Consider the following 1,153,433-nt stretch of genomic DNA (forward strand, 5'->3'; position numbering starts at 1 on the left):
GAACATTGTGGCTGCCTAAGGGGGTAGATGATTGCTGGAATACAAATAAATTAAGAAAATTTGTTGGTAGCGTATCTGCCCTACACGAAATACTAAAAAGAGTTCTTCAGGCTGAAAGGTAGGGACATAGACAGTTACTTAAGTCCTCATAAGTAAACAAAAAACACCCCAAACAGTAACATAATAGGAAATATAATGTATAAAAGCACATTTATCTATTTTTGTACATTTTCCCTACCTGACTTAAAAAACAGCTGCACAAAGCAATAATAAAAATCCTTGCTGATACATACACAATGTATAAAATTACCTAGTATCATTCCTCATTAGGGAAATACAAATCAAAATCACAATGAGACCATACGCCACACTCACTAAGATGGCTATAATTAAAAACACAGATAATAATAATTATTGGAATGTATGGAGAGAAAATGACACCCTCACATTGATGGTGAAAATACAAGAATTACAGTCATTTGGAAGAGTCTGAAAGTTACTTAAAAAATTGGATAGAGTTATCAACCCAGCAAATTCTATTCCTAAGTCTATACCCAAGATATTTGAAAATCTATATCCACAGCGTCATTCATAATACCCAAACCAAATGTTCATCAGTTGATGAATATATAAAGAAAATGTGATATACAATGGACTATTTTTCAGTCCTAAAAAGAAACAAAGTACTGATTCATGCTACAGCATGGATAAACCTAGAAAGCATTGTGCTAAGTGAAAGAAGACAGACACAAAAGGCAACATATCATTATACTTACATGAAATGTTCGGACTACACAAAGCTTTAGAGACAAAGTAGATTCGAGGCTTCTGAGGGCTGGATTAAAGAAGATGAGAATATTGGTGGATGAAGTCTAAAGGGTAGAGATGTTCATTTAGGGTGATGAAAATTTTTTAGAATTAGGTTTTAGCTGGACACTTTGAGAATATAACCGAAACCACTGAACTGGCCACTTTAAAGGGGCTTATTTTAGGTTAATTATAGTTCAATAAGAAATTATACTTAAAAAGGAACCAATGTGTCTCCCTAAGAATTCTCCCACATTGGTGGCATTCGGCAACGTAGTTATCAAATGGAGATGAAATATCTCCACCGAAACAGGTCATTAAGAGGAAGTTGTTTTGCACGTCACTCTGCTGTTTAATCGTTGGAGTGTACCAAAAGGAAGTCCAGGGGCAGGGACAAGTATCTTTGCCAACAGGCCACATGTGACCTATGATATTTTTACGTGGTTGAATTAAAATGAATTTTTTCTTTTGGAAGAGAGAGGAGATAGCTTTCAGAGTTATGATATTGAGGTTGGAGGACAATGAACACTTAAACACTTGGGACAGACATCCATGAATTAACTTTTCAACTTGCATAGAAGATTTATTCAGTGTAATGAATATTTGTATGTATTGCTTCAAAAAAAAAAGATTATAAAGAGACAAATCAAGCTTATCCTGTCACATCCCTCTGGTACTGAAAATCCTCAAAAAACTAATGATAAATCAAAATAACCACAAAAAGCAAAACACAGAAAAAAACCCAAAACTAACAACAAATCCAAAAAGTGAACCCTGGCCCACAAGGTACCACTTGACCCAACTGCCTCCTTCTCTATTCTTACCTAGCACCCTTTTTCACACCTCTATAAACATGACTGCCATCTTTCTTTCATCACCAGACCCCATTTCCTTCTTGGGTCTTTACTTTTGGTTTCTCTGCCCTCAGAGTTCCTTCCTCGGTCTCACGCCTAGCTCCAATTATGACCAATTCCTGTCATAATTCCAACTGTTCCCTCCTTAACTGATTTTTCTCAGACTTCACTCTCTATTAAATCATTCCATGTTAATTTTTTCCATAGCTTTTTGTTGAGTAGTTGTTTTATTTGGTGATCATGGTGGTGCGCAGCCAAGGAAGAGGAGACAATTCTTATTCCTCAGGTGTGCAGGTTGACCTCTCATGATAAACCCAAAGCTGGTCAAATCTAACAACAGAAATGCCTTGGAAACATCTGGTTTCTTCAGTGCTGAAGCTGCCATCCATACCACTGCCATGGTTTCTGAGGTGAGGATAAATGGCAAAAAAAGAAAAAAAAAAACGATTACGAATTTTAGCCAGTTTATTCCTAGGTAGAAACAAAATGGCTGTGACAGTTTCTCAAACTTTCCTTGCTTTTGATCACCTTGACAATTTTGAGGATTGTGGGTATTTTGTAGAATGTCCCTCAACTGGAATTTTTCTGAAGTTTTCCTATTAGATTGGGGTTATCAACTGTGTGGAGGAAGACTCCAGAGGTAAAATGTCATTCTCATCACATCAAAGATACATGCTATCCAGATGGTTTATCACTGATGATGTTCACCTTGATCACCTGGCTGAGGTAGCATTAGTTTTTTTCCCATTGGACATTTCCTACTGTTTCTGTTGTCCATACTCTGTGAAGCACACGCTTGAAGACTGAGAACCGTGGTCCACCATCTTGAGGGCATAGTTTCTGCATAAATTATTTGGAATTCTTCTTCATGGGAGATTTGTCTCTTCTCCCACATTTATCACATTTTTTAAATTTATTCAGTCATTTATATCAATAGGCTCATGGTTATACTTTTATACCTCTTTACTAGTACTTTGAAAAACTGAACTAGTTTTGGCCACTGAGAGCTCTTTCGGTCGTCTTCTCTGTTGCTTTGACGCACTCCCAACATTCTGATTCTTTGAACATTTCCTTAATTTGTTCACTACAAGATGCTGCTAGCTCGTCTTTTATATTACCTGTCCTGATCCTTGAATCAGCCTCTTTTGTGAGTAACCTTGATTCCCTTTATTGGAGAAGAATACTATAAACCAAATTCCATGTGCAGGTATGCTCACTGCTACTGGAGTATCATTGCTTCTACGTTTTGGCAGCTGTTAGAGTAAGGAAATCTATGTAAGTATAAAAATCTGTGTTTGCATACAGCTCTTAATCTTTCCACTATATCTCTATATAGTCTATTATACATATTATATTCATCTATCATGTTTATCATGTAAATGTGAGTTCAGAGTGATGTTTCCCACTCTGCTCGGTTACCACATGATCATTCTAGCCTCCTCCCCTTGCTTGTCTGTAACCTCCCATTCCAATAACAAGACTCCTGGCTCTCACCATTTTCCATCAATTAACTTATACTGCTCAATTCTAGTCTACATCTTATAGCGGTCTCAGAATTGTTAACCGATACTTTCACGGGAAATAGTTTTATCAACTAGCCTACAGTGTTGTTTTTTTTTTAAAGATTTTATTTATTCATTTGACAGAGAGAGAGACAGCCAGTGAGAGAGGGAACACAAGCAGGGGGAGTGGGAGAGGAAGAAGCAGGCTCATAGCGGAGGAGCCTGACGTGGGGCTCGATCCCAGAACACCAGGATCACGCCCTGAGCTGAAGGCAGACGCTTAACGACCGAGCTACCCAGACGCCCCTAGCCTACAGTGTTTATATGCACAGTTCCTTTTGCTTTTCTAGTCTCCACTCATTTCCAAAATTACTTATGTCAGCATCTATCCTCCCCTTAGTAAGGTTGTTGCATACACATGTAATATAGAGACTTTTATCATGGTCTGCCTCCCACCCGGGGCTCTCCTGACCTCCTACATTATTTACCTCAAATTTACAGACATTAAGTTCACCCTTTCTGCTGTGAAGTTCTATGGCTTTTGACAAATGCACGGTGTCATGTATCTTTGGATACAGCTCTTTGAACTTGACCATATTAACACCAATGAGACGAGACTATATTGTTTGTTTATGAAAGAGATTTTTTTAAAACCGAGGCTTTCAGTGAACACATGACTTTAAAACATTTTTGGTAGAATTTAGTTTCTTATTATTTCAAATCCTTTATTGTCTCTCACCAGATATTTTTCTCCTGAAAGGAAGGTGAATTATTTAATTCTTAATCTTTTAATAAAATGGTACCTATGAGACAAAACATTTTATCTCTTTAATCTCCTCTGTGTTTGGTCTTTGCATTTTAATATCCCTATGAGCAACACCATATCTTATCAAGCCAGATTTTGTTTGCTTTGTCCTTTTTTTTAATTTTCCTTTGATGCAGCAATAGAAATACATACTAGGAGGCTCAGAAAGGAACTGTAAGAGAGCCTAATGTGAGCAGCTATTGAATGGATTTAAAGTATATTTTACAAAACCAATTGAGCTCTGGATAATTTCCTTTTCCTTCCTGCCTTCTGCCTGCCTGATTCTAGCCTAGCAGAGCATCTCTGAGTAAGTTACGTATGAGAAAAATTAAAAGTCAATTTGCACTCAGCCAAACATAATAACAACAAATACGTTGACACGGTGGTTTTTAAAGTGTGGCCCCGGGAGGTACACTTAGCTGGCTCGACTGGAAGAGCCTGCGACTGTTGATCTTGGGGTCGGGAGTTTGAGCCCCACGTGCAGTGCAGAGTTTACATATGTACACAGAGATAAAAAATAAAAGTGTGGGGGCGCCTGGGTGGCTCAGTCGTTAAGTGTCTGCCTTCGGCTCAGGGCGTGATCCCAGCGGTCTGGGATCGAGCCCCACATCGGGCTCCCTGCTCTGCTGGGAGCCTGCTTCTTCCTCTCCCACTCCCCCTGCTTGTGTTCCCTCTCTCGCTGGCTGTCTCTCTCTCTCTCTCTGTTAAATAAATAAAATCTTAAAAAAAATAAATAAAAGCGTGGCCCCAGGGAACTTATTGAAAATAAAAATTCTCATGCCTTGTCCTTTACTTCTTAAACCAGAATCTATCTCTGGAAGTAGAGCCCAGTAATCTCTGTTTTAACAATTCCTCCAGGTTTCACGTAATTTTCAGAATCACCGGGACTGGGGAAATTATTAAAGAGCAACTGTCTTTCACTATGAAAATCCTTTTCTCTTTTTCTTCACTTGAAATGCAATTGTTAGCCAAACAGTAAAATACCCACCTTTTGATTACATCATCATTTATTTAGAAGTGGATAAAAAAAGGCCTCTACCAAATAGGGGAGATAGGGACTCATTTTATGCCTCTGCAATGAGGGAAACAGTAGTAGGAGGAAAGTACGCACGTGGCCCCGGTACATGAGGAACTAGGTACCAAGGATCACGATCTTCTTTCCACAATCGGCTATTCTGCTTAAAAAGCAAATCTGTGTGGTCTAATGTGATTTTAATCTCCTTAAGGAACAGAAAGAAGACTTGAGACTTGTGGGGTAGCTCTCTTATACCCTGTGTAGAGATAATCTGGTAAAGCCAGTCGGTAGAGAAAGGAAAATGAAAAGGTCAAATAGAAGCAACGATGAAAAACCATGAGTCCAGAAGAAAGTAGAGAGATGAACACACGGGATGAATAGTTTTCAATTCCTGTTTCCACTACCTCATGAAAGTACTTTGATTGATCGATTTGAGAGAGTGCGCGCGTGTGTGCTAGTGGGGGCAGGGGCAGAAGGGGAAGGAGAGAGACTCCCAAGTAGACTTACGCAGAGCATGACAAGGGGCTCGATCCCACGACCCTGAGATCATGACCTGAGCCCAAACCAAGAGTCAGATGCTTAACTGACTGAGCCACCCAGGTGCCCCAAGAAGTACTTTATAGCGAAATCCTGCATTTCCTTACGAGAGTGTGAATTTCTGTTGCGTACCAACTGACCAGCCCTGAGCATTTGATTCTTTTCTACCTAAATTTTTGTTCCACACCTTCTCAAACTCTTATGGCTTCTGCTTATTTTGAATATGCTATAACGACAGCTGGGAAACTCCTTAGAGTAAATGGGACTACTACATTATGATAAAAAAATTGGAAGTAATTTCTTATAAGCAGGACATGATATATCAGAGCTAATAAAGAAGAAATGCATCTTCTCCCCTGGGTCGTTTTACATGAAACACTCCTCAGTAGAGTTTTGTGCCGATGTTCCATGAGTCATAGTTACCCCCTTATATTGTTGTAAATTCACTAAGAAACTGAATTGTAAAGGGACGCCTGGGCGGCTCAGTCGGTTAAGCGTCTGACTTTGGCTCAGGTCGTGATCTCAGGGTCCTGGGATCGAGTCCCACATCGGGCTCCCTGCTCAGCGGGGAGTCTGCTGGAGATTCTTTCTCCCTCTCCCTCTGCCCCAACCCCCGCTCATGCTCTGTCTCTCTCTCAAATAGATAAGTAAAATCTTAAAAAAAACAATTGAATGATAAAATTAAAGAAAACAACATTCCAAACTGTTCAGTACAGAGTAAGAAATAAATTGTAGTGAAAGAGCAGAGGCCACCCTGCATTACTTTGCTTTTGTCACCCCAGGCTTGAAATGGGCCCTGAGTCTCTTCTGAGTAACAGTCTTATAAACACGATCCCCCCTGTCAATACTAAGTAAACAGCAATAGTTAAGAAATTAACCTCACAGGGTGAGCCAGCAAAGTTAGATACATTTCCACGTTGCGGTTCCCTTACTACCTGTCCCTAAGGCCTCTGGGAGCTCGTATTTCACTAGCGTGTGACATACAAAAAGCACTTCTTCTGTGGAAATTTATGCACCTTAGGTCCAAGGCTTGGCGAGTGGATCGTGGACCGGACTTCAACTCCCTTGACTGGGCACCATGTACACGGCACAAATGGTACAGCCCTGCCTGGCGACCACACGCATCTTTGCACATAGTTTGCACACGACACACAGTAGGTAACACGTACACCAACAGAATCAAAAGAACACTTAGATTGAACTAAATTGCCGGCTGTGCCTTCACAATGTATGGTAGCTTTTCATTTCCTCTGGCCTTTAAGCCCCAAAGCCTCTCTCCGCGAAAGAGACACAGCCAAATGTACTTTGATTTGAATACCCACTGGTACCTGAGAGCTGTGCTCTGTTACTTGGCAGCTCTTAAGCCTTGGAGAAGTTCCTCAGTTAAATTAGCTTCCTCATTTGTAAAAGAGTCATGATATTTACGAAGCCTGCTGTGAAGATTAAAGAAAAGTATGTTTGCAATGCATCTAAAAGAGTATATGGCATTGTTGGGGCGCCTGGGCGGTGTAATCGGTTAAGCGTCCAACTCTCGGTTTCGGCTCAGGTCAGGGTCTCACGGTTGTGGGATCGAGCCCCACACGGTGGGCTCCACGCTCAGCATGGAGTCTGCTCGAGCTTCTCTCTCTTCCTCTCCCTCTGCCCCTCCCCCCACTCACACATGTGCTCTCTCTCTCAAATAAATATATACAAATCTTTAAAAAGTATTTGGCATTGCAGACTATCCATACGTGCTATTTGCTTTCACTGTGTTTCTCTTTTAGCCTGCTTTCTCCACTCATTTGGACGGCTGGTTTTCTCTGGAAAGTATAGAACCTAAAACTCTGTTAAATGTTGCTCTCTTCGCCAGGTAATAATTATCATCATAATAAGAGTTTACAATTATTAAGTGCTTCTCGTATCTAGGAACTATTCCATTTATTAAGTGCTCATTGTATCTAGGAACTATTCCATACCCTTCCATGTCTTATTTCACGTAATGCTTACAACAGCTTTATGCGGTAGGGACTGATATGGTCACCAGTTTACATTAGATGAAATAAATCTAAGGGAGGCCAATGTGCTTAACCTGAATTGCACCAAACTACTGGCGGAGTTGAAATCAGCATGCAGGGGCTCCCACTTGAGAGGCCTCATTCTTAACTACTCAAATTATACTATCTCCCAGGGCATCTCTGGTTGATCACAAGTGAATATTTATCCTTGTTAACATGCACATCTGTCATCTGAAATTTCTCTGCTTTGTAATCAAAGAGAGCATGACACTATGTAAAGAATGCAGTCCCCGAATTGATCGTGGTTTCTTAGGAGAAGGGGCACACTGTTGTGGTTGAGAAGCTGGGTTCTGGCTTTTGAGTGCTTGAGTTTGAATCTCCTTTTAGATGCATTGCAAACGTACCTCCCTTTCTTCAAGTGTTAAATGGAAGTAAAAAAAAAAATCTAATTTTTTGCTGAGGATTAAATATGGTAATGCATGTTCAAGCACTTTGCTGAGTTCTTAATGTATGCAGGCCCTAGTCAAAGTTTATACAGTTGTCTGCACATTTCCATTTAGGACCCAGCCACCATAGTTCAGGTTGGAGTATGTACCCTAAAGTATGTCCTATCTTAGGAATTCTTGTTATAAGAAAAGTGAATACAGCAAAACCAATAATTGGGGTGATTACATTGTATTCAATTACTTTTTGCTCTCAGAAAAAAAGTAATACTTCTGGGTATTTTTCAAACAGGTGATGCACTCTTCTCATATATGTAAAAAAATGATTTATAAAACTTAAAACTAGGGGCTCCTGGCTGGCTCAGTCGGAAGAGCATGTGACACTTGATCTCAGGGTTGTGAGTTTGAGCCCCATGTTCGGTGTAGAGATGACTTAAAAATAAAATCTTAAAGAAAACCACTTCAAACTAAACACACGATTTCAGGAAAAAGTGGATTGATATATTGTTTATTTTTTTAATGTAAGCTCTATACACAACGTGGGGCTTGAACTCAAGCCCCTGATATCAAAAGTCGCATGCTCTACGAACTGAGCCAGCCAGGGGCCCCACAAACCTCAGTGGTTTAAGACAACAAGCATTTATTTTCTCACAGTTTCTATGGCTCAGTAATCTGGGCCTGACTTCCCTGGGTACCTCTGCTTGAGGGTAACATCACTCAAAAGAGGGAGAAATTGCTTTCAAGCTCACTCACTCAACATTTGGCAGACCTCGAAAGACCGACTGTGAAGCTCCCTTGTGTGGTGTTCAGCAAGCCTAGGTTCCTCTTTAGGCCACTGCCCAGAGATCTCAGTTCCATGCTACTTGGGCCTCTCCACAGAGCTCCTGAGAATATGGTAGCTGGTTCCGCCAGAGCAATGGCTCCAAGAGAGACAGAGTGAGAGAAAAGATGGAAGCCAGAGTCGTTTTGTTAACCTTGGGAAGCGGCTTTCTATGAAGTTTACCACTTGAACTGTATTTTCTTTGTCAGAAGCAAGTCGCTGGTTCCACTCCACACTCAAGGAGAAAGGATTACACGAGGACATTAATCTCGGAAGGCAGGGGCCTTCGGGGCCATTTTGGAGACTGTCTTCCACAACCAAAGTGGAGCAAAGCAAAAGATAGCTACTCATCCATTTTGTCAAATCCGAATTATTAGTTAAGGGTCAGTTTTTAAAATGTTATTTTGAACATTACTAATAGCATTTCCTTCTCCATGCTTAAGTATAACTTTCATTACTATGCCTCCTTTAAAATCATTTTCCTTTCAATACTTAGTGTAACTTAACCATGGGTACCCGTATTCTTTTTTATTAGCTTTCCACACGTTTTCCACCAAAAACGTTCGGGAAGAACACAGACCGCATTAAATCAAGAGCGTAATTATTTTGATTGCCTCACGTGGGATACATATGTCCGAGCAAGTGAGTCTTTTCTGTGAAGGGGATTTAATTAAAAGATCATGACATCAGTACTAAGATGGGGGTCAAGTTTTAACATTACTAGGAGACTCTAGATTAGAACAACAGAAACATATCCGGAAATGACTACGGATGTCAGCTGAATAGCCTACATGATACTTGAAGGTCTTCTAGGATGCCTATATGCACTGAAAAAATTGTCAAAATGTGCCAGAAACATTTATAGTTGCTTTCATTTTTGAACACTAACAGTAGTAACGTTAGAAACCGGCAGAGTTTGAACATTAATATACACTTCTGTGAGTTTAAGAAGTTATTTATGATTTTTGCTCACCTTTCCACATGCCTCCGTGGGAAATAATTTATATTCTATTATGGAAATGGGAAAGTTTAATGGCCTTATAATATGCTGCATTTTGTAAATCTCTATTTCAGTCTTCAAATAGAGCTCTCATCAGTGGCATTTGGGAATGTCAAGAACATTCTGTGGCCTGTTATATATATGTATTCAATTCACCTGACTTTGTGTATAACTCTGGCTCCATAGACAAAGTTCAGAATAAACCCAGAGTTTATCTCATTCTTCTCATGTGTATCAACCCAACTGCAATTTTTGATCACTGACCTTCTTCTCACTGATGCTACAATGGCACAAATACAATGCGGAGGATTGGGTTTAAAGACAGGCCAATTTGATTTTAACGTATCCCATAGGCAACAAAGTAGAAAGTAAGTGTAGTCCCTTTTCGTGGTCTGCTCTTTTTCCAAAAGTTCTCGTTCTAGCCTATCTTTGTATTTTCAAGACAGATCTATATACATCTACAAGCAACTGTATACATCCATCTCCCTAACTCAGTGTATCTTCTAGATCTTTTTTTTATAATAATATCTTTTTATTATGTTAGTCACCATACAGTACATCCCTGGTTTTTGATGTAAAGTTCGATGATTCATTAGTTGCGTATAACACCCAGTGCACCATGCAATACGTGCCCTCCCCACCACCCATCACAGACTGAGGGCTTCAGAGGGGAGGAGGGTGGGGGAATGGGATGGGCTGGTGATGGGTAGTATCTTCTAGATCTTATATATGTGCCCGACTGCTGTCATGACGTGGCTTGTTGTGTTACATCTGCTTAACAATATATCTTCGATAACTTTTCACGGCAGTATAAATAAAATGTTATAATCCAGTTTAATAGCTGTAGGGTATTCTCTCGTATAGTTGGACCATGATTGATTTATCCAGTCTGATACTGATGAACTTTCATACTGTTGCCAACTTTTCCCTACTAACACAATGCCACTGAAAGTTCTCTCTTTGCCGGCTTATGAGACTTTGTATGACAGATTCCATTGGGTCAAACGATACATGAGTTATAAATCTTTACAGATGGCCAAATTGTCCTCTAAAATGTTTGCGTTGACTTATAAAGGTGTGAATTAGCTCTGTAGAATTGTCACAATTATATAAACTACTTATTGTGCTCTATAAAGGAAAAACAAACATTTCTGATCCTGGAACAGTAACATATCTGACTAATACTGTGAAGAGGAACTTACTGCTTCCCTTGCTTGGCCTCATTCTGAATTTTTGAATTGTGGCCCAAGTGTGGGTAATTTCACATCAGTTCTGATCCTACCCTGATTTTCAGCAGGCAAATTTTGTTGTTTCAATTAAGAAATTTTATCTCACGAGGAGTTATTTTTAAATTAAACCCTTAAATTGTGTCCTCAGTGATAAGGATACGTTTCTTCATAAGATTTAATGTTCTACCACAGAAACCAGACTTAGCCTTAGAAAACATTAACAACGGAAGATTAGAGCAACAGGGGACAGAGGCAGGATGATAAACTATGGGCTCCCAGACCTCATGCCCGACAGAAACAACTATTTAACAACTACTCGTGGATGGAAATAGTTCCGGGGGAGCCCCAAAGTACAAAGAAGTGGCTCCACCAACAAAGTGGATCTCAAACTCCAAGAAGGAAGCACAGAGAAGTATAGGAAGCATTTTCCCCGTGTCACCCCACCTTCCCAGGCCGACACAGCTTGGTGGCAAAGAGAATTCCCTTGGCTATGGCTTCCCACCGTGGGTCAAACGGAGAACAGCAGCCCTCACCATTAAGGACCCCAGCAGTTTAAGTCACCATCACAGAAACTCACGACCTCTAACCACTGATGAGCCTCAGACTCTTGGCCACTGTGGATGCTGATGGACCCACACAGAGTCTGTACCATAGCCAGAGCCACTGCAGCATCCTTCTGGAGCAAGGATCAACCCCGGCCACGATGCCACCGTGGGCAAGCCTGTGCTCTGGTATCACCGTTGTCTATGCAGCTATAACCCTGTCTTGGTATTGGTGCTGTGTGTAGGCCTATAGTTCAACCCTGCAGTCATTCCACGTCTACCCCACTGAACCGGCATCTCCACGTGCACCTGTAACTGGCATCCCCATGTGTCCCTTTACCCAGCACTACCTCTGTGCCACCATGCACCCAAATCAGGCGGCAACGTCCCGCTCACCTGCAGGTTAGTCTCAGAAAGGCAGTAAAAGATGACTGTTCCTTCAAATGTGAAGATACCAACTCAAAACTATAAGGAGTATGAAAAACCAAGGCAACAACATGCCACCAAAGGAACAAAATAAGCTTCCAGTAACTAACCCAAAGAAATAAACATCTGTGAATTGCCTGACAAATACAAAATAATGATTTTAAAGAAACTCCGTGAACTATAAGAGAACAAGGATAAAGATATCAACAGAAACACAGGAACAAAACAAATTCAATAATGAGATAGAAAACATACAAAAAACCCAAACCAATTCTCAGGGTGAAAAATGGAGAACATACAAAAATAAAAACAAAACGTCAACAGCAGATTTGATCAATCAGAAAGAAAGAATCATTGAATTTGAAAACAATTCATTTGAGATCAGGGAGGACAGTGGACAACAAAGCTTCTGGCAGACATGTAACAGCAAGGTCCCTAAGCTAAGCAAGTGCCAGGGAGGCAACATCAGGACTTTGCATGGGGCAGGGCAGCCCGGGCTTTGCCCTCCCTCTGGCTGCTAGAAGGCTAGCCATGAGCCATCACGTAGCACCACAGGCCCCAGGAGATCTTTCTCCTCCCCTTCAGCCTGAGCTGGGAGACAACTGGTCACCCAGATGGTTAGAGGGGGTGAGTTTTTGGAATTACCTTCTATTAAGAATCACCAATGCCATATGCAGGCATGCTGTGCTCTCACTGCAAGGGATCATGCTAAGGACTTGAATGGGTGATTTTATCACTAAAGATTAGATGAACTCTGTCCTCTCCCCATTAACTTTGTATAAACAAGGTCCTGGACTTTACCTGAATGCTGCAAAATTAATGGTTCAGACAGATTTATGATAAACTGATTTAAACTTCTATAAGAAGAAAAATGAAGACCAATTATTTCAAAATGAACATGAAGTCTCACCTTCTAATGTGCTTTCTCATTAGTTCCTTCCACAGTAAGGTGTTAAAGCTGTGATTGACATTATTCTCATAATGAATCCACATAGGACACTGTGTAGTGGGTACAAAGGGAGAAGAAGACATTTTCAAATTTAAGAACTTCATTATCAGTATAACCTTCCCTAGTTGAATGTTCTTTTCTTGTTCCATGAGGTCAAAAGACAAATCAACGCAGATATTCAGATTCTAGGATTTTAAAATGTAGAGTAACGCACGGAAAGTCTTGCATAAAGTTGCGTATATATTGTGTATATATCTCAAATTCAAATTTATGGCTTTGATTTATCTTCTAAAGAAAAGGGAGTAACACAAATTAATACTTAGTTATAACCACAAAAAGATGACTGTAGGCATTGGTTTTAAGTGTCATTTTGTACCATTTCCCTATGTTCTCTATACTACACCACTCAACCCCGAAAATCATTGACCTGCTCGTTAAAAAAAAAAAAAGTTAAAATAAGAAAACTTGACATCATGTACCTATTTTTCATTGATCAAATCACATAAATGGAAGATAAAATCCAACAGAATGGAATACAAATTCCTTGTGTAGTGGTACTAAAAGGTAGAAACGCACATTGAACAGTTATCAGATTGTTCCCTGTATTGAACTGTATACAATTTGAAACACTGAATAAAGTGTTAATACATTAATGAATTAATTGTGATGAACATTATCAAGCATTCTTTTCAGGTTTAAAAACTGTCGTGTAAAACATTTACACAAAGCACCACGCTATATAAATGCGATCAAATAATTTAGCTAGTGTAAACAAATATTAAGTTATATGTCAAGTTTTGATTTCAATTTGAGATTAAAATAAAGCATTTTGCAAGCAACAAAGATAATTCGTTAATTTGAAAATTTCTTAAGAGCTGGAATAGTTTGAGGTTTATTATTTCTGTTTTTTTTTTTTTTAAGATTTTATTTATTTTTTTGACAGAGATAGAGACAGCCAGTGAGAGAGGGAACATAAGCAGGGGGAGTGGGAGAGGAAGAAGCAGACTCCTAGCGGAGGAGCCTGATGTGGGGCTCGATCCCAGAATGCTGGGATCACGCCCTGAGCCAAAGGCAGACGCTTAACCACTGTGCCACCCAGGCGCCCCTATTATTTCTATGTTTTATCTTCATATACATTGTGAATTCATGGACAATTATAAAACAAAGAATTTGGTTGAAAAACTGATCAACATGTATGTTTTTCAGAATTCAAAATATACATAATTTCATTATTTATAATCATTACTTTATTTTTTTAAAGTAATCTCTAACCCCAACATGGGGCTCGAACTCAAAACCCCAAGATTAAGATATATGCTCCACTGATGAAGCTAGCCAGGTGCACTGATCATTACTATTCAACAATGTTTGTAGATGCAGTGACATGGAACATTATCATTTATATCTCTTATTGGAAACACACACTTTTTTTGGTTGTAATTTATTTACGTATACCTCAAACTAATATGACACTGTATGCTACCTGCACTGGAATTAAAATATTAGTTTCAGGTGTACAATATAGTGATTCAGTAGTTCCATATATTACTCAGTGCTCATCAATCTAAGTGTTTACTTAATCCCCTTCACCTATTTCACCCATCCCCCACTCACTTCCCCTCTAGTAACCCTCTGTTCTCTATGGTTAAAAATCTATTTCTCAGGTTTGCCTTTTTCTTTGCCCATTTTTCCCTTTTGTTACTTCAGTTCCACATATGAGTGAAATCATGGTATTTGTCTTTTTCTAACTAACTTCTTTTGCTTAGCATTATACTCTCTAGATCCATCCAAGTCACTGCAAATGGCAAATTTTCATTCTTTGTAATGGCTGCATAATATTCCATGGTGTGTATATATGTGTGACACATACCATTTCTTCATCCATTCATCTATTGATGGACACTGGGGCTGCTACCATATGTTGACTATGGTGAATACTGCTGCAGTAAACATATAGGTGTGCATGTGTATCTTTAGTGTTTTTGTATTCTTTGGATAAACACCCAGTACTGAAATGCCTGGATCGTTAAGGTAGTTCTATCTTTAACTTTTTGGGGAACCTCCATCCTCTTCCACAGTGGCTGAACCAGTCCGCTTTCCACCAGTAGCTCACAAAGATACCTTTTTCCCCACATCCTCGCCAACACTTGTTGTTTGAGTTTTTTATTTTAGCCATTCTAACAGGTGTGCGGTGGTATGTCATTGTGGTTTTGATTTACATTTCCCTAATGACGAGTGATGTTGAGCATCTTTTCATGTGTCTGTTGGCCATCGGTATGTCCTAATGTCTGTTCAGGTCTTTTGCCCATTTTTTAAATTGGGTTATGTATTTGTATGTGTTGAAATGTATTAGTTCTTCATATATTTTGGATACTAACCTTTTATCAGATGTATCATTTGTAAATATCTTCTCCTATTCATTTGGTTGTCTTGTGGTTTTCTTGGTTGTTTCCTTTACCGTGCAGAAGCTTTTTATTTTGATGTAGTCCCAACAGTTTATTTTTGCTTTTGTTTCCCTTGCCACAGGAGACATATCTAGAAAAATATCACTATGTCAGATGTCAGAGAAATTACTGCCTGTGTTCTCTTCTAGGATTTTTGTGGTTTCAGGTCTCACATTTAGGTCCTTAATCCATTTTGAGTTTGTTTTTGTGAATGGTGTAAGAAAGTGGTCCGGTTCACTCTTTTGCATGTTGCTGTCCAGGTTTCGCAACACTGTTTGTTGAAGAGACTGTCTTTTTTTCATTTCCTATTCTTGCCTCCTTTGTTGAAGCTTAATTGACCATATGATCATTGGTTTATTTCTGGGCTCTCTATTCTGTTCCATTGATCTCTGTGTCTAGTTTACTGCCAAGCACCATACGGTGTTGATGAGTATAGCTCTGTAATATAACTTGAAGTCTGGAATTGTAAGACCTACAGTTCTATTCTTCTTTATCGGACTCCTTTGGCTTTTCAGGGTCTTTGTGATTTCACACAAACTTTAGGACTTTTTGGTTCTAGTTCTGTGAAAAATGCTGTTGATATTTTGATAGGGAGTGCATTAAATCTGTCGATTGCTTGGTTAGTATAACATTTAAAAATATTTGGTGTTGCAATGCATGAGCATGGAATGTCTTTCCATTTCTTTGTGTCATCTTCAGTTACTTTCATCAGTGTTTTAGGGTTTTCAGAGTACAGGTCTTTCACCTCGTTGGTTAGGTTCATTCCTAGATATCTTATTATCTTTGGTACAACTGAAATGGGATACTTTTCCTTAAATTCACTTTCTGCTGCTATATTATTAGTGTATAGAAATGCAATGAATTTCTGTACATTGATTTTCTATCCTGTGGCTTTACTGAATTCACTCACCAGTTCTATTAGTCTTTCAGTGGACTCTTAAGGGCTCTCTAGATGCAGATAATGAAGGTTTCACTTCTTCCTTACCAATTTGGAGGCCTTTTATTTCTTTTTGTTATCTGATTGCTGTGGCTAGGACTTCCACTACTATGTTGAATACAAATGGTGAGAGTGGACATATCTATCTTATTCTTGAACTTGGCAGAAAAGCTCTCGTTTTTTTTCCCCTTTGAGGATGATACTAGATGTGGGTCTTTGACATCCGGCCTTAATGATGATGCACAATGTTTCCTCTAAGCCCGCTCTGGTAAGGGTTTTTATCCTTTCTCTTGTTGATGTGATGCATCATACTGATTGATTTCTGAATATAGAACCACACTTGCATGCCTAGAATAAATCTCACTTGATCATGGTGAATGATTTTTTAATGTATCGTTAGATTCGTTTTGTTAGTATTTTTCTGAGGAGTTTTACATCTACGTTCATCAGAGATATTGGCCTGTAGTTCTCCTTTTTTGTGTGTGGTGTCTTTATCTGGTTTTGGTATCAGGGTAATGATGGCCTCATTAAATTAATTTGGAAATTTTCCTTCCTCTTCTATTGCTTAGGAAGGTTTGAGAAAAATATGTATTAACTCTTCTTTAAATGTGTGGTAAAAATTCACCTGTGAAGCTGTCTGGTCCTGGACTTTGATCGTTGGGAGGTTTTTCTTTTGTTTTTGTTTTACTGATCTAATTTCATAGCTGGTAATCGGTCCGTTCAAATTTTCTACTTCTTCCCAATTCAGTCTTGGTAATTTACGTGTCTCTAGGAATTTATCCATTCAAGGGTGTCCAATTTTTGCCATATAACTTTTCATAATATTCTTGTACAATTGTTTGTATTTTTGTGGTGTTGGTTGTTATTTTTCCTCTTTCATTTGTGATTTCGTTTGAGTCCTCTCTCTCTCTCTCTCTCTTTTTATGAGTCTACCTAGAGATCTATCAATTTTCTTGGTCTTTTCAGTGAACCAGCTCTTGGTTTGATTGATGTGTTCCAATATTTTTTTTAGTTTCTCTCTCTCTTTTTTTAATTTAAGTAATCTCTACACCCAACACGGGGCTTGAACCCCCAGCTCTGAGATAGAGTAGCATGCTCTGCAAACTGAGCCAGCCAGGCACCCCTGATTTTTTAGTTTCTAGGTCATTTATTTCTGCTCTAATCTTTATTATTTCCTTCCTTCCGCTAGTTTTGGGTTTTGTTTGTTGTTCTTTTCCTAGCTCCTTTACGTGTAAGTTTAGGTTGTTTGAGATTTTTCTTTTATCTTGAGGGAGGCCTGTGTTGCTATAAACTTCCCTCTTTGAACTGCTTTTGCGGCATCCTGAAGATTTTGGACCATTGTGTTTTCATTTTTATTTTTCTCGTGTATCTTTAAATTTCTTGTTTGATTTCTTGGGTTAACACATCCATTGTTTAGTAGCATATTATTAAACCTCCACGTATTCGTGCTCTCTCCAGACTTTTTTCTTGTGGTTGATTTTGACTTTCACAGGACTGTGGCCAGAAAACATGCATGGTAGGACTTCAAGGTTTTCAAATTTCTTGATACTTGTTTTCTGGCCTAATATGTGCTCTATTCTGGAGAATATGCAGTTGAAAAGAATGTGTATTTTTCTGTGTTAGGAAGGAATGTCCTGAATATATCTGTTAAATCGATCTAGTCCAACTGTTTCTTTCTTTCTTTCTTTTTTTAAAAGATTTTATTTATTTATTTGACAGAGAGAGACAGCCAGCGAGAGAGGGAACAGAAGCAGGGGGAGTGGGAGAGGAAGAAGCAGACTCCTAGCGGAGGAGCCTGATGTGGGGCTCGATCCCACAATGCTGGGATCATGCCCTGAGCCAAAGGCAGACACTTAACCGCTGTGCCACCCAGGCGCCCCCAACTGTTTCTTTATTGACTTTCCGTTTGGATGATCAGCCCATTGATGTAAGTGGGGTGATAAAGTCCCCTATAATTATTGTATTACTATCGATTAGTTCCTTTATGTTATGTACCATATTGGGTACACTACAGGACTTCTTTTCATAAGGCCATTACTTTCAAGTGCAGGAGATGTAGTTGACTTTTCTAACACAAAAAACCAGACACAGTGTTAGACAAAATGAGGAGACACAGGAATATGTCCCAAATGAAAGAATAGGACAAAACCGTAGCAAGAGACCTAAGCTAACCAGATATAACTAATATGCCTGGTCGAGAATTTAAAGTACTTATCATAAAGATACTCACTGGACTTGAGAAAAAGAGTGGAGGACAGCTGTAAGCCCCTTAACAAAGATATAAAAAAGAACCAATCAGATGAAGAACACAATAAGTGTAATTAAAAAATACACTAGATAGAATGACTAGCAGGCTAGAGGATGCAAAACAAATTAGTGACCGGGAGGACAGAATAACGTAAAGTAATCGAGCTGAACAGGTGAGGGAAAAATTTATGCAGAATGAGAATAGATGTAGGGAACTCAGGAACACCATCAAGCAAAATCATATTCACATTATAGGGCTCTCAGAAGAGGAAGAGACAGAAAGGGGGCAGAAAATTTATTTGAAGACATAATAGCAGAAAACTTCATTCACCAGGAGAAGGAAGTAGATATCCAGATCCAGGAGGCACAGAGATCTCTCAATAAAATCAAGCCATGATGGTCCACATACAAAGACACGTAGTAATTAAAATGGCAAAAAGTAGTGATGCAGAGGGAATTTGAAAAGCAGCAAGAGAAAATAGTTACATACAAGGGAAACCCCATAAGGCTATCTGCTGATATTTTAGCAGAAATGGTGTAGGCCAGAAGAGACTGACATGATACATTTGAAGTGCTGAGAGGAAAAAAATCTAGAGCCAAGAATACTCCATCCAGAAAGGCTGTCGCTCAGAATATAAGGAGAAATAAAGAAAAGGTAAAGGAATTTATCATCACTAAACCAGCCCTACAAAAAAGGCTAAAGGGGACCCTGAATGGACAGGAAAGGCTGTAAGAAAAGTAGAAAGAACAAAAGCAGGTAAAAATAAGTATATCTATAAAAATCAGTCGAGGGACTCACAAAACAAAAGGATATAAAGTATGATATCATATACCTAAAACACGGGGGAAAGGAGGAGTAAAGAATGGGTTCAAACATGATCAACTAGGAACTTAATACAGACTGCGACTGCAGATGACGTTTACAACTACAAGGGCAAACACAAATCAAAACCAAGGAATGGATATGCAAAAGATAAAGAAACTGGAATCCATGTGTATCACTAAACAAAGCCAGCAACGTGTGAGAGAACAGAGCAAGAGAAGGATTAGAGAAGAACTAAAAACACAACCCCAAGTAGCAAAATAGCATTAAATACATACCTATCAATCAGGACATTGCATAGAAAGGTACTAATCATTCCAAAAGACATAGGGTGATGGAATGGAAAAAAAAAAAAAAACCCGGCTATTTGCTGCCTACAAGAGACTCACTCCAGACCTAAAGACACCTGCAGATTGAAAGTGAGGTAATGGAAAAATATTTTTCATGCAAATGGGTATGAGAAGAAAGCCAGGGTAGCAATACTCATACTGGACAAAATAGACACTTTTATATATATATATATAACATATTTATATAAGTATATATTTATATATTATATATATTATATGATATTTATATATTATATATTTATATAAATATATTTATATATTAAAAATATAAATATATATAATATATATATAATTTTTTTTTAAGAGAGAGAAAGCACGTGCGCACAGTGGGGGAGATGGGGCAGAGGAGAGAAAGAATCTTTGCAGGCTCCATGCCCAGCATGGGGCCTGAGGATGGGCTTGTCTCAAGACCTGAGATTATGACCCCAGCCAAAACCAAGAGTCAGATGCTTAACTGACTGAACCACCCAGGCGCCCCCAACATAGAACTTATCTTATTTTTATTTTTTTTAAGATTTTATTTATTTGACAGAGAGAGACAGCCAGCGAGAGAGGGAACACAGCAGGGGGAGTGGGAGAGGGAGAAGCAGGCTCCCAGCGGAGGAGCCTGATGTGGGGCTCAATCCCAGAACGCCGGGATCACGCCCTGAGCCGAAGGCAGACGCTTAACCGCTGTGCCACCCAGGCGCCCCCAACATAGACTTTAAAACAAAGACTGTGATGAGACAAAGGACAATGTATAATAATAAAGGGGACAATCCAACAAGACGATGTAACATATTATTTTTGTGAAGATGTAACTTTTCCTTAAAAAACAACTTTGTTTTAGAGTATTTCCTTTCCATAGCTGAAAGTTGAAGGTATTTTTGTTGTTAACCTTAAACAGACTTATTCTAAATGTGCTAAAACATAATGTTGGGTCTGCTCTATATCCCTCCTGCCCTGAAAATCTGAAAGCTAATCCAAACTAGAATGTTTTAGAATATTCAAGGGGCGCCTGGATGGCTCAGTCAGTTAAGCGTCTGCCTTCAGGTAATGACATCACGATCCCGGGGTGTGGGGAGCCTGTTTCTCCCTCTCCCTCTGCCCCTCGCCCTGCTTGTGCTCTCTCTCTCTCTCAAATAAATAAATAAAATATTTAAAAAAAGAATATTCAAAGAAGAGCGATAACTTTTAACACCAGCCTTTTAGATTTTGTGAGGTGACAATACTTAGAAAGTTCCTTTCTATGACACATAAAATACGTAATATCCAAATCCAAGTCAACCATGGGAGAGCAGTGTTTATCACAGACTGTCTTTTATGATTTTCAAAACGCAACTATAGCATTTTCATTTTTATTTCTTTTTGGATGTGGTGGTATGGATAAGCAGATTTATGGCTTAGGGGACTGCCAGGATGGCGTGCCAGACAATATAAAGAAATGTGAGGAGGAGCTAGTCTGGAGTACATGGCAGCACAATGAGTTTCAGAAAATTTGTGGGTTTTTTTAATCACTGTATATTTTTGTTGTTGTTTAGGGCTGCATTTTTTGACCATACAGGGTTTATTTAATGAAAAGATTCCCTCCCACCACGTTTCTTATTGTTGTTCCATCCTGGTAAGCGTATCCCCTTAGTCCCCATCACTTATTTCCCCCATCCCTAACCCCCCTCCTCTCTGGTAACCATCAGTTTGTTCTCTAGAGTTATGACTGTTTCTTGGTTTGTCTCTCTCTCTTCCCTTCCCTCATTGGTTTTGTTTCTTGCATTCCATGTGTGAGTGAGATCACATGGTATTTGTCTTTCTCTGACTGACTTTGCTTAGCATTGTACTCTCTGCCTCCATCCATGTTGCTGCATATGGCAAGATGGCGTTCTTTTTGCTGGTGGAATAATAGTCCATTGCGTATGTATATATTCTTCCTTATCCATTCATTTGTTGAGACGCACTTGCGCTACTTCCATAGCCTGACTGTTGTAAGTAATGCTGCGGTAAACACAGGAGCGTGCGTCCCTCTCATTCGCGTTTTTGTATTTTCTGGGTTAATAACCAGTAATGCGATTCTTGCATTGTAGAGTAGTTTTCATCATTAAAGGAACCTCCATGCTGTTTCCCACAGTGGCTGCGCCAGTTTGCATCCCAACCAACAGTGCATGAGAGTTCCTTTTTCTCCACATCCCCATCAAACACGTGTTTCTCGTGTTTTCTGCTTGTACCCATTCTGACAGGTGTGAGGTGGTATCTCACTGTAGTTTTGATTTGCATTTCCCTGATGATGAGTGATCTTGAGTTCCAACTATGAGGACTACATCAAATAAATAGTTTCTGTACAGTGAAGGAAACAATCAACACAACTAAAAGGCGACCTTACTGAATGGGAGAAGGTATTTCCAAGTGACATGTGATAAAGGGTTAGCAACCAAAATATAAAGAATTGATACAATTCAATACCCAGAAAACAAGTAACCCAATTAAAAAATGGGAAGAAGACCTGAACAGACATTTCTCCAAAGAAGACATACAGACACATGAAAAGATGCTCACAATTACAACATTTTTATATTGATCAATGTGTTTTTACAAAAACAAATCCTAAATTACTAAGCTTTGACGAGAAGTAATTTGAAATTATACACCTGGAAGAAGAAAATGGGAAAAAGAAGGAAAAAGAGTGGAAAAAGAGCAACAGGATTTAGGAGCACTTTTTACAAAATGCCATTATTGGAATCTCAGCACGAGAAGAGCAAAAAAGTTAGAAAGCTTATTTAATGAGATAATGGCCGTCAACTTCCCAAAACACGGAAGGGAAGTGGATATCCAGATTCACGGAGATCTAAGAACTATAAAGAGGGATAATCCAAAGAAGACCATACGCAGACACACTACAATAATACAGTCAAAATTCAAGGACCTGGACAGCTGTGAAAGCCACAAAAGTTGAATGGCATCTAATTAAAAAGTTTCTGCTCAGGAAAGGAGTGAATGGAAAACTTATGGAATAGTAGAAAATGTTTGCATATGCTACATGTAAGTGATTAATACCCAAAATCTACATAAGGAACTTCTAAAACTCATTAGCCAATAACCCCTTTTAAAAGAAAATGAACAATGTAAACAAATAGACATTTCTCCAAAGAAGACTTAGAAAAGGACAAAAGGTAGATGAAAAGGTCCCCAACATCACTCGTCATCAGAAAAATGCAAAGCAAACCCACAATGCAATACTGCTTCACGCCTTTAGAAGGGCTGTATTAACAAGTCAAAAAATAACAAGCATTGGTGAGAATCTGGAGGAAAGGGCACCTTTCTACATTTTTGGTGGGGATGTAAATTGGTACACCTATTATAGAAGAAGAATGGGAATTTTCACAAAATTAATGACGGAAGTACAACAGGACCCAGTAATTCCATTTCTGGGTATGCACCCAAAGGCTATATCTGCCCTCTTGTGTTCATTGCAGCAGCATCGACAGTAGCCAAGACATACAAACAATCTGTCCATGGATGAATGAATAAAGAACAGGTGAGATATTTATAGCACATATATCTTTGGTGTGTGAAGGTGTATGTGTGTGTGTGTGTATATATGCATATATTATGAATTTCCACACACGTAAAAAATGTATGATCGTACTGAAATGCAGACTATAAAACAGTCAAATTCATAGAAAAAAAGAACGTGAGTTGTCTGGGGTTAGGTGAAGGGGGCACAGAGCTGTGGGTCACGGGGTAAAAAGTTTAAGTTATAGAAGATAAGTAAGTCCTGCAGATCGAGTGTCTGGCAACGTGGCTAAAATTAACAATCCTGTATTTTATACCTGAAATTTGCTAAGAGAGTAGCTCTTGTGTTCTCACCACAAAATAAGAAAAATAAAAGAAAATGGTAACTATGTAGAGTGATGGATGTTAATTGCATGATTATTTCACAATGTGTATGTATATTAAGAGATCACCTTGTACACGGTCACGGTATTATTTGTACATGAATTAAGATAGAAGAAAGAGACACTGGGGAGTAACGGTTAGGTGCACCCACAACTTTCTGACTGACTTAATTGGTCAAATGCTAGCTCCTCTACTGACAAACTCTAAATGTGTATGTGAATAAATCTCCCTGAGAGACTTTACTCTGCTTATGTAATGGCGGTAGTAATAATAATACCAACTGCAAAGGATTTTTTAAAAATTTAAAAGAGCGAATGTATTTAAAATATTTAGCACACTGGGAAACATGAAGTACTTACTACTTTTATCACCTGGTCATAACTGAATGGCATATGAAATGAACTGCTTGAGTTTTGATCGTGGTCTGGGAGGAGTTTACTTTATTGCTCTAAGTTTGTCAATTCACTGTTTTCAGAACCTTACCCCAGCTGTGTCCATTACTACATCGATACCTTTCACAAATGTATCTCCTAGCTATATTCTGACTCTCGCCCCACGTCCTCGTTGTCTCATTTATGTCTCCAAATGTAGTAATTCAACAACTGTAGGTGGATATTTTTTTCTTGCTCCTCTGTTTTATGATAGCTTTATTGAGTTATGAGTGTGATGGTAAATGCTGACTAACCGGCAGTCTGGAAAAACGCATGCAAGTATCTATGTGCTAAAAGTCCATATTTTACACATAAAAAGTATAGCACACAATTTACAAATAACAAAATATACACTTTACTGTAAATTACATGTGATTAATTCTCAATAAATGCTATAATTCTTTCTGGTCAACTTGTGGATTCCTAGCCAATCTATGATTGTAACTGACAAATGAGTAGAGTTTTGACCTGAACAAGGACAGATGTTTTTCTTTATGTTAATGAATGAGAGGGAAAAAATGTCAAAGCACGTTTGTCAGGGATGGGATTTTCTTGGTGAATCACATAATACTTTTTGAATGCTAGAAAAATATCCTCTCAATTTTTTTGTACGATTCACTGTGTAATGGTAAGACACAGTTTTTTGTTTAATAAGGATTAAAATTATCTCTATCCTGTTCTTTCTAGACAATCGACGACAACAGCAAAAATGAATAGATGAAGCCCTTATTTGTAGTATTTACCAGTTTCTGTGGAGTAAGAACTCCCACCTTGGCCGATTTCAAGCTACCACCGCACGTTCTTACTGACCATACAGTAATACAACGTTGTGTATATTATTCCCGCCATACAGATACAGTTGACATAAATAACATCAAGTATAAATATAATATAGTTAAATAAGAAGTAATGACTTTTGAGTCTCTGTGTCTTTGGTTTTAATGTAATTAATTCAAAGTTTTTAGTTTCTTTAAATGGCCATGTTTAACAAGGGCTTGAAAATTTCTGAAAGTTAAACTGACTTCACGGATCAGGTCAAGCTCAACATTGTTATACATGTAATATTTTTCTCAATTAAAAAAAAAATAAACCTTCCATAACTTCTCTTCAACCTCTGGCAACTTCCAGAACTTCCGTATCTCTGTTTTTTTTGCTTTTATCAGCCAGAAATCTTTAAAATTTTCTTTTATTAACTGCCTCCCTGTCTTTATTCTACTGACCCACTATTGTTTAGCTTTCTGCCCCCTATCTTCCGTAAAAACAGATGTGGCTGTGGTCACCAGTGCCTCTAAATTAAACAGACTTTACTGTTCACATTTTCCTTCTCAACAGTATTGTTTACTGTTCATGAGCTACTCAGTCCTTCTTGAAACACTCTTCCCTTGGGTTCCACAATACCATACTTAGCTATTTTATTTTCCTGGCTCTCTATCCATTACATCTCTTCTCCTTTGGAAGCACAACTTTCTCTACCTATTACATGTTACAGTTGAAGAAAGTTGTTCTCAGACCTCACTGGCTTGTGACTCTATATATCTCTCCCATGACTTTAATGTCCACATATACTGAGATTAGTAAATATATATCCCCAATATTTAAAGTATACATTTTTTAAATATATGTATACCATCACCACAATGAAGAAAATGAACATAGCTTTTTACCACTAAAAGTTTTCTGGTGCCCATTTGTAATCTCTCTCTTCCTAGACAATCCAGCTGCCATTGTCCAAGAAACCAGTGTTATTTGTTACCAGTATAGATTACTTTGCACTTTATAAAGATTTACTTATAAGTGGGATTCTTCAATAGGGACTCTTTATTTTCTGGTTTTCACTCAGCATAATTATTTTAAGATACATCTAAGCTTTGGGGCGCCTGAGTGGCTCAGTCGTTAAGTGTCTGCCTTCGGCTCAGGGCGTGATCCCGGCGTTCTGGGATCGAGCCCCACATCAGGCTCCTCTGCTGGGAGCCTGCTTCTTCCTCTCCCACTCCCCCTGCTTGGGTTCCCTCTCTCGCTGGCTGTCTCTCTCTCTGTCAAATAAATAAATAAAATCTTAAAAAAAAGATACATCTAAACTTTTGTATCAATAACTTATTGCTGAGTAACATTGTTATATAAATACACTGAAATTTTTCTGTGTTTACTTATATTGATAAGACTTTTTTTTTTACTAGTTTGAGATTATTACAAATGCAGCTGCTATAAACATTCACGTACAAATCTTTGTGTAGACTATGCTTTCACTTCTGTTGGGTAAATACCTAGGAGTGGAATGGCTGGTGTATTTTCAACATTATAAGGAACTGCTAACTATTTTCAAAGTGATCGTATCATTTCGAATATCCACTAGCATTGTATGTGTGTACTTAACCATGCTTGGCATTTTCATTCTTTTCAATTTTAGCCCTTTTAGTGTATGCAGTGGTATAGTATTATGGTTTTAGTTGACATTTTCTTAACTGTGAATGATACTGAGCATAATTTAATGTGCGTATTTGCTGAGTTCCTTCTTTTGTTAACTTATCAACTGTTTGGCCCAGTTTTAATTCAGTCGTTTATATTCTAACAATTCTAAAAGTTTTTTTGGTAAATATTGTAGGTATAAATTCTTTGTCAATTATTTTCACCGCAAATATTTTCTCCCAGTCTATGGCTCACCTTTTCATCATTGTATCATTGCCGTTTTAAGAGCAAAGGCTTATAATTTTGATGAACTGTAATTTACTACTTTCACTATTAATTTGTTCAAGTTTCTTTAATACATTTTTGTGAAATCCAAGGTTGCTAAGATTATCTCCTGCTTTATTCTTACTTTTATAATTTTTATTCCTAAATTTGGGTCTGTGATACGTTTTCTGTTAATTTTTATATATTGTGTGAAGTTGAGGTTCAGGTTTTTCTGTCTTTGCACATGTCTATGTAATTTTCCCAGCACTTTCCTCAAAAGATCACTCTTTCCCCATGAATTACCTTGGCAAATTTCTCAAAAATCATTTGACTGTATGAGTCAATCTACTTATAAAACCTCTCCTGGGGCGCCTGAGTGGCTCAGTCATTAAGCATCTGCCTTCAGCTCAGGGCGTGATCCCAGGGTCCTGGGATCGAGCCCCGCATTGGGCTCCTTGCTGGGAGCCTGCTTCTTCCTCTCCCACTCCCCTGCTTGTGTTCCCTCTCTCGCTGGCTGTCTCTCTCTCTGTCAAATAAATAAATAGAATCTTAAAAAAACAAAAACAAACAACCCCCCCCAACCTCTCCTGCTCCCTTGATCTATGTTCCTATACTTCCATAAACTCTACAGTGCCGATTATTGTATTTTTCCCAACTTTCTTAGATTATGCTTTACAGGTAACATTGCATGAGCTTAAAGTTATACAGCGTTTTGATTTGATACACATGCATTGTAAAATGATTACCACCAGAGAGTTAGTTAATGCCTCCATTAGATCACAGAATTACCATTTCCCTTTTGTGGTGAGGACATTTACTACTCAGAATTAAGTCGTGGAATTGGTTAGCAAATCCTCCACCTTTATTCTTTTTTTGAAGTTGTATATAAACATTTGAGTAAAGGTGTATGCTAAAGCACTTACCAAGTTATTCTGATGCTGGAAATATCCATCGTTTATTGTCTTCATTGGATTTACTTTTACTTGATTCTTCTAAGGTCAATATGGAGGTGAAAGTTATATGTTAAAAAATGGTACCTGGAAGCCTCCTGGCTTGGGCACTCAATTCGAACTGCGCGAGGACATCATTAATGAAGTTGAGCCGGGGAGTTCGTCTGCCAAGAATATTACGCCATAAATTAATGGCTTAGAAGTGCTACCTACAGGAAATTGCTGAGAGTCAATGCCACTATGTGATTATATTTCATTGATTTCAGCAGCAGTTTTACTCAGCTTTTTTGTAGTTTCTGACTAATGAGGTAAAATTGGTTACTAATGAATATATATGTTCCCGCTTTCTCTTAACTCTTTTCAATATGGAAGCAACTTTAATGTGATGTCTATAAAAGCATAAAAGCAACAGCTACAATTTGAATAATTCATTCAATCAAGTAACTGGATTTTTATAACATCAAATGACCGGTTTGACTTTCATGAAATTGACTGATTGGTTGACACTCTGAAGAGCATTAACTTGTCATCATCATCATTACCATGAAATAGTATTTATGAAGCATCCACAGTCACAAGCGATATAAAGTTAGCCAAATAATCATAGACTCTGCCCTTTAGGAGTTTATGATCTGGAAACTCAACCCATCCAGATGAGCAGGATGCCATTTAGCAAAGTACTGCTGTAGGACTCTGAGAAATGGTACTAAGTGGCTCTGAAAGATCAATTTCCTCACAAAGAGCCAAACTATCAACCAGAAAGTACAGCAACGTATTCGTTGGGTGGATGGAAGTGATCTTCTCAGTTGAGACGGTGCTATTTCGGCTGAATTTGAACTAGAGATATCCTTTCCCCTGAAAAGACTGAAGCAGCACTTAGAGAAAATGACATGTCTGAGCTTCTCAAAAGCAAATTAGTTCTTCAGGAGTCTAGGATCGGGTAATGATGGTGAGGGATGGAGTGGGGAAAATGGAATTTTGGGCATCAGAAAACTAGGTTCTATTTCAACTTTGTTCCTCATGGGTGAGCACTGGGTAATGCATCTAACTTTTCTGTATCTTTGTGTAGTCACCTGTAAATTCAGAAAGCTGTAATCATGCTAAAGCCATCATGATATTTGAAAATTGTGCAGAGATCCTGCAATGAAAAGTGAACCCCAAATGAATTTATACAACTGTTCTTGTCACAACAGTGAATGATTTTTTTCCAACTAGACTGAAAGGTCTATGGTTGTGAAGATAAGTATTTGTATAAAATGCAGTTCTAACTTTCGGAGAGTGTGTATAGGCTGCAGTAGTTTGGATAGAATTTTAAGAGGTAGAAGTGTTTTGTCACGTAGCTCAATTTAGAACTTAGTTTTAGCTGTTAAGAATTAACTATGTCTAATCAATAATTCTATTAGAATTCTCCCCTTTTGGAATAAGCATAGAATGCAAGATTTGAGAAGCCTCTTAGAAATAATGTGATCCTGGGGCGCCTGGGTGGCTCAGTCGGTTAAGCACCGGACTCTTGGTCTTGGCTCAGGTCAAGATCTCCAGGTTGTGGGCCCTAGCCTCATGTTGGGCTCCGCACTCAGCGGGGAGACCGCTTCGCCCTCTCCCTCTGCAGCAACCCCTCCTTGTGCTCTGTCAAATAAATAAATAAAATCTTCACGTGATCCTACTTTATCCTGAAAAACATAATGAAACTTTGAGCATAAACTACTTGCCAAGATCCAGCAACAAGCTGAAAGGAAAGCCAGTGCTAGAATCCAGGATTCCGGACTCCTTATTGCAGTACTTTGGGACATATTCCTGTCTCCTATGGTGGGCGAGAATGGAAAACCACTACAGTACAGTAAGGCAAACCGTAGGAACATTGAAGGGACAGCTGGTATATCTGGGTGGGTCCTAGCATGCCCGAGACACAGCGTTCAAGGTGTGCATATGCTATTTTGGCGTCTCACACGGTCCCGAGGACGCATTCACAGCTCATTAACAAAGCAGGCTATGGGATGAGGAAATTCAAGTAACTTAAAGTTGATACTGCTCAAGGTGGTAGAGTAAAGCCAAACACTCCAGCATGGCGGACACAAAAGTCCATCATCTTTCCACGACACTATGTGCTCCGTGGGAAAAGTGCCATCATCATATTGAAAATTCTTTCCAACCGGCCCAGATGAGTCAACAGCACTGATCAGAGAGGACATTGGGAAGTTCACCTTGAGCAATTCTGTTTTCTCTTCCTAAGGTTTTCCTCCATATTTCATCAATCATGTCCATTCCCAGACATTCAGCCCTACTAAAGCTGTTCTTATCATCCTTTTTAGAAAATTACCTTTCTCATGCTTCTTCAAATTGATCTATTTGCATTATCTTATACTTTTCCTTCTCTGAAATTCTTTATTGCCTAAGTAATGAACTTTAATTATGACTAGGAAGGAAAACAATGATTTTTGTTCTTATACTATGCAGACAGACATGATAGGGCCTAGCTGTGTACTTTTCGTCCACTGTTTCATTTTCACACTGACATTTAATGATTGATATGAACCCTTTTTCGTAACCATGACATAAGAACAGGGCTCACCCAGTCCAATCAGTTTCAGTGCTTCAAAAGCAGACTATGACTGAAAAAATCACAAGCTGAATGAATTCAGAAACAAACAGCCTGAGAGCAATCTATTCATTTGGTGTACACGAGGGAGAATTATGGGTAGACATTAAATAGACTTCGCAAACTCTTGGTAATGTTGTTTACATTAAATAAGGAGTATAAGGTGCTTAGCACATATATAAGAGTTAGGTGTTATCATATATTGCTCTGGATATTATAGAAAGGTACAGAAACTCAAGACAATCTCATTTCATTTGGAGTTTAAAGTCCTAGGAAAGGTTCATTTAGGATTTCGATTTGTTGTTTGAGTCAGTAGCTATTTAGAGATTCACACTATCTGTGTGGGGGAGAATTAGCTAATTATGCAGATGAAATATACAAGTTCTAGATGGATTTATAAAATAAATTGGTATCCTCTCATTTTTTCTTGATATTTGGGATACGTTAATAAGAATTATCCTTCTCTAACTGTATAGTAAATAAATCCTAAGGACCTTAATTGTCAAAGAGCCAATATTTTCCCTCAGGAAGACACGTGAAAAAAAAAATACCACTGCTTGTCTTCCAGTGAAACATGTTCAAATGTGAAGTTGAAACCTGCACATTTGCATGCCCTGATTACTCATAACAGGAGAGGATACTGTATATTTGAATATATAATTACATTCAGCAAATAAAACAGCAAATAAAGAAAGGTTGCTTATTCTCATTGTGGTGAAACATAATCTCGAGAAATATCCACAACTGGATCATCCTTTAGACAGGTACCTGAAAGCTTTGTTTGCCTTTAAAATCATTGATAGGATTTGGCGCTGCCAGCCAGGTGTGTCACCGTGGGCTAGTTTTCTGCCCAGGGGAGTGTGGATTTTGCCTGCAGAGACTCCTCTGGCATCACTGCCTATTTACAACCCAACACAGCACAGGTTGGGCATCTCTGCAGGGCAAAACTTTGTTGTTGTTTTTTTTCAATCTCAAGTATTGTATTACGTATCAACGGGGGAGTTGGAAACTTTCCCCATCACCTACTTTTAAAACAAATGTATAGAGAAATTTGTAAACTTTAACGAACATTCTATTTCTTTCTTGGAAGCTCCTTCCATGTTCTCTCCTATTTAGTTGCATGAGTACATAATTGTTCCAACTCATTCGGGAGTTTTGCTACTTATACAATGCACAAATTGTAATGACGGGAGACTTCAGGTAAGATGTACTATAAAAGGCTAGCTTGCTTTTTGTAAATGTTTGATTTCTTAACTAGGTGAAGACTAGAAAAAAATGGGTCTTTGAGTAAATTTGGAATCGTGTATACTTTTTTTTTTTAAAACACACTGAAAAATAGGCAGGTCTCACTCCTAGAGAAATTCTAGGTGCACATAACTAAACATAGTGATCACACAAAAGAGTAATTTGGACGAATGTGTGACTTAATTTTCAGAGAATTATGTTATTCAATGATTCAAATTAGCTGTGTACTTTGAAAACCCTTTGGGGGCAATAATATTGCACATAACCTAACTATTTTACCCCAGTCAGACCTTTCAGCATGATTTTGAGACGTGTTTGATGATTTGTTCATCTGTATGAAAATGATGAATTAGTACTTTGAAAGAGGATCTGACCTGAGGATTGGAGAATCCATATAATTCAAAACATGCCTATAAGCAGTTACTGATATGTTCTGGTTTTGGAAAGGACACTGTGGGATACACACGGATGTGTCCGAAAATGCGGTGTGTTGAGGGTTGATGAAGGAATTGATATTTTTATCAGTGTAAAAGAAATTAAAGACTATCATTTCTATAGGAAATGTCTCCTATTCAGCCTCTCCCTTCCCTTACTTCCAGTATCACGCTGCTTTTAACACAACCAATAGAGAAGGAGGAGACAGAGTGGCTAGTCATGGTTAAAAACGTTTCTATTGATGCTAATAAGTTAATGAACAGACAAAAGGGCTTTCCGGGCCTTCCCCTCCATGCAAGGCACACAAAAAAGACATTATAAAAAGACAATGAAAAATAACCCGTGGTTTCAATCACTTTTCTTTCTTCTGACTGGTCTTTTTGTCTCAAAGAACTGTGTCAAATCTGGCCTGGTTTTTCCCACAATGCTCCTACTGTGTGGAGTTCACATCGTGGAGCCAAAACACACGGACTGTAGAAAGAGACAAATTTGAGCTCCACCAACTGTACGATCTTAGGCAAGTTGCTTAACTTTTATCTGAGACGCACAGATAATTATCTCTACATAATTAATTTAGCATGTGTGAAATTCTCGTGCACATGGACGCACTTCTCTTTACCTCTTTCATAGCCATACCATTTGGGGATCAAGTATTTATCTGAACATAAAGTCATACCTGATTAAGATAATTTGAAGTAGGGAGAACTACGGATTGCAAATGGAAATGGAAAGCACAGAAAGGAAAGAGTAAGGAAAAAGAGATTTTGTGCCGAAACTTTTGGAAAGATGGAGGAAATATGGAAAATTAAACTAGTCTTAGGATTCTCTTCTTTTGTCAATTAGACACGGGGAAGCTTAACTAGTGGTAGTATCAAGAAGGTTTAGCTCCTCTATAATCTTTACTAGCCCCTCAATGCATTGTTAATCACAAATAACAATACATTTAAGAGCAAGACAATGTGCTCATTACACAAATGCAACCTCAAAATGAGTATTTAACTCCATTATAATGTAAAATACCATTATTCATGCAGAAAAATGAAACTGGACCCCTATATTACAATACACACAAAAATTACTTCAAAATGGATCCAAGACTTAAACTTGAGATGTAATACCAAAAAACTCCTTGAAAACAGAAGGAAGAAGGTACTCAACATTGGTCTTGGCAATGATTTTTTTGGATATTGCACCAAAAGCACAAACAATAAAAGCGAATATCAACAAATAAGACTACATCACCCTTAAAAACTTCTGCAGAGAAAAAGAAACAGAATGAAAAAGCAACCTACAAAATGGGAGAAAATTTTTATAAACCATATTATCGGATTATCAGATAAATATCCAAAATATATAAAGGACTCCTATAACTCAGTAAAAAACAATGAATGTAATTATTTAATAATACCTTTGCCCATCTTTCAAGAAGACAGCCAAATGTCCAACAGATATGCAAAAAGATCATCACTAACCATCAGGAAAATCCAAATCAAAACCAAAATTAGATAGTCATCTCACAGCTGTTAGAATGGCTAGCATCAAGAAAAAGGATTCTGGTTCAAGATGGCAACACGGGGTGCCTGGGTGGCTCAGCTGGTTGGGCGTCTACCTTCAGCTCAGGGTGAGATCTCAGGGTCTTCGGATTGTGCCCTGTGTCAGGCACTTTGCTCAGTGGGCAGCCTGCTTCTCCTTCTCCCTCTGCAGTTCCCCCTGCTTGTGCTCTCTCTCTCACAGACATTCTCTCTCAAATAAATAAAATCTTAAAAAAAAAGGGGGCACCTGGGTGGCTCAGTCGTTAAGCGTCTGCCTTCGGCTCAGGGCGTGATCCCAGCGTTCTGGGATCGAGCCCCACATCAGGCTCCTCCTCTGGGAGCCTGCTTCTTCCTCTCGCACTCTCCCTGCTTGTGTTCCCTCTCTCGCTGGCTGTCTCTATCTCTGTCAAATAAATAAATAAATAAAATCTTTTTAAAAAATCTTAAAAAAAAATGACAACACAGGAAGATCATATACTCCCATCCTTCCACAGACAAGCTGAATCTACAGCTCCCTAAGGAACAAATTCCTGAGGAAAAATATCCTTAGAAATTGACATTTTTTTATTTTTATTTTTTAGAGAGAGAGCATGAGCGAGGGGAGAGGCAGAGGCAATCTCAAGCAGACTCCCAAATGACCGGGGAGCCCAACATGGGGCTCAGTCTCATGACCCTGAGATCATGACCTGACCCAAAACCAAGAGTTGGATGCTCAGCTGACTGAGCCACCCAGGTGCCCCCCCCCCCCAAATTAGTTAACTCTTAAACATTATAAAACTGAGGGGGAAAAAACTCATAAAAGTAGATAGGAGAGGTTAAGACATAATCTCTACATAAATCCTACTCCCAGCATGACGATCTACAATCAGCAAGGACTTCAAAACCTGCAGCTTCCTTGTGAAGAGTAAAGGTTTTGAACCCTACGTGGGGCACTCCAACTTTTAAGACCAGCAGACCAGCATCTGAGAGAGAAAACCACAAAACATTCAGCTGTCACAACGAGTGGAGCTTATGTCCTCAAAACCCACAAGGCTTTAGCAAACTAAGCTAACAAAGGGCTGGTGCACGTGAACTCACCTGCCTGAGGACCCAGTGCAGAAGCAGCCGATCCAGAAGCTCCAGATGTTATGTTAAAAGGTCCTTTGGTTATCTGAAAGCATTGGCCTGAGAGGCAGCCATCTAATGGACCGCCTCTCTGGGAGCCTGCTGGAATACTCTTATGGGACAGAGGCTGGTGGGTACCATCTTGCACTCTCTTTTTACCGTGCTCTAGCTGTCGAGGACAATCTTTTATAAAAGAAAGATTTTATCTGTTTATTTGAGAGAGAGCGTGAGAACAAGCAGGGGGAGGGGCATTGGGAGAGAGAGAAGCAGGTTCCCTGTTGAGCGGGGAGCCTGACATGGGGCTCAATCCCAGGACTGAGTGAAGGCAGATGCTTAACTGACTGAGCCACCCAGGTACCCCTGTTGGTACAGTCTTTAAAAAAACAAGAAACAAAAATAACACGACTCTTTGCTTTTTATTCCCCTCCCCACAACCAATCCTTATAGGGACCATCTTCAAACTCGACGTCTGATATGCTGCAGAGCACCCGTATTTCTAGTGAAGGAGCATTTACACGCATCCGGTGCCCCTATGATTGTGGCTGCTTCCCAGGGACCACCCCCTCAATCACCTGACTCCGTTACCCAGGAGTGTTTGCATTCATGGATCCCACAGGAATGTAACATTGCAAAGTTGGTTCTTAACAGGCTACTACCCCCAGGGCACTGCACAGAAAAGAGATTCAAACACACCAGTCTTTCCATGAAAGAGGCTTATTTGGTTCTCCTGGAGTTTCAGGCTGGGGTGTAAGCTTCAAGTCTGGCACACATTTAGAGGGCTGCAGAATTACTCATTTTTTATTTTTAAGTAAGCTCTATGCCCAACGTGGGGCTTGAACTCATGACCCTGAGACCAAGAGTCCCATACTCCACCAACTGAGCCAGCTAGACACCCTGCAGAATTACTCTTAAGGAATGGAGGCTGGTGGATACCACTTTTGTAGTTTCCTCTTTTGCTACAGCTTGCTGCTTTCTCTAGAAAGGAACTATGAACTCATTTGGAGCCCCAATTTTTCTAACTGTCCCCCAGGAGATACATACTGATTGCCTGTCTCTGGTGGCCAGTGGAGCTTAAATTTATGCCCCCGGAAGACTATATGTATCTGTATACCTCAGTTATGGCTGCTTGAGGGTCAAGTTGCCAATGAGTCTCAATCTGGGTGCTAAGATCCTCCCCTTTGAGATACTGAAAGGTCTTGACACATCCTCAACAACTGGGACCTCTTAAAAATAAAATAGGCTTGGACAATTACAAAGATTTCCTAGACGACCAAGAGCTAGGGCAGGTTCAATGATAAAGATCGCCTCCTACATGAGGCCACTTCTTCAAGAAGGAAGAGGCCGTTGCTTGATCTAATATATAGGAACCATCACACAGTCACGCAAAATGAAGAAACAGAGTAGTATGTTCCAAACGAAAAAAACAGTTATGGTCACGAAGATGCTCACGGAACGTGGGAGAAGATAGGATGAATACAGTGAGAACTTCATGAAAGAGAGTAAAGAAATATTTTTAAAATGACAAACGGAAGTCGCAGAGCCAAACAATACAATAACGAAACTGAATAATATATTAGAGGGCTTCGACAAGAGACTAGATGAAGCAAAAGAGTCAGTGAAATTGGAGACAGGATGTGGAACTCAAGTGCAATAAAAAGAAGAAAGGAGAAAAGTGAAGATAGTTTGTTAGTCTCTCATAAGCTAACATCCACATTATAGGGGTCTCAGAGGAAGAAGAGAGCAAGGGACAGAAATAAGGCCTGAAAACATCCTTAACCTAGGGAAGGAAACAGACATCCAAATCCAGGAAGACCAGAAGAGTTCTAAGTAAGAGAACACAAAGAAATGTACACAAAGATACATTATCTTTAAATGATTTCAGTTTAATTATGAAGAGATAATCGTTAAAGCAGCAAGAGAAAGACAACTTATTGTGAACAAGTGAATCCCCCTAAGACTACGGAGATCTTTTGATAGGAACTTCACAGGCCAGAAGAAACTGGCATGATGTATTCACAGCACTGAAAGGAAGAAGAAATTCCAAGCAAGGATACTCTACCCAGCAAATTTATCATTCAGAATCAAAGGACAGTTTTCCAGACAAGCAAAAGGTAAAGGAGTTCACACCACTAACATAGTGTTATACAAAACATTAAAGGGATCCCTTTAAGCACAAAAGAAAGGGCACTCATTAGAAAGGAGTATGTATATGAAAGTAGATATCTCACTTCAAAGACAAATTGATAGGAGTTGATGAATTGCTCATAAAGCTATTATAAAGGTTAAAAGATGAAGTTAAAATTCCTATAAATACAATAATGAATATTAGGGATGCAGAAGATATAAAAGGTGACCTCAAAGAATGAACTGTGGAGGCAGGGGAAGGTAGAGTAGAAATGTAGAGGAGTCTTACACTTACACTTAACTTGTTATATTTATAGCAATCTATTTAAACTGATAAGTTGTTATATGTAAGTGTCATGGTAACCGCAAAACAAAAACATACATAAATAAAAGACACACAGATAGGAATCTAAGTATAGCAAAGAAAGTAACAAAACTTTATGAAACCCTAACAGAAGAAAAAAGAACAGAGTAACTACAGAACAGACCAAAACACAATGAACAAAATTGCAAAAGTAATTGAACTGCAAACGGACCCAATTTCCCAATGAAAAGACACAGAGTGGCTGAACAGATTAAGAAAACAAGACCTACCTCTATGTGTCGCCTACAGGAAGACACTTCCGATGTAAGGACACATAGAGACTGAAAGTGATGCGACAGAAAAATACATTCTGGGCAAATGAAAAGCAAAAAAAAAAAAAAAGCTGGGGAAGCCACACGTATCAGACAAAATAAGCCTTTAAAACAAAGATGGTAGGGGCACCTGGCTGGCTCAGTCCGAAGAGCATGTGACTCTTGATCTTGGGGTCAAGCCCCACCTTGGGTATGGAGATCACTAAAAACAAACTAAAAAAATGAACTCACAGACAAAGGCATTACTTAATAATAAATAAGTCAATTCCACAAGAGGATATAACATTAGCAAATATGTATAAAACAAATATTGACTGACCAAAAAGCAAAAATTGACAACAAAACATCAATAGTAGGGACTTTAATACTGTACTTACATCAAAGGAGAGATTATCTAGACAGAAAATCAATAACTAAACATTAGCCTTAAATGACAAACTGGACCAGATGGACTTACCAGATTTATAGATATATTAATATTTCATCCAAGAGCAACAAAATACACATTTTTAACAAGTAACGTTTTAACAAGTGCATTCTCCAGGATATATCACTAAGTCGTTCAACAGTCTCAACATATTTTTTAAAGATTTATTTATTTTAGATAGAGACAGAGTGCGTGCGTTCAATGGGGGAGAGGCAGAGGGAGAGGGACAAGCAGACTCCCCACTGAGCACAGAGCCTAACGTGAGGCTACATCCCACAACCCAGAGATCAGGACCTGAGCCAAGACCAAGAGTCGGACTCTTAACTGACTGAGCCACCCAGGCACTTCCAATCTCAATATTTTTTTAAGAAGACTGAAATAATAATCAACATCTTTTCTGACCACAATCTTATGAAACTAAAAATCAATTACAAGAAAAAAAATGGAAAACATGTGCAGGCCAAACAACATGCTAACTAAACGACCAGTGGACCCATGAAGAAATCAAAGAGGAAATTAAAAAAAAAAAAAAAACAACCAACCCTGAGGTAAATGAAAACAAGTATATCAAAGCCTATAGGATGAAACAAAAGCAGTTCCAAGAGGGAACTTCATAGCATTAAATACCTACGGCAGGAAATGAGAAAACTTTAAACAACCTAACATTACACCTAAAGAAACTAGAAAAAAACACAGGAAGCCCGATGTTAGAAGAAAAGAAATGACAGAGATCAGAATGGCAAGAAATGAAATAGACAAGCAATAGACAATAGAAAAGATTGATGACACTAAGAGCTCATTGTTTGAAAAGATAAAATTGACACACATTTGGCTAGAGACACCAAAAAACAAAACAACAACAACAAAATCAAAAAACAAACCCAAGAACGCAAAGTCCATAAGATGGGAGGGACAACTGAAAGCACACGGATATAAAGGCTCTTAAGAGGCCGTGGGACAATCCTACACCAACAAAATAGAAATCTAGATGAAATGGATGAATTCCAAAAGCCATACACTCTACCAACCATAACAAAAATAGAAACATCTGAACAGAGTGATTAATAGTAAGTACACTGAATTAGTATAAACCATCTCCCACTAAATAAAAGGCTGGGACCAGATGGCTTTCCTGGGGGGAATTCAACCAAACATTTAAAAAAGGAATTATTAACAATCCTTCTCAGAGTCTTCCAAAAAACAAAAGAGAAGGAAACACTGAATTTGTTTTAGAAGTCTAGCTTTACCTTGATACCCAAACCAAACAAGGACACCGCAAGAGCAGAAAATAATACGACCCTATCCCTGGTGAATATAGATTTAAAAAACCCTTAATAGAGAATTAAAAGCCAAATTCAAAAACATATGAAAAGGATCAAGCACCATGATCATGTGAGATATGTTCCGAGGAGGAAGGCATGGTTACCATCCACAAATCAATCACGATGATACACCACATGAACAAATCAAGGACAAAAATTGTATGGTAATTTTAAAAGATGCACAAAAAGCATTAAAAGTCTACATTCATTTTTGGTAATAACTCTCAACAAAGTGTCTATACAGGGAATGTACCTGAACATAACAAGGACCACCATATGTAGGAAACTCACAGCTACCATCATACTCAACAGTGAAAAGTTAAAAGGTTTTCCATTAAAATCAGGAACAATGCAAGGATGCCCACTCCGTCCACTTTTATTCAACATAGTACGGCAAGTTGTAAGTGAAGCAATTAGCAAGAGAAAGAAATAAGACACATCCAAATTGAAAAACAGTGAGTGAAACGGTCACCATTTGTAGATGACATATTATATATGGAAACGCTGAAGATTCTATCAAAACACTGTTACAACTAATCAATGAATTCAACAAAGTTGCAGGATACAAAATATCTAAAAATCAGTTGCCATTCTAAACACTACTATTACACTTTCGCAAAGAAAAATTATAATGATTCCAGTTATGATTCCATCAAAGAGAATATACTTAGGAGCATGTTTAATCAAGGAGGTGAGCTACTTTTAAGCTGAAAAAGATTAAGATATCTACAAAACACAGTGAAGATAACAAATGAATGGAAAAATACTCTGTCCTCATGAAAGAAAAATTTCACGAACCTCAGACTCCCAAAGCAATCTACAGAATCGCCACAATTCTAATCAAAATTCCAATGGCATTTTTCACAGAAATGGAACAAACAAACTTTATGGAACCACAAAAGATCCTGAATACCTGAAGCAATCTTGAGAAAGAGTGAGTTGGAGGGATCTTACGCCCTGATTTTAAAGTATAACAAGCTTTAGTAATGAAAACAATACAAAATTCACATAGAGACAGACACACAGGGGCGCCTGGGTGGCCAAGTCGGTTAAGCATGGGACTCTTGAATTTGGCTCAGGTTGTGATCCCAGGGTCGTGAGATCGAACCCCGCATCGGCGTCCGCGTTCAGTGCAGAGTCCACTTGAGATTTTCTCTCTTTCTCTCTCCCTCTCCCCCTCCCGCTGGTGCTCTGATTTTTGTGCATGACAGATGTGCACAGATGTGCTCGCAAATAAAACTTAAAAATACATAGATCAACCGAACAGAATAGAGGGCCCGGAAATAACTGTACGCATGTATAGCCAATTATTTTATGATCAAGGAGCCAAGAACATACAATGGAGAGAGGGACAGTCCTGGCAAATGATGTTGGAAAAACTATACAGCCACATGCAAAAGAATAAAACAGGACCACTCTTTATACCATACACAAAATCTTACTCAGAATGGATTAAAGACTTGAATGTAAGCCCTGAGACGATAAAAGTCCTTAAAGAAAACAGAAGTGGGAAGCTCCTTGACATCTGTCTAGGCCATGAGGTTTTTGGATTTGACACAAAAAGCAGAAGTAACAAGAGCCAAAATAAACAAGTAGGACTACATCAAATTAAAAAGCTTCAGCACAGCAAAGAAAACCATCAACAGAATGACACAGCAATCTGATGAATGGGAGAAAACCTTGCAAAAATTTTATGTATGATAATGGGTTAATACCCCAAATTTAAAAAGATCTTATGCAACTCAATAGCAAAATGAAAAATAACGTAATTAAAATGGGCAAAGCATATGAATAGAAATCATTCTAAAGACATACAGATGACCAACGGGTACATGAAAAGATGATGAATGCCACAAATCAGGGAAATGCAAAACAAAACCAAAGGTCCACTTCACATCTAATAGGATGGTTATTATCAAAAAGACGGGATAACAAGTGTTGGGGAGGATGCGGAGAAAAGGAACCCGTTGAACACTGTTAGTGGGAACGTAAATAGGTGCATTTTGTAAAATAGTATGCAAGTTCCTCAAAAAGAATTAGAAGTGGAACTACCGTATAATCTAGCAATTTACTTCTGAGTATTTACTCAAAACAAAAGCACTTACACATTAAGTTATCTGCACCCATATATTTGTTGAAGTACTATTTACGATAGATAAGATATGGAAAGAATTTAAGTGTCCTTTAATGGATGAATAGATAATAGGGTAATATTCAGCCATAAAAAAGTAAATTTTCCTAATTGCAACAACATTAATGGACTTGAGAGCATTACGCTTAGTGAGATAAGTCTGAGAAAGGCAAGTACTGTGCGATCACTTTTTCTGTGGAAGCTAAAAACACAAAACTTAAAACCAAAATGCCAAGCTTATTTATACATAGATTGGTAGTTGTGCAGGTGGAGGGAGGATGAGAGGGGGTGAAGTAGGTGAACGTGGTCAAAATGCTTACAAGCGGGGCGCCTGGGTGGCTCAGTCATCAAGCATCTGCCTTAGGATCAGGGAGTGATCCCAGGGTCCTGGGATCGAGCCTGGCATCGGGCTCCCTGCCCCGCGGGAAGTCTGCTTCTCCCTCTCACACTCCCCTTGCTTGTGTTCCCTCTCTCGCTGTCTCTGTCAAATAAATAAATAAAATCTTCAAAAAAAATACATACAAACTTCCAGTTATAAAATAAGTCACGGGGCCATAAGGTACATACAGCATGATGCCGATAGTACATAAGACTGTCCTGTGTATTCAAAAGATGCTGAGAGTAAAACTTAAAAGTTTTCACTGCATGAAAACATCATCACTAGTATAATGATGGACAGTTATTGTGATGACTTGGCAATGTATACAAATTTTGAATTATTATGTGGTACCCCCCAAGATTAATATTCCATTTCAAATATACTTGAATTTCAAGAAGTTAGAATGCATCACCATATAGGGTCAATGTGAAATCAGGGCAAACTGTAGGAAAATTAGGCAATAGCGTTAGCCAAGTAAAATCGTCCTAATTTTTCATGCAGTCAATATTTGCTTAGGTGGGGTAAGTACTAGTTCTTAAAAAGGGGAATTAGAGCGATTATTGTGAACAAATATTTGCTTTCTTTTAGGTCAGTGACATGGGAAAAGGTCAAAGGAGTTAAGAATTGCAAGATGAACACTAGTACGATAAAATGTGGATTAGATCAATACATTTGACTTTTGGTGAACAGATTTTTAAGCTTTAGAGGAAAAAACTGCAATCAACCAAAAAATAAATTCACAATGGGAAAGATGAACATTTTCATTAGTTATTCAAAGTAATATAATGAACTCATTTTCCTCTCTGAACTTCAGTTTCCTCAGGTATACATTATGTGGCTAGACCACATTGTCTTTACATGGGATTATTTTGGAATAATTCTATATTTGCCAAGAAATTACAGAGAATTCAATAGACTTCCTTTTTTTTTTTAAGATTTTATTTTTAAGCAATCTCTACACCAACGTGGGGCTTGAACTCACAACCATGAGATCAAGAGTCGCACGCTCCACCAACTGAGCCTGCCAGGCACCCCCCCAATAGACTTCTTAACCAGTTTCTGTTATTGTTAACATCTTAGAACACCATGGTAGATTTGCCTAAACTAAGAAACCAACGTTGGACAATTACTATCAACTAAAGCCTAGATTATATTTCACTTTCAGTTTGCTTTTGTCTTTTTGTTCTTTTGGCTTTTTTTTTTTTTAACTACTATCCTTCAGTTCCAGGATCTAATCCACATTTGCCTTTAGTCATCGTGTCTTCTCAGTATTCTCTGCTATGTGACAAATTTTTGACAATTTTTGATTCTTCGTTGACTTTTCATGACCTTTCATGTTTGGTGTAGTAGTATGGTCAGATATTTTTATAGAATGTAACTCAGTTGGGGTCTTAAATTCCCTTTTCTTATCATTAGCCTGAGGTTATGGGATTTGGGTAAGGATACCAAAGAGGTGAAGCACCCTTCTCGTCACGTCACATCAGGGAGTATGTGATAGGGGCATGACTGATCACTGGTGGTGGGGAAATTGAACACTTAGTTAAAGTAGATCCATACTAGTTTTCTATGGCTGACACAACAAATTGTCAAAACTCATTGGCTTGTAACAATACAAATATATTAACATAGAGTCCGGAGTTCAGAAAGTCCCACATTGATCTCACAAGGCTGAAATGAAGGTGTTGGCAGGGCTGCGTGTCTTTCTAAAGAGTCTAGGGAAGAATATATTTCCTTGCCTTTTCAACTTCTAGAGACCACTCATATCCCTTGGCTCATTGCCTCCTTCTTCTGTCTTCGAGGACAGCAACTGAAAGCCAGCTCCTTCTTATATTTCATCACTCTGACTCTGCTTCCCTTGTATCGCCTTGTGACACTGTGATCTTCACTTCCCTATGTAAGCATTCATGATATTACGTTGGACTTGCCCAGTTAATCCAGGACAGTCTTCCTGTCTTAAGGTCAGCTGATTAGCAAATTTAATTCTATTTTCAACCTTAATTCCCATTTATCCTGTAAATATATAAATATATTTATATATTCACAGATTCCTGGGATCAGGACATAAACATCTCAGGGGAGGTGGGCACTAGTATGCCTACCATGGGCAGTAGATGCCAATTTTCTCCCCCATAAAGCTCTCGGTCTTACCTTTACATACTCTTATTTAGAAGTGAATCATTAAGGGGCATCTGGCTGGCTCAGTCAGTTAGGCATCTGACTTCGGCTCCCTTAGTGATCCCAGAGTTCTGGGATGGAGCCCTGCATCGGCATTCCTGCTCAGCAGGGAGCCTGCTTCTCCTTCTCCCTCTGACCCTCCCCCCTGCTCGTGCACAATCTCTGCCTCTCAAATAAATTTTTAAAAAAATCTTAAAAAAAAAGAGGAGGATGTCATTAAGTCCACATTCAAGGAGGGGATGGAGATTAAGCTCTACAAACTGGGTGTATGTGGAGGTTGGGGAAAAGACAAGGGCACACAGGCACGCACATAATTTGGAAATCTTTATAATGAAAATATGAAAATACTTGTTTCTGTCACTATTTTTTTTAAAGATTTTATTTATTTATTTGACAGAGAGACAGCCAGCGAGAGAGGGACCACAAGCAGGGGGAGTGGGAGAGGAAGAAGCAGGCTCATAGCGGAGGAGCCTGATGCGGGGCTTGATCCCAGAACGCCGGGATCACGCCCTGAGCTGAAGGCAGACGCTTAATGACTGAGCCACCCAGGCGCCCCTTGTTTCTGTCACTATTGACTGATACGTATTTTCTACTAGAGTTATAGTCCAAACCAGTTGTTTTTTATTTTGTCGATCATTTGATAGTTTCTTTCTTTTTTTACTGCTTAATTTTCCAAAATCATATACCATTTGTGGTTTTAAAAAATGATCAGTATGCAACTATGTACTATAAAAGTTGTCTCTACACTTTTTCAATTTTATTCCCAAGAGAACCATTATTATCAGTTAATACATATATTTTAGATTTGTCTCTATAAATGTATAATTTTGGATATACTGTATACAGACTGTTGTTCACCTTACATCGAATTATGCTTCACAAAATAACATGCAACTTTCTTTTATCATAACAGTGTCTTAGCGATCACCACATGTCAGTACATTTATCGATGCTTACTTCATTCATTTTAATGCTGACACATTATTCCCCGAGTATGTATCCACCTTATTTACTTTTATCTCCTCTTGAAGTTCGACTCACATATTGTTTCCATTTTCTTACTACTGCAAGCAATGCTGCAGTGAACGTTCTTACATATTTTGCACAGTGTGCTAGTATTTCTATGTCATTTAGTTTTCAGGTCCTTTCTAGTTCTTTCTTTTTTTTCCTTCTTCAGTATTTCTAGAAAAATACTACCAAAACTGGTGTTAAAGTGTAATTTGTAAAGATTTAAAACATGAGTCTCATGTAAATAAATGAAGATGTGTCTAAGATCTTATGTAATTCATGAATGAAGAAGATTGAGACTGGTTCAAATAAGAATTTTCTATATATGTTTATATAAAATCAGGAATCCTTAAATGAATTTACTTTTAATTTCAATGTTGGTCAATATCCTACAAGGCGATAATACGTAGTGTTTTGAGTTTTCCCTTCCACAGGGCAGAATTTCTACCAGACAAAATGTATTTGCATATCCATGACCTGGAATAATTATTGTTCCATCCGTTTTCTACAACTAACAGCTACCCCCACAATGTTGTAAATTAGCAAGTTAACTGAAGATGCCCTATACCTATAGAATCAGAGAAACCTCATAGGACCTACAAGATAAGTCATAGCACTCCTCTGAAATGACACTCAGTAATCTCTTGCTCATTTCGCAGTCTCGGACATTACTTCTGACACTGGAATTGGATTATTGAACCGCAAAGATGACATAATTATAACTGGAAGCATAAACCATTGTTTATTCACTCTTATTGAAAGAAGAGAAATTTCCCTCTAAGTAGGCTCCATGAAAGTAGTAATGCCATCTTTGGTCTGTATACTGCTTTCATCTCATATATTTAAATTTACGGTATAGGAGAGCAATCGTTTTTTCATAAGTACTTGTTATTAGGACGTGTTACCAATATGCAGGACATGGGTGTCTTGGTTAGAGACTGCTATTCTATGGTTAACACAGATGTTGAAGCTACTTTATTCTATCTTAACCATGGCTCGTTGTTATTTAAAGCTGGCGTTAACAGAATACTTGTTATAAAATAGGACACATACCAAAAGAGATCCAAATTTGCTTAGAGCATTACACATTGGCAAATAACCTCAGCTATAACACACATCACATTCTAAAACACATTTAAAAATAACTGAACAAAACTTTAAAACAGATATAAAGTATGAAACAGACTTAAAATAAGTCCACAAATACATAAGCACTAAATATGCATTATTTCATTTAATTCCCCAAATAAACCAATGATGTGGATAAACCAAGTATCTTTTACCAGATAAGGACGCTAAGGAGTTACTAAATTGTCAGTCGTCCATGGTCACACAGTGAGAAAGTTTCAGAATTGGGATGAGAAGCTCAATTTCCTGGGGCGCCTGGGTGGCACCGTCGGTTAAGTGTCAGACTCTTGGTTTCGACTCAGGTCACAATCTCAGGGTTGTAAGTTCGAGCCCCGGTCCAGCTCTGCACTCAGCACAGAGTCTGCTTAAGTTTCCCTCTCCCTGGTCCAGCTCTGCACTCAGCATGGAGTCTGCTTAAGTTTCTTTCTCTCTTTCCTTCTGCCCCTGCACACCCCTGTATGTGCGTGCTCTCTCTCAAATACACCTTTTTTTAAAAAAAAAGCTCAATTTCCTAATAGTTCATTGCTCTATTGCATAAAACTTGGAAGTTATTATTTCTTAGAATTATATCCAGTACAGGGGCACCTGACTGGCTTAGTTGGAAGAGCATGTGACTCTTGATGTCAGGGTCAAGAGTTTGAGCCCTGTGTTGGGTATAGTGACTCCTTAAAATCATAAAAAATTTATATCCAATAGATAATTCAGGATGCTTTCAATAAAAAAATGACTATGAGCATTTCTTCACTATATCTAATCTACCAAAAAATTATTTGAGTACCTAATATCAATAGGGCACTGTAGCAATGCTGTGGATGATACTGATAGATGTAGAGAATGGTTTTTTCTTCAAAAAACTTGCAAATATAGTTTTACACACAATACTCAGTAACTTAGCAAGTGCTTATTGATCCAACAATATGATATGCATTGTTCTAGGCACTGGAAGTATATTAAAGACCTTGTTTCATGGTATTAAAGCTGATACCACAAATTTTCATGACTATAGTTCCTAGCAGGTAACATATGTAAGGAAACAGGTCTAAGGTAAGTGTTGAAAAGAACACATGCACAGTCTAGATGGGAGAGAAGCTACTTAGCTCTGGATGCTTTTTGCCATGTTGGAATGCAAACTCAGTTTCTACTTCTTCATATGTCTAGAAAAGAAGGAAATTGGGATTTTTATGAAGGACAGACACAATCAGCACGAGTGAGGTACCCGGGGAAAGAAACTAAATTGAGTCTGGGGTAAGAGGACAGATTTCATAAAGGAAGTGGGCATTGACTATAACATGGGAGAACAAGCAGAGAGTGTGAGATTCCCAACTACAACGCACCAGCTACACGTCCTTGTTTGGGAACTGAAATCACCATGAGTCCATGGCATCCTGCAGCTCCAGGGACAATAGCGGATTATCAAAACACAAGAACTGATAATCCTGTTTCTTTTGCCAGGGACACCGGGCCAAACTGTGGGGGTCAGTTTGCAACTGGGGCCCTCCTGGACACAGAACATTGGAAAAATGGAGCATATCCCACCTAATGCAGGGAATCAGGGTACTGAAAGAAATGGAAATTAGAAAGGACAGATAAGTGTACCAGAATGAGCCAATAAATAGATGGCTCATATGTGTGGATCATGCTACCCCTTACAACGATGAGGACGGAACAACAGGGTATTATGCTAAGCGAAATAAGTCGGTCAGAGAAAGACAAATACCATATGGTTTCACTATATGGGGAATTTAAAAAACAGATGAACGTAGGGGAAGGGAAGGAAAAATAAGATTAAAACAGAGAGGGAGGCAAACCATACGAGACTCTTAACTATAAGAAACAGACTGAGCGTTGCTGGAGGGGAGGTGCGTAGGGGAGGGGGTAACTGGGGGAAGGGCATTAAGGAGGGCACTTGATGGAATGAGCACTGGGTGTTATATGCAATTGATGAATCACTGAATTCTAACCCTGAAACTAATAATACACCATATGCTAAGTAGATTGAATTTAAATAATTTTTTTAAATTAAAAATTAAAAAACTTCCCAGGAGATTTTTAGCACAGTGTACTTATAATAAAATTTACATTTCTTATGACCAACACTGCCCTGAAACTCTGGCTCCTATCTACGTCTTTACATTCCTCTTCTACTATCATCTACAGTATCCACTCTACTCCAGCTCAGATGGCTCTTTTCGTGATCATCATAATTTCCAAATATTTTCATATACTGTTCCCTCTGTCTGGGACACTCTTGTTTCTTTAATTTTATTTTAAATCCAGTAAAGTTAGTGTTATATTACTTTCAGGTGTACAATATAGTGTTTCAACAATTCTATGCATTATTCAGTGTTCATGGTGATAAGTATACTCTTAATTCCCTTCATTATTTCACCCATCCCCCCCCCACCACCTTCCCTCTGGTAACCATCTGTTTGTTCTCTATAGTTAAGACTCTGTATTTTGGTTTGTCTTGTTTCTAAAAGTGTTCGTTTGTTTTGTTTCTTAAATTCCACATATGAATGAAATCATATGGTATTTGTGACTAACTTATTTCACTTAGCATTATACTCTCTGGATCCATCTACGTTTTTGCAAATGGAAAGATTTTGGTCTTTTTTATGACGAATACTCCATCGCATATATATACTACCATTTCTCTACCCATTCATCTATCAGTGGACTCTTGAGCTGCTTCCATAATTTACCTATTGTAAATAATGCTGAAATAAACATAGGGATGCATGTATCTTTTTAAATTATAGTATTCAAATTATGTGGGTAAATATCCAGTAGTGGAATTACTGGATTATATGGTAGTTCTATTTTTAGTTTTTTGAGGCACCTCCATACTGTTTTCCACAGTGGCTGCACCAGTTTGCATTCCCTTCAACAGTGCACAAGGGTTCCTTTTTCTCCACATCCTTGCCAACACTTGTTTTTAATGGAGTTCTGATTTTAGTCATTCTGATAGGTGTGAGATTATATCGCATTGTGGTTTTGATCTGCATTTCCCTGGTGATGAGTGATGTCGAGCATCTTTTCATGAGTCTGTTGGCCATCGCTATGTCTTCTTTGGAGAAATGTCTATTTGTGTCTTCTGCCCATTTTTTAACTGGACTACTTGTTTTTTTGGTGTTGAGTTGTATGCATTCTTTATAAATTTTGGAGACTAACCCTTTATCAGATACGTCATTTGCAAATAGCTTCCCCCATTCTGTAGGCTCCCCTATGCTGTACAGGTTTTTATTTTGATGTATTCTCAAAGGCTATTTTTCTTTTGTTGCCTTTGCCTGAGGAGAAGTATCCAGAAAAATGTTGCTATGGTTGATGTCAGAGAAAGTACTACCTGTGTTCTCTTCTAGGATTTTTATGGTTTCAGGTCACATTTGTAGATCTTAAATCCATTTTAAGTTTAATTTTTGTGTATGTGTAAGAAAGTAGTCCAGTTTCATTGTTTTGCATATGGCTGTCCAATATTCCAAACACCATTTGTTGAAAAGATTGTCTTTTTCCCATTAAATATTCTTGCATTTGTTGAAGATTAATTGACCTTTTAATTGTAGGTTTATTTCTGGGCTCTCCATTCTGCTCCATTGAGCTATGTGTATCTTTTGGTTCCGATACCAAACTGTTTTCATTATTACAGATTTGTAATAAAACTTGAAATCTGTGATGGTGGTATCTCCAGTGTTGTTCTTTTTTCAAGATTTCTTTGGCTATTCAGGGTCTTTTGTGGTTCCACACAAATGTTAAGGTTGTTTGCTCTACTTCTTGAAAAAAATGCTGTTGGTATATTGATAGGGATTACGTTAAATCTGTAGACTGCTTTGGGTAGTATGGACATTTTAACAATGTTTGTTCTTCCAAATAGGTTATCTTCCTATTTGTTTGTGTCATCTTCAATTTCTTTTATCATTGTTTTATAGTTTTCAGAGTATAGGTTTTTCACTGACTTGGTTAAGTTTATTCCTGGGAATTTTATTATTTTTGATGCAGCTGGAAATAGAACTGTTTTCTTAATTTCTCCTTCTGCTTCATTACTAGTGTATAGAACTCCAACAGATTTCTGTTTATTTTGAATCCTGAGAACTTACTGAATTTATCATTTCTAGTAGGTTTTTTTTTTCCTTTGGTGGAGTCTTGTTGGCTGTTCTATGTATATTATTATGTCATATTATGTCATCTGCAAATAGTGAATTTTACTTTTTCCTTAGCAATTTTGATGCCTTTTATTTCTTTCTGTTATCCAACTGCTACGGCTAGGACTTCTGGTACTATGTTGAATAAGGGTGGTGATAGTAGTACCCTTGTCTTGTTCTTGACCTTAATGGAAAAGTTCTCAGTTTTTCCCCTTTAAGGATGATGTTCTCTGTGGGTTTTTCATATATGGGCTTTATTTATGTAAAGGTATGTTCCCTCAAAACCTACTTTGTTGAGGGTTTTTCTCATGAATAGATGTTGCACTTTGTCAAATGCTTTTTCTGCATCTATTGGAATGATCATATGGCTTTTATCCTTTCTCTTGTTGATGGGGTAGGTCACATCAATTGATCTGCAAATAATGAAATACTTGCATACTAGGAATAAATCCCACTTGATTGAAGTGAATGATTTTTTTATGTACCATTGGATTTGGTTTGCTAATATTTTGTTGAAGATTTTTTCATCTATGTTCACCGAAGATATTGGCCTATAGTTCTCTCTCTCTCTCTCTTTTTTGGGTGGGGTAATGCTGGCCTCATAGAATGAATTTGGAAGCTTTCTTTCCTCTTCTATTTTCTGGAATAGTTTGAGAAGAATAGCTATTAACTCTCCTTTAAATGATTGGTAGAATTCACCTGTGAAGCCACCGGGTCCTGGACTTTTCTTTGTTGGGAGTTTTTGATTACTACTTTGACATCATTACTGGTAAGCCATCTGCTCAAATCTTCTATTTCTTCCTGATTCTGTTTTGGGAAGTTATGTGTTTCTAGGAATTTAACCATTTCTTCCAAGTTGTCCAACTGGTTGGCGTATAATTTTTCATAATATTCTTATAATTCTTTGTATTTCTGGGGTGTCATTTGTAATTTCTCCAATTCCATTCGTTTTTTTTTTTTTAAGATTTTATTTATTCGACAGAGATAGAGACAGCCAGCGAGAGAGGGAACACAAGTAGGGGGAGTGGGAGAGGAAGAAGCAGACTCATAGCAGAAGAGCCTGATGTGGGGCTCGATCCCATAACGCCGGGATCATGCCCTGAGCCAAAGGCAGACACCCAACCACTGTGCCACCCAGGCGCCCCATCTCCAATTCCATTTGTGATTTTGTTTATTTGACTCCTTGCCCCCCCCTCCTTTTTTGATGACTCGGGCTAAAGTTTTATCAATTTTGTTGATCTTTTCAAAGAACCAGCTCTTGGTTTAATTGATCTGTTCTGTTTATTTCTGCTCTAAACTTTATAATTTCCTTCCCCCTACTGGTTTTGAGTTTTATTTGTTCTTTTTCTAGCTCCTTTAGTTGTATGTTTAGGTTGTTCATTTGAGATTTTTCTTCCTTTGAGGCAGGACTGTATGGCTATAAACTTCCCTCTTTTTTTTTTTGGAAAGATTTTTATTTATTTGAGAGAGAAAAAGCAGGAGCAGAGTGAGGGGCAGAGAAAGAAGCTGACTCTCCACTGAGCAGGGAGCCTGATGTGGGGTTCAATCCTGGGACTCTGGGATCATGACCTGAGCTGAAGGCAGACGCTTAACCAACTGAGCCACCCAGGCGCCCCATATAAACCTTCCTCTTAGAACAGCTTTTGCTGCATCTCAAAGCTTTTGGAATAATTTGTTTTCATTTTTCTACACGTATTTTTTATTTTCTCTTTTTTTGGTTGACCCTTTCATTGCTTACTGAGTGTGTTATTTAAACTATGTGTATATGTGTGCTTTCCAGATTTTCTTCTTGTGGCTGATGTCTAGTGTCATAGTGTTATGGTTGGAAAAGATGCATGGCATGACTTTAATCTTTTTGATTTTGTTGTCACTAGTTTTCTGGTTTAACAGGTGATCTATTCTGGAGAATGTTCCCTGTGCACTTGAAAAAAGTGTGTATTCTGATGTTTAAGGATGGAATACTGAGTACATCTGTTAGATACTTCTGGTCTAATGTGTCATTCAAAGCCACTGTTCCCTTGTTGATTTTCTTTTTGGATGATCTATCCACAAATTTAAGTAGGGTGTTAACATCTCCCACCATTGTATTACTATTGATTACTTCCTTTATGTCCATTATTAACTGCTTTATGTATTTGGATGCTCCAATGCTGGGAACATGAATATTTACAATTACTATAACTTCTTATTTTTAATGATTTTTTATTATATTATGTTCATCACCATACAGTACATCCCCGGTTTCCGATGTAAAGTTCGATGATTCATTAGTTGCGTACAACACCCAGTGCACCATGCAATATGTGCCCTCCTTACTACCCTACTATAACTTCTTGAATTGTTCCCTTTATCATAATACCGTTTTTCTTTGTATCTTGTCACAGCCTTTATTTTAAAGTCTATTTTATTCAATGTAAGTACTACTACCCTGGCTTTCTTTTCGCATCCTTTTGCATGTTACTTTGCCATTTCCTCACTTTTTTTTTTTAAGATTTTATTTATTTATTTGACAGAGAGAGAGACAGCCAGCGAGAGAGCGAACACAAGCAGGGGGAGTGGGAGAGGAAGAAGCAGGTTCCCAGCGGAGCAGGGAGCCCGATGCGGGGCTCAATCCCAGGACCCTGGGATCAGGCCCTGAGCCAAAGGCAGACGCTTAACAACTGAGCCACCCAGGCACCCCCATTTCCTCACCTTTAATCTGCATGCGTGTTTAGGTCTGAAATGAGTCTTTTGTAGACAGCATATAGATAGACTGATGGAATGGATAAAAATACAATAACCATGTCTTCTGATTAGAGAGTTTAATTCATTTTCTTCAATGTAATTATTGATAGGTCTGTACTTATTGCCACTTCATTACTCATTTACAATTGTTTTGGTAGTTCTTTTATAATCCCTTCTTCTCTTACTCTATTCTCTCGTGGTTTGCTGCTTTCTTTATTGATATAGCTGGATTCCTTTCTCTTTATTTACTGCACATCTATTACTGTTTTTTAGTTTATGGTCATCATTCAATTTGTATGTAACATTCTATATTAATTTGATGGTTGCTTAAGTTTGAACCCATCTTTGGCTTGTCTCAACCCATTTTAGGCATATGATATCATACTTTGCATCTTTTTTTTGTTTTTTGTTTTTTTTGTAAAATGAGTCCCTTGAGTGATTTTTTATAGATATATTTTTACTGCTTTTGTACTTCCTACTTTTCTTACTCTAATAGTCATTCCTTTCCACAAAGAGTACCTTTTAACATTTCTTGTTGGGCTGGTTTAGTGGTAATGAATTCCTTTACCTTTTGTTTGGGAAAATCTTTATCTTTCCTCCTATTCTGAATGACAGCTTTTCTGGATAGAGTATTTTTGGCTGCAGATCTTTTCCTTTTGGCACTTTGAATAGATCATGCCACTATATTCCGGCCTGCAAAGTTTCTGGTGATAGTCTTATATGGTTTCCCTTGTACGTAACAGTCTTCTTTATCTTGCTGCTTTTAAAATTCTTTATCACTACTTTTTGCCATTTTAATCACTATGTGTCTTGGTGTGGATCTCCTTGCGTTGATTTTGTTAGAGGATCTCTGTGCTTCCAGGATTTGGATTTATGTTTTCTTTCCCAGATTCAGGAAGTTTTCAGCTATTATTTCTTCAAAGAAATTTTCTGCCCCCTTTCCTCTCTCTTCTTCTTTTGGGATCCTGATAATGTGAATGTTATTATGCTTCATGGTGTCGCTGAGTTCCCTGAGTCTATTTTCATTATGTATTATTCTTCCCACCCCCCCAAGCTGTTCAGCTCGTTTGCTTTCCATTATTCTGCCCTCCAGGTCACCGATCCATTCTTCTACTTTCTCTAGTCTATTATCATGCCACCTAGTGTATTTTTCATTTTATTTATTGAGTTCTTCATCTCTGATTGGTTCTTTTCTATGTTTTTTGTCTCTTTGTTAGGGTTTCACTGAAGTTCTCCACAACTTTCTCAATTCCCTTGAGCACCTTTATGACCATTACTTTATTTATTTTTAATAATTTTTATTTTGTTCTATTAGTCACTATACAGTACATCCCCAGTTTTTGATGCAATGTTCCATGATTCATTATTTGCATATAACCCCCAGTGCACCATGCAATATGTGCCTTCCTTAATACCCATCACCGGCCTATCCCATTCCCCCACCCCCCTCCCCTCTGAAGCCCTCAGTCTGTTTCCCAGAGTCCATAGTCTCTCATGCTTCATTCCCCCTTCTGATTACCGCCCCCTTCATTCTTCCCTTCCTCTCCTACCAATCTCCCTGCTATTTCTTATGTTCCATAAATGAGTGAAACCATATGACAATTGTCTTTCTCTGCTTGACTTATTTCACTTAGCATAATCTCCTCCAGTCCCGTCCATGTTGCTGCAAATGTTGGGTAATCGTTCTTTCTGATGGCTGAGTACTATTCCATTGTATATATGGACCACATCTTCTTAATCCAGTCATCTGTTGAAGGGCATCTCGGCTCCTTCCATGATTTAGCTATTGTGGACAATGCTGCTATGAACATTGGGGAGCATATGGCCCTTCTCTTCACTACGTCTGTATCTTTGGGGTAAATACCCAGTAGTGCAATGGCTGGGTCATAGGGTAGCTCAATTTTTCACTTTTTAAGGGACCTCCACAATGTTTTCCAAAGTGGCTGTACCAACTTGCATTCCCACCAACAGTGTAAGAGGAATCCCCTTTCTCCACATCCTCTCCAACATTTGTTGTTTCCTGCCTTGTCAATTTTTGCCATTCTAACTGGTGTAAGGTGGTATCTCAATGTGGTTTTGATCTGAATTTCCCTGATGGCTAATGATTTTGAATATTTTTTCATGTGTCTGTTAGCCATTTGTATGTCTTCATTGGAAGAGTCTGTTCATATCTTCTGCCCATTTTTTGATTTGATTATGTGTTTCATGTGTACTGAGTTTGAGAAGTTCCTTGTAGATCTTGGATACTAGTCTTTTATCTGTAGTGTCATTTGCAAATATCTTCTCCCATTCCTTCGGCAGCCTCTTAGTTTTTTTGACTGTTTCCTTGGCTGTGCAGAAGCTTTTTATTTTGATGAAGTCCCACAAGTTCATTTTATCTTTTGTTTCTCTTGCCTTTGGAGATGTGTCATGAAAAAAGCTGCCGTGGCCAATGTCAAAGATGTTGCAGCCTATGTTCTCCTCTAGGATTTTGATGGATTCCTGTCTCACATCAAGGTCTTTCATCCATTTAGAGTTTATCTTTGTGTATGGCGTGAGAGAGTGGTCAAGTTTCATTCTTTTGCATGTAGCTGTCCAATTTTCCCAGCACCATTTATTGAAGAGACTGTCTTTTTTCCACTGGATGCTTTTTCCTGCTTTGTCAACGATTAGTTGCCCAAAGAGCCAAGGGTCCATTTCTGGGTTTTCTATTCTGTTTCACTGGTCTGTGTATGACCATTACTTTAAATTCTCTATCAGGCAAATTACTTACCTCCATTTTATTTAGGCCTCTTCTGATATGATTTTGTCCTGTTCTTTCATTTGAGACATATTCCTGTCTCATTTTGTCTAACTCTGTGTCTGTTTCTATGTGTTAGAAAGTCCATGGGTTAGTAAATTCAGCTGCTCTTGGAAGTAATGGCCTTATGAAGAAGAGGTTCTGTAGCAGCAGGCAGTACAACATCCCCTATTCACCAAAACCTGGTGCTTCCGGGGTGTCTCCTATGTGTATTGCATGCACCCTGCTGTTGTGGCTCTGTTACAGACGAGGTTTGTTCCCTATGTTGTTAGTGGGCCAGTCCAGGGCTGCACTGGGCTGGAGCTGAGTGACCAGGCATTTGCCAGAAATTCAAATGCAGAAGCACCAAACTAACTGCAGGGTGCTTTCCCTGCTCTTGTCCCAAGATGTATTCACTGGTGGGTGGGGCCTGCAATCAAACAAGCTGTCTGCCCCAGACCCACTGCTGAGGCTACAGTCCTTTTATTGTGGGTGGTTATCTTTCCCTCTTCCCTAGGCAGGAGTCACTGTGAAGTGCTGCTGGCCCTTACTGGGGCTGTTTCTACACTACCAGGCTTATGGTGCTACTTCGGATGGGCTCTGGCCAAGAGCATATTTGAAGGGTCAGATCCACAGAAGTGAGTGGAAGTAGGACACACAGAGCTACGGCAAGGTTTGCACAGGTCTGCTGATGGAGGGGACCTGGAGTGACGGTCTGGGTGGAGACGACATGTCTGCAGGAGGGCCAGGCTGTTAGCAAGTTAGGGATTGTAGGTGTTGTGGCCATGTGTTTATCTTGGGGGGCAGGGGTGGGAAATGGTGTCTGCCAGCTCTTTGTTCTTGGACAAGTCTCCCAATGATCTCTGACCCTCTAGCATGTGCTCTGAGATTAGTAAACAACTCTCCCTCCCATATACCCCAGGTGCTCTTTAAACTACTGCTTCTGTGCTATATCTCCATGGGCTGTTCATTGTGTTAGTTAGGAGGAGGGACTCCGTTTCCTCTCACCCTCCTGACTCTCCCAGAGCTAAGCCTGCTGATTTTTAAAGTTCCAGGTTTTAAGGCCCACTGATAGTAAGAACTCACAAAATTCAGGACCACTGGTTTTTGAAGCCAGGGAATGTCTGTACCTTGTGGGGGATCCCCTGTGTGAAATCTGTTTCTCTTCCCTCTTCGCACCCACAGCATCACACCTGTGGACAGTCTTGCAGGTCCTTTAGTTCCTGACCGTATCTCTGCCCTACCTACCCTCTTCGTCGAGGCCTCTTTCCTATATTCGTTTGCACTGAGAGTTTGTTCCGTCAGTCTTTGGGTCATTCTCTGGGTTATTTACACTGATGTGAATATTATCTAGTTGTATTCATTGAATGAGGTAATCTTAAGGTCCCCCTATTCCAGTATATTCCCTGGAAGTCTGTCTGTTTTGTTTTAATAACTGGTTTGCATTTAGGCTTCAGTGTTAGCTAAAATGTTACTTTTTTTTAGAGAGATCTTACCTGACTCCTATAGCTCAAGTGGATTTCTCATATTCTCTGGCATAGCACCCTCTTCTTTAACTTAGCCCCAGGAGGGCAAGTACTATGTAAACCTGTTGACTGTTAAATCACTAGCCTAGAATACAAAGCCTGGAATTGATGAAGTACTTAATAAACAGTTGTTGAATGAAGCAATGACTATGAATAAATGAGGCATGAGCACTTCTCTGCACGTCTAAAGGTATATTTTGAGGAAGTCAAAAATGTCATGAGTATGGCTCCCTACTGGGTACATGGATACTGCCCAAAAAGCAACATATGTGGAGAGCAAGAAAAGAAATTATTTATAGGGTAGGGGAAAAAAATGGCTGAAAACATTTCCTAGGCCCAGGATCCTGGTAAACACACAAATTCATACAATCAACTTTCTCTCCTAAAGGTCAATAGATTTTTTCCAAATGCACATATAAGGAGAAAGAGTTTGATCATCTTTCTCAGTCCCTGTGAGACTGGCCTTTAAGCACACGATTACTGTAGGCATGTTTGCTAACAGCCACATTTTATTAGTCATATCATAATTCATTGGGTTCAGTTATATCTGGCAAACACTTTACTAGTCCCCACTCTCAAGAAAATGCAATGACAGCCTCCACCTGACACATCTCCCTGTAATCTTCAGTTCCTTCTTCACCTGGCAGCCAGAGTGAGCTAGCCAGCTGAAATGCACACACTGCAATGAGTCCAGGGAAGAAAGACAATGGCACTCCCTTTTAATACAAATGGCAAAAGAGAAAAAAGAAAATTTCAGAAGGTCACATAGCAGGTTACGGTAGACAGTGGAAAATGTCAGGGGAATGCAAGAATACAAGGAGCGTGTCAACTCTAAGTGGAAAATAGATGCATATTATTCGACTAAATCAGTGTTAGTGACTGAGAGTGAAAATTAAAACGTAGCATCTACATGGCCAGAATGAGTAACAATCAGCAAACAGAGAAATAGATTAAATTTGTGACTATAACAGCACAAGGATGAAAGAAAGTCTAAGAGGGCATGATATATTGAGAAGGGTTTGAATAATTTACTGATCCTAATTTTGTCTTCAATGCCATCTCATCTGAGGTATGTCCCATGGCGGACAGCTAAAGAAATGATGGAAAGTTTGCAATATATAACCCAGATGCTAGGCCCTTTAATAAAATAGCTTACTTTGCCCCTTTTCGTGTACCTCGTATAGTTTAGTAGAGCCACCGGCTTAGTACATTGAGTAAGGTCTTAATTACCCTAACGAGGAAAAGCACAAGGGACAGACATTCCACAGACCTGATGTGGATTTGAGCTTTGAACTAGAACCCTTTCAAATACTAAGGCTTCACAACACTACTGATGGGTACTATCTCCCGCTTAATATATTAGTTCATGTAGTTCCTATAATATTGTATTTGTTATTTTTCTTCAATTTTTGACTCTATGTGAGATGATGGTCCAAAGGTCAGTAAGAAGAAAAGAGAAAAATCAGAGTGGGTTACCTACACATTCGTTCAAGAATAAATGAGGGAAAAAAAGGACGTTTCCATATATACGGTCCACAAAGATACCCAAGGATGAAATGAAGTTCTGTTTCCCATTTCGTATGGAAAACACTGGGTTCAGTTATTTATGATGACTCTCTGCTCAAATGGCCCAGGACACGGGTTGGCTATAGAATGGTGCTCAAAAGGGTTAGATCATGAGTTTTGAGTTTTTATTCACCCAAACAACCCATTCATTCACACACAAAGCTTGGAATGAACAAGGGAGTATAGCAAAAGGCATACGGAACCTAGAATGAGAAGGCCTGGATTCCAGCTGAAGCTCCGTTACTCATTTTAAGTGACTTGATATTGGGTAAGGGAGTGAAATGGACACAGTTTTTCTGCCTGCTTTATACAGCTCTTGTGAGACAGTGGATATGAAGAGGCTTTGTAAATTGTCAACCGCACTCAGCTGTGGCACGTACACACCAGCACGTATCAAACACCTTATACAGAGGACAATCTGCTCCATTTTCACAGGACCTCTCATACTATACATTAGGCAAGGATACAGTTTGGGGATTGAGCTAAAAGGGCTAAGGCAAAGGCAGGAAACAGAAGAGGAGGAGGAAAGGAGGTCTTGTAGCCAAGCAGTATATGAAAATTGATTTTTAAGAGCTATTCACAGAAGCACAAAGTCCAGAAGCCTGAGTACTTCCTGCAAAGGCAACCCTTGCACCTGAGCTCTTGATTCCCATCCATTTCCATCTTTCTCAGCACATTCTACCATTCACTCCCTTCACCCATATCTTTAATTATCTCCTTCCCTGCAAGATTTTTTCTTCAGCCTTATAAATATGCTTTCTTATCACCCTCTGATCGAAGTTCAAACTTTCTGACACAAGAAAGCCTTCTATCAGGGGCACCTGGGTGGCTCAGTTGGTTAAGTGTCTGCCTTTGGCTCAGGTCCTGATCTCAGGGTCCTGGGATTGAGCCCCGCATCGGGCTCCCTGCTCAGCGGGGAGTCTGCTTCTCCCTCTCACTCATGCTCTCTCTCAAGTAAAGAAATGAAATGAAATGAAATGAAATGAAATGAAATGAAATGAAATGGAGGCAAGCCTTCTATCCCCTGCTTTCTGTCTTCCTGTTTTATGTTTCATTCTTTAACACTTCGTTCATCTCTGAAGTGATTATAGTTTTTGTCATACACTATGTTCTTTCTCAGCTCTGTTGCCTCATGGCTATCCGTTTTATGTAGTTGAATCCATCTTCTCAAATACAGTTTACATCTTTTTTTTTTAAGATTTTATTTATTTGACAGAGAGAGAGACAGCCAGCGAAAGAGGGAACCCAAGCAGGAGGAGTGGGAGAGGAAGAAGCAGGCTCCTAGGAGGGGGCCTGATGTGGGGCCTGATCCTAGGACCCTGGGATCACGCCCTGAGCTGAAGGCAGACACTTAACGACTGAGCCACCCAGGCGCCCCTACAGTTTACATCTTTTCTTTCAAGTCACGTTCCTTGACTCCTTAAGATCGAGTTGGGTACCCTTCTTCTAAAGCATACTGTATCTCTATCATTGCAAGTACCACATTGTCTTATATTAACAATTTTATGTTTGTCTTCCTCACCCTCAAGAGTGTAGGCTCCCCGAGAACTGGGATTTAACAGACCCATAGCAGAGGGTCTGCACATAGGCAAAACATTGACTGAATGGATAAATTTACCTTAACCCAGCAAAGCTATCCGTGAGGATAAGGAATTCTCAGTCACTGACATATCAGGGTGAATGAATTCAAAATTATACCTTTCTCTTGATAAATAAGATAAGCTGTGTCAAGGAAATGCAAATTTTCATTGGCACAGGGATTCATAAGTGGGTAATTTTCGGACATAGGACATTTAGCATCTTCCAGAAAGCTTAGGCCAAGTGCCACCATGAGAAGCACTAACCAGATCCAGAGGGAACAATCAAGGGCTGGTAACTCTGGTCCTCAGATATTCTCATATCCAATTTAGTCCCTGGGAGCACAAAAATTCAAGGTATCGTAGCCAGGGAAGTAGTCTGTGGCTCAGAAGCAGACATAGTGCCCCATAAGATGAAACAGTGAAAACCTGTGCTCCTCCTTTTGCTATAGAATAGCTAGCTTAGCTCTGGAAGTGTCAGTGCTACAGTGAACAGCCAAAAAATGAGAACAGGGCACTGACGACCATTAATAATCTAGTCCTTCAATAAGAATCTTCCACCAGCTCCCAATGCATTCTACGGACACAGTGTTCTACAGTCATAACAACCCATGATTAGCCGGGAAACTCCCTGGTCCTTCAAGAGGGTCAATGGGACCATTTTTACATAGTGAGCATATTTTATTTCACCTTAGCCTGACAAAAGGCAGAGAACAAATGCGTGTATTTGGCTCTTACGCAGCCAGATATTCAATTCTGCTGAGGCAGCCCCAGGACATGCTCCCCAAGTGAAATACAGAGTATGTCATTCAGCGCTGTCATTAATGAATGTAACAAAAATCACAATATGAGTGATAGCTTTCCAATGAAAGAACTGCTGGTAATTAGACTCTTCACTTGCTTATCTGAATGTCTTGCCACCACTCCAGATTGCTTATGACATTATAGCCCGAAGGCTGAATCAACTCAAACCAACTCAATCATCGGTGCGCCCTTTCAAAGGTGATTAGCAGAAACAGGATTATTAAGTGCCTAGTGACTCTAAACCTATTAGAGCATATGCATTCATTACAATGAATTTGTGAATTTCTGGATGAATGATTATACATAATAATAAGTAGCTAATATTCATCAAGTATTACTATATACCAGGAGTTTTATGTACAGTATTTCATCATTTCCACACAACAACGCTGGGAGGTATGATTATAACCTCTGTTTCATAGATGGGGAAACTGAGAATCATAATGTTTAGAAGATTTGGCTACGACCACATGGAGATAGTAATAAGCACATAGCAGATCCAGGACTTGAAAGCTACGTCAAGATGAATTGCAAAGCCTTTGCTGTTAACCACATATGACACTATCTTACCTATAGTTTTCTCAATTTTCCCAAATTTTCTAGGGCAGTTGTTTGTTATTTAGTAACAACATTTAAATATCATTTAAAATGTGCGAAACACTTAGGATTTCAAATTCAAAACAATTCCGTTAAGCCCTGGGTTTTTTTCTAATTTTTTTAAAAAATTTATTTATTTAGGTACTCTCTGCACACAACGGGGGGCTTAAACTCACAACCCCAAAATCAAGAATCACATGCTCTTTCGACTGAGCCAGTCAGGAGCCCAGAGCCCTTTTGTCAATATAAGGAACTATGCACGTTGCCGGGAAAACAAGCCAGTTCCCACCCTCCAGGGGATACAACTGGTACAATTCGTATGAACATTCTTGTAATATACTAGAAAATGATTGAAATTCCGATTGGAAAGTGCAAAGGTTAAGAAAGTACTAAATAAGGACAGAGGACTTCTCCAGAGGGGAGAGGGGAAAAAGGCGTTCTAAAGGACATAGTTTATAAGCAGAATTATAAAAGATACTTGGGATTTTATTTTTCATCAATTTTCAAAGTAATAGCCAGCACATTGTTGAAGATATAAAAGTTAAATGTAAAAAGGGCAGGAAATAACTTGTAAAGAACTGCTGTTAACATGTTGGAGAATTTCCTTACAGATTTTATTCTTAGTCAATCATTTCCGTTTAAAGAGTTGATATCCTATGGTGGCCATTACACCTTGTTTATTCAGTAACATCATAACCTAAGCATTTTCCTTTGCTTTTTTCACCACTGAAATATTTCTTCTATCCTTCGCATCTCTGAAACTCCAAAGTAACTCTCATTCTAGTAGGCTACTGAAGAGTGATTATAGGGTCCCTGTGGATTCCAGAGCCCCTTTCAGGGGATCCATGAGGTCAAAACCATGCATGAAGGATACATTCAAAGTGAAAAGTAGACCAAATAACTTTAACGTAACAGACTATGAGAAGTTCATTGATAGTTTCACATTCTGTGTTGGAACTAACCTGTGAGATATTACCACTTGTTGAGTTTTGACGTAGTGTCAAAGAGGAAATCTACAATTATCTGACAAGGCTATTAAATTACTCCTCCATTTTACAACCTTGTATCTGTATGAGGCTGAATTTTCTTTATGTCCTTCTCTTCATATTCTTCAACCAAAATAACCTATCACAAAAGATTAAACTGACAGATGTAAAAATCTAGCAGTCTTCTATTAAGCTGGATAGTAAAGAAATTAGTAAAAATGTAATAGGATGCCACCCTCCTCACTAAATTTTTTTTTGTGGTATGGAAAATATATTTTTCATAAATGTGTATTTTAACAAGCTTATTATTTCTAATAAGTAACTTTTTATTTTCTCTAATTTCTATTTTCAAATTTCAATTTTAATTTTGAGTTCATTTTACATTATTGTTTAATACAGTAGTATTGATATATACATATACATATATATATATATATATATATATATATATATATATATATATATATATATATATATATATATCTCACACAGACAAAAGCTCTTTGAGGCCTTTAATTCTTTTGGGGAACATAAAGGGGTCCGGAAACCAAGAAGTTCGAGAATCACTGTTTTTCCATGTGTCAGGCATGACTTCAACATGGCTACCTCCAAGAAGCTTCCTTTTCCCTTTAGACTAGGTTAAATGTCTACTTCACCCCACAGTTATTGGTCACTCAGCACACCCCTTCTGAGTTCCTCAATGCCTGCCTGTTGCAATCTACCATAAGCTTCATGATGGCATCAAGTGTGTCCGTCTTAGCATGTGACAGAGTTTCTGGAATATATAAATATTCTGTTAGATTGGTTATATAAATGAACAAATGAAATTTACAATCCTTTGTCAACCATCACGTTAACAGCCACGAAGTATTCCATTTTGTGGATCCCACGTCATTTACTTCATCATTTAAAACTGATAGGATTTGGGCTAAAAGAGGTAGGGCATGTTGGCAGGGAAGAAGTATCATGAAATTGTGGGGTACTTGGGAACACGGGAGCACAGGGAATATAAAGAAAAGTGGCAGAATAGAAGGACATATAATTAGGTGGAAGCAGACTATCAAAGGTCTTGAATGTTGTATATATGAATTTTGAGATTATGTAATAGGTAATACAGATCTCTGAGGTATGCTGAGCATGACATGTTAGATTTGTACTTTAGGAAGATTCATCTAAAAGTGTACAGGATTGTTTAGATGAAGAGACCAGAGGATGGGAGATCAATAAGAGACACTCCCTTCTGACATCTTCCCCACCGAGTTATTGAATAAATGTTCTACAACAGAGGATAGAAGCAAGAGTCATTGGATGAATAGAAATGCCTAAAATACTATGGACTATGAGAAACAAACTGAGGGCCTCAGAGGGGAGGGGGGGTGGGGGAATGGGATAGACCGGTGATGGGTAGTAAGGAGGGCACATATTGCATGGTGCACTGGGTGTTATACACAACTAATGAATCATCGAGCCTTACATCGAAAACTGGGGATGTACTGTATGGTGACTAACATAATATAATAAAAAATCATTATAAAAAAAATAAAGAAAACATAAGGATTTAAAAAAAAAAAAAAGAAATGCCTAAAATAATTAGTTGACCCTGGAACAACATGGGTTAGGAGCACTAATGCCCATGTAGCAGAAATCCTGTGCATAACTTTGACTTCCCCAATACTTCACTACTAGTAGCCTACCGTTGACCAGAAGCCATACTGAAACCATAAACAGTCGGATAACACACATTTTGTATGCTGTATTGTACTGTATTGTAATGGCAAAGGAAGCTAGAGAAAAGAAAATATGAACCAAATGATAAGGAAGAGGAAATACATTTACAATACTACACTGTATTTATCAACAAAAAGAAACCTTTTGGTTGGGGAGAGGGTGAGGCATGAAGGAATGAATAAGAGAGGAGTGGAATTTGAAAAAGCATATCTAAAAGATCTATAGGCACTGTCCTATAAACACTGGGATAATGTTCTTTAGTGGTTTCCAATTTCTATCATTTATGTGTCATTTTGTTTTCTTTGAATCATCCTACTTTGTTTTACTTAGCCCTATAATAGGCAGTGATATCTGTTAAAACATGGATTTTAAGTGTTAGTCTAACTATTAAAAATTTTAAGTGTTGGGGTGCCTGGGTAGCGCAGTCATTAAGCGTCTGCCTTCGGTTCAGGGCGTGATCCCAGTGTTCTGGGATCGAGCCCCATATCGGGCTCCTCCACTGGGAGCCTGCTTCATCCTCTCCCACTCCCCCTGCTTGTGTTCCCTCTCTCGCTGGCTGTCTCTCTCTCTCTGTCAAATGAATAAATAAAATCTTTAAAAAAAATTTTAAGTGTTAACTTTATGCCACCTCATGAAATCCCAGTGGTGAATGTATCAAATGTTAGGGGACCGAGCTCTCCAAATCTTCTTGGTTGATGGACATATACTGAAGATTGAGAAGGAGTGTTTCCTTTTTTTTTTTTTTTAAGATTTTATTTATTTATTTGACAGAGAGACAGCCAGCGAGAGAGGGAACACAAGCAGGGGGAGTGGGAGAGGAAGAACCAGGCTCCCAGCGGAGGAGCCTGATGTGGGGCTCGATCCCAGAACGCCGGGATCACGCCCTGAGCCGAAGGCAGACGCTTAACGACTGAGCCACCCAGGCGCCCCATGAGAAGGAGTATTTCCATACTGTTCCTTTTTCTGTGACTTCGGGTGGTTTCTCAGTTTCTGCTCAAGGAGTATGAGCACCAAGAAAACTTTCTTAGGTTTGTTCATCAGAAGGTTACTGCTGTGGGGCGCCTGGGTGGCTCAGTCAGTTAAGCGTCTGCCTCCGGCTCATGATCCGGGGTCCTGGGATCAGGGTCCCTGCTCAGTGGGGAGCCTGCTTCTCCCTTTCCCTCTGCCCCTCCCCCCGCTCATGCTCTCTCTTTCTCAATAAACAAAATCTTAAAAGAAAAAAAAAAGGGTACTGTAACCTTCTAAGACAGTGGTTGGCAAAATCCAGTCCGTTGCCTGTTTCTGTAAATAAAGTGTTAGTGCAAGAAAGCTAAGCCCACTCATTTCCATAGTGTCTATGGCTGTTTTTACACTACAAAGGGAGAGTTGAGAAGTTGGAACAGAGACTAGAAGGCCCACAAAACCTGAAATATTTTCTGTTTAGCCTTTTACACAAAAAACTTTGCTGACCTATGTTCTATCGCATTGATTTTCAAACCTTTTGTATTTTTTTCTTTTCCCAATGGGAAGCCACTTTGACCATACTCAGTGCAGGTCTAGTCATCCCCATCCAGAACATTTTATGTCGCTAGTCCCAGTGGTTGTTTCTGGGACAGGAATATAAATAAACAAGTTTGGTTCACTACCACTCTAAGGCTAACTGCTCAACTATGTTTAGGGGTATATTTCCTTTTACATTTAACATTAATGAACTCTCTTTCCCCGTGGTTCTACTTCTTCTTTCTAAAAGTATTCCAAGCTTCCCTCACTTACTAAAAGTAAGATTTTGAAAAACATACTCAAGAACAATTATTTTCACTCTGGTTTCTAGAATCGCAGACGTTTCAGACACGTCCAACAAGAGTATCTTCCAGGACTCAGTAGGTCATGGGTGACAGAAACCCCACTCAACAGAGCTAAGCAAAAACCTAAAAAATGTCATTTATAAGCTTCTATAACTTAAAGTCCAGGGATATATGTAGTTTTCAGCTGCGCAAGATACACAGGGATTTAAATGGTGCCATTTTGTTGGTCTTTCTCTCTCTTTCTCTCTCTCTCTCTCTCACTCCCTTCTGCTCCTTCCCTTATGCATGTTTCTCTTTCAAAAGGTCCTTCCTGGGGCGCCTGAGGGGCTCAATCAGTTGAGCGTCTGCTTTTGGTTGGGGTCATGATCCTGGGGTCCTAGGATCGAGCCCTGTGTCAAGCTCTCTAGAGCCTGCTTCTCCCTTGGCCCTTCCCCCTGCTCTTCTTTGCTCTCTTTCTCTCTCTCCTAAATAAATAAATAAAATCTTCAAAACGTCCTTCTTTATGTGGTGGCCCTTGACAGATCTAGGCAAATGTGCTGTATACTGTAGATGATTTTCTAGTTAAAATCCACCCATTTGTTGGACAAAGTCATCAAAATGATGTGACCAACTGACCCAAGCTCTGGAGGCACCTCGGAGGTTCCTCAACTCTTCCCCTTGCAATGTGGGTTCTGCTTACCTTTCCCACCCCCAGAGGCTGCTCCACGGTCATAGCCTCGAGACGGTGATATGGTATGGAGAACACCTTTGTGGTATAGAGGACTGAGCCCAGTTCGAGCCTCTTTATAAACTCTTAACATCTGGAGGGTGGGTATAGGTAGCCAGTTGTCTTGCTGCCACCGAAGACAAGCCTCATCCGTTAGTTCCCACTGCTATTATTGAAACTGCCACCCACCACCCCAGATGGCCTGCCTCTTTCTTTGGTCTCTCCCCACGTTCTGTGTAGAGGGGTGCTGATTTCAGATTACACCTGGGAAGCTCCCAGGAGGGTTACGAAGCAACACCAATAGCCCCAAATATCCAAAGTTACCATGGGTTGTCAGACTAGGTTTGGACCTTAATATACTTAATCTGCACGTACAAGCCCGGCCCAAAATGTTTTACAAGGGAAATTAATTGCGTTACGATGTATAGAGACACACATGTCCCCTTTCAGTCTTGAGCCAACTACTGCCTCTACAATTATTATCTAAATTTGTGAAGAAAGCTAAAATATCATCACATCACTTTCCTACTATGTAACACAGTAATGCCACACCAAACACTATACTCACCACTAAAGAGTGTAATGGATAGAAAACTGGAACAGAAACCATATATCATAGCCAAGGATTTTAGTAAAGAGTAATATACCAAGGGGCGGCCTGGCTGGCTCAGTTGGAAGATCGCGCGACTCTCGACCTTTGGGCCATGAGTTTAAGCCCCACGCTGGGTGTAGGGGGGAAAAAAAAACTTAAAAAAAAGAACCTTAAGAAAAAAAAAAAGAATACTACACCAAAATAGCCATGAGACTTTTACCTTTGTGGACGTGCATATAGTCGAATATTCTTCGGCCTGCTCATACTGTCAGCTTTGGCCTCCTCTCAAATGCCTATGAATTTTTGCCAAACCTTCAGCCATATGCCAAAAGTAGGTTCACAGCCAGTATGTACTGATAAGGCAATAACTGATTGTTAAGGCCAGTGCCCATTCTGCCTGGCAAGTTATTTGTTAAATATTTCTAATATTACTCCTGCCAGGATGCCTAGGTGGCTCAGTTGGTTGAACGTCTCCCTTTGGCTCAGGTCGTGATCCCAGGGTCCTGGGATCGAGCCCTGAGTCAGGCTCCCTGCTCAGCGGGGAACCTGCTTCTTCTCCCTCTGTACCTCCCCATGTTCATGCTCTCTCTTTCAAATAAATAGAATCTTAAAAAAATATATTACCCTGCCCAAATGACCAACTAATATACTAGAGTAGACAAGGCATGAAGATTAATACTGAAAAATGTACAAGTTAAATAATTAGACAAAATAACAGATTCAAAGAGAAAGAACGGATCTTTTGTCAAAAAGAGGATCTTACTGTAAACGCAGAGAACAAAGCAGTGGTTGCCAGAGGGGAGGGATTTGGGGGAAGGAGAGGTACAGGCTTCCAGTTATGGAATATGTAAGTCACAAGGGTGAAGGGCACAGCATAGGGAATAGTCAATGATCTTGTAATAGCCTTGTATGGTGATGGATGGGAGCTCCGCTCATGGTGAGCATAGCGTAACGTACAGAGCTGTTCAATCTCTATGCTGTACACCTGAAGCTAAGATAACATTGTGTCAAGCTATACTTCTATAAAGGAAAACAAAAAACCAAAAAGATGTTAAAAGATTGTTTTATGATGTTTATATGACTAACAGTAATAGTAGTGGCGGTTGAAGGAACTTATATTTATTAAGCTATATTTTACTGTGCTAAATTATAGGACTCATTTCATTGCATTTAAGCCTCATTGACAATCCTCTATAAGGTAGACATGAGTTTCCCTAGTGTAGAGATGAGGAAACTGAGGTTGAGATAAATTACAATCTGTAACTTGCCAAAGGATTCCACAACTGGAACCAAGATTTAAAACAATCTGCTTGTCTACAAAAACCCATGCACTTAACAGCTAGTCTATTTCATCACCTTCGAGTATATTCTACCTTGCTGTGAAACATCATATTCTTTTAAATTAGTAAAATAAATTCCAAATGAGAGTTCCTATAAATTGCAAATAATAAAACCTAGGGGTTGTTACATGTCATTATTTATGGTTATCTAGCATCTGATTTAAGTTCAATGAGTTGGGTTTATTTCATTAATATGATTTAGTGTTATATCCCAAATGACTCAATGAGATTTGCTGTAATAAATCCAAATATGAGGGAGAATGTCACACAAAGCAATTAGAAATGCAACGCAAATTTTGTTTGCTGAAAACTTAAATTATGGACAAGAGAAAAAGTTATTGCGATTAAGGTCATGTCAAAAAGCAATTATAAGGAGAAGAGAAATATCTGTGCCAAGCATCAGGAATTTGGCAATATGCTTGCTATGAGACACGTAACCAGTTTTAAAAGTTAGCTCCACAATTTGAAAGTTACCCCCCAAAACCCCACAAAACAATTTCTTGTCAAGAAAGACTAGATTAAGAAAAATACATTTTAAGAATTTTCATAATAATAAGAGCTATCACTGAAAAATGTTTATGTGCTAAGAACTGGACGAAATGATTCATGATGCTATATTTTCTTTAATCCTCGTGTGAACCTCATGGAGTTTGACTTATTTTCCCCAGTTGAGAAATGAAGACGGGGCCAAACAATAATAGAAGCACATGAAGCATCTACTTTTTCACAATACGAATTTTCAAAAGATTCTAAAAATCAAATGAAAATATGGGGTCATTTCATCCAAATTTCATCAAGTATAGACAATTCTAGCAAGTTCCTCATCCCCGTGCCTTTAATCTATAAGGCCTCCTCTTGCGCTAGATAGAGATAGGTACCGCCACACACAAAAAGGCTATCAACACCCCGTGGCTTACCAACTCACTGCTACCACTCACCCTGACCTACCTCGTACTCTGTCTACCTTCCTACCCTGCTGGGGATCAGCCCAACCTGATCACCTGGTAATTCGTTGACCTCCATTTGCCCTTCAGGCCAGCTGTTTCCATAGCTTTAGCCCTTTGCATCTATACTCGACCCTGTTTTAAACTCTCTCTTGGGGTTCATGCTGCGTTGGACTGATGTCCAGAACACTCTTACTTCACATGAGGCACTTCAGAGTGGCACCTCAATTTGGAAGTATCTTCTTATTTCTGGCAACAATTTGCCTTACAACAGCATTTGCCTTTGGATTTGAGCCCGTTATAAAATTGCTTTTAACAACAGAATGTGACTTTTCTCTCTCCCTCCTACCTTTCTTCTATTCCACACCCAAAGCAAAATGATGTCAGAGAAATATCGGCATTAAAAACTAGACCAACTTGTCCTGGTTTTCTTAGACTGTCCTGGTTTTGAAACTGTAAGTTCCTCTTTTAATGAACTTCCTCAGTCCTGGGAAAACTGGGATGGTGTTTCGTCCTACGATCTATTTTAAGCTCTAATATTTCTGTGCTATACAGTAGTTTTCAAAAACCACCATTTCGTGAGCACAATCACACGTGCAATTCCTTCAATGTAGAAAGAGCGCTAAGGTCGTGACTCTGCTAAGAGTTGTAAATACCGCTACCCGGGCATTGCAGGCTTCCCCTAGCCCAAAGGTGTGGAATAGGTTGGAAGAAAGAGAAATCAAGAGGACTTCACTGGAGATCTACTTAATTTATTATTATTGGGCAGGAGGGGACCCTGTCTAGAAATTTGGGAGTGACAAGATTTCAACTTGTGACACTGATTTAATCTGCAGCCCTTGCTCGTTACTTATTTGTTTTATCCCTAAAACTAATAGTATACCTAGGCTGGGGTTCTTACATCTAGATGAGCCAATTCGGTATTCCAAATCTGATGGTTTAATTGGTTACTCAGTGACATTGCCCCACCTACCCCTCCATATACTACGAGATGAAGGGTATTTCAAAACTACGTTAACTTTGTAGGATAGACAATTGCATGATGAACCCAAGCATGTGTTTTCCTTGGACCTTGGGGTGCGTTAGTGTGCACGCGCGCGCACACGCACACACACACACACACACACACACACACACACACACCCTGATTCAGCTGCTCATGCACTCAGCCCAAGAGTTCTTCACAAACACACACAGCACAACTTAAACGTTCCTCAATAAAAGAAAGCTAGATTCCTGCTTTTTCCTTGGGCTTGCATTGCCCTACAGCAGTGGTCTGAAAACTTTATATGGCATTAGAATCCCCTGCGGGCCTCGGTAGATTCAGTTACTGGTTCTGGGGGCAGGGCTTGAAAATTTGCATTTTGAACAAGTTTTCAGGTGATGCTCCCCGTCCCAGTAGGACACTTTTCTCAAAGTCCTCACTCTGCCCTAAGAAAATAATTGGCTGGATTGCAGTCCTAGTTGGCCCACCTCCACCCTTACATTATAGGGGCTCTGCAGTCTCCAGTTCACCACAGTCTCTCTTCCTGGCTCGCTTCACTCATTTGCATTACCAGCTAGACTTGTATAACCATTTGAGATTTTGACTACTTGACTGCCCAAGTCTTCACTCCCTAGAGGGTGGGTATTTATCTTAGAAGCCCACACTCCAATATTTAAAAAGGATGAGGGTGACTGGAAGTTACACAGGGGCAGAGAGAAAAGGGAGCAGGCAGTTTGGACCTAAAGCCAAATTTCTCATAGTCTTCCCTTTTCATTGCATTCCTTCATTAGCTGGAGGCTTGGATGGAATAAGATACTATAGGCCGGCGGCTATGCAAGCCGGGATGGACAATGGGAATCACTGGGAGAGCCGCTACAACCACCGTGCCAAACCAAGGACATCAGAATCTTAGTGGTAAAACCCAGGCAGGCCCCTTGGGTGATTCTGCTATGTACAATCCGAAAGCCCGTACTCTAAACCTCTGAACTTCAGGTCAGGAACTAGTCTCACTAGATGAAACAACGTCTCTCTCAGTCTTCCTGCTAGTTCTTCCAAATAGAAGTGGCGAAGCTCTCCCCAGAGAAAGAATATTCTGAACAGAGGAGGTGCTCCCTAAGCGTGTAGCGCAGAGTAAAGGGGCTCCATAAATATTTGTTAAAAGAAACGAATGCTGGAGAGTAATCGCCAACGTTCTAAAGTGATGTCATCTCTTCGAATTGTAAAAACAGGTGCAGTTACTTAAACGAGAGAGGTGCGCTGGCTCGAAAGCTGTACTTAGGAGCTTTGCCTGTTGCTTTGAGAGTCAAGACAAGTCATCAGTTAGCTTATATTACATTTAAGCTTTCGCCACTTTGGAAAAGGTCTGGTATAGCCCTCGGCTTTGTCTACATGCTGCCGAGCATCTGGAGAAACAATGATAGCCTCAGTTAATCATTTGTGTAATAATAAGCCCTTCCATTTTGACAGTACTTCTAGGTTTTTAAAACACCACTTCAATTACAGTCTGATTTGAGTCTTGCAGCAATTGGGGATCACGGCAAACAGCTTAGTGGGTGAGACTCGGGCTACAGAGTCAAATACATTTGGGCTGAAATCCCCATTCCTCCATTTACTAGGAGCCTGGCTTTTGGCAAGCTACTTAGCCTCTCTGAGCCTTAATGGGTTTGGCTTAATGTAAAAGTAAGAGCGGGAACTGTCTCATCAGACTGTTGTGATGATTAAGGGATTGTGCAGGTCAAGTACTGAGCACACAGCCTGGAAAACTGCAAAAGCTCATAATTGTCTGCTGCCATTATAATAATTATTATTACTAATATTAATGTTGATATTGTATGAGCGGTCTCCAGAGAAGCAAAACCAAGATGATCCATCGAGAAACGTACATAAAAGGAAATCTATTAGAGGAATTGGCTCCCGTGGTTAGGGAGGCCAAGAAGTGCCACAGTCTGCCAGCTGGAGAATGAGGAAGCTGCCGGTCTAACTCAGTCCAAGTCCAAGGGCCCAAGAAGCAGAAGCTCTGATGTGTCAGGGCAGGAAGAATGGAAGTCTCTGCTCAAAAACAGAGAGTGAGAATTCACTCTTTTTGTTCTATTTCAGCCACCAACAGCTGGTGGATCCCTTTACTCAGCCTACTGATTCAAATGCTAATCTGCTTCAGAAACACCCTCACTGACACCGTCAAATAATGTTTTAACAGCTATCTGGGCAACCCTTAGCCCATTTACATTGTCACATAAAATTAACCATCACAGAAATTATCCATGTTATAGTCAAACGTTTACACGCTTAACTCTATTTTCCATTTTACCGTGTAGGCCAGCCACGGTGAGTAGAGGGGGGAGAGGGGAGATTTATTATGTTGCTTGTCTAAAAAAACCACAGGAGGGCATTTATCAGAAGGTTAAGAGATGCATACACCTTATGTTCCTCACACTGACGGCTCTAGGCTAAGGTCAAGAATCAGTCAAGGGACTGGTGGCTACAAGGGTATACAAGATGATTCTAGGCACCACGATGGACAGAACTTCACACCTACTTTGCGAGGGAATCAAATCATTATTCCTATTTCACATATGAGAAAACCGGGGCTATTAGAAATCGCGTAAGTTACATAAGATCACCCTGGTAGAACCCAAATATATAGGCTTCTAAAATCCATGCTCTTTCCACTACCACATGGCCTTTCCTTATACCTCGGCATGTCACCTACCATACTTCAAACGGACTGAGCTATTTTGGGTCTCAGTGGGCTTACCCTTTCGATCTGGTCTCCCCCTTGTGAAGGAGGATTACCATAGCACACTCACTCATAAGCTCATGAGATAATAACGGCGTGTTGACATGCACTTCAGAAATGTTGTGACATTTGCTTACCCACAGTGGCGTGGTTTCACGGTCAGCTATAAAATGTTTCCAACCTTGGGGCGCCTGGGTGGCTCAGTCAGTTAAGGGTCTGACTCTCGATTTTGGCTCCCGTCATGATCTCAGGTCCTGCATCAGGCTCTGTGCAGAGTCTGCTTGTCCTTCTCCCTCGGCTCCTCGCCCTGATCTCTCTAATAGATAAACAATAAAATCTTTAAAAAATATGTTTCCAACTTTTTGCTGAAAGAGCTAGGGAACAGTATTACAGTGGCGGGGGGGGTTCTGTGTATGAGAGAGTGAGATATTTTTCTCCGAACATCTTTCACAGGAGCTGGAAGGGAACCTTAGAGATCAAATACAGCCTCCTATTTTTACAGGTAGAAACATTGTCACGGTAATTATAGATCCTGTCTCATTCATTTATTCATTCTTCCTGCTTCCCTTCTAAATCCCTAGGAAAACCAGAAATGCTATCTGTGGATGAACTTCCTCTCTTTGGTGGCCTGATTTCAGACACTGAGTAGGCTTAGAAGTCCGGTTTCTAAGTGGTAGGCTTCTCTATCAGGCGGCTTCTACTAAAGCATGCAACTGACAAGGCTGTACAGATGGGTTTGGATGAGCAAATTAGTACGGCTGCCATTACAGAGCAAAATGTCCCCCCAAATCAGGAAATAAAAGACTCAATACCATAAGCGGTGTTTATCAGTTAGAAAGGAGGCTCGGACGGCGATTTCAAATGGTGAATGGAGGAGGTTCCAAGTCTGGGGTCAGCTGCCTCTGGCGCAGGCAGAACACATGAGGGAAAGGGCTACGGCACAGAGTTTACAATGATCTAGACAGCTCGATGAGTACAAGTCAATGTGTCCACAGACTTGTGTGATACGTTAGTTCTCCTTAAACAAAACAAGACCTAGCACATTTGGGGTAAACTAAAGTGAATAAGAAAAGACATGAAACGATAGAATGCGCCAGAAATAGTTCAAAAGGGAAAGCGCCTCACGCAATGGATGTGTTGGATTCCAAATTCAGCTGGTAACTTGCAAAAAAGAAAGAAATCAACAATTCATCAACTTCTGACACAGCGTTTCTTCAGACAGTGCTGCTGGGCAGAGTCATCATTTAAGCCGATCTTTTTTTTTTTTTCCTCCCTCTCTAAAGGGATTTTTAAATGAATGGGATTCAGTTATGTGTTCTAAAGCTACGTCCAACATCATAAAATAGTTATTATTTTAATTTGTTAAAACTGCCTCAGAGGGTACCTACAATATGTTATTTGTCTAGCCAAAGATTGTCCATAGAGTTTCCTGATTTCTCTTTTCTCATCCCTACATATTCCTCAGAGCTCCTGTCTATAGGAATTAGTCAAGGAAAATTCTCAACAGATCTATCTTGGTCAGTCTTCTCCCTTAGAACTTTCTGGAAACCTCCAGCTAGGATCCATCCTCCTTTCCTGTAATGTCATTCAAGACATGTGCAAAGTTTCAGTCATCTGCTCAGGAAAACTCTTTGTCTTTTCAGAATTTCAACTGCCACCCACTCTTGATACGGTTTGAACAGTCAACCAATTTTCATTTGCTAATTGACTTTATTTTCCCATTCTTTAGCTTCTTGTTCGCTTCCATTTTCAAACTTAATGGGATAAATAGCAAATTTAGTAGGCCATTTCAAATGATTTATTCATAAGGCTTCAAAATCTGAGCAAACTGTTTTATACAACTCTTCCAAAGAGTTAAAAATAAAATGTCTACCTATGCCAAAATAAACACAGAAACAAAGCTGCTTTTTGAATGCAGAAAGGACTACTTTTAGAAACATACAGGAGCCTTTTCAAAATGCAAGTTGTAATTTTCTAGTCCAGGGTAGAAAGAAGACATTCAGAATAGCCAGGAGGCACATTGGATAGAAACTGAACGACAGACCCCATCTCTCACTCCCCTGTCCCCTCCAAGTCAAAAGCAAGTCCTGCCCATTTGGGGTCCCAAGTCATTCTCCCATTTGAATACATCCGCATCTCTGTTGCTACCAAGTCCAGTACCATTACCCCCTGTCTAGATTCCTACTGGAGCTTTGTAACTGGCTTTTGGCTTTCATTCTTTGACCTTGTAGTAGAGATTGAGTAATGCCCCCTCCACCTAATGCTACACACACGTGAAGGAGTCCCCGTCCTCATCCCTGGGATCTGTACATATGTTACCTTCCATGGTAACAGGGACCCTACAGATGGGCTGAAGCATGTCGAGATGTGATCATCCTGGACAACACGGTCTGTTCCAATGTAACCTCGAGGGTCCTTTTCAGAAAAACGGAGGAAGAGTCAGAGACAGAAAAGGTAATGAATGGAGTGGATGTCAGAGAGAAGAGAGGATGCTACGTTGCTCATTTGGAAAATGGCAGAAGGAGCCACAAGGTGAAGAACGCAGATAGCGTTCGGAAGCTGGAGAAGCCATGGAAATGAATTCTCTTCTAAAGCTCCCCCAAGGAGCCTTGATTTTAGCCCAGTAAACAAACAGATTTTGGACTTCTGACTTCCCGGACTCTAACATTAGTAAATCTGTGTTTTTTTTTTCAGACCTCTAGGTTTGTGTTAATTTGTCACGGCAGCAAGAGGAATCTAATACAGCCCCTTACGACAGATCCTTCATATAGCAGAAGGACCTCTTGAAAAATTAAAATCCTTCAATGGCAGCCCTAAGCATTTAAAGAAGAGGCTAACAGAGTAACATGTCCTCCAAGGCTGTTTTATGGGTTAAGTCCCTCCCAAATCCCTATGTTGAAGGCCTAACCCCCAATACCTCAGAATGTCACCTGAGTTGGACATAAGGTCTTCATACAGGTAATTAAGTTAAAGTAAGGTCTTCAAGGTGAGTGCCACTTCACATGTGCTCATCAAAAGGGGAAATTTAAACAAACAGACACAAAGAACACAGTGTGAAGAGAAAGAGGGAGAAGATGCCGAGGTAGAAGCCAACGAGAGAGGCCTGGCAAGTTCCTCCCCTCGAAGCCCTCAGAAGGATCCAACTCCACCAACAACTTCATTTTGGACTTTTAGCCTCCGGACCTTTGAGGCAGTGAATCTCAGTTGTTGAAACCCATTCCAGTTTCCGGTACTCAGCTACAGCAGCCCTAGCGAACTAATACGCCCTGCACCACCCGACCTCTGCCCTGCCCTTTCGAGGTTTACCTGGAGCTAGTCTCTCCTCTTCTCCCTGCCCTCCCCCCACAGAGCCTAGCTCTTCCGCGCCGTTGCATACACTGCAGTGCATCTCCCCCTCTGCTTCTCTTTATCTGGTCCACACCTCCTCATCCTTCAGGTGTCAGCTTAAATATCCGTCTTTCAGAGACTTTCCCTGATGGACAAGCTGAAGGTGCCACCAGCCTGCGTTTCTCATTCATATCACACTGACCTTTTCTGTCACAGCACATATAAAATGTTTTCATTACAAATGTATTTCGGAGACTGTGCCTCTATCGTTACCTACTGTATACACGGCACCTAGCAAATCGTCCAGCATGTAATAGGTTCTGAGTAAATATTTCTTGAATGAATGGATAACTTCATGGTCTGAGACAAAGGATCTCTGATCAACCCTGCTTCAAATTCACATTACTCTCATCTAGGCCTCACATTTCAAAAACAGAAATCTCAGAGGCCATCCCTTAGAGTCTTGGTAACAGACTCCAGAAGCAGCGTTGTCTCTGTATCTTTACTTTGTATTTTGAGGACCCAGACACCCAGATAAAAGGACATCACCACAGACGGCTGAGCAGAAAGAGACTGGTTTAGGGGCACTCGGCTGGATCAGTCAGCAGAGCATGCGGTTCTTGATCTCGGGGTCCTGAGCCCGAACCCCACATTGTGTGTAGAGGTTACTTAATTTCAACCTGTTTCAACAGGTAAACTACTTCCGTACTGTGTCCTCAAGATGGTAACTTCTTTTTTAATTATATATATATATTTTTTTAATGTTTTTTATTATATTATGTTAGTCACCATACAGTACATCCCCAGTTACTGATGTAAAGCTCGATGATTCATTAGTTGCGTATAACACCCAGTGCACCATGAAATACGTGCCCTCCTTACTACCCATCACCAGTCTATCCCATTCCCCTACCCCCCTCCCCTCTGAAGCCCTCAGTTTGTTTCTCAGAGTCCATAGTCTCTCATGTTTCATTCCCCCTTCTGATTACCCCCCCTTTCTTTATCCCTTTCTTCCCCTACCGATCTTCCTAGTTCTTATGTTCCATAGATGAGAGAAATCGTATGATAGTTGTCTTTCTCTGCTTGACTTATTTCACTTAGCATTACATATTTTAAATAATCTCTATGTCCAACGCAGGGCTCAAACTCACGACTCCAAGATCAAGAGCTGCATGCTCTTCCACCTGAGCCCACCAAGCGCCCCAGAAGGGGAACATCTCTGATATGCACAAGAAGCAAGGAAGCATCTCGTGAAAGAAATGAAACACTCAAATGAAACACTCAAAAGTCACCATTACAAAAACCAACAACAACAAAGGGGAAGTTGAAAAGCAAAGCAAATTGTAAGGAAACGTTGTTCTACCGAAGTTGGAGGATTTCATCTGTCCCCAACGTTTTCCTTGTTAAGGAGATACTGTAAGAGTCATCCTGACAATTGCTTCCATCCTCTGTTTCCACTTAGTATGTGTAGTCATTGCCGCTGCAGTCGGAAATGGAGCCAAAAGTCATGGGACTAGATGGGCTGCTTCAGCCTGAATGTACACAGATCTTTGCTTCCTAACACTGCCATTTCCTTTGTTAGCGGTTAATGCTCTTCATTTTCACAGTGTCCTAGTACTTGGTAAAAGTCTCCCTTCAGAATACACGGGAGCAAGGAACACAGGTATCAATCTGCCAAGACTCCTTTCTCAAATTGCTCTTGTGTGACAAGCTTACGAGTCATGATGTTTGTGCTGTAAAGTCATTATAGATTCTCGTACCATGGTCCGTCATTTTAGTCAGGCATGCTTTCAAGGCATCTCGATAGCACTGGTAATTGGTTGGTTTGCTTTCGGGCTGCTTTACTATCCTACTCTTTAGCATGTGACGTGCATTATGGAAAAATTGAAAATACCCCCAATTAAAGTTGTCTACTGCAGTCCTCATCCTGAGCTGAGCGAGGGCTTCCGTTTCATCTGAAATTCAGGCTTTGAAGTTTCTACATTCGCCATCTCTTTGAGATGTGAGATGGTGTTAACACATCACCATTGATTCAAGTGTTTTCACAGTTGAATTTGTTGTTTCAGTCATTGTTCCAATCAAGCCATCTGGTCCTTTTGGCCATTAAGAAGACCAAATCAAATTAACCATTCAATCTCTTGGCAATCGACCCATAAAATGATCAATATCATCAATTTTGTCAAGCCAGCCTCAGCGTGCAGAGGAAAGCTGCTAAAACACCACACTTCCAGGGAATGCAGATTGCTTCCCTTTCCCTATCCGCTAGCACAGAACGATCTTTTACTGCCTCTGCGGTGAGGGCACCTTTAATACTTAATGACAGCTCCGTACTTCTGTTGGGTGAGTTTCAGGATTTTAAATATGAAACTTCACAAAACACCTATGCAAATGTTAAGGCCGTTTTAAAAAATAGAGAGAGTGATGGGTTTCCTTTGGTCATCCATAAAATTCAGTGAGCATTCCTTTATGTGACCAGAATGTTAAAAGGGAAACAGCCAAGAAATGAATGAGGAGATAGGAATCACCCTGAATTACCTAAAGGCGGTTATTAAACTACTGAACCCCAAAGAAAAACAAAACGCATTGTTGAGAAATAATTATTTGGACATACTCCTATTTCAGGGCATTGAGAAACAAATTTTGAAAAAGTATGGGTACGGTTAAAGGTACAAATAAATCATAACATGTTGACTGAAACATTCCTAAGAATTAAATTGAACTGTTTTACTGGTTTTTTTTTTTTTCAAGCTAGAAGCCATAATTCTTTGTAACTTTTGCGAGAACTCAGTTTCAGTAAACAACATTTGTAATATTTGCAAATGAGTTAAGGAGACTGTAATCCTGATGTTTCCATCCAAGATTTTATATATTAAGAGCTGTATAAGGTCTTAATGTTTGTTACTCCTTGCAGGGGAATTAGATTTGCTACATTATTTCCATAGACATCTAGAGTATTCTATTTTACACCTTCAAATTGGGTCATCACAGCCAGAAAATTCACACCAAATTGCAGCTCCTGGACACACAGGCAGAGTTGTCAAACTATTCGCATCAGCTGAGTAAATTTTTGCTCAGAGCAAAAACAGCAGACTGGAAAACACAAATACCCTGTAAGCTATCAATTAGCCCACACATGAGAATAAACTCCTATCACACAGAAATTATGTCTGTGACATAAAACCCACACGTGCAAGTATGCACATGCGTGCACACAGAGCTACACACTTGACGGCGTTCCTTTGAAATCATTTTTCAGAAAAAGTCTCCTTGGCAGAAATCCTTGCCCCCTGATTAGAAAATAGAAGGTATTATTATCATTTGAATTACAGGAACAAATTTCAATGTGTCAAATGACAACAGAGCAAGAGAATCAAGAGTCACACATTAACCTTTGATAATGGAACCCATAAAGAAATCTCGGGCTGAAGAAAACAGTAAGAACCCAACATCCTCATTCATCTCAAGGCGTTGAGATGCCAAGCTGAAATCAGAGATCAGAAAGGAGGAGTCTCATAACGGGTTCTCCAGGAGGAGGGTTGTTTCTGGAAAAGATTCTGGGAGAGAGTTCCACCAGCCACATGCAAAAAAGATTCTGAATAAACACAATCATAGAGAAGGAGATGAATTAACAGTTACTCAGGTAAAACGCAATGACGTCCTAGATTAGGGTGGAATACAGTGATGGCTACAGCTGAACGGTTTTGTGATGAAGATTCTACACGACCGAATGAGAAATGGGTTCAAGTAATGTGTTTACCCCCGCTCATCATTAAGCCAGCTACTCGTGTTCTTTATCTGCTACGGAAAGCTGCTCTATTAATGATTTGTTTTCTCTATCTTCAATCACTTCCTCCTTATTGGGTGTTTCTTCTCTGCCTAAAATTAACCACAAATCTATACGGCTTCAAAATAATGAAAATAGAAGAACACAAAACAAAAACCTTCCTTCAGCCCTGGACCTTCGTCACCTGTCAAACTCCTTCCCTCTGCAAGTAAACCCCTTGATTAAGTAGTCTATATTTGTTTTCCTCCCTTCAGCTCATTTCAACAACTTAATGAATATTTAATGAGCACCTACTAAGTACCAAGAGATACACAACGGGATGAGAACGCTAAGACAAATAAATACATGAGCCTAACCCTAAAGGACTATGTAGCTAGTAAGGAAAAAAATGTATAAATACGTGTTCCACTATCGGAACTCTAGTCATGCAAACTCAGAAACCAAACTGGTTAAGAGATATATATACATATATATTTTGGCGTTAGGACAGATATCCCTCATTATTTGCCTCTTACTACTACTCACTACTCAAAACTCCAGAACCAAATACATTCAGATCACGTGGCGTTCTCTCTGATCTGAACCATCACAATCCAAACTTGGAAACCGAACAGACTTGGGCAGTGAGGGATGTTTGGTTTTATAATAAGATGGGAGGTTTCGAATACCACAAATAGGTACAAAATAAGGAGTATAACTTCTGCTATAAAACCGAGACTAATTTCACGTTTGACAAACCTAATCCTGGAGATTTAAAAACTCTTGGTCCTTCTATCATTCTTGATCCTCTCCTTCACTGCCCTTTAGGACAAAAATTTATTCTCTACATTTCAGCTTGCACATTCCACTTCCTTATACCCTTTAGTATCTACCCTTCAAGCCACACAGGTATGCCCTATGCCCATGTTATGGAAAGTGTGGTCACCCAACCAACAACATCAATATCATCTCAGAGCTTATCAAAAATGTATCATCGCAGGCCCTATCCCACACTAACGATCAAAATCTGCAACTTAAAAAGATACCTAGGTGTCTCATAGACACCTCAAACCTAAATAAATGCAGAAAAGCACTTGGCAAAGTTCAATATCCATTCCTGATAAAACTCTAAGCAAAGTAGGATTATAGGGGAACTTCCTCAACCTGAGGAAACTACAAAACCATAGCTTTCCTATTTAATGGCAAGAGATTAAATGCCTGTCTTCAGTGACAAGGAACACAGCAAGCAGGTTCGCTGTCACCATGCTTATTCAACATACTTTCTGGAGGAACCAGTCACTGCAAAAGGCTTAAAAAAAAAACCAAAAGAAAACAAAAACAAACACCTAAAAAGCACATAATCAAAAGTAAGAAATAAAACTATGTCTACAGATGGCATGATTATCTAGGTAGAAAACCTCAAGGAAAATACAAAAGAGCTAATAAAACAAGTGAATTTAGCAAGGTCTCAGGATACAAGGTTAACATGTAAAAATAAACTATACTTCTCTATACTGGCCATGAACAAGTGGAAATTGAAATGTAATGTGCCATTGACAGTAGCATCAAAAACAAAATACTGGTCTAAATTAATCTAGGAAAATATGTGTAAGATATGTATGTGGGGAAAAAAACCCTGCAAAACACTGTTGGAAAATGCCAGAGAAGACCTCAATAAATGGCGAGACATTGATGGATTGGAAAACTCGATACTGTTTGAAGGTCAAATCTCTCCAAATTTGATCTACAAGTTCACTGCAATTACAATCAAAATCCAAGCAGGAATTTTTTTTTTTTTCAAGTCGACAAGTTGGCTTCAAAAACATTTATATGGAAAGGGAAAGGAACGAGTATAGTCAAAACAATTTTGCAAAAGAATGAATTTGGAATGAGCCTACTTGATTTTAAAGCTTACTATAGAGCTGCAGTCACAATAGAGTGTGGAATCGGCAAAAGGATAGGCCTGCGGATTGATGGGACAGAAGAGTCCAGAAATGGACCCACACAGTATGACCATTTGATTACAACAAAGAATAAAGACAACAGCCTGTGTATATTTGGATATCCATATGCAAAAAACTGAACGTGACCCACCCATTATACACAAAAATTAACAAAAGCTGAATCATAAGACCTAAATGTTAACCCTAAAATTATAAAAGATCTAGATGGAAACATCATCCTTGTAACCTTGGTTTAGGCACAGATTTCTTACATAACACAAAATGTGATCCATGAAAAAAATGTCAAATTAAGAACTCCAAACACCAGGGGCGCCTGGGTGGTGCAGTCGTTAAGCGTCTGCCTTCGGCTCAGGGCGTGATCCTGGTGTTATGGGATCGAGCCCCACATCAGGCTCCTCCGCTGGGAGCCTGCTTCTTCCTCTCCCACTCCCCCTGCCTGTGTTCCCTCTCTCACTGGCTGTCTCTATCTCTGTCAAATAAATAAATAAAATCTTAAAAAAAAAAAAAAGAACTCCAAACACCACTGTTAAGATAACAAAAAGCAGGGTGCCTGGGTAGCACAGCTGGTTAAGCGTCTGACTCTTGGTTTGATCTCAGGGTTGTGGGATCGAGCCCCACATCAGGCCCTGCACTCAGGGCAGAGTTTGCTTAACTTTCTCTCTCTCTCCCTTTGCCCCTCCTCCCATATTCTCTCTCTCAAATAAATAAGTATATAAAATTTTTAAAAAAGATAAAAAGAGAAGCCATAAGACTCAGAAAAAAACATGTGAATAATATATCTCATAAATGAATTATATCGAGCATATATAAAATATATGTTATCATATGGTCCAGCAATCCCAGTTCTAGGTATATATCCAAAAGAACTGAAAACATATGTATTCAATAAACTTCACATACAAGTTGACGGAAGCATTAGTCATAAACACCAAGAGATGGACACAACCCAAATGTCCATCAACTGATGAATGGATCAGCAAATGTGGTATGTCCATACAATGGAATATTACTCAGCCATAAAGGAATGAGGTAGATGCTATAAAATGGATAGTCCTTGAATATATATATATGCTGAGTGAGGGAAGCCAGACGCAAAAGGCAATATATTATACGATTCTCTTTATACAAACTATCCAGAGTATGTGAATCCATTAGTTGTTGCCAGGGGCTGAGGGAAGAGGAAATGAAGACTGACTGTTAATGACTACGGGGTTTCTTTCCAGGGTGACAAAATTAGATAGTGGTGATGGTTGTATCATTTTATGAATATACTAAAACCCAGCAATTTATTTGAAAATTGTGAATTTCACGGGATGTGAATTATATCTCAATTAAAAATATAGAAGTAGAAAAACTCAGTAACAAAGAAATTTAAAATGGGCAAAATATTTTAATAGAAATCTCATGCAAGACAAACAAATGGCAAATAAAGATATGAAAAGATCCTCATACTTAACCATAAGGAAATTCAAATTAAAACCACGCTTCGATACCACTACACATTATTTAGAATACTATAATTAAAAAAACAAAAAGAACCAACAGTACCAAGTACCAGCAGGGTTGCAAAGCATCCAGAACATGCTTACATGAATCTTAGGCACATCCACTTTTGGAAAACACTTTGGTAGTGTCTTAAAAACTTCAACAGAAAGCTTACCGTACACCCCAACAAACCCATTCCTAGATATTTACCGAAGTGAAATTAAAAATTGTCTTGTCACAAAAAACACGTGTACCCTGAAGTGGAAACAACCCAAATGTCTTGAACTTGCGGATAGATGTATGAACTGTGATACATCCATACAATGGAGTGTTAGATGGCAATAAAGAAGAATGAACGGATAGAATTAATAACATGGATGAATGTCAAAAGCATTATGGCCAGCGTACAAATGCTTTACAAAGAATGGTTCCTTTTTTATGACATTCTGGAAAGGGCAAAACCATAGACAGCTAACAGATGAGTGGCTGTTGGGCTAGGGGTCTGGGTAAGGTTTGGTTGGGAAGGATCAAGGGGGATTTATGCAGTAATGGAATTGTACACTAATTGTACGCTACCTGTATGAAATTTACACCTTAAGAAAGGGGGAAAACATGCAGCTCAAATATTCCTTTCTCTTTGAAATCGTTTTTTCATGTTCAGTGCCAAAATTCGGTTTGTCTTTTTCTTTTTTTAAAGTCGTATTTATTTGAGAGAGAGAGAAGTGAGAGAGAGCACGTATGCAAGCAGGGGGACAGAGGGAGAGGGAGAGAATCTCAAGCAGACTCCCCGGTGAGCGCGGAGCCCCACACAGGCTCCAGCCCGTAAAGCTGAGATCATGACCTGTGCTAGAATCAAGAGTCTGACGCTTACCCGACTGGGCCACTCAGGCACCCCTGTTTGTTCTGTTCTTACAACGTCATCGTAACATGTACCAACATTTCTATTATTATTACTACTTACATAGGCATCCTTATTTCACACGTGACTGTGACCGGCTGGGTGGTAAGTTGTGCCCTTCCAACCTATAGCACAGCTGGTCTTTGCACACAGTAGCTGCTCCAGAAATATTTTAAGTGAGGTGGGGGGGGAGGGGAAGACTTCAAATGTTTGGGAGCCTGGATGAGCGAGGCAAAGATGGCGCCACTAACATAGACAAGGAGCAAAGGAAGGCCAAGAGTTAGGTCAACAGCACACGAAATGGCAGGATGGGCATGACCCCTCGCACGTTCCAATCCATGCTATGGGTCACAAACCCCCTTAGGCGGCGGGAAAAATCAGAGCGCAGGCAGAGTGAGCCTAGTATTACCACATCCAGACGGGAGTGTAGAGAATCAGGAACGCTGAGACAAGTAGGACAGGCAACTGAAATCCCACGAGGGAAGCCAGCGACCAGAGGAAAACTACAAATTCCAATGGCCGCAAAACACAATGCGTTTTTGCCCAGGAAGACAAGAACGTGAAATGAGGCAGCATCTGGGAATAGCTTGCTGCAGAGAGAAGAATGCGAAGTCTAAAGCACAAAGCTTAATGACAACAACGACTGCATTTGCATAGCGCTTTCTACTTCGCAAAGTGCTTTCCCAGCCATTATCTTGTTTGGTCCTTGTAGGTTTTTAATTAGCAAAGTTATTTACATATTATACATATTTATCATCTTTTCCCACCACCAAATAAAGCAATAACATTTCCAAAGAAGTTTAGGACTCATCTCTTATTAGCTCAATACACTCAAATTTTCCAGTTTCCCTTCATATACACAGTTCAGTCCTCTTTTTCATCTAAGCTACTTTGTTCTTTATGCCAATATTTCTCCAGCACCTGTCGTTTATCTATAGTATGTCTACTATTGCAGTACATTTTCCTTCTTATTTATATGTTTTTAATTAGGATATAATTTAAATATAACATTATACTAGTTTCAGTTGTATGACATGATTCAGTATTTCTATACATCTCACAATGATCACAAGTCCACTTAGCACCCATCACTACACAGGTAGAATTTTGTTTCTTGTAATGAGAACTTTTAAGATCTATTCTCTTAGCAACTTTCCAACATACAATACAGTATTCACTACAGTCACTATGCTGCACATCACATTCCCAGGACTTATTTTGTACCTGGAAGTTTATACCTTTTTTAAAAGATTTTATTCATTTATTTATTTGAGAGAGAGAGAGTGGGGAGAGGAGCAGAGGGAGAGGAATAAGCAGACTCCGCACTGAGCGTGCACCTGGAGGCTGAGCGAGGAGCCCGATGTGGGGCACGGTCGCACGACCCTCAGATCATGACCTGAGCGGAAATCAAGAGTCGGTTGCTTAAGCAACCGAGCCACCCAGGTGCCCCAGAAGTTTATACCTTTTGATCACCTTCACGCATTCATTACCAACCCACACACACACTGAGTTTTTATCTCCCAAATTATGATTCTATAACTTTCCTCTTTTCTGCTTTAATAGACCCTGATGGAATTTTCGATGTCTTTGCTAATATCAGTAATAATCCAACTAAGTCGGCAAGATTTGCAGTGGGATACATCCAAAGTAGATGAGCTAAGACATCTCCTCCTCCTCTTCGTAATCTTCCCTTGAGGAAGCTCAGTGTCTCCTCCGAAACTCTGCATTAACTGTGAAGAAGTAGTTTATTATCTTCTGCAGAGCATTACAGCTTTGTCTTGGGCCTTCTAGATCCTGCAAACTCTTAGAGACACTTCAGCTGTTCTCTATTGAGTTCCTCAGTTCCAGTTTCACAAGCAAAGGTTCATTTATTTTCTTATAACCCTTGCATTCCTCACTTGCCCTAAATCCTGTCTTTACTGTCCTCTGCCACACTACTTTTAGTTTTGGAAAGTGTTTTCTCGGGGGCACCGGGGTGGCTCCGATGGTGAAGCGTCTGCCTTCGGATTAAGTCATGATCCCAGGGTCCTGGGATCGAGCCCCATGACGGGCTCCCTGCTCTGCGGGGCGCCTGCTTCTCCCTCTCCCTCTGCCCCTCCCCCAGCATCTGCTCCCTTGCTCTTTCTCAAATAAATACTATCTTTTAAAAAACGTTTTTCCCTTTTGAGTGGAGGGAAAGCTTTTCATGAGTCATTTATGCTTTTGTCTTTCAATGCTATGCAGATGCTCCATGTAAGGCGTACTGATCCAAGCTACAACACGGGTAAACCTCAGAAGCCTTATAAGCAGAAGAGGCCAGCCACAGAAGACCACTTATCATAGGATCCCATTTACATGAAATGTCCAGAATGGACAAATGCATAGGGACAAAAAGTAGACTAGTAGTTGCCCCGTGCTAGGGGACGGGAGAATTAGGAATTATTGCTAATGGATACGGGGTCTCTTTTGGGGGAGAGATGAAACTAGAAAATGGGAGAATAGTTGCACAACCTTCTAAGTTAACTAAAAAAAAAAAATCACTGAACTGTAAATTCAACATGCACAAGGTATGTAAACCACACCTCGATAAAGTGGTTGAGAAAACAGAGAACGACTGTGAAACGAAGACCAAGCTTCAAGCTTCAGAGTCAGAACATACCAGACCCTCCTTCCTCCTGTGACACGAAGGTGACTTCCTCCTGACTCTGCCCTATCAGTGTAAAAGACTATAAAGGTCCCAGTAAGTAAACTTGTGCCAGATTATCCGTGGGAACCACACACTATTAAAATATGTGAAAACTGGCAACTCGAAATGTTTAAAAAGTCTTACCGCCACGTGCTGACGATGATCCCAAGTCTCCCACGAGTTCCCTGGTACCGTCCACCGTTTTGCCTATACCATCCACGTACTGCCAATACCATTCTTTTTTGCTATGCCTCCCCTTGCTGTCACTGTAAGCTCCAAATATTCAGGCAGTATAATGTAATGGGAAATCGTAGAGTCATTAATAATCAGGGTACTGGGATACGACAGATCTGGATTTGCATTATAGTTCTACAATTTAGTTGTCTAATCCTCAAGAGTTGGCTTGATTTCCCTCAGTCTCAGGGCCCTCATTTATAAAATGCAATGAATGACAGTACCCTCCCTCCACCTAGAGTGTTGTGCTGTTTTGGGGAGTTAAAGGGATACTACATGTTATGTACTTAGTGACTGCCAAAAAAAAAAAATACTCGATACAGAGAACTTTTAGTATTACTGCTAAAACAGAGATGAAGGGCAGAAGAAAATAACTGGATTCTTTGGAATTTGAACTTTTGGATTCTTGACAATTGAAACGTTCTCTGGCATATACGTTACCAAGTGATTGACTAGGCAGAAATCTGCCAGAATTCTAGCACCTACAGGAGCATCAACTGAAATTAGAAACCTGGATTGTATACGGAAGCTAAACACAGACCAAGTGTATACAGTCATACCTTCTTCTGCCTCTTTATTCCCCGTGTGGAACAGTTTCACCACGCTGCAAGATACCATGCTTTCAACCAAATTCAAAGTCCAAAACAAAGATCAACACACAGAACAAGCTGAATAAGGTCAGGAGTGGCATGTGTCATAGTAAAATACTAACCCTACTACTACTACTACTACTACTACTACTACTACTACTACTACTAGACAGGTTGGTGGTTAACCATGAGGCTCACAGGCTTCTGTTTCCCATGAAGAATAGCTAAGTTTCAGCCTAGGGCCCTAGCTGTAGGCCAGCCAAAACTTTCAATCTGATTGCTGGAATTTAGAACCCTTTCACCCAAGACCTGGGCAAAGAAGCAGGAAAACAGATGCCTTGGAGAACCATAGCTCCGGACTTTTCATCCCTCAATTCAAAGATCTATTCTAGGATCTAATTTTGAGTTCTATCTTCCTGTACAGCTCTCTTGGCAATTGCAGAATAAACAGAAAAAAGGGGGGTGGGCAGGCAATTTGCCAGTTGTCATCCTCCAAGACGGATGGAGTGCCAACGGGTACATTCAAGCAAAGGGGGGGTGAAAGCTACCCCCAAGTCAGCTTCTGGCATACCTTTAGCTCAACCAATGCTACACGTACCTCAGTGTTATAGCACTGGTCCTGGGATTCCTAGTATTGCTCAGCTGCAAGCAGTTTTGCTAGTGTTGTAGCAAATGCTGGCTGAGGACTGTAGTTTTGCAAATATTTATGTTGCATAGGCAACACAGAAGTTTCCATAGCAACCCAGCTGGTCTTGAGAAATAAGGAAACATTAGTGTAGCCTTATGGAAGGCACCGGGCTCTGGGCATAGAAGCCAAAAGTGTGGTTCAAGCTGGGATTATAACCCAGGTGTCTTGACCTGCTTTCTAGAATTTTCTAGTATGCCCCCCACTGTTTCATGAATTGGTAACCTAGTATGTAATTTCTTCCAAAGATCTGCATTCTGAACAGGTAAGGAATGTTGCTGTTACTAGCTACTTCTTTCTTTTCTTTTCTTTTCTTTTTTTTTTTTTTAATGATTTTAAGTCCTATCTCCACCCAACATGGGGCTCGAACGCACGACCCCAAGAACAAGAGTCACGTGTTCCACCGATTGAAGCAGCCGGATGCTCCTGAACGACTACTTTCTAAGCAGGAAGGGAGCATGGAAGTGTCGGTCAACCGCTATTTCTCACAGTAGAGGTAGTCCAGTGGCGAGGGAAGCTGGTGGCCTCACAAAAGACGACAGAGGAGCCCACAGGGGAGTACATGCCCTACAGATGGGCAAAAGTATTAGTCATTTACACCTTTGGGGTTGTCTTCTCAGGCCACACACCTTGTCAGTCTAAACAGCACCACTATCTAGCTACAGACTTGGACTCCAAAGCCAAGAATAGCCATCCCACTGAACGATCGGTAGCCAGTGATATTTCTCTCTCAGAAATGTAACTGAGCACAGTGAGAGCATGGACTTTAAGCTGATGTAAGATTTGCTGTCTGGTGTGCAAACCAAAGAGACTTGCCTAAGACAATGGAAACAGAAATATAAAAACTTCAAAGGCAGCTAGGCAATTGCGAGTTGCCTTAGATTTATGAGGTGGGTGTGGTTAGCAGCTGTGGTAATCAGAGGAAGGAGAGGTTTATAATTTCAGTGGAAACAAGCAGGAAACTGATGTCCCAAACCTGGAAGAGGCCAGTATAGCTGAAAAGCCAGAATTAGGGGTTTACAAGATAAGTAGGCAAGCAGGACGATCACCAGGGATTCTACAGAAAGACGTCCTTGTGCTTCTTACCACTTGCAATCCAGTCTTTCTGGAACTGCTGAACTCCCATGGGAGTTTCGTTCACCTGAGAATAGACCACATGGCAGCCCTAGGGAACTACACTGGAAAGTACACAGGACTCCAGCACGACAGAAGAGTAAGGTTGAGAGACTCATTACTGTTAGAAGAAAGTAATAATAACTGTGATATAGGGGCGCCTGGGTGGCGTAGTCGTTAAGCATCTGCCTTCTGCTCAGGGCGTGATCCCAGCGTTCTGGGATCGAGCCCCATATCAGGCTCCTCCGCTGGGAGCCTGCTTCTTCCTCTCCCACTCCCCCTGCTTGTGTTCCCTCTCTCGCTGGCTGTCTCTGTCAGATAAATAAATAAAATCTTTAAAAAAAATAACTGTGATATAGCAGCTACTGTGTGTTATTTTTTTAATTTTTAAAAGATTTTATTTATTTATTTGAGAGAGAGAGCAGAGCAAGAGAGAGTGAGTGAGCACGAGTGGGGAGAGCAGCAGAGGATGAGGGAGAAGCAGACTCCCTGCTGAGCAGGGAGCCCGACATGGGGCTGGAACCCAGGACCCTGGGATCATGACCCAAGCCAAAGGCAGACGCTTAACTGAGTGAGCCACCCACGTGCCCCTACTATGTGTTATTTGTTTTTACACTGTTCTAAGAGCTTTACACATACGAACACATTCAATCTTCACAACAAGTCACTATTGGTATTACTATCCCCATTTTATAGGTATAGAGAAGTTTAGTAGCTTGTCTAAATTTGCAGACTTGTACTAAACTGCCTCTCTATTCAGACTAGTTCCTAGGGGCGCCTGGGTGGCTCAGTCGGTTAAGTGTCTGACTTGATTTCAGCACAGGTCACGATCTCAGGGTGGTGAGATTGAGCCCCACCTTGGGTTCTGTGCTGGGCATGGAGCCTACTTAAGATTCTCTCTCGCCCCTTAAGATAATACACTTATAGAAATAAATACATATATAGGTTTATGGTGGTTAAAGCCACATGTTTTTGGTCACTTGTCACAACAGCCATAAAAAAATTCATACAACGCCCAAATTAAGTTTTGCTATCCTAAGGGAGTCCTACCCTTCGTCTTGTGATGGGTACCTTAACTGCAGGGCTAAGCTTTCATTTCCATCAGGATCACTTGCATATGCTCACAGTGCAGATTCCTACGGTCCTAATCCCAGATGGTCGGATCAAATCAGCCTTGTGGGTTGAGACTCAAGAATCTACACCCTGACAAGTACCTACAGATGATAATGCAGGGAGAGACTACACTTTTTAGAAAGACTGATATTTGTCAACGTACGTTGACATAACAGAAACCTTGGCCCAACCTGTGTACTAGCTGCATGCATGGCCCCCACCACTCTCCCCCACCACTGCTTCCTCTCTACTTGGAACTCCCCAGTCTTTACCACTAGCATCCTCTAACGGGTTAAACCAAGTCCCAAATCTACACGCTCAGTTAGGTCTCTCTTGTCGCTGGCTGTAAAACTGCCCCCAGGGAATGTTGCTCCCTGTCCTCTGTTCCCTACACCTCTCCCCTCACTGACACTTACTGTGCACCTACAACTCACCGAAGTCCAGCTGCTTTCTCTCCTTTTCCTCCAGATCTCATAGCTGCAAAATCATTTCTTAAATATGGTTGCTAGATATTCATGGTTGGCATTCCTTGTTGTGACTGATCAAGCATCCAGTTGTGGTAACTTTTGTAGTGGTTGGGCAAGCCTCCAACCCTTGAATAAATGTGTTTACATGGCTCTTCTTTGCCAAAAGCTTTGACATGAGATCCTATCAACATACCTGTTCCACTTTGCAACAGGGATTCTCAAACACGATTGTGCAAAAGAATCACCAAAGAGCTAGTTAAAAATGAAGGTTCGTACCTATATCCTCACAAATTCTAAGTTAGAGGAGTGCCCGGGTGGCTCATTTGGTTAAGTGTCTGACTCTTGGTTTTGGGTCAGGGCATGATCTCAGAGTGACGAGATGGAGCCCCGCATCGGACTCTGCACTGGGCATGGAACCTACTTAAGATTCTATCTCTGCCCCTCCCTGCCCTCCCTCTCAAAGAAAAAAAGTAAAGAAAAAAATTCTAAGAGGTAGTTCTCAAAACTCTACATTTTTAAAATTCTTCTAAAGGTTTTATTGATTTGAGAGAGAGAGAGGTAGCGAGAAAGAGCACAAGTGGGGGTAGAGGGGTAGAAGGAGAAGCAGACTCCCCGCTGAGCAGGGAGCCTGACTTGGGGCTCGATCACAGGAGCCTAAGGCAGACTCTTAACCGACTGAGCCACCCAGGCGCACCAAAAATCTACATTTTAAATAAGCACTCCAAGTGACGCTGATAAAGGTGGTCCACGGACCAGACTTTGAGAAGCACTGCTGTAGGGTGAGTTAATTAACTTTATGAAACTAACATTGTATCCCTTATATCACTTTAGTGATGGAAATACCGTAACCTTCGTGAGACCCTAAAATGTTTGCTTAAGACACTTCCCCCTTCCCTTGGTGCTCATTCAAATGTATTCATTATACAAGGCACCCAAATTATATCATTGTGAGTCCTGTCTGTCTCTAGACTTTAAAGATCATCATAACATCATTCTTTTAAGTGTCACAAAGACACTTTTTCTTGGAATATGAGGCTTAATGAAGGGTAAAATATCACTTTTGAAGTACATGATGCTTGGGAGGCTATTAAGGGGAGTAAACTCAAGATGAGATTCTAATATAGATAGGTCTAAAAGATGTATTTTGTAACGTAAAACACAGGCCAACCGCCCATCGTGACTAACCCCCGTTACTGTTGCCTGTACGGAGAAGAGTGGCATAAGGGGACTACAATAGGACGGGGGCAATGTTGTGTGTTTGTAAAACTCCATTTGGCAGATTTTCGTCTGTGAAATGTCTCCTAATTTCATCAGTCTGAACATTTGCCATTTTCAGCACTCTGCATCTTGACTGATTGCCCAATCTGCCTCTTCCTCAATTGTTATCGAGCCATTTAGAGGAGGAAAATAGCATTAGCCTGCAAAAGAAATTACTCCCTGGAAAGGTCAAAGTAACACGATTTTTGTTCTATTTCAAAAGAAGAGATGGAAATTCTAAATGGCGCAGCCCTCGATCCCACCTCTACGAAGTACAAACGCTCTTCTAAAAGTTGGTCTCTGATACTCATCAAAGCCCATTAAAACGCATCAGATTGTACTTATCAGTCAAATCCTTTCAGTGTATAAATTACTCTCAGGGGCTTGGAGAGGTTCAGTAACTCTTTGAGGCCCTGGTCCGTGAGTAAGTACATCACAGCAGTCATTTCTCAATCGACCCTGTGGCCTAAATGCGTTAATGCACTCCCCGGGGGACAGACTGGCTTAATAGTCTAGTCATCTATTCCTAAAGGCCTTAAAAATGGATGTCATTATGTGACACTCTTCCTTTCAACACAGAGCTTAAGCCTGCCACGCAATATTACATTGAAGATATTCTAATTCTCAGGATGAAGCTTCTTAGGGCTAAGATTCACATGCTCTTACCAGCTCATGCTCCCCGCCTCCATTAGCACAAAAGAAACTCTCCAACAAGGAAACAACTGGCATTTCAGACCTACTCAACAGCTGATATTTCATCCTAATGAAATATCCTAGGGAAACCATTAGGATAGTTTAAGCATTTACACAACATGGAGTCGCAGGGCACGTTTTAGAGTGGTCCTGAGTCTTACATAACCTTGGAAATTTGCTTCAGGGTTCTGGGGTGATACAGAGGGAGGAAATTCAAGTTGCTGGGGACTAAGGATGAGAGACAAAAAAGAGAGACACTGGAAAGACTCTTCCCCAGGCCTTTCCATAAAAACACAGTCTTGTCTCTTTGGACAGGGGCACATACAGTGGGTAACTGACTTTTACTTATAAATTGGAAAGCATACATATTAAAGCAAAGTTGAAAAGGAAGACTCCAATGAAGTGCTTGGCACCTCAGGGGCCAATGGCAGGCCACCCCAAGAGAGGCCATAATGGCATATAGATTTTGAGCTGAAAACAATCAAGACCTAAAAGACTGAGGAAGAGACTCTGATCGCCCCACCACCCCTCTCCCCCAACAACTGCCAACAAGGAATTTAGAATGAAGGCCGTGCTCTAGAAAGAGAGCTATCACCATAGACAACTACATTATAAGATGAACTAGACGTGGTAGACAGGGAACAATCGAGAAAAGTCAGTTTGTTACAATTCCTCTCTAGGTCCCCATGCTTGTTTCCGTGTAGCCCAGCAAACATTTCTCCAGCAAATAGTCCCCCTTTCTCATCTTGCTGTAAGTTGTGTTCCTTCTCCTTGAAGTCCCAGACCTCCTTCCTCCTTCTCCTTAGTTCGGGGTGACACATATCTCATTTGGCCTGTTTTTGGAATCTCATGTGTGTGTGTGTGTGTGTGTGTGTGTGTGTGTGTATTTCCCATATATAGGAAATGAAATTTTATTTTCTACTGTTAATCTGCTTCATGTCAATTTGATTCATGGTCTATCTAAAAGAACGTTGGACAGAGGAAAAGTCCACCCCGCCCCCACCCCACCTCCGGACATGACTAATCTAATGTAATTCCTAGCTCTTCAAATGTTGGCTTTTTTTTTTTCCACCTACAGGTTGTCTCCAGCTCCATGATACCATTTTGTTCTCAGCTACTATTTTGAGTACAAGAATTAATTTTATATTCATTTATTTACACTCCCACATTGTTCTTAAAAGGAGTTAAAGGACAGGTATTAATGACCTATTTTACATCTTTTTTAGTTACTTTGAGCATAAAAGACCTGGAGAAGGTAGTATTTTCTTAACCCACACAGATTTTTCCTGCCTGGGCCTCCAAACTTCTAACATTTGCCTGTCACCTCTGTCTCGAGCAGCTCTGAACCAGCACTTACAAAGTACACAAGCATGGTCTTCCTTCCACTTTTGTCTCCCCTAATTTTATTGTGTCTCTCATTCACTCATTCAAGTCTATCCCCTTTGGACATACTCTGGTTTTTTTTTTTTACAGGAACTATCCATATAGAATTTCAAACAATGTACCTCAAAACACACGAAGACTATTAATTGCCAGGATTTTTACATAACCTTGTGTTTTCATTTTTACGTACGGGCAATCTCTGAACATTGAATCTATGTTTGTGTATCTTTCCTCCACGGCTGAAGCTGTTCACACAAAATAAACTGGCAAGCATAAAATGAAATTTATTACAGTTCATCAAAAAATGGTCAAATATACCTTATCTGCTACAGCATGGTTGAACTCTTTGCATCATTTAGACATGGTGTTACCTTTAAGAGAGTCCGGGAGATTACCAACAGCATATATTTCCATGCTATTTTACAATTCGTAAGCCCTTTCACACACCGGGTCCCCATTTCAGCTAGGAAGGATTAAGGATCAGAGAAGTAAATAGATTTACCCAAGATCACAAAGCTAATAAGTATTGCAGTATGTAATTTTCACCTGGCATTTGGAAATGTGCGAATACACAGATTAGATGAGTACACAAGACCAGAGTCCTTGAGAAAATCATAACCAAGGGCCTGGCATCGTGCCATTGCCAATTTTCAATAAATACGAATGGAGAATGGACCCAAACTCATTTTGAGGATACTTGCTTTAATAAAAAGCAGCCCATGAAGGTTTAACTCGCTGCCAAGACCATGGCCCCATTCGGAGTAGAGAACACTGAGACAATTTTTGCTACATAAAGTTGATGAGGCTCACGTAAGGAAGAGACCCTGTCACCCTAGTCATTCAGGGACTCGTTCCAAGGTCATAGGCAACCACACACAGCTTGGACACAGGAAGGCCGAATACCTGGGGCTTCGTTGAAACTCGGCCCAACAGAGATTGCCCAAATCGGGGGATGTTTAACAGACTAGATTATAACTTTTGTTAGGAAGTTATGGAACACCCAGAACTCAGGTTGTGTTCCAAACAATTGTGTCCTAAAATCTTGTGGGAGAAGAAATGGCTTTTAGGAAAAATAAATGGGCCTTGAGGAGAATAGATGGGAAATATGGCGGTTTTATGACAATGTCTGGTCGGGCGATTTCGTATCCAGGTGCTGCTTTGTGCTGACTTCTCTTCGGCCATAAGAGTTAGTCTTCTGCAGTTGGGAAACTCCCAGGGAGGGGGATTTATGCCAGTTGAATTCTTTTTAGAGACTTTGCTTTTAGGAAGATACAGGGAGTTAAGAAAAAGCCTCTTCCTGTGGCTGTTGTTTCTTCAATGTCTTCAGCTGAAAATAGTCCCTATGCCACTGGGACATATTCTAGACCCCTTTGGCGCATAACCTTTTATCCAGTGGCACTGCAGACCCCCTTATTAACTAAGGAGACTCTTTTAATTTTCTCTTCTCTGCTGGAACCTTTTGGAAATCAGTTACTCGCTAGGATCCATAAAACATTCATGGGTAGCTGGTCAAGGATACTTCAAGAGGAAAGAACATCTTTTACTATCTTGGACAAATTAGGGTCTATTTACCTTGACTTTAAAAGTATCCTGATATTTAGAGCTTCTTTAAACACCTAAAATGCTAGCATAACAAGTTTCAATGGGATATAACTGAGGGACAGATTGTAATATATGTGTCCTTTTTGAAAGGAGGGTAAAAGATCATGGCTACACTATTTGTTTGACCAATGGCCTGTAACACTGACACGGAAAAGTCAAATGCATATGCATTGCAGTGATAAGGGAAGGATGTCTGTGGAGAAAATACTAGGATTCCTAAGAGTTCTTTCTACTGTACCTTTAATTTATTTTCTACAAGAGCATGTTTCTGAATTCACAATGAAAATAAATAGCAATATATAGTTCGGTATTCAAATATCTTTTTTTTTAAAGATTTTATTTATTTATGTGACAGAGAGACAGCCAGCGAGAGAGGGAACACAAGCAGCGGAGTGGGAGAGGGAGAAGCAGGCTCCTAGCAGAGGAGCCTGATGTGGGGCTCGATCCCAGAACGCCGGGATCATGCCCTGAGCCGAAAGCAGACGCTTAACGACTGCGCCACCCAGGCGCCCCTCACATATCTTCTTGATAAAGAACTTTTCAGAATGTACCCTTGGTGACAGGAAAATACAATCAGTAAATTCACTACGCAGAATAATGACCACCCTTAAGACATCCATGATCTAATAACCAGAATTTGTGAATATGTGACCATATGTAGCAAAAGAGACATTGACGATGTGATTGAGTTAAGGATCTTGAGACGGGGAGATTATCCTGAATTATCTGAGTGGGTCCAACATAACCACAAGAGTCCTTACAAGAGAACAAGGCAGGCGGGAGAGTCAGAGCAGGAGGTATGACAACAGAAGCAGAATGGGACTGATGCGATTATTGGAGGAGGGCAATGAGCCAAAGAATGTCAGATGACTCTAGAAGCTGGAAAAAGCAAAGCACAGATTCTCACCTAGATGCTCCCGAAGGATCACAGCCCTGCTGACACCTCAATTTTAGCCCAGTGAGACATGTCATTCTCCCGACCTCCAGAAATGTAAAATAATAAATCTGTGTTGTTTTAAGCCACTTCAGCGAGTGGCAATGTGTTATAGTAGCAGTAGGAAACGAATATAGTATTATTTATTATCCTGTTGATACCTTTCATTTCTTTCAATCAGGACTTGCTTATGCTTTAAGTTTAGTCCTTGGCAATAAGCACAAGGATGTGACAGATTATTTTGCAATGAAACATAGCATTCTTATTCAAACCATAATTAAAGACCACAAAACCAGCTCGTTCCTTTGATGTGGAACAAATGCATGATTTCATTGTCTTCTCTTCCCTGATGCACCCAATACCACGAACTGAAGTCCAGAGAGATAACTTTACATGTAAGAACTCACATCCAAAACTCAGAAAAGGAAACCAAAGTCCACCAGAGAATTTGCAACTGCCCTTAGTTTAAAACAGAGAGAAATATCTGGTAGATGAGGACGTAGCCTCTGACCTTTCAGAACAACATCTGCTTCTGTGCCTGAGCGGACCAGGACCATCTAGGCCACCGGTAGAAGGAAGGGCATCATTCACCTAAGTCCCAGGTTGGAGTGACCAGCTTCGATCAAAGCCTGCCTCCCACAAATACTGCCCTGCCTCTTGACCCTGAGCATGACCCAATTTCTTTTTTTTTTTTTTTAAAGATTTTATTTATTTATTTGACAGAGAGAGACAGCCAGAGAGAGAGGGAACACAAGCAGGGGGAGTGGGAGAGGGAGAAGCAGGCTCCAAGCGGAGGAGCCTGATGCGAGGCTCGATCCCAGAACACCGGGATCACGCCCTGAGCCGAAGGCAGACGCCCAACGACTGAACCACCCAGGCGCCCCAGAGCATGACCCAATTTTTAATCCAAGGATCTGCAAACATAAAATGCCCCTCCACGACATCTTCTGACTATATCCAGGAAGTACCCACAACCGGTTTAAACATCGCCTCTTCCACCATATACTGGACCAGAATTTCCGTCCCTTTACACCCTGGCCTCTACCCCAAACCCGTTTGTTCCCAATTTCCATTCTCCGTTGACCCAGTGCCACTCTATTTCCCTAGGTCAGACAATCGGAAATAGTTTAGCCTTGAATATTAAATATATTACAATTTATGCAGTAAACCTTAAGACAGCTTGTGAACACACTCAGTGTTCACCACGGCTGTACCTAGCAAATGAAGAAGCTAGAAGTCCAGTCAGGTCAACCTAATTCCAAAGCTCCTCTCTTATACGCTATTGTATGTTGCCTCTCACTCAGACAATCCCAGGTAAGGTCAGTGCCTACCAATAGGAGAGAATCACTCAATCCTTATGCCCCCACACGACTGTCAAACTCTAGAATGCTAGCTCTACCATCTTCTGCTTCAACATTGTCCCCTCCACTGGCTTCCTAGATTACCCTAGTTAATATGATAAGCGTTTACGTGCTAAATATCAATACTGTGGTTTACATTTCAGCACTTTACACTCCTAAGGCAAAGCAATGATGAATGTATTTCATGTCATGAAACACCGAATATTTTAGTGATGCCTTTCAATGCCCCCCGCCAAGAATCTGAGACCAAAGCTGCCTGCTTGTAAGAATGATTGTGTTTATGAAATATTTGAATTAATATCCTAGAAATGAAAGGAAGCTTTTGGGGTACTGTCTGCTACATCCTACAAGCTGAAATTCAGTGGGTATTTCACAACAACTCTTTGACCCAGAAGGAGGCCCACTGCCTGAGCCAATGCATACTTAATACCGCTAAAGCAGAATTTTCATTGTCCCTCTGGTTAGGAGATAATTTAGCGGCCAATAAAAGTTGAGAAAATCACTGTGTGTTGAAGGCTGATGGGACCCAGTAAATTTTGTGATTACAGAGTTAGATTTTTCCTTTTTTTTATGTTTTTTTAATTATATTATGTTAGTCACCATACAGTACATCCCCGGTTTCCGATGTAAAGCTCGATGATTCATTAGTTGTGTATAACACCCAGTGCACCATGCAATACGTGCCCTCCTTACTACCCATCACCGGCCTTTCCCAATCCCCTCCCCCCTCCCCTCTGAAGCCCTCAGTTTGTTTCTCATAGTCCATAGTCTCTCATGCTTCATTCCCCCTTCTGATTACCCCCCCTTTCTTTATCCCTTTCTTTTTTTCTATAAAGATATTCTCTTTTAGAATGGAGGCTGAAAAGAAACATTAGGCATTTCTTTTAGGAGATAGGTGGCAAGCTTTACTGTCTTTCCTTCTTATGACCATCATATCCACCCCCCCCACACACACAGCTGTTTTGCAAATGTGCTACATGAGAGCAGTTTATGGGAGTGGTTAAGAACTGGATAAGAACTCAAGGTTTGGAGTTGAACAAACGGGGATTAAAATTCCAGTCCCGCCATTCAAAACCCATGAGCCTATGGAGAGTTCATTTCTGTGAACCTCAAAGAGTTGCTGTGAAAATTAAGTAACTCAACAAGGTATCTGCCGTATCACTATTCGGAAGAAGTTTTGCTGTTTCCCTCGATCAGCAAGATACCTTCCAGAGGTAGAGGCCGTGGGGCAATTTTGTAAACCGAAGCCAGGTCATACAGCTGCTCTTCCGCTATAACCATAAAGAAGTAACAGACAAAATCTATCCGAACTGTAATTAGCGTAGTGAGGTCTGTTATATTTGTTTATGACAGAGGGACCAGTACTGGGCTTGTCCTCCTGCGGTTAAAAACAAAAAAACTACAAAAGGACAAAGACTGTAAAACACCTGTTTTTATACATGAGACAATAGAGGGTGTAGGTTGGAAATCCTTGGAATGAAAATAATAAGATGGGCCCGAGAAATATGCCTATAGGTCTCATTATGTCTTTGGCTGAACCGGAAGTTGTTCATGCACAAGGGGACACTCTGGGAGGACAGGCAAGGGACAACTATACGGGAGTTACAAGCTGAATATTTCCCAGGGCTCACACAGGATTGCAAACTATTCGAGCTCTCATCAGCTGGCAGGGGCCAGCAAACACTTTAATTAAAGGGCCAGATAAGAAATACTTTAAGTTCTGTGGGTCACAAATGGTGTCTGTCACATCATCTTCTTTTTTCTTTTTAAAACTACCCTTTAAAGATGGAAAGATAATTTTCACCTCTCAAGCTTTTCAAAGTCAGTCCATGAGCTGGATTTGATCCACGGGTTACGGTTTGCTGTGTTTTGAGCTAGATTGTAGACCCCCTCTTTGAGCACCAGAGTATTCAGTGCAGACCAAAGAAGGTCGCACCTTAGTAATAACATTAAAGTAGACATAAAATACAGTTTATTCTTTTGATTCAGACTAACAAGGCCTAAACACAAACCAAAAATGAATAAAGAATAAGGAAACAGAAGAATAAAAGAGAGGATGTCACTAAAATCCTACCGATATTAATAAGGTAACTAGACAGTATCAACAATATTATGCCAATAAGTCCTCCACTCAAATGAAATGGGCAAATTCCTTGAATGACACCAACTATAAAAGCTGACACAGGAATAAATAGAAAACCTGAATAACCTCACAACTATTAAAGAAATTGAATTCATAATTGAAAACCTTCAAACAAAGAAAACTTCAAGCCCAAATGGCTTCTTTGATGAATTCTATGAAACATTTTAAAAATAAGTTAATACCAACCCACAAATACTTCCAACAAATAGAAATAAGAACACTTGAACCCATTCTATGAGGCCTGCAATACTCCTGTACCAAAACTAGGCTAAGATACTACAAAAAAGAAATTTATTCACTAATATCCATGAAAATAGAAAGTACTAGAAATACTGGGTCAAGCAACACATAAAAAGTATAATATATTGAGGCACCTAGTTGGCTCAGTTGGTTGGGCGTCTGCCTTTGGCTCAGGGCATGATCCCGGCGTTCTGGGATCGAGCCCCACATCAGACTCCTCCGCTGGGAGCCTGCCTCTTCCTCTCCCACTCCCCCTGCTTGTGTTCCCTCTCTCGCTGGCTGTCTTTCTCTCTGTCAAGTAAATAAATAAAATCTTAAAAAAAAAAAAAAAAAAAAGATCCCGGGGTCCTGGGATGGAGCCCTGCATCGGGCTCCCTGCTCAGCGAGAAGTCTGCTTCTCCCCCTCCCTGTGCCTGCCGCTCCCCCTACTTGTGCCCCCTCCGCCTCCCTCTGCCAAATAAAAGAATAAAATCTTTTTTTAAAAAAAAGTACAATATATCATGATCAATTAAGCCTTATCCCAAGATTTCAAGGCTGCCTCGTTTGTAAATCAATCAATGTAAATCACCATAGGAGCAAACTAAAGAAGAAAAATCATATTACCATCTCAATAGCTGCAGAAAAAAGCACTCTTCAGAAATTCAGCACACATTCATTATAAAAATTCTCATTAAGGGGCATCTACAAGAGACCTACAGCTAACATCATACCTAATGGTGAAAGACTAAATGCTTTCCCCCAAAGTCAAACTTTAAGGCTGTCCACTCAACACTTCTCTTCAACACTCTACCTGATGTTCTAGCGAACGAAATAAGAAAATCAGAGGCATGTATTTTGGTAAGGGTCGGGTACTATTCTCACAGCAGGGATGAGTTTTGTGTATGAATTTTTGTGTATTGAGCTTGAAGCCCGTGAACTTACTGAACTCAATTATCCCAGCACTTTTTTGGTAGATTCTTTAGGGTTTTCTAAAAGACAATTTGTCCTTTCTAATATGATTTTATATTTTATGAAAAGTACAAAACAGACAAAACTCATCTGTGCTGCTAGAGCAGCGTCTGGTGCATGGCAAACACTGAGTAAATAGTACGTTTCTATTTTATTTGACATAAATATTTGAAATGGAAAACGCGAGAGTTACACAACTTTGTAGTATACATATACCTTATGCTAATGCCTTCTCGAATTCTGGAAATATCCAAAATGACTCTACAAATCATCTGTCGGGTTTGCTGTAAAAGTTTTTCTAAGGATAAGAAATTGTTTTAGCCTTAGTTGACGTATATGATTAATCTAATTCACAGTAAGCTATTAATGCTACGTTCTAAGTGATTGTTTTTAACATTCGAGGCATAATTTACAGATGAGGAAATATATCAATCCTAATTATACGGTCCAGTTTTGACAAATGCATACAACTGTGTGACTAGCACGCTTATCAAAATGTAGAACATTACCAGAATGCCAGAAAGTTCCACGATGCCCTTTCCCAGTCACCCTTCTCCCACAGAACAGCCACTGCTCTGCTATTACCACTGATTAGTTTTCCCCATTTTTAGGATGTCCCAGAAAGGAAACTATACAGTGTTCTTTGCTTTGCCTGGCATCTTTCAGCATAATGTTATTTTTAAATGTTTATTAAGATTTTATTGTGATAAGAAAACATAAGATGTACCCTCCTAACAGATTTTTAAGTGTACAATATAGTCTTGTTAACTGTAGGCAAAATGTGGTACAGATCTCTAGCCCCCACTCATCTTGTGTAGCAGAAACTTGAAACTTCTTACATAGCAACTCCCTGTTTCCACCTTCCCCAGTCCCTAGCAACAACCATTCTACTCTCTGCTCCAATGAGTCTGACTACTTTAGACACCTCATGCAGCATTTGTCTTTCTGTGATTACTTCGCTTAACATAATGTTCTCAAGGCTCATCCAAGTTGTTCCATATTGCAGAATATCCATCTTTTTAAAGGCCCAATAATATTGGATTCTATGTATACACCTCATTTTCTTGATCCAATCAGTCAGCTTTTGATGGGTATTCATGTTGTTTCTACATCTTAGCAATTGTGTATAGTGCTGCAGTGAACATGGGTATGTTAAAATCTCTTCCAAGATCCTGATTACAATTCTTGTGGATAAATACCTAGAAGTGGGATTGTGGGCTCACAAGATAGTTTTAATTTTTTTTGCGGGAGTTCCATATTGTTTTCATAGCAGCTGTTTCATTTTGCATTCCCACCAACAGTCTGGAGAGGGCAAAATAGAATTGCTTAACCTGAAAAACTGAATCCATCATAGAATGCAAGTCCTAGTAATCAAGGAAAGATAGGTCTTCCTATCTCACATGATAAGTAAGAGTGTAGACAGATGGCAGGGTAATATTTTCAAATGTTAACCTTAGTTCCTTTCTTCTAGTCACTCAGAACCGCCAGACAATCCCACAACCTTCAAGTAGCAAGGCTGTCCTGTAGTCATTATTTTATGTGAGGGATAGAGCAGAAAGGAGAAAAAAACCCTAGATTTAGTCTCTAGAGATCGTAGAGAAGAGAGAAAACTCCAGGCATAGACAGGAGTTTGGAGAGAAACATCAGGGCTTTCATAAATCTGGATTCCCCTCTAAGAGCCCAAACAAAATCCACAAACCAGGGGGGAGGTGGGGGGAATGGATTTGGTGAGATGAATAGTGAGGTCAGAAACGCAGAGAGAGGGAGAAGGCAGGATCTGAGGAGACCGGAACATAAATGAGGATTTCATGGCAAAGGGCGACTATGAAGAGCATTATTGCACTATCTAGGAGTTTTGGGGAACCATTCTGCCCACACTTGACCTTAGCAAGCCGAGTCTGTTAACCATACATGAGGGCAGCCCTTCTCAATGTTTCTTAGAAACTCTCAACAAACACCAGTGCCTCACCCAGTGACTACCAAATATTATGTTTGGCCAGCGGAGTATTCAGTACGGACATCATCTTCAGCACTATCCAAGGACAGCAGGGATCCAGGAGAAGGGCACTGGCATTTTGGTGGTGTTCAAGAAAGGCTCTCACACATGTAATTGTCAACTAAGGGGAACAAGATCCTTCTCAAATCAGGAAACTGGTCAAATGCTCCTACCCTCTAATCTCCCCTCTCATGAAAACAAATAGAGAATCATCTGGTCAACCAACCAACTTCAACAAAAATCAGTTTTTGCTTTTCCTTTCTCAAACTATTGGGATCTGAGTGCATTATGATTACACATCCCTAAGGCAAAACTCATAAATTTTGAGTGGAAGTTAAGGACTACAATACTATGGAATGTGACTATAGGGTCCCTATTTCTTTCAGGACTGTCATATATGACAATGACAGATGGAAGGCAAGAATATAAGCTTTATAGCAGACACAGGTACTAATCCTAGCTCTAATCCTTACTAGATGTGTACCATTAGACAAGTTACTTAAAACCTATGAGCCTCAGGTTCCTCATCTGTAAGTGGGGATGACTCCACTTTTCTTGCCGGGTTGTAGTGAAAAATGGAGATGATCATCTGACACGTAGTACTAAAATCACCTATTACAATGCCTGGCACATGGAAGACATTTAGTAAATGGAATTATTAATGAAAAATCGTTCTGCCAAAGTGCCACCATTAAACATTCACTCCTTTGCGTTAATGAGCTACTCACTTAAACAGAGTCATCGCCAGCCAAAGTTGTAAAATACATCATGTGCCTTTAGCACCTGCATTTCGACTTCCGTCTTTATGCCCTTCTGTCCTTAAATTGGTATTTTGTTAGAGAGAGAGCAGAGAACACTTGGGAGAAAATGGAACACAGAAAAATTCCCAATTCTAGTTTAGACTTGTGACTTCGGAAGCTGGGTGATAGATGTGACATGTTTAAAAACGTATTTTTCCCGAAAATGGAGCCGGACCAGGCAGACAGTATAAATTTCCCTGATGCTATGATAGAGTTAGTGCATTATCATTTAAGCAGTACTCTTCAAATATGACCAAAGATATATATGCGTGTGTCATCCCCCAACTTCATGTATTTCTGATTACCTTAATCATTCATTACTTTCTCAAACATTACAACATAAAAATGAGGAATGGCTTTTAGTTAAGAAAATTTGCAAGGGAGAACATAATAATGTGGAACAGCTGCAGCTGTGAATTTTATGAATGCTTTGTTGAAAATAACATTAAATGGTAAAATCAGATCACAGATTAACTCTGCAGTGTTTTATGCTATGCACAAAATGCATCGTTTTTACTCAGCTACGATGAGAAGAACATGAAATAACTTACCTTGATTTTTATTGGGTAGAAATCATCATCATCATCATCGTCGTCATATCTTTATTGAGGGCCTAGTATATAGAAGGTAATGTGCAAAAAGCTATGGATATGAAGACAAGGTGCCTACTTTCAAAGAACTTAAAAACAACTTGGGAAACAGGCAGTAGAGACAAATATGAAAGCACAGTATCAGGGTCAGAGTTGGTCGGTAAATATCCTTTGTTTTTACATACTAACTAATTCCTGAGTCTTGGATCCCTTCTCTACCTCAAGTAGATACCCCCGATGCCCCACCTATCCACTTGGTTTCTGACATTAATAATACACATGTAAGGCCTTTCCAAATTTTGCAAAATTATGTCCCAGAAGCCAAATGGGACCCAGAAACATATTTGTCTCACTATCCATATTCTCAATTTACTCTTTGACTCAGCTGTACCCATTTTCAAATTGTTTTGTTTCACTCTGTAATTCAGACTTCCAGCTTCTCTTGCTCTATCAAAAGCTCTGGCAACGCTAGAGCCATTTTCCACTCTCCACAACACTTAGCTGTTCCTAATAGAAGCCCTCTAGACAGGATCTAGGAAACTCCACTTCTGTCATAGGCCTCACCACTGTTTTTTGCTCCTTATACCTGGCTTGCTCCACTCCTTTACCTCTCAGTCTCTAAAGGCATTTCAGGGACGCCTGGGTGGCTCAATCACTTAAGCATCTGCCTTCGGCTTATGTCATGATCCCAGGGTCCTGGAATCGAGTCCCACATCGGGCTCCTTGCTGAACGGGGAGTCTGCTTCTCCCTCTGCCTGCCACTCCCCCTGCTTGTGCTCTTTCCCTCTCTGACAAGTAAATAAAGTCTTTAAGAAATAAAAAAAAATTTTTTTAAAAAGGCACCTCGGTGTGACCCATGACCTAGCCACACTCCCTTACTCAGCATGAAATCTCACGGTGGCCTTGTTCTGACTTAAAGTTTCTACCTTGGTCCTTCTGCCATGTTCCTCGTTTCAGGAATCCTTCTAGCACTGGCATTTCCTGACTGTCGACTTCCTGCTCCTGCCCCATCTCTACGATATTTCTTACTGAAACCTATACCCACAACGTGTTGGCTCAGACCCTATTTAAAATCTCTGAATGACTGTTAACTTTACTGACACCGGATTAAGGGCAATCAATACTGGTGAGAAAATATGGTTATGTGGGGAAAACGACTTCATGGTATTCATGGATAATCTGACAGAGCGAGTTCATGAGCCTCTAAGCAAAAATTTCAACCAAACCTCTGTGTCCTTCAAAATATGCAAGGATAGGCAACAGTGAAATCCCCATGGAAGTAACTCATTTGGGCAAGGATCATAAAGGATAATGAAAACTATGAGGTGACAGGTTGATGGGGAACACCACAGTGATATGGTGTCAAAGTATCCCCCCCGTGGATTACTTGCTGGCTGAACAGGTAGGAGAGGGTCACTGTTCAGCAGAGGAAGATGGCAGCCATCACATTAAACCAGTGATCTTTTCACTAACACAGAGTCAAGCATACATGATGTCTCTGAATATCACGCAATAGACAACACACAGCCTCATCGACGATATAACGTCGTCCTACGAAAAATGTTTAACCCAAATCCAGTCACCTTTAGTTCGAAATTCTGGTTTGTAAATTCTAGTTTTTAGAACTATAAGGAATAGAGGAACAAGTTCAATCACACCGCAGGGAAAAACAGGTGACACCAAAATGTAACTTATTCTAAAGAACGATATTCCCATCGAAATCATGGAAAGAAAGGGGCAGGGGTGAATTACCTATATACGAACAGAGAAAGATTGATTGCTTTTAATTAAACACATGTGCAGGGAATTCAGCAAATTTACAGTGTCGGTGAAGCACGATTTGATCATTCACAGAAAGAGAAATGGTTGGCATGACATCTAAGTACCGGGAAAGCTGTGAGGACAGATACAGGTGATGACTAACTCAGAACAGTTCACCTTGAAACCATCACCAAGGAACTGATCAGCTATTCAAGGAAGTGGTCCAGGACTTCGGGTCTCTCTCACTTATCCTATCCTTCACTAATTCCTGCTCACCAGCTATCAGCTTGGCCATTCCCTCCCCAGTTTTGCTTTAGCTCCTCTCCTGTGTGTTCCCACAATGCTCTCTTCTTCCATCATGACTTAATATACTAAATTACTTATCTGTCGCTCCCTGTGGTTGGAGAGCTTCTAAAGAACCCGGCTAGCATGTCCCAAGTGTCCAGTCCAGTATCTGGCACAGCACGGGCTTTCAGTAAATCTGGCATATCTTCTTACTTAAAATTGAAGTCTTTCTAGGTCCCGTCCTAAGATTTGGAGCCTACATCCTAATCCCTCCTAATAACTGAGGCCCGGGTATCTAACGAGATAAGATTTCATTGTCTAGCTGCCTGTACGTCTGTCCTAACATCGCCTCCTATGGAATCTTGTCACAATGCTCTGTTGATCTGTCAATGCATCCCTGTTACTTAATTTTCTAAAATGTCAAAATCAATGTCACTCTTCTTTCTTGTTCTCTCGAAATGCTGAAATTTTCTGTGGGAATTTTTCAATACCTGAGCAGTTTGCATGGCATTTTCGTGACACCTTAGTCCTCCAAGTTCATTATCTGAATGGTAGTTAAACTTGACGTGCAAGAGCCATCCAATTAAGTTGTTTCTACTGCATGTGAACATCATAATCATTTATCCTCATTGTCACTCTCCCCTAATTGTCAGCACTTTCATCCTGTAAAATCCCAAGGAGGCTATCAATGCAAGTCTAGCTGAAACTATGAGTACCTTCATTTCGGGTCTTGTCGACATCTCTTTGACATAGCAGGCGCGTCCACAAGTATTTAGCCCTTTTGGTAGAAGTGAGAAGTCAGTGACTCTACATGGATCCAAAGTAAAATACATTTAGTAGTAAGGCTGCTTTTGTAGGGTCAAATAGAAAAGTACTGCTAGAGTTCGGGACCAGTTATCTTCAAATCAGTCACAAGTCAGGTAGCTTTGCAACATAAAGATGTTTATTAGCGAGCCATTACTTTCGTTTCCTGACAGTGCCATCAGCGTGTTTCATTCATAGAATAAATGAGGTCCCATAAAGATCCATACCTTTCACAAAACCCCTAGGAAGCAATCTAGTCTTCATTCTGGAGGCTGATAAAGGGCGATAGCTAGCTTTATGAAGTTTAAAAAATGTGAACATTTGGACAGGTTCGTCCAGAATAGGAAGAGAAACATTAAACAGTCTAATACATCCTGAGACCTTCACAAAGAAAGTACGTCACCTCTATTTGCCTCACTGCTGACTTCGGTTAATTGTCAATGGGGCTGGCTGCCACACGACGCTGCAGTTGGCCAACTTGTAGTCAGCACCCTCCAGCCGTTTTAAGCTTCAGAGGCAGCACCCAGCACAAATGGTCAATGCAGGGATCTGCCAGACCAGTCCTCTCTTTGTCTCTTCATCAACTTATTACAATGTCAGGTTGATTCAAGGTTGTCGGAGGATACTTACCTGACCGCCCTATGCCTCTCCCCCCCTTTTTTTTAATGTTTTTTATTATGTTATGTTAGTCACCATACAGTACATCCCTGGTTTCCGATGTAAAGTTCGATGATTCATTAGTTGCGTATAACACCCAGTGCACCATGCAATACGTGCCCTCCTTACTACCCATCACCGGTCTATCCCATTCCCCCACCCCCCTCCCCTCTGAAGCCCTCAGTTTGTGCCTCTCCCCTTTTTGACAGCAATTACCACTACATCTCTATTCCCTATTAGAATGTAATCTGTCTGACGGCGGAGTGCACCCCCTCCCTAGCACCTAACACAGTGCCAGATATACAAAAAGCGCTCAATCAACATATGTTGACCACACGGATAAACACAGCGGCCAGTGTTTACTGAAAGTTTATGATGCCACACACTGCTAAGTGGTTTACATGTTTTATTGGCAATTATTCCTGAGGAACATTACCATGGAAGAGGTGTTATTTGTAATTATGCCCATTTTATAAGTGAGGCAATGGAAGACCAGAAAACTGAATTCTGATTAGGAAGGCCATGCTTTTGATTATGGTTACTGCATCAATATTCCATGAGGAACAGTGAGGAAGTAAGGGGTATTCAGAAATTCAGCACCGCCTGGAGATGCCAGTGGAGATTATCAACAATAGCTAACATGTGTTGAAAACTCTCTGGGGGTCAGGCACTTAGACACTTTACATCTCTTTAAATGTCACAACTCTAGGTAGTCAGTACTGTGATTTTTATTTTGATTGTTATTATTCCAATTTTATGGATTAGGAAACTAAGGCACAGAGCAGTTAGGCAGCTCGCACTAGGTCTCACAGCTAGTAAGCGACAGAACTTGAATTCGATCTTGGTTGTCTGGCTACCCAAACAAATCCCTGAACACTTCCAAGAGTGGAGAGACTACATTGAGGAGTATATTTTCTATAATTCCCCCAAAGAACTATGCTCTATTATCTTCAGTTTGTGGATGAGACAAGGGCTTAGAGAAATTTCTAGTCCAAGATCACACACCTTGAGAGTACCCTGATTTCAAGGCCCGTCCCATTTCCCTGAGCCCTGAAGGACGGGCTGGCTTAGGGACAGAAGCAAGGTAGAACTGAAAAGCAGAAAGGAAAAGAACAAGTAACCAATGTAAGAAAAGCCTAGACTGAGAAGATCAGAGTACAAGTTGAATAAAGGAAAAAAAACAACCACAAGGAAAAGGAAAAAGCTAAGATTTATTTCTTCAGTGACAGTGATGGATTTTGTCTGAGGTATGGAACATTAGTGGCATGATGTAGGCATTAGGAAGATCATTCAACTAGGTTGAGTTTCTAACTTGACTGTTTACTGGCTTTGTGAATTTGGGTAAGTCACCTCCCAGAACCTGTTTCCTATAATAGCGCGCTCCTCTGAATGGGGTTGGGAAGATCACGTGGGGTATGTAGCATGTGCTCACTCACTGTTAGCAACTGTTATTGGTGGAGAAACAGGGGACAAATACCGAGTTTCATGACACCCACTTACTGCTCAATCCTAGCCTGGTGCCTGCTTTGCACACAGTATTAGGCACCAGAGATGAGAAACGTAATTCTTTAAGACCTCGGACACATAACTGCCGAAATGCCTGAACGGTGTGATTTTGACTGATGACTGCATTACCTCGATCATGTTTTGGAGTAATGGCTCTTTCGAGCGTGTCCACAAATTGGCTAAGCATTTGAAACATGGCCTAAGGTTGCAGGTAGCCTACACCCTTCAGGCCCTGGCATCTGTGGGATCCACACGGGCCCTTTCCTGTCTTAACATTCTGAATAAAGGCTCCCTAAAATAGAGCTTCCCACTAAGGTAGCCATTAATTCACTTGCCACTATGTGCTCTTTTCTAAGATACCCAGTCACTTTGTCCTCTGTGAGGGATTTTCCGGTGTCCTTGCTAGCTCCATATTTCAATGTTAGCTCTGTCCTACCTTTGGTCCATTCGCCCGGTGACTACTAGACCACAGGCTCTTTGGCCTTGAAAAATGGCAAATTTGTCCTTGTCTATTTGAATAAAGGAGGGGCTCTCTGCTAGGAAGTCTGCTCAGAGCTTCCATAGGGATTTATCTCCCTAAATGTTAGCAATGGCCCCACAAGACCAAGAGCTCCAACCCCACGTTAAAGAGAAGGAAACTATCGTTAAAAGAGGGTAAGTGTCCCTCTCCGAAGTACACAGCTACGTGGTGATCCTGTGGTTTGAACGCATCCCCTCAGAACTCATATGTTCAAAGCTAATGCCCACCGTCATATTCAGAGGTGCAACCTTTGGGAGGTGATTAGGTCATGAGTGACCAGGATTAGTGCCCTTATAAAAGCGATCCCAGCCAGCTCCCTCTTCCCTTCCACCATGTGAAGACACAGCAAGCAAACGGCCAGCTATAAACCAGGAAGCTGGTTTTCACCGGACAATAAATCTGCCAGCACCTTTATCTTGCAATTCCCAGCCTCCACAACGGTGAGAAGTAAATTTTGGTTGATTAAAACTACCCAGTGTGTGGTATTCTTGTTAGAGCAGCCCAAAGGACCACGACAGGTGGCAAAGCTGGAACAGGTCAATGGGACCATCAGACTCCCAAGGTCAATGTCCTTTATCCTGTGCTAAAGGATTAGGTTCAGCTGAGCGTTAGGAAGCCTGTACTTTGGCTTAAATAACATACTTCTCCTTGCAGTGTAGGGATGTGGGGCGCAGTGTATGTTCCGGAGGTCCTAGTGAATATGCCTTTTCTTTTTCACTAGAGAAATGACAGTGATAATAATTATCGGCCGATGGACTAGAATGTGCTACATTCGTCTATGCCTTTGGACAGCACAATCTGCTCCTTCCAAGACAATACACTTTCCCTTCTCCCTTTCACCTAATGATTGCCTAACCTACTGTGGTAGGCAGAATAATGGACACCCCTACCCCCATGGACATCCCTCTTCCCAGAATCTTTGAATGGTACCTTACATAGCAAAAGGGACTTTTCAGATTTGATTCTCGAGATTATCCTGGATTCTCCAGTTGAGCCCAGCGTAATCACAAGGGTCATTATAAGAGAGACAGGAGAATGGGAGTCAGAGAGAGATTTGAACTAGCTATGTTGCAGATTTCTAAGATGGAGGAAGAGGACCAGCAGCCGAGAAATGCAGGGAGCTCTAGAAGCTGGGAAAGGCAAGGAAATGATTACCTCTTAGAGCCTTCCAAAGGAACTCGGTCAGGCCGACACCTTGATTTTGACCTCCAGAACTGCACTATGATAAATCTGTGTCGTCTGAAGACACTACATTCGCAGTTTTCTTACAGCAGGAGTAGGAAATGGATATGCCTACTTGCGGGACTTAGTTCAGACATCGCGTCCTCCTGAAAGGCTTTTAGAGCCCCCAAGACAGACCCAGGTGTCCGTGCTCCCGTTGCCTGGTGTATGTTTCTATCTCTTTTACAGGATTCATCACCAAGAAGCTGAATTACACTTCATTGTGATCCTCCTCTTCCTCTCTTCCTCCTGTTGCATTAAGAGGAAGAGAAGCGCAGCTCACTTCCCATTTGGCTACAAGTGACATCCTGGGAAATAAACCAGAATTTATGGGAAACGAATCTTAGCCTTTCAGTGGCTGAATATGTTCTTATCTGAATACCTTTCTGGAAGGTCTTATGGTGTGGTAAGCTTGTTTACCTGTGGGAGAAACAGAGTCATTCACCCATCTGCCCTAAGCATCTTAACAGCCTTGTATTTGCTGATACAGACAATATCAGTCAGGATCCAGCCAGGAAAAGAACCCATACCAGCTAGCTCAACAGAGGGAACTCAATAAAGGAGACAAGTTACATCCATGTTAGAAGAACAGAAAGAACAAATGGGGGGAAAGATGAGGCAACCTAGAGCTTGGTGACCCCAAGAAGTTGCTACCATCCATAGAGCTGAGGGACAAAGGCAGGAGATAATATCGCAAGTCTGGAAACCAGGAGTCAGGGCATCCAGAACGGAGCTGGAACGTCAGAGGAAGCAAACACTCAACGAAAGCTGGGACCCTACATCTCATTAAGAACAAGAGCCAACGAGAAGAGACATTTGGCTGAAACCCCAATTATAGTGAGGGGAATACCATGGTTTCTAGTCTTCTCCCGTCCTGCAGTTGCTGACTAGTGCCTCCTATCGGTCAAATCAAACCAGAAGCCATTTGGCTATGAAGACCAAAAAACCGAGTCGGCCAGGGTCAAAATCCTCACAGAGCAAGGAAAGGAAAAAGAATGAATCTATAAAAGCAAAACTAATCTTCTTCCAGGTTCCCAGATACAGTATACCTTCTTCTTATTCCCTTCGCTTGAATTACACCCCCACTTCTCTTCTCTCAAATATTATCTCCTCTGTGAAAGCTTCTCTAACTACCCCAGGCTTATGAATTCAATGATCTCTGTAGACTCTCTTGCTCATCGGGTAATGAACCCAGTCAATACTGAAGAGCAGCCCTGTTATCCTTGCCTGCATCAAGGAAGGAGATCTAGACATCCACATTTCCTATGGCCGTCTAACACATGGCGGGTTTTTGCTTAGCTGCCTGTAGCTGAACTCTTCACAACTGTATAATATTCCTTAGCATGTTAAGATTTCCTGGAATGTTCAGGGATAATATTCAAATATTTAGCCATCAGTATGGCATGGACACCATACAATACGAATGTGTCCCGGCCACAAAAGAACTGGCCCTGGCTGTAAACAACTACTTCACCTGAACCGGGGCAAACCTGCCGAATCTCTGGCGGGGCTATGCAGAAAGGAGAAAAGAACCTGCATGCACGAGACATGTACTAACTCCCCTATTGGGTTATGTGAGCCCAATTATTAAAATAAAACAATGCTGGGGAGACTCGGTGGCTCAGGTGGCTTAGCATCTAACTCTTGATTTCGGCTCAGGTCATGATCTCGGGGTCCTGGGATCAAGCCCCACATTGGGCTCCATGCTTGGTGGGGAGTCTGCTTGAGATTCTCTCTCTCTCTCTCTCTCTCCCTCTGCCCCTCCCCCCCACTCACGCGTGCTCTCTCTCAAATAAATCTTTAAAAAAAAATAAAAACAATGTTATTAAACAAAACAGTAGCATATAAAATATCATATTCTCTAAAAAATAAAGCATTCTATATGTACATACACATATGTCTTGTGTCTTGCATTAGGAGTCTATATTTTTATCTATATTTACATATTAATATATTATTTGTAGTACTCTCTGGTTTTCATACACACACATGCACAAATGTATAAATGCATAAGAAACAGAGTATAACGCAATGGTTGCCTCTAGGTTCACATTATGGGTGATCATTATTTTACTCTTATTTTTGCTTATTTGCATTATCTGATTTTTTACAATACTCAAATACTCGAGGATATTTTTCTATGATGTCCCACTCGGGGAATAACAAAATTTGTAAATTAAATGAATGTCTATCTTTCTAATGTTTCCTTAATCTCTAGCACGTGGATGATAAATGAAGAAATGAGAGGGGGGAGCATAATATATGCTCTAAAAAATTTTTTTTAAATATGCAGTATTTTGCATGCTCTGTGCATGCTCTCCAGTCCTCAGAGAATCAGAGTGCAGAAAACACATCTCACCCCCAACCACTGTTTCTAAGCACTGTTCAGAAAAGGAGGAAGAAAACATGTAAAAGCAAAAACGTTTTATCATAAGGCATGGCTTCACATTTTGAATGGAGATCGGTATTTCATAAAACATTGGGAGGATTCATTTAGAAAATCATCACTCTTCCTTTTCACGGAACGCGCCTGCCACCTCAAATGACACCTCAGCAGCCCTTCCATTTCACTCACTGCCAGAACTGTAAGCATCCTGTGGCTTGACTGCTCAGGTCAACCATAATCTTCCTCATCTCCACGACCAGGCCAAGCTGGGAGGTCATGGCCAGCATTTGGGTTCACAGCAGGTAGACACAGAGGCCAGGTGGACGGGCCAATCAAAGATGTGGTAACACAACCTATTTCCGTACTGAACCCTCCTAAGAGCTGAGCTGCCAGTTGTGGGCACCCAACAGGGGCAACCCATTTGCAGTGGACTGAAACGCAATGCTTCCCGCGTGACCTACTTGGCGATCTCCATGTAACTATGATTGATTTCCTTTACTGAGACTCTTCATTGCTATTTTAGTTTGACAATTACTTCTCAAAAATCTGTCATGGCAACGCCTCCCTTCTCCCAGTCTCATCTCAGGCTACTACCAAGGCAGTAACAAATCCTGTGTTTTTCCGACTCTAGTTGTGTTCCATCAACTTTCTCTTTGGCTTGAACCGCTAAACTAGGTCAGCTCAAAGTCTGAGTGTTTAATTTCTTCTTTTCCAGCCACTAACGTAACTTATAAGCCTTGTATTTAAAAAAGGTTTAGCCAAATGTCAACCACATCCCTAGTCTATAAAGATAAGAGCTATATTTAGCTAGTTCTAATTAAAAATAGGTAAGATGCTGCTTGCTATGGGAGGAGGGGGGAAATCAGTGCAGTTCATGTCTCATTTAAAAAACTTTGACATTTGAGTTGCTTCAGTGCTGTTTATAGTTTGAATTAATATTGTTCCATTTAGTTTGAAATACAGTGAGCATCTAAATTGTATTATTGATCCTTGTAAAACATGTCAAGTTCACCAGTCTCACAAGCAGTAAATTCTGGGCATTTAAAAGGGGTTTTGTGACTCTCGGTCGTTAGTTAACGTTCTCCTAACACAGAACTGGATCCCGGATGAATTGTCCCGGGATAGTCATGCAGATGGCTCCCTGTTGTAATGAATATCAGGAGGTCAGTCCGTCTGATATGCAATCATTGCCACTTGACAAAAACCGAAAAGCAGAAATTCAATATCTGAACCAAACAGAACAGAGACTTTCAAGTTTACAAACCGGTGTTGATACATCGTTTCATTCTTCTATTTCTTTTAAACATTTCCCCATGATTAAAAAAAAAATACTGTCCATGAAAAAGAACCCACTTCTGAAGAGGTGAAAGCAACAGGTTGCCATCTGGCCCTCCACAGGATGAATGTTCAGACCCCAGGAAGGACATTCCTAGGGAGAATGGACTCTTCCCAATCTAGAAACAAGGTTCCGGGGTTTGGGGGTGGCGGGTGGGGGAATGGAGGAATAGAAGTGAGCCTTAAACTCATCGTCATACAATAACCTTATCACCAAATGTCATGGCTGACAGCGTCAGGAGCCAGCGGTTGCGTTCAGGGCTTCTGAGGGTGTGGGCATGTATGTGCTCATGTGCACACAGCGTCAGTGTGTGTGTCCATGCCACTGGGTGTGTTAGAGTGTATATGAATATTGGTTGTGTGTGTGTGTGTGTGTGTGTGTGTGTGTATGAAGCCCTGTGGTCCAGGTTGTGTGTGTATATATAGGACAACAGAAAATTTCAAAGGCCCTAGATACCATCATCTTTGGCCTTTTTCTGTCTCAAGAATGTCCTTTCTATTTTCTTTTAGGGTACTAGCCAGATTCTTGACGTTACACCTCGTACGCAGAGGTACCAAGGCAGAGCAGGTGAAATCAAACATGACTCGTCTGACAAGAAGGCCAATGTGCGTATCACCGTTTGATAGCTGGTTGACATTTCCTGTTCTGCTTTTGTATGCCTTTGGAATTCTCAAAAGCAGCCAAGAACATGTTAACAGGAAGGTAGGAAACTAGGCCTTCAAGAATCTGCTCTCCTTTGAGCTGCCTCCAATGTCTAATTGGTGTCAGCAATCTAGAATGGCTTTCCCTTCTATTTCTTGACACATCTCACCTCCCCAGATTCCACATTCATAGACAAGGAGCATCTTAAAGACAGGAACTATGCCTCATTCATCTCCCTATTCCTACTACTGGCACAGTACCTAGCATTCAAGTTGGACTCAGTGTTTAATGAATTATACCAATTTTTTTTTTTTCTATTCCCAAGTCAGGTTTCCCTTGCTCTTCCGAAACAAGATCGACCCTTCCATTTAGCTTCATGTCCTCAAACTCATTCACGGTAGGACTCAGCACAGAAAAACTAAACTGATTATCTTTCAAAGCACTGCCTCTCAGCCCACGGAATGGGAGAAGATATTTGCAAATGACACTACAGATAAAAGACTGGTATCCAAGATCTACAAAGAACTTCTCAGACTAAATACACGAGAAACAAATAATCAAATCAAAAAATGGGCAGAAGATATGAACAGATACTTTTCCAATGAAGACATACAAATGGCTAACAGACACATGAAAAAATGTTCAAAATCATTAGCCATCAGGGAAATTCAAATCAAAACCACACTGAGATACCACCTTACACCAGTTAAAATGGCAAAAATTGACAAGACAAGAAACAACAAATGTTGGAGAGGATGTGGAGAAAGTCCTATCTCGCGACTCCATACACAAATCCGCGGCTACGGCCACCTCCCTCTTCACTCCCCACCCAAGAACCCTCTAACACTGTTGGTGGGAATGCAAGTTGGTACAGCCACTCTGGAAAACCAGTGTGGAGGTCCCTCAAAAAGCTAAAAATAGAGCTACCCTATGACCCAGCCATTGCACTACTGGGTATTTACCCCAAAGATACAGACATAGTGAAGAGAAGGGCCATATGCACCCCAATGTTCATAGCAGCATTGTCCACAATAGCCAAATTGTGGAAGGAGCCAAGATGCCCTTCAACAGATGACTGGATTAAGAAGATGTGGTCCTTATATACAATGAAATAGTACTCAGCCATCAAAAAGAACGATTTCTCAACATTTGCTGCAACATGGACGGGACTGGAGGAGATAATGCTAAGTGAAATAAGTCAAGCAGAGAAAGACAATTATCATATGGTTTCACTCATTTATGGAACATAAGAAATAGCAGGAAGATCGGTAGGAGAAGGAAGGGAAGAACGAAGGGGGGGTAAACAGAAGGGGGAATGAACCATGAGAGACTATGGACTCTGGGAACAGACTGAGGGCTTCAGAGGGGAAGGGGGAGGGGGATTGGGGTAGGCCGGTGATGGGTATTAAGGAGGGCACGTATTGCATGGTGCACTGGGTGTTATACGCAAATAATGAATCATAGAACTTTACATCAAAAACTAGGGATGTACTGTATGGTGACTAACATAACATAATAAAAAATTATTATTAAAAAAAAAAGCACTGCCTCTCCCTCACACTCGGAAGATGTCATTTCCCATTGCCCTCCTTGAAAGTCTATAGTTAAATACACATCATTCATGAATTCATTCTATTAATATTTTCTGAGGGCATACTATGTGCTCGGTGCTGTGTAGTTTGGGGGGAGGGGCAATATAAAGATTTAGGAGATATAGTCTCTGTCCTTTGGAAACTGATCCTGTACAACAGGTAAAATCTAACCAACTTACTCTGGTACAAGGTTTTATGTGGTAAGAGCTACATGACGGTCAACAAGGTGCCAGTTTAGAGGAAGATGAGAGCTCTTCCTTTCTGCATAATCAGTGGAAGCTTCCTGAAGAACGGGGCATCCAAGCCGGACCTTTTATGATCAGTGGGATTTATATAGGCAAAGAGAACGATTTTGGAACCCTGAAGCACGAGGGCCAAGGTGATAATAGTCCCAGAATCAGAAATTTCTAAGAATCTCCATCTAGGGCTTGTTAAAATAGGTGTAAGTTAATAGGTAGAAAAACTCTTGTGAATGTAATGTGCACAATCTGTCAGCGTCTGGAATACAGCCCCAAATGCTATGGGTTACAAATCAGATCGGGACAGATTAGGCTGTTTCCCAGGATGGTATAAGTCTCTTAACTGAGCAGACCAACAAGTGGGTTGTTTGGGGTATGCCTTTGCCTTTGAATAACTTGCCAGTGTGTTTTTACAGAGAGCTGCATTTTAAAGACAATGGGAACGAAGGAGGGACAGCAAAAGTGAATTTTCAGCAGTTTCCTAACAATGGCATATTTCTACCAAGATTCGAAGTTCACACACACACACACACACACACAACTCCACAAGGAATGTGAACAGAAAGCTTTCTCATCATGAACAGAATTTTGTCTACATGCCGCCAAGCATCTACCCAAAACTAATTAAAAAAACATTCGGCAAAAATGCTGCCTACTTGGTATGAAACGTTTGGAAATGTACAGAAATACCTGGAGAATGGGCCAGAGTTCTGTTTTCCCCAGCATAAAACAGAGAAATCAGCACTGTGTAGACACAGCCTTCCTCTACTTATTGGAACGCCAAATCATGGCGCGGGCTCGCAATCAAAACACCAGGCATTTCTGCTTGAGTCTCGAACGCCTCACTGATTTTGAAGAGAAGCTGTGTGCTACAGTATGGATAGATGGGATGTTTTATAGTAGCGATTCACCTAATTTGCCCTCAATTTGGTACTAGTCACCCTGTTATAACGATTTAAAGGCACCATACCCTCTTAACCGATCCACTTAAAGAGGATTCCTGTCTTGTCAGAAAATTTGATACCAAGTGCACAATGGTCCTAACTCTTCATTAGAATTCTTTATATAGTGTAGTTAATGCTAGAAATATTTAAAGTAGATTAAGAATAGAACAAAGGAATGAGGTGCAACTGTGACTGTGACAGGGTATGAATATTAATGATGCTCCCCCCCCATTCCTGTTCTCATATCATACCATCCCCTGTGCTTTTTGATTCAAGATCTTACCTAACTTATACTGCAATGATGAATAGCAGCCTTCGGTGATCTGTGATACGACACATTTATAAAGATACGATTAATCTTTAGTCTAATATCTGTCTGAGGGATAAGGTGCTAAGCCGCAGTGTTATGACCACCCCAGTGCCTAAGGGATCAAGTGCAATCTCAGCCTGACATATAAGGCTCTCCGCAGCCTGGTCTCAATCAGCTATTTCAAAGTCCTATCTCAGGACTCCTATACACAAATCCGCGGGTACGGCCACCGCCCTCTTCACTCCCTGCCCAAGAGGCCGCGATGAGTCTTCCTTGTGCATACTGACTTATGCTGGGCTCCTTCTTTCAATCCGCACCCTTGCCAACTTGTACCCACTCCCTAAGCGCGCGCACAGATATCCCTTCTATGAAGCGTCCAGCAGCCAAGCCAAGGCAAGCCGTAATGAGCTCTCCCTCTCCCAATTACACCACTCTCGTAACACACAGTGTTATTTAAGTAATATTTATATCTCCAATTATAAACGTCTTAATGGACAGGGAAAATGTGCTTGTGTTTCGGCCTCCTACAGCTCTTGAAAATGTTGCCTAGAGCTGAACTAAATAAATGGCCTATAAGTTAATGAATAGATGGATGGGTGTGGATAATCACACGAAAATACCTACATGTAAACCCTTCATTCCTAATTTGTTTTCTTTTTGCTAAATGCCCCATGGTTTTTGCTCTCTACAACAGAAATATCCTTTAGCTGACAACAGCAAAAAAAAAAATGTAGCAACACAAAGACTCGCAACAAAGCTCACAACATTCAAGAGGCCTAGATGGCTGTCCTGTGAGTTCTGCTTAATGAATCCAATTGATTTCAAAGGATACTGTATTGATCGATGCTTAGAGAACTTGAAAAACAGCCTTTACTTTAATAATTATAATAAAGTTCTAAGTCTAGACAATCGGCAGAGAGTCTCTGAGGTATTTCAGGTGCTGAAGAAAAATAAAGCAATGAGGAAGTGAAGGGACTTGCTTCAATGGCGGTTCAATAAAAGCATATAAACTCAACAAGAGCTACCAACTCTCAGTGGACATGGGTCTGGAATGTGCCCATGACACGCATTCTATAGGCAGACCTCATCTATAACCCAACGTTGCCTCTCATGAAATAAGAGAAATTTCACCAATGCTTTAAATGTCACAAAGCAAATAACTAAAGTGTTTCCGTTTATGAAAAGGAATCCCCTCTCTTCCTTAAAACCCGGAACTTGCCAGAACTTGCCAGAACTTGCCTCCCCTACCTGTCCCACCTCCCATCTTCGTCTCTTACCCGCCCTACATCAGAGGAAGAATGGCCTCTCCTCGTGCTCCGGGGAACACCGACCCTTGTGTTTGCAGGACACCCAGACCTCATTGTCTCTTTGCCCAGCTCTGTTTCAGAGTTAACTAGCAAGTGCCTCCATAGGACTATTTGGCCTGACTAGATTTGAAGTTCTCAAAGGGCAGGAACTCTGCACACAATGAAGAGAGGACTGAGCATATGGCAAGTGGTGTCTAGCCCAAAAGAAATGTCCGAAGCTCAAGCACGGCTACCGCCTGCTGTCCTTCACCTTCAGGAAAGGGGACATAACCAGAACCCATCTCCGTCCCGCAGGCAATTCTTTGTGCAGCCATGACAACCTATGTTTTGCTCTCTTCCTTCACGATTCCGATCCAGCTAAACTGTGTCCTGCAATCCACACCACACTCACTCCCCCTCATGGGACGTTCCCCCCGTATTCCCCTTCTCCTTTCCACATGCATTCCCTTCCCCAGGAACACAGGCACGCGACAGGTGCCGTGGGTTTGGCTCCACACCACCACCACGAGTCACATGACTTTTCTGGTCTCCCTGTGCGTACTGTCCCCACTATACGGGAAGCTCCTGAGTGTGCAGTAGCATTAGGTCTGCACAAATGATGCACATACTTTAATTTAAAAATACTTCACCCCTGAACACTGCCCCACCATCTTAACGTTCAGGGAGTCCCAATCGTTTTGCTGGACTGTGGAGGGTCTGGCCACAATACGGATGGCCGCTGACTGATCGGGATGGTGGTTCGGGAAGGTCTGGGCGCCCATGGCGATTTCTTACAATAAAACCACAACAACGTTTGCTGCATCGATGGATTCTTTCCTTCAGGAAGGATTTCTCTGGAGCAAGCGAGGCTGTTTCACCTACGGTAGAACTTCTTACAGAACTGGAGCCGATCCTTACAAACCCTGCTGCTGCATTAGCCATTGAGCTTACGTAATGTCCCACACCTTCGGCTCTCCTTTCAACAATCTTCACGGCATCTTCACCAGGACTAGAGTCCATCTCCGGAAGCTACTTTCCTTGCTCATCCAGAAGGAGCAGCAACTCCTCATTCCTTAAGTTTTAGCATGAAATTGCAGCAATTCAAATATAATAATGAAAACATTTAACATATTGCAAGAATTCGCAAAATGGGACAGACAGAACGTGAGCAAATGCTATCGAGAAACTAGTACCGACAGGCTTGCTTGAGGCGGGGTTGCCACAAACTTTCAATTTATCAAAAACGCAGTATCTGCAAAGCTCAATAAAAGAATGTGCAACGGAATGAGGTATGCCCTTCGAGTGCCCTCCCTGATCTCCCCCATGTAAATCCTACCTGGCCCCACCTCGGTTTCCTCTGAGAAGCCCTCCCTACTGAATCCTGCCAGTGATTCTCCCTCCTCCAACTACCTACTCAATTTATTATCTACCAATGACTGTTGCTTCATTTTATCTACACCTGAATATCTTTCCATTGTTCTCTATTGGTTCCACGCAGAGGGCACAGAATACTAGCATCTGATCAAATCACATATTTCACCCTAAAAATTTGTATAATTGGTATGGGGAACTCAGGGAACAAAGTCCAAAATCCTTACCATAACATTCAAGGTCCTGCTTTAGTCAATCTCAGCAGATTCTGGCAAAACTCTCTCTCTCTCTCTCTCTCTCTCTCTCTCTCTCTCGGTCACCTCAGGCTGCCATTATAAAATACCATAAACTGGGGCACGTAAACAACAGAACTTAATTTCCTTGCAGTTCTGGAAGCTAAAAGTCCAAGATCAAGGTACCAGCATGGTCATTTCTGGTGAGAGCCTTCTTCCTAGTTTATAGATGGCTGCCTTCCCGCTGTGCACTCAGATGGGGGTGGAGGGGTATTGTTCAAGATTGCCACTATCTCTTATTATAAGGGCCCTAATCCTATCATGAGGATGACGTCCTAGAGACCCCCATCTAAATCTAACTATGTCCTAAGGCCCCAAGTCCAAATACTAGCACACTGGGACTTGGTGCTTCAATGTATAAATTTAGAGGAGAAACAATTCGGTCCAAAGCCAACTCCCACTAAAGCACAGAAAATGACTCAACTAAAAGGGTAAAGGTGTAGCCTCAATTTGTAGGATCTAGATTCCACCAATCATTAGCTGGGTAGATTTGGACAAATGGCCTATTTGGGGTCTTAATTTCCTTATCTATAACATGGAGTTAATAATTCTACTCACTTCATAGGATCACACTGAAGAATAAATACGATTATTTCCATAAAACACCCAGTGTTACTAGGGCACTAACACAAAGTTAAGTGCACAACAAATGGGCACTATGCATCTGGCTACTTTTCCTAGAATATCCTCTCTCCAGGTCTGCTTATCTATCACTTACCATCAAATCTTCAAGGCCCAGCTCCAGATACTACAACCGTATCTTTCACCAACCTCTAAGCCCTTGAATCAGAATTATAGTCTCCGTTTTCTTCTAACGTACTGTGTTAATATCTTTATTGCTGCATTGCTAAGTCTAGGCTGACTTAGTCTACCAGGATGAGATATTTAAATACAAAAGCTTTAAACAGTGTGCTCAGGGCTTAGAGGAACATGCATTACCTTGCTGACAGAAGGGACTCCATGCAATGAACTTCACTGGGCTGAGTCACGATCTACCATGGTTATGACTCTGGTGGTACTGCCTTTCTATATTTTGAAAGAATGAATCTTAAAGCTTTGCTTCAATTTTCTCATCATAAAAATGAGGTAACATCCCCAGCTTATAAATATTACTTGCTGATGAACTTGTTTATTACAAAAACTTCATGGAATTTGATTATGAATCCCAGCCATGCCACTTATTAGTTGCGTGACCCTAGGAAGGTCTTTTCTTGGCTTCGGTCATCTCTCCGGAAAACAGGAATAGTGAGAAATTGTTTTAAGGATTAAAAAAGATGTGTGTAGGGGTGCCTGGGTGGCTCTGTTCATTAAGTGTCTGCCTTCGGGTCAGGTTATGATTCCAGGCTCCTGGGATCAAGCCCCACATCTGGCTCCCTGATCAGGAGCAAGTCTGCTTCTCCCTCTGCCCCTCCCCTGCTCATGCTTGCTCTCTAATAAATAAATAAAATCTTAAAAAAAAAAGGTGTATATAAAATGTCTAAGGCACACTAGAACTCAGTTGGAACTCACTAAAGAATAACTCCTCCCCTAATTCCCCCCCTACCATCCTGGGTAAGGACGTACTATCTTAGCTGTGCTTTCATTCGTGCCTATGTGGACCTCGGGAACTCATGCTTCTCTAAAATAACTGGTCACTTCCTTGCCTCTCTTTTCAATTCCTGTGGAATTGCTTACTTCCATCTCTCTTCCTGGTATATCCTCTCCCCACTTCCATGTAGCACTCGAAATAACCTGGAGCTGAGAAAATACTTGAGCCCTCTGGTTTACCATCTACGGGGATGGCAAAACAAGGGTTTCTTCACACACTATTGAAGCTTCGGTGGGAAAAACTGTGTTTCTGGGACCCATGGTTGAAACATGGAATGGATTTTCCCACAGAAGCGTAGCTTTGCATGGTCATTAGCATGTACGGTATTATTAATAAAGCATGATCCTTCAGATTACGCATCACATAGGCTTTTATGGGCTGTCCTGGGAAACTAATTACCATGGATACCATTGTTTTCTGTGGGAAAAAATGCATTCCACATTCCAAGGAGCTGACTCACAAACATCATACAGGAACACAAGCCACATACGAGTCACAAACTTTCTGTACTTCTCTAAACTGCCCACGGTCAAACTTACAGCTAAGTATTCCAAACTGCTGACTACTTACAAAAAACTGAATAATTACAAAACTCATTCACAGATATCTGTCCTAGATACTCATCTCTGTCCCTAGAAGGCCAACATTCATACCACTTCCAGAACACTTCTGACAATGCATTACCACTACCTACTTACCTATTTGCTTTTTTTTCTCTTCCACTTAAGGATGGGAACTTTTATTTTTGTGTCTCTAGCGTGTAGGAGATTATCTGATCCTCAGTAGTCAAAGAGAATTTAATAAATGACTTAAAAAAAAAAGGCAAGACCTACTGACTTCCATGGAAGATGGCATACAGTAGGAGGACCCTAAACTCACCTAGTCCCAGGAATACAACTAGATAACATTCATACTGATGCAAATAACCCAGAAAAATGACATGAAGACTAGCAAAATAAAAGAAGCCACACTGAAGAGGGTAGGAAGGACAGAGGTGTGGTAGGGAGCTAAACTCCACAATCTGGCTACCAGAGAGAAGGAGCCACAAGTGCACAGGGGGATGAGAAAGAGACTATCATACCAGGACGGCTGTTCAGGGAAGACGAAACCCTACAGCATTTGGCTTTGAAAATCAGAGGGACCGAATGTCCTGAGTTCTTACAACCAGCAGGACTTAGAGCCTGGAACTTTAAAAATCACTGGCTGGGATCTGGGAGAGGCCAGAGGGCCACAGGAAGCTGAGTCCATACCCTTAGAAGAGACAGCACAACAAACAGCCCACTGAGACACATCTTAGAAGCCCTATTTTGTAAAATGACTCAGGCATAGGGGAGGGAGAGTGAGTTACTAATCTCAGAGTTTCCTAAGGGGCTTCTCTAGGAACAAAGGAGCCAGCAGGCACCATTGCCCTCCCAAGATACCCAGCATAAAGAAATGCGGGAACGAGTTAAGTGCCACCATTTATGACCTAACTTGCTTAGGTTGTGCCCCACCCATCCAATCAGGCCTGCCTCAGTCTTGGCCCTGTGACTCCCCTCCCCAAAACGTCTGGTGCAAACCTCGCCAACACTGCCACTCCCCACCTCCCGTGCAGAACGCATGTAACCTTGTTAAAACTGCAGCCCCGAATCACGCATGCTTTGTGCAGAGGCCCCGGTCGGTCCAGTCACCACGGTAGTGGTGCATCCCCTGTAGAAAAGGACAGGCGTGACCTTGTTAAAAGTGCACACCCCAGCCATTACTTTCAAGAGCAAGAGACACAGCTGACTTTATGAACACACAAAAATAATCACAGAGAGTTAGGCAAAATGAGGAGACAGAGGAATATGGCTCAAATGAAAGAACAAGACAAAATCTCGTTAACAAACCCAGGGGAAACGGAGATGAGTGCCTGACAGAGTACTTAAAGTAATGATCATAAAGATACTCACTGGACTTGAGAAATGAGGGGAGGCCATCACTGAGACCCTTAACCCAGAGATAAAAAAGAACCAAACGAAGATGAAGAATACAGTAATTCACATTAAAAATACACTTCCTGGAATAAACAGCAGCCTAGAGGAAGCGGAGGAACAAATCAATGATATGGAAGACAAAGTAATGCAAAATAATCAAGGTGAGCAAGTGAAAGACAAAAGAACTGTGCAAATGAGAAGATGCTTAGGGACCTCAGTGACTCCACCAAATGTAATCACACTCACATAATACAGGAACCGGAAGAAGAAAAGAGAGAAACGGTGGCAGAAAATTTGTACCAAGAAATAATACCTGAAAACCTCCCAAATTTGGGGAAGTAAACATCCAGATCAAGGAGGCACAGAGATCCCTGAACGAATTCAACCAAAGGTGGTCCATGACAAGATATATAGTAATTAAAATGGTAAGAAGTAGTGATAAAGATTTTAAAAGCAGAAAGAGAAAAGACAGGGGCGCACCTGGCAGGCTCAATTAGTAGAGCGTGTGACTCTTTTTTTTTTATTTAAAGATTTTATCCATTTATTTGACAGAGATAGAGACAGCCAGCGAGAGAGGGAACACAAGCAGGGGGAGTGGGAGAGGAAGAAGCAGGCTCATAGCAGAGGAGCCTGATGTGGGGCTCGATCCCACAACGCCAGGATCACGCCCTGAGCTGAAGGCAGACGCTTAACTGCTGTGCCACCCAGGCGCCCAGAGCGTGTGACTCTTGATCTCAGGGTCATGAGTTCAACTCCCGTGTTGGGTGTGGAGGCTGAAAGAAAGAAAGAGAAGAAGAAAGAGAGGGAGAGAGAGAGGGAGGGAGGGAGGAAGGAAGGAAGGCAGGCAGGCAGGCGAAAGACAGTTATATACATACAAGGGAAACCCCATATGGTTATCATTGGATCTTTCAGCAGAAACTTTGCAAGCCACAAGGGAGCAGCATGATATATTCAAAGTGCTGAGTGGGAAAAATCCGCAGCCAAGAATACTCTATTCAGCAACACTATCATTCAGAATAGATGGAGAGAGTTTTTCAGACAAACAAAAACTAAAAGACTTCATGACCACTACACCACCTCTACAAGAAATATTAAAGGGGGACCTTGAATGGAAAGAAAAGACCATAAGTAATAGCATAAAAAGTAGAAGACACAAAAGCAGTAAAAATAACTATATCTAAAAATCAGTCAAGGGATCCACAAAATAAAAGGAAGTTAAAATATGACATAATATTCCTAAAACATTGGGGGAAGGAGTAAAGAATGGGTTCAAAATAAGTGAGCATCAACTTAATATAGATTGCTATATGCAGAAGACGTTATATACAAACCTGATGGTAACCACAAATCGAAAGCCAATAATAGATATGCAAAAAAAAATAGAGAAGGGAATCCAAGTATATCACTAAAGAAGGCCAGCAAATCATGAAAGAGAGCAAGAGAAGAAAGGATCAGAGACTAACTACAAAAACAAAGACAAAACAAGTAACAAATCGGCAATAAAAACATATTTATCAAAAATTACTTTGAATATAAAGGGACTAAATGCTCCAATCAAAAGACATAGGGTGACAAGGTGGATAAAAGAAAAACACTCATTTATATGTTCCCTAAGAAAGACTCACTTAAAACCTACAGTCACCTCCAGATTGAAACTGAGGGGATAGAGAAGTACTTATTGTGGAAATGGATGTCAAAAGAAAGCCAGAGTACCAATATTAACATCAGACAAAAGAGACTTTGAATCAAAGACTATAACAAGAGACAAAGAAGGACTCTATATAATAATAAGGGGGTCAATCCAACAAGAATATAACAACTGTAAATATTTATGCACCCAACATGGGAGCACCTGAATACATAAAAGATAAAGGAAATAATTGACAGTTATATGATACTAGTAGGGAACATTAACAGCCCGTGTACATAAATGGACAAATCACGCAAACAGAAAATCAACAAGGAAACAGTGGCTTCGAATGACACGATGGGCCAGATAGGCTTAACAGATATATTCCGAACATCTCATCTTAAAACAGCAGAATACACAGTTTTCACGTGCACATGGAACATTCTCCAGACTAGATCATGTTAGGCCACAACAAAAAGTTTCAACAAATTCAAAAAATCAAAGTCACATCACGCATCTTTTCTGACCACAACACTATGAAACTAGAAATCAACCACAAGTAAAAATCTGGAAAGAGCAAATATACATGGACACTAAGTAGCATGCTACTAAACAATGAATAAGTGAACCAAGAAATCAAAGAAGAAATTTAAAAATTGTATGGAAACAAAGGAAAATGAAAACACAACAGTTAAAAACCTTTGGGACGCAGCCAAAGTGGTTCCGCAAGGTAAGTATATAGTAATACAGGCCTACGTCAAGAAACAAGAAAAATCTCAAATCAGCAACCTAACCTTACGCCTAAAGGAACTAGAAAAAGAAGAACAAAGAAAACCCAAAACGAGCCGATTAAGTTTAGAGCAGAAATAAAGTATATAGAAAATTTTAAAAACAATAGAACACATCAATGAATGTAGGAGCTGGCTCTTTGAAAAGATCAAAATTGATAAACCTCCAACCAGACGCATTTAAAAAATAAACAGAGAGAGAGAGAACTCAAACAAAATCACACATGAAAAGGAGAAATAACAACCGACACCACAGAAATACAAAGGATTGTAAGAGAATATTATGAACAATTAGATGTCAACAAACTGGACAACCTAGAAGAAAGAGATAAATTACTAGAAACATACAATCTTCTAAAGTTGAATCAGGAAGAAATAGAAAATTTGAGCAGAATGATGACCAGCAATGAAATGGAATCAGTAATCGCCTCCCAACAAACATTCTAGAACCACATGGTTTCACAGGTGAAGTCTACCAAACATTTAAGGAAGAGGTAACACCTTTTCTTCTCAAACTATTCCAAAAAATGGAAGAGGAAGGAAACCTTCCAAATTCATTCTATCAGGACAGCATTACCCAGATACGAAAATCAGATAAAGACACTACAACAAAAGACAATTACATAGGGGGACTGGCAGGCTGTCGGGAGAGCATGCGACTCTTGATCTCAGGGTGGGGATTTCAAGCCCTATGTTCAGCAATATAGTTCACTTAAAAAAAAAAAGGAAAAAAGGGAGAACTACCAGGCCAATATCTCTGATGAACACAGATGCAAAAATCCTCAACAAAATACAAACAAACTGAATCCAACAATACATTAAAAAAAAAATTTCACTGGGGCACCTGGGTGGTGCAGTCAGTTAAACACCCAATTCTTGGTTTTGGCTGAGGTCATGATTTCAAGGTTGTGAGATTAAGCCCCACGAGAGGCTCTGTACTCAGCCCGGAGTCTGCTTCAGATTCTCTCTCCCTCTCCTTCTGCCCCTCCCGCTCGTGTATGCTCTCTCTCTAAAATAAATAAATGAATCTTTAAAAAAAGAATTCACCACGATCAAGTGGGATTTATATCTGGAATGCAAGAGTGGTTCAATACTCAGAAGTCAATCGTGACACATCACATCAATAAAAGAAAGGATAAAAACCATATAATTATTTCAATAGATGCAGAAAAAGCATTTGACAAAGTACAACATCCATTCACTATAAAAACCCTCAACAAAGTAGGTTTAGATGGAACATACTTCAACATAATAAAGGCCTTATATGAAAAACCCACAGAGAACATAATACTCAATGGGGAAAAATTGAGAGATTTTTCCCGAGGTCAGGAACAAGACAGGGATGTCCAGTCTCTCCACCTTTTTTCAACATGGAACTGAATGTCCTAGCCACAGCAATCAGACAACAAAAAGAAATAAAAGCATCCAAATCAGTAAGAAAGAAGTAAAACTTTCACTGTTTGCAGATGACATGATACTGTATCTAGAAAACCCAAAAGACTCCACCAAAACCGAAATACTAGAACTGATACTCGAATTGAGTAAAGTCACAGGGTACAAAATCAATGTCTAGAAATGTGTTGCATTTTTAGACACTAATAATGAACCAGCAACAGAAAGAGATATTAAAGAAATAGTCTCATTTATAATTGCATCAAAAATAATAAGATTACTGGGGCACCTGGTGGCTCATTCGGTGAAGGGTCTGCCTTCGGCTCAGGGCGTGATCTCAGGCTCCTGGGACCGAGCCTCATGTCGGGCTCCCTGCTCACAGGGAGTCTGCTTCTCCCTCTGCCTCTGTGCTCTCTCACCCTCTCTCTCTCAAATAAATAAATAAAATCTTAAAAAATAGTAATAAGATAAGAAAAAACCCAAGAATTGAAAGACCTATACTCTAAGAACTATAAAACACTGATGAAAGAAATTCAAGACAACGTAAAGAAATGGAAATACATGCCATGCTCATGGATTGGAAGAACAAGATTTTTAAAGTCCATACTACCCTAAGCAATCTACAGATTTAATGCAATCCCTATCAAAATACCAATCAAGAGCATTTTTTTCACAGAGCTAGAACAAACAACACTAACATTTGTATGGAACCACAAAAGACCCTGAGTAGCTAAAGCAATCTTGAAAAAGAACAAAACTGGAGGCATCACAATCCCAGACTTCAAGTTATATGTCAAAGCTGTAGTAACCAAAACAGCATGGTACCGGCGCTGAAATAGACACATAGATCAATGGAACAGAATAGATCGCCCACAAATAAACCCACGATGATATGGTCAATGAAGCTTCAAAAAGGGAGGCAAGAAAAAAGTCTCTTAAAAAATGGTGATGGGAAAACTGGACAGCTACAGGCAAAGCAATGAAACTGGACCACACTGTTTCACCATATACAAAACCTCAAAACAGATGAAAGAGCTAAATGTCAGACCTGAAAGCATAAAACTCCTAGAAGAGAGCACAGGCAGTGATGTCTCTGACATCAGCGGTAGCAACATTTTTTGAGAAATGTTTCCTGAGGTAAGGGAAGGAGCAAAAATAAACTCCCAGGACTACATCAAAATAAAAAGCTTCTGCACAGCGAAAGAAACAATCAAGAAAACTTAAAGGCAAAGTGCTATATGGGAGAAGATATTTGCAAATGACGTACTTGAAAACGGGTTAATATCCAAAATATATTAAAAAAAACTTACACAGGGGCGCCTGGGTGGCACAGCGGTTAAGCGTCTGCCTTCGGCTCAGGGCGTGATCCCGGCGTTATGGGATCGAGCCCCACATCAGGCTCCTCCGCTATGAGCCTGCTTCTTCCTCTCCCACTCCCCCTGCTGTGTTCCCTCTCTCGCTGGCTGTCTCTATCTCTGTCAAATAAAGAAATAAAATCTTTAAAAAAATAAATAAAAAAATAAAAATAAAAAAAACTTACACAACTCAACACCAAAAACCCCCGAATAATTCAATTTAAAAAATCACCGATGAACAGGGAAATGCAAATACAAACTATAAATAAGGTATCACCTCACACCTGTCAGCCTGGCTAAAATCAAAAACACAAGAAACAAGTGTTGGCGACAATGTGGAGAAAAAGGAGCCCTCGTGCAGTGTTGGTGGGAATGCAAACCGGTGCAGCCGCCGTGAAAAATAGTACGGAGGTTCCTCTAAAAGTTAAAAACAGAACTACCTTACAATCTAGTAATTGCACTACTAGGTAGGTATTTAAAAAACCCACAAAAACACTAATTCAAAGGGATACATGCACCTCTATGTTTACTGCAGCCGTATTCACAATAATAGAATATTATTTGGCCACAAAAAGAATAATGTCTTGATATTTGCAACAACGTGGATGGAGCTGGAGAGTACAATCCAAGTAAAATAAGTCAGAGAAAGAAAACTACCATATGATTTCACTCATGTGGAATTGGGGGAGCGGGCAGGAAAAGAGCAAAGGAAAGAGAGAAAAAGAAAGAGAGAAACAAACCAAGAAACAGACCCTTAACTATAAAAAACACACTGATGGTTACCAGAGGGGATGGGTGAAATAGGTGATGGGGATTAAAGACACTTATCAGATAAGCACTGAGTCATGTACAGAATTGTCCAATCACTGTATCGTACACCTGAAACTAACATAAACACTGTGCGTTAACTGTACTGGAATTAAAATTTAAAACTTAATTGAAAAAAAGCCAAGAGCTATGGATGCAATGGAATACACACAGGTACTTATTTTCAGGGACCAGAGTGGTGGGTCTGGGAGAAGGGTACATGTCTAGGCTGAAAAGAAAGAGCTAGAAACCCTAGCATAGTTAACATACAGTGTACCGTGGCTTAGATGTTAGATCTTTCACAGATTCTGAATAATCAAGCAGTCAATGTTAACAGAAAAATCAAAGATTCAGATAATTATATGACGTCAGAACCGCCAGGGACCTAGGAGATAATCTTATCCTTCTCATTTTCCAGAAATGGACACTGAGACTCAAACAGGACCTAGGACTTGCCATTCACCCAAACCGAACATCCAAGAGCCAGCTCTCCATCCTCTGACAGTTCCCATTCTGGCTGAACAGTCAGCCAGGAGAGATAACCGCTGCACTCAAAGGGAAGTCCAAACTGCTCCTGAGAATCTTCTACCTGTCTTCGAGGGTCAGCCCACCCTGGTCATCAAGGCCAGCTCAAGTTATAAAACCTAAACAAGAGTAAAATGTCTCAGATGCGGTAAGAGCGCTGGAAATCCATACAGCTCAATCTGTTCTCATACAACAACAAAAATACTCCCGCCAAGTGCCAAGCACCCCTGCACCAACAGCTGTGTTCGTGCCCAGGGTTTCTGGCAGAAGTATCCTCTATTCATAGTATTCAATAAATATTCCATGTTTATGTACATAATACTTAACATTCAATTTTTAAAAGCATGAATGTGTTTTCAAGTAAATGGCACTAAAATGGGCTGTTTGGATAACAAAAAGGGTCAGAAAGTACATCAATGTACAGGGGCACTAGTGGAAATTTCCAACAGCAAAAACGATCCCTCCCACTGCTCATTTTTTGCCCATCAAAAGAGCGTTTGAAGATTTCAATGGGGATTTTCTAGTCAGAATTGTCAAAGAGTACGTTGCAGAGATCATTCAACGCGATCCCAGTTTGCCTCTGCATACCTGTCTTTGTACATATTTTATGAGTACTAAGTGTTAGCGTAAAAACAGCACTGAACTAAGAATCAGGAGACCTAGCTTCTGGTCCCTGATCTGCCTCCAACAAGCTGAGCTGTCCTGGGAAAATCTCTCCCCCTCTATGAGCGTCAGTTTCCCCATCTGTAAAATGAGCAGATAAAAATGGATTAGAGTTCCCTCGGAGCCCTGCTTTGATATTTTTATGTGTGTTTTGGACACAATTTCATTTGTCAAAAACAAAAACAAAAACCAAAAAAAGCCAGTGCCATAAGACTGTTCACAAATTACTGAAGGGAAGCTTTCGTGATTCTGTTCCTGATTGATCTTGTATAACTCTTAATTGGCTAAAGGGGTGGAAGGATCTAAGGCTGCAACAGGTTCAAAATGGGGACTATTCTAGATAATTGTCAACGAGAAATTGTTGCTTTCTGAAAGTAAAAGAAAGTAATGGATAAAGCAGGTGACCCAGAGAAATTCTTCCCGTCCTAAGAAATGGTTTGCAAATATGCCTCTGCTGAGTGTCCAAATGTCAACTCAGTCACCATGCAGACCAAACTAGGAGTAACGTAAGCTAGGCTGTGACAAGCCATGTTGTAACAAGTGGGGATGGGATAGTAGTTTGCACGGATTCTAGGGACAGCCATAGTGTGAGACTATGTCAGCGTGCTCTGCCCAGGAGAATCAGTGCTCTGATTCTAGAAACAAGTGTCAGTTCCCTGGAGAGTACTATTTCTGGAGCGGAGAAGGACAATCTGTCACACCGCCCTAGCTTGATGGAAGTGTCCCCAGAGAACATCACATTCCCTTTGTTCTAACTCCATATTCTCTCGAAGTAATATTCTGATACACCATTTGACCTCCAGAGTAAACTTTCCAAACAGGAGTGTGTGTCCTATGCAAAAGACTGATTCCAGGTATACAGCCAGATACAGTCTTTATCATAAATCGAGACAACGCATCTTTGGAATATCTGATCTGTTGGATTTTGATTAGCATGGGTAAACTGATCAAACAAGATGTTGTTCGGAAAAACTAAGACACAAAACCAGGATCCGGAGTTACCTCACCGAGAAGGGCATTCACCCACGCCTCCTCGGCTGAAATGCTATCCTTCCATTCCCTAACAGAAGCTTCAGGATAGCAGACTATTTATTAGGGCCTCAAGACTCATTCACCCCATTATCTTCGCTCTTTCAGGGCTATTCTATGAGTCAACTAGCCTGACAGGAAGTTCAACGTCAATAAAGCTTTAATAAGCACTACATAAAAGGCAACGACTGCAGGGGAAGCTAGATGAAATTAGGGTATCCACATCACTGAAAACCTATAAAGACATACTGCTGGAAATAGAACAGATTGGTGACTTTTCTTTCAACTCCCCGAAACAGCACGTGACATGCATGACATAACTAACTCCTGTCTTTATCTTTGACCCCATTTCCCAAGACCCTCTCTCACCACTCCCTACCCTCCAGTCACAGACTCTATGAACAGTTCCCTATATATGGCCTACACTATTGACTATAATCCCTATAATATAATTTTTATCCATGGGACTTCATTTCTTCATTATTTTATACATGGAAGTTTACACCTATTAATCCTCTTCACCTAATTTGCCCATCCCTCATTCTGGAAACCACCAGTGTGTTCTCTATATTTGTGAATCTATTCCTGTTTTGTTCTTTGTTTAGTTTCTTAGATTCTGTATATGAATGAAATCATATGGTATTTATATTTCTCTGTCTGACTTAGTTCACTTAGCATAATACCCTCTAGGTCCATCCAGGCTTTCACAAATGGCAAGATCTCATTCTTTTTAATGGCTGAGGGATTTCCCACCATTTATTTATTACCCCATTTACACACACACACACACAAAAAAAAAAACCACAATGGAATACACACACACACACACACACACACACACACACACCACCATTTCTTTATCCGTTCATCTGCTGATGGACATTTACATGGATTGCTTCCATATTTTGGCTATCGTAAATAAAGTTGCAATAAACATAGGGGTGCATGTATCTTTCCAAATTTGTGTTTTCATTCTCTTTGGGTAAATACCCAGACATGGAATTACTAGATCGTACGGCATTCCTATTTTCAATTTTTTGAGGAACCACCATACTGTTTTCCAGAGTGCCTGTACCAATTACATTCCCACCAGCAGTGCACGAGGGTTCCCTTTTCTCCTCCTCCTCCCCAACACTTGTTATTTTCTGTCTTTTTGATACTAGCCATTCTCGCGGGTGCGAGGTGTTATCTCATTGTAAAAAGTACAATTTGCATCTCCTTCAGCTGGTTGTTTTCAGGAAAGAGCAGACACAGGAAAAGCACTGAAAACCTAGTAGATATAAGGAATACCTCCACCTGTAAGGATGCCTCCCTCTCTGCACCAGGAGAAGGAGAATGAGTAAATCTCTAGAAACTCCTAGCAATCGAAAAGGCAGGGACTGAAATCTGCATAACAACTTAACCCTTGTTTGGGGGGCTTTGCCTGATAACCTCCCATAACTGGCCCCCCAACCCCAACACCTTATTGTCTTTACTGATGGAGATACTATTTAAGGTGATGTCTTGGGCCATTTGGGGGAGTTGAATCAGTTTTTCTGGGTATCTCCCTTGTATACATGAGGTATACATGTTACTCAACTTCTGTTTGTTCTTTTCCTATTAATCTGGCTTTTATTACAGGGGAACATCGGCCAAGAACCTAGAAGGGTAAAAGGCAAACAATTTTTCCTACACCACAAACTCAAGCTTTATCTTATTTTGTAAGCCTCCGATGACAATGTGTCTTCCTAGAATCCTCTCTCTGTATATGCCCATCAAAGTTCTTACGCTTGCAAATTATAATTGCTGGTTTTGTGCTCTATATTCCCTCTGATGCCATCAGTTCCTTGAGAGAGGATGGAACATCTTATTCATTTGCGTATTTCCAGTTTCCTAATAAAGGGTGAGCACTTATTAAAATACGTTTGTTGAATAAATGATCAAATGCTTGTATAGGAAAGTGTGCCGCACAGTAGAGAAGAGCCAACCACTGGGAGCCATGGACATGAATTACAAAAAATTTGCTTCACATAGTCCCACATTAAACTTGCCAGTGTGGTTTCTCCATGTCTCAAGCTTCCTTCCCAGCAGTGCGGACTTACAAAAGCCCCCCAACATTGAAGATTTTGTTTTTAATTGTCGGTCACTTTCTTAATGAAACTCGAAATAAATCATTCAACTGTGTGCAAAAGGAGCTCAATATCCTTAAAAGAAAGCAGACAAAACCAAGGCCCGAATGGTCTAGAAGAGGGTCAAAATGCCTTTCCATTCCTCCGAGAACCCTTGGTGAATTTGGTCCCACATTCATCTTTCCTTCTGGGTATTTGAAATAATGTCAGACAAAGTAATAAACGTCAGATGAGCTGACAAATATCTAGTTAAGAGGACGTTTCTTACAGAGCCAAAGAAAGGCTATTCAAAACTTCCCACATAAATGTGGCTTTGAAGCATTTATAGACCTGAGGCAATGTTGCACATTCTCGGAAGGATAGAGAACATTTCTTTCCTTGTTCCTCCTCCAAGTTTTCAACAAATACCTACTCCTTCTCTTGGTGACGGTGCACTTCGGCTTCTCCTTCACAAAACAGATGGCAACAATGAAAGAAGAAGAAAAAATCTATCAGGAGTAGCCACAAAGTTCTTGCTTCAAATGGTTGTTTTTGAGCTACCTTCTCTCAGGTAGCCTATGATCAATTAGAAAGTTAGATCTCCTTTTGTGAGCATGATTCCTCTTCCCTCCAACTTATTCTTCTCTCTCTTCTCTTGCCTTCCCTCCTCCACTCCTCTCCCTCACGGTCACTTCTAGAGTTATTGTTTTCCCATGTCCTGACATAACCTGTAATTCAGCCACATTTAGAATTACTCAATGGACTTTTGGCGCCATTTTTAAATTTTAACATGTATTGATTTCAGTTTGGGATCCTTAATTCCAGGCAAAAATAGGTAAATTCTCGTTTTTACACTTCAAAGTCAAAGACAGATGTTCTGGCTATGGTGTACATTATCATTATTTACTTGGTATTTCGTTTTTCTTACCTTAAAGCACAACACTGAGAATAAATTAAAATGATGGATGGATGAATACCGTAGGTCCACTCATAGCCCGAGTGGGAATTTTCTATACAAAGCAGTAAGAGCACGTAATGTTTCAAAGTCTTTCTGAATTATAGAGCAATGCAAGTGTACATTCTTGAATTGGGTACTAGAGAGAAATTGGGAGACTGCGAATCCTTTTAAGTCGCTGAAGACAGTTCAAAGTCAGATCAAGCCTCCCTCAGATACCTGGCTGAGTTTGTGTGCCAGGCACAACTGTCTGTGTAAGAAGAGCATTTGGTTCACTTCGTTATCTCAGATTTGACATGGTTCTTAAGTGATTTTTTTTAAGTAATCTCTACACAAAATGTGGAGCTCGAACTCATGACCCCAATATCAAGAGTTCCGTGCTCCTCTGACCAAGCCAGCCAGATGCCTCCACAGATTTGTCTTCTTAATAACAACTCACTTTACCTTTTGATTCATCTAATTGTGCCCCATTGTGATTTTCCAAATAAGAGGTGAAAACAAGGATTCCAATCATTTGACAGAAATATTTATCACTGTCCATTAATAAGTTGACTTTTCAACATTTCTCTGGGCCTTGCTGGTAGAAATTTTATTTAGCTATATATAGATATAGAGCTATAGAGAGATACAGAGTTGTATCAACCTGGGATGAACACCACTGAAGTTAGCCCATGGAACTAAAACCAGAGAGAAACAGGAACACCGAAGTCTTCAATCTATATCACCATTATTTATGTGATACTATCCAGGTTCCTAAGCATAGGATTCCACATAGTTCGTAATCTGGATTCTATTCTTCTGGATTTAATTTCTGGATGTTCTTTCTGTTCTACTACATTTCAGCTACTCTAATCTCTATGCCTTCGTTCCTGCCGCAAGCCCATCCCACCCTCTACTCCCATGTGCAGAGGGAATCCAAGGCCCGATGCAAGTATCAACTGTTCCATAAAACCTTATCCTAATGCCTTGGGCAGAACTGTTATTTTCTTGACGTGGTCTTGTTAGTTGATTTATATCTCTATTGCAACATACAGTACATTACACTACTTATGTGCCTGTCTCCCTTACTTGATTGTGAATGCCTTGAAGACAAAGGACCATGTCTCCAATCTTGATTCCCAACCATTGGAGTTAATCACATCCTCCTCTGTGCTACCATAGCCCTTGAGTTTCACACATAGCAGACGGTATCGACATCACTTCTTTACAAGACTGTCTCTTTGACAATGAGCTCATTTACGTCAAGGACTACATTTCGTCCATCTCCAGCAATGAGCACATGAACATAAATATAGCAAGTGGTCAATAAATATTTGGCAAAATGAAGCAGAACACAAACCTTACTGTCATGTGCACCGTTTTCTAACCACGTGAGCTACCATCAAATGGGACAGATTAAACACTCAGAATTTAAAAGTGATTACAGGGTGAATATTCTGGTAAAACGTTAAAAGGATGATCCAATCACAAACATAAATATAGCCCTACTATTATCCACACAAGACAAAATCATGGAAAATCAACATAACTCAACAGGTATTTACCAAGAACCTACTATGAGCCAGGATCCGTAAGTGCCACCGCTACAAGAGAGGAGAAGACGAACTCCTTTGATTCACATAGGTTACGTGTTAGAGGGAAGAAAAAGACAACAACAAATACAAATTTTTTCAAATATAGACTCTGCCAAGACGTAGTTAAGTACCATGAAAAATAAAAAAGCAGGATATATAATTCTGATCACTTCAATAATTCAAGGAACATATACATTTGTCTGGCTATGTGACAGTTAGGACCCTAAGTGTTTCTATAGGTCTACTTTCTAAGTTTTGGATTCTGCAGGTCATTTAGCACCTAAGGAAATACAAATCGATTTCCTCAGCATTCATCAATGGGTGATGTAACCCACACAACCACTGACGCTCGTGTCAGTATTATCAACCTCTGGGGAGAGGGGGGAGACCAATGAGAAGGAAAAAGATGGAAGGAAGCAGAACGATAAAAGCAAATTCGACACTCTCAATCTGCATTTATCCAAATGTGAATTTGTCCTTAAAGTCCCCGTAACAGGACTCACCTTGACTATAAAATCCCCTGGACACACTAGTACCTAAATCCAGATGGACCTACCTTATACTGGCTTCTACAGAAGAGAGAAATATTAGAGCAAGATTCTAGGAGTATCATTCTTCTCCACGGACACTTCTCAACGCTGCAGGTGTCTCCCAGTCCCTCCCTTATCACAAACCATCTCCCTTCAGGCAGGGGAAATTATGTTTCTTTGAAACTCTCACTTCTTAAGAAGTAATGCAGATCTGCTTTAAAGCAGATGCCAAAGTGCTCGACATTGTTTTTCCGTGGAATTTCTGGAAAACAAAACAGCGCAGCTTTATCTTTCAATAAAGAAATCTGGCACTGTTATCACAGGCTTACCCACAGTCTTCGAATCTTTAAAAAGACATCAGTAGACTAAATCATTCGGCAAAGAATGTATGTGTTTTGAGTAGGCCACAGTCAAATTATCGTGCTGATTCTTTCTGCATACTCTGTCTGATATTAAAATCTGACCTTCATATCTTAAGAAAAAAAGATAGACATTCAAAGCAGCAAAGTATAAGACTATCTGGTTACCTGAAGATATTTTTCTTTGAAAATCACTGTGAATTTCCAAATAACAGGGTAATAAAAATTCTTTTAATCACTAAAAATATGTTTAATAACATTTTTGTCACATATTTACTCATGTTCTTGCCAAGTACTCTTTACCCAAAATGAAAAACAGGGTCCTATTTCCATGTCACTTCTCTTTCAAACGGTTAACTGGGATGACCTCTATCACCCTTTAGAAAATTCATATTCTCATTTGCACTTCACTGACTTGGGGCTAAGCCGTCAGGAATGGAATCAGCATGAAACTGTTAATAAGTATTGTGTAATTATTCATTTGTTCAATAATTTCCCTACCTTCCTTATATTCACTTAGAAACAAATTTAATGTGAGTGCTAAACATTCACTTCAGAGAAGAGGACACTAATCAGCAGAGTAAAAGAAAATTTAAAACATATGTAATTAAGCCACCCCAAAATAAACATTATTAACATTTTGGCATGTGGTTATTCAGCACTTACGTAAAGATAAGTATAGATGGATATATAAAGACACACAGATGTGTATTAAAAATGGAAGTGTAGGGGCGCCTGGGTGACACAGCGGTTAAGTGTCTGCCTTCGGCTCAGGGCGTGATCCCGGCGTTCTGGGACCGAGCCCCACATCAGGCTCCTCCGCTATGAGCCTGCTTCTTCCTCTCCCACTCCCCCTGCTTGTGTTCCCTCTCTCGCTGGCTGTCTCTATCTCTGTCGAATAAATAAATAAAATCTTTAAAAAAAATGGAAGTGTAAACTCTTTTCCCCACTCAAGTCTATAGGGAACATCTTTCAATCCTAGTAAAGGTGGTTCCACACCATTGTTTTTTATTGGTTGCATAATGTATGCATATTACACAGTCTATTTAACTACTTTCCTATTATTAGATATTGAAGTTGTTTAGATACTTTTCCTATCATATTCAACCCTGCTGTGATGATTGTTATAGCTAAATTGTAGCAACCATTTGTTTTCTTTTTTTTTTTAAGATTTTATTTATTTATTTGACAGAGAGAGAGACAGCGAGAGAGGGAACACAAGCAGGGGGAGTGGGAGAGGGAGAAGCGGGCTTCCCACTGAAGCCCGACGCCGGGCTCGATCCCAGGACCCTGGGATCATGACCTGAGCCGAAGGCAGACGCTGAACGACTGAGCCACCCAGGCGCCCCAGCAACCATTTCTTTTCCAAAGAAAAAAATGCTAAAAGTGAAGGGTCAAAAGGCACAAAAATATTTAAGACTTTAAAACATATTGTCCAAATGCATTCCATGAACACTGCCTGGTTTATAACTCAACTGCCATTAAAAATAATTTAAGGACAGTGTAAATACCAGTACAGCTCGCCAGTTCCTCTGCCGTCTCCCCGGTACTTGGAATTAGCATTCTTCTTGACGTCTGTTTGTTTGAAAGGCAAAAAAACATATCATCTATCTCTTAAGAGGAGAGTCTTTGTCAATTACTGAATCAACAAACATTTGTTACATCCGCTTTGTGTCAGGTATTGAGTTCAACTATGAAGGTCACATAATCAAGACGCCAATGTCGCCTCCAAAGAACTTAGAATCCAGTGGAGGATTCGGACCTGTACACGAATGGTAAAGACTAGAGACATGCTAGTCTAAGATCTGTAACCGAAGTAGAAATGAAGTATACAGCAGAACTGCACCAAGTAACTCATTTTCCTGAGTCTACTTCAGCAAACAAAGGCATTTCCACTTTTGATAACCTGATGGATCCCACATACAAAGCCCCATATTTAAATAAGAGAGAACTGAATAGTACACAGACCTGAGAAGAAAGCAAATAAACTCTATGAAGTTCGATATGCCGGTAAAGGATTACCAGGGCTGGAGAGACTAAGAAATGGATCCGGGTCCCTTAAAGAGAAAACGCATCAACTTCAAGCAGCGGGATCTACACTTACCCTACAGAGAAAAGGGTAAGTGACAGTTTCTAGAAGAAGGCTTCATGGTGGGTCTACTGTGATCTATACCTAATCACCATTTCCCATTTCAGCACAGAGAAACGAAGGCATTTAGCGCCAATCATAATAGTGTTTGTAAACCTTACCATATTCTGCCTTCCACCCTACCTTAGTGATGAGTAAGAGCAGTACTGACGTGGCAAATGGTTGGGATTTGGAGCCGACGGCCAAGAAAGAATTCTTGAGATGTCATCGGTGCAAAAAAGTGGTTTTATTAAAGCACGGGGACAGGACCCGTGGGCTGAAAGAGCTGCACTGGGGTCATGAGGAGCGGCCCGTTATGTACTTTCAAGTTGGGAGGGGGTCAGGGATAGTCTCTAAGGGATTTTGGAAGTAAAGTTTCCAGAACCTGGAGGAGGCTACCTATCATTAGGAAGAGGTCATGTATTACATCTAGTAAAATCCTAGTCATGAGACCCTTCAAATGTATCTCGATGGGTCATATGCTTGGGGGATGATTGCCAACATGTATCTTGGGGGGTAGAGATAAAGGAAGATTCCAAAGGAATTTTTATATGTTAGAATACACTTACAGGATTGTGGGGGGGTCAGGATAATGTTAAGCTAAGATTGCCTTTTGCCCTTAGCAAAGTATTCACATGGAGGCAGCTAAGTCCCTAGAGGAAGGTCACTCTGCCTGTTTCAAGGACTTGTCAATGGGCTGTAAGTAGTAAGGAAATTTAATTTTTCTTTTGCCTTTGTTTCCCACATCAGTATCATTTAATCCTCCCCTTTTCCCCATTTTCCCCTGTACAAAGATTAAGAGTATTAAATTCAGAGAGGTTAAGACATCTTGTTGCATCAGCTAAAACTGCAAGTTTTTCCCACTTACTGGGGACAGAAACTATCTGAGGTCCGTTTTTACTATATCTCTGGAACAATTTCTAGTTTCACGAAGCAGCCTAGAGAAAGCCGAGATCTCACAATTGCCTTATTTGTCATAAACAAAATAAGCACACTATATTTTTATTTTTTCTTTGGAGATGGATTCTTGGTAACACTTTAATGCAAATCAGGTAACATTTTAATATGAAATATAGAAATGTTTATTCTCGGTCCACTAAGAATTCCAATGAAGCATTTTGGATGGCTGTCTTAGGCTGTCTACCAACACACATGGTGAAATTGAGAACAGAAGCCATTATTAATAATACTCTAATCAAAACCCTTTTTTTGCCTTAATTTTCACAGAGTTCATATAAACCGCTTCAGGGCCTGAATAACCCAGACATTTTCTCAATTTTCGAACTGCAGGGAGATACAGATAATGATAGATCATTAATTACACACCTAAAAAGCCACCAGGTTAATGGAAAATTAATGGATCTTGCTCTTTCCGTCTGCATTGAGACAGTACATATGTTCTCTCTCTTTGCTACAAACACTTTCCAAAAAAAAAAAAAAAAAAAAAAACTAGGTCATCTTTATAGCCAGTTTTTGTCTTTGCTTAGAGTAAGGTCTTTTTGTGCTGCTTTCTTTTTTAAAACGTTGTCAGTGATTCATTTTATTTACAATGAAATCCTCTTAATAAGATTTTTTCCCCCCTCCAACTGAACTGCTCTGTGAGTGAAAAGTCATTAGACCCAGATTTTCCATTTGTATTCTGTGAGGCAGTAACACACTTCAGGACTCTCCTGGTTTCCTTTCTGCAACAGGACGATTTAGGGCCATGGTCAGGGTATGTGGGTGCCTCTCTGAACTTCGCCCTTCTAACCCTTGGAAGGCGTTTTCATACCTCATGCTGCTTTCAGAGCCTTACATCTGCATTTTAAAAATTCAAATGGAAGTAACCACCCCCTTGGCTATTATAGCTTGTGAATCAGAGCCAACCTGTGTAAATGACAAGGCTGTTTGAAAATGAAAGAATTAAATTGACCTGACAACATGGGCAAATGTCACTGATTACCCCATTGACTAACAAGAAGGAACTTGGTTGTCTATGCTGCTGAGTAAATCCTATGCAAAACAATGCAATACAGAGTACTGTTACTGATTTCTTTTCTTTCTTTTCTTTTTTTTTTTTTTTTTTTGCAATTGGTGTTGGATGAGAAGAAGAAAAGGAAATTGAGAAGTTATGGTTACAGATACACGGTCAATTTATGTCTGGCATGCCAGTATGTTATCACCCTATGTAAAGGCAAGTGTACTTGGGAACATGACATGAATTGAAGATATTGAGAAAGCAAAAACTGTTAAGTAAAATGAAGATTGTAAAAAGCGTCCATCAGAGGCACACAATTTATTCTTTAATATGTTTATTTGTTTATGTGGAGGGGGGCTGTGAACACTAAAAAGCGATGGTTTATTCGAGATCGCACACATCATCACTATTCCTACTAAACAACACAGATGAAATTATTTGGTGATTTAGACAAAGTACACAATACCGTCAATCGGTGGAGAGAGAGAAGTGATCAGGAAAAAATCAACACTAAAAGGAACTCCCAGATACCTAGAGGCAGAAAAGAAAGAACTTGTGGTTTTACTTTTTTCATTTTTTCTTTTAAGATTTTATTTCTTTATTTGACAGAGAGAGAGCACAAGCAAGGCGAGCCGCAGGCAGAGGGAGAAGCAGGCTCCCGCTGATGAGGGAGAGCCTGATGCGGGGCTCGATCCCACGGTGCTGGGATCATGACCAGGGCCGAAGGCAGACACGCAACTGACTGAACCACCCAGGTGCCCCAAGAACTTGTGGTTTTAAAAGCAGAACAAATGAAAGCAGTACTACCAAAACAGGCAGGGAGGTTGACAAGGGGAGACAGAACAAAGACAGGGTGAATAGACAGGAGGGTAGAAACACCAGCCACTTCAACACACACCCTGTCCTGCACAGCCTTGTAGTAAGTCTAGGAATCCCGCACGTAAAAACGAACATCGAACCAAACTGCATTACATTACGAGCAAGGAGCTGTACGGCAAATACAATTTCTTAAACATTGCGCAGAGGAAGAAATACTGAACAAGAAGTGAAGAAATCTGTCATGGCTTCTTGTACAACATCGACAGACCTCGAGTGCATTATGCTAAGTGTAGTGAGACAGAAAAAAAAAACCATATAATATCACTCTGCAAGTAGTCTAAAAACACAACAAGAAAACCCAAACTCCTGGAGAACAGATTGGTGCTTGGGAAGGGGGTTGGAGGAAGGGGGTCAAAAGGTACAAATTTCCATTTATAAAAGAAGTCATGGGGATATCACGTTCAGCCTGGTGACTTTATTTCCAAAGTTCATAATTCTGCATTTTATATTTGAAAGTTACTGCAAGAGTATATCTTCAAAGTTCTTAGCATAAGAAAAATAGTTTTCTTAAGTATTAACTACATGTAAGATATTGTTGGGAAATGTGGTAGGGAATAGAGGGTTGAATGAAATGAGTACCTGTCCTTCGCTCTTCGGGGAATGATTGTTGCTTTCTCTGGCAATCTCCTGAATCTTAGAGGAAATGGATTCTGTCTTATAAATGGAGGATACTACCTGGGTAGACGCTTCTTATCAGGTTGAAGAAATGCCCTTCTATCCCTGGTTTGCTGAGAGGTTTTGTCAGGAATGGATATAAGATTCTATCAACTGCTTTTTATGTACAAATTCATAGGATCATATAGTTTTCTTGCTTAATCTGCTTATGGGGTGAATTACATGGACTGACTCTCAAATACTAAACTAACTGAATTCCTGGGATAAACTCCACCAATTCGTAATGTCTTATCATTTTTACATACTGTGAGATTTCATTTGTGAACATTTCATTTAGAAATTTTTCATCCACATATAGGAGAGATGTAGGCCTGCCGTTTTCTAATAATGTGTTATCTCTGCTTTTAGAATCATGACAATGTTGGACTCCTGGAACAATGTGGAAAGTCTTCCCTCTCCATAAATATTCTAGAAGGATTTCTATATACTGATACTATTTCTTTAAATATCTGGCAAAATTCCACAGTGAAGCTCTTTAGATGTGCTAAGGTTTGTACAGCCAAACTCAATTGTTGAAAACTAGAGACGTGTATTCAAGTTATCGAATTCATCAGACATGAGGTTTGGTAGTTTGTGTCCTTAAAAATGTGTCCATTTCAACCGAGTCATCATATTATTGGCATCAAGTTATTCACAATTTCTCCATTAGTCTTTTAGTATCCATATAAAATGCACAGATATTATGTCTCTCAATGCTAATATTTAATTTGTCTATTTTCTCCTTTTTATCCTGATAAGACTGGCCAGAACTTTATCAATCTTATTGATCTACTAAAAGAACCAGTTTTGATTTGACTGATTTTCTATTATTATTTTCACTCAGATCTTTATTATTTGTTGTCCTCTACATTTTGCGGGGCGGGGGGGGGTGGGCAGAGAGAGAATCTTAAGCAGGCTCCACTCCCATCACTGAGCCCAATGCAACGCTCCATCTCACAACCCTGAGATCCTAACTTGAGCCAAAAGCAACAGTCAGATAATTAACCCACTGAGCCACCCAGGCGGTCCTACATTTTTTGTCTTAATTTGCTTTGCCTTCTTGTGGTTTTCTAACGTGGAGGTTGAGATCTTTGACCTACGATTTCTCAACTTTTCTAGTAAGGGTGTTAAGTGCTATTAATTACCCTCCAATTAATTTTCTTTGGCACTATACCACAACTTTTCCTTATTTGGATTTTAAGTAGTTAACATGCAGTGCAATATTGGTTTCTAGGATAGAATTCAGTAACTCATCACCTACATGCAACACCCAGTGCTCATCACCATGAGTGCCCTCCTTGACACCCTTCACCCACCTAACCCATCTCCCATTCACTTCCCTCCATCAACCCTCAGTCTGTTCTCTATTCTTAAGAGTCTCCTATGGCTTGTTTCCCTTTGTCCTTTTTTTCTTTTCCCCCTTCCCATATGTTCATCTATTTTCTTTCTTAAATTCCACATATGAAGGCGATCATATGGTATTTGTCTTTCTCTGACTTATTTCACTTAGCATAATACACTCTAGCCCCATTCATGTCATTGCAAACGGCAAGCTTTCGTTCTTTTTGATGGCTGAGTAATATTCCAGTGTGTGTGTGTGTGTGTGTGTGTGTGTGTGTGTGTGTACACACACCATACCTTCTATGTCTATTTATCAGTCAATCGACATTTGGGCTCTCTCCATAGTTTGGCTATCGTTGATAATGCTGCTATAAACATTGGGGTGCATGTATTCCTTCAAATCCGTATTTTTGTATCCTTTTGGTAAATACCTAGTAGTGCAATTGCTGGATCGCATGGTAGTTTTATTTTTAACATTCTGAGGAACCTTCATACTGTTCTCCAGAGTGACTGACCAGTTTGCATTTCCAACAACAGTGGAGGAGGGTTCCCCTTTCTCTACATCTTTACCAACACCTGTTGTTTCTTGTAGTGTTAATTTTAGCCATCCTTAGAGGTGAGAGGTGGTATCTTACCATGGTTTTGATCTGCATTTCCCTGACGATGAGTGGAGTTGAGCATCTTTTCATGGGTCTGTTAGCCATCTGGATGTCCTTTCTGGAGAAGTGTCTATTCACATTTTCTGCCCATTTCTTAACTGGGTTGTTTTTTTGGGTATTGAGTTTGATAAGTTCTTTGTAGATTTTGGATACTAACCCTTTATCAGATACGGCCTTTGCAACTACCTTCTCCCACTCCATAGGCTGCCTTTTATTTCTGTTGATTGTTTCCTCTGCTGTGCAGAAGCTTTTTGTCTTGATGAAGTCCCAATAGTTCATTTTTGCTTTTGTTTCCCTCGCCTTGACAACATGTCTGGTAAGAAGTTGTTAAGGCTGAGGTCAAAGAGGTTTCTGTATATAAGAAAGTGGTCTAGTTTCATTCTTCTGCAAGTGGCTGTCCAGTTTTCCCAGTTCCATTTGTTGAAAAGACTATCTTTTTTCCATTGGATATTCTCTCCCACTTTGTCAAAGATTAGTTGACCATAGAGTTGAGGGTTCATTTCTGGGTTCTCTATTCTGTTACACTGATCTATGTGTCTGTTTTTGTGCCAGTACCAGAGTGTCTTAATAACTACAGCTTTGTAATATAGCTTAAAATCCAGAATCGTGATACCTCCAGTTTTGTTTTTCTTTTTCAGAATTGCTTTGGCTATTTGGGGTCTTTTGTGGTTCCATACAAATTTTAGGATTGTTTGTTCTAGCTCTGTGAAAAATGCTGGTGGTATTTTGATGGGGATGGCATTAAATTATAACACAGTTTTTTTTTAAAACTTATCATTCAGTTCAAAATACTTCCTAATTTCCTTTTTAATTTATTCATTCATCCACGGGTTATTTAGAAGGGTGTTAGTTTCCAAATAGTCATGGATATTCCAGAGATCTTTCTGTATTGACTTCTACTTTAATTCCATGGTGGTCCATGAATATACTTTGAATGACATGAATTCTTTTAAATTAGTTGAAACTACTTTTGTAGCCTAGAATGTGGTCCATGTTGGTAAATATTCCATACACATTTGAAAAGAACGTGCATTCTGCTGTTGCTAGATGGAATATTCTATAAATGTCAATTAGGTCAAGTTGGTTGACAGTGTGCCATTTCTTTATTGATTTTCCATTTACTTCTTTTTTTTTTAAGATTTTATTTTTAAGTAATCTCTACACCCAACCTGGGGCTCAAATGCACAACCCTGAGATCAAGCATTGCATGTTCTACCGACTGAGCCAGCCAGGTGCCACTGCTTCTTCTATTAATTACTGAGTGAGGGATACTGAAATCTCCAACCATAACTGGGGATTCGTATAGTCTTTTTTTTTTTTTAAGATTTATTTGAAGAGAGAGAGAGAGCACAGGCACATGAGTGAGCGGGGGGATGGGCAGAGAAAGAAAGAAACTCAAGCAGACCCCCCACTGAGTGCAGAGCCCAATGTGGGAATAGACCCCAGAACCCTGAGATCATGACCTGAGCTGAAATCAAGAGTCAGACACTCACCAGACTGAGCCACCCAGGCACCCCTGGATTTTTATAGTCTCTTGATGAACTGACTCACTGTTCTTATGAAATAAGCTTCCATACTCCTCGTAATATTCTTGGCTCTGAAATCTACTTTGTGTATTAATATATTTACTCGGCTAGTGATTAACATGTTATATGCAAGGTAATTTTGTTACGAAGTTATTTTTTGCATCTTTTATGTATAACCTATTTATGTCTTTATATTTAAAGTGTTCTTCTTATAGGCAGCAAATAGTTGTTTTTGTTTTTGTTTTTTATCTTGGGATTTTTTAAAAAACCAATCTAACAGGGGCGCCTGGGTGGCGCAGTCGTTAAGCGTCTGCCTTCAGCTCAGGGTGTGATCCTGGCATTCCGGGATCGAGCCCCACATCAGGCTCCTCTGCTGGGAGCCTGCTTCTTCCTCTCCCACTCCCCCTGCTTGTGTTCCCTCTCTCACTGGCTGTCTCTGTCAAATAAATAAAATAAAATCTTAAAAAAAAAACCAATCTAACAATATCTGTATTTGGAGTGCTTAAAATATCTGCATTTAATGTGAGAATGTGATAGCATTAGGTTTATTATCTCACTCTTCACTATTTGTCCGTTTACTCTTTGTTCTTTTTCTATTTTTCTGCCTTCTTTTGGAAGCACTGAATATTTTTTAATGATCCCATTTTTTTTTTGCCACAATAGACATCTCTATGTTGTTCTTTTAGTGATAGATTTAGGGTTTACAACACAGATCTTTAAACTTAACAGTCTGCTGTCAAGTAGTGTAATGTTACTTTGTATGTATAGTACAAAAATTTTTACAAATTGCATACCTCTATCTCCCCCCTCTTGACCTTTGTACTACTGCTGTCATACATTTTACTTTCATATATGCTATAAACCCACAGCACCTTTTAAACATTAGTTTGTATAGACACAGATTTCCTTTGTGCAGATACAGATTTCCATCTAGTATCATTTTCTGCTTGAACTTCAGCACTGCCTGGGATAGTGAGACCCGGCTGAGGAGTTCTTTGAGCTTCTGCATATCTGAAAAAGGATTTCACCTGCATTTTTGAAAGGTATTTTTACTGGCTATAGAGATATCAGTTGTTTGGGATTTTTTTTGGGGGGGGTACTTTAAAGTACCTTTATCTACTATCTTCTTGCTTTAATGGTTTCTCTCTTTTTTTTTTTAAGATTTTATTTATTTATTTGACAGAGATAGAGACAGCCAGTGAGAGAGGGAACACAAGCAGGGGGAGTGGGAGAGGAAGAAGCAGGCTCATAGCGCAAGAGCCTGATGTGGGGCTCGATCCCAGAACACCAAGATCACGCCCTGAGCCGAGGGCAGATGCTTAACCGCTGTGCCACCCAGGCGCCCCACTTTAATGGTTTCTGATGAAAAATCTGCTGCCATCTTTGTTCTTCTGTACGTAATGTAATTTTTCCCCTCTGCCTTCCAGTTCTTTTTTTTTTTTTCAGGATTTTATTTTTAAGTAATCTTTACACCAAACCTGGGGCTTAAACTCACAAGAGTCACATGCTCCACCAACGGTGCTAGCCAGGCACCCATCCAATTCTTTTAACAACGATTTAAGCAGTTTGACTCTGGTAGGTGTTGGGTAGTTCCATGAACGTGCGCTTGGGATTCACTTAGCATCTTGGATCTGAGGGCTTATAGTTTTCATCAAGCTTGAAACATTTTTAGCTATTATTTCTTACATTATTTTTTCAGTCTCCCTCTCTCTGCTAATTCTCAGAGCTTCAAATTAGGTGTATCCTGGACTTCTCAAAGTGATCTTAAAGCTCATCAATGCTGTTCTTTATTTCGTTCTCTGTTCTTCTGTGTTTCATTGTGAATGATTAGTATTGCTCTATCTTCGAGTCCATGAATATTTCCTTCTGCACTGTCTAGTCTGCCACTAATCCCATCCAGCGTATTTTAAATCTCTGGTATGGTAGTTTTCTTCTCTAGAAGGTCAATGTTGTTCCATGTTTCCATCTTTTGTGAGTCTATGTTTTCGAATGTAAGAAATATAGCTGTAATAACTTTTAATTTCTTGTCTGCTGATTCTAATATCTGTGTTTGTTCTGGTTCAGTTTTGATGATTTCATCATTTTAAATTGAATTTTCCTATTTCCTTATATGACTGGTAAATTCTGATTGGATGTCAGGCATTGCGATTTTTTTTCCTTTTTGAGTGCTTGATATTTTTATCTTTGTATAAATTTTCTTCAGCACTATTTTGGGATGCAGTTAAGTTTGAAAACAGTTGGATCCTTTTGGGTCTTCATGTTAAAATTCGTTAGGTGGAATCAGAGCGGTGTTCAGTCTAGGGGTTATTCTTTCCACTACTCAAGTGAAATCCTCACTTTTATGCTACCCAATACCGCAGCACCTGGCTGGCTCAGTTGGGAGAGCACGTTACTCTTGTTCTTGGGTAGTGAGATCGAGCCCCATGTTAGGTATAGAGCCGGAAGCAAGGAAGGAAGGAAGGAAGGAAGGAAGGAAGGAAGGAAATTAATTAACACTACCCAATACCTTATAAATCTTGAGGTCTTCCAGCCTAGCTGAAACAAACAGGCACTATTCTCAATGCTATGAGAATGCCAAGCACTGTTAACTTTCATCACTGGTTTCCTTCCACCAGCCTTGGGTCATTTCCTCATGTACAAGTGATTATCTGAATTAATCTGAATGCTCAAGGGGGGTTGTCTACACATCTCTAGAGTTCTCTCTATATGCAACTCTTTCCTCCCCCATTACTCTGCACTGTGAATTCTAGCTTTCTTAGTCTCCCTGGACTCTCATCTCCATCTCAATACATACAGCCCGGAGTTCCCTGGGCTCTGCCTGGGTTGTGTCTCCTGGCAGTATGACTTGGAAGGTGTCACCAAGCAGGAATCGAGGGCAGTTCTAAGGGTGCTGAAGTTGTCTTGGAGATCACTGACTTTGTTTCCTAATGTCCAGTGTCTTAAAAAAACCCCATCATTTCACTTATATTGTCCATTGTATATTTCAGGTGGGAGGAGGTCAATCTGGTCCCTGTTTTTCAATCTTCTCCAGAAGTATAAGTGTTTGCTCCCATTTTGAAATGTTAGGAACACAATATTCCTGGGGACAAGGTACTCACTAAGAAGAGTTACGATTACATAGTTATCATTTAAAATCTGCAGCTCTCATTCAACCCACACTGGGCACCAGAACGAGCCTGTGAAAACAATAGAAGAAGGTAGCCTTCTATTGCTTGATGTGGTGATAATTTATAGGTGCTGACAACGGTGACCTGCTTCTGTGCATCTGGATGGAGGTCATTTACCCATGATGTTATTGACTTCCTTGGAAGGTCCCTTTTGTTGAGCCTGAAACAGACCGAGTCCAAATGGAGAGGCTTGATCCATGCTAACCATCACACCCTGCATGTGTATAGGTTTATATATTTATACAGAGAGATAAGTTTACATATTTCTTAAAAAGCGTTCATCCTCATTTACATCCTATTTGATCCTTGTTTGTCTATCAGGTACTAAAGATTAGGTATCATCACACCCATTCACAGAGAGGTCACAGGGTCTACTTGATCACATCATTAGCTAGAACAATGGCCGGCACTCAAGTGGTCCAAATCCCTCTCCCGGATTCGGTCTCCAGATCCTATGGTTAATGACTGACCTACAAAAACAGGACTGGCATACCGTGGCTATGTGAGGAAGGGCTCGGCCTTATAAACAGGAAATCAGACAAAGGAGACATTAGGGGGGCCATTATAGCAGAAATCCCATAGAAGGGTAGGGGAGCCGTCCTCTCATAATATATTTTAATATAATGCAAAATTTCAGGCCCCAGCTGGATGTGAAAGCTTGTTTTCCTCCCTCTTAGCCATCATGCATTATTCATGTGAAGTGACCTCACTTACATGTCACAGGCAGATTGTGATGACAGAAGCTCCTTTGGTGCCGGCACACAGAAGGCCTGATTTCCTGTTGCTCTAACTTGGTCTCCTTCCCCTGCTTTATATGCTGCCACTGGGGCTGTCACTCCCCTGTGGTAATGAGCTAAAAAGAGTGTTTAATCACTGCAGTTATCCCTCATTTTGAAGCAAAGCCCTTGTGTGCTCAGCCTTGCCTTCTGTCTTCACAAGGAATCCTATTGAACTCCTGGAACCCAAAGTCCCATTCCTCGTTTCTCTGCCCCTAAGGCTCTGGCAGCTGTCCCGCTGAGGATCTGCCGAGGGTCACAAGCTGACCAACTGACTGGTTTCTGCACTGATGGGTAACTGCTCTTGTTTGGCTGACCCAAGTCTTGTGCTTCTGGAACAGAACCAATAGGAAGTCTGGCAGGATTACTTTAGAACCTCTCCTTGACTTTTTTTTTTCATCCTTCCTGCCCTGCTTGTCTATTTCTTTCACTTTAAATAGATTATGCAGCAAAAAGGTTTAAATATCTTTGCAGTATCCTGAAAATGTCCAGCTGCCAACCAAATCTAAATGTAAAAAAACAAAACAACAACAACGACAAAAAACTTCTCAAGAGTGAGTAGATAATGATTGACAGGTTCTTAAATGGGATATCACTAAAGACAAAATGTACTGGCGGACTGTCCTAAGAAAAATTTAATATTAATAACTACCCAAGGTTACCGAGTGTATAGAATAAACGGCATTCAAGAAAGGGACTTCACAAAACTCTATGCTGGTTAATGGTTCTTCGAAAAATGATCTTCGAGTGACTTTAGAGGTGTTCTAGGAATGAGAATATGTACAAATGACTCATCTATGGACTTTTATTTAAACCTGTCCTGACCTAACAAGAAAAACTGTAAAGCAAGACAATATAATTTGCTTTATGCAAAGACAAGAAGACAAGATTCTTTAATAATTACATACTACCAAAAATTTCCTATAGCAGTGAGTTTTTTGTTTAATGAGCACAGCAGGTAGAGAGCTTATACCCAAGAGACTTTTTTTTTTAAGATTTTATTTATTTATTCGACAGAGAGAGAGACAGCCAGCGAGACAGGGAACACAAGCAGGGGGAATGGGAGAGGAAGAAGCAGGCTCATAGTGGAGGAGCCTGATGTGGGGATCGATCCCATAACGCTGGGATCACGCCCTGAGCCGAAGGCAGACACTTAACCGCTGTGCCACCCAGGCGCCCCTACCCAAGAGACTTTCTAAAATATTTTTTAAATTAATTAATTTATTTATTTGAGAGGCAGAGGTAAGGAGGAGCAGAGGGAAAGGGACAAGCAGACTCCATGCTGAACTCGGAGCCCAATGAGGGGCCCGATCAAGACCCTGAGATCATGACCTGAGCTGAAATCAAGAGTCAGACACCTGACAGATTGAGCCGCCCAGGGACCCCTACCCAAGAGATTCTATTGCAGGTTTCTAAAACATGAAAACCAAACATGAGGTTACAACTTTAAGGCTTCAAAGACCACCTCTCATACTCATTCTTCACCTTGATTTTCACAGCTGTAACTGCAGGACTCTATTGTTTGGCTCTTTGTCTCATCTGGGCGGACATTCAGGGAGAGATTATAGTAATTTTCAAAAGTAGGAGTAGATTAGAATCACCCGTAGAAGTTTTTAAGCAATAAGATAGCAGGGTCCGACCTCGGCTCTACAGTATCCAAGTCTCTGGGAATGGAGATCAGATATGTTTTTGAATAGCAAAACATGATTAAGATGGGCATCTCCACTAAGTTTTAGACTAAGAGAGATTTAAAGAAAGTAGGTCACTAAATTCATGGCAATAACCTATTGCCACTGTAAAAAAAAATATGACATTCAGCTTAGAGACTTGAAAAACCACAGACTTATAGTTCTGGAGGGCAGAAGTCTGAAATAGGTCTCACTGGTCTAAAAATCAAGGTCTGGACAGGGCTGCACTCCTTTCTGGACGTTCTATGGGAGAATCCTTTCCTTACCTTTTCCTTATAGAGGCTGCCTGCATGCCTCTGCTTGTGGCCGAGTTCCATATCCAAAGCCAGCAACGGTTGGTCAAGGGCTACTACTGATGCTCTCTCCCTGATTCTGTTTCTTCTGCTTCCCTCCTCCCCACTTAAGGACCCACATGATTACATTGAGTCTACATAGGTAATTGAAAATAATCTCTTCAAGGTCATCTGATCAACAACCTTAATTCCATCCGCAACCTTATGCCCGCCCATTGCTGAATAAAATAACATATTTACAAGTTCCGAATTAGGACACAGACAACTTAAGGGCATCTGTTATTCTCCCTGCCCAAACTGATGCTTTTCAACGACTTCATTTGGCAGACGACGCAAAAGAGACATAAATATGTGGAAAGACATCGCCAGTTATGGTATTAATGGCCTCAAAGTTACTTATCCCTTCATGTCACCCCCAAAATCGAATAACCAAATTCCGGCAATTTGGTACCTAATAATCTACATCAACACCGTCCTCCTCCTCACTTCGGAACAACTTTGCCAACCTCAGTGCAGACCTTCACCTGACGTCCCACAGGTACACTGCAGATGTTCGAGACACGCTGCCCTTTCCAACAGCCAATAGAAGGGCTATTAAAATGTAACACCTGACCTAAGTCAAGTCCTTCCCAAAGGACCAGTGGGATTTGAAATCAGTGTTCTTTGCCCCACATTTAAGGATGCAATCTGAGGATAAACAGTCTGAAGGGATGTCCTGCCCCTTATGCCCAAACCAGTGCCTGGCTCCTGACCCATGCTTTGCTCAGGCAAAAGCCAACAATACTCCACAGGGAGTAAGCCAACTCCTATCCAATCCCCCAAGCTGGAAACACTGAAATTGCATCCCTATCCTTGACGTCTCTCTTCAGTTTTCTCACTCTTTCTCACTTCTTTAGCCTGCTGTTTCTCCAGGGCAGAACACTGCCTCTTCCAAATCGCTGCTCATTTAATGCTTGGTGAATGAATGAATGAATGAATGAATGAACGAGTGAATGAGCGAATGGATGGATGAACTGGCTATTGAAAGAGCCTTCTAACCGGTTCCTCAGTCTCCAGTTGCTCCCTTCAAACACATCCTTTACACACCTGCTGGAGCCACCTGCTTAAACCAAGGACCTAATTGAGTCTTTCCCCAGCTTCAGTTGCTACAAAATAAAGTCCACCTTCCTTAGCTTGGCCTTTGAAGCTACCCAAATTAACCCCCTAAACTTTCCACCTAGCCCCTATTGACTAGCTCTACTCTAAGGTGCTCACCCCCTTATTTATCTCCATTCTGTAGCTACAGCTAATCCCTGACCGCAACCTATTCTTTAAGCCTTGCTGCTTCATACTTTCACAACATGAAATCTACCTCTGTCCCTTCCATTCGCCATGACCTAAGCCTTACGCATTCTTCAAGTGCCAGCATTCGAGCCATTTCCTCCATGAATGCACCCAGCAGACTCCTAGCCCCTCAGCAGGTATTACTCATTTTGTATCCTCCACAAGGCTTTGCACTAAGTACAAACTAATATATATGTCCTAAATAATCCCAGATTTTATACTAGACTAGTATTAAAAATATTGACCCTCATAAAATTATGATTCCTCATATCATAAAGAGTTTTATTTTTTCTTCGTACTGTACTGATGGAAAATAGTATTTACTATATGGTAGGCAGGGTTTTTTACCCCCAAAGAGGAAAACTTTCCAGTCAATGACTGGTTAACCAGAAAAGCCAATTAACCAGAAGATCCATTCCTTGATCTCAATTATACACCCCAATGGAGTGAAGCGGTGAGGCAGACGATCTAAAACAGTAGATAATCAAAAATTTTACCCACTGGTTTGCAGGCTCTCCCCACACATCCTCCCCCTTTCTCTCCCTACTACACTACATGGCCTGGCCTCTGACAAACTCATTATCCTGATTCTGCCTGGCTTGGGCTATCCAGAAAGGAGTTTAAATTTTCTACGCATACATTCGTTTACTTGACTTGAATTGGCCACCTATCAGCCAGCCGCCCAACAAGGACCTGGATAGAAGAAGAGAACTGGAGGCAAATCTGACATAGTCCCTGTCTGGAAATAATTTATCATGGTTGTAGAACCCAAGTTTGAAGTATAGTGTGACACAGAATTGTTTTCAGTCCCAAGAAGGCAATGAACTTGCCACATCCTCATCAGCTGCGACGGCACACAAAACTACGGAGATATGAAATATCATGACCTAATAAGGGAAAGTCAATCTTGTTAGGAGAAGTTGAATGCAGAACGCATCGGGGTGAGAGTTCAGGGGTAGAGAAGACAAGACTGAAAGGCAGGTTGAGGCCAGAGTGGTGAGGACCTGGTAAGCCAATCCAAGGCATTTGGACTTGATCCTAGAAGCAATATTAAACTGGCAAAGGAAATAAGATTGCATAATGGCAGGGGTGACGGCAGAGTCATGGGAAGGATCTAGCAGCCCTGGGTTAATCATCTGAACCACAAAATAACCCCCAGCCAGAAAACGAAATCTGAGCATTTAAAGACACAATTTCCTATTGCAGATAAGTTTTTCAGAATTCCTACTGCCTCAGGATTTGGCCATGCGACCTCTACTAAACGAACAGCAAGCAAGAGCCTAGCACAGAGCCTTACACATGATAAGCACCCAGTAAATCACCACCAAATTCAATAGAATAAGAGATGAGGCTTCATAAGAAAGAAAATATATTAAGAAGCCACCAGGGCTGAGGGATCAAAGACCCACCGAGGGACACTACCTCCCTGGTGCTCATGGTAAGTAAAGGAAAATCCTGTACTCAGGAAGTTGAAAGAAAACCATGTTCAAAATCCCCTGCTTAAAATTCTCAAGTGGATCCCTGCTGCAATCAGGATTAAGTCCAAATTCATTAGTTACGTCTAAAAAGCTTTCCACGATCTGGCCCCCACCCTGCTTTGCCTGCCTGCTTTCCTAATAATCCCTAACACAAAACCTCTACTATAACTCGATGGTCCCCTAAACACACACTGGAGAAACGTCAATCCTAGTCTGACCACAGACACGCTCTGTAATCTGAATAGTCTTGATTTTTCTCCAAGTAATGCTGTGCGGATTCCTACGATAACCAATTATTCCAGGGGTCCTTTAAAATGCAAACTAAGAATCACAGTGTCTAGTGTGGTGACGGTTAGCCTTTAGGACTAAGCCAACACTTGGATCCATTCTTATATAAACAACTTGGTTTGCCCAGTCCTAATGAATGGGTAATGTCTCCATGCCAGAGGCAAAGCCTGCCTTGCTCTTTAAATTCCAAAGGACAGAATTACAAACGGGCAGAGCCCTTGGTACACCTGCTACAGCATGCATACATGACCAGAATAAAGTTTAATGACTATGTGTGTGTGCACTGATCCCTCGGAAGACAACCATGCAGAAGGATGCCTGAGCTGGAAATAAGTCTGCAGTTATTTTAATGATTTGGAAACTACCCATTAATTTGAAACGTGCCCAAGTAATGCTTTTAGGTTATATTTATGGTCTCTCAAAGCACCTCAATAACAGGTTAACTATTTAGCTCTAAGTTAAATTTTAAGACGGTTTTAACACTTTTTAATTCAGTCCCCACTATGTGCCAAGTGCTTTTATATAGGTCATTTCCTTAGCACATAATCATCTCACAGTTATGGATTAGCAACTCAAATTTTAAATATGGGCTTATTTGTTTTCATTAAGTCAATCTTCCTTTAAGCAGTAATAACATTTAATCAAATCACAGAACTGAGTTGGAATAATTCGCACATCTGTCTACTTCTCTCTGTCCCCACAGCCATCACTCGAATAGTCACAAGTGACCGTCGTTCATCTCAAATATTCCGACGGTCTCCGCTGGACACAGTCAGCTTCCATTCCTGCCCCCTCCAATCTAGTCAGTACAGAATGGCAAGAATCATCATCTTCAGAGGTGAATCCCACCACTTACTCTCCCATGAAGAAGCATCTGGTGTCCTCCCACTCCACTTGTGTACTCAAAAGTTGCTGAAAGAGTAGATCTTAAGTATTTTCAACACACACACGAGAAAGGTAATTATGTGAGGTGATGGAGGTGTAAACTAACCCCCTTATGGCAATCATTTTGCAACATATACATGTATCAAATCATCACGTTGTACACATTAAATCAACACAATGTTTTGTGTTAATTATATTTCAATGAAGATGCCAAACTCTATACTGTGCCTTTGAAGCCCTGCATGATCTCCCCTAAGCTCCAGGATTTCTGTGCTCAAAGCCTAGAGTGCCAGGGCTAAGCTGGCTGCATAACATACTAGGACTGGTGTCTAAACATCCAGATCAAAGTAAGATAGATTATCTGCAAAAGCCCCACGAAGAGATGTTGGAAAGGGGTGTCATAAGCAAAGGCCTGCAGACTGCTCATTGCTAATGAGGATATCACCTTTAGAGACCTAGAAAGGAATGAAAAATATCCACTTAAGACAAGAGATTACCTATTATTTTGCCTTCACAGTATCTTCAAATTTGCTACAATTGAACCCGTCTACTGTGCTCTAGGTCTCATTCCATTTTACCAGCTCAAGAATTTCAATCCTACTACAACTCCACCAGATTACACTTACCTGCAAATAAACATGACATGTGTCTCCTATCTTAAAAATTTAAATAAAAACCATACTTTAACCTTCCAAACCCATATATATATAATTTATAAATAAACATTATATATATATATTTTTTCAATTGCCCTAATCAATTTCCCAGCACCATTTCTTCAAAGAGTTTTGTATCTGTTTCTGCTCCTCCACATCCCATTCTCTGTTCAAACCACACCATTCAGGCTTAGGTCCACTCTATATGAAATGGCTGTGGTCAAAGTCACAAATGACATCCATGTAGTAAAATCCAGTAGTCACTTTCCATGTAGTAAAATCCAGTGGTCACTTTCCATGTAGTAAAATCCAGTGGTCACTTTCGCTCTTATCTTACTTGATTTCTCAGTAGCATTTGGCATAGATTGCCACTCTCTTCTCTTTAAAACACGTTTTTGTGTGCCTTCCTTAATATTGTGCCCTTGGCTTTCCTCCTACTGGTTGCTTCTACTCAATCTACACTGCTGGGTACCCCTCTTGCTACGTCTCTTAAAGTTACAGTGTCCGAAGCCTCAGACCTAGGCACCATTCTCTAATTCTCTAATACAGCTATACTCCTCCTAGGTAATCTTATGCAATCCCATGGATTTAAATAGAATCAGTTTACTGAGCATTGGCAAATCTGTATCTCTACCCCTAAGCCACTACCTGACATTTGCATATAAGATAGGGATCTCAAACAAAATGTCTACCAAGAGCTACTAATCTCCCTCCACCCTCCCTCCCTCTTTCCAAATTCTTCACTATTCTTCCTCATTTCAGAAAGCAGCATTGTCAAATATACACAATGGCCAATCAAAAATCTAGGAGTCGGCGCGCCTGGGTGACTCAGTTCGTTGAGCATCTGACTCTTGATTTCGGCTCAGGTCATGATCTCAGGGTCCTGAGACTGAGCCCCACATGTAGGAGGTCCACACTCAGCGGGGAGCCTGCTTGAGATTCTCTCTCTCCCTATCCCTCTGTCCCTCCCCCCCTCTAAAATAAATACATAAAACTTTTAAAGAAAAATCTAGGACTCATCCCATAGCCACACGTTCCTTCATCACCCCCTAACATCTAGCCCATGGACAAGTCCTGTTGACTCTACTTTTCTGAGCTTTCTTTTTTTTTTTTTAAGATTTTGTTTATTTATTTGACAGCAGGAAAGACAGCAAGAGAAAGCACAAGCAAGGAGAGCAGCAGAGGGAGAGGGAGAAGCAGGCTCCCTGCTGAGCAGGGAATCCAATGCAGACCTTGATCCCAGGATCCCAGGATCATGACCTGAGCGAAGGCAGACGCTTTACTGACTGAGCCACCCAGGTGCCCCTCTGAGTTTATTTACACCAGTATCATCCACTAGATACTTCATTAAAGTGCCCTTCTATCATCAAAACTGCCAACCTGTAACTGTCTTAGAACTCTTGCACCAGCTGTTCTCCTTTTCTAGAATGTTCTTCCTTTAGAGATTGACATTCCTGACTCCATTATGTTATTCAGTTCTAGCATAAAAATCACCTCCTAGAAAAGCTCCCTCTGACAGCAGAAAAATAAGATTCCAATCACTTCTTTACTGTGTATCACTTACTGACATATGGTATTTTTTTACATGTGTACTTTTTAATGTGTTCATTAGTAACCTCTACTAAAACATAAGCTCTGTAACAGCAGGAGCATGCTTTCCCTTCTTCAACACTCTATTCCTTGTCTATAACAGTGCCTAGCATATAACAGGCACTCAAAAACTGTTCAATGGGTTAATAAACATATAAAATTTCTAGAATAGGGGATTTTCACCATAGCAAGGTTTTATCAAATAAAACAAGGAAGAAGGAATTGGAAATACGGTGAAAACGTTGGGACAAATAACGGAAAGGAACATAAATCAATGCGCCATACAACAAGGTTGTTAGGAATTACAGAGAGAGATTATATGAACTTTTCTCTTAAAACGCCCCATATTTACAGGTTCCTATATCATTAAAAGTAAAAGCCTTGGGGAGCCCGGGTGGCTTCGTTGGTTAAGCGTCCGACGTTATTTCAGCTCAAGTCATGATCTCAGGGTTGTGGATGGAGCCCCGTGTTGGGCTCTGCACTGGGCGTGGGGCCCGCTTAAGATTCTCTTCTTCTCCCTCTGTCCCTCCCCACTTTGTGGGGGAAAAAAAAGAAGTAAAAGCCTTAAAAAGAACTAGACCTACAGATTTGACTTTGAGGTCAACAAGCAACATGTGGGCAAGTAGGACAGTCTCATCCCCTAGCCAGTGTAAGAGAGAAAACTCCTGAGGGATAAATCTGGTGGTGACAGCTACCAACAGGCAAAACAAGCAGACAAATGAAACCCCACAGACAAGTCTTGTGCGCTGATACATTTTAAAAGAGAGAGAGAGAAAGAGGGCGAGGGAAACACACAAGGACTCAAGATTTGAGAAGTGACCTTCAGAGGAATTCTTCTGACACAAAGCTAAGAGAAGGGGCCAGCTGGGTGAGGTAAGCAGAAGGTCACCATGAGGATGACCCAAAAGAAAGAAGACACTCGTAAGTCTGACATGGAGATGGGACACAGCATTAGACATCCAGGAACTCTTTGTCGGATAGCAATTAGCAGACACTAACCCAACGGGCTGAAGCCTGGGACACAGCTCAAATTTCCAAGAGGGCCTCAAGAAAGAATAAGGTTGGAACCTAGGGCCAAAAGATTCAAGGCTGGGTATCTATTAGAGAAGCCCAGTCATAAGGACTAGGGTGTAAGAACAGGTCTTTGGCATAGAAACAAAGGAGACTCTCCATTGTTAGACCAATAGACGAGATCGAACCATGATCAAACATAATGCCGACAGCGCTCATCTAATGCACCTCAAAATCTCATGAGCTCAGCCAGGGCTGGGCCCAGAGTCCACAGCCAGGCTGAATGTGCAGGTGATTAAAAATGCCCTCAGTCATGGAAACTAAAGTTCTGGGACCGGAGAGCCCAGCAGGTCATTCCTGAATGTGATACAAGACACACCTCAGTGGCCAAGGCCTTCTTCGATGATTTAAATAGCCCCACATGAGTATCGCAGTCATTAGTGGTGGAAGGCACCTAATTAGCTTGGTGAGAGGCCACCAGGAATCAGACCTTAATTACTCCCAACCACCTGCTCTCCCACAAGTCCAGCCAAAAGTGAAGATTCTCCTTGGAGTCTCTCGATAGTCCTGCGGTTTTGGGAAGCCAATGGCCAATTTCAGACATCAACAGAAGATGAACAGCTTCCACCGTGGGTAGGGTATTCGTTTCCAAAGGTTTGGAAGCGTGAACTCGGGCCTCCTGCCTACGCAGCTGAACTCCAAAAGGTGGCTTTCTTAGCAATGCTGCTTCGTATGAATTTGTAATAAACTGAGGAGTTTCTCCACACGTTGACATACATAGAGCATTGCAATGTGCACCGCCAAGAAATAAGTTAAGAATCGTACAGAATTTTGCAGACTTTCAGCTTCGAGGTGGCGTGCGGAAGCAAGCTAGGCCAATGCCATTTCCCTCACATTGTATACTCAGTAATAGCATTTATTCCTAGACGAAGAAGTGATGATGATGATTTAGCATTAGGGATGTTCGATATTGGTAATGAAGTTTAGCTGAGCACTGAGAACCTGAGACGCCGAATACATCATACTCAGCCTGCCACTTTGTTTTTCTCAGTGCCCTTTGAAGACTTCAAACACTTATCATGGTAAACGGGCACCTACACCAAAGGGCCTTGCAGTGCCAGGTTGCTCAGATTCTAGAAACGCAAAAACTCTTTCTGGCTGCTCAGTGCTTTCTTGCACCCAAGTTCTTAAAAGGCCTACGAGGCATCTAAATACCTCCACAGGGAAACTACATTCCTCTCATCAGATTGGAGTTGATATGAGTTATGGAAATTTGGGTTGCTCACAGATATCAGAAGTAATTGGGATTCAGTGACTCCAATAAGCTGAACATGACATACACCATATACCCCCTGCAAAAGTCACCTCTCGTCTAACTTCCTCCGCGAAGCCTTCCCCGACCACACTTAGATAAACTCCAGCCTCCCTGAACGGTCATGGCACCACCAGCACACGTCAATCATAGCAGTCACCATACGATACTGGATTTACCTGTTAACCTCTATTTTGTCTAACTAGATTATGAGACACTTGAGGGAAACGAGCCATTTTTATTCATCTGTGAATCACCAGAATCTAGCACCGCACCTGGCACATATAGAGGCTATCTTTGGAACACAGAATGAGATAAAATGTTACAAGAACGCTGGCTTAACCTAGTTTGTTTGACTCGAACATCTCCCACCCATTCACGTCTTCACAAATGTCACTTACACGACACTGCCCTAAATGAATAAAGGTCTCTAACGATCTTCTGTCTTGTACCTAATAGTGTGAAGGATAAAGAACGTGGAATCAGCCCTCCAAGGGTTTACCAGCTGACTGGGAAAATGCGGACCATCGTGAAACAGCCTGATGCTGTTTGTTCTTACGGTGGGTTTTTAAATGGATGAGAGCATGGAGGGTCCAAGTACCATGGAGAATGTAGGACTGAGGCTGCCCCTTGAAAAATGAGTTTGGCAAAACACAAAGAGCAACAAAAACGAGTTTGGCAACAATCAACAAAAGAGGACAGGCTAAAGGCAAAGTACAAGCAAACAAGGCCATGAAATGGGAGTAAGTGCAGCAAACATGGGGACGAGGAGTTAATTTTGATAGGAAATGGAAGGTAATTTTAAGGGTGTAGGGTAAAGCACGGTAAAGAATAAGAGGTACTGAAAGATGATTAAATTGCATCAATAAACAGTATGGCATTGTGAGGAATAACAGAGAATAATGGTTCTACAGGAACATATTCTATGTCTCTACCAACCATGACAGATAGTACAAGAGAACGACTTTCCTTTCCCTTTGCAAAGCTTTGCATAGGAAGCATTCAGCCATGCTCTCACACCAGGTGGCATTGTTACGTAAAGCCTAACTTCAAAGTCTGTCCTAGGGACCAAGTGATTGAAAGGTCCTTGGCGGCTAGTGGAGCAGGAGGAAGAGTCTCACCCTCACTGCCCCTTGCAAACCTCATGGCTGTGAGCTCCCTAGACTGAAATCCCACAATGATAGAAGGTACTCTTGATTTGCTCACTACTGTATCAACAGCATCTTGCGTGACGACTGACATCAACTAGGCACTCACTGAACACATTTGGTCACAGACCGAAACAACTACTACTGTAGAACTTAGCAGAGTCAATCATGCAAAAATAAATATTGGTCTTACCTATTTAAGTATGATATCCACTGCATTGATGTAATCCACATGTAGCTGGACACGAGTACTAAGTACCGGCAGTAATAAGAGAATGAGACACGGTCTCTGACCTAAAGGGTCACAGTGTAATGGGTTAAAGGGGCACATGGGCACACACACCTCCATGGTTGACTCATACAATATCTACAGCACCACTGTCTGGAAGTCTCAAAGGATATTTTCAGTATTTCTTACCGTATGCACAGCGGGGGATGTAAGTGACGACATCGTCTTCATTTTACGGTCAAGGAACAAAGAATCATTAACGATAGTTAGAAAATTAGCAGGCATCTAGATCTCCTGCCACCTTACCTGCGTGGAGGAGACCAGAGTGATGCTGTTCAAAGATGTGTATATCCCAAGAGGCTGGGTGCAGGAAATGGAGGTAGACAGGTCTGTAAAGAAAGGGGAAGAAATGATTCTCTCAACTGCTGGCACCTTCAAAAGCATGCTCAAATAGCTTGCACAAGGCTCTGAAGCAACAGATGGAGACCTATGGCCCCAGGCTCAAGATTCAGGGGACCTCTGGGTAAGGACTAACATGATGGATTAAGACCACAGTGAAAAAGCGGTAAGGAAGCCTTCGGGACAGTGAGGAAGCAGTCCCTGTTTAATGAAAGCATCCAGACTTATTCGTTTGACAAGTATTTTTTAAACATCTATTACTTGCCAGTCTCTGTTTAAGTCTCAATATACACAAACCATAAGATACACTTCCTTCTCTTGAGGAACTTGTCAACCAGTGAGAGAGACAAATAAGTAAATGGATAATACCCATTATGAGAAACAATAGCCAACGTCACTGGCATACTATCCACTGTCAACCACGATGGAGAAACATTTGCACGTGTTCACAACATGGCATTTTTACGAGAATCATCGCTGTGGCAATGTTCATAAAACCCCAAGTCATGAGACAACCTAAATGTCTTTCTATACCAGAACGTCGGCATACACCTATAGCATGGCCATACTATGTAACAGTGAGCACTGATGAAAGAGAACAAGGTATATCTTAATGTTCTGACATAGACAGATCTCCAAGACGTAAGAGAGGGTTCAAAAAAAAAAAAAAAAAAACAAGTGGTGGAATAACACATATAACTGGAATGAGTAATTATTGAAAACTTTAGCTTGATTTCCAAGGATTTAAATGTTTAAACAATTTTCAATAAGAGGATTATATAGTAAGGTACTGAATAATTAAAAATAACTTTAAAATACATGTATACGTCTTAATCTCTTTATCCCATTCTTCCTTCCTAGTATTTTATGTCTTTGTTATTCTTAAGTAGGGAGGAATGGGGGAGGTGGAAGGAAGAGTGTTGTCAAGAAGGAAAGCAACATGTGCTAAAACATGAAAGCAGCCTGAAAAGACAAAAGAATGTTAGATTATAGGGCATCAGGGATGACAGGTGTGGAGGTGAGTGGTGAGGAAGGTACAGGGTGGGTTGAAAATGGAATACAATGAGGACAAATCATAAAGGTATATATGTGTGCGTGTGTCCAACTAAGGAACTTGGATTTTATACTGAAGGTGCTGGAAAATCAATGAACAAACTGTAAGAAAATAAGTTTTAAACAGATCCTTCTGGCTATGATATGGAGAAATGACTGGGAGAACAGAGAGGCAGAAAGGTCTTTGTAGTAATCTTGAGAATTGTTGAGGTCAAGAACTGAGATAATGGCAACAGACAGTGGCAGTAGAAATGGAAAAGAAAAGAGCCCAGGGAGAAAGGACTATGCATATAGTTGCCGATTTAAAGTGGCTGGTGCTGGCCTGGGACAATGTTGCCAAGAACACGTGAAACTTTATGGCTGGGCCACTTGGTTACCATTGACTAAGAAATCAGAAGTAACTGATTTGGAGTGATACGGGAGGAGGCTGATGAGTTCCCTTCTAAGCATCCTGAATTTGAGGTCCCTGTGAGAAATCAATTACAAATGTGACTGCAGAGTCATCCTCGTTTATCACAAATGTCAGAATTACCTTCTTTTTAAAGGCTGAATAATATCCCACATTTTGTTGATCCATTTGTCCACCAAAGGACATTGAGGTTGTTTCCTATACAGGGTCTTGTGAATACTACTGCAATTAACAAGGGAGTCCAGATGTTATTTAGTGATTCTGTTTTCATTTCCTTTGGATATATATACAGAAGTGATATTGCCAGATCATACGGTAACTTTACTTTTAATTTTTTGAGACCATTCCATACTGTTTTCCATAATTGCTGTACCAGTTAACATTCCCAACAACAGGGCACCCAAGTTCCCTTTTCCCCCTCATTCTCACCAACACTTTTCTTTTTGATAATAGCCATTCTAACAGTTGTGAGGTGATATATCGCTCATTGTGGTTTTGATTTGCATTTCCCCAACGATGAATAATATGGAGCATCTTTTCATGTACTTGTTGCTCATTTGCATGTTTGTTTTGAGAACAGTCCATTCGGTTCCTCTGCCCATTTGTTAATCAGGTTCCTTTTTATTTTTTAAAGATTTTATTTTTAAGTAATCTCACACCTAACATGGGGCTCAAACTCACAACCCCAAGATCAGGAGTTGCACGTCCACCAACTGAGACAGCCAGGCACCCCAGACTGGGTTGTTTTTCTTAATTTTTGTTTTCTATTGTGTTGTCCAAGTCCTTTAGATATTTGCATAGTCCTCTCTTACCAGATATATGGTTTGCGAATATTTTCCCCCATTTCATAGGCTGCCTTTTGACTCCTTCAATGATTCCTTTGCTGTGCAGAAGGCTCTTGGTTTGATGCAATCCCATCTGTCTAATTTTGCTTTTGCAACCTGTAATTTTGGTGTCATAACAAAAAAATACCATTGCCAAGACCAAGGCAAAGCAGCTTTCTCCCTGTATTCTTCTACTAGTTTTGCAATTTCAGGTGTTATATTTAAGACTTTACTTCATTTTGAGTTGCCTTTTTTTATTTGATGTGAGGTAAGTGTCCAGTTTCATTTTTCTGCATGTGGATGTCCAGTCTTCCCATCACCATTTATTGAAGAGACTATCTTTTCCCCATTGTGCATTTCTGGCACCCCTACGAGATCAGTTGACTGTAAATGTGTGGATTTACTTCTGGGTTCTCTATTCTATTTCATTGATTTATATCCACTTTCATGCCAGTATCATACCGTCTTGATTGCTGTTACGCTAAGTGAAATAAACCAGACACATAAAAACAAATACTGCACGTTGTCACTGATGTGGAATCTAAAAGAGTCAAACTCATAGAAGCAAACAGTAGAATGCTAGTTGCCAGGGGCAGGACGGAGGGGGAAACGAAACCTTGATCAATGTATACAAAGTTTCATTTATGCAAGATGAATGAGTTCTGGTGATCTAATATACAGCATGGTGACTACTCTTAATAATACTGTAATGTACTTGAAATTTGCTAAGAAGGAAGTTCTTAAAATAAATGGTAAGGACATGAGATGATGGATAGGTTATTTAGCTTGAGTGTGCTGATCATTTCACAATTTATACATCTATCAAAGCATCAAATTGTATACCTTAAATACATACATTCCCATTTGTCAATTATATCTCAAGAAGACTGAAAAAATAAAGCCCCAAGATAGAATATTTTTAAAAGATATGACTGTAAGAGTCAGACATAAAGGTCTGGACTCAAGAGAGGGCTATGAAATGTGATCAGCATATATAACTTCAGTTTCACTCATAAAAATAAATGAAATAACCAAAAGAGAGTTTGTACAGGTAAAAGAAGAGAACTGGCTTGAAGACTGAATTCTGGAGAACACCAAGGTTTAAAGGAGAAAGTAGATGAACACCAGAAAGATAGAAAAGAACTGCTCTTAAAAGGAGATAAATTAAGAGATTGAAGAAAGAAGACTTTCTCATCACTGTCACATGTAGAAACAAAGTACAGCAAAACAAGTATTAAAAATACCCATCGGAGTTCTCAACAGTGAAATTTTTGGTAATTTCAGTGAGAACACTGGCAGGGGATGGGGGGCATGGCGGGAAGAGGCATGGAGGACAGAGACTATCCCCCACGTCCTAATCCCTGGATCCTGAGAGTATGGTTGCAAGACTAGAAACTCCAATCAATGGAGAAGGCACAGACTTAAATCTGCATAACCACCATACCCTCCTTTAACGGGGTTTTCCGGAAAACCTCCAGTAACCGGACTCTGCACCCCTCAAGGACTTCTTTTGTCTTTCGTCGACTATAGCATGCAGGGTGATCGCTTGGGCCATTTCAGGTTGTTACTCAGTTTTCCTGGGTAGGTCCCAAGTATACAAGACGTATACATGTTATTAAACTTTGTTTTCCAATTAATCTGTCTTTTTATTACAGGGGGATCTCAGCAATGTCTCTAGAAGCGTAGAGGGAAAATTATTTTCCTCTCCTCCACTCTGCAGGATGGACAAATGCTATAGGACCTAGAGTATCTGCGCCTTACATTCTGTACAAGATTTTAACTGTGTGTTGGCTATCGCAGTTCTGAGAATATGCTAGAAAGAACACAACAGTCCACAGCTCTGTTTCAGTTGTCAAAGGACTCAAACAAAACTCAACAGAAAAATCTGAAAAGCCCCTCTTTATCTTGATGAGTATGTAAATATTCATGATAACATTTGATGATGGCACTGTATTTGAATAAAAAAACATTAAATATTTTAATCAAGTCAGCCATCATGTGCAACAGAAGTAATCTTCCCTTTCAGAGGTTCCTGAGTGGATGATGGGATGTTGTCTGATGTATCAGTGATTGGCTATTTACTTGTAGAGTTAAAATTCATCTCTTCCTTTCATCATTTTGAAGGGACACTGATTTCATTAAAAACCTCTAAATGAGAAGAGCAAGAAATTTAAATCCGCAAAGTGAAAGTGGATTGAGGAAGGCACAAAAAGTTCAAGGGGAAGTCAAGAGAGGAAATATGACAGATTTTAACTGCAATGATTACCTGTAGGCTACATAGGGGTTGTGGAGATTTTGCTAGATTCTAAGAGCTCGTCCGATACTCCATTTAAGGGCAAGCGCAGGGCAAGGTCAAGTGCCCTACTCAAGCTGACCCAGTAAAGGGAGCAGAGCCACACAAGGTCACCTCCTCACTGCTCCCCAACCTCCTCCATTCCCACCAGCCCTCCCAAAACACACACTCTGCGACAGGAGGTGGCAGAGGAAAGCTAAACTTTTTTTTTTGATTGTTTATGTGCTTTATTTTTTTATAATAATATTTTTTTATTATGTTATGTTAGTCACCACAGTACATCCCTGGTTTTTGATGTAAAGTTCGATGATTCATTAGTTGTGTATAACACCCAGTGCACCATGTAATACGTGCCCTCCTTACTACCCATCACCGGTCTATCCCATTCCCCCACCCCCCCTCCCCTCTGAAGCCCTCAGTTTGAAAGCTGAACTTCTTAAGAAGTATTATCATTGGGGTGTCAAGGTCAAGGATAGGCCGCCGCAAGGCAGGCTACAGTGGCATGTAAGATGATTCTGACCTGAAAACAAACAAGACCAAAAGACCCAGGAAGAATCCTGGACCTCCCCCACAACTGCCTCAAAAGAATATAAATAGAGGACCTTCTCCAGAAAGAGAGCAATCACCATAGATAACCATGAAGGGGGTTGGGACAGCTCTCCCCCCAGTGTGCCACATTGGCATAAGGATTACTTTGGGCTGATGGCAAATGAGACCCTGAGGGCTCAAGAGAAACTTTTCCCCTCCCTTCACTCCAAAGAAGAGTCCCAATTGGAGGGTCTTTCCAGAATAAGAGCTATTAGCAGAGATAAAATTTTATCCAAGTGACCCATCTATATGGCAGGATGAACGTGTAATTATGAAACACCTGCTCTTCTTCTCGTCCACTCCTGTCCTCTGAAGTCCCAGACGCCTATGCCCCCTTCTCCTTAGTTCAGAATGACAAATATACCTCATTTTGCCTGTCTTTGGAATTTCCAGGTCTGTGTGGATTCCCCATACGTACACCCATTAAATTTGATTTTCTCCTGTTAATCTGTCTCACGTCAATTTAATTCTCAGTCCAGCTAGAGAGACCTTTAAAGGGACAAGAGTTCATGCTCCCCGACAAGGGGACAAGACATTTTTGCCCCTAGACAACTACATTACAATAGGAACTACGGATGGTAGACAGGGAGGTACCTAGCAAGGCCTGTTTGCTAAGCTTTCCGAGTCCCATTATTTCTGTGTGGCCCAAGAGACATTTGTTTACCATTTACTCTGCTTCATCTTTCTGAGAATGTCTTTCCCTCTTTGAAGTCCCAGGCCCCTGCCCTACTCCCTCCTTAGTTCAGGATGACAGATAACCTCATTTTGCCTGTCTTTGGAATCTGAGGTCTATGTGGATTCCCTGTAGGTAGGAAAACTAAATTTGATTTTCTCTTGTTAATCTGACTCATGAAAATTTAATTCTTAGTGCAGCTGAAGAAGCAGGACAATGGAAATTTTCTCACTCCCCAAAAGAGGCCAGGAAGAGCCTCACTGTCCTTGCAGAATGTCTCAGCTCTGGCTTGTTATATGGTCCTGCCTGTTCTGTAGGGATGGCAGAAAACTGCTGAAGAATAGTGAGTCCTTTTAGGCTCCATTTTACCCTCTGATGTCAGTTGTGTTCAATTATGTGACCCAGTCAGTAGCTTTTTATCTACTGGTTTGGTTTTTTTGTTTTTTTGTTTTTTTTAAATAAACTGGAAGACTTGGGACGCCTGAGGGGCTCAGTCGATTAAGCATCTGCCTTCAACTCAGGTCCTAATCCCAGGGTCCTGGGACGGAGCCCTGCATCAGGCTCCCTCCTCAGAGGAGAGCCTGCTTCTCCCTCTGCCTGCTGCGCCCCCTGCTTGTGCTCTCTCTCCTTCTATCAAATAAATACATTTTTTTAAATGTTAAAAAAAAAAAAAGGAAGACCAGACTTTTGTGTCCTGCGGCCAGGCTAAGGAACTTTCCCCCTGGTGAGTTCCTGCAAGATTTGGCCCCAGACCTCCGGAGATACATCCTCAGGGACCTGGCTTCTACTTCAGGGGGCAGGACACACACAGACTGGCCATGGTGGTCCCCGCAGAGCCCCACCTGCGGCCTCCAGCCTCCTGTTGTCTACTGGGAATAAAAGAAAGGAAATGGCCACGCTCCTCCAGTCAGACTAAAGACGCTATTTGCCCCAGTGACATCTCCCTAAAGTCACTTGTGCATTGCAATCACAGACTATATGTTCTTTTTTTTTTTTTTTTTTTTTGCCTGCGAGGTAGTCTGTGTCTCTTTAGGGATTACTTTTCTTTAGCAATACACTCCAATAATCAATTATTTTAATGATCCTACTCACAAGGCGGTCCCATATTTTACTAAAATTAATATCAGTATATGCTTGAAAAGCCCCTTAATGGCTTTGGAGAGATCTGTTGCAGCCTCTGAAATCTCTCCAAACACTATTAAAAAAAAAAAAAAAAAAACACCTGGGTAAACGTAAATTGAGATGATCAAACTCTAAATAATTTATATGCGTTCCGGACAGTCATCTTTTCTCAACGTTACTGCCTTGAATTATAAGAGTGTCATTTTCCCCAAGGGTCCAAAGGACTCCAGGAGCAAAACACATCCATCCCCCGTGCTACCCCTGGGGGCAAGGAAGGCACAAGAATGATGATCCCCATTTCAGAGTCTGAGAAAAGGAGGAACTAGAGCTGGGAAGGATATGCTCTACGGAAGGCTGGAGGCAGAGCTGTAAGGCTCGCTCCAAGTGGGACAGAAGAAAAAGTTTCGGAAATTAGTGATCCTGAAAGATCTGTGAGTCTGGAATGCATTTGGAGACACCATTAGTCCAAACTGGTCAGGAATCCTGTATGGGCGGGCCGTCTCTTACCATAAAATGCCAACGGTATCAAAACCGGACGTGGCATGGGTGAGGTACCAAGTGAAATATATGCAGTGGCCTCTAGAGATGAAACAGGTACCAGCGCTTAAGGAAACGAGCCTCCTAATATTGAGTGTTCCTACAAACCTAAGGGGTACGGCAGCAACACCAACAACTGGACAAGGAAGGCTTCTTTGAAATGAGGGTACCAGAGATCCTGTCTAGAATAGAGAAGACACAGGCCTTCTCCAGGAGGTAACCTCACTGAAGTATTGTTTTTAATCAGGCCTGTAATCAGCCAAGGAAAAAGTGTCAAAAAAAAAATAAGGGCACGATCCTAGAAGAATGAATTACATAAAGCGATCACACCAGAGTTCGGTGTAACCTACGGAAGTTAAATATTACTATTCTGAACGCTTTTCATTTGAACGGGAATATGTGACCAAGCCAATCTCAGACGGCGCAGGGTAGGACGAGGCTGGAAGTGCGCCCCCCAGGAGATGCCGGTTCTGATCAACAGAATCAACGGAAAGACTGCATATCAGGCAGGCATCAAAGGAACAGAGCAGAAAGGAGAGTCCAAGTATGAGTTAAGGGGCGCCTGGGGGGCTCAGTCGGTGAAGCGTCTGTCTTCGGCTCAGGTCATGATCTCGGGGTCCTGGGATCGAGCCCCACATCAGGTTCCCTGCTCAACGGGGAGTCTGATTCTCCCTCTCCCTCTGCTCCTCCCTTCTACTCCTGCTCTTTCTCTCTTTAAAAAACAAAAAAAAAATACGAGTTAGTCAACCACTTTACCGGGTTTACCCTACTCCTTTCTTCATGAGGGTCTTCAGTGCTTGCCAGGGTAGGTGACTGCTTTGGGGGAAATGTCAGCCTATACAGTTACAACCAAAGACAGACGGGATATGCAACTTGTCTTTGCAGTTTATCAGCGTAATGATCTGGGGAAAAATCAATAAGATATTCTGACCCTGGGTTTTCCCATTTGTAAAGATGGGTATATTAACAGTACCTACACACAAGTTGTTATAAGGAGGAAATGAGATGAGGCAGGTCAGCATTTCTTAGAGACCAAATAAATGTATGCTACTATTACTGTTGTCCTTATCAGGATCATCATTTAACCCATTTTCTCTGGACTTAGGATTCTTTACGCATCTCCGCTCTCCTAGCCAGGTAAGATCCAGTTTAAGCTACTTCCTCAATCATACCCAGAGACAAAAGGCGACACCTCCATTCCATCAGAAGTTCTAGCCTCACTCTGAACTGTCAAAACACCCGGAAGTTAAACAAGCCCTGACTAAGGGTAGGACTCACCCCTCGGCTTCCATAGAGCCCGTCCATGGTCTGAAAGTACCCAGAATTCTGGATTTCTAACTGCCATTACTTCGGAGATGTCATCTCTTCTCTGCACCATGCCCGAATGCCTGGATGCCGGACGTTGAGTTTCCTTCTGACCACGGATAAATCTAGCTCGACTCCTCTTTGCCATGGCTTCTCGGTTTCCAAGTCTTGGCTCCCATTAGCCTTCTGGCAATCGCTAATATCCAGAATCGTATCCTTATCTCAGGTTGTCAATCCGATCGCTCCTATCGTACTCTGGTGCCGAGGAAGCCTGGGCTCACTAGGTTAGGATACTGCTAGATAATTTCTTCTGTTCACCCTAAAGGAGCCAGGTCGTAGCCAGCAGTGACTGGCATCACCACTTCCAATTTCTGATTGTCCCCGTCTGGTCTGCTAACGGCAGCAAATACAGGAAGCAAGAACACAGGGCCACCAAAATCGGGGGACTATACAGGCATCCATGTTCAAAAACCCCTTGGATTACCAGTAAGAAGGGCTGTACAGGATTCAACCACAAAAACCCACCTTAAGCTAAATATCGTGCTAGAAGATTTCTGAAGTGGGAAAGGATAGTCTCAGATATGCAAAGCAACACTAAATGTAAGCGCAAACTAAATATAAACATCCACATACGGACCGGTAATAAATCAAGAAAATTAATGAAATTAATTTGGGGAGTGCCAGGGAAGATCGTGACCCTATGGCAGTTTATGAATACCAAAAACAAAAACAAAACAGAACAAACACAAAAAACAAAACAGAACTCTGAGGCCAGAATTGACCACGGAAGAAAAAATAACATTTAAAAAGTCTGCCTGACGCTTTTTTACAAGATTCCTAGGGAATGGAAATCAAGATGACCTCGAATCTCAGGGACGCGCCATAGCCCTCCTGCACTGCTGGGATTTCTGCCCAATCAGTTTCTGGTGAATGCTGAGTTTCTCAAGCACAGTTCCTTAAGGGAGCGAGGATGAAGGTGCATACCAGACCCTTCACCGCAAGGGGCAGGAAAGGTCATGTGCGAAGCCTCTATGGCATGTGTGAATTAAAATGGCTCAAAAAGCCCCCCAAAACTGACAGGCTACAAGGGCAGCAACTACTCCCTGCAGAGAGACCGGTCCTGCAAAACTATAGTCAGTTTGAGGCACGGCTACGTGTTTGTCTTTGACGTGAGTTTCTCCCTTCATGGCAATCCTTAAAAAGAATCTGTAATGAATCGCTACATTAATAATATAACTTGATATTAGTGAGTGGGGCCCCTGTTTTATACATATGGTTTTGCTTCCCCGGGTCAGTGGGGTCCCCAACACTAGGCAAGGGAAGAGTTCAATGAGAAAACCCAAGCAGGGCACAGAAAGCCGGTCTCCCCTGCAGTGTGCTGGGGATGCAGTCTCCGAAGAGAATCAGCCTGACACACAGGATAATCATATATACCCTGAGAATGTCAGGGTGTGTTCCTAGCGGTACCAGAAAAAAGAAACAGAAAAAAAGAAAAAGAGAGAAAAAAAAAAAAAACACCTGCAACGACAAAACCCAAAGCATTCGTCCTTTTTGCTCCTATCTAAACACGTTGTCATTCAAGAGGCATTGCGCATGCTGTCCCTTCTGGAAGAATCATCATGAGTATAATTGCTTGTTCGTTGTCCAACTCCCTTGTACGCCGCAGTCCCCGTGAGAATGGAGACCAGGGCTCCTGTGCCAAGTGACCTCCATCTCCGACCTTGAGGCAGTATTAAAAATCAAATACCCGCCCCTAGTATCTGTTATTTACACATCCACAGGGCGGACGCAACCTGTAATTCCAACGGCAGGCAGTGTGCACGCATTTCTGCGGAGAGCCACACGCGATTGAAGGGCAGGGGCTGCGTGGGGCCGAGATGGAACCGAAAGATCTAAGCAGGCAAGGTACGAAGCCAATGACGGAAGGAGGAGGCAGAAGCACCTGGAAGAAAATCACCATTTTGCTGAGTCAACTCTGAACCTGCACAGAAGTGACTTGAGGGTACCTCCAATACAGCCTTCCAGACCATCTGCGTGAGCCCAGAGAATGACCTGGTCTTAAAGAGAGCGCTGGTCCTGCCCCCACAATTGGATACTGCACCTGCTATCTTACTTGTCACATTCTGGAAGCGTCACAACAGCGATCAGCTCAAAAGCCACTACCGCGTGAAAGTAACTAGTCATCTCATATTCCCTTCTATCTAGATTGGGAATTTATCCCTCGCTTTTTCCCCTTAACTTGCTCCCCATGGGTTATCTTTCTCCCAATGAATTGATTTATATTTATCAGAAACGCATTAAAAATCACAGCATCACAGAGAAGAAAGCTAGAATATAATGATGCTGCTTCCTATTAATCTGGAACTGGGGGCCAATTTAGGAAAAGCACACATACACTCTCTGTGAATGTGAATTCATTTGCCAACTATGCGTGCGTCCTCCCACCAACGCTGAAAAAAAAAAATGCCAGTATTTCTCAAATGTATCCGCGCTTGAAGGAATCGTGGAGGACAGGTACACAGAATTCCCAGGGGCTTTTTCAAACTGCACATGCTCCATGGGAAATTCTGGAACTTCCCTCATACCAGCCCCATGTCTCCAAGATTAAAAACCACTGCAGGGTAATGAGTGATGTTCCTGATGGATGTCAATTTCACCCGGCAGAGGCAGCAAACAAGTTGAGAATCGCTAAATTCAGCTCAAGATTAACAACCAAAGGCTCTTCACTCCTGTCCCGCCAGTTTTGCACATCCATTCCATTAGGAATCCCAGTGGAAACTGCATTAGCAAGCCTATTAAAAACTGCCTCAGGAAAAGACAATTAGTCGAAATTCACGTCTTCTATAAATTATATATAGTTTAGATTTTCCTGAATCTTTTCCAACTGGACTCTACTCTCTTCTCCTGCCCAAAGTCAGGCCTTCGTCACGTCACACGATTGCCTTACAATGGTTCTCACCGACCTTAGTCTCATCAGCCTTCAAGGTGGGTTACCTCGCTCAACTAAGAGCTTAATCGGTTACTCTGTTTGAAACCCTTCTAAGGTTGGAATCTCCAGGATGCTTGGCAGGGCTTACAGAGCCCTCTATCTCCTGGCCTTGCTTTGTCCCTGCAGCCACATATTATTCCTCCTTTTGGTTTAAAGTTGTGATATTCAGTTATGAATACACAGAAGTCTCCTTAAACACACCAGTGTGCCCCAGTCCTCCGTGCCTGGGAAATCCTATTAATATTTCTTGAAGGGTTGCCAGGGTGGCTCAGTCAATGAAGTGTCTGCCTTCCACTCAGGTCATGATCTCGGGGTCCTGGGATGGAGCCCCTCGTCCTCAGGCTCCCCAAGAAGCCTGCCCCTCTCCCCCACTCCTGCGCACTCTTGCGCACTCTTTCTCTCTCCCTCCCTCTCTCAAATAAATTTTGAAATCTTTTTTTAAAAATGCTTCTTAAATTTTCTTTCCCCTCTCTTCACGTGGCAAACTCCTATTCATCCTGTAAAAGCTTGCTGATACATGCCATCCCTATGCCATATTCTACCTGACTTCCCCAGGCAGACTCTCCTCCCTCCTCTGTACCGTTTCCGCCTCTTGGGAATATTTCTGTTGCTGCACTTGGCACATCGTAATGTACTGTTTGGCTTACACATCCCTCTGCCTTCTCTGCTAGACTGTGAATTCCTTGAGGCCAGAATCCATGTATATCTTCCTATCTCCAGCTATAAGCACAGGCGTTGGCATATAGCAGCTCATAGTAAACGGTGAACTGAATGAAGCAGGAAAGAAAATGCACTTTCATTTCAAATCAAGAGATAGCCCTCGTGTCATTTAATGGAATCGGAAACCTTCAAGTTCAGCATAATCAAGTACCTCTACTATCACCCAGGCAAGTCGGCAAATTCTGTCAGTGCTTCCTCTGTATATCTCCTAAAATCTTTCCAAGCCCGCCAAAACTCCCCCAGGTGAGACTTTTGTCCCAACGGGTTTGAATATTAATGCTTCAGCCTCCAATCTGATCTTATTTCTTCCCTTCTATCACCCACACCCACCTCCCATGTTGCCAAAGCTGTTGACATGAAACCCTACAATACCTCTTTTCCCCAGGGGGTCGCTCACCAGGAATATGATGAAGTCCTCAGCTCCAACAGACAGAGCTCCAACAGACAGCTTCTAACTGCTAACTACTTGATAAGAGCGCTCCATTCAAAGCCCTGCCCCAAACCGAGGAATGGTTAAGAGAGCACTGAAAGATGAACTCTCTATAGCTTTAAAATATCGATATGGTGAAAAATGTCAAGAGTCGGACTGAAAACAAACTAGAAAATGTATTTGAACACATAGAATGGAATCTCTGTAACATACAAAGAGTTTATGAAATCAACAACGGAATAAAAAATGCTAAGCAGGAAGGGGTGCCTGGCTGGCTTAGTCTGTGGAACATGTGAGATGATCCCGGGGTTGTGAGTTCAAGCCCCACATTGGGTTTAAGCTGACTGAAAAATAAAATCTTTTTTTAAAAAATGGCAGGCAAGAGGAAGAGTTCACTGAAAAACAAATAAAATGGCCAATCGACATATAAGATACCACGTCATTCAAATGTAAATACAAATTAAGACAATAAGATAGTATATATTATATCTGAGACTGGCAGAAGGTAAAACTTGGAATAATATGTGTCGGGAAGGACGTACATAAGAGTAACTTACATACACTGTTGGTGGTAATAGAAAAGGTTATAAGCTATTTGCAGATAAATTGAACACAACCAAACAAAAGTAAAACTGCACATAATTCTGTACCTGGAAATTACATTTCGAAAAACTCTTTCCTACAGAAAAACCCACACAAAAGTACAAAAATAAAAGTACGAGCTTTCTCAGCAGCACTGTTCGTACTGGTCATAAACTCCCCTCAAAATCAAAAATATCCACCAATGAAAGAATAGTTCAATAAATTATCTTACAGCCAGCCGAGGGAATTCTATAGAGCTATTAAAAATTTTATATGCATTTATTCATATGAAAATATATCAGTGAGAGTCTTTAAATGAAGCTATAAAATATTATGTATAGTATGAGCAAACCTATAAAAGTAATATACACACATAACATTACATACATGTGCAGTCAGTATGTAAGGATACAAGACTATGCTATTCGTTGTTGAAATGTATTTTCCAACTAAAAAAAAGTTAACCCTTTTCAGGTTTCAAAGTTCAGCTTTGCAAAAGCTAAGCTCCCCACAATGCTTTCCCGATCACCCGGACACCAGTGGATCTCCTCCGCCCCCAAATTCTAATGGCACATACATCCCCATCTCACGAAACAGCACAGTCTCTAATGTGGTCATTTTCCGCACACGTCAGAGCTCTTCATCTAGACGGCAAGCTTAAAGGCATGGAACCTTATGTCAGGTCTTTTTCTAGGGCCTGGGGCACCTGGAGAATGTGCTCAACAGATTTGGTGGGTGAAGTGAAAGAACAGAATCCTACGGAAACACCCATTCGACCTTTTCTTAAGTCCAAGGCAAGAAATACTTACGGAGGCACCATTTTAAATAGACAGTTTGTGAGAGCAGCTTTAGGTCTACAATAAAATTGGGAGGAAGGTACAGAGATTTCCAAGATGTACCCACTGCCCCCACACAAGAAGCACCTCCCCATTATGACTATCACCGGCCAGTATGGGGCATTTGTTACCAAGGACGAACCCACACTGACACCTAGTCACCCCAAGTTTATGGGTTAGCTAAGGGTTCATTCTTGGTGTTACGTGTTCAGTGGGTTTAGACAAATGGACAATGACCCGTACTCATTATTGTATCATACAGAATATTTTCACTGCTGGAAAAATCCTGTGTTCCACCTATTCCTTGACCCCGAACCCTAATCCCCATTCTTTTTTTATTTTCTCCATACTTGTGCCTTTCCCAGACTGTCATGTTGTTGGAATCATGCACTAAGCGGCCTTCTCTGATTGGCTTCTTTCACTTAATAATAGGCATATAACTTTCCTCTGTATCTGTTCATGGCTTAAGAGCTTACTTCATTTGAGGGCTAAGTGATATTCAATTGCTCGGTTTTTCCATTCGCCTACCGAAGGACATCTTGGTTGCTTCCACGTTTGGGCAATTATGAATGGATCTGCTATAAACGTCTCTGTGCGTGTTTTCGTATGGACGTGTTTTCAATCCTTTTGGTTAAATACAAAGGGGTACGACCTCTGGATCCAGGGCTAACAGTATGTTCACTTCTGTAAGAAACCGCCAAACTCTCTTCTCAAGTGGCTGTGCCATTTCGTAATCGTACCAGCCACGTAGGGGTTCCTGTTACTCCACACTCTCATCATCGTTTGGTGTTATCAGCGTTCTGGATTTCAGGCATCTGAATGGGGCAGTGGTCTCTCTTTACTGGTTTAATTTGCATGTCCCCAAAGACACAGACGATGGAACATCTTTTCATATGTTTCTTTGCCATTTGTGTATGTTCTTTGCTCAGTTGTCTGTTAAGGTCTTTGGATAATTTTTAAAGTGCTTTGTTTTCTCATTTCTGAGTTTTAACAATTCTGCATATGTTGTGGATAACAAATTATCAGATGAGATTTCTGCAAACACGGTCTCCCAGTCTATAGCTTTTTCTTCTATTGACATTGTCTTTCACGGGGCAGTAGTTTTTAGATTCTCATGAAGTCCAGCTTTTCAATTATTTCTTTCATAGATCATGTTTGGTGTTCTCTCTGAAAAGATATCACCATATCAGAGGCTCCCTAGCCTTTTCTCCATGTTATCTCCTAGCAGTTTCATGGTTTTCCAATTCACATTTAGGTCCATGATCCATTTTGAGCTGTGCTTTTGTGAACAATGTACGGTTTGCATTGAGATTCTTTTTCCCTTGTTTGCATACAGGTGTCCAGTACCTGCATCATTTCTTGAAGAGACTATCATTATTCCCTTCTACTGTATATGTTCCTTTGTCAAAGACTGATCCCCTATGTATGTGCGGGTCTATTTCTGTGCTCTCTATGCTGTTCCACTGCTGTATTTATTCTTTTCTAAAAAGTTTCATTTATTTATTTGACGCAGAAAGAGAGAGAGAAAGCAAGTACGAGCAAGGGGAGTGGTAGAGGGAGAGGGAGAAGCAGGGAGCCCGGCGCAGGGCTCGATCCCAGGACCCTGGGATCATGACCTGAGGTGAGGGCTGATGCTTAACCGACTGAGTCACCCAGGTGCCCCTGCTTTATTTATTCTTTTACCAATACCACACTTTCTTGATTACTCTAACTTTTCCTTGATGTGAAGTCAAATAGTGCCAGTCATTCAAGATTTTTCCTCTGTTCTGTATCGCATTAGCTGTTTGGGTGTGTTTGCCTGTCCATATAATTGTTAGAATCATTTGTCAAGGGGCACCTGGGCGGCTCAGTCGGTTGAGCGTCCAACACTTGGTTTCAGCTCGGGTCATGAACTCAGGGTCGTGAGATCAAGCCCCGCATCGGGCTCCATGCTCAGTATAGGGTCTGCTTGTCCCTCTCCCTCTGATCTTCCCCCCATAAATAAAACCTTTAAAAAAAGAATCATTTATAAATATCCACAAAATAGCTTCCTAGGATTTTGCTTAGTATTGCATTTAATATATAGATCAAGAACGGATATCATTAGAATGTGGTGTCTTATCTATGAATATGCACTATCTCTCTAATTTATGTTTAATTTTCTTCATTGAAGTTCTATAATTTTCCTCATATAGATCTTGTATATATTTTGTCAGATTTAGACCTAAGTATTTTAGTTTTAGGGGTGCTACATTTCAAATTCCATTTGCTCATTGTTGGTGTGTAGGAAAGCAACTCACTTTTGCATGCTATACTTTTGCTTTGCAATCTTGCTGTAAACGCATATTCCTAGAGATTTTTGTTTGATTTTTTTCTATTTTATACAGAGACATTCATGTTAACTGTAAACAAAAACAGTTTCATCAAATTCCTCCCAATCTCTACAGCCGTTACTTACTTTCCTGCCTCACTGTATTAACGAGGACACCTAGCACGATGCTGAAAAGGAGTGGTGCAAGGGGACAAGCTGACCTTGTACCTAACCTTAGTGTGAAAGCTTCTAGCTTCTCATTAAGTACGATGCTACCTGCAGGTTCTCTGTAGACAGTCATTAATCAACTGGGAAAACTTTCCCTCTACTCTTAGTTTATTGAGAGTTTTTATCAAGAAACAATGCTGGATTTTGTCAAATGCTTTCTCTGCAGCTATTGAAAGGATCATGTAGTTTTTCTTTTTTTCATCTGTTGTTTACAAGACATGTGAGAGCAGACACCATAAAACTCCTCGAAGAAAACACAAGCGGTCATTTCTTCAACATTGGCTATAGTAACATTTCTCTAGATAAGTCTGCTCGATCAACCAACCCATCATTAATATTTGAGAAAGCAAAAATTAACTGCTGGGACTACACCATACTAAAAAGCTTTTGCAAAGCAATAGAAACCATCAACAAAATGACAATGCAACCTACAGCATGGGAGAAGATATCTGCAAATGATAAATCCCATAAAGGGTTAACATCCAAACTATGTAAAGAATTTGTACAAATTCACATACACACACACACACCAGAAAAACAAAAACAAAAACAAAACAAACAAAAAAACCAAAACACAAATAATTTGATTGACAATGGGCAGAGGACTTGAACAGACATTTCTCCAAAGAAGACATCCAGGCGACCAACGGACACATGAAAAGATGCTCAGCGTTGCTCATCAATGGGAAACGCAAGTCAAAACCACAATGAGCTGTCATCTGTCAGAAGGGTCAGAAAGACAAGAAATAGAAAGTCTTGGTGAGGATGTGGAGAAAAAGGAACCCTCATGCAGTGTTGGTGGGAATGTAAACTGGTGCAGCCACCGTGGGAAACAGTATGGTGGCTCCTCAAAAAATGGAAACTAGAACTCCCATATGATGCAGCAATTCCACTATTGGGTATTGGCACAAAGAAAACAAAAACACTAATTCAAAAACATATATGAACCTCTATGTTGATTGCAGCATTATTTGCAATGGCCAAGATAGGCAAGCAACTCATGTGTCCTCTGATAGATGAGTACAGATGTGCTATATAAATATAAATGGGATATTGCACAGTGATTAAAAAAAAAGATGGAAATCCTGCTGTTGGATGGACCTAGAGGGTATTAGACTAAGTAAAATAAATCAAAGAAAAATGCCAACTGATTTCACTTATATGTGGCATCTAAAAACAGCAAATTAACAAACAAAAAGCAGAAATAGACCCATAAATACAGAGAACAAAGTGATGGTTCCCAGATGAAATGAGAGTGGGAGGGATGGGCAAAATGGGTAAGGGGAGTGGGGGATACAGGCTTCCAGCTGTGGAATGAATAAGTCACGGGGATGAAAGGTATAGCATAGGGAATACGGTCAATGCTATGGTGACAGATGGCGGCTACCCTTGCAGTGAGCATAGTATAATGTATAGACTTCTAGAATCACTATGTTCTACACCTGAAACTAGCATAACATTGTCAACTTTGCTTCAATTTAAAATAATAAAATAAACACGATTATTTTGAAGTACAGTTTTTTGGTATTTGTCCTGCTTGGTGTTCTCGGAGCCTCCTGGGGCTGTGGTTTGGTGCCTGCTATTCCTGTGGAGAAATTCTCCATTGCTCTTGCTTCAAATATTTCTTCTCTGTTCCCTTCTGTCTTTCTTCTCCTTCTGGTATTCCCATTACACGTTTACACATATTATAGCTGTCCCACAATCCTTGGGTATTCTGGGTTTTTTTTTCCTCCCTCAGTCATTATTTTTCTCTTCTGCTTTTAAGTTGTTGAGGATTCTGTTGACATATCCTCTGTGGCTGAGAGATTCTTTCCTCAGCTGTGCCCACTATACTAATAAACTCACCAAAGGCATTCTTCACTTTTGCTCCAGTGTTTCTGACCATTAGCATTCCTCTTCGGTTCTTTCTTAGGAATTCCATCTCTATGCTTATACTGCCCATCTATTCTTTCATGGAATCTACTTGAGTCATTAGGGCACATAGCATATTATTTATAGTTGTTCTAAATTCCCGGTCTGATAATTCCAACACACCTGCCATGTCGTCTTCTTCTTTTCAGTAGGCTCCATGCCAGCACAGAGCCCAATTCAGGGCTTCACCTTACTACGCTGAGATCAAGAACTGAGCTGAAATCAAGAGCTGGACACTTAGTCAAGTGAACAACCCAGGTGCCCCATCAAATTCTGTATTTTACCTTTTAGAATGCCTTGTGATTTTTTCATGAAAGCTGGATAGGAAAAAGGAACGATGATAAATAGGTCATTAGTAACGTGGAAGGGAGGTGTGGAGACAGGGAGTGTTCTATAGTCCTATGATTAGGTCTCAGTCTTCTGGTAAACCTGTGCCTCTGGACTGTGAATTTCACAAGGATTTCTTAGTATTTTTGCCCCTCACTCCTTACATGGAACAGGATGGCTAACATAGGCTGCAGCTGAGTATTTCTCTTCCCCTGTTTAAGTAAACTCTGATAATATCCCCATAGGTTAGGCTCTGGTTAACTAGTTGCCCACGATGGCAGGCCTTGTTAGGAACAGAAGGCTCTGGTGCATTGTTTTCTTTAGGATTTTATTTATTTGTCAAAGAGAGAGAAAGAGAGCGAGCGCACAAGCAGGAGGAGCAGCAGGCAGAGGGAGAAGCTGGCTCCCTGCTGAGCAAGGAGCCTGATGTAGGACTCGATCCCAGGACCGTGGGATCATGACCTGAGCTGAAGGCAGCTGCTTAACTGACTGAGCCACCAAGGTGTCCCTTTCTGGTGCATTTTCAAACAGTTCCTTTTGGGGGGGCACCTGGATGGCTCAGTCACTTAAACATCTGACTTTGGCTCACGTCATGATCCCAGATTCCTAGGAATGGCCCCACCTTGGGCTCCCCACTCAATGGGGAGTATGCTTATCTCTCTCCCCCTCTTTCTGCCCCCCCATGTTCTTTCTCAAATAAATAAAATCTTTAAAAATAATTAAATAAAATAAAATGGATGGTTCCCTTTCGGGGAACCTGGGTGCCTCAACCTGTTGAACAGCCGACACTTGCTTTCGGATCAGGTCATGATCTCAGGGTCCTGGGATCAGGGCCTGAGTCCAGGCTCTGCACTCAGCGGGGAGTCTGCTTGAGGATTCTCATTCTCCTTCTCCCTCTGCCCCTCCCCCAGCTCACACAAACTCTCTCTCTCTCTCTCTCTCTCTCTCTCTCAAATAAATAAATAAATAAATAAATCTTTAAAATGGTTTCTTTTGTCCTGCATCTCCCAAAAGCATTAGGGGATTTTCCTACAACATTTACTATGGTAATGTGGTGGGACTTCTAGAAGCAAATCTCACAGTATTATGGGGGACACTCTATGTCTAGGTCCACCTTGGAGTTTTCCACTCTCAGAATTTTGTGCACTGAGCTTCTAGAAATTTGACAATTACAGTCCAGGTTTTCCTATCCTGACACTTGTTCTAAAGGTAGTTTCTGGGGCGCCTGGGTGGCACAGCGGTTAAGCGTCTGCCTTTGGCTCAGGACGTGATCCTGGCGTTCTGGGACTGAGCCCCACATCAGGCTCCTCCACTGCGAGCCTGCTTCTTCCTCTCCCACCCCCCCCCCACTTGTGTTCCCTCTCTCGCTGGCTGTCTCTCTCTGTCAATAAAAAAATAAATAAAATCTTTTAAAAAAATAAATAAAATAAAGGTAGTTTCTGCTTATTAGTCTCTGCTCTGATAAGCCACAAATCATAGTATTTACCTAGTTCTCCAATCTTGGGAATACCGGTTTACCCCGTGTTCTCCTCTTCCTTCTCTTATGGATATAAGAACAGTCATCAAATTTTCAGTCTGTTCACCTTTTTACTTATTGTTAGGAAGAAATGGAAGAAATCTCCTTCCGTGCAGAATTGACTGAGCACCCTTAGATTTCTGTTATGCTTCAATTCGACACTTTTCTCAGAAAGCAAAAGTCATCCTCTCATCCATCCCCTCTCCCACATCAATCCCAAACCTATAAGTTATGTTAATGGCCTGAATCCTACACCTCTGATTTGCTCTTAAAAACATACAGAAGCATAGAGATCCCTATCTACGAGATTTTTGTTTACCAAGACACTTTGCTTCCTTTATCAGTGTCAACATAACTTCCTCTTACATATTTAGATATGCTATGATGTCAAAAAAATATGCTTCAGACTATAAGCTGTTCATATATATTACATCAGGAAAAGAATATTAATCCTGTTCTCTAACCTTAAAATCACAATGAAAGGACACTCAGGGAAAACACACCGCTAAACCATCAACCTTCAGTCATCTCACTAAAACTATACCCCTAATCAGTTTCTCTCTGGTTAAAATCCTTCAAAGCTCTGAAGCTCCAAGATCAGGGATTCTCTAAAATATTTTCTAATTGTCTCCGCTACTTTCAAAACACAGGAAGGACACAAGGCAAGGCAGGATACTGGACAACACAGGGATGAGAACACACAACACCAAGACTCTAGTTTCTCTCGGCGACCGAGTAGCCATATGCTTTCAGGCAAACTCCTTCCAAACCAGCTCCCTCGTGTGTCAAACGACAGTGTTGTATTTTAGGCACTGTAAAGGTCTTTCCTGACCTTTCAGTATTCTAACCCATGTTAGCGATTCCCCTAGAAGGTCAAGGCCAGGGAAACAGCTTCATGGGACTCAATGAGCTTGGCTGAGCACATTCCTAGCACAGACCTGTGTCTCCTACACTCTGCCTCGCACCTCGGGAAGGCCAGAGGCTAGCTCCTCTGGTAACCTAATGTTTCGTTTCTTCATTGTCTTGCCTATCTAGTTCACCCATACCTTTTTGTGCTTGTTGTTGTTTTTAATATTTAATTTATTTATTTGAGAGAGAGAGCACGAGCACAGGGGAGGGGCAGAGGGAGAAGCAGGCTCCCCGTTGAGCAGGGAGCCCAATGCGGAACTCGATCCCGGGACCCCAGGATCATGACCTGAGCCACTCAGGCGCCCCTAGAATTTTTAATTTTTTTAATCGCTTAAGATATTTTTATGACATGGTATGACACAAGATTTCTACTCCTAGGCATACACGCAAGAACAATGAGCATATGTGTCCACAAAAAGATTTTCACGTGACTGTTCATAGCAGATATATTCACAATAGTAAAAACCAGTAACTCAAACGTCCGTCAACACGAGTGCATAACAAATGGTAATATACAACGGAATGATACTTAACAATAAAAATAAGGTACCTACACATTCAGCAAAAATGGATAAATCCGGAAAACATGATGCTGAGGGAAAGAAACCAGACACAAACAGCCACATACTACAGGATTTTATTTATAGGAAATTCTAGAAGAGTGAAAACCCAACTACAGTAACACAAAGCAGGGAGATGGTCACACTTTGGGCTAAGAGGATTGCCCGGAAAGGGGACATTAGGAGATAATGGGCAAGGTAAACTATCTTGATCTGGATAGTAGTTAAATGAGATTATTCACTGAGCTATACACTTAAATTATACATCAATAAAATGCTGGACAAAATCCTCTGGGAAAATGGATTATAAACACTCTGATCCTATGCACGAGAAAGTAGGGAGCCAACTAAGTTGAACCCCAAAAGGCCCAAAGTACAGATCTTTAAATTATGCAACTAGGAGCACCTGGGTGGCTCAGTCGGTTGAGCGTCTACCTTCGGTTCCGGTCAAGATCCCAGGGTCCTGGCACCCAGCCTTGTGTCAGGCTCCCTGCTCAGCAGAGAGCCTGCTTCTCCCTCTGCCCTCCCCCTGCTTGTTCTCTCTCTCTCTCTGTCCAATAAATAAATAAAATCTTAAAAAAATAAATAAAATAAAATATGTAACTATATTCAATTCAAGTCCCCCCTTACTCATCTTCTCGCTGCCCAAACTACAGCTAAGGAAATTGCCAAAATTGATGGGATCCCTAAGGATAAAACAATGGTTCTCAACTGGGGGCTATTTGGATCCCCAGGTGACTATAGCAATTTGATGAAGTATTTTCCATTCTCTCAACTTCTGGATCGCTGTTAGCATTTGGTCAGGAGAAGTGGGGATGCTGCGAGATACCCTACAATGCACGTCCCCGTGACAAAGAATGATCTGACCTAAACTGATAATAGGTCAGAGTTAAAAAAAACACATACCGCTCAAGTAAAACAGATGCATATGTAATGAGGAAGAATCAAAAATGCTAACAAATCAACATCTGTTAAAACCAACCATTTTAGCTAGACATCCCTTTTGGAAAACAGCGGGCAGTGTCTGAGCAAATGGCGCGGATGACTAACTTCTAATTAGGGTGGAGAATACAGGTGGTACAGAAATGCCTCCTTACCGAGAAGCTGGGGGGGGGGTGGGGGGGCTGGGGACATAGATCATAAAAGGCATCCAGAAGGCAGCTGAAGGGAACGGAGATACCAAAAAGCACAGAACTGCTCAAACTTGGGCTGCTCAGGCCTAACCTTTTTGCCATATTATCTGTGCGAATGAACACCATGTCTTTTCTATGCTAAGTTTTATTAAAGAAAAATAAGTTGGCGTGAAGGGCCTTATTCTTTTGTCATAAGCCTGGGACTGGGGTTCTTCTTACAAATAAATATCTACTCGCAAGGAGTCAAGCTGCAGAGAGAGAAGTCACATTCACCAGAGACAAAAGGAAATGTTGCCCTAGCAACCGAAAGTACTTACAAGATTTCATCAAACTCACGGTACACAATTTCAGTTTTTATTCGATCACCGTTGTTGTTTTTTTTTAACATGGAAAAGCTTGAAATAGACTGATAAATAATGGCCTGAATAGGCCCAACACTTTCTAATATCCCATCATGAAATTTCTTTCAGCACCACCAAGGGCATAATTCTGAATCGTAAATGCAAAACAGCATAGTAGCTTCCTTCCCCCGTCCTTCCATTAAAAAGGTCTACAGTGTAAAGCAACAAAGGAGCTCTCATGCACTACAAAAGAGGTTTCTCTCACATACCAGAGCTGCACACTCTACGAAGCATGTAAAAAGCATTTCTGGAATCATGCCTTTTGAAAAGCAGCAAGCCTATCTTAAGAACCAAGCATGTTGGGAGCTAATCCCCTCAGCTGTTACGGATGGGGTATGCCCTAGTAGGATGGAAAACTATCACTCTCCCAATGAAATGAAAAGTTACTTCCTTTCCAAACTCAGCGATACAAAGGAGGTCTCGTACAGTTCTGCTGTATGACATTGGCCACTTCACAGCACCTCTCTGGGGCTCAGTGACGTCACACGTCAGTGTCAGAACAAGCAGATGACCAGCGAATCCCCTCCCCTGCTACCCGCGGGGTACACCCAGGTAGGATGGAAAAGTATCCGCGGTTTTTGAAAGAACGTGGCTTTTCGTCTCATTCAAATAGTTCCACTCTTCCTAGAATGTCTGGAATAGGGTAAGCCAAATAATTTCTAGGTGCTCCCTCCAATTTCTCAGTCAGCTTTTCATATAAGGTAACACCATAGGGAAAAAAAAGCACTCAATTTTCTAAATTCATTCTATCCTTTAATCTTTCTTGGGATTGTTGTAAAACTTTGCTGATGCATGATCTACTACGAGAGCCTTACCTAAATTCATTTTCCAGCCAGTATGCCTCATAGTACCAGGGAGCAGTCCTTGACTTTCGAAGAGGAATTGTTCATAACCTTGGTTATCCATTAACGTCCCCTTCATAACGTCAACGGCGTATTTCCTAGCTATCGGTACATCCTTCCAGAAATGCTGGCTTAAAAGGAGTTCGACACAGACAATGCAGACAGACTGTGGGCTATTAAAGGCCGCAGGAGCACCTGCACTCACCAGAGACCACGGAGAACTGAACAGTAGGAGCGTCTCACGCATCTACACAAAGAAGAGATGAATCCACAGGAAGAAAAGCATGCTAAATTAAGAACAACTTGGGGAATTAACAGAGCAAGAGAAAGCCCGCCGCTCTTTTCTAAAACGTGAAAAATTGAGTTAGCTACGTGACTTGACACTTGAGATTGACTTTCAGTTTTATTTACTAAAACTGCATTCATTTCTAAACAAACCGAAAGCTGCTTTAATGTCTTTTTAGCTAAAGTAAAACCCAAGTCAGATCTACATGCTTGTGAAATAGAGGACCATATTCACAATAGAGAAGCATTTGGTACGAGTGAAATAAACAAGTTAAAGGTCTTAGATTTGGGGCTAGGACACCTTTTATCAAAGTACATTAAGAAAAATATAGGATCCCAATAACCACAGTTAATATACGGATCTGATGGTGGTAAAATTCCCTGGGACTTCCCATACAAAGCTTTCAGTTCGGTTTGCTTCATGGTTTCTATCAAAATTAGACACTACCCTTCAAGACACGAATTTATTGTTACACGGAGAGTGAACAGAGATAATTCATACTCAACTACTTTATACACTCTATTTAATCACTTTTTAGATATGTAACAAATAAAAACATATAATCATGGCACATTAAAGGAAATTGGCAAACCCTCATTAGAGAAACGAATCTATTAGGAGGCAGGAATAGGCGGTGCCTGGGTGGCTCGGTCGGTTGAGCGTCTGCCTTCGGCTCAGGGCGTGATCCCGGCGTTCTGGGATCGAGCCCCACATCGGGCTCCTCTGCTAGGAGCCTGCTTCTTCCTCTCCCACTCCCCCTGCTTGTGTTCCCTCTCTCGCTGGCTGTGTCTCTCTCTGTCCAATAAATAAATAAAATCTTGAAAAAAAGAAAAGAAATATGATTTAAAAAAAAAAAGGAGGCAGGAATAGCACAAGCAAAAAAGCCAAAGAGAATCAAATACAAAGTTTTACGAGTTCTTCCCACAGAAGGTATTCCACCTCTGTCCTCGGTACAACTTGAATCACCAGCTGGCAGATGATTATCTAGTTCAAAGTATCAACTATGACTAAAGACCAATGAATAGGACAGAAGTACACCAGGCTCTTTCACTTTGTTTAAATCCCCTATAAACAGACAATTCACTCTAGGAAGAGAAAGAAGGATGAACACAATTGCAGAGACAACCTTGAACTTCGGAGTTCAAGCGATCGCGTTAGTTCTTAATTAGAATGAGGTCTTGAAACGAAGCCGGTACTGAAATTGTAGTTTAGCTGAGTACAGCCGACCCTCGAACAACATGGGATTGCACTTCTACGTGGACTTCTTTTGATAAGTACACTACAGTACTGTCAATGTGTTTTCCTTCTCATTTCGAACGCATGTTCTTTTCTCCACTTTCTTGTAGGAACAAAGTATAAAACACATATAACATACAAAATGTGTTAATGGATCTTTTATGTTCTCGGTAAGGCTTCCGGGCAACAGCAGGCTATTAGCAGTTACGATTTGGGGGAGCCAAAAGCATTCCCTGAATTTTCCACTACGTGGGGGATTGGCACCCATGACACCCGTGTTGTCCAAGGGTCAACTATAACACCCCCCCAAATTTTGACTGCATCATCTCCTTTAGAATAAATCCAATTATTCAGGGGCACCTGGGTGGCTCAGATGGTTGGGGGTCTGACTTCGGCTCAGGTCGTGATCTCCAGGCCCTGGGATCGAGCCCCAAGTCTGGCTCCCAGCTCGGCGGGGAGTCTGCTTCTCTCTCTCCCTCTGCCCATCCCCTGCCCATGCTCTCTCTCTCTCAAATAAATAGAAGTCGTAAAAAAAGAAGAAGAAGAAGAAGATATTTGAACTATGCCTTGAAGGACTACCACCAGACAAGAAAAATAATGGGTGGGTGTGTCCAGTAAACAAGCAAACAGCGCATAAGACGCAAAAGCCTGTACAAGGAGGGCATGAACCAGGAACTATCTGATTACTCGTTTCATAGAGTTTGAGGTGAGTTTCCTGTGTGGGGGTTGTGAGGGATAATCCTAGAGGTCACCTCCAAAAGGGTCCCTCGATGCCACAGTGAGCAGTGCAGACTTCATCCTGAAAATGACGGGAAGCCATGACATGATTTTAAATACAGCCTGACACGATCAGAATCGCATTGCACCCTACCACACCCCCAAAAAATCCCTCGAGCAGCAGTGAGAGAAAGGGGCTGGAGGGCGCTCCTAAAATATTCCAGGAAGCAAGTCACACAACTGAAAACCCTAAGTGTCTATTACCAAGATGTCCCACTTTCCTTAGCAACCCAGAGGTAGGGATGACCAACGTAGTTGTAGTGACCCACAGTTAAGTAACCAGGATGAGTTTGTAGAAGAACAATGGGGCAAGAAAATAAAGAATGATGGCATAATGTTTGTAGAAGTGATAAATGATGGGATTAGGGCTGGTTACAACATTCAGTTATGCAATAGGAGGGATTAGAGATGTCAGATGCCAGATTTTGGTCCCCATGATCGTTACCCCCTGGTGGTCATCCCAAGATTTCATGCTATTCCCATGACCTTACTTGACCAAAGGGAGTTACGTGGGTGTGAATCATCTCATCATCCATGCCCTTTAAATGCAGACTTTGGTCAACCTGATGCCCGAAAGGAAGGTCAGAGAGATTGGAGCACATGGGGGATTTGTGGCTGATTTTGAAGATGGGAAAGGTCACGAGCTGAGGAATAGAGGCAGGCTGTAGAGTTTGAGAACAGTCCCTGGCTGGCAACAAACAAGGAAATGAGACCTTAGTCTGACGACTCCAAGGAAGTGAATTCTAGCAACGATCTGAAATGAACGAGAACACAGATTCTTTCCTAGATAAGGCCCTCACCCAGCCAACACCTAATTTCAGCCTTCTGAGACCCAGAACGTAGAACTCAGTTAATAGAATATTAATACAAGACATGGGGAAAGGAGGATGAACATCAAAGTATCATGGGTATAAGCAGTTGTACTGAGACTGATAAAAAGAAAGAAAAATAGGAGGTTTCAGTCTATGAGTAAGATATTGGAATGTAATATGTTGGAGGTGGAGTACTAATTCTAGGTTAGTGAAATGAAGTAGGGATGAATACTGTTAAAATAGTGGACCTCCATGTACAGTTGTGTATGCTGTGCACTGTCCAATTCTACATGGAACCATTAGCATAACAGATACCATATATTTATATAATAATTTTCCAGCAAATAGAAATAAAGTGCTTTGAGGAAGGAGTATATTTGGTAATACATGAAAAATAGAATCTTAGGAGCTAAGGAAAAGTATTACAAGGTCAAAAAAACAAATAGAAAGTGGTAGGATTCAGATGGCATGAGTCTCAACTGCAGGATGATGCATGAATAACGAGAGCAGAGAAGGCTCTGAAACTAGCTCCACAAACCAGAAGGATACCAAGATATAAATCTGGTAAGAATAACAGAGTAGTATGGGACAGTAACAGTAAGTCAATATTACTTCTCCTCCCAGGAGATCAGTCTCCTTTAAATCAAGTCACTTCCATATACAATGAACTTAAAGCCAGCCTGAGGCAGATGAGTCAATGCTAATATAATTACCATTTATTGAATAATTCAAAAAAGCCCCACAAATACATGCAAAATTTCTAACTCTTACAATCTACAATTACCTGAGAATTACATGGTAATTACAAACTACCTTGATTTTGCATAAGAGAAAACTGAAGCTCAGAGAAAAATGACTTGCTTAAGGTCACACAAGTAAGAAAATCCTGAGGCTAGAATTTAAAACTGGGTCTGTCTCTACACTGCTAAGCTCCCTTCAAGGAGTGAAATGGTGTAATAGGAGCTTCCTAACCCAGTCTATGTTCTAATTATCCAGATGCCTAGGGCCACTCCGCGTGGTGGGCCGGTGTACCAGTCAGCCCTCTAGGCTCCTGTCCTCCTCACTCACCTGTGACTGACCCTTAGTGCCCTTGTGTCTAGGAGGGCTAGCTGTCCACACATTACCTCCACCCCCAGGAAACAGTAAGAGGACCCAGTTCAAGTGTGTGCGTCCTCAGAGACCACATGAACCGGGGAGACATCTCGTAGTCACCCGGACACTGCCTCCCATTTGTACAACACGGGTAGTCATGTCTCCTCAAAATACTGGCTTTGGATAACGTGGCTCTGATCCAGAACTGGGCATGCTGGGTCCAAAACTATCTGCAACACCAGGGACAGAGCACTGGGAAAACACTCAAAATCCACCCCTATACACACGCACGGGCAGGCCGACTTGCGCTCTCACGCAGCTACTAGGCAAGAGCACTGGCCTGCCCTGATGCCTAGTTCGAAGCAGCCAGCTCGTAATGGGAACCAGTTTGAATTTCGGAACTGACTGACATGCCTAGGTTCTAGACTACACATACATACCTTCACCATGCTAACTGCAGCACAGAATACAAATACTGCTGACGAGCTTGATGCTCTTATTATCTCCTTCCTTTCCTCTTTTTTATAAGACCTGGACTTTTCCCATTTGAGGCTTCCTCCATAGTATCCATGCAGAACCAGTCTAATTGGAGCCAGTAAAATAAAGTAAGCTTCTTTTATTACTAACATCTAGACAGAAAGAAAACGTGTATCAAATATGACCGAATGTTTTTGCTTTTCTACCAATTTTACCAAATCCTTGTAGAGATTAAGGAGATAAACTTGGACTAGCACCAAAACCATATTTGGGATCTTTGTTCTCTTTCTGCAGGTGATTAACTTCTTGAAGTCATTTGACAAAGTCTAAACATAATTGCTAACACGGTGTCCTGCCGTCCTCTGTTAAGTGTGCACTGGTAATTACATATTCATGTAAAATGCCAAAAAAATTAAAAAGAAACCAATTTTGGACGGTATTTTTCCTGGATGACTACGCAGATAATTCCAAACCACAAAACTGCTAGCTACCAATGTCTGCATATGCTGAGAAAACAGAATACACGGTGCCGAGGGCTTAGCTAATTGACACAAGGCACCAAGTCGCTTTTAGTTGAAAGGAAGGATAATTACATTTTCTTTTATTCGAGTAGCAAATCTAAGAGGAGTTTCTTGATCAGATGATTACACAGATGGGCCAGGGAGGTGGCCTGGTTTCATCCACAGAATCACCGCTTGACACAGGAACATATATCCTAGCCTGTCCCTTTTCTTTGTCCAACGGAAAGAACAGTCTCTTGGTCATATGGGCGAGCCTTATATTTACATGATAAACTCTCAGTCATGACAGAAGCTAAACTGCCCTGGACGCTGGTTGTTACCCTGTGGTGGATCCAAATTATCGCACACTGGTTCCCATTTGAAAGAACCCCAGGGAACCTGAGTGATTTTTAAAAGAAAAGGATTACGAAAAACAAAGAAAATCGAGAGTTATATTTAGAGTCCTCTATATGTCAGCCCAGTGTCCACAGTAAGTTCAACGTAACTTCAGTTCCGGGGTACTTGGCCCTGTCAACACGGGTCCCTGCTGCACCTGTAGACAAGGAAGGCCCAAGCACACAAGGGCAAAAAGATCGCGGTGTTGCCAACCAAGCACACAGACCGCACGTGTGTTCATTTCATGTCTCTTTCAGCACCAGCTGGTAACGTCCTTCTCCCCAACCCAACGTGCACCAGCAGCAGAGTCCGGTGCGGATAGACCATCAACCATTTCAGCATACACGAGTGGTGACTCGGACGGCATCTGAGCCACAATCCTTTCTTTGTTCAGAGCTGAAGTGAAAGAGTATTTATACATAAGCTGTTCTTGGTCCCAAAAACCTTATTTCCATACTAATGAATGACCCAATTTATAGTTTGACAAAAATGACTTATCCTTGGCAAAAGGACTATATGTCACACAACAAAGAGGCTGATTCAAAAACGTACCACTCCCCACCACAATCTGGTTTAGAAGGCGAAGGAGGAACAGGCTCCTGGATTGGAAGAAAAAGAGATGCTTGAGATCCTTGATCTGTCTGTCCTCTCATTTCTTGACACACATACCACACACACCATCTGACATACACGCCCGGCCCCCCAATCACCACATATATACCTCTCGCATACCCACCTACCACTCAGGCACACTTGTAGAGCCTATCTCATATTTTCTGCCAAATGGAGTTTTTGTAAATGCTTTAACCTCTGTGATTTGCTTCTCGTTGCACCTCTAGAATCTTCTTTGGTTGCTTGCACTTACAAACAGACATCACTACCGGCGACCGACTTCACCCTCTCAGGCCAAATATATAAGCCACAGGCTGACTGTCAGGGCTTCGAGTGGGTAGAAAAAGAAGAAAAGAAAAAGGAAACCTGGTATTCTCCGCCATCCCCTTTTTCAGATAAAAATGCACCATTGACTGGGGACGGTGAATTGTATTCACTTACTTTTCAATTAAGTCCATTTTCCAAATGTATCATAGCTCTCAGACTTTGTGGCTACCGAGCATGGCTGATACCAGTTGGCAAGGATGAAAAGTCATACTGACTACCTTCACAGAATATCTTGTGCATGATGATTTTGCAGTGTTTTCATCATCTTTACAGTCAATCCTACTCGTCTAATAAGAATAGTTAATCTGGAGACAGACACTAGGAACGCCCATACACGCATTATCTCATTTTATGCTCATACTAGTTATGTGATAGAGTTGCTGGAAGTCTCCTTGTCTTAGAAATAAGGGGCCTGAGGTTCAAACAGGTTAAGTGAAGAAGGGAGAAGAAGGTTGTGGCTCTTCCTAACTTTCTCCTTCCCACAGCACTTCTTGGGACCCCAGGGCTCAAAAGAATTGCTACTTTGATCGGTTTCCATGACACTATGCGACAGACATTTCTTGTAGGTGGGTAACATTGCATAAAAAGGTCACAAGCATGTTATGACACTCCTTGACATTGATAAACTAGCCAGGATCCCCTCAAAAACCAGTCATGCTGATCTATCCTGCCCTCCTCACAAGCAAAAACCATCTCAAATGTCCATGTCACGGATGGCCGGAGGCCATGAGATGCCAGAAATGGATTTCAGTTTGCTGAGAGGTAGCAGGCTCTCTGTAGGCTACCTCAGTCTTCAAACCAGCTTTCCTTGGTACTACTTGTGGATTATCAGGCACTAGCCCAACTGAAAATAATTACATACATTGGTTCGCGCAGAGGAGGAAAACTAGATCAAAGAGACTTTTAGGCATTCCTATTTCCTCGCCATTAATGCCACCCCAACCTAGCCTTAAATCCTCTCTACTCACTGAGCTCCAGTCCCATTGGTCTTCTCTCTGGTTTTCAACACACCGAGCATTTTCCCCAGTTCAGACCCACCGCACATCTCATTGTCTCTACCTGACATGCTCATTAGCACAACTTCACCTTCACAAGATCCAGTTCATCCTCTGAGGATCAACCTAAATATCTCTCCATAAAAGGTTCGTTCCTTCATCACCCTTGCACATGATTCCATTTCTCAGCCTCTTATTTTGTTGCCTTTACCACATTTATTTGAATTTTTGTTTCATTCGTCTTTTTACTTGTTTTCTTTTGTCGGTCTATCCTACCGCAATGGATGCTCTAAGAAAACAGGAAGTTGTCTGCCTTGTCGGGCGCCATGTCTGAGGCATATAGTATACCACATGGTGCAGAGTCCACGGGAGGCCGGCAAGAAATATCAAAAACCATGGACGAGGTGAACAGAGCTCACACTCCTATAATGTGCTAGAGTCACAGCGTTACAAAAGGGCAGTGGTAGGATTTCAACTCAGGTTTGTTTCCACCTCCAAAGCCTTCACAAAGGGTACAGACATAGGAACTAACGTGTTGACTACCTGTCATTTCCCAGGCCTTCTAAAAGACCCCAGATAGAAAAACAAGGACCTGTCTGTCACTCAAGAGTTAAATCTATCATGAAAGAGAAACAAATAGGGGTGCCTGGGTGGCTCAGTCAGTTAAGCGTCTCCCTTCAGCTCAGGTCATGATCTCAGGGTCTGAGGATCGAGCCCCACATCGGGCTCCCTGCTCAGCAGGGGGTCTGCTTCTCCCTCTGCCTCTGCCTCCTCCTCCCACTCGAGCTCTGTATCTAGCGCTCTCTTTCTCTTTCAAATAAATAAATCTTTACAAAAGTTTTTTTTTTAAAGACAAGTAATTCAGGGGCGCCTGGGTGGCACAGCGGTTAAGTGTCTGCCTTCGGCTCAGGGCGTGATCCCGGCGTTGTGGGATCGAGCCCCACATCAGGCTCCTCCACTATGAGCCTGCTTCTTCCTCTCCCACTCCCCCTGCTTGTGTTCCCTCTCTCGCTGGCTGTCTCTCTGTCGAATAAATAAATAAAATCTTTAAAGACAAGTAATTCATCTGTCCATTCATTCGATAATTATTTATTCAGACAGAAGACTGGAGAAAAGAAAGAATCCTGGCCTGTGGAGAGGTGATTTTTTCCCCCACATTGGTTCTCCATCAGAAATAGGTATCAATGGAACAGCCACAGTGGAAAACAGTAGGGAGGTGCCTCAAAAAGTAAAACTAAAACTACCATAGAATTCAGCGATTCTACTTCTGGATATTTATCTGAAGACACAAAAACACTAGTTTGAAAGGACATCTGCACCTGACGTTCAGTGCAGCAGTGTTTACAACAGGAAACAACCTAACAGGCCATCATCAATGCAAGAACGGATGAGGAAAATTTGATGACGTGCACATGCCAGCCCATGTACACACACCACGGACTATGAATCAGGCATAAAAAAATAGGAAATCTAGCCACTGGGACAACATGGATGGACCTTGATCGGCATTATGCTAAGTCAGACAGAAAAGAATAAATGCCATATGATCTTATGTTTATGGGGCATCGAAAATGACAACAGCAACCACAATGAAGTCATAGAGAACACACTGGCAACTGCCAAAGGCAGGGGCCGGGGTCTGGGCAAAATAGCTGAAGGGAGCCAAAGGTACAAATTTCCAGTTATACTATCACGAAGTCCTGATGATGCAATGTACGGCACGGTGACCAGAGCTAATACCGTAGCTCAGATTTGCAGGTTGCTAAGACAGTAGATCCACAAAGTTCTCGACACGAGCTCAGTGCAGCAGCACATAGAGTAAATCGGAATGGTACAGAGGTCAGCCCAGCCCCTGTGCAAGGACGGCATGCAAGTTCATGAAGTGTTGCATCGTTTTCCATTTCGGTTCCCTGGGAGACCAGTCTTGTAAGTGCATGTGAAGTGGTGGGACCCCCACCCCCACCCCAGCACACTCTCCCTCCGGGGACCCACTCACACTAAACCCTCTTCCCATGCCTCCCCCATCCCACCTCCCTGGAGAGAAACTAGACATGGGCAATGGGGAGGGGTCCTGGCCAGGAGAGGGCTGCTTGCCTGTCATGTTGCACAGCTGAAACTAATTTTATATCTCATTTATACTTCGATTAAAAACAGAAATGCAGGGGCGCCTGGGTGACTCAATCGGTGAAGCGACTGCCTTCGGCTCAGGTCATGTTCTCAGGGTCCTGGGATTGAGTCCTGCATTAGGCTCCCTGCTCAGCGGGAAGTCTGCTTCTCTCTCTCCCTCTGCCTGCCTCTCCCCCTGCTTTTGCTCTTGCTCTCTATCAAATAAATAAATATTTTTTTAAAAAAAGAAATGCATACCAAACTTAACAAGCAGATTATTTTTAATATCTATGTGTAGGATGGACCCTCCCCTCCCCCCAAAGTCTGTGATTCAATGGATCCGGACTGGGCATCTGTGTTTGATTAAAAGCTGTACGGCCAATCTGAATTCACAGCCAGCCTGGCCAATCACTGGTCTACTGGAATACACTACGATAACACACTGTAGAAGAGCAAATGAAATGGGGATCAATAGGACAAAAGGTATTCACAACAGAAGCTGATGTTCGAGCCGGTTATTGAAAAAGATAGGTGTTAGGTGCAGAGGGGGAGAAAAAGTAACAGAGACACAAGAAACATCAATTCAAGTAGTAACTTCAATGAGAACAACAGGAGTACAAATCTTTACAAGTTTCCTTAGAATCCTAAACATTAGACCTCAAAGGACTAGAGAGGTCACCCAGAGGTGTACTTCTCAAACATTGACGCACGTACGAGTCATCTTGGGGTCGTGTTAATGAACATTCGGACTCATTAAGCCTGGAGTGGAACCTGAGACTCAGAGACCACACTTGAGCGAGATTTTAGGGTTTCGGGGAAGAACACTGACATATCAAGCTAATTATTAAAGTAGCAGAACACCGACAGACAAAGACAACCCAAAGGCAGACCAAAGATCACGTCAATCCATTCCAAGACCAAGACCTGAATTCTGACCGTGGGGCTGACAGGGTCCAGACCAACACATAGAGTGGTTTATAGCCTGTCAGACCATTCAACAGCCATCACTCTCTGTCTAAGGCACCTGCCCTGGAAAAAAGGCAAATGTTACTCCTCAAGAGTTTTGGCCTCGACTGGTTCCCAGAAACCTTTTTATCCTTCAGTTTATTCTGAAAAGGGGCAGCAACGAGAGAGAAAATAGCTACTCCTTTGACACTTCATGACAGCAACCTTCCTTCCACTTCAAAATTATTCCAATTCAAAGGAGTCCGACTATAGGAGAATTGCAGAAATACTCATTTCCTTAAAAAAAGAAAACAAAGATCTATTTATTTGAGAAAGGGAGAGAAAGCACGACCATGAGGGGCAGAGGGAGAAGAAGAGAGAGAGAATCCCAAGCGGACTCCACGCTGAGCTCGGAGCCCGACTCGAGGCTCGATCTCATGACCCTGAGATGACGACCTGAGCCAAGATCAAGAGTCGGATGATTAACTGACTGCGCCCCCCCAGGCCCCCCCAGAAATACTCATTTCCTAATTATAGATCCTAACAGGCAAATAAATTTATTCTGATATTATAGAGACACCAAAGTGATACAGAGGAACAATCTTCAGGGCAATAAATATTCAAACTGATGAAGGTAAAGCCCAAGTAAAGACACACGCAATTCCACTTACGCCTTCAAAAATCCACTTAAGTACCATTTTCTTCAGTCAAGTGCACATGGGTGAAATATTGAATCAACACAGACATCCAAATTTAACCTGCGCTGTATTTAATCCTCCCAGCAATCCTAACACATTAGTCAATCGGTTTTGGGGTTAAGACACCAAAGCTCAGAGACGTAAAGGACTTACAAAACTATACATCTAGTAAAACCACAGCTGGGATTGGAATCCAGACAGTCTGACTCCCAAGTCTTGTTTTCTTTCCATTTTACAGAACTGCTTTCCATAAGAATGGAAGAGATGATCTTCCCGTCACCGATCCCAATTTATTGAACACAGGACATTTCTATCACAGTGCTCAGTTCTCCCATAAATCTGCTAAGGGTTGGTTTCACTTGATTGATTCTGAGATGTGGCCTTTTGAGAAACCAGCCTAGATAAGTGGTACTCGAAGTATGCGCAAGTAATGAATCATGGAACTTTATATCAAAAACTAGGGATGTACTGTATGGTGACCAACGTAATATAATAAAAAAATATTATTATAATAATTTTAAAAAGTACGGTCCAATGAAAAGCAGCATTAACATTACCTGGGTACTTGTCAGCAAGGCAAATTTTGGGGAATCACCAGAGACCTACTGCATGGGAATCCCTGGAAGTGGGGCCCCGACAGCTGTGAATTAACAAACCTTCAGGTGATTCTTTCTGATGTAGGCTCAAGTTTGAGAGCCACTGCTCTTTATCTAGACCCTCTCCGAATTTAAACCCTCGCTGCAGGGCGCCTGGGTGGCTCGGTCCATCGCGTGGGCAACTCTTGATTTTGGATCCGGTGGTGATCTCCGGGTCACGGAATCAAGCTCTGCTTAGGAGTCAGCTTTAGGGGTACCTGGGTGGCTCAGTCGTTAAGCATCTGCCTTCAGCCCAGGGTGTGATCCCAGGGTCCTGGGATCGAGCCCCACATCAGGCTCCTCCACTGGGAGCCTGCTTCTTCCTCTCCCACTCCCCCTGCTTGTGTTCCCTCTCTTGCTGGCTGTCTCTGTGTCAAATAAATAAATAAAATCTTCAAAAAAACAAAACAAAACAAAAAAAACAAGGAGTCAGCTTTAGATTCTTTCCCACTACCCCCCCCCCCGCCCACTTGCACACGCACGCTCTTTCTCGCTCTAAATAAATCGTTAAGGGAAAAAAAAAAAACCTAGCTGTAAATTAGGTCATTCTGCCAGACAGTGGTAGCTCAAAAGGGGTTGGTTGATTCAACTGTTTCTCTTGATTAAAATCCAAAAATGGAACAAAATTAGAGATAGTACTCTCATGACCCTGAGACCAAGAGTCACAGGCTCTTTCAACTCAGCCAGCCAGGCACCCCAAGATACATTTTCCAAAAACAAGATCAGCCTTTGTTAGAGAGTCTCTGTTCAATCTAGTGGCTATCTGACTCTCAAAATCATCTGACCCCTCACCTCCTTAAAACTCACTAAAAGGTCATAAATCAACATTCCTTTGCACTTAAATGTGTGCAATTGGGATGCCTGTGGCTTACTCAGTTAAGTATCAGACTCTTGCTTTCAGTTCAGGTCATGGTCTCAGGGTTGTGAGATGGAGGCCTGCCTTGGCTCCCAACTGGGGCATGGAGCCTGCTTGAGGTTCACTCTACCTCTGGCCAGCCACCCACCCCTGCTGGGTCTCACTCACTGTCTCTCAGAGAAAAAAGAAAAATGTGTAGAATAATATTTCACATAACTGAATTAATCAAATACTTAATTTTTATCACAGTGCACTAGCCTACCTCTTAAGTCAGAGAATAAAAGGGTACTGTAGGTTTTACCATCAAATTTCAACCACATGGCTTAGATTTCAAGGAAAAAAACAGCCCTCGTTTCCAATTTCTTATTTCTATCCTAAACCCAGAGTATCCATTAATACCAGGAACCAGGTGGGTCTTGTGACTAACCAGCCCAGTCATCATTCCAATCGCTGTGCTCTTGCTTATTCACTTCTTGTCCTGGGAATTCCCTCCCCCACGCTTCCTACTGAAAGCCTGTTTGTCTATCAAGGCCCATTGCAAACCCTATTAACTCCCACATTCAGGCAAATAGCGTCATGCAGTCAAAACACGCATCCCCTGGCTTTGGACGCAGAGAAACTTGAGTCTCGGTTCTAATATTTACCATCTTTGTAATCACTGGAAATGTTAACTTTGAGAAGCCTCAGTCCCTCTTCAATAAAATAAGGATGGTGAGAATGTGCCCTATAAATTGCTGTGTGGTTTCCATAAGAAAACGACCTGGTTCCTGAACAGGACTATCAAAAACTCTCACCCTACATTACGCTCTCTCTTCTATGGATGCCTAGAGCAATCGTAAGCCATAGCCCACAAGTGGTCACATAATATAACTGTCTTATATTGTGTACCATAAGGGCCATCGAGCCCAAAGCATGGACAGACTACACTTACACAGTTCTGCCTCAAAGAAAAGACAAGGGAAGGTCATGACCAGATTTCAATCTAAAATTCAAAGGCCTGAAAGAGTGGAGGGCTCTGATACAAACACAGGAACTAAGATCCCCAATAAGTGGGATTTTAGAAATTCATAGCAGCCAAAGCATGGTACAGGACAGTTGTGTTGGCATCAGATGAGATTTCTTATTAAAAATAAATCACCCCAATGTTCATAGCAGCATTGTCCACAATAGCCAAAGCGTGGAAGGAACTGAGATGCCCTTCAACAGATGACTGGATTAAGAAGCTGTGGTCCATAAATACAATGGAATATTACTCAGCTATCAAAAAGAACGATTTCTCAACATTTGCTGCAACATGGACGGCACTGGAGGAGAAAATGCTAAGTGAAATAAGTCAAGCAGAGAAAGACAATTATCATATGATTTCTCTCATCTAGGGAACATAAGAACTAGGAAGATCGGTAGGAGAAGAAAGGGATAGAGAAAGGGGGGTAATCAGAAGGGGGAATGAAACATGAGAGACTATGGACTATGAGAAACAAACTGAGGGCCTCAGAGGGGACGGGGGTGGGGGAATGGGATAGGCCGGTGATGGGTAGTAAGGAGGGCACGTATTGCATGGTGCACTGGGTGTTATACGCAACTAATGAATCATCGAGCCTTACATCGGAAACCGGGGATGTACTGTCTGGTGACTAACATAATATAATAAAAAAACATTAAAATAAAAAATAAAATAAATAAATAAATAAAATAAAAATAAATCACCAGAGTTGGTGAACATTTTTAATATGAATGAAAGACGATTCTAAACGATCCCTGTAATCAAAAGAATTTCCCTCACTTCCATCCTACTGTACATTTTGAACAGGAAAGGAATGGTGGGGTTTTAGCTTGCTGCTAGCCCTGCTTATACATACAATCGCTGCATGGCCCAGTTTGAGAACCATTGCCGTGGAGAGGGCATGACGTGATGCCCTCCGAAGAGGAATACCTCAAACAATAGGTCTGAGGGGGTGAGATTCCACACCTCCCTCTGCTACGTGCCCACTACTCCTTTCATCACTGACTTGTGTGGCACAGAAGTAAAAAGCAGAAAACGTGGCCATTCATCAGCCAGCCACTGATCTGGTTCTCACAGGAGGCCTCCTCAAAAAGGAGCTGGGTGGTGCCAGAGTATAGAGGCTGGACATTCTATAGTGACCAGAGGGCATGACCTATCCGGGATGGTGCCAGTGGTCCTCAGGGTTTCTGCTCTGCTCAAGCTAGTGGAAGTCATCCTTTCTCTCTGAGCAAGGCAGAAACAGAGTGGAGTTCCACGATGGAGGAGTCAAACTGCCCAACTGAACACAAACTCTACTAGACATGGCACTATTTTGTTAGTGTTTTTTTGAGTCTTGGACTTTTATTGCTTTTTTTTTTTTAGAAATTTTATTTATTTGAGAGAGAGAAAATGAGCAGTGGGGAGGGGCAGAGGGAGAGAGAGGCTGAGAGAGAAGCAGACTCCCTACTGAGCAGGGAACCCGATGTGGGGCTCGATCCCAGGACCCGGAGATCATGACCTGAGCCGAAGACAGATACTTGACCGACTGAGCCACACAGGGGTCCCGAGTCTTGGAATTTTGAAAGACTCTGATGAAAGCTACAGACATTCTTCTGAGAAAGAAATTCCTACATATGTATATATTCATATTCTGCAAACGATCAGTTGCTCCGCCACCATCTTGACGCGCAGCTGCGGACCCCATGCGAACCACCCCGACCCAAGGCAGAACTGGAGCACAGCAGACCTACTCTTTCCGATGATCCTTACACTATAATTCTACTTAAATATACGGTGCCATTTTCATCCCCAGGAAGGAAGCAAAGGGATAGAAGTAATTGATTTGGAGGTAGGAGTTCTCATATAATTGCTATACATGTTTTCAGGTATTTTTAATGACAGACTGGTGGGAATTCAGCAAAGAAATGATGGAACCCACGTATCTGTATAACGGAATTGAGTTAAGAGACACGTTAGCAAACATTGTAACTACCCTCCAAGTGCCAATTCATACTAACGCACCTACCAGTGCCAGGGACTCTCTCAGATGATACGTGTTCAACACCAGGATAATGATTCATTCTTAGCACCAGGAGCTGTCAAGCGGGAAAGATACCATCGTGCAACCCAACACACTTCTGCCCATCAAAGAGGTGTTTTCTGATATTCTGATTTCCACGCAATAGAGCATGTTAACCCTCTGGTGAACACTCAAGCGAAGTGAGACATGCTCGCGGGATGCACAGCAATGTCTTTAATGTCGTTTATTTTCTGAGGTACAGTAACATTTTGGATCCGGCTATTCCTAAGACACAGAGAAAATGTGGCTGCAGATGCTTTCTTCTTGGTCTCTATTACTGCTCTGGTAGAACATTTGTCAATAGTCATTTAGGGGTGCCGGGCTGGTCAGTCGGTAGAGAAAGCGACTCTTGATCTCACGGTTCTGAGTTCGAGCCCCATGTTGGACAGGGAAATTAATTTAAAATAAAAGCTTTTATTGAAAAACGGAATTTAGATCATCAAGGATTGGGTAGAAATTTTTCAATCCTACATGAATAGTTGGTTTCTGGAATGTGCCCTGGATCTCAGTAAGGTATTGTAGAAGTAAAAGGAAAAACTCGATTATTGTCCCACGACAGTAATGACAGGAACCTGACCTCAAGCCTTGTTAACGTTTTTGTGATTTCTAAGTATGTTAGATGGAATTATTAACCCAAGTTCATCACTCCTGCCTAGACCCCCTCCTTTGCCATCTCACTTTACACTTCCGGCCCTAAAAGTAGTGCCCCTTGGGGCTTGACGACGGGACTGCTTTCTACAGAGGAATGTGGGAGGCAGAGACAGTGTTAACAGTTTCAAGCCTAAATCTTAACAAGGACCTCACGCCGTTCGTGTTTTAGCTCACCCTCTGGCACCATGAGAAAAGCATGCCCAAAATAACTGGCTAGTCCCAAATACACGGAACAGATTTCCATCCAATCAGCAACTAAGAGCCACAAAGTGGACGCCCACCAAACCCACAGTCATGTGAGCAAAACTGATGTACATATGCCACTAATTTCTGTGGCTGTTTGATAAACAGCTACTAGCCTTTAAAATGGTAGAATGCACTACAATCTCTGACTTTTCAACATCCCCTCTTGTAAAATATATATAGTTGACCCGTGAACAGCATGGGGATGAGGAGTGCCGACCCTACGTGCAGGTGACAATCCACTGATAACATGGGACTCTCCCCAAGACATACCTACAGATAGCCTATGTCCTCTGGAAGCCCTTCTGATAGCATAAACAGTCAATTAACACGTATATTGTATCCTACACGGATTATATACGGTATTCTTACAATAAACCGAAGAAACGGTGCAGAAAATCATTAAGAGAACATACCTTTACAGAACTCTACTGTGAAAAATCTGCAAATAAAGTGGATTTGTGGGGCGCCTGGATGGCCCAGTCGGGTAAGCGGCTGCCTTCGGCTCAGGTCATGATCCCAGAATCCTGGGATCGAGCCCCGCGTCAGGCTCCCTGCTTAAGCGGGAGTCTGCTTCTCCCTCTGCCTCTGACCCTGCTCCTATCTCTCACTCATTTTCTCTCTCAAATAAAAATTAAATAAAAATCTTTAAAAAAAAACAAAAACAAAAAATAAAGTGGACTTCTACAGCTCAAACCTGTTTTGTTCGAGGGTCAAATGTATACCCTAAGACAACGTGTATATTGTACATATCACACACACACTCCCTCTCTCTCTCTCTCTCTCTCTCTCTCTCTCCACAAAAATGTCGACTGCCTAGTTTGTGCCAGGCACTGTGACCGACACAGGGCACGCCATGGTGACCAAGCAATCCTCCCATGGCTTTACTGGCCACTGGCTTGAGCTTCACGATACGCCTTACGCCTCGTGGCATGACTGGAATTGTGGTGGGGTGTCACGAAATCAGGGCTAGGAATCACGTGGTTTTATTTTTTTATAAAGCAACTAATGAGATCCATTCCTAAGAGCAATTCATAATTATATTCCCTTAATAATGTTTCAGTTTTCCGTCAGGAAAATACAATGTTTCACACTGGTACACGTTCCAGATAACCAAAGTCTGGATCCGTAACTCCGAAATCTGAACATTGGTGGGAGATTGTATCACCCGCTTCCCTGTCATCTCAAACGACACAGAACATTATTTAACCTTTCCTCAATGACTCAAAGCCATCCACAGGACCCACAGTGATTATGCTGTATGGTAATCCAGCTCCAGCTGGCTCCATGTTTCTCTTCATCCTTGTTAGGCAGTCGAATGTCTATTCTTCTGTCCCCCAAACTACCTGTAGTTGTCTTCCTTCCCTACCTGAATTCCACGAACTGCTGCATCTCAACCAGATAACCAAGCTTATTACGAAGTACGTATTAAAAAGATGCTCAGGGGCGCCTGGGTGGCTCAGTTGGTCAAGTGTCCCCTTTCAGCTCAGATCATGATCCCAGGGTCCTGGGATCGAGTCCTGCATTGGGCTCCCTGCTCAGTGGGGAGCCTGCTTCGCCCTTTCCCTCTGCTCATGCTCTCTCTCTCTCTCTCAAATAAAATAAAATAAAGTAAAATAAAAAGCTCAAAGACTCAGAGTGTGCTCCCCTGACACTCTTATGTGAAGTGCCGAGTTTGCATGCATGGGCTTTGTAATATCCGCTCCTGTCTGTAATTCTTACTTGCCAACTTCAAGGTTCAAGGCTAAGTATTCGAAAATACAGAGGCTACTGCATAAAAGTCTGGCCGCGCAGGGGGCCTAATGTACCTTACATTTTATAGCGCTTTAGAAATTGTGAAGTGTTTTTATCCATATAATCATACTTAATAATCACAATACTCTTCAAATATCCAGATGGAAAGGATCTCAGACCTAAATGGACTCTTCCCCCTGAGTGCAAGCAGAGGGCTTTCTGTTCTCTCCAAACACTTAGTAAAGATTATAAAAAATCAACAGTTGGAGGTCCTAAAACCTTAAGCACCACGCAGCTCTAAGTAGTTTCTTTAAAAAATAAGTACCTGGCATGAAATAGGACGTTAGGTATCCAGAATTTCTAGCTCAGGAGCAAAGAATAATGGGCAAACTAACACTCTGGAGCAGTAAGAGAGGACGGCTGAAAACTCTGCCCGCACTGATGGAGCTTCGGAATTTCACAATCAGTTCCACAGAATGTCATTTAACTAAACAAATTAGACCAAACTATACTATACGTTGCTTTATGTTTTAAAAGCAGTATCTGTCTTACTTTTTATCTCCCAGAACCAAATGATCCTTTTGTCAAAAAGCTAAAATAACGCGAAGGATTTCCATTCTCATTTTCTTGGCATCACCAACCGCTCCGGGGCTGGGGAGGACTTCATTCCTGAGAGCACAGCAGACGGGGTTATGTCTGCCCTTCCCATTAGTTCTTCCTCTCACGTCCAACACAGTGCCCGAGACGAAACGGCACTCAATAAATGTTTGATGAATCAATGAATTTGTAAAACTCATCAGATTTGTAAATTATTTGCCTCATTTCTTCCAGTTGCGGCTTTTTGGGAATCAAAAAAAAAAAAAATAGAACCACTAGCCCATCATTTACCAAGCTTTTTGGATTAACCACAACTTCCCTTATTAATTGCCTTCTGTGTCAGGAAATGTCCAACGGTGTCATGGAGAGAAGAAAACAGGTGCAGGAAGGGAAAGCAAGTGGGGAAGCAGCAATTACGCTAAAGTAGAAGTAATTGTTCCACACCCATCGCCTACACCTTCGGATCACATAATAACAGTGACCGAGCTCCCTTTGACTATACGCTGCCCAGCAGCACCACGAACGGAATGCGCTCAAAACCAAATTCCTTTCGCTTTTCTCCACATACAGTCTACGCACATAGCCATTAAATGGGTTCAAACGCCTTCACAAAAGCACGCTCCAGCTGTGAGCTCCATTTGCCATATGTGAGGTCGTGTGGACGTGGTTCTGGGAGAAGATCTCACTTATGGAGAAGGAGGCGGGGGTCTCAGCTACCCTGTTCTCATTCAGTCCGACAGTTTTACTAATATAGGATGGAAAAACAAGAAGTGTTTCGACGGACTGTTCCTATGTCCCTCTGGAATCCACAGGGCTCTCTAAGCAATTTAATCATATCAGGTAGACATTTACATATACTGTACATATTTAAATTCAGCAGCGCTATAGACAGAGTCTCCCAAGAGCTGTCTAGACATCATTCATCCCGGGGAGCCCGGGTGGCTCAGTCGGTTAAGGGTCTGCATTCAGGGGGCGCCTGGGTGGCTCAGTTGTTAAGCATCTGCCTTCGGCTCAGGGCGTGATCCCGGCATTCTGGGATCGAGCCCCACATCAGGCTCCTCCACTGGGAGCCTGCTTCTTCCTCTCCCACTCCCCCTGCTTGTGTTCCCTCTCTCGCTGGCTCTCTCTCTGTCTAAGAAATAAATAAAATCTTTAAAAAAACAAAACAAAACAAAACAAAAGGGTCTGCATTCAGCTCAAGTCAAGATCTCAGTGCCCTAGGATAGAGCCCCATGTAGGGCTCCCTGCTCAGTGGGGAATTTGCTTCTCTCTCTCCCTCTGCCCCTCTGTCCCTTCCCCCCACTTGTGCTCTCTTGAGCTCTCTCTCTATATTACATCAACAAAATCTCAGGACACCTGGGTGGCTCAGTCGGTGAAGTGTCTGCCTTCAGCTCAGGTCATGATCTCAGAGTCCTGGAATCGAGCCCCACATCGGGCTCCCTGCTCAGCGGAGGGGTCTGCTTCTCCCTCTCCCTTTGCCCACCCCCTTGCTCAGGCTCCTTCTCTCAAATAGACAAAAATCTTTAAAATAAATGAATAAATAAAATCTCTAAAAAATAATTAAAACTAAATATCATTAATCCTAAATTCAGTTATTTCCTAAAATCTGAAAACCATCTATCTTCTATTTGTTGTAGTTTATTAAAGAGATCACAGGATGAATTCCTTGAAAAAGTGTTTCTTCATTTTTCTGCTCATAAGTACAAAGAAGTTTAGCAGGGGAAAAAGTAAAAAAGTGGTTTCTGATATTTCCCCCTCTTCTCCCAAACTGACCCTTACCAACAAAAGTATCACTTCACATTTGCATCTGTATTTTTTCCAGTCAGATTCCACGAACTTCTTAACATATCTAAACATTTTCTGACTTTCTATGATGCTTGCTACTCCTGGTTTTTGTAATCGTATTTTCTATTCAGTTTTCTGCAGCATTTGAAGGTCACTCCTCGTACAGGCATCAATCGTAGTGACCAATACAGAAATCAGTGATCATCTCTGTTGGGTACCAAGTGTGTGCGTGATGGCTGTTTCATTTAGCAGACCCAGACAAGACAGATGTGAGCTAGTGAAATCTACCTAGATGCTTCTTGTTTATAAAGCTTAAGGGGGCTTATTAAATGAGATATCATTTAATTAAAAAAATAAAACTACGTCAACACAGAGATGTATCAAAATACTAATGGTCCCATAAACAATTAAATCGGGGGCATCGAAGTGACTCCAGTCATGATCTCAGGGTCTCGAGATTGAGCCCCGAGTTGGGCTCTGTGCAGAGTCTGCTTAAGATTCTGTTTCTCCCTCCCTCTACGCCCCCACACTCACTAGATCTAAAATAAACAAGTCTTAAAAAACAAATTCAATCAGGAACAATGATTTATCCCCCTTCAAAAAGTATGAGTTGCCAACTGTGTGCTAGGCATCATCCTAAGAATTGTTGCTACAAGGAAAAGACAGAGTCTAACTACTATGGCTTATTACAAAACGTATTATAAGTGCACTTTTCACTTCATTTGTAGTCTCTTTTCACTAATAGAAGGGTAAGATCTTCTAGACATGCATGTCTAAAGGCAAAGTTTTAGTAACAATTTTCATACAAAACCAAGGGACAGTCTGAGTAGTACTCTTCACACATGTCCAGGTCATGAAAAACACCAACTAAGAAATTACCACATTACCAACAGAATCTAAGGAGACAGAACAACTCAATATGACCACCCTCGACTGGATCCTGGAATACAAAGACGACATTAATGGAAAAACTAGGGAAATCTCAGTGAAGCCTGGAGTTTAATTAATAGCGTTGGACCAATGTCGTCTTAGTTTTGACAAATGTTCAAAGTAACATACATTCGCAGAAGCTGGGTGGAGGGTATAGAGAAACTCTCTGTATTATGTTCACAACTGTTCTGTAACTAAGAAGTTATTCCAGCATAAAGACTTTACTTAAAAAATAACAAAGTCAATAGGAGTAACAATAGCAGAGAAACAGAATACAGATGTCATATTTTCGTGTTTTCTATGTGCCAGATACCATGCTAAATACTTAACATGTATAATCCCAATGAAATCTCCATGACATTCCCAAAGACATACCCTAGTATTATCTCTGCTTTACAAACAAGGAAATTGAAGATCGGAGAAATGAAATAACTTGTCCGAGAACACCTACATAGAAAGGGTCCAGCACAAGTTTAGAAGCCTGATATCAAGAAAAAACCAAAGTCTAGAATCAACCACTACACTCCACCAATCCCGCTAAAGGATTTTGCTCATTTTCAGGAAGCTCCAGATTGCCTGAGGTCCTACAGTGTCAACATGATTAAATAAACGCTACCTTTAGAGAAGCTTTTGTATTTCCTAAGCCTCAATTCTAATGTCCAAGACTTACTACATCAACTGGGGCTGTTTCTGTTGAATTTGCCCTGCCATTTCTCTTAACTAGCACGGACTTGTCATTTTCCATAATCACATTGATATATATCCCTTACCGCACTGAGCAGAAACCCACCTTCCGGACTCATCAGGATGACAGCCTATCTATAGTACTGTGCGCCTGGAACACTCCATTACTGTACACTAGGAGCTCATTTCCACACCAACAGAGTCGGGTAAGGTAGCTTCCTGTGTTCATCTGTGCCTGAGTGTCTCAAGAACTCATTTGCTTCATCTTGACCGACTGTCCCTAAGGTCAGGTCTCAGACTTCCCAGTTATCTTAAGAATCTCCCCCGTAGGGGCGTCTGGGTGGCTCAGTTGGTTAAGCATCTGCCTTCTGCTCAGGTCATGATCCCAGGGTCCTGGGATCAAGCCCCGTATCGGGGCTTCCTGCTGGGCAGGGAGACTGCTTCTCCCTCTCCTCCCTGCTCTCTGTCGCTCTCTCTCTCTCAAATAAACAAATAAAATCTTAAAAAAAAGAAGAAGAAAAAAAAAACAGAGCTTTAATTTATAGGAACGAATGAGAGGGAAATGCTAGCCTAGCCAACAAGTAAGAGTCACTTGCTCCCTGGGGACTATACAGAGAGTCAGTGGAATAGCTTGGACCCCATAAGAAGAAAGGAACACCCTTTCAGACGGAGGGATTTTACCAGAAAGGAAGTGCAGGAAAGTACTCAACCAGCTGCCACTTCTCCCTGTAGTATTTTCGCAGGTTAATTTCACCATTAACGTTCAATGATCTATTTAGAGTCAGATGCCTGACTCATTTTGTGAGTTACAAAAAGTCCTTTCTCACTGGACTCCAGTTTCGAGATCTGTAAAGGGAGGGAGTTAAGGATCTCTCAAGGCCCCCCGCCTGCTCTGACACTGTAATAACTCAAGAACAGGAAAATCCCATCCAAACTGCGGTCTCAGTGATGGCCGGCACGTGGACAGGGTCCCGACCGTGCCCTGCCAGTACCTGGCATGTCTACAACACTAATTCGCATGCGAAAAGGAAACAAAATAAGGTGCCCTTCTCAACATCAGAACTCTTGCCCTCGCCGAATATTTCCGAATTTCTGTCTCTTGAATTGTATCACCCACGCTCACTTCGGCGTCTTTGCCCTCCAAGGGACCCTCTCCAGCTAAACCTCCCCCCTACGCAGATTCTATCCCTCCTTCCAAGCAAGGCACAATGTTTGCTGAACCGAGTTTCTACAGATTTCTTCCCACCAGTGATCTTTCCCTTGTTTGAACCCCAATAGCACTGGGTGAAAAGGCTGGTAATTCTGCTCTCTGTCTGTTCAAAAGGTGTTCTATCTTTTGGTTGTATCTTTTAGAAAGGTCTTTCTGAGGGCACCCGGGCGGCTCAGTCAGCGAAGCTTCTGCCTTCCGCTAAGGCCATGACCCCAGGGTTCTGGAATCCAGTCCAGCATGAGCTCCCTGCTCAGGGGGGAGTCTTCTTCTCCCTCTCTCTGCCCTTCCCCCTTAACCTCACCCTGCTCATGTTCTCAAATAAATAAAACCTTTAAAAAATGTCTTTCTGGTTGTAACCCAAGGCATCTCTGAGGTAAAACAAGCATTCCAATTAACTATCAAGTCCCTTCATATTAAGAAAAAGGAACAAAAAAGGTATGGCTTATTCTACTCCTAAAAAAAAAATCTTAAAAGTAGATTTAATTCAAAAGAAGTCTCAACTCTCACTACAGAAACTTCAAAACAGGGCTTGGAAGCGCTTTGGAGTAAAGGGACCCTGAGGTTTTACAGCTTTTCTTTTTTCATGATTATTAAAAGAGGTAATGTTAGCACTAGTATCATTAGAGACCATTGTTGTTGTTGGTTATGACAGCAAAGAGCTAGATTTTCTGCTGGAATGAGAGGTTTAGCAAAGGTTTCAGAGAAAGGCATAGACTATTCTACCCGAGAGGAAAACCGAGAGATTTAAGGTAATGCTTCTTCTGATTAGCTCATGAAGAAAAAGGGAAGAGCTATTGCTTGAGTCACATAAAGATAAAATTTGGGGGAAAAAATGTTTAATAATCTACGGCAAGGGTTTAAATCTTTTCAAAACAGTGCCTCAGAATAGCACATTGATTCTCTTCGGTGTTAACTACTCTTACAGGAACAATAGAGATGCTCAGATCGAACAGTCAACCAGTATTTACTGAGCAACAGCATGGCTGGCCCTTCTAAGGGGCGCGGAGAGAAAAGAGCACAGCTAGGATTGCCTTCACATTTTAATACAAGGAGCTTTTGTTGGGAGGGAGGGCATGTTTACAGGGCAAAAACTTAGGAACCCTTGCCTTTCCTCTAATCCATCCCGTGCTCTTCTTTCTGGTTTTTTTCATTCACTCACTGATTCATTGATTCATTCATTCATTCATTCATTCATTCATTCATTCCATCATTCATGCGTGCATATGTCATATCCTTTTCCTAAGGTTCTCCCGAGCTACATTTCTAAGCCTCTCCAAGCTGTCCCATCCACAACCAGAGAGTGGTCTTTATACCACACACACCCCGAGATTCAGCCACACCAAATTATGTATAGGCTCACAGGTCTCTGGACTTTCTCAGGCTGTTTGTTCTCTCTCCCCACATTACCCTTTAGGACTCAGCCAAAACTCACCTCCGCGGTGAATTTTTTCCTGACACCTGCAGGCAAAAAGAGTCCTTTCTCTGTGATCCCGCAGCACCTAGCACATTCCTGGATTGGCCCTTGGCAAACTCTATGGGAATTTCTTGTTTATAATCCATCTCCTCCTTCAAAGAGTGGTCTACGACCCGACTCAGTTGCAGGAAACAGAAACCAGTCCCCAAAGTCTAACCAGAAGGCAATATAACACGAAGGACTGGGTCCTTAGGAGATCGATGGAGAAGCAATGGAGGAGCGGGCTCTGGACTGGGCCTCCATGAATGGCTCCCAGAACTACTCATCTGGCTGGGGGGCTGGCCGCTTCTCCAACCCCTGAGGTCCAGAGCACACTGCTCTGCGTGTGATCCAGAATGAGCTGCACAGCCACCAACATACGGCCCCCAGCCCCCACAAAGCCAGTGAATAAGGCCCAGAAGGCTGCTTCAGAAATGCCCTTGCTCTTCACGGCTGGGCTTGGCTGGGGGCAGCAACAGCGAGGGTAGCGGGACGGCCACTACCTCATGACGGCCCCTAAATCCCACGTGGGCGCACCTGCACCTAGTGGATGGAGATGAGCAAAACCCCAGCTACAAGGAGACTTCGGAAGACACAGAGCTTTAATTTACAAAACTCGGCAATACAGAAAAGCACCCAGAAAGAAGTCGGAGTAGGTGCTGAGGGCCAGACTCCCATAAACACCACATAGCCTTAGCGCCCAGACATGGCTCCCGGCTCATAGGAAGTACTTAAAAATGCCCATCGAATTCATGAATTCCGAACCTAAAAGTATTCTGAAGGTCGTTGGTGTCTTTCAAAGTGTCCCTGTTTCCTGCTGTCTCTGTTTTTCTGATGGCAAAACTTATTTGTTTTAAAAGAATGATCACCTTACCATCATTTATAAAAGGGAAAAATCTGGACTAACCTAAATATAAAAGAAGAGGAGATTAATTGAATGAATGATGATGGACAATTACGCAGTCATGAAAATGATCATAAAAACGATCGTGTAGATCTCTCTGTGGACAAGGTAAGATACTCGCGATCTGTGTGGAAAAGCAGGTTACAATCCATCTCGCACACACCACAAAAATAAACTAAAGGTAAATTAAGGATAGAAATAGGAGAAGCAAAATTTGAAAGCCCTGAAAGCAGAAAAATAAATTCAGGATGGGGAAAATTTTTCAGAATATGACAGTAAATGAGCACATGCCATAATAGAAACTGCCAAATCTGACTCCATTAAAAGGCATGAATTTCTATACTACTAAGTAACCAGAAAACCCATCAACACAGGATTAGCATCAAGATTATAAAAAGAGGGACGTCTGGGTGGCTCAGTTGGGGGAGCATGTGACTCTTGATCTTGGGGTTGAGAGTTCCAGCCCCACATTGGCTGTAGAGATTACGTAAAAAATAAAATCTTTTAAAAAAATTACACAAAGAAATAATCCTAAGAAAACCCAGGGAGCTCAACAGGAAAAACGGAAAAAGGCTATTAACAGGTAATTCACACATTAAAAAAAAAAAAAAGAGCTGATAAACACTTGGAAAGTTGCCCAACCCCACTATTAATGGACACGCAAATTAACATGACAAGAGATCCCAAGATCATCCAAAAGTCTGGGAAAATTTTTTAAGTCTCACACTGACAAATGCTGGCAAAAACTGGAGGCCACCGGAAATCGCGCACGATGGTGACAGGGGATCATTTTGCACAAGCGCCTAGCAGACTGACTCGGTTCTACGTCTCCAGCTGTCAGATGTACACTCCGCACCCAGAAACTTCATGCCTACGTAATACCCCTGATGAGGGGTCACCAACTTTTCCGCAAAGAGCCGGACAGTAAATATTTGAGGTTTCGCAGTCCATATCATCTCTGTGGCAAGTACTCAACGCTGTCATTATGGCATGAAAGCACAAACAAGTGGGCGGAGCGGTGTTCCAATGGACTTTGATTTACAAAAACAGGCAACAAGCCAGATTTGGCCCATGATGTATAATTTCTTGATTACCGCCTAGAGAAACGATCGCATATATACACAAATGAGGAGGAAGGCCCCAGAATATTCACTGCATTATTCATAATGTTGGAAGCTTAGAAATAATAGAAATGTCCACGAGCAAGAGAATAGGTAAAGCAAGTACACTAATATCACGAAATGGAATGCAACACAGCAGGTGAAATACAGGAGCCAAATTATAGTGAATGGTATAGGCAAACTTTAAAAAATAATGAGGTTGGTGGAAACGGCGAGTGTATATATAAAGTTTAAAAATTTAGGAAAAGCCATAGGGTGAGGGTTAGGGATGGTTTTGGTTTTGTTCCTTGTGCTTTCCCGTATTGCTTTCTTCTTGTAAAAAGTATCATGTATTCTTACTCCGTTTAAGTGGATTTCATAAACTACATTTCAAAATGAATCAACAAGCCACGCTCTAATTAGCAAAGCTGCTTTAGACTCTCATGATCGTCTGGGAAAACAAGCGCTTAAAAGATTTCTTCTTGTGGCCTTGGTCCGGGAGGTTAGAAGCAGACAGTTTGTCACTGTGTGGCCTTGACACGAACCATGAGCTGGTGGCCTGCATCCGGGACATCGAACATGCTTTGCAAACCTCTCCACTACATGCCAAGAAAGGTGACATTCTGAAATATGGTTTCATGGTGTAATCACCCAGAAACTCATCAATGCCCACGGGCACCTTGACGTTTTATTGCTGTGGAACTCATCATCGACAACCTTATGATAAGGTGTTTGGTGGATCCAACTTCAGTAGCTCTGTCGTTCCCTAGGTGTTATTTTAAAAGGTTACTGATGTCTGAAATAATAAGGCGATAAATAAAAGTAAGCTGCTTTAAAGCTGCTACTTCATTAATTCCGTTATTGTTTTTCATAATACATATCCTTGGGTCATTTTAAGTTGCTTTACTTTCTTCAGCAAGGGAGAAAGAAGTTTTGCCTTTTTAGACTGTAATACATAAAGTAACAAAATCAAGACAGGTGGAATCTTACTTTGAATGGTTCAGTGTTCGGCTTCCAAAGGTTCCTGAAGAAGTCACTAGTCGTCAGTTGGCCTTGGTGATGCCAACTTCTCTGCTAGCCCATCGCACCTTCCAACTCCTCCTTCCCAGAACGCTGGTTATCCCCTCTCTGGTTGACGTAAGAATAATCTGAGAGCACATTCAGGATTTTAGGACCACACTGGACACGTAGCCTACCGCTGTATCAGGAGTATCTAAAGGAAACAGGAGTAGGTCTTATGCATCCTCGTAATATGGGCCAGGGCCTGGAACAGCGCCTGCGGCACATGGTTGAGAACAAAAAGCCTTGTTGAATTGAATTGCAAATACCCAGGAGTGAAATTCCCAATGAAATTTTGGGAATTAAGCTCCACCACCAATGAATGTTACAGATCAAACCAATTAATGATGTAAAACAGTACCCTACTTACAGAGACTGAATGTTTGCGTCTTTGCAAAATTCCTTTTAAAACCTAATTTTACGCTATGTGGAGATCAGGCCTTATGGAGGTGATTAGGCCATGAGGGTGAAGCCTTCACGAATGAGATTAATGGCCTTCGAGTAAAGGCCCTAGAGCATTCTCTCTCCATTCCCACCATGTAAGGACACAGCGCCACGAAAGGAAGAAGAGGCAGGCCCTCACAGGACATTGAACCGGCCATCCCCTTGATCTTGGACTTCCCAGTCTCCAAAACCATGGGAAATAAATTTCTGCTGTTTCTAACACCCGCTCTATGGTCTTTTTGTTATAGTGGCCCAAACGGACTAAGATATCTACCACATAAAATACGTGTTTTGCTTGTGAAATGTGCATTATTTCTAGAACTCAATCCAAAGGAACATGAAGCCCACCTTAAGAAAACATACCTCTCTCCTGCATCACTAGTGACAAAACATAGTATATATTCTCACATACATCCAAGCTTCTCAGAGCACCAGTGTTGTCAACTTTCAATAAGAAGGCGGCTGGCCCATGAATACAAGCTCCATATTCCACAAGCCCTAACCTTCTTTAATCATCACCCCTCCAACTTACTATGTTGGCAAGAAAAGCACTAGTAGACCTCTCTGTCCCCTAAGTTTCACTGCCAACCACAACCAACATTATCAAGTTCCTTGTGCAGGAATACCCATTTGGTAGACTGGAAGGTTCTCTGGCCACTCCCGTATCCATAGCGATTATTCCTTCCTGGTGTCTAGTAGGAAAAAAATATTGGTTGAATGCCCTCACCTCCTCTACTTCGTGGCCCAAAGAATGCGAGTGGCAGCAGCTGCCAGAACTTGGAATACTTCTGAGGCCCATGTTTCACTTCCGGTTCATACTTCCAACAGTAATAACCGCACCCACTGCACAGTCCAATAGATGGGCAGTGGCCACCCAGAAAAAGAGCTTGTGACAATACTGCCCAAGGATTCAAATAACAGGATCGCCAGACTCTGGCGACAGCACAAATCTCCCAGTTAGTTCTTCAGTTTGTGTTCATAGAAAGTGAAAAATAGGATCAATGCAACTGGTTTGATGTCTTCATAGACACAACGAGCAACGGGGGCAGCAGGAAACACGGTTTACACCTGTGCCGCATACAGACCATCTCCAATTCCTCTGCTGCAGCTCAACGCAAGTAATGAGATTTTTCATTAGGCAGACCATATGCTTTTATTAAAGTAGCTCATTTAAAGGGAAATGGATGCACTGGTAAATATTTAGAAAACATTTCTAGCTCTGTGCCCACATTACTATATAGGCCCCCTTGTCCTTGGAATGTTAATAGCGCCAATTAGGCTTACAAATAAGGGTCAGCCTAACAGCAGAGCTCTAGCAAGCCGCCCGCGTTGCTGATCACTGCGAAGACAAATTGCATTAGGAGCTGCTCGCCCAGCCAATCCAGTGAAAACCAAAGGTGATTTGAACGTTAACGTTAGTTTGGGAAGGTTCATTTATTAAAGCTGAAGAACCCCCTTGCATGACTTAGAGGTTCCAGTGTTTCCACCATGGGCTTTAACTCCGTTACCTCGGAGGGGCTGTTCCAGTGATGCCCCAGCCCTCGAGCCGCAGGCTATGCCGCCTCATAGTCAAGGGATAGAGGTGATGTTAACATCGTGTTCACGGGCTTTTCAAAGCTCACGCATTTGCACTATTTCCCTTGAATCTTAAGACTGGGATGGGAGTGGCTCAGATCGCAATTCTAGGGTCCTGGCGTCGAGCCCTGCGATGCGCTCTCTGCTCACAAGGAGCCCGCTTCTCCCTCTCCCTCCGCCTCTGCCAGCCGCTCCTCTGCTTGTGCTCACTGTCAAACAAATAAATAAAATCTTAAAAAAAAAAAACAAAAACGGGATGGGAGATAACCAGGGTAGCCATTCTCCTTATTTCAAAGAGGTTCTCAAAGCCCAAGGTCAGAGGCCTGGTAAAGCAATTAGAGCCAGTGGGAGGCCTCGTGTAGACTATTGTGGGGGACGCAAATTTCAGACTGGATGACGAAGAGAATACAGAAAAGATTTGGAATCATTATAAAAATATGTATAATTTTAAGACATCCCAACAATTTACAAGTGTATACATTACAAAGTAGAAGCAGACCCCATGCTCCGTCCACACCCCTCCTCCAACAGGTGACCATTTAAAACCATTCGGTACGTAACAGTTTTTTTACACATGTAGCATGTATGTGGGGGGAGTGTCTCCGTGTGGGTGCATGTACAAAACCAAGGTGTTCCGCATGAAAACATGATTTCCTCTTAACAATATGCATGAACATCTTTCCATGTCACCGCCTACAGAGCCAGTTCACTCTTACTAATAGCCGCATGCCAGGGAATGGATGGACCATTAACCAGTTCCCTGTGAGCTTGGGGGTAGATTCTTTTCTTTCTATTATAAACAGTGCCTCAAAGCAAACCCTTGTTCACATAATGCTGGCACACTCGAATATTCCCATAGGATGGTTTCATAGAATTGGAATTGCTAGGTCAAAGTATGTATGCATTTTAGATTTTAATAGATGGTGTCTAAATGCCTTCCAAAGAGGGTATAGCAATTTCCAGTGTATGAAAGTGCCTGGGGGTTATTCTGAAGAAATAACTGACAGCATGTGAGGACTGGTAGATTAGGGGGTAAATCAGAGTCAAAGAGAACTTCAAATTCTTAGGTCTGAGTGATTTAAAGCATGGTATCAACCTTTGGCAGGCACAGAGAAGCTTGAAGGGAGCATGGTTGAAGGGGGGGAAAAAAGGAGAGAGAGAGTAAAGATAAAAGAACAAAAGGCCCAAGACTGAGTCTCTAGGCTCCCTGTGGTAAGAAAGCAGAAAGAAAAGCCATCAAAGGGAACAGAGGATACGTAATCAGAAATGCAGGAGGACAAATCTACAAGGAAAGACTTCTAAAGAGAGGCTAATCCCGGCGGCAGGGCACAGAGGTAAGGAATAAAGGACCGCTTTGCACCTAGTGATGAGAAAATCACTAGTAACCTGTGAGAATGCAGTTCCACACGGGGGCTGGGGAAGAGATTGGAACGGATTTGTAGAAAAGAGAAACAGAAAGATCATTCTAGAAAGTTGGTAATGAAAGGAAAACAAAGTGAATGGCGAGTAATCTGTCCTTCTGCCCACCTGAAGGACGTGATGAGGAATTCCTGTATTTGCGCCCTGCCACTTCTCAGGCTGTGAGAGCTCTCTGATGACCCAGGGAGTCCCAGTGGGGTAGGCTCCTCAGCTTAATTAGCTTAGAGGGACCTAGGCTCCAGAGGAACGAAGAAAAGAAAACAAGAACGGGAAATGGGAGCAAATAGAAGAGAATGCTATGATGGTAGAGACATGTTTTGTCTACTTCAAATGCCTGCCTTGTTCAAACTGCCGATCCAATTAAATAAATACTATTAAGATGCACAACGCATCATTTCACAACCATTAAAGTGACTGCACAACTCTCTACATACTGACATGGAAAGAGATCTTCAATACTTCGGGGTGAAAAGCTATAAAATGGCACGTTGGTGTAATCTCACGCATTTAAACTCGCAACTATTGTCGGTATCCGATATTAGACGGAAGAATGTTCACCCGGTGTTTCTTCACAGTGGACTGTCTCTGGGATCGAGGGATTATGGGTGATTTTCATTTTCTTCCGGGCACTCTTGTATATTATTTGAGTTGTAAAGGTGAGTTTATCATCTTACCTAATTTATAAGGCATTTTTTTAGTGCCTTCCTGGCCTCAGGCTTTGGGAAGGGGCAATCCCCAATGGAATGGACAAGCATGGATGGCAGAAGAGAAAAGACGGGGATGGGGTTGGAGGACACCTGAGAGTCTTCCAGAAAGATTGTCAGGACCAATAAACCACAGCTGAAAACAAGAGAACACAAGATATTTTGACAAGGACAATTTTTGAGGTAGGGATCAGGGAGAGGATGAGGAAGAAAATGAAACGGAGGGATGGGACCGAATGAGACAGGAGGAGTTCCACAGACACGATGGATACCAGACGGAAATTGAGGTTCCTTTTCTGAAAGATGAAAATGGAATGGATTGATCTTGCATCCAAACATCTTGATCCTAGTCAGAGAAACCCAGGCCATGCCCTAAAAATCACATCTCGTGGATACCTTCTGCTCTTTCTACCGACATATTTCCAGAAAGTCACCAGACTGAATCCCAAGTGTACATCTCAAAAATGCAATGATGTCAGACATGCTGTCTATACAATCCCTGCTGTAGACAGCTATCCCAGGGTAGCATTCATTTCCCAGGATTCTGTATAAAATGGTTACTCTGTTAAGAAACTCGATTCGCAAGTTCTAGGAGGAGCTCTTTGCAGGTGTGGAATGCTGCCAAGAAAAGGGACCCTCTGTACTGAGACAAAAGCAAAGTCACCTTAGTCAGCGCCTCCATCTGCCTCTGTTCAAGGAAGCCCTGTAAACGGCCTTGCTTCCTTCCCCCCACGTTTTCTATATAACTTGTTGAAAACTATCAAAGGATCTTGGCAGACACTCCTGGCCACGACTGAAAAGGGACGCATGAAGAAACTGGTCACTCGATAATCTGGGGAAGACACTGGAGGTGAAAAAGATTCTTCCGATCCATTAAAAGTTCCACTTAAAGATACAGATTTTCTTAAAATGCTGTTTCACAAAGTATCCTTTTGAACCTGTTTTTCATCAATATTCAAAATCTAGCAGTCCCGGAGACAATCTCTGCCAGCAGTCGTCACCCGACGCCCACAGTCGATTTGTGGGTATGTCAAAAACTGTTCATCACGGGGGCCTTTGATTAATCTACTTTAATTATCTCATGGTCTACATGGCAAATCCAAGTGGATTTTCATTATGAAGGAAGAATCATTATATAATTGCCAGGGATGCAAAATGTATGAGGCTAACTCAAGTCTGATGGTACACCAGCACAGAAAGCAAAAGTCGTAACAGGTGCTTAGTCAAAGTGATTTCCAAACTTCACCACTGATTTTCCTTTTGCTTTTGATAAAGCAGCACCACAGCCATGAAAATGCAAAGAAAAACATCGCCCAGGAAAATGTATTCAGATCACATAATTGCCCCAGAAGTATATGTCTGAAAGGATGGGAACCTCCTAGCAAAGTGATGACTTACAGGTTTTAAGTGCTTGCCTGAGAAACGATTACTTATTCAACCACAGGGGTGGGGGAACAACTAACGAGCAATTGAGAATCCTTCTCAGGCCTAATTAATGCTGCAAAACAGCCCAAGTGCATGCACATTTCGATCACACAGGCACACGTTGGAGCTCCTCTCCCCTGTCTCTCCACCCCGTCTTCCACTCAGCTTCCTTCGTGTCACAGCACACAGGAAACTGCAGCCCAATACACATGCTTTTAATCCAAGCAGTGGTCGCTGAGCGGGGTTACCCCCATCACTGCAGAAGTCAGAAGCGTACGAGTCATCCTTGGTATTTCCGGCTCCCTTCTTCCGACGAGTTAATCCAGGTATAAATTGTGTCGAATCTCACTCAGGTCTCTGGAAATCGCCATCCCTAAAACGGGACGGAGGATGACAGACCCTACCCTGAACCATACCAGGTCTACTTCCAGAGATTCCTCTTCTGAGCGAATGGAAGCACTATCCAGCTGGTTGTGCAAGACAGAAAACTAGGTGCCATCCTTGAAATCTCCCCTCTCCTCCCATATGCAACTAAAATCACATTAACCTTCTAAACACACTTAAATCCTTCCACTGTTCTCTGTTCTACCAGCATCATTACTATTCTGCTTCGATAAGGATGTCTGAAACATCGTACAAGGCTCTAATTTGTCTACCCATACGTACTACCCAACCCCAAATTCTTTTGATATGCTGCACAAAAATTGTTCGAATCATGCCCTCCCCCACTTCTTGCTTAAGTCTTCACTGGCTTCCCAGGGCTCTTAAGACAAAAATAAATTTCTCCACAAAAATCTGGAAGGCCGTGAGTGTTCTGGCTCCTACCTGCCAGGTGCGATATCTTGCACACTCTCCTTTGTACTCTGGCCTCACTAACCTTTTTTATAAAGCATGCGACTTTCCATCCTTGCGCTCTTCTGCAAAAGGAACTTAGGATGTGTTATTCCTACAAAGAAGCCCTCGTGATATTAACTTACGCCACTTCAGCTCGTCTTTCTGATCCCAATTCAACCATCAGTTTCTCCAGGACCATCACATCGCACAACTCCTGGGTATGCTAGTCGTGTTGTACTCTGTGAGGACGGTTACCTCCTGCAGCCAGTAAGTAAGTACACAGCTGGGGAGAAGTCCCGATTTCTCCTCCTCTCTCTCAGGGAGTGCTTCTTTACCCTCCATAACAAAGTTTTAGAACCATGTAGCTTTCCCAGTTACCACTTACCACAGTTCTATTTTCGACATGGGGCTATTGCTTGATTAGGTTATCTCTTCCTCTCTAGATTGGAGGACCCATAAAGAGTGATGGCCTTATAGGTCTCGCTCATCACCATATATCCTGTATCACGAACGATGCTTGGTATATAGAAAGGTCCTCAAAATATTTGTGTTGATTCGAGACAGGAATCAAGGTTTCAGAGAAGAAAAGAGTTGCCCTTCTTTTTCCTATCTTGTTGATTCTATTTTAATTACCACCATCTGCGGACCCTGTTGGTCTAACATCTGGCTTCTATGTGCTTGGCCATTTCTCAACACGCTCCTCTGGAGAGGCAACAGATAATCTGTAGGTCTCCAGGCCTCGCTACACACAGCGCATTACTTTAATTGGTGGAGATCTACCCAGTCTCTCAGTTCTGCTCCAATTCCAACTGCTATCTTGATTCTCTCTCTTCCTCAGCTGGTGGTAACTAACATTGTTCATTTCGTCTGTCTCTCTGTGCTTTCTTGAACGGGTAATAGACGTTTCAGAAGATCTTTTCGCCTCACAAGCCGTTGTGGGCATTTCCATCCCCGTGGCTGCCATCCATACCTTGGTACTGTCTCTGGATGTACACTCATGGGGGTCATCCTCTCCAGTCCTTCATTGGCCCATGTGGATGGCTGTTCTGTAATGAGGATCAGCTGTTCTGCACGTTGGGTTAGTTGCTGCCTGCTCGTGGTTCGTTGCTCTGCAACTATGGTCAGTTGTTACCTGCTGGGGGCTGATTGTTCCCCACCCTATGGTTGGTTGTTCTGTGTTTGTGGTGGTTGGTCCATATCTATGCTAAAATCGTGAGGTTTACTAGTAATCTCAGCCATGTTGAAACATCCCAATGGTCTATCCCAGTGATTCTGATCTCGGTATACATGCCTTCCTGAGGGCACTGAGGAGCCCCACCCATAACCTTTGTTTGGTCATCAATGCACTGCTCCAGCCAATGGCAGTCCACGGATGACTTAGCGTTCACAAAGCACCAATCGTAACACCCCTCACTTCTCCTTCAGAATTCAACATCGTTATTATCGCTACCATTATCTCTTTCTTCTTGGACTCTCTCTCTTATGGAACTAGACAACTGGTTTACTATAGAAGTACTTAATTTCAAGAACAGGAGATGGAAGAGGCATGGGTCCGGTTATGTGGGTACGGATGCTAGGCTTCCCCACCTTCTCTGACCATGCCGTTCTGCCCGAATCTCAACTTGTTCACCACCCAAAAGTTCCACTCTTCCTCCTTACTTAAAAATCGACTACTGTTTTCCTACCTCTACTCTCTGGATTCTAATAGATTTATATATTTTACCATGGCATGTTCCATTTAATATAGTTATGCTGATTCCTTAACCCCGTCCCAAATGCTTTCCTAGAGATACTATCCTGAAAGCTTAGGAGGCTCGCTTTCATTGGAAGGGAGTCAGGTAGCGAAAAGAATCAACATTTCCCAACCAGGAAGTACTGAGCATGGTGTTAAGCACACAATAAATAAAGTAATTATAATTTGCATTATCATTCATTCTTATATATTTTCATTATGCGACTCCAGTGGATTTAAAAATCAGTGTAATTCACCAGATCAACAGATGCAAGAATTATTGTCAAAATTCATTAATCACTCGGGGCGCCTGGGTGGCTCAGTCGGTGAAGTGACTACCTTCGGCTCAGGTCATGATCCCAGGGTCCTGGGATCGCGTCCTCCATTGGGTTCCCTGCTCAGCGGGGAGCCTGCTTCTCCCTCTGCCTCTGCCTCTCACTGTCTCTCATGAATAAATAAATAAAATCTTTAAAAAAAATTGATTAATCACTCATAATAAAATTTCTTACAACTGACAAATAAAAGGGAATTTACTACATCTGATGAACGATGTGTGCCAAAAGAAATAATAATTCAACAGATAAGCTTATGCATAATGGTAAGACACTGAATCTTTTCCTCCTACAGATCCTCCCAAGGATGTCTACGCTCACCAGTCCTCTTCCACATCATGCTGGAGAACTTGATGTGTGCACAGTCAATAAAAAGAAATAAAATACATACAGATTTAAAGGGAAGAAATAAAACTGTCACTATTCACCAACGTCATGACTTTTTGCTTAGAAAATCCTTAGGCATCCACAAAGATAGCTCCTAAAACTTATGAGTTTAGCTAGGTCACCAGATACAGTGTCAACACAGAAAAATCAATTCTTTTCTTTCTACAAGAATGGAAAGATTCGGGAACGTGGATGGCTTGGTCGGTTAACCATCCAACTTCTTGATTTCAGCTCAGGGTCATGGGATCGAGCCCTGCGTCTGGCTCCACGCTCAGCAGGGAGTCTGCCTGAGTTTTTCTCTCTCTCCCTCTCCCTCTGCCCTACCTCTCCCCATTCATGGGCACAGGCTCTCTCTCTAAAATAAATAAATAAAATATTTTTTTAAAAAGGGGGGAATGATTAGAAAATTCAATTTTTAAAGTACCGTTAACAAAACACCAGAAAAATATGAAATACTTAGATACAAAGACAACAAAATTGTGCAATATATATATTACATATGTATATGCAAAGTATGGATAGCCTGAAAACTAAATAACATTGATGAGATAAACCAAAAACAACCTAAATAAAGGGAGAAATGAGATGAGTTTAAAGACCTATTATTGTTACGATGTCAAGTCTCCCCAAATCAATCTATAATCCCAATACAATCCCAATCAAAATGCCAGCAGGATTTTGAAAAACAAAAATTCACAAGCTGATTCTAAAATTTATATGGAAAACCACATTTTAAAATAGCCAAAATAGGGGCGCCTGGGTGGCACAGCGGTTAAGCGTCTGCCTTCGGCTCAGGGCGTGATCCCAGCGTTATGGGATGGAGCCCCACATCAGGCTCCTCCGCTATGAGCCTGCTTCTTCCTCTCCCACTCCCCCTGCTTGTGTTCCCTCTCTCACTGGCTATCTCTGTCCAATAAATAAATAAAATCTTTTAAAAAAAATAAAAATAATAAATAAATAAATAAATTAGCCAAAATAATTTTGAAAATCAACGTTGTTGAACCAATACAATCAGATTTCATGCCTTATTATACAGCTACAGGAATTACCACAGTGCTATGTTGGTGAAATGATAGACATGAGGATGAATAGAACAGAAAAGCATCCAAAAATAAACCCACATAAAGGGTCAAATGATTTTCTGCAAGGCGAAAAAGCAATTAAATATAGGATAGTCTTTTCAATAAATATTGCTAGAACAACTGAACAGCCATATACAAAGAGAAAACCTTGATCTTTCCCTCTGTACTTCATTTCATATCCAAAATTTACTGGAGGGGTGCCTGGGTGGCTCCACTCAGTTGGGCATTCAACCCTTGATCTCAGCTCAGTTCTTGATTTTGGGGTCTTGGGATCGGACTCCTTCTTGGGCTCCAAGCTGGGCGTGGAGCCTTCTTAAAAAATTTTTTTACTTGAAATGGATCATAGTCCTATATATAAAATTTAAACTGTAAAACTACTACGAGAAAATAAGGGAGAAAATCCTAGCAACTTCAAAGATTTTTTTAATAGGATCCAAAAGGCATGAACCACAGAAGGAAAACATTGAGAAATTACATTTCGTAAAATTTAAAAATTGATCTCAAAATGCACTCTTAAGAAAATGAAAAGGCAAGCCACAAACCAGAAGTATTTGCAAAACAGATATCTAATAATATGCTAGTATGCAAAATATATAATGAATTAAAACCTCAAAAATAAAAGCATCAGTATTTTTTAATGGACATATGGTTTGAGGAAAATTGTATATACGGCAAAAGATACCTAGTACGTACATGAAAAGCAGCAGCTCTACTTCATCAGATATTAAGGAAATAAAAATTAAAATCACAACGACATACTAGAGTACAACCTGAGAATTAAATTTTTTATTTTAATTCCAGTACAGGTAACATACCGTGTTATACCAGTTTCTGGTGTGCAATGTAGTGATTCAACAATTCTCTACATTACCCAGGGCTCATCTAAATAAGTACACTCTGAATCCCCCTCACCTATTTCACCCATCTCCCAAACACCTTCCCCCTGGGTCACCATCAGTTTGTTCTCTATCGTTAAGAGTCTGTTTTGTGGTTCGTGTCTTTTCTCCTTGTTTGTTTTGTTTCTTAAACCCCACATGATGGGGCGCCTGGGTGGCTCAGAGGGTTGAACATCTGCCTTCAGCTCAGGTCATGATCTCCAGGTCCTGGGATCCAGCCCCAAGTCAGGCTCCCAGCTCAGCGAGGAGTCTGCTTCTCCCTCTCCCGCCTCCTCTTCCCCTGCTGCGCTCTTTCTGTCTCTCTCTCAAAAGAATAAATTAAAAACTAATCTTTAAAAAAACTCCCACGTGAGTGAAATCATATAGTATTCGTCTATCTCTGGCTCATTTCAGTTAGAATTATATGCTCAGATCCATCCATGGTATTGCAAATGGCAAGATTTCATTCTTTTTTATGCCTGAGCAATAGAGAACTACTAAAATTTCAGAAGTTGCCAATATCAAGTGCTGTTAAGGGAGCAGAGCAACTGGGACACTCATATATGTGATGGGAATACAAAATGGTACAGCTACTTGGGAAAACAATCTGCATTACCTTATCCGGTAAAGCTAACATACACCTACAATATGACTCCACACTTCCACTCCTACATGGTTAGTGTGCAGAAATGACACTGACAGCCACAGAAAAAAAATCTACGTATAAATGTTGATAGCAGTTTTGTCTGTCAATGCCCCAAACTGGACACAATCCCATAATCCAACACTTTAGTACAGATACACAACCTGCATTATATCCGTACAGTGGATTCCTACCCAGCAATGAAAATGAACGAATTACTAATAGTCTGTGGAAACATGGGTGGATTTCAAACACGTTACGTTGAATAAAGCAAGCTAAACTCAAAAACCAAACTGTATGATTCCATTTATAGGAACTTGTGGAAAAGGCACAACTAGAGGGAAAGAACGCAGATCAGTACTTGGCAGAGGCCGGAGTTCACGAGGGATGGAGTACCAGGATGTGTGCACGAGCGAAGTTTGGGGGAGTGATGGTGCTATTCTTCGTCTTGGTTATGGTGGTTCACTGAATGCATTTTGGTCAAAACCCACAGAACCGTTCACTTACACAAGGGAACTTTTCTGTATACAAATTATGCCTAAAGAAATCTATTACCAAAAAGAGAATACCGAGGTCACCCAGTTGATGTGGTCCTGTCATTCTCGAAATCAGTGATGTTTACAACTTTTTTTTTTTAATGAAAAAGGTGCTCTAATTTCTTCTTCTGGGAACCACCTGAGACCCTCTGGGCCTTTATGATTGTCTCTTCTCTTTTTGTCGTCTTAAGAATCAGCCCTAATGACTTGGGACATCTCTTCAACTACTGCAGTTCAAGGCTAATGCTAGTCTTTGGTTTCAATCATTTTTTAATGCGGCAAAATATTTTGTGTGTTTCAATTCTCCTTCAACACACCAAAATCTTTTCTTTTTTCCCTCTCCTAAAAGAAACCTCACTTAAAAACTTCACTATATGAGATGGGTAAATTGTATTTCGTTCCAGGTCATAGAGTGAGTGATTATAACTCTGAGAACAAGTGGAACATCGTGTTTAAGAGAGAACAGACTTTGGAATCATTCGGACCAATGTCACACTCCAGGTTCTGCTTATTTAGATAGCTGGCTTTGGAAAATCATTTGATATTTTTTAGAGCCGTTAGTTTTTCTTCTGTAGAATGAGCATAGCATCTTTCTTACAACAAGGTTATTGCGGTATTAGAAGTGATGCATGGCTCGGCATAATACTCTTTCCAGTTTTACTGAAATATAATTGGCATACAACATGGTATAAGGTTTACAACGTACTGAATTGATACACTCACACATTGCGAATTCATTAAAACCATCACCTCACATAATTAACATGCCATTTTTGTGGTAAGAACATTAAAGATCTACTCGCTTATCAACTTGGAAGTATATACGTTGGCTGCTCAGAAGTTATTCATGTTACAACTAAAAGCTTTAACCAACATCTCCCCATTTCCCCAACCCTCAGCCCCTGGTAACCACCATCCTACACTGTTTCTAGGAGTTCGGCTTTTCTGGATTTCCTATTTAAGTGATAGGATACAGTACGGATCTTTCCCTGAATTATTTCACTACGCATAATGCCCTGAAGTTCCATCCATGTTGCATCAAACAGTAGGATTTCCTTATCATAGCTGGATGGTATTCCATTGTATAGATGTAGGACATCTTCATCCACTCATGGACACTTAGGCCGTTTCCCTATCTTGGCTATCGTAAAAAAAATATGGCAATAAACATGGGAGTGCAGGTATCTCTTCCAGGTTCTGATTTCATTTCCTTTGGATATACACTCACAAGCAGAATTGCTGGATCACATGGTAGTTCCACTTTCCATTTTTTGAAGACCCTCCACACGATTTTCCACAGTGGCCGCACTAATTTCCATTCCCACCAACAGGGCTCAGGGTTCCTTTCTCCACGTTCTTGCCCAAACTTGCTATTTCTTGCTTTTGATACTAGCCGTTCTGACAGGTGTGAGGTGAGATCTCATTGTGATTTTGATTTGCATTTCCCTGATGATGAGCGATGTTGGGCATCTCTTCATATACCTGTTGGCCATCTGTCTGTGACTTCGTTGGAAAAATGTTTATTCAGCTCCTCTGCTGATTTTTTTTTAAGATTTTACTTATTTATTTGACAGAGAGAGAGACAGCCAGTGAGAGAGGGAACACAGGCAGGGGGAGTGGGAGAGGAAGAAGCAGGCTCCCAGCAGAGGAGCCTGATGCGGGGCTCGATCCCAGCACCCTGGGATCATGCCCTGAGCCGAATCCTCTGACGATTTTTTAAACCGTGTTTTTTTTTTAATATTGAGTTGTAGGACTTCTTTATATATTTTTGAAATTAACCCTTTATCAGAGATATGGCTTTCAAATTTTTTCTCCCATCCCATGGTTTCCCTTTACATTCCGTTGATTATTTCTTTTGCTGTCAGCACAATTTTAAAGAGACATAGGCTGCTCTTACCTCTACCACCCACCCTTTCCACCCTTCCATCTTAGGTTCGTCAATATCAGTTAAAGCCTGGATTTCTTCTTCAGCCACTTTAAACAATTTCCCATTGAACAGTGGACCACTCTCTGTTCAACAGAAGTGTTCTTTTTTTTTTAAGATTTTATTTATTTATTTGACAGAGAGAGACAGCCAGCGAGAGAGGGAACACAAGCAGGGGGAGTGGGAGAGGAAGAAGCAGGCTCCTAGCGGAGGAGCCTGATGTGGGGTTCGATCCCAGAGCACCGGGATCATGCCCTGAGCCAAAGGCAGACGCTTAACGACTGCGCCACCCAGGCGCCCCTCAACAGAGGTGTTCTGTCTGGTCTGTCCCCTTCAGAGCTAAGTCACTCCGACACTCAACGGCAACCTAAAGAAGAAACACCAAACTGCCACATGACCAATAGCTCTAGGAGACCATTAGGGCATCGAGTGATATCATAGTACCAACTTCTGAACCTTCAAACAAGCACAAACCTCATACACGCCAAGATGTCCATACCAACAGAAAGCCTCTAATCAAATATTCAAGAGTTAAAGTCATCTATTACTATCAAAGAAGAATCCCAGCCTGCAAAGAGTGGAACGGAGTATCAAGAGTAAAAAGGCGATAATTAAGAAAGGAAGCAGGTTGGCTTGCCAGCCACTGTTCTGCAGGTGCCAAGATTAGACAATAAGACTCAGATCAGGCATGACAGTGTATTACAGCACAGCAAAGAACAGGAGCATCGCCCAGGTAATTTTGCTTCCATTGGATGGGATCAGACAGATGAAATTGACACATGTACATGTATTGTATCTGAGGAACTCAGAGCCAAGGGTTTGCGTATTTCACAGAAAGCAGTAAACAAACTAGTCCCTCCTCAACACCCTTTCCTCAGCTAGCTAACAGTGATCACCTCCTGTGTGGTCTTCATCTACTTAACCCCCCAACGTGAATAACCACAGAAACTGCCCAGTATCAGAACAGTGAGGCTTTGAAGCTTGACACACTCAGCACTATCCTTCAGGAACACGTGGCACCCATGGCATACTGCCCCTCTTAACAATTACCACAACGTATAGTTCAGGTAATAGTCTCTTTCCATCATTTTTCCATAAGGAAAATTAATTTACCTCAAGCCTAGTACATCTTTCTACCTTTAGGTTAAAATGTAGTTCGAATTTGCCATGGTCATGCATGAACTTTTTACGAGTTAGTCATAGTTCTGACTCTGGCTATTTATGGCCAATAAGTCAGAGATGAAAGGGAAAGAATAACATCTGCATGATGACAGACTAGTACCATCCAGGACCTCATCCCCCCAACACCCTGCAACATTAAGTACTAACTAGAGGTCGGATAAAGAAACTTCGCAGAAGCTCTGGAAATCAAAGGATCTATAGCAACCGACCAAATGTCCAAACAAGAAAAAAAAACACATTCAAAATGGTAGTAAGACATTTCCTCAAACTTTTACTCATCCTTGCTGCAACCCTCCCTGACCTGGAATAATGCAGTTTGGGGTAAGTGGTAGACCAGTCCCCCACTTGCCTTCCTTGAACTAGTGAGAACATGGTGGATGTAATTTGGAACATTTAACTGGTTTTAGGGACTGCCTGAGGGATTGATTTCTGTGTCCCATGATTCTGATAGGAGACAATCCAAAGTGGCACAGCTTGGACAAGACTAGGAAAAGCAGCAGGAAACAATGTACTATAATATAACCACTAGTGAGAGCTGCACGGGTACTTCAAACCCACAGAGGCCTAGGACAAAAGCTTCTACAGAGGAATACAACAGAATAGCTAAGCCCTGAGAAGCAGGAGAGCGAATCAGAGGAAAATTAAGACATTTGAAAGAAGCTGTTCTTTTGAGAGATTTAAACACACACACACATGCACACACGAGAGCACGTGCAAGCATGCAAGCGTGCCCAGAGAAACCATATAATCAGAAAATAAAAACCTTAACCCTTTATGAAATGCGGATCCCAAGTCTCAGAACATGCCCTGAGAATCAGTGAAGGTTTTCCTCTGCAACAGAGGCAATCTGCAAACACTGGAAGACATGGCTGTTATTTTTAAAACAAACACGCCATTTTCTTATTTTTGGTTCATTGATTTATTTTTGCTCATCTCTACACCCAATGCGGAGCTCAAACTCATGGCCCCAAAATCGATGTCCAGGATCTTCCGACTGAGCCACCACGCACCCCTACAAACACTCAATTTTCAATGAGGTTCACAGGGTATACAAAAATAAAAAATAAATTAAAAAACAAACTGGAGGTGGGGGAGAGATGGCCTCTTAAAAGGAACAAAATCAGTATCCAGAAACCATCCCTGAAGGGCACAAGCACTGAACTTGCTAGACAAAGGCTTTGAAAGAGCTCTACAAGGGGGACCTCAAGAACCACAATTTATCTTACGGGAGACAAACAAGTTTGTAGGACTCACAGTAACTGATTTCAAAACATGCTACAAAGCTACAGTCACCACAGTAGAGTGGGACTGACATAAAGACAAACATATAAAACTATGGAATAGAACAGAAAGCCCCGAAATAAACCCTTACAAATGTGGTCAAAAGACTTTGAACAAGGAGCTATACTGAGCAATAACGAAAGAGCATTCTTTTCGGGTGCCTGGGTGGCTCCGTCAGTTAAGCATCCCCCCTTGGCTCCCTGCTCAGTGAGGAGTCTGCTTCTCCCTCTCCCTCTGCCCCTCCCCCTGCTAGTGCTCCCTCTCAAATAAATAAATAAAATCTTTAAAGAAAAAGAAGAAAAAACACTCTTTTCAAGAAATGGTGCTAGGAAAACTGTATATTCACATGCAAAAGAATAAACGTGGACCCTTCTTTACACCTTATACCAAAATTGACTCAAAATGGATCAGAGATGTAAACGTAAGATGTGAAACTATGAAAATATTAAAGGAAAACTTAGGGCAAAAGCTTCATAACACTGGATTTAGCAATGATTTCTTGGCTTTTACACCAGAGACACATTCCACAACAATCAATGACACACAAAATATACTTCCCAAAATAAAAAATTCCAAACATCTCATAAAAAATTTGTACAAAGCACACTACAGAACAGGTGAAAGGGACCCGTGGAAGAAAACATTTGCAAATCATTTTACCTGATAAGGAAGTAAAGCCTACTTCATATGGAGAATTCCTGAAACCCATCCGCAACAAAAATTTTGATTCAAAAATGAGCAAATGACTTGAATAGACATTTTTCCAAAGAAGATATATGATAGTACATGAAAAGATGTCCTAGATCACTTATCAATGGGGAAGTGGGGCACCTGGGTGGCTCAGTCAGTTAAGTATCCCACTCTTGATCTCAGCTCAGGTCGAGATCTCAGGATTGTGAGAGAACAGGGAAAAAAAAAAAAAAACCCTACACAGTGACATCAATTCATACCCACTAAGATGGTTTCTATCAAAAAAAGAGAAACCAAGAAGTGGTGAGGCTGTAGGAGAGAATGGTGGTTGTCAAGGTTGGGTTACGGAGAAGTGGAGGATTAATGTTAAAGGGGTAAAAAGTTTCAGTTTGGAAGGATAAAAAAAAAGGTCTTTAAGAGTGTGGTGGTGATGATTGTACAACAGTGCAAATGTATTGAAAGCCACCAAAGTGTGCACTTAAAAATGGTTATAATGTGTATGTTGTAACTACAAAAAAAAGAGAGAGAGAGAGAGAGAAGAAACAAAATGGAGACTGGAAAAACATAGATGCAAAGAGCCAGTATGCTAAAAATTGTCTTAGAAACAAACACAGGAGGATAGAAAATATACATATTTAAACACCCAAAGTGTTCAATTTCTACACGGCTTTACTTAATCCATGCGTTTACTATCTTCCAATTCAAATGAGAAAAACTCCTTCATCTATAAATGCAGTTTACCTCTTACATTACTATTAACAAACCATCGGCTATGCTCTTGGATCACCTGCTCTTCGGGAGAACAACAACCGATAACAATGAAGATTTCAAGAGTGATGCCTTCCATGTATGACGTCTCTATCAACATTCCCCCTCTTTATCTCAACCGAGTCGATTACGGAATACTTACTGAGTGCCTGGTGTGTGTGGCAGCTGTGGGCACAAAAAGGCATACGGTATGGCTTCTGATCTCAGGATGCTCAAAATTTTGGGCTGTGCAAGGGACATGTAACATAATTCTGATACAGAGCCCTCGTTAACCAGGTGCTCTCATCTGTTGGTGCACATAACACAACGGAAACAGGAGGAGGGCAGAGGGCTTGAAGACTGGAGACGACGAATGCCTATCAGACAAACTGGACAGGCAGCCCTAAGTTTACTTAAAAATGAATAAAACTGGGACACCTGGGGGGCTCAGTCAGTTAAGCATCTGCCTTCGGCTCGGGTCATGATCCCCGGTTCCTGGGATCGAGTCCTCATCGGGCTCCCTGCTCAGCGGGGAATCTGCTTCTCCCTCTCCCTCTGCCTGCTGCTCCCCCTGTTTGTGCTCACTCTCTGACAAATAAATAAAATCTTTAAAAAAAAATGAGTAAAATTATGGAGACATCTGGTTCAATGAATAGGATATCACATACAGCCAGCCCAGACAGTATGAATACTTCTAAAATATTGTGAGAACCCCCAAAACGGGAACAGATAAAGTGTAAGAGCTGGTCACAAATGACAGCTCCAATTTTGTGTCAGTGACTTGGTGAAGACACTTAATTCTAAAGGCGGATACAGACAGGAGAAGGTCTAAGAAGACCCAAAGCTTTCAATGGCTAGAACTATCATATGCACACAAAATTAGCTTATGCTTTATGAAACGTTGATCTTTTAACATTATGAAAGCTGGAAGAAAGAGAAAATTCAGAAATAGTAAGTTAGAAAAAAAAATCGCTAGAAAATCCGTGGTGGGAGGCCCTCTTTTAGTATTTTAAATAAAGTTTCGGTTTCAGTAAATGTGCCAACATGTGCCAAGGTGCTGGTTGGCACTCCATGAGCACATTATCAACACACTAGCTTTTGGTACCCACATTTCCCCAGCTTCAGTTTTGACCTAATTAGGAGAGTGGTGGGGAATAACTATTAGGATCTTACTGACCATTAAATAACCATTAAATGGATTTTAAGGGACTTTTAAAGTGTGGAGGTATTTTAATTATTCAAACAAGAGAGCAGAAATGCTTTATCAGGATGAGAATCAGAGAGGCTTTTTTAATAGCACAAAAGCCTACTTCTACATTATGAAGAACTAAAAATAGTAAGAAAGAAAAATAGAAGCTATACTGAAATTGGTTTTAAACACATTGGTGACGGTCAATGGGGACCTATGTAATAATGATCACAAGGAATTGGATTTGACGTTCTGGAAGGAGATTGGAAACCTATGAAATCAATCACACAGACACTCAAACTACAAAAGCGAGTTAAGGCAAAATACAGACACTGGGGGGAAGGTAATAACCAAGGAACATGGGGTCTTTAAACATACCAAATTGAAAATCTATGACGGGGCGCCTGGGTGGCTCATTCAGGTAAGGGTCTCACTCGTGATTTCAGCTCAGGTCATGATCTCAAGAGTCCTTGGATTCAGCCCTGGGACAGGCTCCACACTCAGTGGGGAGTCCACTTGAGTTTTTCTGCCTCCACTACTCCCCCCACTCATGCGCATTCTCTCTCTCTCTCTCATTCTCTCTCAAATAAATAAATAAATCTAAAGAAAATCTAAGGCAAATACGTGACAAGGACTCGAAACACTAATAATCCTCCCGATCTCCCACCAAAAACATCCAAGGACTATCTGACCCTATTTTCCATACCCCTCTAATATTCCAAACATAATTCCTTATAGTTTGTACCGACAAACTCACTTCACTCCAAGGATTCAGCTTGGGATTCTCTCTCCCTCTCCCCTCGCCCCTCCCATTCATGCTCTCTCTAAAATAAATACATCTTTTAAAAAGGGGGGGAGGGGGTGCCTGGGTAGCACAGTTGTTAAGCGTCTGCCTTCAGCTCAGGGTGTGATTCCGGCGTTCCGGGATCGAGTCCCACATCGGGCTCCTCCGCTGGGAGCCTGCTTCTCCCTCTCCCACTCCCCCTGCTTGTGTTCCCTCTCTCACTGGCTGTCTCTCTGTCACATAAATAAATAAAATCTTTAAAAAAATAAAATAAAATAAAATAAAATAAAATAAAATAAAATAAAATAAAAAGGGGGGAGGGATCACACACCACGATCAAGTGGGATTTATACCTGGGATGCAAAGACAACTCCATACACAAAATCTGTAAATGTGATACCCATCAATAAAATGAAACACCAAATCCTACGATTGTCTCAATAGATGCAATAAAAGCATCAGACAGAATTCAACATCTTTTCATAACATAAACCCTCAATATTTTGGTATAGAATGAACATACCTCAACATAATAAAGGCCACATGGGACAAACTCAAAGCTACCATCACATTGAATGGTGGAAGGCTGAAAACGTTTCCTCTAAGATCAGAACAAGGATGCAAACTCTCATCACTTTCAGTCAACATAATGCTGGACACACTACTAGAAGTCATAGCTGGAGGGGCGCCTGGGTGGCTCAGTCGTTAAGCGTCTGCCTTCAGCTCAGGGCGTGATCCCGGTGTTCTGGGATTGAGCCCCACATCAGGCTCCTCCGCTATGAGCCTGCTTCTTCCTCTCCCACTCCCCCTGCTTGTGTTCCCTCTCGCTCTGTCAAATGAATAAATAAAATCTTTAAAAAAAAAAAAAAAGAAGTCATAGCTGGAGCACCGAGGCAACTAAAAGGAACACAAGCCATCCAAACCGAAAAGGGAAAAGTAAAATTGTGTTTTGCAGATGACATGATCTTATATACAGAAAACCCTAAAAACTCCCCTACAAATTGTTATGATGCAAGCAAAGTCAGTGACGTTGCAGGATGCAAAAATCAACATATACAAATCAGTTGTATTCCTATCCACTAACAGTGAACTAACAGAAAGAAAACAATCCCATTGCCGATAGCATCAAAAACAGTAAAATTACTAGGAATACATTTCAACAAGGAGGTGAATGAGCTCTACGTGGAAAAATGTGAGGCTTTAATGAGAGACATTGAAGAAGACACAAATAAATGTACAGCTATCTCTTGTTCACAGATTGGAAGAATTAATACAGCTGAAATGCCATCTAGAGATTCAGTGTGACCCCTAGCAAAATGCCAATGGCATTTTTCATAGAGATAGAAAAAAACAGTCCTGGGGCACCTGGGTAGCACAGTTGTTAAGCGTCTGGCTTCGGCTCAGGGCGTGATCCCGGCGTTATGGGATCAAGCCCCACATCAGGCTCCTCCGCTATGAGCCTGCTTCTTCCTCTCCCACTCCCCCTGCTTGTGTTCCCTCTCTCGCTGGTGGTCTATCTCTGTCTAATAAATAAACAAAATATTAAAAAAAAATCTTAAAAAAAAAAAAAAAGAAAAAAACAATCCTAAAAATTCAAAAGGAATCAGGACCTCGAATAGCCAAAGCAAACCTGCAAAAGAAAAAAAGCTGAAGACATCACACCTCCTGGTTATGGGCTACATTACAAAGCTATAGTAATCGAAACAGTATGGTACTGGTAAAAAAACAAAAACAAAAAACAGACACATAGACCAATGGAGCAGGAAAAAGAGCCCAGAAATAAACACCACATATACGGTTTCCGTTATTTTGTTAATATGGTCACTACGCTCAGGGACTGGTAGATTGCCAATGTGACTTGTTTCTAAGGACTCAGAGGGGACTTGCAGAATTTCAGAGACCAGTGCTTCTCCTCCATTTCAAAATGGCTGACTCAAAAGCTAGAGAGAGAACCTAGGGTAGGTAATATGGAAACATTCTTGTCTACTTTTAGTGTAAATACCTAATCAGAAGAAAGCCTAAGACATCATGATGAAGGAGACACTGTAACACCCCGGAGGACACAAAGATGACTGGCTCGCGAATGAGAAATGGTCTTCACAGGTCTCTCGCACAGAGGGCTGTTGCTTACATTGTGATGCAAGGCAGGACTCAGAGCAAGTTCTCAGTGGGTCAAATTGCAATCCCAGGAGCTGGCCACCAATCCTCAGGCACTGTTTCCTTCTTCTCAGACAGCCATTGGGTCACCCCAACCCCATATAAACCCAGGGCCCAAGGCCAATTCCCATGGCACTGATTTACTCACAACTCCCAGTCATTGTTTTTCGCTTCCAGGGCTCCCATCCTCCTTAGCGTCCTAGCTGAGCAGGACGACACACATTTGCCCTTAATACATATTGTGGCACAACCCTCTCTACAACACCCCCCCCCAGAGCCCACCAACAAAACACCACCTCGGCTTGGCCCATGTATCACTATGCGTGCCCTAGACCAGGGCTTCCCGATCCGTATAAACTTGGAAGCCCACCAGTGTAAGAGCTGAATAAATGAACGTGCTCAGATGACTTTGATGAAGCCCTTTGTTTACTTAGGAAGGGCATAAGAGTCCACGGGAAAGCCTCGAAATAAACAGAACTCATGCTGAGAAAGCTCTCGACAGCTTTTAAAACCACCCACTCTCGCTTTTACTCCCCCCGACCGCCATCTTCCACCACATAATGATGTACTCCTTTTCTCAATAATATTTTAGCTGACAGATGAGGTCATTTCCAGAGAAGCAGTGACATTTGAACAGAGGGGGGTTTTATTTATTTAATTTAAAAAGATTATTTAAGGTTTTCCAATGCTCTTGGCCCCCTAGCAGCAAAAGAAACAGAAGGCTAATGTCAAATGCTTACACCAAGAGGTTTACTAATGAATTGATGCGATTTCTACCAACCCCTTAGCTTTTATTTCTTGGCACGACATCTGAAAAAGACCAAAAGATTATGGCCTCCAAAAGGAAATGATACAGCTTTACTTTTTTTAAGTGAGTTATATGTGGGTTTCTCCCCATGCCCTTTAGATTCTCCTCCAAGATAAAGGGTCTCATTATTTAGAGCCATATGTTTAGTGAGTCACGTCAATGTCATCAACTCTTGTTTCTTTCATCTCTTCCTATAGCCCACAAGAAACACTGGAAACCAAATGGTTCCCGTGAAGGGCTATCCCCAGGCAAAACTGTGACGGGGGCAACTTTGTTGTTTTTTTCCACTCCCTTTATTTAAGGTCTATTATATTTCCTCATAACATCTTCAAACCACAAAAGACCGACCTGCTGTTCACTGGATTTCAGTTCCCCAGGCACGCTATAAAAAAAGCTCAAACCATCCCACATTCTTCTACTCGGCCTCCTCCTAAGAAAGTCCTGGTCCCACATGCATCTTCTGAAAACTATCTCAAAGGCAAAATATACAGACTGTGAGGATTTAAGAGACCTGTAATGTTGTAGGGAAGGCGATGTTGGAACCCCTGCCTCCCCACTTGGAGACCAGGATGGTCTAATACTATCTGTGAGTTGATAACCACTAGCCGAGCTCGTAGGAGCTCAGCTACTACGAGTGTAGCTACTACTAAAGTTAAAGCTTTATTTATTTTATTCGGAATCTCTACACCCAACGTGGGGCTCAAACTCACAAAGCTGAGATCAAGAGTCACATGGTCTTCTCACTGAGCCAGCGGGGCCCCCACAGTGCTAGAAATTTTAATGAACTGAAGTACAAAATAATCGTGGAAGCGGAGTGTTCAGGGGAAAATGGTAGTAAACAGGAAGGAACGGTCTAGAAGTTGAGAGCACCAGCTCTAGAGCTGGACAGACTGGGCTCAACAGACAATTCCGTCACTTACCAGGTAATCCTGGATAAGTTATAGCCACTCCCTATACTCCTATTTCCTCACCTAATAAGACGAAGGTAATACCTATCTACTTCGTAAACTATGATGAGAATTGGGAAATTAGACAAATACCAACTGCCTAGCACTTGATAAATGAAAAATATACCACCTCCTAGGGGTATTCTCGAGGTCACCTCACACCTGCATCCATTTCTTCATCTATGAATTGAAATAAAATAAGTTACTCTGCATATCCTATCATTACCATAAATCACCAATGAGGAAATCGATGTGAAAAGCCCTTAGACAGTCATCGCAATAGACAAACCAAAGGACCCTTATCCGCAATGAAAATCTGTGATCTAAAAATACCAACTATGTTGGGGCGCCTGGGTGGCTCAGTTGCTTAAGTGGCTGCCTTCGGCTCAGGTCGAGCTCCTGGGGTCCTAGGATCGAGGCTTGCCCTGCGGTGGGCTCCCGGCTCAGTGGGGAATCTGCTTCTCCCTCTCCTCTCTCTCCCGCTGTACCCCCTTCTCATGCTCTCTCAAATAAATAAAATCTTTTTAAAAAATTAAAAATATTTTTAAATTACCAACGATATAAATAAAGGTCAGGGTCTGATTGGCTTCATGCCCTTTTTCCCGGGTCCCTAGTTTACGTGTAACCTGTTGCCACATCCAGTCACAAAATCGATACTAACCGAGTCTCTTGCTAGTAGCACTTGCTTTCCTCCCGTCAGTCCAGCATTAGGACTACACTTTACACTAGCTGGTTTGGGCTTCTGTGCAATCTCCTTATGAATTTAAGTACCAATACGTCCTGATTCTGAGTTCTGGACTTTTCACAACACCCACCTAATTAAAGTCGACAAAATGTATGATCTCTAGTACTATTTCTACCTATGTTTCCAGACTTCTTCAATCTTCTCATCCTCCCTCCTGGTTCCTGTCTTTCTAAAATGCCATCCATTGGCCTCTTGGAGGGGAGTCGGGCTGCCCATTTGAACCCCGTGTATAAACACTACCGTGGCATGTGGCAATCTTTTAGCATAAAGCTGCATTAACAGTTATGAAATCTTCTTGGGTGCTGTGCGTTCTTACGGAAAGAATATATGGCACAAATCCCATTACCCCACATGGGTAATTAGATTTCAGATTCACTCAGCACTGATGAGGAAAGGAACAGCTAGGGTGGAAGGGTGAAGATACACCCTAATGATCTTTCCATGAGCAATGTACTCTTTGACCTATGGCCAGGGCTGGGAGTAGATGGAGAAGGCCCCATTGTGCAGCGGAGTAAAATGGAAAATTAAAACGATTTTGAGAAGACTAAAAAATGAACGTATTTAGGCCTTAAATGTATTTGTCCATTTCAAGCAGCACAAGTTTGAGGGAGAAGCAATTAACATAGTTCCTGGCACAAAATGGATAATCAATTACATGCTGGATAAAGAAATCAGTTACCTACTGAGTTTTTAAGGTCATATCTAAGTAAGAATTTCAAAAGGTCAATTTTCTTTTTTTTTTTTTTTTTTTTTTTTTTTTTTTTTAAAGATTTTATTTATTTATTTAACAGAGAGACAGCCAGCGAGAGAGGGAACACAGCAGGGGGAGTGGGAGAGGAAGAAGCAGGCTCATAGCGGAGGAGCCCGATGTGGGACTCGATCCCGGTACGCCGGGATCACGCCCTGAGCCGAAGGCAGACGCTCTAACGACTGCGCTACCCAGGCGCCCCAAAAGGTCAATTTTCTACTATGTGTTATAAACCACATTATTCTTCTAAACTGTTTCAATAACAAACACCTTGGAAAATTATTGACATAATACGAGAGATACTGGGATGCTCTGGCAGTTTTGAGCTTTATTAATAAATCAAAACTGGATTAAAGATTTAGAAAGAACAATGATGGTGGCTGAAAGACTGATGGATGACTTCTTAGCCAGAAAATATATCCCTATTTTCCCAATAGGAACTAAGAGTCATGAGAAGCCCCAATCAGTGAACCATGATACTGTTTACTAAACTATAGGTGATAGTATGTCTATGTATGAAAAATTCTGAGAGTTCTGAAAAGTTGTCACATAAGGTGTCAAGTTTTGGGGCGCCTGGCTGGCTCACTTGGTGGAGTGCGTGAGTCTTAACCTCATGGTTGGGACTTCGAGGCCCACACTGGGTAAAGAAATTACTTTAATAAAATATAGTCTTTAGGGGCACCTGGGTGGCTCAGTTGGTTAAGTGGCTGCCTTCAGCTCAGGTCATGATCTTAGAGTCGTGGGATCGAGCCCCACATAGGACTCCGTGCTCACCTTCTCCCTCTCCTTCTGCCCCTCCCCCCACCCACTTCGCTCTCTAACAAATAAAATTGTTTTCAAATCTTTTTTAAAAATTTTAAAAAAATATGTCCAGTTTTTATTATTTTTTAAATTCTATTAAGAAAGCAGACAGACACAACTCATTTGAGTTGTTCCCTGTCAGATTAAAATGCAAGACTCCTTAGGGAGAGCGAAAATATAATGCCATTGATTGTATAGCGTAATACCTGGCCAGTGGCTGAAGAGGTGAGCAAGGACAGGCTTCCCACCAGAGGTCAGAAAATACCTTCCAACTCCTTTTGTTTATTTCCAACTCCTACCTGTTATTTTTACACATGTCCCTACCCTTCATTCACCTTTTCCTTTCTTTTTGTTCTACTTCTTGCATTGAACACTGTGAGGATGTGGGTTAACAGAAATACTGAGCTAGGAAATTCGCCTACAGCAGACCCAATGGAAATCGAAACTATTAATAGTGCCTATTTCAGCCATGGTCATATTAACTTTTCCTTCCTTTCCTGTTTTCTTCCTTTATAAAAAATCTGTGCATTTCCTGCCATAAATCTGGCTTTATAATGACATCATTGGTTAGATAATTGTAAGAGAAAGAAAAGTTGTCTCTGGGAAAGCTTTAACAAAGACAAGGACAACACACACAAAAGAATCTGAAACACAGAAGAGTGAATTTAAATAACAATTCCTAAACAGTTTCCAATTAACAAATTCGGTTTAAAAAACAAGGAAACAGTCAAAAAAACTAAGAGGCAGCCCACGGAATGGGAGAATATATTTGCAAATGACACTACAGATAAAGGACTGGTATCCAAGATCTACAAAGAACTTCTCAAACTCCATACACAAGAAACAAATAAACAAATCAAAAAATGGGCAGAAGATATGAACAGACACTTTTCCAATGAAGACATACAAATGGCTAACAGATACATGAAAAAATGTTCAAAATCATTAGCCATCAGGGAAATTCAAATCAAAACCACACTGAGATACCACCTTACACCAGTTAGAATGGCAAAAATTGACAAGTCAGGAAACAACAAATGTTGGAGAGGATGTGGAGAAAGGGGATCCCTCCTACATTGTTGGTGGGAATGCAAGTTGGTACAGCCACTCTGGAAAACAGTGTGGAGGTCCCTTAAAAAGTTAAAAATTGAGCTACCCTATGATCCAGCCATTGCACTACTGGGTATTTACCCCAAAGATACAGACGTAGTGAAGAGAAGGGCCATATGCACCCCAATGTTCATAGCAGCATTGTCCACAATAGCTAAATCGTGGAAGGAGCTGAGATGCCCTTCAACAGATGACTGGATTAAGATGTGGTCCATATATGCAATGGAATATTACTCAGCTATCAGAAAGAACGAGTTCTCAACATTTGCTGCAACATGGACGGCACTGGAGGAGATAATGCTAAGTGAAATAAGTCAAGCAGAGAAAGAATTATCATATGATTTCTCTCATTTATGGAACATAAGAAATAGAAAGATCGGCAGGAGAAGAAAGGGATAAAGAAAGGGGGGTAATCAGAAGGGGGAATGAAGCATGAGAGACTATGGACTCTGGGAAACCAACTGAGGGCTTCAGAGGGGAGGGGGGTGGGGGAATGGGATAGACTGGTGATGGGTAGTAAGGAGGACACGTATTGTATGGCGCACTGGGTGTTACACGCAACTAATGAATCATTGAACCTTACATCAAAAACCAGGGATGTACTGTATGGTGACTAACATAATATAATAAAAAAATATTATTATAAAAAAATAAAGATTTTATTCATTCAAAAAAAAACCTGAATATAACAAATCTTCCCATCTGTGTACACAGTTAAAGTATAATGCATGATTATCTCCTAGTATTTCTGAGTCTCCGCATTTCAGAGCTATGAGTGCTCCTGGAGAGCTCCTCCTCCAACGCACCTGTGTTTCAAAAATGAGAAAAAGGAGACAGAGAAAGACTTTCCCCAATCATGTAGCTGGCGAGTGACTGAGCAAGATTAAAGAATAGTTCCAATACTGATTCTCATTTTCATTGATTTGGTCAGCTAACTTGACTTTGACTAAAACTTGTAGGTTCAGAAACATACCCTCACAAACAGAACCAAGTTTTCAATCTGTATTTGAACTTACTCTTTCATCATGCCTTAAAGGAGTCAGAAATGGTGTGTAAGAGCCCTGGCTATGAGAAAGCAAGCTAATCACGGGAGTCAATATGCTCGATTGTATTCCCTTAAAACCATGCAGATAACGCAGTGAGGACATCAAGAGACGCAAAATAAAAAGGCTTTCTATTCTTTTACTGAGTAGGTAGCTGGGCCTTGAGAAAAATGCCTTTTAGTTGCATTTTCATGCTATCTGCATTATCATGGGGATCTCCAACAGGAGATGGTGACCTACAAAAAAGGTACAGGGGAGAGGAGAGACTCTCCAAAAATCCTGTCCGCCTTGGAAAGCAAAATGACAGCTCTTTCCACAATCAAACAAAATTGCCGTCTTTAAAACAGCCATCACCTTTCTACTCCAAGAACAGCACAGGAGATATCAGAAGCCTCAACCATTATAAGTGAATTCGAAAACTTCCGTTAAATTGAATATTCTCCGTGGGGGAAAAAAAAAACCGGTCTTGTATTTTACAACTATCCCCAAACAGGGCCATTGATGACACTTCAACTGGCTGGCCAGCAAATTATCAATTCACCAGTGAGGAAAGTAACAAGATTGTTCTGTCACGCAACTATGTAAACTTCCATTTTGGATGATACCGTTTTAATGGTCAGTATAACTGAATTTCCTCCAAATAAAATTGAGTTATACATCATAAAGACAGCTCTCAAATACTTCCTGAAAGTAGCCGAACAATTCTGCGATTAAACCAACATGTAACTGAATGAGTGACACAGAGCTGGAAAATTATGCAAATGCACATCTTAGTTTCACTTGGAGTAATTCTTCCTCCTGATGAGTTAGTATTACAATTATGACCAATCAACAGAGCCAGAACAACGTACAGACGCAGCTTAGAAACGTACCAAGATGCCTTCTAACTACCATACATAAGTCTTCCTCTTTGAAAAGCAATACCCGCTCCTGGGGCGCCTGGGTGGCACAGCGGTTAAGCGTCTGCCTTCGGCTCAGGGCGTGATCCCGGCGTTACGGGATCGAGCCCCACATCAGGCTCCTCCGCTATGAGCCTGCTTCTTCCTCTCCCACTCCCCCTGCTTGTGTTCCCTCTCTCGCTGGCTGTCTCTCTGTCAAATAAATAAATAAAATCTTAAAAAAAAAAAAAAAAAAGCAATACCCGCTCCAATAATTAATTAATGTATTGATTCAGACCCTGTGGGAAGAACCATAGCAAAATGCATCAGTAGGGGGTACCAAAAGCTATTAAGGGTGATCTTTTCCACAATGCAGCCAGTGTTTAAAATTACATAAAAATGCAAAGGAGTCCAAATGTATCTGCAGTATAAAACCCAAGTAACTGTGACAAGAAAATATAATTTGTAACCTAAAATGTGAAAATATGCTGACAGGTAATCAGATCCTTTGTCCTATAATAATGGGGAAGGGCACCACCTTACACCAGTTAGAATGGCAATAATTAACAAAACGGGAAACAACAAATGTTGGCAAGGATGTGGAGAAAGGCGAACCCTCTTACACTGTTGGTGGGAATGCAAACTGGTGCAGCCACTCTGGAAAACAGTATGGAGGTTCCTCAAGATGTTAAAAATAGAGCTATCCTATAACCCAACAGTTGCACTACTAAGTATTTACCCCAAAGATACAGACATAGTGAAAAGAAGGGGCACATGCACCCCAATGTTCATAGCAGCAATGTCCACAATAGCCAAACAGTGGGAGGAGCTGAGATGTCCATCAACAGATGCATGGATAAAGAAGATGTGATCTCTACATACAATGGAATATTACTCAGCCATCAGAAGGGATGAATACCCACCATTTGCACCGACATGGAGGGAACTGGAGAGGATTATGCTAAGTGAAGTAAGTCAAGCAGAGAAAGACAATTATCATATGGTTTCATTCATTTGTGGAATGTAAGCAATAGCAGGGAGGACCACAGGGGAAGGGAGGGAAATCCGAAGGGGGAAAAATCAGAGATGGAGATGAACCATGAGAGACTATGGATGGTGGGAAACAAACTGAGGGTTTCAGAGAGGGGACGGGTGGGGGGAGGGGGTAACAGGGTGATGGGTATTGAGGAAGGCACGAGCTGTGATGAGCACTGGGTGTTATATGTAACTAATGAATCATTGAGCACTTCATCCAAAACTAATGATGTTTATACATACAGTGGTTAACTAACCATAATTAAATAAACGAATAAATAAATAAACTATGGTATACTAGAAAATTAATATTTAGATTGTTTTATAATAAATTATGTTAATTATATAACTGTGACATGAGACATAATTCTGGACTATGAAATATATTTAATTTTATAAGAAAATGCCAAATAGCCTTTCAAAGTAATGTTACCATTTCTCACGATCATCAGCAACAAATAAGAATTCCAGTCACTTCAGAGGGGAGGGGGGTGGGAGAACGGGATAGACCGGTGATGGGTAGTAAGGAGGGCACGTATTGCATGGTGCACTGGGTGTTATACGCAGCTAATGAATCATCGAACTTTACAACGGAAACCGGGAATGTACTGTATGGTGACTAACATAATGTAATAAAAAAACATTAAAAAAAAAAAAAAGAATTCCAGTTGCTTCACATCCTTGTCAACACACGGTATTGTTAGTCTTTAATTTCAGCCTTTCTGGTGAGTATGAGGTGGTATCTCATTGTGATTTTAATTTGCATTTTTCTGATGACTAATATTAAACACCTTTTTATATGCTTTAAAAAAATAACGGGAAGGGGTGGATAATGCAATGGAAACTCTCCATCCTTAACACTGATTTTAGATCAGCAGTTACTCCTTAGGCGGGGATAAATTTGCCATACTTCTTATCTCGCAGGAGCCCTTCTAAGAAAGCTGTCAGACTTACCTGGATGATCAAGGAAGCTGAGAGTTTATTCTGAAATTGCAAAAAAAAAAAAAAAAAGTGCAGATTCTGAGGCACTCAGCTCTGGATTCAAATCTTAGATCTGTCACTGACTTAGGCAAGGGAGCGTAGGTAACACCACAGTAACTAACCCCCACACCTTATGTTTTAACGCAAAATATACTTATTTCTCACTGAAGCTACAAAACCAACACAGATCCCTGCAGGGCAGGGAACAGAGTTCTACTCCACATGGTCACTCAGAGATCCAGGCTAAGGGAAGCTCTACCGTTTTGTAGCTACGTCCTTCCATGCCAACGAGTTATGGGTACAGAGAGCTGGAGAGTTGCACACTAGCTCTTAGGGGCTTCCGTATGGAAATGATAGGCATCACTTCCGTTCACAACCCAGAGACCACAACTGATGCATGGTCCTGCCTAACTGCGAAAGTCCTAGACAATGAAGGGAAGCATATGAATCTGATGACCAGTTCATTTCGTTCTGTGGCCAAGTCATTTGACCCCTCTATATTTTCATTTCCTTTTACGTAAAATGACGTATATGACAGAGAGCTGGTGTTAGGGGTTAAATTGAGTTAATATATAAAACGCATGCAGTACGGAGCCCAACATATACCTACCGCTTCCCTGATCTCAAGCAGCGTGAATTAGTGATGGTGCCAGATATAAGAGACTCTGAACACCGAATTTTAAGTGGCAAGAGGATGTTCTGCTTACTCTCAAGAACGAGCCAAATTGCCCTTGTGTTGGAGTCCGTAAGACTGTGTTCGTGGGATATAGGAGACTATATGAAAAGACAAATAGGCAAGCCACAGCAAGATGGGAAGATAGCTTTTCCTAGTTCTGCTGATTTGTTAGAAAGTATGGTGATGAACCATGAGAGACTGTGGAGTCCAGGAAACAATCTGAGGGTTTCAGAGGGGAAGGGGGTGGGGGGATGGGGCAGCCCAGTGATGGGTACTGAGGACGACACGAGTTGCAATGAGCACTGGGTGTTACACACAAGTAATGAACCATGGAACACTACATCAAAAACTAATGAAGTACTCTATCATGACTAACATAAAAAAAAAAGAAAAAGTATGATGACAGAATAAGGAACAACAACAGCTTGAGTCACAGAAACCTGGATTTGACTCCTGGCTCTGTCGTTTATAGTTGTAAGATCATGGACAAGTCCATGACAGGGTGTCTATGAGAACCTGGCCTACACTTCAGCATGGACAGGAAGTAATGGCTCCTCGTGGAGACATCGGGAAATGACACCACCTCTTAGCCGAACACAAGCTTGCATACATTCGAGAAAATTTCTACACAACTGCTGAACACAGCTCTCGTCTATAACCCAGGGAAATTAGTAACTCCCTAGCGGGGGGGCCAGAAAGATTCAATGAAAATACGAACTGTGACATATATATAGAATCGCCAGCCGATCACAAAGAAATAAAGGGTCATTCCCTTGTCCTTAAAAGTAGTTCAATCCCACTTCTAGAAACACAAGTCTATAAACAGCCATTAAGTGTTCCCACCAACTGCTGCAAAATGTTGGGAGCCTACATAGTGGCAAAGCCTTCCAGTACTCACAGTGGTTAGGACCATGAGCCTTTAAGCTAACACCATCGACGTTTTTCCCTTTTTCCCTAACTCTGGGGAAAGCCTATACAACACTCCCCTTACCTTTCTCTCTTCTTGGATGTCATCTGCTTCTCTCATTTATACCCATCTCCTTTAGTGAAGCAATGTTTCCAAATAATGCTAACGAGAAACTGCTCTCTGAAACAGCCAAGTTATAGTCTCCAAAATCCACAGAGGAGATTCTATTGGAAAGTTAAAAAAAAAAAAATTGGGGTGCCTGGGTGGGTCAGTCGGTTGAGTGTCTGACTCTTGATTTTGACTTGGGTCATGATCTCAGGGTCGTGGGATCGGGCCCCACATCGGGCTCCCAGCTCACTGTGGAGTCCATTTGTCCCTCTCTATATACTCTTCCCCCGGCTCTCTCTCACGTGCTCTCTCTCAAATAAATAAATAAAATCTTTAAAAAAAAAAAGATACTGATTTCCAAACAATGCTACTCTTCTCCTACAGTATTGTCCATGTGGGGTGGTATTCTTAGGTATGAATAAAGGGAGTAACAGGATACCATTCGAATGAGTAGACTCACACATCAGCTTCATCTTCAACTGGGACCTTCCATGCTCATATACTTGAGAGACTTTCCATTTCGTGTACAACTGAGAAGTTCAGAGTTCTAAGTACCTACAGAGCTCTTCTAACCCAATACTTCATTTTAAAGATAAAGTAACCAAAGGCCCTTAGGAAAAAGGCTTGCAGTGACCTATTTATCTCTACATTCCAAGTATGATGCACTTTCCACCATACCACACTGCCTCTCTCCTCCACGTTTTTCTCTGAGATAGAACAGATTACTGCTGTTAGGGATATAGTAGCTTTGTGAGTATTCTTTTCAAGCTGGGGGAGAAAACCTTACTGTGACTGGTAATTTATTTAATTTCACAATACTTAAAGGAGAAATCTGTTATACGCTGGCTACAGCGGCCAGTCAGAACAATCATTAATTCTTCTCCAGATTTCACTGAACTTCTATGGCTCTTCTTGGAAATATACTTAAGTATTCAATGGAGAAAAAGCAAACAAAACATCTCCAATTAATAACAAACTGGACTCATACCAACCATGTCATTTGTTTGTTTTTAAATAACCTTTCCCTGTGAGTTAATTTTTTTCTGCAGTGAATGAACACACTACAGTTCAAAAACTACATCTATGGAGATGGACAAGCCTATAGGGAGGAAAGAGTGTATGTGTGTGTGTATCTGTGATTACGTGACTTTAATGACTGGTGCGAAAGGAAAGGCATATTGTGCTTTTCAACTTAAGTATGGGAAGACATGATCACTTTCACCTTGCCACTGAGATTCTAAATGCCGAAGTGAACCACTTTCTTCAAGTCCATGCCAGGTGTAGAGGAATAGAGGAATCAAAGGCCCAAAAGCCACCCAAGATTGCTGTGGTTAAAAACTGAAATGTATCCCCTCTTCAAAGCAGTGAATACCAGGACTGACTTCCAAAGCTATTTCCATTTACATTACCTAGTGTCAACTGTATTTACATCATTTACATAAAACATTTTATATACAAAATACTAATGGCAAGTTAGACTCTTTCAAATTGACAAGTTTGCAGCTAAACCGACCGAATAAATGAGCACATTTTACATGCACAAACTAAGGAAAATAATAATTATCTACAAGGGATGTCATGAAAATTCAGGTGACAATAAGAAATGTAGAGCACACAGTGGGATCGTCAGAGGATAACAGGAAATAAATGGTCTTTTCCTTGTTTTCAGAAGTTCTTCAAACCAGTCACTAAATCTTTGGCGTTGAAAAAACTAATGAGTTTCCAAATAGTAGCCCAATAATTCGGCAAAGGGATTCAGCACAAGGTAAACTTGTACGCTCTGATATGAACCAGCAACACAGGGATTCACTTCCATTCCTAATCCCATGCTTTCCAACAAGGCGGATGGAAACAGAGCTCTCTCGTCCCCTCCGCCCATCAGGGATCCACTTTTCCACCCCCCTACCAATTCTGTTCCCAATTTCCACTGGGAAATACCAACGGGTAATGAATCCTGCTAGTTCTATCCTGGAGGCATCTGCATTTCCTAGAAGACTTTGGATGACAGAAAAGCCATTTGAGAGCCAATACATCTGTTCAAACAAGTGGAAACATTCTAATTGGTGGGAATGTTTTTATAATTTCTCTTGTGTTCATCCCAATGCCAGGACTGGGAGCCCAATCCAAGATGGAACAGGAAAATGAAGGGACAATACGGTCTACGCTCAAATACCTTGCATGAGTCAGTCCCTCACGCTTTGCCCAAAAAAAGGCCAGCACGGCCTCTGTGATTGAGGGTTCTGATGTCAAGATAAGTTGCATTTTAAGTTCATTTACCATCCACCTCTTTAAACCAAGCCAGGAAAACTGAATTGGCCAGAAAGTTAATATGATTAGATAGGAATAAATCCAATCATAACCCTTTCAAATAGGACTAAACGCAGATTCTATGAGGCATGGCAAAAGAGTCCTAGTTCCGGGGCACCTGGGTGGCACAGAGGTTAAGCGTCTGCCTTCGGCTCAGGGCGTGATCCCGGCGTTATGGGATCGAGCCCCACATCAGGCTCCTCTGCTATGAGCCTGCTTCTTCCTCTCCCACTCCCCCTGCTTGTGTTCCCTCTCTCGCTGGCTGTCTTTATCTCTGTCGGATAAATAAATAAAATCTTAAAAAAAAAAAGAGTCCTAGTTCCTGCTTAAAATGTAGGGAGAAGGAAGCAGAGAACACTCCATAACTCACAACCATGAGTGCTCACATCAGAAGACGTTAAACATCATGCGTAAGAGGGCTTGTAGCTGGCCCATTGCACTGATAGTGTCGGTCATCTCTCAAGTTCTACCTACCCGCTTCCCAGGAGAGGCTACATCTAAAACCCAAAATATTTCATGCTGTTCCTTTATCAGGGTTTTGGCTGGAAGGGGCCAAAAATTCTACCTCAAACTGGGATGATGGAAAACGAAGTTGTTGAAGAAAACGATACTCTTTACTGCTTATTCCTTGAAATATGCTGCGATGTAGGTAAATCTGCAAACCTTCCATTCCAAGTATCTTTAGCATCTCTCCTTTCTTTTGCTGGATACAACTTGTCTGCTTTTTAAATGATATTGTAGATCTCTTAGCAACGCCCTGGCAGCAATTTAGTACCCTTTCTATTATGCTCAGCCTACGAATCCTTCAATGCTTGCCCAAAGAATCAGAATTCATAAAGAGCCAAGTACCTTAGGTAAGCAATGGTTGTCAAAGACCCAGAGTGATCTCTAGGGTGTCCGATCACTGTCGCTCAGGTAGCCCACCTATACCTTAATTAACGGTGCTTCATTGATACCTGTTTTATACATTGAGCTTTTGAGTTGCGCTCAAAAGCTTTCACAGCTGAAAATAATTTCTTAAACAAACCAATTTTATGTATATATATGTTCTTCCCATGGATATTAAGGTTATCGACATATGTATCAACATATATAGTTAAAGCGGGCTCCATGTGGGGCTTGAACTCATAACCCTGAGATCAAGATCTGAGCTGAGACCACATCGACCGTGTAACTGACTGAGCTACCCAGGCACCCCCAACATAAATTTTTTGATGGAATTTTCCAGTTGGATGGTTGCTTTACCATACAGCTAAAGCAGGACAGGACACTCAAGTAAGGACCTCTTCTCCCCTACATCAAGCCGTCTCTCCAAGGCCACTGTTAGTTAACTTTCATAGGGCCCAGCAACCACCCAGAGAAATCGTACGCACTTTAAAAGGAATCTCTATGGCCACCTGGCTGGCTCAATCAGTAGAGCGTGCGACTCTCCACCTTCGGTTGTGAGTTTGAGCCCGACGTTGGGTGCAGAGATCTCTTAAAAATAAAATCTTTAAAAATTAAAAACAAATAAAAAGGGGGCGCCTGGGTGGCACGGCGGTTAGGCGTCTGCCTTCGGCTCAGGGCGTGATCCCAGCGTTCTGGGATCGAGCCCCACATCAGGCTCCTCCGCTGTGAGCCTGCTTCTTCCTCTCCCACTCCCCCTGCTTGTGTTCCCTCTCTCACTGGCTGTCTCTCTGTCGAATAAATAAATAAAATCTTAAAAAAAAAAAAATAAAATAAAAAGAATCTCTAGGCCCTAAAATGAATTCCACGTAGCCCAGATCATTACTGGCATCAGAACTGTGCGGGAACTTGTGAAAGATCATGGATCAGTAACTATTTTTAGGTCTCGGTGGCCTGGACCAACCAGAGCTGTGCGAGATGTGGAAGTCTGACAGATCTAAAAGAAACACACTTTGAGGAGCTCTAGACACTTTGAGGAGCTCTAGACAACTATTGGGGTACAATAAACACGGGAAGTGAAGGGAATACCAAAGACTGCCTTAAGCAGGGAAACACTGTAGAAATGTTTCAGGGTGTGAAGTGTGAGTTGGAGAGAGTATTAGTTTGGTCTGCTAGGGCTGCCATGACACAATAACACAGGTTGGGGTCTTCAACAATTGAAATTCAATTTCTCCCAGCTCCGGAGGCCAGGAGCCAATGATCAAGGTGCCACATCTTTGGTTAGGTGTCTCTTCCCTGGCTGACAGGCAGCTAGCTTTCTCCCCATGTCCTTACCTTTCACCTGTGCAGAGTGAGAGTGAGTGAGAGAGAGAAAACTCTCATGGCTCTTCCTCCTTCTATACAATTATTCATTTATTTTTGGTGGTCCAATAATGCTTTATTGAAATCTTTTCCTCCGCAGTTCTTAACTAGCTGGGCATTCCACTGCACCACTGTTGGTGACGCCTGTGACGTCGTGAGGGCGGCGGCCAGCAACATCGCAGCCCAGCCTGGAACCATTAAAGAGATACTGGGGACTGCCCAGAGTTCTCTGGCTAAAGAGCAGTCCCATGTCTGTTGGACAATGTTGCCACTCTCATCAAAAGTGATATTTCCATGGTACTTAATGTTTCTCTGCCTCTTTCAGGCTCTCGGGGCTTCCTTGAGGGCTTTGATAATCTGGGCAGAGGCAAAAGGTAGCCCTTCAACCTGGATCTGTCTGTTCTGAATGGTCAGTTTCACTGTAACCTTCAGATGCTTCCACTCACCGGTTGCCTTAGTGATGGTAGTACCATCAATCGTTTTTAGAGACAGACCCAGGGGGTCAATCTTTGGGGCCAGGGCAGACATGGCACCGACTGCCCCACCTGTGCACTTCAGGTATGCCACTTTGACCTCCTTGGGGTCCAATGTAGGTGACATGGAAGAGGCGGCGGGTGTCAGATGAACCTGGATTCAGGACAACGTGTTCAACCCCACGTGAAACTTCTCACTCTTCACTAAACTTGCCCATGAACATGAGTCTGGACACAAGACTCAGAACACAAGTAGAATTGTGAAAGGAGACAAGGACATCCCTGCTCTGAACCTCTCCTTCTCAAGACTGTCATGATGCTGGCCATTTTCCCCTCCTACCTTCCCTAAATCAGAGTTAGCCCTACGATTCAGGAAGGGCAGGAATGAAATAAAGAAAGAAAAAAAAAACTTTCTCTAGGAAATTCTTGGTTAAGTGAGTGAGTGAATACATACTGCTAGGGAAGAGAAAGGTCACTCCCCACTATTTCTCTTCAGGATTCCACTATTAAAAGATTACCACATATTAATTCCTCAAATTAGCTAGCTGTCATTCTGGGAAGGTACAGAGGCTGGTCTTGAGAATTAAAGAACAAAGCTGGCATGTTTCAAGGAGGGTGGGGAAGCATGAGAGTATACCAAATACTTACGGGGGTGAGAGGGAAGACCCATGCCCACACACAAGGACACTGAATCTGGGAGCACCAAAAGAGGAAAGGCCTAGCTACCAAGTAAAATGGGGGTAGCGGCAAGGTGGTATGGGAACCCAGTGGGAGGAGAGGCAAGAAAACAAACCACCTATATTACCATTTAGCCCAAGGAACATTCTAGAAGCTTAACAAGAGAGTGAGTTAGAGCGACTCAGAACGCCAAACCAAAATGATCATTGGACCCAGTTCAGGTAGCAAAAGTCAGCATCTTGGGGCACCTGGGTGGCACAGTGGTTAAGTGTCTGCCTTCACGCTCAGGGCGTGATCCCGGCGATCTGGGATCGAGCCCCACATCAGGCTCTTCCGCTATGAGCCTGCTTCTTCCTCTCCCACTCCCCCTGCTTGTGTTCCCTCTCTCGCTGGCTGTCTCTCTCTCTGTCAAATAAAAAAAAAAAAAAAGTCAGCATCTCAACCATCTCCAAGAGTGAATACCTAGTAGGTAATCAATACATCCTCGCTAAATTGAACTCACCTTCCCTAGATCCTTGATTTAGATACTTCCTGGCATTCATCTTTACTTCCTATTGGTTGGTTATCTGTTACAATCTAACAGCGCATCTGTTAATTACCTTGTCCACGCTCCTCTTGTAGATCTCAAAAGTGAAGACGAACACAGAGAAAACATACATCAAAAATCGAGAGACTTTTTTTTAATAGCAGCATACATTTGTCCTAGGCACTGTGGACTTCGTTTTGCTTCTGAGATGTGACGAAAGAAAAACAATAAAACTTGTCTTTCTCTAACACCTTCATATCAGTGAGGGTTTTTCCTTACTTCTCCTAGACTGTTATGAACACAATTTCAAAACACAGAGGGGTACCAAATCAGAGAACCCTTATTTCACCACCCCCTGCCTGAGAGAAGTAGGAGTGTGGAAAATAGAAAGAACCTGTCATTCACAGTTTCACGCAGTTGGAATACCTTTGGGACTGGAGGTGACCCAACGAAACTAACCCACCAAAGCCTTTCTTGAGGATCCCTCTTGTTCCTCTATTTAAGCCAACAGACAAAGCCCTGCATACCAATTCCCCAGCTTCTCACGGTGCCAAAGGCATTTCAACACCGAAACCCACTCAGCCCTAGAGAGTAAGAAACAGCACGTGCACTTCTGGCTGTTTGATTACAGCTCAAGTGCTGCAACTTACAAAGCCTCTACCCTCTAGAAAGCTCAGAGTCCCGGAGGCTGCGCGTCCTTTGATTACACACCCTCCTAAAAGATCGCGATTGCCTCTTTTGCTTCTTCAACACCCAGAGGAAAAGGGGGAGGAATTTCGCCCCTGTGGTAGTAGCACCCCGCCCCAAACACTTCAGGAGAACTTAACAAGTGACCTCCGCATACCTGGAATACTTTGGCAAAACGCATATGAAGCTTGGTTGTGGAGATATTTATAAACAGTAAAATATATAAGGCTACTCCTTACGAAAGCGGTGCGCCACGGGCAGGATGAGTGACAAAAGCAGAACTTCAAAATGACAGGGCTGGCTGATATTTCCGCAACAATTCTCAGAAGTCTTTGCACTGTAGAGCAGTTTTACGTTCACAGAAAAACGGTGGGAAAGGTAGAGTTTCCATATAACCGCTCGGCCCCTCCCCGCACCCCGCCCACGGTTTCCCCGGCTATTAACATCTTGCATAAGTTTGGTACATTTGCTGCAATTCATGAGCCAATACTGATACATCATTAACTAAAGTCCGTAACTTATATTAGCATTCACTATATTCAACGGGTTCTGGCAAATGGAGAAGGACATGTATCTACCATTGGCGTATCATACAGAAATTTTCACCGCTCGGAACATGCCCTGGGCTCAACGCATTAATCCCTCCCACTCCTTCAACTCCTGGCAACTACTCGTCTTTTTAATGTCTCCATAATTTTACCTTTTCCAAAATGCCTTGCACTTGGAATAATACGGTATGGAGCCCCCTCAAACTGGCTTGATCCACTTACCAATATGCTTATAAGGTTGCTGCACATCAATTCATGGAAGAAAGGTTCACTTCTTTGATCACGAAATAATATGCCATTAAATGCATGTACCGCAGTTGACCCATTCACCTACTGCAGGATATCTTGGTTGCCTCCAAGTTTTGCCAGTTATGAATAAAGCTGCTATAAACGTCAGTGGGCAGGTTATCGTGTACATGTAAGTTTTCAACTCCTTTGGGTAAATATCAAAGAGTCCAATTACAGAAACCTACATTAAGAGTATGTTTCGTTTTGAAACAAACTGCCGAACTGGAACTAAAGGGGCTGCACCATTTCGAATTTCCTCCAGCACCGAAGGAGAGATCCACTTGCTCCACATTCTCACCAGCATACAGTGTGCTCAGCGTTTCAAATTTCAGCCATTCTAATCGAGGTGTGTTAGTATCTTGTTGTTTCAATTGACAATTCCCTGAAGTCATATGAAGTTGGGCATCTTTTCACTTGCTTCTTTGTCACGTGCACACCTTCTTTGGTGAGGTGTCTGTGCAGAACTTTTGTCCATTTTTTAATTGGGTTGTTTTCTTATCGTTGGTTTTTAAGAGATCTGGGAATATTCTAGATGCCGATCCTTTATCAGATATGTGTTTAGAGAAGATTTTCTCTCAATCTGTGCCTTTTTTCATTCCTCTAATAGTACCATTAACAGAGCAAAAGTTTTCAATTTTAATAAAGTCCAACTTTTCAATTCTTTCTTCCATGAACATTATTTTGCTATTTTACCTAGAAAATCATCATAAAACCGAAGATCACCTAGATGGGCCCCTGCGTTATCTTCTAGGCATCTTCTACTTTTACACTTTACATTGAAGTCTATGATTCATTTTGAGGAGTTTTTTGATGAAAGATGTAAAGTCTGGTCTGACTATATTTTTTTATTTTTTTACATGTAGATGTCCATTTGTTCAAGCGCCATTTGTTGAAAAGACTATTGTTCTGCACTGAATTGCCTTGACTCCTTTTTCAAAGACCAGTGGACTCTGTTTGTGTGAGTCTATTCCTGGAATCTCTATTCTGTCCCACTGATCTATTTCTCTATTCTGTCATTACCACATGGTCTTGAGGACTGAAGCTTTACCATAAGTCTTGAAGTGGAGTAGTGTGAGTTCTCCAACTTTGTCTTTTCCATATTGTGTTGGCTACTCTGGGTCTTTTGCCTTTCCATATCAACTTTAGAATTCCTTTATCTCTATCCACAAAGTAACTTGCTGGAATTTTGGTGGGAATTGCCTTGAATCTATAGACCAGTTAGAAAGAACTGACTTCTAGGGGCGCCTGGGTGGCACAGCGGTTAAGCGTCTGCCTTTGGCTCAGGGCGTGATCCCGGTGCTCTGGGATCGAACCCCACATCAGTCTCCTCCGCTAGGAGCCTGCTTCTTCCTCTCCCACTCCCCCTGCTTGTGTTCCCTCTCTCGCTGGCTGTCTCTATCTCTGTCGAATAAATAAATAAAATCTTTAAAAAAAAAAAAAAAGAACTGACTTCTTGACAAGATTAAGTCTATCTATATATATGCATGAAACGGCTCTCCATTTATTTACATCTTTGATTTTATTCATCAGAATGTTGTAAGTTTTCCACAAACAGATCTTCTCTACAATTTGATCCTTTTATAACTAATGATTTCATTTTTGGTGCAAATGTAAAAGGCACCCTGTTTTAAATTTAAATTCCAGTCGTTCATTGCTAGTATATAAGAAAGCAATTGACTTTTGTATTAACCTTGCATCCAGCAACCGTGCTATAATCGTTTATTACTTCCAGGAGTACTTTAGAATTTTTACAAAGACAATCATGTCACCTGCAAATAAAGACATGTTTATTTCTTCCTTTTCAATATGTATACCTATTATTTCTTTTCTTCTTTTTTTAGCTAGGCCTTCCAGCACAATGTTGAAAAGGAGTGGTAAGTAGGGACATCGTTGGGTTATTCCTAATTATGGAAAGAAAGCATCTAGTTTCTCACCATTAAGTATGATGTTAGCTGTAGACTTTGTAGATGATCTTTATCACATTACAGAAGTTCTCCTCTATTCCTAGAGTTTGCTGAGAATTTTTATCATAAATAGATGCTGGATTTAGCAGCTGTTTTTCTTCACTTACGGAGGTGATAACATGATTTTTCTCCCTTAGCCTACTGATATGATGGATTACATTAATTGTCAGCAACAATTTTGAAACCTAATGTCCCGTAATACTGCACTATCGATTAAAACATACTATATTGTTAGGATGGAATATTAGGCGGATATGAATCAGGTTTCCAAAAATATGTAATAACCCGAGAAAAGTCTAACATAATAAAAACGGAAAGAGCAGGCAGATGCCCAGAAAACCCTAAATCACAAACAAGATGCCAAACAGACAAAAGCAGGAGACCCACTGGCTCAGAATTCGTCCGTCCCCAAAGCTGAGCAGAGCAGGGCTGAGGAAGCGCTGCATACCATCTCGACCATCATCTGCTTTAGTCGGCCAACAAGAAAAAATGAACATAAAATTCCAGCAATAAGACATAAACAAAAGACGGGAGATAAAAACTTTCGGCAACTTGCCTTTTGCTCACTGACCAGATAACTAGAACTATCTGCATTATCAATGCAGCATGAGCATGGGGATTTTATTACTTGTACTTAAAGACATCTCTTGTTCGTAATGGCCAACGTGGGTTTTGTTACAGCCTGTTTTATCTCAATACACCTTTAAAGATTTTAAAATTGTTTCCTATCTGCTCAAGTTGAGATTTTTAAGAACCCCATTTTTAATTTGTAATATAAGCTTACAACTTGACTTTTTTTTTTTTTCAAAAAGGTCAAAAAATACTAAGCCTATGGGGCGCCTGGGTGGCACAGCGGTTAAGCGTCTGCCTTCGGCTCAGGGCGTGATCCCGGCATTATGGGATCGAGCCCCACATCAGGCTCCTCTGCTATGAGCCTGCTTCTTCCTCTCCCACTCCCCTTGCTTGTGTTCCCTCTCTCGCTGGCTGTCTCTATCTCTGTCAAATAAATAAATAAAATCTTTAAAAAAAAAATACTAAGCCTGTGTTAATAAAGGTCTTAAAAATGTTTTAAAAACTGGAAGAGTGGGGGACAATACCCTGGGTGCGCATACGATACAAACATATCATGCTCTATGTATCATATATATACACGTGTACATCAACAACAAAACCCCAAAATTTTTAAAATGTGGCACTGAGACTGCAAAAAGGATGGTTGTTTACAGTAGACGGGCTAAATCAAGAAGGAAGGACATCACGTTGCTCCAGCTTAGCCGGGGATATACAGGTGTACTGGGGGCTCAAATATTCGCCTGCTTGGTGAATGTCCATGAATGACCATGAAAGCAATGGGCGTATTGATTTCAGGGTTACAATAAATTTTCACAAGCAGGGAAATTGGCAAATATGAAATCCATGAATAATAATAATCAACTTTATATATATATGCATTAATGCATACATATATAATGATGCTTACACATTGTATAATAGTGAAAGGAAACAGAGTAAATTGACAATAATGTTTAATACAAGTGACTTTAATTTGTATTTCTTGTACTTTTCTCTTTTTTTCAATTTTTATGGGAAAAGGGGTTCATTGCAAAGTTAACCACAATGGTGATAAATTTTCTAACCCTAAATGTTATTAAAGAATGGTTTATTATAAGACTTCTATAACATAAAAATTATGCATTTTTAATGATTATATTTAAGAAGAGTTTTTGACGATATAGAAAATGCTTATGACACAGTGTTAAATGAAAAAGTATAATCTCTGGGGCACCTGGCTAGCTCAGTACATGGAGAATGTGACTTGTGATCTCGCGGTTGTGAGTTCGAGCCCCACGCTGGGGGGGGATTTTAGAAATAAAATCTTTAAAAAGAAAAAGTACAATCTCAAACTACATACACAATAGGATCTCAGCTCTATCGAGAAACAGCTATCAGGACATAGGTCGAAATGTTAGCACTATTTCTCTCTGGTGGGTTGGAATAATGAACAATTGTCACCCTTTTCCCTAAACATTTCTGCATTTCCTAAACCCTTCAAATGAGTACCATAAAGTCCTCTTACAAATAGAAAAAAAAGTTTAGTGTGTCTGGTAACTAATCAAAATCCCGGAGATCTAAGTCATTTTTCCAGAGTATAAGATGACCTCATAAATTCCAAATCCCTTCCCAGGGAAGATAGACATATTTGGGGATATTTTAGATTTCATTTTCTCTGTGTTTCTGATAGTTCTATAATGAACAAGGAGTGCTTCCACGATAAACCAAAAACAATTAAAAAAAAAAACTGTGCTGGGAAGTGTTACTTAAGATGTTAACATTAAGGGCGCCTGGGGGGCTCAGTCAGTGAAGCATCTGCCTTTGGATCAGGTCATGATCCCGGGGTCCTGGGATCCAATCCTATATCGGGCTCCCCGCTCAGCAGGGAGCCTGCTTCTCTCTCTCCCTCTGCCCTCCCCCTGCTTGTGCGCTCTCTCTCTCAAATAAATAAAATCCTTTAAAAGAAATGTTAACATTATGCAGATGTACATTTAATGTGAACTAATACATACAGCCACTTCAAGGGAACATAAATTGGAGGAAAAGATGATCTCTATCTGTATTTCTATGGAAGACAGCAGGACAAAGGAGAGAAAAACATATGTGCTTCCAGGTCACACTCAAAGAGTAGTAGAAGCGGAAGATAAACGTTTGCCTCCTGACGCGACAATGCCACAGCATGTTAACAGCCTCAGACTCCTTCCCAGTGCACACTGGTCTGGAAAGTGTGTATACATTTTACTGAAGCACACTGTATATTTGGGTCTCCTGAAAAGCTCGTCTGTAAGGCTATTAAATTACAAAACACATCAAAGAAACCACTGCTTCGAAACAGATGTACACACTTTAGTTAAGGCAACACTCTTCTTCAACCTTGGGGCGCGCCATCTTTAAGTCCGCGTGTTGTCCAACAGGATCATTTCCTCATTAAGCCTCCTCTGCGTCTGCCGTAGAGCCTTTCCTCCCGAGTTCCCACAGAAGACTCGGAGAATAAAGACTAGCAGTTGACTCAGAACCTCCTGGGTTTCTAAAACCTGCCAGCAAGAAGCAAATAACGTGATCGATGCAGCCTACCTTCTGCTGTTAGGAAAGCATATGCCATAAAAACATTTCAAAACAATTTTTAAGGTGTAAAAAAGACTGAAAAATCAAATTATTATGTGAAATAACATCAACATGTTACTGGGGCTTGTACCGTTGGCAGCTGTCGCATATTCTGACAATATACCTTCACAGGAGCTGTCAAACGTGCTCTTCCTCTCTGTGTCATCTCTTGTTTATAAAGAAGTGTGATTATAAAGTAATATGACTGTTTTAATCTAATATACCATACACCCTTTTCCTCATAATGAGCGCCTTTCTCTTCAAAGGAGTCACTTGAAGGTGCTACATATTTCATTGCTCGAAACCTGCTTGAAACACCATTTAGTAAATACTTTCTGACACAGGAGAAAGGCCATCTCAACATTTTACGGTCCCTCTCTCTTTTCTGACTCCAGTTTGATGGCAAGACACTGCCTCGAAACCCTTCTGTATGTCTCCACCATATCGTCTGTCCCCTTGGAAGATAATGCTTGACCCCCGATTAGGACTACTTTAAAACCACAAACATAAAATTGATAAGGTGTATCAGTATTTTCAGATACAGATGGGTCTCGACATACAGTTAAAAAACGGATTTCTGAAATGGCATGTGTTAGATTTATATTTTTTTCACACATTTTAATCAACAGATGTGTCTTGAGCACCTACCATGGGCAGTTTCCACAAGAAACAAAATCTCGGTCATTATGAAGCTTATATTCCATTGGAGGAGACAGACAACAAGCAAATACAAGACACATATATGGTATGATGGCAGGTAAGGATAAATGCCATAAAGAAAAATCAAGTAATGGAAAAGACAGTAACGAGAGAAGGTGCTATATGAGATACAAGAGCGGGTGACACACTGGGACGCCAGGTCACAATCTCAGAGTCCTGGGATTGAGCCCCGCATCGGGCTCCCTGCTCAGTGGAGAGCCTGCTTTCTCCTCTCCCTCTGCTGCTCCCCCTCCTTTGCTGTCTCTCTCTCTCTCTCTCTCTCATTAATAAATAAAATCTTTAAAAAAAGAGTGGATGACATGCAGATATCGCAATGAGGCGAAAAAGGAAATCAAGTGAGTATCTAAGTGTAGAATATTCCTAAGAGAGGGAACGACAAGCCCAGGTCCCTGAGGCAGAATCATGCCTGCATTGTTTGAGGAACAGCAAAGGATTCAGGGGCTAAGATGGAGTAAACGTAAGGAAGGGTGACCACAGATGTGACAACGGAGGGAGGCAGAACCCAAGAAGGGATTGTAGGCCATGTAAAAGATGGTGGACTCATTCAAAGTGTGATGGGAAGCCACTGGACACTTTTGAGTAGCGGAATGACACGATCTGATGAATGTTTAAAAAAGGATCACTCTGGATGTTGGGTGAAGAACAGATTGTACACCATCCAGGAGGTTACTGATATGCTCCAGGCGAGAGATGATGATGACGTGCACAGGGGTATCAATGTTGAAGACGGGCGAGGAATCATCAGATTGAATGCATGTTTCGAAGCTACATCCACTAATGGCATTCTGTGCGCATCTCAATACACACCGATACATACGAACACAAAATGTGAACAGTGGCTACCTATAAATTTGAGCTCTAAGGGATCTTCCGTTTTTTATTTGTGCATTTCTCAACTAGATGAGGACTTTTGTCCACTAGTACCAAAAAATATATACATTCTTTCATGTGGGGATGAGGAGGGGTCCACAATCTAAAACACAGACACCAAAGGCAATTAACAAAAATACATGAGTGAACATATACAGCCATTTGGTGGCTGAGGTAGCTGTTGCCAGAGCCACAGATGGGGGTGGGGGGGGGATACTCTGCAGGAGTAGCCACTGGGCAGCCAGACCGATCGGTCCAAGAAAAGTCCAGACTCCGAAAGTATGCATACGTCCGGGCGAGGGCAGACCGCTGGGGAAGAACACGACAGTAGTCCGAGAAAGGAATCCTAATAAACGGAGGAGACATTCTGGGAACGAGGCAACAAACAGCAGGCAGAGGTTAAGGCCTGCAGGATGGAGACTACCCAGTGGTAGGCAAGATTTCCTAACAAAAGAGTAGTCGGGCTTCAAATGAGCACAGCAGGAGGCAGAGGCCCAAGCAAGCAGGTAAGTGGTGAAACACATTATGGCAGAAACACAAGGAGCCCATCCTCGGTAAACTCCTGGGAGGCTTCATAACCCTCTGTGTTCTGAGCCAAGCCAAAAACTCCTTGGATGAGCAATGGTTTCAGAATAGGAGAAACTATAATTTTCTTAATCTTCCCGAATGGTTCCGGGATCCTTTAACCCTGAACGGCCCAAAGTGGCCCGCCTCGCTTGCCAGGCTAGATGGAGGCGATCGAAGTTTTCAAGAGAGATAAAGAATGGCAAGAATTTCAGGCCTTCATGTGCACAGCGGACTCACCAGCCATCTTTCCTCAGGATGTCATAAATACACCAACCCCAGCCTCCATCATCTATTGGCTCCTACACCCTGGAATCTTGACTCTAAGTTCCTTGATAACAAGGCCCTTTCTTATCTTACTCATCTTTAGATCCACAGTATGTCCAAAATCCGGTTCGTGGTAGGTGGTCCCTAAGTATATGTGGAAAGGAGAGATAAGTGAATGAAACTAATATCAGGAGACATTCTGCATGGTGACATTATGAAGACATTGTACTTGCATTACACTCCCGTGTCCTCGTATATATACCGCTCGTGCAACTTCCCATCATCAGCCTAAACGTCTTGCTCAAATTCTCACTTGGCAAATAACCTGTAGAAATGCCAACTAACCCAACCAAATGGTATTTAAGTTTTTCCTACAATTTTATACACATTCCTACTCATCATCTTGAGCCAACCCTGTGCCTATCAGTCTCTCAGGGCAGCCCAGGGTCATCGGTGTCTGGCTTTTCCTTCCAACTGCATGGGGTAGCATTTCCTACTTCAAACAAGTCACTGAAAACCAAGGCAGTGTAATGGGAACTAATGGGCCACTTCTCAAATTCTAGCATTATCCAAAGGTGCACTGACAGGACAAGACATCAGAGACCTAGGACCTAGCCCCAGCTCTATCGCTAAATAGCGCTCTGACCTCAGATTAGACACTCCCCCTCTCTATGCTATCATTTGCCACCCTGTGAGGTGCATAGACTCAGGGCTCCCCTGAAGTCCCTTTAGGCTTTAAGGTTGTATGAGGTCTGTGAGGACAGAGACCCAGAGCCCAGCAAGTCATGGACACCCCAATACACTTTTTGAATGAAAGTACAAAGGAGCTCTAAATACAATCAAACATATAGGGGCGCCCGGGTGGATCCATCAGTGAAGCGTCTGCCTTCAGCTCAGCTCATGTTCCCGGGGTCCTGGGATCCAGCCCCCCATCGGGCTCCCTGCTTCTCCCTCTCCCTCTGCTGACCACTCCTCCTGCTTATGTTCTGTCAAATAAATAAATAAAATCTTACAAACAAACAAAAAAGGTAGACAATTTGTCTCCCAACAAAGGAGAAAGGGCCTTAGTGACCTTAGTGAGTGAAACAAGAGAAAAAGTCTGAACATGTTGAAAACTGAAATGCAAACCCTTGTAGTTGAAAAGGAATTTCCATGGGGACTCAAGGGCTGTCTATCAAAATTCAGTGACACATTCACAGCACATGACAGCTAGCTCCCTGACCAAAAAATGTAATGAATTAAGGAGAGACGTCTTCCCTAAAGCATATGGGACAAACTTCGGCCACATATGAATGTATCTTGGTAAAATCGGGCACTTTCTTGGTCATATTTAGTTAACACTTTCAGACCTGGGGGCACCACAGTTCGTAAGAGTACTATTTTATTTAACACAATTAAATGTCCTTTCGGATGCCTCTATTCCTATGGAGTATTTTGTTAAAGATTTTATTTATTTACTTGAGAGAGAAAGAGCCTGAGTGGGGGTGGGGGCAGGTGCAGAGGGAGAGGGAGAAGCTGACTCCCTGCCGAACAGGGAACCTGAAACAGGCCTCGATGCCAGGACCCTGAGATCGTGACCTGAGCTGAAGGCAGTCACTTAATCAACTGAGCCACCCAGGTGCCCCATCCTGTGGAATATTTCAATCTTCAGTCTTTTCAGACTTTTGTATAGTCTTTCCAGTTTTCTACAATCAAACCGCTTATTCAAACTTTCCTTTCCTCCTGCCAAACAATTCATTCAACGATAAGCATTTTGATTCATAGTAAGGATAAAAAATCAAAACTATTATGATAACTACAATTCATGGAATATTTACCATGTGCAACTGTGAGCATGTGAAATACATTATCTTATTTAACATGCGCAATGAGCCTAGGAATTAGTTATGGCCGTCGCCATTCTACAGATGAGCAAGCTCAAGGAGGGGAAACAACTGGTCCAAGGTGGTCATAGCTCATAAGCGACAGATCCGGGACATCAATCTCAGCTTCACTGATCGCAAAGTTCACGCTCTTAACCCTTACATTATGCTACTTGGTAACACATTGGTACTGGGCTATTTTTCTTTCGTTAAATATTCACTTAATACTAAGTGCTGGGCACCGTGCTACATGGGAAATAAAATGGCGACCACGAGAGAGACAGTTGCTCCCACATGGTGCTTACACACTAGCAGAGAAGGCAATGAAAGAGGCAGTCAGAGGTAGTGACTTGTGATGGTGAACAGGTTGTAGGTAATCAAAGAGAAAACGTCTCGGAAATGGAAACTCAACACCACAACTCAGCCATTGCTGGAATAAACCAACCTCCGTTTTGTACATGCATCAGCTTCTGTAGGGACTGACTGACTCAATGAATTAAACCGGTCACACACGCACAAATGGAGTTTCCTAAGCGATAATTTTCACTGGATAATAAACATCTGCCTGCCCCTCCAGATGACACTGAACCCTGGTCCTCTTGCTAGACAGTTCCTCCAACATACACTTAATGAAATGGAGGCTTTGGTCACACTTTCCGCTAGATGAAAACCCCGATAATGTAATCTACGTAACACTCATGAAATATACATGCAAACCTGAACACATTTATTCTCTCAATTATCAAACCAAATTTCAGAAACATTTACCAAAAGCATGGGCAACTTCAAAAAGACAAGGGCAACATGGAGAATTATGGTGGTCTTTGAGAATACATAAAGAATCCACTCTTATGAATAAAAAAATCCCTCTCCATTTTCATTTAGACGCCTCAAATGCCCGTTTTCCTTCACATATATGCAGTTACCTGGCTCCGTTGCCCATGGACCTGAAGAGGCCGAATCTATGTTGGAATCGTTACAATTACAATCGTTACAAAATTACAGTAATGGCTACGGTTCTTGAACATGTAATGTGTGTCAGGCATTATCCATTGTGCTTCTGAAGCATATCTTATTGAACTCTCACACTGAAGAATGAACGTTGCCGTTTTGCAGATGAGAATGCTGACCCCTGGAAATGAGATCCCTACCCAAGAATCTACACCTGAGCCCAAAAAAGCTAGAATACGGAACCCAGAGTGTTAACCACTCAAAACACTGGCAAGCACTGAGCACGGAGCTCGCACTTAGTAACTTGCTGACCATCATAAACATCCTAACAGTCACATTTTGTACACAAAGACCCCTAGACACATAATTAAAACCCAGCTTTAAGACTCGGGGAAATATCGATTTCTCTTTCCTGTTGGTTTTTGCCCCCTCCCTCTGTAATCCTCATCACACGCTTCCTGGACCTGGCTCTGGGATCCATGCTCTTTTCCTAAGATGCTCTTCCTCTAGGATTTTCCACTTTCCGGGGCGATCACTGTGATCCAACCCCACCACCATTTATTTAAGTAAGGCTACAGATCCCTAATGAAACACAAAGCTGCTCTCTAGAAGGAATTTAAAAAATCAGGGGGGAAGTATGGCGAAATACTGGCACCAACGTTTCCCTCCCACTAGGTCTATCCGTACACAATGAGGTTCTTCACTCTGACGTTGCCCTGGACGGCTTACGAGGAAATCAGGTACAACTGCTGGCATTTCTGAGAGCCTACATCTGAGGGGAGGGTGGAGTGACGTACATAGCTTTTATCAGATGTAAAAAGGAGTCCCTGACAAAGACGAAAGGAACTTTTCAAATGAATGAATCTTCTCTAGAAATCTAAAGAATTCTTGTCATGTATATAGCATCCCCTTACTATCTTCTCTTCTTCAATCTCAACCACCACTCAGGCCAACTCCAAAGGCGCTCTCTCTCACCTATTGCCTTCAGAAAGCCCTCTCTCCTGACTCTCATCCTGTCGACGTCCCTGAATTGGCTGGTAATTCCCAGGGACAAGCTCTGTCTGCGGTAATCAAAGGAATGAAGGCAAGTGACTGAATTCACAATTCTCCTGCCCCACGTCGCACGCCAGCTGCTGTCTGGGCAGACCTATTACAGGAAAAGCTGCGTTATCTGGCACAACCCCAACAGGAAAGAAGGGGAAACCACCACTTCCAAAATGCCCTGATACAAATCTCCGATCCAGTAACTGCAGCTGATGCCATTGAAATGCAACTGCGTGGACACAACACTATGAAAGAGACCCGATCAAAACGCAAAGCTGAAAGTGGTCTCTGATGACTTGCGCTGAGCGGCATAAACCTGGCGGGTGGGATGAAATCTAACCCGCAAAATGGATGCAGATCGACACAAAACAAAAACGATGGAGCACGTAGAAACGAGAGGTAGTTTCAAAACCTTGATAAGTACTTCTTTACAGTGATTAAGAGGACTACGACATAATGTAGAAACGTGTAATACCATGTTAAGGGACAAACAATTGCTATGATCACGCCTAGAAAACTCTGTATGTTATCTGCAAAACCAAAGGGTTTAAGAGTGAATTTGTTCTTAATTTTAAGCTGTTGGGACTCAACGATTTTTTTCCCCTTTTTCGAATGTAGCATTAGTGTCGTGTGTTTTTTATTTGAAGGAGGAAAGAGACCACAGTCCCCAACTAAAAAGGAGTACTAAAAGAGCTTGGTAATGTCATCAAGCCCAGAGAAACAGATTCTAGAAAAGCTGAAGTTGCTTCTAGATCAATTTATCGAGAGACGAAGTCTATTTTCTTCCAACCAAAACTGCTGCCCTTGAAATACTGAAAGGACAGAAGGAAAAAAGAGAAGAAAAAAAAAAAAAGGTTGCAAAGTCGTTGGGATGTTTCACTCAATTAACAAAGTTAGGGGACTGGAAGTGCAGGCTGAGCTAGATGAAATGCCGGAAATGTACGTGTAATTGTCAGCTCACCCCTACCCCACCCCAGAACCCAGCTGGGCTGTCTCCTGCTCTCCAGGCACTCCTTCCGGGGCACTGTTGCTTTTCCCTTTGATCCCTGCCTAGTGAAACTTGCTTAGGCTCCAACATGAACTTGCCACTTTCCACAGGACAATCCTTTTATAAGTTCCAGATGCAATGAATGGGATTTTTTTTTTTTAATGTGGTGACAACCGCATGCCCACCCTCTTTCTCCGAATTCATTAAGGTTCCAGCTCAGTGCTGGGCACAGTGGAAATAGCAGTTCAATACCCACATCCTCTTAATTTCCCACTAGGTTCTATATACATAATTCAGGTCCAGGACCGGGAGGTTCATGGCTGACTGGGCTTATTTCTCGTCAAGGCTCCTCACGGGCATGAGAAAAGCACCGGAGACTGCAATTTCCTTATGGTTTTTCGCACAGGAAAGATCACAACTATTGCACTTTGCTACTGGAACAAACTCCAGCGAGAGTACCAACTCATAAATTCAGAGCGACAGTTCAAGAAATATCCATGTGTGATCAAGACCTTGACGGATACCACTCTGACATTACTGAAGCAATTATTCCTAAATCTTAGGCATTTGAAATGCATTTGATATCTGTGACCCTCAACGACCTCACCTGTAAAAACGGATGTTCTTACCTGACCCAAAAGAAGGACGTGGAACCCGATTATTGGAGGTCCCTTACCAGCCCCGAAGCATAAGATGCAGCGTGGCTAGGTGGGAAAACAGTTCTTGCTCACCTGGATGACTGGGTTTTCCCTCTATTGCTTGTCCAGCCATCTACCCCCTTCAGGTCTGCTTCCAAACTGCTCTGAAGTCGTTTTGCGAAAGTCGACCTGATTCTGTCTCTGCCCTGTCTAAAAGTCCCGATGGCTAGCGCCAGGCAGCTACATTTGGAGAGAAGAAAATCCAAAGTCCACAGCTGGGCAACCCCATGTCCCAGGTATGAATGTTAATGGTCTCCATTCTCGGGTCTGAAAAATGCAAGATTGTTGTTTCAGAACACAGCTGAATGACTATTTTGAGAGAATGTTCCACCAGAAAGCAAAAAACAAAACAAAACAAAAAACAAACAAAAAAAACCCCTGAATTTAGCCCATTTCATGAAAGTTCAATTCCTTATGGATTTTCTCAGTCATTTTAGGTGGAAACACAATTCAAGATTTTCCCCATCTCTATGTTCTCCACTTTGTTCTAGCATTGAGCTTATTTCAAGGAACTTACGTATCTTCACAACAGGGGAGCTGCAAGGGTCTCAGGGGTACCTAGTCCATAGCCATCCTCTGATCGAGTTCTCGAATGTCATTCCCCTTCTATGCTGGCATCTCCTAACTTAGACATTTTCCCTTCTGGCCTCAGGGCTTGTACCTCACGCTTCTTTCCAACCTGGTGTCCCCTCACAATGATTGACAGGCCCCTCCAGGTCTGCAGGCTCTCAGCGGTTCACAGGAAAACTTCGGGCTTCTTCCCACCCCAGGTCCTATTTTAAAAACATTTACTATGCATTTTATTTATTTATTTTTATTTTTTTTTAGAAATCATAACTTTATTTTTTTTTATTATATTATGTTAGTCACCAGACAGTACATCCCCGGTTTCCGATGTAAGGCTCGATGATTCATTAGTTGTGTATAACACCCAGTGCACCATGCAATACGTGCCCTCCTTACTACCGATCACCGGCCTATCCCATTCCCCTCCCCAAGCCCTCAGTTTGTTTCCCAGAGTCCATAGTTTCTCTGTGCATTTTAAACCATTTCTTCAGTGTCTGTCTCCCCAGGAAGAGAATAGGGATAAGGGAAGAAGCCACGCCTTTTGCATTCACTGACACATTCTTTTGGTGGGGGCACCTGGGTGGCTCAGTTGGTTAAGGTCTGCCTTCAGCTCTGATCAGGATCCCAGGGTCCTGGGATCAAGCCACACACCAGGCTCCCTGCTCAGCAGGGAATCTGCTTCTCCTTCTCCCCCCACCTGCTCACGTGCTCTCTCTCTCGCTATCTTTCTCTCTTAAATAAATAAATAAAATCTTAGAAAAAAATAAGCATGATAAAAATAAAAACAGTTGCTGAATGAATAGAAGTGGCTTCACAACCTAGTTTACTCTAATCCTTCTGGCTTCTTCTACACACCTATTCACACGCAAACACAGAGCAAACACGGGGCTTATGGAACTATGTACTAGGGAACACTAGCTTAATACAAGTTTAACAGGACAGACTCTAAGCAGAAATAACGTTTAAGTCCTGGGACTAGGATACAAGGTGCTAACCCCCATCTCTCCCATCTCCCTTCCAAACAAACGCACATGAAGGTTAATTCATAAGTAATCACGAATACTTCACAGCAGTCTTTTTAAAATGACTTTAGGGGCGCCTGGGTGGCTCAGTCGTTAAGCATCTGCCTTCGGCTCAGGGCGTGATCCCGGCGTTCTGGGATCGAGCCCCACATCAGGCTCCTCTGCTGGGAGCCTGCTTCTTCCTCTCCCACTCCCCCTGCTTGTGTTCCCTCTCTCACTGGCTGTCTCTGACAAATAAATAAAATAAAAATCTTTAAAAATAAAATAAAATAAAATAAAATGACTTTAAAGTCAGGGGTTGCCTGGCTGGCTCATTCAGAAGGGCATGCGACTCTTGACCTTGGGGTTGTAAGTTCAAGCCCCATGTTGGGTGCAGACATCATTTAAAAATAAAATCTTAAAAAAAATTTTTTATTTAAAAATAAAATCTTTTTTAAAAATGTCTTTGAAGTCCTAGGAGACTTCAGAAGTATCTCAAGGGAAGGTATGAGAAATGAAGGAGCAAAGTCTAAGGTCCTGGTAGGCAGAATAATGCCCCCCTAAGATGTCTGCGTTTAAATTCTCAGAACCTGTAATTATGTTTCCTTACATGGCAAAAAGGACTTTGCAGCTATCCAGAGAGCCCAACTGGACCTCATGAGTCCTTGAATAGGTAGAACCTTCCAGAGCTGTGGTCAGAGACAGACAGGAAGGGGCAACATTTGTGGCTTTGGAGAGCACACAACAGTGGGCAGTCTCTGAAGTCTGGAGAAGACCAGGAAAGAGATTCTCCCATAGAGCCTCCAGAAAGGAGCACCTTGATTTTGGTTCATCGTCTTCCAGAGCTGAAGGATGACAAATTTGTGTTGTTTTAAGCCACAAGGTGTGTGAATGTTTGCTATGGCAGACATAGAAAACTACTCCAGTCCCTCCATTATCCTCTCTGGTGCTTCAAACAGAACAGCTCTGCACTGATCCATTGTCCCCCTCCTGGGGCTCTGCAGGAAAGTTCATCTGGGGTCAGTGTTCCAAGAGGATGAACCTCATTCCCTCAAACGTGTCTCGGTAACTTTCCTGTTGTTGTTACCTCTATCCCAGACTCCCTTTCCGCCAGACCCTTCATCTTCACCCAGCACTATTCTACTGACCCTCTAAGGATGTCACCCAGCTCTGGGTCTCTGATGTCCCATCCCTACCCTATCCCTGGCAAAATCAATTGCTCCTTCTTCTCAGTTTCCATTATGTTCCATACATGCCTTGCTTATTGAAATTACAAACTGACAAATCCTCCCGGATAAGGACCATCTCTCACCGAAGGCTTTTTTAACTAAGCATCCACTGAAGTGTTGGGCACATAGTAGTCACTCTTGACTGCCTTGTCTAAGCGAGCCTCAGCTTACTGTATTTTCCTTTTTTGAATGATTTTATGTATTATTTGACACAGAGAGAGAGAGAGCACAAGCAGGGGGAGCGGCAGGCAGAGGAAGAAGGAGGAGCAGGTCCCCCACTGAACAAGGAGCCCCATGCAGGGCTCGATCCCCAGGACCCCGGGATCATGACCTGAGCCTAAGGCAGATGCTTAACCAACTGAGCCACCCAGGCGCCCCAGCTTCCTGTATTTTCAATCATGGTCCCAGTGCATTTCTTTCACAACACCTACAAGTGATAATTCTCTATATATACTATCTTCCCAACTAAACTGAGTTTGATGAAAATATGTCAGCTCTGTCTACCATGGTACCTGTGACATATGCCCCAATGCGCATGAGTAAGTATGCAGGAAACAAAGTCATTGTTGAATGGGTGTTTAACATAGTTCACATCCAAGAGGAAGAGACCCACTGGCAAGATTAACCCTACAATAGCTGTCGGGAACTACAGAAGGATGCCTGCAGCAAAGGAGCCCAAAGACTGTGTCTGGCCACCCTCTCGCAGACTCGCGGGACCCAATCTCAGCGCTGTTAACAGCAAGAGCCAGGCCTGCTCTCCCTGAAGCAGAGCCTCACTCCCAAGGGAGCGAATAACAGAGTCCTGGCACATAGCTCTGAAAGGTTGCCCACTTCCAATACAGCTTGTCACTGTGTATTACAGACAGTCACTGGCGAATAATTAGTAGCCCTTCTGTGCATCAAAAGTGACCAAATTTATAGCATCTCTATTGAGATCGATGACTCTGTTTTCCCAAACTCATCAGAGAAGATATTTTATCCATTTCAGTGCTAAAATCAATATGCTGAGAGCAAATACCTATATTGCATGTTGGGTGCCTTTCAGTAAGTACATTGGGTCTGGTAACGACTGGGCTGCTCCCGATGAAGCATTCATACCTACTCATTAGGAAATGCTAGTCACAGATGTGCTCCCTATGAAGCCGCTTCATAATGCAAACACACCTAAGGGGAGGAAGTGTTTCAGGTAGATAACTATTCTGAGTTTGTATTTCCTCCACCAAGGCCAGTCTTCCTGGCAAGATAAATAGCAACGAATATAGTGGAATTTAAGGGACATCATGAAGGTGGGTCCTCAAAAATCCTCCCCCCCCCCACCTGCAAGGCCCCTATTTAGCAATCCTTGCCCCTAGCGGCCACCCATGCATCCCCCACTCTAATCAAAATCTAAAAATGCGGAAAGGAAAGCTCTAATCCCTAACGAACCACGAAGAAGGTGGTATGAGTCTTGATTTGGGACAATCTTTATGTGGAAGAAGGAAAAGGAAATCTAAGAGTCCGAAATGTGGAGTGCTTTTGTAGGTTGCCGGGGTGGGGATCCAAAAGTTCAAGCAGGCGCACGACGTCAAAGGAAGAGAAGCAAGCGCACCGGCGGCGGAGTGAGGGCACCTGCACTGCGCAGTCGCAAGGCCGCGCTGGAGGCCGCCAGGCTTGCTCATTTCCTCTCACGCACGCGCGTGCCGGGCAGTCAGGGTCTTCTCCCGGCAAAGGCAAAGCTCTTCCTGAAATGAATGTCTCGCCCACGACAGTGCCTAGGTCAAGGCAGAGAGACTATAAAGCTGATCATATTTCCTTTACTTTTCCCTGGCAGCCCGTCTCTGGGCTCTCCATTCTAGGCACTGCTACTTTTTTTTCTCCCCCCTCCAAACTTGAACTCTTAAAGGATTTAAAGGTTCTAAAATCGGGGTACCTGGGTGGCTCAGTCCGGTAAGCATCAACCTTCCGCTGGGGTCATGACCCCAGAGTCCCCCATCAGGCTCCCCGCTCAGCGGGGAGTCTGCTTCTCTCTCTCCCTCTGCGGCTCCCCCGCTTTGTGCTCTCTTTCTGTCCAATAAATAAATAAAATCTTTAAAAAAAATAAAGATTCTAAAATCAGTCATTTACTTGGCTCTCTGATTGTGGAATAAAGTAACTTGATGCCTATCAAAATGATGGGAGGCGTTGGGGAAGAGTTAGGAGTGGAATTTAGGATCACACAAAGGATTTAGATAAATAGAAAGCTTGCCCCAAATTCCTGAAATTAGGCTGTCATGACCTTAATCTTGTGCCCCAGCACCACTAATGGCAGGACAGTTTTCTAATGGGATCTAACAATGCCTAAGGTATAGGCTTGTCAAAATGTCTGACTAGAATCCAAGCTAGCCTTCCCAATCAATTCTCAGTTTACAAGAAATAAACGGTATAGAGAAACGAGCAAATCGGCACCTCAAAGGAGCCTACAAATCTACAGACCCAGTCTCTGCAGCAAGTTCTTCTAATGGAAAACAGAAACTGTTCTAAGTGAAAAGACACTTATTATGACAATCAGATGCACCATATGGTCCTGTACTGAATCCTGGATTGGATAAAGAGGGAGGAAAACATTTTTGGGAGACCACTGAAGAAATCTGCATATGCATTGGGTATTAAGTAACATTAAACAATGTTTCTAGGTGTGCTGTTAATTTGCTTCTGAAGGAAAAGCATTCTTATTTTTTAGAGATACCTACCAAAATATTCATGGTTAGAATGTCACTGTATCTGCAGTATACTTCATCATTTAACAAAATCCTGAAATTATACCATACCAATTATTGGTTATTCTGTCTGTGCTTAAGGACGATGAAACTGGTTTAAAAAAATTCACCAGATATTTCTACCAGAGTTAAGGAATAATGACTTCAGCTTTGCTATGCAAACAGCCCTTGATATACTCCTAAAATACATGGAATGAAGTAAGGGTAGGATAACGGTTTCCAGTTCATTTGCAAGAGACATTCTGCCATTTGCATTTCACTGCACAAATATCTACCTAATGAAAAATAGGACATTCTATTTATCTAATAGCAATGTAACTAGACCAGCAGTGTGCTGAGCTATACTGACAATCAATAGAATTGAAAGGGCATAATATTAAAACTCAAAGGCCATCAACAACTATTTAAAGGAGGTTTCCTCTGAAAACAAAAAGGAAAGAGGAGATTGATGGTCAACATTACCAACGTACAAAGGTTCAATCAGAAATTAAGTTTATAAGACTCACTAGAGGCTGAATGGCATCAACATTAAGGTCACAAGCTCTGGAGCCTACCAGCCTATGTTTGAATCCCAGTTCTACCGCCTGTCAGCTGAAAAATAATAAGCGTACTGGCCCCATAGGGTCCTTGTGTGGATTAAATGAGATGACGATTATAAAGTACAGCACCTGGTACACAGTCAGCACTCAATTAAAGAAGCCTTTTTCTCTTTACGGCAATGGCTTTTAATCACTGGTTCACTGAGGGGCTTTGGGGAGCCCACATCCCCCACAGAATTGAGTGCTACATTTTGTGAACTCTTATTTTCTCAAAAGACAGTCCTTCGTTTGTAGCAGATTCTAAGTGGCCCACAAACACCCCCAAAGTTTAAGGCTCGCTGCATGAGAGGCATTTGCTTAATTCCAGATACGTGGTGTGACTGCACTGACTCTGGCAAGTGCCACAAATTATGTGTGTCCTGTCAAAATGTTATACTCACCTCTTCTAACAACACTTAGTTTTGCTGGGCATCTGTACCCAAGAGAAAACAAAAAGATTGGACACAAAGGGCAGCGACATCTTTTTTCCTGTCTAATCCTCATCAGCTTTGGAGAAGGTGGCCCTGATTCATGCCTTGTTATAACATTTGTAAAGGTCAGCTTATGTAATAGAGGTACCATGGCCTCGCTACATCATTAGAGAGCCCACCTTCCACCAGGAAAATGGCATACTACTTCGATGCAATTGACGCATTACCCAGAAGGCTTTGACTTGCTGGAAATCTGATGAAAATTTTAAAGTCCCTTGGCAATAATTTTCAAGCACCACAATTTTAATCTGGCCATGCTTCTGCAGCAGTGGTGCTAAAAATTTGCTACAGGCAAATCCCTGCAGAGTCTGAAAATTTGTCAGAAGGAAGACATGTCTATAATCAACGATTAATCCTATTGACCACGATTAACACTTCCGTACTCCAGCCTATCAGCTCCAAATGCTATGTCACGATGCCACATGTCACCACACATCCCTCACAGGATTACAGTCTCTTTCAAATCTCCTTTCGGGGGAGCTAGAAGATTCTGACACATAGGTCATATCCATTTTAGAGATGTCACATTTCTCACTTCAGCTAGAGCTTTTTCATCTTTGATGTGATTCCACTTTATATTTGCAATGGCCTGGTTTCAATACAATTCCCATGGGGGCGCAAGCATAGGAACTTGGTGGTCAGATGGTTTGTCCTTATGGGACATGAACAAAACTTCAAAAACAACCCATCTCTGGACATGCTCAGGGTATGACCTTGGACAAGTCACCTGTACATTTGACAAAACTTGTTGTATATGTACCGAGCTCCGATCACTGTGCTAACCTCAGGGGATACATACTAAAGATACTCTTCCTGCCCTCAAAGAGCCTACAGTGTAGAGAGGAGACAAGTAAATAGGGAATTTCAACACAGTATAATAGAAGATAATTACAACAGAAGGAATTACAGAATACCGTGGAAACAGTCAGGGAAGGCATCTTAAAAGAGCAGGCATCTAGGGCGCCTGGATGGCTCAGTCAACTCTTGATTTGGCTCAGGTCATGATCTCAGGGTCCTGAGGTTGAGACCCACGTCAGGTTCTGCACTGAGCAGGGAACCTGCTTGAGATTCTCTCTCTCTCTGTCTGCCCCTCCCCTCCGCTCACAATTGCTCTCTCTCTAACAATTAAAAAAAAAAAAGGCCAGCAGCTTAACTAGAAGTTACCTACGCATATGTGTGTATGCTGGAGTATTCCAAAGGGAATAGCACGTACAAAAGGCTCAGAAGTAAGAGATGTCATGATAACGTTCACGGAACAGCAGGAGTTCCATGGCTGGTTTGTAGAGATCAAGAGAGAAATTGCAAGACCTGGGCTAAAAATAAAAGTCCGATCATGGAGGGCCTGCGAAGACATATTAAGATGTTTAGACCACCAGAAGGCACAAAGAGACATCAAAGAGCTGTGAGCCTTTGCAATATGATAGGAATTGTATTTTAGGAAGATACCATCAGGTGCACTGTAGGATACGGATTGAAGAAAGGCAAAACTGATGATAGGAGACCACAGTCTGAAGGCTACTGTAGTTACCTAAGTGAGAGATGATGGTGGTCAAACCAGACTCTGTGAAATGAAAATGGAGGCTCTGGTACACCACCCGGGTGCACCTTCAGAACCAAAGCACTCACTCCCCTAGTTGCCAGCAATATTGGCTGCTGCAGGCTCACAGCTGAATCCCTCTCCAGAAATTGCCCTCAGCCACAGGGAGCCTACCTGTCCGATGTGATGGTTCCTTCCAATGGGCAGCCCACAAGCACCAACTGGACAACGCAGGTGTTCAAAGGCCTTTCCCCCTCAGCCTCAATTGGAGACAGCTCCGAAGGAACACCTCAGTTTGTGAGATCCCTACAGAACAGGCGAAGGCCTTTCTTTTGACAGCATCGTTGTTCAGTTGCTCCATCTCCGCGACCCTGCTTCACTCATGTCCTTACACGTTTGTTCCTGACGGTGCTCCCCAGTACATTTCCTGTCTGTTTCCAAAGGGCCGGATCTACGGCAGAACCTCAGCAGTTCTCACCTGTAAAAGGAGAGGGTGAATTAGTTCCTTACTAAGCACACTTCCTGTCTGTTCTACCTGTTCACAGTCTTTGGAATTTTTTGACAGTTCTTACAGATGTTTCAAAACACCAGGAAATGGATACAACAGACGCTTAATTTTTGCAACCGCAGCAGGACACACCACAATAATTAGAAATGTTTCACAAACAGACCACCCACAAATCTTGCACCCAGTCGGGGTTTCTATTGTCTGCTCTTATAAATATAAAATTCTTTATGGCTTCCATTGCCAAAGCTTGCTTCTTATAAAAAATACTGCTGCTCCCCGTAGACCAGCATGCAACAGTGCTATTATCTTTTGCTGATAGCAGAACTAAAAGCAGTAAGTCTAGCACTTTTCTAAATGCACAGCAAAGCTGAATATATGATTAATATATCGAGTTGGATACTGCTGCAATGACTCTCCCCACCCCCCCTTCAAAGAAAGTTCCTCAGCAAAATCGAATTCTGTTGTGAACTACTCTGGCTATACCTCACTGCTCTCAACGGTGAGCCATTCGTAAACTCTCTATCATGTGCTTCTGACCGTCTCGGCACCGTGGTTTCCTAAGGACTTTCCATGATTTACGAAGGCCATTTGCCTGCGAAGAACTTTTTTAAAATCATGAATTTACAAGGTACGATTCCAATCTTAGAATCTGAGAGCTGCAAGAAATTTCTAACGACAAGACCGGGAGTTTTTAACCTAGGGTCTCTGGAACCACGGATGGGCTTCCAGGAGTCTGTGGAACTCTAAAGTCGTATACCGAATTGGCGGGGCGGTGCGATAGTTGTTATTAGAGTACATAAGCGGATACGCAGGAGGCTCTCAGGTCCTGCAAAATTAAGACCCACTGTCGATACCAATGGTCTTGCTTCCTGCTTAATGAAATTAAGGTTTAGAGCAATTACATGACTTAGCCAGGGTCGACTAGTTTATTAGAGCCCAGGGTTGCTTCGTTTCAGTCCGGTGAGCTTTCTGCTACACTGGGGAAGGCATTCCAAACCAAGGCACCATTCAGAGTACACGATAACTTCCTCCCTATCACACCAACACGTTCCTACCGCCAAGAGAACGCTTCCTCAAAGGAAACCAAAGCCTTCTGTTAGGTTCAGTAACTTTTATAATACCTTCTATTTATCTAGCATTTTATGGTTTTCAAAGCACGTTCCTACCTATGATTTCACTGGAGTTGAGCCTTAAAACCCTTTCAAGATAGGGAAGTAGGAGTTAAAAAGCATAGGCTCTGGAATAAGGCTGCCTGCCTTGGAAACGTACCTCTCCTATTCCTAGCCGGGTCACCCTGAGCAAGCCACCTGCCTCTTTGTGCCCCGGGTGCCTCATCTGTGAAATGCAAACACTTAATAAATATTAGCAAGGGCCATTAGCCCTATTTTAGAATTACCAATGAGGGGTCTGAGAAGAAACTCATGTAACTTTCTTAAAAGTGCCCTATAATTAGCGGATCTGGAATTCAAACAGAAGGTGCGTTAACTCCAAGTCAAAAACCTTTTCGATGTACGACATATAGAACTCTGAGTATAAATATAACCACCAGGAAGCAATCAAGCCCCCAATGATTAAAACAGCTACTCATTTATATCCAGTGATCACCCAGATTCCGTCACTGGGTACCCAACTATGAAATTCCAAATCTGTTCTGAGAATCATCTCTCATTTCCTGTTTTTAAATGCATAGAAAATATAATCAAATAATTGAATATGTTCCGTCTAAGCTGCTGTTTAAGCCACATGAGACATGTCCTTTGAGAATTTTTGAATTCAGAAGACACATTGCACAGGGTCAATCCTTAGGGGAATTTTTCTTTTCTTTTTTTTTTTAAGATTTTTTATTTATTTATTTGACAGAGAGAGAGGCAGGCAGCAAGAGAGGGAACACAAGCAGGGGGAGTGGGAGAGGAAGAAGCAGGCTCCCGGCGGAGGAGCCTGATGTGGGGCTCGATCCCAGAACGCCGGGATCACGCCCTGAGCCGAAGGCAGACGCTTTAACGACTGAGCCAGCCGGACGCCCCTAGGGGAGTTTTTCTTTAATGAAACGAAATGCCCTGTTAAATAACCCAGCAAATACAAAGGCATCAGGACCTCAGAAATGCTTTTCCTAAGCTCAGAATGGTCCAGGTGTTATCCCACAATGATCATCAAGGCCTGTGTTCACGGTGTGCTTGGATGAGCAAGGCCCCAGATAACCGCCAGCCAAGAGCCGGAGAGCTTTCCTCCGGGCTTACATGGACAAGACCTCACTCACCGCTCATCAAATTGTGCAGTGGCCACTTCAGCTGCACTAACCAGGAGCTCCCCAAAGCACCTGGGGTGAAGAAGACTTTAAATGGGTTTTTCAATTACCATAAAACCCATTTTAGGGGCACGTGGTGGCTCAGTCGGTTAAGTGTCCGACGCTTGATTTTGGCTCAGGTCATGATCGCAGGGTCCTGGGATTGAGCAGGGAGCCTACTTGAGACTCTCTATCCCTTCTCCTTCTGCCCCTCCCCTGCTCACTTGCTCTCTCTCAAATAAATAAATCTTTAAAACACACACGCGCGCGCGCACACATACCCACATTTGTATGTTGCTAAGAGGACTGGATTGTGTGAAAAGCATCCCCTTTTAACAAGCACATCCCTGGGGACAGTGGGCACGGTCTTTGGTGACAGATTGGCAGGCAAGTGAGAACACACAAAACCAGGAGGAGCCCCGCAACCCTTTTCTTGAAACAAACTCACCCATTCTCTTGCCTTGCAACTCTCCATTTGTCATTTTTTTTACAGGCCACCTACTCTTGGTTTCAGTCAGCTGAGGCCCCATATAAAGTGACAAGAAAGGTAGCATTATGAATGGGAGAAGACTTATTTAAAAAAACAAAAAACAAAAAAACCCTTAATCTCGCCCTACCCCCCAAAAACCATCCTTTTCTCCAGTGTCATGGAAACGTGTGATATCTATGAATTGTTTCACTAGTCGCTTTGCACTTTCCTGTAACAGAGCGTTCCTAGTGATGCCTGTGAGCAGACAAGAGTCTTGTCCCGACTCTCCTCTTTAAGCTCAAATGAACATAGCCCAATGCGTTTCTCATAAAGCCAACGTAGAGGCTATGCTTGCAGTCTGGATACCAGAACAGCAGGACGCTGAGGGGGGGCCAGAACCCAGACACAACCATGAGCTAGGTTTTCTAGACCTCCTACCTACAGAGTCACCTGCAACCCACAGTCCAAGACCAGCCCTAGGTCAAGGCCAAAGGGCATGGTAGTATGACGGAAAGAACACCGAGGAGTGTTGAATGGGGACAGATGGCAGCTTTGCTTGTGGTGAAAACAGAAGAAGGCATCACTTGGTCAGATCACTCTGTTGTGTACCTGAAACTCATGTCACACTGTGTGTCAACTCTACTCGAAAGCAATTTAAAAAAAGAACACCAAGCACATTGGGCTTCTGAAGACCTGAGTCCTAGTGCCCATTCTGTTGCAATTTAGCTGGGACCTTCAACCAATGACTTCTCCCCGGGCCTGTTTTCTCTTCTAGAAAATGAGAGGGATTAGAGAAATGATCATTTTTGCTACTTATCACATGCGAAGATAAAGAGCCCCAAACCATCACTTAGCATCTAATCTGTTGTATTCCTGATTCCACGATCAGCCTTGACCGCAACATGCCAGTAACCAGCCAGGTCTGTATCTTGTTCCTGTACACGACAGTCCCCGCGTGGAACTCCAATTCTCTGAGAAGCTAACCACCCCAACTACCCTCCCATCAGGTAGTAGCCGCCCTCGCCTCCCCGGACTATGTGGCACACGCCAGTCTAGGTACACACTATGTCGGTTGCTCTTTGGTTGGTTTCATTCATGATACTTGTGACTCTGCCCACCTGCCACCCTATAGTGAGGCCATGCAGCATTCAGACCTCTCTCAGATGCATGTTCTTATGTCATCAGAAAGTCAATTTGCAGAACTTCTACTGCGGTTTTTTTTTTTTTTTTGGAGGGGGGGGTCTCCTTTGAGAGACCATTGGGAGGAAATTAAAGCAAGAAACCAAGGAGCTGCTCATTTTCATGTATTGTCACAATATTGTTCAGTTTCCATCGCACTTCGGTTCGTCTTTCCTTGGCATACAGTCTAATTTCATCAACTGTACAAGCTTGCCCAGGGAGGGATTGGATTGGTATGAACTATAGGCTGACTGGACACATGCCGCTCCATCAGCATTTCAAACAGGTATCAAAGACGCGGAGGAAGAGGTATTTTTCTTTTACGTTTACTAGTGTCAACCGAAAAGCTTCAGAGACTACAGGAAGCTAATTTCTCCTGCAAAGTTAGAGACAAGGGACGAGAATGAATTTAATTGGAATTTGGAGGGTATGTTTTTTGTCTTTTATTTTTTGAAATAGCAAATTTCCCAGTACAGGAGCTGTAAATTTCTACAACAAACCACTATTGGGAGATTTCTTTTTTTTTTCCAAAAGATTTTATTTATTTATTCGACAGAGAGAGAGATAGCCAGCGAGAGAGGGAACACAAGCAGGGGGAGTGGGAGAGGAAGAAGCAGGCTTCCAGCAGAAGAGCCTGATGTGGGGCTCGATCCCATAATGCCGGGATCACGCCCGGAGCCGAAGGGAGACGCTTAACCGCTGTGCCACCCAGGCGCTCCTTGGGAGATTTCAACAATGCTTTCTTTTTCTGTTTTGGGCATACATCCATACATCCTTGCCTCCTAAACATAAAGGATCTTCAGAAACTTGCATGCAGACACAAATGGCCACTTCACTGACCTTAGATAAGAGGCTCCCGGGAATGCCAACCTTTTCATTATGTTGGAGATCGTGTTAAGGAGAAGAAACATGGAGCAAGCAAGGAAGACTTGCAGACCACCTCCCCCCACCTCGAAACTTTGTGTTGGCTCACAGGACCCTAGAGGTAGCCTTGGACACAGCCTAAGCCTCTCTTGGATTCTTAACATACTTGGCTGTAAACTCCACATTTAAAACATAACCTTGATCTTGCTGAGAATCCTTGGACGTTTTGGTGTCCTAGACCTCCAGATACCTCCCAGGCTCCGTAATCCCGATTTGTTCTGGCATCCCTAAACCCTAGGGGGCACCAGGGGCACCAGGCCCTCTGCACTCCTGGACCTCCCAAATACAGGGGGGCTACCTCGGACGCCTTCATTTTGGGCAACAGAGAGGAGTGTGCCTGAGTCCCCCAAGGCCGTCTGGCCACTTGTATATCATTTTATTCATCAAGTAGGAGTTAGAGATCAAAATGAGTGATTCAGCTAAGTAATAAACAGAATGTGTGGCCTCTACGCCCACCCCCTCCGTCACAGATCTGCACACGGCCAAACTGCAGATGTGCCCTCACGGAGACCCCGCTGGTCACCTGGTGGCCGGCAGCTCCCTGCAATTCAGTCCTCGCACCTGTTAACAATGGAGCCCATTCTAAGTGTTTAAACTTGCCACTCCCGACCCTTTCAAGTGACCCTGAAACGTCACAGGTGTCCTCACTGGAAGGTTCTGTGCCAGACTTTGCCAATGTGTCTCAAAGGACAAGAAGATAGAGCAGAGAGGACAAAGGGCCAGGAACAGGGCCTGGGGCCCCTGTGGCTTTCCTTCCTGGAAGGCCACTTGACCAAATACAGTCTAATGTCTAAGCACAAAGAAGCCCCTTTCTGGCCTTCAATAACTTGAAGGCTCTGCTGGCGCGATGGGCTGCAAATTCAGACAAACGGATGTGAAGGGGAAAGGGCAGGGACAGAACTCTGAAATACCTAAGCATGAGGATCGGCTCCTTCCCAAGGATAGATTACAAACGGGGGACATCAATAGCCCCAAGGCTACAGTACCAGGATTGGAAATAAGCAAACTTTAATATAAGGCCGAGCCACGCCGCCAACCTGTAACGTGGCCCCTGGCAAGTCAGTGATATTCTCGCTGTGCCCAGAGTTCCCTCGCTCCCATCTGCCACTGACGGCCACCTGCATGCTTGCTGCACAGCTCATTCCGAATGTCTTCTGTGAGAAGCTTTCACCTTGGTCGCTGGCAAGGCCAGAAATAACAGCAAAACCGAAGAGCTGTGGCCTGAAGCGCACCACGGGCCACAAACCCCCACATGGCCTCACGCAGCCCCGTGGCTCGGTGGATGGATGTTGAAGACACGACAGTCTCTCCAGCAGCTCTGCTTCATAGACGATTCCCTCCCACCTGTCTTGTTAGTCCTGGAAAAGAAGGTTTGGCAATGTTTCGCAGAACCTCTGATGAAGAAAAGGCCAGCGTTTAAGAACTCACAGAGAAGACGAAAGTAAGGAAAACTGAAGGTAAAAGTAACAGCCAATGTCGTTTCTTGCAAGACACCAAACAGACTCAAGGAGCAAAATAAAAGCCCAGGAAACCAAGTACTACCCTGTGTTAGTAAAAAGTCATACCCATGGGGTGTCTGGGTGGCTTAGTCGCTAGGCATCTGCCTTCGGCTCGGGTCATGATCCCAGGGTCCTGGGATCGAGCCCCACATCGGGCCCCCTGCTCGGCGGGAGGCCTGCTTCTCCCTCTCCCACTCCCCCTGCTTGTGTTCCCTCTCTTGCTGTCTCTTGCTCTGTCAAATAAATAAAATCTCTAAAAAAAAAAAAAAAGAAAAGAAAAGTGATACTCGTGGGGCATCTGGGTGGCTCAGTCAGTTGAGCGTCTGCTTCTTGGATTCGGCTCAGGTCATGATCTCAGGGTCATGGGATCAAGCCCCGCAGTGGGCTCCCCACTCAGTGGGAAGTCCGCTTGAGTTTCTCTCCCTCTCCTCCTGCCACTTCCCCCTCCACACTCTCTTGTGCTCTCTCTCAAATAAAGAAATAAAATCTAAAAAGAAAAGTGACACCAATGCTATCTATTCGGTGGGGGGGTTAAATAGTTTTTCATTTTCCCTCCACCCACAAACTCCAGGCCATGTATAGGAATGGCTCTAAAGCAAATTAAACTGTGATTTCTAATCTGCCTTGGTGCCCTCTCTAAATTTCTCCTGCACTCCCAAGAGACCCATGGACGACCACAAGCCCGCTCGTTTGTAAGCCTATACCCCACTCCTCTGAAGAGCATTCTTCAGATCAGGCAAATCACCTAAAGGACTTGTTCGAAATATAGTTCCCAAGTCCAAGCCCTAGAGATTCTGTTCTCCAATGTGTAACAAATATCCCAACGGATTCTTTGATCAGGCGAGCTGGGAAACTCTTCCCCCAGTAAGGTCTTCTAAATCCTTACTAGTCAAAAGGTGTGACATAGCAAGGGCACTGCCTAACAACGACTAGAAATGCAGATTCTCAAGTCTTGTCCAGCCCCAGAATGCGTCTTTTTCTTTTTTAAAGATTTTATTTTTAAGTCATCTCTACACCCAACGTGGGGCTTGAACTTACAACCCCGAGATCAAGAGTTTCATGCCCTACCGACTAAGCCAGCCAGGTGCACCCCCAGAATGTCTTCAAACAAAATCCTTAGGTGATCGTTGTATTCATTCAAGTTCGAGAAGCACTGTTTTAAATGGTTGAGTCGTCTGGGAACCCACTACTCCATCATCATACTTCTTCATGAATTAGTTTAAGCGATAACTGCTCCAATTCGCTTCTTCAGCCAACACCTGGGGGATCTACTAAGCATCCCAGCACTGTGCTGTGCACTGTAGAGAAGGCCCTAAACTACAGGAATCCATCTGCAATAGTGAAAAGCCAGGCACTAGGACCGTCTCCTGAGAAGGATCTTTTAAGGGTAAGGTAGAGCGAGGCCATGTCGAAATCATACCATTTCACTGACCACCTACTCTATCTGTGCATAAGGAGGGTTCGGACTATGTAATCCAATCTCGGACCAAATGCTACCCTGACAAGCCCAGCTCTCTCACTGCTCGCCTTGGCCAAGAGATCAGAGGAGGCTGGATATGAGCTCTGCTACGTACACAGGATCGACGAGGAGCCTCGCACCTGCCCAAACAAGCACCCTTGGAGAAAAGACCAACCCTGGGAAAATGACCATCACAGGAGCATTAGCAGAAACCAAAGAAGGGAGATGAAGCAGGGCACTGCTCCAGAGAAGGCCAGGGCCGTCTGCCCGGCAGAACAGAGCCCAGGTTGAAGGCAGGTGCCAGTGGGATCATGGCTTTGCTCCAACGAGCTCCTATAAACAACTCTGGCCTTGGCCCCTGGGCTACTTTGAGACCAGTGCAGCCCACACTTACAGAGGTAGTTCATTCCCTTCTTATGTTACAGCAGCGCAGACTCTCCCAAAATTCCAACCCGCTGACGTTTCAGACGGATGGTAGGGAGGATGAGGACCAATACGTAACAGGTCCTTCTGATGAAATATTTCCCACATGAAGAGAACAGGTAACAAGGATCTTAATCTGAACACGCCGCTGGATAATCACGGTCCTATATTGGACTTTTGCTCTGTGATTTCAAGTAACTTCAAGTAACCTAACAGGAAAAACAAGGACTGGATTTACCAGGGATTCAAATATTTGTAGCCATACTGATATCTTATAGCTGAGAAAACCAAGTGATCCTTTGAGGGTCCATGAATAAGTTATGAGAAGTCGGGGATTGGGGGGGGCGAGGTCATGAAATTTATACCAAGATACACAAAAACATGAAAAATTTCCAGAAGAAGAAAAAGCCTCCAACTTAGGTTAAAGCTTTTAGAAGCAACCATAAAAAAAAAACTTCACCCATCTCATTCCTTTTACATAAGATCAGAATTTCAGATAATGGTTTTATTACATAGATTTGCTTTATCATAGACAAAAGCGATTGTTTGAACAGAGAAAGATACTTTTTTTTCCATCTCATTTTGCAGTCTTGTCGACCCACATGGTTGAGGAAAAGAAAAATCAAAGGGCTACCGAACTGGTGCATAGTGTTTTACCTTCCACCGTCATTACATCCCTTGTTTCGGGAACTTTCCATCTTAAACACGATGTTTAAGAAATAAACAGTGTCAATAAAAATAAATAATTTTAAACGAAGGAATAAATACTGTGTCTCTGTGATGTTTGCCATCACGTTACAGGTTTGGGTTTGCAGTGTTAACGATCTGGAGGCTTCCTCCTGCAACACCCTCCCCAAACTTTTTTTTTTTTTTTTAAGTAATGTCTACACCCAACAACAGGTCAGAATTCATGACCCCGAGGTCAAGAGCTGCATGCTCTACCAACTGGGCCAGCCAAGTGCCCCCCCCTTTCTTTCAGGATATGAGGGCTACAAATCAGGTGTCCTGCCACCAGTTGGACGGTCTGGCTAAGTTATGGCCTCGTGATCCACGCAGGAAGAATTCTGTCAGGATCTGCTCCAGCTTGGAGAATGGCCAAGGCAGGAGAAATGGGACCGTGCGGCAACATGTGAGCCTCTACCTTGGCCCGGCTGCTCCTTGGGAAGCCAGTTGTTCTGTGCTGGAGCCTGAGGAGTATAAAAGGCTACCTGGTCTGTCTCTCAAAGCCTTCTTATCTCTGTTGCCATGTCTGCTTCTGCTATCCCTCCCATTCCACGGACACGGACTTCGGTATTGTGAGTCTTCCCTCCTTCCAGACCACAAATTCAGATTAATCCTGTGCCTCACTTACAACCACATCTTTTGCCTTCCGAATCCTGATTTTGAGCCCTGCCGTGTTGATTAACGACTCCCCACAATTCAGAGGGACAGTTCCCATCACAGACAACTTAGAGGAAACTCGGGGGACGTGTGCATACGCTAACCCACACAGACATTTAAACTTCTTTACAAATCTAAATCTACAAAGAAAACTGTGAAACACAATAATATAATTTCTAACTTCACCAGAAGAAAACGGGATATATAATCTAAACGAAGACTTTAACACGACCTAAAATGAGGCGACCCTGGTGAAGGACCCGCCATTGTGGCTCAAGTTCAATTTCAGTTGTTCGTTTCACTCCTAAGTAAACAATGACTCTAACTCGCCCTGAATACATTTTTTTTAGAGTTACAAATTTATAGGAATATATTTATATATAACTCCTGTATATGGTTCTAGCACTTGAAAGCTTTGGAGCAGCTTATCATAAAAAGCTCTTTGAAACAGCTTTCGTTCAATCGCTGACACCCCAACTGGCAGGTCAGACCTGTAATTGTTAAGTTTACAACCCTTCAAAAAAAAGTCCTATTTTCCCTTCCAAGTTTCTAGCCTCTAAATTCTCCTTCCTTGTTAGCAGAAAGAAAAGGGGGGACACAGGGAGAAGATTACGGTCATACCCTGTGCGTGTTCCCAGTGTGCTTCCAGTGACTTTTGGTTGGCATTAACACATGGTTGGTTTCCTTAGAAGCTTATGTAACAGACTTAATGCTTCATCCAAATCCATTTAATGTTTTTTAAGGGGCCAAGTCCTTTTTCTCTCCACAATTTAAAAAATATTTAAGCAGTATACTGTGGCTTTTCAACAGCAGGAAAGCTGTAAATGGTTTTTCTACAGCCACATTTAGAGATGTTTATAACAAGCTGTACTTTCAAAGATATGTTTATGTGTATTACATGGAGGCATAAACCAAAAAATACACATGCGGACAAGAAATCATAACTTCAACAATTCTTTATGATTCTTTGATTAGACTCAAGCTGAAAATTATATCACAGATAGAAAGAGAATTATTGAACATACTTATTCCCATAGGGTTCTAAATAGTGGTGGGATAAAGCCATTCGTAGGAGGTAAATCCAGGGGTCTTGGGTTCTACACGGTCTCTCAAACTATGGACCAACTTCTTAAACCTTCCCTCCTTATAATCTTTCTCCTTCCATGTTGTTGATGATACCACACTGTCTTCATTATTCTATTTCTTCGACCACAGCTTTTATATATAACTTCACGGGTGGTGCTTTCTCTTTCTACTGGCATCAAGGATAAATCTTATACTCCCTCTACTTTCTTTGTACTCTCTACCTCACTGACAGCAGCTAATGTCATAGTTTCAACCATCACCTTCTTGCAAATCATTCCCTAATTTATACATCCAGACCTGAACTTTCTCCACAGCTTTATTCCCACATACCCAGCCACAAATCTCAACTGGCAAGTTCTTCTGCCATCTTAATACACACACACACACACACACACACACACACACACGCAGCAGCTCAATGTAACTGAAATCAAACTCCTTCTCCTGTAAATTAGCACCCCTTCTAGCCTTCTCCCTTGTCTGTTGGTGGACTCGAAATCTCAGTACACTTGTTTATTCCATTCTCTTCCTCCCCCGTGAGCTGGAAATCATAAAATGCTCAGAAAACATTGATTTCTTCAACAAATATCTATTGAGTGCCAAACATTTGCAAGCCATTGGTTAATCCATTAGAATAGTGGGGTTGTTTCCATTTTTTCCCAATTTATAAACCACGTAAAAATCTTCAGGTTTCAGTAATGTAGTAGGAACCCCCAAAACCTTCCTGCTGTATCATATCTAGAAATGAGAAATTGTATTTAAAAGTCAAGCTTTTAAATGCTTAGCTGAACTCTCATGAAGGTAAGAAAAAAAAAATCACCAAAGACCAAAAATAAAGAGGAACCTGAAAAACCAGGGCAGTGAGCATCTGACCTGATGCTAGCACAGCCATAAAGGTATCTGTGGGTACCCTTTAACTAGAATCTTGAATTTTAATGGTCACATATATACAGAAGACAAGGTCACGGCTCATACAAGGAAAGGAGTTGAAAATGAGACCTCAGGATAAACCTGGCACCCTTGAAAGACTTCACTTTCATCAAAAGGGGAGACAAGATAAAAAATTCGCATACAGTCACAGAACAGCTAAAAGTATTATTTTGTGGGGGGAAAAAAATCAAAGTTTGTATTAAACTAGAAACAGAAGGGAACTTCCTTAGCCGGATAAAAGATGTCTACCAAATGCCACATTTAATCTTAGGATAACATTAGAAGCATTCATTTTAAATTTAGAAACAAGACATAGATGTCCTCTATTTATACTTCCACTTAGCATTTTACTGGAGGATCCTACGGGTGCAGTAAGAAAACAAAAAGGCTTACAGGTTGGAAAAGAAGCAACAGTATTTACCTCTGCATATGATATTGATAAGGGTTAGCCGCAGAAAAAACGTTTCTCTTTAGCCCAGAAGGCTGCCCTATAGCCTGCAGAGTTCCAATTAAGGATCAAATATGTACTGTTTGCTACATTCTTAAAGGATCTCATGACTGCCTGCACATCTCGCCGATAGTTAATATTGAGCTGAATAAGCACCAGAGAAATCTTGCAAAAGGAGTTTTACAAGTAGAAATTCGAAGAAGAAATTTATGATCTAATACTCCCGGCACATCCCCTACCCCCTTGATCACTAAGCATATAACCACCAGCTTCGTACAGCAAGAGAGCCGCTCTTTCTGCCCACGGGTCCTGTCTCCATGCTACTTGAACAAACTAAGTTGTACCGTAAAATATCTCAAGAATTCTTTCTTGACCATCGTGCTCAACGATCCCGCAACAATAGGACTATCTACAATTATACAAGAGAAACCACAGACAAACTAATATAATAAGCATTCATGACAAGATCATTGGAAAATTTGGATGGGAAGGCAAAGCAACTAGAAGAGCAAAACCAATTATTTAAAAGAAGAACAATGGTGGAGGCCACATATAGAAGACTTACCATAAATCAATAGTACTCAAGACAGCATGGTAGTGGAGAAAGCCACACAAATGAATGGAAAAGAACGGACAGTCTAAAAAGGGTCCTGTACAGGGGCACCTGAGTGGCTCAGTCAGTTAAGCATCGGACTCTTGATTTCGGCTCAGGTTATAATCTCAGGGTTGCGAGATCAAGCCCCATGTCAGGCTCCTTGCTGAGCACTAAGCTTGCTTAAGATTCTCTCTCTCCTTCTCCCTCTGCCCCTCTCCTCCTCTCTAAAAAAGTAAATAAATATAGGGCCATTCTTATACATTAGCAAACAGAAATTAGAAAGGAAATTTTTAAGAGCACATGGCCGGCTCAGTCAGTGGAGCATGTGACTCTTGATCTTGGGGTCATGAGCTTGAGCCCCACATTGGGGGTAGAGATTACTTAAAAATAAAATTAAATTTAAAACAATTTTTAAACCAATTTTTTAATATACTATTTGCAATAGTAATGACAGAGTCTAAGGTACCTATAAATAACACACTTTTCTGGAAGAAATTATAAAACTTCATTGACAGTACAAAACACTTACCTAAGTGAATAAATAAAATATGACTGTGGATGGCAAAGCTTACGATCATAAAGATCTGACTTTCCCCCTAAAGAGCATATAAATTCGATACAATTCCCATCAAAATCCCCAAAATGAGTTTTCATGGAACTTAATAGTGGATCCTAAAATTCATATGAAAGGGCACAGGGCCAAGAAAATTTTAAAGGAAAACAGCGTGGAGAGAGTCCCTCTAACAAATACTAACCTTATTTTTTTAAAGCTTTATTAATTACAACACTGAGATATTGTCACAGGGGTGGATCAACGGACCAGTGTAACAAAATATGGAACACAGAAACAAACCCCCACTCTATGGAAACTGATGTATAAGGAAGGTACCATTACAAATAATGGAATATAGAGGACTATTCAATAAATGGTTCTGAGACTATTCGTTCACTCTACGGAGAACATTTTTTAATTAGATCCCCACTTGACAACATTCATAAAAGTAGATGGCCACTGGATTAAAATCTCCAATGTTAAAAGAAACTAAACACTTGGCAAGGAAAACTTTGCAGAACCTTTTTAGGATTTGGAGATATGAAAGCCGATCCCACTGCGGGGCTTGATCTCATGACCCTGAGACCATCACCTGAGCTGAAACCAAGAGTTGGATGCTCAACCCACTGAGCCACCCAGGCGCCCCTGGATATGAAAGCTTTCTTAGACAAGGCACAAACAAAGCACAAATCATAAAGGAACCAATTATAAATATAACTACATTAAAGGTAAAAAGCTTTATACAATATAAATCAACATGTACAGAGTCAAAAGACAAGTTTAAGAGTGAGTGAAACTGTTTTGCAACTTCCCTATCCTAAAAAGCGTCGGACATTAAAACTACACTATCCAATATGGCGGCCACTAGCCACATGTGTCTGTTGAGCATTTAAAATGCCGCTGCTCCCACTTAAGGTATGCTATTAGCGTGAAATACTAAGTTCTTAAGAGGTAATATAAAAAATACTGTAAGCTCTCTTATTTGCAATTTTCATAGTTGAAGTAATATTTTGGATATACAGGGTTAAATACATTACAATCAGCTCACCTGTTTCTTTTTAATTCGACAGCACTGATCTAAAACAACGTAGTATGTATATAAACCCCAAAGGCCAACAATATATATAAAAAGGCACTCAACACCCCAATGAAGAGGAAAATGTAAATTAAAACAATAGACTATGCATGAGACCAGCAAAATTTCTCTACTTGACTTGAGCAAATGTGACGATGTAGAAAAACTGGAAATTGGACACATGGATGGAAGGGGAGGAAGATCAATTGGTATGAGCACTTGGAAGAAGAATTTGGTGAAATCTCATAAAGTTGAGGATAGAGTTGCATGCCCTCCTCTATACACTATAGAAACCCACACAAGGGCACAAGAAGGCACGTATGACAAACTATCTTTACTATGGCATTGTTTATAATTGTGAAAAATTGAAAACGAATGTCCATCAACACAAGCATAGATCAATACGCAACATTCAGACAATTAACTACTATTCTTTAGCTAAATAGAAGGAACTAGAGCAATGGTTCTCAAAACGCGGTCCCAGAAATTTATCAGCAACATCAATTCCCGGGACCCAACCCAGACGGAGTGAATCAGAAACCCCGCCAGCGCAAGGCAGCAAGCCCTCCAGGTGATTCAGATATGCGCTTAAGTTTGAGAACGACTCAGCCAGAGCTACGTGTATTGACTGAGGAAATTTCAAAAGTGAGGCTGTTACAGAAGGTTATGTGCAGGATATCATTCAGATCAAGTTCAACCCTTGTACACAGCCCTTCATATTGTCTGTGGATGCATACACGGGAGTATAAATATAAAAATATGCACAGAGAGGATTACCACCCAATTCACGATAGCGCTTATGGAGTAGGCAGACAGTCAAACGGGGTATGGGACAGGAGAGGTTAAAACAGATCTGAACTGTATTTGTGATGTTTTATGTTTGTTTGTTTGTTTGGGGGGGGGCAGAGAGACAGAGAGAACCCCAAGCAGGCTCCGCATCCAGCACAGAGCCCGACGTGGGGCTCGAATTCACACCCTGAGATCAGGACCTGAGCCAAAATCAAGAGTTGGACACTTAACCGATTGAGCCACCCAGGCACCCTGACATTTGTGATGCTTGATTTAAAGAATGTTAAAGATGCTAGAAGAAATATCTCTGGACATACGTCTTGACACCATTGTCTAATTAATTCCTTAGACTAAGTTTGGGGGAGGTGGTGGTGTTGCTGAAACACTTTATTTTAAAAAGATTTTATTTATTCATTCGACAGAGAGAGAGACAGCGAGCGAGAGAGGGAACACAGGCAGGAGGAGTGGGAGAGGAAGAAGCAGGCTCCCAGCGGAGAAGCCTGATGTGGGGCTCGATCCCAGAATGCCAGGATCATGCCCTGAGCCGAAGGCAGACGCTTAACGACTGAGCCACCCAGGCTCCCCGCTGAAACACTTCTTGCCTTACAATTCTTACCACCGAAGTCGTCCTCCTCTTGGGTGAGTAGTGTCGCAATTGTTTGTTACTGATAAATCGACTCGAATATAGACCCACTAACTCAGTCTGCACACCGCCATCTCCAGCTTCCAAAACGTCACGTTGTACACATCATCTTCCAGTTTGGACAGCTTCCAGAATGGTCAAAATTGCTCACCTGACACTCAAGTCCCTCCAAAACATGCTTCCTCCCTGATTCAACTATATGATGCCAACTACATGTAACATCGTACATAAAGATCTCTGCTTTGCTAAACTCATCACACGTATTTCTGCCTCCTTGCCTTTCTTCATTATTTACAGTTCCCTTGGGTCCCAGACATCTGAGTCTGGATTGCACTATAAAAACGAGACCATGTTCCACGCACCAGCCCCTCCTCCCCAATCATCCTGGAACGTATTAGATCATCAATCGCCCTTTTTTTTTTTTTAAGATTCTATTTATTTATTTGACAGAGAGAGCATAAGCAGGGGGAGCAGCAGACAGAGGGAGAGGGAGAAGCAGACTCCCCACTGAGCCGGGAGCCCGACGCAAGGCTCAATCCCAAGAATGCAGGATTATGACCAGAGTCGAAGGCAGACGCTTAACCGACTGAGCCACCCAGACACCCCTCACTGATCATTTCTTCTGTTCAACTCTCCTAGCATAGTCACTCCCGTTAAGTCACTTCCAGTTAAGTTCTGTCTTGCTCCAGAAAGGATTGAAGGCGGTGTGAATGGATTGCAAACCTGTCAAGGCTACAGTTCGTGTTTCCCGAGCACCGACGGTAATACTCTACAAAAGACCGAAACTACCAACTCCATGAGAGGGAGAACCATGACCGTTTTGTTCAGAGCTGTCTATCTAGTACCGGCAAATTTTGTAGCACTTACTACACACCCAATGACCATTTGTTGTTGAGTGCATGGATAAATGAATGGGCTTCATAATTCTGTTATCATGACAAACACTTCCAGGTACCAAATGCTACTGGAGAAGTGGAGAATGAATACAGCGGACAAACACATCAGAAGCTCCATAAAATATCACATTTCCATAGATCCTAGTACAGGCCAACACACAAATCAGAACACGTGGTTGGCAGGCAGAGCTTGTTAGACCACTTGAGAAAGAGGCAGCACCATCAAGACCATAATTCCCTTTACTGTATACATCCTAGAAACAATCAAAGTGACAGATCTTTGCAGTCTGGGACATCTTACAGATTTTGTGAAATACGGCCTTTGGCGGAATACTCCGTGGCTCACTGACTTCTCTTAATCTATCTATTAAGGTATTTGTAGAACTCTAATTATAGCCACTATATCTTGTTTGTGCAATATTCAATTACTAACATGGCATGCCATTTATCTCAGTAATTATCGCAATAATTATTGTATTAAATCTAAACGAGCGTTCTTAACTCAATCTACATGCTGGAAGTTTTCTCCCCCATACTGGTGTCCACCATCTGTTTCTAGAAGTAACTCTCTTAGAGGCTGTAGCAAGTCAGCATGCAGGGAACTTAAGAGAACCAAGCCTTTGTGGCCCTTACACATTGTTTATGCAAAAGAGTTAGCAAGGCGCTTCGCATGCCAAAAATCACGAAATCCATGTGCCTGTTCACTCATTCCCCCGCCCCCAAACTCCCAAGAGATGCTTTAGCGTAACACACAGGACGGGAAAGAAGTCAATTAAAGGAGCTGGTTCTCCTGACCCCTCGCTAAGACAAAGCGAAGAAAATGGTCAGCGCCCAGCCTCTTCCTCCTGATCAGCTGAGTTGCTCCCTCCTGCTGATTCCAGTTTCTGTCTCTTTCTGAACCCTCCCACTCACTGCCCAACACCAGCCAAGACTCGTGGGAAGAAAAAGTCGAAGATATGGTCGCTGCCTTCACGTTCCTCTCCTGGACTAATGGGGAAAGGCAATCGTAAAGGGAAACCATTTTCTGTGGCTTATCTACTTCAAGCATTCTGAACTCAAAAGAATCAGCAGACAATGCCACAGAATGAAGCTAACCCGTGATGCTTTTTCCCTCTGATGGCCATGCCACGATCCTTCATGAAATGTAGGGATAACGTGCGGGAACTACGGTGGTTTAGGAACCAACGGTGGGGAAGCAGCACCAGCTCCCCCCCACCGCCACCTCCCGCACACTTCCCCTATGAAGAGGGGGATGGACAGAGAAGTCCACAGTAGTATTCACATCCATTATTTTCCCAATTTCACCCTCTAAAATACTCTCCCGAGCCCTACCTGGTGTGCTCTTCCTCCCACCCGGCTTCCGAGAAGGAGTGGACTGGAATGCTGGAGCTTGTGGGCATCTGGAGAGCCATGGGGGTCTGAAGAACAGAAGGAGATACTTGTGGTAAAGGGACTGTCCCCTTTTTCATAGGGTCAAAACAGATGGGGCCAGAGGAGGGAGGGAAGTTAGGATGCCTGAAGGAAGAGGCAAGCCACCGCCTACGGAACGCACCCCAGGAGAACAGGTGTTCGGCCTCCACAAACACGCTCTCTATGCAAGCAGCATAGCTCTGGCGCTCCGTGCCTCACAGAAGTCCTTAAGAAACTGGGGAAGATATATTAAGTCCCAGTAACAGTCATTTCTTTAATACCAGCAGTCATGGCCAGACCATGAAATTACACAGCTCTTTCAAGTATCATAAAAAGGGTATTAAATTTATAGTCAAGTACAAATTAGGGGAGACTTACAGGAGCACGGCTCAGAGCCCACCTGCGACGAAAGAACCTTCGACAGCACCCCCAGAAACAGATACTGGTCACCAACAGGTCACTCTCAGAGGCTCAGTTTTTCTGTCTCTACAAGGCCATTGCTGGACCAGGCCAGCGTTTCTCTACGTGGCTGCATGAATCACCCGGATCACTCAGGAAGGAGGGGCACCTGGGTGGCTCAGTCGGGTAAGCGTCTGCCTGCCGCTCATGTCATGATCTCAGGGTCCTGGGATCGAGCCCCACGATGGGCTCCCAGCTCAGCGGGGAGCCTGCTTGTCCCTCTCCTTCCGCCTGCCACTGTCCCTGCTTCGGCACATGTGCGCTGTGTGTGTCAAATAAATAAAACCTTAAAAAAAATTAAGGCTCCTGAGTACTATGGAATTGAAAACTCTGAGGCTGGGGCCCAGGAATCCGTATTTTTAATACATCTCTTGCCCCTCACCCCACCCGGTCCTGATCCATATTTAACAAGCTAGGAAATGCTTCACAACCCATGCAATTATGTCCATATTATCACCTCTTTCTAGACTGTACTTTCTGCAGCTGTCCTTCCCATGTTTCTAGACTCAGCTCAAGTTCCATCTCCTCTGTGAAACCCTCTCTTATCCGACTCAACCAGAAGCCAGCTCCCCTACTGCCGCAGGGTAGGATCTGGGCAAGCACGATCCCCGAGAGCTAAGTGTCATGCGCATTCGGCAGGGGCTTGAGGAAGGGCTCAGAAATTTGCACTGCTATTCTGTGCCCCAGTTTCTTCTTTTGAGTTTTCAGCAGCCAAGAGAGATTTAAACCATGCAAACCAGTAGCTAGAACGCCTACTGTCTCAGCCTGTTTGGGCCACTGTCACAAAATACCACAGCCTCGGTGGCTTATAAACAACAGACGTGTATTGCTCACAGTTCTGGGGGCTGAAGGCCAAGGTCAGGGTGCCAGCAAGGTCAGACGAGGGCCGTCTTCCAGACTGCAGACTTCCCACCGCACCCTTGCACGGTGGAAGGAGCTAAGGGGCTCTGTGGGGTCTCTTTTGGAAGAGCACTCATTTCAGCCCCGAGGGGCTACAGGGAAGAAGAGGAATCATAAGGAGACAAGAGAAGGCCAAATGGACAACTGCACCTCTGAAATCAGGGAGGGAAGTAATGTCCAATATGGGGCCTCCTCTTGCCCAAATACCAGGCAAATACCTAATGGATCCTGCACAGGTGGGAGGACGGAAGGGGGGCGGTGGGGAGGGCTGGTGAGAGGTGGAAGGGTTGGGCTAGGCTGAAACGCCAAAACTCGGTGAGGCGAAAACACTAAATCAGTGCTTCCCAAAGGATACTTCAGAAACCTCTCCAACAGAAACACCCGGGGAGCTTGTAAACACGCACATCTCCGCACATCACAATCGCTAGAGCGCAATACCCTGCACCAGACAGGCTCCCCCTCCAGTTTCAACTCTTCCCTCTTCTAATTTGTCATCATACTGCTCCTGGGGGCTTTTGAGAGACGAGGGAGCAGCACAAGGCCTGAGAATTTGTCACCAGATGAGGGCGGTTCAGGGGAGAATTCCAGTCTCCCCACTTGGTGAGGGGGGGATTCAGGGAAACCCAATCAACAGAGAGCACCACATCTGGGTTTATTCTCAGATCCCTTCTTGCTTCATAGTTTCAAATCCCACCCCCCCACCCCCACCCCCCAAAAAACAGAAAAATAAATAAACCGAGTGTCTCGGTCAAGGACACGCTGCCTTTGTTGATTCTGCAAGAACCACAGAGTGCCACTGCTTATTTTCCCAGAGACCTTCAAGTATTTTCTTAATAACCTCCCATAGACAATAAAATTGTCAAGCCCAAGCTCCTCTATGGACTTCGCTGATTTACGCCGGCAGACTCACCATCTGCACCCAGAGGGTTCCGTGCAAACTCTCTCCCCAACTCTGGCTCAGTATTACTTCTCGAGCCAGGTGTCGAATATTCCTAATGCTTCCTAGAGTCTGTTCAACTGAACTGAGAACTCCAAAACACTATCTACGTTCAAGGTGAGGCGTAGGAAATTATCTGGGGAATTCAATATAAAAAAAAAATTACCTTACCTGTTGTTGCCAAATTACAAAGCATAATTTTAAGTACTTGATGCAGCGTCTAAAGAGAAATGCTACGTGGAGGACAGTGCGTTAGGATTCCTTCCCAGTTGGGGATACAATCTGTTCTAATAAGCAACTGCCACGTAATTTGCAGACACTTCCATACCACGGTGGGATACCACGTTCAGCCGGAATGACAATCCCAAAAGCCGGAGTGAAGATCTTTGCCATATCTATCTATCCATCCATCCACCCAACGAATATTTATTCTCTATTCCCCAAAAGTCCTGTTCTAGTTGCTGTGATACAGCAATGAACCAAACACGGACAGGGGCTGCCCTCACGGGGTTATCTTCTTGGGGGGAAATTGACAATAGACGCAAAAACAAAGAAAGTAATTTCAGAGAGAAATAAATACACAGAGGAAATAAGACAGGGTAACCGAGCGGAGTGACTCAGAGAGGGGATGGTTGAGAAAAGCCTCTCTGCCCAGGTAACACTAGAACTCAAACCTGAATGACAAGAGGGAGCCACCAATGGGAAGGTCCGGAGACAAAAGGAGAGGGAATAGCGAATGGAAAGACCCCGAGGCCAAAAAGAGCTTGATGTGGCTGAGGAATAAAAAGAAGGCCAATACGGCTGTCAAGGCGCGAGTAAGGGAGAGTGGGTGGAGAGGTCAGTTAGGTAGGCCGCGCCAGATTGCACAGGACTCTCTAGGCCAGGGAGAGAAGGAAGGGCTTTATTCTACGCACAATGAGAAGACAAGGAGCTCGAGTGGACTGGTGTAAACATAAGTGAGGACATATTCGGCTTTTTATCAATAGCACTCCCATGGGCTGAGATGCTTTATTTATTTATTTAAAGATTTTATTTATTAGGACGCCTGGGTGGCTCAATGCGTTAAGCATCTGCCTTCAGCTCAGGGCATGATCCCAGGGTCCTGGGATTGAGTCCCACATCGGGCTCCTTGCTCAGCAGGGAGCCTGCTTCCCCTCTGCCGGCTGCACCCCTGCTTGTGTGCTCACTTGCTCTCTGACAAAAAAATAAAATCTGTAAAAACAACAACAAAAAGATTTTACTTATTTATTTTTTATTTATTTATTTGACAGAGATAGAGACAGCCAGCGAGAGAGGGAACACAAGCAGGGGGAGTGGGACAGGAAGAAGCAGGCTCATAGCAGAGGAGCCTGATGTGGGGCTCGATCCCGGAACGCCAGGATCACGCCCTGAGCCAAAGGCAGAGGCTTAACCACTGTGCCACCCAGGCACCCCTGTTTGTTTATTTATTTGAGAAAGAACTCAAGAGAGCACAAGCAGGGGGAGAGACAGAGGCAGAGGGAAAAGCAGACTCCCCGCTGAGCAAGGAGCCCGATGTGGGGGCTTGATTCCAGGACTCCAGGATCATGACCTGCGCCAAAGGCAAGAAGCTTAACTGACTGAGCCACCCAGGCACCCCAGGCCAAGATGCTTGAGAAAATATCTAGTCTAAACCTCTCAAAAGCCCTATAAAGTGTAACTGTTGCTAGATGAGGCCAAAAACAAAGAGTTCACCCAAGGTCACAGCTAGTAAGTGGTGAAGCCAAGATTCCAACCTGTGTCTGTCCAAGTCCAAAGTCAAAGACGATTAATGGCTACACAAAGACGTTCTTTTCAAGTACACCCAAGTATGACTAACCATGGAAGCTGCCGTTCGGGAAGAGTTTGCTATATGCCAGGAACGGGACTAGACGCTCTTCATCTTTCAGCTTTACCCTTTCAGATAGGTACTGCGATGCCGTTGTGCAGACGAGTAAACTGAGGCAGAGAGGGGCTCAGGACTCCTCCGGAGCCTATACCAGCAGTATTTCCCCACAATGCCAGACGTCACGTTTTGAGAATTATCTTAATCCAAATGTTAACCCAGTTTAGACACTTGTCACTAGCCTGCTCCTTTATGCACAGTCTGAGCGCTCCGGAGGGGCATTGAATGTCCTGCCATCAGAACCGAATGGCGTAGAAAGCAGGCCCCGTTTGTAAGAGGACACTGCCCCTCTGTGTGCCAACGGAAAGCTGTAAGATTTTTTTGCATGTCTGTGCCTAAGGGACAATGACGCTTCTATCCGAGCTGTGAATCAGAAAGAAGCGATTGGACAGGTCTGTAAGGTCAGTGACTGCACTCAGACCTTCAGATCCAAGCTGCCGATATGGTAATGCGCCCTGAACAACCTCTGGTAGCCACTCCTCCCACGTGCCGCACTGGGCCCAGCACTCCGGACACCCCTTCCAGGAGGGACAGGGAAGGGAAGGAAGGACTCTACCAGGAGGACGGGGAACCAGTGGGAGGTTTCACGCGGCTTATCACGTAAATGGGAAAGCACCAGACCAGGAGCCATCAGTTGGCCACAAAAAGGACTAAAGTTCTAATATGTGCTACAGCACGAATGAACCTTGAAAACGGGACACTAAGTGAAATAAGTCAGACGCCAAATGCCTCAGATGACAGGATTCCGTCTAAATGAAGGGTCCAGATGGGGCGCCTGGCTGGCTCAGTCAGTAGAGCCTGTGACTCTCGATCTCCAGGTTGTGAGTTCGAGCCCCACGTTGGGTGGAGGGATTACTTAAACTATTTTTAAAAATAACAAATGAATGAATGACATGTCCAGAATAGGCAATTCCATAGAGACAGAAAGTAGGTTAGTGGTTGCCTAGGGCTGGAGGGCTGAAGGGGAACTGGGAGTGATATGCTGAGGAGTTTGGGTTTCTTGGAGGTGGAGGTGGGGGAGTGATTAAAAAAAAAACTGACATGAGTGGTGCTGGTCAAACAACAGTGTGAATATACTAAAAACCACTGGATTTTATACTTTCAATAAAATGAATTTTATAGTATGTGAATTACAGGTCCATAGAGCTCTCATAAAAATTACGTATCTGGGGAGACATCAACTATATAGTATTCATTATTTATTACATATTACACATTATATAATTATATAAATTCACTATCCATACACGTCTCAGAAGCTATCTAGACAAAAGCAACTCTGGCTAATCGAACCCACACTGCATAAAACCTTACTCCTCATGAGGTTCTCCCTCTGTGTGCTGCTCTTTTCACTTAGCGCCCTTACAAAGAGTCCTCCCAAAACACCCCCCAAGAAAGCAAGCAATGGGGTGGTCTGAGGCTCAGACAGGAACCCCTGGGAATCCCTAACTTGTTACACTGGAAATAACATCACAAGGCTCAAACTCACCATTGATTATCATGATGGTTTCGTCGGTGATGATTTAAATAGCACATCATAGCTGAGTGCTCGCTCCGTGCCAGGCACTACACGTTGGCTGGTTTATGTCTATTATCTCATTTACTCCTCCCAAATACCCTGAGACAGGTACTACTATTCAGCCCATTTGACAGATGAGATAAATGAGTCCCCAAAGTTAAGCAACTGATCCCATGTCAAATCCCTGGTGTACACTGGGACTAGAATAGAAGCCCAGTGATTCTGATACTGGACTCCCATTTTAGCCCCTCCGTAACACGCCTCTTCCATAGCAGTGGTAAATAATCATCGGAGTCATATTAGCTTAAATGCATTGCACACCTGCTTTATACCAGGTAGTCTCCCTGAGGTACATGATATTATGGGTCTATCGTTTTGTAGGTGGGGAAACGGAAGCACAGCGTGGCCTGGTAAGCACCCCAGGGTATACGGTGACCAAGCATCCCAGAAAGGGGCAGAGGATGGAATGAAATGTAGGCGGTCACTAAAGTCCGCCCCTCCCTTCCTGACAGTTCGTCCTGACCTGCATTCACAGGCCAGCCGACTGTGCCCGTAAAAATCAGCCGGCGTGGGGGCCCAGCCGGTGTCTCTCCTCTCTCTGCATGCCCGTGGCTGCTCTCTGTATCCACCCCCCGCACTCCTCCCCCCCAGCCTTCCGGCCTGCTTGCAGAAGAGACGGATTTTTCTCCCCAACAGAAATCACGCAGCAGTAAGGAAGCTGACCAGATCTGAAGTGTACAAAGGCAGCGCTAGCTTTTCTCTTTTCATGCATTTTGCACAACGGCCAGCCACCGGGGCAGGCAAATCCCCACTGCCTTGAAGCTCCGACGGGAGTTTTATACTGCTCCTCATCTAATTAAGAAAAGGGTCGATTTTTTTTTTCAGGGTCTGAAAACTCCCTTTGGTCTGAAATCTGTCCATTATATTAGTTGGAAAAAAGCTTCCTAGAATGAGGCATTAAATAAAAGCACTGATTGAATTTTATCACCCTCCGTAATTAGAAAATAAAAGTGAATCTAATAGATTTTTAAATGATACTACCCTTCACACGCAATGAATTTCTTTGATTTTTATCCCTCATATATACATTCAGATCTGTATAACCTACTTTAAAGCAAATACTACTACTTTAATGTGAATGTCACAATATCCGCCTGTCAGATGTAAATCTAAAATACATGCTCACGTTAGGATACGAGCCATGCCAAAGGCAGGATTCTAAGGACAATGAAAGGGCCAGACAGTGGTTTGAGGCTAGGAACGGCAGGCTGAGAGAAAAATCCCCTGTGGTTGCCAAAATCAACAAAAGTAGATTGAGGTGCAGATATCTAGAAGGTCAAAGCAGAGGGAACAGGTAGGGCTATATAGTCTGAATGCTAGGAGGTCTGATGGGGAAAAAATACTAGGAATCATATTACATACAAGGACTCATACAAGCCTGATACTGGGATAGAATTTCATTGCCAGAGGTCTTTTACTTACACACACACACACACACACACACACTCACACCCTGGACTAGGCAGGAAACAGTCTCAATGTATGAGTGGAACTGGATTTGAAAGGGTCAGAAAAGTGGCAGCAGCTGGCAATGCAAAGAGGGAGAAATCAATAGCTATGGCTGGGTCCTGATAAATGTCAAAAAGTCCTTTATTAAGGCAGTGTTGTTCTCAATTATGAATATGCATGGACTGAGCTGGTGGGCAACAGATCGCATGAATGGCTCTTTCAACAGGGACCCAATGTCACTCTGGAGTCACTGAGCCAGGGACGGCACACAGGAACACTGCTGTCAACAGCACCTGCTCTCGACTCTTCTCTCTTGTTAGTACATACTTCAGATGGTGGCCTTCAAAAGGCCAGACTGCATTAAGCACGCCTTATGCAATGTGGAAGGCGTTCTTTCGAAAGTCCCCGATTGAAGGAAAATGGTTACTTTTGTGCCCCTTCAAAGAAATCTTGTATTATTTAAAGGCAAGGACAGTGGAACACTTGGCACCCACACTGGTGGCCTGAGAAAATCCTTTCATGAGACCTGACCAGCCCCGTGGGGAGGAGCTAACATCCTGATGGTTCATCTGTTATGAATGCTGCATTTCTGAAGCCCAGCGTCATTTGTATTACGCTCTTGCTACATCATCGTTTTCTGGTATCCTCTGTACGAAAGTTTACTTACGTGATTGCCGGAGGGAGGGGGGATGAGATTTCCTCTTGGGGTGATGAAAGGTTTTGGTACCGGACAGAGGTAATGGTTTTACATCACTGTGAATGTACTAAATACCATAGAATTGGACCCTTTCTAAAGGTTAATTTCATGTGATGTGAATTTCAATTAAAAAAAGACGCCGCGTTGCATCAAAGGAGCCCATACTCCATCTGTTGTTTGGGCTAGAGATTGTGCTAGGTTCTGGGTGGAAAAATATCTATCACAATTAAATCCTTGTGAAGTCCTTACAAGATTCCAGAAAGCATTCTAAACGCTGCCTACATATTATCTAATTTCGCATTTACAGCAATTCCTCTGAGGAAGGTACTATTATTCCCATTTTACAGATGAGGAAACTGAGGAATAGGGAGGTTGAGTAACTGGCTCAAGATATTATACCCCATAAGCGGTGGAGGTTTGGCCACAGACACTGTGCATTTAAGAACTGCTACACTGGGGGCGCCTTGGGTGACTCAGTGGGTTCAGTGTCTGCCTCCAGCTCAGGTCATGATCTCAGGGTCCTGGGATCGAGCCCCACGACGGGCTCCCGGCAGGGTCCCTGCACAACGGCAAGTCTGCTTCTCCCACTCTCTTGCCCCCCGCCTCCGCTCTCTCTCAAATAAGTAAATAAAACCTTAAAAAAAATTGTGCTACATGGCCTCAGACACAGACACAAGTCTCAAGAGGCACACAGTCAATCGATGGTGCCAGGAGAGAGGGCACGAGAGACGAATCACAAATGATTCATCTGAATTAAACCCACACAGAGGAAGCAGGAGTGCTTCAGATCGAAGGGGAGATCCTAAATGGCACAAACAGTGGGACTCTGTTATAAGCACCCGGCGACACTAGAGTAGGAAGAGTTGACAAGTGCCAGGCTGCAAAGCTGGACAGCAAAAGAGGACAGACCACGGAGGCTTTCCACTTACCTTGTAGGCATAGAGCTATTGATGGTTTTTAAGGAGGGGTGACCCAGAGTTGTGTTTGGGGAATTCCAGACTGGTGGCTCCCCGGTAGTTAGAATTTAGAGGGACAAGACAGCAGGGAGGAAGGGAGACAATGATGAGCTAACCTAGACAAATGGTAATTGGCATCGAGAGGGATGGATGGAGTGAATATTTAGTAATTCAAATCAGCCAGACTCATCAGCTCAGAGTCTCAAAAACTGTGAGCAAGATCAAAAGCAAACCATTTCCCTTGATACGTGTCACCTTTCTGTTGTTCTTTAAGAAGTGTTAAACATCATCATTTCTGAACAGTTCAGGAACAGCTAGTCTGTTCTCCATTTTCAGAAGCCATCCCATTGAAATTCTAAATGCAAACCAGACTTTATAAAGCAGCATTCGGAATACCAAGTTTCCTTAGGGAAGAAACATCCAGATTCGGCGCATAAATAGAATTCACGTGCTCCCGGAGACTTGAAAAGAGAATGGTTTGAAATGAATATGAGAAATTAACGATGCAGCATGAGGTTGTCTGGATGGCTTTGTCGTCCGAACTGCATGGGGTTTTGAGATAGCAGGAATTAAAACACCATGCCAGGAGAGTGAGGACTTCATTGGGAAATGATCCTGGCATCAGAAAGAAGATATTGAAAGGGGGGGGGATAAGATGGTTTAAAATTAGATCACCATGTGATTAATCCAAGGACCATTTGGTCCTCACAAGTTGCTGGACTATTTAGAGGCCACCAAAAAAAAAAAAAAAAAAAAAAGGTTATATTCTCCCATCCTCGAAGGATCTCATGTCACCAAGGACTTGAGATGTGCTCAAATGAAGCAGCTAGAGGGGCGCCTGGGTGGCTCAGTCGGTTAGGCATCCGACTCTTGATTTCGGCTCAGGTCTTGATCTCAGGGTAGGGAGGTAGAGCCCGGGTCAGGCTCCGCAGATCAGCACAGAGTCTGCTGGAGATTCTCTCTCCCTCTCCCTCTGCCTCAGCCCCTCCCACTCATGCTCTCTCAAATAAATAAATAAATCTTAAAAAAAAAAATGAAGCAACAAGAAAGAGCTAAGAGATTCAATGTGGCGCAGGGTCCCCATGAGCGCTATTGGAGAGTGGCCGCATTGGGAGGTCAATGGGGGGGAGGGAGTTTCCGGGAGCTGCAGGGTTCACTCCAAGTTTCACAGCAAAGGTGCCACAAGGACCCCGAGCGGCGAGCAAACACAATGGGCCAATGAGAGAAGGGGGAATGAAGGCGAGGCAGCACGAAAACACCAGAGGCTGAAGGCCCAGGGAGGCCTGAGACAGGTAGGGACAAGAGGCCAGTGCACCTCTGAATGAGTAAGTAGGACCGGATGGCTTAGAACACTCGATAAACGCAGAGCCTCTCGGTTTTCTTCTTGGCACAGGGCCGTGTCTCTCACCCCCTTTCTACCTCTGCGAAATACTTAAAAACTTTTCTGAAGGGAGAATTACTCATAGGGAGGGGCAACCAAAACCAGAGAGGTTGCCAAAGGATTCTCTCAAGTTCCCTCCACCGACCTCACCCCCACCAAATGGACTTGGGCCGCTCCCTGGTTTTAATTTTCTATTCATTGGGGACTGGTGATCGAAGCATTCCATGGTTCTGTGTGAATCTTAAAATGCCACCTCCCTTTTGATCCATGTCCCATTAGCCTGCCGGTTTCCCTGGGCAGGGAGGAGGTCAGCAGACTGTCTTCAGTCTAAGGCAGGCCAGACTTATGGTGAAAAGCAGAGAGGGGGGGCTGGGGAACCGTCGGGCGTACCTTCGGGGGCATCATTTGTGTGGCAGGACATGATGGCCAGAGAACATTCTTGCATTTGTCATCTGTCAGTGCGTCATTCCGGAATAGAACTGGCGACCTCAGTCCCTGACCTCATTCAGGCTACAGAAACCTCTGTAGTGCCAAGGCAGGCTGCCGCTGACAGGGACGGTTGAGGGCACAGCAGAGAACAGACAACCTCTGGTGTCTTTGAGGTGTCTACTGGCCCTGCTCCTCAGCACCCCTCTTAAGCCCTATACCCCTCCCCGAGCTTCAGAGCGCGGCCGTCTACCTAAATCTCCAGTACCTTCCATCAGTGACTTTCTACTTTCTACCCCTCGACCGTCTACGCTTGTGATACGGGTCACGCTCCATCTACTTGGATGGGTTCTAGAGCTAGTCCAGCCGTAGCCTCATGTCCCAGCACCTCCCTGAAATCCAAGGTCAGGCGTCTACGTGACCAGAGAGACCCTCCACGAGCACCCCTTCCCTTCTAAGCCTAGGTAAACCCCGGCCTGGAGGAAGGTTCTATGAAGAGAGCGCGAGGAGGATTTTCCTCTGCGACACCAGAGCATGTCCTTCGTTTCCCAGCCCAAACTTACAGGGGGAACCCGAGGAGGTGAATCCTGCATTTAGATAATTATCCGAAGATAATCCTACATAATCAGGCTGCCTGCTTGCTGTCCGCCAAATCAAACCGTCCCTGCTGGAACTACTCCGCTCAGGAAGCCATCAGCATCAGCCTACGTGCTAATACATAATCCCACCCGAGGGGCCAGCCCCAAATGGGGATCGATAGGAAAAAAAATGAGTAAAAACTGTGAAGGCTTTGATGTTTCGATACAGAAAGGCAGAGGATGCTGAGGCTTCTCAGGGCAAGATGGGTTACTTACCAGGCAGAACAGTCGGATTCACTGAGAAGGGCTGTGATCTGCAAAGTGATCCTGACACTGGGCCCAGGAAACTGAGGACCCAGGGGATGCACTAGAGAAGGCTGCGAGACCTCCAAGAAAAACAGAGTTTAAGAAAAAGGGATGGTAGGGGTGACTGGGTGGCTCAGTCGCTGAAGCGTCTGCCTTGGGCTCAGGTTACGATCCCAGGGTCCGGGGATCAAATTCCGCATCAGGCTCCCTGCTCGGCAGGAAGCCTGCTTCTCCCTCTGACCCTCCCCCCTCCCATGCTCCCTCTCAAATAAATAATATTAAAAATTAAAAAAACAAAAGATAGAAAAGAGATGATAGTGGGGCATCTGGCTGGCTCCGTCAGTGGAGCGTGTGACTCGATCTTGGGCTTGTGAGTTCAAGCCCTATGTTGGGTGTAGAGATGACTTAAAAAAATAAAATACTTGAGAGAGAACAAGAGCGGGGAATTGGCAGAGGGAGAGAATCCCAGGCAGACTCCCCACTGAGGGTGGAGCAGGACGCAAGGCTCAATGTCACCACCCGCAAGATCACGACCTGAGCCAAAACCAAGAGTCAGACGCTTAGCCGACTGAGCCACCCGGATGCCCCCAAATAAAAATCTTTAAAAACCAAAGAAAAAGAGTAGCATCCCTGGAAGAGAAGCCTACTCACATCCCTCCCAACTCTTGGCTTCCCGTTTTCAAGCTGAAAAAGCAGGGAAAACTCATTGGGGGAAGTATTGTTGTTTAGGGGACGTCTAAGGAGTTGGGGCTGCTATGGAGCTCCATTTCATTACAGCTTATAACAGCAAGATTTTTTAAAAACTTCCACTCTATTTACTCGCCTTTAAAACACCCAGGGTCTTCCCTTCCCCCCCTCCCAAGTGATTCGGTAATTGTTGTTTACAATATCCAAAAGATGCAGCTATCATCAGTGAAATTGCTGGAACTCTGTGCTTTGCTGATTCAGCAGATGTGCTTAAGATCTATAAAAATATAATGATCTTCTGTAAATAGTCAGGGCTGGCAGTTCCAAAAGAAATAAAAATAAAGGTATAATCATTAATCATTTTCATATGCATTACTTGGAGGGGGTTGGAAATGAACAGATAAATTACCACAGGCAAAATGCTACGCTGAGAAACTAAATACCTGTTAGAGTTGGAGGAAATGTTTGCCTTACCAGTGTCCTGGGCATCCTCCCGAATAAAAACAGAATACCAAATGAGCTAGCCCCCAACTGCTTCACTGCTGAGACAACTAACAATTCATTATGTTGATGGAAGAAAAAAGAAGGATACTTTTGCTCAGGATACGAATTTCCTTGGCATCCACAACACTCCACCAAAGTCACAAGAAGTTTGTCTTCTTCGGCAGTTTTAACCAGCTCTACGAAATAATCCTTGCAAAATTTTGATTTTTTTTTTAACAAAATGTTGGTTAACTCCTTAATGGAAGATTTTTTTTCCTCCTTGGAATACGGGGCCCCAAAAGACTAATTTAAATCTGTGAGCCCCCTTATTTCACCAAATGCGACCACGGTGAAAGGTACTTTTAATCGTTTTGAAAGATGTATGAATGGGGAGAAATTAAATGGCCAACCCTGATGAGCACGAACGCCTGAACAGAGGCCTCCATTCTGCTTTCACATTAAGTAGAGAAACCCCATCTTGTGCAGCTTCTTCACGGGAAAGAGATTGATTTTGTTTTCTATCCCCGCCCAAGCCACACAGACGGAGACCCAGGACACCAGCCCTCAGTCACCAGGAACTGTGATTTTAAAAGCCCAGCTAATCGCGCTTAGAGGTCCACAGCACTGAGGCTGGGCCAGCCACAGGATCAGAGCTGTTACTGCCTAACAATATCGTACTTGACGAGGGTCTTCGTTGTTTCGTTGTAAAATAGAGGAGGGGACTATTTTAGTGTGTCCATGAATTACTCACCAAATTAAAAAAGAGTTAAAAAACACAGCACTGGGGTTTTTGGCAACGGCATCGAGAAAACGCCACCTAGCCAAACATCAGACTAAGCTGTAGAAAACAATGTTAATTTGGACCCTAACGTGCTATATTAATTACGCAGGAAGAATGTAAACAAGCACAATAAAGAATAACATCAGATTTGAGGTTTTTGCACAACTCAAATGAGCTGCCTCTCTGTTTTTCGCAGATAAACAAGAGTAAAACCCTGAAAGGGAAATTGTCAATAGGAGAAGGGAGGAGCATTCCAGCTTCAAGGGAAGTTACACAAACACTGAGGACCCGAGGAGCCCGTGAGCCTGTAAGGGGTCTAATGGCCATGATTTGTATCCGAAGCCGGCAGCTGCGGACATCTTGTCTCGCGCCTGAGGAGATGACGCACTGGAGCAGCAAAATGGCGGAGCAGGGCCGGGAGGGGGCTGTGGGGATTCTGTCACACCCTTGAGGAAAACGGTTTTCTTCACCTCATCAGGAAAAGTCTTCACGGAGGGGCACCTGGGTGGCTCAGTCCGCGAAGCAGCTGCCTTTGGCTCAGGTCATGATCTTGGGGTCCTGGGATCGAGCCCCATGTCAGGCTCCCTGCTCAGCCCCCTCCCCCTTCCCCCTGCTCATGCTCGCTCCCTCTCTCTCTCAAATAAATAAAATCTTTTTTTAAAAAAAGGAGAAGGAATGAGGGGAATAAAATTAGGAGAATATTGGGGGGGGATTAATGTGAACACTGTAGGTTTTTCTTACTCATCATTCCAAATAGCTTTTCACTGTCATATACAGTCACTGTCTTTGGATGACGAAAAACGATGGATGCTTCCTTTTCAGCAGTGCAGCATATAATTTTTCAAGCCTACAACCCAACTAGAGAGGTCCTGAGTTCCCTTCACACAAACAAATCAAGAGTCCTTTTGTTACTTCACGGTCTCTTCCCCATAACAACATGAGAGTTAGAATTTTCCATTTAAATACAGGGATTTATAGATCTGGCCCCAAACCAAAAGTCATTGTGTTTTTGGTTTTGTTTTTTTAAGTTTTTATTTAAGTAATCTCTACACCCGGCGTGGGGCTTGAACTCATGACTCCAGGATCAAGAGTCACAGGCTCTCTGACTGAGCCAGCCAAGAACCCCATCACTGTGTTTTTTGTTGTTTTTGTTTTTTCAGACCCCTCCCTATCTGCATCTGGTTGCATCACAGGCAAACTTCTACAGGTCAGGGTATTTGTGACTGACTATTGTCTGGGTACAAGTACATTCCAGGTAGCATCAACCCTTTCATACCATTAAAGTCATCCCCATTTCTTTCCCCTCATGGGGCTCCTCCACTGGGACCCTGCTTCTTCCTCTCCCACTCCCCCTGCTTGTGTTCTCTCTCGCTGGCTGTCTCTCTCTCTCTGTCAAATAAATAAATAAAATCTTAAAAAAAAATTCAATAACAGAACACTAAATATCACAATTTAAAAAAATGGATGAAGTATCTGAACAGACATTTCTCACCAGAAGATATACCAACGGCCAACAGTGCATGAAGCTGTCAGCGAAACGTAAATCAAAACCACAATGAGATACCACTTCGCACCCACCAGAATAACTACCATGTAAAAGACGACAGTAAGTGTTAGCGAGAGTATGGAGAAGCGGGTACCCTCACACAGTGCTGATGGAAACAGGGAATGGGACAGCATCTGTACAAAATGGTCTGGCAGGCACTCAGAAGGTTCAACCTACAGTTACCATACGATCCAGTCATCTCACTACCAGGTACAGACCCAAGAGTAATAAAGACCTACGTCCAAGAAAAACTTGTACAGCAACGTTCATAGCAGCACTTCGTAAGAGCCAAAAAGCGGAAACAACCCAAATGTCCATGAAGCGATGAATGGTTAAACAAAGTATACACTGGAATATTGATGAATGTCTGGAATTAGATAATCATGGTGGTTGCCTAACTACGAGAATATACCAAAAGCCATTTAAAAAACTTTATTTTTATTTTTTTTAAGATTTTACTTTTAAGTAATCTCTACACCCAAGATGGGGCTCGAACTCCCAACCCCAAGATCTAGAGTTACACACTCCCCTGACCAAGCCAGCCAGGCACCCCTTTGTTGTACAGTTCAAATGGATGAATTGTACAGTATGTGAATTATCTATCAGTAAGGTATAGATTACACATGCACGTTTTTTCCCCCTAAGTCAGAAACATTTGGCTCAGAACTCAAGTTTCTCACATGGATGGGTTTCATAATAGGACAATATAATGTTCATTTCAGCCTAATGCCATTACTGAACAGCTATAGTCAAGGAGAGCAGGGAAGGATAGTTAAGAGAAAGGTGCGAGGGAGAAGAAAGGAAGGGAGAATTAAAGTCGTTGTCTACCCTCCTATTTTTTAACTATCGTCCAAAGGGAGTTATTTCTTCATGATACATATGCCTTTCTTCAACTGTATGGGAAGTATTCTTTTCTGTCCCCTGTAGACAGTGATCTGTCAATGTCTGCGCACAATGGAATAGAAGGTGGGCTAACACAACAGTGGCTCATAACCCACTGCTGCTGATGGGTGGCGTGCTGTCATAGTCACCCCTGAGAAACCAAGTCCCCAGGTCTCCACCTCTCCAGAAGCTCTAGAACCTTCGCAACCGAGCCCTTCAAGACGGAGGAACATTATTTACTCACGGTGCTTTCTCGCGGGCCCACCCAGGCATCCTCTGCTGGAAATGGAGAGTTACCAATCTCCTAGATAGAGGTGGGCCGGAGACAGGACGCCCTCCCCCACTCCTTCACAACTGTTAAGGAGACACATTATTTGGTTTGGCCATCCTGATAGTTGCATTCTCGACCCTTCTCTCGCTTCATCTTTATCTACAGGCTGACCTTGATGGATTGCGTCAAGTGAGCTCCCCTGCCCTCTGGCTTCCAGCTGAGTTTGGTCAATGGGAGAGCCCCCTGCCCCCCCCCCACCCCCGGAGACCTGGCTGTCTTCCTGCCAGGCAGTGGGGTGGCAGAGGCGGTGGTCCCCCATCATAGGCCACGACCCCTGTTGGGCGGCCCTCTCTGGCAATGACGGCTCTTGCTGAGTTTCAGCAATGACTTCCTCCCCAAAGCCCTTCAGAACTAGAAGTGGCAACAGCTCCTTGGGGGGGCTTCACCAACGCTTATTTGTTCCCATTAACACTGCCCACGGTCTTAATAAGGGCCTTGATTCAATTCCCTTCAATCACTCCTTTTGCATGTACCCCCTGCTTCCTGCTGAGACACCGAAGGATACTGGGGCTTTTCCTTCTGCGGGGCCAGAACAGTCAGGTCACGGTGATCTCTCCATTAAAGGGACGTGAAAGAGCTCTGTCCATTTCCCCCAATTTTCTTTTCCTTCCAGCCCTTCCATAATAGATGGCGCTGTCACAGGTTAATCCTCTCCGTTGCTTGGAGGAACGCTGCCCGGGTCACTTAGGCCCATTTAAGTAGTAGATTCCTTGACATTTTAAAGAAAGACCAAATTATGCCCTTTTCAAAGGCTCTGGCTAAATGCTCCTGCAGGATGAAAGCCCACCTCAATCTGAAAATGACTGTTCATAAAGCCAAATGCCCACTTCAGTTGTAGCTAATCACTGCTATTAGGGAAAGATTTCACAACTGCTAAGGCAGGGAGTATTCAGCTGTCCCTGGCTGAATGTATGAAATTGGCATGCACTCTCTTAACACAAAAAATATAGTCTCTTGTGCCACCCATCCCTAAACTCCCGTCCGGCAAGCCCACGGTGCATCCCAGTAGCTCTTCTGATCTCAGATTTGCAATAGGGATTTTAAAACTGTGTTTACTGAGATCTTCTGAGTGTGCCCGAGCAACACTATTGCCGGCATAATCATGTTCTGTTCATTAGACTGCCACCGGCTTTGGGCTGCTTTATAAAAACCTTCTACCGAAGTTAAAGTAACCATCATTCTTAACAGAATCCACACCAAGAAGCGGCATGATTCACCATCACGTGTTAGAACCTGTTCTCAGCCCTAAAAACAATGCAGTCAGGGCTTCATTGGGTCAGTTAGGTGTCCCTGCACCTATTGCTATAAACAGAACAGGAACATGAAGTTGGTATTTAGGCATTTACTACAATACTGCAGAAGTTTTACAAGCCGATCTCACACTTCCATTCAACTGGTTTCCGAGTAAGCCCTAAGCTTGCACCATCACCTTGACACCCCCTACCTCTCCCTCTCCCCCATCCTCCTCCTTGCCCATTCCCCTTTCGATAGAAGAACGTGACCAGTGTCATCAGGCTTCCACTAAATTTCAAGGACAATTTTAGTGGGCAGGCCCTTCTCGCCCTCAAACGGACATTATGTGGTACACGGAGTTGGTCTCAATGTCCCCAAACTCGTCATCTTTTACCCTTCCTCCATCAGCCCCTCACATACCCGAAGTGTTAGCATCCTTAGGTATCATCTATTGCTCACACAGCAAAGAGGTCCAGTAGGGGCACCTGGGTGACTCTCTGCCTTCGGCTCAGGCCATGATCCCTGGGATCGAGTCCCGCAGTGGGCACCCTGCTCAGCGGGGAGTCTGCTTCTTCCCCCTGCTCTTGTGCTCTCGCTTGCTCTCTCTCCCTCTCAAATAAATAAAAATACAATCTTAAAAAAATAATAAAATACAATGAATTTTTTTAAAGATTTATTTAAATAATCTCTACACCCAACGTGGAGCTCAAACTCAAGACCCCAAGATCAAGAGTCACACGCCCCTCCAACAGAGCCATCCAGGTGCCCCCAAACTAAAAAGAATTCTTAATGGTTGAATTTCAAACATCTCCAAGAGATTTATGCAGAAAAGACCTTCGGTGTTTATGTTAGCAGTCTTTGAAACCTCTTTATGGTAAGTGTTCTTTTTTTTTTTTTTAAGATTTTATTTATCTATTTGACAGAGATAGAGACAGCCAGCGAGAGAGGGAGCACAAGCAGGGGGAGTGGGAGAGGAAGAAGCAGGCTCCCAGTGGAGGAGCCTGATGTGGGGCTCGATCCCAGAACGCCAGGATCACGCCCTGAGCTGAATGAAGGCAGACACTCAACCACTGAGCCACCCAGGCACCCCTATGGTAAGTGTTCTTAAGCCCTTCTGTACCTACTTCACAGAATGGGTGTAACTTCTATTCACTGTTGTAACACTGTTTTCAATGCAGGATGCAGGAGGGTTCTCAGAAACATATTACAGATAGAGGTTTTTAATTGAAATATATGTGACATAACGTCGCAAGAACTTAAGCTGTACAACACGTTGATTTGATTTGATACATTTATATATTGTAATAAGTGCCAATGTAGCAATAATTCACACCTCTGTCATGTCACATGATTATCGTTCCCTTTCTGTAGTTGGAATAATTAAGATCTGGTCTCTTAAGTTTGATGATTATAATACAACACGGTTGTCTATATTCACTATACTGTGTATTAGATCCAACATTTTTGGAATCCCATAGCATGTGGGTGGCACACATTTGACTTATTGGTTAGCTAGGCGTATGTATTCAAGGTAGGAAAGAGGAACCAAAGGGGCTCCTGGCTGGCTCAGTCAGTTGGGAGTCTGCCTTCGGCTCAGGTCACGATCCCAGAGGCCTGGGATGGAGCCCCGCGTTGGGTTCTCTGCTCAGCGGGGAGTCTGCTACTCCCTTCTCCCTCTCCCTCTGTGCTCTCTCTTCCTCTCACTCTCAAATAAATAAATAAAATCTCTAAAAAAAAAAAAGGGGGAGGCATGAAGGAATGATTCACCTAATTACGTGTGAATACTCTTTAAATTCAATTAATTTAAAAGAAAAATAGAAACTTTTTTCCCATTAGAAAGATTTAAATTATCACTTCTTGCATCTCCCATCATCCTTCATGGAAGCCATTGTCTCAAAGTTATAATAATTCTGTGTTCACGAATATAAAAGCGTAGACACACTATATTTAAAAAAATACATGAAATATTAATCTAAACCAGGAAAAAAAAATCCCTATTACTGTCTTCCTTGACAAAAACCACTGGCTTTGGTAACAAACAACATAGGTATCTTTACTATCAATGGTTATTCATGCTCGGAGACAAAATCATCGAGGGACACAAGGCACAACAGGCCACTTATGTAAAAAGCGATAGTGTACAGCACATTCCGCGATGAACCACAGCTGGTACAAAACTTTCCTTTGAGGGGCGCCTGGGTGGCACAGCGGTTGGGCGTCTGCCTTCGGCTCAGGGCGTGATCCCGGCGTTATGGGATCGAGCCCCACATCAGGCTCCTCCGCTATGAGCCTGCTTCTTCCTCTCCCACTCCCCCTGCTTGTGTTCCCTCTCTCGCTGGCTGTCTCTATCTCTGTCGAATAAATAAATAAAATCTTTAAAAAAAAAAAACAACCTTTCCTTCGAAGAAGTCTCCTCCAGCCACGAGGCTGGACTTTCGCCTCAGCATTTGTTTTTCCTACTCCAGTGGCTGGAGTCTAGGCTCAACACGTTTCATTTGTACTCAAAAATTCTTTATCATTCTTCTTTGGACACGCGTGGCTAAACAAGGAGTTATCATCAAATGAGCTCCTTGTTGACTCAAGAATCCACCAAGGTTCAGTAAGACGCCTATTTTTATTTTGACTCCCACAGTCAAAGTTCCAAGCAGGCTGTGATAGCACAGATTCAAAGGAGAGATGTAAATTCAACTGTATCAGTCATCGTAATAAAGGTAAATTGATCTCGATGTTCCTGTTAAAAGGCGAACTTGGGCAGACTGGGAAAAGAAATTTCGATTCTCTGCTGCTCACGAGAAACATGTGTGAACCACATGAATCTAAAAAGGGTGATGATAAAAAAAAAAAAGGAAAAAAACCATACCAGACCGGTTCTACCCAAGATTAAGAGGTTGTAGTTATATTCAAACCCAGAAAAAAAACCTTCAAGGCAGAAAGCATTGCTAGAGGTAGTTTCCTTTGTTCCAGAACACCGGCTCTCAGGGCGAACGCTACCTGCTGCTTGTCTTACCATTCCACGATCTGACTCCTAGCTTACTTTTTGGCCTAAAAAGTACTCTTCTTTTGCTAGCCATTGATGAATTTAAGGGGACTTTTACAAGATAATTTTGTACAGCATTTACTTGTTTTCGAAAGGAAGGCTGACCTAGTTGCCTAACCTCACCTAGTACTCAAAACGGAAATCTATATATCGGGCTTCTCCTCTAGTTCAATTTATCTGACGGACTCGGTTTAGTCTGAAATCATGTCTTTTAAAACTTTAAGTTCATGTTAAAACATCATGTATATATTAAAAAGGAGGGCAATTAGTAATAGTCTCTAAAAACTGGCAATCCATGTTCGTTTCCGTCCATCTTCATTTTGACATACGAGGTCACAGATCTCATCAGTCCAAAGGTCTGCCAACCACTTCCTTAAAGGATAACCGGTTCTGGAGGACTGGCCTTGAGTGACAGGATGCTTTTAGCGGTAGGCATGGAAAGTAAAAAAGTGCGGTTCTTACAGACCCCCAATCGCATTTAAGAACCTTTTCTTGTCTTCCAACCTTGAAGCCAGCGTAGGATAAATACATATGTTTCTGATATATTAACTCGACTGCTCCGTAAACTGGTTCTGCCAAAAGGTGGGGCAGCCAAGCAAATTCTAGCTTTTGTTTATTTGCAAATGGAAGAGTACTTTCCTGAACTGAGAACTCAGGTTTTATAAATATTAAGTAAGAGACAAACCTCAACGTTTCTAATCTGAAGACAAGTATATTAGATTTTATTTATTGATGTTCTCCTTGGGCTCTGTTATTCTTTATTAATGAAATGGAGCAAACAACTCCAACAACGGGATGACCCAAGATGGGCTTTTCCCCTTTATGGGAAATGTATTTCAGATGCCGAGTGATGTATACCAGAAACCTTTCTGTTGATGAATACTTCAGCTCAATCAAAAAAACAGAACATAATGGAGGATTATGGATGAATTGGAAATAATGTCAAGTATGATGGGATTTTCCTCAGTAAACAGACTAATGAAAACTTGATTGGTCTGAGTCGAGAATCTGATGAAACAAAGTAACTTTTATGGTATCACAATTAAGAGCAAGGCATTTACTGAGGATCAACTACGGAGAAGTTCCAGAAAGAAATCTTTCAGTCAAGTATTCAAAAAAAAAAAAAAAGAAGCTATTTATTTGGGGCACACTTACAGTAATTAGTTCAGATGGTATAGTCTGGCTCGTAACCTGCATACATTTCTTTTTCACGGTGTTTCCACGTTTTTCGAGGTAGAAGTAGTAACTGGACTTTGTTTCTTGTCTTTATGGGGTTTTTCTCCTTTATTTCTTCCACTGGAACTATTACCATGGTGATAAAAATAAAAACAGGTATTTTTTCCTTCAACTTTTACAGATTCTTGACTAGCCCATTTGATGACATCGCATATGGTTCAAATATTATTGTTCAGAAAGAATGGTAAAGGCCTTTTTACGTTTAAAAAAAATAGAAAAGTTGGGCTCTCCTCTAGACTCTAGCCACCCTGCTAAGAAAAACAAACACACCCGTGGTGAGCAGAGCATAGCGGGGAGAGAAGTCAAATCGCCCACCGTGCGCTACCCCTGAAACCAATGTAATGACTGGGTTGTCAATTTTACCCACCACCAAAACACTTTTTAATTAAAAATACAAAAATGCTAAGGGAAAGTCAAGCAGGGGTCAGGTTTTTTTTTATTTTTAAAGAAGGAAACCTTTGCATCAGCTAAGACTCATAGCAGAATGTACTGTACACTTTTGCTTTCTTTTTGGCCCCCCCTTTTTTAGCTTAATTTTTTTTTTCAAACAATGAAGGGCTCTAGTAACATCCAAATCAAAATCCCAACATTTCTCTTTTGTGAAACTCGGCAAGCTAATTCTAAAATTAATTAGGAAGTACAAAGGACCAAAAATAGCCAAGACACACATGATGAGACAGAACAAGCGGAGGAAATTTCCCTACCAGAAATCAAGAGTTGTCATAGAGCTAGAGTCATTAAGATCTCTTTTTTTTAAAGATTTTATTTATTTATGTGACAGAGAGACAGCCAGCGAGAGAGGGAACACAGCAGGGGAGTGGGAGAGGAAGAAGCAGGCTCATAGCGGAGGAGCCTGATGTGGGGCTCGATCCCAGAACGCTGGGATCACGCCCTGAGCCGAAGGCAGACACTTAACGACTGCGCTACCCAGGCGCCCCCGAGAGTCATTAAGATCTTGTAAACTGGGTAAAGGGACAGGCCAAGAGATCAATGGAACACAACACAAAGCCCAGAAACAGCACTCTGCATACATGGGCAGATGACATTGGACAGTGATGTTAATGCAAATCAGTAAGGGAATGGATGGACTTTTTTTTTTTTTTGAAGTCAGCTCTGTGCCCAACGTGGGGCTTGAACTCATGACCCCTAGGATCAAGAGTCGCAAGCTCTACTGAATGAGCCAGCCAGGGGCCCCCAGAAGTGGACAGATTTTTGAAAAACTGGTGCTGGAACAAAGCGTTATGCATTTGGAAAAAAATAATTACCTGAATCTTACTCAAACCACACACACACACACACAAGTTCCCAGTGGATTAAACATTTAAAAGCAAAAGATAAAAATCAGAGCAATTATTACACAAAAAAGGAGACTATTTTTAGGACATCTCACTAAGGAAAGGCCTCTTAAAACACAAAGTACAAGTCATACAGGAAAAGACTGATAAATTTGCCTACACTTAAATTAAGAACTCCCATTCATCGAGATACCATAAAGCAAATAAAAGACAACGTGAAAGATACCTACAACATATAACACTGCATGTGTATGTGTATTTGCACATTTATACATATCCCTAAAAATGAGTATGAAACAGACCAACTACCACACAGGGGGAAAAAATGGGCAAAAGGATGTAACAGACTTTTAGGAAGAACGAAAACACAATGAAAGCCTCGATAGTACATCAGCATCACACAAAATTAAAATCCTAATTATACGCCCACAAATATTCACCAAATTGGCAAAAAAAAAAAATAAAGTCCAACAGAGTACCAATATGGAGTCTGTGATGCTTTGGTACTTCTTGGGTATCTTGGAAAATTCTAGAATCTTTAGAAGACAGATTGCCATTACGCCATGAAATTGAACGTCCACATATCCTTTAACCCAGCAATACTACTCTTAGGTAAATACCCAAGAGAAACCCTCTCACGTATGTAGTAAGAGACAAGAAAAATAACATTTATATTGGCATTTGCTTATAATATAAAAACAGCTGGAAAAAATCGAATATCTATAAATGACTGGCTAAAAGAATTGCTGCATTCCTACAATTACAGCAACATACATTAACGTGGATAAAACTCACCAACGTGATGTTGAGTCAAAGTAGCAAGTCAAAGAAGAATATATGGAAGAGGATTCCATTTACACAAAGCTTTAAAAAACAGCCAAACAATATACATATTAAGGAATACACACCCGGTTACTATAATACTAAAGAAAAAGCAAAGAATGATTATCTCAAGTCGAGAGTGCTTTCCCCTGGGAAAGGAGGAAGCAATGAAATGCTACTGAGGAGGGACCCATCAGTGGAGTTTTAAGGTAGTGGAAATATTCTATTTGTTTCTCTAGGGCAATTTTTTTCCTTGAACCCATACTTACCTGTTTCAGGATATACACATATAATTACTTCCAAAATGAAGACATAATATACTTGAATTACATCATCTCAATATGGATAAATCTCACCCTGCCCCCCCCCAAAAGCCTCACTGCATATTGATCTCATTTTTCCACACTTTGTGAAGACCCGTGAAGTTAGCTTAATCACGGAGAGCATCAACCCACCTTTTGGGAATGCCTGTTTCCGGACTTCCTGTCCTTAGAAATCTTAATGTCAAGCTATGCACATGAAAAGGATTAAGGCTGAGTGTTTCACAAAAGGAGTCTTCCAGGGAGGCACTCAGACAAGGTCCTTATGACCAAATCCAACTTCCTTTGGAAGCAAAACTTCAGGCCGGGCAAAAAGAAGGGTCAAGTTAATCCCGGACGAGGAAGGGCACTATCTCCTCCCAAGACCCTAACTTGATGGAAGAAACCCTGAGTTATCTCTGTAAAAAAGAAACACTCCAAAACCACTGCCAATACAACTCCCTGGCTGAAGCCCTCGTGTCGCATCCCAACACGTCACCTCTTTGTGCTTCTCCTGTTTCCCTAGTAACAACCAACCTTGGCTTCCGGACTACTTGGCTGCCAGTTCATCATCTGTCTGTTCCAGTTTATAATTCAAAACATTTCACGTTGAGTTGATGGCTCCAGGAAAGAATTTGGACTTGACTGCCGCTCAAGATCCTGCTTTGGCCACTAATCCAACTCCTTCCTTTCTCCTTCCTGGCCATTTTGATCCACACCTGCTAGCATCAGCTGCCCTTTGCCTTGCTTCTTGCCAGCGTCCTGCCAACCCAATTCCCAGGCCTAAGTCCATGACCTTCTGCCATTACTGCCTCCTCAAATCCATCTGAAGTAACCTTTCAGCCGGGCTCTGGTGCAGGCAGCAACTACAGTGTCTCCCTACACCACCACCAGTTTGACACGTCTGAAGATGGCCTCCTTGGGGCGCCTGTGGGGGGGGGGGGGCTCGGTCCCTTAAGCATCTGCCTTCAGCTCAGGTCATGATCCAGGAGTCTCCCTCTCTCTCTGTCTCCCCTGGCTCGTGCTCTAATAAATAAATACAATCTTTAAATTAAAAAAAAAAAAAGATTGCCTCCTTACCACACCCTAAATTGACACTTCTGAGTGCGATTTCTGAGGAGTTCCAAATGCCCCTTTGTCCAGGAGCACGGGATGGACGGACGATATGCTACCCTAATGAGTGCTGGAGAGACGAAACAGGGCTGGCTAAGGCTGAAAGACCAGAGAGACCCACAGTGCACATATCTGGAAAATACCCACCTGTGTGGACCTCATCACGAAGGTATGAATCTATGGGCCAAGCAGATGCTCTGGGAGGCAGGAAAACACCACAATATGACGGCAGGCACGGAGATTCAACACAGACAGCAGAACCCCTAAGAAGTACAAGAAATCTCTCTCAGTCTTTTCTAACTTGTTCTGCTTAGGCCATTTGTATACTCATCTTTCAAACCTCAGATTAACCCTCAGCCCCACTGAATTAGCGTACCCTACGACGTGCTCCTGAACCCCTCTACTCACTCCTCTAAGGTGTGATTATAATATATCACCTGAATTACAGTGACCTCTTCGCTTACTCTGTTTCCCTTGTTAGAAAGAGAAGCTCCATCAGGACTGGGCAGCATTCAGCACGGTGTCTAACCCATGGGACATATAAGTAATTATCAAAACAATAAACCTTTTCGAATGAATGAATGAATGACTCTTTTAAAAGACTGGAATGGGATGTTGGTTGGGAAGGCAAAGCATCTCAATTCTAGGACAAGTGAGGAAACAGGACAAGACCCCAAATACAAATCAGGGAGGGTGTGGTCACGAGCAGCGTCTTCAAGGTCAGACAAGGGTTAGCAACCAGGTTGATATGGCGTCTCCAAAAGCGACTCCTCTAACTTTGCTCAAAAGCATAAAGAAAAGCAAATGGTGGTCCCAAATCCCAGGGGAGAGCTGAGGCTTTAAAGGAGACCGTATCCCTCAGCCAAGGGAGCGGGGGTCCAAGGTGGCCCGCAGATCTTTGCAGCTATTAATGCTCTTCCAGGATTACTGATACAGACCCGAGACCCCAGGGCTGCTCGGGAAAAGAAGCTCATTCTGAACTACGAAGAATCATGAATACTTCAAATCCTTCTGAAAAGCATGCACAGAATAATTTATGAAGTCATTAACTGACTACATCCTCATTCTACTTCTGGCTTTCTCAGGACTCCCAGGGAAACAGAGCCCGAACACCAAGGTTTCTTCTCCTTCAAGTAAGGCAGCTTCACCCCTCCTCACTGCGCACCCTCCCAAGGCAGTTTAGAGAGAACCCCTTGTCCTCTCCTTACAGTGCCTGGCCCAGCGTCAGAAATTCAGTGTGCCTAGAAATATTTATAATTTTTCTTTAAATACTACCCACAGGGAACTAGCTAAAGAATCACTTTGGTTTAGACTTTCGGTATATTAGGACTCCACCACGTCTTCCTGGGAAGAAACTACTTTTGATTGATCTTTGGTCTTAGGGAAGAGCAGTCTTCCCACTAGAAATCCAGGAAATGTGCATAATGGGGAACAACCCAGGATGTGGGTACAACCGGGAGAGCAGACAAGGCTCCAAAGTCAACTGGTAGGTGAGATCAACTGTTTTCTACTAAATGACTGTAGAAGTAATAATAAACACTAACGTTGATTTAAAATGAGTACCCTGTATGTTCATAGACTATCTTTGGAAAGAGACAACAATTCTGTTAACAGTGGTTGCTTTTGAGGACAGACGCAAGGAGGCTGGCGGTGTGGAGGGGGCCAGAGTTCAAAGGAGAATTAATGTTCTTTGTAGACCCTTTTGTACCTTTTGAAATCTGTTATTTGCTTGTCATACTTTCAAAGTTAGGCCAATTTCATGTTAAATAAACTAAAATAAGCATCCTTCTCAAAGCCTGGCCCTACTCCACAGTCAAGCTCAGCCTTCCTTGGGCAACTCCCATCGCATGCTAGCACAAAGACATCTCCTGGAGTTTCGCGTGTGGGTGGGTATTTTAAAGGAGGGCCTACTGCCAAGCAGAGAGCTCTACGTGATTGCTACAGAGGCAGTGTGGGCTATACCGAAGCTGGAACAGATGGCAAAACAGCTGCTGCTTGTAGGCCAAGTGGGTATGGATCAGACTTGATCCTTTCAACTGGCTGATGTCAACGGCAGCGTTCTGCCAGTGTGTTCATCTCAGTTAACCTGGTTTGGGTAACTGGAAAGAGCATTTATCAGACTTCAGCCTAAATTAGCGAAAACAGCGGAGTTATTTAGAAAGCTTACTGAAGAGGATAGTACAAGTGCCCCAATAATAAACTGTAAGGCTGGGAGATTCGGGAGGACAGGGCCCATGCTGCTCTTACCACATCCCCAGTGTCTCGCAGAGTGCCTGGAAGCAGGCATTCAATGAATAACTGTTAAAAGAACGGATGTAGGAGAGGTAGACCAGTATGCCCCCTATTTGTCAGAGAAGTTAATTGACTTGTCTGAAGCTTAATATCAGCAGATCTCAGGCTACAACAACGTCTGATTCCTCATCCACTGATCTTTTCATTATACGAAGCTATGGGCAGACCAGCAGGAAGAGAGTAATGGCTTCAACAATTAAACAGTGGATCAGCAATTTCATACAGTGTGACCTAAAAAAATGGATTTCGAGATAACAGAGAGGAGGATCCAAACACATACTTTCCTTTAAATCTGTGTATAATAAACATTGGACAAAATTACTATGAAGCTCTCTTCTAAATATACTATGAGCACAAGCACTTTCAGCTAATAGCCTCTTCCAGATGTAAGGGATATCTCACTGCAGCTTTGATTTGCATTTCCCTGATGACTAGCCTTGTTGAGCCCATTTTCACATACATGTTGACCATTTGGAGGTCTTTTTTGGGAAAAAAAAATCTCAAGCCCTTTCTCCTTGTTTTTAATCAAGTTATTTGGGTTTTGAGGCACCTGGCTGGCTCAGCTGGTAAAGCATGCAACTCTTGATCTCAGGGTCATGAGTTCAAGTGCCACATTGGACATAGAGTCTATGTAAATGAAAAAAAAAAAAAGAACTCCCAAGGGCAAATATCCCCCACTGCCTTAAACAACAAAAAGTTATTTGGGTTTTTTTGGCTGTTAAGATGTAGGAATTCTTTATATATTTTGGATATTAACCCTTTATCAGATGTATTGTTTGCAAATATTTTCTCCCATTTCATTTTGTCGTTTCTTTTGCTGTGCAGAAGTTTTTTAGTTTGATGAATTCCCACTTATTTTTGCTTTTGTTACCTGAGCTATTGGTGCCATATCCCAAAAATCTGCCAAAGCCAATGTCAACGAGTTTTTCCAACGTTTTCTTCTAGCACTTTTGTGGTTTCAGATCTAACATTTCCATCTGTAATCCACTCTGAGTTGATTCTTGTATATGGTGTAAGGTAAGGGTCCAATTTCATTCATCTGCATGGATATCCAGTTTTCCCAAGATCATTAAATCAAGAGACCATTCTTTCCCCATTGTGTATTCTTGGTGCCCTCATCAAAAATTAGTTCATCATCTATGCTTGGATTTCTTTCTCGGTAGTCTATGTTTCTGCTTTTATGCCAGTACCACACTATTTTGATTGTTATAGCTTGGTAATATAGTTTGAAATCAGGATGCATGAGGCTTCGAGCTTTGTTCCTCTTTCTTAAGATTGCTTTGGCTATTCAGGATCTTTTTTGGTTCCATACAAATTTTCGAGTTGTTTCTTCTATTTCTGTGAAAGAGGTCATCGTTGTAGAGGAAAGAGAACCCTTGATCACTGTTGGTAGGAATGTAAATTGATCCAGCCATTATGGAAGATGGTATACTATCTGATCCAACAGTTCTTCTTCTGGGTGTATACCAAAGGGAAAGGAAATCAGGACCCTGGGGAGAGAGCTACTGCCCCATGTTCATTATAGCACTATTCACAATCGCCAAGATGTGGAAACAACCCAAGTGTCTATTAATGGATGAATGGATAAAAAAAATTGTGTGTATTGTGTGTAATAAAATGGAACATTACTCAGCCTTAAAAATGGAGATCCTGTCTTTGGACAGTAAGCTAAGTGAAATGAGCCAGACACTGCAGAAACATAACCACATGATCTCACTTACATGTGGTATATAAGAGTCAGACTCATAGGGGCACCTGGGTGGCACAGCGGTTAAGCGTCTGCCTTCGGCTCAGGGCGTGATCCCGGCGTGATGGGATCGAGCCCCACATTAGGCTCCTCTGCTATGAGCCTGCTTCTTCCTCTCCCACTCCCCCTGCTTGTGTTCCCTCTCTCGCTGGCTGTCTCTATCTCTGTCAAATAAATAAAATCTTAAAAAAAAAAAAAAAAGAGTCAGACTCATAGACGCAGAGAGTAGAACAGCAGTTACCGGGGATGGGGAAGTGAAAAATCACGGGGAGAGGTTAATCAAAGGGTACAAATTACGTAGGATGAATACATCTAGGGCTCTAATGTACAGCATGAGGACTACAGCTCATATGACTGTACTGAACACTCGAAATTTGTTCAGACCACAGATTTCAGGTGTTCTTACCACAAAAAAAAGTGTCAACTAGGTGAGGAAATATGTTAATTAGCTTGACTAAAGAAATCATTTCCCTATGTACATGTATATCAAATCCTGTTGTATGCTTTTTAATATATGCAATTTTTATTCAAAAAAGAGTAAAATAAATCTGTAGGAATAAATGTATGCCAATTCTAATTACTGTAATATAAAATTGTCTTATGGGCGCCTGGGTGGCTCAGTTGGTTGAGTATCCAATTCTTGCTTGGGCTCAGGTCATGAGCTCATGGGAGTTGGGATGGAGCCTGCATAGGGGTCCACGTTCAGGCTGCTCGAGGATTATCTCTCTCTGCCCCTCCCCTCCTTGCTCGCTCTAAAATAAATCCTTTAAAAAATAAAATAAAATGTCTTAATAAAAATCTTTTGTTATAAGGGTCACCTGGCTGACTCAGTAAGTAGAACACATGACCCTTGGTCTTGGGGGTTGTGAGTTCTAGCCCTACGTTGCGTGTAGAGATTACTTAAAACTAAAATCTTGAAAATCTTGTTATAAAAAAGTGCTTTCAGCTTAACGTAAAAAGGTACTACTAATTTAATTTATTGTGAACCGACACAGAATAGAAAATATGTTTGTAGCTTCCACTATAAAGCAGCATTCCTCAAAAGTAACAAGAAGAGAAGACCAGTTCCTTGGACTTTCAAAATTAGTCCTCATAGACCAGGCTCTGGATCAAGGAAGAGCAATCGACAAAATCGTGCCCTCCATCTAGTAGCATCGCCCAACCCCCACTGCTCCCACCCCCTCCCCCACAGCCAGAACCAAAACCTTCCTAATACTGGCTGCCCTGGTACTGGCTTCCCGAACCCTTTCCAAACTACAGCCTGTCATCAGCCGGCTGATAAAATTATCCCTTCTTTCTCATGATAAAGTCATGCTCAAATGTAAAAAAACACATGATTAACTTGGTGGTAAGAATCCTGTCACAATGTGTCCGTGTATCAAATCACCATCCTCTACAGTTTATATCAGAATTGTATCTGTTGATTAGAACGCAAAGCAGAAAAAAACCACAATTTTAAAACGAAATGAAGAAACACAAAAAGAACAGGCTAGAATGTCAGCCTTTAGGGTAACTCCCCAAAAAAACCAAATCACCCAAAGCCATTTCTCCAAAATCCATCTTACAACATAATCGATTCATCAAAGCCCGTTAGTTGCCAGTGGGTTCCAGAGCACCCCCAGACTTTCTGCCCTCCTGCCTGCCCCCACGGAGCATGTGTGGCACATATATGTGTGTCCAAGTTGTGGAGTGGGGGGCGGGGGTTACCAAGGTCAAGACAGTAAGTCTTGCCTGCTCCACCTCCAAGGGCAGAAAAGGCCACCCAAGCCTCTGCCATGGCACACAGCTCCCCCACCAACCCTCGTTCGGCACCCACCTCTCGATACAGGAAAATGACAGCTACGAAACTCCATAAACCTGAAATGGCAGAAAACCCTTCCCAGCGGTGGCCAATTCCTGTTCCCCTTTCAGTAAAAGAGACCTCGCCTGTCTGCAGTTAGGTAGGAATATGCGACTAGCTCCGGCTAGTCAAACACAGAAGCAAATTATATGTATCGCTTCCTACCTGAGACAGTCTAAGGCCTTCAGTGACTTCTCTTACGTTGGAACATGCTCCAAATAGAGCCTCTTCCATCCTGTGGCTGCTATCAGCCTAGGTTCATCGTCTGTCAGCTTGGGTTTCTGTGCTCTTTGGGAAACCCCACAAGTTGCACTAGTATCCGCCATGTGAGAAGTAGACCTTTCCTGTTTTAGGACACTGAGGTTTTGAGCTTAGTTACTATAGCCTAGCCTTTTAGCTAACACCGATGCCATAGAGCACAAATCGTTTTTTTTTATTATTATTAAGTCGTGAATTGAAACAAGTCTTTGCTGAATCAGTAATTAATTTCGGGGCGCCCAGCCGGCCCAGTCAGCAGAGCATGTGACTCTTGATCTGGGGGTTGTGAGTTTGAGTCCCATGTTGCATGTAGCGATTACTTTTAAAAATAAGGAAGGAGGGGCACTTGGATGGCTCCGTCAGTTAGGCGTCTGCCTTCGGCTGAGGTCATGATCTCAGGGTCCCGGGATCAAGTCCCTCGTCAGGCTCCATGCTCAGCACGGAGTCTGCTTAAGGATTCTCTGTCCCTCTCCCTTTGCCCCTCGCCCCACTTGCTTTTCTCTCTAAAATAAATAAATTAAAATAAATTAAATTAAAATTAAAACTGAGATCATTAAAAAAAATTAAACAACTTCAGAGGAAGCAGAGGTATGCTACTATCTTGAAGGGACAGAATCTAGAATCTCCTTATTGCTCCCACTTCATTCCTCCCCTTCATCCCATATTGGCTACACGATGGCTCAGCAAAGGACCGCAAAACTTCAAAAAAAAATCGTCAATTGGTAACTTGGCCAGTTAATCATTCAGCAAGATAGTTTTCAGTAAACAGACTCGGAGTGAATTGACTTTTCAGTACTTTGGTTGGCTTCCGGAATAGATTCCTACTGCAGGCTGGCGAAAGACATTTTTTTGCAAGGGGAAACCCTCAAAGCATGCCACAGAAGAAACCCCTTCCCCATCCATCTAAGGTCAACCCTCTCATCACTCCGAATTTCTTCTTTCCTGAACTTAGCATCTTACCTTCCTTCACTAAAGCTGATACCTTCAAGAGGTCCCACAAATCTGTTTGTCAGTGAGCTGAAAGGGAGTCCAGAAGCTGAAGCTTACTCCTCTATCCCTCCCAATCAAGTTTAGACTGACTCATCAGTCTCTTGACCAATACAAGCCTACTGGGCTAGTGGGACTCCAAGAGAAGGACTCGACCTTACGGAGGATTAGCACAGGGCGCCTAGTGATCGCCTGAGTAAAAAGACTTTTAGGACACTTTAATGCCTAGTAGAAAGGCTTGGTCTTTCCCTTTTCTGACCCCGTTTTTCTCTTCTATCTTTAAAAATGAAAGTTCTTTGAATTATCCAGAGGCCAGATGTGATGGCTCAAACAAAAAATAAATGTTTTCTTCTTAGCAGTACCTAAAGAAATCTTCTTTCACAAAAATGAGATCATGCTCCAGCCTCTAAGTTTACGTCCCATGATACACCGAGCACTCTGGTTTGCCGGTCCTAAAAGAACAGGATCTAAATGGTTCCCCCTTGATAAAGTGGACAGATCCTGTGCTCACCATTTGCACAGCCACCTTTGGTCCTGGGATACTGATGGTCTCCTCTTGATTAAGGCTTGGGGACTAAGGAGGTAATAGAAGGGCAGAAGAACCTCAGAGCCCGGGCAATAGGAGAAGAAAAACCTGACGTTTGGGGAGTATTAGGTCCCTGTATCCTCTATTCTCATACCACTTATTTCTTTATAGCATCTAACACATCGTTATATCCTCCTTCAGTGCCAAATAAAGTACCTGACAAACTGTAAGCCCTCAAATATTTGTTGAATGGGTCAGTGGATGGATGGATGGATGGATGGATGGATGGACAGACGGACGGACGGATAGATGATCAATTCTTGGCTCTAGCTCTCCAGGATCACACCCAAACTAAGAGAAGCAGGTGCAGGCAAAGAGAAACTTTCAGGTAGTAAATTTCAAGAGTGCTACATTGTGTGTGCATGCCCTGCGTGTGTATGTCCTGGGGCGGAGAAGAGAGGACCACTGGCCTTTGGTTCAGGAAGGATTTGTAGTCCCAGTCCTCATACCTGAAATACGGGTCCCATAAAACCATTCAGAGAATGGAATCCAGAGAAAGCAGTATGTCTAGTGATCTATGGGGCTAGGGAAAGGGGGTGATGGGGGGCGGGGTGGGGATTACCATGGCTCAGTGTGAGGCTCGCTCACCGGGAGGTTTTGTTCCTCAGGAGTTTCTGTCAAGTTTCGTTCAGGGTTCCCTAGCTACACGAGCAGCAATGCATAACCCGGTTGTCCAGAACTGTTTTTGCCTCCGTGAAAGCCTGTTTGCCGTTTGTCCCTTTTCTGTTCTCTGAAGGACATAGAGTACAATAGCTCGCTTCCTTTTACAAATAAGAGAACCTGGTGAGCAGGCAGAAAGTACAGTAGTGGGAGTGGAAATGGTTTACTCTTGGGAGTCTAACTGAATTTCAGAGAAATAACTTGCATAATGTAAAATGATTTATATAGAGATGGAAACAGGAAGTTCCACGAGACCCTTGTTTAACTACTACTCCTTCTCGTCCCAACCCTCTTCCAGCCCAAGGTCACACAGTAGAGGCGGGACACAGAGTCCCTCCCAGGTAGCCCTCACCTCCAGCTGCCAGGAAGAAAAGATGCCAATACCACGTTTTGTCATATTAATGATGTGTAATTTTAACTCAAAGATTTACTACTTCTAAGAGTCCAATTATGCAACATTGTGGGAGCCCGCTGAGCTGAAGCAAGTGCTGTTAGTGGTACTTTTGATTGGGCTTCCACTGAGCAATAATGAAGTCATTTGTAAACCTATTCTGAAAGATTCTACAAGCTATATGGGGGCAGCACTCCTCCCAGGCAGTCTTTCGGTTACAACGAGCCTTTGGTTGCTGCAGTGAAACACAGGTTTTCTATTAGAACCCTCAGCATAGTTTTGCGGTTGTCAGCCTGGCCCTGGGACACCATCAAGTTCCTCTGACAGTTTCTAGGAACTCTTATCAGGAAGATAACACTATTAGCTCCCGTATCAGGACAGGAGGAAGTCCTAGAAATCACCCGTCGTTTCCCCATTCTAAAAGTAAGAAGCACAAGAGGCAGATCCCAGGGCACGAGCTTAGGGTCAGTCAGAGCAGAGCACAAGGAAAACCAGACAGATGGGGAAAAGGCCCTCGAGCAGTTTTGATGTCCTACAGCAAACGGGACCAACCGCAGGAACTTAAGGGTTAGGGGAAGTCTAAACCTTGTGGGCTGAAAGCTAGACCAAGAGGCAGAGCAGGAAGACTGAAATAGGGACTTAAATCTGCAGAACGGCTGGAGTGGGATATGGAGGAAGGAATCCGGGTGACCAGCCAGCTATATTCAAAACCCTGCACAATCAGTATTTCTAGACAGATAGATAGATCAAGTTGATGGCACCATTTGCTAGCAATAAAGATAGCTGAACAACACTGTCTCAAATACTTCTCAGAGACCATCATGCCTCTACTCCGTTATTACTCAAGAACCCGACATCCGAAAAGGCAAGAAAAATAAAAGGGTCACCTATGGGAATGGCCCACATCCGGGACACCGACGACAGTAAATGGCGACAAGCATGTAAAGCAAGAGCAACTCCTCGTCCATCGCGGACAGGAATACAAACTGCTACAGCCACTCTGGAAGACAGCTTGGTGGTTTCTTACAAAACTCAACATTCTCCTACGGCACCATCCAGCAATGCTGTTCCTTGGTATCGAGCCAAAGGGGTTGAAAACTTACGTCCACACCAACACCTGCACGTGGAAGTTTCCAGCAGCATTATTCAGAATTGCCGACACTTGGAAGCAACAAAAACACCCTTTTGGAGATGAATGGATAAACCGTGGTACGTCCAGACGATGGAATATTACTCAGCACTCAAAAGAAATGAGCTAGCAAGCCACGCAAAGCTATGAAGGCAGCTAAAATGCCTATTCCTAAGTGAGAGAAGCCCATCTGCAAAGGCTGCACACTGCGTGACTGATTCCAACTATATGAAATTCTGCAAAAGGCACAACTACAGAGACAATAAAAAAGAGCAGTTGTTGCCATGGGGGAGATTAAGAGGCAGAGCACAGGATTTTTAGGGTAGTGAATACACTCTATAGCATTATAAAGATGGATATACAACATGAGAGATTTGTCCCAACCCACGGAACGTACACCACCAATAAAAAAAGGGGGGGGGTTAATCTGGAGAATTATTGTGGAATAGAAAGTACTCTGAACGGAGGAGACCTTGTTTCTAATTAGGATCTGGCCGCTTACCAGCTTACTGGGCAAGTCCCTCACTTCTGTAGACCTCAATTTCCTTTACTTTCAAATGAAGTAAATACTTGTAGTCAGGGGACATCAGAGATATTTAGAGTCAAAGAACCACAAGTTATTCAATTTCAAATGGTGATTTTTGTCACTTCATAAAAATACTAATACTTCTTTCTTTAAAACAAGTCCCGGGCACCTGGCTGGCTCAGTGGGTAGAGCATACAACTCTTGATCTCGGGGTCATGAGTTCGAGCCCCATGTGGGGTGGAGAGATCACGTAAATAAATGAATAAGTAAAAACTTAAAAATACAATAAAAGTAGGGGCACCTGGGTGGCACAGCGGTTGGGCGTCTGCCTTCGGCTCAGGGCATGATCCCGGCGTTATCGGATCGAGCCCCACATCAGGCTCCTCCGCTGGGAGCCTGCTTCTTCCTCTCCCACTCCCCCTGCTTGTGTTCCCTCTCTCACTGGCTGTCTCTATCTGTTAAATAAATAAATAAAATCTTTAAAAAAAATACAATAAAAGCAAAACAAGTTCAATACCCACTCAGCACTTGTAATTCTCTTTCTAGAAGGTGATTTCCAGGAGACTCCTGTTAGTCTCATACACTGGTCTTGCACCAACCTTTTTTAGAGCACGGAGAGGAAGGACGGTTAATCTGCACATTCCAATTACTAGACTGAAGATTTTATCTGTTACCTCAATTTGGCATTTTCTTATAAAGAGCTGTCTACCACATGCGACAGTTGACAGAGCAGCGCACTGTTCGTGTATAGGCCAAGGAGTCAGGGACCTGGGTTCTAGTCCCTCTTCTGAAATAAAATGTTCAGTTACCTGGAGGAACTCCTTTAACCTCCACTTCTCAGTTTCCTCGTCTGAAACCTAAGAAGGATAGAAATAATGGCAGCTACCATTTGCTGAACACCTACAATGGGCCAAGCATTATTCCCAGTGCCGTAGATAGCATGATCTCCAAACTTCACAACAGCCCACATTAGAGAACATTAACATCCTCATTTTCCAGAAGTGAAAACTAAAACCCACAAAGGTCTTCATTTGCCCCCAAGGTCACCCACCAAGAGTGGGCTTCCAACCCAGGTCCTTCTGACTCCGAAGCACGGGTGTCTTTTCCCACGTCCCCATTACTCCGCGCTCCCTCTCCCCCCATTAGATGGATAAGCTAAAGAGTCTCTAAGGTCCCTTCCCAAATCTGACATTCCACGATTTTAGGGCCCCAGCAGTGTTGTGGGTAGGTTTACCTAATACATCACTGATTTCACAGTCCTCACGAGCTGTCCCTTTATTTTACCATGACTTTTTTTTTTTAAGATTTATTTATTTTAGAGAGAGCGCACAGGGGGTGAGCGGGGCAAGAAGGAAAGAGAAACCCAAGTAGACTCCATGCTTCGGGACTCAATCTCATAACCCTGAGATCACCGCCTGAGTGGAAAATGCTTAACCAACTGCACCACCCAGGTACCCCTTACCATGACATTCTTTTTTTTTTTAATGTTTTTTTATTATATTATGTTAGTCGCCATACAGTACATCCCCGGTTTCCGATGTACCATGACATTCTTAAACTCACTTCCTAAAAGTTTGCTCACATCTTCACTGAAGACCTTGAACAATTCATTCTTAGCAAAATGAGCTCAAATACTTTTGCAACTTTCAAAAACCTTAGCCCTTTCATTGAATCAGGAGATAGGTAAAATAAGATTCCTGGCTTTAGAGAAAATGTTAAACCCCTGGAAACAGACGCCACCATCATTACAAATGCCTTTTATTTCCCCCACTGAAAACTGCTAGAGTATGGGGCTGCCTCTGAGCAGAGGTGCATGGAGGATAAACGAAGCTCCCAACCGACAAGCACACCCTTCTACGAAATTCCACCAAGAGAGACACAGCCCCTTGGCCTTTGAAGGGTTTAAGTCTTTGAACAGGTCCCTATTAAAATAGCAAAGACTATGAAAAGATAATACTTTAAGCCTAGAGGTGGGTGGGAAGCAAATTAGTTGCTTTCTAGGCATTTAGGGGTGGGTCACAGTTTCAATTCCCAATGCAGATAAGGAAGAATTGTTCCAGGAGGGAGTGGAGTCCAGAGCGGGAAAGTGTCAAGATCAGCTTGGCTGACTCCCAGTGTTGCTGCATACGAAGCCTGCTCATGGAAAACTAAGAGAAGTCTGATAAATGAGAATGAATGAACATTAAAGCAGCATTAAAATGGGAGAAACAATGGTCAGAAATTAGAGACTTGTTAACTTTCATACCTAGAAAAATCCTGGAACCAAAAAAGGAAAATAATCAGTTGGCAAAGTTTTTGAGGTACACGAGGCACTCTATCAAGGGGACAATGAGGACTACGATGTCAGCCAAACCTAACTTCCTTCTGTGACTGAGTGACAAGCCCAGCAGCTTGGAGAAAGTAACAAATGTAGCATACATTTGGTGAGCCCTTTATATTCTGACCCCACGGTGAGTGAGAGAAAGGAGGTCCTGAAAGAGCTTGCCAATAGAACCCCAGAACTGAGCCGGAGCCAGAGCCAGACCCTAAGCAGAGGGGCTGCAATCGCAGGGTCACTTGAAGCCTACCACAAATGGCATTTGTCATTCACCTTCTATTACAACTGTCCAGAATAGATGATTTTTACATAGGCTCTAAAGGTCTTGCATAGGGATTTTACCTCAGCCCCGAGCTTTCACTCCACATGCTGGAAAGATCCTACTATTTGCCAGCTGTCCCTGAACGAACTGCCTGTCAACCAAGGAGTAAGTATGAAACTGAGATAGCGTAGGTCAGAAACTAAATAAAAATCTAAGCTCCTCATTTATAAGCCAAAACTACACTCTAAGTAATTAGTAAATGAAACTGGAGTTAAGAAATACCCATTAGAGCAAATCCAAAAACAAAATCTTTTCCCCGTTAATGATTTTCGCACTGACTTACACCCAGTCTCTCAAAGACCCATTTCTTTTCAAGCCTTAGCCCCTGCCAGGCACTGTCAGTCATTAACTGACCTGCTGCCTTCCCTGTCACCCTCTTGACAGACGTCTGGCAGGCTTTATAAAGTCAATTAAGGACAAAGCTGCTTGGTTTCCTCGTCAACATATTTAAGAATTCTTAAAATGTCATCAGGGTAAAGAGCATCCTTTCAGTTATACTCAGCCATTTGACCACAGTGGGCTCCACATTTTCTGGTTTTATTACAAGTCCCATCTCAGATCCCCCTGGGACTGCATCTAAGGGATAGTCCGGTAGGGTTATTATTACAGGTGGAATTGTGTCTCCCCACCAAAATTCATACGCCAAAGCCCTAATGGCCAATGTGACTGTCTCTGGAGCCAAGGCCTTTAAAGAGGTAACTAAAATTTAGTCACAAGGGTGGAGTTCTCATTCAATCTGACTGCTGTCCTTATAAGAAGGGAAAGAGAAACCAGGGCTGTGTGTGCGTAAGAAAGGGGTCACAGTGAGAAGGTGGCCATCTGCAGGCCAAGGACAAAGACCTCAGGAGAAACCAAACCTGCCAACACTTCGATCTTGGACTTCTGGCCTTGAGAACTGTCAAGAAGAATAACTTCTGTTGTTGAAGCCACCCGCTCTGTGGTATCATTAAGACAGCCCAAGCCAGCGAAGACATCTGGGAAGAGTACATGCTGGAGAGTTAGGCCAAGCTGGATTCAAAGCCTGCCACTTGTTATCTGTACAGAGTGTTAGGCAAGTCGCTGCATCGTCTGGAGTCTCAGTTTCCCCATCTGTAAAATGGGGATAAGAATACGCTCTGGCAGTGGGGGGGGGCGAAAGTCAGCAAAAGGTACGTACTCGGACAGTCGCATAGGAGGCCCTCAGTAACCGGACACTGTTTTGTTGTTGTTTTTTTTTTTTTAACTAGTGTCTTCAATTCAAATGTTTGCATAGATTCAGATTTTTACCCCAGTTAGGGTTTCACTGGCTTAACCAAACCAGAGAAGATTATTTTCAGTTAAAATTCAGGCTCCCAAGTTCGGGTCTTTTTGCCCTGTTTCAAGTTGCTGTATTTGCCTCCCAAGCTCATTTCGAACTGCTGCTCATGTTCTCAGCAGCAGACAGAAAGCTCCCTAAAGCGTTAAGTGCGCTCACTTACACGAAGAAGGATTCCCCTCGGTTAATTCTTCATTTTAACGGACTCCTTTTAGAAGTCCATCTCTAGAAATTAAGATCTGCATATTCAGGTGAGAGTTCTGCTCAGGCAGAAGGCACGGGCAGAGCTTTTCACAAAGCCTCATCAGAACTGCCACGGCTCCCCAAGCCTTTCTCAGAGGCCCCCTTCCCCGGCCTGGCCAGAACTCCACTGCACCCCCTCCCCCACAAGGGCGATACATTCCAAACCAGCATATCGGCACAGGGCTGATTTGACCTCACATCACCAGACAGCATACAGTGACAGAGAGATGTAATAAATGTAATTCAAACATTTACAGTGAAAAAAAAAATCACAGGAGATTGATTTCCTGTTGTTCCCTTTAATCAGAGCTAAAAGCGTGCTTGTTTTAGAAATGGCAGAAAATATGCAAAAACAGAAGTATATAAACACAGATCATCCCAATTAAATAACAAACACAACTTCCACCCCTAATCAAGGACAGACATGTTCATCAGATGAGGTTCCACATATATTGCTGTTGCCCAAAATAATTAAGAGCTTTGTCCTTGGAGGCCATTTGCGGCCATGAGAGAATGAAAGTATTGGTGTTTCCAAAACCTAGTATAACCTCGGACGGACATCAGTTCGAATCCTATCTGGGCCTCTTGCAACCCAGGTTAAATTGCAGACTGTAGGTGCTCACAAAATATTAGCTCTCTTTCTTCCCCTTCCTAATGGGGACTAAGGCAGAATGTGAGTGTGCAGACATCAAACCTCAAGTCCTATCGTCTTCTTATCTTGTGTCAAGTTATAGATGAAGGAAGCCCTCCTTAAAAGACTTGCTGATTCTTATTTTTTTTTATTTCATTTATTTATGAGACAGAGAGAGAGAGAGAACGTGAGCAGGGGGAGGGGCAGTGGGAGAGGGAAAAGCAGGCTCCCCGCTCTGGAAGCCCTGACGATCATGACCTGAGCCAAAGGCAACCGCCTAACCGACGGAGCCACCCAGGCGCCCTTGATGTTCCTTCGTGATACAGATCTTAGTGTTTATTCTTCCACGTGCTCTTCGAAGAGCTGCACGAAACGGTCGAGCGCATGCGTGACCGATGCCGATACTGCAAGAGCAGATCATCATCAGGTGCCAGGTGGCGTAACGGGCGTGCAGATTTATAGACCTAAGAGGCACGCAGGGAGGACGCTAGCGCTTTCTTTACACAGTCCCCGAAGTCACTTATCCTTTGTGGGTAAGCGGAGGTGGCAAGAAGGCGGCAGATGCGATAAAGCATCAGTTACCAGGGCAGGAGCAGAGACCAGAGTGAGCGGACGAAGATGCCAAGTGAAGGTCAAACCCAGAGATCGGAGTCCTCCGGCCAGTCCAAGTCAGAGACAGGCAGGTGGGGAGCAGCACCCGGCTAACAGTACACGGCTCCGGACCAGACACTGAGCACAGACTCCAAACTGCCTGGTCACTGCGATTCCTCCATTGGTCGGGCCCTGGTCTGGACTTATTTGAATTTTAACAATTTCTGTCTCTTCCCATGAATAAAGTCTGTCTGTAGTGACTGGCTGTGGCCTTTGAAACAAAGAGATAAAGGAGTGGAACACGGCGATTTGTTGTAACCCTGGGCATAGACGCCGGGGGCAGGTATTCAATTTTGCAAGAAGACATAGCAGTGGGGGCTGTAGACTGAGCCAGTTCAGGATAGTGAGAGTCACCTGAAATCAGGAATCCTATTGTTTTCCCATTTTCTATCATCTAATTAACAACTATAGGGATGACTCATCGACCCTTGTTGAATTGCATTTCTTTCCTAGCTGTTCCTGATTGTATCCAGGAGGAGTATCGGGTAGGGTGGCATCAGGCAGCTCCTAGTTGGAATGAGCTTTGCAGAGCTACCAGGGATCCTGGAGCCAATATTAAGAACTCCTCTAATGATTAATTACAATTGACATACGGAACAATCGTATAGGAGGGACAGTCTTTTGTGGTGCTGTTTCTCAAGCTTGAACGTGCACCAGAATAGTGGGATGCTTTTCTGAAAACGCACATTTTCTGACCTCACTTCTAGGGGTTCTACCTCATTTAGGTCTTAAGTCAGGAGTCTCCTATTTTCACCAAATACCCCAGGTGGATGCAAAAGGTCTATGCATGACCCTTTGGAAAATCCCAAGCATGTGTATGCACAGAAACAAGAGGGGGTGCCTAGGTGACTCAGTCAGTTAAGCATCTGCCTTTGGTTCAGGTCATGGTCCTAGGGTCCCGGGATTGGATCCCGGGATGGAGCCCTGCGTTGGGCTCCCTGCTCAGCGGGGAGCCTGCTTCTCCCTCTCCCACTGCTGCTCCTCCTGCTTGTGCTTTTTCTCAAGTAAATAAATAAAATCTAAAAAAAAAAAAAGAAAGAAAGAAAAATTCTTCATTTCAAACAAGCCCACTGAGCCTATTTGCCGAATGTGGATTTTAAACGGAACCACAGAAATATTCTAAAACAATGGACTTGGCTTGCCCACCGGCCTAGGGATCACATGGAATGTTAAACAAAGGACATCTGACAGTAGGTTTGCAGGTCTCACAGACAAACTGCAACATCCCCACCACTCTTAGCCTCTGGTTCTCTTGCAGATTCTAATCCACGGAATACCTGTCAAGACCCATTTGGGGTCATAAAAATACCAGAAATGATTTGTGCTGTTCAGGCATCAACATTACACCTGCAGCAGTCCCCAGGCATCTGCCTCAACCTTAAGTTGAATATTCAAGGTCAAAGTTTTCTGGTTTCTGGGTTTTTTTGTTTTTCAGTAGGCTCCACACCCAGCATGGAGCCCAAAGTGGGGCTCGAACTCACAACCATGAGATCAAGACCTGAACTAAGATCAAGAAGAGTTGGACGCTCAACCAACTGAGCCACTCAGGTGCCACAAAGGCCAAAGTTTTTCAATTTTTTTTTTAAACTCAATATTCTCTCACCTTTTCTAGACCCCCAACTACCACCTGCTTCATCATTCAAACTTTTCACTGGGGGTCTATTTTGTATCAAGCTACTGAGACGCAAAGCAGTGATAATCCTACTTAACTTTTAACTCAACATTTATTCAGTTCCAAGTGCTATGCTAAGTTCTCTATATGTCCACCCATCGTGGGAAACGGGTACTAACACTATTAAAACGTACAGAACAGATCAGAAAGGTGAAGAAACAGGTCCAGAGCCACACAGGAAGGGGTAGAACTGGGATTTAACTACTGGTCGGTCACACCAGCAGCATTATTAGCCTTACTTGGTAACTTCTCAGAAATTCCAATTCTTGCCCCCCCAGATGTAATAAATCAAAACTGAGATTAGGTCCAGACTGTTTGAACAAGCCATCCAGGTGCTTCTCATGCACAATGAAGTCGGAGCAGCACTGAGGGAGGTAACTGTCAGTCTCAGAAACCAATTCAATCAACTCTGCCTACCCACTATCCTTGTCACAACTCCCCCATGGGAGAAGTAGAACCTCAAAACCCGGGGGGGGGGGCAATCGCCCCACATGGTCCACACCTTTTCTTTATTTCACGAGTGCTGCAGTCAGAACTAGCACTCCTTTTGCTAACAGCCCAGACGATGGTCAAGGCTCCCACTGGCTCATTCACTCATTCCCCGAGCACTTAAGGACCAGGCAGGTGTCAGGCACTGGCCCTGCAGATGACCAAGACTTAAAAGGTACAGAAGTGATAACCAATGGAGAAAATGGCAGAGCCCACAGAACCGTACTTTGAGATGTGGCAGAAGGGCGGACCACTTCAAAGGCTAGAACGATCCAAGCAGAGCCTACATCCGTTCAAACAACCCGGGTAATGGAACCCTATGAGGAGCAGAGTATGTGGCTCTCTTGTTTCATCACCAGGGCCCAACAAAGGTGTGCTTGGGCCAGGAGATAAAGTCACCCAAGGACTAAGATTCAATTCTCTATTCCCCAGCCGGGTGTCAAGCCCAAGCCAACATCCAGATGGCTTTTCCAACGTCTCTCAGGGGGCATAAATACTACTGTAATAGCGGATTATACTTCAGAGGCCTGGTCCCTAAAATGCTGACACCTGCAAAGACCTTGCCTTTTAAAAACATCCCAGGAAGGGCCTTTGAAGGTCGGAGGATATACAGCCCTGCTTCTAGAATGTAGGTCCCCAAGGTTTTTATCCTGCATCCTGAGAGATTTCAAAGACCAAGAACAGTGCCTGGTACATAACTGATGCTCCGTAAATATCTGTTGTGGGCGCTGCTGGCCGGCTCCAATTTCCGATAATCCTTGTTGTTCTTTTCAATAAAGACGATTTGTCAAATTTGTAGACGACACCTTACTTCATTTTCATACCTTTGTAAGGCTTTTCACATCTATAAATTCTCCCACCCCCCCACCCCCCAAAACCCGGGGTTAGACCATCTAATCAAATTCGGGTTCAGGAAATATGGTTATCCTATTTAAAACATACACCCGCAGACTCTTGCACAATAAGCCACGAATTAGCTTTGGAAAACTAAGCCACTTAAAAGCACACCAGCCAGATAGTTTCCAGTCTCTAGAAAGTCTCTCCAAGTGGAGCAGCTCTGACTTTCTGGCGGCAAGGCAGGCCAACAGAGCGCACAGGGCTGGCCCTCGCTGGCCGGCTTCGGGAAAGACCAGGCCTGAGGAAGGTCGTGGTGCTTGTTTCCCTTCTCGAAGCTGCTGGTACTGCATACTCACGGCTAGACGGCAGTGGGCAGAGGATCCGAACGCCACCCCAGGGCAGCTCGGGGACACCGAGGCAGGAGAGGGAGGCAGAAACAAGGGTTTGCCTTTACATACCGGCCAGAGAAGAGTCCTTGACGGAACCAGCAGCCCTTGGGAAGGTCTTGCCAACACCTCACCAGAGCTCTGCTGAGTCTTATCCGGAAGCGCCTGACAGGGCCGGGCCCGCACACTGACAAATTGAATTCATCTGGGGAGGCCTTTCTCACAATGACTCACTGGACACGGCTGAGAGCAGGCGAGTGAAACTCCAGGCTTCACACTGCAAGGCCAAAGAACTTCCCATCTCTAGAACTACAGAGGTACAGTCCTCAGCCCACTTAGTCACCAAACACCTCCACACACACCCGGTCTCCTTGTGAAGAAGGGGAGGAGTGGGCATGTGTGACTTCACTTTACACACGTGCAAAAGAACATACATCCAGCTTCATCGGTCCCAGATGGGGAGCTCCAAGCTCGGCGCACCGTCCCCACCCTCTCGGGCAGCCCACGGACTGGGGGCTGGCTCTGGAGATACACAACTGCCATTCCCCAGCAACCTGCAGACTATCGAGAGCCTTCCAAAACGTGTGACATGGCTTGAGTTCACAATCCACGCGTTCCTCTTCGCAACACTCGCTTAGTTCCCTTGTCAGTGGGGCAAGGGTCTTAATTTGCTAGTGCCGCTGTGACAAGTACCACTGAGTAGCTAGAACGACAGAAACGAGACCAAGGGATCAGCAGGATTGGTTTCTTTCTTCCTTTTCTTTTTAAGTTTTTATTTATTTATTTCAGAGAGAGAGCACAAGCAGGAGTGTTCCGGGGCTGGGGGGGGGGGAGCAGAGAGAGAAGCAGACTTCCCGCCAAGCAGGGAGCACAACACGGGGCTCGATCCCAGGACTCCGGGATCAGGACCTGAGCGGAAGGCAGACAATTCACCGACTGAGCCCCCCAGGCATCCCCCAAGTGACTTTCACAAAAATATTCTAAATAGGTCCATTCTGGTGGAATTGTCAACAGATAACATAAACTACACTAGATAACGCAGCAAACATTTTTAAAGAGCATAACGGAAGAGAAGAAATCCTTAGGGGGCAGAAAAAGGCACAGAACGAGAAGGCCAAGTCCTGTCTCTCTTACCCTAACAACAGATTAGAGGTATAAAAAGACAATGACAGTTTAGCAGAACAAAACACGCTGGATTTAAGGCAATGGACTTCTCCCAACCCTCGACCCTCTCTGACATAATTGCAAGCGGGGGAGGCACCCAAGTCTCTGGATACCCGGCACACTATGGAAGCGGCTGGCTCCCCAAACGGAACAGATTGCTCGGAACTGAAGAAAGGGAAAGACACAAACACAGCTGAGGCATTCGCAAAAGGCCAGAGGAAATGGGCAAACAGGATAAACACGCCCAACAGCGCCGGATGGGGCTGGAGAGCGAGGAGGAGGCCCCGCTGGAATCTCGAGCCTCTCCAGCCCGCCAGAAGGCAATGCAAAGCTACCCCGTTCCCTTGCTGTAACCGGAGAACCGTGGCCCTGAGCTGGAGGCGCGTCCCAGGGCAGAGGGACAAGCCAGCCAGCCAAAAGGCTTTTCAGGGAACCTCTGACAAACGCACCATCGTTCAGAGCCTGTTCCTTCGGCTTCCATGTCCCAAAACTCAATCTCGTGCGTACTTCCAAGTGGGTCAGACCCAGGAACACGGACTCAGACTACCGAAGTCCCAAGAGACTGCGATGGTAACCAGAAGATGGAATGTTCACTCGTTTGGGGAGTATCTCTTACAGAGACCACAGTGGGGGTGGGGGGGGTACTGTCCAAACCTCTTGATATGAACGTAGCACAGGTCCAAATGCATCATCCGGAGATTGGAGGATGTGCATGGACTCGGAGTTCAGAGCAGATGCCGGTCCTCAAGGATATTTTACCCAGGCCATAGCCAGGCCTACTACCTCCCAACTGAGGGAAAGGCCTTCCCAGGGTCCGGAATGTGCGTGTCCCCTAGGATCTGTCTCAGTCCCTCTGGCCTCGGCTAGTCTAGACTTCCATTTCCCATTGGCCTATGCTTTCCTTCAACTCCTATCATGGATTATACTAAAACGAAATCTCTCTACGCCTAATCTGACCCACAGTAGTCGGCGTCTATGAGTCAGTATGTCTACAATCTCATGGGTCTTTACTACTACCTCCATGGGGGGCTTCAACCTTACTTAAAAATTCAGTATTTCAGGGGTGCCTGGGTGGCTCAGTCGTTAAGCATCTGCCTTCGGCTCAGGGCGTGATCCCAGGGTCCTGGGATCGAGCCCCACATTGGGCTCCCTGCTCTGCTGGGAGCCTGCTTCTTCCTCTCCCACTCCCCCTGCTTATGTTCCCTCTCTCGCTGGCTGTCTCTCTCTCTGTCAAATAAATATTTTTTAAAAAAATTCAGTATTTCAGGGGCGCCTGGGTGGCTCAGTGGGTGAAGCATCTGCCTTGAGCTCAGGTCATGTTCCCAGGGTCCTGGGATGGAGCCCCACATCAGGCTCCCTGCTCAGCGGAGAGTCTGCTTCTCCCTCTGCCTCTGCCCCTCCCCCTGCTCGTGCTCTGTCAAATAAATAAATAAATGAAATCTCTTAAAAACTAAAAACAAATAAAAATTGAGTATTTCAAACTGCTGTTTGTTGAGTCTCTAAGCCTCATACAAATACACACCAGAGAGTCTGTAGATCTGAAGGAAAAGTGTCCTTGCTCTCTTGACCCTATCTCCTACCCTCCAGAATCCAGAGAAAGAGGGATGAACAAGGGAGAGGTCCTGGCACCTGTGATCAGAGCTACAGGTAGAGTAAAAACACCATGTTACCTCATGAACTTGGCTTCCACGGCGCTCCATGCTTGGCCCAGCTACTCTTCCAGCTACTCCCAGACTGTCCTGCAAAATGCATGTACGAAGGCGGACTCCATGAGGCTCTCTTTGCTCACTGTGCTGGCCCTCCCCCTCCAGCCTGTCGGGGTGACAGTTCTCTCAGATCTCTGGGCTTGCTGCTGGGGTTGTAGCCCACCCATGCTCATGGGACTTTGTTAAAGTTGTGTGTCACGCGGCTATAGGATTCCTAGTGAAGGGTCATGGCGATGCTATGCTTTATTGCTATTTGCTTTCCCTGCTTAGAATGGAAATCAAACAAATCATTCTTTCTGAAATTGCTCTCTCTCCTAGGGACTCAGTGAAATTGCCACACAAAGCCAAGAGCTGCTCGGCCAGAAATCAAAGTCTTTCCATCACAGCAGGAGACTGGTTACTGCCCAGCCACCAAAGGGAGGCCTCACAATGGCTGCTGTCACAAACGATGGGTAGGGATCAAACAATCCTTTATTTTGTACCTTCTGCCTGATAATAGAAAAAGAAAAAAAAACCCTCAAGAGTTCCTTCTTTATCCACTGTCAATTCAAGTCACCAGACACTGAGCACCCATAAGCACTATGGGGGACAAAATGATGAATAAGAAAAGGTCTCTGCCCTCAAAAGGCTTTAAGTCTAGAGAGGAAGATGTGTCCATGAAGGAGGCAGGAGGGCAAGACAGTAGCTGAAGAATGACACAAAATGCTTGAGGAATATAGAGGAAAGAGCAATTGTAGTGATTAAAAATCGTTTTGTGATAGTGTGCCAGGACAACAGACTGGCGCCATTTTTCTTCTCAGAGCAATGCTGAAATGCATCCTGTCAGCTCCAGTGAAAAGGCCCCAGCTTGCCTGCCTCTTTGGTGGAAACAATAAGGTTCTCTGCCAGTAGGAACAGAGAGCGTGGGAAGTCAAGTTGGGAGAAGAGAGGAGATGCTGGAAAGAATCCGAGGTGGAAGGCGCTCTTTGGTTTATCAACATTACAGTCTTCACGCCTCACGTTTTATTCAAGAAGCACAGCTCAGAGGGGCGCCTGGGTGGCTCAGTCAGTTAAGCCTCTGCCGTAGGCTCAGGTCATGATCCTGCGGTCCTGGGATCGAGGACCAAGTTGGGGTCCTGCACCTGCTTCTCCCTCTCCTTCTGCTGCTCCCTCTGCTTGTGCTCTCTCCCTGGCTCTATCTCAGGTAAATAAATAAAAATCTTTAAAATAAGAAAAAAAGCACAGCTTAGAAAAATGAAGAGGACTGAAAGGGATCGGAGTAGTCAGCAAACTCAACCACCGCGTAAGGCTTGAGTTCCCTTCACCAGATCCTTGCCAAACAGATGCCCCCAAGGGAGAGATCAGAAAGCTTAATGGAGGACAATGGCATTTAAATTGGGTCCTAAGGACATTGAATTTCGATGCTTGAAGACAAAAAGTAAAGCTGGGGAAATGACAAAATCCCAAAGGCTCTAAGAAACAAGAAGGCATTTGCAGAGGCGAAATGTTACAGGATGGATGGAATATTGAAGAATATTAGGAGAGGGCTGCCTGGCTGGTTCAGTCAGTGGAGCACGCAACTTTTGGATCTTGGGGATGTGATTTCAGGCCCCATGTTGGAGGATGGAGATTACTTAACAATAAAATCTTAAAAAAAAAAAAAAAGAATATTAAGAGGAAGAGGGTGGAAATCTCAATAGGAGATCACAAAGACTTTTAAATACCAGGTCAAGGAGTCTGGACATGATTCAGCAGGTACCAGGGAGCTAGTGAAGAGTTCAGAGCAAGGAGGGGAGCGGACTAAACATGGATTTTGGAAGATGAATCTGGCAGTACAGTGGAAAATCTATTGTAAAAGGGAGCCTGGAGGCAGAAAGAGAAACTAGGAGATATGTGCCCAGAAAAAGCGTATGAACTCTACCTGTAGTAGAAAGGTGCAGACAGAAAAGGGACAGGGGGCACCTGGGGGGGGGGGCTCAGTTGGTTAAGGGTCTCACTCAGGTCATGAACTCAGGGTCGTGGAATCAAGCCAGGTATCAGACTCTATTCTAAGGGCCGGAGTCTGAATTGCTCAGGTGAGACCAAAGAGCTTGCCTGAGCTGGTCTCCTTTTCTTAAAAGTAGTTCCGGCTGGAGGTGATCTGTCCACACTGCGCTGCAAGCTCACCTGCGCAGTGCTGATCTTTGGTGAACCACACCTAAGGCAAAGCGTCGCTCACTCAGCGTTCCGTCAACACAAGTGGCCGCTGGGACAACAGAGTAAGAGAAGCCCATACTAATAGGAGAATAAACATTACTTCTGTTTTCAACTATTGATTTTTGAGGGTTTCTGCTAGAAATAAAATGAAAACTAAAAAAAAAAAAAATCCACCTGGGGCTATTTAAATTGCTTCCAAATGAAAAGCAATGTGATGCCTCACCAGCCAACGTGGCCCCGCCCTGAGAATAGACAAAAATGGACAAAGAGGGACCTTAGCAGACCAGCTCCAAGCAGAAGACAGAACAGACCCCGGCCTACGGAAAAAAATGAAGGGCAGAAGAAAAGGCTCAGAAAGGGATTCTTAAGAATGTACCAAGAGACCTTCTAGAATGTTCTAAAGGCCACAATGTGGAAAAGGAACCCAGATTGGAAACCACGTAAGTTCAGTCAGGTATGAAGGCGCAGGCACACGGGTTATGGATAAGGCCAGGAATTCAGTTCTTTCTCCTCCTATAAACAGTAAACTGCTTTTGGCCTCCTCTCTTAAAGGAGCCACTCACATATGTACCACTCATAACTCTTCCCTTGTAACCAAAAACTATTCTTGTCTCTGCCTTTATGCCTTAGTAGTGTTTCAAGACATCTATTTTGGGTACTGGTCGAGACATTTGGGAGTCAAGGCATCAACCCTCTGGAGATAAGTTCTCTATAAAGTACAACCATGGGGGGCGCCTGGCTGGCTCAGTCAGGAGAGCATACGACTCTTGATCGTGGGGTCGTGAGTTCAAGCCCCAAGCTGGGCTTAGAGTTTACTTAAAAAAACAGTATATGTGCTGCTGCAGCGAGCACTAGCTGACTTAAAAAATAAAAAATAGGGGCGCCTGGGTAGCTCATTTGGTTCAACATCTGCCTTTGGCTCAGGTTGTGATGTCAGAGTCCTGGGATCAAGCCCTGCATCGGACTCCCTGCTCAGCAGAGAGTCTGCCTCTCCCTCTGCCTCTGCCCCTTCCCCCACCCACTTGTGCTCTCTCTCACTCTCTCAAATAAATAAAATCTTTAAAAAAATAAAGTACCCCCTGGGACACACTGCATGTTTCAATCCACCCAGGACATAAGTGGCCCAGTGCCATGGAAGAGGGGGAAGGGGATCTCTTCCCAGTCTAGGCTACCAGTCCACCATGAGAACTTCCTGCTAACTTTCCCCTGGTAGTTCAAACAGACATACACCAAAGCAAGTGTTCTCTGCCGGCCTCCGAGGCCCTGCCCACCTCTAGGCCAGGCTTCGGAAGAAATGGTGTAGGCGAGGAGGTAGTAAGAAGACCAGGCCTTCCAAAACTACCCTGGATATTTCGATGTTTCTTAATTCAGTTGTATTCCTGAGCTCACCGAAGAGCTGCTTTGAGCCACTACTGGGAAGCAATAGGACGTGGTGGAACTTCACTCAATGCTTGGACCTCGATGCGCCATCCACCTATGTTATACCTAAGTGTGGTACAGCACCGTGGTTTATAGTCTTTCATTAAGCTGCACTATCTTTTTTTCCCCCCAAACAAAATCCTAGTTGAAACCCCAGTACCAGAAAAGCAGGCAAAAGGGGGGGGGGGGCGCCTGGGTGACTCAGCCAGTTAAGTGTCTGCCTTGGGCTCAGGTCATGATCCTGGGGTCTTGGGATCAAGCCTCGCACTGGGCTCCCTGCTCAGTGGGGAGTCTGCTCCTCCTTCTCCTTCTGCCTCTGCCCTCCCCCCTGCTCCTTCGCACACCTGCTGGGCCTCACCTGCTCCTCACAGACTTGGGGGCGGCTGGTGTGAAAATCACTGGCCCCACAAGAACCCCTAAGGGAGGGCTCAGGAAATGGAACCTCTGGTTTCACTGTACCGATAACTAGCTGGAATCCCATCATTCGCGCCCTCTCTCATGAGGTTAAGGCTCTGATACCTGAAGAAATCCCACACCATACTCCCCACCCCCTCCAAGGGCAATCAATATTCAGAACTCTTGTCAACTCATAGCTCAGTGTGACCAGAGGACACTGAAAAGGACTTTTGATTTCCTTTTTAAGAAAAAGATCTACTTACTAGAATAATGTAATGCACACTTGTTATAAAAACAAAACAAGGAAAAATATAAAAAGGCACCTTTCCCTACAAACCCCACCTCTACACCTGCCACCAGATAAAGAATTGATGGCCTTTGCTAAACATCTTCCCAGGCTTCTGTGAGTACAGACACACACAAGTATGTATGTATATGTGTGTATGTGTGTGTATTTTATTTATTTATTTGAGACAGAGCGCATGAGGAGTGTGGGAGGAAGGAGCACTGGGAGAGGGAGAAGCAGACTCCCCGCTGAGCAGGGAGCCCGATGCGGGGCTTGATCCCAGGACCCCGAGATCATGACCTGAGCTGAAGTCAGATGCATAACCACCACCAACTGAGCCACCCAAGCGCCCCTACATATACTTTTTTTTTTTTACAAACGTGTACTGTATTCTACAGTTTGCTCTCCTTTAAGGATGTACCTCTGAAGTCACAGAACATACGTGTAGATCTATCTTCTTTTGAAAGAGCTGCTTCGTTTCTGGTTGCAACCTAAGTGAATTATCTAATTCCTTATTGATGGATCTGTAGGTGTTTCTACTTTGGGGGGGGAGGAGCTATTGCCCACACTGTGCAATGCAGACCTTCTCAGTCTTCTCTCAGTTGAGGGTGGGAGTGGAGAACTTGGGAGGCCCTGGTCCCTTGTAGTGAAAAGTCACGATCAGCACCAAAGCCACAAAGGACAGGGAAGCTGGAGCTCCACAATTCAGCTCGACCTCCTTCGTTTTGTTGGAGGCCCTAAATGGTTCCTTTTATCCCCGCAAAAGCCTCAGTGAGTTTTAATTAGCACAGAGCTTTGAAATCCAGCAATGATTTTCCAATTTCCTCAAAGGCTCCTGTTGACTGTATGGAGTCCATTCCAGCCTGTCTGGATCACCAATGGAAACCAAATGACCCACAAAGAATAATTGTTCTTCGAACTTCAAGCCCATCTATCAACCCGCCTATGACAGAACCAGACCCCTCAGTGAGTCAGCTCTCTGACCCACTCGTCAATAGGAAGTGGCGTGTAACTGGTCTTGAAATTTCTTCAGGGCGCCTGGGTGGCTCAGTCGGTGAAGCATCTGCCTTCGGCTCAGGTCATGATCCTGGGATCAAGCCATCGGGCTCCCTGCTCAGCAGGGAGTCTGCTTCTCCCTCTCCCTCTCCCCCTGCTTGTGTTCCCTCTCTCACTGTCTCTGTCAAATAAATAAAATCTTCTAAAAGAGAAAGAAGAAAGAAAGAAAGAAAGAAAGAAAGAAAGAAAGAAAGAAAGAAAAGAGAAAGAAAAAGAAAAGAGAGAAAGAAAGACAGACATTTCTTCAGGGTGAAAGAGCTAAATGGCCATAAACCTCACCTTCATCAGTCACTGATTACACTAACCATGCACATTCATTTTAGAGCTTCCCAGCTTACGGGTTTGCACTCCATTTACTTTTCAAAGCCCATCCTGTTGAATATGAAATTTAGCACAAGCAAGACTTCTCGGCGACTGACGTCAATACCAATTTGGAAGCAAAACTAAAGAATTACAGATCCCATGCCAACATTGCGGATTGAGGGGAAAATCTACTTTTCCTCTTTCCCAGAGAATGATCTGGTTGGACACTTCTAGAATTCTTACCAAAACATGTTACTGTGCCTGTCTAAAATGCATTTCTAGGGGCACCTGGGTGGCTCAGTCGGTTAAGCGTCTACCTTTGGCTCAGGTCGTGATCTCAGGGTCCTGGGATCAAGGCCTGCATCCGGCTCCCTGCTCAATGGGGAGTCGGCTTCTCCCTCTGCCCTTCCCCCTCCCCCTGTTCCTGCTCGTGCTTGTGTGCTCTCTCTCCTCTCTCTCAAATAAAATCTTTAAAAAAAAAATAAAGGGAAGGAAATAATTTTTAAAAAATAAAAAATAAAATGCATTTCTAGAAAGTACCTTTTTTTAATGAACTTCTGTAGTTCAGCTTTACAGTGAGGGTGATTTCATGGACTAGAAGTTCCTACCTCACGTGAGCAATACAGCTGCTAGGAGGAGGCTGCAAAGATGAGTAAGACAAGATCCCTGTCCTCAAGGAGCTTGGACTTGAGTGCACACCTCAGGAAGACTCGCACATGCCAGTACCACAAAGCACAGGAAGAAATACATTTCATGTGCTTTAGTAGAACAAAAAGAAGGGGGAAGCAAGAAATTTCAGGTTACAGTCAGATCAAGGAAGACTTTCATAGGAGAGAAGGAATTTGAGATGGCCCTTGAACCATGAGCAGGATTTAAACCGGGCGGGGATTTGTCTCCAACCGAACTGCGTTCGGGAGCCCAGCAGAGAGCAGAAATGAGTATAAATGGGCTCGGTTTAAGAAAACAGCAAGGGGTGGGAGATCCGCTGAATGAATTCGAGCATGTCCCCATTTAAACGCAGGCAGTCATCACTGTGCAGCCCGGACAAACGCCCAGTGGGCAGACTTCAGCCTTCAACAGGTGCCCGTCTTCAACGAGAAGAGAATGGGGGCGTTTCAGGAAAGGGCAATGACGAAACCAAAGGCAAAGAAGTTGGAAAGTGTAGATGATGCTTTAAGAAGAGTAACTAAACCAATCTGACCAGGGCACCCCCGCAAAGGGGAATGGGGTTGGGGGTGGGGAAAGGGAAGAAGGAAAACAAGCCGAAGGGAGAAAGGAACATTCATTGGAAGGCCTGCGCTGTCTCAGGTGTACTCTCCAACCGCCTAAGGCAGGCATTCTTGTTCCTGGTTTTCTGGTTTTCTTTTAAAGATTTTATTTATTTGAGAGAGACAGTGCATGGGGGGCTGGGGCAGAGCGAGAGAGAAATGCAGGCTCCCCACTGATCAGGGAGCCCGATGCAGGACTCGATCCCAGGACCCTGGGATCATGACCTGAGCCGAAGGCAGACGCTTTACCAGCTGAGCCACCCAGGCGCCTCTATCATCCCTGTTTTAAAGAAAAATAAGACTCAGATACAAAGAGGTAGGTAAGTCGCCGAAGGCACACAGGTGAACAAACCCAAACTTGCCTATTGCTAAAAACTTCTTTTCGGGGCACCTGGGTGGCTCAGTCGGTTAAGTGTAGGACTCTTGATTTCAGCTCAGGTCACGAGAGATCGAGCCCCATGTCGGGCTCCGCCCTCAGCTCGTGCTCGTGCTCTCTCTCTGTCTCCAAAAAATAAATAAATAAAATCATGATGTCACACTGGGTGGTAGGAGTTAAGGTAGATGTGAAAAGTTGAGGCCAGACTGTGAAGGTCCTTGAATGGCAAACCAATTCACTCAATAGAAAATGTGTATGTATCAAATCAAGTATTTCAAGGCTTCTGTTATACGCACGTCCCATCCGTTATGAATAGGGAACTCAGACACGTTTTGTATGAAGGACACGCTGCTCTTACAGCGCCTGCCTATCCTCCCTTCCTACTCTTCCCCGTTCCCTTAAGCAAACCAAGCAGTGCGGTGCCCGGAAGCAGGTTCTGCCATCAAACTGTTTGCATGTGACTCCTGAGTCTGCCACCACGGAGGACGTTATCCAGCCTCTCTGTGCCTCAGCGTTGTCAACAGAGGCAACAGCACGCGTAACTGTGCAGTACTCAACATACAGTAAGCACCCTATGTGAGAGGTTCATTTCAACGGAACCAAAAATCCCACCTAGTTACAAATAATGAAAAGAGGAGTCTTCGTGATAGTCCCAAAGTGAGAAAAGGGAAAGCCACAAATCTGGATAAGAATTTGCACAAAGAGGGGAGCCTGGGTGGCACAGCGGTTAAGCGTCTGCCTTCGGCTCAGGGCGTGATCCCGGCATTCTGGGATCGAGCCCCACATCAGGCCCCTCCACTGGGAGCCTGCTTCTTCCTCTCCCACTCCCCCTGCTTGTGTTGCCTCTCTCACTGGCTGTCTCTATCTCTGTCGAATAAATAAATAAAATCTTTAAAAAAAAAAAAGAATTTGCACAAAGAACTAGACTGGCACCGTGGCAACGATGGCCAGTTGCCTCCCAATGCCATTCTCCCCTTCTTCTTTAGTAAAGAGAAACTCAGCAGTTAGCCGAGCAGATTCAATGCAGAATACTACATTGCCCAGGCTCCCTTGCAGCTAGGTGAAGTCAGGCACCTAAATTCGAGGATAAGATGTAAGCAAACACATTCCATGACACTTTTAGGAAGTCTCCTGGAAAGACAGAGGACACGGCCATTCCCCTTTCTTCCTCCATTCTGCTGCCCGGAAAACAGAGGTGACGGCTGGAACTCTAGCAGCCAACCTGGATTCTGGTGATGGGGCCTCCAAGATGACTCTAAAGGGCAATAAAATTTAACAACTGATTTATAGCTAATGTGAATTTTGCTTTTTGTAGAAATAGAAATATGTTAAAAGATTGTTCAACTGCACAGTACAAATGATCTTGTAAAGATTTTTCCCAGAAAAATATTATGACAAGGGGTCCCTGGCTGGCTCAGTTGGTAGAGCATGCAACTCTCGATCTCAGGGTCGTCAGTTCAAGCCCCACGTTGGGTGTGGAGCCTACTTAATAAAAATTAATTAAAAATAGTCAACTGAACAGAAAAAAAATTTTTTAAAAAACGGTTTTATCACCTCATACCTGTCAGAATAGCTAAAATCAGCAACACAAGAAACAACAGGTGTTGGTGAGGATGCGGAGAAAGGGGAGCCCTCCTGCACTGTGGGTGGGAGTGCAAACTGGTGCAGCCACTCTGAAAAACAGTATGGAGGTTCCTCAAAATATTAAAACTAGAGCTACCCTACGACCCAGCAATTGCACTACTAGGTATTTACCCAAAGGATGCAAAAATACTGATGCAAAGGGATCCATGCGCCCCGGTGTTTATAGCAGCATTATCTGCAATAGCCAAACCTTGGAAATAGCCCAAGTGTCCATGGACTTATGAATGGCTAAAGAAGATGTGGTGTATATATGCAGTGGAATATTACCACAAAAAATGAACAAAATCTTGCCACTTGCAATGACATGGATGGAGCTAGAGATTATAATGTTAAGTGAAACAACTCCATCAGAGAAAGACAAATACCATAGGATTTCACTCATATGTGGAATTTAAGAAAGAAAACAAACTATTATAAGGGGGGGTGGAGAGAGATAAACCAAGAAACAGACTCGTAACTACAGAGAACAAACTGATGGTCACCAGAGGGGAGGGGTGGGGGATGGGGGAAATAGGTGAGGGGGATTAAGGAGGGCACTTGTCCTGATGAGCACTGGGTGATGTATGGAATTACTGAGTCACTACACTGTATCATACACCTGAAACTAATATTACACTGTATGTTAACGAACTGCAATTCAAATAAAAACTGAAACAAACAAACTCAACTGAACAGAAAAACATTTTTTTAAAAAGAAAATGTTATGACAAGATATAAACAGTATCAGGATACTGGATTCATCAACCTCTTCCCTCCCTTCACTTATTGCGATCTAGAAGTATCTTTCTTCCCATTTTACAGATGCAGAAACTGGGGCCCAGAGAGGTGAAGTGACCTACCTTCCATCAAACAGCAGTTTAAGTAGCAATGTCGGGATTCGAACCCAGGTAGTCAGATCGCCAAGTACCGTGTTCTTAACTGATACTCTTCGCGGCTGCTTTGTGAAACCTAAGATCTTGCATTGTTCGCCGCTGGTATGCTCAATGCCTAGTACCATGCCTCACGAAGAGTAAAAGCTTGGTAAGTATGTTTCAAACGAAGAAAAGGATGACTGAACCAAAAAGAACAAAAGGACGGGCAAGTTAGAGGATGCAGCACTGCGCTTCACATGCGTCACAATCTGGGCTTCAAGCCACGTTCCTCCGGAGGTGATAGCGGATCTAGCCATCTCTCCTACTGTGGCTCTAGGTACTACAGACAAGGCTCTGCAAGCCAGGAACACCTTGTGGGTGAGCAAACAGGACGACCATTGCCTGATACGAAAGCCACACACTGGTAGCTAGCTGAGTCCCACACCGCAGAGTGCTCAGAGATGTTCCAGGATTTGTCAATAGAGTCATCTCACCTTTCTTTTGGGACGACAGGAGACCCTCTTTGGTCCCAATGGCCTTGCATTTTTTTTAAGATTTTATTTATTTATTTGAGAGATAGAGTGAGAGAGAGCACAAACAGGGGGAGCAGCAGAGGGAGAGGGAGAAGCAGGCTCCCCACCAAGCAGTGAGCCCCAAGTGGGGCTCAAGCCCGGGACTCTGAGATCATGACCGGAGCCAAAGGCAGATGCTTAACCGACTGAGCCACCCAGGGGCCCCAGACTAGCTTTTTTTTATAAGTAAACTCCATCCCCCAACATGGGGTTCAAACTCACAACCCCGAGATCAAGCGTCACATGCTCTACCAGCTGAGCGAGCCAACTGCCCCGCCCCACCAATGGACTAATTTTAAGAGTTAAAGTTTTGAGTTTATAAGAGCTATTTCTACCCGGAATTCAGCAATGAAAGGGGCACATGCGTGGCTCAGTCGGTTGAGCGTCAGACTCTTGGTTTTGGCCCAGGTCATGATCTTGGGGTGGGAGGGCCGAGCCCTGCATCAGGCTCCACGCTCAGTGCGGAGTCTGCCGCTCAGTGCGGAGTCTGCCGGACGATTCTTTCCCCCTTCCCTCTACTCCTCCCCCAGCTTGAGCTCTCTCTCTAAAATAAAAAATAAAATCTAAAAAAAATAATAAAGAAAAAGAACTCAGCAATGCAAGTTACCGTCTCAACCTGATTTCTGAGTCAACTTTGAGGAGATGAGCACTGACTATGGTTGATCACGATCACCAGTTAAACCAGAAATGTAAAGACACTTCCGCTCTTTCCCATCTCTCTTTGCTTTGCTCAGGAAAATCGAAAATTTTCATCCAGAATTAACACAGTGACAACTACAAACTCAGGGGAGTAATAGCACCTTCAGATCCCCAGAGCTGAGAAAGGGGAGCAAATGGAGCCCCGATGTCATCTCATCTGCCACCCTAACCTTCAAGGGGCCAGAGACCCTTGGTTCTTGGTTTCAAGATAAGGAAGCACTCCTAGGAGGGGTAAAGAGACTTCACTTTGTCAAGTAGGAAAAAGAAACTGTTCTGCATTCAGGGCTCACACTATATTAAAATTTTCAAATACTCCTGTTTTCTAAGAACACCTTCACAACATTTATAGAAGGTCCAACTATGCGTTTAATCCTCTTACGCAGGAATTTATGAAAGAAAATAGACATTCGGGAAGGGCAAAAAGAAAAAAAGGAGAGAGGGAAACAAACCAAACCGTAAGAGACTCTTTCTTTTTTTTTTTTCTAAGTTGTCATTAGTAGTCAAGGACCTTTTTTTTTTTGAGGTGGAGGAGGGGCAGAGGGAAAGGGAGAGAGAATCTAAAGGAAGATGGAGGCCGGCGCAAAGCTCGATCTCACAACCCTGAGATCCTGACCTGAGCCGAAATCAAGAGATGAACACTGGAACACTTAAGAGACTGAGGCGCACCCTCTAAGACACTTGTAACTATAGAGAACAAACAGAGTTGATGGAGAGAAGTCGGGGGGGGGGGGGTGGGCTAGATGGGGGAGGGGTATTAAGGAGGGCACTTGTTATGAAGAGCACTGGGCACTGTAAGTGATGAATCACCGAATTCTACTTCAGAAACCAATATTGTACTGTATGTTAACAAACAAAAATTTAAATTAATAAATAAACAAATAAATAAACCTCTTATGCCCTCAGGGCTCTCCTAGTGGTCTCAGTGACCTTGGCCCTGAGACTGAAAAAGCCCTTTCCATAATATTAATAATGACTCTCTCTAAGGAAGCATTTTCCCTGCCATTTGCAGATAAGAAAGCTCCTTCCAGGGGCGCCTGGGTGGCACAGCGGTTAAGCGTCTGCCTTCGGCTCAGGGCATGATCCCAGCGATCTGGGATTGAGCCCCACATCAGGCTCTTCTGCTATGAGCCTGCTTCTTCCTCTCCCACTCCCCCTGCTTGTGTTCCCTCTCTCGCTGGCTGTCTCTATCTCTGTCAAATAAATAAATTTAAAAAAAAAAAAAGAAAAAAAGAAAGCTCCTTCCACACCCTCCTGAATGTTGACCACTTTATTCCCTCTCAGTCTAGGAGTCTGTAAGACTCTTAAAAGGCACATGTCTCCCAAAATTTCACATATGAAATAAAAGCACTAAATAAAGATACTAATTACACAAGCCACATGTCAGGACCTTTACAGTAAAATGAGCAGCAATTCAATATGGCGCCTTCCTTGCATTATCTTCACACAAACACATTACTCTCACAATGCGCAGTTTCTGTAGCAAGTGGCTACAGTACCGGAAACAATGAACAACCAGAGCTCACCGGGGCTTTATTGGGGTTAAAACTGGTCTTGTACGGCCTGAAATCTCAACAATGGAGAACAACAGAATCTCAAAAGGAGAAAAAAAAAAAAAAGCTCAGGAGGTGAAGCCGACCATCCTGTCACAAATAGAAGTTTTAACAAACGTTCCCATATTGACCAAATTTGAACATGCCTGTGTTTCAAAGAATGGTGTCTATACCACTGGACTTCAAATATTCCATCCATTGTTTCCTTAAGCACACTGGAATTTGTCAGCCCATGTGTCCTGACTTGCAATTGGAAAATATGGTCACCACATTGATAGAGAGTTTGAACTATGCTTGGCAGCTGTTACATGAGCTCTAAAGAAAGATGAGAGCAAAATAAAAACATACCACAAATTTGCCACTGAGAAGCTGATAAAATGCAGAAAGGACTGGGGTTTTTCCCATGGCTGCAAATATGCAAACGATGCTTGGCTCAGCAAACACTTGAGTGGGTCTACTTTGGGCAACCACGACCGTGACCATAGGTATTTCTCCTCTAGCAAGTCTCTAACTCAGCTTCAGCATGGTTCTGGAACAAGGGCCATCAGGAAGGGGACACCTCAGTATTCAAAGGCAAAGGCAAATCATTTGGAAATGTACCCTGTTGATACAAAGCAGAGCTTAGCCACGTCTTCGTATAAAACATCTGGATCACTACCGAGCCTGTTGTCATCAAGAGCTGAAACCCTACTCCATGTCAGTGAATGTTTTAGAGACCTAAAACCACTGGCGAAATGCGAGGTTATGTGACAGAGTGGCTCTGTGCAGAGGTGAGAGGAGAAAGGGAAAAATACAATAGAAACTAAAAGAAAAAAGTAAGAGCCATGGGGAAAAAGGAAATTTTGTAAACTTAACTAATACACGGATATTAAAATTTCGGAGGATTGCTGGGGCACTTGGGTGGCCCAGTCAGTAAAGCATCTGCCTTCGTCTGAGGTCATGATCTTGGGGTCCTAGGATCGAGTCCCGTGTCAGGCTCCCTGCTCAGCGAGGAGTCTGACTCTTCCTCCTCTTCCTCTCCCTCTGCCGCTCCCCCTGCTTACATGTGTGCAAGCACTTTCCCCTCTCAATTAAATACATACATAAAATTTTAAAATAAATAAAAAATAAAATTTCTGGGGATTGCTAATCTATACTCAAAACTCCTATTCTACTCTGAAATCTAAGCAGAGATAAACAGAAAAAAAAATAACCTCCAAAGGAGCTTTTAATAAAAGTAAACGATAATATCATTTGACTACTGGGTATTTATCTGAAGAAAATGAAAACACTAAGTCGGAAAGATACCTGCACCGCGTTCAGTGCAGAATTACTGACAGTAGCCAAGATACGGAAACAACCTAAATGTCCGTCAACAGATGAATGAATAAAGAAAATGTATATAATGAAATAAACGAAATCTTGCCACGTGCAACATGGATGGACCTTGAAGGCATTATGCTAAGTGAAATAAGTCAGACAGAGGAAGACAAATACAGTATGATGTCACGTCTATGTGGAATCCACAAAAAGAAAAAAAAAAGCCAGCTCCTAGATACAGAGAACAGACTGGTGGTTGCCAGAGGCAGGAAGTGGGGCAGGGGGAGGGGGGGGAGTGTAAACCGTTGGAAGGTGGTCAAAGGGTGCAAACGTCCAGGGATAAAATCAATGTCATGGGGATGTAATGTACACCATGGTGACTATAGCTAATAATCCTGGATTACAAAACTGAAAGTTGCTAAAAGAGCGGATCTTAAAAGTTCTCACCGCAAGAAAAAAACATTCTGCACCTCTGTGCGATGATGGGCGTTAACTACACTTATTGTGGTGATCATTTCACAATACATGCGAATATCGAATCGTTCTTTTGTACATCTAAAACCAATGCAATGTAGGGGCACCTGGGTGGCTCAGTTGGTTAAGCGTCTGACTCTTGATTTCAACTCAAATCAGGATCCCAGGGTCATGGGATCGAGCCCCACGATGGGCTCTGCGCTCAGCAGAGTCTGCCCCTCTCCTCCCTTTCCCTCTGCCCCCTACCCCTGAACGCTCTCCCGCTCCCTCTCTCTCAAATAAATAAATCTCTACATAAATAAAATCTTTAAAAAATAAAACTAATATAATGTTCTATGTCAATTATACCTCAATAAAAAAATAGACCAATGACTTCCATTGGCATCTGTATACCTTCCTACAGTTCTTAGTTCTATTTCCTTTCTTAGTTCACCAAGGAAAATCTTTCAACCCATCCATGGGACCTAGCCCACATTCCTGTTCCTGTCAATGTGCCCCATGAGTGTAACCATGCTGTGTTCTCAAACATGTGATATGCCAGACCTACCTTAAGTGTTTCTGGAAGGATCCATGAAACAGCTTAAAGAGGTGCCATTAGCAACTCCTGTCATGCTTGAAATATCCTTTCTGCCCTCAGTTAAACTTATTAACTCTGAATAGTTAACCAGTCTCTGGATTCTGTAGGACTAATGAAATTACTCCCAGTGGTGACCTCTTTAAACTGATTACTTAAGTCCAAAACAATCGAACTATCTTATATACACACCTTACACTTCAATTATATGTTCCAGCCTGGTGATAAAAAGTCCGGGTCACTGGGGCCTGAGGCTCTCCAAAGCCTTTGATTCCTGTGTCAGGAAGGACACTCATCCTCACAGACCAAACAGTGATCTTAAGGTTCTAGAATCCTGCATCTGTGATATCATGAGAGCTATGACGATTGTTAATCATCACCTCTAAATAGACATTCAAAGCTTGAACATCTTTAACACTTTATGGCCCAGGACGCTAAGATGGGCCCATCACATAAACTATTTTATTTTCCACATTTACATAAACCAGTTCGAAATAATCATGTATGGAGATGAATTCTAAATAGCGCTCCGTAAAGAGTAAGGGCCATTTGAAGGACACAACAAAGTGAGGGATCTCTCTCAAGTCTCCTAAGCAGTTCCATGACCCCCAGTATCCCAGACAACCCTCCCCAACCATGGTACAGCAGAGCAATCCTGTACTTTAAAGTCAGATGGGTCCAGGGGTACGCAGCTGGTTCAGTTAGAACAGCATGTGACTCTTGATCTTGGGGTTGTGAGTTCAAGCCCCACGTCAGGTGTAAAGATCAGTTAAATAAATAAAACTTAAAAAAGTCAGATGGGTCCAGGTTCAAATCCCAATTCTGTTACTTCTTCCCCATGTCATCCGGTCAAGTCAGTCAACCTCTCTGAGATTCCATTTTTCTCATCCATAAAAAGGAGGTATTGAAAACAATAATAGCCATATTATGGGGTTTTATGAGTGACATGAATATAACTATGTAAAGCACATGGCACTCCAGAAATTCTACAGGAGACAATCAAGAGTAACATTCTGGTTCAAAGGGGCAGGTACCCGAGGGTAATAGATTACATGCCGGTTTTGCATTGGTTGATTTCTATTTAGCGTAGCTTGCAGCATCGAGGAGATGAAAGCTTCCGGATAATCTTGACACTGTCACTCACACAGACTCATAAATGTAGGTCTCTTCAACGCCCACACCATCATAAAGGTCAGAGATTCAACATCTTTCAAGGCCAGTGTCCCTTTAGGAACTAATGCCAGCACATTCTTTTTTTTTTTTTTAACATTCATTCATTTTAGAGAGAGTGCAAGTGGGTGGGGGGAGCAGCAAAAGGAGAGGGAGACAAGCAGACTCCATGCTGAGCGGGGAGCCCAATGCAGGGCTCGATCCTACCACACTGAGCTCAAGACCCGAGCCGAAATCAAACATCAGACTCTCCACTGACTGAGCCACTCAGGCGCCCCCTCACAATGTTCTTTAAGCTTGACAGTTCAACCTTCTCTGAAAATAAAATCCAGAAGGATTTTCTCACTTTGTTTGATCTCGCTGGGACCAACACACCGAGGCATATTCAGGAATGAACCAGTCTCGTTACAATAAAGTAAGAGTGTAGGTTTCACAATAGCATGTGCCAAGTACATGCTCGGGTCCGTAATAAATTCAAGCTCTTTTTCTTTTGTAAATGCTACAAGGAATTGGTAGTTCTCTTCAGTCCTCAGCATAAAACAGAGGGGAGCTAACTTGATCCAAACCCAGAATGCTTCAAAACAAGTAACAAGTGCAAACGCCTTACAATCCCACTGTTTACCTTGGCCTGGATCTTGGGATGTGGACAAGCAGCATCGGGCCACCACACCAGAGCCTCGGTCTGAAGGCTCCACAATGTTTGTGCCGCCCTGGGTGTTTACCAGCTGGCGGACATGGACGGCGGTCCTTGGCATTCAGAGAATAATTCCACTCCACTTCAAATTTCCAGCCAAGCTCTGCTAATCCTATATATTGTCCCGTTCAATGAACATTTGCTAAGCAGTATAATTTAATGAACATGGGGTTTGGAGTCCAATAAACCCAGCTTTAAGTCCTAACTGCCACATACCAGTTGCCACATAGCCAGTAGGAGAGAAAGGACAAACTGGGGCATTGAGACCAAATAAAGACCATGGGCACACGTGGGCCTGATTTCTTCATCTAACCGGAGAGTTAACAGCTGCAAAGAGCTGTCTTCTTGTAGCCCAGGGCCCGCTGTAGAAGCACTCAATAAACAACAGGGACCACTTCAATGTAAAAGATAAAAGTAGGGGCACCTGGGTGACTCAGGTCCAGGGATCGAGCCCCATGTCAGGCTCCCAGCTCAGCTCAGAGTCTGCTTCTCCCTCTGCCCTTCCCCCTGTTCATGTGCTCGTGCTCTCTCTCAAATAAATAAGTAAAATTTTAAAAAAATAAAAATAAAAAAGATAAAAGTAGAACTTAAATCTTTTAACCAAACAAATAAATAAATATGTAAGGAAGGAAACATAAATAAATAAAGATGAATACGATAAACACATAAGGGGGGGAAAGAGCAAATAGTATTTATCAAGTGCCCACTACATGCCACACATTATGCTAAGTGCTTTATGGGTAAAAAAGATATTTGAGATACAGAGAATAGAGGATTATGTAGGCGCTACGATAATAAAATAATAACAAATACTTCCTGAGTTCTTAGTGTCCTGCACTAAGTGTCTTTTTTGTTAAGATTTCTAAGTAATCTTGGGATGCCTGGGTGGCTCAGTCAGTTAAGCGTCTGCCTTCAGCTCAGCTCATGATCCGGGGGTCCTGGGATCAGGTCCCACATTGGGCTCCTCGCTCAGCAGGGAGCCTGCTTCTCCCTCTGCCTGCCGCTCCCCCTGCTTGTGCTCTCTCTCTCACACAAATAAATAAATAAATCTTTAAAAAAAATTTTTTTACGTAATCTCTGCACCCAATGTGGGGCTCAAACTTACAAATCTGAGATCCAGAGTCACATGCTCAAGGGGTACCTGGCTGGCTCAGTCAGAAGAGCCTGCAACTCTCAATCTCGGGATCGTGAGTTTGAGCCCCATGTTGGGTACAGAGATTACTTAAAAATAAAATCTCTTTTTTTTTAAGACTTTATTTATTTGACAGAGAGAGAGAGACAGCCAGCGACAGAGGGAACACAAGCAGGGGGAGTGGGAGAGGAAGAAGCAGGCTCCCAGCGGAGCAGAGAGCCCGATGCGGCGCTCGATCCCAGGACCCTGGGATCATGCCCTGAGCCGAAGGCAGACTCTTAACAACTGAGCCACCCAGGGGCCCCTAAAAATAAAATCTAAAAAAAAAAAAAAAGAGAGAGAGAGTCACATGTTCTACCAAATGAGCCAGCCAGGCACCCCTGCCCTGCACTGTTCTAAGAACATATAAGGACTTCTTAAATTCTCCAACAACACTATGAGGTGGGTACTGATACCCCATTTTACAGATGAGTACATTGAGGCCCAGAAAGTTAAGTAAACTGGCACAGGCTCATGAGGCTGAAAACTGGCATAGCTCCCACTCGAAACCGGGTAGTCTGACTTCAGAAGCCACAAGACTTCTGAGAATGGGCGATGTCCACCTCGCCTCCAACCCCATTCCTGTTTATTTAAAGCTGCTCCATTGTAATCTGGGTTTGGAAAGAAGCGTACTGCCACCCAGATTGTCATAACGGATGCCATTTCTGAGCTCCTATTGCGTGTCAGACACTGTGCTGGGGTGTTTTATAGGCTCTACTGAATTCTCACATCAATAATGTGAGCTGACTACTAATGTTTATAGATTCTAATAACGGGGCTGCCCCAAATAACACAGCTACATTTCCTGCTCTCCACAAACCCAGATTTACCTGGGGCGCCCGGGTGACACAGCTGGGCGAGCCTCCAACTCTTGATTTTGACTCAGGCCTTGATCTCAGTGTCATGAGATCAAGCCCCAGGTCCTCAGGTTCCGGGCTCAGCAGGGAGTCTGCTTCTCTGCTTCTCCCTCTCCCCCTGCCCCTCCCTCCCGCACACAGCAGGCACGCATGCGTGCTCATGTTCTCCCCCTCTCCAATAAATACATCTTTTTTAAAAAAGCATACATTTATCTGAGTCCAAGCTACACATTCTTTAGAATTCTCATGCCAATCCCTTAGTCACCCATCCCATCCTCCACCGCCCCCCTCCCGTCCCCACCCTCCACCTCCCTCACCCCCCCCCCGGGGGCAAAAGAGCATTACCTAGGAGGGACAGGTATTTTTTTTTATTCCTGTCTTAATATACTTTCTGCTTTAAGACACTTCTAGCCACTAAACACAAAAATAGACTAGTATCTTGTCTTCATCTGAAAAACCCTTTTTTCTTGCCTTTGTTTTAACCAGAAGCGGCACTCAGCCATCAGGGGACATCGAATGCTGCTCCAGGAAATCTCGAAAGCTTCTGTACAGATCTGAAGCTGAAGGAATCAGATCCTTCCTTCTCAGCCTCCATTTACAAAGTGCCACGTGTCCTTTATATCCTCATAAATTCTCACCTAATGAACCTGCCCCATGCTTATACAAACAACATTCACTCTCTTCCCAGGACAGAGCAGGGACCCCGAAACATGAGATGTGGGTACAGTGCGTGTGTATGGTGGGGGGAGGCGGCTGTTTATGAACACTAGGAGTACTTGAAGTATGGAAAGAACCTGGAATAGCTCTTTGGACAGGAATTCACCCAACTAAAATGGTTCAGAGTGGCTGGACAGTCTGCAAGTCAAGCCCTTAAAAGCACCGGGAATTAGGGCAGCATGGAAACCAAATTAAAAAAAAAAAAAAAACCCAAACTTTAAGTGGAGCCCAACACGGGGTTTGAACTCATCACTGTGAGATCAAGACCTGAGTTGAAATCAAGAGTCGGATGCTTGGGGCGCCTGGGTGGCACAGCAGTTAAGCGTCTGCCTTCAGCTCAGGGCTTGATCCCGGCGTTCTGGGATCGAGCCCCACATCAGGCTCCTCCGCTATGAGCCTGCTTCTTCCTCTCCCACTCCCCCTGCTTGTGTTCCCTCTCTCGCCGGCTGCCTCTATCTCTGTCAAATAAATAAATAAAATCTTTAATAAAAAAAAAAAGTCGGATGCTTAACTGACTGAGCCACTCAGGTGCCCCCAAAGAAAGTAGTTTTCAACTCAACAGAGAAAGCAGTTATCACTTTGTACCTTAACTAGTTCAGCTAGTGGATTTCTTTTTTTAATCTCCAGGGTCTGGAAGCCCAGAACCCAAAATCTTCAAATGAATCTTGTTATTTCCAGCTGTCATCATTCACAGTACTGAGGTGAGTACAAGATCAGACCTTACGAATGCGGAGTTCTAATCAAAGCCTTGTTGCTGACTCACCAAATGGCCATGGGAAGTAGCCTAAGGTCCTCGCTCCAGAGTGTATCAGTGTTAGCAATGGTCAGAACATAAGTGAGATCAGTAGGCGAAACGGGACTGTTGTCATGCTGAGAAGAAACAAAGACAGGTGCCTGGCTGGCTCAGTAGGAAGAGCCTGTGGACTTTTGATCTTGGGGTTGTAGGTTTGAGCCCCATGTTGGGTGTAAAGATTACTTTAAAATATTGAAAAAAAACCATAATAACTAGTAGAAATAAGCTAATGTGAAGTCCCAAGTGGGGCCCCCCTCCCTGTGTAGTTCAAAAGAATCCCCTTTTCCTTACTCCTACCAGCAGGAAAAGTGGGCTTGGTTAATCAAGAACATGGATCTTGGCAAGCACGTCAGGGAGAGAATGTATGTTACTTTTCTTCTTTGGAGACAGTAAGCTTACTAAAAAATAGAAGGCAGATGCCTCAGTGTTGTACTTAATACCGAGAGCTATTCTAGAAAGATCTACTGATACCCAAAATAGACACCAAATAAAGGTTCTCAGCAGAGGCTGTGGCCCCAGAGGGACCCACCAATCCATGTCTTCCTTTAAATTCTCTGCTCTTCTACTCAAAACTGTTCAATGAACAAACAAACAATACGATTATCCCATTTACCCTACTTAGAAAAGGGACCTAATAAAGCAAAGAAGTGATTCACGGGTTTTTGGAAACACAAATGCTCCTAAATTGCGGTAACAAAATATCTATAGATTAATAAGGTAGATACTGCTAGCAAGCACTTGCATCAGAAGACATGAGTGGGAGTCTTGGCTTTGCCAATTTAGTAGTTGAGCAAGTCACAAGCCCTTGGAGGCGATCAGTTTCCTGCCATCTATTTCATATTACTGTTGCTCATTCAGTGGGCCATGCATTTAACTAAAAATGTTTGAAGGCTATTTCCCAGATACTGCAGTAGGCAATGACGCAGAAACAGAAATAAAACAAGCCCCGGGAATCCTTTCCACGTGCAGCCTTTGAAACACACCTATAAACAGAACCGCCATCATGACATTGTATCTTCCTCAATGAAATCGCTCCCACTTACTGAGCACTATTTTGTTGCAGGTACTATGCTAGAAAACTTTATAACATCCCTCAGAAATTGGCATTACCATATTCATCTGACATGGAAATAGGTTTCTGAGAGGCTGAATAGCTTGCCCAAGGTCACACACCTTGTAAGTGACAGAGCTTTTTCCACTCCACAACACTGCCCATGTTTGATACGGCTATGAGCCAGACGGCTTTTTTTATTTTCTATCAAGCATACAAGTGGCTATCAACTGTATTTTTGCCCTATCTGGCTTCTGAGAAAGACAACACATCTTTGTTAACTCAACCCTGGTACATTGCAATCTGTCCGAGTTATCCCCTAAAAACGAAGGCTGAAAAGTGGAGAGGACTAAAATAGTTCTAGGCAAATAGGGCACATCAGCCCCATCACAGCCTGATAAGGTGACATAAGCAGTGTTTACCAGCCGACAGAGGCTTGGTGTGCATGGACTCTGGGACTCAGTGTCAGGCCAATTATGGATCAAAGGGACAAATGTGCTTCCATTTTTCCTTCAGGTCTTATCACGATCATTTAGCATCACCGGTGATGGGGCAGCCCGGTCATAATGTAGCATGAGCAGCAGTTTTCTGGATCACTTGTGCTGATGCAGGTCATTGGACAGAGACACCTGAAAATTCTTTCTCATACAAGTCACAGTGGCTACCATGAGGTCCAGGTTTAAGCATTAACTCTTCACGGATTCATATTCAGAGCACAGGAGTATCTGCAGTAACTATGTAGCAAACAGAACCAGATACTGTATAAATGATTCAGAGACTGTACGCATCAGCTCTTACTCAATTATAAATGATCAGGGTGCCTGAATGGCTCAGTTGGCTAGGTGTCTGCCTTCTACCCAGGTCATGATTCCAGAGTCCTGGGATCGAGTCCCGCATTGGGCTTCCTGCTTGGCGGGGAGTCTGCTTCTCCCTCTGCCCTTCACCCTGCTTGTGCTCTCTCTTGCTCTCTCGCTCTCTCTCTCTCTCTCTTAAATAAATAAATAAAATCTGTTTTAAAAAAATCATAAAAGATGAAAGCTGAAGGGAAACTTGAAGACCATCTGACCCAACAGACACTTTACAGATGAGAAAACCAGAGCAGGGCACAGGGAAGTGACTTCCTTACAGTCAACAGGCATTGCTTTCACACTGATAAATAAAAATCAGGAAGGGATGGGGACAGGGAGGGGACTAAGTTCCTCATCCTTCTTGATCGAATTTTTTTTAAAAAAAACCCACAGGGGGCGTGCCTGGGTGGCTCAGTCGGGTAAGTGTCTGCCTTCGGCTCAGGTCATGATCTCAGGGTCCTAGGATCAAGTCCCGTGTCAGGCTCCCTGCTCAGTGGGGAGTCTGTTTCTCCCTCTTCCTCTGATGCTCCCCTGCTTGTGCTCTTTCTCTCTCTCTCTCAAATAAATAAAATCTTTTAAGAATAAATAAAATAAATAAAAAACCCAGAGGTAAACACAAGTCATTTTGTGTTATAGCTGTAACCAACCAAAGAACTGAAAATAAAAGCACTCCCGATAGGGCCCCAGACTAGCTATGTGACTTGCAGTAAATTCCCCGGACCTCAGTTTTGTCATCTACAAAATGGGCATAACTGCCTTTGGCACAGCTCACTTCCTAAGGTCCTTCAGAGGAACAAACAAGAGAGGAAATGTAGAAAATGGAAATAGTTCTCAGCCCTAGAGATGGTTTCTAGCAATTTCTCCAACTCATTTATATAATAGGGCTCCTGTTACGGCCCCCCAAAATCTACACGGGCTTCTGTCTCCAGAATGTCACCCATACTATGGTCTACTCTTTCTAGCCTCTGACTAGAAACACTTAAATCTTTGAGATAAAAATGCAAATAGAAAATATCTAAAGTTCTCTCTCGGTCTTTCCCTTCTAATCAAGATCCTCCAGCTGTTAGGTTTCCTCTTTGGGGTTTGAGATTCCTTCTTCTAGAATGACTCACTATAAAAGGAGAGAAAAAAAATCAATCCTGGTTTCCCTGGCTTTGTCAGAGGTGCTAAGTAGGGTATCAATCAATGCAGGAGAAATATCCTTCCCCCTAAAGGGTTTTAATTCCGAGTTTGCAGAACATCGGAATAGTCATCTCAGAAATCTGTCGTGTCCCTAACAAACAGCAGGAAAACATCATCTGTGCTCCTCTGTCCTGTCTATATTATTCATGGGTCTGAAAGGAAACTGCCCATGTACCATCCCAGTGCCTGGAGATATGCACGTACACACACACACACGCATGTACACACACACACGCACACGCACACACGCACACAAACACTATATAAGCACCAGGCATGCACCCTCCCTGGCTTGGTGAAAAAAAAGAAAAAACCTTTCTGGTCCTCTGGGAGGATTTTGCATTAATGGATTGTGTAGTCCCACTAAGCAGAAAATCAGAGTGACATTTTTTAGAGAAATGCACACTTGTTCCAATTTTCTTGTCTAAATTATCCAAAGCCCCGACAGTCCTGATATGGTTCACTTAAAGATTGTTACTCGTGTTACTGAGTGGGCTGCACAGTGATCGTGCCTACGCAAGGTATTCTTCTAGCTGTTGGGAAATGACAGGAGTTCGCTCTAGCACCAAACGTGGTGAAATTAACTCAAACTTGCAAAGTTCCAGCAGCACCAAATAAGGGGAAGATACTTATTCTGCCGCTGAAGTCGGGGAGGGGGAGAGGCCGAGGGATGGGGACCTTAAGCGATTTGTAATTGAAAACGTTCCAGGCAGCAGACAGGCGAGAGGTCCCATGAGATGTTGCGAACAATTTCCAACGTAGCCATTGGTATCTGTGTTTAATAGAAACCACTAATGCAAATTAGAAGCGTTTAGTAAACAAAGTCTGTCAATTTCTCCCAAAGTATTTTATTTGACACAAAAGGCTATTTGTCATGTATCATTGATAACAAGATCAAATGTGCATCCTTTTGAAAGAAACTGAAGAAATGACTGCCTGAACATGGAGATGGAAAGGATTATTTTTAAAAAAGTGAAGCAAAACCCAGTTAAAAGCGTCTTGTGCCTTCCAATACTCCCCAAAGAAGTGTCTAAGGTCTTACTTAGCTTTCCTCCTTATCTCTGGTAAAACGGGCTCATGAAGTTTTCTGTGTCGCTTCCACAAAGGCATTAAAAAATATATGATCACCCACACGGAAGATGCGTAAGCCCATTTCCATCCTATTTGCGACGTGTTGCCAGCAATGTGTGTATGTTTTTATGTTTTGACTAATAACTATGGAAAATTATGGAAGATGCTGTTGGGAAAATTGGTTCCATTAGATTAGGAAGGAATATTCTTCCAGTATTTCCACAGGCAGAGGTCTAATATCTGAAGAAGCATGATTTACAAAATGAATTTTAAGTCATTTTGTGGAAATTATTCTCAAAGCTGTGATGATACACTCTTTCATTTGGAATTTGATTCTGCTCCATTGTGTTCTTTTTTTTTGTGGATTTATTTATTTATTTATTTAAGTCATCTCTACTCTCAAGGTGGGACTTGAACTCACGCCAGCGAGATGGGGTCGCATGCGCCCCCCTCTTGGAGCCAGCCAGGCACCCCTGCCCCTATCTAAAAACAGAAGAAGTTCATTGAAATTTATTTTTCAAATATTTGATGCCTAAAAAGGACCTTGCTTTTGACGAATGCCCTAAAAAAAGGTATCCATAGATATCCTGTGTTGCTTCTCACTCATTAGCCAACTCCAGCTTTTTGATATTTTGGTGAATGCATTTTTTTTAAGATTTTATTTATTCATTTGAGAGAAAGAGAGAAAGAAGAGAGAACAACTGGGCAGAGGGAGAAGCAGACTCCCCGCTAGCAGGGACCCCTCTGTTTTCTTTTTCATATTCCAAGAATATAAAAGGAGAGGATAGATTTATCAAGCTCCCCGCTTCTGTTCTGTAGGACATCAACCTGCCTACTGCTTGGCTCCCCAAGTGCTCCTCTGCCTGACAGAGGCCTGCGAGCCCGGCCCAGGCTGGGGAGACCCCAGCCGCTGCCCAGTGGCCTGACTCTGGCTGGGAGGCAGGCCCAACTCCACCCAAAGACCATCTCCACGTGGACCACGATCTCACTTTCAGCCGGTATGGCGTGTAACCCAGGAAATGTTCTAGAAACTGGCTTCCCACAGGATCCAGAATTGTGTTTTCCAGAACAGAACTATATGGCAGGCCTGCTCGAGACGTCTCAGCTCCACACTGCAGTCAGTCTTCAACCATTTTATATAGGCAACCCCCTCCCCCCCACACGCACACAGTTGCTTCAAGACAGTCCCATGGCTTCAAACTGTACCAATTTGGGTATACACTTGGCCTGAAGCCCTTGAACAGCATCAGGCTGAAGAAAAGTCAAAATGGCGGCACTACTGCATCAGAGAAGCTCGATGTTAAAGTCACCATTTTGCGCTCTTCCTCAAACCTCCCTCCGCTCCTCGTAGCCTTTTGTTTCAGGGACCCTAAAGACGGGACAAAGGAGGCTGGCAGGTGGCACACAACCCCCGTGAAAACCGGCTAGATCCTGTATTTCCCTCTAAACCCTGCCCCCACCAGCAGTCCCATCCTCCCGGAGGGCCTCCAGGTTTGGAAGGCCTTGGGGTGCTGCTGCCTCCTTTGCCTGGCAGAGCAATTAAGCCCTTGTTCCTCTTGTTCCTCTTTATCCCGAACTCCCAGAGGTCCGTTTTCGACAACAAATTCAAGGTAGCCATTATTTTAAATACAGAGGGAAAAATCATTTTTCAGCATAATATTACTATTATTTGCCATGACAATAATAACAATAACAGCTCTCACTTACCACGTGCTTCCGTGCTTGAGGCACCATGCTCTAGGCTTTATGGACCTTGTCTCATTTCATCCCTATAAAATCCCTGTTAGGTCCATGACCTTCATTTCACAAATGGGGAAACTGAGGCTCGGAACGATTAAGTTACCCCAGTCCATAGCAGCTAGCAAGCGAGAAACATGTGGTTTGAACCCTATTTGCCTTCCCAAATTCACACTCTTGCGTTCCAAGCTGGTGACTCGTAACCGAGTCAGCACACTTCATCACAATTAGCATCTGTATCTCTAGAAATAGGACCCAGGCATCAGTAGATGTTTTATTTTATTTTTTAAGTTTATTTTATTTTTTGTAAGTGGGCTCCATGCCCAGCGTGGAGCCCCACGGGGGATCTGAACTCACGACCCTGAGATCAAGACCTGAGCTGAGATCAAGAGTCAGATGCTCAAACAACTGCGCCACCCAGGCGCCCCCCCTAAGTTTATTTAAGTGATCTCTACACCCATCGTGGGGCTCGAACTCACAACCCCGAGATCAAGAGTTGCATGCTCTACCGACTGAGCCAGCCAGACGCCCCCACATCGGTAATTTTTTAAAAAGACTCCCAGGTGTTTCCATATTGCCAAACAATTTCTGAAGTTTTACTGAAACATTATTCTCGAAAATATATGTAGTACAGTTTAGTTACTTTTGTACGTCGCCGTATTAGAAGACCTCCGTTTCCCACCTGGAAATCACCTTCGCAAAACACTTCACTTCTGGTCCCCGAATGTGTGGAGGTTTTCCCCCCACACCAAGCAATTCTCTGCAACACCAGCTGGGTGTCCTACAATTTAACTCAATTCTGACACTACCTGAAGATAGCTTCCGATCCCACAGGTTAAGGGTTCAGTCCTGTAAGACTGGAACCTCCCCCACCCCAACACACACACACACACACACACACAGAGCCGAGGCCAGTTGTAAGGCCCGGTTGTCACCTGTGCTTCTGACCGACCGACTGTAGATCAGAGGTTGCAACGACCCCCTCCTTCAGTTCGATTAATTTGCTAGAGCGGCTCATGCAAACTGAGGGCAATACTTACGTGTAGCTGTTCGTTAAAGGCTATAATAAGGATACATGAACAGCCAGATGGCAGAGCTGCATAGGACAAGGTACAGGGAAGGGGTGCGGAGCTTCCACTCTCTCTGCTGGGACTCCATTCTCCCAAATCTCCATGTGTTCACCAACCCAGAAGCTCTCCAAACCCAGGCCTTTTGTGGGCTTTTACAGAGGTTTCATTGACTAAAACACTGGCCACTGGCGATAGTCAAGCTCCAGCCCCTCCCCCTCCCTGGAGTTTGAGGGGTGGGACTGAAGTTCCAACCCTCTAATCAGGTGGTTGGCTCCAGGGGCAACCAGCCCCCCGCCCCATCCTTCCGAGCATTCCCAAAGTGACTTCATTAACATAGCAAAAGATACCTTGATGGCTTTTATCACTTAGGAAATTACAAGGGTTTTAGGAATCTGTGAGTCAAGAATTGCCAAAGAAGACCAAATATATATGAAAAATGTGTTTTGGTTATCTGAGTGACAAAGTATGTATTTCTTATAAATCACAGTATCACAGTCTACCCACAGATCACTTAGAACAAAAACAATCCGAGAAGTCAAAAGACACTGGCACGTTACTAGGATTCCATTCAGTCATTACTAACAATCCAGCACAAATCACCATATCCTGTCTCCCAGGGCCTTGCCGCTCAGGTTTGCACGGTTCCACTTGATCTTGTCAGGGGAGCGGCCATGTTTGATCTTGTCAGGGGAGTGGCCATGTTTGATCTCGGGCAAGTTGCTTCCCCCGTCCAAGTTTCACTGCCCTTACTATGGCCATCCCACCCTCTGTTTTCCAGAAGATGACTGGAATTTCTAGTGGCCCTTTTCCATGTTCACACCTAACTCCTTACTCTTCAGTCTTTCTTCCATCCCTTTATTCAACAAATATTTACAGAGTAGATGCTATAGACCTGGCTCTGTTCGAGGAGTTGTGAATTTAACATTGAACGAACCACACAAAAATCCTGCCCATATGGAGCTTATATTCTAGTGGAAAAAGCTAGACAAAAATAACTAAACAAAAATTTAGTCTCTCTGATGGTGACAAGTGCCAAGGAGGAAAAGGAGACAGAATATGGTGTCAGAACATTGGCGGGCGGGGGCTTTTATGGATACAGTGTTTAGGGTAGGTCCTTCTGAGAAGAGGATGGTTGAACAGAGGTTGAGTGAAGGGAAACAGCAAGGCCATCTGATGCAAGAACATTCCAGGCAGCTGGAATTGAACATTATTCTGGAACGACGGGGCACCACTTCAGAGGACACCTCATAGGTGAGCATTGGCCAGGGCTAAGGCTGCAGCTGCGCAGTCTGGAGAGAGGAATGGCTCACCTTAGCCTGACCTTGCCTTGTTAGACCCTACTTCCAAGGCCTTTGCTGTCACATACTCATGGAACTAACCTTTGCAAGGGCTTTGTTTAGCCAAAGAAGCAGGCTAACAAAGATAGTAATAATTAAAGTCATACTGGTAGGAGAACAGAGTTTGTTTTGCTTTAAGTAATTTCCACATCCAACGTAGGGCTTGAACTCAAGACCCCAAGATTAGGGGTTGCTACCAACTGAGCCAGCCAAGCACCCCTAAGAGAACAGAGCTCAAGTCAGACAAACAGGAGATCTGATCTCAGCCCTAACCTTGTAAGAGGTGTTCAACGTTGACCAAGATATGTCACCTCTCTGTCCCTTAGCTTTCTTGTCTGGAAAAACTAAGAGTAGTGAGCAAACAAGTAAAAGCTTTTACAAGATCTGGTATAAGACAGTTGTTCAATAAAATAAGTATTACATTTCAAAACATGGGGGTGGAAGGAGAACCAGTCCTGGGCACAGGCAGCCTAGGATAAAGTCCCAACTCTACTGCTCACTAGACACATGACCAGGAGTTGGTCACTAAACTTCTGAGTCTCACATTTCTTATCTTTAGGAACAGGATACTAACCCATGCCCCACCTCAAGGGTTGTTATATTTTAAAAAGTTGAGAATTGGGATGCCCGGGTGGCTCAGTCAGTTAAGCATCTGCCATTGGCTCACGTCATGATCCCAGGGTCCTGGGATCGAGTCCCACGTTGAACCCCACATCAGGCTCCCTGCTCAGCAGGGTGTCTGCTTCTCCAGCTTCCTGTGTGTCTCCCCCAACTCCTGCTCTTTCTCTCACTTTCTATCTCAAATACACAAAATCTTTTAAAAAAATAATAAAAAAAATAAAAAAATTGAAAATTGTGAAATACTATTTAAACATATGGGGTTTTTTTTTTCCTTTTCAACTAGATGAAAAAATAAAGAGTGAAATGGGGCCTGAGAACTAGTGTTGGCTCAAGATTCAGGATCCTGTATTTACTGACACTAGGTAACACAAATAGCCATTCTAAACTAATTTTCATAAAATCTCAAAAATAGGCAGTTCAGTTCAATTCCCCTTTAGCGCTTACCCTTACCTTTTCTGGCCACCCAATTTTAACAAAATTGTTCTATTTATTTTTTCTCTATGAAGTTACTGGAATACAGATGTTTATAACTGGAAGGGATCGTAGCGTTCATGTTATCCAAGCCTGTCTTTGTACGAATGAGGAAATGAGGCCCAGAAAGGTAAAATGCCTAACCCACGCCACTCAGTGTGTTAGTGAGCGATCCAGAAACAGAATCAGATTCCCTCAACTTCCTCTAGTACTCTTCATGTTCTAGAAAGCACTCTTCCATCCGGTTTCCAAGCCTCAGTCCCACCTACCTTATTGCATTTTGAAAGGGGGTCTTCGCTTATAAAACGCATTCCCTGGCTATTTTCCGTAAGATTTCTGTGTTTCCTTATCTGATTGTAGCCACAGGTGCCTATGAAAGTGGCCTATCACAAATCTCTCGTAATAGTCTGCATTGGTAGTTGAAACAGTACCAACAGTTGGACTGTGTTCAATTATACATTCATTTCTCTGGGGCCATTCAGACAGACGACTATAAAATTCCTCTTACCCTTATAAAAACCATATTTGAAATAAAAGAAAAAAAAGAAAAGAACAGGTGGCTTTATAAACCAGAGACCATGAAAACCCACAAATGGGCAAAATGGCCATAAAAATTCTAGCATGGCCAGAAACAACAAAGCATGGTGTCCGGCCACAGGCTGGCCAAAGGTAAGGATTCCTACGGAGAGTAATAGGAAGCGCCGTCTAGACAGACAAGACTTGTCATCCCACTTGACACTTTCTTCCAAAGTCCTGGAAGCACTTAAGTCACAGGTATGGTTTTCCCTAATGACATCAGGCTGTGGGGAAATAATGAACCGATGCTCCTCGAATGGTCTCTTAGGAAACTTACAGCAAAACACACTCAATGGCGACTGTACCAGAAAGTTCCACCTCTGCTGAAGTTCCAGTGACATCATCTGAAAGGCTTGGTAAAAGCAGAGAGGTCAGCGGAGTGGGAGAATGTTCCACTGCAAGACACTAATAGAAACTCTCACAGAAGCAATTTCTTGTCTTTCGTAGGGACTCAGGACCAGCTCAATCGTTCAAGAGACTGACACTCTCCGGCCACCGAACTAAATTAAATTTTAGAAATGTTTCCTGCTAAGTCAGCACCTCTCTTTATAGAGCCAAAGAGAAAAAAATGACCCTGGCTCACCTGGTCCTTCCCTCCTGCTCCGCCTCACTGGTCACGAGGCTGCGAGCGCCACCCAAAGACCGTGGTCTCCTCTCCTGAGGCAAAAAAGATCCCATGCCACATCAGATGCTGATGCTATGTGTTAGAATAACGCGGCATGCTGATGACGGATCATGTTTCCAGAACACTCTGCTCCGTGCAAGGTAACTCCCACCAGCTCATTTAATCCTCGTAGCGTGCTGTGGGCCAGATGTTATACCTTCCTTTCCCAGATGATAAAACTGAGCCTCAAAGAGATAAAGCCACTTGCTGGAGTTGCAGGACAGGTGAGTGACAAGTAGGAACGAGGTCTCACACAATATGGCTGCAGAGCCTACCTTCTCGACTCTCTTGCTAGTAGAGATTAAAGCCTATGGAACCTACAGCAAAGGGATCACTCCAGCTCAAGAGGACATAAAACAAAGATTGCTGGGGCTCGTGGGGGCTCAGTCAGTTAAGCGGCTGCCTTTGGCTCAGGGCGTGATCTCAGGGTCCTGGGATCGAGCCCTGAGCCCTGCACCGGGCTCCTTGCTCAGTGGGGAGCCTGCGTCTCCCTCTCCCTGCTCGTGCTCTCTCTCGCTCGCTCTCTTTCTCTCTGTCAAATAAGTGAGTAAAATCTTTAAAACTAAACTAAAAAATAAATAAAATAAAATAAAATAAGAGTCCGTCCATTTTATGTTGTGTGGAATTCACAATAAGAACCTGTACCTGATATAATAAAAAATCATTTTAAATAAATAAATAAATAAATAATAAAATTAAAAAAAAAAAAACTGTACCTGAGAGATTATTTTAGGATTTTTTTCCGGCTTTACAGAGGTATAAATGACAATCAAAAATTGCATCTATTTAAGGTATACAACCTGATGACCCAATATATGCATACATTTTGAAATAGCCACCACAGAGCATCTCCAACAGTCACAATTTTCTTTTTTTTTTTCTTCCCTTTTGTAGGGTGAGAACTGCCAAGATCTACCCTTTGAGCGAATTTCAAATACACAATACAACGTTGTTAATTCCGGTCACATTGTTGTGCACTGGTTCTCAAAAACTTATTCTTCTTGCACAACTGAAACTTTGTGCCTCTTGACCCACATCGCCCATTTCCCCTCCCCTGAGCCCCTGCTAACCACCGTTCTGCTATTGCTAGGACTTTGATGATTTTAAACTCCACGTGTAAGATCACGCAGTATTTGTCTTTCTGCATCTAGTTATGTTGCTTAGCATAATGTCCTCCGGCTTTCTCCGTGCTTTCACAAACTGCACGATTTCCTTTTTTGCCATGGCTGACATTCCACTGTTTATATATACCACATTTGCCTTACCCGTTCATCCATCAACAGACATGTAGCTCGTTTCCATATTTGGGCTATTGTGACTAATGCTGCAATGAACATAGGAGTGCAGATACGTCTTTGAGATCCTGATTTTATTTCCTTCGGGTATATAGCCAGATGTGGAATTGTTGGATCATATGGTAGTTCTCCTTTTAGTTTTTTTGGGGAACCTCCATACTGTTTTCCCAGTTGGCAGTACCAATTTACATTCTCACCAAGAGTGTACAAGGGTTCCCTTTTCTAGACATCTTTGCCAACACATATTATTTGTCTCCCTGATAACAGCTATTCTAAAATGTGTGAGAAGAGATCTCATTCTAGTTTTGATTTGCATTTCCCTGATCATTAATAATGCTGAACACATTTTCATATACCTTTTGGCCATTTGTAGGTCTTCTTTTGAGAAGTCTATTCAGGTCCTATGCTCACTGTTAATGGGGTTTTGCTAGTAAGTTATATGAATTCCTTATGAATTTTGGATGTTAAGTCCTTATCAGATATATGGTTTGCAAATATTTCCTCCCATTACATAAGTTGCTATTTTACTCTGTTGACTATTTCCTTTGCTTTTCAGAAGACTTAGTTTTTTGGGTTTTGTGGGGTTTTTAAAAGATTTTTTTTTAAAGAATTTATTTCAGACAGAGAGAGAGGGAGAGAGACAGAGAGAAAGAGAGGGCACAAGGTGAGGGGGGCAGAGGGAGAAGCAGACTCCCTGCTGAGCAGGGAGCCCAACTCGGGAGTCCATCCCAGGTTCCCAGGACCATGACACGAGCTGAAGGCAGACACTTCGCCGACTGAACCACCAGGCGTCCCTAAAAGATTTTATTTCTTTAAGTAATTTCTACACCCAATATGAGCCTTAAACTCACACCCCTGAGATCAAGAGTCACATGTTCCACCGACTGAGCCAGCCAGGCGCCCCACTCCAGAGGATTTTTAGTTTGATGCAATCCCACTTGTCATTTTTTTTTCTCTTTGTTTCCTGTGCTATCCAAAAATCAATGTCCAGAGCAATGTCAAGAAGCTTTCTGTATTTTCTTCTAGGTAGTTTTACAGTTTCTGGTCTTACATTTAAGTCTTTAATCTATTTTGAGTTGATTTTTTAAATATGGTGTGAGATAAGGGTTCAGTTTCGTACTTCTGCATGTAGATAATCCAGTTTTCCCAAACACCATTTACTGAAGAGACTATACTTTCCCCAGTGTGTATTCTCGGCGCCCTTGTCAAAGATCAGTTGACTGTATATGTTGGACCTATTTCTGGGTTTTCTATTCTGTTCTATTGGTCCATAGGTCTGTTTTTACACTAGTACCATAGTATTTTGATTACAATAGCCTTGTAATATATTTTGAAATCAAGAAATGTGATGCCTCCAGCTTTGTTCTTGCTCAAGACTGCTTTGGCTATTTGGGGTCTTTTTTGGTTCTGTATAAATCTAAAGATTGTTTTTTCTATTTCTGTAAAGAAGGTCATTGGATAAATTCCTAAAACATACAAACTACCAAAAATGAATCAAGAAGAAATAGAAAGCCTAAACAGATCAATAGCAAAAAAGGAGACTGAACCAATAATCAGTCTGAATTTGCTCCTGCATGGGGCAGTCAGGTGAGCACCAGACTGTTCTTGGTTTTGGCCTAAGTCATGATCTCAGGGTGGTAGAATCAAGCCCCGTGTTGGGCTCCATGCTCAGGACAGAGTCTGCTTGAGACTTTCTCCCTCTCCCGCTGCCCCTCCCTGACCTCTCTCAATTAACTCAATCAATCTTTAAAAAAAAAAAATCTCCCAACAAAGAAAAGCCCAGGACCAAATGGCTTTATGCATGAATTCTATCAAACATTCAAGGAAGTATTAATGCCAATCCTTCATAAAGCCTTCTAAAAAACAGAACAGGAAACATTTCCAAACTCATTCTATGAGGCCAGCATTACCCTGATACCAAAACTAGATAGAAACACTGTAAGATAAGAAAACTACAAGTCAATATTATCCCTGATGAACCTAGATGCAAAAATTCTCAAGAAAATACTAATAAACTGAAACCAACAGCATTTTAATAGGATCATACACCACGACCAAGTGGGAGTTATCCCTGGGATGCAAAGATGGTTCAGTACATGCAAAACAATCGATGAGATGCTGCACGTTAACAAATGGGAAGAAAAAGAGCCCATGGTCATCTCAATAGATGCAGAAAAAGCATTTGATAAAGCTAATCATCCATTCATCATTAAAATGCTCAACAAAATAGGGGCACCTGGCTGGCTCAGTCAGGAGAGCATGCTACTCTTGATCTCAGGGTTGTGAGTTCGAGCCCCAGGTTGAGTGTAGAGATGACTAAAAAAAACTAAACTTAAAAAAAAAGAAAAAGGCAAGAAAGAACAAATGTTGGCAAGGGTGCAGGGGTGGGGAGGTGGGGGGGGGTGGGGAAGGAACCTTCCTGCACTGTTAGCATGAGTGTAAAGTGGGGCAGCCTCTGTGGAAAACAGCATGGAGCTTCCTCAGAAAGTTAAAAATAGAACTACCCTATGATCCAGTAATTCTACTACTGGGTATTTACCCAAAGAAGACAAAAGCACTAATTCAAAAAGATATATGCACCCCAATGTTTATAGCAGCATTATTTACAGTAGCCAAGATATGGCAGCACCCCCAGTGTCCATCAACTGATGAATGGTTAAAGAAGAAGTGGTATATATACACAATGGAATACTGCTCAGCCATAAAAAAAGAATGAAATCTTGCCATTTGCAACAACGTAGATGAACTTAGAGTATATTATGCTAAGTAAAAGGAGTCAGACAGAGAAAGACAGATACCATGATTTCACTTACCTGTGAAATCTAAAAAATAAAAAAAAAAAATGAACGAATACAAAAAAGCAGAAACAGACCCATAAATACAGAGAACAAACTGGTGGTTGCCAGAGGGGAGGGAAGGGGGGGATGGGCAAAGTGGGTGAAGGGGAGTGGAGGGTACAGGCTTCCAGTTACAGAATGAGTAAGTCACAAAGATGAAAGGCACAGCATAAGGTGCGTAGTCAAGGATATCATAATAGCGTTGTACGGTGACAGATGGGAACGACACCTGCGGTGAGCAGAGCTAATATATGAACTTGTCAAATCACTACGTTGTATAGCCGAAACTAACATAACATTGTACCTCAGCTCTACTTCAATTAACAAAATTAAATCATAAAAATAAAATAAAATTTCAGTGCCTCAGATGGACCGGCCGTATACCAAGTGCAACATAGACACATACAGTCTGCTGTATTGACCGGGAGAGCAATGGAACATTCTCCATCATCTCAGAAAGTTTTATCGGCCAGTACTGCTCTATAGCAAAACAGAATGCTACCTCTCGCATATGAGAAGCTATCCAAATGCTTCCCCTCCGTGCCTTCTTACCCAGACTAGTCTCAGTTCCATCAACTTTGAGGAACGGTTGTTTTCGTGTTCTGTTATTGCATAACGATGAGCACAAATGAGGTGGCTGAAAACAACACTCGTTTATCTCAGGATTCTGGAGGTCAGAAGTCAACAGGCTTACCTGGGTTCTGGGCTCCGGCACTCACAAAGCCAAAACCAAGTTGTCCACCAATCGGGGCTCTTATGCGGAGGCTCTGGGGGAGAATCTGCTCTCAGGTTCACGCAGGTTGTTGGCAGAATCCTGTTCTGTGTGGCTCGAGGAATGAGCTCTGTGTTTCCTTTCTGCTTGTCAGCCGGGGATACGTTCAGCTTCTAGAGATTGCTCTTCACTCCTTGCACGGTGCCCCCCGCCCCCGCCCAGTTTATCCCCTCCACTGCAAAGCCAGCAATGGTGCCTCAAATCCCTCTGAACTTCCTATCATGCTACTAGGCAGAGAAAACCTTTCTGGGTTTTTGGGTTTTTTTTTAAAGATTTATCTATTTCGGGGCGGGGGCGCAGAGGGAGAGAGAGTCCCAAGCCAACTCCCCACTGAGCACAGAGCCCCAGTGCAGGGCTCGACCCCTCGCCCCTGAGATCACGACCTGAGCCCAAACCAAGAGTCAGACGCTCCACTGACTGCGCCACCCAGGTGCCCAGAAAAACCTCTCTGTTTTTAAAGGGCTCCTGTGATTGCATTGGTCCCACCTGGATAATTTACCTACCGTAAGGTCAATTTACAAGTCACGTGCAAAATCCATTTGCAGATAGGTCGTCCTATTCAGCCTGAGGATGAGGATGGGAGCTCTTGGAAAGCCATCTTAGAATTCCGCCTACCAGAAAGGATTTCCTATAGCTCTCTAATTGTGGCTGTGAGACCTATATTTTCTAAAGAGCTGTCGGCATACTGATTATAGTCAACTATACTGTATTATACATTTCCAAGTTGCGGGAAGACTGGATCTTAATTGTTCTCACCACAAAAAAACAAAATGATAATACGCCATAGAGGCGTTAGCCAACACTGGTGGTAATCATATCGCAATATATCAATATATCAGATCAACACATCGTGCACCTTAAAGTTACACAATGTTATATGTCAATTCTATCTTAGTAAACATTTTTTAAAAAATCAAGAGCAGTTGATCCGGTCATTTCTTCCTTTGTGGTCTACCAAAAAAGGTGCTAACTCAGCAGGAAACATTCCTAAACCTCAATTCCAACCAAAACTTTGTTAACTTGCATATGTTCAGGTTGGGGTCTCCTCGAGATGAGCCATTAGCTACAGGTGCACAATCAAAACCCAGAAGTAAAATCGTGTTCCACTAATTCACTATTCAAAGGAACTCGTAGATCACAGTTATTCACTTAATGACGTACACATGTTCCAAATTAATGTTCAATTGCTAAACCTGATTTCGAGGAGAGTTCGATGGGTTTAGCTCTGTGTGGCTAAGACATAAAGCTCATTGAGAGGAAATAGAGCAGATTTTTAAGAATTAAAAATTTAACACAGAAAATCACACAAAATTAGTAAAGGCAGTGGCCTCAGAAAAAGGTTAGAAAATATTACATTTAATACTAATATACAGTGATGACTTTTCCATTATCCTCACCTGATTACCCTTGCTAACTCTTTCAAAATGCCAAGTTCTGCAAAAATACTTGCCTCCATATGGCTTCATGAAAAAGACAGGTAATTAGTACTTGGGACACCTTACAAGCAGCAGAGAGATATTCTAAAAAGTTTGAAGCCTGGAGTGCCTGCCTGGCTCAGTCAGTGGAGTCTCTGGCTCTTGATCTTGGGGTCATGAGTTCAAGCCCCATTGGGCATAGAGCTTACTTTAAAAAAGAATAAAATAAAATAAAATAAAATAAAATGTTTAAATCCTACTACGAAAAAAAAAATGTTCAAATGGTGAACCAATAACAACCTTCTCCCATCAGAAGTACCAGTTGGGGGAGATACTGAAAACATACCTTATAGCCACCGAGCAACAGCCCTTGAAGAATTCAGCACTTCCTGTGTTCAAAGGTCCACATGTGGTCTGTGGATCAGTGTTTTCAAGCATGTTTTCCTCCTTTACAAAATACAGTGGTCAAGGGGCATCTGGGTGGCTCAGGCATCTGGGTGGCTCAGTCGGTGAAGCGTCTGCCTTTAGGTCAGCTCATGATCCCAGGGTCCTGGGATCAAGCCCTGTGTCTGGCTTCCTGCTCAGCGGGGAGTCTGCTTCTCCTTCTCCCTCTGCCTCTTTCAGCCTTCACCGCTCCCCCATGCTCTCTCGCGTGCACTCTCTCTCTCAAATAAAGAAAGAAAAATCTTGGGGCGCCTGGGTGGCACAGCGGTTAAGCGTCTTCCTTCGGCTCAGGGCGTGATCCTGGCGTTATGGGATTGAGCCCCACATCAGGCTCCTCTGCTATGAGCCTGCTTCTTCCTCTCCCACTCCCCCTGCTTGTGTTCCTTCTCTTGCTGGCTGTCTCTATCTCTGTCAAATAAATAAAATCTTAAAAAAAAAGAAAAATCTTTAAAAACAACAACAAAAAAATCTTTAAAAATAACATACAGTGGTCATATCTACCTTATCCACCTCAGGGGCACAGGGTAGACAGGAAAAAAACAACAACGAGGGCTTGAGTGTGGTTTTTCCCCTCCATCTTTATTGAGGTATAATTGAGAAATAAAAATCGTATCTATTTAAAGTGTGCAACTTGATACTGTGATTATGTACACATTGTGAAATAATCACCACAGTCAAGCTAATTGACATGTCCCTCCCCTCACATAGTTACAGCTTTCTTTTCTTTTCTGTGGTGAGGATACAAGATCTACTCTCCTAGCAAACTTCAAGGACACAACACAGTACTGTTCATTGTAGTCACAGTGCTGTACATTAGACTTCCAGAACTTATTCATCTGGCATAACTGAAACTTTGTATGCTTTCGCCAGTGATTACTATTATTAGCACGTGGAACAGAGGAGGAACATACTTCACTGAATTCCTGTGACTTCAGGCAAGACCACATGAACATATTGCTTTATAATCTCCTCCTCTTGAAAATGGAGACAACAGGGACACCTGGGTGGCTCAGTCGGTTAAGCATCTGCCTTTCTCTCAGGTCATGATCCCAGGGGTCCTGGGATCAAGTCCCGTGTCAGGCTCCTGACTCAGCGGGGAGCCTGTTTCTCCCTCTGCCTCTGCCTGCCGCTCCCTCTGTATGTGCTCTCTCTCTCTGACAAATAAATAAATAAAATCTTTAAAAAGAAATAAAATAAATTTAAAAAAAAGAAAATGAGACAACATATGGATAAACAATTCTAGAATAGAACATGACTTATAATTAACACAGTAGAAAAACTGTGGACAACAGTGTTGCACTAAGCGAAAAAGGTCCAGAAGCACACTGGGTGAATGACATCCAGAGGAAGGGGGGGACCCACAGTCTGCTCCCCGCATTCCTCATCCCCAACATCGGACAAGAGGCACTGGTATAGCCCTAGCTCTGGCTATTTTTGCAAAGGGCTTTTACAAGGCAGCCATATCTCCAGAATGTCTGCCAAGTCTCGCTGCCTCCAAAGAAGTTGCCCCTTCCTTACTATCCCTGTTCCAACTTTTCCCAAGGTCTGTTTTCCTCGGTATTGACTGTTGTGTCAGAAGGGATGTCCGTCATGCCCAACACCCCCTGGAACTGGAGGGTTCTGGTGCTCTGCGATATGACTGGCTTGAGTTAACATTGCCTGGCTCTCCGATGGTTTGTGCTTCCAGAGTTTTTCATGCAACGAACACATCGTCTTTTCATGGCTTTTGACGTACTGCTGTGTCCAGGTGATCACCTTCATCACAGTACTCCGTCCGAATTAACCCAGGCCGGATAACAGCACAGGCTCACGAGTCACACATCAATCAGTTTCACATCGTACGTCCCAACAGTGCCTCTCATTACGCATACTGCGTCACAAGCTGGTTCTCTGGGGACACTGGAAGACGAGTAAGTCTAATTCTGGCAAATGAGAGATGATAAAATTGACTCCGATCGTTTAGGGAATGGTCATAAATAAACAAAACAAAACAGGTACTACTTAAGTAGGGGTGCGTGGTAAAACACAGGAGCCTGACCCAGATGCAAAATGAAGGTACCACTTTATTGAACCACGAGATTTGGATTTCTCTAAAATGATTTGATGTCATTGAGAGCTATTCCACAAAATAACTGGCTAGTACTCATCAAAAGAGTCAAGATCAGGATGTCTGGGGGGCTCAGTCAGTTAAGCGTCTGCCTTCGGCCTAGGTCATAATACCAGGGGCCTGGGATCGAGCTTCCGGTCGGGCTCCCCGCTCAACGGGGAGTCTGATTCTCACTCTGCCTCTCCCCCCTGGCTTGTGCTCTCTCTCTCTCACTCTCTTTCTCTCAAATAAATAAAATCTTTAAAAAAAAAATAAAGACAAATATAAAAAGAAAAGCACTGGAAAACAATGGGTATCTCTTCCCTTCTCGTTAACTTATTTGAGATCTGGTATGTACCCTCTTGGAGGGGTGGTGCCACATGAAACGCACCTTTTCATCTGTGGTGTCGAGATAGCAAAGAGATTTCCTGGCTTACATCGTTGAGGAAGCTGAGAGGGCCAGTCCAAGCTCCTGAGCCCAGCAGTGGTGATAGTGCACAGAGGGGTCATTGCAGAGAGCTGCTGCCTTAGTAAAAATACCATAGACGGGGGGGCTTATAAACAGCAGAAATTCATTTTTCACGGGTCTGGAGGCTGGGAGGTCAAAGATGAAGGCGCTGGCAGATTTGGTATCTAGTGAGAGCCTGTCTGGGTCACAGACAGCCATCTTTTCTCTCTGTCCTCACAGGGCTGAAGGGACAAGCTAGCTCTTTGGGGTCTCTTCTGTAAAGGCGTCGATCCCAATTACGAGGGCTCTGCCCTCAGGTCCTCATCACCTCCCAAAGGCCCAGCCTCCAAATACCATCACTTGGAGATGAGGATTTCAACACCAGAATTTCGGAGGGACACAAACATTCAGACCATAGCTGCTGGCCTGCAGGGAATCCAAGAGCCAACATGGTTCCTAGAGCCCCCAGCTCAGAATGAAATTGTTGGGGAATACCTTCTACATACTTAATGTGGTAGAAAATCCGGAAGAACGCCACGCTGGACGTTTCCTCCTTCTTGGCCCAGGCCCCGGCCTCCTTGGGGTGTGTTCCTCAGGTCAAGGAGTGGGAGGTGGGAGGCCCAGCAGCTGCTCGGGGTGGGCCGGACAGGAATTCCTCCTGCTCGGTGTGCGCTTTCTGCTTTCCAAAACTACCAGGACCAGACTCTCCGCCTGCGGCCTTCCCCGCTCGGTTTTGCTGAGAGTTACTGGCCTCCCGCACACGAGACCATCCCGCCCCGGGGGCTGCCCAGCTCCCTCTTAACCCATCTTTTACTTCATTTCTGCCCGGGCCCAAACCCACTGCGTCCTCACCTTCTCTTAAACGCTGAGGGTCGGAGGTGTTGACAGAGCCCCTTGTTCCGTGTGGCCGCCTTGGCGGGCTTCAGGCAACTCCCTCGACTCCTTCTGTCTTTGATCAGAGACCACACACATTCTCCGACTCACAGAGAGCAAGAGCAGACACAGATGGGATTTCACGGTTTTCTTGCCTCTCCGCAGACTCCTGGGACTGCCTATATGTTACCTCGGACAGGCCTGGAAACAGTAGTAAGAACAGCCGGTACTTCCCTGTCACTTTTCGGCCCCTTTAAGAGCGGAGGGGACCCCAGTTTCCATTTAGTCGCTCTTCCCAGCACAGCCTCTGTCTCTCGTGCTCTGCGAGCGGTCGGGAGGCCTTCCACCCCAGACTATTCTCTTCCCTCCGGTGGCCAGCCTTCAGTTATGTCCTTGTTACCGTGCTGGGTCCCTGGGAGGGACACAGAGCCCATCCCGGGGATCGATCCCAGGACAATGAGATCAGGACCTGAGTAGAAACCAAGAGTCGGAGGCTTAACCGACTGTGCCCCCCAGGCGCCCCCCAAGGAGTCATTTTCCAGAGACATTCAGGTGGTGGAACGGGCTCGTTGCTCTTACATGCATGTCCCATGTGCCCGGGTTTGTAGGCCACCCCCACCCTCCAGCACCCCAGGCCACACAACTGTCCATTTCCCACATCTGTTCAGAGTCTGAGCAAATCGGGTGCATGGCTCACTGGGCTCTCGCGTCTTTGTGAGCCTGTCTGCTTGCTACGGAGAGGAAAACAACAGACCGAAGGCTTCCTGCAGAGCGAAAGAAACTCTCGTGGGTAGCTTCCCTACGAGACACCCGTTGCTTCCTCCCTGATACTCGGTTGGGACATTTTAATTATCTCCGGGGCTCTCTTGGATTTTTACCTCCTGCAAGACAGCCCCTGGAGGTCCACGTGGCAGCAGGAGTGGTGTGAGACCAGGATACCCCACGTGCACAGGGCCCGATCTTATCAAGGCCACGCTCACAGATATGCAAGAACACGAGGGGTGTGTGCAAGACTCGGCCTACACCCTCGAGTACTCTCTCTGGGCCGCTCAGTGAGGAGGAAGGCTGCAGATTGGGGGCGCCCTGCCCGATGTCTTTATGAGGGACTTCCCTCTGTGGCCTCACCACCTTCAGACTCCCACGGGGTAGGTGGCTCCTCATAGCCCGGCCCCCACGAAGGGATCTGTTCTCCCGTCCACTTGCGTGCCTCGCCGTCTCATCGAAAATTCTGTCTTCTTCACCTGGGACCACACACAATTTTTCCCTTGGAAGCAAAATCGGTGGATGAGTGCCTGCTCTTTCGCTTTCCAAAGTCTTCCACCCTTTCCGTGGGTCCCCGCTCGATCTGTCGGATGGAAAGGAACCAGATCTGCTCGGTCTCTTGACAAAGTAAGTGACCGACGGGCGTTCGAACGGGAAATCTATCAGAGGGAAGAGAACAAAACGAGCAGCTGCCAGATGTCACCAGTGTGCAGAGCCGTGTGTTCCAGCCACGTCCCCCATGCCCGTGACACAACACTCCTTCCCCGCCATCTCGGGATGGAGCTCGGGTCATGAAGGTTTCTTGTTGGACAATTGTCATGGGCCTTCTTTGAAGCACAGGCCTCACTGGCCCCAGACTCTCTATCAGGCTCCAGGCACTGCACTCAAACCCGTCTAGGTCAGAGGTTCAAGTCCTCGGAAGCTCCCCTACGTGACCAGACCCGACCACCATGGCCACGTCCTCCTCTTGACTTCTGCCCACTGAAGGGCAGTTTGTATAATTCTCTAGGCTTCCTGGGGCCCAGGAGGCTGGCCAGCGTGCTGAGGACTGGCCCTGTGGCCTCCCTTACCACGGGAGCTTGCCTTCTCGGGTAATCCCTGTCACTGCCCCACAGACCCATCTGTCCCATCGGCCAGGTTCTCCCCACCCTCTTTTCCTGATTAATCCTTCTAGAAGATTGTCCCAGCTTCTTAAAATGCCCAGGCTTCTTATCTCAAAGAGGTGGCACTCCTCGGGGCGCCTGGGGGGCTCAGTCGGTTGAGCATCTGACTTCCGTTCAGGTCTTGATCCCGGGGCCCTGGGATGGAGCCCTGCGCTGGGCTCCCTGCTCAGCAGGGAGTCTGCTTCTCCCTTTGCCTCTGCCCCTCGCCCCACTCTTCCTCTCTCTCTTTAACTAAATTTTTAAAAAATAACAAAAACAGGTGGAGCTCCTTGGTCAATGCTTCCAAATTCCTCCCACTTCCAATGACATCCGTCCCTTCTGCACCCCCCTCTCAGGTCAGTCTCAAGCTTCCACAAAGCGGGGCCGTGAGCTGTTCACTCAGTGAAAATGGCAGTAGGGTGCTGGAGCGGGCTTACACCGGCTCACGGGAAATTACTGTTTGCATCTTTCTCCAACTCCACTGTTAGAGATGTCACACTCCAGCTTCAAAGTGGCCATGGTGGGGGTACTTAGAGCACCTAAATTGGCACATGCTGTAAATTGAGGCACCCCCTTTCTTTTCCCCAGGTTGTTAAAATATTTCCCTGTACACCACTGAGTGTAGGAATGATCGAGATTAAATATGGGAACCTCATAAAAGGTACAGGATAGGAAATAGGGCCAATGGTATTAGGATAGCGCTGTGTGGGGACAGATGGGAGCTACACTTGTGGGGAGCACGGCATAATGCATAAAATCATCAAATCACTACGCTGTACGCCCAAAACTAATGTAACATTGTCGCCTATACTGCAATTAACAAAAATACAGTAAATGAAGAAATACGGGGAACCTCAGGAAGCGGGGGGACACAAAGCAGTCAGAAAGTATGATTATGTCATACAACCCCAAGAGTGTCATAGAAGTGATTCACCTGGCGCAGCTCTTGAACCATTTCCTGTGTTCCCTTGGCCAATCTTGGGTACTGGGGGTTTCCTCTGCAATAGTGATCGAAAGTCTCCTGTCTGAGGAGCACCTGGGTGGCTCGGGTGGGTGTCTGACTCTTGAGTTCAGCTCAGGTCTTGATCTCAGGGTTGTGAGTTCAAGTCCTGCACTGGGCTCCATGCTAGGCGTGGAGCCTACTTAAAATAAAATAAAATAAAATAAAATAAAATAAAATAAAATAAAATAAAATAAAAATTAAAAAAAAGCTTTCTGTTTGAAACCCTGGTCTAGAGGGTCTAGGCCCTGCTTCAATGATTTATAACAAATTTCTCTCTACCAATCCTGGTGCATAGCTGAGTTGGGAGTTCTTCTCTCTCTTTCTCTCTTTTATTTTAAAGATTGTATTTGCCTATTTGATAGAGACACAGAAAGAGAGAGAGAGAACACAAGCAGGGGGAGCGGCAGGCAGAGGGAGAGGGAGAAGCAGCAGGGAGTCCGACGCGGGGTTCAATCTTAGGACCCCGGGATCATGACCTGAGCATAAGGCAGACGCTTAACTGACTGAGCCACCCAGGCGCCCCTGGAAGTTCTCTTACAAAAAAAAGAAGCAAACCATGGCGCAGACGCCATGACTCAGTTTCTTCCCTGCATTTTGCTCTTGATTTTCCACTTGACCAAAGAAGTTCACGGTTCAAGCCGAATGGGCAGAGCCGACAGTTCCCTGCCATTCTGGCCCTGTGCTTCGGGAAATCACCCAAGATTGAGTAGTAGGAGTGCAATTCATGAGCGTTTCATGCGCCTGCTACCCTGATCTCATGGTCTGAAGCCGGAGCAGACGGGACTCCCCCACTGGTACCTGCCAAGGAATCTATTCTCGTCCCCTCTCTGACTTCAAGATCTCATGCCCCACGAGACTTCTTGATTGACAGACCCTATATGAGATTCTGCCAGTTCCTTGGAAACATGTTGCCTCTGAAATCAAAGAGGTGGGACTCTAGCTGTGGCAGAATCTGCCAGTGCTTCACTGTCATTTTCACTGTTCTTTTTCCCAAGTCCTACCTTAGATTCTATTTCTCAGCCTCCTTGAAAGTCGTGTGGGAAGTTCTGTGTACCACATCCAGATCCGGCCCCCAAATCCTCTCACTCGCTCCTCGGCTACTCCCCGCTCCCCTGTTCTTGCTCCCTGGGCTGCCGATGATCATGGCTGTTTGGAAGCCATATTTGGGAGACCTGGTTCCTGAGTGGCCCGGATGGAGGAGAACTTCCCTCAGACCTGGAACACTGCGTTGGACCGTTCTGTGGGTGAGAAGTAAAACCTGTTTTGTTTGAGCTCTTACCATTATCATTACCCTAAGAAATATTTTTAAGAGCTCACTTTTGTTCAGTTTTGTACGCATAAACGTGTCAGGTCTGCTTCGCAGGCTTCTGGCCCCACTCTTGAGAGCTTTGAAAAAAAAAATGTCACCCTCCTGAATCCCTGGTGAAAAGTTCTGTCATTGGAAAAATGTTCACTGACCAGGATCATTAGCTCTTTCCGGCTCGGGCAACCCCTCCTTCTGCCATAGGCCAGCATGCTCGGGCACTGGGCTGAAACTTCATCCGGGGTAGTCCCTACCTTTCTTGTTGCCTTACTGGCACACATTTTGAAGCTGTGATCTCTGGCCACAAAGCCCTCTTCTATCCTGGCTTCAACAAAGGAGGAAGAGATAGTTGAGAAACAACTGGGGACGTTGAAATATATAGTGGGCATTTACATGGATACTGAGTAAGGTATTAGGAATTTCCGTAGGCAGGATAATGAAAAGAAGAGAAATTTCCTTAGCTTTAAACATATGTTTTGAAGTATTCAGGGGAGAAACATCATAATGTCCATATTTACTTTAAAATATTTTACCTTCAGAAAAATTAGATGAAGCAAATATGACAAAATATTTATAATTGTTACACATAAGTAATGGGTACACAGGTGTTCATTATACTACTTTCTCTACATGCCACTATGTCTGAAAATTCTCCTATTAATAATGAAATGTAGGAGTGCCTGGCTGGCTCAGTGGGTGGAGCGGGCGGCTCTTGATCTCAAGGTTGTGGGTTTGAGCCCCACGTTGGGTGTAGTTCACTTTAAAAAAAAATAAAATCTAGGGTTGCCCGGGTGGCTCAGTCGGTTAAGCATCTGCCTTCAGCTCAGGTCATGATCCCCGGTTCCTGGGATCTAGTCCCACATCGGGCTCCCTGCTCAGCGGGGAGCCTGCTTCTCCCTCTACCTGCTGCTCCCCCTGCTTGTGCTCTCTCTCTCTGTGAAAAATAAATAAATAAAATCTTTTAAAAAAATCTTAAAAAACAGTGAAATGTAAAATGAAAAGTCTTCATTCCCTGTAAACAGCTCTCAAGTTGAAGATTTCCTTGCACAACCGGGTTTGAAAAAAAAAAAATACAATGCTCAGCGTCCGTCTCTGGTCATTTTGCTTTTGCGCCTCATCTTAGTGTAAAAGGTACAACAATTTGTTGAAATAGGTGGGGGGGATACAGCAATCTAAAGTCTTCCTTTCTGGGATGCCTCAGGGCCTCAGTCGGTTAAGCGTCTGCCTTCGGCTCAGGTCATGATCCCAGGGTCCTGGGATGGGGAGCCTGCTTTTCCCTCTCCCTGCCGCTCCCCCTGCTTTTGCGCGCGCGCTCTCTCTGACAAATAAATAAAATTGTTAAAAAAATATAAAGTCTCCCTTTCCTGCTTCCCGCTGGTGAAACTTTGACCTTCCCAAAGTCATTCAGGTCCACCCGGGATGGATTAGGGCTCACGTGGTCCTGAGCATTTAGCAGGAGGAAGAAGGCAGCTGATGGGTGTTCCCTAGCAGGGTGTGTGCACGCGGCAGCTTTTTTTTGCCACCTCATTGACTTCAGACGCCTGCAGAGCCGATCCCTGGCCTTGATTTCCCTGCCCTCTGTACATGGTCAACTTTACCTGATTGCCCACCACCATACCACCCAGCAGGGCCAGGTCCTTGGAAACCTGTCTCTCCTGAATCCATTGTCCCAAACATTTCATTCTGGATCCCACACTGCTGGAAACTTACAGCCTTTGTGCACATATCTGCAAGCTTTCCAAATGCATCCACACGTTCCTTGCAATGCTCTCAATTCCTCTAGCAGGCTGGTATCTGATTATCTCACTTGCATGAGGGTGTCAAAGAGGACAAAAAGGAGGCACCAGATATGATAAGGTCACAGATGTCCCAGCCTTTATTAGCAATCGCAGCCAACAGGGCACCGGCTCTCGCCTCTGGGTGCTCCACCAGTCACTTTAACTTGTCCCACAGGCTCAGCTCTAGGACCAGGGATTATCTGTCTCCCTGATGGTGGCCTTCACCACATTATACCTCTGCTTCTTCTTTCCTGCCTCAGAGCAGAGAATGTTTGAGGCTGGGACTCTCTGAAATGATTGGGTGCCCTGCTGCCACATTTCCAGCTGTTCTGGACTGAGCCTTATTCCCAAGATTTGCTCCATCATACATTTACTGTGTTTAACAAAGAGTTTGGGGGCTTCCTTTTTAAAAAAGAGTCCAGGGGCGCCTGGGTGGCTCCCTTGGTGAAGCGTCTGCCTTCGGCTGGGGTCATGATCTCAGGGTCCTGGGATGGAGCCCCTCATGGGCCTCCCTGCTCAGTGGGGAGTCTGTTTCTCCCTCTGCCCCTCCCCCTGCTTGTGCTCTCTCTCTTCCAAATAAATAAATAAAATCTTAAAAAAAAATTGACCTCCTGATTGGCAAATGCACACGTTTTTCTTTGAACCTGAGTCAGGTAACAGTGTAGCTTGACGTTGCTATTTTTGCGCACCCCGATTTGGGGGACAGCTTGGCTCAAAATCATTTCCCCGTTCACTGGGAACCCCTCTCTTTACAGGGACTGAGTTCTTGACCTTCGTCTCAGAGCTCTGAGCCCCCGGATATCACCCCAAAGGGAAGCATCTAATCTAAACCTGGCCTGCTACTGTGCTCTCCGACGAGTTTTAAACTGATCACCCGGGATCGGAGGCTTTTTCTCCACGGCGGGGCAAGGCGGAAGTTCTCCCGGGCGAGGCGGAAGTTCTCCGAGCTCCCACGCGCAGGCGCCGCCATGTCCGGGAAGCAGGTCCGCAGGAGGCGGCGGTGAACCTGACCCTCAGGGCAAAGGCCAATCGCAGAGGGTTGCCAGCCTCGGAGTCTTTCTTCGGGTTCTCCCCACGTCCCAGCTGCAGCTCTGGGCTTGCTATGCTTCTGGGACACGCCCCACCACGGGTCTAGGAGTTTTTCCCTCTTAACCTCAGCTGGTAAGAGTTTTGCTTTCTTTGGCTTGCATTCAGGCCTTTTGTTCATTCCTTATTGATTCAGGTCTACTGTGGCTACTGCTCCTTTTGGGAAATGCCTTAATTAGGAGATTTGTAGAAGAAAACAAAAAGCCTGCTATCATGATTGTGTCATCGATGCGACGTTTGGGGTATGAGTTCTCTTCTAGTCTGGCTGTCAGGCAAACCCCTACGGGGCTGGGAGGGACTTGATAGGTGGTTGTGGCTGCCTGGCTTTGATTAGCGAGGAAACAGGTTTTCAGACAAGACGTGAGAACGGAGAAATCAAACCTTAGGTGATCTATGTTTTGGAGCGTCGTCTTTGGTAGCAGGACTTCAAGTAATCATCAGTGATGTTGCTAAGAAGTCCTTTGTTACATGGAGCGTGATCAGGGGCCAGTGAGCAGCGCTTTCAACCACTCTCGATCAGGTCCTACATTGATACATTTTATTTATATTGTAACGACACACACGCACACATATATGCATAAGTATTGTTTTGTGAATTTTTCTTTTGATTAATATGTTGGCATATTAATCAGATATGTATATGCATATTAATCAGAAGAAAAATACACAAAACACTTGAAATTATACAGTGCACTCTATTTTTTATCGCATATCTGTAAAAACTGCTGCTAAAATTGATTTTAGAACTGATACAGCAGTTCTCAAACTTTTACGCCTCAGGACTGCTCCTGTACCCCGTTAAAATTTTTTGAGGACACCAAGGAGGCTTTGTTTATGTGGGTTATATCTATTTATAGTTACTGTATTAGAAATGAAAAATGAGGTGTGTTTTTTTAAACAGCAGAACATGCAAACTCATACCCCATCACTTGACAGAGCAATGGCGTCATTGTACATCCTTGACCCTCTGGAAAACTCTAATGTCCACTTGGGAGGGAATGAGAGTGAAACAGGGAAATGATGTCTTAGGATTCTGATGACAACAGTTCCGACCTTGTGAGCTCTCTGAAAGGGTCTCAGGGACTCCAGGAGGCTAGACCACACCTTGAGAACTTCCACAGTAATAGGGTGTGGCCTAGACTTTGAAAAACACTCATGTAGAAAAAGGCAATTATGGACAAATTGAACCAGGTAAATCCAATGAGCTATATTTCATTCTCTGTGTTTCCCTGTTGTTCTTTCGGAGTGAGGAGGGTATTATGGTTAATTCCCCAACAATTTCACATCAGATAATTAATCTAAGCCAGTCCATGCATGGCCTAGCAACCAGTCCAGGGGCGGTCATATGTCCTGAGTTGGCTCCCTCAGACTCAAGAGGAGGATTTAAATTCCACAGTTGAAGGAGATTTCCTCTCTTCCTCGATGTGAACAGGAACACTACCGGCAAAACAGTGTTGGCAATGCTATTGCAAACAGAGTGGGGAGATAAAAACTAAAATAAACAAAGAACTCTGGGTACTTGAGAACACAGCTAATTCTAGCACACCTGGGGCCTCCTTCCCTCTAGTGGGCTTTGCAGTTCTGTGAGTACTTTAAGGGACAAGTTACGTGTGACCCTACCCGGCACAGCACTGGCCAGTTGGTGGTCAGGGTGATCAGTGAGAGCTCTGTAAGATCAAGCTGAATCTCAAGGGACAGGAGCTGGGATTTCAAGGATTGGCTGCTCCTTCCCTACGGGTACTCTTTTATTTACAGCTTTGTGCCAAGAAAAGTTATATTTTATTAACACAGGCACTCTTTGCTTTGTAGCCTACGGGTACTCTTTTATTTACAGCTTTGCGGCAAGGAAAGTTATATTTTATTAACACACACACTCTTTGCTTTGTAGCCTCCCACTTTATAAACATCTACGCGTGTTACTATGCTCAGATGTTGCCTCTTTACACACCCCTCATGGCCACTAGCACGCTACGTCTGCTCAGCTAGACTAAGCACCTTGAGGGTAGGGATTAATTTGTATTCATCTTTGTCGCCCTAGGACTCTTCATTGACATTAATATGAAATAGGTTCAAATAAATGTTTGCTGAAAGAATAAATGAATGATAATGAAACATGCTCTTGTAACGGTAGGAGTGAGCAAACTATAGCCCATGGACCAAATCTGGTCTGTGGCTTGTTTTTCTTTCTTTTCTTTCTTTAAGTTTATTTATTTATTTTTTTGTAATCTCTACACCCAGTGTGGGGCTCGAACTCACAACCCTGATATTAGGAGTCACATGCTCTTCCAGCCGAGCCAGCCAGGCATCCCTGTGGCCTGTTTTTCTATGGTCCTTGAGCTAAGAACAGTCTTCCCATTTTTATTTTTATTTTTATTTTTCAAGATTTTATTTTTTTAAGTAATCGCTACACCCAACGTGGGGCTTGAACTCACAACCCAGAGATCAAGAATCACATGCTCCATAGACTGAACCAGCCAGACGCCCCCCAGTCTTCACATTTTTAAATGGCTGAAAGCAGTCAAAAGAAGAGTGGTATGTTGTAATCCAGAAAATTATAGGAACTTCAAATTTCAGCATCCATAAAGTTTTAGTGGAACACATCCACACTCATTCATTTGCGTACTGTCTACACTTCGGTATAACCATCAGCAGAGTAGTTGTTACAAGAATTGTGGCCTCCAAAGATTAAAATATTTACTGATTGTAGGGATGCCTGGGTGGCTCAGTTGGTTGGGTGTCTGCCTTCGGCTTATGTCATGATCCTGGGGTCCTGGGATTGAGTCCTGCATCAGACTCCTTGCTTAGCAGGGATAAATAAATAAATAAATAAATAAATAAATATTTACTGTTTGTTTACAGAAGAAGTCTGCCACCCTTGTTTCCTGGTTTTTGCAGGGGGGGGGTTAGGGCTAATTGAGGTATGGCCTCTATAGTCATTTTTAATAATTCAGTCTCCATTTATCTTAGTCACTTGGCCAAATAACACATGCAAGGGGATGAAGCATTCGACGATTATATGGCAGTACACGATTTGTATATACACTAAGGGACACTAAATTTAAATACAGATTGGGGGCGCCTGGGTGGCTCAGTCTGTTGGGCGTCTGCCTTCGGCTCAGGTCGTGATCCTGGGGTCCTTGGATTGAACCCCACATCCTCATTGGGCTTACCACTGGGTGGGGAGCCTGCTTCTCCCTCCCCCTCTGCTGCTTCCCCTGCTTGTGCTGTCAAAAAAATGAATAAAATCTTTAAAAAAATTTATTAGAGATTGAAATATTCACTTTGAGATCTGAATTATACAAATTACTTAGACTCACTGATTAAAAAAATACTTTCCAGGATCATTATTAATTCTGCAAACATCTGATTTGACATTAATGTTTCAATATTTTTAAACTGACAAAAGCGCAAAACATTGCCTAGTAGTTATACCTCACTTAATAGAGGGGTTTAGAAAATCTTACTCTAAGTACTGCATTGATGTATTTTGTGTCAGAAATTAATGCTTCGATATATCAGAACATATCTTGTACCAGAAAATATGGAATAGTCTATCAAAAAAAATATGGTGCATATAGAATTTTTCTAATAAATAATGTAAATTATCTTGGACTGAATTTTTTTTAAGATTTTATTTTTCTTAGTCTCTGCATCCCATGTGCAGCTCGAACACACGACCCCGAGATCAAGAGTTGCGTGTTCTACCGACTGAGCCAGCCAGGTGCCCCTATTTACTCTGATTTTAAATGATAATGGTGTAAAAAACAATATCGTCATATTCAGCAGTAGTTATCTTGACGTGGGGGAGCTAAATATTTCTCTTCCTTCCTGTATTTTCCAATTTGTCTATATTTTGCATGTTATAATTACCAAAAGAGTTTTTAAATAGGGCATTATTTGACCAATTTAAAATTCCCTTAATCCTCATGAACAATTTGCTTCGCATTTACTTTCCTCCTCGCCTAGCCAGAGAGCTATCTGATGTGGAAGGAAGTAAACCTGAGGTTTGGCAGTCTGAAAATGAAAACCAAAAGCAAGGCACAAGAGCCAAGAATAAAATTAGAGGCAGTGCCAACTTTCCGCCCAAGAAAGTCTGCTCACTGTTCTTGGGGGGAAAAAACACAAAGGCCTTTGAAATGGGGGGGCGTGGAGAGAAAAGGTTACATGGTCAAAGTAATTAAATAAAACACTACTTAATTGCCCTGTGGAGCACCCTCTCGGGACTAAAGTGAGGGAATTATTTCAGCCACCTGCAAAGAAACATTACATCCCTATATATTTTCCAAAGTCCCTACAGTAATTCAGACAGGAAATAGTTTCAGGTCACGATTTTACTTTTCAGAGCAAAACCTGATTATCGGATGCATTTTTTAAAATTCTAGAAATAGGCAAAGTAGATTTTTTATTCGTCTTCCCCACCCTACCAACGTTGACCAAGAAGGAAAGTTATGAACCTTCTGAGATTTAACGTGTTCTAGAACTCCTTTTGCAAGGAGATGGAGAACCTAAGAAAGGCAAGGGTGAGAAATGTTTGCAAAGCCAGTTGATGACTGGCAGCTATTTTTTATGAAGACAAATAGTTAATTCATTGTGAAGGAAAATGTGTAATCATTTATCAGCTGTTGGAACTGTTTAATAATAGCACCGTGTGACATTAATGGCTATTCCAAATACCATGTGGCATGGTTGCAGAAAAGGTAAGCCGTCAACCAGAGCTGCGTGCGCTGCGCGTCATGCCCAGTGGCCAACTGCTAACAGGTCACCAACCCGATTCCCTTCTTTCTGGGCACGCAGCTCTCTGATGGTTCCTTGACCCCTTTGTGCTTTTAGGTGACCACGGGACCGACTTCCGGCCAGGAGAACGTGGGCAGAAGTGATGTATGGCTCTTTCAGGCCTGACCCTTACAGCCCGCACGCCTGCCACGCTCCGTGTCCCTTCTGCGGACTGACTGGAGAGGACTCCAAGGCCGAAGAGGCGACAAGGTGCGAAGAACCGCGGCTGTTCAGAGGAGAGCCACCTGACCAAGGACACCCACACTGGACTGTGGCAGGACCAGGAATGTGTGCGTCCATACTGCGCCTGTAGGCAGCCGTCCACTATATGCGAATGGCTGCATGTGCCCTGCCTCTGAGCACAGCACTGAAATCCCTTGACCCGTGGCTCTGAGGGGAGGGTAGTCTTTTTTTTTTTTTTTAAAGATTTTCTTTATTCATTTGAGAGAAAGAGAGCGCAAGCAGGGGGGAGAGGGAGAAGCAGGCTCCCCGCTGAGTGGGGAGCCCAACGAGGGGCTCGATCCCAGGACTCTGGGCTCATGACCTGAGCCGAAGGCAGACGCTTCACTGACTGAGCCCCCCCGGCACCCCAGGAAGGGTAATCTTGATGAAGGGGGTCTTTCAAATTCATACCAGGCTTCTCCCAACATTCAAACTATCACTGGTGGAAAAATTGTTTTCTTCATTATGTTGAACTCAAGACAGAGCTAGTGAATCTGCCCTGCTAATTCCTCACTGGGGAAGAGATCCCGTGACACTCTGTTGTTTGGGATTAGCTCAGAAGCTTTAGTTCAGACTGAATCGGGTCAGCTGCAGATAAAGTCAGAAAGATCATGCCCATGGGGCGCCTGGGGGGCTCAGATGGTGAAGCATCTGCCTTCGGCTCAGGTCAGGATCTCCAGGCCCTGGGATCGAGCCCCAGGTCAGGCTCCCGGCTCAGTGGGGACGTCTGCTTCTCCCTCTCCTTCTGCCCCTCCCCCGGCTTGTGCTCTCTCTCTGTCTCGCTCTCAAATCAATCTTAAAAAAAAAAAAGATCATGCACGTGGCCCTAACAGAATCCTCAGACTATCTTTTCCCAAAACGTTATTTCTTTACAGCCCCAGGTCAAGAACAAATCTCTTAGGGCATTTTACAGAATGTCTTCTCATTAGGCAGGATGGATCTTCTCGAAGATCAGGGACACTGACCTCCGAAATGTAACTCTTCTTATGGTTCCGACATGGCTGGCAGTTCTGTTCTGTGGGGATGAGGGGTGCTCGGCATCTTCCGTACTGATTCCACAGAGACAACCAGCACTGAGTTTTGACCAATGAGGTTAGACCTGGTCAAATGATTTTTTTCCTTGACTACAAGTCATTAATATTAATCCAAACTGTTCAGTGCTCTCAGTTCTGATCACTTGAATCTCGCCATACCAAAAAAAAAAAATTAATGAAAGTCAAATCAGACAATAATGGGATGCCTCAGACCAAAATGACATTAAATGTTTTTTTATTGAACAAAAGGAGAGAAAACATGGAAGTTGAAATCACTGAGCAAAAGCAGCTTCCCAATGAGGCTGCTATACTTTGTGCTAAATAACCTATGAATCGAGAGTATACAGAACACATCCAATATGCAAGTTACCGCAACAGCAAAGGAGAAGGTGTGGCTTACAGTTTCAGAAGGAAAAATTTGGTCAAGTGACAAATTTAGTTGCTCAAAATTTCTAGCCCTTATCCACCTAAATTCAGTAGGATTCTCCATGTGTGCATTCAGTATGTGCCTACTGAATTCCCATTTTAACGGAAGCTGCTTTTTCGTAGAAATTTAAAAAGATCTTTCACGTTTATTTGATAATGCCATTCAATTTTTACAATTTTGTATTTGTTATATGTAGGTGTGTGTATGTATTTATACACACTTTAGAGACCCCAAACCCTTGTTTCTAAGTAGAGGGGTCATGCTGTTTTTGTTTTTTTTTTAATTAATATTGGTGAATTTCAGTTATTATTTCTCCTGTGTGTCTGAGAAACTTCATATGTTTTCAGTGCCCCCACACAGACAGGTGGGCTGACAGGTACGTCAAAAATACGTCACGACAAGAGGGAGGTAGCTCATGCGCGTTGGCAACCTTTTGTCTATTGTTTCCTGTTGGAGCAAGCTGCCTCCCTTTGCCATCTCACAAAGATGAAAGGAAAACTTTTTACTTTGAAGCCTAGTTAGCACAGTTGTACGTTTACTATAATCCACCTTCGGGTTGGTTTATTGGGCTTTCTAATGTAAGATGACAAATACCTTATACCCAATGCACAGCATCAAAAAGTACTGAAGAAACATTTTATAGACAATATCTTGTGTGGTTTTTTTTTTTTTTTTGGTTTTTGTTTTTTGTGGTTTTTTTTTTTTTTTTTTTTTGTATGTTAAACATCGGCTTCACTGGGATACATTTCCAGAATGGTTTGTTACCACTTTATAAACACTCTAAGCCAAACAAACAGCACAAATAACATCAATGTTGTCTTTTTTTTTTCCAATATCTGTATCAATTACTGGAGGCTAATCCTAACACACACTACTAAAGGGGGCGCAAAAGAAGAGAATTGAGGACACGCTGCAAAGATAGGACTACAGCATCTCAGTTGTAGGGGGATGATCTTAAGGTGCAGAAAGGGGGGACTCTCTAGAAGGTGACGGTGTGGTTTCTTCGGGGGGGAAAACCGTGAGTGTACAAGCTCGGATGCCACCGAGGGACTCTGGGAGATCGAACACCTTATGCCACTCGTCTTTATCGGGGTCATATTTCTGCACTATCTCCACCATACAGCGATTATTCCAGGAATACCCACCGACCACGTAGATCTTATTTTCAAAGACCGCGACCCCAACATCACTCTGCCCCCTTAACATGGCAGCAATTGGGGTCCACTGGTCAAGGATGGGTGAGTAGTATTCACAGCTCAGGACATCATCATAATCACTTGTGCCTCGGAAGTGATTGCCGCCGATGACGTAGAGCCTCTCCCCCACGGTACACATGCAGTGCAGGCCTCTGACGGTGGTCATTGGCGCCTTCTGGATCCATTTGTCAGTATCAGGGTCAAAGCACATGAGCTCCTTTTGGAAAGTGTCATGAGTGATTCCTCCTAAAGAATGAACACAGGCATGAGGGTAGACAGATTATTATAAAGATGCAGAAGTAAATAAAAGGCTCTCCATCCTAGATCATCGACCTTTAGCCACCTGTTATGACGTCTGACGGCTTATTGGCGGTGTTATAAATGCCCTCTGGAAGTACTTTCTCTAGGATTAAAAATCCAGAGATTAACATTTTCAGCTTCTTAAAGAACAAAAAACCTAGCTTATGTTATCGCAAGGACTTTCTCAAGCAGAGACCCGTGGAATTTAAGAGGTTTTGCTGAGTGAAAATAGATTTGGGCCACTTTTTGAGTTGGGTCTGCAGTAAATCTCACGTACAGATCATCATGCAGTCTTTTTTTTTTTTTTAAGATTGTACTTACTTATTTGTCAGAGAGAGAGAGAGAGGGGGTAAGTAGGGGGAGCGGCAGGCAGAGGGAGAAGCAGGCTCCCCGCTGAGCAGGGAGCTGGATGCGGGACTCGATCCCAGGACCCTGGAATCATAACCTGAGCCAGAGGCAGATACTCAACCAACCGAGCCACCCAGGCGCCCCGGCATCACTCACTCCTCCTGCTTTGTGGCAGGCACTCCCTGGCATCTGAGCGCTGGGCTCGGGCATTTTAATTCCGGTTGCCCATTTCCGCACTTAGCACGTACGTAAGAATCTCTACTCTCCTTATCTCCTTAGCATTGGGACTATGAAGTCAAATAAATCAAAATGCTTTGAAAAGCTGACAACATTATGCAAATGGCCAAGCATATAAGAATATTCAGCATTGTTTGTTTTCGTAGAGTTTCTGTTGGGTGGGTGCAGGAAGGTAATGTCATCTGGGGCAGCACGGACACCTAAAGACTCCGAAAGCTGAATACATGTGGAATCTCGTATACGCCGCCGTTTGTCGATGGTCCACTGGGTCTGTATCGTCCACAGAGTGTATTCTGAGATCACATAGAAACCAGTCTCTACAAGGAAAGTATCACACTCTCTGTTCTGCAGATTAGCGAGAGAAGTAACGAAATTTTCAGCCGTGCCAATCAGAGTGCTACTATCTGGTGGCAATTACTGTTTCCTCTCTGCTTTTTACTTTTTTTTTTTTCCCTGTACTCTACAGAATTCTCAGGAAGCAAAACAGTGTTTTTTGGTTGGAGATTCAGCTCTGGTCCTATCCTGTTCTTGACCAGGGAGGTCATTTATGAAATACACGTTAGCTATGCCGAAGTGCCACGAGAACAATTTCATGTCATTTTTTTCCCCCCAGAGGATTTGGGGCTCTCATTATAATGACATAGCATCTACACGCATAGAATGGGTAGAGGGTGTAAATCATTGATTAGCGGAGCACATGACTTCCTGGACGGCTCTTTCAATATAAGACGTCCCGTAGTTGCTCATAAATTTAACACCCCAAGCCTGTCAATCATACACTCCAGGCCTTTCGCTGATCCCTCTTGATTACAGATTTCATAAGGCAGCGGCCCAGACCACCAACATCACCTTAATGCCTCTGTTCTCTAATAATGTAACTGCTGGCCTGGCGCCAGCGGGCTTTCAGAAGGGGGAGAATGTGTCAAAAGTAGACCACGTCAGGGCCAAATGAGAAGAAGCTGCCTAACAAAGGAAAATGTCCATATCGGAGGTGAAGAGTACATTGAAATGGGCCTCCTTCCTACACCGGACGGAAGGATGATTTCAACAACAGTTTGGGAACGAAAGTTGTTACTGGAACAAATGGTAGCCGTTTTAGAATCTGTTATCAGAAAAATACACGCCCATGTGGCCAACATATATACAGGTCATCAGCACAGAATGTTTCATGCAAGCACACCACAGCTGAGTCCCCTGATAATGCTGAGGAAAAGGGAAACACCTCTTATCGGTTGCAGCAAACGAGAGCATGTGTATCGGGAGCAAGCTTATGCACAGTAGAGTTTCTGTATTAAATAATGATATATTTCCTCATAGACTTGAGCTAAATGTAAGCTCAAAATGAATTGTCGCTACAGGGACTATGAATGGGGGTTGTTGAAGTACACGGTTTATTAGAGCACGGAGTATGGGGACTGAAAGGCAAGTTGGAGAAGCTGAAGGCTTTCCAGTTCCTTCCAAGTTATGTATTCACAGCACAACTGGTTTGCTGGTAGTTTTATGAACTTCTAGAATACCAAAGGCATCTATACGCAAATGCGCACATACAATATTTCTACTAAAATCACCACAAATTATATTTTGATGATCCTTTCTTCTGGATTATTTTTCTAGTACTGTATGGAAAGATGGCGCCATAAGTTAAAAGCGTATGTATTATATTAATTGCATCTGCATTATAATTGTTTACCTGAAATATACATGACTCCTCCATACACAGTCCCAGCATGGCCATAGTGGGGTTCACTCATCTTGGCAACGTAGGTCCACTCATTTGTTCTTGGATTGTAACACTCCACTGTGGCTGTTGTTTAAGGAGAAAAAAAAAACAGACAAAAAAGAATAATAATATTTAAACAACTGAACCATACCTATAACAGATATGAGATACTCTTTGGGGGTCTCTTTTTTTACAGATCGAGATTATATTACTAAGATGAACCATTAATACATTTTACATTAGACTAGAGACTTATGTAATAATCTGACACATTTCTGTCACTGCAGAAATTGCCAGGATTTCTTTTCATCTAGTATCTTGTTACATCTTTGTAATTTGATATTTCTCCCATTTCCAGGCTCTAAATATGTGGGAAGATGAGGGAGCCTGGGTGGCTCAGTCGGTTAAGTGTCTGCCTTCAGCTCAGGTCATGGTCCTGGGGCCCTGAGATTGAGTCCTGCATGGGGCTCCCTGCTCAGCGGGGAGTCTACTTCTCCATCTATCCCTCTTCCCCCCACCCCAGCTCGTGCTCTCTCTCTTGCAAAAATAAACAAATTCTTTATTTTTTTTTAAAGATTTTATTTATTTATTCGACAGAGATAGAGACAGCCAGCGAGAGAGGGAACACAAGCAGGGGGAGTGGGAGAGGAAGAAGCAGGCTCATAGCAGAAGAGCCTGATGTGGGGCTCAATCCCAGATCGCCGGGATCACGCCCTGAGCCGAAGGCAGACGCTTAACCGCTGTGCCACCCAGGCGCCCCTAAACAAAATCTTTAAAAGAGATAAATATGTGGGAAGATGAAAAAATCATAAGGAAGAAGAGAAGTCAGTTCGAGGCCCCCCATGCTGATCCACCATCTAGGAAACAAAGGGTAATAGATAGGACGGAATCTGAGGTTGAGAATGAACCTATGTGCATACGCGCAAGGCCTGGCGTATGTGCTGGCTGCATCTTGCTTTATTTCACATCCAGACTATGCACTAGACATTGGCAAGAATTTTCTACATTTCTACATTAAACCCAATAGTGTGTACATATCCACTATCACTGTAGCCAGTCACACTCCTACTAGGAGATGACTGGCAGCATGATATGAAGTGAAGATTTTTATTAGGGGCGCTTCCTCTCAGTAATAAATTTATCATCTTTACCATAAAGTATTTTGGAGAAGTGACCTCAACCTATTTAAATATCACTCTGTTATAACCTCAAGAATAGAACAATGACAGATAGAAAACGTTATTCCCTTCAAAAGGCAGAAAGAAATAGGGCTGTTCTGAGTACTCTGGTCAAAAACACAATGTCTAGGGGCGCCTGGCCAGCTCAGTCAAAAGAGCACGTGAGTCTTGATCTTGGGGTCGTGCGTTCGAGCCCCACGTGGAGTGTAGAGATTACGTAAATAAAACTTTAAAAAAGAAACAAACAAAACCCCACACAAAGTCTAGGTAGACTTGACAAGTTTGCACTATTTACTACAGATGCTGTCAGTTGGTAACCCGAGTTCCTGTCTCCCCACCCCTGCTTTTTTCTTAGGAACGGAACCACAGCACCGTACACGGAGCATTCAAATTAGCGGGTTCCCTTGAATCTGAGCTGACCATATGGTACAGTACTAGGCAATGGAAGGGAAGCATTCTACCGAGTGCCGTTCCATCAAGCTGCTGGAATACCTAACCGATGAACCACCCCTTGAACAAGATTCCCTATTAAAAAAAATAAAATAACGTGAGAACAGGCAAAACGAGAGAAGAAATGAGAGATGCATTTTGTACTCTAATCAATCATTTCATTTCTTCATCAGATTGACTCCGTGCGGTACTTATTTCTTGCCTAACGACTCCTACATGATACCACTTCTCATACCCCCTTACTGATTGCCTTTTGCAGTGACTTGAGCTTTACATTTTCAGGCTTATTTCCAAGGCTTGTCCTGTTCTCATTTTCATCTACTCTCTTGTTAGTTTCGTTCACTGCTTTAGGCCTGGACCCTAACCAGCTCTATTTCTTCTTCTTCTTTTTTCTCTCCCAACTCTATTTCTTCTAAATCCTTCCATTAAGTAGCCGGATCCTGCAAAATCTTTCCCCCAAATAAGAGCGATTGCCACAATTCATGACAAGCTCACGCTGATTACCCCGATACTGGTTTTGGCTACTTGTAGTCACCGGACATCTTCTCTCATGCTCATTTCCATTTGCCTTTAGCTCGACTTTCACTTAATTTCACAGAGGATCTAGGATATTGATTGGTACCTGGCAACAGCAAGGTAATTAATGGTAGGGTTTTAGCTGATAAAAAAAAAAAAAGCAGTCTAATCACACATCCTATCAGTGAAAGGGTTTTAAAAGGCTTCCAGAGATCATCTTTTCCATGTATTTGATGGCAAAGACGGGTTTTACTACAGTTCTATGCTTTCCTTAATGAAAAATTCTGCCTTGAACTTTGAAATTTCTAGAGTGTCACGGTCTCTCCTTATGTCTAATTCAATCTATTCTGATGGAGTTTCCATTAGTTTCCTCCTATTCTTTTCGGAGTGGAGCTATAGCACTTGAATAGCTATTCACTGTTCGTGATTATTAAAATTTTCCCATGTAGAAAGATAATGCTGTTCTTCTGTCAGTGAATTAATTGCATTTTTTTCCCCTAATAGGGGTTATAAGAATCCACCTACTTTCTCATACAGGAGTAACCTAAGTGTAAGACAGCTATTAACCACCAATAATATAATAATTACATAATAGTTCATCATCCCTCAAAACTTTTCTTCTTCGAGCTAAGCAATCCATATCCTTTAGCTTTTCCTATCATTTAGTATCTACTGTCAACCTCTAGACTGTCTCCATGAAGAATTGTTGTTCTCAGTAAAATCAAGAGTATTTCGTTTTAAAATAGAATACATCCGATAAAAGCGTACACACACACGTGTCCTTATTTTCCATAGTCACAAGGCAGTGGGACAGAGGATCACGCCGACAACCCTGATGGGGGAGGGGGCAAGGGATGATGCGAGGGACGAAACAGTGGTTCCATCGTAGTCTAGGAGAGGTGGGAATGGGAATGAACAAACTAGGGAAGTCTAGAATAGGGTCAGGCAAGTTATAGCCCATCAGCCAAATCCAGCATGCTGCCTGTTTTTTACATGCCCCACAAGATAAAAATATGAGTGGCTTTTACCATTTTCAAAGAGTCGGGGGGAAAAAATCAAAGGAAAAATGGTTTGGGACATATGCAAATCATACGGAATTCAAATGCTGGTGTTCCTATAGAAAGCTTTATTGGAACACAGCCTCGCCCATTTGTTTATAAATTGTGGTTCTTCGGCAATACAGCGGCGGAGCTGATGAGCTGTGACAAGATCCTGGGGCCTACGAAGCGGAAAATATTGACTTTCTGGCCCTCGACACAACTTCGCTGACCCTTATTCTAGAGAATCATCTTCCGTCACCTGGTTGCCTGCAATTTAAATTAGAGACCCTCTCCAATGTAAGAGTTGCATGTAGGGTGCTTACTTCACATGAATCATGAAAGATTCCTATTTTCTCAGGTGATTCTACTGGAGCCCAGAATCGGTCCCCAGGGATGATGTGGAACGTACTCGTTCTTTTCGAGAGTAGGAAAGGGAGGAACCCTGAATCACCACAGAGGGGCTATGATCTCTAGAATCTTAAGAGTGCCCGCTGGCGCTGTGTTGCTTAATGAAGAAAACCGCAAATCCATGAAGGGATATGGAGGCATCTGATAAATTTTGGTAATTTTATTGCACATTTATTTGAAAAAAATCTAACACGTTTTCTATAAGTTATTTCATTATGTGAAAGCTTGACTTATTAATATTTAACAGAAATGAAAGGTATCTGAGCTGTCATATTTCTCTTCAATATAGCAAACCTCAATGGAAGATCGATTTCTTCCATGACATAAGCTTGAAAGATGCCAGAAATAACTGACTTCTCTTTCACTTAAGTGACAGCTACTCTGAGCTTCACGTAGTTTCCAGTTGTACCTGGTGTCAAAGGAAAGCAGTGTTTCTAAGGAATTCGATTCCAGCAATATGCCAGGCTCACGTACACACCAGTGGCATCTTTTTGATGTACTATGGGCTTGGGTCCATCCATACACACTCCATGAAGGGATTTTAAAAAGCCAAATGCACTAAAATGATCGCAAATGTCTTGCAAATGCTGCCACTGTTTTCATAATTACATCTAGGAAAGGGTCATTGCGTATATGAAGAATAAATAATATACTGGTACTAATGAACCTAACTAAATCGTTGTGTTTTTAAGAAAAGATTTTACTTTTAAGTAGTCTCTACACCCAACATGGAGCTCGCACTTACAACCCTGAGATCAAGAGTCACATCCTCTACTGACTGAGCCAGCCAGGGACCCCAAACCTATTAAATTGTTAAGTGACTCTCCCATCGATCCCCGCTTGCCTGCCACCCCCTCCTCCCCCCTTCTCTATTGACACAGGCATGTTAATACGGCCGTGTAATCAGTTAAGATGGGAATGTGAAGTTACTGTAACAGACGTTCCTGTGTGTGTGTAGACGGTGTTCCCATAAAAAAACGTTTATGGACCAGGAGAAATGTTAAAAACCCAGCCTCTGGCGGGAACATTCAGGAATATAAGCAAGAGTCTCTTTAGGACCGAAATCTGCTATTGTGCAAAAACCATGGGTCCAAGAAAACTGGAAAGGTCAAGTGACACATATATAAAGAGAAACATTATTAATAAAGAGAATTCAGAAGAAGTCAATAATACAGAATGTGACAAGATAAAACAGTCTACTTCTTGCTCCCCTGTGGATCTAAAATAGGAGAAACCCAAAGGAGGTGGGGTGGCCTGAAGGTTCTCGTGCAATTAAGATCCAAGATTTCAGTGTACTTTAGCAAATCAACTGATTTTCTAAAAAAAAAAAAAAAAACACCCTTTCAATATATTTTAACTTCAAATCTTTACTACAGACTGGCTTTGCTGGGTATGCCAATTTTAAGGCAAAGAGTCATTTTCTACAAAAGCGTACTCACTCATAGATTATACGAGGTAATTTCAAAGGGAAAAATGTCATTGGCCTTTAAACGGAATTAGAGTTGTTTCTTGGTATTGAGGTTTGTGTCTATATTACCACCATCTATGTATTTGTGAAACATGCAGTTTACAAATTTAGATAAAAATGGGCCTCTATTTACCATCTAGAGGGGTAATCATTTTTCAGAATATTCAAGTCATTATCCTCAGGTTTAAACTCTGGGAGATTGTGATTTTAAAACCTAATATATAATCAAATAGTTATTATGTATTAGGAATAGCTCGTGAAGGTATGCTTCTCTTGCTTCTTTTTACTTTCAAACCGAAACACAGAAGACTATCTTTAGCAAGAGATGCAGGGTGTGATTTCTGAAGGGTCACGAGCAAGGGAGGCAGCCACGTGCCCAATGACGTAGTCTACTTCTTGATCCCAAATGAGTATAACACGGCAAGAGCTCAGGAAAAGAGGGCCTCTAGCTTCTTGGTTTTATGTCATGACTCTCCTTGGCCTGAAGATGATAACGTCTCAGAAGAATAAGGCCTCTAGTTAATAGGAGGAATGATATATTGAAAACTGCATATTAACAGGGGTGATAGCATCAAGAAGCAAGCACTGACTGCAAAATCGGAGCTATTTCCCTTGAGGAAAGAAGTTCCGAAATGACCACTGCCTGCCAGGACTGATGACCTATAATTTGTAAACTTGTAAAGATGATCTTATATCAGTGATTTTACCAAGAAAGCGCCAAATCACTAGTTGCAGCTTTTGAGTATTTCCAGACACCCTCAATTTAAAATAGTATCACAGCATGAAAATGTGTGTGGGTTGAGTGAGGAGACCTGAAATGACAATTCTACACTAAGGGTACCAATGCCTCAAATGTTTTTGAAAGTCTGATTATTAAAATATATTGGGCAATCTCTGTGGTTCATGATAATGACACCGAGTCCAACCATTTGGAGAGCCCGGTCTTAGAAAAAAAAAATCACTGTGACAACAGAGGCAAAGAAGAACTGTAGGTAGGAAAGATCAGTAACATTAAGACGTCATTAACGAGAAAGGGCTTGATCAGCTGGAGAGTGTAAGAGCAGAGAGCTGTTGGTTTTGCCTCCAATAAATAGCTTATTCTTAAATCCATTAAGCTACCAAGAAAAAGATGCCAATAACTACTCCGAATTTATCCAGAGCCAAGGCCAATATTTCCCACTTCCCCAGCATTACAGAGCCTGGAATACTGGTCAACTACAAAGACTCTATTCACCGCAGAATAAAAGAGGGGTGAAAAAAAGAGGCCAAATAATGCAAGGTGTGACAGAAAAATGTGGTCTTCCTGATTTCTTTTTGGACAGCTATCTTACTCCAATTTCACCTAAAATAACAAAATTAGTGTTCATTTACATAGCCAAAGTACTGCTCTATGTTAACTGTACTTGTGACCAATCTTCGATTAGGGAGACAAAAAAGTGGCCATCTAATAAAGCTTATGAGAGCAGTTTACACTGAAGAAAACTGTGTGGCATTTCACTAAGAGTGAATGATTTTTTAAAAGATTTTATTTATTCATTTATTTATTTGAGAGAGAGAGAGAGCAAGAATGCATGAGTGGGGGAAGGGGAAAAACATAGGGAGAGGGATAAGCAGACTCCCTGTTGAGCGGGAAGCCTGACGCAGGACTCGATCTCGTGACCCTGAGATCATGACCTGAGCTGAAATCAAGAGTTGGACGCTTAGCTGACTGAGCCGCCCAGGTGCCCCAAGAGAGAATGATTTTTAAAACTAGTAATCACAGATCACATTACTCACAGTAAATACATTTTGGATAATATTGAACTTTGTACATTTAATTGACAAAGAAAACTATCTTACTATGTGATCTAGGGTCTAGGATAGGGTAAAAGATCATGTAAAAGAAGAAACGATACCAGTCAGGCCTCTGTAAGGAAGGATTTTAACCTGTACAGTAAAATGTTATGTGGGTGTTTAAAAATGGAAAATAAGGAAACATGCCAAACTTCTGTCCGAGATCCTATTAGAATTGAAATTAGCAGAATATACTTTGTAGTTACACTGTCAAGATGAAAACCATATATACTGCCAAATAAAATATTCTGCAACATACTGATATATTCCTAAAATATAATTTGTACTCTGGCCAACAATATAAATCCGGATTAGGCATACAGATTGTCTCTGATATTTCCTAAGAAAAACAGTTTAAATGAAACCCTAGCTACATTTTTGTCTTTAATTTTACGGAACTGCTTATTTTATGATTTAACGAGAATTTGGGGGTAAAGAAATTAGTCTCTATGCTTAACATAAATGCACACACTTACGCAGTTCGCCAGCTGCATTTCTCCCACCGACTGCATACAGATATCCTTTGAGGGCACTTAGGTGGAAGAAGGTGCGCTTTTCGTTTAAAGACGCAACCTGCATCCATTTGTTGTAGCGAGGATCAAATCTGAAGACTGTATCGACGGCCGTTTTTCCTTTTGTGTCATAATTACTCTGTCCACCGACGACGTAGAGGAAATTTCCAATGACAGCAATGCCATGCTGGTATCTTGGGGCATCCATGGGGGCTAACGATTTCCATTCATGGGCCTTTTCATCATACATGCGCAATTCCTTGCTGACAACCAGCTGCTGCCTCAGAACTCCTCCTAGTGTGACCAAGTGAGTGGTGTCAGACCGAATGGCAGTCCTGTCTGACTGCATCACTGGCTGCATATACGGCATCATTTGGTAATTGCTGGCTTCCAAAAGGAGATTCACACAGGTATTGTCAGTTCTCATGAAATCCACGGTTTGCACGTAATTAATGAGCTCCTGCGGTGTCATCAGCGGAAATCGTATGTTCTTCATTAATTTTGCAGCAAAGTCCATCCGAGGCTCTTCTAGGCGTAGCCAGCGACAGGTAGCCTTAAAGAGCTCAAGTTCAGTGCAATGCTTAAGGCTATTACTGGAAAGCACAAAGGCAAGACGCTCGAAAGGGAGTTTCAAGAACTCCCCCGTGCTCAGCAATGCAGGAAAATTCTTCAAGACAAAACTGTTGACGTATTTATCCACTTCTGTCAGATTGTAGGTGTTGGCAATCCGACCAACTTCGACACAATTGTCCAAAGTGACCTATTAGCCAATAAAAAAAAATTAAAATGCTACCAATTTCATGACACTCACATCTGGATAACATAAATACCTGTTCTAGAAGAAGAGTAAACTAAGCTTCTTACTGTCCATATAGATGCAAATTCAAATTCGTATCTAAATACATCAATAATGTAAAGAGAGTTCACAAACCACCTTCACCTAACCCAAGAGAAAGGTGACTAAAAGAAAATTATCTACATCACATCAACAAGAGAAAGGATAAAAACTCTATGATCATTTCAATAGATGCAAAAAAAAGCATCTGACAAAGTACAATATCCATTCATGATAAAAACCCTCAACAAAGTACGTTTAGAGGGCACACACCTCAAACCCAATAAAGGCCATACACGAAAAACCCACAACTAACATCACACCCAACGGGGAAAAACTGAGAGCTTCTCCCCTGAGATTAAGAACAAGACAAGGATGTCTACTCTCACCACTTTATCCAACATAGTACTGGAAGTCCTAGCCACAGCAATCAGACAAGAAAAAGAAATAAAAGGCATCCAAATTGGCAAGGAAGAAGTAAAACTGTCAATATTTGCAGATGATGTGATATTATATATAGAAAACCCTAAAGACTCCACCAAAAAACCACTAGAACTGATAAATGAACTCAGTAAGGTCACAGGATACAAAATCACTACACAGAGACCCATTGCATTTCTATATACTAAAAATGAAGTAGCAAAATGAGAAATTAAGAAAACAATCCCATTTACAATTACACCAAAAATAATAAAAGACCTAATAAACTTAACCAAGGAGGTAAAAGCCCCGTACTCTGAAAACTATAAAACACTGATGACAAAAAATTGAAGATGACACAAACAAATGGAAAAATATTCCATGTTCATGGATTGCAAGAATAAATATTGTTAAAAAGTCCATACTACTCAAAGCAATCTACACATTTAATGCAATCCCTATCAAAACACCAGCAGCATTTTTCACAGAAGTAGAACAAACAATCCTAAAATTTATATGGAACCACAAAAGATCCCGAAGAGCCAAAGCAATCTTGAAAAAGAAAAACAAAGCTGGAGGCATCACAATTCCGGACTTCAAGTTATATTACAAAGCTCTAGTGATCAACACAGTATGGCACTAGCACAAAAACATACACGCATCAATAGAGCAGAACAGGAAACCCAGAAATAAACCCATGATTATACAGTCTATTAATCTTTGACAAAGGAGCAAGAACATGCAATGGGAAAAGGACAGTCTCTTCAACAAATGGTGTTGGGCAAACTGGACAGGTACATGCAGAAGAATGAAACTGGACCCCTTACACACACCATACACAAAAGTAAACCCAAAATGGATTAAAGGCCTAAAAGTGAGACCTGAAACCATATAAATCCTAGAAGAGAACACAGGAAGTAATTTCTCTGACATCAGCTGTAGCAACATTTTTCTAGATATATCTCCCGAGGCAAGGGAAAGCACAAGCAAAAATAAACTATTGGGACTATGTCAAAATAAAAACTTCTGCACGGCAAAGGAAACTAATATGATCCAGTAATTGCACTACTGGGTATTTACCCAAGGAATATGAAAACACTAACTTGAAAGGATATTCGCATCCCTATGTTTATTGCAGCATTATTTACAATAGCCAAACTATGGAAGCAGCCCAAGTGTCCACCCATAGATGAATGGATACAGAAGATGTGGTAAACACACACACACACACACACACACACACACACACACACACACAGAGGAATATTATTCAGCCATAAAAACGAATGAAATCTTGCCATTTGCAACACATGGATGGATCTAAAGAGTATAATGGTAAGTGAAATAAGTCAGAGAAAGACAAATACCATCGGATTTCACTCATATGTAGAATTTAAGAAACAAAACAAATGAACAAAGGAAAAAGACAAAACAAAAAACAGATTCTTAACTACAGAGAACAAACAGATGGTTACCAGAGGGGGGGTTGGTTGGGGGGGATGGGTGAAACAGGTGATGGGGATTAATAGTATACTTATCTTGATGAGCACTGAGTAATGTACAGAATTGCTGAATCACTATATTGTACACCTGAAACTTACATAATACTGTTTGTCAACTATATTGGAGTTAAAATAAAAAAGTGGCCAATAAATATTTATTGAATATTGAAAAAATTTTTTAAAAGTACCAAAATCAGTAGAAGTTACCCTAAGAAACAACGTTATGACTTGATTGTGGCCAAAATAATTCCTTTTCTCTTCTTGAAAATGTGTGTTTCCTCCCTCAAAAAATACTAAATGAAATTCTGGCTAAATGGAAATTTTGGAAAAATAGAGGGTTATTCTATTATGGTTCACCTTAATCTACTTCTCAGTCATGATTCTTAGAAGTTACATTGCTAGCAGATCCACAAACAGAAAGTCTCGAATACGGGATCTCTAGATTTCTCTTTCATGTAAACAGTCATGGTTCCTTACTGTGATTCACTCTGATTCCTTCAAAAGTTATTGTTTCTGATGAAGGTAACTTAATAAGGCAATTATTCCTAGGGTGAAGTTATTTTCACATTATTTATGTTAAAACACAAGGAAAGGAATCACTTCTGTGAGGACTGGAATAGGTGTATCTCCATCAAATTTACTCATGACATAGTCAATTTCTGGTGTCTATGATGACGGCTTGGCCATTCTCTTATTCCCAGCATACTCTAGCTCTGCCTGGAGTCAAAATGAGCCTAGAAAAGTCTCCCCTGCACAGATGACAATGTAGCAAAAACAGAAAATAGGAAAAGGAGACAAGTGATGGAGCGGCCCGTCTTCAGCAAGAGCTCTTTCTGATGCTTTCATAACTGGTCAAAAGTGAAAACAGGAAAATCATATCAGCAAATATTATGCAAGGAATAAATCACTGAAACAAGCCTACCATAGAAATACCTATGTGTGTATACAAACACGCAAGCAAGTCACAAAGGACTCAAATGTTTTCTCTTAATTTTCTCAGTGTGTGTGTTCACGTATGTCACGTAAACGCCACTAACGCAACTGCATTGTTAACAGATTAGCTGCTGATTAAGAGAAAATCGGCTAATCCTTGCATTATTCGTTTATTTAAAAGCTGAAATGAGACTAAAATAATTACTCCTCTGCATAAAATATCAGCCCAGTTAAGACATATCATCACTGAAAGCTCTAAGGTTCAGACACACACAAGGCTATTTTCATAGATTGATTACTCAGGAAGAATTGGAACAATTTTAAGCGGCTGATTTGCTTTACGGGAATTGCCAAAAAAATTTTAATTGCTTATTATTCTTAATAGCTATATATTTAAAAAAATGCTAAAACAGAACGGCAACACAAAAGACATAGGAAAAATGAATTAACAAATTAGGGGCCTTTTGAAATACACAGTTTCACACCGCTCAGTACCTTGGATTTCTAATGTGGTTAATAAAAAGTGCATTTCAATCCAATTTTAAGCATGGTACGTTGGCGTCTCATAAAAGTTTTCATCGTGTAAATGAAGTTACAGGGAATTGCCAGTTGCCCATATCACCTCGGGTGGCAGGAATTAGTGTCTGGGGTCATGAGTCCACTTTCTGAAGCAGGAAAGAAGTAGCCTTTCCCCAGAGCAAGTGTAATTTGCGCTTTTGAACACATTGACTAGTATGGATAAGCAAAAGTTGATGAGAACACACAAATAATTATTCCCAAGTTTGCAGATTCTCACCCTTATGGATATGCTCACCAATAAAGCAACCAAAAATGGGTACTTCAAATAGGCAAAATGACACTATCAGTTTTTGGTCACCAGATGTAAGTTTAAATTTATAGCATTTAAGACGAATAGAGATAAAAAAATTCAAAACCAAACTGTGTAATTTAGGAATGGGATCAAGGTATTTAGTTCTTTCCCCTTTACCCCTTCAACTTCATCCAATAAGAAAACAAAATAACAGCATAAAAAAACCTACCTTTGATTTAAGGGCTTTTGGAAAATATCTCTATATTGCTCAGAGACAGATATACAAAATACAAAAGACCTCGACAGACCACCTAGTATGTATAGATAGCCGCCTACTCTTTTCTTAAAAATCACCCGAGAAAGGTATTTCATAACCTCTCAAATTGTCATCTTCTTGACGGAGGGACTAGCATTTTCTATACCCCGTGTACAACAGGTACCACACTGTGGGTATATAACAAAGGTTAAACACTCTAATTATCAGCAACATAAAAATTAAGGATGTGACGATAGATAAAGCTAAAACTAGAATACATTTTGAATTAATATAAAACATTACTAGACCTTTAATTTTAAAATGAAATTCGGATAAAAATTATGTAATAGAAAATTAGTTGAAGCGTGTGTCATCAAGGCTAAAACAATTAATCATAGATTGTGGGGATTATAGAAGCAAAGCCTAGAATAACAGTTAACAATATAAGCAGGTCAAAATGATGGAATAATGGTAAACGATTTTGGACAAATACACGATTATTCAATTATGGCTCATTTTCATCTACCTCTCAGTCATGATTCTTAAAAGTGCTTCAGTTAGCATATACCCAAACATTTAGCCTAGATAGTATTAAATAACGGATATGTTAAGTAATGTAACGCTTAACAAAATTCATGTATATATTAGAATACATTACATTTTGAAATATAAAACACGAAGTTTAAAGGTTATTTGAAAAAAAAAAACCAGCTCGTAAGTAGAAAGAGCTCTGATTTCATCTGCATATACAACCTGGCCAAAATTCCAAAGAAGAGTTATTACAGACATGAATTCAAATATGTATTAGTGTTTTAAAGGAGAGAGAAGTGAAAAAGGACAAAATTTCTCAACCACTTATGAGAACCAATAAAATTGCTTTTAAAATAACCAAGCGCACATTTGAGTTTCCTTGATATAAACTATTATAAATTATTCTATTGTAATCAAACAACCTTCCTCGGTCACCCTAAAGGCAGTTCCAGTCATCATCATTTTCAAAGCGGCATTCTCATTAACACACAGTTCCTCGCTGCTGCTATATTCGGTTGTTCAAATCTAACTCACGGTATTGTAAAGACAGGTTTCATCGGCAATCTGTGATGCTATTTTGTTGAAGATCAATGTGTTATACGAATAAACTTCCACTTAGGAAAAAAGCAAAAACAAAAATGAGTATCTGCTTTTGTACGCTCAAGGAAAATGCAAAGACTAAGAAGGTAGTTGGCACATTTGGGGGGGGGGCCCCCTCAGATAGTCAATGCACCAAATTCTCCTTGGTGATATCTAGTTTATTAAAACGGCAGCCTGACTTCACGTACAACCGATGCGGAGAGAGAGAAAGCGTGTCCACAGATTGGGAAGAAATCAAATAAGCTACTGTGGCCGGGGGGAGGGCAGAGGATGTAAGAGGCATCTCGTCCCGGGCCTCCTTCCACAGGTGGGAACATCACAGGACACAGGGAAGGGTCCTTTCGGGAAGGAGGACAAAAAGATGATGAAAAGCCAAAAACTCTTCTGTCTCGGTCTTCGTCTCTCTTCAAATTCTAACTGAAGACTACTGATGGCGCGTCTCCGGCTTGGGGGACCCAATTGTCTTACTGCTTTGCACTTTGAATGCGCCATGATAATGCATTCTAATGGTCATGGGAGAATGAATAGACTGGAGCCCAGGCTGGGCCTCTTCTTCCCCTACAGAGTCCCACACGGCAGATGGGCAAGAGCGTGGTGGCCCACGGTCTGGGCACCAACTAATAAGAATAGATGTTCAACCATAAGCAACCAGTATCTGGGTATTACTGAATGTCTGCCTTGACAATATGGAAGTCAGCAATGGCTTGGTTGGGGAGGGGAGGAACAGCTTCGATTCATTGTGAAATTATCTGTACCAGTTTTCCTCTGATTTGCATTAAACCTCCCCAAAGGCAAAAAAAAAAAAAATTATCTGAAAAGACATGTTTGTTAATTTTTATGGGCAAATCCAATTTAGATCAAACAAGGAATGTGAACTATAATTACGATACAGGAAATTCTGACATCAAGAACATTCCCAAAGCTTGCTGCTGATATCATCATTGACTAGCAAAAGAAACTGTCTTTTTTTCTTCTTCTGATTTCCTTCATTTTTCCTTTGAGAGAACTCCTTTTCTCTGCCTTTTGTCTCTCCTACATTTGCACCTCCTTTCTTTTCCTTTTACTTTAAAGATTTATTTACTTTGAGAGTGAGACAGAGAGAGAGAGAGTGGGTGGGGAGGGGCAGAGGGAGAGGGAGAGAGAAAGACAAATCTCAAGCAGACTCCCCACTGAGCGTGGAGCCCGACGTGGGGCTTGATCTGGCGACCCTGCGATCACGACCTGAGCCGAAACCAAGAGTGGGACGCTTAACCAACTACGCCACCCCGGCGCCCCCTCGCCTCTTTTGTTTTCCACTGTCTCCAATTCCTTATTACTCCCAGTCACCTCAGTAAAATTTCTCTACATTTCATCGTGAGCTCCCCACCCCAATCAGTGAAAATAAATGCACAAGGGGAACCAATGCTATGCATGCCTCCAGGAAAGAAAAAAAAAAACCACACAACTTAAAAAAAAATGAGTTTAAAGAAAGGCTACAGCACAATGGCATCTTCACTCTCTGATTAAATATGCTTTTATATAAAAAGAAAATGGTTTCTTGCTCACCTTCATTCTGGTTTGTTTATTCTGGATAATTGTATATTTAAATTGTAATATTTCCAGTTCAATGACCAACGTCCTCCCTCAGCAACCTTATGTTAAAAAATTGGGTTTTGTGGGCTAGCCTGTAATCCTCCATAACAGTAATTCCGTGGGGCGAATGCTAGATGTTACAAATTCCCAATAGCAGACAAACGATAAACAAAAATCTTAACCACAACCTGTTGGTGAATCAGGGGATGGCTGCACAGTATTTAGCACGCTGTAGTTACACAGTGTCATGGAGACGAAAACAAATTTTCCATCAACTCCATAATACAGGAGAGTGAATGTTTTTAGTTTAACCTATAATTTTACCTACTCTGCTCTACGTCCTTGCTGTTGTCCCTCTAAATCCATTTCATAGCTCTCTTTTCTACACCGGGCAAGAAAAGTAACCTAGCAAGAACGAAAGCACCAGCTCCCATAAACTATAATACTAATTTACACGTTAAGAGAAAAGCATTACTTCGAAAGATGGCAAAGTTGGAGGGGGGAGTGGCTCTTGTTCTATGGAGCCTGATGCTCTGTTCTAGAACACTGGGGCTTCTCCCTGACCCAAGGTGAGGGTGGCTTTAGTATCGTATTTCAAGTTATCATTCAAGGGGCGCCTGGGGGGCTCAGTGGGTTAAGCATCCGACTCTTGATTTTGGCTCAGGTCATGATCTTGGGGTCATGCGATTAAGCCCCGGTCGGGCTCCGTGCTCAGCAGGGAGTCTGCGGGAGATTCTCTCTCCCTCTCCCTCTGCCTCTCCCGTTTGCACTCTCTCTCTCTCACTCTCTCAAATAAATCTTTAAAGTTGTCATTCAAAGCTACCATACAAACGCTTTGTGACTTACTTGCTCAGCCACATTTTCACCTACACAAATGAGGGGGGACGGGAGAAACTACAGCTGTACTGGAAGCTAACTCTTCTTCCTACAAGCTCAAAGCCAAGTAGTCTCTTGACTATGTGAAGTATAATCACACCCCATCATTAAAAACATAAACCTATTTGCTCAAAACCTTAAAACATGAGATTGTTCTATTTAAAAATTATCCATAAAACTTAGCTTGTGGGAGAACTCAAAACAAATCTACCTTTGAAAAATACACTATCTCGAAACTTCCAGTTCTTATAAGTAGAAAAGACACCCAAGGGCTACTCTTTTGCCTGATCCACTCGACCGCTGAGAGGGAAAGAGGAAATAAATAGAATAAGGCTGAACATTTAACTAAGAAGTGGAACGCATGAAAGAAGGATAAAGGAAAAGTTGGATTTTATATAATCCTTAGGCTAATAATCTACCAACTGTTCTTAAAAATTATCATGAACTCTGAGATGGACTATTTCCACAGTAGAATCACGGAGACATAGCCTCAGCAAACAGGATGAAAGACAGGCAAACAGAATGGTGCTAAGAAAAGACGTGTTTCCTCAGAGCTCATAAAAAGTTCTAAAACCAAGAGAGGCAGGAGTAAACTATACTACAGGTAAGCCTCTTCTCCGTTAGAAATGGGTTTTAGGATGTCTGCAGAGGACACTAGAAATGAAGAATATAATCTTTAAGACAATATTAAGTGTTCATAAAAATGAAGAAATTTCCAAACAGGTAAAACACACAGTTATAATAAATGTTCCAAACAGGTTAAAGAACCAACATTCTAATTACAGAAAAGTTGTCACTATTGCAAAATGTCTGTAATGTCATTTTTAAATAAACTTGTTTTAGAGTTTTCTAGAACAAACTTGTTTTCTAATACTGTTACTTTGACCATTGTATGCTTTTATGTCTTTTCATGAATCATGCCTTATTCCATTTGGTCTTTTTCTTTCAGGTAAAGGAACAGATCACAACCAATATCTAAAGTTATAAGTACTAAATTCTGGTATTAGAGAAGAAGTCGACAATAAATTATTACTAATGATCGGTTCCAAATAAACCACCACACTGTACCTAGTTTGGCTCAGGATGACCATGTGTTGCTGAGGTCAGTGTAAAGCAATGTTAAGAGTCTAGAAATGTAAACATTAAGTGTTATTACTAAATTAATTCTTGGACTTGATACATTTAAAAAATACATGTAATTCAGTTCATTTTTTTCTTGAAATGAAGCTGTCACATGATATCGGTGGCACAAAACTAGAGGAGAGATGCTTATAGGTCCTAAGGGGAAGGACCTAGTGTGATTAAATTAAAAGGAAATGTAGTGCTCCGATTCAGTAATGACGACAAACAGTATCATGGGAAACATACAAACTTCATGCGAGCTATTTATACGACCGCAAATAGGACAATACAAAACAACGCTGTAACACCACACTGCCTTAAAACCCTGAGAACTAGCAGTTAGTTTAAAAGTTTTTGAATAATTGTGAGACAGTAGTCTGAGTACTTTGAAATGGAAACACACCAACAAAACACATTTTCAATAGTCCAGTCAAATGAGCTGTCGGCTGACTTTGTAAGATAAGGCATAGCTTATGAATAAAGTCACTAAGGACGTGTTCTCTTGAAACTTAGGGTTTTAAAAACGGGGCTCCCAGTTTAGTAAACACAACTTTGAAAAAGCCCAACAGCAATTATTTGTCAGTATTAAAACTGGTATGAGGGGCGCCTGGGTGGCTCAGTCGTTAAGCGTCTGCCTTCGGCTCAGGGCGTGATCCCGGATCCCTGGGATCGAGCCCCACATCAGGCTCCTCCCCTGGGAGCCTGCTTCTCCCTCTCCCACTCCCCCTGCTTGTGTTCCCTCTCTCGCTGGCTGTCTCTCTCTCTGTCAAATAAATAAATAAAATCTTTAAAAATAAATAAATAAAACTGGTATGAATTTAAACCAGTTATAGAAAAATGTATTATCCACTAATTTAATAAATTAGAAAATATACCAAAATTTACCACTGCCATAATTTTCAGTCACAAAAGCAAGCTCTATAAGCTCTAGAAATCTTCTTGGCAATATTTCCTTGCAACCAAAGCATTTCATTTCCCAGAGGTCAATAATTTAAGGGTCTCAAATAGGGCAGTGCCTTCGGGAACCACATGACTGCTAAGGAGTTCACTGACTGGTAGTTGTGCCCTCTCCTATCTCTTACAAGAGGCTAACAATGATTTAGTGGGTGATGTGTTTCTATGGAATGAAGACTTATATCTTACAGGCTGTCACGTAGGTATTACTTCTCAAGACCTAGCTCCCGTATTTAAGGAAGAAAAAAAAATTCCTGAGCCTGGTTTAAAAGACTTCACAGAAGTTCAGATTATGTTTTCATGGAATCCCATTTAAGAAGCCTGCCTGCCTAAAATCATGAAAGCAAACAAAACCAGATTAAAATATATAATATCAGTAAACAGGTTAACATACATATCGTTATCAAACACGGTTACCATCTGATGCCATGGGATTTCACGGAAGGCTTTTAGGAAATGATTCTGTTCTGTAAAAAGGCACCTGTACTGTTTCCCTCTCAACCGAGTTCCAGAACACACACTAGCCGACCCCTCTCTCTAATGGCCAAAGCGTCACATGCCTACATAACAAATTTAGCAGTCTTTCCACAGGCTACAACAGAGTATATGGCAGGAAAAGATCTGAAGATTTGCAAATGGCTTACCCCAGATATGAGAAATACTTTGCAGAAGTCCAAAACCGGCAGAATCTGAAGAAAACTGGCAGCTTCCAGTGTGTCTTGAAGGTTGTCCATGTTGAGAGAGAGCTTCGCAGTATAAATGAAATCGATAATTTTCCTTAAGCCGACTTTGCTCACACCATGAAGCTTAATGCACATTAAATCTTGTTCTTTCATTCCACCTTAAAAACAAAGACATTCAATTAAATGCGGGTGGATAATTTAATTAAGGTCAAACTCCCTTCTCCCGCTAATTAGATGCAATCAAATCAGGGAAAAGTTTTATTCTATGTAAGCATTCATGTCAGAGTCAGACTTCTGCGTATTTTACGGTTAAAAGAGAGGACTTAAAAAGGAGTCTCTCTATACTAATGGAAGTCGTATATAATGCGAGTGCTTCCAAAATGTTCTCCTGTCACTTCACATCTTTTGATGGGTTAAAGATTGTCTTAGTCGGACCTAGAGTCTCTGGTAGAGCATTCGGATGTGTATCCGGAAAAGAGAAGTGGTGAAACAAAAGTGGACAGAAGTGTGAAAAAGGTACACACATTTCCCAAGTTTCAAAAGCGCCACCTACAACTACACGTACCGGGTGTATATTTCTTTTGAAACGGTTTCTTCTTGGAAAGACACAGATCAAAAGAACTGAATTTCACCTTAGAAACAAAAATATGTAAGCATGCATTTTTCCAGATTGTTTTAACGGGGTGCAGAGTTTAACAAGCCAACCTACCTGTGAACATAGCCTTGAAGTAGTCACTAGCCGAGGCCATCATGACTCTATGCACAGGGAAGGCGTCATCTGTGTCACCTGGCATCAGGGTCACATCACAAAGCAAACCTTCCAGTCGAAGCTGGTCAAAGCCCTGCACCAAGAACAAGAGTTGAGCCACTAATCAAGGTTAAATGGGTATGCAAATTTCTGCCCGCTAAAATTCTGTTTATATATTAATGTGGGTTTTAGAACATAAATCCAATAGAATGATTACTCAGAAGAAGACTGAACAACTTACTTGATGTGCGACTATATTTAATTCACAGTTGGAAAAGGTAAAAATAAGACTAATTTAGATTAAGAGCACATGTGGAAAGAGTATATGCATTCACTTATTTATGCAATTATTGGCTTTATCTTATTTTGAAAAGAAATTACCATGTATGCTTTCATTTCCCCATGTGCAGAATTAGGGTGGTAGATAACATGCTTTCTGTAATAATATATTTATAGTTCTTCTAGAGTGCGTTACGGACACACCTTGTTTTTTTAGTTTTGGGGTTTTTTTGCTTTTTAAGGATTTATTTATTTGAGAGAGCGAGCGAGCACAGGGTGGGGGGGGGGCGAGGGGCAAAGGGAAAGGGAGAGAGAGAATCTTAAGTAGGCTCCACATCCAGCACAGAGCCAACATGGGGCTCCATCTCACAGCCCTGAGATCATGACCTGAGCTGAAACCAAGAGTCAGACACTCAACCAGCTGAGCCACCCAGGCGCCCCTAGTTCCTACTGTTTGTTGTTTGCTTGTTTGTTTGAGAAAGAAAGGTATAGAGGATCTGTGTTAATTGCAAGATAGGAGTTCCTTTCTACTAACTAGATTGTTCCATCTCTTTGAGAATTAGGGATTGTCTCAGATATCCTTATACTTGGTACATGGCTGCTGCTTGGCCAGTTATCTTTCAGGTTTCAAGTTTGGAATTTAATTACCTTTGGAAAAAAGAGCCCAGGTAGCTCTGACATAGGACATAATTGTCCCCAAATGCCTAAAGTTCAGTGGAGAATTAATAGGCTGGCACCCACAACTTAGAGGATGGACAGGGCTCTTGCGATAAGAGGGAGTATTGGTTAGCTCTTCCTCTCGCTCCCATGGTGATCCCAACGTATGACAAACAGGCAGTTGTTCCTTTGGTTTATTCTTGGGAGAATGAACCATTTTAAGATAACAGGCCGGTAAAATGCACAAAAAGCAGACAATATGTAATTTAATACAGAGGCTCAAAAATGAAGATTTTAGCAAGATTCACTCTATCGTTTCAAAATGGTAATATTATTAAGAATCATGAAGATCCTCATACAAGTTACCTTCTAATATATATTGTAATGTAATAATGTAACATAACAAGAACTAACGGCAAGGAGTACTCCATCCCCTTCACATTTTAATGACCCCAAATAAAACTTTTATTTAAAGTTGTGTTTCACGGATTTAAGAAGCAAAAAGCATGACATACTGAAGAATGCAGTTTGAGAAATACTGATCTTACACATATGTATAATATAAATCTCAGTCTAAACATCTTCTCATCATAATTTTTAAATTGCTTTTTAAAGAAAATGCTGGAATCTACAGAACTGGGACTTCAAAGAGATAATGTGATCCAGCCACTTTCTCTCTGGAGAGAGATATAAATATTTTTATTCCAAAAATATTTATACATTATACATATACTTTAGAACAGGATTATGTATCATATTTTTCTTTCTCCGACAGTGACTGACATATGTTTTTGTTCACAAATATCAAATCTTTCTCAAATGCCTCTTTTCTTCTATAAACACAAACATTATATACCCCACCCTCGATATTTTCCACTTTCCATTGCTAAATGATCTCCAGCCTCTGTTATTTAGAAAACTAAAGGTAAAAAGTGAGGTCCATTTTAGGGGCAAATTCTCACGCAGAAGGCAAAAAGTAGCTCTTTGAAAATCCGTATGTGGGGTTGAAAGTGCAATAAAGCCTAAGGGGGATTACCTTTCAAGGGCAGACAAGCATTGGGAAGTTCTGAAAGTGACCGCTGGGGTGGGGACGGGATGGTCAAGAAATTGACTGAGATGGAGGGAACCATGAGATAGAAGAGTTGAGGGACCAGCCTGTTTGCATTCCTCACTGCCTGGTACACAGTTGGTGCTTAATATATGTTCAATTTATGTTCAGTTACCGCAGGAACAAATAACTCTGATTTTACCAAGAAGCCACCACTTGGTATTTTAAAACCATGGGGTCATGTTGAGCAGAACTTTCATATTGGACCAAGCTAACGAGAAACCAGGCACTTTATTCGGGAAACTTCTCCCAATAATAAAAACCGGTTGTGCCCACAATGCTTCTTTGTATTAAACTATAATGGCTAAGATGAGAGAAGAGGAATTGAACCAGGGTTCGGGGGGGGGGGAAGGTGGACTCACGAGGGCTTGGCTTTTTTCTCCCTCAGATAAATTGCAGGTTTTAAAAAAATTAAATACATGCTCGTTACAAAAATACAAGATATAAATTGAAAACTAAAACATCATACAAAAAGTAATTACTGTTAACAGTTTAATATATATACGTCCAGTCCCCCCTTCCTTCCTCTCTTTCTTTCTTTCTTTCTTTCTTTTAAAGATTTTATTTATTTATTTGAGAGAGAGCGTGCGCACAAGCAGGGGGCAGGGAGAGGGAGAAGCTGACTCCACACTGAGCAGGGAGCCCGACGTGGGGCTCCATCCCAGGACCCTGGGATCAGGACCTGAGCTGAAGGCAGGCGCTCAACAGACTGAGCCACCGAGGTGCCCCTCCAGGCCTCTTTCTATTCATATGCATAATGTATCGTTTGCTTGTATGTATAATACGATTTTTTAAAGTGGAATACTATATATATTATCGTGCACTTTTAAAATTCACTTGAGCACATCAAATGGACAGCACACTATACACAAATCGACTTCATTCTTGTTAGGGGATGCATAGCATTCCATCATGGCGGCATACCATTCATGATTCATCCATTCCCCTCTGGACACTTAGGTTGTCTCTCAACTTTTGCCACTACAAGCAATGCTGTAACAGACTTCCTTGTACCTATACTTACCTGTGTAAGTAGATCTGTGGGAGGTATTCCTAAGAGTGGAATTGTTGGTTTGAAGAATACATACTTTTAAAGTTTTAATAGCTACTGGCAAGTTAAAGCATATGGTTTATCTTGGGACACTGATTATACCTTGGGTACTGACAAAAAAGATATCAAAATACCAACGAAGTGAGACTAGGTATTGTATGCCACCTTGCTTTATTTTTATTCGTGAAAAACATTTCTGAATCTTCTCTAAGGTATATATAGATAATTATCCGTGGAAGACAATCACGACTCATTCTGTCAAAAGCCATGATTGTATCCAATCAGTTATTTTCTTCCACTAAACACAACAACAAAAGCCCAACAAACAAACAAACAAATGAAAACCTCAGTTCATTTGCTAGCCCTTCTATCTTTAGAATATTCCTACGAATATTCTATACTGGGAATTGAGTAATGTTACTGGCTCCACTCCTACTCCTTATTATTCCTTCTTTTTCCTTTTGAACAAAGGAATAGCTAATGCTTCCTGTATCATTATCCGTGTCCTTTCTCATTGTGTCCATATTCTATTAAAATACTGCTTGTTGAGGTATATACTCCATCCTCAAAATCCAGACAGCTCAGCTAAGACACCAGGAGCTTTGACCCGCTTCCCAAATCTGAGCATTGTGCTTCCCTTTGCACTATCTTAAAAAAACCCTCTACCCTTCCTTAGCATACTCCGGCGTCCCCAAAGAAAGGAAGCTGAAGCTCCAAGACCACTTTTATCGCATTCTGGGTATCTTTTCTTCGAAGCTTAATTTATCTACCTTTGGCAAAGTGTCTGCTTCTGTGAGGTTTTGCATTGATTTTCACTGCATATGAAGTAGTTTCCCTTTCTGTATATTTCACAACCTTTATTTTCAAAGGCATAAGTGAACAATCCCACCATCCAATTCCATATTTGCCAGTTTTATTCCTGATTATTGCTATCTTTATCCAAATAAGATCTGTCAATTCAGCTTGTTTTCATACAGATTCTAAATACCTTGTTTGTGTGCTGTTATCTGTATATCCCAGCTCTGTCTCAAGAGAAAAACACCTAAAGTTCCTTCTGCAGCATATTCCGTTGTATGAAGAAGGCATACGTTCAGAGAAAAGGAGAGGTTATTCTCCTCCACGATGCGCACCTGCCCTCTGTATAGCCACTTTTGCTTTCACTCTTATAAATCTCTTCCCCTGTTGAAGCCTAGGAAGACTCTCAAAGATACCTTGATGGGCACCTGGCGGGCTCAGCAGGTAGAGCGTGCGACTCTTGATCCCAGGGTCATGAGTTTGAGCCCCACGTTGGGTGCAGAGAATACTTAAATAAAAAAACTTTCAAAAAAAAGATACCTTGCACACTTAAAACGTGTCCTTTTATTATAAAATCGTTTTCTTCCACCAGATTTGTATTCATTCCTCTTGTCAAAATTCTATAAAGTCTGTTGTCTCTTTCCATGTGCTCCTTCACCAAACACTGATACAGCTCTGCTTTACACAAAATGGCGCGAAGTTTCCAGTGAGTCTTCCAGAGTGTCTGTAAAATGGCTCCTGTTGCTTTAAACTACACTTCTTTCTGTCCCAATCCACATCTTAGTTCATTATTTTTCCATTTCTTCTGGGCCTTGGGTTCCATTGATGCAGAGATTATTATCTGTTCTTGGTTTCTTTCATGTTTCCCTTTCCCCCTCTTATAAAACTCTCCGCATCTATTTTTTTTTTCTTCTTCACATACTTTTGGGGGAAAAAACCCCCGAGCATTTAAAAAAAAAGTTTTTTTCTGTTCCCTATATTAAACTTACCCAATGTATCAAAACTTCAAATCCTATTAAGTAGAGGGAGGTACCTATGTAATACCCTGAAGGAATGAGCCATCTTAAATGAGTTTTATAAATTTTTAAATGGTCACATTAAAACAGAAGGGGATACGCGTCGACATTACACAACTGTAGTACAGAAACCATACGAGCCACAAATAATTACTACCAAAAGCCGGTTGGTTGTCAATAGCTTTCACATTCACTGTAATGTCATTTTGAAAAAAATCTAGATGGATAATTTTGGGTATTAAAAAGTAATCTGATAACCAAATCTTTCCATTAAATTCTGCACTGGAAGTAACTTATTAGCATATTGTATCAGTTTTGATCAGTATAATTTTGAAAAGGAAGTAGGATAAAAAGGAAATGCATCCTGAGAAGAGCAATAAAGATTATTAATGGAAAATATGTTTTACGAACAAAAATAAAAGGAACTCAAGAAAAGGTTAAGGAATGGCTTATTCCAATCTTTAAGTAAATGTAATGTATTTGATCAAAACAATATCATATGCATGTTTTTATGATACTGTTCTTCATTTAATTCAGAGGACAGAAAAGGAGCAGATGCATGTTTAAGGCAAAAGAGATATATAGACTGGATATAAAAGTTTCTATTAATATGAATTAAACTTCGCTCTTACCATACAACACCGCCTAGAGTTTAGAAACTTCTAATGGCTTCCTATCAGTGTTATATCACAATATAGAAATTTAAAGATTTTTTTGCTTTGTTTTGCTTTTTAAGAGTTTAAGTAATCTCTATATCCAACATAGGGCTCAAACCTACAACCCTGAGATCAAGAGTCGCATGCTCTACCAACTGAGCCAGCCAGGCGCCCCTGGAATTTAAAGATTGTTTTAATCTGGCCCCAGTTCAACTGTTCAACCTTATTTTTCATTATTCCCTTAAGTACTCTGATGCACTTTATCAGGTTGTTGTCTAGACTGGCTCATTGGTAAAAACCAGGCTTACCTCATTTCTAGTACCTTTACGTATGCCATTATTTTTCACATCGAATACCCTCCCTCCTTCAAAGCCTAGTTCAAATTTGACCTCCTCTGCAAAGCTATCTGTAACCAAATCTCCAAAATAATCAGCACCTTTAGTCGGAGTCTCACAATATAGCATTTAATTATATCCTATAGATTTTTGTTTTCAGTGAAAATGCAATAACTGGGACTGGATTTACCCTACTTCTTTTTTTTTTAAAGATTTTATTTATTTATTTGACAGAGACAGAGAGAGCTAGAGAGCACAATAGGGGCAACAGCAGAGGCAGAGGGAGAAGCAGGCTCCCCACTGAACAGGGAGCCCAATGCGGGGCTCGATCCCAGGACTCTGGGATCATGACCTGAGCCGAAGGCAGATGCTTAACCAACTGAGCCACCCAGGCGCCTTACTTCTTGAAACAACTTAAAACCAGACAAAATATATGAAAAAAAAGTTTAAAACTGCATGAAGGAGATGGATCTGTGAAAGATGAGAAGTTAGATGACCCCCATGATTGTTCTGGACTTTCCAAGACAGGTACAGGGAAGTAGGAACCCAGGTGAACCTTAGCATCCCCTCCTGGTGAGTGTTGAGGGCGTTCAGGCAGCTAGGTTTGTAGGGCAGAATGCAGGAGAAGAGATCTGCATAGAGAGGGGGCTACAGAGATCAAAAATAAATAACACTACGTCACATAAAATGAAATAAAATTTAAAAAGTGTCCCTCAAGTATTCAGGTGAGTACTGATAAGTGTATTTGTCTGGGGAAAGAACCACCCAGAAGGAGCACAAGAAAACACTCCAAGGCTCACCAAGGGCTGAGCATAACTCATTCAAACCACCAAAATGGAAACCTTATGATTCTAGGGCCTAGGTAGAGTACTTGTGTCAGTACTGGGACAAAGTTTGCCCTAGAATAAATGCTGTTCTGGTGCTACCCCCAAAGCTTAAAAGTTAATGAAAAATACGTTAATAATAGCAAAAGAATTGGGGGAGGAAATCAGAATGCAAAGTATGACCAAACTGATGGTGCGTCCTCCACCCCACCCCCTATTCTTTCCCCCAATATATCCCAACCTGGAATTAAGGGACCATGTCGTCTGGAGGCAGTCATCTGGGAGCAGACAGAGAAAACTCCCAAAGCTCAGAGCAAGTGGAGAAAATCCATTTTACTTTTATCTCCCTTTGCTCTTTCGAGTCCCATTCTCCAGGCAATTCCAAGGCCGTGTTGGTGGCGACAGTGACAGTGAGGGGTGGCAAATGCCAAAAACTGAGGGAGAGGAAATTTCCTCTTTGATCAGAGGACCTGTGATCACTCCTCTGCAATAAATACCTCTCTGTATTTGGACCAGGATCTGGGCTCCGTGGCGGTCAGTGTACAGCAGAGCAGGATAAATAAAACCCAGCTTCTAGGCCAGACGAGCAAAAGGAGAGCCCTCGAGAATTAGACAGTATGGGGAGCTGGTCAAGAGGCAGGAGCATGGAAAAGAGACCCCGCAAAGTTCCACACCATGGAACACTTCCCAACAATAAAAAGAAGCAAACCACTGATACACACAACAAAGTGGATGGATCTCAGGGATATTAGACGAAGTAAAAGAAGCCAGTCTCAAAAGCTTCCAGACTGGCCGATGCCATTTATATAATACTTGGAAAAGGATAAAACTACTGTGAAGGGAACAGATCAGTAGTATTCAGGGTTTAGAGGCGGAGATGAGTGTGACTACCAAGGGGTAACAAAAGTACGTTGGGGCAACAGAAAGGTCCCATATCAACTGTGGTGGCGATTACACAAAAATAATATATTTGTTAAAACTTGTAAATGTAGGGGCGCCTGGGTGGCTCAGTCAGTTAGGTGTCTGCCTTCGGCTCGGATCACGATCCCAGGTTCCCTGTATCCAGCCCCACATCGGGGGCCTGCTCAGCGGGGAGCCTGCTTCTCCTTCTGCCCCCTGCTTGTGCTCTCTCTCAGATGAATAAGTAAAACCTCAAAAACATAATAAAACTCATAAATGTAAAATAAAAACCAAAAACCAAACTCGTAAAGGTATAGCTCAATAAAAAATCCATTTTACTGTATGTTAATTTAAAAAATAAAGATGTGGAAAGATGGCAAAAGATTTGCCAACTTAACACTAGTTAAAAGAAAGCTGGCAGAGGGGCGCCTGGCTGGCTCAGCTGGTAGAGCATATAACTCTTTCAGGGTCGTAATTTCAAGCCCCATGTTGGGCATAAACCTTACTTAGAAAAAAAAAAGCTGGCATGACTATAATATCAGACAAAATAGGTCTCAGAACAAAGAATATTTATTATCACTCTGATAAAAGATCTCAGCTTCCTCCTTCAGAAACTAGAAATAGAAGAGTAGATTAACCTCAGGGTGCCTGGGTGGCTCAGTCAGTAAAGCGTCTGACTCTTGATTTCAGCTCAGGTCATGGTCTCAGGGTTCTGAGATCGAGCCCCAGGTCAGGCTCTGCACTGGGAGTGAAGTCTGCTCAAGACTCTTTCTCTCTCTCTGCCCTTCCTCCCCCCATGGCTGCACACATGCTCTCTCTCTCTCTAAAATAAATAAATAAACCTTTTTAAAAAAGAAGAGCAGATTAATTCCCAAAAGCAGGAAATGAAAATAATAAAGATCAGAGAGGAGACTGATGAAATGTAACACAGAAAGAGAAAAAAGCAATAAAACCAAAAAACTGGTTCTTTGAGAAGATTTGAAAAACTCCAGCCAGACAGACTGGGGAGATAAAGAGAAAAAAAGCAAATTACCAATACCAGGATTGAGAGAGATGATAGTACTAGAGACCGCATAGCTTTTAAAAGAATAATAAGTAAATATGAACAACTGTATGCCAATAAATTTGACAACTCAGTTGCAATGGATAAATTCCTTGAAAGATACAAGCTGCTAAAGATTACTCTAGAAGAAATCAATAACCTGAATAGCTATATGTCTAACTATAAAATTAAATTTTCACTGGTGAATTCTATCAAACATTTAAGGAAGAAATAACACCAATTCTACACAAACATATCCAGAAAATGAAGAGGAGGGAACACGTCCCAACTCATTCTATAAGGCCAGCATTATCCTAATATCAAAACCAGACAAAGGTAAGAAAACTAAGAAAACTAAAGCCAAAATTTCTCGTGAGCATAGATGCAAACATTCTTAAAATTTTAGCAAATAAAATTCAATAATATATAAAAAGGATAATACATTATAACCAAGTGGGTCCTGCAATGCATGGTTGCTTTAGCGTTCAAAAATCAATCAATATAACTTACAATATTAACAAATTAAAAAGAGAAATAATGAGATCACCTCAATAGGTGCAAAAAAGTATTTGACAAAATTCAACATCCATTTCGGATTAAAAACATGAAACAAAGGGCACCTGGGTGGTTCAGTCAACGGTTAAGTGTCTGCCTTTGGCTCAGGTCATGATCTCAGGGTCCTGGGGTTGAGCCCTGCATTGGGCCCTGTTCAGCAGGGAGTCTTGCTTCTCCCTCTCCCACTCTCCCTGCTCATGCTCTCTCTCTCTCTCTCTCAAATAAATAAAATCTTTTTAAAAAACCATGAAACAAAACTCTCAGCAAATAGGAACAGAAAGGAACTTCTTCAAACTTATAACTAACACCATACTTAATGGTGAAAGAATGAATGTTTTTCCTCCCTGATATCAGCAAAAAAGCAGGAATGTATACTCAACCACTACCACTCAACACTTCTCTGGAGTTCCTACACAGTGCAATAAGGCAAGAAAATGAAATAAAAAGCATCAGATTGGAAAGAATGAAATAAATATCTTAATTCATAGGCAAAATGATTGTCTATGTAGAAAATTCTACAGACTCTACAAAAAGCCTCTAGAATAAGTTGGTTTATCAAGGTTGCAAGACAAAAGATCAAGAATCATTAACAAGCTGTATTACTATATACTAGCAACAAATAATCAGAAATCGAAATTACGTATTACAGCCTACTTAGGGTAACAATATACTAAAGTAGACTAACAGGAAAGGTGGTAGACTCTCTTCCAACTGCTATCTTAAAGACACACTCAATTGTGGAAGTAGTAGAATAACTTATTGTACCCTATCCCGAGTACCAAAAAAGCTATTCCCAAGAAAGATTATATATTCATTTCTCTATATTCTAGCTGCCATTTAGGTAACTGAAATAAAGAAATGAAAAGTTTCATTTTGATAAAAACTTCAACAATCTATATTATTTGAGCTCTTCTTTTATACAATATAATTTATTCTAAAATCTTTATGCTTTCTTTTTTTAATTGAAGTATAGTTGACACAGGATGTTACGTTAGATTCAGGTGTGCAGTACAGTAATTTGACCAGTTTATATGCTACATTATGTTCATCACCAGGGTAGCTCCCATCTGTCATCATATGACACTATTGCAATGTCTTGACTCCATTCCCTGTGCTGTGCCTTCTATTCCTGTGACTTATTCATCCCATAACCGAAAGCCTTTACCTCCCACCCCCCTTCACCCATTTTGCTCATCTCCCCAACCTTCCCCCTCTGGTAACCATCAGTTTGTTCTCTACTTATGGGTCTGTTTCTGCCTTTTGTTTGTTTGGGTTTTTTGTTTGTTTTTTTTTTGTGAGTTTTTTTATATTTTACATTTAAGTGAAATCATATAGTATTTGTCTTTCTCTCTTGGACTTATTTCACTCAGGATAATATCCTCTAGGTCCATCCATGTTGTCACAAATGGCAAGAGCTCATCATTTTTTATGGCTTAGTAGTATTTCATGATATATATGATTCATATATTCATATTATATATATTTCATTCTATATAATATATAATGAATTTTATTCTTAACAGAAATAGAATTATGCAGAAATATATATACATATATAATGAAAGAGTACTATATAAGTAATATATATTAATACATAGATATTAATATACATGTATATCTCCCACACCTTTTTTGTCCATTTATCTATTATGCCTTCCTTTCTTATATAAATACATCTTTATTTTTAAATCTTTTAAAGTAAATTCTACCCCCAACATGGGGCTCAAACTCACAACCCTGAGATCAAGAGTCGCATGCTCTACTGACTGAGCCAGCCAGGCGCCCCAACAATACATTTTTGAACTTATTTTATGATCCTAGAGTTTTAAAACTGGGTACAGTTCATCAACATGACATGATAAGCAAGCCAAATGTCCACGTTAGCATAAGCAATTCATAAAGTTAGCCTGCTGGAAGGCAAGACAAGGTCATTTTTTTTAAAGATTTTATTTATTCATTCGACAGAGAGAGAGACAGTCAGCGAGAGAGGGAACACAAGCAGGGGGAGTGGGAGAGGAAGAAGCAGGCTCCCAGTGGAAGAGCCCGATGTGGGGCTCGATCCCAGAACGCCAGGATCACGCCCTGAGCCGAAGGCAGACGCCCAACGACTGAGCCACCCAGGCGCCCCAAGACAAGGTAATTTGTATAGGCTCTTAAGATAATTCACTTCTTTAACATTGCATTATATAGATAATCTGAGACTATAAAATGATCTTTTATTGGCTTTACAACTAAAACTGGATAGAAAAAATAGTAAATAGACAAAAAATGGAGGAAAATATAGGAAGAACAGTCTGGTAGGCACTTGTCTTAACACGAGAAAATGCCAATTAGGAGCTTAGACACCCAGAGCAGGGAGGCATTTGGAAACTCTGTAGGTCTGAGTAGCACAGCCAACAATCAGGAAGCAATTTGTTTCTACCTGGGTAACATTCTAGAATTAATACACATTGCTACCAGCTGAAACATGGTACTACAGTCATGGCCTCTTTGTTGTAAAAGGGATGTGTCCAACTGGCAGTTAACATTTTTTCTGTCTGTTTTGTTTGCTTTGTTTTTTTCCAATTTTGATAGGGGAAGGGAAGTAGGGCAGGCAGGCAGGAAGACTTTCTTTATAATTCTACTATTTCTATTAAGAATAAAATCTTTATGGGGCGCCTGGCTGGTTCAGTCGGGAGAGCATACAACTCCTTTTTTTTTCAGTTTAATAGAATTTTTATTACAAAGCTGTTAAGCATAAAGTGATACATCGTTTCTGTCTTTAGTTAACACGGGCACATGTTCACTTAGTAATGTTATCTCAACTAGTTTATTATTGACATTTATTAGTGAGTGTGTAATACTGCATTAGCTGGTAGGCTCGGGTTATGAGCTAATACTTTGAGGATAGCTCATCTGTGTTTGACTTCTAGACCAATATTTATCTTGGGGTTGTGAATTCGAGCCTCATGTTGAGTGTAGAGATTACTTAAAACACAATCCTTAAAAAAAAAAAAAAAAAAAAAAGAATAGGGGCGCCTGGGCAGCTCAGTTGTTTAAACATCCAACTCTTGATTTCAGCTCAGGTCATGATCTTTGGGTCATGAGATCGAGCCCCACATCAGGCTCTGCACTTAGCACAGAGTCGGCTTAAGATCTCTCTCTCCCGACTGTGGACTCTGGGAAACAAACTGAGGGTTTTAGAGGGGAGAGGGTGGGGGGGATGGGCTAGCCCAGTGAAGGGTATTAAGGAGGGCACGCATTGCATGGAGCACTGGGTGTTATACGCAAACAATGAATCACGGAGCACTACATCAAGAACTAATGATGTACTGTATGGTGACTAACATATCATAATAAATAAATAAATAAATCTCCCTCTGCCCCTCCCCAGCTCTCTCTCTTTAAATAACTAAAATCTTTAAAAAAAAATTAAATCTTTACTATATCATTCACAACACATTATCTGTTAGCCTTTGTTATTATGTGTGAAAACTTAATATTAATTAATGAAAACTTAATATTTACAGACATTACATTTAAAAAGATAACAGTTTAGAGCAAGATTAGAAGAAACAAATTACAAAAACAGATTACAAAAACAAATCGGCAGTCAGAAAACAGGTGTTCAAGTCCCAGTTGTTGTCACTTACTGGCTGTGTGATTTGGACAAGCCGCCTAACCTCCCTGAGCTTCAGTTTCCTAATCTATAAAATGGAGAGAATGATTCTTGCCTTTTCTATCTCACAATATTGTTTAAAGTATCAATGAGACAAGTACATATGAAAGTTATTATAACTGCCATCCAAATTCATTTATTCCACCAACAATACCAATAATAGCAGTGAAAAGCACTGAGTATTTCCTCCATGCCAGGTGATGGGCTAGGCTCTTTCTATGTATTATCTCTTTGAATGGCAATAACAAGTATTCCAATAGTAATAATAATGGGCACTTATTAAGCATTCGCCATGTACCCCAGCACCAGATCACAGGCGTACAGAAACAACAAATTAGACCCTAGATGTTGTGAATTGCACTGACAGGTCATATAAACGAGGGCTAAGAGGGAAGACTAGAAGAAGCTGCTTACTCTGCCTGCCTCCCACAAGCTCTAGCTTCAAAGGCAATTAAAGCAGCTGTCAGGGGAACAGGTCCATGGGGAGTGACTGTTCTTAGAAGTCCCACCCTGTAGGATGACCCATTGTATAACTGTTTTTAGGGCAAAAGTAGAATTCCAGTTTTATCACTTACCACTTAAGATGGGTAATTATGAATAAACAGGGGTTTACTAGAGACAAAAAGTAAAATGAGGGCATTTCAGGGCCAGGAAATGGGTGCAAAGACTTGAGTGTGGAAAAAAATATATGTTTAGAGAACAGTGAAAAGTCGGAAGTCTTCCAGGGGTTTGCCTTGACCATCTGTCCTATGAACTCTACTAAGGTTAAGCAGAAGCAAATATCATATGACTGAAATGATGAAGGACAGTGATAACAGAACAACAAGGACTATAAAACCAAAGGGGCTGGGCAAAAAGCTTGCAAATCATGTTCTCACAAGGGATTCGTATCTAGAATACATAAAGAAGCCTTATGACTAAATAAAGAGATAAGTAACCCAACTAAGAATTGGGAAAAGGATCTGAGTAGACAGTTCTTAAAAGATGATAGACAAACGGCCATAAGCACAAATGAAAAGATGGTCAACATCGTCAGCAATCAAGGAAGTACAACGCAAAACCAGGAGATACCACATCACACCTAGCAGCACAGCTACAATCAAAAAGAGATAATTAGTGTTGGCGAGAATTGGAAAATTGGAATCCTCATGCACTGTGGCTGGGAACGGAAAGTGGTACAGCCACTCTGGAAAATACCCTGGCAGTTCTTCGAAAGTTTAAACACAGAATTACTGTATGACCTAGCAATTCTACCCCTAGGTATATTTGAAAGATAAATGAAACCATGTCCACACAGACACTTCTTCCTGAAGGTTCATAGCAGCAGTATTTATAATAGCCAAAAAGGAGAAAAAAAACCTAAATGTCCAATCAACGGATGGATGAATTTTTTTAAAGTGGTATATCCAGGGTGGGGGGATGGGCTAGCCCGGTGATGGGTATTAAGGAGGGCACGTGTTACATGGAGCACTGGGTGGTATACGCAAACAATGAATCGTGGAACACTGCATCAAAAACTAAGGATGTACGGTATGGTGACTAACATACCATAATAAAAAAAATTTAAAAAAATAAGGTGGTATATCCATACAATGGAATAGTATTCAGTCATAAAAAGGAAAGCAGCACTGATACAGGCTACAACACGGGTGAACCTTGAAAACATGGCGCGAAGTAAAAGAAACCGGTCACAGAAGACTACACATTATGATTCCATTGGTAGGAAACGTTCAGAATAGGCAAATCTACAGAGACAGAGAGTAGATTAGTGGTGGTTGAGGTTTGGGGAAAGAGCTGGAAGTAGACGCGGAGTGACTGCTAATGGATACAAGGTTTCTTTCTGAGCAGATGATAATGTTCTACAATGGACTGTGGTGATATTTGCAAAACCCTGTGAGTTTGCTAAAATCTAAAACCATTGAATTGTGCACTTTATATGGGTGAATTAGATGGTATGTGAATTGTGTCTCCATAAAGCTGTTATTTTTAAGGCATGAAGGTGCCAAGGAAGGGTATGATTTAATGAATTACCATAAAATGGGGCAGTAAAAGAAAAATGTTGACAACCTGGGATAATAGGTGAAGCCAAAGGATGGAAGCTTTCCATGAGAAATAGCCGTATCTATAGAAACACTAAAGGAGAGAGGAAAATTGAGATAGTCCTTGATTTTACCCATTACTACTTAAGCAAACCCTGGTTAACCTTCCTTAATTGAGTGAAAGCAATTTGCACTGCTTAACTTCATCACAGATTCTCTGGGGATCTGCTCAAGGTTCTAGGAATCCAAGCCTATTAGGGATCACGATTCTTTAGGCACTTTCTTCGACAGCCTAGTTTGCGAAAGCCTGTTTAACCAAGACGACTAATCTGTAGGAGCAGATCAAGCCAGCCAGACGGATACCTTCCCCGGCACATCCATCACTTCAGATCAGCTACATTTCCTCTGACGCCTTCCATGTTGGGCTCAAATGGAAGTAAAATAAAATGGGTATTTATGATGTACCTTACTTTCCCATAAATTGTCGCATTTAATCCTCACATCTCTTACCCATTTTATAGATAAGGAAACTGGCCCAGACAGGATGGAGGGCTCCCAAAGTCACATAACTAGTGGTAAAATTAGGATTCCAGGTTTGGCCTAAACTCAAGTCCTTCACGCTAGAGTTATGCAGTGGGTAATCCTGCAAAGTGAGAATTCTTTTTTTTTTTTTAAAGATTTTATTTATTTATCTGACAGAGAGACAGCCAGTGAGAGAGGGAACACAAGCAGGGGGAGTGGGAGAGGAAGAAGCAGGCTCCCAGAGGAGGAGCCCGATGCAGGGCTCGATTCCAGGACCCCGGGATCATGCCCTGAGCTGAAGGCAGACGCTTAACGTCTGAGCCACCCAGGCACCCCCAAGGTGAGACTTCTGAAAACACTTTCTCCCCATGGGTCACTTGCCCTGACAGCGACTCCTAATGCCTTTTGAAGCTGAAGTTTGTGTGATTGCTAATTTTAAAACAATGATAACATTTACACATTAAACACTTCTCTGACTTGTTCCCTTGACAGCCACACACCTAAGATTAGATACGGGGAAAAAAGTTCTCTGTTAGTGCTGCTACTTAAAAATCTCAGTTTGTGAGAACATCATTTTTAATGGACTTTTAAAGAGAGCAAAGTTTGGCAATAGCAATAGAGAGTGGCAGCTCTATGTCACCACAGCAAATAGTACAATTACAAAAAAAAAGTCAGCGGATGAAAGATCACCTTTACTCCATACAAACTCTCTAATTACTTTCACATCATTGTTCTTTCCAACAGCTGGGACCAACAAAGGCAAAATGTAATACAGCTAAGGGTCTAAGACCCAGCCATACTGGTTTTATCAACAATTATACATATATATAATATATAAACATATATAATATATATAATAATATATTATATTACATATAATATATAAATATATATTTATATATTTATAAATATATAAAATAAAATATATAATTATATATTTATATATTATATATATTATATAATTATATATAAAATAAAAATATATATATTTCAATTTCAATTCAATTTAATTAACATATAGTATAGTATTGTTTCAGAGGTAGAATTTAGTGATTCATCAGTTGCATATCACACCCAGTGCTCATTCATTCCATCAAGTGCCCTCCTTAATGCCCATCACGTAGTTACCCCATCCCCCCACCCACCTCCCCTCCAGCAACCCTCACGTTGTTTCCCATAGTTAAGAGAACAATTATCTTTTTTAAACCACACAGGTTACACAAAAATATTTCCATTGTAAAAAAAATTAAACAGTGCAAGATTATACAGAGCAAAAAGTAGAACATTCACCAGCCACCCTAATGTTTCCAGACCTTTTGCTGTACATTTACATTCATATACATATATATATAGTATAGTTTTTATATAGTTTTATATAAGTAGTTTTATAGTTTTATATATATATGTATACACACACACATATATATATGGTATAGTTTTCCTCCTTTTTTAAAAAGATTTATTTATTTGAGAGAGAAAGCATGAGCAGAAGGGGCAGAGGCAGAGGGAAAGAGAATCTCAAGCACACTGTGCTGAGCGTGGAGCCCAACGAGGGGCTCGATCTCATGACCCTGTGAGATCATGACCTGAGCCAAAACAAAGAGCTGGGTGCTCAACTGATGGCACCACTCAGGCACCCCATTTATTGTATAGTTTTTCCACCAATAGATGGGATTATACAATACATACCATCCTATAACTTTACAGCTTTATTGAGATAGAATTGACATGCTATACAATTCACTTATTTATAGTGTAGAGTTCAGTGGTTTTTAGCACATTCACAGATAATGTGTGCAACCATATCCACAGTCAATTTTAGGATATTTTCAACATCTCATAAAGAAATCCTGGATCGTTTAGCACCCTCGTATGCTTGCATTCTCTCCAACTCTAAGCAACCACTAGTCTACTTTCTGTCTCTATAGATTTCCCTCTTCTGGCCATTCTGTCTGAATGGAATCATATAAAATACGGCCTTTTGTGACTAGCTTCTTCCACTGATCACATTTGAAGGTTCATCGATGTTGTAGCATGCGTCAGTACTTCTTTCCTGTATATAGCTGAATAATATTCCATCACGTGCATATGCCGTATTTGTCCTGTTACTTTTGTCATTTAATATATTCTTTCCATTGTTATGCACAGATCTACTTCACCCTCTTACAAAGTTGTTATACAACATAATTTATGTTAGCATTTCCCTGTTGATAAGCTACCCCTGATGTCTCCCCATTAAAGCAATTAGTTCTTCACCCTCATATGCTACGTAGGGAGAAAGGGAGAGGCCATCTTCCTCGGAAGAAGATGGACCCTGTACCTACAACAGTGGTTGTAAAGGTATGTTCCCTGGTCCTGCAGAATCACCTGGGAACTTATTAAAAATACATCTATCTGAGTTTTTGATTCAAAAACTCTGAGGCAGTGCCCAGCGCCCACAGTTTTAACAGGCCTTCCTCCTTGTGATTCTGAAATGCACTAAAATTTGAGGACCACTGCCCTAAATCTGATATCACTGCACTAAAGTGGCTTCCATTATTTAGTTTGAAGTACATTTTAAAAATTGGCAGGAGCATACACATTGGCTACAGCGCAAGACTATGGGCATGGATGGGGTAGATGTAATAGTTGGGGGGGGTAAGTGAGACTCTTTTTCTTTAGAGAGATTACTTTAATATAACAAGAAAATCTCTTCCTCTCAGACTTTTCCTATCTGCTTGACCCCTCATCCTCTTTTCCCACAGCCTTGAATAACCAACAATTAAACCATTTACATAGCATTGAGATGCCAGGAATTGGCAAGCTTCTCCTTCCTGACCCTCACATTTCTGCTGATGAGACCCACAGGACAACAAACCCTAAAACCCAGCTCCCATTACAAACCAAAATAATGGAAGATATGATCTCATGGAATTACAGATGGGAGCTAGAATGGAATCTAGAGATCTCCTAGTCAAGACACATTTTGGAGATAAGACAAATGAAGCCCAGAAAAGTTACATGACAGCACAAAGCCACACAGCAAGCAGAGGACTCCTCTCTTACTATGCTATGTATGATACTGCACACCAATACTCTATACTATATATTGCTTTAGCCTAATGGTCATTGACCAGAAATCTGCATGAAATTCACCTGGGGAGATTTCTTTGAAAAATACATTCAGAAAAATTGCTTTTCTCTTACCAGAGGAACACTGATAGAATCTGACTGTATCTAGAAGACATTCAGCAATGCCCACAGAGGTCAGGGAGTGTCCACAACTGCCAGGAGTACCAGGCCTGCTTATCCTTATGCTAATTAGCTCCACGTTGCAGTTTTTGATGGTTTTTTTCTTTTCTTTTCTTTTCTTTTTTTTTTTGGCTTTCTATTGTATTTCCGTCCTCTCCTTTGAGGTCAGTTATTACCTCTTACATCTATCAGGAAGGTATGTAGTTTTCCCCTCAAGTCTTCTTCTCTGATGTTTGTTTGCTCTTTTTTAAAATTCATACACTTAATTTTTTTTAGAGGAGTTTTAGGTTCACAGCAAAATGGAACAGCGAGTACGGAGGGTTCCCATATGCACCCTGTCCACACACATGCACGCTCCTGGCCCCCCGCTATCGACATCTCACACCACAAACACCCTGGACGGTTTTTAAATCCATTTAAATATTACGAAAGGGACAGTTCAGATTACCTGTAACACCACAGAACTGTGGGTATTGCTGGTAAAGATGCGTGTGGTTCCTGCCTTGGAAGACTGCAGATGGGACGAGAGACCCATTTCGCTGCTTCCAAGGGACAATTTCATGTGTTGGTCTTCCTCTTCCACTAGAGATCTGCAAATGTTTATAAGTCAGAAAGAAAGGCAAATTAAAAGTTGTTTAGAGAAATAACCAGTCACTAGTGGCAATCATTCGACTATGGAATATACTGAATTTTGTTTCCTTGTGCTGTAGGTTGATACTATTCTAGAAGAAATTATATATTCGCAAAAAAGTTTTCAAGGTCAGAAAAAAATTAGAAGTGAGAAATCAACCTAAAAGCTGGTTCAAAACTGCATTCACAAAGGGCTTTTGTATTTTTAGTGCCAGAGTAATTGTTTTTGGTATTGTAGTATTTAGGTAGCAATAACATCAAATTGTGTTGTTCACAGTTAAAATGACTTTGGAACACCTCATTTTAAAAGATAACAATAATAGCTATCATCTATTCAATAGTCACTACATATGGGGTGCCTGCCCAGAAATTTACACACATGACCTCATATAATCCTTAAAACAATCCGATGCAGTAGGTACTACTATTATTTCTTTTGTATTAAGGGTAGGGAAAATGAGCTACAAAAAGGTTAAAAGTAAGTAACCTTAGGTCACAAAGTTATTAAAGTAGTTGGGTCAGGATTCGAATACAAGTCTAGTGTGACTCCAAATTCCAAAGACCCCATTAATAAAAGTCAAAGATTAACTCTGATAGTAATACGCTGCCTCCTCTTCAGTCATTAGTTATAGTTCTAATCAACCCCCAACTGAACAAAAAATTGTACACGTGAAATAATTTCTTTTTCTAGCAGTATCTCTCACTGATCATTTTGGGATTATTCGGTTAAATCGCTAGAGTCAGGTGGCATTCCCATCTTCTCTAAGAAATACAAGTAAAAATAATAAATGCACACAATGCCCATGCATATATTACATTAGTATTTTTTCGGGGGCCATAAAAAGGACTGGAGAACCTGTAGTCAGCCGGTCAATTTGTTTCCCAGAGACCATGCAAAGTATTTAATAAAGGGCCTCAGGTTACACTGAAAATTGACCACCACAGTACAACATTTTAGTATCCCTTAGACTAGGCAGGCTTGTGTTTCCTTAGGCCAAAAGTGTCTCGGAATCATCTAAGCGCAGGGAGCCGGTGGCTCTGAATGGGTTTGTGCATTCAGGATGTAGACTGCTAAAACGGACACTGGGAGAGGAAGAGGAAGAACACATTTTCAAGTGCTGGAACTCCACTTTTGTTATTTACCTCTAACTTTCTACATGTTGAATTATTTGTTTTCTTTTGTCCTTTTTTAAAAGATTTTATTTATTTGAGAGAGAGTGAGAGAGGAGGGAGGGGTAGAGGGAAGGGCGAAGCAGACTCCCTGCTGAGCGCAGAAGCCAACACAGGGCTCTATCTCATGACCTGAGATCACGCCCTGAACCGAAGGCAGACACTTGACCGACTGAGCCACCCAGGCGCCCCTTTCTTTTTCTTTTTTAAAGGTTTTATTTATAAGTAAGCTCTACACCAAACAAGGGGCTGGAACCCACAGCCCTGAGATCAAGAGTCACACGCTCCACCGGGTGAGCCAGCCAGGCGTCCCAAACTGTTTGTTTTACTAACTCCGGCCTATCCAATATCATGAAGATTTCACTTGTTCCCTACCATACCTGTAACCTCAGTTGATCAGTTTGAACAAGAAAAAAAGTTTTAAGACTACCATACTCTAAGATGCTGCTTTTTTGAATCCTGACATCAACGAAATGGTTTTAAATCTTGTAATAATTAGCAAAAGTTCTGGCCTCAAGGGTGAGATCAATTCTTCTTAAGGATATTAGAGCCATAGTATAACCAAAAATGAATTAATAATATATGGCCATGTTTTATTCAACTCTCATGGATATTTAATAAAGAGAATAATTTAAATAAGATTTTAACAAGCACAGAAGAAAATATAGCTTTCTACTAATTTCAGAAATAGCCTTAAAAAGAATTAAATTATATACAGGACATAAAGCATACACACACTCACACACCCCTTTAAACAGCTTTTGCAGACAGACATTTAAACGTACAGAATTAATGGGAAAAGTGGGAAATAGACTGAGGGCGAATATTTCCATTCAAACAGAATTATTTTAATGAAATATCCAACCAGAATGTTTTATTATTTTCTGTATTCCCTGCACAGAACCCAGCGCATGAGAATTTTAACATATGTCATCTGGATGAACACAGAATCTGATTTTTGTGGACCCTTCTTTCTCACGCAGTGCTTTCAATGACCATCAGTTATCATCTTATAGAACCACGGATGTAAAAGGGACACACACATTGCGCCTATGACATATCCTGGAAATTGCTTTCTTTGAAGAAACTACAGATAACAACTTGTTTACTTGTCATTTGTCTCTAGCTCCTAAAATTGAAAAGCAGAATGTGAAAATGCAGCCTTTTCTTGGCAAGATAATATGGTTGCCTTTCTAATTAATTACTTCAAATGCTGAAGAAGCCTTCACTACAATCATCTTCTTCGTGACTTTTTATCAACATACTTTGACTTTTTAACATTCCGAACACTCCCTATTATTTCTGCATCAGTAACAACACATGCCTTGTCAACCTTTCCGGCAGATTCAATATTCTCTTCTATCTCCTTCTCATTACGTTTACTGGCTGGATGTGAAGAGCACTGTGTTTCAACACCGCAAGGAGGTAAAACCTCTTTGCAAAGCCCAGGCCACAAAATACACCAAACTATCCTTAAAGGAATGATTACCTGAGTAATTCCAAGGACAAATAAGTTTTTAAATATTACTTTTTCAAGTCATATGGTTACAAGCAATAAAAAGACCAGTGGTTCTCAGAAGGGGTTAGGGGACCAAGGGGATTTTGTTTCTCCCCTCCCCATGTTTGGTAACGTTTGGAGCCATTTGTCATTGTCCCAAGGGTGTGGGTGTGTGTGCGCGCGCTACCTTCCTCTAGCGGGATGTGGCTTAAGATCTCACCAAGGCACAGGAAAGTTCTCCACAGCCACGATGTACTTCGGCAAAAATGTCAAGAGGGCCAAGCTTGAGAAACCCTGATACGGAGGGATTAACCGACTCAGGAAAATTTTTCTAAAGCAATTTCATGTTGTAAATTACATCCCGGTCTGAGGGTTGACTACATGAGGCTAATGCTGGCAGTAAGAAACACAGTAGGATTATTAATGACCACTAATTCTTCCTAGACTACCTAACATTAAAGTACCTCTGTTTCCTCCAGCCCCACAATCTGAACAATCAAGTGTTTACAGTAGATAAGTAGATAATGGCTTTGAAGTTTATAAGACAATTATGCAGGAAAGCTTTGGTTCTATGTAAATTCATGTAAGAAGAATCATTTCGTAGCTCTGCTTAAAACAATTGCTATTTGGATCCACTTTTACATGCTGACTTCGAATCAAGCAAATCCTGCCTAAATACTCCCATCGCAAAACTCAAAGCTTCTTCCTACATCTGTGTAAGTGCTATCAGGCCCTCCAGCCCGCCCCACTGCCACTGGACACATCTTATTTTCTTAACGATGACCAACCACAGAGCACAAAAGCAATCCTTCACCAAGTGTGCAAGAATCACTCAACTGTGCTGGGTCAAAGAGAACAATTACTTTTTCAAAGAGCATAAGGGTAGAGACAGAAGCACCGTTTGACCATTTTACTGAAAGGTGTCACATGGAACATACACAAACTGGTATTTCTATGCATTGCTATGTGAAGACGAAAGAAATTGAAAGTCTAAGCAATTGTTAGGCTAACAGGGTGATGCTAACATTGAAATCTTGCCTAAAAAATTGCCATAATTTAAACAGCACCCCCAAGGGAAACATGTGTCCATGATATGAACACACAATTCATAAAGACATAAGTACAAATGGTTAACAGAGAGAAAAACGTTCAAACTCATTAGTATTCCAGGATATGCAAATTAAAGCAAAGATTCCATCTTTAAATTTATACACTTCAAGATTTGAAGATACACTTTCGAAATTGCTAGTGCAAACATGTATTAAGCCCCTGCTGTCTACGTGGCACTCTTCACCCAAATGGATTTTTTAAGTTTTAAAAATCATCCAACGGGCACACTTTTTTTTCTTTTTATAGTGCATACCAGGACAAGAAAGGATTGTGTATTACACATCCGACCTGGTAGGAAGGCTGCAGCCAGAGTGTTCTGTCGATCTGGTTGAAATATGTTTTCTATAGTGAATGGTTCCGTAGAGGTTAATAGTTTGGTACATGCTCTATAAAGAAGCCGTACTCTCGGAATTCACTGTAGCAATTGGGTTTGTTGGTATGCAGTGTGAGCAAGGGAAGAGCATCTCACAATTGCATCATTTGGCTTCAAAGCCTCAAACAGTGTTCCAACACTCCATACCAAAAAAAAAAAAAAAAAAAAAAGGAAAAGGAAAAGAAAAAGAAAAAAATAATCCCTCTCCAATCTACCGAAATGAGTACTTTTTTGTTTAAAAAATGAGGTCTTAGCTTGATAAACGATGAACTGCCCATCTCGGTTTCTTGCTTTCTATCACTGCAAGCACCAGATCATGTTATACAGAAAGCCAGGTGAGGTCAAATTTCCTTGTCGAGGAAAAGGGTGCTTTCTGAAATTAGTAGCACGAAAACACGTGAAACACTTGGCAGTTTTCGGTGGAGATATTCTATGCGCCAACCCATGCGCAGCCACATTCACTTCCTGCTCACAACAAATGAAGAACAGCACATGAAGAGGGCTATGCATGAAAGATGCTAGGAGAATACAGGACTTGCAGGAAAAAAGTGCCGCCCAAGACTCTCAGGATAGTCGTCAAACTGTTCTTCGCACTTCTTTTTGCTTGCTACCGTTACACTACGAAGTGGTTAAACCCATCAGTGTATTTTTTTAAAAGATTGTATTTTTTAAAGTAATCTCTATACCCAACGTGTGGCTCGAACTCACAACCCCAAGACCAAGAGTCGCATGCTTTACCGACTGAATCAGCCAGGCGCCCTCCAACAATGTATTTTAATAACATAATTCCACCGTGACAAAAGAGTAGGGGTTTCTAAGTTAGTGTTAAAATTACAATACAGATATTGTAATTTCTCAGAGTAATAATACTATCCTAACCGAAAGTCAGTACCCAGTGGGTTAGTATGCGAGAACAGCAACAATAACAAAACAAAACGTAAGTAAACACAGTAATGAAAGCCATGAATGGTATAACAACACAAACAATCAGGTCAGTTAATCAAGGCATTGACTCATGCTTTCCGCCGCCCATCCCCCAGAAAAATGAAATACGTATTTGTCACACTCACAATTTAAAAAGAAAATCAAGAAAAAGGTTTTCTTCAAAGAAGTACTCCCCCTCCATTTGTTTTCCTGCTCTGAAACAGAGACGTGTCTGCTAGCTGCAGCATTTGCTAAATGAAACATTTCTTGTGATAAAGTTGCATGGCAGGTGGAGAAGAAATTTCGCCACCTGTTCTCATACTCATTTGAATTTGAGTGCTAAATCTGTCAAGGTATTTCCTTCCACCCTTGAGAAATAAATTAATAACTTAAGATTGTAGAAGTTATTCCCCATAGATTTTTCTATAGATTCAAAGTATGCATACTACATCGAATTCTAAAGATCTTTTTTTTTAAATTCTGAAGATCTTAACCTTCCTACCTCACGAAAGTTAGAATCTTATCCTCCTTCAACCCCCCCAAACAAAAACCGAATGACACAAACCACACACACACACACACATTCTCTCTCTCTCACTCAACTTCCATTAAAAAAATGGGAAATTGTTTTTAAAAAATCAGAAAGAAAATTCTAACTTATGAAATAAGGAAATACATATAAAATAAGCCTGGTATTTTAACCTAAAGGAAGAAAAAAACTTAAAAACTTCAAATATTTTAAAGATACGTCCCAATGAAAATGTCATTTACAGCATCATTATGTAAAGAAATTACAAATATCATAGCAACTTTTCTTAATAAGGCCTAAATTAATTGCTGTTTAAGAAACAATGGAGAACGTAGCTCTGACTGAGGGGCTTGTCTGAAAGAAATGAGGAAAGATAAAGTTTTGGTTAGTTATTTATTTGTATTTTTTAAAGACACAAGTATAAGTACCTTATTGTCAACTTGCAATGAATTCACTAGTGGAAATCTTTAGCATGTAGGATATAAAATGGAGGCTAATCTTTCCAAGGCTTTCTTTTGTGCTGTGGCAATACCAGAATCCGCAAAAAGAGAAAAAGTCTCAGTTCAAGGTGATAGGGTCAGACTGCAAAATGATTTTCTAAAGTAAAGAAGCTTCTCTATATGCATATGTCTGTCACGTTTAAAATAAAATCACATTAATAAATAGCTGACGTCAGTTTTAACATAGGAATGAGATCGTTTACCCAGCACCTGCTATGTACTGGGCATTGTGCCAGGCACATTCTCTGGGCTACTTAATCCTCATAGCAATCCCATTTTAAAGATAGGAAACTGAAGCACAGAGAGTTTAAGGCTTCACCATGAGTCTGGCAACTATGATTTGAACTTGAGTCTGATCCCAGAGCCCACAATGTTCCTATTACACCAATCCTGGGGAAAAAAAAAAGGAAAAATACGCCCTAAGCAATTGTCATTTCAATGCTTAATTGATAAATACAAGGAAGATCTCAGAAAGACATGTTCTTTTTTTTATGATTTTTTATTATATTATGTTAGTCACCATACAGTATATCCCCGGTTTCCGATGTAAGGCTCGATGATTCATTAGTTGTGTATAACACCCAGTGCACCATGCAATACGTGCCCTCCTTACTACCCATCACCGGTCTATCCCATTCCCCCACCCCCCCTCCCCTCTGAGGCCCTCAGTTTGTTTCTCATAGTCCATAGTCTCTCATGTTTCATTCCCCCTTCGGATTACTCCCCCTTTCTTTATCCCTTTCTTCCCCTACCGATCATCCTAGTTCTTATGTTCCATAGATGAGAGAAATCATATGATAGTTGTCTTTCAGAAAGACATGTTCTGTTAAAGGGAAGTAATTTTCTGGTTGGATTAATTCAGCCTAAAATTAGCCACTTTTCCCACTTCCATGAAAACAATACCAATGCTAAAAATCTCTCAGGCCATTCTCCCAACACTTAGAGGGTAAGGAGGTAGCCTATCTTAGGATATAACTCAGATCAAATTTAGGGAGAACTTCACATTACTGATATCAGCATTTAAGGGAACACATTCTGAATTCCAAAGCCACCCATCACTATCACAGAAATAGCACTACGACACAGATGAGGGAATTGGGCTAAACAAATGGAATGACAAATGATACTCCATTAGATAACGACAGGATGAAAGTTAATTATCCAATGCATAAAGCATTTGCACCGAATATCTCAATCCTGTCCCTGAAAAACTTTAAAATTAATGTTTGTTCCTTCTACCTACCATATTTCAATACCTTAGTCTTTCCTCATCTTGTAAAATTCATATACCAATTAAACTATATCAAGTCTCATGTATCTAGACCAGAAAATTCTTCTGTTTAGAAGCTTGGTTCATATACTATTTCTCATTCTTCACATTTCTTTTTTTTTAAAGATTTTATTTATTTATTTGAGATCAAGCAAGCCTGAGTGGGGGGAAGGGACAGACAAAGAGGGAGAAGCAGACTCCCCGCCGAGGAGGGAGCCCGACATGGGGCTTGATCCCAGGACTCTGGGATCACGAGCTGAGCCAAAGGCAGATGGTCAATCGACTAAGCCACACAGGTGCCCCTCATTCTTCACATTTCTTATTAATATTGTAAGAAAAGATATAGATAGATCCATACATACATAGCCCAAGTAGAGAGAAAAGAGTAAGCAAAAGAATGAATTCCTAAATGCTGATGCCATACCTACTATATATAAAATAACTACGTCAAAGCTCCCGTGCCCTAAGAAGCCATACAGGGTAAGAGAGTCCACAAGAGACAGTAGTATAGGAAGATGGCAATACGTAGATGTGAGTTGGGGAAAACATGTGCTCCCATCACTGTCAATAACCCCCTTCCCAGGACACAGAGAAAGTAACAGTTACAAGCCTCTGGCCACACATAAGCCCTATGGAAGGATGCACCACCCTACAGCCAGCGCTAGGCCTGCCGTCGAGAAGTCTAGCTGTTCCTAAGGTGGGGGGCATGCCTTCTCCTTCAATCCCCCAACGAAGAAACTGGAATGGGAGATCCAATACCCTGGCCAACTTTCTTTAAAGGAGCTTTTTGCTTTTGTTCCCAGAAGATCTGTTAACCAAGGTGTCATTTTACTTCTATTATCTGTGGCCCACCAACTTTGAAATGTGACTGTTGAGTTATGGTGCATTTCAATGGAGAGCATGTTATTAAAGAATTGGGCTTATGCCTGCCTAAAATGTCAGTTTATTAAATATTCAAACATCCAAGTTATCCAATTTTTGAGTTTATTATAAAGGCAGATTCCACAAACTCAAAACCACTTAGAAATCACTGAGACAAGTCTCTTTGGGAACAGAAGAATCATTAATCAAGTGGTAAAAATCCTATCCTTTCCTGCCTTTTCTGAATTTCCTCATTATATTCAACTTCATAAAGTCAATAATTCATGACCAGATCTTCAGGGAATGTTTATTTCTCTTTTAAAAGGAACCATGACAAAAAAAAAATCCAAAGAGTAAGACTTTTAAACTTACCAAGTAATAACCAATTGCATTTGGTTTTAAGAATTATAATTGGCAGCTCTGAGTCCCACTGCCTCTATGTCTTCAAAGCCTGTAATAAATGTAACAAATCTCAACCTTGATTTTGCAAGGACCTAGAGGCATCTCTAATTATTTCAATGAATGTGGTAAAAATTTCAGGATTGAATCAATCATATTTTCATATAGCATGTTTAATGTGATGTAATCAAATCAATGTTTTAATATGGTAGCCACTATTTTTCAGAAAGGGCAAGGCAATACAAAAAAAAGTATCAGAGGACAGACCCTCAACCCAGTGAATCTGGGAATCACACTTAGGACAGTTCTTTCAAGCTCATCTTGGATATGGAGCCAGTGGAAGCAAAGAATCAAATTTACATAATATTTCAAATTAAAATTATTTTCCATTTTGTACACATCTGTGTCACCATTAAGATTTTGGGGGGGGGGGACAGAGAGAGAGGAAGCAAGAGAGTCTTAAGTAGGTTCCATGCCCAGTACGTATGCCCAACACAGGGTTGAATCTCACAATCCTAAGATCACAACCTGAGCCAAAATCAAGAGTCAGACACCCAACTGACTGAGCCACCCAGGTGCCCCAAGGTGGGCTTTTTTTTCCATAAAACTTTGTTCGAAGACTGTAAGTTATCCCTCTTCTACTCTGCTTACATAACCATTGCCTACCTTAATTTCTCAAGTTGTTAGGAGATGCAAAAAATCTTTACTGTCCTTTATAGCCCACCCACCAATTCACACATTCAAGTATCATAGTCTAAGAGTTAAAATGAAGTTTTTAACCTCAGAAATGGCTTCTGGTTTTTCTCCTCAAATACCGCCAAGATCCAACATTTTACTACGCTCCTAGAAAACTATTTTAACAAGATGATAATGTTCAGTTCTATATCACAACGCTATTTCAAGACCCAGCTACAGACAACTCTGCTGATGTAACAAAAAATGCTCTACAAAAATACTTCTAGAAGGTTTTTTCCACAGCACAGTAATACTATGGAAGGACTCCTCTGGGGAAAGTATTTATGTACCATGGCTATATTTGTTTACCTTAAATATTAAATATTCTTTTTTAAAAAAGATTTTATTTATTTATTTGCCAGAGAGAGGGCACGGGAGAGCGAGAGCGAGAGAGCACAAGCAGGGGGAGCGGCAGGCAGAGGGAGAAGCAGGCTCCCCGCTGAGCAAGGAGCCCCATGTGGGGCTTGATCCCTGAACCCTGGGATTATGACCCGAGCTGAAGGCAGACACTTAACCAACGGAGCCACCCAGGCATCCCATATTAAATATTCTTAATAAGATTAGTAATGAACTCCTAGAAGGCAGACTTTTTTTTTTCTTTTTGGAGGGAGTAGATACAAAATAAAATTCATTGGGAAGTTTGCCACTTTGGGGGCAAGGTGTTTCTTTCTGGGAAAATTATGACTTCTGGCTTAAATAGAGCGTGTGTTCTTGGGTGGAATTCCAAAAGGGTAGAGGCAGACTGTATCATTTCAACAGTATGACACGGTAGGTGTCAAGCATTCTCATTTCCCCGTCATTTAAGTGGGAATTTTATTTTATTATTTTTAAAAGATTTATTTATTTGAGAGAGAGCACACTAAGTGGGGGGAGGGGCAAAGGGAGAGGGAGAGAGTCCTCAAGGAGATTCCCCCTGAGCTCAGAGCCTGATGCGGGGCTTGATCCCAGGACCCTGAGATCATGACCTGAGCTGAAATCAAGAGTCAGAAGCTTGATTGAATGAGCCACCCAGGCACCCCTAAGTCAGAATTTTAAATCAGGGGCGCCTAGGTGGCACAACGGTTAAGCGTCTGCCTTCGGCTCAGGGCGTGATCCTGGCGTATGGGATCGAGCCCCACATCAGGCTCCTCTGCTATGAGCCTGCTTCTTCCTCTCCCACTCCCCCTGCTTGTGTTCCCTCTCTCGCTGGCTGTCTCTATCTCTGTCAAATAAATAAATAAAATATTAAAAAAAAAAGAATTTTAAATCAAAGATAATCAGAGCATTTTCAGACTGTGTGTGTATGTGTTTTGCAGGAGGTAGTTACAAATTGTGAAGGAGTAATGAAGTACTGCCTTGATCTGTTAGAGATAAATTGGAAAGAAGGATATTTAGCAAGAAGAGAGAAGCTTCCCTTCCTTCCTTCCTACAGTCTTTTATTTTTTTGTTTAAAATACTTTTTAAAGATTTTATTTATTTATTTGACAGAGAGAGAGCACAGCAGGGGGAGGGGCAGAGGGAGAGGGAGAAGCAGGCTCCCCGCTGAGCAAGGAGCCCAATGAAGGACCCAATCCGAGGACCCTGGGATCATGACCTGAGCCAAAGGCAGATGCTTAACCGACTGAGCCACCCGGGGGCCCCCCCCCAAAGTCTTTCAAACCAGTGTTTCACGCCCCAATTTATAATTTCTGACTCTCAGAGTATAGGTGAGAAGGAGACAGGGAAGAGTCACCAAGTAGGTAAGGAGAGCAAAGAGTTGAGGTGTTAAATTCTGCCCAGCTGGTAGGAAAATGCGACTCTAAACGCTACTTTCCTCACTCGCGCCATCTACACCAGCTACTTCTTGAAGCGGTAAGTCATTTTAAATCTGTAAGATCTAATCTTTTCATAGATCCCACTTTAATGAGAAAATTGGTTTATTTAAATGTACTCTCAATGGAAACAAATTTGACTACATAGTTCTTAAAGATTTTATTTTATTTTACTAAAGATTTTATTTTTCAAGCAATCCTTACACCCAACACGGGGCTCAAGCTCACAGCCCCAAGATCGAGTTGCAAGCTCCACCAAGAACCTACATTAAGAACCTACATAGTTCTTAATGATCATTTCTGGAAGCTTGGTCAGACAGAAGAAAGTTCAGGAATCCAAGTGTCATGCATTCAAGAGAGCCATAGATAGGATATTTTGGATTCTAGAATAAAATCATTATCATCAAAATATTTCAGTCATCTTTGACTCCTGCTCCTTCCCAATCTCCTATGTCCTGGCAACTGTCAAAGTACTACTGAGTATCTCTCTAGTATGTTCCTATCCTTCACTTCTCTCCACTGTCACTGCCCCTACACCATGCTTCTGGCATCTATTACTTCTTACTTGGATTTGGTTTATTAATATAAAGTACATAGTTGTCACAGCATAGCTACTTCGCATACTGTGACTGTATTTATAACTCTGAAAGTCACTTCCTTGCTCAAAGGTATTCAATGACTCCTCACTACTTCCTGAACAGAAACCAAATCCCACACTCAGGTTCAAGGCTTCTTTGATTAGCCCTTAACCTAACACACATTCCAGCAAATAATCCAAAATAAATATATATTTAATGGTTAGAATATAAATAAAAACCCAAATCTATTCACAAACTATCAATTGTTTTGTTTTAGAGTATGCTGTTTTACATAGTAACAGCTATGCTTTATTTCTATTGTTAACCAAGTAATGTGTAAAACAATTTAATTTTATTTTTAAGATTTTATTTACTTATTTGACAGAGAGGGAACACAAACAGGGGGAGTGGGAGAGCGAGAAGCAGGCTTCCTGCTGAGCAGGGAGCTCGATGTGGGGCTCGATCCCAGGACCCCAGGATCACGACCCAAGCCAAAGGCAGATGCTTAACGACTGAGCCACCCAGGCCCCACAAAACCATTTGTTTTAAACATTTTTATTTTTATAAGATTTTATTTATGTATTTATTTAGAGCACGGGGAGGGGCAGAGGGAGAGGGGGAGAGAGAGAATCTCAAGCAGACTCCATGCGGAACTCGGGAGCCAGACATGGGGCTCGATCTCACAACCCCGAGATCACGACCTGAGCTGAAATCAAGAGTTGGACACTCAACTGACTGAGCCTTTGTTTATTTTTTTCTTTTCATTCCAGGGTAGTTAACGTAGGGTGTTACATTAGTTTCAGGTCTATAATGTAGTAATTCAACAGTTTCATGGATTACTCAGTGCTCATCAAGATAAGTGTACTCTTAATCCCCTTCACCTATTTCACCCATTCCCCTTGCCCACCTTCCCTCCGGTAACCGTCAGTTTGTTCTCTATGGTCAAGCGTCTGTTTCTTGGTTTGTCTCTCTCTTTCTCTTTCCTCTTTTGTTCGTTTGTTTTCTTAAATTCCACACATGAGTGAAATCATATGGTATTTGTTTTTCTCTGATGGATCTATTTCACTTAGCCTAATACTCTGTAGATCCACCCATGTTTTTGCAAATGGCAAGATTTGATTCTTTTTTATGTTTGAATAATATTCGTGTGTGTGTGTGTGTGTGTCATACTGTCTTTACCCATTCATCCATCAATGGCTGCTCCCATAGTCTGGCTATTGTAAATAATGCTGCAATAAACATAAGGGTGCATGCACACCTTTGAATGAGGGTTTTCACATTCTTTGGGTACATACCCAGTAGTGTGATGACTGGATGGTACAGTATCCTAGTTTTCATTTTTTGAGGACCCTCCACACAGTCCTCCACCTGGCTGCACCACTTTGCACTCCCAGCAACAGCGTACAAGGGTTCCTTTTTCTCCACGTTCTCACCAACACTTGTTTCTTGTGCTTTTCATTTTGGACCTTCTAAATGGTGTGAGGTGATAGCTTATCGTGGTTTTGATTTGCGTTTCCCTGATGATGAGCGATGTTGAGCATCTTTTCATGTGTCTGTTGGCATCTGCATGTCTTCTTTGGAGAAATGTCTGTTCTTTGTGTCTTCTGCCCATTTTTTAATTGGATTATTTGTGTCTTTTTGTCATTGAGTTATTTAAGTTCTTTATGTATTTTGGATACTAACCCTTTATCGGATATGTCATTTGCAAATATCTTCTGCTATTCACTAACGATGCCTTTTAGTTTTGTTGGTTGTTCCCTTTGCTGTGCAGAAGCTTTTTATTTTGATGTAATCCCCAAAATTTATTTTTGCTAGTGTTTCCCTTGCCTCAGGAGACATAGCTAGAATATTTTAAACATTTTTGATAGAAGGAAAATCTATTTAATTTAAATCTAGTATTTGCCAAACCTTTGCAATTAGGCTGAAGTCCTTTTAAGTACAAAACAATTAAGAAGTTAAGCAAATGTGAATGATTTTTTGAATGCTAATTTTAAATTCATGTCTCCTAAGCTCTAGTCAGAGTCCCTGTTTTCCTCGTCTGCCATTCCTTTTTTTTAAATTACACACGCAAAACATGTTATCATTTAAGTGCAAACATTCTAGCTTTAAAACATACATTTGTCTAAAATAGTTTTTTCCGTTATAGTAAAGGATATGTGAACACAAGTCAAATAACTCTTAAGTCTAAGAGTAGTTACAGTCTTGGAACAGATTATAATCTTATTTTCTTTATCAAATTACTATTTGATGACCCATGACTAAAGTATTCTGGTCATTGGTAAATTGCTTCTACTAAAATTACTTTCAGTCTGTGCCAGCATCGTGGTATTTATCAGCAAGCAAGAAACAGAATCAGGATTTTGGATTAGTTTTCTTCATAGGAAAGAAAGGCATAACTTACTCTCTAATAAGACTGTGATATATTAGATTACTACATATATCAAATGAAGAAATTCAACACTCTTAAGTGAAATGATCTGCACAGGGCTACGGACCTAAAGACGACTCTCTCTAAATTCAGTTATCCAACTCAGCATTTATAGAGCAACTGCTATGTGCCAGACACTACACTAGAAGATAGGTGGACAGCCGGCAGGACACTCGCTTGTAAAGAAATCACAGGAAAAGAAATAATTCCTTTCCAAATGGTTAAATGATATAAAAATAATAACAAATTCTCACCATTATCTACTAACGAATACCATGTTGCATAATTCATATAAACCAGGGTAACAAAACCAGTTGCAAACTTTGCTCCCTAGTACAAAAGTGTATCAGTTCATTTATAGCATATAAGGATCAAATAAATAAGATAAATACCATTAACTTTCCTTACTATTGTTTGATTTTTAAAGGTTGTTCGTCCCAGATCACATTGTGTCATTTCGAAAAAAGGCAGTCTCTAATTGCATCTGTCTATATAGTGCAGCACTATGTCTATGAAAAATATTCTGATGATCCAGGTCTTCAGTCTCCTTAAGATCAAAATGTTGGTTCCAATTCCATGAACTTTTGTTTAGCTGTGAATCATTCAGAAATGATTATATAGGGGTGCTTGGGTGGCTCAGTCGGTTAAGCGTCTGCCTTTGGCTCAGGTCATGATCCCAGGGTCCCGGGACAGAGTCCTGCAAGGGGCTCCCTGCTCAGTGGGGAGCCTGCTTATCCCTCTCCCTCTGGCTGCCGCTCCCCCTGCTTGTGCTCTCTCTCTCTGTCAAATAAATAAATCAAATCTTAAAAAGAAATGATTATATACACACCACCTTTGTAGGAAAGTGCTCATAAGGAATGAAAATTGCTTCACTTTGGTGATGCCAAGGGATTGGATAGCCTATTCACAACCGAGAACATCCACATACTTTTCAAAATCCTGTTTCAAATATTTTGTGGGTCCTTCAAACTAAAGCTAGGTCAAACTATGTGTTTGATAAGGAATTACTTAATAATCACTTAATAAGGAATTAAGTGAGTTAACTGCAGACCAGAGAACAGCTCCAATGTAAGCCCACCTATAAAGACAAATCTAGTTGAGGCTTTCATAGTACACTAGTCTTAAACATTAATTTGTAATACAGTTGATGGAATGGGATAAAATAATAAAAAGGAAATATAAATTAAGAATGGGTTGAATCATCAAATACAACCATGCATGAAGGAAAAGTGATCCAACAGGAATATCACATTCTCTTCCAAGGTATAAAGGTATGACGAGTAATCTGTAAGGTTCCTTCCAGCTCTTGGATGCAAAGAACTCTCCCTAAATATGATAATTACGTTCTTTTTTTTTTTTAAAGCAAGCTCTACACCCAACGTAGGACTTGAACTCATGACCCCAAGATCAAGACTCGCATGTTCTACCAACCGAACCAGCCAGGCACCCCAATAAGTATGTTCTTTTAAAGATGGCATGGTCTTATCCCACTGATCAGTGAAAAGCACTATATTTTTGAAACCAGAGAAACAAAAAGTGAACACAGAAGATGTTACAGGGCAGGTTGTAGGGGAAAAGAAAAGGTAATTTAGAATTTCTAAAAACACTTGCAGTGAGAGACTTTAATGTGGGAAGGAAAAAGGGGGAGACAGGAGGGACAGAGATATGGCTAAGCACTAATGAAGTCCAGTAGCCCACGAACACCCAACAGAACTTGACCTACAACCTATCATTCTCATGACGTTTCCTTCTCAAATGTTAGTGATGTAAAATATAGTAAGTATCCAAGTCTTTTAAACAAAAAATTCAATCAAGCCCCTATACCTTCCATAATAGAAAGCAGACAGTGTCCAGAGAGTTGAAAATAACCAGTTGAGTCCAGAACATTCCCACACCCACCTCCAAGTTTAGAAATAGCACTTTTGGGGCACCTGGGTGGCTCAGTCGGTTAAGCATCTGCCTTCAGCTCAGGTCATGATCCCAGAGTCCTGGGATGGAGTCCCACACCGGGCTCCCTGCTCAGCCGGGGGCCTGCTTCTCCCTCTGCCCCTCCCCCGCCCTGCGTGCACGCGTGCTCTCTCTTTCTCTGAAATAAATAAATAAAATCTTAAAAAAAAAAAAGAAATGGCACTTTTCTGGCCATATTGACTTGCAGGAGAATCCAGTTTAATGCTCAATAACTGAATGGTATAGACAGTCCTCATTTTGTCGTTTTACTGGTCCTATTTCACAGATGTTAACAAAGTAACATCCAAATTTTAGCGTTTTCCTCTGCACTAAGTGCTGAAGGGCATTAGCATGACAACAGTCACATAATTGCATGCCACCACCAGCTAATTTTTTTAAAGCAGGTTCCATGCTAGGCAGGCAGCTTGAACACAGGGACTGAACTCAGGACCCCAAGATTGAGACCTGAGCTGAGATCAAGAGTCAGATGGTTAATTGACTGAGCCCCCAGATGCCCCATGCCAGGTGATTCTGTCGTATCTTTTGAAGAGTTGTTGAAGGTTCTCCCCAACTCCCATTATCTGTATGAATTTCCAGAGACATGTGAGGCCCTTGTAGTTGTTAAATATTATTATTATTTAAAGATTTTATTTATTTATTCGACAGAGATAGAGACAGCCAGCGAGAGAGGGAACACAAGCAGGGGGAGTGGGAGAGGAAGAAGCAGGCTCATAGCGGAGGAGCCTGATGTGGGGCTCGATCCCATAACGCCGGGATCACGCCCTGAGCCGAAGGCAGACGCTTAACGACTGCGCCACCTAGGCGCCCCTAAATATTATTTTCTCATAGCCTTCCTGTTTTATCTAATTCTGAATAGTGCTCCAAATAAAATGAAAAAGTTTTGAGAAAGTGAAAAGGAATGCAGAGGCCCTTTGAAATGTTTTCTTCAATTCATCAATACAATAAAATACAATCAACACCAACCAACCTGTACGATGCACTCATTTTAGAACACTTTAGACAGCTCTAGTATCAATGGAGTAATTTTGAATGTTTCTGCTTGTTCCATAACACTTTACTAAGAAAACAAATTCTATGATTTCTATGATTTTATTCAAAAGGTGGATCCTGGGTGGCTCAGTCGGTTAAGCGTCTGACTCCTGGTTTGGACTCCAGTCGTGATCTCAGGGTCATGAGATCGAGCGCCACTTCGGGCTCTGAGCTCAGCACAGAGTCTGCTTGAGATTCTTGCCCTCCCCTTCTGCTCCTCCCCCCACGCACACGCTCTCAAATAAATAAATAAATACTTTTTTTTAAAGGTGGCACTAATGCTTATTAGCTTTTAAAAGGAGACTCGGACCATGCAAATCATCTCAAAAACAGCTGGTGTTTTAAGAAGCCAAATCAATAATAAAGTTTGAAATGATTAGCATCTTAGTTTTAATTCACATCTGCATTTTATATGTTTGTGTATACTTGCAAAATTGATGTATACATTTGTGCTTATTTTATAGGACTTGAGAGCATAATACAAGTTCTAACAGTAGAACTTGTTTTCATGATACTTTCGATACAACCCCAGATTGTAAGGCTGTGCCTGGAGAATTCTAGTTTTTTTTTTTTAAGATTTTATTTATTTATTTGTCAGAGAAAGAGAGAGAGAGAGAGAGAGCAAGAGAGAGCACAAGCAGGGGAAGCAGCAGGCAGAGGGAGAAGCAGGCTCCCCGCTGAGCAAGAAGCTCAATGTGGGGCTCAATCCCCGGACCCTGGGGTCACGACCCGAGCCGAAGACAGATGCCTAACCAACTGAGCCACCCAGGTGCCCTGAGAATTCTACTTTTTAATAAGATTTTTGGGAAATCACTGCTGCAGAGTGTGAGAACTGCTTAGTTATATTTGAATTGGTAGAACGTTCAAGGGCAAAGCCACTGGTGCAGAGATTAACAAATTAAGTAATAAAAATGCACAATTTGTGGCACTACTCCTGTATTCTCCAGGCAGGCCCAATCTTGTCACATGAGTCCTCAGAAGTGGAAGAGGAAGGCAGAAGAGTGGGTCAGGAAAAGATTCATGTGAAAAGGACTTTGGCCATTGTCAGTGTTGAAGATGGTGGAAGGGAGCCACAAGCCAAGACATGCAGCCGCCTCTAGAAGCTGAGATCAACTCTCAGCTCACAGCCAGCAAGAAGACAGGAACCTTGGTGGTCCTACAAAGGCGAAGAACTGAGTTGTGCCAGTGACCCCAATGAGCAGGAAACGGATTCTCCCCTAGAGCCTCTGATGGGAACGCAGCCCTGCCGTCACCTTGATTTTCGGTCAGGGAGACCCATACCAGACTTCTTTTTTAGTGAGGTTTTAAGCCATTAGTTTGCAGTGACTTGTTCTGGCAGCTAGAAAACTAATATAGAGTTCGCTTTGAGTGCGTCCACGCAATTAAGCAATGGGACAATAATGTCCACAAGACAATACTAAACATGCTGACTGGGGAGTACCCTAGGAAAGTACTAAAAAGAGCCTAAGAGCTAGAGCACTGTCCATGGTGGCTGATTACCATGGGGGGAGAATGTGGGGAGCCAATGAAGGTAGACTAGTGGTTCAAGAGAAATAGGAAACAGTGAAGTGAACCCAGACACTCTATCAGCTAAGTAAAGATCATTGCCCCAGTATTTTCCTGCAATTTCACCGCTTGACCGTATGGCCAAGTAAAGCTGACTTCTCCTTACGCCACCACCCAATTCAAAAAAGTTTACCTCATCTATCATACTTCTTTGTTCTTTTGACCCTAGTGAGATACTATTTAATTAATAGCGGGCAGGAAAGTAGCAAAAGTCGATAAAAACAAAATAGCATTAGAGAAGTTAAGAGCTTTGAAATCAAGCAGACCTGAGTTTGAATTCTCACTTCACCTCTTCCTTGCAGTGTGACATTGAGCAAGTTAATTAACCTCTCTGAACCACTGTGCCCTCGGGTGTAAAACAGAGAAGACTCACTCGTACAGAGTGTTTGGAAGGCAGCCTGCAAAGTGCTTGGCATTTTTATAGTAGCACTCAACAAACTGTATTATATTTAGCTCTGTTAAACCAGGACAGTTTTTAAGAATTGCGAACAAATACATTTCACATGAAATGTACAATATTGGTCTTGCAGGCTAGATTCAAGTTTTAAGCACCTGGAGTTCTGAAAGTTGTTTTTATTTACCTTTTTCTTAGGGAAGGATAAGTTATTGCTTTTCACTATTGAACCATATCCTAAGAAGTACTCTCCAAGAAGGTAGAGATGCCCTTATCTTAGCATACCATAAATGTGGCAATGTTGGATAAAAGCAACATATATCCTCATCATGGGAAGTCACAACAGTGAAAATATTTTACTATAACTGAAAACAAAATATAATTTTATTTTTCACTAAGAGGACACCCTACAGACCAGGATCAAGTTATTACTGCTTGAAAGGTAAAATATGTACACTTATGCCCTAGAAAGCACCTACACCCTGTCCAACTTAAAGGATGGTATTCTGTTCCTCTTGTTTAAAAAGGTTACTATCAACTTTAGACATAAATTGGTTCACTCTCCATCCTATGTAATATGCACTTTAAAATCTGTTATCTATTTTCGGGGAACCTGGCTGGCTCGGTCAGTAGAGCACGCGATTCTTGATCTCAGCGTTGTAAGTTTGAGCCCCACGTTGGGTGTAGAAGTTACTTCAAAATAAAATCTTTAAAAGAAAATTAAATCATATCTTCATATTTAGTTCAGACACATTTCTCTTCTATAGTGTTTTCATCCCTATTAAATCCATTATCAATACTGAAAGTACAGTAAACAAAAATTAACCTGATTATCTGGGATCAGAATTTTCATACCAGTAAAATAAATTAAGCAATTTAATTGTTCGTGAATAAAGACAGGATGGAAGAACAGTTACTTTGAATGACTGCAAGGACTACACCCCTAAGACCCAGCAGAGTTATGCCTGGCACATAGTAGAAATTGGGTAATTCTGAATATTATCAAGTCAATATACAAGGTGAGTGAAAAAGAGCTGAGCACCTTCAAAAATAGATTACTCAGCAACTTCTTTATGTACAGATTCCCCAAGAATCGCACACTGACACCACCTCTTTCTCACAGTCTTGAGGAAATAAAGCAATATTCTCCGGCTGCCATTTCAATTCAAAATACCATCATGCACAGCGCTTCTAATTCTTGACTCTTTAACCACAAGTTAAAGTCATTAACACACATTCTTGCCTACCTCTTTCTTTCCCCTCCCCCTAACTTGGCCCAACTTAGCTTCTCATCTAAATATTCTAACTTTCAAGCAGAATGTCTGGAATCCTTAGAATTCTTAGTAACTCCAGACTTCCCTGTGAGGATAGAAGAGATTTGCATTTCTGCCTCTTCCCTACGGGGCAAGTGTTTTGAGGGGTACTCGGAAGTCACATTAAAGTAGAAAGAAAAAAACAATGACTCTAGAGAAACTCTTGACAAGGAAAATTCTTGGAAATTTCTGAAAGCATCGGAAATACTAGCTTTCGGTCTTGCAAGTTTCTTTTGTGTGGCATTCTTCAGTAACACTAAATGGTTTCAAGAGATCTTTTAAAACACACACACAATTGGCTTTAAGACAAGATTCTAACTTTCCTTGCACATGCCAGGCAGGCTTCCCCGGACTAAAAATTCTGAAGTAGTGAAAAGAATCCACACTGACTAGGAGGGGCAAGCCATCCGGTCGTGAACCTCTGGAAAGGAAGTTTGTAAACTCGGAATTCACTACGGAACAGTGTGAATCCTGTGATGAAAAATGATATAATCCCAGGCTCTAAGACAAGCAGAACGTCTGTATAAAAGGAGAAAAGTGTCTTCTAGTCGGACCGCATAGGGAGCGCTGCACTCAGATGTAGTATAAAGATTAACGTGAAAAAAACGGGCCAGGTGAGGACAACCAGCAGAGTGAAGGGTCTGGAAAACATGTTATACAAGCAAGGGTTAAAGAAAGAGATTTCCAGGCTTGTATGTAGTACAGAAAATAGAGATTTTTCTATATAGCTCACTCTAAAAAGCTACACGAGGATCTAGAGATAAAAGACTTAGAAAAGATTTTGCTCAATGCAAGGAAGAGCTGTCCACACGTGGGAGGTGCTGCCTTGGTGAGGTAGTGAGCTCTCTGTTACTGACAGTGATCAAGGAGAATGTGTATTACCACCTTTCAGAGGTGTCACAGAAAGGATATCCGCTTTAAAGGGGGTTTGGATTCTCTAAATGTCCTCTAAGGTCACCTTTATCTCTATGGTTTTCCATTAATATGTGTTAAGCCAGCCCTTCTGTGAGCTCAGACAATAGACATTCCCCAAGAACATGCCACTGAAGTTACACACTCACACTAAATTGTTCTTAGGCCTTGTTTATGCTATTTCTCCACGTAATTTTGTTAGAGTGAGCATGTAGCAAAAACAAATTAAGCAGACAGAAATAGAAGTTTATGTATGTGGTAACTGTGAAAGTAGCTACATATATTCTTTTCTAATTTGAGATGATCAATTTCAGAAGTATTTTGCCAAATAAAAAACGATTTCTAAAACCACGAGGTTTTGTTGTAATCACTAGATTAGAAAAAAAGACAACCTTAAGGAATAGAAAACGTGTCAAATTTTGAAAATGCCTATTTGTATTTGTTCTCTTTTTTGAATCACCCATAAACAAGGGATACAATCTGCACAGTCTTATCTCAGGAAATCCAGATACTGAATTTTAATGATACAATGATAGAAAACAATTGCTATAAAATACTCTGCTGTTGATATTTACCTACAAACTCTATTTTACATATTAAACAAAATAACCTTAAACAGGAAGCTGACCGAAGGCAAGTGCGTTAGCTTAAGGGGCAGAAGTCTAATTCACTAACACTCATTCTACGCTCATTGTCTTCTAGCTTGAGAAAGGTAAAATTTCAAAGGAAAACATCCCACCGTGTCTGTCTTGCTAGAAAATTCACTGTTACATTGCACTGGTTAATTCCTACCCATTGTCCTCCTCTTTATTGCCGCACCATTGTTATCAAAACTTACAGCTTGTAAAATAAAAGATAAAAGGATTGCTAATGCTAATCCTCTTCTATTTCAGCGTGCCCTTAGAAACCAACAATACATTAACCCTATAACATTAGCCTGAAGGAACCCTTTGCTGTTTTAAAACAATGAATACCAAAATACCAGAAAACCACTTAGATGTGACTGCCCTTTCAGCTTTATTAATTTAGGCAAAAGGACAGGTTAATTTATATGGTTCACACCTGTCAGGAACGGAGTCTTTACTAATTCAGTTTACACTGACCAGGAGATCCTCCCCCAGGCTGAGGCTGAACTTCAACCTACTGTAGAACAGAGTGTAACAAACGCGTCACTCAGATTTCTGTCAAGACGTCTGGTCCCTTTAGAATTCCACATGGATGGCACACCACCCTGCAAGGGTTCAAAACGGAAGCTGATGGAAGACTCCATCTACCCAGTAAAGACTAAGCATTTGGTATCCAAGCTGCCTGAAGGTCAAAGGATTTTTTTCCTAAATCTTTTGTCTTTAGGGTACTCCCACTATTCCCGAATCATAGGATAACACAATTTGAACAGCGCTTTATGCTATATAAGAGACGATTTTCCTTCATATTGTCATCAACATTGTCCTTACCATCAATCAGTCTTGAATATACAAAGAGGTGGCACCTCTCATTCACGCTTTACACAAGCAGAAAGAAGGCAAACTTGGCTTTGAAATCCACAAGGGAGAAATTGCCTTTCTGTTCAGTGTTTGCAGTAAGTGAAAAGTTGTCTGTTGTACCTTTCACGGGAGTAGCAGGCACTGCCCTACCTCCAGCCTCAATAAGGGAGCTCCAGCCAAGCAGCACCTACGCTGGGCTGAGAACGAGACCATAAGGAGCCTTTATATTTTTTCCATACTTGCTCAATTACTACAGCACGTTCTTACTACAGCCCCAAAGATTTTTTATTGAAATTTCAGCCTTTGAAAAATGACCCAAATCTTCGATAAAAACCAAAGAATGTGTTATTTGACAAATCACAATAAATAGTGACACAACATTACAATACTGATGTGACTCCAGCAAACATACAAAAAGATGTTTCTCTTAACCGTCAATTCTATATTCCAGATAATATTGTAAAGGTTTAGATATCATTTTACGGATAAACTCTAAAATATCACAGTGGACCAAAAAGTCAGAATTAAACTATTCCCTTTCAAGGCAAAGACTTTAGACCCAAAGGCCCAAATAACCACTGAACCTGCGTTTGCCAGCCCAGCAACTGTGAGAACAAACGTAATGTTACTTGACCCAGTTTACTAACTTAGTCTTCGTAATTTTGGAGAGCAAAAATTCCGCTCAACTTCAGCATCATTTTGTGTGCAGAAGTGTTGTGGAATATAGAGAACCTCTGATGAGAACAACATGTTATGCATGATATTTTTATTTCTGGCCAAGTAAGACAATGAACTTCAACCTGAAGCAGTCAAAAACTAAGTCCATGTATTTAGAAACCTGAGTTAAATTCCCCAAGCTAGTCTTTTCCTATATTTAACATATTTTCCCTGTGTATATTTACACGATACTTAAAACCCCACATTAATTTATTTTGATGACGAAAAATAAGTTAAGGCCAATTTAATAACTTAGACTGTCACAATCTCAAAATGGTATAAGCTAACGCTAGCTAGCCCATCAGATTCCTCTGTGTACTACCCACAATCAACACATGCAGGGTCTGTGGTATTTTCCAGCTTCTACCATCCAAATCAATTCACTCATATCGTCAGGTCAAAGAGGTGAGTACTTAAAAGGCAGAAAGTGATTCATTACAGATGCTGTATTAAACTGTATCTGAGCCTGTGGCTAGCAGGAATTAATACAATATACATTTTTTTTAACCATCTCTACAAATTGAGCAGCTAGAGGAGCTATGATCTGGATCCTCTGTATGGTAAAATATAGGAGGAATACCAGACTCATTAATGGGCATTATTAATTGTACCCTACTACTGATTTCAAGTTCTGGGGTGTGTATGTTTGTTTTGTTTTTACAGTGAAGTTGCTTTTGGTAAATCTTTGCTCATTTCTCACCAGCTAGGATTCATAAAGTCAAATGACTTGGAGGAGCTCCATTAACTTGTCACCTCCATTAACTTGTCACCTCCATTAATTTGTGCTTTTGACAAATTCAGCTTTTGAGAAACAAATATAGCTGATCTTTTTTTTCCCCTTTCTTTTACAAATCGAACTTAAAATTTTCACTTTATAGGAAAAGTCAAACAAGCAAACAGATAAAATCACCTGAATGTCCTCATTTTTCAACGCTTTCTAGGGAACTGCTTCCTTTGGCCACTCACTGGCTTTCTAAACACAATTAACCTAAAGCAGGAAGAATTTCCCACAGCTTTCCTACTGAAACAATATTGTAAAGGAAATACAGTTAAAACAGGCTTCTACTCAAAAGCTTTTCTTGTGCTAATATTTCAAAAATTGAAAAAAAAAAAGTCCAGCTTTCCCTCAGCTTTCCCCTACTGAAAGGGGGAAAAAAGGGGGGGGGGAATCACAGACAATATTTCAAAAGAAGACTTTATTATATCTCCTGGATTTTGTTTCTAAGGCAACAGTTCGCAAATTTAAAAACTCAGATTTTCAAAAAATTCTAGTAAGACTTCCCAATATATTTTAGTATATATTTACTTAAAATAAATGTCTAAAACAGGCATTTGTAGAACAAGCTTTTCAACTCCATGTATGTATGTAACTATTGACAGAACTAGAACTTGCACAAATTTGAACTTACACTTCAGAACCTGAATTATACAACTGGGAAAGATAGAACATCAAACTTATTAACATTCATACACAAGTATAAAAGTCCTGGTTAAAAGGCTCATTTTCTGATCAATGCATTGACTCCGAATGTTTCCAATTCATACAAAAATTACAGAGAGCATTTCCCTACTTAACACCACACCAGCATCAGTCACCAGCAGTGTTCTGTGCCACCACACAAAAGAAGTCATCTTCAATATTTCAGACATACAAAAATCCAAAACAAAATCCAAGCGCTGTAAAAGATTCAAGTCTATCCTTAGGCAATTCCTTAGGTATACCTTTAGGCTTGTGTATTAGTAATCCAATGACCACTAAGCGCGTCAAATGAAAATAAACATCCACTCTCAGGACAAGCAACCGAAGGTAAAATGTGGGCATGCCAATATATTTCATTATAAGCCAGCTTGGGGTTTTTACTCTTGTGGATTTGGGGATGCTGCTGTTTGGGATTTTTTTTTTACCCCCTTTTGCCACAAGGTTGATTCAGGAATGAAACCCCACTTTAATATCCTATTTTCTCTCACTTACATGTATGCTGGAGAAAGTGGAGTTGACCTGGATGTTTTAAGCACAGGAACTGGGAATTTCCAGATAGCAGGAGAGCTCGTTTTCCATTTCAATGGCATGTTGTCACCACGGTACTACAATAACAGTAAACAGCGTTTCCATAACAGACTACCACCTAGGACTTCCATTCCACACTGTCCCGACACAGCAGCGGCTGCCGCGGAGAACATGCAAGCGAACTGCCAATGCCCTTAACACCGAAGCCTCCAATCTGTAAAATAGGGCTGCAAGGCACCTCCTTTAAATCCTCCTGTCCCCTAAAGCAAGAGGATGATTCTATCGTTCTAACTCAACAATAGTGCCACCTCGTTAGGAAAGCGCTGACTGCAGTATTTTTTTTTTTTTTTAAGACTGCACCATGCACACCACACAATGCAGCTTTATTTAATAAAAGCGGCTGGGATTTTATTTTGTTGTCGTCGTCGTCGGTTTAAGCTGGCATTACCATTGTTCAACCTTAACAGGGATACTGCAGCGCTGTACTCGATTCTGCACCTATTAACCTGATTTCTGACCAATAGTAGCAGGAAAGAAAAAATAGATGGGTTTCATATGAAAATGAAACAACATACCTACTCAGAATACACTTGTCATCCTCTGAACATTCTTCTTTTGAGCTGCAACAATACAAATGGGATATAAACCTCAGCATAGCCTTAGGCCACAGCTAATAGAGATCAGTGACTAAATTCAGCAGCCCGCTTTCCTCCTGTGCAAGCTCTGGCCGCACAATACAAGAATGCCATTATGAGAAAAGCCCGTTTAAAAAATGCCAGTCTGTTTCCCCGTTAGAAGAAGGCAAAATGTAAGAACAAATATAAACTGCTGCAGAACTCTGCACGCTCTTCTAGTGGCTTCTGATTCAAGTTGCTCTCCTTTCCCTATTCTTATTTCCAAGCGGGGATGAGCAGGATCTCACCCATTGACAACATGCTGTGGTAACACGAATACCACTCAGTCTTCTGCAGCGGAGAAGTTCAGAGTAGCGGGCTCTTAATAGCAGTCCTCGGAGGGACGCTATCAACAATCTAATTCAGTGCTGCCCTCCCCTTCGTCTCTCCCCCTTTCCCCTCCCGTCCGGCCCCCCCTCCCTCCTCCCCCCACCCCCCAACAGCTCACAAATTGCCTAGAGGAGAGACCAATGCTGCTGGCCAAGCAGGTGTCCAGCAGGGACCATTCCAAAGCCCAGCAGCGGGTCCGGTAACCTCTAGGGGTTAGCGACTGACAAGGAGATTGAAAAATTCAAGCTGCTGTCAAAGGCAACTGGAGGTATTTCATGAAAAGCAGTGGCAAATCTATGGTTCATCCGTATCGTTTTAAAATACTGCCAGAAAACAGCCTTTGTAAGGACCCCGAAAGTGACTGGGTGTTTTAAGTTTCTGTTTAAAGCACCAAACTCACACGTTTTCTACACAATTCTGAGAAGTGCAAACAGGAGAGGGTGGTATTATGCTGAACTCTTTATTTACGGGCTGAAGAATTTTACCTCTGAGGTCGGCTAGTTGCCATCACTAAGCACCCACCTCCATAGCACCCTTCTACATCTGCCTAAAAACAGAATTACCCTGCCTTCGTCAGCGCAATCTTCGTAAAAGCAGACTCCCTCCACACGGAAGCCACTACCTTCCAAAAAAAAAAGCAAAAAAAAAAAAAAAAAAAAGCACCGCAGTGACAAACAGCTCATATTTACTCTCAGGTCTGTCTGCAAACAATAAACTTGTGCTTCTAACTTCAGTAGCTGGCTTTCAGATACTCCTTTCCAAATCATTCCTAGTTTTTAAAAGACTGAGATTTAGTCCCTTACGAGGTTTCTCATTTGTATTCAAAAAGCACAGATGAATGTTACCATAGGAAGCAACCACCTTCAAAAATCCCACAATATGGGATTTAACATACCAGAAATACCGTGTGAAAGCAGCTCCAGGTAATCACAAATGCCTTCCTTTAAGATACACGTCAATATTCAGGCAACGAGTATTTTCCTATGAAACCCACCCATACATGTAAATGCGGTGTATACACACGCCACGTGCATACACACAACTATGGAGAGAAAGCTTATTTTGAAAGATTGACCAGTAATGCATAAACTTTATTAAATAGAAGGTAGATGTCAGCCATCACTAACTCACAAATAATTTTTATTCAATCGACCCTACGCAAGCACCTCCCAAAAACTCAGGCAAGGAACTTAAAAAGTTCAATTATATTTCTCTTTTTAGTACTCATATGCAAAACTCTCTCATAAAAATCTTCAAAGGAATCAGAGAAAGGAGTATTTAAGGTTAAAAAAAAAAGCACCACTAATACAAATAAATCATAGTCAACATTTTACATTAGAAGGCTTTATGAAATAACTCTTAATAGTTACGGAGCAAAAAGGTCCCAGGTACAACAATCAGCAGTGCCAACTTGTTGGAAAGCCCCAGAATAAAACACACACACACATACACACACACACACACACACACACACGCACTCATCAAGCAAGCTTGGAATGTCCCATTTCAAAAACAGGAAGCATTCTCAAACATTTACAAATATAAAACATAAAGCAGCTATAAATCAGCTGTGTGTACCAAGGAGGTGATGTTTCAGAAGGAAATGCAACCACTTTCCAGCTAATGAAAATATTACAAAGCGGTAATAGCAAATACAACTTCTGAGAACAAAGACCCCCAAACCTACATAAAAACATGGTTAGTAAAGTGTTTCAAGCAGTCTATAAAGTCAACTCAACATTTATGAGTGGGATATAGGGGAAACGTGGAGTTTTCAAAATCTCCCAGGGGGTATCCCCCACAAACAGGTGAAGATAACATCATTGCAAAGGGTCTCCAGTTACTATTCTTCGTGAACAATCAACTTATTCAAAAAAGCCACATAATCTTTGTCTAACCTCAGGCTCCAAAGAAATCAACCAGTAGCACCAAATCATCTCTGTCAATCGTCTGTCTAGATTTCTCTGAGACTTAATGTTTACAACCTGTTTTGGGGGCCCTCTGACAATCATCATATTTGCCCAAAGTGAAAAGGAAATAAGACTGCTTTCCCTCCACACCACCCTCAGCACTGGTAAAGACCCCAAAACCCTAAAAGCTTACATCTGATGATGAACATTTATTTCTATTCAGTTCTCCTACTTTAATAAATTGCTAGGAGTCATTTTTAATTACCTCTCATGAGCAAACAACTAATATGCCAAAGGCTTTAAAAATAATTCCTTTAAGTAGAAATATGGTCCACGAAATCTACTTTACACTATTAATTTGCTTAACAACAACGTTCTTTATACATCATTTACAAATAAACTTGAGCCAGGTAAAATCACCCCAATTACAAATTAGCAGGGTCCAAATTAATCAGATTTTACTACCCTGACGGCGACTCCAGCAGCAACTACTGAGTGTAATTACCATTACATTCTGGAACTGAAAACGTTTTCACCTACAGAGTGAAAGGGAGAAAATGATTAAATGTGTATTTTAAATAGAATTTTATGCAGGCTCAGTGTCCCACTGCTTTAATATTTAGGCTGGGAAATGTCAAAAACCCTCGTTGACTTCATAAGAAACACTGATTTCATTTACAGAACACTTGGTTTCTATTAGGGACAGAAAGACAACATACACAAAAGCTCTTCAAAGCATTTGAGGAACATTAACTGATCACTTGAAAATACCTGTGAAATGCGTCTTTCAGAGATGTCATAAACAAAGGACGATGCTGGGACTTGGCCAAGGCCACAAAAAGAGGCATCCTTGGCCAAATCGTACAATGCGGAATTCCCTGGTTCCCAAATGTAGAAAGAGGAGATATTTTATAACTTCTAGAATTCTTACAAATCATCTTGCTCAGTGGCTTCATTGTACAGATGAAAAGAACTGAAGCCCAGAGATGTGAACTTGCCCAATGTCACCCTGCTAGCTAGCAGCGGGACTGGAACTAGGAATCAGGTTTCCATCTGCTAGTACGCGACTTCCACTCTAGAATCCCTACTGTCCCTCCTTCTCCATGAGACCTTTCCTGTAGATGTGTGTTTCTCTGTGACATGAACCACATTCTGTAATTACCTCCATGTATTCTAAAGAAACAAGAATTACCAAGAGCTATTTATTCCTCCAATAATATGTACGCTCAAAGACAGAAGTGGGGGGCAAACACCAAAAATACAAAAGTGTGTGCAAAGACCACTTGCAAAATCTTCATTTCAGAAGGTGTTTAAGTATGATGAGGGAGAAAAAGGTAAGTAAGAATTAAGCCAGTCATAGTATAGGAGAGACGTGAAATATACGGCTAGGAGTGGGAGTTTTTTTTCTAAACATAAATGTTTCTAAATAACTTTACAGAGGAGAATTTAACTCACGGCTGACAGTGACGGTTCTTTCATCCCACCACCCCATGAAATGAACTGACTGATTATGTCACCTATCTGAACTCTCTCTCCATATTTTCCTGATATTCCCTTCTTCTTGCAAGTTTTGGTGAATCCTGTGATCGGTACAACTAGAGGCTAATAGCATTGACCACAGTTCGCGTGAGCGCGCACTGTGTAATCTTCTCTTCAGTCCTGACAATGTCTCCTCAGACTAATCTGGAATATCCATGTTATTCGTGTTGCTCAGACAAGACTGTAGATCAGCCAAACTGTGTGCTCCGTTATGTTCTACCAATCAGTAAGAGTATTTGGGTGGCGACCAAGTAGGGCTGTTAAACCTTTTAAAGCACACAAAAACTTGACTTCTGCACAACACAGCAAAATTCCTAATACATTCAGGGCTCCTTATTACAGAAAACAGAACTGTTCACATGAATGGCTACATATACGTGTGTGTGTGTGTATGTGTGTGCGCACGCACACACGTGCATCTCCTTTATTTGTTTCAGGAAACTGACTATCAACGACATTAAAACATTTTTACTAGATACTCAGATATGTAGCCTTGCTAAAATCAAAATGGAAAATCCCAGATGTCTCTCAAAGATGACTACACGGGAAAGTCATAATCTCATCTTTTATAAGTACCCTTCTCACATGTCAATTTCCTTAGCAGAGCCGCGTGGGTCCTTTCAGTCCCACAAAGGATTTACATCTCTGGCTACGTCTTGGACTAATACGGTACCTGTTTCTTTCTTCACAATACAAACAAGTACACAAACACAACTGTGCGGGCGCACACTCGTGCATGTACATGCGTACAGAACTCCTCCGTGCTGGCAGGAGTGAAGCGAAGGGAAGCACTCTTCCCATCTCTAACATTTCCAAAAGAGAGGAAGGATACTGAATTTTGGGGGGAGGAGGGATAGAACAGCAGTAAGAGGGGCTGGTGGGCTGGCAAGCCAGGAAACACAGGAAAAGGGACAAAAGGAGAAAAACAGAAAGGGCGAGGAGGGGAATGACGGGACGGAAGAAGAATGAAGTGCCGGAATGGGCGTGATTCCGGTATGCGGCACCTTTTGTCCTTGGGGGTCAGATGGGTGAGGTTCTGGGGCTAAGACAGGAGTTGGGGTAGGAGAGCAAATCCAGAGGGACTGAACAAGTGACAAGAAAGTCCTGACTGTTGGGGTACCAATGACCCACAGCTTCTAACGATGCTTCCTCTCTCACTACAGCTGAAAACAGCATTAGCACTGAATGAGAAATTTAGAAGTTCTTGCCCTTCCTTCTTTCTTTTGTTTCCTGGAGTATCTACATTCTAGTAAAATCTGTAAGCTTTTTTTGTTCTTGGCTACCCCTGGGTGCCTCATTCGTATATGATTCCCAAATCCACATGCCCAAGTGAGTCTTTATACAACTCCGACGTGCGCAAACTAAATTAATCCTTAAATATTCCCATCTATTAAAAACTACCCTAGGGTGGCTCAGTCGGTTACGTACCCAGTTCTTGATTGTTCTCATGGTCCTGAGATTGAACCCTGCACTCGGCTCCATGCTGGGTGTGGAGCCTGTTTAAGAGTCTCTCTCTCGCCCTCTCCCCCTCCTCCTCCCCCGCCCCTCCCCCATCACGTGCACAGGCATTCTCTCTCTCTCTCTCTAAAAATAAACAAACAAAAAAACTGCCTTAAACTCCAAACCAAAGTGCTTGTATGTGTTGGGAGTGGCGGTGGTAGAAAAAAAATGACTTTTAAATATTTAATATTTGCATAGCTGGATTTGTATTAACATTGTCAAACTTCGAAAACAGCAACTTAGTGAGGCAGTTTATCACCAAGTAGAGATAATGTATCTAGTGTTTTAAAAAGAGGCCATGTTTTAGCGCACCCTGTGTTCCCACCATGGGACTTCATCGACCTGAGACACCCTCCCCAAATTCTTGCTCCACCTTCAAGAAGGAATCCCTGAGTCTTTGTACATCTTCGTAACTGAGCACCACCCCCGGCATACTGGAAGGCACCCAATAAATATTTGCTGGGTAAACTGAAAGAGAAGTTTATAAGCAGAGGGGTGATTAAGCAAGAACTGGGTATCGAAGCCAGGATATATCCTGGAAGGATTTTTAAGTATTATCAATTCTGCTATGACTAAAAAGCAGAGTATAGGTAAAAAGAATATTCATCTGTTCATTGGAGAATTTAAGGCTATGAATTCCTTAAAATGAAAGAAAAATTAAATATACACATTATCTTGTTAAAAATAAGTATATGTTGAAGAAACTCACCCAGAATACAAGCTTTTTTTAAAATGAAATAAACGCATCACTTATAGTGATGGTGGATTGCTCCAGTGAAAAATCCTCGCTCTCATCTCGAATAATAATAATGTATCTGTTTAGTTGTCTCTCAGCAAATTCCTAAGTATCCCTTTAAATTACCATGGGTAAATAAAACAGCCAGACCATCATGTGTTTTTCTGATGTGTTTGTACATTAAACCTGCAAACTTATCAAAACAAAAAGCCATTAAAAATGTACCATGTTGGGGGGCCTGGCTGGCCCAGTCGGTGGAGCAATGTGACTCTTGATCTCAGAGCCATGAGTTCAGGCCCCGTGTTGGGTGTAGAGCTTACTTAAAAAAATTTTTGTTAAGTGAAATATTATCTTCCCATTAGCTAGCATATATTCATTCATTTCTTATTCAGCTTGATCTAAGTCACAGACACTGTTAAGCATTTTTATGAGTCTTCTACCACCAGGTCTGGACACGTTATTTAAATTCCTATGATGCTGTTCAGTCAGTAAACAAAAATATTTATGTTTGGGAATTTCCAGAATTACCAATTTTTGAGATTCCGATCTGTAAAGCACAGAACAACATAACTTATATTCCAAAAAGGGTGAAGAGGCAGCAAGACTGAGCTTAAACTGATACTCTAAACAGGGAACAAGCATTAGCAAATTCATTAGGGCCATGTTTTCCCATCTGTCGACTAAAATACGTTTGTTTCAACTGAGGACTTCCTCCTCTATTAGCCATTACCGACAGTGCGAGATTGACTCCTTGAACTTCACAAATACCAAAATCAATCAACTTGCTATGCCTAGCCCAAAGCCTATAAAAAAGAGGTGCCTGCTGAATTAGTTCGATCATCAATAAGTACTAAAAACTTAGGACTTTGCTAGATGTTACAAGCTTACAGAAGAATACATGTTCCCTGGCCACAAATCTCTGGCAATCTAATCAGGCAGACTGCATATTCCCATCTGGAACATGAATGGCTAAGCATAAATATATTGCTACTGAAAAGCCTTGACTATCCAGAACCCTGGATAAGCCTAGTTTATTAGCCAATTTTTAAAAATTAACTTCAGGGGTGCCTGGGTGGCTCAGTCGGTGAAGCGTCTGCCTTCGGCTCAGGTCATGATCCCAGGGTCCTGGGATCGAGCCCCGCATCAGGCTCCCTGCTCAGCGGGGAGTCTGCTTCTCCCTCTGCCTGCTGCTCCCCCTGCTTATGCTCTCTCTGACAAATAAATAAATAAAATCTTAAAAAAATAAAAATTAGGGGCGCCTGGGTGGCACAGCGGTTAAAGCGTCTGCCTTCGGCTCAGGGCGTGATCCCGGTGTTCCGGGTTCGAGCCCCACGTCAGGCTCCTCCTCTATGAGCCTGCTTCTTCCTCTCCCACTCCCCCTGCTTGTGTTCCCTCTCTCACTGGCTGTCTCTATCTCTGTCAAATAAATAAATAAATAAATCTTAAAAAAAAAATAAAAATTAATCTCAATTTTAAAATAACAGGAATGGACTAACTCTTCAAATATCAAAACTTCCTTATTTTTCACCTTTTGGGAGAAATCTTTCAGCTCTTTACATTCTTCAAGTCTAAAATGGACACAAGTCTTTTAAAACCACTTCATAGACACCATAAAGCACAAGAGCTACTGTGATAATGCCTCGGGTGTAGATACAGCAACATGTGCCCACAACACCTGTCACTCCTCACCCTCACCTGACTCTGGCCCCGGTGTATACTTAGACATGAAACACGGACACTGCGCAGAGAGAAGTGGCTCTTTTCTTTACAAGAGAAAAGTCCTACACCTTGAAGGCAAGATAGTCTCAAACTTTAGTATGCCTGGGGTGAATATTTTAAATGCGGAAGTCTGAATGTGGGGGCTAGGAACCTGGATTTTAAACAAGTACTCCAGTTGATTTTCATGCCTGGTCTACTGAACTTGGAGAAACACTGCTTTAAAGTCAAGGTCGCTAACGCCCACTCAAGATAGCCCCAGCTATGGCGAGGCTGTTTTCTCTCTCAGTCACCAGCCTTCCTCAACATATCCTCGTCGGCTGCCCACCACTCATTGTCAGTCTGCACTGTCCAGGGCCATTTATCTTGCCCTCCCCATTCTAGATCCTTCCAGGTCTGGGAGAGGCTGACAGCAAGGTCTCCAGCTGGCTGACAGAGAGGCACAGAGGCCGACCCACAGACACCTCTGAAGAGGGGAATTGTGAAATCCCAGCAATTCGGAAACCAAGGTGGTGTACATTATAGAGATTGTTCAATACCACGTAAAAGTTAAAAAACTTGTCTCCAACTTTTCCGATGAGGAAGGATGGGGTAGAGGACAGAGGTAGGCACCTGTGGTCTGGTTGCAGCTCTCCCACTAATCAGCTTTGTGGCTTCCTGAGTTATCCCCCCTCATCTGTAAAATAGGGAAGAGGCCCCCTTTCTTTGCCCTGCTCATAGCAATATTCTGAAAAGCAACTGAACTTGTGTTTGAGAAAGCCCACTGGAAAACACAAAGCACAATACAAGGATGTATGGTATTTCTGTAACGGAATAATTTATCATTTTTTCAGCTTAATAAACACCGTAACCTAGACATTATTGAACGTTTCCTTGATGACTGAACGTCTTCTAGTATCTCAGGGTCTTTTTGTGACGAAAATAAATTCTCACTGACAAAAAGGTAGAGGAAAATGCAGACCCTTGGACATACCCTGGAGTTGATTTTTTGAATATATCCTTGAAATCGGCTTGTTTTAAAGACAATTGCCTCCGTCTCCTGAAAGTGGAGTGCAAAAAAAAAAAAAAAAAAATCTGGTTAATGGTGGCTTTACTGTATTTAGTTCGGATTTTTCAAAGCATGCTCTGCAGATATTTTAGCTGTATGTTAATAAACCACGTTTCTTAAATCCTGAACAGCTAATACCACACAGAACAATTTTTAAACATGTAAATTAACTGTAAAAAAAACTGAACAAGAAAGCCATAAGATTCTATTTGTTTTTAGAAGCCCTCTTAATGTTTCAGAAAGTCTGGAATAAAGACTGACATGAAGTATAACATCTATTGGCAGCCGATCTGAAAGACTAAACTAGCCAAATTTGGACAGAAGCAAACATTTTTCCAGTAAATATATATGTGGCCTTGGAATGCTTTGTCATTTTCCAGTTTTTTGAAGCCTAAAGTTCAATTCTTTGCTGATAGACTGTTTTGGCCATAAAAACCTGAAAGCAAATGACACACATTACAAGCTTTCAGGGAACAGATGGCTAATGCTCTTCTAGGTTCGTTTACTACCAATTTTCTTATTTTCATACTGCTTGTAATTAATAGAAACATACAGATAGACGCACCGTCTCCTGAGCAGGGGATTTTGTTTTGGCGAAGTTCTGCCATGTATCTCACCCCTCTGGGCTAATCTATAGGACAATGACGAACGGACAGACTTCTGCTACTGCCTGGGGAAGGCAGCTCTCAAGCTAGAGAACACTATGGGGGCACTGCGGTGATGCTGTCACCCGTCAAATTGTGAGAACATCAAAGTAAGCTGGCAGGTGTTGGGGAGCTCTCAGCCCTAATTTAATGTATTTAACGTTATGTCATTTACGTTGCTATTAGCTTACAGAAAGTGACCGTTACTAAGCATTACCCTTATCTAACTTTTGCTTCCAAATAAGCAGTCTGGGCTCCTTTCCGGGTCTTCCCACAAGCACATTGCATTATTAAAGTCACAACTAAATCAAAGTCATAGGCTGATAGTATCTTTAGAAAGACCTTGGCAGAGACCTTACCCAAAATGTGAGCCTCAGTCTAAGGACCTCTTATGCCAAAGGTAGGCAGCAAGTCTTGTATTTCTTTTTTAGAACGATGAATTCGAAACAGCATCTCTTTAATGGCAATACTATTTCAAAGTCTACTTTTAAAATGCTATACACATAAAAAATTGTTATTTTTGAATTATAAGAAGCTACAATGGATTGAATTAATATTTGCCACGTTTTAGCATTAAGCGTCACCACGCAAATAACAATTATATTAATTTTTTCCTTAAAAATGCAAGAAAGTATCTTTAAATACAGCTTATTTTATATTCCTATTAATATTATTCCTTTCCTTTGTGTATTTAAGGAGAATCTGGTGTGCCACCTTCTGGTAGCTGAGTGAAATTATGTATCTCTACACAAGTCACTATTCTTTATTTTAACTTTTAAAAAATATATATATTTCTTAACCTGTATTACATTTAAGCTATATAGAGAGATACAGACACACATCTATACCACACTCTGAAATACAGCAGAATTTCCTCAGTGACTTTTAAAAAAAAAATCAAGCTTTATCCATGCTTCCTATGATTTTTGCATGGTTACCAATATGTCTCCTGAATTCTACAATACATATAAAATTGATTTTTGTATACCACTTCACAGGCACATATGAAAACAACAGGCTTGCTATTTTAATGAATAAGCAACAGCAGTAGATAAAGGAAAAGAAAGGTCTCTTACCAATAAGCCCATTTTTCTCTTAAGGTTTGAACTCTCATCATTTGTCATGTTCTTGTGGATCCCTCTCTCATCAAATTCTCTGGAGTTTTAAAGTTGAGAGCGGCGATGCACAGCTAGGCTCTGCTACACAGTAGCGCACCCTAGTGCACCTGCCTGGTATAGCACTTCGGTTGTAGCTCCCCAAAGCAGAAAACAGCCTCTCTGTATTCAAAAATCTATGCGCTGAGCACCTTCCCTTGGTAGCAAATTGTAGCCGGCGTGGCTGAACTATTTCTCTTTCTTATCTTAAGCGCAGATCAGATACGGAGATCAGAACCACAGGAATCTTGAGCTTAGTTCCAGTTAATTGAACAGGAACAGTGTTCATCTTTAGAGCAGAGGTGGGATGAGACAAATACTAGCATCAGGAGATCTGACGTAGAAAAAAACATGTTTACCTGAAAGTAGCCTGCTTTTTTTTTTTCAAGGGTCACTGCCCTGTTATTGGTCACATTACCTTAAATCTTCATGACCTGTAACGCTTCCCTCTCTCGTGCCTCTAGTCGTTAAGTCCTATCATTCATTATCAATTTTACAGGTGTCTAATCCCTAGTGTTTGCGTTTTTTTAACAAACGAGCTACTTCCAAAAATACCTATGACTGGTCCCTCTGCACCTCCCATGTTCAATCTGTCAATCGCCTTGCTTCTGGATGAGCTCCCCTAAAATGCAACTGTACATGATGTAAATTAAATGTTCGATAAATATTTTATTCAGCCAATACTTAAGAATTTGCTACGTTTGGTAGGGAAACTGCTAGGTGATATGGATATAAAGGTGAACAAGACACAATCCCTTGCTCTCAGGGAGCTCTTATTTGAGTGAGAGAAGCAGACACGCACCCTGACAGCACAAAATATGGCATAGAAGCTTTACTAGTACATGCCTAGGATTCTACAGAGCAAAGATACAAATCAGAGGAGCAATAAAAATCGGGTTGGAACTGAGGTCGAGGAATGAGGCGTTCCCCAGGCAGACCCCAGAAGACGCAGTCTGTGCAGACACACAGAGATTTAAAGGCGTACAACGTGTCAGAAGGATTGAGAAAATCTGCAGTATTACTGGAAGGAGTATAGGTACATAGTGTTGAGGGGAGTGGATTTTAAGGTATACAGAGGGAATGAAGAGGCTTGGATTTCATCCTAGGAGCTATGAGAAGCCATTTGTTGAATGAGTGGATCACTCGAGGAATTCATCAAGCAACAATGCCCAGCACTAAGCACTCATTACAAGCTGGCCAACCTAGTCTTGGAATCCACTGACGTAGGATCTCCTACCACCAACTGCCCATTCTCTAGCTCACAAGCTTGTTTTGTTCTTTGTTTCCCTTTGTTCCAGAGGTCCTCCTACATGCAATCTTTTTCCCTCTCCACTTTTCTGAACTCAGCTCATCCCTCTAGATCCAGCTCAAATTCCATTCTTTTCTGTGATGCCTCCCATGGTAATCTGAGTCTCCTCCGGTTTTTAAATATTCCTCTATTACACGGACCATGCATTCCTCCTACCATTGAGCAGACACTGTCTGAAAAACCTTTTGGACTCTTTGCCTATAAAGCCAAGCGAGCAGTGAGATGACACGAAGGCAAGTCAGAGCCCCAGGGTAAGTGGCCGAAGAAGCGCACCTCTCCAGACTTCACAGCATACGCTAATCTCGGTACCTTCTTTTACCACTCTCGAGCCTGAAAAGGAAAGGCTATGAACTGTGAAGTGAACTCCATCTGCGTTGGGTAGCGACTATGCATTACCATGTAACGATGCTGGTTGTATACCTCACGGCTCCCGTTCGAAAATTCCAGAAAATTGATGAGAAAGGGATCCCAACAGTATAGCTTAATTATGGAGCTCTTTGAGGGGGAAAAAAAAAAAGAGCTGTAAGGAGGTTTGGGGCGGGGGGGGGGGGGTCTGTACTTGTGTTTTACTACTTGCAGTAAACCGAGAGAATTTACCTGAAGGTGCATACGATAAACAAAAAGAATTCATGAAGACCACAGAAAGAGATGGGAGAGTGAGGGCAGGGCATTAGATTCGTAAGGTTTAGCACTGCATGAGGTTTAAGGGAGAAAATCCATGTGTAAGAAGGGGGGATGTTTAAAAAGGGCGATAATGGTGTTGGCTGGGAGATGAATCTAGGACAAGAAGTTTTACCAGAGAAACAAGTCCTGGGGTGTAAATGTTGAGTGTTCTCTCCCTGTGGAACCACACCCCATTATGCTCAGTGTCAAATACTCAGACAAGCTTTCGTTGATGTTGGCATTTAGCATTCAGCTTTGTCTCATCCTTTTTATGTATGCATAATCTCTTAGATTTATGCAATGATGCAAAAACCATGCTGCTTTCTTTTATGTAGACAATAAAAAAATCTTTTCATCTTATTCAACCATTTTATGTTAAAATGGGTTACGAGGATTCTGCCAATAATTTCGAAAAGCAGTTAATACTTGAAAATATTCTTTCAATGACTTAAAAATGCCCCAGATAAAAGCTGTCTACACCTTCTTTCTTGTTTATTGAGTGCAAAAAAACTGACCACTTTCCTTTCCATTAACTTATAAGGAAAAAATTCAAATACAGAAAAAAAAAGGAGAATGTGATTTTGGACATGGGCCACACTTTTCTCAAGAATTCTTCAAAAAAGGGCAGTACTTAGGGGACATAAAAATGATTTAATCCACTAGGTCCTCAGAAGAATGTTTTTAAACTATGTATCAATGGTATCATAGACTTTAAAACAAAAAAGAAAATAAGCCGGAGCATTTCCTCATTTAATTTTGGGGAAAACAGAACAATTGCCAGAGTATTTCCCTCAAGCCTGGCAGAAAAAAAGCAATCATCATTTTATATTATAGCTTGAACTAGGATAGGCATTTTATCCAAATTCACATGCACGTTCACATGCACTAGGTCATCTAGAAGAGGAGAAAAGAGGGGAAGAACCACCTCCTGGTAGTACACAGTAAATCTCTCAGGTTCTGAGTGATTTTGATGACAGGCTCTATATTAATCTAGTATAAATAATTCACTTACATCCCATTTAAAATAGCCTCATTGTGTTATCTCAGCCATAGCCATGCTGGACTCTCCTTTCTTCTGCTATATGTCAGATGGCTCAGAGCAGGAGGACTTAAGGGGTTTAGAGAGTTTTTAGTCATGCAGAAACATCCTTGGATGGCAGATTTTGAAAACCAGTGATCTAAACAGGGTTGGTCAGGGGTATTTATACTGGGAGCAATTGCTCATATTCCTACAGCCCGGAAGTTCACATTAGTCCTGATTCCAGGAGTCTTACCACTCAATCTAATGGGAAAGGTGGGGTCAAAGGGGAAGAAAAGCCCTTTCCTGTTACTAATAACTCTACCTGTACTGTCACTGGATTAGGAAAAATGGAAAAAAAAAAAAAAGCTGAAGCCCAGTTTCATAACTTCCCATTCCTACTGGAATGAATCACAACCTTTCTATATAACCCTGAAACGTAACAAAGTGCAGGTCGTTCCACTATATGGTTACACAAATGATTGAGGGTAATTCATGAGTAATTCAAACTACCTGATGGATATAAATTATTCAAGGTTGACTATGAAATATACCAACTCATATTTTACTAGCCTCAGTCTTTTTTTAAAAGATTTTATTTATTTATTTATTTATTTATTTGAGAGAGAAAGCGAGAGAGTACGGGGAGGAGCAGAGGGAGAGGGACAAGCAGACTCCACGCTGAGCACGGTGCCCGATGTGGGGCTCAATTTCACAACCCTGAGATCATGACCTGAGCCAAGATCAAGAGTCAGACGCTTAAGCAACTGAGGCAGCCGGGCGCTCCAGCAGCCTAGGTCTGAGATCTATTACTCTTTCACAGCAACCGTGAGAATCTAACATGGGTGAAGATACACATGACAGGCCCTTGGCAAGAGGAAATCTTATCATGTTAGTGAAGAAATAAGCCAAATGACGTTCCACAGACAGAAGGACCGATGTAGGGAGTTAATGAGGAAGTAAGAATATTCCTCTTTGGCAACTTCCTTTCAACCTACTTTTTGTATCCGGATACTCCAAGAAGCATTTTACTTGTCTTAAGTGTCGGGTGACAGACAGCCTTAGCTGGCAGCATCCCAAATCATAAAGTATACTGTACCTTTTAATTTTTAAGAGTCTCATTTTCCTTTCCACCCAGACTCTGAGGTAGGCAATGCAGGTGGTAATATTCCCATTTGAAAAGTCCCATTTTAGTGAAGAAACCGAGTTATTAAATGGCTTGGCTCAAGTGACACAGCTGCTGAGAGAGCTGGAAAACAAGAATCCAGGCCCCCCGACACCTAATTTGGTGTCCATTAGTCACCCCTGTATTGTATTAATATTTATTTGAGGGAAGAAAACCCCGCAAATGGGACTCCTCAACACCACCATGGAGCTACTTTACGAGGAAGTCAGTAAAAAGCTGGAGGAAAAGAGGATGACCTCACGGGAGACCTAGGATGATATGTGATTAAAGCTGCAGAATCATCGACCTGTACCTTTGCCAGAAAGGCCCTCCCAGTGGCAGTTCTCAGAGCTCCCGTTATCCCTCCGTTGGCGTTTCTTGGCGGAGACCTCTAACATGCCATACGCCCTCGTGCCTCAGTGGTTTTTCCTAGGACACTCTCTCCACTTGGAATTCCTCGCTCTCCTTGTCTACCAAGCCGATTTCTAGGCGTACTTAAGTTTTCAAGTATATCTCCTTCCGTGACGCCTCCCCTCACATCCCTCGACAGCCTCCGTTGCTAGGTTTCCTAAATCCCCGTGACACTCCGAATATTACAGGTCCTGGCACTTTGGATTGTAACTGTTCCTATGCTGTAAACTAGACTATAAACTCCTGAGAGCTGCCTTTGGGCCCTCCTTATGTCTTATTCTACCCGTCTCGGTGCCTGTCACACAGGAGCCCAACTGTAGGAGGCAATTCTGGTGAAATCAAGTTTGACAGAGGTAGGTTTCCTCTCCTCCAAGACTAAGCTGTTTGGGGTGATAATGAAACAAGAAACCATGAGAGGGTCTTATCCACCTGAACTCAGTTCTGACTGGTACGAAATAAATGAAGGGCTACAATTTCAAACAGTATACCTAAATACCTGAACGGCTCCTTTTGACGTCTCTCTGATCGACCCGGTGTGTGCCTAGCAGGGTGCCCAGAAGAGCAGGAGTACAACAACTTGATGGTGGATGGATGGATGGATGGATGGATGGATGGATGGGTGAATGGCTCAGGAAGAGACCACTGAACTAAACCGAGCCAACGAGACGCTTAGCTACAATAAGGAAGGGAGATGCCAATCATCGTTTGTCTAAAGCAAGATAGTACTGGTAAAACTAAAAACTGAAGAAAGGCATTTCACTGGTTCGCCACCTAGACCGGAACGCTGAAATATGAAGCAGCATCTCCTAAAACCAATAATGTCTACAGACTGCTAATTGAAAAGGATAGAAGCATCTTCTTGGGACTGTTAGATCCTCTTAAATTATTGCAGCCAGCGATGATGAAAAAGTAAGCCACAAAATCCAATTTTGACAATAACTGCTCCACTAGATTGAACCAAAAAATAAAATAGCGAGCGCAACCAAGCAAGCCACTGCACATCACCAATACCTAGTCACTCAAATGGCACAGCGAGCAGTCAAGAGTGAAATACACAAATGAGGCACCGGAGGGCCCAATGCTAACAAGCCCCTGGAACTTTCAAAATAGAGAAAAAAACATATTTGATGGAAAACCTATGACTCTTCTGTTCCAATATGAGAATTATAATTTAGGCTGAAGGAAAGGCCTCAAATCCTCTTCTCACGCCATTTCCTGGCCTTCCCATGTATGCAAACCAGCAGGGTAGAAATATCAAGGATATCAACATAGTGAGTAATAAAAAGAATAAAAGGCAATGGAGTTCCCCATAGGGAAGAGCATATTCACAACAAACTTTAGCATCTGCTGAGGGCTGGGTACAGGGGGTGGAGGCTTCTGCCCCTGCGACGGGCTAACTGACACAGATCATTAACCACTATCTTGGGGAGTGTTCCGGGGGACAAAGGCTGGAAGTTTTTATTTAAATGAAAGTAATGTGTTTTTATAAAAGGGAGCTGTGTTTTGCTAACACTGCACTTGAATTTTGCTGTTGGGACACAGAAACACAGTGTAGAGGTCCCTATGGGCTAGTTGGAAACACAAGAGTCCTGTAACAGTCTCTAGGATCCTGAATCAGAAAGGAAAGATCGGCTCAGAACCCACACAGGACAGTCAGATAGGCAGGGGTTCAGATGCTAACAGTTAATGGAAGAAGTCCCAGAACGATGAAAAAAAGTGTAGCAAAAAAGTAGGATTCTGTACTGACCACTCACACGAGAGCCAAGAGTGAATTCGACACCCTGTCATTACTAATCCAAAACTCAGGGGCGCCTGAGTGGCTCAGTTGTTAAGCGTCTGCCTTCGGCTCAGGGCGTGATCCTGGCATTCTGGGTTCGAGCCCCACATCAGGCTCCTCCGCTGGAAGCCTGTTTCTTCCTCTCCCACTCCCCCTGCTTGTGTTCCCTCTCTCGCTGGCTGTCTCTATCTCTGTCAAATAAATAAATAAAAAATCTTTGAAAAAAAAAAAACCTCAGAATGAATGATGCCTTCCATATTGCTTGGATCCTCTCAACCCCCTATTCAAAAACCTTCTATGACTCCTTCCTTGTGTGGATGTATTTGTGGAGTCCACGTTCAAGGTCCCCTCCACCCCGGCTCTTCCTTGCTTATTTAAGCTTACTTTCCATTATGGGTTGTCCCAGATTTGCACACAACAGGAAAACACAAAATCCCTTTAGCCATGAACTGCCACGGGAGCTGTAATTTTTTTTTTTAAATGCAGCTTACAGTTGCTGTGGATTCAAGAGAGGAATAGACCAAAAATATATAGAGGAGGGATTAGAGCAGAAAGGGAAATTAGCAAAGGCTTTCCCTGTCCCAAAATACTTCCCCTTTAGTGCGAACTCTGCTCCAACAAACTTTCTCTCCCTTCCGATGTTTGCACCTTCACTTCTCTCTCTCATTGTTTGCTGTGTACTATTGCCAGAAATTCCATCAAGCATGCGTTCGTTGGAGCTAAAGAGAATCCTGTTAAAATGATAATGAGAGCTGCCAGGATAAGGTGTCTGTCAGTTATTCTCACATTGGTGTGAATGAGTTCAGTCAAGTTTCTTCAAATAGCAAAGAGCTGTTACCCTCAGGGAATGGGGAAAGGCTGGTGGTGAAAACCTTCTGGAGTCCTTGCAAACTCGAACTTGGGTGGGGTGCTCTATGAGGGAAGTTGGGTGGGGGAAGCTGGGGGGCTGGAGCAACTGTGTCCAGAGATAAAGAGAAACGGAGGTGTAGGTAAGCGTGCAGAGAGGGTTGGAGAAGAACGTCCTCCACCACTCCACGTCTTCCAGCCCAGAACCCGTCAAGCCTTTCCTGACCCCCTGCTCCCAGGCCCTGGAGCTCGGGCTACACTGGGACAGATCAGCTACTTAAGTAGGTTAAATACAATATTTTGGGCACGGCCAGAAACTTCACCGTCATGCAAACAAACAATCTGTAAATAAACCTTCAGAACACACACCGTTGTTAGGCTGGGAACTGCTCGTACCGTCCCTCGCCTCGCCCCTGCACACACACCCTAATGAGGCTGCGCTCTTCTCTCTTTGGGAGATGCTACATGGTTTTGGTTTTTTATTTGATTACATCTATTCAACTCATAAAACACTCCCCCTGCTTAAATTATGGCTGTTCCTCTGTTCACACAAGTTCTGCCTGTTCCTTTTTATCTCTTTTTAAGATTTTAAGGAATCCCTACACCCAACATGGGGGTTGACCCCATAACCCCAAGATCATGCTCCACCCACTGAGCCAGCCAGGCGCCCCAAGTTCTGCGTGTTCTTAAGTTACAAATCAAGCTCTACCTTTTTAAAAAAAGATTTTATTTATTTATTTGAGCGAGAGAGACAGGGAGAGAGAGCACGAGCAGGGGAGGGATGGAGACAGAGGGAGAAGCAGACTCCCCACTGAACAGAGAGCCCCACACAGGGCTCGATCCTAGGTCCCTGGATCATGACGAGAGCCGAAGACAGATGCTTACCAGACTGAGCCACCCAGACGCCCCGCAAACTCTGCCTGTTGAAGCCTAATTTCATTTGTCTAACACCCACCAAACGCCCTTTTCTGAACTCTTGTGGCCCTTCACACACACTGTTCTTCGTTAGCCTTACGGGTATTCACCTCAGCTTGCAAAATCAACGCTGTAAGCTAGTTTTCCACAAGCAGGGGCCATTCATTCATCCACCCAATTAATAAGCATCTACTTTGTAACAAGGGTCGTATTTCAGCTGGAATTTCAAACCTGAGCATAAGCCCAGCTCCCCACCCCTCAAGGGTGCTCACAGCCCAGGGAATGATCGAGTACAGTCACAGTACTGTGTGAGATGCACCGCAGCGGAGGCGAGCTCAAGGTCATATGAACACACACCGAGAGCCTTACCTGGGCTCGCCCGGGAATCAGGGCAAGTGCCACAGAGGGGACACCTGAGCTGAGTGCTAAGCCTAGGCAAGAAGGTGTCAGGCAGTCAAGTGAGATAGAGGGAACGGTGGGGCGGCGGGCGGGGGGGGGGGGGAGGCCAAACTAGTAGAGGCACAACTACAATCAACTGTAACAACATCAAGTCTTTAACTAAAGCAGTAGTAGTGGGGGGGGGCGGTGGGTGATTCAAAAAGATTTGTAGCAGATGGAATGGACAGGAGATGACGACAGTGGCTGTGGGCCACGTAACATGGAACAAGTGGCATTCTAAATGCTTTACCCATTTACTCACTTCGCCGACTTACTCTTCACTGTGACTGTATACTGTAGGTACTATTAATATCTCCATTTTCCAGGGGCGCCTGGGTGGCTCAGGTCATGATCTCGGGTCCCGGGATTGAGCCCTGCATGGGGATCCCTGCTCCACAGGGAGTCGGCTTCTCCCTCTGCCCCTCCCCTCAACTCACGCACACATGCGCATGCTCTCTTTTTCTCTCTCAACTAAATAAATATTTTTTAAAAAATCTCCATTTTACAGAAGAGGAAACCAAGGCACAGGAAAGTCCAGTGACACGACTAAAGTTATACAGTGAGTAAATGCTGGGACTGGAATTCATCTGCAGGCAGTCTAGCTCCAGGGGCCACTACAAGCCCTCCACTCTGCTATCTTTAAATATGAGATTGTTGGGGAGAAGGGAGCCCAGGATGACCGCAAAGTTAATGAGAGGGAAAGGCAGAGGCGCAGAGGGCCACAGTCGATGAAACTCGAATACTGAATACACTGTCAGTTGCATTTATTAATGACTTCTGTTCCTTGTTCCTAATGGCAAAAGCAAATCTCTCAGTTCATGTTCTCCAGATATATTCTAGCATTTTCTTCAGTGGGACTGGTCACCTTGTCTTGATCTCAGTCTGTTTGTTCTCGGTTTTAGCACTTGGCACATTTAGCCTCTTCCTAGAATTATTTATCAATATAGCTTATCTCCTTTATTAGGGTAAAAGTATCTAAGGCAAAAAATACGTCTTATTCACCTTTGATGAACAGCAGCCAGGACCCAGTATACGCTCAATAAAAATTAATTGGAATATATATATATATATACACATATATATATATATATATCGATCCTAGGACCCTGGATCATGACCTGAGCCGAAGGCAGATGTTTAACCAACTGAGCAGTTATATATGAATATATATATAAAATATATAAATATATAATATATTATATATAATAAAAAATAAAATTAACATAGAATATAACATTTCTTAAAGTTTCCGATTCTTCAGACAGCTGTGAATTACTGTCATTTGTTGTATCTCAGTAACACCTTTATTTTTATCATTTTTTTTAAATCAGCCCTTTTAAATTTACATTTGTCTTCAAAGGAAAACTTTCTACCTATTACTGCAAATGGCAAACTGTTATAACTTACAATAATGAGAAGGCAGCTATAAAAATAGATGCGTGACTCCTGAGACGAGAAATGCTTGCACACAACTTAACACATCATCCTATTCCCCACACAGTGCCACACTTACCACACTCCGGGGCAGGTTTTCTTTCAATTGAAGTGAAATTCACATTACATAAAACTAACCTTTTTTTTTTTTTTTTTGAAGTAAGCTCTGTGCCCAACATGGGGCTTGAACTTATGATCTCGAGATCAAGAGTCGCATGCTCTACCAACCGAGCCGGCCAGGCGCCCTGAAAATTAACAATTTTAAGCTAAAGAATTCAGCGACGTCCAGTGCATTCCTAATGTTGGGCAATCGCTACCTCTATCTTGTCCCCAAGTATTTTCATGAGTCCCAAACAAAAACCAATATCCGTTAAGCAGTTGCTCCTTGTTCTCCCCTCCCCCACAGCCCCTGGCAACCGCCAACAGGTATTCTGTCTCTATGGATTCATCTGTTTTGATATTTCACATACACTCTGTGAGCCTTTGTGCCAAGCTTCTTCCACTGAGTGTCACGTGTCAGAGGTTTATCCACAGTGTGAATGCACCAGTACCTCATTCCTGTTTATGGCCACATATTCCACTGCAGGTGTACACACCGCGTTTTGTTTATTCATTCATCCACTGACGGACACCTGAGCTGTTTCCACCTGCTGGCTCCTGTGCTGCTGTGAAGAGGCACATACATGTATTTCTCTGACTACCTGTTTTCAATTCTTGGGGCATATACTGGGAAGTGGAATTTCTGGAACATATAATAACTATGTTTAACCTTTTGAGGAACCTCTGACGTGGGTTGCGTACAACACTCTGTGGGTTTCAAAATAACGCATGAGATTAGAAGGTCTCATGTTAGAATATGTGCCTCCACACATATGATGTGTGAGGCAAGAAGCTCATTCTCAGAGCACCTGGGTGGCTCAGTCGGTGAGGCGTCTGCCTTTGACTCAGGTCAGGATCTCAGGGTCCTGGGATCGAGCCCCACATCGGGCTCTCTGCTCAGCGGGGAGTCTGCTCCTCCCTCTCCCTCTGCCCCTCCCTCTGCTTATACTCTCTCTCGAATAAATAAATAAAATATTTTTTAAAATAGAAGCTCATTCTCATCATACTTACTAAAATACAAATTTCAAATTCCATCATATTGGTGTGATAGTTGTTTCCTCTGCAGTCAGTCCTTTTACATCAGTAGCAGATGGTTCAGGCAATTATTAAATGAGGTCTTCATATCTGGAGATACATGACCGATTTCATCAAAATCATGCCTGCGTTATTAGCATTTCCCTCACAGTCTGGCACCTTTACATTTTCAAAATTCCATTTTATCCACGGATCCGTGTTAGTTCAACAACAAAACAGGAGGAAAAAAAAAAAACCCACCACCACAACAAAAAAAAGAGCACAGGCCTGATTCCAATTCACAATTACATATACTATAAATACTTGGTATTTAAAAGTTAGCATTTTCTGGATGTCAAGATTTGCTCTATCCCTAAAAAGACTGTAGCCACACATTCTCGGGCATGCCTGAGCACTGCACTAGTAATTCAGCTGGTCTGGAGAAGATGTTGTAACCTGCTCCAGTCTTGACTTCAGCAATAATATTCACGAAATGGGTTTGACACACCAGGCTTTTTTTTTCCTAATAGCATTTAAAAAAATAACAAAACTATTCCAGTTGCAAGTGTAGGTCTGCGTACTGCCAGTCATCTGCATACCCACAGCAGCACACACACTATACGTCAGAAAACACCGATCTGTTAGGGGCGATTTCTTAAGGCCGCACAGGCAACGCTCACATATTTTGTTTGCCAAATAAACAGGAAGTTTCTACCTCGTCTGCAAACTGACAAAGAAAGAATGCACAGCTCATCGGAAACAATTCAAAACTGGAGAAGGGGTTTCTAATGACTCTGAAGATGCAGAGCTCCTGACTTCCTAACAGACAGATGAATTTTCTTTGGTGGGCATCTCGCAGAAGCCAACCAGCGAAGACAAGCGCTTTCGGAAGGACTCAGAGTCACTTGCACTTTGCAACATCTTCCACTGGGAGATGCACTCATCCTGTGATTTCACAGAACACTTGGTATTCAAAGAGCACCCATCTCTAATTTAAATGGTATGCTACATTTCTTCCCGTAGTCAACCATGTCATCCCCCAGAATGTACTACGCCCACTGACATACTATCTACTGACAAACAAGAGAGAATAATTTTTAAACAAATCATTTCCCTATTTCAATATAGAGATTATAGAGAATATTTCTCTCTATCCTTGTTTCTAAGGTGAAAGCATTTGACCAATTTTTCAAATGCAGGTATCCAGGAATATATACAGAAATAGAATATACCTGAAATGCCACAGTAAAAAAGTAAAATTTTCTATCATGAAGACTCTCGCTGCTACTGACTACTCACATAGAGGTGGAAGGGGTTTCTCAGTTCAAAACAAAACAAAACAAATGAACAAAAATCTGTCCTCGAGCCAAATATTTAAAAAATGAGTCCAAGACATAATAACATAATTTAAGATTATAAGAATAAATGTAAAGACTAAATATGATAATATATGTAAAGTGCCCAACACAAGGCCCATTGATATCACAGAAATTTATCAAAATGGCAGCTTTAGATCCTTCAAGATTAGGTGGCTCTCCTTGGAACTAAAACACAATCCTCAGGCCAAAATTAAATCATCATTGTCAGGGCTCCCATAATCCTATTTGCTCCCTAATTTTAGTGCCCAGCACATTCTGCCTCACATAATAAGTATATGTATTTCTATATCTGTACTATTAGGTTGTGCCCCTGAAGGCTCCTTACAGCTTTTAAAATAAGATGTAAACTAAAAATTCAATGCATGGAAGCAAAAACTATTTAATAAATGCAAGTAATCACACCTTACTTTCGTATGATGCCCTACCAATTACAAAGCACTTTCATGTCCTAATTTCATTAACTCATGATCTTTCGTTATCTCTGCCTCAACAAGATAGAAATTGAGACCCAGGGAGGTCACATGATAGCTTATTAAAGACAAAGCTGAGATTAGAAAGAGCTGAATCAGGTGAATAGGGAGAGAAGGGGAGGAGAAGAGTAACAACAGATAAGAGTGAAGGCGGGGGCCATGGAGAGAGAGAAGGGAGAGGGAACCGCACAGGTGTACAAAGACTCCACGGGAAGAACATTTCAACTTTATGGTATTTTAAGATGCTTCCCTGAAGACTGTTTGAAATGCGTGGTCTTAATTTTTTCAACTGCAGGTACAATGGTATCATTTCTTAAGAATCGCCTTGCAAGTGATGCATGGTGGCTCCTGGGGACCTTGAACCGCTTGTATCTGCCTAGGCCTCATCAGGAGAGAGAAACCAAACAGGAATTCGAACTGGGAGAGTTTCACATAAGGAATAATTAACTATGATGGGATTAGAATAACAGAAAGTTGGAGCGGTGAGCAATTGTCTAGTGATAAGTAAAGAAAATTCTTAAAAAAAAAAATACAGGAATCGTAGATCTCAGGAACAACTACTCTCCCTAAGGCTGAAATAGAGCACCCAAGGAAGAGATCCCTCCCACAGGGCTGAAATATAGTGTCTAAGTGTCCAAAGGAGTGCCCCGCACCCAGGCGGAGATCCAGACCTTATTTGGAGAGGGCAGAGCTGTGGCTCACTGAAGGGCAGAGAAGATGCTGCGGTGACCATCTTCTGGAATTGGCCAGAAACCCATCCTGTAGAACTTTCTGAAACTCACCCTTTAGAACATGCCAGAAATGCACCCTCTGGAAAGCGTCTTATCAGAAGTGCTCTGCTACAAACCTACCTACGGGCGCACTGGGAAAAGCTCCTGACCATTGGGTGAAGAAGTTAAGCACTAAAGAAGATGCTGGAGTTGTAGGAACAGTCTGCAAGCGAGCACACAGGAACCAGGAAGCAAAACCCTCTCCTCCTGATATGCCTTCCCAGCACCCTCCACTAATAAAACTTCAGTGCCAGGTGTAAAGAAAACAAATATTTAAAGGGCTCAGGTCCATGTTTCCAGAGCAGGCAAAAAGGATGAATTTGAAGCTGAATGGCAGTAAATCAGTAACTGGCACCTTGGCTAACAGAGAAATACTGTTTGTAAGCACGCAAGAGCCAAATTATAGCACAGCTGGGTATAATACTTGTTTTACCAAGTCCACACAATGGGCAGATGTGGTAGGATAAGAATTAAGTAGCTGTGTTCCTTTGATTCTATTACTTTCAGACTTCTTACCTAGGTAATATATCCTATTAGAATGCTAGAAAAGAGAACCTTTAAAGATCATATAGAATAAAGAGGTCAGATCACCTCTCCATCCAGAAGCCAGATTGGACAATGATACACAATGAACATGTGGTACGAAGGGTAATATATTGTAGTTACAGAATTCCTCCACAAAATACCAGCTATACATGTTAGAGTGGTCTTTACTGTAAAAGTACTTTCATGGCTGCTAACTCATTTTAAACTTGCAAGACAGAAATTGTTAGCCCCATCTGACGGATAGGAACATAAACCACAAATGCCAAAAATTCATCAGTTAACCAAAGTTCACCTAGCTATTTGCTGTTGCCTTTCCCCAACACAGACCTATCCCTAGGGTCTGAAGTTCACTCATCTATGTGGCCTAACAGATGCATTCAATAAGATCTTTCAGGCTATAACCAATTCCTATCAGAGAATCCCAAGCTATCACTGGGAGTCATGGGTAGTTTTCTGCTACAAACTTCTCTCCCGCTCCAGTCTCCTAAAATTGCTACAAGATGAATTTAATTTCAACCTGCTTTGATTAGAAGTGTATTTGAGGAATCTTCCAGCATTCAAAGATGACATTATCACTGGATAGGGATGAGTATAAAAATAAAGCTATCCTCATTTCAATAGCTTTCAAGGGCGTGCGTGTCTTTCTATGCTTTTGGATTTTGCGGACCAGTGAAATTTCAAGAACATCTCGGGGTCCTACAAAGGGTAGCCAAATTTCTTTTGCAAAGTAAGAAAGTTTAAAAGGCAACTACAAATCCATGACCCCTTACCCACAATTTCAAAATCCAAACAATTGGAAATCAGATGGCCTTTTTTTTTTCTTGCCTGTAATACATTTGGCAGCAAAACGTGAACTGACCTGAACTCATCTGGCAGTAAAGCCTGACCTGAACGAATGTGAGGCTATCCACAGGCTTTTTCTGTCTAACTTAGTATAAATATTCTTACATTTTGCTGCAGAAATATTACTGAAACTGATTATGGGGTGTCAATTCAGTCCCGCCTGGGGCTGTTTTCTTTTGGGGGGGCTGTTATATAATATACGATACCTGCATTTTATTACCTGTATAAAATTCAAAAAGAACCTAAATTCTGAAACATATCTTGCCTTAAGATTTTCAAATAATCAGAGTACACAACCTCTGATCACCATCATTTCATTAAAGGACGGGCAAGACGACTTTTTAACAATCAAAAAGTGAAGGGCATTCTCAGAAAAAAGGATGGTGCTTTATACTCAATAGATTTAGCTTCCTGGAAGAAAAAAAAAATCACTAAATTGTTGCTTTTCTTTTCTTTCTTTTTTTTTTAATTTCCAACATGTAACAATAACCCCAACAAACCAGCTTCCATGTACTAAATGGCATCTGGGAACCACTGCTGTCGGAAGACATTCTACTCAGATGGCTCCACGCTCCAAAGAGGATCTTTGGACTTTTTCTGCAGTCGGGGGCAGAACTGAAATTCTGGGACAGGAACAAGTTAAGCCACGCTATGACTGCTGTAGCCCATAGATAAATGATACTTATGCAGCACAAATGCTAGTGGTCATGGGGAATCCATCCAACAAGAGAAGTTTCACAACTCTCCCACGTTGACCTACCTCTGGTCCAGATCTACCTGAAAAGGTTCTTTGATTTTTAAAGAACCAATGCAATTGAATGAACATGTATATATAAGAATAAATCGAGAGAATCTAAAGATGCATCCTGATTGTTAGAACACTGGGTACGCTAGAAGGAAAACCACCGGCGGTAGACAGCTTGTGGCATAGATACCGTCTGCCTTGCTCAGATGGCTTATTTCTGAGTACTACCTATTCCCTGGACAGTCTGACAAACTAACAACACCGAACTTCTTGGACATGTCGAATTCTATCCTAGTAGATGCTAGTGAATCAGGTGTCCTGTAGTTTCAGAGAGAATATTTAATCTCTCCCACAAGGGCCGCCATCTGCATCCATAGACAGGACAATAAATTATTCAGTTCAACAACATTTAATGAACTGCGTTAGACACAGGAAAGGGATGGCTTGATAGGAACATCTCATTTTCCTCATGGACTTCACAGTCCAGTTAGGAGAGACTACTAAAAAAAGTAATTATTACACCGTGTGCTATGTAATATGATAGATGTTCAGCCAAATGCTGAGGGATGGACTATCGTGCAATTCTGTTGGGGGGCAGGGAACAGAGGCCACAGATCCAGCAAGACCACAGGCACAGAAGAAGTTCTGAATAAACCTGGAGAGGCTTTCATCACAGAAAAGGCCATGGTAACTCTCTCATATGTATTTCAAAATGTAAATCCGACAAAGATCTAATGTCTTTGATGAGAGCAAATCGGATGCTCATGAAATATCAAGCACTCTTTTTCTCCCCGCACTGTTTGGCACCTATGCCTGGCTGGTGCTCTAAGCATGTGCTTCAGCTGCCTGTGGGGTAATCCAGCAGTATCACAGAGATATGAAAGGACGTGGTATATTTGGGGGAGGACAAAAAACAGGGTGCAGCAACAGCATGGGGTGCTGAATTGAGAAGTGGCAGGAAGTAGGGCCTGATGCAAAGGGCTCTCTATGCCATGCTAAGGAAATTAGACTTCTTGAACTCAGGACCCCAATCTTAAATAACCGGGGAAAGGTTACTATGTAACAGGTTTTTAAATAATCTCCGCTTTAGAATGATTATTATGAGAAAGCAGTAGCGATTCTACTAATTATCCCATACTTATCAGAAAACTCACCCTACTCCCAACTGCTGCTTTTTCAGACAGTTTATTCTATAATTAAGTAAAAGTGAAATCAGCAATAATAATAAACCAGTAAGCTACTTAATATTCATCTAAAGAAAAGTACTCAAGTTGAGAAGCAAACGTATCATCAAATATAATGAAGAAAATATGGATGCTGACGGCAGGGAAGAACAACAGCAAGACCTAAGCGAGGTAACTAACCATCCAATGGGAGGGTAGTAATCATTAAAAATTATGTTTGTAAGGTAAAACGTGACAATGACTTAAAAGTCAAAATACAGAGAATGTCCATTCCCTTCCCCTTCCTGAAGAGTTTAGTCCGAAAGCCATTAGTTAGGGCAAAGCAAAGAAGGCATCCTGCCCTCCGTGAGGGGGTGGGGGGCAGATGAGGGGCCCTGCGGTATTGCTGGGGGCCCAACACGGTGAGTTGAACTCCAGACCAAATGAGGAGGGTATTCGTGCAGGGGGACGGCAGCCACAGCCAGGCAGGGACTGTCGCAGGCCAACATTTGAGGAGGGAAAGGGCAAGGATGCATTGGTAGGGTACTGACTACATACTACACTCAGGGGCATTGGTCAAATAATAAGACACAGGTTTGTTTCTCAATGTTGGAGATGAAGGGGTGAAAGCATGGAAAGGGAGGAATCTAGAATGAGCTCCACAGCGTTGGACTGAAATTTGAGGTATTGGTGAGAACTCATGGTTTTCAATATATAAAGATATTGAAATACAGATGTGTATGTATATATGTGTGTATAAATATATATACATACATTTCCTAGCTCTGTCCACTGAAAGGGCCTGGGGACAGCAATATGCCAATAGCAACGAACACACATTAGCACGCAGATTTCAGCTCTAGATACCCTTCTCCATGAAAAGGAACCAGGATGGCCAATTCCAGGGCTAAGGCAGAGAAAGTCCACGATGAACCATAAGGCAAGGAAGTGCTCAGAAAGTAAAAGATAACTCAAAATGCAAGGAAGAATGACGGAAACATGACAAAAGGATGTAGAAACCAACCTGAATGGGCTCCTACTGGCCAAATCTGGGGCCATGTGGCATCAAAAGAAATAACAGATTCTAATTCTTTGATTAAATTGGGAACGTATGACTACAAACTGATAAAAATAAATAAATGAAATATTAAAAGTTTGCTGAGGAACAAGATATTTACAGAGCTTCAATATCTCCCAGTACCCCACCCCAAAATATCACTGATGAGAACAAGCTGAAAACATAATTTTACAGAGAAGAAGCTAACAGACACCACCTTAATCAACCTAACATCATCAATATGGCACAAATCAAAACCACGTGTCACCTGAGAGGATGCAATGAGAACACAGCATCATTACTGTGCAATTCCTGCCAAAGAATCAAAACCTGAGTATAATCATGAGACCAATGCAAACTGAAAAACATCCTACAAAATAACTGGCCTCTGTAGTCTTCAAAAGTGTTAAGGTCATGCAAATCGAGGAAAGACTGAGGAAGTGTTCCAGATGGAAGAAAACCGAAGAGACGTTACAATTGAATGCAATGCGTGACTCTGAACTGGAACTTTTTGCTATCAGGAACACTTTGGGGATAATTGGAAAAATTTGAACAGACTTGATTAGAATGTAGGAATGTATTAATGTTCATTTCCTGATTTTGATGGTTGAATTGAGGTTATATGGGAGAATGTTCTCATTTATAGGAATTATACTCTAGAGAATTTGGGGCTGGTGGGCACCGTGTCAGCGAGTTACTGTAAAATGATTCAAGGAAAAAAAAAAAGTTCTGTGTCCTAATCTTGCAGTTTTTCTGTTAATTCGAGATGTTTCAAAATGAAAAGATTCACAGAGAAAAAAGCTAATATAAAGTTTGGCACATACATACAATAAAATAATTCTTACAATGAGGCTGACAACGACTCTGAGGAGAAATGACATTTGAGGGCTTATTATGTTCAGACGGTGTTTAAAGTACTTTATAAGCATATCTCTTGTGAAGCTATGGAGAATGATGTTGAAAAGCAATAAGGGCACAAAACAGACTCTTGTCATATTAAGTGAAAAATGCAAATAAAAAAGAGTGTGGATAATATGAGTCCATTTTTAGAAATCAACGACACACATATTTTATATGTATATAGACCCAAATATTGACTGATTGAATTATGAATGATATAAATTTTCTTATTTTTCATATGTGTACTTTCTAAGTTTTAAAAATAACTTAAAAAATTAAAGAAAATAAAAATAATGACCAGGGGGTACCTGGCTGGCTCAGTCAGAAGAGCATGTGACTCTTGATCTCGGGGGTTCGTGAGTTCAAGCCCCATGTTGGGAGTAGAGATTAAAAATAAAATCTTTAAAAAAAATTAAAAATTAAAAAATTAAAATGGCCATATTAATTTTGCAATACAATTTATTTTAAAGTTTACTCTTGAAAACAATACATACTAAAAACATGGGGAAAATGTAAATATTATATTATTATTAGAGAAAAGCATGATACAAAGCTACACATATGATAGGAGTCTAAATGCTGCCTTATAAAAAAAAATAGGATAGAGGGGCAGAGGGGCGCCTGGGTGGCGCAGTCGTTGGGCGTCTGCCTTTGGCTCAGGGCATGATCCCAGCGTTCTGGGATCGAGCCCCACATCAGGCTCCTCCGCTGGAAGCCTGCTTCTTCCTTTCCCACTCCCCCTGCTTGTGTTCCATCTCTCGCTGGCTGTGTCTCTGTCAAATAAATAAATAAAATCTTTAAAAAAAATAGGATAGAAAAAAAATGAATGAAATACACCTAAATGTTAAGACTAGTGAAATCTGAATAATGAAATTGGAGAAATTATTTATGTACACTTCCCCATATTTTCTAAGTCTTCTACTAGGAATATGGACTAACGTGACAAGAAAAATGTTACCTTTTTTCATTAGGTGATTAGGAAGACTATTAACAATATGGAAAGTGTTCACGGTATCATGTTTGTAAGAAAAACAAAATCCTGGGGCTCCTGGCTGGCTCAGTCCGTGGAGCGTGCAACTCTTGATCTCAGGGTTGAGTTCAAGCCCCACATTGTGTGTAGAGCTTACTTTAAAAAAAGACAAAATTGTACATAATCATGATAACTATATAAAATAAATACATGGAAAAAGCTGAAAGGAAGTATACCAAGACAATAACTGGTTTATATTAGAGAGGGTGGAGTAATGTGTGATTCATTTTCTTTTCTGCATTTTCCAAAACCTTTATAAATTTCAGATATGTATCATCTTTAATGGGTGGAAATTCTCTTAATAAGCAAAGGAAGTACATGGGGATATTGGGATAAGCACTAATGATGAGTGTTCTAAAAAAAATCATGTTTACAATTGAAAAAGAGCCATTCTCTTAATATCTTCAGAAGAAAAAGACACAGCATGACATAGTTGACATGGATACTGGGTGTGATAGGCAAAGTAATGCCCCTCCCCCAAAACTCTACTTCCTAATCCCTGGGACCTGTGAATATGTTGTTACCTCACATGGCAAAAGAAACCTTGCAGATGTAAGTAACTTTTATGAGATGGAAAGACTATCCTAGATTACCCACTTGGGCTAAATACAATCAAAAGGGTCCTTAAAATTAGAAGAAGAAAGCAGAAGAGGTCTAAGGGATGAGATGTGAGAACTCAACCTACGGTTTCCAGCTCTGAAGGTGGAGGAAGGAGACATCAGCAAAGGAACACAGGTGGCTCATGGAAGCTGGGAAAGGCAAGGAAATGGATTCCTCCAGAAAGCAAAGAGGCCCTGTCTGTATCTTGGTGTTTGCCCAATAACCTCCAGAACTGTCAAATAATAAATCTGTGTTGTTTTAAGCACTGAGTTTTGTGGGAATTTGTTACGGCACCAAGAGGAAACGAATACATGGGGTTATAGATAGCTAGAAAAAAAAATATGATCTTAGCAATTTGTTTTAGGGAAAACAAGATAACTGAGGCAGGAAAGTGAGTTGGAACTGAATTAACAATGTTGTTAACGGCAAGAGGTGTGTCTGGATGTAAATGTGTCACGAGTATATGTTTAAGGCCAAATAACACATCAGAATTGCACTCACAGGAAAGGGTAGGACAGACTGGGTTGAGTTTCCCTTCTATTTCTTTTTTTTTTTTTTTTTAAGATTTTATTTATTTATTTGACAGAGAGACAGCTAGCGAGAGAGGGAACACAAGCAGGGGGAGTGGGAGAGGAAGAAGCAGGCTCCCAGCGGAGCAGGGAGCCCAATGTGGGGCTCGATCCCAGGACCCTGGGATCATGCCCTGAGCCGAAGGCAAACGCTTAACGACTGAGCCACCCAGGCGCCCCAAGTTTCCCTTCTATTTCAATCCATGTCCCTACTCCCCACTGATCATTAGATATGTAATACTTATTCCCTATCCAACCCACAGAAAAGAAACTACTTGAACTATGTAGCCAAGAGAAAAATATTTTACACATAAAAATAATGATAAAGGCTATACTAATTTAACTGTAAATATTACATGTATCACATACACTATATGATATGGAAAATCTGACGAAATAGCTTTTATTATAGAAGTTTGTTTTTTACTTGAAATAGGTGAAATGTAGCTTTCTGATGTATGACACTTATGTATATCAGAAAACCTGGATACTCACGTCTTGGCTCTTTCCCTTGCTATGTGAACTTCCAGACGCTCTCTCACCTTTGCAGATCAGATTCCCTGTCTTTTCACATTTCAAATTTTTTTTTAAAGATTTTATTTATTTACTTGACAGAGAGAGACAGCGAGAGAGGGAACACAAGCAAGGGGAGCGGGAGAGGGAGAAGCAGGCTTCCCACCAAGCAGGGAGCCCGATGCGGGGCTTGATCCCAGGACCCTGGGATCATGACTTGAGCTGAAGGCAGACGCTTAACGGCTGAGCCACCCAGGCGCCCCATTTCTTTTTACATTTCAGAGGGTTGAACACTATCTCTGCAATCTTCTTCTATCTCTAAAGAAATGTAGGCTGTTATTTGGGAAGCCACAACTATAATTAGCGAAACAAATAACCGTAACTGTGTTTTCAACTCCTTTCAAAAATCAAGGTGAGCTGATTCAGGGTCTACCTTCCAGGGAGAACAAGGTAATTCAAGCATATCACCTTATTAATTTTCAAGGAAAGGAGAAAGTATTTCTGTTCAGAAAATAAGGAGAAAGAAAAAGAGAGGAACTGGTAGCCGATTCAATAAATTGCCACCATTAACGGTGGCAGAACCAGGGCCAAAAAACAGGGTTTCTCCAGCTCCAAACTCAGTATTGCAGTGCGCCTTTTCCACAGAAGGGTCAGTCAGGTAAATGAACTACCTTTAAGGGGAATGGGTAGGAACACAGGCTCAAGAGCTAGGATTTCTGTACTTTCCCTTCACGTGACGCGGTCCAAGGATAAAAGTAACATGGCGGGACAGAGTGCAGGGTCTGCAGACCAAATAGCTGCTGCGTCCGTAGGGCCCTTATCCATTTTAGCACTGCCTCAGGGAACCCAGAGAGAAAAGTGTGTTCAAGGTGGCCTCCCACGGACGCCAACAGCCACCCAAGCTTCAGAAGGCCAAAAATGGGAGCTTCGCTAAGCCTGACAGCCCTGCCAACTCTGGACAATGGCTGATCTCAGACAAGTTCAGACAAAGTTACATAAGAGTATTTTCAATCACGTGCCAAGGACAAATAAATGACAATGTCTATCTAGGCATAGCTCCTGTCAAAAACGACATCAAGTTTAATTTGAATCCACTCTGCTGTCTTTGTTATTTTGTTTCCCAGAAAACAGACTGTGAAGATCACCAGATGATTTCTTTCTGGCTACCTGTAGCCTGTATCTGCATCAGCTATGCCATGCTGGACTGACACAGGAAAGTGTCTTCACCTCCAGGAGAACTCGTTTCATAACATACTGTGAATAAGGAGATCCTGAGGAATGGAGGAGGACATATTTCTTTTCCTTCAATGCCAGGTTCAGGCCTTGGACTCTCAGAGGCGCCCCATAGGAGGGCCGTCTAAGGTTCACAAAGTTTTAAATTGCCATAGCTCAACCCCGAAGGCAGGTATGGAAAGTCTAATCCAATGAAAGAGTAGAGCTTCCAAGAAAAAGTAAAGGTATTACTCTTTTTCTGTTCATTTCAATCCGAAATGAAGCAATGGTCAAAAAAAAAAAGTGTTTGTTTTTTTTTTAAGATTTTATTTTTTTATTTGACACTGAGGGGGAGAGAGAGAGAGAGAGAGAGAGAGAGAGAGAGAAAGTATAAGCAGGGGGTGCAGCAGAGAGAGGGAGAAGTAGGCTCCTGCTGAGCAGAGAGCCCAACATGGGGCTCAATCCCAGGACCATGGGATCATGACCTGAGCTGAAGTCAGGCACTGAACCAACTGAGCCACCCAAGCACCCCTAAAAACAGGGGCACCTGGCTGGCTCAGTGGGTAGAGCATGCAACTCTTGATCTTGGAGTTGTAGGTTCAAGCCCCACATTGGGTGTAGAGATTGCTGAAAAATAAAATCTTTTAAAAAACAAGTGTTGGGGTATTGGGAGTCAAAATACCACACAACACCGATAACTAGCAAGACAAAGGAAACCTTTGTTTTCTGACTATTTTTTAAAAGCATCCACATTCATTAAGGCTCTGAATTATTTCATGGGTCCATATTCCTTGTCACCCAAAACAGAACCAAATGTAACCCAAAACAGAACATGACCCAGCTGTGGTTCAGGAACCTTTGGAAATTTGACATCATCTTTTAACACTCTCCATGCAACTGCATTTGCTGGGAAGATGAAAAGGGAGGGAAATGAAAGATAAGAAAAGGAAAGAAGTGAAAAGTTCGTCAAGAAATCTTACTTTTATCCCCTTCCAAGCCCCCAATTCATTTATAGCCCTGAACCTATCAGTCAGAATGTATGCATGCACCCAAAGTCAGCAGAATTGGCCCGGCCTCAGGGTCAACACCATGGGTAGCAGATAAGAAGCTCTGCACAAAACTTAGAGCCATTCCTTTTTATTCGTTTGCTGCCCTCTCTAAAACATCATCATGGAATTGGTTAACCATTACCTACCTACCACGTATTCATTTGTCAGAGATCAGCAAACCAGTTAATGGAATGCAGTTAGGGAAGGGAACATAGTTCAGGTGACACAGGACAGTCAAAACCCCCCTCCTCAGGGAGCTCATAACCCAAGGAAGGAGACAGAGGCAGAAGGTTAAATTTATAGACTCGAGAGCTGAACTTCCTGGATTTGAACTCCACATCCACGCATAGTAGTGTGTGACTCGGACAACTTACCTCAGCTCTCTGTGCCTCAATTTCTTGTTTGTAGAATGAGAATAATGATGTAGCTACTTCCTGGGGATTATTATGAAAACGAGATCAATTAATAGGCAGGGCTTGAACCTGTCCCAAAGTAAACGCTATTTAAGTGTTAGCTATTATAATGACTATTGCCATTGGAACGATTAATACTATTTATTGGGACACTGATAGCCGCCACCACCACCAGAGAAATGAGAGTCGATGCTAAGGAAGCCATAAGAAAGAATACCAAATTCTGCTGGGAAGAGGCAGGGGGTACACAAGTTTCACAGAAGAGTTGATACTTGTGCTGAGTCTTGAAGGATAAACAGGAGTTGGTTGGGCCAAGAATAAGAGAGAAGGCATACCAGAAAAAGGGGTGGAAACATGAGGGACTATGTCACCTTCCAATGTTGGGGGACGTTGCAACATATGTTCCAGGCAGATGAGGCTGGGGAGGTGCAGAGGAGCCGCACAAAAGGCCCTGCCACACCGTGAATCGCTGAAGAGATCTAAACCAGGAAATGATACGAACACATTTACATTTCAGAAAGACCATCATGGCTGCCGCGGGAGGGCTGGACTGGAGGGGGAGGGAGGGGAGGAGAAGACTGGAGAAATAATTAGGAAAGAGAAATAGGACCTGGTGATTGGCTGAATATGGGGGATGAGAAAGAAAAAGAAGAGTCCAGGATGACGCCTAAGTTTCTGACTCCAGCCACTGAGCAAGTGGTGGATTGTTAAACAAAGCCAAGACTAGAGAGCAGGAGACAGGTACTGGGAAGTGCGATTATATGGGTTTGGACCCACAGTGCTTACAGTACTGGGGAATATTCACACGGAATAACCACTCATGAGTTTCAAAACATTAACAGTGCTTCAGAAAAGTGGGATCATACTTTTCCAAATACTTCACACAACTGGGCGAGGAAAACTTCAAGAGAGATACATGAATGGGCCGCCTCCCCCAACTTGCCGCTAAATATCAAACAGACAAAAGAGTGAGGAGAACCAGCACCCGCATGGCAACCGAGAGCTGGCAAAGTGCTGTTCCTTTCTCCTGGAGGCCTCTTCCGAACACCACCGACCCCAGTACCTCTTCTGAGTTCATACCAAGTTGGAAAGGAAGCCCATGTGCCCCACACGGCAAACACGGGGTACTCAATTCTTATCGCTGCTGTGACAAATTCCTACAAACTCAGGGGCTTTAAACCACACGAACTGACCGTCTTATAGTCCTAGGGATCTGACGTCTAAAATCAAGGTGGTGGCAGGGCTTCAGGGAAGAATTTGTTCCCTTGCCTTTTCCAGCTTCTAGAAGCCCCTTGAACTTTATTGCTTGTGGAACCTTCCTCCATCTTCGAAGAGTATAGCTCTAACCTCTGTTTTCATCTTCTTTTCTCCTTCTTCTGACTCTGACTCCTCTTGCGTCCCTCTTAGAAACAGTCCACTGTGATAACACTGGGCCCTTCGAGATAATCCAGGATAATCTTCCCATCTCAACTCGATCATGTCTGCAAAGGCCCGTCTGCCGTGCAGAGTATCAGTCACTGGTTCTGGGTATTAGGAAGTGGGCATTTTTGAGGGGCCATTATTCTGACTGTTACAGGTAGTATTTGCCAGATTTTCTTCACTGTAAAGGTATTTATTTTTTCTTTTCCACCCTCATTTCTTTGGAAGTGAATCAGGAAGTCCAAACTCAAGGGAGGAGGGAGATGAAGTTCTATTTCTACATGGGGAAAATGTATACCTATAAACACACACACATATAAAATTTGGAATTCTTCTGTAAGCAAGATTTGGGTCTTCTCCCTCATTTTTTTCTTTTTTTTTTTTAAGATTTTATTTATTTATTTATTTGAGAGAGAGTGTGTGCACGTGCAAATGGGGGGGGAGTAGAGAGGGAGGGATCGAGAGAAAGAGAGAAACTGACTCTGGGATGAGTGTGGACCTCAACATGGGACTCAATCTTAGGACCCTGAGATCAAGACCTGAGCCAAAACCAAGAGTCGGATGCTCAACTGACTGAGCCACTCAGGTGCCCCTCATTTATTTATTTATTTTTTGATCATTTATTTCTATCAGTATTGACTTGTCGGTAGAAGTCTGAGAAAGGGGTTGGATTAGTACCCAAGGGCACAGAGAGAAGGACAACAGTTAATTCATTCACGCGGCAAATATTTATTGAGCAACTAATATGTCCCAGACATGGTTGTGAGTACTCACATTAAAGAAATCAGCAAAACAGACAAAATCACTGTCCTCCTAGAGCTTCTATTTTAGTGAAAGGTGGTAAATAATAATTAAAGAAAGAAGAAGCGGAGATTGAAACTAAGGTGATATGCCACTGAACAGGTAGCCATTCAGACTGGGTAGTCAACGAAAACCTTTCGAAGGAGAGGACATTTAAGTGGGGGTCTGAAAAGAAGAGCCAGCCACACAAAGACCATGGGAAAGGACATTTCAGACAAAGGAAACAGCCTGTACAAAGCCATTCTGGGACTCTTTCTCCCTTTGAGAATAAACAGAAAAACGGCTAGCACAGGGCCAGTGAAAATGTACTGAGAAACAAGGAAAAGATTTGTCATCATAACCACTGAGGGAAGAGCAGAACTCTACAAATGCTTTCATATAGTAGCCGGAAAACAATGTTGAAAGCCTCTGGCACATTCAAGCTAATAAGAAAACATGGCCTCAGGGCGCCTGGGTGGCTCAGTCCTTAAGCGTTTGCCTTTGGCTCAGGTCATGATCCCAGGGTCCTGGAATCAAGCCCCGCATCGCATCGGGCTTCCTGCTCAGCAGGAAGCCTGCTTCTTCCTCTCCCACTCCCCCTGCTTGTGTTCCCTCTCTCGCTGGCTGTCTCTCTCTGCCAAATAAATAAATAATAATCTTTAAAAAATAAAAAAAGAAAACATGGCCTCAATAGAGCAGGAAGAGGAAGTCAAATATAGCAAGACTGGATGAGGAAAGTACACATTCTATTGGTCAACTGCAAGGAAACTCAATCAGAGTCACAACCAAAATGTACATCGGAGGAAGGAAAGAGAAGATCTGAAACAGTATAAAACGAATTCATGAAATAGAAGGAAAAAAGATAAATATTAAAACTAGGAGAGAAAAGATGATATATATGGAAGACACGATAACTTATCACACTCCAAAGTGGATTCAACCTAAATATTTCATAATAAAAAATCATTTGTCCCATGGAAGAGTTTCTACTTTGTAGCTACTACGTCTCCAACAAGTTTGCATTGACATGTGAAAATGCTAATGGTACAACTCAGAAAACTAGCAGGACACAGACATGATAATACATAAAACAGTGAGTGTTTCCATTTACTGAGCTTTTACCATGTGCCAAGAACCTGACTCTCTTAAAAACATTTTATTTTATCCTCAGAGCAATCCCACAGAGTCATACTATTTTATAGATGAGGAAACAGACTGAGAGAGGTTAAGAAACTTTCCAAAGTTCCCACAGCTATTAAAAGTAGCGGAGCTGGATTTGAACCTGTATTTGGCAGGCTTCAAAGCCTCTGTTCTTCACCACAACACAGAAACCAGATCGCATTCAATAATTACAAATGCAGTTCCATCTAAAGAAGCACCAAAAGACTAGAGTGGAAACGCACCGAGGGGCTAACCGAGATTACTTTAGGTGATTATTTCCACTGTGTATATATAATCTTCTCTTTCTCAGCATTCTATAATCAATATGCATTACTCGTAGAGTCAAAACAAAATGGTGGCGAAGGGGAATGAAGAACTTCTTAGTCTGGGACTCATGAAAAAAATTTAGACTTGAGATATAAATGTTAAGGTCTTCAGCCTTATGTATACCTATAAACACACACACACATATAAAATTTGGAATTCTTCTGTAAGCAAGATTTGGGTCTTCTCCCTCATTTTTTTCTTTTTTTTTTTAAGATTTTATTTATTTATTTATTTGAGAGAGTGTGTGTGCACGTGCAAATAGGGGGAGGAGCCTATCGTCTGAGACCGAGGTAACGGCTGTAGATGAGCTGGCCCAGATAGATACGTGTAGAACATGGACAGAACTATGAACAGCAACATTCAAGACATAGGTAGAGGAAGAGGAATAAGGGTAGTAATTCCTCTTCCCAGGAGCAGAAATACTTTCTATGGTCTGGAAAATTCCTCTAGATGGATCAAACAGGCAATATTACTAATAAGTCCATGTCCTTTGTATAAAGGTACACAAGTCTTCAGTGAAAGGAACAAGTAGGCTGACAAACTGCATCTTTGGTGATATGTTATGACAATAATAATGCATAACCCAATCTACAAAATACCTGGGCCAAAAGAGAAGTCCATTATATAGAACGTAACTGGCCTCAGAAATTCACGCATTACCCTCTAATATTATAATCCGTAGGGGCATCTTCTAGCCTAAGATTTGAATTTATTATCATTGCCCTCACTTACTCTAGCAAAGGATAAACTAAATCCTCATCAATTTTCAATCCTTAAAAAGCAGAGAAATACATATATTTGCGGACGTTTATAAAGCCAAATTATGAAAACAGTACTAAAAGCGCTTATCTTCAATGGCTGATCATCCTTGAATTTAATCAAAGACGTGTTTATTGGGGCACCTGGGTGGCACAGTTGGTTAAGCATCTGACTCTTGGTTTCAGCTCAGGTCAAGATCTCAGGGTCTTGAAATGGAGCCCTGCATGGGGCTCCGTGTTCAGTGTGGAGTCTGCTTGAGACTCTCTCTCCCTCTCCCTTTGGTCCTCCCCCCTGCACGAGCACACACGCTCTCTCTCTCTCAGATAAATAAATCTTGGGTGCCCGGGTTGCTCAATCAGTTAAGTGTCTGCCTTCAGCTTAGGTCATGATCTCAGGACCCTGGGATCTAGCCCTGCACTGGGCTCCCTACTTGGCGGGGAGCCTGCCTCTCCCTCTCCCTCTGCCACTCCCCTCTGCTCGTTCTCTCTCTCTCAAATAAATAAATAAATAAAATCTTTAACAAAAAAATAAAATAAATCTTGAAAAAAAGATGTGCTTATTTATCACCTACTAGGTATTCAGGCTTAGTGATATAATTGCAGACTTTTAAAACTAAAGGAAGGATGGGATCTTTCAATCCTTAAATGTTACAGATGAGGACAGTGCTTGACAAACAGTAAAGGCTCAGTATTTTTAAATATCTAATGAACTGAATCAAAGCCCTGTGTTCCCTTTTGACATCATACACCATGAAGAAGTAATTATCTATTACATCGGTATAAAAAAAAAAGCCTGAGCTTATTCCTAGAATCTGTACTGAATTTCATTAGCCTATTTTACAATTTTAATGACTGTCACTTAATATGCAATTACTTAACTATAAGTAAGACTTGACTGTGGGAAAACAAAACTACCCAAACAATTTAGCCAAATAAAATCATCAGCAACAAATAATTATTCATGTTGTACATTCTCAAATAGTTAAGGAATGCCTATTATGCACAAAATCCTGTATTAGATAGGATCTAGATACAAATTAGATACAGTTAGTCACTCTCTCAAAGAGCCCCCTTAATGACAGTGGAAGCAAAGACATGCTGAAATAGCTTTAGTGCAGAACCTCACGGGATAAAATTCACTGCAGGGGTAAAACCGTTCGGAGCCAAAGGAGATGCTACTGATCATCTGCTTGGATCAATCGAGGAAGGCTCTAGGCAGGCCTGGAACTTGATCTGCGTCTTGAAGAACAGGTGGGATTTCCGTAGTCAGAGGCAGGAAAAGGCAAACTGGGCGGCATCATGAGATTAGCAATTTTAAAAGATCATTTTGACTGGAGCGTGAAGAATCTAGCTCAACATCCAATATTGTCAAATTCACCCCGAAATATTTCACAACTCCATCCCCACCCCTCTTCTTTTCTACTGGCCTCACCTTTGTTCAGCCGCTCCTCATGTCTTATTCTGACTACTCCGATCGCCCCCTAGCCAGCAGGGAACCCCGTGTTATCATTCACTGCTCTATCCCTAACACCTGGCACAGTAAGTGGTACATGATATTTGTTAAAGGGATGGAAACCGTATCACGCGGTGTTCAGCACTCTTTGTCCTGTACTGCAAGTATCAGACAATATTTTCTACTGGGTGGTATTCATCACAGGACTTTTAGAAAACTGGAACACTGGGGCGCCTGGGTGGCACAGAGGTTAAGCGTCTGCCTTCGGCTCAGGGCATGATCCCGGCGTTATGGGATCGAGCCCCACATCGGGCTCCTCCGCTATGAGCCTGCTTCTTCCTCTCCCACTCCCCCTGCTTGTGTTCCCTCTCTTGCTGGCTGTCTCTATCTCTGTCAAATAAAATAAAATCTTTAAAAAAAAGAAAAAAGAAAACTGGAACACTGTCAGCGCTTTATACGTCATTGCAGAATTCCTTAGTAGAACCGGGACCCTCCTCACAACCCACCCCCAACACAATACCAAATGGGTGACTCTTGCCACCACACGCCCTCGCAGACATTACTGCAATGTGTGAGTGAGGGTGGTGCTCAGACACAGACGCTGTTCCCAGCAAAGGAAGCCACCTAGGGCCGACCTTTCTCAGAGTTTCCTGCATCACCAGAATAAAACTTCAGATAGGGTTAAACGTACGCTGAATGGCAGATGGCGAGACTAAAAACATCCGAGACGAATAAGAGATTGATGCTCTTTTGCAGTGTCGCCCCAACCCTTAATTCTTTATCTTTCCACATGCTTTATTCATTGTTCATAGCAATTTTCTCCAATATATGTCTTTTATCTGACCCTACCCCTATGTCCATCAAAATATCAGCTCAATGAGAACAAAGACTCATCACTTTTCATTGTATTTTAGCACAGAGCGATTGCACAGTGAACGTTTGTTGAATTACAAATAGAAGAAACTGTCAGATTTGTTTGAATGGCAATTACTACATGCCAGACATTGTGGTAAGCAATGGGGATATATCACTTCAATACACTCATGACCTTATTTGAATAATCACTTTAAATTCACGTTAAATCTATGTAATAATTTGGGAAGAGTTCGTTTTTTAATCCAGGATCATGGTATGCTTGCTTTCTTGAATTTCTGAATTTTCTTCAGATAGGTGTGAGATATTTTGGTCGGGGTTATTACTACATATTTACGCTTTATGGTTTTTATAAATGGGTTTTTATGGATATCTTCTAAACGGCTATGTCCGGTAGAAATAAAAAGGTATTGGTTAATTTTTACTTTATATCCCACTACTTTTTTAGCACTCGTCAGAATTCTATCAACTAAGAATTCTTATAAGATTCTAATAAAATTTTTTTCAAGTCTTAGCTTTTGTAGGTTCATAAGCCCATCTTCTAAAACTTGATCACTTGTTTCTCTTCTTTCTAAACTAGTTATGCTACTTTAATGACCCTAGCCAGGATTTATAAATATATATTAAATAATGATGACTATAGGCATCTTTGATTTGCTGCTGCTTATGGAACTACGCCTGCATTAAGTATGATGCTGGATTGTTGGTTTTAGAGAGATAATTATTTTTCTTGTTAAGAGAAAAAGTTCCTATCACATTTTTTAAATTTATTTTTTTAAAGTAATCTCTACACCCAACATGGGGTTTGAACCCACAACCCTGGGATCCAGAGTCATACGCTCTACTGACTGAGCCAGCCAGGTGCTCCCCTTCCGCATTTATTTTATTTTTTTAATGAGATCTATTGACAGGATGCATCATATAACTTTCATAGTATTCAACAATACTCTGGGATAAAACATTCTTAGTCACAAAGGGTCAATTCTTTGCATATATTCCTAAATGTGTTTGGCTTATATTTTATTTAGAATCCAAAATTGATCTATAAGTTGTGTACACAAACAAGCAACATTTTTCTCAGATTTTCATACCTGAATTATGCAGCATCATAAAATGAATGGGGTAGTTTTCCATCATTTTCTATGCTTTCAATCTCTTTCTTTAATATCAGAATTACGTTTCTTTCAAAGGAGTTTTATTTATAATAAAGATTGTAACAGTAGGAAATCACAAGTCATTGATTTATAAACTAGGGGTTATATAACTAGTTCCTTATGTCTTGTGAGGTATGGCTCAGGTTGTAACAGTTCCCTTGTCATGTACAAAGGTATTAATTTAAAATTAAAACTACAAAAAGACTTTTCTTTTATAAAGTGTTCTTACTAATTATTCAGAGTCTATGTGAAATCCAGGACATAAGTTCATTTCTTTGGTTTCCGGTCAAGAATGCACTTATAATGTAAGGGCTAACACCATAAAACTTCAGAAAGAAACCCTAAAAGTTGGGAGAGCAAAGAGTTCTCCGTTAAGAGGCAAAAAGCATGCGTATAAAAGAAAAAAAATGATAAATTGAACTTCATCAAAATTTTTAAGATACTGCTCATCGAAAGAAAACGGGATGGCAAGGCACAGATTGAAAGAAAGTATAAGGCAACATATGGAAATATTCAGAATAAGCTTAAAAACTCCTTAAATGCAAAAAGAAAACAGCCCAATTTTTTAAATGGGCAAAGGACCTGAAGAGATACTTCTAAAAGACAGACATATAGTGAATAAACATACGAAAATATATTCAAAATCATTACACACGAGGAAAATGCAAAGTGAAATCCATTATGAGAAACCACTACACACCCAAGAGAATGGCTAAAATAAAAAGGCTAACAAGGGGAGCCCGGTTGGCTCAGTCAGTAGAGCATGTGACCCTTGGTCTCAGGGTTGTGAGTTCAAGCCCCACCTTGGGCGTGGAGCCTACTTAAAAATAATTAAGTAAAATTGCTAACAATATCCAGAGTTAGTAAGTATTCTCACTTGTCACTGGTCAGAGGAGAAAATGATACAATCACATTAGAAAAGTCTCTGGCAGGGGCACCTGGGTGGTTCAGTCGGTTAAGCATCTGACTCTTGATTTTGGTGCAGGTCATGATCTCAGGGGCCTGGGATCGATCTCCGCGTTGGGCTCCGTGCTCAGCACAGAGTCTGCCTGCACCTCTTCCTCTGCTCCTCCTCTGGCTCTCTCTCTCAAATAAATAAATAAAATCTTAAAAAAATGTCTTTGGCAGTCTATTAATGTTAAATAAATTATATATACATATTTAATAAATGTTACATAAAATACATTTAATAAATGTTACATAAAATACATTTAATAAATAATTTATATATGTGCATATTTTAGGAACATATCCACAGGAAATTTTGTGGCTATATATACCCACAGAAAGATTTGTACAAAAATGTCAAGAACAGCTTTATTCATAATAGCCAAATAATGGATGCAACTTAAATAACTATGAACAAGAAAATGGATAAACAAATTACGGTATAGTTTAAAAAAAAAAAAAGGAATACTACACAGCAATAAAATGGAACTACTGATATCTGCAGGAATGATAAATTTCAAACTCATTATTCTGAACCAGAGAAGCCACACACAGTGCCTGACTCCACTGACAGGAAGTTCAAGAAGAAGCCACACTAATATGCTAGTCCGCACACTCGTTCTCTTCAGCAGGGGTAGAGGGGATATAGACTGGAAAGGGGAACGAGGGAATTCTCTGGAAGGATGGAATTGTTTTGTATCTTGATCTGAGTTGTGGTTACCTGGATGTATGCATGTGTAAAAAGCTATCATGATGCATATTTAAGTGTTTGTATATTTTACTGCACTTAATTATATCTCTATAAAAAGAAAGATGTATATTTAGGTGTATGTTTTACTGCACTTAATTATACTTCTATAAAAATAATGGAAACAAATTCAAGTACGCTGTAACTACCTCAGTTACTGACTTGACGTTTGGAAACCCTGCCCTCCTACTCCTTCCTCTTCCAAATGTGAGATACAGACCTTCCTACTCAGCAGCGCTTGGACTCTGCAGACGGAACTCACCAGTAGGAGTTCAGCCCCCCAACACACACACACATTCTTCTTCTCTTCTCTCTTTTCACCCAACATGGCCACGCATTATTCCTGCTAGGATTTCCTTGCTTTCTGCGTCTCTGAACAGGTTTACCTTACGCCCCTTGCCCACATGAGAGTACACATTCCAACAGACAGGCACCCATCATATAATATTTCCGTAATAGGAGTACTATGTAAAATCCCTAGTATGGTATCTGGCAAATAACAATGACTTCATATATGTCCCCTTCCTACTTCAAACTCTCCCCTCCGTTCGTATTCTTTTAAGACACACCTATTTTAAAGCATGTCAGAATTCAAAAACACAATGCTGTATTTCAACATAGTTAAAATCTCACACTTAACGTTTCAACAAGAGCACCAATATACCATGCCTCATTTGCCAAGCTCTCTCTCTCTCCACACCCCATAGACACTTATTTAATCCTCAAAACGACCCTGAGAGGGAGGTAACATTATCCCCAATTCATAGATGAGGAAGTTAAGGCACTGAGCAATTAAGAAATTCGCCCAAGACTAGACGACTAGTTAGTGTCAGAGCCATGATATAGACAACTCCCGCATATTGTTTCAAAGGTTTCACTCAAACCATGCAATTCAGCTATTGGGAATAAGGGATACTCTTTTGCACCTACAAAGCAAAGGCTATGTTTCTTTAAACCATGAATTTAAAATCATAAGTTGTCAGAGAAAGTCCAGAATTTCTCATAACTCTCTGAAAAAGTTTTAAGTGGAGTTTTAAATAACAGAAATGTACAATCACGGGGCAGTACTATTAAAAAAAATACTTGGTTGAGACATCTGTTCTTAAGCAATGGATACTTGTATGTATTCATTGACATGCTTTAAAACTAAAAAATCAAGTCAACAGCTCCATTTACTGAATGTCACGTGATCACAATTTACACCCATTATGATTTCTAACTATATTCTCTATTTTTTCATTAGCTCAGAACACACAGTCGCTAACATGCTGTTCATTCCATCTCTTCGTCATTCAGTCATTCTTTTATTCACTCATAGAGCAAATATTTTATATTAGTCCAGGCATTCAACAAATATTCATTAAGTAGCAACTATGTTAGGTATATAACAGGCAGGAGAGACATTATATAACGTATAAGATAAATTGCTTCCATAAATATACCGATTACGGAGTATTGCAGCAACCGATTCCCCTCTATGAAGATGATCCATCACCTCTAACACTTGGATAATGACCTGTTCGGGAGGAAAAGAAGTCAATATTTACTATAAAAATCAATACCAGAATCTTCAAATTATGCTATCTCTGTAATATTTTATATATTTCGCGACAGAAAGACAAAAATGTATGTCCGTATTCCCGATGTCCATATTCTAGCTCATGGAAATTAAGAAAATGGAGGACACTGAAGGAACTGAATCTGCAACAGTCACATTATCTACAAAATTCCACAGTGGCTCATTAAATGGCATTGACTGCAGTTGTGTGAAATCATTAGAATAACAACCACCCTACACGGGAACTTGGATTAACCCTGAGGAGACCTGAGGAGTCTGGGTGAAGTTGGGAGAGACAGGAAAAGTTAGAGGTGAAGAGTGGAGGCAAACATTTGCCAAGCGGAGACACAGAAGGCACTAAATCCCGAGTTACCAGGAGCACATGAGGCCTCAAAAGCCCTAAGCAGGGCCCATGGTTTTAGAGGTGGTTGGTCAAAATTAAGGCTAGAAAGACATAAGTTTTAGAAATCTTAAAGACCTAAAATAGGTAGTGGAGGTTGTTTTCTTTTCTTTTTTTTTTTTTAAAGATTTTATTTATTTATTTGACAGAGAGAGAGGCAGCCAGCGAGAGAGGGAACACAAGCAGGGGGAGTGGGAGAGGAAGAAGCAGGCTCATAGCAGAGGGGCCTGATGTGGGGCTCGATCCCATAACGCTGGGATCAGGTCCTGAGCCGAAGGCAGACGCTTAACGACTGAGCCACCCAGGTGCCCCTGGGGGTTGTTTTCTTGATCTGGACTGAATTTTTGTTTGGGTGGTGGGTTTTTTTTTTTATGGAAAAAGAGCTGGTAGGTGGTAGAAAACTAAATCTAATATATTGTTTCTAGTCAAGTGAATGCTTTGCATTTGGAGATGTAGAGTGTATTTCAAGGGTTCTATTAATTTCAAATATACTGGGAAGCAGAAAGGTATACTTTACTTAAATGTTTCTTGTTAATAAAATCAATTTATTGCACTGGGGAGATAAAAATGTAGAGTATGCGATTTAGTTTGTTCACATAATTATGTTTGTTATAAAGCTGTGTGAAGACCTAAAATTATTAAGCCAGAGGAAAAGGTTCTCTTCATTGTTCCCTGCCCACTTCCTGTCCCTTATTTTGGGGTCAGAGCAAAAGATGCAGAAGGGGGAAAACTACTCTATTTCTTGGGTCTTCATAATTCTAAAAAAGAAACAAATCAAATGACAATATAACATTTTTATTTATTTACACAATCATATTTTCTGTTATTACAAGAAATTGAGTAGCCTGAAGGAAAAAAAAAATTTAAGCACCTCTAAATCAACTGACCTTTGGACTTTGCTTTTTTTAAAAAATGTTGAAGTAGTGAGAGAATTCTAAGGTGTTGAGAAATTTTCATTGTTTTTAGGCTACACAATTTTTTAGAAGATGTGCTAAGAGCAAAACAACCATATCTAGATTATCATTAGGAATCTGGGAATGTGAAAATAAATAACTCCTGCCCCTTTTCATCAACTGCATCTGGAGCAGGACATCTAAGTCCCCAAACTAGGTATTCAGACTCTGAGTCCCATGGTTTCAACCAATGTACCTGTTGCATCTCAGAGCCTGTGGCTCTCCCATTCAAATTCTCCAGATAATAGACTTCTGGTCTCCTGAGGAGCAGGCAGTGGATGACAGGACATGGGACTCCAGCCTTTTATTATAAAGACTTTCAAGGAACAGCCCACCTTTTCAATCTCAAGACTTATTCCTGTTTTCCGCATACCACACGCCCCCAAGTCTTGAAATATTAGGAGATGTATGGGAAGAAGTAGTTGGTTTCTCTCAATAGTTCGTGTAGGGAGAGATCCTGAAGTTGTTAACTTCCTTTGACTGAATAAAAAAATTAAACCTTAGAATTGTCAATGTTGCCCCTCCTGTTCTCTTTGTCCTTTTGAATCTTTCCATTTCTTTAGTCTCACTTTAATGAAGTTAGGAAGGGAGAGGAAGTAAACAATGCGAACAATGGGCAATTTACACAAGATTTAACTAAAACCAGCTGTTTTTCAATCAGGGAATCTGTATGATCAAATCTATGTATTAGAAAATTAACACAGCTTGCAATGTGGCGGTAGATCGGAGAGTAAAACTGGAAGTATGGAGACCAGTTAAGAAACTACTTCCATAATCAAGGCATGAAATAAGAGCACAGACAAGAGCTATGGGAATAGCCAGGGAAAACTAAGACTTACGACTGAGAGATCATTGGCAGATATTAAAGGATAAAGTGACATCAAAGACAAAATCTATTTAAGGAACTGGGGGAAATGGTAATGATAGCAGGTGAGGCAGGGTAGAGGGAAGAAGGAAAAGTACCAGAAGGAAGGAGAACAAGGGTTTGGTGCAGACATACTGAAGTCCTCTAGGGCTGGCCAATATAGCAACCAAAGCAAACTGGATATATACACCCAGATTTAGACTGGAACTAGAAATGAAAATGTGAAGATATTTAGCCACGTAAGTAAGTGCTGAAGTAAAGAGATGGGGAAATATTCCTTAGAAGTGTATTTGCCATGAGAAGGTGGAATCCCAAAAACACTATTGTGCAAGAAACCGAGGAAGATAAGCTATCAAAGAGAGAGACAATAGGTAGGAAGGAAACTAAGAGAAATGTGAGATTAAAGCTAAGGAAGGAGGTGGGTTCTGAAGAAGGGTGGTTGGTAGGTATTCAACTGTTCCAAGTTCTGCCCAGTCCCAGTAAGATACCAGCTAGCTGATGTGACAGCTGTAAGGTCAGCTATTACCTTTGTTAAGAGAGTATTTTGAACACAGGTGCAGAGAAACACACTGCAGTGGTTTGAAAAATAAAACAAAGATAAATGGGGGTGCCTGGCTAGCTCGGTGGGAAGAGCACAAGACCCTTGATCTCAGGGTCATGAGTTCAAGCCCCACATTTGGTGTAGAGATTACTAAAAAAATAATAATAAAAATAAACTTAAAAAAGAAAAACCAGGGGCACCTGGGTGGCACAGCGGTTAAGCGTCTGCCTTCAGCTCAGAGCGTGATCCCGGGGTCCTGGGATCAAGCCCCACATCAGGCTCCTCCGCTGGGAGCCTGCTTCTTCCTCTCCCACCCCCCCTGCCTGTGTTCCCTCTCTCGCTGGCTGTCTCTATCTCTGTCAAATAAATAAGTAAAATCTTTAAAAAAAAAAAGAAAGAAAAGAAAAACCAACACAAATTCTTTCAAGAACTTGAAAGGAACTCAAATTCATCAGTTAATTACTCTATGGTAATGGTGGCCACCAAACAAGTAACGGAAAAGAGATGATTAAATAAGTGCCTGGGGAAGAATCAGGTAGCCATTCAGAAAAGTAAATAAGTTTATGGTACTTCACTTCACATTAGGGGATCCTAAATAAATTCCAGATAGATCAAAGATTTAAAGGGAAAAAATGAAATGAAAGAACCCAAGTGAAATTATTTATAATCATGCAGTAGAGAAGATAAGCAGGACCCCAAATTGAGGAACCATAAAAGAAAAAAAAAACTGTTAAATCTGACTGTACAAAACAAATTAAAACTCTGTACTTTAAAAATATCACAAAGTCAAATGGCATTTGATGAGCTAGGAAAAAAATATTCACCACACACACGACAGACAGCAAAGAGCTAATGATTTTAACTTACACACACACAAAATTAATAAAAACAATAAAACGTAATAGTAAAAGTGAACAAATACTAGAAATAGGACATGCAAATAAAAAAATACAAGTCATTAAAAAACAAATAAATACGATTTAAAATGAGGCACTGGTTCACCTATGTGATTCACACACACATGCACAAAGTCTGTATATCCATTATTAGTGAGAGGGAATATATGTTTGGGAGGAACGTTCACTTTTCATTCTAGACTTTTCTGTCCAACTTATTTCAAAATAAAAAATAAATAAATAAAGAGGATCCAGCAAAAGAAGTAAGAAGGAGCGGCCACGAGGTAGGAGAAAATTAGGAAGGGGTGGTGACCGAGAAGGCTGAATAAAGTGTTGTTACATATAGATAGACGTAATCAAGTGGGTCAGATGCTGCTGAGAGGCGAAGGGAAGAACTGAGAAATGACAACTCGATATGGTAACAAGGAGGTCACTGGACACCTTGATGAGAGCGGTTTACATGGAATGGTGGAGAAAACGGCCAATGAGCATGCGCTCGAGAGAGTGAAAGGAAAGAGAGGAAACAAATACATACAACTCTTATCAGCAGTTGTGCTTTCATAAGGAGAAAAAAAATAGGCGGTAGTTGGAGGGGGAATATAGGGTGGAAGGAGATGTTTTTATTTTGTTTTGATAACGGGGGATACAATGGCAGGTGAATCCGAAGAGTGTGTCATCACACAAAAATGGAAACTGAAGAAGTACGATAATATGGAAAAATGTCAAGAGCACGTAAGACCATACGTGTATATATACACATATACGCACATGCGTACTCACGATATACACATATACGCATACAGAAAAGGCATTAAGATATTCACGGGAATGCTAAACTCCCAGTTTGGGACAGTTGTACCTCAGGAGACAAAGGGAGAGATGCAATTGAGGCGGGAGAGACTAGGAGCTTCACCTGTATTTAACATTTGGCAGGTGTCTGAAAAAAAAAAAAGGCAAAATGCTAAGGTATCATAAGTGGTGGTTAAGGAGGGGTTGTGATACTGGTCTCTGTACTTTTCTGTGTGTTTGAAATATTGTAATAAAATGAAACAAAAAAGTATAATACATGATCTCTCCCCTAAAGTAGGGACCGTGTAGATGAGCCCACAAGACAAGACATACGCAGGCCAGTAGATATAGATAGGCAGATAGAACATTTCCAGAGATTAGGGAAAAAGGCAGGACAAAAACATAAGCAGACACGCATTATCATTAAAAAGACACACTCCTCCACAGCCACGCTACTCGCATGAATAAAAGGGAGACTAATCATTACTCAGAGCACACACCTGACAAAGACGTAATTGTGGTTTTGCCCTTAAAAGATTCTAGCTCACCAGAAATAAAACTGACAAGACTGTTTTGGATCGCTGAGATCACTTGCATAAGTTCAACCACTTTTATTCTTAAGCACTTATTTTAGGTACTTTGCAAATCTAATATTTCACAAGCACCTATCCTATGGTTAGATAATATTTCAAATAGAGATTCCAGTTTATGACTTAGCATTTAATTAAAATCCACTGTCTCACTCTTTCCTGCTCTGCCCAAGAACGAACAGCTTTAAAAATAATGACATTTGAGAAATGCCTAGCCAATTTTATACCGTGTAAGGTAAACCCTGCTTACGAACTAACCTTACGTTATGTGAAAGAAATTCAGAGTGGCTATGGCCGTCTGCCTTCGCAGAAAATTGTGTTAAGCACTCTGATAAGAAAAGCTGACAGAAAAGATCAGCGAAAAGTGCTCAACACTACAAAACTGAAAAACTGCACAATGTAGAAAAATTGTACATAATTGCACTTCTCTCAATCAAGTTATATATAGCGGCAGCACCAAAAATTCAAGATCGTCTTGACACGGCAAAAAGTGACGTGTAAGAAACAGAATTGTATTCTTGGGGAAAATAGTTTTTTATACAAAAGCTAATTTTTAAAAATGTCACAGAGGGTTAAGACTCTCAAATCCTTCAGCTTTCACCCAGGCCAGACACCACACTCACCTCCCACCTGGGGCACTGAGGAGGGCCTACCTAAGACATCTGAATACTAGCTGTTGAGCTGCGTGGTGAATTGTTTTTCCCCTAGAGTAAATCTAAAACCGGCTGTAGTAGGCTCCCAGATATATGCGCCCATCAGAAAATTTGCAATGCTAAAAATGATAAAGGTTGTGTTACCCCAAAGGTTGCAACTGTACCTGATTTTAGAACATTTATGCAAATGGTCGATTTGCCTGTTTTCCTCCATATCGGCATTTTGTGCTGTAACAAGGGGGTCCAGAGAGGTTTAAGAGCCACTTCTTGGTCTCAGCTTCTACCAAAAAGACTAGATTCCCCATGTTCTAGAAGTTTCTCCCTTTCACCTGGCTGCATGCCAGGATGGCTGATACACTGTCCTTAACAATTACAGTTTTCTTCCCACAGTCACGAACTGCCCCTGGACCACCATGTGGTCACTTCCATCTTGCTCCGGTTTGCTGCAGGTATACACCACGAGGTTCCACTCTTCTTGCAGTAATACCACTCTTTCCTTCTCGATATGATCCCTCGGTAGTCCCTTTTCATTTTGTCACTCAGGCTTCAGGAATTCCTTTGGGACATGCAAATGGCTAATGGCCTCATTCATCTTATCACTGCAATTGGCCATTTTACCAATGTTCAATTGTTACCCTATTCTATCTGATTTTCCTAATAGTGGCTGCCCTCTTGTAACAAGGGCTAAGCTTGGTCTAACAAATGTTTAAGTGTCAACTGCCAAGCTTAGATGTCTTCATGTCTTTCAGTTTCATGTCATCGCTCTTATCTACAGGAGTGACGCCACGGTATGTTTCACTTTTAATCACACCTCTCTCTGCTACCCATCAAAATCCTTACCCTAAATTATATACTCAGTCTCTCTCACTCCATCTCCCTCCCTCTCGGGTTCAGTTTCCCCCATTCACCTGGTTAAGGAATAGTGCATTTCTCACCATCTCTATTGACAGTCTTACTTTTCAAAGTTAGCAATTTGTCTCAGCCTCTTCAAAGTCCATTCTACAACTCATTAAGCACTGTTACACAAACATCTTGCGAGAAAAAAGAAGTGAGAAAAGAAATTACGGGTAAGTAAAAATAAAAATCATTATTTACATCAGTGGTCCCCAAACCAGAGTATGTAGCAGAATCCTCTAGAGGACGAGATAAATAGAGTGCCGGGCCCCACCCTCAGAGTTTCTCACTCAGTTGATGTGGGATGGGTCTAGAGAATTTGCTTCCCTAAGAAATTCACAAAGGATGTTGCTGCTGGTAGATCATGGATGACACTTTAAGAACGAATGATTTACAGGTAACACAGCTTTTATCCAAAGTTCAGAAGAATCAACTGGAAAACTAATACAGTAAAATGCCCACTACAGGAATATCGGCTCTATAAAGACAAAGATGTCTTATCTTCCAACAAAACTTGTAAAATAGCTAGGAATGAGCTGAAAAAGAAATCTGAAAGACATAAAAAATAAAATTTTACTGGAGCTTATAAAATCCAAAAGGGCATGAATAAATGGATACATGGATACAAATACACACACACACACACACACACACACACACAAATATCGAATAGAAAAACTCAAAATCACAAAGATGCAAAATTCCCTCAAAATTCATATAGAAGTTCAACACAATTTCAATCCAATTAGCAAAGGGTCAGAATTTTTTTGGTGGAAGGGGATAGGTATTTTCCATGTTGAATCCCTCAGCTCGTCAGAAAAAGAACGCACAAAAACTGCCCGAAATTTTTTTTTAAAACAGAAAAATAAGGGAGCAGGCAACCTTTCCCAGCTGACATTAAAATGTACTATAAAGGGGGCACCTGGGTGGCTCAGTTGATTAAGCAGCTGAATCTCGATTTTGGCTCAGGTTATGATCTCGGGGTTGTGAGATCAAGCCCCACATCGGGCTCTGCACTGGGCATGGAGCCTGCTTGAGATTCTCTCTCTCCCTCTGCCCCTCCTCTGTCCCTCCCCCTCCCTCTCTCTCTCCTTCCCTCTCAAAAAAGTAAAATAAAATAATAAAATGTACTATAAAGGTACAGTAACTATAACAGTGTGGTACCACTATGGGGACAGAGAGATCAATAGAATCAATTCCCCAAACAGATCCAATTACATATGGTTATTAACTACATGGTACATGTGATACTTAGAATCAGTAACTATAAGATAAATTTCTCAATAAAGAGGTTCAGGGAAACTGGCTATGTTAGAAGAAAAACTGAAATTCTGCCTATACCATATATATATATATATATATATATATATATATATATATATATCTCCCACAGATGGAATAAATAACTAAACATGAAAAAATAAAATTATATATATATATAAATTTTTTATATATATATTTATATATATATATTTTATATATTATATATACCATATATATATAAATTTTTATATATATATATACCATATATATATATATCCATATATATCCATTTATATATCCCACAGATGGAATAAATAACTAAACATGAAAAAATAAAATTGTAACAGTAAAAGATAAGAAGAATATACCTTTTTATTGAGGCAAAAATAAAATCTTAATAAGGGCCAACACGAAGCTCAGAAGCCACAAAGAATATGAAAATGGTTTCTAAGTTTGTTATTGAAAAACAAGGTTATAATTCTATAGGGTACAACACACCATAAACATACTGAAAAGACATAGCAGCAGTGGGGAGATGGGGAGGAAGCCTGCAACACAGAACAGGTGGAGGTTTAATGCTCACAACATATAAAGTATTCCCCCCAAAAAATCAGTAACAAAGGTGTGCGATCCAGTAGGCAAGAATCTGAAGAGGCCTGGCAGAAAGAAAGAATAACAACAGAAAGAATAAGTGTAAGGAAAGATGTTTAACTTCAATAGCACGCACGCACGCACGCGTCTGTGTATGTGTGTGTAGAACCGAGAGAAAATCCACAGCCATATGAAAGACACATTAGTTGCACGACATCCTGCTCTTTCCCACCTTTTCACCTTCAAAAGATAGGAAGACACCTCTCAGGCCCTATTCACCATGGAAAATCCTACATCTCCCACTAAAACTTCCAAACGAGAGAAAGACAATGAAACAGAACGAAGGCGGCTTACAAGAAACCTAAAAAAGAAATCTATACCAAAATTCATTAAAGGTAAACAACCAACGTGCATTTTGCTGGCGAAGGAAACTAAGTGGGTATCATCTATTAAAGCTTCCAGCGCGGGGCGCGTTTAAGCAAGCAGGTGAAGGTTGTTGTTTTTCCCCATCTCCACGCTAGCAGGCCATAATTCAATTTGTCTTCAATGTTCCAAAGGGTAAAATTCTTAAGTGGTTTTATATTACAGTAATCATCTTACCAGAAAGCTGTTTATCCAGGCAAAATGAGATTCACAAACGATCTCAAAACAGAAATGCTTGTATCTCCAATATAATGGAATAATCAAGTTTCAAGTGACGGCTGAAAAATCTAGATGCAATGCGGTGTTTTTATTACATTAGATTTTTCTAGTATTATAAAAGTAAAGATTGAATCATTTTATTGTCTTTGCACAGGAGATCGTTAAGCTGATGGATTCTGGTTTCCAAATCAATCTATAGCTGAAATTTAAAGTCCATGCTTTAAATGCTAAGCAACACCTAAACAGTAGCGACAAGAAATAAAAGTATTTGTTTGACAGTGATAAATTCACTATGGCATTTCATTAAAAAGTATTAATCATTCCTCAATAACTTAGGTTAATATGAATAGAATCCTCTGACTATATTTTGGACAAAATTTTTCTTGAGAAATTTTTGAAAAATTCACACAGATGAAATTTGTTAGTCTACTTATTTATATATAATATACATTTATATATCTTTATATAAAATATATAATACTTGCTATTCTGAACAAGAAGAATATATTGAGTTCTACCTACATAATCAATCAGCTATTTATATTGAATTAAGAGCCCTCTTTAATTAAGAACCACTGTAATTTATAGACCACAATCTCAGAAAAAAATTGGTATTTAATAGTAATCTGCCTTGTTAAAGGTTTATCTTATTCTTCAACATTAAATTAAAATTACAAAGAATTTCCTTTTAAAAAGATACATTAAATAATGTATCCCATTCAGCCATAATCAACATGAATCGACTAAATGAAAAAACACAATAAAAACCTGGTCTCATCACAATTAGTGTGGTCCATTTACTAGAGTTTTACCTCTTTTTAGTAAGTAAGTAACTTTTAAATATGGTAAGAATTGTACATGACAATTCACTAATCAGAACTCCACAGAAAGCCAATGTTTCAGACTAAGAGTTTTCCAGTATAAGTCTCCACTTTACTAACTAGGCCACTCAACCTTTACTGTGCAAGAGATTCAAGGGAGTACAGGATGCAGGTCTGGATAAAGAGAATAGTTTTCCTGGGTCCACAGCAGGTAAGTTTAGCAAATTTAACAAAATGAAAGAAGGCAGGAAGGGAAGGGCAGGTAGCTCTATCATCCATACACTCTTACATATCCACAGTGGATGTTGTATTCTGGGATTTAGTTAGGCCCATAGTTCATTGATAAATCAAAAAAGTGAAAGCAGGAGTCATTTGTGATTTGTCTTATCATTTGATCTACAGCCAAGGCTTTTTCTCTGTGCGTTGGCCTACTAATTGAATCTTGGCATCTTCTTTCATAAATTAAGCTCACCATCACAATAAATGCATGAACTGTGATTTATAGATTTGTTTTCTTAGACAGAGAATATAAAGGCACTTGCATAGCAATATGAATTCAGAATCTTTAATAGGTTTCACAATTTCCCCCAAAACTTTTTTCATTCGATTTTTTTTTATTTTAAGTAAACTCTACACCACACATGGGGCTCAAACTCATGACCCCAAGATCAAGAGTCGCATGTTTTATCAACTAGACCAGTCAGGTGCACCCCTCCCCTAAATCTTTTAAAATGTCAGGTGCAAGACTGAACTGAATGCAGTTACACCTCAGGCTCAAAATTTTAAGAGTGTGCACAAAACTCAGTATTAAAATAAATGCTAATTTAATGCAATTTTTAAGAAGCAACCCAGAATTACCATTATACTTAACAATGAAAGATTGGATGCTTTCCCTTTAATATGAGGAACAAGACAAGGATAAATATCCTTGTGCTCTTACCACTTCTATTCAACAATGTGCTGGAAGTAGTAGCCAGGGCAATTAATTAGTCAAGGAAAAGAAATAACTGGCATCTACATTAGAAAGGAGGTAGGTAATAAGACTATCTCTATTAGCAGATGACTTCAGCTTGCATTAAGAAAATCCTAAGGAATCAAGTAAAAGACTATTAGAATTAATAAAATGAGTTCAGCAAGGTTATAGGATACAACATCAATATACCAAAATCAATTGTACTTGTATACATTTGCAATAAACAAAATGAAAATGGAATTAAGAAAACAATTCCAATAATAACAGCATGAAAAAGAATAAAATACTTTGGAATACATTTAACAAAAAAGTACAAAAAAGATACTCTAAGAACAACAAAACATTGCTGAAAAAACTAATGAGATCTAAATAAATGGAAAAACATCCCATGTTCATGGATTAACCTAATATTGTTAAGATGACAATGCTCCCCAAACTGATCTGAAGATTCAACATAATTCTTATCAGAACCTCACTATTTTGTAGAAACTCTCTAGCTGATGTTAAAATTCATATGAAATTGCAAGGGACTCAGAAAAGCCAAAACAATCTTGAAAAAGAACAACAAAGTGGGAAGACTCACACATCCTTATTTCAAAAGTTACTACGAAGCAATGGTAATCAAAAGAGTGTGGTGCTGGCACATGAAGAGACAAATATATCAATGGACAAAAACTGACAGTCCAGAAATAAAGCCATGTTTCTATTTCTACGATCAACTGATATTTGACAAGGGTGACAAGATCATTCAATAGGGAAAGGACAGTATCTTCAACAAACGATACTGGGTACAACTGGACAGCAGATGCAAAAGAATGAAGTTGGACCCTTGCTTCAAACCATATACAAAAATTTACTAAAATGATTCAACTACTTAATGTTACAGCTAACACTATAAAATTCATAGAAGAAAACATACAGGTAAATTGTTATGTTCTGGGGCGCCTGGGTGGCTCAGTCAGTTAAGCATTTGCCTTCGGCTCAGGTCATGATCCCAGGGTCCTGGGATTGAGTCCCACCATAGGGCTCCCTGCTCAGTAGGGAGCCTACTTCTCCCTCTCTCTCTGCCTGCCACTCCCCCTGCTTGTGCGGAGTCTCTCTCTCTCTCCCTCTCTCTGTCAAATAAATAAAAATCTTCAAAAAAAACCCACCAAAATTGTTATGTTCTCAGATTTGGCAAAGTATTCTTAAATATGACAACAAAAGCATAAGAAAATGTAGATGATTTGGACTTCATAATATAATCATATAATGCAACTCAAATTGAAAACGACCTAAACAAACAAATGACCTAAACACTAGTAGAACAACTCTCTCACAGCTAAAGATATAAAGAAAAAGTCACACTGAGAACGGTAGGAAAGGGACAGATGTGTTTGCAATCCCTGCATGGTGACACATTAGTGGGATGGATATCACAGGCATGGAGGTCCTCCCTAAGAAGGAAGGGGATCAAGCCCCACAGTGAGAACCCCATGTCCTGGGGATCCGCACCAGGAAGATGAGTCCCCATAATGTGTAGCTTTGAAAATGAGCAGGGCTTACCCCCAAGAGCTTTGAAAATCAGCAGCACTTAATTCCGGGAGAGCCAAAGGACTACAGGAAACTGAGACTCCCTCTTAAACGGCCACCGTACTATATCACTCAGACTGAGACATAGCACAGAGCCAGCAGTTTAAAAAGTGCTTGGGTTATACATGAAGGACGTTGCTGACTAATTTTAGGGCATGTGCTGGAGGCACAGGGACCTGTAGGAATTATCTCCCAGAACAGAAGTGCTGACAGGTGCCATTTTTCTTGTCTTCCTTCAGCCCAGATGGCTGGACACTGGCAGGAGGAGGATCTGACACTCTCCATCTACCTTACTAGCACTGTTCACCCTGTGCTGGAATTCACCTGCAGTACCACTGCTGCCCCCTCCCCCTGGTCCCCAATCTGCCCCCCATGGCAGATAACCTTCAAAAGGGGCTCCACCCCACCACACCTAGTGGACAGCTCCGGTCAATACTGACATGCCCCCAAAGTGACTACAAATCTGCTACATCACAGGGGCAGTCCTGGCCAGGACTGGCATACCTTCAAAGTGACTCTTGCCCTGGAAAGGTGAGAGGGCCAGCCCTACCCACCAGGACACCCACAATAGTCATGGCCCAATAACAACAGGAGGGCGCATGCATCCCAAATGGGACGCCCCTGGAGTGTCTGGCTCAGGTGACCATGGTGGATTGCACTACTGGCCCCCACAGGACACCTTCTACATAAGGCCATTACTTACAAGAGCAGGCAACATAGCTGATGTACCTAATACATAGAAACAGAAATAGAGAGTCAGACAAAAAGCAGAGGGGAATATATTCCAAAGGAAGATCAAGACAAAACCTCAGAAAAAGAACCAAGCAAAATGGAGATAAACAATCTACCTGATAGATTGCTCAAAATAATGGTCACAAAGATGCTCACTGGGCTTGGGAGAAGAATGGATGAACTCAGAAAGAACTTCAACAAAGAGAAAATATAAAAAAGAACCAATCAGAGCTGAAGAATAAAATAACTAAAAGGAAAAATACACAAGAAGAAATCAACAGCAGATTATAGGAAGCAGAAGAATGGATCAACAATCTAGAAGACAGGATAGTGGAAATCACCCAAGCTAAACACTAAAAGGAAAAAGGAATTTAAGAAATGAAAATAGGTTAAGACACCTATGGAGCAACATCAAAAGTGCTAATATTCACATTGTAAGGTTTCAGAAGGACAAGACAGAAAGCAGAGAAATTCTTTGAAGAAATAATACCTGAAAACTTTGCTAACCTGGAGAAGGAAACAGATATCCACGTCCAGCAAGTACAGAGAAACCCAAACAAGGTGAACCCAAGAAGGTCTACACCCAGGTACATAATAATTAAAATATCATATATTAAAGATAAAGAAATAATCTTAAAAGCAGCAAGGTGAAACAGTTACTTAAAGGGAAACCCCAGGGGCGCCTGGAAGGCTCAGTCAGTTAATCGACTACCTTCGGCTCAAGTCATGATCCCGGGGTCCTGGGATCAAGCCCCGTGTTGGGCTCCCTGCTCAGTGGGGAGCCTGCTTCTCCCTCTCCCTCATCTGCCACTCCCCCTGCTTCTGCTCTCTCTCTGTCAAATAAAATAAGATAAAATAAAGGGAAACCCCGTAAGATTATCAGCCAATTTTCCAGCAGAAAGTCTGTAGGCTAGAAGGGAGTGGCATGATATATTCAAAATGCTGGAAGGGACGACCAAGACTACTTGACACAGTTATTATTCAGAATTGAAGGAGAGATAAAGAGTTTCCCAGACAAATAAAAGGTAAAGGAGTTTGTCACCACTAAACGGACATTATAAGAAATGTTGAAGGTACTTTTAGAGCAATAAATCAAGGCCACAACTGGAACTAAGAAAATTATGAAAGGAAAAAAATTTCATTGGTAAAAGCGAACATATAGAAAAGTTAGTAGGTAAATCACTTATAAACTAGTATAAAGGTTAAAAGACAAAACTAGTAAAATCAGTTATATCTGAACAATTAGTTAAGGGATATACAAAATGAAAAGACGTAAAACATGACATCATATACATAAAATGTGAAGGGGGGAATATAAATGTAGTGCTTTTAGAATGTGTTCAAATTTAAGTGACCACCAACTTAAAATAGACTGCTGTATACACAGGATGTTATATGGGAACCTCATGGTAACCACAAAACAAAAACCTATAAGAGATATACAAAAAAATAAAGAAATCCAAGCACAACACTAAAGAAAGTCATCAAATCACAAGGTAACACAGCAAGAGGGAACAGAGAACTACAAAAACTACTAAAAAACTCAACAAAATGGCAATAAGTATATACCTATCGATAATTACTTTAAGTGTAAATGGAGTAAATGCTACAATCAAAAGACACAGGCTGACTTGATGAAAACACAGGAACTATCTATATGCTACCTACAAGTGGATTCACTTCAGACCTAAAAACACATACAGACTGAAAGTGAAGGAATAATAAAAGATATTCTGTGCAATCAGAAGTGAGAAAAAAAAAAAAGCTAGAGTACCAATACTTATTTCAGACAAAATAGACATTAAAACAAAGACTATAATAAGAGACAAAGAAGGGCGTTATATAATTATAAAGGGATCAGTCCAACAGAGGATATAACAATTGCAAGTACCTATACACCTAACACAGGAGCACCTAAGTATATGAGGAAAATATGAATAGACATAAAGAAAGAAATCAACAGTAATACTATAACCGTAGGGGACTTTAACATCCCACTTACATCAATGGATAGATCATCCAGACAGAAAATCAGTAAGAAAGAGCAGCTTTTTTCATGTTATTTTTTGTTTAAGATTTTTTTTATTTATTTATTTGAGAGAGAGAGACCAGGAGCAGGGGGGAGAGGCAGAAGGAGAAGCAGACTCCCCACTGAACAGGGAACCCGATGTGGGACTTGATCCCAGGACCCTGGGATCATGACCTGAGCTGAAGGCAGATGCTTAAACAACTAAGCCACCCAAGAGCCCTTTTTTTTCCATTTTAAAGACAGAGTGTGTGAGTAGGGCAGGTGGAGGGGCAGAGGGAGAGGGAGAGAGAACCTTAAGCAGACTCCACACCCAGCAAGGAGCCCGACACAAGGCTCGATCTCATGACCTTGAGATCATGACCTGAGCTGAAATCAAGAGTTGGATGCTTAACCAACTGAGCCACCCAGGTGCCCCTAGAAAGAGTAGCTTTGAATGACACATTAGACCGGAGGGACTTAACAGATATATACAGAATATTCCATCCAAAAACAGCAGAATACACATTCTTTTCAAGTGCACATAGAACATTATCCAAGATAGAGCACATGTTAAGCCACAAAACAAGTCTCAATAAATTTAAGATGATTAAAATCATATAAAGTATCTTTTCTGAAGACTGAAATGGTAACGAGCACTTTTTTTATGATTTTATTTATTTATTTGACAGAGAGAGACAGCAAGAGAGAGAACACAAGCAAGGGGAGTGTGAGAGGGAGAAGCAGGCTTCCCACCGAGCAGGGAGCCCAATGAGGGGCTTGATCCCAGGACCCTGGGATAATGACCTGAGTTGAAGGCAGATGCTTAACGACTGAGCCACCCAGGTGCCCCAACCTACGAATAAATTTAACCAAGGAGGTGAAAGACCTATACCCTAAAAACTGAAGACAATGATGAAAGAAACTAGAGATGACACAAACAAATGGAATGATATAACTTGCTCATGGACTAGAAAAATTAATATTGTTAAATGTCCATACTATACAAAATAATCTACAGATTCAATGCAATCCCTATCAAAATACCAATAGTATTTTTTACAGAATTAGAAGAAATAAGCCTAAAATTTGTTGGAACCACAAAAGACCCCAAAGAGCCAAAGTAATTTTGAGAAAGAAGAGCAAAGCTGGAAGTATCACAATCCCAAATTTCAAACTATATTACAGAGCTACAGTAAGCAAAACAGTACGGTACTGGCCCCCCAAAATGGACACAGAGATCGATGAAACAGAAGACAGAGCCCAGGAACACATCCATGCCTATATGATCAATTAATCAATGAGAAAGAAGACAAGCATAAGACAATGGGAAACAGATGGTATTTTCAATAAATGGTGTTGGAAAAACCGGATAACTCCATGCAAAGGAATGGCACTGGACCATTGTCTTATACCATACACAAAAATAAACTCAAAATGGCTCAAGGCCCTAAATGTAAGACCTAAAGTGATAAAACTCTTAGAAGAAAATACAGATAGTAAACTTTTGGACATCTGTCTTAGCAATATTTTTCTGGATCTGTCACCTCAGACAAGGGAAACAAAAGCAAAAATAACTAATTGGGACTACATCAAACTAAAAAGCTTTTGTCCAGCAAAGGAAACCATCAAAAAAATGAAAAGGCCACTTACTGAATAGGAACAGATATTTGCAAATGACATATCCAATAAGGGGTTAACATCCAAAATATATTTTCAAAACCCTAACAACTCAACACCAAAACAAACAAACAAAACCAATCCAATTAAAAATGAGCATATGACCCAAAGAGACATTTTTCCAAATAAGACATACAGACGGCCAAGAGATACACGAAAAGATGCTCAACATCCCTAACCATCAGGGAACTGCCAATCAAAACCACAATGAAGTGACCCCTCCCACCAGTGAGAATGGCTAAAATAAAAAAGACAAGAAGTCACAAGTGTTGGTGAGGGTGTGGAGAAGAGGGGGAGCTCCTGTGCACTGTTGGTGGGAATGTAAATTGTTACAGCCACTACAGAACACAGTATGGAGGTTCCTCAAAAAAACTGAAAATAGAAATACCACATGATCCACTAATTCTGCTACTGGGTATTTACCCAAAGAAAGCAAAAACACTAATTCAAACAGATATATGCACTCCTTTGCTTATTGCAGCATTATTTACAATAGCCAAGACCTGGAAGCAACCTAACTGTCCTTCAATAGATGAATGGGTAAAAAAGATGTGGTGTGGGGCACCTGAGTGGCTCAGTAGGGGAGGCACCTGCCTTCAGCTCAGGTCATGATCTCAGGGTCCTGGGATCGAGCCCTGCATTGGGCTCTCTGTTCAGTGGGGAGTCCGCTTCTCCCTCTCTCTTTGCCTCTCCCCGCCCCCCCAGCTCCGGCTTGTGCTCTCTCGCTCACTCACTTTCTCTCTCTCTCTCAAATAAATTTTAAAAATCTTAAAAAAAAAGAGAGAGAGAGAGAGAGAAAGAGACAAAAATGTGGTATATATACATAATAGAATATTAACCATAAAAAAGAATGAAATCTTGCTATTTACAACATGGGTAGACCTAGAGCATATTATGCCAAGTGAAATAAGTGAGAGAAAGACAAATACCATATAATTTCACTTACACACAAAATCTAACCAACAAAACAAACACAAAAGAAATTGAAACAGACCTATAAATACAGAGAACTGGTGGCTGCCAGAGGGGAGGGGTGTGTGGGGGGGAATGAGTGAAATAAGCGAAGGGGATTAAGAGGTACAAACTTCATTTATAAAATAAATAAGTCATGGGAATGAAAAGTACAGCGTAGAGAATATCATCAATAATACTGTAATACTTTATACGGTGACAGATGGTAACTACACCTACGGTGGTGAGCATGTGTTAATGTAATGATCAAACACTGTACTATACACCTGAAACTAACATAATATTGTGTCAACTATACTTCGATTAAAATTTTTAAAAAATGAATAAAGAAAAAATTAAAAACAAAACCAGTGGAAAAAAATTAAAAACTTTTGTGTACCAAAGGCCATTATCGAGAAAAGTAGGGGGCGCCTGGCTGGCTCAGCTGGTAGAGCATGAAACTCTCAGTCTTGGGCTTGTAGGTTTGAGCCCCACGCTGGGTGTAGAAAATTACTTAAAAAAAAAAAATCTTTAAAAAAAATAAATAAGATTTAAAAAAAAATAAAATAAAAAGGAAAGTAAGAGGAGGCAGCCAGAAGGAGGCAACTGTGGTGAAGAGATGTTCTTTTCTCCTCTGAGCAGTCACACAAAAGAAGGGCTGTGGAAAATAAAAGTTTTGAAGCCTCAGGCTTGCTGCCCAGAGAAAAGAGGAAACCTGGAGATGGGGTGGGTAAAGGACGCATCCTGGGCGCCTGTCCAAAGGGCAGGCACGGACAAAGCTCCTGGGCAAGGAAGGAAGAGGGAGGGGGCCCCAGCTGCCCGTCACCCCCCTGCAGCCTGCCTGGGAGGCCTGAGCACCACACTCGGCCCCATTTCAGAAATAAAATAAATGAATAATTATTTTCAAAGTGAGAAAAGAAAATGAAAAAAGAAAACTGAAAAGACAACCTCCAGAATGGGAGAAAATATTTGCTAATCACATATCTGATAAGAAATTAATACTCAGAACTCTAACTTAACAACAAAAAAACCAATTAAAACATGAACAGAGAACCTAAAAAGATATTCTCCAAAGAAGATAAACAAATGACCAACAAATACATGAAAAGATGCTCAACATCACTAATCATTAGCAAAATGCAAATCAAAATCCACATTGAGATAATACTTCACACCCATTAGGATGGCTATTATGAAAAACCAAACAAAACAGATAGTAACAAAGTTGGCAAGGACATGGGGAAATTGGAACCCTTGTGCATTACAGGTGGGAAGAGAATATGGTGCAGCTACCGTGAAAGAGTTTGGCAATTCCTCCATGCACTGAATGTAGCACTACCATATGACCGGTATTTCAACTGCTAGAAATATACCCACAAGATCCGAAAACGGGATCAAACAAAAACTTAACACATGTTCATAGCAGCACTATTCACAATACTCCAAAACTGGAAACAACCCCAATGTTCATCAGTGGGTGAATGAATAAAGAAATGTATTATATCCATAGGATGGGACATCAGTCAGCCATAAAAAGGAACAAAGTGCTGATTCATGCTACGACAGGGATGACCACTGAAAACATTACACTAACTAAAAGAAGCCAATCAGGGGCACCTGGGTGGCACAGTCCCTTAAGCATCCGACTCTTGGTTTAGGCTCAGGTCATGCTTTCAGGGTCCTGGACTGAGCCCCGTGTCTGGCTCCATGATCAGCGGGGAGTCTCCTGGGGATTCTCTCTCTCCTTCTCCCTCTGCCCCTCCCCCTCCATGCTCTCTAAATAAATACTAAATCTTTAAAAAAAACCAAAAAAGGTAACATATTGTATGACTTTATTCATATAAAATGTCTACAGTAGGGAAATCTATAAAGACAGGAAGTAGATTAGTAGTTGCTTAGTGCTGGAGGAACTGGGGGTGGAGAGTGATATCTAAAGGGCAGGGGGGTGGTATTTTTCTGGTGATTAAAACATACAAAAATGGATTGTGGTAAAAGTTGTATATATCTGTGGCTATACTAAAAATTAAGGAGCTGTACATTTTAAATGGATCAGTCCTATGGCATATGAATGAACTATCAATAAACCTACTTTTTAAAACATCTAAGTTAATGCAGAAAACCCATGATGACCAAAAGCTCAGTATTTTCAATAAAGACAGCAGCAGTGTCACCGATCCGTCCTATTGCCGCAGGCTCCAGCATGTCTCACCCACACCCAGGGGCCGCTCCTTATAATTCAGCATTTAAATGGATCCTTGAATTTTCAGTAGTCATTCCAACACATTCAACTTCATTTTCTTAGAAACAGCTCTCTGCTCACACTCGCATTTGATGGGTGAATGTAACATATAAATAATGTAATCACAGTAACCAGTACAAAAGGCATAAAGAGCTTTGGCGTCAAACCACTGACTCATGATGTCACTGGCAGTACAACTGAGACTAGACGGACAACTAGAGAAGAGACCCCTAGTTGAGAGAATTCAGTGTGTCACGGCTTCCATTAATATGACTTAAATGCTACTGACTTGTTAAATGGGGCTTCTAATGTACTTGGTTTAGAAGAGGGTTACCAGGTAAAATGGAGGACATCTAGTTAAATTCAAAACTTCAGATAAACAGTAAATACATTTTTAAAAAAGATTTTATTTATCTATTTGAGAGAGAATGAGGGGGAAAGCACAAGCGGGTGGGGGGGAGGGGCAGAGGGAGAGTGAGAAGCAGACTCCCCGCTGAGCAGGGAGCCGGACAGAGGACTGGATCCTAGGACCTTGGGATCCTAGGACCTTGGGATCCTGACCTGAGCCAAAGGCAGGTGCTTAATGGACTGAGCCACCCAGGTGTCCCAGTAAATACATTTTTAGTACAAGGATGCCTCCAATATTGCCCAGAACTTCCTTATATTAAAAAAAAAAATTAGTTGAACTGTTCATATAAAATTCAAATCAAATGGGGCATCCTATATTTTTCTGTGCTCAATCTGGCAACTCTGCTTTCAAGAAATTGCTAGTAGGGCAAACCATGCGTACTGAAAATGGCCAGTGAGTAGCTGAGAATCTGGGAGTCTGCCCTATGAAATGAAGCTTCGTGAATTCCTAAATAAGAGTCAGGAAAAGAAGATCACTTGAAAACACAAGATGCGTTTTGCTAAATATTTTTATTACTTAGCATTTCCAACCACTATTCATTCCATCGACCCCAACAGGCTAGAAAACAAAATTTTTATGATTATTTCCATATTCACTTACAAAAACAAACAAAAATTTTTTTCTAATATTTTCAATTAAAATATTTCTCCCTTCTTTCCTGAAATTTATATTATTGACAGTAAAAGGCTGGTTTAAGGCTTTGGTTTGGGTTGGTATTTAAAAGAGAAAGAAAAAAGCTCAATTGCAAGCATCCAGAACACCAAGGCTTACATTTGGAAAGTCCTTCTTCCTGCAAGGTTCAGCACTCATATTTGAAAGGCTCCTTTTCTCTACACAACAGGAAGGTGGCCAGCAGGCCAGCTGAGAAAACCGTGGCCCCACACAGAGGCCCCACTTCCCATCACCAGCCTGGGCAAGAGCTCAGAGGCACCCGAAATCGAATCTTCTATCTGCTTTCTCAAGCACAAAACCCAGCTTGCTTCAAAAAGCTTTTACCAAAGTGGTTAGAAATCATGAGTGAGAAAAAAAAAAGGCTGAAGGAAGAAAAAAAGGTATTTTTAAATATTCTCTTCTCACAGTATGTATGAGCAGAGGGAGATACAACAAAGACCATGTAAATACGCTGGCTTTAATTAAGTCCCCATCAGTCGTAGATTTCTTCATCTCCATAGCATCTTACTACATCAGAGAGATGCAAGCGATGGCCAATAATGAGGGACTTGGATACAAACCTCGAACACAACTGCTAACATAATAACCTACGTCACCACGAAAAGCCCAATCATACCGGCATTAACTCCCTACACCCAGTATTCCACATTTCCATTATCAGACTACACAGGTTGTCCGTAAGTTTCATCGAAGGTAGAAATTTTCTTAGAGATCTAACTTAAGGCCTTCTTATTATCTACACAAGGCTCTTTGTTGCAGCACTATTTGCAAAAGCAGAAACAGTCCAAATATCCCTCAAGAAGGGATGAGGGGCACCTGGGTGGCTCAGTCGGTTAAGCATCCAACTCTTGATTTCGGCTTAGGTCAAGATCTCGGGGTCCTGAGATTGAGCCCCACATCAGGCTCCACGCTCAGCGTGGAGTCTGCTTGAGATTCTCTCTGTCCCTCTGCCGGTGCCCCTCCCCTTCCTTGCATGCTCTCTTTCTCAAAATAAATAAGTAAAGTCTTCTATCTACATGGAGTGACTCTAAAACACAATTTAACTGTATGCTTCTGGTGGGATATACCTTAAGGACAAAAACACCTGCGCATGAGCACACACAGAGACATAAATTGTAAATGGCTTCCAATAATCGTGTTGTTGATGGTACTGTTGATATTATTATTCTGAGGCTATTGAGTATGTATACTGGGACAAACAAAATAATTATGCACGGGTCACTGAATTTTTGGATTTGTTGAAAGGGGATAAAGATTTGATATCAGTGAGGTTAAGTAAAAATCACGTAGCCTTATATTTGGATTGGCGTCATCAAAAAGAACACGTGATACAGTTTATCTTAAAGGAAAATTATAGCTGTGTGCCAGGAAAAGGCTTCAAAACAATGACCATTCCAGTAGTAATAACGCTCCTAACAACTACATAGTAATATCTAAATAACATCCAACCTCCTCAAAAAAGGAACAAGAACTCCATTTTTTAAATGGCTGATTATGGGGTCTAGAGCAGAAAATGTAGGAGACTGGAAAAGCTTACACTGAAAAGCAAGGAAGTCATCAAAGACTCTTAGGCCCATGTCAAGAGGACTCTGAAACCAACACAAGTAAGCTTCCATTGGCCAAATATGGGATCGTTTCAGCATCCTTAAGGGTACTCACTACAAGGATTGAAGCACGTCAGATATGTTTAAACGCAGGAGTTCATGAGGATGCTAAAAGTGATCCTTGACTGTCTTTGGAAGTTGCTGAAAAGCCAGCTCATTATTTTGGAAACTGGTAAATAAAGGGAAAGTATCAAGTACTCCGCTTGCCTCTTCCATGTGATTTCTACCTCAGGATAAATGCACCATCACAGAGTTAAGTGTGCAAACTTGGGCACCAGTGAGAAGTGTGTCAAAATCAAGTCAGAGGAATTAGGGGGCACCAGCCACAGTGCGGAAGACCAACGGGGAGGTGCAGAGGCGGATGGCAAGAACGATTTGCAATCGTCCTAATAGTCTAAAGGAGTGCAGGTAGATCTGGAAACAATGTAGTGGCAATGAGGATGGAGAGGAGTGAGCAAATGTAACTAACTGGGTGGATGGAAGGAGTTAAAACTATCACAAACGCTTCTGTATCTTGGGGGATTGATGGATGGCGGTGCCATTAACCAAATTGATAACTGTCAGGAAAAGCAATACTCCCATCAAATTCCAACAAAGTTCAAAATTATCCTTAGAAAAAAATGCACAATGGCCAATTAGTGAATAAGGAAAAGCAGGAAAAGTAAGGGCTGATATTACCCTTCTTCTTTTACTACCTTTTAATCTTGACTTGTCCCATAGGATCCGTTACAGCCACTTTTTACATATTGACTTTGCTAGGTTCATTTCTGTGGAAGACACTTCAAGATAAGTGATTCTACGCTTCCTGCTTCCAAGATGATGAGACCAAAGACCTGGGTTTCAGTTCTTGCCCAACCAGTTTCTAGCCATGTGACTCTGGGCCGGTTACCTTTAAGCCCCATTAGTCTTATCTATAAAAACAGGTGATAGTATTTATCCTACTTATTTCCCATGCTGTCCATTCATTCACCTAATAAACTACAAGGAGAGCAGTGACAGCAGCAGCAATAAGATAAGTTAGAGCTGCTTTGACTATTGTAAAGCAGGAGAATAAAAGGAGGATGCAAAAAAAAAGGGCATGTATGGTTTAAAGTATTCTAGAAGATATCATGTCTTCAATTTATAATTACTTATCAACAGTTGCTAGATGTACATCATGGAGCAGGATTAGCAGGTATTTGATGAAAAATTAACTACTCGCCAAGCACTCCCCTAAGCAACCAGTGTGTATATTTTCAGTAATTCTCACTCTCCTTGAAGGTAGACATAATTATCTGAAATTTACCAGTGAGGATCTTGAGATCTGTCCAATGTCAAATCAGCCAGAAGTGATGAAACCAAGAATCTAAGCCAGGAATCTCTTCTGAATCAAGAATTATAGCTTGGGAGGGTCCTGGGTGGCTCAGTTGTTTGAGTGTCTGACTCTTGATTTTGGCTCAGGTCACAATCTCAGGGTTATGAGGTCGAGCCCCGCATCGGGCTCTGCACTCAGCACAGTCTGCTTGTCCCTCTCCCTCTGCTTCTCCCCATACTCACTCTCTCTCTCTCAAATAAATAAATAATCTTAAAAAAAAGAATTATAACTCAGTTACTCACCTGCAAAGCATGTAAATAAATGCAGGTCACAAAACTACCATTGAAAATATGTGTTGGCTTTTCTCCCCTTTTTCAACAGAATAAATTACAGCACTACTTCTTTCAGTAAAGCAGAAAGGATTTTACCTTCCAATATATTCAACGACAAAACATCACTGAAACATTCTGCTGGAAAATTACTTGAACATTAAGCCAAACAACTCTTTTTAACCCATAAAATGAAAATGTACAACATTTTACAATTTAATGCCTAGAATGAACTCGTTCTGTGGGAACTTTATTCAAACTGCAGCAAAGAAGTAAGGAAATAATAAGTAGCCTTAGAGACAAAACCGATGTCACAAAGCTCAAGCCCAAATGAACATTCACTTTGTAACTGACATGCCCCTTGGTCCTTCGAGTACCATTCTTAAGAAGCTTGGCAAACTGGTTTTGCGCCTGCAACAAATCAGAAGGGGGCCAGCAGGCAGCTACAGGAAGGCACACTGACAAGGTGCACATGACATCCGATAGCAATAGAAAGAGGAAAATCAGAAATACCAGTTCAAGGAAGATAAGAAGAGCATAACCACCCGAGATCATATATACTACAGAAGCAAGTATTTCTGCAAGTCTCAACAAATCCTAAGGGCATCTCTAAAACACTCTACAGCAATAGCTGTAAAGATGACCATGAGTCAGCAAGAAAATATTTAACCAAAGTATTTAAAATGAAAAACATGTTGGTGATAAGGGGGTAAACTGGTATTTAAAAACAAAAATTCTGCAATGGTCCATTTCCCAAGGAATTGAGGAATCTGAGCAGTATATACTCTTCACCTTTCCTCACCTTATTTTCACTAAAAATACAGTGAATTCCCTAAAGGTAAATCAACTGCCTTAATTCTGCAATCAAAGTAAATCTTATAATGTATGAAGGACTTGGGGGTATTGATAACGTGCATGTTGAGAGATTTAGGGGGCTTACGGCAAGAAAAATTCACTCTTCATCACTATATAAATACATTGATAATGACCAAAATGCATTTCAGAGATACAATTCATTGTCTGCACCTTCATTACTAAGAGTTGATCTAATATAGGAAAAAAGTGTGTACAATAAAATACAACTTCCTTTCTAAGCCTCAGGAAACATACACACTCGCACGTGCGCACACGCCAACTTGCCTCCAGGTAAGACGTACTTGAGGCTCCTGACAATCCCCATGAGACACTCCACAGTCTCTCTGGCTGGCTAACCCTGCCCTACAATAGCCCAGATGACAACCCTTCCATTCTCAGGCGAGAGGCATTCTAGTATAATGGTTAAGAGCATGGACTCCTCAGATAGCCAACCCGAGCTCAAATGCCAGCTCTACCAATGAACTGTGTAACCCTGAACACATAATTCTCATCTGTAAAATGGACATTAAAAGTACCTAGTGCAAAAAGGAAAAAATAAAAGTACCTAGTGCTTCACATCACTCAAAAATTGTTAGCGGTACATAATTTTTGGCATATCTACAAAGAACCAGGCACTGCACAGGGCATTAGGCATACAAAGATGAGTAAGGAAGAGCCACCACTTTCAGAGAACTCAATCTCATGGCCAAAACAGAACATTAAAATAGAGCATATATGCGTTATGAATAAAGGTATGTGTGCTATGGTGCTATGGAACGCAGAGAAGGAGGACTTAACCCAACGAATTCCCAGAAGACAGGTCTCCTGTGTCTTAAATGAAGTTAGACAAGCAAAACAAAGGCTACAATAATACCTCCCGAGGCTCAATTAGGGTCAATCCTTGTGCATCATGTATAACTACAAGTGCATTGCTATGTGTTTGTAAACTGCAGAGCATTCCATGCACATTATTGAGTCCAAGAGTATTGAAAAAGCCCAAATGCTCCCAAACCACTCCCCCATCCAGCAGTCAGGCAGCCTGAAATTCCCACAAGAAAGGCTCGTCTCCCAAGCATGCCATCACATCCTTTTAGAAAAATGCAAAACTGATCTAAAAGTGGAGACAGATGAAAAGGGAACTAATATTTATAGAAGTCTTCTACGTGCCAGGCTCTTTACAGGAGTTATTTCACCTAATCCTCACAACAACCCAGTGAGGAAGGTATTATGAGACTCATTTTATGGGGAAAAAAATGGAGCCTTGGGGCAAGTGGGTGGCTCAGATGGTTAAGCATCTGCCTTTGACTCAGGTCATGGATAGAGCCCCACGTCAAGCCCCACGTAGGGCTCCTGGCTCAGTGGGGAGTCTGATTCTCCCTATTCCTCTGCCTCTTCCCCCTGCTCATGCTCCCTCCGTCACAAATGAATAAATAAAATCTTAAAAAAAAAAAAAAGGAGCCTTCAGAAGGTTAGAGCGTCCAAGGTCACGATGACTAAGTGGATGAGTCAGGATTCTAACCCTGAAAACACGAACGACAACCACTCAATTACACTATCACCCTTGTGTGCCAGCATGGAGGTAACCCACATCAAGATGTATCAGCCAGTCACTGTATTCATTTGTTGAGGCCGCCGTAACCAAGTAGCACAGACCGGGGGGCTGAAATAACAGAAATGTACTGTCTCACTCTTCTAGAGGCTAGAACTCTTCGTACAGGTGTCAGCAAGACCGCTTTCTTCTCAGGCCCCTCTCCTTGACTTGCAAATGGCTGTCTTCTTTCTGGGTCTTCACCTGCTCTTCCCTCTGGGTCCTAATCTCCTCTTCCTTACATAAGGACATCGGTCATACGGGATTAAGGCCCAGGCTAAAATACCCATCTCCAAACACAGTCAAATTCGGAGATACTGGGGGTTAGGACTTCAATATCTGAATTTGGCGGGGGACACAATTCACACCATAGAAACAAGGTTTTCTTGTTTTATTATTTTTAATTGTTTTTATTATTTTACTATTATTTTTATTGTTTCTCCTCTATTCCTCACCACCTAAAGGAGGATATGGCCTTCCAAGATTTTTCAAAGTGCAGAGAACCTAAAATATGCCTCGACAGGTCATAGTATTTGAAAATATAAGACACGCTTTCTCTGGTTCCCCATCAGTCCCCTGTCCCATATCACAACAAAGGGGGCTATTTTGTCACTAGACTTATACATATGGCCCAGGTCATGTGTGAGAAATATACTTCCTCATTTTCCCCATTTTGACAGTCTATTATATTTCCTGGCATGCTTTCTCTACTTCAACTAATTCCTTCTTTCTCTTACCATATACATAAAACAAGTCTGGTCGGTTGTTACGTATCCTAATATTTTTATTTTACGATTCATGTGCATCACTGATTTTTTATTTTCCTGGCTTCTTAAACAATGATCTTCCTACTTCTCAGGAACCCAGACTTGCTCTTTAGAAGTAGGTACAAACATCCGTTCCTTCGTTCCATCTTCTAGTACAACTGTGCCTTCCCAGCTACATGCTGGAGTACATACAGTGTTATTATACGGGCCATTCACTTTCCCTTTATGTTACAGTCATGGCGTTATATGTAGAGGTAGGTTCTATTATCTATGAACATTATTTCTGGTTAAGAAAGTATTACAAAATTTTTATTTAAAAGCAGGTTGTGGGGCACTTCGGTGGCTGGTTAAGCTTCCAACTCCTGATTTCAGTTCAGGTCGTGATCTCAGGGTTGTGAGATCAAGCCCTGCATCAGGCTCAGTGCTCAGCATGGAGCCTGCTTAAGAGTCTCTCTCCCCCTCTGCTCCTCCCCTCTTCTCTAAAATAAAGTGGGGGGGGGGGGTTAGGAGTCTAATATGGACAAGAACGTACAGAGCGCCTTGCAGAGATCTGAACCAGGAGAACTCAGGAACGGGTCCCGATCCTGGTCAAGAGGAAAAGGAAAATGTTCTTCACTACTGATACTCGGATAGCTTAGCAAACAGAACTAAGAAACAGAAACTGGAAGCAAAGAAGTTAAAGAAAGAGTGGAGAAGTGGTTTATAAGAAGCCCAACAAGTAAGGGTGACACAGCAACACTGACGCCTGGTAATGTTCTCAGATCTAACCCAGCAGCAGCCAGAGCGTCAGGGTGAATTAGGTATCCAAGACAGAAGATGTGAAGACTGACTAGTTAGAATTTCAATCCTGAAAGGGTGGCAAGAAGCTGACTTTGACCAACAGATTAATTCTTTAAATAAAGTCTATGACTCACATAACATGTTCACCACTAGGCAGAAGCTTAGTTGTACTTTGACTGACCTGTATATGTGCTGAACTTCAGGGAGTAAGAAAAGGGGGTCAAGAAGTCAGAAGGACTGTAAGGTGAAGAGGCCAAGAGGGTTTAGCTTCAGAAGAATAAAATTCTGTCATTAATAAGTTTCCATTGCCCGCTCTAGGCATACCAATGAGAAAAACATTAGGGGCAATGAAGAGAAGTAAGAGGATATTTGGTTCAACCCATTAACTCTAAGCGTGCTTCATTTTCCCTAAGCCTGGGCCAACATTTGAGCCAGTAACTCAGGGTTACTTTTAATTAGGTACTTTTAGAACAGAAATGCTGAAAACAGTTTGGTCTGGACTCTGATGTTTGATGTTTAAAGCACGGGATGCTATATTAGTTTGTCCCTTAACTAGAAGAGATGGTTTCTAAAGAATGGCCAAACAATTAAGGAACTAGGGGCGCCTGGGTGGCACAGCGGTTAAGCGTCTGCCTTCGGCTCAGGGCGTGATCCCGGCGTTATGGGATTGAGCCCCACATCAGGCTCCTCTGCTATGAGCCTGCTTCTTCCTCTCTCACTCCCCCTGCTTGTGTTCCCTCTCTCACTGGCTGTCTCTCTGTCAAATAAATAAAAATAATAAAAAAAATCTTAAAAAAAAAACAATTAAGGAACTAAACAATCTTCATTCTGACTTTTCATGTCCTGAAGGATAGCAGCAATATAAATTCTGGAACATCGAGCTCATCCACATCCCCCATCCCTCGTTTTTAAAAAGGTCACTGTGAATTCTTAATAAATAAAGTGTTAAGCTAGATTTAATTAGTATCAAATTAATCTTCAGTGAAAAACCAGGGAGACCACATTTGATCAGATTACCTACAAAGAGAGCATATTCTTATCTTTTGCTAGAACTTTAATGAATATTCTTCACCACCCACAAGACAAAAATTAGTTATTTTAGGAATTACACCCTTGCCATGGCTTGAAATTTTTTTAGATTGAGTCTGAAATTACAAGAAACCAAATGGTGATTCATTTTAATTTTATTTGCCAAAGCCATTTAGGTTAACAAATTAAAAGGTAAACTCTCATTAACTCATAGGTAAAAATCATGAATATTTGAAGGATAGCTCTGACCCTGTCAAGTTAACATCATCGATAACAAACAATATAAATTTGTTTTGCCCAACTAAACCATAAAGAATTTATATTATAAATATTTGTGTTCAACAAACATTTCTGAAGCATATATTTCTTCTGATTTTTCACATTAAAAAAGGAAAACTGAAAATACCGCTTTATACTGTTTAGGCAGGCTTAGCTTCCCTCTTCCTGTTTATTCAGACGAGAAAAGAAAGGTCAGCTTTCCCTTTTCCCCTCTAATTCCCAATTTAGCATGCATTAATCTTTAGAATATAAGGTTAAAACACAATTTTTTTCCAAACTGAGGAAGCTAGTGCTATTTTTAAATATTGATTTATCCCTTTGGTCACCACTGAAAAATCCAGGTGCTTAAGTGACTAACATTAATTAGATAACTGATAGGACTCTCTTTTTGCTCCAGGTATTAGAGAAATGGTTGCCACACGTCTAACTCTGAGACTGAGTCTTAAGTATACAGACAAGAAAATGAGCTAGGTAGTTTCTGTAGTCCTACTTATAGCCTCCTTTGGAATGGTTTTGCAAATAACCTTTTCTTACTCCCAAATGGTAAAGTGGAGAGAAAAGAGACTTTCAAGTCATGCAGACTTAAGCTTAAATCCTAGCCTGGTCACAAATTTCCTCTTCCTCCTGGGATTTAATTTCCTCATTGGCCATGGGATGATGACACCTACTTCTCAAAGGGTGTTTGTAAGGATGGACTAGAATGATACAATGTTAAGTGCCTAACCAAGCAGAATTGTAATAAATGTTAGTTTCCTATCTCCCCCCCCCCAACTTGGAGATGACTTTGAATTGTAATATACCAAAATGAAAACTCTTCAAATAAAGTGCCTTCGTGCAAACCGTGGGAAAAAACTTACTGCAATTTCAATCTGTAATACATGTTTGATATTTTATTTTTTTATTTAATTATTTTTTATTATATTATGTTAGTCACCATACAGTACATGTTTGATATTTTAAATTTCTATTTTCTTTAAGCTCCAACTCCCTCAATTGTTGAACCCAGAGATATTTTATATGTTAATGACTGCCACCTTTTAAAATAAAGAGTACTCCAGGTTACATCTGACTCTTGGTTACAGATCAGGCCATGATCTCCGGGTTGTGAGATCGAGCCCCGCATTGGGCCCCACGCTGGGTGTAGAGCCTGCTTAGGATGCGCTCGCTCGCTCTCTCTCTCTCTCTCTCCCCCCCTCCACCCCTCCCCCGCTCATGCTCTCTAAAAAAAATAAAAGGATAAAAAAATAAAGAGCACTCTGTACTCAATACATTCAACTCAATTTCTATATGTTATATAACTTCAATTACATAAAAAATGAAGGAAATAAAAAGTCATTCTTGGATGACAGTGTGAATTTTCTGGTTTTGCTAATCCCTAACTTACTTTAGTTTTGTTTTTTAATCCCTACAAAGTCTTTCTGAACTTCTCCATTCTGAAAACCAAATTAATTTAAACATGTATTAAAAGATAAATGTATGCCAATCAGCACTTACGGAACTTGCGGGAGACCCAACACTCTTCTCAGTCTCTGAGAACTGCATATCTTGTATGCACAGCAAGAGACAAGGGTTGTATTTTCTGGTCCCACCCCACTTGGGCAAAATGGACCAGGAGTGAAACTTGCCCCAAACTAATTATATTGTCTCTCCTGGTCATTGGAGCACAGTAATTCTCAGCTGGTTTGAAGTAAACTCCGGGTTTTGGAGCAGCCATGTGCAAAGAGAATCAGAGAAAGGCAGTCTTCGGAGAGAGAGAGATGAAGGAATCACACAGAAAGAAGCAAAATGATACCAATGGAAGGGCACCTGGGTGGCTCAGTCGGTTAAGCATCTGCCTTTGGCTCAGGTCATGATCTCAGGGTCCTGGGATCAAGCTCCATGACAGGCTCAATGCTCAGCAGGGAGTCTCCTTCTCCCTCTGCCCCTCTCCCACTCGTGCTCTCTCTCTCTCTCTCAAATAAATAAATAAAATATTAAAAAAAAAAAGATGAAGCCAATGGAGCCCAAAACACAAATGCTACAATAGCTGCAAGGTTACTGAGCCTTGCCAGTTCACTGCCCTTGACTTCTCCCCATAAAACCATTCCTTAAGCCAGTGGTAGCTGTGTTGCTGTTACTCAAAAAGTAAAAAAAAACAAAACCCCCAAAAAAACAAAACAAAAACTTGACTAAGATAGGGATAGACAGTGAAACACAAACACCAAAGGTTTTATAGCTCCCTAAGGGTCAAGCATCACCATTTTAACAGATACTAGGATTTTATCACAACTAAAATAACTGAGAGAAAAATCTCTGCTTTTACGGTAAATTCTTTCTACTATTTTCAGTTGTAACAAAAATTAAGTTGTGTATAGAGAAAAACTGAATAGGATTATTACTTAGCAGAAAGAAAATGGTAAAAACAAGTGATGTTTATGAGTGGAGGTGGTGAGGGTTGTAAGTTCTAGCTAAGAGTTAAGCCGGAGTTTTTCACTGATCTGGACCCATTTGTGGGATAGGAAATCTCTTTAATAGGTCAGGACATGCATTTGTTTTTAATGACACAGAACTGCAGGAAAAATGTAGTAAGAATAAATACTGGTATTAGGGTAAGTATTCTTTCATGAAAGTTTTGTTTCAGGTACATACACTTTTGAGTAACTAAGTCACAAAGTCAACTGTATTTCTTACTGCTGGTCAAGGAGCTTAGAAGTCCTTGACAAAGCTGTGCTTGCAAAGTACCCACCAGAGACAATGGGTCCTACAATTATACTTCCATACTATATTTATTCTCTGAGTTAAAACAAATGAAATTATTCCTAGGAAATAAAACTTTAACTCAAAATGGATCACAGAGCTAATATAAAATGCAAAACTATAAAACCTATGGAAGAAAAGATAAATCAAAACTTCAGGATCTTAGGATAGGCAAGTATCTTAGAGCTATGCCATGAAAAGCACAATAAATATTAAAAAAAAAACTAATCAGGGCACCCTGGTCGCTCAGTTGGTTGAGCATCCAACTCTTGGTTTCGCCTCAGGTCACGATCTCACGGGTCCTGAGATCAAGCCCAACTTCAGCCCCGCGCTCAGCTCAGTGAAGAGTCTGCTTGAGGGTTCTCTCCCTTTGCTCCTCCCTCCCTCACATGCCTGTGTGCACTCTTTCTAAAATGAATGAATAAATAAATCTTTTTTAAAACCTGATAAAGTGGTCTTTTTCAAAATTAAAATCTCTTGTTCTGAGAAAGATATTATCAATAGAATGAAAAGACGGGGCGCCTGGGTGGCGCAGTCGTTGAGCGTCTGCCTTCGGCTCAGGGTGTGATCCTGGCATTCTGGGATCGAGCCCCACATCAGGCTCCTCGGCTGGGAAGCCTGCTTCTTCCTCTCCCACTCCCCCTGCCTGTGTTCCCTCTCTCGCTGGCTGTCTCTGTCAAATAAATAAATAAAATCTTAAAAAAAAAAAGAAAGAAAAGACAAGCCACAAACTAGGAAAAAGTTATTTGCAAACCACATATTTAATACAGAATTTGCTGATTCTGTATGATCTTTCAGGAACAATTACAAGGGGAGGGAGAAAGATGAATTACAAATAATAATAATAATAATAATAATAATAATAATAATAAAGAACAATTACAATTCGACAATAAAGACAACCTTCTTTTAATGAGAAAAGTTCCAAATTGATACTTAACCAAAAGATATAAGAGTAGCCAAGAAACACATGAAAGAAAAGATGCTCAAGGGGCGCCTGGGTGGCACAGCGGTTAAGCGTCTGCCTTCGGCTCAGGGTGTGATCCCGGCGTTATGGGATCGAGCCCCACAGCAGGCTCCTCCGCTATGAGCCTGCTTCCTCCTCTCCCACTCCCCCCTGCCTGTGTTCCCTCTCTTGCTGGCTGTCAAATAAATAAAATCTTTAAAAAAAAAAAAAAAGAAAAGATGCTCAAAATCATTAGTTATTAGGTACATGCAAATTGACACAGTAAGGCAATTCTTTATCCATTCTCCCCTTTGGTACATGTTTAGGGAGCTTCTAACAGTTCCTCATATAAGTAATATTATATAAACATTCTTATTGTGAAAATTAATAAAAGGAAACCTCATTAAACTGAAGTCGGGAGGCCAAAAGGGGTACGGTCTCACGTGGTACCACTCCTCATCAACTTGGACGTACCTTCTAAGTCTCAAGTGAATACTACTTTACTATTCCAGCGGGAGGAATAAAGGTTTTCTCTTCCTCCAGCAAGAACCCAGCCAATGAGAGACTGTCATGACTCAGCCAATGAAAAGCCACTATACTTCGAACTCCCAGTTTGCTCCCATGAACGTTTTGTTTATGATAGCACCTGCCAACTACCCCCTTTCCTCTATAAGAGTGCCCCTCTCCTTTGTTCTCTGGACTTGCCTATGGTTTTGCCAAGTTTGCATGTCCTGAATTGCAATTCTCTGCTATTCTTCTCAAATAAACCCATTTTTACTGGTAAAATAACTGACAGCTTTATTTTTAAGGTTAACATTATTCATACATCTTTCCACACGTGTGAAACACTTTATTCAATTCAGTCTTCAAAGCAGAATCACTGGAATGAAGGGTATATGTATTGTTTTTATAGACACTGTCAACTTGTTTCAAAGCCCATAGTAATTGACACTCCCAGGAAGACTAAGGAATTGAATTTCCTTAAAAAAAAAAAAGCCCCATTGAACTTCCTGATACTTAGCAAGGAGCCTGTATTATACTTACTGGCTATTTACACATCTTTTTCTGTGAATTTACCATTTCAATCATATCCCATTTGTGCTTTTCTTTTTAATGTTAATTTTCGTTTTCCTTTTCTACCTTAGATATTCAGCCTTAGTCACTTTTATATGTTACTACTGCTTTTTCCTACTTTGTTGCTGGTTCTTTTTAAAAAAAAGATCAACTACTGGAGTATAATTTACACACAGAATTCATTCATTAGGGCCGCCTGGGTGGCTCAGTCGGTTGGGCGTCTGCCTTCAGCTCAGGTCGTGAACCCAGGGTCCTGGGACCGAGCCTTGGGTCGGGTTCCCTGCTCGGCGGGGAGCCTGCTTCTCCCTCTCCCTCTGCCTGCTGCTCCCCCTGCTTGAGCTCTCTCTCTCTCTCTGTCAAATGAAATGAAGGAAATCTTTAAAAAAATTAAATTAAAATTTTTAAAAAAATTCATTCATTAAAAAAATACAATTAGTTATCTTACTACCTACAGAATGGCTAAAAAATTGTTTTAAATACAATACCAAGGTGCCGGCAAGGATGAGGAGCAACTGAAATTCTCGTACACTGCTGGTAAAAATAGTTTGACTTTTTTTTATAAAGTTAAACATACATTGACCATAAGATCCATCAAGGCTACCCAAAGATATTTACCCTAAGAAATGAAAACTTAGGTTCACACAAAAATCTATAAACAAATGTTTATGGCAGCTTTATTTATAATCATCCCAATCTGAAAACAGTCCAAGTGCTCTCCAAGCGGTGAATGGATAAACGTGGTACATTCATACCAAGAGATTTCACTCAGCAAGAAAGAGGAACAGACTACTGATCCATGCAACAATCTGAATGAATCTCAAAGATGTTACGCTAAGTAAAAGGAGCCAGATCCACAAGACTAAATACTGCATGATTCCATTTATATGACAAACTGGAAAAGGCAAAAGTATAGGGACAGAGAACGGATCAGTGTTTACTGGAGGCCAGGATGAGACAACACACTGACAACACAGCAAGTGAATCTGGGCGGTCACAGAATGGTCCTGTATCTTCATTGTGGTGGTGGTGACATGACTATTATAGGTTTGTCAAAACTCAGAACTGTGCACTAAAGGGGGAGAATTTTTTTCTTTATGTAAAAATTACACCTCCATGAACCTAACCAAAAGGGTTTAAAACTTAAATCTATGTGACTTGGATTACCAATTGGACCCATATTTAGGGATTATAAATAAGAATGTGCTACAGGACTGCTATAGGTGACACAAAGCGTTCTTTTTGCAGCCTCTAATTAAATCCTTTGAAAGAGGTTCCGAAACAGGCCACCAGGAAAATAAAAGTAACTTTAAAAAAGAAAAAAAAGCTATGGGGCGCCTAGGTGGCTCAGTGGGTTAAGTGTCAGGCTCCTGATTTCAGCTGAGGTCATGATCTCAGGGTCCTGGGACCGAGCCCTATATCAGGCTCCCTGCGCAGCGGGAAGTCTGCTTCTCCCTCTGCCCCGCCCCCTGCTCATGTGCATGCGCACTCTCTCTCTCTCAAATAAATATATAAATCTTAAAAAAAAAGCTGTTATAGCAATACTTGATCACAGAAAGTTAGAGTTAAGGCCTCTGCTCAAAAACTTAAATATGACACTAACATAGCATCTACTGCGTGTAGGAAAAAAACCCTGGTAATAATGACTGCATCTGTTCAGTCCTTTGCAGTTTACAAAGTGCTCGCATACGTGCCATCTCATCTGAGTTATTACAAAATACCTCAGAGCGGAGAATACCCCACTAACAACCACCAAAACATCTCCCAGGGCTCCCCCAGCCACGCGCCCAGGAAGCAGCAAGCCCCAGCGGCCACCGTGAGACAAGCTCGGAGCAAAGCTGTGAAGTAGGGATCGTCAACCCCCGAGCTGCCTTGCCTTCCACCCTCTGAGTGATGCTGAGCCCAGAGGTAAAATTCAGTCCGTCCCAGAGAGTAGAAGGGACCAGATTAGAAGATAAGGCTGTGGTGTCTCTAAACAGAAGCAACCCCAGTGGAAAAAAGCACAGCACATGTGTATACAAGCATTTGCACACATTTGCATTCATTCCTGCTCACAGCTGCTGAGAGGCAACGGCAAGCTGTCTCTTTTCTAGGGTCCATTTCATTCTCAAAATATCTTGCTAGAGAGTATTCCTGTAAAATAACGGGCACATTTTTTTTCTTATTCCCAGTGCACCCCCTACTTCCTGAGTCCTGGGCCTTTGTTCATCATATTACCTCTTTCTGGGATGTGCTTGTACAACCCCACTTCCTCCGCCACGAGGCAGTCATTCAAACCCTGCCATCCTTAAGGACCAGCCCCAAGCTTCCGCAACCAGCCAAGCAGAAGTCATCGCTCCCTTCTGATTTCTACTGCATGCTGCTTAGCTTTCTCTTACACAACCGATCACGAGCTGCCTCATCTCACAGATGCTTGCTCACTTCCGGTCTTAAACTCCTCAAGAGCAGAGACCTAGCCTTATTCAGTGGGGAGCCACCAAATAGAGAGCGGTGTACCTTACTCTATGCACAGGATGGTCCCAGCATGTTCACTGACCTGCATCTGTCATCAAGTGTGTCGCGCATTTCCAGAAAGCACCAAACCAAGAGGAGACACAGAGGTAGACATTGAAAGCAAAGATATTTAAAATAATGAAGCAAAACTGTGTTTCCCCTGCACTAGTGACGGTTCTCCAGAGAAAAAGAAACAATAAGAGATTATATACACACACACACACACATATACATAGCATATAAACATAAAACATTAAATATTTAAATGTATTATATATATAATATATACAATTTTTTTAAGTAAGCTCTACACCCAATATGGGGCTTGAGATCACGACCCCAGGACAAGAGTCACGTGTTCTACCGACAAAGCCAGGCAGGTGCCCCAAATATATTTAAATATAACACACACACACACACACACAGACACACACACACGCACACAGAAAGGGGGGGAGATAGATTTTAAGGAATTGGCTCACACAATTGTGGAGGCTGGCAGGCTCATGTTGAAGCTTGAGTAGTCAGGTGGCTGGCAGAATTCTTTCTTCCGGGTGGATCAGTCTTTTTCTATTAAGGCTTTCAAATAATTGGATAAGACCCACCCACTCTATGGAGGGTAACCTGCTTTACTCAAAGTATACTGGTTTAAATGTTAATCTCATCTAAAAATACCTCCAAAGAAATATCTAGAATGTTTAGCCAAATAGCCAAACTGAGGTAGAAAATTAATCCTAACACTCCCTTTTTTCCACATACTACTCCACACCTCCCTCCTCCCAGTCCTTCTCCCCCGTGCTACTACTACAGAGGGAGCCACTTCCTTTAAAAAGAAACAGTTTTATTTAAGGGAAGCTGTACAAACTCCTGCTAGGTTCTAACAAATGGTAACGTTCCAGAAGCCCAAATGACTAAGGCCATGTAAAACAAACAAATTATCCAATTATGAAATGTTCAAAGGCTCTTTTAAACTTGCAGATAAACCTAAATTGTGTATAATTTATATTGCAATTGATGTTAGTTTTGTTACACTGCAGTACCTTTCAAAAAGTCACAGAGTTCATTTCAAAATAACCTGACTCCTAGAACACAACCCAACATTCTCTTCCTATGCTGTGCTTTCTAAATAAGGTACGAGCCGTCTCAACAGAAAGTGACGTTTCAACATATCGAGGGAGAAGAAACAAAAGAGAAAAACTGTTGTAAAATAAAGTATAAGTATTAATAATCTTGAATGCTAAAATCCCCTGATGCTCAAAGAAAAACAAAGTGAGAAACTGTCTTGACTATTTTAATGAAGAATTTTCAAGATTTTATCCACAAATATCTTGTGACACAGAAGCAGAATCTAGCAGACCATTACTCTATCCACCAAATACCAAACTTTTAGCAGAACAGACCCAGACTTCAACCAGGATTTCTCCTGATAGTAAGGACGATCACATTCAAATTTATTAACGCAACAACTATTTGTCGAGTGCTTACTATGTGTTAGGTACTATGGACAATATCAAGATGTCTCCAGTGGAGAAGACCGGGTAAACGCATAATTGCAAACGAATGTGTTATATTGAACTGCTCTCACCCACCAAAGTCACAAAGAGGCTCTAGTAGCTAAATCCAAGTCACTAACCACGTTCACTCCTTCCTGACCCGAGACTACTCTCTAGCAAACACTAAACCTCTCTTCCACCACGTCCTAGATCCACTCGGTCTTGGTCTCCTGGGTTTCCGCACGGCACAATTTTCGATCTCTTCTTCTCTGCACAGCTCTATCTACAATGCTGGTGGTTCACTTACGTATGCCCTTCTCACTTTATATGCCCACCTCGAGCAAACAATCTCATGCATCCCCTTGGCTCCAACTATCACCTGTTCGCTGATGATTTCTAAACTAAAATTTTACAACATTTATGTTATTATAAAATGATTTGTCATTGTGGTCAAAAACATGTAACATAAAATTCTTTTAAGCCAAGACCTCTTCTGAGATCCAGAGCCACACAGCCAACTAGATGTCTAGGTAACAGGTGGAACACGAGCGCCTTGATTTTCATGTGTCCCAAACTGAACTCTTCATCCTAGCTACATGATTTGCTTTGTCCCTCCCCCACGTCTGTTGTATTCTGTGGCACTGGGAAAGCTGGGTCGTCCACCAAGTCAGTGCGAGCCAGAAACTTGGGCCTTCATCCTTTATTCCCTCCCACATTCTCAATCCTTCACCCGTTCAAGCTGCGAAGCCTTCAACTGGCTTTCAAATCCATCCTTCCTCCTCTCTCTCCTTTCTATTAGACCTTAGTGCAGACACATTATTTTAGCTTGAATGACTCTATCAGTCTTCTAACTAATCTCCTGATTAATCTCGGGGCTTGCCCTCCTTCAATTCTTTCTACAAGCTTCAGCCTGACTAATATTGCTAAAAGGCTACTCTGAAGTGGCCCCTCTGCTTACAAATATTGCAGGGGTTCCTCAGTGTCATCAGTATAAAAACTAATCCTCTTTGGAGTTATATATAAACCTTTTAGTGAAGACCTGGTCACTTGCTAATTCTCATCACTCTCCACCGCCAGCACACGGAGTCCCTAGCTCTGGGTCACGTTTTATCTCCCTTAGATGGCTCCCTCCCCCGGGAATGCCCTCCCTCCCCCAGGAGACCTAGTTAACTCCTGCGCATTGTCGAGACTGAAATCTGTCCTCATCACCCAATGAAAAGATTTAAGGACACAAGAAGATGAACTACAGTGTACTGAGAGCTTGGAGAGGAGCAAGGATCGGAGATACTGAAACAAAAAACCTCACAGATGTGAAACTTAGTAAAAGGAAACCTCATTTAGAATGGAGTCAGGAGGCCAGAAGGGGGAGCTCTCGTGCCCTCCCACTGGTGGTCAATTGCGGACCCAAAGGAAGAGACCTACCTTACAAGCTGATACTACTTTAGCTACGACTTTACTACTCCAAAATGAAGAAGAAAAGTTCCCCACCACCACCAACACAGCACAGTCAATGAGATTGTCACAACTCAGTCAATGAAAAGCCACTATACCTTGAACTCGCGGTTTACTCCAATGGACTTCTTGCTTGTAACAGCCCCCCCCCAACTCTTCCCTTTCCTCTGTAAAAAGAGCATTCTTCTTTGTTCTCCAGACTTTCCTATGGTTTCGCTTCAGCTTGCTCATCCCAAATTATAATTCTCTGCTATCCCTGAATAAATCCATTTTTGTCGGTAAAACAACTGACAGTATTATTTGTAAGATGAACATAGACCGTAGAAACAATTCTCCCATTCAAAGGGGATAGACAGTAGTTCTCAAAGTATTATCTTCTCTCATACTGTTCCTCTGTTTAGTGCATTCCATTGGTAACTCTCAACACATGCAGTGACCCTCTAGAAGGTAAAGGGAAGCTTAGACAGAGATAATTAAAAGTGTACATGGTGGCAGCAGGAGGAAAAAAAAGCAAAGAAAGGGAACCAGCTACACAAACCCACAGATACCTTCTCCAATTTTCATGCTGCGAGCGGGGCAGTAAAATTAAAAAAAAAAAAATGGACTTACTGGAGTCCAGCCTTCAAACATACATACTTATGGGCAAAGAGCCCATGATGTTTACAACTTGATAAATTCTTACAAAATCACCAATGGAAAATGTTTGCCATGGTCATAAATTCAATAACCAGCTAGAAGGACATATGGAACTTACCATAAAGGTAAGTCCATCTGCCCCCATGAGATCATATACCAGCCAGTGGCATAATCCAAAGGAGTGAGTGGAAGCATCCATGGGATACATGCTGGCGGTTGCATGACTGAAGAAAAAAGGAAACTATGAAAAACAGTACAGCGGAACCGCTACAACGGATGCAGCCAACAAACTTCCTGGGCTAGGTGAAATACACAGGAACACCTGCTGCCAGGTCAGACTCACTAATATGTATTTGAAGAGGTTCCGGACCCTCTGAAAACCAGTTTGTTCCCACACTCCAAGAGTAGCTAAACTGAGAAGAGCTGACAGATTCACGGTTCAGATTTTTACTTCAACAAGCAAACCCTTAGGGCAGAATCCACATTTCCGTTGAGGTCGTAGTGTCCTCTGCACCAAAGAGAGTCCAAAGAAGAAATAGTCTGTAGCTGCTTATATAGGTAGAACATTCCAGTAATTCAGCCGGTGGCTAGGTCTGTGACTATCATGAGAACTTCAAGTGGGAAAAAAGTAGGAAATATAAGACAAGGGAATCAGAAAGGGGAGTTTGTTTCTCATCTCCCCTCTGCTAAAAGGTCTAACTCTGAAAATGTTAATTCACCTATAAAGGAGCTGAGCTTCCTTATCTATCAAGTGTACTGGGGGTGAGAAAAGACAGCTAAAAAAAATCTTCTAAGGCCCCTCCCAGCTTTGAAATTAGATGACCTCCCTGACAAATACATAGGAGGTGGAAGAGAAATGGGCGAACATGAAAACTAGCAGCAAGGAAGACAAATAGGTACTGACAGCTGGTAGACATAAGTAAAAATTATATAGGGAAGCTCGATATAAGGAGTCAACATAATATTATTAGTTGAGAAGCTTCACCCATTGTTTTCCACTCTTTCCCTCAACCTTCAGAATTACTTCCTTCATTCTTCTAAGACTTTCTATGGTTCCACGCCATATTGGGAGGAAATTGAATTACAAATAATGTGGTTGCTTTCCCCAACAGATAGAGTTGAACTTCCAGTCAGTCTACTGTTATTCCCACAGCCAGGTGTGTGTAGGGAGGATGTTATTGGGGGGAAAAGGAGAAGAAAAAAGCAGGAGGGACGGAGGATCCTTTCTCCTTCTGACCACATCTAGATAAAAGTTTCAATTTACAAGGAAGGCAAAATAATTCTAAACTTTTATGCAATTAACACATAGCTTCAAAACATATAAAATAAAAATGGCTGAACCATACTAAGAAACTGAAAAATGCACAGATTGGAATATTTTAAACCACCTCCCTCAGTAACTGATAGAACAAGCAGACAAAAACAATCTTGTAAGGTTACACATACTTTAAATTCAATTATCGAGTTTAATCTATTGAGTATACATGGAACATGATTTCGTCAAATGGAGAAAATATCTTGTTTTCACAAGCACACAGAATATTTTCAAAAATGGACCACATACTAGGCCATAAAGTCTCAACAAATATCAAAATGAAAATCAAAGTATATTCTAGGGGCCCCTGGGTGGCACAGTCAGTTAAGCATCCAACTCTTGGTTTCGGCTCAGGCCCTGATCTCAGGGTCGTGAGATGGAGCCCCAAGATGGGTTCTGTGCTCAGCAAGGAGTCTGCCTGAGACTCTCCCTCTCCCCTCCTGCTAGTGTGTGCTCTCTCTCTCAAATAAATAAATCTTTTTTAAAAAAGTATATTCCATACTCACTCCGAAATTATGCTAAAAATCAGTAAGTGATAACTAAAACCATCCAAGTTTGGATATCAAGACACACTCCTAAACTACACATAGGGTCAAAGAAGAAATCACAAAAGAAATTAGAAAATGCTTAAAATGGAAGAATAACAAATACAACACAGCAAAACTTGTGAGGTGCAGCTAAAGCAAAGCTTAGAGGAAAGCTTATGATAGGGGTGCCTGGGTGGCTCAGTTGGTTAAGCATCTGCCTTCCTCTCAGGTCATGATCCCAGGGTCCTGGGATGGAGCCCCACATCAGGCTCCCTGCTTCTCCCTCCCCGCCTGCCTGACACTACCCCTGCTTATGCTCTGTCAAATAAATAAATAAAATCTTTAAAAAAAAACCTTATGACCTTAAGTGCTTACATTACAAAAGAAAGGCCAAAAAAAAAAAATACCTAGACTAGGCATCCAATGTAATAAGCTAGGAAAAAACCCGATGTAATAAAATTTCAAAAAGTACAGAAATAATAAAGAGCACAAAGGAATGAAACAGAAAACAAAAATAATACAAATCAAGAAAATCAAGAGTTGGCATGTTGGGGGGCAGGGGCAGTTAGCCTAATAACATGCCGAACATCTGGCAAGAAGAGTCAGCATGAAATATTAGGAATAAAAGTGAACGTTATAAGTGCTGGAGAGATTGAAAAGGTAACAGAAAACACTGTGGGGAAACAGATATGCAGGAGCGTAAATTGATGAAACTTCTCCGGGAAGCGATGAGGCAATATATTAATCAAAATGAAAAATGACACATATCGTTTGATGTGGTAATTCCACCGCTTAGAATATTGTCTCACAAAGCTGCACAGAAAAGGACGTGCAAGACAGTTTGCAAGAGATTTAATTACCCAGTCTACACCTAATTCAAATGCCCTGAGTAGGAGACAATTTAGATTAACTACGGAACATCCACATGGCGGGTTACTATGAAGTTATAAAAATAGGAAGGTAACATGCCACGTAAACATGTGTACATGGACATTCATAGCAGCATTCTTCGTAAGAGCCAAAAAGTGGAAATGAGCCAAATATCCATCAATGGATGCATATACAAAAAATTTTGTAGTATCTATCCAATAAAATGTTATTCAGTCACAGGAGGAATTAACTACTGATCCATGTTAGAGAACCGAAAGGAACCTTGAAATCATTGTCCTAAGTGAAAGAAGCTAGACCAAAAAAAAAAAAAAAAAAACCGCCATATATTGTACGATTCTATTTATACGGAATGTTCAGAATAAATAAATTCACAGAGACAGCAGATTAGTGATTGCCAAGGACAGGGGGGAGGGGGAGATGTGAAGTGTCTGCTAATGGATACAGGGTTTCTTTTGATGAAAATGTTCTGTAATTAGTGGTAATGGGTGCACAATTTTGCGAACAAATTTTTAAAAAATGACTAAATTGTGCACTTGAAATGGGTGAGTTTTATGGTATGTGAATTATATCTCAATTGTTAAAAATTATATAAAGTAGGTATTTATGTCCTGACATGGGAAGATCTGAACATACATTAAAGCATTTTTTAAAAAGCAGGCAAAGAGCAGTTTCTATCATTTGTTCTCAGTTGTTATTTAAAAGAGGATATATGCACCTACTTTTATTTGCATAGAAAACATCCGTAAGCATAAAGACAAAAATAAAAAACGAATGATGTCTGCCACTCGAGAGAGGAGATTTATTTTTCACGGATAATTTTGGGTTTTTTTTCCCAAGTGTTTTTCTATGTGGATGAGATACTCTATAATAAACTCAAAAGCACCTGAAATCTCTATATTGAGAAGGAACACTGGACATCACTGTATTGACCACTACTAGAAATTAAAACACACTCATATGTTGTTATAGTGGGAAATCTCCCCCACATAGGCTACATCTGGTGTTCTGCTTCAATTCTTCCACCCAAGAGGGATGCATGGACTAAAATGTTAGTCCTGTATACACCTCTGATGAAATACAGGGGTGCCTAATGTAATATATAATCCCAATAATGAGAATGTTACTTCACAATGATAGATTCTTTTAATGTTAGATATGACACCTCAGTTCTCTAAAAATCAAGAAATACAGGATTTCTCCTGTGTCAAGTGAGGAAAATAAAATATTTAAACTATGCTTGTGTTTCCAAAGCTTAGGCAGCAATTCAAATAATTTAAATAATAAAATCTTAGAGTCCAAAGGGAAGGTAATAGACCCTCTACACCCCACCACCTATACAATGCTCCATTCTCCCATAAACTATCATTCCTGTCAAGAGGTCAGCGAGCCTTTCCTTAATCACGTCCAGTGACAGAAGTCCCTGTACCCTGAGATGACTCATTCCATTATTCAAGCGCTTTATTAGAAAATCTCCCTTCTTTCTGCTGTAGGCTTGCAGGGCTGGTGTCGACGTGGGCAAGTTCATGAAACCCGGGAAGGTGGTGCTGGTCCCGGCTGGACAGTACTCTTGACTCAAAGCAGTCATCGTGAAGAATACTGATGATGGCACTTCATACTGTCCCTACAGCTATGCTCTGGAGGCTGGAATGGGCTGCTATCCCTGCAAAATGACAACTGCCATGGGCAAGAAGAAATTGCCAAGAGGTCAAAGATCAAGTCTTTTGTGAATGTTTATAACTACAATCATCCCATGCCCATCTCATGGATATCCCCTTGGACAAAACTGTCATCAACAAGGATGACTTCAGAGACACTGCTCTTCGATGCAAGGCCCCACGAGAGGCCAAGGTCAAGTTCGAGGAGAGGTACAAGACCAACAAGAATAAATGGTTCTTCCAGAAGCTGCAATTTTAGATCAGTTTTGTTGCAGTCATTAAAAATACCCCCCCAAAAAAAAACAAAAAACACACCACACACACCAAAAAGAAAATCTCCCTTACACTGGGATGTCTAGCTCTTTGATGTGCTGTGCTGTCATCCAGCCTTTGTCATTCCTTGTAGAGAGCACAGGCAGAGTAGACTTAGCACAATTCTTAAGGATTTCTGGAATGGTCCATGAGCACTGGCTTCAACTTAAAGGAACGGGCTATAGTTGCCTCTAATAATTACAGCAACGACCTGTCCTCTGCAGCTTTGAAGCCAGGCACTGACTTCTCCTCTCCAGCTATGAAAGTCCTAGATGGCATCTTCCTCCAATAGAAGGCTGCCTCATCTACACTGAAAATCTGTGGTTTAGCACAGCCTCTTCATTACCAATCTTAGCTAGACCTTCTGGATGACTGGCGGCAGCTTCTCCATCAGCGCGGGCTGCTTCCCCTGCACTTTCGTGTGCTACAGATGGCTACTCCCTTAAACCTCATGAACCACCGTCTGCTGGCTTCCAGTTTTTCTCCGACGGCTTCCTCACCTCTCTTAGTCTTCACAGAATTGAAGAGTTAAGGCCTTGCTCCGGATTAGGCTTGGCCTTGAGGGAATGTGGCGGCTTGTTGGATCTTCTGTCTAGACCACTCAAACTTCCTCCGTATCAGCAGTAGGCTGTTTTGCTTTCCTGTCATTCATGTGTTCCCTGGAGTAGCACTTTGAATTTCCTTCAAGAACTTGTTTTTTTTTTTTTTTTTTTTTTTTTTGCATTCACAAAGAGGCTGTTTGGTGTAAGACGCCCAGCTTTCAGCCCATCTTGGTTTAAGACATGCCTTCGTCACTAAGCTTCATCATTTCTACCTTGTGATTTAAAGTGAGACGTGTGACTCCTTTCATTTGAACACTTCCCAGCCATTTTAGGGTTATTAGTTCACCTAATTTCAATATGGCTGTGTTTCAGGAAACAGGGAGGCCCAAGAAGAGGGAGACTGGGGAGCATGTGGTCGGTGGAGCAGTCAGAACACACACAACATTACCAATTAAGTTGACCATCTTATATGGATGCAGTTCACGACACTCCAAAATAATCAGAATAGTAACATCAAAGACCACTGATCACAAATCACCATAACAAATATAATAATCATGAAAAATTTTGAAATGTTGCAAGAATTATCAAAACATGACACGGAGACATGCAGTGAGCAAATGTTGTTGGAACAATGGTGCCGCCAGACTTGCCTGATGCAGGGTTGCCCCAAACCCTCAATTTATAAAACACAGTATCTGTGAAATGCAATAAAAGCAAAGTACAATAAAATGAGGTGTACCTGTAACACTTTACATTGGGTTAAATAAATTAGGAACAACTCTAAACCAAGCACCACTGTCTACCTTTTTTTAATTTTTTTTATTTTAATGTTTTTTTATTATATTATGTTAGTCACCATACAGTACATCCCTGGTTTCTGATGTAAAGCTCGATGATTCATTAGTTGCGTATAACACCCAGTGCACCATGCAATACGTGCCCTCCTTACTACCCATCACCAGTCTATGTTTTTATTCTAGGAGCATAAATTTTCAAAATAAAAACCAGTAATTTCAAAGATCTTTTTCTCTAAAAGAGGCTGGAAGCAAGCTTTCTGACTTCTTTCCTTTTCCTTATGTATCCATAGGACAGAACTGAAGTATATATTTTTTTGAATTGACGTATATTTTTACATGATTGAAGAATTACATTTCACCGAACTTTATCTGACCATCTTTTATGAACGCAGTAACTTTCTACCACATTCTATAGTTACTTTTGTCCTTGCCATCTCCCCCACTAGAATTTTGGAGGGCAGGCTCCGGGTCTCAGTTTCCCCTCGCTGTACCAGCTAATGGAAAACACAATGGCCCCAGGATCAGAGCGTCTGAATTCGGGCGCCATTTCTTTCCAAGTAGTTGTTACCTCTCCCAGGTCTGACAACATCTCTGGGCTTTAAGTTCATTGTCTCTAAACTGAGAGAGGTGATATATATGTTCACATTCAGCTCCGAATATTTCACTATACTAAGTTAAATTTTGACTCTGGGGCCATCAATGGCCCCTTCTAGCCCCTCAGCAGAACACCTCAATTCCAGGAGCAAAGAAAGGCTTTGCTGCTGCTATTATTTTGGAGCCGTGCTCTCTAACTTCCTTCAGAAGGAAACAACAGAAGAGACAAAGTAAAATCACAGTGAGATACTGAGGTACCGAGGAAATTCATTGCTAAAGCAGAAAGTCTTTCAATCCGTCCAATCTATATTTATTGTTTCAGGACATGTAAAACAATGATGTGCGCCAATCCAATATGTCTCTGAAGGATTTTAAGGAGAGTTATGTGTTTGCTAGCTAACTAATGCTGCAATAACATGCAAGTTTAATCATTACTTAAGCATTATAATGACATTACTAAATTCAGTGTGACACTAGTCCCGCACTCTCACTCTAAGATTTTATTCTCTGTGAAATCTGTCATCTCCACATCCGTCCTCTTTTATTGCCCTTACCTCAAGACACATTTGTTTAATATCTGTAAATTCTCAAAGGTATAACAGACTCTTGAATGTGAGGTACATGCTTCTTAGAATTAGCACTTTGCCTTAGAAACTAAAGAAATGTTGCCTATGTAAAGATATCTTTAAACAACATTACTGCCAAAGTAGCAAGGGAGGTATCACTGGAGGCCTAATGGGGAACCGGTACTCCCACCCCTCACCCATCGGTAATGAAGGACTGACCCCTCAAGTGTCAACAGAGGCCAACGGGAGCATCTGGACATCTAGACCCACGTGGCAGTAATGAGTCACCATTGTCCCCACCCCTGACAGAGTGGTGCCAGAAGAAGGTGGCTAAAACAGAGAAAGTGTCAATAAAACTCCAAATCTCATGACATGCTTAAAATGTCCAAGTCTACATCCAAAAAAAATCACTCATCATACTAACAATGAAAAGAATCTCAAGCTGAATGACAAAATAAATAAATGTCAACCTCAAGATGACAGAGATGTTAATATTATGTGACAAAGATTTGAAAGCAGCCATCATAAAAATGTGTGAACAAGCAATGATGAACGTGCCCGAAACAAATGAAAAAATAGTCTCAGCAAAGAAATAGAAAGTCACAGTAAAGAAATAGAAGACATAAAGAAGCACCCAATAGAACTTTTAAAACTGGAAAATACAATAACTGAAATAAAATTCTCAGCAGATAGGCTCAACAGCACAATGAAAGGGGCAGAAGAAAATAATCAGTGAACTCGAAGACAGACTAATACTAATTACCCAGCCTAGAAAAAAGGGAGAGAAAAAAATAAGCAGAACATTAGGATTTGGGGGACTATAACATAAGATTCAATGTTCATGTCGTCAGTCTGAGAAGGAGAGAAAAATAGGGCACAGCTGAAAAAGTACTCAAAGGAATAATGGCTGGAAACACCCTAAATTTGGCAAAAGAAAGAAGCCTACAGATTCAAGAGGCTGTGTGAACCCCAAACTGGGTAACTCTGAAGAAATCCAATTTAACACACACCATAGTCATACTTTGGACAAATAAAAACATCCTGAAATCAGAGACAGACAGAGAAGTGCCACCTTGCCTACAAGGGGAAACAATTCACATGACAGACTTTTCATCAGTAAACCATGGAGGCCATAAGGAAGGGGCACACAAGATTTTCTGAATGCGAGAAGAAAGGAATTGTCAACCCAGAAACCGATATACAGCAAAAATATCCTTCAGGAATGAAGGAGAAATCAATTTATTCTCAGATGAAGGAAAACTAAGAATTTGTTGCCAGGAGACCTACTCTACAAGAAAGGCTAAAGGAAGATGTCTAAACTGAAAGGAAATGATAAAATAAGGAATCTTACAATATCAGGAAGAAAGAAAGAACATGGTAAGAAAAATATGGGTAAATACAATAGATTTTCTTTCCTCCCTTATTCTCCTGAATTGTCTCAATTGTGTTTATGGAGATGGAATAGTTCTATATATCGATGTGGAGGTGGTTACATGCATATATAACGTGATAAAATGGTGTAAAATTATAAACACATTGTACCAATGTCAATTTTTTAGGCTTTGATAAAGTACTATAGTTACATTGGGGAAAACAAGGAGAAGGGCACACGCTTTCTTTCTGTACTATCTTTGCAAGTGCCTGTGAATCAGTAATTAGTTCAAAATAAAGTTTTTTAAAAGTCTAATTAAAATCAGGTTATTTCCTAAGTAATAGGCAATTTAAAACAAATCCTATCAGTAAGAGTTAAGGCAAAGTCATTCGAAGCCTGGTGGTTAATTTTTGTCATTTTCTTTAATTATTTGTCCAAATAATTGACAACAGTAACAAGTAATTTACCTGACAAAAATGTCCCCTATTCTTTGATAACTATTAAGTTGCTGATGTTGTCACTTAGCTCATTCTTTTGATATTTTTTCTTCTATAGATGTTTGCTTTAAATAAAATAGCTAGAAAAGATTTAAACAGCCAAAATTCCTTGGAAAATCAAATATACTATTTATATAAAATAATAATAGCTAGTATTCATTGAATCTTACAATATTGCAAGTACTATGCTAAGAACGCACATGCATTATTTTATTTAATTCCTTTTTTTAAAAGATTTACTTACTTATTAGAGAGAGAGAGAGAGCGCACGCGCATGTGCACGTGCACATGCGGGGAGAGAGGCAGAGGGAGAGGGAGAGAACCTCCAGCAGACTCCACACTGACCTCATGACTCCAAGATCACAACCAGAGCCAAAATCAAGAGTCACATACCTAACCCACCGAGCCACCCAGGCACCCCTATTTGATTCCTATAAAATTCCTTATTTCTTCACAAGGCAACCACGACTCAATTAAATTAAGTAACTTGCTTATTAACACACAAGTAGGAAGTGGCAGTCTAATTTTAAGTCGGGCTAAAGCTAATACTCCTAACCACTACTATATTATAATTCTCAAGTCCGCAATGATTAAGTACTATTTTATGTAATAGATAGACAACACGTGTGCTGATGTCTATTGAAAGATTCCTATTAAATAACATACTGCAAATTATTTTAAGTATTCTAATTAGGATTTCAATCACAGTGGGAACCAGAACAAATAAGTGTTTTTCGATATATTATAGCTAGGAGATCATGAGAACTGGTTTTATGTCTTAAAGGCACATTCAATAGCAGGACTTTCCTACAATGATGGTTAAGTCTTACAATAGCGTATGATGCTGAAACTGGTTGTTATGGATTTTCATGTTTTTATAAAGGCATAAGAAGTTTATGATGGGCTAAAAGTTTACCAAATTTGGGGTGCCTGTGTGGCTCCGCTGTTTGAGCACCTGACTACGGCCCAGATCATGACCTCGGGGTCCTGGGATGGAGCCCCGCATCGGGCTCCCTGCTAAGCGGTGAGTCTCCTTCTCCCTCTCCCTCTGCCCCTCTCCTCCCCCCTTCCCTGCTTGTGCTCTCTCCTGTCTCTCATGCTCTCTCTCTCAAATAAATAAATAAGATTTAAAAAAATAATAAAGTTTGCCAAATTTTCTAACAGAGTGGGGGGTGTGGGGTCAGAGAAAAAATACACTATTTGTTAAAATGCTTTTAATTTTCAAAAGCAACATACAGTTAACTTTAAATCATAGTGAAGTACAAAAACACTATAGACTAGGTATTGACACCTTCAATTGTCCAACATCTGAAACAAATATTTTTTGGGTAAGCTTCCTAAAAATGTTTCACATATATGCTAGGCTCAAATAAACACAACTTAAATTAACCTTCATTTAACTGGATTTTTCCCTGTAATTCTTACAAGAAAGATAAAACAAACTATTTTAATATAGGACCTTCGAAATGATTAAGTATTCAATCATGTTTCTGAAGTTATAAACTTAGACACTTTCAAAAGCCTACATGAAGCCCATCCACAGGTCCCTCCACACCCACACATTTATTGCCCTTAAAGCAGTACACTCATCCCTGACTCTACAAATGTTTTTCATTTTTGGATAAAGTTTAAGTTAGTGTATATCTCTAACTATTGTTGCCTCTTTGCTTCTGTTTTGTACCAAAATACAATATTCCATTTTAGGTTTCTAAAGAAAACATTTTTAAACAAAATGGTTTCCAAATGTATTGAGGGTTCACGCTGCTTCATGTTAATTGGCTGGACTGGCAAAACAGCAAGGCCCGATGTTGCAGCTGCTACCATGTTCTCAGTTACTTCCGGAATTTGTATGGTCTACTGGCATAACGTGAGAGTTTATACAATTATCTCCAGCATGTCACGTCATGACTAATACATGCACATTATAATATCACAAGCTTGCTGCTTGGGCTTACTTTTTCCACGTTAATTTAATGGGAACCATGTTAATTATCATGGGAACTCGTGGTGTTTCATGTTTTCGCCACTGAGCAAAAACTTTAGAATCCATTAAGTTATTTTTTAATCAGCAGATTAGACAATATGCCAGTTTCATGACCCATTTAGCCTTCAACCCAGTCCACCTGCCAGTCAAATTAAACATGCAAAAATCACTCTCATTCTATCAGTCACCTAACTCAAAAAGTGCCAGTGGTTTCCCTCTGCAGCATGATTGATGTCCCTCCATTTTCTGACCCTATTTTTCTCCTTTCTCTCTTATTACTAAATACCATTTAACGGAACAGATCCCAACAGTCACCTGTACATCCTTTCATGTGCACTTTTTTTAAGGGGGGGAGGGGGAGAAGGAGAGGGAGTGAGAGAATCTTAAGCAGGCTCCATGCCCAGCACAGAGGCCTATGCAGGACTCGATCTCACGACCCTGAGACCATGACCTGAGCCAAAATCAAGAGTCAGACACTTAACCGACTGAGCCACCCAGGCTCCTCTTATATGTGCACTTTTATTAACACATTCCCTACACCTGGAATATCTTCTCATATCAAAATCCTTCCCAGCCATCAAGACTCACCTCAAAAACTAGGTCTGTGGTTGAACCTACTTTGACTAGTCCAGGCTTCTCTGCTGCTTGGGCACTTTTTTCTCAATCACCTTTTTCATGTCTGTACATATCATCTATCCAATGACATTACAAGCTCCTTATACACAGAGGCCCTTGAGCAAGTGATTTAACTTTTTCCTCTCCATTATATTATATACCTTTTTAAAATCAGTAGGGTTGGATGAAATGATACCTAGGGCTCCTCTTTGCCCTAAAATTTTACACATGTTTCTTGTATCCCCTGTAATGTGTATGCTTTAGTTATCTGATAAATATTTCAAACTGTCTATTTGAGTTTACCAATGCCTATTATAAACTTACCCAGTCCTGGCTACTGGATAATATTCTAAGTATGGCAATTTCCAAATGGCAAAAAGCTGCCAGCTTAATCAAACAGCCAAAATTAGTAAGCTAAATGTTCATTCATTCGTTTTCTCACTCAACAAATATTAGTTAAACATCAGGGTCAGAGGACACCTGGGTGGCTCTGTCGGTGAAGTGTCTGCCTTCTGCGCAGGTCATGATCCCAGGGTCCTGGGACCGAGCCCCACATTGGGCTCTCTGCTCGGTGGGGAGCCTGCTTCTCCCTCTCCCTCTCCCGCTCTCCCTCCTTGTGTGCTCACTCTCTCTCTCTGACAAATAAACAAAATCTTTATAAAAAAGAAGAAAAATCGGGGTCAGGTATCATAGCAGACAACACAGAGGTGACTGACTTGGCCCTTGCCCTCAAGGGACTCACAATGCAGTGGGAGACACTGAGAAGTAAAAGCATACATTATAATAAACATTGCTAAAGAAAGGCACAAATGATACTAGATAAATATATGAGAAAACAACTGGCAACAGCTGTGAAGTAGAGGAGGCTCAAGGAAATGTTCCCAGGACGGGTGACAACTAAAGCCCTGAAGGACAAAGAGTAGTCATCATTCCAGGAAAAGTAGCAACTACAAAAGTGTGAGGCTAAGAAAACACGGCACGTTTGCGGCGGTGCAATTTGGAATGCAGCTTTAGGAGGGGTGAGAGAGGAGCTAGAGGGACGGGCAGGAGCCGAAATCCGTCATGCTGACGTGTCTGGATTCTAATCCTGAAGCAACTGGGTACCCAGTATTATGAAAATAATATCTCCAGATAAGTCATAGAATTGTACATTAGAAACCGCGTACGACAGAGACTGTGAGTTGTCCCCCAGCATCTTCTCTTCCTTTCTAAGAAAGTAATCATCATTTTAACGGGGCACATGGCCACGTGGTTAAGGGCCACATTTTCCAGCCTCCCTTATAGCCAGGTGTCACCACCGGACAAGGTCGGGCCAGCGGGATCTGTGAGCAAGCGGTATACACGTGTGTTAAGTCAGATCCTTAAACGGAAGGAGTGTCTTCTCTCCTGCCCCTGCTGTCATCCCTTTAGTCAGAATACGAATGCGACAGTGAGAGCAGCCAGCTGAAATCAACACGGAGGATGCTTTTGGAGGACAGCAGAACAAGACAGAACGAGCCTGGGTACCTAATAATGGAGGAGCTGCCATCCAGCCCTGATGTGGGAAAGAACGAGCTTGTTTAAGGCACTCTATTTGGGGGCCTCTGTTTGTTACAGCAGATAACTTCTATCTACATAAATACACAGCGGAAATTAAAACTGGATCTGAAACATTCGAGAACTGCTCATACTTACCAGTAACACCAGACAATAAAAAAAGAGTTCTAAAAATAAATACATAATAGATAGACAGAGATAAGGAGTTCTAGAATTCACGTCTTTCACGTTGAGTGAGCACGTATAGGTTATCAGAATGTCATTATGTTTCTTAAATTCCACATATGAGTGAGATCATACGATAATTGTCCTTCTCTGACTTATTTCACTTAGCATAATACCCTCTTTTGCTTAGCATAATACCCTCAAACAGAGGATCATAGGGGAAGAGAGGAAAAAATAAAACAAGATGAAACCAGAGAGGGAGACAAGCCGTAAGGGACTCTTAATCATAGGAAACAAACTGAGGATTGCAGGAGGGGAGGGGATAGGGAGATGCGGTAACTGGGTGATGGGCATTAAGGAGGGCACATGATATAATGAACACTGGGTGTTACATAAGACTGATGAATCACTGACCTCTACCTCTGAAACCAATAATACATTATATGTTAATTAATTGAATTTGAATTTAAAAAAATGTCATTATGTCATTATGCTAAAACAATGCTAAGCAGTAAACATGAATAGAAGGCAAAAATGGGTTGTCAACATGAATTACTTGCATAATGTGGTTAGGACAGTACAGCAATGGGCTCATGTTAATTCAAGGTCCTAAAATTATTATTCCAGTATTCAAAATCAGTTTTTTAAGCTGACAGAAAAGTTTCCATTAACAAAGATAACACAGGAAAGGAAGTAAGAGATCTACACCTAAATTTACCAGTACCCATGCCCTTCAAACTAAGGAAATTGATCTTTAAGGTTCTCAAACTAGTTAAGTAAAAGTGCGTAGGTATAATAGGTCTTCGGGAATCTCTCATAGCATTCCTAACACAGCAAGCTATACACAGGAGCCCAAGAAGCCCTGTGGAGATATCCCATTACAGCTAAGCCTGGACTGCCAGCATCCCATGCTGCCTTCTGTGGTTGATATCCACCCCTCTCTATGCCCACCATGTTGAAAACTACTGTCCTGGTCAGGTTCTCAGTATCTTTCAATAATTACATATCAAGTAAACTATTCCATGTTCACGAATAAAGTTTAGAGAAGGCAGCACCAAGGCTTTCTATAAACCCATTTTGATCTGCTACAGCAAAGGTACCCAACCTTCACTTGGTTGGACTATTTTTTTTAAAAAGTAGTTCTGTTGGGGAACACTTGGGTGGCTCAGTCAGTTAAGCATCTGCCTTCAGCTTGGGTCATCATCCCGGGGTCCTGGGATTGAGCTCCAAGTCTGGCTCCCTGCTCAGCGGTGAGTTTGCTTCTCCTTCTCCCTCTGCCCCTCCCCATTCTTGTTCTGGCTGTCTCTCTCTCACTCTCTCAAATAAATCAAAAACAAACAAACAAAAAAACCTTTAAAAAAAGAAAAAGTGGTTCTGCTGGGGCACCTGGGTAGCTAAGTTGGTTAAGCGTCCAACTCCTGATTTCGGCTCAGGTCATGATCTCAGGGTCGTGAGATCAAGCCCGGCATCAGGTTCCGCACTGGGCACTGAGTCTGCTCAAGATTTGCTCTCTCCCTCTCCCTCTGCCCCTCCCCACTCCATCAATCAATCAATCAATCAATCAAGTGGTTCTGCTAACTAAAACCCAAAACCCAAACTAACAAATAAAAATCTTCAGAAGCCACAGATCTAACCAGCTAGTGGAAATGTCAGACAGATCGTTAAGACTTCAGTACTTAGGGAAGTAACATTTTTCAGACAGGCAGGACCATTAGGTGCCCGTCACGTCATCCCACGGCATGGAAATTACCCATTCCTATACAAGTCCCTTGGCAGCTTGTATTTCCACTAACTGTGTTCTCCGGTTGAAAATTAAATGATGATGGTCACAACTGTGATCTTATCATCTCCATTAAGTTACTGGAAAGGGATACAGGTAACAACCAAGAAAGTACTTTGGGCTTGTAAGAATTAAACAAGGGTTTATAACTAAGGGCAGCACTTCGGCTTGATGGAGCCAGAGACCAAACTTCCTTCTCCTCCTTCCCGTTATGACCCCAAACACAGTGCCAAGGGAGACTCACTAGGCCTTCCAAGGCCTTTCTGCAGCATTTTAGAAGAACAAAGAAAATGAACAGGAAACTGTGACCGCCTCTGGGGAGAAAAGAAGGATTCTGCCTTGTTCACCATCGCAGCCCCAGGACATGGGTCAGAAGGTGGTCGCTAATTTTTCTTGAATGAATTTACATGAAAGAACTCATTTCCTCTCATCAGAGAGTGTTGCCCTATACAGTAAGGCTAACTAAAGCCAGCAAGTCTCCCTTACCTGCAGAAAAGCAGAATCATCTTTAAAACGGGTAGGTGGACCTAACTCACAGGCAGTCTTCAGAGCCATTCTAAACTCTTAGGGAGTCTACACCAATTCTGGCACTAAATTAAGCAGAGAATCAAACCACTGTGAAGTCTCTGCGCATATTGTAATGGGTTCATTTTTTTAATATCAGTGAATGATATCTCAAGTCATAGGACACTGATTAGTCCTATTACTCTAAATCCTCTTTTCTAAATGGGTGATACTTTCTCCTTGTCACAGTGGCCCTCTTAAACCAGACCAGTTTGGCTTGTCTTAAATCAGATTGCTGACCCCTTTCCATATCCTAATGGCTTAATAAACAAAATTAGCAACGAAAAAAGGCAGCATCAAAATACAGACACCAAAACTCCTAAATCAAGCCTTTTTTTTTTTTTAACTCCACAGCATCTCATATCCTAACTCCAGGTGATATGAACAATTAATCTCTAGGATAAAGATGTGCTTCCCCCTAATTAACCTAAAGGTATACTTAGTTTTCTTCTTCCAGTGACAGCAGGGCCACCTTGTCTAATCCCATCCTACCCACTAGGTGTGAGATCAGGACACCATCACCACACGTGATGAACAGAGAATCCGTTTAAGTGAATAAAAAACATACTTGGGGAGGATGGCAGAGCAGGAAGGTCCTGAGCTCACCTCCTCCCACAGGCACTCGGAGGCTGCAACTACATCAAATGCAACACACTCCGAAAACGACCTGAAGACGGCAAGAACAGCTCTTCCGCAGCTAAGAACATAAAGAAACAGACTCACTGAAAAGAGTAGGAAGGGGGAGGGCACGCCCGGGTGGCTCAGTCGGTGAAGCATCTGCCTTCCGCTCAGGTCATGATCTCAGGGTCCTGGGATCGAGCCCCACATCGGGCTCCCGGCTCAACGGGGAGTCTGCTTCTCCCTCTCCTGTTCACCCTGCTTCTGCTCTCTCTCCGTCAAATAAGTAAAAATCTTTAAAAAAGAAAAGGAAAAGGAAAGGAAAGAAGGGTGGGAAAGGCAGAGACGTATTCTGGAAACGAACACCTGGCATTTCGACCCAGAGGTGGAAGGGATGCCACAGGATTGGGGAAAAGGGGCAGCCAGGAAAAGGGGGAACCAGGCCCCATACTGGGCACCCCACCCTGAGGACCTGCACTGGGAAGACAGTTCCCCCAAAATGTCTGCCTTTGGAAACCAGTGGGATTTAACACTGAGGAAGTCAGAGGGTTTAGGAACTGACACTCCTCTCTTAAAGGGTCACTATCATATATCACTCCGACTGAGATTTACGGACTAATAATTGACTGATTTTAGGGAATGTAGTGAAGGGACAGGGACCCATAGTTTTCTCCAGGAATGGACGTGCTGGGGGATGCTATTTTTCTTGGCCTCCTTCAGCCTGGCTGGCAAGACGTTGGCAGGAGCCAGCTCTGACACTCTCCATCTGCCTTAATACCATCACTCACTTGGCCGTAGCATGCGGCCCAGGCTCAACCCACTCAATCCCCCCATTCTGGAAGATACAAGTACAGAGCACTCCGTATCCCACCACATCTGTTAGGCAGACCCAGTTAAGACTGGTCTCCCCCTCAAAGTGGCAACAGCCCCACCACACCTGGCACAATTAGCCCTGGCCAGGACCAGCACAGCTCCAAAGCAACTCCTGTCCTAGAAAGAGGGGAGCAGCTCTGCCCATCAGCAAGCCCACAGCAGTCACAGCAGCAGCCCACAAACAACGGGAGGAAGCAGGGAGTAGAAAAAGTAGTAAAATTATGCTTACAAAAATCACTAAAGGGATGGATATGCAAAATGAAAAGATACAAAATATGATGTCATATACATAAAATGCTGTTAGAAGGAGTAACACTACAGTACTTTTAGAACGTGTTCATAGTTAAGTGATCATCAACGTAATATTGACCATTATACACAGGATGTTATATGGGAACCTCATGGGAACCACAAGGCAAAAACCTATAATAGATACACAAAAAAACACTGATGTAACTCTAGAGAAAATCACCAAATCACAAGGGAAGATAGCAAGAGAAAAGCAATGGAGAAGAACTACAAAAACAACCAAAAAACATAACGAAACGGCAATTAGTACATACCTATCAATAAATACTTTATGGAGCACCTGGGGGGTTCAGTCAGTTAAGCGCCTGACTCTGGACTTCAGCTCAGGTCATGATCTCAGGATTGTGAGATCAAGCGCCACATCGGGCTCTGCAGTGGGCATGGAGCTTTCTTGGGATTCTCTCTCTCCCTCTCCCTCTGCTCCTCCCTTCCCCTCACTCATGAGCACTCTCTCTCTAAAAATAATAATAATAAAAGCTTTATTTTAATTTTTTTAAAGATTTTATTTTTAAGTAATCTCTACACCCAACCTGGGGCTTGAACTTACAACCCTAGGGTGAAGATTCACACACTACACCAACTGAGCCAGCCAGGGGCCCCCAACAATTACTTTAAATGTAAATGGAATAAATGCTATAATCAAAAGACATAGGGTGACTGAATGGATAAAAAAGCAATACCCATCTATATACTGCCTGGAAGAAACAAAATTCAGACATAAAAACACATACAGACTGAAAGTGAAGGGGATGAAGAAAAATATTCCATGCAAATGGAACAGAAAACAAGCTGAGGTAGCAATACTTGGATTAGACAAAATACACTTTAAGACAAAGACTGTAACAAGAGACAAAGGAGGGAATTACATAATGGTAAAAGATCAATCCAACAAGAAGATATAACAGTTGTAAATATATACGTACCCAACATAAGAGCACTGAAATATGTAAAGCACATATGAACAGACATAAGAGGTGAAATTAACAGTAATACTATAATAGTAAGGGACTTAACACTCCACGTACATCAATGGATGATAATTCAGACAGAAAATCAATAAGGGAAGAGTGGCAGTGAGTGACACATTAGACCAGATGGACTTAACAGATATACAGAGAACATTCCATCCAAAAACAGCAGAATACACAATCTTTTCAAATGGATATGGAACATTCTCCAAGACAGATAACATGTTAGCCAACAAAACAAGCCTTAATAAATTTTAAAGATTAAAATCACATCCAGCATTTTTCTGACAACAATGGTATGAAAGTAGATGTAAATTACAAGAAAAAAAACCTGGAAATCATATCCAGCATTTTTCTAACAACAATGGTATGAAAGTAGATGTAAATTACAAGGAAAAAAAAACCTGGGAAAAAACACAAAGATGTGGAGGCTAAACAATATGCCACTGAAACAACCAATGGTCAACCAAAAAAAATCAAAGAGGAAATCAGAAAGTACCTGGAGGCAAATGAAAATGGAAATACAATGGTTCAAAATCTTTGAGACACAGCAAAAAATGTCTAAGAAGGAAGTTTATAATGATACAGGCCTATCTCAAGAAACAAGAAAAATCTCAGATAAACTATATAACCTTGTACCAAAGGAATGAGAAAATGGAGAAGAAATAAAGCCCAAAGTGAATAGAAGGAAGTAAATAACAAAGATCATAGCAGAAATAAATGTAATACAGACTAAAAGCACAAGTGAAAAGATCAGTAAAACTAGGAGCTTGAACCTTGAAAAGATAAGCAAAATTGATAAATCCATAGCCAGACTCATCAAGAAAAAGGGAAGGACTCAAAGTAAGTAAAATCATAAATGAAAGTGGGGCACCTGGGTAGCTCAGTCAGTTACGAGTCTGCCTTGGGCTCAGGTCATGATCTCAGAGTCCTGGGATCGAGCCCCACATCAGGCTCCCTGCTGAGCAGGGAGCTGCTTCTCCCTCTCCCTCTGCCTGCCGCTCCCCTTGCTTGTACTTGCTCTCTCTGTCAAATAAATAAATAAAATCTTTAAAAAAAACCTGATACCACAGAAATACAAAGGATTATAAGACTAATATGAAAAATTATACACCAAGAAATTGGAGAAACTAAAAGAAATGGATAAAGTCCTAGAAACATACATCCTTCAAGACTGAATCAGGAAGAAATAGAAAATCTGAATAGACCAATTACTGATAAACAAACTGAATCAATAACAAAACAAAACAAAACAAAAAGCTTCCAACAAATAAAAATCCAAGACCAGACGGCTTCATAGGTAAATTCCACCAAACATTTAAAGACTAGTTAAGAGCTATCCTTCTCAAACAATTCCAGAAAACAGAAGAGGAGGGAATGCTTCCAAATTCATTCTATGAGGCCAGAATTACCCTGATACCAAAACCAGACAAAGAAACTACGAAAAAATAAAATTACAGACCAATGTCCCTGATGAATACAGATTTAAAAAACTTCAACAAATTTTAACCAAATTAAACAGTACATTAAAAGCACTATTCACCACAATGGGATTTATTTCAAGGATGCAAGGATGGTTCAACATCTATAAATCAATCAATGTGATATAGCACATTAACAAAATTAAATATACAAGTCATATGATCATCTCAATAGATGCAGAAAAAGCATCTGAAAAATTCAACATTTGTTCAAGATAAAAACTCAACAACATGGGTTTAGAGTGAACATATCTCAACTTAAAAAAGGCCATATATGACAAACCAGGAGATAAGATCATACTCAATGGTGAAAAGCTCAAAGCTTTTCCCCTGAGATCAGGAATAAACAGGGAATTCCACTCTTGCCACTTTTATTCAACATAGTACTGGAAATCCTAGCCGCAGCAATCAGACAAGAAAAAAAAAGTAAACAAAGTGGTAAGAAAGAAGGAAAATTGTCACTATTTGTAGATGACATGATACTATATATAGAAACCATAAAAACTCCACCAAAATCTATTAAACCTAATAAATGAATTCAGTAAAGTTGCAGGATACAAAATTAATATACAGAAATCTGCTGCAGAGGCGCCTGGGTGGCTCAGTCGGATAACCATCTGCCTTCAGCTCAGGTCATGATCCCATGGTCCTGGGATCAAGCCCCACATTGGGCTCCCTGCTCAGCAGGGAGCCTGCTTCTCCTTCTCCCCCATGCTCGTGCTCTCTCTCCCTATCTCTCTCTCAAATAAATAAAATCTTTAAAAAAAAAAGAAATCTGCATTTCTATACACTAATAATGAACTAGTAGAAAGAGAAATTACAATTTACACCCAAAAAATTAATACCTAGGAATAAATTTAACCAAGGAGGTGACACGCATGTACTCTAAAAACCGTAAGAAACTGATGAAAGAAACTGAAGACTACACAAATAAATGGGAAAATACACCATGATAATGGATTGGAAGAATACTATTAAAATATCCATACTACCCAGGGGCGCCTGGGTGGCACAGCGGTTAAGCATCTGCCTTCGGCTCAGGGCGTGATCCCGGCGTTATGGGATCGAGCCCCACATCAGGCTCCTCTGCTATGAGCCTGCTTCTTCCTCTCCCACTCCCCCTGCTTGTGTTCCCTCTCTCGCTGGCTGTCTCTATCTCTGTCGAATAAACAAATTTAGAAAACTTAAAAAAAATAATAAAATAAAATAAAATATCCATACTACCCAAAGCAATCTACAGATTCAATGCAATCCCTATCAAAATACCAATAGTAATTTTCACAGAACTCAAACAAATAACCCTAAAATTGAATGGAACCACAAAAGACCTTGAGTAGCCAAAGCAATCTTAAGAAAAAGAACAAAGTTGGAGGCAGCAAAATAAAAATCTTCTACAAAGCAAACAATCAACAAAACTAAAAGGCAATGTGCAGAATGGCAGAAGGTATTTGCAAATGATATATTTGATAAAGGGTTAGTATCCAAAATATATAAATAAAACTCAACACCCCAAAAATGAATAATCCAATTAAAAATGGGCAGAAGACATGAATAGACATTTTTCCAAAGAAGATATACAGGTGGCCAACAGACACTTCAAAAGATGTTCAACATCACTGATCATCAGGGAAATGCAAATCAAAACTACAATGAGCTATCACCTCACACCAGTATGGAGGTCCCTCAGAAAGTTAAAAATAGATCTACCCCACAATGCAGTAATTGCACTACTAGGTATTTACCCAAAGAAAATAAAAATACTAATTCAAAGGGATACATGCACCCTGATGTTTATAGCAGCCTTATCTACAACAGCCAAATTATAGAAACAGCTCAAGTGTCCACTGACTGTTGAGTGGATAAAGAAAATGTGGTATGTATATATATATACACAGAATATATATATATATATATATATATATATATATATATATATATAACTATATACACACACACACACATCGGGGTGTGTGTATGTGTATGTGTGTGTGTAATGGAATATTACTCAGCTATAAAAAAAGAATGAAATCTTTCTATTTGTAACAACATGGATGGAGCTAGAGAGTATTATGCTAAGTGAAATAAGTCAGTCAGAGAAAGACAAATACCATATGATCTCACTCATGTGGAATTTAGGAAATGAAACAGATGAGCAAAGGGGACAAAAAGAGAGTGGCAAACCAAGCAACAGACTTTTAACTATGGAGAACAAAGCGAGGGTTATCAGAGGGGAGGTAGCTGGGGGGATGGGAGAAATAGGTGACGGGGATTAAAGAGTGCACTTGTGATGAGCACCAGGTATTGTACGGAAGTGTTGAATCACTACATCATACACTTGAAATTAATAGTACACTGCATGTTAACTGAAATTTAAATGAAAACTTAAAAAAAAAATAGAAAAGCTGGAGGTATCACAATCCCAGATTTCAAACAGTTATACAAAGCTACAGTGATTATCAAAACAGAACGGTACTGACACAAAAAAAGACACAGGACTGATGTAACAGAATAAAGAGCCCAGGAAAAACTCACGCTTATAATGTCAATTAAGACAAAGGAGGCAAGCATATGCAATCAAAGAAAGTAGCTTCAATAAATGGCGTTGGGAAAACTGAACAGCTACATGCATAAGAATGAAACTAGACCCCTTTCTTGTGCCATATACAACAACAAACTCAAAATGGACTAAAGACCTAAATGTAAGAACTGAAACCATAAATCTCCTAAACAAAAACACAGGTAGCAAACTCTTTTTTTTTTTTAAGATTTTACTTACTTATTTGAGAGAGAGAGAGGGAGAGCACACAAGTGGGAGGAGGGACAGAGGGAGAGAGACAAAGACTCCCCACTGAGCATGGAGCTGACATGGCGCTCGATCCCAGGACCCTGAGATCATGACCTGAGCCGAAGTCAGATGCTTAACTGACTGAACCCAGTAGCAAATTCTTGGACATTAGAAAAATAAACTACTGGAACTACATCAAACTAAAAATCATTTGAACAATGAAGGGAACCATCGACAAAACAAAAAGGCAATGTACCGAATGGGTAAAGATCTCTGCATATAGTACAACCAATAAGGGGTTAATATCCAAAATACATAAAGAACTCACACAACGCAACACCAAAAAGAGATATAATCTGATTAAAAACAGACAGAGGACCTGAATCGACTTTTTTCCAAAGACATCCAGATGGCCAACAGACACATGAAAAGATGCTCAACATCAGTCATCATCAGGGAAACGCAGATCAAAACCACCATGAGATACCACCTCACACCTGTCAGAATGCTATCAGAAAGACAAGAAACAAGTGTTGGTGAGGACGCGGAGAAAAGGGAACACCTGTGCACTGTTGGTAGAAATGCAAACTTGTGCAGCCACTCTGGAAAACAGTATGGAGCTTCCTCAAAAAATTAAAAATAGAAATGCCATACAATCCAGTAATTCTACCTCAGGGCATCGACCCAAAAAAACCAAAACACTAATTCAAAAAGATACAGGCACCTCTATGCTTATTGTAGTATTGTTTAGAATAGCCAAGATATGGAAGCGACCTAAATATCCACTGGTAGATGAGTGCGTAGGGACGATGTGGAGCGTGTGTTGGAATATTACTCAGCCATAATGAAATCTTGCCATTCAGGACAACACAGATGGACCTAGAGAGTATTATGTTAAGTGAAATAAGTCAGAGAAAGACAAATACCGTATGATTTCACTTATATGTGGAATCTAAAAAAACAAAGCAAACAATCGAAACAGAAACAGACTCACAAATACAGAGAACAATCTGGTGGTAGCCAAAGGAGAGGGGTTTGGGGGGATGGGCAAAATAGGTGAAGAGAATTAAAAGGTACAAACTTCCATTTATCGATAAACCACAGGGAGGAAAAGTACAGCATAGGGGATATAATCAATGGTATTGTAATAACTCTGTATGGTGACAGATGGTAACTACACTTACCTTGGTGAACATTTCTTAATGAATATAATTGTTAAATCACTATGTTATACACCTGAAACTAATATTATATTTTATGTCAACTATAGTTCAGTTTAAATACATATATAAATATAATTTTATATAAATTATATATATATATATATATATATGTATACACACACACACACACTTAACATTTACAGCAAATCATTTTGAGTGAATCAAGTCACTTTAACTTCAAATGAAACTACTTTGGCCCCTGAAAAGAAACTCACTTCAAGTATATAATAAGCATAAAAAACTACGGAGGAAGCATAAAATAACATTACAAAATCATTCTGAAAGAAAAAGTAGGTGAAATCAGAAGTAGGAAGAGACCAATCCAAGATTAACTCATTTACAAAGATAGCTACATTCTTCGAGACATCTAATTATGTCTAAAGATTAGTTTTTGTTTTCTTTTTTAAAGATTTATTTATTTATTTGAGAGACAGAAAGAAGAGAGAAAGAGCACTAGTGGGCGGTGAAGAGGGAGAGGGAGAGGGAATCCCAAGCAGATTCTGTGCTCAGTGCAGAGTCTGACATGGGGCTCGATCTCATGACCCTGAGATCATGACCTGAACTGAAATCAAGAGTCTGACTCTTAACTGACTGCACCACCCAGGCGCCCCTCAAAGATTATTTTTAATAATAAAAAGTAAATAGCCACTCTTTAGCTGGACAGTTAACACTGACTATAGCTTATTACTCTAATGGAGAACTGGGACTAGCCTACCTTTCCTGCACCGCACACGGATATCTGGTTTGGTAACTCCCACTGTTGACTGTAACAACAGACTATATTTTAGTCAAGTGTGAGTTGGCTGAAAAATCTTCTGATTTTTTTTTAAGTTCCAGTTATTTCGCAATACATGTACACAGTATCGCGGAACACATTTTACGGGACATTTTCCAAAACACACCATCCCAGTTCTATATCCTGGCCAAAGGCAAGTGTTACTTTTATCTCCGCCATCTATCCATTACTAACCTATGTCAGGCATGATCTTTAGAAATATTAAAAAATGCCAGTATGCACACGTAACATTTCTCAAGTATCTCTGGCTCCTGCACACTATAGAAGCAGGTGTAGACAAGGAGGGAGCCATTCACACTAGCGAGTTTAGCTGTTTTGTTTTTATTTTTTTAGCAGTTTTGTTTTTAAATGCAAGCCTGGCTTAGTTATGTAGTACTAATATCCACATGCTTGTGATAAGTACATAACGAGCAAATCTACATAATCAACATGGATTCAGAATTCAAAGTCAGATAAATATATAATCCTTTAAAAGACTAGTCAGTGATTGAAATGAAATTAAAAGAAGGCGTTCTGCAGCAAGTTAGAACTACACTGAGGAGAATGGCATAAGATCTCAGTTACACTGAGCAGGCATCTCTGAACATTTTGCTATAAAAACAGTAGTACCAACAGACACGTTACGTCCATTCCCTTTGTGGCTACATTTGTTTCAAAACACCTATTTCTCTTTTTGGGGTGATGAAAGTGTTCTAAAATTGATTGTGGTAATGGTTACCCAACTCTGTGAAGATACTAAAAACCACTGAATTGACTGAATTGTACACTGTAAATGGGCCAATTATAGGGTAGTTAAATTATAGCTCTATAAAGTTGTTACATAGTTTTAAAAACATATTTGTGGAGCCTTGTAGTGTACACAAAAACAGAGCTATGATAGGCTGTCAATATATAGGATTCTCCATTTGATTTACCCTTGCAATTTTTTTCTAGTTCAAAATGAACACAAACACGCACACGCGTGTGCCCCTGTGCATACACGTGCAACATACATGCACACAGCTTTGGGCATTAAAATATTCAGAATACATTCCTTGCTTTTCAAGAAGAGCTGCTTCAAAAGTACCTTATTCAAAATAGCTTGCCAACTTAAACACCCTACTCTGATCCTTCCTCTCTCTGTATTTATCCAGAACATTTTCTAGCATGCCTTGTTTAGCTATCATGCTCTTATATAATGTCCCCTGTCAGACATGGAATAAAAAGGAAGCATTGTGGTTAAAAAACACAGACTCTAAAACTAGGCTGTATAGATTTTAATGCTAGCTCTTCTACTTATTAGGTGTGCAACCTTGGGAAGTTATCTAACTTCTCTGTGCCTCAGTTTTCTCATCTGTAAAATGGGGATAATAAAGTCACTACCTCATAGCATTGTTACATAGTTTAAATGTGTTCATGCATATAAAGCACTTACAATGGTGCCGCACTCACAGTGGGTGCTATGATAACTTAGTAATTACTGATTGATATTGATATTAATATTAGTGTTGGCTAGGACACCTGGGTGGCTCAATCAGTTAAGCGTCTGCCTTTGGCTCAGGTCATAATCCCAGAGTCCTGGAATCGAGTCCTGCATCGGGTTTCTTGCTCCGTGTTGAGCCTGCTTCTCCCTCTGCCTGCTGCTCCCCCTGCTTATGCTCTCTCTTGCTCTCTCTCTCCGACAAATAAATAAAATCTTTAAAAAATATTAGTATTGGTTGATATCAGGTTGCTTCATGTTCTCTTTTGCCCCTGCTAGACTATAGGATATTTCAGGATATTGGATATATTTTCTTCCTCCAAGTAGAATGCTTTACATACAATTACTTAGCAAATGCTTGCTCATGAATGTTTAAACAAAACACCTCTATGATGCTAAAAGTGCTTAGAAAATTTTTTAATAAACCCAAAATTCACTTTGCTAAATGCCAAATTGTGCAAGAAGTTATACAGGTCCCAAAATATGGTCAGACTCTCCACTGCTGAAATTCTGGGTTCACCCTGTCAACTCAAAGACGAGAACCATGAAAGAATCTGGGGCGCCTGGGTGGCGCAGTAGGTTGGGCCTCTGGCTCTTGGTTTCAGTTGAGGTCATGATCTCAGGGTCCTGAGATCGAGCCCCACGTGGGGCTCCCTGCTGAGCACAGAGTCTTCTTGGGACTCTCTCTGCCTCTGCCCCCCCAGCCTGCGCACTCTCACTCTCGCTCTCTCTCTCAAAATAAATAAGTAAATCTTTAAGGAAAAAAAAAAAAAGAAAGAAACATGAAAGAATCTTTTGGGTAACAAGTCTTTGACATTATTATTGAAAAAGCACTTCGTTAAAAACCAAGGGCCCTGCATTCTGCTCCTAGCTCCATCTCAGGCGACGTGACCTTCTGCAAGCCGTTCAACCTCACGGTGCGTACTACACTGAAGTAAAGAAAATAAGAATAATTAACCGTGCTTCAAAAGAAAGTTGTTCTGTAAGTCAATGGCATTATCCTTCACGTTTGAGCTTATTACCTAAGGACAGAATAAGTCTAATTTTTCTACAGATACTTTTGAATGTTGCCTTTTCGAGTTCAAATATGATGCTGGTCATGATGACTATCAATGCAGGTAACACTCAATACCTAATATTATACAAATATCATACAAATAGAATACAAATATGGTGAGCCAGGCTTTTCAAGTGCTTGAACGTATATTATCATAATAATCATCACAAAATATACAGTGAATATACTGTTACCTGAGCAACGTGTCTCCTGGTTCATTCCCTTCTGTATACCAATGGCATTCCATAACCAAGTGGGCTACCCAAGGATCAACTGTCTCATCATCTGTCTGACACTGGAAACGAAGAATGCCAGAACAGGGGAACGCAGGAACACTACCGTCATGTACTTCCAACCCAAAGGGTTACACCAGCCCTCCAACACGGGAAGTCACTCTCAATAATCTACTTAGACTTATCCATTCATTTATCAAAACTGCTACTGAACTTTTATCATCTCTAAGGTTTTATTTGATTTGTTGCCAGAGTAACTATAACAAAAGCTTAAGATAACCATGACATCTCAAAATCTATAGAAGACATTATTCAAACAGAGTTACCCCTCCTCCCAGTGGCTTAACGGTTATAAATATTTCAATATTTTCTTCTGTGAGGACCTCAAATCTGGAATAGAGATAAATCAAGAAAAGAGAGGACCTCTTTGAGTACCAGAAGACCAAAAATTTTCATTTCAAAGACAACACTGTTTATTGTATACATTTTCCTGCATCTCCCTTTCCCTTCAAAATGAAGATTAAACCTTTAAATCCTATTAGGCTAAACACTATCATATTTAAATATATATTGGGTCAATCATATTAAAAAATTGACAGCTTCCTTGCATTCAGTGTGATACTGCCTTCGAATAAGTAATAAAACGAGCACTTATCATAAACTTTCTTGTCTGCCAGAAAACTAGTGTTACTTTCTAAGCAGTCAGTTCACTATTCAAGAGATACATGTTCAAAAAATATCATTCCCGCTGGGATCAAGGCAATATAAAGGAAAGACACAATTTTCCCTTACATTTCTGGTTCATATGTAAGTGGCAAAGCTCCTATAGTATGCCCCAAGTTTTAGCTACTTAAGCCATTAAATCTACTAAGGGTCAATAATAAGAATATCTACCATGTAGCTTGAATTATGCTTAGGACTTTACATGCATTCGTTCATATAATCCTTAAAACCACCAGATGAGACTGCTTACAGAGGAGGCAGACAAAGCTCAGAGAGGTAAATGGAGTTGCCCAAAACCACACTGGCAACCAGAGGCAGAGTCAGGATTTGTGAACCCAAGCCTATGAGTCCAGGGCCCGAGATCTTAGCCACTGCTTTCTACTGCCTTCCCACTGAGAAATATTTAACAGAACAGAAAATAGAAAAGTATGGCTATTTTTATAAAACGGAACCAAGAAGCAAAACTCCACAACTCTATTATCCCCTTTTACGGAAAAACTGTGACATGTAAAAGAACTTAACACACAGCATGTAATAACCATCCCTTAATCGCCCCTCTATACCCGTGTCCTGATGAGCTTTGGGCAGGAACACAACGATACAACAATGGCAGGCCCTGTGAACTGTGTCTGGAGTGGGGCGACAACAATGAAAGTGGGACAGCAATAATCAAAATCAGTTGAGAGATTTAGCATTCGACTTACTCCAGTTACTTTCACTCCTTTTCTTCACTTGCCTTTCTCTTCATCTTTTTCATTCGGGGCAAATCAAATCATTTGCTTGGTAACAGGCATTCCTCCAATGCACTGCTCACCCCTTTTCAAAACCGTCTAAAACTCTAGAAACCTTTTGTTGCCCTCACAGCACATGAACCTGGACAACTTTCCTCTACTATTAAACATGTTGGTAGCCAGCAATTAACAAAGCAATCTGTAGACTGTATGTGTTATAAAGGAAAGCAGCTTTAAAGTTAGCAGGAGTTAACTTCAATCAGTGACATAGGCAAGTGTTCATGGGATGGGACAAAGCTTTGACCCCATCGGTTGTGCTGCTCTAAGTTCATGGTCATTGTGTTCTAACAGCCTGTCTTCTGAAGACCAGTCCCTTGGCAGGCCCTTCACTATCAATCTTAGCTATTTCCCACCAATATTAGGAACTCTGTTAGGACTCACCACATTTTAAGATTTAGGCCATTATCAAACAACCAGAGTGTTCTCTTGAACTAAAAGAAATTAGGAAAAAAGGATGGGAAAAATATAATGTCTATTACCATTCCTGAAGGTCATCATGAAAATTTAAGGCTATGAAAATGTCTGGGCATTTGACTAAAGGAACGGACTCAGCATATTGCGGCCTTGGTGCTTTTCAAAGGGTCACCCCAGGGTTACCACAGGGGACCTTGCGCAAGCAGAGACTTTCTTTGAAGCACTGGGTTTTACCTCAAATTTTCATATGAATATTGCACTCTACATCACAATGTATACAAGTCTGTTTAAATATTATTAAACAGTTTTAATTCGCCACCAGAGAACGTTCTCCTAAATCTTTGTGTAAAACAGAGTCCTCAAGAATACACAAGCTGTTGTACTCTGTAGCTCCCTTGGCACACTATCGCACCCCCACACTGCTCACCCAGTATACCCAGTGTACTCCAGCTTGAGGAAAAGAGCACCGAACAGAGATTCTATTTGCTTAAACTAGCGCAATGCCTAGAATATAATAGGTGCTAAATACGTATCTGTTGAACGAACTGGCAGAATGGTTTCAAGAACTAGTTTTCCACTGCAACAGAACATTCCCGAAAAATCTTTTGGGACATACAATTACGCCCAAACCCACAAAGGCAAAAGGACAATGAAAATGTATCAATTATGATTTACAAATATTGATAAGGAAAGACAATAAAAATCATATCGTATTTAATTTAGTTAGAAACGAAAGGTTGCCAGAATGTCATATAGGGCAAGTATTTCAGGGGGTGGGGAGTAGTTTAGGTATTAAAAACCAATTCCATATATTGGACACTAAGACAAGTTTTCAATTGCCTCTTGTGTTTTCCTTTGTACATTTTTAATATTAATGATGTCAAATTCACAAAGTAAAAGGAAGAACTGTACTGGACGACCATGTTCCCATGTAACCGTGCATGGCACTGGGACCACTAAACACCAGGAACTGCGCCTCATTTGTTTTGTACCTCTCTCATGCTTTTAATACCGATTTCCATACACAGGAGGAGTTCAATAAATATTTAGCAACTGCAAAGTATAAGTGTCTAATCATATTAAATGAATTCTTAACTCAATCCTCCCCCTCCCCCGACTAAAGAAGCACGCTTTGGTTTAAATAACAATAGCAAAACAAAAAATAAAATAAATATTCCTAATGGTGCCTGATGAGAGAGTATTGAGAGATCTAGTTCTTGGCTCGTTTCAGTCACATGACCCATATCTGTTTTCCTATGATAAAATGAGGCTCACACAGCCAGCCCTCTATTCAGAGTCGTTGCGTGAATAAATCAGCATGTATTTACATGGTAACCAGTCTGAGAAAGGTATTGGGAAGGAGACAGTTGTGTATTTACCTCTCTAATCTCCAGCAGCAAGAGCAATAACTTCTTACGTGCAAGGTGCTGACTCAAGCACTTTACTGAGACGTATACAATCCCTTATCCGAAAACCTTGGTGCCAGATGTGTTTCCAAATTCAGACATGTTCGGGCTTTTGGAGAGGCAATAACCTGCATATACTATATATTATGTAATACCCCAGTCGGATCTGAGGCCCTACCCCCTACACGTACTACTAATTCTATAGCCAAACCAAATAAAGATTAACACTGAGGGGCACCTGGGTGGCACAGCGGTTAAGCGCCTGCCTTCGGCTCAGGGCGTGATCCCGGCGTTCTGGGATCGAGCCCCACATCAGGCTCCTCCACTATGAGCCTGCTTCTTCCTCTCCCACTCCCCCTGCTTGTGTTCCCTCTCTCGCTGGATGTCTCTATCTCTGTCAAATAAATAAATAAAATCTTTAAAAAAAAAAGAAAAAAAGATTAACACTGAAGAGAATAAAGACTCTAAATACCCTCCTGTGGCTCAAGTCAGATTTTGCCACCATCTGAGGATGGCACTTACCAAACAAAATTTTATGGGTCGTCAGAGCTTTCGAATTTTAACAATTGCAAACAAGGACTTGTGGACTTAGGTAACTCGTTTAATCCTTACAAGTACTCTAAGAGGGAAGTTCTATTATCCTTACCTTCCCGATGAGAAATAGGAGGTACAGAGAGGTTAAGCATCGTGCCCAGTGTCCCACAGCCAGAAAGTCTCCTAGCCAACATGGCAACACAGACAGCCCAACCCCAGAGCTTGTGCTCGTAACAGCTGTCCTCCAGCTCCTCTCAGAAACTGCCTGAGAACACTTGACAAATAGGTGCAAAGTAAAACAACATGAAACGATTTAAGTATCCAAAACAATAATAGGAGAAACATCACAAGGCAGCGTCTACTCATTATTCAACGACTATTTATAGAGGGCATACCAAATGCCAGGTGGTCAGGATACAACGATGAGCGAACCAGACAAATCCAGGTCGCCTTCGTGAAGTCAGAGACCCGTGCGGAGGTAGCCAGGCACCAAATCAACATAATTGTGTGACACGTGGCGAGTGTGTGATGACCGTTCACCTCCAGAGGAGGAGACCGGGTCGGTGGGTTTGGTGTAAAATAGGACAAGGGTTGTGAACTGTTCCTTGACTGCTGTTGGGATTTGCGATGATAGAAAAGAAAGGAGATGGCTTTTCAGAGAGATGATGGCAAGGCATCCATTCAACAAGCAGTCATTGCGTACCTACTCGAGGCCAAGAATGAAGCTGAGCAGGAAAGTTCCAAACTGGGGAAAATCAGCTGAAACCCCCAGAGGATTTGTGTAAGAGAATAATAAGGACATGGAGGACAGCCGGCGTGGCTCAAACCACGCAGAGTCCTGGAGTGCTAAGGAGCGGGAAGTAGACTCTCTGCGGGAGTTGCTGAAGATTATTTCGCAGTTACTGCCCCATAATACTAAGATCTACCCCTATGGAATGTCGACGACCATCTGAATTCCTATTTGGGGCCAACCAGACCTCAAAGCTGGAGTGGTTCTGAGCAAGAGCTCAGGGCACAAAATACATACCAAATCTAAATTCATGTAAGCCTCAAGGAGTAGAGTAATCTCTCAAAGAATGGCAGCTGGAAAACTCTGGGCGGGGGGGGGGGGGGGCTGACTGGCTCAGTCGGAAGAGCATGCGACCCTGGATCTTGGGGTCATGAGTTCGAGCCCCACGTTGAGTGTAAGGATTACTTAAATAAATAAAAACTTTAAAAAAATTCTGGAGAAGGCAACAAGTAAAGGAAAATGGGAAAGTCCCCTGAAAAATCTCACATGCCACGTCTAAAACCGAAGTATTCTTTCATATTCAAATGAAACTTCCAACCTTCCAAAGGAAACATATTTCTATGAGAAAATAAAACATCATTCTTTGAAAAACAAATTCTTGGGCTGAACAGTGGTCTGATTTTCAATAAAGCTGGTGACAACTTACCTCAGGGCACAGGTGACAATATAACTCTGGAAAGTAAACTGCTTTTCAACACACTCACCTCAGAGTTCCCAGTCCCCTATCCCCTTATCTATGCAGAGTGGAAGAACCGAATTACTTATTTATTTAGCATACATATCAAACAAAGCTTTTCATCCTCAGGTCTTAACGTAAACAACTGTGTAGCCAGACCGCCTCTGCAAAACACACTTTTACTTATTTCCACTGAGTATATTTTTTTCCCAGCCAGTGACCTTCCACAGAAAAGTAGTTCATAAAGACTCTTCCCTGGCTTCCCCTTGTTCTGAGAATCAAACCCAAATTCTTTCTCAGCATTTCCAGGCCCTGTATGATCATCCAACTCCCCTGGGGTTCTGGAACACCTTTAACGACTGCCCCCACCCAATGTCATTGGGGCTGGCCATCCTGGCTTGCTTTCTGTTCCTCAAACACCCTGCTGTCTGTTTGCCTGCCTCAAGGCCTTGGCTCTTCCTTCGTCTCTCTGTTCTTCACAAGGTAGGCTATTCTCTCTTCTCTTTCAGGTCTCCGTTCAAAGGTCACCTTTGCTGCTAAGAGGCCTTTCCTGACCACCCTCGCCAAATAAGCCCTTCCCAGGTCTCCAGATCACATTTCGTTACTTATTTCCTTCATTGTTCTTCCTACAATCTGAGAGGATCTTCGTTTGTTTACTGGTTTGTTGCCTCTATCCTTGGGTGGACCACAGCCTCTGGGAGACTCCACAAGGGCAAGGATCCTGCCTTGTAACAAAACAGGGCCTCATGCCTAATAGAGTTGCAAATGCAAGGTGCTCCACAGATTTTGTCAAATAAATCACTGAATGAATGAACAATATATTTAAAAGCTGATTGATATGAATGTCAGTAACTTGAAAACAGCCTTTTTTTCCCCTCTAATTTTGAGATGCTTTCTCTAGGGCTGTTCATTTTTCCACAATCTTTCTACATTTTCTGAAATCTGATGATGCCTGGCAAATTGTTGAGTTATTTCACAGCAGTAAAAATAGATCTGTTGCAAGCACTGGATTTAAGAAAAAATACTTTGAGGACGTTGTAGTAGTTTATTAAACATCAAAATCAATTTGAAAACCGCTTAGTCTCATTTCACTACTCTAAGTCAAATTACATGAAGAAAAGTAACGTAAAATGTAAAGAAAATGAAAAGGAAGACAATTCATTAGCAAACTGCAGTTATGTTTAGCGACATCAGAAACACCCGGTCTGATAACCTCTAGGTCTACCAAGTGGGTTTATCAAATACGTATTGAGACATGTTGAAAAGATTCAAAGCAAAATGCTCAGGATGAACTCATAACCAACTTCATTATTTTTTTTCTGGCAAACAGAAATAGTTCATATTGGTGGCAGTCTAAACTTAGACTTAGTATCAATAATAATCACAAACGGAAAAAAAATAACAGAATGATACAAACTGTTTTCCTTGAAACAGTTTGCAAGTTAGTATGTCTTTCCAGAATGGGTTGCCAAGAAAATCACAGATTTAGGTTGGCCTATTACTATAAATCCTCTTTCCCTACTCTATTCCATTTTTTTAAAATAAAACTAAAGTGAAGTCAGGAATTTATCAAACAAATGAGGGAAACTACAAATCATCTGCAGTCCATCTAACTAAACTGATAATCAATAGCCTTTACTGTTCTCCTAAAAACTGCTTTCCTCAGAACCTCAACTTCAAACTATAGAGTCACACCATGCTTTTCAAAGTGTGCTTATAAAAGTGCAGATTTTAAAACCAGGGGAAATTGAGGCTCTTACTCATCTATTTTCTAAATACATCATTGGATGCTGCAGCAGAAACTTACATTCCTTGTCTCACTGCCAAAACAAATGCTACCAGGACAGTGAAATTTAGTCCTTACCTTCATTCCCAACTCCGTTTCTTCTGAGATTACTGCCCGTTAATGAACATTGTGTCAATGGCAACCCCCGATCACATATCAAGCGGACAACGCTATCATTCTAAGGATAGTAATAAAAACTTGCAATTCAAGAAGCTACTATTTTTAAGTGTAAAACGATGTCATAACTGCTTGGTTGATCATTTCACTTTTCTCGGTTTTCAAATCTGAACACTAGATACAGCCCATTTCCAAAAAACAGCCACAACCGTTAGCATGTGCTAATTCACTGTATCTGCCTCCACTTGCAGCCTCTCCATTCAATTTTCTTCACACACTAATTTCGGCATGGATGTGAGTAAATGAGCCTCAGTATGGGAGCGACTGGACATCGCTGAGAAAGTAAGTGGTACTGCGTGAAATTACTTGAGCAAACCAATCTCCAGTCCACAGCAAGGCAGTCTCTTTTCTAATTGTGTGCTTTGTAAATGCTGCTTCTTGAGGGTTTATACAATTGGCAGATGCACACTAAGAAACTCTGGCTTCTTTAAAAAAAAAAAATTAAGGCAGGTGCCCTCCCAACAACCGCAGTTTGAAACCCCGGATTTTCTCAGTTCCTATGCGTGTGCTTAATAAACAGCCTACACTAACTTGAGTGACTATCCCAAACCGCTAGAATTCTGAGTACAGTAAAAGATGAACATCCCAGTTTGCAGATGGAGAAATGGAAGCAGGCATCAGAAGTCCCACTCTCTTTTCTTTCTCTCTCTCAGGCCTGCTCAGCAGTGGAGGAAGAATCAGATTTAGGGCCATGTGCTAGAATTGCGTACAAACACACACAAACATATATAGCATACATTTCAAGCGGCTGTGGTTCTTGGACTAAGTTGCCGAAACCTAGAAAGAAACTTCTGAGTTCCTTAGCTAATATATATACTAGAAGATCATTCCCATCAATTTCAGTAAGCCGTAGGCTAGACAGTAAGCTTCCAAGAAAACCATTAGTCAACTGTGATTAAACCAAAGAAGCCAAGACATTCAGAGATGAAGGCGTCCAGAGAGGAGTTAAAAGCTTCGAGGAAGAGGAGTGTGCTCCTGACTCGGGAGCCAGCAGCGAAGCCTCCCAAGTTAGAAGATTCCGAGGGAGGGATGGGTTGGGAGGCACAAAGCCGAAACTGTTAGGAGGGCAAGAGACAGTGAGGCTGAAGCGAGCGGAGGGACCCCAGATCATCGGGGCAGCGACAGCGAAGCCCGGACAAGAAGATCTTGGAGGGATAACAAAGAAGCAAAGGAAAACTGGGGTCGGGGGTGCTGAAAGAACCCAGGCGTCTGGTGGAGCCTCCGAGTCCGGGAGGTAGGGATGAGAAGGTGCAGGGATGAGCGCGCACCCGCACGCGAGAGAAAAAGGGGGGGGGGGCGCGCAAACAGCCCAGCTGGTTCCCTGTCCCTCTGCCCCCGGTGCAGATCCCAACTCCTTACCGCGCACCGCCTCGCCGCGCCGGGTCCCGGAGGCGGGCGGGGAGGTGGCTGCTGGAGCCCCTGCGACTTCAGGACCCTGCCTCACCTTGTTTGCCGCGTCCCCGCGTCCCGCCGCCCGTCAGCCCGCTGCTGCGCTCCGAGGGCCAGAGAGTGAGTCGCGCGGCACAGCCGGGGCTCCCTCCGGCTGGCGAGACACCGGCCCCGCACCGCCGCACCCCCTGCTCGCCCTGGTCACTTCGCCCCCGCGCAGGCGGAGAGCACGGACCCTAACCCGAACGCCGCTCCACTTATTATCGAAAGTCCCCGTTCCAGGCTTCCCCGGAATGGGAGCTGAGCTGCGGCGGCCGCAGCGGCAGAGCCTCCGGCTGACCTCACGGGGGGGGGGGGGGGGGAGAGGGGGCGGGAGCCCAGTTGAGGAGGGGAGGGGGGCCGGGGGAGCGAGCGCGCGGGCGGGGGAAACATGGCGGCGGGGGTGGCCCCGGCGGCGCCTGCGCGGGAGGCGGGGGGAGCTGGGGCTAGGACCGAGTGGAGGGTCCGAGCAGAACTCCTCCCCCACAGCCGGTGCGCGGCGCGGGTGGGCCCGGGGCCGCGGGGCGGCGGAGACCGCCCAGTGGCCCTCACGCCTCCGAAACCGGGACGCTCGCGTTTGAGCCCACATGGCCTCCAGTGCCCAGGAGGCAGGAGAGGTGGAAACTGTCAAGTATCCAGGGCCCGCGGCGCGCCCGCCCCGGGTCAGCCGCTCCAGCAGGAGGCCAGCCGTAGGCTCGGCCCCTCGGATTCAGCGACGGCCCGGGCGTGCCCTGGGAACCGTGCCGCTTCACCTCGGCGGGGCGCGCACCTCAAAACCAGCCTGCCCGCGCGCTCAGCGCTTCGGGGTCCCCCTCCCTACGGGAGCGCAGAGTATTAAGAAAGAGGAACAGTAACAACAGCTCGAGCAGTTTAACAGTTTACTGAGCGTTTACTATAAACCACGCGCCGAACTATTAATTCCCTTCACTCTCACAGCTACTCCACGCGGTCCACATTATTCTCATCGCCGTTTCGCAAGCGGGAAAACCGAGGCGGAAAGGTGAAACAAGTTGCGGGGGTGACAGAATTAGGAAGGGACAGAGCAGGACCCAGGATCCCAGGCGGTGTGATGCCAGCGCCCAAGCTCTTAACCGCCGGGCGCAAACTGGTAGGACTGCTGCTATTCTAAGGCAGAATCTTGACTCCCCTCCCAGTTCGGTCAGCCTAGCCCCCAACAAAAACCCCAGTCAAGCCTGTTTTTCCCCTTGCGAGTCCTCTATTCATTCCTTGCCTCCCAGAAGGTTGCAGCCTGAGGCCACCTTCTTAACACCTCTCTTTGCCTCGTCTACTTGTAATTCCAGACTCCTCCCAGGAAAAATAATGGAAGCTTGCTGTTAACAGTCCTTTTTCTCGCCGTTTTGTTTTGTGTTTTCCTTAAGGAAGTGACTGGGCGAGTGTGGGGACTGTAGTTCGTTTGATTTCCTAATATTTCTCCCTTTGCCTACCAGTAAATGGAACGGGGATCTGAGCTCTCGGTATTGCTGACTTGGTATTTCAAATTCCATACGCTGAAATTCTAGCAGTGGGTTTTAGGTAACTTTGAAGACAGCTACTCAAAGACTTTCTAGAACTACAGATATGACCACATTGTTAGGCTTTATCAAACTGGTGAAAAGAAGAAACTCCAAATGCACATGGAATTTGCATTATTATCTTTTATCTGTCAGTATTTTCAACACAATTCATCTCTGTTGACCGGAATGCACTGATTGGCTCCTCCACCTTGCTTATTCATTAATTACCGTATGCCTACATTACACACAAAATGCCTATGATGTGGAAAGCACCTGTTACAGAAGTTGACAGTCTCATTGAGGGGCTATGTTTAAAGCAATCGATTTCAGCATATATTAAAAACCTGGCACGAAGGTTAAAAATAAATAAAAACTGAGTTGATACACATCCAAGTCACTGTGTCCCCCCGACATAAAAAGGTTCAAGTGGGGTTGTTTTACAATAAATTCTCAAACACAAAAGACGGGATAATGGGAGATTCAGGTGTGGCCCCACGCGGCCCTTATTCACAGGATGAGAAAAGCCTTCATGATGTGTAGCAAGGGGAGGGTTAACTACAGAATCTGAATTTGAATACCCAGATGGGAATAAGATATCATAAATACACTTATTCTGTAGGAATCAGTTGCTGTTTGGGTTAGGATGTTTTGGGTAGTTAATCTAGTGGATAGAGCACTCTGACTTGGAGTTAGAGGACACTTAGGTGCTATGTAACATTCTTAGCCCCATCAACTCTCTGAGTGTTTTCCTGAATTTACAGTGGGGATAATAATGATATTGGGCGGACCTGCTCACTGCGTTATTCGGGATTTCAAATCAGATAAGACATGTGAAATTACCTTATAACCATGTAAAGAATATAGGCAAATGTAAAGTGATGTTTTTATTCATATCAGACTGGCCACTACAAGCTAGAGATGTAGTTAGGAAGGATTTTACATGCTAACCTGTACCCAAAAATGTCAAGAACTAAAAAAGGTATTTGAAATACAATTGTACGGTAAAAATCTAAAGAATGGGGAGATACAACAGAGATTCAAGAAACAAGAGAACAAGTCGAAAGAAAATATTGGTACAAAGAATACAGAAAAGGATGATGGCCCTTACGGGCTGAATTTGTCCCCCTCCTCGAAATTCATAGATGTTTGATCTTAACCCCTATACATCAGACTGTAATCTTATTCTGCAATGAATTCTTTAAAGAGGTAATTAAATTGAAGTGAGGTCTTTAGGATGGGTCTTAATTCAACAGGACCGTTGTCCTCCTAAGAAGAGGAGATCGGGACGCATACCTCCGTGCACGCAGAGGAAAGACCACGTGAGGAGACGGCGAGAAGTTGGCAAGCCAAGGAAAGAGGCCTCAGAGGAAACTAAACCTGCTGACACTTGGATGTCCAACATGTGGCCTCTATGAGAACTGTGAGAAAATGCATTTCTCTCTTTTGTTGTTGTCGACGCCATCCAGTCTAACAAACTATTAACAATGGCAAACATTTTCTCTTCCAGCTAGAATATCGTCTGTATTAGTTGTTGTTAATTGCTGCATAGCGAACTGCCACAGACCTGGTCGCCAGCCTAAAACCGCACACATATTTCCATTTCCATGGGTCAGGAGTCCAGGCACGGCTGAGCTGGGTGCACTGCTCAGGGCCTTGCAAGGCTGCAAGCAAGGTGTCAGCCGGGCAGAGTCCTCTCCCAAGCTCATTCACACTGTTGTCTGAATTCAGTGCCTCATACTTGTAGGACTGAGACTCTCAGCGTCTACAGGCTCTAGAGACAGCCCTTCTCCACAGGCCGTTTATAACATGGCTGCTGGCTTTTTCCAGTCAGCAGGAGAACTCTCACCTCCAGAAGGGACTTGAATCACATCTTCAAACTCTCTTCTCCTTTGTCATATAATGTAGCCTAACCATCAGAGTGACCTCAGCATAGGCACAGGTCTCAACTACACTCAAGGGGAGGGGAATTTACGGGGCATCTACACCAGAGGCCAAGACTCTTGGAGGTCATCTTAGATTTCTGCCCACCACACTCTCCAAAGTTTTGATGGCACCAGTTTATTTATTTGTAAAAATTCACCAAGACAGAGACCACATAGGCAGATATGGACACACACGCATACACACACACACGCACGCACGCACGCGCACGTCAAAGAGCTCAAAGCCATGGCAGAGGCCTAGTCCCTCAAGAAGCATTCGTAAGCCTGCTGTGTGCCTAAGAGCTGTGAAACCAAAGGATTACGATGATGTTCACTCTAATTAAAGAACACACGAAAAGTATGAGGACACCTTTTTCATCTCTCTGCTCAATTTGTGTTTCTTTGACACACTCACCTGATCCATTACTGAATGGATCCAGCATCTATGGAGAGCCCACAGGGTGTCTACTCAGCCCTTTACTCCACGGAGTGGAATAAGGAACAGAATCAGCAGAAAGTTTCTATTCTCCCGTGGCTCAGAAACTAGTCCAGATAAGAAAAGTAGCCAGATACACACACACACACACACACACACACACACTATATAGTGCAGTGGAGGCAGCGTTGTGTGTTTAAATACAGAAATAAATAAATACACACTTGCTAAGTGAAGAGAAACCAACATGCTCCCGCCCCCTTAGTTAGATAATGAGCTCTAGAATAAGTGAGCTCTTAACTGGGCTTCAAGGAGAGGTCAAACTCAAACTGGAAGAGTCGGAGGGAGGAAAGGATCTAAAGGACCTGTACGGGTTTTCTAACATCAAGGATGACCCTGGCCATAAACTACACTAACTCTGGGTGGGGACCTTGGAGAAGATTCTAACTCTGTCCTTTTCTGTCAAAACTTTTCAGAGCCGACTTCTCAGCACAGCTCCTATGCATTTAATACTCTCAGGAGCTCGGGGCGCCTGGGTGGCACAGCGGTTGAGCGCCTGCCTTCGGCTCAGGGCGTGATCCCGGCATTATGGGATCGAGCCCCACATCAGGCTCCTCTGCTATAAGCCTGCTTCTTCCTCTCCCACTCCCCCTGCTTGTGTTCCCTCTCTCACTGGCTGTCTGTCAAATAAATAAATAAAATCTTTAAAAAAAAATACTCTCAGGAGCTCAAATTTGGAGGGTTAGGATCAAAACTTTCCCGGGGACTCTGTAAGCATAAGGTTCTAAAAGTAAAGCTACAGGAGGAGCTCCTCTCTCTGCCTCGATGCTCCAGCCTATATCCTGACTCTACAGAGAACTCACCCACAGAAACCCCCACTGCCCAAAGGGTCCTCAATTTCTATTTCTCAACTGACTTCTTATGTGTCCTCAAACAACACACAAGTTTCCCTTTTACCTTGCGCATTCATAGGCCTCTGGCTGCAGTCCTCTCTCCTTCACCCTCTCATTCACACCAAAAGCTCATCATGGGTAAAGGCCCTGAAGTAGGAACGAGCTTGGTGCCTTTGCAGAATGAAAGGAGGCCACTGATGGGGCGCCTGGGTGGCATCTGTCTTCCGCTCAGGTCATGATCTCGGGGTCCTGGGATCAAGCCCTGCATCGGGCTCCCTGCTCAGCTGGGAGTCTGCTTGTGCCTCTGCCTCCTCTCCCCTGCTGCGCTCATGCTCTGTCCCTCTCTCTCTCTCAAATAAATAAATAAATAAAATCTAAGAAAGAAAGAAAGAAAGAAAGAAAGAAAGAAAAAGAAAGAAAGAAAGAAAGAAAGAAAGAAAGAAAGAAAGAAAGGAAGAAAAGAAAGAAAGCAGGCCACTGAGTACCAATGGAGAAGAAGAGAATGCGAGGAAGTTGGAGACGCTGGCAAATGCTAGATCTGTAGGGCCTTGCAGGCCACAGTGAAGTGTTTGGAACTGACTTCAAGTGCAAATGATACCATCGATGAGCTTTCTAAGCATGAGAGTGAGAAGAGACAATGTGCGTTTTAGAATCACCATGGCTTCTCCGAGGTGGCCATGGGCAAAAGCCAAGCCGAGAGACTGGAAGAAGGCTGCAGTAAGCAGGCTAGTGACGATGCAGCTTCGAATAGGGTGGTGGCAGTAGAGACAGAAAAAAAGACAGATGGATTAGAGATCTATTGAGGAGGATGACCCATTCAACTAGAGGAAAGATGATGTCATTTCATAAGATGGGGAAGACTGGGGCAACCCGATTTTGGTGGAGGGTTTTTTTTTGGGGGGGGGAAGCGTGGGGGTTGTTGCCTAAAAAGTTCTTTTTTAGACACGTTATGTTTGTCTGTGAGATATTCAAGGGGAGAAAACAAGCAGGCAGGGATGTATGCATCAAAGGCTCAGAACAGATTCTCTGTGATGGAGAGTGGTCACCGGCAGGCTTCTACAAGAAATAGTGTATAACCGTTGTCTGTCTCCCCACCAACATGCTACAACATGGTCTACATAACAACCTGGATGAATCTCAAAATAATTACCCTAAGTGAAAAATGCCACACATGAAAAAAGCTACGTGATTCCTTTTATATAAAATTCTAGAAGATCAAAAGGAATCTATAGCGACAGAAAGCAGATCGGTGATTGCGTGAGGATAAGACTAGGGAGTGAGGGGAAGGAAGAATGACAAAGGGGTAACAAGGAAACTTTTAATGGTTAACGGTACGTTCATCATCACTACCGCAGTAATGGTTTCACCTGTATATACAAATGCCAATATGTATCAAATTATACACTTTAAATATGTGCACTTCGTTTTATGTCACTTATCTGCTAAAAAATCAGTCATATGCCTTGACCAACTGCAGTGTCTCTATTATATTAAAGACGAATACAAAAACAGGGATACAGTCAAGGCTCAGGAATGGATTAGAATCAGAGACTAGAAAGCTGGCAGGACTCTCTCCATCTTTGTCTCTGTACATTATCAAGGAATCTACTTCATTATTCTCTCCCATGGCAGACTAGCATTTTATGCTCTCCCAGCTGCATGGTGGGACATGATTGGCCACGAATCCTTAGGTTATAGCTCCTCCATTTGAGAGACCAAACAAACTGAAGCTAGGATCTCTAAAACTCAATTCCATAGTCCGTTGGAGTGTCTCTGATCGGCCCTTTTTGTATCAGGTACGGACTTCTGGATCAATGAACTAATCTCTGGCCCGCATGGAATCTAAACGAGATGAGAAAAATCTTAGCCTGGCCATTAAGACTTTGGGCCAGCCAAGAGTCCTAACTAAACTGTCTGGCATTTATAATGGGGGATACCAGGGGAAAACCAGACATATTAGGGAAGGAACTTTTACAATGAAAACCATGACTATGTGTAGCAGGAGGATGCACTGGGACATTCATTTCTAAGGTCTCACCAATGAATGTCCCAATGCATCCCTGCTACACATATGTAGTCATGGTTTTCATTGTAAAGCCAGTAACACCATGATTGGCAGAATATGTAAGAGAGGCAGCCAGAAATTAGAGAAGGAAAGTCCCCATTCTGTACCTTCACCCTATCACAGAATTTTCCACCATGCTGTCAAGTTAAGACCATTAAATAGAGAACAATGGGAACGAATAGAGCCCCAAACGTCAGCTTTTAATCAAATTAAGCAAAGAGAGGGAGCCTGGGTGGCTCAGTTGGTTAAGTGTCTGCCTTCGGATCAGGTCATGATCCTGGAGTCCTGGGATCAAGTCCCGCATCAGGCTCCCTGCTCAGCGGGGTGTCTACTTCTCCCTCTGACCCTCCCCTCTCTCATGCTCTCTCTCTCATCCTTTCTCTCTCAAACAAATAAAATCTTTTTTTAAATGTTTTTTTATTATATTATGTTAGTCACCATACAGTACATCCCTGGTTTCTGATGTAAAGTCCGATGATTCATGAGTTGCGTGTAACACCCAGTGCACCATGCAATACGTGCCCTCCTTACTACCCATCACCAGTCTATCCCATTCCCCCACCCCCCTCCCCTCAAACAAATAAAATCTTAAAAAAAAAAATTAAGCAAAGAGAGTATCATTCTCACCGTAAGTAACCAAGCTGTAATAGTAAGGAATCCGGGACGGCACATAACACAAAAGGGCTCTGGAATTGTCCTTTAGCTTAAGTCTCCTGAAACGAAATTGACAGAACAGATTAAGCTATTCCAGGAGTTGTTTAAAAATATTTTTAAAAGGGGCGCCTGGGTGGCTTAGTCGTTGAGCGTCTGCCTTCGGCTCAGGACGTGATCCCGGGGTCCTGGGATCGAGCCCCGGGTCGGGCTCCCTGCTCCACTGGGAGCCTGCTTCTTCCTCTCCCACTCCCCCTGCTTGTGTTCCCTCTCTCGCTGGCTGTCTCTCTCTGTCAAATAAATAAATAAAATCTTAAAAAAATATATTTTTAAAAAACTGAGAATACTATCACGTCAAACTAACATGTTTAAAGTCAGATTCACCATCTTCTCTTTTCCCTCAACCAATGCGCCTCTTTCTGTCAATAAATGTATCATTCTTCCTGTCACCCCAGCTTGGAACCTCATCTCCCCATTCACTCAATGAGTATTTACCGAATGTCTCCCTCAGGCAAGGCAAATGCTAAACTCTACGAGAGACACAAAGAAATATAAGATCTGGGTGCAACAAGTATAAAATCATTTTGGGGAGATACATCAAAGCTCAAGTAACTTCTACAGCAGCCGTATGTGATAAGTGCCTGCAAGCGATGGGAATTCATATAAACACTGTTGTGTCTATTGATATGCATGTCGGAAATAAATTCCCAGCATCAGGAATTTGGTTAAATACATTATACGAGTATATAATTGAATAATCCACAGTCTTTCAAAATGATGTATGATTTTATGTAATGAAATGGAAAGATGTTCATGATAGGTTACAAAACAGCATGTATGATACCGCCACAATACGTATATACGTACATACAGAGAAAACTATACAATAAAATAGTACCAGTGATTAACCACTGCTGTGTAGGAATACGGGTATGATTATACTCTTTGTTTGTACTTTCTGATTTTTCTGTACTGAGCATGGAAGAAGAAAATAAAGTGATTTTTTTAAGATTTTATTTATTTATTTGACAGAGAGAGAGACAGCCAGCAAGAGAGGGAACACAAGCAGGGGGAGCAGGAGAGGGAGAAGCAGACTTCCCACCAAGCAGGGAGCCTCATGCGGGGCTTGATCTCAGGACCCTGGGATCATGCCCTGAGCTGAAGGCAGATGCTTAAGGACTGAGCCACCCAGGTGCCCCATGATTTTTTTTTTTCTAATAAAGGGAAAAGGCTTCAGAGAAAATTTGATGCAAAGTCATGTTTTAGCCATGTCATTTCTGAGAGGGACATATCCACTAGAGATAAAAAGTAGAGTAGCTGGCTAGCTGGCTAGCTCAGTTGGTAGAGCATGTGATTCTTGCTTGATCTAAGGGTTGTGGGTTCAAGCCCCACATTGGATGTAGAGATTACTTAAAAATAATATCTTTAAAAAAAGGTAGAGCATTTAATCAGAAGAAATTTACATAGAGATGGTAGTTAAAACAATGGAAACAAGAAAACTCAGGGGAACTGAGTCTCACAGAAGTCTTAGGTGCCAGATGAGAGACCAGAGAACAATGGAAAAGAAAAGAGGTCACCGCCAAGTGAGAAACAAGAAAACATCAGAACCAAAGGGGGAATCTGGTGTGCTGAACGTAGAAGAGAGAGTGAAGGGGAACATGGTAATATTCTCCAAGTGCTAGTGTCCAGAGAGAGTGTTGAATTTTAAAGCTTAAGATGCCTTTTTAAAAACTTACCGTGGTATTACCATATAAAATGGTGTCATCTTTATCGAATGCAAATCTAAATATGCCATTTATCAGTTCAAAATTGGGCTTCTTCTTGGGGCACCTGGGTGGCTCAGTCGTTAAGCGTCTGCCTTTGGCTCAGGGCGTGATCCCGGCGTTATGGGATCAAGCCCCACATCAGGCTCCTCTGCTGGGAGCCTGCTTCTTCCTCTCCCACTCCCCCTGCTTGTGTTCCCTCTCTCGCTGGCTGTCTCTCTCTCTGTGTCAAATAAATAAATAAAACCTTTAAAAAAATTGGGCTTCTTCTTTGCACAATTAGAACCACAGACATCATGAGACCAGTGCTGGAAAGGGAATGCAAAGACCCTTTTGTCTTGACCCTTGATTTCACCAATGAGCAAACCGAGGCCCAGAGAACGAAACTGATTTGCTTCGGGTCACACAACAAGTGACTTAAACAGAGTTAAAGTGTGCAGCTGTCTGTGCTAAAAGGGAACACAGGAGCTTTGGTAAATGAATCCTTAAGATATTCTGTTAAACTCACATTGTCAGCAGTTCCAAGTTTCCTCCTCTTCCAACCTTTTCCTTCCCTGGAGCTCTGAATGGCCTACTCTGTTCCCCCTCTTTCCGCCTTCCCCTCTTCTTTCTCCTGAACCTGTTTATTTTTGAGGTAACTGCTTCATTTTTGCCAGGTCTCTGTTATGATCCCCATAATAGGAACACCCCCTTCTTGCCATCCTAGCAAACAGCTTCTCCTTTTACGACTCCATTCAAGGGTCATTTTCCCTAACAAGCATTTTCTCTCCAGCCAGGTGGTAATGCACACAGCTGCGGGCCGGGCCGTGGTGAAGAGCAAAGTTTACCTGGGTTTGAAGCCACGCTCTGCCACTCACTGTGACCTCAGGCAAATGACTGAATCTCTTTTTTGCCCCTTGCAGTATTGAGTGAAATGGGAATACTAGTCATTCCTTATCTACAGGATTCTCCTAAAGGTTGAATAAGTCATTACACATAAACACCACTTAGACTAGTACCTGGTCCACAGGAAGTGCTACATTAAGTCTTGGATGCCATCATTATCAGAGTACCAGAGACACCTTCTGGTATTTTTAACATGTCTGCCTCTTCTTACTCAACCATAAGCTTCTTGAGGTCGGGGATGATGGCAATAACGAGTGTTTAATAAATGCTTATGGGGTCAATAAATGACTATGTCTGACAAACAGGTAATCCCTACTCTAAACAAATAGGTCCAAAATAAGACTGTTGCAAAAACGTATAAATGGAATAAATTAATGTCTGTACATCCTTGCTTTATTTTTTTTAAAGATTTTATTTATTTATTCGACAGGATAGAGACAGCCAGCGAGAGAGGGAACACAAGCAGGGGGAGTGGGAGAGGAAGAAGCAGGCTCATAGCAGAGGAGCCTGATGTGGGGCTCGAACCCATATGCCGGGATCACGCCCTGAGCCGAAGGCAGACGCTTAACGACTGAGCCACCCAGGCACCCCTGTACATCCTTGCTTTAAATATTAAACCCTGCAAGGACCTTTGAGTCAATGTCCGTCTTACAAAATGCTCACACAGTTGTTCAATTTCGTTAGTCAAGGGGATGTAGGAAGTGGGGATGTGCTATTCTGCCACATCCTTTTGAAAACAATCTCAAAACTGTATGTATGATATGGAATGGAAAGGACTTCCATTTCATTTCTTCCATGCTGGCCTGTGAGCTCTTCTAAACACTTTCTAACTCGGGCAAGACTTTTACCTTCACTGACTCTTCCCTAGTCCATAAATGGGATAATAACACTCATTACTAAACATTTCAAAAATTGTGATGATTCATGAATTAACATTACTGATGTACTTCAAGATGAAATGGGCTACAGAATTGCAAACTATTGTTGCTGGGGTTCGCCATCTTTATTCTTAGCGACAGCAAATGCGAATACAGGAACCTTGTTTATAAGGGGGCTCAGCTTCCATTTCTTCCGGTTAACTTCCTTCTGATAGAACATGGCATTTCCTTCTTATGGGCTTGCCTTGCTTTCAGGGGCAAAATAAGCAGCAAGAACTCCTTGGGAACAACGGTTCCACTTTCACAAACATGACAGTGTTAAGGATGTCCTCTCATTGTTAGGTGGGACTTGAACAGCATGTGATCAAGTTTCTTCCTCCAATCCCTCATCCCCAACAAAGTCTCCATTGCACCTTCAGATGTTGATCTCTTTCAGTAACTGATTCGATTCAAAAGCCAAACACTCCCTAACCCGCAGTGATGACTCCCCATGCTCGCTAACAGCCACAGCACCCATTAGCCATGTCTTCTGACTAGCCTGGGCCTTTGCTAATACAGGCAAGTTAAAGAAGTCTAGAGGGGCGCCTGAGTGGCTCAGTCCTTAAGCATCTGCCTTTGGCTCAGGTCATGATCCGAGGGTCCTGGGATTGAGCCCCACATTGGGCTTCTGGCTCGGCGGGAAGCCTGCTTCTCCCTCTCCCACTCCCCTTGCTTGTGTTCCCTCTCTCACTGTCTCTGTCAAATAAATAAATAAAATCTTTAAAAAACGAAAAAGTCTAGAGCAGTGCCAGCCAATAGCAATATACCGTGAGCCCCAAATGTTAGCCACAAATACAATTTTACATTTTCGAGTAGCCACTTTGTAAAAAGCAAACAAAAAAAACCCAGGTGAAATCAATTTAATAATAAAGATATTGTATCTAATCCAAAAAGACAAAACACCTTTAACATGCAATCATTACAAAAAAACAATTAACGAGATATCTTACATTCCTCTTTTTTTGGACGAAGTCTTTGAAATCTGGTGTGTATTTCACACTCCATGCATCTCATTCAGACGAGCCACATTCTAGCTGCTAGATAGGCACAGGTGGCTAATGGCTACCATGCTGGACAGGACAGGTCTAGAGATCTGGTTTATTGACCTAAAGTAATCTGAAATTACACACACACACACACACACACATGAAATTATAGATATAAAATATACCACAAAAACATACCACAGAATGGTCACCAGCACTGTTCCCCTCACACGATACCCTGTGAGGGCAGGAAACGACATGGAAAATGTAGTAATTTTTATTGCCTACACGTTAGAGGTTCCACTGCTACTGCTAATAAGCTACGATGGCAGCATGCAGTAATAGGTTACAACAGGAAATGTTCTGAGGGTTTGGACTGCACACACAAGACAGCTGTTACATTTCTGACCGATCCAAAGAGACGTGGGCACCGGGAATGACCTACTGAGTGCATCAAGTGTAGAACAGGGGACATTTTTTAAACAACAGCAATGCTTGTCTGAAGTTGTGAAGATTTGGAATCACAGATAATTTTTAAGAAAAACAATTTATATTCCTCTCAAGTATATAGAGAAATGCAAATTAGACTGGCAAAGAGTTGGTAGAAGCCCTTGACAGACCTGCTCTATTAATCAGAAAGTCAGCCAAGCGATGCGTCCAAGTCTTCCCACACACGGTTTCCTCCGTCTAGGCACACCATTCCCCAGGCCATTCTCCTCGATGACTTCTACGACTCTTCAGGTCTCAGCTTCATGCTTTTCCCCAGAAGACCTTTCCTCGTATTCGAGACTACAGTGCGTATTTCTGTACTATTCCCATAGCGCGCTGTACTCCTCAAATCCTGTCCTCCCATGAATGCAAACCCTTACTTACTCTTCTTACGAGAATGGAAGCCCCGTGAAGGGATGGACCAGTTCTGTCTCGTTTGTTACTGGATCCCCGTGTTTCAGATAAAGCCTGGCATATTGGTACTGCACAAATAAATATTGTTGACTTAATCTATTGACTCAAGGCACTAAGTAGGTATGTTATGTGAAGGACTGACTATATTAGCATACCAATTATCCCTAAAAGAGTGCATTAATAGAGTTTATTCTTTTAAGTACTTTATACTCTCCTGATACAATCTTGTTTATAATACTGATGCTTTTGGCAATGCTTTTATTTTTCCATAAAAAGGGCAAAATCTCAGTCTCGGTCTAAATGTTCTCAGATTCTCAAGCAGTCAACAACACTTTAATGAGGCTATAGCGCATTCTGATTAGATTGTCCTTGAAACTTCGTACCAGCCACTTCATCTCAAGGATTAAGTTTCAGAATGTGATTTATCTACCTAACGTGAATGATTTTCAACTATGCATCTCTTTTTTGATTCAAGCCCTATGTATTTTAACTACCTTAATACAGAGTTTTGGTATAAATCCCACATTCATACCTTCAAGATAGAGGAAACTGCATTTCAGTTCATTGCAAATGATTCAGTGCAATCATTTCAACCAGATTTTCCTAGTACCTTTGGGGAAAAAAAACTTTTAAAGATTTTATTTATTTATTTATTTATTTATTTGAGAGAGAGCGAGCATGAACAGGGGCAGGGGGGTGGGGCAGAGGGACAGGGAGAAGAAGACTCCCCACTGAACAGGGAGCCAGAAGCAGGCTCGATTCCAGGACCCCAGGATCACTCCAGGATCGTGACCTTAGCCGAAGGCAGATGCTTAACCCACTGAGCCATCCAGGCGCCCCTGGAAAAAACACAATAGTTTAACAACTATTTCCTTACAGAATAAAATCTGTACAGCCGAGAGCTACTCCCCTAAGTAGCCACACGCGACTTGCTCAACTCTGACAATACTCTACTTGGGAGTGTAGCCTCATGCGTGTCGGAAACGTCCTGAACTCTTCCAGACCTGCCACCTGCCTCTTCACCCCCGCCTACTCACAGCCTTCACTCGCCATTCTTTGGGTTTGACATCTGCTGCTGTTTCCCTGATTATTCTGACTAATGCTGTGCTGGATGCCATGGTGCTCATTTAAGCCTCTCAACGATCCTAGGAGGCAAGTGCCACTGGAGTCCTCATTGTCGAGGTGCCATCTGAGGCACGGAATGTTAAATAACTTCCCTAAGGATTCACAGTGATTCAGAGGCAGAGCTGGGCTTCGATCTCAGGCAGGGTGGCTCTGGAGTCCACATTACATCGTTTTGATGGAAATGTGGACACTGGGGCCACCCGGGGGAGGGCTCCCGTCTGCCTTGCTCTGGCTTTCTCAGTAAATAGGGGAAAAAAAGGTATTATTTTTACTCAAGGTACTTGGGTATATAACACATCATTGCGTCACATGTCTTAAACTTACGCAATATGTCAGTATGTCTCAATAAAGCTTGAAAAAACCTTTTTTAAAGATAATTGGTTATGTAGATACAGTGACAAAGAATGCTGAAGAATTTTTTTCAGTATAAGCTTCTCCATCAACCCTCAACCTAAACTCTACTTATATCCTTATTTATTGGGAAATCACTATGATGGATTTTTTCCCAACACCAAAGTTATATATAGAATATTTATTCCCACACTCCTTGTTATTGACAGGTTTTTCCCCCCTGCTCCGACTTCATCTAAGACCTGAGTTATAGGCATGGGAAGAACCAATTTTTTGACGTGGAAAGGACTTTAGAGAAGATTCAACCTCTCCAATTTACAGGTGGAGATTCCAAGGTCAAGACTGAATAGGCCAGGCCTTTCATTACTTAATTAATTCACTAATTCTGCATGTGTTTATTGAGTACCCACTATCTATTCTACATGGTGCAAAAGAGACAAAGTGTGCCTTTAAAGCTTATACATTAGTAGGGAGAGTAAGATAATAATCAGACAAACAATGGAATAAATAAGATAATTTCAGGTAATCAGAAGTTTTATAAAAAAAATAAAACAAAAATGGGATAGTGAGTGGGGCGCCTGGGTGGCTCAGTCGGTTAAGCATCTGCCTTCGGATCAGGTCATGATCCCAGGGTTCTGGGATCGAGCCCCACCTTGGGCTCTCTGCTCAGCGGGAAGCCTGCTTCTTCCTCTCCCTCTGCCCCTCCCCCCTGCTCATGCCCATTCTTTCTCTTTCAAATAAATACATAGAATCTTTTTTTAAAAAAAGAAAGAGATGGGGTAGTGAGTGATCTGGGATGGGAGGAGGCTACTTCTGAAGGAGTAGAGAGCAAAAACTGCTCTCAAGAAGTAAGATTTGCACAAAGCTCTGAAGGATGAAAGGAAGTCATCCAAGGAAAGATCTGAGGGAAAATCATTCCAGGGAGGGAATGGCAAGTGAAAAGCCCTGAGGTGGAATGAATTTGACGCACTGAAGGAATAGAAAAATAGCGATTATAGCTGAAGAATAGTAAATTATCAGCCAAGAGGTAGGGCATGATATGAAAACAACACCATGTAGATGTTGATAAAAACAAAATCATTTAGGGCCTGTGGGCTGTGCCAAGAAATTTTAATATTATTCTGATTGCAGTAAGAAGCCATGGGAAAATTAGGAGCAAGGCAGTGATATGATCTTAGCATTTTATTTTATTTTTTAAAAGATTTTATTTATTTATAAAAACAGAGAGATAGAGCCAGAGAGCACAAGCCAGGGGGGGGGGGCAGAGGCAGAGAGAGGGGGAGAAACAGACTCCCAGCTGAGTAGACAGCCTGATGCCCAGGACCCTGGGATCGTAACCTGAGCCCAAGGCAGATGCTTAACCGACTGAGCCACCCACGCGCCCCTGATCTCAGTATTTTAAATGATACTATTAATTGGTGCTAAAACCTTAAATCAGAGGATGACAACAGCTATAACTTACCATTAGTGTTCAGGGGTTTACAGAATTCCTTGGCCATGAGTTGAATTCACTGAGTATCAACGCTTTGAGAAACAATGTACATTTTTAGAAATCGTAACAATTACTTTCATAGTAATGGCCTCATTGAGTCACATCTCCCTGTAGCCATGACCCTGCTGTAGCCCTCTACCACACTGACTCGGTGCTTGGCCTCCCACATTGATTCGATGACTTCCCTGGCCCATGTACCCGAGCCAACAAGTCACAAACAAAGGCTTGAAAAGCATTTAGGCGTTGGAACTTGCTCTCGCTTGCCGCTGGTGGAAGGCAGCAACCATGTGAAACTCAGGCTAGCCTGCAGGAATGTGAGTGACACTTGGCCCAGTTACTTCCATCCCCCCTGCTGATACCGAGCTAACCACCACGAGACAAATGAATAAGCCCAAGGCCAGGAGTAAGGCATGCCAACACCGAGTGCAGCAGGGACCGACCATCCCAGCTAAGCCCAGCCCGCACTACCAGCTCACAGGAGAGTGAGCAAATCAAAGACTGTTGTTTTAAGCCACTAAACTCTGGGGTAACTTATTATGCAGAAATGGGTAACTGAGACAGCTATATAAATAGAATCCCACTTTAATAAGCTCAAAAGCGTATCAAAATTGGTGTATCACCATATCTAAACTACTTGGGTTTCAAAGGTGCTTACGGTAGTTTAAAGTGATAGATACACACAACACAAATGATACAGTATTTTAGAAACTATTTATTAGTAGACTTATTGCGATGAGCACTGAGTAAGGTATAGAGTTGTTGAATCACTATATTGTACACCAGAAAGTAATATAACACACACTGTATGTTAATTATACCAGAATTAAAATTTTTTTAAAAAGGAAAAAAATCTATTAATTAACCAATTAACGAACCAATAAAAACCATTATTAATTAACCAATATATTAATACTAGTGAATCCTTGGGAAGGGACTTGTAAATTGATCTCATTCATACAATTTCCTTTTCTTTAATTCAATTTTTGAATAATGAATAATTTCACAAGGTTCAAAACCAAAAAATGATAAAATCATATCCAGCGAAAAAGTCTTTCCATTTCTCTCCCTTCCACCTACTACCACCATCCCACATATCCATTATTATTCATTTCTTATGTATCCTTCCAGAGTTTCTCTATGATTTTTTATTCAAGAACTAAGCCATCAGGGCGCCTCAGTGGCTCAGTCAGTTCAGTGTCTGACTTTGGCTCAGGTCAGAATCCCTGGGTCCTGGGATCCAGCCCTGTGTGAGGCTCCCTGCTCAGCGGAGAGCCTGCTTCTCCCTCTCCCTCTCCCCGTCCCCCATCAGCCCTACCCCATCCTCCCCCACTCATGCTCACTCTCTCCTGCGCTCCCTCTCTCAAATAAATAAGTAAAATCTTTTTTTAAAAAAGAACTAAATCAGCAAAAACATATATGTATGGATTTTAAAGTAGCAAATGGAGCAATAAAGGGAAATATAGTGGTATTTGTTAAAAGAGAACACTTTCTACACAGTATGTTTGCCCTTCTCTTTACTATCAACTTTTGGTTGGGTTTTATTAACTTAGTTGAAGACGGACTCATTGAGTTTTCTCTGGAGCACGATTCTAGGTCCTAGCAATATATATATCCCATATAAGAACGTCAGCAATACATTACGGTGAAACCAAAAACAGCTTTTAGTGGATGACTTCAATTTCACAATAAACTAATTTTGATAAATGGTAGTATTCTCTACCCTAGAAATTGAAATTTTCCACTGAACATATTAAAGGAAATTGAATATTTAGAAAACAACAGATCAAAACATAAACAGCTGGAAGGAGCCAACTTGAAGTCAAGGAAAAGAAAAATGTAAGAAACTTGAGAAAACAGCTTGAGGAATGTCCATAGTTACTAGCTTTCAGCCACCAGGAAGATGTCCAACCAAAACTAAGATTTAAGTGCCTTCAGGGAAAAAGGAGTTTCAACATTTAGCAGCTTAGTTACTAAGAGAGTATCTGCCCTAAATTCACAGAAGAACCACTCATATTTTAAGTTACCTCATATACTACTCCATTTTTCAGGCTTATTAATGTATTGGCAGTGCAATGGACGCAAATGCATTTTAAAACAAAGACCACCCAGGAATTTTAATATTAACTTGCACTGAGCTAACAAACTAAATAATGTATGTCCCGGGAGGAATCACAAGCCCAAGCAGCCACACAGCCTCACGCTGCGCAGAAAGCCAGAGGCAGGCTTGGTCGGCCATGAGATCACCACTTGTGTTCATGTATCCCCCATTGCAGGCGTTCGAAAAAACTTCCACAACTGAAATCAGTTCAAACAAATATGTCCACAATGTCTCTTAATATCCTTCAGAGTTCAACATTTCATTTTCATGCGACAACTTTTCCACTCATCAGTTCAACTACGGTCAAGTTTTGATGTCAAAAGCAAGCAGGTCTTAGGGCTGGGTGGCTCACTCCATTAAGCGTCTTCTTTTGGCTCAGGTCATGACCTCAGGGTCATGGGATCAAGCCCCGCATCGGGCTCCCTGCTCAGCCAGGAGTCTGCTTCTCCCTCTGCCTCTCCCTTGGCTCCTCCCCTACTCATGTTCTCTCACTCTCTCTCAAATAAATAAAATCTTCTTTAAAAAGAGCAAGCAGGTCTTAAAAGCAGCTATTTTCAAAATGCAGTTAATATATGAAGTTTTCCAACTCTGTGACTTTTTTTCTATTATCCTTGTGTTAGAACCAGGTGGGAGAAAAGGATAGAGAGCCCCTTAATGGAATAGTTTCAAAGGAAGAATGACATAAGCAGGTGATACCCTTCAATGGAGTAAAATTCATGTAATTCATATGAGACAACTGTGTAAGGGTTCCAGAGAAACAGTCCCAATAAGATCTATCAAGAGAGGGGCGTCTGGCTGGCTCAGTAGCAGGAGCATGCAACTATCGATCTCAGGGTTGTGAGTCAAAGCCCCACACTGGGTGTGGAGATGACTTAAAAATGAAAGTCTTTAGGGGCGCCTGGTTGGCTCAGTCAGTTAGAAGTCTGACTCTTGATTCCACTTCAGGTCATGATCTCAGGGTTGTGAGACTGAGCCCCATGTCAGGCTCTGCACTGAGCGTGGAGCCTGCTTGGGATTCTCTCTCTCCCTCTTCCCATGTGTGCTCACTCTCTCTCTCTCCAAAAAAAAAAAATTTTTTTTTAAAGATTTTATTTATTTATTTGTCAGAGAGAGCACAAGCAGGGGGAACAGCAGGCAGAGGGAGAAGCAGGCAGGGAGCCTGATGTGGGACTCGATCCCAGGACCCTAGGATCATGACCTGAGCCGAAGGCAGACACTTAACCAACTGAGCCACCCAGGTGTCTCCCCCCAAAAAAATCTTTAAAAAATAAAAAATAGGGGCACCTGGCTAGTTCAGTCAGTAGAGCATGTGACTCTTGATCTTTGGGTTGTGAGTTTGAGCCCCCTATTGGGTATAGAGATTACTTAAAAAATAATAAGGATCTTAAAATAAAATGACATAGAGAGAGAGAGATACTTAAGGAATTGGCTCACACAATTGTGGAGACTGTAAGGCTGGAGACCCAAGGAACAGTTTATGTTTAAGCTCAAGTCAGTCTGCCGGCAGAATTCTTCCTTCCTGGTGGCAAGTTAATCTTTGTCCTATTAAGGCCTTCAACTGATTAGATGAGGCCCACTCACATTATGGAGAGTAATCTGCTTTACTCAAAGTCTACTGATTTAAATGTTAATGTCATGTACCAAATACCTTCACAGCAACATCTAGAATAATATTTGACCAAATATCTGCACACCATGGCCTAACCAAGTGGACACATAAAATTAACTACCATAACAGCTAATCTTCAACAAATATTTGAACAATACAGACGGTCCTAGAAAGTGGTACATAAATAGGGTTCTTATAGATAGAAGCCTCATGTGACTTTTCAAACTAAGGTTGTTTTCAACCTGTAGCTTGACCCTGCTAGTCCCTAAGGCAATTAAAAAGGGGCATACAACAATTCAATGACTGGTAGGTTCAGTGACTGTAGGCTTGAGCCCTGGAGGATTGGTGGTTGAGAGAAGTATGGCTCTTCTTAAACTGGTGGACCTGAAGTCAAGAGTGAGCATACTCACACCTAGTTATTCTTCTAATCCCCATTGGCTTTGTTCAGTCTAGAAAAGTGGACTCCTACCTTGGATTCTTGCTTTGCAATCCAGTTCCTCAATTTGAGGCTCAATGCCTGCCCTAAACCTCAACTTACTTGACCAGAACCCAAACGCTCCCTTTACCCTAAACTGGGGCTACTTCCACATACCAACAGCACCCATCAGCCCGACTCCAAACATCACTACATGGCTATTCTTCAAGGCTGGAGTTTGCTGTGTCCCTTTGAACACTCAGTTTGGGTTCTGTACCCAATTCCAAGCTGTGGGGGGTGGGGAATGGTCTCCCTCACACTGACAAGCAATTCTCCAGACAGCAGCTGGGTGTCCTACAATTAAACCCAATTCTGAGACTATTTACCGGGAGATAGCATCAGTTTTCACAAGTTAAGGGTTCACTCCCACCAGACCTCCCCCTCAAGGTCAGGTTATCACCTGTGCTTCTGACCGACCAGCTATAGATTGTACAGGTCTAATTACATAGGCATGATTTGTTAAATCATTGACTACTGGTGATTGATTCAACCTTCAGGCCCTCTCCCCTCCTTGGAGGTCAAGGGGCAAGGCTGAAAGTTCCAGCCAGCTAATCACAAGGTTGGTTCACCTGGCAACCAACCCCTATCCTTAGGTGTGATCCCAAAGTCATTTCAATGACATAAAACAGACAGCTTTACTGCTCTCATCACAGGAAATTCCAACGGTTTTAGGAGCTCCACGCCAGAAACAGGGAAGACCAAATACATATTTCTTATTAGAAATCACAATATCACAACTCTGTTTGGAATTCTTTCTCCCCAGCACCCATTCCCTTTCAATTTCCTTATCCTTGGGAGCCAGTATATAGACTGTTTAGTTCTCCTATTTCTTTCCTGTCCCTCCTCAGGTTCCATGGCTTCCCCTCCAGCCTCAACCAGCTTACACAAGTTATGGCAGTAGATGAAAAAGAAAAAAAAAAAAAAAGGAAACACGAATGATCCAGTAGTAATATGAACAATCCCACTTATCCATTTTGCAAGGTAAGATTGACAAATATTTTTATAGAACTGAGTACATCCAGATTTGAACGTGGATTCAGCTTATGAAACTGAATGAAGGGTGGGACGCCTGGGTGGCTCAGTTGGTTAAGTGTCTGCCTTTGGCTCAGGGCATGATCCCAGGGTCCTGGAATCGAGTCCCACATCGGACTCCCTGCTCAGCGGGGAGTCTGCTTCTCCCTCTGCCCCTCCCCCTGCTCGTTCTCTTTCTCTGTCTCTCTCTCAAATAAATAAATAAAATCTTTTTTAAAAAAAGAAACTGAATGAAGGAAACCTCATTTAAATTGGAGTCGGGAGGCCAGAAGGAGGCGCTCTCACACACTACCACTATTCGGAAATTACAGACCCCCATCAAAAAGAGGAGTACCTTGCATTCACTACAGGAAGAAGCCTACCTGACTATTCCAACAGGAGGAAAGGATTTCTCCTTGCCTAGCAACAAGTGCAGCCAATAAAAAATGACCACAAATCACCCAATGAGAAACCATCACCACCCTGAACTCTTGCTTTCCTCCAAAGTACTTTTGTTCAAAGAGCCCCTCCGACTTCCTCCTTTTCTCTGTACAGTTCCTCTCCTTTGTTCTCCAGTCTTATCTATGGTTTGCCATAGCTCTCATATCATATCCTGAATTGAAATTCCGCTGCTATTCCCTAATCAACCTATTTTGCTGGTAAAATAAACGGCTGTTTTACTTTTGACAAGCTAAATCTTGTAGAACAAAACTCTGAAAAAGTGTACACTATAAACAACAATCCAGTCATGATATTTCTGCTAATGAGTCTCGGTTATTTTAACCCCATTGCAAAGGGACTTTCTTTGTATTGGAATCACATACTCTAAAATTACGATCTTAACAGGAAAATGAGCTACAAAAAATATTTCTAAGTGAAAAAATAAGAAAACCTGAATATAAAATTATTTTTAAAATATGTAGTTAGTATCTTTTTTTTTTGTAAAGATTTTATTTATTTATTTAACAGAGAGAGACAGCCAGTGAGAGAGGGAACATAAGCAGGGGGAGTGGGAGAGGAAGAAGCAGGCTCCCAGCGGAGGAGCCCAATGTGGGGCTCGATCCCATAACGCCGGGATCACACCCTGAGCAGAAGGCAGACGCTTAACGACTGAGCCACCCAGGCGCCCCCGTAGTTAGTATCTTAAACTAGATTGTCCAAGAGACCCTAGTTTGTATATTGGGCACCTCTGAAAAATCATTTCTTTTCAGATAATGTACATTTTTAAAAATACTAGATGACAGTTTTAATATTAACTTATATTGATATCCTTAATTATTTGATATTTACCATTCATTCCTTGCTTTTTTTCCTAAGTGTTGATGTCTTTATCATCCCCAAATGGACTGTGAGCTCCCTGTCAAATTTTTATTGGTTAGCCCTCACCTCCTCTCACCCCACCCTCACCCTCACCCTCAGTCATTATGACTGACTGATACAGAATTCAGACCTGAACAGGTGGTAGGAGCCCACTGGGCAGGAAAACAGGGTGAAGAGGGAAGTACTCGCATCTGAGGCAATAGGAAACTCTGGGGCCAAAGTGGTTAGCTAAGCCAGGAGGGATACCAGCCAGCCAACGTCCAAATGCCAAGGAGAAAGTTAGGGAAAAGATCAAATCCTGGAGGAGTCGGAGACAGGAACGATCAAAATCAGAGTACACAGCCAAAGGAGAGAAGGAGGGAGGCAAGATCTAGCAAAATCCAATCGTAACTAATTAGGGGCAAGAGAAGCCACAGCAATCACCTGAAGTGCCCCATAGCTATTGGGGCTGGCTTCATAGGCCCCCAAGGGAGTGTTGAAAAGAAGGGTAGGTAACTCAGCCCAATGTAAAGAGTCAGGACTGGGGTGGACTCATATTTCCTACGGTGCCTTTCACATAGTAAAGTGTCAGTTAATATTAACTGGGCTAGTCAAGCAATAATTAGTTACACACCATCCTGGTGGTCTGAGAGTCGATGTGGCACAGTAGCGTGCACAAGAATAAAACAGATCAAAGTTTACAGCACACCCCTAAGTCACGGGACTTTTTTATGATAGGAAAATGAGACCTGCTTCAGAAGTCTGCAAGGCTCCGAGCAGCTATGATGAGGCACGTGGAAGAAAAGAGGGAGGAAAAGAAGCTCGTAGTTAATGAGTACCAGTGCACGGCCAGGTGCCTTGATGTATTTGGCTGAATTCAATCCTTCAAGGCGTGAGAGGTCCTCTGATTCTACAGTTGAGGAAACTGGAGAAAGGTTAGGTACCTTCCCTGAGGTCAGGGTTCAAATGCAGATCCGCCTGATTCCAGAAGCCCCGTGCTCTCTTTGAATATCCCATCCTCCACCTTACCAACCAGGTTAGGAAAAGGCACAGACTGGTCTAAGTAGAAAATCTGAGAGCGTGGTAATGTGTCCAGAGCAGGGCAAGAGGGATCTCGGAAGGAGAGGAATAGGTCACTCCTTGAAAAGATACTGCAATTCCACGACACTCTTTGTGACTTGGTTTGGTTGACCTGCAGTAACCAAGCAATGGTCCCAGAAGCAATAGCTACTATTTACTGAGAATCTACTGTGTACTAATCGCCTATGCTAGAAGCTTTACATTGAGTTCTATCATTTCCAAAGCATTTTCATAGCCATTGTTTCACCTGCTGATACAAGGACTCAGATATAGATATAGATACAGATATAGATATGGATATAGATATAACCTAGAAGCCCTGTTTTTAAAAATGGGAAGCAAGGTTATGATAGGAATAATAACCCAATACTGAAGTCTGGATGGCTATGCTGGAACTGCCTGACTTCCTCCTGTCTAAAATCCAGATTGGTCCAAGGGCTCAGGCGGGATTGAACTACAGATGGGAAAACAGGTAGCCCCCGACTGTGGAGGAAGAAAATCAACAAGGCCGGGGAAAGAGGCCGCACTTAATGGCAATCTCTTTCAAGAATGCCACGCAGCACTGGACATCCAGATCAAGGGACATCTTGAGTTGGACACCTTCGAGAATGTGACAAATTGGTGTGAGCACTCCCACGTGGCAGCACATGCAACAGAACTCAGAGTGATGGGGTTGAACAGGACACCCCGAGCAGCAGTCGAGGCTGGGGCCCACCACTTCCTATTGAATCACTTCCTGAGGATCCCCCCAACCCCCATTTCCATGCTAGTCTCCTGCTTTGCCTCGCCAACCACTCTTCAGTGCCTTGCAAGCTCCTTTCACTGTCTTTCAATATTCCCTGCCTCCATGAACATACCACTGGCCACTCAGTTGTACAAATCAGAAATTTAAACATTTTCCTTAACATTTCCTTCTACCCCCCACACCCACATTACCATGAATTACTATCACTTTTCCCTGCCGAACTTCTCCCCATCACCACTCGTCTGGCCCAAGACACAATCACCTCTGGCCTTGACGTCTGAGCGGCCCCCTGGGATAAGATCCCAGCTCTGCTACATTCCAGCTGTGTGATCTTGGGCGAGTCTCTTCATTTCTCTGAGCTTCAGGTTCCTCACAGGCTATGTGGGGATAATAACCAGCCACCTGACAGGTCATGAAGATTCCATAACAGTCTGTATAAAAACCCCTTACGACAATGCTTAACACAGAGTACGTGGAACCCACACGATAGCTTTGTACATTTTATCTGCATTCACCCTTCCCCAGCCACCCACTCATTCTCCACACTGTAGCCAAAGTGGCATTTTCCAAAATAAATGTGATCATATCTTCCCACTGCCACTATGTACCAGTACCCACAGAACCTTCTAGTTGACTGACATTGCCTTGAGGATAAAGTCAAAACACCCTAACATAGGCTAAAACAAGGTAGTAGGTGAATTTCTGCAGCATAAAGCCACGGCTGAGCTTCCCACTCTACTCTCTAGAACCTTCCTACTACTTCACTGGCCTTCTCTGTGTTCCTCATGCTCAACCTGCTTCCTCCCACCCCACGGCCCTGTCCTGCGTGCCTTGAATGTTCCCATTCCTTTTTCCTAACTGCTCCTCATCCTTCAGTACTCAGCTCAAACCTCACTTCCCCAAAGAACACACTCCTGACTAACGATTTATCAACACTGTCAAATCGTCACATACCTTTCCTGTACTGCACCTATCACAGGGGCCATTTTTATTTCTTTGTGTGAATGGAGGATTCGTTTCTGCTTCTGCTTCCTAACCGGGTGCTCAGTGACATTAAGGAACTTGATTTTGTGCACCGTGAACTCAGTAGCTGGTAGCGTGTGCCTGGCGCATAATAAGTGCTCAAGAAATTGACAGACGAAATGAATGAAAAAATGAATGAATCTAACTTGTATAGAAAGATCAAATGGCAGCCAAAAGAAATTGAAAGCTGAAGCTCCAACTCTGCAGATGAGATTGTAAAACAGCCTGGAACTTGAAACGGTTATGAGGCTATAGAAGCAAAAGCCCGGAGAACAAAATGGTGCCTTAAGGATAATAAGATGGGGGGCACATGGGTGGCTCAGTCGGTTAAGAATCTGATTCTTGGAGTCACAGGTAGGAGGAGGTAAAGGAGGGAGCAGAAATCTGACTGAGGGAGGGCATTAAAAGACCACAACATAGCGAAGTGCCTATGTTGCCAAACAATTATTGATAATCCCTTCCTACCTGAAAGAAGGATTACTTGAAGATAGGTGTATGTAGTATGTTCAAGAAGAGGTTTTGTCGAGGGGGAGTTAAGATGGCGGAGGAGTAGGAGACACCGTTTTCAGCCGGTCCCCTGAGTCGAGCTGGATAGGTACCAGACCAGCCTAAACAACCACGGAACCAGCCTGAGACGCAGGAAGATGCATCTGGATCTCTACAAATGAACATCTCCAGCGCTGAGTATTGAGGTACGAAGCGGGGAGCCATGAAACTGCGCACAGATATCGGAAGATAAACGGAAGGGGGAGGGAGCCGCCGCGTTCGGGCGCCAGGAAGCGGTAGCCACCTGCACGGGAGAGCGGGCGGGGCTCGCGGACGGCACCCGCAAAACAGCAGACTGAGACCGTGAGCCGGGTGCGCGCGCGCCACCAGGCATCTCGCGGAACCCCGGAATCCTGGTGCGCTCACTGGATCCAGACTGAGACCGGGAGCTTCCGGAGCGCGCGGGGCGGCTGGCGGCTGGCGGCGTTAGAAACACAAAGGACAGAGACGCGCCGGCCCTGGAAGTGAGGGCTGGGACGCCGGGTGTGGGGCGCACATCCCGGGACGCTGCAGGGTTGAGCAGCACCAACAGAAACAGAGTTAAAGTGGCCAGAACATTAGTAGAGAACGGGCCGCAATCCCTCTGTTCTGTGACAGAGGCTGAAATTCAGCCGCTGCTGCTCTGACCCTCAGAAGAGGCACAGCAAACCGCCAGGGAAAGCCGCCAGAGAACAAAAGCCTGGAAATACCGGCTCAGAGAGTGCCCATCCCCATCCCCCCTCGCAGGGGACTCGGAGACTCTACCCAAACAGGGCTGCCTGAGTATCGGCGCGGCAGGCCCCTCCCCCAGAACACAGAATGCAGACTGAAAATCAAGAAGCCCACAACCCGGGTGCCTGGGTGGCGCAGTCATTGAGCGCCTGCCTTCGGCTTAGGGCGTGATCCCGGCGTTCCGGAAAGGAGTCCCTCATCGGGCTCCTCCGCTGGGAGCCTGCTTCTTCCTCTCCCACTCCCCTGCTTCTGTTCCCTCTCTCGCTGGTTGTCTCTCTGCCACATAAATAAATAAAATCTTTAAAGAAGAAGCCCACATCCCTAAGGTCCCTATAAAACAAGGGCACACGGCCTGGGTCCCAGTCAATAATTTGGGCTCTGGACAACCCCGCAACCTCTCCTCATCAGAATGACGAGAAGGAGAAGCCCTCCCCCCCAGCAAAGAAAAGACAGTGAGTCTGTGGCCTCTGCCACAGAACTAATGGATATGGATGTAACCAAATTATCAGAAATGGAATTCAGAGTAACAATGGTCAAGATGATGTGTAGACTTGAAAAAAGTATTAACGAAAATGTTAATGAGAATATAGAATCTCTAAGGGCGGAAATGAGAGCGAATCTGGCAGAAATTAAAAATTCTATGAGCCAAATGCAGTCAAAACTAGAGGCTCTGACGGCCAGGGTCACTGAGGCAGAGGAACGTATTAGCGAATTGGAGGATGGGTTACTAGAAGAAAATAGAAGCTGGACTTAAAAAAATACATGCCCACGAATGTAGGTTAGGGGAGATTACTGACTCAATGAAACGATCCAATGTCAGAATCATCGGCGTCCCCGAGGGGGTGGAGAAAAACAGAGGTCTAGAAGAGATATTTGAACAAATTGTAGCTGAAAACTTCCCTAATCTAGCAAGGGAAACAAACATTCGTGTCCAAGAGGCAGAGAGGACCGCTCCCAAGCTCAACCACGACAAACCTATGCCACGTCACGTCATAGTGCAATTCGCAAATATTAGATCCAAGGATACAGTATTGAAAGCAGCCAGGGCAAAGAAATCGCTCACGTACCAAGGCAAAGGCATCAGAATTACGTCAGACCTGTCTACACAGACCTGGAATGAGAGAAAGGGTTGGGGGAGCATATTTAAAGCTCTTTCAGAGAAAAACATGCAGCCAAGGATCCTTTATCCAGCAAGGCTGTCATTCAGAATTGATGGAGAAATAAAGACATTTCAGAATCGCCAGTCACTAACCAATTTTGTAACCACGAAACCAGCCCTACAGGAGATATTACAGGGGGTTCTATAAAGGTAAAAAGGCCCCAAGAGTGATACAGAACAGAAAGTCACAACCAATACAAACAAAGACTTTACTGGCCACATGGCACCATTAAAATCATATCTCTCAGTGATCAGTCTTAATGTAAATGGTTTGAACCATCCCATAAAGCGCCACAGGGTTGCAGATTGGATAAAAAGAAATGACCCATCCATTTGCTGTCTACAAGAGACTCATTTCGAACCCAAAGATGCATTCAGACTGAGAGTAAGGGGATGGAGTACCATCTTTCACGCAAATGGACCTCAAAAGAAAGCTGGGGTAGCAATTCTCATATCAGATAAATTGGATTTTAAACTACAGACTATAGTTAGAGACGCAGAAGGGCACTATATTATTCTTAAAGGAAGCATTCAACAAGTGGATATGACAATTATAAATATATATGCCCCCAACAGGGGAGCAGCAAGATACACAAGCCAACTCTTAACCAGAATAAAGAGACATATAAATAAAAATACATTAATAGTAGGGGACCTCAACACTCCACTATCAGAAATAGACAGAACACCCTGGCAAAAACTAAGCAAAGAATCAAAGGCTTTGAATGCCATACTTGACGAGTTGGACCTCATAGATATATATAGAACACTACACCCCAGAACCAAAGGATACTCATTCTATTCTAATGCCCATGGAACATTCTCAAGAATAGACCATGTTCTGGGACACAAAACAGGTCTCAACCGATACCAAAAGATTGAAATTATCCCCTGCATATTCTCAGACCACAACGCTCTGAAATTGGAACTCAACCACAAGGAAAAATTTGGAAGAAACTCAAACACTTGGAGACTAAGAACCATCCTGCTCAGGAATGACTCTATAAACCAGGAAATCAAAAATCAAATTAAACAAGTTATGGAGACCAATGAGAATGAAAATACAAAGGTCCAAAACCTATGGGATACTGCAAAGGCAGTCCTAAGGGGGAAATACATAGCCATCCAAGCCTCACTAAAAAGAATAGAAAAATCTAAAATGCAGTTTTTATATTCTCACCTCAAGAAGCTGGAACAGCAACAGAAGGACAGGCCTAATCCACGCACGAGGAAGCAGTTGACCAAAATTAGAGCTGAGATCAATCAAGCAGAAACCAGAAGTACAGTAGAGCAGATCAACAGGACTAGAAGCTGGTTCTTGGAGAGAATCAATAAAATTGACAGACCACTGGCAACACTTATCCAAAAGAAAAGAGAAAGGACCCAGATTATTAAAATTATGAATGAAAAAGGAGAGGTCACGATAAACACCATTGAAATTGGAAGGATTATTAGAAATTTTTATCAACAGCTATATGCCAATAAACTAAGCAATCTGGAAGAGATGGAATCCTTCCTGGAAACCTATAAACTACCAAGATTAAAACCGGAAGAAATTGATTTCTTAAACAGGCCAATTAATTATGAAGAAATTGAGTCAGTGATAAACAACCTTCCAAATAACAAAACTCCAGGCCCGGACAGTTTTCCTGGGGAATTCTACCAAACATTCAAAGAAGAAATAATACCTATTCTCCTAAAGCTATTTCAAAAAATAGAAACAGAAGGAAAGCTACCAAACTCATTCTATGAGGCCAATATTACCTTGATCCCCAAACCAGGCAAAGACCCCCTTAAAAAGGAGAATTACAGACCGATCTCCCTAATGAATATGGATGCCAAAATCCTCAACAAGATACTCGCTAATAGAATCCAACAGTACATTAAAAGGATTATCCATCACGATCAAGTGGGATTCATACCTGGGATGCAAGCATGGTTCAATATTCGCAAATCAATCAGCGTGATACATCATATCAACAAGAAAAGACTCAGGAACCATATGATCCTCTCAATCGATGCCGAAAAAGCATTTGACAAAATACAGCATCCTTTCCTGATTAAAACCCTTCAGAGTGTAGGAATAGAAGGTACATTTCTCAATCTCATAAAAGCCATCTATGAAAAGCCTACTGCAAATATTATTCTCAATGGGGAAAAGCTGGAAGCCTTTCCTTTAAGATCAGGAACTCGACAAGGATGCCCACTCTCGCCACTATTATTCAACATAGTACTAGAAGTCCTTGCAACAGCAATCAGACAACAAAAAGGGATCAAAGGTATCCAGATCGGCAAAGAAGAAGTCAAAATGTCTCTGTTCGCAGATGACATGATACTCTATATGGAAAACCCAAAAGAAGCCACTCCCAAACTATTAGAAGTTATAGAGCAATTCAGTAACGTGGCGGGATACAAAATCGATGCTCAGAAATCAGTTGCATTTCTATACACGAAAAACGAGACCGAAGAAAGAGAAATTAGGGAATCCATCCCATTTACAATACCACCAAAAACCATACGTTACTTTGGAATTAACTTAACCAGAGACGTAAAGGATCTATATTCTAGAAACTGTAAATCACTCTTGAAAGACATTGAGGAAGACATAAAAAGATGGAAAGATATTCCATGCTCATGGATCGGAAGAATTAACATAGTTAAAATGTCCATGCTACCCAGAGCTATCTACACTTTCAATGCTATCCCGATCAAAATACCGAGGACATTTTTCAAAGAACTGGAACAAACAGTCCTTAAATGTGTATGGAAACAGAAAAGGCCCCGAATCTCCAAGGAACTGTTGAAAAGGAAAAACAAAGCTGGGGGCATCACAATGCCGGATTTTGAGCTGTACTACAAAGCTGTGATCACAAAGCCAGCATGGTACTGGCACAAAAACAGACACATAGACCAATGGAACAGAATAGAGAGCCCAGAAATGGATCCTCGGCTCTTTGGGCAACTAATCTTTGATAAAGCAGGAAAAAACATCCGGTGGAAAAAAGACAGTCACTTCAATAAATGGTGCTGGGAAAATTGGACAGCTACATGCAAAAGAATGAAATTTGACCACTCCTTCACACCATACACAAAAATAAACTCCAAATGGATGAAAGACCTCGATGTGAGACAGGAATCCATCAAAATCCTAGAGGAGAACATAGGCAGCAACCTCTACGACATCGGCCAAAGCAACCTTTTTCATGACACATCCCCAAAGGCAAGAGAAACAAAAGATAAAATGAATTTATGGGACTTCATCAAGATTAAAAGTTTCTGCACCAAGGAAACAGTCAGAAAAACTAAGAGGCAGCCCACGGAATGGGAGAATATATTTGCAAATGACACTACAGATAAAGGACTGGTATCCAAGATCTACAAAGAACTTCTCAAACTCAATACACGAGAAACAAATAAACAAATCAAAAAATGGGCAGAAGATATGAACAGACACTTTCCCAATGAAGACATACAAATGGCTAACAGACACATGAAAAAATGTTCAAAATCATTAGCCATCAAGGAAATTCAAATCAAAACCACACTGAGATACCACCTTACGCCAGTTAGAATGGCAAAAATAGACAAGGCAAGAGACAACAATTGTTGGAGAGGATGTGGAGAAAGGGGATCCCTCCTACATTGTTGATGGGAATGCAAGTTGGTACAGCCACTCTGGAAAACAGTGTGGAGGTCCCTTAAAAAGTTAAAAATTGAGCTACCCTATGATCCAGCCATTGCACTACTGGGTGTTTACCCCAAAGATACAGACGTAGTGAAGAGAAGGGCCATATGCACCCCAATGTTCATAGCAGCAATGTCCACAATAGCTAAATCGTGGAAGGAGCCGAGATGCCCTTCAACAGATGACTGGATTAAGAAGTTGTGGTCCATATATACAATGGAATATTACTCAGCTATCAGAAAGAACGAGTTCTCAACATTTGCTACAACATGGACGGCACCGGAAGGAGATAATGCTAAGTGAAATAAGTCAAGAGGAGAAAGACAACTATCATATGATTTCTCTCATCTATGGAACATAAGAACTAGGATGATCAGTAGGGGAAGAAAGGGATAAAGAAAGGGGGGGTAATCAGAAGGGGGAATGAAACATGAGAGACTATGGACTATGAGAAACAAACTGAGGGCCTCAGAGGGGAGGGGGGGTGGGGGAATGGGATAGTCTGGTGATGGGTAGTAAGGAGGGCACGTATTGCATGGTGCACTGGGTGTTATACGCAACTAATGAATCATCGAACTTTACATCGGAAACCGGGGATGTACTGTATGGTGACTAACATAATATAATAAAAAATCATTTTAAAAAAAAGAAGAGGTTTTGTCAATTTAGTATTACTAATGTTTAGTTTCACTACTGGAATATTTCAATAAATATTAATATTCTGAAAAAAGAAAAAAAAAAAGAATCCGATTCTTGATTCCGGCTCAGGTCATGACCTCCCGCTTGTGAGATTGAACCCCGCGTCTGGTGTGGAGTCTGCTTGAGATTCTCTCTCTCCCTCTCCCTCCACCTCTCCCCCCCCACCTCCACACTTGTGCTGTCTCTCTCTCTCAAAATAAAAATGAAGGGGGCCCCTGGGTGGCTCAGTCAGTGAAGCACCTGCCTTTCGCTCAGGGGATGATCCCAGGGTCCTTGGATCGAGCCCCCACATTGGGCTCCCTGCTCAGTGGAGAGCCAGCTTCTCCCTCTCCCTCTGCTTGTGCTCTCTCTCTTGCTCTCTCTCTGTCAAATAAATTAATTAATTAAATATTTAAAAATAAAAAATAAATAGAAAAATAAAGTTTGGGGCCTGTGTTCCACTTGGTGGGGTTTTTTAACCAGTCAAAGGCTATTTTTGATAGGAAAACAACAATCTGGGTAAAGGGAGAGTCCCTGGGGCAGGAGAGAGATCCCGTGTCCACCTGGCCTTCTGTCCTGCCAGCCGCATTTCAAGGGAATTGTTCCTCTTCTTTTTCTTTCTCTCTTTGTTTTTGAATAGAGCTGCTGGAATGACCTAGCTCTGTATTGCATGCTTTCACCTTAAAAACTCAGCATTTTCAAGCCAAAGCCCCCCCATCCCTAGTAGTCTCGATATGCCTCGTCTCAGCTATTTAGACTTGGTCCCTAAGTATCCTCAAAGCAGTTGCCACATGGGGCAGGCCCAGCATTTCTGTCAGCTTTCCACTCACTACACCCCCACCTTCGGTGGCCAGAGTCAGGGCTGCTTCACGGTCTAGCCCACGGATTTAACAACCGCAGGGTGAGACTCATTCGCAAGTTTTGAAACAAATGGAGTGGGCCAAGATGAGACTTCTTTAACGAACCGAAATAAAACAGAAAAGACAATGTCAGACTGCATGGCATATAATACGGTTCATCTTGCACAACTCTCCAAATTCGATTATGCGGGCATGTATTCAGTTACAATGGAAAGCAAATCTGGCCACGGTAAAAAGGCTTGCTAGCTACCCCTTCAGCCTCACCTTCTCCTTCGTGCTGCCTCGTTGTGCTGGGCCCTACAGGGTATGAAGCAGACAAGCTTTCTTCCCCCAAGGAGCTGGGTTCAGGAGTTTAGCCCTTATGTAAATAACTCTGATACAAGGAGGACAGTCGTAGGTGTCATAAGAGAGCCATAAAGAAAGTTTACAGATAATAGATAACAAGTTAGCCTCCATGATAATAAAATGCTATTTATCATGCTTATTGAGTATATTTGTGTCAGGCAATGTGCTAAGTACTGTACAGGCATAATCGCATTCAATCCTCATAACAACACTATGAGATCAAGCGCATTCCAGCCCCTACTGCGTTAGAGAAGGGAAAATGGAGACTCAGAGACGTTGAGCAAATCATCCCAGGTCCCACGGTTGGGTAAGAGGCAGAGCCAGGACTGAACAGCAGGGTCACTTGAGTCCAGGGCCCTATTGTTCTACTAATACCTGCCAATAATGTATCTACTTCTACCGCTTTTCATAATACCCAGGAAACACTCCCAGGAGACCCTTCCTGTTTACCAGTCGGGTACATTTAAGTTCTCGGGCCACAGCAAATTCTCAAAAAATACAAGTCCCCTCACTGCTTCTTAGTTACAAAATCGGTTATGTCCCATGGAAACAGAACTTCTCTTGTCATGAGACCCCAATGGAAAAACAAAAACAAAAAAAAAAAAGGAGAAAAGGGATCATTATGCGGTATGTCCTTGGTTGCCTCACATTCTTTATGTCTTTGGGCTCATAAACACGACAGGAAGACATTAATACTTTTCCCAAAGGCAATCAACCAATTCCTGCATAAATTTTCTTTTACATCCAGGAAGTTCACTATAAATATGAATGGTGTTTTTAAGCTAATAAATGTTAATATGCTTAGCTCATTAAACCTTCTTCGGAATATTTTATAGTGAGGGAGGGCTTATTAACATCCATATGCCCATCTGTATGTCTGCCAGGGGTATATGTGGCACCCAAGGAAACACTGGGCAAGCCTCGGCCCGAGCACAGCCTGGAGTGAAGGCTACTATCCAGAGCACCAGCTGCGAGGGTAGGCAGCTGGTCAAGGAGCGCGCGAGTGCCCAATACGAGAGGTCACACGGATCAGGCCTATTGAGAGACACTGGCTGAGATATCTGAGGAAGAAAGGGGAAAACAGAAGCATGGACTACAACTTGGCTTATCCTCATATGAATTTTTTTTTTCCAAAATGCCTCCAGATCATTGAAATTTTAATTATTGAATATTAGAAAGCTTCAAAGAAATCTCTGGAAAGTATATGTAAATGAGAAAGCACAGTCACGGGGCGCCCGGGCGGCTCAGTCTGTGGAGCCACTTACTCTTGGTTTTGGCTCAGGTCACGATCTCGAGGTGGTGGGATCGAGCCCCGCGTCGGGCTCTGTGCTCCACGTGGAGTCGGCCTCAGATTCTCTCTCCCTCTCCCTCGTGCTCCCTCTCTCTTTCTCTCTCTCTCATATAAATAAATCAATAACATCTTTAAAAAAGCAAGCAAGCAAGCAAGCACAGTCACAACACCTGTGAACCCACTGTCCACCAAAGAGATGCTGAAAACCACCTTTGGCCTCTGTATTTGGACCGAGTCTGTTACTTGGTTTTGATTCTGGTCTGGGTCTTTGGAAGGTTGAATAGCAAATGCCTACATCAACAGCGTTTCAGCTTTTCTGAACTTGTGCATGACCAAGGAGCAGCCTTCGGAATTATTATGAATATCAAAATATTCTGTTTCACATATAGGCAAGCATTCTAGATGATACATAGACTGAAAATCCCCTTATTATTGCAAGAGTAAAATGCTACACTAATAAATGATTGATATAGAAATGATCTGTTAAATTTATGTGCAAGCACAATTATTATGAATGTCAAATAGTTAAACAGGGAGATAGATTGAGAATATAAATATTAAGAGTGCATTTGCTAGATTAATCTATGAGGAAAATTATACCCTTTCTGAGCTAACATTACAAAAGTTAAATAATAATTCAAGGCCAAATAGCATAGATTAGATTGTTTAATAATTATGATATTTTTTAATTGTTTGGTGTGCTTGTATTTCTAACATGAAACAAAACGCTGTCTAAGGACTGAATTTAATTTTTAGGTATGTAATTCCACTTAGGCCATCAGCTTTTCGAAGGAAAGCTCTATTTGAGAGTGCTTTACATTTTCTGAGGATAAATTAAAAATGGAATATCAACTTTGTCCCCTTAAAATTTCACGAGGAAGAAAAACCCGAATCAGTTAGAACCACATCCACACCAGCCATCTTCAACCTTCTATGTAACAGAGAATATAAAAAAATGTAGTGAGGACAAAATATATATATATATATATATATTAATGATTTTAATTATTTATTTATTTTAGAGGCAGAGAGAGAGAACGTGGGGGGGGCAGCAGAGGGAGAGGGAGAGAATCTCAGACGGACTCCACACTCAGTGGAGCCCCACACAGGGCTCGATCTCACAACCCCGAAACCATGACCTGAACTGAAACCAAGAGTTGGACGCTTAACTGACTGAGCCCCCCAGGTGCCCCATTCCTGAGTGTTCTTTTACATGCCAATTATGTACAAGTCCCAGAATGCTAGGATGAATTCCTGGGAGTTGAACCCCTGAGTCATAATGGACAAGCATTTTTACCAGATAATAACAAAGCATTTTCCAAAGTGGTAGCACTAATTCATACTCCCACCACAGTATTCACATCTACTGTTGCCCTGTAACTTCACAGTATTCTTGTGATATTACCAAAGCTTACAGGGAGAGGGAACAAGAGAATGTGAAAAGAGAATTATTATGTGTTCCAGAACATCGGATCTCTTCTCGGTTCTTCTACTAACTTGCTGTGGGACTTTAGAAGAGTTGCTTAATCTTTCTGTGTCTCATTTTAATGAGCTCTCGAATGAAGTATTTGGACCATTATGAACTTTCATTCAGGTCTAAAATTCTCATTCTACCTAACAGTTGCAAATATTGAAACACAGAACGATGATGTGCTTTGGTCGAAGTCATACATTGTATCGAGGGGCTCAAGTTCCTCATATATAAAGGGTGGGCTAGACTATAGGACTGTAGATAATACTTTCTATGTTATGGCTCTGGACAGAGAGCCTATGATTTCAGGGCCAAAGTTACACCAGTATGCCTTAACGGACCCATCACGACAAACACTAATGAAGTATATGCTATGTGCAAGGAAAGCATCACGGGTACCAAGGAGATAATAGGCCACGGTGTCTGCCATTGAGGAACTCACAATATAAGAGAATAGATAGGCAGGTAAACCAGGACCGGTCACACAGTAACGAAATAAGTCCTGTGATGGAGATACGCACGCATCATGGTGGGAAGGGCGGAAGGGGGAACCAGGGACTACTTAGTGACGGAAATGGTGTTTGGAAGGTGTTTTGAAGAGCGAGTTATTTAGGAGACGGAGCAAGGTCTCCAGAACTTATCTCATATTCCTGGTTACTGACTCCCCACCCCCGCCGGAATGTAAGCCCCACGAGGGGCTGGACTATGCCTTCGCCTGCCTTATTCTCTACACGTTCGCCAGCATCTAGCACCATGCCTGGCTCCGAAGCGTCTCGCGATCAATATTTATGAAATGAAAGAAGAAGAAGAACACCTCCCCTTCCTAAAACACTTTGACAGTCGCCAAACTACTGCTCAACACATTATCTCAGCTGATCTTATCAAACCCCTTCTGGTACCATCACAACAGATGGCCTTGAGAAGTAGTCTGTGCAACAGCAAAGCATCAGCAGAGATAAAAGACACCCTGATAAAGTTGTTGTGGTTACTTGAACGAGACAGAATCTGATCTTCTCAGCAGATGTTTCTTATGCACGAGGAAAGGTTTCCTCTGACACGGGACGGAATCTCTCTGCCACACCGCGTCCCTCCTCGTTCCTTACAGTCCAAACAACTGCGTCCGTTCGGGCAGGCGGCGCTCTCTCCCATCTGCCTGCCCCGCCCATCTCGCCTGCGGACACTCAAGAAATGAAAAAAACAAACATAGGGCTAATGGCTGTGAACATTCAATGCCTGTCGTTTTCTATTTTTATCATGACAATGAATGCTGGATTGTTGCATCTGAACACAAGAATGGGAATTATTCATGTAGAAGAAATCAGACATGGAACAAAGAACAGCTCTGTAGGAGCGGGGATTCAACATTTCTGAGCTCCCTTCGAACCACTGCGGGAAACAGACGTTCAATTCTCGATTTCTTATCTTTTCTTCCTTTTTTTCTTTCTTTCTTTCTTTCTTTTTCTTCTTCTTTTTTTTTTTTTTTTTTTTTTTTTTTTTTGCAAAGCTGCACTACTACCTTGGAGCTCTATTTTAAGACAATTTCTGCTGATCTTAGTAATGAGCCAGTTTGGGTCTCTGCGAATCTACCAAAAATGGACAAAGAGTGGAAGAGTAAGCCTTTCATGCTCTCCCTATCTAAATAGGGTTCATTGGTTATCTTGGCTCTTAGCACCTGTGCTCTTGCCTCACAACCCTTATCACCACGAAGCTCCAGCTCACCCACGGGTTAGGTTCTAAAATCAGCAGGAGGTGAAAATAGCAGACTCCAATTTACCATCCACAATCATTTAAGGGGCGCCTGGCTGGCTCAGTCGGTTGGGCGGCTGCCTTCAGCTCCGGTCATGATCCCGGAGCCCTGGAATCGAGCCCCACGGAGGGCTCCCTGCTCAGCGGGGAGTCTGCTTCCCTGTCTCCCTCTGCCTGCAGCTCCCCCTGCTTGTGCACTCTCTCTGTCAAATAAATAAATAAAATCTTTAAAAAAATATATTGTTAAAATAAATAAACTTTAAAAAAAAGATTATCCAAGTTAGAGGCAACAGCTCACATTCATTTCCATAAAATTCAAGTACGTGAAGAAATGTTATTGGGAACCTACTACAATGAGACTTTACTTAAAACTGGAAATAACGAACGTGAATTAAAACAGTGCAAGGAAGTTCATTAGTTCCTTAAGGAAGTTACTATAATCAAGTCAAATATTTTACGTGGAGATTATAAGCACCAAAGTTTAAATTCCAATCTGGCTGCCATCTGATATGTTTATCGTTGCTTCCTCCCAGTTAAGCCACATTTTGGATTTAAAATATAAATAGATACATAGATTCCCCCCAATCAAAGACCCACAGCATCATTTGTCCAGTCCAGGAGTCTATTAGCAGCTTCCCTGTGTTCCTACCATTTTCAAGGCATAACTGCAACATCACTTGTGCACTTTATACCCACTTTGGTACATTTTAACTCTGGTAGAAAACTTGTAACTCTCTCTCCTGGTTTTAGCTGCCATTTTACAAAATACACTGACCTACTACAATATTTGTGTTAATTGGGATCAAGTCCCACCTCCCCTCTGGCTCCGGCTCCTTGCTCAGTGGGGAGTCTGCTTCTCCCTCTCCCTCTGCCCCTCCTCACCGCTCGTGCTCTGTCTCTCAAATAAATAAATAAATAATAAATAAAATCTTAAAAAAAATTAAATTTCCCATAAAACACAATATGGATGGTTTGTATATACTAGCTTGTACATGTATGTATCAATGTATTTTGTGCACAGGAATATCCAGTATATAATAGATTATATAGCAAATTCTATGTCGGTATTTTAATTAATTAAAAAAGGAAAGTGTTCCGAATGGAAATCACAGAAGTGCACCTATGCTATACGACTGTATTTATTGGCGTAATTACCGAGAGCTCAATACTGTTAGTTTATAGTCATCAGAAAGGCAGGGATCCTGCCCTGTTTTGATGTCTTCTCTGTCCTCCATCTCTATCTATGCCTAGCTCAGTTTTGCTCAGAAATAGATGTTTACGGACGAACGTTAAGCTGAGATGGGAGGACACAGAGAGTCAGGAGAAGAGATGTGTTCCAGAACCAGCCTGCTCTGCCACCCTAGTGACCCAAACAATGACAATCTGTCCTGTCAGAACCTAAGATCACCCTGCTGGTCAGCAACTCTCGTGCTGTCTGCTGTGCCACTGGGCTTCCTTCCTGGCGGCCTGGGGTAAATGGCATGTGCGTTCCCAGAAGCCAAATGAGAATCATACTTTGTGAATTGAGCCCACAATTTTGCTTCGAGAATTTCAGTGTTTACTGTTTTAAAAGTAGAGGCAGACTTTAGCGATGTTGTGGGTACACTTCTAGAGTACCACAATAAACCAAACATAGCAATAAAGTGAATTAAATTAATTTTCTGGTTTCCCAGTGCATATAAAAGTTGTGCTTATGCTATACTGGAGTCTATTAAGTGGGCGATAGCATTACGTCTAAAAAAATTTACACGTCTTGATTTAAAAATGCTTTATTGCTAAAAAATGCTAACCATCAACTAAGCTTTCAGCAAGTTGTAATCTTTTTGCGGGTGGAGAGTCTTGCCTTGATGTTGCATGGCTGCTGACTGATCGGGATGGAGTTTGCTGAAGGTTCGGGCGACCATAGCAATTTCTGAAAATAAGACAACGATGAAGTCTGCCACATCAACGGACTCCTCCTTTCACAAACAATTTCTCTGCAGCATGAGATCCTGTTTGATAGCATTTTACCCACACTAGAACTCCTTTCGAAATTAGAGTCCATTCTCTCAAACCCTGCACCTGCTTTATCAATTAAATGTACGGAATATTCTAAATCCTTTGTTGTCATTTCAACAATCTCTGCAGCATCTTCCCCAGGAGTAGTTTTCATCTCAAGAAACCACTTTCTTTGCTCATCCCTAAGAAGCAACTCCTCGTCAGTTCAACTTTGACCCCGAGATTGTAGCGATTGGTCCCATCTTCAGGGTCCACTTTTGATTCGAGTTCTCTTGCTGTTTCCACGCCATCCCCATCTGCAGCTACTTCCTCCCTCAGAGTCGTCCATGACGGTTGGAATCCACTTCTTCCAAACTCCTCTGTATGTTGACATTTTGATGTCTCACGAATTGCAAATGTTCTTAATGGCATCTAGAATGGTGAATCCTTTCCAGAAGGTTTTCAACTGACCTTACCTGATCCGTCAGAGGAATCACTATCTATGGCAGCTAGAGCCTTACAAAATGTGTTGCTTAAATAATAAGACTTTAGGGGTACCTGGGTGGCTCATGTGGTTAAGCATCTGCCTTCAGCTCAGGTCATGATCTCTGGGTCCTGGGATCGAGCCCTGCTTCAGGCTCCCTGTGCAGCGGAGAGTCTGCCTCTCCTCCTGCTCATGTTCTCTCGCTGTCTTAAATGAATAAATATTTAAAATAAATAAAATTAAAATAATAAGACTTCGAAGTCGAAATCACTCCTTGACCCACGGGCTGCAGAATGGATGTTGTGCTAGCAGGCATGAAAACAACATGAATCTTGGAGGACCACTTCCACCAGAGCTCTTGGGTGACCAGGTGAACTGTCAACTAGCAGTAATTATTTTGAAATGATCTTTTTTCCTGAGCAGTAGGTCTTAACAGCGGGCTTAAAACATTCAGCAAACCATGTTGTAAACAGATGTGCTGTCATCCAGCCTTTGTCATTCCTTGTAGAGAGCACAGGCAGAGTAGACTTAGCACAATTCTTAAGGATTTCTGGAATGGTCCATGAGCACTGGCTTCAACTTAAAGGAACGGGCTATAGTTGCCTCTAATAATTACAGCAACGACCTGTCCTCTGCAGCTTTGAAGCCAGGCACTGACTTCCCCTCTCCAGCTATGAAAGTCCTAGATGGCATCTTCCTCCAATAGAAGGCTGCCTCATCTACACTGAAAATCTGTGGTTTAGTGCAGCCTCTTCATTACCGATCTTAGCTAGACCTTCTGGATGACTGGCGGCAGCTTCTCCATCAGCGCGGGCTGCTTCCCCTGCACTTTCGTGTGCTACAGATGGCTACTCCCTTAAACCTCATGAACCACCGTCTGCTGGCTTCCAGTTTTTCTCCGACGGCTTCCTCACCTCTCTCAGCCTTCATAGAAGGGTGTTCACAAGCATTCACAGCATTCGCAAAGACGCTATTTGGTGTAAGACGCCCAGCTTTCAGCCTGTCTTGGCTTAAGACATGCCTTCGTCACTAAGCTTCATCATTTCTACCTTGTGATTTAAAGTGAGACGTGGGATTCCTTTCATTTGAACACTTACCAGCCATTGTAGGGTTATTAATTGGTCTAATTTCAATACTGTTATGTCTCAGGGAATAAGGAGCCTCCAGGAGAGGGAGAAAGATAGAGGAACTGCCAGTCAGTGGAGTCAGTTAATGACTAAGTTCATTGTCTTATATGGGTGTGGTATGTGGCGTCCCAAAACAATTACAATAGTAACCTCAAAGATCACTGATCGAAGATCACCCTAAGGAATACGATAATAATGAAAAACTTGAAATATTGCGAGAATTACTAAAACGTGACACAGAGACGTGCAGTGAGCAAACGCTGTTGCAAAAATGGTGCAAATAGACTTGCTTGATGCACGGTTGCCCCAAACCTTCAATTTGTCAAAAAACATAATTGTCTGTGAAGCACAATGAAACAAGGTATGCTTATAATTCCTCTTACATGTGAATTTCACATTAAAATTAGGTAACACAAATATGACATTATCTAACTATCATTTTAAGCTATTTTAATCTCTTTCGAATTACAAAACCTCAGTATTATGCCATTTAGGAGTGATAAAAGAAAAGTTGAGACACTGTTTGAAAAAGGAACTGGTCATTCTAAATATTTTAATTGTTTAAAAATACTATTTTTTTAAAGATTTTTATTTAATTAATTTATTTGACAGAGAGAGAGAGAGACAGCCAGCGAGAGAGGGAACACAGGCAGGGGGAGCGGGAGAGGAAGAAGCAGGCTCCCAGCAGAGGAGCCTGATGTGGGGTTCAATCCCAGGACTCCGGGATCACACCCTGATCTGAATGACTGAGCCACCCAGGCGCCCCTAAAAATACTATTTGTTTCTAACTTGGTGCTCTTCTTTTTTTTAAGTTTATCTATTTATTTAAGTCATCCCTACACCCAACGTGGGGCTCGAACTCATGACCCCAAGATCAAGAATCTCACACCCCTCCAACTGAGCCACCCAGCTGCCCCTAACTTGGTGTTATTCTTAATAAAAGTCAATTTCTTCCAAAGTTTTTGAGATAAAATCACATCCTCATGACTTTTAAAAAAGATCCCCTCTTGGGGCGCCTGGGTGGCACAGCGGTTAAGCGTCTGCCTTCGGCTCAGGGCGTGATCCCGGCGTTCTGGGATCGAGCCCCACGTCAAGCTTCTCTGCTAAGAGCCTGCTTCTTCCTCTCCCACTCCCCCTGCTTGTGTTCCCTCTCTCTCTGGCTGTCTCTCTCTGTCAGGTAAATAAATAAAACCTTTAAAAAAAAAAAAGATCCCCTCTTGACTCAAGTTTGCCTTGAGTTCCGTTGACCACTCTGAAGTAGTAGGTACCGTTTATAGAATGTTGTAAATGAGGGGCTTGGTAGGGGTTGGGGAAGAGAGAGGAAGAAGAGCCACACTGCTTAATTTCTGCACACTTCGAGTGTGACTACCATCCTCCGTCACACACCCCTTCACATTTACAACCGTGACATTCTGACATAGATAATTTCCTTGCAGATTTAACAGTCCCTTGTACAATCCACACTCTCCAACTGTATTCTGTATGGAAATACATACAAGGAGAAATAAAGACGTGGTTGATTCACAAAGATCAGAGGTTGTAAGTTGGTTGCAACATCCTCACCTCACCTCAGATCAAGCACTGTTTCATACACAGACATACATTTCCCCCACATGACGCAAATCCCATTGAATTAGAGGACTAATAAAGTTCAAAACAAAACTAAACTAAGGAATTGGATGAATTATGACGTCATGGAAGCACACTGGGCCATGCTGAGTTCTGAGCTCGGCTACCACATATTATGTTAACTTAAAAAGTTGAGCTGGAAGAACTCTATAGACCATTTTAGTTCCAGAATGCCATTATTTGGCAGAGTCCATATTGTAAGATACCACAATATATTAACACCTCTTTGTTTAGTAAATAGTTTTTTATAGAAGCACTGGAATTTTTGCATCATGTCTATAATTCACATCATTCTGGCATCTACACGAATATTCCTAGTCCTGAAACATAAGTCTCTTGTAGTCAGTGGCAGATTTGGGGTATATCTGTATTATCTTCAACTGTGATCCTCTCAGAGCTAACTAACTTCACAAGGCCAAGCTGGGCCAATGGCCCAACATGAGTATGCCAGGGTCAACCTAGGTTCTGCCCTAAGAACTCCATAATTTATTTTATTTTATTTTTTTTTAAGATTTTATTTGTTTATTCAACAGAGATAGAGACAGCCAGCGAGAGAGGGAACACAAGCAGGGGGAGTGGGAGAGGAAGAAGCAGGCTCATAGCAGAAGAGCCTGATGTGGGGCTCGATCCCAGATCGCCGGGATCACGCCCTGAGCCGAAGGCAGACGCTTAACCGCTGTGCCACCCAGGCTCCCCAGCACTCCATAATTTAAACTGGAAAAGCACTACCCAGTGTAATACCAACTCAAGCACGAACTGAGAGAAAACTGTTCCTTAAGAGGAAACAACATTTAAGTGCTATCGTGACGCCTTTTGAGATAAGGAGTATTGGCCAAAATAATAATGTATAATCTAATTATACACTCAGTTTGCAGTAGGAATTTGGGGGCTGCATTTCTTCAAAGTGGATGACTCCCAAATTTCCATCTCTGTGTCCAGCCCAGAACAATCTCCTGAGCTCTAGACCCATACATCCATCTGCTGATGAGATGTCTCTCTCACTTTCCTACCAACAGACTCTTGACAGTCAATGGATTCCGAACTGAACTCATCATCTGCTGCTCCTGCACCTCAGATCTGCTCCTCTTCCTGGGTCTGTGGTCTTAGAGGACAACGTTACCATTGTCTTGGGGGCTTATGTTTTAAACCTCAGCATGTCATCGTTGACGTACCTCATGCCTAATCAGCTGTCATGTCCTCTCAAGTCCTGTCAATCCACATCCAGCATTTCTCCCATCCATCTTCTCCCCATGTCCACTGCTCCATCACCTAGTTTAGACCCTATTCACCTCCAGCTATACCTCTGAAGTGGCCCTCTAGTTGGTCTCCCTGATTTTAGTCTCTACCCCTTACCCTTCAGTCCATCTCCCACATTCCTGCAAGATAAACCGCACAGACTCGAGATCTAAACTTCTATACCCATAAACTTTGTCTCCCTATTCCTATAATATATTGGTTTCCATACATTTTTTTATTTTCCAAAAAGGATGATTGTCTTCTTAAGACAAAAAATCTGACAAATGCCGATGTATATGCATATAAAAATATTTTATTAATATGAATTTATTATAAGTTAACAATCATTACATGGAGCACCTGGGTGGCTCCGTTGGTTAAGCATCCAACTCTAGATTTCACTCAGGTAATGATCTAAGGGTCTTGAGATCCAGCCCCGCATAGGGCTCCGTACTCAATGGGGAGTCTGCTTGAGATTCTCTCTCTCCCTCTCCTGCCAACTCCTGCCAACACATGCATGCGTGCACGTTGTCTCTCTTTCTAAAATAAGTAAATAAATATTTTTTAAGTTAACAATCATAACATAAATGTATCATAAAGTAAATGAGGAAACAATAAGGTTTTTCTGATACACACAAAAATCTGAAATCATCGGTAAGGAAACAACATTCTCATATTAACATTCAATTTATTTCTGTTTTTAAATTTTGGTTGTACAGTGTTGAGAAAATTCTTACACACAGATAAGTAGCTGCAAATGCTAAAAAATATAACAATCTTGCAAGATACCTTATTTGCACAAGAAGGCAAAAGTAGTTTTTTTTAGAGGGGGGAGAGGCAGAGGGAGAGAGAATCTTAAGCAGGCTCCATGGCCAGCATGGAGCCCACTACGGGGCTCAATCCCACTACCCTGAAATCATGACCTGAGCCAAAATCAAGAGGCAAATGCTTAATCAGGTGAGCCACCCAGGCACCCACAAAAGTAGCTTTACTATAAGGTCTGCACGAAAACAAGTCAAGTGGTAGCATAAATTATTTTAATGTTTCTGATGTGCCAATTTTTGTATATCACATATTTAAACACGTAATTTCCCATGTTTTTAATATATATATTTCATCATATATTTTTAATATATATATTTCATCATATATTTTAGAAAAATAAATCAAATATCTATGGAAGCTCTGAAGTACTTGTGCAGAATCCTCGAGTTCATGAAATATAGTTAGAAGCCCTTGCCATCAAAAAAAAAGTACTTGCTGATCTGGCCTCAATATACTCTTCTGAACTTATTATCCTCTATCACCTTTTACACATTCTTTTAAAAGATTTTATTTATTTATCAGAGAGAGAGCACGAATGGAGAGAGGAGGAGAGGGAGAAGCAGGCTCCCTGCCCAATCAGGGCTCAATCCCAAGACTCTGGGATCATGACCTGAGCCAAAGGTGGACACTTAACTGACTAAGCCACCCAGGTGCCCAACTTTCACACATTTTTAAAAGCAAGAAAACTTGTTTATGTTTTTCAGATTATCAGTATTAGTGGTTGTAGGAGAAAATCTGCTAAATACAGAAAAGAATGAAATACCTTCAACAGATGACTGGATTAAGAAGTTGTGGTCCATATATACAACGGAATATTACTCAGCTATCAGAAAGAACGAGTTCTCAACATTTGCTGCAACATGGACGGCACTGGAGGAGATAATGCTAAGTGACATAAGTCAAGCAGAGAAAGACAACTATCATATGATTTCTCTCATCTATGGAACATAAGAACTAGGAAGATCGGTAGGGGAAGAAAGGGATAAAGAAAGGGGGGGTAATCAGAAGGGGGAAAGCACGAGAGACTATGAACTCTGAGAAACAAACTGAGGGCTTCGGAGGGGAGGGGGTGGGCGAATGGGCTAGGCTGGTGATGGGTAGTAAGGAGGGCACATATTGCATGGTGCACTGAGTGTTATATGCAACTAATGAATCATCGAACTTTACATCGGAAACTGGGGATGTACTGTATGGTGACTAACATAATATAATAAAAAAAATTAAAATAAAAAAAATGAAATACAGATGGTCCCCAACTACTCACGGTTGACTTCTAATTTTTTGATTTTACAATGGTGCCAGAGCGATACACATTCAGTAGAAATCGTATTTAAACTTTTGAATTTGGGTCTTTTCCTAAGCTAGCAATATGGGGTACAATGCTCTTCGGTGATGCTGGCCAGCAGCAAGCCCCAGCTCCTGTCAGTCACACAATCCCAGGGGTCAACAGATACAACCATTCTGTTTTTCACTTTCAGTACAGTATCAGTGTATTCAGTACAGTATTCAACAAGCCCATGAGACGGTCAGCATTTTATTTTAGTAGCTGATTTTGCCCAACTGTAAGCTAACGTGGGTGTCTGGTAAGCTACGCCAAGCTTTGACCTTCAGTAGGTTAGATGTGTTAAACATGCATTTTTGGCTTCGGTATTTTCAACTTCCGATGAGTTTATTGGGACGTAACCCCATTGTGAGTTGACAACGATCTGCAGCGAAAAACCACCCGTTTTCAAAGGAAGAATAACTACTATAAATATTTTTGCGTAAGTTTTTTGAGTCTTTTACATAGTCAGACTAATAGTTAGGTTATGGGGAACTGTGCCAAGTGCTTGAAGAGATGATCCCATTTAATATTCACAAACACCCTATCATGCAATTAATTGTATTATTTCCATTTAACATTGAGGAAACAGAAGAGGAAGCAGGTTGAGCAAATTGCCCAGTCACAGAGGAAATCGCAGACCACTCCGTGTCCGACTCCAGAGACCAAGGACCTAACCGCGCCACAGGACTACCTGCCATCCTGCCCTCTTTCACTGCAACTCTGCCCTCTTGAACTTCCTGTTCGTTGAAGACCTCTTCCTCTGCTCGTGCCATTCCCTTTGCTAGGACTGCCCTTTGCCATCTTTCTGCCTAGCCAAATCCTACCGATCATTCAAACGCCCCCTACTCCTCAAAGCTTCTCTAAACGACCCTCAGCTCCCCTTCTAGAAGTCCCAATATTCTTTCCTGCGCTCCATGTATTCCTCCCTCCTGTCTCAGCCTCTTCCCCTTCCTCTGCCTCCCCCGCTGACACAGACAGCAGATTACTATATTTGTCAGTGCTGAGTGACTGGTGGCCCTGCTCCAGTTCCCACGCTTTGGACCTGGGGCTAAGCAGTTTCTCCGGGACGCAGCTACTGGGCAACAGGGAGCTGGCCTGGCCTTCTGATCCTAAGTGAAACCAAAGCTCCTGTACACCCAAGTCAAAAAGATCATTTCTTCCGTGATCTAGGTAAAGCCAATCTGCTGCCCCTCCTCCCAGGGCTGCCTGTTGCATTTTTAACTTCTTTTCCCCTCAAGGCTGCCCTTTGAAGCTGATTTCCTCCCGATAAAGTTACTTACAATGTGGGATAATGCCAGCTTTCTGATCTGCCCTGGGTTCTAAAAAGGCAGCCTTGGTGGCTAAACATGTTTTTTGGTTGCCATTTATTCCAAAGTTTTTGTGTCCCCCCTCCCCACCCCCCCACCCTCCGAAGAGGCCATTGCAACTGAAAACTAAAGCTCTGGGTCCACTGTTACGAAACTGAGTTCCACGGAACCGTATTTCCAAGCTTTACAAGTCATCCCTAGGGGGCCTTGAAAGAAAGCATGGACATGTTTATCTAACCCACACGCTGAAGGGTGAAAGCAAGGGATTGTCTGCACAGATGCCAACTGCAATGTGGCCTCAAGAGACTGGGCCTGGAAGCCATGAGCCCTCTGGAAGCACGCCACTTACAGAAAGACAGTTTGCTGATGTGTTTCTGATAGACCACATTCTTCCTACAGGGATGGGGAAAATGGGCATCTCCAGCTGGAATTGTGCCCTAACTCAAGATCCGCGTGTCTAACTGCCTCCCAGACATCTTTACGTAGGTATAGGACAGACATATCAAACCTCACATGTCTAAATAAGCCCCCGATAGTCCCTCAACCCCCACCCTCTCACCCCGGCAACCCCATCCTTCCAGTTGTTCACGTCAAAACCTTAGCGGCATTCCTGGGGCTTCTCTTTTTTCTCCTGCACCATTTATGGTCTGGAGCAAATCCTGGTGGCCCTCCTGCCCAACTCTGACCACTGTTCACCATCCCATTGCCACCACGGTGTCCCAAGTGACCACCATTTCTCTCTTGGCTTTTCACAATGGCCTCCTTCAGGTTTCCCTAGCCTGCCCTTGCTGTGTTTTCAGTCTCTTCTGCACCCAGCAGCCAGGGTGATATTGTTGGCACTGAACAGAATCGACTTAAAACCCTCCAGTGACTTTCCATTTGGCTCCTAACGAAAGCCTTGCTGTTCTCGAACATGCCAAGCACACTCCCATCTCAGGGCTTTGCACTTGCTCTTTCTTCCACCTGGAAGGCTTTTTTTCACCAGATCTCCACAGGGTGGGGGTGGGGTTGCCTTCATTTCCTTTGCAACTTTACTTAAAATTCATCTTTTCATGCAGGCCTTCCCCAGTCACTGAAGTAGAAATAGAAATATCCTGGCACCTCGGACCTCTGTTCCCTGTTTACGGTTCTTTGTAGGACTATCATTAGCGAGCGAACTATACATTTCACTCACCTATCATGTTAGCTTGACTACTCCACTTGAACATTAATTCCACAAGGGCAGAAAATATTACCTGTTTTATTCACTGCCATATCAACACTACCTGTCACAAAGTAGTCACTCAACAAATATTTGTTAAATAAATAGGTGTTGAATGAATAAAACAGGAGATCTGGATGAAGAATGGACTCACCCTAGTTTAATGATTTTCCAACTACTTTCAGAGCTCCAGTGTCCCCTTTACCAGGAGAAGGAACCCAAAGGGGTAAGGCTCTAGACCCCCAGTCCTCTTCTTTAACCTGAATCTTACATATTGGCCTTCCATGACAGCTTTGTTTTAAAGAAAACATTACGTGGATGGGACTCTTGTTTCTTCTTAGAAAGAGAGCCAGAGAGAGCGTACACATATGAGAGCTAGGGGTTGGGGGGAGGTAGGCAGAGGGAGAGGGAGAGAGAGAATCTTTTTTTTTTTTTAAGATTTTATTTATTTATTCGACAGCGATAGAGACAGCCAGTGAGAGAGGGAACACAAGCAGGGGGAGTGGGAGAGGAAGAAGCAGGCTCATAGCGGAGGAGCCTGATGTGGGGCTTGATCCCATAACGCCGGGATCACGCCCTGAGCTGAAGGCAGACGCTTAACCGCTGTGCCACCCAGGCGCCCCGAGAGAGAGAATCTTAAGCAGGCTTGCTGCCCAGCAAGGAGCCCGATGCAGGGCTCGATTTCATGACCCTGAGATCACGACCTGAGCTGAAATCAAGAGTCGGACACTTAACCCACTGAGCCACCCAGGTGTCCCTACTTGTATGGGTTTTTAAGAATTGTTTCAGAACAACTGCCATAAATCTAAAGAAATCAGAGAGCATGACGGCCTCAGGCTAAGAACAATGACCTGCTTCAGGGGATGGATACGTTGGGTACTCTCTAGTTCCATTTTCCTAAAATGGGGCTCTGACAATGCGGCCCGGGAGTCCCAGAGAAGGCCACGGGATATAGACACAGCAGATTATCCTGAGCAGCAACTGTATCTCAAATTTGGGAGCAAAACCTAGGGGCGCCTGGCTGGCTCAGTTGGTTAAGCATCCGACTCCTGACTTCAGCTCAGGTCATGATCTCAAAGTTGTGGGATCGAGCCCCGCATCAGGCTCCACACTGAGCGAGGAGCCTCAAGATTCTCTCCCTCTCCCTCTGCCCCTCCCTCACTCATTCTCTCTCAAAAAACAAAACCAACTAGGGGCGCCTGGGCGGCTCAGTCAGTTAAGCATCTGCCTTTGGCTCAGGGCATGATCTCGGGGTCCTAGGATAGAGCCACACGTAGGGCTCCCTGCTCAGTGTGGGGGGGTCTACTTGTCCCTCTCCCTCTACCCCTCACCCCTGCTCATGATCTCTCTTGAATGCTTTCTCTCTCCCTCTCTCAAATAAATAAATAAAATCCTTTTTAAAAAACCAACTGATTTTCCATTGAAATAAGGATGTAGCAGAATAAAAACCTCTCATGAATTTACAAAATAAAACACAAGCTTTTACAGAAATTGTGTACATGTAAGATGCTACTTCCAACCACTCCATGACTTGCCAAGGTCCACCATATACTTTTCTCCACTATAAAGAAAAGCAGAATTGTTTGAGAAGCACCATATCCAGCTGATCTTCTGTACCATGGGAAGAACAGAGGAGCTAAGATAAGAAAGAAGTGTCATCAAGTTGGCCTACAATTATAAGACAGGCTTCCCCGCAGGCTCCTTACGATAATGTTTTAACATTGGCCTGAAACATTTGCTAATCAGGCAGGATGTGCTAAGCCCTGTCGGTACACTATACACACGCCATTAGAAAGTATTCATGGGGCGCCTGGGTGGCACAGCGGTTAAGCGTCTGCCTTCAGCTCAGGGCATGATCCCGGCGTTATGGGATCGAGCCCCACATCAGGCTCCTCTGCTGTGAGCCTGCTTCTTCCTCTCCCACTCCCCCTGCTTGTGTTCCCTCTCTCGCTGGCTGTCTTTATCTCTGTCAAATAAATAAATAAAATCTTTAAAAAAAAAGAAAGAAAGAAAGTATTCATAATAGGAGCCCTTTGCTGTTGTGACTGCTCTAGAAAACAGCATCAGATTTCCCGCAGCTCAGGGCACGTGTCCCCCTTCTCCTGGGAGTTCTAGACCAACGGACAAAAGCAGAAGCGAGAATTGCAGGAAACTATTTACTTCATCCTATCCATATTTATTGAAAAGCTACTCCATACTCAATACCAAGATAAAAAAAAAAAAGCATGACACTGGTTTTCGAACTTAAGATTTTTTTAACCATTACTATGATCATAGTTTTCTAACCAACTAAAAACTGTGTTAACAATAATTAGGGATAGTGATACTTCCAAAATGTATGTATGTATGTGTGTGTGTGTATATATATATACATATATATATATACACACACATGATACATATATATATCTTAAGTGTTGCCACTGATTACTAAGTCTGAGGAATCCCTACTGGATGTGATAAGCCTGCAGCTAGGAAACAATTTTCACCAGCAACATTTTCCAGAATAGCTATCCGTCATGTGGGATTTCCAATATTTATGGGCTTCTTAGGAAGGCAAGTACCAGAGTCATGAATGAGGGGATGGCTGAGCTCCACAAATGATCTATGAAACCATGACACATTAGGAAATAATAAAGATGAATTGCTCTGGATTGAAAAAAAAAAATAACAGAAGCCCTGAGTTCTATGAGCTCTGCCACAAAAACACTGTGCCATTTCTCTTCTCTGGGCCTCAATTTCCTCATCTGGAAAACGAGGGCTTTGGTGGACAAAGCCCTGAGTCTATAAAACCTGCATTCAGGGGCGCCCACTGGCTCAGTCAGTAGAGCATGTGACTCTTGATCTCGGGGTTGGAAGTTCAAGCCCCACATTGGGTGTAGAGATTACTTAAAAATAAAACCCCTTAAAAAAAATAAAAACATACATAAAACCCACATTCATCGCCAGGCCACTCAGCACATGTACGTATTTGGAAAGAGTCAACAAACAGCACCAACGTGTAAGAACTAGAAGTGAGTCAATAAGTTGTCAGGGAAAAAGCCCCATTAAACAAATGGACCTTGCTCCTCATTCTCATTTTCAACAGACATGAGTAAGAATTCAAAGTCCAAGAAACTATGCTGCGTCGCCCTTCCTCACACCGCATTCCAACCCAAGATTACTCTTCAAGGCTTCAGAAGTCAAATCAGGGACTGTCTCCACATCCAAATCCAATCGAACAAGCCCCATCTGCTGGTTGGCAGCTACAGGGACAAGCACTGAGCAGAACGTGAACAGTACTCTTAAAGATCTGGATGTGATTGGATTTAAGGCTACCTTGGAGAGGACTGGTCTAAACAAGACGTCAGGAAGACCACTGGGCCCAGGCAGGAGGTCAAGGAAAGCTGCCTGGGGAAAGAGGTGAATGCCTGCCCAGAACTGGTTCCTCTTCGGTCTTCTCTGGGAGCAACAGCATTTCTTTCTAGAAGCTGTCTGGCCACACATTCACTTGGCCTCCTTTCAGTTTGGGTTTAAAAGTACTATCAAGGGGCACCTGTGTGGCTCAGTCCTTAAGCGTCTGCCTTTGGCTCAGGTCATGATCCCAGGGTCCTGGGATCAAGCCCCAGATCAGGCTCTCTGCTCAGCGGGAAGCCTGCTTCTCCTCTCCCACTCCCCCTGCTTGTGTTTCCTCTCTTGCTGTCTCTCTGTCAAATAAATAAATAAAATCTTTTTAAAATTTTTTTTTAAAAATTAAGATACTACTAAATAATGAAAGGCCAGAGCTGGAGGGCTCTTAGAGAGAGGGTCTAAGGGTCTAAGCCAAGGTGCCAACTATTAGCAGATGTACTTAATTCGGCACAGGTTTTGTGAGAACAGGACCCATCTAAAATGATTTTGATTTTGGAATACCTTTGGGAGGAGCACATACTCTCCCATTTCTGTAGGGAGACCTCTCCTGGACTTACACAGAGTAGCCTGGCCCCAAAACACTCTGCAGTTCGAGCTAAGACTCAGAAACCACACCTTTCCAGGACGTCTTTGCTGCTTTCCAGTTTCCCTTTTCACATCTGTCCTAGGAAGGATCAGCTTCAGCCTGGTTTCCAGCAGCCACCCAAAACTAAGCAACCCCAAAGTCAAACCAGTCCAAACCTTCTCTTAGAAAGCACTTAATTCAAATCTACGAGAGCTTGGCCTGCAGTACTGCCCCAGCCAATACAGGAAGCACCAATACAGGAAGCACTTGGAAGTGGGCCCGCATACGAAGCACGGGCCTTTTCTCTCCACTGAAGATGGGGGACTAGGAGGACCGGGAACTGTCACAGGCAAGGGGGGGGGGCTCAGCCAGGTTCTTCAGTGCCTTGAAAACAGCCAGAGCACCAGAGCCTCGATGTATCTGCAATTCCCTAGAAGGCAGGTCCACGCAAGGGGTTTTAGTTGCTGAGGTATTAAAAACCAAAACCACCAAAGACCCTGTGACAGGAGCTACCAGCTGGAAAGAAAGCAAAACAAGAAATCCCTAGGAGGTAAATCAAATGTGTTTTTGCAAATGTCTGCTGTGTGTTCCATACTGTCCTGAACACGCTCACATTCAAACACTATGTCTCACTGTCAGATCACGTGTCCCAATTTGTTGTTCAAAAAGTGTAATTACCGGGGGCGCCTGGGTGGCTCAGTCGTTAAGCGTCTGCCTTCAGCTCAGGGCGTGACCCTGGAGTTCTGGGATCGAGCCCCACGTCAGGCTCTTCCACTGGGAGCCTGCTTCTTCCTCTCCCACTCCCCCTGCTTGTGTTCCCTCTCTCGCTGGCTGTCCTTATCTCTGTCAAATGAATAAATAAAATCTTTAAAAAAAAAGTGTAATTACTGGGGTGCCTGGGTGGCACAGTCAGTTGAGCAGACAACTCTTGGTTTGGGCTCAGATCATGATCTTGGGGTCATAAGATCTAGCCCCGCGTCAGGCTCCACGCTCAGCTCAGAGTCTGCTTGGGACTTTTTCTCCCTTTCCCTCTGACCCTCGCCCCCATGCTCTCTCTCTCTCTCTCAGATGAATACGTGAATCTTTAAGAAATTAAAATTTAAAAAATGAGGGGCGCCTGGGTGGCTCAATTGGTTAAGCATCTGTCTCTTGATCTCAGCTCAGTTCTTGATCTCAGGATCATGTGTTTGAGCCCCGTGTTGGGCTCCATGCTGGGCATGGAGTCTACTTAAAAAAAAATTAACAATTAACAATTAAAAATCAGAGATTTTACATTAAAATTTTTTTATTTCCATCTTTCCTTGAAAAATCAGAAAATCTGGCAACGTTGGTCCCATACTCTCATGTGGTAATGATCGGCCAGAGCTGAACAGAAGCTGCCCCTACGAGAGGGGCCATGCGTTCTCTAAGTAGCCACGTTCCTCACCATTCCCTACAGCCTCCTCTACTCCTGTCCTGCAGATGGATACAGGGGCCATTTATCATGACATTTGAACTATTGTTTTTCTTCCAGTAAAGAAGATGAGGGGCGCCTGAGTGGCTCAGTTGGTTGAGTGTCGTCTTCATTTTGGCTCAGGTCACGGTCTTGGGCTTGTGAGACTGGGCCCCGCATCAGGCTCTGCACTCAGTGTGGAGTCTGCTTGGGATTCTCTCTCTCCTTCTCCCCCTCCCCTGACTTGCATGTTCTCTCTCGCTCTCTCTCTCTCTCAATAAATACATAAATAAAAATGGGTTTTTAAAAAAAGATGAAATATTTCTCCTATCTGTGTCTAACAGAAGTAGGAAAACAAATGCTAAATATGTGCCACTTATTTCAAGAAAAACGTAGCATTTTTTGCAAAAACGAAGAATATTGCTATGTATTCAATACGCCAAACAAATGTGTCTTTCAATATAATATATATCCTTCTTGCTTCACTCGTTTAAATCACATGTCTGCACCTACGGCCATAGGAGCTGCCACTTCTGCTTAAAATAAACAGACATGCAGACAGCAGTCTGTAGGCAAGGAAAATGGATTTTTTCTACTACTTTCCCTGCTTCTCCAGCTGGAATTCTGGAAATCTGACTGACAAAAGACAGATTAACAAGAGAAAAACAAACAGTTAATAAATAACACACATAGCAGAAATACACATAGGGGAAACTCAGGGATGAGTAACTCCAAGGGGTGGTTAGAGCTTGCTCTAATATGGCATCTTAACAAAGAACAATAAGTTGATAGAGAAGTGACAAGACAAAGGAAAAGGGTTTGGGCTTCCAAGGGCAGCAAACTGCGGAGATGCAAATATATGGGGGAAACTAATGAAGTAAGATTTGTTTGGGAAGGTCCACACTGGCATCAACTTTCTGCCTTTTTCATGGCCATAATCTTCTCTGGGAGAGGGGATTTAGGGTTGTACTCATTTCTCAGGAAGTTCTGCTTTTAGTTAGATAAGGGAAACTCTGGGAAGGTTCTTTGTGTATCTGTTGAATCTTAAATGCCTTTAGCTCAAAATAATCCTTAATGCCAAAGTGACACATTTTGGGATGGCAGATTATGATCCCCTACAAAACCTAATGCCCTTTGCAGCTAGGAGGACAGTGCCTACTTAGATCCCAGGATCTTTTTCTGTTCTGTTGGTTAGACAGAGGCTGACTGAGGATATCAGGCGATAATCCTCTTTCCTTTTTATCTAAAATGTCCCAGTGATATAAATGTATGTAATCCGTGTTGGGAATGCTGCAGGAACGCGCGCACACACACACACACACACACACACACACACACACACACACATCCTCCAGTTGATTTTATCTGTATAATAAATTTTCGCCCTGAGGATAGATTTTAGATGATACTACAATGCTGTGTGGTGAGTATCTTCCAAGATAACACGGTACACAGTACTGGGCAGGCACTGATATTTCTATACAATTAACTCTTTGTCCACACTTCTCTTAAGGCACGTATCACTTCTTATTATACATTACACATTTTGTAACTCTCTCACTTTAAGTTCCTTCAGAATAAAATCTGCATCTAGTTCATCTGGATATTCCGTGGCGCGTAAAACAGAGCCTTGCCCTGAACAGGTACTCACACCCTGTTTGCTGGCTGGCTGCCTAGATGACAGAATGAATGACCTTCTCCCATAGTCTATTCACTACTTAACCATTTCATTCCCTTTCTTCACCATTTCTCCTTTGGGGGCTTGCAGGTGGAGTTAAGCATCTAGCTATAAAGGGAAGTGAAGGTAGTAACTATTTTTTAAGGTTTTGACACCTCAATCAGGCATGCATATAGTTCATTAGTCCAACATGGGTGTGCACACGTAAGACCATCTGGTCATGATCAAAGCTGTTCTGCTAACCCTGAGGCCTGCCCTCACCCCAATAGATGGATCAGCAACTGCCCTTACGACTACTTCAACCTCAAGACTATCACCTGTGAATGTCAGTCCTTAAAGGCATTGTCCAGAATTCTGGGCTCTACCTCCTGTTCTATGCAGCTCTGGCCCAACGGACTTATAATCCAATTGAAGATATAAATTCTGGAGACAACATGGTTCGATGGTGTTCATCTTCTGTTTTTTCATTCCTTCGAGAACAGATCACTATGAAGTTTGCAGATACTAATATATGCTTATTTTTAAAGGTTCCTTTACCTCGAATACAGTCTTTTTTTATGAGTAGTCAATTATGCCATCTGTGGACAAAACTATAAGCAATCACCAAGAATAAACCTAGTTCTCATATTCCTTTCCAATCAATTCAGACAGTGCCTCTTTCCCTCCACTGAAACATATATATATATATATATATATATATATTTTAAAGATTTTATTTATTTATTTGACAGAGACAGAGACAGACAGCGAGAGAGGGAACACAAACAGGGGGAGTGGGAGAGGAAGAAGCAGGTTCCCAGCAGAGGAGCCTGATGTGGGGCTCGATCCCATAACGCCGGGATCACGCCCTGAGCCGAAGGCAGTCACTTAACCACTGTGCCACCCAGGCACCCCTGAAACATATATTCTAAATTAATCCTGGATCACAGACACAAGAGCTAGAAACAACCTCGGAGACTGCCTCGTCCAACGCCCTCATCTTATAATGTCTCAGTTTCCTTTTGCTGCTGTAACAAATAACCACACATTTCGTGACTTAAAACAACGCCAATTTATTCTCTTGCAGCTCACAAAGACAGAAGTCCAAAATCAGTCTCACTGGGCTAAAGTCGGGGTGTCAGCAGGGCTGTTTCCCCTGGAGGTTCTAGAGGAGAATCCTTCTCCTTGTCTTTTCCAGCTTCTAGTGACCTGCATTCTTTGGCTTGTGGCACCTTCCACCACCTTCAAAGCACATCGCTCCAACCTGTGTTGTCCGTCATCACGTGGCCACTACCTCTTCCTCCCCTGAATCCTCCTGCATCTTCTTCTAATGATCACTGTAATTACCCTGGGCTCACCCAGATAATCCTGGATGGTCACGCCACATGAAGATCCTTAATTCAGTCATACCCGCGAAGTTCCCTTTGCCATATGAGATAACGTTCATGGTGCCTAGTGTGGACAGTGCAGGGAGGGGAGCAGTTTTCAGTTTACTACAATAAATGAGGCAACTGGAGCCCAGGAAGAGGTAGCGATCTAGCCCAGGTCACATACCTATTTAGTGGCAGAGCAGAGCTTAGACTTTATGTTTCTTGGCTTTCCAAGCACCACTCACTACAGAGCCAATCTTTTCAGGGTGAACCTCTGTGCTTTCTAATGTAACAATTAGCCATCTTTAAATGGCTAGAATATGAGAATCAGGATCCTCCTCCCTTTTCCAGAAAACACCTGTATATTTTAGCATATCCTTCCAGAGTTATTTTAATGGTAGAAATTTCAGAGTATGCGGCGCCTGGGTGGCTCAGTCGTTAAGCGTCTGCCTTCAGCTCAGGGCGTGATTCCAGCGTTCTGGGATCGAGCCCCACATCAGGCTCCTCCGCTAGGAGCCTGCTTCTTCCTCTCCCACTCCCCCTGCTTGTGTTCCCTCTCTCGCTGCCTGTCTCTGTTAAATAAATAAATAAATTTTAAAAAATCTAAAAAAAAAAAAAAAGAAATTTCAGAGTAGATCAAGAAGAGAGGGTCGATAAAAGCAACATAGAGGGGCACCTGGATGGTTCTGTCGGTTAAGCGTCCGACCCTTGGATTTCAGTTCAGGTCATGATCTCAGGGTGGTGAGATGGAACCCTACATCGGGCTCCATGCTGAGCACGGAGCCTGCTTAAGATCCTCTCTCCCTCTCCTTCTGCCCCTCCCCCATCTCACACACACACACTCTCTCTCAAATAAATAAATAAATAAATAAATAAATAAATAAATAAATGCAACATAGAGAAGAGGTGTGCCAGACTAGAGTTTTCAGAACAATCTAAACGGACAGAGGCTGAGCTGATTAACAAGACTGTATAATCTTGTTGAGAATTCTGAAAATTACTTTACACAAGTGGAATACAGTGTGTATTACCATCAAATATGAACAAATGAATAAATAGCATATACTCTCCCCTATTGGCCTTCATTAAAGATCTGAGGAAATAGGTATATTTCAGCGGGAAACACACATAAAATAAAACACAAAAGGGAAGTGACTTATATTCATGGACAGTGAATCAAATTGAAATAATTAAGCTCTTATCAAAACAGACGCACTTTTCTCCTAATGATATTTAATAAGAGAATTTTTTAAGTAGTTTGAAATACAGTAGCACGGCAAGTACCATATTCCTAAAAAATCCCCATCACACTAAAGTGGAATCCATAAATCTCATATTCACGAGATATTGAATTCTATGCCTCCTAAGCCGGCTGAGACTTTGCTGAGAGCATAGTAGGAATACATTTTCCATTCATTCTGATTACTACAGAGAAAGCATAAATTCTATTTACCATAAAGAGCCGTGACAAAGAAGCACTCCATCTCTTGGTTACAGTTAATGTCACACTAAATATAAAATTATTGATTGCTGCCCAGATATAAGCTACAAAGCATCGCTCTAAAGATCAATAAATTTAAATTTAAATGCCAACTATAATGAGCATCAAATCAGTCAATACATTTAGTACAGTGCCTCCCTAAAGGGGAATTATCATCAGACTCAACACTTTATCTCCATAGGCAAACGGGTCCCTACAGAAACAGTGCAGTCCTCTCTACAGGCAAGCCGTAGAAATCCACTTGATGTATTCCGTTACGGACAAAGAATTCACGATAAAAACGAAAAGTAATCTTTTGAAGAAAATTGTGGGGACTCTAAACAAAACAAAACGAAACCAATTTGATACCTTCTCACATATGTCTGATTCCCAAACATTAGGTTCTTTTTGTTTCTGCTCCAAGTTCATCAGTTACTGCTTACCCAGTCATCGGAGACACTCAACCCCTCCTTTGAGGGTTCCAGGTCCTATCCAAGTTTCAAAACCAACGTATACTCTCTTCAGTCACCTCAAGCCCAGTCCGCCTGGCTCCAGAAGCTTCTTTTTCCTGTGGAATGAGCAAAGTCATTTCCTCAATTTCCTCATCTGAAAATGGGGATAAGAAAATAATAAAGTCTCATAGGTTTAGGGTAAGAATGAAAGATGTAACCAATATAGAGAGCCTGGCTGGGAACCTGCCGCCCCGTGGGTGATTATTAAAAAAGTTACTAACCATGATAACGACAGTCATAATCATAATGAGTTTTCTCCATTTAACCTCTCCCCTGTTGGACAGTTGAGATCCTCACACTTGCTGTGTTTCCAACAACTTAGATACAGCCATCCCTCTCTTTAATTCCAGTTAATTCCATTTTCTCTGCAGAGCTTTTTACTTGGCAAGCCCTATCTCCCATATCTGCCCTAAACATATCTTCCGACTAACTGCAACTCAATCGTTACAGGATGAAATTAACACCTCTCAAGCCTACATTCACAATGAAACAAAATTATGGAATTTTAGAGTTGGAAGTGACCTGAGGACAACTCCAAACATCCTGTGGTCCATGACAGTGTTGACAGTCTTTACCACACAGAGAGAAGGAATAAGAAAGAGATGGTGGGGTGGGGGAGGGCAAGACACAAGTCAGGAGTCAGTGTGAAGTTCTCCCTTAATTGATTATGCAAAGTTCAGTCAAGCTCAACCTCTTCTTATGATAGAAGGAAAATCTAGGAGCTAGAGAAGTGAAGTGATTTGCTCCAAAAGTGAGCAGCACAACAAATCTAGTGACAGAGCTGGAATTAGCATCCAAACCTCCTGGCTCCCCATTCAGGGCTCCGCACTCCGCGGCAGGGCAGGCATCGTGCTGCCTCGGGGCACGTCCTTACACCCGAACAGACTACACTGAGTTCCAGACTGTAAACAACGCTCACTAGCACTGGCCTAACAAATTTGAGGTGCATCTTTACACAATTAAGGCACTTTTAAGCAGCCATGCCCTCCTCGAAAGGACAAACCCTCAACTGCTTGGCTCATTCACACCAGGACCCTGACCTGCTCAGCTCCAACCTATGCTGGCCGCTGGTTCTACTCCTCTTTCCACTATGTCCCTGACTCATCCTTTACATCTGCACGATATCCTTTTCTTCCTGGTGATAACCCATGGTTTTATCTCAAAGTTACGTAGCACAGTATCTGGCCCTCAGTAAGTCTTCGAGGCATAACTGCAGACTAAGTGACCAAATGAATGTCTACGGCCCTGCCTCTCCGCACGGAAATGGAGTCTCGCGCCTCCTTGGACAACAACCGGTCTGGACGGACCCAATTCCCAAGACCTCCTACCACCTGGGCAACCGGAAGGGCTGAGAGGGGGAGGTGAGTCTCAGAAGCTCATTGCTTCGGGCGGGCCACGCAGATGCCACATACCGATGACTGTCAGGTAAGCTCCCAAGATACAACCCCACGGGGTTGACACACTTAGACGGGCTGATCTCCGGAGTCTAGAGTCTTTTTATTCCTCATCCTACCTCTCTTCTCCAAGCACTGTTAGCAGAGTGCCTTGCAAGGAGAAGCCATGCGCTCCACACAGGTGTGATGAACTCAACTTCCCTTCATAGCTGAAATCTGCTCCCCGAACCTGTCCCTACCCCCCGCCCCCCGCCCCCCCCCAACATGCGACTGGTAGTCATGTGCATTCCAGTTCTCCCTGAATTAAAAAGAAAAAAAGAAAAGAAAAATGGTCTTTAGTATTACTACCTTCGGTGTGTTTGATTTTCAGCAGAACTGAGCTGTAATTTTTGTGGTGTTGATTCGGGAATTTTATTTTCTACACGGCCTGATACCTCAGGCCTTGCCTTCCCTGAGCAGAGTAGGTGCGGGGCGCCATCCGAGGGTCAGCAATCCCTCCCTCCAACCTCGGCCATGCCATACACTATGTGTCTGCGGTATGAGCAGCAAGCTAGTTAAATGCAGGGCTCTGAGAGCCGCCCAGCTGAGTACAATTCCGGCTCTATCACCTACTTCCCAGCTAAGTTAATTTACCTCTTTGTGCCTACCATTCCTTATCTGGCAAACAGAGATAGCAACCCTTACCAATGGTAAAATAAAAAATCTATTCGGTCTTTTGCCCCATTTCTTGTCACAAAGCTCCTAACGCTCCTAGAATTTTCAGAGGGATGAGAGTGTCTTTTGTTGTTTATCCTGAGCCCTTTTCCACACTTGAGTTCATGCAATCGGTTGACTCAAGGTGGGTCCCCTAGATAGCTTCAAGATGGAGGCTCGCTCGCCAGAAAGACCAAACATGCGGTTCGAGAGATGGCATTTTCTCCTGTATTCCCTGGTGTGGGAGTGCAGGCAGTTGGGGAGAGGGGATGGCACTGGAGATTGAGTTCTAGCAAAACTCTTGAAAAAGGAGACGCGGAGAGCTTGCACGCTGGCGAACTTGGTGATGTGCTGGGAGGGTAGCACACCCGGACAGGGCACCCTGCCCCATGCCTTGCCCTATGTGTCTCTTTGATTTGGCTGGTCCCGAGTTCTATCCATTATAATAAACCGGTAATTGTAAGTCAGGGGCTTTCCTGAGTTCTGTGAGTCATTTTAGGGAACTATCAAACCTGGTGCGGAGGTCATGGGAACATGTGAATTGGTTGTCAGCCAGGGAGAAGTATGTGTCACCTGGGGACCCCCCCACTGGCAGCTGGTCTCTGAAGTGAGTGCAATCATGTGGGACTGAGCCCTTAACCTACAAAAAAGTCTGAACTAACTCTGGGGTAGTGAGTGTCAGAATTTAATTGAATTGTTGGACACCTTGTTGGTGTCAGAGAATTGGAGAATTAGTTGGTGTTGGAAAAGACACCACAGAGTTGATATCCGAAGGAAAAACCAACAGACTGCCTCATAGAGTTGGTCTGGGGATTAAGTAAATTCTATGTGGCACACGGTAGCAAATGATTCATAAAAAGCAGCTTTCACCATTCCTTGCATGACGGTGTGTCTTCATAGCCCGTGAATCACGTCTGATGTCTTCAGCTGCACCCGGAATCCCACCTGGAACCCCAACCAGCTTGGCTCGATCCCTCAGTCCCCGTCTGACTCTGGCCGCTCCTTCTCCTCTTGGATCAGACCTGTCCTACTCTCCCTAGCTACCAGCTGAAATCCTACTGAAATCAGAAAGACACCCACAGCCACCCATCTATGGCAAAGCATGATACTGTCATGTGCTTAACTCTTAGTTCTACTTGCACAATTAGGCCCCAACCATCAGAGGAGACCCTCAGGACACAAATACCTGCCCACTTCAAGGTGAATTTTGTCCCATGTCTTTAGATGCTGGGGTTTGGATAGTCAGCCATCCTCTTCAGATGAGAGCCTTAACCGAGGTTCAGCTCAATCTTCTCCTCCCCATTCCTGCTGAGTCTCAGCATGCCTCATAGACGAGTACCTATTGGTGTGACTTAAAAGGCAGAACAAGACAGTAAGGTAATGATGGTCTCATGACTTTCAGAGCGACTTATTTCCCAAAGGTCTTAATATTGACTTCAATTAGAATTCAAGACGAGGCACTAATCTTTCCAGGATGTTCAAGAAGGTCACCTTTTGTCTAAAAATCGCAGACTTTTTTCATGCGATTCACATATGACCAGAGGTTTCTGACTTCTTTTTCAGAATCTAGATATTCCAGCAAAAAAAAAAAAAAATTAAATACCACACTTTCTGCTAACACCCCCAGGGAAGAAGTGAATAGAAAGGACCATTGAGACCATGAAGACTCCCCCGCAACAAGAGTCTGCTTGTCTGAGACCACCACAGGAGCCAGAATGAATGGGACTTCTCAGTTGATTTTTTTTTTTTTAAGAATCCTAATCCAATTACCTTCAGCTACCAAAGTCAAAATAAGACTTTCCTGGACAAAGATAGAAGCGAATTCATCTGGACAAGTGAAGTCTGTTAAATTCAAAACCAAACCCCAAACCATCATGCATATGTATCTTTCTTTATATAACAGACTTGTTTCTAAATGTGCTGCACGTGAAAAGCCTTTTTAAAAATAAATTGACCCATATTTTAAGCACACCAGAAGAGCTTGCTATTTAAAGGAGTCTCTGTGAGTCCTTTTGTAGAGCAAATAACCACCCATTAATTTATTTGTGAAATCTGATTTCCACACGTTGCTTTCACTTTAAGAGAAAAATGGTAAGCACCAAGTCATGACCAATAGATCATGCCAGAATCTTGCCATCTCTACACCATAGCTACAATCAGCTGAAAAGATCTGTCTTAGTTCCCAGTCACTGACTCATAATGTCATCGAGTCTGAAAGGACCTTGGAGATCAGGAACCCACTCTTTGACATATCTAAAATAAGATTCCACCCCACAGTCGAGATCATGAAAAATGATGAAGCTGGGCACAACGATATTTTTATGCCTAATCCCGAGCACACAGATCTGCAGATCACGTAGCAGCTAAAGGTACGTATTCTGATCCAGGAGATAAAACGCTGGGCACGTGTAACAAAGGTGGCATCCAACATGGCCCTGGGGCCCTCGTGTGCTAGTGCGATCAACAGTGTATGACCCAGCAAACAGACGCAGGAGGAAACTGAGGCATCAAAGTGTCCTTAGGGGCGCCTGGGTGGCTCAGTCGGTTAACCACGCAACTCTTTTTGTTTTCTTTAAGATTTTATTTATTTATTTGTCAGAGAGAGAGCGCACAAGCAGGGGAGCAGTAGGCAGAGGGAGAAGCAGGCTCCCCGCTGAGCAGGGAGCCCAATGTGGGGCTCCATCCCAGGGCCCTGGGATCATGACCTGAGCCGAAGGCAGACGCTTCACAGGTTGAGCCACCCAGGCGTCACAAAGCATCTGACTCTTGATTTCAGCTCAGGTCATGATCTCGGGGTCATGGGATCAAGCCCCGTGTTGGGCTCTGTGCTCAGCAAGGCGTCTGCTTGTCCCTCTCCCTCTGCTCCTCACCCTGCTTACGCTCTCGTGCTCTCTCTCTCTCTCAAGTAAATAAATCTTTAAAAAAAGAAAAGTGTCTATAGGAAGTGCCATGAAGCCAGTAGGGGGAGAGCAGCAGCCCGATTTAGGGTCACTGAGATGGGGGACATTTAGAAGGGACAAGACGGAGGGAGAGTGTTTTCACCCCCTTTCCCAAGCAGCCGGTACGCTGCCACAGTCACCGCCCTAAGCAGTCCTATTTTTCACAACTTCCTTATACATCTTAGCACTTCAGAAACCACAGGTATCCACTGTTTCACATCTCCCCACAGCCATCTCTACCTGCTCCAAGCCTCCCCAATAAAGGAACCCTTTACCCTCCTCATCTTCATTAACACTCACATGGCACGAATTACAGAGATCATATTGTCTACTCTAAACAGGAACACACTTCAAGTATTTCCGTACCTGTTCCCTCCATCCGTCAGAGATCTGAGATAGCTTTCATGTAAAAACATGATACAACAGACGGAAAATATAACACACTGCTATAAAGGCAATTTTAGAGGTGCCCACCAAAGAGACCAAAGCAAAATGGCTCAGCAACAGAGCTTTTCTGGCGATCTGCCTGGGTACAGACAGAACTTAGAGGACCCTGGGGAGTAGATGTTAATTTATAGCTGGGACTCTCCCTCTGACATATCAACTATCTCCATCAGACTTTGGCCGGGAGAACATGGTTATACTTGGAACGGGCCTATAATTGGGGAGGGAGATTGGCACCGTAGGCAGTATGTAATTAAGTGCCAAACGGAGTGGCAGGCAGTTCTAGGGGTGATCAAAAGCAGGAAAATCAGTGGGAGCTGCAGTGTCCGCAGAACGCTTTCTGGGGCAGCCAGAGAAGAGGCTGGGAGCCTGCCCATCTCAATTGCTCTCTGACGATGAGGACAGAGCTTCTATAACTTACCTTCCGCCTCGCTTTCTCAGTGGTCACACCTACCCTTTGCCTACAGGGGGCCGGCTCCCCCCCGGGGAGCCCAAGGAATAAAAGAGCATCCACTCCCACGAAAATTTCAGGGCACGAGTACGAATCTTCACACGTGAAAGGTGAAACATTCTGTCATTGAGGGTCCCGAGGAGCACTGGTCTATCATGTGACTTGGTGATTCTAATGACATATCCTCCACTGGGAGGGAAGCAGCCGCTCTGGGAATAAGCGGCCATCATCTGTGGCCCAGGGACGCGGCACCTCCAACTTCGTCAGGTGCTCGGACTCTTGGCAAAATGAATATTCCAGAGTCCTGAGATGCATACGCGATCACGGGCTGGGTTCCCTGCACAAGCTGTAGATCTTCCTAAAGATGCCCATTCTCACCCTACCGGATCTGGCATCCCTGAGAACACTCTTATTTACACACTTATCTAACACAGTTCTCACCAGAAGGACATATAATAATACAAATGCTGCCAATAGTAGAGTTTGGGGCGTCTGGGCGGCTCAGTCGGTGAAGCGTCTGCCTTCGGCTCAGGTCATGATCCCGGGGTCCTGGGATCGAGTCCCACGTTGGGCTCCTTGCTCAGTGGGGAGTCTGCTTTTCCCTCTGCCTGCTGCGCCCCCTGCTCGTGTGCACGCTCTCTCTCTCTGACAAATAAATGAATAAAATCTTTAAAAAAACAAAAACAAATGCTGCCAATAATACATAAAAAATATAAGTAACACTTCTGTAGCATTTACTATATGCCAAGAGCTGTTCTATGCTATTTACATATGTTAAATCATATGATCCTTGTGACGAAAATGCTGCTGTTGTTGCCCATGTCACAGACAAAACTGAGGCCCAGAGAAGGAAAGGAACTGCCCAGGGTTCCACAATCAGTATAGGTCAAAGCTGCAATTCCAGCCCAGGTTAACTGGTTCCAGAGTTTTTGCTTTTTTTTTTTTTTTTTAAGATTTTATTTATTTATTTGACAGAGAGAGAGAGAGCCAGCGAGAGAGGGAACATAAGCCGGGGGAGTGGGAGAGGAAGAAGCAGGCTCCCAGCAGAGGAGCCCAATGTAGGGCTCGATCCCATAACACCAGGATCATGCCCTGAGCTGAAGGCAGACGCTTAACGACTGCGCCACCCAGGCGCCCCCAGAGTCTTTGCTTTTAACCACTGCGCCATATGGCCTGATCTGTAGAGCAAGAGGCAAAGGACAATTCTTTACTACTAATCCACATCGGCCCAGGTAGATGTAACAGAAAGTCCAGGTAGCAGGGCTGTTCACAGGAGAACCCAGACTAGGCTGCCAACTACATGTTATGATTTGAGAACAACTGAGCAGAATCTCCTGACCGAAAATATCCCCCACCTTCTGTAAAAATATCCCAGATTTCTACCATTCAAAAGTCACTTCTCTACTTCCTAAAGGCTTTTGCATTTTCAAGAATCCCTATGAAAAGGTAAATATCACAGGGCAAGGTAATCCCTTAAATCCCTACCAGGCATCTACAGTGTGACTAAAAAAAAAAAAAGTTCATTGAACTTGCACTCGTAAGAGTTGGCTTCCAGCTCTAATGCCAATTATAACTGTGTGACGTCGGGCAAGACGCTTCACCTCTCTGAGTCTCGGTTTCTTTATCTGTTCAATGGCAATGGTAACACCTGCTGTGACTCCCTCACAGGAGCGTTACAGGAATTTAATGGTTGCAAAAGCATTTTGCAGACTTTAAAGGGCTCTACCGCGATAAGCTGTTCTTATGATCCGCTAAACTCCTGGTAAGAAAATATGAATTAGCTGACCACCAAAGAAATGTATGCAGCCAGTGTAAGACAGACCGACAAGGCATAAACCAAAAAGGATCATGGCCCAGCCGACTCAAAACCGTCCGCCTGGGCAGCCGAGTTTCTTCGGGCTTGATCACACCTGACCAGGACTCCCCACGGGCTTAGCTCTGGTTCTTCTTGACTTTGGCTCCTGTGGCAAAACACTCTTGGCTTGGCATTCCAGGCCCCAGGGCCCCAGACTCCACTCAGTGTCTGGGCCCTAGTACTATTTCTTGACTTTCTTTTCTAGTGTGTTGCTACTGGCAGCACCCATCCTCGGCCCCATTTCTACCTGGGACCTAACACACCTTCCCGCTGTCTGGCATCCTCGACTCACCCAGCTCCCCAGGTACACCAGCACCCTGGAACCTTGCTTCTCTGCCTCAGTCACTAAGTGCCTATGGAGCACCTGATATGGGACAGGCATAGCACTCCCTCCTCCAGGCGAATGCTTCCTCTGGCTCCAATAGCAGGGAGCTGGGGGTGACAGGCAGGGCACAGGGGCACCAAGATGGCGGTGCGGAAGACGGAAAAGTAGGACAGAAGGTAAAAGGATAGTCTTTGTCTGCTCTGCTCTTTTGCAGAAGAGAGTATAAACTGTCATAGAGGGGCCTGCTGATTAAGCATCTACTCTGAGCTACACATTTGGAATATAAACATGAAAGGCAAAATGCCTGAACTCAAAAGGCTTGACATATAATGAGGATGATGGGCAGGCACAGAGACAGGGGTCTCTGCAGGGGCCCAAGCGCCTCTAAGGAAATACTGTTGTAAGGAAGCCCTGTTCCTTTGGTCACCGATTTGTCCTCTAGAGGCCTTAGGTAAAACATGATTATAATACAGCAGTTTGAACATGGGTGCCAAGTTTGTTCGAAATACTAATTGTGATGGGCTACTTTTTCTGCCACATGTCTTTTCCCTTCAGTTTTTCCTCTCTCTCTCTCTTTTTTACTGGGATATAATATACCTACAGTAAAGTGCACAAGGCTTATGTGACTCACTCGGTAAATTTTTATTTGTGTATACACCAGCGTAACTACCACCACAGATCAATATATAAAACGTAATAGCATGCCAGAAGCTTCTCCTGTAACACAAGATTAACCACACCCCACCACAACGAAGTTACCACTATTTTGATTTTCATACAATAGGCTCTTTATAATTTTTCAAAGCACTGATGAGTTATATTTGTTTGGAGAACTCTAGTATCTAAATGCTGGATCTCCCCTGATATGTGTGAGCATCCCCGCCCCTAAATACTTTGTCATCCTTAATATGCTTAGACCACCCAGACTCTAGCAGTCTGCTACCCCCCTCCCCCATAAGAATTAGGACAATACCTGTCAGCAAAAGAAGGGACATCCGGAACAACAGGACACAAATAGGGGGACATACCAGTGCTGGAACCCACTGACAAAGGTTATCACTTTGCTAGATAGCCAAGATAGGGCTCAGCTTTGTTGAGAGCCGATGGGCTATTAGGACAACTCCACTTAATCTGGTACTTTGCTAACGCCATGGCTTACTTGGAGCAAAACCCAAATGTCACCTTTACTCCCCCTGCCCCGACACACTTGGTTAAGGAATGTCCCCTTACCTTCCCCACTAGAGCTCAGAAGAATGGGAAGTATTATCAATGCTTACTAGTGCTCTACCCATACACTGGGAATCTGTGTCTTGCCCTAACGGTACACTCACCTAACAAGAAAGACTGCTCCTCACTTCATATTTGGAACTGGGAAATGAAGGCACCTGGGAGGCTCAGTCGGTTGGGTGGTCTGCCTCCGGCTCAGGTCATGATCCCAGGGTCCTGGGATAGAGCCCCACGTCGGGCCTCTCTGCTCAGGCGGGGAGCCTGCTTCTCCCTCTTCTCCCCACCTGTGCTCTCTCTCACTATCTCTGCCTCTCTCTCAAATAAATAAATAAAATCTTTAAAAAAAATTAAGAAATGAGGATTTAATCAACCAACACACAATAGAAGCAATCAGAGCTATAACGAAGATCGATATATGGTGCCACAGGAGACTAGAGGAGTGAGAATCTGAGTTAGAGACAATGTCCCAGAGAGAGCTACACTGAAGCTGACTTAAAAGAGGGAACAGCCTATGCAAGAGCTCAGACATCATGAAAGGATGTGGATGTTATCAGACGAATCATGTAGCTCAGTGTTGCAGAGTGAAAGGATGGATGGGCACAGAGATAAACCTAGAGAAAACAGTAGAGATCACAAGGGGCCTTCTATGACCTACAAGGAAGTTTAGATTTATGCTATAAGCAATGGAGAACAACAAAATAATTTCGAGCTGGAGAGTGGCCCGATCAGATTTGGATTTTTAAAAAATTACTCAGCCAGAAGCGTGGAGAATGGAATGAGGAAGAGACAGAAGATGGCTGCAGTGATCCAGGTGGGACATGGTGAGGGTACCCCTAAGACATCCAGGTGCAGATATGCTGTCATCGGTTGAATATGTAGATTACGCATGAATGAATATGGATATCCATACGAATGAATATGGAGCTCAGAAGAGAAATTTAGGTTCAAGGTGAGGTTTCGGGGTCATCTGTATAGACTCTTGGTTTCAGAGTTGTGAGTTCAAGCCCCACATTGGGCATGGAGCCTACTTAAAAATAAAGAATAGAACTAAAAAATAAAATAAATGGTAGTGGTTGAGACTGCCTAGGAAAAGCACACGGAACAGAGTACAAGGGCAAGCTCAGAGCCTTGGGAAACAACAAGATTGAAGAGTCCAGCCAAGGAAGCAGAGCCAGAGGATGAGGTAAGAGGTAAGGGGAAAAAAACAAGGATAGCAGATTGGCACAGTAGCCAAAGGAAAGATTTCAAGGAGGGTGTGGTTATTATTTCATATGCTTTGAAGCGCTACGAGATAAGTATACATTGGTTTGGCGACGGAGCTCGTCTGTGACCTTAGCGCGCACGGTATCATTGCTAAATCACACCACGTGGAGGAGTGAATGGAGGAGTGACTCGGGGGCGAGGAAGCGGAAGCTGCCAGTTCAGAAGCTTTAGTCGGAGTAGGAAGAGAAAAATGGATCAGAGGGGGAATCTGCTATAGACTGAATGTGTGTATCCCTCCAAAATTCATATGTGGAACCCTCACTCCCAAAGTGACAGTATTTGGAGGCGGGGCCTTTGGCAGATGATGAGATCAAGAGGGCGGAGCCATCAGGAGCGGAACTTGTGTCTTGGTAACAGAGGCCCCGAGAGCTCCCTCGCTCCTCCTGCCACGTGAGGGCTCCGCGAGAAGGCAGCCATCCGTAAACCACAGAGCAGCCTCTTGCCACACACCGAACGGGCCGGCGCCTGGATCTTGGACTTCGCAGTCTCCGGAACTGTGAGAAATACATTTCTCTTGTTAATAAGCCACCCTGTCCGCGGTATTCTGTTATAGCAGCTTGAGCTAAGAACCGTAGTTAAGAGAGGTCGTTTATCAGTTAAGAGAGACCTGAACCATGGCCAGAAAGTACTGTTCCGCTGGAAATACTGTCAAAGGGAATCAAGCATCAGATGAGAGACTGACCAAAATAACTTTCAGGACTTAAACTCAGAGGTTTTATTATTTCTGCTGATAAGGGATGGAGCTTCCAACATAAAGGCTCCTCTCAGGTTCAGAGGAACTTTCTGAACTTTCTACGTGCAACAGAAAAATTAAATATTTAAATAACGCATTTCTCTTTTGCCATAAATATAGAGAAATGAGTGGAAAGGGAGACTGTGACAGAAATCATTTTTCAGGCCTTCGGCTGTTAAATCCACAAGGTTAAACAAAACCACACAACTATGCTGAGGAAGGGTACAAATTATTGCCGTCCCTAGGATTTTACCTAATTGGTGCATAGATAACAATTTTAAAAATCCCTCATGGTGGCAATTTACTAACAGAGCAAAAGCAAGGCAATTGTAATGGCCTGTAAATTAACATATAACTTATTAAGCAAATTTTACCCCCAAGTACATCAAAACATCTTAAACATCTGGACAACGGGGGTTGGAAAGCTAGGTAATTGAAACAGAGTTTAAGGGGCATCTGGATGGCTCAGTCGGTTAAGAGTCTGACTTCTTAAGAATCTGCCTTCAGCACAGGTCATGATCTCAGGATCCTGGAATTGAACCCCACATCCGGCTCCCTGCTCAGTGGGGAGCCCGCTTCTCCCTCTCCCTCTGCCCCTTCCCACTCGTGCTCCCTGGCATGCACTCTCTCCCCTCTCAAATAAATAAATTAAATAAATAAATAAAAAAACAGGGGCGCCTGGGTGGCTTATGGCTCAGTCAGTCTGCCTTCGGCTTGGGTTGTGATCCCAGGATCCTGGGAATGAGTCCCCCATTGGGCTCCCTGCTGCTCTTCCCTCTCCCTCTGCCTGCTGCTCCACCTGCTTGTGCTCTCTCTCTGTCAAATAAATAAATCAAATCTTAATAAAAAAAAAAGAAACAGTTAAAATTCTTTAGAAGAGACACATGTCCAGCCAATAAATATTTATTGAGTACCTACTACGAGCCAGGCATTGCTCTAGTAACTAGATATTAACAAAAAATAGATGTGTCGGTGTATGTAATTCCTTCTGGAACCTCATCAACACAGCCGGAAGAACTGCCCTCATTTCCAAACTGTTTGAATTTGTGGCCATTTCTATCCTAAAGCCATATTTATCTTCCTATAGAAAGACGTGGAATATTACCACTGGAGAGACCTGAAAGGATTCCGGCCTCGCCTATCCCATTTCACAGATGGCAAAGTTGAACTAATGAGAAGATTAAAAAAGAGCCAGGGCTCAAACCCAGAATTCCTGAATTCTGATTCGGTGCTTGTTCTACCGATGGAATCACATCAATAAAACCACGTCTCTCCCCCAAAACCCACACTAACCTCCACTGACCTCCACCTCCTTTGATCGACTTTTCAATAATCAGTTCTGCATTTTTCTCTACAATAGCAAAGTTTCTATGACCTGTGGGCACTTGGCCCAGATCTAAACGTCAAGCCTAAGGACTGCAAACATCTCTCATCCACGGGAGGCTGGGGGCGGGGGCAGCTGGCCAAGATGGCCTAGCTTTGGGCATTTCGTTAAAGCGTCCAAAATTCCAGGAAGATGTTGGGTATGTTTTATCTCTATTGTCTGGCTGCTAGGGAGGAGAATGTGTCGTCTTAAAATTTCTATTCAGAATTTTAATTAAATCGTGGCCTGTGGCAAAATAGAAAGGCATTAAAATCAAATGCTAGTGTCTCTTTGTTTATTTTATGAGCTCTCATCTCTAACTAGTTCTCGCTGAAATAATTAAATGTCTCTTCAGCAAATGGACTGTACAGGCTGTTTGGTTTAATGTTTCTTATAACCTGGCAAGTATGTGCTTTATAATTCAGTTGCTTTCTGCCCTTGCCCACCCCTCCCCGCCCCCACCACACACACATTCTTCTCCTCTCTTCCCCCCCCCCCCCCCGCAGGCTGACTCAAAGCTCCCTGGGGATCGGGATGGCATTAATGCACCTGTAGGCCAAAGCATGCTCGCACAGGCTGGCGGAGGCTGTTGGCGACTGCGCACGCTGCATTTGACATTAATAGGTCAGAGGCACTTAGATGGAAATTGCTGAAGGTGGAGAGGACACACGGTGTAGTCAATGAGGCCTCCTGGTCTGACACTGATGCATGAAATCTCTTATTCACTGACCCACTGTATTACAGGAAAGGAAAATTGCTTTTTAAAAATGATAGAATCCACATGGAGGAGGGGACCACAGAATTTACCTGGTGTGTGTGTGTGTGTGTGTGTGTGTTAGAAAGAGGGGTATGCTATTCTTCTGCTTCATAAAACACGGTTATGGATCCTTTGGGGATAAAAGCCTAAGCCTAGGGCAGAGTCTGAAATGGGGAGATGTAGTCAAAAGGGATATAATTGCCTACATAATAAAGTAGAAAAGAGGTCTTTCTAGGAATAAAGAGATTGTTCCTGTGAGCGATTATTTTCAGCTTCCTCTAAACAGAGCTCCGCCCCAGAAATAGGAGATAGAAAGGGAGTGCAATAGGGTAACAGAGAGCTTAGAAAAGGAACTTTATCATTCTGACAGCTAACTTCTAATGCGCATTCACCATGTTCTTCCAGGCACCAGGCTAAGTGCCTTTCCCCAAATGCCTCATGTAACCTTCCCAACAGTCTTACAAAATTGGGACCATTAGTCTCCTTATTTTACAGATCTCATCATTGAGGTTTAGCCACATTAAATGACTTACCAAAGGCTCATGGCTACTAGGCGGCAAAGTTGGCCTTCCTATCTACTGCCCCCATCCTCCTCCAAAGAAAGGGGGAAATGGTGTAAACTAGTAAATTTGAGTCTCCAAGCTGTTAGGCTCACTGAACCTGAATAATAGTGGTGCTGATAATGCAGAGGGAAGGGGACAGATATTGGGCACTTACGATATGCCAGGCATGGTGCTAAGCACTTTATAGGAGTCAGGTCACTTAATCCTCGTGACAACATCTGGAGAAAAATATTTGTCTTCACTCTATTTTGCAAGTGAAAAAACAGTGTCTTCAAGGTTAAGGAACTTGTCCAAGGCTACCTAGTTAGAAAACGGAAAAGCTATAGAGTAAGAGCAGATCTCCACAACCTGGGGGGACACCAAGGCCTAAGGAGAGAGCGGTCTACCAGCAGGCCAATCCCTCCCGTGAGATGTGGCCCAGTATATTTTGGAACCCTGATGTTTAACACATTTCACACTGCTCCCTGTTCTATGCTGAGATCCTGGAAAAGCAAGCCGTGGAACACTTATGCGTCACACAGTGGAGATATAATAGAGTCGAGAAATATTTGGTGAATACGTGAATGGAATCTAGGCTGTAGTTTTTAATTTTTTCCTCTTTGGCCCTGTAGGCTCCACGTCTCTATTATGAGCTGAATGTTTTCATTCGAGTTTTGAATGTACTAAAGTCTAGAATAAAAGATAATGAGTAAGAGAAAGGACTTATTTGTGGTTGGATAAATGGGATGTGGAAAAATTTTAAGAGAAATCGATCTCTCAAGGCCCTCATTGTTCGGGGAAGGGCAAATGTGCTGTGGGGACTAGGCATCCAGGGAAGTAAAAAAGAGTTAAGAATGACAGAGGAAGGGTGGTATGAGACCTAAAAGGGATTTAGCATTTTCCATAGCTGTTATGTACTAGGTCCTTTTATATACTCTAGGTCATTTAATCCTCACATGTATCCTGGGAGGCAGGTGTTATTAACTCTATTTTATAATAAGAAAATTGAGGCTTATAATTAAGTAAATTGCCCAAAGTCTCGCATACAGAAAGTGATGTGGAGCTGAGATTTCATCTCTGGTCTGACTCTTTCTAGAATACTCACTGCCCCTTCACGTTAAGTTCAAAACAGAAGGATATTTTCATTGAGTGTGGAAAAGAAAAGATTTCAGGTTTAGGAAGACAAAAAATATGGTGAAGAACTTGTGGAAAGGCCCAAACCAAGATCAGTGAGATTTGAGGAAACTGGAGGACAGGCCCTGATGAATAAGATAATCTTCAGGGAAGGGGTATTCTATGTTTTCTACTATATTGCCCGTATTTCCTTGGGTAATTACTCGGAAAAACCATCTGGAGCAGAAGAGTGAAAGCTGTAGCCAGGAAGACAGACGAGAGGCAGCAATGCAGGATGGTAGGGAATAAAGATACCAGTGTCCCCAAGACCCCTGCTCAGAGATCTTTCCCCAGCTTTTGGATGGAAGAAGGGCATGGCGGGACTTGCTGTTAGCCCCCAGCATCCACCAACAAAGAATTTTTTGAAGGTTCACAGCTTTCGGTCTTCTTTCCACCTCATGTAAGTCAAATCTAGGCCCAGGAAGTAAAGACAATTCCCTGCGATTCGAACGCCCACTCTACGCGTGTATTTGAGGTCCTCCAAGAAGCACACGTCAAGACAGAACTAAACATGGAAAGATTTTCATAGGAGAAGTGAGTGTGTGTAAGAAAAGAGGAAGGGAGTTGTGGCGAAAGCCTAACCCTGACTAAGGAGAGAGGAGCAAAGGTGGAATGGACGTGGTCTAGACCACCGTGCAGTTTAAGGAAGCTTCTCCGAGTCCTGGAGCCAAAGGTTGCCAACAAAGCAATCCACATATCTCCCGGCAGTAATGTGCCTGAGGCTCCCCACTGTCCGCAATTACAGGAGGGAACGGCCCATGGGAAGGGCCAGAACACAGCAGCTGAGGCCCTCAGTCAACTGACCTATTCTAGACAGTCTGCCAGTCACACTCTAATGGCCCCCAACGCACCCTCTGACTCCTCTATTCATAACGACATGGGCAAATCTCAGCTAAAGGGTCATTTCCCAAGGGAAGTCTTTCTTCCTCCCAACCCCCCCACTCCCAGTCAAGGTAAACTTACCATTTTATATGCTTTCATGAAAACATGTTTCTTTCCTTCGGAGCACTTGTCTCAATTTGTGCTTAGATATTCATTAGTGGGATTATCAGATTAATGAACATCTCTCTTGCCAAATTCTAAGCTCCATGAGCACAGGAGCCATAAACTGTCTTGTTCACTGCTTTATCCTCAGTGCCCGCCGCAGGGACTAATAGTAGACACTCAACACATATATTTGGAATAAATGGATGTGAATGAATACATGTCGAAGAACAAATACAAGCTATATAATCAGTTCTAATCCCCCAACTACTGGCAACTGTGGATGGCCCAGCGCTGGGATAAAGGACACAAAGCTGGAAAGGGTGAGAGTGAATAGACAGGTTCATGGTAAGGATGGCAACAGCAGACCCTTACGCGGACATGAGCCAAAGCGAGCTGTGGCCAGTGCCTGCTAGGGCGTGCAGCCTGAGAGTCAGGTCACAGGAATTAAGATAAAAAAGGAAGAGTGAATATACTCGGGGAGTGAGACAGATCATGAACATAAACCAGATAAGCTCCCCTTGACTTGATCGAGCAGTCTGGTTCTGGAAATGTGGGGTCAGGGCTATAGCAGACATAGGAGGAGCCAGGGAAGTGGAAACAAGAGCAAGGCAGGAGCCCAGCCACACAAAATAGCCTCAAGGACTTCTCCAGAGAAGCGAGGCTGTGTCAACAAGGTCTGTGGATCTTGGCCAGGTTTTCTGCTCGGGTCTTCTCTGGTCGCCTCTTGTAGTCTTACAGGGACCACATCCTCTGAGAACTCGGGCTGGGTTCATGGGGGCAGTGGTCGCTGCCTCACAACGGCATCAGCTGATAGCCCAACAGTCCTCCAAGACCACTTGAAATTCTACCTTTCTAAGCCTTGGCTTTTTCCTTTCAAACAGTGGGATAAAATTTAACCTCATTGGATGATTAGGGCTAGAGAGAATAGTATGAGATTACTCATAATGATATGAATGGGGTCTAATGTGGTTTCTTGCAGACTCTAGGTATTCTTACACCAAAAAATAAAATTGAAATTAAACAAAGCAAAAATTTCCCTGTACTCCACTGATGAAATGAAATGGCTTTGGACACACAAAAGACACAAAATCTTTAGAAAATCTTGTCAAAAAAAAATCTTGTCAAAATGGACAGTCCCTATCTAGTCGACGCAGGATTGGCCTATGGGTCAGAAGATGTCAAAAATCATAGAATTCTGGGATCTCTGAGCTGAGGGGACCCCTCAAGATTAGTATAGTTTGTAGGAGGGAGCTGTGAGAATACTGGGGATAATCACTGACTGTCAAATCCCATGAATCTGTGCATCTTCACAGAATTTCATTAAGTGGGACTTTGGAAAACCATTGTTAGAACTCACTTCCAGGGCAGCTGGGTGGCTCAGTCAGTGAAGCATCTGCCTTCGGCTCAGGTCATGAACCCAGGGTCCTGGGATCAAGCCCCGTGTTGGGCTCTCTGCTCAGCTGGGAGCCTGCTTCTCCCTCTCCCTCTGCCTGCCTCTCTGCCTACTTGTGCTCTCTCTCTGTCAAACAAACGAATAAAATCTTAAAAAAAAAAAAAAAGAATTCACTTTCTTTTAGTGAGCTGGAGCAAACTGTAAATTCATTCCAGAGCCAAGTGTAACACAGATGAAGCGAATTTCCTTCGGCCTAACACTAGGGTCTAAACCCATGCATATTTGCTTGAAAAGTCATCCTGGATCATTCAGGTAACAAGTCAGTCAAAGCTGTTATAAATCACAGTGAATCTCTTCTAATTTCTTTTTTTTTTAATATTTACTTATTTATTTATTTTTAGAGAGTGCGCCCGTGCACAGTGGGAGGGGCACAGGAAGAGGGAGAGAGAGAATCTCAAGCAGACTCCCTGCTGAGTGCGGGGCCCCACTGGGGACTCATCCCACAACCCTGACATCATGACGTGAGCCGAAATCAAGAGTCTGAAGTTTAACCAACTGAGCCACCCAGGTGCCCCAATCTGTTCTAACTTCGGATTGTACTCGAGTGATTACATGGTCCTAGAAGTCTAGAGTCTTGCTCTATTCTTGTCTGTTTTCCTGACTCACTGAGTTGAGGGTGCTCACTCACTTAACCTTTCTGTGTCTCTTTCATCATCTGTAAAATCTGGGCTACAAATACTTAACTGTATACAAAGCCATTTTTTTTTTACTTCATCAGGGTCATTCACAGCATAACACACCACCTCCTCAGTCAAAACAATACTGCTTTTGTGAAAACACATGAACTCCAAAGATAGACTTCAACTGAGTTTGATGATTATCTCTTGGAGCCTTGGCACAGTGGGAAGACAAGTCAGAATAACATGCAGTGCTCGTCCTAAAATAGTGAATCCCAAACACCGCTCCACACATTAGGACGAGTCCCTGACAGTGTTTACACAAGTCCATGGCGAAATGAAAAGAAAAACAAAGAGGATAATACAGAGAATGTTCTGTGACTCTACACTTCTATTCAATTTGAAAGAATTTCCTTTATTACAAGTTTCTTACGAATATTTCCCTCCTAATGTTTTCTAGGTGCCGAAATGTTTTTTTTAATCTTATGGTGGCAGTTGCCTCTTTTTAACAGCCTCACTTAGCAAAACCAAAAAAAAAAAAAAAAAGGCAAAAAGTCAGTCCCTTTTTGTCTTTTAATTTTATTGGCCGGATAATTCAGAATGAATGAGACTCGCTATGTAACTTCCACCTGCTTAAGTCACATGATCAATCCGGTTTAGAGTTTAGTCAAGAAAATCGCTTACATTTGTTATATAGAAGTTTCTCTTCTGGGAATTGTTTGAATTTATAATTAGAAGCTCCAAAAAAAGAACCCAGATTTGGAGCTTAAGCTACAGCTGAAAACGAAACACAACAAAAGGAGCAAAGCCAATAATAACCAAATGGTGCCTGGCATGTAGAAGGCCTTCGACAAATATTTGTTGAATAAGTAAATAAATTATTGAATCAAACAAATGCAGATTCAAGTAATACCTACCCAGTAGCTACCAAAACAAAACAGAACAAAACAAAACAAAAACCAAAAAAACCCTCACCACCACAACAAAAAAACAAAGAAACACACACACACACACACACACACACACACACACACACACACACAAATACCAGAGTAATAAGAGGATTTTCGCTTTCTGGTCAGAATAACATGTAAAATGGCTTTTCTTTCCTAATTTTTCTCTTCTGTTAGAGAGAACTCCTAAGTATTATATGCCTTCAGCCTAGGAAAGATCTATAGCTCATTTTTCTCTCTTGCCAAGAGAAAATAAAAAGGCAGTGAGGGGCGCCTGGCTGGCTCAGTCACAAGAGTGTGCAACCCTTGATCTCGGGGTTCTGAGTTCGAGTCCCACTTGAGTGTAGAGATTACTAAAAAAAGAAAAAAGAAAAGAAAGAAAGAAACTTAAAAAAAAAGGTGGTCAGAGGAAACTAAAAATGATTAGGAAATTATATAGACTCATAGAAGTTAGAGACAGAGATTTAGAAATCACCCAACCCATTCCTTTCAATTTACAGAAAAGGAAACAGGCTCCTAGAAACTTGCCCAAGGTGCCCATGCTTTTACATTTGGACCTTGAGAACAAAACCAAGATACTTCTTTTTTTTAGATGTATTTATTTATTTGAGAAAGAGAGAGAGAGATCCCAAGAGCAGGGGGAAGGGCAGAGGGAGAGGGAGAGGGAATCCCAAGCAGACTCCCTGCTGAGCATGAGCCCCACATAAGACCCAATCCCATGACCCCAAGACCATGACCCAAGCCAAAATCAAGAGTTGGACACCCAACCAACTGAGCCAGCCAGGCACCCCAAAACCAAGATACTTCTGCCATCTAGCAGCAGTATACCCTAATTGCAGGGGGAAGATAAGCATCATTTTGGAGACTCCTTGGGTAGTCAAACTACAAACTTAAAAGTTTTAAAATTCAAAGGACAGAGGAAACAAAACAGTAAGATAGGAAAGGTTCACATTAGAATTCATGATGGAGGGTAAGAATTCTAGGGACAGTGGGTTGTGGAAGAGCAAAGGTCCAGAGACTAGAGTGGGTATGATGCATTTTGGGGAAACTGAGAGACAGTGAGTTATAAGTGACTTGTGCATGTATCTGCCATCTTCAGGATTATTCCTGTGGTAGCGTTCATCAACACTAGATTGGCAAAGAGCTCTTACTATTGAACAGCCACTAGGATATGGAAATAGTCTTGCTCAACTGAAGCTCACATTAATAATTACATCCATGTTATTACAAAGATACCCCGACAACACCAAAGTAGTGTATGCGTAAGGCCATTCAGTGGAGAATCGCTTGTAGTAGCGAAACACTGGAAGCAACTCAAATGTCCGCCAGTTGGGAGACTGCTTAAATAAATGATGGTACATACACACAAAGGGTGCTATTCAGCTATCTAAAACATTTACAGAATGAGGAAGACTTCTATATTCTTATATGGTAAATCAACAGGATCTATTACTAGGGAAAAAAGCAAGAGTAAAACAATGCTTCTAATATGGTACCTTTTTAGTAGCCTAATCTAAAGGGAAACATACATATACCCCACATACACACATTCACTTACAGTTTCAAATGATACAACATAAAGAGGCGCCTGGATGGCTTAGTCAATTAAGCTTCTGACCTGAGCTCAGATCATGATCTCAGGGTCCTGGGATCAAGCCCCATGTCGGGCTCCCCGCTCAGCAGGGGAGCGGGGGAGTCTGCTTGTCCCTCTCCCCCTGCCCCTCGTCACGCTCACTCTCTGCCTCTCTCAAATGAATAAAATCTTTAAAAAAAAAAAGAAATGACACAACAGAAGGATAAACAATAATAAAGATGCTGAGCTATAGTGCAAGGGAGGGGACAGGGTGGATGACAGGGATAATCTTGAGATTTCTTTAAATATACTTTGCTACAGACTTTGACTTTGGAACAAACAATAAAAAAGAAAAAAAATCCCTAAAGATAGAAAGCAAATGGAAACAAATGAACTGAACTTTATACTCAATTGGTGACAAAACAATATGGAGGAAAGAATTATTTCAACTTGACTTTAAAACACAGAATTTTGACTGTCCATGCCAAATTGGATATACCATCAGGACATAGAGAACTACAAAGAAATTCTAAACCACATTCAGTAGTTTTATTGTTAATGATAATAGTGCTAGTTTTATTTTTATAGGGAGTTATATTATAGGCAACTATGTTAATGCTGTTAAGAACAAAGATGTTCCAAATCAGAGAAAGGAGATACATATACAAATTCGAAGCTAGGTAAAAACCCTGCAACATTCAATTTAAATTGGAAATACCACTATAAATTCAGGTTTCTTAAAACAAAAAGGCCATTTCTTGCCCTGACCGCCGAAGAGTCAATGACCACCTTATAGCAATGAGGATCCGGACACAAATTATGATCTCTGAATATCATCCCCCACTAAATAAAACAGGATTCCTTAGAGAAATCTCTGACTCCGGGTCTGGGATAGGGGCTGTACTAGATGAGCTGGGGAGGTCTTCTTGTGCGGGAAAACAAGGAAGCTATCAACAATTACTATGGTCATGTCAACAGGCCTCATGAGTCAACTTAAAAGGGGCTCCCACTAGCCTGATATGGGGCAATTGGGGCATCAAAGTGAAAAATCACTGACTTACTGAGACACATCCAATATATAAGAATCTCTGAATTCCTCATGAGCTGATAAAAACCTATTAGTCACCGTTGAAGCTTACTTGGACACCAAAATCATTCTGAAAATTGATAACTACAAGGCAAAAATCACACGGTTGTCCGACCTTTCCTATAAGAACAGCATTTCAAGTTGACACGATGTTGATGAGGGAAATTTCTTCTTTATAGAATTCTAGCTAATGCAGAAGAAATGATGGCATTGGAAAATCAACGATCCCCTCCTTCTAATGAAATAATGGACCTAGGCCACGATCATCAGCGACTGCTAAAATCATCAGCTTGAAGCCTGATAGGATACTATGATGCAAAAATCAGCCTGAACCACCTGAATGAACCCCACTCATCAACCTTAATATTATAAAAAGGGAGACACCAGACAGTATAGGTCAAGATGCAATACAGGATAAAGAACACCCCCCATGAGGGATTCTTAACTTAAAAAGTGAACCCGAATCTAATCCAATCTCTAGGAAAAAAAAACTACAGTTATGAAAAGTGGTTGATTTATAGTCAAGAAGTAAAAGAGCAAACCAATTCTCACAGCTGAAGCCACTTGCCCTACCCAACCCCACCCCTATAGATTCAGTCAGCCCCAAGCTCTGGAACAAATCCTGTTTATTCATTAAGGGGAAATTAAGGAGCCCGAGTTCCATAACCCACATGACTGCATACAGTCCACCTGGCCATTGGCCCTGCTAGAACACTGAGACTTATGCCCCAGACCCAGTTATTAGTCGCCTGCTTTGGGCCCTGTGACTACGTTTCTATCTGGTTAACTTACGTGTTGTGACAGTCGCTCTGGAACAGGGACTCCGCTTTATTCCTACAATATTCCTAAAGATTAGGGCCCTGAGGGGCACCTGGGTGCTCAGTCGGTGAAGCGTCTGCCTTTGGCTCAGGTCATGATCTCAGGGTCCTGGGATCGAGCCCCGCGTTGGGCTCCCTGCTCGACGGAGAGCCTGCTTCTCCTTCTACCTCTGCCATTTCCCCCGCTTGTGCTCTCTGGCTCTCTCTATCTCTCTGTCAAATAAATAAATAAAATATTTTTTTAAAAAAAGAAAAGAAAGATAGATTAGGGTCCTGACCTTGAATTTCAACCCAGCTGCCAGGTCCCCACTCCATATTGCTAAGCACCTCCTTGCTCCCTGTTTTTCTTGCCTGCTCACAGGCTGACTGTTTTTAACTCCTTGCCATCTTATTAGGTGTTTCCTGACCGAGAAATCTTGTGTTACTTTGACCCATACTGTTAAAATTTAGAATAAAATATCAGACCGTGTATTATTGTTAATTCATAACATCCTGAGGCAGGTTGGGGACATTATCCTTGTTTGGAAATGGAGCAAAAACATGTGAAACATTTGTTTCTGGTCCCCGGGGCTATCTGGGGCAGCACCATTACAAGCATCCTCAATCCATGTTCCCTAAGTGAGGAACAGTACCCTCAGCCTGGATCCGGCCTCAAACTACTTAGCAAGTGCTCCCATTCTCTCCAAGCCCTGAGTATCCCTTCTTTTCCGTCCCTGCTGGCCCACCCCAGTCATCTCCTCCTTCTCCACTCCACTCTACCTCTGCTCTGATGGGAATGCTTTTTCCCTTCCTTTGAAAGCTTCCACAACCAGGTCAGTCCCCAGGAGTCTAGCTTAGCGCTTTGACTCCATGGATAGGCCCTTCTATTTTTTAATGCTTTATATTGTAAAGTAAAACAGATAAAGAATGCCACACAGACATATGGCTTAATGAGTTCATATAAAGCAACACTCTTGCAACCACTGTCAGGTCAAGAACTAGATCTTTGTTGGTGACCCCAGGAGCCCCTTCCGTATGTGGCGGCCAGATCACAAGCCCCTCCTTTGCTCAGACAGAGCTATTGTCTAGACTTTTATTTTTTTATATTTTATTTATTTATTTGAGAGAAAGAGAGAAGGAGAAGCACATTCCCCACGGAGCAGGGAGCCCGATGCAGGGCTCCATCCCAGGACCCCAAGGTCATGACCCGAGCCAAAGACAGACACTTAACCGACTGAGCCACCCAGGTGCCCTGGACTGGCACACTGATTAGCAAAATCCAGACTGGGAAACGAGTAGTCAAAAAGCCTGGGTGTTTCAACAGATATTTAGAAGGTAAAGAGGAATGGAGGGAGAACTTACAGATTAAAAGAGACGTGATAGAGGGGCGCCTGGGTGGCTCAGTTGTTAAGTGTCTGCCTTCGGCCCAGGGTATGATCCCAGGGTCCTGGGATCGAGCCCCGCATTGGGCTCCCTGCTCCGCTGGGAGCCTGCTTCTTCCTCTCCCACCCCCCCTACTTGTGTTTCCTCTCTCACTGGCTATCTTTCTCTCTGTGTCAAATAAATAAATAAATAAAATCTTAAAAAAAAAAGAGAGAGAGACGTGAAAGACATATGTAATTTTTTAAATGGGTAAGACTAAGATATGGTGTCTAGGGATGCACATATAGGTGAGAAAACTTTTTAAAGAAAAGCATGGATGTGATGACTATAAAAGTCTAGACAAGAGGCCCCTGGGTCCTGGGATCAAATCCCGCATTGGGCTCCCTGCTCCGTGAGGAGCCTGCTTCTCCCTTTGCCTCTGCTTCTCTCTCTGTCTCTCATGAATAAATAAATAAAATCTTTTAAAAAATCAGTATGCCAATCCATTGGTATTTTAACAAATTTACTTTCTTTCCCAACCTCCCCCTCATCTCGCTAGGGCAGGCTGGCAGCTCCGGCAGCTCTGTGGGAGCTGTCCTCACTCCACTCCACAGCATGACTGATTGAAAGAAGCCAGTTTCCCTGCTCCCAGTGGCTGCCAGCGAGGGCTCGGTCTGGCTGTTTGGGTGGCTAGCTGATACCAGATATGCTAGTGCTAATGCTCCCACGGTCCACCTTATTCTGTCCCTTCTTGGTGAGAGGTGCTTTTGATCCCTGAGACCTAGAAAAGCAGAAACAGAAGCATCCAGACTGTTGTTGAACCTTGAGGTCCAGGAAACATCATTCCTTCCAATTGCTGGCCAATTTCTAGCAGGGCTTTTGGGGGATCAAGCAATGTGCAACACGCCACCTGAGTTCCCAAATATGGGCCAGGTGGCTTAGGATGCCGAATGTTTGGTATCTTTTGCAGGGATTTTGTACGTTTTAATGTACTTTACAAAGCTTAAAAGAAATACAGTTTAAAATCATAGATGCAACAGTATTTCAGTCACGCTGTGGGTGAAACACAGTTTCTGTAGGCCCACCTTGAACCCTAATCAAATATAGCATTATTTCTGTGGGAAACCAAACGCCAAATTCCAAACATGCAACTTACAAAGTGTGGGAATAGATCTCTGTAAATTTGAGGGTTAGCTGTGCAGACAACTATAACATTTTAGATTCCAGTTTATGCAAGCATAACGTGGTATTACCTTCCTGAAGTCTTCTCCTAAAGAGGGTTTACACAGACTTAACCCTAACCATCCTCTCAAATGATTTAGAATATCATTTCTTCTCCTACTTCCAAATAACAAAAAAATAATGATTTCCTTTCTGTGATCTAAAAGAAAGGCCAAGAAAAGTATTGCTTCAGGCAGCTGATGTCCAAAATCTGACCACCATAGAGAAAGCCACAACACTCGCCAAGCCCCTAAAAACTTTAGGAGCCAACACAGTTATTGTACAAACTGAGCATCTCTCCAGAGGAAACAACCCCACCCCCAAACATTCTAAACTTCCAAGCAATATATGGAATTATTTAAGACATAAATGTGAATCACTGGCAGCTGGGAAATTTTTAGATTTTGAAATGTGATAGTCTCCACTTGCTTGCATCCGGTTAATAGTCTCTGTTCCACTTTAAAAGCATCACATCAAAGATAGAGGCAAAATATAACAACAAAAAATATTATTTTATTCTGGAGCCCAATGGTAATGATTCTTTAGATTCTTAGACTCATTACAAATTACATTGGGTCCAAGAACACCAACGCATTTTGTAAGGCCTTTCAAATTAGCCAAATAAGGGTATTCAGCCAAGACTCATTCATATTCAGATTTCTAGGACACTCTGATTTGTTAATGTATGTTCCATACAATGCAGTGATAGTTAAATCAGGGGTCTACTGAGGTTTGAGCCTCGTGGAGCAGAGCTGCAATTTAAAGCAACATAGACTTTGAGTGCTATAGCAACAGCACCTGCTATCTTATTTTAATAAGACCCAGGAGATGTTCTGGAGGTTTCTATTTTACTAAATTTTCACTTCAAGTTCTAGCTCTGTTTAATATTCTTGTAACGTAAGAAGGGAGCAAAATACTTTAGCAAAGCCAGGAAAGTTCAAAATTTGCTATGAGAGTCAGTAGAGCATGCAACTCTCTGTCTCGAGATCATGAGTTCAAGCCTCATGTTGGGTGTAGCAATTACATAACAAAAAATAATTTGCTATGAGAATACCAGAAAGTCCAAGAGAAAATGATAGGGTGAAAATATAAACATGTTATGATAACAAATACAAAAGTATAGATGCTTAAAAGACTGACACGTGTACTTAATCACATCCATGTATTAGAAAAAACAACTTGATAAAAATGTACACAATGTCTGTATTGAACTAACTTGAATTTAAATAAAATCTTGAAAAAAAGTAAAAAACACATGTAGTAACTTAAATAAATTACATATTTCATAATCAACAAAGGTGACATGTTTATACCAACATGTAAATAAGGCTTCAAAGCTAGACCTTCAGAACCTAGTAATCATGTTGAAGAAGTGAACACATAACTATACTTTTAAAAATACATATTTATATAATCTTACATATAACAATTAAAAAATAGATTCATTTCAAGTACACATGAAACATTTATAAAAAACTGACCCTGTCTAGCTGCGGCAATCAGACAAAAAAAGAAATAAAATGTAACCAAAGTGGTAAGGAAGAAGGAAAACTGTCACTGTTTTCAGATTACGACAAAAGCCCTAAAGACTCTGCCAAAAAAAAAAAAAAAGATTAGAACTAATAAATGAATTCAGTGCAGTTGCAGAATACAAAATCAATATACAGAAGTCTACACTAATAATGAAGTAAAAGAAAAAGAAATTAAGAAAACAATCCCATTTACAATTGCATCAAAAAGAATACAATATTTAGGAATAAATTTAACCAAGGAAGTAAAAGACCTGCATTCTTAAAACTGTAAGACATTGGTGAAAGAAAAAGAAGATGACATAAAGAGAAAGATATACCATGCTCATGGATTGGAAGAATATTGTTAAAATGTCCGTACTACCCAAAGCAATCTACAGATTCAATGCAATCCCTATCAAAATGCCAACTGTAGGGGCACCTGGTTGGCTCAGTCAGTTAAGTGTCTGCCTTTGGCTCAGGTCATGATCCTGGGGTCCTGGGATCAAGCCCCACATAGGGCACCCTGCTCAGTGGGGAGTCTGCTTGCCCCTCTCCCTGTGCCCCTCACCCCCACTCGTGCTCTCTCTTGAACACTCTCTCTCACACAAATAAATAAAATCTTTTTAAAAAGATGCCAACTGTATTTTTCACAGAACTAGAACAAATAATCCTAAAATTTGTATGGAACCACAAAAGACTCCTAATAGCCAAAGCAGTCTTGAAAAAGAAAAACAGGGGTACCTGGGTGGCTCAGTTGGTTAAGCATCTGCCTTCAGCTCAGGTCATGATCCCATAGTCCAGGGATCGAGCCCCAGGTCTGGCACCCAGCAGGGAGCCTGCTTCTCCCTCTCCCTCTGCCTGCCACTTCCCCTGCTCATGCTCTCTCTCTGTGTCAAATAAATTAATAAAATCTTAAAAAAAAAAGAAGAAGAAATATAAAGCTGGAGGTATCACAATCCTAGATGTCAAGCAATACTACAAAGCTATAGTAATCAAAACAGTATGGCACTGGCGCAAAATAGACACATACCTCAACAAAACAGAACACAGATCCCCAAAATAAGCATACGCTTATATGATCAATTAATCTATGAAAATGGAGGCAAGACTATAAAATGGGTGGAAGACAGTCTCCTTAATAAATGGTGTTGGGAAAACTAGATAGCTACATGCAAAAGTATGAAACCATTGGACCACTTTCTTATACAACACACAAAAATAAACTCAAAATGGATTGAAAGACTTAAGTGTGGGGTGCTTGGCTGGCTCAGTCAGAAGAGTGTGCAATTCTTGATCTTGGGGTCATGAGTTCAAGCCCCACATTGGATACAGATATTACTTAAATAAATAAACTTTAAAAAACTTTCTAAAACGACCTAAATGTGAGACCTGAAACCATAAAAACTCCTAAATGTAAGCATAGGCAATTATCTCTTCGACATTGGCTTTAGTAACATTTTTCTGGATAAGTCTCTTCAAGCAATGGAAACAAAACCAAAATTAAACTATTGGGACTACATAAGACTAAAAGCTTTTGCATAGCAGAGGAACCCATCCACAAAATGAAAAGGTAACCTGCTGAATGGGACAAGATATTTGCAAATTATATATCTGATAAGGGGCTAATACCCAAAATATATAAAGAACTCATACAACTTAACACCAAAGAAACAATTCATTTATAAAACACTGGATCTGAACAGAGGATCTGAATGGACATTTTTCAAAGCAAGACATACAGATGGCCAACAGACACGTGAAAAGATGCTCAACGTTACTAATTGTCGGGGAAATGCAAATCAAAACCACAATGAGATATCACTTTGGAGGATGGCCTGTATCAAAAAGACAAGAAATGACAAATGCTAGAGAGGTGTGGCAAAAAGGGAACACTCATGCCCTGTTGGTAGAAATGTAAATTGGTGCAGCCACTGTGGAAAACAGTATGGAGGTTCCTGAAAAAATTAAAAATAGAAATATACAATCCAGTAATTACACCACTGAGTATTTACCCAAAGAAAACAAAAACACCAATTCAACAGATGAATGGATAAAGAATATGGAATGGAATATTACTCAGCCATAAAAAAGAACGAAATCATGCCATTTGCGACAACATGGATAGTCCTAGAGAGTATTATGGTAAGTGAAATACATCAGAGAAAGACAAAATACTGTATAATTTCATTTATATGTAGAATCTAAAGAACAAACAAAAAACAGAAACAGACTCATAAATGAGGAGAACAAACTGGTGCTTGCCAGAGGGGAGGGAGTGGGGGAATGCATAAAATAGCTGAAGGGGGTTAAGAGGTACAATCTTCCAGTTATAAATAAATCTCACGGATATAATGCACAGCACAGGGATATAGTTGACAATATCGTAAACATTTTGTATGGTCGCGTATGGTAACTGTACTCATCACGGTAATCCCTTCATAATGTATATGAATATCAGATCACTATGTTGTACACCTGAAACTAATATAGTATTGTATGCCAACTACACTTCAATAAAAAAGATTTTGGGGGCACCTGGCTGGCTCAGTCATAAGAGCATGCGACTCTTGATCTTGCTGTCCTGAGTTCGAGCCCCACATGGATGTAGAGATTACTTAAATAAATAAAACCTTAAAAAATATTTTTGTGGGATGTTATAAATTGATTCTAAATCCATATGGAAGAACAAAGAGCCAAGACGAGTGAGAAAATTGATCAAGAAAAGCAAAACAGAAGAAACTTGCTTTACAGATTTTACCATAGAACTGGAGTTGTGGGGTGCCTGGGTGGCTCAGTTGGTTAAGTGACTGCCTGGAGTCCCAGGATAGAGTCCCACATTGGGCTCCCTGCTCAGCGGGGAGTCTGCTTCTCCCTCTGACCCTCCCCCCCATGCTCTCTCTCTCTCTCTCTCATTCTCTCTCTCAGATAAATAAATAAAATCTTAAAGAAAAAAAAAAGAACTAGAGTTGTGACAGTATGGTAACAGTGCAGCGACAAATAGCCCAAAACAACCAAATAGAAAACTACAAAACAGACCTACACAAACTTAAAACACAACAGAAGTGAAATTACACAGCAATGGGGAGAGGATGGCCTATTCAGTAAATGGGGCCAGTTATCCTCCAGGAAAAACAAACAAACAAACTACAATTCCTACCTCATGCCACAAACAAAAATAAAGTGCATGTACATTTAAAAATCTAAATGTGAAAATTAAACCTAAATTTTTTAATAAGAAAAGGGGAGACTGGGGCGCCTGGGTGGCACAGCGGTTAAGCGTCTGCCTTCGGCTTAGGGCGTGATCCCGGCGTTATGGGATCGAGCCCCACATCAGGCTCCTCCGCTGGGAGCCTGCTTCTCCCTCTCCCACTCCCCCTGCTTGTGTTCCCTCTCTCGCTGGCTGTCTCTATCTCTGTTGAATAAATAAAATCTTTAAAAAAAAAAGAAAAAAGAAAGAAAAGGGGAGACTGTCTTGGGGCACCTGGGTGGCTCAGTCAGTTAAGCGTCAGACTCTTGGTTTTGCCTCAGGGTCGTGAGATGGAGCCCTGTGTCGGGCTCCCCGCTCAGCAGGGAGTCTGAAGATCTTCTCTCTCTCCCTCTCTCTCTCTCTCTTGTAAATAAATAAATTTTTTAAAAAAGAGAGGAGACCGTCTTTATGAAATCAGGGTAGAGATTTTAACTGGACACAAAACTTACAAAATCACATAGGAAAATGATAAATTAGACTCATTGAAATCGAAAATGTATGCAACACTATAAAAAATGAAAAAACAAGCTACAGACTCAGAAAATATTTGTAACTCACATAACAAAGGATTTACATACAAATATGTAATAACTATAAATCAATAGCAATCCAGTAGGAAAACAGGCAAATAATGATAGCTAACACATATTTGTACTCTGTATTAGGCATTGTTCCAACTGCTTTACTCATATTACTTCATTTAGTCCTTAAAGGACATGAATAAGTAAGCCACACAGGAGGAAACCCAAATGGTCAATAAATTAATGAAAATATACTCAACCTCACCGACAATTATTATAGTAAGAAAATTTAAATAACAGAATAACTCAATTAATAGAAAAAGATATTTGCTAGTTATTAGATTGACAAATGTAAGATCTGACAATACCAACCGTTGATAAGGATGTGAAACAGTCTTAACTCATACACCGCTGGTGGATTAAGTACACCAGTCCAATTATTTTAAACTAGTACAATTATGTTGGAGAGCAATTTGTCAATATTTGATAGAGTTGAAGATGCACAATTTCCACTTCTGTACATTCCCTAGAGAAACTCTTGCACTCTGCACAATGTACAAGAATGTTCACTGCAGCAATAGCAACAACAAAATTTTAGAAAAAAAACTAAACGTCCATCAACCAGAGAAAAGACAAATTGCCGCATCTTCATACAATGGAATTTCATTTTAAACTAGTGGAAGTAATGAATGAAGCTCCATGTACTGGCACGGATGAATTCAATAACAGAGGGCCGATTTTTTTAAAGATTGATTTAATTTAGAGAGAGAGTGAGCGAGCGAGTGAGTGGGGAGACAGGCAGAGAGAGGGAGGGAGTGAATGTCAAGCAGACTCCCTGCTGAGCGCGGAGCCCCACACGAGTCTCGATCCCACAAACCTGAGCACAGGACCCGAGCTGAAACCAAAGTGGAACGCTCTACTAACTGAGCTACCCAGGCGCCCCCAGAGTGGTGATTTTTTTAAAAAAGCAAGTTGCAGAAGGTTCAGTACAGAGCAGTACCATTAGTAAGGCTCAAACCTGTAAAAGAATGTTGTTTATGGATATGATCTTAGGGGTTAAAAGTACTAAAACATGCGTAAGAACGACAAACATCTAACTCTGGATCCAGTACTGCTATTGCACATTTCCAGGGAGCATAACTCACATTCTATTCCATAGAAGTGTATTCCGGAGAGAGGCATTCACAGACTGGAAGGGAGGAAGGAGAAGTATCCAGTGAGCTTCCATTGCATGTATAATGTTTTGTTTTGTTTTTCTAAAAAGTAAGTAAATAAAAAGAAGTGAATACAATAAGGCAACAAGTTAAGATTTGACAGAATTGGGTGGTGGGCATGTAGGTGTTCCTGATGCTTTTCTCTATGCTTTTCTGCATTCTTGTAATTTGCCATAATAGAAGATAAATGGGAATGGGGGAAGGCACTCACTCTGGAGCACAATTGCTAAAAACGGAGCCAAACTATGAGACAGAAAGAGCAACAGTGAAATGAGCAGTGCTCACCATTGATTGAATTAATTTCAAAAGCTATTTTTCCTTGCTTTTCTTCCAGGAACTTTGTTAATTTCATTCTACCTACGCATACTCCGCTCCTACAGACCTAGTCTTCCTCCCCAGAGCAACCCAGATATTTCCAGCCTCCTTTTGGCCTCATCCTTCCTTTCAATAGTTAGAAAAAAAGTGTTTTGAGCTCCCGTTCCACAAACTGCTGGACTTCCCTTGCTCTTTCCCACAGCTAATATTTATCATGCACTGAATTATGAGTTAGGGGTGGTTCCAAACATTTTACGACCATTATGTCACTTACTCATCACACGCAGCAGCTTTATGAGATAGGTTCTATTTTTGTCCCACTTTCAAGATGAGAAAATTGAGCTTAAGAGGTTAGCTGACTTCCTAAAAGCCACACGGTTAATAAGTACTGGTCCCCACCGGGTCTAATTCCAGAACTCTGAACTTCGATTTCTTCTTTCCACTAAGTTCATGATCTCAGAAACATCTTGCTCTCTGTAGTCATTCTTGTCTCTGTCCCATACAGACCTCCCTAATCACAGAATGCAGCTCCTTCTCCATTAATCCCCTAGACACTATCAAGAGGATATTACACGTAGAAGCCTTTTGGAAGGAAGGGATCACATGACTCACAATATAATCAACAATTTAAAAGAAATAGTATACATCCGCATCCACAGCAATTATCCCGAATTGTCCGACTTCATTTCTCAAGTTTCCTGTCATGTTTTACTTCTCCTTTCTCTTACCCCATTCGTTATACTCACCTTCTTTTCTTTTTTAAAAAGATTTATGTATTTATTTTTTATTTTTAGATTTTATTTACTTGAGAGAGAGAGAGAAAGAGAGCACGAGTGGCAGGAGGGCCAGAAGGAGGAGAAGCCGACTCCCTGTCGAGTACAGAGCTGGAATCCCGAGCTGGATCCCAGGACCCCGGGGATCATGACCTGAGCCGAAGTCAGATGCTTAACCAACTGAGCTGCCCAGGTGCCCCTATTTATTTATTTTTTAGAAGGGTGGGGAGAGGAGGAGCAGAAGTAGAGGGAGAGAGAGAATCTCAAGAGAAAGAGAGAGAGTGTGGGGGGGAGGGGCAGAGGGAGAGAGAGATCTCAAGCAGACTCCTCACTGAGTGTGGAGCCCAACTCTGGGCTTGATCCCATGACCCTGAGATCATGACCCAAGCCGAAATCTAGAGTTAGAAGCTTAACCAACTGAGCCGCCCAGGCTCCCCTCACCTTCCTTTCTTCTTAAACCATCTCCACCTGACGCCAATTTTTCCAAGTCAACCTTTAGTACAATGAGAATTTTAATTCTTTGTTTCATATCCTCCTTTCACACACAATGCCACGGGCTGGGGTGAGAGATGGGTGGTTCACCATTCAAACTCAAATATGCCATCAAGACATTTTTCTAAATACAGAGTCATCTCCCTGAGCACAAATAATGCCCTTTCTCTTGATGCAAAAATCTCTGCAGTCAGTTCTTATTTTAAATAGAAAGGTTTTCTTTCTCTTGTCATCATACCAAAGCCTATGAAATTCATCACCCTCTTTATTTCACATAATTTGCAACACCTGACTGATTGCCCCTGATTTGAACAACTGACATTAAACAACAGCATTGTCAAAACAAAGCAGACATCATAAAACCACTGAACCATCTGCCTGACTAGTGTTATAGGTTGAATTGCGTGCCCTCCCCCAAAATCTGTATGTCGATGTCCTAACCCCTAGTACCTCAGCATGTGGCCTAATTTGGAGACAGGGTCTTTACAGAAGTTTGAAAACAGGTCTTTAGGGTGGGCCCTGATCCAATCTGACTGGTGATCTCATAAGAATAGGAAATTTGGACACAGACACAGAGGGGAAGACAATGTGACCACACGGGTAGAAGAAGATCTCTAAGTCAAAGAGAGAGAACTGGTACAAATCCTTCTTTTGTACAGAAGGAAACAACCTTGCCAACACCTTGTCCTTGGACTCCTGGCCTCCAGGACCATGAGACAGTGAATTTCTGTTCGAGCCATCCAGCATGTGCCATTTTGTCACAGCAGCACTAGCAAACTAATACAGTACAAATTCTTCAGCTTGGAATTCAGAGACCACCAAAATGTGGATCCAACAGCTCTCTTCAGTCTTCTCTTCCCCTATAACTCTGTGATCACCGGAAGCTCCAGGCAAACTACACTTCTTGCTATTCCTGCACTTGGCTCCACCCCCTACCACAGACAAGCCTGTGCTCGGGCTCTGCCCTCTTGCTTAGAATGTTCTCCGCCTGTGGCTATCTACCCATCCTTTAGGGTCCATCTCAAATGCCACCTACTTCATAAAGACTATTCTAAGTCACCCACCTAGAAACTCTGAGGTCAACCAGATGATCTAGATTTGAATCTAGCTCCATGGCTTACTAGCTGTGTGGCCTTAGACAAGACGCTGAACTCCATGGGCATGAGAAAAGTTCCCACTTCAATAAAGAAAGCGTGGTGACGACCAAGTGAGATGATGCATGTAAGGTACTCGGTGTAGTGCTTGGCGCAGAGAAAGCATTCTGGAACAACAAGCTTTCGTTATGTCTTTAATCTGAACCCCAATGGAATTTTATATAAATCTCTCTTATGTCACTTACCAAATTGAGTCTTGTCTTGTTAGGGGGATTAATCAGCTAAATCACTACTGACTTAAAACAATCACTCACCATCTCCCACAGAATCAAAAGAGAGCTTTCACTGTGTCAGTCCTTGCTCTATGCAGGCCAGGTGAAGTTTCCACCCAGGAGTAAAATTCAGCCTCAGGCTCCACACCTGGTGATGCCCTTCCATCCGTTCCTTTAAGTGTCAACTCTACAACCCCACTTTCTATTCTCCCACCACAAGGGACCCACAGGCTTTGGTTACCTGGAGACTAACCAGCAGGTTTTCACATCAGAGTCACCGTAATCAACTTTATATTATAGGTCTTTGTCGGTTAAGAACTCCAGCAGACAGACCTGGGCTTTATCCCCAGTGCCACTATCATCATGGGTCTGACCTTGGGCAAATCATTTGACCTCTATAGGACTCACTTTACTTATCCGTAAAATTAAGATGGGGCACCTGGCGGGCTCGGTCAGAAAAGCATGTGACTCTTGATCTTGGTGGTCAAGAGTTTGAGCCCCACGTTGGGGGTAGAGATTACTTAAAAATAAATAAACTTTAAAAATAAGATAAAATTGGGGCGCCTGGGTGGCTCAGTCGATTAGGTATCTGACTCTTGATATCGGCTCAGGTTATGATCTTGGGATCCTGGGATGGAGCCCCGTATTGGGCTCTGTGCTCGGTGTGGAGTCTGCTTCTTCCTCTCCCTCTGCCCCTCCCCCCACACTCGTGCTTCTCTCTCTCAAGTAAATAAAATCTTTTCTAAAAAAGGATGCCATTATCATGATATTTCCTCTAATTCTTAGTAGATTATAAACTCCCTGAGGATAGGAAGTATGTGCACATAGTACACTCCACAGAAGTTCGTTGAATTAAGGTCTGAATTTTGATGTAGACAACCCCGAAATGCTCACTCACATCCACAGCATTTATCTTGGGGGAAAACCATGTTTCTGCATGCAGCTAGAACAGAGAAGTACCATTTTTTAGGTAAGAACAAGCTTAAGCTTACAATACCACCTACAGAGCTAACACAATGGGTTGGAACTATTCAGGTTGTTTTCACTATTCATAGAACCAATGAAAAGTGTTGAGAAATAATTTACCGGGTTGTTTTATCTGAGCTTCATTTTCACAGGAGAAAATATGACCACTTAAAGTTTTATAGTCTCTTCCAGGTCATCTGTAGCCAGATCTGGTAACATGAACTAGCCTCTATTTTTAATATCCTTTTTTTTTCTAATCTTTGGCACTGTCAGTGCACCTTTCCCCTCACAGAGCTTCACAAGCAAAAAAGCCTTTATGATACAATGTTACAAATCCAGGGGAGAAACTGAGCCAGGGCAGTTGCCTCGTAAGTAGCCTGGCTCTACGGGCTACAGTATTCCAAGGGGGCCGGCGTGAAAACCTAAACCCCTAAGATCCTTTTTGAACCTCAGTGGATAAAGCTGACAAGGAAGAAAAACAGCAACAAGAAAATGTCATTTCCACGCTAAAAGCAATTTCTTTCTAGTGAGCGCTGGAGTTGCCAAGGCTCCTTTAAAGCGGACTCTTCCTTTGTTCTGAGAAAAAAAAAACCACCCAGATGTTAAACAAAGACTCTCTTCTGAAATGGAAATGGGAACTCAATTTCCGCATTTAGGGATGATAACGTTCACGGTACCCTGTAGGGGACACCTGGCCGACTCAGTTCATAGAGCACGACTCTTGATCTAGACGTCGTGAGTTCAAGCCCCACGCTGAGCGGAGAGCTTACTTAAAAAATAAAAGATCATAAAGGTGCCCCCTATGGAAAGCAGAGCTGCGTCTCTGTAGACCAGGATACTTGGGGAGAATATGCGTCTGGCGCAAGAGGGAGAGGTGGCACCGCGTCAGTTTCTTCCCTGCCTGGTTCTCTGGAGCAGTTTAGGTCTTGCATTTAAAGAAGCATCACAGGCACGTTGCAATTCTTTCCAGAAAAGATTTTATAAGATTCTATGCATAAGGGCAAGCTGCTTTGGGGCCCAGATGACAAAATGTGACAGAGTTGGGGAAAAGACAATTCTCTTGGCCTTTTCATTCATTCGTTCATTCATTCATTCAACAAATATTTACTGACGTTCAACAAATATTACTACTTTGCACTATACTCTGTACGATGTACTAGAGAGAGACAGTAGTGAACCAGATATTCTTGGGTCCTCTCTTCACATCCCTTACATTCTGAGGGTGTATTATTCATCTACTGCTCCATAACAATCACCCCAAAACTTAGCGACTTCAAACAGCAAATATTTCTTATCTCACAGTTTCGGTGGATCAGAAATCTGGTGGTGGCTTAGCTGATGCCCCCGTCTCAGGTCTCTCACAAGGCTGCAGTCGAGGTGTCTACCAGGGTTGCAGTCACCTGAAGGCTTGATCTGGGCAGGATCTGCTTCTAAGCTCACTTGTATGGCCAATGGCAAGGCTTCAAATCCTTCTCAGCTGTTGGCCAGAGGCATCAGTCCCTTGCCACAAGGACCTCTCCTCAGGGCTACTAAAAAGATGGCAGCTGGCTTCCCCCAGAGTGAGAGATCAGAGAGGAAAAGAGGCAAGAAGAAAGTCACAATCTTTTTGTGACATAATCTCAAAAGTCACATCCATCATTTGTGTGAGATTCTGTTCATTTGAAGAGATTCAAGTAGGTTAAGCCACATGTAACCTACGGTAACTTACATGAGGGCACGAACGCCTGGAAGCTGGGATCATTGGGAGCCAGTGTAGACATTGCCTAACCATAGGTAGGGTCAAACTCTCCTCTGGCTCCCCAAACAACCGTTGCCATTGTGAATGAATCTTTTACCATTTTACCCCGAATTTGTTTCTCGCTGGTATGGCAGAGGAAATCTGCTGTTTGTGGGGCACAGGTATCACTCCTCATCAGAATCTATTCAATGCCTAAGAACAGGTTGAGTGACAAATTTTCTAAGAGCAGGAGTCCATTGTTTTAAAAGAAAATAATGTGGAGCGCCTGGGCGGCTCCGTGGGTTAAGTGTCTGCCTTCGCCTCAGGTCATGCTATCCGGGTCCTGGGATCCAGCAGCGCCCAGCTCCCTGCTCGGCGGGGAGTCTGCTTCTCCCTCTCCCTCTGCCCCTCCCCCCTGCTCATGCTCCCTCTTGCTCTCTCTCTCAAATAAATAAGTAAAATCTTTAAAAAATAATAAAATAATAAGATATAATGTGTTCCCAACCGTCTGAATACCAGTTTCCTCAACTATCACTAAAGCACTCTGCGATACTTATGCAGTCATCCACCAAAGATTTCAACATACTATAAAGCATTGAAAACAGTGATTACTTCACAACTTAACCCTTAATGACCTCATCAGTGGCCATCTTTGCGTGCAATACGCATTGACACCATAGAGCGTCGGACGCAATTATTTTCCTTCTACGCTGCAACAGCCACATCTTTAATGTAAACAGAGTAAAATAATACGTTAAAGATATGTAATTGTTACAAATGAACTTGAGCAAAATGAAATAAACCTGGTGGTAAATTGTTTTAGTGATGTGCACATATAGGTCCACGATAGAAGGTTTTCAATCCAGATCGTGAAATTTGGTCCTTCGGTAGGCTTTCTCCATGGCCCTCCAGCAACTCTTCTGATAGTGATGGTGAGGGCTATGCCCGTACTTATTTTGTATTTACTACATTTCTAATATCTATAATTAGTGTTACTTAACTTTCAGTTTTTCTTTTATAGTTTAGAGAAATCAAAGTGTCAGCAAATAACCACTCCCGCCTCCACTTTTTTCAATAGCTAGATCTTTTAGTCTGCTTCTTGGCTTATAACGTTGGCTATAATGTAAGTCCTATTATAAGTAGTTTTCTTGACTAAATAAAAACACATACAATGTTTTTGGATGGATAACCTAACTAAAATAAAAACTATTTTAAATCTTCCAAAATGAATATATAATTTTTTTTGAAAGAGAAAGAGAGAGCAAGGATACGTTGGGGGGGGCGGTGCAGAGAGAAAATCTTAAGCAGGCTCCATACCCAGCACAGAGCCTGACATGGGGCTTGGTCTCATGATCCTGAGATCATGACCTGAGCCAAAAATCAAGAGTCAGATGCTTAACCAATTAAGCCACACAGGCGCCCCCCCCCCAAAATGAGTATGTAAATTTAATGCAATTACAATTAGGTTCCCATAATTTTTGTTTCCCTTATTTTTTTTAATCTTATTTATTTATTTGACAGAGAGAGAGAGAGCACAAGCAGAGGGAGGGCAGAGCGAGAGGAAGAAGCAGGATCCCCGCTGAGCCGGGAGCAGGGTGCAAGGCTCTATCCCAGGACCCTGAGATCACAACCTGAGCCAAAGGCAGATGCTTAACCGACTGAGCCACCCAGGTGCCCCAGGACTAGGACTTGTACTTTGAGTGAAATGAAAGGACATCAGGCGCCCTCTGTTTCCCTTATTTTATGAACAGAATACATGATCTTAATGTTTCAGTGGAAAAATAAAGGTCTAAGAATAGCTAATAAAGTTATAGAAAATAAAAACAGTATGTGATAGCTGTTTGTTTTTTTTAAGGTAGGCTCCAAGCCCAGCACGGGGCTCAGACTCAGGACCCTGAGATCAAGATTTGCGCACTCCACCGAACAAGCTGGCCAGCTGCCCCTGTGTGATATCTGCTTTAAAAGATTTTAAATAGATCACAAAGCCATTATAAACAAAATAGCATGATATTGGCATAGGAACAGACTAATAGATCAGTGGAACAACACAAAGTGTAGAAATAGAGACAAGTATATGTGAGTCTTTGATATATGACAAAGCTAGTAATTCAATTCAGTAGAAAAAGGGGCAATTTCTTTAATAAAAAGAGACTGGCACAACTGTCTACCAATCTAGAATAAAATTAATTTAAACTCTCTACAATACCCCACTTTTAAAAATTTGAGACATAGTAAAATCATAAGTTTAAACACTAAACCAAGAAAAATTACAAGAACTTTTAGACAAACGCGTGTTTAACTTCATAGTTTTGGAACTCTTTTAACTGATATGGAACACCCAGAAGCTACAAAGAAAAATTTAAACTTACTTACTATGTGCTTTTCTTTTTAAACATTTCCATGGGAAAAAATACCACAAGGAAGGACAAATGATACACTGAGAAATAAAACTTACTATGTATTTGCCAGATAAGAGGTCAATATCTGTCAGACTCAAACAGCTCCTTCAAACTGATAAGACAAGAAACACAGGAAAATTAACGAAGAATATGAAGTGCAAATCCAAATGGTAATTCATCAACAGCAGTTAGAGAAACACAAATCACAAACAAAATAACGAGGGATTTCTCACCCATTAGATTGGCAAATATTTAAGTACCCAAACCTACTGCTGGCAGGATAGGGAAGGAAGAGTGTATTTTCATAAAACTGCTTATGTTAATGTGACTGTTTTTAGCCTTTTGGGAAAGCAATCTGAGAGTATCTATAAAAATTAAAACTACATATACCTTTTGTCTCAGCAATTCCACACCTGTGACTCTATCCCAAAGAAATATAAATACCAGTTTAAGGAGACTTACACAAATACATACACAATGATGTTTACAGCAGAAGGAATGCCCTTCCACGGAGAAATAAGTGAATAAATTATATGTCCATACCATGGAATACTGTGCAGATATTAAAAGGAATTAATTAGATCTTACCGTTCAAGTTGGAGATTTCACTGTTGAGCAAGAAACGTAAGAGACAAAATAAAAGTTTACACATGATATTTCTTTAAAAATGAATAATGGTTTTTAATCCTCTATATGTGTCTGTGTCTAATTATTTTTAACATAGTTATTAGACTCTTGATTTCGGCTAAGTGCAGAGGACTGCTTAAGATTCTCTCTCCCTCTCCCCCTACTTCTTCCCCCCCCACCCTGGACCCATGCATGCTCTAAAAAAAAAGAGAGAGAGAGAGAAAGAAAGAAAGGAAAGAAGAAAGAAAGAACTATAAACTTGGGGCGCCTGGCTGGCTCAGTCAGTAGAGCATGCAACTCTTGATCTCGGGTTTAAGTTCAAGGCCCACACTGGGTGCAGAGATTACTTAAAAATCAAATCCTTAAAAAATATATATATAAATACATAAAAATAACAACAAAATCTTTTTAAAAAGAACTGTAAAACTGCATTTATGAGTAAATGTACACAAGAGACGAATGAAGGGAAGTAACCAATATGTTCAGGGCAGTTATCTCAGGGTGGTGAAATTCAGGTGATGTTTTACTTTATTCTTTATGTTTTTCTGTATTTTATTTTTGCACATTGTGAATAAACGGGTGTTATTTTTTTTTCTTTTAGACAGAGAGAGAGTGCGGGGGTGGAGGGTGGGAAGGGAAGTGGGGCAGAAAGAGAGGGAGAGAATCTTAAGCAGCCTCCACACCCAGCTCAGAGCCTAACTAGGGGCCCTGAGATCATGACCTGAGCCGAAATCAAGAGTCCAACCCTTAATCGACTGAGCCACCAAACATGTGTTATTTTTCTAATCAGAAAAAGAATACATCTATTTTCATTGAATGAAAGACAGTTGGGAAGGAGAAAGTAGGGTTCAGTTTTTGAACAGCTATGCATAGATGGGTTTGAAAACAGCTAGAAACAAGAACAATGTAAAAGATACCACAATAGTGTCCAGGTGCTATGGGGATGAGATGGGCTAGGATTATGGCTAATAAAAAAGAAAGAACAGGATATATTTAAAACTTATTTCAGGTCAGGGGTTAAGAAGGTTTAGCAATCTGGAGGTGCATATGTGTGTACACACCTACCACTTCAAAGCTTTAAAGCAGGAGCCTACAAGGGAGGGGTTTTTTTGTGTGTTTTTGTGATTAACAAATAAATGTAGGATTGGGGTGCCTGGCTGGCTCAGTCAGCAGAGCATACGATGCTTGATCATGGGGTTGTGAGTTCCAGCCCCACACTGGGTGTATGGTTTACTTAAAAATAAATAAATAAATAGAAATTTAAAATAATCAAAAGTAGAATTAACCCATAAAACTGTATATATTTCAGGTGTACAACTTGATGTCTTCACATTATATACACTATGAAATGATCACCACACTCAAGCTAATTAACATACTCAACACCTCACATAGCTACCATTTTCTTTTATTTTCTTCTTTTGTATATGTGGTGAGAATACTTAAGATCTACCTTCTTGGGACGCCTGGGTGGCTCAGTCAGTTAAGCGTCTGCCTTCAGCTCAGGTCATGATCCCGGAGTCCTGGGATCCAGCCCTGCTTCGGGCTCCTTGCTCAGTGGGAGCCTGCTTCTCCCTCCATCTGCCACTCCCTCTGCTTGTGCTCTCTCTTGCTCTTTCAAATAAATAAATAAAATCTTAAAAAAAAAAAAAAGATCTACCTTCTTAACAAATGTCAAGTATACAAAACCCTATTGTTAACTACCGTCACCACAAGATACGTTCGATCTCCAGAACTCATTCATCTTGCATTACTGAAATTTTGTACCCTTTGACCAACATCTCCCCACCGAGAGAGACGCAGGGAAATTCTTTAGTTGTGTGTGTCTCTGGAGCCGTTGTCCCAGGCACTGAGGTTTCTGCCTCCTCTAATATTCAGTAAATTTGTTCCCATCGGCACAGTGAACAGGGTTACATTATTTTTCTTTTTCACTAACAACCTCAACAGTCCTTAGTCAAATGTATTTCCTTTGCTCAAAGGAGAAAAAGGGGAAGTTTTTGTTTTTGTTAAGTGGGGTAGGGAACTACTCCAGTAGACTTTGCTTTGGGGTCTTTTTTATCAATTAAGCCCATGTACAAATTCTGATTCGTTACCTACTCATGCATGCCTACAGGAATGTACCGGAGGGCATAGATGTTTGCTTTTTCCATCATCTTATCTATCTGTGTACCTACCTATTTACTTCAACCATTTCTTATTTGAGAAAGGATTTTAAGGGGTCATTAAATATACAACGTTTTGTACTTTCAAGAGAGCTACTTCTTGAAAAATAAGTTCTTTCAGCCTTTACTTTTGGACCATGTCTCTCTCTGTGTAAGGACCAGGAGAGAGCATCATCAAGCTGGGGATTTTGGCTAACCCAAGAGCTGAAGTGAGCCTTCTGAGAATCGCTCCCATCTATCACTGCACAAAGGATTGTGATGATGGTCAAACAGCCCCAAATCCCTTGTGGGGCAGCCAAACCGGTCAATAAATGCTTTCTGAACTGAGCGTTATCGTTAATGTAAGCAGACCCTGAACAACTCCCAGTGCAAAAGCACGTCGAAAAGGAGATAATCAGCCCTACAGTACTCCGCAGTCAGGCACATCACATTCAGAACGGAGAGGCAACCGTGCTGACCCAACACCTGTCCATCTCCAGCAAATCTTTTGCTTCTGCCTAGAGCATGCCTTTGCACACCCCCACTGGCCCCTGCTTCTTCCTCGCGAAGGCAGCTTGATAGAGTGGACCCAGAGAGGCCCGAGCTCAAAGCCTCCCTGTCAATGACTAGGTTCGAGGCCTTACTTGAGTCACTGGGTCTCTTTGAGCTTCAGAGTCCTCATCTGCAAAACAGAAACAGTAATACCTGGATCACGAGTTCCACTGTAGGTCAAGTACACAGCTCTCGGCTCTGATTCATGTTAATTCACTCCCTTCCCCCCTCCTTGCCTTGAGAAATCCTACTTATTCTTCAAGGCCCACTAAAAAATGTCACTTGCCTTATGAAACCTTCCCTCACCCTCTTTACAGATTTAATCACTCCCTCCTCTGCACGTTCACAGCACTCTGATCAGACCCCGTTAGACCACTTTCCACATTAAATAGATTTCACAGGGCACATGGCAGGCTCAGTTAGAAGAGCCTGCGACTCTTGATCTCGGGGTTGTGAGTTTCAGCCCCACGTTAGGTGTAGAGATTACTTAAATATATAAGTAAGTAGATTTCATAGCTGTCTCAATAGATCAGAGGCTTTTCGAGGGCATGATCTATATCATATTCATATTAATATGCCCCGACATCTTGTAACAATGCCAGTACCTGGCATATAATAGATGCTTAGTAAGTATTTGCCAGATGAGTGTTTAGCCATGGGCAAAGAAATGATATCAGTTCGATAGTTCAAATAAGTCTGTTGTCATGACCAAGTTAAGGGTCATACTGTGGGGGTCTAGCTGCCTGTGTCCTCATTCATCTCCAGAGTTCTCAAAGAGGGTAAATAGACCTCTTGGCCAAAGAGGAACCAATGCATCTACTTGATTTAGACTTTCAAAAGGCCTTTGACAACTAGGCACAATTCCAAGGGAAACATTTCCTGCAGGCAGAGAGCTGCCTCTGTAGCCTCTCCCACTCCGCAGGCTGAAATCCTATCCCCCCCAATGCATCTTTGCTATCACCTCCTTCAGGAACCCCTTTTTGATTCCTCCAACCTCATGGGGCTCCTCCCTCCTTTGAATGGCAAGGGCTTTTTGCCTGTCCTCTCTTGTGGCATGGTATCGTTTTCTTGGCGTATATTAGAGCACCCTGAATATGTGCCTTGTCCCCCTATGAGGCAGAGGATGAGAGGCAGGAACTGGATCTTACCTCTGGTGTCCCTGCAGCTCCTACCACGGGGCTGTACACATAATAGGCTAGTAATATGCAATCAACGGATTGAGTATGTAGACAAGTGCGCTACTGAGTGTGAGGTTGCGCGTGCAAAGCCCTGCTGTCAAGGTCAGAAGTGAATCTCCCAGGAACACAGATATCGGAGAAAGGAAAAGGGAAGGAAGGAACCGGCTTTTGTTCAGTGCCTCCTCCTTAAGCATTTTCATGTGCAGGAAGGAAAAACTGATATGCACATCTGCTATGTGCTAGGCTCTGTGCTATGTAGTTTGAAATACATTGTCTCATCTGGTTCTCCCAACAACAAAGAGGAGCCGCCTTACTTCTCCCCAGTATTTCTTCCCTTTCAACAGATGTGTATATTCAGCACCTTCTATTATTTCAGACCCAAAGCCAAGAAAAGGCACAGAACCAAAGAGGTTCATGAGATGAGCAGGAAAATATCCATGTAAACAGACAATCATAATACCGAGCAATAAGAAAATATTTTATGAAAGGCCTTTGAGACGGTTCCATGCTTAAGAAAAAAAGAACATTTTTTAAAGATTTTATTTATTTATTTGAGAGAGAGAGAAAGAGAACGAGTGGGTGGAGGGGCAGAGGGAGAGGGAGAAACAGACTTCCCACTGAGCACAGAGTCTGACACAGGGCTCGATCCCAGGACCCTGAGATCATGACCTGAGCCGAAGTCAGACACTTAACCGACTGAGCCACCCAGGTGCCCGAAGAAAAAAAATTTTTAAGCCTAGTATGTTTATAGTATCATGACAACGTTTAAAAGTCCAGTCACCCTTCCTGAAACCCTATCCTTCCTCTATTACCTTTATTCTCAGATGATGACCTAGCCTCTTGACTATGATGATACAGACCATCCTGTCCGAGCAATCTAGCTGCCGTAAATCCCTTTAAAGCCTGGCCCGAGATAACCTGACGATCACAAACTGAAAGCCTACACAGGCCAAGCAGGCCACAGAAGCGTGTGAGGGCGGGTTCATGGTGGACTGGAGAGCAAGCACTACGTCTAAAGGAAGCCGTAGCTACTCGGTTCCAGCTGACTGTGACTGTGAACACCTGGAGGCCCAGAGCAGCAGAACTTTGGGACTCTTAAGAGAAAGCAGAAATTTGGATTTTCAAAATGTAAAATCTCCTGGGATTTTTTGAAGTTTATTATTATTACTTTTTTTTTTTTTTTTAGTGATCTCTACACCCAACGTGGGGCTCAAACTCACAACCCATGATATCAAGAGTCATATGCTCTTCCAGCGGAGTCAGCCAGGTGCCCCAAAATCTCCTGGTTGTTAACTGTTGACTTAGAATGCTTAGAATGTTGGATAGGCAAAATAAAACACAAACACTGGTTTGTGTTCTTTAATACAAGCGAAGTGACATCAAAAATTAACTGTCCTGGACTTGACCTCCATGTCCTACACCTGCTAAAGCTCTCCTCGACTCCGCACATGACAGTGCTGCTATCGCTGCTTCCTGCTGTCCTTGCCCTTAGCCCTGGCATTGGGGACTTCCTTTGAGACAAATCCAAGGCCTTTTCCCAGCCCTTATATGCCTTGCCCTCTACAGCACTGAGCCAGTGATATCCTGAGTCCCTGCTTACTACTGCTTCAGCAAGGCCAGGTTTGAATCTCTGTCTCCCCTGCTACGCCTTATAGCCAAACACCTCGCCATCTCCTGGACAGAAACTGGGGCTTTCTCCCACACTTCCTAACTGGTCTCCCTGCATTGTGCTGGAGCCTCCTGGCCCCTCTTTCAATACTGTAGTCTCAAAAACACAAACCTGATCGTGCTGATTCCCTACTTAAAACCCTTCCTTAGTTTCCTGCTCTCTTCCGGCACAGTGTCCAAGGCCCTTCACGATCCAGCCTCTGCTTATCACTCCAGCCTTATGTCCCATCACTGCGCCTCCTAATTCCTTTCTTTGCGTCAACGGAGCCATTGCAGCTCTAGAAATGCCATGCTCTCCGATGCCCCAGTGCCTTGGCACTACTGCTTCCTCTGCCTGGAAAAACCTACTCCCACTGCCCTGATCCAAGGATACAACTACTCCCATCACCCTGCACCCAGATGGCTGTGTTCCTTGAACCAGCCCCACCTTGTTGGCTGCTCCCCTGGCACCCTCTGTGACACAATCAGAGCACTTATCTCACTACTCTAATTGTCTGGTTCCTCTGCTAAACTGTAAGTTCCTAAAAAACAGGAACTTTATTTTTGACACCCTGTATCCTCACTCTCCAGCTCAGTGCATTGTATGACACAGAGCCAACACTTACTGTTTGCCAAATGACTGTATTGATAAACGAGGGTCTCGATACAAAAAAAAATAAAAATAAAAATAAAAACAACAAAAAAGCACACTTCCCAGAGCAGCTGGGCATGAGACCAAAACATGGGACACATGGAAGAGGAGCTGTAGGACTTAGACAAGAAGAAAAGTATAAAAACCCAGAGTGGCCAAGAACAGCAACTATCTCTAAGCCACACTGAGTTAAAGGTTTCCCTGAATTCCTTAGTGAAGAGGAAACTGGAAATTAACATTAGAATCCAACACTATAGGAACCGTAGTTTGATAGAGATAATTATGCTTCAGTTTACATTACACTAAAAGAATTTATAATCCTTGGCTACATCGAGTCATTTCAGCTATGACTTTTTGTTGTCTTCAAGTACAGTTAGTGTGACTGCGTGGAACCCACCTGACACACGCAGCGAAGATTTGGGTGCCCAGAGGCGCCTGGGTGGCTTAGTTGGTTCAGTGTCTGCCTTTGGTTCAGGTCATGATCCCGGGCTCCTGGGATCGAGTCCCACATTGGGCTCCCTGCTCAGCGGGGAGTCTGCTTCTCCCTCTGCCTGCTGCTCCCTCTGCTTGTGCTCTCTCTCTGTCAAATAAATAAATAAAATCCTTTAAAAGAAAAAGAAAAGAAAAAGAAATCATCTGGCTCAGGCCTCCCTGTTTCACAGAACTCCTATTTCCAGAGCTTCCCATCAGCCTGAAGGAGAAAGAGCAAAGGAGACTAGCAAGAGACCAGCTCCTTAAATGCCCTGGTTTCCCCAGCAGGGGCCCTGGGGGCACCCCATGCACTCGCTGGCCACGCTGGTTTTCCTCTGCCGTTGCTGGGATCCACCCGCTCCGCTCGTGACCTCCACTCTGCTCTGATGCCGCGGCCCCGAGCCTTCGTGTATTCAGGTAACAGAAACTGACACACGGAGCAGTGATGTGACTTGCCCTAGGACTCCAAGGAAGCGAGGGGGCAGATCCGGGACTTGACACCAAATCTTGGGACTGCCAGTGCAGGCTTCTATCTACTACACGTGCCATCTCCCAAAAGGGAGCAGACACTGGGGACATGTAGAACCGTATCTTATTCCATGAAGAGCTTTGGTTGCTGCGGCTTTGAATAGCACCTACTCAAATCTGCCACTCTTTGTCAAAGCTGTAAGGTAGGATCTCAACATCCTTAGAGCATGGAGAAATTTTGAAATCAAAAAGACCGCAAGAGAGGGGCACCTAGGTGGCACAGCGGTTAAGCATCTGCCTTCAGCTCAGAGCGTGATCCCGGCGTTATGGGATCAAGCCCCACATCAGGCTCCTCCGCTATGAGCCTGCTTCTTCCTCTCCCACTCCCCCTGCTTGTGTTCCCTCTCTCGCTGGCTGTCTCTCTCTCTGTCCAATAAATAAATAAAATCTTTAAAAAAAAAAATAAAAAGACCGCAGGAGAAAGAAATAAAAATACAACCAGATACATAAAGAGGAAAACGAGAGGCCATGCACTGCTTTGGAAAGAGGGTGTGAGACAAACCACAAAATAAAGTCTCAGCAAAACCACTTCTCTTAATTCTAGCGCCAGCAACCCTTTGTAACAGAAACATTGCACACCCTGCTCCTGGAGAGCGTCCGGGTGAGCCGTCCGTTCAGCTCACGGAAAGGGCAGGCCAAGAAGTCATAAGCTGTTAACTTGAGGAGAACAGAGGGCTACAGCTCTAAGCAGGAAGTGACAGAGCCCTTAGTCAATCTGGAGACACTGTGTCCTCATTAATTTCTCTTCGTTACAGTCCAGTAAGCATTGTCAAGGGTTTTAAAGTAGATCATGACAGCGGCGCTGGGCTGCGCGATGCTGCAGAGATCAGGTGGCTGAGTGGTGTCTCAGGAAGAGAAGGTAGCACGAGGCTATTTAACGGGTATTTTATACATATAACACCTGTAGGGGTGTCTGGCTGGCTTAGTCAGAAGAGCACGCGACTCTTGATCTTGAGGTCATGGGTTCAAGCCCCATGCTGGATGTAGACATTACTAAAAAAAATAAACTTCTAAAAAAATATATATTTGTATATTTCGTATATGTACAAATATATATATATACATAATGCTTATAGATGAGAGAGAGAGTGTGTGTGTGTAATCATCTACAGGCATTTTATCTATAAAATATCCATTAAATAGCCCCGTAGGGCTTAGTTCACAGTGGATACTAAATTAAGTTGACACAATATTAATAATAGCCAATACTTACGGAGCATTTTGTCATGTGTTATCTCCTTTAATTCTCCCACGAACCCCGTGAAGCCTGCACTATCCTTGTACTCATTTTACTGCGGGCGCAGAAAGGTGAAATGACTTGCCCAGAGTCACACACCTAGTAAGTAACTGAATTAGAGACCCACCCACTGGCTCCAAAGCTAAAGCTCTACACGACTATGCCAGAAGGCTTTTCCCATCTCTGGCTTTTATTTCGGCCCAAATACATTCTTCTCTACTTCTGAAAGAGACTGAAACATAAAGAGTTTTTTCTTTATTTTTTTATAGTATAGCTTCTAGGGGCGCCTGGTTGGCTTAGTCGGTAGAGCTTGCGACTCTTGACGTCGGGGTCATGAGTTCGAGCCCCACATTGGGCATAGAATGTATTTTTTAAAAATAGTATAGCTTCCATTTATTGAGCATGTACTATATACCAGGCACTATTCTAGGTCCTGTAGTATTTCATCTAACCCTAACAAAGACCCCAAGAGGTATGTATTATTAACATCTGCAAGTTACAAATGAGCATATTGAGGCCCAGCGTGGTAGAGTAACGAACTGATCAGAGACACAGGGCAAGAAAATGGTAGGCTTGCCTGAAAGCAATGTGAGCGATTACAGGAGGAGTCTCCTTACTTAGAGTCACAGCCGATACAATCAGCTAGTAGTGTGCTGATGAATATTTAACAACTGGAGGTCCAGCAAAAAAAGAAAGGGCCCTCAGCTCCAGACAGGCAAGATGGAATAAGCACACTCCGCCCCGTCTCACCCACTTACTGCAGCCAGAAAACCAGGACCGATTCACGCAGCAGCTATTTGGAGATGCTGAAAAGTACACGGTAACAGGCAGATTGAAGAAGAAAATCGGAAGGGAGCCTGGGTGGCATCTGCCTTCACGCAGGCTGTGATCTTGGGGTCCTGGGAATGAGCCCCGCATCGAGCTCCTTGCTGGGGGGGGGGGAGCCTGCCTCTCCCTCTCCCTCTGCCTCTCCGTCCCCCGCCCCCCACTCGCGTGGGCACACATTCTCTCTCTCACTCAAATAAATAAATAAAATCTTAAGAAGAAGAAGAAGAAAACCAGAAGCCAAATTATCACCAAATTTGTGGTGAGTTTACCATTTTCCCCCTGCAGTATTCCCCAGCCTAAACAAAACACAGCCTAAACAAAACCCGAAAGTGGGCATGGGCAGAACAGAGAAAGCTCCAGTAGAAACTCTCTAGTCCTGGCTCCAGGACCAGGAAAAGAAACTCCTAATGGTCAGCCAGTTTTTTTTTTTTTTTGTCTCTCTCTCCGTTCTCACATGGCTCGGATGCCAACAACTCAGCCACAGTAATAGCAGAGGGGCTCGCATGGGCCAAACCCTTCCTCTGCGATCAGTGGAGCTGTGATCCCAACAGATAGGGCAAACCCCCATTGCTCTTTTGTTGTTGTTGTGTCCTTCTGCCTGCCCACTGCTTGGCCCCGGAAGTGGGCATAGGCACGAAGTACAGAACAGAATGAGGGAACCAAAACCCCTGATTTCTGGCTGGAGGATGAAAAAACTGGGGAGTCCCAGACAGCTGTCAAGTATTGAGGTTGCAGAGAGGGAGGAGCTCAGGAAAATGACCTCATAGGGTCGTTTATAAACTCCTGAAGCTCACCCCCAGTCCGATCCTAATCACCGTGAACCTAATGACCATGACAAAAACTTTGAGATCACTGTCCAGGTCCTATATTGACCCCTGAGTGGCCCATAATTGAGATCCAAAGAGCAATGTAAAGGCTTTGAAAATCAAACAAAAATTGGAACTACAGCCCAAAGAGGTGGGTTAGAAATTGCAGCCCAAACCTATCCAGGTTGATTGCCTGCTAAATACTAACATCTTTTATAGGACTTGAACACCTAGAGTCTTCTAAACACAATAATCAAAATGTCCAGGATGCAATCTAAAAAATATTCAGCATACAAAAAAACAGGAAAATCTCAATTCACATGAGAATAGATAACCCACAGATGCCAACGTCAAAATGACACAGATGTTGTAATTATCCGACAATAATTTTAAAACAGCTATTATAAAAACGCTCAAGCAAAGCGTTCATGAACATTCTTGAAGCAACTTGAAAAATGTAAAGTCTCAAAAAAGGAACAGAAGATACAAAGACATGTAAAGTTTCAAATTGGAAAATACAATAACCAAAATTAAACACACATTCTGTGGGGTCAACAGCAGATTAGAGAGGACAGAGGAAGGAGACAATAAACTTTAGATAACAGAAGTTATCCAATCTGAACAAGAGGGGAAAAAAAGATGGAAAAAATAAACACCCCTGATTAGGAGTTTGCCAACTTCCATAGTGAAAATACTTTTATCCTGGCCAAAGTCAAAGTACCAACTGGACATCACTGAATGCAGAGTTGGGGAGAAATGCACATAATTGGGTCTTAGCCACAGACACCTCTCATCCCCCAAGGCAAAACCAGCAGTGCCGGCATCTCGAACCTTGTAACGACACACTCCCTAAGGCTGTCGATCCCCCTTTTAGGCACTCCCAAGCCCATTTGAGCTGTACCGTGTTCTCCTCGACCCAATTTGAACTGGATAAGCCCGTGCAGGGGGCAGACAATGAGACTGCCACGGGCCAGTCCCTCAGGCTCCAGGGGATGCCCATAGGTGTGAGACATTTCTCCACAAAGGAAGCTAGGTAAAAGAATCCAGCTAAAACCAACACAGGATTTCTCAAACTAACAGACTGAGACAAATAGGAAAAACGTAACCTAGCTGAGCAAGTCCAGGGTAGGAGTATATACCCTATATGGAGTGACAAAGCTGGGTTAGAATTGATCGTTGGGTTTCATATTTTCATTTTTGAGCTTTTTACCAAAAGCTGCTGGAATCTTCTGAATACAACCCCATGTTAGGATTTTGCAGCACCCTCAAGAAAGGCTGGGAACTAAGGTAGGCTGAAAGCTTCAAGGACAGGGATCCCATTCTGCGTAAGAATTGCTTATTTGACAAGGAGCAATTTCAGAGTAGGACAGTGCTGAGATTCTTTGGGGGGGGTTTAAGATTTTATTTATTTGAGAGAGAAGGAGAGAGAACGAGGGGAGGGGCAAAGGGAGAGAAAAATTCAAGCAGACTCCCACTAAAGGCAGAGCCCAAAGTGAGACCCTGAGATCATGACCTGAGCCAAAACCAAGATTGAGCCACCCAAGCGTCCCAGTTCTGAGATTCTTAAACGAGGTTCTATTGCATCTAAGATCCTCGATCCAGAGTTCCTGAAATGGCTTCTGACTGGTGGATCCCCAAAGCCACTAATATTCCCAAGGCCCTTTCTAACACTCTTATTTGCACGCATTAAGATGCAAAGTTCCAGAGAATAAATGACTTTCCCAAGGTCACGCAACTAATGAGCTAGAACAAAAAGGGAGGTCTCCTGATTCCCAGTCCCGTGCCTTTTTCTCGACATCACACTTCCTCTTACACTTCCTTCCCCAAACAAGATTTATCTGGCCAGTGGTAACAGAGATGAAAACCACTTCGTGTGGTTTGAGAATTCAAAAACAACCGAGCGGGCCAGTCGTAGCTGACTCGCACGGCACCGAGGAGTGCAAGCTCGTGGTATTGCTGTTAAGTAAGCTAGCGAACGCTAACTCAGTATGCACCACGGAATCCGGACAGTGCCTTCCAAGAGATGAGAAGGCACACTGCCTTGAGAAGGGCTCGGGGTGCAGCTGCACTGTTATTATGGAGCTGTGGCGAAAGCTCAGCACCCAAGGTGGCGCGCATATCCTGGGTCCTCCCTGCCACTGCCCCGCCTCCGTAGCCCGTGCTGCCAAGTCTGGCCAATTGTCTGACAAGGCAGCTGTGTGTGTGCCTGTTAATTACACTGTGGGGCACCAAAGTGCAGTGTCAGGCAGCTGCCTAGAATATCAAATGACTGCTCGTGGAACAGGCCGGCTATAAGGGTTCTCTTCGGCAAGGTCCGCATAGCAGCTGATTTCCCCTCCTCCCTCCTCCGTTGGTGCAGCCCCCTTTAAAGTCCTATTACGAAGGCCGCAGTGATGGATTTTCACAGTTAGGTTAGAATCCATAATGGAACTAGTGTCGCTGATCTTTCTGACACCCCTGGATGGGATGAATGTCCATGTGATCTTAACGTTTCTGCATCCCCTAATGGTAACAGCCCCTTAAAACCAACATACCCTTTGAATGAATGTAGTTAGTCCCATCTGATTCGAATTAGTTGGAAGTATTAAAGCTGCTTCCAAAATAATGATGGCCAACACTTTCACGAGGCTCCCTATGTGCCAGGCACTTGATGGTGATTCATTCATTTACTGCTCACGACAACCCCAGGTAGGCACTCTTATTACGTCCATTTTACAAATAAAGACACCGAGACTTTGAGGTTAAATAATTTTGTTTAATATAACACAACCGGTACACTGCAGAGCCGATATTCAAGCCCACGCAACGTGGCATCTCCAAGCTTTTAACTCCTCAAACAAAGCTAACGGTCCGGGACCATCATTCAATATTTATCCAGCGTCCGTAATGTGCACATGTTGCCTCTTTTGTTCTACTTGCCGCCTTTGGAGTCGATGCAATCAGCATTTTCTGTGACTCTACTCAGTACAACAAAGGAAAATTCACTTGTGAATAGGGTGATCGCGTAAAGCTTCACGAAGGAGGCAGGTTTTGAGCTGGATCTTGAAAGATAGGTTCAGTTTCTCCTATCAGAGATCAGGGAAGTCACAGGGCAAAAGGACAACTGTGAGCAAATTCACACAGAGAGGGAATGTTCGTAGAAAAATGGTAAACCGGGGGGCTGGGCTGTGGATGCGGGCCTGGATCGCAAGGAGAGTTAGCCCCAATATGAAGGACGGACTGATACACTGGCGAGGAGGTGGAGGAGGAAGAAGAAAAGGTAGGGTGTACATCCGTGTGTGTTTGTGTGCTTCTGTGTGTGTATGAAATAAAGAGAAACCAGAGAAGCTGAGGGTCCTTTATTCACAATTGTTTTTCTCTCCCCCCTTCTTCTACCATGACTTGATCTGTCCATCACATGTATAATTCACTGCTAAGCAAAGGCCTCATGCTGCCGTATTCACAATTCCCTGCAAATTAAAATCCAGGTGTTCGTAATTGAACTCGTGTTCCTCTAGAAACAAGATTAACCTCTTATAGAATTCGGTTGGTCAATTGCATGCTTCAGCCTCCTGAACACCCCCTGAAATGTAGCCACAACAGTGTATTTTCCACCATTTTGCCCATTTTTATTTTTATTTTCCAACATTTCGAAGCTTACTTCCTGTTCATACCCCCACTTCTTCTTCTATGTTCCTTTCTAAAAAAACTGAGGTATAGGGGCGCCCGGCTGGCTCAGTCAGTAGAGCAAGCGACTCTTGATCTCCAGGTTGTGAGTTCAAGCCCCACGATGGGGGGAGAGTTTACTTAAAAAAAATAATAAATTAAAACCTGAGGTATAATTTTAGAGAGTAAAGTTAACCGCTTGTGATGTTAGTTTTGTGAGTGTTGACAAACCACAAACAAAATCAATATCTAGAATACTTCCTTTGCCCTTCAAATTTCCTTCCTGCTGCCGCCCTCCCACAGCTCCTGAAAACCACTGATCTTTTCTCTGTCCCTATAGTTTTGCCTTATCCAGAATGTCACATAAATGGAACCATAACAGCATATAGCGATTTGAACCTGGCTTTCACTTCGCATAAGGCATTGGAGTTTCATCCATATTGTTACGCGAATCAAGTGTTTGTTCCTTCTCGTTGCCGAGTAATATTCCATTTTATAGATGCACTACAATTTTTTTTGACCATTCAGAAGTTGCAGGATATTTGGACTGTTTCCAGCTTTCAGCAACTATGAATAAAGCCACCGTAAACATCTATGTATGGGTTTTTATGTGAACCAAAGTTTTCATTTCCTTTCAATAAATACTGATCTGATACAAGGCTTAGACCTGGAATATATAAAGACCTCTGAAAATGCAATAATGGGGAAAGAGTAACCCAATTTTTAAAAAGGCAAAATATTTGAGCAGACACTTCAAAAAAGAGATACGGATGGCAAATAAGCACATGGAACGATGCTTGATATCACAAATCAGGGAAATGCAAATCAAAACCAAAACGACATACCATTGTGCATCTATTAGAATATTAGAATGCCTAAAAATGGACAATACCAAGTGCTGACGAGGATGCAGGCCACCAGAAACTCTCAAACATTGCTGGTGGAAATGCAAAATGGTACAGCCACTTTGGAAAACGGTTCAGTAGCTTCTCACAAAGTTAAACATAAATTTACCATACAATCCCGCAATCCCACGCTCAGATATTTACTCAAGGGCTTTTCACTGAATTTTGTAGGATGGAATTTTTTTTCCTGCCTTCTCAATCAGACGAGGAATATAATCTCATTACTTTTTGATGAGTTGACTTTAGCATTATAAGCACTACTGGATTATACTGGGATCCTGCTTTCATGTCTACCTTCCCCAAAAAGCTGAGTGTCTGTTTCATGCTACTTTTATGGGCTGTGTGCTGGGAATACATATAGGGAGGCAAGACGATTTCTATTCTTTTTTTTTTTTTTGAGAATAGACACTTATTTTTTATTGAAGTATAATTCACATACAATGTTATGTTTCAGGTGTACAACATAGGGATACCATAGTTCTTTTTTTTAAGATTTTATTTATTTATTTGACAGAGAGAGAGAGAGAGACAGCCATCGAGAGAGGGAACACAAGCAGGGGGAGTGGGAGAGGAAGAAGCAGGGAGCCCAATGTGGGGCTCGATCCTAGGACTCCGGGATCAGGCCCTGAGCTGAAGGCAGACGCTTAACAACTGAGCCACCCAGGTGCCCCGGGATACTATAGTTCTAAACATGACTCAGTGCTCACCACGAAAAGGGTAGTCACCATCTGCCACTACACAACGTTATTACAATATTGACTACATTCCCTATGCTGTACTTTTCACCTCCATGACTTATTTATTTTATAACTGGAAGCTTCTACCTCTTAATCCCCTTTATCTATTTCACCCCTGCCCTCCACCTACCTCCCCCTCTGATAGTTCCTATTCTTAAAAGCAGAGATGAACTCAAGGCATCGTGGCCCACATGGTGGTTTGCCCCTTCACTCACTGGTCTCAGACTGCTGAGGTTTTCTCAGTTTTTATATATATCTTTTAAAACTCTACTCCTCCCTTGAATTCAAACTTTCAGCCGTTGTTTCTCCCAGCTCTTAGTGGCTAATAGCCTCTCATCTAATTTGCTGTGGGCCAGCAAGCCAGATAATGAAGTCTATTAGAATGGTGTACAAAATAAGGTTACTGATTAAAGTTAGAATCTGACTGCCTCTCCTGATGCTTCTCCGACAGGGTAAAGTCCATGGTCTTTGGGATAGTTTCCTCGAACTCCCACAGGCGTTCTTTGTTTCCTTGCAGGCCCTGGCCACCTTCCAGAGAGGTCAGTTAAGATTGCTGGAAGTCTAAACTACAGATAAAGGGGATGTTACCAGAGTTTACATCTCTCTAGTCTAATCTGTTGAAATGTTTGCTCTTGTTCCGTGCTAGACAGAAGGACCAATGAGCCTTATAATCTAGGAGAACTAGGTTTGCATAAACTTAATGTAGTCGGCAACAGAACAATGGAGAACAAGCCATAACACAAAGAATGAAAGCAAGCCTGTTCGAACAAGAATATAAGGAAAGATAAAACATGTGCCAAGTTCTGCCTCCCACGCTCAGAAGCCTCTATTTCTCATCGGGACTACTATATTTCAAAGGCAGTGCAGATTTTTTTTTAAAGTACGCATATCCCACTTGTATCCAACTTAAATTGAAAGTCATTCGGCACAGCATCAGCGTCTCACTGTAACTTGCAACCCTCCTCTTTCGATTTGAATGGCAAAGCCTCACAGAGGGGCTGAATTACAATTAAAATTTAGCAGTAGAAACAGTTGTTCAAACAGATGCTTTCTCCCCCTCCCAGCTTGTTAGAGAAGAGTAAGTCTTCAGAAAATAAAGTTGAAATAAAGAAAACATTTACCTACTAAAACAAACTGCTCTACCAAACCTACTCGGACCTTCTGTTGTCTTTTTTTTAAAAATCAGCAGGCTTTGGGCAAGGTCTGCTAGAAAAAAGAAGCTAAGACTCATCCTTGCTTTGTGCCAAATACGTGGTCTCGAATACATCAGCGATTTCCATTCCAAAGAAGGGTTCCGTCACTTGCTGAATAAAATTATTTTCCACAGCACAGGAAATGAGGAGATTGGATATTCTATCAGATGGGCAACTGAACAAACAGGGCTCCAGGTGGCTAATGTCACACGGATGAAGGCACCCAGGGGAATAAACAGGCTTCTGGGTTTCAATGGCCTCCCCTCCGTCAACATCCAACACAACGAAACTGCATTTCCACCATGATAGCCTTTTTCCAACCAACCCCTAGAGAATAATCTATTCTAACATAATGCAGTTTCTTCAGAAGGACACAATTTATTGGGATACAGAGCCATTATTTTTTTTCTTCCTCTCCTTTAATTCTCTCTCTTTAACCTTAGTCTTTAAAAAACCGCTCTTTCTTGGGCGGTTCTAGGCAAAAAGGTGTCAAAGAGTGAAAGAAATAGACCCCTGTTATTTCCATGAAAGACTTTAAAAGGTTCGAAAATTATTTTGTCAGCTTTATTTTAATGAAAATCGACAATGCCATTTTCCCTTCTGAGAAACATCATTTCCAAGCTCTGGCTCTGACGTAATTGCCTGCTTTAAAAAAAAAAAATCTCTAAATGTCTTTGTGTCAGTGAAGTGACTTACAGCATTCGCCACTCATAAAAAATGCTTCATTTCCGTTATCTGCATTTAGGTAACTCTCTACGCAACCTCAAGCTCATTCAATTAAATAATGCAGCATTTTATACTTGGGAAAGCAGCCATCTTCTTTTCTGGGTTGCGCACTGCCCTGCTCATGGCATGCTTTCTTCAAAACCCTTAATTATTTTTAGGAAATACTGTTGGTTCTTTTAAGTGTGGTTATGTTTCAGAATCGTGGTTATGTTTGTGTAAAGAATCCTTATATTTTAGAGATACATACTGAAATATTTATGTATGAAATGATAGGTTGTCTGAGATTTCCTTCAAAATTATATGGCAGAAATGGGGCACGTGGATGACACGAGAGTGGCTGTAATATCACAGCTGCTGAGGCAGGGTGAAGGCTGCAAGAGGAGTCAACATAGTGTTCTGTTTACTTTCACATATCCTTCTCATTTTCCATAGTTATAAGTCAAAACCTTTTATCACTCTAATGCCTAGAGAAGTAGCAACTACTCGGTCTTCTCTCCAAGCCTTCATGAAGCTTTGCGTTTACAAAGTTAACTGTCTTTAAGTGATCTCTACACCCAACATGGGACTTGAACTCACAGCCCCGAGATCAAGAGTCGCATGCTCTACCGACAGAGCCACCCAGAGGCCCCTACAAGGCTAATTCTTTGTTTTTAAAGATTTTATTTATTTATTTATTTGACAGAGAAAGACAACCAGCGAGAGAGGGAACACAAGCAGGGGGAGTGGGAGAGGAAGAAGCAGGCTCCTAGCGGAGGAGCCTGATGTGGGGCTCGATCCCAGAACGCTGGGATCACGCCCTGAGCCAAAGGCAGACGCTTAACAACTGAGCCACCAAGGCGCCCCCCTACAAGGCTAATTCTTTTTTTTTTTTTAAGATTTTATTTATTTATTTGACAGAGATAGAGACAGCCAGTGAGAGAGGGAACACAAGCAGGGGGAGTGGGAAAGGAAGAAGCAGGCTCATAGCAGAAGAGCCTGATGTGGGGCTCGATCCCATAACGCCGGGATCACGCCCTGAGCCGAAGGCAGACGCTTAACCGCTGTGCCACCCAGGCGCCCCTACAAGGCTAATTCTTAAACCTACTATCTCCCTATTCCCACTCATGCAACCTGTGCACCAACCAAATTGGACTACTGATAATTCACAGAACATACCTGGTCCATCCCCACTTTTGGATTTTAGCACATTTTATCCCCTGGGCCAGAATGTCCTGCCCTTCCCACCTCTATTTCTACCTGTCAAATTCCAACCAGTACCATATTAAATACCACTTGCTCCAAGAAGACTTTCATTATACACGCATTGGAAATTGAATCTTTCCCCATGAATTATCTGTTTAGGTAACTGTTGAATGATTATCCTATTAAGTGATATATAAATTTGATAGTAAATAGATCACAGAAAATAATGATTTGGTGTGGTTAAGCAGTCAAAATGGCATTATATCAAAATATTATCGATGGGGCGCCTGGGTGGCTTAGTCGGGTAAGCATCCGACTCTTGGTTTCTGCTGAGGTTGTGATCTCAGGGTTGTGAGATTGAGCCCTGTGACAGGCTTCACACTCAGCACAGAGTCTACTTCCCCTCTCCCTCTCCCTCTGCTCCTCCCCTGGGTCACAGGCACACGAGCATGCACGCTCTCACACGCTGTCTCTCAAATAAATAAATAAATAAATCTTAAATATACATATATATACATATATATATACATATATTTATATATATATACATATATTTATATTTAAATGTATATTTAAAATATATATATTTTGGTGTAGCTATATCAAATAGATATCTGACAAACATCACTGTGATTCATTCCTGAAGCATCATATAAAGAACAGACTTTGGTCCCAAATTAAGCATATTTACATTTAACTTTTAATCAAGAATTTGAATGATAGAAAGAAAAGCATGATATTATCAATGAGCATTTCCTAGATACCCATCAAAAAATAAGACTTCCCAAAGAATAATGATAACCATTTGTACTGAAATAGTTTCTATCACTCCAGAGCTTTCAAACTAAGCCTCAGAATAGATGCAGATGGGACAGACTCAGATAGACAAAAAAAGCACTCGTATTTCAAGAATAAGCACATTTGATATGGGAAATTTTCTCATGATATAATATTATGTTTAAAAAAAGAAGACACAGGGGCACCTGAGTGGCTCAGTCGGTTAAACTTCTGCCTTCAGCTCAGGTCAGGATCCCAGGGTCTTGGGATCAAGCCCCACGTCAGGCTCCCTGCCCAGCAGGGAGTCTGCTTCTCCCTCTCCTCCCTGCTCGTGCTTTCTTTCTCACTGTCTCTCTCTCAAATAAATAAATAAAATCTCTTAAAAAAAAAAAGAAACAGGATACAGAACTGTATATATAATATGATCCTGACTTCTGTAAGAAAAGAAACTATGTTTCTATAAATACATAAAAAAGGGAAAGAAAATACAATATATTAACAGTAGGTATCTCTGAATAATGGATAATAGGTGATTTTTCTTTCTTTTTGCTCTTCTGTATCTCTAAGATTTTTTAAATGAGCAGCTATTATTTACATAACCAGGGGGAAGTGATGGTTAAAAAGTGTATTTGGAAAATTAAATCACTACACCATTCCTTATACCAAATGAATTAAATATTTAAATCTGAAATGACAGAACCATAAAAATACTAGAAGAAAATACAGGTAAAATTTTTAATAATTCCAGAGAGGGAAAGACCTAAGATGTCATATAACCCAGAAGCCAGAAAAGCAAAGACTGGTTAATCTGACTATATAATCTAAAATTACTGTATCACACACAAAAATCAGGAAATCAAAAGACACAATGGAAAAAATAGCAACACACACCAAAGACAAAAGACTACTTTTCTTAATATGTAAAGTACTCCTATAAATCAATAAGACTAAGATCAACAACCCAGTTACAAACTGGTTGATGGATACATATATAGAGATAATTCACACAAAAAAGTAATACAAATTTCTCTTAAAACATATGTAATATGTTCAATTTTACTCAAAATGGAAATGCAAGCTAAATCTAGAACATATAGGTCTATGAGGGCACCTGGCTGGCTCAGTCAGTGGAGCATGCAACTCTTGATCTCGGGGTTGTAGGTTCAGGCCTCGCGTTGGGTAGAGAGATTACTTAAAAATAAAATGTTTAGAATATGTAGATCTATAATATACCCAAGATAAAGACAGACTAAAAATTAGGATAACACATTCCATTACAGGAGTGTAAGGAAATACATACATTCCTGATGGGATTAATAACTCTTTTGATCTCAACGGAGACAATTTGGCAATTTCTGTCAAAACTAAAAATGCACCTACCCTTTAACCCAGTAATTCCCCTTCTGGGGATTTATGCTATAGATACACTCCCACATGTGCAAAAAGACTTTACAAAAATATGTATTATAACGATGTCTGTAACAGCAAAAGATTGGAAACCATCTAGATGTCTGTCAACAAATTATGGTTCATCCAAACCATGAATCAACCATTTCTATGTGTACTAATATGAACTACTTCCAAAATAATATTAAATGAAAAAAGTTGGGTATAGAAGAATATATAAAATATGTTATGGTTTGTATTATACAAATGTTTAGAATACCTTTGGAGAATAAACAGGAAATTAATATTAGTTATTACTTCTGGGGAAGAGAATTGAATGGCTAGGGTTAGGATGGTAAGAAAACTTTTCACGTATGGTGACTAACATAATAAAATAAAAAATCATTATAAATACTTTAAAAAAAAAGAAAACTTTTCACCTTCTGAGTTTTTAAAATTTTTTTGAGGTTTTTTTGTTTTAAACTTATTTACTTATTTTTTACTGTTTGGGTTTTGCACCAAGTGCATGTATAATTATTCCAAAATTATGTTAAAATGGATAGAAGTTAGGGGCGTCTGGGTGGCTTGGTCGGTTGAGCAGCCGACTCTTGATTTTGGCCGGGATCATAGTATCAAGGCCCGAGGCAGGCTCCACACTCTGCAGGGAGTCTGCTTGGGATTTTCTCTCCTTCCCTCTCCCTCTGCCCATACTCTTCCTCCCCCTCCTCCCTCTCTAAAGTAAGTAAATAAATCTTGAAGAAAAAAAAATGGGTAGAAGTTAAAAGATCACTAAAAAAAAGTGCATAGGGGAGAATAATATCTCAAAAAGCCCATGTCTCAACAAATGGATGAAAGTATGGTGGATGAAACTATGCAAGCTTACGCCTGCAGATGGAGGGCGGGGTCACGGATTCCTCGGAATATGGAAAGAGCATGTTAAGCTATCATGGATGACTTAAAGTTAAACAAAGATGATCTGAGAGTGTGTTATCTGACAAGGGCATATGACACTAATGACACTGAGATGTAATAAGAGGAATTAAAGAGGTCAGCTTCCCACTGTATTTGGCATTAACATAACCTGCTTAGGAGCTCTGACCCAATTTACTGATCCAGGCCACTTCTATCATCAATGGCCAGTTCTTCAGTGATTTGTGGTCAGGCATGCCATGGGAAAATCTGTAATTTTTTTTCTCCCTGGGAATCAACCCAGTGCGCACGTGTGTGTGCGTGCGCGGGCACACACACACACACACACACACACACAATTCAATTTACTTTTTTGGTTGTTTTTGCTTTTGCTTTCTTGACTCCAATGCCACGCAGATGAGTCATGTCACAACATCACTGCCTTTAACCTTTGCTATCATCCTTCATAGAGTCTAACCCTACTGTTCTCTCCCACCAGACCCACCCAGTCTGACCCAGGAGCAAAGCGAAAGAAGTGGAACTTAAAGGAAAAACTACAGTCCATTAGAAGGAAGCTGCTCAGTTTGAAAACAGAAAGCAGGTAGGATCTAGGGCAAACAGTTTAAAAGTTCTAAATAAACAAATGAAATATCACTGAAGACACAAAGGCTACTTTCACATGAACCCTAAGGCAGCCAGAAACAGGTATTAAGAAGAGCCCACAGAAATTATCTAACTTACACAAAAGCAATCAATAAAATTCCCTCGCGCTAGGCTGCTAAGAAGCTTTCTAGGTGTGAAGTGTGGTTTCAAAGTGCAAAAAGTACAGGTTAAGCCTCAGACCACTGGGAAATGCCCAAAATACCCTCTATGGGCCACCATAAACCATTTAAAAGAGCTGGCAATATTTCATTTGGCCTGATGAGGACACAGACTATGAGTACGTACTTCTGTACATATTCCAAAAAAACCCTGAGAACATTCATTATATCCGGTCTGCATTTTACATGTCAATTACTATATGGTTTCTGCAACTGTTTGCTCTTCAGTTTCATCAGGAATGCTACCCTAGTAAAAGGCTGCCGCAGTCAGTAGGAGCCTTGACATCGTCTCTCCTGACATCTAGTGGATGGATACCAGATACCACAGTAACTGTATTTCTCTCTCTCTCTCTCTTTTTTTTTTAAGATTTTATTTATTTATCAGAGAGACAGCGTGAGTGAGAGAGAGCACGAGCAGGGGGAGCGGCAGGCAGAGGGAGAAGCAGGTGCCCCGCTGAGCAAGGAGCCCAATGTGGGACTCGATCCCAGGACACTGGCACCATGACCTGAGCCCAAGGCAGAGGTTTAACTGACTGAGCCACCCAGGCGTCCCCATGGTAACTGTATTTTTAAAGCCTCAGTTTTGAGTTAAGTGACTCAATAAATGTGTATCTCTCTCCCTCTCCTGCTTTCTGAAGATGATCTAAGATTTGATCACATTTCAAGGTGAAAAGCAAAACTACGTATCTGCAACTGATAGGTCCGAATTTTATATATATATATGTATATGTAAACACACACACACACACACACACACACACACACACACACTGTTTAGGTGTGTACCCACCAAACGGCCATGTTTTCCTGCTTTTCTTTAGACTAGCCCTGTAATTCCATAAGCTCTCCTTTAGTAGGCATATAAGACAGCAAGACCTAGTATTCAAGCATTCATTTTCTGTGGTTGCCATAACAATTCATGACAAACTTAGTGGCTTAAAACAACGAACGTTTATTATCTTATAGTTCTGAAAGTCAAAAGTCCTAAACTCAAGGTGTTAGCAGGGGCTGAATCTCTGGAAGTTCCAGGGAGTTATCCACTTCCTTGCCCTCTCCAGCTTCTGGAGGCCGCACACATCCCTTGACTCATGAATCCACCACCCCATCTTCCTATTTCAGGATGCATATGTCAGTCACCCCCTTGTCAATGACACAGCAGCATCTGCTTGTCTTGGACCAATGGCCGGCTTGCAGTGATCAATTAAATTATAAGGACATTCCTCAGGGGGCAGGCAATGCTCTGCAAGAGAACATTATCTTTAGCCCCTAAATGCTGTGTTTTTATGCACGTTTCTGAGGTATATACAGCATTACACTGAGGTTTAGGAAATCTGGCCTCCTTTTTCTAGCTTTTCTATTTAACAGGACACATAGATGGAATATGCAATGGCCCGACACGACAGGTACCTGGAGAATTGCTGCCTGCCTCCCCACCTCTCCCCTAATTATTTCATGATGCCTGAATTTGAAGGAAAAGAAGAAAAGGCAGTCAGCAGAAAGCCATTTATTCAGCAATGGATATAAGACTTAATAGGATAATAGTCCTGTAAAAAGGTGACATTGAAACCCTCATGCAAATAAGAAATGACCTACATAAGATCCTTTCCTGCAAAATATTTTGATAAGCCAGAAGAAAGAGACAGTCTGACTACCTGAGGGCCTACAGGCATGAAGTTTTGGTAGAAGAGAGGCGAGGAACACCGACCTAGTCAGCTTCACGAAGGTGCCAATGGCTAGCCCAGTGTGAGGAAACGGGGGCTGTGAAGATCTTCAGAAATATTATGATAAATACAAAACCCTTATTGCTCCTGAGACAGTGACTCTGGGGACGAACATCATGCGAGGAGTCATTCACTTGAGACTTCACCAAGAAGACCCTTGGACACACAGCGAGCCAGAATTGTGGCAAAATTGGAGAATGACAAACAGAAAGACCGAGTTACTTGTCCCCCTGTAAGAAAAAATGGACTTCTGCAGGACAGGTTGGCTTTCGCTGAATAGACCTTTTGGCAAAGTTTAATCGAAACAAAAGCTGTCACTCCGTCTGAAGTGAAGTCAACTTAGAGATGGAAAGAAGAGGCATTTCCGTCTTTCCTTGGCACGCCATTTACTAAATGAGTGTGACAATGGCCTAGAAAGCAATATTCCTTCCCCAAGGCCTAATGCCTCCCGAGGCTCAAGAGAACGGCTTCCAAAGCATCAATCTAGATCTTCAGCCTCCCCAAGGTAGTTCCATTCCATGGAAAGTCTCAAAGATCTTCAGACCGCCTGGGGCTTGAATTCTGGGACAACTGAAATGGTAGGAAGTGTGGTTTCAGGGAATCCAAGTCTTTTATAGGCCAACAGTCAGGCCCATTAGTGTGAGAAAGCAACCAACACAGACCAGGCATGTGCACTCCGTCTGCGCTATTTCTCATTGTGACATTCATCATTCAACAGCTAATGACTGCACAGGCCAGGAACGGAGGTGAACAAACTGCCATCAAGGAGGGAAGGACAAACGCTCACAAATACAGTAAGAGGTGGTAAGTGCCATAAAAGCAGTGCGAACTAAGGAGCTACGCAATGTCAAATAAAGCAGAAATGACTTCTGCCCCGGGAAGGAGGGGAGCAGGGCACAGGAAGCTGAACTTAGAAGCACGTTGCTTTGGACTACTGAAAGGTGAGAGCACCCTGTGTGAACAAGGTTTATGTGTTCTCTTTTGTTCCTTTATTTGCTTCCTTCAGTGACTAGTTCTGACCCAGGCCCAACACCTACATCACTCTGCTACACACACGGCTTACAGCCTTTGGTTCTCCTCCCCTTAGTCTGGTCCCACCTGCTAACTATTCCTGCGAGCTTCCCTGGCTTTCACCTGCTTCACACGTGTTCTATTTTTTCTTAATGCTTAGAATCACCTGTTGCAATAGGAACTCTGGCACATGAGGATGAGCCCTGATGCAAGCTGCTTATATCAAGACTCACCACTCTCAAAAGATCCTAGTGTTCGTGCATCAGACACATTTTCCATAACTGAAGATGAGTTGAGAGTGAAAGGGTCCAAGTTTTAAGATGCAACAACAACCGACCAGCCCCGCCTGCCCCCCCCCAAAAAAAAGGAGAAAAAAAAAAGAGGAAAAGAGCTTTCTCCATTCTGGATTTAGAAGCCTATAAGAAATAAGTAAAGATAAAAATATCCTCCTGTGGGATGCCTGGCTCACTCAGTCAGAAAAGCCTGCGACTTTTTTTTTTTTTTTAAGATTTATATATTTATTTATTTGTGAGAGAGAGCACGAGCAGGGGGAGGGGAGAGGGAGAGGGAGAAGCAGGCTCCCCACTGAGCAGGGAGCCCAATGCGGGGTTTGATCCCAGGACCCTGAATTGAGTTCAAGCCCCATGCTAGGTATAGAGATTACTAAAAAAAAAAAAAAAAACTTAATTAAAAAAAAATTCTAATAGAGGTAGGAAAAGAAATGATCAGGAACTAGGGATGAAATACTTACAACTGAGCATTCAGTTTACTTCTGAGCATCCTGAGAACCAAGACTAGCCAAGCCAAGCCAAATAAACAACCCATAGTTCCTGCTGTCTCAACAACTCCACTTCTTACATAGAAACAAGGTTTTTCCTGGTACTAAGTGCCAGATGGCATTTTTCTTACAAGTTATTAATTAAAAGACAATGAGTACTGCAATCATTTTTGACACATCATACTCTGAAAAATGGAGAATTTCTTTATGTGACTATTTCTTAATATTGTCTCTCAATAAAAGCCATGTGACCCGCAGGAGTATACGCTTATCATTTCAGTGACGGTCTCTCAAATATATTCAACTATTCCTTGACCTAAGCTGACTAGAAGTAATTTCAAGATGGACTTCTCTGGAAAGAGCCTCAAACACAATATTGGTGTGGAAGTGAGTGGGAAGGTTGGTGTGCTTTATGTAACAGAAAGGCGGGGACAAAGGTGGTGAAAATCAAGGAACATGATGTGCATTTTATCAATGACATTGCTGGATGACAGGACCAATTTTTTTTTTGTTAATATTTTTTACTTTTTTAGCATGAACAATGATTCTGATCAAAGTGGAAGAACCTAGAAGTACCCAGGGCAAGACTATGCGCCCCATAACTCCCTTCTCCAGAACTTTCCCTACCTTTCTTCTCCATCAAATTTTGCTGCTCCTATTTCTGTCAGTGTGATTCTGCTTATGAACAATTACCCTGTAAAAATAGTTTTAGTTGTCCAATAAAGATTCAAATCAACAGGTAACTATTAATCGGTATCTGCAGAAAGCAGGTTCCAATGTATTACCACACTATAAAAGTACTATCAACATCCTAATTCCAAGTAAGATAAACTAAGAGCATCTTTGGGTCAACATTCCCTGCCTTATTAATATACAGTGAGCTCGACCTTGAGAAATGACTAGACTACAAGGCTTCCTGTTGAGCAGTGCTTCCTATCAATAGGGAGAAAAACAGAGCATAAATACCAGCGGTATAACAGATGGTACAGGGGTGGTAGGTCTAACTGTGTCTTCTTTGAATGAAATATAACAATAATTCTGTTGACTCATATCCCCAACAACAGTTCATTCCTATATGCCATCAAGCCTTTCCAACTTCCAAATGAAAGATAAAATTGGATCCATTCCTCATACCACAAACCAGTATACATTCCAGAAGGATCCGATATTTCAATGTAAAAATTGAAACTATTTGTTAAAAATGAACTCTTTCTGGGCTGCCTGGCTGGCTCAGTCAATAGAACACGTAAATCTTGATCTCGTGGCCGTGAGTTCAAGCCCCACACTGGGTGTAGAGATTACTTAAAAATAAGATCTTTAGGGGTGCATGGGTGGCTCAGCCAATTAAGCATCTGACTCTTGATATCAGCTCAGGTCTTGATCTCGGGGTCGTGAGTTCAAGCCCTGCATTGGGCTTCATGACGGGCGTGGAGCCTACTTAGAATAAATAAATAACAAAAAAGTAAAAAATAAAATATTTTTTAAAAAATGAACTCTTCCATACCCCTGTAGCCGAAAATGTATAACTTTTTCTTCTTTTTCTAATAAAGAAAACTAACATTAGGATACCTATAAGATGGTAAATATACTTTATTAAAAACTATAATCAATAACTATAAAGTTAACTTGGAAGAACAAATAATAAAATGCAAGAAAAAGAAAATATGGGGACATCTGGGTGGCTCAGTCGGTTAAGCATCTGCCTTTGGCTCACGTCATGATCCCAGGGTCCTCAGATCAAGCCCCGCATCGGGCTCCCTGCTCAGCGGGGAGTCTGCTTCTCCCTCTCCCGCTCCCCCTGCTTATGTCGTCTCTCTGTCAAATAAATAAATAAAATCTTTAAAAAGAAAAGAAAATATGGGTATATTCCTCTATAACCTTAGAGTTAAGAGATCTCTCCTAATTACAACTCCAAGTCCAAAAGCAAAAAGAGAAGATAAATCTAATTACATAAAAACTTTTAAACTTCAGCATATCATAAAACCATAAGCAAAGTAAAAAGTTGTAAGATAAAAGGCATCAACACCCTGTCCTGAATTTTAATTGAGAATGGAACACATTGTCATACTAGACAGAATGGAAGCTATCTAAAACCACTAGGACCATGTTGAAAGGACTCAAGATGCCAGATTGAAAGGTCCCAATGTTCAGAGATGGGACAATTAAAGTATCAGCGAAAATATTAGCTTCAGTGGATTGAAATCCATCACATGTATTTAAACCCATTAGTTTGTAATTAGGCTAAAGGAACACCCTATTGAAGGATACTAGTAAACCAACTCATCATTTTGAAAGATGCTAAAGAAGGGGAAGGATGCAAACATTTCTTCCTGCCTCTCCTATATACACTGGTCCTCAGGGTAACCAAGTAATAGATATAAGGCAGTCATACTCTTTCCAGAAGTATTCCAGCTAATAAATGAAGGAAGTTAGAATTAGAACATCACCATTTTGCAGACTTTAACGAATTAATATATCAAGGTATTGATCAATGGTGGGTGACTAACACTTTCTTTTTAGAGAGAGCGGAGGGGGAGGTCCAGAGAGAGGGAGAGAGAGAATCTTAAGCAGGCTCCATGCCCAGTGCGAAGCCCGACATGGGGCTCCATTTCACGACAGAGATCATGACCTGAGCTGAAATCAAGAGTCAGACACTTAACGACTAAGTCACCCAGGGGCCCCAGCTGACTAATATTCTAAAAGAGACAACCAGACCTTCTGGGCTTTCTCCTAGAAAATCTACATAATCACACAGTGGGGAACTCTTCAGGAGAAAGGAACTACTTTCTTAAATAAATTACAATAAATTAAGAGAAACCTATAGATGAAAAGAATGAAGACACCTAGGAAATAATCACGTGTGGCCTTTTTTTAATTCCTGAGTCAAACAAGCAATAGGGGGGGGGGGAGAAAAGGGCACTTAGAATACAATTGGAAAAATGAACACTGACTATATCATTATTATTATTATTATTTGATTATATTAAGAAACTAACTTTTCAGGCATAACAACAGTATGGTGGTTATTTTAACTGTCCTTATCTTTTAGAGATACACTTTAAAATATTACTGATGAAATTTCTTTCATCAGATTTGATTCATCAAAATATTCTTTGCCTCAAAATAATATAGGTAGGGAAGAATGGTAAGTGGAGAGACAAAACAAGACTGGCCAGGAATTGGTCATTGTTGAAGCTGGGTGATGGGTACACAAGGGCAAATTACACCAGCAGTGGTGTACTGATCTGGTTAGTACCTGCTCATGAAAGCCCACTGTTGAACTTTCAGGAATTTTCACATCAACCTGGTAGCTTGCAGTTGGCCACGGTGTGGGTCTGTCATCATGAAAATCAGCACATGCCACAAATCGGCTCCCACCCCAAGAGCTGGATGTTAAAACATTCATCAGCACCCCCCTGCTATTCTGTCCACTCGTGTACAGGTTGATCTATTTTCATTCAACAAATATTGATTGAGCACCAACTACGTGCTAGGCACTGGCTAGGACGCTGAGCATACAGCAGTAAACAAACAAGACATCATTGCATATTAACTTCCTGAGGTTCCCATAACAAAGTACCATTAACTGGGTGCCTTCACACAATAGACATTTATTCTCTCAGACTTGTGGAGGCTCGGAGTCTGAAATTAAGGTGTTGGCAGGGCCATGATCCTTCTGAAAACTACAGGGGAATCCTTTCTTGCCTCTTCCTAGCTTCTGGTGGTTGGCTGGCAATCTGGTACTCCTTCATTTCCAGCTGCATTAACTCCAATCTCTCAGTCATCAGATAGCATTTTCCTTTATGTGTCTGTGTCTTCATAAGGCCATCTTCTTATGAAGGACACCAGTCGTATTGGATTAGGGGCCCACCCCACCCTAGTATGACTTCATCATTTTTTTCCTTTTTCTTAAACTGTGGTAAAAACCATATAAAATTTCCTGCTGTAACCACTTTAAAGCAGCACTGTTCAGTAGTGTTAGGTATATTCCATTGTTGTGTAATGGATCTCTAGAACTTTCTCTTCTTGCAAAACTGAAACTCTACCCATTTTCCCTTCCTTGCAGTCCCTGGCAATCATCATCCTATGTCTATTTCTTTTTTTTTTTTTTGAGATTGTATGGATTTATGGAGCGCCTGGGTGGCTCAGCCATTAAGCGTCTGCCTTCAGCTCAGGGCGTGATCCCGGAGTCCTGGGATAGAGCCCTGCATTGGGCTCCCTGCTGGGAGCCTGCCTCTTCCTCTCCCACTCCCCCAGATTGTGTTCCCTCTCTTGCTGGCTGTCTCTGTCAAATAAATCGATAAAATCTTAAAAAAAAAAAAAGATTTTATCGATTTATTTGTCAGAGAGAGAGAGCACAAGCAGGGGGCGCTGAAGACAGGGAGAAGCAGGCTCCCCACTTAGCAAGGAGCCCGATGCAGGACTCAATCCCTGGACCCTGGGATCATGACCTGAGCCAAAAGCAGACGCTTAACCGACTGAGCCACCCAGGAATGCCTCCTACTGTCTATTTCCAAGAGTTGGACCACTTTAGATATCTCATGTGAGAGGAATCATATAGTACTTATCTTTCTGTGACTGGCTGATTTTACTGATCGTAATATTCTCAAGGTTCATCAATGTAGCATGTGCCATAATTTCCTCCTTTTTTAAAGCTGAATATTGCATTGTGTGTATACGTCACATTTTCTTTATCCATTCATCCATCCGTGGATGTTGGGTTGCTTCCACCTTTTGCCTATTGTGAATAATGCTGTAATGAACATGGTGCGCAAATCCCTCTGAGATACTGCTTTGAATTGTTTTCTTTTGTACATGTTTTAATATTCCAATAATAAAACTTTGAAAAATACGTGAAGTAGGAAAAGGATTGTACCTCAGGGGAAAAAAAATGCGTGAAAAGCATAACCAAATTATGTTACAAATGGGATTTTTGTAAATATTATTTAAACCCAATGTTTAAATCGTCAATCTTTTCAACAATTAAATATCGACTTCATCTAGAAATAGAAGCAATTAGGACTAAATTAGATTTTCTAGGTAAATGTTGCTTTTTGCAAAATAAATATAATTAATGTACAATATCAAACAGCACTTCTTCACTCTAGCACATAAACCAATGAAAGGAAAAATATATTTTCCTCTCATATTCATTCCCAAGCACATATGTTTGTATTCTCTATTATGTTTACAGGAACAAACACTTGAATTGGACTCCTAATGTTTCTTTTGATTGTGAACACTGAATCGCAATTAAGATGCATACACTTAGCCGCAATATTTGTGTTGTCTCAGATTTTGTGAGGATGTAAATTCAGACACTTTTCAGTTTCAAAGTAATTGTGGTTATTAGACTTGAAGTGGCCCTTGTAGTCTTTGCATTTTGCCTGGCTTTATGTCACTATAAATTAGCAGAAGGTAGGTAGCGAGCGATAGGATTGAAATGTGGTTACTCTTTTCATCTAATGCAATACAATGGAGGAAAATGAAACAATAATTAGTGGATGAATGGGAAATCAGAAGGAAGAGAAACCTGGGTTCTGTCTTTCAATAGTTAAGGACCAGATGTATGCTTCAGAATTATGAATACTTGTTTCCATGGAGAGTTTTTTCCAAGGCTGCCCTTTGTTTATATGACTTGTTTCCACATTTGTTCATTTTCTACAAATTGCAAGCAATAATGTGATTCCAGAAACCGTCCTGGCTTATTCTTGGTCTTGCATCCCTTTAAGGTCTATGTGTGCCAATCACATGTAGTATAGGGAGTTCATGGATTGGTATTAGAATTCATGCCTTCAGCCAAGTTTTTTTATTCTTAGATTGGACTATTTATTTGGTCCAAATTCCATTGGAAACCTATTGGGATTGGGAGCTACAAGATGGCCTCAGAGATCCGAAAGCTTAACCTGCGTGGGTAAATACAATTCAGCAGGAACACACACTGAACCATCATGTCAACAGATCCTCTGTAACAACGTGGCCAGGGTCCGACATGACCCACGGCATTCTGGAGGTACTAAGTCCGCTGCCCGGAGTACAGAGCAAGCTGCATAGATAATGGCAGAAAAAAAATTAAAAAGTAAGGTGGGGACAAGCAGCAGCTAGAGGATAGAGAAGAGAACTTGGAGCCCTTGGGAGTCTGGCCCGGAGAATGCCAACATGTAATTTTTCTGGGTACTGTACAGTGGAAACGAGCTCTAATTCTTCTCCCAGGGGACAGACTTGCCACCTGTGCTCTCCTCTAATTATCTTTGATCAGGCTTAAGTGGTAGGAAGTTATGTTTCAGTGGCTGTGATTGGGCCCAGGACATTGCTAAGTCTATAATTACTAGCTGGGTTAAATCACAACTCTTCTGGAATTTAGCAGCCATTTGTGTAAATTGCCTCAATATTTTTAGACTGCAAGCTTGTCCTTTTGTACTTCTACGAGAACGCGGAGATGAACAAGTAATAGTTAAGGAAAAGCAAATTCATAAGTGAATTAAGAAATGCGCAAAATGAAGAGAGCTAGCCACAGGCAGGAAAAATGAGTCATCGCTGTAGAGAGAGGTATACTCTTGCTCAATAACCTTTCATGAGGTAGAAAGAGAGGCCTTTACAGGTACTTCCAATCTGGGAATACCAAAACTTTAGAATGAGTCCCTCCAACTAGCCACTGAGAATATCAGGTGAGGGACACCTATCGGAAGACCCGGATTCGGATTCCGAACTCTCCCACTTATTTCCTGGCTGTATGATGTTACGGGAAATTATTTAACTTCTGTGATCATCAGGTTTCCCATTAAAAAGAAAAAAAACCCTTCCTAATCATACAACCTGGCCGCCGTGAAAATCAAATGAAATAACAAAAAGAACGTTTCACACCACCCTCGGTAGAGTAATGGCACTTAATAAGCACTTAGTAATAATAAGAATGATCATTCCTATTATTGAAGGAACTTGGTTTTCTGGACTCTACAGGAAAGAAGAGTGATTCCTTTGCCTATGTCCCGTCTCAACTCCATCCAACTGCTAATTAGAATTACATGGCAGAATAAGTAAAGGGAGCTCTTTCGGGAGGAAGTGAGAGCGCCATCCTCCTCCTGGAGATTAAGAAAGGTTATTCTCAAATGGTGTTTTCTCCCCTCTCTCTAAAACGCCCCTGAAACGTTACAGTTGATGAATTCAAAGAAAACATGCATAAACAAGCTAATTATTTCCAAAGGAAACGAATACTCATATAATTTAATGCAGGTGGTACTTAATAAACAACTCTTTCACTGAGTAAACAAAAGAGGGAAACTGTGAGTAATTTACAGGCATGTAAGTGAAATCGCTTTCTGGTGCCTTATGCACGGACGTCTTAAGACCTATATTCCGTTGTACCGCTCACCTCTGAGATATGTGTCATTGGAAGAGTCTGGCAACACAAACATGAAAATCTCCTTAATCAAGTGCATATGCGTGGATCCTGCACGCTGCTTAGCGAGGTGGATGAATAGAATCGGCGTCACTTGTTTATACACTTGGGCAGCTGTGCTGTTGGACCACGGCCACCCCGATTCCCCACTGACACAAAGGAAGCAAACTCTGTGTTCAAGAAAATAACGCCTCACGCTTTGGCCAAACAGTTTTCTCCAAATGTTACCCTCCTTAAAAAACACTGTAATAATTACGAATATGTGATTAAACGACATTTGGAAAGATTACCTGTGGGCGGGTGAGATTTAACTTTTCTCATTTTAAGCCCTCGTACTATGGCCATTTACTTGGGCTTTAAAGGGCACCATCTGACATTTGGTCTGTGGTAGATTTAACAGGGCCGCTTGTAAGCTTAAAGGTTTTGCCTGGTTAAATCGGGTTTTATCACAGAGGCTATTTGCAACTTTATACTCTGTCTCACAGAAATGTCAGTGTTTGCCTTGACTCTGAACTGGGCATAGAAACTCAAGGTGCGGCCCTGACTAGCCGGAAAATGGAAGATTCTTGGCCTTAGGTGCGTGCTCTTAACCGCCCACTAATAACCTCTGCGAAGCCCTCATTTTCACTGAGGGTGCTAGGCTTCTGGGTGACTGAGCAACCAACCTCTTTTGGGAAAGACGAAATGTTTCTAACTCTCTGCCACGTTGTAAATTGCCAGCACGTTTTCTTGTATTCTCTTCCCGGTGGGGGGAAAGAAACCATTTGGATAATAAGCTTGAGAAATACATTTTCTATGGATTCTGTGGAAATAACGAACTCATTCGGCATGGGAAGTTCTCAGCTGGACTTGCACCGCAGCTTGGCAGGACTCTTGTTGACTCCCTCGGGAGCTTCTTAAACAGTTGTTCTAAATCCAAACTGTTTCCACTGCTCTCAAGTCCCCGGTCCTACCCCAGCTGTCCCTCCTCTCACAGATGACCTCACCACCTACTTCACTGCAAAGACTGAGGCCGTGTAGGCTCCCTCGTTCCCCGTCTTTCTTCGAGCTGCACAATGAACATGGCGCTTTTGTCTGTACTCTCCCACAGCCCTCCCGTCTCCAAGAAAGCCACGTCTCTCTTTTTCTGGCCACGGCTACGTCCTCTCCTTGGCCACCTGATGCCACCCCCTCTCCACTCCTGAGACAAATTGTGCCATTAGCTATCTTTAGTGGCTCCATCCCCATGGTCCATAAACACATTCAGGGCTCCTCTGACTTGGACCCAAGTCACCATTCTATGTCTCCTCTTTCTTTTGCTGTCACCTGTCACAGGTGAAACTTCTCACAAACGTAGCCCCTGCTCCCTGACCCCTTTCTCAGCATTTGTTCGCTCCCTCACCCCTGGCAACCTAGCTTCCACCCCACACTCTGTTCTACTCTATTGAAAATGCTGTCTTGAAAGTCAGCAATGACCTAATAATTGGCAGATTCTAGGGGCTTCTTCTTAGAATTCACCCCACCTGACCTAGCTGCAGCTTTTACCAATGTCGACCAATTCATCCCTCCCTAAAACGGTCTCCCTCGCTTCCATGAAATCGCTACGTTGGGTTTGTGGACTATTTCCTCTATCTATCCTTTAAATGTAAGCATTCCCCGTAGGTCCTGTCCTTGACCCTTGTCTTGTCTAGTCTCTCTCTTTTGATGAACTTACCAATTCCACAGGTTCAATTATCTTCTCTGTGAGGATGGCCACCTAACCTCTATCATTCATTCATGTATACATCCATCAATTATTTGCTGAATGTAGGCCACATAAGGAGAGTGATGATATAATTTATCATTCACTGGGGCGCCTGGGTGGCTCAGTCGTTAAGCGTCTGCCTTTGGCTCAGGGCCTGATCCCAGGGTCCTGGGATTGAGCCCCACATCGGGCTTCCTGCTCCTCTGGGAGCCTGCTTCTTCCTCTCCCACTCCCCCTGCTTGTGTTCCCTCTCTTGCTGGCTGTCTCTCTCTCTCTCTCTGTCAAATAAATAAATAAAATCTTTTTAAAAAATTATCATTCATTTTTTTAAAGATTTTACTTTTAAGTAACCTCTACACCCAACGTGGGGCTCAAACTCACAACCACAAGATCAAGAGTCACGCACTCCACCGACTAAGCCAATCAGACACCCCTATAATTTATCATTCTAGTAGGGACATTTCGAGTGTGAAAGGGGGCACTGTTAATACTTACATCAGAGCAGGCATAAACCCATGTTGTCCTAGATAAACCGAGACATATGGCAACCCGAAGCAGAAGGTATTCTGCCAAGTATTATGAAACTACAAAAGCAAATCATAAATGCATCCTGCCCTCAAAGAGCATTAAGTCTAGTAGAGTGCCAAGACATGAACGTAAGGAAACAGAATACCATTAGAAAGTGGTAAACACCTGAGAGAAGTCCAGATAAAGTATACTGGGTTTTCAGGGTGAAAGAAGATTTATTTCCATTACCTTGAAGAATCAGGAAAAGCTTGATGAAAATGGCATTCGAGTAGCCCTGGGACGTAGGTGGAGAAAGCAGTATGAACAAGGCCCTCCTCATGGATCCTCAGTTTGTGTGCTGCAAAAAGACCACCACATCTATGGGGGCACTGCCCAGACTGCTGACATCTCGGTTATTTAAACATTTTCATATTTTATTTTATTTTTTAAAGATTTATTTATTTATTTGAGAGAGAGCACATGCCAGGGGAGGGGCAGAGGAGAGGGAGAGAGAATCCCAAGCAGACTCCTGAGTGCAGAGCCAGATGTGGGGCTTAATCCCATGACCCCAAGTTCACAACCCAAGTGGAAATCAAGAGTTGGCCGCTTAACCGACTGAGCCACCCAGGCACTCCTAAACATTTTCATATTTTAAAAACTGTTTTGGGGATGCCTGGATTGTTCAGTGGATTAAACGTTTGCCTTCAGCTCAGGTCACGATCTCAGGATCCTGGGATTGAGCCCTAGTCGGGTTCCCTGCTCAGCGGGGAGTCTGCTTCTCCCTCTCCCTCTGTCCCTCCCCCTCCGCTCATGTGTGCTCTCTCTCTCAAATAAATAAAATCTTTTAAATAAAGAAATAATAAAAATTATTTTGCTACTCCAAAGAAGAGTGACTTGTATATTTATCACAAAAATTTTATAGTAGACAGCAAGAAAATGCCATTTTCTCACAATCAACACATTACAACAATTTTCTGACAGATGGAAATGGTTTGAGGAAGGGACACCTCTTTCTACTTTGCACCAAGATTCCATGAGCTAGAGATGATCCCGAGTAAAAGAGAGAATTGTGTAGCATAATTAGGGCAGGGAGAATTTATCAGTCTGACCAAAGAATGAGGCGCATGAGAAGACACAACAAAAAAAAATATGGAAAAGTGGATCTAGACCGGATTGCGGAGGGCCTCGAGTGTCAGTGTAAGAAAATCAGACTCTAGTCAGTAGGCAAGGGTCAAAATGGTTTCAAGAAGTTACCCTGGGGGGCGCCTGGGTGGTTCACTCCTTAAGTGTCTGCCTTTGGCTCAGGTCATGATCCCAGGGTCCTGGGATCGAGCCCCGCATCGGGCTCCCTGCTCAGCGGGACGCCTGCTTCTTCCTCTCCCACTCCCCCTGCTTGTGTTCCCTCTCTCACTCTCTCTCTCTGTCAAATAAGTAAAATCTTAAAAAAAAAAAAAAAAGAAGTTACCCTGGGAACAATACATAAAATACTTTCAAAAGGCAAGGACCAGTAGGGGGAAAAACAGTTAGAAGGTTAATGGTCAGCATCTCCCAAAGTAGCTTTGTGGAACGAGCTCTATTTGTACCACATTTTAACAATAACACCAGACAGCAGGAGAGCAGAAGCACAGAAAATTGCATAGTTTAATTCAGCCTTATCATCAGTCCATAGCTATGACTCTTATACATTTCTCTCTGAGTGACCTGCCAATGCTTTATATTCACATGCTGAAAATCAAACCCATCACCTTTTCTCTCAAAATTATTTCTTCTGTGGGTACCACCACAAAATAAGGGTGGCTTAAATAAGAATTTCAAAGGTAGGAAGCCCAGGGTTAGTATGACAGCACCATGAAATTTGCAAGGAACCAGACTCGAAGGTGTAAACCCCGCCATTTTTAGGGTAGGAGTCTTCATTGTCCAAGATGAATGCTGGAATACCAGCCATCACATTCTTGTTCCAGACAGTGTACTAGACAAAGAAGAGAAAAATGTGTGATCTCTACCTTTTAAAGGAGACTTCCTTAAAGTATCACATAACACTGTACTTCTTTTTTTTTTTTAAAGATTTTATTTATTTATTTGACAGAGAGAGAGACAGCCAAACAGACAGGGAACACAAGCAGGGGGAGTGGGAGAGGAAGAAGCAGGCTCCCAGTGGAGGAGCCTAATGGGGGGCTCGATCCCAGAACACCGGGGATCATGCCCTGAGCCAAAGGCAGACACTTAATGACTGAGCCACCCAGGCACCCCAACACTGCACTTCTATCTCATTAACCAGAACTTAGTCACATGGACACTTGAAAGGAAAGCTGAGAAATAGTTTCAATTGACAATGTACCCAGCTAAAAATTCAGTTCCTCTTATTTAAAACAAAACAAAATAGGGACACCTGGGTGGCTCAGATGGTTAAGTGTCTGCCTTCAGCTCGGGTCATGATCCCAGCATCCTGGGATCGAGTCCCACCTTGGACCCCTTGCTCAGCGGGGAGCCTGCTTCTCCCTCTGCCTCTGCTGCTCCCCCTGCTTGTGCTCTCTCTCTCTGACAAATAAATAAATACAATCTTAAAAACAAAACAAACAAAAAGAAAAATGGGACAGTGGCAGGTAACTGGCAGTGTCTACAAAGGAGCTAAACTCTAGAATATTGAGAGGGAAAGGCAGGGGAAGGAGGAGATGTCATGGATGACAAGTTTCCTAGCCTAGGTAGTTGGAAGAAAGTTTTTCTCTTATTTGCAACTAAACCCAATCCTGATATGGCCCAGAGTGGATTTATATATTTTAAAGAAGAATTTTAAAATAGTCTTCCCATTTGGAGCAACTCAGAAGACACTACTACTCTAGTCCCACTAGCAGATTTGATTATAGCTACGCATATAGATTAAAACAAGAAAAGAGCCCTTTGGAGTCCTGGCTCTTCTAGATTGCATTAGCAGGAGTCACAATCTATACCACTAGACCTACAATCCAAGGTTATAATACAGTAGCCATGTTTTATTATGATAATGACTTCAAATTGTATTTCCAAGGAGTTCAAGTACATCACTGCTTCTTATAATTTTTAATCTAATATACAGGATAGGCAGAATGGGAGTTACAAAGAAGACAAATAATTTAATCTTCATGTTATTAACAAGGTCAGTAATAAACTGATGTTTATGGTCATAGGGTCATAGCATTTCTCAGATGGCTTCGACCACCAAGTCCTCTTTGGGGCTTTCTAGCAAGCAACATCTTTTTTCCCAAGCAAGTTGCTGACCCCACCTTCCCTTCTATTACCCCCTCAAAAGGGGCCTGGGTCCATACGTTTAACCCGAAATAGGACTGAGGGGCACCTGGGTGACTCAGATGGATGAGAGTCTACCTTCGGTTCAGGTCATGATCTCCAGGTCCTGGGATGGGGCCCCATGTGGGGCTCCCGGTTCAGCGAGGAACCTGCTTCTCCCTTTTCCTCTGCCTCTCCCCCTGCTCATGCTCTCTCTCTGTATCTCTCTGTCTCAACTGAATAAATAAAATCTTTAAAAATAATAATAATAAATAAATAAATAGGACTGAGATTAGACCTAGATCCCTCAATATACCCAGTAGTGATCTACATGGCCCAAGTAAGATGATTGAAGACAAGTTTTTATGTGTTCCCAAATAGGACTCCCCATTTGCAAAGACCAAGCACCCCAATGTATCCAAAAAATGCTGCCAGACTATTCAAGAACCCAGACCAAGAGGGATGAGAGACATCTTGCAGAGAAACCTTCCTTCCCTACTCTGGACTTGATCATCAGATATGGGAATAGAAAGAAATATGGAGCAAGAAAGGGACAGGGAGTACAAAAGGGGGGGCTTATTTGGTGTTTTGCTTTGCTTTCCTTTCCTTTTGGGTAAAAAAGATGTACTGGACCTAAATAACGTCTAAATGAGGCAGGTCAGTATTTACGGTCCTTTAAACCCCATTTAACCTTTCTGTGTCTCATCTGTTAAGCATGCTGGCCAAGATCACATACCAAATCACTGACACAGTCATCATGAGGCCCCCAGCGCCTTGTTCCCAGTTTCATATTTTAAATAAGCCAAGTGACAAAATAGAGGGGAAAACTGGGTCAGAGAAACAAACTTGGCCTAAGAAAAAAAAAATCTGCATTTCAAAATAAAGGCAATTACACAAAGACGTGACATTTCTCATATAAACAGAAAAATAAGCTAGAGCCCTAACATCTTTCTTTTCCAACGGGAATATACAGAGGTAGTTTTAAGGATAAGAAGAGCAAAATGATGGACCTACCATGATTGCCAATTCTTTTATCTAATGAGGCTTTATTTCTTATAAAATTTTAGTGGAGTTAGGGAAACGAACAAGTGAAAGAACTGGCTAATATAACACAGCTATAAAGAGTCCATTTTTTTTTTTTAAAAGGTGTATATGCTGAGCAAAGCAGGCTCAACACCAGAGATAGATTTTTAAAACTATTAGTTGTTGGTATCTGCCCTTTCGATTCCTGGTCATCTAGACTGTTTTGGACCAGTTTCTTACCCATTTCTCGTTTCCTTAACGTTAAATTCCTAGATTTGTACTCCAACCTTGATAGCTGCCTCTAACCCCAGAAATCATGGTGCCCCGTTCATAATTTTTTGAATCTTGGCTTTCTGGTCCAGATATCAATTCTGCTGGCTCCTTTGTCTGTCTCTGTCTCTGTCTCTGTCTCTGTCTCTCTCTCTCACACACACACACACACACACACACGAAGGGGAAACTGCAGCAGGTCAGGCAGCTTTCCAGCGCTTTCTATCAGGCACCTGGGGAATATGGAAGAGGCCCAATTTTTCTTACTCCTGGGACTCAAGCACTGTGAGGAAAAATGCAGTAATGGGACCAAGTAGTTCTACTTAAAGCAGAACAAACTAGAGCCAAGGCAAAGATGCTGCAGGGACTAGGAGGGAGCCTACTTGACTGCTTCTCCACCCCCCCTTGGCTCTCCCCAAACTGAGGGCACGCCAGCAGAACTTCCAGGTTTTCTCCTAAAACTATAGCTGTTCAGAGACACCAGGACTCACAACCGGCCTGGGACAGGGGAGGAGAGGACTGGACCGATGAATTTTCTCAGGTCATCCTTTAACCAAAGTGATTCTTCATCAACTAGAGAATCCCTCTGGGGGACTACACAGCAGGCCAGAACATGAAGAATGCGGGCATGCTGCCAATAAACCTCTAACCCTAGAGTTGCCCTGTTGGGAACGGCCAAGTACCCCAGAGAAAGGGAGGGGCCTGCCCCTGGACCATCAGGACTCTGCCTGCCACTCCCCAGCTCTGACCCACCCCATCAACTCCAAGCCTGGAACCTGAGTACTGGCCTCCCACCCACAACTCTGGGATATAGACCAACACAGGTCGGGAAGCTTGCCTTCTGCTCCGAGCACGCCACAGAAGCTTGTCAGGCATACCGCTGACCCTGGGAAGACATGGCCTCGCCCACCCTGAAGGGCCGGATTCCTGCCTCTCTAAGCGCTTATTCGGGATTACCCACCACCACCATCCCTGTTGTTCTCAAATCAATTTATGTCTGCTCACAACACCCAGAACCCAGACTCTGGGCTCCCTACCCCAGCGTCAACGTTCATATTTAGCCCCCTTCAGTTTTAGTGAGGTTTGGGTGATCTCAACTAGTTTTTGACTTGGCCTGTTTGTTTGTTCTTCCAAAGTTGAAATTGGGTTATTTTATTTTGATTCTAAAAATACTATATACTAAAAAAATACTATATACTCACTGCAAAATTTTTTTTTACCAAGATCAGCCAATAGATAATGTATAGAGATGAAACAAATTATCCATGATCCCACCCCCCAGATGATGCCCTCTTTTGACTCAGCTAAGAATTTCCTGATCGAGCCCTGAGGAACCCGACCCATCCAAGCTATACCAGGCTCTGATATCCCCCACAATTAGATTTGGTCCATTAGACACAAAATGAAAGGCTCCAGAACTTTGGTCATGAACAGAGGGGGAATATTTGGAACTCTCTCTCTCCTTGTGTGCTGGCCACAAGCTATATAGGTGAGGCCATCATCCATATCAGCATTTAAGGCCTAAAGCCATGCTGGATGCCTGAGGCAGATACCTGCGAAATGTAAGCACATGATTGCAGACAACTGAGCTGGATCTCCTCAATCCTCCCAAGAGCAAGCACATTCAGGTATCAATTTGAGACCCTTTAGCACTCTTTGGGAGATACAGATGTACGCGTACACACTCGCATACCCACTCACAAACACATTAGGCATTCATATGTAAAGTGATTTATATTATGCAATTCATTTTAGATTGCCCAATTTTTAAAATAATGTCTCCTGTTTCTGATTTGAATCGAAAACCTTCAAATAAATGTTTTGATTTTTCTAGAAGCAAGCATTTGTCTATCACAAAATACTTAAAGTTCAACTTCTGCAACTTTTTTCTTTAAAGAACAGGACTACGTTTAGTGTACCAAGCCTATAATCAACTTTAAGTGGCTTTCATTACTATCCCACCATGTAGTCAAGTCTTAAAAAATTGAATTTGAAAGCTCTCGTGATTCTAGAGTAAGGGAAGAGCTCCCCCCTATGGTAACGTTTTGAAGTACACCAAAGAAAATGCCACTAAGCTCTCTGAACCCAATTTTCTGTCCTCTCACTCCGCCTACAAGATTTTTAAGAATTCTCCCAGAAATTTATAGGGGAAAGGAATAAAAAAAATGCAGACCACATCTTCCAACAAACAGTAAATCCTCTTCCACAATATGCTCAAAGTGACAAAATGCCCAAGACTGAGTTAAGGTTAAGCAAAACCTTTCACTTGGTTATTGGACAGGGTACTAGGTAAGAAGCTACATGTAAATCAGCAAAACACTGGAGCCTTTTTTACTTGATACCAAATACTACTACGACGACGACTACTACTACCACTAGCTAATGATTATTGAGTACTTGTGTGCCAGGTTACTCCCACAACCTTATAAGGTAGACACTATTATTAACACTAGTTTATGGATGAAGACACTGAAGCCTAGAGGAGGTACATAAGTTAGTTACATAAGTTGGTTAATAAGTGCCATTAAGAGCCAGGTACTTGAAGCTCACTAGCCCAGACTCTAAACTTTACACTGTGCCATCCTGCCCCTCTCTCTAACTCAAATTTGGTATGATCTCTCTCGAAATAAACAACTTGAGGCCATGGCCTTGTCCACATTCCTTGTCAAAACTGGCCAAGGTAGGACAAGACCCCTGGTTCTTGTCTTTTCCTCCCATGATCATCACAGATAGAGAATTATTTGGCTTACCTCCTATGTTCGTTCTCTATTCTGGCAAAGACTGTTTGTGATTTTGAGTATAAAGTCTTGGAGTAGAGTGCTACAGATTGAATGTTTCTGTCCCTCCAAAATTCATATGTTGAAACCTCATCTCCTCTATGATGGTATTAGGGGGTGGGGCGTTTGGAAGGTGCTTAGGTCATGAGGGTGGGGCCCTCATGAATGGGAGTAATGCCCCTCTAAGACACCCCACAGAGCTCTCTTGCCCCTACACCTCCAGGTGAGGACACAGTCAGCAGTTAGCCTTCTATGAACTAGGAAGTGGGCTCTCACCAGACACTGAATCTACTCGCACCTTGCTCTTACACTTTCTGCCTCCAGAACTGTGTGAGAAATGAATGTTTGTGTCACCCAGTCTTTGGTATTTCTATAATAGCAGCGTGAATGGACTAAGACACTGAGAGTCTAGATTTCGTGTCCCTTCATCATTTATCTTTTTTTTTAAAGATTTTATTTCTTTATTTGAGAGAGAGAGAGACAGAGAGAGAGGGAAGACAAGCAGGGAGAGCGGGAGAGGGAGAAGTAGGCTTCCCGCTGAGCAGGGAGCCGGATGCAGGGCTCGATCCCAGGACCCTGGGATCAGGACCTGAGCCAAAGGCAGACAGATGCTTCACCGAATGAGCCACCCAGGTGCCCCTCTTCACCATTTATCTTGTACCTTTTCCTACTCCCCATCTCAGACCCCTCAAACACCGTTCACTTAAAACTGTGTTGAAAATTACACATTTCTAAAAAATCCACCAATGTTAACCCAATTCAAATCAGGATTATTCCTGATTTGCATTTATTTCCAAGACAAAATTGTTCTCCTGTGCTATTCTTTTTTAATTTGGTAAAATCTATAAGCTTGGTGTTTGGTTGCAATTTGAACAAGCACTAGTTTTGTATGTTTTAAAACAAACTTTATTGGGGTGCCTGGTGGCTCAGTCGGTGAAGCATCTGCCTTGGGCTCAGGTCATGATCCCAGGGTCCTGGGATCAAGCCCCGCATCGGGCTCTCTGCTCACCAGGGAGGCTGCTTCTCCCTCTCCCTCTGCCCCTCCCCCTGCTTGTACCCTCTTTCAAATAAATCTTTTAAAAAAATAAAATAAACTTTATTAAGGAGGGCATTTGAGGTAATGAGCAATGGGTGTTATATGCAACTGATGAATCACTAAATTCTACCCATGAAACTGGTAATACAGTATATGTTAACTAAATTGAATTTAAATACAAAATTTTAAAAAACAACTTTATTTTGGAATAATTTTAGATTAACAGAAAAGTTGCAAAGATGATAGGGAGTTCCTGTGTGCCCCTCACCCAGTTGCCCTAATGTTACCATCTTACATTAGTATGACCCAATACTATAGTACATTACTACTAATTAAACCACAGATTTTAGGTGGATTTTATCAGTTTTTCCATTAATGTTCTATTTATTGCTCCAGGACCAACCCCAAATATCACTGCATTTAGCATAATGCCATCTTCACATCTACCAAAAATGACTAATTCCTTAATCTCCTCAAATGCCCAATCATTACCCCCATTTCCCTGGTTGGCAGGTATGTCTTGTAAGTTTCTTGGAGTCTGTAACAGTTCTGCTTCCTTCTTTGTGTTTTCTTGCCACTTGTTTATGGAAGGAACTGGATCATTTGTCCTGGAGACCACTCCCCACTTGGGTTGTGCTCACTGCACCCCCCACGGTGTTGGTTTAGGATGCTCCTCTGTCCTCCATATTTCCTGTGAATAGGTATCTGGATCTAGCACGGGGGTTCGTAAAATTTTTCTCTAAAGATCCAGACAATAAATATTCTAGGCTTTGCAGTGCATATGGTTTCAACTCTGCCACGGTTGTGCAAAAGCAGCCATTGACAATAGGTAAACAAATGGCTGCGGTTGGGTCTCAATGAAACTTTATTTACAAAATCAGGTAAAAGGCTGGATTTGGCTGGGAGACCATAGTTTAATGATTCCTGATCTAGAGGATCAGTCAGATTTGGTTTTAGTGGTTTGGTTTTGGTTTTGTAAGAATAATTCTTTGACAGTGCTGGGTATCTCCTATGGCTTCATCAGGTGGCATATTACATCTGGTTGTCTCTTTTAGTGATGTTGCATTTGTAGGGGTTCTGATGTTACCAGCTTGATCCATCCATCCACCATGAAGGTCTCCATCGGTGGACTGTATTTCAACCTTCCTCTCTCTTCTGTGGTCAGGAGCACTTGTGCAGTGCACACCTTGAACAACCACACATGAGCACCTCCCTCCAACATTTGTTATTCCCCTTGGCATCTTCGGTTTCAAACAGCACATAAAATAGTAGTCCTAAAGGTTCTTAGAGTGCCAGAAACTCTACCACTTGGTAAAGAAAAAGTTTCCAGGGGGTGCCTGGCTGGCTCAGTCAGTGGAGAGTGAGACTTGATCTCAGGGTTGTGAGTTCTGGCCCCACTTTGGGTGTAGAGGTTACTTAAAAATAAGATCTTAAGGGCACCTGGGTGGCTCAGTCAGTTAAGCATCCAACTCGACTTCAGCTCAGGTCATGATATGAAGGTAGTGAGATTAAGCCCCACGTGGGGCTCTGCACTCAGAGTGGAGTCTGCTTGAGATTCTCTCTTTCCCTCTCTCTCTGCCCTTCCCCCGGCTCATGCTCGCTTTCTCCCTCTAAACAAACAAATAAATAAAAACTTTTTAAAAAATAAATAAAATAGGGGTGCCTGGGTGGCTCAGTTGGTTGGGCAACCGCCTTCGGCTTGGGTTGTGATCCCAGGGTCCTGGGATCGAGTCCCGCGTCGGGCTCCCTACTCAGCCGGGAGCCTGCTTCTCCCTCTCCCTCTGCCACTCCCCCTGCTTGTGCTCTCCTGCTCTCTCTCTGTCAAATAAATAAAGAAAATCTTAAATAAATAAATAAATAAATTTAACTAAATCTTAAAAAAAAAAAAGTTTCCAGATTTCTTGAGGAGGCACAGATTCTGGATTCTTCTGGATCAGAGGTTGTATACAGACTGCAGGGGTTTTTTCCCTCCAAAGATTTGTTTATTTATTTGAGAGAGAGAGAAAGTGAGAGTGAGTGGAGGGAGGGGCAGGGGAGAGAGTCTTCAAGCAGACTCCCTGCTGAGTGCTGAGCAGGGAGCCTGAAGTGGGGCTCACCCACGAGATCACGACCTGAGCCAAAACTAAGAGTTGGACACTCAACAGACTGAGCCACCCAGCTGCCCCCAGGCTGCAGTTTTCACTTTCCACAAAAATGAATTCCTTGCTAACTTTTAAAATCTGGAAGATTTTACATAAAAATCTGGCTTTTCCAGTCCTCTTGGAATATGAAGGAATCTGGCCACTTTGGACCAGGCATGGCAACGACTGACTGGAACTCTGAGTGACTGCACCCTTTACATGAGGTCTCTATATTAGGCACACATTAAGGAGTGGTGGGGATTGCGGCATCCTGCAAAGGCACATGCCCTGTCATTTACCACTTGAGTGCCTGTGAGCTTCTCTGGCAACTTCAAAATGAGTTGCTCATGCTTCAGTATTTAATACATTTACATCGCCTACCCCTCTCCAAGTTGTCCCATTCCCCTCCCCACTTATATCCCCCACACCCCCCAACCTCCACTGGTTTCTTCTTGTACGTCTTTCCAGAGCTACTTTATTACAAACGCATGAAGTGTGCAGCAAACTCTAGTTTTCATGGAAAATCTGAAATGGTATTTTCCAGTACTTCCAATGCTACTACCAAAGTCATATTCTATTAAGAGGAAACCCCTTTCTTATTCATCATCCAACAAAAATTTATTGAGCTTTTAACTACTCTTAGGCTCTGGGGACACAATAATGAAAAAGCCAAATATGGTTCCTGGCCTGATGGAATTTATGGTTCTGAATATTATTCAAAATAGTAAAGAGAGAAGATAACTGACCCAGGGATGCCTTCTAGATATATTTTTTAAATAATGTACTACGTTCAAATAAGAATCACCAGCATGCACATTCTCTAGCTAGATGACAAAAAAAGTATATTTATAACCTTTGTAATGCCATCAACAGAAAGTAAAAACCTATGAATATTCCAATGGGGGGAAACAGGATCATATTCTATATTCAAAAATGACCAGATGACATTTTTCTTAGACTGCCAAAACAAGGGATTGAGAGAGGTCTAGGGCTGCCTGGGAAGCCGCCCTGCTGTGGGCATCTTGCCTTTGGAATCTGGAATTCCTCACTAAGCTAGAGGCAATCTGGAAGTAACTCAGCCTGACCCAAAGGAGAACCTTGGGTAAATTCATCCTTGCCTTTTTTATGCCTGTGATCCTTGGGCACCACCCAAATTACAAATTCTGGCTGGCCATCAACAATCCAACAAGTTCTCAATGCCATTCCACTCTTCTTCCCTTCTTTCTCCATTTCTTGCCCCTTTTCTCTCTCCCATTTCCACTGCACAGTCTGGAACTCAGTCCATGATAAACAAAGTCTACTCTTGCGTCTGCCACTTCTTCCCTGAATACTCACTCCACCTCCTGCTGCTGATTGAAAGCAGCCTCTCTCCTCTACAACACTATGTCCCATAGAGTCATCTCAAGGCAATTCTTTCTTCTAGAGTCTGCATACTGGGCTGGAGTGAGGGTTAGGGAAAGCTGTATTACCATTCTCCTTACTCCCCACACCCCCCCCTCAATACACACTGCACTTTTTTTTTTTTAAAGATTTCATTTATTTATTTGACAGAGATAGAGACAGCCAGTGAGAGAGGGAACACAAGCAGGGGGAGTGGGAGAGGGAGAAGCAGGCTCATAGTGGAGGAGCCTGATGTGGGGCTCGATCCCGTAACGCCGGGATCACGCCCTGAGCCGAAGGCAGACGCTTAACCGCTGTGCCACCCAGGCGCCCCCACACTGCACTTTCTAAACCAGGGGTTGGCAAGCATTTACTTTAAAAGTAAAGACACTAAATATTTTAGGCATTGTGGGACATACTGGCTCTGTTGCAACTACCTGACTCTACTGTTATAGCTTGAAAGCAGCCATAGACAATATGCAAACAAATGGGCATGGCTGTGTCCCAATTAAACTTTATTTGCAAAAAACAGGCAGCAAGACTAGATTTGACCCAAGGGAAGTTTGCTGACCTGTACTTTAAACTATTAATCTTTTCATTTCCTGCAGAACAAAACAAAACAAAACAAATTCCTTCTTACTTGAAAAATCACACCAACTATATACCCCACCTTACCTCTCCCTTGCTCCTGTCATGTACTCACCTCCTGGTCCAGCCATGTTTATTAAGGATTCTGGCATCTGGTTCATAGGTCACTTCTAGTCCCACCATCATCCTGGATGATTCCTAAATCCATAGGATGATCAATGTAACACCAAAGCCTCACAGTGCCTTGACTTCCTCAATTCCAATGACCTTCACCCCCATTCCATTTCAATAACCTACTCCTTTGGGACATATTACATCTTTGATACTTTCAAACCAATATCCCATGCTGACCACAATTCTTATCCTACAGACTTTCCAACTCTTTACTCCCCAATAAATCTGCTCTTTGACCTGAGAACCCGTCCATTTTCTCCCAGTTAGTTGGCCCCCACTTGGCCTCACTTTCCTCTTCCCCGGTCTGGACACACCATGGTCAATCATGATTCTCTCTTGTTGCATCTTCAATCTCCTTGTGCTCCCTTCTTTTCACTGTTCTTCTTTTACTATCAACACCATACCCCACTCCTCAATCAATTCAATCACCAAATTTCTCTGGTCCTGTAGCGAAATGGCTGAACGTACTTGGAGAATACTATACCACTGTATGAATGTGAGCCACATTCATCTGGTCCCTCACTACCTCTAGTCTATCTTTTTCAATGGTTTTTGTTTAACTCCCCTATCCCATTAACCTTAGACAAGACAACATAATGCTATAAAGAGATTGCAGGCTTAAAAACCAAACAGCGTTGGGTCTGAAATCTGGTTCCGCTTATTAGATGTATAGTCTTGAGCAGGTTTATCTAACTTCCTATCACATCAGTTTTTTCATGAGAAAAATGGAAATAATTCCTACTTGATATGTTAAATAAGATTACATCTGTAAAACAATTAGCACAGTGCCTTACACCCAGCAGGTGCTCAATAAATGATGGCTATTAATACAAGCTCACGTTCAGCAGGTGACTATACCTACCTTGCGAAGACCATTAAGTGTTTCTTAGCCCAAGTTCCCCAGAAAGCAGAGCAATGGTTGATGGGCTGTTTGGTTGAATCATACGAAACTGCTGACATTCAACTGTTTCGACATACAGAAATCAAAGGCTTCGGCCTACTCTGTCATTAGAGAGCACAATCCCAGGAAAGCAGCGGGGAGAGAAAGGGGGAAATGAAGGAATAAGAGAGTCAACATGAAGCGGCACTGGTATCACAATTGAGCTCATGGGGCCATTTTTGGAAAGATCATAAGTACATGACTTGCATCTCTGATCAGTCGACAAGGAGGATGGAAAGAGAATTTAACAGCCAGCTCTCGTCTTTTATTAGCCAAAGCTTTGCACCGCTGGGTCGGGTTAACTCCTGTACACTATGCATGGAGTGTCGGCACCCACAGGAAAGCGCCAGGGCGTGTGGTGAGAAGCTGGCAGATTGCACCGGTCTAAGTCCATCGGAGCCTACTCAGAGAAGGAGCCGCAACACAAGCAATAGGCCAAAGGCCACTGAGACAGTAAGGCCAAGAGGATCTGAACTGGTAAGAGGTGGCTGATAGAACATATGAATTCCCTCAATTTCTTTTTACTCTGCACTTTCCTATAACTGTAATTCACTCTTTCTTTTGGTCAGAGGAAGGGATAGCCCTCCTCTCATTTCGTCCTAAAGCCCACTCCCACTCGTGCTCTCAATCGCAATCCATCTCACCTCCAGGACCTTTTACCTTCAACTTCTCCCACTTTCCTGATCCCTTCCCCTCTACCTTTGTACCACCTTAGGGCTTTCCTTAAAATAGCCTTCCTTTACTTCACACAGGCTTCTAGCTACTTCCTTTTCTCCTTCCTTTCTTTCCCAGCAACATATCTTACATGAATAATTCCGAGTTACTATCTCTATTTTCTCACCTCGGAACCATACGAACCGATCTCATCACTGTCCTATAACACCTTTGCTGAGCTCACCAACGACCTCCATTTGGCCATATCCCTTATACATAATTCTGGCTCTATCCATCCTGGTTTCGCTGCAGCATTTGCTCCCATTGACCCCTCCACTCTTACTGAAACTCTTGGTTCAGTTACGACACCACCATTATTTGTTGCTTTTCCTAATTCTTTGGCTGGCCCCTTTCCTCTCAGCCTCTCTCTGGTCCTTAAGAGTTGGTGTTCCCAAGAATTCTTTCCTCAGCCTCCTTCCCCTCTTACCCCACACACGCTCCCGTGAGGTTATCATCTATTCCCCGGATTTCAAGTATCACTACGTGTTGATGACTTCCAAATTCGTATCTCCAGCCAGACCTCTCCCTGCACACTCATCTTGGAAATGCCCACCAAGCAGGTGGATATATCCACCAAAGCAAGATACACCCAGCTGCTCGATGGGCACCTCAAACAGGCACCTCGAACTCAACATATTAACACCTGAACTCATTATATTCCCAACCACCTCCACCCTAATCTTGCCCACAACATTTATCTGCAGATAATGCCTGCTATCCTCATTACACTCTGCATTTTATTCAACAATTAATGCTTAGGTACCTACTCTATGCCATAGAGTGTTCTAGATGTTTGCTCTGATCTCTCTGGCTCACCATACCCCAGCATTTGCTATTCGTTCCTGGACCCTTCATTTGAGCTACCCTTTAAACTCCTCTAGCAGTGAAGGATTTGGGCACTGGGAACAAGAATTTTTCATAGAAAAAACCCTGGACCCCTGGCACCACTAAGGTCAGCTGAAGTATCTGCGCCAGGATAGGGTTGTCGTCCAAAGGACCACACCCTCCACACCACCCAGCTCAGGGCATAGGGGAACGTGCAGTGCCACCTGCTTAGTGTGGCTCCTTTAACAAGCTACACCTGTCCCTACCTGGAAGTACGAGGGACTACATAAAATACGTAACCAATAACTTCTACCCTACTTCGTTCAAAGATTAAATCCTGAGCTTCCCAGCCTAACACACACCTTCCATCCCATTCCCTCTCTTAAGTCTTCCAGCCACAGACTTTAGTTTTTGTCCATAGTATGTCCTGGAAGTGGATACAGATAGTTGAATCCCAGGTCCTGGTTTTGGCACCTTCGAGTTAAAACTCTGTTAGTGGGGCGCCTGGGTGGCTCAGTCAGTTAAGTGTCTGCCTTCAGCTCAGGTCATGATCCCGGGGTCCTGGGTTGGAGCCCCTCATCGGGCTCCCTGCTCACTGGGAAGTCTGCTTCTACCTCTCCCTCTGCCCTTCCCCGCTGCTCGTGCTTTTGCACGCTCTCTCTCTCTCACGCGGTCTCCCTCTCTCAAATAAATAAATAAAATCTTAAAACCTGTTACTGGCTCCAGCAGTGTTCTGACCTAGCTATCCTGGCTCAATGGCTGACACTCGAAAACAAGTGAGTGAAATGGCTGGTTAGGCAAAACTGTGAAGGGCCTTCAACATCAGATTGTGAACCATGGACTTAAACCAGTAGGAAGCAGGGCATCCGTGAAGTTTCTAAGCAAGAAAGCAAGAAGATAAAAACAAAAGCCATGTTTTAGAATCTGGTACAAAGAAAAAGTAGCGAAGACTGATGGAGGAAGAAGACTGAATGCAAAGAAATCTGTTAGAAAGCTATTTCTGGAATCCAGAAATGAGGTAATCAGTCCAGCCAAGGCAACCACACCTGCCTCGTGTCTTCACTCCTAATCCCTTGTCCAACAGAATCTAAATGAGCAACGGCAGCCAGCATGCGAGGACAGATGGCTATATGTGGAATAAGTTCAGAACATCATAATGACCAATAATGATTGACATCACCACAGGTCACTCTTTCGATGGTTTAAATTTTTAAAAAGAGGTCCTTTGCCAATTCAACATAAATGTCGAAAGTGTCCGCTTTACTTTGAGCACTAAAATTTCAGGTGATTTACTAGGGTACTGCCGAGAAAAGGATGACCATCTCCTAAATTGTCCATGCCTTACTTCGCAAATTGTCCTTCATCAGGCTCTCATTTTATAATTGAAAAAAATTTTTTTTTAAATTCTCTGAAGGCTCACGCAGCTTTCATAGTTATAGCCCTGAAACAGGGGTGTTAATTATACCTCTCGATCTGACAAAAACTAATACGAAGATGTTTGTAATAACATTTAGCCAATCGGCTAGAGCTTTATTTACTCATTTAATGAAAGACTCATTTATTCCTATATATAACTGACTTCTCATTTGAATCCTACCACCATAGGTCCAGGTCTACTATAATCAAAATATAAAATGTGCGGATGGAAAGAGTGGTAGACAATCTTATAGCTAAGGATTACAAGCTTTTATTTTAATAGTTACTAGGAAACCAGTGTGATAAACTAATAAGACTAAGAAGATCATTAGAATTAGAAAAGAAATATCCACAATTCATGAAAACAAAATATCTTGCACTCGTGAGAAAATTTAATAAAGGTATTGGAACATATTTTTTTTCCTCAGCTGTAAAGTATCTACTATACATAGTATCTAAAAGTCTCAAAGATATTTTACATTATTTACAATAAATTAGCATGAGATTCGGTTTAATAACACCATCTGGCTAAGAATAGAAAGAATTTCAATTTAAATTTCAAAAAATAAAATAAGCTAGCATATTTTCCTGAATCACTACACTGCAAAGCAGCAATGCTATGCCCAATCCAACAAGACAGGACCGTAATCAAATGCCATTTAAAATAAAGAGTAATGGGGGCACCTGGGTGGCTCAGTCGTTAAGCGTCTGCCTTCGGCTCAGGGTGTGATCCCGGAGTTCTGGTATCGAGCCCCACATCAGGCTCCTCTGCTATGAGCCTGCTTCTTCCTCTTCCACTCCCCCTGCTTGTGTTCCCTCTCTCACTGACTCTCTCTCTCTCTCTCTGTCAAATAAATAAATAAAATCTTAAAAATAAATTAAATAAATAAATAAATAAATAAAGAGTAATGGCACTCGCTTTGGCAGCACATATACTAAACTTGGAACGACACAGAGATTAGCATGGCCCCTGCACAAGGATGGTGTGCAAATTCATGAAGCGTTCCATAATTTAAAAATAAACACATACATAAAATAAAGAGTTACGAAAATGGAGTATTTTAACTGTTTAATACTGTCTTGGATGGTCAGAAAATCATTTGAATTATTACAAAATTCAAAAGTAAATCAAAATCCAAGGCAAGATCTATGATTTTTCTGTCCATGCTAATGCATATTCTTAACTGTTTTAAACTTTATTCTTCTTAAATGTAAGGGAAGACACAACTCTGAACATTGAGCCCTAGTGTGTCAGTTTCCAAACAGTTTTCTGAGATTTCTTCAATATTAGCTGCATACAATTTTATCCTGCCTCTAAGAGGTCAGCGGTATAGAATGGTCTGAGGTTTTTGACATTGTTTCCAGAGCTTAAAAATTTTTTTTTTAAGATTTTATTTATTTGACAGAGAGACAGCCAGCGAGAGAGGGAACACAGGCAGGGGGAGTGGGAGAGGAAGAAGCAGGCTCATAGCGGAGGAGCCTGATGTGGGGCTCGATCCCACAACGCCGGGATCACGCCCTGAGCCAAAGGCAGACGCTCAACGACTGAGCCACCCAGGCGCCCCCCAGAGCTTAAAATTTTTAGGTCAACCCACAGATCTAACAAGTGATACAAGTGGTAGATAAATCCTGTATCTGAATCTCATGGTAGGCAACCTTTTTTCATGTTGCTTGTGTCCATGCTTCTAGAAAAGGAACTCTTACTCCTTTGACTTTCATTTTGGGGTTTATAAAATGAAGTCAAAATAATAAGTGATGTCAGCATGGACAGAGATATAGAGTAAGATCAGACGTTGCTTAATAATTATTTGATCTTTATATTTCATCAATCAAAAATATATGAAAAAAATGTATGGAGGGGCGTCTGGCTGACTCAGACAGTAGAGCATGTGACTCTTGATCTCAGGATTATGAGTTCAAGCCCCATGTTGGGGGTGGAGCCTACTTTAAAACAAATGTACGCAGGGGCCAGACTGTGCTTAGCGCTAGAAGGAAGTTGAGCTGAACAAGACAAAGTCACTTCTCCTATTTACCAGTGGGAAAGAAATATATACACAGATCACTACAATACAAAATAAGCGCCATAAAAAGTCTCACTGGATTTCAGGGTGGAAATAAATGACTACTATTTAAAGAATAACAGGGGCACCTGGGTGGCTCAGTAGGTTAAGCATCTGCCTTCAGCTCAGGTCATGATCTCGGGATCCTGAGATCAAGGACCAGGTCAGGCTCTGCGCTCAGTGGGGAGTCTGTTTCCTCCCTCTCCCTCTACCCTTTTCCCAGTTTGTGCTCTCAAATAAATAAAATCTTTTTTTTTAATTTGTTTAAAAAAAAAAAAGATTAACAAGACAGAGGTACCCGGCTGGCTCAGTTGGAAGAACGTGCAGCTCTTGATCTCAGGGTCGTGAGTTTGAGACCCACACTGGGTGTAGAAATTACTGAAAAAAAATAATAAACTTTAAAGAATAACAAGATGTACCCTGGAAAATATAAAAACCCTCTAGTTCATCAGTAGCTTTTATTCAAGGAATAAACCATGGACATTAAAAGTCCATTAAGAGAGGATGAGAGATTAGCCACTGGCCAATGGATGAGCATGACTTCAACATCAGCCCCTCATTAGGAGCAGAATCTTCCAGATTGGGCCATCCTGGAGAGGAGGTAATCACTTGACATGGAGTATTTTCCAGAAAGGTCCCTCACTTTAAAAAAATTCTCCCTGGAAACCAACCTCCAGGATTCTTTAGGGATTCCTTACTTTGCTTTAAGTCTGCATTTCTAGAAAGTAAGAGGCATAGACCTCTTGGAGAAATAGTACATTAGCTGTAATCAGTAGAAACTAGCTTCTTTTGAACATGAAGGGAGATGGGTAAAAATGGATACTTGACACAGGTATGACTTCCTAAAGAGCATGGGCAAGTTTGGGATCATGCAGAGCTTTTAAGAAAGCTACATGACAGCATAAGAGCATTGGGCAACTGGACCAAAGGGCATCTTGTGGGAAGAGATGAGGCCACACACTAGTTTCACAATTTTGCCAAAGGCCATCCTGCTTCCAGGCGTACAAAACAGAAAATTTACTGCCTACTTGTAACAATTCAATACCCCTTTCCTAAAGATATTCTTGGTATTGGAATAATTTTTATCTTTAGCTCAGTAAGACTGGTCAAGATTAAAATGTAAAAACAAATGGGCACCTGGTTGGCTCAGTCAGTAGAGCATGTGACTCTTGATTTTGGGGTTACGAGTTTGAGCCCTACATTCAATGTAGAGATTTCTTGAAAATAAAATCTTAAAAATCAAATGTAAAAACAAATGAAATCATGAGTATCAGAAGAAAATGTGGCTGAATATTTTTTATGTTTTTGAGTGGAAAAGGTCTTTCTAAACATGATACAAAGTGCAAAGCTGTAACATAAAAGACTGATAAATAGGACCACCCAGAAGTAAACAAACTTAAAGGACTAAAAGAACCCCAAAGTCAAAAATAAAAAGTAGGACTTATGTTTAGAATATATGTATACATAACTCTTATAACTCAATAATTACAACTCAATAATTAAAAAAAAAACCAACAAATTACAGGTAGAGATACTTTTAAATGGGTAGAGATACTTTCAGTTTCTAGTCAGGCACATGAGGAGCTTAAAAGTTATCACTTTATCCTAACAACTAAAAAGCTGACCAAACTGAAAAACCAACAACGCTTCCTGGATCCATCAAAGAAGTGAGGTCACAGGGCAAACTGCCGCCCCAACATTGGAGAGACCAACAAGCTAATACAGAGAATTGAATCTTACTGGAGCAGGAACCCATAAGCAGAAGCCTCCACGGGAACCAGTACCAGCATAGGAAAACCTGTACTATAACCGACAAATTGTTGGAAGCTTAAGTGTAGACAATGCTAAGCATCTAAAACTCCAGGGGTTCCAGTCATAGGGGAGCCCTGACACTTTTTTGAGTTTTATCTGCAGAAGCTCCGGAAGGTTCTCACAGTGACTATCTGAGGAACAACCCTCACACTTCCCTCAGGAGGAGGGAAAAAGTAACCATTTTGAAACATACCAGTGGATTCTGTTCTTAACAAGGCCTGCTCTCAAAAGAAACTATTTTACCAAAGCCTAAACTACTGGAGTCTTATCAGAGTCTAACCAACCCAGGGAAAGAGGAAAACCCAACTCCAGCCCACTCTAGACATTGTATACCATTTAAAGGGAAATAAAACAGAAGCACTTGTGAAGGCCGCAGCCCAGGGTCACACGCTCATTAAAAGCCTGAGAACCAGTCACAGTTCCATAGAACCCTTCCCCTCTTCCCACACCTTATCACCACACCACTAAAGGCCTATTTACCAGAGATCCTCTTAACAAATACATCATGTCCACCTTTCAGCAGAAAATTACAAGGCATACTAAAAGGCAAAATAAAACAAAACAAAAACCCCACAATATGAAGACAGAATAAGCATCAGAACCCAACTCAGATATGGCAGGCATGTTGGACTGAACAGATCAGGAATTCAAAACAACTATGATTAAGGCAACTATGACAACTATGATTATGATAAGGGGCCTGGTGGCAAAGTAGACAACATGCAAAAACAGGTAGATAATGTAAGCAGAAAGATGAAAAGTCAGAAGAAAATGCTATAGATCAAAAACACCGCAGCAGAAGTATAGGATGCCCTTCACAGGTTTAGTAGTCGATTGGACATAGCTGAAGAAAAAAATCTCTGATCTTGATATCTCAACAGAAACGTGGTTTGTTTGTTTGTTTTAAGAGAGGGAGCAGGGCAGAGAGAGAGAAGGAGAGAAAGAACTTTAAGCAGGCTCCAGCTCAGCAGGAAACTGATATGGGGCTCAATCTCACAACTCTGAGATCATGACCTGAGCTGAAATCAAGAGTCAGACACTTAACTGACTGAGCCACGCAAGTGCCCCAATAGAAACTTCTAAAACTGAAAAAGCAAAGGGGGAAAAAAAGGCTAAGAAAAACTAAGATCCAAGAACTGTGGGACAACTACAAAAGGAGTAATGTGTATGATGAGATTATCAGAAGAACGAGAGAAAGGAACAGGAGAAATATTTGAAGCAATAATAACTGAGTATTTCCCCCAAATTAATATCAAACACCAAACCACAGATCCAAGGAAGCTCAGAGAATACCAAGCAGAATAAATGCCAAAGAACTACACCTGGCTATACCATATTCACACTGCAGAAAATCAACGATAAAAGAAAAAATCTCGAAGTAAGACAGAGGGAAAAAAAAGACCTTATCTATAGAGGGGCAAAGGTAAGAATTACATCCAACTTTTCAGAAATCATGAAAGCAAGTGGAATGAAATAGTTAAAGTGTTGGGACAAAAAACCCTATCAATGGGGGCGCCTGGGTGGCACAGCGGTTAAGCGTCTGCCTTCGGCTCAGGGCGTGATCCCGGCGTTATGGGATCAAGCCCCACATCAGGCTCTTCCGCTATGAGCCTGCTTCTTCCTCTCCCACTCCCCCTGCTTGTGTTCCCTCTCTCGCTGGCTGTCTCTATCTCTGTTGAATAAATAAATAAATAATCTTTTAAAAAAAAAAAACCCTATCAATGAAAAATTTTGTACTCTGTGAAATTATGCTTCGCGAACTTGTGATGAGCACTGGGTGATGTATGGAAGTACTGAATCACTGTATTGTACACCTGAAACTAATATTACACGGTATGTTAACTAACTGGAATTTGAAAAAGACCTTAAAAAACTAATTTAAAGAAATTTTTCTAAAGGAGAAATGAAGATTTTCTCAAACAAAAATTGAGGGAATTTTTTGCCAGTAGACCTGCCTTGCAAGAAATGTTATAAGTTCTTCAGAGAGATGGAAAATGATATAGTCATGTGTACATAAAGAAATGAACAGCATCGGGGCACCTGGGTGGCTCAGTCAGTTAAGCATCTGACTCTTAATCTCAGCTCAGGTCTTGATCAAAGGGTTGTGAGTTCAAGTCCCACATTGGGCTCCACACTGGGCATGGAGGCTACTTAAAAGAAAAAAAGGAAAGAACAGCATTGAAGAAGTGAAGGTAAAATAAAAATGTTTATCTTTCTTATTCTTAATTAACAGATAACACTTTGTTCAAAGTAATAACAGCAACAGTCTACTCGGTTATACATGCCACAGACCCTTGAACAATGCAGGGGTTAGGGATGCCAACCTCCAGCCCAGCTGGAAATGCATACAATTTCTGACTCTCCAAAAACTTAACTACTAATAGCCTACTATTGACCAGAAGCCTTACTGATATCATAAACGGTCAATTAACATGTATTTTGTATATGTATTATATACTGCATTAATATAATAAAGTAAGCTAGAGAAAAGAAAACGTTATCAAGAAAATCATAAAGAGCAGATACAGTACTGTACTATATTTATTGAAAAAATCTGAATACTCAGGGTGCCTGGGTGGCTCACTCAGTTAACTGTCCAACTCTTGGTTTCAGCTCAGGTCATGATCTCAGGGTCATGGGATTGAGCCCTGCATCTAGCTCCACGCTCAGTGGGAAGTCTGCTTGAGATTCTCTCCCTCTCCCTCTGCCCCTCACCGTACTCACACACTCTCTCTCTCTCTAAAAATAAATAAATAAATCTTTTTTAAAAATCCACATACTTATGGATGCTTATATATAAATGAAATGAGTGACAGACAATGATACAAGGGCAAAAGGAAAGGGAAAATTACTTTGTTATTGGAATGTACTCTCGCTACCTATGAAGTGGTATAGCATTATTTGAAAGTGGACTTGGGGGCCGCCTGGGTGGCTCAGTTATTAAGCGTCTGCCTTTGGCTCAGGGCGTGATCCCAGAGTCCTGGGATCAAGCCCCGCATGGGGCTCCTCTGCTGGGAGCCTGCTTCTTCCTCTCCCACTTCCCCTGCTTGTGTTCCCTCTCTTGCTGGCTGTCTCTCTCTCTGTCAAATAAATAAATAAAATCTTAAAAAAAAAAAGAAAGAAAGTGGACTTGGATTAGTTGTAAATGTATACTGCAAACTCTAGGGTAACCACTAAAAAAATATAAAAAGGATAACTGAGGGGTGCCTGGCTGTCTCAGTTTGTAGAGCGTGCAACTCTTGATCTCGGGGTTTTGAGTTTGAGCCCCACCTTAGGTGTAAAGATTACTTTAAAAATAAAAATCTTAAAAAAAATTTAGAGGCACTGGGTGGCTCATTCGGTTAAGTGTCTGCCTTTGGCTCAGGTCATGATCCCAGGGTCCTGGGATCTAGGTGCCCTAATGCACCACTTCTAAAAAACGAGCTATGAAGCCATAAAAAGACACCGAGGAAACTTAAATTACTAAGTGAAAGAAGTTAATCCGAAAAGGCTACATAATGTACGTTTCCAACTATGTGACATTCTGAAAGGCAAAACTAAGGGGACAGTAAAAAGATCATGGATTGCCAGAGCTTAGGGAGGAAGGTGGGAGGAATAGGCAGAGCAGAGAATTGTTAGGGTAGTGAAATTATTGTGATACTATAAGCGTGGGTACATGTCATCATACATTTGTCAAAACCCACAGGGTCTGCAACACCTAGAGTGAAGCCTAATGTAAACTAGAAACTGGATGATTATGATGTGTCAATGTAGGCTCATCAATTCTAACAAATGTGCCACTCTGCTGTGGGATGTTGCCAGTGGAGGAGGCTGTGCCCGTGTGGAGAACTGTTCAAATAACAATATAGGGGAAATATGAAATGAATAAAGTGTGCGCAGACCCTTGCAGGGGTGATCGAAACGACAGGACCAGTGAATAACTTGTTGGCTTTATTAGAAAAAGTATATTTAAGTATACATCATTAAATGTTAAGGGATAAGCAGATAAAAACACAATATACAGCTTCTCAACCAGCAGAAGAAATAAAGGGAACACAGAAAGTTTTATTAATCCACCTGAAGGTTAGAGAGCAAGGGTGGGATGGGGAGGGGAAGAAGCAAGGAAAAATGGTTGATAAGTGGAATGAAAACTAAGTGAAAAGATGTGAGCTGCAGAAATATAGGTATATAAAATGACACAATTCACATGAAGTTCAAAAAAGCCCAGAAGACAAAACTACTTAATGTTTATGGGTACCTAAATGATAAACACAAAATCTGCGACAATAGTTATCTATGGAGAGAAAGGCGAATGAGACAAAGGAGGAATCTACAAATATCTGAACGTTGAACATGCTCGTTTCTATTTTCTAAATCTCTTTTAAAATATTAAAACATAATATTAAGATTTAACGAAGGGGTGCCTGGGTGGCTCAGTCGGTTGAGTGTCTGCCTCTTGATTTCTGGCTCAGGTTGTGATCTCAGGGTTGTGGGATCGAGCCCCTTGTCAGGCTCCCAACTCAGCAGGGAGTCTGCTTCTCTCTCTCCTTCTCCCTCTGGCCTTTCCCCACTTGCTTGCTCTGTCTCTCACTAAAATGGATAAATAAATCTTTTAAAAAAAGATTTAATGAAGATAGGTGGTGGGTACCCAGGCATTCATTATTATACTTCCTATTCTTGTCTCTGTGTTCGAAATAATTCCTATTTTAAAAAATAAGTTAAAGGGGCGCCTGGGTGGCGCTGTCGTTAAGCGTCTGCCTTCGGCTCAGGGCGTGATCCCGGCATTCCCGGATCGAGTCCCACATCGGGCTCCTCCGCTGGGAGCCTGCTTCTTCCTCTCCCACTCCCCCCTGCTGTGTTCCCTCTCTCGCTGGCTGTCTCTCTGTCAAGTAAATAAATAAAATCTTTAAAAAAAATAAGTTAAAAAAGAAGAGCAAGGCATAAAAAGTCATGTATATGTATATATTTTATATGAAGGGTTAAAATAACATAGATGTTGGGATAAGCATACAAAAAATACACACTTAACTCTTAAGACTGTCTCTAGAGGATTGCATTGCAACCTTTCACTATCTGTTATATATTGTAATTTTTTGTTTTGTTTTACAATGAACATACATTGCTACGGTAAGCAGTAAAAATAATTTTTTTTAAGTAGGGACAACAAAAAAGAAATCAGGGGAGTCTGAACACAACTTTAGTCTTCTTTAGGAAAACTCAAAGTAACAACAGTTAAGATAAAAGAAAAAAACCTTCCTGAGAAATGCTATTTCCAAACAAACACCCTCTGAATTTATTGTTCTGCTACATTATATCAAAATGCTGGAAGAAATTAGCGCAAAATATAGATATTTTCTTGTACTCTCGCTCAGCGTTTCCATTATGGCAATGGGCAAATATGAAAGAATAAAATGTTATAATTTTGATTAAAGGGATGCCCATGCCATCCTATGGCAGCTGGTTTTGAAGATGAGGCCATTCTTAGGCTGTAATTGGATAATGCTGGCCTTGTTGATTTGAAGTAGAAGGCTAATCTCGGCAGTTTACAGTGACAAGGAAACTGTTAAGATTGCTGGCATGGTAACAGGAAAAGAAAAAAACAAAATGTAATGAGAGAGTGGCAGGTATCATTCATTGCACATTGAGCTGCAAGTACGTTTATATTCCATATAAATATTGTATATTTGCAAGTATAAAATCTTAGCATAGATCATGAACATATTGTATCATGACTACAATAACATGCATTTTGTGTATGCGGGCTAATTTTAACCAGAAATCGTAGTTCTGAGATGTAAACTTTGAGCCGTGTGAGCGTATCTTGAACAGAAATGTATCACACATAACAGAGATACAGGATAATGACACTCCTTCAGGATTCTGTGGCAGCATCGTTATGAACGTATTTTATAAAATGTACCCATGAGTGAGTTCATTATCTTTAATGGAAAAGGAGAATTGCCATAATCATAATTCATAATCCTATTGCTGAGATGGAAATAAGTCATATGGTAGCTATTGGAAGAGAAGACTAAAAGGAAAAAAATATATTTGCACCAAACAATGCAATGTCATATACGTAGGTTTTCCAACACGGGTAATAGAGTTCTCATTAAATTTTGCGAAGCGTAATGGGCAGTTTAAAAGATAATTTTATATCAGCATTTCCCAAAAATGGATATGGAAATTTCCCCAAATGGGCCTCCTCAAAAGACAGGACAGAATAAGGTCCACATGGATCTCTAAATCACCAGGAGGAAAAGTAGTCTCTGCCAACCCACTTCACCTTCTGCAGAAACTGCCTTCAAGTTAAAAATAGCTGTGAAATCTAGCAGCATTTGTTAAAAATCTTAAATGTTCATAACCTTTGAATATAGTATTTTGACTTCTAGGAAATTATCTTACAGAACCCCATAAGAACACAAGGATGAATGCCTAAGGATATTCATTGCAGTACTGTTCGTGGTTTTTTGCAATAGCAAAAAGGTGGATAGCAATCTAAATGTTCATCAACAAGGAGATATTTCAATAAATCATGGTGTATGCACACAACAAAATGCAATATATATACTTTTAATGACCCATATTCATCAGCACCACCATGGAGAAAGATACACATGCTATATATAATTTTTTAAAGATTTTATTTATTTATTTGACAGAGAGAGAGTGAGAACAAGCAGGAGGAGCAGCAGAGGGAGAGGGAGAAGCAGACTCCCCACTGAGCAGAGAGCCCAACATGGGACTCAGTCCCAGGACCCTGGGATCATGACCTGAGCCAAAGGCAGATGCCTAACCGACTGAACCACCCAGGAGCCATTTTAAGTGAAAAAATACACTGTAAAATGCTATCTTGAATATAATTGCATATTCATTGTTGGTATCTGTATGTAAGGAAGAAAAATTAGGGAAATAAGCTGTACACTGTTGACAGTGGAGGCTATGGAAGATTCACTTTTCAGTTTATGTATTTCCGTAGCACTTGAATCTTGTACAATGTACATATATCGAGTCTGTAACCAGAAAAAAATAATTGAAAAATTATTTTTTAAGAGACTGAGACTTTGTACATACACATACATATACACAAACTAGCCTGAGCATTTTGACTTAGTCAAATTAACCAAAAATATATGTAGAAACATGGCGCGCTTGGGTGGCGCAGTCAGTTAAGCAAGCACCCGATTCTTGATCTCAGCTCAGGTCTTGATCTCAGGATTATGAGTTCAAGCCCTGCGTTAAAAAAAAAAAATAAGGGGCGCCTGGGTGGCGCAGTCGTTAAACGTCTGCCTTCAGCTCAGGGCATGATCCCAGCGTTCTGGGATCGAGCCCCGCATCAGGCTCCTCCGCTGGGAGCCTGCTTCTCCCTCTCCCACTCCCCCTGCTTGTGTTCCCTCTCTCGCTGGTTGTCTCTGTCAAATGAATAAAAATAAAATCTTAAAAAAAAAAATAAGTGTGTGTGCCTATAAACAGACCAGGCTGTACAAGCTTGATTTTTTTTCTCTTTAAGGTGGCATTATGGACTAGGGCACCCGGGGTTGGCTCAGTTGGCAGAGCATGAGACTCTTAATCTGGGGGTTGTGAGTTGAAGCCCCATGCTGGATGTAGAGATTACTTAAAAATAAAATCTTAAAAAATAATAAGATGATGTGATGCACTGAAATGTGTTGTGTCAAAATTGTTATTTTGAAAAAAAATTCTTATTTTGAAGACCTAACCCCCAATAACTCAGAATGTGACTATATTTGGGGACTGGGCCTTTAAAGAACTAATTAGGTTAAAATGAGGTCATTAGGGTAGGTCATAATCCAATGATTGGTGTCTTTATAACAGGAGATTATGACACAGACACACAAAGCAAAGACCATATATGGACATGGCTTTAAGAAAGCGGCCATCTACAAGCCAAGGAGAAATGCCTCAGAAGAAACCCACCCTGCTGACACCTTAATCTTCAACTTCTAGCCACCAGAACTGTAAGAAAATAAATGTCTGTTGTTTAAAATACCACTCAAGGGGTGCCTGGGTGGCACAGCGGTTAAGCGTCTGCCTTCGGCTCAGGGCGTGATCCCAGCGTTCTGGGATCGAGCCCCACATCAGGCTCTTCCGCTATGAGCCTGCTTCTTCCTCTCCCACTCCCCCTGCCTGTGTTCCCTCTCTCGCTGGCTGTCTCTATCTCTGTCGAATGAATAAATAAATAAAATCTTAAAAAAAAAAAAAAGACTCTTCCAGGCTTAATAGCACTTGCCTGAAATTTAAAAAAAATAAAAATAAAAAATAAAAAAAATAAAATACCACTCAGTCTGTGATATTTTGTTTATGGCGGCCCCATCTGACTAATACAGACAATAAACTGATAAGGGAAATGGTAAAAATCACTACAGATCTACATTTTAAAACCTACTTTAAAGCAACAGGGATGACCTTTGGAAACATGCTAAGTGAAAGAAGCCAATCACAAAGACTACGCCTATGATGATTCCATTTACATGAAATGTCCAGAATAGGCAAATCTATACAGATACTAGTACTTGCCTAAACCTGCGGGCCTTGGAGAGAAATTAGGAATGACCACTAATGACCGGTAGGGTTTCTTCTGGGTGTGTGGCCTTAAAATTGTCCTTTGTGTCTTAAATGTGCCCAAAAATTGACTGTGGTGCTGGCTGTAGATCTCTGTGAATACACTGAAACTATTTAAAGTGTATGTTTTGGATACATTTGGATGCACAATACAATGGATAAATTGCATTGTGAACCATATCTCGTGAAAACTGTTCTTTGTTTGTTTTAAAGAGTTTATTTATTTAATAGAGAGAGAGCACAAGCAGGGGGAGCAGCAGAGGAAGAGGGAGAAGCAAGTTCCCTGCTCCAACATGGACTTGATCCCAGGGCCCTGGGATCATGACCTGAGCCAAAGGCAGACACCCAACTGACTGAGCCACCCAGGCTCCCCATGAAAACTGTTTTTTAAAACTCATTTTATAGACATAGACGAAAATCACAAAATTGAAAAGAGAGAAGTAAGCATAGAGATGAAATCAAAAGAATTATCGTACAATAATTTACTCAATTCTATATAAATAAATTTGAAAACTTAGGTGAAATGGATTATTTCCTAGGAAAACTTGAACCACCAAAATTAGCCCAAGAAGAGATGAAAAATAATTATTATGAAAGAAATTGGAAATGTCAAAGAATACCTTAACAAGCAAGGAGGCCCAGAAATGTCAGATAACTTTTACCAAATCTTCAAGTACTGAATAACTCTGATAGGAATTTACCCGTCTCATGGCAGGGAAGAATCCAAATTATCTTCTTCAAATTTCAAGGAAAGCTTGAGCTCAATCTCACTTATGAGTATCAATGCAAACAGATTATACCAGACATAAACAAATAGAATGAGGTAGCCTATTGAAAGAATTACAACACCAATCACCAAGTGGTCTATTTATGAAAGAAAAAAAATTTTAATGTCAGGAAATCCATTAATATAATTCACTATATTAATAGATCAGGGAAGAAAAATATGATCCTCTTCATAGATGCCGAAAAGGTATTTGACAAAATTCAACATTGACTGTATTTCAAATGCTCTTAATACACTCAGGATAGATATAGACTTGCTTAACATGGTATTTAAAACCATTGGATACTGATGCATAAACAGAAAGACAGACATAGCAACAGGACAGAATACAGTCCAGAAATAGAGACAAACATATATGGGACTTTAGGAATAAAAGCCACATTTCCAATCAGTGGAGGAAACGGTTATATTCAACAAATGGCATAGTGACAACTGGCTAGACACACACTAGATCCTTACCACATTCCTTGTACCAAAATAAATTACAGATGGGATTAGTTCTGAAGAAACTAAAACATATTAGAAAAAATTAACTGGATATGTTTGAGACTTTGGAAAAAGAAAAGTCCATTTAAACAAAGCGCAAAATACAAAAGCCCTAAGGAAAAATTTTATATACTTGACAACAATAAAAATTAAAATTTTCTGCAGGAAAAAGCACTCCTTACCTCATAATGATTCCAGATGGATCAAAGATCTAAACATTTTGAAAATCATAAAAAATAAAGACAGTTTCTTTAAAATAATTCCAGGGGCGCCTGGGTGGCACAGCGGTTAAGCGTCTGCCTTCAGCTCAGGGCATGATCCCGGCGATCTGGGATCGAGCCCCACATCAGGCTCTTCTGCTATGAGCCTGCTTCTTCCTCTCCCACTCCCCCTGCTTGTGTTCCCTCTCTCGCTGGCTGTCTCTATCTCTGTCGAATAAATAAATAAAATCTTTAAAAAAAAAATAAAATAAAATAAAATAAAATAAAATAAAATAAAATAATTCCAAAGTGGGGAAGAACTTTCTCAACAGTGCATAAAATCTAGAAGCCATCAAGAAAATACTGAAAAATTTACATGCATAAAAATTTAAAAGGTCTGCCTAGGAAAAAACACTATAACCAAACTTAAGACAGGCTTGACAGATATTAGCAATTCATATCACACACAGCACTAGTTTCCTTAATATATAAAGAAGCCCTACAATTCAAAAAGGAAAAAAATCAATAAAGAGACAACGGATATGGACTGACAGTTCACAAAAAAAGAAAATTGCTTTTAGAATGTCAAAATTACTGAAGTTCACTCATATTAAATAGATGTATGCTTTTGAGAGAGAGAGAGAGAGAAAGAGAGAGCACTAGCAGAGGGGAGGGGCAGAGGGAGAGGAAGAGGGACAACTAGACTCCCTGCTGAGCGCGGAGCCCAGCACAGGGCTCCATCCCAGGACCTCAAGACCGTGACCTGAGCTGAAGTCAGACACTTAACAAACTGAGCCACCCAGCTGGTCCACTCTCTCACTTCTGATGGGAGTGTAAATTGGTGCAACGAGCATAGAGAACAATTTAGCAATACCTATCGAGATTTAAAATAATTCACCTGGCAATTATATTTCAGAGAATTTATACCACTGTTATATTCCCACATTTATGAAATGACATATGTATGGGGTTATTTATTGTGGCACTGTTTACAACAGCAAGGGTTGGAAACACCAAATACCTATCAAATAGGAACAGTATAAATAAATAAAAGGTCAGGGCACCTGGCTGGCTCAGTCAGTAGAGCATGCAACTCTTGATCTCAGGGTCATGAGTTCATGCCCCACACCGGATGTAGAGCTTACTTAAAAAATAATAATAATAATAATAATAAATAAATAGGGGTGCCTGGGTGTCTCAGTCGGTTAAGCATCCAACTCTTGATTTCGGCTCAGTCACGATCTGGGGTCCTGGGATCGAGCCACACATTGGGCTCCCTGCTCAGCAGAGAGTCTGCTTGAGATTCTCTCTCTCCCTCTCCTTCTGCCCCTCCCCCCATACTCGTTCTCTCTCTCTCTCTCTCTCTAGAATAAATAAATCTTCAAAAGATAAAAATAAAAATAAATAAATAAAAGATCTATGTGATTATACAAGCGATCTCTAGAGGACACATGAAAAATGGTAAAAGTGGCTATTTCTGAGGAAGGAAACTGATAGACTAGGGTTCAGTGATTACAAAGAGATTTACTTCCTCTAGCATATATTTTTCAAAATACTCCTTGAGTTTTTTTTACTATGACCATAATTTACCTATTTTTGAAACTATTTTTTATGTATTTAATAACCAATTAGAAATTGGCATGTACCGGGGTGCCTGGGTGGCTCAGTTGGTTAAACATCTGACTCTTGATTTCAGCTCAGGTTGATTTCGGCTCAGATCATGATCTCAGGGTCTTGAGATTGAGCCCTGTGGTGGGCTCCACACTCAGGAGGAAGTCTGCTTTCTCTCTCTCTCTCTGCCCACCTCCACACTGGGCTTGCTCTCTCTCTCTCTCCAAAAAGAAAGAAAGAAAGAGAGAGAGAGAGAGAGGGAGGGATGGAGGGAGGGAGGAAGAAAGAAAGAAAGAAAAAAGAAAAGAAAGAAATTGGCATGTGCCAAACACTATCAGCTTTCTAAATATTAATTTCAGGTATTTTTCATAACAACCCTATGAGGTAGGTACTATTGTTATCTCCACTTCACATATGATAAAACCCAGGCACATAGGGTCACATTATGACTTCTGTGGGCCCTGGATATTTTGGTTGTTGTGGGACCCTTCCACCATAAACAAATATTGAAAATTATATTTTAAAACTGTTTTTATATATAACAAATATAATATCAGGCTGGATTATTATATACTCATTAGTTTTATATTCATTTTTACTTCTTTTTTTTTTAAATATTTATTTGAGAGAGAGAGAGCGTGTGCACATGCACACACAAGCCAGGGAGGTGCAGAAGGAGAGGGAGGTAGAGAATCTCCAGCAGACTTTCCGCTGAGCATGGAGCTCCATGTGGGACTTGATCCCAGGACCCTGAGATCATGACCTGAGCCGAAATCAAGAGTTAGGTGCTTAACCAACTGAGCCACCCAGGCACCCCAGCTTCTGATTTTAAAAGAAATTAAAACATTCCGTAGGCTCCTAAAGTATAACAAGTCCTAGGCAAAATGTCTCCTGTGGGCAACAGAGAAGTTAAGTAACTTACCCAAGGTCACACAGCCAGTAAGTGGTAAATCTGGAATTTGAATCCAGGTAGTGGTTTCCAGAATCTGTGCTTTTATTCTGTATGCTAGATAAATAAAGCAAATCACAGGGGGAAATTATGTTATATATATATATTATATATATATATATATATATATATATATATGTTATATATATATTATATATACATATAATATATATGTTATATATTATATATGTTATATATATTATATATGTTATATAATATATATATATATATATATATATATAGACATGGAATTGCCTAAAGAGAAATTAAGTGAAAAAATCATGGAGGAAAATAGTGTACATATTATGTTTTGTAAAAAGAAGGTTTCCACACAGACACACTATCTCTGGAAGAATTTTTTTTGTTTTTGATAGAGAGAGATAGTGCACAAGCAGGGGCAGGAGCAGAGAAAGAGGGAGAAGCAGGCTCCCCACTGAGCGCAGAACCCGACCTGGGACTCTATCATGGGACCTTGAGATTGTGACCTGAGCCCAAGTCAGATGCTTAACAGACTGAGCTACCCAGGCACCCCTGGAAGAATGCATTTTAAATGTCTGGAGAAAAGGACTGGGGAACTGGGAGCCTGAGGAACTTAACTTTTTCACTGTATGTCCCTTTGCATTATTGGATTTTTTTTTTTACCATGAGCATGTATTTCCCAATGAGGAAACTGAGGCTCAAACAAGGTTAAGTAACTTGCCCAAGGTTACCTGTAGTAATGAAACCAATAGTACACAAGTATGAACTATTCAGCCAATCAATAATACATCGCTGCTTCTAAGCATAGGCCTTTGAACAGATCCCTGTTAAATTTCATCATTTGTATCTGCAGGACCAGTTGGCCAGGCTCTTTTTGTATCATGATTCTGGATCCATGGCATTCATCTTTATGATATCCTTAAATCTGGCAAGCATGCTTTCCAAGTTTCCACCCACATTATTGATGAAAAAGTTTAACACACGGCAAGGCTTTAGCAGAGCTCTGCTGGTGAGACTAGGATCTGTCCGGGATCTCATCAATCCATCTCTTTGGGTAATGAGCTAGCTACCAATCCAATTGATTGTACCACCTATCGATTCCACTCACATCCCCCCATTTACTCTTGCCCAAAGGTTATCTGAAAAGCCAAATGTTTCACTGCAAAGTGTCCATAGCATTCCCTTGCTCGGTAAGCTATTCTGAAACCTCTTTTACAGTGGGGATTTAAAATTAATAAACGGTTATTTTCTTTATTATGTTCTGCACGCTTCTGAAGTTTACAACCTGGCCAATCCCCCAGAACTCAAACAGTTTCAGGAAGACTGATCTCCACCCCCAAATTTCTCATAAAACATTTGAACAGAACATTTTAAAAAGCAGAGATATACAACTGTTTCCCCACTGGAATCAACCCACTGCTACCCAAAATAACCCAGACAACTGAACACAACAGCTGGCAAAAGGACAGCCGTCTCTAGAGTCATGGGGGGAAGGGAGCTAAATGGGCGCTACCAGAGAAGCACTCTCTGTAACCACCCCTCACTCTATTTCTAGCTGTAACACACAAGCTATAGTCACAGTGTGGAGGAAGACCAGAGTTTCGGCCTTCCCCTGTCCTCACACACTATGACACCGAATGTACATGGGTAAACTTAATTGAACACAACTAAGTTTCTGAAAAGTCTACTGTAAAGCAGATTTTAAGGAATTCATTTTCTCCCTGACTTGCCCACCGAATTGGAGCCACACCGCCCTGCAAAGAATTTTGTCCCGATTATTAATTACACTTACAAATGCAGCAGAATTTTCAATTACATATTTTAGAGAAAAACAAAGTGATTAACACTGAAATAAAAAATAACATGTTTTACTCAAAATGTCACAGAATAGAATGACTAAAAGCGAAAACACAGTAAAATGTCAGGGATTCCAGTCATAGGATGACTTAGCTAATATTGCCTCACATGTTGTTCCACTAGGAAAGCTCGGTTTTGCACCATTTCTAATATATTCCCCATTTGAGATTTGCCACCCCCTTTTCGGACCTCTTCATCAGATGAAGTCCGGATCCTTTGTGAAATGATTTGCTTTAGGGGCGCCTGGGTGGCTTAGTCGGTTAGGTGTCTGCTTCGACTCCGGTTGTGATCTCAGGGTCCTGGGATCAATCCCCTCGTCATTGGGCTCCCCGCTCAGCGGGGAGTCTGCCTCTCCTTCTGCCCCTCCCCCCACATTGTGCGCAAGCGCGTGAACGCACACGTACGTGCACGCGCACTCTCTCTCAAATAAATAAATAAAATATTTAAAAAAAAAAAGATTTGTGGGGCTCCTGGGTGGCGCAGTCCATTAAGCATATGCCCTCGGCTCAGGTCATGGTCCCGGGGTCCTGGGATCAAGTCCCTGCATCAGGCTCCCTGCTCGGTGGGGAGCCTGCTTCTCCCTCTCCCTCTGCCCTTCCCCAGCTTGTGCGCTCTCTCTCTCTCAAATAGATAAAGTCTTAAAAAAAAAATGAGGGGCACCTGGGTAGCTCAGTCATTAAGTGTCTACTTTCGGCTGGGGTCATGATCCCAGTGTCCTGGGATCAAGCCCCAAGTTGCGCTCCCTGCTTAGCAGGTAGTCTGCTTCTCCCTCTGCTCCTCCCTCCTGCTCCTGCTCTCTCTCTTGCTCTCTGTCTGAAATAAAATATTTTTTTAAATTATTTGCTTTGATGGAAGATAACAATGTATAAAGTAGATCTGTTTAGAGATGCCTGGGTGGGTCAGTCAGTTAAGCACCTGCCTTCGGTTTGGGTCATGATCCCAGGGTCCTGGGATGGAGTCCTGCATCGGGTTCTCTGCTCAACAGGGAGTCTGCTTCTGCTTCTCCCTCTGCCTGCCGCTCCTCCTGCTTGTGTCCTCTCTCTCTTTCTGACAAGTAAATAAAATCTTCAAAACAAATAAATAAAATAAAAATAAAACAATAAAACAAAGTTGACTGGCAGCTGCTTAATGTCCCAAAAATTATTAGTAAACTAAGCTGTGACTCTACTATTCCCACCTTAACGGTTAAAATGGTGGAAGTTCTCATTAAGCCATGTTATTGTAACAAAACAGTGGCTTTTGAGACTGGCAAAATGCTGATCAAAGTTACTCTTTGCTGGCATTTATCATTCCGGTATAGAGTAATGATAGCTACTCTTACAGAGCATTCACTATATACTATATCCCATATACTGTGGGAAGCATTTTATGTGTATTTTCACATTTAAGGCTGATAACAACCCTATAAAATAGAAAGCATTGTTACCCCCATTTTATAGAAGAAACTGAGGCACAGAGGGGCTAAGTAATTTGACAAAGATCACACAGCCAGTAACTGGTAGAGTCTCCTATGAAGCCAGACTAATTTGAGAGCTTGAACTCAACCACTACACTAGGAAAAGAATGGGGCCTTTCTTTCTTTCTTTTTTTTTTTTTTTTAACATTTTATTTATTTATTTGACAGAGAGAGACAGCCAGCGAGAGAGGGAACACAGGCAGGGGGAGTGGGAGAGGAAGAAGCAGGCTCCCAGTGGAGCAGGGAGCCCGATGCAGGGCTCGATCCCAGGACACCAGGATCACTCCCTGAGCCGAAGGCAGACGCTTAACGACTGAGCCACCCAGGTGCCCCATCTTTTTTTTCCTTTTTAAGATCTCATTTTTAAGTAATCTCTACACCCAACACGAGACTCAAACTCACAACTCTGAGACCAAGAGTCGCATGCCCTACCAACTGAGCCAGCCAGGCATCTCCGAATTGGGCACTTCTGTCGATGATGGATATTAACAGCAGCAAAAAACCTTGTTTTTTTTTTTAATGAGGTTGCAGAAAATACACACACACACACACACACACACACACACACGCAAATGAGGTTGCTGTTTGTATTTACTAAATTAATTTCTTGATTTTGGAGTTCTTCTAAATCAATCAAAGACAAATGAGAGACACCTATCTACTTAAGTTGGACTCTGTCAATATTCTGTGCATCTGCGAAGGCTTTTAGATTACTAGTGAACTCCGCTACCTCTACTCCAGTCTTGTAGCTTTGACATCTTTAGGATAAGTGACCCACAGCGCATTTTTTAGAGAAGGGCTATGAAGAAAAATGGGGAAAACCTTTTTCCTGAAGCTTGACTGAGGGGTATGGCAGGAAAAGCCTGGATGTACATTTACCAGGAGCACGTTAGTTCAGTGCTCTTAAGACACAACTCTCTTTCGCATGTAAATTATTGAAAATCTGGGGGCGCCTGGGTGGCACAGTCGTTAAGCGTCTGCCTTTGGCTCAGGGCATAATCCCAGCATTCTGGGATCGAGCCCCATATTCGGCTCCTCCGCTGGGAGCCTGCTTCTTCCTCTCCCACTCCCCCTGCTTGTGTTCCCTCTCTCGCTGGCTGTCTCTGTCAAATAAATAAATAAAATCTTAAAAATAAATAAATAAATAAATTATTGAAAATCCTCACACAGCTAAGAGTAACAGTCATCACGCTACACTATATTCAGTAGAAAATAATTCCACCTAAATATGTTAATATACTAGGGGCACCTGGGTAGCTCAGTCGATTGGGCATCTGCCTTCAGCTCAGGTCGTGATCCTGGGGTCCTGGGATCGAGTCCCACGTCAGGCTCCCTGCTCGGTGGGGAGCCTGCTTCTTCCTCTCCTTCTGCCCCCAACTCATGCTCTCTCTATCTCAAATAAATAGGTAGAATCTTTAAAATATATGTGTTAATATACCTAATACTGATATTTTATTGTTTTATACTTAGTTATATTAGAAAATAGGGATTCTAAAACAATGATCCTCTTTTTTGAGTGATGAACTTAAAAATATATATACTAACCGGGGCACCTGGGTGGTTCAGTCTGACTCGTGATTTCAGCTCAGATTATGATCTAGGGTCATGAGATCGAGCCCTGCATCAGGCTCCGCACTGGGCGTGGAGCCTGCTTGAGATTCTCTCTCTCCCTCTCCCTCTGCCCCTCCCCTTCTCTCCCTCTCAAAAAAACAAAAACAAAACAAAACAAATGTATATATATATATATATATATATATATATATATATACACATATATATGCACACATATACACTAACCAATTGAGCTGCATCCTGACCTCTGAATTATACACAGGTCCTTCTTCCAACCCCGCAGTTTCCAAAATAACCTCTCTTCTCTATAAAGTCTCTCAAATTCCCTCTTGAATAACAACTGCCTGATTATCACAAAACCAGTCCTACATCTTTTCCCCTAAAGTATAGGTAAATCACCAATCTTTCACTCTTACTCTAAAATAAATCTCCTGTCCACATCCCAAATCAGTTACTGCTTTTATGCTGTGCCTCTTGATTTAGGAGAGGTAACAATTATTATTATTTCTAGTATTAGTCATGGTTTCCAGAGAATAGCAAGGCTATAATTCATGCTTTACTGCAATTGGTAAATCAGACAAGTGAAAAACAGCAGAAGCCCATAATTTAAATCCTCTTTAAGTTCTTAATCTAAGCCTCTGACATTTGAATTAGGAACAGTAATATATGGTTAAAATTAAACCATGAAGCAAGCCTATATAAATTACTATAAAATCCAACTCTATCACCCAGAAACTCATAAATTAAGACAGGAGATTAAAACTCTGCTTTTAATTCTTAGTATTACACTTTAATACTGCAATATATAACATGTTAAATAGATGTATATTTTGTTTTCATTTAAATTGCCTGTTATATAGAGTAAGGCCTTTGATCTTAGCTAAAAGCCAGTAATTTGCAGCTGACAAGTTATTCCTCTGCAAACATATTTTTCCAATTAATGAAATTCCAGAAAGCATTTTATGTCATTAAATCTACACTCCACTTATTCTAAGTAACAGATATTATATCCTCTTTTCTCTTAATTGTGATTTCAGTCTAGACTCTTCCCTATTCTCTCCTTTTTTCCTTTGATGCTGGCTTCCTAAGTATCATGGATTAGCTAAATTGCATGAGATCGAAATAGTGCTTATAAAGAGAAAAATTACCACACTACCTCAGAGGATGCAAGGGTAGGTGGTCTTTGATTCTGCGTCCCCAAATTATGTATGGATGGCTGCCGCATTGGGGTGGCAGTCACCATTTCTCCTTTGTTCTATCACAGGCCACCCCCCCCCTTTTACCAGCCCCTCTTTGTGGGGGGCTAGTAGTACCTCTTCCATACAGCCCTGGTCCCATCTTGCCTAAGTGCTGACAGGCAAATGGAGACAGGAAAAAGAAAGGGATGCTACTAACGTTCCTTGAATACTTTTGTGCCAGGCGCTGGGCCAAGCATTTTTACATGTCACACCATTTAATTCTGTATCAGCCCAGAGAAACTGGAGCTATTATCCTCATTGGACAGGTGATGCAACAAAGGCCAAAGGCAACCTTGAAAAAATGTGCCCGACACTTACACAGCTAAGGAAAGTCATAAAGGAAACAAGGACAATCAAAAAACGAAAAGAAAGGGACTCCTGGGTGGCTTAGTCAGTTGGGCATCCGACTCTTGATTTCAGCTCAGGTCATCTCAGGGTTGTGAGATGGAGCCTCGATTAGGGCACCACGCTCAGTGGGGAGTCTGCTTGGGATTCTCTCTCTCCCTCTCCCTCTGCTCCTCCCCCTCCCCCCACATGCGTGCGCACTCTCTCTCTCTCAAGTAAATAATTAAAGAAAACCTTTAAAAAACACTGAAAGGAAGGCAAATTCTGTTCACCCTACTCCTTACCACATCTCTCCAGCCCTCAACCCTGGGACCAGGAGGGCTGGTTGTCTCCAGCCTAACGTTCTCAATGAGCCTTCATCTGTAACTCTTAACATTTAAAGTTAACTCTTAAATGTTACCGACCATGAAGCCCTACATACAGCCTCAGAGACAAATGAAGGGATGGAAAGGTCTTTGGACTTCCATTTCCAGGAATATGTAAGACTAAATCTCCTAAAAACAAAAACAAAAACAAAACAAAACAAAAACCCTCCTACAAATAACTAGAAATTCTGTAGGTTTATTTTTAATCTTTTCGATGTGTAACATAACTCAGCCATCAAGAAAGAAGAGGAAATCTCCAAAGATCAAACACAAAAAAGATGCTGATACCAGAACAGTAAGCAGATCTTTTTTTAATTTTTTTTTTAAAGATTGTATTTATTTATGTGACAGAGAGACAGCCAGAGAGAGAGGGAACACAGCAGGGGAGTGGGAGAGGAAGAAGCAGGCTCCCAGCGGAGGAGCCCGATGTGGGACTAGATCCTGGAACGCCGGGATCACGCCCTGAGCCGAAGGCAGACGCTTAACGACTGCGCTAGCCAGGTGCCCCAGTAAGCAGATCTTAATGCTTCAACAGCCCTGGTGTTTTTACACTTGTCTGTAACTAATATTCAGAGATATTAACAGAAATTTTCTGAATTTAGTAAAGTTATAAATCCTCAGATTCAGAAAGCTCAAACCATAAACAGTATTTTAAAAAAGACAGAGAGATTCCAAATTGTAAAGGAAAAACTCAGATTTGTCCTTCCTGTGTAGGGAAAAACCTGTCTAGTCTACCTTGTGTGTTCAGAAAAACCCAGTTCTTCCCACCTGTGTTTCTTCTTTACTTTTACAAAGATGCCATCCTCACCCAGGATACCTAACTTCTGACAGTCCTGGTCTCCAAATGTGCGGAGGTTTTTCCTCATACCAAACAATTCTCTGGGACACCAGCTAGGTGTCCCATAATCTAACTTAATTCTAACACTATATTTGAGATAGTGCCAGATCCCACAGGTTAAGGGCTCAGATCCCACAAGACAGCTCACCCTCCCACTGCCTTCCTCAGATGCCAATGCAAGTAGTAGGTGCCCAGATTACCCACGACTTCCATTCAGTTTGGCTGCAAATGGGAGGTTGCCGTGATTTCCTCCTCAGGTTAATTACTTTGCTAGAGTGGCTCACAGAACTTAAAGAAACACTTACACTTAGCAGTTTATTAAAATATAGGACAAAAGATACAGATGACCAACCAGATGAAGAGAGATACAGGACAAGATTTGGGAGGATCCCCAGAGCAGGAGTTACCCACCGCGTGTGGTTGTGTTTGCCAACCTGGAAGCCCTCTGAACTGCCTACTAGTGGGATTTTAAGGAGACTTCCTCATGTAGGCATGACCAATTATTAACTCCATTCCCAGCCCCTTCCCCCCTCTCTGGATGATGGGGTTGAGGCTGAAAATTCCAAGCTACTAATTATGGCTTGGTCTTTCTGGTGACCAGCCCCCATCCAAGAGCCATCCAGGAGCCCAATCAGAGTCACTCCAATAGCACAAAAGATGCTTCTAGTGCTCTTATAACTTAGGAAAATACAAGGGTTTTAGGAGCTCTATGCCAGGAACTGGGGGCAGAGACCAAGATATGTATTTTCTATTATCTCACGCAAATCTAAACACATTGCTGTCAAATATCAAAAGCAAAATATCAGGGTGCCTGGCTGGCTCAGTTCATAGAGCGTGTGACTCTTGATCTCAGGGTTGTGAGTTCAAGCCCCATGTTGGGCATGGAGCCTACTTAAAAATACATACATACATACATCTCAGAGCAGCCAGAGGGAGAAACAAAGTATTATAAAGATAAACTGACAGCAGGCATCTCAACAGCAACAAGAAAAACCAGAAGGGCTCCTGACTGGAGCAAGCAACTCTTGAGCTCGGGGTTGTGAGCTCGAGGCCCACATTGGGCCTAGAGCTTAATTTAAAAAATTTTAAGGAGGGGCGCCTGGGTGGCACAGCGGTTGAGCATCTGCCTTCGGCTCAGGGCGTGATCCCGGCATTGTGGGATCGAGCCCCACATCAGGCTCTTCCGCTATGAGCCTGCTTCTTCCTCTCCCATTCCCCCTGCTTGTGTTCCCTCTCTCGCTGGCTGTCTCTACCTCTGTCGAATAAATAAATAAAATCTTAAAAAAAAAATTTTAAGGATACCTGGGTGGCTCAGTTGGTTAAGCATCTGACTTGGGCTCAGGTTGTGATCTCAGGGTCCAGGGATGGAGCCCTGCATTGGGCTCCCCACTCAGCAGGGAGTCTCCTTGTCCCTCTGCCCCTTCCCCGACTCATGCGTGCTTTCTCTCTCTCTCTCTCATAAATAAATAAGATTTTTAAAAAATACATACATGTATACATACATACATACATACATACATAAAATGAAAAAAAGTTTTAGGGTTGCCTGGGTGGCTCAGTCAGTAGAGTGAGTGACTCTTAATCTCAGGGTCATGAGTTCAAGCCCCATGTTGTGCGTAGAGCCTACTTTAGAAAATTTTTTTAAAGATCTATAGGTCAGAGGTACCTGGGTGGCTCAGTCAGTTGAGTGTCCAACTCTCGATTTCGGCTCATGTCTTGATCTCGGGGTCGTGAGTTCAAGCCCCATATTGGACTCCACGCTGTGTGTAGAGCCTACTTAAAAAAAGATGTAGAGGTCATATAACTTTCAACCTTTTTTCTCATTTCCAAAACTGCCTATATAGTGTACATACCATAAATCCTTTTTTTATACAAACCCAGCAATTATTCTCAAAAATTATATTGCATAGTATTGTCCATCTTAAGAAAAAACATTAATCTGTTAAATGTATACATTTAAAATATACCATAATTTTAATCTTCATTGAACAATTATTTTTTTTAATGATTTTTTATTATATTATGTTAGTCACCATACAGTACATCCCCGGTTTCCGATGTAAGGCTCGATGATTCATTAGTTGCGTATAACAGCCAGTGCACCATGTAATACGTGCCCTCCTTACTACCCATCACCGGTCTATCCCATTCCCCTACCCCCCAGAACAATTATTTTTTAATATATCCCTAAGAATAAAATTGGCCAGGCTTCTCTCTACCCAAGTGTCCTTGCTCCTCTTCACATATCCCTTTTCAACCACCTTTCCCCTCCCCCCAAATTTTGTTCTAATTCTTCACCTTTCTATTACCGCCACCCCACTTCTTTTTATAGAATTCTCACCCTAGGGGTCCTCAACTCAGGAACCTGTCATTTCTACCTCCCAACCCAACTCAGCCTGCATTCATCTTATTGAGACAGAACTGCAGACCAGGGAAGCTGCCACAAGCTGCTTGGACTTGGGGCATTTCCAATCCTGCTTGTCAGGAACTGACACGGACTGTACTAGAACTGGGGTAAGGAGTGCTGAGTTAGCAAGGTAGCAAGATTTTGAGAGATCTACGTTGGTAGATCTGGCTAAAGTTCTCACTAAACATTGGTAGGACAGGTCCCTTTTCTTTTCTGTCCAAAACACAACCACAGTCACTGTTAGGAAACACGTAGCCCACAAACAGAGAGACAATGGGTTGGCTCAACGCTGTGCCGCTAACAAATACTAGTCCTTAGTAGAAGTCAGGATAGGTTGGAGTGGATTCCAGATACACACTGGGTAAACTATCAGCTTTGCACACCAGAGCAGAGAGGTCTGATCTGAATCCCAACGAAGTATGTCACTCCCAATTGTTCTGCGGCTGGTAAAAGAGACACTGCTAGAGTTTCATGAGTGTCTTGGGCCAGTGGTATCTAGAACCAGGCTTCCTCCCTTTGTGACCACAAAGCCAAGGGAGTACAATCTGTGCAGTCACAGGGAGCTCCCACTCACAAGGGCCAGTGCCTGATTTAAGGCTCTGCTATTGTCATCTTGCAATTCTTAATAATTTTATCTTTGAATTTATGTGTTGTAAGTTCCGTTCAATGGGACAATGGATCATTCATGTGAGCCAAGAAGATAATGTGGAAGAAAAAAGCTTTGTATTCTAGTACTTTTAACAGCATTTTTTTTTTCTTGCTTTTGAAAAACAGCATTTTCATTTTGCACTGGGCTTGGCCAACGAGGTAGCCAGTCCTGCACGACCACCCCATTTTTCCTGCAAGACACACTAGCAACTACCGCAAACCTGCCAACCAGATACCCTAGCTCTGCGTCAAAGAACCTGGAACTTTAGGACACCTTTTTCCTGTTTTTCCCCCTTAATTTCACAAAGTACATTTATTAGAAGGAAATTAGAAAATATGTTTCATCAGGGGCGCCTGGGTGGCTCAGTCATTAAGCGTCTGCCTTCGGCTCGGGGCGTGATCCCGGAGTTCTGGGATCGAGCCCCACATCGGGCTCCTCTGCTGGGAGCCTGCTTCTTCCTCTCCTACTCCCCCTGCTTGTGTTCCCTCTCTCGCTGGCTGTCTCTCTGTCAAATAAATAAATAAAATCTTAAAAAAAAAGAAAGAAAATCTGTTTCATCAAAAAGAAAAATATAGGGACTCCTGGGTGGCTCAGTCGGTGAGGCGTTTGCTTTCGGCTCAGGTCATGATCCCAGGGTCCTGGGCATCCGGCTCCTCTCAGCAGGGAGTCTGTCTCTCCCTCTACCCCTCTGCCTGCTCGTGCTCTCGCTCTCTGACAAATAAATAAATAAATAAAAGCCTTTAAAAGGAAAAGAAAAGAAAAACATACAAAGATCATTGCAAATCCAGAGATCCAGAGATAAACACTTCAATATGCTGGCATCTCATTCCAGTGTTGTTTGGAGAGTAAGCTGGCCCATGTTCCAGTAACTTTCCAGAGCCTTCTCCAGGTCCCAGCTACGTCAATCTTAGCGTCATGGGAAACTAGGGGATGATTTTTTCTTTCTTCTGATTCACCATACCATCGTGTCCCTTTTAACTTTTTATCTCAATAGCATCATGTTGGACAGGATACTTCTCTAGGGGATCCCAGCATTTCCCCTGTCTGCATTCAGGGATGCAGGCTCTATTGCTTTAAGAATCTCTCAAACTTATTTGGGACCACTCCACTCTCCTTCCTAGGCCACTGCCTCTAGGAACCAGAAAGGGTTATATTTTACTTCTTCCTATCTGGGCAAGACAATATGTCCCTTCTCAAAGTGGCATTCACTCTCTTCATTCCCTGGGGACATAGTGATGGAAAGGGATCACATTATCAAAAAGGAAACACATTGAGAGGTATTTCAAAAATTATCCACATCACATATATTTTAAGGCCTTAAGACTTACTACCAAATTACCCTACAAAATATAGTACCAATTTAAACTGCCAGTACCAATATATGAAGTGCCCTTTCTCTTAGTCCTTGAACAGTGGACACTAAACTTGGCCAAAATGTGAAAAATCTAGTTATTTCAATCTTTCAGTTTGCATTTCTTCAAGTATTAGTGAAGTTGACAAACTTTGTTACGTTTATTTGTTTTTGTTTTTGTTTTAGATTTTATTTATTTATTTGACAGAGAGAGAGGCAGCGAGAGAGGAAACACAAGCAGGGGAAGTAGGAGAGGGAGAGGGAGAAGCAGGCTTCCCACTGAGCAGGGAGCTGGATGTGGGCTCGATCCTAGAACGCTGGGATCATGACCTGAGCCGAAGGCAGACGCTTAATCACTGAGCCACCCAGGCACCCCTGTTTATTTGTTTTTTTGTGAATTTCCTGCTCAAGATCTTTGCCTATTATTCTACTCATCTTTTTACATTTTTCTTATTGATTTATGAGAGCTCCTTATGTTACTAACTAGACCCCAAGACCTGGTCTTTACTGCCAACCTGCTTATACCCACTAATCTTTTTCTTACATTTTCCTCTAAGCTCTTCCTTCCTGCTTTCCTCTTGACTTAGGTAAGCGAAACCCAAAATCACCCCCGGGCTGCCTGACAACACCTCACTGGCCCAGACCACCCAGACCTTCTGAGCTAAACCTGACATGCACCTGTGCAGATGGACTGCGAAGTGACCTCTGGAATGACCTACAGTTAACTTTAGCTCATTACAATACTAAAATCTCCGCCCAAGGAGGACCCTCAGCCTCATTTACATAACATACAATGTATATGTAAGCATGTTTCCTTAGGGCGCATGCGTGACTTTGTACCGGCTTCTACACAGGATGACAAGGCTTGCCTATCCAAATATTCATCCTAACACTAAACAAAAGGAACCCATTCACCCTCTCTGGGGGAGTCAGGGCTTTGGAAGCCATTCCCCATGATCTCATTTGTTGCAAATAAGGTCTCTTCTGTGGGACGACTCAACCTGGTGCTGTTGGACTCACCAAGGAGCAAACTCATGTTGGTTCGCTAACACTTCCATATAAAAATGTTAACAAGTTTGCCATTTGTCTTTCAATTTTATTTATGGTATGTTTTGCTTTTCAGAATTTTTAAAAATTTTATGAAGTCAAATCTATCATTTTTTTCCTTTTATATTTTCTTTGTCTTTGTGTTTAGAAGGGCCTCTGTACACTAATTATATGAATACGTATCTACATTTCATTCTGTATTTTTGTGTTTTACTGCTTTCATTTAACTCTATATTTTGGTGCAAGATGTAAGGTAAGGCTGTTTTATCACATGATTAACAAGTTGTCATAATGTCCTGGCGCTCTTTGTAAAGAAGAAAAATAAAGTGCTCTTGATTTTCCAGGGCACTGCATCTTCAACGTATTAGCTGTAAGTGACCACCATAAACTTATGTTCTGACATGACACCCACTCTGAGGCATCTAGGTCTAACCTAAGTTCAGTCTCCTAAGGCACACGATCATCTGGACTTGAGTGAACGTGGGAAATAGAAAGTGACCTTCCAGATGTATCTGAAAGAGGTAGAACATCTGATAATGCCCTCTGCCCTGACCATTTTCTAAAGACCAATCGCTGGGATTTCTCACAATGTCCTGGCCAGAATCTCACTGGTCTTGAAGAACTCTCTGTATTTCTGCCGTCACGATGTATCATTCCCGAGCCAACCCAGAAATGTTTCTTTTACAAGGCTTAGAGGTACAAAGCACAAGTTCTTTAGGGCTGAGATATCTTCAGGCTGCTGGACAAAGTATCATTCTCTTGGGAGTGGAAACCACCCGAAAGTCTTAAGGACATCAAACAATTACTGGAGTTCCCCCAGTTTTCCATCACCACCCTAGTAACCTTACTAGCAGACCTTGAGAAGGAAAGCTCCTACCTAATCCCTGGCTGTAGTCACGACATGCCAGCAACTGAAATCCTTGTTTTCCTCTCCCTTTACCCTTGCCTCCCATACCCCAATGTGCTCCTAAGTTATTAAAACCAACTTCCAATTCAGGGCGCCTGGCTGGCTCAGTCAGAAGAGCATGCCACTCTTGATCTCGAGGTCATGAGTTTGAGCCCCACGTTGGGTGTAGAGATCACTTAAAAAACAAACTTTAAAAAAAAAAAAAAAACTTTTTAAAAAAAAAATTAAAGGGGTGCCTGGGTGGCTCAGTCGGTTAAGCATCGGACTCTTGATCTTGGCTCAGGTCATGATCTTAGGGTCGTGAGATCGAGCCTCCACTTCAGGCTCCAAGCTTGGAGGGGCGGAGGGGGGGGGGGTCTGCTGGGATTCTGTCTCTACCTCTCCTTCTGCCCCTCCTTCCTGCACTCTCTCTCTCAACCTCTCTTCCCCTTTCTCCTCCCACCTCAAATAAATAAATCTTTTTTAAAAAATTTTTTAAATAATAAAACCAACCTCCAATTATATAGAGAGATACATTAATCACAGGTTTCCTCCAAAAGCTATTACCTTACTCTGGTACCTACATCTTAAGGAATCTGGCTTTGGCTGAAGTTAAGAACATAGTATGGAGGGGCGCCTGGGTGGCTCAGTTCTTAAGCATCTGCCTTCGGCTCAGGTCATGATCCCAAGATCCTGGGATCAAGCCCCGCATCAAGCTCTGCATCGAGCCCCGCATTGGGCTCCCTGCTCAGCGGGAAGCCCACTTCTCCCTCTCCCACTCCCTCTGCTTGTGTTCCCTCTCTCCCTCTGCCAAATAAAAAAATAAAATCTTTAAAAAAAAAAACATAGTATGGAAACAGGAATTCCAGTCTTTTAGCTGTAGACCTACTACTTCAAAATCCTCAAGTCCTTGTGATCCTAAGGTTAGAACACCATTGGCTCAAGTAACTAGGCAAATCAGAAAACTGTTTTGACAAATAAGGAGGGCAATATTTGTAGATACATTTGTTTCACATCCAGTATAGGCAGGACCACTCACCAAATGCCCTATCACATAAGCCAGAATACCAGGGAGTCTCAGAGATCACTCCACCCCAAAGATCCGCTGGCCTAAAAAATTACATCCACCTAGCATCAGGTGAAATTCTAATACAACAGGGAAAGCAGAAGAACGTTAAGTAGACTGACACATGGCTGAGGTGCAGAGCTACGCAGGGCATCATTTGTTGAGATGGAAAGCCAATGGGAGGATGGGAGGATAGGTACTCTTTCCTAAGGGCTTCCCATAGGTCTGAGAGAAGCCCACACATAACTGCTGTACACCTGCCACAAGTAACTCCCCATCACCTGCAAAAATATCCCCCCAAATACCCTCCCACAAACCCACACTTGTGAACCATGTACCCAGATCAAGAATGCATTAATTCAACAAACACTTAACCTGTGCATTGTTTATGTGCCATATACCAGGAGAGAGGGTGAGGATGTAGTGATGAACCGAACAATCATGGTTCCAGTCCTCACAGTTTAGGGGACAGTGAAGGTAAGGAGATATTAAACACATAATTGCAATAGAGTTGATCACACTGCTATGATTCAGAAAGTATAGGATGGACTCAGAAGGCCCAAAGGGTTCTTGTTTGACATTCTGCTCCCAATTTTAATGTGTGTGTTGGGGGTGGGCGACGGGTTCCCCCACACCACCAACAAGCAATGCTCCGGACATCAGCTGGGTGTCCTACCACTCAACTCAATTCTGACACTATCTACCCGGAGATGACATCAGGTCTCACAGGTTAAGGGTTCAGTCCCACAAGACTGCAACACACACACACACACACACACACACACACACACACACACACACACTTCAGACAGCAGAAGTGAGCACAGGTTTTTATCTGTGCTTCTGACCAACAGGATACAACAAACCCCCCCACCAACTCAGGATGCCAATTACAAGTCCTGGTTCTTACCTGTACATCTGACGGGTATAAATCAGAAATTCCCCTGACCCCCTCCTTGAGTCCCTTTAATTTGCTAGAGCAGCTCTCAGAACTCAGGAAACCTGTGGTATCTCTCCCGATGGGATGGGGGCCCCCAAATGTGGGGCAACAATTGGATGGAAGCCGGTGGCAAGGGCCACGAAAGGATTCACCCAAAAGAGAACAAAGGAGATAGAAGTTTATGGAAGGGAGCTACTGGCAGGACAGCGGAGGAAAAACTGTCTGCAACAAGGAAGTGGGTGGGGGTGTATTTAAAGAGGGAAGGTAAGGAGGAGGTATGGTGCCATACGGAATTTTCCCCTTTTTGGCCACTGTGCCTGGTTGTAAGTAGCCCCTTGGTCAGTTGGGGCTGGATATGCTGAGGTGGGTGGCCTGATGGGCCTGTCTGGATTCAGCCAGAGGGCACTGTGGGCCCTTTCTACATTTCATCACTCAAGTCTGTTGCCTAAAAGCGGCCTCTACAAAACCCATTTACTTCTAGATTATTGGTTTAGTATGAAAGGATTTAATTCGGAAACAGCCACATGGAATGGATGCACAGGGCAAGGTATGGGGAGGGGGCAGGGAGCGTTCCGTGCACTCCCAGTGTGCTGCTCTTCACGGTTCCCCACAAGTTCAAGACCCCAGAAGCTCTCCAAACCCTGTCCTGGGTTTTTATAGAAGCTTCATTACATGGGCACAATGGATTAAATCATTGGCCTTTGGCGATGGATTCAACCTCCAGCTCCTCTCCTCTCTCTGGAAATCTGGGGGTGGGACTCTAAGTCCCAATCTCTTATTCCAGGTTGATTCCCCTGGCAACCAGCCCCATCCTAAGGTACATTCCAAAACTCACCTCCTTAACATAAACCTAGTGGTAGTGGAAAGGGGCTTGTTCTAAATAACAAAACACCCATTCCACCTTGATGACTCTGAAAAGATTTCAGGAACTGAGGAAAGAAACCAAATATAAAAAAAGATGCTCCCATTACCCTTATGTTCAGGAAATTCCAAGGGTTTTGGCAGCTATAAGCCAGGAACCAGGAACAAAATCCAAGTATTTATGAGAATTATATTTTGGTCATCTGCATGACCAATTACATGGGTTGCTTTTTTTTTTTTCACTATGTTAAAGTAATCTCTACGCCCAACATGGGGCTTAAACTTCCAACCCCAAGATCAAGAGTCATATGCTCCACCAACGGAGCAAGCCAGGCGCCCCCATATTTCTCATAAATCACAATATCATAGCTTCCCTACTTATTCTTAATTTCCAAACGTTCCAGAAAATTGTCTCTATTGATAATATCATGTAGCTCTCCCTAAAGCTATGAATCATCTTGCTGTTAGCGGAATCATCTTCCGAAAACATAAATCTGGTCATGATACAAATGTATTTCAAATTCTTTGGTGCCTACCAAATATATCAAGCTCCTTGGCTAGCTTGACAACCAACGTCCTTCACAACTTGGCCACAATCTATTTCGTTTTCAGGTTCTGCCATTTAGCGCTAGATCTCTCTCAACCCACCACTCTAGCCCACACTAAACTACTCCCAAAAGATACTGTCAGGGAGTAAGACCTTCCTTTGCCCTGTGGTTCTTCTAGCTCGACTTAGAATCATAGTGAAATGAGACAGAGTAACGGGAGAAAATCAAATTTAATGGGCGTACAAACCAGGGAGTCCACAAACACATGGAAATTCCAAAAACAATTAGGCAAAACATGAAACTTAGATGAGCTAAGGAGAGAGGTAAGGCCCTGAAGACTGCAAGAAGGTGAAAGGAAGTATTTGGAAAAACAGTTTGCTCTATTATGCAGATAAGTTCCTTAGGTAAAGGGCCGTCTCAGTTAATAGCTCACTTCCTGGTACAGGCTCTCCTTTCCAAAGTAAATTTAGGCATTTGAGGGGGAGGCAGAGAGCTTTTCCTGCATCAGCTGGGTTTTGATTACTTTTAACTCAAAATAATCCTTATGCCAAAGTGGCACCTTCTGGGGTGTCTCATCCTGCACCCCTTCAATACCATGTACTTTTAAGTTCCAAGCCAATCCTGTCTTGGTGGTGGTGGGGATTTGTCGTTGCTGCTATTGTTTTAATGTTTTCATTCAAATCTATCTTCAACACGGTGAACATGATGACCGTAAACGCGCATCTGACCATGTAATTTCCCAGGGGTTCCCAGCACGTGCAGGATAAAATTCAAATTCTTTAACAGGGCATACAAAGCCATTCGTGATCCAGCCTCCTCTGACTTCTCGAATTCCCCCCCACTCTCTGCCTTGTATTTTGTGCCCCGTCAACTCAAACTGCTTATAGTTCTCCACTTGTATTTTTCTCTCCGACTTGCTGCTGCTTTTCCCTCTGAGAATGCCTCAGCCACCCCCACCCCCCTCATCTGCCTAATCCCTACAGGTTCCTTAACAGAGCTCAGATGTCATTCCCTCCAGGAAATCTTCCCTGGTACCTTCTCAAGCATCTCTCATACCTCCTCCTAGAATACAGAACGTGAAGTTCTATCACAGTTTGTAGTTCATTGTAGTATAATTATAATTGTGCACCGGTGAGCCCACGTGATTGTAGTTTTCTCTATAGGGAGACACTGTGTCTTACTCTCCGTGTACCCCCAAAGTCTAACAATATGTGGCACACAATAGGCCTACAACAAATGCTTGTTTATTAAGCTAACAAACAGACTGTGTCCTATCAATTGCTTGCCAAACCAATCTCCCCGCCCCAATGCAAAACTGAAGAAATGCCTTGGGGGAGGTGAAAAATCGCCTACAAACTCAGTCACAAAGACATTTTGAGAAACATGTCAAATTTGGTTAAGACTCCTTATCATCGCGCATATATAGCTTCTCTACCCAAATGTTTGGCCAAAAGGACATCTTCATTGAGTGAACGGACTGTTCTGATAAAGAATCACTTGTATTTTACATAATGTCTTATTGTGATGATCTGTTCCGTATCTGTGTCTCCCACAAGACTGAGCTGCTTAAAGCTCCAAACCGAGTACAACCCCTGACAAACAGTAAGCACTCAATAAATGCTTGTTGAATAAATATATGACATATACCATGCTGTCTCCTCTACCAGAAATGCCCCTTCTCCCTCTCCTTTTCCATGTAAAAAAATTATACCTATACTTCAGGGTTCAGCTCAAATGTCAACCTTTCTGACTCAGCAAAAAGCAGAAATAATTATTTCCTCCTCAGAGCTACTGCAATCCTTTATACATACAGTTCTCTTTTTTTAAGTCTTTTTTTTTTTTTAAGTAATCTCTAACCCCAATGTGGGGCTCGAACCCACGACCTCGAGATCAAAAGTCACATGTCTTCTGACTGAGCCAGGCAGACGCCCCTACACCTACAGCACTTGTAGCATCTATTACATGGTACTCTAATCGGTTAAATTTAGGAACCATCACCCACTATTTGTGAACTACTCAAGAGCAGGAACTTTTATTTACAGTTGTATCTCCATGTAGATACCTAAAAATTGAAGGCCCTAATTAATAGTTTGTTAAATTAGATTGAAAGGGGGGTAACAGTAAGAATAGAAAGGAGGAGGTATGTGTTATAACAACTGGTAAAGACCAAATCAAGAGAAATTTCTAAACAAAAGTAGTGAAGGGGGAAAAAAAGCAAGAGGGAAGAAAGAAGTATGGAGAAAATCAAGGATGATTAAGGGTTTGAACCTGAAAGGCTAGAGCAATTGAGTCATGTGAACCCAAATAACAGAAATAAGGAAATGAGTACTAGGGATAGGTTTTGGGCAGGTGTGGGCAAATAGGACTTTACATTTGATTTTGGACATGCTGAGTTCAGGGTTCCAGGAAATATCCAGCCAACATTCAAAACCCAAATCTTAATTTAAAATGCAAGAGAGGTGGGGCTCCTGGCTGGCTCAGTCAGTTAAGCTTCTACTTTTTTTTTTTAAGATTTATTTATTTATTTTGGGGGGTGGGGAGGGTGCAGAGGGGAAGCAGAGTTCCCACTGAGCGCAGAGCCCCACTCTGGGTTCAATGCAGGGCTTGATCTCCAGACATGGACATCATGACCTGAGCCAAAACCAGGAGTCAGATGCTTAACCGGCAGAGCCACGCAGGCACCCCAAGACTCTGACTCTTGATTTCAAGTTCAGGTCATGATCTCAGCATTGTGAGATCGAGCCCCACGTGTTGGGCTCTGTGCTCAGCAGGGAGTCTGCTTCTCTCTCTCTGCCTGCCCCCCTGTGCTCTCTCTCTTTCTCTCTAAAATAAATGAATAAATATTTTTTAAAATAAATAAATAAAATCAAGTAAAATAAAATGCAAGAGAGGGGCGCCTGGCTGCCTCAGTCAGTGGAACATACAACTCGATCTCAGGGTTGTGAGTTCAAGCCCCATGTTGAGCCTAGAGCTTACTTAAAAATAATAATAAAAAAAATTAAAATAATTTTTAAAAATAAAACGCAAGAGATGCAAGCTTAACAGTCATCTATGATTGGAGTTCTCAGGATTAAGTGACAAGAAAAAATATTCACTTTCACCATATTGATCTTAGTAAAAAATTAAAAGAAGGAAGAAAATTGTGTGCTAAATATTGGAAAGTAAGAGACAACTTATTTGCTGATAATATGATGGCCTAACTTGGAAAGGTATAAAATAAAAACTAATAAAATTATAGGAGTCAAGATAAAACATGAATACACAAAATCAATTGCTTTCAGTATAATGATAATTAACTAGAAAATGCAATGAAAAAATTTCATGACAACAGCAAAACTATAAAATACTTAGAAAAACTGTACAAAATCGACATCAAGAAAACTATAAAACTTCACTGAAGCACATAAAAGAACATCTTTAAATGTGGAAAAACAGGAACGCCTGGGTGGCTCAGTCAGTTAAGCATCTGCCTTGGGCTCAGGGTATGATCCCAGGGTGCTGGGATGGAGCCTCACATTGGGCACCTGGCTCAGCAGGGAGCCTGCTTCTCCCTCTGCCTGCCACTCCCCCTGCTCATGCTCTCTGTCTCTCTGACAATTAAATAAATAAAATCTTCAAAAAAAAAAATGGAAAAACAGGGGGGCCAGGTTGGCTCAGTCAGTAGAGCATACAACTCTTGATCTTGGGGTCATGAGTTTGAGTCCCACGTTGGGCATAGAGTTTACTTAAAACAAAATCAAAAAAGAAACCTAAAGAAATTTTTGGAAAGGTTAGAGTTAATTGTAGAATTCACCCAGAAGAGCATATCCCAGAATTTTTTTTTAAGATTTTATTTATTTATTTATTTATTTATTTATTTATTTGACAGAGAGAGAGAGCACAAGCACAAGCAGGGAAAGCAGCAGAGGGAGAGGGAGAAGCAGACTCCCCACTGAGCAGGGAGCCCAACACGGGGCTGGATCCCAGGACCCTGGGATCATGACCTGAGCCGAAGGCAGAAGCTTTAATGACTGAGCCACGCAGGCGTCCCTCCCAGAAATTTTTTAAAAATAGGAATAATGAGGGGCACAGAGTGGGGAGTCTGCTTCTCTCTCTCACTCTCCATCTGTCTTCTCCCTCTCTCTTTCTCTCAAATAAATAAATATCTTTAAAAAAATAATAAAAATAAAAAAATAAAAATAAGAATAATGAGAATGAGCTTGTTTTACCAGGAAGCAAAACTTACATAAAGCGGCAACAATAAATAGAGTCTAGAAACAGATCTTTGTATTTCCAGGGCCTTAGTACATGGTAATAGTGGCATTTCAAATCAGAGTGGAAGAAAATAATTTTTCAATAAATGAGGTCAGTACAGCCTCCTATTCATTTGAAGAAGAAAATCAGAATCTCTACTTTATACCATATACAAAAGTAAATTCCAGATGGATTGAAGATTTAAATGTAAAATACAAAATATAGAAGAATAGAAGAAAATACAAAACATTCCTATAACAATATCGAAATGGGAAAAGATTTCTAATCAGCTAACAAAACCCACGGGCTACAAAGTGGGAAAAAAAAAATGGAGGCACCTGGGTAACTCTGTTGGCAGAGCACATGACTCTTAACCTCAGGGTCACGAGTTTAAGCCCCACGTTGGGTGTACAGACTATTTTTAAAAAGTTTTTTTTTTAATAGGTCAGACTGCATACAAATTTTAAATTGTACAACAACTGACAGAATAAACAAAAGTCAAGTGTTGTTATTTAAAAACTAAGAAAGGGGCGCCTGGGTGGCTCAGCTGGTTAAGTGTCTGCCTTCAGCTCAGGTCATGATCCCGGGGTCCTGGGATTGAGCCCCATGTCAGGTTCCCTGCTCAGTGGGGAGCCTGCTTCTCCCTCTCCTCTCCACTCGTTCTCTCTCTTGCTATCTCTGTCTCTCTCTCTCCTGCAAACAAATAAATAAAATCTTCTAAAAAACAAAAAAAATTTAAATAAATAAATAAAACTAATAAATGTGGGGTACCTGGCTGGCTCAGTTTAGAGCATGTGACATTTGATCTCAAGGTCATGAGTTCAAGCCCCACATTGGGGTGGAGGCTCCTAAATAAATAACTAAAGTGACCGGGATAAAATATATTTACAAATTAAAGGACTGAGGCGCCTGGGTGGCTCAGTCCGTTAAACCCCTGCCTTCAGCTCAGGTCATGGTCCTAGGGTCCTGGGATCCAGCCCCAGGTCAGGCTCCTTGCTCAGTGGAGTCTGCTGAAGGGTTTCTCTCCCTCTCCCTCTGCCCTTCCTCACGTCTGTGCTGCTCTCTCTCTCTCTCAAATCAATCAACCCTTAAAAAGAGTATTCATTATATATGAAGTTAGCTATTTCAGTTTTCCGTACGTAGAGCCACTCGTCCAGCAATCGCACAGTGCGCCTTATAGATCCTATTTCCTTCGGTCACGACAGCCATCCGAACCTCTTGCTTATCACAATTTATATCTTAATTCGCATACCGCACTTTTCCTCTTCTAAGATGACCAAAGCTCTCACTCTCCTTACCCTCCCAAATTCTTCTGCTGTGTCCTCTGGAACTCAATCATTATCAACATTAAACTTTGCTAAACCTCAGTCTCTAGCCTTAACGTTTCCTTCCCCTTCTTGTTCTCACTAAAACCTCACACTTCCCTAAGCACACTGCTTTCCCCAAAGCCCTGTCAAGCGGAGGCTGTTTCTCTTCCACAGAAGTCACACGACCAGACTTGGAGGTAAAGTGTTCTCCTTGTTGCCCGCTGTCCTCACGGCCACTTCCAGTTCGTTCCTCGTTCAAAATCAGCCATTCCACACATCGCTGCTGCCATCTAGCCCTCAGTCACGATGACTCTGCCATCAGTCTGACACCTTGCTCTCCTAAACCACTGTCGTCATTCTTGGTGACTTTGATATCCACACGGATGATCACTGAACGTCGCTAGTCAGTCGGTTCCTTGACCTGGTCACACGCAGTGATGTTCTTCTCCAGGCTACCCCAGCTGCCCACGGCTCCCGCCGTAACCTACACCTTGTAACGACTTTAACCGCACCACGTCTCAGTGTACCACTGGAAACTGAAACACGAGAGACAATGCCTTCACGATGTTAGGAAAACTATATCCAAACTAAAAGTCTATACTTGGCCAAACCATTCATCGAGTGACAGGGTAAATTAAAAAACATTTCCAACAGGCAAGATCTCAAATAACCTTTGATGCCCCGATCAGACGAAGATTCTCATCCCCCTTCTCCCAACACGCTCACACACAGAAGTGTTAGGTTTGTTTTTCTTTTGTTTTGTTTTGTTTTGTTTGCTTTTAAAGATTTTATCTATCCGTTTGACAGCCAGACAGAGTGCTCGGGCGCACACAAAAGCAGGAGGAGCAGGAGGCAGAGGGAGAGGGAGAGTCGGGCTCCCCGCTGAACAGAGAGACAGTCCATCTGTCGTGGGGCTCGGTCCCAGGACCCTGAGATCGTGACCTGAGCTCAAGGCAGACCCTTAACCTACTGAGCCACCCAGGCACCCCGAAGGTTTACGTTTTAACCTTAAGAGGTGGAGGTTGACCATGGTGAGCTTAAAAATTATAGGGCAGCTGGGATGCCTGGGTGGCTCAGTTGGTTAAGCGTCTGCCTTGGGCTCAGGTCATGATCCCGAGGTCCTAGGATAGAGTCCTGTGTCTGGCTCCCTGCTCAGCAGGGGATCTGCTTCTCCCTCTCTCTCTGCCCCTCCCCACAACTCGTGCAGGCGCACACTCTCTCTCTCTCACTCACTCACTCTCTCTCTCAATAAATAAATAAAATCTTTAAAATAAATAAATAAAATCTTTTAAAAAATCTTTAAAAGGGGGCACCCGGGTGGCTCAGTCATTAGGCGTCTGCCTTTGGCTCAGGGCGTGATCCCAGCGTTCTGGGATCAAGCCCTGCATTGGGCTCCCTGCTCCGCTGGGAGCCTGCTTCTTCCTCTCCCACTCCCCCTGCTTGTGTTCCCTCTCTCACTGGCTGTCTCTCTCTCTCTGTCAAATAAATAAATAAAATCTTGGGGAAAAAATCTTAAAAAAAATAAGGGCGCCTGGGCGGCTCAGTCAGTTAAGAGGCTGCCTTCGGCTCAGGTCATGAGCTCCGGGTCCTGGGATTGAGCCCCACATTGGGCTCTCCACTCAGTGGGGAGTCTGCTTCTCCCTCTCTCCCTCTGCCTGCCACTCGCCCTGCTTGTGTTCTTTCTCTCTCTCTCAAATAAATAAATAAAATATATTTTTAAATCTTAAAAAATATATATTTTTATTATTTGTATTATTTTACATTTTTTCTTAAAAATAAAATCCTAAAAAATAAATGAAAGTAAAAAACCTATATCTGTGTTGTATACATAAATAACATATATAAATGCTAAGTATATGCTATTTTTATGCTTTTTTCTATATGCTTTTCCTTCAAAATATTTTTCAATGCTTTTATATATGTGTACATATATATGTTTTTTCAATATGCTATAATATATGTATAAATATATAAGAACATAATATACATTAATATAATACATAAAATATATATGTATTAAAAAGCACATCAAAAAGCATAAATATATGTACACATACATATAGAAACAGAACATTTTGAAGGCAACTCACTAAATTCTTATGGTTTCCTCATGTTGGGGAATGTGACAGGGGAACAGCTGGGGGAAGACTTAACACTTCTGTATTATTTGAATCTTCATAAGCATGTAGCTGAAGATTTCTTGTATAATTATAATATAAAATGTTAATGTTTGCATAGTTGGTGGGGAAATTTTTACAAAAAAAATACTTTTGATAATCCTTAATTTAGTATAGCTTCAACTGGGACCACTTTCTTTTTTAAGATTTTATTATTTGAGAGAGAGAGAGAGAGAGAGAGAATGAGCAAGGGGAGGAGCAGAGGGAGAGGGAGAAGCAGACTCCCCTCTGACCACAGAGCCTGATGTGGGGCTTGATCCCAGGACCCTGAGATCATGACCTGAGCTGAAGGCAGATGCTTAACCGACTGAGCCACCTGGGTGCCCCAACTGGGACGTCTTTTAAGAGTAATCCAGATTAGTTTCTTCAAAGCAGCTTTTAGATAATATGCGATCACAATCACAAAATAGCATGTCTCTGACTCCACTTCCTCTGTTCTGCAGAAGTTATAAATAACCCTTCTTAAGTTTTTCTCAAATTTTTCTGGCAGTAAGTCCTCCGAGGCCATCTCACATATGCTCTGTAAATGAGTCTGCTTTGCTGCTATGTGGTGCCTGCCATTCTTCTCCAGCAATGATGTCTCCTGTTCCTTTCATGACCAAGAGAGGCTCGTATGCTAGCAATGCCCATGCAGGCCGCATGAGCTGATGTCCGAGCTGAAGCCATGGATGCTGGCTGTCAAAGACACTGAAGTACCATTTCTGAAAGAGCTACTGTCCTCAACAATGACACTGCCAATGTTACTGCCACCATCACCATCATCTTGCTACCTCTCCCAAGCCCCCATGTCCCATTTATCTATAAGTTGTATGGATTCAGGTGCCTGGGTGGCTGAGTTGGTTAAGCATCTGCCTTTGGCTCAGGTCATGATCCCAGGGTCCTGGGATCAAGCCCCGAATCTGGCTCCCTGCTAGTGGGGAGTCTGCTTCACCTTCTGCCCCTCCTCACACTGGTTCTCTCAACCTCTCTCTCTCAAATAAATAAATAAATAAAGTCTTTAAAATATATACATAAATTGTATAGATTCAACCTCCAAAACATATCTCAAATATGCCAACCTTTTCCCAAGTCCACTCTTACCATCCTAACCCAAGTCACTACCATATCTTATTTGTGCTATCGCAAATACCCTACTAAGTGTTCTCCCCATTTCCATTCTTTCTCCAATCCAATCCATTTCCCACAACAATAATAAGAATGGTCCTTTAAAATATAAATTAGGTTTTATCATTTCCTTGCTCAAAACCACTCAGTGACTTTCCATCATACTTAGATTAAAATTCAGACTTAACGACAACAACAACAACAAACAAAATTCAGACTTTACCATGGCTTACTAGACTTCACATGATCTGGCTCGCGACTACCATCAGAACCTCTCTCATGCCACTCTCTCCTCAATCAACCCGGTCCAGCCACCCGGCCTCCTTTCTGTTCCTCAAACGTGCCAAGCTGCTCCTGCCTTGGGGTCATTATATTTGCTATTGCCCTTGCCTACAGTGTTCTCCTCCCTGAATTTCTTATAGCTCCTCCTCCTTGTCATTCACACATAACTTTAAATGTCCCCTCTGCAGACAGCAACCTCCCTGATCTACCACAGACACTCATTCTCTATCATATCACTCCATTTAATATCCTGCATAGTACTTCTCGCTACCTGACATTTTGTTAGTTCATCTGTACCAACAAAATTACTAGAACCCATTATCCAAGAGAGAAAGGACCTTGTCAATCCTGTTTGCCACTGTATCCTTAGCACCTAGCCTAGTGCCTAGCCCACAGTACAGGTGCTCGAGAAAACGTTGCTAAAGGAGTCACCATCACCATTACTGCCAGGGTTGCTGCCAATGCCAGAGCTGTTAACTCCTTACGTTCTTACTATGCTGCTGAGTTTTAGAGGACACTGTATTTTAGCTTTTACTTTTTTTTTTTTAAGATTTTACTTCTGGGCAATCTCCACACCCAACGTGGGGCTCGAACTCACAACCTCGAGATCAAGAGTTGAATGCTCCACAGACTGAGCCAGCCAGGTGCCCCAGCGTTGATGCTTTTGCAGCTCCTTAGATGTAGGTCTCAAGGATGGCAGTTCAGGTATGGCCACAGGTAGGACCCCCCTGGGAGCTGAACCCAGCGGCGATTTGATTGGTCGACCCTGGCCACACCCAGAACCGCTCCTCCTCTGCCGCCTCAGCCAATATCCTTGACTCAACCCTGTGTATCATTATGCTCTCATCCTCCAGAACAGCAGTTTCTCAATCTTGGCTGTACAAAGAATTACCTGAGGAAGTTCAGTAAATATGAATGCCTGGCCAATTAATTCTGATTAATTGGTCTGGGATGCATCGTGGGCACTGGAATTTTTTCTAAGCTCTCCAAGTGATTCTGATGCGACTCCCTGGTTTCTCATATAAATAGATTTGGGGAATCTCAATTTCGAATCCTCTTGACTCTCCCAGAATTAGTATAAATAACAACTTCAAGCTCCATCTGAGCCCCTTGCTGCGTAGCTGTACCACCACACACGAGTACTGGAATATTCCTACGATAATATTTTGACCACACCAGGGCTCTGAGTATCCATTTCGTGACCACATTAACTGAGGTGAGGCACTTTTAAGAAATGTAGTATGTGCTTACTGTCACTAGAGGGCTGTCAGGTAAGGTAAGCCAAAGCGAAAAAAACAAAATGTTCAAACTTCAGAGACTCTATTTATGCCTGGTTCCTATCATTTGGATCAGTACAAATCGAAACTTTCTATTGCTTGGATCGATCCCTTTTCAAATGTCCAGTCCTGTACATTCAAGTGCGTCCTGGCGATTCCTTCTTGCTCGTCTGTCCCTTCACATTTACCCAAACACTGAAATCAAACATGTGCCTCCACACGGACTTCTGTTTCCGTCATGTTGTTTTTATTCTCCTAGTCACCCTGATGAGAAACTCTGCAGTCCCATGCCTCCTTTTTCCATGTATCCCCTCCCTCTGTGCTCCAAGGTAGTTTTACCTCCTAAGTATTTCTCACATCCATTTCTTCTACTTTATCCCTACTGCCACGGCCTTAGTCTAGACCCACAGAACTTCTCACTTGGATTTCTGTAATAACCGCCTAAAAGGTCTCTCTGACCTGGTTTGGGTTGTCTACTCCTTCCTTAAACTGCCACCAGAATAAAGTTTTAAAACCGAAAAGCTGGGGCGTCTGGGGGGCTGTCAGCTAAGTATCCGACTCTTGATTTCCGCTCAGGTGATGAACTCAGGATCCTGGGATCGAGCCCCCCATCAAGCCCTCCATCAAGCCCCACATCGAGCCCGGCATCACACTCACTCTAAGCGGGGAGTCTGCTTGAGATCCTCTCTCTCCCTCTCTCCCTCCGCCCCTCCCTCTGCTCACTCTCTCTCTCTAAATAAATAAAGTCTTTTTTAAAAAATAAAGAAAATAAAACTGAAAAGCTGACCGTGATCATGGCAACTCCCTGCTCAAAACCCTTCAGTGGCTCCCTACATAATAAAGTACATATCTCTTTAGGGTCTTTAAGGACCTGGCCCCTGCCTACTTCTCCAAATAACATCTTTCTTTCTTTCTCTTTTTTAAGATTTTATTTTTATTTATTTGAGAAAGAGAGAGAAAGAGCACGAGTTGGGGGAGGGGTAAAGGAAGAGGGAGAAGCAGACTCCCTGCTGAGCAGGGAGCCCAATGCAGGACTTGATCCCAGGACCCTGGGATCATGACCTGAGTCAAAGGCAGATGCTTAACCAACTGAGCCACCCAGGTGCCCCCAAATACATCTTTCATAGCCCCTTCTTTTGCATGCTAGGATCTGATGTCTCCAGCCTTGCAGATCCCCCATCTGTGCCTTTGCAAGTAAAATTTCTTCTGCCTATAAGGCCCTTCCTCTTCTTTTTAACCTGGTGAACTACTCATCCTTCAAAATCCAGCTACAGAGTTTCCTTTTCTTTCCAGGCAAAGGCCATCCCTCTGGTGCCGTCTGGGCATCAGAATCTTTCCCAGCTCTCCAGGTGATTCTGATGTGTATCCAAGGTGAACAACCACTGCCACCATATCTCTAACACTACATTGCATTTCAATCAGTTTTTAACGTATTTGTCCTCCTTTCTAAATTCTAAGGTCTTCGAGGAAATAAGTCTTACCCAATTTTGTAATCCTATGGAGAATAAATGAATGAATGAATAAACCTTATAAGTAATATAAAAACACAAGCTTCCATTAATATTTATTTTTAAGTAGGCTTCACATCCAACGTGGGGCTTGGACTCATAATCCTGACATCAATGGTTGGATGTTCTGCTGACTGAGCCATCCAGGTGACCCCTCATTCATATTTTTGTTATAACCACATGAAGTTCTCTTTTGTAAAAATATGATGCAATATTACCTTGTAAGAACTGTTTTGCTGATTTAAACTAAATATTGTCACTGATAGTATAAAGAACATGATTGCCCTGATTGACAACTACCTCCCCATCTGCTCAAAGATACAGCCATAATAATTCTAGCTTCCTGTAATAATTTATCATAAAACCATTGTAGGTAAATTAACAAATCTCTTCAGAAGCTATTTATAACTCTAGCTAGTCCTATTTTGTGGGGATAGATTTACTATTGGCATGCAGCAACATTCCAGGGCCCGGTATCAGACATAGAGTGCAATGAAGCCACCTAAAATTTTCTTTTTTTGATAGAACTTGATCCTGGGACCGAGGACAATTTATCCCCAGAGCAACTTCCCTAGATGCCTTCATTACATCATCACATTCTTATCAACAGCTGCTTAGCTAAAAAGTCCTGAGGACAGTTCAGCCAGCCTAGCCCAAGGAACCTGAAGATATTTCTGGGATTAGAAGAGAGATGGTTGAGAGACCATGGAAACAGAGGGCATCTGTTGTTGTCATTCCACAACAAAGAAGACACCAGAAAACTTGGGCCTTTATCCTAGGTAGGAGTGCCTAACCATGATTTGGAGGACTCTAGCCATGGGGAAATGTGAAGGCCCGACTTGGGCTGGGTCTGAGACCCTAATCTGTGTCCTGCTGTGGTGGTGGGGGGGTCCTATTAAAGGGCCCTCTCAACTCCTTTCACCTAATTTACCTAGACACACATAGGGTATTTGTGGACCAGGACCATTACCCCTTTCTAAAAGAACAGATCCCTGGGGCGCCTGGGTGGCACAGCAGTTAAGTGCCTGCCTTCGGCTCAGGGCGTGATCCCGGCGTTATGGGATCGAGCCCCACATCAGGCTCCTCCGCTATGAGTCTGCTTCTTCCTCTCCCACTCCCCCTGCTTGTGTTCCCTCTCTCTCTGGCTGTCTCTATCTCTGTCAAATAAATAAATAAAATCTTTAAAATAAAATAAAATAAAATAAAATAAAAGAACAGATCCCTGAATATTCAATAAGGCCATGAACTGGCAGCAAGAAAGTGCCTGGGTGCATGTGTAGTCAGAACAAGAAAGCCAGGCTTCAGAAGTAGTTGGAATACATATCAACAAACTCACACGGAAGTATGAGCTAAAGCTACAGCCAGCCAGGAGGCTAATTATTGGCCTCGGCCCTGGTTTAGGAGGGCTGTTTAGATATAAAAACATTCTTCCTCTTTTCAGGACTTAAAGGGTGAGCATCTTGTTCTACAAATGAAAGGTCTGTGGGGGGTTGTTGATGGAATGAAATGAGCCTGGAGGGGAGCCTGGTTGGCTAAATCTGCCTTCAGCTCAGGTCATGATCCCAGGGTCCTGGGACTGAGTCTGGCATCAGGCTCCCTGCTCAACGGGGAGCTGCTTCTCCCTCTCCCTCTGCCCCTCTGCCCCCGCCCCACCCCACTTGTGCTCACACTCTGTCTCTCAAATAAATAAGTAAAAATCTTTTAAAAAGAAAGGAAGAAAGGAAGGAAGGAAGAAAGGAAGAAAGAAAAAAGAAGAGAAGAGAAAAGAAAAATAGATAAATGGGCCTGGGTACCCTCTAGCTGGGATCCTCATTGTTTCTCTACTGACCAGTACCCTTGGTCTATTCCAGATGCAAGTAAATTTAAAGCATTAAGAGGAAAATCGGGGTGCAGGGGAAGTTATTTACATTTGCAGTGATGGCAAAGTATCACTCAACTTGGCACATCTTGAGCTATTAACTAGGTCCTTCCAGTGGTCGTGCTAACATTCCTTCTAGTATAGAGGACTCCCCATAGTGAGTAGACCCTGACCGGGAAGACCAGTTTTTCTAATTAATCTTCCCTACTTCCACCTTCCAATCCCAGATTACCATATAAGCTTTTTGGTCTTTTGAGGAGCAAAGTCCTTTCTTATCTAGCCTTCAGCAGACATGGTTTTGGGCTTTGGATTGAAACAGCACTAACTACAGGGCTGGTTTCCCTCTGGCTGCTCCTAGGACATCCTGTTTCTATCTCCTCCGCCCTGAGGCCCTGAACCCACACCTTTCCTATCCCCGCCCTTGGGATTATAGCATTCTGAATGGTCTGCAGTCTCTCTCTGTTGTCCCTCTCCAGGCTCCCTGGCTGCTGCACCTTCCAACTCCCACCACATTTTCTGTATCCAGCCTGCTTAAGCTTCTTTCTGTCCCCGACTCTGGTTGTCCCACACATTTTCTGCCTCTTCTCTCTTTTTCAATAAACACTTCAGAATTTTGGATCTGTATTTTTACAAATCTACCCTTAGGTATCACACCCACCTCCCCCAACGTACAGGGCTACAATTTCCTTACCTCCCTCTAGTTCAATTTTCCTCCATTCAGGCTTGAAAAACATGTATCTTTGGAACCATCCCACGTACATACACTAACTGCCATCAAGCATTTACAAACACTTGAAATTCTTATATTTATATTTTAATAGTCCCGGGGTGCCCGGCTGGCTCACTTGGAGGAGTGTGTGACTCTTGATCTCCAGGTCATGAGTTTGAGCCCCACATTGGGTGTAGAGAATACTAATACATATATTTATTACCAATATGTATATATATATATATATATATTTATATTTATATTTATATATAAAATAAGTATGTTTATAAGTATATAAGTATACTTCTACATAAGTATTTATAATATATATGTTACGTATATATAAGTATATATTATAGTATAAATATACACTAAAATATATATATTTTTTAATAGTCCCACTTTTGGACCTCCCCTCCCCAATGTCACAGTCACTTGGAGAAAGGAAGGCATTTTTTCTATAATTGTCTCTGAGTATTTATGGCTGGAATCTTCAGTCCAATGGCCAAATGGCAATTTTTAGGTATGAAAACATAATGTGAAGCTTCTTCAAATCAACCTTGTTTAAAGTGTTAAAGCACCACCTGCATCACAGTCACTTGGGAGAAGCTTCCTTTTTTTTTTTTTTTTTTAAAGATTTTATTTATTTATTTGACAGAGAGAGACAGCAAGAGAGGGAACACAAGCAAGCGGAGTGTAAGAGGGAGAAGCAGGCTTCCCGCTGAGGAGGGAGCCCGATGCAGGGCTCGATCCCAGGACCCTGGGATCATGACCTGAGCTGAAGGCAGACGCTTAATGGCTGAGCCACCCAGGCGCCCCTGAGAGAAGCTTCTTAAAATGCTGATTTCAGGGGCACCTGGCTGGCTCAGTTGGTAGAGCACGTAGCTCTTGATCTCGGGGTTGTGAGTCTGAGCCCCACATTGGGTGTAGAGATTAAATAAATTTTTTTTAACTTTAAATAAATAAATAAATAAATAAATAAATAAAATGCTGATTTCAGGGCCCTCTCAGAGATCAGAATTCAACAAGTCTAGGGTAAAGCCCCAGAATCTATATTTTACTAGGCTCCCCACATGAGTATACAGTTTAAAAATCATTGCGGTAGGACATGCTGCTTCCATAGCTTTGTTTACTTTAGGTGTCAGGATCTTGACTGTGGTCATCAGATGAGGAACCCGTTAACAGGATGTGGAGAGGTTTGTTTGTTTGTTTGTTAGAGAGAGAGAGATAGAGCGGGAGTGGCAGAGGTGGGGGGGCAGAGGGAGAGGGGGAGAGAGAGAACCTTAAGCAGGCTCCACGCCCAGTGCAGAGCCTGATGTGGGCTCGACCTCACATCCCTGAGATCATGACCGGAGCCAAAATCAAGAGCTGGACGCTTAACCGACTGAGCCACCCAGGTGCCCAGAGTTTTTATTTATTTTATTTTTATTTTTACTTTTTTTTTTAAGATTTTCTTTTTAAAATCAGTTTCAAACAGATTGAATCTCCATACTTCCTAGGCAGACTAGATACCCTTATACTCTTCTGAAAAGAATGGAGTCTCACTTTCTACCCAAACAGTACTTCATCCCCTTTCTGCAATTCCCCAGTCCAGAAAGTGTCCTCCTCAGGACGTGCTGCTGGTGGAAGTAGCTGTCACACTACCTGATGCAGGACCTCAAACATCCTTATTTTTTCAAAGACGCCATAAAGTCTGATGATCACATATCTACCACCGCAACTATGTCACAGCCTGATCGATATAAACCCAAAGGCAGAGCGCCTGTACAGGCAGTTTTACTCTTTGCCTGTCAGACTGCCTCCATGACAACTCTCCCAGCACTTAATCCACCTATCCAAAGCCCTAGCTTTCTGTGGAACAGAACTGAGTTGAGGTAATACAGCAGCAGAGATGGCTGAAGAAATACCTCTAGTATAGCACATCTTAAAATGATAGACGAGACACAGAGAGAGGACAGATAGACTGTGTCCTGCTAAACATGTTATTTATTTATTTAGAGAGACACAGAGAGAGAGCACCCATGCAGGGGGACGGGTAGAGGTGGAGGGTAAGAGAAAATCCTAAGCAGACTCCACGCTTTGCACGGAGCCCCAAGCTGGGCTTGATCTCAGGACCCTGAGATCATGACCTGAGCTGAAATCAAGAGTCAGACGCTTAAGCGACTGCACCACCCAGACACCCCAGACCATGTCTTTTTAAATGCAGGGCTGATGGTTGAGATGGTGGGAAAATAAGAGGCAGTAAGAAGACGTCAGCACTAATCCAGAGGGTAAAAAGGAAGTTATAAAGCTGGCATTTACCTTGGGATAGCTACTGCTTCTTAGCAACCCCAGAGAGTAGCTTTAATGAGCCAATCAAGTGCAAGGGACAAAAGGAACAAATCCAGGGGCCCAGGCAAGGTTACAAGTCAGAACATCCACATAGCATCTCCCTCCTTCTCTTCTTAAAGTCACATCCCCAGAGATGATGCCCTTAATGGACGAACAGGGCGGGTGGAGGGGGGAACAACCACCAACAACAAAAAAACACTACCTAGAGGCAGATGGTAGAGATATGTGCTCGTCTTGGTTTTGTCTCTGGATAGAATAGAAAAAGAGGAGAGAGAGAGAAAGAGAGAGAGAAATTCCGTTTAGACAGCATAACCCCAAACCTGTACTCAGGCATGTTTGGGTCCAGAATTCACATTACCTATACAGTCAAAACACCGCACGCCAGAAATTTAGCTTAAAATAGGTCTGTATTGGCAGTGCAATTGATCCCTGAACAACACAGGTTTGAACTGCATGGGTCCACTTACATGCAGATTTTTTCCAATAAATACAATATAGTACTCTTTTTTTTTTTTTTAAGATTTCATTTATTTATTCGACAGAGATAGAGACAGCCAGCGAGAGAGGGAACACAAGCAGGGGGAGTGGGAGAGGAAGAAGCAGGCTCATAGCGGAGGAGCCTGATGTGGGGCTCGATCCCATAACGCCGGGATCACGCCCTGAGCTGAAGGCAGACGCTTAACCGCTGTGCCACCCAGGCACCCCACAATATAGTACTCTAAATGTATTTTCTCTTCCTTACGATTTTTTTTTAAGTAAGCTCTACACCCAACGTGGGGCTTTGAACTCATGACCCTGAGACCAAGAATCATGTGCTCTACTGACTGAGCCAGCCAGGCACCCCTCTTAGGATTTTCTTAATAACACTGTCTTTTCTCTAACTTACTTTACTGTAAAATACAGTATATAATACATATCACATACAAAATATGTGTTAACTGGCTGTTTAATGGTATCAGTAAGACTTTCGGCCAACAGTAACCTATTAGTAGTTAATTTTTCGGGGAGGCAAAAGTTATAGAGATTTTGACTGCATGGGGGCTTAGTATCCCTGACTCCCACGTTGTTCAAGGGCCAACTGGATTTCCAGGTGACTCATAGGAGTAAGTGCAACTCTTTTCCGGAAGAATTCACTTTAAACCCAGGTCTCAAAGAATCTCCAAAGAGAAGGGTCCAGTGAAGGTGTTCTCACAAATAAGCATCACATACACACAAGGAAAAATATGAAGGTTAAAGGATATAATGAGAAGGACCGACATGCATCTAATGGGAATTCTAGAAGGAAATATTAAAGAAAATAAGAAAGATGCGGCACCTGGCTGGCTCAGTCGGTACAGCATGCGACTCCTGATCTTGGGGGTCATGAGTTCAAGCCCCACATTGGGTGTAGAAATTTTTTTTTGAGATTTTTTTTAATTAAAAAAAAAAGAAGAGAGAGACAATATCTAAAGATAATGGCTAAGGATGTTCCAAAAGTAGTGAAATAAAAAAATCCTCAGATTTAGGCCACATTTAGGTAGCAGCCTTACTCTAGCTACTAAACTTATTAGGCTAATGCCAACCCTTCACTTGCCCACATGAGGTACCCAGTCATGTCTCATCCCCAAAAGGAGTAAAGGACAATTAGTGTAGTTGCTTAAATAAGTCTCAGAAGGACTAGGCCATACCATTGTCAACCCACCACATGGCACAATGCCTGGTACGTAGTAAGCCCTTCATAAACATCTGTTGAATGAATGAATGAATGATCAAGCAACCACAGTGAAGCTGGGTAACAATACTGGAAGGTCGGTAGTAAGATTAACATTAAAACTCAACCCAAATTCTGAATGCAAGCAGGTTCGCTCGAAGGTAAAAGACCACAGAAGCAAGCAGGGGATCAGACAGTCCCTAATATCACACAGGTAGCAGGATTACTAAACTTCAGAGATTTTGCAAACGGAGTTGAATTTGGGGCATAGTCTGTGTGTGAGTGTATGTGAAGCAAAATACTTCTTTCATATTGTAAATGCATGTTGGGTTATTTTTTCTAAATTCACTGTTTTTCTCTTCTGTTACATTATACCTTAATGTTCACTCCAGTGTTACATTTATTCCCAAGTGCACTCAAGGACTTCAGAAAGCAAACAGCATCTGTTGACCTATTACACTTGCTTAACCATGACCTACTTAGATCTGTTGTCCTTTTTTTTTTTTTTTAAGATTTTATATTTAAGTAATCTCTGCTCCCAATATGGGGCTTGAATTTAAAACTCGGAGACCAAGAGTTGCATGCTCTGCTGATTGAGCCAGCTTAGTGCCCCTAGATCTGTCGTTCTTAACAGGCAGAGGGAGGATAGGGATATTTATCCCTGTAATAGTTTTTTGGTGTCTTTTTTTTTTTTAAGTAATCTCTACGCCCAACGTAGGGCTTGAGCTCACAACCCTGAGATCAAGAGTCACATGCTCTACCGACTGAGCCAGCCAGGTGGCCCTCCCTGTAATCGTTTTTATTGCTTCATAACAAATTACCCAAAAGTTATGGCTTTAAAAAATACAAATTTGTTATCTCACAGTTCTGTAAATCAGAAGTCTGGGGACAGTGTGGCCAGGCTCTGCTCAAGGTCTCGCAAGGCTGAAATAAAGGTGTTGGCCAGGCTGCATTCTCATATGGAGCTTGCGGTCCCTTTCCCAGCTTGTTCAGACTGTTGGCAGAATTCAGCTCCTTGCAACCACAAGACGGAGGGCTCCAATTCCCTCCTATCAGCAAGGGGACATTCTCAGTTCCTAGAGGCCACATTCCACACCTCATCAGCAGTTCACGGCATGTTTGCTTTCTTCTCAGCCAGACAGAGTGCGGTTGCTTGGACTTCCTCTTCCCCACCAGCCAGAGAAAACTCGGCTTTTACAGGGCTCATGTGATTAGGTCAAATCCACCTGTATAATCTCCCTATCTTAAAGTCAACTGGTTTGGGGCTTTAATGACATCTGCAAAATCCCTTCCTAGCAGCACCTAGATTAGTGTTGAATTGAATAACTGGGAGGAAGGGTGGGTTCACTAGGAGCTAGGAAATCTTGGGGTCTATCTTAAAATTCTGCGTACCACAATCCCCAATGTTTTTTTGTTTTTGTTTTTGTTTTTTAAGATTTTATTTATTTATTTGAGAGAGAGAGAGACAGCCAGCGAGAGAGGGAACACAAGCACGGGGAGTGGGAGAGGAAGAAGCAGGCTCCCAGCGGAGGAGCCTGATGCGGAGCTCGATCCCAGAACGCCAGGATCACGCCCTGAGCCGAAGGCAGACGCTTAACGACTGAGCCACCCAGGCGCCCCCACAACCCCCAATGTTGAGATGTATCCATTTAGATTAAGAATATCATTACAAAATGAAAAAAAAGACCTATCAACTAATTGCTTTAATTTTTTTGTTGTAAGATTATCATTTCTGACACTTCACTCGTTAACATGGCTCAGTTGCTACAGGCTAGTAAAACTACAGCAAACTCTGGGGAGATAATGAATAAAATAAAATAAAATAAAAATGTGACCTTAGGCTCAAATCTTGACCACTAAATCCAACCTTGAAACTTTGGGCAAGTTACTTAACTGTTCTAAATCTGTTTCCCTACTTATAAAATACTATATTCCTCATATATTATATGGGTTAACTGAAATAATATACCCAAAGTACTTAATAAAGTACCTAGAACTAACTTAATGAGAGCAATTATTATTATTTTATTGTCATTGAATGACATAAGAGGTGTGAAACTATCTCAGAAAGTATAAAGAGTTATTCTAATGTAATATAGTATTACTAGGTACACACGGAGAGCATACCGTTAGGCAGGTACCCTATACATGGGTAGACATGTTTAGTATGTACACATATTATCCCATACTTATTTAATGTACATTTGTGCATTTGAAATTCCCATTTGTCTTTGTCTCTGAACATATTTAGTGTAAACACATCAATGTATATTCTCAAAGTAAAAAATAATAAAGAGGACTGATAACCACCTTTAAATAGATTAAAGGTTTTGTATAGATTTAGTAACCAGAATTATAACCAGTACATGTAAATTAGAAACACAAATTTGGGGGGCACCTGGGTGGCTCAGTCAGTTAAGCATCTGCCTTCAGCTCAGGTCACGATCTGAGGGTCCTGGGATTGAGCCCCACATTGGGCTCCCAGCTCAGTGAGGAGTCTGCTTCTTTCTCTGCCTCTACTGTTCCCTCTGCTTGTGTTCTCTCGCCCTCCCTGTCAAATCAATATATAAAATCTTAAAAAAAGGAAGAAAGAAAGAAAGAAACAAACAAACAAACAAACACAGATTTGGGCCAAATTCAATGAAGAAATTTGTTAACACTTATCAAAAAGTGGATTGGGAAAAAAAAGAACAAAAAAGTAGATTGGGTATGGGTGTCCTGGCTGGCTCAGTCAGTACAGCATGTGACTTGATCTTCAGGTCATGAGCTCAAGCCCCACACTGGGTGTAGAGATTACTTAAAAGTAAAATCTTAAAAAATAAAAAAATAAAAAGTAATATACATTCACTGTAGGAAACACAATCATTATATGAAGGTATAAATAAGGCACACATCTCTTATTATTTTAATCAGCAGCCAAAGACCATCATCATCAATCATTTCTGAATATTCTTCCAGAATTCTCTATGCTTATATACACATATACATAGATAAATGATTTTACATAAATGGGATTAGTCCACATGCAGTATTTCATAACATCTGTTTTCATTTAACACATCGTGAGCTTTTGTCATGTCAATGAGCACAGAGACTGAAACATTAATAACTGTGGTTAGCACATTGTTTCTGTCTGCTAGTAACCCTCTTTTGGAAAAAAACAACCATTGCATATTCCATGTGGTCCTAGCGAGAAATATACTCACAGTAGTCTCTCTCCACTTGGTGAGTAGTAGGCAATCAGCTGGCCTAGGCCTGACAAATAAGAGTTCTCTATGCCCTTAGCTGCAGGAATTTCCTAAGGCCAATCAACATCATCTCTGAGACTTACTATATGACCACTGGGACAAAAAAAAGTCTCACTTCCTTTGGAATTGAGAATTATTAGGACATTATAAACTAAAGTTGCCTGCTGCCTTCTTCATTAACTTCAAGAAGGAAGCTGTCTGTGGTAGGAAAATTGAAGCCACATCACAAAAAGAAGCAGGGATAAGCAAAGATGAGAGATGGGCAAGAAGAGAGAGTATTGATATACTGGACCCTGGATCCAGCCATACCTAAAGCTACTTCATCTGGACTACAGTCAGAGCTGCCATGTGGTGACATATGCTTTTCTAAAAATCACTCCACTACACAAAGTTGTTCAGTAAAAACCCCAAGGTTTATGTGGACTATGCGGCTAGGAGTAAAACACTCAAAAACTTTGTGTATAGACAGGGTGCCTGGGTGGCTCAGGTGGTTAAACGTCTGCCTTTAGCTCAGATCATGATCTTGGGGTCCTGGGATAGAGCCCCACTTCGGGCTCCCTGCTCAGCGGGGAGTCTGCTTCTCCCTCTCCCTCTGCTCCTCCCCCCTGCTCGTTCTCTTTCTCTCTCACACTCTCTCTCAATAATTAAAAAATATTTTTAAAAAACGTTTGTGTATAGAGATGTGAAGTCACTATATTGTACACCTGAAACGAACGTAACACTGTATGTTAACTATACTCAAATAAAACAATTTTTAAAAAACATACCAAGAAAATATGTGTTTCTGAAAACTGAATAACACCTAACTGCTCTAAAAAAACCCAAAAAACCCAAACCGAAAACCTTTTCGGTGACACATACACAAAAACATACAAACCTAATAAAAATGGTAGTGGCAGAGTTTTACACCTATTAAATGGTTATGAAACAAACATATAATGAAACAAATAGGGCACTTTATTTTAAAAAGACCTGAAGTTTGCTTGTGGAAATGAGTATCAGAGGGGTTGTAGCTGGTGAGTTATTGTGAAGGGGTAGAAGGAGGGTTATCTGAAATCAGACTCTGAAGGAAAGTTCTAACGCTTAGATATGGACGGATGTGACTCAAAACACAGACAATGAACTGAGGTAGCTGGTGGTTGTCTGAGGTAGATAGCTGTGTATTTTCTGCATTCCTCTGTGACTTGATTCAGCTGGGTGTACTTTCCTGCTTTTACCTAGTGCTTCTGGCTGACAAAAATCACACTGAAGCACACGCAAACTTCGCTTTATACTCAGATTCTTCTCTAATATATTAATCACAAAGGAACAGACAAGTGTTAAAGCAGTCTACATTTGATTATGCCAATGAATAAATTCCTTTTTTTGTTGTTTTGTTTTAAGAGAATCCCAGTTAGTTTTATTCCAGAGTCCCGAAGAGTAATACATGCTACTTAGTATTCCATTACATAATAGTAAGACAATTTAAATCCCAAGCTGGCTTTTCTGCATTTCTCTTTTTTTTTTTCTGCATCTCTTAACACATTTCTAGACTCTCTTTCTCTACTTTCAGTTCTTGTGTGCTCAGAGATTGAAAATTCATTTTAATATTAACACCAAGAAAACATCATTAAGAAGGTGGTATAGACTGAAAAAACATATAAAGATTCCAAAGCCAAACTGAAAACATTTTTTGAATATTTACCATCATAATCTGGAACACAGCTGACCTTTCAAACATAATTTTTTTTTAAGATTTTATTTATTTATTTATTTGACAGAGAGACAGCCAGCGAGAGAGGGAACACAAGCAGGGGGAGTGGGAGAGGAAGAAGTGGGGCTCGATCAAGCCCTGAGCCGAAAGGCAGACGCTTAACGACTGAGCCACCCAGGCGCCCCACTGAGCCACCCAGGTGCCCCACTGGGCCACCCAAGCGCCCCCCTTTCAAACATAATTGAAGGTTGATGATCACAGAATTTTAGCTTGGTCCTGAGAAATTGTGGCCAGTTTCAGAATGATTGTCTTTTATGGATTCTGGTACTTGAAAATCCATAAAAACTCTCACAGTGATTGCAATATTAAATCAGTTCATGTCAATATTGTTCTCAAATCATCTAGCCCCGTATATAAAAAGTTTTTCCCTGAGTTATCACTTTAGCCCTTGCTTGTAACAAAAGCCTACACCCATGACGCTATTGTCACTGATGTTCCCAGTGATTACCCTTGAGGTTGGAGCAAAATCAGCTCCAAGTAGACTGCCAGTTTGTATTATTCTTGCCAAGTGAAGAGAGCGAGCATCCCACAGACAAATTGTTCCATACACTGACTGTGACTTCTCGCCTTTGTAACTCCTAAGTAGGGTTTATGCTGTGCAGATAAGGAGACAGAAAAAGTTCCCTTAAACCCACTTTAGCCTTAGACCTGGGTAGTTTTTAAAGCCACTAGGAATGAGCCGGGTGGGAAAAGTTTTTATCCTCATTCTTATCTATATGTATGATTTTGTGGCATTATACAATTCTGTTGTGAAACTAATTCAAATAACCATTTAATATGCATGTACTTTGAGTGCTGCGGTACCCTAGAAAGTAGTATCCTATGGACCAAAGGTGGGCGAAATTTTCTGTAAAGAGCCTAGTGGTAAATATTTTAGGTTTTGTGGGCCATACAGTCCCTGTCCCAATCACTCAACCGTAAAAGCAGACATACAATACATAGACAACTAGGCCTGGCTCTGTTCCAATAAAACTTTACAGTAGTCCTTTATCCATGAGGAATATGTCCCAGGACCCCCAGTAAAACTGAACCGCGCAGTGCCTGAAACTACAGATAGTACTGAACCCTATATATACACCGTTTTTTTCCTATACACACATACCTATGATAAAGTTTAATTTATAAATTAGGCTCAGTAGAAGATTAACAACAATAATAATGCAGGAGAATAATTATAACAATATGCAGTAATAAAAGTTTCGTGAATGTGGTCTATCTCAGAATATCTTATTGCACTCTACTCACCCTTCCTCTTGTGGTGATATGAAACGATAAAATGCCTATGTGATGAGATAAAGGGAGGTAAATGATGTAGGTGTTCTGATGTCCTGTTAGATGACACGTCAGAAGGAGGAGCATCTGCTTCTGAACCACAGCTGATCTTGGGCAACTGAAACTGTAGAAAGCGAAACCATAGATAAGGGGGAAATTGCTGTATTTACACAAACAGACAGTGGGACAGATTTGTCCACTGTACCATAATTTGCCAACCCCTGCTTTGGACCAACAGCCTCCAATTTTTTTTCACGGTGCCTTGGGGCAGTCTCTGGACCCTCAGGGACCTGAACTATTCCTGCTTCAACTGGAGCAGTTATTCTTTTTATTATAAGTAGACGTTTGCCTGAAATCAGGGTTGATTAAAAAGTTTCATTTCTAATAAGGAGAAAATCTTTAAAACTATTCCCTTGGACTAAACCTGAGACCTGCTGCTTTAAAACTTTAGATGATTCAGGCAAAACATCTTTAAAAATGATGACACCGGGGGCGCCTGGGTGGCTCAGCCATTGAACGCCTGCCTTTGGCTCAGGTTATGATCCCAGGGTCCTGGGATCGAGCCCCACATCAGGCTCCCTGCTCCATGGGAAGCCTGCTTCTCCCTCTCACACTCCTCTTGCTTGTGTCCCCTCTATCACTGTCTCTCTCTGTCAAATAAATAAATAAAATCTTTTTAAAAAATATGATGACACGGGGTGGGGGAGGTGGCTGGCTGGCTCAGTTGGTGGAGAGTGTGACTCTTGATCTCAGGGTTGTGAGTTCAAGCCCCACGTTGGGTGTAGAGATTCTTTAAAAATCAAATCTTAAAAAAAAAATATGAGGGTGCCTGGGTGGCTCAGTGGGTTGAGCATCCAACTGTTGTTTTGGGCTCAGGTCATAATCTCAGGGTTATGGATCAAGTCACACGGCCAGCCCCTGCCCCTCCCTCAACTTGTGCTCTTTCTCTCTCTATATATATAAATAAATCTTTTAAAAAAATTATGACATGTAGTACCCATGTGTTTTGATGTTATCAGAAATTTCTCACATAACTGATAAAAGCATTTAAACAGACAACTTTAATAGCTCTAAAATGTTTTCAGCTTATCATTTCTTCACTTTGATTTTTTTCTAAGCATAATGTTTAAGGTAACTTAAAAGGTCCAAGAGAGAAAAAAAAATCCAAGAAAGGTGATATGGTACTGTGAAAAAAAAAAAAGGCACCAAATTAGGAATCCATGTTTGGGTCTGTTGCTAGATGGTGAGCTCCTGGAAGACAGGAACTAAATTATCTTTTTCATCTTTCTTTTTTCTTTTTAAATACTCTCTACGCCCACCATGGGGCTCAAACTCAGGGCCCCAAGATCAAGAGCCACATGTTCTGCCAACTGAACCAGTCAGGCACCCCAACACCAAACTTAATTTTTAAGGCAAACATAAATTCACTATTAGATGACTAGGAAGAGAATAAATTCAGGTAGTTTGTTTACTTTTATCTTTCCATAATCCATAAGGAAAAAAAGCATATCTTTCCTAGTGAGCAACAAAAGGTTAGTATTGGAGGTAGTTTTATACCTGGGAAATTAACATGGTTAAAACACATAAAAGCTAATAATTACTAGATTGTGACAAAAGGACACAAGGACCCAGAAATCCCTTGTCTGCAATTTTGAAATCCAAAAAGCTCTGGAAACTAAAAATTTTGTTTTGTATTGTTAGTAACTTATTCGACAGTCAAATTGATCTAATCTAAACTTATTTGGCATTACTTTCTGACCTGAACTGAATGAGGCTATTCACTGCTATTCATTTACTCCATATGAGTAATCAAATGGTTTGCTGCAAAAAAATATTACCATATTTAAACATGCAGTGTTTCCCCTGAATTCTCTGGGATGTTACAGAAGTTACAGTATATGGCATTTGGTTTTACTCAAGTACACCAGACAACGCCAGGTCTTTTCCCGGTTGCTTTACAAGGAGAAATTTAGAACTTCAATTTAGCCTCTAAAACCAAGCGCCCAGACCCAATCCAGTCTTTCCTGCTGCCATCTTGAACAGTAGTTGAGGCTGAGCAAACAGTCCTGAGAGCCTTCCTGTCAGGACGTCAATGGGAAACAAATGTGTTTCAGCGATCATAGAGTCAATGTTATCACTTTGGTGGTCAATGATCCGGTAAGAAAGAACATCTTGGTCTTTCAAAGAGTACTTTCTATTTTCATCACTGGACATTGGGCAATCAAGGGTCAGAATTAAGTTACTACTCTTAGCTCTCCAACGGTATCTGTTCAATATATATTTACCATTGACTGATCCACATCTTGGCCAGTCTGTAAGAATTTCTCTCACATTAAGTGTGGGCAGCCACAAATATTTGTAGAGAAAAGAGTAACTGGAGGCCTTATGCTGGCTCCGCTCCGGCAATAAATCCATCATTACTTCATGGAACTGGCACACTCCCCACGTCTCTCTCTCAAGGACCCCACCCTCTGGCCGGCAGGACTGTATCTAGGGATCTCAATTATTGAGATCCCGTAGTAAAAAGGGCGAGGTATTCCCATAACGCTGGGGGAGGTGGACCTGCCTATGCCCTAGGGTGGGATATTCGGGCTTGGATTAATTAAAACGACGTGAATAAATCTAAACCACACTGCCAATGCTACCCGACAGCATTTCCTCTCAAGGGAAAAAAAGCAGACTCAAAACCACCCCTCTGAAGCGCCTCTCTTCGGAACTGCAGAGTTAGAGGCTAAGACGATCTGCCAGACCCCACCTACGTCGGGCTCGCTCGCTCAGATCTAAGGCACCTCGCCGATCCTGCGCAGGTTGTAGGCTCCACCCTCCTCGGCTACTTCCGGCCTTCACCGAACGCCCTCAACGCGCTTGCGCCGTTTTGATAGGCCTCTCGGGTAGAAGAAATCTGAGCGCTGCAGCTCTGGAAACGCCCCCGCCTCCTCGTCGCCCCGCCCACGCTTTAACCGGCCTCTCCCGAAATCTCGCGAGGTTAGGTGCGGGTCCGTATTTTGCGGGCAACTGGCTCTCCCAGCTGCTGTAATTGCTGCTGCGGGAGAAATTGGAGCTGCTGTCGTCGGCGCGCCCGCCCTCCCCCACAGAGAGCCACCGCCTCTTCTCTCGCTCTCCTTGTACACCTATCGCCGGGAGCGGTGGCTGCAACAGTCCGTGGACCCACCGCCGCTTCCTCAGGCTGCCGCTCGGCCGGTCATTCCCGCAGCCCGGCAGCTGACGGCGGCCGCCTGCCCCTTACCGGTTCCTCACTCTAGATCGTCTGCCTCGTCCCTATCCTCGCCCGGGACCCACCTCCCCACGGTCTCGCCGGGGTGGAGGACGACGAGGAGGAGACGAAAGTCACCCTCCTTCCAGGCGGCGCCGGCCCCCTCACCCGCGGGTGTGTCCTATAAATGGCGTCGGAAAGCGACACCGAGGAATTCTTTGATGCCCCTGAAGATGTGCACCTAGGGGGCGGCTACCCTGTAGGGTAAGTAACTGGAGCTATGGCCCAGAAGCCGGGCGCTCCAGTCCCCCGGCTTCCCCTGTGCCTTCCCCTGGCACCCCTCCCAGGTCCCGTTGTGTCCGCCACCGCTGCTCCTCTGTGTCTCACTCCGGCACTTCAGAGGGAGTCGCGAGAAGGGGGAATCGCCCACCTCGGCCAAACCCCCTCCTTTCCCTGGTGAGCGGTCCCTGGAGCTAAGGAGCCCCTTTCTCGTCTTGTCCAGCTTCCTTCGAGGTGGCAAAGCTTAGGTGCCCGAGAGCCGGCTATTTGTATTTGTGGGGTTCAGCGCTTTACCTTCTGAAACATCCGTTTTTGGCCCTGGGGACCACAGATTAAAGGAGCAGTAACAGAAGAAATTGCATTTCCCATTGGGTTTTTTCTTTTGCCGCTAACTTACCTATTCGTTTCAGAGGTAGCTGTAACTCTCTGCCGTCCTCTTCGTTGCACAGAAAGAAAAGGAGCGGGGGAATGGTTGGGTATTTTACTTAGGAAAGTCCTCTAGCTGATGTACTCTTATCTAGATCAACAGTGTTTTATTAAAATAGCACCTTAACGGTGAGGCAAAGGAAATCGAAGACAAGATCCTTACCATTAGGGAGAACGCCGTCTTAAAAGCGTAGCCGGACTCAATTGTACATAACCAACTACAGAGATACAAACAAATGCTGAGTAATCTGGTGGTTGGAAGGAGAGCCACAGCTTTGTGTTATTTATCTAATTCTGCAAGATGTTTTAGTGATGATTAGTATGACAGATTCTGAGTAAGGAAGTGCAGTAGTTGGAATGCTTCGCTTGACTGGGACTTCTACTTACCCACTCCGCCACTTTTCAAAATTGAAACAGGATTTAAAGCTATTTTGCGAACTGTTCTACGAACTTGTGTGGAAGTAGAGGCAGTGAAGTATATTTTCATGCTGTAAGGACTGGAGGATTGGTAAAATTTGTATGTTAATGTAAGTAGACACTAATACGGTTACAGGAGTTCAACTGCCTTCAATTCCCAAACTTACCCCCTAGAAGAAATACCGTGTTTGATGCAAATAAAGTTATCTGTACTTTCTAGAAGTCATTCTAAAGCCTAATATATTTTATATATAACATATACCGAAAAAGTTACAGCAGCAAAATCAGAAAGAAGTGTGTGTTCGTAGATCGCAGATGTGTTTCCACCAACCTTCCTATTACTATTATGAGATTTTTGGGTGGCAGTGGCCAATCTTGAGGTGGCACTGAGTCTCCTTCAAGTTCAGGATCTGAAACAAGTTCATAGCTAGATGGTAGAGGATTGAAAATAGTTTTGGATTTCCAAATAGATTGATTCCCTTGAAATTAAATTTTGTTTTTGTGGTTTTCCCCTCAAAGTAGTGAACTGTCAGTTTAGGTTAAATGACAGACCTAGTCGTTTACTGCTTTTGAGTGTGTGTATGTGGAGTGGGGGAAGGAAATAACAATCTATGTATATGATCATAATCAGTTTAGAAATATGTGAATATTGTTCTTTTTCAGTGAATGAAACATTTAATTTTGAGGGACAGTTATCTCAGGAGGGTATATTGACTAGCTTAGTACTTGGCACAGAGAAAGAACCCAAATGTCTATTCCCTTCTTCCTTTCTCGAAATTAATAAATTTAACTTCACACAGTGGTTACTTTGGGAGGAAGTATGCAGAACTTGGAGCTATTTAACTTATTTAAACCCGATGAGTCATTTTGATAGAATTGATAGAATCACTTCTTGCCTTTTGGGATAATGGAGCTTCTCAAGCACTTTGATCCTTTGATAGTAGGTGAAAAGTAAAAACGTCTCTTGGGACCCAGTCTTCTAATTTTAACTGACCTCTCCAGCCTCTCCAATAACCTCTCCAAATACTAATTGTGTTGAGCTCTGTGGGTAAAGCTGTAGTGTCAGTCTGTGAATTTCATGGCTCCATTCTGTATTATTGGGGGGTGGGGGTTGGAGGAGAATTAGATTCATCTGGAGAATTGCATCTGAAAAGAACTAGCAGTACTGGGAGGACTGAAAAAGGTTGGCATCATTAACATTTCCTCCGTCCTTTGTGAGGGGTTTTGTCTTTTGCATAAGGTACCGTGAAGAGAAATGCAGTGAGAAATCTTGATTTGTGGAAACAGATGGTATCACTAGATATCTGGTCATCAGAAATATCTTCTGTTCCTTGATATGAATTGGAGTGGCACACCATTACAAACTCTAAGAGGTTAACAGACTTAGTTTGCAAACTTTAAGAAATGTTCCTTGCTGTTGGGTGTGCCGCAGTACACAGACCATTTCATCAAATTGTAGTAAACTCCATAGGCAAGTGAGAGTTATCTCCTATATATATTTTGTTAATCAGAATCCAAATATGCAATCCATTTCCTGAAATTGATTTTTTTCTTCTGTTGCCCTCCAGTGGTGTCTTCAGCTTTGTTGTTCTCCTCTTTGAAAGTTTAAAATCAACCCAGTTTTTTAATAGAAAGCCTTGATTCCAGTACAGCCGACTTTTCCACAGTGGCAGCAATTTCTCCAATCGCCCAGCTTTGCAATATTACCACGTTTATTTTTTTTTAAATTTTTAAATGATTTTTATTTATTATTTATTTGAGAGAGAGAGCGAAGAGAGCACCAGCAGGGGGAGAGGGAGAGGGAGAGGGAGAAGCAGGCTTCCTGCTGAGCAGGGAGCCAGATTCGAGACTCAATCCCAGGACCCTGGGATCATGACTTGAGCTGAAGGCAGACACTTAACTGACTGAGCCACCCAGGTGCCCCTTATACCACATTTATGATGCCTTATTTTGATTTGTATTTTAGGTCAGATTCCCTTGTTTTTTCCATTTTTACATATGAGGAACCTTTGGCTCAGAGAGGGTAATGAATTGGCCTATGAGACACAGCTTGTAAGTGAAAGAACTGGGATTTGAAGCCAGTTCTTCAGACTCCTAGTCCAGTGTTTTTTTTTTTTTTTTTCCAGTACATCATAGCTGTCCCACACTGTGTGTATGCATTTGTGTGTAGAGATTCTGGAGTAAAATGCTTTAGGACCAGCTTGCTGAATTGAACTGATGCATCTATTTAAAACTAGCAGCCCACTTTTCAGTTCTCTTGGCTAGAAATTCACACTTTTCTCTTTCAGGAATGTTTATTTTATTTTGTCAGGAATTTTTTTTTTTTGTGGACAGCGAAGCAAAGTTTATTGAGCGATGTTGAGTGAGAGTACAAACCTCCCAAAGAGGGAGGGGACCAAAGAGGGTCATCCTGTCTGATAGGAATTTAATAAGATCATAGCATGTTACAGCTAGAAGGGACATCTGGTTAAATTTCTGCATATAAATTGTTGTGAAAACCAAAGCCTAAAGAGGGAAAGTGACTTGTTCAAGGTGCCACAGCAAATTAATGGCAATTAGGACTAGAATCCAGGTCAGTTTCACCATCTAGCATTCTTTTTGTTACTATGCTGTCTTCTGATAAAGCAGCAAAGGGAGGAGGAAGTGTGGTATAGTAGAAAAAAGCCCTGGACTCTGAGTCATTTCATTTCCTCATCTTTAAATTGAGATTACACTCTGAGATCTCTTCCAACTCTAAAAGTCTCTCATGTTGAGGTTTAATAGTGTGCTTTTATTGATAAGCTTTTGTTCTTGGGAAATCTTTCCATGATTTTTTTTTTTAGTTTTTATTTTTTTAAGTTTTTAAAAATTTTATTTATTTATTTGAGAGAGAGAGAGCACAAGCAGGGGAAGAGGGAGAAGCAGGCTCCCCACTGAGCTAGGAGCCCGCTCAATCCCAGAACCCTGGGATCATGACCTGAGCTGAAGGCAGCCGCTTAACTGATTGAACCACCCAGGCGCCCTTTTTTTTAGTTTTTAGTTTAACAAGCGTGATGGTATTTGGTACATGATTCAGGACCCATAGATTTTATTTTTTTGTTTTTTTAAGATCCAGAGATTTTGTTTTATTTTATTTTTATTTTTAAAAAGTTTTTAAAGATTTTATTTATTTAAGAGGGAGAGAGTGCACATGCATACGCCCAGGAGAGGGGCAGAGGGGGAAGGAGAAGCAAACTCCCCGCTGAGCAGGGAGTTCCATGTGGGGACCCAGTCCCAGGACCCCAAGATCACTTAACCACCCAGGTGCCCCTAGACCTATAGATTTTTTTTTTTTTTAGATTTTATTGATTTATTTGTCAGAAAGTGAAAGAGAGAGCACAAGCAGGGGGAGCGCCAGGCCGAGGGAGAAGCAGACTCCCCACTAAGAAAGGAGCCTCAGGCAGGACTCGATCCCAGAACCCTGGGGTCACGACCTGAGCCAAAGGCAGACGCTCAACTGACTGAGCCACTCAGGTATCCAAGACCTTTAGATTTTAAATTAAATGTTTACTGTGTAAATTATATATGAGATGAATGCTGCTAGTTTGTGTGGATTATATATAAACATACTAAAAGCTGGCAGTGAGAATATGTTATAAAAATAAATGTAACATTTTGAGCATTCTTTATTTTTTTAGTGGCAACCAAAATATTTTTGAGGCCCTCAAAGGATGGATAGAATGGTGACATTTTTAGAGAGGAAAATCAGAGATCATTCAGCCCAGCCCTCCCATTTAACTGAAAGAGAAACCTAGGCTCAGAGGGGAAGTCAACACATTGCTGATTAGTGGCAGACTTGAAACTAGAACCTAAGTCTCCTGATTCCTTTTTTATGCCATGCTGCCTTTTCTCTGGAAGGAGGGAAAGTATTGCTAGCTATCCCTGCTCTAGGTTACTGGCACTTACCCTGTTAGTGGGGATCTTTTTTTTGTTTTTTGTTTTTTTCTGTTAGTGGGGAGCTTAAGATGGTCTTCTATCTAACATGATTCTGTTTTGTTGCTGTCAGAGGACATGGACTGTTCTCTCTAGGAGTCTAAATTTTGCCCACTAATTTTCACCAAATCAGGATGAAAACCAGTGACAGAATAGTTGATTTAAGAACAGTGATTGTTATTTAGTTCAGTTTCAGGAGTCTAGTTAGTATGAATCCCAGTCTATCATTTTTTTTTTTTTTACAGTAAGCTCTGTGTCCAACATGGGGCTTGAACTCACGACCCTGAGATCAAGAGTTGCATGCTCTACCAACTGAGCCAGCCAGGCCCCCCAATAGTCTGTCATTTTAGATTGGAGTAATGGTGAAATCTTGATTTTTAAGTCATGAGAACTGAGATCAGACTGTCCCGGAGAATTGGTTCAATCTGAAAGCAAAAAGTTGCATAGCTGCCTTTGTTGAAAACTTAGCATTAGAAACGTTTCCCTCGGAAGTGAATATTGATACAAGTTTCAATAAAAAAACATTTGTGCAATATGGGTTACTTTAGGAAAGATTCCTTAAAATGGCTGTTCATGTGTTGGCATTTAATCAGATTATATTTATAAATCCTGGATTATTGTTGATTGCTTTTGGCTTTGTGGATTGATAGAAATATATTTGTAAAAGCTGTTTATCACACCCACATAACATCATGTCGAAGTTGGGGGGAAACCTACATATAAGGTAAATTCAGGCTCTCAATTGAGTGTCCTCCAACTGTCAATTGGTGATTCGTGGAGGTAGGACAGTCCGTATTAGTATGGCAGTTTGGGGGCTCAATTTGAATCTGTACAAACTCCTGTAAACTGAAGATTTTACTCGGTTCTTGTGATAACCTACTGCATAAAATAGAGTAGATAAAATTTGATTTTTAAAATGTTAAAAACCTATATAGTTATAGGATCTTGACAGTTCAATGGTGGGCCTACAGAACAGAAAATAGTTTCTAATGGTTGGTATTTGAGACTTACTCTGTAACCTTTACATTACACAACCATCCGTGTGTTCTTTCATTGTTTTAACTTTGACAAAGTCAGGTGAATTTGCCAGGCAAGCCCCTTAAAGACGCTGTTTGTTTCCTCCTCATACTCTGCATGCAATTCTGGTAATTACTTCCTGGGGTAGTGTAGGTGGAGGATGGGTTTGGTTGTTGGGGGTGTGATGATTGAGGTAGAGGTGGTGAAGGTAGCCCCAGCAGCCACTATAGAGACCAGGTTATACGGCTGCTTCCTGGAGTGTAGATAACTGAGATAAAACAAAGCACACCATTTAGTATTGTTTTAGATTCACACCTACACAGTGTGAATTAAATAATCCTTTTTGTAAGAGATTAATAGCCCATAAGAAATACCTCAAACAAAATTTAACAAAAATTATAAGTACTTTATGATGTCTTCCTGATAACTAACTTGAATTGATAAATAACCTACATTTCTGTTTTTCTACCCAGAACTGAACTAATTTCTACAAACGTTCGCAAGGTCTGTTCTCTTTTAGCTGTGGGATATTATTCAGCTAAACAGCTACACCTTTAATTGGGTGCTTTCCTTACTCTTCAGAGCAGAACCCCATTCTCTTATTTCAAACCGAGTGGTCTTTGTGTTAGTTTGTCATCTCGTGATTCAAAATTGAGGAAAAAGCACATGAAACATAACATGGGCCTCATACCTGATGGCAACCCCAATGTTTTTCCCCAGTCAGTATACAAATGTATCTTGGTTACCATAGCAACCAGCCTATCAGTTATTCTTCTAGCTCCTTTGCCTTGTCTCAGATACTGGGATTACCATATAATCAGGTTCTGCTAAAGCTCTTCAGGTTTTAGCATTTTATTACCAGCTGCAGCCGTCTGGCAGTTTACAGTTTGGCATTCCATCAGGGTCAATTAGTTTTAAGTCCACAAAACCGTTTTGTCTCCAAACATTTTAAGCATACAGAATTTAACAAGAAGGCATTTAGGCAACAGTTCCTCACACTAGTGTTCCCATTCCATTGTTAGTCATTGTCTTGAAGATTGAATACATTGCATCACTGACATCCAGTGGCCATCCTTTTGTAATATCAGCTAGAACAAATTTCAAGATCAAGAGTGACCATTTGACCATTTAAGAAATAATATTTGCAAATGTGATTTTAGACTCAGTATCATCAGAAACTAGCTGATGCAGCTTAAAAGCACCTTGATTCATCAGCAGCTACCAAATAAGTTGTCTGGCTTCTAACAAAAATGATTTCTGTACGTTATAGAAAGAAGGGCCCTTAGGTTAATTCATTCTAATTCGAGAAAATGTTTAGGAATTTAATAGGAAACGTTGCCTTTCTTTTGCAGCCTTCAAATAAACAGGAAAGGAAAGGTAAAGACTGAATGGTTGTGTGGATCATTATTATAAGCCTTTCTATTTACTTGACAAGTGCATTTTTCATCTCTTAAAAACTTCAGAATTCATATACATAAAATAGTTTTGAATTATAAATGTTTACTTGTCTTGCTAAAAATAAGGATATTGAAGTGGCATCTGTCTGGCTTAGTTGCTAAAACGTGTAACTCTTGATCTTGGGGTCATGAGTTCAAGTCCCACATTGGGTAGAGTTTACTTTAAAAAAAAAAGGATATTGAAGAAATATTTAGGATTTATAAACTGTTGGTTTATGTATTAGTGTTTGTGTTAAATATGCACAATTAATCTTTTGGGTTAACTGAATTGGACATGGTTAATCTGCTAATGATTTAGCCAATGTTGGCATCCCTTTCCATACATAAGTAATGGCTTTTTAAAAGTCAAAGTAGAATTTCAGTCTTAAGATTTTTTTTTCTAGTTTTCAAAACATGTTTATCTTGTTGAACTAGAAAATTATGTATTAGATTGTAAGTTTGTGAAATGATTAAATCTTCCTGGTTTGAATTTTTGTCGAAATCCTGATTTGAATGGCTTCATTTTAAGACTATATCCAAATCAAAACTGTGGTTAAAGTCTGATAATGCTCAAAGGAGAACTTTATTTTAGTTGCACCAATAGATTTAGGGGCAGTGAAAGTTTTAGTTTCTCCACAGGGCCCTAATCCTGAACGTTTTTATATAGAAAGGGGGGGGGTAAGGGGGAAGATAAATAATTGTGTTTTGTTTTTAAAAGCATGAAGCATAAAATTTTTGGAAACTTCAAACTTCTGACAGAAAACCTTAATATTTTCCAGTAGGCAGCCTGTACAGAGCAAGCCATACCTGTGTAAAACCTACTTGAGCACTACTAATAGTCATATACTCTTCCAGTACAAACTCATTGAACTGTGGGCATTCTTGTGAAGCACAGGTCAGACTTTCTAGAGAACCAATAAATAGAATGTAGAGCTGTATTCAAACCCACTTTCTCAGAAGCAAGCATCCTGGTTACTAAGTAGTCTCAAGAGAAGAGGTGGGAGTGTTTTGTTTTTTTTTTTTTTTTTGGCATTGCTCTTGAACTAGAAAAACTCGCCATGGATGAACTTAATATCCATAGTTCTCTTTTAAATTTGTTCCTGAAGGTCTGTTTAAATTGGGAGACTGGGGGAATCATCTTTTTGAGTATTAGCAGTACTATTAATAATTTGTGTGTTTAAAAATTCTTTTAAAATGTACTTATCTACTCGGGTCAAAATGAAGTGGCGGGTTGTTTGAACATTTGAACATTTCTTCAGCCCCAGTTCCACCCCCATTTACCCCCATCTTTCTCCTTTGCTTACCCAATGTTGTTAGTACAGAGATTCACTAGATATAATAACTTATTGTGCCTTAGGACTGAGAAGGGACCCTGGTGGCTGAAATATAATGGGTGGGTCGTTGGGAAGAGTTAGGGAAAGATTGGTTAAATAGGGTATAGGGAATGTGTTGGTAAGTTGAATTGGTTAGCATGGCAGGTGGGGGTAGGTTTATTGGGTTAGTGGAAGATAGGTGAGCAGAATGAATAAACAGGTAGCTTGATAATACTGGTACATTTGTGAGTGAAAGTGAGTAGGTTTGTCAATATTTTGCAATTGGTATTTTATCTTTATTGGGTTGGCTTTGGAGATTAAGGTTAATGACTGAGATCAGTCTTTTTTCCTTTAGGTGAACTTTACTATCCCTATTTTGTTTCAGGTCATAGCTCTTGGCTGTTGACTTTTAACCTTTGCCTTATTTCCCAGCACAGAGAGATGTCTACAGCTGCTATGTAGTATCAGCAAAAGGTTTAGATGGTGATAGGGATGGTGAGTAGGCATGCTCTGTGGTGTTTCACTTCTCTTCACATTTTCTTCTACTTCTGAACTTCCTGGTTCTCTCAAATCTGCACCCCCACCCCAGTTCCTATAAGAGCAAAGAGGGAGGAAATGGAGGGGGCTGAGGCAAGGATAGTGGTTTGGATTTATGGAACCTTTGTAACTTGAGGACATCCTGTACTCAGCAAATACTAAGTGTTAACAGTGAAGCCTTGAGAGGCTTTGCCAGTTATCCCGTAGTCATATCAATTTCTTGTTACCAACTTTTTCTTCCAGGGATGAATGGGTTCATAATAAGAAAAAAATATTACAGTCCTACATGTTGTTACATGTAAAGAACGGTAATGACATACCATCAACCAATGTTGGGCATTAGTTTTCAAGGTATTTCTTTAGTCACATTATCTCTTCTGATTATCCTGCAGCTTGGTGTGACACAAGGACAGTTTTTGTGAGATAGGTAGGACAATTATCCTAATTTTGTAAATAAAACTCAGCTCAAGGTAGATAAAGGCCAGCCAGCAGAAGTGGAACTTCACTACTTTGTGGTAATTAGATGATGGTTTTGAATGAAGATATAAGACATTAGGTCTCGGGGTGCCTGGGTGGCTCAGTCGGTTAAGTGTCTGCCTTCTGCTCAGGTCATGATCCCAGCGTCCTGAGATTAAGTCTTGTTTCGGGCTTCCTGCACCATCCCTGCACTGCAGGGAGCCTGCTTCTCCCCCTGCCTGCCTCTCTCTCTCTCATGAATAAATAAATAAAATCTTTAAAAAAAAAACATTAGATCTCTCCCTAATTTCCTTTTCTAAGCTATAAACATTTGTGATGTTATATTTTAAATGTGAATTATTAGAACGATGAGACTAACTCTCCTGTCATGTATGTATAATTGATTGTTTAAAACAATAAAAAGCAGTATTGTTTAAAAAGATTTTATGTATTTATTTTGACAGAGAGTAAGAGTGCCTGTACCCACAAGCAGGGGGAGTGGCAGGAGGAGCCAGAGGGAGAGGGAGAAGCAGGCTCCCTGCTGAGCAGAGCCAGCCTCGGGGCTCAATCCCAGGACCATGGGATCACAGCCTGAGCCAAAGGCAAATGCTTAACCAACTGAGCCACCCAGGTGCCCCTAAAAAGCAGTATTTTTAATGTTCTTTTCAAGTTTTGATGGAATTGATTATGGTACAGTAGCTAGGTCAGAAAATGACCTTGCTACTGCAAGAGCTGGAATCCCAGAAACTGCTAAGTACATTTCTTAGGGTATGTTCTTTGTTCCTAAGGGAAAACCCCTCAAGATGTGAACGACTGCTGATTAGGCTTCTGTGCCTCATCAAAAAAGTCTTGATCCTAGATTTTTTCCCCTGTATTTGTTTTGTAGATTGTTGTCAGTTTATTACTTAGGCCACAGTTTGGGGGGGGGGGTGTTTCTGGTTTGTTTTTTTGTTGTTGTTGTTGTTTTTTCGTATAACTGATTCATATTTTTGGCTACAAGCCACTAATTGGAAACACAACGCTTCTATTTTTTTCCTTCCACTTCTAAGGTGTTTTCTAGCAGTCACAATGAATGCATGTGGTTGTTATTAATATTTTCCACCTAATCAGACCTCTGTCGGCTGTCAAATTAATGGGAAAAATACATTCCTCGTACCTAAGTAATTAAAAAAATAACATTATCAGTAATTACTATTTAAGATCTAAATAAGATTGAATAACCTTTATTATAATAAATAATAAACTTGCCACTCAGGACATTTTATGTAGGTAAGCATTTTAGGTAATTTGAAATGTTTTTAGAGTATTATCAAGTCTTTAATATTTCATTAAAGATTGCAGAAGTAGAAATTCAGATACATAAAGCATAGTAATCAAATTTATAAAATAAAATGCTTAATATTAAATGTATTGAAATATGCTCATTTTTCTATTATTCATGATATGGAAGGAGAACATGAATAATTAAAATCTATCAGTTACACCAAAACCTCAGTTCAGTCATTAGTTTGCAACTTCCTTTCCTGTCAAGCTTTTTATCACAGATAGCAGTAAATTAAAAACAAGATAAATGGTTTGGTTTGATTTTTGTTCTTCTGCCCATCTTTGGTGATGAGCAGTAAACTCAGAGAAAAGTGAAGAATCTCAAAGTCTGAATAATCAGTTCACTGATCATAGAATTGATTTATGTAAAATTTTTTAAAGGGGGGGTTGTGGCAGACTCTTTAAAGCTCTAATTTTTATATAGGGTGACCTTAGAAGTTATTGGCATTTACTTTTTTTTTTTTTTTTAAGTAAACTCTATGCCCAACGTGGGACTTGAACTCACAACCGAGGATCAAGCATTGCCTGCTCCACTGACGGAGCCACACAGGCGCCTCTGGCATTTACTTTTTAAGATTAGTACACCATTGGATGTTTTAAATAACTTGCAAAATCATATTAGCACATTAACTTGCTAAAGCTTCTGATATGGCCTGTAGACCAACCTCTTATTTGTTTACTTTTTAAAAAGTAAGTTACAAAGTGATTTAGCATTAGTATTGACTTCTCTAGGCAGTCATAAATTTAGTTACCTGTTTTTGTTATGATTTTACTAAAAATTACTTTAAATCATTAGATATGACTTTTATCTAACCCACTTTGACAAATTGGGACATTGTGAGATAGATGCCCTCTCCTGGAGTTATTGTTTTAATATATTTATTGAATGTCTGTAAATATGCAAAGTAGAATGTTTTTAGTTTAGAATTCTTGAGTAGGCCCAGGGAACAGATATATTTTTCGGTTATTTTTGTTGGTAAATAGATTATCAAGATGTTCTTTCAGGAATATGGCATAAAACTACGTTAATTATGCAAATGAGCTTTGAAAAATCAGGTTGTCATTTTAAACAAAATACACATGGTTGTTTAAGGATCTGCTTTAAGTTTGTAATTATTTTATATGTGACTATATTTCTTTATGAAGTTTTCTTTGATTTTATTACAGATTATTTTTAAATGTTGCCACAAAACCTACTTTCAAAAAACAGCCATTGTGCCAAGTTTTTTTGACCATCTATTCCCATTAATATCATGGATAAAATAGTTATTAGGTATTTTAGATATATTCTACTTATTGGCTTTCATAGTATTTAAAACTTAAGATAGCCTTTCAAAGAATAATTGAAGTAGTAATTCACATCTCAAGGATTCAGTTAATTCTCTATTTGATAATTATAACTATATTCTTGGCTTTTTGTTAATCTTGTTAATAAATCAGTGTTGCCATGTCTCTAGGGAAATATGAATGAGTCCTATTTTCAACTACTTAGTTAAAACATGACATTATACGTTGTACTGGGAAAATAAGACTCATTTGTGATTGCCTAACCCTTTTTTCCTGCTATTCCTAGACTTTTCAGGTTTAGTTGGAATTGTCACTTTTGGTAGCGGCCAGCATGAAATAGAACTGCGAGAATGGGTGTGGTACTGTCACAAATGATTTGATTTATTTACTTATTTTTACAAATGATTGATTTTGAAAGGCCAGCAAATTATTTTCTCTTAGATCTCATTTCTTTAATTGGAGTACTGTTATTAGTTGAAGGTGTTATTTGACTTGCCACTTTCTGTGGGTGATTTTATTGATTCATATATGATTAGTAAAACTTACCATGAGAATATACCTGAGACACCTGGGTAGCTCGGTAGGTTGGGTGCCTGACTCTTGATTTTGGCTTAGGGCATGATCTCTGGGTCGCGGGATTGGGCCCTGCATCAGGCTCCACACTCAATGTGGAATCTGCTTGTCCCTCTCTCTCTGCTTCTCCCCAAGCACACTTGCATGCGTGTTCTCTCTCAAATAAATAAATAAATAAATAAATAAATCTTTAAAAAAAGAATGTAACTAATAAAATCAGTGTATACACTTCAATTCCAATGAATAATACTGCATACCAAATTTTAAAAACAATGCAGTTAGAGCAAGATTTATTTTTTTTAATTTTTAAAAAAGATTTTATTTATTTATTTATTTTTGAGAGGGAGAGAGGGAGCACTAGCCGGGGAGAGGGGCAGAGGGAGAAGCAGACTCCCTGCTGAGCAGGGAGCCTGATGCGGGACTCAATCCCAGGACCCTGGGATCATGACCTGAGCTGAAGGCAGACGCTTAACCAACTGAGCCACCCAGCCCCCCTCCCCCCCGCTTTTTAAGATTTTATTTATAGGGCAAGATTTGAAAGATAAAACAGCATCTTACCTAAATTTGAACTGTTTTCAATTTTTGTTCAACGCTGGGTTTTTTTTTCTGTTTTTGGCTTTGTGTTTGATGTTGTTTTCCTGCCTGACCTAAGTGGAGAGAAAATCTTCATGTCAGGGGTTTCTGATCACCAGAACCCTTCTGATTCCTAATTTAGACTTAGCCACTTGCATGTTGGTCTTAGTTTACCATTAGATCTTCCTGTTTCAGCTTACTGGGCTTTAGAAATCAAAACTCTTTAATTACCTGCTTACTTTAATGACTCGGTAAGGCCTTATCTATGCTCATATCCTATTCACCTCAAGCACTTTACAATCCCAGCACCTTCTTTGTACAGGCAAGCTGCTAAAGCTCATTTTACTTCTATATTTTCCTGATGGCAAAGGCAAAAAGAAGAGGAGGATAAAAACAAAATCAAGCTATAGGGTAATTCTCTGTTAAGCCCTTGGTAGTACCCTTCCTATAAGAAAAATGTTTCCCCAGCTTCGTTCCAGCTGACTCACTCTATACTCCTCCTTCCATGTCATGCTCCTTTTTTCCTCTTTAGGAGTTTGTCAGAATTTTGCAACCTGACAAGAGGCTTCTTCAGAGCCAACCACCTTTTTTTTTTCTCAGAGCCTAGAGAAAGGTGCATCCTCTTACTGACAGAAAAAGAAAGACTTTGTTCATCCATTTTTCTGTGTGTTGCCAAATTGTTTTGGTATATTCTTTTCATCCAGTATAGTAAAAAGTCTGGAAATGTGAATGTTAAGTGTGAGATTACTCTTAGTATTTTATTTGTGTACTTTAGGAGGTGGGTCTTTGAGTTCCTAGTTGTTTAGTTGACTATGAAGCAGGTGGCAAATGTAGGTTTAGTTTGCACTCTCCTTCCTCCCTATTCTCAGAAGGCTTACAGATTGTGTTTGTTTGCTTTTCAGATAACCCTCAGGTAAGAGGTAAAGAAACACCAAGCCCAAAAGGCAGAAGTATCTGTCTGTAGCTGAAGGGTGAGAAATAGGTTTATGGGATCTGGCTCTGTGAAACCACAGAAATGCAGTGTTCTTTTCAAAAGCAGACTTAAGTGCTTGCACCATGATTTTAAGGCCTGATTACCCTAAAGCCATAGCACATGAGTTATGAAGATTTAAGTTTAAAATTGGAAAAGGTGATCCAGTGATTGCCTGGAGAGAAACCACTTGCTGTGAAGCTTTGAAAAACCGAGACTTCTACCTATAGTCAGACATGTTAGTACTTGATTTCAAGACGTGGGTTTTGCAGTAAGCCAGGCAAAACAGTGCATGCAACTAGCTTCTATTTGGGGAATTTAATCTGTAAAGGTTCTTAATACACACTTGTATTGATCGCCATTCAAATCTGGAGCTATTAGTGCTTCTGGTTGTGGAAGGATTTTGAGATTATGTATTGACAGACTTGGGAAGCGAGTCCTTCATATTGCAGAAGACTCATCAGTTTTTTGGTTAACAAATAATGTATCGGAAATATTTCTAGTATCCTTTTTATAAAATGAAGAGTGCCCTAAAAAGTTTGTATGTATAGTAATTGAATCCCTTTTTATTTATTTGACATGAGAGCGTAAATGGGGGGAGGGCAGAGGGAAAGGGAGAGAATCTTTTTTTTTTTTTTAAGATTTTATTTATTTGAAAGAGCGCAAGTGAGGGGGAGAGGGCCTGAGCAGGGGGAAGGGCAGAGGGAGAAGCAGACTCCCCCCTGAGCGGGGAGCCTGATATGGGGCTTGATCCCAGGACTCCAGGATCATGACCCAAGCTGAAGGCAGATGCCTAACCGACTGAGCCACCCAGGCGCCCCGAGAGAGAGAATCTTAAGCAGGCGCCATGCCCAGCACAGCGCCCAAGCAGGGCTTGATCTCACAACCCTGAGATCATGACCTGAGCCAAAACCAAGAGTCAGACGCTTAACCAACTGAGCCATTTAGGCGCCCCTTATTTATTTTTAAAGGTTTTAGTTTTTTAAGTAATCTGTATACCCAATGTGGGGCTCAAACTCGCAACCCCAAGATCAAGAGTCACATCCTCCACCTACTTACTCATCAAGGTGCCACTTGAATCCCTTTTTAATGACAACATAATTTTAATTGATATTGATCTAGAAAGTTGGCTGTTGATGTTTATTTAACCTATATAGGTTAACCTCGCTTTCAACATGTTGACAGAGGACAGCTTCAAAATGATATAAATATCTTTAAATAATGGTTATAAGTTAATTTACATATCTAGAGATTTTGTCAATTTGTTACAGTAGCCATTTTGTTTTTGTCTTTCTTTGTGAGGCGACAATCTAAGCCTAAATAATTAAGCTATTAATATACCTTCCTACTCTTCACTGAGCACTTTTGAAAAATGTACTTAACTGCATATACACAGTAGTGTTTGCATTTGGGCATATACACTGAATGGACTGTCTGGGAAAGCTTTGACTGAATTCACACATGTGCAAATTTTTTTCTTCTGGTCAGTGAACAGTACTGAATACTTAGATGAATATTTATGCAATGATATTGGCCATTCAGTTCCTCCCACTTTTTCCCTTTATCACACACTAACATATCATAGGATTAATTGTCCACTTAATTAACTTGGGTGTGGGGTAGAGTTGCCAGATGAAATACAAGACTGCCAGTGCAATTCCAATTTTAGATAAACATACTGAAAATATATTTGTTGTTTATCTGAAATTGGAATTTAACTAGACAGCCTATATTTGTAGTTGCTAAATCTGGCAGCCCTAGGTGGGGGAGAAGCAGAAGGAGACTGATAGTTATGGGCTCAGTTGTGAGATTTAAATAAAACTAGCGTGTGCTATGATAAAGGTAGCCTTTACTCTGACAGGAATACTAAAATTTTTGAGTCTAACGCTTTTTTCTTTGGAAGTGCTTCAGTGAAAACAAAGCTCAGAAACTTAACAATGTATTGTTTAGGGATACCTTACATTTTTAAATGGTAAAGTAAGGGAACAATAAATAAAATCTGGGCTAGTGGTTTCCTGTAAGGGAAAGGCAGCAAATGGAATAGAGAGAACTACACAGTAGCCATACTGGTCTTGATGCTATTCTCATTCTCAGGTGACATGGTGAATCACTGTTCGTTTTATTTGTTATGCTTCATAATTACATGCATACGCTACATATACTTTTTTGTACATATCAAATGTCAAATAACAGTTTGGAAGTTGAATTAAAATATGTTTTAATGAGAAAATTAGACTCCTTGCAAAGTTTCACTGCCTGTACTTTCCAAAATAAATCCCAAATCCAAAAAGTAAAGAGGCATTCCTTTCTTCCTTACCTTCTCCAGGTTAGCATCCTTAGTTCTGTATATCATTCTACTTGGTTTCTAGAACATTCACTAAATTAGTTTCTCTTTTTCAGATATGTTCTATTTCATCAGTGCTTCTCTTAAAATGTGGTATCCCAGTTGTACACAATATTTTTATTTATTTATTTTATTTTTTACAGAGGGCGAGAGAGAGAGAGAGCAAGCGTACGCGCAGGGTGGCAGGGCAGAGGGAGAGAGAATCTCAAGCAGACTTCCTGCTGAGTGCAGAGCCTGATGCGGGGCTTGATCTCATGACCCTGAGATCATGACCTGAGCTGAAATCAAGAGTTGGACACTTAACTGAGCCACCCAGGCATCCCTGGTGTGCAATATTCTTAAGTGTGTTCTTATCAGTGTGAAGTAGATCAGAATTTACCACTCCCCTTGCCCTGGGCATAATAGTTCTTATAACTCAGCCTAAGATTACGCTAGCTTTTTCAGCAACCATATCACAGCCTTTACTGTGTCTAAGCAATCAACAAAAATATCTAAATGTTTTTACCTGGTTTGCTCTTAAGTTGTATCTCCCCAATCATGCATTTTACCATTATCCCTATTACATTGCATTCTGTTAAGATTTGGCTTATTGTTCTAATGTGTTAAAATATTTTTGGATCTTGTCAGCTAGTGTATTCCCTATCCCTCCCACTTTGTGTCATCTGCAAATTTGGTAGATAATGCCATCAATGTCCACATTCAAGACATTAATAAGAATAAGTAGGATAGGGACGCATTACTTTAAAAAAAAATCTCAAGAAAAAAAAGTAGGATAGAGTGCAGGAGAAATTATTTAATACTTCCTTATGGCATTTCATTGATCCATTAATCAGCATACCTTGAGTAATGTTCAACCAGTTACAAACCTACCTAAGCGTATTCTAGCCTACATTTTTTGTTGTCTACAAGGATATTGTGGCTGGCTCAGTCGGTCAAGCATGTGACTTTTGATCTCGGGGTTGTGGGTTCAAGCCCCACATTGGGTATACAGATTACTTAAAAATAAAATCTTTTTTTAAAAAAGGATTATATTTGTATTATAAAATTTAGTGCTTAAATCCAGATTTTTTTTTGCATGTGTACAGTATTCCCTTTATATTCTAGGCCAGTAACCCTATCAGAAAAGGAAATTAGGTTAATCTTGTATGATAGGCTTTCTGTGAATGCTTACTGACTCTTAAATGATTATCTTTTACCCACACCTAGGGCCCTTAAACCATTTAACAATGTGCTTAAGAATTTTGCTTAGAATTGAATCTGTTTATAGTTTCTAGCAACTACCTGCTTTCCAATGTTGGCTATCAAGTGTCTTTCTCATTTTCTTCTTCCAGACTCTGATTCTTTAAAGGTTTTAGATAAGGGAGTAAGCTGTGTAAGTTCTCAGGGTATGCTGGGGTATAATTTGTCTGGAACAGGAGAACTGAACTCATTTAGGTTATCTAGGTACTTTTATCTCCTTGAATGCTTTGGGATTCGATTTCCTCATTCTATAATTTGTTTTTCCTTTTCTGGTTTGACTATCAGTAATCTTAATTGGAAAAGAAAAGAATCGAGGCAGCCTTTTACATTATACTATTTGTCTATACATATAAGCAGACCTGTACCTTTTGTTCTTGTTCTGAATATAAATTAAAATAAAGAAAATCTGTGTCTGGCATTTTTTAAAATCTTAGCACATTCTGAGCACCAGTCTTTGTGATATTGTTCTTACAGGTTTTTGCGTTTTCTTGGAATACGTGCCCATTCCATCCCTCCAATTTCTTCTGCATGTTTTCCTTTAAAATATTTTTTATAATATGACATTGTGGAGATGCAATCATCAAAATTCAGACCATGAGAATTTCTACAGGATGAACAACCTAGTTTCTTTTTTTGTTGTTTGGTTGGTTAGTTTTTTAAGACTTTTTTTTTTTTTTTAGAGCAGTTATAGGTTCACAGCAAAATTGAGAGGAAAGTACAGAGATTCCCCATTTACCTCCTCCCACTCACACATGCGTAGCCTCCCACATTATCAGCATCCCTCATCAGAGTGGTACACTTGTTACAATTGATGAGTCTACATTGACACATCATAATCGTCCAAAGTCCATAGTTTACTTGAGGGTTCACTCTTGGTGTTGGACATTCTACAGGTTTGGACAAATGTATGACATGTACCCCTCATTATGGTATCATAAAGAGTAATTGCACTGCCCGAAAAATCATCTTCAGGATGAATAACCTATTTCTTCAGTACATGAACTGCAAGAAATAAGAGTCTGAAGGGGAACCTACCGATTGTGAGAGACATATCAACTGATTGTAACACAGGGACCTTATTTGGATATTAATTGAAAGGAACCAACTGGAAAAAGTAATTGAGACAATCTGGGCAATATGAATTTGTGACTGTGTAAAATAGGATATTGTTAAATTTGATAATAGTATTGTGCTTTTGTTTTAAGGAGAAGTCTTTTTTAGACACATAACGTTTTTATGGGTAAAAATAAACCGATTTCTGGGATTTGCTTCAAAATAATCTGACAGGGGTGTGGAGAAGGAGTATTGATATCATTATTGAACACGGTCAATGTGTTGTACATGTGGGTTCATAATATTCTCCCAATTATATATATGTTTGAAATGGCCATAATTAAAAGTTGGAAAAAATCCCCCAGAAAATATTTTTTTATGGTCACATTCATTTTCACTAGCAGATTCAGGAATAAAACTCGTATCTCCGGATTCTAGCTCATGTTATTTTACTATGTGGTTAAACTTCTAGCCCTTCTACTTCCAAATTGATGTCATGTTGCCCTCTCAGTCTCTGGGCCCCCCAGGTCTTCCCTGGGCAATTTGTGGTGGTACTTTGGATTATCAAGGCTTTAATAAGTGGCCAGTTTTACTTGATTGGCTACATCCCATGTGAAACCGTGAAGCGTTTTTAGAATTATTGGGGTAAGTTCATAGGCTGCATGGGTTGTTAGAATCAGCGGAGAGACTTGTGTCCTCATCCTATCTAGGCCGTTGATCTTAGCTTAAGCTCTAGGAGGGTCGGGATCATGTTGGCTTTGTTCACTGTTTTACACCCACTGCTTAGCACTGTGCTGGTACTTGGTAAGCAGTAGGTAAATGTTAAATGAATGGATTAATGCCACCTTATTTACCCTCATTTTCCTCACATGTGAAATGAGATCATTGGTCTAAATGGTTCTTAAGCTTCCTTCAAACACTTAAAAAAATTATTATTATTATTTTTCCCATGGTACCTGGGTGACTCAATTGGCTCAGGTCGTGATCTGAGGGTTGGGCTCCGTGCTCAGTGGGGAGTCTGCTCCCTCTTCCTCTGCTCAGACCCCTACTCACTCGCCCGTTCTCTCAAATAAATAAAATCTTAAAGAAAAAATTATTCTTCCCTTCTGAGTGATTTTTTTTAAAAAATCCTTTTTAGATTTAGGGGTTTGGTTTTGTTCTGTTTACCTTTTAGGATTTTGAAAAGTATTACTGTAAATTTCTTCAACACTAGGTAACATCAATAGATAGGTATACTCACTTCTGTCACCTCTGACAGAAAACCCAGAGTTACAGTGCATCCAAATCTCTTAAAAATAGCCTGCTGCTATGCATTTTCTATAAGATTGATTTTGTTTTTCCAAAGTAAATGAGTACTGTTCTTGAAATTACTTGAGAGTCAGGTTTAGCAAGTTCCAAAGTCAAGCTATCTAAGAAGGTTAATAAACCATCTTGTTGCTTGCATATTTGTTAAACTTTCACTGAAATTGTATTGAATGCAGTGCTATTATGTCAGAGCTTATAAAGGATTGGACATTGTGCTTCCTATGGAAACTTGGTGAGCAATTTTTAGGTAAGTTGCAGTTATTGTCATCAGATCCAAGTCTAGTGACTGGGCACCTACCAGGGAGTAGTGACCTTATTATTCTAATGAAACTGTGCTGGAGGTATGTGAAGGCTATCGTTGGATCAGGTCAGAGTTTATAAAAGAAAAATAATTCCTATACCGTCTTGCACAATCACCAAAGCAATGTTTTGAAGCCATGTAAATTATAAAAATAATACTGTGCGGACATTAAAATGAATTGTTCTAAACACAAATACCCTAGCTGCAAAAGGAAAACTATAATTAAAATGCTAAATGGATAGGGACTTTAAGAAAGCATCTGTCACATTATATTATATTCAAACATGAACTTTGTTAGTATAAACTCAACATAGCGAGTACATGAAAATAACTTTCTTACACAAAACAGGATATAATGAGGGGCGCCTGGGTGGCTCAGTACATTAAGCATCTGCCTTAGACTCAGGTCATGATCCTGGGATCCTGGGATCGAGCCCTTCATTGGGCTCCCTGCTCAGCAGTGAGTCTGTTTCTCCCCCCCTCCTCTCCCTTTGTGATCTCGCTCACATTGGCTCTCTCTCAAATAAATAAAAATAAAATCTTAAAAAAAAGGATATAATGAATTAAGATGATCTATCTGTATTGAAAGTTACTGAAGTACTAGTTTGAAAATAGCATTTATATTCAAAACCTAAGTGGAAGCCACAGTAAAAATAATTTTAAAATTTGATCTGTAAACCCTGTGGTAATTTTTTTTTTAGTAGAATACCAATACTTTTTTTACAGCAGAGTTTATTATGAAGCTGTTTTAGAAATTGCTTGTTTTTCATGTTTAAGAGTGCCATTGGTAGATCTTGTCTTCAACTTCGGAAACTGTTGCAAAATCAAAGATTTTCTGTGTTGGTAACTAGTATTAGTATGTTGGAAGTTTTTCTTATGCTATCAGATAATCAAGGAAGTTTAGCTTTTAATTTATGTTTTTGTTCCAACTTCTTAAGAAGCACATTATTTTTTGCACATTTATTACTTAAATTAAGCTTTGTCAATCACATACTTAAATGTGTTGAAAATATTTCATTTAAAAATACCCTGTTGGGGCACCTGGGTGACTCAGTCAGGTAAGCATCTGCCTTTGGCTCAGATCATGATCCCAGGGTCCTGGGATCGAGCCCTGCATCAGGCTCTCTGCTCAGCAGGGAGCTTGCTTCTTCCTCTCTGCCTGCCACTCTGCCTACTTGTACTCTCTGTGTCAAATGAATAAATAGTATCTTTGAAAAAAAATAAATAAATAAAAATACTCTATGATAAAATTTTTCAAATGAAAAAATGAACTTTCGAAGCTCTTGTTTTAGTTTGTTAGGTTTTAAGTGGTGTATACCACCAATACTTAAATGTGTCTACCTGTTACTTCGGAGGGTTTTGTTGTTGTTGTTTTTAAGCGGGCTCCATACCCAATGTGGGGCTTGGACTCAGGACTCTGAGACTGAGAGTCCTTTGCTCTGCCGACCAAGTCAGCCATGTGCCCCATTTCAGAATTTCTTAAAGATTTCACTTGTGTGGGGTGCAGTAAAAGTTTTTTTACGTAGGCGTTTAGACTTTTTCTGGGAAAAAATTACTGACCTTAACCTAGAAAAAGAAGGGATCTAATTTACAATACTTAGTATCTACAGAAATTTTGAAGGAATATTTTTCTAGTTAACTAGATGTATCAAAGTAATACTGGACATTTCTGGATATGTGCGTGTTAGATTACGTCAGTGTTTCCTACAGTGTATCTCAAGTTTAAGGGAAATCAGAGGGTATAAAATTTAGATAATTAATCGTGGTATAAATTAACATCTTCACTCCTGAACTAATGAAGGGTCTTAAAATTTCCTAAAATTACAGGAACTCTAAAAACTTCTGCTTAAAGGTCATGCAGCTTAGTTTATTGGGAAAACCTAGAGTAGAACTTAATTTTCTTGACCTCTAGACACCCGTTTCTCCTGTCCCCAAACTTGAACATGAATAGTTGTTTTCTTTAGCACATAATCACCTTGAAATGGTATAATGCTATTATCTCTACTTTGAAGTTAGAGACTGAGAAACAGAGAGGAGTTGAGCTGTTGTCCAGGGATACCAAAGATTAGGGACCCTTCTCTTACCTGGCACCCACTTCTTTGGTAATGGATTTTCCAGTACAGCTGAAAATAAGAAATAATCACTTGAACAGTCTCTGACCAATCAAAAAAAGTGCCACAAAGTCCACAGTAAAGTCGTATACAAAAATTCTCATGGGGAGACCTTCACTCAGAATCTCTGGATTCTTCCTTTAGCATACAATTCCATTTTTGAAAACCTGGTTTCCCAGCTTAATGCAGATTAGAAGCAAAAATTGGAAGGGGTTGGGGTACCTGGGTGGCTCAGTCAGTTAAGCATCTGCCTTCCTCTCAGCTCGTGATCCCAGGGTCCTGGGATCAAGCTCTGGTCGTGTTCCCTGCTCTGAGGGGTGCCTGCTTCTCCCTCCCCGTCTGCCTGCCACTCCCTGCGCTTGGGCTCGCGCGCGCTCTCTCTGTCTCTCTGTCAAATAAATAAATAAAATCTTTTTAAAAAATTGGAAGGGGATGGGGAGAGAGGCTTTTAAAGACAGGCACATGGCCAACTGTAAGAAGTGACCAATTAAAATGACCACTTAAATTGAGGAAAGAGATTCAAAACCATAAAACAGACATTCCAAGCGTAATAGCCTAGGGTCCTGTAGTGTGAAAGCAAATAAATTCCCTGCAAATAAATGTCCCTGGAGGGCATTACTATATTAAAATGTAGTGTGGTATTTGAGCATAATTACTCTGAGTCAGTAAGAAAGGGAAAATTTTATATCCTTTGTTTAAGAAGGTATTTTCAAGGGAAAGATTACTGAAACGGCAAGGCTTAGCCTATAATGTACTTATTTACAAGCAACCTTTGAAATGGAAATTCAAAAATAATTAAAATACTTTCAGAAGTTTGGCACTAAAAGAGAAGCCTCATCTCTCTTGAAATTTTATATAGAGAACATTTCATTATTTTATTCCCTAGCCAGTGCCAAATCAATTAGGTGTTAATTGTAGTTGTAAAAGGCAAATCAGGATTCAGAGCTTTTGACTTAATCAGTCTAGTCCAACCCAAGAAGCAGCATTAATTGCCTTTATTTTGGTGTTCATTCACAGCACCAATTAGGATATTTTCATAATCATCATATTTTAAGAGCTTAGCCAGAAAGGAGGTAATATTGCAAAGTATTTTAGAGAGTGGACTTTTAGCACCAGACTGCCTAAGGTCTATTTCTGGCCCTACTGTTTATTAGCAGTGCAATTTAAATGACCTAATCCGACCCAAGCCTCAGTTGTTTTGTTGGGTGAAATAGGGAAGGTAATAAAACTACCCCATAGGAAAGTTGTGAGGACAAAAGAAGCTAAAACAAGTCAAGTCTTAGCAAGGTTTTGGGCACATGCTTAATAAGTGATGGCCATTGTTTTGTTATTATTACAATGCCCCATTAGGAACACTTCCTGTGGGAATACTAAATAATGATTTACTGTTTCTTAGGGTGAAACAAATTGTTCTTTTCTAATCTTGGCACATGATACAAATCATTTTAGCCAACTTCGCAAATTACAAATGTGCTTTCACTTTTTACTAGATGCCAATGGTCTATAAATGGTTCAAAAAAATGTATCACAAAAGAATTCTGGTCTTACGGGCTACGCTGGTAAAGACGCTGGTAAAGACAATCTTAGGTTTGATTAGCCTAGAAGAAGGTATAGTAGTCTGAAACGTTTTACTGCCTACCAAGAGAGAACAACTTGGTAACATTTAAAATATGTTTCAAACAAGAGTGTCTTTGTTATTAGTTTTTTGTTTAATGGCATCACAAAATGTAAGCTAGATTCCATTTTAATCACCAGCTCAATATAATCTGACTTTTTTTCATATTCCCTGTTGTTAAGTGGGCTGGAGTTTGACAGCCTGTAGGGTATCTTTTCTGTGTTCAAAAATTGGTCTCAGGCTCCCCACTGCTGACAAACTGCCAAAGTATGTTGGAGAAACTTGCTGAAGCTCATCGTTTGTGAGTTTCAATGAAGCAATTTAAAGCTGCTGAAGAAACTCCCACTGACTACGTGCGCCATGGCTCTCACTTAATCCTTACAGAAGTTCTGTGAAGTAGCGTGCTTTTACCCTTTTATAGAGGAGACCGAAGCTTGGAGACATGAAATGATTTGATCAAGATCACATGTAGAGTAAATGGTAGAAAAGACGATTTAAGCAGGATCCATATGCTTGAAAGCTCCTGTTCTTTTCACTATGTCCCCTTGTCTCTCAAAAGGAAGTAATAAATTACTCTTTATAGTTTGTACATGACTATATGTAAAGTCCTGTTAGAACCAATCTGGAATATTTCCATATGTGTCAACAACTGGCCCATAATTTAGATCCTGTGAATCAACGGTCAGAAAGTACTCTTTATGAAATCAGTTACATAACAGATAAGCGTGGCTCCCCATTCTGTGTGTGTGTGTGGTTTTTTTTTTTTTCTTTGACAGCTAAAAAACCTGGTCAGATTTCTCAAAGTGAGGGTCATGGGGAAGGCAGATTTTCTTTTTCTTCCCTTCTCTACCTCATATGGGGCTTAAGTTTTTTTAAATCTTATTTCATCTTGTTGCTACACCTCTGAGGCCAGTGATTTTTTTTTTTCCTAATTGGCATTCAGAATATGTGCCACGTAGAAATTCACGCTCCTTCAAGGTTTTTTGTTTTTATTTTTGTTCTTTTGATTGCTCTTACATTGTTTTAGACATCCTTTGTGTGGATTCTTTTTTCTTTTTTTTTTTTAAGATTTATTTATTAAGAGAGTGTGCTTTGGTGAGCAGGGGAAGGGGCAGAGGGAGAAGGAGAGAAGCAGACTCCCCGCTGAGGGTGGAGCCCAGTGCAGGGCTTGAACTCACCACCCTGAGATCAAAACAAGAGTCAAAGCCAGAGTCCGAGGCTTAACCTACTGAGCCACCCAAGCCCCCCTCTTTTTTCTTTTTTTTTTAAAAATCGGAATAGCCTTGGTCCTAATCACCTCTAGATAAAAGAGGATTTTGTTACATAGCAGTATAGGTATGCCAGGGAAGCCAAATAATTGGGAATATAATTTTCATTTCTGTAAATTGTCCTTTGTTAACATGAAATTATATTGTCCAGGAACTACAATTAAATGATGGGCACTACTTTATATAGCTACTGTTTTGTTTTAAGATTTACTTATTTTTAGAGAGAGAGAGAGAGAGAGAGCACACATGACCTGTGGGGGAGGGGCAAAGGGAAAGGGAGAGAGAGGATCTTAAGCAGGCTCCACGCCCGATGTGGAGCCCTACTGGGGGCTTGATCTCACGAACCTGAGATCATGACCTGAGCTGAAATCAAGAGTTGGAAGCTTAACCAACTGAGCCACCCAGGCACCCCTAGAAAATTTATTGTAAAGAAATTTATCATGGAAGAGCACAAAATTTTATTTACAAGGATGCTTATTATAGTATTTTACATCATAAGTACTTGGGAAGACAAAAGGTACATACTCAAATCTCTAGATTGTAGGATTATGGGTCACTAGTATTTTCTGCTTTTTTATGTTTTCTACATTTTCTATGTGCACAAAAGACTTTTTTCAATCACAAACTATATAAGTGCTTTTTAAAATGTGGGTTTCTCTTTAATAAATGTGTAGAAGTATTTCCCTTCTTGCTTCCACTATTTAATACCTCCTTCCTTTTATTTCTGTACAGGTCTCCAGGAAAGGTTGGGATTTCAACATTAAAGGTAGGTTGTGTTTTCTGAGAAGTATATTTCTACAAGTTGTGTACACTTCTCATTCATTTTTCTATTTTATGTAAATCTTCATTTTCTTGCTTTTGCTGTTACTTATTTTTTGCTAAATAATATTGTCCCTGTATCTTACTAGGTGTGATTGGATACTCTAGAAATAGCAAATATTGTGCTATAAAGAAGGGACTAAGTTTTTTAGATTTCCACTAATTTTGTTTTATAATTTTTAGAATAGAAGAATACTATAAAATACATGTGTATGTTAATTGAAAAAGTAATACTTGCATGACAAAAATGAGGAATAACCAAAACACTTATATACTTCTTATGGTCACATGCATTGGTATCATCACTATATATAAAAATCAATCCTAGCCTTATCTCCAAGCAAAGGAGTTTGGTATTGAGACGTTATGCCAGTGAGAGCCATTTTAAGTCCAAGAATATCACCAAACAGAACTATTTACATCAAATAGAGTATATACTGTATGTGTATGTTTGTGTATGTCTGTATATAATGTATGTATAATCTCAAATGTGCTGTATTTTTTAGTACCAGTGTCCCTACCTTCTATTTATACACATTGGATACTGATCTTTTTTGATAAATTGTGATATGTTCATATGGCATATTCTACAGCAGTAGATATGAATGAATTGGTTATATACAATGACATAGATGAATTTCAGCACCATAGTGTTGAGTGGGGGGAAAAACAAGTCACAGTAAGATACATACAGTAAGATTCCATTGATATTAAGTTCAAAAACATGCAGAATGAAAGAATATATTGTTTAGAGATAGAAACACAGTAAAACTATAAAGAACAGCAAGGGAATGATAGACAAAAAATTCAAGGTATCCGTCATCTTTGAGGGAGAAAGACTGTAATGAAAATGGAGGATATGCAAGAGATCGAAAGCTAATGGTAATGTTCTTTTTCTTAAACTGAGTGCTTAAGAAAGGTTATATCATAATTCTTCATTCCTTATATTTTATAAAAGTTCTAGTATTTATTCTATTTGATAACAATTTTTAAAAATAATGCATGGACATGGTTAAAATTTGCTCAGTACAAAAAGTAGATGTTTGAAAACATAGCTTCCCTCCCATTCCTCATCCTCCACCTCCCAATCCCCATATCCAGAGACAGTTGCTGTTTATGCCTGTAGGTTTTAAAAGCCACTTAGCTCTAAGATATTTATAGGTCATAAGAAATAGGTTTGTGAAATTTACTTTATCTCAGTAATTATAGATTGTGCTTAACTTGAATAAAATTAGAAAATTTAGTAAATAAACACAAAGTTGGATATTGTCCTTTTTTACTTTTTATTTTGAAATACTTACAGATTACAAGAAGCTGCAAACATAGTACAGAGAACTCCTGTGTGTCCGTCATCCATTTCACCTAGTGGTTATATCTTAATTATAGTACAATATCAAAACCAGAAATTTGACATTGCTACAAATATGAGTGTATGGTTTTGCTTTGGTTTATTACATATGTGTATTTGTATAACTACCACCACAAGATGCAGATCTGTTTCATCACCACATCTCCCTTGTGCTACCCTTTTAGAAAGTCACACCCGCCCCCTCCCTCACATCATCCCTAACTCCAGGCAGCCACTAAGCTGTTTTCCATTTCTGTAATGTTGTCATTTGAGAATATCCTATAAATGCAGTCATATAGTGTGTGACCTTTTGAGACTGGCTCAAAGGATTGAGATCCAAGCTGTTGCATGTATCAACGGTTTATTGCTTTTTATTGTTAAATAGTAGTCTGTGGTATGAATGTACTCAGACTATTGAGTGCATTTCATGTATAACAGCATATCTGTTGATATTAAGTAATCCAAAAAAATTTGGTGTAGTCTGATTTTTTATGATTTTACAATCTCACAGAAGAGAGATGTATATGAGGTATTGGTGTTTGTAGAACAGGATAGACTTTAAGTGCTCCAAGGAAGTTTGGAGGAGGAAGGGGGAGCTAGAACAACAGGAGAGCACGGGTACCTGGAATAACAGAGAAAAGTTTCAGGGAAGAGGTAGAACTTCTGCTGGGCTTTGAAAATTGGGAGAGCTGCATAGGCAAATAAAGATCAGGAAAGCACTGTGTATTAGGCAATAGTATGAGTGCATTAATATGCAAAGGTATAGAATTTGCTGGGAACATTGAAAGACTGGTCTGACCTTTGTAAATGTTTCAGCAGTGAAATAATGGATAAGTAGAGTGGGGCCAGATTTCGAGGAACCTCGATTGTCAGCTTGGGGCGCCTGGGTCCCTCAGTCGGTTAAGCTTCTGACGCTTGTTTTCTGTTCAGGTCATGATCTCAGGGTGGTGGGATTGAGCCCCGTGGGCTCTGCATGGAGTCAGCTTGTCCCTCCCCCCCCCCCCACTTTCGTATATATAAATAAAATCTTGAAAAAAAGAACTCTGGGCTTTAAAATTTTGAAGCAAGACATTTTAAAAGTCAATTTTTATATGTCTTTACATTTGTGCTTTTCAGAGGTTTTTTTGCTGGGGAATTAACAAAAGATAAGTGGTGGAAGGGTGGGAAATAGTTTGGAGGAAAGAGAATAAGTGCAGAGCTGTTAAGAGGCAGTTAGAATGTCAAGACTTGAGACTTGGACAAAGGGATTGTGTTGATAGGAATCAATGGATGGACATGAATACTATTTAAGAGTTGTTTCTTGGTTGTTGTTTTTTTTCTCTTCTCAGCAAAAGAGAGTAGAAGTCACATCTCTAAAACATTTTTTAAAATTTCACTGTTGGGGCGCCTGGCTGCTTCAGTTGGAAGAGCATGTGACTCTTGCTTGATCTAAGAGTCAAGAGCTTGAGCCCCACGTTGGGGGTAGAGATTACCAAAAAATAAAAACAATAAATAAACTTTAAAAAGTAAATAAGTAAATACATAAAATTTCACTTAGTCACTGTTAATAGCTCCCCCCTTCCTCACTAGTAAAAACTAGAAGTGACCTGAATTTTTTAATAACTGACATTTTTAGCTTACTGTTCTTTAGTAGATAATAAGATTTCCTAGAGAGTAGATTACTTTTTTTTTTTAAGATTGTATTTGTTTCTTTGACAGAGAGAGCACAAGCAGGGGGAGCAGCCCAGGGAGAGGGAGAAGCAGGCTCCTGCTGAGCAGGGGAGCTGGATGCGGGACTCCTGGGATCATGACCTGAGCCAAAGGCAGACACTTAACCGACTGAGCCACCCAGGCACCCCAAGTGTAGATTACTTTTGTACAGATTATTTGTGAAAATGATTAGTCTTTTGTCGGATGTGCTTATTAAAATTAAAAAGCTCAAATTGTAGAACCGAATATTGTGAGGAGGGTACAAGCAGCTGTGTAATATCCAGCAGAGATGGAGGGAAAGAGTGGAGTGAATTGCTAGAAATTGAATGATCCTATCATACCTCTTTTTTTATTTTTTTAAGATTTTATTTATTAGAGAGAGCATGAGCGTGGGAGAGAGAGAAGATGAGCACGGATCGGGAGGGAAGAGGGTGAGGTTGAGAAGCACACTCCCTGCTGAGCAGGAAGCCACCCAGGCGCCCCCCTACCATACCTCTTAAGGAAGTATATTTCTGAGGTTGTGATAGGCATGTGTTAGAAATGGCCTGATGGTGGGAATCTGGGATTTGGTAGGCCCTGTGCTTTAGTAATGAGATAGCCCATCTCTAGAAGGAGGTAGTGAATGAGGAGTGTCTGAAGTCTGAGTTGGTGTTGGTTGTCTGCAGGCACATTCTTGGCTTCTATTGCTTTACCTCCACAGACTGATCAAGGTGCTAGGGGAAGGACCTGGACCTTAGACATCACTGAGAGAGAATCATAAATGACTATGTACTAAACCAGGTTTTACTAAGAAACCTTCTGATTAACTTCTCTAGAGATTAGATCCTCTGGTAGGTGCCCTATCACTCCATTAAACTTGTGACTTAACCAGTTTACCTTATAGAGGTTGATAACCTTTCAAAGGTTCAAAGTCCAGGAGAGTTTTGTTAAAGCCAAATGAAATAGAACTCTAATCACTGCTTGGCAGTTTTGATCAGTGTGAGAATATTAATCTTTGATGGTTGTTAAGTACTTAATTCAAACAAATTAAATTGAGGTATGGGAATTATTAGTGTGTATTTTTGCTTAAGTTAATTTAGGGAACATACCCATGGAATTAATGTTGTATAATGCTTCTGATTTTCCTACTAATGAACAGTTATTAGAGGATAATTGGATAAATATAGTTAATTCGTAAGGTAGTTGAAGGTGTTTCTCTAATGTGCATTAACTGTCCTTAATGACCATCAGCCTTTCAAGTATTCTCTGTCCCTCATCTTGTCAAGATTATCTTACTAATTGGTTTTGATTAGAATTCTTTTTCTTTTAGTTTAAAACCAGGATTTTATTAAGATATATAATCTTAAGATATGTGTATTTACTGAAGAAAAGCCAGAGCCATGCATTATTCAACATTCATTTAGCAAATGATTACTTTTGCCTGGCACTCTTTTAGGTACTGGGTACATAGTGGTAGACAGAACAAAGCCCCTGCTCTGATGGAGCTTACATTCTAGTGGGGCAAGGAAGAGACAAAAAAATAAGCAAGTAAACAGGGTCATTTCAGATGGAAATAAGTACAATGAAGAAACAGAAAATATAGATAATGTGATAGAAAGTGAAGCAGGTAAGGCTATTTTAAGGTGATCAGGGAAGGTTTTTCTAATGTGATAACACTTGAGCTATCACCCTAAGGATGGTAAAGAACCACCCAGTTGGCCAAAGTGTGATTGTGGGGTTGTGGTGGACAAGGGAGGTGAGAAATCTAGAAGATGTCAAAGATATAGGCCCTTGTGGGTTGTGGTTGAGTTTGGATTTTACCTGACACTTAAAATTCCACGAAACAACTTTCCAGCTTGAAGATATCAGAAGTCCTATGGAAATTTCTCTAGCACATTAAATCTTCAGCATTATACTGATCTGGAGTAGCTTTTTTTTTTTTTTAAGATTTTATTTATTTATTTGACAGAGAGAGAGACAGCCATCAAGAGAAGGAACACAAGCAGGGGGAGGGGAGAGAAAGAAGTAGTCTCCCAGTGGAGCAGGGAGCCCGATGTGGGGCTCGATCCCAGGACCCTGGGATCATGCCCTGAGCCGAAGGCAGACGCTTAACAACTGAGCCACCCAGGCGCCCCTGATCTGTGGTAGTTTTATCACAGCACCTGTCATGATCATTTCCTAATTACTTGTATAAGTGCTCCCTTGATACTTACATACATCATTATGCACCTTAGGTTGCTTATCTGTCACAAATGGTTATTGTGACCTTCTCTAACTCTGTGATGTGTACCAAAAATTATGAAAAGTTTTTTTCTCAGTATCATTAGTAGGATTCAAATTGCTATACTTTTGTAAACATAATGACAATTTAGGATGGAGACGAATACTATGTTTACATTTACAAAGGTGTAATTGTCTTATTTTACCGGAATTTTTTTTCCAGCAGAAACGCAGTACCCGTCTCTACCTTCTCTAACCTCCCAGATATATATATATATGTACGTATGTGTATATGAATGTATACGTAGATATATATGTATTTTTGGTGGGTTTGATTTCATCTCTTACTGTTTGGTGGACTTTATTTAACTTCTGGTTTTCTTGACTCCTTTCATCTAAAGCATGTAGCATTTTTAAGAAAATTGTTCTGAATGTGGTTTTCTGCTTTATGTACTTTTATATTTATGGAGCAATACTCTGGGAAAAATAGCAATTCTGATTCAACCCTTTGCTTTAAATCCTTCATCTTTTTAAGTACAAGTACAGAGGTACTTGGTAGTTTTTATCTTCCCATATGGTTTTTAATGTTAAAGAGATGGGCATATTTATAGGAAAATAACCTGTTGCCGTAGAAATATAGAAAATGCTGACTGGTAACCTTATACAAATCACATTGTCCCAGTTGGCATAAAATATCTGGGTATCTTTCCGTATACAAACATCTAAGCCCTTTATGGGCCTTTGCTTTATTAATGCTATATTTTCTAATTTGTACCCATCTTAAAGAGAATTTTAAAGAGAAAATGTCATCATTTGGTCTCTTTTTTTCTTTTTGATGTAGGAAACTGAGAACACTGCACACGAAGTTGGACATGAGTCTCCTGTACAAGAATTGAAGCAAGATGTGTCTAAAAAGGTTGGTAAGATATGATGTCAGTGTTAGTTTAACAGAGGTCATATATATATGTGTGTGTGTATATATATATATATATATATATATGTGTGTGTGTATATATATATATGGTGTATTTAAAGTGGAAAATTTTCTATATTCTTTTAGTATAGTGCTGTGTACTTGGTGAGTGTTCAGTAAATGTTCCTTGAATCTTGAGTTTGAGATTGAAGACATATCAGGCGTTTTAGAGGTCATTTCATAAACAAACTAATCGATAATTGTTCCTTGAAACAATATTTTGAAAAATGTTTTGTAATGTATTTTTATTTTTTATGCTTATATCTTGAAGTGACTACCAAGAGTTAAAGGTATTGAAAAACTCAGTGCAGCAAATTCTGATGTCTTTAGGAGTTAGAGGTTACAAGAAGTCATTACTCTGATAGTGCCTTTGATACCTTTTAAAGAATTGATGCTATAAAGCTTCAGAGTTTGGTTTACTAGAAGAGACTGAGCACAAGATAAAAATTTTGACAATGGGTAGTTCACAGTATCAGGATAAAATCCAAGGAGAAAGGATGCTGTGTGCTCATTTAGTTATACTACTTGTGAGTATTTTCTGTGCCCCTGGCCCTATTCTAGCCAGTGGGTTTCCAGAGACCAGCAACACGACACATTCTCTCTCCCAGAGTTTCTCAATAGTGACACTTTGGGCTGAACAATTTTTTGTTGTGGAGGGAAGGAGAGACTTTTCTGTGCATTGTAGGATATTCAACAGTGTCCCTGGCTTCTACCCACTAGACGTCAGTAGATTCCTCCTTACCCGCACCCTATCATGACAACTAAAGATGTCTTACAGACATCACCAAATGTCTGGGGAGGAGTGCTGGGCAAAATCGCCCTTGATGAAGATCCATTTTTCTACCCTTGTGGAATTTATAAATTTAATGGACTCCATATTTTACGTATTATTTTATTTTACTTTATTTTATTTACTAGACAGGGAGAAAGGGGGGGGAGGAGCAGAGAGAGAGAGAGAGAGAATCTTAAGCAGACTCCATGCCCAGTGCAGAGCCCAATTCCACATCCCTGAGATGATCTGGGCCAAAATCAAGAGTCCAGTGCTGAGGGATGCCTGGGTGGCTCAGTTGGTTAAGCATCTGCCTTCGGCTCAGGTCATGATCCCAGAGATCAAGTCCCACATTGGGCACCTTGCTCGGTGGGGAGCCTGCTTCTCCCTCTGCCTGCTCTGCCTGCCACTCACCCTGCTGTGCTCTCTCTCTCTCCCTCTGTGACAAATAAGTAAATAAAATCTAAAAAAAAAGTCTGGTGCTGAACCAACTGAGCCACCCAGGCGCGCCAATGGACTCTATATTTTAATATTGATCAACTTTTTTCCCTTAAAAGGAATTTTTGGGGGAGAAATGATATTGTGTATTGGCATAAATAATGAAAGTAATACCATTTTTTTCTTTTTAAATCAGAAGTTGCCCACAATTCTACACTGTAACAAACAGCTGTCTTAATTTTTCAGCATTCATTTTTGGTTCTCACCCATTAGCATGCGTTTTTGGTTTTTTTTGGTTTTCTTTGCCTAATAATAGTGTAGATAGAATTCTATATTTTACTTTTTACTCTTACCATTATTAGTTTTCATCATATTTCTACACAATTTCAATACTCAGTTTTCATTTGATATGTCAGTTTCTATCAAACAAATATATTACAATGCATCTGGCCATTTTTATTGTTGAAACTTGAAATGTTTCTAGTTTTTCCACTAGAGTTTTTCTTTTCCTTTTTAAGAATTTTTTCTTAGGGTAAGTAATAGTGGCCAAAAAAGGTGATTTTTAAGAAGACTTTAGAAACTGAAGAAACAGTAAACATTATGGAGCAGTTGAGTGAAGCTTAAGACTAGGTCTTACTTTTTAAGTTCTAGTCTTTTCAGTTGATTTAAGTATCACATATGAATGATAAAGGCTGTGGGGATAGACACTGCTCCAGGCAGGACACAATCCCTGTGGATTGTGTGTTTTAGTAGAGGAAATTAGTTAAACACAAAACTGAATGTAAAGTGTTCATATAAACTTACAAACTATTATAAGAACGGAAAGGGAGACTTGACTTCCTGCTTGAGGATAGGAATGGGGAAGACCTCATGGAGGAAGAAACATCTGAGCTGGTTCTCGATGAATGGGTAAGATTTGGACAGGCAAAGATGAGAGTTGAAAGGCATAACCAAAGGCATGGAGAAGAGAAATGTGCAGAATGGTTGCAAATGAGACTAGAGCCCAAAGTTAGGGCCAAACTATGGGAATGCCTTTTATGTCATACTAAAACATCTGGTTTCTATTTTAGAGTCACTGGAAAATCAGTGAGGTTTTTGAAGCAGGGAGGTGATGTGAAGCTAACAGTTGCTTTAGCGTATTCATCTCTATGTTGATCTTGATTCTCGCTGTTCTCTTGGTCTTACCCTCTTTGCTACCTCCTGAAACCCAGAAGGAAAAAAAAAAAAACAGGGTTAGGTACTATGAGTAGGTGCTGTTAGAGTGTATCAAGAGGGAGAAAATATGGGCCTTGTGTTCCAAAAGCTAATTATCTGCTATGGAGAAAGTATTTGTATAGAGCTAGCCCATATATTACTTTGTGTTTATAGTTCGTACTATAGTGAATGGTTAAGACTGATAGGAGTACAGTGAAGGAAGGGATAAGGGATTGGGGAAGACTTGTGATTTTTAACCTCATTTTAACCCCTCTTCTCGCATTATCCTGTCCATCATGCATAGTGATTCTTTTTTTTTTTTTTTTAAGATTTTATTTGTTTGACAGAGAGAGACACAGCGAGAGAGGGAAGACAAGCAGGGGGAGTGGGAGAGGGAAAAGCAGGCTTTCCGCTGAGCAGAGAGCCCGATGCAGAGCTCGATCTCAGGACCCTGGGATCATGACCTGAGCCAAAGGCAGACGCTTAACGATTGAGCCACCCAGGCGCCCCTATAGTGATTATTTCAGACCTTTACAGTCACCTCATGCTCACTGTGCCCACATGTATCCTGCTTGCTTTCAGCAGATAACCTTGTTTATGACTGCACGTAGGCATTAGAGACTAAGAAGCCTGCATTTACACCTTTTCATCTGCTCTCACTTCCCTTACCTGCAAATTTGTTTTCATCTTTTGCCTCTTTTTCAAGTCTGAGAACTTAGTATTATTGTTTTTTGCCTGTCCAAAATAACATGCTATAATATAAAAAACACTGGATTTTTTAGAAAAACCTGGATTTCAGTTTTGACTTTGTAGTTTAATAGCTGTGGGACCTTCGACAAAATTCTTTTTTTTTTCTTCTTGGACAAACTTCTTAATGCTGTTACCTCAGATTCCTGTTTCTGTAGAAGGGAAAAAATCTAGCTACCTCAAGGCCTGTGTGATGATTAAATAGAAAATATGTGTATTGGCCTAATACACAATAGACCCTCTTTCTTTTCTTCTCCAGAACTTCATTATCTTACTTTCCATTGACTCCTTCCCCTCAGTTTGTAAAAATGCTGGGTCACTTTCTTCCAGCCTCTTCCATTTATAGCCAAGCTTTTTGAAAACATAGATTGTGCTGGCTATCTCTATGTTGTCACCTCTTACTCATTCTTAAACCCACTGGCTTCTGTTATCACTAAGGCACTCAGTGCTCAGTAACCACCTAATTGACAAAGTAGGTGGACTCTAGTTAATATTCCTCTGGTAAAAAGTGTAATTAAGACTAAGATAAGGGGCACCTGGGTGGCTCAGTTGGTTAAGCGGCTGCTTTCCACTCAGGTGGTCCTGGGATCCAGCCCCCTGTCAGGCTCCCTGCTTAGCAGGGAGCCTGCTTCTCCCTCCCCGTCTGCCTGCCACTCCCTACCCCCCCCCCCCCGCTTATGCTCTCTCTCTCTCTCTCTCAGATAAATAAATCTTAAAAAAAAAAAACTAGGATAACAATTTGAAGTTTAAGAAAAATCATTATGTGGACTGTGCTGGGAAATCAGGGAAGAATATTACTGGGTGGCAGTCATATCCAGTTGAAGTCAGCATGAATTTGTGGTAAGCCAGATCAGGATGGGTCTGTGACACATTCTGTTAACTTTCTGGAGCCAAGGAATTGAGAAAGCAGAAGTCATCCATGGTTGGGCATGGTGGAAAGATAAGTGGACTGGGAGATTGTATGTAGTAATAATGACAGTACTGAGTAGAAAATATCTTTTCTTCTAAATGTTGGTATAAGATATAGAAACCCTATCTGTATTTTTCAGCTACAGAAAAGAAATAGAATGGGGAAAAAGGCAAGGTGAGCTGAGTGAACTCTTTTCGTGGTCCTGACATTTCTCTGAATAGTGGAGTATTAGGTGTAGTTTGTTTAAGACTATTAATCTCGCTGCATCTGCTGGCCTTTTCTGTCTTGGGCTTGAGTTCAGAACTAAACAATTCAAATTCTTGTGCTCGGTGGTTTTGATTCTCATGGTTTTGTTAACTAGGCTAAAAGCAGTAGGTTGTTACTGTAACTGACTTGGCATAAATATGTAAATGAACAGTGACATGAAGAATCTGAATGTAAATTTAGGTCTGAACTTTATTTTACAGGGTTGTTTGAACTATTGTGATTATACATACTAGCAGATTCCCTATTATAATGGTTAAGAGTTCAGATTCTGGAACCAAACTCCCGGGATTTTTGCCATCTTCATCACTCACTAGCTCTGTGTCCTTGGACAAATCACTTGATCCCTCTATGCTTTTGTTCCTTCATTTGTGTAATGATGATATTAAGAGTGCGATCTCATAGAGTTATTGTAAAGATTAAAAAGGTAAAGTGTTAATAACATTCCCTGGCACATAGTAAGTACTATGTAAATGATTAGCTGTTATGTTCTTGTAAATAGCCTCATTTTTTAAAAACTGCTTTTTAACCTTTCATCAGATTATTGAAAGTATTATTGAGGAGAGTCAGAAAGTACTACAGCTGGAAGACGACTCTTCGGATTCCAAAGGAAAAGGGCACTCTGACCAGGCTACTGCCAGTTCTATTGTAGCTGGAACAGATCTTAGCAATATACCTGGACTGTTAGCCATAGATCAAGTACCGGAAGATTCCAAAAAGGCAGAGAGTCAGAATGCAATTGAAGAAACTGAATTAGAATCAAGAAGATGTTTTCCTTCTGATGACACTTATGAGAAGTCAGTTGATGAAATCACTAAGTTAACTGAAATAAGTTCAGCTGAGCAGCATAATGTGCCTGAAACTGAAACAGAAGTATTGAACAAGGAAGCCATGGAAGTCAAAGGAAGTGGTGATGTTCTAGAACCTGTGTCCTCAGACTCTTTATCTACTAAAGATTTTGCTGCCATGGAAGAAGTGGCTCCCGCCAAACCCCCAAGACAGCTTACTCCAGAACCTGACATTGTGGCTAGTACTAAGAAGCCTGTTCCAGCACGCCCTCCCCCTCCAACTAATTTCCCACCTCCCAGACCCCCACCTCCATCTCGACCTGCTCCACCACCAAGAAAAAAGAAAAGCGAATTGGAGTTTGAGGCCCTTAAAACGCCTGATCTAGATGGCAAGTATTTAATTGAGAAAGAACTTTTTGTGGAGAGATTTTGGAATTTTACTTTCTGGTTTTGTTTCAGTTTATGCTATATACAACCACGTCAATGACCATGACCAAGTTATAAAAGTTATTTTAGTAATAAAAGGTGAAAGTGTTTACATTGGTAGTAAGTTACTGTGTTCGAACATTTTAGTAGACTTCAGACTTTCAAATCTGTTACCATTGGAGACTTAAGATCTGAATTCAAGATGTAGATCTCTTCGTGTGTAAGTTGTATAACTTTGAGGAATTGAAATAACTTTTTCGAACCCTGGTTTCTCCATATATAAAATGAGAGTAATAAAACCACTTTCCTTATGGGATTGTTGTAAGAATCAGACAAAGGTTAAATCACTTTTGAAGCTCTATGTAAGGTCCTATATAAATACTAGTTATTGCCATTATCATCATCATCATTACTATCATTATTGACATTGCAGTTCCCAAAGAGAATATTACATCTGATACTCTCCTAAGTACGAACATGGCTTCAGAGAATACAGTCAAGGATTCTCAGCCTTCTCTTGACTTGGCAAGTGCTACCAGTGGAGATAAAGTAGTTACTGCCCAGGTTCGTGAATTCATGTTATTTTTGATAAGAGACTTTAACAACTTTCTGTAGCTGTCTGGTTTGTTGCTTGTCGAACCTTCTTTCTTCTCTAGGCAAAATATTTCCTTGTCCTTAAAACCTGGCCGTCTTATATCCCTTTTTTAGCTCTGCTACTACATAGCTAGGTGATTCTAACAAACTAATATCTGAGTTTCAGATGTCCCATTGATAAAATGAGGGGAAAACCTTCCTTGAAGGTGTCGTGCAAGGATGAAGTGAAATAAAATATGCCAAGTACCTGGCATGCAGTAGGCAATCAAAAAAATGAAAGATACTGCTATTTGTAACATTATTATAATGTTAATAAACATCAACTACAGTCTTTATTTACCTTACCTATGGTGGTCAAAATTGAGGACTTCTATTTACAATTTCCTTTACCTAATCATGAAAAAAACCTTCATATACTAGGCTGTATATCCCTATATGAGGCGATAGAAAGCACGTGAGAGCATGAATTTTTACCTTAGCCCAATTTCTGGGACTCAAGGCTTATGTGGTATCTATGGTAGGGACAGGTTAGCAGACTGGGAGATATGGCACTTCAGTCTTGTCATAGCCTTAGAGCAGAGACGCAGTAGCCTGTTTTCATAGAGTCCCTGAGCTAAGAATGGTCTTTACATTTTTAAAGGATTGTAAGAAAAAAAAAAGGAATATGTGATAGACACTATATGTGAAGCAGAAAGCCTAAAACATTTACTGTCTGGCTCTTTATACAAAAGTTTGCCAACCCCTGCCTTCAAGATAAGCACAAGTATAGCTCTGATTAATGGCACCCTTAGTGCTGGCATTCTGCTAGTAGAGAACTGCTTTTGGGTCAGGTTCAAATAGAACATTTATTTGCTTTCAAGACTAAGACATTATTTCATGGGCAGCAGTGGTTTTGATACCTAATGTTTTTCAGCATGCTGGGAATAATAAAGGACTGAAATGGAGTGTTTCATTTAAATTTTCAGTAGGCTCCATTATGTGAAGTATGGAATTCTTTAAACTGTGTGTGGTAATGAATAATTGAGTGTTTGTAGAAATTGACTCGTCTACTTTCTGTTTATAAAATTGTAATTTTAGGAAAATGGAAAAGCACCTGATGGGCAGACCATAGCAGGTGAAGTGATGGGCCCTCAGAGACCTAGATCCAACTCTGGGAGAGAGCTTACTGATGAGGTATGATTCGATTTTTTTTGTTCTTAAAAACATAAAATATAAAAGTCAGAGTGAAAAGATGAAGAGGTTCTCAAGATAAATGGTGGTTATGGTTGCACAGCATTGTGAATGTGTTTAATATCACTGAACTATACAGCTAAAAATATTTTACCATGATTAAAAAATTTTTTTAAGTTTATTGTTATTAAGCAAAAAAATTAATGTAGAAGGAAAAAATGAAAATTGATATTCTTAGATAATAAAAAAATTTATATTTTATTTATTTTTATTTATTTATTTATTTTTAAGTAAACACTACACCCAATGTGGGGCTCAAACTCATAACCCTGAGATCAAGAGTTACATGCTTTACAAAGAAACAATTGCTGGAGAGGATGTGGAGAAAGGGGATCCCTCCTACATTGTTGGTGGGAATGCAAGTTGGTACAGCCACTCTGGAAAACAGTGTGGAGGTCCCTTAAAAAGTTAAAAATTGAGCTACCCTATGATCCAGCCATTGCACTACTGGGTGTTTACCCCAAAGATACAGACGTAGTGAAGAGAAGGGCCATATGCACCCCAATGTTCATAGCAGCAATGTCCACAGTAGCTAAATCGTGGAAGGAGCCGAGATGCCCTTCAACAGATGACTGGATTAAGAAGTTGTGGTCCATATATACAATGGAATATTACTCAGCTATCAGAAAGAACGAGTTCTCAACATTTGCTACAACATGGACGGCACTGGAGGAGATAATGCTAAGTGAAATAAGTCAAGCAGAGAAAGACAAGTATCATGATTTCTCTCATCTATGGAACATAAGAACTAGGATGATCGGTAGGGGAAGAAAGGGATAAAGAAAGGGGGGGTAATCAGAAGGGGGAATGAAACATGAGAGACTATGGACTATGAGAAACAAACTGAGGGCCTCAGAGGGGAGGGGGGTGGGGGAATGGGATAGACTGGTGATGGGTAGTAAGGAGGGCACGTATTGCATGGTGCACTGGGTGTTATACACAACTAATGAATCATCGAGCCTTACATCGGAAACTGGGGATGTACTGTATGGTGACTAACATAATATAATAAAAAATCATTTAAAAAAAAAAAAGAGTTACATGCTTTACTGACTGAGCCAATGAGGCATCCCAGTTTTGGGTTTATTTGTTTTGTTTTGTTTTCTGTTTTTTTTGTTTGTTTTTAAAGATTTTATTTATTTGAGAGAGAGAGAGAGACAGAGATAGCAACAGAGAGCACAAGTAGGGAAGAGAGAGAGAAGTAGGCTCCCCACTGAGCAGGGAGCCTGACTCAGGGCTTGATCCCAGGACTCTGGGATCATGACCTGAGTCTAAGGCAGACGCTTAACTGACTGAGCCACTCAGGCGCCCCAGTTTTTGTTTTTTTTAATATGCTGGAGTTTGCAGCTCTAACTTAAAATTACCTTTTTATACCATTATGTGGTAGAATAAATGTATTAAAAACAAAGCCCAAATTTAATAGAAGGTGGGCTTAAAAAGAACTTGATGTTATACGTTTTTATACTTGTTAGGTGATGTACAGTGTATACAGACTCAGTGCTTACCATTAAAATTTAGTATACATCAGTTGGCCAATTTATTCTGAATAAAGTTTTGAAGCAAAATCTTAGTTTTCATGTCTTTTTTCTTTATTTAAAGATTTTTTCTTTTAATTTTTAAGTAATCGCTACACCCAACGTGTTGCTCAAACTCAACCCCAATATTAAGAGCCGCATGCTCCACCGACTGAGCCAGCCAGGCGCCCCAGTTTTCATTTCTTTTAAATGATACGTTTGAAAAAATTATTTTACTTTGGAAAACGGTATGGCAGTTCCTCAAAGCATTAGGCATTGAGTTACCATGACTCAGCAATTCTTCTCCTATGTATACACCAAATAGAAATGAAAATATATGTCCACACAAAAAAAATGTACACAGGTGGGGCACCTGGGTGGCTCAGTTGGTGAAGCGTCTGCCTTTGGCTCAGGTCATGATCTCAGGGTCCTGGTATTGAGCCCTGTGCATGGGGCTCCCTGCTCAGCAGGGAGTCTGCTTCTCCCTCTGCCCTTAGCCCTCCCCCTGTTCATGCTCGTGTGCTCTCTTTTCTCTCTCTCTCTCTCTCAAATAAATAAAATCTTTAAAAAAAATGTATACAAGTATTCATAATAGCCAGTATGGAAACAACACAAACGTTCATTGCCCATGAATGGATAAATAAAATGTGGTATATCCAATCCACATGGACTGTTTTTTGGCAATTAAGAATGGAGTTCTGACACATGCTGCAGTATGGATGAACCTTGAAAACACGGTGCTAAGTGAAAGAAGCCAATCACAAAAGACCACATATGGGATGATTTGATTTATATGAAATGTCTGGAATAGGCAAACTATAGAGACAAAAAGTAAATAGTCGTTGCCAGGGGCTGGGAGGAGAGGGGAATGAGGTATGACATTTAATGGGTATGAGGTTTCTTTTTGAGGTAGTGGAAATATTCTAAACTTAAGGTGACTGTTGCACAACTCTGAATTTACTCAAAATCATTGAATTATACACTTTAAATGAGTGCATTTTGCAGTGTATGAATTGTATCTCACAAAAGAAGTTAAAAATTATTGTACACCGTACTGAATGTATCTAGAAAGTCCTTAGCTTAAATATTTGAGGATTTTGCAGACTCAAAAAGATAATTAAATTATAGGTCCTCTTGGTGTTATTTTTTACCTCAGGAAATTTTAGCCAGTGTCATGATTAAGAACCTGGATACTGGAGAAGAAATACCTTTGAGTCTTGCGGAAGAGAAACTGCCAACAGGTATTAATCCTCTCACTCTGCACATCATGAGAAGGACTAAGGAATATGTAAGGTATGGCCTGTTGTTACTATTTATCATTTGTAGTGTTTCAGAGTGGTGGCGAAGATTTCTGTGTTTATGAACTGTAACAGTCCTTAATTTGGTTTCATTCAGTCTTCTTTTTTTAAATTTGGAATTAAAATAGAGTTAGTTAATGTACGTATTCTTCAACATTGTTCTCTCTTAAGACCATACAGTTACTTGGGGAAAATAGTATATATCTGAAATCTCATAGTATTTCATTTTTCTTTTTAAACGATTTATATAATACTAGTGACATTATTGAAATATATTGAGGGTAAAAAGCCATGTGGAATGAATACCTGGTTTCTGAAACCTTGCTTTAAGAACCACAAATTTTATAAGTGATTGTGTTATCTTTGTAGGTCAGAAAATGGCTTTAGAGTGAGGTGATTAACTTTACTGTGAGATGTATGTAGATCGAAGAAATGATAATTGTGAAAGCAAATCTTAATAAAGTGTAATACGTGATGTACCTGAAGAGCGAAGAGGAAGTTAAACTGTCATTTCTGTGCAGCACGTTTTGTCCAACAAAAAGCCTTGTCGGTAGTAGGTTTTCCCTAAGTTCCTAAATTGCTTTCACTTGCATTTTGTACATTACACCATGCTTAAAGATTCTAGTTTTTGATCTGTCAAGTCTTACATTCTCAGAATCATCATTAAAATTAAACTTCTATAAAGTATGTTAACGTAGTTTTATTCTGAGTGCCTGAGTATATAGTATACGTAGATTGTTGAGAGGTATAGGGGAAATGGCTTCTTTTAAAATGACTTCTTCCCCTTATAGTAATGATGCGGCACAGTCAGATGATGAAGAGAAGTTACAGTCTCAGACAACAGATACTGATGGTGGAAGGTTAAAACAGAAAACGTGAGTTACAGTACATTCCTTTTCTTTATTTCAGACGTGAGTTACAGTACATCTCTTTTCTTTATTTCAAGCTTTTATTTAAAAAATACGAGAATTGCCTTACTGTTTTAAATCTATGCTCTATCTAGTTTATATGTCCATCTCCCACCACCATTTCCTGTCCCCAGCCAATGGATTATGAGTTGCTTGAGGCTGTGTTGGTGGTCATTTCTATAGTATCTGACAAAGAGTAAATGGTCAATAAATTCTGCATCATGCCTGTATTATTTTTCTGATAGTAGGTAGCAGAAGTGTTAGTAGAACATGATTGGTCTTAAAGTTGCTTTCAAATCCTGTTTTTCTCAATTCAACTATACAATTTTTCCCAACTACTCTGCTTCCTAGTAAATTTCCTTTTCTCACTTTCGGTGACACCTACTGTCTACATAACTTACACTTAACATTTTACCTTTATTTTATGTTATCTTAAAGTGTATTCTGAGTTCTTTTAAGATTTTATTTATTTAAGAGAGACAAACAGAGAGAGCACGAGCAGGGGGAGGGGTAGAGGGAGAGGGAGTAACAGACTTCCCACATGAGCAGAGTGTCCCACGCAGGGCTCAATCCCAGGACCTTGGGATCATGACCTGAGCCACCAGGCACCCTGTTTTCTGACTTTCGTTTTTTAATTTTTTTAAAAGATTTTATTTATTTATTGGTCAGAGAGAGAGAGAGTAAAGCAGGGGGAGCAGCAGGCAGGGGGAGAAGCAGGCTCTCCGATAAGTAAGGAGCCCAACGTGAGACTCAGTCCCAGAGCCATGAGATCGTGACCTGAGCCAAAGGCAGATGCTTAACCAACTGAGCCACCCAGGCGTCCCTGTTTTCTGCCTTTTTGTTTTTTAAGATTTTATTTATTTATTTGACAGAGATAGAGACAGCCAACGAGAGAGGGAACACAAGCAGGGGGAGTGGGAGAGGAAGAAGCAGGCTTCCCAGCGGAGGAGCCTGATGTGGGGCTCGATCCCAGAACGCCGGGATCACGCCCTGAGCCGAAGGCAGATGCTTAACGACTGAGCCACCCAGGCGCCCCTGTTTTCTGACTTTTAAAAACAAGATAAATAGGTGCAAAATAATGAAATCATATGTTGCAAAAGGATTGTAATCATGACATCCCTCTGTTTCCCTTACAAACATCTAGCACAAATGGTGGGCATATAGATTTTGCTTGATTATACACTGGTCACTTATTTGACAGTAATTTCCCAAAACAGATTCTCCTCTATAATTTGATCTTTTCCTAGTATGGGAAGTGTATCAAAGAAAGCATTGAGAATTCTTGGAAAAGATTTACCCACAATGCAGGTGTATGATGAAACCTCAGATATCTGGAGCTTGGCTGTCTAGCAGTGGCAACTCTCAGAAATCAGAGAATTAGGAATAATTAAGGAGATGGGTAAACACACAGGAGAGCTGTCACTTACTCCATGCATTAAAGCTCATTCTTTTTCTTTCTTCTTCTTTTTTTTTTTTTTGGATTTTATTTATTTATTTGACAGAGAGAGAGATAGCCAGCGAGAGAGGGAACACAAGCAGGGGGAGTGGGAGAGGAAGAGGCAGGCTCCCAGCGGAGTAGCCTAATGCGGGGCTCGATCCCAGAATGCCGGGATCACGCCCTGAGCCGAAGGCTGACGCTTAGCGACTGAGCCACCCAGGCGCCCCGTCTTCTTTTTATTTTAAGTTCTTCATGGGCTTGAACTTACAACCCTGAGACCAAGACCTAAGCTGAGAGCAGGAGTCAGATGCTTAACCCACTGAGCCACCCAGGCACCCCGGCTCATTATTTTTCTTAAAGAAAAGCTCCTTAGGTTTATTCAAAGCCATTATACTTACTTTTTACAGAATTTTTAAAAAATCTGGTCATCTGGTGTCTGAGGTCAAACAAAATAGAAGTAGCAAACTGTGACAACATGTAGGTCAACACATAATATCGTCAGGTAATATTTTGATTGCAAGAGAGGAATCCAAAAAATGATAAAAGGACTCATACATAGCACAGCTGTTCCATATGGTACTGCTTTCAACTTTTTCTCGACACGACACACAGAAAACATAGTAATAGTTCCACTGAACACTGGATAAACTAATGAGTCTATTGATGGCTGGAAGAGTCTGCTCACGGTTCTGGCTTCCCTGGGCCCTGCTCTGTTGCCCTGAAGGCTGAGGGGGAGCTGATATTATGGCCTACTTAATCCATTTGAAAGGCCCTGAGTATATTCACAGTAAAGGTGGTAACTGGCTGTGTTTAATAAAGAAAGCAATTTATTGAACATTAAGTGCCATTGAAGAAGGCACAAAAAATATATATTTTAGAAATGTTCTCATCCAAAATGATTAAAATATGCTTTCTTACTTAAAGTAGTAGTAAACCTATAGTTACCCAGAAAATATAACTTCTGAGTTACAGGTAGCAGAGACCTTATAATGATTTTTTTTTTAAAAAGATTTTATTTATTCATCTGAGAGAGAGCACGAGAGAGAAATCGTGAGAGAACACAAGCAGGGAGGGGGCAGAGGGAGAAGCAAGCTCTCTGATGAGCAGGGAGCCTGTTGTGGGGCTCGATCCCAGGACCCCAGGATCACGACCTGAGCCGAAGGCAGATGGTTAACTGAGCCACCCAGGCACCCCATGATTTTATTTTTAAGATTTTATTTTTAAGTAATCTCTATACCCAACATGGGGCTCGAACCCACAACCCTGGGATCAAGAGTCACACATTCCACCACCTGAGCCAGCCAAATGCCCTGAGACCTTATAGTGATTTTTTTTTTTTTGAGAGAGAGAGATTAAGAGCACATGTGCGAGCGGGGTGGGGGGCGGGGGTGTGTTAGGGGGAGGGCAGAGGGAGAGAGGGGGTACGGAGCTTGACATGAGGCTCCATCTCCTGACCCTGAGATGAAACCAAGTGTTGGACACGTAACTGAGCCACGCAGGCACCCCCTTATATAGTAATTTAAAAAATGGTTTATCATCTGTGTTTTCTGATATCAAAACTAATACAGGGATACCTGGCCTTGCTGGCTCAGTCAGTGGAGCTGCAACTCTTGATCTCAGGGTTGTGAGTGTTAGCCCCATGTCGGGTGTAGAGATTACTTTAACAACAAGAACAGGAACAGAAAAACTAATACAGAAATATGGAAAATGAAAGTCTCTCATACTCTCACCCCCAGAAATAACCAGTGTTAATAATTAGGTGTATTCTCCATAGAATTTTTTTTTCTCACAAAAGTAGGATTAATACTGTCTGCCTATAGTTTATTGGCTTGCTTTTTTTTGCCCTTTTTTTTTTAAGTAAGCTCCATGACCAACAAAAGGCTTGAACTCACAACCCTGAGATCAAGAGTTGCATGCTCTGCTGATTGAACCAGCCAGGTGCCCTGTCAGCTTGCTTTTTTTATTTTATTTATTTATTTATTTATTTATTTATTTATTTATTTATTTATTTTAAGATTTTATTTATTTATTAGACAGAGATAGAGACAGCCAGCGAGAGAGGGAACACAAGCAGGGGGAGTGGGAGAGGAAGAAGCAGGCTCATAGCGGAGGAGCCTGACGTGGGGCTCGATCCCATAACGCTGGGATCACGCCCTGAGCCGAAGGCAGGCGCTTAACCGCTGTGCCACCCAGGCGCCCCTATTATTTTATTTATTTATTTTAAAAGATTTTATTTATTTGACAGAGAGCAAGAGAGCACAAACAGGGGTAGCAGCAGAGGGAGAGGGAGAAGCAGACTCCCTGCTGAACAGGGAGCCTGATGCAAGGCTCGATCCCAGGATCCCGGGATCATGACCTGAGTCGAAGGCAGACACTTAACCATCTGAGGCACCCAGGCACCCCAAGTTTGCTTTTTAAAAATATATGTAATGAACATTTCTTCATATCATATCAATAGTAAATATATTATAGCCTTTCTATCAGCCAGATATGGGAGTTCAGTGCTACAGATACAATAGTTAAGACAATCATAGTTTCTGCCCTCCTGAAGCTTCCAGTTAAATAGGAGAAACAGATACTAAACATAATTACACAGATCTAGCTACATTTGTAGTAATTGCAATAAAAGAAATATATGGGGTACTATTGGAGTTTAAAACAGGAAAACCTGCTCTAAAGAGTCAAGGAGGGCTTTTTTGAGAAATAACTGTTTGGTCCAAGACCTAAAAGATGAGTAGAAATTAGCCAGGGGAGGAATGTGCCAGGCAGAAATAACATGTGCATTGGCCTGAGGTGACTAAGAGGTTGGTACTTTGGAAGAACTGAGGTTTGCCTCATTTATTTTATTGCATTCCATTGTAAGAATATACTGGCACTTAACTTATCCATTCCTCTGTTGATGAAAGCTCAGGTTATCTCTACTTTTTATGCTTTTTTTTCTACTTTTCATGCTTTGTAAATAATGCTGCAGTGAACATCTTTGTATATATAGATTAGCAACTCTTTCAGATACTACCCTTTAATATCACAAACTCCCCTGAATTGGTAAAAATTTCCTCCTGTAAATTTTGTTTCGGTTTTAAATATCATGTATGTACTGTGCTTTGTTTTTTTATGATCTTAATATATGAAATTTGAGACTGAGATTATTAAAAAAGCAATAAATAAGTCCTATTTATGGAAGCTTGAGATGCATACTTCCATTACATTGTGTTTGGGAATACCTCCTGGTAAAGCTCAGCCTAACTGTATTGCATGCAAATATCCAAACTGAAAGAGAAGAGACAAAAGGCCATCATAGGGTACCAAACATTTTATTCTGTAAGTAAATACCTCTTTATAGTTTCTTTCTTTTTCTTTTTTTTTTTAAGATTTTATTTTTAAGGGGCGCCTGGGTGGCGCAGTCGTTAAGCATCTGCCTTCGGCTCAGGGCGTGATCCCAGCGTTCTGGGATCGAGCCCCACATCGGGCTCCCTGCTCCGCTAGGAGCCTGCTTCTGCCTCTCACACTCCCCCTGCCTGTTTCCCTCCCTCGCTGGCTGTCTCTCTGTCAAATAAATAAATAAAATCTTTAAAAAAAAAAAAGATTTTAAGTAATCTCTACGCTCAATGTGGGGCTCGAACTCAGAACCCCAAGATGAAGAGTCGCATGCTCTTCTGACTGAGCCAGCCAGGCATCCCTAGTTTTTTTATTGGTAAAATGTGTTTTTAAGGATTACTCTTATTTTTTTTTAAGATTTATTTATGTATTTTAGGGGGAGAAAGAGAGCTTGAGCTCAGATGGGGGGGAGGGGCCAAGGGAAAGGAGGGGAATCTCAAGTAGACTCCCCGCTGAGCTGAGAGCCCAACGTGGGACTCAGTATCATGACCCAAGATCATGACCTAAGCTGAAGTCAAGATTCAGACATTCAACCAGCTGAGCCACCCAGGCTCCCCAAGAATTATCTTTAAAGCAGTCTTCTCAAAGACATTCTCATAGCAGATTAATGGCCCCACCTGAGACCCTCTAAATCATGAGTTGCAGATGGGTCTCAGGTTCATGCACTTTAAATACTCCCCTCCCACCTCTTCCCCACCAATTTATTATTTACCATTGAAAGCCAATGCTTGAGGGGCATCTGGGTGGCTCAGTCAGTTAAGCATTCGGCTCTTGATTTCAGCCCAGGTCATGGTCTCAGCATTTTGAGATCAAGCCCCTGTTGGGCTCCTCTCTGGGCAAGGAGTCTGCTTGGGATTCTCTCTCTCCCCCTCTCCCTCTGCCCCCAACCTCTTCTTGAGCTCTCTTTCTGTCTCAAAAAAAGAAAAGAAAACCAATGCTTTAGAGTATATGATATTGTACATTTGTACATCCGGGAGCAGTGTCTGTGTTTTCTTTGTAGCCATATTGACTTGAACGTATTTATTCCATAGAACAAAGGATATAGGAACTCAAAGGCCTACTTTTTATGTTAAGAAGGAGTTATTTCAAAATAATATACTTTACTTGTCACAATTATGAGATTATCAGTGAATTATTGAGCTTTTACAGTTAGTTAATAAATAATTTTGGTTTTGGGGGACACCTGGGTGGCTCAATCAGTTAAGAGTTCATGATCTCAGGATCCTGAGACTGAGCCCTGGGTCAGGCTCCTTGCTCAGCAGGGAGTCTGCTTGTCCCTCTCCCAATGCCCTTCCTTCTGCTCGTGTGCTTGATCTCTCTCAAATAGGTAAAATCTTTTAAAAAAAGTAATTTTTTTTTTTGTATTTTTGATAAGGACTCAACTAAAGAAGTTCTTAGGAAAATCAGTAAAGAGAGCAAAGCACCTTGCAGAGGAATATGGTGAACGTGCTGTGAATAAAGTTAAAAGTGTTAGAGACGAAGGTAAGTGAAATAGAACATTGCAAATGAATATTTAATTGATTTGTAATCATCCAAATTTAGCCTATAATTTATAAGAAGCATTCTGTTTTACTGAAAGTAAGAAACCTTTGTAGCAAACAGCATCTCAGTAAATCATGTTATTCTAGGTATTACTTAATTTTATGAGTAGGAAGAAAAATAAATTTGTTCATCTTAAACCTGAATTTATACATACTTTGTAACTGTGGCAACCTGGAAGAGATGAGTGTTCATTAATCAGTTGTAAATTAGTTTTGTAAGTTTATTTAGTTTTTATAAATATTTTCAAAATTTGGAAAATTTTCTAAATTTATACAGCTGTTAACTTCCTGTGCCTTTGTTGTAATTGTACTCATTTATTTTATTTAATAAGCACTAATACAGTAGTTATTTTGTGCCAGACACTGTTCTAAGCATTTGGACCTGTATTCGTTCATTTAACCTTCATAAAAATTCTATGAGTTAAGTTCTGTTATTATCTCCATTTTATAGATGAGAAAACCAAGGCACAGAAAGGTCCAGTGCTTTGGCTGTGGTCACACAGACAATAAATGACAGAGCTGGATTTGGACCCAGACAGTCTGGCACCAGATCCCATGCCCTTCACCAATATGCTATTCAGTAATAGATAGTGCTTTTCCATTTAATAAATTTTCTCAGTAAACAGTAGAATCAAAATCTGATCGTAGCTTTATCTGCATTAGCTAGTGATGATTTCTATATTGCTTTTCTATTCAGTGTTTCATACTGATCAAGATGATCCTTCGTCAAGTGATGATGAAGGAATGCCATATACAAGACCAGTCAAATTCAAAGCAGCGCATGGTTTCAAAGGACCTTACGATTTTGATCAGATCAAAGTGGTGCAAGATCTTAGTGGGGAGCATATGGTAAGCAACCTTTATATTTTTCAGGATTGATTCTGTTTTCATTGAGAGAAGTACTTTGGCTTCTATAAAGCGTACCTCTTATGTATATAATTTTGCTAACCTGACTCAAGAAGATTAAATTAATATTAATAATGATTTAATGCCTAGGTAATGCAGAGTCTATCTCTGGATTATTGTTCAAGAACTGAAAGTTTTTTTAAATTTTTATTTAAATTTTAGTTCATTAACATATAGTGCAATATTGGTTTCAGGAGTAGAATTCATTGATTCATCACTTATATACAGCACCCACTGCTCATCACAGCACATGCCGTCCTTAATACCCATCACTCATCTAGTGCATCCCCCCTCCAGCTTCCTCCGTCAGCCTTCAATTTGTTCTCTGTCGTTAAGAGTCTCTTATGGTTTGGGGCACCTGGGTGGCTCAGTCAGTTGAGCATCTAACTCTTGATTTCGGCTCAGGTCATGATCTCAAGGTTTTGGGATCGAGTCCCTCACTGGGCTTTGTGCTCAGTGGGGAGTCTACTTGAGATTCTCTTTCCCTCTCCCTCAGTGCCTCCCTCCGCTCATATGCTCGCTCGTGCTCTCTCTCTCTCATGGATAATTCCTTTAAAAAAAAAAAAAAAGTCTCTTATGGTTTGTTTCCCTCTCCTTCCCCCCCCCCCCCCCCCCCCCCCCCCCCGCCACCAACTTCCCATATGTTCATCTGTTTTGTTTTGTTTTTTAAATTCCACATATGGGAGTGCCTAGGTGGCTCAGTCGGTTAAGTGGCTGCCTTCGGCTCAGGTCATGATCCTAGAGTCCTGGGGTTGGGCCCCGCATCCGGCTCCTTGCTCAGCAGGGAGTCTGCTTCTCCCTCTCCCGGCTCTTGTGCTCACTTGTTCTCTCTCTCTCCATCTCAAATGAAAATAAAATCTTAAAAAAATAAATTCCACATATGAGTGAAGTCATATGGTATTTGTCTTTCTCAGATTGACTTAATTTTGCTTAGCATAATACATTCTAGCTCCATCCATGTCATTGCAAATGGTAAGATATTATTCTTCCTGATTGCTGAGTAGTGTCCCATTGTGTGTGACATATCACATCTTCATTATCCATTCATCGGTCAATGGACATTTGGGCTTTCTCCATAGTTTGACTATTATTGATAATGCTGCTGTAAACATTGGAGTGCATGTACCCCTTCAAATCTCTATTTTTGTGTCCTTTGGGTAAATATTTAGTAGCACAATTGCTGGATCGTAGGGTAGTTTTATTTTTAGTTCTTTGAAGAATCTCCATACTGTTCTCCAGAGTGGCTCCACCAGTTTGCATTCCCACCAATAGTACAAAAGGGTCCTGTTGTTTCTTGTTTTGTTAATTTTAGCCATTCTGACAGATGTGAGGTGGTATGTCATCATGGTTTTGATTTATATTTCCCTGATGATGAGTGACGTTGAGCATCTTTTCATAGGTCTGTTAGCCATCTGGATATCTTCTTTGGAAAAATGTCTATTTGTATCTTTTGCACATTTCTTAACTGTGTTACTTGTTTTTGGGTGTTAAGTTTGGTAAGTTCTTTATTTTGGATACTAACTCTTTATCAGATATGTTGCTTGCAAATATCAAGAAGTAAAAGTTTTTGTTTTTAAATATTTTATTTTTTTGAGAGAGAGAGAGCATAAGCAGGGGTGGGGCAGAGAGAGAGAGCCAAGCCGACTCTGTGCTGATCGTGAAGCCCCTTGCAGGGCTTGATCCCAGGACCCTGAGATCATGACCTGAGCTGAAGACAGACTTGTAACCAGCTGAGCCACCCAGGTGCCCCTCAAGAAGTGAAAGTTACTGAATAAGTAAACTGTAGGCCCGTATCATTAAGAAAGCTGTGTAAAGGTACCAGACTGTAAAGCAGTTAAATTTGGAAGACATTTAAAACGTTCCCTGAGTATATTTTTAAATGATTTTATTTATTTATTTGAGAGAGAGAGAGAAAGTGAGTGAGCAGGGGAAGGAGCAGAGTGAGAGGAACAAGCAGACTCCATGCTGGGCACAGAGCCCGATTCGGGGCTTGATCTCATGACCCTAAGATCATGACCTGAACTGAAATCAAGAGTCGGATGCTTAACCAACTGAGCCACCCGGGCGCCCCTCCCTGGGTGTATTTTAAATAATTAACACAAATATTGTAGTAGGTCAGTGTATTTTGTAAAATGGCAGCTAAAACCAGGAGAGAGAGTTACAAGTTTTCTACCAGAGTTAAAATGTACCAAAGTGGGTATAAAGTGCACAAGTGATGTTGCAGTTATGCCTTGAAAATGGTAGGAACACAGGGAAGCTGCTAATAGACTCCTGGACTGGACAAATGATGCTGTGGGTCTTTGATTGGGGGGAATCTATGTATCTATTTATATTTTAAATCCAAAATGTGGCTTAACTGGGAGGAAGCAACGATAAATATATCAGATGGCAGCCAGATTGGAATTTAAACTTGGTGCTTATAATCTCCACGTAAAATATTTGACTTGATTATAGTAACTTCCTTAAGGAACTAATGAACTTCCTTGCACTGTTTTAATTCACGTTCATTATTTCCAGTTTTAAATAAAGTCTCATTTTGTAGGTTCCCAGTAACAAATTTCTTCATATACTTGAATTTTATGGAAATGAATGCTGTTTCAGTAAATGAGCGGTTACCTCTAACTTGGATAATCTTTATTATTTTTTTTTTAAGTTTATTTATTTTAAAGTAATCTCTACACCGAACATAGGGCTTGAACTCACGACCTGGAGACCAAGAGTTGCATGGTCTCCCAACTAAGCAGGCACCTCATAAGTTGGATAATCTTTTTGATCTGCAGATATGTGTTGTAATAGTAGTTATAACAGTATTTGTTGTAGTAGCATTTGGCTTTTCCAACTTAAGGGTTCATGGTTTTAAATCACCCCACCCCCACCTCCCAACACATACTCATACACTTCCCTATTGTTAGCAGTATCTGGGAGTTCTAACAATACTTGTGAAATCTTGTTTCTGGCGAGAAAAACAGGATGAGACCACACGATTCTAACACCTGTAAATGGCCGGTGCCACGAGCGTCACTGCTAACATGGGCCAGTATTTCCCTCTGCCTTGATCAAGGGTATTAGTGGTATCCTGAGGGCTCTGCCTCCTCCGATGTCACTCCCCCTTATGTTCAGCTAGGAGACTGAAATCCTCAAGTAGGATTTATGTTTTTACAATGATTTTTGGCCACCTCGGGACAAGGCTTGGGGCTTGAACTTGTTAGTTTAGATTATGGTAAACTGCTGCTATCTTATCCTACCTTTCTCCTAAAAGTTCTTCATGTTATTGTGGCATCATTGAACTGTTGGCCTTAAGTAGTGTTAGTAATATGAGCATTATCTTAGTATGTATAATTTGGAATAATTCTTTACTTTGGCTTTAAAATGATGTTTCAACTCTTAGGGGTGCCTGGCCCGTTCAGTTGGTAGAGCTTGCGACTCTTGATCTCGGGCTCGTAAGTTCGAGCCCTACGTTGGGTGTAGAGATTACTTAAAAATAAAATCTTTAAAAAAATGTTTGAACTTTTAAAGTAATAACTCTGAACCTTCCTTTGTTTTCATAGGGAGCTGTTTGGACCATGAAATTTTCTCACTGTGGCCGATTACTTGCCTCAGCTGGACAAGACAATGTAGTGAGAATATGGGCTTTAAAAAATGCTTTTGACTATTTCAACAATATGCGAATGAAATACAATACTGAAGGTATTTTTGATTTACTTGTGGGCTTTAAAACTCTATAGAGACATCTGGTATTTTTACATTTTAGTTATAATAATGCCCTCTTCTCTGGTAACCATTTGCAGCAACCACTATTTTTAATAATGGCCACAAACCTAAAAGTAGGACAGAAGTCAACACCAAAAAAGCATCTAAATCCCATAGAAAACGCTACCATAGAGCTTTTGACTTTATCCCTTTTGAAATATAGTGCAGAGTTTAATTCATCAGCTGTTGAGAACAAAGTCACTTGGTTTCCCCTGACAACCTTTAGTTCTCTCCTGGGTTTAAATGAAATAACCTGATTAATTTAGAAAAGGAATGAGAATAATAATATCCATCCAGTAAGTAAAGAAAAAAGGAGACCCAGCCATGAAAAGGAAGTGTTATTTGTCAGTACATCAGAGGTATATGAAAGAAGGTTAAATGACAAAGAGAAACCTCAGAACATGATGTATTTACACCATGATTACAACTGTGTAAAATATTTCTGTATATTGGTAACTTACCAGGAAAGCATGTAGACATGATGTAAATAAGAGTTTATGTTTATGGGATTCTTTTGTTGTAATTATTTAACTGCAATAAATTTTCTCCACAAACCCCTCCTTTCAGCTCCCATCCTCACCCTAGCCAACTAAGGCTGAAACCTAGAAGTTAAGGGATGAGAGAAAGAAGAATAAGCAGTCATGGGCTGGAGTATAAAGTATATTTGAAGCACCAGTTTGAGGAACATAGAAATCTGGGGAGATCCACTAAACTGGCAAATGGGGCCCTGTGGGTATTGCTTGCATTATGTTATAATACATAATTGAAGATGATAATGGGTTGGCAAAAAGTTAAACTATGTTTAAAATACTTTTTTTTATTGCCCTGCCTGGAACAGAAAGACTATTTTCAGTGGCCCTTGAGACTTCTACCACCCCAGACCCTTTGTGCCCCTTTATTGTTCATCTTGTTTGTATTCACTATGAATAATGAGGATTTAACAATATTTTATTAAATTGACAATATGGTTATAAAGATTTTTTTTTATAAAAATGATAAAAACCATTATTTTGGTGCCCAAAGAGTTAATGCTTCACTTATTTAGAAATGTGTTTTTTCAGCATGTTACATTCTGTGACTATTAATTAGGTGTTCCTGTGTCATTATTTCTGATCGATGTTTTGTGTGTGTGTGTGTGTGTACGTACGTACAAGCCGTTTTATAATTATTATTTTGTTTTTAGGGCGTGTGTCCCCGTCACCTTCTCAGGAAAGTCTGAATTCGTCAAAGTCTGATACAGATACAGGGGTATGTTCAGTATTTTATGGTTACTCTTGTTAAGTACTATAATTTGATTTGTTTACCATAAAATAAAATACCTTATCGTCTATCAGAAATTACAGTTACATGAAAGCAGTTAATTAAGATACATTAGAAATAAGAGTTTCTTCTATTAGAATTGGTAAATGAAAAATTGTGATCTTTAAAAGCTGTCGTACAGTGCATGATACTACTCCAGCTCCCAAACTACTAATGCAGACTTAAAACAAAATCCCTTCCCCTCAAATCCATGTTACAATTTAAAAAAAAACCGGATACTGAATAAGGAGTGATGAAGGAAAGGAAAAAAGATATAGAAATATTTTAATTTTTCCATCTTCTTGGTTTAATAAATGCTTTATCACAGTTTCAGGTAGTTTAAAATATCTTAATGATTCTCATTTGGTCGGATAGCTGGAAGGTTAAATATAACCAATTTTACACCTAAAAAGCAAACTGGAGAATCTTACTCTAAGCTGTCGGGTGTGCTTCTTGTGTATTGATCTAGACAAGGGTGATGTAAGCAAAGAACCTAAAATGTCCACCTGCTCAACAGTATTTTCCTGAAATTTCATTGTCTCTATAGTATTTGACACTAATGTTTCCCTACTCTAAACATATTCCTCTCAGCTTTCTATGGTTCTATTTTTCCTTGTTCTCTTCCTATACCCTTGCTGTCTCTTCCTCTTTCTCCTACTTAAATGGTGCTGTTTTTCAGAGTTGTGTCCTTGGCCATCCTTATTTGACATATTCATTTGTTGCCTCCAGTCCTGAGTTGGCTTTACCTTCATAATTCTTGTTTCCTTTGAGAATAGCTTTATGGTTTTTAAATAAGAATAGGGTCTTTTTGAGCATGCTACCCTTTTGATATAACAGTATATATAGAATCTCTCCATCAGTGTATTCACTAAGCACATCGGCTAATAAGTCTAGAACAGAACTCCCTCAACAAATGTTTTTTGAGTGCCTGTTACATGTGCCAGATACTGCTAGATTCTGCAAAGTCAAATGAGACATAGTCTTTGCCTTCAGGAACTATGCTGACTGGTGAAATAGATAGATCCACAATTCTAGTATTAGATGGTAATATTCTACAGAAGGGACTACACAAGTATAGACGTTATCCCAACAAATCAGAGCGTGAGGAAAATCTTCCTGGAGGCTTTGTGTGTGAGCCAGGAGTTAACTGTGTGAGAGAAGGAAGGAAGGAGCGCATCAGCGCGAACAGCCAGTGCAAAGGCCTGGATGCTGAAACAGCATGGCATGTTAATGGTGCTGCCAGAAGTTCCATGTGGCTGTAGCAAAGCAGGCTTGTGTAATTGTTGGAGGAGAGGTAGGCAGGATTAGGATTTTAAATGGCCGTTTGTGTTAAACTAAGACATTTGGACTTTGTCCTGTAAGCTGCAGGGGAGGCGGGAGGGGGCTTTGAGGGGTTCCAATCAGGAACTTAATTAAAATGTTCAGATTTTTGTTTCAGGAAGAGCATTCTGGTAAATACTGTAAAGGATCGATTAGATGGGGGCTTCCAGGCTAGACACAGGGAGACCACATAAGTGGTTATTAACCCAGGAGAGAAATGGTACTTTGATTATGAAACAGTGGGTCTAAAAACCATAATGATAAGCTGAATTTGAGAGACGTGGAAGAGGTAGGATCTCTGGCACTTACTGACTGAGTAGCTGGGGTGGCAGGTGAATAGCCTAAGACAATCCCCAGCTGTCTGGCTTGAGTAACGGGCTAGGTGTTAATGTTCACTCATGGAAATATTTTTATTACCTACCCACAACCCTGCTTCTTTCTTTTGAGCCTTTAATGGCATCAGCATCCATAAGTTACTTTTTTAACTTCATCAGAAGATACTCCATTACTTTTTTCCTTACCCACATATCAGATGAGTTATAAATTTCTGTCCACTCTGCCTCACCTACAAATGCCCTTGGAATCTGTCCCCTTATTCTTCCTTGTCACTCACATTATCTAGGCCCTCAACATTCATTGAGATGTTTGCTGTAGCTTCCTAATTGTTTTTTCTGTCTCCGGTTGCTACCGAATTCATTTTCTATACTGCCACCAGCTTTTTTCCAAAATCCAGAGCTGATGCCATTTTGTGGTTTAAAATCTTTCGGTGGCTCCTTGTCACCTACAGAATAAAGGCCCTTCCTGACATTGCCTCATCTTACCCTTAAAAAAAATTTATGATAGTAAATGCAGTTTTTTTTTTTTTGAAAATTTTATGTATTTGAGAGTGAGAAAGAGAGAGAGACACAGAGAGCACAATCGGGAGTTGGGGCAGAGGGAGAGGGAGAAGCAGACTTCCTGCTGAGCAGGGAGCCTGATGTGGGGCTCAATCCCAGGACCCTGGGATCATGACCTAAGCTGAAGTCAGATGCTTAATCGACTGAGCCACCCGGGAGTCCCTTCATCTTACCTTTTTAACTCAGTTCTAATTGCCTGATGCCTATGCATCCTACTCACCATGCTGGAATAGGTCTGTACCCTAACCATTCTTACTTTCGTGCCTTTGTGCTGTTTGCTTTGCCCTCAGTGCCCTCCCTGTCCCGTTTTCTCACTGGGCACAGCCCTATTCATCCTTCAAGATTCAGTTCAAAAAGAAAAAAAGATTCAGTTCAACTATCTTCTCTTAATATTTTCCCTGAATCAGGCAGGCAAAATTGTTCCTCATTTGTGTTCTGACAGGACATTATAGGTATTTTGACACTGATATTACTTACCATGTCTTCTTTGGCAGTTTGTCTCACTAGCTGGACTCTGAGCTGATTTAAGGCAAAAAACTGCACTTCACAGATTTTAGTGTCCTTGAAACCTAACCCCGTGCCTGACTGTGGTGGGACTGAATCAGTGTTGAATTTCTGCTTCTGTGCCTTTGTTCCTACCCTCCTTATCTGGATGCCTGTAATCTCCCTTCTTTCTATTCAGAGCTTGCCCATTCTTCAAGGCCCACTTCCTTCATAAAGCCTTCACTGACTAATGTAGCGGTAAAAATTTTAACAACTTTGCTCTGGGGAAGGGTTTGCTTTTATTAGTTTAATTCACCATAAAGCTTCCAGGCATTGATTATTATTAAAAACAGGAACTATTTGTACCATCTTGTATTCTTATTTCAACAGTCCTACTAATAGATTGTTTTATATATTTTTTAAAGATTTTATTTATTATTTGTTTTAGAGAGCACGAGTCGGGTGGGGGAGGAGCAGAGGGACAGGGAGAGAGAGAATACTAAGCCAACTCCAAGCTGAGCTCAGAGCCCAGTGCAGGCCTCAATCCCAGGATCCCGCGATTGTGACCTGAGGTGAAATCAAGAGTTGGAAGTTCAACTGACTAAGCCATCCAGGCACCCCCCTACTCTGACAGATTCTTAACTACGTCTATCCACCCCACCTCATCCCCCAAAAAACCTAAGTAACTCCCAATCTTGTTTGAATACAGGCCTTTTATTTTTTTGAAGATTGATTTGTTTGAGAGAGCGAATGTGCGAATATGTGGGGTGGGGAGGGGCAGAGGGAGAGGGAGAAAGAAACTCAAGCAGACTGCATGCTGAGCACGAGCCTGACGCAGGGCTCCATCTCACGACGCTGAGACCATGACCTGAGCCAAAACCAAGAGTCAGATGCTCAACCAACTGTATCACCCAGGCGCCCCAAATACAGGCCTTTTAGAGCATAGCAGTTTTTTGACACAAAAAGTAGTGACCCCCCTGGAGTACCGAGCTTTTTTCCTGTAGTAGAGTACCATTTATATCTGTTGTTTTCAAGAATAGATTGGTATTTCTTTCCTTTTGTCATTTTGATTTGGGATGGTTAGAAGAGGCCTCTATTTCACATACCTTTGAATTATGGTATCTGGTATTGTCTTTGAACTAGTGCTAGCTATAGTGACGGGCAGTATACACAGTGTAGTGTATTCATTTATTTTCCTGATGTGTGTGTTCTTTTTTTCTTTTCTCATGATAATGATACAGTTATCTCTTTTGAACTCCATCCTCACTCTTGTTTGCACTCATGTAAAATAGAGTACCTAAAAGTAGCTGTAGTACAGTTGGGCATATAGATTGACACACCAAAGATCCCTCACTTATTCATTGGTCATGCCAAGCCTAGAATTCTGCCTGCTATGCTCTCCATTCCTTTTGATTTCCAAAAGTAGCTCAGTAAATGTATGGAAGAAAGGAAGAGGGCATGCCTAGTTTGCTCCATTATGGTAGAGATTTGTAAAATTTCCACTTGAAACTAGAAGTTGTAACTATGCTGTTAACCTTGGAATTGGTGCTTTTCTTGGGTTAAATCTGTGTTTGGTGTGCTTGATTAGTGGAACATCAGTATGGGTGTTACAGCATTTAACTGCTGCTTTCAATTTTGAGAGAAGATTGTAGGGAGGGAAAGATTTTGCTCTACTGTCTTAGGTTCTACAGCCAGGAGTTTGCAGCTGGGATCCATGAATAACCTGACAAAAGACAGATTCACAGGAGAAACAGTTTACTATATATATATATGTATACGGAGGCCTTCATAGGAAAATACTGAATACCTAAAGAAGCAGTTAGACCATGGGGCTTATATATGATTTTAACAAAGAGTGGTAAGTTTGTGAAGAAGTGACATGGAAAAAAAGGGGGCGGTGGGCTTTAGGGGCAATAAATTGTGACCAGGTAAAAATATTGGGGGAAACTAATGGAGGATAAGGATTACTTAGTACTATCTCCAGAGGTAAGATTTATCTTCGCCGTCCGGGCAAGGAAGAGGTAAAGGGGAGACACCTTCACAAAGAGAATTTCATGCTCTGCTTTCAGGTAGAAGCAGGGAGGGCAGAGACTTTTTCTTGTGTCTGTTTCTTCTCAGTTGCCTTCAGCTCAAACTAATCTTTATGCAAAGGGAATATTTTGGGGTGATACAGTCTGATCCCCTTCAAGATTGTTAGAATCTAAAACTTGGATGAAAGGAGTTAACTATAAGGGGGTGAGAGGTAATTTTTGTGAAATTGTACATGTACAGCATTTTATTTAAAAAATATGCATCAAGGGGCACCTGGGTAGCTCAGTTGGTTAAGCGTCCATCTGTTGGCTTCAGCTCAGATCGTGATCTCAGGGTCGTGAGATCAAGCCCTGCATCAGGCTTTGTGCTAAGCAGGGAATCTGCTTGAGATTCTCTCTTTCCCTGTCCCTCTCCCCTCCCCCCACCCTGCATGCATGCACACATGTGTTTTCTCTCTCTCAAATAAATAAAACTTTAAATAAATAAACAAACAAACAAAGTGCATTCAGGGATGCCTGGGTGGCTCAGTCAGTTAAGTGTCCAACTCTTGGTTTTAGTTCAGGTTATGATCTCATGGGTGGTGAGATCAGGCTCAGTGCTCAGAGGGGAGTCTGCTTGAAGAGTCTCTCCCTCTGCCCCTCCCCTCATGCATGTGTGCACTCTCTTTCTCTCTCTCTGTCTCTAAAATAAATAAATCTTTAAAAAATATGCATTGATTTAGATTTGGGTCAGTCAACAATTACTAACATTTCTACCATGTGTTAGGCCCTGAAAATGTAGAGGTGCAATGGACAGTTCATGTCAAGGAGCTCTGCATGGGGAAAAGCAGACATCAATGATGAAAATACATGTCCAAAGCAGAATTAAGTATCATTTTCCCTAGATAAGTCTTCCTTTGATAGTGTACTTGATGCCAGTTAGTTAACACCCATACCATATCCTGAGTTAGAAACTATGATCGCTTTTTACTCTTCTCTCCCTTCAACGTTTGCTTACCAAATCCCATGCACTTGATCTCAGAAATGTCTTTGGAATTCGACCATTCCTTTCATTTCCTCTGCTGTATCTTACTTTGGACCGTGATAGCTATTCTTCCAGATTCCAGTCTTTCATCTTCATTGCTGACAGAATTACTTTCCTATAAAACACATCTGATTGTGTTCCTTTCCTGTTTAAGCACTGTTTTTGGTTCTCTTTTTTTCCTGTAGATATTTGTTTTTTTAAGATTTTATTTATTTATTTGAGAGAGAGAGCACAAGCAGGGGGAGCAGCAGGCAGAGGGAGAGGGAGAAGCAGACTCCCGTCAGAGCAGGGAGCCCGATGCAGAACTTGATGCCAGGAACCTGGGATCATGACCTGAACTGAAGGCAGATGCTTAACTGACTGAGCCACCCAGGCGCCCTTCCTATAGATTTAGTCCAAATTCCTTAGCATGGCTCAGTCTTGCAGAGATCTCATTGTTATTTTTCACGCTTCCCTTTCACAAACCTTATATTCTGAGCCACTCAGTTGTTCATTGTTACCCCAACAAAAATGTCATACCCTTGTTGATTGCATGTATTTACATATACTGTTCTGCTTTGCCTGGCCAATTGGCTTAAGACCCAAGTCTCGTTGCTAAAGCATTTCTTGCTTCACCCAGTGCATAATTATTCGTATGCTCGCTCGCTGCCCCCACGGTATTTTGCTCCTATTTCTGCTGAAGGCACTTAGTATACTACATCATTTTATGTAACAAAGCTAACATTTTATGAGCCCTTACTCTGTGCCATGTACTCTGCTTAAGTACAATTTATATCCTAACTCGTTTCACCTCACAGTAGGTAGCCCTGGTACTGTTGTGAGGTACTGTTAAGAGCTCTGTTTTACACGGGCCGCCTCCGTGGCTCAGTCATTAAGCGTCTGCCTTCGGCTTAGGTCATGATCCCAGCGTCCTGGGATCGAGCCCCGCATCAGGCTCCTTGCTCAGCGAGAAGCCCGCTTCTCTCTCTCCCTCTCCCCCTGCTTGTGTTCCCTCTCTCGCTGTCTCTCTCTCTGTCAAATAAATAAATAAAATCTTTAAAAAAAAAAGAGAGCCCTGTTTTACAGATGAAGAAGGGCTAGGGATGTTAAACAACTCGCCAGTTTCTCACAGTTGGTAGACACGGCGTCAGAATTAGAACCCAACTCTGATCTGTCTTTGGAAAAACTTACGCTGTTAATCATTATGCTCCACTAGTTGGCATTGTAAGGTCTAGCACTATGTCTTCATTTAGTCCACAAATATTTATTGGGTGCCTACTATGTATTAATCACTGTTCTAGGAAATTAATGATATATAGTAGTGAACAAAACGACAAAAATATCTGTTGTTATGAAGCTTAAGTTATCATGGTGGGAGACAGAGAAGCAAAGTAAGTAGCTTTGTAATATATTAGAAGATGATAAGTTTCATGGATAAAAATAAAGCAGTTAAAGTGGGGTAATAGGGAGTAAAGGTGGATAAGCAAAGCTTTACCCAGAGGTTGTCATTTGAGCAGAATCTGAAAGAAGTGAGGGAGTGATCATATGGCTGTCTGAAGGAGACATGCATTCCACACAGAAGGAATGGCAAGTGAGTTCTGGTGTGTTCAAAAAATGGTATTATGGGGGGAATGGGTGAAGTAGGTGGTGGGGATTAAGGAGTGCACTTGTGATGATTACCGGGTGATATATGGAATTGTTGAATCCTTATATTGTGTATCTGAAACCTAACACTGTATGTTAACTAACTGGAATTAAAATAAAAACTTAAAAAGCCAAAAAAAAAAAAAAGAAGAGAGAGAGAGAGAGATTGCATTGAGGCCTGGGTAGACAAGTGCTGGTGAGCAAGGGAAAGAGTAGAAAGTGAAGTCACAGGGGCACTTGGGTGGCTTAGTTGGTTAAGCCTCCCACTCTTGATTGTGGTTCGGGTCATGTTCTCAGGGTCGTGAGATCAAGCCGCATGTCAGGCTCCGCACTCAGTGCAGAGTTTACTTTGTTTATCTTTCTCCCTCTCCCTCTGACCCCCCTCTTTCTCTTTAAAAAAAAAAAAAGGGACTGAAGTCACAGAGGTGTGGATGGGGCAAACAATGTGTAAGTCATTACAAGGACTTGGGCTTTTACTCTGAGAGAGATAGAAGCCAGTGGAGAGTCTTTGAACAGAGAATGACATAATCTGACATATTTTAAAAGGTTCATTCTGGCTTTTAAATGCTGAGACTAGATAATTAGAAACGAAGAAATGTCTTATTTTGTTATCTCAAGTAACTAACGCAGTTTCTGGTATATAGTCAGTGCTGATAAATATCAAAAGGTTTACAAGTTTTCATAGCAGTCCAACTTTAAAGTGACATTTTTGGGTATCCAGGGTATTTGAATATGGATGAGATATTAGATGATACAAATGGTATTTTTTAGGTGTGATAATAGCATAGTAGTTATATTTAAAAATGGGCTTATTAGTTAGAAATGCATAAAGAATATTCATCGAACTTTACATCAAAACCCAGGGATGTACTGTATGGTGACACATAATATAATAAAAGATATTATTACAATTAAAAAAAAGAATATTTACTGGTAAAATCAGTGGTGTTTAGATCTTGCTTTAAGTGCTCCAGCAAAAATAAGCAAATATGTAAAAGTGGGGGGATTGATAAAACAAGATGAGTAAAATACTGTTAACCATTAAAGCAGGTGGTGGATGTATGGGGTTCATTCTACTATTTATTACATTATTCTACTTATGTGTATATTTGAAATGGCCATAATAAAGTTGTATATATGTTTATATAGAGACATAAATATATATTTATATAAAGCTATAACTAGATGTAGATATCTGTTTATAGAAATGTGTATATATATAGATAAAATACATAACATTTTACTTGGTGATTTTACCTTTAATAATTCTACCTTTAAAAATCTATAGAAATACTCAGATAGGGGCACCTGGCTGGCTCAGTCAGTAGAGCAAGGGACACTTGACCTCAGGATCCTGAGTTGAAGCCCCACCTTAGGTGTAGAGCTTACTTTAAAAAGAAAAAGGAGGGGTGCCTGGGTGCCTCGGTTAAGTGGCTGCCTTTAACTCAGGTGATGATCACAGGGTCCTGGGATCCAGCCTGGGGTCAGGCTCCCTGCTCAGCAGGGAGTCTGCTTCTCCCTCTGCCTCTGCCCGCCCCCACCTCGTGCTCGCGAGCACACACGCCTGCTCTCTCACGTGCGCGTGCGCTCTCTCTCTCAAATAAATAAAATCTTTCAGGAAAAAAAGAAAACGAAATAATCAGGCTCAAGGATGTAAGTAAAAGGATTTTCATCTTAGTATTCTAACAATAGCTAAAATTTAAACAACTAAAATTTTTAACAGTTGGAAAATAAAAACTGTGGTATAATTCTTGAAGTAGAATACTATATAGTCCTTAGATTGTTTTCAAAGACTATTTAATGACATTAAAAATATTCAAAATAAAATGTGAAATGAGAAAAGCAGGATGAAAAATTGAATACAGTATTATCCCAGTTTTGACTAAAAATATCTAAATATTTATAAATTAAAATTTCAAAGAAATACACTAAATTTGGGGCACCTGGCTGGCTCAGTCGGTAGAACATGTGACTCTTGGTATCAGGGTTGTGAGTTCAAGCCCCTCATTGGGTGTAGAGATTACTAAAAAAATAAAGTCTTTGGGAAAGAAAAGAAATATACTAAATTATTAGTAGTAGTCATCTCTAGGTGGTAGGATTTTAGGTCATTTTTTTTACTCTTTATACTTCTCTGTACTTCTACAATTTTCGTTATTTTTCTTTTAAGATTTTTACTTATTTGACAGAGGGAAAGATTGAGAGAGAGGGAGAGCACAAGCAGGGGGTGCGGCAGGCAGAGGGAGAGGGAGAAGCAGGCTCCCTGCTGCTGGACTCAATTCCAGGACCCTAGGATCATGACCTGAGCTGAAGGCAGATGCTTAACCAGCTGAGCCACCCGGGCCCCCCCAAAACTTTATTTAGTAAACATACCTGCTTTTATTAAAACAAATAACAGAAGATACTGTCAAAGTCTCAAGTTTAAAACCTTTTAACCATAATACCTTTTATATTAGGATAAATAATAAAATAGACATAAAGATTCATGTTCCAGGATGTTCGTTGAATTGCTATTTATATTAGCAAAAAAATTGGAAATGTCTAAATGACCAGCCAGTTGGAGAATGATTAAATTATGGCACATTGATATGGAGCTAGTAAATGTTTTCAGAGAGCGAATTACTGAAAATGCTCATGGTATACTAGAAAGGAAGATACTGAATGGTGTGTGATTTAAATTAATGTTTTTTTAAAAAGTGAAAGATGAAGGCAGTCATGTTAGCAGATTGTTGTTTTAATTTTAGTTTTTCTACTTCCTGTGCTTTCTGAATTATCTACACTGGCCATGTATTTATAATCAAAAAGATGTATTTAAGTATTTTGAAACAAAATATGGAGTACAAGGAGAAGAATGTGGATGTTTGAGGAGAAAAATAAGATCTGGAATCACTGCTGGAGGAATGATGCTGAGGACTTAATGAAATGTAAATGATTATTAAACAAAAGGTTGAATTTTGTGCCATAGGTCAAGCCTGTTTAGTTTAGTTTTATGTGTTCCAGCTGTGCTCACTAGGCTGGCGGCACACGTAGAGGCCGGAGCCCTAGTCCTCTCGGATTTGGAGCGCTTGGCAAAAGGTCAGGCCATCGTTGTAGCTGCTCTGCCTCCACAGTGGATATGAAGATGTTTTTCTCACTGTGAAGTTCTAGGCAGATAGTAGTGGTAGTTCTTATCTGTCCCATGGCCTCCACCTAGTCTGAGCCCTCCTTATTCTTATTTATACTTACTGACTGCTCCTCCTGCCTCCACTCTTTCTCCCTACCATCTTTTACCTTCCTTTCTCTTTCTAAAGCACCAGTCACATCGTGTTGTTCTTTCTTTTCAGAAGCCTGTGCTGGCTCTCCATCACCTTAGAATATCTGAACTTTTAAGCCACAAATGGAAGGCTCCTTGCGATCTGGTCTCAAAGTACCTTTTTGCCCTATCCCTGCCGTATCTCCGTATGCCTTCCCCCCCAGGCCCATCCTCGTCATCCCACCTATCCTTCCCTAAATATGCAAAGCTTCTTAGCTAACACCTCCGTGGTTTTGCTCATGCTACATCCTCTAAAACATTTGAGGAACAGTCTTTGGACTTATAGTTGTACTTCTGCTTTGGTTCTGCAGTTTACAGGTGGCTGTGTGAGCTTTAATATGTTATTTTGATCTCTTTGAGCCTCAGGTGTTTTTCTTAATTTCTTCATCTTCATAATGTAACTACCTACCTGACAGAGTTGTTAGGATTCATTCAAATAATGAATACAAAAGCATGTTGTAAACTAAATGCACGGCACACATGTATGGCATTATTTTCTACCTACCTCTGTCAGGATGCTTTTGACTTCAAATAACAGAAATCCAACTGAAAATGGCTTAAACAATGAGGAAGCAAGTCTGGAGGTAAGGCGGTTCCAGGGTTGGTTAATTCAGCAGCTCGGCAGAGTCATCAGGGACACAGGGTCCTGCCATCCTCCTGCTTTGCTCTTCTTTGTTCTTAGGTTTGTTCCCCTCATGGTAGTAAGATGGCAACTACAGTCTTAGGTGTCATAAAGACAGCGATGTTCAGAGGAAGGAAAGAAGAACATTCCTTTAGTATGCCCCTTTTTAAGAGTGAGGAAATCTTTCTGGAAGCCTCTCCCCTGTCTCCACTCCCCCTTCCCCCAATAAACATTCCGTCGTGTCTAACTGAAAAAAATTGTAGCACATGCCCATGCCTAAACCAATCATCACTGGGAAAGGGAATGAGCACATCTTGATTAGCTCAGACCAATCATGATTCGTCCCCTGGTGCTGGCTCCCACCTCTCCCTAAGGAACAAATGCTCAGAAAAGAACAAAGTAGTGGCTCTATTAGGGAGGGAAAGATTGTGATAGCAGTCTTCAGGGATGGTCCTGGTTTATTGGAACAAGGAGGTGAATAAGTGATAAGTAGATTCATCATGGAGTTTGGTTTTGGTAAATCAAGATTTTAGGCAGCCTACCAAATGATGAAAGAATGGATGGGGTGGGAAGAGTATGAAGCTTTTGGTTTTCTAGTTTTAACATTTGTCTTTATATCTAAATAGGTATGCAGCGGAGCTGATGAAGACCCTGATGATAAAAATGCACCATTTCGGCAGCGGCCATTTTGCAAATATAAAGGACACACCGCTGATCTCCTTGATCTTTCATGGTCTAAAGTAAGAAATTCTTACTTGAAGACTGTATTAACTCTACATAACTATGACTTTAGCATAAAAACAAATGTTTTGTTTTTCAAGTGTTTGAATGGTTATATATACTTCATGGGAGTTACCTACCAAGTAATCGGTTATAAGAGGAGAACCGTCAAGTTTGGCTAATAAAATGTTTATATTAACAGCTTCTGTCTGGATCTGTCTATATACTTGTGCTTTTTGCTTCTTTATAAAGTCATTTTGCAAAGTAACTATTCTTGCAAAATGGATATGTTTCACCTACAATGTTGAAGTCTGATCTATCTAATCAAGACTGCTTTGGCTAATATGCTGTATTTATTAAATCGTTAAGTTTAACAATATGTGACTCTTTGGTAAGTCATCACTTTGTGTGTTTTATTTCTGTTAGAACAAAATTATTTCAGAAATAGAGGGCCTGTTTTGCCACTGAACAAATATCTTAGCAGTTTTGCAAAAATTTAAAGAGATACTTTAAATTTTATTTAAGGCATTTAAAGCATAAAGCAGAGTTTGGAATTCCTGCATAATACCTTACACTTCCTTTGTGTTAACATTTTTCAGTAATCAGGATCTAAAATATATTTAGAATTTGGGGGGAAAGGTAATATTTAAAAGCCTTAAACTGAGAAAAGTCAACTGAGTTACCAATACTAGCAGGGATACCAGTGTTGCCCATATATTTTCACCATGTTAGAACCTCGTGTACCCCAAAGTTACTGCTGCTATATACAGGCCAGTCAGGCTTTTCCTGAGCTCCAGCTTTGAATCACTCCATTTATGAATTGCTGCTCCTGTCATACTTGTTTAGATATTCTGGATGCTTTTCATAACCTGTCATAATGTCTCTCTCTAACTTGGAAGAAGCTTGGACCTCACCTGGTCGTCTGGTTTCAAACTGAGCCCTAATTGTGTCTTTATACTCCTCCCGAATCCTGTGTGAAATCCGAGTTGTCAGAAGATAGAAATCTGCAGTTTCCTTAATCTGATAATCACACTCATCTGGGATAAGAAGTACAAAGCCCATAATTGGGAATATTGCACTCCTTTTACTTCCTTAAAGCAACCCATTATTTTCTTATGGGATGTAACGTTGACTGAAAGAAATGAGCTCTCCGTTGACCACTTATCAGTCAAGGTTCTCCAGAGTAACACAACCAAGAGGACAGACACACATAAGGAGACTTATTTTAAGGAATTGGATCACTCAGCTGTGGGTACAGGCAAGTCGGAATCTGTAGGGCAGGTTGGCAGGCTAGAAATTGAGCAGGAGTCACACTAGAGTCTTAGGGATTCAGAGGTAGAGTTTAGTGATGCATTAGTTGCATGTAACACCCAGTGCTCATGACATCAAGTGCCCTCCTTAATGCCCATCACTCAGTTACCCAATCCCCTACCCACCTTTCCACCAGCAACCCTCAGTTTGTTTCCTGTAGTTAAGACTCTCTGTTTCTCTGACTGACGTATTTTGCTTAGTGTAATGCCCTCTAGTTCCATCCACATCATTGCAAATGGTAAGATTTCATTCTTTTTAATGGCCGAGTAATAGTCTATCAAAGTTCTATTTTTTAGTTGTATATTACACCATCTATTTAAAAAGAAGTTGGGGCACCTGGGTGGCTCAGTTAAACATTAGACTCTTGATTTCAGCTCAGGTCATGAACTCAGGGTCCCGGGATTGAGCCCTGTGTCAGCTGGGAGTCTGCTTGAGGATTCTTTCCCTCTTCCTCTGCTCCTCCCCTCACGTACACGGGCAGCACACACGTTCTGTCTCTCTACTTAATTAAATAAAAACAGGTGTATCACATAAAACATAACACTTTTACAACTAGCCCCAAATAGCATATATTTATCAGTGCAGTAACATATCCAAATCAATATTTGCACTTAGTATTTATCATCTCTGTACCTCAGCGTTCTCATTTGTAAAGAGGAATAACAATGTACCTGCCTCATAGTATAGTGTTAAGAACAATTTTTAGCACATTGCAAGTACTCAGTAAATGTCATCATTGCTTTGATTTGCTTAGCACCTGTAGGCATACCAGAGAATACTAGGGTCTCATTTTTGTTTTCTCATTCAGTATAACTCATAGTTCTCCTTAAATAGATTATGCTGAAAAGTTAAAGAACTTCTGCCAGCTGGAAACTTCCAACAGACAGATGTTTGGTTCCTGGGTTATGGGCCATCACAGTGCCTAAAGCAGTTACACTACCCTCGTCTAGCTTTTGAAAATTCTGTGATCTATTTTGAGATGTTTGACGATTTCTCTTCTCTCATTTTCTTGCCTTGGGTGTGACAGGTGCATGATAACTTTTCATTTCCATGCTGCATTATAGGATAATCTTTTTGAAGGCATTTTAAGTGACAATTAGGGAATTCGTGTGAGTTAAAATTCACCAGTGTTGCCAATGTCAGAAAAACTGAACTGAAGTGACAATCAAATGAATGGATGCCTTATGTTCATAGCCTAGTTTCAGTATATGGGGACTAGAAAAACTAAGGCACACCTTAGTCCTCTTTGGGTGCTTAGCAGATTTCTTTTGACATGGATCATAAGATTATTCTAATTTTAGAATAGGTATTATAAAAAAGTGTTAGAATCTAAGGAATGTGGTATGTAACTGGGAAAAAATGGGATCTTCCAAGTGAATTGGATAATCTTTTGTTCTTTCTGATGCTAGGTATGACAATAATAATAACAAAACTATTGAGATGCATAGAACTGAAAGTTTGCTTTTATTGTGCAAGTAGTGTGTTTTCATATGGTGATAAAATGATCAATGTCAATTTCTTGATAGAACTACTTCCTGCTTTCTTCTTCGATGGATAAAACGGTCAGGTTATGGCACATTTCCAGAAGAGAATGCCTTTGCTGTTTTCAACATATAGATTTTGTCACTGCCATAGCTTTCCATCCAAGAGTAAGTAGTTGTTTATATATTTTTTATTAGACCATAAGGAAGGTGAGGGAACCCGGTTTCTCTGGAGGGCCATTGGACTACAGGAAAAAAATTATTAATAGCCACGTAGTTAAGAGCAACTTAATTTAGTCTTTCTTCCTTCCTTCCTCCCTTCCTTTCTTTCTTTTTTTTTCTTTTTCTTTCGTTCTTCCTCCCTCCCTTCTTCCATCCTTCCTTCCTTCCTTCCTTCCTTCCTTCCTTCCTTCCTTCCAAGTAGGCTCCACACCCAGCATGGAGCCCAGTGTGGGGCTTAAACTCACGACCCTGAGGTCAAGACCTGAGCTGAGATCAAGAGTTGGACTCTTAACTGACTGAGCCACCCAGGCGCCCCTCTTTTCTTTTTTTTTAAGGTTTATTTATTTATTTTGAGAGAGAGATACACGAGCACAAGGTCAGGGGAGGGGAAGAGGGAGAGAGAATCTCCAGCAGACTCCCCGCTGAGTGCAGAGCCCGACAATACGTGGCTCAATCTCACAATGCAGAGATTGTGACCCGAGCCGAAACCAAGAGTCGGATGCTCAACCAACTGAGCCACCCAGGTGCCCCTTAAGCATCTCTGACTCTTGATCTCAGCTCAGGTCTTGATCTCCAGGTCGCGAGTTTAAGCCCCACATTGGGCTACAAGCATGTAGCCTACTTAAAAAAAGAGAGAGAAAAGAAATATTCTGCTAATCTATATTAGAACTAGAAATGTTATAGTCTAACTATAAGAATGAAAAGCCATCCCAAATCTTTGATAAGATATGCAGGGTATAAATAAAATAACGTATCCTGTTAAAGATGAGAGAGATTGAAGATGGAGGAAGAAGAGGAGCCAGCAGGTGGATCAGTAAGACAGGGAAGCATATAGGCAAGAATAGTGGGAGGGGTGAGGTAGGAAGAGACAAAGAGGAAAAGGTTGAAAGAGGCAAAGACCAAAAATCATTAAAAGGTATACTGAATTCCTATTTAATGTCTGGAAATACTGTTTGTGGTTTTTTTGGTTGGGTGTTGTGGATGTTTTGTTGTGTTTTTGGTGAGCTCTGCACCCGGTATGGGGCTTGAACTCACGACCCCGAGATTGAGAGTCACATGCTCTACCGACTGAACCAGCCAGGTGCCCCTGGAAGTATTGTTAATCATGAAATCGATCTTAATTAATTTTCAATGTAGAAAATCCCTCAATATCTTTCCTCTGAAAGGGAAGTATTTCATATGATTTCAACCAAAGGAGGAAAATTCATCTTGGAATTGCTGACCTATCTTATGTTCTTGTAGGATAGAGCCACCAAATGAGTAGGGCTAAATTAATTTTTGATCTTTGCAACTATAAGCACAAGGAAAGTCCCGTGCTGGTGCTGCTCTGCTAGCTAGGTTGAAATAAGTAGAGGATTTGAGCTGACCTGACTTACCCTCCCCCATGTTGCTGTATAAATCCTATTTCTCTTGATGTCCTCATCTCTGTAATGTTTAACACCCATTGTTATGTTAATGCAACATTTTAGTTATATTCACATTTCTTCTTCTTTTTCCCCAGATTAAGAAAGAATGACTTTTTTTCCCCCTCAATATAATTTCCCTTCCTAGGCAGGCTTATAATATAGACTCTTAGAAGACTGTGGTTAAGAACTTTGGCAAATTAAAAATACTTAATCTATGCTGATGCCTTATCAGTTTTGACCATCAAGCTTTTTGAGGCTTCTTTCTGAATAACACCCCCATCCTGTCAGCCAAGGATGCAGCAAAAGAATGGCTTTACTCCTGTCAGCAACTGTGAGCAAAATCCTTCCCTCACCTCTATTTTAACTACAGTGTGTCAGGGTGGAAAGAGAAAGGTATTAGGTTGTGATCTATGTAGTACTTTATTATTAAGGTTCCTGTTTCATCAGTAGTTTTTCTATACTTATATTTGTTTTTATTTTGGAAACTGAAAAGCCCTAATTCTAGAATTCTGTAGATCTGAGGGATTTTTAAGAGGGGCTAGGATAGGATGGTGTGGTGTTAACATTTTCTTAGGAACCATGACTCTATTAAATAATGTTATCTGGAAGGAAGGAAGCAGAATTACAAAATAAATAGCAAAGTGAAGATAATACATGCACACACACATACACACATGTATGCATGTATGTAAATAAAATTCTAAATTGTAAGACCAACATGAAGTATTTTTACTTGTTCTGCTCTTCTACTGGTAGTCATTAAGTAGAGCCTACTATACCATAATCATAAAAATGTCCTTTCTGCGTAGGTTGTCCTTGACAGGCTTCAGAGGTGAGTAAGAATGAGTCTTAAGCAGAGAAGGGAATACTTCTTGTTTTGGCATCCCAGTTATTTTACTCTTAATTCTTATGTTATCAAAAATTAGACCAGCTTAGGTGATCATTTTTGCAACATGTACAAATACTGAATCCTTATGTTATACACCTGAAACTAATATAACATTGTCTGTCAATGATATCTCAATAAAAAAAAATTAGACCAGCTTTGTGGTAGGCCTGGTTTAGTGTATAGCAGGGTTTCTCATTCTTGGCACTGTTGACATTTTGAGCTGGATAATTCTTTGTTGTAAAGGGAATAAAGTCTGTCCTGTGCATTGCAGAATGTTTAACAGGGTTCCTGTCCTCTACCCACTAGATGCCAGTAACATCCCACTCCCAGTTGTGACAGTCAAAAATGTCTCCAGACATTGCTAGGTGTCCCCTGTGGGGCCAACTTGCCCCCCTGTTGAAAACCCCTGCTTTGGGATTGAGAATTTGAATACTGAAGCGATTTCCTACTGACGTGGTATCAAAATTCCCACAAAATAACTGGACCTGTGGGCTAACTGGCATTAGTCTTTTATGCAAGTATTACGTGGATCCCAGAGGAAGATACAGACAAATCTCTCATTACAGGATAGTTTTTCCCAAAGCATGTTCCTTGAAGGTGCTAGCCCTGCTAGGTGTTCCTCCCAACTCCCTCCCAACCACAATACCCACCCAACCCCCAAAAAAAGGTCCCTGGTTATATAAGTTGGAAAATGCTACCTACTTTATTCCTCTTTTGGAGATTGAGAATGCATGTAACTGAGAATCCTCTTTAACTTTCTGTCACCCAGAATCTCTCAAACTTATTTGAACCATTCTCCTACACTCCCATTCTCCAACACATTATCCATTAACGTCCATACCTTGGGAAAAGCAGTTTAAGGATATGATAAAGTAATTAGAAAGTCATTTTTCCAAAGTGAATACTGAAGCTTCTAATTGTTATTTTTAGTGAATAAAATAATGCTTGCTTGGGGGCGCCTGGCTGGCTCAGTCGGTAGAGGATGTGACTCTTGATCTCCTTGGGGTTGTGAGTTCAGGCCCCACATTGGGTATAGAGATTACTTAAAAATAGAATCTTAAAAAAAATAATGCTTGAAGAATAATATTTTATAAATGGGATCTACATATGTTAAACATTATTTCTGATAGGTTTTATAAAAGTTTTGATTTGCTAATGAATTTTTCTTGATCTGGTTAAATAAGAGTTTTCTCTTTTGCAACATTTTTAGGATGACAGGTATTTTCTAAGTGGGTCATTGGATGGAAAGCTCCGCCTTTGGAACATACCTGACAAAAAAGTCGCTTTGTGGAATGAAGTAGATGGTCAAACAAAATTGATCACAGCTGCAAATTTCTGTCAGAATGGCAAATTTGCAGTGATTGGGACATATGATGGCAGGTGTATTTTCTATGATACAGAGGTAAATGATTATCTTGTGTAAATTCCATTACTCTGCCTTCTCCAAGTTGGATCAGCTGATCTTTGAGGTTCCTTCTAATTCTCATATTTTGAATTTGTGATTTATTTTTAGCATTTGAAATACCACACACAAATACATGTCCGATCTACCAGAGGACGCAACAAAGTTGGAAGAAAAATTACTGGCATTGAACCTTTACCCGGGGAAAATAAGGTACAAAGTATTCAAAACCATCTCTCTTCACACTATATGTAGACTCCTGAAAATTCTTACTGTCTTGGCTTAAGAATATATTTTCTGTCATGTGGAATACAGCCTTTTCTAGTTTTGAGGTATATTCTCTCTGTATATGTGTATGTAATACCCTTTTTGGTTATACCTTAACTTAGATTAAAAGATGGTATTTTCAACTTTTCCTTTGATTTGTTTTTAGATACTGGTAACCTCGAATGACTCCAGAATCAGACTATATGATCTTAGAGATTTGTCACTGTCCATGAAGTATAAGGGTTATGTCAACAGTAGCAGCCAGATCAAAGCAAGTTTCAGGTAAATTGGCAATGAGAAATTCCCAAAAGAGATCAGAATATTTCTCCTCTACTCCCATATTTTCTTTGATCTATGCCTTATGTTTAGAGGGTGTTTTTAGTTTCTTTGCGCTTTTATAACTGATCGCTCATGTTATCACCATGCAGTACTTACCTTGTCCACCTGTTTAGTAGACAGAGTTGGAATTGTCCCTGTTCTGCGGACAAAGAAACCAAGACTCAGAAAATGAAGTAATTTGTCTAAAGTCACTGGTAGTTGCAGAGCTGGGATTAGAAGACTCACTCCCGGCTCCAGAATTTGTGCTTTTGTACTTTTATGTCAGCTTTCTAGGAGGAAGCTTACCTGCCACCCACCCATGGTCTTTATCCTTTCAGATGCTGAAGCTAATAAAGCATTTTAACACCCTAAAGTACAGTATCCTGTATATACACCTTTACATAACATTATTATTTGAATTCTTAATTTGGGGTGCGGAGGCTCTCTTGAAATAACTGCCTCTTCTTCCTTATAGCCCTCTTTCATTCAGCCCTTTTCTTAACGGTTCTCCTTTCTTCTTGAATTACCCAGTAATTACCGAGAAATTTAATTGGTGAAGTGCTCTGCTTCTCTCTTTCATCTCTTAAGTAGGCGTTTCCCCCAGTGTGAGTTAACTAGCAGCATCTAGAGCTTTAATGAAAATCCTTGTGCCTCTGGGCTCCATGTCAGACCTGCATGTTCAGGACCTCTGGAGTGAGACTAGGAGTCTATATGTCAACAAGCTCTCTTGGGTGTTTGCTTAGGTATTTTAAAGTAGAAAGCGCGCATAGAGGGAAACCTGAAAAAAAATCCCAAAACTTTTTTTTTTCTTTTTTTCTTTCCCAAATTTAGTCATGATTTTAGTTACCTTGTTAGTGGCTCAGAAGATAAGTATGTTTATATTTGGAGTACTTACCATGACCTCAGCAAGTTTACTTCAGTCAGGAGGGACCGTAATGATTTTTGGGAAGGTATTAAAGGTAAGTAAATGCCCACTTCTGTGTGTCTTCTAAGTGAATACAGTTAATGTGGAGATGTATTACAAGTAAATTTGTATAGGCATTATTTCAGAGAGACAGTTTGGCAGTTATAACTGCTTTTGCTTTGTATTTGGCTTTGTTTGATTTTTCTATACCAAGGAAGAACTTGTACTTGTCTTAAGTTTGGGAAGTCATGGAATTTTAGCACTTGCACAGGCATACCTCGTATTAATTAAGGTGCGTACATTGTTTTTGTAGACCTAGTTCTGTTGCACATGAATTGACTGCAGCACAGTATAGACATAATTTTTATATATGTACTGGGGAACAGAAAAATGCATTTGACTTGCTTTATTGCAATATTCACTTTTTTACGATGATCTGGAACAAAGCTTACAATATCTCTGAGGTATGCCTGTATGTGGTATTTTTTTAGCATATATTTTTGGATTTTAAATAGTTCTTAATTACTTACGTGTTAATTTTAAAAGATATTGGCTTATAACACACACTATTGTAAAAAAAACAAAACCATACACTGTTATATTTTTTTCATGTGATACTTTCTGTCCTAATGTTTAGAATCAAATTTATTAGTTATCCTGAAGTAAATTTTTTTTCCCCAGCACATAATGCAGTTGTTACATCAGCCATCTTTGCTCCAAACCCAAGTTTGATGTTGTCTTTGGATGTGCAATCTGAAAAATCAGAAGGGAATGAAAAAGGTGAAGATGCTGAAGTTTTGGATCCCATGCCCTCCGGTAAGTACTCATATTTTATTTTTCTAGTCAGCACTTAGAGCTTCATTGACCTGCGTTGGATATGAGGTTTTCATGTACATGAAGAGTATTTCTTGTTCACAACTTAATTGTTGTGAGTATCCCTTTCTAAACATTTCAGTAACCTATTTCTGGCAAGCTTTACTTCATTTAAATTTATCTTGAATTAAAAATGAAAATTTTGAAAGTTCATTTTTTTTTTCAAAGATTTTATTTATTTGAGAGAGAGCACATGCTGCGGGGGGGCGGGGGGAGCAGGGAGAGGCAGAGGGAGACACAGACTCCCTGCTGAGCAGGGAGCCTGATGCGTGCTCGATCCCAGGACCCTGGGATCATGACTCAGGCTGAAGGCAGATGCTTCACCGACTGAGCCACCCAGGTGCCCCCATTATTATTATTATTATTTTTAAAAGATTTTATTTATTTGAGAGAGAGAGAGAGAGAAAGTAAGAGAGAGAGAGATCATGAACAGGGGGAAGGGTAGAGGGAGAAGCAGACTCCCTGCTGAGCAGGGAGCCCACTGCAGGACTCCATCCCATCATGACCTAAGCTGAAGGCAGATGCTTAACCGACTGAGCCACCCAGGCTCCCCAAAAGTTCATTATTTTTTTAATGGGCAGTTGTTCCCCTTGGAGAAATGCAAACAAGAAATACAAATACAAAATTTCTTTATTATCTGTCTCTTCTAGTAGACTGTCATTCTGAGGACAGAGTCTTACAGTGTCCTATATATTGTTGTAATGCCAGTGCTTGCCTGCATATAGTTGGTCCTAATAAGCATGTGTTGAACAAATGAATTAAACCAAATGGAAGTAGTGTCCTTTTCTACTTGCCACAAACTTGTAGCTTTGTAACTTCTCAGGTAACTGTTTACAAGCCTGGGATTTCTTGTGATTTGCAGCATATGCTTAGAGAAATGAGGATTAATTCCAGTTATAGAAAATGTTCAGATTAGGAAGTAAAAAGAAATCACCAGAAATAGTATTGAGTGCCAATTATATAAAAATGGTTCCTGTTAGGGGTGTCTGGGTGGCTCAGTCAGTTGAGCGTCTGACTCTTGATTTTGGCTCAGGTCATGATCTCAGGGTCATGAGATCAGCACAGAGTCTGCTGGATATCCTCTCACCCAGCTCTCACATGTGTGCGCTCTCTCTCCCCCCACCACCTCTCAAAAGAAAAAGAAGGTCCCTATTAGCCCTTAAAGAGTATGGTGAGACCATATAAATTTGGACTAGTTATTAATGAAAACAAATCTATTGTTAAAATGAATTGCAGGGGCGCCTGGCGGGCTCACTTAAGCCGCTACCTTCAGCTCAGGTCCTGATCCCAGGGTCTTGGGATCGAGCCCCACATCGGGCTCCCTGCTCAGTGAGGAGCCTGCTTCTCCCTCTCCCACCGCCTGCTGCTTCCCCTACTTGTGCTCTCTGTCAAATAAATAAAATCTTAAAAAAAAATAAAATGAATTGCGGGATAGTTTATTGAATGTTCTTTTTCACTCTAGAGACAGCAGCTAGACTTTTTACACAGTTTTAAAACCACAACAAAAGATACAGTGTACAAACGGGCCTTTTAAAAGTATTTGAATACTTCAAAGTTCACGAGTATTTTTATTTCATTTAATCTCAAGTAATTTCCCTTGCAGTAGTATTTACACTGTGCATTACACTAAATACACTATTTCTTCTGTCTGTGATAGCAAAGATGAACTTCAGTCTAGCACTTCCTTCAGTTACAAGATTTAAAAATAAACCAAGTCAGCATTATTAAACCTCTACTAAATGCTTGTTTGGAAATATTTCTTTTTCTTTTTTCTTTTTTTCTCAGAATCAGATCCAGTGTTCTCTTTTAACTTAAGTCATTTGGGTTTTTTTTTTCTCCCAGTGATATCTTTTTATACTCTGTACATCTCCCCTAACCATTTCACTGAAAATTCTGGCCCTTTTTTTTTTAAGTATTTTTTCTTTTTAGAGAGAGTGCGAACTGGGGGGAGGGGCAGAGGGAGAGAGAGAATCCCAAGGAGACTCCACGCCGAGCACAGAGCCCCAACACAGGGCTCAGTCTCACAACCCTGAGATCATGACCTGAGCTGAAATCGAGAGTTGGACGCTTAACCAATTGAGCCACCCAGGTGCCTCTGAAAATTCTAATTTTTAAAACAACTTGAGGAAAGATGAAAAAGTACTTCTTAAAAATTTTTTTCAAAACTGCACCATATTAGGGGCGCCTGGGTGGTGCAGTCGTTAAGCGTCTGCCTTCGGCTCAGGGCGTGATCCCGGTGCTCTGGGATCGAGTCCCACATCGGGCTCCTCCGCTGGGAGCCTGCTTCTTCCTCTCCCACTCCCCCTGCTTGTGTTCCCTCTCTCGCTGGCTATCTCTCTGTCAAATAAATAAATAAAATCTTTAAAAAAAAAACCTGCACCATATTAACAAGGCTCAATTGACTCACTGGGTCCTTTTTAAAAAGGCACAACTTTTAATAGATTATACTCAGATTTGTGTTTGCTGTTTTGTACCTATCAAGGTAAAATGTAAAAAGAAAACTCTGAGAACTGTGGTATGAGATCATAAAATCTATCTGATTGCCCTCTCTATTTCTGACGTAGTTGGCAATTTATGCTTCAGTTTTCCTCATGTGTGAAAGAGTGATAATCCCTAGTTTCTAAGGTTGTGATAGGAATTAAAGAGAATATATGAAGTGTCTGCTGCGTAGGGGACGCCTTCATTATCGTCGTGTCTCATAAAGCGTTTGTCTGTACAGGATGAATTATGTTCTTCTCTGGCCTTTCTCATTATCTCCTGTCTCAGGTCCTTTGCTGCCTACTGCTACACAGCACAAGGTTGAGATAGGCCAGAGGGTGGAAGCAATGTTCACAGGCTTAGGATATGTTTTCAACAAATCTAAATGAAGCCATTTTGTCCTAACTCATTCTGTACCCAAGTTTCCAGTTTAAGTTTGGATTATTTTCTTCCTTACTAATCAGTCGTTCATAAACCTACCATTTTTGCCTATGCATAATAGAGTTATGAATTTTGTTTGTTAAATGCTTTTTTAAATATAAGAGGTAGGCATTTCGCCATTCAGCATAGCTACATAGTTCTTCAGTACAAACCATAGAGGCAAAGAGTTGCTGTCAGCATTCACAGAGCCATCATGTGTACTTCATTTCATGGCAATTTCAGTGTGTCTGCTGGACAGTGAACCTTACTGTCAACCCCATTAGAGACCCCTGATAGCAACACACTTGGCCCAGCTGATCCCATTCTGCCAGCATGCTAGTCCTGGGGCTCAATAACGTGCTAGCCTCTTGCCATGAAGTGAAGCATTGGGCAGATTAGAGGCCTAGGCTGCTTGGGCGTAAATCCAGGCATCCAGGCCCCAAGGGACTGTAATCTCCTCAAGCCAGGGAAAGACTGGGTAAGACCCAGTAAGTGCAATTGAGCCTCAGAGAGGAGGAGAGTACAGGAGAATGAAAGGATTACAGGAGCAAGCTGGAAAAAAGAGACTGAGGGGCACCTGGCTGGCTCAATTAGAGGAACATGCAACTCTTGATCTTGGAGTTGTGAGTTTGAGCCCACTTTTGGTGTAAAGATTACTTAAAAAACCAAAAATCTTGGGGGAAAAATAGACTGAAAATGTGGGGAAAAGGTGTGGGGTCATGGACATGTGACACTTATAACAGCAGGCTTTATATTAAACTAAAAACTTTCTTTTATGCTTTTAAGGTATTATGAAGACAGATAATACAGAAGTTCTTCTTTCTGCTGACTTCACTGGAGCAATCAAAGTGTTTATTAACAAAAGGAAAAATGTATCTTAATTTGAAATGACATTTAAAATAAACATATCAGTAAGTTTCTATATGTATCAGAACTGAAAAAAGTATATTATAGTGTTTCAAGCTAACATCCTTTTTTTTGGTGTTTAATTTTTATTGGAAGTTGTTCAAATATAATATATTTTTTGAGCGGCAGTGTTAATGATCTATAAACTCTGGACTGATAGACTAGACAGAAATGTGGCTAGAATAACATTGCCAAACATTAGGCTTTATGTTTTGTTATATTTGTGTTTTTGTTATATAATTGTGAACATGCACAGGTTTCTGCATGAAAATATATTAATATATTAATCCCATGTGTGTGCCTTTTGGTTACATGCACTAAATCTAACAGAGTTAAATTATTTCAGTGGCCCTTTTGGCCTCTTACAGGGAGGGCGGAGTCTTATTTCTAGCTTAAACATGTTCTTTTGCACAAAACTTCATTTTTCAGAAAAGTGGTAGTGACTGAGTTACTGTTTTGAAAATGTTATACAGGTTTTCAGTAGGTCAACAACCATGTGTAAATGGTTTTTATAAATTTCTCAATTTGGGGACAAGATTTTTTTTTTTTGTGGTCTAAATTGTGGACTTAAGATTCTTTTCTTTGTATGTATATATTTAATTTTTCTTTCTTCTTTTTCTTTTTCTTCTTTTTTTTTTTGCCACACTGGAGCACAATGTTTCTATGTAAAGAATTCTTTTCATTCTTTATCCATGAGCACCAGGCTTTGCTCACTTAAAAAAATTAAGCCACATTAAGGAGTGAGTCTTCTTTTTTACAATAATGTAAAAATGAACTGTTTACATTTTTTTAAAGCATTGTAGTTTTAAAAATTAAGCTGTTTTGTTTTGTGTTGTTGAATTTGAAAGCCTTTGTAAATATTGATATAATGTACCAATGAAATAACATCTGGGGCAATGGAACCCTGATCATGTTGTTGATGGTTAGCATATGTTTCTGAAAATTAAATATGTATTATTAAAAGTTGGTCGCCAAACACTTGTTACATATGTGGCTTTATTTTCAAAATGACTTTGGTAAACTGAGGAATGTAAGAAAAACAAAGTCTTATTTTATACCTTGATTTTTAGCAGGCAGAAGACCTGAGGGCTTTAGAGGGGAGGAGGATGGGGGATTGGGATAGGCCGGTGATGGGTAGTAAGGAGGGCACATATTGCATGGTACGCTGGGTGTTATACGTTATACGCAAGTAATGAATCATGGAACATTACATCAAAAACTAGGGATGTACTGTATGGTGACTAACATAATAAAAAATTATTATAAAAAATAGTAAAAATTGGTTATGAAAGATAAAAAAAAAAAAAAGACGACCAGATTTTGGACCCCTAAGTTATAATGCATTAGCCATACCTTTACGAAATGCATACCTTTACGAAAAAATTTTTTTCTAATTCTTAGAGTTCATGTGTATGCTTATGTGTTCTTTACTGCATTTGTTTTCAATATCTGAGTGAGAAGCTGGGAAGCTATGATCATATCCTTATTAATCAGCATGGTCTTGGAGTGTTCTGGATATTCTAGTTCATTACATATTGTTTGCCTTGGTTTCACCCCTCTGCTGCTTTCCTCCTCTTGCGAGTGCTGTGCTCTCTCCCCTCTCTGCCCGCCCTTCTGTACTCTAACTGACACATGGAGTTGTTATCCATTGGCTCTGTAACCAGTCCGTTTCTTTAGTCTCAAGATCTGGCTGCCAAGTGGATTGATCTCGTGTTTCGGAGAATTTGATGTCTTTAGCTCTTTGAGGCAGCTTGGTTTTCACTGACTTCTGCCTGAAGACTTTAGTCTGCTGTGGTGCTAATCATCTCAATTGTAGATAATTGGGGCATTGCCATATGAATATTTCCTGATAGGGTTTATGCAGTTTCTGGAACAAAAAGGTAAAAAATAGTTGGGATGCAAGTTTGAGAGAATAATACTAACATTTCTAAGTTTAGTTTTTAAAATGTTTGCTAGCACCATATAAATACACTGCAGATTTACAAGTCAGAAACTGAATTTGAAAACATAGAATCAAGATGTATACTAAGAAAAACTGATTCATATTTCTCCCTAAAATGAGTATTAGAAACTCACTATAATAAGTGGTGTGGAGGAAAGACCACAGATTATAGAATGAGATAAACTTAGATTTGGCTCCCTCTGTTAGTACATTCCTTGGATAAGTTATTTATCCTATATTAATTTCCATTTCCTTATTTATGAGAACACCTAACTGAAATTACAAAGATTTACTGAGAAATCATGTATGTATAAAGTTTGGTGCCTAGCAAGTAGGTGTTCTCAACAAGTGTACATTTCTCACTGCCTTTCCCAAATCCCTGGGTGCCCTCTTCCCCTGTAAAAAAGTATATGGAAGTCCTTTCTAAAAATTTGAGATTTCAGGGGTGAATAGCCTAAAAGGATTGACATAAGGCACCAACATTTTTTTTTTTGCCAACTTGACACTTTTTTAAACCATCTACCATCACCTCTTCAGAAAAGAGAACATTTTAATTAAAAAAAGTTAAGTACAATCTTACCACCTTAGAGCAGTGAACAATCTATTAAAGTGAATAAACCTAGCTGTGGGGGGGGGGGGGAAGTAACCATATTCTCTTATTTTCCCAATTTCTCCTTCTACGAAAATTTCATCATGAACCTGGTATGGCACTAGATGAACAAGTTTAAAACATTGTATTAACAGCTCTTTGAAAAGTCATTTTGAACTTTTTTTCTCTCTCTCTCTCTCATTTACCTTAATTGGAATTAAAATATTAATGACTCAACATAATTTAGCATGCCACTTTCTCTGATCTTCAAATGGTATAGGTGGGCAGTGACTTTATTCTTTGAAATATATGTTTAACAATGTATTATCCCTCAAATCCTGATTTCAGTTGTGTAATTTTGAGAATCAGAGGCCAGATATCCCCACTCGTGAAAAAAATCATCAGAATATTTTTTTAAGCATTTCAGTTATTTTTAATTAAAGAAAAACAGCCTTTTCCAAGGGTTAGAATATTTTTAAATAACCTCAATTACTATGGGGATTCAAGGTAAAGACATTTGGGATTTAATGTTTCCCCATAACTTCTTAAAAGAAAAACATTCCCAATTTTACTGGTTTCTAGCTCTCTGACTTCCTTATTCATTAAGCAGATGTTTACTGAACACCTACTATATACAGAGCGCTGCTGGGACTAGAGAAGAATAAGGCAACATTCCTGTGCCAGAAGAGCTCACAATCTGGCGGAGAAGATGCCCACAGAAACAAGTAAGAGGCTTGGAACTGTCTTGTGGCTGTGGCCCTAGAAATGCCCCTTCTCACCCTAACCCCTGTCTGTTCTACCCTCCTAGTAATTCATGGCAGCCACTTGATCTCAGGCCAATCTTTGTTCATCTAATATTACCAGCAGCAAGGATAATATGGGTAACAGAGTTTATAAGTAAGCGGGAGGTAAGGCAGAGAAAATGGAGTAGCCTCCATGGCAATATTTTCCCTGATCTCTGGTCCTCTCCTCCCAGCCTGAAATCTTTGTCTTATTTCCCCCCAAAATCTTAACTGTCTTCTGCTTTGAGCTAACTCCAGGTTAATAGACCCCTCCCCACAACTGCTCTCCTATTCCTTTCAGCTCTGAAGCTTTGCCTGTTTTGTTTTGTTCTGTTTTGTTCTCTAGATTTGAGTCATCTACGCTCCTGGGGAACCCAGGCTCCCCTTGTTAACCACAGCCATTTTTCTAGTATAGATTCATGCACATGAAATACGTGTTGATGGCAGCAGGGTCGAAGGAGGTGGGAATGTAGACATGAAGGGAAAGATCTATTGCAGAGTCCCAAACAAATCAAATACCATCATGTAAGTTAGCTAGGGTGGTCCAAGCAGATAGTTTGCTCATACATCCAGCTACCCTGCATCACATTTTTTTAAATAAAATTTTTATTTTGGAATAACTTTAGATTTACCAAAAAAGTTGCAAAGAAAATACAGAATTCAGAATTCCCATATACTCCTTTCTCAGTTTCCCCTAACATTAACATCTTACATTACCACTGTGCATTAGTCAAAACTGAGAAACCAACCCTGGTGCATTACTATTAAGTCCAGACTATTCAAACTGCACCAGTTTTCCCACTAGTGTCCTTTTTCAGTTCTAAGATCCAATACAGAATACCATATTGCATTTAGTCATATTATGCTTTTTTAATTTAAACAAACATTTTATTTTAGAACATTAAGGGTGGTGCCAGGGTGGTCAGTCGGGTAAGCGCCTGACTTGATTTTGGCTCAAGTCACGATCCTTGGGGTCGTGGGATCGAGCCCTGCATCGGGCTCCGCTGCGCTCAGCGTGGAGTCTGCTGGGGATTCTCTCTCTCTGCCCCTTCCCCCCACCCTCAAATAAATAAATCTTTAAAAAAAATAGTTTAAGATTTTCAGGAAAGCTTGCAAAGAGTTCATGGATCTCCTGTACCACTTTCTCCGTTGTTAACGTCTCACCGTGGTACATTTTTCACATTAAAAAACCAACATTAGTACATTACTACTAACTAAACTGTATGCTTTATTCAGATTTCACTAGTTTTTAACCTAATGTCCTTTTTCTGTTCTGGGATCTCATCCAGGATATGATATTACATGTGCTTGTCAGGTCTCCTTAGGCGCCTCTTAGCCATTACGGGTTTTCAGATTTTTCATGCTTTTGATAACCACAACAGTTTCGAGAAGTACTGCTCAAGTATTTTGTTGAACGTCTCTGGGTTTGGGTTTGTCTGATGTTTTTCTCGTGATTTGACTGGGTTTATGGACTTTGGGAGGAAAACCGCAGAGGTAAATTGCTCTTTTCATTACGTCACATTAAGGATATATACTATCAACATGACTTATCACCTGGCTGAGGTAGTATTTGTCATGTTTCTCCACTATAGACTCAATTCTTTCTTTCTTTCTATAAATCTGTTCTTCGGAAATGAATCACAAGCACAGCCCAAACTCAAAGGGTGGAGAGGAGTTAAGGCCCACCTCCTCGAGGGGCAAGTAGCTCTGCAACTTATTTGGCATTGTTATGTGTGGGAGACAGGTCTCTTCTCCCTCTATTTATTTATGTATTTAGTTTTTAACTCGACCCTTTATTAACGTTACCATGGGCTTGCGAGTATTTTATGCTTTGAGTCATAAACCAATACTGTATTATTTTGTTGTTCAATGATTAAGAATTCTTTCAAGGTGGCTTCTGTGTCCAAGTGACATCCTTTTTTTGTTTTTTGAGCATTTCCTTACTTTTTGTCACTCCAAGATGCTCCAGGCTCATCTTATATATTTCCTGCCCCAGCCATTTAATCAAGGAGCCCTGGTTCCTTTTATCGGAGAAGGGTATTAGAAACCAAGTCTGGGTGGTAGATGTGCTCATTACTACCAGGTGTCATTTCTCTTAGGCTTTCTCAGCTGGCAGAGCAAAGAAATAAATGTGTGTATGCCAATATCTGTATGTACAAATTATAAATACTTCTATGTAACTATCAATATTTAATTAAATGTGAGTTCTTATAATGTCTCTGACTAATCCATTAATACATAGGTCATTCTAGTTTCCTCTTCTTGCTTATTAGTAACCTCCTCCAACAGCGAGAATCCTGGCTCCCACCATTTACTATCCATTTATGTATTTGTTCAATCCCAGCATAACACATTCAGCAGTTATAGAATTGGTAACCCATACCCCCATGAGAAACTTTACCAACAGGAGTACAGTTTTTACATATAGTCCTTTATCTTTGGTGTCATGGTTCCTGGTCACAACACTGTTTTCTAACATTACTTAGGTGAGCCCCTTTCCCCCCACCCACACTATCCTTTTAATATTAGATTAAATTATCTGTCCCTCTAATAAAACCATTTGGGATTTGATGACGTACATAGCCATTTTTATTTAATAAGTAAGCTGTGGCATTTTTCTGTAGACCACTTCCTGCTTTGTTTTCAGAGGCTTAGCATTTTCCTAAAGCAGTTTTACAGTCTGTCCTGTTACTGCACTGAGGGTTCGCTCATTTAGCAAACATCAAGTGCTTCGTCTGTGTCAGGAGCTTGAGGGAGTCTAATAGGAGAAACCAACAAGAACGGTAATTCTGTTAAGACCGTGTTTACATGATTAAAGCAGTCATCTCTAGTTTTCTTACCTCAATGCCAAACCATTTATGGGGCAAGAGGGGAATATATCTATGTATATTCATGTATATGAATAACATGTATGTAAAGAAAAGAATTTATAAAGAATATATAAGTCTATATATATATATATGTATTAAAGAATGTCTAGTTACTAGAAACCCACTTCTCTAATTCAACATGCAAGCAGGTGTTGATTACACTTTGCTTACATATAAACAGTATTCTGAGTTGTCGAAAAGCGAACATGTGCGAATACGCAATTTCGTGACATGAAGAATTACTAATTCATTAGCTAGGAAAGCCATTCTTTCAAAGAAAGTCGTTTCTAATGAATAACCTAATGCTCTCGATGAAAAAGCACTGAAGTGCAGCCATTCGAGTGGACACTTGCAACGTTGAGGACATTGGTCGTGGGGATTCGTGCTGTGGATCTTCCTGGAGGCTCGCCTGCCAGCCCATAACTCAATTGCACATGAGTCTGCCTGCGCTCATTGGCTAGTTCTGTCATAACAAAGTACGGCAGCCTGAGTGGCTTAAACAGCACGAATTTATTTTCTCACGGTTCTGGAGGTGAGAAGTCTATGATCGAGATGCTGTCAGCTTCGGTTTCTTCGGAGGCCTCTCTGGCTTGCAGATGGCCGCCCTCGTGCCGCCTCTTCACGTGGTCATCCCTCTGTGTGCATGTGCCCCTGATGCCTCTTCATGTCCTAATCACTTCTTGAAAGGACACCGGTGAAGTTGGATTAAGTCTCACCTGAAGGCCTCACTTTAACTTAATCTAAACCTCTTTAAAGGCCCTATCTCCATATAATATGGTCACATTCTAAGGTTTTCGGGATTAGGGCTTCAACATATGAATTTGAGGCAACATAAATGAGTCCATAACACTGCCCCAACAGTCATTTTATTTCAAATGAATCTAAAAAATGACTAAACTACTAAGAAGAGGAAACACAAGAAAATTAGATACTAATTACTCAGCCGCTGGCTGTTTTTCTCAAGCCTTGCGCTTAGTTATGCTTGAAATCCATCTAAAACAGAAAAATCTCAAATATGAAAGTGACAATGTAAAATAGAATGTCAAGGCTTATAAGTTTATATGTACATGTACATACACACATTATTATATATACACATACATAATATACATTTTATATATACACAGATGTACAGTTGGCCCTTGAACAACATGGGAACACAAGTTTGAACTGTGTAGGTCTACTTATAAGCAGATTTATCTTTCTTTAAAGGTGTTGTGTTTTGTTTTATTTTGTTTACATAATCTCTACACCCAACGTGGGGCTTAAACTCACAACCCTGAGATCAAGAGTCACATACTCTACCGACCAAGCCAGCCAGGTACCCCTGTGAGCAGACTTTTTTACAGTAAATACAGTATATAAATGTATTTTCCTTATGATTTTCTTAATAACATTTTCTTTTTCCTGGCTTTATTGTAACAATACAGTATATAATACATGTAACATAGAAAATAGGTGTTAATCAACTGTTTATGTAATCAGGAAGGCTTCCAGCCAACAGTACGCTATTAGTAGTTAAGTTTTTAGGGAGTCAAAAATTATAAGTGGATTTTTGACTGCATGGGGGTTCAGCACTCCTAACCCCCGCATCATTGAAGGGTCAACTGTGTGTGGGGGGGTGGGGGGGTGGTGTTTAGACATATACAGAAACTAAAACAAATGTCTAAAATCCAAAGTCATTCCTTCTCATGCACTTTTAAACATCTTTACTGATGTATAATTCACAAACCATAAAATTCACCCATGTAGCGTACAACTCAATAGTCTTGGTTGTGCAACCATCACCACCAAGTTTAGAATATTTTCATCACCGCAAGAAGAAATCCTGTACCCATAGCAATCACGTCCCACTTCCCAGTTCCATTCACCCAGCCCCAGCCCCACTAATCTACTTCCGTTTCCATGGATTTGCTTATTGTGGATGTTTTCATATAAATGGAATCATTAAATATGTGTTCTTTTGTCTCTGGCTCTTCTTAGTTAATATTTTCATCCATGTTGTATCAGTATTCCATTTCATTTCTAAATAATACCCCATTGTACATTTGTCTTGTTTCCCGTCTTTGGCTACTATGAGTAATAATGTTTTGAACGTTGGTGTACAGCTTTTTGTGTGGACATTTGTTTTCAATTCTCTTGGGTATAAACCTAGGAATAGAATTGCTGATCGTACAGTAGCTTTTTATTTAATTTTTGAAGAAGTGTCAAGCTGTCTTCTTCAATGGCTGCACCATTTTGCACTTCCACTAGCAGTGTGTGAGGGTTCCAGTTTCTCCACATCCTCGCCATCACTGGTCATTGCCCATTTTGTTAATTATAGCTATCCTAGTGGACGTGAAATCCATTTTCATTACGGTTTTGACCTGTATTTCTCTAATGACTAATGATGTTGAGCATCTTTTCATGTGCTTGCTCAGCATTTGTACATCTTTGGAAAAATGTCTGTTCAAATCTTTTGCCCATTTTTATTTATTTTTTATTTTTTTAATGAATTTATTTTTGTTTAGGATTTTATTTATGTATTTGTCAGAGAGAGAGAAAGGGGGCACAAGCAGGAGGAGTGGCAGGCAGAGGGAGAAACACTCCCCACTAAGCAAGGAGCCCGATGTGGGACTCGATCCCAGGATCCTGGGATCACTACCCGAGCTAAAGGCAGATACTCAACCGACTGAGCCACCCAATCATCCCTTTTGTCCATTTTTAAATTGAGTTATTTTTCTTTTTGTTATTGACTTGTAAGAGTACTTTGTATATTCTGGATACAAATCCCTTATCACATATATGATTTGAAAATATGCTTACTATGATGTGTCCTTTGAGGCACAAGTCTTTTTAATTTTCATATTTTTTTCTTTTGTCATTTTTGCTTTTGATGTCATAGCTAGCAAACCACTGCCAGATTCAATTACAGATTTATTCCTAAGATTTTTTTAATAAAAGTCTTATAGTTTTACCTCTTACATTTACATCTATGATCCGTTTTGAGTTAATTTTTAGGTATGTTGCAAGGAAGGGGTCCAACTTTATTCTTTTTGCATGTGGATACCCAATTGTTCTGGCATCATTTCTTGAAAAGATTCTTTCCCCATTGAATTATTTTGGCATCCTTGTTGAAAGTCACTTGACCATAACGTAAGGGTTTATTTCTGGAGTCTGAATTCTATTCCATTGATCTATATGCCTATTATTCCAGTGCCAAACTGTCTTGATCACTCCACCTGTGTAATAACTTTTGAAATTGGGAACTATGAGTCTTCCATCTTTGTTTTTCCTTTTCAAAATTATTTTAGCTGTTCCGGGTCACTTGCATTTCCATGTGAATTTGAAGATCAGCTTAGCAATTTCTGCAAAAAAAATTTGGTATTTAATAGGAAAAGTAACCCTAATTTCTCTGACAAAATATATTTTTGATGTACTTCTGAAGAGCTCATCAGAATTTCAAAACTCTGCGTGAACCAAGGTTGAAGCAGCTGGTTGAGACTAAAACAACACAGGAAAAATTTCAAAGCAAATAATTTTCAGATAATCGCCTAGGTTGCCTTGAACCATTTATAATATGCATGCTTTGGATCTTAGATACTCATGGAAGAGTTACAGTCATGATTTCAATAATTTTATTGCATATTTTCTGAGTTCCTACAATGTTAGGTACGGTAAAGGATAGAAAGATAAAAAGGCACAGCCCTTTCTTTCAAAAGTCACAGTCAGAACACCCCTCATTAATAGAAAGCTTTCCCACTATTAGAATCGGTAATAAAGCCTCTTCGGATTAATGCAAGGACATAAACAACATGAAGATCTGTGACACGTATACTCAACTTTCAGTTTTGTGAGGAACCTAAATCTTAAGAGGATTTGGTAAAAATCCATAGAGAAGCCATGATTTAAGGATTATTTACATAAAATGTTACCCTTGGGGCAGCACTTGTGGGAGCAGAGTTGAGTTATATATGCTGATTGCTGCCTGGGACTAGTGGCAAGGCTTAGACGTTAGAGAGGATTTGGTTGCTGGCGTACCAGATCTATAAGCTGATACAAATTCATAAGAAATCCCTTTTAACTTAAGATCTTATTTATTTTACTCTAATACTTGCTCATCATAGAAAACCTGACATATACCAAACAGTATAAATAAATAATCATCAGTAACACCATAATTCAGAGATAACCAGTACTAATATTTTAGTGTATTTAACTTTATGCATATATATTTTTAAGGGCTTATACAATTATACAAGGTAATTTGAATAATAGGCTACATATGGGCAGTTTCCATATTTTTTATGGTGTATAAATGTTCCATCGTATGGACACAGTTGAAGCCATCTATTGAACATTCAGGATGTACCTGCATTTTATCACTATGAGTAACAGTGAGAGATGCAGACATAAACATCTTTGTCAGAATTTCTAATTAGAAAAGTAGGGCACTGGAAAAAATGTTGGAAGAAAGGGAAGCAGAGATGCGCCTGGGTGGCTCAGTCGGTTAAGCGTCTGCCTTTGGCTCCGGTCATGAGCCCAGGGTCCAGGGCTTGAGCCCCGAGTCAGGCTCCCTGCTGAGCTGAGCAGGGAGCCTACTTCTCCCTCTCCCTCTGCCACTCCTCCTGCTTGTGTTCTCTCTCTCTCTCTCTCTCTCTCCCTCTCTCTGTCAAATAAATAAAATCTTTAAAAAAAGAAAAGAAAGGGAAGCAGATACGAAGACAGGAATTGCTTCTGGGGCTGGCTGTGCTGGGCCCATAGCAACTAGGAACCCCATCTGGGCCAAGCCCATCACCTGTCTCACCCAGCTGCCAGGACAGGTCAGGCTTTGTGCTATTAATGCCTTTTTTTTTTTAAATATGGTTGACACACAACGTTACATTAGTTTCAGGAGTACAACTTAGTGATTTGACAAGTTTACACCTTATGCTCTGCTCACCACAAGTGTAGCTGCCATCTGGCCCGTTACATCGTGATAACGACATCATTGACTGGATTCCTTATGCTGCGCCTTTTACTCCTGGGACTTGTTCATTCGATAACTGGAAGCCTGTATCTCCCGCTTCCTTTTACCCATTTTACCCAACCCTCCCCTCTGGCAACCGTCAGTTTGTTCTCTGTATTGGTAGGTCTGGTTCTGCTGTTTGTGTATTCATTTGTTTTGTTCTTAATGTCTCTATGTTCATGCCGACGTTATAACTTCTGGCCCGTCGCACCACAATGGCACAGTCAGTGATGGAGTTCTGGCCCTAGAATTTCTAATTACAACTGATCGTGCTCCCAATCAGTATATTGAGAAGCATTTTCCCTAATGTTTTTTCCCCAAACACATGCATCAGCAGGATCAGTAGATATTGTCTCCCGAGGTGGTACTCAGCATTGCAGTGTCTATTATTCATTATCTGGATAAGAAGACCAAAAGCATGACTTAAAATTCCTAGGAGAACAAAGGCTTAGATTTTCACCAGCCCCCGCCGGGGGAGTGGGGAGGAATACTGCAGCGAATGGCAGTACTCTGCTCCTCCTGGGCCCAAACCAGAGGCAACCAAAACACAGGAATGAACTGGTTAATCTGCTGAACCCCGAAACAAATTTCAGGTACATTTTAGTGAACCACGAAACTAACCTGTTATTTACAAGATAGTGTTTAGTAAAGCAGTGCCTTACTAAAAGCAGAACCAGAATGAAACCTGTTTTCTTAAAATGTTGAATATGAGTAAAACTTAATCATTAGAATAATGGTCAAAGAGAACTTGAATTGAATCTCACTTAGGTAAGTCAGAGTCCATAATCAGGAGAGTCTTCTAAAAGGTGAGTTTTGGATGAGACAAAAAAGAAAGGTACACTTGGTCTTAAATGAAGCTCTGTGTGTAGTAAGAGTGAACCCCAAACTATGAAGCCAGTGGGGTGCAGACTGCAGAGGCCGCAGCAGTGGGAACAGACACAGGGGGCCATGGGACTGGAAGGTGGTGGAAAGCCTTAAAACCCCCTGCGAATCAAGTCGAAATAAATACAGGAGATGAGTGAATCGTTCCTCTTCCTTGTTAATTGTTACGGGTTGACCCGCAGATGCATATAAAAGTTGATCCCAGGGCCTTAGAAGTAGGAGGTGCTCCACGAATGTTCCATCTGAATTACTTCTGTGCATTGCACAGTAGTACAACGTGGAAAAGGCTGGAATAATTGAAGAGAGATTGGAAATTACGTGTGACCAAATTGGTTCGATTTTTGCCTTGACGTGAGCATTCACTCAATGAAAGGAATAAAGCATTAGAGGCAGGGTCCAGTCAGCCAAGCTCTCATGCATCTCCATTAAGGAAAGGGCCTATTTTAAGCTTATAAATATAAACAATTACATGAAAGTATTTTCGCTCTCAAGCGTTCATATCAAGAACAGGACATTTTGTTTCTCCTTTTTCCAGTTCCTCTCCCTTCAGTCTGATGGGGCAGCGCTTGTCAAATAGTGGTCTGTCTGGTTGGTCCACCTTCCCTGGAAGCATCTGGGAGCGTGTTAAACATGCAGACTCCTGGGTCACACTGAGTCAGAAAAGGGGGAGGGGAGGCTCAGGAATCTATTTTGAAACACTTTCTAGAAGATTGTTTGGACCCTCAAGTTCAAAAATCCCTGAGCTAGGAATGGAAGTTCAAGGAGCGAACTCCTTTGGGCAAAGGCTAAGAGGCAGACAAGCGAGGCCATGGATTTACCCAAGGCCAACCAGGGGCAAGCGTGCAGAGAAGTGCTTTCACAGATGGCTCCCTAGAAGAAAGCCCTGGTTTACAGCATTTGCCGTTTTTGTCGTGTAAAGACGCTCACCACAGCCACTTCCAGGCTACCCTAATGCTCACCAAGCCGAGGCCCAGGGCAGGGCGCTTTCCTGTGGTATTTCCACCATACAGAGGTGACAGACGTAAATAATCGCCAGATCATCACTGATAGTAAAAGGTAAGAAAACAAGGAGGAGGTGATATGTTCTGAGTATTTTTCACCTTCGTCTTTGTTATATTTTTATGCAATTTATAAATATATATTTTATGCAATTTAAATTTTCTTTTTTTTTCTTTTTTGCAATTTAAATTGTAATTAGGACTCTTTAACAAATGGCTTGCCGATGTGATGACTGGCTCTCACAGGTACTCTAAGCTGACGCCACCATAACACGGTCCGCAGCCATCCCTGACAGGTACACAGCCTGCGGTTGGCCTGTGGACCCGTCGTGGCACCTGAGGAACCTCAGAGGAGCTGCTGGCTGCCCAGTGACGAAGGAGCAAGGTGTGGGGAGGGTGGGGGGTGGGCTGTTTAGGGAAGAATTTTGCCAGTAGCCAACACCCAGGAATTGCTCTTGGTTTGTTCACTCCACTGGGGCTTATGGGCCGCACAGAACCCACCAGGCAACTACTTTGGCCTCATTCAGAGGCCTGCCCTAGACCCCGAGCTGAGAAACAGAGGCCACAGGCGGTTGCGTGCGTGTGTTTGCCTTGCAGCCCACAGGCAAACCGTCCTCTGCATCTCGTACTCTAGCCCAGGATCCTGAGTTTCAAGCACAGACAACCGGCACCATTTGGGAAGGGGGGGGGGTGGTGTGCTTAGAATGCAGAGTCCGGGGCCCTGTCCCAAACCTCCTGAATCAGCGTCACAAGGCACCAGCCCTGGAATTTTCTTCTTTACAACCTCACCAAGCAATTCCAATAAGCACTGACATTTTAGAACCCCCGGGTTGCAGCTGCAAGGAGGGTAAGCGTAAGTACACAGCCCTCCGAGGGGACATGAAGATTCTCCGAGGCACGCATAGGCACAAACGCTGTTAAAGGACTCAGTTTCCAGATTCTCTGCTGCCACGTGTTCTCAGACTTCCTAAAAGCCATCTGTCCGAGGAAGAGGCAACATGCAGAATCATCTTTCCTGCCGCCCCTTTCATGAGAGCCTGTATCTCTCTTTGACAGACAAGAGAAAATGCTGCTGCTTTTTTTTTTTTAAGATTTTATTTATTTATTTGACAGAGAGAGACAGCCAGCGAGAGAGGGAACACAAGCAGGGGGAGTGGGAGAGGAAGAAGCAGGCTCCCAGCAGAAGAGCCTGATGTGGGACTCGATCCCAGAACGCTGGGATCACGCCCTGAGCCAAAGGCAGACGCTTAACGACTGAGCCACCCAGGCGCCCCAGAAAATGCTGCTTCTCATCCGTCCCTAGGCTTCCTGCAGGGACTGGCCCCAGGGTGTACAAAAACCCCTGGAGACACGCAGAGGGACAATTCAAAATCCTGGTGCTGGGGCCAGTCAAGGGGCTTCTGATGCTTTGCTCACACCAACACTGAAGGAGCACCTCCTTTGGGGCGCCCGGCCGGCTCCATCCGTAGAGCACGCGAATCTTGATCTCAGAGCTGGGGGTCCAAACCCACGTTGGGTGCGGAGCTTACTTTAAAAAAATAACTTTGATAATAGATCACTGCGTTCTTTATATATACTTGCAAAGGGTTCCAAGAATTGAGTGACATTGCTCTAGCAAAATCGTCACCTCCTTAAAATTGTGAATAAGGTTCCTCAATGCTTATATCTATAAAAGGAAAGAAAAATAGGAATACAATTGAGGCAGAACCCTGTCTCCTTTGAGCAATAAGAACTAGCCATCCACAGGGGCGCCTGGGTGGCTCAATCGGTTGAGCGTCTGCCTTCACCTCGGGTCATGATCCCGGGGACCTGGGATGGAGCCCCGTGTCGGGCTCCCCGCTCAGCACGGAGTCTGCTTCTCCAGCTCCTTCTGCCGCCCGCCCCGCTGCTTGTGCTCTCTCTCTCTCTCAAGTAAATAGATAAAATCTTTAAGAATTAAATAAAAGTCATTCACAGAAATATGAACTAATTTAAATATGGTCCCATACGCCTCCTTTAGAGCTGTACTTCTAATACAAATTTACTTCCCATGTTTAGTAATTGTCAATTCAAACTGATCGAGCGTGCAGCAACGTAACTGTAAGACTAACTTGATTCAGAAGAGAAGTGTTAAACATTTAGAGCATCGGGTCACAAGAAATGAAAAATACAAGTTTAACGTCTGTATCTATATTTGCTGCAAGGAAGTACGACAGGATGATCAATATAAACACTTTCAAGAATAAAAGTATATTGCATTAGGATAAAAATAGGAGATAAGAGGAATGGAAGTGCAGTTAGTCCCCCCTTATCCGTGGGGGATATGTCCCAAGACCCCCACTGGATGTCTGAAAATGCACATAGTACTGAACCCTATATATACACTGTTTTTCTATACACACATACTTATGATAAAGTATAATTTAGTAATTAGGCTCTGTAAGAGATTTAGAACAATGACAACAATAAACTGTAACAAAAGTTATGTGAATGCGGTCTCTCTCAAATTAGCTTCCTGTCCTGTACTCACCCTTCTTGTGATGATGGGAGATGATAAAACGCCTATGTGATGAGACGAAGTGAGGGGAATGACGTAGACTCGTGACGTATCGTTAGGCTATTATTGACCTTTCGGGGTTTTTAGTATTTTATTTATTTATTTGAGAGAGACAGAGATAGTGAGAGAGAGCATGAGCGGGAAGGAGGGAGAGAAGCAGACTCCCCACCAAGCAGGGAGCCCGATGCGGGGCTCGATCCCAGGACCCCTCGATCACGACCCGAGCCAAAGGCAGACGCTTCACTGACTGAGCCCCCCAGGCACCCCTGCTATTGACCTTCTGATGACATGTCAGAAAGAGGATCATCTGCTTCTGGACTGGACTGAGCGCAGGTAACTGACACCACAGATGAGGGGGCTACCGTATCTCTTCAAGGAGAAAAGAGAACCAATAGTTTTCAACTGTTAGAGAAGCTCGTCGATGTGTTTTTGAAAAAAACGGTGGTAGCTATCAAATTGTTATGGTATGACTCTTATGGTATATGAAATGTATCTTAATAAAGTTGTTATTTTTTAAAAATTGGAATGGGATGGGATGTACGATATTTCAGAATAACTACTAACTGCCCCCCCATTCCTAAAACTGAATTTCTGGGGGCACCTGGGTGGCTCAGTTGGTTAAGAGTCCAACTCTTGATGTCGGCTCAGGTCTTGATCTCGGGGTCGTGAGTTCAAGCCCCGTGCTGGGCACAGAGACTGCTTAAAAAAAATAAAATAAATCAAATCGAATTTCTGAAAAATATGTATTGGATGACAAAGTGCTACAACATTTAAATCAATTCTTCTACTTTCAAATGGACTAAGTTGTTTTTTTTTTTTAATAGAAAAGTTTAAGGATTTCTTTCAAATGATGGTGCATACCAGGACACAGCATTCTGGCTCTGCCATTAGCTTTATGACTGAGCGAGTAGCTTCCTCCCTCCCCGGACTTCGGTTTCCCTAGCTGCAAAAGAAGGGACTGGACACAATGGTATTTCAAGTCCTTCCAGGTGTAACTGGTGATTACACCACCTAGTTCACCTAGTCGGTTGTTCACCCTTCAGCAGTCTACAGTCATTGTGTCATTGCAGTTTGTCTCCACTAGAGGGCAGCCAAAGAAAGGATATGAGGCTCCAAACAGTTGCTCGTATTCTTTGCCTTTAGTCCCGACCCCACCTACCCCCCAACGTTGGCAGGAAAAATTGATGTTACATAGACAAAAACAAAATAGGGATTTCTGTTGGTTTCATTTATTTTAGCTGTTGTGCTCCTCTATTACACAAAAATTATGAGAGAGATGTTTTACATAATGTTCTTTTTATTCAATTTGAGGAAATCAAGACTATACCTGATTGTCAGGGCGCCAGCCTGACTCAGTCCGTGGAGCATGTGACTCTTGATCTTGGGGTTGTGAGTTTGAGCCACAAGTTGGGTGTAGAGATTATTTTAAAATAAACGCTTTAGAAAAAAATATATATACACTTGATTGATAATGCCGTGTCCAGACAGTCTATACCCAGCCAAAAATTTCAATCTTCACTAAATCAGTCATTCACATTCTTTTTACTGGGATTTCCAGTTGAGAATTTTGATCAGGAACTTTCACTGATTTCCATTTGCTTACCACAAAAAGTCTCAGCTCTCCAGACAACTTTCTAATCAAACTCGTTACCCATTACTCTCCAGAAATTATCCTGGTCCCTCGAGATGCACCTTTCCATAAAAATCTGCATGTCTCAGTTGCTTAAGCGGCTGACTCTTGGTTTCGGCTCAGGTCATGATCTCAGGGTTGTGAGATCGAGCCCCGAGATGGGCTCCCTGCTCAGCGGTGAGTCAGCTTCTCACCCTCTCCTTCTGCCCCTACCCCATCTCTCTCTCTCTCTCTGTGTCTCTCAAATAAATAAATCTTAAACAAACAAAAAAAAAGAGGGGTGCCTGGGCAACTCAGATGGTTAAGCATCTGCATTTGGCTTGGGTCATGATCTCTGGGTCCTGGGATCAAGCCCCACGTTGGGCTCCCTGTTCAGCGGGGTGTCTGCTTCTCCCTCTCCCTCTGCCTCTCCCCCTGTTTGTGCTCTCTCTGTCTCTGTCTCTCTCTCTCTCTCAAATGAATAAATAAAATATTTTTAAAAAATAAATAAGAAAGAAAGAAAAAGAAAAGAAAGAGTCACAAACTGGACTCAAGAGCTCCTTGGAGAAATGGCTGATGTCAGGACTGGGCAAGGTAGGCACGAGGTGAGCCTGGAACATACTGTTATGCCAGAAATTAAGGAAGTGCTCAAAATAAACGACTGGGGTATGCCACAAGGACAGGAACCAGCTTGACAGGGCCACCGGCCAAATCTGTGACAAATTGAGAGTCAAAATAATTCAGTACAGTAATAAATTATGAAACATTGAGAAAATAGAATGCCATGAGTCCGTACCAGTAAGAAAGGGAACTGCGTACCTAACTAAATAATATGGATGAGGAGGGAGGGGTCTTACTGTGAACGCAGCTGGTGAAGTGAAGGCACGTGGGACGTGGAACACCAGCATTTTGCAACCATCACATTAAATATTCGTCAGACAAGGGTCATCGGTGCTTCCGATTAGGAGTACGATATTTGCATGGTCTTAAGGTATTGCCCCACAAAGTACTCGTTCACTGCACAGTAAAAAAATAATTATACAGGGAAGAAATGGGACAATACCTTCACCAAGTGGTCCAAATTACCACAGATGGTGGCACAGATGGCCCTGTGTCTCCAGACCCGAGACCCCGAGAAGGACCCAGCATCACCTCGTAGTATTCCAGCTGCGAGAGAATCACCTGAACGAATCGTGAGGAAACTCCAACCAAACCCCAAATAAGGAATGTTCTGTTGAAGGAAAACAATTTAAAAAAGATGGGGAGAGTATTCTTCGAAAATGTCAGTGTCACGTGGTGCCTGCCTGGCCCACTTGTTAGAGCATGCGCCACGTGATCTCGGGGTTGTGAGTTCAGGCCCCACATGACGGGTAGAGATGACTTAAACAATAAAACAAATCTTTAAAAAATGTCAGTGTCCTAAAAACAAAGTCTGTGGAAATGTTTCCAGATTAAAGGAGATTAAAAAGACATGACAGTTAAATGCATACCTGATCCTAGACTGGAACCTGTATGGGAGGGTAGATAATGCTATAAAGAACATTATTGGGTCAATTGACAAAATTGGGATGCGATGACGGATTACAGAAAATCGTATCGATATTAAATTTAATGACATTGATTACTGTGGTCAAGTAAAAGAATATCCCTATTCTTTTTTAAGGAAGATTTATTTATTTATTTTAGAGAGAGAGAGAAGGGGGGAGAGCAGTGGGAGAGGGAGCGGGAATCTCAAGCAGACTCTGAGCTGAGCACAGAGCCCGACTCAGGGTTTGATCTCACAGCCCTGAGGTGACGACCTGAGCTGAAACCAAGAGTTGGATGCTTCACCGACTAAGCCATCCATGCCCTCCAAGAATATCCCTATTCTTATGAAATAAGCACTGAAGTATTTAGGGGTAATAGGTCATAAATTACGTAACTTATTCTCAGATGGCTCAGAAAAACATAAGAGTATGTACCCACAGAAAGAGAGCAGGTAAAATGAGCCGTAACAATAGTAATTGGTGTTTTCTGTTCCAGTCTTATTTTTGCAACTTTTCTATAATTTGGAATTATTTCTAAATTTCAAAGCTTAGAATAGAAGATGTGGTTGCAAATCCCGACCACGCACCTTTGATCTGTCTGGCCACAGACGACACATATGACTTCTCAGCAGAAGCAGTTACCGACACTGGGCACTTACCGTGGGTCAGGCACTATGGCCAGCGTTACCTCAAACCTTCGAATAGTACTTCAGGAGAGGCTCTATCTTGATTGTATGGATTAGGAAACTGAGGCTCAGAGGAGTTAAGCAGCTTATGAAATGTTGCCCAGTTATTCAGAGGCAGGGTTGAGATTTTAACCCACATCTGAAACTAATACCCCGTTTCCAAAGGAGATAGTCATACTTAGTCATACTTTGTTTTACATAGTAATTATGAAGTTCTAAAATATAATTTAATTAATTTACTTAACATGGTAATCCATTTTTTTCTGTCTTCCCCCATTGCCTGCCAGGGCAGAGATCTTCATTTTGTTGGATGATACATTCCCAGCAGCTGGAATAATGTCTGGCACATAGTAAGCGCTCAGTTAATGTTTTCCATGAAGACTTACACCTTAGCAGCGTGGGGAAGATTAAATAAGATGATGTAAATAACACTTGGTATCCTTTGCTGTAACTTTTTAAAAAAGATTTTTATGTAGTTTGAGAGAGAAAGAACGAGTGGGGGGAGGAGCAGAGGGAGAGGGACAAGCAGACACCGCGCTGAGTGCGGAGCCTGACGCGGGGCTCGATCCCACGATCCTCCCAAGATAATGACCTGAGCAGAAACCAAGAGTCGGAGGCTTAACCAACAGAGCCCCCCTGTCGCCCCTGCTATAACTTTTGAAGGAGTTTGTAACTTTCCAGCAGCGACCCTATCGGTTCTGTCAAAGCTTGGGGAGTGATGAAATGTCTCCTCCTCACAGAACAAAGGTGGGAAGGCCTCTACCTTGCACGCTTGTGATCAGCTGGACAACAGCCAGGCCACAGGCACACTCTGCTTACATCTACAAAACATCTTGAGGGCACTCAGGTACTGGAAAGTTTTTTAGCACTTACGATAACATTTTAAAATATGGGTGGTTTCCGATCTTTTTCGGCTCCTGGACACGGGCAAGGAAACCCATCGTTTCCCAAAGGGGACAGATTTTCCATGCCATTGCAAATGAAGATTTGATGGTAATATCTCCGTTCTAGGAGCCCAAAGAAAGGCCAAAAAAATATCAGGGGGTGGGCAGGAGGTGGAAACTCAAGAGCAGACCAAACGACATGGAGATCTCAGGCCTGTTCTTGACCATTGTGTGGGTTCCATCTTAAGGAGGAAAGAAACCAAAAGAATGAGAAAGAAAGATGTCAGGCAAACCAGAAGAAGAGCTAGTCTGTGATTTTCATGAGAACATGGTCAGGTTTTGCTAACCACTTGATCCCGGCCCCTAGCCCAATGCCTGGCATACAGTAGGTCCTCAGGAAATATTCATAAACTGATGGACTGTCCGCTTCTGCTGCAGGAGCAATTCCACAAATCTCAGATACTTACAACAAAATCTGGTGGCTTCTGAGGCTTGAGCGCGGGTCTGCTCCTTGGTTCAGGACCCACGCCAAAGAGGGGCACCTGCCAGAAGCATACATGTCTTTTAGCAGATGGCAAGAGCACAAGAGGAAGTCAAAATACAAGAACATAAAAGCAAAAATACAAAAATACCACTCCTCTTAAAGTCTTGGCTCAGAACTTTGAATAGGGGCCAAATGGATTCAGTGGTCAAGACAGGTCCTATGACCAAGGCCAAAGTCAATGGAATGGGGAACTATATTCCACTTCACTGGGTGGGGCGTGCTGCGAAGTTGCCCGGTGAAGGGTGCAGATGTATAATTCTATTGTAGGGAGAAGGTAGAGAGGAGAAGAATCATCCCACATTCCAGGCACTCTGGTCCATACACCCGAGAAGAGTTGAGATGGCTGTGAAAGCCTGTTCATGTTATTCTGATTATAATTATTCATGCATTTGTGGCTTATTTAATGAAGACCTACCCCTTGCACTGGATAAGAGCTCCATCGGTGTCAGGTTTGGCTCATCATTGAATCCCCAGCAATTAGAACAGTGCCGAATACATAGCAGATGCCCCCCCCCCTTTTTTTTAGAACAACTCAGCAAGTCAAAATTCCGGTTTACTGTTGGATACATAGTAGATCCTTAATAAATATTGTTAAAATAGTGGATGAATAAATGTACCTCTGTGTGTTCCATTGGAATTTCTACATGACCCTCCACTCCTAAAATCTCAGTGTTTTCACAGTTAAGCCAGAAATGCCCTGCAATCACTTCAGAGAACAAAGGTCACTGTTAGGGTTTGGAGGAAAATATTACAAAAGGACAAAGGTTTACTTAAGAGATTCTAGAAGAGGAACCTACAAGCTGGAATTTAGGTCTGATTCTGCAATCATAGAATGTATCTGGAAAGCCTTGATAAGAAAGTCCTCTGTGGTGACACTTGATTTCTGGCATATATTGAGTAAAGTTGAACAGAGATAACATTGTTATCCAGTCTCGCATAAAAACTTTAGGACATAAACCATGTAGACAAAAAGAAAAACTCTTTGTGCAAGCTTTGAGGGGGAAAAAGAAATCATTACTACCCATTTACTTCGTTGTGTTGAATAAATCTTTTTTCCAGTTTTTATTTAAAGATTTTATTTATTAATTTGACATAGAGAGACAGCCAGCGTGAGAGGGAACACAAGCAGGGGGAGTGGGAGAGGAAGAAGCAGGCTCCCAGTGGAGGAGCCTGATGTGGGACTCGATCCCAGAATGCCGGGATCACTCCCTGAGCCGAAGGCAGATGCTTAACGACTGTGCCACCCAGGCGCCCCTCTTTTTTTCCAGTTTTATTGAAAAAAATCATTGGAGCACCTGACTGGCTCAGTCACTAGAACTCTTGCTCTCCGGGTCATGAGTTCGAGCCCTACGTTGGGTGTAGAGCTAGCTTGCTTGCTTGCTTTTTCTTCCTTCCTTCTTCTTAAAAGGTCTTATTTATTTATTATTTATTTGGGGGGGGGTAAGGGGCAGAGGGAGAGGGACAAGCTGACTCCATGCTGAGCCCAACGCAGGGCTCAAAAAGGAAGAAAGAAAAAATAATTGACGTAAGTTGCTGTATAAGTTTAAGGCTTCATTTACACATATTGAGAAGTGATGACCACAATAGGTTCAGCTCGCATCCATCTTCTCATAGTTACAATAAAAAGAAAAGAGGAGCGCCTGGCTGGCTCAGTCGGTAGAGCGTGCAACTCTCGATCTCGGGGTTGTGAGTTTGAGGCCCGCGTTGGGTGTAGAGAGTACTTAGAAATAAAAAAGATCTTGGGGCCTGGGTGGCTCAGTCAGTTAAGCGTCTGCCTTTGCCTCAGGTCATGATCCCGGGGTCCTGGGATCGAGACCCACAACAGCCTGCTTCTCCCTCTCCCTCTGCCTGCCGCTCTCCCTGCTTGTGCGTGCTCTCTCTCTCTGTCAAATAAATAAATAAAATCTTAAAAAAAAAGAAATTAAAAAAATCTTCAAGAATGAGGAAGAGGAAAAAGGAGGAAAAAATTCTCCTTGCGATGAGAACTCATCGGATTTACTCCCTTAAGAATTTCCTCTATATCACACAGCAGTGTTAGCTATTATCATCACGTTGTACATTACATCCCTAGGACTTCTTTATCTTTTAACAAGGAGTTTGTACCTTTTGACCACCTTCCTTCAATTCCTCCTCACTCTTGCCCCCACCTGTAATTACAAACCTGGTCTCTCTCTCTCTCTCTTTTTAAAAGTAAGTTCTGTGCCCAATGTGGGGCTTAAACTCATGACCCCAAGATCAAGAGTTGTGTCTCCACCAACTGAGCCAGCCAGGCGCCCCTGATCTCTCTTTTCAATTGAAGTGTAATTAACACAAAATGGTATGTTAGTTTCAGAAGTACAGTATATTGATTTAACAATTCTATACGTAACTCATGCGATCACCACGATAATTGTAGTCACCATCTGGCATCATACGACATTACCGCAGTATTATTATTTTAAGGTTTATTTATTTATTTTAGAGAGAGCAAGCGTGAGCAAGGGGAGGGGCAGAGGGAGATAAAGAGAGAAACTCTCAAGCAGACTCAATGCTCAGTGTGGAGCCAGATTCGGGGCTCGATCTCACGACCCTGAGATCGTGTCCTGAGCTGAAATCAAGAGTCAGACACTTAACTGAGCCGCCCAGGTGCCCCTACTACAATATTATTAACTATATTCCCTATTCTGTATTTTTCATCTGATCTGTTTTTCTATGAGTTTGGGTTTTCTAGGAGAGTGGGGCTTGAACTCACAACCCCGAGATCAAGAGGCACGTGCTCCACTGACTGAGCCAGCCGGGCACCCCTAGACAGAGACGTTCTGTGAAGAACCATATGGCTCAGATACGGGGAGAAATTGAATGCCTACCTAACAGAGAAGCAAAAGTACACCCTTCTGTACTTCCCACATTTTTCTACAGAAATTTTCCAAAGTAGGGGTATATGAAAGCTGTACGTATAAACTTTCATTGAAGTCTTGGATTTTACTTTAAAAAATCCACGCAAATTTTGCTTTTTACTACATAATATATCCAAGTTTGTTATAATATAAAAATCTCATTTGGGGCACCTGGCTGGCTCAGCAGAGCACGTGACTCTTGATCTTGGGGTTGTGAGTTCGAGCTCCACGTTGGGTGTAGAGATTACTTAAAAATAAAATCTTTTTTTTAAGATTTTATTTATTCATTTGAGAGAGAGAGAGACAGAGAACAGAGAGAGCGCAAGTGGGGACGGGTGGCAGAGGGAGAGGGAGAAGCAGACTCCCCACTGAGCAGGGAGCCTGATGTGGGGCTCGATCCCAGGACCCGGAGATCATGACCTGAGCCAAAGGCAGATGCTTAACCATCTGAGCCACCCAGGTGCCCCTTAAAAATAAAATCCTAAAAGAAAATGTTTTTAAATACCATTTAAAGTTACTTACCATCTAGTAAAAATGTACAGTCCAAGAAGATGCATTTTGTTGAAGCTGTTAACCAGATCATAATATTTAGATCTGCCTGGCTAGATTTTGCCACCTCGTACAGGACGGATTTCCAAAACGGATGCCAGAGGGAGTCAGGGGCTGCTAAGCAGGTGAAAACCAAACAGTGAGAATCAATCCAAGTGAGATATTACTTTAAGGGGCCTGGGGGTATTTCTCCAGAAGTTCTGTTGTGGGACACCTGGGTGGCTCAGTAGGTTAAGGGTCTGCCTTGAGCTCAGGTCACGATCTCAGGGTCCTGGGACCGAGCCCCACGACAGATGGACTATCTCTCTGTTCAGCGGGGAGCCTGCCTCTCCCTCTCCCTCTGCCTCCTGCTCCTCCTGCTTTTGTGTGCGCCCGAGCACTCTCTCTGGCTGTCAAACGGATAGATAAAATCTTTAAAAGCAAACAAAACAAAACAAAAGAAAAACAAACCTAACACTTCTGTGTGTGAACGTGTTGGGAGAAGGGGGATGAGAATCTTCGTCTGATCGGGGCATCAAAGGTTATTTGAGATCTTGCCTGTTGGAAATGTTTTTTAATTTACCCTGTCACTCGATGAATGGTTTGGCCAAGTATAGACTTTTAGTTTGGATATAGTTTTCCTAACATCGTGAAGGCATTGTCTCTCGTGTTTCAGTTTCCAGTGGTACACTGAGAGGTGGTGCGGTTAAAGTCGTTACAAGGTGTAGGTTACGGTGGGAGCCGTGGGCAGCTGGGGTAGCCTGGAGAAGAACATCACTGCGTGTGACCAGGTCAAGGAACCGACTGACTAGCGACGTTCAGTGATCATCCGTGTGGATATCAAAGTCACCAAGAATGACGACAGTGGTTTAGGAGAGCAAGGTGTCAGACTGATGGCAGAGTCATCGTGACTGAGGGCTAGATGGCAGCAGCGATGTGTGGAACGGCTGATTTTGAACGAGGAACGAACTGGAAGTGGCCGTGAGGACAGCGGGCAACAAGGAGAACACTTTACCTCCAAGTCTGGTCGTGTGACTTCTGTGGAAGAGAAACAGCCTCCGCTTGACAGGGCTTTGGGGAAAGCAGTGTGCTTAGGGAAGTGTGAGGTTTTAGTGAGAACAAGAAGGGGAAGGAAACGTTAAGGCTAGAGACTGAGGTTTAGCAAAGTTTAATGTTGATAATGATTGAGTTCCAGAGGACACAGCAGAAGAATTTGGGAGGGTAAGGAGAGTGAGAGCTTTGGTCATCTTAGAAGAGGAAAAGTGCGGTATGCGAATTAAGATATAAATTGTGATAAGCAAGAGGTTCGGATGGCTGTCGTGACCGAAGGAAATAGGATCTATAAGGCGCACTGTGCGATTGCTGGACGAGTGGCTCTACGTACGGAAAACTGAAATAACTTCATATATAATGAATACTCTTTTTAAGGGTTGATTGATTTGAGAGAGAGAGAGAGCAGCACAGACGTGAGGAAGGGCAGAGGGAGAGGGAGAAAGACACTTCAGCAGACTCCATGCTGCGTGTGGAGCCCGATGTGGGGCTCGATCCCATGACCCTGAGATCAGGACCCGAGCCACAGCCAAGAGTCAGATGCAGTGCTTAACTGACCGCGCCACCCAGGCGCCTCTATAATGAACATTTTAATAGAATTTGAATAGAATGGCTGACTTTAATAGTTAGTAATTTGCCTTCTGAAAAGTTTGAAGCAATTTACAGTCACTCTCACCAATAGGGTTTAAGAGAGTCCATTTCTCTACACCCTTGTCAGTACCACTGGATACGAGCAAGCACATGATTGCTGTTTTCTTTCTTTTCTTCTTTCTTTCCTTTTTTTTAGTTTTTATTTAAATTCCAGTTAGTTAACATGATTGTTGGTTTTAGCTTGCGTTGTGATCTCGGGTCATGGGATTGAGCCCCGTGTGGGGCTCTGTGCTCAGTGTGGAGCCTCCTTCAGATTCTCTCTCCCTCTCCCTCTGTTCCTCCTGCTTGTGCTCTCTCTCTCTCTAAAATAAATAAATCTTAAAAAAAAAAAACTAACTAAAAAAAAATCCCATTCCCATGGAATCCCCACCCCCACAGAAATCACTCAGTTTGTTTGCACAATGCAAATGTGTATGCCCGGTGGGATATAGATCGTCCAATAGGGTTAGAGAAAAGATTTCTTTTTATGACCACAAGAGCAATTCTTTTTTTTTTTTTTTTAAGATTTTATTTTTAGGTCATCTCTACACCCAACATGAGGCTGGAGCTCAAAACCCCGAGATCAAGAGTCACACACTCCACCCACTGACCCAGCCAGGCGCCCCTACAAGAATAATTCTTACTCACGACGTAATACATCGAAAAGTATAAAAAAGCAGGAAAACAAAAGAAGCTGATAGCCCAGAGCAACCCCATTTTGGCATATTTTCTTCCAGATTCTTTTCCTGCCTTTTTTGGTTTGTTTTTACACAATAGAGATCATACAACGTATGTACATTTTTATCTTGATTTTGTCAGTTAATATTATAGCATTTTCCATGTCCTTAAATATTCCTCTACTGATTCCGTTTAATGATTGCACAGAGCCCGATTTCTAGAACTGAAAGTTCGAGATTTAGATTGTTTCCAGTTTTTCAGTTTATTTCTAAATAACACTTAGATGAACACCTCTGTGCACCATTTTCGTCCATGGTACAGAGCGCACACTTCGGTATATGTCTTATAAGGGGACCTCAATATGCACATTTTTAGGGCTTTTGATACATACAGTCTATCAGTCAGGATTCTTTTTTTTTTTTAGATTTTATTTTTAACTAATCTTTACATCCAATGTGGGGCTCGAACCCCCAACCCAGAAATCAATAGTCACACGCTCCACTGACTGAGGCAGCCAGGCGCCCCCACCAGTCACGATTCTTAATCAAGAGTAGGAGATGCTGACGAAAGGATATTGGGTTTTTCACAGGACTGTTGGCAGGACTGGATAATCAAGTCTAAACTGCCAGAAACGATGCCCCAAACCAGGTCACTGAGCAAGCTTGATGCGAAGGATCATAGCCGAAGTAAATGGCACATCCCAGAGTCGTATATATACAGCGGCTTTGAACCTCACTATAAAAAACCCCACTGCCCTACACTGTCGCCAGCCCCAGAAAAAAAGCAGAATCTCGCCTTTCATCGTCTATGTCAGCAAAAAGAAAAGCTCCATGCAGAGTCTGGTTTAATTACCACCCTCACCGTCAAATCTAAGTCTCCTGAAATCGAGGCTGAGGTCACTTGCTTGCAGGCCAGCTGCAAGAGACACCGAGAATCTGAGACAGGGCTTATACACTTGGAATTTCCACAAATATAAAAATTGAGGTTGCCAGATAAAATACAGGATACCTGGTTACATTCAAATTTCAGATAAACAATGAATAATATTGAACATAAGTCTATCCCAAACACGCGGGGGACATAACTAACATAAAAATTATTTGTTGTTTATCTGAAATTCAAAGCTAACCAGGTGTCCTATATTTGTATTTGCTACATCTGGCAACCCCAACAGAAACGCTGTTCAATAGGTGACGGGCAGCCACGAACGGGTACTCCACGCACCCATCGCACTATCACGTTGCTTTGCTAAAAAGAAGCACCAACAACGAACAGGAGTTTCTAATTCCCCAACGGCCTCACTTCAAAAAAATGTGTGCTCGTTTGACAGGCAAGAAATGACATTTAATTATTGTTTTAATTTAACTTTCCGGGGGCTGAACAACTTTTTAATCCTTCGTTGTTTTTATCTCCCCCTTTGCAAACTGATCAGTCTCGTGCTTGTCATTTCTCTGTTGGGGTCTTTTTCTTTTTTAAGATTTTATTTATTTCTTTATTTGACAGAGAGAGAGAGGGAACACAAACAAGGGGAGTGGGAGAGGGAGAAGCAGGCTCCCAGTGGAGCAGGGAGCCCGATGCGGGGCTCGATCCCAGGACAATCAGGCCCTGAGCCGAAGGCAGACGCTTAACGGCTGAGCCACCCAGGCGCCCCTGTTGGGGTCTTTCTGTGTTCGTTATCAGAGACAGCATCAACTCCTCACGCAAAAAGTACATTATTCCTGTGCCTGGCTTATTGTTAATCTTTTAATTCAAGATCCTTTTATTTACAGAGGTTTACATGATCAATCTCTTGCTTCCCTGCCCCCATACATAGAACAATTTTCCCCTTCTAGAGATCAGATAAATATTCACTTAGACTGTCTTCTGAATTTTTATGGTTTTATTTATTTTTACCCTTTAATGTGCCTGGAGTGGGACAATGATAGACTTTTTTCTAAATAGTTAACCAGTGGGGGTGCCTGGCTGGCTCAGTTGTTGGAGTGTGTGACTCTTGATCTCAGGGTCATGAGTTCAAGCCCCATGTTGGGCTTAGAGCTTACGTAAAAATATATATATATATATACATACATATATATATATACATACATATATATATTCAAGATGATTCTATATACTAAGAATGACTAATCAAAAAATAAAATAGAAAAAAAAGTACTTTATTAAACAACTAGCTGTTTGTTAAGCAAATTCAACAAAGGATACATAAAACCTTTCTAGTGAAAATTAGAAGAGGCCATAACTGAAGAGAGAGGTACACTATGTTCAATGATGGGAAGACCCAATATCATAAAGAGATCAATTCTCTCCCAAATGATCTATAAATTTAATACAATCCCAATAAAAATCCCTGCAGGGGTGGGTGTGAGTGTGTGTGCATGAAATTTGATAAGTCAGTCCTCCAAATTGTATGGAAGAGAAAAAAGTCAATAACTGACACATTCTGAAGAACAATAAGAGTGAATTTTCCTTACCAGACACGATGACTTATTGTAGATACAGCAATGAAGACATCGTGGTATTGGCCCAGGGACAGAGAAGAGTTTCAGTGGAATGCAGCAGAGAAACCAGGACAGACGCACTCATATATGGAAACTTGCGACATGACTTTGGTGACTTTATAAATAAAAGGAGAGAGGATGGACTATTGATTGAATGGCTCTGGAAAACTTGGTTGTCCAAATGGAAGACTTGATAATGTTCGATCACCACCGCACACCGTGGACAAACACAAATCCCAGAATAATGAAATACTTAAGTACGAGAATAGAATGTGGATGCTCTTGGAAGGAAGTCTGATAAGAACAATCATGAGGATGAGCAGAGAAAGGAATTTTCATAAATTGTTAGTTCATGGGGAAGGTGAAGACGGTCCTGGCTATACAAGCCCTGGAGAAGCTCTTACTTAGGTGCACAAGGAAACACGTATAAGAACGCTCGTTTCACCGCTCACTTCGGCGGCACATACACTGAAACTGGAACGATACAGAGAAGGTTAGCATGGCCCCATGCAAGGATGACAGGTAAATTCGCGAAGCATTCCATATTTTATTTTATTTTATTTTATTTTTAACAGTTTAATTTCTTTATTTTGACTATTTTTTTTTTTTGTTTAAAGGTTATTTATTTATTTATTTATTTGAAAGAGAACGAGCACACAAGCAGGAGAAGGGGCAGAGGCAGAGGGGGAATCAGACTCCCCGCTGAGCAGGGAGCCCGACGTGTAGCTTGATCCCAGACCTGAAGACCATGACCTGAGCCGAAGGCAAATGCTTAATCTACTGAGCTACCCAGGAGCCCCTAAAGATTTTATTTTATTTTATTTTATTTTTATTTTAAGTAATCTCTGCACCCAATGTGGGGCTCAAACTCACATCCCCCAGATCAAGCGTCTCATGCTTCACTGACTGAGCCAGCCAGGCTCCCCATGTTCCATATTTTTTAAAAAAGGTCATTCCAGTATCACTGATGATGGTGAAAAATTGGAACAAACCTGTGAGTCAGTAGGAGAATGGGGAAACTGTAGCATATTAATACAATGGAATCACTTAAAACAGCTCCAAAGAATGGGCTAGATATGCATGTACTAACATGAATAACACTCAAAATCAATGTGTTGGTGGACAGCTGAGCTCCTTCCATATTTTGGCTGTTGTGGACATTGTTGCTATAAACATTGGGGTCCCAGATGTCCATCGACAGATAAATGGATAAAGAAGATTGTGGTATACATATACAGTGGGATATTACTCAGCCATTGAAAAGAATGACATCTTGCCATTTGCAATGACATGGATGGAACTAGAGGATATTACGCTAAGTGAAATAAGTCAGTCAGAGAAAGACAGATGCCATATGATTTCAGTCATATGTGCAATTTAAGAAACAAAACTGATGAGGGAGGCCTGGGTGGCTCAGCCGGTAAAGCGTCTGTCTTCGGCTCAGGTCATGATCTCAGGGTCCTGGGATCGAGCCCCTCATCAGGCTCCCTGCTCAGTGGGGAGTCTGCTTCTCCCTCTCCCTCTGCCTGCCGCTCCCACTGCTTGAGCTCTCTCTCAAATAAATAAATTAAGTCTCTAAAAATAAAAAATAAAAAGACACAAAACAGATGAACATAGGGGAAGGGAAAGAAAAATAAAAACAGAGAGGGAGGCAAAACCGAAAGAGATTCTTTTTTTTTTTTTAAGATTTTATTTATTTGACAGAAAGAGAGAGAGCACAAGCAGGGGGAGTGGCAGGCAGAGCAAGAGGGAGAAGCAGGCTCCTCGCTGAGCAGGGAACCCGATTTGGGGCTTGATCCCAGCACCCTGGGATCATGACCTGAGCCGAAGGCAGACGCTTAACCGACTGAACCACCCAGGCGCCCCAAGAGACTCTTAACTACAGGAAACAAACTGAGGGTTGCTGGAGGGGAGCTGGGTGGGGGATGGGGTAACTGGGTGATGGGCATGAAGGAGGGCACGTGATGGAATGAGCACTGGGTGTTATGTGCAAATGATGAATCACTAAATTCTACCCTTAAAACTAATAATACAGTATATGCTAATGAAATTGAATTTAAATTAATTTTTTTAAAAAAATCATTATGTTGAATTGCAAAAACAATTTGTAGGATGTTGGGTAAAATATACCATTTCTATAAAATTTTTAAATACACGAGACAATACTATATACTGTTACTAGATAAAAGCATCTGTAGTAAAAGTATCAAATCTTGTATGGAAGTTGTACACAGAATTTAGATAGTGGTTGCCTCTAAGGGAGCAGAGAATAGGATTGAGGACAGAGGACATTTCTAATATATTAACGATGTTTTATTTCTTGAGAAACTCTGAAAATTTTTTTGTAACTATATGACGAGATGGTTGTTAGTTAAACTTATTGTGGTAGTCGTTTTGCAATATATGTACCTCAAATCGCTGTGGCCTATACCCTAAATTTGTACAGAGATGTATGTCAATTACAGTTCAATAAAACTGGAACAGGGGCACCTGGCTGACTCAGTCGGAGGAGCGCGTGACTCTTGATCTCGGGGTTGTGGGTTCGAGCCCTGCTTTGGGGTAGAGATTACTTAAAGAAACAAAATCGGTATTAAAAAAAAAAAACCTGGAACAAAAATTTTACTTATTTATGAATTTTAAGTTTATTTAAGTCATTGCTACACCCAACATGGGGCTCAAACTCAGAACCCCAAGATCAAGAGTCACATGCTCTTCAGATGGAGCCAGCCAGGTGCCCCGTGGAACAAAGTTTTTAAAGAAAAAAGAAACACTCTGAAGCTCATGTGGGCAAAATATTAGGATTTGTCATGTCTGAGCCGTGGTTAAACGGGTGTTTATTTTCTATTCCTTTCTATGTGTGTGAAATATTTCATAAATTCAAACCTTTTTTTTTTTTTTAAAGAACCAACCAGACTAGGTGAGTGTGGGTGTGAAGTCAAGAAAGGAGTCAAAGACGACTCAGGTTTCGTGCCTGGTGATGATGTCATTGACAGAAAACGAGAAGCTAGGGAAGCTGGCTTTGTCGAAGATAAGGAGCTATATTTCTGGCATGTTCGGCTTAAAGACACAGCAGGACCTCCAGCTACGAAACACACATGAGGATGTGAGCTGCCAGAGGTCAGGACAGGAAACTGGCCCACAAACAGGGAGTGGCAAAGCAGGACATTGGCCCCAGGCCCCACCCTCTCTTGTCCCAGGGAGCAGGCCGGACCAGCCTTTTTTTTTTCCTTTCCTTTTTTTTTTTTTTTTTTTTCCATAGGAGCCTTTAATGGAGAAGAGAGTCCAGACGGAGAGAACAAGAAATGCAGAGCCGGCAGGACTGGGGAAAGGTATTGAATACGGTGAACCCTTGCAGGCCCGACTGTGTCAAGCAGGGGTGAGAGAGGCCAGGTGGCAGACAGCTAAGGGACGAGTGGCAAAGGAGGGGGAAGCAGAGGGAGCCCGCTCATCTTAGAAATAGGTAATGAAATGGAGGGGAGATGTTATATATTGTTTCCGGACACGTGTACATGTAGCAAAAGTAGACACTTGCCTGGGAAGTGTCTACACCAACTTCATATATGTACACGCAGAATAGTCACGCATATACGTGTGTGCGTGTGTGTGTGCACGCGTGCGTGTGCCTTAGTCCGTTTGGGCTGCTGTGACAAAATACCACAGACTGGGTGGCTTGTCAACAGAAATTTACTGCTCACAGTTTTGGGGGCTGGAAGTCAGATCAAGGTGCCAGCCCGCATGGGTGGGTGAGGGCCCTCTCCTGGGTGGCGGACTTCTCACTGTATCTTCACACGGAGGAAGGGGCTAGGGAGCTCTGTGGGGGTCTCTTTTTATAAGACACTAATCTCGGGGCGCCTGGGTGGCTCGTCAGTTAAGCATCTGCCTTTGGCTCTATGCAACTAATGAATTGTTGCACATTATATCAAAAACTAATGATGTACTATCCATTGGCTAATTGAATTTAAATAAATTTAAAAAAAAGGCATCTGCCTTTGGCTCAGGTCATGATCCCAGGGTCCTGGGATCAAGCCCCCCATCTGGCTCCCTGCTCGGCATGGAGCCTGCTTCTCCCTCTCCTCCCTGCTCGTGCTCTCTCTTGCTATCTCTGTCTCTCTCTCTCAAATAAATAAATAAAATCTTTTTTAAAAAAGAAGAAAAGAAATAAGAACACTAATCGCATTTGTGAGGGCTCCACTCTCATGACCTAATCACTCCCCAAAAGCCCCACATTCTAATACCATCACATTGAACATTAGGATTTTAACATATGAATTTTGGGGGACACAAACATTCAGACCATAGCATACATAATGGAATATATTTTACTCACAATACTAATTAACAGACTACCCAAAACCTGCCACAGTGAACAAATATGTACACATATGATACATACATAACATATACATAATATATATACATAACGTACATATGTACACATACGACACATACATAATATATATACACACGTATTACATATACACAATACATAATGATATATACATAATGTACACATATGATATATACATAATAATATAATATATTATATAGCTGTGTAATTTTTTAGCTTGTGCAAGGAGAGTATGAGGAAAGAATTTAACATTTAAAATGATCCCAGCCCTGAAATTTCAAAAGAACTACCAGTTAAAATTGCAGAAAAAGAAAATTTCTGGGGGCACCTGGCTGGCTCAGTGGGTAGAGCATGCCACTCTTGATTTCGGAGTCGTGATTTCGAGCCCCATGTTGGGTGTGGAAATCATGTAAATAAATAAATAAATAAATAAATAAATAAACTTTTTAAAAAGTGTTTTTTTTGAAGATTTTTTTTATTCATTTGAGAGAGAGAGACAGCGAGAGAGGGAGCACAAGCAGGGGGAGTGGGAGAGGAAGAAGCAGGCTCCCAGCGGAGGAGCCTGACGTGGGGCTCGATCCCATAACGCCAGGATCATGCCCTGAGCCGAAGGCAGACGCTTAACGACTGAGCCACCAGGCGCCCGTAAAAGTGTTTTTTAAAAAAGAAATTTCCAGAAAGCTTTTCACATGGACTACTCCGAGGAGGACAAGGAGTCAAAAATACACGGACTCTGTAGACCTTTTCAGCCATTTCAAGAGAAATATGAAGCCAAAGTCAATAACCATTAAGGATTAGATACAAAAAATAAATCCTTTCAGAGGGAAAAATTGAAAATTGCTCCCTAACTACTAGTGGAAAAGCAATACAATAGCAGAGCACTTGATGTGGAAAGATTCAGGCTTTCCTACATTAACAAATCAGGAGAGGGGCGCCTCACTGGCTCAGTCCATGGAGCCTGCAAATCTTGATCTCAGGGTCATGAGTTGGAGCCCCGTGTTGGGTGTGGAGCCTACTTAAAATTAAAACATATTTAAAAAAAAAAATCAGGAGAGGAAGAGCACACTACCATATGAAGTCACCAAGCTGGAGAAAATCCAGAAAATGAAGTAAAGGACTAAGGTAGTGGAGTAGTTTCTTTTTTTTTTACTTTAATTAATTAGTTAATTAATTAATTTATTTTTAAAGATTTCATTTATTTCTTTGAGAGAGTGAGCGAACGAGAGAGCACAAGCAGGGGGATGAGCAGATGGAGAGGGAGAAGCAGACTCCCCACTGAGCAGGGAACCCAATGCCGGCTCCATCCCAGGATCCTGGGATCATGACCTGAGCGGAAGGCAGATGCTTAACTGACTGAGCCACCCAGGCGTCCCTGGAGTAGTTTCTATAATAGACCAAACAGCATTTCCCACATGTATGTGAACAAGGGACACTCTCAAAATTATCACGTGTGGCTGGGACTCTACCAGGAGCTCAAGATATAATACTCATTTGAATTAAAGTAGACAACCAAACAACAAAAACATTTTCTGGCAAATTAATAGCTACAAGAAAGGATTACGATTTGATTCACGTGCTTTAGAAATTTTATAAGATGCCAAAATACCAATGACAGCATGTTTAGCAGATTAAATTATTTTTATTTTATGTATTTATTTTTAAAGATTTTAAAGATTTTATTATTTTGGGAGACCTGGGTGGCGCAGTCAGTTGATTTCAGCTCAGGTCATGATCTCAAGGTCCTGGGATAGAGCCCCGAGTTGGGCTCCATGCTCAGTGGGGAGTCTGCTTCGGGATTCTCTCTCTCCCTCTGCTCCTCCCCCGCTCACTCGCACTTCCTCTCTCTCTAAAATAAATAAAGTTTTTTTAAAGATTTTATTATTTTTTTGATCTCCATACCGAACATGGGGCTCAAACTCAAAACCCCAGATCAACAGTCACACGCTCCACCAACTGAGCCAGTCAGGTACCCTTATTTTTATTTTATTAAGAACAAAATATATTACGCTCAGATATTTTTACATTTTGTTAGAAAATGTGACATAGCAAAATCAATGTTTAAAATTGTTAAAATTAAAAAATTTTTAATTAAAAAAGAAATTTTAAGTTTTGTTTAAAAACAAGAATAGTACGGAGCGCCTGGCTGGCTCAGTCAGTGGAGGGTATGACTCTTGGTCTCGGGGTTGTGAGTTCGAGCCCCACTTTGGGTGTAGAGATTACCTAAAAATAAAATCTTAAGGGGCACCTGGGCAGTACAGTTGGTGGAGTGTCTGACTCTTGGTTTTAGCTCAGGTCCTGATCTTGGGGTTGTGGAGTTGAGCCCAGGGTTGTGGAGTTGAGCCCTGCATTGAGCCCCACATTGGCCTCCGCACTCAGTGCAGTCTGCTTGAGTTTCTCTCTTCCTCTCCCTCTGCTCCTCCCCTCCCCTAAAATAAATAAATAAATACAACTTTAAAATAAAATCTTAAAAAAAAACAACACAACAGTGCATTCGTGTCTCTTTTTTGTTTTATTTAAATTCAATTAATTAACACATAACATATTATTACTTTCGGAAGTAGAGTTTAGTGATTCATCAGTTGCATACAACACCCAGTGCTCATTCCATCACGTGCCCTCCTTCATGCCCATCCCCCAGTGACCCCATCCCCCACCCAGCTCCCCCCCAGCAGCCCTCAGTTTGTTCTCTGTAGTGAAGAGCCTCACATTTGTGTCACATACTTTCTTCTGTATTACGAACAATGTCTGCTGGATAGGAAGTTCGTATCATTTCGCCATTCAACAAATATTTGTTGAGCACCTACCATGTATCAAACACTGTTCTAAGTACTATGGATAGAGAGGAGTAAAACAGGCAAAAAACTGCTCGCACAGAGCTCATAATCTACTGGGGAGAGACAAACACTAAACAAAATATTTAGATAATAAGTGCTTTGGGGAGAAAACGAAACAGGGAAGTGAAAAAAAATAAGGAGTCTGGGGGGTGAGTGTGGGTTGTAATTTTAAACAGGTTGCTCAGGGACGGCGTCACTGAGACGGTGGCGTTTGAGCAAAGCTGGACAGAGGGGAGGGAAGGAGCCACGTGGATGTCTGGGGCAACAGCATCCGAGACAGAGGGGACAGCGAGTGCAAATGCCTTGAGGCTGAAGCTTGTCTGGTGTGTTTGAGAAAAGGCCTGGAAGCCCGTAGCCTGGTGTGAGCTGCCCAGGGGAAGAGTACAGAGGAGGGCCGAGAGGTCAGGGTTGGTGCAAACTGTAAGAACTTCAGCTCTGGGGCGCCTGGGTGGCTCAGTCGGTTGGGCGTCTGCCTCGGCTCGGGTCGTGCCTGATCGCAGGGTCCTAAGATCGAGCCCCATATAGGGCTCCCGGCTCAATGGGGAGTCTGCTTTTCCCTCTTGCTCTCCTTCTGTGCTCTTTCTCTCTCTCTCTCTCTCTCTCTCAAATAGATACATTAAAAAAAAAAAAAAAGAACTTCCAAGCAGACCTGCTGTAATCTGACTTTCATATTACTGTCGAGCCTCCAACACCACGGGTTTGAAACTGCCCGGGTCTACTTATACACGGATTGTTTATTCAGTAAACACAGTACAGTACTGTAAATGTATCATCTCTCCCTTACGATTTTCTTAACATTTCCTTTTCTGTAGCTTACTTTGTTGTACGGAGACAGCATATAATGCACGTCACACAGTCTGGGTTCATTGACCATTTCTGTGATCGGTACAGGCTTGTGGTCAACAGGAAGCTATTGGTGGTTAAGTTGTAGGGGAGCCAAGGTTATACATGGATTTTCAACTTTGTGGGGGTCAGGACCCCTGACTTCCGCGTTGTTCCAGGGCCAACTGTAACAGGGCTACCCTGGCTGCGGTGCTGTGAACAAACTGACGGAGCCAAGGTTACAAGCAAGGAGGCTGGGCCATTACCTAGGAAGACATGATGGTGCTTTTTTTTTTTTTAAGATTTTATTTCTTTATTTGAGAGAGAGAGCACAAGCAGGGGAAAGGGGCAGAGGCAGAGGGAGAAGCAGACTCCCCGAGAAGCAGAGAGCCCGATGCGGGGCTCGATCCCAGGACCCTGGGGTCACGACCTGAGCCGAAGGCAGATGCTTCACGGACTGAGCCACCCAGGCGCCCCCACACGCTGGTGCTTCGGACCAGGGTAGTCGGAGGTGGTGAGATATGGTCTTATATTTTGAAGGTAGAGCCACCGGGATTTGTTGATGCGCTGGCTGTCACCTTGGAAGGGGAAGAGAGGAGTCTAGGCCGGCTCCAAGGTTGCGGCCCTGAGCAACCGGAAAGATGGAGTTGCCATTGACTGACATCTGTAAGCCTTTGAAACTTTTTCGGGAGAAGACGAGAAGCTTCATTCTGGCCATTTGAAGTGTGCTGTGTGTGCTAAATCCAGGCAGGGCACTTGAGTAGACACTTGACGCCCTGCAGCTCAGGGGAGAGATCGGGGCAGGCGAGGTAAATTCCGAAGCCGTCAGCATATAAATTTGTTTCGTCAAGGACAGCAGCCACTAGCTATGTGTGGCTGTTGAACCCTAGAAACATGGCTAATCTGAGGGCGCCTGGCTGACTCAGACGGTAAAGCGTCTGCCTTCGGCTCAGGCCATGATGCCAGGGTCCTGGGATCGAGCCCCGCATCAGGCTCCATGCTCCTCAGGGGGTCTGCTTCTCCCTCTCCCTCTGCCTGCCGCTCCCCCTTGCTTGTGGGCTCTCTCTCTCTCTCAAATAAATACATAAAATCTTTAAAAAAAAAAGAAGAAACACGGCTAATCTGAATTGAGATGTGTTGTGTCAAATACACATGGAATTTCAAAGACAATACAGGAAAAAGAAAACGAAATATCTCATGATTAATTATTTTATATTAATCCCATGTTGACATCATATTTTGGATATACAGATAAGCCCTTGCTTTTCAAAAGGTCACATGATGCCACTTTGCTTTTACTAAAGACCTACATTAATACCTGCTTTCGGAAACTGAAAGAAATCCAAAGAAGATTTTCACTTTTTCAAAAAAAAAAAAAAAAGGCAAAAAGTGAGACTAGTGTTTGCCTTTGCAGCGAGCTGTTATAGAGGCAGTGCACCCCGAGTGGCTAGAGTGGCCCCCCTCAAACTCCTTCCCTGGAACTACACGCAGCCTCTCAGGGTCAAGCAGCCACGGCCTTGACCTATATCTGTGAACATCTGTGCTTTATCTCCACTTAACTTTGTGCATCCATCAGCAAGATGTGTCCTAAGGTATCAGAAAAGCCCAAGACAGGTTATTTTTAGGTCTCGGAACACTCAACCATTTTTCTATGTAAGTTAGTGGCAATTGCTTCTTTGCTTTATGCCATTTTGGCTTGTGACAACTTTCATAGGGATGTTCCACTTTAACATAATGGGGGCAACCTGTGTTGGGTTAAAGAAAATATTGAAATTAATTTCACCTGGGTTTTTTTACTCTTATTTTTAAAAATTTTTTAAATTCTTTATTTATTTGACAGAGAAAGAGTGCACGCACAATAGAGCACAAGCAGGGGGAGGGGCAGAGGGAGAGGGAGAAGCAGACTCCCTGCTGAGCAGGGAGTCCAGAGCGGGACTCGATCCCAGAACCCTGGGATCATGACCTGAGCTGGAGGCAGACGCTTAACTGACTGAGCCACCCAGGCGCCCCACTTTTTTACTTTTTGATCTTGGCTAGTAGAAGATTTTTGCTAAGACTCTTTTTTGTTTTTTGTCTTTTAAAGACTTTATTTTTAAGTAATCTCCACATCTAAGGTCAGGCTCCAACTTACAACCCTGAGATCGGGAGTTGCATGCTCTACCAAGTGAGCCAGCCAGCCGCCCCTTGGCTAATAGGAGATTTTATTTTATTTTTATTTTTTAAGATTTTATTTATTTATTTGACAGAGAGACAGCCAGCGAGAGGGAAAACAAGCAGGGGGAGTGGGAGAGGGAGAAGCAGCCTCCCAGCAGAGCAGGGAGCCTGACGCGGGGCTCGATCCCAGGACCCTGGGATCACGCCCTGAGCCGAAGGCAGACGCTTAAGGACTGAGCCACCCAGGCGCCCCTAACAGGAGATTTTAAATGATGTATATGGCTCACATTATATTTCTATCGCACAGCGCTGGTCCCGATGGTGTATAAAGTCCCGAGCACTGAATAAGATGGATCCTCAAGGGCTACAGGAGTAGCTAGAGAAGAGGTCCAAAGACTGAGCCTTCAGGCGTGTCAACATTGACACACATGTAAGTGCGTGTGTGTGTTTATATAAATGTACGCATGGTATATAAATATATATTGTATATATATACACACATTCCACTTTATTGAGCTATAATTATAAACATTAAAGCACACTGGTTATATATATATGAATATATATATATATACATGTAACCATCCCCCCACTGTATTTTAATTGTAGCTTAATCTGAAGGAGCCATTTTGAATAGATTCGTTGGAAAAAAGGGAGGACAGAAACATCCTGTTTTATGACTCTTTAATTCAGCTGCTTCAGAAATCATTACTATTTCGCTCTAGATAATTCAGCTTCTGAGTTTGGAGAAATCAAAGGCTCTCATTGTTTACATTCACTTGTAATTACTCTAACTCTGTCTTGGTGAGATTCAGACCCTATGAGCCCCAGAAGACTCCGGTTTTGCTTTATTTTGTTTGTTGGCTCATAACTTTCCTCTCAACGCCCGTTTCCCTGGGGAGTGAGGAGAATGAGTTTATACAGCACAAGGCCGCTGGCGTCCGGCTGAACATATTTCCGGGGGGCCGTTGGCATGATTCGGGACGTGACTGGCGTTCTAGAGAGCTGCTCGGCAGGGCAGCCCCGGTGGTGCGCGTACTTCCTATTTCTGAATGTCGCAGAAGCGGCGCTCCCTGGGTAAGACCACAGAGCTCAGCGCGATGTTTAGTTGGTCAATGCTGCTTCTGCATTTGAATTCTGAATTAACTGCGTTACAGTTAATTCCCTGACTATTGTGTTTTCCTTCTCCTGGTGATCGTCTAGGAACTTTCAGTAATTTCTGGGCACAGCAAGCCATTTTGCAAAGGCATGTTTATCACATAATAAGAACAACTCTATGAATGTGTTCCCTTAGACATCGTTGCTCCCCACACTCTCTGGCTTCCTTGTCAGTCTTCTTCTTTATTTTTTAGGCCAGCACTTACACTCCAAACCAGCACACACAGAAGCTGTTTATCAGGGTATGATTAACTTTAGACTTTCAGGCTAAGGACATTTCTGAAAACAGACAACATGTATTATATTGCTACAGTTTTACAAGCACGGTTTCTCTACTTTTAAAAAAGATTTTATTTATTTATTCGAGAGAAAGAGAGCGTGTGCGTGCACACGGGAGGAGGGGCAGAGGGAGGAGAGAGAGAATCCCAAGCACACTCTGCCCACTCAGGGCTCCGTCTCACCACCCTGAGATCATGACCTGAGCCGAAATCAAGAGTCGGATGCTTAATCGACTGAGCCACCTAGGCGCCCCTCCATGTCTCTATTTTTAATTACGGAAAATGTTATATACAACATACGCAAAAGCGGAAAGAATAGTATAATCGATCCTCAGGTACCCATCACCCAGCTTCAACAGTGAGTGGCTTTTTGCTAATCTTGTTTCATCTACCCCCCCACCTTCTTTTTTCTTTTCCTGTGCTATTTTTTTATTTAGCTGAAATCCATATATCATACAGTCAACCATTTTTTAAATTAAAAAATTAATAGTGAAGGACGCCTGGCTGGCTCATTCGATAGAGCATGTGACTCTGGACATCAGTCATTGAATGCAAGCCCCGTGCTGGGCGTGGAGCCTACTTAAAAAAAATCAATTGTGATAAAAAGCACATAACATAAAATTTACTGTCAACGATTTTTAAGTGTACCGTTCAGTAGTGTTAACTATATTCTCATTGTCGTGAAACAGATTTCTAGAACTTCTTCATCTAGCAAAACTGAAACTCTATACCCATTGAACAACTCCCCATTTCTTCCCCCTCAGCCCGCAGCCCCTGACAACCACCTTTCTACTTTTTCTTCCCATAATTTTGACGACTCTAGATGTCTCAAATAAGTGGAGTCATATAGTAGTTGTGTTTTTGTGACGAGCTCATTTCACTCAGCATAATGCGTCAAGGTTCATCTATATTATAGCATGTGACAGGATTTCCTTCTTTTTTTAAAGGTTGAATAATATTCTGCAGTTAATCATTTAAAAATGTACAATTCGTACATTCATCACCACCTCTCTCTAGTTGCAAAACTTTTTCTTCATCCCTGAAGAACACCTCATAACCATTAAGTAATTACTCCCCATTGCCCCCTCTGTCACCCCCGGTAACCACTGCTTTCTGTCTATGGATTTGCCTCTTCTGGGTATTTCATATAAAAAGAATCATACCGGGGCTCAGTTGGTTAAGTGTCTGCCTTCGGCTCGGGTCATGATGTCGGGGTCCTGGGATTGAGCTCTGTGTGGGCTCCAAGCCCAGCGGAGAGCCTGCTTCTCCTTCTCCCTCTGCCCCTCCACTTGCTAGTGCTTTCTCTCTCTCTCTCTCAAATAAATAAGCAAAATCTTAAAAAAAAAATACAATATTTGATCTTTTGTGTCTGGCTTCTTTTATTTATTTATTTAGTACAATGTTTTCAATGCTCGTCTATGGCTGAAAATATTTCATTACGTGGCTATACTATAATTTTTTATCTGTTCATCTATTGATGGACATTTGGGTTGTTTCCATCTTTTGGCTATTAAAAATAATGCCACTCTTGGGGCGCCTGGGTAGCGCAGTCGTTAGGCGTCTGCCTTCGGCTCAGGGCGTGATCCCGGCGTTCTGGGATCGAGTCCCACATCGGGCTCCTCTGCTAGGAGCCTGCTTCTTCCTCTCTCACTCGCCTGCTCTGTTCCCTCTCTCGCTGGCTGTCTCTCTGTCACATAAATAAAAATAAAAAATCTTAAAAAAAAAAAAATAATGCCACTCTAAACATTCATATACAAGTATCTCTATGGACATTTTCTTTTATTTCTCTTGAATATATACCTAGGATTGGAATTGCTTGGTCATATGTTAATTCTATGTGTTGTTTTGTTTTTTTAAGTAAACTCTGCACCCAGTGTGGGGCTCAAATTCATGACCATGTCATGAATTGCCCTATGGAGATGCCCATGTGGTCAGGAACTGAGGTCCTCCGTCCAGCAACCTAGGAAGATCCAGATCCTGCCAACAACCACTGAGCAAGCCTGGCCGCAGGTCCTGACCCACCCGACCCCTGAGATGACTGAGGCCTCAACCAAAACCCCGATTATAGCTTTGTGAGTGACCCTGGACCCACGCCTTGATCACAACCTGGTGACAGACCCTGGCCCGGAGGACCCAGCTGAGCAACACTGACTCCTGACCCCCAGTGGGGATAATACATGTGTGTTGTTGTGAGCTGCTCCATTTCGAGGTAATTTGTTGCGGGGCAAGAGACAGGTAATACATCGGATCTTGTGGGCCACTCTAAGCACAAACTGGGCAGAGGGGTTGATTAGAATCACCGACTGGTGTGTTACAAATAGTCTCTAGGAGGACACTGCGGGATTAGAGAGGGGCCAATTGAGAGGCTGTCAAATAACGTAGGCAAGAGACGCTGGTAGCTAGGACTAGGGTGGTACTGGTAGAGGTGGGGACAAGTGGTTAGATCTTGGATGTACTTTGAAGGCAAAGTCAACAGTATTTGCTATTGGGTTGGACTCAGGGTGTGTATGAAATATAAGAGACAAATGCTAAGGTTTTTGGCCTGAACAACTAGTAAAGAACTGTCATTTGCTGAGATAGAAGAAATCATAGAAGGAGTAGATCTGTGGAGGGAGAACAGGAGTGAGGCTTGGGGACGTGCTCAATTTGAGATACCGATGGGACATCCAAGTCGGGGTGATGAACTGGATATACAAGTCGGGGGGTTGAAGCCAGGAATACAAATTTGAGAGTCTGCAGCATTTAAATGATAACATGCAGAAGTCCCCTTGCCCCTTGCTCCTCACTTCCACTTTCTACCCGTGAGGCCCCCACTGTTGGCTCATGTATAGGGACAGAGATACACACGCACATGTATTATTTTTTTTAAGATTTTATTTTTAAGGAATCTCTACACCCAGCGTGGGGCTTGAACTCACAACCCCGAGGTCAAGAGTCGCGTGCTCTACCGACGGAGCCAGCCAGGCGCCCCTTCACATATATATATATTTTTTCACAAATAGAATTGTTCTGCAACTAATTTTTTTTTAAGTACTTTCTACACCTGACATGGGGCTCAAACTCAAGACCCTGAGATCAAGAGTCACCTGTTCTATCAACTGAGCCAGCCAGGCACCCCCTCTGCAACTTGTGTTTTATCAATATCTTTTGGGGAGCTTTTTCCATGTAAGTACATACATATATACCTCATTCTTTTGTAATAACTGTAGAGAATTCCTTAGTAAGAATTCATCACGTATGCCCATTCATTCACTCAACAAATATTTTCTGAGCACCTACTATGTGCCAGGCACTGGTGTAGGGATTGAGGATAAAGCAGTCCCTTACGGATGGATATTTCCGCTGCTTCTAATACTTGCTATTACAAACACTGACACAATGAACATCTTTACACAGGCATCTCAGTTCACCTGTGAGAGTTTTTGTTTGGCATGAATTCATAGAAATGGAATTTCTAGGCCAAAGGGCTCAAAGGCATTTTTTTTTAAGATTTTATTTATTTGTCACAGAGAGAGAGCGCAAGTAGGGGGAGCGGCAGGTAGAGGGAGAGGGAGAAGCAGATTCCCCGCTGAGCAGGGAGCCCGATGTGCGAGTCGATCCCAGGACCCTGGGATCATGACCTGAGCAGAAGGCAGACGCTTAACTGACTGAGCCACCCACGCGTCCCTCAAAGGCATTTTTTAAAAGATTTTATTTATTTATTTATTTGAGACAGAGAGAACACAAGCGGGGGTGGGGGGGGCAGAGGGAGGAGAGGCAGAAGGAGAGGAAGAAGCAGACTCCCCGCAGAGGATGCTGGGATCATGACCCGAGCTGAAGGCCGACATTTAACCGACTGAGCCACACAGGTACCCCGAACTTAAAGATATTTAATAAATGTGGAAAAGAGATCACCCAATATAACGCCCTATTGGAAGCTGTAGGATTGCCTCTACAATTTCCCTTTACTGTGTGAGTAATCATGTCCAAATCTTCTCATCCTCAAGGCCCAGCTCAAACACCCCTTCCTTCAAGGAACCTTCCAGAGACCCTACTCGGATGTGATCTCACCCGCCTCTTTACCTCAATCAAGCACGGTCTTTATTACATACTACCATGTATCGTAAATACATTCTTGTATCGTATACACATTCATATAATACTGGGTATTATATGTAAGGGATGAGTCGCTAAATTCTACTCCTGAAACCAATACTATACTGTATGTTCACTAACTTGAATTAAAACAAAAACAAAAACAAAACAACAACAAAAAACGCATTACCCAGGATTCTGCAGGCACCCCACTGCTTTCATGTGTTTCCCTCAGGAGAAGCTCTTGAGCTCCAGAGAAAAATGTTCAAGTCCAGTGGCAATAAACCAGCAGAATAATGTGTTAAAAAATAAAACAAAACAAAATAAAATAAATACATTCTTTACTAGACTTTCATTCGTTTTCTTGAATGCATCGTGCGTCCTCCCTCCGCGCATGGCACAATGCTCAGTGTTTATGTAACTAAACAGAAGCTCTAAAGCGAAAAAGTGAAACCTATGGCCTCAGGAGTGAGTGTGGAGCGCGCAAGATGGACCAGATGGTGTTTGTGCACTATCAGTGTGACAAATGCTCCTGACGGCTCACAAGGTCCTGGACAAACTGCCTACTTGTCACGCTGCCTCTCATACCAGGCCTCTTTCTTCTGTGTTCCAGCCACGCTGGCCTTCCCCCCCCCCCCCCCCCCCCCCCCGTCTTTGAATGCACTAAGTGGGCTCCCTTCTCCGGGCCTGGTATCTGTTGTTCCTTCTGGAGTGCTCCTTCTGGAGTGCTCGACGTGATCTGGTGGCTGCTTCTTTTCCATCCAGACTCACCGCTGTTTTCACTTCCTCAAAGAGGCCTGCCTTGGCCATCTATTCTAAATGAAGTCCCCAACTCCAGTTACTGTCTATCGCCCCCGTCACCCCCTTAACTTCATTCTCGCATACTATGCATCGCTTTTTTTAATAATAATTTATATTATGTTAGTCACCATACAGTACATCCCTAGTTTTTGATGTAAAGTTCCATGACTATGGACTCTGGGAAACAAACTGGGGGCTTCAGAGGGGAGGGGGAGTGGGGGAATGGGCTAGGCCGGTGATGGGTAGTAAGGAGGGCATGTACTGCATGGTGCACTGGGTGTTACACGCAAGTAATGAATTATGCATCGCTTTCTGAAATTAACATGGCCCTTTGCTTGCCCTAGAACAGAAGGTCAGCAGAAGAGGGACAGCGCCTGACTTTTTCAACTCTGTGCACTTTGAGCGGCTACGACAGAGCCTGTAGGAGTAAGGGTACTTTTGGCTGAAAGTAACAGAATTTCAACTAAAAGTTGTATAAACCAAAGGGTTTACTTTTATCACGTAAAAAGGAAATCAGAGGCAGGCTGTATTGGGGTCGGTTCAACAGGTCAATGCCATCTGGATCCTAGATTGGCTTCTCTGCCATCATCTTGGCCTTGCCTCGTGGTTGTAAAATGGCTGCCAAGAGCAAATGCATCACAAGAAAAAACTCCTCTCAGAAAGAAAAGGGGACAGAGGTCTCCCTGCCAGCCTCTTTTTATCAAGGGGGAAATGCTTTCTCAGGAAACTTCCTCCCACACCACTCTTTTATATTCCATTGGTGGAAACTGAACGGGAGTCAAGACCATTCTTCCTAGTAAAGGAAAGTGAGATCAACAAGACTGTTTTTAACCAGTCCTAATTCATCTGGAGCTGGGCCTGCCTTCTCCAAGCCCTGTGACTGCCCTACACCCAAAGCAAACCTGGGCTCTCCCAGCAAAGAGAGAGTTAGGGCCGTTGTGCAGGTAATCAACTGTGTGGGCCACACAGCCATCCATGGAATGTGGGGCGTGAATTCGTGCTGATCTCTGTACATTCAACAGTGAACACATTCTATATACATATGCTGTGCCAAGCCCAGATTGGTGACACAAAGCCTTTTCCTTTATAGGACTCCCGGGTGCCAAGCCCTCTCCGACCCTCTATCTGTGCTTTATTGGGACTCCTGGGATGGCTGCTGAAATAGATTGGCTGCTAGGAGACTTGGCCTTTTCCGGCTTCATGGAAACCATCATCCACGTCCTTGTTTTCATAACAAAGTCCTTTATGTGTCACTGCTTGGTCTCTGAAGTCGGGAAAAGTGGGGAAAGTGCCCCAAGGCAGTGGTAGGAACCTTCTTAGAAAGCTGCAGGGTTCGCCAGAAATTGTTAGTCATTTTCAAACTCTCAACAAATGAAGTAACCAGACAGAAAATTGCCAAGGTCAGCGGGGCTTCTCACTTTACACTTAGGGAGCTTTTTTTCAGGGTCCCCAGTACTTCAAGATTCTCATCCTTAATTTCTGTCTTAAGCATGTTTGTTTTACATCTAGTTAGAAGATGTTCTTTCATTCTTGGAGAATAATTTCTCGGAAGGTGAAGAGAATAAGGAAAGGAGTAGGAGATGGAGAGGTGATAGCTGGGCACATGTGAAAGCTTCTAGAAGACCGGCAGGTCCCCCAGACTCCTGGCAACGGCCTTCCCTATACCAACCCCACCCCACCCCCAGCGCACAGCCGCTGCTAAACTAGACAACCTGCCACAGGCTCCCCCGCCCTCGTGGGGGTGGGGCGGGCTGGGGGAGTGGGTTCAGCCGCAGCAAGTTTCCACTCCCCCAGCCTGCTCCCTCCCCGGCTTGGCCCCCGGCGCAGGAACGCCCCCCCCCTCCGGGTTAGAAAGTGGCGTGGGCGGGGGAGGACCCCGGCGAGCCGCTCCGGCCACAAACCCGCACTCCACCGACCTCGGCGCGACCCCTCCCCGGCGGAGCACACAATGGGCGGCCGCTCCACGTTCTTTCCCAGTCCCGCGCCGCCTCGGCCCCGGGGGTTTGCGGGGTGGGGCGACGCGAGAGTCCCCCGGCTCTCCTGCAGGCACTGCAGCCGCTGGGGAGGGAAAGGGGCACTGGGGTAGAACACGCCCCACACTTGGAGCTATTTCGTTACACCACCCCCATACACACACACACACACACGAAAAATGAAGCAGCCCAATCTCCCCGAAGCAGCCTGATCTCCCCTCCCGGATGCGGCTGCACCAGCAACATCAGCTGCGGGCGGAGCCCGAGCGGTTGCCACTTCCCCCCTCTTCCCTCGTGACCCTCGCCCCCCCCTCCAGCTCTCCTCCCCCGGCACACACCCTTCCTCGCCGGACACACCCTCCTCCTGGGGCCCATCGCGAGCCGAGCCCGGGCTCTCCAGGGGAGGGAGCGGCCCAGCCGTGGGGCAGGACGGGGAGCGCGCGAGCGAGCCGCGGAGGGAAGGAGGGAACGAGGGAGGAGCCGCGGCCGGGAGGGAGGAGCCGCGGGAGCCGCGCCGCCGCCGAGCTGCGATGTGGCCGGTCGGCCGGCGGGTAAACAGAGGGAGCAGCCGCGGCCGTGGCCGCCCCGGCCCGGGGCAGTGAGTGCGCCCGCCGCGACCTGCCCGTCGCTGCCATGGCCGAAGTGCGCAAATTCACCAAGCGGCTCAGCAAGCCCGGCACGGCGGCGGAGCTCCGGCAGAGCGTGTCCGAGGCCGTGCGGGGCTCCGTGGTGCTGGTGAGTGGCCGGGGCACCGGGCGCCTCGGGCGACGCGCTCCGGGCGAGAGCGACGGGCTGGCTTTCCGCGCGCGGGGACGGGGACGGGGACTGGAACGGCGCCGGCGGCGGCCGCCTGCGGCGCCCCGCGCTCTCTTTCTCCGCTTCAGTAAGTTTGCGCACCGGCCGCCGCCGGCCGGGGTCCGAGTCCCAGGTGCCCGGTGACAGCGCGGCGGCCGCAGAGGCGTGCGCCCGGCGGGACGCCGACGGGCGTTCGGGGGCTCGGCCGGCTGCGCTGCAGGCGGGCGCTCGGAGCCGGGGCCCGGGCCCGGGGCGGGGGGGGGGTGAGCTGGGGAGCGGACCTCGCGCTGCCCTAGAGCCCGCACAAAGAGCCGGGGACCGGGGCGCGACGAGATCCTGATTCCCTCCCGCGGGCACCTGAGGCAGCCGCGGCGGAAGGATGCGATGAGCGTTTTGCACACACGCACACTCGCGCGCGCACACACACACACACACACACACACACATTGTGTACACAAAAAAAGAACCCCACCCAAAAAGCCCCGGTCTCCCAAGCTCGGGCGGGCGGTGAGAACAGAGGAAGCAGAGCGACTTCCTCCCGCTACTAGGGAGAGGGTGGTGATGGGTGGCGAAGGGGTGCTGCTGCTGCCGCGGAGGGAGGGAATTGCAAACAACGGGGTTCCGGGGCGAGTGCGCGCGGGGTCGGCCGCCGCAGGGCGAGGGTGTCCCCTGGGACCCGGGAGAGCTCCAGAGGCGAGGAGATGGGGCCGTGTTTGGGGGATGATGGTGTGTGCCAGTCCAGGGTTGGAGGACCTGGGTGGGGGTCAGAGCCCCACGGCTCACGGCCTGGGGTGCCTCCGAGGCGGCTGGGCTGGGGGATGGGGATTTGAAAGCGTGTTGATCCCCTGGGAACTCTCCATCGCACCCTCAGCCTCCTCCGGATTGTCTGGCTCAGGAGGAGAGCGAACGGGTGCTAACGGGCTCTCGTCCCTTCTGTTTTCAAGACGCTCGTTGCCAATTTCCTGGACTAGAGAGCAAACCCTAAATAAGCCATCAGACTGGTTAATTAGTGTTTGTTTTGTTACTTTGGGTTTTTGTTGTTGTTCTTCGTTCTCCTGTCTCCTTTCCCTCTACCTTACGGCGTCTCATCTGCTGCGTTTAAATCTCACCATTTAAGTGTGGGCTCTTTTTGTTCGAACAACTTACCATTGGAAGGCAACTTCACAGCTTTTCCTTGTAATTTTTCTGTTGATCTTGTAGAATCTGCGATAAAGCCAACATTAAAGGGAGGCCAGGGGCTTGAGCCCAATAGTGGAGAAAGTTGACATTAGTGGGAGCTCTGGAGGAGGATCAAAGGTAAAATATGTACCTTTGAGATAAAGATCTGATCCCTAATAGCTACAACTGTGCAAAGCCAAGTGACTTTCAAGAAATCTCTCTATCGTGGCTGGACCCTTGAAAGTTTAATCCTGCTGTTTAGCAGATCTAAACCCAGACCTTTAATGTTGTTTTAATGGACTTGGCTTATTGTGTGTCTCACTGATTTTAGAATGAGGTCCTGTTAGGGTCAGATTGGAACCTCGACTGTCATCACAGCCAGTTGAGAGAGGAAGGCGAGCCGTGTGCAGGGCATCTATACCGGGGCTCTCTTGGGTGATTGCTGACAAGTGAATCAATCTGCCTAGCACGGGAAACGCTTTCCTAAATTCCGGAAGAAAAAAACCTTGCTTGAGCAGGGGTGGCTGGCCCTCCGCTGCTTGGTGCGAAGAGAGCCTGTGATGGGGACAGATGGTCTCAAGAGAAGAGGGCCTTGGCAAACCTCCACTGGGATTTGACCAGCATTCGACCTGCCACCCTCAGCAGCAAAACTTTAATATTGGCATTCTTGCCCAGGCTTTTCAGGTTTGTTTAAAAAAGATTTGTCTATTTATTTGAGAGAGAGAATGGCAGGGAGGGGCAGAGGGAGAGGGAGTGAGAAAATCTCCGTTCCCCACTGAGTGCCGCTCCATGCGGGGCTCAGGGCTCGATCCCACGACCCTGAAATCGCCACCTGAGCAGAAATCAAGAGTCAGGCGCCTAACAGGCTGAGCCACGCAGGCGCCCCAGGCTTTGAGGTTTGTAAAAGAATTTTGTGTAGCACAGGTGCGGCTGCCCCTTACCGTTGGCTCTGTGGCAAAGCCGGCAGAACTGTTCGTGGGAGCAGATTTTTCTGGGAGCTGCTGCCAGCCTGGTTTACTTGGGACTGAGGGCACAGATGTTTACCAGGCAAGGTGGAGGAATGATTTTTATTTACTACTCTGGTATGTGATCCACATTGAGATTTTAGGAGTTTGGGGGGGGCAGGGACAGATTCTAGAAATCCAAACCAGTGAATAGCTATTGAGCCTTTCTACTATGTTCGAGACGCAATGGTAGGTGCCCTGTGGTTACATGTGAATGTGGTTGCCATTTTCTTCATTTGTTTTTATTAGTTCCAGCCCGGGTTGGGTCTTTGTATGTGTTTGTCACCTACATGAGGCAGACGGCTCAATCTGAGATTATTCACAGCACCTTGGCCAGTGCTGTGTGCAAGCAGTTCAGTCAATGAAGAAATAAGGAAGCAGCCTTACATGGGGTGCATTCCTCTAAGCGGCTCTTTCTTGGCTCCTGCTTTTCTGACACAAAGAGCCAGTCACCGAAGTTAGTAAAGCCACGGGTGGCTGGAACGCAAGTGGACCCTGTTGCAGCTGCCACCATAACTTGGGATTCTTTTCTGATGTAAGCCCTGAAGTGTTTATTAGGGACAGCTGAAGTAGGATTTACACTCGCTTTAGGGCTTCAATATGGAGTCACACACAGGAGTGCCTCAGAGGTGCCGTGGGTTCGGTTCCAGACCAGCACAGGCGAGTGACCACCGTCATAAAGCGAGGCAAATGCAATTTTTGGTTTCCCAGTGCATAGAAAAGTTACGTTCACACTCTCCTGGAGTCTTGTTGAATGTGCAATAGCATCGCGTCTCATAAACAACGTAGATGCCGTCATGAAAAAAATACCTCGGTGCTAAAAAAGTGCGACCCATCATCTGAGCTTTCAGTGGGTCGTCATCACCGATCACAGATCACCGAAGCAAAGGCAGTAACAATGAAAAGATCTGAACTATTGCAAGGAGTAACCAAAATGACACAGATATGAAGGGAGCAGATGTTTTTGGAAAGACGGTGCCGAGAGAGACTTGCCCGATGCAGTTTGCAACAAATCTTCAATTTGTAAAACACGCAATTAGCAGCAAAGCACAATAAAGCGAAGTGTGATAAAAAGAGTTCTGCCTGTATTCGTAGGATCTCACGAGGGAGCCATTCCCACAGCAGGTCACGCTTTCCTCCGGTGTCTCTCTAGCTAGAATTTGGAAAACCCTCCAGACTGAACAAATATACAGCAAATACACAGTAGCTCCTGTTTAGATGGGGTTTTGTCTTGTTTTTTTGGATTTTTTTAATTTTTAATTTTATTATTATTTTTTCCAATTATACCCTTGTTGGCACGGTGCTAAGATCATTCAGTTTTGCTCGCTGTTTGAAAAACTCAGAGGGCCTGGGCTGTATAAAGCATGTAGTCACACTTTCATTCACTTATTAGTACTTCCACCACTCTATTCACTAAATAATGAAGCAGGCAGGGAAAGAGATTGGTGGCTGCATTTTTCTTTAAGTTTGACATTTATATGAAGGTCAGTTTTAACCGAGGGAAAGGGATAATTATAGAATTAACCATTGGCAGGGATTTCCCAGGAGGGGTTTGGGGAGGAATATTATAACCTGAGAGTGTATGTGATTAAGAGAGAAGTGTTTACATATACACACATTGAAAATGCAGAGTTTTAACGGTGTTTTTGTTGCAATTCAGGCTATAGCTATTTGTGCCGGGGTGGGGGAGACACAGTCATTTGGGTAAACCTCTAGTGTTGTAGCTGCCCTTCAGGGAGTCATTGTGTCAGCCTGGGAAGGTCCCTGGTAGGTGTTTAAATACTGTTCACCTGCTGCTACAGAACTTACCCTCAATTGCTTGTGCGCGGAAGGATCTGGAAAGAGTTGCTAGATAGTCCGGGCTTTAGCCCCTTGAGGCAGGGTATTTCCCTGGCTGGCACAGGCTGGATGTCATCTAATAACTCCGGTACAGAGAAAAACTCCCCCAAAGCCAAGAATGGCTGAAGCGTGGCCGCAGCTGTTGACTGCCCCAACCCACCGCACACAACTACCTTTGCTTGGAATGCTTGTTGGGTTCGCATTCAGGAAAGGCCTGAAAACCAATATGCTGTCCTGCCCCCTCTTCCCAGGGGGAATTTGTGGAAAGTACCTTAATATAGGACCAAACAACACTGTGGAATAAAGCCGGTTGCCTTGGGCTTCTTGACCAAGGGTTTCCAGCGCTCAGACCTAGCTAGGCTCGGGCTGAACTGAGCTGGGGGACAGTTACCCCAAGTGTTGGCACCTAAACAGGAGGTAGGCTCCCTGCTCCCCTGGGCTTCTCCAGGTTGGGGGCCCCGGGGCAAGCTACCCCTGAAGGATCTGTCCAAAAGCCCAGTGCAGAGTTCGTTGGGAACCCTCTTTGAAGCACCAAATAGCAGAATTTGTTTTCCAAGACAAACATGTGCAGGAGATCCCTGGATTGAATCCTTTTTCTAGTCTAATCAGTGGTAAGCCTTTTTTAAACGTTTATTCCTTTGTTACATAGTAAATTCATCCTTGTTGTAGAAAAGTTAGAAAACCAGACGAGAATAATCATCTCATTTGCGCAGAGAGACTGTTAAAATTCTAATGCGTGTAGGTGAAGACTCTTTCATCTCTATGTGTGTACATATCTAGGAAAGCAGACGGAAAATACCACGCAAACTTTAAAATAATTTTTTTGCTTATTAATATCTTATGGACATTTGTTTCTTCTCTTCCGTCAATATAAATCTACATAATCGTGTTTAATGATGGCCCAAAATTCCCCTACGGGTGTACGGTAGGTCGTCATACTTTATTGTGTGATAATTGGATAGTTTCTAGTTTTGTGGTGTTAGAGACGGGAGTCGTGCAGTACAGTAGCTGCTAGACACCTGTGCCCATTTACGTTTACATTAACTTTAAAAATTGGCTCCTTTGCACCTGCCACAGTTCAAATGCGTAGTAGTTACATGTGGCTTTGTGGCTACCACATAGGACAGCGCTGCCAGAGAACATTCCCGTCATTGCCGAAAGTTCTCTTGGACAGCACTGGTGTAAACATTAACGGATGAACATCTTGGAGCAGGCGTTTCCGAACTTGCTAGATTGTCCCTTTAGGGGGAATTTCCAGCAATGGAGTTGCTTGCTCCAACATTAGACACATTTGTAGTATTAAAAAGCCCACTGAGAGCGAACTGGTGGTTACCAGAGGGGAGGCGGGGGTGGGGAGGGGTGAAATCAGTGAAGGGGATCCTGAGTGTACTTATTGTGATGAGCACTGAGTAATGTATAGAATTGTTGAACCACTGTATTGTGTATCTGAAATATAATGCTGTATGTTAATTATACTGGAATTTAAAAATAAATAAATGAATTAATTAAAAGAAAAAAAAAAGTCCCCTGGAACATACTGTCCAACTGCTGTGCAGAAAGTTGCTGGCATATACTATTTCATCAGAATCCACACATGTTCAGCCCCCTCGCTCATGCCAGCACTGGTTATTAATATTTTGTAGTCTTTGCAGTCTGATAGGTGGTAGGTAGTACCACGCTGTTCGAATTGGCATTTCTTCGGTTTCTCTTGAACAGTTTCTCATATTGTTGATTTAGCCATTTGTATTTCTTCTTTGGGGGATTTGAGCGAACCTTCTTACAGACCTATTTCCTGGTTTGTAATTCTTGCAATAACGGTCTCAACCCCAAGACTCTGTTTCGATAAGTCTGGGGTGGGGCCAGGCATCCGTATTTTTACAAACTACCCAAGGTGATTCTGAGGTGCCCAGAAACGCTGATCTAGACCACTGGCCCTCTCCAGGCAGGCATGCCCCCTACATATACCCCTGACAAATGATGATTTAGCTTCTCCTTAAACACGCCCTGCCTGTTAGGAGGGGTATGCTAGAAAAGGCTCTTGAGCTGAAATTTACTGTGTTAAGTTCTGCCACCGCCAGGCCTAGCTCTGCTGTTCGGAGCCACACAGAATATGTTTGCTTCCTCTTTCACATGACAACCCTTCAAATATTTGGAGACATGCACCATGTCATTTTTTTTAGAGGGGGGGAGGGGCAGACGGAGAGGGAGAGAGAGCATCTCAAGCAGGTTCCATGCCCAGCATGAGCCCAACATGGGCTCGATCCCACGACCCTGAGATCAGGACCTGGGCCGAGATCAAGCGTCGGACACTTAACCGACTGAGCCATCCAGGCGCCCCAACACCGTGTCATTTTTCACAAAAGCCAAAGAGACTTCATTTCTTTCCTCTATTTCTCACATGACTTGGTTTCAAAATTCTTCACCATCATGGTCATCCTGTTTGGGCTCTTTTCCAAAATTTCAGTGTCCTACTTAAAATGTGGGAGGCAAGAGCCCAGTCTCGAGAGTCAGACCTGGGCTTGAACCTGGCCTCGGTCACCTGCTTGCCTTGCGAACCGAAGCAAGTAACCAGATCTTATTTTCCTCATCTGTGAAATGGGAATAAATAGTACCTACCTTGTGTGCCGTTCTTAAGATTAAAGGATGTAGTGTATGGAAATTGTCTGATGTATAAGTAATTCATAAAGGTTTTAAAAAAGAGAGAGAGAGCTGGTGAAACAAAGGTGTTCTAGAAGGGTCAATCACAGATGGGGGAGGGGGCAATGTTTCTTGCCCTTTCTAGATATTAGCAAGAAGTCAGGGGCAGTGCATTCATCTCTATGCCCAGTGTCTCTCACAGTGCCTGGAATGCAGCGGGCACTCAGCAGAAAATACACTGGCAGCAGTATGTAGGATGGACAAGGTGTTGGGTGACTGGAGGCCAGGTCACTAGTTAAAATATAGTTACATAGTTCCGGAGACAGAGATAAAAAAGGCTTACCTGAGGCAGTAAGAATAGAGATAAGGGGGAGGATGTAAGAAGTGTTTCTATGATAGAATCAGCAGGATTTGGGGATTCTTGAAGGGGGAGGAGAAGGGGGCAGGAAGAAGGGGGAGGAAAAGAGGTGAGGAGGTGGAGTCAAGATGGCGCTGAGGTTTCAGAGGCAAAACGAGTTTGGTGATAGGGGAAAGGAAAAGAAAATGAGCAGCCTCATCCCGAGAGGGTTGTCAGGACAAAACCAAGTTTCAGTTAAGTCAGGCTTAATGTGGCGAGAACATTCTAGGGAATGGCTGAGCATGTAGTGTTGTGTTCTGGCAAGAGGCTAGAGGCTAGGGTTCCTTTTTTTTTTTTTTAATACTTATTTTTAAGTAAACTCTAAGCCCAACGTGGGGCTTGAACTCACAATCCGGACATCAAGAGTCACATGCTCTATCAACTGAGCCAGCCAGGCGCCCCAAGACTAGGGTTCTTGAGGGCAGAGAAGTGTTCCAAATGGGATCAGGAAGGGGAGGAAGGAGGGGGGAGGGCTGAGATGAGATTGTAGGCAAGATTAGCTGATTAAAGAGGTTTGCACCTTTGGGGGTGATTAGGGAAGTGGGAGGCAGGGCGTGGAGGAATGGTCTGGAGGCCAGCCCCAGACTTCCAGTTAGAACAGAGATGGGAAGTTAGGTCACCCCCTGGGCAGCTCCTCCTCCCAGGGTTTGAGCTGCAGAAAAGAGGGGCTGCATAGGAAGTTTCCTGCCCTGAAGGGACTCACAGGTCCGGAAGGGAGATTAGATGTATGCAAATAACCCAAGAGGAGAAGACAGCAGTTGGCGGGAGGCTAGCGAGTCTGCCTTCTGTGTGTTCAGTTAGTGACACCCTCTCTGCCTTGCCCGCCCCACCATCATCATCATCTTCTTCTTCTTCTTCTTCTTCTTCTTCTTCTTCTTCTTCTTTTTTTTTGTGATCCTTAACGTTTTTCAAGAGGTCGGTCCTTTACGGGTTCAACAGTGTTAACTAGGCTTTTGCTAACGCACACTGTTCTATGGCATTTCCCACATTTATTTGACTACAGAGGCCTTTTTTTTTTTTTTCAGTGAGCTCGGGGAAAGTAAATGGTGACGTCTAACACTCAGATTCGTCTATAGTGTACATGTGTAACCCACCTTGGCATTCCTTTACTTGACCTCCGTGGACTGGAAGAAGGGCTTGCTACCCTCCCAAATCCTTAGTACTCCACCTCAGAGGAAACCTCCCCCCCTTGCTTGTTCGTGGGAATTCCATTCAAAGGAGTCATTTACCTGCCTGGGTGTTCCTTTACAGAATCATTAGTGAGGCATGTTGAAGAATTCTTGTTGTCGTTGTTGTTGTTTTTAACACAGAAAGGAAGGCCAGAAACCACGGGAGGGAGAAGGAGTGCAAGCTGTTTTCCCTTTTCTGTGAACCCAACAATAATTTTATGATCCACATCTCTTCGGGATTTCGACCCCTTGGTTTCCTTTAGCTTTTGTCAGGAGTGCGGGGGGCTCGTGGGTCACATTGGCCTGTTGCCTCATAGCCACCTAGAGCCAGATGCCTTTTTGATTCTTGCAGGGCCTCACGCCAGAGGCTCAGAGCAGTCACTGGGGCAAGTCTCCTCGAGCTCCCTAGCCTGGAAGCTCGGGCCTGTGAGAGCAGCGTGATGACAGAGTGGGATCTGGAAGGACACGGCCCAGGTTCAGAGTTCAGCTCGCCGCTTACTGGTTGACCTTGGGTCAGTTATTTAACCTTCTTGTGTCTTGATAACCCCTCCTGTGGGCTTGCGGAGAGGCTTAAAGGAGTCGTGGCTTGTGAAGCACTTAACATGGGCCTTGACACGTGGCTCTGCCAAGTGTTGGCTCTCTTGAATATTCCCAGGCTTTCTGGTGGGCAAGAAGTCTTTTGGGTATGTATCACAGGTCACCAGACACAAGTCAACTGGCAGAAGGGAAGCACTTCCCCTGGCCTTTTAGCTCCTTGCTCCAAATCACGCCCCAAAATGGGAGCTACATGGGCAGCCAAGACTCCTACCCTTCCTAGAAGAATACACTGGCAGGTGCGAGCTTGGGCTCTGGATCTCTGGCAATTCTTGCCTTCAACCTAGTCTGATGGATGAGTGAGTGGGAAGGCTGGTCCTCTAGGAGGGAGGAACACCCGGGCCGTGCCTGTGGAGGAGGCCCTCTGGTCTGGGGAACTCGTGTGCGAGGCCTTTGGCAAAAGCTCTGACCTTTACGACGGTCTGTTCAGAGCTGTTCACGCAAAAGGAGGAGTTAGAGGAGAACTGAGCTCTGTATGGAAAAATAGAACTCCAGTGCTCTTTCCTTTCCCTCTCAAAACTTTCTCGACATCCCTTTCACTCATTAATCTTCTCCTTTTTTTAAAAGTGAATATTGAAATTCAAATTCAAGTGCCTTTTTAAAGATCTGTTTTGGAAACATGTATTTTAGTGGAAAACTCTTCAAGCCTCAATGTCTCCCAAGAAGTGAGTGTGCTTTATAGTCAGCTATTCCGGTTTTGTGGTAGCAGGATAAGTTCTATTAGGAAGAGTGCATACAGGTTTCCAGCGTAGTCGAAACGATGGAAAATATGGCATTGTCCACACACGACCTCGCACAATCAGGCCTGAATTTGCTATTAATGACTTCCTGCAGTTGTTCTCCACCTTATTTTCGTTGCCCATTGAGTTTCGCATTCCCAGGAAGTTGTATTTTTGTAGTTCTTGACAGCTTAGGTTGGATCGTATATGTTTCAAGCTGCTGAGAAATGTTCGAGGCTATTCTGATACTGAAGAAGCCGCTTTCCCATCATGTTGCTTTCCCTTATGACTGGACCGTTTTACCGGGTGAGACTTAACTAAGAAGTCAAGTGTTCTTCCAAGCCTCCAAGACAGAACATCTTTATGTGAAGTGTTTCGGGGAAGCGTGTCACGAGGCTGGGGAATGCGTTTGGTGGCAATGTTTTTTAGACGACGAGACCTCGTATTTTTATAGCCCCAGGCTTACGAAGGGTTAAAAATGTTGTTCGACCTATGACCTGGCATGTTGGCACAGGTCACTACTGAACACGCACCACGTTGTTCCCACCCCTGTTGTGTGGAAACGGGGAAGGAGAGACGCAGGCTGTAGGCTGTCTGTCTTTACCAAATCGCAGAACAGGTAATGAGCTCCAGGCGTCTTGCGTCCTAGCTTCCGGCCTAGACTCCCCAAGAAATCAGGCGGAGGAAGCTCTTTTCGTGTGGTTTTGGTGATGGTCTCCTCCTCCTTGGGAAACCGTGTTTATTTCTGGGCGAGCTTAGGTCTCGGAAGTGGGAAAGTAGGAGGTGAGGACAAAAACAAAAAAATCAAAAACAAAAAAACAATAAAAGAGGGATGGGCTTGTTACTGAGAAATGTGGGCAGAATCCGTATAGATTTTTCCTTGCCCAAGTAAGCCTGAGGATTTTGAGAACTGTTTGCAATTGGCCGTTCTTCCTTTCTTGGCAATTTGAATAACTATATGGAAAAGAAAATCTCCAGAACACTGGCTCTGCAGAGGTACCTGGGATCATATTCATGGAACTGTTTTTATGATTTTTTTTTTTGGTGTGGGTTAGTGCTGCCCCCAGAACAACCCCTATATGTCTCTCCAGGCCTTTGATGTTAGTAGCTTAGTTTTCCCACTTGAGAAACCGCCATCTTTGCGCCTCGCAAGACCCGCTGTCGGTACTCACGGTGTGCGAAGAAGAGTCCTGTGGGCATAACCAGTTTATTTTGCTAGGGTACCAAGTTCCTCATGCTTCACCGCAGTAAATGGTTTCCTAGACACCCGAAGGAGGGAATACCATCTGTGAGGTGCCTAACTTCCCACCAAGAAATAACTTCCATCCAGGAGGCCACTGAATCAGCTGTTGCAAAAACTTGAACGACATCATTATTTAAAAGCTCCTAGGGGCCAGTAGCTCTCCCTCTCTCCAGCAGAGGGTTTCCATCGTGCTCTGTCGCTTGTAGAGCCAAGAAGGTTCTTCTGGCTAACCCGACCCCAGGGGAGAGGTGCTTCTCCACTACTGGGGGGCCGCCATGACTGTCTGTGGAGGAATTGTGCTCCTGTCCGCCCCTTGCAAAGGAGCATTCGGGCAGAATGCTCACCGGCAGAGCCAGAAGAGGAGTCTGTAAGGCTCCTCACTTCAGTTCTGCGATGGAAGACCGGCTCTCTCTCCCTGCCTCCCTCCCTCCCTCCCTCCCTCCCTCCTTCCCTCCTTCCCCCCTGTCTCTGGAGGTACTCTGATGTTCACTGCTGGCTCAGCACCTTCCCGGGCTCAGAGGCTAGCCTGGGCCGAAGCAGGTGACATCAGAGGCTCTGAATCCAAAGCTCAGGTCCTGGGCCTCAAAGTCCTATAGGCCGCTGGATCTGCCCTGTATTTAAAATTCATTTCTGCTCACTAGGTTTTATTTTCTTCCTTGTCCCCTTATGTCACTGTCCCAGTCATGGTGTCCTTGTCTTACCCCATCCCCTGTATCTAACCCCCCTGCCTTGGCTTTCCAGGCAATTGCATAGTTCCTCTAGAAGTTAAGTTCTGTTCTTCTTGCTCGTCCTGAGGAGGGCTGCCCTACCCTCACTGGGACCATAAAACAGTTTGAGCTTGGGGCACCTGGGTGGCTCAGTCGGTTAAGCATCTACCTTCAGCTCAGGTCATGATCCCGGGGTCCTGGGATCAAGCGCCACGTTGGGCTCCCTGCTCAGTGGAACATCTGCTTCTCCCTCTGCCCCTCCCCCTGCTCGTGCTCTCTCTCTCTCTCTCATAAATAAAATCTTTTAAAAACACAACCCCAGCTTGAGCTCAGCACAGTGGGATTAGTGGGCTGAAGGGGTGAGCGTCTGCGTAGAGAATTCAGGGGAGGCCAAGTGCCCACGATGAGGAGGCCCAGCCAGTGGCCCTCCTGAGGGTTGGACTAGACACGTGGCCTTTTTCATTTGCTATGACTGCTGTGACAAACTGCCACAAATTTAGTGTCTCAAAACATGAATTTATTCTCACAGTTTGGAGGTCAGAAGTCCAAAATGGGTTTCACTAGGCTAACGCCAAGGAGTCAGTCAGCAGGACGTCACTTCCTCCAGAGGCTCTAGGGAAGAATCCATTACCTTGCCTTTTCCAGCTTCTAGAGGCTGCCTGCATTCTTTGGCTCACGGCCCCTTCCTCCATCTTCCAGCCAAAAATGGCTGGTCAAGTCTTTTTTAGGTCATGTCACTCTGACACTGCTCCTGTCATCACATCCCTTTCTCTGATTCCTACTCTTCTGCCTCCCTCCTTCACTTAGAAGTGCCCTTATGATTACATTGATCCCTCCTGGAGAAGCCCAGATAATTTCCCCAACTCAAAATCCTTAATCACATCTGCAGAGTCCCCTTTGCCATGTAAAGTAACATAGACACGGGTTCCAGGGATTAAGATGTCAGACCTCTGTGGGAAACCATTCTTCCTACCACACAGGCATTGCTGGAGGTTGAGGAATGGTGAGATCCCGGGGTTGGGTTCTCCACACGGATACTTGACATGGCGGAGGAGGACCAGGGATCCGATGGACTGGTAAACTGCTAGCCAGGTACGGAAGTCTTCACAGATTTCAAATGAGGAAGCACAATCCCTTTTGAGAATTTTGGCTGAAAGAAAGCCATACAGGTCTGCAGTCTGCAATTTCAATTTGGATATTTTCTTGAATTCTTCATAATTAAAAAAATTTTTCCCACACAAAACTCCCTCAGTCTGGAGTTCTTGTAAGTGGGCACTGCTCTCAGACTTGAGGTGTTTCAGGATACAAGCTGGCCAGACACTTAGCAGGCACTTAGCCAGCTTCGGCCTATGGAATTTTCCACCCCCAGCTAGAGAAAAGAGTAGTGAGGTGTGTGTGTGTGTGTGTGTGTGTGTGTGTGTGTGTGTGTGTGTGTACGTGCTCACACGTGCGCCAGTGTGTGTGTGTTTAAAAGAGAAAGAGATGGTTTCACATCACAGAGAATAACTCTTCGGTTGACTAGCCCCAAGACACCTCTCACGTGTGCTATGTGAGAGACACTTCACTCATCTGGAAGGTCAAGATAGACCAGGCATGGCCTGCCTGTATTTCCAAGGTAACTGCAGGACCCTTTTCCAGAAATGGGTTTCTAAAACACGTGATTGGAGAACCAGCTAGAGGGACTGGAAAATCTCTCTGATCTCCTGGTTTCATGATGATTTCAACTGAGAGAGAAATTGAAACTTCCTCTCTTCGCCCAATCCGGTCGCTGCCATCTTAGAGACACACCACAACAACTCACTCACTGGCTGATCACATGGGCACCGGCCCTCCTCACCCTGGCAAGGGTAATATCCCTGATGAGCTGGAGGCAGAGAGCTTTACTGCTGTGAAGGAAGCTCTATCATAGATGTGGATTGCATTTTCTATTTTTACATCGATTCTAATCGGCCATGACTATATTTCTCTGAGGCCCGGCCTAGAATTTCTCAGGCCCTTCGGCTAACCTGGCTGTAGTACACTGAAAATTGTGTAAAAGGTTGGGGGACCCCCCCCCCCCGATTTTGTTTACAAAATCTACAGGGACAAAAGCTGCACTAACCATCTTTACTTTCTCCAGCTACGTTTTTCCTTTCTTCCCCCCTCCGTAGGAAAACAGTTCCAATTCTCCTTATCAGCCATCTCACTGAAAACATTCAGATGTTCTCAGTGGAATTAGCTTAAAAATGGTTTCTAATGTATGCGTGTACTACCAATCTATGCTAATCTATAAAAGATGGAAGACTTGTTAACTGGAGTCCTGTTTAAGTCTTCTGTAGAAATCAGTGTTTCCTCCAAATGATAGGCTCTTTCCCTTCAGCCTGGCTTATTTTATTTTATTCTGTTTTATTTCGTATTGTTTTCCTGATTTACTGCTTTCTGTTTCAGGGCTTTTTCCTTTTTTACTGGCCCTCCTCTGAACTTCGTGGCTTATGGGTAGTGTGCATTCGATCAATGAGCTTCGCGACAGAGTCGATGCCTTAGAACTCTGGAACGTGTGGGACTGTGGTATATACCAGAAGGAACTAGAAACCAAGTGTGCTGTTGGAGAGGGAGCTGGGGGTGGGGGCTGTGCTGAGCTGTGGACGGTGACTGCCTTAGCTGAGAGAAAAGATAGATACTTTCCTTCAGTGCGTGCCAAAATCTCAAGGGAAATGCTTTTAGAATGGTTGCTTGAACCGAAGCAGAGAATCTATTTCCACTGATTTCTTGTTGAAGGATTAAATCTACGGAGAGCAAGGTGGAGGGGGCATGGGACTTAATCCGAGGAAACTAAAGGATACAAAAAAGTTCAGACTGAAGGGAGGGTTGTGTTTTTTTGTTTTGTTTTGTTTTTTTCATTGTAATAGACCAGGAGACCAGAGATTAAAATATGAACTATATTTAATGAGCATAGCAGTCTATTTTTAGATTCAGATAGGAAGAGCCTCAAACCCTTTAGAAATTGTACTAGGTAAATGGAACGGTTTTCTCGGGGCCCACAGGGGTGAGTAGACTTTCTTTCAGGGGATAGAGGCCGTGTATACTGTCAACTGGCATCATTCAGGACCCCCACGAGTGAGTGAAGGAATGTGGTGGATTGGATACTGGGGTGCAGGTGTAGATGGAAGTCGGAGACTTGTGACCGCCAGAGACGTGTGGAGGCCAGCTTTCTTTTGGGAGCCAAGGGGGGAGGGCCTGGTGAGCCTGCCCTCACTTCCTCCGTCCTCAGGTGGAAAAGCAGTGACAGCCCACCCCTGGGCCAGACCCACGTTTCTCAAGGCAGCAAACCCTCCTAGATGGGAATGGTAGCAATGGCGGTTGCCCCTCCTAGCCCTTGAGATTTTCTCTGAGACTGGCCCCCTCTGGGCCTGACTTTCTCTTACTCGACTAAGTCCTCTCCCTTCCACATTGCTTTCTGCCCCTTCCCACCTTCTGCTACCCTCTAACTGTTCTCCCCTCCTCGTGATTTTCCTCAAGTGCTGCTGGTGGTGGCCTTCACCTCTCTGCACTGCCACCTTCTGGGAAAATCTGTGTATCTGGCTCCCTGGTCCAGCCCCAGTGCCAGAGGTCTCCCATAGCCAGCCTTTCGCTGCTCCCTTCCGCCATGCTCTGGGGAGCTTCCTTCTGAGGTGGGCACGCTCCCACTCTCCCTTTCTCCTCTTTTTCTCACCTCTTCCTTCCCCCTCTCCTCAGCGTTTGGCCACAAAGTGTTCTCCAGGGGACAGAGCCATGTTTATTTTTTTTAACCTTTTCTTTAGCCAAGGATGGAAAATTCCAGAAGCCTGAGCTAGTGATGGCCGGGTGCCTTTTCTGGAAATCCAGTGGCCTGGATGCCAAGGAAATGTCGTGGAGCTACACATCTGGCAAGGTTGTCCCCTAAACTGGCCTGGCTTTGGACTCAGTTCCAACTAAAAGAAGTGGAGGTTCTAGCTGCAGAATTATGGAATAAGAATGAAGAGTTTAGGAAATGAGATAATTTAAAAAAAAGAAAGAAATGATATAATTACAGATACAGAGCCCAGTTTACGTCACTTTGTTTTTTTCTGCTGGGTTTAGTTGGGAAAGAGTGGCCTTTGGCTTAGTAGACCTTTCAAAAGTGAAGCATGATGAAGTTCCCGTGGCTTACTTTAGCGGAGGATTTTGCTCTGTTGGGGCCATTATTTGGTACATTTCGGAGTGGGTTTCCCGGGGAGGGCAGGAGCATCCTCCCTGTTGACACCAGATGGAACTGAGGAAGTCCATCCCATCATCATGTTTCTTGCTCCCTCCCTGGAGGAACCATGTAAGCAGGATTTCGTCCCCATGTTCAACACAGTTCTTGTCTTGAAATAGCTAGAAAGCCACTGCCATGCTGCTGCTTCTCAGGAGAATGAGGGGAAAGAACAGAATCCTCAAACCCAGAAAAATACTACCTCTACCTGCATTGGCTCGGCATTGCTCTAAGCAAGCACCCGGATTTCTTGGTGGGGCCTTCACGCCCCTTCCTGTCCACCAGTAAGGCCTGGCCCACCCTTCAATTCTCTTCTCCCGCCCCATCCCTTCCCACGTTCTGGACATTGGCCACACTGGGCCACTGTGGCTCCCCAAGCACACGTGCCCCCTCTTTCCCCTCCAGTGCCTTTGCACATGCTGATTCCTCTTCCTGGAATGCCCTTCCAGCCCCTTCCCTGCTCCAGGGAATCAGATCTGTCCTACAGGGTTTAGGTCAAATGGCCATCTCCCCCACCCCACCCCGCATTTGGAGCACATTGCTCCTTCTGCAGGCTTATCCCCTGCTTCTAGTTGTATTGATTTCTGGGGGGCTGCTGTAACAAGTTACCACAAACGGGGTGGCTTCAAACAACACGTTTATTTTCTTGTAATTCTGAAGGTCAGAAGCCCGAAATCGGTATCCCTGGGCCGCCCATCCACCCGGAGAATTTAGGGAAGGATCCGTGCCTTGCCTCTCCCAGCTCTGGGGGCTGTCAGTGTTCCTTGGCTCGTGGCTCCATCACTCCAGGCTCTGCCTCTGTGAGCACATGCCTTCTCTTCCCTTGTGTCAGATCTCCCTCTGCCTCTTTCCTATAAGGTCATTTGTGATGGCGTTTGGGGCCCAACCCAGTAATCTGGAATGATCTCCTCACCTCGAGACCCTTGATTTGTGTAAGGACCTTTTTGCCATAAAGGTAACGTTTGCAGGTTCCGGAGATGAGAATGGGGGTCAGATCTTGGGGGTGGGGGGGCATGTTTCATCCTACCACACTAGTTCTCTAGCTTTAGGGAGAATTGATTTCATTCTGCCCAGAACTACGGTTGACAACCTCTCCTGCCCATTGGAGTGTAAATGCCTTAAGGAGCTGGCAGGAGAGTGAAGGGAGCTCGTGGATACTAGCCAGAGCGCCAGCTGCAGCCAGCGAGTCCCTGGACCATCTGTATTGCCCTGGGCACCCGATTTGCCTCAGTGGAACTTCCTTGTGCTCCTTTGTGAAATGGAGATAAGGGTACCCAGCCGCAGTAGGCCTGGCAGAGTTGTTTATAACAGCAAAACCAACAACCCACCCCCACATTTAAACACCCTCGATGTGCAAAAGTAAGGGATTGCCCAAAGGTACACCCATACACCAGAAATCCATGCAGTTGTTAAAATGACGTTACTGAATTCCCTCTGTGGCCTCAGTTTCCTCATCTGTAAAATGGAGATGATAGTTCTGACCTCAGCAGGCTCTTGCAAAGATCCCGTAAAATGCCACAGTAAAGCACCCACAGCCGGGCCTGGAACATAGCAAGCGCTGAATCAATGTCGTTATGTTCAAAGGAAACATGCCCCGGAGATGGGTGTGACGGGGGGTGTGTTTTTATAGTGTATGTGTGTATATAGACTATGAACAGTATGGGGGCGCCTGCTCAGTCGGTGAAGCGTCTGCCTTTGGCTCAGGTCATGATCCCCAGGTCCTGGGATTGAGTCCCGAGTCGGGCTCCTTGCTCAGTGGGGAGTCTGCTTCTCACTCTCCCTCTGCCCCTCCCTCCCCGGCTCGTGCTCCCACTCTCTCTCTCTCAAATATATCAATACAATCGTAAAAGAAAAAAGATATGAACAGTACGTCTTTTTGGATGGTGGGATTAAAGTTGTAGTCTTGCTTTGCTTTCTGTTCTGCAAATGTTCCTTTATTTTGCATGGAGTGTGTATTATTTTTGTAATCAGAAAAAGTAGAATTCCAGACCAGTTCCATACTTACCTTTCAGGCTTGCTGTATTTATGTGTCATGTATCAATATATATGTGATATGTCATATCTGTATCATAATTAGCATGGTGCTATTATGGTTAAGATAATTTCTCCTCTAATATTGCAGCTCCCTGCGCACTGTTTTGCACACCTCATGGTCTCGGTCTGTTGAATCAGTGAATTGAGGGTGGTCTAGAAATTACAGACTTCCAGTTCCCATTTGCTTTTCATTCCTGTCTGCTGAATGAGTCCCCAGGTTTTGATCACAGCTCATATTCTACAAAGTGAAGTTTCAAAAGGTATCTACATTTAAACACACAATATATATGCCTGCATGACTACGTGTATCTGTATAATATATTTTTTTTAAGATTTTATTAGAGAGCACGTGCACGAGCAGGGGGAGGGGTAGAGGCAGAGGGAGAAGCAGGTTCCCCGCCCAGCTGGGAGCCTGATTGGGGGGGGGGCTAGATTCCCAGGACCCTGAGATCATGACCTGAGCCAAAGGCAGACGCTTCACCCACTGACTGAGCCACCCAGGCACCCCTATTTCCTGTTTTTTTAAAATAAACTTTGAGAGGAATAAATGCCTACCTTGAATTTCCTAAAATGTAAATTTCAATTGCTCTCAACCTCCTTGCATGCGGAATGTGCCTCAGGTTGCTGAAAATCGCAGCCATCCTTTACTGGCATGAATAATATCAATCACTAGAGGGACTTAAATTTCAAGTAAAGCTAATTAATAGTCGATAGGCATGGATACTGCAGAGATTTCTGGGTGCAATTTTCCTGATTTTGCACATGCTGTGTCTCCGGTCTTCCGTTTAAAAATAATCGTAGACTTCTTGCGGCTTTGGGAACACACGGATGGGAGAATGAGAAATTAGGAGCTTTGAAATGGAAGGTCTTGCCTCTGACATTTAAGATCATTAGATTACGGTGCGCAGCTTGGCGAATGGGGCCTTTCTCCCTGGGTACACAGTATGCCTTTCTTCTCCCATCAGCACGCATGTCCTTGAGTTTCTTTCTTTCTCGTGCCTTCTCTTCTTCTGTCTTCTCCCCGCTCCCTTTTCCGTTGCTCACTTCCTTCCCGCCTCCCACTCTGATCATTATGTCAAACCGACCCACAAAAATCGATTTATTGTATTTAAACTGGGTTTGGAACAGTTCTTCTTCATCACTTGAAAAGGAGGAGGGTGGGAGGCCCGACCGGCCAGAGCACGGTGGGTCTATTCTGTAGGGCGCTGTCATGGGCGATACACGCTGTTAGGTGTTTGTTAAAGCCCGTAGCATGGACGAGAGCAAGAGTGAAGCCTGATTTGAACCGTGGACTCTGGGTGATGATGATGACGATGATGGGTGAATGTGGGTTCATCGGCTGTAACCAGTGCGCCTCTCCGGTGTGGGATGCTGATCATGGCAGAGCTGCTGGGAAGGGTGTGTGGGCTGGGGGTGCACGGGAACGGAACTGTCTGTACTTTCTGCTCCATTTTGCTCTGAGCCTAAACCTGCTTGAAAAAAAGAAAAAAAAAACCTATTTTTACAAAGTAAGATGCATGAAATATGGCGTTTTTCTTTTTGTGAAAAAGAAACTTACATGTAGCTCTTTTGTGCTTCTGTGGACCACTCATTCTTCCTGCCTGTCGGGGGTCCTCGTTTTCTCCCCCCATCCCTGCTAGTTTGGAAGGTTGTTTTCCCCGCTCTCTCACCAACTGGTTTGGCATGAACAGGAAGGCTAGCCGGCGCGGACTGAAGCCTTTGAAGGCTGAGGAGGAAGAGTGCTAGGTAAAAGCAAAGCAATTGTGGCGTTAGAATGGGGAGTGATGAGTCAGAAATGTGCAGCTCGGCTCCTCACTGGGTGACCCTGGAAGCCGCGCACCACACCCCCCGAAATGGGTCCTGGAAGCTGAAATCACGGGGTGAAGACGTACCTGCTAATCAAATTCAAGCTTTGGTACAGCTGTGTTTGCTCCGAAGCCCACGTGCAAATCAAATCATTTAGCATACGTTAGGGGAATCTCATTTTTGAATAAACTTGATTGGAATCCTTTGGCAAGGCAAAGAATCCTTTTGTCATGCAAATGAACACCCACTAATTTATATCTTTTGGAAGGTAGAATTTAATGGTTTGGGTTTTTCTAGCTCCCGTGCCATTTAAAATCAAATTGTTTTGGTGCCTGGGAGAGTAGCATCGCTCTGGAAAGTTGCATTAACTCCTTCAGCGCGAGGAAGCAATTCAGTCAAGTATTGTTTCTGGGAACTAAATAATACCCTTGTCACCTGAAAGATTTAAAATAGCCTTTGTAAGTGGCTCCTTAGTCTCTGAAAGAACATGACTCATTCCTTCATTGTAACCTGAAAGAAATCCAAGTGTCAGAAGATGCTTGGGGAATGGACTTGAATTATACTTGTACACATCAGTACTAGAAGTTTTAAATATTAGGAAACCAATATGATATGGGTTAAAAGTTGATGGTTGGAGTCAGCGTATTAGGATGTGGCCCAAAGAGCAAGGGTGAATTGGCAGTCCTTTCTAGAATATTCCTTTGGGAAATGTTTGCTGGCTGGGTTCAGGGTCTTGAGCTCCTGCTGTACTCTGGGTACCACAGGTTGTCTTATATTTTGTCCAGGGTGCCCTTCCCTCTTCCCCCTACTACCCTCACACCAGCCCTACCCCCACCGCCCTGACACCCTGCATTTCTGGCTGCCCTGTGTTTACACATGGCCTCATAATGGTGCTTCTGCCAGCTTTAGGGAGGGTTGCTGCCCCCCTCAAACAGCCTTTGGATCCATCTTCTGCACATGACCAGTGGAAGGAAGCTGTGTGTTAGAAGGAGTCTTGCGTTAGTGCTGGGAGATAGAGCGCATTCCTGCACCTCTTAAAACCCATGTTCTTGACAATATAAAATGGGGCTGTGGAGGGTGTGGTTCTCCAAGCCTGGGTCAGCCTTTGCCTTTCATTGACCTCAGTGGATGCCACTTAATGGAAAAATATGATCAGGGTTCACCCTATGGAATCATTGCTTAATATTGTAGATGACTCATTGGAACTAGTGTGTTGGAAAATCACTTCCAGATGTGTAGCAGAAACTTTTCCAAAAGGAAGAAATAAACTCTGGAAAACTGGGTTAGTTTTCTTTTCTCTTTTTATGATCTTAGGGCCAGAATCAAATCTTCCTGTAGATGGTTGGCCAACGTGTATTTGGAGTGCTAAGTAGCAGGACCCAGTTCACTTGCTTTTAGACCGGCACCCACAGAGGTGGGGGTGCTGCCTTCAGCCCGCCTCCCTATCCCATCCCCGCCCCGCCCCGCCCCGCCCCACCCCACCCCCATCTCCCATCTCCCATCTCCCATCTCCCATCTCCCAGCAATGAATGGCCTGAAAGCCTTACCTGGTCCCTGAGGCACTGACCTCATTCTTTACCATTATCAGCAAGCGTTTCTGGAGCCTTCCAGGCTAGGTGCTGGGAAGGGTGGGAGGAGGACTGTCCTGTTGGAGAACAGCAGAGGTACAGGTGAATACTGCGGAGCCTGTGAGCTCTGGTGTCAGCCTCTGGCCGGAAGTGTCACTTCCTGGTTGTGGAGTATTGGGATAGTTACTCCACCTTTCTAAGTCTCAGTTCATTGGTCCATCAAATGGGCGCGGCGGGGATCATACCTACTTCCTAAGGGAAGTGTGAAACCTAGATGAGATGGGCCATGGTAAACACTGGGCACTGGCTAAGTGTCAGCTGTTACCATTTATCTAATTTGCGTCCCCCTCCCATGTGTTGTGTACATGTATGTGTGAGAGAGAGAGAGAGGGGACAGGAAACGTGAGTTGGTGACTGATGTCCTCCAAGGAGCACCCAGTGTTGGAGTGTTTGGATTCCCTTTAAGTGGATTTCACTCCGGGTCGCCAGGGGGGGGGGGAGGTGCTCAGTCAGTTGAGCGCCCGGCTCTTGATCTCGGCTCAGGTCGTGATCTCAGGGTCGTGATCTCCAGCCCTGTGTTGGGCTCTGCGCTGCGGGTGGAACAAGCGTGGGGTTCTCGCTCTTCTCTCCCTTGGGCCCCGCCCCACCCTTGCAAGGGCTCACGTGCACGTGCGCTCGCTCTGGGGCGGGGGGGGGGGGGGGGGAGAATTCACTGGCTTCTCAGAACTATTCTGTGATGTTTCCGTGGGGCCCTCTTAAAAGAGGTAATGTGTTGTCATCTCCTTGGAGGCACCAGATGACAGGTCTTGCCGATCATGCCATATGGTCAAAAGGAAAATATTTGTCAGTAGCCCAGCCCGGAGCCCTTGCAAAAGCCGAGCCTGCTTTCAGCAAGGTGTTTTTTGGGAAATGCAATCTTGTAAGTTTTCCACCCTGCTTATGTTTTCACAACTCACCTCTCACAGTCTTGGACCACATGGCATTTGTAGTTTTGTTAATGAATCACGAAATGCCTTTTGTATACTAGAATGTGATAAAAAAAAAACATTCCCAAAGCTTGAGGAAGCCGCCCGACAAGGCAAAGATCATAGCGTTCCCGTTCAATAGAAATATGTGTCTCCATTCTTTTGAAGAGTTAAAAATGGTTAAGAATTCGTGAGACTGCCGCAGAAGGTCCAGAGGTGGTGAAGAGCGTGTACCCCTGAGTTAGACGGCACCGCTTGGCATCCTGACTGTATTAGGTATTGTTTCTTAAAAGAGAGCAGCCTGGGGGTGGGGGGCAGAGGGAGAGGGAGAATCCTAAGCAAACTCCCCCGCTGAGCACTGAGCCCGATGCGGGGCTCGATCTCACGACCCTGAGATCCTGACCTGAGCCGAAATCAAGCGGCCGTTGCCTAACCGGGCGCCACCCAGGCGTCCCCTGACTATATTCGTTTTCTATTGCTGCATGGCCTATTACCACACATTTAGCAGCTTAGAACAACGTATTTCATAGTTTCTCTGGGTCAGAAGTATGGGCTGGGCTCAGCGGGGGTCTTTCCTCAGAGTCTCACAGGTGTTGGCACGGCTGTGTTCTCCTCTGGAAGCTCAGGGGCCTTTTCCGAGCTCCTTCGGGTTGGCACAGCTCGGTTCCTTGTGGTCATAGGACTGATTGGTCCTGTTTTCCTGCTGGCGGCTGTAAGTGGGCGTGGCTGTCAGCTCATAGAGGGACACCTTCAGGTCCTGGCCGTGTGGGTGTCTCGTACCATGGTAGTCTGCTTCTAAAACGCCAGCAGGTTGGGGCGCCTGGGTGGCTCAGTCGGTTGAGCGTCTGACTCTTGGTTTTTGACTCAGACCATGATCTCGGGGTTGTGACAGCAAGCCTTGCCTGGGGCTCCACACTCAAAGGGGAGTCTTCTGGAGATTCTTTCTCTCCCTTTCCCTCGCCCTCTGCCCCCACTCTCTCTTTCTCCAAAAATAGACAAATAAACCTTTAAAACAAAAACCCAGCAGGTAATTTACTCTTTCCAGGAAGGGCCCAGTCCCCCCTTCTGGGGTCACCTGATTAGGCCAGGCCCACCCAGGATCATCTCCCTTCTGATTGACTCACAGTCAATTTATTATTCACATAATCAAGGGAGTGCCACCTCATAATCTTCACAGGTTCCACTCACATTCAAGGGGAGGGGATTTTACCAGGCAAGTAGACTGTGGGAAGGGATCTTAAGGGGCATCTTAGGATTCAGCCTACCATGTTGCCTGTATCACCCACTCGGGCAAGTTGCCCAACCTCTCTTAGTCTCAGCTTTCTCACTGCTACAGTCTGAGTAACGATAGTATTTTCTGCCTCGTAGGATTCTTGCGAGAGTTAAATGAGGTGTAAAACACGTGGTGCATTTAGCACGGAGCTTAGCAGTCTTGCCATAAGTGCTAGAATTGTGGCAGAGAGGAGCTGCTTTTCCTTCTCCGCTCTTACCTTTTCTCTTACCGCCCCCCATAACGAGATGGCTTAGTAGGTAGAGCAGGTGAGCGTACACCAGAGAAGTTGAGGGTTTTATCTCCCTGATGATTTAAGTACAAAAAGGGGTTTCCTAAGAATAAAAGTTATTGAACACAAGTTTCTTCTATTATTCTTATTTCATTTCATTCTATTTTATTTTTAAAGATTTATTTATTTAATTTAGAGAGAATGAGAGAGAGAGAGTGTGTGTGTGTGCGTGTGCATGGGCACGAGTAGGTTGAGGGGCAGAGGGAGAGAAACTCAAATAGATTCTGTACTGAGCATGGAGCCGGATGTGGGGCTCGATTCCATGACCCCACAACCCCACGGCCCCAGGATCATGACCCGAGCTGAAATCAAGAGTGGGATATTCAACCAACTGAGCCACCCAGGTGCCCCTATTTTTTTTCTTTTCAAAGATTTTATTTTTTAAGTAATCTCTATACCCAACTCCAGCCTGAGACCAAGAGTCGCATGCTCTGCCGGCTGAGCCAGCCAGGCGCCCCATAACACAGATTTCTCAGCCAGCTGGTTAGGAATGTCTAGGTGAAGGCCTTCCTCCAGATACCCTTCGGACTTGATTCTTCGCTAGATGAATGCGTGTGCACTACTCAGTTCATGCTCTTCCCCGCCCTGGGGTTTGAGGTATGTTGCCTAGTTAAAGGAAAAGTTTCAGATTATTCGTCTGCTTAGGAAAAAAAGCAGTGATCCAGATCAGTGATGGAGAGTTGAGAATGCCTTTGATAACAGAGACTTCTTAGGGCAGGAAATAGCAGTTTAGAGGCAGGACTCACACAGGGTTTCTAAATTTTAGTCTGAAGATACTCAGCAGTTCAACCTGTGACCAGTCCTGAAATTTAGAGTTAATTTATTCCTAGAAGCTGCTGAAGCACGGTCATTTCAGGGCATTTGAGTATGGTTTCAGGGCCATCCTAGAAGAAAATGAGTATGTGTTGCTTCTTCCCATTGGCCGTAGAAACTGATTATACTTCAGAATACTTGCGAAATAAATTCCCACGTGACCAATAGTTGTTTAGAAGCCCTATTTTGCTGGTAGGAGTTGAGGGGAGGGCGGAGGGGGCAAAGAAACAAAGGGCAGAGACCCAAGAAAGGCCATGCGTGCAATTGACAAACACTGGGAATCTCTTCCGGAGAGTTTGATTCTTCAGGACGGAACTGATCTTGGATGTCAGTTTTCACAATTATGACTTTTAAACGTTCCGTTCCATTCAGTAGTAACAACTCTGAGTGTTTAGCTTGCGGGTGAGAAGTTTGGAAGTTTGAACCAGCCAGCGGAAGGAGAGCTTATGAGGTGCCTGCTGGGTGGAACTGGGGAACCTTAAAAGTCTACGGGATTCCCCTGTCCCCACCGTCCCGCCTGCTGCCCCCCCCCCCACCGACCACACCCGGCCTGAGTTCCCTTTCCATGACTCCCTAGCATACAAATGGCCTATAGCGTTAGCTGCCGAGGGAGGAGCCATGGTGGGGGAGGAATTATGAGTTGTTACCTCATTGAGAAGATGGCAGTTCGTGTTCCTGCACCCACCCGGGAATGTCTAAAAAGAGGTATGAGGATTCCCTTCCTTTTATCTATACTTGAGGCTGCCTGTCTGCTCCCTAAAAATGTTATCTGTACATCCTTTAAAAAATAAAGTTGATTAAAAACTTTTGTGTACCAGAGGATGCCATCAAGAGAATGAAAAGGCAACCCACAGAATGGAAGAAAATATTTGCAAAGCATATATCTGATAAAGGATTAATACTCAGAATGTACGATTTTAAAAGCCTCAAAGAACTTGAATAAACATTTCTCCAGAGAAGATGTGGCAAATGGCCAATAAGCATAGGAAAAGATGCTCAACCTCACTAAGCATTGGGTAAATGCAAATCAAAACCACAGCAAGATACCTCTTCACACCCATCAGGATGGCTGTTATCTAAAAAAAAAAAAAAAACCAAAAACCAAACCAAAACAAAAAACTGGGGGCACCTGGGTGGCTCAGTCAATTTGGCATCCAACTCTTGATTTCAGCTCAGGTCCTGATCTCGGGGTCCTGGGATGGAGCCACGTATCGGGCTCGGAGCTCAACAGGGAGTCTGCTTCTCCCTCTCCCTCTGCCCCCCACCCTGTTCATTCTCTAAAATAAATCTTTAAAAAATAATAAAAATTTAAAAAATGCCTAATAACAAGTGTCAGAGAAGATGTGGAGAAGTTGGAACTCCAGTGCCGTGCCGGTAGGAATGGAAAATGGGGCAGCTGTTGTGGAACACAGCTTGGCAAGTTCCTCAAAAACTTAAATTTAGAATTCCCATATGATTCAGCAATTCCACTTCTAGGTATATACCCAAAAGAAATGAAAGCAGGAACTCATACAGGTACTTGCACGCCGATGTTCCCAGCAGTGTTCTTCACAATAGCCAAAGACAGAAACAACCCAGATGTCCATCTGCAGATACCCCAAAGCTGGTATATATATACACAATGGAATAGTATTCAGCCTTTAAAGGAATGCAGTTAGGACACATGCTACAACACAGATGAGCCTTGAGAGCGTCACGCTAAGTGAAATAAGCCAGACGCAAAAGGACAAGTAGTGTGTGGTTCTGTGTATGGGGGGGTACCAGGAACAGGCAAATTCAAAGAGACAGAAGGCAGGTTAGCGGTTACCAGCGGTGGGTGGGGGAGGTGGGAGGGAGGAGTTCGTGTTTAATGCGTGTAGAGTTTCTATTTGGGATGATGAAAAAAACTCAGGGATGGATGGTGGTGATGTTTGCCCAACATCGTGAATGTACTTGATGCCGCCGAAGTGGTCAATGTCGGGTCATGTCTATTTCACCGTAGTGGGGAAAAAAAAAAACCCAACAATGTATAAAATTGAGTATATGCTTTTGGATTATGACAGCAATACTTGTTTGTGCTGGAAAAATGGGGGAAGAACAGAAAAGAAAAAGGAAGAAAAAGAATAGTCTGTAATTCCACTACTCCGATTACCTACATTTTTCATGTTTTCCTTTGACCATATTTACTCTCTCCTTGTCAGCACAGATGACAGTCACTTTCTACCACTTCCTGTGAAGGTGGTTCAATAACGCCTAGTTCTTCCCCGGTGAAATGTCAGGGCCTGAAGCAATCCACAAACAGAAAAGACATCAAAAAGGCCTCTGGGTAGTGGAAAGCATCGCTCCGCGGCAGCGCAGTGCCTCTCAGGCTGTGACCACATCGTGGGAGCAGCAGCTGGCCAGGCCACAGCGACCTCGGGTCAGCAGGTCTGGCTGCCGGCCACCGTTTTATGAAAAGCATACAGAAAGGCTTTAAAGTCCTTGCTCTTTCCTCCTGCTCCACACGGAGCCCCAGAGTGGTGTCACGTTTAGACATGCGTTCAAGGCCTCCTTAGACAAGAAATGGTGAGGGTTCTAATCTCTTGCTCTCAGCCTTCTGTCCGCTGACTGTTCCTGGGGCCTTCGGAAGGGAGCCCTGGCCTTTGGTCCCCAAGGGATTGGAAGATGCCCAGGCTTTGCCAGAGGCTTCCTCTGCCTGTTTGCTAGATGACCACCTTGCAGCCGGCTTGAAAGTGGCTGCTCCCGGGGTCGTATTTACAGGGTAGCAGGGGCAAATCCTTGACCTGGCCCGAGGCTGCGGCTTGTACCGTGCAAAGCCAGTGTGTTCCAGAGGTCCAGGAAACTCACTGGCCTAGACCCAGGTTGAAGCCTCCGATGGTCGTAGGAGAGAGGAAAAGGCCTGGTGGTTTAGCAAGGGGGAGGGGGTGACTGAGACAGAAAGCTTTTAAGCATTTCGCTGGGTGCCGCTTGGAATGCTGCCAAGAGATTGATTGGCTTTCCCGTGCAAAAATGGGATATTATTTAAATGCAGGATGAAAATGGCATTGGAGAGAATAGACTTTAATGGCAAGAATTCTTTCAGTAGGCCCATCGTCTGCCTATAGATTAAAGGAGAGAAGCAGTAATCCTGTTTCGCCAGAATTATCTTGTTGGGAAGTATGTAAGCAGTGGCGGGGAGGTAATTATACTGATCTTCCCCCTTAAACACAGCAGAATGCCACATGCAAACAGTGCCGGCCTTTGAAAAGTCACCAGGCCAGCAGGCCACACTCCCTAACTGCCTGCTCCAAACACAGGGAATGGCTCTCAGAACGGGTTCGTGAGTCATGTCAGATGATGCCCGGCCTTTATCCGCAGTCCCACCTCACATGTATTTATTTTCATTGTGGATGTCTTTTTATCATTAGATGAGTCTGAATTTTGGTCATAAGGGAAAACTACCATTTAAAAAAAAAAAACCAAAACCTGACTTCAAATGGTTTAGTTGCATTTCATCCGTTCTATAATTACATCATTGTTGCCAGCTGCCTTCCCCCCTCCCCGTTGATACAGGTCCTGTCACTTTATTTTTTATTATTTTTTAAGATTTATTTATTTATTTGACAGAGAGAGAGCAGGAGAGCACAAGCAGGGGGAGCGGCAGAGGGAGAGGGAGAAGCAGACTCTGCACTGAGCAGGGAGAGCTGGACGTGGGGCTTGATCCCAGGACCCTGGGATCGGGACCTGAGCCGAAGGCAGTCGCTTCACCAACAGAGCCACCCAGGTGCCCCTGGTCCTCTCACTTTAAAAGGTTCCCTCTCTGGGGCACCTGGGTGGCTCAGTAGGTTAAGCGTCTGACTCTTGATTTCGGGTTAGGTCATGATCTCAGGGTCATGAGATCGAGCCCCGAGCTGGGCGTGGAGCCTGCCTAAGATTCTTTCTTTCCCTCTGCCCTCCCCCGCATAAATAAATAAATAAATAAACAAACAAATAAATAAATAAATAAATAAAATAATAATAAAAAATAAAGGGTTCCCTCTGTAAGGCTGGAACTTCACATTGCCTATTGACATCCCTAGCGTTTTTAACACCTGTGTGAGAGACTTGGCTAAGGATTTTCCTCTCACTTTTGGAGTAGTATGTTGTACCCACAGCAGGTGCTCAACAAATGGTTTATGGGTGGGTGTGTTTTGGAACTCAAAGGGATTTTTGAACACTGATCCCCAATTCTCTATACTCTGGGGTTTCTCTTATGTTATTTGGAAAACCGTAGCTATCAGAAATCAACGGGAGTAGGGCTCCAATTTGGAAGGAGAAAAATACAGAAAAGTAGAGGAGCTTCAAAATAGTGACAGTGGCCATCTGTGGATGGTGGGATTCTAAGGGACTTTTATTTTCTGTTTTATATTTTTGGATTAAAAATTCTTCAGTGAACATGCATTGCTTTATAATGACACAAACCAACACGTCTTCTGTAAAACGAATGCAACCTGTTCATATGAAGTTTGGAAGGCAGTGTATCTTCACCTTTCTTGGGTTACACGCTCCTTTGAGATTCTGGAAAGCTCTTGGAGCCTTTTCCTAGAAAAAAGTATCTAGCGTTTTCCGTATAATTTCAGAGTTTCCCATCCCATCCAAGGATCACTTAAGACCCCAGATTAGGCACCTGTTTAGGAATGGAGAAAGTGGCACCCAAGTAGGGGTTGGCTGCCAGATCACTGTGGAATGCTGTAGAATTATATGCGGATTAGCATTAGTTGTGGGGACATCTGTGTCAGTCCTAGAGCCCTTGCATCAGGCTATGCAAATCCATCAAGACGCCATTGTGTGAGAGAGGGGATTTCCCTTTGTGAGACCTCAAGTGTCCTGCCCGATCTTGTATAGGTCACAGGGAACTCTCAGGGAGTAAGTGAAAGCCTTGAGGGTGGGGCTGAGAGCCCCGCAGAGCCTGGGATTTGTATCCTTGTAAATGAAGCCCCTAAACTCCCAGCCAGGATTTTCTCCAGCGGCAAAGAAAAATAAGCAGGGCGTTTGATCCGGGGCCAGGGAGTGGCCCTGGACTGTTTTTTTTCTGAATGACAAGGGGTTAGTGAGGGGGCTGTTGGCCATGGGGTCCAGGCTGAGTTGAAAATGAAAGCAAGGCAGGAATGCACGGTCGAATTGAGAGGACGGGCAAGGGTTATGCTAGCCTAGTTGAAGAATGTACTGGGGGAGAAGGCCTAGAGCTTCTTTCCTGGCAAGGACCCAGTTTTGTCATTGTGACAGAGGTTCGGCCACCTGCTATAGGCAGAGGTCTGTGGGGATAAGGCTGTTCGAAGTCTAAAGGCTCACCGGTGGCATTTGCATGGGCTGGGGGCTAGCATTGCAGAATGGGGACACTTAGTTAAGAGGGTGGAGGCGTGCTCCTTGCTAGCGTTTCCGGCACGTGTGACCGGGCACTCACTTTGGATGAGTTTTAGGGGAGGAAGCCCGAAGATATACCTGTGGGCACACTCAGCTCGCAGAGTAAGGAATGGGAGCTCAGGGGCCGGAGGGGCGGGGAGAGAGAGGAAGTTCGACAGCGGGGACGCTGTTACCAGCACAGACGGCCTGTGACTTGAGTCATCCACTTCCAGGTTTAACTGGAATGCCCAACCAAACCGCTGTTCTCCCTTCTGCCCCTGTTATTTCTCTGGGTAGGTGTGCCTGGTTCTATGAAAATGTCATCTACGACGCTGTGCGTTTGCCAAAAGAGAAAGTACTGAGCGATGATTCATGTTGTGAAAGTGTTCAGTCGCGGGGCTCCTTTGGACAGCAACTCGAGATGTGTGTGTTTCAGTGAGCGGTTTGCAGATTGCGTCGTCATCTTGAAAACTTGGAAGAGGCAGGAAACCTTCATGCTGAGGGTCAGAAGGCTAGGGCCAGTGGATTTGTGGTTTGCTCCTTCAACCATTCAAGATACACTTTTGGGGTGGCGGGAATAGAGCAGCGATTAAGACAAAGACTAAGCACAGAGCTTTAATTCTAGTGGGGAGAGAGACAGAAGGGGAAATGGACAGGCATTGCCCCTTAGCACCTTGAGATAGGACTAGTGGGGAAGGAAGTACAGGTGCGAGCTTTGGGTTTGAGGAGGTTTGAGGAGGTGGGTAGCCCTGGGTAGGAGGGAGTGGCCCTCGGTGCCTAGAGAGATGGGTAGCTTCCTGGAGGCTTGGGGGGGGGGGGTCGAGGGGGGCGGAGAACTGGCAGAGGGGCAGGATTAGCGGAGGTGGGGTAACAGGGCCCATTAGGATACTCGCCCACCCTGGTTGGAGGCTGGGGGTGGAGGCCAGATCTTAGAAGCCTTGCTCAACAGTTTGACTACTTGCTAACACAGCCTTGCTAAACAGCAGGCTACGGTGAGCCATTGAAGGCCTTTAAACAAAGGAATACTGTGATCCAACTTATGTTTCCTCCAAAGTTTAACCATTTGGGATCCGATTAGTCATTGCGAAGGTGCTGGAAACAAATTAAGTGCAGATTGGCAGCTGATTCTTTTTTCAAAATGAAATGTTCAGGCTGATTTAATCTCTGTCACATGAAGAAGATGTTAGGTATTTCTCTCTCTTTTTAAAAGAGAGTCTCTTCACATAAACAGAGCCCTCGCTTTATTTTTTCTCCAGTAGTTTTGTACGTAACTCTAATGAGTAGTTTTCCATAATTCAGTGTATTGCTCCTGGAAAATGTAGACAATGGGGCAAATTTTCAGCCTATGCTGTCATTTTATGGATTAATTTCCATTAGCGCTGACCTTCTGGCTTTCAGCGCATAAATATGAGTAAAACATCTGTTCGTGTCATTGCCCTGCTTCAAACCCTCTGCTGCCCCCCCCACCTACACCAGGACACAGTCCAGCTCATTGCCTTGGCATCCGGGGCCCTTCAAAAACGGGCTGTTGCAGCTCATCTCTGCCATCTCTCCCCATTCTGTCTGTCTCCCGACTCGCTGAACACAAGCGTTTATTCCCCCGTGCTCTTACGTAGCCTCTCTTCTTTGCCTGCAGAGCCCTTATTCTTCTTGTTGGCGGCCGTGGGCATTTTTATTCAGTGCTGGAGGCTAAGTGTCCACGCTGCCTCCTCTCGGAGCTCCCCTCCCTGGTGGAGCTCGTCTCTCCCTTACCTGTATCCTCACGGCACCCTGTGGCACCCATCCCAGCCCTTACCCCATCATAGTTTAACTCTGTTTAGAGGTCTGTCTTGCCCCCAAGCCCATGAGTTCCGTCTCTGTTTTCTGAGCTTTGTAGCCCGCTGTCTGATGCCTGGTTGATGCTCCGTGACTGTATAGAACTAAGCTGTGTGTTTTGTGTTTCTGTTTATAAGAGTCCCAGGGGCACCTGGATGGCTCAGTCGGTTGGGCGTCTGCCTTCGGCTCACGTCATGATCCCGGGGTCCCGGGATCGAGTCCCACGTCGGGCTCCCTAGTCAGTAGGGAGCCTGCTTCTCCCTTTCCCCCTGCCTGCCGCTCCCCCTGCTTGTGCGCTCTCTCTCTCTCCCTCTGACAAATAAATAAATAAAATCTTAAAAAAAAAAAAAAGAATTCCAGAAGAGTCCTCAGGGAATGACAGGGTAGTAAGCCTCACTTTTGTGACAAGCCAGTCAGTGGAATCTATGGCCAGGGGGTAGGATCCTCAGACATTGACACCTACCCCATTCTAGCAAGGAGACACATGACGTGTGTGTACTGGGAGCTCATCTCTTACTAAATATCGGAGGGATTTTTTAGGTATAAGGAAGTGAAACTGGGTATGTTATGTTATTTTTTTCCTCTTTTAGCTTTCTTTTTATTTTTTTATTATTTTTTTTATTTCAAGTAGGCTCCATGCCCCACATGAGGCTCGAACTCACCACACCAAGATCAAGAGCCGAAGGCTCTACTGACTGAGCCAGCCAGTCTCTTTAAGCTCTCTTTTAGCTTTCTTTCTTTCTTTTTTTTTTTTTTTTGAGATTTCATTTATTTATTTGACACAGAGAGAGAGAGCACAAGTAGGCAGAGCCGCAGGCAGAGGGAGAGGGAGAAGCAGGCTCCCCGCCCAGCAGAGAGCCTGATGTGGGTCTTGATCCCAGGACTCTGGGATCATGACCCAAGCCGAAGGCAGATGCTGAACTGACTGAGCCACGCAGGCACGCCCCTCTCTTAGCTTTCTTAATGGCTTTGTTGAGATGTAATTCACATACCATACAACTCACCCTTTAAAGTGTATATTTCAGGGTGGGGGCCAGGCAAAATGAGTGAAGGGGTGTGGGAGATAACAAGCTTCCGGTTATGGTAGTCATGGGAATAAAAGGCACAGTATAGGGAATATAGTCAAAGATATTGTAATAGCGCTGTATGGTGACAGATGGGAGCTACACTTGTAGTGAGCATAACGTAATGTATAAACTTGTCAAATCACTACGTTGTACACCTGAAACTAATGTAACATTGTGTGTCAACTACTCAAAAAATGACAAAAAAGGAAAAGAACTACCAATAAACACATTTAAAAAAATGTAAACGCCCAACGATGAGTAAATAATTACGAGTGATGCAGTGAATATCCAAGACTGAATATTTTGCAGTTATGAAAATTATATTTTTCAATAATTTTAAGTGATGTGGAAAATGCTCAGGCAATAATGTTAAGTGAAAATGTGGGACACAAATTTTACACGAAATAACCCTCCCGTGCATATGATGGATCACAACTATTGATAATACACATAGGAAAAAACACCTACAAATTACAAAAAATAGCAGCAGTGGCAAAAAAGAGTATATATTTCCAAGGCCTTTAGTGTATTCACAGATATGTGCAAACATTATCACAATCAATTCTAGAATATTTAACACCTCAAGGTTATTTACTTAAGACATTCAGAAAATCTTTCATAGGGGTCAACCCCTATGATTCTTACTGTAAATGATATCTCTGGTGACAGAGAGTTTGTCACGGGGAGGGAATTGGTTTAAAGAACGAAACTAAGATTATAGATAGGGCAGGCAGGTGTTGTTGTTGTTGCTGTTTTTAGAGGAAGATGGGTAAAAAAGCTGAATAGCGAAGGGATGTTTACCCGAGGGAGGCGATGGTGACTTAACACCCTTTCCTAGGAGTTGAGAGAGGCCAAGCTTTGGGAGCCATACTGCAGGGAGATATCCCATAAGGCTAGATAATGTGGACAGGAAAGTGAGAGAGGAATTTCAAGAGCTAGGGAGATAATTGAAACATATTAATCGGAGAGTAGGTTCTGAGCTTGATTACACTTGGCTAAAGCAACACGGGAGCGATGGTAGATTGGACACTGAGGACAGTCTACCCAGGGCATGTTAGGGACCGTAGGGCTTCGACAACCATCTATAGACTCCTTCCTCACCTCACCAAAAGACAGAACCTAGCTGGAGAAGGTGCACCCGTTTTATCCCAGCGGGTAGGTAGGATAAACGTGGATCGGGTCACCATGTACTGGAATATTACGCCAAGCAATGGGGCATCTCCTGACATTTTAAAGCTGTAACCTTAAGAAAAATCAAAGGAGCTATCATTTTATTTACCTGAAATAGCTTATAGAATATACTATCTCATGAAGTGGTATAGACGGAAAATACTGGTAGGTTCAAAGAGGCAGAGAGAATGTCAGTTAATGGATAGATCCAATATGACCAATTATGGAAAATGAAAATATTTGGAGAAAATGCATTTTTGCCCCCTTTCAGGGTTGATTTTTCAGAATGGGGCCTCCCAATTTTCGTTACTCCCATTATCAGGAGCAAATTAATGGGATGGGTAGACCAATGGCCAGATCCAGAGTCAAAAATATGTGGCTGCTTTATAGATTACTGAGATTTTGTAACGAAATAGGATCGCGTTGCTGTGTTAAGTGACACAAACAGGGCCTTTTTTTTTTTTTAAATTATATGTATTTATTTTAGAGCGCGTGCTCACACGGGAGCAGGGGGAGGGGCAGAGGGAGAGGGAATCTCGAGCAGACTCCCTGCTGAGTGTGGAGCCCTCGTGGGGCTCAATCTCACGACCCTGAGATCGTGACCTGAGCGGAAATCAAGAGTCCGACACTTACCCGACTGAACCACCCAGGTGCCCCTGTATATATTATTTTTAGGTTTTTATATTTTTATTGAACATAAGTAATCTAGCTGGCTAAATCTACATACGTATAGAACATCAAGCACTTGACATTGTATTCTGCTTAAGAATGCAAGGTGTGTTATAGTTCTGTTTATGAAACTCAGGAAAAAGTAAAAGATATTTCTGTTTTGTTTTAAGTTTGCAGAGGGCACCAAGATCCAAGGCAGGTTATGTTATTTGACGGGCACGGAATGAGGACGGTCTAATTTCTCCTTGCATTCATGATTTTTCCGCAATAATTTTGTGTGTCTATATGGACTTCTTAAACTCTTTGATTTGTTAGAAAGCCATTATGTACAATGAAGGCACATTTTTTCCCCTTTGTGTCAACAACAGTTTGCTGAAGAACAGAAACAAAATATTCTTCGAGCTTTAAAAAGGTACTTTGCCATTCTCTCACTTTATTCAAGCCTTTCTCTTCCTTTTTACCTCTTTTTGTCTTCTCTTTGAGTCATTTACATGCTTATTAGCACAAAGTGAACACAAAAAGTCAGGAGTGATTGAATTCAAATCAATTTTCCTACCTGTCAGCCAGCCAATTGAGTCAAGTTATAATTACGGGTTAAAATGAAGCTATGGGGGCGATAGAGTTCATCGAAATTCTGTTTATTCATTTGCAGATAATCAAGATGATTTGCATAATATTTGAGTTGGCTGTAATGAAAAACACTTGTTAACAGAGTGAACTAATCATATAGTATATAGACAGATCTGTTTATTTAGTTATTAAAAAATATATAAATTCTTTGTAGGTTTTTAAAAATAGTTCTTGAGTTTACGTGAATAGCTAAACAGAATTGGAAAAGGGAAGTAATTTGACATTTAAAAAGGTTTCCTCCGTGGGGCGCCTGGCTGGCTCGGCGGGTAAGCCTGCGGCGCTTGATCTCGGGGTTGTAAGTTCGAGCCCTATGTTGTGTGTCGAGCTTACTTGAAAATAGTCTTAAAAAAAGTACAAAAAAATAAAAAGGTTTCCTCTCTATGCACAAACTCGAAAGAGGAGAAAAAAAAATGAGTTTTATTTTTTCCTCAGTGTTTCTGTGTTGGATTTAAATACCTTTAAAATCTCAATAGTAAGTTGTTCCTCAATTAAAGCTGAGATCCGAAAATTCATTCTGAAAGTGCTAGCTTTCGTCATGTGCTGCCATTTTGGCTTGGAAGGCATACACGTAAGATCAGTCTCTTTGGATTATTCAGCTAATTATCCCTCTCGAACCACAGAAGCTTCTGGCTTTGTAGTTCTCACAGCTCTCTCCCAGGTTCTGTGGAGGATACTCAGCTGAATTAGCTACGGTCCCTTGACGATGTCTTACTGGTGCTTTTTTTTTTTCCTTTTTTGTAATTCGATTCTTACTCACTTGAGGTTGAGCCTGCCAACTCCCTTACCCAAAGTAAAAGACCTGAGGTGTTAATCCCTACTCATTGATGGCGAATGCTAAATTGGAAGCAACAACTCAGAAATCCAAGACTCCTTATCCAATTACATTGCCAGCTCTCCAGGCCAGTCATGCTCAGCGTCATCAGGGCAATGAGAACGCGAGGTCTCACCTTGGTAAACCTGACAGCGCAGTTTGAGTCAGCTTTAGCAAATCCTAAAATGCAAAGTCTGTCCAAGGAAGTGAAAGGTAGTGGGGGAGTGTTTTGTTTTTGTTAAGTTCGGGGCACAGAGGTTTATGTGTGTCATGGTTAAGACTGGTTCTGGGGGCGCCTGGGTGGCTCAGTCGGTTAAGCATCTGCCTCTGGCTCAGGTCATGATCCCAGGGTCCTGGGATCGGGCCCCACATCAGGCTCTCTGCTCAGTGAGGAGCCTGCTTCTCCCTCTCCCTCTGCCTCTCCCCCTTCTTGTATGTTCTCTATCAAATAAGTAAATAAATAAAATCTTAAAAAAAAAAGACTTGTTCTGGGGGCACCTGGGTGGCGTAGTTACTAAGCATCTGCCTTCGGCTCAGGGCATGATCCCAGAGTCCTGGGATCGAGCCCCGCATTGGGCTCCCTGCTCTGCTGGGAGCCTGCTTCTTCCTCTCCCACTCCCCCTGCTTGTGTTCCCTCTCTCGCTGGCTGTCTCTCTCTGTCAAATAAATAAATAAAATCTAAAAAAAAAAAAAAAGACTTGTTCTGGGCTCCATTGGGTAATAGGTTTGAATCCTGTCTCACTAATGTGTGACACTGGACCTACCTGAGCCTCAATTTCTTCATCTGTAAAATGGGCATAATAAAAGACCCTCCCTTGCAGGGTTTTTGGGAAGAATCCAATGACATAACAAGATATAAAAGGCTTGGTATATGGTCATGCTCAGTGTAAGTGGTAGAGAAAGTATAAGGCACAGTTCTCCCCTCGAGGTGTTTAAGATCTTGCTTAGGAGACAAAAATATGGAAAGCACCCACAGAGCCATTCCGTGCTATATGTAAATGCCACCAGTGGTTGGTAAAGACCATCAGGGCTGTAGGCAAGAGAGGTTGGGGGTTGGGCTGTTGGAGAAATCCCATGAGCCAAGGTGTGGATTAGGAATAAGCATGATGCAATGATCTCATGAAAAGTACATTTTTTTCCTTAGTTGTTTGCTTTAAGAAAGGTTGGTGTCTTGAATGCAATTTGTATGTGGGTTTTTTGTGCCAAGATTTGTCCTGAAAAACAATCTTTATGAAAATATGTTCATGTCTATTTTGCCAAGTTGGGTTGTACTAACTGGAAAGATGGCCGGCCCTCCCCCAGCATCGTTGTCAGATTATATTAACTCAAAGCTTCTTCCGTACTTGGGAGTTCCTTTTGGGAAAGAGGGGAAGAAATGAACTGGTAAAAGGTAATCATGGGATTTAGAAAAGACAAGGTCATAAAAAAGTCAAATACTCGAGTCCAGCCTTATGAACACCTTTATTACAGGTAGGTTTCCTTTGTTCTGCGCCTTGTGGGGCCCTCTCGAAATCCCTAGTCTACCGTGGTGGCTCATCTGTCACTTCTCTTCATCCTGATGTGCCACTGTTGACAGTTACCTACTCTCTGATCTTACAGAATTTATCAACAAAAGTAGAAGACAAGATGAAATGGGCAGAGACTGCATCTAAACCCATTGAGGGAAAGTTTTCTGATCGACACGAATGTGCACGTACTGGCTTGTACACTTGAGTGTGCAGAAACGCTTGCATGGTCACTTTGTGGGAAGATGTGGCTGTCAGAGGGTGTGGCGGAGGCATGGAAGCCACGTGGCGTTGAAGTTACAGTAGCGTCTGGGATCGACTCGAATGTCTTGGGTTTATCTACCTCCCCTGTTAAACGGTGAACTTGTCAAGGGCAGGGTCCGGTTCTCTTTCGTTTCTGTATCACCAGGTGCTGGCACGGGGCCTGGACCTCAGCAGGGACTCGAGAAGTGTGCGGTAGAGCAGACTCACTTTGTTTTCTGCGTTGCCGGAAGTTGCATGCCCCCAGTGGCCATTTTGAGTGCCAGGTGGCATTTTAAGATATTCTCTGTGGAGCAAGCACTCCACCCCCCGCTACACATGTCTGAAACCAAAGGGGAGCTGAAGGTCTTGGAGAGGGGGTCTGGAGACATGCGGGAGGGAGGGAGTATTTGGGAGGAACGCCAGGAAGGAGAGACTCATTGAGTAACCCCCTCTCTTTGACTGTGTTACTTCTTTCCTAAGATTGTTGTTATTTTCAAAAAGAATATGGTCTGATGCCACTGAAACAGTGGTCCGGTCACAATGCTGTGGAAATGGGCTTCTGACTTTTGGGCTAAGTCATTCTATTTCCTAAACCAGTCGTTGCCATGCTCCCTCTTGCCCTGAAACTTACCTTGGAGAGGGGGGTGGTCGTGGTGGTGGAGGTGTTTGAATTAGCCCTGGGCTCCGCTGCCAAGCCTGCCGCCTGCTCTCTGGTCTCCCTCCCAGTGGACTGTAGGAGGGATTCTGGGAAGCCAGGGTTCACTTTAGACTTGCAGAAGAGACATTCTTTTTTTTTTAAAGATTTTATTTATTTATTTGACAGAGACAGCCAGCGAGAGAGAGAACACAAGCAGGGGGAGTGGGAGAGGAAGAAGCAGGCTCATAGCAGAGGAGCCTGATGTGGGGCTCGATCCCAGAACGCTGGGATCACGCCCTGAGTCAAAGGCAGACGCTTAAGGACGGCGCCACCCAGGCGCCCCCAGAAGAGACATTCTTAGAATTCTTAAGGAGAACTGGTTTCTAAAGTAAAAGATTTACCGGTAAACTAATGACCTTTGGTGTAGTACAGAAGAAACCCACGCTGATTCCGCATCGTTGCAGAGAAATGTCATGTGATCATTATTGCTTTTTAAATGCAGTTGAAATTACGTGGTTAAGTTTCTAATGATAATATAAAGGCTTGCTAGTAATGTGAGCTTTTAAATACATGAGTGGTTGTGTTTACAGAGAACAAACTGGCGGTTGCTGGAGGGGAGGCCGGTGGGGGTGTGAAATAGGTAAAGGGGATTAAGAAGTACACCCTTCCAGTTATGGAATAAATAAGTCTTGGCGATGAAAGGTACAGCACAGGGAATATATTCCATAATATTGTAGTAACATTGTGTGGCGACAGATGGTGACTACTCTGAGTCACGTATAGAATTGTTGAATCACTATGTTGTACACCTGAATCTGATAGAACCTTGTATGTTAGTTACACTTCAATTAAAAAAAACACAAGTGGTTGGGTGGCTGAATATATACATGCGCATACCTATTTGCATGTTTTAGGATTACAAGCATGGTGTTGTAATTATACATATAGAGCTAAGAGGATGAAAGATCAGTCCTCTTGTACAGCAGACGTGGAGGAACTACCACAAAATCATAAAATCTACGTATTTGAGGCTGTCAGTGATTCCCAGTTAGGATCCATTGTTTCCTCTCTTTGGACCAAGAAGTAGACCGTAACCGTATCTGTGTATCTGTACTGATGAATTTCCTTTTTCAATCTCTGTCCTTCCTCTCTGTGTTAGAAATCGAAAAGTCATCTCTTTTTTTCTTCATTTCTTCACTCTTCATTTCTTCACAGTTTTAGGGTTTACAGCGTGGACGTCTGTTTAGATTTGGTCCTAAATAAGCCTAGAAGAGTGTCCTGTGTCCCAAACCGTAGTACAAAGGTTGATATTTTAAATTATATTTTATTGCTGGGGCACCTGACTGGCTCAGTCAGTGGGTGGAGCATGTGACTCTTGATCTCGGGGTAGTGAGTTCGAGCCCCACGTTGGGGGTAGAGTTTACTTAAAAAAAAAAAAAACAGAAAAAAATAGATTTTATGAGAGATTAGAAAAATACTGATTTATTTTCCTTTATGTGGACAGGGGGGATATACAGCTTACTGTTTCAATAAACATATTTCAATGAAGAAGAGATTTGATTGGAAGAAAAAGACAAAGTATATGAGAGTGCAGAAGGTATGCCAAAGTCTTGAAGACTGTATGCGAGTAAGTTGAGTTTGGAAAACACGGCTAAAAAGAGAATCAGGAGTTGGGATACTTGGATTCGAATCCTGGTCCTGCTACTAGATGTGGACATCTGAACTTCCTCAAGCCTCTGAGCCTGTTTCTTCGTGTAGGACGTTGAAATGATGGCGTTTTCCTTGTCTCCTCGGCAGGTTGTGGTAAAGACACAGGTAGAATGTATATGGAAAGTGTTTCCTGACGGCCGCAAAGTGATCTTCAAGTGAAACGACAAAATAAAAAATTAATAAAATTACTGCAAGTTATTTCAAGAGACCTTCCGAATCCGTGAGCCAGAACGTTCAAAGGCAAACCGTTTGGGGCTTTTTTTTTCTTTATGGTACAAACTGAGTCGGTTCCAAATTTAGGTTGACGGTTTTCCTGTCACTACTTACGAGGAGAAGGCAGAAACATATGCTTGCTTCTCTCCAGATTGTAGAAGCGCTTTTGCCTTTTACTGCACGCTGCCGCAGAACCGTCCGGACGTACCGAGGGGGACCTTGCTGTTTTCTGAGTGTTTATAAAGTACTGTCTGTTATCACACAATTTCCTCGCGTTGGGAAAAAGCACCTTCTCTGGCCCCGTCAGGGCACAAAGGGGCAGGAAGGAAAACCTGCGAACCCGGGAGAGAGACCGTTTCTGTGTGTGAGGGAAGCTTTATTAAGGGAAACCCTGTGAGTCTCATAACCCAGGGGTAAAGCTGAATAGCGAAGTTAGACAAGGGATGTGTTCTAGACCACAGGGCAGAGCCACCATGAAATCGTGATAATTCTAAGTGTCAAAGGGTTTCCTTGTCTCCGATGCCAAGAGAGTTACCACTGAATTCTGGACGAGAAACTTCGGGTGAGGTTGTTCGGGGGCTGACGCCTAATGTAGCCTCTCTCCTCCACTTGCACTTTGAATTGTGCTTTTTTTTTTTTAAAGATATTATTTATTTGACACAGAGAGAGAGACACAGTGACAGAGGGAACGCGAGCAGGGGGAGTGGGAGAGGAAGAAACAGCTTCCCTGACCAGGGAGCCTGATGCAGGGCTCGATCCCAGGACCCCGGGATCATGACCCGAGCTGAAGGCAGACGCTTACCGACAGAGCCACCCAGGCGCCCCAGAATTGTGCTTTTAATGCCTGTGAGGCCTGGGATTGGAGGCGGCTGGGTGGGGGGAGGGTCGGTCCTTCCTCTTTTTCTTCTGAAGCAGATCAAGCCTGCTTCACAGGCCTAGATCTGCCATTAGGGTAAGTTTTGTGGGACTCAGAACAGCCACCCCAACTTTTTCCACAATGGAGCTACCCCTGACAAAGGAAGTAGGAGTGAAGACCCAGAACGCTTAGTTTATTTTTTTTAAGATTTTTATTTATTTATTTGAGAGAGACAGAGCACAAGCAGGGGGAGAGGCAGAGGGAGAAGCAGGCTCTCCCCTGAGCAGGGAGCCCAATGCAGGACTCGATCCCAGGACTCTGGGATCATGACCTGAGCCGAAGGCAGACGCTTAACCGACTGAGGCACTCAGGTGCCCCCAGAACACTTAGTTTAGTCATTTTTTAAAAAGATTTTATTTATTTATTTGACAGCGAGAGAGGGAACACAAGCAGGGGGAGTGGGAGAGGAAGAAGCAGGCCCCCGGGAGCCCGATGCGGGGCTCGATCCCAGGACCCCGGGATCACACCCTGAGCTGGAGGCAGATGCTTAACGACTGAGCCACCCAAGCGCCCCAAGTTCAGTCAGTTTTAAATGAAAAGTGAAACCTTGTTTTCTAGAACATGAATCTAGGGCTTCAAAACATCGGGAGAACTGAGGGGTTGTTTTTTGGAAGGCTTACATTCTACTGTATGTTTAAACAAGTGATTCATTTGGACATATGCTTTTTCCAGATGAATTTGACAACTACATTAGGAAGCTGAAGGAAGATTTTTTTTCTTTTTCGAAGTTCCTTGGAGAAGGTACTTGTGAAATTATGGTACAGAGATGAACAGATGCTAATTCAACAGGTTAAACATTGAAATTTGAGGACTGTTTTTGCATCTGTATTGAGAGGATAGTTGGCATTAAAAGCAAGACTTGGAAATTATTTTCAGTGCCTAAGGCTTGCCTTTTTAGATGCAGCTTTATTCACTTCTCTGAGCGATTGATCAGAGACTCAGAACGTTAGGCAGGAAGAGGCAGTCAGTTTCCTTGCACTTGGGTCCATGAAAACGTGGTAGATATACGACAAGGGGCTCAAATTTTACTATCAGAAAACCTCCGAGTTCCCCAAATAGGAATTGTTTCTTCTGCTTCAACTCATTTTGCACTAGTGTTCACAGACATGCTAGGGGGTGATCAGCTGGATTTGATCTTACGTGCCCACAAATTCAAATTTTTTTAAAAGATTTTATTTATTTGACGGAGAGAGAGACAGCCAGCGAGAGAGGGAACACAAGCAGGGGGGAGTGGGAGAGGAAGAAGCAGGCTCACAGCGGAGGAGCCTGATGTGGGGCTCGATCCCAGAACGCCAGGATCCACGCCCTGAGCCGAAGGCAGACGCTTAACTGCTGTGCCACCCAGGCGCCCCCACAAATTCAAATTTAAGACTCGTAATGAAGTATATCTTCCTTAGGATCTTCCCCGCCCCCCCCCCCCCGGTTTATTGAGGTATAATTGAAAAAGAAAATTGTACATGTTTAAAGTGTGCACTGTGATCCTTTACTATATGTATACATTGTGAAATGACTACCACAGTCAAGTGAATGAACGCATTTATCACCTCACATACTTAATTTTTTCTGATGAGAATGCTTCAGCTCTACGGTCTTAGTAAATTTCAATACCCAATACGGAATTAGTGACTATAGTCGCCATGTGGTGTGTTAGATTTCCGGAACTTACTCATCAGATAACTGAAGTTTGTACCTTTTGATCAATCTCTCCCCATTTCCCTTATGTCCCCACCCCAGCAAGCACCACTCTACTTTTTTTAGATTTCACGTATAAATGATACCATACAGTATTTGGGGTTTTTGGGTTTTTTTGTCAGAAGAGCGCATGAAAGCCCAGGTACTCGTCACCCATCTTAGCTTCAACAATTATCAAGTCTTTGTCCTCCTTTCTGGCCCTACCCCAATGGGAGGTTTTTTGTTTTTTTTTTAATTGAAATATAGTTGACATACAACATGATACTAGTTTCTGGTGTACAACATAGTGTTTTGACATTTATATACATTATGAAATGTTCGCCATGATAAGTGTCATTACCATCTGTTATTAAACAAAGTTATTACAATAACATTGACTCTATTCCCTGTGCTGTAATTTTCATGCCCTTGGCTTATTTTATAACTGGAAGTTGGTACCTCTTATTCCCCTTCACGTATTTTTACCCATCCCCCACCCAGTGAAATCATACGGTATTTGTCTTTCTCTGACTTACTTCACTTAGCATCATACACTCTAGATGCATCCATGTTGTGGCAAGTGGCAAGATTTCATTCTTTTTTTAATGGCTGAGTAATACTCCTCTGTGTGTGTGTGTGTGTGTGTGTGTGTGTGGTGTGTGTGTGTGTATGTGTGTGTGTGTGAGAGAGAGAGAGACAGATATCTTTATCCATGGTACCATGCAGTTTTTGTCTTTGTCTGGCTTATTTCACTTTAATGCCCTCTAGGTTCATCCATGTTGTTGCAAATGGCAGGATGTCCTTCTTTCGGATGGCTGAACAGTATTTCGCTGTATGTGTACACCACATTTTCTTATCCTTTCATCTGTTGAGAGACACTTAAGTTTTTTCTGTATCTTGGCTCTTGTGAATAAAATTGCTATCAACATGGAAGTGCGGATATCTCTCTGAGATACTGCTTTTGTTTTCTTTGGCTATATACCCAGAAGCAGGATTGCTGGATCATATGGTAGTTCCATTGTTAATTTCATGAGGAACTTCCATTCTCTTTTTTTTAGGGTCTTTTAGATTTGTTGAATACTGATGTTTATTAGTTAGAGTGGTTTAATCTTTCTAAGTAATCTTAGAGAGGAAACTCTGAGATGCTCTTCAGATATGGAACTGAGATATAGCTGTGACTTAATTGTGACCAGTATAAAAACTGTTCTGGTGTATAGCAGAATTATCTACAATGGCCAAATTATGGACACAGGCCAAGTGTCCATTGACTGATGAGTGGATAAAGAAGAGGTGGTGTATATATACACAATAGAATATGACTCAGCCATCACAAAGAATGGAATCTTGCCATTTGCAATGATATGGATGGAACCAGAGGGTATTATGCTAAGTGAAATAAGTCAGGCAGAGAAAGGCAAATACCATGTGATTTCACTCACATGTGAATTTAAGAAACAAAACAATTGAGCCAAGGGGGAAGAAAGAGAGAGACACATAAACCAAGACACAGACTCTTAACTGTAGCGAACACACTGATGGTCACCAGAGGGGCGGTGGGTGGGGGTTTGGGGGGAGTAGGGGGTGGGGATTAAGGAGGGCATCACTTGTGATGAGCACCGGGTGTTGTACGGAAGTGTTGAATCACTATATTGTACACCTGAAGCTAATATTACGCTGTATGTCACCTAAGTGGAATTTAAATAAAAACTTAAAAAAAAAAAAACTGTTCTCAAAGGATTGTGCGGATATGCTATACCGGAGACTGCCTCAAGTACTCTGTACGCAAATATGATTCTGATTCCATTATGATACTCAGTTTCAGTGTGTCTTATATTCGAGTTTTCTTTATGTTGTTTTTTTAAGAAAAATTCTGAGTAATTTTAATTTGATGTGGTAAAACACTGCTATTGGGAAGCATTCCTATATACCCACCTCGGTTTGGAATAGTGTGTTGTGCCGTAGCGCCGGTCGAATCTGAGTATCTCAGAGCTTATCCGACAAGTAACGATTGGATGCCCACCGTGCGCCAGGTGCCGCTCTAGGTGCTGGAGTCGCCACAGTCAACAAAGAAAGGGACATCTCTGCCCTCAGGCAGGCAGAGAGGTAAAGTAGACGTGCTATCACATGGTGGTAAGCTGAGTGAAGAAAAGAATGATAGGAAGGTAGGTGGTGGGATCCTCTTCCAAGTTCAGTGTCTTGCATGTTTGTATCTTTGTGTATTTCTGAGGGGGAGGAAAGGCTGCATGACGGAGAAAGAACGGAGCCTTTGTAGTCACAGACCTAGGTTTGAATTCTAGCTCCGAAGGCAGACAAGTTACTGAGCGTGGAGTCGAGAGCAGAGGTTCCTCGTCTGTCAAATCGTGACAAAGATTAAGCCTATTTCGGGCTGCCTGGGTGGCTCAGTCGTTAAGCGTTTGCCTTCGGCTCAGGTCATGATCCCAGGGTTCTGGGATCGAGCCCCGCATCAGGCTCCCTGCTCAGTGGGAAGCCTGCTTCTCCCGCTCCCACTCCCCCTGCTTGTGTTCCCTCTCTCGCTGTGTCTCTCTCTGTAAAATAAATAAAATCCTTAAAAAAAAAGATTAAGCCTATTTCTATTCATTCATTCATTCATTCATTCATTCATGCTTGCTAGCTCGCTCGCTCGCTGTATGGACTGAGCCAGCCAGGTGCCCCAGGTCAAGCCGATCTCCTAGGGTGGCTGTGAGTGGGACCTGAAAAAATCTGGAGAAGCACTTGGCACAGTGCGCGGCACGCAGAAGGGCTTGGTAAATGCTCACTCTTGTCACTCTTACTAATAAATCATAGCCCGGATTTCTCAGACCCCGACGCTGCTCCTTGTAACCTTAGCCCCAGGCTGGGGCCCTATTCTCAGGGGCCAGGTCACCCGGAAGTCTGACAGGGATCCCCTGACTTCGCCACCTAGGACCCCACCCTTTCACATGTTCGGTTACCCAGGGAACAGAGCCAATTCTCTAAGAATCAACTGACAGGCTTCCAAATAGAGCACTTTTTGTTTTACCTTACAGTTTTGGAAGGCACCTGGAAAAGCGGGGTGCGGCGCTAACTCTCCAACTCCTGGCTTTAGCGGAGAGATGTGTGTGTGTGTCTGCGTGTGTTTGGCGTGTTGTGCTGCTAGTGACAGAGTATGTGTCTCTTGAGAAAGTGTCCCAAGGGCGTACTGCCGTCAGCAGTCCCTTCTTCAGTGAAATCGGGTATCTTTCGCACATGGACAGGTATTTGTATCTTCTGAGTTTGACCGTATTAACTTTGTTTTTGTCTCTTATTAAGGAAAAGACCAAAATTGTTGAGCCCTTGGACTATGAGAATGTGATCACCCAAAGGAAAACCCAGATTTACAGCGACCCCCTCAGAGACCTGCTTATGTTTCCAATGGAAGATATCTCTGTGAGTTCACAAGCATTTCTTTAAAGGAAAACACACTTTCCAGGCCCGTTCTTACGGCAAGAATGTTCCTTGTCTTCTAGATCTCGGTGATAAGTCGTCAGCGCAGAACAGTGCAGTCCACTGTACCAGAAGATGCTGAGAAAAGGGCCCAAAGTTTGTTTGTCAAAGAGGTAAGACCTTCAGAGGCCACAGGGGACCATGATTATGTTCAAAAAAATATTTTTCCTTTAGTGTCAATGGGAAATAAAACGACTGTAACTTAGCAGACCTCCGTGACAAGTCTAGATGATGTGGCAAATAGCATAGGTTCTTAGTTCCTCCCTTTTGGATTTGAATACTCTCTGAACTTGGAGTCAGAGTGTCCCAAAGTGTGTATGAATTGGGATTTTTTGCTGCCAATTGGTTTAGGGAGACCATGTTAATCCCCAAGGGACGATCCCAGTACCAACACTTTCCAAATGATTAAAAGTCCGTCAGCTTCCTTTACCAGACTTTAAAAAACTGGATATATGTAGACTTGTTTGATGTTTCAAATTAAAGATTCCTATTTTCTTTCAGTGCATTAAAACCTATAGCACAGATTGGCATGTGGTAAACTACAAGTATGAAGACTTCTCTGGAGACTTTCGAATGTTGCCATGGTAAGTGTAGAAGCTTCTCAGTGGTACTTTATAGTAAAGCAAGGCCTTAAGCGACCGGCTTGTTTGGTAAATGTACTTTGGACGATTGAGTATGTTTTCACTTTGCACACTGAAATTCTTTCCAAAACGTATGAGTTTGCTTTTTGGCTTTGATGCATCTGTATTGACCATAAAGTCATCTTCTTCTAGTTCTGGATAACGTAGTGAGCACTTCCCAGCGATGTCAATGAAAATGCTAGAAGGGGGGCAATTGGATGGCTCAGGAGGTTAAGCATCTGAATTTGGCTCAGGTCATGATCTTGGGGTCCTGTGATTGAGCCCTGCGTCGGGCTCCCTGCCTGACGGGGAGTCTGCTTCTCCCTCTGCCCCTCCCCCTGCTCATGCTTTCTCTTTCTCTCTCTCTCAAATAAATAAATAAAATCTTAAAAAAAAATGCTAGAAGGTATTTGGTTCGATTCGACGACCCCAGACATCCCTTGACAAAAGCACATCTCTTTCAGTTAAGTTGACGGACTGCCATGAGCACCCTGGCCCAGGAGCCAGTTCAAATCTTATTTGTTGAGGTTCAAATCTTATTTCTGCCACTTACTAGCTGGATGACCTTGGGCCAGTCACTCAATCTCTTTGAGCCTCCCCGTTCTCCCTTTCCTCTTCTAGAGTACTACTAACCTCATAGGCTATCGATTATCTAGGAAATGTTTTCAAGAAATAAGACGTTGTGTAGCTTCTTGTAGTTTTCAAAACACTTCCCTAGAAGAGAAAACAGTCATGAAAACGTCCTTTAAAATTGAATCCTGAGATAGATGACCAGTCCAAGTTCATATAGCAGACAGATGGAGGAGCCAGAATTACACTGTGTTGCTTTTTCTTCTGGGGAAAGATAAGGTTCTGCCACCACTAACAGCCCCGGCCCACGTTCTCTGGCAGTTCTGCCCTCCCTGACGAAGTATCTGGGCTTAGTTGTAGCTTCGCCGCGGGCTGCCCATGTGGGAGTCCTTACAGAAAAGGTAATGTAAGTTTACTCAGAGGGGAAACTGAGTTTGGAAAGGAGAAAAGAATGTATTCTCCTCGTGTCTTGGCATTTTCTCGGTTGTAAAAGAGAGAAATCTACTCATCTTGCTTTTATTTTTTTTTGTCTGTTCTCTTCAGTATCTGAGATAATTCTCTTGTGTTTTCAGCAAATCTCTGCGACCAGAAAAGATTCCCAGTCACGTATTTGAGATTGATGAGGACTGTGAGAAAGACGAGGTAAAAGTGGTGGCTGCTGCACTGGTGTCCTCAAGGTCGCTCCTGCCAACAGAGATTTCCTTGAGAAAAGATGAGGGACAGAATTGTTTTTGAGTGGGCCGACTTTCAAGCTAATGAGTGGTTTAAAAAAATTTTTGAAAATTGTTGCATTTCCAAATGGAGTTTAGGAAAAATCAAGTGAAATGGGCTGTGATTTGTATATAAACATGTTTTCCCACCTGTGGGAGATGCTAGTGGGGCTGGTTTTCCCTGCGCTGGGCATGTGGCATGGTGATTCATCTGGACCCCCCTGTGTAATAGGTCCCTCTTGGGACAGATGGCCTGATGTCTGTGACATTTTGAGGTGCAGTTTGACTGTTTACTTAATGCAGAAGATTCTCCCAGAAGATGGCCCATAAGATTCAGTAATTATTGAGTACCTGCTGTGTGCGTGGCATAGAGCCTTTTTTTCCCTAGTTAATGATTTCAAGTTTCGTCAGGCATCTTTGTGGGGGTGGGGGAGACGTTATGCTTTAATTAGAAAATGGAGCAGGGCCCAGTTCTTGTCCCCCAAAAGTTGGATTAGATGGCTGGCTGTTTCACTGATGGTTTTTGCCGTATTTCAGGATTCCTCTTCGCTATGTTCTCAGAAGGGTGGTGTCATAAAACAAGGCTGGTTGCATAAAGCAAATGTAAATAGCACCATCACGGTTACCATGAAGGTAAGAAGTAGTTATTATATTATTTCATCATTTTAAGGATATTGTCATGAGTTAACCTGTGTGGAAAAAGTATTTCTTTAAAAAATTGTTTACAGGGGCGCCTGGGTGGCTCAGTCGGTTGGGCGTCTGCCTTCGTCTCAGGTCACGATTCCCAGGCCTTGGGATCAAACTGCACATTGGGCTCCCTGCTCAGGGATTCTGCTTCTCCCTCTCCCTCTGCCCTTCCCTCCCCTCCCCCCAGCCCCTGCTTGTGCTCTCTCTCTCCCTCAAATAAATAAATAAATAAATATTTAAAGAATGTTTACAGTGAGCCCTAGCAAAAAAAAAAAAAAAAAAAAAAAGAGAGACGATTCTCACAGATGTATAGAATTTAAAAACTCTGCAACCTCAGGATAAATTTGGAAGTGTAACTTTTTAAAGAAACATAATTATTCTGAATCAGGAAGTTTAAAAAGGAGGCTGTCATTCAACTATACTTCAATTAAAAATAAAAAAAAATTCAGGAAGGAGGCTGTCAGTTGAATGAAGATAATGACATTGAAACAAAAGGGCATCACAGGTCCCTATGTGGGATAGAAGGATAGAGTCATCCGTTTATTTAGCAAATATTAATTAGGTGCATATTCCGTGCTGGTCACTGAGGGGAACTCTATGGATGTGTGAGATGAGGTCCCTGGCCTCCAGCGGTCTCCAGATGAGATAAGAAACATATCCAATTTACTACTCTACAGAGCGGTACCTTAGTGCTGTCCGAGAATTACAGAGTTTGTAGTCTGGCCAGAGTAGTGAGTTTGTGTATGGGGCTTGTAGGAGATAGAGGTAGAAACAGAGAGAGAGGGGAAATGGTGCAGGGTCTCGAATGGCTCGGGCATAAAGTTGGCTTTCGTTCCAGAGGTTGTGAAGAGCCATTAAAATCCGAAGGTAAAACTAACAAGCTACTTGAAGATTCTGAGCAGAAAAACAAAGTATTCTCTCATACCAAATATAACTGTTCCTGCAGAGACTCAATACAAGATCACGTGGTTGGCCGAGGCCGATTCACACTTCCATGAAGTCTTGAAGGTCATTCTGTCTTTCACATAGCCTGCAAGCAGAAACCATGGGTGTCTACCAGGAGAAGACTCCAATTTTATCTTCATTTAATATTTTGCCCGCTGCTTTCCATTGAGCGGCTATGTCCAGTTCTCACTTTCATTTCCAAGTGCTGAAACTAATGAATCCGAGCTGTAGGAAGCTTCCTGTGTGTCTCCCGCGCTCACCATGGGCTTTAGCCTGTGGGGATGAATGCATTTGTTTCGGACTTCATATGGACTTCAAACACTCCGTGCTGGGTGTTTTGTATTCTGTATCTCATTTAATCCTTGCGGCCGCCCTAGGATAGAGGGGTCCTATTTTTGTTCTTAGTTTAAGACGTGGAAAGTGAGGCACAAAGAAATTAATGGTTACCCCAAGGTCACATGGCCCCAAATTCAGACACGGGATTTGAACCTAGGCAGGCTGACGCCTGAGCCTGTCGGTGCCGACTAGCTGAGTGAGTGAAACTCGAGTCTTTATCGTACCATATTTCCTATCAGAATTACCAGATTCAGCCGGGGGCCTGGGTGGCTCAGTTGGTGAAGCATCTGCCTTCGGCTCAGGTCATGATCCCAGGGTCCTGGGATCGAGTCCCGAGTCGGGCTCCCTGCTCAGTGGAGAGTCTGTTTCTCCCTCTGCTCCTCCCTCTGCCCATCCCCCTCCCCCTGCTTGTGCTCGTTCTCTCTTTCTCAGATACAGAAAGAAAGAAAATCTTAGGGAAAAAAACCTTTCAGGTTCAGAAATGTGTGTGCGAAGACTATAATTCAGTGCAGATTGCCAGAAAATGGTTCTGTGGGTTTTGAGTCCACTCTCAGCATACTCAAAATATTAAACTGTTTTCTCCATACTTACGCTGTAGCCCAACATGAATATAATGTATGGAAATATGGATTCGTAGAACAAGACATTGGGGGAATTAATACCTTTACAAAACAATTCACCACGGGATTCTTTTCAATAGTGAATTACTCTAATGCCTTTAACATAGAATTTGCTTTGCATACAACTTTTTAGGAGCCCATTTATTATAAACCAAAATACAGTTGCCTGTAAAAAGCACATGCTTTAAATTTTCCTCCATAATTTGTGAAACACAGCTTGGTTGATGCGGTGGGCAGAATAATGGCCTCCCAAAGATGGCCATGTCCTAATCCCCAGCACTTGTCAATGTTTCCTTTCATGGCAAAGGGGAGTCAAGATGGCTAATCAGCACATTGGGAGAGGAGCCTGGGTTATCCAGGTGAGCTCAGTGTGATCACAAGGATCCTTGTCCTTGGAACAAGGAGGCAGAAGAGGAGAGTCAGGGAAGGACGAGGGAGGACAGAAGCAGGGTCAGAGGGAGATGCTTCGTTGCCGGCTTTGAAGACGGCGGAAGGAGCCACTGGTCAGGAAATGCAGGCAGCCTCTGCAAGCTGGAAAAGGCAAGGAAATGGCTTCTCCCCTAGAGATTCTAGAAAGGGACACAGCTCTGCTACAACCTAGATTTTCGCCCAGCGAGACCCATGTCGGACTTCTGCTCTGTAGAACCGGAAGAGAATACATTTTGTTTTAAGCCACTGAGTCTGTGGTAATTTGTTGCGATGACCGTAGAAAGCGAATTCAGTCAAGTAGTCAAAGATGGATTGCTTAGCTTACGTGTTGTCTATCCCTGAGGTTGCAAACGCCACCACTCATGGGGGCCAGGCAGGAGCCATAAATTCATGAAGTGGGTGGTGGATCTGAGGCAACTTAGTGACCACATGGCCCGGCTGAAGGGGACAGCTGCCGCCTGCCTCCAGCTAATTGTCGCTCTGCTGCTGCTGAGCTAGGCTCTTTGCGTTGTTGCCTCCTTTCATCCCCAGCTGTTCATGTTTTGGCCACTTCTTCTTCTTCTTTTTTTTTTTTTTTAGTGAGATATAATTGAAATAGCATAAAACCACACACTTTCTTTTTAAAACTTCTACCAAACAGTAGGCAAAGAAAGGAAAAGAATTAAAGTGATCCTCTGTGCCACACAGCTCTTAAAAAAACAAAACGAGTAGGGAATAACGTGAAATAGGCCATAATGAGATTTGGGAATTGCGCCTGGTCATGGATTTCATTTGTCCCGGTTATTCTCCCTTATGGATTATGGCTCTCCATTTTGGATTTCTTGGATATACGTCCCATATTCTTCCGGTTTTACTTCCTAAGCCAGAGCAGTGGTATTGTATTTCAGGATTAATCACAGCTGGGATGGGCATGAGAGGAAGAAGGTTCGGCCAGACTCAGTGAAAGGTGTCTGAGGGATTTTGCCAAGATATTTTTGTTTTCCTCTAAGACTTGTGTTTTAACTATTATTGAGTTCAGCCTCATGGAGGTTGGTTGAAACTCGCAGTGTTTACTATGCCATCTCTATGGAAACAGAGGGTGTGTGACTGTATGGAGAAGGGCCATGGCGGCGGAGGGGGGCGGGGGTGGGCGGGTGTTGGGTGTGGGTAGCAGTTTTTGTAGTGGCCAGCCTGGAGAACTTGGAGTGAGGGCCAAAGGGGAAGTCCAGGCCCATGAACTGTGGCGCCCTGGGGGACTTGGGCTTGCACCCTTAGGTGAGGGGATCAGACATGTTCTTCCTGCAGCAGGCCTGGACCGGCTCAGAGCTAGGAGAGAGTCTAAATCTAACGGTGGGGTGAGCAGCTGACCCGGCTCTTGGAGAGCTGGCAAAGGCAGAGACGGATGAACTGAGGCAAAGGGCTGACGGTTCATGAGATGTTCCAAGAGGAAAATCTCTTCTACATTTGTTTCTGTTAGGCTTTGATGTGAAGAAAGTTAATGAGTCTCATAAGCGAACGGGAAGGTGAGTCGAGCATGCTATTATCTGAGTCATTTTCCTGCTACCGGGGGCAGTTTTACCATCAGTGCACCTGGAGTCCTCTGCCTGCTGGGATGTCCCCCCCACACTGGTGAGAAGCTCTGGTAGCTTTAGCAGTGAGCACCACAGACCTAGAACTTGCGGAGTTGTTGGCTGTTAGAAAAATTCAAGCTTTGATAGCCCCCTAAGTTCGCAGTAGACTAACCAGGAAGCTACAACAGAAGGATCTCAGTATTATTCATGACTCATTAGCAAATAACAGCCTACGGGAGCCATGTGACTTCCCTTCTGTTTTCTCTCTGCCTCCTTGGTGTGCTCTGGCTTGACACTGGCCTGCGATCCCGCTGGGGTTGACCGGGATTAAGGTAGGGTAGCTGGATCCCTCTTAGAGTGACGTGTCAATTTCAGGGTCTTTATTCATTTAAAAACTTCAGGATTTAAAAAAAAATTATGTAGAATCCGTCCTTTGGAAAATTTGAAATGATGGACAGCAACTTAATTGTCTTTTTTTTTTTAAGATTTTATTTGAGAGAGAATGAGGGAGTGAGAGAGAGAAGGAGTGGGGGGAGGGGCAGAGGGAGAGGGAGAAGCAGACTCCCCGCTGAGCAGGGAGCCCAACAACGTGGGGCTCGATGCGGATGATCCCGGGACTCTGGGATCATGACCTGAGCTGAAGGCAGACGCTTAACCAGCTGAGCCACCCAGGCGTCCGTTAACTGTCTTTATAACCAAGGCCGAGTCCTTTTCCTGGATTCTTTGGCTGTCAGAAATTAGGGAGTCTAATGGCACGGAAGGGAGACATGGAGTCGTGAGAGAAGGTGGAAAGAAAAAAAGCAAAGGAAAGAGGGTTAGAAAACACTGAGAATGTACTGTATAGTGACTAACATAATATAATAAAAAAAATATTATTACAAAAAAAAAAAAAAAAACACTGAGCCAAGTCCAATAGATAAAAGGGAATCAGAAGACTCCTACTTTCTAAGGTCTTTTGAGAAAGCAACCGCGTGATCTGTAATGCGACATAAATAACATAGCCACAGTAATTCATATATAGGCTGCTTTAGAAAGCAAATCCTCCCTAGCTAGCTGCCAGACAGTTTTGCAAGAACATTCAAGTTGATAGTGATGGGCTCTAGGGCAAAGGGGCTGGTGAAGGAGCTAAGCTGATTTCTTCATATGGGAAGAGGACAAGAGCCCATATTTGTGGAATAAAAATTTGCACTTTTCCCCATATACGCCTTGCCACTAGCCCCGGTCAGTTGTTAAGCGATAGTCAGCATCGTCTTCTGCCGTTGTCCTGATTTCCCCAGAAGTGCTGGCCGAGCCTCTCCGTTGGTGGCTGGGAAATTGGTCGCAAGAAACCCAGGCTCCGGGAGAGCTGATAATGACGCACATTACTGCCCAAGCCACGGTTTTCGGTGCCCTGTCACTTCCTCTCACCGAGGAGGATGCTGGTGTCGTGAGCTCTTGCAAGAGCTCCGTCCGTTGTCTGTACACAGTGCCTATTGGACCCTGAGCTTATGATTTGCTTTGTTCTTGGTGTTCCTGTTAAAACAAGGCAAGCCTTGTCATAGCTGATTAATTTCCTCAATTTGTACTTTCTAGTTAATGAGAACACACCCCGTTGCCAGTCTGCAATTCCTGGGAAAGCTTTGGAGAGCAGTTTAAGATCTCCTAGAGAATAAACGATCCCTTAGACAGAAGTGCCAATCTTGGCAGAAACCTGGTCATTTACACTCTCTCTCTCAAGTAGCTGCTGGAAACCTCTGCTTTTTTCAACTCCTTTCCACATCGGTGAAGGAATTGAACGCGGACCAGATAGCTAGGATATTGGATTTGACCTTCCCCTGGCGCTCAGAGCTAGTTTTCCTAAGGGATATAATGATCTATGGAATAAGGAAGAGTCTGATCTTGACGGTGGTTTTTCATTAAAAAAAAAAAGTCTGTTGCAGATTCTTGGCCAACCCCTGGGACACCCACCTTTATGCCTCTTCTTGGCTCAATTCGGTCACATTCCTTTAGCTTCCTCCTCCCCATTCCCAGCAATTAGACGTTGAAGTGTCTTGGTATGTTATCGGGGTTGTAAGTTCAACTGCTTGATGTATGACTCACTTCTGCTGCCCCCTCCCCTTTTGGTTTGCACAAAAGAGAGCCATTTGTTATATATCCCGAGTCAAACAGTCCTCACTTACTCTTTTGACTGTTACGGGAGGGTTTCTTCCCTTCTGTGTTGGGAGAACAACAAATCAAGGAATTTTACCTAGGAGAGCACGTACGGTATTAAAATAATTGCCGGAGAGGCCAAGGTCAGTATGTTAATTGCAACAAAAGGAAGAGAGATTTTTTTAAACATTTTTTTATAGGTAAGTTTATTGTGTTCTCAAGTCTACCAGACTGTCTCTCCCAGCTAACGAACAGATTATAGTCATTTTATGGGTATGGGGTTTCTCACTAATTTGTTTTTTGGGGTTTGTTTTTTTGTTTTTTGTTTTTTTTCAAGTACACTCCACGCCCAGCGTGGAGCCCCACACGGGCCTTGAACTCATGACCCCGAGATCAAGACCTGAGCTGAGATCAAGAGTCGGACGCTTCACCGACTGAGCCAGCCAGGCGTCTCTAATTTTTTAAATTTAGTTTTTCCTCATTCATTGGTGACTGTTGGAACACCATTTATTAGGGGCTGCTCACGTGCTGGACACTATGAGGAAATCAGTGACTTCATCACCAAATATGTGTTGAATATCTTATTAACTCAAGGTGTTAGTATCGCAAAGGGTAGGGAGAACTTTCCCACGCAGAACTTAAAACCTGTTCGGGGAGATGGGACACAAAATGAAAATGGTTTAGGGGCGCCTGGCTGACTCAGTAGAGCATGCGACTCTTGATTGCGCGGCTGTGAGTTCGAGTCCCACGTTGGGCACACAGTTTACTTAAAAAAATCGTATACTGCTTAAAGGTGGTACAGAGACCAGGTGCTGTGTGAGTCCAGGTCACTGTGAAATGAGGTCAGAGGCGGCTTCTTGAAGAAGGTAGGGCCTCAAAGGGAGAAAATCAGGAAGTGAGTGTTGGAGGCGGTACGTACAGGTCAGCAGGTGTGTTAGGTGAAGTTGGGTAGTCATGAGAGGATAAATTTGGTTTGGTCCATTCGTATCTCCCTGCACCTCAGTTTCTCCTCTGTAACATGGAGATGTTAACAGTAGTCATCATACAAGGTTATTATGAGGATTAAATGATATAGTGTGAGGAAAGCCAGAGACCGACAGTAGTCACCACTCCACGGATGTCAGCCATTTGTATTATTTTATATTATTAGTGGGACTGTGGGAGCACCTTGAAGGTGGGGTCAGTCATGTGAGCCCTGCCATGTGGGTGATGGAGGGTCATTGAAGATTTGAGCAGGGCTGTGATATGCTGAAATAAAGCTGATAAAATAGTCTGTCATAATGAGAAGGGCAGATTGTAGACCTTTCCTTCTAGACTTTGCTTCAAACTAAATAATTTAAAAATCTCCAGTGCCCACATATGGTGGAGTTATTTAAGAAAAGCTGTTTGACAGGTACCTGGGTGGCTCAGTCGGTTAAGCATCGGATTTTTGATCTTGGCTCGGGTCGTGATCTCAGGGCCGTGAGGTCGAGCCCCGCATCGGGCTCTGTGCTGGGCGTGGAGCCTGCTTAGGATTCTGTCTCTCCCTCTTCCTCTCCCCCTGCCCACCTCCACCCCTACCTCTCTCTCTCTTTCAAAAAAAAGAAAAAAGCCTATTTGATTTTTAACCAGTTTCCCAGAAGGTAAACCAGTGTGCTATATTAAAACTTGGTAGGACTGTAAAATGATACGGTGAAGAGAGTTGAGTGATATATTAGGTTGCCAATGTACCGGTAGGGGTTCTTCAGCTCTCTTATATTAATTGCAACTTGGTTTTCTGATAAGTCCTGGGGTTTTCTTCTCTATTATTTCTTTCATTTTTGCTTGGAACAGCTCTGAGATCCAGGACGTCTCTTGCTCTCCTGCTTTCTTCTTTTCCTCGCCGCCTCTTGTTTTCTGCTCTGAGACAGTCAAGTAAGTCTCTCTTGCCCCATTCCTGCATTGCTCCTGGCCCACCTACTTTGCCGGCCTGCTTTCCCTAAATCCTGCACAGCATTCTTTCCCAGGGCTCCTGGTTCATGTAACCTAACAGTGAATACTTACCCTCTAGGTAACACACATAGGTGAACCCTCTTGAGATTTGTTATATCAGATGATAAAAGGCTCTCCTAATTTGAGGATACTTGGTGCTCAAACTTGCTGACCTTCCAACTTTGATTCCACGGAGTGACAGAAAGCCTTTGTTCTCGCTCCAGAAAGGGTCATGTGGTAAATATTTAAAAGGTTGTCATCCAGACAGCTCAGGGTTTTAAGGAGACTTGGCAGGACATGATCCCAGAGAATTACCTCCTTTGGCTCCCTCTCGGTTTTATTCTTCTGGGTGGTCTGAGTGGGCCACTCATTGGGATCCGTGCTTCTCATCAGGTCAGGTGGGGCAATTTTCAGCTGTGTCCACCATCTAGGAAAAATAGTAAAAGGGAGGAGGAGGAGGAGGAAGAGTACGGACATTACAGAGAAATACCATCCCATTGGATGAAACCACTGGAGAATCCGTACTGGAGAATGAATTGTTCATTCATTCATCATTTGTTTTGCAAAATTTTATTGAGTCCAGGCACTGTTGTAGGGGCTGGGGATATAGCCGTGGATGAGACATGGACCTTGACAGTCTAAAAGAGACAGACAGCAAATAAACAGATGAATAAGTTATATTTGGATAGTGATGGCTGTATGAAAAGGATAAAATAGTGTGCCATGGCGGAGGGGAGGTGCTCATAGAAGGCCTCTCAGAGGAGGTGAGGTTTCAGCAAAGACCTGAAAGCAGTAAGAGAGTGAACCATTGTGGCTACGTGAAGGAAGAGGATTCTCGGCCAAGGAAACAGAAAGTGCGAAGACCCAAAGGTGCTTGCTTGGGGTGTTTGCAGAGCAGCAGGTGAGCCAGTGTAGGCGGACTAGTGTGATAAGAAATAAAGTCCAGGGACGCCTGGGTGGCACAGCGGTTAAGCGTCTGCCTTCGGCTCAGGGCGTGATCCCGGCGATCTGGGATCGAGCCCCACATCAGGCTCCTCCGCTATGAGCCTGCTTCTTCCTCTCCCACTCCCCCTGCTTGTGTTCCCTCTCTCCCTGGCTGTCTCTATCTCTGTCAAATAAATAAATAAAATCTTTAAAAAAAAAAAAAAGAAATAAAGTCCAAGGGGAGCGCCTGGGTGGCTCAGTCGGTGAAGCGTCTGCCTTCAGCTCAGGTCGTGATCCCAGGGTCCTGGGATCAAGCCCCGCGTCGGGCTCCCTGCTCAGCGGGGAGTCGGCTTCTCCCTCCCCCTCAGCCGCTCCCCCTGCTTCTGCTTTCTTTCAATCTCAAATAAATATATAAAATCTTTAAAAAAAAAAAAGAAGAAGAGATAAAGTCCAAGAGGTAAGCTGAGGCCAGAACAGGTACACCATCTTAGGCTATGGCAGGGATTTGTGGTTTTAGGTGGGAAGCCAGTAGAATTAGCTGTGGGTTACAAAGGACTCGAGGCCTTCAAGCTGAGAGGTATGATACAATCACCACTGTTCTACGTAGTCATTATTTTAACAGCTTCCCAGGAGATGAAACCCAACGTATGTCCTAGACTATTAGAATGAGGAGAGATCTTACAGCTCTGTTGTTGGGGCTGAGTCTGATTTTTCTAGAAACGACTTAAAATTCCTTAACTGTACAAATGTGTTTCAAGCCTGTAGGAAATTGCTGGGGGAGGGTGGCCCCTAGCCTGGGAAGGCTGCCGTGTTATTTGTTCAATTTCAAGAAAATTCTTTGTAGATCATGAAAAAATGATCTTACAAGATCATCTGGCCCGATCCCATTTTACAAGTGAGGAAACAGAAGCGGGCTCTTGAGGACAGCTTGGCTGCTGGTGAGCAGAGTGCGGGACAAGAATCCAGATCGTGTGACTTTCAGGCATCTGCCTTCTCCCCAGATTCATGAGCTCCCCACCTCAGTGTCCCATTTCGACATAATTGCACTGTTACAGGAAGCGATTGACTGTAATTTCAGATCCCTTTCCCTCTCTATTGTAATGATGTGCTTTGCTCACTTTGGAAGTGGCCGCTGCCACGAAATGTCTTTGCTTGGTGAGGCAGCTGTACGTGAAAAAAAATTCACAGACTCGAATTTGACTCTGCGCCACAAGTGTTGTGCTCTGTGTTTTGCGTTCTTCTGCCATTCTCTTTATTGTTGGCGCTGGGCTCTGCAAGTGGATCATGCTGGAATTTTAGGTTTAGTCACAGGTCAGATTCTAATTGGTTGTAATTTGTGCCCGGAAAATGTATCTTAATTTTTGCCATACATAATTACTGTAATAACTTTCAAAAGGGGGTGTTTTGTTCATTTGGGCACAGCGTGTAATTTTAGGTCGTCTTGTCCCATCATTTAAATGACATGTGAACCACTGTCATGAAAACAAGCAAACATAGACAGTTGGTCTTTGAACAATGTGGGGGTTTAGGGGTATCCACCCCCCTGTGCAGTTGAAAATCCATATGTAAGTTTTGACCCCCCCAAACTTAACTCCTGTTGACCGGAATCTTACGGATAACATAAACAGTCGAGTAACATATTTTGTATGTTGTATGTGGGATAGACTATAGACGATAAAGCAAGCCACAGAAAAGAAAATGTTATTAAGAAAGTCATAAGGAGGGGCACCTGGGTGGCTCAGTCGGTTAGGCGTCTGCCTTTGGCTCAGGTCATGATCTTGGGGTCCTGAGATTGCACCCATCCTTGGGCTCCCTGGTCCGCAGGGAGCCGGCTTCTCCCTCTCCCTCCGCCCCTTCGTCCCCCCACCCCGCCCATGCTCTCTTTCTCTCAAATAAATAAAATCTTTTAAAAAAAAAAGTCCTATAAGGAAGAGAAAATACATTTACAATACTGTAATGTATTTTTTTAAAAAATCCACACGTAAGTGGACCTGTGCAGTTCAAACCTATGTTGTCCAGGAGTCAGCTGTGTCTGTGTGTGTGGGTAATCAGCACTCTGATTAACATTTTCCTTGTATGTGAATCTAGATTTCTTCAGTTACAGCTTCAGGAAACTTAAATGTGGGTGAATCCAATAATGAGGAGCATATATTCTCATATTGTGGGATCACACACACACGTTTTCTGTACCTATGTAGTAATATTCACTTGATTGGCATTGCAAAACAAAGTGATATTTTCCGTTTGGACTCCTGTCTGTTGATACCGTACAAACCCACATGACCACTCCCTGAAATGGAAGCTGTAGCATTTACCAGTCGAACCTGTTAGGGTGTTCCTCACGCTGGTATATTTTTGTCATTCGTTCCAAAATCAGTGCTATTGAAACAAGTCAAAAATAACTACGAGCATATTATTTCTCTTTCCTGGTTTTCCTAAAAAGAAATGCAACTTAACATGTATGTATTTTGCTTATTCATGCTATGGAAAAATAGATCGTTGATATTTCAGATATTTTGCCAGAAATTAAGTCACTTTCAAGAATGAGCCTGCCAAATAACACTCTTTCCATGATTAAAGTTCTTAAAATAGTCCGAGATCAGACCGGATGATCAGATGGGTTATTGGAAGTGGCAAGCTTACACCTTAAAGCCAACTTCTGTAAGACAGGAAGTGTAGGAAAGCGCTTCCTCAATCATCACCCAGAGCCTATGTCCTAGTCCCTTTCCATTCCCACCCTGAAATGATTTTAGATCCTTCATCTGGGGGAATTTTACTATAACAGATGCTTGACACAGTCTGCAGTTTGTGGCTTAATTTTTTTAAGGATTTTATTTATTGAGAGAGAAAGAGAGAGAGAGCATGCATGAGCAGGGGGGGAGGGAGAGGCAGAGGAAGAAGCAGACTCCCCACTGAGCTGGGAGCCCGACGTGGGACTCGATCCCAGGACCCCGGGATCACGACCTGAGTCAAAGGCAGACACTTCACCGACTGAGCCACCCAGGTGCCCCAGTCTGTGGCTTATTAAAAGAACCACAGGCTCATCAGAGAGCTCCAAATCCGCCGTTTAATGTCTTTGATCAGGTCTAAGACTTTCTAGGGGAGCCTAGAGGGCTAGCGTGAATGAATCCAGCTGTCTTCCTCCTTTTCCCCCTTCTTGTGGGTTTCGCTGTGAGTTGTAGTGACAGGTTCCTCCCTAACTGTTGTGAATGCCTAATTTCAAACGGATGGCACAACCCCAGTGGGCTTATTGACTCAAATCTCAACATTCGGAGTACTCAGTGACAACTGGGAGGCAACCAGTGACTCTCGGTGTTTCCCTGGCGTTTCAGAAGTGGGGCCGTGGGACAGCATAGGTGAGCGCAGTGAGGGGTGCAGGTGAGGTGAGTATATGTGACGGGGGGTATGAGTATGTATATATATTTTGTCTTTTGATTTAATTTTTTAGCTGTATTGTGTTTTTTTTTTTTCCAAACGTTTAAAATGTTTTCCTGTTTATACTTGGAGTCCTGGTGACATGAATGAAATGATAAGAATCCAGTCGTGGTTTTGCAGTTAATTGGGAAAAGGACGTAATAGTGAAATGGACAGCGCTTTGGATACAAAAGTGCTTTCGAAACTCTAAAGTGTTAAAACATCGTCCTCTGTAGATTAACTGAGAGGAAATCACTTGACTTCAAATTTTTCGTCTAAAAAAAGTAAAGATAATTGTAATTCCTACCAACTTCTCAGAGTTGTGGGAAGATTGTCCAGGTACAATGGCTGCAGCAAGCCCTTGAAGGTTTTTAGGGCAAATAAACTGTTTAAATGTTCAAACAAATGTATCATTGCTGGTCTTTCCCCTATAGGTATTCAAGAGACGGTATTTTTACTTGACTCAGCTTCCTGACGGTTCATACATTCTCAACTCCTATAAAGATGAGAAAAACTCAAAGGAATCTAAAGGTTGCATCTACTTGGACGCCTGCATTGACGTTGTTCAGGTAGGGCTATCGAAGTCACCTTTTCTTCTCTTTCTTGAAGAGGGTTATTGATCAGCTATTAACAACCTCCGCATTTTTCTGTTGTGGTCAATGGCATCTCCATCCACCAAAACGTTGATACTGGGAACCTCAGAATCCTCTTCAGTGCCCTAGTCTCGCTCTGTGTGAGAATTCAAGTTTTACCCAGGCCTTTGGAGTCGGGCTCCAAAGTGCTTCTTGATCTCTTACCTTCTTTCCACTCCCACTGCCCTTTGGTTCTCCCTTTTGCCCTCTCTTGCCTAGAGTCTTGCCTTCCTGCCTTCTGATTTGTTGCCTTGCTGTAGTCCATCCTCCGAAGACAGAGATGGGGTCCTTCACTTGTCTACTTAAAACCTTTTGGCTCTTGATTTATTATCTTGCAGAGGAAGAGCTAAAGCGCTTACCATGACCTTGCAGGTCACGGTGATTTGGCCTCAGCCTACCCTCTAACCTCATGCCCCCCGCACCCTGTAGACACTTTGCGCTCTAGCCACTCCGCATGTATTTGCCTCTCTTCCACTTGTTTCTCTGCTTGGCGTACGCTTTCCCCTTCTGTTCCTGTTTGAACCTTACCTTTCAAGACTCCGTTCAAATGGCTCTTACACCAGGAGATGTTTTCTGTTTCTCTCCTCACCCTCATGCCTGCCACGTGGAATGAAGCTCCCCCTTGCTTGTGCACCACTTTGCTTTTTCCTCGGTCCTAGAACTGAAATCATACTCTAATTTGTGGTTCATTCTGCATATTCCTCTTGGGATTCTAGGGACCATGTCTTACTCGTGTCCGTGTCCCCTGTAATAATTAGTAGTGTTGTGCGCCCAGGAGCGCCTTAACAAGCGTTCGCTGATGTGCGTTCGCTGATGTGCGTTCGCTGATGTGCGTTACCGAGGGGGCGTGGACAGAGATGCAGTGGGACACAGGGCAGAGAGATGATCTAAACAGGAGGTCGATTGGCAGAGAGAAAGAGCCATTACTACAGAGCCTGCGTGGCGTGGCTGACTTTAAGGAGCACTTAGCTGCTGGGGAGGCAGGAGGTGCTGGTGCAGGGTGCTCATCCTATCTGAATCTTACTGTCAATCCCACTGAATCCTACTTATTATTAATCCCACTCAAAATGAGGTTGTCATGTGGATCGAATAAAAGACACTTAAAAAAATAAAGATCTATGTGAATAAAAGGTACCTTCATATATAAAATATATATATGTTTATATTTTATATATATTTTATATATCTATAAAAGGTGCCTTTATATGTAAAATATAAAATATGTATCCTATACATATATTTAATGTATAAATATATGTAATGTATAAATATATATAAAATATATAACATATAATTATATAATATATAAATATATATACAAAATATTAAAATTCATATTATATATATACATATATATATATATATATATAAAACAGCTTTCTTATCTTACTGGAAGAAAGAGAGTACACGATTCCTAGCTTTTCTCAATTCGCTCTAGTCCGGAGTTTGCCCATTATAGTGTCCCAGCCTCTGCTTTCTCCATCTCTTTATGATTCCCCTTCCCAAATATTTTCAAATATATAAATCTTGAGGACTTGCTACAGCCGTTTAATTTCATCCTTCACTCTACTTTGAAGATGAGAAGGAGGAAATTTCTTGGTTCCTTCTTGAATGATGGCCATGTGGTGGGAAATTATGGATTTGCGAGCCTTTCTTGAAATTAATGCCGAGGTATTTGGGGGGAGGGGGAGTGTGTCATGTCTTTTGTCCCGACCCAGAAGGTGGTAGGGTAAAAGTAGGCGTCATCAGGTTTTAGGAAAGGAGGCGGCTTTCGTTTTCCTTCTGGGCTGGTGTTCGGCATAGGTCGTCTCCATATTTTTTACTGAGATCCACCATGTAATGTGAGCCAACTCTAGTCTTCTTTATGCTAACCTGACGCACTTCCTATCATTCACGGTGCCGGGAGTTGGGGATCGGTAGCATGTTTTACGGTGTGATGTGAATAAGTACCAGGTTTATTTCAAATCCCATTTGAGCCTGTTTTCAAGGGCTGATTTTGAAAATCTATAAATACGCAAGACAAACTTGCAGCGGGGTAGAAATAGTTACAAACATTTGCTGATTTTTACGGTGGCAGTTGGATTCTCTAGGTGTGGAGGATGGGAGAGGGCCTTACATGATAATACTCGGCCAACAAGCACAACCACTTTGTGTATATATCACTGTGCTCAGTACTGAGGGGACTAAAAAAGGTACATTTGACATGGTCCTTCATCGTCTGGGAGTTTCTGCTTCTCGTTGAAAGAAGCAATTCTTTCGTGACAGTATTGACGTACATATGTGCTGAGCTGAGGTAAAAATAAATAAACGAATGAAGTCTAATATTGAAAGGGTAACTAAACTAACTGAACACACGCCTTTTCTTTTTTTTTCTCTAGTGCCCCAAAATGCGCCGTCATGCATTTGAACTCAAGATGTTAGATAAGTATAGCCATTATCTGGCTGCTGAAACCGAGCAGGAAATGGAGGAATGGCTGCTAACTTTGAAAAAGATTATTCAGATCAATACCGACAGTTTAGTGCAAGAGAAAAAGGAGACAGTAGAAACAACCCAAGGTCAGAATTTTTAAATGATTCATTATCGAGGTAAAGCTCTTGTCTTTAATCCGTGGGAATGTCCTCTGTGTAGGGAGAATACAGAACTCTTAATCTTGAAGGTTGACCTACTTCCTCATTAAAAGTAACTATGGAGGTTGATAGATTTTTTTTTTTTTTAGGAGTTGATGCTGCATGGGTTCTGACACATGAAATATAACCAGACTAAAACGGATAGGGAATTCATGGCAGATTGTCAAAAGTCCATTAAAGTGTTCCCTGTGCTTTCATAATCAAAATTCTTTGCAGTAAATCTAGTAGGAGAGGATGGGGTGGGAGAGATAGTTAGGGTATTCCTCTTAGGTGATTAGGAATGGTCTGCATGGTTTGGAACATCTGCTTTTAATGAATTTGCAGAAGATGAAACTAGCAGCCAAGGAAAAGCCGAGAACATCATGGCCAGTTTGGAAAGGAGCATGCATCCGGAACTGATGAAGGTACATCTTTCTTATGGCAACTTGCCTTCAACTGAGACAATGCAGGGTTAGCTATTAAAGTTTTAATGCTGGGTTCCATTTGGCATTGTCATTTCTAAGGTAAAAACCACAGCAAGTTAGTGATACAGGTAGAGATTGTAAGAGAAAAGTTACAAGGGCTGGCCAACAGTTGGGAAATCTTTTTTTTTTCCCCCTAGATGTCAGGAGGTGCTTTTAGATTTTTGTGACTTTATTCATGTTCCTTCTTAATCAGTGTAATTACTGTATGTCATTCATAAAACAAATATTCTTCCTTCAAGGGGCTATTGCTACAGATCGAACATGATATTCCATCTAATGATTTGCATGTATTAACTTCATATGAAAACCACATATTCTGTCTATATGTAAATATATATATATATATATATATATTTCATCAGGTAAAGATTTTGGTGACCAGACATCATTTGTGTTAATTACTCCGCTCTTTGGAGTTTGAAATGAGCTAATTTAGAAAGTGCAGAGATGATTCTCATACCTGTCTTAGTAGGTTACATAGTTTACTACGTGGACTCGAAACTATAGTAGAATAGGTTATAACCCATTTATTCATTTAAATCCTCATTAAACCTATTTATATTCTTTACTTCGTTCCTCTTCCTAGACTACTAAGTTACGCAAGCTTAGAAGTTATTTTTTCTGCTTTATTTATTTATTTATACTTTAAATTTATCCTTCTCTTAAAAAATTACCCCCTCAAACTTCACAGTTGTTTTCCAAAACTTAGGAACACACTCATGATCCCCTGATCTAGGTTTTCTATGATTTTGTAGATGTTAACGTATCCTTTCTGAGTCTTCGATGTTCTAGGCCCACTGTTTTTCCTAAAGTGTTGGAATCAGAATTATGTATAAGATCCCATGGCTAACACCCTGGCTATGGGAGAGAGAGTGCTTTGTCATTTATTTTTCTTTTGCATTCAAGTCTCTTGGATTCCTTTTTTGTACTACTGGGGGTTGAGCAATATTCTTGATGTTATGAGAGACTCGTAGAAAGTGTAAAAGCCTGATCTATAGCTTATCGTGGGTCCTAGTGATGGTGACTCTCATCCAGCAAGCGTTTTTTATCCATCTTAAGTAAATGGAGATAGGGAAGAGTATATTTTTGAAGATCTGCCAGATGGTAGTTTCCCAGACGAGATACTTTATTTTTAAGTGATCTCCACACCCAAGGTGGGACTCGAACTCACGATCCTGAGATCAAGTGTCGCGTGCTCTACCGACTGAGCCAGCCAGGCGCCCCACACAAACTAATTATTTAAATGTTATTTTAATACTTTTTTGAAGGAAATGAAGTAATGTTTGGTGTGTGTATTTTTAATTTTAGTATGGCAGAGAAACTGAACAGCTAAACAAACTCAGTAGAGGAGATGGAAGACAGAATCTCTTTTCTTTTGATTCGGAGGTCCAGGTATTAATGATCTATTTCTTTAAATAACCATAGAATTGTCGCTTATTTAGATGAACAACGTCTGTGAAATGTTGAAATCACTGATTTCTGTACCACTGGGCGATACCTATTGCTTTATATTCGTCGTGTTGACTTCGAACAGGGAGCTTGACTGACTTTCCTCAAGAGACTGGCACAGATGCAAATAGTTTGGGACTGAATACACAGTTGTTGTTTTTTTTCCCTCCATTCCCTTTATTTTTTTTCACCTCATCTCCTCAAAAGAAATAAATGAAAGAACATTTAAAGATGGTTCTTTAAAGATGGTTCCTGTGCTTTTAACCCATTAAATACAAGTGTGATCTAGTAGCAGGAAATATCTGCAGTATAACGAGCACCAAGTCATACGAGAAACGTGGTTTCTTTTCTACTCTTGATGGAGCCCTTGGAACTGGGATAATGTTCACGTCTGGCTTAATCCAACTTTCGGGGGAAAGAGGTGCCAGGACACGCAGTCTTATGTGCCTTTGTGTATCCCACCATCTTGCATGAGAGTGAGGCACTCCGTACTAGGATCTGTGCGGCTCGTATTTAATTCCGTATTTTCTGATCGAATTGCTGATTTGTTTAAATGGAAAAATTCAACTGTATGTAAGTCTCACACATATTTTTCTTAACATATTTCACACGAACATGAAATCATTTGGGGAAAGATGAATTTTTTTTCACTTTTTTTCTACGTGAGATTCATGATTGAAATTTGGGGATTTTTTTTTAAATAGAAAAGTTTGCATTGTATGTGCATTATGGTTTTTTTCTCAGTGAAAATAGATCAGAAAAATGTAATTGGGGGAAGACTGATTTTGTTGTTCCTTCTTTCTGTTTCGAATGGTTTTCTAATTAAGTTTTTTTTTTCTTTTTTTAGTTTGAAATGGGAAAAGTGTATAGTCTATATATAACGCAGACATTTTTCCTTAATAAAAATACCACACAAGAAAAAAAAAACTGGGGGAAAAATTTTTTTAAAAAATTTCATCTCCTACTTTTTTCCATAGCAGTATGATACCGTTTGTGTAAGTTATGTGATTTCAAAAAGAAAAAAATATATAGCCGGTCTTGAGAGTGTTAGTTCTAAGATACTCATTCAGAAAGTTGCTTGTTCCAGACAAGTCTGAGCCTTTTATAGAACCCCCACCCCCTGAAACCCCCCCTCCATTGGGCTCTAATTGGACATGTCAGGCTCTTTCATTGTATACAAAGAAGCCAATTGACTGTGGTTGAAACTCAATCCAGTGTCTTTAAAAAACTTGTGGTGTAATGTTTTTGTGGTCATGGAACTGAACTCAAACTATGACATCAGTTATCAGTGAGCTACGACAGCCAGTGAAGAATTCAGAGTTGCGATGAAACTTTAAAGCACAGAGCAGTTGAATTTAATGTTGATTCTGGAAGGCAGGGTCCTCGCAGAGAAATCTGTGCCATATGTGTTGAGTCTCTTTTCTAGGTGAAGTGCCATCCTAGGATATCAGCCTTATCTTTTGACCACAGTATGATGTTTAGAGAGAGATCTTTCTGCCACTGACCTTAGAGAATAAGGAAACACTGGCTGACCAAAGGAGACGGCTCCAACTCGGGGACTCCTGGGGAAGGCCCCATGTCCCAGCATTGGGCCTCAGAAGGCAAAGGATTTGGGGGCTGGGGTGGTTTAGTCCAGTTTCTCTTCACATTCCACTCTCTGAATAAGATAGAAGGGAGAGCAGATAAATGGGCGGAAATTAGAATTGATCTCCATGGCAATGACTTGCCTCTGCTGGCTGCCGAGATAAGTGTTCAAGAGGGAGCTGTCTAGTCCCACACATTTGTATTTGGTTTGTAGATAAATAGACTCAGGGGGGTGGAATGGCACTTTCAGGTACGAATATTATACTTAGGCCCATATAAGGAGGATTTTGTCAGTGATGCAGGCTAGGTCAGAACAGCTATAATTATCCAAGACTCTTCCGGCACAATACCTGTTTTGGCTTGAATTACTTAGGCAGCTGACAAAAATTCTTGTGTTTCTTGGCTTTGAGTTTTCCATATTGGCAGTATATCCTATTCAGATTCACCCGGTCATTTCCCGCCTGCCTTGTCTCAGGTCTTAAAGTATAGTAAGTTGTCCCACAATCTATACTTTTCTTCCCATTTGTGACCAGAACGTAAAATCTGTTCGGATACTCAGAATGAACGGATGAACTCAGATTGCCTGACCTGTGTGAGCTGAGGAGGACGATTCTAGGAGTTTCGTGGAGGAGAGGCAGACTCCTCCCTTGCTGAGAGGAATCCTTGACCCCCAATATCTGTTTTTCAAACTTAAAAAACATTTTTTCGAAATACCAATAATTAAAAAAAATATATCTCTGTGGCAGTCACAGCACATCCCCCAGCTCTGCTAGAAGCTGAGCTCAGTGTTTATCACTTTCCAAAGCAGACGCCTCTCCCTCTGTTCATCATTGAAATGGAGGTGGTCCCCAGGGTCTAGCTGCCACTGACTCCCAAATTCAAATCTCCAGCCCAGACCTCTGCCGTTTTCCCAGCCACTTAGTAACCTCACCTCAAATTGGACACATCCCGAACTGAGCTCACCGTCTGCACTCCTCCTCCCCCATATCTGCCATTCCTCATTATCTTGCAACCAAGTTCATGACACCACAGTCGAATTGTCTACAGTAGAGACCATCGTGTTATTCTTGATGCCTCTCATGTCCATTCACGGCCGTTTTGCCTCCCATACACCTCATAAAAGACACAATCTCTACCATACTGGAACATGTATTTTGTGGGGAAAACTGATAACAACTAAAGACATATGAAAAAGTCATGTTAGAAGACTTAAATCAAAGAAAGGGAGTATAGACTGTCAGAGTGTGTCCCCTTAGGGAGTGAAGGAAGGTCTCTGTGGAAATGCCAGTTGACCGGAGACATGAATGAGATGAGGGAGTGAGCCGTGCATCTGTCTACCAGAACAGCAAATGCAAAAGCCCTGGGGTGGGAGTGTACTTTGTATGTTGGAGAAATAAGCGAGGAGGCCACTGTGGCGGGACCAGAGAGTGGGGGTAGAGGGGAGTCAAGGGTGGTGGGAGATGAGGCCAGAGGAGCTGAGGAGAGTCTGATCTAAAGCACTGTGACAGGAATACCTCCCTCAGCTCCTGTCAGTGTTTGAACCTTGGTGTAAGAGCTCTAGAAAGACTTATTTGCTGAATGAAAAAAAAAACGTTCAAATGAAGAATCGATAGAGAACCATAGGATTCTGCAGTTTTTACCTATAGACTTATATTAATATGAATCCTATTTTTTTTTTTGAAATGATTTATTATCATCTGTTTTGTAGAGGTTGGACTTTTCAGGAATTGAACCTGATATAAAGCCATTTGAGGAAAAGTGCAATAAACGTTTCCTGGTGAATTGCCATGATTTAACTTTCAATATCTTGGGTCAAGTTGGAGACAATGGAAAAGGACCACCCACAAATGTACGTATGACTTTTCCTTCTACTGCTTTCAAACCAGTGCGTTAAGGAAATGCTTTGCTTTTTTATCACTAGAAGTAATTTACGGGATGAAAATTCCATTGCTACGGGCTGTGATAACTTTGACATGGAGGCATTTCATACGTGCCTTTCTGTTGCCAAGCTATGACTATGTTTTCATCCTGAGAGGATTCATGAACATATTAACCTATTCAAAATGGCAGATAGAGTAGGCTGTTGACATTCAAAAGGGACATGTCCCTCGAACCTGGACAATCCTCCAAGTTGCGAATTCTGCCAGAGAATATGACGACTTCGGTGCGATTGGCTCATCGCAATGAGTAAGGAACTCAAACCAGGCGGGGATACAGATGCCGTATGCCCAGCTAGCCTTACTCCTTCTAGACTGAGTTCATTCTGTTCTTCACAGAAAATTCTAATTATGAGCTGTCGTGGATCATTTGAGTTACTCAGAAACACTTGAAACTATAAATGTAAAATCGTCTAAGAGACTGCATTTTAGGCTCATCTTTCTTTTTTGGTTCTGGTTTTGTCTTTGACAAATATCCACAGTGATGATTTATTCTCTTCCAAAATAGCTAAAATGCGCTAGCAGACTTCCTGTGCACAAAGGGTTAATCTTTATGCCATTTGGTACGGAATTTCTCTTTGTGACCAGCTTTCAAATGCCATCTCTAGGGAGGAATCGTGTCTTCCAAAACTGCTGATGGGGCAAAGCTTTTGTCAAGTAATTTGATGTTGACTGATATTAGCTCTTATTAAAGGTATAATCCGGTAAGCTGTAACATAACAAAAGGGAAGATTTATTTTTACTCTATAAAATTGGCATTGTTTTTCAGCGATTTCAGTAAATCTATAGAGAATTACATTTTATTCAGAGAACAACTGATGTTCTTTAAATGTGGCTTCTGATTTCTACTCATTTAAAGAAAGCGTAACTTGCAAAATTATTTATACCTGACAAAAGTTAACATTTGATAGCCTGTTATTTTAAAGTGCCCTTTTCTTATATGCAAATGAGCCCTAATGCAATTTTAGCTAAATGTCATACTCAGAAAGAAGCTGCAATCGCAGAGCCTCGAGGAATCAAAACATTATTTTGTCATTGCCGTCCCTCCCCCACCCCACCGAAAAGTCTTCGCTTCCATATGTCATTGTTTTCATTCCCAGGTTGAACCCTTTTTTATCAATCTCGCCTTATTCGATGTAAGGAACAATTGCAAGATTTCAGCCGACTTCCACGTAGACCTGAACCCCCCGTCTGTCCGGGAAATGCTGTGGGGCGGTTCAGCCCAACTGGCCGGTGACGGAAACCTGAAAAGCTCTTCACCAGAGTCTTTTGTTCATGGAATTGCTGAATCTCAGTTACGCTACATAAAGCAGGTAAAGAGTCTTCTCTTAGCCTTCCGAATAAGACACTGAAACACACCCGTGGGCTATTACATCCGCGCAGACCGATGTTTTCCCAAGCCTTCTATCTCTTGTAAGGTCTGTGGCTAGGTGTTTTTCTGGGCACTGAAGTGGGAGGGACAGAATGGAAACCAGCATATGCCAGCAACGCCTCAGCAACGTAACATTTTCAGTGGGCCCGTGATGGGAGTCTCAGAGGAAGTGTTTTGTGAGCTGGAATGTAGGTCACACAGACAGACGCAGGCACACCCCCACACTCCTGTGCGTACTCGTGAGCAAGGCAGCGGGCGCCTGGAAGGCTTGTTTCTTCGAAGAAAAAACGGACCCTGCCATCGCCCCCCCCCATCCCTAATTCCCAGCTCCGTTAGGAGTAGGTGGCTGGGTTTGGGTTTGGGTTTTTGGCTTGGGGTGCAGTCTTTAGTTCCAGAGATTTGTTAAAATACCATTAGATTTTTCCTTAGGACAAGAGCAAGAAGCACCCCCTTGCAGAAACTTAGGAGCTACGTACAGAACTTTACAGAACTTTAGCTGAAGCCTGGCTGCTGACCAGAGAATGGAGTTCTGAGTGGGTTCAAGGGAAGAAAAGGAAATTAGGCAGGGAAGGGAAGGTGCCCGTCTGAATGAAACTTCAGCCAAACGTCCGGGCAAGTCTTGTGGTGGTCACAGAATGGAGGCTGTGTTTCTGGAAGGTTCAAGTAGAGGACAGGGGTTCCATGTGTCTATTTGGCTGTACCCCTGGCTGAGGTGCCATCAGGTCAGTGTCCCTTAACTTCCTGGCTGGCCAGACCCCCCCAGCAAAAAGTCCCACACTGATGGTCAGATTCCTCCAGAAATCGTTCCTATCGGTGGCCAAGTCGTAGATGCCCCAGAGCTAATCTTCCATGTTGTCTGGAATTTCGGGAGCTTCATTTGCGAGCGGGCAGCGTTCGTGCTGACCCCACATGAATAGGTAGTTTTAGTGGAGCATAAAGGCTCTTTATACGAGAACTTCTGGTTGCAAAGAAGTGGGAGGGGACTGCTTATGTCACATATGTAATGCCGCGTTCTCTGTCCTGTCTGCTGCAAAGAAGCCCCTTTAGAAGGAGCCCGACACTTCCTTTACATTTTGACCTCTGACCACACTGCAGGCCACGAGAGGTTAGGCAGAACAGAAGTGATGGTCTTCCTTCTCGACTTTTGCAACTGAAAGGAAACTAGACTGTGATATAGAATTGAAAGTGGAAAGAGGCATAAGAACAAAGAACAAAGCAGCTCACGTTGTAAGATTTATTTTTCCCCCAATAAAAACGTGGTTCCTTTTTTTTCTGAATATAAAGCTAAATGTATTAGTATAGAAAATTCAAACAGTACAAAAAGCATAAAGAAGAAAAAGTCACCCCCCATAGACAATAACTGTCAACATTTTGGCTAACCTCCTTCTAGACAGCTCTGTGTGTATATAAACACATAGATCTTATGTATGTTCTTATACAAGCTAGATCCTGTTCATGCCGTTTTATACCTACTGTATTTATTTAATATCACATTTACCCTGTATCCACATCTCTGGATCACTCCCATTCTTATTAAAGGCTAATGTGGTATTCCATCAAATTTTTTTTTTTATTTATTTATGAGATAGAGACAGCCAGCGAGAGAGGGAACACAAGCAGGGGGAGTGGGAGAGGAAGAAGCAGGCTCATAGCAGAGGAGCCTGATGTGGGGCTCGATCCCACAACGCCGGGATCACGCCCTGAGCCGAAGGCAGACGCTTAACCTCTGTGCCACCCAGGCACCCCTGGTATTCCATCAATTAAGCTAATCGGAATAGTTGTCATTTTGGGATATCATAAATAACGCTGCATTGAACATCCTCGTGCATGCATGTTAGCTCACTTGTTGAATTATCTCCTTAGAATAAATACCAAACATTGGGGTTTTCTGGGTTCAGGATTACGCTCATTGGTACAGACTGCTGAATGGTGGGGGAAGACTTTGCATGTGAGTTACTTCCCTCTTTGGGCTCTGGATCTGTGGTAGCTTTACGTCACCTCTTTTTTTTTTTTAAGATTTTATTTAAGAGAGAGAGAGAGCACATGTAGGGGGAAGCAGCAGGCAGAGGGAGAAGCAGACTCCCCACTGAGCAAACAGCCAGACACGGGACTCGATCCCAGGGCCCTGGGATCATGACCTGAGCCAAAAGCAGACACTTAACTGACTGAGCCACCCAGGCAGCCCTACATCGCCTCTTGGTTTGTTACTCAGATTATGCTTGTCACATGTGTGAACATTCACTTCTATGGCCTATGCTTCTAGAAGAGATTGAGCAAGTGCAGTATAAAAGTATTTGAGAACCTGCCACTGAATTATGTGTAAAATTTCCTGCACCGTATCAAATAAGCCCCTTTAAGCCAATGATGTATTTACTTTATTTCTTCAGTGTACTTAGCTGTATGTTCAAGGCACGGAGTTTAAGTTGTGGTCGTGGACGTCATCCCACTTGTAATCTAGGTCAGGAAGAAAATCAACAATTTTTTCAGTACCTCCGGTGTGCCAGAATTTTCCATTGGTGTCTCGTAATCGTCAGAGTCTTGTGAAATAGTGTACTCCTGGCTGCTTTGGAGGGGAGGAGAGGGCAGATCGGGAGGTGAAGTCAGCCGGCCCCCAGTGCACGGCTGATAGTAGTGAAGGTAGGATGGGAACCTAGGTCTGTTGGAAAGACCCCGGCCAGCAACGGCCAGCAGAACGTAATTACATGCTGCAGCCTATCCTGCAATGGTAGCAGAGGTGTTTGGGAGCCAAGGGGGCTTCGGGGGGTGGGAGCTACCTTAGAGGGCCGCACGGAAGATGTGGGGCTTGGGAGAAGAAGCCTGAGAAGAATGGAGGAGCGGTGGGAAGGTGACCCGATGGGCAGTGGCCTCAGATGGCTTTATTGTCTTGCAACCTTTTCGGATCAACTGATGATACCAGGAAGCGGTCATTTACTTGAACTAGTTGAACGTTTTATTTTGGAGGAGTTTTTTTCTCACCTTCTTCCCGTTTCGGGTGAGGAAGCAGTGCTGTGTTGGAGAGAGACTGAACATGGGCGGATCTGAACCCGAATCCCAGCCCATCCGTTCTTCAGCAGTGCCAGCTAGTTTAGCACTTCTTTTTTTTTTTTTAAAGATTTTATTTATTTGTTTGAGAGAGAGAGAGAGCAGAGAGGGAGAGCACATAAGCAGGGGGTGGGGCAGAGAGAGAAGCAGACTCCCTGCTGAGCAGGGAGCCTGATGCGGGGCTCGATTCCAGGACCCAGAGATCGTGACCAGAGCTGAAGGCAGATGCTTCACCGACTGAGCCCCCCAGGTGCCCCAAGTTTAGCACTTCTTAAGTGCCACTGTATTTCTCTTTCTCTTTTATCAAGTCCCTTATTTTCACAACACCCTACCAAAGTAGGTAGGTACTGGTACCATACCCATTCTACAGATGAGGAAATTGAGGCACAGAGCTGTCCAGTAGCTTGTCCAGGATCACAGAACTTAGAAGATGAGGAACAGGACCTGAAACTAGGGCTAGCAGGCTTCAAAGGCCAGGTGTTTACCCCTGTGTTGTACTGCTTCTGTGTTACCCGAGAGAGAGAGGGAGACTGCCCAGTTCCCCAGAGTTCCCGGAAAGGGCTGTCTGGTGGCCCCAGCCCTTCCAGCAAGGCTGCTCGAACGGCAGCATTATCTGTAGGAAGAGGCAGCTCCCAGGGTTTAGTGGACGGTGGGTGTCTGGGGGCCATTCTAGGCCCTCCCCATCTGTTCATTGGAGTCTTTCTCTCCATTGGCTTCCTGAGGAACAAAGGGGTGACCACAGGAAAGGAGGGAGTTGGGTCTATCGAGTAGTTTTGCCTCCCTGACATCAACCAGTCACTATGACCAGTCACTTTATACTCAGCTGCCTGGCACTTTCTTCCCAGATGCCCTGACAGAGCTTGGCCCCCCATGTCTCCCAAGGTCAGACCTGATTGACTTTGGGTTGGGGTTGTGGGGAGATGCTGATTCTTGGCTCTTCATGGCTCCGTGGGCTCCCCCCGGGGGCAGCAGTTGGCCTGGTGAAAGGGTACAGAGTCTCCCCCCAAAGCCCTGCCGTGGGCTCTGTAAGTGCTGGGGCCTGGGATGAGGGGGCCTCACCCTTTCTTTAGAGGGAGAGGGGCAGTCAAGTGGGTAAGAGTTACCCTGAGATTGGGGCAGCCACATCCATGCCTCCTAGGTGGAAAAAGATGGCTGGGCCAGAGGCTTTGTCTACAGGGCCAGACTCCCGGCCCACGTGGGGATTCCTGGGTGCTCTCTGGCTACCCTTCTGTGTTCTGAGGACAGGGAGAGTGCTTGAAGCTGATTGGGACAAAAGGCAGAACAGCCCTGATGGTGTCCCCCTTACACTGGAAGCCCTGGTTGTTTAAAGAAATGAACGCTTCTAAGCTTTAGCATCCTCATCTGTAAACGGGAGGAAATGATAGTACTTGCATGCAGGGGCAGCTGTAAGGCTCTGACAAGGTGCGCTGTCCCCAGAAAGCACTCGGCACGGCGCTAGGCTGCCATGTTTGCTCAGCATGACATGGCCCACAGTAGAGCGGCAGTAATGGTGATCACAGATACCCAAGCGAAAGCACTTGCTCTTAGCCATTGTCAGAGTTTTCAAAATTATAATACTCATTGCTGGCATCAGTGTGGGGAAACACACAGAGTACTGGGAAAGGAGAATAGTAGGCACTCCATGAGCGTTAGCTGTAGCAAACATCAGTATTGCTGTTCTCATCCAGCCTCATTGTGTGAGCTGTTGGAGGAGGGGCTCTCAGGGCTGAGAGGCAGCATAGTATGGGCTGTATGTATAGTCCGGAAGCCCTGGCTGCGAACTCCTTTATCCGCTCACGGCATAAACTTCTGTAAGCCCTCGGTTTCTTCATCTGTAAAATGGGTATATCGTAGTGCCTGCCTTCGAGGGTGTTTTCCTGAAGACCAAGGAGGATAATGCACAAAACCCATGTAGGACGGTTAGGTGACAATTGGGACGTATGAGCATACTCCAAGTGCAATGCTCAGCACACCTTCTGTGTGGTCAGCAGGGGCTGGCTGCCCAGCGCATCTCCCCACCCGAGCCGCATGCTCCTGGGAGTACCAGAAATCAGGTTCTGTGGCCTTGCAGGTGCTTTGGGCCACTCAAGTAATAACTGGGTGTTCCTAGCGGGCAGTACATGGAATCCATGCAGAAAGTCTTGGGAGTACTTATTGCTATCATCATCCCCATTTCTTAGATGAGAAGCCTGAGGTGTGGACACAGGATGGGACTTGCCTCACCCCATAAATGGTGGAGTCAGAATTTAAACCCAGGACATCTTAACTCCCGAGCAGTTTTTAACCACTTCCTTCCCTGCTCGCTGCTTGGGAATTCAAGGGTGAATCCACCATTCCAAGGGATCTTCACAAGCCACTGGATTCTCAGGGAGGGGGAGCAATTACTTGGGGTCTCACGCGGAGTTTTCTCGTCTTTCCTGTACTCTATGGACCGCTCGCTCCGGAGCAGATGAGATAATGTGTCTGAAATATTTTGAAAACTGGAATGCACAATCTTAACACAGTTGGTAATACACCGAGTAGAAAAATAAAGCTTGGTAGAATCCCAGTGACGGGTTTTTCCATCCGAATTCATTTGTGTGGTGCCCCTTTAAACGACGGACCTCACCATCTAAGCGGCTCTTTGGAAGATAGTCGATTTGAGGGGAGCTGGGCAGTGGATAACACGGTGGTTTCACGTGCATTCAAAGAAAACATATGTAACTTTGGTTGCATCTATGTTCGTAACCCTTAAGTGGAACGTGCGGGAAAAACCCAAATTTTGCGTCCTCTGTCCCCATCTTGAAAGCACGGGTGCTCTTTAACTGCAGTATTTTCTTCCTGTCAGCTGCAATTAGTATTAATTGCGAGTGAACTGACCTGGAGTTACATGCCCCTGCATTTGAAAATGCACATCCGGTTCCACTCAAGAAACGCACACTGTTTCAGCACATGCGCGCGAGGCCGAACAATACACATTGTATTCACTTAGGGCTAAAAAGGCACCTTGCGGACACAGCCAAACACAAGAGGCCACAGCTGTACCTTAGGGACGAATAGATGTGAAGTTGGTGACAAAATAGAAAATCTGTTTTGAAAGAAGCACCGGGAGCTTTAGGAACTGTATGAAAAGAAAGGCTCTCTGTTTGCAGGGTCCTAGACACGACCCTGTGTTAGATGTCAACATTCGACACTAAACACAGTACCAGGAATCATCAACCACACAACTGTAGGTATGAAGTTACATAAAAATGTCTAATGGAGGGGTGCCTGGGTGGCTCAGTCGTTAAGCGTCTGCCCCCGGCTTAGATCGTGATCCCGGGGTCCTGGGATCGAGGCCCACGTCGGGCTCCCTGCTCCACTGGGAGTCTGCTTCTCCCTCTCCCTCTGCCTGCCTCTCTGCCTACTTGTGCTCTCTCTCCCTGCTCAGCGGGAAGCCTGCTTCTCTCTCTCCCTCTCCCCCTGCTTGTGTTCCCTCTCTCGCTGTCTCTCTCTGCCAAATAAATAAATAAAATCTTTTAAAAAAAAATGTCTAAAGGAAGTAATTTTTTTTTCCCCAGGGAATTTTCTCAGCGACGAATCCACATCCTGAAATTTTTCTGGTTGCAAGAATTGAAAAGGTACTCCAGGGAAACATCGCGCACTGTGCAGAACCCTACATCAAAAATTCAGACCCGGCAAAGGTATGGACAAAGCTCATTTGTGAACATTTTGGCTTAATGTAAAATTTGCCTTTTACTGATACTTGAAATGGTACTGTTCATTAACAGTACCCTCCAAAGAGCCTTATTCCCTAAATACGGTGTGCTCTGTGAGTATGCATGCTACAGTTTGAACATGACTTTTCCCCTTTTCATTTATGTTCTGTTTACATGACAGTCTGATTTCTGCTTGCTTATCAAAATAAGAGCTAAAAAGGCTTTTAGGCGACATCTGTTCATTGACACCGTATCCTTGGCAATAGCTACTCTTTATTTCCAGCCCTTACATCCAGCCCAAGAACGTCAGAGCTGGGAGGTCCAGCCCCGTGGTTGCCAAATGCCAGTCTACACTCCAATTTCCTCCTGTCCGTGATAAGCAAAAGAAAGACAAGAGAAGGAGCGATTCACGGAGCTCAGTGTGTTCAATTCGAGGGGCCGTCCTTTATTCTGAGATTTTTGTTCTTCCTGCCTTCTGAACATCACGCCTGGGTGTCTTTCACGATATGTTGGCCTATGGAACGGTAGCGATTGTTGTGACTGTTGGATGTCTTCGGATGGCACCGTGAAAAGGCAGCGGCCCCTATAATCGTCCAAATTTCTGGATCATGAAATCCAGACTTCTGCAAATTACTGACCTGGTCCTTTCCTCTCATTTTTATAAATGAGAACACAGAGGCCCAGAGAGCGAAAGTGTGCTTGGCACAGTTCATTAGCGGCACTCCAGCTACTGAGTATTTACGGAGTCGATCTGGCGTAGGTGGCATTTAGTTGTGTGTCCAAATAGTGTTTATTGAGCGGAAGATGCGGAGGAGACATGTGACTAATTGCGTGGGAGAGAAAAGTCTCCACGATATAGATCAGAGCCTCTAGCATTCTGCACCCTAGGGACAAGCGTCCAGCCGGCACTTCACAGCCCGTTTAGACTCTATGGGCTGTTAATCTTCTGTCAGCTCCTAGCGCCTGTGCAAACAGCAGCTCCTTGCCCAGCTAAACTAATTGCATTGACTCTTGGTCACTTGGCTTTTATCTTGGGAGTAAAAAGGTCAGCTGTATTCAGAACAAACCTCTCCCAAGAATAATGAGTGTCTGCCTGTTCATGTGTGAAAGGGAATACACATTAAAACTGCTCAAAATTTTCCCAGTAGAGGTCTTTGGTACAAAACGTGCCCTACACCTCTTTTGGTCCTTCTTCTGATATCTTGATGAAGGCTCTGTTAATGAGAAAACACAAAATGCTTTAAAAAAAACCTCTAGTCTTGGGCGCCTGGGTGGCTCAGTTGGTGAAGCGACTGCCTTCAGCTCAGGTCATGATCCCAGGGTCCTGGGATCGAGCCCCGCATCAGGCTCCCTGCTCAGCAGGGGGCCTGCTTCTCCCTCTCCCTCTGCCCCACCCTCTGCTTGTGCTCTCTCTCTCTGTCAAAAAAAAAAAGAGAGAGAGATTAAAAAGAAAAGAGAAAGAAAACGCTAGTCTTGGAAAGTGGGTAGCTGACGTGTGTCGTGTTTTTATCGGGAGCTCTTTCTTTATCTCTTTTGCTGGACTTTGATGTTTCCATCAGTAAGTGGGGCAAATTACTGTGTATGGTGAGTCTCTGGTCTTTGGAACACACACGAGCGTGTCTTCTTATTTCTGCCCCTAGACGGCCCAGAAGGTGCACAGGACAGCAAAGCAAGTGTGTAGCCGCCTTGGACAATACAGAATGCCCTTTGCTTGGGCTGCCAGGTTTGTACAAACATAATCCTGACCTTTCTGTTCGCTCTTATCTGTAAAGTTCACGGCTGCCGTCCTTGCCGGCAGCATTTAGCGGGCGGTCTCTGACAAGCCAGTTGTATCCTGGGCCACTTGGGATGGGGCTGAGTCCACTCGGGCATTGATAGCAAAGGGCTCCAACAGCACACATTTCTCCCTCCCGGTGCCGTGGGCTGGGAGGCTGAGATCCGGGTGCCAGCATGGCCAGGTTCTGGTGAGAAACTCCTTTCAGGTTGCAGACAGCTAGCTGGCTTCTCCTTTCGCTTCACGTGGCAGAAAGGAAGTGAGCCCACTCTCTGGCCTCTCCTAAGGGCACTAATCCCATTCACGAGGGCTCCACCCTCCTGATCCAGTCACCCCCCCACCACGTCCTTCCTCCTAATACCGGCACCTTGGGGTTTGGGTTTCCATGTAGGAACCTAGGGTGCAAACGTGAAGTCCGCCACACGATGTAAGAATCCTTTCTCCTAAAATTGGCCCTGCCTCGGAGAACCTTTCATTTCTTCATCTGTGGTGCTTCAGGGAAATTTTCTTTGGCTTCGGTTCCTGATCTGACTGACAGCACTTAATTTTAGTGCATTTTGGAGCAGACCTTATTTGCTAAAGTAATGGAATTTTTTTCCCCCCAGAAAACCCAAAATTGTAGTGAATTATGTCCAGTGTGCCCACTATTTCAGAGTTGGCTAGGTTTATGCTTCGAAAAGCTATCCTAGAATAGTTCTGGAAAACATACTAAAAATGAGAAGGCGCAAGAATGCAGTTGTTAAGTGCAAGGGGTAATTAATTAATAGACTTGCTTTCTGATGACAAATGTGGGAACCCGTCACTGGGAGTGTACGTGGAAGGGTGTTATCTCCAGCTCATCTCTTAAGGGTAGGTTACATTTTTTCCCCCCAATTCTCGCCAGTCTACATGCAGGGATGACTTAAAATGTGTTTCTTGCTTATCCCACCCCCTTTGGAGTCCAGGTTCGCTGGCTTGTTTGCACGCAGCCTGTATCGCTCACTAGAACTTCTGGGGAAAGGGCACCATGTTCTGAATAAGTCAATCAATTATGTGCAGTGGGTGTTGGGGGGTAGCATAAGGATAGGAGATTCTAAGTTCATTAACGCTTCTGTCACTATTTATAATCATGTCATTTGGGGGAAGCTTTCAAAATGTATCGTGTGTTGGTAGATGAAAAGACATACTTGTCCTTGTTTTGTGGACTGGTTAAAAAAAAACAACACATGCACAGCCAAGGTTAGGTGAATGGCGAAGAGTCGCGGCGGCTGGTCTACTTAGGCATTATGGGAGGTGAAGAATGGCCTGTGAACGGACACATTCTTCGTGGTGCTCCGGCCTGAGGAGTCCATTGCTGCTGCTGGGATTATTTAGATCTATCTGTTGGCCCCGTACAAGGCGGTGGTGTAAGTGCTTTGACGTTTACCTTCTTGAGGGGTGCCTACTGTTATTCCTACCTTGGCGATGAGGAAATACAGGCACAGAGCTAGTTAAAAAGAAAAAAATCCTTGCCCAACTTTACGTAGCATATGGCCGAGCAGGGATTCGAACCCACGGCGTGTAACCTCCGCCCACACTAGACCACGGTGGCGTGCGGCCCACTGTCCAGGCTGTCGGAGGAGCTGTTGCATGCTCTTTGGTCAGTAGAAACATTAATTTAAAAATTAATTTAAAAACCTTCAAAGGTAGAAGCTGTCATCCCCGGTTCTGATGAGGCATTGTACAATGCTCCTTTCTCCTTCCTGCCTTGTTCTGGTGGTTAGCAGCCCCAAGAGCTTACTCTCGAGGCTTGCCTGGGATATTTTAAAGATGTATGCCAAACCCCTGTTGACTGAGAATAAAGGAGGTGTGCTTAGAAGTAGGAACAGTGGGTAATGCCTGGAACCACATCTTCAGAGGCTCCGCCTGGGCGAATTCTGGTTTTGGCTAGAGCTGTTTCCAGTGTGGTGGGGGCTTAGACATTACTTCCCATTTTAGCAGTAAGCAGCTGCTTCAGAATGGGAGAAGGGGAGGGGAGGGAATCGTCCAAATTCATATTTGGAAACTCTACCTATATCTTGTAAACTTTGTGTATAAATCCACCCTAAAGATCTAACTTAATGGTCATCAACTTTGGGACGTGCTTTACCTTTGATTCAAATGCATGTGTTTTGTATATCCGGCTTGGTGAATTTTCACAAATGTTTCCGGTCATGTGACAACCGCTCCAACCAAGATCTGGAACGTGTCTATCACTTCGGAAAGTTTCTTCATGCCCCTGTCCAGTCAGCCATCCCACTCCCGTCAGTCAGCCGCCAATCCGGTGGTTATCACTACAGATGACTTTATTCTAGACCTTCATACCAATGGAATCCTATAGTACGTACTCTTGCATTTGGTTTCTTGTGCTCAGTCTGGTTTGGAGATTCATCCGTATTGTCGTATGTATCAGCCCTTCACTCTGACTGGTATTCCATTGTATGAATACACGACTGTGTATCCATTCACTTGTTGATGAATATCCGGGCTGGTTCCTTTTGGGGATACGACAGCTAAGTCTGCTATGAACAGACTTAGGTGCCATGGGGCCTAGGAGTGCAGGATCAGAGGAAGGGTATGTGCTGAATTTCATGAGAAATCACCAATGAGTTTTCCAAAGTAGTTTTACCGTGTTATACACACACCAGCACTTAGTCTGTCTTAATTTGTCAATACTTGAGAATTAAAAAAAAAATTCTGTTGCTGTTTTAGACCCATTTTCAAAGATACTCAAGGTTCTCTGGATCTGGATGGGAGATTTTCTCCTTTATATAAACAAGACAGTAGCAAGCTTTCAAATGAAGACATTCTCAAGTTGCTCTCAGAATACAAGAAGTAAGTGTGTTACTGTAGTAAGTCAATAAAAGAGATGACATAATTTTCTAAAATGATGAATGGGAGTCCTGTATGGGAGAAACGGAATGCTTCGGAGCATTTTTGGATTTGGAAGCATTTGTAAGTTTGCATGTAGGGTAACCAGTGCATTCAGTAATCATAAATTTTAAGTATAAAATATTTCTTATCTTACACCTAGGCCAGAGAAGACCAAATTGCAGATTATTCCTGGACAGCTCAACGTCACAGTAGAATGTGTTCCTGTGGATTTATCAAGTAAGAATTCACATGTTACAAATCAGCCTTAAAGGGCTATGTTTGAATCTCAGGTTTTTATCTTTTCAATGTATTTCTTGAGGTTTACATGGTGTATTAAGTTCCTAGGGCTGCTGTAAGAAACTCCCACAAACTGGGTGGCTTAGGATGACAGATACATTCTCTGCCGGTTCTGGAAGCTAGAAGTCAAGATCAAGGCATCAGCAGGGCTGTGTTCCCTCTCAGTGCTCTAAGGAAGACTGGTGAAGTCAGTCATCGAATTTAGGGCTCACCCTAATCCAGGGTAACTTCATCTTACCAATTACATCTGCAAAGACCCTATTTCCAAATACAGTCCCATTCTGAGGTTCTGGTGGCCGTGAATTTGGGGGGGACAGTATTCAATCCAGTATACGTGGTGAATAGTTACAAATTAGGAAGGGTATTAAGTTGATTTTATCAGATGCTGTTTCGTATATAATATATCCTGTCGTGAGTGTTCCCTAGTCAGTTTCTGCTGCTCTTCGCCTTGGATACATCCCATCAAGGGATCCAAAGGGAGGAGAGTTTCTTTTCCTCTCTAAAGACAAAAATCTAAGATCTCAGAAGAACAGACAGAAGACAGAAAAGACACTTTGCAGGAAATAAAATGGAGTGGCTAATAAAAACCTGATAAATGTTCAAATCTTCATAATAATGCCACTAACACAAATTAAAATAGCAAGACGCTTTTGCTCCTCTGTCACATTTACAAAAATGTTTAAAGTGAAACTGTCTAATGCTGGCTAGGTTTTAGCCAGGCACCATCACCTGTCATGAGTACGAACAAAATGTGGTAATCGATGTTCATAGATGCCCATAACTAAGGCATTTTGATTCGGAGCTTCTCTCCGTCCATTCATTCACTGAATAAACTTTGCAGTTATGGAGAATAAAGTCTAGAAGGAGTGACAGACGGTAAATAAGAAAACAAGTGAGCGATTCGAGTCAGTGATTGGGGTGGGCTGCTTTAAAAAGGGTGGCCAAGGGGCGCCTGGGTGGTTCAGTCAGTTAAGTGTCTGCCTTCAGCTCAGGTTATGATTCCAGGGTCCTGGGATTGAGCCCCGCATCGGGCTCCCTGCTCAGCGGGAAGCCTGCTTCTCCCTCTCCCACTCCCCCTGCTTGTGTTCCCTCTCTCAATGGCTGTCTCTCTCTCTCTCTGTCAAATAAATAAATAAAATCTTAAAAAACAAAAAATAAAACAAATAAAAGGGTGGCCAAAGCGTGGCTCCAGCTCAGGAGCTGATTGCATGAGAAGGAGCGAGCACATGGTGGTTGGGGATGGTACATTCCAGATTGAGGGCTTGCATACCGAAAGACCGTGAGGCGGGAGCAAGCTTGGTACGTAGGAGCAGAAAGGAAGCCAGTGTGCCGTGTGATGGGAACAGTGAAGATGGGAACGAAGCAGGAGAGGTTCTGCAGGAAATTGTATAGACCATGGTAACTCTTTAAAGGGTTGGATTTTATTCCATATGCAATAAGAGGTCGCTAAAGGATCATAAGCCAGGGGAGTGGCATCCAGCGTACACTCCAAAACACCTGAGTACAATGGATTCTTTTTTCCTAAAGAAATAATTTGGAATGTCGACAGGAGTTTATGCACAAAGGTGTTCTTTTCCGTGTTGTTTATTTTGGAGGGTGATTGGAAACAACCTAAGAATCCAACACTGTCAGTGTGGTCAAGGCACGATGGTACACCAGGGAACTTGACGCAGCCATGAAAAATGATGTTTATAAAGAGTTCGCAGAATAAAACATTAGATCAAATGCCAAAACAACCCCAACCCTGCGTCAAGTTCTGTATATACAGTAGGATTTGTGTATTATTATATAAAACAGGCATCGAAAGGAGACAAGAAGAAAATATGCCAAAATACTAACAGTAGTTCTCTCTGGATAGTGGAGCGATCACTTTACTCTGTATCTCCAGATATTGTATTGTAAGTATCACTATAATAATTGGAGAAATCTGAGCCCAGCCGAAAACACTGTGTCCTCAGTGTCACTCTTCCCGGGTCTTCCTGCTCCATCGACACCGCGGCGCAGCGAGGACAGGCAGTGTTAGACCTCTGTCAGTACGTGAATCACCTCTAGTCCGGTGGCTACTTCGATAACTGAGGCCACCACACTTCTCCGAGCCTTTGTGTTTTTCACCTTCATTATTGAATTTGTTATTGGTGACACATCCGAAGATCTGTCGTTTCCAAAGGCCTCCCTTATTTCTTAGGTGAAAGTTGCACGTGCACCAAGTTACCTTTTTTGAGAGTGACTATCCGTGAGCTAATTGGAGGCATGCATTTACTGTTCGTTCCCTGATACCAATAAAAATCTGCAGTGAAAGCTAAATTGCAGCCACAGGAGGAAAAATGTAATGGATTTCTTTGCAGAGTTTAAATTTGTCAAAATTATGATGTGTTATATTTGGCAAATCACTCTACATTGAGAACGAACTAGCAATCGTGTCTGGTTTGGATGGCTTCACTAAAATCAGTACCAGGCTATGCCGTCTTGTCCTTCTGAGTTCTTGAAGCGGTTGTATGACTTTTTTGTCAATCACTGAGAATTCTGTTTGTTAAATCACTCGTTGAGAATGCGGTCCTTGTATATTTTTATAAATGCAGGAATGTGTTCATGATTGCTAAATTGTATCACCTTTGCCTGTCTTCTTTCTCCTGGTATAGATTGTATTACTTCTTCATATGTGCCCCTGAAGCCTTTCGAAAAGAATTGTCAAAATATTACTGTGGAGGTCGAAGAGTTTGTTCCAGAAATGACAAAATACTGTTATCCATTTACTATTTACAAAAACCATCTGTATGTATATCCCTTGCAATTAAAATACGATAGCCAGAAAACATTTGCCAAGGTAAGCAGCGTAAACTATACATTTTGGAGTATAAGGTGCTAATTATAATTTGCTGGTTTTAGGACTCATTTTGAGTGATTAATCATTTTTAGGCGAGGAACATTGCAGTCTGTGTGGAATTCCGGGATTCCGACGAAAGCGACGCTAGCGCTTTAAAGGTTTGTTTATGATCTCGATAAGCATATACGTTAAGCGTAAAGATAAAGATTTTGGGGGGCGCCTGGGTGACACGGTCGGTTGGGTGTCTGCCTTCGGGTCAGGTCCTGAGCCTGGGGTCCCGGGATCTAGTCCCCCATCCGGCTCTTTGCTCAGCGGGGAGCCTGCTTCTCCCTCTGCCTCTATCCCCCCCTCATTGTGCATGCACTCTCTCTTTCCCTCAAATAAATCAATAAATAAAATCCTTAAAAAAAAAAGATAAAGATTTTGGCACTTGGTAGTTTCACAGGCTAAGTTTAATTTCTTTAAGGGCCACAAAGAAAATTATTCAAGTGACGAAGGTAATATTGCCTTTTCTGCTCTTACACGTTAACTGTAAGGATTAAATCTTTAAAAATAACCAAATGAGGTGGGAGCGTGTGTAGCTTGAAAAATGGGGAAGCTCCATTTTTGCTTTTGCTCCGCTTTGATTTTGCGTCGCTCTCCTGTGCCATCACATCATTTTCTCCAATGACCTGATAGTTTCTAATGGGATCATCAGGGAACTGAAAACGCCTTTCTCCTTGAAACCTGAACGGGCTTTGAGCTAACGGAGGCACAGCAGGACTGTTTGCTCTGAGACCGGACTTCGCAGGCACTGGCCAAATGGTGCCTCCAAGCTTGGATTCGGGGTGCAGGGAAAGCAGAATCTCAGTATCTCTGGTAGAGCAATCCTTACGTACCTCTCACGTCCCGGCGCCTTTAGCTTTGCATTAGCCAGAGGCCCGAAAGAGAAGTTCCGAGAACATCTAGCCATCACGATTTATCGGGCCCCCTCCTTCTCTAGCTTGAGCCTAAATCAGACAGATGGACGGCTAGTCCTCCACGCAAACCTCCTGAGCGAAAAGCCTGGAAGCCCCTGACTAAGTCGTTGAATGTTTAATAACCCCTACCTTTGAAAGGTGTTTCGTTGGTTTTGTGTTTTGTTTTGTTTCGTTTGTTTGTTTAACAGAGAAACCTAAGTTAGGAATTAGCTGGCTCAGATTAGATGTATTTTCTCTGATTCCTCCCCTCGCCGGGGATGAGAACGACTCTTCCTTTTCCCCTCATGCAGGATCCTTAAAGAGTCTTACGTGACCCCTCCGCAGCTCCTGCAGATGGCCCCCAGAACCGTAGTTAAGGGGAGTTGGCGATGCATTCCCGTGGGGTTCTGAGTGTCATTTCTTAGCGGGCCTAGAGGCTGGCTGTGAAGTAACGGTGAGGCCGGTAGGACCTTGGCGCGCCGACTGCGTATTTATCCTTGAGCTCAGTGGCCCGGGGATGTGCAAAACTCACACCGGAAATGCAATCGGAGCTTTTCCCGGAACCCTAGAAAGCCTCGCATTTAGTTTGTGGGTCTCACGGAAAGCCAGTGACTTTTAAAACGTGGCTCATAAAGTGAGCGGACGGTCAGTTCGCCTGCAGCTTCGTGGACGTTCAGCTTTTAATTTCTTCAGGCGAGGAGTGTATCTGCTGGTGTGCGCGCGTGTCTTCGATGCTCGCCTTGCCCACCGCTCAAGGAGTGTCCAGCAAATGTTGCTAACTGCCTGGCTGGGAGCTTCTCCTAGGAAGAAATGCAAATAGCACAAGAGAAGTAAGCTTTCCAGATCTGGTTTCAGAGTGTTCCCTTTACAGATGGTTAGCTGCGTTTGACTTCTTGCCGTCAACTAATTGGGAAGTGCATTTTTTTTTTTTTTTTGATGACCGGATACTCGGAAGCATCCACGCGGCCAAGTTCAGTGATGTCTGGGGTGGTAGCTAGAGTGACTGTAAATGATTTGGAATGTACAGGCTCACGGTGAGAGCCGGGTGAGCTTGGCCGTGGCCTTGGGCTCACAGATGCCTCTAACTGTGTGTGGTTCCATTGTGTTATGTTTAGAGGCCTTCACCGAGATGAGTGACTCCGTTTGCTTCTTTTGCAGTGTATTTACGGAAAACCCGCGGGCTCTGTTTTTACCACAAATGCTTATGCCGTTGTCTCACATCACAACCAAAATCCAGAGTTCTATGATGAGGTAAGAATGCATTTTTCTGATGTTCGTAAAACACAGTGGTGGCTCTTCTTTTTCTGTTCATCTTCCATCATTTTCTCTGCCCTTGCAATCCCTGAACGTTTTGTCCCATAAAAATAGAAAGCGTTACACCAAGGCGAAGGGCTTGATGTCCTTTGATGACGGTGGAATTCGCCCACAAATGGAAGGGACTCTGGTGAGAGGTAACAATGTAGGGAACAAACATGAGACTAGAGCTAGGATTCTAGCCTCGCCTTGACAACGGGCTCCGTGACCTTGAGCAAGTCACTTCCCCTTTCCCAAGTCTCCATTTCCTCAGCTTTCAAAGAAGAAATTCAGAAGAGATGTTCTGAAGGCCCTTCTAGATCTTTCTTCCTGTGGTTTTGCATTGGGCTGGGGGCGCAGCCGCTCTGTAAGTGAAATGCTTGGCGAGACACAGCAGCACGTGGGGGCCACCAGAATCCCACTGGCTGTCCTAACGCCTCCGCGCAGTGTAGACGAAGGGGCGTGGGACCGTCTCTCAAGCTCCATGCTCCCTTCCCCCCCAGCCTACCTCTCCGGCCCTGCCTCTGCCTCTCTTTCCTTCTCCATCTCTGCATCTTGCTGTACTTGCCAGTGTTTCTCTTAGTGTCTCTGTCATAGCCTCTTCCAGTCGGTGTATCCCTGGCTTATCCAAATCTGCAGACTGCTTCGGCTTCCTACGTGTCTCCATAAACCTGGATATGCATCCCCGGCCGGAAGCTTTGCTCTTCCTGCTTCTCAGGGTTCTTTGTCCGAAACCATCCCCCCTGCTGTCACGATTTTCCCCAGGTCCACCTGCTGTCCTAAGGAGGCTTTGTAGCCCAGCTGTAGGCCTCCTCTCTTTCTCTGTCCGGTGCTCTTGGTGTGGTGGGGGACGGGGAGGAGCAGAGCGGTGCCTTGCGGTTCTGCCCCCCGGGGAGAGAGTATGGCTACATTCATGCGCAGCAGAGCGTTAGATACCCAGATGGTCTGGCTGCTGGGAATAAGCGTGTTCCGTGGTGAAATATACCTACAACAGAAATTAGTTGTAACACCAAAACCCTGCCTTGCATGAATGATGATGAGGCCAGATGTCCAGCACCAAGCTGTTGTAATATGTCCCCCTCTCTCATCGACACCAGTCACTCCAGAAAACTCGATCATGCAGTAAGTAATCCGCATTATTGTTAGGATGCCTGAAAGAAACAGGCTTTTCATTCATTCAGTCTATATTGACCAAGACAGAGCGGGAGATGGAGAGAGATGGCGTGTTTCTGTGCGCATGTATGCACATGTGTCAAATCAAGTACATCCGTGATCTCTCTCTTATATACTTCCGGGAGGCAGTAAAGACATTTGGTGGGGTCCTGATTGGAAAATCACTTGAGATGCTTGTACTGAAGTGTTCATTTCTAGGATTAAGTTCATGTGCCAAGGATGGCGAGTTTTATTTCTTTATTCAAGAGTAATCATGCGTTTTTCTTCAAAAAGTATTTATATGAACTGTAATTGGTGGATACTGTGATACCATAGTGATTTTTTGCATGTTTATTTGCAAAGCTTAATTTTTTTTCTTCCACACAAAGGAAGGCAACAATTTAGAGAAAAGAAGCCTTTCAAATCCAGTACACATTTTAGATCGATCGCATTCGCTGACGCAGATTGAGTTACATACTATCCTTGGGTTGTGAGGCTGTGGCTTTGATCTAGTGTTTTAGAAAATCCTGCCGCAGAGTTGCATCCAGGAGAATCCACTGGGCTCTCCAGCCCAAGTCATAAATCAGCTCTCACTACCCAGGAGACTACTGTTGTCAAATTGAAACCGACTGGAAAAGCCTTCAGAGTACATTTCAATGATATCTATTATCTGATGACTTGGCTTGTCATTTAGAAAAATATGTCATTGGAAAGTATGATGAAATTGAACTAAAGGTCTGACTGCCCAGCTTGACAATGAAAACAAAACAAAATGTGATATGTGATTTTGCTGTCGTTTCAGATTAAAATTGAGCTTCCCATTCATCTGCATCAAAAACATCATTTGCTTTTTACTTTTTATCATGTGAGTTGTGAAATTAACACAAAGGGAACAACCAAAAAGCAGGACACAGTTGAAACTCCGGGTACGTGTACTCTTGTCAAAGTCTCTTTCTACAGCTATTTGAGGTGGAATTGTCTAGAATATAACCTCTTTTCCTCAAGCTACAAACCACTTCTTCCCCTCACTAAAAAGTACATTTCCGAGTTGAAAAGTTCATCGGTCAAAGATGAATTATATGTTCATCTGACCATCATTTCTTTTAAGTAGAGTGGCTCAGCAACCAGAACTTTCCAGTTTGGCTCGCTAAGGATGTGGGAAGTAAGCCCAGAGCCCAGGGATATATTTGAGCTAGAGGGAGATTGGGGACCCACCTGGTTCTAGTGAAAATAAAACAGATTTAATGAATTTGAATAAACGCTAGTAGGGAAGTGCCAGTCCTGGTCCCATCCAGCAAAGCTTTAGATAAACCAGTGGGAAGCATCCTTAGGAGAACACAGAGGCCCTATAAACATGGCATGTGCCACCGCCACTAGGTAAATATCAGCATACCCTGGGATTCAGATCCAAGTTAGCCTGGATCAGTCTGAAATTCCTTCCTTCCTTCCCTCACCAAATACGTCTGCGTATTTATTATGTGCAAGGCATTACAGTAGGTACTAAGGAGAATACAGTGGAGACTCAAACATAGCTCTCATCTTCAGTGAGCCTATGGTCCTAGCAGGGGAAATGAAATCTATGTAGACAACGATAAGATAAGATAGAAAGCCGTAGCTACCCAGAGAGCGGTGCTGTGTAATCTCAGGGAAGAGTGAGTTATTACCTGGGCTGGTTGGAGGGACAAGTGGCTGGGAATCTGGGAAGGCTTCCAGCAGGAGATGGGGTTTGGGTGAGGCCTTAAAGGGGCGGGGTAGAGTTTAAGAACGCAGTGACGGCAGGAAGGTAGATTCCAGGAGAGCAGAAGAGCTTGTCCAGAGGCCAAGTATTGAGGGGTATGGACAGGGAACCACACGTAAGTTCAGTAGGACCAGAGCACAGGGTGTTGGGAGGGGACTCAACAAGCCGTCAGGTTGAAAAGGAGGCGCCGGATCATGGAAAGCCTTGAATGCCAGGCTGTGGATTTGACTGTATTCTGTCGCCAGTATGGAGCTATCGAAGGGCTGTAAACGCCGGTAAGAGCTCTTCCCCAGGAAGTCCCAACGGGTGGCAATGTGGTGGCAGACGGAGTTGGAGCCAGAAAGAAGGAAGAAATGCCAGTTAGGGGCTAATTCAGAAGTCTGGGAGGAAAGGGGGCCACCCTACAACAGCAGCTGGGGGATGGAGAGGGAGGGATTGCAGAAGCAGCGTATATCGGGTCTGGCCAATGGCTGGCAACTAGAGAGAGAATTCAGAGTCAGCACTGAAGCTTCAACACTGGGAAGAAGAAATTTGCAAGGAGCAGAACCCTGGGGCTGGGGGTGGGGGTGGGGGAGGGGATCGTAGGTTTTGGACTGATACTGAGTTTGAGGTGCCGGTAAGACCGCTGAGTGATGCCCGCCCAGCAGCCAGACTGAAATATTAGGAAGTTGCCCTTATGGATCGTGTGGTCCTATTCTGTCTCCACAGAAATTGCAGTTTGTTCAGGGCAAGGGACCTCGAGGGTTGAGAAGAAATCTGGCAGAACGATAGGAACCCAAGACCATGCATGTCCTAAAAGACAAATTATTCTTTCCTTATTTAAGCCGTAGACCAAAGTGGGCAAAGGGCTCGGTGAAGCACGAGGCGGTTATTCCGTGGGCCACTCATCACTTTGAACTGTCCATCTTTAAGTGGTGTCACGTCCCTGAGCCAGATGGCGTGTGCTCGACACCGTACCTTTCCAGCTTCCAGGTGCTTCGCATGAGTTTTGACTGAGAGACACCCTTGGCCATGCTCTGATTAATTCACGGTGCAAAAATGTTGCCAAAGCAATTCCACAGAGACAGAAAGTAGACTAGCGGTGGCCAGGGACTGGGGGAAAGGGGAAATACAGAGTGACTTCCAAGGGGGTGTGGAGGTTCTTTTTTGGCGTGATGGAAGAGTTCTGGAATTAGACAGTAGCAGGGGATGCCCAGCTTTGTGGATAGGCTAAAAACCGTTGAACTGCACGCTTTAAATGGACGAACGTATGGTATCTGAATTCTATCTCAATAAAAATGTCTATGGGGAAAAATTTCACCCAAGAACAAGAAATAGATTTTCCTGTGTTTCTGGGCTGGAAACCTTTGGTCATGTGTCTGATTTTCAGTTAACTACTTTGACAGAGTCCTTTCGAATGGTTCCCGTGCTCAAGTTACTTTCCTCTGCTCTTGAGAGAAGAAGAGCTCTGGAGTCGGAGAAAGCCATTTAGTCTCCTTAGAGAAAGCAACATATTTGTCTCCTTTTAAGAATTAAAGCATTTGCCAAATGAAACACGTGAATGAAAACACTGTAACCAGATTTGTGTTGACTTCTGTGTTCACAGTATAAACATACACGCTCACGCAAAGAATTTTAAAGAATCAGAAGGCAGCGGCTTGCAAAAAGTGCTCTCCAGCCAACACCCTCGCTCACGTGCCAAAACTTGGTCCCGAGCAAGCTTTTTTGCAGCTGCGTTATAAACACTTGAAGCCCAGAGTAAGCTCCATAATGGAAATAATGACACGGCCCCACCTGAGAAATACAGACGGCTCGGGCTTTTTTAGCTAGAACATGATGAGTTTTCTAATAGAAATCCAAGCGGCTCTTCTGAGCCAAACTGGTAGGAAATGCGGAGACGGGCTTGGCGGGGGGAATCTCTCAGTGGATTCAAGTCCGCATTCCACCACTACACCTCTTCCTTCTGTAATCAGGAAAACCTGCATTCAGTGTTCATGACTATGAACTGTGACCTTGACTTGTGACCTTAATTTTCCATAGTCCCTCACTGTGGGGTTCCTGAAAGAAAATTTGCAACATGCTGATTGCTGGCTGAGATTGTCCCAGACACGAGACTCTGTGCTCTCACTAAGGGTGGATGAGAGGGAGAGCTCTGACTCTTTTAAAAAATAAGTCTACCGCAAGTTATTCCCCAGAGGGTAAAGATAATGGTACCAATGCACTTGAAAAAATGTTTGAAGTATTTTCCTACATTATCTCTCTTTGGTGTCTCGGTAACTAGTAGATGGAAGGACTCTGTGTCGTTCCCAATTTATAGTCCAGAAAGTTGAATAAAGAACTCATGAGTGGCCAGGCTGGGATTAGCAAGCCGTCCAAATAAATGCATTGTTCCCTCTCCAGGATTCAGATGCGCACGGTGCAGACTACCACGTACAGACCCCTGGAAACATTGCCACCCCGCCCCGCTCCCAGCAGTCAGAGATTTGTGTAGCTAATTGCGTTTGCGATCTCATCTCTCACGGTTGATTGTTGTCTTGGCAGTTGGCTTTGCCTGGGTACCTTTGCTGAAGGATGGTAGAATCATCACGTTTGAGCAGCAGCTGCCGGTTTCCGCCAACCTTCCTCCGGGCTACTTGAATCTGAATGATGCAGAATCAAGAAGGGTAGGAAAATCACTGCCTTTGTTGGAGGGATCGCGATGACATGTTTAAAAAGTAGAATTCGGTATTCGAGTGGATAGCTTCACGTAGTCTGGTCTGAGGACTGGTCCACAAGAAAGAGACGTATGGAAAATAAGCGTTTGAAAACTTTGAAAGCAGTTTGACCGAGTGACTTCGTATCTGTTGATTCTTTTTTATTATTATTTTTTTAAGATTTTATTTTTAAGTAATCCCTCCACCCAACGCGGGGCTCGAGCTTGTTCACAACCCCGAGACCAAGAGTCGCATGCTCTTCTGACTGAGCCAGCCAGGCGCTCCTCGTGTCTGTTGATTCTAATAACAGTTTTAAGAGCTGGGGCTTGGATTTCGTGCATCATCTTTAAACATGCATTTATTTAGTAATTCATTTCTATTGCAATTTATAAAAGTATCAGCCTACAAAGGATTGGAAATTCAAAATGATTTAGGATCCGTTTATTCTCAAGGCAGGTGATTGTCTCCAATAATTCCGTGTGTGTGAGATGAATACATTTGTTTCTGGGGGAAAGGAAAAAAAAAGGAAAAAGTTTGAAATGCGTAAAAGTGTCATGTATCGCTCATCTCTCTGTAGTTATGTTATAGAAACTCCTGTCTGTATTTTCTGTTCACAGCAATCGAATGTGGATATTAAGTGGGTAGACGGTGCAAAGCCTTTGCTGAAGATTAAAAGCCACTTAGAGTCTACGATTTATACTCAAGTAAGTTGCATCACATGAATTTTGTCAATTTTGATATTTGAATCTTCTTTTTTTAAGTTTATTTATTTTTTGAGTAATCTCTACACCCAGCGTGGGGCTCGAACTCATGACCCCAAGATCAAGAGTCACATGCTCTTCCGACTGCACCAACTGGGTGCCTCTGAATCTATTTCTTGTTTAGAATAGACCATATTTGATTCCTGCGTCCTTAGAGAAATTGTGGCCTCAAACGCTTTCTCATTAGTAATAACATCATTCTTAATAGTAATAACTCAAGTTTTATAATCCCTTTCAAATACCCAAATCCATTTATTCCCATTAATGGATTCAAGCCTCACAAAAGTCTGAAAGGATTTGTGGATGCCCTTATCACCTCTTTAAAAAAATAAATTTTAGTTTTTGGAACAGTTTGGGATTTATAGAAAAATAGGACAGTACAGAGAATTCCCATATATCCTGTACCTCGTTTCCCTGTTATTTTAAGTTTTTGTTTATTTATTTGAGAGAGAGAGCACAAGCAGGGGGAGGGACAGAGGGAGAGGGAGAAGCAGACTCCCCACTGAGCGGGGAGCCCGACCCCGGGGCTTGATCCCAGGACCCTGGGAGCATGACCTGAGCCGAAGGCAGACGTTCAACCAACCGAGCCCCTGAGGCACCCCGCTGAGTTTCCCTGTTATTAACCTCTTACATTCATTAGTATGGCACGTTTGTTATAATTAATGAACCGGTAGTGATACCTAATCAATGACTAAGGTTTGTATTTACTCAGATTTCCTTAGTTTTTATCTAATAATGAACTTTTCCTGTTCCACGAGTCTGTGCAGGACAGCACATTACATGTGACATGTAGTTGTCACATCTTCCTAGGCTCCTCTTGGCTGTGACAAGTTCTCGGACATCCGTTGTTTTCGATGACCTTGTCCATCTTCATGAGTGCCCCTCTGTTGGAATTTGTCTGATGTTTTTCTCATGGTTAGACTGGAGTTAAACCCGGAAATTTGAAGGCAGGGGCTCATGGATGACTAGTACAGTTTACTCTTAGCCTTATCAGCCGTGCAGTTAGAATCAGATGTCTGTTGGAAGGCTCAAGCACAGTTTGAAAAATCACTGATGGACAAGATGCAGTCCACGTTCCTTGGTGTAGCCTTTATAAATGTCCATCTTGGCCCCCGTGCCCACTTTACCGTTTCCTAGATGGAGAAACCGAAGCTCCTTTGGGGTAGATGACTGACCCAAGATACTACTAAGAGGAAGCAGGTCAAAATCCAAATCTTATTATCCCAGTTCCTGATACGGTATGCACCGTCCACAGAGCCCGTATATAATAAAGAGATTCCACGTAGGGCGGCTGGATACTCGACAGCCAAGCGCCGTGGTAAATGCAGCATCAAATGCCTGGGACTTGTCTGGTAGCTCCCTGCTGCTCCCTTTTCTTCGTCTGTCCATCCAGACCTGTATTCCTACTCATTTCATTAAAAGTGTAGAAGCAGCCCAACCTCAGAGGCTACAGCCATCAAAAACGCAATTAAACGAAGGTTTGACTAGTAGCGCAAAAACCATGGCTTACCTGGTACGCTTAGGCACGTGCTCGCTTTGCCTGGTAGTGCTGCTTTGTGTGATGGTCCAGGGGACTAAGGGACACTGGCACAGATGTTGGTAGCTGTGGCTGCCGGGTCTGGGCGCTCAGAGACCCCATAGGTAGGTTTGCCAGAGGTGGGCGGAGGGGGCGCTAGAGAGCCGTAGCTGAGGGCAAGGAATCACATTGCGAATGGCCGTGTCTGTCTGTTTTTCAGGATCTCCATGTGCACAAATTCTTCCATCATTGCCAGCTGATTCAGTCAGGCTCGAAAGAGGTTCCGGGGGAACTCATTAAATATTTAAAGGTAAATGAACAGCAGCTTTCTGCGAAAAGGTTTGTTTTTTGTGTCTTTCTTGTTGCCACCTTTTGATGAGGGGGTGGGGGAATCAAGCTAACCCCTTATAATACTGTGGGCTGTGTATCCTCAAGAGAATACTTGCTTGTACGTGCTTTTCTACCAAGTGACTTTTCAGGAGCAGACAGCAGAGTTGCTGCATTAGGAGAAGACGTTGTAGCCAGAATCTGAAAATCTCATGAAAATGTTTATTTCAGTTCCATAAATTGATTTTTTCAGGTCTTTTCTCTTCCTGATGACTGCCCAGGAAAGATGCTGTGGAGAAAAGCGTCGGGAGAAATGGAGTCCCTTTTGCTTGGAATAAAATGGTTATTCCTGGGTCTATGGGTGAAGGGTTATCAAAAGGGTCAACCAAAGACAGAAAAGCCTCGTTTCTGCATGTTGCATGGGAGAGAGTCTTAGGAAACACCACATTTTATCCAGTGTGTTGAGAACCCAAGACTCCCGTTTATTCCCTAACATGGTAGGACCAAATTGCACATCACGGGACCTAGCTGTGATGGCCATTCTTCTTTTGGTGGCTCCTTTGGTCGGTCAGCCATGGCAAGCCTGAAGAATTTTGATTTTAACTGAAATCTCTATAGGATTTCCCTTTGGACAGATGTTACTACTTAATGCTATTCTCAGGAAACAAAAACGTGCATTGCTTTCAGAGAGGTCGTATGAGATGAGATAATATGGATGGGTTCTGGAATCATTCACCGAGTTTGTGTCTCAGACCTGTCCCTTATTAGCTCTGGGATTGACCTTGGCCGAATTACTGAACTACCCCAAGCCTTTGTTTCTTCATCTGTCACATAGGGATAACCAGTAATGCCAACTTGTAGGGTGGTTTGGGGGCTTAAGTGAGATAGGGCTCTACTGCATAGTATAGTAATCCTGGAGTCTGCACCGATTTCTTGAGTGCTTTCTATGGGCCAGGCATCATTCTAAGTGTTTGGAATATAAATGAAGAAAATAAACAATATCCCTGTTGTCAAGGGGCTTACTTTCTTGTGGAGGCAGATGGACAATATGCAAAGAAATGAATATATGAATATATATGTATTCCTTCAGGTGGTAGGAAGTGCCACAGAGGAAACCCAAACATATCGAAGAGGGATGAAGAGTGATAAGGGGTCCCTTTTCTAGATAAAGCATCAGAGAAGATCTCTGGTACAGTGACATTTGCCGGAGACCTAAGGGAAATGAGAGCACCAGCTAGGTGGACTTCTGGGGGAGCTGGAAACAGCAAGTACAAAGACCCCCGAGGAGCTAGCTTGGCGTGTTCAAGGGACAGCGGGAATTCCAGAGTGTGGGGCTGGCACAAGGAGTGAGGACCTCCTATTGGAAAGGTAGCTGGGGAGCTAGTCGGGTAAGGCCTCATAAGCCGTGATGAGGAGTCTGAATCATACCTTCAATAAAATGGGAAGCGTTTGCAGGGCGTTAAACACGAGCCACGTGATGGACTTTGGGTTTTTAAGGTCTCATTCTGCCTGCCATATTGAAAATATACTGTTGGAAGGGTAGAAGCAGGGGGACAGTTGACAAATGGTGGCTATTATTCTTAATTATCGTTAAGAAGCCTCATAGTCCTCTACCTTTCAAATCCTTTCCTTGGGTAACGTCTAGAATGCCAGCTCTATGTACAGATGTTTAACCTGTTAAGGTCTTCAGCTTTTCTTCCATTGGGAAGCTTTGTAAAAGTTTTAACAGGATGGAACAGAGCAGAGTATCATTTTCAAATATACTGGTAGTCTTAAAATGGAGAAAAAAAATGTACTCATATTTGTGTGGTGAAATTAGGGCGTGGAAATTTCTGATATTTATGTGACCTTTGCTCGCCCTCTAGTGGCAGCGAATGAAATGCCACACGATTACAGAAAGAGCCCAATTCCTGTAGGGACCATTAGCCCTGAAAGGGAGTCTTGAGAGGTTTTTTGTTTGTTTGTTTGTTTTGTTTGTTCGTTTTTTACGGATAAGGAGACTGAAGCCCAAGTAGAGGGACTGGCCTGTGGTCGTTCACCTGGTCAGGAGCAGAGCCGAGCCGGGCTGGTGGCACGTGTCTCTTGACCCCCTGGTCCCGTGTTCTTTCTACCAAACCTTGCTATCTGTTGACCCTGTAAATGACGTCGTTTCACCAATTTACTTGCCATCTACTTGTTGGGCTTTTATTGTGTATGTAATATTTTCCCAGAGGCTTGCAGAGAAGAATAACTTAGGGTCATTGCCCATGGGGATCTTAAAACCAGTTGGAGAGACAGGACATATATAAGTGGAATGACAATATAAGTGAGCAGTGCCAATGAGAGTCCAGAGTGCTCCGTGAGACTAGAGGCCTCCCATCTTTATCTTAACGCTTTGGTTCCTTCTTTTATTCGTTGATTCAGTTATTTGCCAAATACTTACTGAGCACCTTGTGCGGGCCAGATAGTGCGGTGGACACGAGGACTATGATGGGGAAGCAATTCAGACTACATCCCTGTTCTAATTGGGGTAGAGAGGGTATCAATGAGTAATTTGAGATCAAGATGAATGTTGCAGAGAAAATAGAACAGATGAATGGGACGCAACACGACAGGAGTGCGCTCTAGATGGAGTTGTCAGGGAAGGCTGTCGAGGAGATGATGGATTAAGCCGCAAAGAAATTGATGAGAAGAAGATGAGCGTAGGGGCCAAAGCTGTGGCAAAGGAGGACAGAATATTGCAGCAGGCGTAAACACCTGGCGATGGTGTTGGAAGGACAGAAAAGAAGAAAGGACTGGGGCGCCTGGGTAGCGCAGTCCTTAAGCGTCTGCCTTTGGCTCAGGGCGTGATCCCAGCATTCCGGGATCGAGTCCCACATCGGGCTCCTCCACTGGGAGCCTGCTTCTTCCTCTCCCACTCCCCGCTGCTGTGTTCCCTCTCTCGCTGGCTGTCTCTATCTCTGTTGAATAAATAAATAAAATCTTTAAAAAAAAAAAAAGAAGAAAGGACAATATATCTGGAACGCAGTGAACAGCTGGGGGCGGGGAGGTGGCATGAGATGAGCTTGGAGAGGGAGGTGGGGTACGTGTGGGCACAGGAAGCCCTTGACAGCCTTTTGTTCATGGTGGACTCTTTTGTCTATAACATTGTCTATAACAAGGGGGAAATAGAACACTCTAGCTGTTGTGTTGAGAGTAAATTACTGAGGAGTGTTACTGGATCAGTTTTACATTGAATGGCCATCTCTCTTTTCTACCTGATATTATCCCACTTTACCTTTCTTTATTTAAAAATTCTTATTTATTTGAGAGAGAGAGAGAGAGAGAGAACAAGCAGTGAGGAGAGCAGTGGGAGAGAGAGAGAAACAGACTCCCCACTGAGCAGGAAGCCTGATGTGGGGCTCGATCCCAGGACCTGGAGATTTTGACCTGAGCCAAAGGCAGACGCTTAACTGACTGAGCCACCCAGGCGCCCCATCCACTTTACCTTTCACCTGCCTCCTCTCTGAAGCCTTACCGGACATCCCCTACCCACGTGAAGACTCAGTTGCTTCTTCTTTCATGCATTTTATATATACCACTATTGTACTGTTGGCCATTTGTATTGTAGATTTAGTTCCAGGTCTCCCCCCCCCCCCAGACTCTGAACCGCTCAGTGGGAGGAACCAGGTGGTTTTGATGTGCTTGACCCTTAGAGGGTCATTCAGTATGCCTTTGTCGAATGACTGAAAGGAGTGGCTTCACTGAAGTAGGAGTTTCAACTTGACTTGAAAGGGTGGCTAGGATGTGGCTAAAAACCGAACAAATACACAAAGGTGGGAATGCGTAGGATATGCTCCCAAAGCCATTGAGGCTCCTGTTTGGCCTTGTGAAGGATGAGGAGTGTTAAGTCTGGAAGTCTAGGTTGGGTCTTAAGTAATCTTGGACCGTAGGCCGGAGTTTCTGAACCTTGGCACTGTTGACATGTTGGACGGGTTAATTTCTCTGTGGTAAGTGGCTGTCCAGTGGTAGGACACTTAGCCGCATCCCTAGCCTCTAGCCACTAGGTGTCAGTAGCACCCCCAGTTGTGACAACCCCAAATGTCTCCAGACTTTGCGGGATGTCCTGTGGGGAGCAAAGCGGCCCCTGGTTGAGAGCCACTGCCTTGGGTAATGGGGAGGCATCACAGGCATGTTGGCAGGAGATGGTCTGATGGAACCAAATCGGAGGGAGATGAATTTGGAAATGAGACATGGATGTGTGGAGTGTTAAGAGGACCTATACAGAGACCTACTATGAAATGATAAGACTATTTTGGCTAAAGGTTAAGAGGGGTGATGGCAGTAAGGCTAGAAGAGAGGAGGCAAAGGGTAGGAAAAACTCGAAGGGTAGACCATGGGTTCCTTGAGCTCGATCTCCTGCCTTATGCATCTGATCGAAGAGAATCTGCCCGGATCTAAGAGGTCACTGCTGAGATGCTTCGCATGTAGATGGTAGTGTCCTGGAAAGGGGTGGCGAGGCTACGGATGGAGAGAACGGAGCAAAGGTAAGAGAACTGTGAGATCCTCAGGTCCAGAGACTTGTCTCCTCCATCTCTGCGTTTCCCATAGTGCCGAACCGTGAACTGGTTGGTGTAGAAGGTGCCCAGTGAGACTCGTTTTCACCTTTTGGTTGGCTGGTTGATTGAATGATGGAGTGAATGCCTGAGTGCAGGAAGGAAGGTGGGGAGAAGGGAAGGAAGAAGAAGGACATTTTATAGATTTTGCTGCTCGTATCATTTCTAAACATACGAACACGTTTCTTCTTTGTGCTGTTGACATGCCTATGACTAGAGACAGAGTGTTAGCACTTGGAAGAAATGTACCGTGGGGGTGTTTGAATGCCGTGCCACCTAAGTTTTGTGGGTGGTGCCAGTGTGAAGCCAATAACATAGAGGAGGGCACTTTATTGCATCCCATTTACCTTCTCAGCAGATTAACGGGTGGTTCACATTCCGTAGAACACACTGCATGCTGGGGGCCAGCAGGCCAGTCCCCAGAACCTTCAAACACACCTGCTGTCCCACTCCAGTGGAGTGTTGGTTTATCAGGAGTCAGTTGTCTTTATTCCAAAACCCCTTTATCCTGGTTATACTTTTTATCTTCGGTAGATAAAGTATTTCATGTGAAATATGCTAACAAAATCTGAGTGCCAAAACAGAGATGTGGATAAAGTAATCAACGAAACAGAGTCTCCTGTCTTACGAAGCTCACATCGAAGTGGGCTTATATTTGAGTGAATGTATTTCTCATTACTTACTTTTTTTCTTGTTTCACATTTGCAAGTTATATCATATTTCTGTTTGTTTTCATAACTAATAATGACTTATTTTAGTGTTTGCATGCCATGGAGATCCAAGTCATGATACAGTTTCTACCTGTAATTCTTATGCAACTCTTCCGGGTTCTCACAAATATGACCCACGAAGATGACGTTCCTATCAACTGCACCATGTGAGTTTCGGGGTTAAAATACAAAGATGCAACTTTTGTTTCTTTTTGCGTTTCTTCATTTTCACTATAAATCTACCTTCCAAACGAGAACCCAGAAGTCAGATATCTAATACCCATTTTCTCTTGTTTCATGCTTCTCAGACTGGGGGACTTGTATCACCAGGGATAGATGGTACCAGAAACCACAGGAGAAACTTAATGTGTTTTCCTCGACCAGGGGTTCTAAAACCTGGCTGCATGTCAGAATCACCTGGCGACATTTTAAAGAACTCTGTGCCCAGACCACCTTCATACCAGTGAAACCAGAATATCTAGGGGTGGAACACAGCATCAGGATTTTTTGTTTTTGAAGTTTTCCAGGTGATTCCATAATGCAACAGAGTTTGAGAACCATTGCCCTGGACTGGTGTTGTCCAATAGAACTTTCTCCAATCGTGGAATTGTTCAACACTTGTGCTGTCCGACATGGTAGCCATTAGCCACATTTAGCTATTGAGCACTTGAGATGGGGCTAGTGTAGCCGAGGGACTGAATTTTTCACTGTTGTTAATTTTAATTAAATAGCCACAAGTGCCTAGTGGCTCCCTTGTTGGACAGAGTCACCCTAAGCCATGAATTTTTACTCAAAACAGTGAGGAAGTCTTATTTTTATAGAAACAAGCAAGGATAGATGGTAGAGTAGAAGATAAAATGCGCTGAATTTTGCAATTTAAGTAGGGTACCGAAAAGCATTGAGAGCTCAGTGCTGGATGTTTCTGGCTTTGCTGCTTCTGCTGTTGCTACGCCCTCTCCCATAAGGCCTGAAGCAACAGGCCTGCACACCTGCTGGCTCTGCTCTGCTCTTGGGGACAGTCTGCTCAGAAATTTACGAAGCATTCCTCTAGTCCCATGGTTCTCAAGTACGGCTCCTACCCCAGCAGCATCAGCATCACCTGGGAGCTGATGGAAACATGCCCGTCATTGAACTTCACCCCAGACCTCAAAAATCAGAACCGCTGGGAGAGGGGCCGAGCCTTCTGCCCTCCTGGTGATTCCGATGCATGATCAAGTTTGAGAACCACTGCTGGTCTCGTATATGACTTTGCGATTTACTGCCAATCGTAGGCCACGTCTTCATACCCGTCCTGTCTCTCTCTTCCTTTTCCCCCATCTGTTGCCATGCTTTTCATTTTATCTTTATCTTTCCTTTTACTCTCTGGAGGGGATTTCAATATTTACCCCACTGGAGGTCTGTTGCCCCATAGTAGCCGTGACCCTCCTTGAAATGTGTGTAGAGATTTAGAGCGGAGAAGAGCCATAATAGCCTTCTTTTGAACCAGGAAGTGTTTTTGCAAGGCCCTGAGCATGTTAGATGCTGAAATCTTTGTTAGACCATCTTATTATATCTTCTGCGGTCCTCTCACTTTTAGCGCTGCAGGTAGCGTGGGGTATTTTGGGGGCTAGACAGTCCAACTGTGGAAATGCACCGTAGCCTGACATGCCGACTTTTGCGGATGTGTTTTCAGGGTTCTCTTACATATCGTTTCGAAGTGCCATGAAGAAGGCTTGGATAATTATTTAAGATCCTTCATCAAGGTTTGTGGAGGAAGCTTTCTTTGGGAGCAGTTTCTTTTCCGTGAGAATTTTGACTGACGGTTCATTTTCCTTCATTTGTAGTATAGCTTCCGACCTGAAAAACCGAGCGCTCCTCAGGCCCAGCTGATACATGAAACCCTAGCTACCACGATGATCGCCATATTGAAACAGTCTGCCGACTTTCTAGCAATCAACAAGCTGCTAAAGGTAAGGAAACGGGACACAGCAGGGAAAAAAGCAGCAGGAGACGTACTCGCTTGATACCCTCCCACTTGGGTTCCGGTCTTTTCATCCTTTGCCCCCTTTCTTTACCACTCTGCTCATGTATCTTTTTCCCTCATGCTCTCCACAGAACCTTCTTCGTTCTCTTCACTCTTCCTACCCACCCCCTGTTCTCAGTCAAATGTGTAATTGAAAGAATTGTGTAAAAGAAAGACCTGGGTTAGAATCCGCCACATGATAGTTCTGTGACCTGGTTGGAGCCTGTTCTCTACTGGCTCCGAGCGTGCAATTCCTCATGTCTAAAACATAAGTATTGAACATGTTGTTTCTGGCACGTAGGCGCTCAAGTGGTGGCTCTTATTTTTGTCATGATTTTTACTATTTCTGGTAATGGTAGAATTTCAGTTTCGGACACCTGAGGATGTATCTGCTGGAGGCTTCTCTCTGCCCTTCAAATATACTTAGGCAAATACCCGTGCTCCTTGGGCTGGCGCCGGGGATGTACCAGGGGCAAGGTTGGGTCCCTCACCGGGTGCAGACACTAATAAGATTCATTGTCTGTACGGAATCGAAAAGCAATCACAGAATAAACTAAAAGTTGGTTTGCCATCAGCGCCATATGTAAGCAAATCAAAACAATGTCAGTGATAAAATGCGCCTCCCCACGGAGGGAGACATTCCCACCACCAGCTCCTCGTACCTCAGCCGCCGGCCCTGAGGTACGATATTGCCTCTCCAGCAATGCAATTTGAAGGTATCTTGTGGAACTTCAGTAGTGAATTGCAATCGCTTTAAAATGTTGTTAGAGTTCAGAGATAAGAACCGTGTTGATTTGCCCAGCTTTGCTAAGCTTCAGTGTTTGGATAACTATTAAAAATTGATTTTATGTGTTTGTTTGTTTGTTTTAGTACTCATGGTTTTTTTTTGAAATTATTGCAAAGTCTATGGCCACATTCTTGTTGGAAGAGAATAAAATTAAGGTAAGTAGGCTCAAGCATAATATTTAACATAGGCGAAGAAGGCTAATCTTATTTGCAAGGAGCAATGACATGCAAATGCTCTTACACGGAAGGGCGCATAGCCCTTAGCTTTTTCAATTTTGCCTTAAAAAAACCCCATTGGATGTATTGCGTAAATCTGAGGTCGGACAGTTCATGCATTTTCAAAGTCCTCAGAGACTTCCACATACGTTATTTGCCATGTGAAATGCGTTTTCTTTGAAGCTTTCCCTTTATCTTGTAGCTTAAAAATGTCTATGCTGAAACATTTTCTTAGTTATAGAAATTTTAGAGTTCAGATTTGTGAAGTGAAAGATATTCACCTCGTATTTACCATTTTTATCAGACTTTTCACAGAGTAGGCTTACCGAAATAGAGATGCGTGGATAAATGTATTCTTCGTGTGTCAGGGGAAAAAAAATAGAATGAAAATCTGGGGTGTGTCTACATCGCAGGAACGTGATTCCAAAGTTGGTTTGTGGATGATTTCAGTCAATTATATTATTCGAGGTCCAGATAGTTCCTACGATAATCTGAAGTGTACGTTGAATGAAAGTGCGATGTCATTTTTAAGTTGGGAGAAAAGTTATACTCCAGTTAAAGAAACACATTTATGTCTACAATGTGTTTGGAAATAAGAATGGCAATTGATTTAGATAGACCTGTTGTGACTCTGACTTTTTGCTATGCCTATTTAATTTAAGCTTCCCAGAGGCCAGAGATTTCCAGAGGCATATCATCATGTCTTACATTCCTTGCTTCTCGCAATAATTCCCCACGTGACTATTCGCTATGCCGAGATTCCCGATGAGTCCCGAAATGTCAATTATAGTTTGGCTAGCTTCCTGAAGGTGAGTTAAAGGCAGCTGGAACGTGGTAAGGAATTATTCTTCACCAATATGGTCTTTAAAGCCAAAGGAAAAAATAGCCCACTTTCTAGAGACTCTGCTAGGTCTGTGCTGCTGGAGAAACTTTTTTTTTTTTTTAAGATTTTACTTATTTATTCAACAGAGAGCGCACAAGCTGGAGCGGGGGGTGGGGAGGGATGCGAAGGGCAGAGAGAGCGGGAGAAGCAGGCTCCCTGCTGAGCAGAGAACCATATTCGGGGCTTGACCCTGGGATCATAACCCGAGCTGAAGGCAGACACTTAACTGACTGAGCCACCCAGGCGCCCCTGGAGAAACTTTTGACTGAATCGATCATCCTTCAGTTAAACAGCCCAGTTTGGGCACCTGAGTGGCTCAGTTGGTTAAGTGTCTGCCTTCAGCTCGGGTTATGATCCCAGGGTCCTGGGATGAAGCCCCGCATTGGGCTCCCTGCTCGGCTGGGAGCCTGCTTCTCCCTCTGCCTGCTGCTCCCCCTGCTTGTTCTCTCTCTCTCTTTCTCTCTCTCAAATCTTAAAAAAATAAACAGCCTGGTTTGATTTTTTTTTTTTAGCGCCCCACTGAAATGACTAATTAAATCAGAGGTCCCACACAGGTGGCTTAGCCAGAAGGCATGTTTTGCCTGTTTCACATGATGTTTTTTCAAATATGTTAATTTGAGTGCCTTTAGATGGGGCATGTACTGTCTAGGTTGCCACAATCCCCACCACTCCTTAGCATGCCCCTGACTCTCTTTATGTTCTGAAATCACTTCTCTGACCCCTGCTGGCCTTTGAGTTCGCAACTCTGGAACTAAAGCAACCTGTTTGCTGAGGTAACCACAGCCTCCGTGTTGTTAATCCACGTGAAGGCAAATGGTTAATTTCGGTCCATGAGATGATCTTGAGAGAGACCAGAAGCTCCTATGTTGATGAAGGATGCACATTTATTGTCGCAAAATTTTGTCATTATCCGTCCGTAAGGGGCAATGCTAGAGTACAGCCGTTCTATGAAGTGGGTAACAACGACATTTGATTTGTTGCAGAGAAGGGGCACGGATTGGTCATGCACTTAGTTTTTACTTGCTCCTTTCCACGACCCCTCATCTCCTGGCTCTCCATCTGGTTTCAACCCTATGTGAAGAACCTCATGGTCAAGGATCCATCCAAGCACTTTTAATGTCTGACATACTCTTGTCTTCTTATTCAAAATTCACAATGAGGTTTCTGAGCTCCAGAGTATGGTTTTCTGATAGAAGACCTCTCTTTGCCAGAATTAAGATCAAATCTTAACACTATTACGTAAACTTGTGTGTATCAAAAACCAAACATCCACCTATCTTTTTAAAGTAAACTAAGGAGGACACTATTTGAAATGTAAGCTGTCAGTTGTTTTTTCCATGGAGCTGAAACCTGAAATCAACATAGTTGATTTTATAGCAGTGTTGACTTACTCAAGTCAACAAACATTTGCCTGTCTTCTCTGTGAAGATTCGGCGTGGGGGGGGGGGAGGCTGTCTCTGAAATCCCATTTCTCATACATATTCAAGATACAGTGTGAGTGGCTGTTTTGCTGTAAGCAGAAACAAGATATGGTAGGAAGACCAGAACAGGAGGGATTATGACCAGGAACCGTGAGCAGAGCCTAGAGGAAGAGTTCCCCTCGACAAGAGTTGAGGGTGTTACAGGTAGAGGAACTGTGAGCAAAGAGGAGGAAAGATGCGTGTCCGGGAATGGTTTAGGGAGGAGCGAGAAAGTCATTGTGCAGAGCATTCAGGATGTGTGGAGGTAGGGCCAGGAAGCCCGTGTGGTGCCGGGCGATGGGAGGCCTCGAAGGTCAGGCTAGGAATTTCGATTTTGATCTGTATGCCATGGAGAAAGACCAGTGATTGGTGAGGATAAGTTTGCTGCTGAAATGCTGGCAGAAGTGAGGACAGCAGAGTCAGGCACCCAACTAGAACCTCAGTCCCTTCCCCTTGTCTGCCTGGTAGAGGCCATTCATCTCTGAGGCTCAGCTCTGCCCTCACCCTCCCATGGCGTGCGTTGAGCGCCCCTTCTGTGGTTCAGCCATCCTTTCCATACTTCTGTGGTACTTCTCACCGTGCTGTCTTTTAATTATTTATTTGTCTTTACCATTGGATGAGCGTAAAGACCGTGTCACGTTCATCTTTGTGATTCTCTAGAACACTGCCTCAGTCACCGTGAGAAATGAGATGCCAACAGCCGGTTAATCAAATATTGAGTTCCTTGTATTTCACAGAAATAGTGTGGGCCCTGTGGAGAGCACCAAGAGAAAGAGAGACTTCCTATTGTCCTGTCTAGGTAAAAAGGGAACTAATAAGTAAAATACAAGCGAGCATAGAAAAAAATATTTTACAAGGGACTTGTGGGCCAACATGGCTCAGGAAGATGAGGTTTCACCCAAACGTTGGGGAATGGGTAGGATTCAGCAGAAGTAGTGCTAGAATTACTAGCTAGGCCTGGCCCGAGCACAGACCCCGAGGTGGGAATACACAGCGCATCCGGAGCGGATAATAAGCAGATGAGCTGTGTTGGGTGGTAAAACGGGAGAAGTAGGTTGGGACGACATTGTGAGTGTCCTTGAATGCCAGGCTAAGGAGTTGGAAATGATAGTAAAGGCAATAGGGAAATAATGAAAGCTCTTGGGAAGGAAGGTGACATGATTAGGGCTTGGACTTGGAGATGAATCTGGAAGCAGATGGACGAGGAGGTGACTGGTTCGGAGGCTTCCTGGAGTTGTGCGCTTGCCCCGTGATGAGAGCCTTAACTAGGGCAAGGACAGTGGGCTCCTCTGGACAGCGGTGAGGGCTGTCACGGAGGAGGGCTGTATGAATAGGCCAAGACTTCATGGAACACAGGAGAGCCTTCTCTTTGGGTCTGAAATGCTGCCATAGCCAAACCCCACTTTTAGTAGCTAACTGATCACTGTACGCTTCACTTTTAGAATTGACCAAAATGAGACGGAGTAGCCGAATAGATTGTACATATGTGTATGTATAGGTGTTTACATGTCTATATACGTGTATATGTATATATATGTTTCTAGATCTATGGGTATTTGTGTGTATATATATGTATATATGTGCATCTCTCTATATGAAAATTGTACAGTTGGGACCCAATTCCAACAATAAATCACTTACCCTTTATCTCCTTCTTTAAGGCCACCTGCGGTAAAACTCTGAAAGCCATTATTTTATTACCTGTAAAAGTGAGAATGTCGTGCCCTTCCTGTGCCACGAACTTGAAAATGTTAAAAAGCTATCCTTGCCAGACCTCCACAATTATGTCACTGTTCATTTTGTTTTGGTTTCTGTAGCGCTGTCTGACACTAATGGATAGAGGATTTGTTTTCAATCTGATAAATGACTACATATCTGGATTCAGCCCCAAAGATCCTAAGGTAAGTTACAAGGACGTCCCCGTAGCGGCCGTCAGACCTTAGAGCGTGAGACCAAGGGTGATAGTTACTCTCCGGGGGATTTGGAGCTGCTGTTTTTGTTTAGGTACTTTGAGTATAGCTGTCCCTCAAGGCAGGGGCTACTGGGTAGTGTTTGGGGAGTCCCCGAGACCCCCCACAAGTTCAGCGGTGCGCTGGAAAGACTCACAGGACTGGGCATTTGGTTCTGGCAGTCTTAGTCACGGCTGAGATTCATGACGGTGACACAGTGAGGATACGCAGCTGGAACAGTAAGGGAAGAACGCATTAAGTGGCGTCCTTGGCGGTTCTCACACAGGCTTCCCGAGCGCCCGCCCTCCTCCCTCCTGTGAAGGTTGCACGTAGCACAGCCTTCCTCCCGCAGTGAAAATACAGCCACACGCGTGCAACACTGCTGTCCAGGGAAGCCCATTTGAGACTAGGAGTCTAGGTGGTTTCTTGGGGGCTGGCCGTATATTGGAGATGGGTCAAAATTCCAGAGGCGGGAAAGGGAAAGAAAGCAGGTGTTTACAATAAATCACATCGTTTGGACAAACAGTGTAAGCAGGCTGGCAGGGAAGGCACAACCTCATCACGTAGGGAGCATTTCGAAATCCAGTTTCCCAAATGCCAGCCAACAACCAACCTTGCGAGCAGGCTTTCTCTAAAAGGAGAGCCTGCCGCGTTAACTCTTTCCTGCGCGGGTCACATCTCAAGGTGTGCGTAAAACAGCGAGCACTTCTGTGTGGGAAATTAATGCCCTGTATTTAATTATTCAAATAGTAAATGCCGACGACAAAGGGAGTTCATGTGTCGCTGCTTTCCGTTTAGGTTCTGGCTGAATACAAGTTTGAATTTCTGCAAACGATTTGCAATCACGAACATTACATTCCTCTGAATTTGCCAATGGCATTTGCAAAACCTAAACTCCAGCGCGTTCAAGGTATCTATTTGCATTTTCCATCATTGGAAATGGTGCTTTTCTATTCGGGGGGGCTAGCGCTAGCGTAGTGTAACGCTTTCTAGGTAAACCGTGAATTGAAAGGTAACCTCAGAATCGTTACCTGTCCGAAGATACGTTCGTTAATGGTATTCTGCACGTGCTTCATAGTGAGAGTGAGAGTAGTCGTAGCGTGGAGAAGGAGGCGTATTACCTCAATGGCTGCTTAACCAGAGAAGTCAGATAGTAGTAAAATTGCTCTCTACATGTAGTAGTGTTTGGACTCTTACATGAGACCGAATTAAAAAAAAAAAAAAAACCAAAAAACCAAAAAACATAGAAATGCATTTCTGCTGAAAGGAACGTCAGAAGAGAAGCGTAAAGGCAGAGTGGAATTGTAATTTGTCGTTATGTATTAAATGTATGAAATGCCTTCAGTTAACACCATTGCTAGTTTTATTGAATGCTTTGTTGTGTAGCACTATTCTTATGTTACTATGTTTTTTATTTGTCCCTTTTCTTTTCATATATTAATTAGATTTTTTTTCATTTGCGGTGGACCGTTTGACTTCAGTAGGTAGGTTTAACTCGGTTCACTCTAAAGTGGTTCACTGTCTTTAAAAACAATTGATTTGATGAATGGCTTAAGATGGACGGGGAGGGGCTTTGCTTTTCACAACGTCCCTAGCCACAGGGAGGCTTTAGGCTAACGACTCAGAAAACCGAGGACGCGGTGTGTGAAGCAGTATTACCTGTTTCCTATTAGAGTAAGCTTACCCAGTGATTGCTAGAGGAATCCGTTTGCAAACAAGTTCCTGCTCAAGGCAGCGTGAGGACCGGACGGTGTTACCTGTTCTTTAAGCGTGTGTCCTCTCTCCCGGGCTTGCCTCCCTTCTCTCTGACCCTGTCTAATGACTGCTTGGCCGCTGTTTTGAAGGTCTGGATGAAAGTCCCCGATTGGATTTATTCAAATCACTGCAGTAAAAAAAAAAAAAAAAAAAAAAAAAAACAAACAAACTTAACTGCCATTGCAGAAGCTACCCCAGATAGAGCCACCGGGGTTAGTCACGACTGGCCCTTGTGCGTGGAAAGTGCTCGGGGATTCACGAAAGAGGAAACTCAGCTGCCTAGAGCATGTATGGCTCAGATGCTTCCCCGGGATTTCTTGGTAGCTGTGAGGATGGCAGAGAAAAGAGGGGATCGACAGAACATCAGGATTTTAGGATTAAATCTGACTACTCACAGCATTTATTATGTCCTAACTGAATACGTGGCATTATATAAACTGCGGAAGAGCCCCCCCCCCCCCAAAAAAAAATTGAAAACGTGTCCTTTAGCTTTACGGCTTAATTAAATTCCAGGGTAGAGGAGAGGAAATAAAGATTGTGCAAATCTACTGTAGAAATGACTAAACTTGATCACAATCCCTTGGGAGTAGTTACAAGGCAGGTCCCAACCAGGAGATTAGCAGCTGGGATTTAAAATGGACTGAGGTCTAAAAGGGAGTGAAAGGCATAGTCTGAAGTGGTGATTTTCTGAAGTCAAAAAAATCTGTATTTGCCTGCTGATGAATTGGGAGTGAGACTAGGCTGTTTTTCTCACTGTTCCAGTATCCCGTTGTATTTGGGCCAGTATGTGACATTCACTAGAACAGTCCGCAGTGAATGCCATCAGAATGATTCAGTTGTCTTTGTCTTCCTTTTCCTCCTCTGCGAGTGTAAACAGATCAGTAACTCAAGTATCGTTGCATAGAATCAGTCCAATTTGTAGTTGTAACCAAATCTCTTCAGATATAAAGACATGTGTTAAGATATTGCCAAATACAATATTCTTTCATTCTGGGTTCAGTATTAAGACTCCTAAGAGTTAAAAAGAATCTAGGAAAAAGAAATCTAGGGACTATCTTACCGACTGAAACGATCATTAATATTACAGCCCGAACTGTGAGTGCGCCTGTCTTGTAAAAATTTTGCATGCTCATTCTACATGACAAAAGAATTGTTCACATTTGTTAAGAATAAAATCTTAGTAAGAATAAAATGCTCTTGCTAGCATGATCACATATTACTAAATAATAAATATGGTATTTTAATGTTAAGGTAATTTTGGATTATTTTTATAAATGGGTTTTACATTTCATTGTACTGCAGATTCAAATCTTGAATACAGTTTATCAGATGAATATTGCAAGCATCACTTCTTGGTTGGTTTACTTCTGAGGGAAACCGCCATTGCCCTTCAAGACAATTATGAGATCAGATATACAGCTATTTCTGTCGTAAAGAATCTTTTGATAAAACATGCATTTGACACTAGATACCAACACAAGGTAAGGACGGCCCTCTAATCAGTATCACGTTGGTAAATTTCTGCTAAGATTTTACATTAAAGATGACGTGCTCAGTAAGGAACATAAGAAGAGCATTGATGAACTTATTTTTATAAATAACATTTGTTTCGGTGTTAAGTGATTAGGTTTTAAAAATACTGTTGAGGGGCGCCTGGGTGGCACAGCGGTTAGGCGTCTGCCTTCGGCTCAGGGCGTGATCCTGGCGATCTGGGATCGAGCCCCACATCAGGCTCCTCCGCTATGAGCCTGCTTCTTCCTCTCCCACTCCCCCTGCTTGTGTTCCCTCTCTCGCTGGCTGTCTCTATCTCTGTCGAATAAATAAATAAAATCTTTAAAAAAATAAATAAATAAATAAATAAATAAATAAATAAAAATACTGTTAACTATTGACGAAAAACACCGGTTTCTCAAATCGTGTGTAAAGAACAACATAACTGCCTCATGAGTCATTACATAAGCTAATTAGGCTTTTTAAAAAATCATATACGGTTGTAGCCATGTGGACGTCTTCAAATATATTTCTTAGTATACCTCCTCAAATATATATCCCTAAATCAATTATATTATCGATTAAGTGATTGATAGTAAGATATGTTCACTATGTCAAATATGAAATAAGTAATATGAAGATTTTCTTCTTACTGAAAAAATGTGGGTGTGGCTCTAAACCTCATAGACATTGTACATTGTGTGTGTGTGAAGGCCATAGCTGCGGTTGCTGTTTGCTGCACCTTTAACATATATACGCAGGGGACGCCTGGGGGGTTCAGTTGGTTAAGCGTCTGCCTTCGGCTCAGGTCATGATCCCAGGATCCTGGGATCCAGCCCCGCATCGGGCTCCCTGCTCAGCGAGAAGCCTGCTTCTCCCTCTCCCTCTGCCTGCCGTTCCCCTTGCTTGCGCTTTCTCTCTCTCCGTCAAATAAAATCTTAAAAAAAAAAGTTGAAAAAAACCCATATATATTCAGATCTTATTAACATTAAACCCTATGGGCTAAAAAATGTAGATTGCAAACTCTGTGGATTTAGAATAACCTAACTTACGTACCTAGAATCAAATGGCTCAAGGTAACGTCATATTATTTCATAATTAATATTTTGTCCTTTGGTTTTTACATTCAAATACGAATAAAAACTAGGGTATCCTTTTTTACTGTCATTGCTTTGGAAGGCGTACTGGAGACAGAGCGTATTCTTTTTCTATAGCATTCCCGTTTGTCCTTGATAAGCAGAAGGTGCCTGCCAGCTACCTCCAGTTATATTTCTTTAATTCCTAAGTGGTTTTTTTACTTACACATTTTGCCAGTTTTCGTCACGTGATTCTACCTTAAAGTAGATTTGAACTCAGTGTTAAGATGTTATTTGTTCCTTGCCACTGTTTGCATGGGTTTCTGGCACGTTATAACAATAATAACATATTCCCATTGCTCCGTCATGTGCTATTTTCATTTTTGTGTGTGAATGTCGATGTTGACGTAACACAAGGTAACGAGTATCATGTATCTAAATGAAAGGCTATCTCAAAGGGCAGCCATTCCACCCCAGCTTTGTCAAACCTTTAAAACTGCCAGTTACCCCTGGGTTCTGGTGAGCTGCTGCTTATGCCTCGTAGTGCAAGAAAGGATCTTAGGCAATGTGGCAGAAAATGTCTCTAGCCATGATTTCAAAGGATTCCTGGGAAAAGCACCAAATGAACTTCCCCTCCCAGAAGCAGGAAGGTGTGTTCTTTACCTCTGCCTCTTCAGATGAAAGTGCAGGAACATGGGATTTCACGGGTGTCTTATCTAGAGGTAGAATTTGAAATATTTTCTAGCACATATTTGGACATTATTTCCTTTTTAAAATTCTGAGATGTTACAGTACACACACACACACACACACACACACACACATAACTCTTGTTATCTGTAAAAGTTCAACACTATGCCTACTTGAGTATTTGAGGTTTGGGAGTGTGGGAAAGATTGAAACGCCAAACTCATTACCCCTTCGGTGACTTCTAAAGCCCTTTTCTCTTTGTTCAAAAGCTTTAAACAGCTATTAAATGAGTATGGGATTCCCTCTGCTAGAACCTGGCTTCATGGGCCTGGTTAACCAAGGCTTTAATTCCTTTCGCTGTTGGGTCCAAAGAATTCACAGGTGGCCTGAGTAAGGGGTCATTTGTCAAATACATTCAAGTAAAACATGTTCGCCATTAATGGTGACGCCAAGGTAAGGGTAGAGATGGACGCTTTAGGCTTCCAGTGTTTTTATTGGGTCCCCCGAAGTGACCCCAAATAAATATACAGTCAAGGAAAAAAAATGCTTCCTATGGAAAGGCTGCTTTTGAGATACCCTAGTCATACCCCCCAACCGTGTTGCTACTCTTCGGCCCCTCCTCTAATGAAATTATCAGGGTGTCACTCGTCCCTATTATGTGCTACTCGTAAACTGCTTTGGGAGATCTAACTTGTTAGAATGACTCTGAGACCTCTTCTCTACTCAGAACACAAATGTCCAGTGACTGATGTTTGCCCCGAGGTCTGTATCTGTTCCTGTAGCCACTGCAAGAGATGGCCACACCTAAGAGAATTGCACTTTTAACTTGGGCCGTGAGCAAATTTTTTTCCATTCTCCCCCCTGCACTGCTCCCCACCTTCCCACCATTTTTTTTTTGGTAATCCATGTACATGGTTAAAAAATGCCTCTCTCCCATTTCCTTTTTTTATTTTTATGTTCAGTTAGCCACTGTATTTCTCTCCCATTTCATCCCAATTCATCTCTCCAGCAGTAGCTACTCTTATCAGTTTCATATACATACTTTGGGCATGCACAAGCCCATATAGATATATATACATACATATATATAGGGAACCATTTTGCATTTTTCTTTTGTTTTACTTAATACATCCTGAAGATTGGATGTACCACTTAAAAAAGTCTGCATATTATTCCATCATACGGATATACCTCGTTTTATTTTATTTATTTATTTTTTAAGTAGGCTCCACACCCAACGTGGGGCTTGAACGCACAACCCTGAGATCAAGAGTCGCACGCTGAGCCAGCCAGGCGCCCCTGGATAATGCCTTATTTTAAACTGTCTTCTAGTAATACATTCTTAGGTTGTTTTCTGTCTTTTGCGCAGGCAGAGCTTAATATGTTTTACACTGTATGTTTTCCCGTGTTCCTGTTCCCCTGAGAGAGTTGTAGTGTCTCCTTTCCTAGTGAACACTATCGAACACAGCAGACTCCTATCTAGAAGCTATAGTGTTAATAATAGCAGCTAAAATTTATTGAGGACTCGCTACATGTCAGACACTATATTAAATACCTCACCTGAATTAATATCATTATTATTATCCCCATTTTACGGAAAAGAAAGCAGCGGCTCAGTGATTTGATCACAGTCAAGGACCAGCAGCAGGAGACTGGGAATTCATACATGTATAAGGTCCAAAATCTGTGTTCTTAGCCGTGAGACCGTAGTGCCTGTCAAATCCAAAGTGAAACACTGAAACACTAGAGAACTGCCAAAACAGGGTGACCACGATGGGGAAAAGTCTTGAAACCAAAGCCACGTGAAGAATAAAGGAAAGTCATTCGGGCCGCTTAGCCTTGCGAAGAATGGATTAAGCTGATCCGTGGTAACAGCTTAACTGGAGAGTTGCCATGTACAGTTAGGAAGTGGCCTGACTCCCTGTAGTCCCAGAGCACAGAGCTAAAGGACCCTTCTAACAGAACCCAGGAGAAGGCTGGAGTGTGAAAGTGAACCATTTGTCAGGGATGCAGGGAAGGGCCATTCCTGCCTTGGGCGGGAAGTTGGACTCGATCGTTGGTTCTCAGACCTCTGTGCCCATCAGCACAAGCTGGGGCAGAGTCCCAGAAATAATGAACAGTATGAAAAATTGTTCAACCTGAATAACAAATGCAAATTCAAGCAACAAGGAAGTACTATTGATCTTCTGTATTCTGTACGTTGACTCTTGAGCCCTAGAGGCCTCTCTAAGTCTCCAGAAAAAACCTCCTGAAGTCATGAAATGTGAAGGGCAACTTTTATGCCATTACATCCACTGTTTTTGCTGACTCGAGTGTATGTACGTGTCGGGTGAGGAATGTCTAGAGCTGAGAGAAGCAATAAATATATTTTCATATAAGAGGTACCGCGTTAAGACTACTAGTGGCCAGGAGATAAATAAATACATTTATTTACAAATATATCAGTCTCCTAAGTCTTAAACAATTGACTCAAGGGGCCAAGGTCGCATTATCTTAATCGCTTTGGTGAAAACAACAACAACAAAAAATGTTTCTTGAAAGAATAGAGTGACTCACCTTTTTTTTTTAAAAGATTTGAAAGAGAGAGAGAGAGCTCATGGGAGCACAAGCAGGGGGAGGGGCAGAGGGAGAGGACCAGCAGACTCTACGCTGAGTAGGGAGCCCCATGCAGGGCTCGATCCCAGGACCCCAAAATCCTGACCTGAGCCGAAACCAGGAGTCTGGCCGCCCAACTGACTGAGCCAGCCAGGCACCCCAGTAACTCACCATTTTTTCACTTCTTCCATCGACTCATCTATTCCGCTAAGCTGTATTGAGCATCTCCCGTCTGCCCGGGCACTGGGGTTGAAGCGGTGAACAAGACAGGCATGATCCCTGTGCTCATGAAAACTCAACCCTCGCTGGACTTGAAGAACAGGACTGATATCATCTGCTTTCTAGGTCCACTGCTATTTTTAACAGAATGAACTTTTGCCTTTTACTTTATGTCGTTCCTGAGGGATGTGATTCGACTCCGTATCGTGTGTAAATCCAAATACCAAGAAAGTTCTGTGGCTATGGGTTCGGAGGCTTATAAGCATAGACAGCCTCATGCTTCACTAATTTGCTGCGGGTTTTAGTCCACTTTGAGCCTTGAAACTGATAGATGGGGCCAGCTTTATGTGTGATGTGGACATAGTATATACCTACTAAGCTTTGGATAATTACTTTTCAGAACCAACAGGCCAAAATTGCGCAACTGTACCTGCCGTTTGTTGGACTGCTCTTGGACAACATACAGCGGCTAGCAGGCCGCGACACCTTGTACTCCTGTGCAGGCACGCCTAACTCTGTAAGTAGTGACGTGCTTCCACTGGCGTTTCATCCCATTCCATTGACTGCGTTTGGAATTGTGGTCATAGGCTGTATGGTCTCTACCTTAATCATTACTTTTCATTCCATTTTTACAGTTAATACTTTTTTTCTAGAACAGTGACTCAGAGCCACCAGGTGCCCCTGCTTCTCCTACTTTAATGTGCATACTGATCAACTGGGGGTTTTGTTAAAACCGAGACTCTAACTCGGTAGGCCTGTGGTGGAGTTTGAGACTGTGCGTTTCTAACACACTTTGGCCTGCTTCTGGTCCAAGGACCACACTCTGAGTAACAAGGTCCGAGAGAATACCAAGAATCCCTTGCACCCAGTGTTGTAAGATTTACTTTACCTTCACACTCAACCTGAAAACTGAAGGAAGGATTCTTCACTTCCAAAGTGTGAGGCACCGGGGGGAAACTGTATGCCTTTGCTTCTCCCTTCCTGGGACAGCCTCCTTTTAGCTCTTCTGTGAGTTGCTTTTAGCTCAGCACAACTGGTCTGTGCTTTTTTCTCCCTTTAGAATCTTAGTGTTAAAAGGAACTTCAGAGGGTGACCAGTCTCCCATTTGGCAAAACAACATTTTGCCTTTGTAATAATTAAAACTCTCCTTCTCCCGTTAGACCTAAAAGGTTTTCTTATCTACTTGTCCCAGTTTTGCCTTCTTAGAGATCCAGAGCACACATCTGTTCCCACCTCCACGTGATACCCCTTGCACGAGTGCCTTCTAAGTTTTTCTCCCGACCAGGTATCTCCACTTCATCTTTTGTCCTTCCCAAACCCTTGACAATCTTGGTTACGCTCTTCTGGATATGCTCCCTTTTACCAGTCGCCCTATTAAAGTGTGTGCTATGCTTTGTAGTCTGCCCAGAGGGACTATCAAGTCCTGCCCTGCCCTCACTCCGTGTTCCGAACGGCCCAGGATCACCTTCCCGCTTTCCGAGGTTCAACTGCGTCCTTTACACCTCCCTTTGGAAATTACCCCTATCAAATGTCCTAGTCGATTCGTCCAGGCAGCCTGGGGTTCCCGAGAAAGCTGCTTTTAAGCCTCCCTGCTGGCTTTATTGCCTAAAGCTCCCGATTTGGGACATCAGCTAAATGTGGGTGCTGCATTATCTCCCTGGGTTTTAGGCTGGTCTTTTTCACAATCGCAGTAACTCACGCTTACGCTCCCTCCACAACATTCAACAGTGAGATGTGGAAGTATTTTACTTCTCTGTTCTTTCTTCTGTAGCTCAAATTCATCTAGGGCTTCTGGTCACACCCCTCCTAGCATTCAAGGAGGATTACTGAGCCATGATGGGACTGCAACCGTTGCCGCTTTTACCAGGCATCTAGGGTTCTGCTACTCGGCCAGAGGTCCTGCTTGCAAAGTACACTAGTGCCCCGTTTTTAAAGAGACGTCACCTAAATGCCAACGGTGATACCTGGTCCAGACTTTCACAGTGAGCTTCGTTTAGAGTTAGGGTGCCCTCTCATTCTGTTAATTCCGATTTCTCATCCTCGTGTACAGATTTGTTGAAATGACAGACGTGTCACATTGTGTTACAGGCATCCAGGGATGAGTTTGCATGTGGCTTCACTTCACCTACAAATAGAGGGAGTCTGAGCGCTGACAAAGACACTGGTAATTAAGTCCTTTCAAGATTATACATTGCATAGTTGTGTAGGAAGGCACCGTGTACTGCTCTGTATTTTCGAAATACGTCATCGTAACAACTCTACATAGCATGGTCTCTTCTGAAGTTTAATTAAATCTGACTCACACTTGCAGCCACTTTTTTTTTTTTTTTTTTTTTTTTTTTTGCTTAAGTTTCCTTATCTAAGCTTGTTTAAAATGTAGCTTTGGTATATTGACAAAATAAAGTCTAATGAGAAGAACACTGGTTTCCGATCCTATCTGTCTCCGTCTTAGCCAAGACACTTCCCTTTTCTGGGCCCAAGTTTCCTTATCTGTAAAACTCGCTCTCAAATTGTGTGGCTTTCATTTATTACTTCCGGGGAACCTCTTGTAGTTTCATACGTAGTGAACTATTTCAAGTGGTTTAAAAAAGTGGTGTTTTGATATAAAATAGAAACTTCACATTTTAGAAGACCAAGATCTATTCCCTAAAATCTATCTTTCAATTAACCCAGTACTTATTTTTAAAAATATTCTTTGACTATTCTTCTGGTTGTTAACAAGGACTTGGCTTTTTCCAGCTTATGGGGCTTTTCAAAATGGACATGGAATCAAGAGGGAGGATTCAAGAGGTTCCCTCATCCCAGAAGGAGCAACAGGATTTCCAGATCAGAGCGGAACTGTTGAAAATGTAAGAACCTAAATATGAGGGGTAGCCCTAGGGATATGCTAGGCTACAATAGTCTGTCTTTTTAGATAAATAAAAGGCTCTCTACCCTCCTGTAGTCTGTCTGGATCTGTAAAAAGCACCCCATAATTCTTGGATGTTGCCGTGGTTGCTTCCTGTCATGGCAGCTGCTACTTGGATATTTAAAACTGTTTATGGAGGATAAGGCATTCATCATTAAGAGTTCTAACTTTGAATACCTCCTTTAATCCTCGTACACTGTAACCTGTTCTAGAGAGGGAAGGTTCAAGTTTAAAATATCTAATGCACCTTGTCATTTAAATCCCTTCTTGGCAGGGTTAATTCAGCCTTTCATTCTTTTGTAAGAGTAGTTAACATGGGAGAAAAAAAAATTAAGCCTCCAAATTGATGATCTCAGCATCCCATCATCACTTAATCAGAATATATTCTCTAACATTAAAATTTGGGATATGTCTTCCTTGAGACAGAGAAACCTCATTTTATTTTATTTTCATTTTGAGACAAAGGAAGAGCAAGTGGTGGGGGTGGGGGTGGGGGAGCGGCAGAGGGAGAGGGGGGGAGAGAGACTCTTAAGCAGGCTCTACACGCAGCACAGAGCCCAATGTGGGGCTCGATCTCACGACCCTGAGGTCACGACCTGAGCCGAAAAAAAGTCAGACGCTTAACCCCCTGAGCCACCCAGGCTCCTGAGAAACTTAATTTTTTAAAAAAGATTTTATTTATTTATGTGACAGAGAGAGCGAGAGAACTCAAGCAGGGGGAGCAGTAGAAGGAGAGGGAGAAGCAGGCTCCCCACTGAGCAGGGAGCCCAATGTGGGGTTCGATCCCAGGACCCTGGGATCATGACCTGAGCCTGAGGCAGACGCTTAACCCTCTGAGCCACCCAGGCGCCCTGAGAAACTTCATTTTAGACCAATAAAGCTGTGTCATGCTGCTACGTAGATTCACAGAATCATATAAAATTAGGGTTGGAAGGCGCATAAAAATAATAAATTCCCACTCATTTGTGAATGAGAACTGAGGCTGTGACTTAGGACAACCACACAGCTATGGCAGGCCAGACCTGCATCCGGGTTTTCTGATTCCAGCAATGTTTCTCCTATATCGTGGCTTTCTTAGCATGCATCAGAATCACCTGGGGGGGCTTAATAAAAACAGATGGCTGGCCCTCACCCCCCGAGTTTCTGATTCAGTCTGGGATGGGGCCTGCTAATTTGTATTTCCAAGTTCCCAGGTGGTGCTGATGCTGCTGGTTGGGAACCGCCCCTTGAGAACCACTGGAATATACTTCCTTGAGGCTTGGGGTAAATAGTAATTTATTCACAAAGGTTCCTGTTTTACATCATTTAGAATTCTGTCAACAGACACTACCCTAGGTAAGGCAGATAAAGAACAAAGAAGCTAAATGACTTGCTAATAATCACATAGCTAGCAAACATTCAGAACCTAGGTGTTTTGCTCCAAGTGAAAGTTTGTTCTTAGTAAATCCTGGTTTTGTAAATGCGTATCTCCAGCCCAGTTTAGCTCAGCTGTGGAAGAACTGGCTTTTAATAAGGTAAATTCTTTAGATTAATACTCTATTCATATAAATCCCCAAATAAGTCAGATCTTGTCATGCTTAACAACTGATATTTTAACAAGTCATTAAAAGGAACATCACTAGTTTGTAGAAGCTGTAGTTTTAAATTATTACTGGATTCTTCATCATGTAATTATCTTGTAATATTAGCCCTTTTTAAGAAATACAGATTTCCTGACCTATTATTTGTAGGTTGGATTTTAATTAATAAACTCTGAAAGACTCAAATTGAAAGAGCTTAAAATGTTTCTGTGCTTCCATATACCTTAGTTAAGTTCCTCCTCCATGTACCAGCTATTTTTCCTGGAATAGTCACATATGGTTTAATTTTTTACTACTACTAAAACACATTACAGGAATGAAACACACTGTTATCTTGGTGAAGACCCCCAGGTAATTTCTAGTGGCGGTGCTCTGTGCGGTAGCAACAAAGAATGATTCCGCTCTTTTACCTTCCAAGTGGGATAGAAAATTTGGATTTAGGCTTAGAATTTTCCCAAACAGGACTAATGATGCAAATAGTTATTGAGTTAAAGGCTATGGGAAACTATAGTACCAATCTTGTTTGACAAAAGTCCTGTCTTTCTATTACAGACCCGACAGAGTTCCACAAGGAGTAGTGTATCCCAGTATAACCGATTGGATCAGTATGAAATCAGAAGCCTCTTAATGTGCTACTTGTATATAGTAAAAATGATTTCTGAAGGTGAGTTACCAGCTTATGAAGCATGGTCTCTACTTGACATCCGCCCTCACAGGTTCATGCAACCAGTATTTGATCATCACCTGTATGTAAAACACGGGCACATTAGAAACAGATCGTTGAAGACTCTGGCCTTAAAACGTTCCTCTACTTCTAACTTAAAATAGGTTCATTTGGGTCATACAGGTTTGATTCTTTGAACTATTTTTTTAATTATGTTATGTTAGTCACCATACAGTACATCCCTAGTTTTTGATGTAATGTTCCAGGATTCATTACTTGCGTATAACACCCAGTGCACCATGCAATACGTGCCCTCCTTACTACCCATCACCGGTCTATCCCATTCCCCCACCCCCTCCCCTCTGAAGCCCTCAGTTTGTCTCCTGGAGTCCATAGTCTCTCATGTTCATGAACTATTTTTTTTTTAATTTAAAAATTGATTTCTAAAATGAAACAGTAGTTTTAAAAGTGCTAAACGTATTTTTTTCATGCAGAGCTTATATGCATTAAATGACCAATGTAAACAGAAGGAAATAATAACTAGAAGTCTTATTTAAGACTTTAGCTTTTATTTGACCCAGGATTTGGAAAACCAAAAGCAAACAGAAAGACAGGAAGGGTTCTCTGAGGGTCGGGAACGCCGCTGTTATCTTCGTAGGCCAGCGCACAGCACTGTGTGGTGTCAGGCTGTTCTCCAGGCTCCAGGTTTTCCCCCTTAGCATACGGTTGTATTCTTTACTAGGATTACCAGTTCTTGATATGATAGAATAACCAAAGGGTTTTCATAAACTGTGTGTCCTCTGGAAGTCAAATCAGAAGGTTATCTTATTCCCAAATATCACATTTACTTACACAACTCCTTCCCTCTTCTTCCTTTTCTCAATATTTTTACTAAAAAAACATGTATGCAGGAACGAAGAACATAAAAGCACCTGGGTTCTGATTATCGTAATCATTATATTTTACTTATTTTCTATTTTTTGCTTTATTTTAAATATTTTTGTTTTTAAATATTTTTAAATATTTTTAAATATTTTTAAATACTTTATTTTTAAATATACTTAAACATGTTTAAATATTCTATTTTAAATATTTTAAATATTTTTGTGTTTAAATATTTTTGTATTTAAATATTTTAAATATTTAAATCTTTTAAATAAGGCAAGCTATAAAAACATTAAATAATTTGATAATTATCAGGGACCTTAAAAATAGCTATATATGAATAATAAATTCTAGAATATATTAATAAAACAATAGAAAAACAGCTATAATCCTTAAATTCTAAGACTATATAATTTAGAGTAAAAGTCAAAGATTATATTGAGACTATATGATGTACCTCCCTGTTTTGGTAAAGAAAGAAAGAAAGGGAGATCATTTTTAACCCCGGTGGTATTTCATTCTGAGAGATAGTGGATCAGTCAGCCACAGCTCACTGTTTTTGTCTTCCTACAAGGTGAAAAGTGGGCAAACATGGAAAGTGACTGCTAATGTGTACGGGGTTTCTTTTTAAGGTGATGAAAATATTCTAAAACTGGGGTGATGGTTTTACAACTCTTTGAAAATACTATAAACTATTGTGTTGTGCACTATGTAAATGGGTTTTCTGGCACATGAATTCTCTTAGTAAATTTGTTTTAAAAAAAAAGGCCTAAGAGACACCTGGAAAAAAAAAAAAACAGAAAAAAAAAGTCGTTGAATACCACCACCACAGCCCAGGGAAATTAAGTTGGGGGCAGGAGGAGAAAAAAAGGAGGGGGTGGGGAAAGGAGTGGGGGGAAATGCACTGCTACTTCTCCTCTCCTCCACTCCAGTAGAATGCTTGTGCACACACGTGCATACACAGGCACACGTGCATGCGTGCACAAGCAAACACACTCTCACGCCATATACTGTGATAACCAGGGACAAGTCTCTGGCTGCTTTTTTAATGTCATGGATAAGACCATAACTGCTTTGTTTCTTGAGAACTTCACGGTTCTGTTCCTCTTCTAAATGTTGACCTTGCTTGCTGAATATTTGGTTTTTTGCTCTTTAGGTTTTTCTTCTGCTCTTGCTTTTTGATTTTTAAAAGCACATTTTTAATAACTAGTATATAGTCCGTGTCACATCTCCTCTTTATCTTTTGTACATGTAAAGTCATATTCATTTTATTCTGAAAAAATCTGCTTCTGGATCTTTCTCAATGGATGCATTCTAGTTACTTTGTCTTGTCTGGTAAATATTTTAGTCACTCTATATGCATTTAAATGTTGAACTTTTGTAAGTCCACACTCTTCAGGTCCTCGCTTGGCTTTTTTATTGGTTCATAAACAGTAGTAACTTAATTTCAACAAAAAGATGGCAGACCTCTACACTTTTATATGGAAGTAGAGGGATTCTAAAGAATGAATTTCCTTCTCTATTTGTGGCTCTATTCTATTAACTGGCAATAATTCACTGTTTCAAAGTCTTAGTCATTTGCCAAACTTTTTTTGTTCTTATTATCTTATTATTTCCTGAGAAATGGAATCAGAGTCAGGGGTAATCAGTTACACAGTCTGAATTGACAGGAAGACTGTCCTCTCATAAAAGAAAAGCATCTTCCTTGAGAGGATGAGGGAAAGCTACTTTCCCCCTCTTCCTGGCTGTATTCTGGCTTTTCTCTTTATTGCAGACCCCGAGATGGAACTTTGGGTATCACCTTGTGGCTTATCGGCATCATACCCTGTACCTGTAGGTTTATTAGCATTCTTCACAGTGGATCGTCCAGTGGAAGGTGTCTGGGTGCAATCTCTTACAGAAAACCCAATGTTGTATTTAGCAACACCACTCTTTGATCTTCTTTTCCCACTAGCTTTTAAAGTATAGTCAAAGGGAAATACAGTTACAGGAGGCTTTTCCTTACTCTGTGTAAAAGGGGGAAATGAACTTCCGTTATAATCAGGCATATTGTCTTCTGAAGTTTCAGATATGACTTGAGTAGTGGGGTTTTCTGTGTTAGAAATACTGGAAAGGCTCCAAGAGAAGTCCATCTGAGTTTCACACTTTTGCGAGGACGTCTTCTGTGTGGAGGTCTTCTGGGTGAAGATCTGTTTCCTTTTTGGCTGGCCAAGCTTGTCTTCATGAAGGTTTGAAACGTCTTGAAATCCATGCCCGCTTTGAGGACCAAGTGTAGATGTTACAGGAAAACCTCCAGGTGACTTCTGATGGGCACTGCTCTCTGTGTTAGGCTTAGCGCTATTAGAAGAAATCTTCTGGGAAGAGGTCTCTGGCTCCTCAAAGAGGTCCTGACTATAAAACGGAATCGAAAACTTAGGACTTCGTCGTCGTTCCTTTTGTCCAGATGTCGTCTGTGATTGCTTTATCAATCTGCTAGGCAGATGCACCGGAGTTCCTGGGGAAGGCTCCTTGACCGAAAAAACTGGCACGGACCTTTGAGTACAGGGAACGAAATCCTCATCATCGCTATCAGAAAAAGAAGGGTGAAACTGCTGCTGATTCAGTCTTGCAGAAAGCTTTTTATTTTCTTCTCTTAACCTATTCCTTTCTTCAGTAAGCTCAGCAATAAAGTGAAGATTTTGTTGTTGGATATCATAAAATTCTTGCTGTAGTGTGTTCCTGTAGCTTTCATTCAGCGTACAGCGGTCACATACTTTTGCATTTAATTGATCTCGCAAGTCATGAATGGTGCTGCTAAGGACTTTCTGTTGTTCGGTCAGCTCTTTAATTTTGGTTATGGAGCCCGTCCACCTTCCGTCTGCCAATCGCTCTTTCCTCAAACTGGCTAATTTTGCCTGTAAACGGTGTAGCTCTTTGTCATGAAGCTCTTTTAGCGTGAGCCAGGTTTTTTTAAAATCGTCAGACGACACATCACATACACTAAACCGTAATTTATCTCTTCCTGGAGGTTTCTTACCACCTCCCCTGTCTCCTCCACCCATGTTCCCAGCCTGCATCATGTCTCACCGATTTGGGATTTGGAAACGGTTGAGACGGGCCAGCGGCTTGACAGCGCTACCGCCGCTGCCGAGAAAATGGCGGAGGAGCTGCTGACTAGAGTTAAGCCGCGGCTGGGATGAGGCCTTTACCCCTTTTACAGACCTTCTGCGAAGCTGCCTCTGGGCGCAGGGCTGGCGCAGGGGTGGTTCAGGGATGGGCAGAAAGTCCCGGTGTTTTGGGTGGAAAGGAAGCCCCAGCTGTTTGGCGGGAAGAGCCGATGCGCGAGACCGTTAAGATGGCGCCTTCACGCCAAGCTTCGACGAGAGGCAGAGAGGCCGGAAACCCAGTGGCTTCTGGGGGATCCGGGCTTCTCCGAGCAGCGGGGCAATCCAAGGCAGGAGTGGGGGGAGACTGGAAGTCCCTGCTCGCTTTATTTTTTAAAACAAATCTAATTTGGTGCTATTTTAGCATTTTATTCTTGAGGATCAGCGTTTTGCAAAGTAGCAATACTCGTGGCTTTAAAAACAGTTGGAAGTAAAGTCAAAATCCCTACATTCCTCCCTCCCCTACCCCCCTCCGTTTGGCCAACATTGTCTTGTCTTCCAGCCCTGTCTTGCACCCGTTGTAGCTGGGTGGGCAGTTTTGTCATTTGCCACTTGTGTGATACCTTTAACTTTTTACATTTAAGAGCTACTGGCATCATTAGCTATATCTGAGGAACATAAAAAAGCAATGGACAGGGGCGCCTGTCTGATTCAGTGGGTAGAGCGTGCGACAGGACCTCGGAGTTGAGTTCTAGCCCCACTTTGGGCATTGGTATTACTTAAAAATAAAATCTTTAAAAAAATAAAAAAAGAATGGAGAGTTGAGTGGCAGCAGTATTTTTCTTTCTTTCTTTTTTTTTAATCTCAGTAAATCACTATGTTGGAAGTAAAGAAGCAGGTCAAAAGAGAAGTATATGTGATAGATTTAAGGGACTTTTATATCTGGAATAGTTCGATATATCCATGTGGATATATGGTTAAAAGATAAACAGGCATGTTTTTAAGAGTTTATTTGAGCAAAAAAATTGATTAGAATCAGGTAGCATCCAATCTAGCAGACAGAGAGAAGTCCTGAGGAGCTGTACAAAATGAAAAGACTTTTAGAGGTAGGAGGAAGCTAGAGCAAGGAAGTTTATATAGGGAAAGAAAGTGGGTTGGTTATTGCAAAGTCACTTTTGTTTAGGGGATGCCAGGGCTCTATCAGGCGGCTTACCTTACTAGTGCTGATCAGATGATTCCCAATTGACTGGTTTAAGATTCCATTCCTGGGAGAGCAGAAACTGTAATTGTCTTGGTTTGGTGATGTGGGGCGGAGCATAAGCAACTCCATTTTCATTCAGGCTGTTGTTTTGTTTTTAACTCGCGTGTGTGTGTGTGTGTGTGTGTGTGTGTGTGTGTGTGTGTTTACATACCAGGGCTTTCAGAGTTTATAATGCAAAGGCAAAGAGGAAAAAATAATCTCTTCCCCTAAAGTTTAAAGTTCTCAAACTTTTTGGTTCACAGAGCCCTTTGAATAGCAGGCAAAGGTACTTGACCCTCCATTCCAAAAAATATGCATAAGCACACCATGTTGCATAAAATTTTAGGAGGTTCATTAAAAACCCCAGGTCTCTTTCCCTTCCTCTGTCTTCAGGGATGATATGAAAATTAGTATCAGCCATCCAAAAGAATATTTACAAAGTAAATAAAAATAATTGTTAAAATAATTACAGATAAAGCAATACATTTGGAATTAATTCAAACAAATACAGTGTGTGTATTGAGCTGAGAGTGAGCTGAGAGAGGAGGATGGATGAAACAACTGGCTGTGAGTTGATGGTTGTGGAAACGAGGTTATTGGTACTTTGGGGTGTACTGTGCTATTTACTCTACTTATTTCAAGATCCACCACTTTATTTATTCCATTTTCAGATACTCTCCTAACTTACTGGAATAAAGTGTCTCCTCAGGAGCTCATAAACATTCTCATACTTCTAGAGTAAGTTATATTAATTTATTTTCATAAATTCTCTCCTTATTTGGGGGTTAAACGTTACCTTTTTTCCCCCAACAGCCTATTTGCTAATAGGGTAGGAAATATTCAACTATCTTGGTAGCATCGAGGCTAGCACACCGGTGCTTCATGCAGATGGAAGAAAACATGGAGATGGAATACTTATGATATCAGAGAAATTAGCTAATAATAGACCACCGTTCAGCCCAGCAGCAGTCTCTCTGTGATCTGGAAAACTAGAAGTGGCATCAGCTGTCCAAAAGCATTCATTTGGAGCAGATGCTGGCTTTAATGGAGCAGCTTCAATTACTGGAATTTAGAATTTGTACTCCTTTGTAGAGCTGAGTAATTCTACCAGCTTCAGAAATGCATATATATATATATTTTTTTTTTTTTCAATCTCTATTCCAAGGCGGTTGGGGGAAAATCCAGTCTTGTTTCCTAGGTGGAGGTGGGAAGTTGTCCGATTGTTTGCTGAGCTATCTGTACATCCTTACTGAAAGCTAGAAGAAAAATTAGAATGAAATCTAAGAAATTTTTAGATAAATAGCACACAGGGGCTCCTGGCTGGCTCAGTCGGTAGAACATGTGACTCTTGATCTCGGGGTCATTGAGTTCAAGCCCCACTTTGGGCACTGAGCTTACTTTAAAAAGAAAGAAAGAAAGAACACGCATAAATGATGTTCTTATGTGCATGTCTTTCAAAATAAAAAGAGGATAATCGGCGCATAGTAAAGTCTTCCAGAATTTTGCAGAAAACATCAGCAAACAAAACGGCAGTTACAGTTTTCAAAAACTATGCCAAAATATTTACTCATGAAAATATATGATGTTGGGGGTTTGCTTCAAAAGAAATACAGGAGGTAGGGAGGGTGGAGGGAGAGCAGGACACCTGCTCAGAGTAGAGGATAAACAAGAATGGCCCTAAGTTGATAACCGTTGAAGCTGGTGGGTGCTGGGTACATGGGAGTTTAGTATGCTATCCTCCCAATTTCTGGATGTGTTTGAGATTTTTGATTCATACAAGGTATTTTAATGCCATTATAAAAATATAGCAATTGCTCCAAGTTTTAGGGCTTAAGAAACTTTTTTTTTCTTTTTAGTTATTAATGGCTAAACTGGAGATCTTTGCTATGAAACGTTTTAGAGCACAATGTGGAATCATTTGCATTGACAGGCTTTTTAATGTCGTTAGAATTGTATGCGAAGACATGGAGCTTTTTGTGGCTAAGGTAGTTGTAGCAAATAAATCTAGAAAGCTGTAATATGGCAAACCCACAAGTAGTTACGTGTATATGTCTGTATACCAAAACATATTATTGTAATATGTTTTAAATAGGCCATTCTTTGTAACACGTGAATTTTCAAATATTACTTGTTAAAATGTGAAGCATGGCACTATTTCACTAACGTGCTGTTGTTTTTCTTTCTAGAGTATGTTTGTTTCACTTCAGATATATGGGGAAAAGAAACATCGCAAGGTAATTCCCGCCGCAGTTTCCACTTTTTTTCCTTCTCTTCCAACAGATGGCAGTCTTGATCATGCCACGTAAAACCGAGATTCTTCATTTTGCGATCACATGAAGTTACCTGTGATTTATTTAACATGTTTCAACTCAAACCGTAAATCAAACTAGTGTGAACTGATATATTTTTAAGTTTTCCGAAGGCTAGTGGTTAGCGTGACACGCGGAGTTTCTGTTCTAATCCTAGAACAGATGCTTGTCTTTTCTGAAAGAGGTGAGAAGGGGTTTAGATCCAGGGCAAGGCAGGAAATCATAAAGTGGGGACAACTGCAAGGTCTGCACTTTTATCAACAACCTGTCAATATTGACTTCAGTTGCTAAGGTAAATAGAAATCCGCAACAGCAGCTGGGACACGCATCCTCTATTAGCTGTTTTCTTCTTTCGGCCACCTAAGTCTTAATGAAATAAATACTTCAAAACATGTTTGAGGGACCCTAAGGAAAAGATGCCTCATTTCAATAAGATCTATTTTTGGGGGGTAGAGTTAGGGAGCTCACATAGAGTCCTTTTTTAAAAGTTAAAGTCCATGGCACTTCCAGAAACTAAGCAGGCGCTTTGGGTGGAGTTCCTAGCTGAGTGTCGGCAACATCCCGATAGTGGGTGATTCGGGTGAAGATTCCACTGTCTTTCCCGTGACTCGGAGCCGGCACGGTAACTAGCACCATGAGCCTTAATCTCGACGATTCCGCTGGCTCTCCCACTCTGTTTACTAGAGGACAGACCAACTCTTTTTCTTCCTGAGTTCCCATATGACCCAGCTATAATTTTTTTTAAGGGAATCTTAAAACTGAAGGAAAACAAAAGTTGGCACATGCTAGTAACAGACATGTTGAGTAAACATGTCTGATCCAGGTTTAACTCCAGGCCAGAAACAGATTCGATTGGCATTCCTTCTCGCACACCTAACCCCGGGAGTTCTCCCCACCTCGTTTCCACTCTGAGCAACCCTCTCACTATTTTTCCGGGACTCTCGCCCTTCCTCGCCTTTTGACAAAAGACTGAATCTTATGGAGTGTTGGCACTTGACTCTGATTGTTTTGAGGAGAAGGAGGGAAGTAAGAAGCTTTTTCTAAATTCTTTAATTATATTCTCATAGCGAAAACTCTTAAATATACGCGAAAACTGCATACAATTTCCAGTGCTGCCTCATTTAAGCTAAGTAATAGTAGATAGAATATCGAACACAGTATACTGTTGATGTGGAAACCTCATCATTTATTAGTTTTTTTTTAATTTAAAAAACTGAACATTGGGATCTAGTATTAGAGTACTCCATTTTCTAACTTTAGGATTTATTTTAGGGTGCATGATGCCTGGCTGTCAAAGCACTTTGGAATAGACCGAAAATCGCAGACCATGCCAGCTCTTCGAAACAGATCGGGGGTCATGCAGGCCCGACTTCAGCACCTTAGCAGCCTGGAAAGTTCATTTACACTTAATCACAGTAAGTGCAAATGTGGGTAGGATACCCATTTGAAACATACATGTAATGCTATGTCACCTTGAGAAATTCTAGCTTCAGTCACCAATACGATTGGAAATGACTTCGCATACGTGGATCTATTTGCATATCTCTGTGTTTATATTCAATCCTTTCGTCATACAGGAACATCTCCTAAAATATGCATGGATTTTCCAGTGATTTTTAGGTAATGGTAGTTTCTCTCTTAGTTCAGTATTAAAGAAACTAAGTTTTTCCCACTGAATTGCTGTTCTCATCGTATTATTTTACACCGGATATCCTTCATTCCTACTATTAAACTTCAATGCAAATGATGGCATCTTAATGTAATAGTATCTCTAATATTTGTTTAGTCTGTGTAATATCTGTTCATTCAATGATTTTAAGGGATTACACCTGCCGAGCTGACTGCAAAAATGAAGGACCTGTAAACACTATTTTGCCAAAGGTATATTTCACCTGTGTTGAAATATTGACAAGGAGAATAGGACAAGGAAAGAAATGTTGACCAGCTGGGAAAGCTAGAGGGTTATGTAAATGGAAGTGATCCTCTGAAAAGCAAATATTAATAAAAAGTCAAAGAGAAATCTTTCATTTCCATATAGTCCTCTGGAGGTTGCAGAAAAGGAAACCAGCCAAACTGGCTTTGTGATAAGGACTAATAATAAAAACAAATGTCTTGAGCAGATGGACCCTGAGCTAATAATAGACTTAAGACCTTTAAAAAAAATGCAAGTTTTACATCCTTCGGCTTTGCTCTTGTCACTTGTAAAAATACAACGGACCTAATTCCTTCAGTCCGCCCAGATGCTTTGTTTTTCTTCTGATGTAGAAACAAGTCCCCTAACATCGGCATAACTAGAAACATCTGGCCATAGGGCACCGCATATGTGAGGTCACCGTTCTCATTTTTGCACACCTAATTTCCTCTCTTATTCCTGCTTACGTCACCATCGTTTTCCCTAGTTACATCACCCAAGTTCATCCCTGAAATCTTGTCTCCAAAGAAGCGGAGACACCTAATTATGTGTTGCAGGGCTGTTGGTACAGAGCTGAAGTAAGAATGAGTGGAATCGATGAACCAGGGTCATATTTGATTAAGGAATAAATACAGTGAGGCTTATTAGGTCTGTGGATATTGAGAACCTCCTTTCTTCTTGCTCATCTCTCCCTGAGTCTTTGGGGGGGAAAAATCATTCAAAACTGTCATGTGATTCTCTGCATGGGGCAGTTTTTAATTTCCTTTTTTTTTTTTTTTTTTTTTAATCTTAGGCTCTACGACAACCGAAGCAGACATTTTCCATCAGGCCCTTCTTGAAGGCAATACTGCTACGGAAGTTTCCCTAACAGTGCTAGATACCATCTCATTTTTCACCCAGTGTTTCAAGGTAAAAATGAGAAGTCAAAATTCAGTTGGTGTCATAAAGAAAGCACTCTACAAAAACCAATTAGTCAGAGGAAGTGTAGTGTAGTGGAAAAGCCCCGAATGAACAGTCTGGAAACTTGGATGGCAGACCTCGTTTGGCTACTGTGCGACCTTGGGGATTCTCGGAGACTCACTTGCCACATCCATAAAGGGAGGGGTTGGGACTCATTTGCTCTTAAGCTTCCTTCTACCTCTGAACTTCTGTGGTTTGATTTTCTGTGTGTATTGAAAACCCATTTTCTGTCACACTTTTATTAATATATGCAGTCATTTTTAGCTCGAATTAGGATTGAACCGGTTTGCCCAAATGCCCATGGTGAGGAGGTGTTTTGTCAGGCTTGACGGTGGCCAGGCAGGCTGGCTGGCTTCCCTGGCCAGGCGTTCAGTGCTTTTTCTCAGATGTTTGCCTCTCAACACAAATCGGCATTGCTAGGATTTTAAAAAGAAGGCAAAAGCCATGATCTTGCAGGTTGTTGAGGGAGTAAAATGAGGTCCCAGGAGAGTGCTTTGAAGGGTAAAAATGATGTAACTGTCACATACTGTAATGTGAGCGGGAGAACTCAAAAGTGAAAAATCTTGCTTGCTTTCCCAAGTTACAGTTAATTATTTTCTTCCCTCTTCTCTATGTAATGCAGTTAATTGCTTCAGCCCTCCAAGTTTACTTTTTTTTGAGAGAGAGAGAGAGGGCGGAGTAGGGGCAGAGGGAGAGAGAGAGAGAGAGAGAGAGAATCTTAAGCAGATTCCACACCCAGCACGGAGCCCACTTGGGACTTGATCTCACAATCCTGAGATCATGACCTGAGCCAAAGGCAGACGCTTCACCGACTGAGCCACCCAGGAGCCCCCCAATTTTTTTTTTTATGTTTTGTAGAGTCAACTTTTAAATAATGATGGCCACAACCCATTAATGAAAAAAGTATTTGATATTCATCTGGCTTTCCTTAAAAATGGACAATCTGAGGTGTCGCTGAAACATGTTTTTGCCTCGCTGCGAGCTTTCATCAGTAAGGTAAGGAGGAGAGCTTCATAGCTGCTCGCGGGCCCCCTCCGTGGCAGCCAGGAAAGAGGGCAGCTCGGGGCATGGGATGACATCCACGAACATCAGATCACGAAGCTATGAAGGTCCCGCCTTTGTATGTACGGGTACAGAACGGCAAAATACACGAAGAGGGCCCATCCAAGAACCCCGTAAAGTCTGGACACGCTCTTTATTCCGCATCGCCACTCCTTCCCCTTTTCAGCGGGCTCCGATGAAAAGTATCATTTTCAAATTACCAACTTCGCCAGTTTTTCTTCTAGTGCGCGTCTTTTGAAAGTATTCTCCTGCCGAGGATATAGAAGTTAATCCTCGCACTCCGGTATTAGCCCGTGGAAAGTGGAGATCAGGTTCTCGAACCCCAGGGTCTTGTATCATAGCCTGCAAATGGTAGGCACTCAATACGCCTTCGGACGAATGAATTCGGCCTTCAATGCTAATTGCGTCTGCGGGCTCTAAATGTTCAGGCTGTGTACCTCATCTCAACGCTAACCTCAGACCAGGCTTTTAGGAATAAATCTGACCGAAACAGAGAGCCAAAATTTATTTCTGCTCTGTTTTTGATAGCTTTTAAACGTAATAAAAAGCATCATAAACCAGGATGGAGTTACAATTATGGAAAGCTACGGTCGAGGCTGCTACTCTGGTATGAAACTCCAACAAGACAAAGAAATTCAATTAATTGACTTGTGTAGTGGGATAACTGAGCCTGGACAACCTGGTCCATCATTATTGTGTGGTAGCTTATTGCATTTACTCGACATGGAGCTTGGGTGGATTTGAAGGTTGATTTTTAATGTATTTTTTAATTTTTATTTAATGTAATTTAAATATTTAATATTTAATAATATTAAGTATTTAATATTTAATGTAATTTTTTTATTTTTTAAAGATTTTACTTATTTATTTGACACAGAGAGAGAGCATGAGCAGAGGGGCAGAGGGAGAGGGAGAAGTAGACTCCCGACTGAGCAGGAAGCCCAACGTGGGGCTCGAGCCCTGGACCCTGACATCATGACCCCAGGCTAAGGCAGACACTTAACTGACTGAGCCACCCAGGCACCCCAATATAATTTTTTTAAATTATTTATTTGAGGGAGGGAAGAGCAGAGGAAGCAAGAGAGAACACGAGTGGAAGGAGGGGCAGAGGAAGAGGGAGAAGCGGGCTCCCCACTGTGCAGGGAGCCCGATGCGGGACTCAATCCCAGGACCTTGGGATCATGAGCTGAGCTGAAGGCAGATGCTTAACCCACTGAGCCACCCAGGCACCCCTCCTTAATATAATTTTTGAATAAAGATGTATGTGGAGAATTGAATTCAACACAAGCATGTTATAAGCAACTAAGGGAAAGAGATTCAGAAATAATACATCAACCAAACAGTTACCGGGTAGGAACTTACTGGTGTTAGACACTGTGTCAGGATACAGTCCAAGGGCTTATTGTCCAGTAGAGGGAAACATACGCACATTTATGCACGCACATCCACAAATACTGCTAGAATAAAAGAAGTCTATACAGGGAACTGAGGGTGGGCAGGAGGAGGGGAAATGTTCTAATTTAGCAAAAGTTTCTTCACGGCGGTAGCGATAGAACTTAGCAGGGACTGAGTGAGAGAGAGATGAGACTGAAGAGGTTCATGGGGACCAGGTGATTATGTACTCATCTTAGGAGTTAGACTTCATCTTTTAGCCCTCCGGGAGCATGGGACCAACATGATTAGATTTGTAGTAAGAGCAGATTGGTGCCGGCGTGGAAAACTCTCAGCAGTAGGGTGGAAGGTGGATTGGTGGCAATCCTAAATAAAGGCAGGAAGAGACTTACTACAATAAGCTAGATAAGAGATGAGGACCTAAAGTATTAGCGACGGTGAAAATGACCGTGGAGGTGGAGAGTCAAAGACAGACATAAGACACGGTAAAGAAATTGAATTGAGAGGATTTGGTCATCAGTTCACTGACTGGATGATGAAGCGGGGTGGGTAATGTGAAATACAGAGAAAAGACTACATTTGGGGTAAAAGTTAATGAGTTCTGTTTTGCGGACCTGTTGAATTTAAGGTGCCTTTAGGACATCCAGTTAGAGCTGTCAGGATTGGCAGTTGGATATGTAGATCTTTGCTCTGGAGAGAGATCTGGATTAGAAAGCTAGATTTGAAGTCATCGTCCACCCATCCATCCATCCATCCATCCACCCACCCTGTATTTATTGAACACCGTTTCTCTGTCTGGCACTGTACTGGGTACTAGAGATACAATGGTGGGGATACAAAAGAAACATAGTCTCTGCCCTCATGAAGCTTCTAGTCTAGTGGAGTTGGGGGGAAAAATAAACAAGTAAGTAAAATGGTAATTAAAAGTTCTAGGAAGGGGGGTGCCTGGGTGGCTCAGTCATTAAGCGTCTGCCTTCGGCTCAGGGTGTGATCCCGGCGTTCTGGATCGAGCCCCACGTCGGGCTCCTCCGCTGGGAGCCTGCTTCTTCCTCTCCCACTCCCCCTGCTTGTGTTCCCTCTCTCGCTGGCGGTCTCTCTCTCTCTGTCAAATAAATAAATAAAATCTTAAAGAAAAAAAAGTTCTAGGAAGGAACCAAGGTGCTAAGATAGAGAATAATGATTTGTAGGAGATGCCTTACTTTAGTTTTATTTTTTTAGAGAGAGAGAGTATGCATAAGTAGGGGTGGGAGGAGGAGCAGAGGAAGACGGAGAGAGGGAATCTTAAACAGGCTTCATGCCTAGCACAGAGCCCGATGCCGGGCCTCATCTCACAACCCTGAGATCATGCATGACCTGAGCCTAAATCAAGAGTTGGACATTTAACCAACTGAGCCACCTAGGTGCCCCAGAGGTACCTTACTTTAGATAGGCTTGTCCCTTTTAAAATGAGACCTGAAGTATGAAAAGGGGCCAAGTGTTTGAAAAGCTCAAGGAAGAGCACTCTAGGAAGAAGGACATGCGTATGCAAAGGCCCGGAGCTGGGAAAGAACTGAAAATTCTGGGAACTGAAAGGCCCAGTTTAGCTGGAGCATAGTAGACTAGGGAGATCATCAGCATATGAGTGGTAATTGAAGCCATGGGAGTGGTTTAATTTCCCCTGGAGAGTATGTAGAGGAAGAACCAACAACAACAAAAAAAGAGGTCAAGAGCAAGCAGTACATTGGAGAAAAACAATCTAGAAGGGGCTGGAAAAGAAATCTGTGGAGATGAGAGGGAACAGCTATGGAAGTGGGCAGAAAGGCAAAAAAGAGGGATATCATGGAAGCCAAAGGAGAAAACAGTCCTGCCATTATTATGAGGTATGGAGTGGTCTAATAAGATAAGGGGGAAAGGGAGCCCACTGGGATTGGCAGGAGGTCGTTGATGATTCTGGCCCTTGCCCAGTCAGAGAAGTAGGTGGAGGTAGAGGCTAATTATAGTGGATTAACTACACTACTCCAGTGCCCTCCCTTACACCTTTGTTCTCATACTAGAATATCTTGCCCGGCAAGATGTGGTCTAATCTGGTGAAACTATTGACGGGACTTCCCAATTGCCGATCAGAAAACATTCATTAAACATTCATTATCTGCACAGCATTTGCATTTGGTGTTAAGGTGATAAAAAGGAGTAGATTCCTGGGATGCCTGGCTGGCTTAGTCAGTAAAGCATGTGACTCTTGATCTCGGGGTCATGAGTTTGAGTCCCACGTTGGGTGTAGAGATGACTTAAAAAAGGGGGGGTTTCCTGTAACATGGCTTTAAATTCAGGATTGCCAAGGAATGATTTTGAAAGGGTGGCCCTCTAGCTTCACACTCCCTGAAAAAACCCACTGTGTACACCTGAAGCTTCCGTCGGAATGGACGCATGGGAGATCGTAAGCAGCCTATGTCGTGTGAACAGTTTCTCTTCCACAATGCAGACTGAATACATTTTCCAAGTAATAGCCATTTGGCTGTCTTGAAGATTGAGCATCACTTCTGTACTCTAATGCCAAAATGTCTTCTACTCCACGCTTTTTGCGAGTAGAAAATGCACGCGTGTATGCTTGGGGGTGCACATCTCACGTCTGCCTCATTTCGCTAAGAGAACAGCTTTACTTGATGGATAGATGCCCACTATAATTTTCTCAGCATTTGGGAGTTCACAATGTACGGAACTGTTTAAATATAAAGCAAAAGAGTAAGCAGCGCAGATTGCCCTTCCCATTGTCAAAGCCCAAACTGACACCCATCAGTCATTCACCTTCCCAGCCATTCATTAAATACATAGTATCAAGAACCTATTCATCATCTCTTCCAGACCACTGTGAGTTCTTCTCGGGTCCGTCACATTTATAGTCAGTACCGCACATTTTTGTACTGACCTGTATACGGACTGGAATTGTTCTGTTATTTTTTAAAATATTTTATTTGCTTGAGAGCAAGAGAACAAGCGAGCGAGAGAGAGAGAGCATGAGTGGGGGGTGGGGTGCAGAGGGAGAAGCAGACTCCCTGCTGAGCAGGGAGCCTGATGCGGGGCTCAATCCCAGGACCCCGGGACTACAACCTGAGCCCAAGGCAGACGCCCAACTGACTGAGCCATCCAGGTGCCCCTGAATTGTTCTGTTATTAACACATGCCGGTCTCTGGGTCTCTAGAGCAGAGCCCTAGCCTTGTGTTGGTTTTGTATCCTCAAAGCACCCACTACAGGGTTTTGTTTTTTTTTTAAAGATTTTATGTATTTATCTGAGAGAGAAAGAGAGGGTGAACATAAGCCTGGGGGAGAGGCAGAGGGAGAAGCAAACTCCCCTCTGAGTGGGGAGCCTGACACAGGGCCTGATCCCAGGATCCCAAGATCATGACCAGAGACAAAGGCAGACACTTCACCGACTGAGCCACCCAGGCGCCCCTGCACCCGGTACAGTTTTGAGAGAATATAGTAGGCATTTGATAGTTGATTGATTTTTGTGATTGGGTTTTCAGATACTTAATGTTTTTCCTGTTCTTTAGTTTCCCTCAGCCTTTTTCAAAGGAAGGGTGAACATGTGTGCTGCATTTTGCTATGAGGTTTTGAAGTGCTGCACCTCGAAGATTAGCTCGACGAGGAACGAAGCATCTGCACTTTTGTATCTTCTGATGAGAAACAACTTTGAGTATACCAAAAGGAAAACCTTTTTGAGGACACATCTGCAGGTCTGTGAAAATCAATGCTCCTGCTCTTTCTTTTTTTTTTTTTTTAAGACTTTATTTATTTATTTGAGAGAGAAAGAGTATGCATTGGGGGGGGAGGGGCAGAGGGAGAGGGAGGAGCAAGGAGCCCGATGTGGGACTCAATCCCAGGACCTTGGGGTCATGACCTGAGCCAAAGGCAGACGCTTCACCGACTGAGCCACCCAGGTGCCCCCACTCCTGTTCTTTCTTGGTTCAATCTTTAGCCTCTAGCTCAAGACCTAAAGATACTCGGTCCAGTACAATAGCTCTTAGCCACATATGGCCAGTTAGCCCTTGAAACCTGGCTAGTCCAAATAAAGATGTGTTGTAAATATAGACTACACATTGGCTTTTGAAGACCAAGTACAAAAAAAAAGTAAAAATTCTCAGTTGTTTTATATTGACTGTGTGTTGAAGTGATATTTTGGACATAATTGGGTTAAGTGAAATTTATTACATTTCACCTGTGTCTTTTTACCTTTTCATGTGGCTACTGGACAGTTTAAAGTCGCCTCTGTGGCTCACACCCTATTTCTGTCGGGCAGCCCTGCTCTAGAGCGTGGGTGTCAAGGGCACGGACTCTAGTTCGGATTCCGGGAGTGCCGCTCACTGTGTGACCGTGTGCACCTCCATAGTCTCTCAGTGCCTCAACTGCTTCGTGTGCACGCTGGCGGTAAATGTCTGTGCCTACCTCCAGGGTTTCGTGAGGGTTAAAAGAAATGATGAAATACCAAACAAAATCTCTGTTAGATAGCACAGCTGGTTGATAACTGGCTGTTACCGTAACAAGTAATTTAGTTTGTTTTTTCCTGTTCCAGCATGCCCAGTTAGCGAAAAATGAGAGACGGCTCCAGGTTTAGTGGCAAGCCTGAACTTTGGAATCAGACCTACCTGGTTTTTTTTTTTTTTTTAAGATTTTATTTATTTGAGAGAGAGAGAGAGGGAGAGAAAGCATGAGCAGGGGGAGGAGCAAAGGGAGAAGCAGGCTCCCCGCTGAAGAGGGAGCCCGACGCGGGGCTCGATCCCAGGACGCTGGGATCATGACCCGAGCCGAAGGCAGACGCTTCACCGATTGAGCCACCCAGGCGCCCCCCTACCTGGGTTTAAATCCCAGTTCAGCTACTACTTACTGTGTGACCCCAGGCAAGTGACTCAGTCTGTCTTGAGCTCTTTGCCTCATCTGTAAAATGAAGCAGGTATAGTTCACCTTGCAGGGCTGCCGTGAGGGTCAAACAGAAAGTCTGTAGTGCCAGGCACCATGCCTAGCACGTGTGTAAGGGGCACTTAGCGCGTGGTAGTTGTCATTTAACATCTACATTTCTTTTGCTTGTTGGGTGAAACCGCTCTGAGCCAAACCACGGATGGGACTCCTTGACTCACTAGGCATCTTTGCCCTATGGGAAATCCTTGGTCGTATTTCCGTCTTGTTCCCAGCCATGGTCTGTTCCATTGGTGTTGTTTATTGGAGACTAGGTTAGAAATGGGGAAGCAACCATAAACGGCGTTCTAGAAACGTCATTGGGAATGGGAAAATCTGACAGAGGGAGATGCTTCCTATAAAAATCTGCCACATAGTTACTTTGGGCTACGAGGGCCAGCGTTACCTGTTAGGGCTTTTGCTATTTGCTTTTATGAGGCGCCACTTAAAGACCACCTTCCCCAAAACACTTCTGTAGTAAACGTGCCAGTATGCCTGCAATTCCCCATTAAGGTCCATTCTTCGGGGTCAGAACATCAGTTCTCTCGAGTCATGTGTTGAAATATAAATGCATTAATAAATGGGAAGACTTAAAACCATCTCTGGCACACAGTAAGTGCTCAATGAAGGGTTAACTAGTATTATCATGATGATCTCTTTCACTTTCATAACAGCGCTATCAAGTATTGATATCAAGTATCAGTATTGTCATCCTCCCCGTATTACCAATGAGGACAGTGAGGCACAGGAGGGGGAAATAACTTTCCCAAAGGCACCCAGTGAAGAATCGATTAAGTCGAAAGCTGAATCTAAGGCAGTTTGACTCCAGAGCCTGCACTCACAGCTCCCCCAGAACCCTGCTTCCCGCAAGCGGAAATAAAGCACCCAGCCAGCAACCCCGTAGCATGAGTCGTGTAGGCGGTCATCCAAGGGAGCTTGAAAGATTCAAACCACCACCTAAGGCCCTTCTGTGTCCTGCCGTCTGAACTGGAGAGAGCCGAGCCAGAAACCAGGAAGGGAGCTGAGGGGCCGCCGTTGGGAGTCCGGCCCGCTGAAATCAACTAGTGAAAGGCAATGAGAAACCATCCAAGAAAAATGTCATCTGTCCCCAGCTTTGCCATAGTGATTACCCAGCCCGCAGAGTCACCGCGGAGACCTGACCGCCGTCCTATCAGTTCATGATCTTGTAAGCCGTTTTAGATCTAGCTGTGCTAGGAGTTGTGAACAGTCGTTCGCATCTAACCAAGAAAAGGCAGAATATGATTTGCAACTGGGGCCTTTTGAAGTCGCTCTTTCGCTAGAAGAATGTAAACCCTCATGTCTGAAGAAAACAGATTACGATGGAACCGGGTAGCACTTTGCAAAGGAACAGTTGATACGGCTGCTTATGGGCTTCCACCATGATGAAAATAAGCAGCCTCTGTTCAACAGCGTGTCCTTCCTTCCACAGATCATCATCGCGGTGAGCCAGCTGATAGCCGACGTGGCGCTTAGCGGAGGGTCACGATTTCAGGAGTCCCTCTTCATCATCAATAATTTTGCCAACAGTGACAGACCCATGAAGGTATGTGCTCACTTCAAGGAGTAAACTAGACCCACCTTCCGTGTCAGAGAAGTTCGCACTCCTCTAGTTACGCTGTCGTTGGACTCCCAGCTCTTGAGAGGGTCGAGTGTATAGGACACGGGCGTTGTCTCGTACAGCTCTGTGTCGCCAGCACCTAGAACACGGCCTGGTACGCCGCACATCTTCAAAATTATCTGACTGGATGGAGGAATGACTGTATTGTGGATACATAGTTATTATAGCTGGTAGGATTGGAATTTTTTTCTGAGCTTGATTTCTAAACTTGCTCAGAAAACAAATGGCTTCTCGTTCGGAGAGTTATTACCATTTATGATATCGGTTACTGAAGCCCTGGGTTCCAGGAATCCTCCGTTCGCTGCTTATGGCTTGCCCTAGATACATATTGGCAAACCCAAGACTGTTGTTCTTAGGTACCAGCTGGCTAAGGCCAAGCCCAAGACCCTGACCGCCATCCCTCATTCTCACCTATATACTGACAACCTATAACACTGTACAAATGTACTTGTCTTGTTGCACGGAGAACAGTTTCTGCTCTCCAGTGATGCATGTGTGCAAGGGAAAAAGAATCTTTTGCCAGTAGAAGACTTTTCGTCCCAAAGGAATCATCCCCATTCTTGGGAAAGGTCATCCTCCAGGATAATTTAACAATATTTTGTAAAAAAACTGGAAGAAAAAAAAAAGGCTCCCAGTCACAGCATACTTGATGTTTGGAGCATGTAGAGTCTATGTACCAAAAAAATAATTCCCATAGGAATGTTGCTTAGGCTGAAAAAAAAAACCCAGCCCCACTGAATAGTGCCAGCCCTTGTCAGGCTGGGAAAGTTTGCTTTTCAGCCAGTTCTTCTGGTTCCCTGCAAGATGTATGCTCCAACTAACCCCACGATTACAGAAACAATTGGTGTCATTTAGGGTCTTCCACCCTGAAATTTATTTTACCAGTTATTACCATTCTTAATTCTATGTTATATGAAAGTCGGATTAGCCTCTTTCTCAAAGTAAGCAAGGTCTGTTGTGGCTGACTTTGATAAGAATCTTTGTCATGACTCATTTCTTAGTTTTATTCTGGTAGGGCTGTCATTACCGCTAAACCCTATGACAACAAGGTGTGCCTTTACCCCAGTAAATGGGATTGAAATTAAGGATGTACCGTATGTTGGCTAATTAAATTTAAATAAAAGTTAAAAAAAAAAAAGGAAGAACCTTCTTGGACACAATTATTATTTTTAAAGGGATCAAGAACGTACTTTTAAAAACCGTGTCCTCCACATGTAGTTATATTCACATTGGAAAGCTCCCTAACCCCCCTTTACTTGTCCCTTACTCATCTTTGAATCCTACAGATAATTGTGATTACTGGACTGGAGTTAAGAGGAAGTGATAGTACTTTCTTTTTTTTTTAAGATTTTATTTATTTATCTGAGAGCAAGAGAGAACACGAGCAGGGTGAAGGGCAGACGGAGAAGCAGACTCCTCACTGAGCAGGGAGCCCGATGTGGGACTCGATCCCAGGACTCCGGGATCATGATCTGAGCCAAAGGCAGACACAACTGAGCCACGCAGGCGCCCGTGATTGTACTTTCTTAATAGTGGCCAGGATGAAGAGGGAACTAGCTTAGTGGGTTTGGAGAACAAAGCAACACTCCAAGAGAAGCTAGTAAATGCTTTAGAGTGTTCTGTGATTCATGACCTTTTAGTTGTAGAAGTGGAAATGTTTGCAGGATGGTTTTTACCTTAGTGTTTGTGGTGATTGTTGAATGGGGTAGGTACGCTTGTCTGTATGGAGGAGTGGCTGAGATCACTGCTCTGGAACCAGGATGTCTGGGTGTAAATCCTGTCACCACGACTTAACCAACTGTGACACTTTGGCCGAGCTCGTTAACTGCTGTGTGCCTCAGTTTTCCCATGGGTTAAATGAATGATAACAGTACTTATTTCATAGGGTTGCTGGAAAAATTAAAACATGTAAGGCACTTAGACCATTGCCTGATACATAGTAAGCTGTCAATCTTTAGTTACTCTTGTAACTAAAATTACACAATAATGGCAAGTAATTCTCATGGCCGGAGAATTTACAGCAGACAGGCTAGAGTTCAGAGCCAGTCTGGCTTCAGAACCCCTGCTTTGATGTATTGTGGGTATATTGCCATCAACTGTAGAGCCTCTGAAGCCTGAGCTAGTTGGACATTTTAAAAGGAATTAATTTAAAGCTCTTTAGGGGCACCTGGATGACTCAGTCAGCTAAGTGTCTGGCTCTTGATCTCAGCTCAGGTCTTGATCTCGGGGTTGTGAGTTCAAGCCCTGGGTTGGGCTCCACGCTGTGCTTGGAGCCTACTTAAAAAATAAAATAAAATAAAGCTCTTTAGACATATAATATACCAAGAACCAAATACCAAGAACTGTAACGAGGAACATAAATCACGTTATTCCCAGGATTGGATGCCAAGGCTTAGAGCACGTTGATAATATTAATCAACATGTCTTTTTGTTTGTTTGTTTTGAAATTAGGCAACTGCTTTTCCCACAGAAGTCAAAGACTTGACCAAGAGAATCCGTACCGTTCTCATGGCCACCGCTCAAATGAAGGAGCATGAGAAAGATCCTGAAATGCTCATTGATCTCCAGTATAGCTTAGCCAAGTCCTATGCAAGCACCCCAGAGCTCAGGAAAACCTGGCTGGATAGCATGGCCAAGATTCACATAAAGAATGGCGATTTTTCAGAGGTGACGACTTAAGACTTTGTTCTGAACACAATCCTGCAAAGACCCCAGAACACAGGCTGACCGTTCTTTCTTTGTCCTCCTTTCCAGGCAGCAATGTGCTACGTCCACGTGGCAGCTCTGGTTGCAGAGTTTCTTCACCGAAAAAGTAAGCTACTTCTGTTCTTAGACACAGGGAGGATTTCCACCAGCGCAAGAGTTTTTATGTTTGTAGCTTGCGACTGGGAGTGTGATGTCGTTGAGCTCCGAAAACCATGTTCACCTTTAGCCCCATTCCACGTTAAACAGAGTTGTTATAAAAGAAAACTGGATTATTCATTTTGCCTTCTGCTTCCATGAAGAGTATAAGTTCAATAGTACAGGGCCAGGCCTGATGCCCAGTGTTTATTTTCCAAGACCGTCTCCCTGGAAGACTGCCACCGACTAAATTCTTCTCAGGGCTCCTGAGAAGCTCTGGTTAATATAGATCATTTGTTTTTCCCTCATCTGTCTCAACTTCACCAAAAACTGCCCACAGATGATATCTCTGTAGCCACTTTAGTGCACCAGTACTTTGGTATTAAAAGGGAGTCAGCGCATCAGCAAGATGGCCCAATAAGTTGTCCCTTGTTTGTATACCCGCCCCAACAATTTGGCATCTATCCGTGGACAGAAGTGCCTCCGTGGAAGCTGTGGGATCTAGCACTGTGTGCCACGGGACCTGGGATCAAATCTCACCCACCCGTGCATTAGATAACAGGCAGACGGACCTTGGTCCCGGATGGGGCTCCTGAGCTTAGTGGCTCATGAGCTGACCCTGGCCCTTCTCAGCTGCGAGCTGAGAGTCCTTGGAGAACGGTGCCTTAGACAGTCATCCACAGATGAGAGGACCTTGGTGCAAGTCCAGGGGTCCAGTTGAGAAATTCTAGCATGCCTTTGGAGCAAAACAGATACAAGTTTGGATGCCTTGGGGTGGGAAAGAGGAACAGTTTGACTTAACTCGTGTCCCCTCTTCCTCAAGGTGGCACAGCCAGTGCCAAGAGAGACCTTCTCCCCCATGATTTCTTTGGTGGAAAAAGGCGAGAGCCTGTGAGTGGGCACTTGGCTTCCCCAGCAGTACAGGACCCGCCAAAGAGGCCCACTTCTCTCTCGCCCTGCCAGAGTCCCGGCTCATGAGCCGCATGACTGGGGGCGGGAAGAGGCGGGGAGTGCTGCAGGTAGGACTCCTAGAGGGGGCATTAAAAAGACAGGGATCCTATTAGCTGCATTGCAGGCTCCATCCAGAAGCCTGCCAACAAGGCACTAGGGACACTTAGCTCATGGATTCCCCCCTCCAAGCCCCATCTCGCCCACAGGCACTCTTCGTGCTCTGTGCATCTAAACCACACACTCCTTTATCCTGTAGTCGCCTCCTTGTGTGTTCTCCTGATGGGTGGCGAGAGCAAGCTTTCGCAGACGACCATAAAGCCATCCAGAATCTGTGGGCCACTAAGGGATCACAGACTTGAAAACTTTAGCGCCACCCTTGAGAGAGCAAAAGGGAGCTGTTTGCACCGGGCCTGGTGCATTGCATGATGGAGAGAAGGCCTACAAGCTTAAGAAATCTGCCACAAAGGGGAGCAAGAAGTGTGAAGCAAGGATATCCATAGGAAGTCTGTGAAAGCCACAGACTCCCTAGCAGGGCAGAGGGAAGGTATTTCTCTCCCGAAGTCAGTCAGTAAAGGTGGTTGGAGATGACTGCTACTTCAGATGCAAGACTTCAGAGAACAGGAAAAACGAAGGAAGCGTGACACCACCAAAGGACCACAGTTGTCTTCCAGTAACCGATGCCAAAGACCAGGAGCTCTGCAATTTACCTCATCAAGAATTCAAAACAGCTGTGTTAAGGAAGCTTAATGGGCTGCAATAAAACAGAAAGACAAGTCATGAAATCAGCAAATACGAGAACAAAACAAGAAGTTAAGCATAGAAAATTTTAAGGAAACACAAATTCTGGCACCGAAGAATACAATGAGTGAAGTGAAAAAAATGCAACAGAGAGCATTACCAGCAGAATGGATCAAGCAGAAGAACTAATCCGTGAATTAGAAACCAGGACCTTTGATGGGGCACCTGGATGGCTCAGTCAGTTAAGCAGCTGACTCGTGGTTTAGGCCCGTGTCATGATCTCAGGGTCATTAGGGCAGGCTCCGTGCTCAGTGGGGAGTCTGCTTGAGATTCTCCCACCTTCTCCCTCTACCCTCCCCCCCCAAATAAATTAATCTTTTTTTAAAAAAATAGAAGAAGCCAGGACCTTTAAAATTATCTCATCAGCAGAGAACATCAAAATTATCTCATTAGAGGAGAACAAAGGACAAAAAAATGTGAAAGAGTGAAGAAGCCTATGTGGGCGATCTTCAGGACAGCATCAAAAGAAACAATCTGTGAATTTCTTAGTCTGAGAAGGAGACAGAAAGCTTTTATTTCAAGAAATAATGGCTGAGAACATCCCAAATCTAGGGAGAGATTTGGACACCCATGTTCACGAGGCTCATAGATCCCCAAAAAACTCAACATAAAGAGAGCTGCTCCAAAGACACATTATAGTAAATCTATCAAAAGACAAAGAATCCTAAGTGTCAATAAGTGTCAAAGGACAAAGAATCCTAAGAGAAAATAAGTTTGTAACTTACAAGGGAACCCGCTCGAGGTTTTCAGTGGATTTCTCAGCAGAACCTTGTAGGAGAGGAGAGATCGGGATGATCTATTCAGAGCACTGAAAGAATAAAACTGCCCATCAAGAGCACTCTTTCCAGCAAAGTTGTCCTTCAGAAATGAAGGACAGATAAAGATGTTCCCAGGCAAACAAAAACTGAAGGAGTTCATCGCCACTAGACCTGCCTTGCAAGAAATGCTGAAAGGAATTCTTCAAGCTGAAATGAAAAGATGCTAATTAGCAACACGAAAACATATGAAATGGATCCATATGAATGTATAAAGATGTGCACATATACACAATAGAATGTAATTCAGCCACGAGAAAAGGGAAATCCCGCCAGTTTAGGCAATATGAATGGACCCTGAGGGTGCTCTGCTAAGTGGAATGAGTCAGAGAGAGAAAGACAAACACTGTATGATCTCACGTTCATGTAGCATCTAAAAAGTTGAATTCACAGAAGCAGAGAATGGAATGGTAGTTGCCAGGGGCTGGGGAGGGTGGGGAAAACCGGAAGATGTTGGTCAAAGGGTAGAAACTTTCAGTTCTAAGATGAATAAATTGTGGAGCTCTAATGCACAGCACAGTGATTATAGTTAACAATACTGTATTATCTACTTGCAAGTTGCTGAGAGAGTAGATCTTAAATATTCTCATCTCCCCCCCAGATGGTAATTATGTGTGGTGTTAACACTGCTGTGGTCATCGTTTCACAATAGACATGTATCAGATCAACACACACACCTTAAACTTACATAGTGTTATATATCAATTGTGTCAATAGAACTGGCGGGGAGGTCTGGAGTGGGGCCGGAGCACGAAACAAAAAGGGAATCAGTGGTCTTGAAGGGCTTCAGGATCCAGCAGGTGTAATTCAAGAATCTGCCCAAAAGCTTCCCTTTCCGAAAACAGTATTGCTGGCTACTACTGTAAAAACTACTCACGTAGTACAGTGGTTGAGCTAGGTTTAAAAATTGATCGGCAATGAATATTGCAAAGAAACCTTCCACTATCTCTCGTAATGGTCAGGCTACTTCCTTTAAGGCAGTTGAATGAGCAACATGGGGGCAAAATGAAACCATCTTGTGGGAGTCCCATCACTCTGGCTTGGTCTATGAGAACACGGCCATGTTTTGCTTTGTTTTTGTTTTTTAACTCCAGAATTTCTACAGTTAACTATATGGCTTTCATTTTACATCGAAGGCTCAGTGTTCGATTACCTCATATAATAGCACCCATGTGGGAGAACCTCTTTCTTTCTTTCTTTCTTTCTTTTTTTTTTAAGATTTTATTTATTTATTTGTCAGAGAGAGACAGAGAGAGAGAGAGAGAGAGAGAGCACGAGTGGGGGGAGGGGCAGAGGGAGAAGCAGGCTCCATACTAAGCAAAGAGCCTGACGTGGAACTTGATCCCAGGACCCTGAGATCATGACCTGAGCCGAAGGCAGACGCTCAACTGACTGAGCCACCCTGCGGTCCCAGGAGAACCTCTTTCTAAAACGAGTCTTCCTAAGCATGATGTCATGACTAAAATGTAGATTCATTTTACTTATATTTTAAATGAACACTTTCTGTTTGATACTGAAATATTTTTTTAACAATCCATGTGTTTAAAATCAGCATACTCTAGTTTCTCCTTTCAGTAGGTATGTGGTTTTTATGGAAAAATCTTACTTACCAAAAGAAGGCCCCGGTTAAGGTTTTTTTTCTACGTCTCTGGTCTGCCCGTGAAATTACAGCCAAAATAAATATTGAAATTGTACACCTGTAATTCCAAATAAAGTAATATGAGAACTCTAAATACACTAATACATTTTTAGGTGTATTTTTCAGATAAATGAGGTTAAATTATCTCCTCTTTTTAATTAGAGAAATCTGCAGTAAGAGTTTTGTGTCCACCGAAAATGGTTAAAAATATTAAATTATTTCCCTAGAATTTGTTTCCACAAGTCCAAAGACCCTACAGTTAAGCAAAGATCAAGAATTATTCCTCTCCATTATCAATCCTTAAGCTTTAGATATATAAGACTGGACAAAATAGCAACTAAAATAGAATATAAATATTGCTGTGAGTTTTGGACACCAGCTTGAGGCAGCTAGCCTGAACGCCAAATAGTGTGATATGTTTCAGTAAGTGTAAATAGTGCTTAAAAACATTTTTTAAAAATTTGAGTACAGTTGGCACACAACGTTAAACTAGTTTCAGGTGTACAACGTAGTGATTCAACTTCTCTGTACGTCATACTCCGCTCACCACGAGTGCAGCTCCCATCTGTCACCGTACGACGCTATTGCAGTACAAGTGACTCCATTCCCTGTGCTGTGCCTTCTATTCCCGTGACTTTTTCATCCCATAACTGGAAGCCTGTCTCTCCCACGCCCCTTCACCCATTTTGCCCATCCCCCATGTAAATATTTATTTCATAATCCCTTCGAGGTTTTTTAGAGTTTACCCTTCATAGAAATCAAGGGGCCCCTCTCCAAGTAGGAAAAAATGTTTAGCATTTTAAACAAAACATCATGTTAAATTTAGGAGTTTACATATTTATTTATAGCTGCCATCTATTTTTAAACTTGGAAAATCCTACTGGCTTAAACTAGCAAAGCTTATTCCAAAATGGTGGCAGTAGTAAAATCCTCAGGGCTCCGCCCACCCTTGACTTTAGTCGTTCTGATGATCCAGAACACCTTCTGTTGGTGATTAGCAGATTAAACTATGCTAGTTATACCAATGCGGACTACTAACTGAAAACACAAGTTAAAAACTTAATCCGTTAACCTGTTATCTGGTCTGAGAACTTCAGGATCTAGGTAAGAGCTGGATATTTACTGGGTAGATAAAAGTACAGTTGAGTGCAGAACTGAAGGGGGGAAAGAAAGTTTTATTAACACTTAAAGACAGGCAGACTTCACAAAAAGAGTTAAGCAATTCTACAACACTTTGTTTTCTATTGTGAAGTGTCCTTTGATATTGAAGACAAAAGGGAAGGAGAGTTAGAATGTGTTTTGAATCTTTGACATCTCAGTTGCAAACGTTTTGCTTTCTCAAACTCCTATGCCATTTCCCTTGAAGTCATTATGAAGCACTTCTTTTAATCAAGATGAAATGAAATATTACCTGCTCACGAATTGGAGACAGATGTTCTCCTGCTTAGAGTTTTTAAGGAAGAAAAACTAGTTCGTCCCATTGGGTGGTTGCCTAAGCAAGCGAAGGCTCCGGCCGCTTCCCCCACCTCCGGGGCGAACCCCAGAACACCAGCAATGGCCTCTTTCTAGATCCTTTTTTTCCTGTTTCAGGCGCTGGACTAGAAGGGAAAGGGGAAGGAGATGTGCAGTTCTCCCTGCCACCCGCACCCCTACTTCTCTCAGTCAGCCGAAGCTCTTGCTCTTCCAACCAGAGAGATCTTCGGGATTATCCTTCTCTGCCTTTTACCTAAGTTACCTCTAAGCGCTGATGCTTGCTGGCTGTTCGTTACTCTCACCCCCATGGATATAAAATAAAAATCAGGTCTGAATGTCCCTATTTGTGTTTTATCTGAGAGCCCCCAAATATTCTAGATCTCCTGCTTTGGAGGTTAGACTTTATGTACCTTTCCCTCTTCCCGAGGGCAGGCACAACTTCTCCCCTCCACCCCCCACCCCCGGGGGAAGACAAGCGTCAAGTCTCTGCATTCTTCTACCCCCACTTGGCATCCAAGGTTCAACAAAGCTTCCATCCTAGAGGGTTCCCCCAACAACCCAGAAACAGGAATTTCCTGTCCCATAGAGTCTGTTCTTTTCATTCCTTATAGGGTAATGTTGCTCCCTTTCTCAAGTCTTTGTACCCAGGATCTGATAGCTTAAGTTCTGCAGGCTTTTTATTTCCTGATTCCTTGCTAATCACAGCCTTTCCCCTCTTTTGCCCTCCTCCGGGACTTTTAACCTCTTATCCTTCTTCTGACCAGCCGTCTTATTTTATCAGGGGTTGGACTGCTTCCCCATCCTCCAAACTCCTCCCCACTTTTTTTCCTGGGATCGCTTGTGCTCAGGGTAATGGTCTGTCCTAGTTTGCATCTTGCTTTCCGTGGGACAGCAGTCGGGAATCGAGGAGCTGTAGCTATAAAGGGCAAGGGCAAGGAATCCAGGTCGTATACCAGAAAGATCGATAGCTGACTCTCGAATACCACCTTTTATAACGCTACACAGGGCTATGTGAGGTCCCTGAAATACATGCCTCCCTCTGTTGGGGTATATACACTGGCCAGTTCTAATTCAGCAACTTGCTTCATCTGAAAATCTTTGCAGCATTTTAAAGACTCTCACAACCGGAAGGGTCCTCATATCACTGGATAGTTTGGTGGGTGCTAATAACTTAAGCAAACAAGGGGATAAAGTCTCCTCCAGGTAGAGCTATGTCATCAGGCATAGGAATCAAGATAACACCTCTTAGCAAGAATAGTGGACTCTGAGGCTAGCAATCCTTAACAGTAGTCTTTACGCCAGATGAAGCAGACAACACACGCCCAAGTGGGTGTTGACCTGTCAGTTTCTGAGAAGAAAAAAACAACATAATTTGCCCTCCTTCTACTTAAAATTTATACTGGGAGACTCTCTCCCATGATGCTTTAGTCTCATCTGATCTCAGGCATAGGAGTGTGCCTCTTTTTGTCCTCCCCTAAATCCCAGCATTCTAGAAGATTCCTAGATTTGGGAATCACTTAATAAATCTCAGAGCAGACAGGAATTTCTTCCCTGGTCACGGACCTAGCGGCCAGAGGCCTTCAGGGCCTGATGCTTTTCTCTGGTCGAGGACTATATCGCTTTGCTCAAGTTTGGGCTCCCTCTTCCTTACTGCCTGGCCCTTGACTTCACAGAGGTGATCAACTGGGACATTTTCTCCTCCATTTCAAAATGTTCTCCTAATGCACTACTCAGAGTGGCCAGTCTGAGACCTGTTTGTTACTGGTCCACAACAAGATAAGGAGTATTATCCTGAATGTAAATCAGCTATGGCCCTGATCATGTTTAGTTCAGCAGACATCCCCCCCCCCCCGCAGACTTCGTCAAAGAAGGAAATGATGTATTGATTTACATCTGGTGCGGGTTCCTTATCCTGCTGCGGTCCAGCGCTTTGGATAGAGTGCTCCTAGAAGTCCATGACAGACCATCGTAGGCGTGCTTATCTTCAGAATCGAAGTGTGTCATGCCCTATCTTCAGTGTCTTTTATTACCTAATTTCTTTGAACAAAAATGGCCCTAAAGTCCATTGAGTCAAAGTAAATCTCATTTTCATTTCTGCCTCTCCTTCCTTCCCAGAAATCCACTGACTGCTCCCCATGGGTTTCTCCGTTCTTTTTTTTTTTTTTTTAAGATTTTATTTATTTGACAGAGAGAGACAGCCAGTGAGAGGAAACACAAGCAGGGGGAGTGGGAGAGGAAGAAGCAGGCTCCCAGAGGAGCAGGGAGCCCGACGCGGGGCTCGATCCCAGGACGCTGGGATCATGACCTGAGCTGAAGGCAGCCACTTAATGACTGAGCCACCCAGGCGCCCCTCTCCATTCTTGATAAAGGACGTAACCCCATCTTCCCTCACCCGAATTCCGTCTCTCCCTCCCTCTCTCTCTCTCTCTCTCTCTCAGAAGCGAGGTGCTTACTTGATAACTTATGCTCCGTCAAGCATCCTACCAGACGGCCTATGTCTAGTTAGCTTTCATTGAGACAAGAGGAGTTGGCAAAACCCAAGCCCTGATACATGACCTTTTTTTTTTAACTGGAATTCTGAGAAATCTCCTAAATACGAAGTCTGACTCTCTTAAATCTTCCCTCTTTTTTTTCCCCAACCTCTAAGCTCGGGAAGCTTTCCAGCGCTTTAGCTGTGAGGAGATCATGCTTTCTAAGCATCACTATTCTAGAGGTTGTAGAACGGTTTTTATTTGCTTGTGACCACTTTTCACTGACGAGCAGATTCTTGTATAAGGAGGCTGGATTTTCCATAACTCTTCAATTACAGCCCGCGTACAGAAGGGTAGGTAAAGGCGGCCATGACAGGGGTCGTTTGGACATGTTCCCCTGTCCAGAATGTGTAGGGCCGCCACGTTGCCTGCCTTCTCTACCTAGACTCTCGCTTGACGGGAACCGTTTGGTCCACAGTCCCATGGCAGCTGTTCTCAGCTTGAGCCACTTGCTACTTCCCAGGGGTCCAGCTGTCGCCTCCCTTACTATACCAGCTGGCAACAATTGTCCTATCTTGGAACAGCCCATTTATTTATTGATAGCTGTGGTCGTTAATAATTCATTCAACACTCCTTATACGCTGGGTTCTGGTCTAAACACTTTGCGTTTCCTTTAATTCTCATAAAGTAGCTGTTATCTCTGTTTTACAGCCGATGAAACTTTTTACAGTTCTAGAGAAAAGAGCAGGTCTCAAATCACACAATTAGTGATAGACCTGAAGCCACCGACCTCCGAAAGCTCTGACTGTCCCAGGGTCTGTCCCTTTTCTCCAAGGATGCTTCGGCCCTGCCGTAGGTTTTCTCTTTCTGCCTCTCTTACAAGTCCTAGGCTAGGCTTCCTCCAAAGACCCACTTCCTTTTCCAGTTCTACAGTGAAATTAGGAACTAGAAATGGTTACAAAAGTTCATTCTCTGGTTACTTGAAAAGTACCTGCCCTCCTTGGTTAGGTGACAAACCAGAAACATACAGGATCGAAGTGTTAGATGACACCAGGGAAACATTGACTGTACTTGCCATTGGAAATCAGGCAGAGCCCAAGAAGGAGACTTACTTGTTAGTAACTTGAGCTCTCTTTTTGGGGGAAAAGACTGGGAAAAGGTGCAGTAGATGGAAATCATTTGTAAAATTCTTTAGACTGAAAAGTGCACTTAGGACTTCGATCAGCACAAAAATGTCTGCGTTTGTTTTTAAGGGTAACCAGTCCCTGTAAGGCTGTCATTTACAAAATGCTTTTTTAAAAATAAATTCCTTTCACTGCTTTCTATTCATACAGAATTATTCCCTAATGGATGTTCAGCCTTCAAGAAAATTACTCCCAATATAGATGAAGAAGGAGCAATGAAAGAAGATGCTGGAATGATGGATGTCCATTATAGTGAAGTAAGATTCCAGGACCTGCAATGCCAGTTATATAAATTTAACTTCTTAAAATTTATACTAAAAAATTATTACAGCTAACTTAATTTGGAGGGTAACTAAGGACAGATGAACTGTAAGCATGAAAACTGCCCGGGGCAGAGATGTCCCTATTTGGAATATGGAGCCCTGTCTCTGGAACGGTTCCTATTGTCTGGTTTTAGAGAGGCGGTATTTATCATCTTCAAATTACCATCCCAGTAACCAGATCAGGGTCAACATACTTTGGAAAAATCTCCATAAAAAATATAGCTAACCGTGTAACAGCTACACAGAGTATGCATAAGAGTCTTCTTAAAAATGGAAAATTTCTGCTGTGAACCTCATATGAATCCCAAACAGCTTCGGTTGTCAGTCAACAAATATTTATTGACTTGTGAGCAAGGCTCTGGACCTGGTGATGCAGGCGCTATAAAATAATTAGCGAGGGCTAAACCCTGACCTCCAGTGTCTACCTGGACAGCCGATACACCTACACGGAATGGGGGAAAAAAAAAACAAGACCACGCCATTTGACTAATATACACAGTGTGTTCCATGTAAAGTCAAAGGTGAGAGAGATGCCTTTGAGCTGAGGTGGAAGAGCGAGCTATGATTAGAGAGGGGTGAAGAAAGGCGACACCAGGAAGGCAGTCTAACAGGAGGACACTAGCAGGGACGAAAGCTACGAGGTGGGACAGTGTAAGGCATTGGGCCAGTGGAATGGATCCTTTTGGCTAAACCCAGTTGGGTTCACACAGAGAAGAGAAATCATTGAGGTCAGATTTTTGAGAAACTTGAAATGTTTGGGCTTTATTCAGCAGAATATTAACTTGCTCTCGAAGGTTTGGGGAGAGAACAATGGCAGGATGAAAGCAAGAAAGAGGAGAGGGTGATTTGGCGGTGACATGGGAGACATACGCTGCCCAGGAGTCCAGACACGAGGCAGTCAGGGCTGCAACCCACCTGCTGACAGAGTCACGAAACACTACGAAGAAAGGAGGACGGTCTGCTGTCTGTGGGAGGGGAAGAGTCAGAGGCAGCTCTGAGCTTTTGGGCTTGGTTATTCCAGAAAAGACACAGGTGGATGATTTTCCTGGGAAGATGACGAATTCCGTTTTGATGGGTGTTGAATTTGAAGTAGGAATGTATTGAGATGGAAATAACCGTCAGGCCATTAGAAGTTTGGAACTGAATCTGAGGAGAGAGATCAGGGTTAGAAGGCCACATCTGGAAATCATCTGTGAGAACCAAAGCAGAGTGAGGATGGGAGATAACAGAGCCAGTGAAAACCAGAGAACCAGAGACAGAACCACAGAGAAGTTTGCAAAGAATGGGAAGATGAAAAAAAGAACAAAAACTGAAATGTAAGGGGTTGGAGTCCTGTAGAAATACATTCTCTTAGAGTTGTATGAAGAAGTATAAGCAATCAGGTGGAAATGACAGGGGCATACTGCATTATACTTTGTGAAATTTTTATATATATATATATTTTTTTTTTTAAGATTTTATTTATTTATTTGACAGAGAGAGAGAGACAGCCAGCGAGAGAGGGAACACAAGCAGGGGGAGTGGGAGAGGAAGAAGCAGGCTCCCAGCGGAGGAGCCTGATGTGGGGCTCAATCCCAGAATGCCGGGATCACGCCCTGAGCTGAAGGCAGATGCTTAACGACTGCGCCACCCAGGCGCCCCTGTGAATTTTTTTTAAATATAAGACAATCTCAAGTCAGCTGTAATTAATTTAGCTAAAGTGACATGCATAGAGGCTTTAGCTATTTCTATATGGGTCCCTCCCCTCAGCAGTAACATAAAGACAGTACCATCCTGGTGACTTCAAAATAAATGTGAAAGCTCTTTGTAACTCACGAAGTACTAGAAAAATGTCAGGCTCGATGGCTCATCTACTTGACAGTGACGTTACCTTTTACCCCAGAACCTAGAAGAGTAGATATTTACAGCATGTTTGCTAAGTCAGTTATAACGGAACCTGAAGAAACTTGAATTTTAATTCCAGCTCAATTCTTGACTATGAAGCCTTGGGTAAGTTAATTCACATTTTTTGGTCTTACTCAGACTTAAATGATTTTCCAGAGCCTTCCAGTTGTTATGGGCTGACAGTGGAAGGATTCAGGGGAGTTCGTGGAAGATAAATGGTTGAGCACAACTGAAGTTCCATTCTTGTCTTCCAAATAGCGGCTTTAACCTGTTCATAGAAGTAGCCTTGAGCCTGACACTAATACTTTCGAGGAGAACAGTAACATTTCTTATTAGTCAAGAACTATAATCTGTTTTCTATGTAAGCACATTTGTTGGAACTCTTGTGTGTTCTACAGTAATAATTCATATATTTTATTTGATGTATACAGATAGAATCATGTTCAAAAAGAGCCTTTGTATGTTTCCGCTTATGGAAGAAGGCTTCCTCCTCTTGCCCCAGCCAAAGGAAAAATAACTGAGACTGATTTATGAGCTTGACTGACATGAAAAGTACAAAGGGTTGTCTCTTTAGTGCCTGTATTTAAATATGTGAATTAAACCAATAATAATGAAATTTAATTTGTTTCAAAAACTGCATTTCTGAGCTTTGATTTGCAATAGTTTTTAAAGACGTAATGAACACATTCCTAAGTGAACAGCTTGATGAATTTTGACAGTTGTACACATCCGTGTAACTTCCCACCAGAAACAAGGAAGAGAACACATCCGTTCTCGCAGAAAGTTCTCTTGTGCCCATCTCCAGTCAGTCTCCCCTCCCCACCACCTGATTTCTATCACCATAGATTAGTTTTGCCTGTATTAGTGTCATAAAAATGGAAGCGTTCATTCCATTCAGTACATACACTTCTGTGTCTGGCTGCTTTTGCTTAACCTAATGTTTTTGAGATACAGCCATGTTGTTGAGTATATCAAAAGTTTGTTCTTTTTCATTACTAAGTAATATTCCATTATAGTGATAACTAATTTTTTTTTTTAACCCATTCTCCTGCTGATGAATTTTGGATTATTTCCAGTTCGGGGCTGTTGTGAATAAGGCTGCTCTAAACATTCTTATCTGTGTCATTTTGTGGACATCTGCTTTCATTATTCTTGGGTAAATACCTGGGAGTAAAATTGCTGGATCCTAGGGAAGTTGTGTATTTAATCTTATAAGAAATTGCCAAAGAGTTTTTCAAAGTGGTTGGACCATTTTATACTTCCACCAGGAGTGGATGAGAGTTTCAGTTGCTCCACATCCTCACCAACATCTGATGTGGCTAATCTTTTTTTTATTTTTGCCATTCTATTAGGCGTGAATTGGTATCTCATTGTGTTTTTATTTTATTTTTTTGATGTAAAGTTCGATGATTCGTTAGTTGCGTATAACACCCAGTGCACCATGCAATGCGTGCCCTCCTTACTACCCATCACCAGTCTATCCCATTCCCCCACCCCTGTCCCCTCTGAAGCCCTTGTTTCCCAGAGTCCATAGTCTCTCATGCTTCGTTCCCCCTCTGTTTACCCCCTCTTCTTCCCTTTCTTCTCCTACCGATCTTCCTACTTCTTATGTTCAATTTATACTTCACTTTTTTTTTAAAGATTTTATTTATTTATTTGACAGAGATACAGACAGCCAGCGAGAGAGGGAACACAAGCAGGGGGAGTGGGAGAGAAAGAAGCAGGCTCATAGCGGAAGAGCCTGATGTGGGGCTCGATCCCGTAACGCCGGGATCATGCCCTGAGCCGAAGGCAGAGGCTTAACCGCTGTGCCACCCAGGCGCCCCTATACTTCACTTTTTTTTTTTTTTAAATAGTCTCCACACTGGGCGTGGAGCCCAACACAGAGCTTGAACTCACAACCCTGAGATTAAGACCTGAGCTGAGGTCAAGAGTCGGACCCTTAACCTCCGGAGCCACCCAGGCCCCCCATTATTTATATTTTCCTGATAACTAATGATGTTGAGCCCTTTTTTATGTGCTTCTTTGCCTTTCATATATCTTCTTTTGTGAAATGGGTGTTCAAGTCTTTTGCCCAGTTTTAGAAATGGCATTTTTTGGTTGATTTGTAGGCATTTTTGATATATTCTGGATAGAAGTTCTTTGTCAGATATATGTGCTGCAGATTGATCTTTGATTTGTTTATTCATTTCTTAATTGAGTCTTCTATTGAGCCAAAAGTTTTGGTTTTGGTGAAGTGCAATTTACCATCTTTAGTGGTTGGTTCTTTTTGTGTCTGGTCCGAGAAATTTTTGCTTACCTCGGGATTGTAAAGGTATAGTCTTACATTTTTTTTAAGATTTTATTTTTAAGTAATTTCTACAGCAAACGTGGGGTTCAAACTCACGACCCCGAGACCAAGAGTCACACGCTCCTCTGACCGAGCCCACCAGGCACCCCCTTACCTTTTTTCTATAAACTTTGTTTATAAATTTTATATTTAGGTCTATAATCGAAAGTTCATTTTTGCGCATGGAATTAGATAGAGGTCAAGGTTGAAGGCAGCTATGTAGATGGTTCACACCGTATGGGGGAAAATGAAACGTTCCTTTCGCCTGATTGAATTACTTGGTGCTTTGGTCAAATTTCCGTTCTTTACATGTGTACAGCCTATTTCTGGACTCTGTTCTATGGCACTGATTTATTTGTCCATCTTGATATGACTATTACACCATCTTGATTACTCTAACTTTCTAAGTCTTGAAATCAGATAGTGTTAGCCCTCTGGCTTTTTTTTTTTTTTTCCCCAAGTCATTTTGGCTCTTCTACATCCTTTGAATTTCCATATAAAATTCAGAATCCTCTTTTCTAATTTCCTCAAAATAGCCTGCTGGGAGTTTTTTGGGGATTTTATTAAGTTTATATATCAGTACATGGAGAGTGGCAAGCTTAACAATATTGACTCTTTCAATGAACATTTATTTTGGTCATCTTTCATTTTCCCCAGTGGTATTTGCTGATTTTTCAGGGCAAAAGACTTTGGCTGGATTTATTGCTAGATAATTGATGTTTTGCTGCCACTGTAAATAGTATTGCTTGATTTCTTTCTCAATTTGTTGTTGCTAATATATATCAACAGAGTTGATTCTTGTTTGTTGATCTTAGGATCTGCAACCTTGCTCAATACACGTGTTCGTTTTCGTAGTCTCTGTATTCCTTAGGCTTTTCTACATACACAATCGTGTCATCTGCACAGATAGGCGGTTTTACATTTGCCAATCTATCTGCCTTTTCTCTCTTTTTGTTGCCTTGTTGCACTGGCTAGAACCTTCTGCATCATGTCAAATTTAAGTAGCGAGAGCAGACATTTTGACTCCTTCTCAAACTTACAAGAAGAGTGTTCAGCCTGGGGCATCTGGGTGGCTCAGTCGTTAAGCGTCTGCCTTTGGCTCATGTCATGATCCTTAGGGTCCTGAGATCGAGCCCCACATCAGGCTCCCTGCTCAGCGGGAAGCCTGCTTCTCCCTCTCCCTCTGCCCCTGCTTGTGTTTCCTCTCTCGCCATGTCTTTCTCTCTGTCCGATAAATAAATAAAATCTTTAAAAAAAAAAAAAGAAGAAGAAGAGTGTTCAGCCTATAGGTTTCTTGTAGATGCCCTTTATCAGATTGAGGACGATCCCTTCTAGTTCTTGTTTGCTGAGAGTTCTCTTTTAATATCATGAAGGGATGTTGAGGTTTTTCAGATGCTTTTTCTGCCTCTATTGCTGGAGGTACCATTTTTCTCTTGGATCCTGCTTTCTTCTATATATTACAGTGAATTTTTTTTCCCTATTATAAACCAGCTTTACATTTCTGAGACTCCCTAGTTTGTAACAGATTTTTAATTCCCCCAAAGTCCTTCCTTCCCACTGTTGCTAGAAATTTTAATTTGGCTAGTAATTGTTAATATACGGTTCTTCAAGTAGCAATATTTAATGAACATCGACTTGGCATTGGCACTATACTAATAACTAAAGAAGCCAGTATAAATAAGAGACTGTTACGACTCAAGAGTCGCAGCCTATTTGGAAAGTTAGCTACATAGATAATGGGCAAGTAGAGTGATAGATACCCACCCAGTGAATTCTCGGAGCAGGATAAAAGGTATCTAGTGTCTTGCTGGTCTGTATTGTTTAGAAGGATCCGAGAAGAGGTGATACCTAAGCCATCTGAAAGGGGTTAACCAAGTGAGGGGGAGTAAAGGGCAGAGGGCATGGCATGAACAAAGGCACAAAGTTAGGGCAACACCATGGTGTCGCAGGCAAACTACTAGTAGCTCATTATTGTTGGAGCATAAAGTACAAGGCTGGGCATGGGGAATGGTGAGATTATAGAAGCATCGGCCGGACTATTGCAAGCCTCCTGTGCCAAATGAAAGGACCTGTCCTTTGCTCTGTGAACGAAGGGGTGGCCCTCATGAGATTTTTAAGAAGGGGAGAGGGATGTGGTCTGGGTTTGCCTCGGAATCAGAAGCCCACGGCAGATAGATTTATAAGTGCCGAGGCTGGAGGCAGGAAGGTCAATTAGAAAAAAAGAACGAAGTCTTAAACCTTAGCAGTGAGAGTAGAAGTGGAGAGGAAAGGTCTGATTTGAGAAATATTTAAGAAGTCAAACAGGCAGAAGTTGGCGATGGGCTGACTAGAGGATGAGTGGAGAGAGAGTACATCCGTTTTCCAGGGCTGCCGTAACAAAGGACACACACGTATTGTCTCACAACTCTAGCATCTAGAAGTCTGAAATTAAGGTGTCAGCAGGACCATGCTCCCCTCTGACACTCTGGGGACAATCTTTCCTCGCCACTTCCTAGCTGGTCTCTGGTGTTCCTTGACTTCGAGCTGCGTTACTCCAGACTCCGCCACTGTAGTCACATGGCGTCCTCCCTGAGCCTCCGTCTTTTTGTGAAGATGCCAGCCATATTGGATTAAGGGCCCACCCTACTCCAGTATGATTTTGCCGTAATTAATTATATCCGCACTGACCCTATTTCCAAATAAGGTCACATTCTGAGGTAACTGGGGGTTAGAACTTCAACGTCCCTTTTTGAGGGACACACTTGAGCCCATCCCAGGGGCTGAGTCAAAACTACTCTTGAGTTTTCTAAGGAAGGGTTCATAGGGTGTTGCCCCTGGCTGAGTAGGAAAAACACAAGTGAAAGAACCAGTTTAGGAAGAAGTTGAGTTCAAAATTGCCTAAAGGGCATACAGGAAGAGCCGTTCTAGCGTTCAGTTCTGTAAATCTCAACAGCATCTCTTCGAGATAGAAACAAGCTGTTAAGGCCCATGGCTCGCAGCGGCCATGGGCTTCGTCTTCTCATTGTTGAGAATGTGAGATGGTGGGTCAGAAAATAATTTGTCACAGCTGTTATTGTTCTGGCACGGTCAGAAATCTCTATCTTGAGCTATTATCCTCTCATTCTCCCCAGTTTTAGGGCCAACAGTCAGGAAGGAAGCATTCGTTACCAAAATTGCTTCATTTTCATAAACCTCCATATCGCTAACACAAGAGCTTGAAAGTTGTCAAATCTTCTTGAGACTCTGTTATATGACGTATAAATATAACTTCAGTATAAAAAAGAAACAATGAACATTCATAGGCTTAGTGGGATTCACCCCATCAGACATTCGTTTGGAACAAACAATGCATCCCCTTTTAAAGATACTCCTTTTTAATGGGTGACATTTGTAAGTACAGTTAACGTCTTCATTGTGTGAGTAAGCAAAATAAATAGGTACACTTCGCTATTGTCAGGGATTACTTTCATATTTTTAAGAAGGGTTTCCATTTCAAATATTCGAAGTATTTGATTTAGAAAATAGAGTTATCTAAACCCTACTCCTTCAGTGCACATTCTGTTTGTTCTCTGTGACCTTGAACTGGTTCAGAATTTATTTGCCCAGAACCCTCAAACCATCTCTAATTCCTGATTGCCTTTTGCTCTTAATGCAGGAAGTGTTGCTGGAGTTGCTGGAACAATGTGTGGATGGCTTATGGAAAGCAGAACGTTACGAAGTAATTTCTGAGATTTCCAAGTTGATCATTCCAATTTATGAGAAACGTCGTGAATTTGAGGTAGGTAGTTAAAACTTTGTATCATTGGCCTCAACTATGTTTTATTTGGGTCTTGGAAAAAAAAATAGGTAGTTATGTCACTCTCCCTCTACCATGTGTCCTCTGAAATTTAGAAGGTTCGTTGTATTATGGCATTTGGATTTTATTCTAGAATATAGATACTTAACTGTGTTGTTTTGACACATTTGTCCAATTTGAAAGTTCCCGTCCTTCAAACTGCTGGGAAATCCTAAAATGAGAATCCTACCTTATACATTCCTATAAAATTTCCAAATGAAATGAAGGGTAAAACATCCAAAATAGAAGTTTACATTTCGATTATGTAAGTGGTTCTTAAAACCTTTTCATCTAGCAATCCCTCCCTTTCCCCTCAGGGCATAAAAAATTCAGTGTTGTCTTCGCCAAACCTTTGCTCCAAAAAGCTACTGAATTTCCATGTCTGCATAGGCCTCGCCTGTTCTTTGCAATTCAATGGGGAGACAAAAGGTGCTGGCAGCTGACAATGGGGGAGGTAATTAAGACACTAGTAATAGTCCTACCAAGAGGAGTTTTTCCAATTTAGTCTGCCAGCCAAAGCTGTTGATAAAGGGGAATTAATAAAGACTAGTAGTATAATGAACCTGTTGCCGCCCACAGTGAATAGGAATGTTTTATATCCAAGTCTCTGAGTCTGTCATCATTTCTACCCCTACTGTGCTGGGTAGGGGTGATTTAGGATTCAAGCCCCCCCCCCCTTTTTTTAAAGCAAAGCTCTTTATTCTTAAGTATAGCAAGTACGTGTTCATTGTTGAAGAAGTTTCCAGAAGGGAAACACATTTAATACCACCTGCATAGTGTTCTAATCTCTGCTTCAGACTGGCTCTGATCCAACTCACTTTTTCTTCCCAGGTTCTAGGCCTTTTTCTCTTTGCCATAATTTTGGTGTCTATGGGATATACCTGAAAGACCATAATGGAGTTCAAGTGATTCTATTAGTAAGCAAGAGTTGAATAATTAAACCTAGGTCATAGAGGTGGCAAAGGATAGCCCATGAGACAAGAAAACAAATGGCAGGGGCGCCTGGGTGGCTCAGTTGGTGAAGCGTCTGCCTTTAGCTCAGGTCATGATCTCAGGGTCCTGGGATCGAGCCCCACGTCGGGCTGTCTGCTTGGTGTCTGCTTCTCCCTCCTTCCCTCCCTCTCTCTCTCTCAAATAAAGAAATAAAATCTTTAAAAAAGAAAAGAAATGGCATTGCTCCTTTTATCAGAGCATTACATCCTAAGAACCTTTGTAAAATGCCCATAGTACCACTGTCTTACTAGCTCAAAGATCGAGCTGTTAGAAACCCAGGGAGCATTTTGCCACTCAATCAACTAATAAGGAAGAAAGAAAAATATATCTTCTCTACACGTGAAAGGAAATGATATTTTCTACAGGGACCCCACTCCTGTTTCCCTGGAGGCTTGTAAAGGTCTGTGCAGATCCCAGGCGTTCGACACAAGATGTAGTCATTGTTTCTAGGACACCAATGTATAATTTTTCACTGTATCTTTATGGGATGGGCTGAAAAGTGTCACAGATAACAGCCATAAAGATAAGGAAGATTTCCCTCCAATTGAGCTCAACTGTTTCTGTGCTCCCCTTTTTTTTTATTGAGGTGAAATTCACAGAACATACATTAACTATTTTAAAGCGCACAATTCAAGATCATTTAGTACATTCGTGATATTCCAAACCGACCACCTCTCTCTAGTTTCAAAACATTCTCATCACCCCAGAAAAACACTTCCTACCCACTAAGTAATCACTCTCCGCCCCACCCGCCAGTCCCTGGTAACCATTAATCTGCTTTCTGTCTCTATGGATCTGCCTGTCCTGGACGTGTCATAAAAAGGGATTAATAAAGACGTGACCTTTTGTGTCTGGCTTCTTTCACTTAGCATCGTATTTAGAGGTTCATCTAAGTTGTTTTTTTTTTTATATAATGATTTTTTATTATATTATGCTAGTCACTATACAGTACATCCCCGGTTTTCGATGTAAGGCTCGATGATTCATTAGTTGTGTATAACACCCAGTGCACCATGCAATACGTGCCCTCCCCACTACCCATCACCGGTCTATCCCACTCCCCCACCCCCTCCCCTCTGTAGCCCTCAGTTTGTTTCTCATAGTCCACAGTCTCTCATGTTTCATTCCCCCTTCTGATTACCCCCCCTTTCTTTATCCCTTTCTTCCCCTACTGATCATTCTAGTTCTTATGTTCCATAGATGAGAGAAATCATATGATAGTTGTCTTTCTCTGCTTGACTTATTTCACTAAGCATTATCTCCTCCAGTGCCGTCCATGTTGTAGCAAATGTTGAGAACTCGTTCTTTCTGATTGCTGAGTAATATTCCATTGTATATATGGACCACAACTTCTTAATCCAGTCATCTGTTGCAGGGCATCTCGGCTCCTTCCACGATTTAGCTATTGTGGACATTGCTGCTATGAACATTGGGGTGCATATGGCCCTTCTCTTCACTACGTCTGTATCTTTGGGGTAAACACCCAGTAGTGCAATGGCTGGATCATAGGGTAGCTCAATTTTTAACTTTTTAAGGGACCTCCACACGGTTTTCCAGAGTGGCTGTACCAACTTGCATTCCCACCAACAATGTAGGAGGGATCCCCTTTCTCCACATCCTCTCCAACAATTGTTGTTTCTTGCCTTGTCTATTTTTGCCATTCTAACTGGCGTAAGGTGGTATCTCAGTGTGGTTTTGATTTGAATTTCCTTGATGGCTAATGATTTTGAACATTTTTTCATGTGTCTGTTAGCCATTTGTATGTCTTCATTGGAAAAGTGTCTGTTCATATCTTCTGCCCATTTTTTGATTTGTTTATTTGTTTCTCGTGTATTGAGTTTGAGAAGTTCTTTGTAGATCTTGGATACCAGTCCTTTATCTGTAGTGTCATTTGCAAATATCTTCTCCCATTCCGTGGAATGCCTCTTAGTTTTTCTGACTGTTTCCTTGGCTGTGCAGAAACTTTTAATCTTGATGAAGTCCCATAAATTCATTTTATCTTTTGTTTCTCTTGCCTTTGGGGATGTGTCATGAAAAAGGTTGCTTTGGCCGATGTCGTAGAGGTTGCTGCCTATGTTCTCCTCTAGAATTTTGATGGATTCCTGTCTCACATCGAGGTCTTTCATCCATTTGGAGTTTATTTTTGTGTATGGTGTGAGATAGTGGTCAAGTTTCATTCTTTTGCATGTAGCTGTCCAATTTTCCCAGCACCATTTATTGAAGAGACTGTCTTTTTCCCACCGGATGTTTTTTCCTGCTTTATCAAATATTAGTTGCCCAAAGAGCTGAGGGTCCATTTCTGGGCTCTCTATTCTGTTCCATTGGTCTATGTGTCTGTTTTTGTGCCAGTACCATGCTGTCTTTGTGATCACAGCTTTGTAGTACAGCTCGAAATCCGGCATTGTGATGCCCCCAGCTTTGTTTTTCCTTTTCAACAGTTCCTTGGAGATTCGGGGTCTTTTCTGGTTCCATACAAATTTAAGGACTATTTGTTCCAGTTCTTTGAAAAACGTTCTCGGTATTTTGATCGGGATAGCATTGAAAGTGTAGATTGCTCTGGGTAGCATGGACATTTTAACTATGTTAATTCTTCCGATCCATGAGCATGGAATATTTTTCCATCTTTTTATGTCTTCCTCAATGTCTTTTAAGAGTGATTTATAGTTTCTAGAATAAAGGTCCTTTACGTCTCTGGTTAAGTTAATTCCAAGGTAACGTATGGTTTTTGGTGCTATTGTAAATGGGATGGATTCCCTGATTTCTCTTTCTTCGTTCTCGTTATTCGTGTACAGAAATGCAACTGATTTCTGAGCATTGATTTTGTATCCCGCCACGTTACTGAATTGCTCTATAACTTCTAATAGTTTGGGAGTGGCTTCTTTTGGGTTTTCCATATAGAGTATCATGTCGTCTGCGAAGAGAGACATTTTGACTTCTTCTTTGCCGATTTGAATACCTTTGATCCCTTTTTGTTGTCTGATTGCTGTTGCAAGGACTTCTAGTACTATGTTGAATAATAGTGGCGAGAGTGGGCATCCTTGTCGTGTTCCTGTTCTTAAGGGAAAGGCTTCCAGCTTTTCCCCATTGAGAATAATATTTGCAGTAGGCTTTTCATGGATGGCTTTTATGAGATTGAGAAATGTACCTTCTATTCCTACACTCTGAAGGGTTTTAATCAGGAAAGGATGCTGTATTTTGTCAAATGCTTTTTCGGCATCGATTGAGAGGATCATATGGTTCTTGAGTCTTTTCTTGTTGATATGATGTATCACGCTGATTGATTTGCGAATATTGAACCACGCTTGCATCCCAGGTATGAATCCCACTTGATCGTGGTGGATAATCCTTTTAATGAACTGTTGGATTCTATTAGCAAGTATCTTGTTGAGGATTTTGGCGTCCATATTCATTAGGGAAATCGGTCTGTAATTCTCCTTTTTGAGGGGGTCTTTGCCTGGTTTGGGGATCAATGTAATATTGGCCTCATAGAATGAGTTTGGTAGCTTTCCTTCTGTTTCTATTTTTTGAAATAGCTTTAGGAGAATAGGTATTATTTCTTCTTTGAATGTTTGGTAGAATTCCCCAGGAAAACCATCCGGGCCTGGAGTTTTGTTATTTGGAAGGTTGTTTATCACTGACTCAATTTCTTCATAATTCATTGGCCTGTTTAAGAAATCAATTTCTTCCGGTTTCAATCTTGGTAGTTTATAGGTTTCCAGGAAGGATTCCATCTCTTCCAGATTGCTTAGTTTATTGGCATATAGCTGTTGATAAAAATTTCTAATAATCCTTCCAATTTCAATGGTGTTCGTCGTGACCTCTCCTTTTTCATTCATAATTTTAATAATCTGGGTCCTTTCTCTTTTCTTTTGGATAAGTCTTGCCAGTGGTCTGTCAATTTTATTGATTCTCTCCAAGAACCAGCTTCTAGTCCTGTTGATCTGCTCTACTGTACTTCTGGTTTCTGCTTGATTGATTTCAGCTTTAATTTTGGTCAACTGCTTCCTCGTGCATGGATTAGGCCTGTCCCTCTGTTGCTGTTCCAGCTTCTTGAGGTGAGAATATAAAAACTGCATTTTAGATTTTTCTATTCTTTTGAGTGAGGCTTGGATGGCTATGTATTTCCCCCTTAGGACTGCCTTTGCAGTATCCCATAGGTTTTGGACTGTTGTATTTTCATTCTCATTGGTCTCCATAAATTGTTTAATTTGATTTTTGATTTCCTGGTTTATCGAGTCATTCCTGAGCAGGGTGGTTCTTAGTCTCCAAGTGTTTGAGTTTCTTCCAAATTTTTCCTTGTGGTTGAGTTCCAATTTCAGAGCGTTGTGGTCTGAGAATATGCAGGGGATAATTTCAATCTTTTGGTATCGGCTGAGACCTGTTTTGTGTCCCAGAACATGGTCTATTCTTGAGAATGTTCCATGGGCATTAGAATAGAATGAGTATTCTTTGGTTCTGGGGTGTAGTGTTCTATATATATCTAAGAGGTCCAACTCGTCGAGTATGGCATTCAAAGCCTTTGATTCTTTGCTTAGTTTTTGCCAGGGTGTTCTGTCTATTTCTGAGAGTGGAGTGTTGAGGTCCCCTACTATTAATGTATTTTTATCTATATGTCTCTTTATTCTGGTTAAGAGTTGGCTTGTGTATCTTGCTGCTCCCCTGTTGGGGGCATATATATTTATAATTGTCATATCCACTTGTTGAATACTTCCTTTAAGAATAATATAGTGCCCTTCTGCATCTCTAAGTATAGTCTGTAGTTTAAAATCCAATTTATCTGATATGAGAATTGCTACCCCAGCTTTCTTTTGAGGTCCATTTGCGTGAAAGATGGTACTCCATCCCCTTACTCTCAGTCTGAATGCATCTTTGGGTTCGAAATGAGTCTCTTGTAGACAGCAAATGGATGGGTCATTTCTTTTTATCCAATCTGCAACCCTGTGGCATTTAAAGCAAGAATTTAAACCATTAATGTTAAGGCTGAGTACTGAGAGATATGCTTTTAATTCTGCCATGTTGTCAGTAAAGTCTTTGTTTGTATTGGCTGTGACTTTCTGTTTTGTGTCACTCTTGGGGCCTTTTTACTTTTATAGAACCCCCCGTAATACCTCCTGTAGGGCTGGTTTCGTGGTTACGAAATTGGCTAGTGACTGTCGATTCTGAAATGTCTTTATTTCTCCATCAATTCTGAATGACAGCCTTGCTGGATAAAGGATCCTTGGCTGCATGTTTTTCTCTGAAAGAGCTTTAAAAATGCTCCCCCAACCCTTTCTCTCATTCCAGGTCTGTGTAGACAGGTCTGACATAATTCTGATGCCTTTGCCTTGGTACGTGAGAAATTTCTTTGCCCTGGCCGCTTTCAATACTGTATCCTTGGATCTCATATTTGCGAAATGCACTATGACGTGACGTGGTGTAGGTCTGTCATGGTTGAGCTTGGGAGGGGTCCTCTCTGCCTCTTGGACACAAATTTTTGTTTCCCTTGCTAGATTAGGGAAGTTTTCAGCTACAATTTGTTCAAATATCTCTTCTAGACCTCTGTTTTTCTCCACCCCCTCAGGGATGCCAATGATTCTAACATTGGATCGTTTCGTTGAGTCAGTAATCTCCCGTAACCTACATTCGTGGGCGTGGATTTTTTTAAGAGCAGCTTGTATTTTGGTTTTTTCCTCTATTAACCCATCCTCCACTTCACTAACCCGTTCCTCTGCTTCTGTGACCCTGGCCGTCAGAGCCTCTAGTTTTGCCTGCATTTGGCTCATAGAATTTTTAATTTCTGTCAAATTTTCTCTCATTTCCGCCCTTAGGGATTCTATATTCTCAGTAATATTTTCCTGAATACTTTTTTCAAGTCTACTCATTATCTTGACCATTGTTACTCTGAATTCCATTTCTGATAATTTGGTTACATCCATATCCGTTACTTCTGTGGCAGAGGCCACTGACTCACTGTCTTTTCTTTGCTGGGGGGGGGCTTCTCCTTCTTGTCATTTTAATGAGGGGAGGTTGCGGGGTTGTCCAGAGCCCAAAATTATTGACTGGGTCCCAGGCCGTGCCCCTTGTTTATAGGGATCTTAGAGATGTGGGCTTCTTCTTTAAAGATTTTATTTATTTACTTATCTGAGAGAGGGAGACAGACAGTCAGCAAGAACGGGAACAGAAGCAGGGGAGTGGGAGAGGAAGAAGCAGGCTCCCAGCGGAGGAGCCCGATGAGGGACTCCTTTCCGGAACGCCGGGATCACGCCCTAAGCCGAAGACAGGCGCTCAATGACTGCGCCACCCAGGCGCCCGGGTTGTGGGCTTCTTGATTTTTCAGCCTGCCTTCTGTGTTCTGGGGGAGGGGCCTGCCGCGCCGATACTCAGGCAGCCCTGTTTGGGTAGAGTCTCCGAGTCCCCTGCGAGGGAGGATGGGGATGGGCACTCTCTGAGCCGGTATTTCCAGGCTTTTGTTCTCTGGCGGCTTTCCCTGGCGGCCGGCTATGCCTCTTCTGAGGTTCAGAGCAGCAGAGGCTGCATTGTCACAGAACAGAGGGATTGCGGCCCGTTCTCCACTGATGTTCTGGCCACTTTAACTCTGTTACTGTTGGTGCTGCTCAACTCTGCGGCATCCCGGGATGTGCGCCCCACACCCGGCGACCCTGCCCTCACTTCCAGGGCCGGCGCGTCTCTGTCCTTTGTGTTTCTAATGCCGCCAGCCACCGGCCGCCCTGCGCGCTCCCGGGTCTCCCGGTCTCAGTCTATGCCCGGTGAGCACAGCGCGATTCCGGAGTTTCGGGAGAAGCCTGGTGGCACGCGCACCCGGTTCAGGGTCTCAGTCTGCTGTTTCGCGGGTGCCGACCGCGAGTCCGCCCGCTCCCCCGTGCAGGTGGCCCGCCAGCCGCCAGCCGCCCCGCGCGCGATCCGGGAGTTCCCGGTCTCAGTCTGGATCCCGTGAGCACACCGGGATTCCGGTGTTCCGGGAGATGCCTGGTGGCGCGCGTTCACGGCTCACCGGTCTCAGTCCGCTCTCTCGTGGGTGCCCTCTGTGAGTCCGCCCGCTCCCCCGTGCAGGTGGCTACCGCTTCCTGGCGCCCAAACACGGCGGCTCCCTCCCCCTTCCGTTTATCTTCCGATATCCGTGCACGGTTTACAGCTCCCCTCTTCGTACCTCAATACTCAGCGCTGGAGATGTTCATTTGTACAGATCCAGATGCATCATCCTGCGTCTCAGGCTGATTCCGTGGTTATTTAGGCTGGTCTGGTACCTATCCAGCTCGACTCAGGGGACCGGCTGAAAAAGGGGTCCCCTACTCCTCCGCCATCTTAACTCCTCCCCCCTAGAGGTTCATCTAAGTTGTAGCATGGATCAGAACTTCATTCCTTTTTATGGCTGAATGATTCTCCGTCGCATGGATATGCCGCAATTCGTTTATCCATTTATCCACTGGCAGACAGTTGGGTTGGTTTCCCCTTTTGACTGTTATAAATAGTTGCGGTCATAGACATTCGTGTGTAAGTTTCTGTGTGGCCATATGTTTTCATTGATCTTGGGTATATACCTAGGAATGGAACTGCTGGGTCATAGGATAATTCTTTGTTTAACTTTTTGAGTAACCACCAAACTGCTTTCCCTTTTACCTTCCCCCCGGCAATGTGTACGTTCCACATTCCGAACATCGCTTGTTGTTTTGGGTTTTGCATGAAAGCCGTCTTAGTGGGTGTGAAGTGTTATCACAGTGTGGTATTTGATTTGTATTTCCTTATGACCAATGATTTTGAACATCTTTTTATGTGCTTGTTAGCCATTTGCATGTCTTCTTTGGAGAAATGTCTATTCAAGACCTTGGCCCATTTTTAAATTGGGTTGTTGGTCTTTTTGTTGTTGAGTTGTGTGAGAGTTCTTTTTTTGTTAAGATTTTTTTTTACGATTTTATTTAGAGAACATGCGCGCGCGGGTGGGGGGAGGGGCAGAGGGAGAGAGAGATTCTCAAGGAGACTCCCCACTAAGCACGGACCCCAACAAGGGGCTCGATCCCATTGACCCTGAGATCATGACCTGAGCCGAAATCAAGAGTTTGGTGCCCAACCGACTGAGCCACCCAGGTGCCCCTGAGAGTTCTTTATATTTTCTGATAGTAAATCTTTATCAGATCTGTAATTGGCAAATATTTTCTCCCATTCTATAGGTTGTCTTTTCACATTCTTAATAATGTTCTTTGCACAACGTGCTCCCTTTTTCTGGGTGTGCAGATGAGTATGTTCTTTGCAAACTTCTGTAAGCTTGGGTAAAAGCAGTCCTCTCTGAGGTGTATACTCTTATTTTTATATCTGCATTTTTTTAAGATTTTTTATTTATTTTACAGAGAGCACAAGTGCCAGGGAGGGGCAGAGGGAGAGGGAGAAACAGACTCCCCTCTGAGCAGGGAACCCAGTACAGGGCTGGATCCCAGGACCCCGAGATAGCATGACCTGAGCCGAAGGCAAATGCTTAACTGAACCACCCAGGTGCCCCTGCATTTTTTTGTTTGTTTGTTTGGCTTCCTCTCTTGGTGGTCTGCTACATTCCTGGGGCTGCCATCTATGCCTCAGACTGGAAGGATCCAGATCTGTCTGGCTTCCCGTTGCTAAATCACTCCACCCTGCTTCATCATCCAAAAATGGGAGAGGGAAATTGCCCCCAGCTTCTGCTCTTTCTCTGAGCTCGACTCTATCTGCATTTATTTTTATCTCCAGAAGTTTTTGCACAAGTTTTTAATTCCCATCTCTGCCATAAGGGCTCAAGCAAAGCATTTGGCTTCTCTTTCAGTTAAACTAATTCAGACATAGAGAAAATAGTCAATGGTACAATATGTTTAAAGTAGACATTACCATTGAGATGTGCATGAAATGAACAGGATATTTAGAAATACATAGATATACATATATATCAGTTCTACCCTTAGACTTTGTTTTTAAGATTTTATTTATTTATTTGAGAGAGAAAGAGAGCACAAAGACAGAGGAGAGGCACAGGGCGAGGGAGAAGCAGACCCCCTGCAGAGCAGGGAGCCCCATGCAGGACTCGATCCCAGGACTCCAGGATCATGACCTGAGCCGAAGGCAGCCGCTTAACCATCTGAGCCACCCAGGCGCCCCCCTACCCTGAGACTTAACCTGGTTGAGGAATTTTGCCTAATTGTGACAAAGGGGCAGGGACCCCAACAAAACCATTTTGAAAAGGAAATAGCATTGCTTCCCCGACCCCCCACCCCCACCCCGCTGATTTGTATATTCTCCTTTTTCAGAAACTTACTCAAGTTTATAGAACTCTTCATGGAGCTTACACAAAAGTTCTAGAGGTTATGCATACAAAAAAAAGACTTTTAGGGACTTTCTTCAGAGTTGCCTTTTATGGCCAAGTAAGTATACTTCCGTTCATAAAGTTGTTTTTCTTTTGAAACATTCACCTTTGAATTGTGAGATTGCTATAGCCCTGGGTGTTGGCTCTTGGACTTTGTCTAGATAGAGGGTGGGTCACAGCAGCCGGAAGCCTCTGTAAGTGTAAAGGTCACTTTGGTTTCCTTCTCTAAATCCATTAGGTCAGAGTCCCACATAGATTTGAATTTTTCCCTCAGTTTCATTTTCTGTTGAACTTCTTAAAGTATATATTAAATGTCTACCACTGCAAGCTTTCAAAGAAATAGGTAAGTATGACAGGGAGTGAGAAAAACCCTAGTGCGGAGAACTTCAGGCCAATTATACGTCCCTGTGACGGCAAATTTGAAAATTCTCACTTATTTGAAGTTAGAAGAGTGAATACACGCCACGTGGCGTTTGGTACGATTTAAAATGTTTTTCAAATATATTCTTCCTCGTTATTTGGTACACTTCGTCTAAGTGCTATGCTTGCTCCCACTATTTATAAGTGATTGTGTGTTTCCCTTTACAATAGTCTTTCTTTGAAGAAGAAGATGGGAAGGAGTACATCTATAAAGAGCCAAAGCTCACCGGCCTCTCAGAGATTTCTCTGAGACTCGTGAAACTTTACGGTGAAAAATTTGGCACAGAGAATGTGAAAATAATTCAGGATTCTGACAAGGTAACCTGTACCCTGCATTTCGAAATCATTGTTTGTGAGTTCCAAACGTGGTACACTGCTGACTTTTTTGGGTTTTCGCTGCTGAGGGAGAAGTATGGAAATAGAGCCCGCCAGACAGTGAAAGAAAGGATGGGGGTTTTGGAGCCAGAGAGAGCAGGATTCCAATCTCCATTCTCTCCCTCTCTTTCTTTTTTTTTTTTTTTTAAGATTTTTATTTATTTATTTGCAAGAAAGAGCATGAGAGAGAGATTACGAGCAGGAGGGAGGGGTAGAGGGAGAAGCAGGATCCCTGCTGAGCAGGGAACCCGAAGTGGGGCTCCATCCCAGGACCCGGGATCATGACCTGAGCCAAAGGCAGACGCTTCACCGACTGAGCCACCCAGGCGCCCCAAATCTCCAGTCTCTTGCTATTTGCTAGCGAGGCGACCATAGGGAAGTTACTTAACTTCTCTGTGCCTCATTTTTCTCATTAGTAAAATGGAGAGAATAGTAGTGCCTTTAGTGCATTTCCTTCTAAGCTAGCCTTGGTTCAGTAGTTACATGTGCAGTGAAGTAAGTTGAGGAGCGATCCCTTGGCCTCGCTCTAAAGCTTACCCATGCCACCAGGCCCTGCCAGGGCAGGATGGAAAAGGTTCCAGCAAGAGAGGCTCTTCCCTAGAGATGCATGGTGTCCTGTAGGCACCATCTGGGGAAAGTACCGTAGGAATGCCTGACCGTTCTTAGTCGCCCTAGATGTGCCCAGAACGAGAGCTGGTCGTTAGGGCAGGTAGGACCCACCCAGTCCAGGATCTGCAGGCCACAGCGGTATTTACTGAGTGACTAGGATGCAGGCGTCTTAGCGCAAGAGGACGGCGTCGCCAGAGCCAAAGGCTCGTGGCCATGGTAAGGACATGTCACAGCCCATCATGAAAATGATCTCTTCACTTTGTAGGCTTAACTCGTCTCTCGTGGAGATGCTTTTACCTTGACTCTCTGCCTGAGACATTTCAAAGTAGACATGCTGGTAGGTCCCAAGGTCATTAATATTTGGCACCGTCCCTCTATTTCTTTCTTTATCCGTGTCACTATTTTGTGTTGTTTTATTCAGTTAAGACAACGGAAGATTTTATCTCCCTGTAGCCAGATAGTCTCAGGCTCGTTGCCACACAACTGACACTATAAATGGAAAGTTAATGGAAAGCCAGGCTTGCTGAACAACATGCCGTTTTCTGCTTTATTTTGCCTCTGAAAACCCGGCAAGCCAGCGCGAGGGACAAACCAGTCTCAAGCAGCTGGGCCCCTGACGTTATCTGTGTGCACAATATGGGAGGCGTTCTCCATTGGCAACAGACCTCATGAAGCGCTTGGTACTTTGAACGTCCTTATTTCTTTCTTAATGTGTGCAAGTAAAAATTAAAAACACTCTTGTACCTTGCCAAAGAACAAAATCTGCTGAAGGGCACAGACAGTTCGAAGAGCTGTTCGGCAATATTTTCCAATATTTTAAACATACGTTTCCTTGGACCCGACAATTTCACGTTTAAGGGTTTTTTTAAAGGGGGGAAAGGGCAGAGGGAGCCCCCAGCGTGGAGCCCGACCCGGGGCTCGATCTCACGACCCTGAGATCATGACCTGAGCTGAAATCAAGAGTCAGACACTTAACCCACTGAGCCACCCGGGCGCCCCTCATGTTTAAGATTTTATCCTGTAGGTGCCCACCACCGTAAAGATGTATGATTAAAGGTGTTCATTGCTGCGAAGTTTGTCTAGCAACCTGGAAGCAATCTAAATGTCCATATGGCTAAAGAAATGGTATTATCCACACAAGGATACACCAGCCTATGCGCTAAAAAAATGACATAGATTTGGACGTGTTGATTTGAACCTCTCAGGATATACTACTGAGGGGGGAAAGAGTGAGGTGCAGGAAATCATGGCTAGGATGATCACATTGGTGTGTAAATTGATGTTCACAATAACTTGTATATGCTTAGGAAATTTCTGGACTGAGACATACAAAACCGCTAACCATGCTTACCCCTGAGGAGAGGAACTAGAGTCTTACATAGCAAGAAATTGTTGACTTTTCATGTATACCCTTGAGGGTAGTTTGAACGTTTTACCATATACATAGTTTACTTTCATAAGGTTAAAGTCAAGCTTGACCTCTTTTTTATTTCCCTTCTATGTTTCGTCTTAGCCTAGATAATTACCTCAACTATCTCCTGAGGTCTCTTAGGAGAAGTCTGTCTTTTTTTTCCCCTGGGTCTAATTGACACACCATGTTACATTAGTTTTAGGGGTACAGCATAGGGATTCTGCAAGTTTATATCTTAACGCTCAAATGCAGCTCCCACCTGTCCCCATACAACGCAATTACAGTATCATTGACTATAGTCCCTATGCCATGCCTTTTATTCCCGTGACTTACTCATTCCATAGGTGGAAGCCTGTATCTCCCTCTCTCCTTCACCCATTTTGCCCATCCCCCACCCCTCCCCTCTGGCAACCATCAGTTTGTTCTTTTTTTTTTTTTTAAGATTTATTTATTTATTTATTTATTTATTTATTTGAGAGAGGGAGAGGCAGACTCCCTGCCGAGCAAGGAGCCTGACACGGGGCTCGATCCCAGGACCCTGGAATCCCCCAAACCAAAGGCAGACGCTTAACCCACTGAGCCACCCAGGTGCCCCCAGTTTGTTCTCTGTAGAGAAATCTAGCTGTTTACTGGAAGAGAAAAGAAGGTTAAGGCTTCTGGAGATCGGCTTTTAGATTTTTACGTAAGAACAAATAGAATGGATTTGGAGAAGTTAAAAGATGCTAAGAAACTTTCTATGCCCTGGATGTCCTCCTGTATACGTGGAGGGGAAAAAAGCATACAGAGACTGTTCCCCGAGAGGTTTTTGTTGTCTTTGTTTGTTTGTTTCAATTTTCGTTTTCTACGCCGAACACGAGAAAGGGCTATCGTAAATTGCAATGACATTGACAAAGTCACCAACAACCAAGGCCCAAGTCAAATTGAGTTGGGAGAACACTGAAAGAGGGGCCTGGGCACGGTGTCAGGTTAGTGGGGAGACTGACGGAGGGGAGGGTATTGAGGGCCCACAGATGGAAGGTCCAGCAGGGACAGCTCTGAGATTTGCCTCCAGCAGCATAGCTTCTTAACGTGGAATTCAGGCTCTTCACAAAATGGTCCATAACTACCATAGTTTATGTCTCCGGAAAAGAACTATTCTGCTTTCCCGTGGTCCCTTTGGAGGACCAGAAGACCTATGAAAGGTTTCACGTCATCAAGAGTGCCCACCCTTACAATGTCAGTCACTTCTTGCGGATGTACGAGTCGGTAAACTTTTCTGTAGGTTAACTGTGTCATATATATCAAAATCCTTAAAACCATGTAAATCTTTTAATGAAGCAACTTCTCTTCTAGGAATTTATGCTGAGGAATAAATCAAAAAATAATGCACGTAGTTTTAAATGCAAGGATGTTCATCAGAGCATTTTTTGCAATCGCGAAAAATTGAGAAACAACCTAAGACTCTATTGATGAGGACTGAGCCTATAAATCGTGTGTATCCATACATCCATTAAAAGTCATGTTAATGACTGGGGCACCTGGGTGGCTCAGTTGGTTAAGCGTTTACCTTTGGCTCCGGTCATGTTCCCAGGGTCCTGGGATCGAGCCCTGCGTGGGGCTCCTTGCTCAGCGGGGAGTCTGCTTCTCCCTCTCCTTCTTCTTCTGCCTCCCCCCACTTGTGCTTTCTCTCTCTCTCTCTCAAATAAATAAATAAAATCTTTTTTTAAAAAAAAAGTCCTGCTAATGACCATATAGAACTATAATAACTATGTTTTTGTTACACATAACATAAAATTTACTATTTTGACCATTTTTCTGTGTGCAGTTCACTGGTGCTCCTAGCACCATGTTGGAAAGCGGCAAAAGTGGGCATCCTTGCTTTGTTCCTGATCTTAGAGGAAAAACTTTCAGCCTTTCATCATTGAGTACAATGTTCACTATGGGTTTCTCATAGGGGCCCTGGATTGGATTGTGGAAATTCCCTTCTGTTCCTGGCTTGTTGAGTATTTTTATTATGAGAGATGTTGAGTTTTGTCAAATGCTTTTGCTGCATCAATTGAGATGATCACGTAGGGTTTTTTTCCCTTCATTCTGTTTTTGTGGTGTATTACATTGATTGATTTTCATATGTTGAACCATCCTTGCATTCCACAAATAAATCCTACTTGGTTGTGGCATATAATCCTTTTAATATGCTGCTGAATTCTGTTTGCCAGTCTTCTGTTGAGGATTTTTGCATCAATGTTCATAAGGGGTATTGGTCTGTAGTTTTTTGGTACTGTCTTTGTCTGGCTTTGGTTTCAGAGTTAATGCTGACATTATAGAATGACTCAGGGTATGTTCCCTCCTCTTGAGTTTTTCAGAAGAGTTTGAGAAGGATTGGGGGTAGTTCTTCTTTAAGTGTTTGGTAGACTTCACCAGTGAAGACATCAGGTCCAGAGCTTTTCTTCATCAGAAATTTTTTTAGGATTTTATTTATTTATTTATTTGAGAGAGAGAGAACAGGGGGAGGGATAGAGGGAGAGAATCTCAAGCACACTCTGCACTGAGTGTGGAGCCCAACATGGGGCTTGATCCCATGACCCTGAGATCATGACCTGAGCCAAAATCAAGACTTGGACACTCAAATGACTGAGCCATACAGGTGCCCCAGAAAAAAATTTTTTAGGTAGTCTCCACACCCAGCATGGAGCCTGACATGGGGCTCAAACTCACAACCCTGAGATCAAGACCTGAGCTGAAATCAAGAGTTTGTTGCCCAACAGACTGAGCCACCCTGGGGCTCCCATCAGAAAATTTTTGATTACTGATTCAATCTCCTTACTAGCTATAGATCTATTCAGATTTTTCTTTTTTTGTGTGTTTCTAGGAATTTGTTCATTTCATCTAGTTATTTAAGTTGTTGGCGTACAGTTGCTCATAGTACTCACCTATAATCCTTTTTATTTCTATAGAATTGGTAGTAACATCCTCATTTTCATTTCTGATTTTAGTAATTTTGAGTGTTCTTTTTTTCTTAGTCCATCTGGTTAAAGATTTGTCAATTTTATTGATCTTTTCAGAGAACAAACCTTTGGTTTCATTGCTTTCCTCTATTTTTCTATTCTCTATTTCATTTACCTCTGCTTAATCTTTATTTCCTTCCTGCTGCTAGCTTTGGGTTTAGTTCCTCTCTTTCTAGTTCCTTAAGTTGTAGAATTATGTTGTTGAATTGAAATCTTTCCCATTTCTTAATGTTGTGTTTATCACTATAAATTTCCTCCTTAGCACTGCTTTTGCAGTGTCCTGTAAGTTTTGGTGTCTTGTGATTTTTGTTTTCGTTAATCTCCAAGTATTTTCTAATTTCCCTTGTGATTTTTTTTCTTTGAATCATTGATTTTTTTAAGTGTTTAATTTCCACAAATTTATGAATTTTCCTATTTTACTTCTGTTATCGATTTCTAACTTTATCCCATTGTGCTCAGAGAAGATACTTTGTATGATAATGGTCTTTTTAAATCTATTGAGACTTAATTTGTGGCCTAACATGCAGTCTATCCTGGAAAATGTCCCATGTGCACTTGAGAAGAAAGCGTATCGTTGTTGGGTATTCTGTATATGTTTGGGAGATGTAGTGGTTTATTGTATTCTTCAAGTCCTCTATTTCCTTACTTACCTTCTGTCTGCTTGCAGTATCTAATATTGAGAGTGGGGTATTAAATTCTCCAAGTATCATCGTAAAACTGTTTCTCCTTTGAGTTCTGTCAATTTTTGCTTTATATAGTTTGATGGTCTGTTATTAGGTGTGTAGATGTTTATGATTGTTTAGTCTTCTTGCTGTACTGAGCCTTTTATCAATACACAGTGTCCTTTTTTTTTTTTTTGTCTCTTGTGACCTGTTAAAACTTCAAGTCTATTTTGTTCAATGTTAGTATATTCACCCCTGCTCCCTTTTGGTTACTATATGCATGAACTATCTTTTTCTGTTTTTCATTTTCAGCCCATGTATGTCTTTGGATCTAAAATAAATCTCTTGTAGACTGCATATAGTTGGATCATAATTGTTTATCCATTCTATAAATCTCTTTTGATTTCATTTTAATCCATTTACATTTCGAGTAATTACTGATCACGAGAGACTTCTTTCATTCTGCTATTTGTTTTCGTATGTGCCTTATAGCTATTTTGTATCTCATTTTTACATTACTGTCTTCATTTTGTTTAATTAATTTTTTTTTTAAAGATTTTATTTATTTATTTGACAGAGATAGAGACAGCCAGCGAGAGAGGGAACACAAGCAGGGGGAGTGGGAGAGGAAGAAGCAGGCTCATAGCTGAAGAGCCTGATGTGGGGCTTGATCCCACAACGCCGGGATCACGCCCTGAGCCAAAGGCAGGCGCTTAACCGCTGCGCCACCCAGGCGCCCCTGTTTAATTAATTTTTATAGTGAAATGGTTAATCTGCTTCCCATTTCCTTTTGACTGTATTCTTCAACTCTATTTTTGTGGTTTTCTTGGGGATTATATTTAACATCCTAAACTTATAACACTCCAATTTGAATTTATAACTGTTTAACTTCAAGAACATACAAAAAATCTGCTTCTTTAACAGCCCCATCCCTACCCCTTTGAGTCGTTGATGTGTAGAATTATATCTTTATACATTGTGTGTCCAAAAAATAAACCAATAATTTTTTTAAAACATTAGTCTCTTAAATTATGTAGGAAACAAAATTATTACATGTGATGAGTGGCTTCTCTCTTGATTCTTTCAAAATTCTCTCTGTCTTTGGCTTTTGACAGTTTGATTTTAATGTGGTTCAGTGTGGGTCTCTTTGACTTACCCTACTTGGAATCTTTTGATCTTCTTGGATTTTTATAGTCATGCCTTTTCTCAAATTTGGGAAGTTTTCACCCATTACTTCTTCAAATATTACCTCTGCCCCTTTCCATCTCTTCTCCTTTCAGGGACTCCTACAATGTGTGTGTTGGTCCACTGGGTGATGTTCCACATGATTGTTTTATCTTCAAGTTCCCTGATATTATTTCTGCCTGTTCAAATCCGCCTTTGAATCCCTCTAGTGAATTTTCATTTTACTTATTATATTTTGCACCTCCAAAATTTGTTTGGTTTCTTTTTAAGTTTTCTACCTCTTCGTTGATATTGACATTTGTCCATACATCATTTTCTTGACTTTCTCCACATCTTAGTCATCAAGACAGTTGTTTTAAAGTCTTTTTCTAGTAGGTCTACTCTCAGGTCCTTTGGGGGGATAAGTTTCCATTGGGTTGCTTTTCTCCTTTGAATGTGCCACACTTGCCTGTTTCTTCAGGTGCCTTGTGATTTGTTGTCGTCGTCGTTGTTGTTGTTGAAAACTGGACATTTGGATCTGATGCTGTGGTCATTCTGGAAGGCAGATTCTCCCCCTTTCCCAGGATTTGCCGGGTTTGGGTTTTAATTGTTGTAGGCTGTCTCTGTGCCGTGGATCAGCCTGAGGCGTAAACTTAGGGTCTTCTCAGGTCTTTTCTGAACTCATACCTTCCCCTGGGCGTGCGTGGTACATTTCTAATTTCCCTTCTGTATGCTGTTGCTTTTGAGTGTCCTTGTCTTCAATGCCTGGCTCCCGAGAGGGGAAAAAGAAAAATAAAGGGGAGAGATCTTTTAAATCCCCTGGAAGTCACTTCAGCCAGGGGGCAGGGAAGTACAACAAAAATGGCCACAGCAAGGGCACCTGGGTAGCTCAGTCCATTAAGCGTCTGCCTTCGACTCGGGTCGTGATCCCAGCATCCTGGGATCAAGCCCCGTGTGGGGCTCTCTGCTCAGCAGGGAGCCTCCTTCTCCCTCCCCCTTTGCCTGCTGCTCCCCCTGCTTGTGTTCTCTCTCTCTCTCTCCCTCTGTCAAATAAATAAATAAATAAATAAAATCTTTTTTAAAAAAGGTTTTTAAAAAAATGGCCGCAGCCTCTTTGTACCTCTGTGACCAGAAACAGCAGTCGGAGCACAGATCCCTAGTATCTGGAGGACAGGGTCCTTCTTGCCATCTGGGCTCCTGCACGCTGTTCCAGGAACATGGGGCTGGGGAGTAGGATATGAGCAGCTGCCATTGCGCCAAGAGCTGAAATTGACCGAAATCAAAATTCACTGCTGTTTTCTGTCCAAGCCTTCCCCTACAAGTTACAAGCTTTCAATAGACTCCAGAGTGCCAGAATAGTTAGATCAGACAGACTCTGCCAGCGTAAATGTTGTCTGGGTAGGAAGATAGAGTCTGGTCCTCTACCACCTTCCCAGAATCCTCTCTGTCATATGTTTTTATCAAGGTAGAATTCAAATGTGCAGTTAACCTTTTAAAGATATTTTTAAAGAATCAGATTATAAAACAGTGTTTAGTATGACCTCAGCTTTGTAAACAATATGGAGATATATGAAAATGTGAATAATGGTCCTTGCCAACTGCTAGGATTATGATTTTTATTTTCTTCCCCCATTCCTATAATTTCCAAATAGGTTTCTGTAACTTCTTTATAATCAGAAGGAAATGATCCTTCAAAAAAGAACAAAGCTCTCCTCCAGGTGTATATCCAGTTGGGAACGCAATCATAATAACAGCATTCCCCAGTTGATCTCAAAGGAGTTAGTGGCTTACCTCTACCCCCTTTTCCCTTCCATCGAATAAAAAACAAAACTTTCTTACTTTATAGGTAAATGCCAAGGAGCTCGATCCAAAATATGCTCACATCCAAGTCACTTACGTGAAGCCCTACTTTGATGACAAGGAACTCACAGAGAGAAAGACCGAGTTTGAAAGAAACCATAATATCAACAGATTTGTTTTTGAAGCTCCTTATACACTATCCGGCAAAAAGCAAGGCTGCGTAGAAGAACAATGCAAGCGTCGTACAATCTTGACTAGTAAGTCGGGCTTTGCGTGATAACATTCTGTTGGACTTGGTTCTTTCTGATACACACAAGTAGCAGGTGGCGAGCAGGAAGACGTAAACTGCGATTGTGACCCTTCATTGTTCAGCTGTTCAGTCAGTAGCTTGCACGAACACAGCCACGTTATACCCCATACTTGCCCCATAGGTAACTCGTGACTGATTGCCGCAGGGTGTCGCGTAACGAGAATTTTCCCCTCAATCCTGAAGTAATAAGGTGCTTTCTGATACCTTAGGGTATTGTCTGGAGAACGCATGGTGGGGGCAATTAAGCGCAATGGAGGTTTTTTTCCTTTGATTTGGCTGTTTGAACACATGATTTTTTTTCAAGATAATAAATCAGTGTGAACATTTTAACAGCTTCCAACTCCTTTCCATATGTGAAGAAGAGGATCCCTATAAACTACGAACAGCAGATTAATTTAAAGCCCATTGATGTTGCTACTGATGAAATCAAAGATAAAACGGCAGAGCTGAAAACACTTTGCTCCTCTGCTGACGTGGACATGATTCAGCTCCAGCTGAAACTGCAGGGCTGCGTTTCAGTGCAGGTATGTGGGCTGCTGAGCATGTCCTCAGTGGTTCCTGGTGGCCTTGCTTTCATAAGGGCGCAGAGCAAGCAGTCATGGCACTTGTGCGTTCGGCTCTTACTGAGAATGAAAACCCGTGCGCTGTTCTCAGTGAACCTGAAGACATTAGGCTCAGTGTCCATCAGTGTTGCGCTGCGGCAGAAGACTTTAACACAAACCCTGTGACGGCGGCCACGCTCTGTGTTTCTGTAGCCGAAGTCATTAAGTCACTTGTTAGAATATCGTCTTTGCAGATGATCTGCTTTAGTCATTTTTTTCAAATAAACTTCTAGTAAGAATAGTAAATGGGGTCCTCAGAGGTAGATTTTTAATGGATTTAGGGTTGGGTTTTTTTTGGTTTTTTGTTTTTTGTTTTTTTTGTTTTGTTTTGTTTTGTTTTTTTTAGGAGAAATGGTGGGGCGCCTGGCTGGCTCAGTTGGGGAAACATGCAACTCTTGATCTCGGGGGTTGTGAGTTCGAGCCCCGTGTTGGGGGTAGAGGTTACTTAAAAAAAAATGAAATCTTAAGAAAAAAAGAAATGAGAAAGGCAGAAATTACTTTTCGATTGCGTTCTGACAACTCTCATTTTTCTCCCTTTGTCCTTTAGGTAAATGCTGGTCCGTTAGCATATGCAAGGGCTTTCTTAAATGATAGTCAAGCTAGCAAGTATCCACCTAAGAAAGTAAATGAGTTGAAAGACATGTTTAGGTAAGTGCTGCGTCCTTTTCCCTCGAGTCCTCTACCCTTTTACTGCCATTTTCTTCTTCACAGAAAGCAAAATATTCACCCAATAACATCCCTCCCAAAAAGGACATTCTCCGTTCTCATTTACAATATGTGAGTGACCTTCTAACGGTACTTCAAGTAGCGAGGAAACGCACGATCTCTTTCTCGGGGCACGACACTAGCAATGTCCTAGCATCCCCGAGAGATGAGATATGCCAATTTACCTTATTGCTTTGCATATTGTGGCACAAATGCAAGCCCGCATTCAACTGTGTGCTTTCCTCCCTTGCCTGATCGACTTCATCTTGCAGCATTTCAGACCATTCAGGGTAGGACTAAAAGTGGAACTGGAAGGGTTAGATAGGCTTTCTCCTGTCCTGTGTCCTTACGTCCACTTGGAACCTGCTGGTCCAGGGCACGTGATACCGTGGCTCGCATGTGTGTCCCTGTAGGCTAAGGCATGTCTGAATGGTCTTGCATTAGAAAACAATCTGCTTAATATGTATATATAAAGTTTACGTTCAGAATAAGAGAGACAGTTGAGTAAAATAGGCTAAGAGGAAGGATGACAACTCATCCACTCATTTGCTCCCGACTTATTCCATGTACTTTTCCGGTATGCGTGTTATCAGCTGTTCCAGGTTGCAGAACAACCAGTAGTCGCTCATTCGCCAATATTTATTAACGCCTGGCATGCGCAGAAAGATTCTACTAGTTACTATGACAGGGATACAAACCCAATGGGCAGTGAGGTACTTTGTCCCCCAAGACCTACGCTCTGATTATGGACAGTACGCACAAACGCATGGATGATGGACAAATGCTTTTACAATAAGTCGTCAACTCCCTGTCCCCACTTTTTTAAATTATTAAAGTACAGTTGACAGACAATGTTATTAGTTTCAGGCGTATAACATACTGATTTGGCAATTCTCTGTATTACGCGATGCTCGCCATGCTGTGTGGTCACACCATCTGTCACCATACAACGTTATTACAATATTATTGACTGTATTCCCTATGCTGTACTTTTCATCTCCGTGACTTATGTATTTTATAACAAGAAGTCTGTACCTCTCAATCCCCTTCACCAATTTCACCCATCACCCCCCAATCTTCGTCCCCATTCCCAGCCCAGGACACAAAGTTCCTGCCTGTAACACGCAGCACTGTACTGGGTACATAGTAACCCCAAATAAATTATTTCTGAATGCACGACTCATTATCTACGGATGCAAATTAACGTTAGCACAAGTTTAGCTGACTTACTATCATGTGGCTGAGCAGATAGTCTTTCTAGAAGGTTGATGTTTTGAGCCAGGTTTTAACAGAGGTAAGAAACCAAAGGGGAAAGGTGGGAAAGAAAGGAAAAGGTATTTCGGACTTGGGAAGTAGCATTAGCAAAGACACAGTGAGAAAATACAGGATTCCAATCTTCCCTCTAGGCAAGCCACGTTTAAAGCGAGTATCAAATTGGTGGTCAGCGAGACTTTCTAGGAATAAATGCTGAAACCCTTATCTTTGCGCTTTGCCCACAGGAAATTCATACAGGCGTGCAGCATTGCCCTTGAACTCAATGAGCGGCTAATTAAAGAAGATCAAATTGAGTACCATGAAGGGCTCAAGTCAAATTTCAGAGACATGGTGAAAGAACTGTCTGACATTATCCACGAGCAGGCAAGTATTAGGGTAGTTAAAAATGAAAACATGATCTGGGGCCACCGAAGTGTTACTTAGCAAAGTCTATTCTTTCGAAATGCATTACCTTGAAATTACTCCGTCTGTATTTTCAAATTTCTTCCTATTATCTTGAATCGTTTAAATGATATAATGCAAATCAAATTTGAAATAATTATCTGAAGCAATTGCTAAAGCAATTATCAGTAATAAGGCATTTTGTTCTTTGGGCCACGATGCTATTAGAAGTAACGAGCTGAGCAAATCTGAATTGATCTACTGGAAACGTGGGTAAGAGTCTCTCAAGAAGGTCCTAGAGAAGTGAAATGATTGGCACAGGAGCCAAATCCCTAAGAGAATATCTATCTTGGCCGTAAGAAACTGTAGATACTATCGTTTAGGTGAGATACTGAGGGACTTCCAAAATGTGAGAAATGTTTTCGCGTTTTCTTTCTTTCTTTTATTTATTTAATTTTAAAGATTTTATTTATCTGACAGAGAGGGAGACAGCCAGCAAGAGAGGGAACACAAGCAGGGGGAGCGGGAGAGGAAGAAGCAGGCTCCCAGCGGAGGAGCCTGATGTGGGGCTCAATCCCACAACGCCGGGATCACGCCCTGAGCCAAAGGCAGACGCTTAACCGCTGTGCCACCCAGGCGCCCCTGTTTTAGCATTTTCATCTATGACTGAGTGTTTGTGACAATTGCAGCTAACTTAGTAAAACCACAACCTGAAAAATACAGAAGCCAAGACCCGTTCACCATTTACAGCCACATTGTGTCACAATTAAGTAGTTAGGATTTTTATACACCTGAGCCAGCCAGGCACCCCAGGACTTTTTAGACACCTGTTTGTCTTAAACCCATGTACTCCTGGATAATCCCGGTAAACTTCATTTTTATGCTGGAGTCCTGACCACTCTCTACATGAATCGTCACTCAAGTATTTTAATGTCTTCAACATGTTCGTAAAAGTCCCAGCACGATGGTGTAGTCCCTCAGCAACTGAGCCTATCAGCGTTCCTTTCCTCACTCATGAAAACAGCCAATAAGAGAAATATTTGCTTCTGCAACTCTTCAAACTCTGATTTTTTAAGAAAGCAAGGCTTCTTCAAAGAAACAAGGATAACTACAACCCTTTAGAGAACACAGTCTCAAAGCTCGTTCCAGAACCTTCTCTGTCCTGGTCGCTGCATTTCAGCAATTGCTTGCTGTGGGAAATTTAGTTACAGTTAGCACAAGGTTGCACTGAATGACCAGAAGTCACATTTGCCACCCACTGTCATCTCAGCATGAAGATGTCGGTCAGCCAGACCTTCCTCATCCCATCTGTTCAGTGAGACTGCTTACCCCAGTCTCCTACTCGCCCGTTCTCCATGTCTGGGAATCTCATTGGCCTGAGGAGTCTGGAATCAGTGTTCTATTTCTTCTTTTTGCCATCTTTACTTCTATTAGCCCATTTAGGAGGGAGTACAAACGGTTCCAAGGCATCCCTCTGCTGTTCAGTGTTCAGGGATCCTTTTTTGTCTCCTTCCCAAAGCAGCCAGGTGATCAGGACTGGGAAGGGAGGAAATCATTCCAATTCCTTTATTCCCTGTGTGTCGAGCTCAGCCCATGAGTAGTGGAGGGGTGTATACCTTTCTGTGCCATCACTGCTCTGAGGCAGATAGACGACATAATTTGTTCCTCGGAGCTATCCAGTGTATGGGTTTCTATTCTTCACAGCCCACAGAAAATCAGCAAAAACTCCTTCGCAAAAGATACAACAACGACACACATAGTTTTAAGCCAATGTGTCGTATATTGCACACAACTGCATGACCTAGCCTGAAACTCCAAATTACTCAAATGGAAAACAGATTATTCAATTTACTGTTATTATATAGTGATCAAGATATTTAGAGCAGTCATTTTATAAAGTTCCTTTCCCCCCGAAGTGTGGATTTTGCAGATCTGCTGTCCTATTTCCCATCTGTCTCTCTCATTTTTTTTTAAGATTATTTATTTATTTATTTATTTATTTGACAGAGAGACAGCCAGCGAGAGAGGGAACACAAGCAGGGGGAGGGGGAGAGGAAGAAGCAGGCTCCCGCGGAGGAGCCCGATGTGGGGCTCAATCCCAGGGTCCTGGGATCATGACCTGAGCTGAAGGCAGACGCTTAACAAGTGAGCCACCCAGGTGCCCCTGTCTCTCTCATTTGATTCCCATAAACCGTGGCTATTTTATTGAGTTGGAGAGACCAGTATTTTAGATCCTGGATATTATATATTGATAGATAACCAAGAAAAATCTTAGTTTCTTTTTTAAATTGTATTTTATTTACATTCAATTAATTAGCACATAGTGTATGATTCGTTTCAGAGGTGGAAGTCAGTGATTCGTCAGTTGCATATCACACCCAGTGCTCATCCCATCACGTGCCCTCCTTCGTGCCCATCCCCCCACGCCCCTCCCCTCCAGAGACCCTCAGTTTGTTTCCCATGGTTAAGTGTCTCTTCTGGCTTGTCTCCCTCTCTGATTTCGTCTTGTTTTATTGAAAAATCTTCAGTTTCTATTGGTTTATATTTATGCGAGCTGTCCTGTCATAATGCATCACATTTAGGTGTGCCCTAACTGTTGACGTTACAGTGAATTTTTATAATTCAGTGTTTCCTATTAGATTCTCACAAAAGAGGGCCTTTATTCAGTCCTACACTTTAAGATACATTATTTCCCAAAGAAAGATAAAATAATACAAAATAAGACAAAGTATAGCTGTATAGTACAATATAAATTATTCTGTTGCACCCCAGAAATGATTACTTGACAGAAGAGATACAGTCTCCTTATTCTTCCCCCTCTTCAATGTAATCTGTCATAGTGTAACAAAATATACAGTTCTTTGTAAAACTTCTTCAAGCTTTCGACTTTTAAAAGGAGACTTAAATAAAGAAAATCTTTTAAAAATAAAAATGGGCTTTATATTAGCTTAAAATTATGAATTGCCGATTTCTTAATTAGATAGAGTCACTGGTGGCCACTGTAGGGTCTGGTATGTTTCGTTTTCTACACAATGAGTCCCATATTGTGTTGTCACATCTGACAGGTGTGAATAAACAATTAGTCATCTCTTAAACCTCTGCTTGGCTTCCAGATTAGTGTCATGAGTTACGATTTTTGTAAGAGGAAATTTCTCTATTGTGGACTTTCTATAAGACCTAACGTGTAGCAACACAAATGATAGGACTCATTACTGTCACCATAGACCAGTCTGTGGGCTTAACACTGAAGTTTCAAAGCTAACTTGAGAACCAAGTATTGAAAGCTTGAGACCTAAGTTGGGCTCATACAGTATAGAGGCTGGATGTGATGTATATGGTATTCTTTTCTTCCATCTTTTTTTTTTTTAAGTAGGCTCCACACCCAACGTGGGGCTTGAACTCCTGACCCTGAGACCAAGAGTCGCATGCTCTACCAACTGAGCCAGCCAGGCACCCCTTCTTTTCTTCCATCTAAGCAAGCGTATTTGATCACACAAAATGGAAAGTTTTTCAAATATCTATACCGATATGAATATATATGTTTATATACTTACGGGATATAAAATTTACATTTTATATGTGCGAAGTTCTTCATTTCCATGAAAAGCCTTCTGTATCAATTCACTTACATAGTTCTAGTGTGTCTTTAGAACAGAAATATGCACTTGTGACTTTATTTAAGAATATTTTCCAAGGTCTCCAGGGACGGAGCATGGGTATCTGTGTGTTTGAAAAGCCCCACGGGTGATTCCGAGAACCACTGTTAGGAGCTCTTGTTATGATCGTTCATTTAAAAAATATATATTTTAAAGATTGCATTGTCTGTCACTTTTTCTTGGATTTTGCACTTTACGGTCTTTTGCTTTTCTTAATGAGTAACCAGATTTTTTTTTCTGCTTTTTTGCTATGCCGCCTTTGTAATACAGCTTTGAAGACTTAAGTCGGTAATGTTATTCTTTGCTCTTTCTGTTTTATGTCATTTTAAATAGCTGCGTGTCAGTGACAAATTGAAATATGCCTGTAATTTCATATCCACATACTTTTTTGACCGTGGCTATTTTGCTTCATGATAAACATGCCGATTTTTTTTCTTTGTCTTAGATCTTACAAGAAGACACGATCCATTCCCCCTGGATGAGCAACACGTTACATGTATTTTGTGCAATTAGTGGTACATCAAGCGACAGAGGTTATGGTTCCCCGAGATACACTGCAGAAATCTGAGGACATGTGCAAAGCGACAACAAGACTGACCTTTCTCAGGAATAATCGGAGCTGCGCAAATGTTACAATTTGAAGATTTGATATACGCGGAGTGTTTCATCCTGACACCAAAATTTTCATGCTTTCAAACAGGGTGCTTACGTATTTGTAAATATTTAAGCAACTTGAAAGTGCCTGGAAAATTGCACCACTGTGCTTGGTTTGTACTTTTTTAGGAAAATCTATATACGGAGAAGTAGAGCTCAAAAACGTTAATTCAATTTGCTTAATTACTGCTTCAGATGATAATGGTACTGTGTAAAATTGTATAATGGAACACAATAAAAGGTAAAACTTATTTGTAATTAGAAGTGAAGGAAATAATACTTTGAACTTAGCATTTTTCTTGACAGGAAGCTCAATTCATGACCCTACTGATGCTTGGAGAGAGAAAAAAACGGATAAAATTTCCGTAAAACGTGGATGTTTCCAGTTGGGGAGGTAATCCGAACCTCTGCCTGCTAGTGGTCAAGGCGAGGCTAAAGGAAACAGAAGGGTTATTTTTAAAGGGGACTTTCACAAGGACAGACTATACAGAGAAATACCAAACGTACTGTCCCTTCACGTTTTGATCCAGTCATGCTAGGTGATCAAGGTGGTCTCTCTCTGCTTCCAGGACAAGGGAGTCACATGCGACCTGGCTTTCCCTAGGAAGTGGCATTCGTTCCCAGAGCTTCATCCTCTGGGGCTATCCGTAAAGCTAAAGAAAACATTTCCGAGAATTTACGGTCAGTGCCTCCTATGCAACTTCGAAACTTTCAAGGTATCAGAGTCAGGGAGGCATTTTTTCATCATGACTATTTTTCTTTTCAGTGTACAAGATCAGCAAGTATTTTGAAAGAACTGGATGGCTGCAGTAGTGGGGGGGGGTCAGGTTACGCACCCACCGCGGATCTAATGACTGCTAGCTAGGGATTCCATCTCTAACTTTGAAGACCTCTCAGACTCCTGACGTCATTCAGGAGTCACCGAGATGTAAAGAACTTTTTTTGGAGCTTGAATTTTCCATATAATTTTGGCTGCCTTTCCTGTCAACTTTAAGGTCTAGACATATTTTTCTTATAGAGTTTAGCCAATTTTTCAGAGGAAGAAAAAGACACGGAAGTCTAAATGGATTGCTGGGAGCCTTGGCTTTTTTAATGCTTTGTGACGAAGGAAATCTTAGAGGTGATGCTCCTGGCGTGCCATTTTTCTTTACAGGTCATCTTCAAGCTTTTAGGGGAGCGTGACATTATTTATTGAAGGTTTAATTTTGTATTTTCACAGGGGATTCAGGAGTATTTCAGAAGCAGTTTGTAATTCCTTAATACCCTGGAGGAACCCCGGAGAGTTCATGTCACCTTTGAAGTGATTAGATTTGGTTGGTGTGTGTAAGGAGCCGGCACCTGGCGCAAATGCTGCTACGTGAGAATGAGGCATCTCGGGGAAACTGGAGTGCTCTTGAGCCAATAACTAGTCTCCCCATGGCCCCCAGCACAGCGTGACGGACCATGGGTAATTTTTTGTCCAGTATCCTAAGTGACCGCTGTGCTCGAGGAGCTGGCAACATAGTGGGGGCAAGATAGACACAAAATTAAATATAATGCAAGAATTGACAACATACGCCAGGAACAGTTGTCTGTGAGCATCTCCAGGTCAAGGCCACTGCCCATAACTTGTATCACATCCAAGGAATGAGACGTCACTGGATTGTGGTGTCAGGGACGGTCTCGTGGCCGAAAGGGAGTTCTGAACAGGCTTTCAAAAATGAGTGGGTATTCTGGGCAGGAGGAAGATGGTGTGCAAAGGCGTGAAACGAATTAGCAGAAGTTCAGGGGACGGCGAAGAGATGAGTTTTGTCCAAGGGAATGATAGATGGTGTAAATCTAGAATGAAAACTTGGCCCTAGCTGGTGGAAGGCCTTGAATGCCAGGCTAATCGTGCTTGGACTTTACTCAGTAAACATGGGAGAGCCAGGCAAAGGTTTTTAGACAGAGAGATCACTTGATTAAATGTTACTCTTAGATATTTAATCCTTCGCGTTGCTGTCAGGTGTTTTCGAGGCAGAGGGAGATGGAAATACGGAAACCAATTTGCAGTCACCTAGCTCAGAGACCCGAACCCCCTAGAGAAGAACCAGCCTGGAGAAGAAATGACAAGTACAAGACACATTCTGTGGGAAGACCGGACCTGAGTTACCGATGACTAAGGAGACAAAAGGAAGCGTTAAGGATAATTGTGTGTCCCGTGGCCACTGGGTTCTCCAGGTCGTGCCACAATTTCACTAGGTTCCTCTCTCCGACTTTCAGACTGAGAGCAGCGAGCTGTTGAGGGCGAGGTGGGCTAGACTGGAGGAGGCCAGGAATGCGTGTTTGGAAACACGGCGTGTATCAGGTATCACCATTTATATAGTCGAATGATTTCATGAGGCACTTTGGCCTCTACAAATTAATTCACCTCAAAGTATGCATTTCTGCTATACCGACCGTTTCACAGTTCAGCTTGAATCCAGTTCCCCCTGGAAGCTTCTGTTTCGGTGGTCTTTGAGCATATTATAAGACAGGAACAAGTCACCATCGACAGTGTTTATCACTGCAGTGACAACCCAGAGAGACAGAAAGTCGATGCAAATTTTCCTAATAACCAGCTGTCGCCAGTGGCATCGGGTCTATGGACGGGATTGTTATTGTTATCATATTTATGTGATCTGCCTGCCTATATAAATATTGTAACCATCTTTTTAAAAACGAAATAGAAAGCAGCCGTGGTAGCAACAGTCTTGGAACCTTGACCACCATATCATAGAACTAGAGGTGACTCACTGGTTAATTAACAAACTAAATAGGTCAGCGTAACAACCCAGGCTTTTTATATATAAATACTAGTTGTATCTGAGATGAGGAATCCGAGCGACGTATTGGAAGAATAGGCATTTCTCAACTCTTCAAAATATTAATCATCAGATAAGTATTTTAGGTTTCTGACCCACAAAATGGCGGGCTACCTTCAGTCTTGGTCTTGTGCTAAAGGTACGCTACTTCAGCTATCAAAACACAAAGGGAAAGGAATAGAATAAAAGACGGTCAGGGATGGGGAATGGGTCTGTGTAACAAGGCTCTTCCCCTAGCCTGAAGGTTGGCCAATAAGAACGCTTTGTTTATCTGGTTCCAGTTACAATAAAGGCTTTTTTCCTATTCCCTAACCACGTAATGGTCGCTCTCTAAGCGTATGTATGTTTATCCAACTCCTGGTTGAAGTTGTGACTAAATTCAAAAAAGAGTTTTGCCTCTGTGTATGGCATTTGAAGACTTACTCTGATATGCTCCCCCCCCCATTTTTCCTCTATCGAGCTCTAATTCACATACTGTACAAGTCACTCACTGAAAATGCCCGATTCAGTGGTTCTCAGTATATTCAGAGTTGTGCAACCATCACCACAATTAATTTTGGAACATTTTATTTCCCCAAAAAGAAACCTCATACATCTGAGGGGCCACTCCCCATTGCCTATGAATCACCCCCCTCCGGGCCCCTGACAACAACGAATCTACTTTCTGTATCTGGCTTTGCCTATTCTGGACATTTCATATAAACGGAATCCTACAATACATGGCCTCTTGTGAGTGGCTTCTTTCATTAGCATGTCTTCAAGGTTCCTTCATGTTGTAGCCTGGATCAGTTCTCCGTTCCTTTTTACAGCCGTATAATACTCCTCTGTATGGATACACCACATTTTATCTGTTCAGTTGATGGACATCTGGGTTATTTCCATTTGAGGACTATGATGAATGCTGTGAACACTTGTGTACAAGTTTTTGGGGAGACAGGCTTTCAGTTTTCTTGGGCGTATATTGATGAGGAGAATCACTGGGTCAGATGGCAACTCTCCCTTTAGCCTTTCGAAGAACTGCCAGACTGTCTTCTCCAGCAGGAGGTCGATAAGGGTTCCAGTTTCTCATTATTCTCTACGACACTTGCTATTACCTGCAGCTTGGATTATCAGCTTCCTGGTGGGTGTGAAGTGGTCTCTCATCCTGGTTTTCATTTGCATTTCCCTGATGGCTGATGATGTTGAGCATTCTTTCATGTGCTGATGGGCCATTTTGATATCTTCTCTGCAGCTGTGTCTATTCAGATCCTCTATACTGGTTTTTTTTTTTTTATTTAGGTTGTCTTTTTATTGTTGCGTCCTAAGGTTTTTTTATGTATGTTCTAGATGTAAGTCCCTTATCAGATCTAAGATTTCCATATAGCTCCAATTCTTGGGCCTACCTTCCCACTTTCGTGATGGTGTGCTTTAAAGCACAAAAGTTTTTAATTTTGATGAAGTCCAATTTACTTATGTTTTCTTTGGTTGCTTGTGCTTCGATGTTGTGTCTAAGAAGACTGCCTAATTCAAGGTCCTAGAGATGTAACCTGTGTTTTCTTTGAGTTTTATGCTTTTAACTCACTTTCAGGTCTTTGATCCATTTCAAGCTAATTTTTGTATATGGTACGAGGTAGGGATCCAAATTCATTCCTTTGTGTATGTTTATCTGGTTGTCCTTCCACCATTTGTTGAAAAGACTGTTCTTTTCCCCCGTTGAATTGTCTTGGCACCCTTATCAAAAATCAACGGGCCCTCAATGCATGGGTTTGCTCTCGGCTCTGAGTTCTATTCCATTGATCTATTAGGTCTATCCTTATTCCAGTACCACAGTCTTGATTACTATAGCTCTGTAGTAAGTTTTTAAGTTGGGAAGTGTGAACAATTGTATTCGTTTTCAAGAATTTTTTATTATGCTGGGTACCTTGAATTTCCTTAAGAATTTTAAGATCAGAGCAGCTTGTCAATTTCTGCAAAAAAAAAAACCCAAAAAGGCGGGGAGAGCTGGAATTCTGGTAGGATTTGCTGTGACTCACAACTTGGGGAGTATTGCCATTTTAACAATATTAAGCCTTTCATTTCTTTCAGTCATGTTTTGGAGTTTCCAGTATACAAGTCTTGTATTTTGTTAAATTTGTTCCTTAATATTTTATTCTTTTCAATGCTATTATAAATGGAGTTGTTTTTTATTTCATTTTCAGATTGTTCATTGCTAGTTTATAGACATACAACTGATTGTCTTATATTGACCTTGTATTCTGAAACCTTGCTGAATTCATTTATTAGCTTTACTATTTTTTTGTGAATTCTTTAGGGTTTTCTATACAACGTCATGTCATCTGAAACTAGAGATAGTTTTATTTCTTTCTTTCTAATCTTGATTCTTTTTATTTCATTTTCTTACCTACAACCTGGCTAGAACTTCCAGTGGAATACTGAATGGCAGTGGGGAGAGCAGACATCCTTGTCTTATTATGATTGTTCCATGAAAGGGGGAAGATATATGCAAAATAACCGCCAAATGCCCAAGGAGCTATAAGACTGAAGAAAAAGGCTGACAAATCCAGCCTGACAGGAAATGGCTTATTCAGAGGACTTAATAGCTAGATCTCTGCAATCCCACCTTCCCCTATAAGACCTGCTTTTATAGCCCTAGAGGCTAAGGAGTCCATGTTAGGGGACCATCCAGGAGGAGTCCTATCAAGAACATTATGCCCCAAGGGTGTACTTAAGGGTATGGTTAAATAAAGAATGTGGGAGAAGGGGACTGTGCTCAAGAAGGCTTCAGGTCTCACAGAGGTCATCGAGGCAGATTTGTTCAAGATGGCGTTAGTCTGGTTCACACACGAACTTTGGGAGAAAGCTTTCAGGCTTTAAGCTTTTTTTTTTTTTTTTTTTTTAGTTTATTTTTTTAGTAATCTCTACACCCAACTTGGGGCTCGAACTCATGACTCTGCGATCAAGAGTCGCATGCTCTTCTGACTGAGCCAGCCAAGTGCCCCCGTCTTTCACTTTTAAGTATGGCGTTAGCTGTGGATTTTTCATAGATGCTTTTTAATCAGGTTGAGGAAGTTCCCTCCAGCATGATTTGCATCTTTTCTGATCCAGTTCTCCCAGTAACCCTATGATGCCTATATGACATATAGGAAAAATAATGACAAAGGGTTAAGAAATGTACTTAAGATATCCATCAAATTAGGGATGAGGCCAACGTAGATCATGACTCACAGTCCACAGTGTTTTCAAGGACTCTGTACTACTTCCTATGATCTGCTACAACTTCCTGGAACTTTCCAGAAAGACACCAAAAAGTTTGTATCTCCCACTTTTTTACTGAAAAGGTAAACTCCATATGGGTGAAGTCTATGCCTGATTTTTCACCTGTTCTCCCAGAACCAGGAAAATTCCTGGCGTGGAATAAGTGCTTGATCGCCTCAAATAAATAGAGCCAGTTTAGATAAGCAGATATTTCTGAAGCCTTCATTCTATGCAAGGCAATGTGGACAGATAGCTCAGCCCTCAGAGGGATTGTGGTTGAGGGAGATAAGCCTTACATAAAAAGATTATATGAAGAGGTCTGATAATAGCAAATCAGTGGTAATGACAAGTGCTTGAACAGGCGAAGACTCTAGACGTAGAACAAAAAAAAAAAAAAAAAGCCTGGCTGGCTCATGGTCACACGACTCACGATCTTGGGGTGGTGAGTTCAAGCCCCAGGTTGGGTGTAGAATAAAACAATTTTTTTAAAGACGTTGTGGAGGAGACAGGGCATGAACATGGCATTGAAGGATGAGTAGGAATTAGTGTGTGTGTGTGTGTGTGTGTGTGTGTGTGTGTGTGTGTGTGTGTGTGTTGAGAAAGGAGAGTGTTTAACAGGAAGCTAAGAAATTAACTTCTTCATTTTAATTGTTATATGAATGAACTCTGACCACTAAAACCAATCGCGACTACAAGGAACGTGCAAGTAGTGCATATAAAATCAGGCAACATTCTTCATCTCCTTTTTTCCAAATTCCTTTATCGTTTGGTCTGAGACTCAAATGGAATAGATCAGCCTTTTGTTGTTGTTCAGAAAACTAACGCTCGATTTTGCCTCATTCCCGAGACAACTTTTTCAGCCAACCTCAGCTACTTTCTCATCTACAAGTCTCATTCTTTATGTACTGTCAGGTTTTGTAGTAATCGCTGCTTCAGTAAATCTCTCAGGGTTGAGCCTTAAAGACTCTGGACTCCTCCTGCCCACTAACTGCATGTGCCTTTGATGGAAAACCAGTGGAAGTTACCGTCTGAGCAGGCCAGGGCTGCAGTCTGGGAATCGTAGATCATTCGTTCATCACACATGTGTTTGGGGACCCCTTGTGAGGCAGGTGTATGAATGATCAAGGCAGGAATCTGGGCAGATAGGCAGATGGGTTATGATAACCTAGTAGATATCCAATGGTTGTCTTTTTCTGTCACTCGCTGGACTGAGTCTTCTGAATTCTTGAAGGGAAAACATCTTATGTCTTTTGGAGGGGCATAAATAATCGTGCCTAGCACCGACAGATTTGAGCATTTAATATAACGAAGTGGAAACAAAGCCAGTATACATGTGGAGTTATGTTCGACCCAAAGCTGACCAAGTCCTACAGTGCTCATGCAGTCCATTACTTCGGGATTTTTCCAGAGCATAGTGAGGACCCGAGATGCCTCCAGAGCCACTGTAATAGAATGATAATAGCACTATGTCCTCCCTCCTCATCCTGGACTAAGTTTAGACACACACACAAAAGAAAAAGGAGGATGAGAGAGGAAGAAGGGCTGAATTGACAAAATCATCCCCATCAGAACAGGTACAATGACAACAAAAGACTTCCAGAGGGAAACCTTGCTGTACTTCGTTCCCCCACCAGCCCCAAGTAGTTACAGGAGCAGCTGAGTACAATCCAAGTCACGTGTAAGAGTTGATTTGCGTGGGAATAATTTTGGATATTGACACAGAATGTCTTGTTTCTGAAAATAAGGTAACCCCACTACCACCACCTCCTCTTCCTGTTTTATAGGAACAGAACTCAATCAAAGTTTCAGCCCTAGAAAGAGAATCTTCAGGAGGGAAAATTCCAATGCTCTCCTCATGGGCTTAACCATCTGGTGATTTTTCTCATTTCTCTTTGAATTGCCACCATGATGGCCCCCAGGGATGTTTCATGATAACTGTACTTCTAGATGAGACTCTTTGGTGGGGGTCGGCTAGTTCAGGGTCCCCGTAGCCTACCCAGGAGCTTTGGTTGCTCTCTAATGATGGTTCTCATTTTGAGAGATTTGGCAGTTCTTCTATATAGCATATAGTGGTTAAGCACATAGACCCTGAGGCCCTACTGGCTGAGTGAAAATCCCAGCTGTCACTGAGCTGTGGGACCTTGGACACGTTAACCCCTCTATGCCTTCCTTTTATCATCTCTAAAATGGAGGGACGAGTTATACCTACCTCCTCACGTGAAGATTCAACAAAGTACGTAAAGCATAGAGAATGGTATCTGGCACGTCTATATAAGTGTTACATCCATGTACGTGTTAGCTAGAACTATAATCTGCGCCAAAGCATAGCAGAATCTTGCCAGCCACCACAACTTTCCGTATCTCTAGACCTATCCCTCCATTCTAAGTGGAAGTGGGGGGTAGGGACAATGGATAGGTCAAGGTCAGGCCGTTTTTGCCATCTGATATTCCACAGATCACCTCTGGCCTCACTAGACCTCGCCATATGATGGAGATCTGTGCCCTCGTGCAGGGGCCTTATCTCCTTTGTGGTACAGCCGCCGACAAACATACACAGGTGCTGGCTGTTAACAAGGGCTGCCATATTGGTACGTCGTGGCTGAACATCAGCCTGGCCCCTGTGTCTGTCTTTGTCAACAGAATCCAGTCATTGAGAGGTTCCAGACACATCTGAGCATTGACGAGGGGTCCCTTATGCCCCCGCAACTGTAGGGCCTCTCTGCTTCATGGCACCTCCTCCGACCTTCTTCCACTATGAGAAATACACGAAACTGATTTCGGATTTGAAATTGAACTCGTGCGATGTACTCCCTCTGTATTCCCTCTATAGAGTCTCTAACACACAGCCTCCTTCAACTGAATTCAATTAATATCTTTCATTTGGATTTCTGCTGTCAACACTCACACGTAACTATTCGGCAGCTCTCGGGGCACCTGGGTGGCTCAGTCAGTTGAGCATCTGACTCTCGATTTCGGCTCAGGTCATGATCTCAGGCTCGAGCGATCGAGCCCCGTGTTGGGTCTGCTTGGGGTTCTTTCTCCCCTTCCCTCTGCCCTTCCCCACTGCATGCTCTCTAAATAAATAAATAAAATCTTTGGAAAAAATCCCTATTCTGCAGCTCTCTTGAAATAGATTAGAAAGGTTCTCAGAATTCCCCTTCCCCATCTCCTACTCATTTCTCTGTAGCTATAAAAACCCTACAGGGGAAACTTTGCCCAACCAACCTTGTTGGAAGACATTTGCTTCTCACTTCCGGTGATGGGGCTTGGAGCAGAGGTCTAATGGCTCCTTCCTGCGTTTTGCTTATCTTTTTTAAGTCATCCCGACCCCCAACCTGGGGCTCAAACTCACGCTGACATCAAGAGCCACCGGCTCTACCAACCAAGCCAGGCAGGTGCCCTTCCTTGCATTTTAGCCAAGTGCTGGCCCCTGCCTCCCAGCCCCTCCTCGACTCTGTCCTCCCGCACTCAGTTCTTTCCTTTCTTCAAGGGCACCTCCGTACCCTGTGCTGCGCACTCTCCTCACGCTAGGCTCCCGCTGTCGGCGTCTGGACGTTTCCACAACCGTGCCCGTGAGTCTGCTCCGCTCCCAGGCAGGCGTTTCAGTGTCTGGCAGCGGCTGCAACTCGGGGACACTGACGCTTAGCCAGGATCGGCCAAGGCTTCACGAGGTAAACTTCTTGAGGTGGACATGACTATAATCTCCCTTTCTCCCCCCGGGAATCTGAAACGGCTCTCAGAGATGGCTACCTTTCTGCCCTCGGGTTCCCTCCCCGCCACGTATTCCCCAGCGAGGATTTCTTCCTTCAGGTGGCCACGAGCAAATCTGTCTCTGCCCCGGCTCTGCTTCTCCCCCCGCTGACGTTGGGCCATCCTTAGGAAGTCAGCCACCTCACCGTCCCACTCACTCTACCAGGATGTGGTGGAGTGGGGGCGGGGTATGTCACACTTCCCCTTTCCAGGGGCCCAATGGCACCTTCACCGCCGGCCCCCTGCTGGCTGACCGCACACGCTCACTGTGGTTATTAGTTCGTTTCATGGTCTCTTAGATCTTAGAGCAGTGGTTCTTCACTGGGAGTGATTGTGCTCCCCTGGGGACATTTGGTAATGTCTGGGACGTTTTTAGTTGTCACAGTAGGAAGTGGGCAAGCCACTGGCATCCAGTAGGTAGAGACCGGGGATGCTGCTAAACATCGCTACTATGCACAGGCAACCGCCCCCCCCCACTGCCCCGCGACGAAAGTCTACCCAGCCCCTGATGTCAGTAGTGCAGGAGTTGAGAAATGCTGGCCGAGAAGGACTGCCTGCTCACTGGACTCCCTTTTGGCCACTCTACCAGATGGCTTCTCCTCAAGGACCCTTTAGCGGGTCATCCCACCAAGAAGTCCACTGGGAGATCCCTTTCCTACTAGCGACTGTTCTCGGCCTCGGTTGCCACTATCTGCCCCCTCGCGCGCTCGCAGGCTGCAAGCAGTGAGAGTGCACCAGACCTTCAGGTGTGATCCCGCACTCGGGCTGCAGGTTGTCTACGCTTGACGTCTGTCTCCCGGTCTCCGTAGCTGTTCCTTCCCCTTTCTAGTGAAGTCTTTCTCACTACTAGCAACCGTCCCCGCAGTTCCAGTTCTCTTGTGGCTGCCACCTAGGAAGCAGTTTAATTCCCTTAATAAAACACCCAAGACCTCTTGAGGTCTTAGCCCTGATGGAAAAGCAATAGGTTGAGAGGGCTCTCTACTGAAGGGTATAAAAATCAAGCCCAGAATCAATAGAGAAATACACCTTGTTACGATTAGAAAGATGCGACTTCTTTCCTAAATATCTGTAAACTCAGTCCATGCTACCCCCCATCAAAATCCCAAAAGGATTGTTTTCAACTTGACAAAACGATTCTAAAGTTGATCAGAAAGAATAAAGATGTAAGAATAGCTAAGAGAATACCCCCTAAAAAAGAGGAAGCCCTTGCAGACATTAAAAGGAATAATTTAGCTAATGAAAACTGGGCATTTCCAGAAGAACAAAGTTGGAGGACTGACATGACCCAACTTCCAGGCTTACTATGAAGTGATAATAATCAAGACAGTGTGATATTGATGAAAGAAAAGACAGAGAGATCAATGGAACAGAATAGGGTGCTTAGAAATAGGCCCTCATGGGGGCGCCTGAGTGGCGCAGTCGTTAAGCATCCGCCTTGGGCTCAGGGCCGTGATCCTGGCGTTCTGGGATCGAGCCCCACATCGGGTTCCTCCACTGGGAGCCTGCTTCTTCCTCTCCCACTCCCCCTGCTTGTGTTCCCTCTCTCGCTGGCTGTCTCTCTCTCTGTCAAATAAATAAATAAAATCTTTAAAAAAAAAAAAAGAAAGAAAAGAAATAGGCCCTCATAAATAAAGTCAACTGGTCTTTGATGAAGGAGCAAAGGTAATATACCAGAGTAAAGACTGTCTTCTCAATAAATGGTTGAGGAATAACTGGACATGCACATGCCAACAAACAAATCTCGACACATACCTTCCACCCTTCATAAAAATTAACTCAAAATGGATCACAGATCGAAATGTGAAATGCAAAACCGTAACACTAAGAAAGTTTAAAACACTTAGGAGATAACGTCGGAGAAAAGCTGGATGACCTTGGCTGGAGGGGTGCCTTTTTAGATACACGAAGGACAGATCCATGAAAGAAAGAATTAACAAGCTGGACCTCATTAAAATTAAACACTTCTGCTCTTTGAAACAGTGTCAACAGAATGAGAAAAGCCACTGTCGAGGAGAAAATATTTGCCAAAAAAAAAGGCATTTACAAAGGTATTCTACATCCTGTGTCAACACGAAAATGTAAATTTCAACAGCAATGAGATAACACGGCACACCTATCCGAATGGCAAAATCCAGAACACTGACACCACCAAATGCTGGCAACGATGTGGAGCTGCACGAACACCATTTATTGCTGGTGGGAATGTCACGTGATACCGCCACGTTGAAAGACAGTTTGGCAGTTTCTACAAACCACACGTACTCTACCATATGATCCAGCAATCACACTCCTTGGTATTTACCCAAAGGAATTGAAAACCTAGGTCCACACAGAAACCTGCATATGAATATTTATAGCAGCTTTATTCATCATTACCAAAACTTGGAAGCAACCAAGATGTCCTTCAGTAGGTGAATGGAGAAACTGCGATACACCCAGACAATGGGAGATTATTCGGCGCTAAAAAGAAATGAGCTATCAAGCCATGGAAAGCCATGGAAGAACCTTAAATGCCTGTTACTAAGTGAAGAAAGCCAATCTGAAAAGGTTGCATGCTGTAGGATTCTGACTGTGGCATTCTGGAAAAGGCAAAACTAGGGAGACAGTAGTAAAAAGATCCATGTTGCCAAGGCTTGGGGGTGGGGAGGGGTGACTAGGTAGAGCACAGAGGATTTTTAGGGCAGTGAAACTACTCTGTACGATGTAATGATGGACACATGTCATTATGGACTTGTCCAAAGCCATAGGATGTCCAACACCAAGAGTGAACCCTAAATGCAAGCTATGGGCTTCGGGTGACAATGATGTGTCAAGGCAGGTTTAGCAGCTGTGACATGTACCACGCAGGTGGGGGGTGTTGATAATGGGAGAGGCTCTGCATGTGTGGGGGCAGAGTATATGGGAAATCTCTGTACCTTCCCCTCAATTTTGCTGCGAACCTTAAAATGCTCTTTTAAAAGGTGTAACAAATGTTTTAAAAACTGGGCATTTGCTAATATAGAAATAGGCAGAAGGATGTAACAATAGATCCATGTGTATGTAAAAATCTATATGACAAAGGTTGCATTTCAAGAAATAAATCAATAAATTGTGTTGGGATTATTCAATAAGTAATGTTGGAATAATTGGCTAAGTATTTGCACAAAATTTAAGGGATTCCCTACCTTACCATTTACACAAAAATAAATTTCAAGTTGATCAGAGACTTCAGTGTGAAAAACGAGACCCGTAAAGAAATAGAATTGAACCTATATTACCGTGCGTACAATCTTGAGGTTGAGAAGGTCTTGCTAAGGAAGACTCAGAATCCAGGAGTCAAAAAAGGAAAAGCAACTAATACATTTGATCACATGAAAGTTAAATTAAAAACATAAGTAAAGCTAAAGGAAAAAAACGAGTAAACTATTTGTAGCACATATGAAAGATTAAGGGTAAATACCTTAATATGAAAAGAGCTCTTACAAATCAATAAAATGAATTTCCCAACAGGAAAATGGGTAAAGGACATGAAGAGGCAATTTGCAGAGGAGAAAATGCAAATACTTGATAAACATCCCTGTTGACATCATTTTAGTTCAGGTACTTACCCATATTGCTCTCTGACATGGACGGTTCAGCACAATTGAAGCCTGCAAGGGAAGATCCTCCACAGGTCTGGTACGTGGAAGTACATGTGCTTCTCATATTTTTTAAGTTCCTCACGGCTACAGATTAGTTCACCTCTTCCTTCATCTGGCACTGGAGACACACTATGTCAATGTACGCCACCATTTTCTGCGATAGCCTGGGAGAGGAGAAGTAAATGGCGCTCTATAATCTAGTCCCAGTGAAGGACTACACAAGGAATGGGAAAGACAACTTGGGTTGCACGCTGGCTCGGTCTAACCTCAGGGGCTGGCTGGACTAGGTCTGGCCTCTTTTCTCGAGGGGTCTCCAGACTGGACATTCGGACCTGCTTTAGCTTTGGGGCCACACCATCTCATGTGCCTAGGACCCAGCTAATCTGCTGACAACGTCTGAAACATTTGCTCCTCAATTTCTAGTCCTCTGCCCTGTCTCAGTGTGGCATTGGGCGGCAGCATTCTTCTCTGGAAACATGACCAGGGGCCAAACATCCTGGGAGTTCACCCTGCTGGCATGACTGTCACATTTTGGTGGGAGCAAGGAACATTTGGTCAATCAGTCTTTGATGTCACTCCTCCTGTGTCAATAAGGGGAAAGCCTTTATTTTATTTTATTTTGTTATTTTATTTTATTCATTTGTTGGAATTTAAGAAACATTTTTAGATTTTCAATTGTTTTTTTTTCCTAGTTTGCCTAATAAGTTAGTTTCTTAATAAAGCATCTTTTGGCTTATTTTGGATAAGTAAGTAACGACACGTCTTTTAATTTAAAAGGACCTGGGGCCAACTGGGTGGCTCAGTCGGTTAAGCACCCAACTCATAGTTTGGGCTCAGGTCATGATCTCAGGGTCCTGGGATCGAGCCCTGGGTCAGGTTCTACACTGAGTGTGGAGTCTATTAGAGAGTCCCTCTCCCTCTCTCTCTCTCTGGCCCTCTCCCCGCTTGTGCACGAGCTCTCTCGCTCACACTCTCTCTCTACAAATAAATAAAATCTTTTTTAAAAAAGGACCTCTTTCCTCATAAAAGTGAACTATGACAGCAAACTGCTCACTGGATAATGCAAAACTCCTCCCCACAATAAACACCTATAAATATTTTAGAAAATATAACACCACAGGGGCGCCTGGTGGCTCAGTCGGTGAAGCATCTGCCTTCGGCACAGGTCATGATCCTGGGGTTCTGGGATCAAGCCCTGAGATGGTCTCCCTGCTCAGCAGGGAGTCTGCTCCTCCCTCTCCCTGCCCCCTGCTCGTGCTCTCTCTCTCTCTCTTTCTCAATAAATAAAATCTAAAAAAATAATAACATCACACAAAAAAATAAAATATAACATCACAGGGTCGCCTGGCTGGCTCAGTCGGTAGAACATGTGACTCTTGATCTGGGGATTGTGAGTTGGAGCCCCTCGTTGGGTGTGGAGCCTACTTTAAAAATGAATGAACTGGGGCGCCTGGGTGGCACAGCGGTTAAACGTCAGCCTTCGGCTCAGGGCGTGATCCTGGCATTATGGGATCGAGCCCCACATCAGGCTCCTCCGCTATGAGCCTGCTTCTTCCTCTCCCACTCCCCCTGCTTGTGTTCCCTCTCTCGCTGGCCATCTCTCTCTGTCAAATAAATAAATAAAAATCTTTAAAATAAAAAAATAAAATAAAATAAAAATGAATGAACTAATTAAAAAATATAAATCACATCACAGATAGATATTATAGCATCTCCCCTGTCCTCAAACCTCTAGTCTCCTCTTCACCATCTCACCACCAGCAAATGATCTGATTTCACTGAAAAAAGCAAGAGGAATCAGAAGAAAATGTTCTTGTCCTCCCTGTTGCCAAGTCTACCAACCTCCCTGCTGTCTTTCCCGGCGATCTCACCTAATCTCACGGCCACGCATGTGCTGACGCTCCCGAATTTGTGTATTCAACCCAGATTGCTCTAAACTCAAAAATCCTCTAAACTCAAAAATGACCTCTCCCCTGACATATGTCAAATTTAACCTGGTTGAAACAGGACTCTCAATTTCCATCCCCCAAACCTGCTCTTTTCCCAGTTTTCCATCTCAGTAAATGGCATCACCCCTCAATCAGTTGCTCAGGCCAGAAATCTAGGAGTCCAGTCTACCGCCTCTCTCCTCTCACACCTTGCTTATAATCCTTCAGCCAATATTTTTGGCGTACCTTCAAAATATAATTTCACCCTTTCCCGCCACCTCCATTACTACCATCCTAGTTCAAATAACATGCTTCCCCTGCCTGGCCAACCACAGTGGTCTTCTAACTTATCTCCCTGCATCCAACATTTACTAACTTAGGGTCTATTCTCAACTCAACGACTGAAGTGATCCCTTTAAAACATAAGGCAGGGGTGCCTGGGTGGCTGGGTCTGTTGAGTGTCTGACTCGGTTTTGACTCAGGTCATGATCTCATGGGTCGTGGGATCTAGCCCCATGTCAGGCTCCATGCTCGGTGGGGAGTCTGCTTAGGGATTCTCTCTCTCCCCCTCCTTCTGCCCCTTCCCCCACTCGCTCTCTCTGTCTCTCTCTAAAATAAATAAATAAATAAATCTTTTTTTAAAAACCCATGAGGCAGATCATGTCATGCCTCTGTTTAAACACTCCAGTGGCTTCTCTTCTTCCTCCAGTAAAAACAAAAGCCCACAAATCCCTAACTGATCTGGTCCTTTGCTACCCCTGCCACACTGCTGCTATCCCTCTCCATTGTCCCATCTGCTTCAATCACACAGGCCACGTTGTTGGTCCTTGAACATGCCATGTCCACTTCTACCCCAGGGCCTTTGCACTTGCTCTTACCTCTGCATGGAATGCTCTTGGCCAAAATAACCCCATCTCTTTCTTCCTTGTTTCACGCAGAGTTCATTCAAATGTCATCTCACCACAGAGGCCTTCCCTGAAACAAGTCCTCACCCCACTCCCAGCATTCTCCATTCCCCTGTAACCTGCTTTATTTTCCTCCATAGCAATCCACAACCTCCGACATTACAGTATTGCATTTCCTGATTCCTTTACGGTCTGTCTCCTTCAACTATAATGCAAGCTTCGTGAGGGCAGGGCCTTTGTCTTGTTCACTGCTGTAACCCCAGCTCTGAATACAGTTTCTGGGCTGTAGTAGGTGCTTAGTAAATATTTATTGGATAAATGGCTGAAAGGCACAGTTGAAAGTATGAAAAAAGAAGGTGCTAGAAAGAACAAGAGAACTAAAAACTAGAGTGGCATACAGATCACCTGTGAACTACTAACTTGAGATTTGACCATTGTGGCCATGACTGTTATCCCCCAACATCCAGTTTCCTGTATATCCATAGTAACAGAACTCCTAATTCTCAGTTGGATACATGGCCACCCAGAATAAAGCCTACTGTGACTAAGTTCTGACCAATGAGATATAAAAGCAAATGTCATATGGAAGCTACTGAGAATCTTCCTTAAAAGACAGCTTTTGTGCCCAACCTCCCCCCCACTTTTTTTTTTTTTGAGAGGGGTGGAGGGGAGGGGAGGGGCTGAGAGAGAGAATCTTTTTTTTTTTTTTAAAGATTTTATTTATTTATTTGACAGAGATAGAGGCAGCTAGTGAGAGAGGGAACACAGGCAGGGGGAGTGGGAGAGGGAGAAGCAGGCTCCCAGCGGAGGAGCCTGATGTGGGGCTCGATCCCAGAACGCCGGGATCACGCCCTGAGCCCAAGGCAGATGCTTAACGACTGCGCCACCCAGGCGCCCCTGAGAGAGAGAATCTTATGGGGCTCAATCTCATGACTCTGAGATCGTGACCTGAGCCTAAATTAAGAGTCCAACATGTAACCGACTGAGCCACCCGGGCACCCCAATATCTTTTATTAACCTCTTACTCTTTCCTGCTGGCTAGAATGTGAAAGCGAAAGCTAAAGCTGGGGCCGCCATTTTGGACCATGAGGTGATATGAGAAACAGAGGCCACATAGAATGGAACAAGATATACACGGCACCCAGCTGGCTCAGTTGGTGGAACGTACGACTCTTGATCTCAGGGTTGTGAGTTCCAGCCCCAGGTTGGGTGTAGAGATTACTGAAAAATAAAATCTTAAAAAAATATATATAAAGAGCCTCGGGTGCCTGAGAGCACGGTGAGGACAAACACTCCACAGCGGCCTAGACTGCCTTTGACACATTTTTCTCTTGTTTATGCCACTGTCATTTTGGAGCTCTGTTGCTCTCAGCTGAACCTAACACTAATCAGTATAATGTACACACGGAGAGAAGCCAAGGCCTTGGAAGCGAGAACCTTGTCTAAATCCTGGACCCTCAATTAGCCATCCCTCACTGAACTGGCCAATTAGGGCTGTGATCGTATAGTGGTTAGTATTCTGCGTTGTGAACTGGCCAATTAGGGCTGTGATCGTATAGTGGTTAGTATTCTGCGTTGTGAACTGGCCAATTAGGAAAACAGCTATCCACTGGCAGGGGAGACTAACTGAAAGATTACCTACCCAGGCCAGGATTCTGAGCAGAAAAATAGAGCCCCCTTGAGAATCCATAACCACTAATAGGGAAGGATTTCCTGGATTAGCTATAAAAAGCACAACTCAAAGGGGGATATGAAAAACCGGAGTACATTAAAATAAAAAGTATAGCTCCGAATGACAAAAGGCACCATAAATGGAAGTACAGACATGCCACAAACTACATAAGCAACAAAGGATTAGTGCAAGAAAATATCTTTTTAAACCTATAAATTAATAAGAAAAAGGCAAATAACCACGTTAAAAAAAAAAACAAGGGAGAAAGGAGATGAAGAGGCACTTTGCAAAAGAGGAAACTTTAATGACCAGCAAGCAGATGAAAAGGTGCCCAATGTCCACATTGATTATGGAAAAGTTAATTAAAATAATAACTCAACCTTACTGAGACCCTACTATGTGCCAGGCAACATTCTAAAATGCTTTACGTAAGACACCATTTCACACCCATCAAATTGGTAGAACTTTTAAAAGCACAACAAAGAAGTTTTGGCAAGGATGTGAAGCAATGGAAACTTCCAGGCACTGCTGGTAAGATGCAAATATTACCTCTTGACAGACGCCTAGAGAAATCTGCCCTTATACGCAAGAATTTTCATAGCAGCTATTTTATTTGTAATAGCAAAAAAATGGAAACAATGTATATGTCCTCCATCTGGAGAATGGATATGGAAACACACACACTCTGGAATACTCTACAACAAGGGAAATGAATGAACTACGGCAGGCCGTATGTATCAATATAAATGAGTCTGATAGACAACATGCTGAACGAAGAAGGCAAGTTTCAGAATGATACAGATACAGATTACCATTAGTATATAAAACATGCAAAACAGTTCTATATTATTTATGACTATCCTTATTGTAGTAGTAGCATAAAAATATTCAAGATTGTGGTACCGCTAGGGAGACATGGTGTGGGACAGACTCGAGGTAAGCGTTCACATAGGGTGTCGACTCTTATTTATAACGTTTTAATTCTTAAAGAGAGAGGAAACTCAGATAAATATGGCGAAGGCTTACAGTTGACTAAAGCTAAGTAATGGGTATGTGTGTGTTCATCATACTGGTCTCTATACATTTCTGTATGCTGGAAATACTAAGAATAAAGATATAAACACAAAAGTAATCCAGTCACTTTGAGAAAAAAGTTAGAAAGTAGCAAAAAATAATATAATCTCATCATCCAAAAATGTTCACAGTTTAATCTACATTTTTTCATTACATTCTAGTCCTTATTGAGTCCCTAATTTGTGCCCAATCAAGATACTGAACATTCTATTTTTTTTAATGTCTCTTCTTTTTTTTTAAGATTTTATTTCTTTATTTTGAGAGCACATGAGTTGGGGGAGAGGTAGAAAGAGGGAGAGAGAGAATCTCTGGCAGACTCTGTGCCGAGCGCAGAGCCCGATGTGGGACTCAGTCTCACGACCGCGAGATCACGACATGAGACAAAATCCAGAGTCAGATGCTTAACAGACTGCACCACTCAGGCGCCTCAGGATAATTCTAGATACCCCAAGCCAATAATACTGTGACATTCCTGAATCACACCCTGCCGTATGTGCTGTTGAAATCCCCGGCAAAAGGGCCACAGCTCTGTGAAGAAGTATCTTTTAATGTATGTTTAAGGTTTTCCACTGGACAAATATTCAATACTCATCAAAGGGATTACCCACCATTTTCCAGAAATAGCAGAAACTAATACTTTTTTGGAGCATTTGCTATATGCCAGGACCTGTTCTAAGCACTTGACATGCATTAACGCATCTAATCCTCACAACAACCATCTGAACTAGGTGCTGTTATTATCATAACCACCCCCATTTTCCAAAGGAGGAAGCTGAGGCACAGAGAAGTTAAGTAACTCACACAGTGTCACACAGCTAATAAGTGGTAGAGCCAGGATTCATACCAGGCACTCTGGCTTCAGAGCCCTTGATCTCTACAGTCTTATTTTCAGTATCACTAATTTTACGACAATAATACTTCTGGTTGGTTGTATGGGGCAAGTGGAATCATGAACACGAGTTGATAATAGAGCCCAGCACGGCATTGCCTTGATTAATCTGATTTCATGTGTGTATGGTTTATCTCCTTCATCAGAGAGCGAGCTTCTGAAAGGCAGACACCATATTTTTTTAAATTTAAATACAGCTGACATACAATGTTATATTTGTTTCAGGTGTACAATTTATAATGCGTGATAAATCACGCATTTACAAAATGCTCGCCACAATAACTGTAGTCACCATACAAAGTTATTACAGTATGGACTATATGCCTTATGCTGTACTTTTCTTTTTTTATATAAGATTTTATTTATTTATTCGACAGAGATAGAGACAGCCAGCAAGAGAGGGAACACAAGCAGGGGGAGTGGGAGAGGAAGAAGCAGGCTCCCAGCAGAGGAGCCTGATGTGGAGCTCGATCCCAGAACGCCAGGATCACGCCCTGAGCCGAAGGCAGACGCTCAACGACTGAGCCACCCAGGCGCCCCTGTGCTGTACTTTTCATCCCCGTGACTGATTTATTTCATAACTGGAAGTTTGTACTTCCTAATCCCCTTCACCTATTTTGCCTAACGCTTTCCCTCCCTCCCCTCGGACAACCCCCAGTTTATTCTCTGGATTTATGAGTCTATTTCTGCTTTTTGTTTGTTTGTTCACTTGTTTTGTTTTTTAGATTCCACATGCAAGTGAATTCATATGGTATTTGTGTTTTTCTGTCTGACTTTTTCTCATAGTACACAAGGTCCATGCATGTTGTCGCAAATGGCAAGATTTTATTCTTTTTTATGGCTGTGTAGTATTTCAGTGTGTGTGTGTGTGTGTGTGTGTGTGTGTGTGTGAACATACACATATCACATCTTCTTTATCCATTCATTTGCTGATGGACACTTGGGTTGCTTCTATATCTTGGCTCTTGTAAATAATACTGCAATAAACATAGGGGTGCATAATCTTTTCAAATTAGTGTTTTTGTTTCCTTTGGGCAAATACCCAGAAGTGGAGTCACTGGGTCATCGTGGCATTTCTGTTTTTTAATTTTTTAGGCACCTCCCTACTGTTTTCCATAGTGGTTGCACCAATTTACACTCCCACCAACAGTGCACAAATGCTTCCTTTTCTCCACATCTTCACCAACACTTATTTCTTGCTTTTTTGATACTAATCATTCTGTTTGTTTGTGTATTTTTTAGAGGGGGAGAGGGAGGAAGGGGCAGAGGGAGAGGGAGAGAGAGAATCTTAAGCAGAGTTCACGCACAGCATGGAGCCCAACGTGGAGCTTGATTCCATGACCCTGAGATCATGACCTGAGCTGAATGAAGAGCCAGGTCCCTAACTGACTGAGCCTCCCAGGTGCCCCTGATACTAACCATTCTGACAGGTGTGAGGTGGTATCTCATTGTGGTTTTGATTTGCGTTTCCCTGATGATCAGTGATGTTGAACATCTTTTCATGTGTCTGTTGCCCATCTGTATGTCTTCTTTGGAGAAATGCCTATCCAGGTCCTCTGCCCATTTTTAATCAGATTATTTGGGGTTTTTTGGTGTTGAGTTACATGAGTTCTATAAAGTAGCTTAGATATTCATCCCCTATCAGATATATATAATTTGCAAATATCTTCTCCCACTCGGTAGGTTGCCTTTTCATTGTTGATGGTTTCTTTTGCTGTGCAGAAGCTTTTTAGTTTGATGTAGTCCCAGTAGTTTATTTTTGCTTTTGTTTCCCTTGCGTCAGGAGACAAATCCAGAATAATATTGCTAAGGCCCATGTCCAGGAGATTACTGCCTAGGTTTTCTTTTAGGAGTTTTATGGTTTCGGGGCACCTGGGTGGCTCAGTCGGTTAGGTGTCTGCCTTCAGCTCAGGTCGCGGTCCTGGGGTCCTGGCATCAGGCCTAAGTCGGGCTTCCTGCTCAGCAGGGAGTCTGCTTCTCCCTCTCTCTCTGCCTCTCCCCCCAACTTGTGCTCTCTCTCATTCACTCGCTCTCTCAAATGAATGAATAAAATCTTTTAAAAAACGAGTTTTATGGCTTCAGGTCTTATATTTATGTCTTAAATCCATTTTGAGTTTGTTTAGTATATAGTGTAAGAAAGTGGTCCAGTTTCATTCTTTTGCATGTAGCTGTCCAGTTTTCCCAGCACTGTTTATTGAAAAGACTGTCTTTTCCCCATTGTTTATTCTTGCCTCCTTTGTCAAAGATTAATTGACTATATAAGTGTGGATTTATTTCTGGGCTCTCTGTTCCATTTATCTATGCAGACACCATATATTTTTTAAAGATTTTATTTATTTTTTGAGAGAGAGAAAGCACAAGCAGAGGGGAGGGTTAGAGGGAGAGGGAGAAGCAGACTCCCCACTGAGCAGGGAGCCCAAAGCAGGGGTCGATCCTGGGACTCCAGGATCATGACCCAAGCTGAAGGCAGATGCTTAACTGACTGAGCCACCCAGGCGCCCTCAGCAGACACCATATTTTAAAACAGTATTTTTTTTTTTTGTAGATTGCTCTGTACCTTCAATAGTGCTATTTGCCCACAGAAAGTTTTCAACACATGTTTTACTGAATGATCGAAGGGAAATACAAGAAAACCCATCAACTTTTCCACACTGGGGCATCCAAGTTTAATTTCCTAGGTCAATTAGGAGAGATATTTCTCTAGAGAGTCTTTCTATTATTTTGGTTTTTGTTAACCTTTTTGTTAACAACAGCATTATTGAGATATAATTCACTCATTTAAATTGAATTCAGTGATTTTCAGTACGTCCATTGTGTTGTATGACCATCACCACGATCGATTTAAAACATGGCGTCACCTGCCCACAAAACCCTTGGGTCCAACAGCACTGTTAGCAGTCCTGCCTCTTCCCCTCCCACGTCTCCTCCTAACCCTAGGCAAGAATTCAACTAGTTGTTGTCTCTATAGACTTGCCTCCTCTGGACGTCTCAGGTTAAAGGAGTCAGACAATATGTGATCTTTCATGACTGGCTTCTTTCACTTAGCCTAATGTTTTCGAGGTGGCATATCCCTGCAACGAACCATCATTTGGCAATAAAAAGCAATGATTCATAAAGTATTTAAGGCAACCCTTTTACTAAGGTATTGCAAGATTTCAGACATATTTGTACTTTAAAACTTGTTTAGGGGCGTGTGGGTGGCTCGGTCGGTCAAGCTGAGCTTGGGTCATGTTCCCAGATTCCCGGGGTGGAGCCCCATATCGGGCTCCCTGCTCAAGGAGCCTGCTTCTCCCTCTCCCCCCTGCTCGTGCTCTCCCTCGCTAGCTCTCTCACTCTCTCAGATAAATAAACAAAATGTTTAAAAAAAGATTTATTTATTTGAGAGAGAGAGAGAGCATGAGTCGGGGAGGGGGAAAGGGCAAAGCAGAAAAAAATATTTTCCTTTTTAACCATTTTATTTCTTTTTTTTCTCATTTTAACTATTTTAAGTGTACAATTCAGTGGCATCAAATAGATGTACCTCGTTGTGCAACTGTCACCACCGTCCAACTACAGAACTATCTCATCATCCCAAACTGAAACTGTGCGTATTAAGCAATAACTCCCCACTTCCCCCTCCCCGTAGCCTCTGGCAGCCACCATTCTGTTTTCTGTCTCTATGAATCTGACTGTTCTAGATAGCTGACAGAAGAGGAGTATTACTCTATTTGTCCTTTTGTTACTGTCTTATTCCAGTTAGCACAATATCTTCGATGTTCATTGCTGTCGTAGCGTGCGTCCGGGTTGCCTTTCTTTTTAAGACTGATTGACATTCCATTTCATTCCACGTATATGCCACAATTTGCTTATTCATTCCTCTGTCAATGGACCCTTGGGTTGCTTCCGTGTTTTAGCTATTGGGAATAATGCTGCTCTGAACCTGGGTGTACAAATATTTGTTTAAGTCACTGCTTTGAATTTTTTTTGGGTATATACCTAGAAGTGGACTTGCTGGGTCATACAGATGAGGGAGCGGAAGGCAAGCTGAGCACAGAGCACAAGCTGACACTGCGCAAACCCCCCTCCCCCTCCCCTCCCCACCCCACCCGACCCCCACTCCTATGTGGGACCTGTGGGACATTCCTCTGGCACTCCTGGCTGCCCTCAAGCTAAGGGAAGGAAAAACAAATGGGTAACTAACAGAGATCACAGTCCTGCAAGACCTGAGTCCCCATCTGTACCAATGACTTCGTGATTGACGAGGAAAAAGCATTCTTATCAATAGCCTGACTTCCAGAGACCCACAACCCAACTTCCTGGAGCCCTGACATCACCCTCCCTTCCATGAGTGATGTGGGAAACCAAGGCGGAAGGGAGAGGAAACAGAATTAAATTTCTTTATGACCTGCAGCCCATTGACAAGGACCTGAGAAAGGCCGAGTGTAACATTCCTGCAGGAAGCTCCCAACTGTCTTAATATTAACGCCTAACTAGAAGGAAAAACAACCTGAGCTTGCCAACAGCCAGGCCTCCAGTATTCTGAAAGTCTTCTTTAGCATATGAAAGTGCTTTTGGACAACCCCCCTTTTTCCTTATCTCCCCCAACTCCCCAGTATATAATCAGCCACCCCTCCCAACCCCACTGCAGAAGCCCCTTCTGCCCACGGGTCCTGTCCCCATGCTTTCAGAAATCACCTTTCTGCACCAAAGGTGTCTCAAGAATTCTTTCTTGGCCATCGGCTCCGGACCTCACCAACATTCCAAAATGAAATCAATACAATAAGTCTGCGTTTAAGTTTTTGAAGAACCGCCAAGCTGTGCTCCACAGTGGCCGCCCCATTTCACATTCCCGCCAGCAACGCACAAGCATTCCAACTTCTCCACATCCTCCCGACACTTATTTCCTGTTGTTTTTAAAATAATAATCCTCCGAAAGGTTGTGGAGTAGCATCCCATGGCGGTTTTTGATTTGCGTTTCCTTAACAATTGCACCTTCTTTGTAATAAATCTTATGATCGAGAAATGCCCTAAGAGATTTAAAAAACTTGTTCACAAATGAATAACCCCTCGTGTGTCTAGAAGCTATTAAATGCAGTTTGTTTAAGGTCAACTATACCTGTAACTGAGGAAACTAGTTGCTTCGATACTTTAAGCATAAATGCGGTTGGTGCTGGGCTAGACACTTGTCACAGGTTCAGTTCCCCAGGAAGTAGAGTCTGGGACAGACCCTAGGGTCCTCGATCATTTGTAAGAGTTTAAAGGGGTCCTGAGATGGAAAATTTGGAGCTCCACTCGTCTGGAGCAGGCTAAGGAAGTAAAACACACTCAGAGTCACTTCAATCAAATATTTATCTGACTACTAAAATTGGAAAACTCTCTCTCCCTCTTGTCTCCGTTCCTTTTCCCATTTTGCACCCCTATCCCCAGCATGTTTATCTCATCTGCTACTCCATATCCTTTCTGTGGCTTACAAGAAACTGCATTGTTCCTGTTTCCTGTTTCCAGGAAGACAGATCTAACACATTATATATATCGTTTGCTTTTTCAGAACTTCTGAACCATGGAGAGGCATTTTGTGATTAAATATGCTAACGGCCAGGAATACATTGCGTTTCACCTACATCAGAAGTTGCAATCACATTTTTGTATTAAAGAAGTTTCAGGGGCGTCTGAGTGGCTCAGTCAGTTGAGCGTCTGACTTCGGCTCAGGTCATGATCTCGGAGTCCTGGGATGCAGTCCCACATGGTCTGTTGGGCTCTGAGCTCAGCGGGGAGTCTGCTTCTCCCTCTCCCTCTGCTCCTCCCCCTGCTCTCTCTCTGTCTCTGTCTCTGTCTTTCTCTCTCAAATAAATAAAATCTTTTTAAAAAAAGAAGTTGTAAAAAGATCAACAGCATCTATTTAAAATTTATTGTGAAGAAGAAAGGCATATGCTTAATTGCCATCCAAAGATTGGACTCTCATATTCGAGTGACGCCCATTTGAAATATGGAAGTTCAACACCTCAGTTTATTTCAATCCAAGCGTGGAAACCACCAGAGAACAGAAAAACACCCAAAACTCCACCAAGTGCCGATGTTCCTCCAGTGACACACTCTCTCTTGAAAGAATGTCATGCTCCAAAGGACACAGAAAAAAGCAAAGCTCTGAAGTAACTGGACTAAGGGATCGCTGTGGCAATCAAATACCAAATCAGAAGAGGGCTTCTTTTTTGGTCTGGGGAGTTTTTGCTTTTCGGAAACATCGTGAGTTGCTTTCTCCAAGCATCATACACACACACACACAAATACACACACACACAAATACACACACACACACACACACACACACACAAATACACAGCTTGCTAAATTTAGTTGCAGCTCTGTCACAACAATGATGACAAAATTTTCCTCTGACCACAATGTGTTTGAGCACAAATGGTTCCTCTTTCCAGGTTCTGGTTTGTACATACAAAATTCCTAGTGAGGTGACACCCACTCTCTCACAGCAGGACTCCTTCTTGAGAGTGGACAGTGAGGACCCAGCTATACTCCACAGGCAAAGGCACTGAGGAATGAAACTGCATCCTAGGTGGCGAGTTCTATGGCTTTGTACCCATTTCATAGAAACTGATGATCCCAGCGGATCCAATGTCGCCAGAGCCAACCTGGAGTGACATGTAGGACTGGCTTCATGTGGGGCGGTACCTTCGTCACCTTGTGGAATGGGAATCAGCGGACAAGGCCCCGCTGTCTTGCCTCCTGCCCTCGCTGGGCCACTAAGCCCCTTCATGCTGACACTCTTCCCTAAGGGGCTTCTCCATTGCAGGGTCACACACGGACTTCGCCTGGGGATGAAGGAGTAAGAGGAAACAGGAAACTGAACGGCGGTAAAGGAGAAATGAAAGAAAAAGGACTGAGAACAAATGGGACAATGTCAGCAGAAAGGAGAACAATGGAAGCGGAACCGTAAGAGACAAGGGAACCCTAAAGATGATAGAGTACTAGAACTTCTAATAATAGTTCCCATTTATTAGTGCTTAGTCTATGTTAGGCGCCGGATTCACATTCAGTGTGAGTTTCTTCGTCTCATTTAATCCTTACAACAAACCCTGTGGTAGGCACTACTATCATGCCTATTTTACGAAAGATAAAACACCCTCTCGTAATGAAAAAAAGACTCCCAAGAGGCCAACATTGAAAAGAAGTCGAGAGAGGAAGAGACAAAAAGAAACGGAAAAAGTGGGATAAATGGCACAAAATCAGGTGGTAAAAACAAGCATACATGTATTACAACTAAAGTCTACAAAGAATTTGACAAATCCAGGACACCTGGGTGGCTCAGTCAGTTAGGCGTCGGGCTCTTGATTTCCCCTCGGGTCATGGTCTCAGGGTCATGAGACCGAGCCCCATATCGAGCTCCATGCTCAGTTCAGAGTCTGCTTGAGATTCTTTCTCTCCCTCTCCCTCTGCCCCTCTCCCTGCTTGCATGCTCTATGTCCCTCCAAAATAAATAAATAAATCTTAAAAATAAAAGAAGAACTTGACAAATCCAGCATCGTAGTATCATGATGGGAGATTTTAACACATCTCTCAGTAACCGATAGGTTCAACGGACCAAAAAATTAGCAAGAATATTAATTTGACCAACATGATCCACAGACTTGATCCATACGTAGAACACTGGGCCTACGATTTGAGAATACAGTGGTCCCTTGAACAACACAGGTTTGAACTGTGTAGGTCCATTTTATGCAGATTTTTTTCAACTAATGCAACAGAGTGCTGCGAATGTATTTTCTCTTCCTTATGATTTTCCTAGTAAGATTTTCTTTTCTTTCTTTCTTTCTTTTTTTTTTTTTAAAGTAGTATCCACACCAAGCGTGGAGCCCAATGCGGGGCTTGAACTCATACCCAGAGGTCAAGACCTGAGCTGAGATCAAGAGTCGGACACCCAACTGACTGAGCCACCCAGGTACCCCCTTCCCAATAAGATTTTCTTCTCTCTAGCTTACTTTATCGTAAGAAGATGGTATATAATACATAGAACATATAAGAACATGTGTTAATTGATTGTTGGTGTTATCAATAAGGCCTCATATTTTGGGAGAGTAGGCTAAGTTTAGGAGTCAAAAGATATTTGCAGGTTTTCACCTGTGCACAGGGATGGCATCCCTAACCCCCACATTGTTCCAGAGTCAACTGTATACTTTCTCCTCAAACACTCGTGGACCATTTGCAAAAATAAACTCTACATTGTGTCACAAAGCGAACCTCACCATATTTGCAAGGAGGGGTACCATCCTGGAAACTGAGGCTGCAGAGAAGTGAAATGGCCTTCGGTTCTGAGCACAGAGGGCACACAGCCACCACTCAGCCCTGGGGATACTAGCAACTAGGCAGTGTTGCAGTCCTGTAGTCACCTGGTACTAACTAGTACAATCGGAAAAGGCAATCCAGGGGAGGGGATGTGGGGGAGAGAGGGCAATTCGGGGCCAGGTTGCGAGTTTGAGTTTTGCTGTTCCCACCCAGCCCCTTCCCCGCCAAGCCCAGTGTTTTCCAGACGGGAGTTCTCAATTCCTTGCTTGTTTAGGGGACTGTCCAACAGGCAGGTAGGCAAAACGACCTGGAGGGGGGATATGCAAATGAGAGTGCGGATTCCTGTGCAAATGGCCGCCTCCGCCTCCTCCACGAAGAGGCTGCGTGAATGAAGGCCCCAGCTGAGGGTGAATCATCCTACATGCTTAAGGCAAACAAACAATGGAGACTTCTCAGGGCAAGAAGGCGCAGGGCACTAACATGCAAATGAGGCGTTTGAATCTTTAAACTGAGGAATCTTGAGGGCCGCAAGATGAGAGACAGACAGACAGACACCAATGACAGCGAAGTGGTGGGGCAGTAACAATGCTATCAAAGGCTGCCAACAGCACCACTTACAGAAGAGACTTTTTCCAGTGGATATTTTTTCCTGATTTGTCAAAGATTAGTTGACCATAGAGTTGAGGGTCCATTTCTGGAGTCTCTATTCTGTGCCATTGGTCTAGGTGTCTGTTTTTGTGCCAGTACCATGCTGTCTGGGTGATCACAGCTTTGTAATAGAGCTTGAAGTCAGGCAACGTGATGCCCCCAGCTTTGGTTTTCTTTTTCATCATTCCCTTGGTGATTCAGGGTCTTTTCTGGTTCCATACAAATTTTAGGATTGTTTGTTCCAGCTCTTTGAAAGCTGCCATTGGTATTTTAATAAGGATGGCATTGGAAGTGTAAATTGCTCACCAGATGAATGGATAAAGATGTAGTTCATATATACAATGGGATATTACTCAGCCATCAGAAAGGATGAATACCCACCATTTGCATCGACATGGAGGGAACTGGAGGGGATTATGCTAAGTGAAATAAGTCAAGCGGGAAAAGACAATTATCACATGGTTCCACTCATATGTGGAACATAAGCAAGAGCACGGAGGACCAGAGGGGAAGGGAGGGAAATCTTAAGAGGGAGAAATCAGAGACGGAGACAAACCGTGAGAGACTATGGACCCCAGGAAATGAACTGAGGGTCTCAGAGCCGAGAGGGGTGGGGGAGGGGGTAACAGGGTGATGGGTATGAAGGAGGGCACGTGTTGTGGTATGCACTGGGTGTTATATGGAACTAATGAATCATTGAACGCTTCATTAAAACTAATGATGATATAGTGCCTAACTGAACATAATAAAAAAAATAATACTGCTGATTTTTATCCTTTAGGTCGTAGACCCCTCTACAATAAAAATAATTGGGTGACAAGAAAAAAAAAAAAGGCTGCCAACAATGTGCAGAGTAGACCCGCCCTGGCTGGGCCAGGGGAGGGGACAGGACTTACATAGGGTCAGGCACAGCAGGGAAAGGGTGTGATGAAAAGGTTGCAGGGGGGAGGGGTTCCCAGCTGACATGCTGGGGTGGTGGCAGCAATGAAAGC

At 42.2% G+C, this 1,153,433-nt stretch overlaps 3 protein-coding genes, 3 long non-coding RNA genes, 2 other non-coding genes and 1 pseudogene across 28 annotated transcripts; 6 read left to right on the forward strand and 3 right to left on the reverse strand.

Moving 5' to 3' along the window:
• Positions 1 to 236: 236 nt before the first annotated feature.
• Positions 237 to 343,028, reverse strand: LOC113241256 (uncharacterized). 5 transcript variants are annotated; one of them, XR_006411968.3, is made up of 7 exons: positions 342,944 to 343,028; positions 298,220 to 298,305; positions 279,922 to 280,225; positions 165,310 to 165,392; positions 27,730 to 27,806; positions 12,885 to 12,973; positions 237 to 2,066 (listed from the first exon to the last, which is right to left on the reverse strand). It is a non-coding gene; the product is annotated as an uncharacterized LOC113241256 (long non-coding RNA). The 5 variants fall into 5 exon arrangements; XR_008959991.1 differs by lacking the exon at positions 298,220 to 298,305 and adding an exon at positions 323,761 to 323,876; XR_008959990.1 differs by lacking the exon at positions 298,220 to 298,305 and having other exon boundaries at positions 342,944 to 343,024.
• A 57,176-nt stretch (positions 343,029 to 400,204) lies between these two features.
• On the reverse strand, positions 400,205 to 682,835 carry KLHL13 (kelch like family member 13). Of its 10 annotated transcripts, XM_057313772.1 has the most exons (13): positions 682,704 to 682,835; positions 657,433 to 657,636; positions 654,344 to 654,508; positions 651,002 to 651,126; positions 599,277 to 599,362; positions 514,979 to 515,052; positions 477,695 to 477,760; positions 442,579 to 442,720; positions 423,424 to 423,556; positions 422,676 to 422,872; positions 411,584 to 412,379; positions 404,185 to 404,298; positions 400,205 to 401,855 (listed from the first exon to the last, which is right to left on the reverse strand). In XM_057313772.1, exons 5-13 carry the CDS (start codon positions 599,319 to 599,321, stop codon positions 401,368 to 401,370), a joined length of 2,055 nt encoding a protein of 684 aa, XP_057169755.1. In that variant the 5' UTR covers positions 599,322 to 599,362; positions 651,002 to 651,126; positions 654,344 to 654,508; positions 657,433 to 657,636; positions 682,704 to 682,835; the 3' UTR covers positions 400,205 to 401,367. The 10 variants fall into 10 exon arrangements, with proteins under 10 accessions (XP_057169755.1, XP_057169757.1, XP_057169759.1 ...); XM_057313774.1 differs by lacking the exon at positions 477,695 to 477,760 and having other exon boundaries at positions 682,704 to 682,834; XM_057313776.1 differs by lacking the exons at positions 599,277 to 599,362; positions 651,002 to 651,126; positions 654,344 to 654,508; positions 657,433 to 657,636; positions 682,704 to 682,835 and adding an exon at positions 591,836 to 592,115.
• On the forward strand, positions 559,828 to 560,224 carry LOC123002252 (60S ribosomal protein L27-like; annotated as a pseudogene).
• On the forward strand, positions 661,826 to 717,051 carry LOC130544057 (uncharacterized). Its single transcript, XR_008960002.1, has 3 exons — positions 661,826 to 662,157; positions 713,427 to 713,528; positions 714,116 to 717,051. It is a non-coding gene; the product is annotated as an uncharacterized LOC130544057 (long non-coding RNA).
• On the reverse strand, positions 690,872 to 804,923 carry LOC125281190 (uncharacterized). 5 transcript variants are annotated; one of them, XR_008959998.1, is made up of 6 exons: positions 804,789 to 804,923; positions 802,003 to 802,153; positions 769,192 to 769,298; positions 759,849 to 759,932; positions 697,995 to 698,177; positions 690,872 to 690,912 (listed from the first exon to the last, which is right to left on the reverse strand). It is a non-coding gene; the product is annotated as an uncharacterized LOC125281190 (long non-coding RNA). The 5 variants fall into 5 exon arrangements; XR_008959997.1 differs by lacking the exon at positions 690,872 to 690,912 and having other exon boundaries at positions 694,661 to 698,177; positions 804,785 to 804,923; XR_008959999.1 differs by lacking the exons at positions 690,872 to 690,912; positions 697,995 to 698,177 and adding an exon at positions 727,137 to 727,245.
• On the forward strand, positions 744,323 to 744,426 carry LOC113241294 (U6 spliceosomal RNA). The gene has a single exon (XR_003311516.1). It is a non-coding gene; the product is annotated as a U6 spliceosomal RNA (small nuclear RNA).
• WDR44 (WD repeat domain 44) lies at positions 804,891 to 887,317 on the forward strand. The gene is made up of 20 exons (XM_026478871.4): positions 804,891 to 805,507; positions 831,770 to 831,803; positions 837,934 to 838,008; positions 842,928 to 843,564; positions 844,035 to 844,165; positions 845,273 to 845,368; positions 848,096 to 848,232; positions 849,029 to 849,112; positions 855,337 to 855,443; positions 856,200 to 856,351; positions 859,957 to 860,095; positions 861,342 to 861,406; positions 873,371 to 873,484; positions 876,302 to 876,424; positions 879,984 to 880,175; positions 880,287 to 880,388; positions 880,609 to 880,724; positions 881,592 to 881,719; positions 882,346 to 882,480; positions 886,222 to 887,317. The coding sequence occupies exons 1-20, from the start codon at positions 805,431 to 805,433 to the stop codon at positions 886,314 to 886,316; spliced, it is 2,739 nt and encodes a 912-aa protein (XP_026334656.1). The 5' UTR covers positions 804,891 to 805,430; the 3' UTR covers positions 886,317 to 887,317.
• A 28,565-nt stretch (positions 887,318 to 915,882) lies between these two features.
• Positions 915,883 to 915,986, forward strand: LOC113241295 (U6 spliceosomal RNA). The gene has a single exon (XR_003311517.1). It is a non-coding gene; the product is annotated as a U6 spliceosomal RNA (small nuclear RNA).
• An 18,381-nt stretch (positions 915,987 to 934,367) lies between these two features.
• On the forward strand, positions 934,368 to 1,123,877 carry DOCK11 (dedicator of cytokinesis 11). Of its 4 annotated transcripts, XM_026478872.4 has the most exons (54): positions 934,368 to 934,613; positions 980,805 to 980,921; positions 981,002 to 981,091; positions 981,480 to 981,562; positions 982,741 to 982,810; positions 983,416 to 983,511; positions 996,298 to 996,432; positions 998,874 to 999,051; positions 999,448 to 999,527; positions 1,000,896 to 1,000,979; positions 1,004,329 to 1,004,469; positions 1,005,658 to 1,005,870; positions 1,012,511 to 1,012,633; positions 1,014,289 to 1,014,371; positions 1,017,132 to 1,017,254; positions 1,017,454 to 1,017,530; positions 1,020,230 to 1,020,414; positions 1,020,507 to 1,020,572; positions 1,022,511 to 1,022,603; positions 1,024,600 to 1,024,723; positions 1,028,056 to 1,028,177; positions 1,028,825 to 1,028,911; positions 1,030,705 to 1,030,794; positions 1,036,144 to 1,036,262; positions 1,037,768 to 1,037,837; positions 1,037,919 to 1,038,044; positions 1,038,968 to 1,039,039; positions 1,039,762 to 1,039,908; positions 1,043,260 to 1,043,343; positions 1,044,190 to 1,044,301; positions 1,044,837 to 1,044,875; positions 1,046,449 to 1,046,627; positions 1,051,618 to 1,051,734; positions 1,053,306 to 1,053,381; positions 1,053,957 to 1,054,066; positions 1,056,258 to 1,056,369; positions 1,062,249 to 1,062,315; positions 1,063,764 to 1,063,811; positions 1,065,159 to 1,065,301; positions 1,066,592 to 1,066,707; positions 1,067,617 to 1,067,754; positions 1,072,743 to 1,072,925; positions 1,075,592 to 1,075,705; positions 1,078,232 to 1,078,447; positions 1,078,535 to 1,078,592; positions 1,088,103 to 1,088,209; positions 1,096,123 to 1,096,245; positions 1,106,559 to 1,106,672; positions 1,107,206 to 1,107,352; positions 1,116,086 to 1,116,296; positions 1,116,683 to 1,116,873; positions 1,117,499 to 1,117,599; positions 1,119,156 to 1,119,294; positions 1,123,414 to 1,123,877. In XM_026478872.4, the coding sequence occupies exons 1-54, from the start codon at positions 934,512 to 934,514 to the stop codon at positions 1,123,534 to 1,123,536; spliced, it is 6,264 nt and encodes a 2,087-aa protein (XP_026334657.2). In that variant the 5' UTR covers positions 934,368 to 934,511; the 3' UTR covers positions 1,123,537 to 1,123,877. The 4 variants fall into 4 exon arrangements, with proteins under 4 accessions (XP_026334657.2, XP_026334659.2, XP_057169792.1 ...); XM_026478874.4 differs by lacking the exon at positions 1,044,837 to 1,044,875; XM_057313809.1 differs by lacking the exons at positions 1,106,559 to 1,106,672; positions 1,107,206 to 1,107,352.
• Positions 1,123,878 to 1,153,433: the final 29,556 nt, after the last annotated feature.

Source organism: Ursus arctos, chromosome X (assembly GCF_023065955.2).
Source record: "Ursus arctos isolate Adak ecotype North America chromosome X, UrsArc2.0, whole genome shotgun sequence".
NCBI classification, from domain to species: Eukaryota; Metazoa; Chordata; class Mammalia; order Carnivora; family Ursidae; genus Ursus; species Ursus arctos.

Coding starts and splice junctions, on each gene's coding strand:
- KLHL13 (XM_057313772.1), bottom strand. CDS start 599,321: ATGTGCCGTCCCGGATTCCTTACTATTACAGCTTGGTTACTTACG. Junction 477,761..514,978: donor GCTGCAATACTCCGTAATCG/GTATATTTATGG, acceptor CTCCACTTTCAG/GAGACGGAGGCAATTGTCTT. Junction 442,721..477,694: donor TTCAAAAAATCAACTCCAGG/GTATGTCCAAGG, acceptor AAACATTTGCAG/ATCTCTAGTGGAAGAGGAAG.
- WDR44 (XM_026478871.4), top strand. CDS start 805,431: ATGGCGTCGGAAAGCGACACCGAGGAATTCTTTGATGCCCCTGAAGAT. Junction 855,444..856,199: donor TAAAAGTGTTAGAGACGAAG/GTAAGTGAAATA, acceptor TTTTCTATTCAG/TGTTTCATACTGATCAAGAT. Junction 881,720..882,345: donor TTTTTGGGAAGGTATTAAAG/GTAAGTAAATGC, acceptor TTTTTTCCCCAG/CACATAATGCAGTTGTTACA.
- DOCK11 (XM_026478872.4), top strand. CDS start 934,512: ATGGCCGAAGTGCGCAAATTCACCAAGCGGCTCAGCAAGCCCGGCACG. Junction 981,563..982,740: donor GACTTTCGAATGTTGCCATG/GTAAGTGTAGAA, acceptor TTGTGTTTTCAG/CAAATCTCTGCGACCAGAAA. Junction 1,062,316..1,063,763: donor AACATTCTCATACTTCTAGA/GTAAGTTATATT, acceptor TTTTCTTTCTAG/AGTATGTTTGTTTCACTTCA.